This window comes from Phyllobates terribilis, unplaced genomic scaffold (genome assembly GCF_046119375.1).
Source record: "Phyllobates terribilis strain yellow unplaced genomic scaffold, ASM4611937v1 Scaffold_3__8_contigs__length_932513732, whole genome shotgun sequence".
In the NCBI taxonomy this organism is placed as follows: Eukaryota; Metazoa; Chordata; class Amphibia; order Anura; family Dendrobatidae; genus Phyllobates; species Phyllobates terribilis.
This window is the reverse complement of record NW_027362763.1, coordinates 782,963,925-784,117,357: the sequence shown is the minus strand read 5'-3', so window position 1 is coordinate 784,117,357 and position 1,153,433 is coordinate 782,963,925. Positions and strand designations below refer to the sequence as shown.

Genomic DNA, 1,153,433 nt, shown 5'->3' with positions numbered 1-1,153,433 from the left:
CATACGTGTACATGCATATATACCATACATACACATACGTACACATATACCGTACATGCAGACACACATACTATACATACAGGTGCATCTCACAAAATTAGAATATCATCAAAATGTTCATTTATTTTAGTTCTTCAATACAAAAAGTGAAACTCATATACTATATAGAGTCATTACAAACAGAGTGATCTATTTCAAGTGTTTATTTCTGTTAATGTTGATGATTATGGCTTACAGCCAATGAAAACACAAAAGTCATTATCTCAGTCAATTAGAATAATTAACAAAAAACACCTGCAAAAACTTCCTAAGCATTTTAAAAAGGTCCATTAGTCTGTTTCAGTAGGCTCCACAATCATGGGGAAGACTGCTCACTTGACAGATGTCCAGAAGGCAGTCATTGACACACTCCACAAGGTCCCAGAGTTCCAATTTTCATTTGGAAATCAAGGTCCCAGAGTCTGGAGGAAGAGTGGAGAGGCCACAATCCAAGCTACTTGAGGTCTAGTGTGAAGTTTCCACAATCAGTGATGGTTTCGGGAGCCATGTCATCTGCTGGTGTAGGTCCACTGTGTTTTATCAAAACCAAAGTCAGCGCAGACGTCTACCAGGAAATTTTAGAGCAGTTCATGCTTCCCTCTGTAGACAAGCTTTTTGGAGATGGAAATTTCATTCTCCAGCAGGACTTGGCACCTGTCCACACTGCCAAGTACCAATACCTGGCTTAAAAACAACAGTATCACTATGCTTGATTGGCCAGCAAACTCGCCTGACCTTAACCCCATAGAGAATCTATGGGGTATTGTCAAGAGGAAGATGAGAGACACCAGACCCAACAATGCAGACAAGCTGAAGGCTGCTATCAAAGCAACCTGGGCTTCCATAACACCTCAGCAGTGCCACAGGCTGATCGCCTCCATGCCACGCCACATTGATGCAGTAATTGATGCAAAAGGAGCCCCGACCAAGTATTGAGTGCATTTACTGAACATACATTTCAGTAAGCCAACATTTCAGATTTTAAAACATTTTTCAAGCTGTTGTTATAAAGTATTCTAATTTACTGAGATACTGACTTTTGTATTCTCATTGGCTGTGAGCCATAATCATCAACATTAACAGAAATAAACACTTGAAACAGATCACTCTGTTTGTAATGACTCTATATAATATATGATCTTCACTTTTTGGATTGAAGAACTGAAATAAATTAACTTTTTGATGATATTCTAATTTTGTGAGATGCACCTGTATACATAACGTACATACACTCATATACCATACATACATACACCATACATACATACACCATACATACACACATACATACACACGTATACACATAGATACATACACACACGTATACTGTACATACACACAAAAACATATACAAGCGCACGCACACACATATACTGTATATATACATGCACAATACTACTCTTCTATATCAGGTGTTCAGATGAGCTGTGTAGGGGGTCTGCCACATAGTGCAGAGATCAGCTGGAGAGGGCAGCAGAAACCACTGTGGGTGATGGGGACACATCAGGTAGGACTGAGAGGCCCCTGCTGCTGCCGTGCTGTCCTGTGCAGTGAGCCTCCTCCCCCGACCTCTTCTCTGTGTGAGATGCTGCTGGAAGGAACAGTGGAGGGAGCAGAATACACACAGTCAGTCCTGCTCTTCCTCCACTATTGTCCCTTGTGCTGTGCGGCTCAGGCCTCTGACTGCAGGTGAGTACTCACCATTGGGATGTGCCATATAGGGAGATTGGAGCCAGCAGCCAGTGAGCTCGATCACCAGTCTGGTGGAGAAAGCATTCAATGGCGGCGTCTCTCCCTGCATGATACGCCCCATTTTTAAAGTCCTCAGTCCTGCAGTCTGCGCACCGCTCTCTCCTCGGCTCTGGGTAATGGATATCAGAATGATTATGGGTGGGAGTGAGAGGGGCCCCTTGCTGCTTGACACTGGGCTCCTTTCACTCCTGCCCGTAATCTTGACTGATTGTCTGCATAGTGGCAGTGTGGGTTGCTGCCCTGCACCTGCCTGCAAGGGCCCCTCTCCACCTCTGGGCCCCGGTGCAGTTGCACCGGCGGTATGTTCGCCCCTGCAAGAGGGAAAAAAATTCATTTTCTCCCCGCAGCGTTTGGCTACGTGCAGGCGCCGGGCAGGTTAGTAACTCTATTAACCTGCAGATTAACCGTATATTTGCTGGTTAATAATTTTATTTCTGGTGACAGGTTCCCTTTAAAGTTACAGTACAGCTGCCAATATAATGTGTGGCCGGGCGGCCCTAAGCCGCTGATCAGGCACATGACGACCCTCCTCCAGTCCCGGCCAAGCCCGCCCCTGATTATTGTCTCGGTAACTTATTAATTATGGAATCTTTAGAGTAAGTCGTTGCTAAGCAGAGGCCAAATCAGTATTGGAACGTTGCATAGCAACAAGCAGCATGTGAGTTCAACAGATTTCCATGTACATTACAGTATGGCGGGGCAACACTTATACAGGAAGGGGGTGCTGTATATTGGATGAGAGCAGAGTTCTGTTGCAACTTGTAGGGATTTATCTGTGTCCAGTGTGTTGGAAGCATAGAGGGTGGCATGTGATCAGTGTATGGGTGCCATCTATGCCCCTCTGTAAAGTGTGGGCGTGAGTGGGATATCTGCATACTTAACCTGAAGATCTGGTATTAATTTAATAATAGAAAATACATTAATCTCTATGTAATATGAGGGATACTTCCTTACTTCAGGAGCCATGTAGTTGCAGGTTCCTGCATATCCAGAAATTTTCCGATGTTCATATACATTTATTTTTGAGAGGCGGAAGTCTCTGATCTTGGTATGGCTGGCGCTGTCTATAAAGATGTGTAGTGGCTTCAAGTGCCTGGAAGAGAAGAATATTTAGTTACTAGAAAGACAATGTAGATAAATTAGGAGCAGATAGAAATATTGTGCCTGTGTCTACATATATGTGTGTCCATGGTAGTTGTATATACACAGCAACTCTGCTATAGTTGTAATGTAGCACATCACCACTAAGGGGCAGAAGAGTCCCATCTAATCTTTTTAATGCCACTTGATCTGCTCTGCTCTGCTCCAAAATGTATAGCTAGGGTCATCAATCTCCAGCACTCAGCCTGCTGTGGCTGTCAGCCCATGCTGGGAGTTGTAGTTTCACAAGAGCCAAAGTGCTGCAGGATGCTGATAGGTCTGTAGACTCCCATTTCCGCCATCTTTTTACTCTCACGATAGGAAAATTTCATTTTTTACTAAATACATCAATATAGTACAATAATAATCTTTATTTTTTTATAGTGTTAACATATTCCACAGCACTTTATATACATTATTGTTGCTGTCCCCATCAGGGCTCACAATCTAGATTCCCTATCAGTATGTCTTTGGAGTGTGGGAGGAAACCAGAGAACCTGGAGGAAGCCCACGCAAATATGGGGAGAACATACAAACTCCTTGCAGATGTTGTCCTTGGTGGGATTTGAACCCAGGACCCCAGCGCTGCAAGGTTGCAGTGCTAACCACTGTGCCACCATGCCACCCTGTACAAGCAACCAAATGATCGGGGGTCCAAGTCACCTAAAAAGAAAAGTACTAAAAATTATATTTAAAAAAAACAAAACATTAAAGCTTAAACAAAATAATAAATATATTTGGCACAGACATATCTGATCTATGAAAATATAAAAGGTAATTTATTCTGTATAGTAAACCGCGTAAAGAAAAGCAAATCACATCGGCACAGCTGCCGTTTTTCGGTTACCATATCTCCCTGAAATGAAAGGCGATCAAAATTTTGCAAATAACCCCAAAATGGTACCAATAAAATTGAGTAAATCAACAAGAAAAAATATTCATACAACTCCAGTGATGAAAAAATGAAAATGATTTAAGGGCATAAGAATTCAAAGTTTTAAAATTGCAAAATTTTTGCCAAATTTCCATTTTCTTTCACAAATTAACGCAAGTTATATCAAATAAATTTTACAACAATCATGAAGTACAATATGTCACGAAAAAACAGTCTCAGAATCAGTGAGATCCGTTGAAGCGTTCCAGAATAATTACCTCATAAAGTACAGTGGTCAGAATTGTAAAAATTGGCCTGGTCATTAATGTGCAAACAGCCTTCAGAGGTAAAGGGGTTAAAATGGCGGCTCCTATGACAGGACCACACTGGCATCCAGGAGCTCTTTTTTTGAAAATGTTAGTTAAAGCGCCACTTCAGTGTTTGTTTTTTTTACTGCACCGCTGGAGTGGTGCTTTAAATGTAAGCCCCCTGCCCCCTGTCTCATACTCACCTGCTGCTGCCCTCATCGTTTTCCAGCGTCACTCCTGTCGGTCTCTGGCGAAACCTGTCCGCAGCTCCAGTGTTTCATGGAGCGGCGCGGAGGTCACTTTTCAATTCAAGTCTATGAGAGCTGCATTCTGTCTCTCATAGATTTGCATTGAGAGCTTGTGATGTAGCTTCTGACTTGCGGCCAGTCAGAAGCTGCGCTCATAAGATGGTGCTGTGGGACCAGAATGGTGCCAAAAAACGGTGAAGACACCGGAGGGTGAGTATATGACCGGGTGCAGGGCGCTTCTATTTGAAGTGCCGCTCCAGCGCTGAAAAAAAACCACACTGAAGTGGTGCTTTAAGGCAGACTGCTTGACTAGGGGCTGGATTTTATACCTCCGCAGCAAAGGGACTGATTGAAAAACCCAAATGTAATGGTCAAGAACTGTGACCCAATACTTTTATCCTTGTATGTATATAATTTTTTACCATGTTAATTAGGTTTGTGCTGATAACTACAAAGGGTCTTGTCTATCAGCTTTCAGCTGCGTGCACAAGCTCTGTAGGAGGATGCGTGGTGAAACTGATACATACACATTGTGATGTCAGTGCGCTTCCTATCGCTGCTGCAAGTTACACCTGACCTTTTGTGGCACATAAGATATAAAACGTGTATGCCGCTTCAATTAGTTTCTCCTGTTATAATTGTATACATGTGATAACATAATAAAGTATGAATATTATCGTTATATACTGGTTATTAAGGCTAGTCCTTGTAGCAGATGATTTCAGACATCATCGCTTTTTTCATTCTGAAAGCACCACTCCAGCATTTTTTTTTATTGCAGCACTGGAGTGGTGGCACTAATCTAAGTTCCTTCCCTAGTCTCATACTTACATGCCGCCGTCTTCAGCTATTCCCGGAGATGCTCCTGTCGCTCTCCAGCAGTTTGTGACCTGCAGATCTCTCCAGTGTTTGCTGGAGCGATCCAAAGGTCCCTTCTCAATGAGAGACAAAACGCGGCAAAAATAAGGCTGTCATAAACTTACATTGAGAGCTTGTGACCGTTACCCCTGCCTTCCGGCCAGTCAGATGTTGTGGTTGCAATATTGGCAACATGGGACTGGAGCAGCGCCAGGAAGAGCTGAAGATGGCGGCTGGTAAGTATAATACTAGCATCAGGGAACTTCAATTAGTCGCACCACTCCAGCACTGCAATAAAAAAAAAACTCTGGAGTGGCGCTTTACATGTATCCAGTATGGAAACTTTGTTAGACTCACCTTGTTCTTCTACTTTCTCACATTTTTATATAAAATATTTTGCTCCATATAACATAATTCCTTACCTTACATGTGTCACTTGCATTTTTGGCTGATAAAGATTATTCATTGTATAACACAAAGTTACACAGTTTTCTATACTTTGTGTGAAAACTTCTATTTCCTCAAGGTTTTTTAACATTTCTGCTCCAATTCATTGAATGGTATTCTTTATTATTTACTTGTGGTGGAAAACAATTTGTCCTGATGTGAGGAACATACATGTGCAGAGTTTGTTACAGGTAAGGTACATTTTTCAGATATATGTGTTTTTTTTTATATTCATCCAATTGTCCTACACAGATATTTATCCCCAAGTAATAAACAGTAAATGTTTTAAGCCAATGGCTGCAGGCAAGATCTTAAAAGTTGTTTTACTGGGGCTGTCCCAAAATTAGATCTAGAAGATTTGCAGCACTGGGTTTACATTATCCCTGTCCACAACCGGGCGTTTCTGAGAGGAATCACTATGGTCCTGCGGAAGAGACTAAAGTGTCCCTAACTTACTAACACCAACATTGGTACGGTAACTATAAGCATAGCTTCTTGCAGATAGATTAAAGGGAATCTGTCAGGTGATTTTTGTGTACCCTACTAATAGTATCCTGAAATAAGGCTTGGGCAGACCTTTCAGGATATGTAACTTTTATTTGTCTATGTGGCCCCGTTGTGTTCCTGTAAGCTCCGGACAAATTTATTGTCTCGAGGCGACAATTCAAGCATATGTAAATTGCAAATGAATATTCACACCTTCCCCCACTCATAATCCCGCACACCCCTCTACACTGGCGTCACTGATTCAGCCAGACTGATGTATCCCCGAGGATTGCATCACAATCCTTGAACTGGCCGTCTGCTCTCCTGACCTGAGAATGACAGCTGCATAGAAATACATGCAGTCATGCTCATGTCCTATCCTCCAAATATGGCGAGTGGAGTTGATACCAAAAAGTTATTTTTTGGTTTCATCTGACCACATGAACTTCTCCCATGCATCTTCTGGATCATCCAGATGGTCATTGGCGAACTTCAAACGGGCCTGGACATGTGCTGACGTGAGCAGGGGAACCGGGACGGTCATGCGCCTCTTTCCCTTTTGTGAATGTATTGTTCTACTCTGTGTTTATATATGGATATGTAAATGTCTATTGTCTAATGTACAGGGACAGTATATGTTTGGAGTGGATGGTATATTAGATTAGGAATTGGGTACAGTGCAGTGGGGGCACAATAGTTTAGAATAGAAATAGCTAATATATTTAGTAATACCTCCAGTGTAGAAGAAGCTGGGGTAGTAACGGAGTAGTTTGCCTAGCAACCGACGGAGATGGTTGATGATTGGTCCAGTTGAAAAAGGGGGAGGAGTTTGGGCCAGAGGAGAGCAACAGGAATGAGTTCAGTCAGAGCAGTTGTTGCTGTTGGTAACATTAAGTCTGTGCTGGAGGAAGACTGAGGAGAAGCTCGGGGGCCCTGGGGGCTGATTATCAATAGAGATACAGACGGATGATTGGAAAAGAGTTAGGCAGCTTGGGGATCGATAAAGCGGACAACTCTGAGGAAAATTCCCTAAACGTCCGAGGCCTGTAGAAGGACTGATGGAGCCAGCCTTCACAACTGCCGAGGAGGGGAGAATGAACGGGGACATACTGAGGAGAGCAGGACCGTGTTCTGGGAAGCTGTGGTACCGGGAAACTAACTCTGAGGTCAGAAAATAAGTAGCAAGAAGAGAGGACACAGGAGAAGGAGACTAAGCGTGGAGCCTTAGGAAGTACGAGAAGCACACTAAAGAGTAGTATATACAGTATGCGGACGTCCGCCACTTTGTTCAGTGGAATGCTGAACCAGCAGAATAGTGGCTCAGGAAGCAGGAGAACTGTATTGGAAGAGGAAGGCATTGCAGAGCCTGGGGTAACAGGGAATGCCGGGAGAGCTCAGGATGAGCAACAGAACATGTGCTGTACTGTATCTGCTATTGAAACTGTGACTGCTGTATCTGTGACCAGAACTGAACAAAAGAAGTTGAGTAAAGTTGTTTTTTTTATATAAAAAGAACAGAGTGTGCAAGTGATTGTTTGCATTCAACTTCTGGACTCCTAAAGAAGATGGAGAAGCAACAGAAAACTGTGTTTTACACGAAATGCAAAGCAGAATACAACAAGGACATATCTTGAATTTGTGGGTGGTCAGGGTGAGAATATAATACCACAGCAATCCCTCAACACTACTACCACCCTGCACCCCTTACATATCTACACTGTAGGACACTGACAGCCTTACTTCTACTTTGATACATTTGTAATAAAGGGATTTTCTGCCTAACTTGACTTTATAATCACCTTTCGATCACACAACACTCCTCCGATTTCCTTGCTATGTACCCTGATCAGGGGTGGATTAAGAGTAGCAAGGGCCCCAGGCAGTTTAGAAGGCGCGGGCCCCCCCCCCACACACACCTGATGTATCACGTGACATGTCACATGATCCCCTGTGATAGATCATGTGATAGTTCATGTGAAATTAATTTGGCACAATATTAATATATTAATTACAATTAATGTAAAAAAAATTATTATATGACTTAATATTGAGCACAATTAAGTATGCTGACATCCCCTATATACAGTATGAGACCCTATACACAATATGAGCTGCCACAATCCTCCCATACACAGCAGGAGGCCACACGTAGCCATCTATACAAGCAGAAGGCCGCACGTAGCCATCTATACACAGCGAAAGGCCACACGTAGCCATCTATACACAGCGGAAGGCCGCACGGTGCCATCTATACACAGCGGGAGGCCGCACGTAGCCATCTCTACACAGAGGGAGGCCGCACGTAGCCATCTATACACAGCGGGAGGCCGCACATAGCCATCTATACACAGCGGGAGGCCGCACATAGCCATCTATACACAGCGGGAAGCCGCACGTAGCCATCTATACACAGCAGGAGGCCACACTTAGCCATCTATACACAGCAGGAGGCCACACTTAGCCATCTATACACAGTGGGAGGCTGCACGGTGCCATCTATACACAGCGGGAGGCTGCACGTAGCCATCTAAACACAGCAGGAGGCCGCACGTAGCCATCTATAAACAGCAGGGGGCCGCACGGCGCCATCTATACACATCAGGAGGCCGCACGTAGCCATCTATACACAGCAGGGGGCCGCACGGTGCAATCTATACACAGCAGGAGGCCGCACGTAGCCATCTATACACAGCAGGAGGCCACACTTAGCCATCTATACACAGAGGGAGGCCGCACGGTGCCATCTATACACAGCGGGAGGCCGCACGTAGCCATCTATACACAGCAGGAGGCTGCACGTAGCCATCTATACACAGCAGGGGGCCGCACGGTGCAATCTATACACAGCAGGAGGCTGCGTGTAGCCATCTATACACAGCAGGAGGCCACATTTAGCCATCTATACACAGCGGGAGGCCGCACGGTGCCATCTATACACAGCGGGAGGCTGCACGTAGCCATCTATACACAGCAGGAGGCTGCACGTAGCCATCTATGCACAGCAGGGGGCTGCACGGTGAAATCTATACACAGCAGGAGGCCGCATGTAGCCATCTATACACAGCAGGGGGCCGCACGGTGCCATCTATACACAGCAGGAGGCCGCACTTAGCCATCTATACACAGCAGGAGGCCGCACTTAGCCATCTATACACAGAGGGAGGCCGCACGGTGCCATCTATACACAGCGGGAGGCTGCATGTAGCCATCTATACACAGCAGGGGGCCGAACGGTGCAATCTATACACAGCAGGGGGCCGCACGGTGCCATCTATACACAGCGGGAGGCCGCACGTAGCCATCTATCCACAGCAGGGGGCTGCACGGTGCAATCTATACCCAGCAGGAGGCCACATGTAGCCATCTATACACAGCAGGGGGCCGCACGGTGCAATCTATACCCAGCAGCAGGCCACATGTAGCCATCTATACACAGCAGGGGGCCGCGCGGCGCCATCTATACACAGCAGGAGGCCGCACGGCACCATCTATACACAGCAGGTGGCCGCACAGCACCATCTATACACAGCAGGGGGCCGCACAGCGCCATCTATACACAGCAGGGGGCCACATGGCGCCATCTATACACAGCGGGAGGCCGCACGGCGCCCCCCAGATACAGCGGGAGGCCGCACAGCGCCCCCCCAGAGACAGCGGGAGGCCTCATGGCGCCATCTATACACAGCAGGGGGCCACACGGCGCCATCTATACACAGCAGGAGGCCGCAAGTAGCCATCTATACACAGCAGGAGGCCACACTTAGCCATCTATACACAGCGGGAGGCTGCACGGTGCCATCTATACACAGCGGGAGGCTGCACGTAGCCATCTAAACACAGCAGGAGGCTGCACGTAGCCATCTATAAACAGCAGGGGGCTGCACGGCGCCATCTATACACGTCAGGAGGCCGCACTTAGCCATCTATACACAGCAGGGGGCCGCACGGTGCAATCTATACACAGCAGGAGGCCACACTTAGCCATCTATACACAGAGGGAGGCCGCACGGTGCCATCTATACACAGCGGGAGGCCGCATGTAGCCATCTATACACAGCAGGAGGCTGCACGTAGCCATCTATACACAGCAGGGGGCCGCACGGTGCAATCTATACACAGCAGGAGGCTGCGTGTAGCCATCTATACACAGCAGGAGGCCACATTTAGCCATCTATACACAGCGGGAGGCCGCACGGTGCCATCTATACACAGCGGGAGGCTGCACGTAGCCATCTATACACAGCAGGGGGCCGCACGGCGCCATCTATACACAGCAGGAGGCCGCACTTAGCCATCTATACACAGCAGGAGGCCGCACTTAGCCATCTATACACAGAGGGAGGCCGTACGGTGCCATCTATACACAGCGGGAGGCTGCATGTAGCCATCTATACACAGCAGGGGGCCGAACGGTGCAATCTATACACAGCAGGGGGCCGCACGGTGCCATCTATACACAGCGGGAGGCCGCACGTAGCCATCTATCCACAGCAGGGGGCCGCACGGTGCAATCTATACACAGCAGGAGGCCACATGTAGCCATCTATACACAGCAGGGGGCCGCACGGCGCCATCTATACACAGCAGGAGGCCGCACGGCATCATCTATACACAGCAGGTGGCCGCACAGCACCATCTATACACAGCAGGGGGCCGCACAGCGCCATCTATACACAGCAGGGGGCCACATGGCACCATCTATACACAACGGGAGGCCGCACGGCGCCCCCCAGATACAGCGGGAGGCCGCACGGCGCCCCCCCAGAGACAGCGGGAGGCCTCACGGCGCCATCTATACACAGCAGGGGGCCACACGGCGCCATCTATACACAGCAGGAGGCCGCAAGTAGCTATCTATACACAGCAGGAGGCCGCACGTAGACATCTATACACAGCAGGGGGCCGCACGGTGCCATCTATACACAGCGGGAGGCCGCACGTAGTCATCTATACACAGCGGGAGGCCGCACGTAGCCATCTATACACAGCGGGAGGCCGCACGGCGCCATCTATACACAGCGGGAGACCGCACGGCGCCATCTATACACAGCAGAGGGCCGCACGTAGCCATCTATATGTAGCACCCCGAGGGCTCGGCTGCTACAGGGGTATTGCACCTCAAACCAGAGGTGTGATATTCCACTCCCGGGTAAGGATGGAGTGTGGACCAGGACTCGGTAGGCTGCATGCACCACACACACCCCATTTCCGAGGGACAGCTCAACGGTGCTCCCACTAGACAGAAGTGCAGGCACAACAGCATCTGTCCCTGGCTGGAGTGGGGAGGGGAGGAAAACCCAGTGGTGTAGGAGCAGATAGGGGTGGGTCTCTGGGCATAGGTAGGAGCCCATTGGTTGCTAGTCACCTGGGCTCACACATAGAGGGAAGTATATAAGGTGGGCACCATCTTAGTTCTGGGTCCAGTTCAGTGCAGTCTGTGAGGAGAGCAGACAGGGAGCAGCAGCTCAGGCTGGGTGCTGCTCCAGAGGCAGGCCTAGAGAAGAGGTCGGAGCCTGAGAGGAGAAGGAGAAGTAGGAACTGGAACTGGAACAGAAAGGAGATAAGGAACAGCACATTAAGAGAGGCCCAGAGACACGAAGGAAGAAGGAACCCCATAGGCCCAGGAGATTGCGGGTGAAGGGTTGGCAGAGCAGGGTACCGGAACCCAAATTGGTGGAGGCGACTAATCCTCAGCCAAAGACCGGTGGTTGTGACTATATCTCGGTGCGACCCCTCACTACACCTACCAGGAAGGCACACCATATAGGGTCAGGGACGCAGAGATCAGCGTGCCCAGAGAAGGCCCGAGGCAGCCGGACAAACGTAGAGTCACTGATGGGGACGGCCAGAGAAAGGAAGAGAAGGGAGCCCTGTGCCACGCTCTGGAATTGCCTGGGAGTTGGTCGAGCCCCTTGCCTGGTGGACGCAGCACGGCTTGGGCAGTCACCGCCGGTACTGAGGTGACTAGGACCAGTAAAGAACTGTGAGTAAAGCATTGGAAACTGCAACCGCACGTCTCTGTGCTTCTTCGCCACACCAGCACTACCAGTGCTGGGACGCCCGTGCACCATCACTCCCATCATCTACACTAGCTGCCCTGAGGCAATACTTCTCCCGTGGGGAGTTATTCCATACTTGGCTGCGCATACAACATCAGCCTCAGCGGTCTGCAGCGCAGCGGCGGTCCCCACTGACCGCAATCCATGGGTGGCGTAGTCGGACATTTGCTATTACATTAAGACTGCCACTGAATTGACCGCCCTGGGCATGGACCGGGTCACAGCCACGGAGGACTACAACCCCCAGCGATCTGGCTCCGGGTATCCCCTGCACAGCACAGGCCCAGGGGCAGCGTCAACTTTGGCGTAGTCGGCAGGATTCAAACCAACCCGCAACCAACGGGTATTGTGTGCCTCCCCAGGCGCATAAGGACTGTACGCCCTCCACGTCAACCGGCTAACCGAGGAAGAGCTGCATTACCACCAGTACGAGGAAAGCCAAGAGGACCCGGACGGGTCTGAAGATTACGAGGAAGGAGCATCAGGAGGACACCGCTACCAGTGAATGGTAAAGTGGAACTGTACATAGTTACCCGTAAGGGTACAGAGAACTGTTTATTGTTGTGGAACTGTTGACTGTGTGCAAGTTAACCCCCTCAATCCCTAACCAGGCTGAGGACTGTGAGCAGCCATTCCCCTATCCCCACTGGCCGAGGACTGAGAGCGGCCAATCCTTTGTAATTAGTTGCGCTTCTTAAAGCGCCCCCTTCTGGTTTTATACAAAAATTGCAACGTCTACCTCAGGACGAATTAACTGGACTGTTGCACCTTTACCTGGTCGCAAGTTGCACAGCAGCCAGAACTCAAAGAATATGTTTGAAAATGTTTTACTTGAAAATGCCTTAATGTGAAAAGTCTATGTGCTGCTAAAATAGAAATGCCAAAGTTTTATATGGTGTTTTGGCAAAAAGAGTTCCGGTGGCATTAGCAAAATGTTTTATAATGATTATACCAGTAACGTTAAAAAGAAAAGAGTACCTCCCATAAAGGGATGAGTTTTTGGTTAATGTCTTATATGTGAGTGCACTTTAAAAATTTGTATGTTTTAAATTGTTTTGCTCTTTTCCAGCCCGAGGACATGCTGTGATTTACCAGGGGGGAATGTAGCACCCCTAGGGCTCGGCTGCTACAGGGGTATTGCACCTCAAACCAGATGTGTGATATCCCACTCCCGGGTAAGGATGGAGTGTGGACCAGGACTCGGTAGGCTGCATGCACCACACACACCCCATTTCCAAGGGACAGCTCAACGGTGCTCCCACTAGACAGAAGTGCAGGCACGACAGCATCTGTCCCTGGCTGGAGTGGGGAGGGGAGGAAAACCCAGTGGTGTAGGAGCAGATAGGGGTGGGTCTCTGGGCATAGGTAGGAGCCCATTGGTTGCTAGTCACCTGGGCTCACACATAGAGGGAAGTATATAAGGTGGGCACCATCTTAGTTCTGGGTCCAGTTCAGTGCAGTCTGTGAGGAGAGCAGACAGGGAGCAGCAGCTCAGGCTGGGTGCTGCTCCAGAGGCAGGCCTAGAGAAGAGGTCGGAGCCTGAGAGAAGGAGAAGTAGGAACTGGAACTGGAACAGAAAGGAGATAAGGAACAGCACATTAAGAGAGGCCCAGAGACACGAAGGAAGAAGGAACCCCATAGGCCCAGGAGATTGCGGGTGAAGGGTTGGCAGAGCAGGGTACCGGAACCCAAATTGGTGGAGGTGACTAATCCTCAGCCAAAGACCGGCGGTCGTGACTATATCTTGGTGCGACCCCTCACTACACCTACCAGGAAGGCACACCATATAGGGTCAGGGACGCAGAGATCAGCGTGCCCAGAGAAGGCCCGAGGCAGCCGGACAAACGTAGAGTCACTGGTGGGGACGGCCAGAGAAAGGAAGAGAAGGGAGCCCTGTGCCACGCTCTGGAATTGCCTGGGAGTTGGTCGAGCCCCTTGCCTGGTGGACGCAGCACGGCTTGGGCAGTCACCGCCGGTATCGAGGTGACTAGGACCAGTAAAGAACTGTGAGTAAAGCATTGGAAACTGCAACCACACGTCTCTGTGCTTCTTCGCCACACCAGTACTACCAGTGCTGGGACGCCCGTGCACCATCACTCCCATCATCTACACTAGCTGCCCTGAGGCAATACTTCTCCCGTGGGGAGTTATTCCATACTTGGCTGCGCATACAACATCAGCCTCAGCGGTCTGCAGCGCAGCGGCGGTCCCCACTGACCGCAATCCATGGTTGGCGTAGTCGGACATTTGCTATTATATTAAGACTGCCACTGAATTGACCGCCCTGGGCACGGACCGGGTCACAGCCACGGAGGACTACAACCCCCAGCGATCCGGCTCCGGGTATCCCCTGCACAGCACAGGCCCAGGGGGCGTGTCATATACACAGCAGGAGGCCGCACTTAGCCATCTATACACAGCGGGAGGCCGCACGGTGCCATCTATACACAGCGGGAAGCTGCACGTAGCCATCTATACACAGCAGGAGGCTGTACGTAGCCATCTATACACAGCAGAGGGCCGCACGGTGCAATCTATACACAGCAGGAGGCCGCATGTAGCCATCTATACACAGCAGGGGGCCGCACGGCACCATCTATACACAGCAGGAGGCCGCACGTAGCCATCTATACACAGCAGGGGGCCGAACTGTGCAATCTATACACAGCAGGAGGCTGCACGTAGCCATCTATACACAGCAGGAGGCCACACTTAGCCATCTATACACAGCGGGAGGCCGCACGGTGCCATCTATACAGAGCGGGAGGCTGCACGTAGCCATCTATACACAGCAGGAGGCTGCACGTAGCCATCTATATACAGCAGGGGGCCGCACGGTGCAATCTATACACAGCAGGTGGCTGCACGTAGCCATCTATACACAGCAGGGGGCCACACGTAGCCATCTATACACAGCAGGGGGCCGAACGTAGCCATCCATACACAGCAGGGGGCCGCATGTAGCCATCTATACACAGCGGGAGGCCACACGGTGCCATCAATACACAGCGGGAGGCCGCACGTAGTCATCTATACACAGCGGGAGGCCGCACGTAGCCATCTATACACAGCGGGAGGCCGCACGGTGCCATCTATACACAGCGGGAGGCCGCACGGCGCCATCTATACACAGCAGGGGGCCGCACGTAGCCATCTATACACAGCAGGAGGCCACACTTAGCCATCTATACACAGCGGGAGGCCGCACTGTGCCATCTATACACAGCGGGAGGCCGCACATAGCCATCTATACACAGCGGGAAGCCGCACGTAGCCATCTATACACAGCAGGAGGCCACACTTAGCCATCTATACACAGCAGGAGGCCACACTTAGCCATCTATACACAGTGGGAGGCTGCACGGTGCCATCTATACACAGCGGGAGGCTGCACGTAGCCATCTAAACACAGCAGGAGGCCGCACGTAGCCATCTATAAACAGCAGGGGGCCGCACGGCGCCATCTATACACATCAGGAGGCCGCACGTAGCCATCTATACACAGCAGGGGGCCGCACGGTGCAATCTATACACAGCAGGAAGCCGCACATAGCCATCTATACACAGCAGGAGGCCACACTTAGCCATCTATACACAGAGGGAGGCTGCACGGTGCCATCTATACACAGCGGGAGGCCGCACGTAGCCATCTATACACAGCAGGAGGCTGCACGTAGACATCTATACACAGCAGGGGGCCGCACGGTGCAATCTGTACACAGCAGGAGGCTGCGTGTAGCCATCTATACACAGCAGGAGGCCACATTTAGCCATCTATACACAGCGGGAGGCCGCACGGTGCCATCTATACACAGCGGGAGGCTGCACATAGCCATCTATACACAGCAGGAGGCTGCACGTAGCCATCTATGCACAGCAGGGGGCCACACGGTGAAATCTATACACAGCAGGAGGCCGCATGTAGCCATCTATACACAGCAGGGGGCCGCACGGCGCCATCTATACACAGCAGGAGGCCGCACTTAGCCATCTATACACAGCAGTAGGCCGCACTTAGCCATCTATACACAGAGGGAGGCCGCACGGTGCCATCTATACACAGCGGGAGGCTGCATGTAGCCATCTATACACAGCAGGGGGCCGAACGGTGTAATCTATACACAGCAGGGGGCTGCACGGTGCCATCTATACACAGCGGGAGGCCGCACGTAGCCATCTATCCACAGCAGGGGGCCGCACGGTGCAATCTATACCCAGCAGGAGGCCACATGTAGCCATCTATACACAGCAGGGGGCCGCACGGTGCAATCTATACACAGCAGGAGGCCACATGTAGCCATCTATACACAGCAGGGGGCCGCACGGCGCCATCTATACACAGCAGGAGGCCGCACGGCACCATCTATACACAGCAGGTGGCCGCACAGCACCATCTATACACAGCAGGGGGCCGCACAGCGCCATCTATACACAGCAGGGGGCCACATGGCGCCATCTATACACAGCAGGAGGCCGCACGGCGCCCCCCAGATACAGCGGGAGGCCGCACAGCGCCCCCCCAGAGACAGCGGGAGGCCTCATGGCGCCATCTATACACAGCAGGGGGCCACACGGCGCCATCTATACACAGCAGGAGGCCGCAAGTAGCCATCTATACACAGCAGGAGGCCACACTTAGCCATCTATACACAGCAGGAGGCTGCACGGTGCCATCTATACACAGCGGGAGGCTGCACGTAGCCATCTAAACACAGCAGGAGGCTGCACGTAGCCATCTATAAACAGCAGGGGGCCGCACGGCGCCATCTATACACATCAGGAGGCCGCACGTAGCCATCTATACACAGCAGGGGGCCGCACGGTGCAATCTATACACAGCAGGAGGCCACACTTAGCCATCTATACACAGAGGGAGGCCGCACGGTGCCATCTATACACAGCGGGAGGCCACACGTAGCCATCTATACACAGCAGGAGGCTGCACGTAGCCATCTATACACAGCAGGGGGCCGCACGGTGCAATCTATACACAGCAGGAGGCTGCGTGTAGCCATCTATACACAGCAGGAGGCCACATTTAGCCATCTATACACAGCGGGAGGCCGCACGGTGCCATCTATACACAGCGGGAGGCTGCACGTAGCCATCTATACACAGCAGGAGGCTGCACGTAGCCATCTATGCACAGCAGGGGGCCGCACGGTGAAATCTATACACAGCAGGAGGCCGCATGTAGCCATCTATACACAGCAGGGGGCCGCATGGCGCCATCTATACACAGCAGGAGGCTGCACTTAGCCATCTATACACAGCAGGAAGCCGCACTTAGCCATCTATACACAGAGGGAGGCCGCACGGTGCCATCTATACACAGCGGGAGGCTGCATGTAGCCATCTATACACAGCAGGGGGCCGAACGGTGCAATCTATACACAGCAGGGGGCCGCACGGTGCCATCTATACACAGCGGGAGGCCGCACGTAGCCATCTATCCACAGCAGGGGGCCGCATGGTGCAATCTATACACAGCAGGAGGCCACATGTAGCCATCTATACACAGCAGGGGGCCGCACGGTGCCATCTATACACAGCAGGAGGCCGCACGGCACCATCTATACACAGCAGGTGGCCGCACAGCAACATCTATACACAGCAGGGGGCCACACAGCGCCATCTATACACAGCAGGGGGCCACATGGCGCCATCTATACACAGCGGGAGGCCGCACGGCGCCCCCCAGATACAGCGGGAGACCGCACGGCGCCCCCCCAGAGACAGCGGGAGGCCTCACGGCGCCATCTATACACAGCAGGGGGCCACACGGCGCCATCTATACACAGCAGGAGGCCGCAAGTAGCCATCTATACACAGCAGGAGGCCGCACGTAGACATCTATACACAGCAGGGGGCCGCACGGTGCCATCTATACACAGCGGGAGGCCGCACGTTGTCATCTATACACAGCGGGAGGCCGCACGTAGCCATCTATACACAGCGGGAGGCCGCACGGCGCCATCTATACACAGCGGGAGACCGCACGGCGCCATCTATACACAGCAGAGGGCCGCACATAGCCATCTATATGTAGCACCCCGAGGGCTCGGCTGCTACAGGGGTATTGCACCTCAAACCAGAGGTGTGATATTCCACTCCCGGGTAAGGATGGAGTGTGGACCAGGACTCGGTAGGCTGCATGCACCACACACACCCCATTTCCGAGGGACAGCTCAACAGTGCTCCCACTAGACAGAAGTGCAGGCACGACAGCATCTGTCCCTGGCTGGAGTGGGGAGGGGAGGAAAACCCAGTGGTGTAGGAGCAGATAGGGGTGGGTCTCTGGGCATAGGTAGGAGCCCATTGGTTGCTAGTCACCTGGGCTCACACATAGAGGGAAGTATATAAGGTGGGCACCATCTTAGTTCTGGGTCCAGTTCAGTGCAGTCTGTGAGGAGAGCAGACAGGGAGCAGCAGCTCAGGCTGGGTGCTGCTCCAGAGGCAGTCCTAGAGAAGAGGTCGGAGCCTGAGAGGAGAAGGAGAAGTAGGAACTGGAACTGGAACAGAAAGGAGATAAGGAACAGCACATTAAGAGAGGCCCAGAGACACGAAGGAAGAAGGAACCCCATAGGCCCAGGAGATTGCGGGTGAAGGGTTGGCAGAGCAGGGTACCGGAACCCAAATTGGTGGAGGCGACTAATCCTCAGCCAAAGACCGGTGGTTGTGACTATATCTCGGTGCGACCCCTCACTACACCTACCAGGAAGGCACACCATATAGGGTCAGGGACGCAGAGATCAGCGTGCCCAGAGAAGGCCCGAGGCAGCCGGACAAACGTAGAGTCACTGGTGGAGACAGCCAGAGAAAGGAAGAGAAGGGAGCCCTGTGCCACGCTCTGGAATTGCCTGGGAGTTGGTCGAGCCCCTTGCCTGGTGGACGCAGCACGGCTTGGGCAGTCACCGCCGGTACTGAGGTGACTAGGACCAGTAAAGAACTGTGAGTAAAGCATTGGAAACTGCAACCGCACGTCTCTGTGCTTCTTCGCCACACCAGCACTACCAGTGCTGGGACGCCCGTGCACCATCACTCCCATCATCTACACTAGCTGCCCTGAGGCAATACTTCTCCCGTGGGGAGTTATTCCATACTTGGCTGCGCATACAACATCAGCCTCAGCGGTCTGCAGCGCAGCGGCGGTCCCCACTGACCGCAATCCATGGGTGGCGTAGTCGGACATTTGCTATTACATTAAGACTGCCACTGAATTGACCGCCCTGGGCATGGACCGGGTCACAGCCACGGAGGACTACAACCCCCAGCGATCTGGCTCCGGGTATCCCCTGCACAGCACAGGCCCAGGGGGCACGTCAGCTTTGGCGTAGTCGGCAGGATTCAAACCAACCCGCAACCAACGGGTATTGTGTGCCTCCCCAGGCGCAAAAGGACTGTACGCCCTCCACGTCAACCGGCTAACCGAGGAAGAGCTGCATTACCACCAGTACGAGGAAAGCCAAGAGGACCCGGACGGGTCTGAAGATTACGAGGAAGGAGCATCAGGAGGACACCGCTACCAGTGAATGGTAAAGTGGAACTGTACATAGTTACCCGTAAGGGTACAGAGAACTGTTTATTGTTGTGGAACTGTTGACTGTGTGCAAGTTAACCCCCTCAATCCCTAACCAGGCTGAGGACTGTGAGCAGCCATTCCCCTATCCCCACTGGCCGAGGACTGAGAGCGGCCAATCCTTTGTAATTAGTTGCGCTTCTTAAAGCGCCCCCTTCTGGTTTTATACAAAAACTGCAACGTCTACCTCAGGACGAATTAACTGGACTGTTGCACCTTTACCTGGTCACAAGTTGCACAGCAGCCAGAACTCAAAGAATATGTTTGAAAATGTTTTACTTGAAAATGCCTTAATGTGAAAAGTCTATGTGCTGCTAAAATAGAAATGCCAAAGTTTTATATGGTGTTTTGGCAAAAAGAATTCCGGTGGCATTAGCAAAATGTTTTATAATGATTATACCAGTAACGTTAAAAAGAAAAGAGTACCTCCCATAAAGGGATGAGTTTTTGGTTAATGTCTTATATGTGAGTGCACTTTAAAAATTTGTATGTTTTAAATTGTTTTGCTCTTTTCCAGCCCGAGGACATGCTGTGATTTACCAGGGGGGAATGTAGCACCCCTAGGGCTCGGCTGCTACAGGGGTATTGCGCCTCAAACCAGAGGTGTGATATTCCACTCCCGGGTAAGGATGGAGTGTGGACCAGGACTCGGTAGGCTGCATGCACCACACACACCCCATTTCCGAGGGACAGCTCAACGGTGCTCCCACTAGACAGAAGTGCAGGCACGACAGCATCTGTCCCTGGCTGGAGTGGGGAGGGGAGGAAAAGCCAGTGGTGTAGGAGCAGATAGGGGTGGGTCTCTGGGCATAGGTAGGAGCCCATTGGTTGCTAGTCACCTGGGCTCACACATAGAGGGAAGTATATAAGGTGGGCACCATCTTAGTTCTGGGTCCAGTTCAGTGCAGTCTGTGAGGAGAGCAGACAGGGAGCAGCAGCTCAGGCTGGGTGCTGCTCCAGAGGCAGGCCTAGAGAAGAGGTCGGAGCCTGAGAGGAGAAGGAGAAGTAGGAACTGGAACTGGAACTGGAACAGAAAGGAGATAAGGAACAGCACATTAAGAGAGGCCCAGAGACACGAAGGAAGAAGGAACCCCATAGGCCCAGGAGATTGCGGGTGAAGGGTTGGCAGAGCAGGGTACCGGAACCCAAATTGGTGGAGGCGACTAATCCTCAGCCAAAGACCGGCAGTCGTGACTATATCTCGGTGCGACCCCTCACTACACCTACCAGGAAGGCACACCATATAGGGTCAGGGACGCAGAGATCAGCGTGCCCAGAGAAGACCCGAGGCAGCCGGACAAACGTAGAGTCACTGGTGGGGACGGCCAGAGAAAGGAAGAGAAGGGAGCCCTGTGCCACGCTCTGGAATTGCCTGGGAGTTGGTCGAGCCCCTTGCCTGGTGGACGCAGCACGGCTTGGGCAGTCACCGCCGGTATCGAGGTGACTAGGACCAGTAAAGAACTGTTTGTAAAGCATTGGAAACTGCAACCACACGTCTCTGTGCTTCTTCGCCACACCAGCACTACCAGTGCTGGGACGCCCGTGCACCATCACTCCCATCATCTACACTAGCTGCCCTGAGGCAATACTTCTCCCGTGGGGAGTTATTCCATACTTGGCTGCGCATACAACATCAGCCTCAGCGGTCTGCAGCGCAGCGGCGGTCCCCACTGACCGCAATCCATGGGTGGCGTAGTCGGACATTTGCTATTACATTAAGACTGCCACTGAATTGACCGCCCTGGGCACGGACCGGGTCACAGCCACGGAGGACTACAACCCCCAGCGATCCGGCTCCGGGTATCCCCTGCACAGCACAGGCCCAGGGGGCGTGTCATATACACAGCAGGAGGCCGCACTTAGCCATCTATACACAGCGGGAGGCCGCACGGTGCCATCTATACACAGCAGGAAGCTGCACGTAGCCATCTATACACAGCAGGAGGCTGCACGTAGCCATCTATACACAGCAGAGGGCCGCACGGTGCAATCTATACACAGCAGGAGGCCGCATGTAGCCATCTATATACAGCAGGGGGCCGCACGGCACCATCTAAACACAGCAGGAGGCCGCACGTAGCCATCTATACACAGCAAGAGGCTGCACGTAGCCATCTATACACAGCGGGAGGCCACACGGTGCCATCTATACAGAGCGGGAGGCTGCACGTAGCCATCTATACACAGCAGGAGGCTGCACGTAGCCATCTATATACAGCAGGGGGCCGCACGGTGCAATCTATACACAGCAGGTGGCCGCACGTAGCCATCTATACACAGCAGGGGGCCACACGTAGCCATCTATACACAGCACGGGGCCGAACGTAGCCATCCATACACAGCAGGGGGCCACATGTAGCCATCTATACACAGCGGGAGGCCACACGGTGCCATCTATACACAGCGGGAGGCCGCATGTAGTCATCTATACACAGCGGGAGGCCGCACGTAGCCCTCTATACACAGCGGGAGGCCGCACGTAGCCATCTATACACAGCAGGAGGCCGCACGGCGCCATCTATACACAGCAGGGGGCCGCACGTAGCCATCTATACACAGCAGGAGGCCACACTTAGCCATCTATACACAGCAGGAGGCCGCACTGTGCCATCTATACACAGCGGGAGGCTGCACGTAGCCATCTATACACAGCAGGGGGCCGCACGGTGCAATCTATACACAGCAGGAGGCCGCATGTAGCCATCTATATACAGCAGGTGGCCGCATGGCGCCATCTATACACAGCAGGAGGCCGCACGTAGCCATCTATACACAGCAGGGGGCCGCACTGTGCAATCTATACACAGCAAGAGGCTGCAAGTAGCCATCTATACACAGCAGGAGGCCACACTTAGCCATCTACACACAGTGGGAGGCCGCACGGTGCCATCTATACAGAGCGGGAGGCTGCACGTAGCCATCTATACACAGCGGGAGGCTGCACGTAGCCATCTATACACAGCGGGAGGCTGCACGTAGCCATCTATACGCAGCAGGGGACCGCACGGCGCCATCTATACACAGCAGGAGGCCGCACGTAGCCATCTATACACAGCAGGAGGCCGCACGTAGCCATCTATACACAGCAGGGGGCCGCATCGTGCCATCTATACACAGCGGGAGGCCGCACATTGCCATCTATACACAACGGGAGGACGCACATAGCCATCTATACACAGCGGGAGGCTGCACGTAGCCATCTATACACAGCAGGGGGCCGCACGTAGCCATCTATACACAGCAGGAGGCCGCACGGCACCATCTATACACAGCATGGGGCCACACGGTGCCATATATACACAGCAGGGGGCTGCATGGCACCATCTATACACAGCGGGAGGCCGCACGGCGCCCCACAGATATAGCGGGAGGCCGCACGGCGCCCCCCCCAGAGACAGCGGGAGGCCGCACGGCACCATCTATACACAGCAGGGGGCCGCACGGCGCCACCTATACACAGCAGGAGGCCGCACGTAGCCATCTATACACAGCAGGAGGCTGCACGTAGCCATCTATACACAGCAGGGGGCCGCACATAGCCATCTATACACAGCGGGAGGCTGCATGGTGCCATCTATACACAGCGGGAGGCCGCACGTAGCCATCTATACACAGTGGGAGGCCGCACATAGCCTTCTATACACAGCGGGAGGTCACACATAGCCATCTATACACAGCGGGAGGCTGCACGTAGCCATCTATACACAGCGGGAGGCCGCACGGTGTCATCTATACACAATAGGAGGCCGCACGGCGCCATCTATACACAGCAGGGGGCCGCACGTAGCCATCTATACACAGCAGGATGCCGCACGATGCCATCTATACACACCGGGAGGCCAAACATAGCCATCTATACACAGCAGGCGGCTGTACGGCGCAATATATACACAGCAGGAGGCCGAACGGTGCCATCTATACACAGCAGGAGGCTGCACGGCGCCATCTATACACAGCAGGGGGCCGCACGGCGCCATCTATACACAGTGGGAGGCCGCACGGTGCCATCTATACACAGCGGGAGGAAACGCGGTGCCATCTGTACACAGCGGGAGGCCGCACGTAGCCATCTATACACAGCAGGGGGTCGCACGGTGCCATCTATACTCAGCAGGAGGCCGCACAGTGCCATCTATACACAGCAGGGGGCCACACGGCGCCATCTATACACAGCAGGAGGCCGCACGGCACCATCTATGCACAGCAGGGGGCCGCACGGTGCCATATATACACAGCAGTGGGCCGCATGGCACCATCTATACACAGCGGGAGGCCGCTCGGCGCCCCCCAGATACAGCGGGAGGCCGCACGGCGCCCCCCCAGAGACAGCGGGAGGCCGCACGGCACCATCTATACACAGCAGGGGGCCGCACGGCTCCACCTATACACAGCAAGAGGCCGCACGTAGCCATCTATACACAGCAGGAGGCCGCACGTAGCCATCTATACACAGCAGGGGGCCGCACGTAGCCATCTATACACAGCTGGAGGCTGCACGGTGCCATCTATACACAGCGGGAGGCCGCACGTAGCCATCTATGCACAGTGGGAGGCCGCACATAGCCATCTATACACAGCGGGAGGCCGCACATAGCCATCTATACACAGCGGGAGGCCCCACGGTGCCATCTATACACAGCATGAGGCCGCACGGCGCCATCTATACACAGCAGGGGGCCGCACGTAGCCATCTATACACAGCAGGAGGCCGCACGATGCCATCTATACACAGCGGGAGGCCAAACATAGCCATCTATACACAGCAGGCGGCTGCACGGCGCCATCTATACACAGCAGGAGGCCACACGGTGCCATCTATACACAGCGGGAGGCTGCATGGCGCCATCTATGCACAGCAGGGGGCCACACGGCGCCATCTATACACAGCGGGAGGCCGCACGGTGCCATCTATACACAGCGGGAGGCCACACGTAGCCATCTATACGCAGCAGGGGGTCGGATGGTGCCATCTATACTCAGCGGGAGGCCGCACGGTGCCATCTATACACAGCAGGGGGCCGCACGGCGCCATCTATACACAGCAGGAGGCCGCACGGCACCATCTATACACAGCAGGGGGCCGCATGGCACCATCTATACACAGCGGGAGGCCGCACGGCGCCCCCCAGAAACATTTATACTCAGCAGGATGCCGCACGGTGCCATCTATACACAGCAGGGGGCCACACAGCGCCATCTATACACAGTAGGGGGCCGCACGGCACCATCTATACACAGCAGGGGGCCGCACGGTGCCATCTATACACAGCAGGGGGCCGCATGGCACCATCTATGCACAGCAGGAGGCCGCACGGTGCCATCTATACACAGCGGGAGGCTGCACGGCGCCATCTATACACAGCAGAGGGCCGCACGTAGCCATCTATACACAACGGGAGGCCGCACGGTGCCATCTATACACAGCGGGAGGCTGCACGTAGCCATCTATACACAGCAGGTGTCGCACGGTGCCATCTATACTCAGCAGGAGGCCGCACAGTGCCATCTATACACAGCAGGGGGCCGCACGGCGCCATCTATACACAGCAGGAGGCCGCACGACTCCATCTATACACAGCAGGGGGCCGCACGGTGCCATCTATACACAGCAGGGGGCCGCATGGCACCATCTATACACAGCGGGAGGCCATACGGCGCCCTCCAGATACAGCGGGAGTTCACACGCCCCCCCCCCCCAGAGACAGCAAGAGGCCACACAGCGCCCCCCAGAGACAGCGGGAGGCCGCACGATGCCTCCCCAGAGACAGCGGGAGGCCGCGCGCATTCACGCACACACAAACATATACAGACATACATACAGTACAGACCAAAAGTTTGGACACACCTTCTCATTTAAAGATATTTCTATATTTTCATGACTATGAAAATTGTTCATTCACACTGAATGCATCAAAACGATGAATTAACACATGTGGAATTATATACTTAACAAAAAAGTGTGAAACAACTGAAAATATGTCTTATATTCTAGGTTCTTCAAAGTAGCCACCTTTTGCTTTGATGACTGCTTTGCACACTCTCGGCATTCTCTTGATGAGCTTCAAGAGGTACTCACCGGAAATGGTTTTCACTTCACAGGTGTGCCCTGTCAGGTTTAATAAGTGGGATTTCTTGCCTTATAAATGGGGTTGGGACCATCAGTTGTGTTGTGCAGAAGTCTGGTGGATACACAGCTGATAGTCCTACTGAATAGACTGTTAGAATTTGTATTATGGCAAGAAAAAAGCAGCTAAGTAAAGAAAAATGAGTGGCCATCATTACTTTAAGAAATGAAGGTCAGTCTGTCCGAAAAATTGGGCAAACTTTGAAAGTGTCCCCAAGTGCAGTTGCAAAAACCATCAAGTGCTACAAAGAAACTGGCTCACATGAGGACCGCCCCAGGAAAGGAAGACCAAGAGTCACCTCTGCTTCTGAGGATAAGTTTATCCGAGTCACCAGCCTCAAAAATCACAGGTTAACAGCAGCTCAGATTAGAGACCAGGTCAATGCCACACAGAGTTCTAGCAGCAGACACATCTCTTCAACAACTGTTAAGAGGAGACTTTGTGCAGCAGGCCTTCATGGTAAAATAGCTGCTAGGAAACCACTGCTAAGGACAGGCAACAAGCAGAAGAGACTTGTTTGGGCTAAAGAACACAAGGAACGAACATTAGACCAGTGGAAATCTGTGCTTTGGTCTGATGAGTCCAAATTTGAGATCTTTGGTTCCAACCACTGTGTCTTTGTGCGACGCAGAAAAGGTGAACGGATGGACTCTACATGCCTGGTTCCCAACGTGAAGCATGGAGGAGGAGGTGTGATGGTGTGGGGGTGCTTTGCTGGTGACACTGTTGGGGATTTGTTCAAAATTGAAGGCATACTGAGCTAGCATGGCTACCAGAGCATCTTGCTATTCCATCCGGTTTGCGTTTAGTTGGACCATCATTTATTTTTCAACAGGACAATGACCCCAAACGCACCTCCAGGCTGTGTAAGGGCTATTTGACCAAGAAGGAGAGTGATGGGGTGCTACGCCAGATGACCTGGCCTCCACAGTCATCAGACCTGAACCTAATCGAGATGGTTTTGGGTGAGCTGGACTGCAGAGTGAAGGCAAAAGGGCCAACAAGTGCTAAGCATCTCTGGGAGCTCCTTCAAGATTGTTGGAAGACCATTTCCGGTGATTACCTCTTGAAGCTCATCAAGAGAATGCCAAGAGTGTGCAAAGCAGTCATCAAAGCAAAAGGTGGCTACTTTGAAGAACCTAGAATATAAGACATATTTTCAGTTGTTTCACACTTTTTTGTTAAGTATAAAATTCCACATGTGTTAATTCATAGTTTTGATGCCTTCAGTGTGAATGTACAATTTTCATAGTCAAGAAAATACAGAAATATCTTTAAATTAGAAGGTGTGTCCAAACTTTTGGTCTGTACTGTACATACGCGCATAAACACATTAGAAACACAAAAATACATATAAACAGACATCACACAATGATATCTGCACACACACACACTCACTCACTCACCATCCCCTGGCTCCCGTCGTCCAGCTCCTCTCCGGTGGTAAGTAGCAGTGCAGGGTGCACACTGCGTGACGTCACACTAGCAGACACGGCCGCGCACAGGGCCGAAGAAGAAGCAGCGGCCGTGCGCCGCTGCTGGGGGAGCGGTCCGGGGGCCCCCAGTCTCTGACTGCCGGTATGTGCTGCGGCGCCACAAATATTATAATGAGGGCAATCTGGCCATGGACCCCCCGGGTGGTAGCCCAGACTGCCCTCATTATAATCCGCCTATGACCCTGATGGTCTCCTCTCCTTCTCTTTAGTGGCCACAAAAATTGTCTGCAGTGATCGAACACTGATTTTGGCAGGAGAGAAGCAGAGGATACTGGCAGAGACATTGACAGCGAGGCAGAGGAGCGGCTGGGGATCAATAGGTAAGTACATGCTGTTTCTTACTGTTTTAGCACACTGAAGATCCATGCCTTGCTTTTGTCCAGATAGCCACATTTCCCACCAGTCTCTTCTCCTTCTCTTCTGGCATAGCTAGCACTTGACCCTTGTAGCCAATTGCTGCAGCTACTAAAGAGGACAGGAGTCCATGGGAACCCTGCCTGCAGAATATAGTTGCAATTTATGAATAATGTGACAAGGTTACAAAGGAATAGGGGTGGTTTAGAAACTCTTTCATATAAATTAATCATGAATTCTTTAGATAAATATGGTCATTGTGATAATTCAATTTATATATGTTATCAATTGGCAAATATTGTTATTGGTTATTGACAGGACAAATAAATTTCTATGAATAAAAAAAAAAAATAGAATTAGACTTACCGGTAATTCAGTTTCTAAGACCCTCCACGACAGCACACCTGGAGGTAGCCTCCCCATCCTAATTAGGGACAGGAAAACAAGATATTAAATAGCCCCTCCCCTCTACCATCCCTAGTGTTTTCAAAGGACCACACAGTATGAATACTCTAAATATTTTATTAACACTAAGGATTTTTCCGTTAATAAGGAAAGGGCAGGAATTACCCGTGCTGTCGTGGAGGGTCTTAGAAACCGAATTACCGGTAAGTCTAATTCTATTTACTCCAATCCCCTCCACGACAGCACACCTGAAATAATACCAAAGAATGAATTTTAGGGAGGGACAACAGCCTGAAGGACTTTCCTTCCAAATGCTAAGTCTCTATTTGATATTACATCTAGTCTATAATGTTTAGCAAAGGTATGGACAGACGACCATGTAGCTGCCCTGCAAATCTGCTCGATGGATGCACTAGCCTTTTCCGCCCAGGAGACAGACATAGCTCTAATAGAATGAGCTTTCTAGGATTCCGGAGGAGGCAAATCTTGTACTTGGTATGTTTCACAAATTGCTTTCTTAATCCAATTTGCTAGCGTATTTTTTGCAATTTTCTTCCCTTTATTGGGGCCTCCATATTGAACAAATAGGTTCTGATCCTTCCTCCAAGTTTCAGTCTCACTCAAGTAGCGGATTATAGTCCTTCTTACGTCCAACGCGTGGGTGCATTAATGGAATCCTCCACAAGAGGCCCCCATAAGCATTCACACACCTCCACCTTCCACCTCAGACCACCAGAGGGAGCCCGTTAGGGATATAAATAGGGAAGGTGGAGCTAGGCAGTTCAGTTCGAGTCTGGAGTCTGGAGTGCACAGTGAGTGAAGAGCTGTGTGTGCGGAGAAGCACGAGGGTTGCTGTGTGAGGCAAGCTAGGCCTCCAGCGGTCCTGAAGCCCAGTCTAGACTCAGGAGCTCAAGTAAGTGAGCTTAAGGTGTGCCGACGCCTGTAAGAGCGGTGAAGAGCGGCAAGCTGCCGTTAGTGTGAGTAGCCTAGTGAGAGCCCGAGCGCGGCCGAAGGCGAGTGGAAAGTGAGTAGTAGTGGGGGCAGAGGAGCTTACCTGGCTCACCCCGAAACATCTACCGGACACCGGGTCCGAGCTTACCGGGATCTCTACGACCCAGTAAGGCATAACTGGAATTCCTGGAGAACTACAGGTCCCAGGATCACCAGAAAGCTGATACGTAACAGAGCCAAGAGACACATAGGCCCCGTAAGCTGGGAGCGTGCACTCCAAGAGAAGGCCCTACCACAACGTCAGCCGGTGCAGGACAGAGATAAAGTTAGACTTAGCTTCAGGCGGGTCAGAAACTTACTACGCAGAGGCAAGAAACAGGAGGCCCTACACCCGCTCATTGGGGAGGTGTCACGCTGTCTCTGTATACTGGAGGTAGGGGGCCTAAGCTGACCCTAAGCTGGGGCCCTGACTAATCCCTCAACCTGGAGGTACTGTTAAAGGTACAGAGGTCCAGGCCGCCAGCGTAACCCCTACCTCCTGAGGATCCCTGCACCTAAGTAATCTAGTCCTGAGAAGGACCCCGATCACAACAAAAGGGGACAAGTAATAATATGCCCACACACAGTACTTAGACGAACGAGACAGTACAAGGGAAAAACCAAAACCACCTTGCATACAACAACTACACAACTACAACAGAGGGAACACCAACGGGAAAGGAGATAAATGATAAAGCGAGGAAGGGAAAAAACACTCCAAATACACTTATCTCAGAAACTCCAAACACCACGATCTGCTCTGTAAGTCTGAATGAAATGCTTTCACCGACACTTCCCAAACAGACCAGCAGGCATTTGAAGGAGTCTCACTACAGAAGTATTGATTGCAGCTGGGCGAGGCTGGACCTCGTCTAGCACACAGAGAGAGAGAATTAACTCCCTCACTGCCGAAAAACACAAAGCACCAACAAGTCAGCTGCGATAAGTCAGGCTGTGTACTCGTGACGATCTTCGTGGCGACACACCCGTGACAGTACCCCCCCTTCTACGAGGGGCCTCCGGACCCTCAGGGCCAGGTTTATCCGGGTGAGTCGTGTGGAAGGCCCGAACTAATCGGTCTGCGTTAATATCCGACGCAGGAACCCACATCCTCTCCTCAGGACCATACCCTTTCCAATGAACCAGGTACTGAAGGGACCGGCGATTAAAGCGTGAATCGATGACCCTCGATACCTGGAACTCCAAGTTACCATTGACCACCACTGGAGGGGGAGGTAAAGGTGACGGTACCACCGGCGCCACATACCTCTTAAGCAATGATCTGTGGAACACGTTGTGAATTTTAAACGTAGGGGGGAGGTCAAGACGGAATGCCACCGGATTAATAATAGAACTGATTCTGTACGGCCCGATGAACCTGGGACCCAGTTTCCAGGAGGGAACCTTAAGTTTAATATTCCTGGTAGACAACCATACCCGATCGTTCACACTTAGGTCCGGACCAGACACTCTCCTCCTATCAGCCATACGTTTGTATCGGTTCCCCATAGTATTCAGATTCTTCAGCACCCCTCTCCATACTGAAGCGAGTGATGAGGAAAATCGTTCCTCCTCAGGAACCCCCGAAGAGCCCCCCCTACTGAAAGTACAAAACTGGGGGTGAAAACCATATGCCCCAAAAAACGGGGACTTACCAGTGGACTCGCTCCGCCTATTATTAAGAGCAAACTCTGCCAGAGGTAAGAAAGAAGCCCAGTCCTCCTGGTTCTCTGACACAAAACACCGGAGATATGTCTCCAAGCTCTGGTTCATACGTTCCGTCTGACCATTGGTCTGAGGATGAAAAGCCGATGAGAATGACAAATGCATCCCCCGCCGTGCACAAAACGCCTTCCAGAACTTGGACACAAACTGAGACCCCCGATCAGACACCACCTCGGAGGGTACCCCGTGAAGCCTCACAATCTCCCCAATGAACACCTGCGCAAGAGTTTTAGCATTAGGGAGAGCCGGAAGAGCGATAAAATGTGCCATCTTGCTGAACCTGTCCACTACAACGAGTATGACCGTTTTACCCGAAGACGGAGGGAGGTCCGTAATAAAGTCCATAGACAGATGAGTCCAAGGACGCTCCGGGATCTTCAAAGGTAAGAGGGCCCCAGACGGACGGGTATGTGAGGTCTTAGAGCGCGCACAAACCCCACAGGACGCGACAAAAGTTACCACCTCCTTATGTAAGTTAGGCCACCAAAACCGACGCGAGAGGAGATCCACAGTTGCTTTACTCCCCGGGTGTCCTGCAAAAATTGAGTTATGGTGTGCCTCGATCACCTTTTGTCGCAACTGATCTGGAACAAACAGTCTCCCCGGAGGTCCAACAGGGGCGTCCCCCTGAGCCTCCAATACCTCCTCCTCCAGCTCAGAGCATACTGCCGAAACCACCACCCCCTCCTGAAGGATAGGAATCGGGTCGTCCGTATTCCCGGCCCCAGGGAAACTACGAGATAAGGCATCCGCCTTTACATTTTTTGACCCAGGACGATATGTAAAGACAAAATTAAACCTGGTAAAAAACAATGACCACCTAGCTTGTCTGGGATTCAGACGTTTCGCGGACTCCAGATATAGCAGGTTCTTGTGATCGGTGATGACGGTGACCGGATGGACTGCCCCCTCCAAAAAATGGCGCCACTCCTCAAAAGCTAACTTAATGGCCAAGAGTTCCCTATTGCCGACATCGTAATTCCTCTCAGCGGACGACAATTTTTTAGAGAAAAAGGCGCACGGATGCCACTTACCAGGGGACGAACCCTGTGACAATACTGCTCCCACCCCTACCTCGGAAGCGTCTACCTCTACAATGAATGGCTGTGACGCATCAGGTTGAATGAGTATGGGTGCCGAGGCAAAACATTTTTTCAAGGAGGAGAATGCTTGACAAGCCTTGTCAGACCACCTAGAAAAATCCGTCCCCTTTATAGTCATGTCTGTGAGAGGCTTAACCATGGACGAGAAATTACGAATGAACTTCCGGTAATAATTAGCAAACCCCAGGAAACGTTGTAGTGCCTTAAGATTCTCTGGCCGATCCCACTCAAGAACTGCCCGCACTTTCCCAGGGTCCATACGAAAACCGGACGCTGAAACCAGGAAGCCTAAAAACTGGAGTTCCTGTACGGCGAACACACACTTTTCCCATTTGGCATACAGTTTATTATCCCGCAAGATCTGTAACACCTGCCTAACGTGCTCCTGATGAGACACCAGATCCGGCGAGTAAATTAAGATATCATCCAGATATATGACAACAAACTGTCCCACCAGGCGGCGAAAAATGTCATTAACAAAGTGTTGGAACACCGCCGGGGCATTAGTCAGACCGAATGGCATGACAAGGTTCTCATAATGCCCCTCCGGAGTGTTAAACGCCGTCTTCCACTCATCCCCCTCCTTCATCCTAATCAGATTGTACGCCCCCCTGAGATCCAACTTAGAGAACCATTTGGCGCCCACGATCTGATTAAAGAGATCGGGAATAAGTGGGAGCGGATACGGATCTCGGACCGTAATCCGATTAAGTTCACGGAAATCCAGGCAAGGGCGTAGGCCTCCATCTTTCTTCTTAACAAAGAAGAACCCCGCAGCCACCGGTGAAGATGAAGGTCTAATATGCCCCTTAGCCAGACTTTCTGAAATATAATCCTTCATGGCCTGCCTCTCAGGACCAGAAAGCTTATACAACCTAGCTTTAGGTAACTTGGCCTCAGGGAGCAGTTTTACAGAACAGTCATACTCGCGATGAGGAGGTAGTTCCTGACACCCTTTCTCCGAGAATACATCCTCAAAGTCCGCCAGAAATGGAGGTAAGACCCAAGGAGTAACCGCACCGATGACCGTGTTCATGCAGTTTTTATTACAGAATTTACTCCATTGGCTTATCTCTCTGGTTTGCCAATTAATAACCGGGTTATGCTTAGCTAACCAAGGAAGGCCCAACACTATAGGAGTGGGAAGACCCTCTAACACGTAGCAAGACAACAGTTCTTTATGTATCGCCCCCACTTGAAGTTTTACGTCATGCACAGCTTGCAAAAAACTTCCCTGACCGAGAGGCCTGGCATCGATCGAGAATATGGGGATGGGTTTAGCCAACTCACTCAATCGCATACCTTGAACCCGGGCAAACCGAGCATCAACCAGATTAGCCCCACTATCCAGAAGAACAGATATCCTCTCAGTTCTCGTACCCACCACCACCTCCGCCGGTACGAGAAACTGAGACGAACCTAGGGACGAAATACCTACTCCCAGATTGCCGTCCACCACACAACCTGGGATCAACAGTTTTCCGACGACTCTTCACTCTGCAAGGGACGGGATGGACACCCCCCAATAAAATGTCCCTTTCTCCCGCAGAAGAAACACCTTCCTGTCTTATGGCGCACCACCGGTCCCCTCCCCCGAAATGATGTCCCTCCTAATTGCATAGGCTCCTCTGGACTGACCAGGGGAACCACCATATGAGGGGACCTTGTAGGAGGTGGAGTCATCACAGGGGGTAGAGTTATCCCGCACCTCTCCCGAACCCGTCTGTCAACGCGAATAGCAAGGGCCATAGCGGCTTCCAGTGACGCGGGAGAGTCATACTGTGCCAACACATCCTGTAATTTGTCGGATAAACCATGACAAAACTGGCTCCTAAGAGCCGGATCATTCCACTGGGTGTCCGTGGCCCACCTACGGAACTCCGAACAGAATTCCTCCGCCGGACAATCTCCCTGCTGGATCCTACGTAACTTAGACTCAGCAAGGGAGATCCGATCTGGGTCATCATATACGAGTCCCAGAGCAGCGAAAAACCTATCCACTGACTGGAGAGCCGGGGAGCCCGGGGGAAGAGAGAACGCCCAAGATTGTGGGTCCCCTTGTAGGAGCGAGATGACAATTCCCACCCTTTGTTCTTCACTCCCCGATGACCGAGGCCGCAGCCGAAAGTACAACTTGCATGCCTCCCGGAAAACAAAAAACTTGTCCCGCCCCCCAGTGAACCTGTCAGGGAGAGCTACTTTACGTTCTGGTCCGGCTTGCTCCTGAGGATGCAAAACCTTGGACCTAACGTCCGCCAGCTCCATGGACAAACTCTGCAACTGCCGAGCTAGACCGGCTACTGGATCCATGGTAGCTGGAGAAAAACTAAGTGGGTCGGTGAAAATGTCACGCTGTCTCTGTATACTGGAGGTAGGGGGCCTAAGCTGACCCTAAGCTGGGGCCCTGACTAATCCCTCAACCTGGAGGTACTGTTAAAGGTACAGAGGTCCAGGCCGCCAGCGTAACCCCTACCTCCTGAGGATCCCTGCACCTAAGTAATCTAGTCCTGAGAAGGACCCCGATCACAACAAAAGGGGACAAGTAATAATATGCCCACACACAGTACTTAGACGAACGAGACAGTACAAGGGAAAAACCAAAACCACCTTGCATACAACAACTACACAACTACAACAGAGGGAACACCAACGGGAAAGGAGATAAATGATAAAGCGAGGAAGGGAAAAAACACTCCAAATACACTTATCTCAGAAACTCCAAACACCACGATCCGCTCTGTAAGTCTGAATGAAATGCTTTCACCGACACTTCCCAAACAGACCAGCAGGCATTTGAAGGAGTCTCACTACAGAAGTATTGATTGCAGCTGGGCGAGGCTGGACCTCGTCTAGCACAGAGAGAGAGAGAATTAACTCCCTCACTGCCGAAAAACACAAAGCACCAACAAGTCAGCTGCGAGAAGTCAGGCTGTGTACTCGTGACGATCTTCGTGGCGACACACCCGTGACAGGAGGATCCTGATATGCACCCTTCACCCTACAGTGCTCCGGGATGTGCCTGAATTACCACCAGTAAAAGGTACTGAAGTGACTGTCGTGTCTGTCCCTGTTCTTGCTCTGACCCGGCTGGGTCTCGTCTGTCCTGCATCCCCCTCTCTCTACACTGCCCTGAGGCCTAGCTCCACCTGTGGGGAGCTATACCATCGAGCTGCATTATCACCGGCCTCAGTGGACGGCCGCAGCGCTGGTGATTCTCACCAGAAACCACAGGTAGCGTCACGAACTTACATAAAATTAGTAAACCAAACCACCCTTTTAAAAGCTGACCCCAGGGTACGGGCCCGGGAGCCGACCACCGCAACATCCCCAAGGTCAGGCAAAAGGCCCGGGTACCGAGTCGTCCCCATTCCCCTGGGCTAGTCACTATTTGATGGATTTTGACAGAATGATGGAAGAATTATGGGCTGAGACATATGAAAATCAGACGACACCTTGGGCAGAAAAGAAGGTTCCAACTGGAGGATGATCCTGTCCTCCAAAATATGACAATAAGGCTCTCTAATAGACAGGGCTTGGATTTCACCCACTCTCCTGGCTGTAGTCAGAGCTATAAGCAATGCCACTTTCCAAGACAATTTGTCTATGTGTGCCTCAGCTATTGGCTCGAACAGATGCATAGTTAGGCCTGTAAGAACTATGTTGAGATCCCAAGGTGGAACTATTTTAGCTCTTGTTGGATTCATCCGAGAAGCAGCTATCATGAACCTCTTAATCCATCTGTTCTGGGCCAAATCAGTATCAAAATAGGAGCTTAAAGCCGAGACTTGGACCTTCAGTGTGCTTGGTCTTAATCCTTTAGACAGACCATTCTGTAGGAAATCCAAGATTCTGGCCACGTCAGGCCAAAAAGGATCTAATGGACGAGGCTCATACCGCAGCTTGAAAGCTTTTCAGATTCTTTTCATAGATGGAATTCGTGACCTGTTTTCTGCTTTTCTGCAGTGTATGGATCACCTGTACTGAGAAGCCTCTGACTTTTAAGAGGGCGGTCTCAGAAGCCAAGCCGCTAGAGACAAATTCTGAGGGGCCGGATGGTAGATCGGGCCCTGATGCAGCAGATCGTGGATTTGTGGAAGCATCAACGGATCCTCCTTTTTTAGACTGCTCAATGTTCCGAACCATGCTCTTTTTGGCCACATTGGAGCTATTAGGATCGTCTTGACCCCTTCCGACCTGATTTTTTGTAAGGTCCTTGGTATTAAAGGAATTGGGGAAAAGGCATAAGCGAGCCCGACTTCCCAAGGGTGAGCGAATGCATCTATCCCTGTTGCTGAATCCTCGGGGTCCAATGAGAAAAGGGCTCTTACTTTTGCGTTTCTCTGGTTCGCAAACAGGTCCATATCTGGGTATCCCCACTTTTGAACAATCATCTGAAATATCTTCGAGTTCAGACTCCACTCCCCTGGATGAATGTCTTTACTGCTCAACAGATCTGCCTGATAGTTGTCGGAGCCCCTCTGGTGCAGAGCCGACAAGGACAGTAGATGATGCTCCGCCCAGCGGAAGACCCTTTCTGAGATCATCTGCAATCTCCTGTTTCTTGTACTTCCCTGATGTCTCAAGTGGGCTACAGTTGTCATATTGTCCGAGTAGACTCTGACATGTGACCCCTGAAGCAGAGAATTGGCTGGCCATAGGGTTTCCTCCACCACTTTCAGTTCTCTTAGGTTCGAGGACTGCTCTGCTATTTCTTGTGACCAGACCCCTTGGAAGGCCACGTGGGAGACTACTGCTCCCCATCCCCTTTTGCTTGCATCTGTCTTGACTGATAACAAGGGAAGTTGAATCCATGCTGAACCTGTCTCCAGATTTTCTGGACAGAGCCACCACCTTAAAGATGCTTTCACCTTCTCTAGCAGATGAATCCTGCTGGAGAGGGAACTTGGAGATCTGTCCCAACAGGAAAGGATGTAGTTTTGAAGGACCCTTGAATGCGCTTGAGCCCAAGGTACCGCTTGAATAGATGAGGTCATGGACCCGAGGACGGACATGGTGAATCTTATTGACATTCTGCTCCGGTTCTTCAGTACATAAACTTTCGATCTTAACTGAATCTGCTTCTCTTTTGGCAGAAAAGAGGCTTGCTGCTGAGAATCCAGGAGAATTCCCAAGAAGGTCTTCCTGGTGGAGGGAATCAGATCTGACTTCTTGTAGTTTATCAACCATCCTAAAGATTCCAGGATCTGGAGGGTCATCTGAAGGTCTCTTTCCAAACTTGAAACTGAGGGAGCCATCACCAAAAAATCGTCTAAATAGGGGACGATGCTGATATTCCGTTTTCTTAGACAAACTACCACCTCTGCCATGATCTTTGTAAACAGACGGGATGCCGACGAAATTCCGAAGTCTGAGAAATTTTCTGTAGGGCATATGAATTGGCACATCGTAGTATGCCTCTTGCAGGTCTACTGTTGCCATGGCAAATCCTTTCCCAATCAACGGAATCGTGGACCTTATCAACTCCATCTTGAACCTTCTGTATTCCACATATTGGTTGAGATATTTTAGATTGAGGATTATCCTGTAAGAACCTGAAACCTTTTTTAACAGAAACACCTGAGAATAATGACCTTCTCCTTGTTTCATGCGAGGCACTGGTGAAATAACTCCCGAGTTTTGAAGATTCTGAAGACCTAACATTAGGAACTTGTGTAATCTTGTCGATGGTAAAGACGTTACTTCTATCCTTCTTGGAGGGTAGATAGCAAAGTCTATTTCGGCTCCTACCGTCACCCTGTCCAGGATCTTCCTGTCTGAAGATATTAGCTGCCATTGAGGAAGGAAGCTTGCAATTCGGCCTCCTACCTTCTTGGCGTCATTGTCTGTCTTGCCTAGAACCTTGAAAGATATTCCTTCCTCTTCCCCCTTTTGGGTAACTCCAGCGACCAGTTTTACCCTTGCCTCTGTACTGAAATGCTTGCTGCTGTTGTTGTTTAGGGGGGAAGAAATGGTCTCTTCCTGAAGTTTCTTGGATTCTTCGGCTCTGCACAGACTTCTTCTTGTCGGATTCTTTCTCCAACAACTCATCCAGGACTGCTCCAAACATATACTCTCGAGTCTTCAAAGGGAAGGGTTGTTTTCTTCGCTACCCTTGCCACTTGCACATCAACCTTCTATACCATAGTTTAGCTGCATTTTCATCCAGAGGGAATCTATCCTTCATTTCTCCTGCAACACTAAGCCTTTTTTCAGGTGACTCCCATTCATCCAAAATTAGACTCCGAATGTTGTCATGCACCGGGAACACTAACTTCTTCTTGGATTTCAGACCCCTAAACATCTCGACCTGAACTGCACGGGTTTTCTTCTCCTCTTCCACCTGCATAGTGTCTCTCACCTGGGACAACAATTCTTCCATATTCTCGGCAGAAAAGTAATATTTCCTATCCTCCTCATGATCTTCACTTAGGACCCCTTCCTCAGGTTCCTCCATAGATCCCAATTATTCTGAATCAGAGGTATCCCTAACCGTATACTTTCTCTTTTTTGGTGGAGATGGACACTCAGCTCTGGCTTGCTATGAATGACTGTGAGAAGGATTGTATTTCCTGCCTAACCATTCCCCTGACTTCTTCCATAAAGGAAGGCTGTTCTTCCTTCACAATGCTGTTAGTGCATTTCTGGCATAGGGGTTTCTTATGCCCTGAAGCAAGCTTTTTCCTACAGATGGCACATTTGCGAACTGTAGTATTTTCTCCCACTCTCGGTGCAGGATCCTTGTCTCCCTAAAATTAAAAAAGGGGAGATTTAAAATATATTTGGGATCCTGCTGAAAAGAGAGTGGGGAATAACCTTGGACCTAGTACTTACTGGGGCCGGGTTAGCGCTGAGCTCTGCAGACGCAGTCTTTGATACAACACCCTCCATAGTAACAGAATATTCTGTCCTACCTTAATGGTGTCTTCTTATCTGGGTCTTTAATAGAGGAGACTGAGATCCAGCGGCAAATTTCCACCTATCCGGTGAAAGATCCTCCATTCCTGGGCAAACCGCAGCTTTCTAGTTTGAATTTCCCACCGCGGCCCCATGCGTTCCACGGTGGAATGCACCGGAAGTGACGTCCCGCAGGCCGAAAACCTGACTTCCGGCGCATCCTGCATGCGCACCGGAACGCTGCCATGGAGGATAGAGGCTCCGGCTGGGGAGCTGCAGGAGGCCCCCTGCCCCCAAACCCCACTCAGCTTTACCCGTAGGCGCAGGTGAGTGAAGGGGTCCCGCTCCTGAGGGAAACGGGAGCTGCCAGGGAAGGAAGGCCAGAAGCGATCACTCCCTGCAGCCCGGCCAGGTAAATTTAATAGGGCCCTGCTCGCCGGCCACAGGCACCCTAGGTAACCTCTTCATCCCATAGGGAGAGGAAAACACTGGGGATGGTAGAGGGGAGGGGCTATTTAACCTCTTGTTTTCCTGTCCCTAATTAGGATGGGGAGGCTACCTCCAGGTGTGCTGTTGTGGAGGGGATTGGAGAAAATACAAGCAGTACTTCATAGTGCATAAATCGCTATGTCCAGAAATATCCAAATTTTTCTCCTTGGGATTTTGACACCAATCAATATGAAAATTCATACAAATTTATTGCTGCATGAGCTTAATTCTTACATTTTCAAATCTCTACCCACATGTTTGGTCCTATAAATTATTGCTGATATGTAGGTCAGTATCTACATCCAAAAATCTGCACAGGTGGTCAGTATCAGAACTTCACGAAGATCGTATCACAGGATGGAGGTTGTACCAATGTCAGGCACAACTCTGTAGTGAACATGTAAGGTACAGAGGTCAGCTGCTGCCTCTCTCACCATAGATAATATAGATATTAGAAAAGAAAGGGCAGAGTGGACACTGATCTGATGGATAACTATTTCAGTACAGCTGTACATTATATTGCTGAACATGCAATGCTTCATGCACAATGTATTCAACATAAAGCTAGATCTCCTGTCTCCCTACATAAAATCTTAGCAAACAACAATAATTAGCCAAAACTCCCAAATTGTAAGGGTATTTTAACACTTTGCATTTTTCCAGTGTTTTTTTATGCACCAAAAACCCAAGTGGTGGCAGGAAAAATACTGAGAAAATTTAATTTCCTCCCGGTAGTCAGGCTTTCAGTACGGCGGCCACATGGTTTCAGAACATTATTAGGGTATGTGCACACGATGCAGAAATGAAGCAGAAAATTTCTGCATCATTTCTGCATCTCCCTGGCAGAAAAAACGCATGCAGATTGTGCATGCGTTTTTCCTGCAGAATACATGCGGATCCACATGCAGATTCACATGCGTTTCCGCATGCAGATTGACAAGCGCTTTCCAGGCGATTTTAGCATCACTTGGAAAGTGCTTGACAACTAGGTCACACTATATAAATCCATGCAAACAGCATGGATTTATATAGTGTGACCCGAGAGAGTGTATATACTTACCTCCGATGGCCCGCGCTGTCCTGCTCAATCTGTTCTCCCGGCTGCCGGCAACTTTGAATTGAAAGACCTGCCGACGTCAGCGTCACGTGACCCGTCACATGACTCTGACGTCACCGCAGGTCCTACAACTCACTGTAAGTGCCGGGAACCAAGCGGGAGCGCTGCGCGGGCCGACAGATGGTAAGAATACATTTATTTTTTATTTTATTCTTCTTTTACAGCTTTTTTAATGGTACCTGGGTGTGGATGAGACTCTCCTCTCCTCCACACCCGGGTACCATCCGCACATTAGAACGCACCAATTACGCAAGTACAAATGCTGTCTTGCGGAATTGGCGCGTTCTAATGCAAGTCAATGGCGGCGAAATCGCCGCGTTTCCGCAAAATTAATTGACATGCTGCGGATTTTTGACCGCAGCGTTAACGCTGCGGAAAAATCCGCATCATGGGCACAGCACATGCGGATTTCCATTGGGGAACATTGCTTCCCTTCTACCATGCGTTTTTCATGCGTTTCCGCGGCGTTTACGCAACTGCAAAAACGCCGCGGAAACGCATGAAATACGCATCGTGTGAACACAGCCTTAATATACAGTTTAACCCAATATCTGCAGGTTAATAGCATTTCTTTACATGACACGTTCTCTTTAATGGGTGAAAGGCCCTGCAAAAATGCAGCAGGGTTAAAAATATGTGAGGAAAAAACACAGCGTGTTCATGAGATTTCAGAAATCTCTTTTATTATGCTGGTACTATAAAACGCTACGTATTTTACGCACCAAATCCACTGCTTAAAATATGTTATAAAATAATGTCTTTTTTTGTCTTGCCATTTTCCTGCTTTGGGGCTCTTACTTCACCACGACTCCCAGACTCTGCCATCTCATTGTCCAAGAACCTATACATTTCCCTGCTGAGATGCTCTAAACCATCTATGCACTTTTCTACTCACGTGATCTTACTCCTCCACCCTCACAATGTCCCACACACACTCCTACAGTTACTAGGCTATCCAGAGAAACTCAATACCTTACACCAACTCAGCATTTGTCTGATCTTGTATGATGAGTTACTTCTGTCAGATGAGGAATAGTTATGGAGAAGCAGGGGAAAAGGAGATACAAGGACCATGGAAAGACAAGGTTGGAACTAAAGGGAAGAAGAAAAATGGCATAGCCATAACACTAGAGGTGGTTTCTTGATGTAGCCTTGCTTAGACAATGTCCTTCTTGACAGCACAGGCAGCTCACATCACAAGTCAGCTTTGGATCTGCCTATTTCTTTGTCACTGGTGATTGACTGGGTGGGCAGACATTTATTATATTCTGCAGAATTAAATAACCTACACACAATCTATGCACAGGACCACTCAGGCACCTCAATCCGATCTGAATTTTCCACATTACTGAAGTTGAGTGCCTTTGAAATCAACTCTGAATAGTGATTCTTCAAAGACTCCTTTTACATCTACTACATATAAACAGTTACATATGTAAAAAAAAGAAAAAAGGGTTCATTGGGCTGTATACTGTGAATAAAATGTAGAATGTAGTAGCCCCTATTAATATAGTGGTTCCCCTTCCAGGGATAACAGATGTAATAAAAGCATACACAAATAGCAGTCCAACAGCTTTTAATTATGAGGAGGAAACAAGCTTGAAGGTTACACCAGGGCTGTAGAGTCATGGTTGTGGAGTCGGAGTCGGTATAAAATGGATAAACTCCGACTCCTAAAAGATATAATAAATTGGGTACAGTAGTTCAATGCAGTTTGTGGGGAATATTTTTTCATAAGAATTTGGGAAAGTTATGAAATGTCCTATTCCTGATCTAAGGGTCTAGACTTTTAGCTGAGATGTATCTGTGCTACAGTAAATTTATCACTTAAACATGAGCCATGTATGAGGGAGTTGGAGTTGGAGTCGTGGAGTCGGAGTCGATGGCATGGAAATTGAAGAGTCGGAGGTTTGGCTTACCGACTCCACAGCCCTGGGTTACACAACAGTCTTACATGAGTCAATGAGCTTGATCATTTTAACTGTGTCATGAGAGGCAAGAGTATGATCTGAAGAGAGTTAGAAAATTGGTATAGAGTGGTAGGATGACGTTTGTGACATTTTACTATTATTTGCGAGATTCTGCTGACAATCTCCTCAGCAACACATCCTTTACTTCGGCATTCATCTGCATACTCCTTCATTAACTAACAGAATCATTTGGAGTTGCTTCTTCTCTTCCTCTTGGGCAGCTAATCCCTTGCCTATCTGGTGGATGTACTCACATTCAGAAATAAGCTTCATGCTACCATCAATTGTGGCAATACGTATCCTCTTCAAATGGTGTTTATTTGCACATTCAGCAGGTGTCTGACTTCTACTAGTGGAAAGCATGTATCGACGTCCAGGGATACCCTTGTCAGGGTAGTAACACTTCTTTTATCCTGTGATAGGGACAGACATTTTCTCATCCTCTAATATGTAAGCTAAGCAGCCCCGTTACAGTACAGTGATCATTGGAGACATTACATTATTTCTATGTAATACATTTTATTGACTGTTGACCCACCGTTTTTATTAAAAGTTTTGTAAAATTACTTTCCCTCAGCTGTATTTCATACTAATTAGGGAAAGTAAATGATTAAAAATTCAATCCACAAATTCCATGACTACTTTTCTGCGCTTAAGGATAACTTAGAGCTAAAAGAAAATTCAGTGCAAAATGCCAATTTTAAAGTCATGAACAACAAATGAATGCAACCTCACACTTTATACTTAGTATATGTGATACCCACCATCCAATTCCACTGTTGTTACAGAAACTTACTCTTCAGTGTAAGTCTTTGTGACTTTGACAATCAACCAGGAATTTTGACCACAAGCGTTGCCCACTCAATACTTTTGCATTCTTGCACCACTTAGGGTGGCGCTAGAAAATAAAAAGAAAACAGTAATTTAGTTGTGTAAGGCTGAGTTCACACGATGCGTTTTTCATGCGTTTCCGCGGCGTTTTTGCAGTTGCGTAAACGCCGCGGAAACGCATGAAAAACGCATGGTAGAAGGGCAGCAATGTTCCCCAATGGAAATCCGCATGTGCTGTGCCCATGATGCGGATTTTTCCGCAGCGTAAACGCTGCGGTCAAAAATCCGCAGCATGTCAATTAATTTTGCGGAAACGCTGCTCTTTTGCCGCCATTGACTTGCATTAGACCGCATGGAATCCGCATCACTGTATATGTTGATGCGCTTTTCATGCGGTCTAATGTGCGGATGGTACCCGGGTGTGGATGAGAGGACTCTCATCCAGACCCAGGTACCATTAAAAAAAAAAAGAATAAAATAAAAAATATATATATTCTCACCTTCTGACGGCCCGCGCTGCGTCCTGCCGGCTTCCCGCGCACTTCGCGGTTGAATGAAGGACCTTCGCTGACGTCAGAGTCATGTGACGGGTCACGTGACGCTGACGTCGGAAGGTCCTACAGTCTCCACTGCCGGCAGCCGGGACCGATGAAGCAGGACACCGGGGGCCATCAGAGGGTAACGTATAGATTTATTTTTTGACATTCACACACTATATAAATCCATGCCGGTTGCATGGATTTATATAGTGTGAAGTTGACAAGCACTTTCCAAGTGATGCTAAAATCGCTTGGGAAGCGCTTGTCAACCCGCATGCGGAAATGAAAGTGAAGACCGCTTCATTTCCGCATGTCCCTGGCAGGAAACCGCATGTACAATCCGCATGCGTTTTTTCCTGCCAGAGAGATGCAGAAACGCTCAGGAAAAAATCCTGAGCATTTCTGCATCGTGTGCACATACCCTTAGGCTATGTGCCCACGTTGCATTTATGAAGCAGAAAATTTCTGCTGCATAAATGCAAGTCCTCTCCCGGAAAAACGCATGCGGAATTCCGCACGCGTTTATCGCGCATTTTTCGCGCGTTTATCACGCGTTTTCCACATGCGGAATTGCCTTGCGTTTTTTATACATTGGACAAAGGCAATTCCGCTTGCGGAAACGCAAAATTAAATGACATGCTGCGGATTTTTGAACGCGGCATAAACGCTGCGGAAAAATCCGCAGCATGTGCATAGAACTTGCGGAATCCCATTGGGGACCATGGGGTGCGGATATACATGCGTTTTTCAAGCGTTTACGCTGCGGAAATTCCGCAGCATATACGCTTGAAAAATGCTACGTGGGCACACAGCCTAACAGTATTTTTTTGTTTGTGAAAACAGTGACATCGGCAAGTTTAGGCACTTCTCAAAAATTGTGCCATATCATAGTTATCTGTTTTTGACATTCTAGCTGCACCAGCTTTACTAACTTATTATACTAAGCTTCAGATATACTTCCATGTCATCTCATTACCGCATGGGCTGGAAAGTGTCCTTTATTTGTGCATTGAATGATGTTCCTCATAAAGAACCAGATGAGTACAGTAGCTGAGAACAGGACCTGTATGGTTCCTTAGTAATAAAATGGGCTGCCCATTTGGTGCCAAGAACAACTACTGTAGATGCAAAGAAATGCTCCAGGAAATCAAAACTCTCACTACATACACCTTATATATATTCTTCATGGGAAAAGAATGACACTCACTCTAGAAGTGCACTTATACATTATTTCTGTGCAGAGGTAAATGGGCTTTCTGCTGAATAGTATCTCTTCCAACTCCCCTATACACATAAACACTCGCCTGCTCGTTTATGTATTTTTCATGGGGAAAGAGGAGTATGCCATTTCCAAGCCCCTCTGACAATGGCTTATCTCTCCTAAGAACAAAATGAAACGTTGTTTGAATTACAGATGATGTCAGTGGGCCCCTCATACACATTACATGGGCAGCTGGTCTTATTGAGTTTGGCATGTTTGGCCCACATTAATCTAATGTGCATGAGTGTCTTTTGGGTGAGCCTATCTGGTCAAATAAGAGTCTAGGAGTGTTGATCAAGAGATTTTGTGACGCTAGTCACTACACACAGACTTACCGTGGGGCAGGATAGCCAAGAGGTCCGAGGTCAGAGTATCAAGACGTGGGTAAATAAAACATCAAAGTTCTAAATAGCCCTGTAATTACCCAGGATAGATGACACCTGGAGGAGATCCCACAGACCCAGCCAGATAGAATGGCTGAGCTGTCAATCTGTAGCATCGGCGTCTCTGCCCCGTTCTAGGCAGAGACGCCGTCCCTCTCACCTCCCCGCTCCTGGCGCGGCGTCCTCCAGTGCTGCTCTCCCCGCTGCTTCCGGCACGCGCTCCTTCCCCGGCAGTGTGCTTAGGGCGCGCGCGCGCGCGCTCCCCCTCTCTTAAAGGGGCCGCGCGCGCCGTCCTAAGGAGTCCCCGGCCAATTGCCGGAGGACCTCCCATATAAAAGGCACCTCCTCCAAAATGGAGGTGCCCGAGCAATGTTGTAGCACTGTTCACTACTCTGCTTCAGCCCTCAGGTCCCGTTGCCAGTTACCTGCCAGATACCTGCCAGATTCCTGCCAGTCTGCTGTCTAATTCCTGCCTGATATCCTGCTACCTGCCTGCTAGCCTGAGGTCCGACGGTCTGCCTTCCAACTTCTGTCAGTCTGTCTAAGGACCAGCTTGCCCGCTCACCTGGGAGCGCACATCTTCTACCTGCCTGCTTGCCTGAGGTCCGACGGTCTGCCTTCCAACTCCTGTCAGTCTGTCTAAGGACCAGCTTGCCCGCTCACCTGGGAGCGCTCATCTGCTGCCTGTCTGCTAGCCTACCTGGAGGCTCCGCCGTCACATGCTGTGACCACCCGATTATCCAGAGACTCTCGCCTGCTCACCTGGGAGCTCACGTCTATCATCTGCCGCCACAGGTCGTACCAATCCTTTACCCAGAGACTGCCCCGGTCACTTGCCGTGACCTCCTGCCCGTTCATCCAGAGACTGCCCCGGTCACTTGCCGTGACCTCCTGCCCGTTCACCCAGAGACTGCCCATGTCACTTGCCGTGACCTCCTGTCCGTTCATTCAGAGACTGTCCCAGTCACCTGCTGTGACTGCCTGCCCGTCTACCCTGGTCGCCACCCGCTCCCTTACAAGGACCGCCCCCTTGTATAGTAGCTCAGAGGTTCCGCCTCCCAGACCCGTTACAGTTTGCTCGGGCCATGGAACCCGGTGGCACCCAAGCTCCCTCGCTCTCGGACCTGTGTCATGAACTGTCCCGTCAGAGGTCCCAACAGGAGTCCATCCTGGGTCACCTGCGGAATGTCAATTCTCGCCTGGACACTCTGACTGCTCTGCCTGCAACCACCGCCAGTGCCATGACTCGCAATCCGGCAGCTCCACTGCCCACTAATAACATGGTATCCTACCCCGGACCCCGGCTTTCTGCACCTCCTCGTTTCGGAGGCGACTCCGCCCAGGCTCGGGGCTTCATAAATCAGTGCACCCTGCACTTTGAACTCCTGTCTCACCAGTTTATCTCCGACAGGGCCAAAATTGCCTTCATCATGTCCCATCTCACCGGAGAGGCCCTGGCCTGGCTAAATCCCCTATGGGAGAGAGGAGACCCCCTGGTGTCCGACTTGCCTGCCTTTCTCACGGCTTTCCGGAAAGTCTTCGACGAACCCGGACGGAAGACCTCATCCGCATCATCTCTGCTACGCCTCCGTCAGGGAAGTCTCACCGTGGGCCAATATGCCATACGGTTCCGTACCCTTGCCTCGGAGCTGGCCTGGGATAATGACGCTCTGGTTTCCGTCTTTTGGGAGGGTCTGTCCGGCCGTATAAAAGATGAACTTGCCGGTCGGGATATTCCTACCACTCTCGATGACCTAATAACTCTTGCCACCCGGATTGACCTGCGGTTCCAGGAGCGTGCCAAAGAGGTCACCCGTGAGAGGAGGTTTCCACGTCTAGCTCCTACTTTTCAGAAACCCGTCACTCCCTCCGTCTCTCCTCAGCTACACTCTCCTGAGCCTATGCAGGTCGACCAGACCAAGATGGTCGGTTCTCGCCAAGAATCTCGCCGAGCCGAGGGAAGCTGTTTCTATTGTGGCAGTATGAAGCACTTCATCCGTTCCTGCCCGGAAAAGCCGGGAAACGCCAGTGTCTAGGACCACTCGGAGAGGTCGTCCTAGACAAAAGTAAGCCCTCTCCGTCTCTGACCTTACCGGTCTCTATTGCTTGGGGAGAAAACCGTCTCTTTGAACTCGCCCATCTGGATTCTGGAGCTGCTGGAAACCTCATCTCCCAGTCTCTGGTAGAGAGATACCATATTCCCACCAAGTCCCTGGCTGAACCATTGTCAGTCGCCTCTGTGGATGGAAGACTTCTCTCGGAGACCATCCTGCTCGTCACCGAACCCATAACCCTGCAGGTGGGAATGCTGCTGTTATGCACACGCCCGGACTGACTGGCGTGTGCGGGTGTTGTGGTTCCACTGGACCATGGACCGAAGAGTGCCTGGAGGGGCGTGACTAAGTATCTGGCCGATCCGACCAAGGTGGCACGACGGCATACGACGCCAGTGCACCAGGGAGAAACCGGGCAGAGGGACCAGGTGCTACTCCAGGTCAAACTCCGGACACGGGGGTTGACCCACACAGGGATTACTGGAACAGGCAGGTTAGGCTGGCACAGACTGGTGGATGTAAGCAAACACGGCAGGTATGCAGACGGGTGGATACAGGCGGGTAAGCAGGCAGGGAGGTACTGGCCGAAAGGACGGGCAGGAGCACAGAGAGGTTAAGACCCAGTACAGACTGGGTCACAGAACCGCAGATGCGGTAGACAACCACAGCAGAGAGGGAACGCCCGAAGCGGTGGGCAAGAACAGAGCAGGACGGGGCTGCAGGAGCAGCGAGCACAAGCAGAGCAGGACAGGACTGCCGGAGCAGCGGGCAGAAGCAGGGCAGGGCGGAAACCGCAGAAGCAGTAAGCAAGATAAGAGCAGAGCGAAAACCGCAAGAGCGGCAAGCAAGGCAGGAGCAGAGCAGAAACCGCAAGAGCGGCAAGCTAAGCAGGAGCAGAGCGGACACCGCAGAGCGGTAAACAAGGCAGGAGCAGAGCAGAAACCGCAAGAGCGGCAAGCTAAGCAGGAGCAGAGCGGACACCGCAGAGCGGTAAACAAGGCAGGAGCAGAGCAGAAACCGCAAGAGCGGCAAACTAAGCAGGAGCAGAGCGGATACCGCAGAGCGGTAAACAAGGCAGGAGCAGAGCAGAAACCGCAAGGGCGGCAAGCTAAGCAGGAGTAGAGCGGACACCGCAGAGCGGTAAACAAGGCAGGAGCAGAGCAGAAACCGCAAGAGCGGCAAGCTAAGCAGGAGCAGAGCGGACACCGCAGAGCGGTAAACAAGGCAAGGGGATAGGACTCTGTTCACAAAGAACAGACGGAGAAGGAAAGGCAGAACCAGAAGCACGCACAGTACTTACAAAGAAGTAGCGAGCGTACACTAAATTCACAACAGAGGTACAGAGACGACGAGAAGGAATTTAGGAGCAGGTTCAGACTCTGCAGAAAGACGCAGAAAACAGACATAGAGGGAAAAGGGAGACAAGGTTAAAGTAGAAACGAGGCACAGACAACAGGGAACAGAGGAACGGGAACAGAGACAGCAAGGCAGGAACACAAACAGGACTCTGTTCAGACGGGAACAGATAAAGTAAGGCAGGAACACAAACAGGACTCTGTTCAGACGGGAACAGATACCGCAAGGCAGGAACACAAACAGGACTCTGTTCAGACGGGAACAGATACCGCAAGGCAGAGACACAGACAGGACTCTGTTCAGACGGGAACAGATACCGCAAGGCAGAGACACAAACAGGACTCTGTTCAGACGGGAACAGATACCGAAAGGCAGGAACACAAACAGGACTCTGTTCAGACGGGAACAGATACCGCAAGGCAGAGACACAAACAGGACTCTGTTCAGACGGGAACAGATACCGAAAGGCAGGAACACAAACAGGACTCTGTTCAGACGGGAACAGATACCGCAAGGCAGAGACACAAACAGGACTCTGTTCAGACGGGAACAGATACCGCAAGGCACAGACAGGCAGATCTAGGAATACGGCCCCTAGAAGGCGAAAGAACAGGCAAGAAGCGTGTTCACAAGAACAGACCACAGTTCAGACACAGAATTGGATAACAGGCAGTAAAACAGGATAGGACCTGGCATGTCAGAGACAAAAGCCAACTGACAAGAAACAATGCTCAGGCGCCATCTTGAGGAAGAAAGTGGTATAAATACCCAAAGATGGACAGCAATAGGCTGAAGGTGCAACAGGGGCGTGTCCGCAGCAGGTACAAGAAACAGGAAGTTCAGCGGGCGTCGCCCTATGCAGCCAAAGTGGAGCAGAGCAGAGCACAAGGAAAGAAGCCAGACCAGGAAGCTGGGCGGGAGATGAAGTTTGCGATCTTGCATGATGAGAGATGGAACACCATGCAAGAACGCCGCCAGGTATGCTACAGCTGCACTCTGAGGAGATCTCATTCCATGTGCTATCCGGACTTTCTCACTCCCTGTTGCTAGGTCTACCTTGGCTCCAGACACATGAACCCGTATTGAACTGGCGGTCCGGTGAAGTACTCCGATGGGGTCCTGACTGCCATAGGACCTGCCTGGTCCCGGTCCGTCCACTTCGCCCTCAGCCTACTCCAGCTAACTTACCTGGTCTCCCGGCTCCCTACTGGCCCTATGCGGACGTCTTCGGTAAGAAGGAGGCTGAGACGTTGCCACCCCATAGGCCATACGATTGCCCGATCGACCTGGTACCTGGCACCACTCCTCCCCGTGGGCGTATCTACCCATTGTCTGCAGCCGAGACCCGAGCCATGTCTGAGTACATTGAAGAGAATCTGGCTAGGGGATTTATCCGAAAATCTACCTCCCCGGCTGGAGCCGGATTCTTCTTTGTCAAAAAGAAAGACGGCTCGCTACGTCCCTGTATTGACTACAGAGGACTCAATCTCATCACGGTAAAAAACAAATATCCCCTGCCACTCATCTCCGAATTGTTTGACCGTCTCAAGGGCGCCAGGATCTTCTCCAAGCTGGATCTACGAGGAGCGTATAATCTGGTCCGTATCCATCAAGGAGACGAGTGGAAGACGACATTCAATACCCGGGACGGTCACTACGAGTACCTTGTGATGCCCTTCGGTCTCTGTAATGCTCCCGCGGTCTTTCAGGAACTAGTCAACGACATCTTCCGTGACCTCCTGTACTCCTGCGTAGTGGTATACCTGGACGATATCTTGGTCTTCTCTCCGGAACTCCCCACACACCGGAGGGATGTTCGTCAGGTCCTGCTTAGGCTTCGGCAGAACCACCTTTACGCCAAATACGAGAAGTGCCTCTTCGATCAGACCTCCCTTCCGTTCTTGGGCTATGTCATCTCCCAAACAGGTCTGCAAATGGATCCCGAGAAGCTCTCTTCTGTTCTAAAATGGCCTCGTCCTGAAGGTTTGAAGGCGATACAGCGATTCCTGGGCTTCGCTAATTATTATCGTCTTTTCATCCCACACTTCTCGTCTCGGACTGCTCCCATATCTGCACTTACCCGTAAGGGGGCTAACCCCAGGACATGGTCGCCTGAAGCCGAGGAGGCCTTCCTTTCCCTAAAGAAAGCCTTCGCCTCTGCTCCCGTCCTGCACCGTCCGGACTGTAATAAACAATTCTACCTGGAGGTTGATGCCTCCTCCTCCGGAGCCGGAGCGGTGCTCACCCAGAAGTCTTCTACTGGGAGAATGGTAACGTGCGGTTTCTTCTCCAAAATCTTCTCCTCGTCGGAGCGCAACTACTCCATTGGAGACCGGGAATTGCTAGCCATCAAATTGGCACTGGGAGAGTGGCGCTATCTGCTTGAAGGGGCTCTCTACCCGGTAATTATCTACACGGATCACAAAAACCTGGCATATCTCCAAAGTGCCCAGAGACTCAATCCTCGCCAGGCCCGGTGGTCGTTGTTTTTTGCCCGCTTCGACTTCATTCTTCATTTCCGTCCGGCGGACAAGAACGTCAAAGCTGATGCCTTGTCCCGGTCCTTCCTGTCCTCCGATCAAGAGGAGGAACCTACGCACATCATCGACTCCTCCAAGGTGATGAATGTGGCCCCCTTGGATCTGACTCGTCTTCCACCCGGTAATACGTTCGTAGCTGTGCCAGATCGGGAGAGGGTTCTTCGCTGGGGACATTCTTCTAAACTAGCTGGCCATGCTGGCCAAAAGAAGACCTTCCAACTTATTACCCGGCATTACTGGTGGCCTACCCTGCGTAAGGACGTGGTAGACTTCGTCGCGGCCTGTTCATCCTGTGCCCGTAACAAAGTTCCCCGACATCTACCTGCCGGCCATCTCCTGCCCCTTCCCGTACCTGCTGCTCCTTGGCAACACATCGCTATGGACTTTATCACCGACCTTCCAGTTTCTGCCGGTTGTACTGTCATTTGGGTTGTCGCTGACCGTTTTTCTAAGATGGCCCACTTCATTCCCCTGCCTGGTCTTCCGTCTGCACCCGAGCTGGCTAAAGACTTTATCCGCCACATCTTCCATCTCCATGGTCTGCCCCTCCACATCGTGTCGGATCATGGGTTTCAGTTCACCTCTCGCTTCTGGAGAGCCACATGTAAGCTGCTGGACATTACCCTGGATTTCTCCTCCGCCTACCACCCTCAGTCCAATGGTCAAGTGGAGCGGATCAATCAGATCTTGTCCAGCTACCTCCGGCACTTCGTTGATGCTCACCACTCGGACTGGGTGGATCTCCTACCATGGGCCGAGTTCTCTTATAACAACCATGAGAGCGAGTCCTCTTCCAAATCCCCGTTCTTTATAGTCGGTGGCCAACATCCCCGGATTCCACTTCCTGTCTCCGTTTCTGTGGACAACCCTGCTGCGGAGTCTCTTGTCAGCGAATTTTCTACTATTTGGGAGAGCACCAGGTCCGCTCTTCTTCTCTCCTCTGAGCGGATGAAGAGATATGCTGATAAGAGACGTCTGGATCCGCCCCAATTCCGTCCGGGAGACAAGGTTTGGCTCTCATCCAAACATGTGCGGCTCAAAGTACCCTCCTACAAGTTGGGTCCTCGATTCATCGGCCCCTTCGAAGTCCTCAGGCAAATTAACCCTGTGGCCTACAAATTAAAACTCCCGGCCACCCTACGGATCCCCAACTCCTTCCACGTATCTCTCCTCAAACCCGTTGTCTTTAACTTTTTTTCCAAAAATCCAGGTGCCCCTCCTGCTCCGGTTTCCGCTGATGACATCTTTGAGGTAGAGAGTATTCTGGCCTCCAAGAGGGTAAGAGGAAAAACCTTTTTTCTGGTAGATTGGAAGGGGTTTGGTCCTGAGGAGAGAACTTGGGAACCCAGGGAGAACATCAACGCCCCGCTTCTCCTTGAGAAATTTCTTTCTGGCCAAAAAAAGAGGGGGCCTAAAGGGGGGGGTACTGTAGCATCGGCGTCTCTGCCCCGTTCTAGGCAGAGACGCCGTCCCTCTCACCTCCCCGCTCCTGGCGCGGCGTCCTCCAGCGCTGCTCTCCCCGCTGCTTCCGGCACGCGCTCCTTCCCCGGCAGTGTGCTTAGGGCGCGCTCCCCCTCTCTTAAAGGGGCCGCGCGCGCCGTCCTAAGGAGTCCCCGGCCAATTGCCGGAGGACCTCCCATATAAAAGGCACCTCCTCCAAAATGGAGGTGCCCGAGCAATGTTGTAGCACTGTTCACTACTCTGCTTCAGCCCTCAGGTCCCGTTGCCAGTTACCTGCCAGATACCTGCCAGATTCCTGCCAGTCTGCTGTCTAATTCCTGCCTGATATCCTGCTACCTGCCTGCTAGCCTGAGGTCCGACGGTCTGCCTTCCAACTTCTGTCAGTCTGTCTAAGGACCAGCTTGCCCGCTCACCTGGGAGCGCACATCTTCTACCTGCCTGCTTGCCTGAGGTCCGACGGTCTGCCTTCCAACTCCTGTCAGTCTGTCTAAGGACCAGCTTGCCCGCTCACCTGGGAGCGCTCATCTGCTGCCTGTCTGCTAGCCTACCTGGAGGCTCCGCCGTCACATGCTGTGACCACCCGATTATCCAGAGACTCTCGCCTGCTCACCTGGGAGCTCACGTCTATCATCTGCCGCCACAGGTCGTACCAATCCTTTACCCAGAGACTGCCCCGGTCACTTGCCGTGACCTCCTGCCCGTTCATCCAGAGACTGCCCCGGTCACTTGCCGTGACCTCCTGCCCGTTCACCCAGAGACTGCCCCGGTCACTTGCCGTGACCTCCTGTCCGTTCATTCAGAGACTGTCCCAGTCACCTGCTGTGACTGCCTGCCCGTCTACCCTGGTCGCCACCCGCTCCCTTACAAGGACCGCCCCCTTGTATAGTAGCTCAGAGGTTCCGCCTCCCAGACCCGTTACACAATCACAACACTCACACCTCTGCCAGAGCTGTCACTCTCAATCTAGACAGCTCATCCAGCCCTCAATCTCATAGGGCAGCAGAGCTGTCACTCACAGTGTACCTAAAACACTGTGAGCGGTGGAATCATGGCAGATTTATTCTGATTGTTTAAGTTGATTCCTAGTTGCCTGGGTGAGTTGACACACATAGGACCAGTGAAAAGGCAGAGAAGATAACTGGTATAAATAGCATTCATTTTTTTTTAAATAAAAATCTTTAGATTTATACCTGATGCATTTGCAGTACATCGGCAGGGAATTTAATTTCTTTGATGTTTTAGCTGAACACTCTTGTTCAGGAGCATATCATGTACAGTGCCTTGAAAAAGTTTTCATATCCCGTGAACTTTCTTACATTTTTTCACAATATACTCACAAACTTAAATGTATTTAAATTGTGACGTACCTTTGTATGCAACCCCCCCCCCCACTTTCCCCCCCATCCCCGAGTCATTACTTTGTATAACCACCTACTGCTGAAAGTCTTTTGGGGGATGTCCACCAGTTTTGCACATCTAGAGGCTGAAATTTTTGCCTATTCTTCTTTGCACACTCGCTCTAGCTCAGTGAGTTTGGATGGAGGCGTCTGAAAAGCAATTTTTAAGTCTTGCCAAAATTCTCAATGGGATTTAGGTCTGGACTGTGACTGGACCATTCACACACATAAATATGCTTTGATCTAAACCATTCCATCGTAGCTCTGGCAGTATGTTTAAGGTCGTTGGAGACCTGGAGAGGTCAGTGTCCTGCTGGAAGATGAACCTACAACCAAGTCTCAAGTCTTTTGAAGCCTCTAGCAGGTTTTTCTACAGGATTGCCCTGTATTTAGCTCCATTCATCTTCCCATCAACTCTGACCAGCATCCCTGTCCCATTGAAAAAAGCATCCCCACAGCATGATTCTGCCACCACTGTGTGACAGTGAGGATAGTGTTTTCAGGGTGATGCGCAGTGTTAGTTTTCCACCACACACAGCGTTTTGCATTTAGCCCAAAAAGTTCTACTTTTGTCTCAACTAACCAGAGAACCTTCTTACATATGCCATGTAGAGGACACAGCTATTATGTGGACATGTGGAAGAATATGCCCTGGTTAGATGAAACCAAGAAAGAACTTTTTGGGCTAAATGCTAAACACTATGTGTGGCAGAAAACTAACACTGCACATCACCCTGAAGACAGAGACAGGGAAACTGATCAGCTGATGGTAAAATGGAGGGAGCAGGGGCGGAACTACAGCCCGTGCAGCCTGTTCATTGAACGGGGGCCCCGAGGGAGAGGGGGCCCCTCCAGCCTCCAGCAGGGCCGCCATCAGGGCATGTCTGCCCTGACTCCAGTGTGGGGCCCAGCCGGTAGGGGCCCCCTTGGAGCCCCGTTGGGGGCCCCCTCTTGTGAGTCTCTCTCCTCATGGGGCCCCCGGCCCCATGCTAAGCGCCGGGTCCGGGACATCTCAGCGCTGCGCTGCGCTCCTGCGGCAGCGCCTTCATGATTCCCCTGATTTCCGGTCATGTGACGGCGCCGTCACATGGCCGGAAGTCAGGAGAACCTGGTGTCAGCGATTTGGACGAGCGCCAGGATTCTGCAGGGATCGCATGGGGGTAAGTATAACAAGTTTTGTTTTTTTCAAAATACAATTTACTAGAAGTGGAGGGAATGGGAGGTGTGTGTGTGTGTGTGTGATAAGAGATGCACATGGGGGGGGGGAGATGATAAAAGATGCACATGGGGTGGGGGGGATGAGAGAGGTGCACATGTGGGGGGAGGGGGATGAGAGAGGTGCACGTGGGGGTGGGGAGATGATAAAAGATGCACATGGGGTGGGGGGGATGAGAGAGATGCACATGAGGGGGAGATAAGAGATGCACATGGGGGGGGAGATAAGAGATGAACATGGGGGAGGGGGATAAGAGATGCACATGGGGGAGGGGGATAAGAGATGCACATGGGGGGAGATAAGAGATGCACATGGGGGGATGAGAGAGGTGCACATGTGGGGGAGGGGGATGAGAGATGTGCACATGTGGGGGGGATGAGAGATGCACATGGGGGGGATGAGAGATGCACATGGGGGGGATGAGAGAGGGGCACATGTGGGGGAGGGGGATGAGAGAGGGGCACATGTGGGGGAGGGGGATGAGAGAGGGGCACATGTGGGGGAGGGGGATGAGAGATGTGCACATGGGGGGGTGGTGAGAGCTGCACATGGGGGGGATGAGAGAGGGGCACATGTGGGGGAGGGGGATGAGAGAGGGGCACATGTGGGGGAGGGGGATGAGAGAGGGGCATATGTGGGGGAGGGGGATGAGAGATGTGCACATGGGGGGGTGGCGAGAGCTGCTCATGGGGGGGTGAGAGCTGCACATGGGGGAATTGGGAGAAAATGAGCTGCACATGGGGGAATTAGGAGTAGGGGGATAATGAGCTGCACATAATGAATGTGGGGTGGGGGAGAGTAAATGATAAATGACGATGGGGTGGGGAGAGCACGGACATGATATAATGAATTGGGGCAGGGGGTGCATGTAAATAATGAATGCGGGGAGCAGGAAGTATAGAGTAGAGGTTAATTAAATTATATATTAAGTGCCTATTTACAGTTAATGGGGGCACCGTGGTGGATTACAATTTATATTTGGAATGGTAGGTTGCATAATAACTAACCATATATTGATGGTGGATGCACGTCTGTATTCAGCTGCGTAATGTAGAAGTTGGGGAATGTGCTCTAGATAACTGTGTTATTTTATGCAGAGACGAGTCCTGGCTGGAAGACGTGATGGCGGTCTGTGCTGGATGAAGGAGAAAAGCGTAGCTGAAGGACTTCACCTAGAGACGTCACCAGTGAGTCAGTGCATTACATGTACACTTACACTATATACTATGTACCGGGCTCCTGTGTATAATGTCACTGGTGATCACTGTATTACCTGTACACTGACACTATATACAGAGCTCCTGTGTATAATGTCACTGGTGATCACTGTATTACCTGTACACTGACAATATATACAGAGCTCCTGTGTATAATGTCACTGGTGATCCCTGTATTACCTGTACACTATATACAGAGCTCCTGTGTATAATGTCACTGGTGATCCCTGTATTACCTGTACACTATATACAGAGCTCCTGTGTATAATGTCACTGGTGATCACTGTATTACCTGTACACTGACACTATATACAGAGCTCCTGTGTATAATGTCACTGGTGATCACTGTATTACCTGTACACTGACAATATATACAGAGCTCCTGTGTATAATGTCACTGGTGATCCCTGTATTACCTGTACACTATATACAGAGCTCCTGTGTATAATGTCACTGGTGATCCCTGTATTACCTGTACACTATATACAGAGCTCCTGTGTATAATGTCACTGGTGATCACTGTATTACCTGTACACTGACACTATATACAGAGCTCCTGTGTATAATGTCACTGGTGATCACTAGATTACCTGGACACTTACATTATACATACCATGTATAGAGCTCCCGTGTATATTGACACTTATGGTAATATTAGTAATGTGGTGGTAATATTAGTAATGTGGTGGTAATATGTGGTCTGGTCATGGTGTGGCAGTTTTTCTCCCTTCTGTGTGGTATTATTCGGTCACTATGTTGTGGTAATATGTGGTCTGGTGATGGTGTGGCGGTATTCCCTGTATGTGGTATTATTGGTCATTTTAAAAAAAAATGTATATGACACATTCCCTTAAAGAAAACTAAATAAAAATATATCTAAAAAGAGTATTGGATATTTTAAGAAAATTTTAATAGGTTAGAGTAGGGCCCGGCCAGAAGAGTCTACCTTATCATGGTGGCGGCTTTAAAAATCTTTTGGCCAAAACAAAAGCTGTTGGCTATGTATGTGACACCGTCACATGGCTGAACGTCAGGAGAGCCTGGTGGCAGCGACGTGGACGAGCGCCAGGATTCTGCAGGGATCGCATGGGGGTAAGTATAACAAGTTTTATTTTTCTTAAATACAATTAATTAACTAGGAGTGGGGGGGATGAGAGATGCACATGGGGGGGATGAGAGATGCACATGGGGGGGATGAGAGATGCACATGGGGGGGATGAGAGATGCACATGGGGGGGGTGAGAGATGCACATGGGGGGGATGAGAGATGCACATGGGGGGGTGAGAGATGCACATGGGGGGGATGAGAGATGCACATGGGGGGGATGAGAGATGAGAGATGCACATGGGGGGATGAGAGATGCACATGGGGGGGTGAGAGATGCACATGGGGGGGTGAGAGATGCACATGGGGGGGTGAGAGATGCACATGGGGGGGTGAGAGATGCACGGGGGGGATGAGAGATGCACGGGGGGGGGGATGAGAGATGCATCGGGGGGGTGAGCTGCACATGGGGGGGATGAGAGCTGCACATGGGGGGGTTATGTTTACATAACTTTGTTGCCTTATGAAGCGCAGGGGGGGGCCCCCAAAAATTTCTTGCACAGGGGCCCACTACAGTCTGTGTCCGCCCCTGGGAGGGAGCTAAATACAGGGCAATCCTGGAGGAAAACCTGTTAGAGGCTGCAAAAGACTTGAGACTGGGGTGTAGGTACATCTTCCAGTAGGACAACAACCTTAAACATACTGCCAGATTTACAATGGATGGTTTAGATCAAAGCACATTCAGGTGTATGAATGCCCCAGTCACAGTCCAGATTTAAATCCCATTGAGAATCTGTGACAAGACTTGAAAATTGTTCACAGACGCCTCCATTCAATCTCACTGAGCCAGAGCTAGTTTGCAAAGAAGAATGGGCTAAAATTTTAGCCTCCTAGATGTGTAAAGCTGGTAAAGACATATCCCAAAAGACTTGCAGCAGTAACTGCAGCTAAAGGTGGTCCTACAAAGTATTGACTCAAGGGCTGAATACAAATGCGCACAATTTTCAAATTTATATTTTTAAAATATTTAGAAAATCATGTATCATTCCCTTTACACTTCACAAATGCTTGCTGCTTAGTGTTGGTATATCACATAAAATCCCAATAAAATACATTTAACTTTGTGGGTGTAATGTGAAAAAAATGTGGAAAAGTGCACAGTGTATGACTACTTTTTCAAGGCACTGTAATTGCTATGTATGAAATTACCTTAAGTTCTAGGTTCCATTTATACTTTTATTGCAGCGCAGAAGGTGAAATATAAATCAATATAGGTATTTTATTATATGTTCAGATGCACTTTATAGCTGAAACTGAAATGTCATGATGTGGTTAGAAGAAGGTGATGGTGATATTTGATGGGTTACGTTACAATTAATTAACCTAGCTGAAACTTAAAAATGAACAGATTATGGTTTTTAGCTTTTTAAGATGTTTCTACTTTTTTAATGACAGTTCATGGGGGCTGCTGGCATGGGGGAGTACAGTAGAGCAGTGACCACTGTGCCCTCACAGACGTCATTACATATGTCACTGCAGCTTTCTCACCAGCTATCCAGCACTAGAGAGCACTAGTAGGTAGGATGGCTGAGCAGCACAAGGCGTGATGTCACTGGTGAGAAGGCAGTGTGTAGGGACTTTCCACTGCTGATGTAGATGTCATCACAGTTTATCCCCAGCTAGTAGAGAATACACACCCAGCAGCTGACTCCTCCTTACTAGCACTTCTAATAGCTGCTCCATCTGCACATTGCTCAATGCCCAACTCTGTCCTGAGCAAAAGAAGTTACTTGCTGAAAAAAAAACTTTTCTGCGTTGACACTGGTCATCTGCACCTCTCAGTGGGATCACCTATGGGTGTGAAGAACCGGTGAACCATCTCCATATCTGCTGATCAATCAGGACTATAGCTTTGGGTTCAGCCCATACAATACTTTATATAGGAGAACTTTATACTGAGCTGTCACTGGAGCGACTATACTCTTCTCTTACATATATCCTAAGTCAAGCTAGATCCACTAAAAGTGATACTCCATGGCAGGTAGGTGTCACATATGTCTTTACTATTTTATGACGCTTTTAAATCTATGTGCAGATTATAAGAAAACGAATGATCAGGGTGGTGTCATGCACAGAATATTTGGTAAAAGATGCAGTTTTTTTTTAGCTAAAGTGGATTTAAAAGGAAGTTCACCTTCTCGCTGGATCCACCTTTGGTTTTAGCTCAAAAAAACACATGGGTTTAAAAATCAACAAATAAGACATTGTGTGAAAGCAGCCTTATAGGAAAGGTATGTCTGAACTGGACCTATGTGAAATAAAGCAGCAATCATTGGGAGAGGGGGGCAGACATTTTTCTGGGCTTCTTGTTAATAATCTCATGCATAGTAAATGGAAATTAGACAGACTTCATATTTAGAGCCACAGTCAGCCAGTCAGGTATTGCGAATGTTATGCTTCGTATATCAGCAAATACGGCTAGTACTTTCCTTTATCTGTTTTGTGTTGCAAAATCTTTTAGCCCATACATGTGTTGTGATTGTGGGTTTGTGAAAAGAATCTGGTATGTAATTATTGATAGGAAGTTTCATTTTTGTTACTGGGTTTTGTAACTTGTATTGTGACAAGAAGAGGTTTTGTTATTTCTGTAGCATGTATAAGATTTTTTTTTATATTCACGTTGAGAAAACCAACAAAATAAATTCACCAAAACTAAGAAAAGGAGAAGTTGTGTCCTCTCGGTATGTGTCACGAGAGAGGAGTCGGTCACTTCTCCAAATTGTAGTCACTTTGAATCAAGCTGGATATTCCTCTGGGCGGCATCACTGTGGTGTATGTTTAATACGGGCACTATTCTGTAGTAACCGGTAAGGTGGATGAGGAAGTCTTGAATGACATCATAAATAGTAGGTGAACATCAGATGGTTGTGTGTGACAAGTCCGTGTTCAGCGTTTAGCACCGGACACTAACTGTCCAGTACGAACCCCAAACTATTAAGTTCAGGTTCGCTCATCTCTATGTGTGATATTGTCATCAACTGTCCAAATCTGGCACGGACTTGGCAAATCTGAGATCCTTAATTTGATCCAACTCTTTGTGATATCATCATGGATTAATTGTTTTTTAAACTTTAACAATGTGAGACTTTAGTGACAATTTGAGCTTGTTCACTAGAGGATCAGGCCATTTCCTTCCTAAAGAAACGTTACCCCTTAGACATCAGTCCAGAGCCTCTCAACTAGCCAAATCAGTTCTCATACTTTGCACTGATGAGGGGCAATACCCCAAAACACCGTGTCTGCAAATTGATATTCTAATTTTGCTTTTATCCTAAGTCAGATTGCAAAACTCATTAAAGGGTCGATAGTGACTTGTAAGATTGCTGCTTTCAGCAGGTGGCGCTATAGAGTTTAAGTCCTCTTCCTCTCTGAAGAGGCAATTTGCATATTAAATCATTATAAACATTTAATTATACTTTGCTTTCAGTTTAAGGTTATCAACACCATAGAGCAGACGGTTAGTCATGTACTGATGTAGCGGAGCTGAATATTTAATTTAACTCTTTGTGGTTGCATAGAGCAGCATTAGTAGTATCTTGGGTACTGCAGGAGATGTATTTTGGGGCTTTAATCTATATATGACTTTAAATGGGAACAGATAAAGTTGTTTTAAAAAAAGACATCTCAGACATGAAGTTTATTTAGTAAGTGTCGCCATTACAATTATTAACACACACACAAATATATGGTGCCGCAGAATATAACCTAACATTTGGATAGGTCATAAATGAGCAAAAAGCTTTGCAGAACCCTGGGCCGGTGTTCACGTCAATACTCTATGGAAGCCTAGCAGGGACTTTGGAATTTCCTCAACTGGCACTGGAATACCAGCATCCTGGTCGCTGACCCCTGTGACGTCATGACACTGCGGCACAACTCATGTCATGACTAGGCCTTATGTGACATCAAGACGTCGGTGGGTTCTTTGCGGATGTCAAAAGCACCCAGGATGCCAGCATTCGAGTGCCGCCTAACAAACTTCACAAGATCATGCTGGGTCACCACAGAGTACCATGTAATAAGTGGATGAGCCAAGTATGGCAGTGAGTGCCCCTCTCTGGCGTCCATGTGCCCTTGGGGTATGGAAGAATTTGGCTTCAGTATATAGAAGAACATTGAAATTACATTGAGAAGCATTCTTTGTCCCATATCTTGAACATTTTAAAAAATCCCATAAAAGTAAAATATATACAAGCCAATAACAGAAGACTGGATTTTCCCAATGTATGGCATTATAATGGATCTCATTTCACATGATGACTGGTACTGGTGATTTGGTGCACCAACCTGTTGGTGCTGTTAGCACTTTGGTGTTCACTTTTAAGTTATGTACTAAGCGGAAACTAGAAGGGGAATTTTTCCAAAGTAAATCAGCTACTTCCTTGTTTATCCAAGTCTAGTTACATCAGTTTACATGATATTATCAGGAGAAGTTTGTGTAGCTCTATGACATACGGGCCCTGCGGCCAGCAGCCGATAACAGGTTGTAGTACTGCTGGCACCTACATTAATCATCTGGGCTGGCACCTACATTAATCATCTGGGCATCCATTGAAATTATTGTATGCCAATTGTATTTTACTTACCCTCTGCTTTATTTTATCATTATGTCTTAATGGGCTGCTGACCCCAATTGGGGGAGACCAGTTGTAGTCTTGAAGATTACATTAGGTTCATGACACGTCTAGAAGTTAAACATATTTTTCTTTGCTGGTTGCAAATGGTTAACTCTGGTGAAGAAGAGTTAATTTAATAACATGGGATGGGCATTGTATGAAGAATGTAAATTTGACACATGATAAAAAACAAAGAAAGTTTTGTGTCTGTACCTGAACCAGGAAATCCATGGTCTACAAGAGATACGCTTAGTGAATAGGCTGCGATTCAGGAAGGTTATGGTTAAGGCTGCACAGGAAGCTCTGCCGTGTTGTAACAGCGGTATAGGCAGTCTGTTACTAGAGCGCACAGGCCATTATTCATAATTCACATGGGGCTACATAGTCTGCAGCGGAAAGAGAAGTAACACCTTGGAGCAAGCTTCATGCTGCTGTAGAGGAAGGGTCAACACCAGGACATGGGTGTCAGCATGCCAGGGATGTCCCAGGACAGAGATGATCCTAAGGCCTCATACACACAGCCATATTACTGGTCTGCATTGTACACATTTGTAATATGGTGCCCAGAGCCTGCTATACACCCATACTGTACCTCTGATTTTATATAAAGGCTCACAAAAAATTGGAATGACCCATTGCATGCTGTATTATGTAGGTATTTTCCCCTACGAGTTATATTATGGCACCTTATTATAGGGGAGCAGATAGAGTGCCTACAGGGTTCATAATACAGTGACGTGTAAGCACTAGTTTTATTCTTTTTATAGCATAGCCCTCACATAAGAGATATGATTTAGATGAAACCTGGTAAAACTGCCTAATAACAATATGAAACGGTTATTCCAAATATAGGACGTTATCCCCTGTCCACAGTGTAGGGGATAGCTTACTGATAGCTTTGGAACCAACCCCAGAAATCCAAGAAACAGGGTCTCTGAAACCCAACAGCCAGCGCTCATCTTTCCCTGGCAGTCCAATTAACAATAAAGAGTGGCAGTCGAGCATCCTCTCCATTCAAGATGAGGTTCTGAAGAACCTGGTTCTAGGGTTTCAAAACCCCTTTCTCAGGATTGCTGGGGGTTTGATCGCTGGGAATACCAGTGATTGCTAGAAAGGGGTAAGTTATCTGCCTTCCTATATATAGGAGATAAGTCCATATTTTGGAAATAGCCCTTTAGTGTACAGGGGTATAGGTATAGGCCAGGAAGAAGTTTCCATCTTGTGCCTGAGAGGGCCCAGCAGTTCCTCTGCCACATGACAAGACACCAGCATTATAAATAGCCCATGGTAGGTGGGGGTGCTACAGCTTTGGCATTGGGCCCATAAATTTGAATTTACACCTCTATTAATGTCTGTTGTGTACAGAAACGGTCAAAGCTGTCATTAGTCGTTGACACGTCTATGTATTTGGAACTTATATCCCTAAGTATTATCTTTACAACATAAAACAAGAGCTGGCGGCGGAGAACTGGCTTCTTCTCCAGTGACTGTGACCTTTTACTTACAGATTGTACACATGCAGGATGACGGAGGAAGGGTGCAGAGCTACGTCTCCGCTCTCGAATACCACTATGCACTGGGTGTTTTTCCTCATGCGGAAAATCTGATCTCGTTCTGTAGCATAGTTTGCAGGCATATTGTTTATATAGGGGTGAGGTATACTTTTTTTTTAATAAATATGCATATTTGTACATCATTGATAATTTAATGGCTTCCACAACTGATCCAGCAAAATAACTAATAGAATATATAAAGCATTAATGTCATGAGACCGCTGGATTAAGGTATCATACAGCTCAAGGGTTCTTTTAGGGAGGATGTTGTTGTTCACTGTCTCGTAGTAGAATTGTGGTTCTGTGCACACTTTGTCAGATAAAGCACCTTGATCTGGGAGTTCTGCAGGGCAAGTTTTATATGTCGATAGATCAGCTGACCTTTCTCAGCATTTAAATTTGACTACACTTAAAAACTTTCACTTGAACTTGCTGTAGTAATTTAAATACTGGGTTTCTTGCTGTTGTGGGTTTGCCAGTCATAGTAGCGAAACCATGATTCTCTCATGGCCACTAAACCTAAACAGATGATTGCTATAACAATACCGATATTCATGATTATGTACTTAAATGCTCATTGCTTGAAAAAGCTGGAAGCAGTTTCACTGTGAATGCAAGATTTTCCCAACAGCTGAATTTGAGCATTAGTGCACTACTTCCAAAATCCCCACTGATGTCAGTAGTGAGGAACATCACGTGCTGAGTCTGCTCTCCAGCCAATGAATGGGACTAAGTGCCCTTCGTTCTCAGCAACCATGGGGTCCCAGAGGTTAGATCCCCACTTATCTTACTTTTATAATAAAAATGGTTTGTAGTAGGACAATCTCTTTTAATGGGTTTTCTACATCTTTAATATTCACAGCCATTTCACAATGTACAGAGCTCTGCCACTTCTGGTGATTCATTGCACTTCCCACCGATCTGATATTGAAAACCTTTCCATCAAATAAGCATTCCCATCTATATTTTTTTATTAAATGTGTGTTTATATACATGTAATGTAGTGTGAGTGTATTAATATGCTCACCTATTGCTGATCTCTCTGGGATCCAGCGCTGTTCTGCTTTGTTTGTCAGTACCTTCACCGCAATTCTGTCTACCCAGCTCACTCTATGCTCTATTCATGAGTCGGAATTCTCTTTTATAATGTAAGCCTATGGAAGCTTTTTCTGACGGTCGATAGGCTTACATTGTAAGGCCTCTTTCACACGTCCTGATATTTCCGGTACTGGAAAAAATAGTACCAGAGATATCCATGTCCATGTGTATCTGTGTGGCAACCATGTGTCACATCAGGATCACATGTACCAGCGCCTGAGAATCAGGGGTACAGTTAGTGCTGTTCCCAAGCGCCGGGTGCTGAAGCCATTTTTCATCATTGTCCCCTGCTTGCGCTGCGATTAACGCGAGCAAGGGACAATGTTGAGAGTTGTATTCAGCCCCCGCTGAAATTATTATTCTTGAGTGTAAAATTAAGACTAAAATAAAAAACACATTATACTCACCTTTACACCTAATTCCCTGAAACCATTGTCCCCTGTAAACAAGTGTAAATAATTCAGTGTCCCATGCCGTACTCCATCTGTGCAACACTTCTGCATCAGCGGCTACCGCTCACGCTGAGGAGCAGGAGAGAATGACTCGCTCCAGCGAGTGGGCCCCTGAACTGCTTACCTTGTTTACAGGGGACATTGGCTTCGGGGAATTAGGTGTAAAGGTGAGTATAATGTGTTTTTTATTTTATTCTTAATTTTACACTTGTTGTAGACAGCGGAGGCAGAATACTACTCTCAACATTGTCCCTTGCTCGCGCTGATCTCAGCGCAAGCAGGGGACAATAATGAGAGATGCCTCCAACACCTGGCGCTTGGGAACAGCGCGAACAGTACCGCTGATTCCCAAGCGCTGGTACATGTCACCCTGATGACACACGGATATCATCCATGTGTCATCAGTGTGCACGTATGTGAGACGTTTTGTGGCCCATGCAGCGTGCAAGAAATGGACATGTCAGCGTGTTTTGCCCACAAACACATGGTCCATGGAAACACTCTGACATGTGCACAGACCCATTCATTTGGATGAGTCAACCTGTGTAAGTGTCTCTGATACGTGTGAAAACTGTCACCACACTTACTGGAGACACTGACATGTGAAAGCGGCCTTAAAGCTACTTCTGGATCACACTGAGTGCAGCATGACCCGGACAGTCTGCAGACTGATGAAGTCATGGAGAAGCGAAAGGGCAATGGACACCGGAGCAAGCAGCGATAGGTGAGTATATTAATACATTCACACTGCATTACATGCATATATGCATACATTTAATAAAAAAAATATAGATGGGAGTGCTTCTGTAAAGTTTTATTTCACCGAGGCATTAATACATGGAAAGCATTAAAAAACATAATGTTTGGGCCAAAATTGATGACACTTGTGTACAACTTATTTCAACCCATCAGAAAGTGAAAGGTTCTTCGGAGTCCTACTTTACTCATCATATTTCACAAACATTTCTGTCATTTGCCTGATTAGAAAATAACAGTAATCAATACCAGTTATGATATTGCATTGTTTTAAAAGGTTGTCCCATTAACAACATTTATCCCCTACTCAAAGGATAGATGATAAATATATGATCTTTGGGAGTCTGGCTGCTCAGCCTTGCATTGATCCCAAGAATTGGGGCCCAAAATCACCTGTGTGAATGGAGTTGTAGAGAGCATGTGACCAACACTTCTATAGGCAGGGAATTGAACAGTGGTCACACTTGCTTTCAACCACTTCTTTCACAAATGGAACTTTGGAATAGTCGTGACCAATCCTGGTCCCATCGGTTGGACTCCCATTAATTAATAAGTCCTATGGATCCAAGCACCAGACGCACTTGATTCCACTCAAGCAACTATAACTGGGGAAAGGCAACTGATGGAGGTTGGGGAATGAGGGTGCATTGTCTACCTGCAGCTTTCCCATGGATGAAAATAGGTATATAGATCCAAATAATTGCTCCCACTCTCCAAAATGTAACCACTGTACCTAAAGCCGGTCATACACATGAGAAAGCAATCATCCAACAGCTATTTGTCCCAACATGTGTAAGAAGATGGATGTGTTTCCCACATTTCCCCTGAAAGACACGTGTATTGTTATAATTCATTTGAATGTGTAATGTGTTTAGTGACATATGTTGTTAGTGACAGATTGTATTCTGCCCAGTAGTAGGGAGCTATTATGGACAGTTAGGGTTAATAGTTGTGACTAGCTCAGAGTGGGAGGGGCTAAAGTGAAGGGATGGAGACAGTTTCCTGTCAGGAAGGGAAGTAGGGACCTGTGTGCAGTAGAGGCAGACCTATGGTCTGACCAGCGAGCAGAGCCGCATGAAGTGTGTGTCCCTAAAGTGAGAGGAGACTGAGGCAACAACAGATAGCGTTATCCAGAGTAGTGACGAGAAAAAGACATAGGAGTAAGTGCTTCTCCGGAGGCGGGATCTGGGGCAGGAGGCCTAGAGTGATGGTCCCGTGTTGGCAAGCCAAAAAAGGTAACGGGACGAATCGGAGCAGGGAACGCGAGATGAAGAGAGTATCCAGTGTAGTAGTTCAGAGGCGTCGGCAAGAAGAGAAGCTAAGTAAAGGCCATAGTGGCAGAAGTAGCTCCACTAAAGGGAAAAGATGCCGAACCGTGGGTTGAGAAACAGGACTCTCATTTACTGTACTGTAGTGCCGTTATTGGGGGCAAGGGAAGCTCCCAAAGCACTGTGCTGGGTTGCGGGGAAGGCAAAAAATTCTCTTTTGTGTGTGACCGAATTGTGTGAGTTTAGGAAGTAAAGAAAGAATGTGTATAAAGATGTTTTGTGTGTTAAGAGAAATGTCCATGAAGATTTGCACTCGCTATTTACTGTACATACAGTACAGACCAAAAGTTTGGACACACCTTCTCATTTAAAGATTTTTCTGTATTTTCATGACTATGAAAATTGTACATTCACACTGAAGGCATCAAAACTATGAATTAACACATGTGGAATTACATACTTAACAAAAAAGTGTGAAACAACTGAAATTGTCTTATATTCTAGGTTCTTCAAAGTAGCCACCTTTTGCTTTGATGACTGCTTTGCACACTCTTGGCATTCTCTTGATGAGCTTCAAGAGGTAGTCACTGGAAATGGTCTTCCAACAATCTTGAAGGAGTTCCCAGAGATGCTTAGCACTTGTTGGCCCTTTTGCCTTCACTCTGCGGTCCAGCTCACCCCAAACCATCTCGATTGGGTTCAGGTCTGGTGACTGTGGAGGCCAGGTCATCTGGCGTAGCACCCCATCACTCTCCTTCTTGGTCAAATAGCCCTTACATAGCCTGGAGGTGTGTTTGGGGTCATTGTCCTGTTGAAAAATAAATGATGGTCCAACTAAATGCAAACCGGATGGAATAGTCTGCCGCTGCAAGATGCTGTGGTAGCCATGCTGGTTCAGTATGCCTTCAATTTTGAATAAATCCCCAACAGTGTCGCCAGCTAAGCATCCCCACACCATCACACCTCCTCCTCCATGCTTCACGGTGGGAACCAGGCATATAGAGTTCATTCGTTCACCTTTTCTGCGTAGCACAAAGACACGGTGGTTGGAACCAAAGATCTCAAATTTGGACTCATCAGACAAAAGCACAGATTTCCACTGGTCTAATGTCCATTCGTTGTGTTCTTTAGCCCAAACAAGTCTCATTGCCTGTCCTTAGCAGTGGTTTCCTAGCAGCTATTTTCCCATGAAGGCCTGCTGCACAAAGTCTCTTAACAGCTGTTGTAGAGATGTGTCTGCTTCTAGAACTCTGTGTGGCATTGACCTGGTCTCTAATCTGAGCTGCTGTTAACCTGCGATTTCTGAGGCTGGTGACTTGGATAAACTTATCCTCAGAAGCAGAGGTGACTCTTGGTCTTCCTTTCCTGGGGCGGTCCTCATATGAGCCAGTTTCTTTGTAGCGCTTGATGGTTTTTGCAACTGCACTTGGGGACACTTTCAAAGTTTGCCCAATTTTTCGCACTGACTGACCTTCATTTCTTAAAGTAATGATGGCCACTCGTTTTTCTTTACTTAGCTGCTTTTTTCTTGCCATAATACAAATTCTAATAGTCTATTCAGTAGGACTATCAGCTGTGTATCCACCTGACTTCTGCACAACACAACTGATGGTCCCAACCCCATTTATAAGGCAAGAAATCCCACTTATTAAAACTGACAGGGCACACCTGTGAAGTGAAAACCATTTCCGGTGACTACCTCTTAAAGCTCATCAACAGAATGCCAAGAGTGTGCAAAGCAGTCATCAAAGCAAAAGGTGGGTACTTAAAAGAACCTAGAATATAAGACATTTTCAGTTGTTTCACACTTTTTTTTGTTAAGTATATAATTCCACATGTGTTAATTCATAGTTTTGATGCCTTCAGTGTGAATGTACAATTTTCATAGTCATGAAAATACAGAAAAATCTTAAAATGAGAAGGTGTGTCCAAACTTTTGGTCTGTACTGTACACCTCACCACGTTATAGTTCAGTAAACTTATAGAGTTCCTTCATTGAACTCTATAACATCCGAGTCTGGCCAGCCTAAATCACCGGCACCATGCGGCCTGCAAGGGTGAAGCCGCCCCAAAGTTAAAGTCCACACAACCAGTCAGGACCTCCATTTTCATGTAGCATGCCAGGGCATGAAACATGAGTACCTCACTCACGACTACCACCCCGCGCCACATTACACATGCACACTAGGTGAAGTGTGAAAAAGTAGCCTCTGGACTCCTCCGGAATCCTCCGGTGTTTCTCTCTCAGGAACCAAGGATTGGGAATGTTAAAGCTTTTACTTCTTTTCCACAATAGTCAGGGAGTCCCCATGCACATCGAAGCATCGCCTGATACTGCAGAAATCAGCAGGTTTAGCCCGCTTTATCATTATATGTATTACATCATGCAAGTTTTTGTGTTCCCGAAAAGCCCATCAGTGAGAAAAGTGATGACAATTATAAAAAAGAGTGTCATATCGCGCTAAAGTCAAGAACATTTCCCTGTGAAAATTATTCATTGTTTGCCTTTGGTTTGCTTTGAAGTTAGCGTTCACTTAACTTTGTATTATGTCATTATAAAATTTTTATTTTCAATCATTTATGTCATGTGTGTAGTCAAAAAAAAGTTCTTGATAATAATAATGACTAAGTCTAAGACTCTGAATCTTTTTTTTAGCTGTCTTAGTAGGGTGAATGGCTGTCAATAAGAGACGGATGTTTGTAGGTGAATGCAAATACTGTCCATTCTCACATTTTACCAGAATGAAAATCGTAATTTACAATACACTGAAATTTTTGGATTGTCTCATCAGGGAAAAATTTTCTAACATCATAGCTATTTCTAATTGAGTCTACATGTACAACTAGCAATTTCACTACATTTACTTATAGATTTTACTTGCGGCTTTTTAGAGGTCCCAGTTTTAACATTCTAGATACCCTTCTTTTTATTTCCCTATAGTAGGGTTGTATTTGTCCAGTAAGTTATTTAATCGAATCTAAGATTATTAGTTTTTTATTTATATTTATATATTTGTCTTTAAAAATATACAGTAAGATGTTATCTCCACCCACTCCAGAGGTCACTCCTACTTTTAAATGGGTTGTCCGGGCATATGATAGGTCATCAATAATAGATCAGTGAGCGTTCAATACCCAGAACCCCACTGATCAGCTGTTATTTGCCTCTGTAGTGGCCAGCTATAAATACTTTGAAAGGAGCTGCTAAGCACAGCTCTATGAAATCTGTAGCGGCCACTGCCAGTCATTGCCGGCTACTGCAGCACATCTTTTATTCAAAATATTTACATCCGACCACCACTAACGCAAGTAGCAGCTGATCGGTGGGGTGTCGGGTGTCTGATACTCACTGATCTGCGGTTGATGAACTATCCTGTGGATAGCTCATTAATACCTATGCCTATTAATGCCCTTAACCCTACACGATCCAGTACCTTTCCATCCACATGTGGAAATGTTTGACTACTGGAAAATATCAGCTCAGGTTTAAATGGTCCTGAATTTGCTACTAGATTGTCAATTAAAGATGTGGGTAGATGTTGGTACATGGGTGGCCAACCTACACATTGTGGCAGAGCTACATGATCTACATAAACTTTATGTGGTTTATATCTGATTATTTCAGGCTTTTTAAATGTCATAAAGGAGTAGAGTGTTAGCTCGTCTATATGACATTTCTAAATGCCAATAAAATTTAGCAACATTCTTGGCCCTACATGGTCCCTGGCTACAGAATATCCACAAACCATACCATTTTTTTAATAATAGAGATTTCTTCTACAAGATAGTTGGTAAATTTGTATGAAAGTAATTATAAAATAATCCAACCTCAGCCATTTGCTGGCATATGTCATATCGAACTTGGATATCTATGTCGCTACTTTCGAGGCCATTGGCTTTGGAATCACCCTTACTCCCTACCTTTCGTCTATTCCTTGCATGTTTGTAATCTAGAAGAATCCACAAAGAATGACTTTTTATAGCACAGAGTGATGGATACAAAGAAAATAGTAAGAAACAAGATATCACCTTTCCAGTGTTTCTCAATGTTCCTAAGCCAAAACCCCCACACTGTGCTGCCTACTAATGCTTTAGTGCAGTGGAAGTACCTCCGAGAGCGATGGTGTGTAGGCCTACATACGATAGGTTGAGAACTTCAAGCCTAGTACATGCAATACCTGGGAGAAGAAATATAATGACACATGCATGTTGTATAAACCAAACAGCTGTGGATTTAAAGGGGTTGTTCACTACTTTGATATTAATAATTTATATCAGATTTGCGGGGTTCCCACACTCAACAACCCCATTGATCAGTTGTTATCAGCTCCAGACTTGTCTTGTAGGCAACTGAGTTCTCCAATGGTTTGTCTGCATTTCAATTCAATCCATAAAATTACCATAGACATAGATCCCACTGCTCCTAAAATTTTCTTTCATGGAACTAAATGATATATTTACTGAATAATATAAGAAAATGCGCATTGTGTTTCTATTCTATTCTATTTTATTCTATTCTAATAATCTCATGATTTATTGCTACCTGATTCTTGTGGTAGCGTGTCCTCCTGTGATCATAAAACTGAATAGTATGCCAACGATCTGACCCTAACACAATGGATCAACTGTAAAGCACATGAAAATATATTTTAGAAATAGGCATAGGAAATATTAACAGAAAAAAATAAACCAATTTCAACATGCTGAAAAAACTCCCTTTATCGTGGGGATTTCCCAGGTGCTGCTTGGAAGCATATCCACTCCTTCTTCTGTGGAGAGAAGTGAGCACATGGCACTGTTATTGTCAACTTTGTAATCATTTGACACAGCAGCTTCTTTCTTACTGCAGGAAATAACTTATAAGCTCTTATTGTGTCACTAAATCCGTAATTTCTATGCATGCAAACAGGTTACATACAATACAACCAAGAATTTGAATTAGATGCATGTGTGGCGCCCGTGTCTGTAGCGCCACAAAATGCCTGCATGTGTAATATAACTATCTGCATTGCCAGCTAGGGTGAGGGCTAAGTTCTCTGCTGTTATCATTGAATCCACACATTGTTACCTGATCCCTTACTGAAGGACTGTGCACTTTTGTCAAAACCAGGAAGTTTGGCACAATCCCTCAGAGGGGAGGAGGTACTTCAGTAGTTGTAGTGTGAGGAAGAAAGCAGCATCATGGAGGTCCTGGATGCAAAGGAAAGTACTGTGCGCTTTGCAAGTACAAGCTGAACAAGACAGGGTACCAGTCCCTGGAGCACACAGAGACTTCCAGAGTCTGTGCTAAACTAACAGTCTGCTCGGTCTTTATATAGCGAGCAGTGAAGTGTTTTGCCCAGGAGCTCAGCGACTGTATGGAATCAGGGACACTGCTGCAAGAGAAAGTGAGTGTTGTCACAGGATTCACGTTGCCTGCTTGCTGGAAGGGATCCAGTAACTGTTCACCTTGGACCCCTGGAATCATTTATCAGAGACATACTTAGCAGCAGGAAGGCTACACAACCTCACAGCAGAGAACCCTCACTATGCAGGTCTGACCAAAACCCTGTATGTGAATTGTATAGAAGCTTCTGGAACTGTTTGCAGAACTCCAGTAGAAGGTACGAACTGGTTATTACCCTGTCCAAAGCTGATTATTTTCTGCTGTGCCATTCCACCGCAACAAGGTGTACCTAGTTGGGACAGTCCTATCCTGTCTCTAGTATTAAAACCTTACCTTGTGTTAGGCGACCTCCATGTGAATAAGGGCAATAATTGTCATGTCTAGCTCTTCTAGGTGTGAGACATAGGGAAGGTCATATACTTAGCTTATCCTGTATCAGTTAGGTAAAAGTTTTGTCCTTGATCACAGTTTTGAAACGCCTTAGGTGGCCATACACACTAGTAAAATATTAGTCAATCCTATCACTTTTAACAGTGACTAGTTAACCATTAAATGTGCATGGGGTATTATGGTTTTCCCCAACAGCTGATGTCAAGAAAAACAAGAGTCAGATGTTGGATTTCAACATGTTGCATCCTTTTGCTCTCAGGAGAGATAACCTGGTGTCTGACAGTGGCTTATTCTCCTCTCCCTATTAAAAACACGTGTGTGTATAAAAGGTTCACAAGGAATAGATGTCGGCAAAATGATCATTTACCTGACAGGTATCTAAGCTTTAGGCTCTAAACACTCACCGTTGGGGAGAACCATAACACCTCCATGCTTATTAGATGATTTGCTTATCCTTCATAAATGATAAGAACAACCAACAGCTTATTAATGTGTATGGCCACCTTAGGAGTTTCCAAATTGTTATCAAGGTGAAATCTTTTCCTTAACTTATACAGGGTAAGCAAAGTATATAACTTAACCACTCAATCATTACATTCTTAGTGAAGGAACCATATATTTAGTGCCAATGAGGATGTTGAATGCCATTATGTGAGTTGAGAAATTCCTTTTACAATGTAACAGGACAATATTTGACCCCATCCTTGACACTAAATGTATGGCTTCTGAATGGAGCTATATTACCAAACCTTAGCATATTTTGTTCCCAAAATTTTGACTATTTGTCATAATAAAGTATAAAGAAATACATTTTGATATGACAAAACATTTGGGGTCTGTTCACAATGGTGTTAAGTCTTCTGTCCAAAATTTCAGTTTTAATAGTTCCTAACAGGAAGATTAATAGGCCCAACAAATCCTGCTGACTTAAATAGAGGAATAACAAATAATTCTAATTCTCTCTTGGGCCAAAGTTTAGGGACTTTTCAGAAAGACATATTATTTGTCATTTGTCATATATGAAAAATGTTACAAGAGTCCCGAAACTCAGTGATGTCACTACCTTATACTAAAATGTACACTGTGTGCACAATTATTAGGCAATTTAGTATTTTTAATGATTAATTTTATTATTGAACTACTCTTGTGCTGACTGACAATCTGAAACTTTAATATTTAAGAAAGTAAAAGTGAGATTTGGTCTTTCTTAGAAGAATATCTATGTGTGCAGAATTATTGGGCAGCTATTAGTGTGCAGAATTATTATGCAACTAAATAAAAAATGTAAATTTTCCATCTCATTTGTTTATTTTCATCTGTTAAAGAGAGAATGTGATGAACCTGTAGCCGCCATCTTGGTAATGATAAATCATATCCAGGGATGGCCACACTTCAGCAGCCCCCACCCTTGGGACCTTCTGTTAAAACGTCAACTAGATAGTTTCCCCCCATCCAGGCTCCTGTAAGATAAGAAGCCCCGGGGCCTACTTAACACTTGAATGCTAGGAGCTTCAAAGACTTCGAGAGGAAACACAGCCAGCAGGGGGGGGTGCTTCGTCTATCTGTACCTGACCATTTGTCCCATAGGACTAGTTTCTTTGTCTGTCACAAGCATGGAGGCATAAGATATAGAAACATGAAAAGTACACGCATGTTGCGTGGGATGGGCCAATAAAAAAATATCACGGCGTCCCGGAGCCATTGCGCACACAAGCCTCCGCGGTAGACGTTTGTACGTGCTCTGGAAGCCAAGATATAGCGCTGAGCCATTCCTGAGGACCGTATGGTATCATAATTGATATCAAAAGGTCGGTTACGGCGGCCCGAATCCATGGGAACCCCTGGGGGTATCCTGAGACCATCCCAGAAGAAGTTATTGGGTTCCTTAGAATTTGGGCTTCTGATCGAAGTTAGACCTGAGGGTGGAGACTGAGCCAGCTGACCTCACCAGCAGTGGGCGGGACGGGGCAGGTAAGATAGCAGGACAGACAAGAGACAAGGCAGTCTTGACCCAAGAGTGGGGTGCTGAACATCTGAGCACCAGCTGAGGCCACCAAGGGGAGGAGCAGTTTGACCATGCGGTGGTAGGCCTCAGCCTGTAACAAAGAACCGTGCCTGCGACCGCAGAATCCTCTCCCTGCGTCACAAGAGAATCAAGAAACCGGTAACTGATATGCTGTGGTGATTCTGTGTGTTGTATTCCATTGTTGTATAGTTTAGCCTGACCTTATACCTGTGTATATTTAGTTGTATATCGTGTATCTAGTGTATTATTATAATCAATTACCTCAAGTAATTGTGGGCCTGCCTTTTATTCTGCATAACGAACGCACGTCCGTGTGAGCTCGGCTCAAGCCAAAAACGCTACCCAGGGTTGGTTCCTGACCCGATATAGGCCCATTCACGGACTGGGCGTATATCTAAAATAGGGACTGGTGGCAGCATACCAACTGGGGATTGGGGAAGGCTGGTAGTGACGGTCGGAGGTTCAGATATATATATTCCTGGCGCGGCCAAGGAAGATATATATACCGCCCTCACTACAGAGGGCCCCGATACCCAGTAGGTTACAGGACAGTCTCCCTGGCGACCGCTTATCCTAGGTGCAGTTCCTTGACTGACCTGAGGCTAAGAGGGCGCTAGCGAGTTGTGCTGTGTAGTGACGTTACGGTTTAGTGACGTTGAAGGGAACACTCTACCGTGTTCCCTGCGCTGGTTGCAGCTTCCTGGCACTACTTTCTCTAGGTGCAGTACCTTGACTGACCTGAGAGGTAAGGGGGCGCCAGAGAGCTGCACCCACCGGCCGGCTTTCATCACATTGGTGGCAGAGCGGTGGGATTGCAGAATAATAGTGTTGTGGGACCCCTACTCCCAGGCACTAAAGACTGCCAGTGGTAACTTCCACTGCTGGAGTCTTAAGGTCAGCCCAACGTTAGACGGTCAGGCTAAAAGTATAACAAGGTGTGTGCAAACTCAGGGTTGCAGCGGTGTCGGTTACCAAGATGGCAGACGGCACCAGGAGCAAGACCCTGCAGGAGGCTAATGCTACGGTCCGTGTGGCAGGAGGGGAGGACATTGTTACTCATGGCGAGGAGGAGTCCAGCCCGGGCACCTCAGGGAGCCAGTCCCCAGTATACGGTCCCGCAGTGGGCTGCCCACCACCTACCCAGCCCAGCCTGTCCAGATCACAAGCCCTTTTACAAGCGGCTATGGCAAGTCTCCAGTCTCATGGCGATGCCGTCTACAAAACCCTCCTGGCAGCATCAGAGAAGGCAGCGGAGGAGGAGCGCGAAGCTGCGGAGCGGGCTGCGGAGCGTGAAGCTGCAGAGCGCCGGGAGGCTGCGGAGCGTGAAGCTGCAGAGCGCCGGGAGGCTGCGGAGCGTGCAGAGCGAGCTGCGGAGCGCCAGCACCAACTGGACCTGGCCCAGCGGGGGCTTCCGCTAGAGCAACCAACCCATCAGGAGACCAAGTCGTCCAAAGTCCGAGCTGAGGACTTCCCTCTACTGGAGAAGGATGGGGACCTGGACTCCTTTCTGGTGGCATTTGAACGGACCTGTCTTCAGCACCATCTGGCCCGGGATCAGTGGGCCAGATACCTGACCCCCCGTTTGAGGGGTAAGTCCCTGGATGCCTTGGGGGACTTACCTGCCGGGGAGGTACAGAACTACGACTGCATCAAGCGGGCCCTGATCCGGCAGTACAACCTCACTCCCGAGTCGTACCGCCAGAAGTTCCGGAGCCTGCTGCGTGGCCCCAAGGACACCTGGACCGATCATATGCGGGCGCTGTTGAGAGCCGCAGAGCACTGGACCTCGGGTCTAGCGCTTACTACCCGCCAGGAGGTCCAGGAACTGTTCGTCACGGAGCAGTTCTTGTGGAACTGCCCAGAGGACCTCCGACAGTTCCTCCGTGACCGAAAACCAACAGGGGCTTCTGCTACAGCCGCCCTGGCAGACGAGTATGCCAATAACAGGGCGCCTGAGCTGAAGAAGTCTGCCAGCAGCACCTGGAGAGGGGGTAAGCCCAGTCATGCCCCTGTTTCCCCGGCCCCTAGAACACAAGGGGTGTATCCCCCTGTTGCCCTCTCCAGGCAAGGACCAGACGTAAGACGTTGTCATCTATGCAACAAACCAGGACACTTTAGGGCTGAGTGTCCCCAGCGCCAAAAGACCCCATCCCAGTCCCAGAGAGCGCCCAATGTTTTGTGTGTGGGAGGGGGTGGTGGTAGGTCCCTGGACAACATCCAACCCGTCACCATAGGCCGTTCTGCGGTCATGGGACTGCGGGACACTGGCGCTGAACAAACACTGGTACGGCCTGAGGTGGTGTCCCCCCAGGACTTGGTACCAGGAAAGACTCTTTCCGTCTCCGGGGTTGGAGGCGTGGAGCCGGCACTTCCCGTTGCCATGGTGTATTTGGACTGGGGTGCCGGGAGGGGGATGCGGGAGGTGGGAGTAACGCCAAATATTCCCGCAAATGTTTTATTAGGGACCGACTTGGGGCGTCTAGTATCGCAGTATGTACCCTCTGAACCCCCAAGTTCGGCCCCCCAAGAGTGTATTGATTTGTCTGCTGCTAATGCCAACCATGTTGTATGTAGTGTGCGTCCTGCTGAGGAGGAGGGAGTGAAACCTGAGGGTAACACCTGCACAGACACAACACAAACAGGGTTAGTGAAAGCAGGTGGGGAGTGTGCGGATGCCCGCAGAGGTGCTCAGCCGGCGTGCCGTGACCTCTTGTCCTCCGGTGAGGGAGGGGGCGGGCAGGATTCTGTAGAGAGAAGCTCAGGGATGGAGAGGGGGGCAGCTACCGGCAGTGTAGGGCTCCCAGGGGTATCCAGGCTGCTGAGTATAGGCCCACTGCAGGGGGAGGAACAGGCCATGGGGGGTGGGGGTGTCCCAAGAGAGGAGCCGCCAGGTAAGACCCCAGGGCAGGAGTTCCCCACATCCGAGATGTCCAAAGGCCTAGGAAGCCTGCCTGATCGGGCGGCTTGGTCAGAAACAGAGGGGAAGCAGGCACTACCCACGGTCACAGCGGTCATAGCCGCTGTCACCAGGAGTGGGAGCGCCGGAGCCCAAGGAGCCTTGCAGAGGTCCGACGGCTTCCCCACTTCTGACCAAGTGTCTGCCGGGTCAGACGGCGGCCAGGTGACATGCCCGGAGGGGCTGACAGAGGATGTGGCAGTTTCGTCGATTCTGGCCACATCAAGTCAGGAATTTCAGGCTGCGTTGGAAGCAGACGACAGCCTGAAAGCTCTCAAGGAACAGGCGGCACAGCCTCCCATGGAGTCGGACTGCGAGCGTGTGGTCTGGGACCAGGGACGGCTGTACCGGGTAACGGTCCAGCAGGGTTCACCGGAGGCGTGGCCCAGGGACCGACAGTTAGTGGTACCCTATCCGTTCAGGGCGGAATTGTTGCGGATCGCACACGAGATTCCGATGGCCGGACACCTAGGGATCGCTAAAACCAAGGCCAGGATAGCTCAGCATTTCTACTGGCCTGGGATGGGAGCCGCGGTGGGTGCCTACTGCCGTTCGTGTGACACCTGTCAGAGGGTGGGGAAGGCGGGGCCGCGCCCCAAAGCCCCACTGGTAACTCTGCCAATCATCGAAGAGCCTTTCTCGAGGGTTGCTGTGGATCTTATTGGACCTCTGTCCACTCCCAGCCACTCCGGGAAATGCTTCATACTCACGGTAGTGGACTATGCCACCCGGTACCCGGAAGCGGTAGCTTTGTCGTCCATTCGGGCCGACAAGGTGGCTACCGCCTTACTGGAGATCTTCTCCAGAGTGGGTTTCCCCCAAGAAATGCTCACCGACCGAGGGACCCAGTTCATGTCGCGGCTGATGGAGTCCCTCTGTAAGCAAATGCAGGTGCAACATCTGGTGGCCAGCCCGTATCACCCACAGACTAATGGCCTGTGTGAGCGGTTCAATGGCACCTTAAAGCAGATGCTTAAGATGTTGGTCGACTCCCACGGGAGAGACTGGGAGCGTTACCTCCCACACCTCCTATTTGCTTACCGGGAGGTTCCGCAGGCCTCAACGGGGTTCTCCCCCTTTGAGCTCCTGTACGGGCGACGGGTACGGGGCCCCCTGGCTCTGGTGAAGGAAGCATGGGAAGGGGATTTGGCCACCCCCGAGGTGTCGGTCATCGAGTATGTCGTGCGCCACCGGGACAGGATGATGGCCTTGGCAAAGCTGGTGCAGGACAATATGGCCCAGGCCCAGGCCGACCAGAAGCGGTGGTACGACCAGAATGCTTGTGAGAGGACCTACCAGGTGGGTCAAAAGGTGTGGGTACTGGTCCCCGTACCACAGAACAAGCTTCAGGCAGCCTGGGAAGGTCCCTACTTCGTGCACCAGAAACTCAACGCCGTCACCTATCTGGTCACCCTGGATCACGCCCGTGGAAGGAGGAAGGCCTTCCACGTGAACATGATGAAGGCTCATCATGAGCGGGAAGCGACTGCCCACCCAGTGTGCAACCTTCCCGAGGAAGGAGAGGTAGAAACCCTCCTGGATCTGCTCACCCAAGCCAAGGCGGGTGGGTCCATCGAGGATGTGGGGGTTGGCCACCAGCTCACGGAGGACCAACGGTCCCAGCTGGGGACCACCCTGCACCCCTTCCGGGGGCTGTTCAGCAGCCTGCCCGGAAGGACTGAGATGGCTGTCCACGACGTGGACACTGGCGATCACCCGCCGATCCGGCGTTCAGCATATCGGGTCTCTTTCGAGGTGCAGGGAAACATGCGCCAAGAGATAGACGAGATGCTGAAGCTGGGGGTGATCCAGGCATCCAGCAGCGCGTGGGCCTCGCCTGTAGTCCTCGTACCAAAGAAGGACCGAACTACACGGTTCTGCGTGGACTACCGGGGGCTCAACGCTGTAACGGCCACCGATGCGTTCCCCATACCACGCATCGATGACCTGCTCGATCGGATGGCCGGGGCTAAGTACCTGACCATCATGGATCTGAGCCGGGGGTACTGGCAGATTCCTCTGACCCCCGCGGCAAGGGAACGCTCTGCCTTTATCACCCCTTTTGGACTGTACGAGTCCACAGTGATGCCATTCGGCATGAAGAATGCCCCTGCCACTTTTCAGCGGATGGTCAATACGCTGCTTGAGGGACTTGAAGGGTACGCGGCTGCGTACTTGGACGATATTGCAGTCTTCAGTCCCACTTGGGAGGATCACCTAGAGCACCTGCGGCAGGTGCTCGGTCGGATCCACCGGGCAGGCTTGACCATCAAGCCGGAAAAGTGCCAGCTGGGCATGAGTGAGGTCCTCTACCTGGGTCACCGGGTAGGCGGGGGGGTTCTGAAGCCAGAACCGGGGAAAGTGGATGCCATCGCATCCTGGCCCACTCCTAGGACCAAAAAGCAGGTGATGTCCTTCTTGGGGACCGCCGGGTACTATAGGAGGTTCGTCCCACACTATAGCACCCTGGCCAAGCCCCTGACGGACCTCACCAAGAAGAAGCTGCCCGTCGCAGTCGACTGGACAGTCGCCTGCGAGACAGCTTTCGGGGCACTCAAGGCCGCCCTAAGTAGCTCCCCTGTACTGCAAGCTGCCGACTTCGACCGGCCGTTTGTGGTACAGACCGACGCCAGTGACTTTGGCCTCGGTGCTGTGCTAAGTCAGGTCAACACGACAGGCCAGGAACATCCTGTCTTGTACCTGAGCAGGAAGCTACTGCCCCGGGAGGTGGCTTACTCCACGGTGGAAAAAGAATGCCTGGCAATTGTATGGGCCCTGCAGCGTCTGCAGCCCTACTTGTACGGGAGCCATTTCACCGTGGAGACGGACCACAACCCCCTCAGCTGGTTACACACGGTCTCTGGGTCGAATGGCAGGTTGCTACGCTGGAGCCTCGCTCTCCAGCAGTACCACTTCTCCATTCGCCACAGAAGAGGCCGTGACCACGGTAACGCTGACGGGTTATCCCGGCAAGGGGAGGGTGCAGAAGGACGCACGGGGGAACACAGGAATGTGCTACCCCCTCGCGCCCTCGTATAGGGGGAGGTGTGATGAACCTGTAGCCGCCATCTTGGTAATGATAAATCATATCCAGGGATGGCCACACTTCAGCAGCCCCCACCCTTGGGACCTTCTGTTAAAACGTCAACTAGATAGTTTCCCCCCATCCAGGCTCCTGTAAGATAAGAAGCCCCGGGGCCTACTTAACACTTGAATGCTAGGAGCTTCAAAGACTTCGAGAGGAAACACAGCCAGCAGGGGGGGGTGCTTCGTCTATCTGTACCTGACCATTTGTCCCATAGGACTAGTTTCTTTGTCTGTCACAAGCATGGAGGCATAAGATATAGAAACATGAAAAGTACACGCATGTTGCGTGGGATGGGCCAATAAAAAAATATCACGGCGTCCCGGAGCCATTGCGCACACAAGCCTCCGCGGTAGACGTTTGTACGTGCTCTGGAAGCCAAGATATAGCGCTGAGCCATTCCTGAGGACCGTATGGTATCATAATTGATATCAAAAGGTCGGTTACGGCGGCCCGAATCCATGGGAACCCCTGGGGGTATCCTGAGACCATCCCAGAAGAAGTTATTGGGTTCCTTAGAATTTGGGCTTCTGATCGAAGTTAGACCTGAGGGTGGAGACTGAGCCAGCTGACCTCACCAGCAGTGGGCGGGACGGGGCAGGTAAGATAGCAGGACAGACAAGAGACAAGGCAGTCTTGACCCAAGAGTGGGGTGCTGAACATCTGAGCACCAGCTGAGGCCACCAAGGGGAGGAGCAGTTTGACCATGCGGTGGTAGGCCTCAGCCTGTAACAAAGAACCGTGCCTGCGACCGCAGAATCCTCTCCCTGCGTCACAAGAGAATCAAGAAACCGGTAACTGATATGCTGTGGTGATTCTGTGTGTTGTATTCCATTGTTGTATAGTTTAGCCTGACCTTATACCTGTGTATATTTAGTTGTATATCGTGTATCTAGTGTATTATTATAATCAATTACCTCAAGTAATTGTGGGCCTGCCTTTTATTCTGCATAACGAACGCACGTCCGTGTGAGCTCGGCTCAAGCCAAAAACGCTACCCAGGGTTGGTTCCTGACCCGATATAGGCCCATTCACGGACTGGGCGTATATCTAAAATAGGGACTGGTGGCAGCATACCAACTGGGGATTGGGGAAGGCTGGTAGTGACGGTCGGAGGTTCAGATATATATATTCCTGGCGCGGCCAAGGAAGATATATATACCGCCCTCACTACAGAGGGCCCCGATACCCAGTAGGTTACAGGACAGTCTCCCTGGCGACCGCTTATCCTAGGTGCAGTTCCTTGACTGACCTGAGGCTAAGAGGGCGCTAGCGAGTTGTGCTGTGTAGTGACGTTACGGTTTAGTGACGTTGAAGGGAACACTCTACCGTGTTCCCTGCGCTGGTTGCAGCTTCCTGGCACTACTTTCTCTAGGTGCAGTACCTTGACTGACCTGAGAGGTAAGGGGGCGCCAGAGAGCTGCACCCACCGGCCGGCTTTCATCACAGAGAATAATAACCAAACAACTCAAAGTGTACAAAAATACATTTCTGACATTTTTTAAAAAAATATCAGTGACCAATATATCCCCCTTATTTTCAGTAACAGTAATAAGACTCCATCCATAGAGTATGTCAGTTTCTTAATCTCTTCATGATCAACTTTTTGGGCAGCACCAACCGCAGCCTCCAAGACACTGTTCAGAGAGGTGACTGTTTTCCTTCACCGTAAATCTACCATTTAAGAAAGTTCACAAGTTCACAGTAGGGTTTAGGTCCTGTGATGGGGGGCCTTGTCATTATGAAATCATCTTTAAGGAATTTACTGGCAGCTGAGCAGTGGAGACTTCGATACATGAGATCATGGTTTTCTTGAAGAATGCAGACTTTTTCCTGTACCACTGCTTGAAGTGTTGTCGAAAAACTGCCAGCAGGTTTGGGATTTGATTTTGAGTCCATCTTCAACCCGAAAAGGTTCAACTATCTCATCTTTAAGAATATTAGCCCAACTGGCGCCTGAGTTAAAGTGGAGGTATGTGCCCGTTACTGACCCGGCCATGTTCCCTTCCATCTGTTCCATCAAGAGTCACTCTCATCTCATCAGTCACTACAATTTTAAAATTCTGTCTTCAGATATTTTTTGGCCCAGTCTTGATGTTTCCCCTTCTGTGACTTGTTCAGTGGTGGTCTGGTTTCCGCCTTCCTTACCTCAACCATGTGTCTGAGCACTGATCATTTTGTACTTCTGGGCCTCCAGGGAGGTTGTAGTTCTGGAGTATGACAGCACTGAAGGATAATGGCTTCCTGGCCGTTTCACTTTTGATTCTTCTCAAATCTTTGACAGTTAATGGGCATCTTTTCTTCTTAATACATTTTTTTGCGACCCTGTCGACTATTTGTAACAACACTTTTGATGGTTCTGTGATCTCGTACCAATATCTTAGCATTTTCAAGATTCCTGCATCTCTATGTAAGACTTAAAGGGAACCTGTCACCAGAAAAAAAGCTATTAGCTTGCACATATTGGATTAATCTGCTGGTTAATAGCATTATTAACGTGCTCAGCGCCTGCCAAATGCTAGAAAATATCATCATAAAATTAACATATTTTCCCTATGTCTTCTGGTTTCACACTTAAGATACTCCAATGAGATATGACATTGACTCTAGAGCGGGTCCGGGTAGAGGATGAGCTGAAGAAAATATTGGTGCCATATACCTGGGAGGGGACCATGATGGGGGGGCATATATATCTGGAAGGGGCCCAGGATGGGGGACATTGCAAGATAATAGAGGAGGGGTGGTAACTTGTATGTCCTTATAGGAGTTAGAACACTACAGGGGCCCGTATATCTGACCAACATGCGGGGGGGACTCTAGTCATGCCACTGATAGAGAGGATATGTAACATTATATATATCAAAGTATGCAAGTTATGGATATAGTAACTGTAAAGAGTGTAACAATTATGGAAACACATCAAGCATTCACCTCTCGGGTAGTGCTTGCTCCACTCCTCACCTGTCAGACAAGATAAGGGCTTGTCTTCTTCAGCATTGGAGAACACTTTTATAACTTGCTATCTCTGCGCTGACTTGGCGTCTTACGTTTTCGTAAGTTTCATTGATGCACAAATGATTCACATAAGCTAGATGTAAACTGTGACTTTTGCTTTCTCCCTCCTTCACACTTCCTATTGTTGCCTTTCTCCTTTCTATGTCTTTTATAATAGTTGCTATTTGTACACCTACTGGAACCTTGAAAATGGAAAAAAAGTGATATTTCAGAGCATCGTTCATCTATTTATAGGTAGTTGGCAATGCTCAAGCCTTGTATAACATGTATTTATATTTTAATAGCTAAGCCCCATACATTCAAAAATCAACCCTCCCACCAGACTCGTGGCCCCCATCACCCAGCCTTTATGCAACCCAATGTGTACATTCAGAGGGCATCTGACGGAGGGTGTTCATGGTACAATCTGATCATATATCTCATGTTATCCTCATTCTCAAATGTGTGCACCCCTTATAGTGACTGAAAGGGTTTTAATACAAAGGTTTTTACTTTTTATTTATTTAATGAGTCTCTGGATAAAGGGGTAATTTAATTTTATTGAAATTAACATTTTATTTAGTGACCGGTAGGCACCAAGTGATAGTTTATAACTGAGTGCCAGCCCCTGACAGCAGTACCACCGGTTCTACAAGGATGGTGACCCCAACTTACATGAAGACCTATCATTGAATTCTTTGGTTCATAAGACCTTGCTAACCAGTGAACCTAACCACTGAAATGAAGGAAAGTTATGGAAACCTCTAAGTAAGAGCACTGATAATTCTCTATTACCATTTATTTAATTGTAGAGGAGCTGCATATACATGGCTACTGCTACAGTGGAAATGGAGACTTTTGTGATTGTGGATGTACCTGCTCCCGATATATTATGATAACGCGCTAAATAGTTGTTACCTAACATATTTCTGTCGTATATTCTATCATATATTTGACGTGCGCCCTTCTTTGGTATGTCTGAATTATATTGATCAGATATTAAGGGGGGCAGTCCTGGTTTTTAAGGATTTGTTTTAACAATTTTGCATTCTTTATTTTGTGCTCATTGTCCAAAGTGCATTGTCCCAAGAAATACATTTGTACTAGTAAAAATTATACGCTTTGTGCCAAATAGTCTGTTTTGTGAGCCATTGATAGATACATTATGTTGGTAATACATGATATAATCATTGATGCAAATAATAGTGCTTGATACATAACAGGACAGAATGCATAATAATGGGAACTGCAAATGTATATGCACTATTGGATAGATAGATACTTGCTATAAAACTATTTAGACTGTTTAATTGAGTATATGATCATCATAGTTGATGAGTTTGGTGTAGGATCCATTAGCTCGTCACATCAGAGGCTTTTGCACTTAAACAGTTAAGAATATATACCATGCCCCTGACGTGGTGAAATGTGCCATTGCTGGTCAGACTGCATTCTTCCTTCTCATTTCCCGCAAATACACAAGAGAATAGGTTGGCACATCTCCAAGTTCACCTCTGCCACAGAATACCTTAACCCATGCAGCTCGAGGTAAAACGTACATGATATAACCTTATGTCAAACCATAAGAATACCGGGTGGTCTCCTTGTGGGATACAGACTCGGGATTGTTTGCTTGGCTATATTCACTTAGTTCACAGAGTGTAAAACGTCTGCCATATTCACAGAGAACCAGCATCTTGGACCATGTATTTTAGAGATTACTATTTCATATACAATTACTAATTGCACTTCTTGTCAGTTTCCAGGTTTGCTGGATCTACAAATTGCATAATCATTTCAGTATGTCTAATTTTTTTAAAATTTTGAGATTTTTTTTTTATAAAAGTCAATTTTAATGCCATGGTCAGTGTCTGTTGGGCCCAATGGACCCTAATCTAGGGTTATAATTCTATGATTTTATGGCTACACAATCTGATATGTCAAGTGTATTAACTGTCACGATTCTACCACTCACGGTGTCCTAAGGATGGTGTGAGTGACAGCTCAGGCTCCCCATAGGATCAAGAGTGTGCTGGGCTGCCAGTTTTGTGATTGACAGCTCAGCTGTCCAATCTGGCCAGGCCTGTGGGGTTTCCTCCAGGTGTCTCCTGTTCAGTGTGATTACCTGGCTATTTAGCTGGCTGGCAATGATCAGAACATTGCCAGTAGTGGCTTTGCACTGTGGTGTGTTTGCTCTGTGTTCTAATTTTCTGATCTTTGTTGCCAGACCTTGGATTTGCTTTTTGACTACTCGTTTTTATTACTCCTTTGGCCTTTGTCGCACTCTAACCTTAGTTACCAGACCCTGGACTTTGCCTTTGACTAGCCATTTGTCTTATCCCTTTGTCTTGACCTCAGACTCCTTGACTTCCCCGCCTCACAGCTTGTCTGTGAGAAGAGACTCAGTATGACATTAGTGTCCACTATCTCATACAATCTCCTCTTATCATTGAACACAGATCATATCATATTTATTTCCTAAAACATGGGCCTAGCTAGATGGGAACCAGAGGGGCATTTATTAAGTATGCTGGATGCCATGAGGGGCGCCAACCATTACTGCTTACAAAAACTAACTTGACCATTGACAACATCTGCAAGGAGTTTGTATGTTACCCCCGTGTTTGTTTGGGTGTCCTCTCATTTCCTCCCACACTCCAAAGACATACTGATAGTGAATTTAGATAGTGAGCCCCAATGGGGACAGTGATAATATTGTATGTAAAGCGCTGCTGAATATGATGGCGCTATATAAGTAAAGCATAATAATGAATAATAATTGCCATGGGTGAAAGGCCAGTAACGAATACAACTAAGAGGTCATTCGGGAATCAGTCCAGTGTCACCTTCAAATCAGGTGGTCTTCCGCTTGGACCTGCTAGCCTTGTTGAATTAGGGGCACACTGCTATATTAGAACTGGGGTTCAGTGGTTGACCTCCAGTGGACCAATCTGACCATGCCCATGGTTCTGTCCATATTATATGATAAACGTTTAGGTCTTATTAATGTTCATCAAGTTGCAGGTAGGATACAACGACAAAGGGAATTGTTGTTTTTTAGAGCAGAAATGTATTTTCTACTATGGCTTCACAACAGATATTATACTGTAAATCTGGAAACCCACTTGCTGATTATCTTTTTTTGTGCTCTGATAGGTCATCATATGATAATGCACAGCACACTTATGGGTAAGTGAAGTATGATATTATAAATTTACGGTAATGGGGTAACCATCTGCATGCTCTATAGACTTCTTTTAAATCTGGGTCTGAGGAAATAGTGTCTTGAGTAAAATATGTTACCCACAGTAAAATTCTCTACGTCAGACATAGTGGTTGGATAGGTTAGATATAGTAATTTGCCCCCTCAATACACATAAATGTGTAATTGAGGTGAAATTTTACACATAGCCATATTTTCTTATACCAAAATGAGTTTTTATCACCTTATTAAAATCTTCATCAACTTTTTTCTCATTAAGAGAGTTATTTATTTTGTCAGTATGGGTCTATGGTAATTTACTAAAAGTTTTACTCATGATGTCATAAGCTCGATATTTAGTCATTAATATGTATTATGGTGGAGGTTATAAGGGTTCATCCTTGTATCAGTCATGTATATTGATTGACTAGGATTCTGATTAAAAAAATGAAGGTGATAAAACTACTTTTTAGAGTATCAATGTTTGATCGCTGGGTCCTGACCTTGAAAACCTCACCAATTAGTACCATGAAGGAGCCACAGCACTAGCAGGAACGCTGCAGCCCATTTTTTCCTTATTAAAGCACAGAAATAGTACTGTACCGCCGTCCATTCAAGTGAAAAGGGCTGAACGGAAGTGCTAGCCACAACCAAACCTACATATATCTGTGGGGCTGTGCCCAGCATGTGCCACAGCCCCTTTGTCCTCCTGATCAGTGGATGAGGGTCCAAACCCACTGATATTGCTGGAATACTCTATAGAAGGGTGCAGAAAACTACTTCAAGATATTTTGTGCAACCCTAATGTAAAAACTATTAGTAGATCCAAGTAATTTATATATATATTTCTATGTGTTACTGCCCAGTTTGTTTTATGATTCCTTCTGTTTTTTAGGTGAACCTTATATAGAGATATTTGAGCAGCCCCGTCAAAGAGGGATGAGATTCCGATACAAATGTGAAGGGCGATCAGCTGGCAGTATCCTTGGTGAACGCAGTTCAGAAAATAACCGCACATACCCATCAATCCAGGTACACATGAAAATTGGTGAATGATACATATTTATTAAATAAAACATAAAGGACTATCTTCTGTTTTGGTATCCGTCCAGTATTTCTGGGCTATAAAATTTGGTAGTTGCGTAATTGTAACTGTATCATGGAGTAGTAACTCCCTCCATGTCACCACACATGGAATACCGAAGTATGAAACTGAGCCTTACCATTTGGCAGCTAAAATTATGACCTGTGAAGATTGCTTCTGCGGCGGGTGAAACACATGATCGAGCTTTTCCCCTCTGAAGAATAGCTGTTGACCATAATAACCTATAAGATGAATATTTCTAAAATATAAGAAAATGTATTTCTCGTTGTTAGGAGTAGTCAATGCTTTTTGCTTCCTTCTTTGTACAGAAGAAGCAATATCAGTAGACGTATCCAAGGAGCACCGCTTTCTTAAAATTCCTTTATAAATCTGTCAAGACAAACAGGTGGCACTTGGCGCTGGTTTCAGGAATTTAGCATAGTTGGCCCAAAGATAATTTGACTTTTCAATTGGGTTGCATATTTCGGGCACCCACTTCTCATTATGGTTGCCCGTGAGTCCTAATCTTGCAACCCATTTGGAGAGTTGGAAAGGTCAGTAATTGAGTATTACAGCTTTTCAATCTTTCCTGAATATCCTTTTAGAGAATGTTTAAAAGATTAGTCATGATTGAAATAGTTGTAGCATACATGCAAACTCCCCCATAACATCAGAAACGGAGACCTCAGAGACCACGAGGAAAGAGTTGGCAGATCTGCCAGGTGCTTCATAAAACCTCCAAGAAAACTTCCTACAACCGAGTAGAGCATCTAGGCATTCATTTAGGAAGGGTCAACGGATTTTGGATGGAGATTGGTCTGTCAGAAAATGGGTATGGTGATGCAAATAAAAAAATGTCAGCATTTTTTGGAATAGAAAAATTTAAAAGGTTGTCTGTTATAGTTTTGAGTTTTGGAGGGTGGCCAAGCTATGGTGAGGTCTCCACATGTTGAAAATCATATTATTTCTTCACTGTTCTGTTCTGGACCTCAATAGGACATTTTGCTGGATTTTTACAACAGGCTTTACACTTGTAGATTTGGTCAACCAATGTTTGGCCAAAATTTAATGTTCTGAATTCTCTGTCTGAAAAAGTATTGCCGCGTAATAAACTGCTTATAACTTTCAGGTTAGTTTAACAACCCACTAGTCGTTTTCTATTTTTAAATGTGAGGGAGGTGTTGAACTTGAACCACAGCACACACACGCACTCATGGTTATAGATGTGTTTCGGAAATAAATATACTCTCTTAAATAGCATTCATACAAGGTGAACAGCGCAAATGTTCCACCCTACAGGAAGTTGCAGGTAGGAAGCCAGCCATGCAGAGGAGGGATATTCAGCCAAATCATGAGCCAATTTGTTGTCATATATCTCAAGGTTGTTACAATGTTCTATAGCCTGTAGAATCATATTGATTATATATGTTATATATATATATATATATACCTGCCATCCAAAAGTTTGTGATGGCAAGATTTAGAATATATAATTTTAGTGATTGAAGCTCAGTTTATCTTTTAAAGGGTTACACAATCATATTAATGGTTTGGGGCTGTGGGGTAAAATTTTCTGACAGAATCCTTTTAAATGGTACAATTCAGCTTGCATGTAGTCACCACTAGGAAAGCTTAATGGGGTATTCCAATCTCCAAGATCCTATCCCAATATGTAGTAGGTGTAATAATAATATTAGCAAATACCTACAATTAGAAATGTAGTATAGTTTTTTGGATTCGCTATGTCTTTCCTCATGTACAGGCATTGCTGGATCTTAGGTATCCATGATTACATCCACTGATAAAGTGACAGTTAGCTAGCTGCTAGTGGTCATAACCATGGCTACCTAAGGTCCTGCTATGCCTGCACATGAGGAAAGAGACATAGCGAATCAAAAATACTATACTACATTTCTAATTGGATGTATTTGCTAATATTATTATTATTATTACACCTACTACATATTGGGATAGGATCTTGGAGATGGGAATACCCCTTTAAAGGAGTTGTCCGGGACTTTAATATTGATGGCCTATTCTTAATATAGGTCATCAATGTCTGATCGGTGGGGGTGCAACCACGGGCAGAAACTGCTCAGTTGCAGAGCTGAACAGCACAGCTCCATCGATGTAATAGTGGCCGTGGGCAGTTACAGCACATCTGCCACCTATTCAAATCAATAGGGAGTAGATGCGCAGTACCCAGCCTCCACAACTATTCCATCTATGTTCAGCTCCACAACTGAGCTAGTAAGTTGGCCACCGCCGACACTGTGAACAGATGATCGGTGGGGGTGCTGTTTGTTGCACCCCACCGATCTGACATTGATGACCTCCGACACTGTGAACAGATGATCGTGGGGGTGCTGGTTGTTGCACCCCACCGATCAGACAATGATGACCTCCAACACTGTGAACAGATGATCGGTGGGGGTGCTGGTTGTAGCACCCCACCGATCAGACATTGATGACCTCCGACACTGTGAACAGATGATTAGTGGGGGGTGCTGGTTGTTGCACCCCACCGATCAGACCCACCGATCAGACATTGATGACCTGTCCTAAGGATAGACCATGAATGGTAAAGTGCCTTACAACGCCTTTAATAGCTTACTGCATACTAATCATACATCAGTAATAAAAGTGTATGCAGTCAGCTGCTAAGCTCCCCCTCTAGTGGTGGCTGAAGGCAGATGGAAGTATAAAATGTAACCCTATGTCTATGCAAGGAATCTAAAGCCCCTTAGCAGAAAAAGATATAACTGTAGAACGATACATTAGGCGATTAAACAGCCCAGAACTTAATTTTAATCTTAAAATTAAATGTTAAAAGATAGACATTCACTTAAAAATGTTACAGATAATATCAATAAAGTTATAATCATAAAATGATAATGTCTGTAAAGCGCTGTAGAATATAATGTTGTTATATGCCGGTAAGCGTGTAAACTAAAAAATTATTATTAACTGAATTATTAAAAGCTTCCTCGAGGGGTAAGGAGGAAAATTTCATGTGCTTCTCTTTTTTTTTTGTTATTTGCAGCTGCAAAATTTAAATCACAATTCTAAAGGCAAAGTGAGAGTTACCTTAGTCACAAAAAATGAACCTTACAGACCGCATCCCCATGATCTGGTTGGCAAAGACTGCAGAGATGGATATTACGAAACTGAATTTGGTGCTGACCGAAGAGTTTTATGGTAAGTACATTTCCTTGATGCAATAACTTTTCCTGTCTCTAAAACTGAAGAGTCGTAGAGAGAATTACCTAATTTTACTGATTCATCTACTTTAAGTATTGAAGTGAGTTAATGTTGTATTGCCTGTAAAATGAGACAAAAGAAAAAACGACAGATATTTTTATAATCTCAGATAACCCCCTTTTGATGATTGATATGTTACGTGAAATGTTGAAAGAGAATGTGTCCCAGAGATAGACATCTTTAAATTGAGACATTCATTTAGATGTTATATTAACAGTACAAGCCAACGAGTCGGCTTTACCAAACCTAACAGCCCACAAGACTTGGGTTGGGGCACCACAAGGAACCATGGCCTGTATATAAAACAGCTATCTATCCTTTCACAGCTTATCCACCTGATTGACTCCGTAACAGAAAGCTGATACAATAGACCCTCACATTTCCCTGGCAATGTAATATGGTAGTCACTCAATGGCTTGTAATTGGTGCTCTATAGTAGGAAATACCTTGGTTTCTTCTTTTGCATTTGTAAATTCCCAATGACAAGAAATAGAATTTCGCTGACCAGCAGTTACTATTTAAGTTTTCTTACTTCATTATTATAAATGATGGTTCAGTGAGACAGTGTCCTGAGATTGATTGCATTTACTTTTTAGCTTTCAGAACTTGGGCATTCAGTGTGTTCGAAGAAGAGAAGTGAAAGAAGCCATTCATTCCAGAATGATTCGCAAAATCAATCCCTTTGGAGGTAGATAGCCTATTTTTTTTATTTAATATTGGTGCTGTTTGCTATGTAGCCATCCAAGAAGAAAACCTATCCACAACAAGGATATGCCAGCAGAGGTAGATAAAATAGTACATTTTATTAAGTAAATACAAAAAGTCATAACAGGATTAAAAACACTTAAAATGAGTCTGCCAAGGAGGCGACACAACATAGCAGGAGGAGATGAATACAGGTAATATGTTTATATACTTCTACCTATCTAATGTCTACTGATCACTCTCATTGATGCATTATATTACTGTACCAGTGACAATTGTGCCCATATATACGTTTCTTATACAATAAGTGGACAACATATTTGATTATACCACTGTATTAATCTCCTCCTGCTATCTTGTGTCGCCTCCTCGGTGGACTCATTTTGAGTGTTTTTAATCCTTTTATAACTTTTTGTATTCACGTAATCAAATTTACTATTTTGTCTACCTCTGCTGCCATATCCTTGATGTGGATAGGTTTTCTTATAGTCTAGGATATAGTCTCACAATGTATATACATTAGTCTTTAATCTACAAATTATAATGACATATTGGCACTTTGTGTGGCTGGATGTGTGTCTTGCTATCTGGCCATCCAGTAGTCAGGATGCCATGAGCTGACATGCATTTATATTTAGTTTATTTCAGTTTTTAATGCTCCATGGTCCATCATATTGTATGTGTGCAGAGCTTTAGCGCCTAATAGGAATCTATCAGAATTTTTACTCCAACAAAACTGTTGCCAGTGCTGACATCGTGCAGCTCCACGACCATCTGGTTTCAGCTCTGGCGAGCTGGATATATTGAGTTTACTGAGCAATAGCCGCTCGCCTCCTATTGAAACGAATTGTCGCTGAGCTGCAGTTCTCAGCAGTGACCATTACACGTATATAGAGCTGTGATGTTCCAGCTCCATACACAATTAACATTGGGCTGTGACCAAAGCTGAGAACAGCTAATCTGTGGGGGTGCAGGGTGTCACACTCCCATCAATCTGATATTGATGACCTATCCTAATGGTTCATTTACGCAACCTGTCCGGTAGCATTAAGCGATCACTGATGGGAAAACATTTGCTGATCGGCGGTCGTTTACTAGGCTGTTTACACCGACAGCACGCGGTGAACAATGCACTGAACAATCTGTAGTAGATTGTTCAGTGCACATAGTCCTGTTTACACAGAACTTTGCACTGTCAAGAACGATGATCTTTTGTGAAAACCAAAAGATCATTTCACCCGATGAACGAGAGTTTTGATCTTTATCGGGTGATCGGCAGCTAGTTTACACTCAAAGATTATCGTGAAATCAGCATTCTTAAGAACGCTCGTTCATAATAATCTTTTAGTGTAATGCAGCTTAAGGATGGGTCTTCAATGTCTAAGAGGTGGACAACCTCTTTAAATTCGATTTCGAATTGATCACTTTTAAAACAACATTGGATGCTAGAGAACGGGGTGCCACGAATCGATTCACCCATCTGTATTTGATGCTTATGTGATTGCTACAATTGCATACAGAGGTGTCGTTGTTGTTAGTATATAAACTTATATATATATTTCTAAGGACTAGAAAGTCAAGTGACAGCGTTGAGCCACCAGGGACGGGGCCGTCATGTTCTAATTTGCTACCACAGTGTAGAAGGGAACAAGAAAGGAAGAAGGTCATCTGCTGCCGTTGGCCTGCTTGTATCTTTGATTTACCCTCCACCAGTGGTATACACAGACAGAAGAGGGTCCCTGTGCAAGAACAATATATGGGCCCTTTCCAGTTCAATAATGCAGAATCCATCTGCTTAGGAGGTAGAAATGGGTCCCCCTTACCTCTTGGGCCCCTGTTGCACCAATGATATGTCCATCCCGCCCTCCACCACATGAATTAGACATGTTGCTATTTAGTTTCCTTGCCAATAAAATCACAATTATTCACTGAGAAGTTGTTTTATAGCAACTAGTCAGTGCACTTTAGTTGCTGAGGAAATTTGGAATGTGGGAGTGCCGCAATAATCACAGCCTTCTGACCGCAGGGATATACAGTCTGGGCAAATTTTTTACTATTCTCTTTTTTGCAGAGATTATAATGAGCTATATAAGTTGCTTGCAGTATTGTAAGTGAGAGTAGCAGGTTTTAAGTTTCAAGAAATACTTGCTTTTATTTCCTGGTGCTTCACAAATTTTGCAGCGCTGTACAGAGATCATCACCATTCATATCAGTAATAAACTACAGCTAAATTCACAGAAACAAAGGACAGCATATACGTTTCAATACAAATAAATAGAGAGAAAATGATCTACGAATACAAAGAGATGATACAAAATGCAAAAAAAATCCACCCTGCCCTCCTAAAGACAAACCACCAGCAGTAATGAAAATGTCAACTCAACAAAGGTTTCCACAGTGAGACTTTGAGCTGTACAGTCAGTTTAGCAGGGGCTCCTAGGTTGCATCCACAGAGAAGTTGCTGACCAAGAGGAAAGAAAACCAAAGATACATTTTACAAGGACAGAGTCAGAGCAAGAACTTGGCCATACATATTAGATAGTTGTTGTCTGATTGATCAGTCCACTGATAGCCATCTCTACCAACTCCATTGTATACAGGAGAGCTCATCTTGGCACAGGGTTCTCATGTTCTATACAAGAAAGAATCGTATGGCAGTAACTTGTCTCCCCACCGAACAAAAGAGTCAGGCAATTAAGTTGCAACCACTCAGGTTATTGCCCACCTACAGAGTGAAACCCACACAGTATGGCACCTACACCCAGACAAAACCTGAAGGGACCAGACAGCCCACCCCATCCATCTTACTCAAAAAGAATAGACAGATTGGAGCAATGTGGTCTAACCACAGTAAAGCACCTGTCATTGCACAAGATCCAAAATTATATTTCCTGTTACAAAGTAAGAGATTCTAATTACCTTCACATGACAGAGGATGGGGGCAATACAACACATTGTTCTCATAAAACCAAGGGGAAACAACCTTCATGTTAACTGCTTCTTGTAAAGTCCACTTAGAGAAACATCACATAGATATATACGACCATTGTCATTGAAGGTTATTGATATTAGCCTGTATTTAGCCTTTGTTGGCTCACATTATGGACCAGTAGGAAATATTAAAAGCAAACATAGATACTGTATGAAAAATGCATCATTTGTTGTAGCAGTCAAGTCCTAGGGCAGAGGCATTCACATGAAGAGGGGGCTCGGATTGGTTCCCAAATATGCACATAAGCAGGGTGTGCAGACCCGGAGTCATCCGTGCGCGTAATACTACTCAGACAACACAGGGTGAGGGTAAAACAGTGTGGCAATACTTTATTGACCCACAAAATAGGTCAATAAACACAGAACAGTCACAGCAAATACCCAAGATGGTATAACATTACACAGTCTCACCCTTCCTTCTCCGCCCGCCTGGGATAGAGCAGCTGCGACTTTGGGACTTCCAGGGCCAACTACCTCAACCAGTGGCCCCCCGCTTCTGGCGGGCCCCCACAGAGAGAAGGTAGCGGCAAGCTTAGGAAGCTAGCAGTCCATCGAGGTACAAGGCCAGGAGACCCGAGGGTCCCACCCTGGCCTCTCTGAGAGTTTTTATGGGGCCAGATGACCGGCTGGTCCTAATCTGGCTTCTACGAATGTCTCCATGGGTTCCAGGTGACCGGAGGATCCCACCTGGCAACCCCAAACAACATATCCATGGGGCCAGGTGACTTCATCGTCCCAACCTAGTCTCCCCAAATGTATCCATGGGCTCTCTGATGGTCAGTGGAGCAGATCCGTATGTTTCCAGTCAGGGCCATATATCCTTAGGCTGGAATCATGTAGAATGAAAATCTGTGTCTCTTTGGGTAAAGCCATGCTACTAAGCTAGCTCATGGTCTGAGAGAGACTGTGTGATCTTTTGCTTCTTGTAAAGTCTCTTTCCAGTTTCAAGTCTCACTGCTACAGAAACACATGTCCCTTAAAATAGTTACAGTTGTCCTTGCAAGTACACATTCACAGGTAAGGGGTTAGGGAGGGCATTACTCACATGGCTCAGGTCTCATTGTTTTGGCTAATGTATTTACATAGTTGGTATAGTTGGCTCTTGTAAATAATCATCTAGGTAGCTTAGTATAATATGTAATTAAAACATCATTGTTCACAGACTCAAAGGGAAGACAACATTCAGGGTTATACAAAAACTGGTTTGTCCTTCCCTAGCTACAGAAATACACATACATTTACAAGTCAACACAAAGATAATAGTGTATTTCTCTTGGATTAACAAATCCAAACATCTGGCTGATAAAGATTATAAACTGTGTCGTCACACAGGGTTTTTCCTAACAGAAAGCACGAAAACATTGACAAGAGAGGAGCAAATTAATCCAAGGATCACATGATCCTTATCTTTAGGAATATACTGTACAGTAAAGGAGAAGGAGCAATAGCAGATTACATTTCAAGAGCCTATATACACTGATTGTCAGGTACCTAAAGACTCCCATACAAATTAAAGAAAAATCACCCAAACCTGGGACCTGCCAACGATCAACAGTATACGAGATATGAAGGCCTCCAGACTCACCTGACAGATGATTATCCCAGGAGAAAAATCGCCCTCAGATGTCTAGCAGCAACTTACTCCTGTCTTCTCATTAAAAATACATGAATGCTTGAAGCCAAGCTTTTATATTGGGAAGTCAGGAGAAATATATGTTGGGCACCAATTATATGCTGCCTATCAAGCAAGCTACACTTTAAGTTTTGTGCGGCTTTATAAAGAGCAAATGACTTCTAGGACATCCTCTCCTGAGATGATTGGGTGAAGTGACCTGAACCAGGGGCAGGATGATGGGTGAGGGTGCCTGCTGAATTTTTGCCTTTTCCTGTTATATATCTATTTAACTAAAGGAGCAGTAAAGCTCTGAAATTTTCATCATAAATAATCCAGCTTGTGGACATTCAACAAAAGGCATTTGGAGACTACTATGAATATGGTTGACACTGTGATTAAAAGGAACTGGACATGTTGTCCATGTAGTCCAATCTCTTTGGAGGTGGTTTTAGAGCAGGTTGATAAATAGTTTTATGGGAACAGATTGAATATAACTCATGTTTTATTCATTTTAATCCTGTGACACTAGTCACTACTCAAGGTGACGCTATTCACTACTCACGGACTTGCCGTAAGGCAGGATAGTTAAGAGGTCCCGTGTCAGTACCAAGAGGGCTCGTAATAGACAAAGGGAAAACAGAAAAGCATAGTCAGGTCAAATCCAAGGTCAGAGTATCAGGAAGGTAGTGGATCAAGACAAAGGGCTAAATCAAACGAATGGTCAAAGGTAAATCCAAGGTCAGCAACGGAGATCAGAATACAACTCCGAGCACAAAGCAAACACACACACCACTTGAACAAAGCTACAATTGGCAATGGTCTGATCATTGTCAGAGTTCTAAATAGCCCTGTAATCACCCAGAAGAGATGACAACTGGAGGAGATCCCACAGACCCAGCCAGATAGGACCGCTGAGCTGTCATTCACAATACTCACACCTCTGCCTCAGATTGGGCGGTTGAGCTGTCACTCTCAATCCAGACAGATCAGCAGGCCCTTGATCCCATAGGGTGACAGAGCGGTTATTCACAGCATCCATAGGACACCGTGAGTGGTGGAATCGTGACAAATCCCTGCATTTTCTATGCTTAGGTGTCTAGTAGGCGGGACTAGTCACTTATTAACAGCATTCTCCGTCCAATAGGCTGCTCCTATTCAGTGATTGATAACCTTCCGTATATAACTGTGCATAGAGATAGTTGGAGTCCAGTAAGGGGACTACATAAAGAAAGAGCAGGGATTAAAATGAATAAATATGAGTTATTCTCAGCTTTTCTTGCTTTGTAGCATGGTGCCCATAGATAGTATTTCTAAGCTGAAGGGTCCCCTTTAAGAACAGATGAACCATATAAGTTCCAAATAACTTTTTTACCAAGAGCTATACATTTTATTTAAATAAAAACCCAGTCAAATTGTTCTTCTGTAACGCTCTGTTTATGTCTAACAGGAAGTGAAAGTGAACATTTGTTAGTACCAAGAATGGCTGCGCTGTCATAAACCACCAAAGCAGTAGATGTAAAGCGATCACAAGCCGACGGGTTCTTATGAAACAGACCAAATATTATTTACAATAAAAAAGAACTATGCAGACAATAAGTGTAGTGATTGTGTATAGCAACCAACGAGGACACGTCTATTATTTTGTTTACCCTAATTATCAGCCACTTTTTGTATGTCCCAGTTTTTTAGACAAGGCTCCCTTGGTTTGTGCAGTTAACATTACCATTCACATGGGCATCTGTCAGCTTTACAGCTCCTGTAAGATCCAAATGTTCAGATTCTACCCAGCTTTCTCGCTGTACAGTATAAGGAAAGCATAAGATATATACACTGTATGGACTAAAGTATTGGAGATGTCCATATACTGGAACTAAAGAGGCCAACCTCTGAAAAATAACCCACAGTATTATCCCTCCTCCACCAAACTTTAGAGTTCAGACTCCAGAGAGCTACATCACCCTATCCGACAATTGGCATTGTGCTGGGTGATGTAAGGCTTACATGCCGCTGCTCGGCCAAGAAAACCCGTCTCATGATGCTCTGTTTTTGTGCTGGTATCAGTGCCAGAGGAGGTTTGCAGTGCTGTAGTTAGCAGAGTGTTTTAGGCATTATGCACCTCAGGACTCATTGACCCCGCTCTGTAACTTTACGTGGTCCCCACTTTGTGGCTGAGTTGCTTTGTATCCTGAACGCTTCCTCTTTTCAATAATATCACTCATAGGTGATGGTGGAATATTTAAGAGGGAAGAGATTCCACAAACTGATTTGTCACAATGGTGACATCCTATTACAGGACCATGCTCGATTCAGTAAGCTCTTTACAGCAAATGTTTGTAAAGGAAGACTGCGCAGCTTGGAGCAATGGGACTGAATGAAAATCACTAAATTAACGATTAAGAGGTACACTATATGGTCAATACTTTTGTCTATTTAGTGTACCTCTGCATGATTCAAATCTCCTTAAAGGGAATCTGTCAGCAGGTTTTTGAAATGCAATCCGAGAGCAGCCTGATGTAGGGGCCGAGAGCCTGATTCCAGCTATGTGTCATTTTCTGGACTTGCTTGGTGCAGTTTTGATAAAATCCCTGTTGTAAATGTAGCAGTGGTCAGTATGCTGAGCTCTGTATAACCCCGCCCACACCCGTGATTGACAGCTTTCTGTGTACATTGTCCATTGCCAGCAAGCTGCCAATCAGTGGTGGTGGGTGGGGTTACACAGATTAGCCTGACTAGCCTGCATGTGAGACCTAGTCAGACAGTGATAATCTCCTGCTGCTGATAGAACACTGATTGTATAAAAAACTACGATACACAGCCTTACAAGTGACACATCCCGGGAATCAGGCTCTCTAGCTTTATATTATACTGCTCTCAGATTAAATAGAAAAAAACTGCTGACACATTCCTTTTAACCTTTTTACACATAGACACAATGAGAATTGAAATGAATAAAAAGTCAGATTTGTTCTGGAAGGTATGATAAAGGCTTACAACAGATATCAAGCCACACAGACGTACGAAGAAACGCAGCAGCTGTAGAATGGAAATGTCATATTATATGTAGACAAGTATTTGTCAGAAAATCACTTTGATGATGTTGCATGGTTTGGCAAAAACTATAATTTGTTGTTAAATATCATTGATTATTTGTTCTGGTTATAATCGTCCATTTTCATCAACTTTAGTCTAATGTATATGGAAACCTTTATAGCAATAGATTGTGATATTCAGAAGAAGAGGAAGTGAGATTTAGTTACTGATGACTATAGGAACTATACTATAGACCAAATAGTTAATACAGATATCTCAAAAGAGGAAGTGTAATGTACAGCGATTAAGAGTTCGAAGGGTAAATGATTACAGTTCTATCGACCGGATGTATTTTCTGATCGGTGTCAATGTAAGCCCTGCTGACTCATTTATTGAGTCATTTCGGCTCATTGAAACATTAGGTTTGGTATTCTGTTGGTATATGACAAATATTACAAGGCTAAAAGCACGTGGACAATCCTTTTATAATGCTGGTTCAACAATTCAGTCTCACCTATTGCTTACAGGAACCCCTGGGACAAACATATACATGGTATTATGCATGGTCTAGGGATACGTAGGATATAAAGAACATCTGAGATACATTGTAGTAGTTTTTCCCAGGGTTCCGTTAAAGAAGCCTACAGATTGTAGGAGCAGAAGAATGGGCCAAACTGAAATTATTTTTAATTGTGTTTCTTATACAAATATTGTACAAATACAATATTTGTATTTCTTAAGGCAGGGGTCTCAAACTCAGCTGGGCATATGAGCCACACACAGAAAAACATTTAATTTGGGGGGCCGCATTATTTGCATGACAAAGTGACATTTTTAGTGATACCATTTTATTTTCTATACACCTTTTGAACTGGTCCTCATCTTGCAGACATGGTCTCCCATCTAGGTCCTTCATATTGCAGACATGGTCCCCCATCCAGGTCCTTCATATTGCAGACATGGTCTCCCATCTAGGTCCTTCATATTGCAGACATGGTCCCCCATCCAGGTCCTTCATATTGCAGACATGGTCACCCATCCAGGTCCCCCATATTGCAGACATGGTCTCCCATCCAGGTCCCCCACATTGCAGACATGGTCTCCCATCCAGGTCCCCCACATTGCAGACATGGTCTCCCATCTAGGTCCCCCATATTGCAGACATGGTCTCCCATCCAGGTCCCCCATATTGCAGACATGGTCCCCCATCCAGGTCCCCCATATTGCAGACATGGTCTCCCATCCAGGTCCCCCATATTGCAGACATGGTCTCCCATTCAGGTCCCCCATATTGCAGACATGGTCTCCCATCCAGTTCCCCCATATTGCAGACATGGTCCCCATATTGCAGACATGGTCTCCCATCCAGGTCCCCCATATTGCAGACATGGTCCCTCATATTGCAGACATGGTCCCCCATATTGCAGACATTGTCTCCCATCCACGTCCCCCATATTGCAGACATGGTCCCCCATCCAGGTCCCCCATATTGCAGACATGGTCCCCCATCCAGGTCCCCCATATTGCAGACATGGTCCCCCATATTGCAGACATGGTCTCCCATCCACGTCCCCCATATTGCAGACATGGTCCCCCATCCAGGTCCCCCATATTGCAGACATGGTCCCCCATATTGCAGACATGGTCCTTCATCCTGGTCCTTATCTTGCAGACATGTCCCCCATCCAGGTCCCCCCCTTACTGCGCACAGGGTCCCCCCCCATACTGCGCACAGGGTCCCCCCCCCATACTGCGCACAGGGTCCCCGTCCCCCCATACTGCGCACAGGGTCTCCGTCCCCCCATACTGCGCACAGGGTCCCCATACCCCTATACTGCGCACAGGGTCCCCGTCCCACCATACTGCGCACAGGGTCCCCGTCCCACCATACTGCGCACAGGGTCCCCGTCCCCCCATACTGCGCGCAGGGACCCCGTCCCCCCATACTGCGCGCAGGTTCCCCCCCCCCATACTGCGCACAGGGTCCCCCTCCCCATACTGCGCACAGGGTCCCCGTCCCCCCATACTGTGCACAGGGTCCCCGTCCCCCCATACTGCGCACAGGGTCCCCGTCCCCCCATACTGCGCACAGTGCCCCCCCCCCATACTGAGCACAGGTCCCCTGTGGTGTATTTCACATGACAGAGAAAAAAAAAAAAGATTCTCACCTGTCCTCCGTTCCCTCGGCATCCTTCTGCACCTGTGGCCCGCAGGCACAGACCCCGTAACGATCGCGGCTCTCTCCAGCAGCCGCCGTCATCAGCGCTGTAATGCAGTGTATTGCCGCACAGAGACCAGCTCTCTGCACAGCAATACCAGTGTCAGCCACCGGCCTATCAGAGGTCAGCAGCTGACATCTGCGTCCCAGCGCAGCGGCGTATGACGTCACTGCCATGCACAGACGCCAGCTGCTGGCCTCTGATAGGCCGGCGGCTGGCACTGGTATTGCTGTGCAGAGAGCTGGTCTCTGCGCGGCAATACACTGGACTAAAGCGCTGATGTCGGCGGCGGCTGGAGAGAGCCGCGATCGTTACGGGGTCTATGTGCCTGAGGGCCGCAAGAAGTAGCCGGAGGGGCCGCATGCGGCCCGTGGGCCGCGTGTTTGAGACCCCTGTCTTAAGGTGTCCCTATCATCAGCTATATTTCTTAAGGGGTCCTAGCCACTATACTTACAACTTATGTTTGACACAAGAAAGTGTTTCCTGTGTTGGTACATAAATCGGGCCGGATGGCTTATTTCAATAGTTAAGCCGGTCCCCTTCTCTGTTATGTATCTGCCAATACAAAAAATTGGAAAAAAGGGTGAATCCTTGTTTTGTTGAAGTAGAGTTTAAGGCTATGTGCACACGGTGCTTTTTTTAATGCGTTTTTGCTGAGGCAAATCCGCGCGGATTTGGCCCCAAAAACGCATTGCAAACCTTATCCCAGCATTTTCTATGGGACTTTGGAAGATCTGTGCACATGATCAGGAATTATCCTGACAGGATTTCATGTACGGAAAAAGAAGCAGCATGTTCATTCTTTGTGCGGATTTACCTGCCTTTTTCCTATACAATGCATTGGAAAAAACGCATGGCAAAAACACACAAAAAACGCATGTCAGGCTATGTGCCCACGATGCAGAAATGCTGCATATTTTTTTCGCTTCTCCCTGGCAGGAAAAACGCATGCGGATTTTACATGCGTTTTTCCTGCCAGGTAGAAGCGTTTGTCAAGCGTTTTTGCATGCGGGTTATCAAGCGCTTTTCCAAGCGATTTTAGCATCACTTGGAAAAGTGCTTGACAACTTGGTCACACTATATAAATCCATGCAACCAGCATGGATTTATATAGTGTGACCAAGTAATAGTTTAAAAAAAAGAATAAGAATGGTAAAAAATAAAAAATAAAGATTATACTTACCTTCCGATGGCCCCCGGTCTCCTTCTCCGCTCCGTTCAGTCTCCCCGGTGTCTCTCGGTGGTGTGAAGGACCTGCGATGAAGTCATTGAGTCATGTGACAGGTCATGCGACCGATGACGTCAGCGGTCGCGTGACCTGTCACATGACTCAATGACGTCATGTCAGGTCCTCACACCACCGCGAGCCGCCCAACACATCGCACGCATCGCTGAGGAGGCCGGGGGACATCAGAAGGTAAGTATAATCTTTATTTTTTATTTTAAATTCTTTTTTTTTACAGTTTCTATGGTACCCAGGTCTGGATGAGAGTCTCCTTTCCTCCAGACCTGGGTACCATCCGCACATTGAACCGTGTGATATCTGCATGTACAGATGCAGTGATGCGGATGTCACACGGTCCAATGCAAGTCAATGGCGGCAATTACGCTGCGTGTCTGCAAAATTAATCGACATGCTGCGTATTGTTCCGCAATGATAATCCGCAGCGGAAATTTCCGCAGCATGTGCACAGCACATGCAGATTATCATTGGGGACCATGGGGCACGTATTACCATGCGTTTTTTAAGCGTTTTCACTGCGGAAATTCTGTGGCTTGAAAAATGCATGGTGAGCACGCAGCCTAAGGCTATGTTCCCACATGTTGTGATTTTTTTACATCAGAAATCTGCAGCAAAACTGATCTCTGACAGGAAATCAGCTGCGTTTTTTGATGCGTTTTTTCAGCATTTTTTTCACTGTCCTTCTGTCTCTATTTATGCATGTACATAAAGTTCTGTGAAAAAAAAGAACCCCATTCTATTTTGCCATCAAAAACGCTGAAAAAAAAAAAAAATTTTCAGCATTTTTTTCACAACTCATTACTTCCTATGGGTGAAAAAACGCTGAAAAACCACTGAAAAAAGTGACATGCTCTATTTTCCAAAAACCCAACCAAGGTACAAAATCCGCATAAAAAAAACAAGATGTGTGATCAGAGAATTCTGGTTTCTCATAGACTTTGCTGATACTGCAAAACGCAGCTGAAAATTTGTATAAAAATCTGCAGCTAAATATGCTGAAAAACCCAACATGTGTGAACATAGCCTGACTGCATAAAACGCACCAAAAACGTGCAGAATTTCCGCAGCGTTTTTGATGCCAAGAGGTGCAGAACCTTGCAGAAACGCAGAAATTTCTGCAAGCAATTCCTGATTGTGTGCACATAACCTAACTGGTCTGCCGAGAGACCTGTCCTGAATTGGATGCAGGCCAAGCCCTCCATCCCTCCATAAGTGCCTGTCCTCTCTAAGCCTTAATTGGGCCTTATGTCCTAACTTAATACATATCATACAATAATGATCAAAAAACGGACCTAATGTTGAGAACAAACCTAATACAGACATGAAAGTCATGTTCAATACTGATGTCAAAACATACAAGTTTTCAGGATGGAAAACAGATGACTTTGGAATTGGTCATCTTAATAAGGACTTATACATTTATATTGGGGTGTGAAAAAAATTAACTTATGTAAGTAAATAAAATATAATTTTAAAGAAAAAGTTAAAACCATAAAATAGTGTTTCCAAAGTTAATAGATCATGTACTGTATAATGGCCCATTTAGACAAGCAGATAATTGAGAACAAGATTTCATCGGGTGATTGAATCTTTCTTTCATGCCTGCAATAAAATCATCATTATCGGCAGTATATAATCCTGTGTAAGCAGATGTGCTGCCCAGAATTCGGGTCATCCTGTCTAAATAGGGCATTAATGGGAAGATGTCACAAGGTATTTGCTATGTGATCTGAGAGCACCATGATGTAGTGGAAGAGAGCTTGATAACAGTGATGTGTCACTTACTGGGCTGTGTTTTGCTGTTTCAGTATAATCAGTGATTTATCAGCAGCAGATTATCACTACAGGACAACTGGCCTTGTGCCTCCTGGTCCAACCACGCCTCCTGCACTGATTGGCAGCTTTCTGCCTATGCACAGTGTACACAGAAAGCTGCTAATCAGTGGTGTGAGTGGAGTTATACAGAGCACAGCATTGAGATATCTGCAGCAGAGAAAACTATGATTCTGTCATAACTCCTGCACCTAGTAAACCAAGTGATACATCACTGGAGTCAGAGTCTCTGTCCCTACGTCATGCTGCTGTCAGATCACATAGCAAAGCCTGCTGGAAGATTCACTTTAAATAACCATTTGATGGCTGAAGTCAACAGGTGTAAATGTGCCTTTAGTGGCCCTAATATTTGCTTATCAATCATATCACAGTAATTAAGGAACTGAATTAATAATAAGACTGTATACCAGAGGCCATGCCAGTGCGTGGGTGAAAAGAAGGGTATAAAAACTAGTGTATAGCCCCCCAATCATCATAAACAGAATGACCTGTATAAATACTAGTGGAATAACATCCCACAAAGAAACTGTCAAACTATTGAAGGATGTTCTAAATAGGAGGACTAGAAAGGAGCAGCTACAATCAATACATTCTCTGACACCACAAGGGCTTCACATACTTTTCTTGCACATTAGAACCTTGTTCCTAGTATAATATTCCTTGGGGCCATAGTGTGGCTTTCTAATTTTATACAGTTTTTTTCTGTGAGATTAAGAGATCATAGCTCACTTCATTGGCTGCAGTTTTAAACATCCTTAAAGGGGCGGCAAAAAAACTATGCTGTAGAGAGGCAACACATAGCAGCATAGTGCCTGGGGTCTAAGGAAGAATAAAGACTGGAATGTGCCTGCTTGCATTAAGCTGGTTTCACCCGCACTAGTTTTATACATCTCCCCCATAAATTCTGCATGGGACATTTATTGACCTTTAATATCTAAAAGTCGCATGTTGGGTAGGCTTACCACTGCTCCCTGGTACACATGTGGGTATCTTCTTCCTCCACCTACATTATGTCTGGGAAGGTATTTAACTATATAATTTCACCGTGTGAATTTTTTTAATACTATATGATTAAATACTAATATTAACCTCAAAAGGGCTGACAATTGTGATAGAGGAATATTTTGTGGGCTGAATCATCCTCCAATGCCTACACATTTCACACATTGGTGACACTACCTTTTAGCCATATTAGTTACATTCTTAACATAGACATAAAAACTAAAAAGCTAAGCTCCTCAGATTTCCAAGATATTTGTGACAGAGTAGTCTTACATGGGTTGTCTCATGGTCATTCTTCAGGAGCCCACTGCTCCCCAGCCTCCCTGCACTCCTGCTTGATTGACAGTTTGGAACTGAGCTGTGCGCTCCCTGATGCTGCATCGGAGGGGCGCAGTTGCAGTGAAGCTGGACAGAGCACTCCAGTGATCTAGTCGGCTTCTATGCATTGTTTTGCTAAAGAGAGCTTGTAAGCACTGTTTATGTAACCTAGCCACTAAAACAGGAAACAATAAAATTAAAAATCACTTTATTCTTGAGAAAAGTTAGAATTTTTAATATCAAGTAAACTGAAGAGTTGCTTGATTTTACAAGCAAAATACTAGTTGAGAGGTGTAAGAAGCTTGTTGATGGTTATAGGAAGCGATTGATTGATTGATTGATTGATTGATTAGGTGTTATTCCAAAGGTCTTATTCCAAAGGGTGTGCAACCAAATATTAAGTTGAGGGTGCCAACAATTTTGTCCTGCCCATTTTTGGAGTTTTGTGTGAAATTATGTCCAATTTGCCTTTTTTTCAGTTTTTTTGTGTTGTTCCAATACACACAAAGGAAATAAACATGTGTATAACAAAACATGTGTAATTGCAATAATTTTCTGGGATAAATACTTCATTTTCTGAAACAATTTCAAGGGTGCCAACACTTTTGGACATGACTGTATACTACTTTTTATGGTATTTACAAAGGGGTGTTGCTCACAGGGTATTTATGCAGAGCAGCCTAAAGACGCTCCCCCAAAGAATCTGAGACACACCCCCTTAGTAAAGACCAATTAGCACTAAACCAAAAAGGCCCATACCTTTTGGATCTGTATGGTGAATTTAAAGAAAATAAAAACCTGATTACTTATCAGAGCAGCCGGAATAAAATAAAAGCAAAAACAGTTCTCTTTTGACCTGTGACAGGTCATCTTCTAGCTTTATTTCAATATGATTGGAACATATGTTTGAATGTTTTAAAGGGACTATCCATTTTAAAAAAAAGGGGACCAATATTTTAAAGAAAAAAAATACAAAAACATTATTCAGTGCTCTGCAGATTCAACCAAGATGCTACCATGATCCTCTAGATCTTTTTCCAGAGTGTCTTATTGCTGGAGTCAAATCAGCTTCCATATGCAGTACTTACATGCCTCAGTACTGAGCAGTGATGCCAGTAAGTATGACATACGACTGCTCCAGGAACTGATTGGCTGCAGCAATCACACGCTGACTGCTTTGAAGCAATGACCTAAGGAGAGCTAGGGCGCCTCTTACAGTGAATTAGCAGGAAACTAAAGAGGTGCATTTTCTAATTTATTTTGTTTTATAACATTTGCTGCAGTTTTTTTTATATTATTATATATTTTTTTGTTACGAAACCCTCTTTAAAGGGTTGTCTAGAAATAATACCACTTTGTGCATGGGTGGTCTCTAGTATAGAAGTTTAGCCCTTTCAAAAGCGCATCACCCTAGAACTCTGCTTCACTATCTCAAGATAGCCCATGCACACAGAGACAATGTGTCTGGGGAAAAAAATGTTAAAGGGGTTGTCCAGCCTCACTCACTCCTGCATTGGTGAGCATCACCTAAATATACCTGCCAGAACATGTGCACGGTCATTAGAATAGGACACATGCTTGATACCTGACGATCTTGCACACGTGGTCACAGTTGTGTGCAGACAAGACCTGGTCAGCGCTGCTTACACTTTGATTGGTGCCAAAATTTCCAAAATTTCAAACACTGTATTTAATTGAGAATATATATAAGCTCGCTACCCCCACTTTGCACCGTTGTAAATCTACCTGTATATGTGTTACGGTGGGAACAGTCAGTCTGGGGAGATTTGTATGTAGACTTCTATGTACATATCTGATAAATATAGAGAACCAGTGGAAACAATGGAACGTGTCAACTGTTCTCTTGAGATTGACAAAACAACTTCAGCTTTTGACTGAACACATTTTGAGTTTCAGAGCCCATCCCAGGGTAGCAAAGCATCTCCAAATCTGATACCATGTGGGAGGACCCAACATTATGATAAAACCTCAATGGAAAGGTGTTTTCCTTTATTTTACCTTTGAGAAATGCCACCTATGCTATTCACACAAATTTCAGAAAGTCCTGTTTTTGCCATAAATGACTCAGTATTGATCACTAGTTGCATATTTTCCATTGATTTTTTTTGTGCACTTCTAAACTTGCTATTATTGGTGAATAGTGAATTAAATGTGGATACTCAGTTAAAAAAAAAAAAGAAGCAATGCCTCATGTGCTAAAACTATCTAAGGCTGGTTTCACACTTCTGACATTCATGGTCCGAGTACAAGCCACGATGTCCCGACCAGCCGTGGTTCTCCTGACCTGAACAGACCGGACATGATACTTCATCCCTGAAAGTCGGATTTGAGATACCGGCCTTATTGCCCACAGCAACCAATTATAGGGCAGCTTTTTTTTTTCCAAGAGAGGCATATTACATAAAATTTGCACATGACTGGATTTCATGGGCAACAAGACCAGTTTCTATGTTAGACAGTTTTTCTAAATGAAGCCGTGCCTGTGGTGTCTAGCAGCAGTTTGCATCCCTCTCACCAGGGGCGTAACAACTACAATAGGTGCAGGGTTTGCATTCGCACCTAGGCCCCGGAACCTAAGAGGGCCAAAAAGTCCATTTGGCCCATATCTAAAGACCAATAATATTTAAGACTTGTAATAATTGGGGGCCCCATTGCAGATTTTGCATTGGGGCCCATGAGTTTCAGGTTACACCACTGCCTCTCACAGTTAAAAAACACAGGAATGGGCATGAATGGGAGAGTCTGTGAGGACTAGATGCTAGCCTAAAAAGTGTTCAGTATGTAAGGTGTATGGGCACCACGAGATTGGATAGTGGTGTAGACGTGGGGCAGATTTATATAAAAGAAAGATTGGCTTTTTTGCTTATAGCAACCAATCATATTACAGCTTACAGTTTACCAGAGCAGTTTTCAAAATGAAAGCTGGGCTCTGAGTGGTTGCTATGGGCAACATAGAGACCATCTTTTTTAGATACTTTTGATAATGAGATCCAAACGAGGTCTCTATAGAAAACCAGAAAACTACAGGAGGGAGCGTCTAGTCCTCTGGGTCCGAAATACTTCAGAATTCAGTAGTTGATGGGACAACATTACCAATCCATGAACATGCCATCTGAATAAAAGCATGGATATCCATAGACTTCTGTCCCTGTCCCAATAACACTGGTTGATCAGAATCCCACCCAAGATCCATCCCAAGATTATTTGGTTCCTCTAGCATTACAGCCCATTATACTTGGGCAGAAGATCACATCCGAGCCTCTCAGCAGTGCAGCCTCAGGCTTTAGGCCTATGAATTAGGCTAGGTTCACATGGAATATTCTTAGAGGTGCAAAAAACCTCTTTTTTTCTGAGGTGGTTTTTGAAGTGTTTTCCGCTACACAGTGTTTTGTAGCCTTGTCAATTAGCAGTGTCACATTCGGAGCAGGCTCCATGAGGAATCCACTTCAGGTCGTGTTCCCACAGTGAGAATTTGCTGAGTTTTTGATGTTGAACTCTTTCTGTACCAATTCGGCAAATTAGGTTTCTTTAATTTTTCTCATTGTGTTTTTGAGTAAGTTTTTATAGTGTTTTAGTCTCTTTTTGATATGTTTTCAATAAAGCTGTTTTGTTTTTGATACTTCCTTGTATCAGCCATGTGCAGATTTCATGCGTTTTTAGTGCATTTCCAGAGCAGAAATTCATTAAAAATGTATATGCATCTAATACAATACCATAGGGAAAATCTGGACATAAAACTCAGTGTACGTGTACCTGCAAGAGAAATTGACATGTTGCAGATTTCAAAATCAAATCACAGGTCATTACTCAGTAGAAGAAGAAATACAGTCGGGATGAGATTTCTATAAATCCCATCCACTTTTCTGGAACCGTAAGGGTGTCACATTTTTTTGCGCAGAAAAATTATGCAGTATCAAAATTTACCAAAAACTCATTGTAGGGATTTAACCTACAAGTAGCACGTCACTTTTTTATCTTGGCGAGGTGTTCAGAACCTTGTAGGAAAAAAAACTGGTCCTGGGTTCAAATCCCACCAAGGACAACATCTGCGAGGAGTTTGTATGTTCTTCCCGTGTTTGCGTGGGTTTCCTCTGGCTTCTCCGGTTTCTTCCCACACTCCAAAGACATACTGATAGGGAATGTAGATTGTGAGCCCCAATGAGGACAGTTATGATTAATGTCTGTAAATTTCCTGAATTGTGAAGCGCTGCAGAATATGTTGGCGCTATATAAATAAAAAGATTATTATTATTATTATTATTTATGAATAGGAAGGGTATTCAAAAAGTATTTGAAACATTTTTTATATGGATTTTGGAATAGATCCACTTTAATATCTTTCTCAAAAATTCTGTGAACCTAGCCTAAGGGGCCATGAGTAAGCAATAAACAATGATTTTTTTTTTTCATTTTAAAGTAAAAAAATGGAGTCATTTAGATATTATATATCTCTTCTAATAGGTCTCCAGTAAAGACTTCAAAATGTATCCCCAATTTGTATATTATCTGATGAAGTAAAAGAAAACATTTTGGTGATATTACACAATATTTCTTCTCCTCCACAGTGCGAGATGACCAACTGCTGACAATCGAGGATTATGACCTAAATGTTGTACGATTGTGCTTCCAAGTTTTTCTTGCTGATGAGCATGGGAATTACACCAGAGCTTTACATCCAGTTGTGTCCAACCCAATTTATGACAACCGTAAGTTCTTTAGAAAATGCACAAACTGGTAACCAAATTATAATAAAAATAAAAAATCTGATTTATTGTACAATTTTGACCCCCTCCTCAGCATTTTACCTGTTTTACTTTCTTATAACTTATCACGGAAACTAATTTATCATTCCAGGTGCTCCTAATACTGCAGAACTTCGGATCTGCCGAGTAAATAAGAACTGCGGTAGTGCAGCCGGAGGAGAGGAGATATTCTTGTTATGTGATAAAGTTCAAAAAGGTGCACTTTTTACTTTTACTATCTAACTACATATCTATCTGTTTGTCTCATAAATATCTCTGTCTTTTTATGCCTAAGAAATGGAAAAAACAGTCCTGGGCATGGCAGATGTCTCCGCTGGGTTGCTTCTTCTGACTCCTCCGCATATGCTTGACTTGATTGAGAGGTCCTTCCCTATAATCAAATAGTCAGATATCTGTCAATCAATCTATTCTGGAAGAAGAGAAAACAGAAGAGGGCCACCCAGTGAACACTTGCGATGAACCCCTTATATATACTAGTTCTAGTTCTCATTGGCTCTTTTTATATCCCTATACATAGATGACATTGAGGTTCGATTTTTCACCAGTACTTGGGAAGATAAAGGACAATTTGGACAAGCAGATGTGCACCGTCAAGTAGCTATAGTGTTTAGAACTCCTTTATTTCCCTTTGATATCACTGAAGTCACAACAGTGAAAATGCAGCTTAGAAGACCATCCGACCAAGAAGTCAGTGAACCTATGGACTTCCGATACATTCCTTGTGAAAGGAAGGAAGGTATGTTGGAATTTTTTTTTTTATTTTAATGGAGTCAAACATTAAGATCGAGAAGGAATTGTCCTAGTAGTGGACGACTCCTTTAAATTAACAATTCACAAGTTATACTGGATCGTTTCTCACAAAAATTAATATCAATCTGACCAGCTGATTGCAAATTAAACTTCATGTTCAGCATAACAGATTTGCTTTATGCTTGTCATAAGAAGTGTTTTCATGCACTTATATGATTATATATGTTGGATGGATGGAGGCAGAGGGTTACAGGGAGAACACAAATATAGTTCAGTGTAACACTGTGATTAAAGTGGTTAAGTGGAGATGATTTTAGACAAAGCAGAGAATGTAGGTGCTGTCGTAACTGGTAGTGTGAATATATATATATATATATATATATATATATATATATATATATATATATATATATATATATATATACAGTACAGACCAAAAGTTTGGACACACCTTCTCATTTAAAGATTTTTCTGTATTTTCATGACTATGAAAATTGTACATTCACACTGAAGGCATCAAAACTATGAATTAACACATGTGGAATTATATACTTAACAAAAAAGTGTGAAACAACTGAAAATATGTCTTATATTCTAGGTTCTTCAAAGTAGCCACCTTTTGCTTTGATGACTGCTTTGCACACTCTTGGCATTCTCTTGATGAGCTTCAAGAGGTAGTCACCGGAAATGGTCTTCCAACAATCTTGAAGGAGTTCCCAGAGATGCTTAGCACTTGTTGGCCCTTTTGCCTTCACTCTGCGATCCAACTCACCCCAAACCATCTCGATTAGGTTCAGGTCTGGTGACTGTGGAGGCCTGGTCATCTGGCGTAGCACCCCATCACTCTCCACCTTGGTCAAATAGCCCTTACACAGCCTGGAGGTGTGTTTGGGGTCATTGTCCTGTTGAAAAATAAATGATGGTCCAACTAAACGCAAACCGGATGGAATAGCATGCTGCTGCAAGATGCTGTGGTAGCCATGCTGGTTCAGTATGCCTTCAATTTTGAATAAATCACAACAGTGTCACCAGCAAAGCACCCCCACACCATCACACCTCCTCCTTCATGCTTCATGGTGGGAACCAGGCATGTAGAGTCCATCCGTTCACCTTTTCTGCGTCGCACAAAGACACGATGGTTGGAACCAAAGATCTCAAATTTGGACTCATCAGACCAAAGCACAGATTTCCACTGGTCTAATGTCCATTCCTTGTGTTCTTTAGCCCAAACTTGTCTCTTCTGCTTGTTGCCTGTCCTTAGCAGTGGTTTCCTAGCAGCTATTTTACCATGAAGGTCTGCTGCACAAAGTCTCAACTTAACAGTTGTTGTAGAGATGTGTCTGCTGCTAGAACTCTGTGTGGCATTGACCTGGTCTCTAATCTGAGCTGCTTTTAACCGGCGATTTCTGAGACTGGTGACTCGGATAAACTTATCTTCAGAAGCAGAGGTGACTCTTGGTCTTCCTTTCCTGGGACGGTCCTCATGTGAGCCAGATTCTTTGTAGCACTTGATGGTTTTTGCAACTGCACTTGGGGACACTTTCAAAGTTTTCCCAATTTTTCGGACTGACTGACCTTCATTTCTTAAAGTAATGATGGCCACTCGTTTTTCTTTACTTAGCTGCTTTTTTTCTTGCCATAATACAAATTCTAACAGTCTATTCAGTAGGACTATCAGCTGTGTATTCACCAGACTTCTGCACAACACAACTGATGGTCCCAACCCCATTTATAAGGCAAGAAATCCCACTTATTAAACCTGACAGGGCCACACCTGTGAAGTGAAAACCATTTCCGGTGACTACCTCTTGAAGCTCATCAAGAGAATGCCAAGAGTGTGCAAAGCAGTCATCAAAGCAAAAGGTGGCTACTTTGAAGAACCTAGAATATAAGACATATTTTCAGTTGTTTCACACTTTTTTGTTAAGTATATAATTCCACATGTGTTAATTCATAGTTTTGATGCCTTCAGTGTGAATGTACAATTTTCAAAGTCATTAAAATACAGAAAAATCTTTAAATGAGAAGGTGTGTCCAAACTTTTGGTCTGTACTGTATATATATATATATATATATATATATATATATACACATACAGTGGGGAAAAAGAGTATTTAGTCAGCCACCAATTGTGCAATTTCTCCCACTTAAAAAGATGAGAGAGGCCTGTAATGGACATCATAGGTAGATCTCAACTATGAGAGACAAAATGAGAAAACAAAAAATCACATCTTCTAATTTGGAAAGAATTTTTTTTCAAATTTTGGTGGAAAATAAGTGTTTGGTCAATTACAAAAGTTCATCTCAATACTTTGTTATATATCCTTTGTTGGCAATAACTGAGGTCAAACATTTTCTGTAAGCCTTCACAAGGTTGGCACACACTGTTGCTGGTATGTTGGCCCATTCCTCCATGCAGATCTCCTCTAGAGCAGTGATGTTTTGGGGCTGTCGCTGGGCAACATGGACTTTCAACTCCCTCCAAAGGTTTTCTATAGGGTTTAGATCTGAAGACTGGTTAGGCCACTCCAGGAACTTGAAATGCTTCTTACGAAGCCACTACTTCATTGCCCTGGCAGTGTGCTTGGGATCACTGTCATGCTGAAAGACCCAGCCATGTTTCATCTTCAATGCCCTTGCTGATGGAAGGAGGTTTGCACTCAAAATCTCACGATACATGGCCCCATTCATTTTTTCATCTATACGGATCAGTCATCCTGGTCCCTTGGCAGAGAAACAGCCCCAAAGCATGATGTTGCCACCCCCATGCTTCACAGTAGCTATGGTATTCTTTGGATGCAACTCAGCATTCTTTCTCCTCCAAACATGACGAGTTGTATTTCTACCAAACAGTTCTACTTTGGTTTCATCTGACCATATGACATACTCTTCTGCATCATCCAAATGCTCTCTAGCAAACTTTAGATGGGCCCGGACATGTAATGGTTTAAGCAGAGGGACACGTCTGGCACTGCAGGATCTGAGTCCCTGGCGGTGTAGTGTGTTACTGATGGTAGCCTGTGTAACTTTGGTCCCAGCTATCTGCAGGTCATTCACTAGGTCCCCTCGTGTGGTTCTGGGATTTTTGCTCACCTTTCTTGAGATCATTTTGACCCCACGGGGGGTGAGATCTTGTGTGGAGCCCCAGATCGAGGGAGATTATCAGTGGTCGTGTATGTCCTCCATTTTCTAATTATTGCTCCCACAATTGATTTCTTCACACCGAGCTGCTTGCCTATTGCAGATTCAGTCTTCCCAGCCTGGTGCAGGGCTAGAATTTTGTTTCTGGTGTCCTTCGACAGCTCTTTGGTCTTCACCATTGTGGAGTTTGGAGTGTGACTGTTTGAGGTTGCGGACAGGTGTCTTTTATACTGATAACAAGTTCAAACAGGTGCCAGTACTACAGGTAATGAGTGGAGGACAGAGGAGCCTCTTAAAGAAAAAGTTACAGGTCTGTGAGAGCCCGAAATCTTCCTTGTTTGTAGGTGACCAAATACTTATTTTCCACCAAAATTTGAAAAAAAAATTCTTTCCAAATCAGACAATGTGATTTTCAGGATTTGTTTTCTCATTTTGTCTCTCATAGTTGAGGTCTACTTATGATGTCAATTACTGGCCTCTCTCATCTTTTTAAGTGGGAGAACGTGCACAATTGGTGGCTGACTAAATACTTTTTCCGCCCACTGTATTGCATATAAAACAGGTGAATTTCTTAAAAATGGAAGACATATATAGGTTGTAGTAATAATTCTTTTGGTTTTGACCCTGTTTAGACCATTACGCTAAGAAAAAGAAAAAAAATGAGGACATGTTGCAGAAATTTTTTGGTGAGTAATGCCACAGAATTATTCTTTTTGAAACAGAAAACTATTATTCCCTTACAATGCCTGAAATGTGGCGCAATGGTTAGTACTTTTGCCTTGCAATGCTGAGATCCTGGGTTTAAATCCAACCAAAGACGATATCTGCATGGAGTTTGCATGTTTCCCTGTGTTCACGTGTGTTTCTTCTCACCAAAGACGAATTTCTAAGAGATTGGCCTTTGTATATATCTAAGATAGGGAAATTAAACTGTTGACCCCAGTGAGGACAGGAACTTGAGAACATGTTGGTGCTATTTAAGCTACAGAAGGCGACCATACTATTCACCACTAATAAGTCAATAAGTATGACAAGCCGTCCAAACATTGGCTTACCAATGACCATTGCCTATCGTTTTGCTCACACAAACATAACAGTAACCTTTAAAAATCAATAAAATTTGATGGTCGTGGATAATTTTGGTGTATTCGTCAAATTATTATGGTCACCAATAGTAATTCTTCAACTAGATGTATTGTATTTCCTAATTTTACTGACCATATTAATATGAAATCCTCTGTCTCTTGTAGTTTCTTTTCAAAATCATCAAGTGGAAAAAGTAACAAAGCCATCGCCAACCATGCCATCATTTCATGCCATGGATCGACCTATAAAGAAAGGTACTGAAATGGGAATTTTATATCTTTTTTTTAAATCAAATATTTTTTTATTGTAAAAAACTTTTTTGTAACACAACAGCGAAACAAATAAAACAACCCAACCAAAGAAGGGACTCAGTCCCTATTCTGTCCCTCTCCCCACAACACATCGCCCTTTCAAACAAAACATTTTGAGTTAAATGTTCCACAGTTCTGTCCACAGCAAATTAACAATCTTACAGTATGAATAGTCACAATTGTATTAAGGGGTATCTAACTCTTGCTTTGGAGCAGTTGTATACGTGCCTAAAGCAGTCCAATGTAGAATTTTGCACCTGTCAAGTAATCTATACATCAATCATAGCAGACCAAGTCGAAATCTATGCAGTTCTCTGGATGCTAGGCCGGAGCCGTCAATCCATGGAGCCCATATTTTTTCAAATTTGGAGATGGCCTTCCTTTTCAGATATATACTTTTTTCCAGATTTAATAACCAATTAATCTTATTTATAAATTCCGTCACCGTGGGCGCCTGCTCTGATAACCAATGTTGGGCTATTAGTTTCCTAGGCATGTATAACATGCGTGCCACCGCTATTTTGCCATGTTCGTCAGTGCTCAGATCTTCCAGTATACATACTAATGGTGAGGGATCTGAATCGACTGAGTATGTTCTATCAATGATCGCTATTACATCCCACCAGAAGTTTTCCAGAGCAGGGCAGGTCCACATCATATGAAGCATGTTAGCCGGGGATGTTTTACATCCAGCACATAGGGAGTCTGGTCGAAGCCCTATATCGTGGAGAAATTGGGGTGTTCTATATGACTGGTGCAGCACCTGTAAGTGGGAGAATCTATGGGACTCACTCAGAGATAACTGGGGAACTCTTTCCAGTATTTCAGACCACAGCCCCTCTTCAATAGGGTCTATCGTGCCTTCCCATTTTGAATTTTATATCTTTACAATAGATATTTATGTTTTTCTTTTATTGGTAACAATTCATCAAATCCTTGATTTTATATAGTAAAATGTATTATTAATCAGGTAACGCTGGACGACCATAGCCAGTGGTGCATATGGGTCCATCCCAAAAGCTAAAATTAACATAGTATATTATCAGGAATGTCTCTGTTATTTGTATTACTACGTTTTAATGTGAATTAACATTAAAATATAAAATTTTCTAGTTTCAAGAATAATTTTATTGGATTTGATGCTTACTTATAGGAACCTTACATGTCAGCCAATCACTAAGATCAGTACAGAGGGTGTTTTTGCATGGTCCATGGGAAGATCTTAAAGAAAATCTGTCATCAGGTTATTTCCACCTAATCTGCGAGAAGCAGACGTAGAGACAGAAACCCTGATTTCAGTAATATTTTACTTACTGGGCTGCTTGCTGTAGTTTTGATAAAAACACTGTTTTATCAGAAAGAGGTTATCATTAGAGGACCAGTAATCCTGCTGCCATGTAGTTCTCCATATTCATGAGCTCTGTATAACCCCGCCCCCACCACTGATTGGTATCTTTCTGCCTATGCACAGTGTACACAGAAAACTTCCAATCAGTGGTAGGGGTGGGGTTATACAGAACTCAGCAATCCGAAAACTGGTAGATCTGTAGCGGATAAAACAGTGATTTTATCAAATTTAAGTGATACATTGCTGTAATCAGGGTTTCTGCCCATACATCATGCTGCTCTCAGATGGGGTAGCAAAAACCTGGTGACAGATTCCCTTTACATGTCTGAATTTTGGTTATTAACATGTTAGCAAGTAAGCTGTGACAAATGCTTTTGAGGGATGCCATCCGTCACCCACAAACTTCCATGATAATAAAATCGTAGATATATTAACATATATGGTTTTCACTTGATTCAAGAATAGTCACATTTGTCATGCACGGGTTGAAAATGAGCAAATTGTTCAATAATATGTAAACTGTATATTAAATATTGATAAGGGTAACTATTGACAGACTGTGCATGGCATCAAAGTTAAAGAGGAATTATAATTACTGAAATTACAAGGACACTCAAAAAAAAGTCTTTAGTCTAGATGTCAGCAAAGTTAACCATACAGATGAATGTAAAGTGAGCTTAATGAACTTTATCAAGCTCATAAACGACTAACCGGTTCAGTAACAAATGGGTGTAGGTGACACAACCATGTAAAGGTATACTCGCTTAATGAACTTTATCAAGCTCATAAACGACTAACCGGTTCAGTAACAAATGGGTGTAGGTGACACAACCATGTAAAGGTATACTCCCTGGAAGATTAACTGATGCCTAGGCAACTGTACAATATTGGAAGAGTCTGCTGCAAGGCTAAATGTATGGTTACCTAAGCAAAAAGAACTCCGGCAGCTCCATCACTGGAGGTATCCATTATTCATATTATTAAAAGGGTTGTCCAGATTTGGCAAGAAAGTCTGCACTCATTTGACCGCAGACTTGTAAATCCTCACAGCGCGTACAGCACATGCTGTCAGGATTCTCTGGTGCCAAATGTGAGAACGGGCGGTCAAGTGACCACAAGTATGCAATATGCACACTCTGTCCCAGCCACATTCCAACCAGATGTGCACGGCCTCGCTCAGTTTGTTTGCATTGAGTGAGGCTGCACTCATCTAGTTAGAATGTGAGGCTCGGGATTGGAAAATCCTGACAGTGTTTGCTGTGCGCACTGTAAGGTCACATGAGTGACTGCAGACTTTTGTGCCAAACCTGGACAACCCCTTTAAGCTACTATCTCAGACAGTGCTATGTTGATAAGAAAAACACATGGCTTAAAACTTTGTTTTTTCTTCTTCTCACAGAAACAGTTATGAATGAGACATGCAGGCAACCTAAAAATGGAATCGATATCATGCCAAGGTCCAGTCCGTCACTGTTCCCTTTTGAAATCCAAACATTGCAGCAAACAGGAAATGTATCTACAGCACCGAGCACTCAAAGTTTTCATTGGTCAAGTACAAACATGTCGCCAAACCCAACTAATAGCCAGAATTTTGGATTTCAGATGAGGAAAGCTCCTGAGCCTCCTGCTAACGCTTTGGATTTTATCCCTATGGTACAAGCAAACAATGATCCCACTTTGCAGAAGTCCACATACGGTTCTGATAAAGGTCTGACTAATATGTTTCGTATGCCTAATATCCCACAGTCTAGTTACCCAACTATGTCTACTGTAACCACCTATGGATCACCGTATCACCGAGACGCATTTGAAACTAATTCCAGTCAGATGATATTAAATCCAATAGACGACTCTTCTTGCTCCAGTATTGCTCAAGCCGGCTACTACATTTCTCAGTTCCATCCAACGCAACCTGACAGCAACATGTCAAGCCAGTCATGCACCGATCTATTACATGCACCGGATGACTATATTATGAGTGTTGATTCGGAATTAGAAACTATCCTTGACAATATATCAAAGAGCATGGTCAACCAGTAGCACACTTACTAATTAGTTCTGGGTTTTTTTCCAACACAGTCTTCACCAACCATTGGGTTAGTAATTATTCCTCTGGACTTGTGAAAAACAGTTTTGACAGTCCTACTTCGTGTATGAATGATTCCTTCAATCTTAATACTCCAATGAATGAGGCTGAATGATTCAATATTGGTATGGTCATAGTCTTTCAGCCTGTATGGTGGGAGATATTAATTCTATATATCAAATATCCTGTTAAAAAAATAAGCAGACAGTACAAGTACGATTGGGCTGTCCAGATGTAGCCTCCATTATTTTTCTATCTAACCAGCTCCCTAAGTCATTAAGTGCAAAGTATTCGAAAAATGTTATCTATCCCTTGGTATTCTCTAAGAATGAAGTTTATTTGGTCTTTCTACAACCTCCACTTTTAAGGGTGAGGTATTTCTGTATGAAGATATTTGAGTTATCCAATTATGGATATCACTAAGGATTGTGGAAAGCCACTAATACAGGCATAAGCAACTTGTGTGTCTCCAAAATGTAGTGAAACTATAAATTGGGTATGCCTAGTAAGGCATAAGTAAAGGAAGCAGATACCTGATGGACAGACTTCTGCTAACGAGTAGGCAGGAAGTAACATGCATATATGTCCTTTAGAACAGTGGGGTCTCTCATGCATTCAGCACAGGGGTCACATGATAAATCTTATTGCATCTCTGAATTTTAAGGGGTGAAACCATTTCATCTGGTCCCACAATTATCACTTTAAAGGTAATTAAGTTGTTTCATCTGCAGCCGATAGTTCATCCTTCACAGCACATCATGTCTAAGAAATGGTCTAATTAAAAAAAAGCTAAGGGGCAAAATCAGTAGAAAATGTTCACAATTAACATTTTCAATAGTAATAATATAATTGGGCCTGGAAGGTGTTTAGTATAGGTAGACGTGCAAGGTTACGACAGCGGTCTTGTGTATACTTTTGTTTTACCATAAATGTTGATTGTGGCATGAATATATTTTTATACTTGTTTTATTTTTTTACAACTACCATTTGCTACAAATGCAAATATTTCTGAATGGATATAATGACTATGTCATAATGACTAGGTCTCAGCTGGAAAAGCTAATTACCATATCATTTGTGAATAATTTTGTATAACAAAAAAAACAAAAACTTTTGTTAAAAGTTCTCTAACTTTTACATTTAACATAAAATTACTATTATCTCAACCGGATTTAAAGGGGATGGCCAACAACATATAAAGTTCCCAAGTGGCTTGCATATTTAAATTAATTAAACTTACTAATATACTTTCATTTTCCAACCTTCACCAATGGCCTGATTTTAGGCCATGTTGCGTTGCTTGGTCTAGAAGTAAGTGCAGCTTCTCTCGACATTACAATGAAGGCAGAGAGCTTCCTTTGATGACGTGATGAAAGGGGACCTGGCTTAGTAAATGTTGAAACATTATGAGAATCTACACTTCAGTGACCACACCATGAGATCTGAAATCAGGCCATAGGTAAAGTGTAGAAAATTAAGGTAAGTTTGACTGATTTACATTTGCAAATTACTGAAGAACTGATATCATCCCATAACCATTTTAATGCAACCTGACGTTCCATAGTTTATTTCCAATCTTTGATCGAATATTGTTAGGTGGACTTTTCATTTTAATTCGTACAGATACAAATGCATTATCCACCATTTCCCACACTCGTTGAAGCTGTGAGAAGCAATTTTCCAAAAACATTACAAAACCGCTGAAAAACTAATGTGAAATTAGAGCAACTGCAGGCACAAGGTACAACAAAAATCAGAAAGGGTGACTAAGATTAGGACAATTGGTCTGCTTTTATTCTCCAATATCAACTTCATAAAAGTGAATTAGGCTAAGGTGCCAAATCACTGTAGTGTATTGGTAAAAAAAAAGAACAAGATACAGACCATTGGACCATACTAATGTAAGGATGAGAAGAATTGTCTTAGTCCAGCACTGCCTTAAAAAGTTCCCTCGAGAGATTTTCCAGTCTAAGTGTGATTACTTTTTTGTGTGCCACCAAACAACGCATTTTGGACTTGAACTGAGTCCTTCTTCAGGTTTGAAACACAAACACTGTGCGTTGTAATGAAAAGAAGGATTTAGATCAAGTCCAAAACAGGTTGTTAACTAGAACACAAAGTAATTATTCTTACACTGAGATATCTCTTCTGGGAATAATTTGAGGCACAGCCAGGCTAATAGCTAATTCTCCTTTTCTTTGTTGTGCAATACCAGACACAGTCCATGTGTAAGAAACGCGCTGCTTATTCTCAGGTCATAATTCTGGATCCCAGATATGCAACATTATTCAAGGTAAATATAATTATTCCAGATTTAGGCACTGATTTCACTTTATTTTATTAAAGAAATATGGAACTCAGTGCAAGATATAAGCTAGCATTGTTACATAGATGGCACACTATCCCTCAACTGGAGTGTATTCCGATCCACTCTCGGATGAGCGTTTATGTGTCTTAACCGGAAGAACAAAAGGATCAAGCGACTGAATTCAAACTGCTCAATTCTCCTCCCTGACATCATCTCTCAGTGGAGTCAGGAGGCCATCATACACATCAGATCATCGTTGAAGTATGTGGATACACCAGACTGTAGTATGTATGGAGGCCTTTAGATGTGTGCCGTCCAACAGCGTGCATCACCTGTCACTTCCTCTGAGAGAGGCGCCATAAACTTGTAACCCTGATCTCAAACTTTGTTCCATAACTTATGCAAAGGCAACTACACAAGTTGCAGCTATATTTTCTAGTTCATTGGTGCAGTGTTATCTAGGTACTGCATAAATGTATTATTTGAAAGTTCTAATGTACACCAGCAAAAGACTACCGGGCATAATCCAACATAGGGCCACCAGCACTCCTTATATTATGGTGGGGAATTCCACACTGCACCAGTCTAGTTTTATATGATAAAGGGAATCTGTCATCAGGTTTTTGCTATGTGAGAGGACCATTTTGTAGGGGCTGAGACCCTAATTCCAGCAATGTGTCACTTACTAGGCTGTGTGTTGCTGTTTCAATCAAATCAGTGTTTTATCAGCTGGATATTACTACTGCAGAACTAGATGTCTCATGCCTCCTGGTCAACTGCTCTGTGTAATCCCACCCCCATCACTCATTAGCAGCTTTCTGTCAGTATACAGTGTACACAGAAAGCTGGGATGTGGGAGCGGCTATACAGGGCTCAGCACTGTGCCTACTATTAGATCTGCAGCAGAAAAAACAGTAATTATATCTAAACGACAGCATGCAGACCAGAAAGTGAGACATCACTGGAATCAGGGTCTCAGACCCTACATCATGCTGCTCTCGGATCGCAAATATTTGGTGACAAATTCCCTTTAACAGTACTTAATCTGATGTTAATATGTGGTATACAGCTATCCATTCACCAAATTCTTTCAGCATGTAAAAAAGCATAGTTGTTTCAAGCGACTTCACGTTTTGCCACTGAGTGGATTACTTTATTTTTTTTTGCTAAGCAATATTCATGTGTTACCATTATCAATATCCCTGATCAATGGGATGTAATTATAATGATTTCCAAAATGGAAAGTATATTTTAGGAATAGGAGGAAGAAGTGTGTCTCAAACATTATAATATTGTGATTAGCATTCATTTATCTGGATCAACAAATTGAACTCAGTGTGTTTTATATGGAGCACGATATGATTGTGAGTATGAACCTTTCGTCCAAGCATGGAAAGAGACTTATTTTGCACAAATGTGCAGTCAGAAAACTAAATTTGTATATGGTAATTAGAATATATGTATTTTTTCTTACTAAAATAATCTCTGCTTGGTTGAAGATTATTGCCATTTTGTATTTCCTGATAGTTCTCATATGCCTGTATATAGCAATGTTGTGTATCTACATAATTTGTTCAGCCAAACTCCTCATTTTTTGAGAAGTTTCATTAAAACTTTTTTTTTTTATTGTGCGCTAAATTTTCTGTAACACTGTAAAAATTTGATTTAAAGGTTTATGTCAATTTCGTAGTCAATTTTTTCTAAATGCATTACTAAATAAATCAATAATAAAATCAGCTGTATTTTGGTTTAATTGATGTTCTTATCATTATAACCAACCCTCCTGGAATTCACTGTAGCTCTCATCTTCTTCTTCTTCCGCCTTATTTCTGAGTATAGATAATAGGATTCTTTAGACAAAAGAAATCTACAGATTTGTAATATACTGTATGCACTTTTCCAATTTGTCTCCCTGATGGCTGCCATTCTCTATTCTTTATGTCCTAGAGGCATCATATGATTGCAGCTGCCAATAATATATAAATTAGAGAAAAATCCTTTCATTTTTGCGTTTCCAGCAGACTTTCAAAAAGAAGAGAATGACTGTGACTGATGATGGATTATAGTCAAATGGGGCCATCGCCCAGGGACCAAGGCTCTGTGAGGAAGGGGGGGACAAAGCCAGAAAGTCTGCTGCCTTACATATATAATTATATCTGCATCTTAAAGGGAACCTGTCCTATCATGAAACGCTATTAACCTGCAGATATAGTGTTAATCTGCAGGTTAATAGCTTTACAATGCTGTCCGGGCCGCCTTATTAAAAGCGCAACTACTGGGAGAAAATTAACTTAATTCCTCTCAGGAGCCGTCAGCTTTCAGTCATAGAAGCATGCCCAGAGCGGCTACAGTCATCACTAACAGCATTGTGAGTGGCAGTAAGTACGCTCCTGCACTTTGATTGACAGCTCGCTTTGCATAGATGCGCTGCAGAGTATTGGGGGCTTGCGTACATCCGCTGCTCACTGTGTACTGAGTGATGAATGAAGCATCTCAGTGCACGCCCCTACGACTGAAAGCCGACGGCTCCCAAGAGGAATAAAATTAATTTCCTCCAAATAACTGCGCTTTCGGTAAGGTGGCCTGCATTGTAGGCTATTAACCTGCAGATTAACCCTATATCTTCAGGTTAATAGCATTTGGGACATGACAGATTCCCTTTAATGATGCAAATATAATTCCGTACAGGAACAGTGTTGCGGAAAGCCATCCTCATGTTTCTGCCAGGTGCCTACTCTATGGCACAGGCAGTTGCAGATATCATTGCCTGCATGCGTCATTTCGCAGGATCCCAGCCAAACAAGGCCACGCTCAGGATTGTCAGAAAGTGAGATTTGTTTTTTTTTTATTGCTTTGTTGCTATTAATTTTGATTATATACTCAGCTGGAAGGGGTGAAAGCACAGTGGGCAATGAATAGGAGGATGCATCCATGTGCCGTTCACTAAAAATCACAGACGTGCGAGTTCAGCGTTATCCGTTGGTATGGACAGACGTCAGTCACTATATATTCAGCTTCCCACATATAGCCATTAACCACATATCCCCTCTTTACCATTTCTAAGTAGCAGCAAAGTTTATCCTACATGTAAAGCATATCACGTGTAGCTTTAATTCACAATGCATACTTCAGTCGACTATGGTTTGGTTTGATGCACGTGAGAAGTTTCTTATGACGAGTGCAGCCCACGCTACTGCACTCACACATGGAAAGTCTTACAAAGATGTCAGCAAGGGACCTAGGAATCGGGCTATTTTAATAACTATTAATGATCTGAAATGTTACAAAGAAGGCTGATATTTCCCAGAAATATACAGCGATTGTACGAGAAAGAAGTTTAACATCTGGAACACGTGAGGCTTTACCTGTGAATTCATATAATGTATACAGGTTTCACCCACCAACTCTTTATTTTACCCAAACCAATAGCTTTAGTCTCTTCCTTCTACAGAGAAAGTTTCCACATTTGCCATTGACTAATCCTAGTAATGGACTAGACTTTAGTATCTTTTGCTGCTTATTGCAATTCCACCAGCGTGCATCACTGCTTTCACACACGACAATCAGGGACCTGACAGAGGAAGCTGCCGTCAGCACTTGTGCAATGGAAATATACTGTATTTCTATAATGGTATTGGTGAAACCGACATTTCTGTGGTCATGGAAAAGACCAGTAATTCCTAGATTTAAAGTGGAAGTACATGCAGTTAGACAAGTCTTTCTATGTATCTTATTTTAGTCCATATTGATTGTATTGTCAGGACTATATTTAAGGGTATGTGCATGCTGTAAGTGTAGCTGCTTGGAACACAAAACCAAGGGTTTTTATATAAAAAATAAGATGTTTTCTTGCAAAACTGAGATGAGTCTTTATGTTCTTTTTGCTCAGCAGTGGTTTTCGTCGTGGAACTCTGCCATGCATGCCATTATTGCCCAGTCTCTTTCTTACGGTGGAGTCATGAACCTTAACTGAGGCAAGAGAGGCCTACAGTTCTTTGGATGTTGTTGTGGGGTCTTTTATGACCTCTTGGATGAGTTGTCACTGCGCTCTTGGGGTAATTTTGGTCGGTTGGCCTCTCCTGGGAAAGTTCACCACTGTTCCAGTTTTTGCCATTTGTGGATAATGGTTCTCACTGTGGTTCGCTGGAGTCACAAAGCGGTAGAAATGGCTTTATAACCTTTTCCAGACTGATAAGTCTCAATTACTTTGTTTCTCATTTGTCCCTGAATTTCTTTGGATCACAGCATGATGTCTAGCTTTTGATGATCTTTTGGTCTACTTCACTTTGTCAGGCAGGTCCTATTTAAGTGATTTCTTGATTGAGAACAGTTGTGGTAGTAATCAGGCCTGTGTGCGGCTAGGGAAATAGAACTCAGCTTCCCAAAGATGTGATTAACCACGGTTAATTTATATTTTAAGGGCGGGGAGGATCACTTTTTCACACAGGGCCCTGTAGGTTTGGATTTCTTTTTCCCTTAATAATAAAGACCTTAATTTAAAATCTGCATTTTGTGATTACTTGTGTTATCTTTGTCTAATATTTAAATTTGTTTTGTGATCTGAAACATTTAAGTGTGACAAACATGTAAAAGAATAAGAAATCAGTAAGGGGGCAAACACTTTTTCACACTACTGTAACACATTTACATTTTCCAGAGTACCTTTTACCATCAAGTCTCTGAGCTGGGCAGTCCAAAAGTTGTCTTGGAACTCCTCCAGGTCAGGAAAATTGGCCTCAGCTGATGCTTTCTCATCCTCCTTTCTATCCAGCACAGTGAAAGGAAATTCACCGTTTACATCATGTGACCTTGTTACCATAGCGGACTCCTGGCGAAATACTGGGTGCTACCACTTTAGCCCACAAATCCCAGAAAAATGGAAAGTCACGTCCGACAATTATAGCATGCAATAAGTCTTTGATCACATCTACTTTGTGTGACATGGAACCACAGTCAGTCCGTATATCGATTCGGGCCATGGAGTTTTTGGCATCTCCATGGATGCACCTTACCCTCACCCTCTTACCAGGAACTAGCACATGGGGTATTATGGCCTTTACAAATGTCATCAAACTTCCTGAGTCCAGGAGTTTTGTCACAGTCACACCCGTTCACCGTCACCTGGCACAGCTGAGGTCCCTCGCCAGGGTTAGTTACAGTCATGTATGCAGGACATGCAAAAAATGAGAAGCAGCAGCCTTCTGAGAAGTTGGTTCTGAGACTAAAGGACAATGAACTGATATATGACCGATGGCAGGACACCTCCAACAATGGTACGAGATGTACCCCTTGAACCTGGCTCTGACCCTTCCTGGGTCTTTAATCGCCCCTCAGATGTGGTCTTAAGTGCCTTCTTTTGCATTTCCCGGAAAGGTGACCTCAGACCTACAGGTGCATCTCACTAAATTAGAATATCATCAAAAAGTTAATTTATTTCAGTTTTTCAATACAAAAAGTGAAACTCATATAGAATCATTACAAACAGAGTGATCTATTTCAAGTGTTTATTTCTGTTAATGACTGTTGTGTTTTCATTGGCTGTAAGTCATAATCATCAACATTATCTCAGTAATTAAAATAATTAACAAAAAGCTTCCTAAGCGTTTAAAAAGGTCTGTTTCAGTAGGCTTCACAATCATGGGGAAGACTGCTGACTTGACAGATGTCCAGAAGGCTGTCATTGACACACTCCACAAGGTCCCATTGTTCCAATTTTCATTTGGAAATCAAGGTTCCAGAGTCTGGAGAAAGAGTGGAGAGGCCACAATCCGAGCTGCTTGAGGTTTAGTGTGAAGTTTCCACAATCAGTGATGGTTTGGGGAGCCATGTCATCTGCTGGTGTAGGTCCACTGTGTTTTACCAAAGTCAGCGCAGCCGTCTACCAGGAAATTTTAGAGGACTCCATGCTTCCCTCTGCCGACAAGCTTTTTGGAGATGGAAATTTCATTCTCCAGCAGGACTTGGCACCTGTCCACACTACCAAAAGTACCAATACCTGGTTTAAAAACAACAGTATCACTGTGCTAGATTGGCCAGCAAACTCACCTTACCTTAACCCCATAGAGAATCTATTATAGAGAATCTATGGGGTATTGTCAAGAGGAAGATGAGAGACACCAGACCCAACAATGCAGACGAGCTGAAGGCTGCTATCAAAGCAACCTGGGCTTCCATAACACCTCAGCAGTGCCACAGGCTGATCGCCTCCATGCCACGCCGCATTGATGCAGTAATTGATGCAAAAGGAGCCCCGACCAAGTATTGAGTGCATTTACTGAACATACATTTCAGTAGGCCAACATTTCAGATTTTAAAAACATTTTACAAGCTGTTGTTATAAAGTATTCTAATTTACTGAGATAATGACTTTTGTGTTTTCATTGGCTGTAAGCCATTATCATCAGCATTAACAGAAATAAACACTTGAAATAGATCACTCTGTTTGTAATGACTCTATATAATATATGCGTTTCACTTTTTGTATTGAAGAACTGAAATAAATTAACTCTTTGATGATATTCTAATTTAGTGAGATGCACCTGTAGATTGCTCAGTGAGGTCTCCGCAGTCAAGTATCTTTCCATGAGGCTCACAAGGTCATCTGCATTCTGGCGATCTTCTTGGGCAACTCAGCTTGGCACAGATTTCGGTAGTGATTGGATAAATCGGTCCTTTACCACTCTTTCCACCATCTTTGCTGGAGAACAGGTCTCAGACTGCAGCCATTTTTACACGAGGTGTAAGAGGTTGAACATCTGGGACCGGGGAACCTTGTCCCTTTGGTAGCAATAGAGGTGCGCTTGTTGCGCCCTGACTGCCAGGGTTATGTCTAAACATGTCATAAACTCTGCCTTAAGATTGCCATACTCCTTGGCATTTTGCAGGGAAAGGTAGTAGTACGCTTTCTGTGATTCACTAGTAAGGTAAGGAGCTAGAACCTCTGCTGATTGCTCTGGGGGCAGTTTCTACCAGTCTGCCACCCTCTCAAAGAAAGTCTAAAAAGCCTCGATGTCATCCTCCAGTGATTTTCTGCAAGGCCTCTTGTACAGTTTGCCTCAAACGGTTACCTTCACTCCTGATCAGGATTTTGTTGGTTTCTTGTTGGGCCTGCTACTGCTGGATCAGTTGCTTAACAAGCTCCTCTATGCTTTCAGACCATATTTGCAATACTGTAGCTACCTTTACCAAGGACATTGGATCTTTAAACTGTGATCACCTGTGCTCTTTGGGACTTCCATTTAAACACCAATGGTAGGGCTGCACGCTCTCTGGTAGCTGTTTGGAACATGAAGCCATAGGGTTTTTAGTACCTATCGCCACCTTCTCCTGGATCCAGCGCTGTACTGCTCCTCTTCGTAGTGACGTCATCTCACATCAGGCTCTGGCTCACTCTACGCATGAGCCAAAAGTCTCTCTTACAATGAGACTCCATAGGCTTACATTGAGAGTTTTCATGGGTTTACATTATAAAAGCCGCTTCTGGGTCACACAGAGCGCAGTGTACCACATACACACTACAGCCACTTACGTAGATCTACTGACACCCTCTATGCTGTGTAGCTTCATGTAAAGGAGCTGTCAATAAAGCAAGAGGAGGCGACACTGGGCGGGGAATAGGGAACAGAGCTGGAGTGACGGGTGCTTGAGATCCACTATAGCTATTTACATATTAATTCAAATACTGATTTCTCAGTAATGGAGGAGCAGACTGGACGTGTAAAGGTATTCCTACACTTTTCTTTGAAAGAGCTACATGCACATATACCGTATTTTTCGGACTATAAGACGAACCGGACCATAAGACGCACACGTTTTACAGGTGGAAAATAGGGGAAAAAAAAGCTCCTATGGCATGCTGGGAGTTATAGTTCCCCACATTTATGTCATCTGTTTGCTCTGAGAACTATAACACCCAGCATGTCCTTCAACTCTTATGCCAGGCTGGGAGTTATAGTTCACCACACATTTGTCATGTGGTTGCTCTGAGGAGAACTATAACTCCCAGCACGTCCTTCAGCTCTTATGTCATGCTAGGAGTTATAGTTCACCACAGGAGTGGTACATTGTTTAATGACATGTGCGTTTTCACTTCACTTTACTTCTACCTTATAATGCTTGCGTCTCATTCTGGATAGGCAGGGAGCGGGGCCATACTTGCTGGGGGCTGTGCCAGCAGAGGGGGCTGCGTCAGCGGAGGGGGCTGCGTCAGCGGAGGGGGCTGTGGCAGCAGTGGCTGCGACGGAGGCAGTGGCTGCGGAGGGGGCTGTGGCTGCGTTACCCAGTGAGCACAGCCATGAATTCACTATGGCTGCACTAGACATCAGGAGGTGGGCAGTCTCCCGTGAAGATCGCGCGCTGCAGGGACGTTACTAAGAGGCAGCGGGGCAACACAGAACAGCACAGTGCGCAGTTATCCCCGGCCCTGCAGCGTGTGATCTGGACGGGAGACTGCCCACCTCCTGATGTCTAGTGCAGCCATAGTGAATTCATGGCTGCGCCCACTAGGTAAAACCGCTCCATCGCTGCCCCAGCTGAAAGAACCCAGAATAACTTCCAAAGATATTACAGGTGAACTCCACGGTCAAGGTACATCAGTGTCATACAGCTCCATCTGTCACTGTTTTGGCCAAAGTGGACTTCATGGAAGACGACGGTAGAGGAAACCACTGTTGAAAGAAAATCATGAAAAAGCAAGACTGGAATTTGACAAAATGCATATTGACAAGCCACAAAGCTTATGGAAAAATGTCATTTGGACAGATGAGACAAAACTGGAGTTTTTGGCAAGGCACATCAGCTCTACGTTCACACATGCAAAAATGAAGCATACAAAGAAAAGTACATTGTACGTAATGTGAAACATGGAAAAGGCTCGGTTATGTTTTGAGGCTGCTTTCATGTATCTGGTACAGGTTGGTTTCAATTTGTACAGGGTACAATGAAATCTCAAGAATATCAAGGCATTCTGGAGCAAAATGTTCTTTGCACTGTCAGAAAGCTTGATCTGAGTAGAGTCCTCCACCAGGAGCTAAAACATCCAAGACTGGCTAAGAGTAAAGCTTTGGACTATTGTAAAGTGGCTTCTATGAGCCCTGATCTAAATCCTATTGAACATCTGTGGAAGGAGTTGAAACATGCTTTCTTCATATTTGAGACACCTTGATCAGTTTGCGCTTAAGGAGTGGGCCAACATACCTGTGGACAGGTGCAGAAGTTCATAGAAAGTTACAGGAATTGTTTGCTTGCACTGATTGCCTCAAAAGGTTGAGCAACAAAATGTAAAGCTAGGGGTACCATCATTTTTGTCCAGGCCATTTTCATCAGTTTGTATAAATTTTCCTGTTCAACCACAATTCAAAAGCAATGTCTGATTTTCATTGATATTTATTAAATTAAAAGTAAAAATTACTATTATATTGCTTTATTTCAAAAAGTATAGCGATGGCTGCAGAGGACTGGATTTTCACAGATGAAGTTCCCTTAAGACTGTTTGGGACATCTGGAAGAATGATTATCTGGAGAAGAACAGGTGAGCTTTACCATGAGTCCTGTGTCATTCCAACAGTAAAGTATCCTGACACCATTCATGTGTGAAGTTGCTTTGCACCAAAGGAGGGGGCTCACTCACATTTTTTTCTAAAAACACTGTCAAAAATAAAGAATGGGATCTAAACTCCCTGAAAGAGCAACTTCTCCCGACGCTCAAGGAACAATTTGGTAATGAATAATGCTCTATCCAGCATGATGAAGCACTATGGCACAATGTGAAAGTGATAACTGATTGGCTATGGTGAACAAAATATTGAAATTTCAGGTCCATTGGCAAGAAACTCCCCAGTTCTTAATCCCATTGAGACCCTTTGGCCCATCCTCAAAAAGCAGGTGGACAAACAAAAACATAGAAATTGTGGTCAACTCAAGTACTGATGACACAAGAATGGGTGTCAATTGTCAGGATTTGGCCCAGAAGCCGATATCCAGCAGCCACGGAGAAATGCATAAGTCTTGAAAAATAAGGTTCAACATTGTAAATATTGAGTCTTTGCATAAACTTGATCTATATTTTAATAAAAGTTTAAAAACATATGAAATGCTTCTAATTGTACCTCAATTATACAATAGAAACAATTGACTAAAAGATCTAAAAATTTTGAAGCAGAAAATTGTGAATAAACCCAAATTTTTGACAGTCTCAAAACTTTTGGCTACGACTCTTCACATGAGATAGCTAAGCGATTATGTGTTTTCAACAGGGATAGAAGAGAAAGTCCATGCCACACTTCTTTGGCAGTGGCTTATCTCTCCTGAAATCAAAAGCATTGGCCATTGAAATTCCAAGTGTCAGATCTATCTACCATCTGTAGGAGAGTCAGAAGGCCTCAATACACATCAGATGGTCCCACAAAATCAGGGAGTTTTGACCAACTTTATCGGCGCCTTACTGTAACGCTAAGTATGCGAACATGAAATATATGAAATTTGAATAGCATTAGAGCGGTAGAAAAATATAAATAAATGAGAACTCTTAGCGCATAAATTGGCCAATTCATGTGTACCTGGTAGCCATGGTAAGGCGTTTCTCAAATATACCAGGACCCTATCAATGTGAATACCTCTCTAAGTGACTTGGTCTACTTATGTGTGCTCAGTCAAAGCTAATACATAGAAACAGAAAAAACTGGCCAGCACTTTTTGAGAAACGCCTTACCGTGGCTACCAGGTACACATGAAGTGGCCAATTTATGCACTAAGATTTCTCATTTATTTCTATTTTTCTACAGCAGTAATGCTATTCTAATTTCATATATTTCATGTTCGCATACTTAGCGTTATATCAACCTTTAGTCAGTTCCTTCTAGAGGTAACTGTAGACAGAACTTTTTTTCTTTAACTCAATAACCGAATGTAGAGACTTGGGAGCTCCCTAAAATAAAAAATTATTACTCTGCCATAAACAACGAAAATGGCGAAACTGTGGAATTTTATTATTGAAAAATAAAGTTTAGAACCCCAAATTATACATAGCACATACAGTGAAATATCAGTACACAGCAGTCTTTCTGAAAATATTAACGCACCCGTTTATCGTATGATTCATTTAATTCTGCGTTTGTAATCCATGTGGAATCTCCATAGGACACCTGTAAATGCCCCATAATTTTGAACATTGCTAAAAAAAATATATTGTTTCCAAACAAGTCAAATCAGATGTTTGAGTAGTCACGTCACTTTGCTGCAGTACGCTAGTTATACAATAAAATTAACCTATTTCCTTGTTCATATTTATCTTCTTCTTCCTGAAACGTAACTCATTCATAATTAGGGGGCCGGGTCTGTAATTGTAAAATACATAAAATGACAGATCAACATGATCCAATTACATAATATTGTCCACGGTTGTGCCAATGTACACATGGTTCGCTTCATTGTTCAAAACGCCAAAGTAAATATCAATCTTCTAAAGCAGGAGGCCAGTCCACATCTACAGACTAATAAAACAAAGAAGAAAAAAGAAGAAAATAATTAATAGTGTTGGCAATAACAGAAATAAAGAAACTATTAACCGGTTCCCGACCGCCCACTGTAGATAAACGTCGGCGCTTGCCGGGCTTCTGTGCAGTGTCGACGTTTAAAAACGGTGGGTGGTCTCGCAGTGCTCAGGACCCCCAGGGTCCTGCAAGCACTGCGATTCCGGTGCAGAGCGTTAGCTCTGACAGGGTACATCATCGGGACCTGATTAGATCAGGTCCCAGTGATGTTAACCCTTTGCTGTCTTCTATATGCTGTGATCTATAGTGATCACGGCATATAGGAGACAGCAGGAATAGAGGGGGTCGTCTTACTTACCTCCGAAGACCTCCGTTTCGTTTGAGGACCTGGGGTTGCTATGGCAGCTGGAGGTCACATGACCGCCTCCAGCTCTGCCATATATGGTGTCCTTCCTGTCTGACTTCAGCCTGTATGTAGCTGATACCAGACAGGAGACTCTGACTGAAACAGTCAGTGAAGATCTCATATAATGTAATATATGTGTATTACATTACATGAGATCAGTGATCAGAAAAATAAAAATTAATGTCCCATACAGGGACTAAGTAAAAATGTAAAAAAAAGTAAAAAAAAAAGTTTTTAAACTATTAAAAAAAAAAATCACAAAATAAATAAAAATAAATAAATAAAATATTAAACCAATAAATCCGTAAATTATTACAAAACCAAAAAAAGTACACATATTTGGTATCGCCGCGTCCAAAACAACCCGAGCTATAAAACTGTCACACTAATTAACTCCTTCTGTGCACACCGTAATAAAAATAAATAAAAAACGAAGCAAAAAAAATATGCTTTTTCATCATATCGCCAAACAAAAAGTGGAAAAAAATGCGATCAAAAAGCAGAATAGAAATAAAAATGGTACCACTGAAAACGTCATCTTGTTCCGCAAAAAAAAGCCGCCATACAGCTCCATCAGCCAAAAAATAAAAAAGTTATAGCGCTCAGAATACAGCAATGCAAAAAAAATATTTTTTTTTCTATAAAATTGTTTTATTGTGTAAAAGCGCCAAAACATGAAAAAAATACAGTAAGTGTAGTATCGCTGTAAACGTACTGACCCGAAGAATAACGCTGCCTGATCACTTTTACCACACGCAGAACGGCATAAAAAAAAACTCAAAAAACAATTCCTGAAGTGTTTGTTTTTGTTAACTTTACCTCCCAAAAAACGGAATAGAAAGCGATCAAAAAATGTCACGTGCCTAAAAATGGTTCCAATAAAAATTTCAACTTGTCCCGCAAAAAACAAGCCATCACATGACTCTATCGGCCGAAATATGGAAAAATTATAGCTCTCAAAATATGGTGATGCAAAAACTAGATTTTGCAAAAAAAGCGTATTTTAGTGTGTGACAGCTGTCAGTCATAAAAACCCGATATAAATCTGGTATCTCTGTAATCGCACCGACCCGAAGAATAAAGTAATCTAATCAGTTATATCACACTAGGAACGGCATAAAAAATAAATAAAACAAATATTATTCACCTGCTACTGATTTGTTTATTATGTCTCCCAAAGTTCCCAGTAAGGCTCTGCTCACATTTATCCTGTGCTCTGCGCTGAGCACTTACACCAGAGTTTCCGTGTAAATCTCTGAAATACGTGATTCAGCCAGAACCCATGATGGAAGATTCCCTGTAATGAGGCAGATATAGGCCACTGTGGATGCCGTCTAGCCTGGGATCCCACGGTGTCATTTGTTTTAGGCGTGCATAAAAGTGCGGTTGGCCACAGTTTTGTGCACTTCTGAAAAAAAGGACACCACTAAACAGAGGCCAGACGGAGTCCAGAGTAACTCTGCTGCCTCATTACAGTGAATGGATCCTGCAGGGGTTTCATCTGAATTACATCACTTGGAAAATTAGATGGAAACCCCGATGTAAGTGCTCAGCCTAGAGCGCCGGATAAATGTTACGTAAAATGTTCCCAATAAAAGCTTCAACTCAGTCCTCAAAAAAAGCTAGTCCCCACTCAGGTCCATCATCTGTTAAAAATATAAGGGACTTCCAAGTTACTGGTAGCAGAAAGGCTCTGGAAAAGCAAAATGGTCCTTGCCCCCCAAAAGAAATTCAGAAAATTTTGTGCTCCCAAATCCAAATGCCTATTCTACAATAATTTGTTCTCCAATTGTCAAATAGCGCTCCTTCCCCCTCAAATCTCACCGTATGGCTAAGTGGTACGATACAGCCACATATGGGGTATTGCCACTTTTAGAAGAAATTGTGTGACACATTTCGGCACCATTTTTACCCATTGCCCTGTGTGAAAATGTAAAATCTGAGGGTAAAACATTTTTTTTGTGGTAAAAATATAATTATGCTTTTTTCACTGCCCAATGGTATAAATTTAAAAATTAAAAAATGCTCACTACTTCCCTAGATGAATTCCTTGAGAGGTGTAGTTTACAAAATGGGGTCACTTGTGGGGGTTTCTGCTGTTTTGGCATGTCAGCGACTCTTCAAATGTGACATGGTGTCTGCTGCCTATCCCAGCCAACATAGCGCTTCTTTCTCTTCCGAACCCTGCCGTACACCAAAGCAGTGGTTTTCACCCACATATGGGGTATCGGCGTACTCAGGAGAAATTGTACAACAAATTTCATGGTGCAATTTATCCTGTTACCCTTATGATAATGCAAAATTAGGGAATGAAAAACATTTTTTATGGGAAAAATGTGAAAATTTTATTTTTACGGCTCAATATTATAAACTTCTGTGAAGCAGCTGGGGGTGCAAGGTGCTCACCACACATCTAGATAAGTTCCCTAAGGGGTATAGTTTCCAAAATGGTGGCACTTGTGGGGGGTTTCCACTGTTTAGGCACATTAGGGGCTCCCCAAATGTGACACGGCGTCCGCTAATTATTCAAACAAATTTTACATTCAAAAAGTCAAATGGCGTTCCTTCCCTTTCAAACCCTGCCATGTGCCCAAACAGTAATTTGCCTCCACATATGGGGTATCGGCGTGTTCAGGAGAAATTGCACAACAAATTTCATGGTGCAATTTATCCTGTTACCCTTATGATAATACAAAATTAGGGAATGAAAAACATTTTTTGAGGGAAAAATGTGAAAATTTTATTTTTACGGCTCAATATTATAAACTTCTGTGAAGCAGCTGGGGGTGCAAGGTGCTCACCACACATCTAGATAAGTTCCCTAAGGGGTCTAGTTTCCAAAATGGTGGCACTTGTGGGGGGTTTCCACTGTTTAGGCACATTAGAGGCTCCCCAAATGTGACATGGCGTCCGCTAATTATTCAAACAAATTTTACATTCAAAAAGTCAAATGGCGCTCCTTCCCTTTCAAACCCTGCCATGTGCCCAAACAGTAATTTGCCTCCACATATGGGGTATCGGCGTGTTCAGGAGAAATTGCATAACAAATTTCATGGTGCAATTTATCCTATTACCCTTATGATAATGCAAAATTAAGGGATGAAAAACGGTTTTGTGGGAAAAATGTGAAAATTTCATTTTTACAGCTCAATATTATAAACTTCTGTGAAGCACCTTGGGGTTCAAGGTGCTCACCACACATCTAGATAAGTTCTCTAAGGGGTCTAGTTTCCAAAATGGTGTCACTTGTGGGGGGTTTCCACTGTTTAGGCACATCAGGAGCTCTCCAAACGCAACATGGCGTCCGCTAATTATTCAGACAAATTTTACATTCAAAAAGTCTAATGGCGCTCCTTCCCTTCCGAACCCTGCCGTGCGCCCAAACAGTGGTTTTCCCTCACATATGGGGTATCAGCACGCTCAAGAGAAATTGCACAAAAAAATTTGGGGTCCATTTTTTCATGTTACCCCTGTGAAAATAAAAAAATTGGGTCTAAAGTAACATTTTTGTGAAAAAAGTTAAATGTTAATTTTTTTCTTCCACATTCCAAAAATTCCTGTGAATCACCTGAAGGGTTAATAAAGTTCTTGAATGTGGTTTTGAGCACCTTGAGGGGTGCAGTTTTTAGAATGGTGTCACTTTTGGGTATTTTCTGTCATAAAGACCCCTCAAAGTGACTTCAAATGTGATGTGGTCCCTAAAAAAATGGTTTTGTAAATTTTGTTGGAAAAATGAGAAATCGCTGGTCAACTTTTAACCCTTATAGCTCCCTAACAAAAAAAAATTTGGGTTCCAAAATTGTGCTGATGTAAAGTAGACATGTGGGAAATGTTATTTATTAACTATTTTGTGTGACATATCTCTCTGATTTAAGGGCATGAAAATTCAAAGTTTAAAAATTGCAAAATTTTCAAAATTTTCGATTTTTTCACAAATAAACGCAAGTGATATCGAAGAAATTTTACCACTATCATGAAGTACAATATGTCACGAAAAAACAATCTCAGAATCAGGGGAATACGTTGAAGCGTTCCAGGGTAATTACTTCATAAACTGGCAGTGGTCAGAATTGAAAAAATTGGCCCGGTCACGAAGGCAAAAACAGGCTCTGGCGCGAAGTGGTTAATGAGATCCTCCAGCTGTAAACATAATTATCCACTGATGAATATTGTAATATACCTTAAAAAGGGCAAGAGCTCAGTTTATTTGATCCCCTTTCACACAAAGTAAAAAACTGTCTGCATGCAGTAGCCACCAGGGGGAGCTCTGTGAAGACACATGTAGACAAGTTACCCAGTGATGGTTAAAAGCAGTCAAAATATTAGCATTTAACTCTACGGGTATGTAAAAGTCAGCAGGGGATTTGGAGCTCTGCATTAGGAAAATAGTTCCAATCAAAGACAGGCAAACATATTATGAAATTAATATACAAATTAAATTATTTTCATTGTTAGATATTTATTATAAATAAAGCACTGAAGAAATCACAGGTCATGATGAAAACCGCTCAAAATATTATGCCTCGAGGGTAAAAAAAGAAAAAAATATTTTGAGATCTTATAAAGTGGAATGGTTTATATTGGCCCACCAAGGTAATCAAATGTACTAAGAGAATATAGTTGGATGGTAAGGCCATGTGCACACAGAGATTTTTTGAGGCGTTTAGCAACAATGAGTTTTCAAGTGGAAACCACTTCAAGAATTGCTCATTCTTTGAGAATTTTTTTGGTGGAGTTTTTCATTTCCTCACGCATATTGGAAAAGTTTTTTGCAGCCTTCTGATTGGACATTGCCTATTTTGGAGGGATTTCCATCAGGAGCTGCTCAAAGAAGTGGCATGCACTTTCTTTATTCCCACAAGGTATTTTTCAAAATCTGAAGTGGGAAAAAATGCTCAAAAGACTGAACAGCAAAGTGGTTTTACAATAGAAAATGAATAGGGAGAAGCAATTCTTTCTCTGGAGTTTTTTGAAGCGGACCCGCTTTTATTTACATACCCTAGGGGTACCAGCTGCAAAACACACATCATCAGTTAAAAAAGATTGTCCAAAATAGACACAACTTTACATATATGCATATTTTAGAGTAGTTTGGCAGCCTTTTCTTAAAGACTCAAAGCTTTACGCTGCTGAATATATTTATAGACCACCAACATAATCTAAAGCAATATACACAGAATATACTGACACATATTCATTCCTACTGCCAGGAGGACACACAACATTACTGCACACATTTCATCACTAACCTCCACATCCAGCTCTAGGATATCAGCTGTAGTTTTCATCATGGAGCCAATATTTGGAACAGTTCTCCCAAAGTCACCATGTGCAAACTCCTTTATATACCTGCATTACAGTGAAGGAAGTAAACTTTGCATAGTGGAACTGCCCTCATCTGTACAGGACCCGATCCTTCAACATAAGGTGAACATTTTATTATTAGAGTACTTGGGTGCATGAACTGACAAGTTCATGTGATCCCACCCTAGGACCCCAATATACCAGCACACTCCCACCCTAGGACTTCCATATACCAGCACTCCCACCTTAGGACCTCCATATACCAGCACTCCCACCCTAGGACCTCCATATACCAGCACTCCCACCCTAGGACCTCCATATACCAGCACACTCCCACCCTAGGACCTCCATATACCAGCACTCCCACCTTAGGACCTCCATATACCAGCACTCCCACCCTAGGACCTCCATATACCAGCACCCCCACCTTAGGACCTCCATATACCAGCACACTCCCACCCTAGGACCTCCATATCCCAGCACTCCCACCCTAGGACCTCCATATACCAGCACACTCCCACCCTAGGACCTCCATATACCAGCACTCCCACCTTAGGACCTCCATATACCAGCACTCCCACCCTAGGACCTCCATATACCAGCACTCCCACCCTAGGACCTCCATATACCAGCACTCCCACCCTAGGACCTCCATATACCAGCACTCCCACCTTAGGCCCTCCATATACCAGCACACTCCCACCCTAGGCCCTCCATATACCAGCACTCCCACCTTAGGCCCTCCATATACCAGCACACTCCCACCCTAGGCCCTCCATATACCAGCACTCCCACCCTAGGACCTCCATATACCAGCACCCCCCACCTTAGGCCCTCCATATACCAGCACACTCCCACCCTAGGACCTCTATATATCAGCACTTCCACCTTACGACCTCAATATACCAGCACTCCCACCTTGGGACCTCCATATACCAGCACTCCCAACTTCGGACCTCAATATACCAGCACTCCCACCTTGGGACCTCCATATACCAGCACTCCCACCTTGGGACCTCCATATACCAGCACTCCCACCTTGGGACCTCCATATACCAGCACTCCCACCTTGGGACCTCCATATACCAGCACTCCCTCCTTGGGACCTCCATATACCAGCACTCCCTCCTTGGGACCTCCATATACCAGCACTCCCACCTTGGGACCTCCATATACCAGCACTCCCACCTTGGGACCTCCATATACCAGCACTCCCACCTTAGGACCTCCATATACCAGCACACTCCCACCCTAGGACCTCCATATACTAGCACTCCCATCTTGGGACCTCCATATACCAGCACTCCCACCCTAGGACCTCCATATGCCATTTTCAGGAATATGGAGAGGAGTTATTTAAAGTTAATTTCCTCCCAGTAGCCGGGCTTTCAGAGCATTGGCCAGGCAGCTTTAGAACTTTATTAACTTGCAGATTAACCCCACATCTGCAGAGATGTGACAGGTTCCCTTTAAGGTATATCATTAAGATGCCTGACCTGCAAAAAGGGACAAAGAACAGAGAGAGTCAAGTTCATGTGCTACTGTATAGAAACTGGTTGGCTTTGATGATATCGCCTACCTCAATCTTCCGGAATGCCTACTGGAATCCAACTTGTCATTTTATGTATTTAGTTTTCTGTTTTGCACATTGGAATGTACATTGTAGTTTACCTGGTTATTCCTGAAATACCATCATCCTACCCTCACTGTCGTCTCCTTCTACCTTTCCTTTTCTACTTTTATTCTGGACTTCTTCCTCATGCAAATGTGATGTTACAATTGATTCTTGTCACACTAAGGCCTGGGCCACATGACCAATAGTGTAAGTCAGTGTATAGCTGAAGCATGACGGTGACTTAAGGTTTGTGTGGGTAATTTTTGGATGGTGGCCAAGCTGAATGTGAAAATGCATTCTGTTCTTATAATTCTTGAAGGCAACACACATTTTCTGAAGGACCATAAAATGTTTTCAAACCCCACAAAGTTTCTCTTGGACAAAATCAAATTTCAATTTCGCTTAGAGACTTGAAAAGGTAAAAAAATTAAATAAATAAATTATGTTTCCACCTCAATAAAAAAAATTATCTTCTAACATGACATAGACACACATCCGATGACGTGCTGTTCGTGTCACCTGACCTCTGCTAGCTAATTAATGGTCTTAGTGCGCATCACTTCTGGTCTCATCGCTTGTGGTCTTGGCAGAAACTGCTCTGACCCTGGAGGGATAAGATCATTTGAGTTTGGCCCAGTTTTGTCTATTTTTTAGCATGTCAGGCGCATTATAGTTTGGCCAGCAGCTAGCTCTCCTGACTCTCCCATACACAGGAACACTGACTCTGCTGCGCGCTCATGAGATCCCTATGAGAGAGCCGCTGCCAAACATCTCTGGCAACAGACGACTTCTTTGAGTACAAAAGGATCACCAGTTCAGAATTGGACATGCCGGATCCTCATCTCCCCAACAATCTTCTGTCGGTGGTCTCCATACACATTAGACTGCTGGTCAAAGTCATCAATATTGGTGGGCTTGGCAAATGTTATTCTAATGTGTATGGGAGGGGAGCCTTAAGACTATGAAAACTATGGACAACGGTAAGTTAAGAATTGAATGGATCCTGGATTTCTTTCTTCAGATTAATATTATTACAAGTTACGGTTACCAGTTTTCGGGAAATGGATCCTTTATCCATGTATTAGGACTGCCATGTTTGTAAATCTGAATTTTTCCCTAAGATGAGGGAAACAAGCCTCAGTCTTATTAGGGGGTTGCTCTCTTATGGATCAGCATTGCAGGAGAATAGATTACTAATTGTACTCCTTTTATCAACCATAAAAATTAGACATGTTGTCGCTGCCGTGTTCCTCAGCTCCATAAACCTCCCAAGCAATGTAATTCCAAAGCAAATGGAAGACAGAAATGTTCAGCTTAGATTTCACTTGTGCTCTGCTCTCTCAAAATAACAAATGAGAGTAGATTCTGGGCTTGTCCCAATCTCTGTAGCCTATTAATGATGGCTACAGAATAGCTAAGAATGACTCACAGGCCTTTTTCATTCAACTCCTAACTTTCAATCTGACTATAATGATCCAGGATTTGGGGAACCAGTGTTGAATTCCTGTCCCTTCCCTGGAAAGTAAAGCACGTCACTTAAAGGAAAACCTATTTCTGCTAAATATTTTTTAATGCCATTGCAGTAATTTAGAATGGATACGTCCCAGCTTGTGTCTTTAAATACAGGCGGAAATGGTGTTCATCCACGTACTCCGTTTTCATAGTGTGAATTATTCTGGATCGTGAAGCCAGGGGTCGCCTGTGGAGGACTCGAAGGGGAGTTTTTTGTATGAGCTTTAACTCCTGTAAATGATATATTGTATATAAAACAGTTCTGTAAAACACAGTATGTATCAGGAATACATGAAACTGTACAATAATTGCTATTTAAGGTTCAAAGTACAACTTATACACTTACAAAGTTCTCTCTGACCAAACACCATACTGGCAATCTTCAATGTTGAAATCTTCAAATGAATTCTCCATTTACCAATTTTTACATGATTTTTCCTACGCTCCATAGCTCTTCTCGACTTCCCCAGTTACCTAGACTTCTTGCCCCATACCTTCCCCTTTGTGTCTCAAATGGGGCAGCGGGGGCTTCCTTGGAAATCTTTTTCTTACTTAAGATTTTTTTTGTATCGGCGCTCCTAGTCATGACTTGAACATGCTTTCCCAAGGACCCTCAGTCAGACATCTATGGTCCTTTGTGGTTTATTATGAGATGGTAAAGTTATTATATGTTATATAATTTGCTTATTCACCAGTCATTTGTATGGGCCTGGGGGTCACTGATAATTATGACTATGTTCGGAGCTCATTAACCATCTTTATTATTTTATATATTATACTTTGACTATAATATATCTGAACATCTTCCAAATAACATTAAAGTATAAAGTTATTCAATCATATTAAAGGGCATATGTCAGTAGGCTTAACCCTCCTAAGCTGTCTATATGGGTATGTAGGTAATAGAAAATTTAATAAAATGATACTTTGATATATGCAATCCGATGTCTTATTCCAGAGTAATCCACATTTTTCTTAATATGTAAATAAGCTGTTAAGATCTATGGGCCGGACATAGATCTCCCTGAGAATCAGCCTTTAAAACTTATATTAAATGAAAGTGGGAGTTACCAGTGTGAGACATGTAGATCAGGACTGTCAATCATTATATGTTTCACACAGGTAATGCCCACTTTTATTTAAAATGAGCTCTGGAGGCAGATTCTCGCGGAAGTCTATGTCCGACCCACAGATCTTAACAGCTCATTTACATAATAAGAAAAACCTACGTTTCTCTGGAAGCATTCATTGGATGGCAGATATTAAGATATTATTTTGTTCAACTTTCTATGACCTACATGCCCATATAGACGGCCTAGGACGGTTGATCCTACTGACAGATTCAGTTAAGATACAATGCATCATAGACCTCCTAGATATGCCAAAGCACTACACAACAACAAATTCCATTTTTTCAATAGTCTCATTCCAAGGCAGGAATCAAACATTATACAATACTAGTTGCCGTATATAATACAAACCTTCAAGTCATTGAGAAATTCCAGGTCTTCCTTCCCCATGGTCCTTTCTGTCCAGATAAGTGCACTGTAGCACTTAGTCTTCTCTTCTTCACCTTCCTTCATGTGTGCCACTGCCTCCCTTCAGTACAATCATATATTTCACATATTATCCATCACAAAATCATTTCAGACAAATGTTTATTCAATAGCGATTCTCCATTGCATGCACTTAACAACTGTCCTTATTAATCTGACGTACAAGGCAGAAACTGTGTCTGAAAGTACAAATTCTTACCTAGAAACAATCTGCAGGTCCCGGACTTTGATTTTGTCATTGTTATTTATTTTCTGCCACATGAAAAATAAGGAAAAAATGAACAAACATATATTTTCTACATCTGTTAGCAAACTGTTATACATTAAAGGTTAGAGCTCAAGGGCCAGATCTTCAGGGGAGGGACACATTTTTTCTTGTCTGAGTGCTTCCTTGAAAGTGCAGCATGCGGTCAGAAATCTTACAGTACTGTTGTGGTGCGCTGTCAGAACGTACAGACTTATTCACGTCAGAGTATGGGTCTACAAAAGATATTCTACGGGCAGCACGGTGGCTCAGTGGTTAGCACTGTTTGCTTTGCAGTGCTGGGATCCTGGGTTCAAATCCCACCAAACACAACATCTGCAAGGAGTTTGTATGTTCTCCCCGTGTTTGTGTGGGTTTCCGCCGGGTTCTCCGGTTTCCTCCCACACTCCAAAGACATACTGATAGGGAATTTAGATTGTGAGCCCCAATGGGGACAGTGATGATATTGTCTGTAAAGCGCTGTGGAATTAATGGCGCTATATAAGTGAGTAAAATAAATAAATATTCAGCTTTGCATGCGTCAGAAGTAATATTTTTCCCTTTGCAACAATATATGAAATTTACAGCATAGTAAATAATTTGGCATATTTTTACACGTCAGATTACAAATTTGTTCTATTATCATTATCAAATATAGTATTAAAGGGAATCGGTCAGGTTTTTGCTATGTAATCTGAAGACAGCAGGGGATAGAGGCTGAGACACCAAGTTCAGGGATGTGTCACTTGTCACAGTAGGTACTGTTGTTTACTAATGGTGAAGGATTTATCACTAAGAGATTAACATTGTTGGACTGGTCCGGCAACTAAGCACCTCACTGTCTATGCATATTGTATATACAGAGCCTGGTGGGGGCGAGTTTAGCTGTGGTGTGGGTGGGGTTAGCTTCCTCAGCTCTGCTTCATTCTAAATCTAAAACCTCTGTGTGAGAACAGCGGCACCCAGTAATCTAAGTTATACATTGCTGGATTCAGCTTCTCTTTGCATACATCATGCCATCCATGTGCTGCCTGTTTTGAAGGACTGTTTGATATGAGAAGCCTGAGAAACCTCCATCAATTATTTTTTTATCCAAGAAAAATTGATGAAACTCTGACCAAACTCTGATGGTAAAAACTGAGAGTGACCAAACTTGGACTGTTTTCTGCATACAAGAAAAATCACCGATGTCTGAATAAGCCTTAAATCACCGTACTTTGCCAAAGTACACCCAGCTGCTGGGGTATGTATTCAGCTATATAGCAGTTTGTTTTTATACGCAGAGGATTTTTTAGTGTGCAGTAATAAAACAAGGGTCCCAGAATGCCCTGACTGAGGTTATGTGATATTAGAGAAAATTACATTACAGGGAGGAAGGAGGTACAAGGAGAACTACAATTCCCAGCATGTCCAGGCTACGTGACAGTGATATTACAGGGAACTGTCTCCCAGCATCCCCCAGGTTCAGACAGAGACACTAACCACATGAGGAGATGGTCTGTTTCACTTTCTTTCCCAGTCTCTGCACACAAGCAGAAAGGCGGCTCTGATCTGTGAGGACTAGTAGCACAGTAGGGGTGTACTTACCTATTAGAGGAGATTCTAGCTACAGTACAGTATGCCTGCTTGTGCTATGGCAGCCATACCGATGTGTGTGCAGTAATAGAAGTTGCGCAAAATAAAGCTTTGCTTATACACATATATCTGAATTGTCATTTAATTCTATGCTGAATTAAAGGGGTTTTCCCACGAAGAAAAGTTCATTTTAAAAATTGTCTGTGTCTGACCATGTACAGAACATACCACAGCTCCTGGGCAGGGAGGAAGCAAAGGACAATACAGGCATTACAGCAGGGGATCGCAGAGGATTCATTTTGTGAGGTAAAACATTTCACTGCCTGTTTTTAAACAATATTTTACCTCACAAAATGAATCCTCTGCGACCCCCTGCTGTAATGTCTGTATTGTCTTTTGCTTCCTCCCCTGCCCAGGAGCTGTATGTTCTGTACACGGTCAGACACCGTTATTCCCTCTTACATGGTATGTCCGCCTTTTTGATATTGTCACACAAGGTGTGGGAAAGACTAAGTGCAATACAAAGGGAAGAGGGAAAGGGAGCCCAGACGATAGGGAAAGGGGGAGTGGAGACCTCCTAGGCTGATCTGATATCACCCTGTCTCCCCTATTGTCCCTATATTGGTTCTTCACCAATCACCGTGCAGGAACCTAAACCCAGTATTTCCCTAGCGCTTGGCCCTGGATAGGTAAGGAGGGGATGAGCACTAGTCAGTCCCCACTAACAACTAAAGACAACAAAGGAGACAGGCACGGGGAAAGTAAATTAGCTTGAGCTGACTTCAGCGAGATAACACCAAATGTCCTCCTAGCACCAAAGTGGAAGTAAGCAGACTGCAATTGCTTCAAGCCTTCACAAGAGTGTATGTGAATATCACCGGCACCTGCCAGTAGCAAACAGCAAGTATTTAAACACCTAGGCCTGGGTGTCAATTAGCAGGAGGGAGGTAGCCGGTGGGTTCTAAAGTGAGACAGCTTCTAAGAAGGTGTCTGTAATGCCAAACGAAGACATCTTCTGCAACCAACTGCAGGGCGACTGTCACATCTGTCACACCCGTGACAGATATTTGCTGAGAGTCTCTTATACTTACCATTTTTGACACTTACTTGTATTTTTAATGACCTTGTTGCTATATCTATACACAGACCTATAAATTTGATTTTGGGAAGATAACATTACTATTTATATTATACCCGCTCTCTATACGTTTGATTGTGAACTATCGTTGTTCATGCCCCCTCCATTTTTTAAGTGTTTTAAATCTATATGTATTAATAAAATTATGAGGCTTCTTTTTCATAGCCAGTGTTCAAGAGTTTTTTACTCGAAACACGTATGGCATTTTTTATACACACCACCCCATAATATATGCTTTGTCGTCTGAGATGTCCATTTTTTGTCTTTTCTAGAAGTTTTTAAAAGGATTAGCCAATAAAGTTTGTTGAATTTTAATTAATTGCCCGGTGTGTTGAGCTGCTTGACCCAGGCGCTGTGCAGCAGCGAGGACTCCGTGCTCCATGCCAGACTGGGATTACATCTCAGGGGTGAGCTGACATTTTCGCTTTATTCATATTAATAAAATTATACCTCTTTTATGAAATCTTCTTGATTTATTTGTGGTTATTCACCCTATTGGTAGGATTTCTAGTAGTCATATAGTGAATATACACATATGTAATGTTTTATTATTCATATTTATGGTGCAGTTACACCGATAGGCAGTGTAACCCAGAGGCTATAGTGGATACATACATACATACATACATACATACAGTGCTGGCCAAAAGTATTGGCACCCCTGCAATTCTGTCAGATAATACTCAGTTTCTTCCTGAAAATGATTGCAATCACAAATTCTTTGGTCTTATTATCTTCATTTAATTTGCTTGCAAAGAAAAAACACAAAAGAGAATGAAGCAAAAATCAAATCATGGATCATTTCACACAAAACTCCAAAAAAGGGCCGGACAAAAGTATTGGCACCCTCAGCCTAATACTTGGTTGCACAACCTTTAGCCAAAATAACTGCGAACAACCGCTTCCGGTAACCATCAATGAGTTTCTTACAATGCTCTGCTGGAATTGTAGACCATTCTTCTTTGGCAAACTGCTCCAGGTCCCTGATATTTGAAGGGTGCCTTCCCCAAACTGCCATTTTGAGATCTCTCCACAGGTGTTCTATGGGATTCAGGTCTGGACTCATTGCTGGCCACCTGAGAAGTCTCCAGTGCTTTCTCTCAAACCATTTTATAGTGCTTTTGGAAGTGTGTTTTGGGTCATTGTCCTGCTGGAAGACCCATGACCTCTGAGGGAGACCCAGCTTTCTCACACTGGGCCCTACATTATGCTGCAAAATTTGTTGGTAGTCTTCAGACTTCATAATGCCATGCACACGGTCAAGCAGTCCAGTGATAGAGGCAGCAAAGCAACCCCAAAACATCAGGGAACCTCCGCCATGTTTGACTGTAGGGACCGTGTTCTTTTGTTTGAATGTCTCTTTTTTTTTCCTGTACACTCTATGTTGATGCTTTTTCCCAAAAAGCTCTACTTTTGTCTCATCTGACCAGAGAACATTCTTCCAAAACATTTTAGGCTTTCTCAGGTAAGTTTTGGCAAACTCCAGCCTGGCTTTTTTATGTCTCGGGGTAAGAAGTGGGGTCTTTCACGGTATCCTACCATACAGTCCCTTTTCATTCAGATGTCGACGGATAGTACGGGTTGACACTGTTGTACCCTCGGACTGCAGGGCAGCTTGAACTTGTTTGGATGTTAGTCGAGGTTCTTTATCCACCATCCGCACAATCTTGCGTTGAAATCTCTCGTCAATTTTTCTTTTCCGTCCACATCTAGGGAGGTTAGCCACAGTGCCATGGGCTTTAAACTTCTTGATGACACTGCGCATGGAAGACACAGGAACATTCAGGTCTTTGGAGATGGACTTGTAGCCTTGAGATTGCTCATGCTTCCTCACAATTTGGTTTCTCAAGTCCTCAGACAGTTCTTTGGTCTTCTTTCTTTTCTCCATGCTCAATGTGGTACACACAAGGACACAGGACAGAGGTTGAGTCAACTTTAATCCATGTTAACTGGCTGCAAGTGTGATTTAGTTATTGCCAACACCTGTTAGGTGCCACAGGTAAGTTACAGGTGCTGTTAATTACACGAATTAGAGAAGCATCACATGATTTTTCAAAGGGTGCCAATACTTTTGTCCACCCCTTTTTTAGGTTTGGTGTGGAATTATATCCAATTTGGCTTTAGGACAATTCTTTTTGTGTTTTTTTCATTGAAGACAAATGAAATTAAGAGAATAATACCAAAGAATTTGTGATTGCAATCATTTTCAGGAAGAAACTGAGTATTATCTGACAGAATTGCAGGGGTGCCAATACTTTTGGCCAGCACTGTATATAACTGTGTATATATATATATATATATATATATATATATATATATATATATATATATATATATATACATACACACACACACACACACACACACACACATATATATATATACATACACATATATATGGAGAATGGCATAATCACCTGCTGAAGATCTTTCATGTCTTTCTCTGCCAACTGGACTCTGTGAGGATTTACAAGTTCAATCGCAAATGGCCTTCCTGAAAGACACAAGAGTTCAGTAGATTCAGCTCTTTACTTGCGCCAGATGCTTTTTAATATGAACATACATTTTTACAAACCTCTCCCAAGGGTCCTGACGTCCACGTCTTCTCTTCCGGAAGACGAGAAGTTAAAACCTTAAAAATACAAAGACAGAACGTGGTATAACAAAATAATTCATAATTCCACAAAAAGCATTTTCATTTAGAATATATGACGGAATTTCCTAGCAATGGAGCCTCCGCTGCAGATGTGAATACAGCCTTGTGCTGGTAACGTACGGAGCTCACAGCATACAGCGTGGCGGCTGTAAGCAGAACTGGGTCTGCCCGCGTTTCAGCCTCTTATATAAATAGCCATCTTTTCACAAACTTATCTTGAAAATAGAGCAAAACTGAGACACCTCCCTAGTTTATGGGCATTGTACACTTACTGTCAGCTTTAAACACTGCCATAAGCTGTTCAGTGATTAACTCTTCCACTGAGGACTCCATCTTCCTCTCGCCATCAATAACCCACGGGGTCTGGGGCAGATTCCTTGAATATTTGTTATATCTCCCTGCAAAGTAATACAATAACTTATTTCCACATTTTTGTAACTAAGCAGCTTTATTATAAAAATGGATAATATTTATTCTCAAGCAATCTAGACACAATATCCCATAATGGCAAAATGAGATCCACTTTGTAGAAATCTGCGATTAAAAATAAAAGTTGAAATATCACATCTACATAAGTATCCTGACCTTTCGCTATGACATTCAGAATTGAGCTCTTTTTGCAACCCGTTTCAATTAACCATGATCTATGTGAACGTCCTGATTGGACATGATTTGGTAAAACACAGTTCTATCCTATCTTTACAAGGTCCCAAAATCCAAAATATTAAAGAGAATCTGTCACCAGGTTTTTGCAGCACCATCTGAGAACAGCATTATTTAAGGACAGAAACCTTGACTCCAAGAATGTATCACTTACTGGGCTGCTTGCTCCTGTTTTAATAAAATCACTGTTTTATTTGCTGCCGATCTGCCAAAACTGAGCTCTGTATAACCCTGCCCACTCCCACTCCACTGATTGGCAGCTTCTTTGTACACTGTGCATAGGCAGAAAGCTGCCAATCAGTGGTGGGGGCTGGGTTATACAGATCTCTAGAATATAGATAACTAAATGGCAGTATGTTTACTAGCTCTCTAGTGATAATCTCATGCTGATAAAAGTGATTTTATCAGAACTACAGCAAGCAGCCCAATAAGTGACACATCGCTAGAAACAGGGTCTTTACATTATGCTACTTTTTGATTAGGTGTCAAAAACCTGGTGACAGATTCCCTTTTAGTTAATCTATGATCGAAAATATGGCTGTTTGCATGAGCCCTAATAGATGAATATAAACAATTGAGATGGAAACATTTATGTTTTTCATTTAGTTGCCCAATAATTCTGCACAAATATTCGCCTAAGATAAAACCTCACTTTTACTTTCTTAATCCCTTTACCCCCGAGGGTGGCTTGCACGTTAATGACAGGGCCAATTTTAACAATTCTGACCACTGTCACTTTATGAGTTAATTATTCTGGAACGCTTCAACAGATCCCGATGATTCTTAGACTGTTTTGTGTGACATATTGTACTTCATGATAGTGGTAAAATTTCTTCGACATCACTTTTATTTGTGAAAAAAAATGAAATTTGGCAAAAATTTTGAAAATTTCGCAATTTTCAAACTTTGAATTTCCATGCCCTTAAATCAGAGAGATATGTCACACAAAAGAGTTAATAAATAACATTTCCCACATGTCTACTTTACATCAGCACAATTTTTTTTGTTAGGGAGCTATAAGGGTTAAAAGTTGACCAGCGATTTCTAATTTTTACAACTAAATTTACAAAACCATTTTTTTAGGGACCACATAACATTTGACGTGACTTTGGGGGTCCTTTATGACAGAAAATACCCAAAAGTGACACCATTCTAAAAACTGCACCCCTCAAGGTGCTCAAAACCACATTCAAGAAGTTTATTAACCCTTCAGGTGCTTCACAGGAATTTTTGGAATGTGGAAGAAAAAAATGAACATTTAACTTTTTTCACAAAAAATGTTACTTTAGACCTCAATATTTTTTTTTTATTTTCGCAAGGGTATCATTAAAAAATTAACCCCAAAATTTGCTGTGCAATTCCTCCTGAGTACGCGGATACCCCATATGTGCGGGAAAACCACTGTTTGGGTGCAGAGCAGGGTTCCGAAGGGAAGGAGCGTCAATTGACTTTTTGAATGTAAAATTTGCTTGAATAACTAGAGGACGCCATGTTGCGTTTGGAGAGCTCCTGATGTGCCTAAACAGTAGAAACCCCGGACAAGTGACCCCATTTTGGAAACTAGACCCCCCAAGGGAACTTATCTAGAAGTGTGGTGGGCACTTTGAACCCCCAGGTGCTTCACAGAAGTTTATAACATTGAGCCGTAAAAATAAAATTTTCACATTTTTCCAACAAAAATGTTTTTCAGCCCCTAATTTTGCATTTTCATAAGGGTAACAGAAGAAATTGCACCATGCAATTTGTTGGCCAATTTTTCCTGAGTAAGCCGATACCCCATATGTGGGGGAAAATTACTGTTTGGGCGGACGGCAGGGTTCGGAAGGCAAGGAGTGCCATTTGACTTTTTGAACGCAAAATTTGCTTGAATAATTAGTGGACGCCATGTTGCGTTTGGGGAGTCCCTGATGTGCCTAAATAGTGGAAACCCCCCAAGTGACTCCATTTTGGAAACTAGACCCCTCAAGGATTTTATCAAGTGGTATAGTGAACATTTTGAACCCAGAGGTATGACACAGAATTTGATAGCATTAGGTCATCATATTGAACAAGCTGTCATCAGTCTTGAGTGCAAGTGCTCGCTACTTGAGTTTGCATCGGGTACTCAGGTATGCACAAAGTATCGCGGGTGCTCAAGTGACATGCTCGAGTCCCCACCCGCATGTTTCATGGTTATTAGACATCCAAAAAAAAACATGCGTGGATCGCTCGTGCATGGCAGGCAATCCCCACGAGGTTTTTTTGGCTGTGTAACAGCTGAAAAACATTTGGGGCGGAGACTCGAGCATGCCACTCGAGCACCCGCTATACTCGGTGCATGCCTGAGCACCCGATGCAAACTCAAGTAGCGAGCACTTGCGCTCAACATTAGTCGCTATATCGTCATCATTTTTTTTCTTTACTTCTGAAAAAATCCCAACCCAACACAAGCCAAACCCTAACCCTAGCCCAACCCTAACCCTAGCCCAACCCTAACATTAGCCCAACCCTAACCCTAGCCCAACCCTAACCCTAGCCCAACCCTAACCCTAGCCCAACCCTAACCCTAACTCTAGCACAACCCTAACCCTAGAGTTTATTTTTTACGCCGTTCCTCGTGCGGTATAAGTGATTAGACAACTTTATTCTTCGGGTCGGTGTAATTACAGCGAAACTAGATTCATATCAGGTTTTTATGATTGACAGCTGTCACACACTAAAAAAAACCTTTTTTTTGCAAAGATTAGTTTTTGCATCGCCATATTTTGAGAGCTATAGTTTTTCCATATTTCGGCTGACAGAGTCATGTGACAGCTTGTTTTTTGCGGGACAAGTTGACGTTTTTATTGGTACCATTTTCGGGCACGTGATATTTTTTGATCGCTTTCTATTCCGATTTTCGGGAGGCAGACTAAACAAAAACCAACAATTCAGGAATTGTTTTTCTTTTTTTTTTTATGGCGTTCAACGTGTGGTAAAATTAATAATGCAGCGGTATTCTTAGAGTCAGTACGTTTACAGCGGTACCACATTTATATTGTTTTTTTTAATGTTTTGGCGCTTTTAGACAATAAAAACTATTTTATAGAAAAAAGAATTGTTTTTCATCGCTTTATTCTGAGAGCTATAACTTTTTTATTTTTCGGCTGTTGGAGCTGTATGGCGGCTTGTTTTTTGCGGGACAAGATGACATTTTCAGCAGTACCATTTTTATTTACATTCGTCTTTTTGATTGCGTTTTATTCCATTTTTTGTTTGGCGGTATGATGATAAAACATTGCTTTAAGTTTCGTTTTTTATTTTATTTTTTTACCGTGTTCACTAAAGGGGTTAACTAGTGGAAGAGTTTTATAGGTCAGGTCTTTCCCAACACTGCAATATCAAGTATGTGTACTTTTATTGGTTTATTATTTTTTTTTTCATAAGATTTATTTATATATATATTTTTACAATTTTTTTTTTTTTTTTTTTCACTTTCTGACATTTTTATTACTTTTACACTTTGTCCCACTATGGGACTTTCACTTTTTGCAGCCTGATCAGCTGTATAGCACAGGAATGCAGAACCATTCCTGTGCTATGCAGCCTGTCAGCGCTGCACAGGGAGATGTTACTTTGGTTGCGCACTGCGCATGATCAAAGTGACTTCTTGCCTCCTGGTGACCCAGAAGTTGTCATGATGACATCGGGTCACCATGACAACATCTGGGACCGGACTCAGACGCCGCGGGACGCCGGCAGAGAAGATAAGTATCGCCCTTACCTCCTCTTGCCACCGGAATGCTGCGATCGATTTTGATCGCAGCATTTCAGGGGTTAATGTGCAGGGAGCGGTGCGGGACCGCTCCCTGCACATAGCATCGGGTGTCAGCTGTGACCATCAGCTTGTGTGCGGGGGAAATCGCCAAGGCGAACTAATACGTATCTGGCCCGTAAGGCTCAGGGCCGAGATACGTATTAGTACGCCTTGGGCCGGAAAGGGGTTAAAGCGTAACCGTCGTTTTCATTTTCATTTAATAAATGAATAGTACACATGAAAATAAGTAACTTTGTAATAAATCTTATCAGAGTAATCTGCTTATTTCTCTGCCAGAATTGGTCAGTCATTATCAAAATTCTTAATTCTGAGGTAAAATCTGTATTCAGTGCAGACAGACTTTCCCATTATTGAGATAGGAGATGGCAGTTCGTGCTGATAAAATTCTATGTAGACAGGAGGAGGGAGGAGCTAGAGGTAGTGCTCCTCTCACCTCCTCCTATCTAGATAGAATCTTATTAGTAACAATCAATGACTGATCAATTCTGGCAGAGAGAGATTCTCTGATAAGACATATTACAAAGTTGCTTATTTTCATGTGTGCTATTGATTTATAAAGTAAAAATTAAAACGATTGTTACGCTTTAACCCCTTCCCGAGCTTAGATGTACCCAATACGTCTTAGTCAGTAGGTACTTACCAACCTATGATGTACTGGGTATGTCATGGCGATTTTGCAAGCAGAGGTTGTGTGCGCAATCGCCGCCAGGTGTCGGCTAATGCTGACAACTGACACTCGGCATTAAGTGCCAGGAGCGGTGCAAGCACCACTCCCGGAACTTTAACCCCCTAAATGCTGCGATTGCTAGTGATCGCAGTATTTAGCAGGCAGGAGGAGAGCCCCTCTACTCGTGGATCGGCGACCCCGCATAAAGTCGCGGGGGGGGCGATCGTTGCTAGGGTGACTCGTTGTCGTCAAGTTGGTTAGATCATGCACAGTGCATGATCAAACCTGAGTCAGTGCAGCACTGACAGTTATAAGGCATAGCAATGCTCCAGCACTGCTATGCCTTTTAACAGTTATCAGAGTGCTAAAAGTGAAAGTCCCATAGTGGGACTAAGTAAAAAAAAAAATAAATACATTTTTAAAAATAAAAAAAAGAAATAAAATCACAAAATTATAAAAAAAGAAATAAAAATATATTGTACCCATAAATAAATATTTTTCTGAAAAGAAAACCCCCCCAAAACGGACACGTTTGGTATCGCCGAGTCCGGTACGACATGCCCTATAAAAATAGTTAACCCCTTCAGTGAACACGGTAAAAAAAAAAAAAGAGGCAAAAAATGATGCTTTACCATCATCCCGCCGAACAAAAACTGGAATAAAACGCAATTAAAAAGACAAATGTAAATAAAAATAGTATTGCTGAAAACGTCATCTTGTCGCGCAAAAAACAAGCCACCATACAGCTCCATCAGCGGAAAAATAAAGTTATAGCTCTAAGAATAAAGCGATGCAAAAATAATAATTTTTTCTGTAAAATAGTTTTTACTGTGTAAAAGCGTCAAAACATAAAAACTATATAAATGTGGTGTCGCTGTAATCGTACTGACCTGAAGAATAAAGCTTTTTCTTATCAATTTTACCGCACGCGGAACGGCATAACAAAAACAATTCCTGAATTGCCAGTTTTTGTTCATTCTGCCTCCCAAAAATCGGAATAGAAAGCGATGAAAAAATGTTATGTGTCCGAAAATGGTACAAATAAAAATATCAACTCGTCCTGCAAAAAACAGCCCTTACATGACTCTGTCGGCCGTAATATGGAAAAATTATAACTCTCAAAATATGGTGATGCATTGTTTTTGCAAAAAAAAAAGCGTCTTTTAGTGTGTGACAGCAGCCACACATAAAAAACTATATAAATCTGGTATCGCTGTAATTGCACCGACCTGAAGAATAAAGTAGACTAATCACTTATATCGCACGAGGAACAGCGTAAAAAATAATTCTTCACCAGCAGTTTATTGTTCATTCTGCCTCGGCTCACATTTATCCCGCACTCTGCGCTGAGCACTAACACCAGGGTTTCCATGTAAATCTCTGAAATACGTAATTTAGACAGAATCCCCGGTGGAAGATTCCTTATAATGATGCAGATGGAGGCACTGTGGTCGCAGTCTGACCTGTGAACCGGTGGTGTCTGTCTGGCGTGCATAAAAGTACCGTCGGCCACAGTTTTGTGCACCTCTGAAAAAAAGGCCAAACGGAGTCCAGAGTAACTCTGCTGCCTTATTATTGTGAATGGAACCCTTGGGGGTTTCATCTGAATCACATCACTCAGAGATTTGGATGGAAACCCCAATATAAGTACTCAGCGTAGAGTGCAGGATAAATGTGATCTAAAATGTTATGTAAAATGTTCCTAATAAAAGCTTCAAATCAATTCACAAAAAAGCAAGCCCCCACTCAGGTCCGTCATCTGTTAGCAGAAATATAGGGGGCTTCCATGTTACTAGTAACACAAAGGCTCTGGAAAAGCTAAATGGCTCCTCACCCAAAACAAATTCAGCAAATTCTGAGCTCCCAAATCCAAATGCTCCTCTCCCTTCTGAGCCCCACAGTGTGCCTAAACCGTAGTTAAGAGTCCACATGTTTGGCATTTCTGTAGTGATGAGAGTCTGCCTAATTTACAGGTGCATGTCTCCAGAAACATGAACTGGGCACTACAACGTACTGATCATTACAACGTACTGGTCATTACAATGGCAGTTTGCAATTTTCATGCAACAACACCCACTGCTGCTTGTTTCTGGAAAACACGCATTGAGTCAAAATCGTCACTACACCTGTATATAAATTCCCAAAAAGGTATCATTTCCAGAATGTGGTCACTTGAGGGGGATTCTGCTTTTTTAGCACTTAGGGGCTCTGTATATGGAGTCCACAAACTATTCTAGAAAAATCTGTGCTCCAGGAGGCAAACAGCGCTCCGTCCCTCCAGAGTCTCACCGTATGGCTAAGTAGTACTGTACAGCCACATATGGGGTATTTCTACGTTCAGCAGAAATTGTGAGACAAATTTTTGTGCCATTTTCACCCATTTCCAGTGTGAAAATTGAAAATATGGGGCGAAAACAAAATTTTTGTGGTAAAAATGTAACTATTTTTTTATTCACTGTCCAATGGCATAAAATTCTGTGACACACCTGTGGTGTCAATATGACCACTGCATCCCTAGATGAATTAATTGAGAGGTGTAGTTTTTAAAATGGGGTCTCTTATGGGGAAGGGTTCTGCTGTTCTGGCACCTCAGGGGCTTTGCCATTGTGACATGGCATCTGCAAACCAGTCCAGCAAAATCTGAACTCCAATATGGCGCATCTTCCCTTCTGAGCTTTGCACTGTGCCTCAAAAGTAGTTTTCAACCACATATGTGGTATCGGCTTACTCCAGAGAAATTGCACAACAAATATTGGGGTCCATTTTCTCCTGTTACCCTTATGAAAATGCAAAATTGGGGGCTGAAAAACATTTTTGTTGGAAAAATGTGAAAATTTTATTTTTACGGCTCAATGTTATAAACTTCTGTGAAGCACCTGGGGGTTCAATGTGCTCACCACTAATCTAGATAAGTTCCCTGAGGGGTCTAGTTTCCAAAGTGGTATCACTTGTGGGGTTTTCCACTGTTTAGGCACATCAGGGGTACTCCAAACGCGACATGATACCTGCAGACCATTCCATCAAAGTCTGCATTCCAAAGTGTCACTCCTTCATTTCCGAGACCTGCCGTGTGCCCAAACAGTAGTTTTTCCCCACATATGGGGTATGTTTCATACTCAGGATAAATTGCATAACAAATTTTCGGGTCCATTTTCTCCGGTTACTAGTGATGCGCGAACGTGCTTGGATAAGGTGTTATCCGGCCACGCTCAAGTGCTAACCGAGTGTCTTCAGCATGCTCAAATACTATGTTCGAGCCGCTGCGGCTGCATGTCTCACGGCTGTTAGACAGTCGCAACACATGCAAGGATTGCCTGTTAGGCAATCCCTGCATGTGTTGCGGCTGTCTAACAGCTGCGAGACATGCAGCCGCAGTGACTCGAACATAGTATTCGAGAATGTCGAAGCTACTCGGTTAGCACCCGAGCATGCTTGGATAACACCTTATCCGAGCAAGTTCACGAATCACTAACTGTTACCCCTATGGAAATGCAAAATTTGGGGCTAAAAAACATTTTTGTGGGAACATTTTTTTATTTTCACGGCTCAACATTATAAACTTCTGTGAAGCACCTGGGGGTTCAAGGTGCTGACCACATATCTAGATAAGTTCCCTGAGGGGTCTAGTTTCCAAAATGGTGTCACTTGTGAGCGGTTTCCACTTCTGAGACACATCAGGGGCTCTCCAAACACGACATGGCGTCCGCAAATTATTCCAGAAAATTTTACATTCAAAAAGTCAAATTGTACTCTTTCCCTTCCAAGCCCTGCCGTGCACCCAAACAGTGTTTTTCCCCCACATACCGGGGTATTGGCATGCTCAGGAGAGATTGCACAACAAATTTTGGTGTCCATTTTCTCCTGTTACCCTTGTGAAAATAAAAAAATGTGGGGCTAAAGTAAAATTTTTGTGAAAAAAAGTTAAATGTTATTTTTTTCCTTCCACATTCCATTAATTCCTGTTAAGCACCTGAAGGGTTAATAAATATCTTGAATGTGGTTTTGAGCATCTTGAGGTGTGCACATTTTAGAATGGTGTCACTTTTGTGTATTTTCTGTCATAAAGGACCCCCAAAGTCCCTAAAAAAAAATGGTTTTGTATTTTGTGCTGGAAAAATGAGAAATAGCTGGTCAACTTTTAACCCTTATAACTTCTTAATTTTAAAAAAAATTATGCTTCAAAAATTGTGCTGATGTAAAGTACAGATGTGGGAAATGCTATTTATTAACTATTTTGTGTGACTCTTTGATTTGAGGGCATAAAAATTAAAAGTTGAAAATTTTCTCCAAATTCCCAATTTTTTCACAAATAAACGCAAGTCGTATCGAATAAATTTTACCACTATCATGAAGTACAATATGTCACGAAAAAACAATCTCAGATTCAGTGGGATCTGTTGAAGCGTTCCAGAGTAATTACCTCATAAAGTGACACTGGTCAGAATTGTAAAATTTGGCCTGGTCATGAAGGTGAAAACAATCTTGGGGGGTAAAGGGGTTAATATTAGGCTTATTGGTCAGTGTGGAAATTTCAATATTATAACTTTTGGGGATGTGAAAGAGACCACCGAAACCCCACAACTAAGGAGCCGCTTAAACTTTGGCTTGGTCAGGAAGGTGAAAACAGGCTGTTCGAAGAAGGGGTGAAATATTCAGTTTTCAGGTTCATTAACATATTGAATAACCAACAGCGCTGTTGTTCACAGGGCTGTGCAGTCAGTAAGCCTACCCTCCGACTCCTGAATTTCCCTGACTTCCGACTCTATGACTCCGACTCCACACTACTCACTACTACTCCTCACTACTGAGCGTGTACATAAAGTGCAGCACAGATTCATCTCAACTAAAAGCAGAGATCCTTAAATCAGGAACAGAACATACATTTATAGGACATTTCATAACTTTCCCAAATTCTTATGAAAACATTTACAGCACATCCTGCATTGAGCTACTGAACCCAATTTATTATATATTTTAGGCGTCGGAGTCGGGCCATTTCATACAGGCTCCGACTCCACCTCCACCAAAATGCAAAATACAAATTGCCTAATAATTGTGCACACAGTGTAATACAGGATTCTATACTAGATCTTGGTACGATTACAAAAATCTGCTCCAGCTTTAAAGGTCCAAAAGTAGCCATGGCCTCAATCATTTTTAATAGGAAGAAGTCCAGAATCACAGAGACCAACTCTGGAGCCGGCTGTCCCAATAGAACCAGTTGGTGACTGATGGAGTTCCAGAGGTTCATTATTGAGGTTAGAGGCAAGATGACAACCAGGGCTGTGGAGTCGGTGTCCATTTTGGTGGAGTCGGAATCAAAGTCGGTATAAAATGGACCGACTCCAACTCCTAAAATATATAATAAATTGGGTACAGTAGTTCAATGCAGTTTGTGGAGAATATTTTTTCATAAGAATTTGGGAAAGTTATGAAATGTCCTATAAATGTCTGTCCTATTCCTGATCTAAGGGTCTAGACTTTTAGCTGAGATGAATCTGTGCTACAGTAAATTTATCACTTAAACATGAGCCGTGTATGAGGGAGATGGAGTCATGGAAATTGAGGAGTTGTAGGTTTGGCTTACAGACTCCATAGCCCTGATGATAACCACTTCTACAATGCTTCATTAATCAGGCTTTTTATAGCAGAGTGTCAGACAGAAGGTATTCCTCAGTAAAAAGCATAAAAGAAGCTGTTTGGATTGTGACAATAAGAAATCTAAAGAGGCCCTTGAGTGGCCCAGCTGAAATGGAACCCAATCATTTCAAACCAAGAATCAATGCTCTCTACCTCCTGATATGAAAAGTTCTGCAAATAAGACTAGGTGAAAATCCCCAAAATACAGGTCTGGAAAGCCTGTAACATCACATCTAAGAAAACTTAAATGCTGCAAAATGCGTCTTCTCAAGCCAAATCAGTAAGGTCAGTTTCACACGTCTGAGTTTCATGGTCCATGTACAGACTGCGATTCATGAACCTGACCACAACAGCCTCATAGGCATATATGAGGCCAGTGAGTTTGGTCAAGAGTCAGTCCTAAAATCGCGATTGTGTGAAGGTGTCTTAAGGGTATGTCCACATAGGTATGATATGCAGATCTGTCAATATATTCGGGACCGAAAGTCCACAGTGGAAATATTCATGTGGATATAAAGGGTCTCAATGTGGGTGTAAATGTAATATATTTACTTTTTTTTTTAATAAATTTGAATAAAATTCAACAGATTTTGCTTTGTCATTAACAGGAATTGTGTGTAGATATATTTCGCACAATAAGGAGCACAGGCTTCAGCTCAACAGGCAGTACAGGAATCCAGACTATAGGCTCTAAGTAAATTAATGGAAAATATACAATTAAAAATATAGTAACAATATTAATTACCTGCCACGAAAACGGATGCGTGGTTGCACTGGATATGAACAACTTGGCATGTTGTTTTTGGAGAAGATGGAGGCCATGGAAAGTGGCTATAAAATATATGCAAGTCATTCAGAAGGTATTTTACTAATAATAAAACCTTAAAGCCTAATCTTAAAACCGGGCATGCTGACGTCCCATCTGCCATTGACCTGACCGCTGAGGCCACTAGTTGGCAGAAGGGTCAGGTAACTGGTGATCAGGGCATCAGAATGTCATCTCTTATAGTCTGGCAGGATCCCTACCTACTTAAAAAAAAAAAAAAAACAGCTTAAAAACCTTTCAAGAGAAAAGGTCCACAAAAATTCTGTCAAAATAATCCAACGACACATAATTTTTACATAGGCCTTAAAGATTTAGTTCCAGCTTGGACTTTTATAGCATATCCACCATTGGTTGGCCAATTCTCGATTCAAAGCATCTACAAGATGTAGATACAGGTGTGGGTCCCAGAGATGACGTTGGAATATCCCTTTAACCAGAATTTGTTACATATCAGCCACTATGGTGAAAATGTTTAAGGCCCCCATACTCAATAGAGTAATGTTGACCAAACCTATTGATATCGGCGTCCTCGTTCCCTAGGTGACACTGCATGCCCTGATCAGAGTCCCGGTGGGTGGAAGTTCCCCGCTGGCGAGGATTCGGACGGGGCATGCAAAGCCTATGTAGTCTCAATACCTAGCATACACCACATCTATGACACACTCGTGATGTCGGATGTCCTCATTGGCTAAGGGTTATTTTGGGGTGTGTACATGTGGCCTTTACAAGTTCCCCTACTGGCTGATTTGCTATATGTTTATAGTATGTACACAGTAGGTTGCCTCATTGTGAATGAGATAAATGCCCCATATGATTGGCTGTTTAAGCATATACAGTCATGGCCGGAAGTGTTGGCACCCTTGAAATTGTTCCACAAAATGAAGTATTTCTCCCACAAAATTATTGCAATTACACATGTTTTGTTATACATATTTATTTCCTTTGTGTGTATTGGAACAACATAAAAATAGAGAAGAAAAGGCAAATTGGACATAATTTCACACAAAACCCCAAAAATGGGCCAGATAAAATTGTTGGCACCCACAACTTAATGTTTGGTTGCACACCCTTAGGAATAATTTACTGCAATCAATCGCTTCCTATAACCATCAACAAGCTTCTTACGCATCTCCACTGGAATTTTGAAGCACTCTTTTTTAGAAAACTGCTCCAGGTCTCGCAATGCACCAGGTCTCTCTCTCCAGGTGTTCAACGGGATATACTGTATATCAAGACTCATTGCTGGCCACTTCAAAAATCTCCAGCACTTTGTTTCCATCCATTCGGGGTGCTTCCTGAAGTATGTTTGGGGTCATTGTCCTGCTGGAAGACCCATGACTTGGGACACAAAACAAGCTTTCTGACACTGGGCACTACATTGCAACCCCAAATCCTTTGGTAATATTCAGATTTCCTGATGCCTTGCATACAATCAAGGCACCCACTGCCAGAGGCAGCAAAACAACCCCAAAACATCTTTGAACCTCCACTATATTTTGACTGTAGGTACGGTGTGCTTTTCATTGTATGCATCATTCCATTTTCGATAAACAGCAGAATGATGTGCTTTACCAAAAAGCTCTATCTTGGTCTCATCTGTCCACAAGACGCTTTCCCAGAAGGATTTTGGCTTACTCATGTGCATTTTGGCAAACTACAGTCTAGTCTGTGTCAGCAGTGGGGTCTTCATGGGTCTCCTGTCATATCGTTTCATTTCATTCAAATGTTGCTGACATTTGATGCACCCTGGGCCTGAAGCACAGCCGTATTTTCTGTGAACCTGATTGGAGCTGCTTATCCACCATCTGGACTATCCTGCGTTGCAACCTTTCATCAATTTTTCTTTGCCATTCATGTCCAGCGAGATTAGCCACCGTGCCATGGGTTGTAAACTTCTTGATTATGTTGTGCACTGTGGACAAAGGAATATCAAGATCACTGGAGATGGACTTGTAACCTGGATTTTGTTGATATTGTTCAACAATTTTGGTTCTCAAGTCCCCAGACAGTTCTCTTCTCTTTCTATTCTCCATGCTTAGTGTGGCACACACAGAAACACGATGCAAAGATTGAGTCAACTTATCTTTTTATCTTTTTTCAGGTGTGATTTTCATATTGCCCTCACCTGTTACTTGCCACGGGTGAGTTTGAACGAGCATCACATGCTTGAAAGAAAGTTGTTTATCCACAATTTTGGAAAACTGCCAACAATTTTGTCTGGCCAATTTTTGGGGTTTTGTGTGAAATTATGCCCAATTTCTTCAATTTTTTTTTGTGTTGTTCCAATACACACAAAGGAAATAAACATGTGTATAACAAAACGTGTAATTGCAATAATTTTCTAGGAAAAATATTTGATTTTCTGGAACAATTTCAAGGGTGCCAACATTTTCGGCCATGACTGTACATGATGTATCACCGGCTTTCTATTAGTTGTGGACCGATTATATTTACCTATATATACTCACCTTCCTGCTCCTTTTGTGATACGTACCCTGACAAAGCTAGGTTGAAATGCGCGTTAGGGTGCCAAGGCCACACTGCAACCAGGTCTTCTCATCATCATATGATTTAAGCGCTTTAAACTAAATACTTTATTTTGCATTTTTCATTGTGATCTACACAATAGGCACTGAGAGGCATATATTACAAGCTAAAAAGCAATATCCTATATCTGCAAGTGTGGCCCTACATCTGCTTTTTATTCTTATTTTGCTATTTATTTTTCATATCAATAAAGTAAAACATTTTTCTGAGACTTTAATTGTACCATTTTGTTGGTCTTGGTGGATATATTGCGCATTCAGGGTGCAACTCCGTTACAGTATTTATCACAAATTAGCTCTACTTGTTGGTCCTAACCCCATACACGTTAGACTAACGTTGGCCAAACCTGATGAATACAGCCAACAGTCTCATGTGTATGGGGGCACTGGCCGACTGATTGTAGGGGATGATGTTGATTGGCAGTACAAAATCAGAAATGTCCAATCGCATTGTTCACCAGGAGATACCGGTCAGAGCCTTTCTTATAGAGAGCATAGAAGCGCTCGGCCGAGCAAGCTCCTTTGTGTGGACTTAGATGGTTATCAGGTGATAGCCATCTAATGTGCATTTACAGGGTGGCTATACAGATGAATCTCCACGATGTTACATACAGTGGGGAAAAAAGTATTTAGTCAGCCACCAATTGTGCAAGTTCTCCCACTTAAAAAGATGAGAGAAGCCTGCAATTGACATCATAGATAGACCTCAACTATGAGAGACAAAATGAGAAAACAAATCATGAAAATCACATTGTCGGATTTGGAAAGAATTTTTTTTTCAAATTTTGGTGGAAAATAAGTATTTGTCAATTACAAAAGTTCATCTCAATACTTTGTTATATATCCTTTGTTGGAAATGACAGGGTTAAAACGTTTTCTGTAAGTCTTCACAAGGTTGGCACACACTGTTGCTGGTATGTTGGCCCATTTCTCCATGCCGATCTCCTCTAGAGCAGTGATGGTTTGGGGCTGTCGCTGGGCAACACGGACTTTCAACTCCCTCCAAAGGTTTTCTATAGGGTTTAGATCTGGAGACTGGGTAGGCCACTCCAGGACCTTGAAATGCTTCTTACGAAGCCACTACTTCATTGCCCTGGCGGTGTGCTTGCGATTATTGTTATGCTGAAAGACCCAGCCACGTTTCATCTTCAATGCCCTTGCTGATGGAAGGAGGTTTGCACTCAAAATCTCACGATACATGGCCCCATTCATTTTTTCATCTATACGGATCAGTCATCCTGGTCCCTAGGCAGAGAAACAGCCCCAAAGCATGATGTTGCCACCCCCATGCTTCACAGTAGGTATGGTGTTCTTTGGATGCAACTTCGCATTCTTTCTCCTCCAAACACGACAAGTTGTCTTTCTACCAAACAGATCTACTTTGGTTTCATCTGACATTCTCCCAATACTCTTCTGGATTTTCCAAATGCTCTCTTGCAAACTTCAGACAGGCCCGGATATGTAGTGGCTTAGGCAGGGGGACACGTCTGGCACTGCAGGATCTGAGTCCCTTGCAGTGTAATGTGTTACTCATGGTAGCCTGTGTAATGTTGGATGTGGGATTTTTGCTCACCGTTCTTGAGATCATTTTGACCACACGGGGGGGTGAGATCTTGTGTGGAGCCCCAGATCGAGGGAGATTATCAGTGGTCGTGTATGTCTTCCATTTTCTAATTATTGCTCTCACAGTTGATGTCTTCACACCAAGCTGCTTGCCTATTGCAGATTCAGTCTTCCCAGCCTGGTGCAGGGCTAGAATTTTGTTTCTGGTGTCCTTCGACAGCTCTTTGGTCTTCACCATAGTGGAGTTTGGAGTGTGACAGTTTGAGGTTGCGGACAGGTGTCTTTTATACTGATAAGTTCAAGCAGGTGCCAGTACTACAGGTAATGAGTGGAGGACAGAGGAGCCTCTTAAAGAAGAAGTTACAGGTCTGTGAGAGACAGAAATCTTGCTTGTGTGTAATTGACCAAATACTTAATTTTCCACCAAAATTTGAAAAAAAAAATTCTTTCCAAATCAGAGAATGTGATTTTCAGGATTTGTTTCAGGATTTGTTTTCTCATTTTGTCTCTCATAGTTGAGGTCTACCTATGATGTAAATTACAGGCCTCTCTCATCTTTTTAAGTGGGAGAACTTGCACAATTGGTGGCTGACCAAATACTTTTTTTTTCCTCACTGTAAGGATGGTCTCAGTGTATGAACCAAATGAGAGGCCGGCCATCAAAGATCAGCTCTGTCTTAGAGGGGAGTTCCATAGAGTCATATAGAAAAAGGCACATGGAAAGGAGCTGTTTCAGTAGCACAACCTCCAACTATAAAAACTATACAGAGCAATTAGATAAAATTATTTTGGTCTCCCCCAGGAAACATTTAGAGAAGAATGAAATTGTGACTTTTCATGTTATTTCAAGAAATGTTTACACTCCTCCGAGGATAAGAAATATTCCACAAATATATGTAGAACCATTACGCTAATTGGCCAACCAAGGGGGATATTCTGCTCGCTACGCAAACGCTACTTCTGTGAACTCTGAATTTCTTCCAAAAACAGAAGACAGGAGAAATTGTGAAACAATTAATCAGCAGATCAGTAACGAGTATCAAGTATTGTGTACTTCCTCTTATCAGCCCCTCCCCCACACTGTTCTGTTAATAATATACTTGGTACTGAGAAGTAGAGTTAACGGAACTCACTTGCAGAAATCATTGTCTTTTATCTTCTCTAGAGCCTTTACAACAGCCATTCTAGTGAAGACAGACTGCAGAAAGAAGAAAAAGCATTAGACCATTATCTATAGGGCAAAGAAACAGCTGAAAAGGCAGCGGATGTTTCTACTCATGACACAGCCATTGTTTATTCATTTTAGATTTATTCTTTCATAAAAAAAAATAAACTCCAGAATGGTAATAGCAGACTGATGGCTTCTAAATCATAGGAAGAGGCAAATCTACATAGTGTACCTACCTCCTTCATGGTAACGGCCATGGAATCGCTGAGTGGTCTGGTCAACCAAGAGCAAAAAAGCAGCTCCTTAGCTTTGGGGTTTCGGTGGTCTCTTTCATATCCCCAAAAGTTATAATATTGAAATTTCCACACTGACCAATAAGCCTAATATTAACCCCTTTACCCCCCAAAATTGTGTTCACCTTCATGACCGGGCCAAATTTTACAATTCTCAAGAGTGTCACTTTATGAAGTGATAACTCTGGAATGCCGCACCAGATCCCCCGTATTCTGAGATTGTTTTTTCGTGACATATTGTACTTCATGATAGTGGTAAAATTTATTCGATATGACTTGCGTTTATTAGTGATAAAAACGGAAATTTAACAAAAAATTAGCAATTTTCAAAATTTTAATTTTTATGCCCTTAAATCAGAGAGATAAGTCACACAAAATAGTTAATAAATAACATTTCCCACATGTCTACTTTACATCAGCACAATTTTTGAAACATATTTTTTTTCTTAGGAAGTTATAGGGCATGTGCACACGGTGCGGATTTGCTGTGGTTTTGACGCTGCGTTTTAAAACAGCATCAAAAACCACAGCGGTCAGATGTTACAGCATAGTGGATGGGATTTCAAGAAATCAAGGGCCCACTATGCGTTTTTTTTGCACCTGCGGAAACAGATCCGCAACATGTCTATTTCCCTTGCAGAAACGCATGCGGATTTTCCCTATAGATTTGCATTAGATGAGGAAAATCCGCATGCATAAAAAACGCATGTGTTTTGTGTGCGTTTCCGCAGCGGAAATGCACAGAAAAACACTACATGATGATCAATAAAGTTTGTTTAAAAAAAAACAACTATTCTCTAATTTCAACATGAAGACATGAAAAAGGCATGCCGCAAAACCGCATCAAAAAAACACATGCGGCAAAACCGCATATAAAAACCGCACCAAAAACCGCAAGTAGCCTAATTTGCATATTAGGTGGGGAAATGGTGCAGAAATTCTGAAGGGTCAAAACTGCAGCAAATCCGCACCGTGTGCACATGCCCATAAGGGTTAAAAGTTGACCAGCGATGTCTCATTTTTACAACAAAATTTACAAAACTTTTTTTTTTTTTTTTTTAGAAACATCACATTTGATGTGTCTTATATGACAGAAAATGTCCAAAAGTGACACCATTCTAAAAACTACAGCCCTCAAGGTGCTCAAAACCACATTCAAGAAGTTTATTAACCCTTCAGGTGCTTCACAGGAGTTAATGGAACGTGGAAGGAAAAGATGAACATTTAACTTTTTTTTCCACAAAAATGTTACTTTAGACCCAAATTTTTTTTATTAACATGAGAAAATGGACCTCAAAATGTATTGAGCAATTTCTCCTGAGTACGCCGATACTCCATATGTGGGGGAAAACCATTGTTAGGGCGCACGACAAGGCTCGGAAGGGAAGGAGCGCTATTTGACTTTTTTAACGCAAAATTGTCTGGAATTGAGAGTGGATGCCATGTTGCCTTTGGAGAGCCCCTGATGTGCCTAAGGTCCTAATGAGCTTTCATGGTCAAATAAAAGAATTACAGTGGTGGCCAAAAGTATTGGCACCCCTGCAATTCTGTCAGATAATACTCAGTTTCTTCCTGAAAATGATTGCAATCACAAATTCTTTGGTATTATTATCTTCATTTAATTCACTTGCAAGGAAAAAACACAAAAAGAATTGTCCTAGAGCCAAATTGGATATAATTCCACACCAAACCTAAAAAAGGGGGTGGACAAAAGTATTGGCACTGTTTGAAAAATCATGTGATGCTTCTCTAATTCGTGTAATTAACAGCACCTGTAACTTACCTGCTAAACGCGTCATAGTGCGGAACCCCTAATGCGGTGAATGTATAAAACAGAACGGACACAAACAGTTGGGCAGCAGCTGATAGCATGGGCGTCCAGAGAGCACGGATGGCCATAATGCTTGATCATAACTACAGGAACCAATAGCCCCTGATGAATTGAGAAACGCGTCGGGAGGTTGCATCTTGATCTGCTGGATCACCTATGTATTGGGAGGAAATTTGGAGCTCCTGGGTGAGAGCTTTCTTTTAGCCAGGTGGGGATGAATCCTAATGGTAATAGCGGCACCCTATCTGTATGGCTAATGTATTAGGAGGATTACATAAGCTAATGTGGTTACCAATACTACTTAATATCCCCTATTTATGCTGCATTTTGATCTATTTTTTTAAAAAAAGGGATTACTTATGAGAATCCATTGTATACGGGTGATGTTTATTGGTGGATTTACAATGAATGATATATAATATTGCCATAGACGAATGGTGGTGTCTTCATCTGTAAGGAAGCATCTCCGGGTACATTTGTGTGTTCACTTCGGTTACACAAGCACTTAGCACTTTATGTTGCTTATTTTATTTAATATATTTATTAAAAGTTATGTTTTAATTATTCCTTGCTCGATTAGCACATTGGGAATAATCATTTGCCTATAGCTGATATTTGGTCTTTGGTGTATGGCATTGCCTCTTAAGCTGTTGTCTTTGGTGTATGACATTGCCTGTTAAGCTGTTGTCTTAGGCTATGTGCCCACGATGCAGAAATGCTCCGGATTTTTTCTGAGCGTTTCTGCATCTCCCTGGCAGAAAAAAGGCATGCGGATTGTACATGCGGATTGTACATGCGGACTGTACATGTGTTTTTCCTGCCAGGGACAAGCGGATGTGAAGCGTTCTTCAAATGCATTTCCGCATGCAGGTTGTTAAGCGCTTTCCAAGCGATTTTAGCATCACTTGGAAAGTGCCTGACAACTTGGTCACACTATATAAATCCATGCAAACGGCATGGATTTATATAGTGTGACGGCAAAAGAATGGTAAAAAATAAAAAAATAAATCTATACTTACCTTCTGATGGCCCCCGAAGTCTTTATCCGATGCGTCCTGGCTTGCCGGCAGCTTGCGGTAAACTGAAGGACCTGCCGTCACATGACTAAATGACGTCAGCGCAGGTCCATCAGTCCACCGTAATCTGCTGGCAAGCGAAGACAAGCGCACCGCGGGCCATCAGAAGGTAAGTATCATATTTATTTTATTCTTTTCTTTACAAGTTCTATGGTACCCGGGTCTGGAGGAGAGTCTCTTCTCCAGACTCCGCATCTACATATACAGTGATGCGTAATCCAAGCGTTCCAATGCAAGTCAATGGCGGAGAAAACGCAGCGCTTCCGCAAAATAATTGGTAGTGCTAAGTTTTTTTCTGCAATGACAACCCGCAGCGGAAATTTCTGCAGCATGTGCACAGCGCATGCGGATTATCATTGGGGAACATGGCAGGCCTTCTACCAAGCGTTTTTTAAGCGTTTCTGCAGCAGAATTGCCGCTGCGGAAACGCTTAAAAAATGCATAGTGGGCACACAGCCTAAATTAAACTAAGGCTATGTGCCCACGATGCAGAAATGCTGCATATTTTTTCCGCTTCTCCCTGGCATGAAAAACGCATGCAGTTTTTACATGCGTTTTTCCCGCCAGGTAGAAGCGTTTGTCAAGCGTTTTTGCATGCATTTCTGCATGTGGGTTATCAAGCGCTTTTCCAAGCGATTTTAGCATCACTTGGAAAAGTGCTTGACAACTTGTTCACACTATATAAATCCATGCAACCGGCATGGATTTATAGTAGTGTGACCAAGTTAGTTAAAAAAAAAAAAAAAAAAAAAAAAAAAAGAATAAGAATGGTAAAAAAAAGAAAAAAAGATTATACTCCCCTTCCGATGTCCTCCCGGTGTTTTCTTCGCTGCATCTGGTGTCTTGGGCGGCTCACGGTGGTGTGAAGGACCTGCGGTGACGTCATTGAGTCATGTGACAGGTCACATGACTCAATGATGTCATGGTAGGTCCTTCACAACACCGCGACCCATACAGCAGACCAGACAGAGGGGAGAAAACACTGGGAGGACATCGGAAGGTAAGTATAATCTTTTTTTTTTTTTTTTTAATTCCTTTTTTATACAGGTTCTATGGTACCCAGGTCTGGATGAGTCTCCTCTTCTTCAGACCTGGGTACCATCCGCACATTGAACCGTTTGATATCTGCATGTACAGATGCAGTGATGCGGATGTCACGCGGTCCAATGCTCAATGTCCAATGTTCAATGGCGGCGATTATGCTGCGTGTCCGCAAAATGAATGGACATGCTGCGTATTTTTCCGCAATGATAATCCGCAGCGGAAATTTCCGCAGCATGTGCACCGCACAGGCGGATTATCATTGGGGACCATGGGGCACGTATTACCAAGCGTTTTTTAAGAGTTTCTGCTGCAGAAATTCCACGGCAAAAACGCTTGAAAAACGCATACTGAGCACGCAGCCTAATAGTGCAGACATTGTTTGCATGCCTTATACTGGTCATTGTTATACTGTTACGGGGTGCACAGAACCATGATTTATCTCCAGCAGCAGTAGAGTGTCAGCATTGCATCTTGAGTTCTATGATTGGGAGCACTGATGTATTATATATACATTAGTTAGAGATCTGAATGTATTCACATAATACATGGAATGCAGCAGGGTGTATATATATTACACAGGGTAAACAGCAGTGTGTACATGTATATACACCATGCTATATACATACATATGCAGGAGAGAGCTGTCAGAATTCACAGAAGCAGAGTGAGCTCTGCTGAATGGAGCCCGGCCCACCCGTGTGACTAGTCCCCAGCCATCACTTTCCAGAGGCCGGAAGTGAGGCAGAATCTGACCTGACATCACAGGAAGCAGGAGATTTTCAGCCAGAGATGTGACCAGGAGAGCAGCTCAGGTTACAGCAGGATTTGGAAGGGAAGGGGTTTAGTGAAGAGCTTATCTATGGGAGTCAGTTCACATGAAAAACAGTGGCCAACTCCATTAAGTCTGCAGTCACTCTCTAATGTCATACCGTTCTATAACAGCTTAGTAAAGTACATGGCAGCGCTGCGTGATGGCAAAGAGCTAGATCTCTCTCTTCTATTGTGAGCTGCGCTGCAGAGTTTTGTGGATGCTCAGATCCTACAACCAGAAAGTCAGACCCTTTCGGAAGACTTTAGGGGCACTTATGAGCAATTTTGACACTAACTCAGATTTAATAAAATCACCAGTGTGGATCTGCCCAATTTTTTATTAAATAAAAAGGCAGGCCCAGATTGGTGATGAACTCTCTTTAAATGGAAAATGTCATCTAAAATAACTTATGGATATGAGGTTAATGTGCTGGTTAATAGTGTTCTGAAGCCATGCGGCCATCACACTGAAAGCCTGGCTACTGGAAGGAAATGGACTTTATTGTTCCCAGTAGCCTCGAGCTTTCAGTCATAGAGGCACGACTTTAGTCACCGCTCAGTACATAGTGAGCAGCAGCTGAAATCACGTCCCGTCACTGACTGACAGCCGGCTCTGTACTGATGCACTGCTGAGCTGATGGTCAGTCAGTGCTGGGGTGCGGTTACAGCCACCGCTCACTGTGTACTGATAGTGACTGAGGCCTCGCCGGCCTCACCTCTATGACTGAAAGCCCGAGATTGCCAGGAGGAATAAAGTTCATTTTCTCCTGAAGATTAACCCCACTGCCTCTTAATAGCTAGGTATCAGTATATGGCAGACTTGGAGGCCATTTTTGGGCCACCAGTTGCCATAGAAACCCATCAGAACCCTGCAATCGCACTATCAATGGGCTAATAGAGGGAGCTCTCCTTTTGTCAAACGCCTCACATGCCGTTGTCACTATTTACTATAAGTTAATATGCTGGGAGAACACAGATCCTAGCAGTTACAAAAGGAGCCAGGATGTGTAGATTATTTGGATTCCTACAGCAGTGTTATCAGCAGAACATATATCCATCATGTAACAACTAGTGTTGAGCGAGTATGTTCTGTCCGAGTATGCTCGGGCTGAGCTCCGAGTATTTATAGCTGCTCGGTGATATGGTTGAATCGCTCCCGTGTGCATGATTTGCAACTGTTTGACAGTTTTATTACATGTGAGGAATGTGTAAGAAATAGACATTCCTCACATGTAACATTCCTCACATGTAATAAAACGGTCAAACAGTTGCAAATCATGCACGCAGCGATTCAAACATAACACTGAGCAGCTGTAAATACTTGGAGCTCGGCCCGAGCATACTCGCCGAAAGGGTTAATAGAACATACTCGCTCAACACTAGTAACAACTGATGTGCTCATAATAGATATATATACACAGAGCGTTAAGGGCTTAAGTTGAGCCTAAGGGTATATGAGTCTAGCAGCTACAGATATATGAAAAAGTTTGGGCACCCCTATTAATCTTAAGCTTAATGTTTTATAAAAATTGGTCTTTTTGCAACAGCTATTTCAGTTTGATATATGTAATAACTGTTGGACACAGTAATGTTTCTGCCTTGAAATTAGGTTTATTGTACTAACAGAAAATGTGCAATCTGCATTCAAACAAAATTTCACAGGTGCATAAGTATGGGCACCTCACCAGAAAAGTGACATTAATATTTATTAGATCCTCCTTTTGCAAAAATAACAGCCTCTAGTCGCTTCCTGTAGCTTTTAATGATTTCCTGGATCCTGGATAAAGGTATTTTTGACCATTCCTCTTTACAAAACAATTCCAGTTCAGTTAAGTTTGATGGTCGCCGAGCATGGACAGCCCTCTTCAAATGATCCCACAGATGTTCAATGATATTCAGGTCTGGGGACTGGGATGGCCATTCCAGAACATTGTAATTGTTCCTCTGCATGAATGCCTGAGTAGATTTGGAGCGGTGTTTTGGATCATTGTCTTGCTGAAAGATCCATCCCCTGCTTAACTTCAACTTTATCACTGATTGTTGAACATTATTGTCAAGAATCTGCTGATACTGAGTGGAATCCATGCGTCCCTCAACTTTAACAAGATTCCCAGTGCCGGCATTGGCCACACAGCCCCAAAGAATGATGGAACCTCCACCAAATTTTACTGTGGGTAGCAAGTGTCTTTTTTGGAATGCTGTGTTTTTTTTTTGCCGCCATGCATAACGCCTTTTTGTATGACCAAACAACTCAATCTTGGTTTCATCAGTCCACAGGACCTTCTTCCAAAAGTAAATTGGCTTCTCCAAATGTGCTTTTGCATACCTCAGCCGACTCTGTGGCGTGCTTGCAGAAACGGCTTCTTTCGCATCACTCTCCCATACAGCTTCTCCTTGTACAAAGTGCGTTGTATAGTTGACCGATGCACAGTGACACCATCTGCAGCAAGTTGATGCTGCAGCTCTCTGGAGGTGGTCTGAGGATTGTCGTTAACTGATCTCACCATTCTTCTTCTCTGCCTTTCTGATGTTTTTCTTGGCCTGCCACTTCTGGCCTTAACAAGAACTGTCCCTGTGTTCTTCCATTTTCTTACTATGTTCCTCACAGTGGAAACTGACAGGTTTAATCTCTGAGACAGCTTTTTGTATCCTTCCCCTGAACAACTATGTTGAATAATCTTTGTTTTCAGATCATTTGACAGTTGTTTTGAGGAGCCCATGATGTCACTTCAGAGGAGATTCAAACAGGAGAACAACTTGCAAGTGGCCACTTTAAGTAGCTTTTCTCATGATTGCATACACCTGGCTATGAAGTTCAAAGCTCAATGAGGTTACAAAACCAAAAAAAAGTGCTTTAGTAAGTCAGTAAAAAGTAGGTAGGAGTATTTAAAACAAGAAAATGATAAGGGTGCCCATACTTATGCACCTGTCAAATTTTGTTTGAATGCAGATTGCACATTTTCTGTTAGTACAATAAACCTCATTTCAAGGCAGAAACATTACTGTGTCCAACAGTTATTACATACAGTACAGACCAAAAGTTTGGACACACCTTCTCATTTAAAGATTTTTCTGTATTTTCATGACTATGAAAATTGTACATTCACACTGAAGGCATCAAAACTATGAATTAACACATGTGGAGTTATATACTTAGCAAAAAAGTGTGAAACAACTGAAAATATGTCTTATATTCTAGGTTCTTCAAAGTAGCCACCTCTTGCTTTGATGACTGCTTTGCACACTCTTGGCATTCTCTTGATGAGCTTCAAGAGGTAGTCACCGGAAATGGTCTTCCAACAATCTTGAAGGAGTTCCCAGAGATGCTTAGCACTTGTTGGCCCTTTTGCCTTCACTCTGCGGTCCAGCTCACCCCAAACCATATCGATTGGGTTCAGGTCTGGTGACTGTGGAGGCCAGGTCATCTGGCGTAGCACCCCATCACTCTCCTTCTTGGTCAAATAGCCCTTACACAGCCTGGAGTTGTGTTTGGGGTCATTGTCCTGTTGAAACATAAATGGTGGTGCAACTAAACGCAAACCGGATGGAATAGCATGCCGCTGCAAGATGCTGTGGTAGCCATGCTGGTTCAGTATGCCTTCAATTTTGAATAAATCCCCAACAGTGTCACCAGCAAAGCACCCCCACACCATCACACCTCCTCCTCCATGCTTCACGGTGGGAACCAGGCATGTAGAGTCCATCCGTTCACCTTTTCTGCATCGCACAAAGACACGTTGGTTGGAACCAAAGATCTCAAATTTGGACTCATCAGACCAAAGCACAGATATCCACTGGTCTAATGTCCATTCCTTGTGTTCTTTAGCCCAAACAAGTCTCTTCTGCTTGTTGCCTGTCCTTAGCAGTGGTTTCCTAGCAGCTATTTTACCATGAAGGCCTGCTGCACAAAGTCTCCTCTTAACAGTTGTTGAAGAGATGTGTCTGCTGCTAGAACTCTGTGTGCCATTGACCTGGTCTCTAATCTGAGCTGCTGTTAACCTGCGATTTCTGAGGCTGGTGACTCGGATAAACTTATCCTCAGAAGCAGAGGTGACTCTTGGTCTTCCTTTCCTGGGGCGGTCCTCATGTGAGCCAGTTTCTTTGCAGCGCTTGGTGGTTTTTGCAACTGCACTTGGGGACACTTTCAAAGTTTACCCAATTTTTCGCACTGACTGACCTTCATTTCTTAAAGTAATGATGGCCACTCGTTTTTCTTTACTTAGAATTTGTATTATGGTAAGAAAAAGCAGCTAACAGTCTATTCAGTAGGACTATCAGCTGTGTATCCACCTGACTTCTGCACAACACAACTGATGGTCCCAACCCCATTTATAAGGCAAGAAATCCCACTTATTAAACCTGACAGGGCATACCTGTGAAGTGAAAACCATTTCCGGTGACTACCTCTTGAAGCTCATCAAGAGAATGCCAAGAGTGTGCAAAGCAGTCATCAAAGCAAAAGGTGGCTACTTTGAAGAACCTAGAATATAAAACATATTTTCAGTTGTTTTACACTTTTTTGTTAAGTATATAATTCCACATGTGTTAATTCATAGTTTTGATGCCTTCAATGTGAATGTACAATTTTCATAGTCATGAAAATACTGAAAAATCTTTAAATGAGGTGTGTCCAAACTTTTGGTCTGTACTGTATATCAAACTGAAATAGCTGTTGCAAAAACACCAATTTTTATAAAACATTAAGCTTAAGATTAATAGGGGTGGCCAAACTTTTTCATATAACTGTATATAATGAAATAGTCCTAGTTTATTCAATCATCTCCCACCCAACTAGCCTGCCTACCAGCTGCAGCTTGTACTGAGCAGTGTGATCTCAGCAACAGGAAGGAGGCACACTGATCAGATGTCAATCAGGTTAGGTGGATGGAGATGGAGTCTAAATCTTCAATAAAGATCATACAACCATTGTGCCCTGGATTTACATAGTAAGTACATCACCCTAGTCAGGTCTGTTTAATGAAGAATGCAGTTCATATTTTAGTGTCTGGTGACAGATACGCTTTAAGTAGAAGGATAAACCAATACTAATCAACGCCAACACTAACATGTAGTAGACAACAGATGTATGTAATCAACATAATGAAACCACAAGGCAAACCACCCCATAGACTAATTACACTGGATATCGGCTAGTTCACATCTGGAGTTTAAAGCTAATTGCTTTCTTAATGGTATCTAATGTCAATCTCTCAGACACAGATTACACGTGACATAATCAGAAACAAAACTTTACAAGTAAAGGTTCAGATGGTCAAAACTAACCTTAGAACTCAGTGTTGGAAAAGTGCAGAGACAGACAATGACCAACTGTGCATCTACTGATATTGTTAAAGGGGTATTCCTATCTCCAAGATCCTATCCCAATATGTAGTAGGTGTAATAAAAATAATTTTAACAAATATCTCCAATTAGAAATGTAGTATAGTTCTCCTGATAAGCCATGTTGCTTATCCCATGTGCAGGTATTGAAGTAGCTTAGGTATCCATCCACTAACAACTAACTGTCACCATATCAGTGGTTGTAACCATGGATAACTAAACTACTGCAATACCTGCACATGGAGTAAGCGACAAAGCGAATCAGAAGAACTATATTACATTTCTAATTGAAGTTATATGCTAAAATTATTATTATTCCACCTACTACATTAAATTACATTATAGTAAATTTTGGAAACCCTTTATTGTGATGATCATGAACTCTCCCTACACTGAGGTTTTTACAAAAAATCTGAATGGTTTACATAGAAGTCATAAAAACTGCAATGTCCACATAAATATTGCAATGGGTTTTAACCAAACAGATTAAAGAGGAACAGACATTTGCACAGTACAGGAAAAACAGAAGTAAAGTTCTTTAACTGTCAACTTTTACCTTCACTGCCACCTGCTGCAGGAAACTGAATGAACTCTGTGGCTATTCTAAGTCATGGTTGTTGTTCACACCATGCAAAAGATGTGTCGAATATCACACCTATAAGGCTATGTGCCCACGTTGCGGACCTGAAGCATATTTTTTACGCTTCTCCCTGGCGGGAAAATCGCATGCGGATATTACATGTGGTTTTCCCGCCAGGTAGAAGCGTTTGTGAGGCGTCTTTGCATGCATTTCCGCATGCGGGTTATCAAGCACTTCTCCAAGCATCACTTGGAAAAGTGCTTGACAACTTGTTCAGAATGGTAAAAAATAAAAAAATAAACTTTATACTCGCCTTCTGATGCATTCTCTGCCCCGTCCGGAGGCTTGAGCGGCTCACGCTGTTGTGTGCAGGACCTGCGGTGACGTCATTGAGTCATGTGATGGGTCACATGACTCAATGACGTGGCAGGTCCTTCAGACAACAGCGCGACGGAGGGAAAACATCAGAAGATAAGTATAAACTTTATTTTATTCTTTTTTTTACAGGTTCTTTGGTACCCAGGTCTGGAGGAGAGTCTCCTCTCCTCCAGACTTGGGTACCATCCGCACATTGATTCCGCTGCGCTTCCGCAAAATTAATGAACATGCTGCGGATTTTTGACTGCAGCATATACGCTGCGGAAAAATCCGCAGCATGGGCATTGACATTGCGGAATGCCATTGGGGACCATGGGGTGCGGATATACATGCGTTTTTCAAGCGTTTACGCTGCGGAAATTCCGCAGCATATACGCTTGAAAAACGCTACGTGGGCACACAGCCTAAATAGGACTTTTCATTCTGTGTTTGTAGAAGTGAAAGCAGTGCATTCGCTGCCACCTCTCCATTCGCACTGCTGCAAGACAGGAACCCATTCTCTAGACTGGTGTGGGTCAAAGAAGTGGGCTGTGCATCTGTGAGTACTAATGCAGCTCAGTCCAATTGAAGGGATTTCCTTTTTTAGGACTTTAAAGGGGTTGAGCAGGAGCATTTTTTAATTTAACTATGGACTATTGACCTAAATAAAGCCAATCTGTCAGCAGGTTTTTGCTACCTCATCTGAGAGCAGCACGATGTAGAGAAAGAGTCCCTGAATCCAATGATGTATCACTTAGTTTACTGGGTGCAGCTGTTCTGACACAATCAGAGATTTTAGACTTCGCAATACAGCAGAACTGAGGAAGCTAACCCCGCCCCCAAAAGGCTCTACATGTACATAGTCTATTGAGAGTGAGCTGCTTATCACAGGAGGGGGCGGAGTCAGACTTGCAAGTGCACATCAGCTAGTCACAGAAATGATAATGTACTAGTTATAAAATCTTCAGTGTAAGTAAACAACAGCATAAAGCCTGACATGTGACCCTATCTCATGCTATCCTCAGATTACCTAGCAGAAAACCTGCTGACACATTCCCTTTAATGGGAATCTGCCGGAAGCATTTCACACCCCAAACCATTTATATGTGCATGTAGCTCTGTCAAAAGCAAGTCCACTAATACCGTTACATGTTACATGGCCAATTCATTCCTGATACTGGGCAATCAGCGTTTGAATTGATATGCAAATGTAGATCTGAAGCCTCTGTCACTCCAACTCTATATTCTGACTTGCGCAGCCTCCTCCTGCTTGACTGATGGCTCCTTTGCCTGAACTCACACAGCAACAGGAGGAGGGGATGTAGGGCTCTACTGTGTACGCACATCAGTGGCTCCCCAAACGCGACATGGCGTTAGCTATCTATTACAGTCAATTTTGCACTCCAAAAGTCAAATTGTGCTCCTTCCTTTTCACCACATATGGGGTATCGGCGTGCTCAGGAGAAATTTCACAACAAATAATAAGGTCCTTTTTCTCCTGTTACCCTTGTGAAAGTGACAAATTTGGGGCTAAAGTAACATTTTTCTGGTAAAAATTAACATTTTCATTTTTTCCTTCAACACTGCTTTAATCCTGTGAAGCACCTGAAGGTTTAATAAACTTCTTGAATGTGACTTTGAGCACCTTGGAGGGTGCAGTTTTTAAAATAGTTCACTTTTGGGTATTTTCTGTCACATAGGCCCCCCTCAAAGTCACTTCAAATGTGATGTGGTCCCTAAAACATTTGGTTTTGTAAATGTTGTTGAAAAAAATGAAAAACTGCTGATAAACCTTTAACCCTTCCAAACTTCCTAACAAAAAAAAATGTTTCAAAAATGATGCTGATGTAAAGTAGACATGTTATTTATTAACTATTTTGTGTGGTATTTAAAGGCATAAATCTGATGTATCTGATTTAATGAGGTTATCCACTACTACATCAACGTCTGATCGGTCGGGGTCCGACACCCAGCACCCCCGTCAACCAGCTGTTCTTGGTGTTGAAAGCCGGAGCTGCTCAATTGCGGAGCTGCTCCGTATTCTAACAGTGGTCGCAGCAGGGTATTGCACATCTGTCACCTACTCAAATCAATGGCAAGCGGATGTGTAGTACCCTGCTACAGCCACTATCAGAAGGCGGAACAGCTCCGCAATTGAGCACTTCTGGCCGGCGGCTGCCACCACCGACACCGAGAACAGCTGATTGGCGCGGGAGCTGGACAGACCGCTCAGACATCGATGACCTATTCCTAAGGATAGGTCATCAATGCTAAAGTAGTAGATGACAACTTTAAAGGCATAAAATTAAAAGTTTGAAAATGTAGAAATTTACTAATATGTAAATTTTTTTATATTTTTATAAATAAATGCAAATCAAATCGACCAAAATTTACCACCAACATGAAGTACAATGTGACACGAAAAACAATCTCAGAATCACTGGGATATATTGAAACGTTCCAGAGTTTAACCTCAAAGGGACACTGGTCAGAATTGCAAAATGTGGCCCGGCCAGGAAGGTGAAAACAAGCTGGGGGTGAAGGGGTTAGGGGAATGGGTGAACTGCAATATCAAGACAGGTTATTAAACCAGTGGGGATTATTCAATTTGGAAAGATGAAGGCTTACGGGCAAACTTATGACAATGTACAAATATACAGGGACAGTATAGAGATCTTTCTAATGATCTTTTTAAACCTAGGCATGCGATGAGGACAAGGGGGCATCCTCTACACCTAGAGGAAAGAAGGTTTAATCATAATCACAGATGCAGATTCTTTACTGTAAGAGCAGTGAGACTATGGTACTCTCTGCCATATGTGGTTATAATGGTTAATACACTAGAAAAGTTCACGAAGAGCCTGGATGCTTTTCTTGAAAATTATAATATTACAGATACTAGCTTCTGTGATGGGATGTTGATCCAGGGAACTAGTCTGATTGCCGTATGTGGAGTTGGGAAGAAATTTTTCCCTTAATGTGGAGCTATTAATACTTGCCCCATGGGGTTTTTGCCTTTTTATGGATCAACATGTTAGGTTGTAGGTTGAACTCGATGGACTTAAAGGGAATCTGTCATCAGGTTTTGCTATGTAATCTGACAGCAGCATGATGGCGGATCTGAGACCCTGATTCCAGCGATGTATCACTTAGTTTACTGGGTGCAGCAGTTGTGACAGAATCAGCTTTCTATTCGGCAGATTTAGCAGAGCTCAAAATGTTGAGCCTCGCCAACACCAAAGAGTCTCGGCTTTCTCTGCACAATGTATATTGATAGAGATCGGCTAATCAGTGGTGGGGTTGGACTAGCATGCAAGAGTAAGCTAGTCAGATAGTGATAATCTCCTTTTAATTAAACACTGAATTTATAGAAACAGAAACACACAGCCCAGTAAGAGACAGGTTCTCTGCCCCAATATTATGCTGCTCTCAGAACACATAGCAAAACCGGCTGATGGATTCCATTAAAGGCTACCTTCAACCTTAAAAACTATGACAATTAAAAAATACAGTGAATGGTCCTCTTTAATGCAGGTAAAATAAGGAACCACCCATTGAAACACCAACAGTAGTGGGAATGTTAGAGTTAATGCTGATATACTTGTTGATTATGGAGTATATACAGTATATTTTTCTATTTTTATCATTACAGGTATTATTATGAATTCAATGATTAAAAATCCAATATCATTGCAGAACTGTAAGCATAATCTTGTGGCTCTAAATGTACCCACAAGTGGGAAGAGGGAAAATAAAGCCTAGCTGTGTTAACCTGTGCAGCTTTGGGGTATGCTTACATCAGTTTTAGACTAATGCTATTGGTGAGGGAAGTTGTGAGTGTGAGAAGCGGAGTAACCCTTCACAGTAGGATCCCATTCACTTGTGCTGTGAGGGGACGATTTTCGTGACAGGTATCTTATTAGTGATTGTGAAGAACATTCACTGATTGAATGTAATTCAACCATTCTCTACCCTTTCCAGGTTGTAGAACAAGAAATAGGAAACTCCGACTAGAAAGAGACAAGGTGCCTCTTACCTTGTACTAGACACACCTAGAAACGGCCAGTAAATAAACAAAACCAATTTCCAACACGACTTCCTCCTCCTCCTATGACTTCCTCTTTAGTCACATTTTATTTCAAGATTGTATTAATACTGCTTCGCGTTACTGACATACTTTTATATAATCATGTAGGTGTTACATGAGACAAAGAAGAGCAATGGAGGAAGAAAAATCAATAAAAAAAAGTATAAAAGACATGTAGGTACATTGATATAAAGCTGCATGTTGTAAATTCACGGTATTAAAGATTCAGACATACTGTATATCCTGATAGAGTTTGAGCTAAATCCCACATGCGTTCCTACATGATCAAAAGTCATCCACACTGGCCACAAACATGGCTACCAATCTACATTGTGACGTTACAGTTAGGGAAGTTTAAGGATCGGAGATAGAAGGAAATTAATAAGGTGTTTTTGATGTACATTCTGTCTCTTATTATTTCCTTTATGGATAAGAATAAATCTGTACTTAAGGGGAAACTCTAAGAAGGATTTCTCACCTCAAACTGTTTATATGCACATGTATCTCTTGCAAAGACAAGTCCAGCGATACCTTTACATGGCCAGTCCCTTCCTCTGTTACTGAGAAATCAACGTTTGAATTGATGTGCAAATAGATTCGATTTGAAGCCTCTGTCACTCCAGCTCTATTCCCCACCCAGTGCCGCTGTCTCCTGCTTGACTGACCGCCTCTGTGCTGTGTGACTTCAGGCAAAGGAGTAGTCAGTCAATCAGGAAGAGGCAGCACTGGGTGGAGAATAGAGCTGGAGTGACAGAGGCTTCAGATTTACAATAGCACTTCAGCCTCATTTGCATATCAATTCAAATGCTACATTTTTCAGTAATGGAGGACTGGACTGGCCATGTAAGGGTCCTGTTGGACTTGCCTTTGATAGAGCTACATGCGCATATAAATAGATTGGGGTGTTAAATCCTGCAGCTCTTAAAGGGTTATTCTGTCTCTGCTTACTTCTGTACCAGGAGGGGAGTGCCGGGACCATTGATAACACATCTACTGATACTTACCAGGAAAGAAAACGGCGGGGGATACAGAGGTCAGCGCTGGTCTGAGAGGTGAGTACAGTTTTTTTTATTTTTAATTTCCATACTAGGCCCATACACAATACGTTTTTACAACCCCTTTAACATCTTCTGAACGTGGCCAATTTTCGATTTTGCGTTTTTATTTTTTTTCTAACCTTTTACCAAGAGCCATACATTTTTTATTTTTCCACCAACATAGGAGTTTAGGGTTTGTTTATTCGGGATGAGTTGCAGTGTTGAATGACACAATTCATTTTACCTTACAATGTATTGGAAAATGAGAAAAAGTCCAAATGGGATGAAATTCTGCCACAGTTTTTATGGGTTTCGTTTTTATAGCATTCATTGTGCGATAACAATGATCTGGTAATAAATTCTGCAAGGCAGCATGCTAATGGTGATACTACATATGTATTTTTTTTTATTAAAACACCACTAAAGCGTTTTTTTTTTTTATTGCAGTGCTACTAATATTTTCCTGTCAATGGGGCTGTGTGAGGGCTTGTCTTTATGTGTGCCAAGCTTTGTTTTTTTTAATGGTACTATGAGCTACATATCACGCTGGGATCACTTTTTATTGCTTTTTTTGCGGCAGATGCATTGACCAAAAAAATGGCAATTTTGTATTTTTTTTTCTTTACTACATGTGCTAAATAATGTTATATTTTCACAGATCGTACTTTTACGGACACAGCAAAAGTGAATGTGCTTAGTTTTTTATTTTTTAAAATTAATTTTTTTAAAAGGGGAAAAGGAGGGTAATTCAAATTTTTATGCATTTTATAATATTTTCAAAAAAAAAATTCCATCTCGGCTTCACAGGAGAATATTAATAATAATAATAATAATAATTTTTATAGCGCAACATATTCCGCAGCACTTTACAATTTTAGACGGGACTTGTACAGGCAAAGACATTACAGAATAAGCATAACTCAAATATTAAGTTCTTGGAGGGCTATTAAGTGTATGGAGGATGTGTGAACAGATGCTACGAGGATTTTGGGGAAAATTTTTGTATGGGCCAAACGGTAATAGTTAGATGAGGTGAGGCGATAGGTCAGCCTAAACAAATGCGTTTTTAGACCACGCTTACAATTGTGGATATTGGGAATTAATCAAATTGTCCTGGGTAATGCATTCCAGAGTATTGGTGCAGCTCGCGAGAAGTCTTGGAAACGGAAGTGGGAGGTTTGGATTATTGAGGATTTTAGTTTTAAGTCATTAGCAGAAGGGAAGGGACGGGTAGGGTGGTAGACTGAAACGAGGGAGATGTAGGGCTGTGCTGAAGCATGGAGCGCTTTGTGGGGGAGAGTGACAAGTTTATACTGAACTCTATATCGGATGAGCAACCAGTGCAATGACTGGCACAGGGTGGAGGCATCAGTCGGAAAAGCAACATTGCGGTGATAGGGGGCCTTAAGCAGGTCCCTGGCTGCCATAACTAACCTGGCGGCCTGCGATCACGTTGTGGGTGGGCTATTGGGCTCCCGAAAGGATGCCTGGGCAAGATCGCACTGCTTAAATGCGGCTGTTAGAGATCGACTGTCCTGTGTGGATTGGGCTCAGCTCCTGACCTGATCCACACACCCTGACCCGCTCCATGACTGATCTATCCATCATGGAGCATTAAAGGGTTAATGAATATGCATCAAGCATTAAGTTGATCTCACACATGAGACAGGTTGTTCATCTGTCAGACAGTTATCTCTCCTGACTCCCCACTAAACATGATCGCTCAGCTCTGCGGAGCCCTCATGTGTTCTCAACAGGAAGAGAGGAGAAAGTCATTGCCAGACTACTCTGGCAGCAGCTTACCTCTCCTGAAAACAAAAGGATTGGGCCAATGAAATTCCAACTTCCTTCTCTTACCCAACAGACAATATTGGGAGACCCCCGTACACGTCAGATGGTCGGCCGACATTACTCTGATGTGTATGGGGGCCTTTAGGCTTCATTTCTTACAAATACTACACACAAATGCTGTTTTTCTGTGGATGGGCAAATACTTACTTGCTTATTTTTGGTGGGTTTAAAACAGTCCTTGCACACCGTGGCCCTAAAAAGACATGAAAACAATTTTAGAAAGGAAAAAGGACTACTGGAAGAATAAGACAACTAAATTCAAAGCACGAGTCCTAAATGTATCTGAAGATCTCATTCTTCTTTGCTAAAAAGACACTGAGTGGAATATGTTCATGTGAAGCAAATACAAAGGTATTTTCCCCCAGAGCACTGCGGGTCAGACATTGTAGGCTAGGAGAAGAATAGTACTATGGTATTTGTCCATTCTGAACTGAGTCTCACCTAGACTGGGGCAATCCCAGTAAAGTCATTACCTCCACCAGCCTGAGCCATCAGAAATATTTTAGGAGTGCTGTGAAGAACCAGTATAGTGGAGGATTTCACCAAGATTCATTGTGACCTTGAGTTTTGTTTTAGCAAAGTGAAGAGATAGATGGGAATGTAATTCTAGGGAGGGACGTCGAGAGAATATATTGGAGAAAGGAAAGGGTGAGAACTTCTGCTCCTATAGGGATGAAGATTCTGAGAATAAAGTCGGTGCGGCACCTCCACAATCTTTCGGTAGCACATCTCCATTCAAATAATTAGGGAAAAACAGTGAAGGGTCTGCAGAACTGAATTAGTTCTCCACCACTTCATTCTGGGGATCCAAGAGATCCAACCCCCTCCTGTCATAAAATGCTGGCATATCCAGGAGTTAAGCATAACTTTATAAGATGACAATAACTATCCAACACATTCTCCAATTCATTACTGAGACATATGGAAACATGAGAAGCAATGGCATGAAACTGAAAGGGAGAAGATACAGATTAGATATTAGAAAAACTTCCACTGACGTTCTCCTTCAATGGAAGACTTCACACAGAGGCTGGACAGACATCTGTCTGAGATGGTTTAGTGAATCCTGCACTGAGCAGAAGGTTGGACACGATGACCCTGGAGGTCCCCTCCAACTCTAAGATTCTATGATTCATGCCTAAAACGTTTAATACTAAAATGCGACTTCTGTCTGACTTTCATGTTTTATTATTCAGATTTAATTCATCGAAATAAGTTGTTTTCCTGTTAGAAATGTGCATTGTACTGTCCCTTTGTTATTCTTGATGGAAATATATAATTAAACAAGACAACCAGGCATTAACATTGCCCTTGTCCTTAGGGTGTTTCACTACAGAACCTGACATTGTGCAATCGGGCCATGTAGGGACATCCCCCTTTTACAGGGGTAACACCGTGTTGGCAATAGGTTTATATAATTCCCGAAGGAATAACAGAGGAACAGTATAATTTTCAATAAAAAAAGAAAAATGTGTTCCAAAACTATTATGGGGAATACAAGTATTTACTGAGCCTGCCAGGTCCATAGAGGTGAGAAGTTCTCCATAGTACCACATATTTGGGACCGTGAACCTACAAAAAGAAGTTGGCATTTATTTTTATTGCTGAGGAGGAAGAAGTGATGGGAGACGCTGAGCCTCAATGTCGCTTCTGAAGTTGCTTTCTGATGTGGTTATTTTAGGACTTTTGCAGCCTAATAAATTGAATTTACAAGTCTTATATTTTATTTATTGTAATCACGGCTTTCTTAAAGGGCTGAGAGAGATCAGAATGTAAATGTCTTAGCATCCGCTCATTATTAATCTCATTATGCCTCCTGGTATAGAAGGGCAGGAGAATGTGTTGTAGAGAGCACACCTGAATCCTGCATTGTGGATTTGCATGGATCACATAATAGTACCGGATTTTTCAAACCATAAGACGCACCCCAAATTTAGGAGGAGGAAATAAAAAGATTCTTAATGTGAAAATGGGGGTGCGTCTTTTAGTCCGAATTTAGCTTACCGAGGGGGGGGAGGGGGGTGTGGCGGTGGCGCGGGGCACAGAAGGCAGGGTCGCCCTGCAGGAAGCCGGCAGCAGGAGTTGGCGTATGCTGTGGGCCCTGGGCTGGTGGAAGGGGTTGTCCAGACAGTGTGAAGAAGGAGCCATTGATCTCCAGTCGGTGGGCTTCAGAAAAATGTTGGCGGTGCGAAGCAGGAGTCCCCGCTGCGCACATTGATCTCTCGGCGGTGGGCTTCAGGAAAATAGCACCGGAGGAGGCCAATGCGCAGATTGAGATCTTGGCTAGTCATTGATCAGAGATCTAAATCTGCGCATGCGCCAACACCGGCTCCATCTTCCTGAAGCCCACCGCCGGGAGATCAATGTGCGCAGCAGGGACCCAGCTCCTGCCTCGCACCGCCAACATTCCCCTGAAGCCCACCGCTGGGAAATCAATGGCTCTTGCCTTGCACCACCGGGACACCCCCTCCTCCCAGCCCAGGGCCCATAGCATCTCTACACTCCTGCCGCCGCTGGCTTCCTGCACTGGAGACTCTGCCTCCTGTGACCCCGCTCCACTGCTGATGCCACCCTCCCCCCCCAGTAAGCTACATTCGGACTATAAGATGCACCCCCATTTTCCTCCCAAATGTGAGGGGCGAAAAATACAGGTACATTAGGACTGTACTTCCTAGTGGAAGGAATTCCTGCATGTAAAGAATCCTGGTGAATGAGCCGCAGATTACTGTAAACCCATCCATTGAGTAATGTGTGAATGGCCGCATAGTGCTTTCCCTCCGCCTCTACTGTGACTAAGAGACATAACAAATGAAGAATTGGACTGTAATAAAAGCAAAGCTGGAGATGTGCGGGGCAGCGTCACTTACAGGAAGTGGCAGTCCTCATCTGTATCATGGTGACAAAACACCACCCCAACTTCAAACAGGCTCTGAAAACAAAAACATGATTTCAGCGACAGAATGTGTTAAGCAAACAAAGGAAGGGAGAATACTTCTGTGCGGTGATCAACCATGAGTGACAAGAGGAAACCAATCCCCATCACTACAAAGACAAGCGATGTGCTACAAGCAGCAAGAAAGCAGCTATGCCGAAGTATCTATCTCACTGAGTGATCGCAGATCGCTAGGAAAAGCAATAAACGTAATTACCAATTATATCTCCAACTTCTGCAGCCAGCACTGATCCTGAGAATGAAGGGTCTTAGCAATGCTCCTGCGTCCCCTCACACAGATGTTCGCCGTCACCATAGCTCCATAAAAGTGAATGGGGCAGGCTGCAATATTCTGCATAGCCAAGTGGGATGGAAGCACCACTGTGCAGGAAAAAACTACGAAGATCCCCTTCAGTTTCAGGATTGGTGAGAGTCCCAGAGATCAGACCACGACAAATCAGTAAAAGGGGTTCTCCAGTGAAAATAAGTTATCATCTATCCACGGAATAAGTGTTAACATGTTGATCAGTGGGGGTCCGACCACTGGGACCCAACTTATTGTCAGGAAGGGAACAATTTAGAATGGAGTGTTAGTGTGTATGGCCGCTGCTCCATTAATTCCCTTTGGGGCTGCTGAGTGTGGCGCTCTCCTTTTTACAGCAGCCCCATAGGGAATTAATGGAGCGGAGGTCGGGCGTGTGCAATGCAACTTTATTCTAATGGAGATAAAAGTTTCCCGTTCTGCAGTTCAGTACCGGACCCGAAACAATCTGGAAGTATTGACCTATCCTATTTAAATTATGTCACATTCTAGCATTATCTCATCACTGAGGTGGAAATACCCCTTTACAATCATATTTAATTATTACCATAAAATCATTTTATTATTACAATAAAACCATACTTCATTATTACCATATCCAAAGGGTCCAGAAGAAGACCCCTGATACTCGATGTTTTTGTATCAGAAGTGGATAAAGTGTGTGCTTTTTTGCTTGCTAGTTGTTTGTTGTACTTTAGCTAAAAACAGCATCACTTATTACTATATGGATTGTTAGCAGTACTGCAACTCAGCCCTGTTTGTATGAATAGGACTGAGCAGCAATTTTGGACAAGAACCATGGAGGACAAATTTCTTATGAAGAAGACTTTTTTACTCTAATCTTATACAGTCCCCTTAACATGCCTTTGTACATATGGTACTGATAGAATGAATACTTGCCTCACATACTATAGATAACAAATAAAAGCGTCCTTTATGGACATGGCGAAAGGCATATAGTTACTAAGAACATTTTGACATTAATAAACATAACAAAACAACTAGAATCATTACTTAGTAAGTTAAAGGGGTTTTCCCACAGACAAAGTAATCAATAGATCTTGGAATAATAATAAGTTTCACAATTGGATGTGTTTAAATAAAATGTTCCTGTGCTGAGATAATCTTATAAATGTGCCCCTGCTGTGTACTGTGTAATGACTGTGTCTGATCGTACCACAGCTCCTGGGGAGGAAGCAAAAGCGTATACAGACAGGACAGCACAGGATCACAACTGATTCTTTATGTGAGAAAAAGCTGCTGTTGCTTGTTTAACAAAGAGTATAGGTTAAGGTCAACAGACTAAAATCTACCTTCATCCTTAACCCCTTAAGAACCAGAGCTTTTTCCGTTTTTGCTTTTTCGTTTTTTGCTCCCCTTGTTCCCAGAGCCATAGCGTTTTTATTTTTTTGGTCAATATGGCCAAGTGAGGGCTTATTTTTTGCGGGACGAGTTGTACTTTTCAACGCCATCACTAGTTTTACCATATCGTGTACGGGAAAAAAATTCCAAGTGCGGTAAAATTGCAAAAAAAGTGCAATACCACAGTTGTTTTTTTTATTTTTTTTATTTTTTTACCACGTTCACTGAATGCTAAAACTGACCTGCCATTCTTATTCTACAGGTCATTACGAGTTCATAGACACCAAACATGTATAGGTTCTTTTATATTTAAGTGGTGAAATTTTTTTTAAAAATTTGGCTAAAAAAAAAAAAAAATAGCGCCATTTTCCGAGACCTGTAGCGTCTCCATTTTTCGTGATCTGGGGCTCGGTGAGGGCTTATTTTTTGCGCGCTTTTGCGTGTTATTGCTAACATTTTGGGGTAGATATGATGTTTTGATCGCCCATTATTGCATTTTATTGCAATTTTGCGGCGACCAAAAAAACGTAATTCTGGCGTTTAGAATTTTTTTCTCGTTACGCCGTTTACCGATCGGATTAATTATTTTTTTATATTGATAGATCGGGCGATTCTGAACGCGGCGATACCAAATATGTCTATGTATGTTTTTTTTTTTTATATTTTATTTTGAATGGGGCAAAAGGGGGGTGATTTAAACTTTTATATATTTTTAATTTTTTTTATATTTTTAAAAACTTTTTTTTTTCACTTTTTGCTTGCTTCAATAGTCTCCATAGGAGACTAGAAGCAGCACTTGTTTGATCGGCTCTGCTACATACAGGGGACGAGCAGATCCCCTGCATGCAGCAGAAATGGTCCTGTGCTATGAGCGCCGACCACTAGGTGGCGCTCATAGCGACCAGATCATGACAACCACAGGCGTCTGCTGCAGACCCTGGGTTGTCATGCCCACCCATCGGTGACCCACGATCACGTGACGGGGTCGCCGATAGGCGGGGCTTATGACGCGCTACCCGGAAGCGAGCGTTAAATGCCGCTGTCGGAGATTGACAGCGGCATTTAACATGGTAACAGCCCGGGGCTGTTGCGGGCACATGTCAGCTGTAAGAATCAGCTGACATGTGCTCAGTTCAGTGCAGCAGCCCTCACTGAACCAGGGGATGCCAAATGTGAATACTAATACGGCATGGGTTGCAAAGGGGTTAAAAACTCTGAAACCAAGGAGTGCATCGCCCCTGAGCGAAGAAGATTAGGTTGATCGTTGGGACGAGCAGCAAGTCTGCGCCGCTGGCCTGCTCTCAGCGTTCCCCCATGTTGCTAGCAAAGGCAGCATTGCCTGCGGCGCATCAGAGAACCGCAGAACTGAAAATGATCAGATACAGCCATCTGCAGAGCAGCACTTGCAGACTTTAAACCATAGAGCCAGCAAATGGAGCGTGTCCCTTGCCTAATTAACCGGCCACTCTTTTTTAGATTTAGCAATGAAGCAGAGCTGAGAAAACTAACCCCACCCACACCACAGCTAACCCCGCCCACACCAGGGTCTTTATATACAATGTCCATAGACAGTGAGCTGCCTATTACAGGAGGGGGCGCCTTGGACCAAGGCTCACTAGTCACACCAATGACAAGCTCCTAGTGTTAAAGCAATCATTGTAAGCAAACAAAACTTCAGAGCTTGAAAAGAGTGGCATCCCTGAAATCTGTGGTTTAGCCCCTACAGCATGCGGTCTTCAGATTACATAGTAAAAACTTGCTGACAGATTCCCTTTAAGAGAAAGCAGGGTGGCCGGTAACCTAGACAATGAGCTGGAAACTATAGAATTAAAAATCTCCTCATTCTTGAGAATGGAGAACATTCTCAAGAATGTGGAGCGGTAACATTGTAAAGTTGTCTTTCTTTACAAGCATTTTGCAATTTTAACTATCTAAGAACTTGACAAAACTCTTTAAGCCACTGCAGAAAACTTAAGCGGAGGGTTTCATAGGGAAACCAAAGTTCAGTTGTGGATGGTGTCACATCAGACGAGAAGTGTCTCATGAAGAGTCACAGACATTTTATTGTTTGTCTTTTGGAAGTCTACATTGAACAATCATACCTTGCTCACTGCCTGTACCCCCAATTGCTCAGAGATCATGGGGTGAATTATCCATTTGTAGGCTTCCTTGACTTGGATAATATCTGTTTTTTCCAAATGTCGATTTTGCTTTCTGTTTCGTTACAAAGAAAAGAGATTTTAGTAAAAACAACCTTCATTGTATATCACTTGATATTGACTTTGGATAGTTATTATAAGGCCAGGGCCATATTAGCAACACAGCAAACTCTGCAGCCTGACTACAATTGGATTTAAGGAGGGCCTGTGAGCTCTCCTGAAGCATCGGTCTTATTAAATATTTAATCCTTCACTATAGTGAGAAAGATCTGAAATAATACCCTTTTACTAAACCAGGTAAATTAGTGCCAAGTTCCCAAGATCAACATTAAACAATAAATAAGCTAAATATCTTAAAGGGAACCTGTCACATCCAGAAATACTATTTACTGGCAGACATAGGATCAATCTGCAGCTAAATGGCATTTTAAATTCTGATTAGCGGCTACTGGAGCAGCAGCAGCTACAGGGAGAAAATGAAGTTTTATCCTCTCTGCAGCCCCTCACTTCCAGTCATAAGGGCGGTGCAGGGAGCTGTTACAGTCACCGCTCGCTATACAGTGACTGGCACACTGAATGACAGCCTGCTCTGCAGCATGTGTGACTCACTGTATAGTGAGCGGTGACTGTAACAGCTCCCTGCACCGCCCTTATGACTGGAAGCAAACGGCTGCAGGGAGAATAAAAATTAATTTCCTCCCTGTAGCCGCGCTTCCAGTAACTCAGCAACACAGGATTTAAAACACCATTTATCGGTAGATTATACATATGTCTGAAGGTAAATACAGTTTCTGACAGGTTCCCTTTAAATTGAGTCTTTGTTTAGGGCAGTAACTGCCGCATTACATATACCAGCCATATTACAATATAAAGTGACAGCAAAGAAAATTGCATTTCTTTCCATGCTTTTTGGCCATCTTCTCCATATAAATATAACAAAACATATAAGATAATCGTTCTATATTGATGTCAATGTATCTGACAAAAAGGAACACAAAAACATGCCAAATTATGAAATAAAAAAATTGAACTTTAAAATGTATCAGTCCGAAAGAAGCAATGACCTTTGATCCTAAAAGAGTAAAAAAGTGCACATAGCCCCATCTAACAATCCCTCACAGCGTCTTCCTATTTCTGGTAAGCCCAGTCTTATTTTCTGGAACGTTATGTTCCTTCACACAATAATGAGGAACTAATTAGCTGCTTCTAAAAAAGTCAGATGAGCCCACATCACCTCCCTCAGACTGTGCCAACAAAGCGCATGAGTTTGTGGAACTGAAACAGAAAGTTAGGAGAGAGGTCACTACTCTTCTTACTATATCCAATTGGATTTACAAATGATGATATGAAATCCAGATATTAAAGGGAGCCTACAAAAAACAAAACACCAACCAGCACCTTCGAACAGAATAAAGCACGTGTGAACAAGTGCAAGCTGCTATGACTGCATAATACACAAACAAAAGAATACAGCAGCACTATGTAAGCACTAGGATGTATGCAAACATTGAACATATGAAATTTGAACTGCATTACTGCTATATAAAATGAAGGTACTTAGAAAACAAATTGGACAATTCATGAGAGCCCATCAGCCACAACTTTTCTTTGATGGAACCCTAAACCTAATATTCATCAAACATGGCTCTCCTGGGCTAAAAGCCTAAAAACTTAAAGGGCAGGTAGGATTGATTAAAAATAGCTCAAGGCTAATGGGAGGAGGAGTGCTAAGTCAGAAAATAAATGTTGCTTTTTTGTAGTATTCTATTGGAGGTTTTGACGGCCTCCTTTTTTGACTTAGTGCTCCTCATTCCCTCAGCTTAAGGCTGTTTTTAATTAATGTGGAATCCTACATGCACTTTAAATTTGTAGGCTTTTAGCCCAGGAGAGGCATGTTTGATAAATATTAGGTTTAGGGTCCCATAAAAGAAAGGTCGCCTTGTCATGGCTGATGGGCTCTAATGAATTTGCCAATTTACAAATTTGCATTCATTTTTCTAAGTATATTCCATAAAGCAGAAATGAAGTTCAAATTTCATACATTCTTTGTTTGCATACATCTTAGCGCTTACAGAGTGCTGCTGTATTCTTTTGTTTGCATATTAAAGGGAACCTGAAACGATTTAAAGTATAGATTTGGGAGCAAAGATTCAATTAAATCCCTGATCTTTCTATGTTTAGGAGTCTTGTGGGTGGTGCTACTTAGTGATTTACAGCTATTTTTGTATGCACAGTCGGTCAAGCATGTGTTTTCTATAAGGGAGAAAGATTGGATTGGTGGGTGGCTTCGGCTGAAATAGGCTTTGCAAAGAGGGGTTAATTCATTGTTAGTTCATTGTTGGACTAATCACAGGGTCTAGTTAAGATACCATAAAATGTAAAAAAGTGGACTTTCCCTTTAAAGAAGCACTCCTAAGAAGATTTGTATTTAATAAAGCAATGCAATGTAGTGTGTATGTGTTTATATACTCACCCACCGCCACCTTCTCTGGTGTCCAGAGCCGTTCTGCTCCTCTTCTCTGTGATGTCACCACCCTTCATACTCGTCACACTGCGCTCTGAGTGACCCTGAAGTGGCTTTTACAATATAAGTCTATGGAGCGTCAGCACGAGGATTCATAGACTTACATTGTAGAAGAGACTTCCGGCTCATGCATAGAGTGATCTGGAGAGTCTGAGGAGTGAAGACGTCACTGAGAAGAGGAGCAGAACGGCGCTGGATCATGGGGGAGCTGGCGGTAGGTGAGTATATAAACACATACACACTACAGTACACGCACAAATACACAGATTAATTAAAAAATAAATCTTCATGGGAGGGAGTCTTTAAGATGTAGCATTTTGGAAAGATAAAAGAGGAAAAGTAAATTCTTTAAAATGTGTCTGGTTGTTTTTTTTTTTTTTTAAGTTTCATTTTAGGTGCATAAATAAATAGCAGATGAGCCCAGGGACTATTACTCACCTCATTTCCTGTTGTGTTTGCAGCCATGCAGAATGCTACAGTCAGGCATAGGCACACCCAAAAAAATAGAAAAAAAACAAAACTTGATTACTATCATCATTTCTTTGATAACATGGTTTGTCATTTACAAGGTGAGCATCTAAGCGTGCTTGGTTTTACGCCTTTTCGTTTTGCTGTTAACCATTTGCCTGTCAAACAAAGAAACACCTAAAACAAAACTTACATTTTTAATCCATAGGACAGCATGGTCATGTTAAAGATATCGATTAAAAATGTAAGTTTTGTTTTAGGTGTTTCTTTGTTTGACAGTATGAAACACAGATCTGCTCTAAATTGTTCAAAATGGTACACGCAGTGCATCATTTTTACACAAAGCGAAAACTCAGTCTTTATTTCGTCTTTAATGTTTTTTTTGTGACTTTTTAGCACAAAAAGAGGCACGTTCTGCAAAATGGCTATAAATAATACACCAAAATATCACCATAATCACTCTGCGGCAGTGAAGGGAATAAGAATACATTCGCGAGAAATTTTGAGACTTTTCGATAAGTCACAAAACTTAAAGAATTTGTCCACTACTTTTAGACTGATAGGGCATCAATGTCTGATCGGCCCGATTCCGACATCCGGCATCTCTACCGATCAGCTGCTATCGGATGTGCAGTACCCCGCAGCGGCCACTACAAGTAGATGGAGCAGCTCCACAAGTGTGCACTTTACAAGTAACACGGAGACCAATGAGCCCCCCAGACATTTCAGAAGCAAAGTGCAGAAGTATAGATGGGAATTTAATAAAATATCTCAAACAATGCAAAGAATATAGGACAACTGCAAACCTGACAAGGGAAGGTCGGCCATGAAAACTCACAGACCAGGCAAGGAGGGCATCAGAGACTCAACAAAGTCCCCAATGATACGCTAAATAACAGACTATCGGCGGTTGTGTAAGGCTGTATTCACACATTGCGTTTTTCGGTGTTATTTTTCTGCAGCAAACCCTGATCTCTTGCCTGGAGATTTGTCTAGGGTTTTTCTTGTTTTTTTGGTGTGTTTTAGCTGAGTTTTTTTCCACTGTCCTTTTATCTCTTAAATGCATGTACATAAAGTTCAGTGAAAAAAAAAAAATCTCATTCTGGTTTTGGCACAAAAAATGCTGAAAAACCTGACACCTGCATTTTTTGTGTTTTTTTCACCACCCATTACTTACACTGCGTGAAAAACCGCTGAAAGAAATGACCTGCTCTATTCTGCAAAAAAACATGCAAAGCACAAAATACTGATCAAATAAAAACCAAGGCGTGTGCATGAGATTTGTGGAATCCCATAGACTTTGCTGGTACTGTAAATCGCAGCTGAAAATTTGCAAAAAAAAAACCAGCATCAAAAACGTAATGTGTGAACATAGCCTTATAATCTGTTTACACTGGCGGATTGCTCATCAGATGCGCACTGAACGATCTGTAAGAGCGCGTGCACACAATCGATTTTCTCATACAAGTGCTAGCCATTGTTTTCGCGAATAGCACTCGTACCTATGATATTCAATAGGGCTGTGCATACGTCTGATTTTTTTTCCTCAGACAGGAGTGGTCCACTGAAAAAAAAAAAAATCGGTGACATGTCCAATTTTGATCCAAGTGTCGGATCAAAATCAGCAATGCAAGTCTGTTGGTCCGTAAAAATCTGATGACATTTTGGTGCGGTCCAATTTTCCCAGACTGACTGAATGGAGAACCTTTTTTTTTCCTCTCTGAAAAACTCTGATCCGAATAAACGGACAGTTTTTCTCAGCAGTGGAGAATACTGTCGTGTGACCCTACCCTAATGGATGATTCAGTGCGCATTGTCTGCCATTGTTCTGGGCACCGCAACTCCTGTTTAATCAGTACAATGTGCTGCCGAGAATGATGATTTTTTAAGCATCACAAAAAGTAGTTTCGCCCGACGAACAAGTCATTTCACTAGTTCATCGGGTGACTGGCAGCCTGTTTAGACTGCAAGATTATCGTGAAATGAGAATTCCTAGGAACCCTCAGTCACAATAAATCTCTATACCGTGCTGTCCACAGACCGGACTGCATGTACAGCTTGACAGGTTCCCTTTACGCTAGTGACAGTGACATCTTTGTCTGTAAATTGGTGTCAACTTACAGAATTGCTACAACTATTTTCATGTCTTTCATATTCCCCTTTAGAAAAATATAAATGATATTTGCAATAATAGCAAACAATACAAGATGTGTTAGTAAGAAGAAGGGTTCAGATGGAATTAGCAGACTGCAAGATCAGACAGCACCCAGATCCACATCAAAGTCCACATAAAATAACTGTGTTAATCTCCCGTTATGCTATAGTCACACAGGTATTTTTAAAGGGAATCTGTGAGCAGGTTTTTGCTATTTAATCTGAGAGCAGCATAATGTAGGGGCAGAGAGCCTGATTCCAGGCATGTGTTGTCATGATTCCACCACTCACGGTGTCTTAGGGACACTGAATGACAGCTCAGTGCCCTATAGAAGCAGGGGTGTGAGGGGCTGTCAGTACAGTGAGTGACAGCTCAGCCGCTCTATAGAAGCGGGGGAGTGCGAGGCTGTCAGTACGGTGAGTGACAGCTCAGCTGCTTAATCTGAGGCAGGGCGTGCTGGCTTGTCAGTTTGGTTAGTGACAGCCCAGCTGCCCAATCTGGCCGGGCTTGCTGAGTTTCCATCAGGTGTCTCCCGTTTTGGGTGATTATCTGGCTATTTAGCTGGCTCACACTGGTCAGACCATTGCCAGTTGTAGCTTTGCTTGGTGGTGTGTGCGCTTTGTGTTCAGTGATTCAGATCTTTGGTGCCTGACCTCTGACTTTGCCTTTTGACTACTCATTTGTATTGCCCCTTTGCATTTGACATACTCTGACCTTTGCTGCTTGACCTCGAACTTTTGCCTTTTGACCATTCTTTTGCCTCACCCTTTTGCCTTTGTCGTGTTCTCTTGGTATTTGACCATGGACTCCTTGACTCCTCTGTCTCATGGCTTGTCCATGAAAAATGACTCAGCGTCACATGTGTCACTTGCTCTGCAGTTTGCTGTGGTTTCAGTACAATCATACTTTTATCAGCAGGAGATTATCATTGCAAGACTAGTTGTCGCGTGTAAACCGGTCAGGCTAATCTGTGTAACCCCGCCCCCACCACTGATTAGCAGCTTGATAACAATATACTGTGTACACAGGAAGCTGCCAATCAGTCGGCAGCATTTTTTCAAAACCTCTTCAGCAGAAAAATGCTCGAAAAACATCTCATATAAACAGCAAAGTAGATTAACAACAGAAATGATTGGTAAGGATTGCTCATTTGATGCATGTCAATTGCATATTCTGGGAAACATTACAGTCCTGGCTCACAAGACCATGACTCAGTGGAGGGAACTGTGATGGGGTTGTCTACCTCTGGGGACAGCTTTTGTTTTTTCACTTAAATGCATTTGTGGATAAAAAAAAATCATTTTTACAATTCGGTTATATTAAAAATGTTCCACTATCCTGCTTTTACAGGCTCTATGTTTCCAGCCACATTCAACATTAATGAGGTCTGTGGTCATAAATCATCTGAGAGCAAGTGAGAGAACGAAAGGTTGCCATATAACCATCAGAAGGAGCTCATTGATGGACTCTCAGTTAACTCATTCTGCAGTCAGCAACAGACAGTGCAACTCAGCGGCTATAGAAGGCAAAATGTGCAACATTTTTAATGAAACCCAATTACAAAAAAAGATTTTTAGCTAAAAGTGCAAAAAAAAATGTCCTAAAGGTGGACGACCCCTTTAAGCTTTTTCAAAACTAACAAAATATAACAGCCAATTATTTTCCCATTTTACAGAAATATTTATCTAATCAGGAGTGTTCATATTTTGACTTATATTCCTACCCCCTCTTTCACAGTTACATGGCACCACAGTCATCTCATTCTGCCACATGATTTAGTCATAAGAAACTGCTTCGAAACTGACTGCAGGGATGTACCAGAAACCAACCAGCACATCCTAAAGTGGGGAAACATCATTATACTGGATCAGAGACCCTTTTTTGTCAAAAGATGAAAAGAATCAAAAGATGAAATTCTGAGTAACTGGAGTCATCACTAGAGGGAGCTCTCTGTACACGGATTTACAGAGCTCCTGTATGTAACAAGCATCCCTAGTGGTCTCCACGGGTAAACCAGCAGCTCAATGCTTGGCCACCCCATGGCATGCTTTATATCCGACCTGTTCCCTAACTTCAGTCTACTTACCCTATTACACAATAATAGAACTGTCTACCAATTCAAGCAGACCTGTCACTAGATTTCACACTGCACTTTATTAAACAGATCTCTCAGACTTGATGAGGCTGGTGTACTTAAAGGGGTGGTCAGAAGGCAAAGTCATTTTGCTCCTAAATCCCTATCTATTTAGTGCCATAATCTAAGCTATTTTCTAATATACTTGCTTTAAAAATTCCCTACCGTTCCCTATTTACACTGTCCACTTGCTATTGTATTTTTTCCCTACTTCTTGTCTAATGACACTTCGTTTGAGAAACCCAATGCATGCTGGGATACTCAAACAAAGCGTCATCAGGGGGCAGTGACTGCTCCAGCCATTGCCCCCTCCTTGAAATGTAGGGTCATCAGTGACGCTCGTTTCAGGGGCTGGCTCCTGTGCGGTCTACTGTGCGCTGTCCCCTGTCTCCTCTGCACGGTGCCCTGTGCACAGTGTCCACTCTGTTGTCGGCTTAGATGAATAGTAATAAGCTGGCAGCAGAGCAGTGTCACTATACCCAGCCATGCAGGAGACTAGCGCCGCCCCCGCAGGTAACGTCCCTGGTCTCTGCCGGGTATTCTGACACCTCTCTGCTGCTGCCAGCTTATTACTATTCATCTAAGCCAACAACAGGGTGCACACTGTGCACAGGGCACCGTGCAGAGGAGACAGCGCCCCTGAGACATTGGAGGGGAGGGGGCAGAGGCAGCAGCAGAGACCGCAGCCTCTGCCCCCCGATGTCTCTTTGCTTGAGTATTCCAGAATGCTCTGGGATTCTCAAACGAAGCGTCATCGGACAGGAAGTAGGGAATAAAATACAATAGCAGTTAGAGAGTGTAGTTTGGGAACGGTAGGGAATTTTTAAAGCAAGTATATTAGAAAATAGCTTAGATTGTGGTATCAAATAGATAGGGGGTTGGGGGGGAAATGATTTTGCCTTCGGACCACCCCTTTAAGTCCATGTCAGAACGGCTGGGTAATCCTGATATAAAAATAAGCATTTTATGAATCCAGCCAAAGGGTCAGAGATGTTGTGAGCCCAATGTATTCAGTCTTCGCCCTCCCAGCCTGACTGCTGCAGCTTGTACTGAGCAGAGTGAGATCTCAGCAGCAGCAGGGAGGAGGGACACTGAGGAGCAGTCAAATCAGGCTAAGTAGGGGACTGAGTTTACACTTTCACAAAGGATTATACAGTCATTGTGACATGGATTGTAAAAGTACATCAGTCTGAAGGGTCTAGGAGACATATGTCCTAATGTATGAAGCTTATGCTGTGAAATCTGGATCCACTTTAAATAAGAGAGAAAGAGCATCAAAGGGAGAAAATAAACATGGCAGCATGATCCAGGCAACTAAAACAGGAAATGTAGAGAGAAAATAAAAATAATATATGCACAACATTGAGAAACATATTATATAACTTTCATACTTCATAGCAGATGATTGGTGATCAAAGCAGATTAGTTTAAATGGATTTTCCATTTTTATGCAAGTAAATGAAGTAATGAAGAGTTATGTAACTTCCTATCATCCTCAAGACAAATTTTCCACCAGCGGTTGGGAGCAATATTTACAGACCAAATACTTCTCACAGCTAAGAGATATATACATTACACAGAATAGGACAGGTGCACGATAACCACCTGCTAGATCGGCAGGCCTGTGCAAAGCCAAGTTACCAGTGTCGCTCACTTCCCGATGCAGAAGTCAGTGGCGCTGGATAAGCTTCTTGATGTCCCCAACTGTTTCTCAGAATGCTCCACAAGGTTCTCTGGTCCCACACTGCTCCTCATGCCACCCTCTGTTATACAGATTGCTTCCCATGGTTCTTCATCTCACACAGACTGCTCCCCATGGCTCTCGTTTCCCACAGACTGTTCCAATGGTTCCTCATCCACACCGACTGCTCCCCAGGGTTGTGGAGCCGGTAAGCCAAACCTCCGACTGACTCCACAGCCCTGCTGTTCCTCATGGCTCTCGTTTCCTACAGACTGTTCCCATGGTACCTCACCTGACACAGACTGCTCCCCATGGCTCTCGTTTCCCACAGACTGTTCCAATGGTTCCTCATCCACACCGACTGCTCCCCAGGGTTGTGGAGTCGGTAAGCCAAACCTCCGACTGACTCCACAGCCCTGCTGTTCCTCATGGCTCTCGTTTCCTACAGACTGTTCCCATAGTACCTCACCTGACACAGACTGCTCCTCATGGCTCTCGTTTCCCACAGACTGTTCCAATGGTTCCTCATCCACACCGACTGCTCCCCAGGGTTGTGGAGTCGGTAAGCCAAACCTCCGACTGACTCCACAGCCCTGCTGTTCCTCATGGCTCTCGTTTCCTACAGACTGTTCCCATGGTTCCTCATCTCACACAGACTGCTCCCCATGGCTCTCGTTTCCCACAGACTGTTCCAATGGTTCCTCATCCACACCGACTGCTCCCCAGGGTTGTGGAGTCGGTAAGCCAAACCTCCGACTGACTCCACAGCCCTGCTGTTCCTCATGGCTCTCGTTTCCTACAAACTGTTCCCATGGTTCCTCATCTCACACAGACTGCTCCCCATGGCTCTCATTTCCTACAAACTGTTCCCATGGTTCCTCATCTCACACAGACTGCTCCCATGGCTCTCGTTTCCTACAGACTGTTCCAATGGTTCCTCATCTCACACAGACTGCTCCCCATGGCTCTCGTTTCCTACAGACTGTTCCCATGGTACCCTTATCTTTGTCACGTAGACTGCTCCTCGTGGTTCTCCCTCCCTCAGACTCTCCCCCACAAACCATTCAGAGACTGCTTTCTATGTATCACTATTTCAGACCACTTCAGGTGCCTGAATCTCTTAATAGCTGCTCTAGTGGCCCTCCAACTTTTTCACACAGACAAGCATCCCATGTCCCCCAAAACAGATTGCTCCTGAAAGGAAACCTGTTACTAGACTCATTCTGCCCAAACCATGGACAGTGTGACTCAGAGTCTGACTACGAGATTGCAGGTATGGACAGACCTGTCAATCAACTGAAGTGGTGCAGGGAGAAGCCGGCCGGCTGACGAAGTGGACTAGTCAGGTCTCTCCCTATAGTCCCCAGCCGGCTTTTCAAAACGCAGCAGAGTAAAACATACCTGTTTAAAACGCACTGTCAGGCTCCAATTAGTGCTGCCTGTGGTTCGGTCAGAGTGAATCTACTGACAGGTTTCCTTCATGCTCTCACAGTTCTACCTCTGATCAAGTAGAGAACTTCATCAGTGTTCTGTCCAAATAAGGGGAGAGCTCCGGGAGGGTAACCAAAAGCACTTTCCCTAGATGGGGTGAGAGGATGGAATTGAGCTTCATTGCTCACACAGTTTTCTAGTAAAACAGGCTGATAAACTGATGGAAATCGATGTCTATCCCTTCAATCTCCCATTAAACTAATAAAAGAAACAGATTAGGATGGATCTTGTAAAACCAAAAACGTATGGATAGCACTTATCAAAGGCGTAACTCAAATGGAGGCAGTCATACTATCTGCAATGAGGCCAAGGCCGTCTAATACCCCTTTTAACTGTTTCTACATCATCAGTAAGCAAATACCATTGAAAACAATGGAGGAGCAGGTAGCCATTAAATCTCTGCTCCACCATTCGTGTGGGACATTGTCAGTGTCGGCCAGTGAGATGCAATGATATAATTGTTCCTGCTTGTGCTGAACTGTCTGCAGTCCAGGCCAGAAGAATCCATCTGCAAAATCCTCAATTCATCAAGGGAATGGGCCTAGGTGAGTACGGTATTATTTTAAGCTGCATTATCTATTTCTGTATAGGGAATGGGGTCATCAAACTGTGCACGAACACAAAGAGGGACTTTTTGCTGTCTTAGGGCACTGAGAAGCCATCATACTGTTTGATGGAAACTAATGGGGGCATTAAACCGTGAAAGAGGCACAGAGGGGGCAATATACAACCTGGGTGTCACAAAGTTGGCATCATACTGTGTGGGAGTACCAATAGTGCATGACCCTGTGTGTGGAGCGCTAAGGGAGCATTTTTCAGTGTGTTTGTGCACAAAGATGGCATCATGCTGTGTGGGTGCACTAATAAGGCATCATGCTGTGTGGGGTGAGCTGGGGGAGTATTGTACTGTGTGGGGGCATCGTAGTGTGTGGTGGTATTGAAGGGACACTGTACTGTGTGTGGTACTGAGGGGGCATCAGTGTGTGGTGGTGTTGAGGGGGCACTGTACTGTGTGGGGGTACTGAGAGGGCATCATACTGTGTATTGAGGAGGTATCCTACTGTGTGTGGGGGGGGGGGGCACTGATGGAATATCCTATTGTGTGGAAGTATTATACTGTTTGGGGCACTGACAGCATCATATTGTGTGGGACTAATGAGGGGCCCCAGGGCATCGTACTGTGTGAAGGTATTAAACGGTCATCATATTCTGTGTGGGAAACTAAATGGCCATTATACTGGGTGTGTAGGTACCACTACTGTGTGGGACACAATGAGAGGGCAGTATGTAAGTATGTGGGGACACAGAAGGAACACTATTACTATCTAAACTTTTTCTAGTTACACCCCTGGAACTGATGAATATGACTGATCAAAAGTACAGAATAATAAGTGCAAATTAGTGGGGCAAATACATGGCTGCTCATACCAGGAATAAAAGGAAATTCAAACAGTCATATAATTCTCAATGCAGCAAACTTATAAGACATGTACACTCTTTCCGATTGTACTTGTGCACAATGTGCCAGTAATAATTAGTGTGGACCAATATTCTTCCCACAGCTGATAATCGTATGTCAAGGACCTGAACAGAGGAAAAAAAGCACAAATAAATATGTCCACTATGTTGCTCTAGGGCAGGGATGTCAAACTGAAACACACAGAAGGCCAAAATGAAAAACTTGGACAAAGTCGCAGACCAGTATACAGAATAATGGGCCCCGCATAGTCCTCCATACAGAATAATGGGCCCCGCATAGTCCTCCATACAGAATAATGGGCCCCGCATAGTCCTCCATACAGAATAATGGGCCCCGCATAGTCCTCCATACAGAATAATGGGCCCCGCATAGTCCTCCATACAGAATAATGGGCCCCGCATAGTCCTCCATACAGAATAATGGGCCCCGCATAGTCCTCCATACAGAATAATGGGCCCCGCATAGTCCTCCATACAGAATAATGGGCCCCGCATAGTCCTCCATACAGAATAATGGGCCCCGCATAGTCCTCCATACAGAATAATGGGCCCCGCATAGTCCTCCATACAGAATAATGGGCCCCGCATAGTCCTCCATACAGAATAATGGGCCCCGCATAGTCCTCCATACAGAATAATGGGCCCCGCATAGTCCTCCATACAGAATAATGGGCCCCGCATAGTCCTCCATACAGAATAATGGGCCCCGCATAGTCCTCCATACAGAATAATGGGCCCCGCATAGTCCTCCATACAGAATAATGGGCCCCGCATAGTCCTCCATACAGAATAATGGGCCCCGCATAGTCCTCCATACAGAATAATGGGCCCCGCATAGTCCTCCATACAGAATAATGGGCCCCGCATAGTCCTCCATACAGAATAATGGGCCCCGCATAGTCCTCCATACAGAATAATGGGCCCCGCATAGTCCTCCATACAGAATAATGGGCCCCGCATAGTCCTCCATACAGAATAATGGGCCCCGCATAGTCCTCCATACAGAATAATGGGCCCCGCATAGTCTTCCATACAGAATAATGGGCCCCGCATAGTCCTCCATACAGAATAATGGGCCCCACATAGTCCTCCATACAGAAAAATGGGCCCCACATAGTGCTCCATACAGAATAATGGGCCCCGCATAGTCCTCCATATAGAATAATAGGCCCCGCATAGTCCTCCATACAGAATAATGAGCCCCACATAGTCCTTCATACAGTATAATGGGTCCCACATAGTCCTACATAAAGTATAATGGGCCCCACATAGTGCTCCATACAGAATAATGGGCCCCGCATAGTCCTCCATACAGAATAATGGGCCCCGCATAGTCCTCCATATAGAATAATAGGCCCCGCATAGTCCTCCATACAGAATAATGAGCCCCACATAGTCCTTCATACAGTATAATGGGCCCCACATAGTGCTCCATACAGAATAATGGGCCCCACATAGGTGTGGTGGTTCTGGTGTCGGGGGCCAAATAAAACTACTTTGTGGGCCAGAGTTTGGCATGTATGCTCTAGGGTGATTGTAAAATGGAGTTGGATAGTAAAGCGTACTCTGCATAGCTCAGTTTTATTGTTTAAGCAGTGACAAAAGATAAGAAGAGAAGGGGATTTTTCCCCCTGTGTGTACAGTCCCAAATAAGTTCTTCACACAGCATGAAGAATGACGTACTGCATGTAACATGCGTGCTCTCATGACTTTTGTCTGCTCTAATACATAGTAGGAGGGAGTACACTTTAGGGACTCGTAAGGGGAATCCCTAAGAAGTTGTCTGACACAGTGTGTGAGTCACCGAGCACCAAGCATAAGTCTCATGCAAGTCTAAAACCAGACAGGTCATACAGAAAAAGCAGAAGAAGATAAGGATCGGCAACGAACATGAGTAACTATCAGCTAGCTGTCATGTGTGAAGTCAAACTTTTACACATTAACTTATTAGCTTGCATGTAGTACATATTGCTGAAAATATATAATTATTTTTGCTAAAACTAAGTCTATTCATGAAAAATAATACAATTTTAAGTCTACATTGTATTCCAGATCTTTTCTTGCTATCTTTCATAGAAATCTTCTGACTGGGTCACGAAATGGACGCACAGTTGCTTTGCTTTTGGTAAAGAGCAGCCTATGTGGGCTGTTATCACTGCTGACGTTATACATTTTAGATCTCTTTTGCTTAAAGGACATGGTTTCCATGTTCTCCCACTCCAAAGAATGACCCATTCTGTCGTTTTCTACTTCTACTTCCTCTCCACTTCTGCTCTCGGTCAGGGTTCCTCTTTCTTTTCCAGTAATAAATGCAAAGATTACTGCACCAATAATGCACACTATCGCTATGACTTTGTCAGCGCTCCTTCTGGTACTAGACGGAAACACTCTCTGCACTTAACTTAGGTTTTGCGTATCACATATATATATGCTATGAGGGTCAGCGACACTCCTGTGATGTGAGGGTCAGCCACACTCCTGTGATAAATCTCTTTCTAAATTAAAAAGTCCCGGTTATTCCAACAAAGTTCTGATTATTTCAACGTTGCACAAATCTATAATAAAAGCAAATATAAAGAGACTGTAATATATCTTACATTAGAGAAATATGCTTTCTCTGTGTTCAAAGAAAGACTGACTGTTAGCTGACTGAGAAGAAGCAGAGTGAAAGAGATAGGCAAAGACTCACACACAGACTTGTACTGCCATTTACTAGTACTTTATCTCAACCTAGAGCAGGATTTACAGCTACACTGCTCAGTACTGTTGTATAATGTCCTCCATGGGGCTGCATCTAAACATGTGCTACATAGACAAAAGAGAGCAGGAGTCACTCACTGTGTGTACAGTGTATGTCATACATCATAGCAGCTAAAGTGGCTTTGTCAGGAGGTCAGGAGGAGAAGCCGCATTTTAAGCGGTGAAACGCGCGTCGAGGCCATTCTGTACCCTCCTCAGTCTATGCACCATGAATACAGGTAATAAACATCTTAATTTATAGATATAATGCATTAAGATGGTTATATTGTATATCAATCATGGGTGCATGACATGCGGGCATAGGTTGCACAAACTATTGCAGTTATATTATGTCCTATCCCTACATCCATATAGCTTATTATTAGCATAGCATGGTTAACATGTTCACATGTGTACAATATACATACTACTTAATATTGTAATACTTACCTGTGTTAGCTGTTGAATAATGAGTGTATGTTATGCATATATACTTAATTTGACTACTTATATGCCATGTGAACGTATGCCAATATAATACCAGGGTATATAGTTTTTTCTTGCTTCTGTTTTTTGTCCATCAATATTTGTATACTACATGTGGTTGCCTAGTGAGGTAAACAATTGTTTGTAGCAGTAATTATCTGTTAATAAATTTTGATACTGTTTTTATATATTTGGATCCCATATCTCTTTTTTGGACTCGATAGGCTTCATATTTGTGCAGGTGTCTCTGAACAGTAGAACAATGTACCACAACTCCAGAGTCTGACAAATCTTTCTGAAGGTCTTTTGCAGTCAAACGGGGGTTCTGATTTGCCTCTCTAGCAATCCTACAAACAGCTCTCACTGAAATTTTGCTTGGTCTTCCAGACCTTATCTTGACCTCCACTGTTTTTGGTAACTGCCATTTCTTAATTACATTTAGAACTGACGAAAGAGCAACTTGAAAACGCTTTGCTATCTTTTTATAGCCTTCTCCTGCACATTTTCATTTTCAGAGTGCTAGGCAGCTGCTTAGAAGGACCCATGGCTGCTGTTTTTTGGCACAAGGTTAGAGGAGGCTGGCTTTGTATCAAGCTGGGAAATTTGCATCACCTGGCCTTTCCTAACAATGACAGTGGACAAGCCATAACGCTAACAGGCTAATTAAGGTCTGAAACCTTGGTTAAAGTTATCTGAGCACACAAATCTGCAAGAGTGTCCAAACTTTTGCATTGGCCCATTTTCCTTTTTGTAACTTATAAAATGTAAAAAATGACAATATATATATATAATTTTTTTTTTGCCTAAAATACAAAGGAAATGTATCATCTTTAACTTTAGGCCTTTTAGAGATCATTTCATCTTCAACTTACTTAACTGTTCACAATAACAGTAATTTTAACCAGAGGTGCCCAAACTTTTATATGTCAATGTATATGGTCATTTTCTAGTAAAAGAAGGCTGACAGCACTCAATAACAGGACGCACATTCAAATACTTCAAGGAACCCACTTGGAAAACATCAGCCAGGATAAATGCAATCGGTGTCCAATTCGGGGTGTTCAATCAAACAGTGAAATTTATTCTGCCATCAATAGATAGAGATACAACTATTCAACCTGTTACGAATGGACACAGTCTACTTTTGTCCTGGCTTACATAGTCTCTCTACAGTCTAGGCCTCCTGATATTTGCATGACAGATCAGACAGCTAGAACCTCCATCCTTTTTGTTTCCAGGAAAAATAAGCAGCTGCCAGAGGTGTCTTGTGGCTTTCTCTCTTCCAGCTGAAAACACGAGTGCTCTGCCAAAACGAACATTTATGAGTATGGGGGAGTCTTATAGTGAAGCATGAAAGTGATCCAGAACAGGTGGAATCGCACCGTCTGATATCTCTTACTAGCTGAGAGATTAAAACACTGTCAAAAATATTTTCTAACTGTGGCTAGAGCGGGCTCCCTCCAATGTATATGCCATGATGGCCATTTCGCAATATCAGGATGAATGTGAAACAAAGCAGTTATGGACTGGAACCGCTCCGACCTTATGGATGTATGGAGTCATTTTTTTAATGATTACAGAAGTCTTTTGAAGTGAGAAATGGGTGAGAGCTGTGATTCTCTCATTACGCTTTATAGGAACCTTTACATATCTATACTGGACTTTGGCGTAATATGTACCACTTAACCCTTTTTGATCTGCATGACTGCAGTACTGATGTCCGTACGAAGAGGGGAAAAGCCATTTAAATTTATTCTCCCGTGCCGCCAGGTTTGCTGAATGCTATACTTATAAGTCCACGGTTTCAAAATTCTGTATATTTCAAGTGACACTATAAGTGACACTTCTAGATAAAACTTGGAAGTAACTGTAGAACACTTACAGGGGTTCTGCCGTGAAAAGAAGTTATCGCCTGTCTGCAGAATATATGAAGTATTTGAGCTCACCGCGTTGAATATTTAGGACTTTGCAGAATATGTGGGACCTGTTTCATCTGCTGGCTTGCTCTCTGTAGGAAAAGAGTAGTAACAAATTAGTTATTTGATATTCATTAAAACGATTTCTGTTTGAATCGACAAAAATCGTTTTAATGAATATCAAAAAAAAATTTGGATTATTATAAGTGGATGGACCTGTTCTTTTCTGACATTTTTCTCCTATCTGCAGAATAAATTATAAATTGTTGATTGGTGGGGGTCCAACCTCTGGGAACTGCACCGACCGGCAGAACGGGGCACTTGTATCCTAGTCACAATGGAGAGACAGCGTGCATGTTCAACCGCTGGGCCCCGTACTGATCAGCAGAAAGACGGATTGTTATTCCCGATGGGGCATGTGTATCTCCGTTACAAAATAGAGCAGCGGGTCGGACACTCGACCATGGCTCCATTTATTCCTTATACAACTGGGGAGCACTGCACTTAGCTTTTTCTAGTAGCCACATAGGGAATGAATGAAGCAGCGGTCAAGCATCCAACCTGCTGTCCCGTTTTGTAAAGGGGATAAAAGTGCCTCGTCAGTAATAAAAACTCCTCTTCCTGCTGATCAAGGATTTCCCAGAGGTCGGCAAGTTATCTCTCATCATAAGATGATAGCTTATGTTTTACTGGACAACCCATTTAAGGGGAACCAACTCTATTTCTGCTATGCTACATTAACAGGATAAGTCATCAATATCAAATCATCGTGGGGTAAACTCCAGGCATCCCCACAAATTAGCTGATGAAAGGGAATGCAGCAAACAGAACCTAAAGTACAGTACTTGAATCTTAAAGTACAGGAAACCCCTTTATCACTCTCCCCCTAGTGATCGGTGTGTGACATTACAGCACAGGCCCGTACACCTGAGCAGGTCTTAGTTGCAGATCTCTGAACAGCCTCTGGCCGGGTGGTTGGGAAAACCCCTCTATTATTTCATAACCCTGCGCAGCCGAGTACAAAGCGCACAGATAATAATGGGATTTCTCACAGGTCTGATTATACAGTAGGTTCATCTTTCTACAGATAAGTGATCTACATCAGTAATCCAATCTCTGTCTACAACTACATATCAAAGCAGAAGTGATCTGAAATCAGAACGGGGAAAAAGGGTTTTCTGCAGCCATTAGGAGGCACATTTTGCACATGGGCTCTGCTGTGCTCCGGCCAGTAGCGAGGTATGTTCTGCTAATGGGCTTTCACGACAAAAAGGGTGCTCTAGTCTCCCACTATTATCAGATCACTTGCTGCAATGCCACTCGATAATATACTGGAAGATGATACTATATATTAAAGAGGTTGTCCACTACTCGGACAACCCCATCTCAATGCCCGTTTTCCCCAAGGAAAATAATAGTGTCACGCTAGGTATGGGGAGAACCCAGCGTATAACAACGGCAAAAGGGGAGGGAGTCCTACAACTAGGGAAAGGGAGAGTGGAGACCCCTAAACAGATCAAACGACAAACCCTGACTCCCCTATAGACTCTAAATAGGTTCTGCACCTATCACCGAGCAGGAAACCTGGCCCTAGCTGACCGACCCTAAGGCTAGGCCCTAGGTAGGGAGCGGGAAGGGTGAGCACTAAGTCAGCCCCACTACAAACTATAGTAAACACAGGGGAAACAATCAGGGGAATACACTTAGCTCCATGATAACACCGGAGAAAGCACAGCAACAATCCACGAAGGAACTCCAAGGTAATTCTAGCCGACTACTAGAATCCAAGGCCTGAATAGGTATAACACGCTATCACCAGCAACTCTCTGAGGAACTGAGTGTATTTTAGGACACAGAAAGGAAGTGCAGATTAACAGCAGAAAGGTGAGGATACCTCAGGGTCCTATAGGGAAAGGCATAATTCCCAAGCAAGGTGAAAATCACTGCTGGGTCCTAAAGAGAGAGGAATCATAAAAGGATCAGGGAGATGTTTGTAAGGCCAAATGCAGCGACCTTCTACATCCGGACACCGTATGACTGTCTGTCAACCCTGACACACCAGTGACAAATACTCGCCTCCTGTGCCGGTACAATTCCAGTTGTGTCAGCATTGGCTCTCCCATGGCTCATGGGACATTATTATGTCACACGATCCCTGCAGCGGCTACTGACTGGCTACACAGATCATATGACATAATGTCACGCAAGCCCCAGGTGAGCCAGTGCCGACACCGATTAAATGGTGCTGGTACCAGAAGGGAGTATACTGCTGTTGCCATTTTGCTTGAGGTAAACACAGTGATTGAGAAAGGGTTGTCTGAGTAGTGGAGAACCCCTTTAAGAGGCTTTTTCAACCATGATGGGACTCAAGTAACTAAGTCACTTTGATCTGGGGGAGTCCATAGTCAGGCGCCATGATCACATGATTTTTTCTCTTCTCCACACTGCCATTCCTGACCTAGCATCGTACAGGTGTTTTAACTGTGCCCAAGAACTTTGTTCTCGGATTCCCAGATGTCCCATTGGATCTACACTAATCAGCAGGTTTTGGCATAACTTACGGAGGTAGGAAACCCCCTGAAAAAGATGTACGTTCCATTACAAGTTTCTAAAACTCTTTTACTTGTGTAAGCATGCCCTCTAATGGTGAACTGGTTAAAACAGAAAACAGAAGTGGAAAAAAAAATTACATATACATACAGTGGTACTGTGTGAAAGATTTAGGCAGTTGTGGAAAAAAACACTGCACGGTAAGAATGCTTTCAAAAATACAAGTGTTAATAATTTACTTTTATCAATTGACAAAATGCAAAGTGAATGAACAAAAGAGAAATCTAAATCACATCAATAATTGGTGTGACCACGTTTAGTCTCCAAAATGTCATCAATTTTTCCAGGTAACTGTCATGTAGTATTTGAAGAAACTCAACAGCGAGGTCCTTCCAAACAACTTGGAGAAGTAACCACAGATCTTCTGTGGATGTTGTCTTGTGCAAATCCTTCTGTCTCTTTGTGTAATCCCAAACAGACTCAATGATGTTAACATCAGGGCTATGTGGGGCCATATCATCACTTCCAGGACTCCTTATTCTTATTTACAATGAAGATAGCTCATAATGACATTGGCATTGTTTGGGATCAACGTCCAGATGCAGAATAAATTTGGAGCCAATCAGACGCCTCAATGATTGTATTAAATGATGGATAAGTATCTGCCTGTATTTATCAGTACTGAGCAGACCATTAATGTTGACCAAATACCAATATCTAACTCCATTAACTGAAATACAGTTCCAAACTTATAAAGGAACCTCCACCATGCTTCACTTTAGCTTGCAGACACTCAATTGTACTGCTATCCAGCCCTTTGGCGAACAGACTGTGCAAGCCTCCATCCACAGAAGATCTGTGGTTAGTTCTCCAAGATGTTTAGAACAACCTCCCTAAACTCATATTTGAGGTTGTTAAAAAAACTGTGTGCAAGTGTACCTAGCAGAATTGATGTTTTGATGCGGCTTTGTAGGCAAATGAAAAAACACAAAATTTGAGCTTCCGGTGCTGAGCCAGCACTTTTCCGACCACATGTCTGCTAATTCTTACAGCTGACATGTGCCCGCAACAGCCGCGGGTGGAATCGCAATCCACCTGCGGCTGTTAACTAGTTAAATTAAATGCCGCTGTCAAACTCTTACAGCAGCATTTAACTCGCACTTCCGGGAAGTGCGTTGCTGGCTCCGCCCATCAGCGACCCCGTCACGTGATAGCGAGTCACCAATGGGTTGGCATGACAACTCGGGGTCTGGATGAGACCCTTGTGGTTGTCATAGCCGATCTGCTATGAGCGAAATCCAGTGGTCAGCGTTCATAGCAGATGAGCACTTTTGTATGGCGCATGTTGTGAAGGGGTTAAAACATCCTCTCTCTCATTATTCTGGCATTTGGCAAATATTAAAAATTATGGTAATCCTAACTGACCTAAAACGGGAAAGGTTTATTCTGATTTCATGTCAGATATTGAGAAAAACATGCATATGTGTCTTTATATAGTGTATGTAAACTTCTGGTTTCAACTGTATACCAACTTAAACCAAGCTTTTGATCAAAAATAATATGAAAGCTATCCCACAACGAAAAGGTGAACCCGTTCGGGATAGTCCTACTCGGTCTAATATTTAAGAGTTCAACTTTGACACATGGTAAGTTTTGTAATATTAGACAGAGTAGGACTATATTGTCCCAATACCCTGCTGGTCTCAATGTCTGCCCATTCACAGCATCATCAGCGATCTTTAACCGTGTGGCCTCAGCCTTATATGTGTTTCTTTTTTCTTTTTCAATCATCTCCATCTGGTGCCCACAGACCTGAGTGAAGATGCCTGTTAACATTACAGTGGTGATTTTTGTTTTACGAAAGGAAGGGGTGGGGGTGGGGGTGGGGTGAAAAAAAAAATAAAGTCATAAAAAGGCAGAAACAGCTGTTTTTTGTGACTTTCTTGTTGGGGGCCGCAATGTGACCCCAATCACTTGCGTTACGCTCTTTGGTTGAGTGTCTTGAATCACGATCAAAGCAGTAGTGTAGCCCCTGCCTAATTAGAAAGCTCTTGGTTAAAAAAGGGTTAAAAAAATTTAGCCAATCATTGCAGTTGCTTATATTGTTTTAATAAAGTATACTATTTTATTGCCATTTCCAGTACATATACTGTATACAGTGCCTTGAAAAAGTGTTCACACCCTATGACAAACTTAAATGTATTTTATGTGATATACCAACACAAAGTAGCTAGTATTTGTGAAGTGTAAAGGAAATGATATATGGCTTTCTATATAAGTCTAAAAATTGTGACTTGCATTTGTATTCAGTCCCCCTGAGTCAATACTTTGTAGGACCATCTTTCGCTGTAATTACTGCTGCAAGACTTTTGGGGTCTGTCTCCACCAGCTTTGCACATCTAGAGACTGAAATGTTTGCCCATTCTTCTTCTCACAATGTATGAATACTTTTTCAAGGCACTAATAAATATCCATACACTGCTCAAAAAAATAAAGGGAACACTTAAATAACACAATGTAACTCCTAGTCAATAACACTTCTGTGCAATATACCTGTTCAGTTATGAACCAACACTGATTGTGAATCAATTTCTCCTGCTGTTGTGCAAATGGAACAGACAACTGGTAGAAATGATAGGCAATTAGCAAGATACCCCCTATAAAGGAGTGGTTCTGCAGGTGGTGACCACAGACGATTTCTGTTTTCATCCTTTTTGGTTGTTGTTTCGGTCACTTTTTCATTTTGCCATTGCTCTCACCCCTAGAGGTACAGTAGCATGAGGCGGTGTCTACAGTACAACCCACAGAAGTTGCTCAGGTAGTGCAGTTCATCCAGGATGGCACATCAGTGCGAGCTGTGGCAAGAAGGGTAGCTGTGTCTGTCAGCACAGTGTCCAGAGCATGGAGCAGATACCAGGAGACATGGAGGGGGCCATTGGAGGGCAACAACCCAGCAGCAGGACCGTTAGATCCTCCTTTGTGCAAGGAGAAACCGGATTAGCACTGCCAAAGCCCTGCAAAATGACCTCCAGCAGGCCACAAATGTGCATGTGTCTGCACAAACAGTTAGAAACCGACTCCATGAGGGTGGTATGAGGGCCCGACGTCCACAGATGGGGGTTGTGCTCAGAAACCGGATTAGCACTGCCAAAGCCCTGCAAAATGACCTCCAGCAGGCCACAAATGTGCATGTGTCTGCACAAACAGTTAGAAACCGACTCCATGAGGGTGGTATGAGGGCCCGACGTCCACAGATGGGGGTTGTGCTCACAGCCCAACACCGTGCAGGACGATTGGCATTTGCCACAGAAACCAGGATTGGCAAAGTCGCCACTGGTGCCCTGTGCTCTTCACAGATGAAAGCAGGTTCAAACTTAGCACATGTGACAGAAATGACAGTCTTGAGATGCCGTGGAGAGCAATCTGCTGCCTGCAACATCCTTCAGCATGACCGGTTTGGCAGTGGGTCAGTAATGGTGTGGGGTGGCATTTCTTTCGAGGGCCGCACAGCCCTCCATGAGCTCGCCAGAGGTAGCCTGACTGCCATTAGGTACCGAGATGAGATCCTCAGACCCATGTGAGACCATATGCTGCTGCGGTTGGCCCTGGGTTCCTCCTAATGCAGGACAATGCCAGAAATCATGTGGCTGGAGTGTGTCAGCAGTTCCTGCAAGATGAAGGTATTGAAGCTATGGACTGTCCTGCCCGTTCCCCAGACCTGAATCTAGTTGAGCACATCTGGGACATCATGTCTCGCTCCATCCACCAACATCACGTAACACCACAGACTGTCCAGGAGTTGGCGGATGCTTTAGTCCAGATCTGGGAGGAGATCCCACAGGAGACCAGCCGCAACCTCATCAGGAGCATGCCCAGGCGCTGTAGGGAGGTCATAGAGGCAAGTGGAGGCCACACACAATACTGAGCCTCATTTTGACTTGTTTTAAGGACATTACATCAAAGTTGGATCAGCCTGTAGTGTGTTTTTCCACTTTAATTTTGGGGGTGACTCCAAATCCAGGCCTCCATTGGTTAATAAATTTGATTCCCATTGATGATTTTTGTGTGATTTTGTTGTCAGCACATTCAACTTTGTACAGAACAAAGTATTCAATGAGAATATTTCATTCATCCAGATCTAGGATGTGTTACTTGAGTGTTCCCTTTATTTTTTGAGCAGTGCATATATACACACAAACACACACACACACACACATACACACACACATATATATATTACCTTACCTCTCTCACTAATAGTTGTGGTGGCAGGGACACGGGGAAAACAAAGTCTTGGAACTCATACCCAGCAGACTGGACCTTATGGAAGATCTAGATACAAATTAGATATGCACATCCTCAATACACATAAAGAGGTATAAAGTAACTAACTATGTATTAAGAGTTAACCGGTAATTACTGAATAGAAAAACTACCGGAAGGAAATGAAAATGTGTAAAAATGTGTCTAATATATAATATCTATTGTGTGATATTATCATTAAAAAAGACAGATCCAAACCCTGAGGCTCCACTACTGATCCTGATGGTGATATGTCCGCTCCTGATATCTGTTAAGTGAAGGAAACTTGTCTGGATTCAGATCAGATACAGCAATGTCAACGGTCAGAGCCGCCACTCCAAATATCTGGGCCCCACAAAGTTATATAGCTAAGACCCCATGCGCTCCCTCTAACATCTCTCATACGTCAGCTTGTACCCCGTTATGTAGATTTGGTGTACACAAAAGGGAAGGTGTTTTGGGTGACATAATGTCATCAATGGGATCATGTTAACACCCCCTTATAAATGGAGCCCAAAAAAGTTCAAATGTTTTTTTTGTTTAGCATATCATACACGTAACAGCGTTCTGCAAACATTATTTACATGAATTCCCCTTTTTTTGTATATATATGATAATTGTGATTTTCTTTGCACACATTTGATCAAAATATGTGAGCCCATCTACACAACATGGGAATATTATATATTTTCATTCATAATTCTTTTATTCACAATCTTTTTCTTACTGCTGATTTAACGAATTCCTGACTTCCCAACAATTAAAATCATCCAGCCAGTTTGCATATTACTTGGCAGTGATGTTTGAGAAGTTCATTGCAGAGTAAGCAGCTACACGGAGATGGTATTGCTGCAGACACAGCCAGAATCCCTGCTGAAAAGGCAAACGTGGCTTATTACCATCTATGCCTTCAGAATCACTGTATACCCAAAGCTGTGCATACAGAATAGAAAGCAATAACAGTGCTTCCACCTCTGGACCAGTGATCAGCAGGAGGTGCTGGGAATAGCAGACCCCGATCAGCTCTGCAGTAGACTTACGAGCATGTCCTGTAAGGGTATGTGCACACAAAATCTTTTTCAGGCACATTTTACTACAGAAAACGCTAAAAAAAAATGAAAATATGCATTCCTGTGCATGTATTCAGGCTTTTAAACCTCTTTTAACCACTTCAGGTTTCTGCCAAGTAGTTATAAGAATTGTCCGGTCCATTCTTCTGCAGGTTTCCGCTTGTAAGATGCTCTCTACTTTACAATGCAAGTCAACGGGAAAGCTCAAAAGATGACATCCGTCTTTTGAAGCATTTTGTCATTTTTTGGCTTAAAAGAACGCTAGTGGTTTCTTTATTATTCAATAGAGTTAAAAAAAAAAAGAAAAAAAACAACAATAATAAAAATGTAAAAAAAAAAGGGGGAAAAATCCGTCAAGAAAAAAGCATGCAAACAAAACCATTGGAAAAACACTCAGGAAATGACTGAAGGAATGAAACAAAGGACACTTCATTGCCTTCTGCTTGAAAAACTCAACGGGTTCACCCGAGTTTAAAAGACTTAGTGTGTATATACCCTGACTGGGTCTAATATACCAGCCCCATGTAAAAGCAATAAAAAATGTATTTAAATACTCAAGTTCCCCTCAAAAGAGGGTGGACACAAATTGTGACATAAATAAAAAGCTAAATAAATAAATGAATGCAGGAAAAAATAAAATAAAGGAGAATAAAAAAAAGAAGCCACTGGCAGCGCTAATTCTAGCCTGGCACCCTCTTGAAAAAAAGCAACAAAAAAACACATATTTGATCTGATATATAAAAATCATTGCTATGGAGAAGTGGGCACAATTAAATCACATTAAATTAAATTATGTACATGCAGGGAAAGACCCATCACTCAAAGGGGGCGGGAGGGGAGAGGTCGCCGAGGACTCACCTGTCGGAGCAGTCTCAGCTCAGTCCCGGGTCAGTTGTTAAAGTATTTCATTCAAACATATATGGCTGAAATCATGCAGCCCGTACCTGATACATGCTGCCTATTCATCAGGATCAGGTTCCCTTTAAATATGTGTTTTTGTGGTCCTTTTTAGTCTTAAAACATGAATTCAAAAACAGACACAGATTTCCTCTTATTCATTACATTTTGACCCCGACATTAGGGAAAAATAAATTTTTCGGGGTGAAAATGTAATGAAAAAGAGGAAATCTGTATCAGTTTTTTTTTATTTATTAGGACCTCTAAAAATGTTGGATCCTCTTCATGAATCAGTAGCATCTGACTCCAGCCCGCCCCCTCAACAAGCCTGGCGTGAACAATAGCGGTCTTGATGAATTGGCCCCGAGTCTTGATATACTGCACCCAATACCTTTTTAACAAACTTCGTACTGCAGTGATGCTGCAGAACCCCCAGGCACAGATTGCAGGACTGCTGGGCTTCAGCTGCACAATTGTCTTCAACATCTTCAGGGATCTGTGTCTCGCTCCTACCCTCTTCTGCATCTTCCAGCCGGACCTTCTTACTGGGAGGGGAAATATCTCCATCAATCACAAGGAACTTCCTCAGCTCATGGGACAGTTCCTGAAATTACAATAATGCTTATGTGAATTTAGAAGTCTACAGTATATACACAGTAGGTTTTAGCAATATGTGTTGTAGTTTATTGCCAAAGGGAAGCTGAAACATCCAATGAAGCGCTGTTCAAGTTGCCTGACCGCTGCAGTCAATCACAGGCCGCCAATGTAGTGTGACAGGCAGCGGTGACATCACCTCTTCTTGTGCAGACTACAGAGCGACCTGTGTGGGATCCACAGTGTTAACAGCAGGTGAGAATGGCAGATTTTGTTATTTTAGAGCATCCAAGCCCCTACTCAACACTGTAGATAACTCCTTTATGTGGATTTCAATGATTAATGTCTACGTGGCAGCAATACTGCCTGGCTCTGGCTTATCTCAGCATCCATGCTTATAGAGGAGTCAGGGGCATATTAAACAGCCTTTATGGTAACATAATACTGACAAGCAATTTTTGCCGTTATTCTCCCACTTACACACATTGGTATTTTCCCTGCTTAAAAAATCCATGTGTAATTACATTGTGTTTTTATTGTATTTTTCACATTAAAATTTTTTTTAAAATCCAGTAATTTCAAAAAGAAACTGACTCATTTGATAGGAATCACATCATCTGTATAATAAAAGACACAAGGAAAAATGGAACCAATAACTGCAATAAAATGCTGGAAAAAATAATGCTAATAAAACACATGTACCATTTAAAAACAAAAACAAACTTATCAATGTAAAGATTTCAGCAGTTAAGTTAAAAAAAAAGTATGCCTTTAAAGGGGTATTCCAGGACTATTATTTTTTACTATCGGCCTAGGAACTAACAGGCAAGTAGTTGCTAACTACCTGCCTGTTCTACCTGGTGCTGTCTCAATAATGCTCACAGACCGCTCTTGTCAGCGATTCTGCTGCTCATGTCAATAGTGCAAATCTTGTTTTTTCAGGCTGCTGTGTTGATAGGATGTGACTGCCGACGTCTTGCTGACTGACAGTCGGATTCCCGCAGTTAGGCAGCTGGGAGCCAGCTGTCCATCCGCATGATATCAGCAGTCACGTTCCGTCCAGAGAAGAGAAGCAGCTGTTCTGTGATGTCAGTGAAAGCTGCACAATCTCCGGCAGGAGCAGTTTGTGACCGCTCTGAACCATTAGAGATTGGCGGTCTTGAACAGAAAGCCCACTAGAGTAAGATGGGCTAAATTTATTAAATGTTTATTTCAAGAATCATAAGTTATCTCCTATTCATAAAACAGAGGATAACTTAATGATTAGTGATGATCAACCTCTGAAATGCTCGAGCGCTCACTACTTGAATTGAGCACGTCAGACGGGCTCATCTCGAGTAGTGAGCATAATGGAAGGGATTGTGAAACATGAGCATTTTTACGTAGGACTCGGTCTCTTTGTCCCCGGAGTTCTACAGCTCACAAAGAGTCCAGGCTGACAGAGGAGTCCCTGCGCTCCCAGCAGGGGAGCAGGGTCGGCGTCAGCACCCAGCGAACCCGGGCAAGTGCCGGGGCCCTGGACCATCAGGGGGGCCCACTCCCCGGCATCTGTGCAGGGCCGCCGATGCTGTTCAAGCCCTGCTCTGCTTCATGCAGCAGCAGCAGTGTGCGGTCAGTGTGCTGCTGCTCCACCAATCAGGCCCAGTGCTGTCACTTTCAAGACATGGCCGCGCGCTGTGCGCAGTGCGGCTGTGTCTGGTAGTAATGACACGCAGGGGGGACACTGCGCCTTTAATTGTGCTTGTGTGTCACACCTGCCACGTCATTACTACCAGACACAGCTGCACAGCGCGCGGCCATGTCTGGAAAGTGACAGCACTGGGCCTGACTGGTGGAGCAGCAGCACACTGACCGCACACTGCAGCTGCATGTAGTAGAGCAGGGCTTGAACAGCACAGGCAGTCCTGCACAGATGCCGGGGAAACGGCCCGGGCCCTGACGGCGAGTGGGCCCCTCCTGATGGTCCAGGGCCATGTGACACGCCGGAGGCCCTGCACTGCCACATGACTGAAGAGCTGGACGGGACACAGGCCAGGGGGCAGGTGAGCGAGCTTCCCCAATCTCCATATAAAAAATATTTCTTAGGTGTGTGTGCATGTATGATGTGAATGTCTGTGTATGTCAGTGTGTATAAATATTTATGTCTGTTTTATATGTGTTTTTAAGAATGTGTTAAAATATGTATGTGTATGTATCTGTGCGTGTCTGCGTATTGTATGAGTATATCTGTGTACCATGTTCATGTGTGTATGTGTGTGCATGCCTGAAAACCGTGTGCATGCGCATGTCTGTGCACTGTGTGTGCGTGTCTGCGTATTGTGTGCGTGTCTGCGTTTTGTGTGTGTGTGCGTGTCTGCGTACTGTGTGTGTGTGCATGCATGTCTACGTACTGTGTGTGTGCATGTTTGCATATGTGAAGGATGAGGTGGCAGGCTGGGCCCTGTGTTGTTTACCTATATTTCTCTGCCGTATCTGTACATCATGAAAGGTGGTATGTGCTAAAGGGGCCCACTGAAACTCTTTCGCCCAGGGCCCACAAAAACCTGGAGCCAGCCCTGCAGGGGAGTACCCCGCTTCACTGTGGTGCATGGGTCAGATGATTTAAATGAGCTTCTTATGGGGACTCGAGCACCACGCGATACTCGGCACTGCTCGATACTCGATAGAGTATCGAACAATGCCGAGCATGCTCACCCACCACCATTATTGATCAATGGGATTCGGTCACAGCGACCTTGAAGTTCAACAAACCTGAGAGCCGGCTACGCTCAGCTTTCTCCTGAAGTCCTAAACACAATGAATGGAGCAGAGGTCGAGCATTTGCATCTTTGCTTAATTCAAGCCAGAGCTCTACGGAACAATGTTCCTAGGATCCAGAGTCCCTCAGGATTGCTGAGGATCAGTCAGTTATCTCCTGTCCAATGGATTAAGGATAATGCACTATTTTGGGGAAAACCCCTTTAAATAGCGCAAACCAATACAATTTGCACATCTTGGGCTGTTCATGCGCCACAAAATGACACCCACATCAATTATGCTGGCCGAGATTTCTGATGTAATTCATGCTAATTTTTTTGGGTGTAAGTTACAGTGTGGTCAGCCGCACCTCCCAGCTAAGCCCCATTCACTTTTCAAAAAGTTCAGTGGACAGCACTTGGCTATTTTCGGCAGTCCCATAGGAAATAAATGGAGCATGGGAACCTATGCCAAAGGAATAGCCATTTAGTTTCCAGAAAAATCCTTTAATATAAAAACACCCTGTAATAACCTGAAATGGGAGCCGATAAGGAGCCGGGGATCCCACGCTGCAGAATCGAAGGACACATCTTGGGCAGGTGCCTGAAGATAATAAAAGCTCAGCGACTGGCTTGTATTTTTCTTCTATCAGAAGCATCTTACGTGGCCTGTGAGACAGAAGGAGATACACGTTACTTATGACAGTATGTCACAGGAAGGGCAGCATTCTTACAACAGTATAATATGGATATACACTTTTCATCCTAAGTTCTCAAAATCTGTTTGCTGTTAAGTGAATGAGGTCTAAGGAGTAAGGTTTCTCCTTGTGGAGAGTGACGTACAGGCCCGGGCATGCCAATGTAAGGCGGCTTATGCTCTGCAATGCTCCTCTGGGAAATTAAATATGTAAATTGCCTCTTCAGAGAGCAAGAGGACTAGAACTCTATAGCGCCACCTGTTGGAAGCAGCGATCCTACAAGTCACTATCGACCCTTTAACGAGCCTTGCCATATGAATCTCAATTTGTAGACACGGTGCAAATTGAGATTCTGATTTGGCTTTTAACTTACATCATATTACAAGGCTTGTTAAAGGGTCGTTAGTGACTTATAGGATCGCTGCTTCCAACAGGTGGCGCTATAGAGTTCTAGTCCTCTTTCTCTCTGAAGAGTCAATCTGTAAGTGAATGGAAACACTCATTGTTCATTCTCAGAGGCTGAAACATCTTCACACGTACATACCGTAAGTTAACTTCTTACTTAAATGCTTAATTTGCTTATTTCCCTGCATATTTCAGTCTGAACGCGCACATGATAGACTAACATCAGCAGTAGTGGGTGCATTTGATGGGGTGTTGAGCTGCAGGATGTATGTTTGTGTAGAGAGTGCAACTACTGCAGATAAATCACAATCCAGTAACCTAAAAGGTGGATGCACTACACTAATAAACTGCATACTACGTGCACTAATAAGTTATCTGATGTTTTTTTCTTGCTGGTTTGATCACTTACTGTGGAGTATACATACACCAGGAGGATATATCTTCTTACTGGTTGCCTCTGTATAGAGCAGTGCAGATTGCTGTGCTTTCCCACAGAGAAGAATAGGCAGACTGATATACTTGGATGACATTTTGGCGACTTCTAATTGCCAGCTTTCTTTAGAGCTACAGTCTCTACGTGCAACTAATTAACTTCCAACTTTTGTTTAAAATGTTTAACAAGTTTAAAAAAGTTTAAACATTAACCTTGAGTTAATAAAAAGCATAAAAAGCAGTATTTGGGTTTGGGTCATTGTTCATTCTAGAAGACATAGTTTGCTTGAGAGTGTTCCATTTTCCCAATCGGAGTCCTACCCTCCGCTAAGCTCTGAGCCATTTCGGTGACATCAGGTTTAGTAATTTTCTTTTTATGTCATGTAGTTGTATATGCCGTCTTGTGTTGTTTCCATTTTGTATCATCTTTGTATATTTTTTATAAACACTGTCTATCTTTCTGGATTAAATATATAAAATGTAATAGCTCTGTTCCTCTGTAAACAGTACCCCGGAAGCCATACACTATCTGTAACAGGTGTCTAATTGGCCTGTATAAACGATTGGTGGGGGAAACTAGTAGTCGTTTCTTTTATGTGTTATTGTGGAGCTGGCAGTGATCGCAGCGGTGTATATGTATATATATATATTCCATGTGTTGGAATCAGAGGTGTATATACCATACGCTCCCTGTGAGTTCCCTAATAAGCGGCCTAGTAGTGGAAGCAGCCGAGGCCTCGTCCATCACTCGTCAGTCAATTGCATAATTGTCCTGGTGATTGCAGGCAGAGGAGTTGTGCCCCCTGACAAACTGGTGCCATCTGTGACAAACTGGTAACCGTGGTGGGATCTGTGTGATTCTCTCCCCCCAGCTGTTATCCTTGACACACAGTATTGCCTATTGGATATTAATAGAAGGCACTATACTGATACCAAATAAATGGTTCAAGGATGGAGATTGGTGACTCAAAATTATGCTCTTCCCAATATCCAATGATGGACCTAAGTGACTAAATAGTTGCACTGTCACTAATATCCTCTATAGAAAATGATTCCCCATATCAGCAGCAGCTACTACTATTGGCAGCAGCAGTGGTTATTTCAAAGAGTCCGCATATTAATGATTTGCAACTATTGGTTGAGTCTGTCAGTAATTCTACACTCCTGTCTAGAAAAAAGAAAGTTGCAATTTCAAAGTGCAGGCAGCCTGTAGGAGGGATCAGATACATCTATCTATACTTCCCTCCGCCATATAAACTACCTTAGGTTTTATACCAAAAGCTGCCCCTAATGTAAACTGGTACCAGTAATTCATAGATTCCGTTACATATAACTCACGATTGTGGAGCAAATTAGGCTTCATTGTTTATGTATAACAAGCTATCGGGGTAACCACCAGATTAATCAAAATTCTTAAGCAAGATAGTTAAAATATAACATTTATTAGATTATATATTAAAATTTTCCTTCAAGTAAAAAAAAACCCCAAATGGGCCAAATAGTGAACCCTGAGTCTTCTGAATACCATCAATAACTTATGATAGTGTATACATGCGAACCACACCTCAACATATCAACTGCCAAGTGCGTGGGATATAGAAAAAACAACCTCAATTCATCCAGAACATTGGATTAAACACTACCCTTGCTAATGTTGGTTGGCACTTTTTATAGCAATCATGTAGGGATACCATGTGTATTAGGTATACAATAAACTCCAGGGAAAGGAGTGTAGGGACAGCCGACGTTGAGTGGGGGCGCCACTGCGCAGGTCTAGGGTGCAAACCTCCGCTGTCAGGTAGGGATTGGGGCCATGCTGTATCCCTTTGGCCTTTCTATGGGGCCACTTTTTTCGCCAGGGTTTCCTCTATTATTATTTTACTTTATTTTTAGTAATGTATCATCTGTGAATCTACCCTATGATGTGTGTTTGTTCTCTCTACCCCGTACTTCAGATGCTGACCCTTGGTTTGGCCCTTTGGACAATGTTCCAAATGGTCTTTTGCGGACAAATAAGTGTTTGGTTTTAGCCTCCTATTTATGCCTGCTTAGCTGTCTGGTTAAGATAAGCCCTATGGTGGGAGGCTATGCTTAACCCTAGAGGGGTGGGACGAAGGATGCTTCCTTTTTTTCTAAAAAGTTGAATTGCTATAAATTATCTGGTCCCATTGTCTGATATGTTGCTGCATGATTGTAGTGGCGAATATATCTGTAAATGTAGGAGAGGAGGGGTATTATACCTCCCAGTCTATGTGTCTGTGAGAGTGGTTTATTTTGTCTCTCCCTCCCCAATCACCGCTGTGTGGAGCAGAGTTTTGGATCGGCGGTTCTGGTTGGTTTGAAGCGCTAGTGTGAGTGCCTGAGATGCGCTTCATTTCTATATGCATGCGTTCCATTTACCGGAAACAGGAAGGACGTCACCGGATGTGATGTCGGCGGGATTCCATATGCGTTCCACCCGATGGTTTGCGTTCCAGATACCGGATATACCAGCCCACGTGACCGGAAGTGACGTAGCGGTGTGTCGTTTAGCGCGGCAGTTTAAAGGAGATACGGTGCAGGAAGTGACAGGTGGAACCCTGGGTCTTTTGAAAGGAGGATAAGGGCTGTTTGAAATGGTGGAGACCCTCAGCCCCCTTTTTTAGTCTCCCCTGATGAATCTACTTTAGGAGGAAACGCGTTGGGAGCAGGATACCTCCAGTATGTTTTGGTCATGAATAATAGGATGACATTACACCATTACACCAGGATGAATCAAGCCATGATGCACTTTAGGATTGGGTGAGATTGCTTTATTTTGTTTGATATAACAATAACCCGAAGGATTCTTTCAGTGGGGCTTTGTTGATTTGTGCCAACCAACATTAGCAAGGGTAGTGTTTAATCCAATGCTCTGGATGAATTGAGGTTGTTTTTTCTATATCCCACGCACTTGGCATTTGATATGTTGAGGTGTGGTTCACATGTATACACTATCATAAGTTATTGATGGTATTCAGAAGACCCAGGGTTCACTATTTGGCCCATTTGGGTTTTTTTTTTACTTGAAGGAAAATTGTAATATATATCTAATAAATGTTATATTTTAACTATCTTGCTTAAGAATTCATTGTTTATGCATCATCAGCTTCAACGCGTTTCACCCACACACTTATTAGTGGTCACATCCAGGAGACTGACTCTGTACACTGGCACCAGAGGATGTGGTAAAAAAAACTCTGCCAGCCACGGTATGAGCCGTGCGCAGGGGCAGAAATACAGAACAACAGCCCACCACCAACATGGCAGGGATATTGACAGACCCCTGAATGCAACCTATATATTTTTTAAGGCTAGATAGAAAAGAGAGAGAGCGCGAGCGAGGGAAAGGGAGGAGAGAGAGAGAGAGCGCGAGCGAGGGAAAGGGAGGAGAGAGAGAGAGAGCGCGAGCGAGGGAAAGGGAGGAGAGAGAGAGAGAGCGCGAGCGAGGGAAAGGGAGGAGAGAGAGAGAGAGCGCGAGCGAGGGAAAGGGAGGAGAGAGAGCGCGAGCGAGGGAAAGGGAGGAGAGAGAGAGAGAGAGAGAGAGAGAGAGAGAGAGAGAGAGAGAGAGAGAGAGAGAGAGAGAGAGAGAGAGAGAGAGAGAGAGAGGGAAAGGGAGGAGAGAGAGAGAGCGCGCGCGCGAGGGAAAGGGAGGAGAGAGAGAGAGAGAGCGCGCGCGCGAGGGAAAGGGAGGAGAGAGAGCGAGGGAAAGGGAGGAGAGAGAGAGCGAGGGAAAGGGAGGAGAGAGAGAGCGAGGGAAAGGGAGGAGAGAGAGAGCGAGGGAAAGGGAGGAGAGAGAGAGCGAGGGAAAGGGAGGAGAGAGAGAGCGAGGGAAAGGGAGGAGAGAGAGAGCGAGGGAAAGGGAGGAGAGAGAGAGCGAGGGAAAGGGAGGAGAGAGAGAGCGAGAGGAGAGAGAGAGCGGGAGGAGAGAGAGAGCGGGAGGAGAGAGAGAGCGGGAGGAGAGAGAGAGCGGGAGGAGAGAGAGAGCGGGGGAGGAGAGAGAGCACGGGAGGAGGAGAGAGCGCGGGAGGAGGAGAGAGCGCGGGAGGAGGAGAGAGAGCGAGAGAGAGCGGGAGGAGGAGAGAGAGCGAGAGAGAGCGGGAGGAGGAGAGAGAGCGAGAGAGAGCGGGAGGAGGAGAGAGAGCGAGAGGAGGAGAGAGAGCGAGAGAAAGGGAGGAGGAGAGAGAGCGAGAGAAAGGGAGGAGGAGAGAGAGCGAGAGAAAGGGAGGAGGAGACGGGGCGAGAAAAGAAAAAAAAAGGAAGGTGAGCGAACAGTAGAGCCGCACACCCTGCACTGATGCTCGCTCTTACCTCTGCACTGGATGATGAGGAGATGCAGTCCGCCGCGTGCTGTGACAGTGAGTTTATCAGGCCTCGGTTCCCCGGGTGATCTGCTGAGCTCAGTCTACAGACCGGACACGAGTCCTCCACGGACAAACTACACTCCAGTTAAACGGGCTGTACAGCGCTCCACGGACCGCAGAGCTGTTGTCACATGTACCGGGGGAAGGATATAAGGGATGGACAGGCAGCTTCTTTCGTGAGGATCGAGATGTAAAAGTATTGCGGCGGCTGCGTGTTAGCTCCCTCTGCTGGCAGCTCCGCTGCATTACATGGTCACACACAGTTCTCTTACATATTTCACTGTCACATTTTTGTTGTAAATTATTTCCATTTAGAACATGAGTCACTTACACACGTAGACCTGACACCCAAACACAGATGGGGGGGGGGGGGGGGACTTTATTCTCCGGTTTTATAGCACATGATATGGTAAATTGCATAGTCTAGACCTCTGCCTGCAAATAACATGTCCTTATACGACTACATTGATAAAAAAATGTAAAAATAAAAGTGATGGCTACTGGAAGAAGGGGGAGACGAAAGCGAAAAATTGGAAGAGGGAACAGGTTGTCGTGCACCCAGGAACTCCACAAACCTTATGACTGGGACGTCTGTAAATCTCGTCTCTTTTCTGCCCCGAATTTGCAGGAATTGTTAAAAAAAAAAAAAACATCGAAGAAACGCGGCTTCCCAGGAAACATCTGTGGTGCCCGGGAGATTTGCCGACTCTTCTGTACGTCTCGAGGGTCCCTCCTCTTTCTGGGAGTCTCCTGGACGTTTCAGGGAGACCGGGCAAGTACATTTCGCATATAAATTAAAGGGTTTTAATTTATAAAAACTCTAAGAATAAGAATCCTCTGCGATCCCCTGCTGTAATGTCTATATTGTCTTTTGCTTCCTCCCTGCCCAGGAGCTGTGGTATCTGTTCCTGCACGGTCAGACACAGACAATTTTTAAAATGAACTTTTGTTCATGGGAAAACCTCTTAAGGGGATTTCCACTACTAGGACATTGAAGAGCTATAATTAGGAAAGGTCATCAGTGTCAGATTGGTGAAGGTCGGACACTAGGAGACCCCACAGATCAGCTGTTACCAGATCCGGCTGTGGCTCGGTGTAAACTGTGTACGACTCACCTCAATACTATCCAGAGGGACATTCCCCGATTTGGCAATCTGTCCACCTGTGCCAGGAGATTGGCGGGATTTACTGACATCACCCTTCAGCCTGAGACGTCTGAGTCTCAGTGCAGCAGCTGCGATGACATCACTATATTGCGCCTCCTGCACACAGCACAGAGCGGATCAGCTCATTGTGAGGACAGCTCCACCTGAGTAGTTTCTATTATGTGGCCAGTACACATCCACTTCTAGAATGGAGTGAAGGGGCAGGATTCTGGGAGGTGGCACTGTGGTGGCATCATAATCTGCATGTGAGGGCGTTAGTGTGTGTGTAAGGAGCACTGTAGGCGAATTATGTGTGGAGAGCATTCAGTGGGCAATATTCTATGTAGGGAGGTATTGTCATTCAGTGTGGGAACACTATCAGGCTTTACTATGGACACCATTTCTGTGTGGGTGCACTAAAAAAATAGGTGGTGTTACAGGTGTGCCTTAGCATAAAAAATTGTGCAAGTTAGGAGCTATGATGTATGGAGCAGCAACTCCAGCTTTGTACAATGTTTAGTGGCCGGAGATCAAATCCATTCATGATTTCTATATTGCTATTTATCATTGTTTATCTGTATAATAACTCTCATCGGTCAGGCCACTCCTGCTGATACATTCTGGACATACCCCCGCGAAGGAGCAGCATTCTGTAAACCAGCCAACTGGGGGATCCCTTAGGTGCCGACTCCAGGGGATAGCTGATTATTTTAAACAGGTTGTATCAAGTTTGAAAGGTATTCCTCATCTTTGGAACAAGGGATAAGTTCCCAATCGCTGGGGGTCTAACCACTGGAAGCCCCACTGACCTGGAGCTCTGAAAAGCCCCATGTGAATGGTGAAGTAGTCAATAGTAATGACCAAGCGTACTCGTTTGACCCTTTCGCCGAGCAGGCTCGGGTGTTTTCCGAGTATCTTCGGCGTGCTCGTACAGTGGGTGCGGAAAGTATTCAGACCCCTTTAAAATTTTCACTCTTTGTTTCATTGCAGCCATTTGGTACATTTTAAAAAGTTCATTTTTTTTCTCATTAATGTACACTCTGCACCCCATCTTGACTGAAAAAAAAATGAAATGTAGAAATTATTGCAGATTTATTAAAAAAGAAAAACTGAAATATCACATGGTCATAAGTATTCAGACCCTTTGCTCAGACACTCATATTTAAGTCACATGCTGTCCATTTCCTTGTGATCCTCCTTGAGATGGTTCTACTCCTTCATTGGAGCCCAGCTGTGTTTAATTAAACTGATAGGACTTGATTTGGAAAGGCACACACCTGTCTATATAAGACATCACAGCTTACTGTGCATGTCAGACCAAATGAGAATCATGAGCTCAGAGGAACTGCCCAAGGAGCTCAGAAACAGAATTGTGGCAAGGCACAGATCTGGCCAAGGTTACAAAAGAATTTCTGCAGTACTCAAGGTTCCTAAGAGCACAGTGGCCTCCATAATCCTTAAATGGAAGAAGTTTGGGACCACCAGAAGTCTTACTAGACCTGGCCATCCAGCCAAACTGAGCAATCGTGGGAGAAGAGCCTTGGTGAGAGAAGTAAAGAAGAACCCCAAGATCACTGTGGCTGAGCTCCAGAGATGCAGTAGGGAGATGGGAGAAAGTTCCACAATGTCAACTATCACTGCAGCCCTCCACCAGTCAGGCCTTTATGGCAGAGTGGCCCGTCGGAAGCCTCTCCTCAGTGCAAGACATATGAAAGCCTGCATAGAGTTTGCTCAAAAACACATGAAGGACTCCCAGACTATGAGAAATAAGATTCTCTGGTCTGAAACATGAATGCGGCCAAGTACAGAGATATCCTGGATGAAAACCTCTTCCACAGTGCTCTGGCCCTCACACTTGGCCAAAGGTTCACCTTCCAACAAGACAATGACCCTAAGCACACAGCTAAAATAACGAAGTAGTGGCTTCAGAACATCTCTGTGACCATTCTTGACTGGCCCAGCCTGAGCCCTGACCTAAACCCAATTGAGCATCTCTGGAGAGACCTGAAAATGGCTGTCCACCAACGTTCACCATCCAACCTGATGGAACTGGAGAGGATCTGCAAGGAAGAATGGCAGAGGATTCCCAAATCCAGATGTGAAAAACTTGTTGCATCATTCCCAAGAAGACTCATGGTTGTACTAGCACAAAAGGGTGCTTCAACTCAAAACTGAGCAAAGGGTCTGAATACTTGTGACCATGTGATATTTCAGTTTTTCTTTTTTAATAAATTTGCAAAAATTTCTACATTTCTGTTTTTTTCAGTCAAGATGGGGTGCAGAGTGTACTTTAATGAGAAAAAAATGAACTTTTTAGAATTTACCAAACTGTTGCAATGAAACAAAGAGTGAAAAGTTTAAAGGGGTCTGAATACTTTCCATACCCACTGTACATTCTGTTCGAGTCCCTGTGTCTGCTAGACAGCCTCAACACATGCAGAGATTGCCTGTTTGTTAGGGAATCTTCACATGTGTTGAGGCTGTCTAACAGCCATAAATCATGCACACGCAGGGACTCAAACATAATATACGAGCACGCCGAAGATACTCGGAAAGCACCTGAGCATGCTCAGTTAAAGGGTTAAATGAGCACGATCGCTCATCACTAGTGGTCAATCATGCACACTGCTGCTCTATTCATAGTTATGGGAAATTGGAGGACCAGTCAAGCGCAGCATTTCACTATCTCTGGTGGTCCCATAGAGAAAGAATGGAGGTACGCTTGATCAATGACTACTCTACTCGCATAGGGCTCTTCTGAGCTCCGGAACAATGGTGGTCCCGGTGGTCAGACACCCAGAGATCGGGAAGTTGTCACATATCCAATGGAAAATAAGGATCCAACGGATAAGGGACAACTTCCAAGCCTGGTACAACCCCTGAAAATTGTCAAACCATGGAGCTTACATGATGCAAACAACTTAAGCTTTGTGGACGAGGAATGTACTGATAAATATGACTACTAACCACATGTGTGAGGCCTTAATGTACATTTTATTCACATATTTCCAGTCTTGAGAAAGCTGCAGTAATAGGAGTCCACATATCAGGCCTTCAGATGGCAGTAAAGTGTCTGTGATAGATTAGGCATTAGTACTGTGCATCGCTCTGGAGTGAAGAGAGTCAGTGGTGGGTCAGTCAGGTCTGGGTAAAGACTAAATCCATATGCTGACATCATGCCCATGTGACCATGCGATTTGATGATGTCACTGGAAGGGGCAGGGCCCCTTTCTCCATTGCAAACCTGATACCAGGAAGCCGTCTTCTGCTGCTGAGGCTGTGGAGAGATGAGACTGAGGAGCTGAGGGGTTTTCGGGGCACAAATAAGTGGATGTTCCTGCATGGGGCTGCATGTTGGAGGGCTGCACAGGGGGATTTTGTATATGTGGGGAAGAAGGGGATGCTGTTACTTGTGTGGAGCTGTGGGTCATATTATTATTTATTTATATTAATTTATGACTTATTTATATTATATTATTTGTGTAGGGCTGTATGCTGGGGTTGTTACTGATATAGGGCTGCATGCATTTTGGAAAGGAGATCCTGTACAGTTTGATACTTTTGTTAAGAAACTCAATCAGAATAGCCTCAATTTACGGTTTACCTATGAGATGGGTAGGGACACCCTACCATTTTTAAATATCTTGATTTGTAAGCATGAAGTTGGTAACATCACTACTCAGACGTATCGTAAAAAAACGGCCACTAATTCACAGCTGAAATGGGAGAGCAATCATCCTTTGCCCTTAAAAAGGGTATTCCCAAAGGAGAGTTTATGAGGATCCGGAGGAATTGCTCAGAGAATATGGTCTTTGACTAACAAGCCAGTGATTTGCGTGAAAGGTTTGTCCAGAGAGGATACCCGAGGAAAGCCGTATCTAGGGCATATCCAAGCAAAGTGGATGTAATTCCATGAAATCTCCTCCCCTGTATTCTGAAGACGCTGCTGAACTCTGCGGTTTTGGTGCATTTTCTTTCTATAGGCTTCTACTGGAAAAAAAAATGCATGAAGAAAATCCTCGTAAATAATCTGATCGCTGTGATGTGCAAGTCGTTGCGATTACAGGGACACCAGATATGTCCATGTTATGTGCTGATTTGTGATGTTTATTATTTTTTATAAAGCGCATTAAAAATGACAATATTTTAAGTGTTCTTCATTATTTTTTTCAAATTTTATAGGAATAAAAAATAATCTCTTATTCTCCCTCTAGAACACAATACATAGAAATCTACTACTAGTGTAATGTATCTCTATGTAATGTCTGCAGTCCAAGTATGGAAAGTTCTCCTCATGGCCACCTGAGGTTGGAGCTCAGTGTGATCAGCTCCTGCCTGGGATACAGAGGGTTGTGGGTTTGAGACCTGGTAGAGGTTCTCACAAAAAAACCTCCAATTTTGTAATTGCTTATAATAAAAATCTTTTATAGGAACAAAAATCTGACTTTTTTCCACCTCAGAATACGAGTACAAAGATATACACTGCTGTATCCAATGTACTTGCATTCTGTGCTGCTGGAGTCACTGCCTGACATAGAGGTTAAGATTACCAAAACCTCCTATGTCTCCCATTATGAGTTATGGCTCATGGGTAGAGCTGCTGCCTGGAAATGATAAGACTGTGTCAGTGAACGCAGAGACCCGATAGAGTGAAGTGACTAAATTTAATTTATGCACTTCACAGGGCGGAGCTAAGATGTTGGAGAGGTGAGTATGAGCCGTGACGGGATGCGGGACAGTCCTGTCAAATACGGGACATTTGGGAGCTATGTCACTTGCATAGGGCTGCCTGCTGGGAGGCTGCGTGGAGAAAGAGGGGTTCCTGTTACTTGCATGGGGCCGCATGCTGGGGGTCTGTCTGGGGAAGGAAGGGTGCTGGTACTCACATGGGGCTGTGTGGGTAAGGAGGGGATCCTGTTACTTGCATGCGGCAGCATGCTGGGGGTCATAATTTGGGGTGTCATATTATTTAAATATATATATATACATATATATATATATATATATATATATATACAGTACAGACCAAAAGTTTGGACACACCTTCTCATTTAAAGATTTTTCTGTATTTTCATGACTTTGAAAATTGTACATTCACACTGAAGGCATCAAAACTATGAATTAACACATGTGGAATTATATACTTAACAAAAAAGTGTGAAACAACTGAAAATATGTCTTATATTCTAGGTTCTTCAAAGTAGCCACCTTTTGCTTTGATGACTGCTTTGCACACTCTTGGCATTCTCTTGATGAGCTTCAAGAGGTAGTCACCGGAAATGGTCTTCCAACAATCTTAAAGGAGTTCCCAGAGATGCTTAGCACTTGTTGGCCCTTTTGCCTTCACTCTGCGGTCCAGCTCACCCCAAACCACCTCGATTGGGTTCAGGTCTGGTGACTGTGGAGGCCAGGTCATCTGGCGTAGCACCCCATCACTCTCCTTCTTGGTCAAATAGCCCTTACACAGCCTGGAGGTGTGTTTGGGGTCATTGTCCTGTTGAAAAATAAATGATGGTCCAACTAAACGCAAACCGGATGGAATAGCATGCTGCTGCAAGATGCTGTGGTAGCCATGCTGGTTCAGTATTGTTACACTCGCGCCCGGACTGACTCCATGAACTGAGGAGTGCCTGGAGGGGTGTAACTAAGTATCAACCCGATCCGACCAAGGTCGCACGGCGGCTCAGTCGACTCCGTGAACCAAGGAGGAACCAAGCAGAGGGACCAGGTGCTACTCCAGGTCAGACCCCGGTCACAGCTGTTGACCCATACCGGGAAATGCAGGAACAGGCAGGTTAGACTGGCATACAGGCAGGTGGGTATTGGCAGGCACGGCTGGTATGCAGACAGGTGGGTACTGTCAAGCACGGCTGGTAGGCAGACCGGTGGGTACTGGCAAGCACGGCTGGTATGCAGACAGGTGGGTACTGGCAAGCACGGCTGGAGTGCAGACAGGGAGATACTGGCAAGCACGACTGGAGTGCAGACAGGGAGATACTGGCAAGCACGGCTGGAGTGCAGACAGGGAGATACTGGCAAGCACGGCTGGAGTGCAGACAGGGAGATACTGGCAAGCACGGCTGGAGTGCAGACAGGGAGGTACTAGCAGGTTGGAGCGCAGGCTGGATAAGGTCCAGTACAGACTGGGAGACAGGAACAGAGCCGCAGATGCGGTAGACAAGCAGAGTAAAGCGAAACCGCTGGAGCGGAGGACAAGGCAGAGCAGAGAGGAACCGCCGGTGCGGTGAGCAAGCAGAGCAGAGCGAAAACTGCAGGTGCGATGGGCAGGGCAGAGCAGAGCGGAACCGCCGGAGCGGTGGACAAGGCAGAGCAGAGAGGAACCGCCGGAGCGGTGGACAAGGCAGAGCAGAGCGAAACCGCAGGTGCGGTGGACAAGGCAGAGCAGAGGGAAACCGCAGGTGCGGTGGACAAGGCAGAGCAGAGGGAAACCGCAGGTGTTGTGGACAAGGCAGAGCAGAGGGAAACCGCAGGTGTTGTGGACAAGGCAGAGCAGAGCGAAACCGCAGGTGCGGTGGACAAGGCAGAGCAGAGCGAAACCGCAGGTGCGGTGGACAAGGCAGAGCAGAGCGAAACCGCAGGTGCGGTGGACAAGGCAGAGCAGAGAGAAGCCGCCGGAGCGGTGGGCAAGTCAGAGCAGAGAGAAACCGCTGGCGCGGTGAGCAAGCAGAGCCAAACAGGGCTGAAGGTGCAGGATGAGAGGACAGGACTCTGTTCACATGGAGCAGACTGGAAAATACTGGAAGATGGCTAGACCACAGAAGGTAGATACGGAGGAAGGGAAAAGGGATAAGCAGAACCAGATACACACAAGGTACTTACAATGAAGTAGCGAGTGGACACAAAACTCACAAACAGAAGTACAGAGACAACGAGTTGTAGTTAGGTGCAGGTTCAGATACTGCAGGAAAAGGGAAGGTACGGACATAGAGACAAACAGGTAACAGGCTAGAATACAGTTCAGAATGGAACTGCTACTGCAACGAGATACAAGAACGAGCCTGGGTATACAGCCCCCAGAGTGGCGGGAACAGACTAGAAGTCACAGGTAACAGGCCTGGGTATACTGCCCCCAGAGTGGCGGAAACAGACTAGAAGTCAGAGATAACAGGCCTGGGTATGCAGCCCCCAGGGTGGCAGAAACAGACAAGATACAGGACAAGACCTGGCAACTCAGCGGCAAGGAGCACACTGATAGTTAGTGTTGCTCAGGCACCTCCTTCTGGGTGGAGGGGGTTTAAATATCCAGTGACTCACAGTAATAGGCTGGGGATGCATTAGAAGCACACCCACAGCAGCTATAAGAATCAGGAAGTAACCGGGCCGCCGCCCTAAGCAATCAGACAAGAGACATGCACACAGCATGAACTGGAGCAAGGTTTGCAGGCTGGACTGATGAGTAAGATTGCGGTCTTGCATAGTGGGAGGTGGTGCACTATGCAAGCACGCCACCAGGGATGTTACAAGTATGCCTTCAATTTTGAATAAATCCCCAACAGTGTCACCAGCAAAGCACCCCCACACCATCACACCTCTTCCTCCATGCTTCACGGTGGGAACCAGGCATATAGAGTCCATCCGTTCACCTTTTCTGCGTTGCACAAAGACACGGTGGTTGGAAGCAAAGATCTCAAATTTGGACTCATCAGACGAAAGCACAGATTTCCACTGGTCTAATGTCCATTCCTTGTGTTCTCTAGCCCAAACAAGTCTCTTCTGCTTGTCCTTAGCAGTGGTTTCCTAGCAGCTATATGACCATGAAGGCCTACTGCACAAAGTCTCCTCTTAACAGTTGTTGTAGAGATGTGTCTGCTGCTAGAATTCTGTGTGGCATTGACCTGGTCTCTAATCTGAACTGCTGTTTAACCTGCGATTTCTGAGGCTGGTGACTCGGATAAACTTATCCTCAGAAGCAGAGGTGACTCATGGTCTTCCTTTCCTGGGGCGGTCCTCATGTGAGCCAGTTTCTTTGTAGCGCTTGATGGTATTTGCAACTGCACTTGGGGACACATTCAAAGTTTGCCCAATTTTTCGGACTGACTGACCTTCATTTCTTAAAGTAATGATGGCCACTCATTTTTCTTTACTTAGCTGCTTTTTTCTTGCCATAATGCAAATTCTAACGGTCTATTCAGTAGGACTATCAGCTGTGTATCCACCTGACTTCTGCACAACACCACTGATGGTCCCAACCCTATTTATAAGGCAAGAAATCCCACTTATTAAACCTGACAGGGCACACCTGTGAAGTGAAAACCAATTAGGGTGACTACCTCTTGAAGCTAATCAAGAGAATGCCTAGAGTGTGCAAAGCAGTCATCAAAGCAAAAGGTGGCTACTTTGAAGAACCTAGAATATATGACATATTTTCAGTTGTTTCACACTTTTTTGTTAAGTATATAATTTCACCTGTGTTAATTCATAGTTTTGATGCCTTCAGTGTGAATGTACAATTTTCAAAGTCATGAAAATACAGAAAAATCTTTAAATGAGGTGTGTCCAAACTTTTGGTCTGTACTGTATATATATGTATATATACTGCTCAAAAAAATAAAGGGAACACTTACACAACACAATGTAACTCGAAGTCAATCACACTTTTGTGAAATCTACCTGTCCAGTTATGAAGCCATCAGTTTCAAGCCTTTTCTTTAATTTCCTTGACTGCTTCTTTTTTATTTTAATCGCAGGTGCTTGGTGTGTGTTTTTATATAGATATGTGTTTGATTTTTGTTTGCTGAATTTTCTTAGTTTTGGAACTTTTCCTCGCCGCGATCCTCCATCCTGTAGCCATTTGAAGAATACAAGCTTAATCGCCTGCCCTTATTCTTCTGATCAGGAATTCTCCAATGATCCATTCTCATCCGATAAACATTTAAGAAGATCTACTATTGTTCTATTCCCTAATGATCGAACTTTGATAATCCCTTCATCTGACATGTATTTCATGTTTTCAACCATTACCATATTTGTCTATACGGTGGTTTTCTATGTATATTATGATAAGATATGACATTCATTACCGCTTGATATTTTATCTGAAAAGTAGCTATTTCGACACTAGGATATACAGTGCTGGCCAAAAGTATTGGCATCCCTGCAATTCTGTCAGATAATACTCAGTTTCTTCCTGAAAATGATTGCAATCACAAATTCTTTGGTATTATTATTTTCATTTAATTTGCTTGCAAGGAAAAAACACAAAAGAGAATGAAGCAAAAATCAAATCATTGATCATTTCACACAAAACTCCACAAATGGGCCAGACAAAAGTATTGGCACCCTCAGCCTAATACTTGGTTGCACAACCTTTAGCCAAAATAACTGCGAACAACCGCTTCCGGTAACCATCAATGAGTTTCTTACAATGCTCTGCTGGAATTGTAGACCATTCTTCTTTGGCAAACTGCTCCAGGTTCCTGATATTTGAAGGGTGCCTTCTCCAAACTGCCATTTTGAGATCTCTCCACAGGTGTTCTATGGGATTCAGGTCTGGACTCATTGCTGGCCACCTTATAAGTCTCCAGTGCTTTCTCTCAAACCATTTTATAGTGCTTTTGGAAGTGTGTTTTGGGTCATTGTCCTACTGGAAGACCCATGACCTCTGAGGAAGACCCACCTTTCTCACACTGGGCCCTACATTATGCTGCAAAATTTGTTGGTAGTCTTCAGACTTCATAATGCCATGCACACGGTCAAGCAGTCCAGTGCCAGAGGCAGCAAAGCAACCCCAAAACATCAGGGAACCTCCGCCATGTTTGACTGTAGGGACCGTGTTCTTTTCTTTGAATGCCTCTTTTTTTTTTTCTGTACACTCTATGTTGATGATTTTTCCCAAAAAGCTCTACTTTTGTCTCATCTGACCAGAGAACATTCTTCCAAAACGTTTTAGGCTTTCTCAGGTAAGTTTTGGCAAAATCCAGCCTGGCTTTTTTATGTCTCGGGGTAAGAAGTGGGGTCTTCCTGGGTATCCTACCATACAGTCCCTTTTCATTCAGACGCCGACGGATAGTACGGGTTGACACTGTTGTACCCTCGGACTGCAGGGCAGCTTGAACTTGTTTGGATGTTAGTCGAGGTTCTTTATGCACCATCCGCACAATCTTGCGTTGAAATCTCTCGTCAATTTTTCTTTTCCGTCCACATCTAGGGAGGTTAGCCACAGTGCCATGGGCTTTAAACTTCTTGATGACACTGCGCACGGAAGACACAGGAACATTCAGGTCTTTGGAGATGGACTTGCTCATGCTTCCTCACAATTTGGTTTCTCAAGTCCTCAGACAGTTCTTTGGTCTTCTTTCTTTTCTCCATGCTCAATGTGGTACACACAAGGACACAGGACAGAGGTTGAGTCAACTTTAATCCATGTTAACTGGCTGCAAGTGTGATTTAGTTATTGCCAACACCTGTTGGGTGCCACAGGTAAGTTACAGGTGCTGTTAATTACACGAATTAGAGAAGCATCACATGATTTTTCAAACAGTGCCAATACTTTTGTCCACCCCCTTTTTTAGGTTTGGTGTGGAATTATATCCAATTTGGCTTTAGGACAATTCTTTTTGTGTTTTTTAATTGAAGACAAATTAAATGAAGATAATAGTACCAAAGAATTTGTGATTGCAATCATTTTCAGGAAGAAACTGAGTATTATCTGACAGAATTGCAGGGGTGCCAATACTTTTGGCCACCACTGTATACCTTTGGATATATGCACGCAGTTTTTATGTGCACGCTAATATACATGTATGATCAAGTAATTAATATACGCATTAATAATGACGACAGATTTGTTATGTGGCCATTCCCATTATATGATGCTGATGCGTGCATTTAGGATGTACGCACGGTCCATGTATGCGTGTGGATCCACATGTAAGATTTTATGCATACTATATTTATGTGTAATCTCTGTGTGTCTGTGGATGTATGTACATTAGTAGATAATTATATTTACAGATAGCTATGATATATTTTTTATTGATGTGATCATCCCCATACACACAGTGCTGGCACGTGCACCTTATGTATGTGCGTAGATTTCTTTATATATATATATGTGGAATTACATGTATGTTGAAATAGCCATTCTATTTGGAAATGATGTCATATGATTGTAAATTGTAACATGATCTTGTATTTCACATTTATTGTGGTTAATGATGATACCTCTTATCTGGTTGGGATATTCTATTGCTGATGGCACTGTTATTTGTGATATAAAATTATGTATAAGTTATCTATCTGTTATATCAGGGGAGAACATTACATGCAATATCTAGGTAATGTCACTCTTTCCTTGCACATAGTATCATAGGTGTGGAAGGATCCAGTCTGGATAGGTGAGAGTTCGATATATTCTTCTGTTATTAATATAGACAATGGTGCAGGTATATATATATATCTAAATACACTTATCTTCTTTTTTCATATGGCGCAGACGCGCCTCGTACATGCGCTGCTCGCGCCGTGTGGCGTCGCAGGCCGGACGGGTTGCCGGGGTGACGATGGGGATGACGTTTGTCCTCCTCCCCGTTATTCTCTGCTGACGCCGGCTGGCCGAGCCACGGGGCGGGGCAACATGACGAGTTGCGCGCCGATTCGCTAGCGAGTTATCCCATTCCCCTATATAGCACCTGCTCTTAATCTCTAAACCACGCCTCCTGACGAAGCCGGAAGGTGAAACGCGCGTCGAGGCTAGCGCACGGACCCCTAGCATACCCTAATCTATCGCACATCATGACACAAGGTAATTGTTATACTATGTACTGTCTCTGAGTCCATATTGGGACATTGAGAGACAGAATTAGGTTGCATGTAATCTCTTGTGATGACCCATAAGATCAACTACCAGCGACATTTTAGCATGCCCCATAGCTCTATATGATTATTAGGAAACCTTACCCATATGCATGGGATTCAGTATGTCTCTGTAACTTTTTTACTGCTATAGATATTTGAGGCTAGCGTACGGACCCCCAACATTTTCTAAATGATATAAGGTAATTCCTATATTATATATTGTCCTTGAGCCTATATTGGGACATAGAAAGATAGAATTGGGTTGTGTATAATCCTTTGTGGTGACTTATAAAATTAATTACCAGCAACTATATGCATGGGATCTAGTGTGTCTCTGTAACACTTTTACTGTGATGGACATTTCATTATTTTGTATATAATGTCATTTCAGTCCTCTCCTTCTTTTCATCCCAAACCTTTACATAATCTATTTCTATGTTGTATATTTATACTATGTTTATTTTTTCATAAAACTGACCCCACAGTTTGTTTTGAATTCCTGTCTGTTCCTAATGGAATATAATAACGATAGATCACCAGTTTGGTGATATGGATTTAGGAACTCACTGTTTTTTGGTTTAATGACACAGTACTATTACCCTCTCTGTGCCCCCATATAGTACTAGTGCCCTCTCTGTGCCCCCATATAGCACTAGTGCCCTCTGTGTCCCCATATAGTACTACTGCCCTCTCCGTGCCCCCATACAGTACTAGTGCCCTCTGTGCCCCCATATAGTACTACTGCCCTCTCCGTGCCCCCATACAGTACTAGTGCCCTCTCTGTGCCCCCATATAGTACTAGTGCCCTCTCTGTGCCCCCATGTAGCACTAGTGCCCTCTCAGTGCCTCCATGTAGCAATGGTGCCCCCTCTTTGCTTGTATAAAGTAATAAGACCCCCCTTGTGACGCTGAATAATATTAGTTCTTACTCCGTGCCTTCATGTAGTAACAGTGCCATCTCTGTGCCCCCATATAGTACCAGTGCCTTCTTGGTGCCTCCATGTAGCAATGGTGCCCCCTCTTTGCTTGTATAGAGTAATAAGACCCCCTTGTGATGCTGAATAATATTAGTTCTTACTCCGTGCCTCCATGTAGTAACAGTGCCATCTCTGTGCCTGAGGACATGGATATTGTTATAGGCAATGTGGACCCAAGTGTCCTATTATCGGAAGAGCCAAATGGTATTGGTCAGAATATAAAGATGTATGGTCCGGCAATGAATATAATATAACTGAACAGTAATATAGAGGACATTATTACATTCAATATTCATAGTCTTTATATTCTACCAATCTGTAAATACAATGTTCCTTTTACCCCTTACACCTATGTAGCAAAGGTCATAGTCACCTCTATGTCTTATTCTAGAACAATGTGAATCTTCTTCTCCAGGCCCATGTAAATAATGTTTTTCTTATACAAATCTGATGTGAGCAGAACATTAAAAATATTTTCAGCTCTTTACAATCCATTTTTATTGGGCCTCGTTCAGACGAGCGTATTATACAGACCTGTGCTCTCTGCACCACAGACCGCACCCGCGCCCAGTATAGCCAATGTCCAGATATTCCACACATGGACCAACAATGTGAGTGGAGACAATCACTTCATGGGCAAGACCTTCCTAAATGGCATCTAACAGGACTGACGGCCGCTGATTGACTGCAGCGCTTATGTGACATAATGACACAAGATTGCCGGGGACACAGCGCTCGGGCAGAGAAGCAACATGAGTCTGACAGAAAATGTGCTTTTTTCTTATTTTATTCAGCACAATAGGGGCATTCAGAAGGAGATGTCAGTAGTAAAGACCCCTGTAATTTAGTCCAGTGTTTGGTGTAAAGCATGGAGGTAATAACCAAAAAGGTTCAGGTACATTTTTGAGCAGAATCATCATAAAAGAGTTGTACAGAATTAGAATTTATGGTTGTGTTCTACCAGAAACAGCGCCACCTCTGTCCACAGGTTGTCACTAGTATTTACCTATATAAATCAGTGCTACAAAATAGAGACAAGCCGTGGACAGGAGTGCCGCTGATTCTCGGAAAAAAGTCATGTTTTTATCATCTTTTCACAAACTCTTTCACCCCGGGCTATTTACCGTTTTTTCGTTTTCGTTTTTTCCTCTCCTTCTTCCAAGACTCATAACTTTTTATTTTTCTGTCTACTTAGCCGTATGAGGGCTTGTATTTTGAGGGATGAGTTGTACTTTTGAATAAAATAATTTATTTCATCATGTGATGCACTGGAAAGTGGGAAGAAATTGCAAAAGAAAAGTGCAATTTCACAATTGATTTTAGTTTTTTTTATTTATCATGTTCACTATATGGAAAAATGATCGGGCAATATAATTTTCCGCTCCATCCGCAGCTGTTAAAGGCACATGATGCCTGATTAAATTAACTATCATCTGCCAAAAAAGATGCAGGATCAGCGCCGGAGCCCGCATCAAAGGCAGTGACACAATTTAAGACGTAACTATGTCATATGTCGTGAAGGGGTTAACCTGTCCTATCAAAGACATTGAGAGTCACTCAAGTTAAGAGAGTTGGATTCCACTGGCTGAATATTTACCAGATATAAGCCAGACTTAGCCGAGCTCATCCACGGGCCAGAGAACGTCCATCAGGGACACTTGTACTGACGCAGATGGGGTACGGCCATCACTGTGCATCCCTATAACTGTGTTCAATGAGGTAATGAGCAGCCGACACACTTTCTCATACAATCATACAACACTGAGGACAGTGGAAACCAAACACTCCTGCACCCATGTCTGTGTCTATTCAGCACAGAAGTGTAAAATATCAAGTGCAGCCTGTGGAGTGAGGTGTGCGCTGCCAAGTGCACGGTCAGCAAGAATCGGGTCCAGTCCTACTTATTAGACTGGGACATGAGCATGAGATCTGCTGATTGTGCTATGTCCTGGCAGGTCTGTGCGGATGTGACGTCATTAGTCATCTTCACCACAAACCTCCGAATGTGGCAGTGAGCGGCGACAGATTACTCCTTTAAGCCCCATCCCCTGATGATGCCTGAGAGCCGGCGAAACATGTTGGGGGTCTTTGTATTTATAGATGGAGAGAGACAGGATCTGAATTACAATTACGGTGACAATCTACCTGTACATAACTAATGGCTGACTGCAGCAGTAAATCATACAGTGTATTCAGTGCCTGTGAATGTGATACAAATGCACAAAGGAGCATTAATAATGGGGTCACTCGTTCATGGGGGTTTTATTGTTTTTTTTGGGTTATATGTAAATAATAGTAATAAAAGAGACATTATAAAGAGAAAGAAGATTTCAGTGACCCCAGAGCTGAGTTATAATAAGATATAAAGCACAGCAGTGACCCGTCCTTCCCTGGGGTTGTGGTGGGATTACTGTAGATCACATGTGATCGGCCATTGGTAACGGTACAACCTGTATTATATATAACACTGATGGCTTTATTATATACTTCCCCAATATCACCATATTCCTGTCTTCATACATAGTTTATTCAATGTCAGAGCACATATAACACCCTTCATATTTAGTACACATGTAATAATACTACTGTGACTACATAACATCACCATCTACAGCCGGCCACATGCTCATTACATGGTGCAAATGGCAGAACAGCACCAACCAGAGTGCCTTATACCAGTGCCAGTCAGGACCTCTGTATAAAGTGACTGCTCCATCATGTGTCCCCCGCACACAGTAATCACATACACAGTACAATATTGCTATAAGACTCCATCCACGCTGTACATACAACTGCCAATAACTCCTGTCCGGTCTGGTGTTGGCTGTTTGGCAAAGTACATCATATATTTATATATTAATGCGTCCTCCATCCTGGTATATTTGTCCCTCATCCTGGGACCCATCCTGGTATGTACAGTGATGGGAAAAAGTGTTTGCCCCCTTCCTGATTTCTTATTCTTTTGCATGTTTGTCACACTTAAATGTTTCAGATCACAAAACAAATTTAAATATTAGACAAAGATAACACAAGTAATCACAAAATGCAGATTTTAAATGAAGGTTTTTATTATTAAGAGAAAAAGAAATCTAAACCTACAAGGCCCTGTGTGAAAAAGTGATTGCCCCCTTAACCAAATAACTGGTTAGGCCTCCCTTAGCAGCAACAACTGAAATCAAGAGTTTGCGATAACTGGCAATGAATCTTTTACAATGAGGATTCCTCTGGAGGAATCTTGGCCCACTCATCTTCGCAAAATTGTTGTAATTCAGCCACATTGGAGAGTTTCCGAGCATGAACCGCCTTTTTGAGATCATACCACAGCATCTCAATTGGATTAAGTTCAGGACTTTGACTAGGCCACTTCAAAGTTTTAATTTTGTTTTTCTTAAGCCATTCATAGGTGGACTTGCTGGTGTGTTTTGGATCACTGTCCTACTAATGCACCCCAAAGTCATACATAGTCATATATAGCAGTATAATTATTATTATTATTATTTATTATTATAGCGCCATTTATTCCATGGCGCTTTACATGTGATAGGGATATACATAACAAAAGCATTTACATAATCTTAACAAAACGAGTCAGCGACTGGTACAGGAGGAGCGAGGACCCTGCCCGCGAGGGCTCACATTCTACAAGGGATGCACCCCATAGCCATACATAGTAGTATAATACACCACCATAGTCATATATAGTCTCATATATAGTAGTATAATGCACCCCATACTCATTCATAGTAGTATGTTGCACCCCCATAGTCATGTATACTAGTATAATTCACTCCATAGTCATATTTAATAGTATAATGCATAGTCATATAAAGCATTAGAATGCACCCTATAGTGATACATAGCAGGATAATGCACCCCCATAGTCATATATAGTAATATAATACACCCCATAGTCATATATAATAATGCACCCCATATTCATATTTAGTAGTATGATGCACCATCACCTTGTGAAGCAGGTTTTGCTATTACTTATCCCTTTTATTTTAATAACTGTTTATGCATACATGTAAATTGTCTCCTTTATAATATCTTGTATATATTTTGTAAACACTGCCCCCCTTTGGGAGTAAATCATAATTATTTACCAGTTTCGTCTTCTTGTCCTATGTCGAGCAAACACGTTCCTCACCCGCTAATTCACGTTACCTACCAGGTACCCGATCCACCTGCAAAGCGATCGGTGGTGGCAGTATACCAGTGTTTATGTGATATTGTGGTTTGAGGGTGGCTGGTCGGAGGTATATATACGTTCCTGGAAGGAACTGGTGGTATATATACGTCCTGTCACATCACGTGCCGCAATAGTCGACATAAACTAGAGCAGCTGCACCCGTGCTTATCCTCGGTCAATACCGGGTTTGACCAGCAGGATAAGGGGCGCCAGAGAGCTGCAAGGTCTGACCCAAGAGTGGGTGTCGTTTTCATGACAAATTGGTGATGGACCATCATAGTCATAAATAGTAGTATAATGCTTTCTCGTATTCATACATAGTAGTATAATGCACCCCATAGTCATATATAGCAATATAATGCACCCTATAATCATATATATTAGTATAATGCACCCCATAATCATGTATATTAGTATAATGTACCCCATAGTCATATATATTAGTATAATGAGTATAATGTACCCCTATAGTCATATATATATTAGTATAATGCACCCGCATAGTCATACATAGTAGTATAATGCACCCCATAGTCATATATATTAGTATAATGCACCCCATAGTCATATACATTAGTATAATGCACCCGCATAGTCATATATATTAGTATAATGCACCCGCATAGTCATACATATTAGTATAATGCACCCGCATAGTCATGTATATTAGTATAATGCACCCCCATAGTGATATATATTAGTATAATACATGCCCATAGTCATATAGGGAGGCACATCCAGTTGAAGTTTCTACTGGCGTCGCCAGGCCCTTGCATGAAGTGATTAATGGAGTAATAAAAAAAATGCTAGAAGTCGCCATGAAGTTCTCTGCCGTTCCTCTGGATTCTAAACTGTCACCCATGATGCCCACATCAGTGTGTAGGGCAGAGCAGGGCCATGAGCCGCTGCCTGGCTGGTGCCACCGTCGCCTCTGACCTCACCTGCACACGACCAACTGCCGTTTACTTTCATCTGTCGGCTGAAGCGATCGGACTGAAGTCTACAGACAGGAAGATATTGATGAGAATGGCGTCTACTAGACATGGAGAACACAGCGAGGAGCAGAAGAGGAAGCGAGAACAAGACAGCGTGACCGGATTCAACAAGATTATGAAGAAGAGGAGAAGAGCCAACACCGGATTGGAGGAGCCAATACTTGGATGCAGCGGAGAACCTGGATCATCCAGCCCCTATACCAGGCTTAACATCAGCCGCTTCGACATCCACCAGGTCTTGGGTAGGGGCGCCTTTGGTAAAGTAAGTCCTACATATTTTTTATTTCTTTTAAAAATAAAGTTTTATTATATCCTCATGTATTGTTCTCTGTTATCAGCCATGTCATGCTTTGTTGTTGCACATTGTAGTGTTCTGTGAGATGACATAAGACATCACCATAGTTAGGTCTAGTTCTGCTACAACGTGGTATTCTTCTATACTGGATGGTTGGTCTCAGGGGTCACAGCTGTAGGGGGCAGGGGACATTGTTTTTTTCCATGTCATCAACAATATCGGCTCCTATCAGGCGGCCATATTGTACATTCATTGCTCTCTGTGTTTTTATTAAACTTTAATAGACAATGATATTGAGACAACACTAATGCCAACTAAAAGCCTCTACTACTGCTTGTTCTATTTCTTCCCATTTGGTAACAGCTGTTGTTTTCATTTTTATTTCATTAATTAACAGCACACAAGAAAATAAGCAACGTTGTAATAAATCTTATTACAGAAATCTGGTTCTTTCTCCACCAGGACGGATTTTTCATTTTCAAAAGTCTCTATTTTCGGGTAAAATCTGTATTTAGTGAAGACAGATTGTTACATTACTGAGATAGGAGATGACAGTTTGTGCTGATAATAGTCAATGTAGAGGGGGAGAGGGAGGAGCTAAATGCAGAACTCCTCCCTCCTCCTTCCAATTCCCTTCTACATAGAATATTATCAGCACCAACTGTTGCCTCCTCTCTCACTAATATAACAATCTGTTATCAGTGAATATAGAATTTAACCGAAAATTGAGAATTTTTGAAAATGAAAAATCAGTCCTAGTAGAGAAAAAAAGCAGATTTCTATGATTAGACTTATTACACAGTTGCTTATTTTCATGTGTATTGTTGATTTATGAAATAAAAATGATGAATATTTTTTAAGACCTTTCCATAGCCCATCCATGGAGCAAGCACTGCATTATGCAGACAGATTTGCTCCTCTTCATGGTCCTGGTTACCAGCAGATTGAGTGACCACTCAGTTTTCTCATGTGCTTTGTGTAGTAGAAAATCCATATCCCTTCCACCTCCTGCAGACACCATCTAAGTATTCTTCATTTGTCTTTTTCAGGTGGTCCTGGCATCAGTCCCCGGCCGTAACATCAATGTGGCCGTCAAAATAATTACCAAGAAAGAGGACAATGAGGAAACCATCATGAGAGAGCGGCGGATACTCCTGGCGGCCAGAGACTGCCCATTCCTATGCCACCTCTATGCCGCACACCAGTCTCTGCAGAGGGCATATTTCCTCACGGAGTATCTGTCCGGTGGCAGCTTGGAGGACTTGATAAGGATGTGCGGCTGCCTGAACATCGGCAATGTGAGGTGAGAAAACGGAGAATGTACCTAAAAGAGAACTAAGGAGATGGAAAAAAAAACTGATGCCTGGGTGTAGTTAAAGGAGCACTGGCAGGGCATATATTCAGGGTGCTGGATGCAGGCAGTGGGGTGCCAGGGTATTTGGGAATTGCTAGAGAAGGGTTTGATGACATTGATACTACACTCTGTTCTCTCCATCAGATTCTACACAGCAGAGATAGTATGTGGCCTCCAGTTCCTCCATGGACACAACATCGTCCACCGGTAAGCAAAACATTACTCCTTCTCTCTGTCCCCTTTACATTCTGGAGATATGGCCCCCAGCTTTCCTTCTGTCTTGCCACCTATTCTACCTGGTCTTGCAGTGATCCATTTTCCATCTCTTTTATCACTGGACTGATTTCTAATTTTATTTTCTTCTTTCTTCTTTCATTGCAGAAACATAAAGCCGGATAACATCATGTTGGATGCAGATGGCCACATCCGTATAATCGATCTAGGACTTGCCCAAGATGGCATCACCTCCTCCAAAAACATCTCTGGAGTGACGGGCATGTTCCACTACATGGCCCCTGAGGTGTTTCGTAGAAAACCATACGGCGCAGCAGTGGACTGGTGGAGCCTGGGGATCGTGGTGTCCAGGATGGCAGCAGGACGATCCCCATTTTACAACGGCCCCGTCAAGCAAATGGCTTTCAAAGCTATCATCAACGAAAAGCCAAAATTTCCATCTTGGCTTGATGCTGAAGTGAAACATCTCATCAAGAAGCTGCTGCGCAAAGACCCTCAGACGCGCCTGGGTGTGTGCGGGAACATCAGAGCACATCCATTCTTTACCACCATCGGCTGGGAGGATCTGGAGGAAAGGAGAGCAGAGCCGCCATTTACACCATTCAGGCCAGTTCTGGAGAACCACCATCTGCAGTGGCCGGAGCATACAGTCCTTCACCCCGTGGCCGGATTTACGTATGTGTCACCAAGCTGGTCCCGGTAAGAATCTCATCATCTGGGGATAACTCCCATCAGGTGTTCTCACATTGTGGTAATCATCATCATCCATCTTGTCTTTTTTCACATTTTCTGCTAATGACTTTATGTCTCTGTTTTTCTTAGGTGGATGAAAAGATCTGGACTGTGAAAGAATCCACGACCATCTGGTGAGTGTCCGCTGTACACACAGGACACCTATATTATTAGTATATTGTATCAGATGTTACATAGCGGAATGGTTCATTATAAAGACCATTCCCCTAATAACAGAAGATGCGGTAGACAGAGGATTTCATGTTTTCCTCTTATGTCTTGCAGGATGAGCCCGCGCCAACTGCCCAGAACTTCATGCCTCCTGACCTGTACCTCGTCTCTGCTGCTGTATGTCACCTCGGCTGCCCTTCAACATCAACTCTCTCTATAACATCTTCATGCCGGACCACTGCCATTGTTTTGCTGCCCCGGACCCTTGACTTGGCCTCCTCCAATCCTGGGCTGGAATCTGACATCTCTCCAGCCCAAAGATCTTCTACCCCAGGAGCGGCCTGTGCTAAGTTTCCATCTGGTGAGTTCAGGAACAATAGTCCTGGGGCAGCAGAATGTATGGAACGGCCATTATCCCTGAACTCACCTTAGCACAGGCCTGGTAAGTATCGCACCCATCACATCACCCACACTACATGATCAGTATAGGCACACACACTAAATGATGAGTATAGGGACACACACTACTTGATCAGCATAGGCACACACAGTGCACACAGTAATTTCGGCACATAGATATAGGACATAGTTTGGCTTTTGATCCTGGGATTTAATCTGATCGCCATATTTGGGGTCAGGAAGGAATTTTTCCCCCTAATATGAGGATAATTGGCCCATTCCTCATAGGGATTTTCGCCTTCCTCTGGATCTACACGGCCTTAAATAGGTTTAGTATCATAAATTAATAAGTAGATTCACACACTTATAAAATAAAATAACATTTTCTTAGTTAAAAAGAAAAAATAGTGTATTCAAATATAAATGATAATTAGTACAAGTACACAGCTTAGGTCATTACACAGGTTAGGTATTTTACACAGGTCAGGTACATTACACAAGTCAGGTATTGGCCTTTGATCTTGGGATTCGCTCTGATCGCCATATTTGGGGTCAGGAAGGAATTTTCCCCCCTGATATGAGGACAATTGGCTTATTCCTCACAGGGGGTTTTCGCCTTCCTCTGGATCAACACGGCCTCTACATACATTTAGTGTGAAAGGTTAATAAGTAGGTACATACTTTGAGAGTATAAGAAATAAGGTATGAAATAAAATAATATTAGTTAATTTTTTTACGCTAAGCCAAATATAGACATAAATTAGTGCACACATGCAAAAATCATTTGTTTCTTTTGTTTTTAATTTGCACTTAGATTTCATAGGTTTGGTATCAGCCTTTGATCCTGGGATTTATTCTGACCGCCATTCTTTATTTGGGGTCAGGAAGGAATTTTTCCCCCTGATATGAGGACAATTGGCCTTTTCCTCACAGGGGGTTTTCGCCTTCCTCTGGATCAACACGGCCCATAAATAGGATTAGTCTAATGATAGATGAATAATTTACACATACATGATATTATAATATAAAATAACCCCAATCTATAAATAAAATCTTCTTTTTACCCCTTATATCTTTGTGCTTGTCTTTATTCCATTGGTCACCCATGTAGTCATTATTATAGTGCCCCCTATGTCCTGTGACAGCATACAGCAGTACCCCCATGGGCTTTATACCCCATGTATATAGAATACACTCCATCCTACAGTGTTTCCATCAGTGGTGTAATGATCGCGGTCACAGAGGGGGCAACTGAGAACTGGTCCTAAGGGGAAGGGGCCCGGTCTTCACATGAAGAGACAGAAGGAATTGCTCAAGCAACATCCACAAAAGGTCTGTGGTTACTACTCCAAGATGTTTGGGACAATTTCTCTGCCAAGCTTCTTCACCCCAAAGCCTGTTTGCACCTTCTTGACAGGGCCAAATTTTCCTAATTCTGACCAGTGTTACTCTATATGATAACTCTGGAACGCGTATCCAAGTGATTCTGAGACTGTTTTTTCTTGTGTCAAATTGCACTTTATGTTAGTGGTAAATTTAGGTCTGGATTTTTTGCATTTATTTGTGAAGATATCGGAAATTTGGTGAAAATTTTTAAACTTTTGCAATTTTCAAACTTTGAATTTTTATGCCCTTAAACCAGAGAGTTATATCACACAAAATAGTTTCCCTAATTTCCCTAACATTTCCCACATGTCTACTTTACATCTGCATAATTTAATTTTTTTAATCAATTTCTTAGGAAGTTAGAAGATTTAAAGGTTTTTCAGCAATTTCTCATTTTTCCAATAAAACTTTTATTTTTTATAAGTTTATAAAAGACCTCTCCATTTTCTTAATGTAGCAGATTAGCATATTTTTTATAATAATAAAAATAAAATTCCCTTTTTGATAATCTTTTAATAAAAATAACTAATATCACTGCGATAATTAAGCCCTAAAGGGAATCTCACCCCTAACTCTATTATCCGGTAAACCTCACGACATCTCAAACTACGTTCCCAATCTCCGCCTCGGGCCGGCTTCCTAACCCTCTCTATACCTTTAACTCTAAGGGAGCTGATATCTCCATTATGGTTCTCTCGAAAATGTTTGGAAATTCCCGACAATCCTACCTCTCTCTTGCTAATTAGCTCTCTGGCCTGGGTGTATATATACCTGGTGTGTCTGAGAGGGAGTCGCCGGCTATATCCATTTCTACTTGTGAAGCTTAGCAGGAGCAGTACTTCGTCCTCCCTGGAGCTCGAGGCCATGTGCTTATTTGGAGTTCATCTAAAGCTAAGCCATTTCCCCTGTTTTGTCCACCCTTGTTGTCTATAGAGTTTAGTGGAGGTTGACGCGTGCGAGGCACGCGTTTGGCGATTGCTGAAGAGGCAATATAGGGACGATAGTTGAGACAGGGTGATGCTAGACCAGACTAGAAGGTCTCCACTTCCCCCCTTTCCCTAGTGTCTTGTCTCCCTTTCCCTTTTCCCTCTGTGTTGCACTAATTCTTTCCCACACCTGGCATGACAGTCGGTGCTTGGTACCATACATCATTACGTTTTCCAATTGGGCGGTATATATAGTGTTTGCCATCACTACCAAACAGATTGAACTTGAATTCATCTGACCACAACACTTTAGACCAATCTGCCTCTTTCCATTGGCTGTGTTCTTGGCAAACTCAAGTTGGACCTTCCGGTTCTTTGCAGAGATGAAAGGCTTCTTGACTGGAACCCCTGCATTCAACCCTAATGCTCTTAGCCATCGCACCACAGTTTGGCGATTCACTTTCACCCCATATTCTGTACAGCACTTTTATGGACATCAGATACTGACTTTTTCTTAATAATGTGATCAACTCTGGAGGAAGTTTTCCATGGTCATCCACTTCTAGGTTTGCCAGCTGTTCCATAACCTTTTTCTTTCTTTAATATACGTGACACTTGACTCTGAGAACTGTTGAATTCCATAGCTACCTCTTTTTGGCTTTTGCCTGACTTCACTCTCAGAATAATAAGCTTCCTTGACATCTGGTGATAAGCTTGGATTTGTTTTGCCATGTTTTAACTTAAAAACGCATATATAAAAAAATAATTAAATTTAGGCAAAATTCAACTACCCACCATGATAAAATATGCAAAACATTTGGCCAAGCAAATGTTGAAAACTAACACATAAAGGGATAAAACAATGTGAAGCACAATTTCCGTCCTTATGGCTGACAACCATTTGCATCTGGTTTACTAAAATTAACAGGAAAATGGCATCACAACAACCAGACAGAAGTAATTACACTTTTAAAAAAAATGTAAAACTTTTGGTTTCCACTGTAGCTAACAGTAACAACAGTTAAATATTTCAAATTTTGACTCATCCATCTAGATCATCTGCTGACATTTTTCTGCACCCCATTTGCTATGTTGAGTCACTTGGCTTTGTTTCCATGTTGATGGTTTGATTTTTGACCACACTTCTTCAGTGAAGACCACTTACAGACAGGTTTCTCAAAACAGTAGATGGGTGCAGGCGGGTGCCACAGGTTTCTACGCTGATGTCATTGTTGGAAATCTTCCAATTTCAAAGGAAAGTAAGGGAAGATGTGTCTCCTATCTGTTTCACTAAGTTTCCTTCGTCGACCAATGATCTATGGTTCTCAATGTTGCCTATTTCTTGGTGACCTCAATGCTGAGAAATACAGGCTGATACTTATTCAGCATGCAATACTATCACAAAGGTTTCTTGTTTTAAAGTTCATCTACAACAGGACAAGGAGTCCAAACATACATTCTGCTGTATTGTAAAGATCCATAAAAGCTCAGATACAATGCTACATATTATTCACTGACTTCTTTATTAATTTCATTCAAGGTGGGTAATGTAGAAGTTCTAGTGGAAGTCTGGGCAATAGTTTTAAAACTTGGACAAGGAGTCCAAACATACAGCCAATGTCATTAAGAACTATCTTCAGTGTAGAACAAGAAGTCCTGGAAGTGGTGATATGGCCCCACAGAGCCCTGATCTCACATCATCAAGGTTGTCCTTGATTTCATGAAGAGACTCAATGATTTACCTACTTCCACAAAAGAAATGTGGTTAGTTATCCAATATATTGGCAATGGGTCTGTCATAGATGTAATGGCAAAAAGGGAACAATATCTAAATCATCTTTTGAGAGGGGATTTGTCACCCTCATATTGAGCATCAAAGCATGGCTTATTTATAACTTGGAAAGGGAAAAGCGCTGACACTTCATTCCAACCCCTGTGCAGCTATGACCCTATGCTTTTAGCGTGAGTCATAATCATTGTATCCTAAACACTATTTAATAAAGATGAGACAATTCAACTCAGATTTTGAAAAAATTCATATTCTCCAGAATACTGATTTTTTGCAATGTGCTCCATATAAATTGAGCAATATGGCAACAGCCACCGTGTTTCTGAACCATAGAGGGCAAAATTTCTTGCGCCTTTTCTGGTTGCAAGTATCTTACTCTGTCTATTTCACCCTAAGTTGGAACTTCCAGCTCAACCAGGCCTCTGACATTACTGCGAGCCATACCATCACGGTGCACATTGCCACTGCCATGCGACCTCAGAGTCAATAATTAGAGATTGGGTGACGCGCATCACAACATGCTGATGTCATAAAGTGTGTCATTACGGTAAGATGTACAGTGTCATTAAAGTCCTGGTCAAGCTGGAAGTCCCAGCCCCATTGTAAAACAGGCCAAAGAAGATGTGCACGATTAAAGAGGAACATTAAATTTGTTTCAAATAAGTTTGACTGTGAGAAAACACGAATATAAGCCACCATGTGTTTAATCACTACATAAAATATTATGTCCTCACAGTGTTGTGTATATTCTGCTGTATTGTAAAGATCCATAGACGCTCAGACTCACTGCTACATATTATTCACTGACTTCTTTATTAACTTCATTCATGGTTGGTAATGTAGAAGTTCCAATGGAAGTCAAGGCGATAGTTTTTAAAATGCCCCAATAATAATAATGATGAGGGACCCTTAACTCACGAATAGTCAACTTTCAGCACTCAGGAGAGGAAAAAACCCAAGCTGAGGAAACCTCTAGGGAACCATGGCTGAAAGACTGCCCTTCCCTTAGGCTGTAGATGTTCATTGATGAGAACAGAGACCGAACCCGGAATCTGTCTCATGGTGCAGCAGGTATCTCACGTTATCTGTGAGTGCGTCTAGCTGCAGAATGTCCAGTAAATGTATGAAGTGGTGGAGAACAGAGACCGAGCCTGGAATCTGCCTCGTTGGGCAGTAGGAAACCCACTTGTTCAGTGAATTCGTCTAGCTGCGGAAAGTCCAGTAATGTCGTATCCAGTGGTGGAGAACAGAGACCAAGCTTGGAATCTGCCTCATTGTGCAGTAGGAAACTCACTTGTTCAGTGAGTGTGTCTAGCTGCGGAAAGTACAGTAATGTCGTATCCGGTGGTGGAGAACAGAGACCGAGCTCGGAATCTGCCTCGTTATGCAGTAGGAAACCCACTTGTTCAGTGAATGCGTCTAGCTGCGGAAAGTCCAGTAATGTCATATCCAGTGGTTGAGAACAGAGACCGAGCCCGGAATCTGTCTCTTTTTGCTGATGTAAATTTGTCGTCTCCAGCTGGATCCCATGTGGATTCACAGCGAGACCCTGCTCTGCCTCACCTGCAATATAAATGTCTCAAAATTAGCAAAACAGTAAAAATTAATATATGTACATGGAGACAGATTATAATTAGTGGGTGAACAGAAGAAATTTACAAGTCATCCATTATCTCTAGATTATAATACAGCACTATGTAATATATTGGGCATTATTTAATGTCTATGTTTAGGTATGTTCTACATCCATCAGTGCTGTGATAAGAATAGTACCCTGTCTATTGTTTTTTTTATATTTTAGTTTACTAGCAATCCCTCCCTCATGGTTCATACTGTATACAGCACTCCACCCAGTTTCTCATAACCCCTTGAAAAAGCTGTGATGGTGAAACAACTGTCAGGGTTAAGTAGTGGGCTGTCATTTCTGCTTAAATGCACTTGGCACTTGTATGACTTTTTATTATTAGTTTTCGGTGTTAATGAGGCTTAATATTAGTACAAGCACTTACTTATGGCAAATTTGACATTGATCACTTTTTATCCTGCCATCAGCTCTTTTGATTTATTACATTTTCACTTTCAGCCAGTATTGCTATAATAATGGGATCATGATTAAATATTCCTCTATTTGTTTTTGCCGTGACCACCGAGTCTTGTTTGTGTTTTTAATTTGTTACTCATGTACTCAGCCAATTTTGTTATATATTGTGATTCATTAAAGATGACTTATATTGCTCTTTATCATATTAGTGATTCTAGAATGACAACACCCATTCTCCTGTAGACCAGTACGTCTTGGCTCACAGACTGATGGTTTAGCTTGCATATAGAAAAGTAATGCTATCAACGTTTCGACCGTTAGTGCCCAATTACTAAATTACTTAGCCTATTTCCTGTTAGTACTAATACATAACATATATCATAAAACATATTTATAAAGCCCTTAGACCTTACATTTGGTTTTCGTTTCCATAGGCCAGAAGTTCCTGAAAGACCAACTTCATGATAACTTTAGATTTCTCTATGTCTTATGTCCAGGCCAAGATGTTTATCAAAATTTTGAGGCAGAGAAGTAGACAGAGGAAGATTCAGAGGAGGTGGAATAAGTTCTCTGTCCTCTTGAAAATAGTATGAAGTATGAAAATAGAAGGATCAAGCAACCAGTTATCTCCTTTTAGAGATATTTTTATTAGGCTGCTGTTTTTCTATTAAACATATGTTATAAAAGCCCGAGAACTTACTGTCAGAGGAGATGACCACATCCTCATCTGGGTCTATATTGATGATGATATAATCAGGACCAGAAATAGAAATGTTGTTGTTTTCGAGGACATCTTTGTTTTGGGCAGTGGGTCCATCGTTATTTCCAATATTTATTATATTCCAATTTTCTCCTGTAAGGTATAACATTAAAATTAACGTTATTACAATAAAAGCTTCTACGTTTCATAAAGAATATTAAAGGGAATCTGCCAGCAGGTTTTTGCTATGTAAGCTGCAGACCACATGCTGTATGGGTTAAAACACAGATCTCAGAGATGCCTCTCTTATCAAGCTCTGCCCTGTTGTTTGCCTTCAATGATTGTTTTAGCACTGGGAGCTTATCATTGCTGTGACTCAGGAGCATGTGCCTCCTGGTTTGATTCCGCCCCCTCCTGTGATAAGCAGCTCACTGCCTGTGGACATTGTGCATACAGAGCCTGGTGGGGGCAGGGTTAGCTTCCTCAGCTCTGCTTCATTGCTAAATCTAAAAGCTCTGATTGAGTCTGAACAGCTGCACCCAGTAATCTAAGTGATACATTGTTGGATTCAGCTTCTCGTTGCCTACATTAGGCTGCTCTTAGATGAGGTTTCAGAAACCCGGAGACAGGTTTCCTTTAACATCATACAGGTTTTATAACTGCTAAATTGTAAAGTCTGAAAATAGAAGGATCAAACAACCAGTTATCTACTTTTAGAGATTTTTTTTATTAGGCTGTTTTTTTCTATTAAACATCTTATAAAAACCTAGAACTTACTGTCAAAGGAGACGACCACAACCTCATCTAGGTCGATATTAATAATCACATAACCGAGGCCAGGCTTATGGTGTCATCTTTTTAGGCTGTTGTGGTCACTTTTGCATTTTGTCACTGCTCTCACCCCTAGAGGTACAGTAGCATGAGGTAGTGTCTACAGTACAACCCACAGAAGTTGCTCATGTAGTGCAGCTCATCCAGAATTGCACATCAATGAGAGCTGTAGCAAGAAGGGTAGCTGTGTCTATCAGCACAGTGTCGAGAGCATGGAGAAGATACTGTACCAGGAGACAGTGCAGTACAGCAGGAAATGAGGAGCTGACCATAGGAGGGCAGCAACCCAGCAGCAGGACCTCTACCTTCTCCTTTGTGCAACGAGGAACTGGAGTAGCAGTGCCAAAGCCCTGCAAAATGACCTCCAGCAGGCCACTAACATCCATGTGTCTGCTCAAACTGTCAGAAACAGACTCCATGAAGGTGGTATGAGGGTCCAACATCCACAAATGGGATGCCAGTGAACACCAAGATTGGCACTTTCGACATTGGCGCCCTGTGCCCTTCACGGATGAGAGCAGGCTCAAACTGAGCACATGTGACAGAGTCTGGAGACACCATGGAGAACGTTCTCCTGCCTGCAACATCCCCGAGCATGATTGGTTTGGCAATGGGTCAGTAATGGTGTGGGAAGGCATTTCTTTGGAGGGTCGCACAGTCCTCCATGTGCTAGCCAGAGGTACCCTGACTGCCATCAGGTACCCCCACATTGCACCACAGATTGTACAGGAGTTGACTGATGACTTCAGGTTGATTTCAGGTCTAGGAGAAGATCCCTCAGGAGAACATCTTCCAACTCATCAGGAGCATGCCCAGGCATTGAAGGGAGGTCATACAGGCACGTGGATGCTACACACACTACTGAGCATCATTTCTTTGTCTTGAGGCATTTCCACTGAAGTTGGACAAGCCTGTAATTTGATTTTCCACTTTGATTTTTGAGTATCATTCCAAATCTAGACCTCCATGGGATATTAATTTTGATTTACATTGATAATTTTTATGTTTTATTACTTTCAACGCATTCCACTATATAATGAATAAAGATTTACAACTGGGACATTTCATTCAGTGATATCTAGGATGTGGTATTTTAGTATTCCCCTTATTTTTTTGAGTAGTGTGTATACAACCCCAGTCAAAAATTATGGAATCACCGGGCTCAGAGGATGTTCATTGAGTTGTTTAATGTTGTTGAAAAAAATCAGATCACAGACACGGCACAAAACTAAAGTCAATTCAAATGGCAACTTTAGGGCTTTAAGAAACACTAAAAGAAATCAAGATAAAAAAGCAGAAGGAAAAAATTATGGAATCATTCAATTCTGATGAAAAAATTATGGAATCATGAAAAACAAACACACAAAAGAACACTCCAATGCATCACTAGTATTTTGTTGCACCACCTCTGGCTTTAATAACAGCTTGCAGTCTCTGAGGCATGGACTTAATGAGTGACAAACAGTACTCTTCATCAATCTGGCTCCAACTTTCTCTGATTGCTGTTGCCAGATCAGCTTTGCAGGTTGGAGCCTTGTCATGGACCATTTTCTTCAACTTCCACCAAAGATTTTCATTTGGATTGAGATCCGGACTATTTGCAGGCCATGACAGTGACCTTATGTGTCTTCTTTCAAGGAATGTTTTCACAGTTTTTGCTCTATGGTAGGATGCCTTGTCATCTTAAAAAATGATGTCATCATCCCCAAACATCCTTTCAATTGATGGGATAAGAAAACTGTCCAAAATATCAATGTAAACTTGGGCATTTATTGAAAATGTAATGACAGCCATCTCCCCAGTGTCTTTACCTGACATGCAGCCCCATATCATCAATGACTGTGGAAATTTGCATGTTCTCTTAATGCAGTCATCTTTATAAATCTCATTGGAACGGCACCAAACAAAAGTTCCAGCATCATCACCTTTCCCAACGCAGATTCGCGATTCATCACTGAATATGACTTTCATCCAGTCATCCACAGTCCACGATTGCTTTTCCTTAGCCCATTGTAACCTTTTTTTTTCTGTTTAGGTGTTAATGATGGCTTATGTTTAGCTTTTCTGTATGTAAATCCCATTTCCTTTAGGCGGTTTCTTACAGTTCGGTCACAGATATTGACTCCAGTTTCTTCCCATTCGCTCCTCATTTGTTTTGTTGTGCATTTCCTGTTTTGGAGAAATATTGCTTTAAGTTTCCGGTCTTGACGCTTTGATGCCTTCCTTGGTCTACCACTATGTTTTCCTTTAACAACCTTCCTATGTTGTTTGTATTTTGTCCAGATTTTAGACACAGCTGACTGTGAACAACTAACATCTTTTGCAACATTGCGTGAGGATTTACCTTCTTATAAGAGCTTGATAATCCTCTCCTTTGTTTCAATTGACATCTCTCGTGTTGGAGCCATGATTCATGTCAGTTCACTTGGTGCAACAGCTCTCCAAGGTGTGATCACTCCTTTTTAGATGCAGACTAACGAGCAGCACTAATTTGATGCAGGTGTTAGTTTTGGAAATGAAAATTTACAGGGTGATTCCATAATTTTTTCCTCAGAATTGAGTGATTCCATATTTTTTTCCCTCTGCTTGGTCTGAAAAAAATGACCCTTACTGAGTACAACAATTTTAATCTTGATTTAGTTTAGTGTTTCTTAAAGCCCTAAAGTTGCCATTTGAAATTAATTTAGTTTTGTGCCATGTCTGTGACCTGCTTTTTTTCAACAACATTAAACAACTTAATGAACATCCTCCGAGCCTGGTGATTCCATAATTTTTGCCAGGGGTTGTATATATATGACTAACATGATGCAGCACGCCATAGCCCAACTTGTCATTTTGTGTCGGTGAAATTTAGTTGTATGCAGAGCTCATGCAGAGTAAAAAAATGTATTTACTCTGTGACTAACGTTATGCAGCATGCCCACCTTGTCAATGTGTGGCGGTGAAATTCAGGTGTATGCAGAGTAAAAAAATCTTTTTTTTCTGTGACTAATGTGATGCACCACGCCATAGCCCACATTATCATTTAGTGTTGGTGAAATTCAGCTGTATGGAGAGCTCATGCAGAGTAAAAAAAATCTATTTATTCTGTGACTAACGTGATGCAGCACGCCATAGCCCACCTTGTCATTTTATGGCGGTGAAATTCAGCTGTATGCAGAGTAAAAAAATATTTTTTAACATGATGCGCTATGCCATAGCCCACCTTGTCATTTAGTGTCTGTGAAATTCAGCTGTATGCAGAGTAAAAAATCTATTTTATTCTCTGACTAACATGATGCAGCACGTCATAACCCACCTTGTCATTTTCTGGTGGTGAAATTAAGCTATAGGTAGAGTAAAAAAACTATTCTTTTCTGTGACTGACATGATGCAGCACAGTATATCTCAGTTTGTCATTTTGTGTCGGTGAAATTCAGGTGTATGCAGAGCTTATGCAGATTAAAAAAATCTATTTGTTCTATGACTAACATGATGCAGCACGCCATAGCCCACCTTGTAATTTAGTGTCGGTGAAATTCAGCTGTATGCAGAGTAAAAAAACCTATTCTTTTCTGTGACTGACGTAATGCAGCATGCTATATCTCAGTTTATCATTTTGTGGCGGTGACATTCAGGTGTATGTACAGCTTATGCAGAGTAAATAATCTATTTTTTTATGTGACTAATGTGATTCAGCACGCCATATTTCCGTTTGTAATTTTGTGGCGGTGAAATTCAGCTGTATGCAGAGTAAAAAAATCTTTTTTTTCTGTGACTAACGTAATGCACTACGCCATAGCCCACCTTATCATTTAGTGTCGGTGAAATTCAGCTGTATGCAGAGCTCATGCAGAGTAAAAAATCTATTTATTCTGTGACTAACGTGATGCAGCACGCCATAGCCCACCTTGTCATTTTGTGGCGGTGAAATTGAGCTGTATGCAGAGTGAAAAAATATTTTTTTCTGTGACTAACGTGATGCGCTATGCCATATCCCACCTTGTCATTTAGTGTCTGTGAAATTCAGCTATATGCAGAGTAAAAAATCTATTTGTTCTGTGACTAACGTGATTCAGCACGCCATAGCCCACCTTGTCATTTTGTGGCGGTGAAATTCAACTGTATGCAGAGTAAAAAAATATTTTTTTTTCTGTGACTAACGTGATGCAGCACACCATATCTCTCTATGTCATTTTCTAGCAGTGAAATTCAGGTGTATGCGGAGCTCATGCAGAGTAAATAATCAATTTTTTTCTGTGACTGTGATGCAGCATGCCATAGTCCACCTCGTCATTTTGTGACGGTGAAATTCAGTTGTATGCAGAGTAAAAAATTATATTTTCTTCTGTAACTAACATGATGCTGCACATCATAGCCCACCTTGTCATCATGTGGCGGTGAAATTCAGGTGTATGCAGAGCTCATGCAGAGTAAAAAAATATATTTATTCTGTGACTAACGTGATGCAGCATGCCCTAGACCACCTTGTCATTTTGTGGCGGTTAAATTCAGGTGTATGCAGAGCTCATGCAGAGTAAAAAAAATTATTTTGTGATTAATGTGATGCAGCACGTCATATCTCAGTTTGTAATTTTGTGGCGGTGAAATTCAGGTGTATGAAGAGTAAAAAAATCTATTTTTTTCTGTGACTAACGTGATTCAGCATGCCATATCTCAGTTTGTGATTTTGTGGTGGTGAAATTCAGGTATATGCAGAGCGCAGCGCATGCAGAGTACAAAAATCTATTTATTCTGTGACTAACGTGATGCAGCACGCTATAGCCCACAATGTAATTTTGTTGCAGTGAAATTCAGCTATATGCAGAGTAAAAAAATCTATTATTTTCTGTGAGTAACATGATGCAGCATGCCATATCTCTGTATGTCATTTTGTAGCAGTGAAATCCATGTGTATGAAGAGGTCATGCAGAGTAAAAACATCTATTTATTCTGTGACTAACATGATGCAGTATGCCATAGACCACTTTGTTATTTTGTGGCGATGAAATTCACGTGTATGCAGAGCTCATGCAGAGTAAAAAAATCGATTTATTCTGTGACTAAAGTGGTGCAGCATGCCATAGCCCACCTTGTTATTTTGTGGCGGTGGAATTCAGCTGTATGAAGAGTAAAAAAAAATATTCTTTTCTGTGACTAACGGGATGCAGAACGCCATAGCCCACCTTGTCATTTTGTGGCTGTGAAATTCAGTTTGTGACGGTGAAATTCAGGTGAATGCAGAGCTCATGCAGAGTAAAAAATCAATTTTATTCTGTGACTAATGTGATGCAGCATGTCATAGCCCACCATATCATTTTGTGGCGGTGAAATTCAGCTGTATGCGAGTAAAAAAAATCTATTTTTTCTGTTACTAACGTGATTCAGCACGCCATATTTAAGTTTGTAATTTTGTGGCGGTGAAATTAAGGTGCATGCAGAGCGCATGCAGAGTAAAAAATCTATTTTTTCTGTGACTAATGTGATGCAGCACGCCATAGCCCACCTTGTAATTTTTTGGCATTGAAATTCAGCTGTATTCACAGCTTATGCAGAGTAAAAAAATCAATTTTTTTTCTGTGACAAACGTGATACAGCAAGCCAGATCTGAGTTTCACATATCTTTTAGCATATACTTTATTCTATTGCATACAGGCCTCATTCACAGTAAAAAAAATACTTTCTTCTGTTACTAACGTGATACAGTAGGGGAGATCTCAGTTTGAAATTATTTGGAGAATATCTTCTATGTTATACAGGTCTCATCCACACTGAAAAAATACTTTCTTCTGTTACTAACATTATACAGTAAGGGAGATCTCAGTTTGAATTTGTTTGGAGCATGTCTTCCATGTTATACAGGCTTCATCCACACTAAAAAATACTTTCTTCTTTTTCTAATGTGATGCAGTAGGGGACATCTCAGGGTGAAAAGGGAGGGTGGATTACTGCGATCGAGGGGAGCTGGTGATACCAGACATACTGTTAGTGAAGGTGCAAGAGCCGAGGAACAAATGGAGGAGGAAGGTGATGGGCGAGCAACTGTCACAAAATGAAGAGGATAATCATCCCCTCTCTGTTGTTTGTGGTTGGCGGGAGGGGTTGGAGGAAAAAAGCATCAGAGTTACCCAGCCACCAACACAGCATGGGCTTGGACCTCATGGAAGAGCCTGATATATGAATGCCTTCTCTCTGCACTATCTGCAACATGATCCCCGAATAGTTATGAATGATTCAAAATAGTGCTGACAACTTGGTTGCCACTCTGTTAGATCCATGTTATAAGCGTAATTTTTGCCAGATGCTTCCCGCTCTGGAAAGGGACCCATGAATGCCGGAGTATTAAACACGCTATTACAAAACCTTAAGGGAGGTTTTCTCCAAGACAGCTGTGAGGCACACAGTGTGCATCTGTGGCACCCCAGGGGTCTGGTTTTCCACAGTAATGTAATGTTATGTCTGAGAGCAGGTGGGAGGTCCTTTGGTCAGGGATCCTGTGCATGCCACACCTCCTGCCCAGTCTTGGGAGGGGAAGAACTTCCCCTGTATAAACCCTGGGCTGAGGCAGGGTTAGTCAGTCAAGGAGAGTAGAGACAAGAAACAGTCACAGGAAGAAACAGCAGAAGCTCAGTGGGAGCAATACTACTACAAGTCAGGGGCTGGCAGCTGCAGAGCTCGCCCTGACTGAGAAGATTTCTTACCGGACCCGGAGTCCGAGGCTGTGGGGACTAACTCCTACCCAGCAGCAGAATCCGTCAGGCAGGGGATTTCAGGTCCTCTGGCCAAGAAACCCGAAGGCCCCGAGTCACCGGCCATACGGGTGAGCACCACACGGTACACTCAGGGACGTGGGCTACTTATATCCGCTTCTAGCAAGGTAGCCAGAAGAGTACAGTCAGTTTGGGGGGCCTACAACTCCGCCTGGCCAGGGGAGATCCCATCTGCTCAAGGACTGACCAGGCCCCGTTCACTAGCAAGTACTCCGGGAGGGTCTATCGTTGTTACCAGTAAAGACCCTGAATTACACCGCACCGTCTCTGAGTGGTTCCTGCTACCCCCATCATCCACATCTGCTGCCCTGAGGCCATACCCCTCCCGTTGGGGGTTATACCATCTACGCTGCACCATCCATCCACCGGCCTCAGCGGACTGTCCTGCAGCGGCAGCTCCATAGCTGCATTCAACGGGTGGCGTAGTCGTCCTGCATCTACCGCTGTTACATCGCCGCTCAGTTTGACTCCCTGGGCACGGACCGGGTCACCGCCACGAGACTACAACCCTCAAGAGATCCGGCTCCGGGTAAGCTCCCGCGTGCGCAACGCAGCGCGACACAGGCCCAGGGGCGCGTCAACTTTGGCGTAGTCGGCAGGATTTCGTGCCCGCAACCACCGGGTACTGCGTGCCTGAAAAAGAGACTTTTCAAACTTACCTGTGGTGAAGATTCCCGCCATCCGGCGCCATCTTCAGCCTTCTTCCCGCCATCGGTGAAGTTTCCCGCCATCCGGCGCCATCTTCTGCCTTCTTCCCGCCATCCGTGGAGTTTTCCCGCCATTGGACGCCATCTTGAGGACGCCGCGCGGGAAGAAGAGGGGCGTGGACTCCGAAAGCGCGCGAGAACTGAAGCCCCGCCTCACGTCCGGACGTTGCGTAAGGTCCTGGAAGGAGCCCAGCAGACGCCGACGTCACAGGAGCGCGACGGAAGGTCCTCAACCCTGACGATCCACTGCGGAGCCGCGGCCTACGGAACAGGATCATCGCAAGGTAGGCCACGGTCCACTAGGGGGGAGGAAGATGTCGGATACGGAGGAGAGCTTCACTGCCTCAACCCCCGCCAGCGCTACCGCTGCTGCAGTTATGCCCTTCACCATGCCCTATATCCCGGGAGCAGCTTGGCTACCCCAGTACTCAGGGGAGTCACATACCCTGCATGACTTTAGAGAAAAGCTGGATAGCCTCTTCCAGGTGTACCCCCTCACAGAAGAGCAAAAAGTGAGCATCCTGGTGGCCCAACTAACCGGGGCAGCCAAAAGGGAAGTAAAATCCTGGCCACCTGGGAGGAAGACTGTCGCAGGGATACTAACCCGGCTGAAGGACACCTTTGATACCCGCACCTCAGCCGAGATTAAGCTTAGATTCTACGGGTGCAAGCAGCGAGCGCATGAGAATATAAGGGACTATGCACTAAACCTACAAGAGGCCCTGAGGGCCATTAAGCAGACCGACCCTGATGGAGTGGGAAACGAGGACAGGCTGTTGACCGAACAGTTTATAGAGGGACTGTATTGTAATACCCACCGAACCCAGTTGCGGGCAATGGCCTTACAGGATCCCCATCTGGGCTTTGCACAGTTCAAGGACAGAGCCATCCGGGTGCTCCGAGAACCGGCACCGGGTGGCGTTGTGACCCACAGGCGCCCAGCTAGCACTTACCACCAGGAGGCGGCGCCCTTGTCGGCAGGGCCTGTGGGAGCTGATGCGCAGGCTTTGGACAATGACCCGGCTCCAGACCTACACCATCAGGTCCAAGAGCTAGCTAAGAGCGTTGCTGCGCTAACCCGAACTGTGCAGTCTTTACAGGCTTCCACCCCAGGGAAGATCCAGCTGGCATCCGGACCGGAGGACATCCCGTGGCGTCGACCAAGGAGGACCCCACCGGCCAGAGGAAGACCCAGTGACCGATACAGCGAGGACGGACGACCCATCTGCCGCCGCTGCAATCAACCTGGACATATGGCAAGGTACTGTTCTTTAAACGGGCACAACCTGGGGTAGAGGGCCAACCCCCAGGAAAAAGATCACCAGGCCCATCGAACTGGCGCGACAGATATGTGGGAGGACGTCCAGTCTTGCCTGTGGTACTGGATGGCATTCCCATGAGTGCCCTACTGGACACCGGGTCACAGGTCACCACCATCCCGTACGTGCTCTTTAAGCAGTACTGGAATGACTCGGATATTACCCGCTACCCTGACGACGACTTGAGTATCATCGCCAGCAATGGCCAGCCCGTGCCACAGATCGGATTTAAAGAGGTGACCATCAAAATCGGTAGAGTCGAACTAGCAGCACAGGGACTGATCATTGTAGATATTGACAAACATGAGAGTCACCCAAAAATAACTCTAGGAACTAATGTAATTGAAAATTGTCTTGCAGAGGTGATTTTCCATTTACAGCAGGTTGCCAAGAACGCCAGCTCCGGCGAGCAGCGGGTGCTCCAGAAAGAGATCCGGGCACTGATGCGACGGCAACAGGTGGAACTCTCCGGCGGTGAGATTGGTAGCGTAAGAATGTGTGACCCTTTTCCTATTGCCATGCCCCCAAAAAGTGAAATGATGATTTGGTGCCGGGCAGCTATTGGTCTGAGAGGTAGAGATTACCAGGCAATGGTAGAACCAGTTTACTCAGACAGTAGGCCCACCATTTTGACAGCACGGGGGGTGGTCAATGTACGCCATGGGAGGGTGCCCATTCGCATAATCAATATCGGGGAGAGGGAAGTGTACCTGCCCCGGTATGCCACGCTAGCCAAATTATATACCATTAACCAAAATGCTATACAATCTGTGGAACCCTTGCCTCCATCTCACCCGGAGGAAGGTAACGGCTCTAAGAAAACAAAGGAGGACTGGTGTCAGCAACTACATTTGGGTACTGACTCCACTCCCTCACATCAGAAACAGGGAGTCTATCGGGTGGTTCAAGAGTACGAGAGAGTGTTTAGTAAACACCCGTTAGACTTCGGGCGAGTCAAGGGGGTAGAACACCACATCCCCACGGGAGACCATCCTCCCATAAAAGAGAGGTATCGACCCGTACCCCCTGCACACTACCAACACGCCAAGGGGATGCTTAGAGACATGAAGGAGGCTGGGGTGATCAGGGATAGCTGTAGCCCCTGGGCAGCTCCACTAGTCTTAGTCCGAAAGAAAGACAACACCATGAGGATGTGTGTAGATTACTGGAAAATCAATCGTATCACACACAAGGATGCGTACCCCTTACCAAGGATAGAGGAGTCATTGGCTGCTTTAAGATCTGCTAACTTCTTCTCTACCTTGGATCTCACTAGCGGGTACTGGCAGGTTCCTGTAGCAGAGGCGGACCGGGAGAAGACCGCATTCACCACCCCGATGGGACTTAGCGAGTTCACCTGCATGCCGTTCGGACTCTGCAATGCACCGGGAACCTTCCAACGACTAATGGAGTGTTGTCTGGGCCACAGAAACTTCGAGACGGTCCTGTTGTACCTGGACGATGTCATCGTATATTCCAAGACGTATGAAGACCACCTGAAACACCTGGCGGAAGTGTTCGAAGCTCTGGCAAGTTACGGCCTAAAGGTGAAACTCTCCAAGTGTCACCTCCTGAAACCAAAGGTACAGTACCTGGGACACGTGGTGAGCGCTGACGGAGTGGCTCCCGACCCTGATAAGATCACCGCAATTAAGGAATGGCCAAGCCCCTCCAGCGTAAAAGAAGTGCGGCAGTTCCTCGGGTTGGTAGGCTACTACCGAAGGTTTATTCCCGGTTTCACCAAAAAGGCAGCACCTATGCAGGACCTCCTGATAGGCCAGTCCCGGAAGGCCAAGAACCAGAAGCCGCCCTTCAAATGGGAGGAGCTGGAAGAAGAGTCCTTCCGCCAGCTGAAGATGGCCCTCACGGGGGACGAAATCCTGGCGTACCCGGATTATAGCCAGCCCTTTATCCTCTACACCGACGCCAGTAACATCGGGCTAGGAGCCGTACTGTCCCAGATCCAGCAGGGGAAGGAACGAGTAATCGCCTACGCCAGCCGAAAACTGCGACCCACCGAAAGGAACCCCGAGAATTACAGCTCATTTAAGTTAGAGTTCCTGGCCGTAGTATGGGCAGTCACCGAGCGCTTTAAGCATTACCTCGCTTCTTCCCGGTTCACCGTGTACACGGATAACAACCCGTTGACACACCTGGACACGGCAAGACTCGGTGCCCTGGAGCAGAGGTGGATGGCCCGTCTGTCCAACTACGAGTTCACAATCAAATACCGGGCAGGACGCTCCAATACCAACGCGGACGCCCTGTCCAGGATGCCCAACCTGCCGGACGGAGGAGAAGATCCGGAGGGACTGGAAGAAGTTGAACTCCCTGCGTTCCACCGTCATGGGACTATCCAGTATTCCCACCGGGTAAGGAGTAAGCAGGCTGCTACGTTGAACCCCTTACCCCACTACAACTGGGCGAAAACGCAAGACAGCGACCCTGCCGTCCGACTGGTGAAGGAGATGCTGACTCGGCCGGAGGCTCGCCTTGAACCAGACGCTCCGGAGGAAGCCAAACAACTATGGGCAGAGAAGAGTCGACTGTTCCTTTACAAAGGGAAGTTGTGCCGCAGAATGGTTAACTCCCGGACGCATGAATTACTCTGGCAAGTAGTGGTGCCACGAAGAGACGCAGCCATGGTGATGGAGGCATACCACGACGGAGCTGGACACTTCGGGTGGAAGAAGCTGGAGTTCCTGCTGCGCGAGCGGTTCCACTGGGTAGGCATGAGGGGAACCATCGAGAAGTGGTGCAGAGACTGTGGCCCGTGCAACCTGAGAAGGAAGGACCGTGCCAGCCAGAAGACTCCCCTGCAGTCCATCGTCACCCGGCAACCGTTGGAACTGGTAGCCTTGGATCATGTAAAACTGACCCCAAGCAGAAGTGGCTACGTCTACGCGTTAACCATCGTGGATCATTACTCCCGGTTTCTGGTTGTCGTCCCCGTCAAGGACTTAACGGCTCAAACAGCAGCTAGAGCCTTCCAGCAGCACTTTTGCCGTCCACACGGGTACCCGGACCAAGTGCTGACGGACCAGGGACCTGCCTTTGAAGCGGAGGTCTTCCAGGAATTCTGCAATCTGTATGGCTGCCGGAAGATAAGGACGACACCCTACCATCCGCAAACTAATGGACTTTGTGAGAAAATGAACCAGGTGGTAATGGATCTTCTAAAAACGTTGCCCCTGGAAGAACGCAGTCTGTGGCCTGAGAAGTTGCCCGATCTGGTGGACCTATACAACCACATCCCGGTAGGTTCCACCAACTGTACCCCGGCTTACCTAATGAGGGCAAGACCTGGTAAGTTACCTGTTGACCTGGAAATGGGAGTCCTGACACCCGAGGACACTTCACTAGAAACAGACTGGGACACAGAGAGGCAGCAGCAGTACCGGAGAGTACAGGAGAGCGTGGAGCGAAGTCTCTGTCAGGCTAGGGAAAGACAAGAGAAAACTTACAACCAGTATGCTCCCGCTGTTCCCCTGGTACCCGAAGAGCAGGTCTTGAAGAGGAAGAGACGGCTCCACAAGTTGGATGACCAGTGGGAGAAGGACCCGTACACCGTACTGCCCTCAAGCCACGAGAACCAGAAGGTTTGTACCATCAGTAAAGACGGAGGGGAAACCACAGCCATTGTATCCCGGGACCACCTGAAGAAGTGTCCCGAACAACTGAGGAACCCTGAAGAGGAACAAGAAGACCATCAACCCGTAGAGGAAAGGGAAGATATGGTTAGTACTGTGCTCGGGGACTTCCCTCGGTCTTGGACTCAAGTCAATGGTGCAGTTGTGGTACCCGTACTCACCTTCCTCCAACCAGCATCCCAAGCACCTACGGAGCAACAGGTAGAGCTGGAAGAACAGCCGGTCCAGGAGGCAGAAGACTCCACACAAGCAGAACAGGAGGATCAACCCTCTGCTTATAGTGAGCCTGCCGTACCCCTAGTGAGACAAAGAGCCGGTAGACAGCTGCCCAGTTTACCCTTGACAGCTCCTACACCCTGTAGTTCAGGGCCAGACAGTCAGCTCCGTAGGTCCACTAGGGCCACTAGAGGCCAGTTACCCGCACGCTGGAGGATTTGAAGTGTATAAATTGTTTTATTTATGTTTATCTGTGTATTGTTGCTTGTGTATAATTTTGTGTTTCCAGTTATTTTTAGGAATCCTTGGTGGATTTACCGGGAATCCTTGTACATAGTTGGAGCGTAACCCAGGATGGACTAGAGACTGTTAAGGACTCGGGGTAGGACAGACCCCTACCTGGTTACGTCTCCCTGTTTTGGTGAAATGGACACCTTGCTTTCTTCAAAGACTACACCCGGTTACGGACATGCCGTGACCACCTTTATGTGTTTCTTCTTATTGTACTATTATTGTTGTTATATCTTGTTATGTTTTTTCTAAAATATGTTTAGTCCCGGAGTACTACATTTCACTAGGGGGGAATGTGGCACCCCAGGGGTCTGGTTTTCCACAGTAATGTAATGTTATGTCTGAGAGCAGGTGGGAGGTCCTTTGGTCAGGGATCCTGTGCATGCCACACCTCCTGCCCAGTCTTGGGAGGGGAAGAACTTCCCCTGTATAAACCCTGGGCTGAGGCAGGGTTAGTCAGTCAAGGAGAGTAGAGACAAGAAACAGTCACAGGAAGAAACAGCAGAAGCTCAGTGGGAGCAATACTACTACAAGTCAGGGGCTGGCAGCTGCAGAGCTCGCCCTGACTGAGAAGATTTCTTACCGGACCCGGAGTCCGAGGCTGTGGGGACTAACTCCTACCCAGCAGCAGAATCCGTCAGGCAGGGGATTTCAGGTCCTCTGGCCAAGAAACCCGAAGGCCCCGAGTCACCGGCCATACGGGTGAGCACCACACGGTACACTCAGGGACGTGGGCTACTTATATCCGCTTCTAGCAAGGTAGCCAGAAGAGTACAGTCAGTTTGGGGGGCCTACAACTCCGCCTGGCCAGGGGAGATCCCATCTGCTCAAGGACTGACCAGGCCCCGTTCACTAGCAAGTACTCCGGGAGGGTCTATCGTTGTTACCAGTAAAGACCCTGAATTACACCGCACCGTCTCTGAGTGGTTCCTGCTACCCCCATCATCCACATCTGCTGCCCTGAGGCCATACCCCTCCCGTTGGGGGTTATACCATCTACGCTGCACCATCCATCCACCGGCCTCAGCGGACTGTCCTGCAGCGGCAGCTCCATAGCTGCATTCAACGGGTGGCGTAGTCGTCCTGCATCTACCGCTGTTACATCGCCGCTCAGTTTGACTCCCTGGGCACGGACCGGGTCACCGCCACGAGACTACAACCCTCAAGAGATCCGGCTCCGGGTAAGCTCCCGCGTGCGCAACGCAGCGCGACACAGGCCCAGGGGCGCGTCACATCGCAGTTCTACACTTCCAACTTCCGGCACGTCAATTCGTCAACACTCAATGCCAAAATATTAGCAGCAGTGTAAGTGGCAGTATCAATTTATGTGAGTGCTTTCACACATTTTATAGACCAGCTTGTACACCAGCACAACAGAGTACAATTCTGACACGCGGTGAACGACTGGAGAATCTGAATATCAATACCATCAGGGAGGGTTTGGACACTTTAACATTTTTGTCTTCAAAAATGGATGAGTGGCCTGAGCTCGCCTGTCACGCCTTTGAGGTTTTATCATGTCCAACAGCCAGCATTCTCTCAGAACGCGTCTTCAGCGCTGTTGGTGGTATCTTGACGAATAACTTCTGCCGGCTGTCCCCTGAAAGTGTAGATCGCCTAACTTTCATCAAGATGAACAAGTCGTGGATATCCATGGACTTTTGCAAACTAATTGCATCCTGTACAGACTAGGCGATGTAGTTTTTAGTGTGTTGCATTGATCTTGTGTAATTTCAGTCTATGATATCTTTAGTGTGACTTCTGTGCCTTATGTTGTTGCTGCTGCAGATGTTAACACTAATTTTTGGAAATGTGAACACTTCTGGTTTGGTTTCCATCTGCTGGGTTGGCTGTAGTGGAAGAGGTGTCGTTCCCCATTATACTATTTCTACTTTGGTGAAATTGATGCCACTTTGGTGGTGTCTGTGTGTCCGGTTGCCACAGTGGCATTGCCTCCCTCACAAGGGGTGATGCCATGCCTGGAAGCAAGGAGGGGTCCTCTAATCAGGTTTACCAGCAAACAACACTTTCCTGGCTCCAGGCCAGAAAGGGGAGATCCTCCCCTTCACACTGGAATCTGGAGGCTGGGTTAGTTACAGTTGGTGAGAGGAGTTGAATACAGGATAGCGACGAGGAAGGACCTGGGGAGTGGAGCTGTAAGCCAGCTCACCCCAGAGGAGAGAAGGGCAGAAGAACCGGACACTGGACTCCAAGATTGTGGGGCACTGAAGGCCCAGCAGCAGAAACCGGAGGGCAGAAGACTGCAGGTCTCCTGGCCCCACCAGATGCCCGGCGACACAGCAGCACCATAGGGCCTAGCACCGCCACGTGGGAGCGACACATAAGGAAGGCCCGAGCTGCCTGCCATACGGGTGAGGAACAGACGTTTTACTCAGGGACGAGGGCTGCAGCATAGCTACAAGCAGCAGGGCCAAAAGAGATTAGCGCAGAGGGAAGGCCTACAACTTCACCTGGCAAGGTGGATCCCCAACTTGCTCCCAGGCCACCCGGACATCTACTACCAGCTAGAACCTGTGCCCTCGTCTGCTTAACAACCGCAAGTAAAGATGAGAGGAAACCGCCAATAAGTTGTGGACTGGTAATTATTAGTGTTGAGCCACCCCCGTAGTGTTCGAGTTCGGTTCGGTTCGTCGAACACCCGTGTGTTCGCCGAACTGTTCGTTGAACTGTTCGTCGAACACCTTCGAACACCGTTAAAACCAATGGCAGGCAAACAAAAACACATAGAAACACATAGAAAACACCTTCAAAGGTGTCCAAAAGCTGACAAACTGCTCAGAAGACACAACTAACACATGGAAAAGTGACAAGTACATATAGTCATGCGAAAAGAAAAGAGGTGGAGGAGTAAAAGGAGGGGGAGACACAGATATAGGCATGTCATGCCCTTCTGAAATCCAAAAAGTGAGAAGCCAACACGTTCAGTCCGCTCCTGCCCGTGCCACCTCCGTGTCGCCGGATTTGTGCCAGAGCCGCGGTGAACCCTGATGGCCAGCCCCCCTCTCCCAATACTGGTGCCTGTCCGCTGGTGGGTCGAGCGAGCCCCCCTGTGGTGGAGGCAGCTCTAAGCTTTTTAATTTAAATTGTCTCTCTAATTTGAATGAATACACTTTAAATCCATTTACAAGGATCTATTGGAGGGCAAGTCTCATGCCAGCAGCCGCGTAATTCCAGCTCCAGTAGCGTCCACTAAAGCTGCTGCAGTTAAAAAGCTTTTATAAGGATCGAGCTCGGCTGTCCACCGCAAGGCATCCTACTGCCAGTCCCAGCCCCTATGCCTTGGGGTGCCTCCTGATGCTCTTCACTGAGTATCCCGTGGTCCCGAAGCATTTCCTTTGAAAAAATTAAGTGTCCAAACTACAGGTGGTGTAGCTTGCTTAACAGCCGGGATAATCCGCTGACTAGCAGACACTGCTACTAGGCACAAAGTATTTCCTAGGCTAGATGCAGTTAAAAATTTGTAATTAGATACTCTCGTTGGATGCTGAGAAAGCATTCCATAGAGTCTCCTGGCACGTCATATATGATTCTCTTAAAAAGCTTGGGGTAGGGGTCTAGGGGACCCTTTTATAGCCAAAATCACGGCCCTGTATCACAATACGTCACCTAGGCTGAAGATAAATGGAACTGTAGCACCCTGAGGGCTCGGTTGCTACAGAGGTATTGCACCTCACCCAGAGGTGTGATATCTCACTCTCAGGTAAGGATAGAGTGTGGATCAGGACCCGACACCTGCATGCATTACACCACATTGCCGTGGGGCAGGGCGACCAATATGCCTCTGAGATGGGCACGACAGTCCCTGTCCCTGGCTGGAGTGGGGGGAGGGAACACTGAGGAAGGGGAACCCTGTAGTGCAGGAGCAGGGAGGAAGCAGTTCCTGGGTGGATTGAGAAGGGAGTATAAAAGGTGGGCACCATCTTAGTTCAGTGCAGAGAAGTCTGAGCAGAAGTGGCAGGGAGCAGGGGCTCTGCATGAGCTCTGCTCCGGAGGCGGGCCTAGTAACAGAGGCCCAGGCCTGGAAGAGGGAGAAGGAAGGAAGAGGAGCGGAGAAGGCTCCAGGAACGAGGAACGAAGGGATCCCAGGGGTGCGGACGGGCGAGTCGCCACCGCATTCCCGAATCCACCTGCGTGGAGGGGTCAGGCCAAAGGGGGAGACCGGTCCCCGAAACTAGTGGAGGCAGGAAACGACCCTCAGCTAGAAACCGGAGGCTGTGACATTTTATGTGGCGCAGCCCCTCGCTACACCCGCTAGGAAGGCACCACATAGGGTCAGGGAAACTGGCGCCAAGTTTACCAAGAGGAGGCCCGAGGCAGCCGGACAGAAGGGTTGGTAAGAAAGGCCAGACAAAGGACACACAAAGGGGGTCCTGTGAAGCGCTCCAAAGTTATCTGGGAGTTGTCTGAGCCCCTCACCTGGTGAGCACAGTACGACGTGGGCAGCCGTTACCTGCAGACGTGGTCTGGATAATAAAAACTGTGAGTAAAGGCCCTGGACTGCATCACTGACTCTGTGTCGTTACTGCTGCTGCCCTGCACCATCACCCCCATCCTCCGCATACACTGCCCTGAGGCTATACTCCTCCCGTGGGGAGTTATGCTACGCTCTGCTGCACCCACAACACCAGCCTCAGCGGTCTGCCCTGCTGCGGCGGTTCACTCTGACCGCAATCCACGGGTGGCGTAGTCGGATATTTAAACATCAAAACCACATAAATAGTTCCGCCACTGGTTTGACCACCCTGAGCCACGGAACCGGGTCGCCGCCACGAAGACTACAACCACCAGCATCCACCAAAAAGGGTCCGGCTCCGGGTGTCCCAAGACCCAGGGGGTGCATCAGAACATTTTCATCACCTTTCACAATCACCAATGGGACAAGGCAGGGATGTCCTCTGTCCCCTCTCTTATACATCCTAGTGATGGAGCACCTGCTCTCATCAATTCGCCATAACCTCAATATTAGGTGGATTGAGGTGGGAGGCACCGAGTACAAGTGCTCTCTATTTGCTGATGATGTCCTAATATATATCACTCAATCACATATATCCATCCATGCTGTTATGGCTGAAATAGATCACTTTGTTACATGGTCAAATTTTAAAATCAATGCAGCGAAGTCTGAGGCCCTCGATGTCTCCCTCCCCAAATCCATATAGGATTCCATCCAGTCCAACTTTCCCTTTGCCTGGCCCTCACAGGGTATCAAATACTTAGGAATTCCTATTCATAGAGACCTCTCCCATCTATGTTATCCTAATTTTGGGCCCTTTATTGAACAACTCCATACAGACCACGGTTGGCAAGTTAGAACTGTAAGATTCACTACGTGAACCACTGGTGTTTTGTGGAAAAGCACATGTACACTGTGTTCCAAATTATTATGCAAAAAGTGTTTAGGAGTGATAAGGGAAGAATTTGTTTGTTTGTCAGTTAAACTCAATGATGGTGATGTGTGTCAGGGCTCTTTATATCACTGTAAGCAATTGCAGACACCTGTGCTAATTAGTTTGGCAGGTGTGTCCAATGAAAGGCAAGACTACTTAAGAAGGCTGTCTCACATTATTAAGCAGCCTACATTTTCTGCCAAAATGGGAAAGAAAAAGGATGTGTCGGCTGCTGAGAAGCAACAAATTGTGGAGTGTTTAGGTCAAGGCATGACTACAATCAACATTGTGCGATGATCAGGATGAAGTGTCTTGGCAATCAAGAAGTATGTAGCTGATTCACAGTACACATGTGTGCGTGCTGATAAGGGCAAATTGAGGACTCTTTCCTACAGGCAATTACGTCAGGTTAAAAGAGCAGCGGCAAAAAAGCCTTGTCATAGCAGCAGACAAGTTTTTGAAGCTGCTGGTGCCTCCAACGTCCCCCGAACAACAAGATGCAGGGTCCTTCAGAGGTTTGCAGCTGTGCATACGCCATCCTGTCGACCTCCTCTATCCACTTCACACAAGCAGAAACGGCTCCAGTGGGCCAAACATTACATGAAGACTGATTTCAAAACTGTTTTGTTCACGGATGAGTGCCGTGCAGCGCTCGATGGTCCAGATGGATGGAGTGGAGGATGGCTGGTTGAGAGACACCCCACGCAAACAGGGCTACAGCACCAACAAGGAGGAGGTGGAGTAATGTTTTGGGCTGGAATCATGGGGAGAGAGATTGTCGGCCCCTTTAGGATCCCTGAAGGCGCTAAAGATGAACTCCATAATGTATGTGGATTTTCTCAAACAGCACTTCCTGCCATGGTTCAAGAAGAAGAACCGTGTATTTCACAGCAAGATCATTTTTTTGCATGATAATGCACCATCTCATGCTGCACATAAAACATCTGCATCTCTGGCTGATATGGGCATAAAAGGGGACAAACTTATGGTGTGACCCCCATGCTCCCCTGACCTCTACCCCATTCAGAACCTCTGGAGCATCATCAAAAGGAGTGTCTATGATGGCGGGAGGCAGTTCACATCTAAGCAACAGCTCTGGGAGGGTATTCTGTCCTCATGCAAAACAATTGAAGCAGAAACCATCCAAAACCTGACAAATTCAATGGACGAGAGAGTTCAGAAGCTCCTTTCGAACAAGGGGTCCTATGTGAAAATGTAACATCACCTAGAATAAAGTTTTGAGTTGAAAACTGTTTGATTTCAGTTTCTAATAACCTGCTAATGCTTATAATTTCAAAAATGACCATTTTTTTGGTCTTTATTAAAATGAAAAGGTTGATCGAAAAGTTTGGGGGATCTAAGAGTGTGGCAACCCAGTAGTCATGATTACTTCGAATTCTGACAATATGAGGGTCATGTTGCAGGTAGTGCAGCAAGAAGGCACTTATGTGTCTTGCGCATCTCGGAGCCCCAAAATTATTTTCCGGGCTAGATGCAGCTAAAAATTATTATTAATTTTAAATCTGGTGGAGCTTAGTATAGATGGCCTAATAGGATCAGTGCTGCACACTGCTACAAAGCCCAAATTATTTTCCAGTCAAGATACAGATAAACATGATTAGTAATTTTAAATCTGGTGGAGCTTATTATAGATGGCCTAATAGAATCAGTGCTGCACACTGCTACAAAGCCCAAATTATTTTCCAGCCAAGATACAGATAAACATGATTAGTAATTTGAAAGCTTAAAACGGTTGGTAGGGTGATTTTAACCAATCATCAAGCTTTTACTCTCCCCAGGATGACACAGGGGTAGAAAAGTCGTTTCGGATCCATGATTTGTTCATCTTTATGAACGTGAGTCTGTCTACATTATCAGTGGAGAGCCGCGTGCGCTTATCTGTCAGCACACCACCAGCAGCGCTGAACACACGTTCAGACAGAACGCTGGCTGCGGGGCATGACAAGATCTCCAAGGCGTAAGTGGCTAGCTCCGGCCATTTATCCAGATTGGAAGCCCAAAAAGAGCAAGGGTCCAGTGACACAGTCATGGCTTCAATGTTTACTTGGAGATACTCCTGTACCATCGTCTCTAGGCGTTGACTATGTGTCAGACTTCTTGTCTCCTGTGGCCTTGCAAAGGATGGGCTAAAAAAGTGGTGAAATGATTCCGCAAAATTGATGTTACCAGCAGATACTGTGGTTCTGTTATGGTTTGAGTGCTGAACACTTGACGGTCCCACGGTTGGCAAGTTGGAACTGTGAGATTCACTACGTGCACCACATGTGTTTTGTGGAAAAGCACATGTAAGATTCTGCAACAGTCTCTGCTGATACTCCTGCATGCGTGCATCCCTTTCTATGGCAGGAATAATTTCTGCAAATTTACTTTTGTACCGGGGATCTAACAGTGTGGCAACCCAGTAGTCAGGATTATTTCTAATTCTCACAATTCGAGGGTCATGTTGCAGGTAGTGCAGCAAGAAGGCACTCATGTGTGTTGCGCATCCAGGAGCACCAAGTCCCTGTTGTGTTGGTGGCGAGGTAACAATCATGCTTCCTTCCTCTGTCCTCTCCCCCCAACCTCGCACAACAGAAATGTGATCAAGGTCTCCCTCATCTGATGAGTCTTCCATCAGTTCGTCCTCCACTTCTTCCTGGGCTCCTGCACCTTCCTCACTAGTTTGGCTGCTACCATGCGCCCTGGTAAAACCATCTCCCCCACCCTCACATGCCTGCCGCCTGGGTGCTGCCGACCGTCTGGACCTTGCAGATGTTAGCCCTTCCGCATACAACTCCTCCTCCTCTACTTCCTCCACCTCCTCTTGTGCCACCACCTGACTCCGAATTCTGTTTAACATGTGCTCCAGCATGTAAATCACCGGAATAGTCATGCTGATAATGGCATCGTCAGCACTAAACATCTTCGTCGCCATTTCAAAACTGTGCAGAAGGGTGCATAGGTCCCTGATCTGAGACTACTCCTCCAGCGTGATTTGCCCCACCTCTGGATCTCGTTGGCCCAGGCTATACGTCAGAACGTATTGCACCAGGGCTTGTCGGTGCTGCCACAGTCGCTGCAACATGTGCAGAGTTGAATTCCACCGAGTAGGCACATCGCATTTTAGCCGGTGAAGTGGCAGGCCCAACGACTTCTGTAGAGATGTAAGTCGCTGAGCTGCGGGATGCGAACGGCGGAAGTGAGCACACAGCGACCGTGCCCTCTGCAGAAGGCCATCTAGTCTGGGATAGTGGGCTAAAAATTGCTGGACAACCAGGTTCAACACGTGAGCCATACAAGGCACGTGTGTGACATTGCCCCGGCGAAGGGCCGCACCCAGGTTTGCAGCATTGTCGCACACGGCCTTCCCTGGTTTCAGGTCCAGTGGAGACAACCATTCATGAAATTGGTTCTCCAGAGCTGACCACAACTCCTCAGCTGTGTGACTCACATTTCCCAGACATTTCAAAGTAAAAACCGCCTGATGACGTTGAGCCCTACTGCCAGCATAGTAAGGAGGTGTGCAGGATCCCTTCTGCGCAGTTAGAAAGCTTGTGGCATGACCAGACAGGCTTTGGGTGCAGGTGGAAGACCGAGAGGAGGTTGAGGAGGCAGAAGCAGTGGAGGAACTTTGACATAAAGAGGATTGACGCACAACTCGTGGGGACGGCAAGACTTGGACAGCAGCCCCTTGTCCTGCTGTCACCATAGTTACCCAGTGCCCAGTCAGCGACATGTAACGCCCCTGTCCATGCCTACTCGTCCAAGTGTCTGTGGTGAAATGCACCCTGTCACACACAGAGTTTCTCAAAGAAGCGGTGATGTTGTGTGCGACATGCTGGTGGAGCGCAGGCACACCTTTCTTTGAGAAGTAGTGCCGACTGGGCATCTGGTACTGGGGCACTGCGACGGACATAAGGTCTCGAAAATCCTCTGTGTCCACCAGGCGCAAAGGCAGCATTTCTGTAGCCAAGAGCTTGCAGATGGTGAAATTCAACCTTTTAGCTTTCTCATGGCTAGGAGGAAATGGTCTTTTACTTGTCCACATCTGAGGGACCGAGGGCTGGCTATTGTGCTTAGACGGGGTTGATAAGGGTGTCCCCGGCAAACTGCCGGTCTGTGAGGAAGATGCAGGCGGACATGTTAGGTTGCCTTGATCCAAAGGTGGTGCTATCGATGGCGGACAGCGCTCAACACCAGCTGGTGTTACCACCTCCAAAGAAAATGATGACCTGCCAATCACGCTGGCTGTTGCGGGTAAAGAGGTGGCAGGTCTGCGCCCCAAAACAGGTGTGACTGCTGTCCCCCCAGTCACAGAGGATGAAGAGGCCACGGATGCACAAGATATGGCAGACGATGGTTGGCCCGGCCGGCTAGGCCGCATTGTAGCACACTGAGCTTCCCACTGCAACTTATGCTTCATGTCCATGTGCCGGTTCATGCATGAAGTACTCAAACTATGTATTTTTTGGCCTCTACTTAGCTTTTGCTGACAAATGTTACAGATAACACGAGTTGGGTCATCTTTATCGATCTGAAAAAATGCCCAGGCTATGCAAGGCTTAGCACCCATGCGACCTGAAGAGCCACCACGACTTGTGGTGAGAGGCAGAGTTGTGTTTGAGGATGCAGTTGTTGACGTGCTTCCAGTACTACGTCTCTGTCCAGGAAGGCGCAACCTGACCTCGTCGTCACTAGCATCTTCCTCCACCTCCTCTGCTGACCTCATCTCTTGTCTGACTGTGGGTTGACAGTAAGTGGGATCTCCAACCTCATCATCATCACCCTGTGCGTTATCACACCCGTCGTCCTCAGAGCCAACCTGTTCCTGCCCTGACAAAAAACTAAAGTTGTCGCTCCAATCAGGTATTTGAGTCTCATCATCGTCTTCCTCATTGTCTCCACCAACAGGAGTTACAGTTTGGGAATGAGGGTCTACATTATGGTCAGAACCTTCTGCGTCTGGTCCTGGATCCGACTCATAAAGATTCTGGGCATCAGTGCAGATCATTTCCTCGTCTGGATTCACAGAAGCGCTGGAGTCGACCTCTGATTCCCAGGCTATAGTATGAGTAAACAGCTCTGCAGACTCAACCATCTGTTCTACCTCATACTCAGATGGGCAGCTGGAGATTTGGGAGCTGTGAGGAAGCAAGTGCGATTGGGGTGACACCTTTGAGGACTGGAGTATTTGTGATGTTGAAGTTGATGTGGAGGAGAGTCCACTTAAAGGAGCACTTGATATCCGTTGAAGCACCTGCTGTTTTTGTGCCTCATCTGGAATTTGTAGCGATTGGCGTGGCCGTAAGAAAGGGATCTTATCACATTGTCCGCTAAAAGAAGTAGACATTTTAGTTTGGCTGGAAGATGGTCTTTCTTCTGCAGATGTTACTGTTGCTTTAACACCTACCCCACGGACACAACCTTTTATCCCCTTCCCAACACTCATTTTGGTGGTTAACTAATTCACAACTCTGGAGTTGTTTGCACAAAAAAACAATGGATGGGAACCGAGCAGAGCTGAGTGGCCAAACTGTGGTATTAGGCCAAAACTATTGGCTGGGTTAGATGCAGAAAAAAATTATATTCAATTTGCAACCTGATGGAGGTCAGTATAGATGGACTAATAGAACAAGTCCCACACACAGCTAGAAGCCCAAATATTTTTTCAGAGGTAGATGCAGAAAAAAATTATATTCAGTTTGCAACCTGATGGAGGTCAGTATAGATGGACTAATAGAACAAGTCCCACACACAGCTAGAAGCCCAAATATTTTTTCAGAGGTAGATGCAGAAAAAAATTATATTCAGTTTGCAACCTGATGGAGGTCTGTATAGATGGATTAATAGAACAAGTCCCACACACAGCTAGAAGCCCAATATTTTTTCAGAGGTAGATGCAGAAAAAAAATATATTCAGTTTGCAACCTGATGGAGGTCAGTATAGATGGACTAATAGAGAAAGTCCCACACACTGCTAGAAGGCCAAATATTTTTTCAGAGCTAGATGCAGACAAAAAATTATTTTTAATTTGCAACCTGATGGAGGTCAGTATAGATGGACTAATAGAGAAAATCCCACACACTGCTAGAAGGCCAAATATTTTTTCAGAGCTAGATGCAGAAAAAAATTATATTCAGTTTGCAACCTGATGGAGGTCAGTATAGATGGACTAATAGAACAAGTCCCACACACAGCTAGAAGGCCAAATATTTTTTCAGAGGTAGATGCAGATAAAAATTATTTTTAATTTGCAGCCTGATGGAGGTCAGTATAGATGGACTAATAGAGAAAGTCCCACACACTGCTAGAAGGCCAAATATTTTTTCAGAGCTAGATGCAGACAAAAAATTATTTTGAATTTGCAACCTGATGGAGGTCAGTATAGATGGACTAATAGAGAAAGTTCCACACACTGCTAGAAGGCCAAATATTTTTTCAGAGCTAGATGCAGACAAAAAATTATTTTTAATTTGCAACCTGATGGAGGTCAGTATAGATGGACTAATAGAGAAAGTCCCACACACTGCTAGAAGGCCAAATATTTTTTCAGAGCTAGATGCAGATAAAAATTATTTTTAATTTGCAACCTGATGGAGGTCAGTATAGATGGACTAATAGAGAAAGTCCCACACACTGCTAGAAGGCCAAATATTTTTTCAGAGCTAGATGCAGAAAAAAATTATATTCAGTTTGCAACCTGATGGAGGTCAGTATAGATGGACTAATAGAACAAGTCCCACACACAGCTAGAAGCCCAAATATTTTTTCAGAGGTAGATGCAGATAAAAATTATTTTTAATTTGCAACCTGATGGAGGTCAGTATAGATGGACTAATAGAGAAAGTCCCACACACTGCTAGAAGGCCAAATATTTTTTCAGAGCTAGATGCAGACAAAAAATTATTTTGAATTTGCAGCGTGATGGAGGTCAGTATAGATGTACTAATAGAACAAGTCCCACACACTGCTAGAAGGCCAAATATTTTTTCAGAGCTAGATGCAGAAAAAAATTATATTCAGTTTGCAACCTGATGGAGGTCAGTATAGATGGACTAATAGAACAAGTCCCACACACTGCTAGAAGCCCAAATATTTTTTCAGAGCTAGATGCAGAAAAAAATTATATTCAATTTGCAACCTGATGGAGGTCAGTATAGATGGACTAATAGAACAAGTCCCACACACAGCTAGAAGCCCAAATATTTTTTCAGAGGTAGATGCAGATAAAAATTATTTTTAATTTGCAACCTGATGGAGGTCAGTATAGATGGACTAATAGAGAAAGTCCCACACACTGCTAGAAGGCCAAATATTTTTTCAGAGCTAGATGCAGACAAAAAATTATTTTGAATTTGCAGCGTGATGGAGGTCAGTATAGATGTACTAATAGAACAAGTCCCACACACTGCTAGAAGGCCAAATATTTTTTCAGAGCTAGATGCAGAAAAAAATTATATTCAGTTTGCAACCTGATGGAGGTCAGTATAGATGGACTAATAGAACAAGTCCCACACACTGCTAGAAGCCCAAATATTTTTTCAGAGCTAGATGCAGAAAAAAATTATATTCAATTTGCAACCTGATGGAGGTCAGTATAGATGGACTAATAGAATGATGCTATGCCCAAAAGATTTTACTTCACTAGGTGCAGTAAAAAAATTGGTATTCTATACACAGGTGGTATATCTTGCAACACAGATAGGTTACTCCACTGACTAACACACTCTGCAATAGGCCAAAAAGGATTAGCTTTGCTAGATTCAGCCAAATGCTGTGAAAAAAACTTGCACAGCACTGGCACAGACCTGCCTGGCAAAAACTGATAGGAACTGATGTAACCTAGTCCTGAAAAGGACTGCAATTACAATTAGTCTTTACTCCCACAATCTATCTATTTAAGAGCACAGACCTGCCTGATAAAAGTCATAGGAAATGCTGTAACCTAGTCCTTAAAAGGACTGCAATCACAACTATTCCCTACTCCCAAGCTATCTGTAGATTTGTGCGAAAATTGGCTTGAAATTAACAAGGTATAGCGCACACAGCAACAGCGGTGCCGTCTAACACGCAGCTGCAGCAGTGAGAAAATGGTGGCGACGGGGAAAATGGCTTGGTCTTATAGGGCAAGGACATGTGACATGCACTGCCAATGACACATGCCCTTGCTTGTGTGAAAAAAAGCACTTCGTTCCGTGTGTGCGCTGCTGATAGGCTGACAGATTGCACCTCCCCACTGTAAATGCGGGAAAGAGAAAAAAAAATGGAGATCTTCATTATTCTTGCAGAGATCCATCCCCTGCCCCTCCCCCCACCCCGCTGTACACTCAAACTGCGTATTAACATTAATTTTCATCATTACTGAGAAAAAATCCAGTTATGATTTTGGTGCACGAACAGTTATCGAACATAACCTCGAACAGCCGAATTTTTCTCAAATCGTTCGTGTTCGCCGAACGGCTCGAACACCGCCCAAAACAGCTTGAATTTGAGATTGGCGAACAGTTCGAGTCGAACAACGCTCATCTCTAGTAATTATCTGCGCCATCACCTGCACTACACCGCACCAACAACATCTACCCTATAGTATCACTAGATCCTGCCCTGGAGCTAAGCTCTGCCTGTGGAGAGCTGAACCAACTCTGCTGCGTCACCATCAGCTCCAGAGGATCTGCCCCGCAGCGGCGGCCCCATATAGCTGCATACCACAGGTGGCGTCACAAACGTTATTTATAAAAACTTTATTCCTTTTATTTTATTCCCCTTTTATTGACCGCCCTGGGTCACGGACCGGGTTACTGCCACCATGACATCCCCCAGCACCGACTGGCCCGGCTACCGAGTACCCCACTGCCCAGGGGGCGCATCATACTTGGTGTCACGAACAGGATTCACAAAGCCCTGTATAACTGGGTACTGTGCGCCATAGACTTTACTGAACTGTGTCATCACGTCATTTGCCGTCAGCCGAGGGGAAGTAACTCGCCCCCTGGGCCGTGGGGTACTCGGTAGCTGAGCCGGTGATTGCTAGGGGAGATGTCACAGTGGCGGTGACCCGGTCTGTGACCCAGGGCGGTCAATAAAAGGGATCTTTGGGAAAGGGGATCATAGTTTTTATATAATGTTCGTGACGCCACCTGTGGTATGCCACTATATGGAGCTGCGGCTGCGGAGCAGGTCCTCTGGAGCTGATGTTAATGCAGCAGAGTTGGTTCAGCTCTCTACAGGTAGAGTTAAGCTCCAGGGCGGTGCGGTGATGGTAGATGATGAAGCAACTGTGGTTGTGCAGTGTGGTGCAGGGGATGATGGTGCAGCAATGATTCACAGAAACAGTGGGGTGCAGTCTTCAGGGTTTGCTCACAGTTCTCTCTTTGCTCCTGGTTGCAACGACCAGCTTATAACCTCCCACGTCGTGCTGCGTTCACTGGGCAGGGGTTCAGCAATCCCTCAGCTAATTCCAGAGTGCCTGACAGGACCTCGATCTAGATGTCTTTCTCAGCCATCTTCCTGCGCTGGCTCTCACCCTTCTTGCCCTGCGCCTCGCAAACAGAGTCCCAAGCCGGTATCCTTGGATTTTTCTGGGCAACCTGGAGTTCCCATGATCCTATGTGGTTACCTTTTTGGCGACTTGAGTGCGGATGCGGCAACTACTCCCTAAAAGAGTAGAAGCCTCCGGTTTCTAGTTGAACTTTATAATTCTCACTAGTTAGGGGCCGGTCCCCTTCTGCTGCTCAATCCCTCCACCGCCTAGTAGATTCGGGCGTACGGGTGGCCTCCAGCACTGCCTGTATCCCTGGGATCCCTTCTTCACTCCTGGAGCCTCCCTCTGCTCCTGTTCCTTCTTCCTCTCCTTCTCCTGGGCCTCTCTCACTCAGGGCCACGCTTCCCTGAGCAGAGCTCCTGCAGAGCTCCTGCTCCCTACTCTTTCTCTGACTCAGTCACCTCAGACTCCCTCTAGAATGTTCCACCCTCTCTTTTATATTGCTTCTTACTGAGCTCCCCTGAACTACTTCCTCCACCCACACCCACTACATGGTTCCCCCTACTTTGGTTCCCCCCACTCCAGCCAGGGACATGGCTCAGCAGAGGAGCAGCGCATCTTGCCCCTCCTGCTGGTCTAGAGTAGTGTAATGTAGGATGCAGGTGTTAGGGTCCCGGGCAGCACTCTATCATTACCTGAGAGTGAGATACCACACCTCTGGGTGAGATGCAGTACCTCTGTGGTGACTGAACCCGCAGGGGCGCCACAGAAGCAGGAAGCCCCGATCCGGAACCACCGGGTAAGCGATCCCTCTCGCCAGCAAAGCAGCATACTGGTACGTCAGCAGAAGCCCAGGACCTGGCGGAGGTTCACTAGGGGAGAGGAAGATGCCGTTATCAATGCCATATATACCAGGGGTGGCGTGGTTGCCCCAATACTCAGGGGAGTCGCACACCCTGTCCGACTTTGAGGAGAGACTGCGCAGTTTGTTTAAAGTGTACCCCCTGTCTGAGGAGCAAAAAGTCAGCATCCTCATAGGCCAGCTAATCGGTGCAGCCCAGAGAGAGGTGAAGTCCTGGCCTGGCAGGGACAATGGCACTGTTAAGGAAATACTGGCCCGGTTAAAGGATACCTTTGACACCCGCACAGCAGCAGAGATTAAAATTAAGTTCTACGGGTGCAAACAAAGGGTGCAGGACAGTGTACGGGACTATGCGCTAAATCTGCAGGAGGCGCTGCAGGCCATTAAACAGGTAGACCCCGACAGTGTGTGAGACGAGGACAGATTGCTAACTGAGCATTTTATTGATGGGCTCCTGTCTAATGCCCACCGGACACAGCTGCGCATTATGGCTCTGCAAAACCCTGATATGGACTTTGCGTAATTTAAAGACCGAGCCATCCGGGTGCTGCGAGAACCAACCCCAGGTCGCATTGCATCCCTCCGGCGCCCAGCTATCTCATACCACCAGGAGGTGGTGTCCTTTTCCCCAGCACCTGTGGAGGCTGACGCACAAACCCTAGCTGATGACCCGTCTGCAGACCTACGCCTTCAGGTCCAGGAGCTGACCAAAAGTATGGCTACACTAACCAAAACCATGCAGGCCATGCAAGTGTCTCCAAAGGAAAGAATCCAGCTGGCTTCCAGTCCAGATGACGTCCCGTGGCGAAGACAGAGAAGAATTTCACCGACCAGAGGGAGAAACAGTGATCGCTACGACCAGGACGGACAACCCATCTGCCGCTGCTGTCAAAAGGTGGGGCACTTCGCAAGATTCTTTAATTTTAACGAGCAACCCCTGGGGCAGGAGTAAGACGACCAGGCCCACTAAGCTGGCGAGACAAGTACATGGGAGGACGACAGGTCCTACCTGTCATGCTTGATGTCATCCCGATGAACGCATTGCTGGACACTGGTTCCCAGGTGACAACGATACCATATATCCTTTTCAAACGATACTGGACTGATTCAGACATTACCTGCAGTCCAGATGAACATCTTAACATCTATGCCAGTGACGCGCCCCTGGGCCTGTGTCGCGCTGCGTTGCGCACGCGGGAGCTTACCCGGAGCCGGATCTGTTTAGGGTTGTAGTCTCGTGGCGGTGACCCGGTCCGTGCCCAGGGAGTCAAACTGGACGGCAGTCTGTTAGCGGTAGAAAATGGTTGATGACTACGCCACCCGTTGAATGCAGCCAGGGGGCTGCTGCTGCAGGGCAGACCGCTGAGGCAGGTGAAAGGATGGTGCAGCGTGATAGTATAACCCCCAACGGGAGGGGTATGGCCTCAGGGCAGCCGACGTGGATGATGGGGGTAGCAGGAACCACTCAGAGACGGTATGGTAGCGTTCAGGGTCTTTACTGGTAACAACGATAGACCCTCCCGGAGTACTTGCTAGCGAACGGGGCCTGGTCAGTCCTTGAGCAGATGGGATCTCCCCTGGCCAGGCGTAGTTGTAGGCCTCCCAAGCTGACTGTACTCTTCTGGCTACCTTGCTAGAAGCTGATGTAAGTAGCCCACGTCCCTGAGTGTACCGTGTGGTGCTCACCCGTATGGCCGGTGACTCGGGGCCTTCTAATGGCTTCCGCTCCACGATGGCGGTGCTGGTCCCACGCGTGTGACCGGGCCTTCGGGCTTCTGGGCCAGGGGACCTGAAATCCCCTGCCTGACGGATTCTGCTGCTGGGTAGAAGTTAGTCCCCACAGCCTCGGACTCCGGGTCCGGTAAAGAATCTTCTTAGTCAGGGCGAGCTCTTTAGCTGCCAGCCCCTGACTCCTTGTGACTCTGCTGCTTCCTATGCTGCTCTTGTCTCTACTCTTCCTGGACTCCCTAACCCTGCCTCAGCCCCGGGTTTATACAGGGGAAGTTCTTCCCCTCCCAAGGCTGGGCAGGAGGTGTGGCATGCACAGGATCCCTGACCAAAGGACCTCCCACCTGCTCTCAGACGTAATATCTCTATCACTGTGACAACCAGACCCCTGGGGTGTCACACTCCCCCCTAGTGAAATTTAGTACTCCGGGACTAAACACTTTTTAGAAAAATATAACAAGGTATATCAAAGAACAATAAAATACAATAAGGAAACATAATAAGATGGTCACGGATGTCCGCAACCGGGTGCAGTCTTTGAAGAAAAGCAAAGGTGTCCATTTCACCAACACAGGGAGACGTAACCAGGTAGGGGTCTGTCCTACCCCGAGTCCTTAACAGTCTCTAGTCCATCCTGGGTTACGCTCCAACTATATACAAAGGATTCCCGGTAAATCCACCGAAGACTCCTAAAAACAACTAGAAACACAAAATTACACACAAGCAACAATAAACAGGTAAACATTGTAAAACAACTTAAACATTTAGATCCTCCAACGTGCGGGTAACTGGCCTCTAGTGGCCCTAGTGGACCTACGGAGCTGACTGTCTGGCCCTGAACTACAGGGTGTAGGAGCTGTCAAGGGTAAACTGGGCAGCTGTCTACCGGCTCTTTGTCTCACTAGGGGTACGGCAGGCTCACTATAAGCAGAGGGTGGATTCTCCTGTTCCGCTTGGGTGGAGTCTTCTGCCTCCTGGACCGGCTGCTCTTCCAGCTCTACCCGTTGCTCCGTAGGTTCTTGGGATGATGGTTGGAGGAAGGTGAGTACGGGTACCACAACTGCACCATTGACTTGAGTCCAAGACCGAGGGAAGTCCCCGAGCACGGTACTAACCATATCTTCCCTTTCTTCCACGGGTCGATGGTCTTCCTGTTCCTCCTCAGGGTTCCTCAGTTGTTCGGGGCACTTCTTCAGGTGGTCCCGGGATACAATGGCTGTGGTTTCCCCTCCGTCTTTACTGATGGTACAGACCTTCGGGTTCTCGTGGCTTGAGGGCAGTATGGTGTACGGGTCCTTCTCCCACTGGTCGTCCAACTTGTGGAGCCGTCTCTTCCTCTTCAAGACCTGCTCTCCGGGTACCAGGGGAACAGCGGGAGCATACTGGTTGTAAGTCTTCTCTTGTCTTTCCCTAGCCTGACAGAGACTTCGCTCCACGCTCTCCTGTACTTTCCGGTACTGCTGCTGCCTCTCTGTGTCCCAGTCTGTTTCTGGTGAAGTGTCCTCGGGCGTCAGGACTCCCATTTCCAGGTCAACAGGTAACTTACCAGGTCTTGCCCTCATTAGGTAAGCCGGGGTACAGTTGGTGGAACCTACCGGGATGTGGTTGTATAGGTCCACCAGATCGGGCAACTTCTCAGGCCACAGACTGCGTTCTTCCAGGGGCAATGTTTTTAGAAGATCCATTACCACCTGGTTCATTTTCTCACAAAGTCCATTAGTTTGCGGATGGTAGGGTGTCGTCCTTATCTTCCGGCAGCCATACAGATTGCAGAATTCCTGGAAGACCTCCGCTTCAAAGGCAGGTCCCTGGTCCGTCAGCACTTGGTCCGGGTACCCGTGTGGACGGCAAAAGTGCTGCTGGAAGGCTCTAGCTGCTGTTCGAGCCGTTAAGTCCTTGACGGGGACGACAACCAGAAACCGGGAGTAATGATCCACGATGGTTAACGCGTAGACGTAGCCACTTCTGCTGGGGGTCAGTTTTACATGATCCAAGGCTACCAGTTCCAACGGTTGCCGGGTGACGATGGACTGCAGGGGAGTCTTCTGGCTGGCCCGGTCCTTCCTTCTCAGATTGCACGGGCCACAGTCTCTGCACCACTTCTCGATGGTTCCCCTCATGCCTACCCAGTGGAACCGCTCGCGCAGCAGGAACTCCAGCTTTTTCCACCCGAAGTGTCCAGCTCCGTCGTGGTATGCCTCCATCACCATGGCTGCGTCTCTTCGTGGCACCACTACTTGCCAGAGTAGTTCATGCGTCCTGGAGTTAACCATTCTGCGGCACAACTTCCCCTTGTAAAGGAACAGTCGACTCTTCTCTGCCCATAGTTGTTTGGCTTCCTCTGGAGCGTCTGATTCCAGGCTAGCCTCCGGGCGAGTCAGCATCTCCTTCACCAGTCGGACGGCAGGGTCGCTGTCTTGCGTTTCCGCCCAGTTGTAGTGAGGTAAGGGGTTCAACGTAGCAGCCTGCTTACTCCTTACCTGGTGGGAATACTGGATAGTCCCATGACGGTGGAACGCAGGGAGTTCAACTTCTTCCAGTCCCTCCGGATCTTCTCCTCCGTCCGGCAGGTTGGGCATCCTGGACAGGGCGTCCGCGTTGGTATTGGAGCGCCCTGCCCGGTATTTAATTGTGAACTCGTAGTTGGACAGACGGGCCATCCACCTCTGCTCCAGGGCACCGAGTCTTGCCGTGTCCAGGTGTGTCAGCGGGTTGTTATCCGTGTATACGGTGAACCGGGAAGAAGCGAGGTAATGCCTAAAGCGCTCGGTGACTGCCCATACCACGGCCAGGAACTCTAGCTTAAATGAGCTGTAATTTTCGGGGTTCCTTTCGGTGGGTCGCAGTTTTCGGCTGGCATAGGAGATTACTCGTTCTCTCCCCTGCTGAATCTGGGACAGTACGGCTCCTAGCCCGATGTTACTGGCGTCGGTGTAGAGGATGAAGGGCTGGCTATAGTCCGGGTACGCCAAGATTTCATCCCCCGTGAGGGCCATCTTCAGCTGGCGGAAGGACTCTTCTTCTAGCTTTTCCCATTTGAAGGGCGGCTTCTGGTTCTTGGCCTTCCGGGACTGGCCTATCAGGAGGTCCTGCATAGGTGCTGCCTTTTTGGTGAAACCGGGAATAAACCTTCGGTAGTAGCCTACCAACCCTAGGAACTGCCGCACTTCTTTTACGCTGGAGGGGCTTGGCCATCCCTTAATTGCGGTGATCTTATCGGGGTCGGGAGCCACTCCGTCAGCACTCACCACGTGTCCCAGGTATTGCACCTTTGGTTTCAGGAGGTGACACTTGGAGGGTTTCACCTTTAGGCCGTAACTCGCCAGAGCTTCGAACACCTCCGCCAGGTGTTTCAGGTGGTCCTCATAAGTTTTGGAGTATACGATGACATCGTCCAGGTACAACAGGACCGTCTCGAAGTTTCTGTGGCCCAGACAGCACTCCATTAATCGTTGGAAGGTTCCTGGGGCGTTGCAGAGTCCGAACGGCATGCAGGTGAACTCGCTAAGTCCCATCGGGGTGGTGAATGCGGTCTTCTCCCGGTCCGCCTCTGCTACAGGAACCTGCCAGTACCCGCTAGTGAGATCCAAGGTAGAGAAGAAGTTAGCAGATCTTAAAGCAGCCAATGACTCCTCTATCCTTGGTAAGGGGTACGCATCCTTGTGTGTGATACGGTTGATTTTCCGGTAATCTACACACATCCTCATGGTGTTGTCTTTCTTTTTGACTAAAACTAGTGGGGCTGCCCAGGGGCTACAGCTATCCCGGATTACCCCAGCCTCCTTCATGTCTCTAAGCATCCCCTTGGCGTGTTGGTAATGTGCAGGGGGTACGGGTCGATACCTCTCTTTTATGGGAGGATGATCTCCCGTGGGGATGCGGTGTTCTACCCCCTTGACTCGCCCGAAGTCTAACGGGTGTTTACTAAACACTCTCTCATACTCTTGAACCACCCGATAGACTCCTTGTTTCTGGTGTGAGGGAGTGGAGTCAGTACCCAGATGTAGTTGCTGACACCAGTCCTCCATGTCTTTCTTAGAGCCGTTACCTTCCTCCGGGTGAGATGGAGGCAAGGGTTCCACAGATTGTATAGAATTTTGATTAGTGGTATATAATTTGGCTAGCGTGGCATACCGGGGCAGGTACACTTCCCTCTCCCCGATATTTATTATGCGAACGGGCACCCTCCCATGGCGTACATTGACCACCCCCCGTGCTGTCAAAATGGTGGGCCTACTGTCTGAGTAAACTGGTTCTACCATTGCCTGGTAATCTCTACCTCTCAGACCAATAGCTGCCCGGCACCAAATCATCATTTCACTTTTTGGGGGCATGGCAATAGGAAAAGGGTCACACATTCTTACGCTACCAATCTCACCGCCGGAGAGTTCCACTTGTTGCCGTTGCATCAGTGCCCGGATCTCTTTCTGGAGCACCCGCTGCTCGCCGGAGCTGGCATTCTTGGCAACCTGCTGTAAAAGGAAAATCACCTCTGCAAGACAATTTTCAATTACATTAGTTCCTAGAGTTATTTTTGGATGACTCTCATGTTTGTCAATATCTACAATGATCAGTCCCTGTGCGGCCAGTTCGACTCTACCAATTTTGATGGTCACCTCTTTAAATCCGATCTGTGGCACGGGCTGACCATTGCTGGCGATGATACTCAAGTCGTCGTCAGGGTAGCGGGTAATATCCGAGTCATTCCAGTACTGCTTGAAGAGCACGTACGGGATGGTGGTGACCTGTGACCCGGTGTCCAGTAGGGCACTCATGGGAATGCCATCCAGTACCACAGGCAAGACTGGACGTCCTCCCACATATCTGTCGCGCCAGTTCGATGGGCCTGGTGATCTTTTTCCTGGGGGTTGGCCCTCTACCCCAGGTTGTGCCCGTTTAAAGAACAGTACCTTTCCATATGTCCGGGTTGATTGCAGCGGCGGCAGATGGGTCGTCCGTCCTCGCTGTATCGGTCACTGGGTCTTCCTCTGGCCGGTGGGGTCCTCCTTGGTCGACGCCACGGGATGTCCTCCGGTCCGGATGCCAGCTGGATCTTCCCTGGAGTGGAAACCTGTAAAGACTGCACAGTTCGGGTTAGCGCAGCAACGCTTTTAGCTAGCTCTTGGACCTGATGGTGTAGGTCTGGAGCCGGGTCATTGTCCAAAGCCTGCGCATCAGCTCCCACAGGCCCTGCTGACAAGGGCGCCGCCTCCTGGTAGTAAGTGGTAGTGGGGCGTCTGTGGGTCACAACGCCACCTGGTGCCGGTTCTCGGAGCACCCGGATGGCTCTGTCCTTGAACTGTGCAAATTCTAGATGAGGGTCCTGTAAGGCCATTGCCCGCAACTGGGTGCGGTGGGCATTGCAATATAAACCCTCTATAAATTGTTCGGTCAACAGCCTGTCCTCGTTTCCCACTCCATTAGGGTCGGTCTGCTTAATGGCCCTCAGGGCCTCTTGTAGGTTGAGTGCATAGTCCCTTATACTCTCATGCGCTCGCTGCTTGCACCCGTAGAATCTAAGTTTAATCTCGGCTGAGGTGCGGGTATCAAAGGTGTCCTTCAGCCGGGTTAGTATCCCTGCGACAGTCTTCCTCCCAGGTGGCCAGGATTTTACTTCCCTTTTGGCTGCCCCAGTTAGTTGGGCCACCAGGATGCTCACTTTTTGCTCTTCTGTGAGGGGGTACACCTGGAAGAGGCTATCCAGCTTTTCTCTAAAGTCATGCAGGGTATGTGACTCCCCTGAGTACTGGGGTAGCCAAGCTGCTCCCTGGATATAGGGCATGGTGAAGGGCATAACTGCAACAGCGGTAGCGCTGGCGGGGGTTGAGGCAATGGAGCTCTCCTCCGTATCCGACATCTTCCTCCCCCCTAGTGGACCGTGGCCTACCTTGCGATGATCCTGTTCCGTAGGCCGCGGCTCCGCAGTGGATCGTCAGGGTTGAGGACCTTCCGTCGCGCTCCTGTGACGTCGGCGTCTGCTGGGCTCCTTCCAGGACCTTACGCAACGTCCGGACGTGAGGCGGGGCTTCAGTTCTCGCGCGCTTTCGGAGTCCACGCCCCTCTTCTTCCCGCGCGGCGTCCTCAAGATGGCGTCCAATGGCGGGAAAACTCCACGGATGGCGGGAAGAAGGCTGAAGATGGCGCCGGATGGCGGGAAACTTCACCGATGGCGGGAAGAAGGCTGAAGATGGCGCCGGATGGCGGGAATCTTCACCGATGGCGGGAATCTTCACCACTGGTAAGTTTGAACAGTCTTTGCTTTTCAGGCACGCAGTACCCGGTGGTTGCGGGCACGTGATCCTGCCGACTACGCCAAAGTTGACGCGCCCCTGGGCCTGTGTCGCGCTGCGTTGCGCACGCGGGAGCTTACCCGGAGCCGGATCTGTTTAGGGTTGTAGTCTCGTGGCGGTGACCCGGTCCGTGCCCAGGGAGTCAAACTGGACGGCAGTCTGTTAGCGGTAGAAAATGGTTGATGACTACGCCACCCGTTGAATGCAGCCAGGGGGCTGCTGCTGCAGGGCAGACCGCTGAGGCAGGTGAAAGGATGGTGCAGCGTGATAGTATAACCCCCAACGGGAGGGGTATGGCCTCAGGGCAGCCGACGTGGATGATGGGGGTAGCAGGAACCACTCAGAGACGGTATGGTAGCGTTCAGGGTCTTTACTGGTAACAACGATAGACCCTCCCGGAGTACTTGCTAGCGAACGGGGCCTGGTCAGTCCTTGAGCAGATGGGATCTCCCCTGGCCAGGCGTAGTTGTAGGCCTCCCAAGCTGACTGTACTCTTCTGGCTACCTTGCTAGAAGCTGATGTAAGTAGCCCACGTCCCTGAGTGTACCGTGTGGTGCTCACCCGTATGGCCGGTGACTCGGGGCCTTCTAATGGCTTCCGCTCCACGATGGCGGTGCTGGTCCCACGCGTGTGACCGGGCCTTCGGGCTTCTGGGCCAGGGGACCTGAAATCCCCTGCCTGACGGATTCTGCTGCTGGGTAGAAGTTAGTCCCCACAGCCTCGGACTCCGGGTCCGGTAAAGAATCTTCTTAGTCAGGGCGAGCTCTTTAGCTGCCAGCCCCTGACTCCTTGTGACTCTGCTGCTTCCTATGCTGCTCTTGTCTCTACTCTTCCTGGACTCCCTAACCCTGCCTCAGCCCCGGGTTTATACAGGGGAAGTTCTTCCCCTCCCAAGGCTGGGCAGGAGGTGTGGCATGCACAGGATCCCTGACCAAAGGACCTCCCACCTGCTCTCAGACGTAATATCTCTATCACTGTGACAACCAGACCCCTGGGGTGTCACACTAGCAATGATCAGCCCTTGCCTCAGGTGGGGTATAAAGAGGTGACTATAAAAGTTCGCCGAGTAGAATTGCCATCTCAAGGAATGATTATTGCTGATATTGATCGCTGAGAAAGTCATCCTATGATAACTATAGGCACCAATGTAATAGAAAATTGTCTTGGAGAAATTATTGTTTTGTTGCAACAGGTCGCAGAGACTGCCAGTTCCACTCAGCAGCGAATTCTGCAGAAAGAGATCAGAGCCCTTATGCAGAGACAACAGATAGAGCTGTCTGGAGGAGAAGTCGGCAGTGTCAGAATGAGTGATCCATTCCCCATTGCAATGCCCCCTAGGAGTGAAATTTTAATATGGTGTCGGGCAGCAATAGGTCTCCAGGGTCAAGATTATCAGGCTCTGGTAGTGTGGCGCCCCTGCGGGTTCAGTCGCCACAGAGGTAACACCCGCATCCAACACTACACTCCTCCAGACCAGCAGGAGGGGCAAGATGCGTCGCTTCCCTGCTGAGCCCTGTCCCTGGCTGGAGTGGGGGGGAGCCAAAATAGGGTGAACCATATAGTGGGTGTGGGTAGAGGAAGAAGTACAGGAGAGCTGAGTAAGAAGAGATATAAATAGAGGGTGGAATATTCTAGAGAGGTTCTTCAGTAAGAGGAAGAGTTGGGAGCAGGAGCTCTGCTCAGGGAAGTGCGGGCCTGCGTAAGGCGGCCCAGGAGAAGGAGAGGAGGAAGGAACGGGAGCAGAGAAAAGGCTCCAGGAGTGAAGAAAGGATCCCAGGGGTACGGACAGTCCTGGAGGCCACCCGTACGCCCGAGTCTACCAGGCGGTGGAGGGATCAGGTCGCAGAGGGGACCGTCCCCTAACTAGTGAGAATTACAATATTCAACTAGGTAACCAGAGGCTGCAGCATTTCAGGTGCTGCAGCCACAAGCCACATCTATCTCATCAAGAAGGTGGCCATAGAGGACCCAGGGGACAGAGAAGATGTCGCCCGGCAAGGTCCGCGGTCACTGGATTGGGACACTAGGTGTGAGGTGCAGGGAGACGGCCAGAAGGAACACACAGAAGGGGGTCCCGTTATGTACTCCGGAGGTACCTGAGGGTTGGCTGAGCCCCTGCCCGGTGAATGCAGCACGACGTGGGAAGTTATGATCTGCAGTTGTAACAGGAGCAAAGTAAGAACTGTGAGTAAATCCGGAAGACTGCACCCTACCGTCTCTGTCATTTATTATTGCTGCGCCATCACCCCCTGCACTACACTGCACCCCGAGTGCTACTTCCATAACAGCAACATCTACACTGCCTTGGAGTTAAGCTCTGCCTGTGGAGAGCTGAACCAACTCTGCTGCATTCACACCAGCTCCAGAGGATCTGCTCCGCAGCGGCGGCTCCCTTTAGCCGCATACCACAGGTGGCGTCACGAACTGTATATAAGAACTTTAATTCCCCTGTAAATATTCCCCTTTTATTGACCGCCCTGGCACCGAGTGCCCCATGGCCCAGGGGGCGCGTCAGTAGGCCCACCATCTTAACAGCCAGGGGTGTAGTCGATGTCTGCAAGGTGAGAGTACCGATACGCATCCTGAATTGTGAGGAGAAAGAGGTCCATTTACCCCGGTATGCCACCCTTGCTAAGCTGTTCACTGTCAGTAACAACGCAATAAAAGCAGTGGAACCCTTGCCTCTGTCCAAACCGGCGGAGGATAATGGCTCCAAGGGGCAGATGGAGGATTGGTGTCAGAAGCTACAAGTAGGCACTGACTCCTCCCCTTTGCACCAACAGCATGGGGTGTACCGGGTGGTCCAAGAATATGAGCGAGTCTTCAGCAAACACCCACTAGACTTTGGGCAGGTAAAAGGGGTCCAACATCATATCCCCACAGGAGATCATCCACCAATTAAAGAGAGGTACCGGCCTGTAACACCAGCTCACTATCAATGTGCCAAAGGAATGTTATGGGAGATGAAGGAGGCTGGGGTGATCAAAGATAGTTGTAGCCCCTTGGCATCTCCATTAGTTCTCATTAGAAAGAAAGATGGTACAATGAGGATGTGTGTTGATTACAGGCAGATTAACCGCATTACACATAAGGACGCCTACCCATTACCCAGAATTGAGGAATCATTAGCAGCACTGAGATCCGCTAACTATTTCTCCACTTTAGATCTCACCAGTGGGTATTTACAGGTTCCCGTGGCAGAAGTGGACAGAGAGAAGACCGCGTTTACAACAGCAATGGGCCTCTGCGAGTTCAACTGCATGCCATTTGGGCTCTGCAACGCCCCAGGAACTTTCCAGCGGTTAATGGAGTGTTGCCTGGGACACAAAAACTTGGAAACTGTCCTGCTGTACCTAGACAACGTAATCGTCTACTCAAAGACGTATGAAGACCACCTGGAGCACCTGGCCAAGGTGTTCGAAGCCCTATCTGGTTATGGCCTGAAAGTAAAGCCGTCCAAGTGCCACCTGTTGAAGCCAAAGTTGCAGTACCTAGATCATGTGGTAAGCGCCGAAAGTGTAGCACCAGACCCTGAAAAAGTCACCGTGATCAAGGACTGGTAGGCTACTACAGGAGATTCATCAAGGTTTTCACCAAGATAGCGGCACCCATGCAGGACCTCCAAGTGGGCCAGTCCAAGAAGGCCAAGAACCTGAATCCTCCGTTCAAGTGGAGTAAAACAGAAGAAGAATCCTTCACTCGATTGAAAGTGGCTCTTACGGGAGACGAAGTCCTGGCCTACCCCAACTATGGCCAACCCTTTATACTCCATACGGATGCCAGCAACGGGATTAGGAGCGGTGCTGTCCCAGGTAGAGCTGGGCAGAGAGAGAGTGATTGCCTACACCAGCAGGAAGCTCCATCCTACGGAAAGGAACCCCGACAACTAAAGGTCCTTTAAGTTGGAGTTTTTAGCCATAGTCTGGGCTGTAACAGAGTGCTTCAAACACTACCTCGACCTCCTCCAGATTTACAGTCTTCACGGATAACAACCCGCTGACGCACCTGGAGACTGCGAAGCTTGGTGCCCAAGAACAACGATGGATGGCTCGACTGTCCAACTATGAGTTTACCATCAAGTATCGGTCGGGGCATAAAAACACTAATGCTGATGCGCTGTCCAGGATGCCCAACTTGCCAGATGGGGGAGAAGACCCGGAAGAGCCGGAGGAGATAGAGATACCCGCTTTCCATCGTCACGGGGTGACCCAGTGCTCCCACTGTGTGAGGAACAAGCGCTCCGCCAACAGAGAGGCCACGTTTAACCCATTGCCCCACCATGGATGGGCAGAGGCACAGGATAGTGACCTGGCTGTCCACCTAGTAAAGGAGTTGCTGACACAAGCTGACTCGCACCCTGGTCCCGATGCTCCACAGGAGACCCAACAGTTGTGGGAGGAGAAGGGCAAGCTGTTCATCTATGAGGGAAATCTGTGTCGGAGAAGCATCATCTCCCAGACACACGAATTGGTCTGGCAGGTGGTAGTCCCAAGGCGGGATGCGCCAATGGTCTTAGAAGCGTACCATGATAGAGCAGGGCACTTCGGGTGGAAGAAGTTAGAAGCCCTGCTACATGAGTGATTCTACTGGGCTGGCATGAGGAAAGCAATCGAGAGATGGTGACGAGAATGTGGTCAATGCAACCTGAGACAGAAAGACAGTGATAGCTGGAGGGCTCCCCTGCAGCCCATAATCACCAAGCAACCACTTGAACTGGTAGCCTTGGACCATGTGAAGCTAGCCCCAAGACGGTCAGGCTATGTCTACGCTCTCACCATAGTAGACCACTAATCCCGGTTCTTGGTAGTAGTGCCAGTGAAAGATCAGATGGCTCAGATGGCAGCCAAAGCGTTCCAACAACACTTTTGTCGCCCGCACGGTTACCCTGAACCAGTGTTGACCGACCAAGGTCCAGCCTTTGAAGCAGAAGTGTTTCAGGAATTCTGTAACTTGTACGGCTGCAAGAAAATAAGGACGATGCCGTATCATCCCCAGACCAATGGGTTGTGCGAGAAGATGAACCAGGTGGTAATAGACCTGTTGAAGACGTTGCCCCTTGAAGAACGTAGCCTGTGGCCAGAGAAGTTACCAGATTTGGTGGACCTATCTAACCACATCCCGGTGAACTCCACCAACTGTTCACCCGCCTACCTGATGAGGGCAAGACCTGGCAAGCTACCTATTGACTTAGACATGGGAGTCTTAACTCCTGAAACGACATCACCAGATGCAGACTGGGATACGGAGCAGCAGCAACAATACCACAAGGTGCAAGAATGTGTGGAAAGAAGTTTGTCCCAGGCAAGACAGAAGCAGGAGAAAACTTACAATCAGCACGCACCTGCAGTTCCCTTGTCACCTGGAGTACAGGTACTCAAAAGGAAGAGACGAGTAGAGATGAGCGGTGTTCGACTAGAACTGTTCGCCAATCTCAAATTCGAGCTGTTTTGGGCGGTGTTCGAGTTGTTTGATGAACCCGAACGATTTGCAAAAAATTCGGCTGTTCGAGGTTATGTTCGATAACTGTTCGTGCACCAAAAGCGTGTCCTGCATGTTTGTCGCTATTTAAAGCACCAATCATGCAGGGATTGTCTGCCACTCACTGTAATGCCACAGCCATGATGGTTGTGGCATTACAGTGGTTGCCCAAATCGATGGGAACAGTGCTCACAGTGAAACATGAAAAGCCGGCAATTCAGCAGCGGCATACACCCGTACCCGACAATTTAGAACAGAAAGAATAGAGTATCACACATAGATTAGATAGATAGAAACATGTCAGTCACACATATAAGAAGTACAGTGACAGTGTTGGTTACTGTACTTGTCATTTAGTGTAAAGGATTTATTAAAAAAAATAATAGTGCTTTCATGCACCGTCTCTTGGCATTTCAGCAGCAGTACCCGACAATTTAGAATAGAAGGAATAGAGAATCACACATAGATTAGATAGATAGAAACATGTCAGTCACATATATATGAAGTACAGTGACAGTCTTGATTACTGTACTTGTCATTTAGTGTAAAGGATTTTTTTAAAAAAATAATAGTGTTTTCATGCACCGTCTCTTTAAAAAAGCCGGCCGGCATTTCAGCAGCAGTACCCGACAATTTAGAATAGAAGGAATAGAGAATCACACATAGAATAGATAGATAGAAACATGTCAGTCACATATATATGAAGTACAGTGACAGTGTTGATTACTGTACTTGTCATTTAGTGTTAAAATAAAGGATTTATTTAAAAAAAAATTGGCGTGGGGTTCCCCATAATTTTAGGCTCTAGCGGAGGTTAAGCAGACTGCTGGGGCAGATGTTTGAAGCCTGGGAAGGGGGTAATACCCATGGAGCTTCCCAGGCTTCTAATATCAGCCCCCAGCTGAATACCTAGCCTTTACTAGCTATTAAAATGGGGGACCCCCCAAAATAATGACGTGGGGTCCCCCCTATTTTAATAGCTAGTAAAGGCTAGGCAGACAGCTGGGGGCTGATATTAATAGCCCAGGAAGGGTGCCATGAATATTGGCCCCCTCCCAGGCTAGAAACACCAGCCGTCAGCCGCCCCAGAAATGGCGCATCCATGGGATGCACCAATTCTGGCACTTAGCCTCGCTCTTCCCACTGCCCTGTAGCGGTGGCAGTGGGGTAATAGGGCTGGGGTTGATGTCAGCTTATAATGCCAGCTGACATCAAGCCCAGGTTAGTAATGGAGAGGCGTCTATAAGACACCCCCATTACTAACCCCATAGTCAAAGTAAAAAAAAAACACAAACACCCAGAATAAAGTCCTTTAATTGAAATAAAGACACAATTTTTTATTGTTCTAAATTAAACCATACATACCATCACACCCATTACAGCTGAAGCCAATGTCTTCTGCAATAAAAATAAAATAATAAAGCAACATCATCCTTACCTTTCCATGGTTCCCACAACGGCTTCAGCTCTGCTACATTCACATAACAGGCTGGATCGCAGCAGAATGCTGCTATCCAGCTTGCCATGCCGCACACACTGAGAAGCGCAGGCATGCTTGCGCTCCTCAGTGTCTCGCTGTGACGGCATAAAGATGAGCCGAGTTCATGTCCAATGAACTCGGATCACCTCAGGCACGTCACTGACAGCGTGGAAAATTCTCCTGCACTCAGCGCTTCAGCGTGAGAATTCTCCCACGCTGTCAGTGACGTGCATGACGTGAGCTGAGATCATTGGACATGAACTCACCTCATGCACGTCACTGACAGCGTGGGAGAATTCTCACACTGAAGCGCTGAGTGCAGGAGAATTTTCCCACGCTGTCAGTGACGTGCATGAAGTGAGCTGAGTTCATTGGACATGAGCTCACCTCATGCACGTCACTGACAGCGTGGGAGAATTCTCACGCTGAAGCGCTGAGTGCAGGAGAATTTTCCCACGCTGTCAGTGACGTGCATGAGGTGAGCTGAGTTCATTGGAAATGAACTCGGCTCATCTTTATGCCGTCACAGCCAGACACTGAGGAGCGCAAGCATGCCTGCGCTTCTCAGTGTCTGTGGGATGACAGGCTGGATGGCAGCGTTCTGCAGCGGTCCAGCCTGTCATCTCGATGTAGCAGAGCTAAAGCTGTCGTGGGAACCATGGAAAGGTAAGGATGATGTTGCTTTATTATTTTTCTTTTACTGCAGGAGATCGTTGGCTTCAGCTGGCTGCGGACTGCAATTTGCAGCGGGGGGGGGGGGGGGGCAGAAAGCTCCCTGCGCTGCAGATTCCAGCCCCCAGCCACCTAGTTGTACCTGGCTGGACACAAAACTAGGGCGAAGCCCCACATATTTTTTTTTTAATTGTTTCATGAAATTCATGAAATAATTAAGAAAAAAAGGCCTTCATTATATTGTTGTGTCCGGCCAGGTACAAATAGGCAGCTGGTGGTTGGGGGCAGCCCGTTCCTGCCTGCTGTACCTGGCTGGACACAAATATAGTGCGAAGCCCCACGTCAATTTTTTTTTAATTATTTCCTCAGTGTCTGGCTGTGACGGCATAAAGATGAGCCGAGTTCATGTCCAATGAACTCGGCTCACCTCATGCACGTCACTGACAGCGTGGGAAAATTCTCCTGCACTCAGCGCTTCAGCGTGAGAATTCTCCCACGCTGTCAGTGACGTACATGAGGTGAGCTGAGTTCATTGGACATGAGCTTACCTCATGCACGTCACTGACAGCGTGGGAAAATTCTCCTGCACTCCGTGCTTCAGCGTGAGAATTCTCCCACGCTGTCAGTGACGTACATGAGGTGAGCTGAGTTCATTGGACATGAGCTCACCTCATGCACGTCACTGACAGCATGGGAAAATTCTCACGCTGAAGCGCTGAGTGCAGGAGAATTTTCCCACGCTGTCAGTGACGTGCATGAGGTGAGCTGAGTTCATTGGACATGAACTCACCTCATGCACGTCACTGACAGCGTGGGAAAATTCTCACGCTGAAGCGCTGAGTGCAGGAGAATTTTCCCACGCTGTCAGTGATGTACATGAGTTGAGCTGAGTTCATTGGACATGAGCTCACCTTATGCACGTCACTGATAGTGTGGGAAAATTCTCACGCTGAAGCACTGAGTGCAGGAGAATTTTCCCACGCTGTCAGTGACGTGCATGAGGTGAGCCGAGTTCATTGGACATGAACTCGGCTCATCTTTATGCCGTCACAGCCAGACACTGAGGAGCGCAAGCATGCCTGCGCTTCTCAGTGTGTGCGGGATGACAGGCTGGATGGCAGCTTTCTGCTGCGGTCCAGCCTGTCATCTCGATGTAGCAGAGCTGGAGCTGTCCTGGGAACCATCGAAAGGTAAGGATGATGTTGCTTTATTATTTTTCTTTTATTGCAGGAGATTGTTGGCTTCAGCTGGAATGGGCGTGATGGTAAGTATGGTTTAATTTAGAACAATAAAGAATTGTGTGTTTATTTCAATTAAAGGACTTTATTCTGGGTGTTTGTGTTTTTTTTTTACTTTGACTATGGGGTTAGTAATGGGGGTGTCTTATAGACGCCTCTCCATTACTAACCTGGGCTTGATGTCAGCTGGCATTATAAGCTGACAACAACCCCAGCCCTATTACCCCACTGCCACCGCTACAGGGCAGTGGGAAGAGCGAGGCTAAGTGCCAGAATTGGCGCATCCTATGGATGCGCCATTTCTGGGACGGCTGACGGCTGGTGTTTCTAGCCTGGGAGGGGGCCAATATTCATGGCACCCTTCCTGGGCTATTAATATCAGCCCCCAGCTGTCTGCCTAGCCTTTGCTAGCTATTAAAATAGGGGGGACCCCACGTCATTTTTTTGGGAGGGTCCCCTATTTTAATAGCTAGTAAAGGCTAGGTATTCAGCTGGGGGCTGATATTAGTAGCCTGGGAAGCTCCATGGGTATTACCCCCTTCCCAGGCTTCAAACATCTGCCCCAACCGTCTGCTTAACCTCCGCTAGAGCCTAAAATTAAGGGGAACCCCACGCCAATTTTTTTTTAAATAAATCCTTTATTTTAACACTAAATGACAAGTACAGTAACCAACACTGTCACTGTACTTCTTATATATGTGACTGACATGTTTCTATCTATCTAATTTATGTGTGATGCTCTATCTTTCTGTTCTAAATTGTCGGGTACCGCTGCTGAATTGCCGGCCGGCTTCTTTAAAGAGACGGTGCATGAAAACACTATTATTTTTTTAAATAAATCCTTTACACTAAATGACAAGTACAGTAAGCAACACTGTCACTGTACTTATTATATATGTGACTGACATGTTTCTATCTATCTAATCTACGTGTGAAGCTCTATTCTTTCTGTTCTAAATTGTCGGGTACCGCTGCTGAATTGCCGGCAGGCTTTTTTAAAGAGACGGTGCAAGAAAACACTAATATTTTTTTTAATAAATCCTTTACACTAAATGACAAGTACAGTAACCAACACTGTCACTGTACTTCTTATATATGTGACTGACATGTTTCTATCTATCTAATCTATGTGTGATGCTCTATTCCTTCTTGTCTAAATTGTCGGGTACCGGTGTATGCCGCTGCTGAATTGCCGGACGGCTTTTTTAAAGAGAGCGTCTTCTGAGCAGTTTGTCAGCTTTTGGACACCTTTGAAGGTGTTTTCTATGTGTTTATATGTGTTTTTGTTTGCCTGCCATTGGTTTTAACGGTGTTCGACGGCGTTCTAAGATGTTCGACGAGCAGTTCGAGAACAGTTCCTCGAACATCCCGGTGTTCGACGAACCGAACCGAACCCGAACACTACAGGGTTAGCTCAACACTAGAGACGAGTCCACAAATTAGATGACCAGTGGGAGGTTGAGCCATACATCTTATCTTCAAATTTTGATAACACCAAGGTGTGCCTCATCAGTAAAGATGGAGGAGAAACTTCAGTGGCAGTCTCAAGAGACCACTTGAAGATATGCCATGATCAGTTGAAACACAAAGAAGAAGACCAAGACAACCCCCAGCACACAGGAAAGGTGGAAGAAACGGTCCAAACCATCCTTGGAGAATTTCCCCGGTCTTAGACGCAGGTGAACCAAGCAATCGTGGTACCTGTCCTAACCTTCCTCCAAGCGTCCTCACCGGAAGCTGCAGAGGTTCCAGAACATGATGAGCGAGCACTAAAATGCTCGGGTGCTCATTGCTCAGGTCGAGCAAATCGTAATGCTCGGGTGCTCGACCCGAGCAACGAGCCCAATGTAAGTCAATGGGAAACTCAAGCATTTTTCCGGCGGCCCCCCCCGGAGGTCTGCAGGGGGCCTAAAAATTGCCCAAATCAATGGGAACAGTGCTGAAATGACATGGGAACAGTATGGGGAAGACCCCTGGGAGTATCTCTGACTTCCAGATCACTGCTGTGAACAATGTTGTCAGAGTTTTACGCCACTTTTACTGGCTCACAATAAAACATACCAAAACAAAACCAAAATGGATTTTCCTGGGAAAAATGTTAAGGAACATTCTTTCCAGGGTAATGACTTGTATATAAGGCAAAATAAATAACCAAAAACAAAAATGCTCCTCCACACCGTGGCCTATGTTCACACGTAGTATTTTTGATGCGTCTTTGCACTTTTTGCATTGCTTTCAATGGTGAAAAATACATTTGCCAGTAAATGTAATTTTAACATTTTACTACCTTATCTGGTCATGTGGTGTATGATACATCGTCAGACACATCCATACAGTGCTGAGAAGACATGGGAACAGCATGGGGAGGACCCCAGGAAACATCTCTGCAGCATCCCAGGTCACTACCTAAAACTGTGGTCATCAGACGTGATCATATATTACTGCAGTAATAATACAGAAATTTTTGGCAACGTGAAAAATATTAAACTCCATTTAAAATGGGCAAGGTGCATGGCAAGGGATGGGGAAGTGGACGTAATGGTGATTGCTATTGTGCACACAGAGGCCGAGGCCGTGGGCAAGATGAAACTGTGCCTGCTGAGGGTACACAACAAACACCGACATCATGTAGACCTAGCTTCCTGTCCCACTTTCTAGGAGGCCGCAGAATACCGCTTTTTAAGCCAGACCAGTGTGAAAAGGTTGTTGGTTGGATAGGAGATAAATAGATAATGCTTCCAGTCAGTTTGAGACCACCACCACCAGTGGCTATGAGTCTGGACCACATTATTATTATTATTATAGAGCCATTTATTCCATGGTGCTTTAAATTCAGCATACAGCTGAATTTCAACGCCATAAAATTACAACGTGACCTATGGCGTGCTGCATCACTTTACTCACAGAAAAAAATAGATTTTTTTTTTACTCTGCATACAGCTGAATTTCACTGCCACAAAATGACAAGGTGGGTTACTATGACTTGTTGTATCATATTAGCAACTGAAAACTGTAGCATCGGCGTCTCTGCCCACTGCTAGGCAGAGACGCCGCCCCTCTCACCTTCCCGCTCCTGGCGCGGCGTCCTCCTGCGCTCCCCTCCTCGCTGCTGCCGGCGCGCGCTCCTTCCCGGGCTCTGTGCTTAGGGCGCGCGCGCTCCCCCTCTCTTAAAGGGACCGTGCGCGCCGTCCTAAGGAGTCCCCGGCCAATGGCCGGAGGACCTCCCATATATAAAGCACCTCCTCCAAAATGGAGGTGCCCGAGCAAAGTTGTTGCACAGTTTCTGATCTCTGCTTCAGCCCTCAGGTCCCGCTGCTAGCCTGACTCCTCGTCTTGCCTGCCAGCCTGTTATCTGCCCGTTACCGGCCGAGCCTGCCAGCCTGCTCACCTGGAGCGCTCACCTGTTACCTGCCTGTTACCTGTCTGTTACCTGCCCTGTCTGTCTGTCCGCTCACCTGGGAGCATCCGTCTGTTACCTGCAGAGTCCGTCAGTCCGCTCACCTGGGAGCGCTCACCTGTTACCTGCTGTGTCCGTCAGCCCGCTCACCTGGGAGCGCCCACCTGTTACCTGCCTGTTACCTGCCTTGTCGGTCTGCCCGCTCACCTGGGAGCGTCTGCCTGTTTCCTGCCAGCCTGCCTGGAGGCTCTGCCGTCACTTGCTGTGACCACCTGCCTGGTAAACCTAGATACTACTACCTGCTCTGCTGTCATGTACCGTGACCACCTGTCAGCTACCAGAGACTTCTGCCTGCTTGCCGTGTCCATCCATCATACTGGTCAGTCCCAGCCATCTGACCCGTGGGAGCCACCTGCTCTCTTACAAGGTCGTCCCCAGAGTAGCACCTGGTCCCTCAGCCCGGATCCTCCCTGGTCACGGTGTCGTTTGCTGCCGTCCGACCAGGGTCGGTTCCGGTTGATACTTAGTCACGCCCCTCTGGGTCCCTCCTTGCACCTCGGCACAGAGGTTCCACCACCCGGACCCGTTACAGTTTGCTTGGGCCCTGGAACCCAGTGGCACCCAAGCTCCCTCGCTCTCTGACCTGTTCCACGAAGTCTCCCGTCAGAGATCCCAACAGGAATCCATCCTGAACCAGCTGCGTAATGTCAACTCCCGCCTGGACACACTGACTGCCCCACCAGGACCTGCCTCCAGTCGTACGACTCACGCCCCGGCAGCACCACTGCCCATCAATACCATGGTACCCGGTCCGGGTCCCCGGCTCTCTGCACCGCCTCGTTTTGGTGGAGACCCCGCCTTGGCTCGAGGCTTCATTAACCAGTGCACCCTGCACTTTGAACTCTTGGCACATCACTTTACCACCGACTGGGCCAAAGTGGCCTTCATCATGTCCCATCTCACTGGGGAAGCACTGGCTTGGCTAAATCCCCTGTGGGAGAGAGGGGATCCCCTGGTATCCAACTTGTCAGCTTTCCTCACTGCTTTCCGGAAAGTCTTCGATGAACCGGGACGAAAGACCTCGTCAGCCTCCTCTCTGCTACGTCTCCGCGAAGGGAGTCTCACCGTGGGCCAATATGCCATGCGGTTCCGTACCCTCGCTTCTGAGCTTGCCTGGGATAACGAGCGAGGCCCTGGTGTCCGCCTTCTGGGAGGGCCTCTCCAGTCGGATTAAAGACGAACTTGCCGGTCAGGACATTCCAACCACCCTGGATGACTTGGTGACACTAGCTACCCGGATTGACATCCGGTTCCAGGAACGTACCAAAGAGACCACCCGTGAGAGGAGGTTTCCCCGCCTTGCTCCTACTTTCCAGAGACCTGTCTCTTCATCTGTCACTCCCCGGGCGCACTCACCTGAGCCCATGCAGATCGACCAGACCAAGATGGTCAAATCTCGCCAAGAGTCACGCCGAGCCGAAGGGAGCTGTTTCTATTGTGGCAGTAAAAAGCACCTGATCCGTTCCTGACCGGAGAAGCCGGAAAACTCCAGTGTCTAGGTCCGCTTGGAGAGGTCGTCCTAGACAAAAGTAAGCCCTCTCCATCTCTAACCTTGTCTGTCTCTATCTTCTGGGGAGAGAATCGCCACTTTGAAATCGCCCACCTGGACTCTGGAGCTGCTGGAAACCTCATCTCCCAGTCTTTGGTAGAGAGATACTGTATTCCCACCAAGCCCCTGGCTGAACCATTGTCAGTCGCCTCCGTGGATGGAAGACTTCTCCCGGTGACCATCCTGCTCATCACTGAACCCGTAACCCTGCAGGTGGGAATGCTGCACTCTGAGGAAATCTCATTCCATGTGCTGTCCGGACTCTCTCACTCCCTATTGCTTGGTCTACCCTGGCTACAGATACACGAACCCGTATTGAACTGGCGATCCGGTGAAGTACTCCGGTGGGGACCAGACCTGTCTGGTTGCGGTCCACCCAGCTTGCCCTCCGCCTACTCCAGCTAAACTACCCGGTCTCCCGGCTCCATAATGGCCCTATGCGGACGTCTTCGGTAAAAAGGAAGCAGAGACGTTGCCACCCCATAGGCCATATGATTGCCCGATCGACCTGGTACCTGGCGCCACTCCGCCCCGTGGGCGTATCTACCCATTGTCTGCGGCCAAAACCCGGGCCATGTCTAAATACATTGAAGAGAATCTGGCTAGGGGATTTATTCGAAAATCTACCTCCCCAGCTGGAGCCGGATTCTTCTTTGTCAAAAAGAAAGACGGCTCGCTACATCCCTGTATTGACTATAGAGGACTCAATCAAATCACGGTAAAAAACAAATACCCCCTGCCACTCATCTCTGAGTTGTTTGATCGCCTCAAAGGCGCCAGGATCTTCTCCAAGCAAGATCTTCAGGGAGCGTATAATCTGGTCCGTATCCGTCAAGGAGACGAGTGGAAGACAGCATTCAATACCCGGGACGGTCACTACGAGTACCGTGTGATGCCCGTCGGTCTCTGCAGTGCTCCCGCCATCTTTCAAGAACTGGTCAACGACATCTTCTGCAATCTCCTGTACTCCTGAGTGGTGGTATACCTGGATGATATCTTGGTCTTCTCTCCGGATCTCCCCACACACCGGAGGGATGTTCGTCAGGTCCTGCTTAAGCTCAGGCAGAACCACCTCTATGCCAAGTACGAGAAGTGCCTCTTCGACCAGACCTCCCTTCCATTCTTGGGCTATGTTATCTCCCAGACAGGCTTGCGAATGGATCCCGAGAAGCTCTCTGCTGTCCTGAGGTGTCCCCGTCCGGAGGGGTTGAAGGCGATACAGCGATTCCTGGGCTTCGCCAATTACTATCGTCTCTTCATCCCACACTTCTCGTCCCGGACTACTCCCATATCTGCGCTCACCCGTAAGGGGGCTAATCCCAAGGTATGGTCGCCCGAAGCCGAGGAGGCCTTTCTTTCCTTAAAGAAAGCCTTCGCCTCTGCCCCAGTCCTGCACCGTCCGGACTGTAATAAACAATTCTACCTGGAGGTTGATGGCTCCTCCTCCAGAGTCGGAGCGGTACTCACCCAAAAATCTTCTACCGGGAGAATGGTAACCTGCGGCTTCTTCTCCAAAATCTTCTCATCTGAGCGCAACTACTCCATAGGAGACCGAGAATTGCTAGCCGTCAAATTGGCGCTGGAGGAGTGGCGCTACCTGCTTGAAGGGGCTCTATACCCGGTGATCATCTACACGGATCACAAAAATCTGGCATATCTCCAAAATGCCCAGAGACTTAATCCGCGTCAGGCCCGGTGGTCTTTGTTTTTTGCCCGCTTCGACTTCATCTTACATTTTCGCCCGGCGGACAAGAATGTCAAAGCTGATGCCTTGTCCCGATCCTTCCTGTCCTCCGATCAAGAGGAGGAGCCTATGCACATCATCGACCCCTCCAAGGTGATGAATGTGGCCCCCTTGGATCTGACTCATCTTCCATCCGGTAAGACGTTTGTAGCTGTACCAGATCGTGAGAAGGTTCTTCGCTGGGGTCATTCTTCTAAACTAGCTGGCCATGCTGGCCAAAAGAAGACCTTCCTGCTCATTACCCGACATTACTGGTGGCCTACCCTGCGTAAGGATGTTGTAGACTTCGTCACGGCCTGTTCGTCTTCTGCCCGCAACAAAGTTCCCAGACATCTACCAGCCGGTCATCTTCTGCCCCTTCCCGTACCCGCTGCTCCATGGCAGCACATTGCTATGGACTTTATCACCGACCTTCCTGTTTCTGCCGGGTGTACAGTCATTTGGGTGGTCGCTGACCGCTTTTCTAAAATGGCCCACTTCATTCCCCTGCCTGGTCTCCCATCTGCACCCGAGCTGGCTAAGGACTTTATCCGCCACATTTTCCGTCTCCATGGCCTACCCCTCCACATCATGTCGGATCGAGGGGTTCAGTTCACCTCACGCTTCTGGAGAGCCACATGTAAGCTGTTGGATTTCACCCTGGATTTCTCCTCCGCTTACCACCCACAGTCCAATGGTCAAGTGGAGCGGATCAATCAGATCCTTACCAGCTACCTCCGGCACTTCGTTAATGCCCACCATTCCGATTGGGTGGACCTCCTACCTTGGGCCGAGTTCTCTTACAATAACCATGAGAGCGAATCCTCTTCCAAGTCCCCGTTCTTTATAGTTTGTGGCCAACATCCCCGGATTCCGGTTCCCGTCTCCGCTTCTGTGGACAACCCTGCTGCGGAGTCTCTTGTCAGCGAATTTTCTACCATTTGGGAGAGTACTAGGTCCGCTCTTTTTCTGTCTTCCGAGCGGATGAAGAGATATGCTGATAAGAGACGTCTGGATCCGCCTCTACTTCCTCCAGGAGACAAGGTCTGGCTCTCTTCCAAACATGTGCGGCTCAAAGTATCCTCCAACAAGTTGGGCCCTCGATTCATCGGTCCTTTCAAAGTCCTCAGGCAAATTAATCCAGTAGCCTACAAATTAAAACTCCCGGCCACCCTACGCATTCCCAACTCCTTCCACGTATCTCTCCTCAAACCCGTTATCCTTAACACTTTTTCCAACAATCCAGGTACTCCTCGTGCTCCGGTTTCTGCTGAGGAAGTCTTTGAGGTAGAGAGTATTCTGGCCACCAAAAGGTTAAGGGGGAGAACTTTTTTTTTCTGGTGGATTGGAAGCGGTTTGGTCCTGAGGAGAGAACGTGGGAACCCAGGGAGAACATCAACGCCCCGCTTCTTCATGAGAAATTTCTCTCTGGCCTAAAAAAGGGGGGCCTAAAGGGGGGGGTACTGTAGCATCGGCGTCTCTGCCCACTGCTAGGCAGAGACGCCGTCCCTCTCACCTTCCCGCTCCTGGCGCGGCGTCCTCCTGCGCTCCCCTCCTTGCTGCTGCCGGCGCGCGCTCCTTCCCGGGCTCTGTGCTTAGGGCGTGCGCTGTCCTAAGGAGTCCCCGGCCAATGGCCGGAGGACCTCCCATATATAAAGCACCTCCTCCAAAATGGAGGTGCACGAGCAAAGTTGTTGCACAGTTTCTGATCTCTGCTTCAGCCCTCAGGTCCCGCTGCTAGCCTGACTCCTCGTCCTGCCTGCCAGCCTGTTATCTGCCCGTTACCTGCCAAGCCTGCCAGCCTGCTCACCTGGAGCGCTCACCTGTTACCTGCCTGTTACCTGCCCTGTCTGTCTGTCCGCTCACCTGGGAGCATCCGTCTGTTACCTGCAGAGTCCGTCAGCCCGCTCACCTGGGAGCGCTCACCTGTTACCTGCTGTGTCCATCAGCCCGCTCACCTGGGAGTGACCACCTGTTACCTGCCTGTTACCTGCCTTGTCGGTCTGCCCGCTCACCTGGGAGCGTCTGCCTGTTTCCTGCCAGCCTGCCTGGAGGCTCTACCGTCACTTGCTGTGACCACCTGCCTGGTAAACCTAGAGAATACTACCTGCTCTGCTGTCACGTACCGTGACCACCTGTCAGCTACCAGAGACGGCCTGCTTGCCGTGTCCATCTGTCATACCGGTCAGTCCCAGCCATCTTACCCATGGGAGCCACCTGCTCTCTTACAAGGTCGTCCCCAGAGTAGCACCTGGTCCCTCAGCACGGATCCTCCCTGGTCACGGTGTCGTTTGCTGCCGTCCGACCAGGGTCGGTTCGGGTTGATACTTAGTCACGCCCCTCTGGGTCCCTCCTTGCACCTCGGCACAGAGGTTCCACCACCCGGACCCGTTACAAAAACAATAGATTTTTAAAGGTGTACTCATGCACGGAACACAATAGATGCAGTGCACAACAGAGTTCTATGACATGTGCCCTGCTGTCTTTGTATGGACCTCAGTAATGGCACAAGAAAAAAAAAATCTGCTGGAAGGCCGATTTCACAGCCACACAGGACACTACCTACGTAAACTATCTGACTAAGAAGCAACCGTCTAGCTAACTAGCCAAAATCTCGCAGTATGCGGGAACACTGTCAGCAGCAGCAGCCTCTGTGACCTCTTATAATCACAAAATGGCACTAACACAACATATCCGCTCTTTATATAGAGATGGACATGTGATTTCAGCAGCCAATTGCTGAGCCCTGATTGGAAAGCCACGATGTGCGCAAATAAAGTTAGGGGAAAAAAAATTACAAGGCCACTCCTGCTTTGTGACCTCCCTTCTACCACTCTCACACCCCTCCAATCTATCCTAAAATGTGCTGTCCGACGAATCCACCTATCATCATGCTATTCCCAGGCTTCTCCCCTCTGTCAATCTCTGCGCTGGCTCCCCATTGCCCAAAGACTCCAGTTGAAAAACCTAACTTTGGCATACCAAGCCATCCAAAACCTGTCTCCTCCATAATTCTGTGACCTAGTCTCCCTGTACTTACCTGCGCGCAAGTTCCCATCCTTACAAGATCTCCTTCTCTTCTTCCCTCTTATCTCTTCTTGCCACAATCACATCCAAGATTTGTCCCGTGCATCTCCCCTACTGTGAAACTCTCTACCCCAACACATCAGACTCTCGCCTACCATGGAAACCTTCAAAAGGAAGCTGAAGATCCACTTCTTCTGACAAATATACAATCTGCAGTAACCCTCGCTCCACCATACCACTGCACGACCAGCTGTACCCTCACCTACCGTGTCCTCACCCATCCCTTGTAGATTGTTTGTGCGCCCTCGAGGGCAGGGTCCTCTCTTCTCTTGTATGTTATGGATCCAAGTGGTGGAACCTCTATGCTATGATGCAAGGAGGGACCAGAGGGACGTAACTAAGTGCCAACTCGGACCGACCCTGGCCACACGGCCGCTTAGTCGACTCCGTGAACCAAGGAGGGACCGGGCAGGTGAACCAGGTGCCACTCTGGGACTGACCTTGTGTGAGAGCAGGCGACTCCCACAGGTCAGGTGGCTGAGGCTGACAGGTACAGCGAATGAGCACGGCAGGTAGCCTGACGGGTGATCCGAGTAGGCAAGCAGGCGGGTACGGCAGGTATCCAGACAGGTGATCCGGGTAGGCAAGCCGACGGGCACGGCAGATAGACAGGCTGGCGGGCACGGCTGATGGACAGGCAGGCACGGCTGATAGACAGGCTGGCGGGCACGGCTGATAGACATGCAGGTGGGCACGGCTGATAGGCTGGCGGGCACGGCTGATAGACAGGCAGGTGGGCACAGCTGATAGACAGACTGGCGGGCACTGGAATCTGTGGGCTGAGGAGAGTGTTAGCTCACAAACAACAACCTTGCACAGGCACCTCCATTTTGAAGGAAGTGCTTTATATAGGAGTGGTCCTCCGGCCATTGGCTGGGGACTCTTTAGGACAGCACACGCGGCGATGCGCGCAACAGCAGCAGCAGCAGTGGAGTTGGAGGACACCGGACTGGGACCGCGGCGGTGAGGTGAACAGCATCTCTGCCCGGCAGGAGGCAGAGATGCTGATGCTACAGTACCCCCCCCATTTACGCCCCCTTTTCTTTAGGTCTGCATGAAATTTTTCTAGGATACGAGGGGCATGAATGTTCTCCCTGGGCTTCCAAGACCTCTCCTCAGGACCAAACCCCTTCCAATCCAAGAAAGAAAGTCTTTCCTCTTCCCCTCTGGATGGCCAAAATGTTTTCTACCTCAAAGATGTCCTCCACGGAGATTGGAGCTGGAGTGGTACCTGGATCGTCAGAGAAATAATTAAGAGGAGAGACGTGTGAAAGTAGTTGGGGATCCATAGGGAGGCCGGGAGTTTCAGCTTGTAAGCCACTGGATTTATTTGGTTCAGAATCTCGAATGGACCGACGAACCGCGGACCCAACTTGTATGATGGTATCTTGAGACGGACATATTTGGAGGAAAGCCAGACCTTGTCTCCCAGACGGAATTGAGGTGGATCCAGACGTCTTTTATCCGCATGCTTCTTCATCTGCTCGGAGGACTGAAGAAGCACAGATCTAGTGTCTTCCCAAAACGCAGAAAATTCACTGACGAGAGACTCTGCGGCAGGATTGTCCACTGAAGAGGAGATGGGAAACGGAATCTGGGGGTGTCAACCGTAGACCACAAAAAACAGAGATTTAGCAGAGGACTCACTCACATGGTTGTTATAGGAAAACTCAGCCCAGGGCAGGAGCTCAACCCAATCGCTAAGGTGAGCGTTAACAAAGTGCTGAAGAAAACTTGTAAGGATCTGATTGATACGTTCCACTTGACCATTGGACTGAGGATGATAGGCTGAAGAAAAGTCCAAAGATACATCCAGCATCAACTCCTTGGTCCGAGACAATGTGGAGGGGCAAGCCGTGGAGATGGAAGATGTGACGGATGAAGTGAAGTCCTTAGCCAGCACAGGTGCAGATGGAAGGACAGGCAGAGGGATGAAGTGAGCCATCTTGGAGAAGCAGTCGGCGACCACCCAAATGACAGTACAACCGGCCGATACAGGAAGATCCGTGTTGAAATCCATTGCAATATGTTGCCACGGAGCGGAAGGTACGGGAAGAGGAAAGAGACGACCGGCTGGAAGGTGCCTAGGTATCTTGTTACGGGCACAAGAGGAACAAGCCACGACAAAATCCACAACATCCTTGCGCAGGGTGGGCCACCAATAATGCTGGGTAATGAGCAGAAGCGTCTTCCTCTGACCGGTATGGCGAGCCAGTTTGGACGAATGGCCACAGAGTTTGACCCTCTTCCGATCCTGGGCCGCTATAAAGGTCTTACCAGGAGGTAGATGAGACAGATCAAATGGAGCAACAGTCATAATTCTGGAGGGGTCAATGATGTCTAGAGGCTCCTCCTCTAGGTCGGAAGACAGAAAAGAGCGGGATAGAGCGTCGGCTTTAATGTTCTTGTCTGCCTGGCGGTAATGGAGAGTGAAGCAGAATCGAGCAAAGAACAAAGACCATCTGGCCTGACGCGGTTTTAGTCTTTGGGCAGTCTGCAAATAAGCGAGGTTTTTATGGTCAGTGTAGATAACCACCGGGTGCAGAGCCCCCTCAAGCAGGTAGTGCCACTCCTCCAGTGCTAATTTGATGGCCAGCAGTTCTCGATCTCCTATGGAGTAATTGCGCTCGGACAGAGAGAAGAGTTTGGAAAAGAAGCCACAGGTCACCATTCGCCCGGATGAGGATTTCTGGGTGAGCACTGCTCCGGCTCCAGAGGAAGAGGCATCAACCTCCAGGAATAACTGTTTATTGCAATCCAGACGGTGTAGCACAGGAGCGGAGGAGAAGGCTTGTTTAAGAGAGATAAATACATTCTCTGCCTCGGGAGGCCACTCCCTGGGGTTTGCTCCCTTACAGGTAAGAGCAGAGAGCTGTCCATGAGGAGAAATGAGGAATGAAGAGGGGGTAATAGTTAGCGACTCCCAGAAACCGCTGAATAGCCTTCAAGCCCTCCAGTGGGGGCCACTTTAAGACGGCAGACACCTTCTTGGGATCCATCCGCAGTCCAGTCTCAGAGATGATATATCCCAGAAACGGGATAGGGAGGCCTGCTCAAAGAGGCATTTCTCGAACTTAACATACAGACGATTCTTCCGGAGCCTCAGCAGGACCTGATGAACATCCCTCCGGTGAGAGGGCAGATCAGGGGAGAACACCAAGATATCGTCCAGGTACACCACTCCGCAGGAATACAAGAGATCTCAAAAGATATCATTCACTAACTCCTGGAAGACGGCTGGAGCATTACAGAGACCGAAGGGCATCACGCGGTATTCGTAGTGACCATCCCGAATATTGAATGCTGTTTTCCACTCGTCTCCCTGGCGAATCCGGACCAGATTGTACGCTCTATGCAGGTCAAGCTTAGTGAAGATCTTAGCGCCTTTTAGGTGGTAAAACCACTCCGAGAAGAGGGGCAGAGGGTACTTATTCTTGATGGTAATCTGGTTTAGGCCCCTATAGTCGATACAAGGACGAAGAGAGCCGTCTTTCTTCTTGACAAAGAAGAATCTTGCTCCAGCCGGAGAGGTGGATTTCTGGATAAATCCCCTAGCAAGATTTTCTTCTATGTATTCAAACATGGCACGGGTCCCGCCTTGGGACTAGGGGTAGATTCGCCCGCGAGGAGGTGAAGCACCAGGTATTAGGTCGATGAGGCAATCATACGGCCTATGAGGTGGTAGTGTCTCTGCCTCCTTTTTATCAAAGATGTTCGCATAGGACCAGTAGGGTGCTGGCAGGCCAGGTAGGTTAGCCAGAGTAGACAGGGGTTGAGCAGGACCAACCGGAACCAGACAAGTCTTATGGCATTCCTGACCCCAATGGAGCACCTCACCAGAGCTCCAATTCAGGACAGGCTCATGTCTCTGTAACCAAGGCAGGCCAAGCAAGAGGGGATGAGAGAGACCGGACAGTACGTAAAAAGGAGATCTTCTCCGAGTGCAGCATTCCCACCTGAAGAATTACCGATTCAGTAACCAACAAGATGGTTTCAGGAAGAAGCTTTCCATTCACAGAGGAAACCACTAAAGGATCCGCCAGACGTATGGTAGGAATCTGAAAACACTCCACAACGGCCTGTTGGATGATATTCCCTGTGGCTCCGGAATCCAGATGGGCAGTCTCGAAGCAGCGGGTCTCACAACTGGTTACTGAAACAGACAGAGTCAAGGGCGGAGAGGAAGAACTCTTGCCTAGGACGACCTCTCCGAGCGGTCTTAGACTCTGGAGTTTCCCAGCCTCACCGGGCAAGAGCGGATCTGATGCTCTATATTGGCACAATAGAAGCAACTCCCCTCGGCACGACGGGTCTCCTGGCGAGACTTGACCATCTTAACTTGATCAATTGCATGGGCTCTGGAGGTGACACCCATGGGAGTGCAGGTTGCGAGACTGGACTTTGGAAGACGGGAGCGAGGCACGGAGGTTTCCTCTCACGGGTCATTTCCTTAGCGTGTTCCGGAAAACGGATGTCAATCTGGGTATCTAATGAAATCAGGTCGTCCAGGGAGGGAGGTATGTCACGACCGGCTAGCTCATCTTTGATCCGTCTGGAAAGGCCCTCCCAAAAGGTGGACACCAGGGCCTCATTGTTCCAGGCAAGTTCAGATGCGAGGGTTCAGAAACGCACGGCATACTGGCCCACAGAGAGATTCCCTGGGTGGAGTCGGAGTAGTGAGGAGGCAATAGAAGATTTTCGCCCAGGCTCATTGAACACCTTCCAGAAAGCCGTAAGGAAAGCCTGGAGATCGGACACCAGATGATCCCCTCTCTCCCACAGAGGGTTAAGCCATGCCAACGCCTCTCCGGTGAGGTGAGACATGATGAATGCCACCTTGGCCCGATCGGAGGTGAACTGGTGTTCCAGGAGTTCAAAGTGCAGTGTGCACTGATTTATGAAGCCCCGACATAGGACAGGGTCACCACCAAAACTTGGAGGCGCAGATAGCCGGGGTTAAAAGCCGGGTGCCCCAGCGCCACTGGGTTGAGGAGCTGCCGAAGCGGGTGTCGCTCGGTTAGAGGCGGACACAGTCGGGGTGGACAGCGCGTCCAAGTGGGAGTTGATTGTCCGCAGATAGGACAGAATATTATCCTGTTGTGATCTTTGGCGAGAGACCTCTTGGTACAGGTCTGAGAGCGAAGGAGCCTGGGAGCCACCAGGTTACATGGCCTGTGCAAACTGTTATGGATCCGGGTTTTGGAACCTCTGTGCTGCGATGCAAGGAGGGACCAGAGGGGCGTAACTAAGTGCCATCTTGGACCGACCCTAGCCACACAGTGGCTTAGTCGACTCCGTGAACAAAGGAGGGACTGGGCAGGTGAACCAGGTGCCACTCTGGGACCGACCTTGTGTGAGAGCAGGCAACTCCCACGGGTCAGGTGGCTGTGGCTCACAGGTACAGCGGATAAGCACGGCAGGTAGCCTGATGGGTGATCCGGGTAGGCAAGCAGGTGGGCATGGCAGGTAGCCAGACAGGTGATCCGAGTAGGCAAGCCGGCGGGTACGGCAGGTAGACAGGCAGGCACGGCTGATAGACATTCTGGCGGGCACGGCTGATAGGCAGTCAGGCACGGCTGATAGACAGGCTGACGGGCACAGCTGTTAGTCAGGCAGACGGGCACTGGAACCTGAGGGCTGAGGAGAGTGTTAGCACACAAACAACAACCTTGCACAGACACCTCTATTTTGGAGGAGGTGCTTAAAACAGGAGTGGTCCTCCGGCCATTGGCCGGGGACTCTTTAGGACGGCGCGCGCGGCCCCTTTAAGAGGGAGGGAGCGCACCCTAAGCACAGTGCCCAGGAAGCTGTGCGCGATGCGCGCAACAGCTGCAGCGGTAGAGGAGCTGGAGGACGCCGGATCGGGACCGCAGTGGTGAGGGCAACGGCGTCTCTGCCCGGCAGGAGGTTGAGACGCCGATGCTACATTGTACCAGTTGGTGACCCCTTTTCATATGTAAAGCGCCATGGAGTAAATGGCGCTATAATAATAAATAATAATAATTTTTCTACTTGTACTCTGGGTCAATTGATGACATTTTCCTGGTGTCTTCCCCTAATTTGATATGTTTTGGCAACTTTTGGGCCCATTTGAATGTGTTGTGTATGCGTTTGGTTTTGCCCCCCATTGAATCCAATGGTGTTCGGATATGTTCGACGAATATTCGACGAATAAATTGGCGAATATTGCAAAATCGGTGATCGTAATCTGAACCCGAATATTGAAATATTCGCTCATCTCTACTCCTGAATTATCATCATCATCCACCTCTTTCAACAGTAATTGTAGTGTCCCACTGTAGCCTTCATGCTACCGTGGCTGCTCAAATATTTGGGCATCGCTACATGCAATCTCCCCTTGCCCTGCTTGAAGCAGTCCGGGTGAGAGGCACAAATCTATAAATGGAAAAGTGTACAGCTCTTCGGAGTATCCAAGTGTGGATCAGTTGTCTCTGGCCACTCGGCATGGTGGGGGGAAGGAGGATTAGGGTGAGGAATATGTGGTCCAGACTCATGACTACTGAGACTTGACAGTGTAGAAGACAGGGTGGTAGTGGTGGCAAACTGACATTAAGCATAATCTGCTATCCAACCAACAACCTTTTCACACTGCTTTGGCTTCAAGAGTGGTGTTCCGCGGCCCCCTAGTGATTGGGACAGGAAGGTAGTTCGACATGATGTGGGTGTTTATTGTGCTCCCTCAGCAGGCACAGTTTAATCTTGCCCACGGCATCGGCCTCTGTGTGAACCATCACGTCCACTTCCCCGTCCCTTGCCACGTGCCTTGCCCATTTTAAATGGAGTGTAATATTTGGCCCGCTACAAAAAATGTCACGATTATTACCTCAGTAATATGGGATCATGTCTGATGCCCATGGTTTTAGGAAGTGGCCTTATTGATGTGGTATTGGTCAGCAACCAAGTGTGAATAGGAGGAACAACACCCAAGTGGCAGACTTTAAATGGAGGGTAATATTTGGCACGCTCCTAAAAATGTCAAAATTATTACCGCAGTAATAAGGGATCATGTCTGTTGACCACGGTTTTAGGAAGTGGCCTTATAGAGGTGGTATTGGTCAGTGACCAAGTGTGAATAAGTTCAACAACACACAGCTGTCCGACTTTAAATGAAGTATATTTGGCACGCTCCACAAAATGTCTGTATTATTACCACAGTAATATGGGATCACGTGTGACAACCACGGTTTTAGCCACTGGCCGTGTAGTATAGTATTGGTCAGCGACCAAGTGTGAATAGGTTCAACAAAACACAGCTGGCTGACTTTAAATGCAGGGTAATATTTGGGATGCTCCAAAAAATTACACAATTATTACCGCAGTAATATGGGATCATGTGTGATGACCATGGTTTTAGAAAGTGGCCTTATAGATATGATATTGGTCAGCGATCAAGTGTGAATAGGTTCTACAACACACAGCTGTAACATCCCTGGCAGCGTGCTGGCATGGCTTACCATCTCCCACCATGCAAGACCACCAACTTACCTACCAGTCCAAGCTGCGCACTATGCTCCTTTACTTGCTGTGTGCTGTCTCTTGTCTGCTGGCTTAGGGTGGCGGCGTTGGAACTTCCTGATTCTTAAAGTTACAGTGTGCGCAGTCCTAATGCATCCCCAGCCTATTTCTGTGAGTCACTGGATACTTAAACCTCCTCCACCCAGTGGGTGGTGCCTGAGCAACACTTTCTTACAGTGTGTTCTGTGCAACTGTGAGTTGCCAGGTCCTGTCCTGAATCTTGTCTGTTTCTGCCACCCTGGGGCCTGAGTACCCAAGCCCGTTACCTGTATCTGTGACTTCTAGTCTGTTTCCGCCACCCTGGGGGCTGAGTACCCAGGCTCGTTCCTGTTTCTCGTTCCTGTGTCAGTTCCTGTCTGAACTGTGTCCTAGCCCGTTACCTGTTTGTCTCTATGTCCGATCCTTCCCTTTTCCTGCAGTGTCTGAATCAGTACCTAACTCCTACTTGTTGTCTCTGTACTTCTGTTGGTGAGTTTTGTGTCCACTTGCTACTTCATAGCAAGTACCTTGTGTGTATCTGGTTCTGCTTGTCCCGTTTCCCTGCCTCCGTATCTACCTCCTGTGTTCTGGCTATCTTCCTGTGTTTCCCGGATCCTGTCTGTTCCATGTGAACAGAGCCCTGTCCTGTCTGTCCGCTCCTGCGGCACTGCTCTGCTCTGTTCTGCTTGCCCTCCGCACCTGCGGTTCTGCCCTGCTCCGCTTGCCCTCTGTACCTGTGGCTCTGCTCTGCTCTGCCCTGCTCCGCTTGCCCTCCGCATCTGCGGCTCTGCTCTGCTCTGCTTGCCCTCCGCACCTGCGGCTCTGCTCTGCTTCCCCTCTGCACCTTCTGCTCTGCCCTGCTCTGCTTCCCCTCCGCACCTGTGGCTCTGCTCTGCCCTGCTCCGCTTCCCCTACGCACCTGTGGCTCTACTCTGCTCTGCCCTGCTCCACTAGCCCTCCGCACCTAAGGCTCTGCTCTGCTCCACTTCCCCTCCGCACCTGTGGCTCTGTTCCTGTATCCCAGTCTGTATTGGTCCCTATCCAGCCTGTTTACCTACCTGCCAGTACCCGCCAGTCTGCATACCAGCCGTGCCTGCCAGTACCCGCCTGTCTGCATACCAGCCAAACCTGCCCATTCCTGCATTCCCCAGTGTAGGTCAACAGCTGTGACCGGGGTCTGACCTGGAATAGCACCTGGGCCACCTCCCACGTCCCTCCTCGGACCACGGAGTCGATTAAGCCGCCATGCGTCCATGGTCGGATCTGGCGAGGCCCCTAGTTAGGTCCCTCCAGGGACTCCTCGGTTCATGGCCCAGTTGGACCACTAACCACGCTCATGCCAAACAGTCCAGGCGTGAGCGTAACAGCAGCTGGCTGACTTTCAATGGAGTATATTTGGCACGCCCCACAAAATGTCTGTATTATTACTGCAGTAATATGGGAACACATCTGATGATGGGAAAGTTTCTCTGCTTCCACAGTACAGCAATGTGAATAAACTAAAATAAATCTATCTGTATTCTGCTAAAATGCAAATGGAGCAGTAAAATACTGTATTGCTTTTTAAGCAAATAATCAGGATTAAGAGCAAAAAAAATCCCTGATTTGTAGGGCTATGGATATCTGTAACAGCAGCAGCAGACAGAACGTGCAATGGACCCTGTTTTTTTGTATACACTGTCCATAAACAATGCCTGACTCCTGCTATCACCAGTAATATATGCAGCAGGATTAGTCCTCAGAAGGACTGTTAGTTCAGATGGTTATATATTGCTGTGGAATACCTACTCAGCAGCACCTCTCCCTACTGTGCCTGTCTGAAGGGTAGACTGTGACATGCATAGGATCATCACATCTTATATAGACCTGATGACATTATGCAGCCAGCCAATCACTGTAATGCCACAACCAACATGGCTGTGGCATTACAGTGAGTGGCAGGCAATCCCTGCATGTTAATTGGCTGTCTAAAGAGTGCCAAACGTGTGAGGTGGGGACCCGAACTCCTGCCCAAGCAACCAGGAAATACTCGCCGAGCATCTTGAGCAGTGAAATGCTCGGGCGAGTAATGAGCAGTAGCGAGCACGCTCGCTCCTCACTAGTGAATAGGTTGAACAACACACAACTGGCAGACTTTATCTAGAGTGTAATATTTGGCATGCTCCAAAAAATGTGACGATTATTACGGCAGTAATTTTGGATCATGTCTGATGACCACGGTTTTAGGCAGTGACCTTACAGATGTGGTATTTGTCAGCAACCAAGTGTGAATAGGTTGAACAACATACAACTTGTCATGTGCATGTACGAAAATTTATTTTGGTTCTTTCTATGGTTTGGTGCCATGGGGCATGCACGCATGCACTGACATGTCGGATTCTACTTGCCGATGCGTCTACGCTTCATATGCGTTCCTTTGACCAGAAACCGGAAATTCCTGGTGGCAAGCGGGGAAATAGCACGGCATGTGCCACCACCATGTAGTAGGATCAATATTAATAATTACACACCTTTCTGTTGATGGGGTAAAATGTACACATATATAAGGGCGTTTCCCTTGATGATAAACATGCCCCCTGAGGAAGCAGGGCAAAATGCCCATTGGGGCGCAAGGGTGATGATTGCACACAGCAGCTAAGTATGCTACTCATATATTCAGTGACCTTTTTTGGAAATTATGTCTTTGTGTTAATTTGTCTTTCTGATATGTGTTATACTCATCCGTGTGCATTATCATACACATATGTGGCGCCCCTGAGGGTTCAGTCGCCACTGAGGTACTGCACCTCACCCAGAGGTGTGGCATCTCTTTCTCTCAGGTAAGGATGGAGTGCTACACGGGACCCCAACACCTGCACTCAACACTACTCCAGGCCGGCTGGAAGGGCATTATGCACTTCTTCTGCTGCCCCGTCCCTGGCTGGAGTGAGGGGGAACCAAAAGTGAGGGGGAACCAAGTAGTGGGTGTGGGTGGAGAACGCAGAAGAGGGGAGCACTGTCAGGAGTAGTATAATAAGGGAAGCCATCATGTGTAGGAGTGGATTCAGTGAGAGAGAGAAGAGGAGAGGAGCAGTCTGAGGAGCAGAGTTTCTTCAGGAGCTCTGCTCCAGAGTGGGGCCTAGTAAGAGAGGTCCAGGAGTGAGAGGGGAGCAGAGGGGAAAGGCTCCAGTAACAGAAGGGATCCCAGGGGGTACGGTGAGTGCTGGACGGCACCCATATGCCCGAATCTGCCAGTCGTCAGAGGGATCAGGCCGCAAGAAGGTCATCGGTCCCTGGGCTAGTCGAGTTACTTCAGGTCTCGGCTGGAAAACCGGAGGCTTCTGCACTTTCAGGGTGCAGTTGTCACTTTCGCACCTAAGCCGCCGAAAAGGGCACCAAGTCAGGTCCGGGAACTTCAAGTTGCGCAGAGGGATCTCAAGGTACCCGTTTGGGACTTTGTGTGCCGAGGCGCAGAGCAGGAGTGAGAGACCCAGCACGGAAAGTCGGCTAAGAAAGGAATATACAGAGAGGGGTCCCGTTAAGTGCTCTTGAGATACTTGAGGGAGTGCTGAACCCCTGCCTGGTGAACGCAGCGAGACGTGGGAGACGGTTCCCTGTATAGTGCCACCTGAGGAACTTAAATAACTGTGAGTAAACTCGGATGACTGCACCCCACTGTTTCTGCCAGTTATTTCCACCACGCTATTGCTCCTGCACTACAGCGCCCAGCATCATCATCTGCACCTACACTGCCCTGGACCTGTGCTCTGCCTGTGGAGAGCCACGCCAACCCAGCTACCCTAACACCTGCTCCAGAGGTCTGCAGCAGCGCCGGTACCCATTACCGGGAACCACAGGTGGCGTCACGAGACAAAACTGTTATTCATCACCCCAAGCAACCAACCCCCCCTTTTTAATAGTGACCCCAGAGTACAGGCCCGGGAGCCGACTGCCGTGACATCCACAGAAGGTCAAGGCCTGGGTACCGAGTCCCCCATATCCCCCTGGGCGAGTCACATATATACTAATATGTACTTATTTTGCACTATGCACTATAGTACCTTTATTGGGTAACCATATTTTACTAAGAATAATTGTTTACATCACCACAAGCCTTTTCTGATTGTAAGGTCATTTTGAGCTATACATTTTAATATGTTGTGGCACTATCATCTATATGTACTTTGACCTATACTTGGGACAATAAAGTCTGCATTTCTTATTGTAAACAGGCTCATTTATTTGTATCTGTTGTTGGGTTACTACAACTGGTAATGTCATTCATCCTTCCTTTTCGAGTTACTTTGCTTGAATTGTATGTATTTTTTAATTATTTTCTAATAGAAATGTCTTTTAATCATGTGGGGATCTCATTCTCTCATTTTAGCCTGAGGTGGCTCTCAGTGCTTTTGTTTATATTGATTGTAATATGTTTAACCATTGATTTGCAGAACAAAAATCCAAAGCTAGAAAGAATTATTATATTTCTTTTTTCAATGTTTTTATATTTAAATGTAAAAAACCCATGTTCAAATGTTCAACACCATATCCATTGCTGGCAGCTTTGTAAAAACACATGTAGAAATTTTCCAGGGCTCGGAAACTGCTTCTGATCATGTTGTCAGCGCAGGTCGGTGCAGGTCTTCACCTCTTTCTAACAAGATGTCTCATGCCGGTATAGAAATAATAAGCCGACTTTCTCATTAATCTGAAAACAATTAAAATACATGTTTTTAAAAATTGACAATATGTACTGGTTATCAAATGAAACAAAGTAAAGAAAAGTCATGGATGAAAAACACATAAAAATATTTACCTGAAAAAAACATGTTGGAAGCTTTGTGTGAATCAGGATAGGTGGATTCTGAATGTTTGCCATTTGCTGCTTGTGATGAAGACATATGCTGATTGTCTCCCTACATGGTGAAAAAAGGCAAAATATATGAAAGTATTTAAACTTTAAATTATATCAGGCAATAAGAGACTAAATTAGAGACTCAAGATTCTCAGTATTTTAAAAATAACTTATTACTGATTGTTAACGATAGTGGAGGCTTCTTTCTTACCTTCATCTTAGGTAGATGAGATGACGACATTTAGATAAATCTCAATGTTCAAATAGTGAACCTGAAAATATAAAGAAAAATAATTACATCCAACTAAGCTTTAAATTATAAAATGTTTTCAAAAGCATTGTAGATAATTGATGGGAATTGTCATTCCATATCCAGCAAGTTATGGAAAATGTATCCACTATTTATATGGTAACTAGTGTTGAGCGATACCTTCCGATATCGGGAAATATCGGATCGGATTGGATCGGACCGATACCGAAAAAGTATCGGATATCGCCGATTCCGATACCGGAAACCAATGCAAGTCAATGGGACATAAATATCGGAATTAAAATAAACCCTTTCTTTCCTTGTAGGTTATTTCTACATGAAGGAAAACAACTAAGAATAATGTAGAATGTATTGGGGGAGGTGGGGGAGACAATAAAGGCATAGAGGTTTAGCCCAGTCAAATGGAATAGCAGGAATTAATATTTTTTTATTATGTTCTGAGTTACGGAAATATTAACTATGTTAAGTATTTTTATATTTTGTCAGATATTTATGTTTCACTACTTCCATGCTCTTCACCTTCTTTTTTACTTCTCCCACACTTTCTCCTTCATCATCCTCAGCATCTTTTTCATCCACTTCTTCTTCACCTTCTTCTTCTTCACCTTCTTCGTATTATTCTTTTTTTTACATTCTTCATATTCTACTTCTTCATCTTCTTCATATTCTTCTTCTTCATCATATTCTTATTTGTGACAGGCATTCCTGTAGTTTTTATCTATAAAAGGTTAGACATTACACCTTTCGTTCTGCCCGTCACAAAAGATTTACAACAGGATTTGTCCGCGTTCAGTTTGGCCTGCAGCAGCAGGTCTTTTCCAGGGGCACCACGAGGAGGAACGGACTCACCCCCATACACTGCTTAGTCATCTTCTGCTTATAATTTAGATATTATCTTTTGCTCTGATTTTTAGTCTTATGCTTAATGTTCTTCCGCTTTTTGTTCTGCAGCTTCTTGTATTTCTGCTTCTTGGTTTTCTGTCTCTTGTTTTTCTGTATCTTGGTGCTTGTCTTCTCTTCTTTGTCTTCTTGGTCAACTTCTTCAGGGTCATCTTCTTGGTCTTCTTCGGGGTGGTCTTCAGGGTCGTCGTCTTCGGGGGTCCTCGTCTTCGGGGTCCTCGTCTTCTTCGGGTTGGTCTTCTGGGTCCTCGTCTTCGGGGTCCTCGTCTTCTTCGGGGTGGTCTTCAGGGTCCTCGTCTTCTTCGGGGTGGTCTTCAGGGTCCTCGTCTTCTTCGGGGTGGTCTTCAGGGTCCTCGTCTTCAGGGTCATTGTCTTCGGGGTCATCGTCTTCTTAGGGTTGGTCTTCAGGGTCCTCGTCTTCAGGGTCCTCGTCAGGGAGATCCAGAGTGATTACCAAGAACCATTTCAAAAAGCTTGAACTTGGAAATGTAGCAGAAGGTACAAGAAAGCTGAGGAACTACCGAGGACCAGCTGACGGTACTGGAACCCGGATGGATAGCAGAAGGTACAAGAGCCAATGGAACTACCGAGGACCAGCTGATGTTACTGGAACTCGGTTACTAAGCAGGAGGTACCTGTGCCAGAAAGCACTACCAAGGACCAGCAGACGTTGGTGGAACTTGGATACCGAGAAGGAGGCACCTAATCCAAAGGCACTGCCGAGAACCAGCTGACGGTACTGGAACCCGGATGGGTAGCAGAAGGTACAAGAGCCAATGGAACTACCGAGGACCAGCTGATGTTACTGGAACCCGGATGGGTAGCAGAAGGTACAAGAGCCAATGGAACTACCGAGGACCAGCTGATGTTACTGGAACTCGGTTACTAAGCAGGAGGTACCTGTGCCAGAAAGCACTACCAAGGACCAGCAGACGTTGGTGGAACTTGGATACCGAGAAGGAGGCACCTAATCCAAAGGCACTGCCGAGAACCAGCTGACGGTACTGGAACCCGGATGGGTAGCAGAAGGTACCCATGTAAAAAAAAAGTTCAAGGCCGCGAGCCGGCCGCAGTTACCAAAACCCACAGTCCTACAGAGGGTGCTTGTCCTATTGGCACTATGGAACCAGCCTTCATTGCCAGATCCCGCAGCCCACATAGGAGTCACCTAAACTGCAGGCACCATAGAGTCGGCTAACCCGACCGCAACACGACAGGACAACGCATTGGAGGCAAAGTGACGTTGACACTACCCGGAAACAGCTGGCGTGCTGGAACCAGGCTGGGCAGGAGGGAGTACCCGTGCCAAAGACACTGCCGAGGACCAGCTGACGGTACTGGAACCCGGATGGGTAGCAGAAGATACAAGAGCAAATGGAACTACCGAGGACCAGCTGACGGTACTGGAACCCGGATGGGTAGCAGAAGGTACAAGAGCCAATGGAACTACCGAGGACCAGCTGATGTTACTGGAACTCGGTTACTAAGCAGGAGGTACCTGTGCCAGAAAGCACTACCAAGGACCAGCAGACGTTGGTGGAACTTGGATACCGAGAAGGAGGCACCTAATCCAAAGGCACTGCCGAGAACCAGCTGACGGTACTGGAACCCGGATGGGTAGCAGAAGGTACCCATGTAAAAAAAAAGTTCAAGGCCGCGAGCCGGCCGCAGTTACCAAAACCCACAGTCCTACAGAGGGTGCTTGTCCTATTGGCACTATGGAACCAGCCTTCATTGCCAGATCCCGCAGCCCACATAGGAGTCACCTAAACTGCAGGCACCATAGAGTCGGCTAACCCGACCGCAACACGACAGGACAACGCATTGGAGGCAAAGTGACGTTGACACTACCCGGAAACAGCTGGCGTGCTGGAACCAGGCCGGGCAGGAGGGGGTACCCGTGCCAAAGACACTGCCGAGAACCAGCTGACGGTACTGGAACCCGGATGGGTAGCAGAAGATACAAGAGCAAATGGAACTACCGAGGACCAGCTGACGGTACTGGAACCCGGATGGGTAGCAGAAGGTACAAGAGCCAATGGAACTACCGAGGACCAGCTGATGTTACTGGAACTCGGTTACTAAGCAGGAGGTACCTGTGCCAGAAAGCACTACCAAGGACCAGCAGACGTTGGTGGAACTTGGATACCGAGAAGGAGGCACCTAATCCAAAGGCACTGCCGAGAACCAGCTGACGGTACTGGAACCCGGATGGGTAGCAGAAGGTACCCATGTAAAAAAAAAGTTCAAGGCCGCGAGCCGGCCGCAGTTACCAAAACCCACAGTCCTACAGAGGGTGCTTGTCCTATTGGCACTATGGAACCAGCCTTCATTGCCAGATCCCGCAGCCCACATAGGAGTCACCTAAACTGCAGGCACCATAGAGTCGGCTAACCCGACCGCAACACGACAGGACAACGCATTGGAGGCAAAGTGACGTTGACACTACCCGGAAACAGCTGGCGTGCTGGAACCAGGCTGGGCAGGAGGGAGTACCCGTGCCAAAGACACTGCCGAGAACCAGCTGACGGTACTGGAACCCGGATGGGTAGCAGAAGGTACAAGAGCCAATGGAACTGCCGAGAACCAGCTGGCGGTGCTGGAGCCCAGGGTAAATACTAAAAACAGAAGAGCCAGAGGTGTATTTGGAGGAGGTTTTAAATCCGTACTACAGTGGATGTGGACAAAGCAGGAGAATTTGCCGGACACACAGCTGGGGATCAGCTGACGTTACTGAATCCCAATAACACTGGAGCAAGCGTTGACTGTGCAGACGGCACTTCTGAGCAGCAACTAGCGGTATTGGAGCCCAGGGTAAATACTAAAAACGGAGGAGCCAGAGGTGTAATTGGAGCAAGTTTTAAATAAGTAGCACAGTGAATATGGACAGAGCAGGAGAAATTGCCGTGAACACAGCAGGGGAACAGCTGACGTTACCGAACCCCAATAACACCGCAGCAAGTGTTGACTGTGCAGACGGCACTTCCGAGCGCCAACTGGCGGTGCTGGAGCCCAGGGATAAGAATGAAAACAGAGGAGCCAGAGGTGTAATTCGAGCAACTTTAAAATGTGTAGTACAGTGGATGTGGACAAAGCAGGAGAAATTGCCGTCCGCACAGCAGGAGAACAGCTGACGTTACTGAACCCCAATAACACGGCAGCAAGTGTTGACTGTGCAGACAGCACTTCCGAGCGCCAACTGGCGGTGTTGGAGCCCAGGGTAAATACTAAAAACGGAGGAGCCAGAGGTGTAATTGGAGCAAGTTTTAAATAAGTAGCACAGTGAATATGGACAGAGCAGGAGAAATTGCCGTGAACACAGCAGGGGAACAGCTGACGTTACCGAACCCCAATAACACCGCAGCAAGTGTTGACTGTGCAGACGGCACTTCCGAGCGCCAACTGGCGGTGCTGGAGCCCAGGGATAAGAATGAAAACAGAGGAGCCAGAGGTGTAATTCGAGCAACTTTAAAATGTGTAGTACAGTGGATGTGGACAAAGCAGGAGAAATTGCCGTCCGCACAGCAGGAGAACAGCTGACGTTACTGAACCCCAATAACACGGCAGCAAGTGTTGACTGTGCAGACGGCACTTCCGTGCGCCAACTGGCGGTGTTGGAGCTCAGGGATAATACTGAAAACAGAGGAGCCAGAGGTGTAATTGGAGCAACTTTAAAATCTGTAGTAGTGAGAATGTGGACAGAGCAGGAGAAATTGCCGTCCGCACAGCAGGGGAACAGCTGACGTTACTGAACCCCAATAACATGGTAGCAAGTGTTGACTGTGCAGACAGCACTTCCGAGCGCCAACTGGCGGTGCTGGAGCCCAGGGATAAGAATGAAAACAGAGGAGCCAGAGGAGTAATTGGAGCAACTTTAAAATGTGTAGTACAGTGGATGTGGACAAATCAGGAGAAATTGCCGTCCGCACAGCAGGAGAACAGCTGACGTTACTGAACCCCAATAACACGGCAGCAAGTGTTGACTGTGCAGACGGCACTTCCGAGCGCCAACTGGCGGTGCTGGAGCCCAGGGATAAGAATGAAAACAGAGGAGCCAGAGGTGTAATTGGAGCAACTTTAAAATCTGTAGTAGTGAGAATGTGGACAGAGCAGGAGAAATTGCCGTCCGCACAGCAGGGGAACAGCTGACGTTACTGAACCCCAATAACATGGTAGCAAGTGTTGACTGTGCAGACAGCACTTCCGAGCGCCAACTGGCGGTGCTGGAGCCCAGGGATAAGAATGAAAACAGAGGAGCCAGAGGTGTAATTGGAGCAACTTTAAAATCTGTAGTAGTGAGAATGTGGACAGAGCAGGAGAAATTGCCGTCCGCACAGCAGGGGAACAGCTGACGTTACTGAACCCCAATAACACGGCAGCAAGTGTTGACTGTGCAGACAGCACTTCCGAGCGCCAACTGGCGGTGTTGGAGCCCAGGGTAAATACTAAAAACGGAGGAGCCAGAGGTGTAATTGGAGCAAGTTTTAAATAAGTAGCACAGTGAATATGGACAGAGCAGGAGAAATTGCCGTGAACACAGCAGGGGAACAGCTGACGTTACTGAACCCCAATAACATGGTAGCAAGTGTTGACTGTGCAGACGGCACTTCCGAGCGCCAACTGGCGGTGCTGGAGCCCAGGGATAAGAATGAAAACAGAGGAGCCAGAGGTGTAATTCGAGCAACTTTAAAATGTGTAGTACAGTGGATGTGGACAAAGCAGGAGAAATTGCCGTCCGCACAGCAGGAGAACAGCTGACGTTACTGAACCCCAATAACACGGCAGCAAGTGTTGACTGTGCAGACGGCACTTCCGAGCGCCAACTGGCGGTGTTGGAGCTCAGGGATTACAGTTCAGGTGGTAGAAACATGAACAGAACAGGAGACCTGGATACTGTTGCCAACCAATTATTTATTCTGGAAGAGGACTGGCAAATTCATGAGAGATCCAGGCCTTGTTCATTTTGAGAAAAGTAAGCCGGTCAACGTTATCGGAGGATAGTCGCATGCGACGGTCTGTTAGTACACCACCTGCGGCACTAAAGACGCGTTCCGATAATACACTAGCAGCAGGGCAAGCTAGCACCTCCAGTGCATACTGACTAAGCTCTGGCCATGTATCCAGCTTACAGACCCAAAACTTGAAGGGAGAAGAGCCGTCTGGGAGTACACTAAGAGGGCAAGACATGTAGTCTGTCACCATCTGACGGAAACGTTGCCTCCTGCTGACTGGAGCTGTCTGTGATGGTGTAGACATTTGTGGCGGCGGGGACACAAAACTTTGCCACATTTCGGCCATACTGGTCTTGCCTTGTGCTGAGGCGCTGCTTCTGCTCCCTCTTTGTGCAGAGCTTCCTCCACTGCCTCGACGCACTGAGCTGCTTTGTAAAGCACTAGCAGCACTGCTCTCGGTTGGAATGGAGAACATGATGGAATGCACCAGTGCGTCTTGGTACTCCCGCATTTTACGCTCCCGGTTCAATGGTGTTATGAGGCTTTGTAAGTTGTCCCGGTAGCGAGGATCTAGGAGGGTGGACACCCAATAATCAGCCGTGTTGAGAATGTGGGCGATGCGGCGGTCGTTTCTGAGGCACTGCAGCATGAAATCAACCATGTGCTGCAGACTGCCAACTGGCCAAGAAACGCTGTCCCCTGCTTGAGGCGTGATCTCTGCCTGCTCTGCATCACCCCACCCTCGCTCTAGATACTGACTACTAGAGCATTGTGTACCTCCCTCCTCTGGACAGATGTCTTCCTCATCCATTGACTCCTCCTCATCCTCCTCACAAAGTGTCCCCTGCCTAGGCCTTTGTGAGGAACCACGTTGCGCAGACTGTAGAGAAGCAGATGGCATTTGTGACTCCTCATCCTCCACCTCTTCCAAAACCTCGTCCCTTAGTGCTTGCAGTGTTTTTTCAAGCAGGCAGATAAGGGGGATAGTCATGCTGACTAGTGCATCATCTGCACTCGCCATCCGCGTGGAATAATCGAAGGCACGCAAAACGTGGCAAATGTCCTTCATAGAGGCCCACTCAGTGGTGGTGAAGTGTGAACGGCGCGCACTGCGACTTGTTTGCGCCTGCTGCAGCTGGTACTCCATTACTGCTGCCTGCTGCTCACACAACCTCTCCAACATATGTAACGTTGAATTCCACCTGGTGGGTAGGTCACATATGATGCGATGTTCCGGAAGACATAATCGGCGCTGCAGAGCTGCAATGCGTGATCTTGCATTGCTGGAACGCCGCAAGTGAGCGCACTCTATGCGGACCTTGTGAAGCAGTGCATCAAGATCCGGATAGTCCCTCAAAAAACTCTGCACGACCAAGTTGAGCACATGTGCCAGACATGGGATGTGAGTGAGGTTGCCTAGGCCCAGAGCTGCCACCAGATTTCGGCCATTGTCACACACTACCATGCCTGGCTGGAGATTCGCTGGCACAAACCACACGTCACTCTGCTGCTTGATGGCATTCCAGAGCTCCTGCGCTGTGTGGCTTCGATTCCCCAAAGAAATTAATTTTAATACGGCCTGTTGACGTTTGGCCACGGCTGTGCTCATATCGGTCATCATAACAGGTAACCGTTCACGGGTCGATGTGGAGGTAGACCGTGACGGCTCCTGCAGCGCTGATTCAGAGGAACTGGAGTATGAGGAGGAGTCAATGTGTACAGACTGGATTCCTGCAATCCTTGGAGTTGGCAGAACACGTACAGCGCCACTCTCAAGATCTGTACCCGGCTCCACAACATTTACCCAATGGGCAGTGAGGGAAAGGTATCGTCCCTGTCCATGCTTACTGGTCCACGCATCAGTGGTCAGGTGGACCTTGCTACTGACGGCGTTTTGTAGCGCATGTTTAATTTTTCCCTCCACATGATGTTGCAGGGCAGGGACGGCTTGCCTGCTGAAATAAAAGCGGCTGGGCACGTTGTATTGTGGGACTGCCAATGCCATAAAGTTACGGAATGTGTCAGTCTCCACCAGCCTGAATGATAGCATTTCAAGGGCCAGTAGTTTAGCAATGCCAGCATTCAGAGCCTGTGCTCGGGGGTGGTTTGCCGAGTATGGGCGCCTTTTCTCCCATGCCTGTGCTAACGATGGCTGTAGACTGGCCTGGGAGTGTGAGGATGACTGGGAAAGTGGTGCTGTGGGTGGAATTACACTGTGTCTCTGTACAACAGTGCCAGAGATTCTTCCATGGCGATCCTGTGAGGAAGCCGAACCAGCTGTGTGTGAGCTGGAGGAAGAGGCTACAACACGAGCTGAAGAGGTGGTAGGTGGCGCTGTAGGTTGGCCTAGGTCTTCAGTGTGTTTGTGTAACTCCACCACGTGCTTGGTCCGCACATGTTTCCACATATTTGTGGTATTGAGGTTGCTGACACTTTTCCCTCTTTTCACCTTCTGATTACACAGCTTGCATTTGACCAAGCAAATGTCATCTGCAACTGTGTCAAAAAAGGACCAGGCACTGCAAGTCTTGGGAGCGCCCGCTTTGGATTTTGGAAGAGCCATGCTCCTAATGGGTGCCGAAGTGGAGGCTACAGGCAACCAAGTCTGCCCCCTCCCTCTCCCTCCTTTTTGGGCCGTTCGGGGAATCTCTTCCTCAGAGCTGCTCCCACCACCTTCCTGTCCCTCACGCCATGATGGGTCAAGGACCTCATCATCTACACCACCCTCTTCAAACAACTGCTTCTCCTGGGTAGTCTCGACAGCACAGTACGCACCAGAAAGTGGCACCTGAGTCTCATCATCAGATGCGTACTGAGGTGTGCTGCTGACCATAGGCACTGGCCCACCCGCCTCTTCAGATTCAGAGAGACAAAACGGTTGCGCATCACTGCATACTACCTCTTCTTCAAATTCTCGAATTCTGCTTGGCTGGCCCCCTCTTTCCAAGCCAAGAGATTCAGAGAACAGAAGTAGAGATGGCTCCTGTCCAGGGCTCTCTGACTGCCTGGGCAATTTGGCAGGTGGTGAAGAGACAGATGGGTGCTCTTCAGTGCTCAGGACCTGAGAGGATCTGGAACTAATTGAAGTCGATGCGTTAGCTGCCATCCATCCGACAACGGCTTCAATTTGGTCCTCGCGCAGCAGTGGGGTACGGCTAGCTCCTACAAAGCTGCGCATAAAGGACTGTTCCCTGGTAAAACTGGGGGATGCTGAGTCACTGGTGCCCGCAGCAGGCACAGAATCCCCACGTCCTCTCCCTGCAGGCACAGAATCCTCACGTCCTCTCCCTGCAGAAACTCCACGCCCACGCCCACGACCACGACCACATGCCTTACTCCCTGCCTTCTTCATCTTGGTAGACTGATAAAGATAGGCAGAAAAGTACTAAGGGCTTAGTGTGCTTATTCCTGAACAGCTGCTAACAGGTATAAGAAACACTAATTTTATAAAGTGTGGACTAGACTTTAATATGAGCTAATGTGGCCTACACAACTGTAAAGTGGAGTGTTTGGTGAACTTTATTTAGGTTTTTTTTGTCACAAAAAGACACTGGATGTGCCTAAAGATGTAATAACGATAGTATCACAAACTTTTTGTAGCTATTACAATGTAGGAAGGTAACCTACAATGCAATAGATGAGGCTGCAAAAAATAGGCTAATACTAATCTGGCTGGGGCTGCAGGGCCCAATGCTGCAGAAAGGCTCCTCTATCTACTCCTATATAGTGTGTTTGGAATCAATTTAGCTGAATATGGATGGAACCACCACACTAATAGGAGATATCAGGAAAAATTATGAATTGGCAATAAAGGACAATGTATGAGGCAGTGACACACACTGAGTGCACTACAACCAGACGGGGTTGAAGCACACACTACAGGGTGAGCTGCACTCACACACCAGACCTTGCAGACAGCGGTGAACAGTACAGATGCAGAGCACTGTGCACTAGTGCTGCAAGACGGAAAAAAAATTCTCTATCTACTCCTATATAGTGTGTTTGGAACCAATTTAGCTGAATACAGATGGAACCACCACACTAATAGGAGATATCAGGAAAAATTATGAATTGGCAATAAAGGACAATGTATGAGGCAGTGACACACACTGAGTGCACTACAACCAGACGGGGTTGAAGCACACACTACAGGGTGAGCTGCACTCACACACCAGACCTTGCAGATAGCGGTGAACAGCACAGGGAACTGTGCACTAGCACTGCAAGGCACAGTGATTTAGAAAGTAGCTTGGGTAAAGCAGTATAGAGCAAATAGGTAGCTAAAACTGTCCCTCAGAACAACAGCGTCCTATCCCTAACTGAATTCACAGCAGAGTGAGCTCAAAATGGCGGCGGTGGCTTTTATAGTGCATCATGACATCATTTCAGCAGCCAATCACAGCCATGCCATTAGTTAAGATGCCTACATGCCTAACAGGATGTGCCCACACTTCTTAGGATCCTCATTGGCTGAATAAAATGAAAATGTCTCATTGCATTATGGGAACTTCCGATTCCGGTATACGATATTGCAATAGTATCGGAATTAAGTATCGGAATTCCGATACCGCGAATATCGGCCGATACCCGATATTTCAGTATCGGAATGCTCAACACTAATGGTAACATATAAAGGATGGATTCTGAATGTTTGCTGCTAATCACTGGTGCTGGTGATGAGCACAAATACTCATTGTCTCGCTACTCAGGGGAAAATATATCAAAGTATCTAAACTTTAAATTATAAAGAAACAAACTTAGAGACTAATTATTCTGAAGAATAGTTACATGTTTAGCTGATGGACAGTTGGCGTAATCGGCCTCCACACCGGCGGCAATAAGATTTATACTCAGCTATTTTTTTAAAACACCCAAGTTTACAAAGATAAGAGGAACATTGGTTACCAGACTGAAATGAACGTTGGTTAATACCATGGATTATGTTAAAAAGAACAAATTTCATAAGGAAATGAATCATCAAATCTACTTACTTGTTATCACACAGGGAGCACTGGTAGTTGTACTTATAGCTGATGGTATAGCTGTGACACATCGTCACTTCCGGCAGCTCGGGATGGATGTCATTTACCCTTCTGGTATAAGTCTGCCATAATGGGCCATGGTTATCTCTGCTTTCACCATCGACTATCCAACAGGCAGCATGGCACATCTCGTGAGCAAGTGTGGATCGTAGTCGCACTAAAGTAAGAGTTCATACAGACATAAGAAAATCTAAGTACACCCTGCTTGAACTCTTTGGTTTTACATATCAGGACATAATCTAAAATATCTGGTCCTTAAAACGTCTTCAAATTAGGTAAATACATCCTGAGATGAACAATATAAGACAATTCACACCGTGCCATTATTTATTTACAAATAACTACTTCAAAATGCAGAAGCAGAGAGTGAAAAATAAGTACACCCCACAAATCACTAGCTTTCAGAATGATCTTTATCAGTAATAACTTGAAGTTGCAGCAAGGGTGTACTTAATTTATCACACACTGCTTTTGCATTTTGGCCTACTTTTTGTTAGATAAATAATTATGTTGCATTATTTATCATGTTATTCTCTGAGATTGTATTTTCTTACTTTAATGCTGCGTGCTCACGAAGCATTTTCCAAGCGTTTATGCTGCGGAATTTACGTAGCGTAAACTCTTGGGAAACGCTTGGTAATACATCCCTCATGGTCCCCAATGACGAGCCGCAATGTCAATGCCCATGTTGCGGATTTTTCCGCAGCATTTATACTGCGATCAAAAATCTGCAGCATGTCCATTAATTTTGCGGACACGCAATGTAATCGCCGCCATTGACTTGCATTGGACCGCGTGACATCCGCATCACTACATGTGAACAAGCAGATATCACACGGTTCAATGTGCGGATGATACCCAGGTCTGGAGGAGAAGAGACTCTCATCCAGACCTGGGTACCATAGAAACTGTTAAAAAAAAAGAATTTAAAATAAAAAATAAAGATTATACTTACCTTCTGATGTCCTCCCGATGTTTTCTACCCTTCGTCTGGTCTGCTGTATGGGTCGCGGTGTTGTGAAGGACCTGCCATGACGTCATTGAGTCATGTGACCTGTCACATGACTCAATGACATCACCGTAGGTCCTTCACACCACCGCGAGCAGTGCAGGAGACCGGACGCGGCAGAGAAAACACCGGGAGGACATTGAAAGGTAAGTATAATCTTTTTTTTTATTTTTTACCATTCTTATTCTTTTTTTTTTAAACTAACTTGGTCACACTACTATAAATCCATGCCGGTTGTATGGATTTATATAGTGTTAACAAGTTGTCAAGCACTTTTCCAAGTGATGCTAAAATCGCTTGTAAAAGCGTTGATAACCCGCATGCAGAAATGCATGCAAAAACGCTTGACAAACGCTTCTACCCGGTGGGAAAAACGCATGTAAAAAAAGCATGCGTTTTTTCCTGCCAGGGAGAAACGGAAAAAATATGCAGCATTTCTGCATCGTGGGCACATAGCCTTAAGATGATCTAAGGACCTGATGCTGTTTGATTTTGTCCTGATATGTAAAACATTATATTTCAAAGAGGGTGTACTTAGTTTTTCTTATGACAGCATGCATGAAGAATTTATAAGAAGTATTACATCACAAGTAGCATTTTATACAGGTTGTCTCATGAAGCTGCAGGATCCAAGACTTTATCGGAAAGGTCAATAACTGAGGAACGGTGGTTGTTCTCCAACTTGTGACGGCATTGACCGGATGCTGATGTCAGCCTCTTATTCCAGACTATGTCCATTTTCTTAGGGAGCTAAAATACAGAAAACAAATTCCACTAAATCTGTAAACTCTTTGACCCCAATCTAACAAAGTACCCAACTGTCCTGTGTGATTTACAGCACTGGTCTCCTTGTATGGGATATGGGGTTTACTGAGAAGTCCAACATGTGAGAGCAAAAATAAAAATAAACCTTTCCTAAAATGTCCAGATGTCAACAAAAAGGTTTTTATATGTAAATGTAAAATCCCGTGAACTCCAAACAGTTGCTAATCTCTATATCTCTGCATGGTGGATCATGTAAGGTCTCCACTCATCCCACAGATAAGAAGAGGGTGATGGCATTTACCAAACTGAGTGAGTTTTACCTGAGATTTTCAATAACTAAATTTCACAACCATGACAAACGGGTTAGTGTGCTTTTCAGAAAGTTAGAATGATAGAAATGATTGCTTGAAGGTGGAGATAATGGATAAGTCCTGTGTGGCCCAGATACCGTTGATAAGATACCTTATTCTCGAAGACTGTCCTGTTGTATAGATGGTACAGTCGCTCCACCAGCTTCTCCTTTGTTACCTGGAAATGGGTAACGTAGATGGAAGTAGGAGAAATAATGTCTTCCAGGAAACAGCCGGGGATGTTACATACTGGTGTCCTGGGAAAGATAAGGAATCAGATATAAATCCACAGGAAACATTTCTTACCGAGGTCATGGTTTTATATAGACGTAGATGCATCCGGCATAACTCACCTCTCCTCTGTAGCGGAGCTCTCCTCACTATCAGATGGTAAATTATCTGTACAGAAATATGGAAGAGTGAAAATTTGTAATCAGACATGTCAGAATGCAGATCCATACTAGAGAGCAAAAATAATAAATGCTGTAAAGAGAAAACCCCATAATAATATCAACAAAAACCAAAAACATTGAGTCACCTTATAAGAAAACAAGCCCTCATACAGCTCCATCAACAGCAAAATAAAAATGTTACAGATCTAGGAAAATGGTGACAAAATCAAATACATTTATTAATAATTTCAGAATTGTTTTTGACACTTTAACAGAAAAACTTTTAAAGATTGGTATGGACATAATCATACTGACACGGTGAATCATATTTCCATGTCAATTTTACTGTGCAATGAAGGCCTTAAAAATAAAAACAAAAAAAATCCTGAATTATGTTTTTTTTTTCTTTCAATTTCCCCTTACTTGGATTTGTTTTTTCTATTTTCCAATACATTAAATGCTAATGTGAATTTTGTCATTGAAAAGAACATCTCATTGCAGTAAAAACGAGCCGTTATATGGCAATGTGGGTGGAAGTATAAAAAAAGATTTGTCTCAAGGAATAAGGAGAGGAAAAGCCATAAGTAAACTAACAATTGACCAGTCCCTAAGGGGTTAAAGGCACAGACTCATCTGTAATTTGCGTTTGGTGGTTAGATTTGCAAACTGACCTGTGACAGTACAGAAAACCCAATATTCTTTCTACAATAATATAACCCTGGTTGTGTCTAGAAATGATGACTTACCATGATATGTGGAAGATTCTCCAGTACTGGAATCATCATCGTCAGTAATAATGATGATGTCATCATCGGAGCTGTGACATAAATGTAACAGAATATGAGCCACCGTTAGTCATTAATTCCCATCAGGTATCTAGTAATGGAGGAGACGTGGGTCTTACCAGGTGGCACTGTCCGGATCAATATCTGAAGGTGGTGAAATCAGATCTGTGGGGGCAACACAACATAAATCTCTTATTAGAATATTGTAATAGCAACGACTGAGGCTCAATACCAAATAAAGAAATCCTAATAATGTATCCAGTGTACCCCTAAATGTACAATGGGCAAACCACCACATTTATCTACAGTAACCTGCACTGTGCATGGCCACCATGAGAAGAAATCCCCAAATCCCATTTCTGTCTGACTTTATAACGCCTGTATAAATATTCCTGACCAAATACTGAAAAGAAATGTTTAATATGAACTCATTACCTTAGACGTACAGTAGACATAGATCCAAACCCTGACCACAATGAGCTGCACCCAATGACTATAATGACACATCAATATATCAGAGCCATTACTGGATCGGAGCACAGTACCTGGTAAACTCGGAGTCAGGCCCAAATTGAAGCCACTGATAACCTGGCCTGGAGACCTTGGTATTGGCTTCTTTCGTGGATGATACTGAAAAAATGGCAAAGATGTCAGAGAAAATCTATAAACATGAAGATCTCCAATTTATAATCTTCCTCCATATTCAACAGACTTACAGGTAGACTCCTATATGAATGTGGTTACCATTGACCTGCGCTTACTTCGTGAGCAGAGTATGACGGGTGTACGGGACACTTATGGTTAGGATATGGTGACATTTACTTGTCTTCATACAATATTATTATTTACCCTGTACATGGACATGTTGACACAAATACCACAACTAAAGGCAGTCATTACTCTGCAAACATGACTCAAACTATCACCCCATCATCCCTCTTCCTGGAGCTATATTTTTTGTGTCTCCATCTTATTCTGGAATTTTTATTCCAAATGTTTTCTAATCTTTCAAAAATATAAAAGTGACGCTCACCTGATGGAAGTCGTCATCATCACTGCTGTCCTCGGTGTCAAAAAGAACTATAATGCGCTTAAATCGCTTTTTTCCCATCATATTTGCAAAAGTCACTTATAAAACTCCTCTCTTCACAAACGCCTACAAAAACCCTCAACAGGACTCTGGGTGACGGGGCGTTCTATATCGTCCAGTCATTTGTGGCACAATCGGAATGATGTGTTTGTTTTTTATTTAACTTTATTTAAATATACAAAACATACTGTAGAAATACAAAAAAATAAATCAGACAAAAACAATAATCCTTCTAATTCCCTAATTCCTGCCCTTTTTCTAATTGTGCAGAAAAAAATAATAAACAAAAAAATCCACAATAAACAACATAAAAAACAAACAAACAATGAAACCTCCATTCATGTATAGGCGGTTGATTGTCCCTGTCCGCCAAGTTTTAATGCTCTGCGCTACATTTTTTTCAAAATTTTTTCTCAATTTTTAAAATTCTATGAGGAGCAAAACCATTCCCTCTCATATTTATTACTCTTTGAAAATTTTTTTTCCATTGTATAGTATTTGATTTTTTTTTCTATCAATTTCCTAACTAAATCCACTCTTGCTGTATAAAGCCATCTACTTACGAGCTCTTTTTCCTCATTTCATCTCTTCCGTTCCAGAGAGCAGGTTACAATTGTTGATTTGACCTCAATGGAGATCTAAGTCCCCAGTTTCCCCTCTATATCTTTATACCCTATGATAAATGTATCAAATCTGCCCTTGTTTCGAACACAGTTTACAAGTATTGTCTGCTTTCTTCTCCATTCTGTATAATACCTGGTAAAATAATAGAACCAAGTGATCAATTAGATTAATTTATGATTTGATTGATTGACATCCCACTTATGTTTTTTATATATTGAGCCTCTGCAATATTTACTCTATATTTTCTCAACTAATCTTCTTCTTAAATATTAAATATACAAGTAATCCACAGTTAATGGTTTATTAATATTATATTATAGAATATTGTATAATATATACAAGTTTATTAATATTAAATATACTCTTTTTTAAATGGCATCCAATCAACAAATAATCCATTCCTCAATATGAGGCGATGTGAAAGTTATTTGATTCTTTCAAACTCTTCACCGAATGTAGAATCTGATAATATCTAAAATCGTGCACTTTACTTAAGCTAAGCTGTGTTTCTAACACAATAAATGGCATAAAAAAAGTCTGTCTCTATTCTGCTAATAAGCAAATGGAGCAGTAAAATGGTGTACTGTACTGCTTTTTAAGCAAATAATCAGGATTAAGAACAAAAAAAAAATTGTTCTTTTATCTAGGGCTATGAATATCAGTAACAGCAGCAGACAGAACGTGCAATAGACACTATTCTGCTGTATACAGTGTTCACAAACTCTGCCTGCCTAACTCCTGCTATCACCACTGAATATATGCAGCTGGATTAGTCCTTAGAAGATGGATATATAGACATGCTGTGGAATACCTCTACCTAACTAATAAACCGCCAATTCTCTTCCTCACTCAGCAGCACCTCTCCCTACTCTGCCTGATCCTGGGGTAGACTGTGATGAGCATAGGGTCACCAAGTCTTATATAGACCTGCTGACGCTGTGCGGTCAGCCAATCACTGTAATGCCCACAGTCAACATGTCTACAGCATTACAGTGCATGGCAGGCAAACCCTGCATGTTCATTGGCTCTCTAAAGAGTGCCAAACATGCAGGGCGGGGACCCGAGCTCCGGCCCAAGCAACCTGGAAATACTCACCTATCACCGAGCATCTCGAGCAGTGAGATGGTGGGGCGAGTATGGAGCAGTTGCGAGCACGCTCTCTCATCACTAGTCAGTGTACTCAGTTACACTAGTTGTGATATTGGCACCGGATTTCTGGTATAAATCCATAGAAATGAGATGTAGCACATGTTAATATAAGGGCATTGTCTAGCACAATCATACTATGGCCGTTAGATAACAGAACCTAGGATAAAACTAATGAGCAAATACCCTACAGTAAGTAAATAGTAATAGAACATGTAATTAATATTGGGGACTTAGTTGACACAATTTTGATCTAAAAAGAAGCGTAAAAGCCACCCCACTACGACAAGGTGTACCCTATGAGGATGGTCCTATTTCTAGTATTAAACTTCTCTATGTGCCAGCCAGCCTCAATAGACGGAGCAGAGCGGAACCCAGGCCTGGCTGTTTTGCACGTGACTCGGGAAAGCTTTTTGTTTTCATCCTAGGCTGTGTTTGTTAATGGCCACAGTGTGAATGTGTACCTACACGTTGCACTGATACTAACATGTGTTCTGGCTCATTTCTTTAGCTTTGCTTTAGTGTTTTGTACTTTATACATACAGGGTAGTGGCTCCCCCATTTTTGGGTGGGCATTTAGTCTATATTGCTTTCTCCAGGCAGATGTAAAACAGTCAGGTCTGGGTCATACTCTGCCCTGTCTATTAAGGCTTGCTGGCAGATAGAGAGGTTTAATTCTAGAGATAGGACCATCCTGATTGGGTTCACATTGTTGCGGTGGGATGGTTTTTATGCTTTTTGAAGTAGTGTGAACCAAGTCCCCTATGTTATTTTACATAAACTGTTATTATTTGCTTACCACAAGGTATTTGCTCATTTTGTTTTTATCCTAGGTTTTGGATTTCTGGAATAATCTGTTTGATGTTTCCAAAATTGTAAAATCACGATAGATCCTTTGTATTCTGGAGATTTTTTTTTCTGTTTGGTACATGAAAGGTTATTTTAAGAGCTTGCTATAGGAGAACACATAATATTATTCACACTGTGTAATCAGTCATCAGACAAGTCGCACTACAGGACAGAACTTGGATCTGGCGATGACACCAGTACTTTTGATATGTTCTCAGGTCTCTACACTTATGGACACTCCGGTGGCCGCTGTTTGGTCAGAAAAAGGTCAAGTAGAAATCTATGATTTCCAAAAGCAACTGGCGGCAGTGTCTGACTCACAGATGTTAGTGGTGTTTCTAACAGGAGAACAAGCAAAGATCAAACCCGTCTTTTCTTTCTCTGGTCATATGACTGAGGGATTTGTTATGGACTAGTCTCCATAGATAGCAGGTAAGAGATGGACGTACACAGGGGTGGATTAAGAGTAGCAAGGGCCCCGGGCAGTTTAGAAGGCGCGGGCCCCACCCCCCAGACACCTGATTTATCACGTGACATGTCACATGATCCCCTGTGATAGATCATGTGATAGTTCACGTGAAATTAATTTGGCACAATATTAATTATAATATTTTTTTTTAGGCTGTGTGCCCACTATGCGTTTTTTAAGCGTTTCCGCAGCGGCAATTCCGCTGAAGAAACGCTTAACAAACGCTTGGTAGAAGGTCGGCCATGTTCCCCAATGATAATCCGCATGTGCTGTGTAGATGCTGCGGAAATTTCCGCTACGGAAAAATCCGCATTACCAATTATTTTGCGGAAGCGCGGCGTTTTCGCCGCCATTGACTTGCATTAGAACGCATGGAATCCGCATCCCTGCATCTGTACATGCAGAATCCATGCGTTTCAATGTGCGGATGGTACCCGGGTGTGGAGGACAGCAGACTCTCCTCCGGACCGGGGTACCATAGAACCTGTAAAAAAAGAATAAAATAAAAAATAAATATTATACTTACCTTCTGATGGCCCCCGGTGTCTTTATCCGATACGTCCTGGCTTGCCGGCAGCTCGCGATGGTCTGAAAAGGACCTGCCGTGAGGTCATTTAGTCATGTTACGGGTCACGCGACCGCTGACGTCGGCAGGCCATCAGAAGGTAAGTATATATTTTTTATTTTTTTACCATTCTTTTACGGTCACACTGTAACGGGTCTGGGAGGTGGAACCTCTGAGTAACTATACAAAGGGGCAGTCCTTGTAAGGAAGCGGGTGGCTCCCAGGGAAGGCGGGCAGGAGGTCACGGCAAGTGACGGGAACAGTCTCTGGGTAAGAGGGCAGAAGGTCACGGCAAGTGACGGGGACAGTCTCTGGGTAAGAGAGCAGGAGGTCACGGCAAGTGACGGGGACAGTCTCTTGACAGGCGGGTGGTCACGGCAAGTGACGGCTGAGCCTCCAGGTAGGCTAACAGGCAGGTAGCAGGTGGGCGCTCCCAGGTGAGCGGGCGAGAGTCTCTGGACAGACAGGTGGTCACAGCAAGTGACGGCTGAGCCTCCAGGTAGGCTAGCAAGCAGGTAGCAGGTGGACGCTCCCAGGTGAGCGGGCGAGAGTCTCTGGACAGGCAGGTGGTCACAGCAAGTGACGGCTGAGCCTCCAGGTAGGCTAGCAGGCAGGTAGCAGGTGGACGCTCCCAGGTGAGCGGGCGAGAGTCTCTGGACAGGCAGGTGGTCACAGCAAGTGACGGCTGAGCCTCCAGGTAGGCTAGCAAGCAGGTAGCAGGTGGACGCTCCCAGGTGAGCGGGCGAGAGTCTCTGGACAGGCAGGTGGTCGCAGCAAGTGATGGCTGAGCCTCCAGGTAGGCTAGCAGGCAGGTAGCCGGTGGACGCTCCCAGGTGAGCGGGCGAGAGTCTCTGGACAGGCAGGTGGTCACAGCACGTGACGGCAGAGCCTCCAGGTGGGCTAGCAGGCAGGTAGCAGGTGAGCGCTCCCAGGTGAGCGGGTAAGAGTCTCTGGACAGGCAGGTGGTCACAGCACGTGACAGCAGAGCCTCCAGGTAGGCTAGCAGGCAGGTAGCAGGTGAGCGCTCCCAGGTGAGCGGGTAGACAGGTCCATAGACAGACTGGCAGGGCTGGTAGGCAGACTGTCGGACCGCAGGAATGTCAGCAGATAGACACGAACCAGGCAGGTATCAAGCAGGAAACTGGCAGGTAACTGGCAGGTATCTGGTAACGGGACCTGAGGGCTGAAGCAGAGTGATAGGCTATGCAACAACATTGCTCGGGCATCTCCATTTTGGAGGAGGTGCCTTATATATGGAGAGGTCCTCCGGCCATTGGCCGGGGACTCCTTAGCACGGCACGCGCGGCCCCTTTAAGAGAGGGGGGAGCGCGCGCGCGCGCCCTAAGCACAGTGACCGGGAAGGAGCGCGCGCTGCCAGCAGAGCGGGAGGAAGACGCCGGGCACGGAGCGGAGAGGAGAGGGGAACAGCGTCCCTGCCTAGCAGGAGGCAGGGACGCCGACGCTACAGTACCCCCCCTTTAGGCCCCCCCTTTTTTAGGCCGGACAGAAATTTATCAAGGATGAGAGGTGCATGGATGTTCTCCTGGGGCTCCCACGTTCTCTCCTCAGGACCGAACCCCTTCCAATCTACTAGAAAAAAGGTTTTTCCTCTTACCCTTTTGGTGGCCAGAATGTTCTCTACCTCAAACTCGTTTTCAGCAGAAACCGGAGCAGGGGGCGTACCTGTAGACTTGGAAAAAGAGTTAAGGTTTGAGGAGACATACATGGAAGGAGTTAGGGATCCGCAAGTTGGCCGGGAGTTTCAATTTATAGGCCACCGGGTTGATCTGTTTGATAACCTCCAGTGGGCCGATGAACCGAGGCCCTAACTTGTAGGAAGGAACCTTGAGCCGGACATACTTGGACGAGAGCCAGACTTTATCTCCAGGGCGGAATTGTGGAGGATCCAGGCGTTTTTTGTCAGCGTGTTTTTTCATCCGCTCGGACGACTGAAGGAGTGCGGATCGGGTACTCTCCCAAATGGAGAAAAATTTGCTAACGAGAGATTCCGCAGCCGGATTGTCCACCGAGGTGGAGACGGGAAATGGGATCCGAGGATGCTGACCGAAGACTAAAAAAAACGGGGATCTGGAGGAAGATTCGCTCTCGTGATTATTGTAAGAGAATTCGGCCCATGGTAGGAGATCCACCCAGTCTGAATGGTGGGCATTAACGAAGTGCTGGAGGTAACTGGTCAGGATCTGATTGATTCGCTCCACTTGACCATTGGACTGTGGGTGGTAAGTGGAGGAGAAGTCCAGGGTGACGTCTAGCAGCTTACATGTGGCTCTCCAGAAGCGTGAGGTGAACTGAACCCCACGATCCGACACGATGTGGAGGGGCAGGCCATGGAGACGGAAGATGTGGCGGATAAAGTCTTTAGCCAGCTCGGGTGCAGACGGGAGGCCCGGCAGGGGAATGAAGTGAGCCATTTTGGAAAAGCGGTCAGCGACCACCCAAATGACCGTACAACCGGCAGAGACAGGGAGATCTGTTATGAAGTCCATAGCTATATGCTGCCAGGGGGCAGCAGGTACTGGAAGAGGAAGGAGGCGACCGGCTGGCAGGTGGCTCGGAACCTTGTTGCGGGCGCAGGACACACAGGCAGAAACAAAGTCTATTACGTCCTTGTGCAGGGTAGGCCACCAGTAGTGCCGGGTAATAAGCTGGAGGGTCTTTTTCTGACCGGCGTGGCCAGCTAGCTTAGACGAGTGACCCCAGTGTAGGATCTTCTCCTGATCAGGTACAGTTACGAACGTCTTACCGGGAGGGAGACGATTTAGATTCACGGGGGCCACCTGCATTACTCTGGCGGGATCGATGATGTGTTTAGGTTCCTCTTTGAGATCAGACACCAGGAAGGATCGGGACAAGGCGTCAGCTTTGATGTTTTTGTCAGCCGGGCGAAAATGAAGGACGAAATCAAAGCGAGCAAAAAACAAGGGGCTTGGCGCGGGTTAAGTCTCTGGGCACTCTGGAGGTAAGCCAAGTTCTTGTGGTCCGTGTAAATTATTACCGGGTGAAGAGCCCCCTCGAGCAGGTAACGCCACTCCTCCAGTGCCAGCTTAATGGCCAATAACTCTCGGTCTCCTATAGAATAGTTGCGCTCAGAAGAGGAGAAGAGTTTGGAGAAGAAGCCGCAAGTTACCATTCTTCCGGAAGACGACTTTTGGGTAAGTACCGCTCCGGCTCCAGAGGAGGAGGCGTCAACTTCCAGGAAGAATTGTTTGTTGCCGTCCGGGCGATGCAGCACCGGGGCGGAAGAGAAAGCCTGTTTTAAGGAAAGAAAGGCTTCCTCTGCTTCGGGCGGCCATTCTCTGGGATTAGTGCCCTTACGGGTGAGCGCAGAGATTGGGGCCGTCCGGGAAGAGAAGTGCGGTATGAAGAGGCGGTAGTAGTTGGCGAAGCCCAGGAACTGCTGAATAGCCTTCAACCCCTCTGGTCGAGGCCACTTCTGGATGGCAGACAGTTTCTCAGGATCCATTCGTAGGCCGGTCTGAGAGATTATGTAGCCCAAAAACGGAAGCGAGGTCTGCTCAAAGAGGCACTTCTCATATTTAGCGTAGAGGTGGTTCTGCCTGAGCCTGAGCAGGACCTGACGAACATCCCTCCGGTGAGTGAGAAGATCCGGAGAGAAGACCAAGATGTCGTCCAGGTACACCACTACGCAGGAATAGAGAAGGTCCCGGAAGATGTCATTGACCAACTCTTGAAAGACGGCGGGAGCGTTACAGAGACCAAAGGGCATTACCAGGTATTCATAGTGGCTGTCCCGGGTGTTGAATGCCGTCTTCCATTCATCCCCCTGACGGATACGGACCAGGTTATAGGCCCCACGGAGGTCCAGCTTTGTGAAGATTCTAGCCCCCCTCAGACGGTCAAATAATTCCGGAATGAGTGGAAGGGGGTATTTATTCTTCACCGTGATCTGGTTAAGGCCTCTATAGTCTATACAGGGACGGAGTAAGCCGTCCTTCTTTTTAACGAAGAAGAAGCCTGCTCCCGCCGGGGAGGTAGATTTCCGGATAAATCCCCGGGCCAGATTCTCCTCAATATATTCAGACATGGACCGGGTCTCAGCAGCGGACAAAGGGTAAATTCGCCCACGGGGAGGAGTAGCGCCGGGTATCAGGTCGATTGGGCAGTCGTATGGTCTATGAGGGGGTAATGTCTCTGCCTCCTTTTTATTAAAGACGTCCGCATAAGACCAATAGGGAACCGGAAGTCCGGGTAGATTGGCTGGGGTAGGAGAAGGACGGACAGGATGGACGGGAACTAAACAAGTCTTATGGCAGTCCTGTCCCCAGCGAAGGACTTCTCCGGTCTGCCAATCAAGCACGGGTGCATGTTTCTGAAGCCAAGGTAGGCCTAGCAAGAGGGCGTGAGAGAGTCCAGGCAGAACATGAAAGAAGATGCTCTCAGAGTGCAGCATTCCCACCTGCAGAGTAATGGATTCGGTGATGAGTTGGATGGGACGTGGTAAGAGGCCCCCATCCACGGCAGCGACAGATAAGGGTACAGCCAGAGGTTTGGTGGGAATGCGGTATTTCTCTACCAGGGACTGATAAATGAGATTTCCGGCAGCTCCAGAGTCAAGTTGGGCTAGTTCAAAATAACGGTTCTCCCCGCAGATGATAGAGAGCGACATCAACAGAGATGGAGAGGGTTTACTCTTGTCTAGGACGACCTCTCTGAGCGATCCTAGACACAGGCGTTTCCCGACCTCTCCGGGCAGGAACGGATCCGGTGCTCCTTACTGCCACAGTAGAAGCAACTCCCCTCGGCTCGGCGTAACTCTTGACGGGTTTTGACCATCTTGGTCTGGTCGACCTGCATAGGCTCGGGTGAGTGCGCCTGGGGAGTAGCGGGAGAAGAGACGGGTTTCTGAAAGGTAGGGGCTAGACGTGGAAACCTCCTCTCACGGGTGGCCTCTTTGGCGCGCTCCTGGAACCGGATGTCAATCCGGGTGGCAAGAGTTATTAAGTCGTCGAGAGTGGTAGGAATGTCCCGACCGGCGAGTTCATCTTTAATACAGCCGGACAGACCCTCTCAAAAGACAGACACCAGGGCGTCGTTATCCCAGGCCAGCTCCGAAGCAAGGGTACGGAACCGTATGGCATATTGGCCCACGGTGAGGTTTACTTGACGGAGGGGTAGCAGAGATGATGCGGATGAGGTCTTCCGTACTGGTTCGTCGAAGACTTTCCGGAAAGCTGTGAGAAAGGCTGGCAGATTGGACACCAGGGAGTCTCCTCTCTCCCATAGAGGATTTAGCCAAGACAGTGCCTCCCCCGTGAGATGGGACATGATGAAGGCTACCTTGGCTCGGTCGGTGGAAAACTGGTGTGCCAACAGTTCGAAGTGCAGAGTGCACTGGTTAATGAAGCCCCGGGCCTGGCAGGGATCTCCGCCAAAACGAGGAGGAGCGGAGAGGCGGGGACCGGGAAGAGATGCCATAGTGTTGATGGGCAGCGGCGGTGCCGGGGGAGTAAGTGTGCGAGTGGAGGCAGCTCCCGGTGAGGTAGTCAATGTGTCCAGGCGGGAGTTAACACTTCGCAGGTGACTCAGGATGGACTCCTGTTGGGACCTCTGACGGGAAAGTTCATGACATAGGTCCGAGAGCGAGGGAGCTTGGGTGCCACCGGGTTCCATGGCCCGAGCAAACTGTAACGGGTCTGGGAGGTGGAACCTCTGAGCAACTATACAAAGGGGCAGTCCTTGTAAGGAAGCGGGTGGCTCCCAGGGAAGGCGGGCAGGAGGTCACGGCAAGTGACGGGGACAGTCTCTGGGTAAGAGGGCAGGAGGTCACGGCAAGTGACGGGGACAGTCTCTGGGTAAGAGAGCAGGAGGTCACGGCAAGTGACGGGGACAGTTTCTTGACAGGCGGGTGGTCACGGCAAGTGACGGCTGAGCCTCCAAGTAGGCTAACAGGCAGGTAGCAGGTGGGCGCTCCCAGGTGAGGGGGCGAGAGTCTCTGGACAGGCAGGTGGTCACAGCAAGTGACGGCTGAGCCTCCAGGTAGGCTAGCAAGCAGATAGCAGGGGGACGCTCCCAGGTGAGCGGGCGAGAGTCTCTGGACAGGCAGGTGGTCACAGCAAGTGACGGCTGAGCCTCTAGGTAGGCTAGCAGACAGGTAGCTGGTGGACGCTCCCAGGTGAGCGAGCGAGAGTCTCTGGACAGGCAGGTGGTCACAGCACGTGACGGCAGAGCCTCCAGGTAGGCTAGCAGGCAGGTAGCAGGTGAGCCCTCCCAGGTGAGCGGGTAATAGTCTCTGGACAGGCAGGTGGTCACAGCACGTGACGGCAGAGCCTCCAGGTAGGCTAGCAGGCAGGTAGCAGGTGAGCGCTCCCAGGTGAGCGGGTAGACAGGTCCATAGACAGACTGGCAGGGCTGGTAGGCAGACTGTCGGACCGCAGGAATGTCAGCAGATAGACACGAACCAGGCAGGTATCAAGCAGGAAACTGGCAGGTAACTGGCAGGTATCTGGTAACGGGACGTGAGGGCTGAAGCAGAGTGATAGGCTATGCAACAACATTGCTCGGGCACCTCCATTTTGGAGGAGGTGCCTTATATATGGAGAGGTCCTCCGGCCATTGGCCGGGGACTCCTTAGGACGGCGCGCGGCCCCTTTAAGAGAGGGGGAGCGCGCGCGCGCCCTAAGCACAGTGACCGGGAAGGAGCGCGCGCTGCCAGCAGAGCGGGAGGAAGACGCCGGGCACGGAGAGGAGAGGGGAACAGCGTCCCTGCCTAGCAGGAGGCAGGGACGCCGACGCTACACACACTATATAAATCCATGCTGGTTGCATGGATTTATATAGTGTGACCAAGTTGTCAAGCACTTTCCAAGTGATGCTAAAATCACAACCCGCATGCGGAAATGCAAGTGAAGAACGCTTCACATCCGCATGTCCCTGGCAGGAAAACGCATGTAAAATCCGCATGTACAATCCGCATGTAAAATCCGCATGCGTTTTTTCTGCCAGGGAGATGCAGAAACGCTCAAAAAAAAATCCGGAACATTTCTGTATCGTGCGCACATAGCCTTACATTAATTGTATGACTCAATTAATTGTATTGTATTAATTGTATGACTCAATATTGAGCACACGTAGCCATCTATACACAGCGGGAGACCACACGTAGCCATCCTTACACAGCGGGAGGCCGCACGAAGCCATCTATACACAGCGGGAGGCCGCACGTAGCCATCTATACACAGCGGGAGGCCGCACGTAGCCATCTATACACAGCGGGAGGCCGCACGTAGCCATCTATACACAGCGGGAGGCCGCACGTAGCCATCTGTACACAGCGGGAGGCCGCACGTAGCCATCTATTCACAGCGGGAGGCCGCACGGCGCCCAGCCCAGAGACAGCAGGATGCCGCACGGTGCCATCTATACACAGCAAGAGGCCGCACGGTGCCATCTATACAAAGCAGGAGGCCTCACGGCGCCATCTATGCACAGCAGGAGGCCGCACGGCGCCATCTATGCACAGCGGGGGGACGCACGGCGCCATCTATGCACAGCGGGGGGCGCACGTAGCCATCAATACACAGCGGGAGGCCACATGTAGCCATCTATACACAGCGGGAGGCCACACGTAGCCATCTATACACAGCGGGAGGCCGCACGTAGCCATCTATACACAGCGGGAGGCCGCACGTAGCCATCTATACACAGCGGGAGGCCGCATGTAGGCATCTATGCACAGCGGGAGGCCGCACGTAGCCATCTGTACACAGCGGGAGGCCGCACGTAGCCATCTATACACAGCGGGGGGGAGCACGGCGCCATCTATGTACAGCGCGGGGGCGCACGGCGCCATCTATGCATGATGGGAGGACGCACGGCGCCATCTATACATAGTGGGAGGCCGCACGGCGCCCCCCCCGGAGACAGCAGGAGGCCACACGGCGCCAACTATACTCAGCAGGAGGCCGCACGCAGTCACGCACACACACAAACATATACATACACGCATAAACACATTTGAAACACAAAAATACATATAAACAGACATCACACAATGATATCTGCACACACACTCACACACACATACATACACACACATACATACACACACACATACATACACACTCATACATACACACACACATACACACACACACACATACACACACACACGCAGGTAGCCATCTATACACAGCGGGAGGCCGCACGTAGCCATCTATACACAGTGGGAGGCCGCAGGTAGCCATCTATGCACAGAGGGAGGCCGCACGTAGCCATCTGTACACAGCGGGAGGCCGCACGTAGTCATCTATACACAGCGGGAGGCCGCACGGCGCCCCCCCCAGAGACTGCAGGATGCCGCACGGCGCCATCTATACACAGCAGGAGGCTTCACGGCGCCATCTATGAATGGCAGGAGGCCTCACGGCGCCATCTGTGCACAGCAGGAGGCCGCACGTCGCCATCTATGCACAGCGGGGGGGCGCACGGCGCCATCTATGCACAGCGCGGTGGGGCGCACTGCGCCATCTATACATAGTGGGAGGACGCACGGCGCCATCTATACATAGTGGGAGGCCGCACGGCGCCCCCCCCGGAGACAGCAGGAGGCCGCACGGCGCCAACTATACTCAGCAGGAGGCCGCACGCAGTCACGCACACACACAAACTTATACATACACGCATAAACACATTTGAAACACAAAAATACATATAAACAGACATCACACAATGATATCTGCACACACACTCACACACACATACATACACACACATACATACACACACACACACACACATACATACACACACACACACACACACATACACACACAAACATACACATACACACACACATACACACACACACACACACGCAGGTAGCCATCTATACACAGCGGGAGGCCGCACGTAGCCATCTATACACAGCGGGAGGCCGCACGTGGCCATCTATACACAGATGGCTACGCACACACATACATACACACGCATAAACACATTTGAAACACAAAAATACATATAAACAGACATCACACAACGATATCTGCACACACACTCACACACACACACACACATACACACACATACATATATACACACACACACACACATACATATATACACACACACATACACACATATACATACATACATACATACACACACACAGGGGTGGATTAAGAGTAGCAAGGGCCCCGGGCAGTTTAGAAGGCGCGGGCCCCCCCCCCCACACACCTGATTTATCACGTGACATGTCACATGATCCCCTGTGATAGATGATGTGATAGTTCACGTGAAATTAATTTGGCACAATATTAATTATAATATTTTTTTTTAGGCTGTGTGCCCACTATGCGTTTTTTAAGCGTTTCCGCAGCGGCAATTCCGCTGCAGAAACGCTTAAAAAACGCTTGGTAGAAGGTCTGCCATGTTCCCCAATGATAATCCGCATGTGCTGTGTAGATGCTGCGGAAATTTCCGCTACGGAAAAATCCGCATTACCAATTATTTTGCGGAAGCGCGGCGTTTTCGCCGCCATTGACTTGCATTAGAACGCATGGAATCCGCATCCCTGCATCTGTACATGCAGAATCCATGCGTTTCAATGTGCGGATGGTAACCGGGTGTGGAGGACAGCAGACTCTCCTCCGGACCAGGGTACCATAGAACCTGTAAAAAAAAGAATAAAATAAAAAATAAATATTATACTTACCTTCTGATGGCCCCCGGTGTCTTTATCCGATACGTCCTGGCTTGCCAGCAGCTCGCGATGGTCTGAAAAGGACCTGCCGCGACGTCATTTAGTCATGTGATGGGTCACGCGACCGCTGACGTCGGCAGGCCATCAGAAGGTAAGTATATATTTTTTATTTTTTTACCATTCTTTTACGGTCACACTATATAAATCCATGCTGCTTGCATGGATTTATATAGTGTGACCAAGTTGTCAAGCACTTTCCAAGTGATGCTAAAATCACAACCCGCATGCGGAAATGCAAGTGAAGAACGCTTCACATCCGCATGTCCCTGGCAGGAAAACACATGTAAAATCCGCATATACAATCCGCATGTAAAATCCGCATGCGTTTTTTCTGCCAGGGAGATGCAGAAACGCTCAAAAAAAATCCAGAACATTTCTGCATCGTGCGCACATAGCCTTACATTAATTGTATGACTCAATTAATTGTATTGTATTAATTGTATGACTCAATATTGAGCACACGTAGCCATCTATACACAGCAGGAGGCCGCACGTAGCCATCTATACAGAGCGGGAGGCCGCACGTAGCCATCTATACACAGCAGGAGGCCACACGGCGCCATCTATTCACAGCAGGAGGCTGCACGGTGCCATCTATGCACAGCAGTAGGCCTCACGGTGCCATCTATGCACAGCAGGAGGCCGCACGGCGCCATCTATGCACAGCGGGGGGGCGCACGTAGCCATCTATACACAGCGGGGGGCCACACGTAGCCATCTATACACAGCGGGAGGACGCACGTAGCCATCTATGCACAGCGGGAGGCCGCACGTAGCCATCTATACACAGCGGAAGGCCGCACGTAGCCATCTATGCACAGCGGGAGGCCGCACGTAGCCATCTGTACACAGCAGGAGGCCGCAGGTAGCCACGCACACACACAAACATATACATACACGCATAAACACATTTGAAACACAAAAATACATATAAACAGATATCACACAATGATATCTGCACACACACTCACACACACATAGATACACACACACATACACAAACACATACATACACACACACACACATACACACACACATACATAAACACACACACATACACACACGCAGGTAGCCATCTATACACAGCGGGAGGCCGCACGTGGCCATCTATGCACAGCGGGAGGCCGCACGTAGCCATCTGTACACAGCGGGAGGCCGCACGTAGCCATCTGTACACAGCGGGAGGCCGCACGTAGCCATCTATACACAGCGGGAGGCCGCACGGCGCCCCCCCCAGAGACAGCAGGAGGCCGCACGGCACCATCTATACACAGCAGGAGGCTGTACGGCGCCATCTATGCACAGCAGGAGGCTTTACGGCGCCATCTATGCACAGCAGGAGGCCGCACGGCGCCATCTATGCACAGCGGGGGGGCGCACTGCGCCATCTATGCTCAGCGGGGTGGCGCACAGCGCCATCTATACATAGTGGGAGGACGCACGGCGCCATCTATACATAGTGGGAGGCCGCACGGCGCCCCCCCGGAGACAGCAGGAGGCCGCATGGCGCCAACTATACTCAGCAGGAGGCCGCACGCAGTCACGCACACACACAAACAAATACATACACGCATAAACACATTTGAAACACAAAAATACATATAAACACACATACACACATACATATATACACACACACATACACACACACATACATATATACACACACATACATACACACACATACATACATACATACACACACACATACACACTCACACGCAGACTCACCATCCCCCGGCTCCATTCTTCCTGCCTGTTCTGACTTCTTCGTTGCAGCAGTGCAGGCAGGGCGCGTGACGTAACAGCTAGGAGACACGGCCGCGCACAGGGCCATGTCTCCTAGCAATGACGTGGCCGGGCCAGCACAGGGAAGTTAACTGCTGCAGTGCTGACCCGGCCGATGAAGAAGTAGCAGCGGCCGATGTTGGGAGAGCGGTCGCCCGGATTGCCCTCATTATAATCCGCCTATGGACGTACATATAAATGAGCCCGTACCTGACATATCCGTTACAGTAACGAAACATTGACTCTGGGCGTCCTAATTTTTTCTGCTGTTTTAACACTTCTTGTGGTTTTCTTCTCCAGGCTGATTGATTACTGGTGATTGTAACAAGAACATTCATTTGTGGAACCCTAAAGAAGGAGGGTCCTGGCATGTGGACCAAAGGCCATTCACTAGTCACACAAAGTCTGTGGAGGACCTGCAGTAGTCACCAACCAAAGTCACAGTAAATAGACATCCGCAATTACTGCTCTGTGTCTGACTTGTTAGTACAATCTATAACTATAGGTATGTGACGCGCCCCCTGGGCCATATTCTTTAGGGGAATACCCGGAGCCGGATCAGATGGGGGTTGTAGTCTCCGAGTGGCTGTGACCCGGTCCGTGCCCAGGGTGTCAAGCTCAGAGTATGTGGCAGTCCTACAGATGTTACAAAGTTCGTTATGTCGACTACGCCACCCGTTGGATTGCGGTCACTACGGCCGCCGCTGCAGCAGGGTCCGCTGAGGCTGATGGTGTTGGTGCAGCTTTAGATAGTATAACCCCCAACGGGAGGGGTATGGCCTCAGGGGGTCAGGTGCAGAGGATGGGGGTTGTGGTGGTGCGGCGTAGATGATAATTAAAGACAGAGTCGGGTTGTGCAGTTCAGGGTGTTTACTTACTGCAGATATTCCGGTCACTCCGGCCTTGAGTGACCACCCGAGCCGTGCTGCGTCCACCAGGTCCTGGATTCAGCCAACCCCCAAGCAAGTCCGGAGCGTGTCCCTGAGCCCTCCTTCTTGTCCTTTCTTCCGGCCGTCCCCACCAGGGATCCACCTAGGTCCAGCTCCCTCGGGCCTTCTGTTGGGAGACCCTTGGCCTTGGGTTCCCTGACCCTACACGTGGTTTGCCTTCAGGGTGGATGTGGTGGGTGGCCGTGGCAGATCCTGCCCACGGCCTCCGGTCTCTGGCTGAGGTATGCTTTAGCCCCCACCAGTTTGGGATCCGGTACCCTGTTGCCAACTCTTCACCCTAGGGTTGTACTTGGGTTCTCAGAGTTCCTTCTGTCTCCCCCTCTGGGTCTTTCTTTCTTCTCCTCTCTCACTCTGGGCCTGGGGCTGCTCTGTTCCTCTGCTCTCCTCCTCTGACTTCTCTGCAAAGACTGGCTGACTGACTGACCTCTCACAGACTGACCCTGATCTTAGATGGTGCCCACCTTAAATACTCCCTCTATGTGTGAGCTCAGGTGACCAGCACCCAATGAGCTCCTAACTTTACCCAGGCTGCTCCCCCTATCTGCCCCTACACTACTGGGATGTACCACCCCCCCTCCCACTCCAGCCAGGAACAGACTCGGTCGTACCTGCACATTTCTAAGTGGGAGTACCGTTGGTCTGCTCCTCGGAAATGGGATGTGTGTAGTGCATGCAGCTTTCTGAGCTCAGTTCCACACTCCATCCTTACCCGGGAGTGGAATATCACACCTCTGGGTTGAGGTGCAATACCCCTGTAGCAGCCGAATCCTCAGGGTGCTACATATGCATTTAATATTGGAATGAAAATTGTATTCAAATTATTGCATCATATTTCTCAAAAAATGAAAGTTCAACGGTGGTAACACACAGACCTGTAACCCAGGCAGTGATGGTGCAATATATCCCTCAACATCTCAGGTCAGCGAGACTTCTGATATGAGAGAAAGAATACTTTCCATCCTGTAGATCTGGTCACACTCAGCTCTGCTTATCAACTAATTAACCTCACATTGAGATATCTCAGGATTTAAAGGGATTCTCCACTGCTTATAAACGATCTAAAATGAGCCCATGCCGTTGCTAAACTAAACAAAAGAAAACTGCCAATCCTTACTTCTCCTCCATACCCCTGCCAGGGTGCTACACGGTCTCCTGACGTTCTCCTCTAGAAGGAAGAAGTAAAGTCAGGTGACCACTGCAGTCAGTCAGCATCTCGGCTAGAAGCTCATAGCCAATCACCTAACCCTCCTATGGAAAAGGAAGTCAAGTGACCGCCAGGGGACACTGGTAAAGCTATGGATGAGCTGCCAGGGTCCGGCAGGTGAAGTTTTGTGTCTGTAGAATCGTCATTAGCATATTTTGAAGTGTTTATTAGTAGCAGACAAGTCCTTTAACATTGAGCTATTCTTCCTTGAAATATCCATATAGCAGTGTTCTCATTTGTGTAGTGGTGTCTTGTAAAGCAGTAAAGGGGCCCCTGCTGCCCACAGAATTGTATAAGCAGGTCAAGTATTAGCTTAAAATAAGGAGAAAATCTCATTTTGTTTTCCTGCCAGAACAATTAACCTTTTTATTAATTGATACATATAAGAAATCTAAAATGACAATCACAGGTGAATATTTTCGGTTCCTAATGATAATGTACTTAACAGGTTTTGATTCTTGCTCAGTCAATGCTTCGATTTGTATTTGGGACATCAGAGCTGCTCCTAACAAGGCGTGCATGCTGACAGCCAGCCCGGCCCACGAGAGCGACGTCAACGTGATCAACTGTAACCAACATCAGCCTTTTATCATCACCGGCGGAGATGATGGCGTTCTCAAGATTTAGGACTTGCGGCAGTTTCAGGTCAGTCTCTGGCAGTAGACATTTGGCTTATTACATCATATATATACTAGCTATTGAACCCGTTCTACGCCCGGGTGGCGAGCATTTTTATTGGTATATGGTCTCCCATGCTGGTATGTGCTGCCCCCCTCCTTGTATTTGTGCTGCCCCCATCCTGTCCTCACCATCCCATCCTGGTATGTGTGGTACCCCTCATCCCCAATCTTGGTATGCGTGAAACCCCTCACCCCCAATCCTGGTATGCGTGGCATCCCTCACCCCCAATCCTGGTATGCGTGGCACCCCTCACCCCCAATCCTGGTATGCGTGGTACCCCTCGTCCCCAATCCTGGTATGCTTGAAACCCCTCACCCCCAATCCTGGTATGCATGGCATCCCTCACCACAAATGCTGGTATGCGTGGCACCCCTCACCCCCAATCCCGGTATGCGTGGCACCCCTCACCCCCATCCCGGTTTGCGTGGCACCCCTCATCCCCAATCCCGGTATGCGTGGCACTCCTCATCCTTATCCTGGTGTGTATGGTATCCCTCATCCTGGTATGCATGGCACCCCATCCCTCATTCCCAATCCCGGTATGCGTGGCACCCCTCATCGCCAATCCCGGTATGCATGGCACCCCTCACCCCCAATCCTGGTAAGCGTGGCACCCCTCACCCCCAATCCCGGTATGCGTGGCACCCCTCACCCCCAATCCCGGTAAGCGTAGCACCCCTCACCCCCAATCCCGGTATGCATGGCACCCCTCACCCCCAATCCTGGTATGCGTGGCACCCCTCATCCTTATCCTGGTATGCGTGGCACCCCTCATCCCCAATCCCGTTATGCTTGGCACCCCTCACCCCCAATCCTGGTATGCGTGGCACCCCTCATCCCTATCCTGGCATGCGTGGCACCCCTCATCCCTATCCTGGTATGTATGGCACCCCTCATCCCTATCCTGGTGTGTATGGTATCCCTCATCTTGGTATGTATGGTATCCCTCATCCCGGTATGCATGGCACTCCATCCCTCATCCCCAATCCCGGCATGCGTGGCACCCCTCATCCCCAATCTCGGCTTGTGTGGCACCCCTCATCCCCAATCCCGGCATGCGTGGCACCCCTTATCCCCAATCACGGTATGCATGGCACCCCTCATCCCCAATCCCAGTATGCCTGGCACCCCTCATCCCCAATCCCGGTATGCGTGGCACCCCTCACCCCCAATCCCGGTATGTGTGGCACCCCTCACCCCCAATCCTGGTAAGCGTGGCACCCCTCACCCCCAATCCCAGTATGCGTGGCACCCCTCACCACCAATCCCAGTATGCGTGGCACCCCTCACCCCCAATCCCGCTATGCTTGGCACCCCTCACCCCCAATCCTGGTATGCGTGGCACCCCTCATCCCTATCCTGGTATGCGTGGCACCCCTCATCCCTATCCTGGTGTGTATGGTATCCCTCATCCTGGTATGCATGGTACCCCATCCCTCATCCCGGTATGCATGGCACTCCATCCCTCATCCCCAATCCCGTCATGCGTGGCACCCCTCATCCCCAATCCCGGCATGTGTGGCACCCCTCATCCCCAATCCCGGCATGCGTGGCACCCCTCATCCCCAATCCCGGCATGCGTGGCACCCCTCATCCCCAATCCCGGCATGCGTGGCACCCCTCATCCCCAATCCCAGCATGCGTGGCACCCCTCATCCCCAATCCCGGCATGCGTGGCACACCTCATCCCCAATCCCGGCATGCGTGGCACACCTCATCCCCAATCCAGGCATCCCTCATCCCCAATCCCGGCATGCGTGGCATCCCTCATCCCCAATCCTTGTATGCGTGGCACCCCTCATCCCCAATCCCAGAATGCGTGGCACCCCTCATCCCCAATCCCGGCACGCGTGGCACCCCTCATCTCAATCCCGGCATGCGTGGCACCGCTCATCCCCAATCCCGGCATGCATGGCACCCCTCATCCCCAATCCCAGTATGCCTGGCACCCCTCATCCCCAATCCTTGTATGTGTGGCACCCCTCATCTCCAATCCCGGTATGCGTGGCACCCCTCCTCCCCAATTCCGGTATGCGTGGCACCCCTCTTCCCCAATCCCGGTATGCGTGGCACCCCTCATCCCCAATCCCGGTATGCGTGGCATCCCTCATCCCCAATACTGGTATGCGTGGCACCCCTCATCCCCAATCCCGGTGTGCGTGGCACCCCTCACCCTCAATCCTGGTATGCATGGTCCCCTCACCCTCCAATACTGGTATGCGTGTTACCCCTCACCCCCAATCCCGGTATGCGTGGCACCCCTCACCCCCCAATCCTGGTATGCGTGGCACCCCTCACCGCCCAATCCTGGTATGCGTGGTACCCCTCACCCCCCAATTCTGGTATGCGTGGAACCCCTCACCCCCTATCCTGGTATGTGTGGTACCCCTCACCCCCAATCCTGGTATGTGTGGTACTCCTCACCCCCCAATCCTGATATATGCATGGACCCCTCACCCCCCAATCCTGGTATGCGTGGTACCCCTCACCCCCTATCCTGGTATGTGTGGTACCCCTCACCCCCCAATCCTGGTATGTGTGGTACTCCTCATCCCCCAATCCTGATATATGCATGGACCCCTCACCCCACAATCCTGTTATGTGTGGCCCCCTAATCCCTTTCACACTGTACACACATACAAAAAAAATAAACAGTTATACTCACCTTTCTTCTCTGTACTCCAGCGCTGCTGCGTCCTCTTCTGCCGGAGGAGGAGTGCGGCGCCGGAGCACCGCGCTGTCTGGCGCCATTTTGCTGAAGGCACACTGTAAATGTGTCTTCAGTAAAATGGCGCCGGATAGCGCAATGCGCACGCGCCGGTCCGACGCCTTCACTCCGCCCCCAGTCTCCAGCGAAGAGAGGCGCCGCGGCAACGCTCCTACCGGTCAGGTAAGTATGTAAGTATGGCGCCGGAGATGGCGGTATGCGTTCAGTGTCTACGCATACCGCGATCTCCGGCGCCATATACTCCTCTTACCTGTAACGGCTGGATGCGTGCTTCTCTCTGGAGCCAGACTGCGCGTCACGCATGCGCAGTCTATCGAGGCTTCAGACAGAGACTCGCATCCCGACTTATATTATAGATGTATAGTAAGTGAATATGAATGATGTATACTCATGGCTGACATTCAGTAAGGGTGCGTTCACACTGTATTTATAGTATATCACTCAGTGCCTCGTGCTATCTACATCGGCAGAGCGGTGATGCACGATGTTGACGTGATGTGACCACTGCAGCCAAAACAGAGACCGGAACAGTGGCGGAGAGGCGAGTACCATCTGCCTTTATTTTACATGCAAGTATTTTGTGTCCACATTGCTGAAAGTGGAAAACACTTTTAAAGTATATACTGGGAGTTTTTTGAGATACGATATATTTTCAGCTGGCACACATCGTAGTGTGTACTGGGTGTTATGATTATGTGACTGTGACACCCCAGGGGTCTGGTTGTCACAGTGATAGAGATATTACGTCTGAGAGCAGGTGGGAGGTCCTTTGGTCAGGGATCCTGTGCATGCCACACCTCCTGCCCAGCCTTGGGAGGGGAAGAACTTCCCCTGTATAAACCCGGGGCTGAGGCAGGGTTAGTGAGTCCAGGAAGAGTAGAGACAAGAGCAGCATAGGAAGCAGCAGAGTCACAAGGAGTCAGGGGCTGGCAGCTAAAGAGCTCGCCCTGACTAAGAAGATTCTTTACCGGACCCGGAGTCCGAGGCTGTGGGGACTAACTTCTACCCAGCAGCAGAATCCGTCAGGCAGGGGATTTCAGGTCCTCTGGCCCAGAAGCCCGAAGGCCCGGTCACACGCGTGGGACCAGCACCGCCATCGTGGAGCGGAAGCCATTAGAAGGCCCCGAGTCACCGGCCATACAGGTGAGCACCACACGGTACACTCAGGGACGTGGGCTACTTACATCAGCTTCTAGCAAGGTAGCCAGAAGAGTACAGTCAGCTTGGGAGGCCTACAACTACGCCTGGCCAGGGGAGATCCCATCTGCTCAAGGACTGACCAGGCCCCGTTCGCTAGCAAGTACTCCGGGAGGGTCTATCGTTGTTACCAGTAAAGACCCTGAACGCTACCATACCGTCTCTGAGTGGTTCCTGCTACCCCCATCATCCACGTCGGCTGCCCTGAGGCCATACCCCTCCCGTTGGGGGTTATACTATCACGCTGCACCATCCTTCCACCGGCCTCAGCGGTCTGCCCTGCAGCAGCAGCCCCCTGGCTGCATTCAACGGGTGGCGTAGTCATCAACCATTTTCTACCGCTAACAGACTGCCGTCCAGTTTGACTCCCTGGGCACGGACCGGGTCACCGCCACGAGACTACAACCCTAAACAGATCCGGCTCCGGGTAAGCTCCCGCGTGCGCAACGCAGCGCGACACAAGCCCAGGGGCGCGTCAACTTTGGCGTAGTCGGCAGGATCACGTGCCCGCAACCACCGGGTACTGCGTGCCTGAAAAGCAAAGACTGTTCAAACTTACCAGTGGTGAAGATTCCCGCCATCGGTGAAGATTCCCGCCATCCGGCGCCATCTTCAGCCTTCTTCCCGCCATCGGTGAAGTTTCCCGCCATCCGGCGCCATCTTCAGCCTTCTTCCCGCCATCCGTGGAGTTTTCCCGCCATTGGACGCCATCTTGAGGACGCCGCGCGGGAAGAAGAGGGGCGTGGACTCCGAAAGCGCGCGAGAACTGAAGCCCCGCCTCACGTCCGGACGTTGCGTAAGGTCCTGGAAGGAGCCCAGCAGACGCCGACGTCACAGGAGCGCGACGGAAGGTCCTCAACCCTGACGATCCACTGCGGAGCCGCGGCCTACGGAACAGGATCATCGCAAGGTAGGCCACGGTCCACTAGGGGGGAGGAAGATGTCGGATACGGAGGAGAGCTCCACTGCCTCAACCCCCGCCAGCGCTACCGCTGTTGCAGTTATGCCCTTCACCATGCCCTATATCCCGGGAGCAGCTTGGCTACCCCAGTACTCAGGGGAGTCACATACCCTGCATGACTTTAGAGAAAAGCTGGATAGCCTCTTCCAGGTGTACCCCCTCACAGAAGAGCAAAAAGTGAGCATCCTGGTGGCCCAACTAACTGGGGCAGCCAAAAGGGAAGTAAAATCCTGGCCACCTGGGAGGAAGACTGTCGCAGGGATACTAACCCGGCTGAAGGACACTTTTGATACCCGCACCTCAGCCGAGATTAAACTTAGATTCTACGGGTGCAAGCAGCGAGCGCATGAGAGTATAAGGGACTATGCACTCAACCTACAAGAGGCCCTGAGGGCCATTAAGCAGACCGACCCTAATGGAGTGGGAAACGAGGACAGGCTGTTGACCGAACAATTTATAGAGGGTTTATATTGCAATGCCCACCGCACCCAGTTGCGGGCAATGGCCTTACAGGACCCTCATCTAGAATTTGCACAGTTCAAGGACAGAGCCATCCGGGTGCTCCGAGAACCGGCACCAGGTGGCGTTGTGACCCACAGACGCCCCACTACCACTTACTACCAGGAGGCGGCGCCCTTGTCAGCAGGGCCTGTGGGAGCTGATGCGCAGGCTTTGGACAATGACCCGGCTCCAGACCTACACCATCAGGTCCAAGAGCTAGCTAAAAGCGTTGCTGCGCTAACCCGAACTGTGCAGTCTTTACAGGTTTCCACTCCAGGGAAGATCCAGCTGGCATCCGGACCGGAGGACATCCCGTGGCGTCGACCAAGGAGGACCCCACCGGCCAGAGGAAGACCCAGTGACCGATACAGCGAGGACGGACGACCCATCTGCCGCCGCTGCAATCAACCCGGACATATGGAAAGGTACTGTTCTTTAAACGGGCACAACCTGGGGTAGAGGGCCAACCCCCAGGAAAAAGATCACCAGGCCCATCGAACTGGCGCGACAGATATGTGGGAGGACGTCCAGTCTTGCCTGTGGTACTGGATGGCATTCCCATGAGTGCCCTACTGGACACCGGGTCACAGGTCACCACCATCCCGTACGTGCTCTTCAAGCAGTACTGGAATGACTCGGATATTACCCGCTACCCTGACGACGACTTGAGTATCATCGCCAGCAATGGTCAGCCCGTGCCACAGATCGGATTTAAAGAGGTGACCATCAAAATTGGTAGAGTCGAACTGGCCGCACAGGGACTGATCATTGTAGATATTGACAAACATGAGAGTCACCCAAAAATAACTCTAGGAACTAATGTAATTGAAAATTGTCTTGCAGAGGTGATTTTCCTTTTACAGCAGGTTGCCAAGAATGCCAGCTCCGGCGAGCAGCGGGTGCTCCAGAAAGAGATCCGGGCACTGATGCAACGGCAACAAGTGGAACTCTCCGGCGGTGAGATTGGTAGCGTAAGAATGTGTGACCCTTTTCCTATTGCCATGCCCCCAAAAAGTGAAATGATGATTTGGTGCCGGGCAGCTATTGGTCTGAGAGGTAGAGATTACCAGGCAATGGTAGAACCAGTTTACTCAGACAGTAGGCCCACCATTTTGACAGCACGGGGGGTGGTCAATGTACGCCATGGGAGGGTGCCCGTTCGCATAATAAATATCGGGGAGAGGGAAGTGTACCTGCCCCGGTATGCCACGCTAGCCAAATTATATACCACTAATCAAAATTCTATACAATCTGTGGAACCCTTGCCTCCATCTCACCCGGAGGAAGGTAACGGCTCTAAGAAAGACATGGAGGACTGGTGTCAGCAACTACATCTGGGTACTGACTCCACTCCCTCACACCAGAAACAAGGAGTCTATCGGGTGGTTCAAGAGTATGAGAGAGTGTTTAGTAAACACCCGTTAGACTTCGGGCGAGTCAAGGGGGTAGAACACCGCATCCCCACGGGAGATCATCCTCCCATAAAAGAGAGGTATCGACCCGTACCCCCTGCACATTACCAACACGCCAAGGGGATGCTTAGAGACATGAAGGAGGCTGGGGTAATCCGGGATAGCTGTAGCCCCTGGGCAGCCCCACTAGTTTTAGTCAAAAAGAAAGACAACACCATGAGGATGTGTGTAGATTACCGGAAAATCAACCGTATCACACACAAGGATGCGTACCCCTTACCAAGGATAGAGGAGTCATTGGCTGCTTTAAGATCTGCTAACTTCTTCTCTACCTTGGATCTCACTAGCGGGTACTGGCAGGTTCCTGTAGCAGAGGCGGACCGGGAGAAGACCGCATTCACCACCCCGATGGGACTTAGCGAGTTCACCTGCATGCCGTTCGGACTCTGCAACGCCCCAGGAACCTTCCAACGATTAATGGAGTGCTGTCTGGGCCACAGAAACTTCGAGACGGTCCTGTTGTACCTGGACGATGTCATCGTATACTCCAAAACTTATGAGGACCACCTGAAACACCTGGCGGAGGTGTTCGAAGCTCTGGCGAGTTACGGCCTAAAGGTGAAACCCTCCAAGTGTCACCTCCTGAAACCAAAGGTGCAATACCTGGGACACGTGGTGAGCGCTGACGGAGTGGCTCCCGACCCCGATAAGATCACCGCAATCAAAGGATGGCCAAGCCCTTCCAGCGTAAAAGAAGTGCGGCAGTTCCTAGGGTTGGTAGGCTACTACCGAAGGTTTATTCCCGGTTTCACCAAAAAGGCGGCGCCTATGCAGGACCTCCTGATAGGCCAGTCCCGGAAGGCCAAGAACCAGAAGCCGCCCTTCAAATGGGAAGAGCTAGAGGAAGAGTCCTTCCGCCAGCTGAAGATGGCCCTCACGGGGGATGAAATCTTGGCGTATCCGGACTATAGCCAGCCCTTCATCCTCTACACCGACGCCAGTAACGTCGGGCTAGGAGCCGTACTGTCCCAGATTCAGCAGGGGAAAGAGCGAGTAATCGCCTATGCCAGCCGAAAACTGCGACCCACCGAAAGGAATCCCGAGAATTATAGCTCATTTAAGCTAGAGTTCCTGGCCGTGGTATGGGCAGTCACCGAGCGCTTTAAGCATTACCTCGCTTCTTCCCGGTTCACCGTATACACGGATAACAACCCGCTGACACACCTGGACACGGCAAGACTCGGTGCCCTGGAGCAGAGGTGGATGGCCCGTCTGTCCAACTACGAGTTCACAATTAAATACCGGGCAGGGCGCTCCAATACCAACGCGGACGCCCTGTCCAGGATGCCCAACCTGCCGGACGGAGGAGAAGATCCGGAGGGACTGGAAGAAGTTGAACTCCCTGCGTTCCACCGTCATGGGACTATCCAGTATTCCCACCGGGTAAGGAGTAAGCAGGCTGCTACGTTGAACCCCTTACCTCACTACAACTGGGCGGAAACGCAAGACAGCGACCCTGCCGTCCGACTGGTGAAGGAGATGCTGACTCGCCCGGAGGCTAGCCTGGAATCAGACGCTCCAGAGGAAGCCAAACAACTATGGGCAGAGAAGAGTCGACTGTTCCTTTACAAGGGGAAGTTGTGCCGCAGAATGGTTAACTCCAGGACGCATGAACTACTCTGGCAAGTAGTGGTGCCACGAAGAGACGCAGCCATGGTGATGGAGGCATACCACGACGGAGCTGGACACTTCGGGTGGAAAAAGCTGGAGTTCCTGCTGCGCGAGCGGTTCCACTGGGTAGGCATGAGGGGAACCATCGAGAAGTGGTGCAGAGACTGTGGCCCGTGCAATCTGAGAAGGAAGGACCGGGCCAGCCAGAAGACTCCCCTGCAGTCCATCGTCACCCGGCAACCGTTGGAACTGGTAGCCTTGGATCATGTAAAACTGACCCCCAGCAGAAGTGGCTACGTCTACGCGTTAACCATCGTGGATCATTACTCCCGGTTTCTGGTTGTCGTCCCCGTCAAGGACTTAACGGCTCGAACAGCAGCTAGAGCCTTCCAGCAGCACTTTTGCCGTCCACACGGGTACCCGGACCAAGTGCTGACGGACCAGGGACCTGCCTTTGAAGCGGAGGTCTTCCAGGAATTCTGCAATCTGTATGGCTGCCGGAAGATAAGGACGACACCCTACCATCCGCAAACTAATGGACTTTGTGAGAAAATGAACCAGGTGGTAATGGATCTTCTAAAAACGTTGCCCCTGGAAGAACGCAGTCTGTGGCCTGAGAAGTTGCCCGATCTGGTGGACCTATACAACCACATCCCGGTAGGTTCCACCAACTGTACCCCGGCTTACCTAATGAGGGCAAGACCTGGTAAGTTACCTGTTGACCTGGAAATGGGAGTCCTGACGCCCGAGGACACTTCACCAGAAACAGACTGGGACACAGAGAGGCAGCAGCAGTACCGGAAAGTACAGGAGAGCGTGGAGCGAAGTCTCTGTCAGGCTAGGGAAAGACAAGAGAAGACTTACAACCAGTATGCTCCCGCTGTTCCCCTGGTACCCGGAGAGCAGGTCTTGAAGAGGAAGAGACGGCTCCACAAGTTGGACGACCAGTGGGAGAAGGACCCGTACACCGTACTGCCCTCAAGCCACGAGAACCCGAAGGTCTGTACCATCAGTAAAGACGGAGGGTAAACCACAGCCATTGTATCCCGGGACCACCTGAAGAAGTGCCCCGATCAACTGAGGAACCCTGAGGAGGAACAGGAAGACCATCGACCCGTGGAAGAAAGGGAAGATATGGTTAGTACCGTGCTCGGGGACTTCCCTCGGTCTTGGACTCAAGTCAATGGTGCAGTTGTGGTACCCGTACTCACCTTCCTCCAACCATCATCCCAAGAACCTACGGAGCAACGGGTAGAGCTGGAAGAGCAGCCGGTCCAGGAGGCAGAAGACTCCACCCAAGCGGAACAGGAGAATCCACCCTCTGCTTATAGTGAGCCTGCCGTACCCCTAGTGAGACAAAGAGCCGGTAGACAGCTGCCCAGTTTACCCTTGACAGCTCCTACACCCTGTAGTTCAGGGCCAGACAGTCAGCTCCGTAGGTCCACTAGGGCCACTAGAGGCCAGTTACCCGCACGTTGGAGGATCTAAATGTTTAAGTTGTTTTACAATGTTTACCTGTTTATTGTTGCTTGTGTATAATTTTGTGTTTCTAGTTATTTTTAGGAAACCTTGGTGGATTTACCGGGAATCCTTTGTATATAGTTGGAGCGTAACCCAGGATAGACTAGAGACTGTTAAGGACTCGGGGTAGGACAGACCCCTACCTGGTTACGTCTCCCTGTGTTGGTGAAATGGACACCTTTGCTTTTCTTCAAAGACTGCACCCGGTTGCGGACATCCGTGACCATCTTATTGTGTTTCCTTATTGTATTTTATTGTTCTTTGATATACCTTGTTATATTTTTCTAAAAAGTGTTTAGTCCCGGAGTACTAAATTTCACTAGGGGGGAGTGTGACACCCCAGGGGTCTGGTTGTCACAGTGATAGAGATATTACGTCTGAGAGCAGGTGGGAGGTCCTTTGGTCAGGGATCCTGTGCATGCCACACCTCCTGCCCAGCCTTGGGAGGGGAAGAACTTCCCCTGTATAAACCCGGGGCTGAGGCAGGGTTAGTGAGTCCAGGAAGAGTAGAGACAAGAGCAGCATAGGAAGCAGCAGAGTCACAAGGAGTCAGGGGCTGGCAGCTAAAGAGCTCGCCCTGACTAAGAAGATTCTTTACCGGACCCGGAGTCCGAGGCTGTGGGGACTAACTTCTACCCAGCAGCAGAATCCGTCAGGCAGGGGATTTCAGGTCCCCTGGCCCAGAAGCCCGAAGGCCCGGTCACACGTGTGGGACCAGCACCGCCATCGTGGAGCGGAAGCCATTAGAAGGCCCCGAGTCACCGGCCATACGGGTGAGCACCACACGGTACACTCAGGGACGTGGGCTACTTACATCAGCTTCTAGCAAGGTAGCCAGAAGAGTACAGTCAGCTTGGGAGGCCTACAACTACGCCTGGCCAGGGGAGATCCCATCTGCTCAAGGACTGACCAGGCCCCGTTCGCTAGCAAGTACTCCGGGAGGGTCTATCGTTGTTACCAGTAAAGACCCTGAACGCTACCATACCGTCTCTGAGTGGTTCCTGCTACCCCCATCATCCACGTCGGCTGCCCTGAGGCCATACCCCTCCCGTTGGGGGTTATACTATCACGCTGCACCATCCTTCCACCGGCCTCAGCGGTCTGCCCTGCAGCAGCAGCCCCCTGGCTGCATTCAACGGGTGGCGTAGTCATCAACCATTTTCTACCGCTAACAGACTGCCGTCCAGTTTGACTCCCTGGGCACGGACCGGGTCACCGCCACGAGACTACAACCCTAAACAGATCCGGCTCCGGGTAAGCTCCCGCGTGCGCAACGCAGCGCGACACAAGCCCAGGGGCGCGTCATGACCCTTTGTCTTTAGCTGATGAGCTAAGACAATTCTTTGAGAGCTCTTAGCATCTCTCATTAGATTGGTAATTTTTGGTTATTACATTCCCACATTGTGCTTTAGAGATTGCAGATCTTTTTGGGGTTGTTGCATGATAATATAATTTTCTTAGAACGAAGCCTGTGTGATTACACAGCTTTTTTTTCACCTTCAGCAATCATTTTTGAGCAGAAGTCTAGTCTAAGCACACATTTCCCCTGCAGCGGCTTACTTGTAGCCAGGATTGATGCTCTCCTGAAGATTTGAAAATTGGGAGCAGCTGTTTGGTCTCTCTGCAGATCTGAACTGTGCTCTCACAGCTGCCAGCAGAGGTAACGTTGCCTCTGCAGCATGGGGTACAGAACGTGGCCTGATTCAGCTGACTTCAGAGCAGTACAAGTAGCTTATGTACCCTAGATAGGTAACTGGCCTCTCTGAGACTGCAGGGTGGCTGGTAACTTTGGCAACGAGCTGTACACTATAAGATTAAAAATCCCTGCTTTCTTAAGAAAAGATGATCTTTAATAGGTTAATTGCAAAATTGCTTGCTTTTACACTTGAGACAACCCCTTTTTTAATTGCTTTGCTTCATTTTATAGAACAAAAATATTACCAAATTTTGTTTGACTTAAAGCTGTTGTTTCTCCGCCCCCCCCCCTCCCCGCAGAAAGGAGTCAGTGTGACCCAGTTTAAGCAGCACACGGCCCCGATCAGCTCTGTTGAGTGGCATCCTACAGACAGCGGGGTGTTTGCCGCTGCCGATGCTGTTAATCAGATAACTCAGTGGGATCTTGCAGTGGAAAGAGGACAGGATCAGGAGGGCCACACAGAAGATCCTACTCTACAAGCCATCCCACCACAGCTGCTATTTGTCCACCAAGGCGAAAAGGACATTAAGGAGTTACTCTGGCATCCGCAGTGCCCGGGGGTTGTCATCAGCACAGCTTTGTCTGGCTTCAATGTGTTTCGTGCCATCAGTGTGTGAGGCCGTTCACCACCCATCAACATGGACAACCTGTAAAGCAATCAATGGTGTAAATGACACAGCAGCCGGGTACAACCGATCTCTCATCCGTGGGTTTACTGACAATCCACAAATAGGTGTGCCTTTTTACAATTCTTACAATTAGTTGGGATTTATCCCGGTGCCTGACATTTATTTATAAAGAAGGCGTCTTTTGGATCAAATATGACCTTAAAATACACTGCGTGCAGAATTATTAGGCAAATGCGTATTTTGATCACTTCGATACTTTTTATACATGTTGTCCTACTCCAAGCTGCATAGGCTTGAGAGCCAACTACCAGTTAAGTAAATCTGGTGATGTGCATCTCTGTAATGAGGAGGGGTGTTGTCTAATGACATTAACACCCTATATAAGGTGTGCTTAATTATTAGGCAACTTCCTTTCCTTTGGCAAAATGGGTCAGAAGAGAGATTTGACGGGCTCTGAAAAGTCCAAAATTGTGAGATGTCTTGCAGAGGGATGCAGCAGTCTTGAAATTTCCAAACTTTTGAAGCGTGATCACTGAACAGTCAAGCGTTTCATGGCAAATAGCCAATAGGATCGCAAGAAGAATGTTGGCCAAAAAAGGCGCAAAATAATTGCCCATGAATTGAGGAAAATCGAGCGTGAAGCTGCCAAGATGCCATTCGCCACTAGTTTTGCCATATTTCAGAGCTGCAACGTTACTGGAGTATCAAAAAGCACAAAGTGTGCGATACTCAGGGACATGGCCAAGGTAAGGAAGGCTGAAAAATGACCACCTTTGAACAAGAAACATAAGATAAAACATCAAGAATGGGCCAAGAAATATCTTAAGACTGATTTTTCAAAGGTTTTATGGACTGATGAAATGAGAGTGACTCTTGATGGGCCAGATGGATGGGCCAGAGGCTGGATCAATAAAGGGCAGAGAGCTCCACTCTGACTCAGACGCCAGCATGGTTGAGGTGGGGTACTGGTATGGGCTGGAATCATCAAAGATGAACTTGTGGGACCTTTTCAGGCTGAGGATGGAGTGAAGCTCAACTCCCAGACCTGCTGCCAGTTTCTAGAAGGCAACTTCTTCAAGCAGTGGAACAGGAAGAAGTCGGTATCGTTCAAGAAAAAGATGATTTTCATGCAGGACAATGCACCATCACATGCATCCAACTACTCCACAGCGTGGCTGGCCAGTAAAGGTCTAAAAGAAGAAAAAATAATGACATGGCCCAATGTTCACCTGATCTGAACCCCATAGAGAACCTGTGGTCCATCATAAAATGTGAGATCTGCAGGGAGGGAAAACAGTCCACCCCTCGGAGCAGTGTCTGGGAGGCTGTGGTGGCTTCTGCACGCAATGTTGATCGAAAACAGATCAAGCAACTGACAGAATCTATGGATGGAAGGCTGTTGAGTGTCATCATAAAGAAAGGTGGCTATACTGATCAATAATTTTTTTGGTTTTTGTTTTTGCATGTCAGAAATGTTTATTTCTAAATTTTGTGCACTGATATTGGTTTAAATGGTGAAAATAAACAAGTGAGATGGGATTACTGTATATTTGGTTTTTATTAAGTTGCCTAATAATTCTGCACAGTAATAGGAACCTGCACAAACAGATATCCTCCTAAAATAGCCAAATCTAAAAAAATCCCACTCCAACTTCCAAAAATATGAAGCTTGGATATTTATGAGTCTTTTGGGTTGATTGAGAACATAGTTGTTGATCAATAATAAAAATAATCCTCTAAAATACAACTTGCCTAATAATTCTGCACACAGTGTATATTGCTTGAAGTCTATTTTCTCCATTCTTCATCAGTCTCACATGCTTGATAACATCATGTTCACAGAAATCTGCAATGAAGAAGAAAGCACTGAAAACCTTAGCGACCCTACATGTAAATATGGGTAAATCTATTATGTCTACATGCATTGAAGGGGTTCTCCAAGTTTTTGACAAGTCTGCAGATGCTCCTTGTGACTGCAGACTTGTGAATCCTCACATCGTGTGCGTTGTGAGGATTCTCCGGTGCCAGCAGCGAGACCAAGCGGTCATGTGACTACAAGTATTTTTTATTCGGATTATATAGCACCATTAATTCCACAACACTTTACAGACATTATCAAGTATGTGATATGCATACTCCCAGCCACATTCGACTAATCGTGCACCACCTTGCTCAGTACAAGTGAATTTAACAAGGCCATGCACGTCTAGTTGGTATGCGCCAGAACCAGAAAATCCTCAATCTTGCCACCGACACTGGAGAATTCATGCATAGTGACTGTAGACTTTTGTGATAAACCTGGCCAATGCCTTTAAAGTGTACTTTTTTTTTTCTCACCGAAAATAAAAAAATGGCTTTGCGTCCATCATCTCCCTTAGTAACTGACGGTGTACCTAAAATTTACCTAACCTTTCAACTGATTCATGCTGAGCCCCACAATGTGCTTAAACCTCATTTAGTGTCCACATGTTTTGCATCTCTGTAGCGATGAGATCCCGCTTATAGGGAATCTCAGGTCATTTTTGCATACCATACTAACAGTAAACTTTATTCCCAGAGGGGTGTAATTTCCAAAATGGGGTAATTTGAGGGAGATTCAGCTCCTCTGGCTCTTAGGGGCTCTGTATATGGAGTCTGCATACTCTTCTAGGAAAATCTGCGCTCCAGGAGGCAAATAGCGCTCCGTCCCTCCCAAGTCTGGCTGTATGGCTAAGCAGTACTGCTTACCAGGTTCGGCACAAATTGTGTGACAAACTTTGGTGCCATTTTTTCTCATTTCCCAGTGTGAAAATGTAAAATCTGGGGCTAAAACAAACTTTTTTTGGTAAAAATGTAATTATTTTTTCTTCACTGCCCAATGGTATAAAGTTCTGTGACACACCTGTGGTGTCAGTATGATCACTGCACCCCTAGATGAATTCATTTAGAGGTGTAGTTTGTAAAATGGGGTCACTTATGGGGGGGTTCTGCTGTTCTGTCACCTCAGGGACTCTGCCAATGTGACATGGCACCCTGAAACCATAACAAAATCTGAACTCTAATATGGCGCTCCTTCCCTTCTGAGCCTTGCACTGTGCCTCAAAAGTAGTTTTCAACCTCATACATGGGGTATTGGTGCATTCAGGAGAAATTACGTAACAAATTGTACCTTTTGTTTTCACCTACTAGTCCTTTTGAAAATTAAAGCAACATTTCAGTGGAAATAATGGTAATTTTCATTTACTCAGCCCAGTGTTATACAATTCTTTGAACTGCCGGAGGGTTAAAAATGCTCACTACACCTCTAGATGAATTCCTCGAGAGGTATAGCTTCCGAAATGGGGGTCACTTATTGGGAGTTTCCACAGTTTAGGCACATCAGGGGCTCTGCAAATGTGACATGGCGTCCGCTATCTATTCTAGCAAATTTTGTGCTTCAAAAGTAAAATGGCACTCCTTCCCTTCCGAGCCCGGCTGTGCGCCTAAACAGTAGTTTACTCACACATTTGTGGTATTGGTGTACTCAGGAGAGACTACACAATAAATTATGTAGAAAAAACAGGGAGTGATCCAGCATCCAAAAGTCTTCTTTAACCCCTTAAGCCCCGAGGGTGGTTTGCACGTTAATGACCAGGCCAATTTTTACAATTCTGACCACTGTCACTTTATGAGGTAATTACTCTGGAACGCTTCAACGGATCCCCCTGATTCTGAGATTGTTTTTTCGTGACATATTGTACTTCATGATTGTGGAAAAATTTCTTCGATATCACTTGCGTTTATTTGTGAAAAAAATGGAAATTTGGCGAAAATTTTGAAAATTTTGCAATTTTCAAAATTTGAATTTTTAAGCCCTGAAATCAGAGAGATATGTCACACAAAAGAGTTAATAAATAACATTTCCCACATGTCTACTTTACATCAGCACAATTTTGGAACCAAAATTTTTTTTTGTTAGGGAGCTATAAGGGTTAAAAGTTGAGCAGCGATTTCTCATTTTTCCAACAAAATTTACAAAACCATTTTTTTAGGGACCACATCACATTTGAAGTCACTTTGAGAGGTCTTTATGACAGAAAATACCCAAAAGCGACACCATTCTAAAAACTGCACTCCTCAAGGTGCTCAAAACCACATTCAAGAACTTTATTAACCCTTCAGGTGCTTCACAGGAATTTTTTGAATGTGGAAGAAAAAAATGAACATTTAACTTTTTTCACAAAAATGTTACTTTAGACCCAATTTTTTTTATTTTCACAGGGGTAACAAGAAAAAATGGACCCCAAAATTTGTTGTGCAATTTCCCCTGGGCACGCAGATACCCAAAATTTGGGGAAAAAACACTGTTTGGGCGCACGGCAGGGCTCGGAAGGGAAGGAGCGCCATTTGACTTTTTGATTGTAAAATTTGCTTGAATAATTAGCGGACGCCATGTTGTGTTTGGAGAGCCCCTGTGTGCCCAAACTTTGGAGCTCCCCCACAAGTGCCCCCATTTTGGAAACTAGACCCCCCAAGGTACCTTTATAGATGCATAGTGAGCACTTGGAACCCCCAGGTGCTTCACAAATTGATTCGTAAAAATGAAAAAGTGAAAAAAAAAACACTTTTTCATTTTTACGAATCAATTTGTGAAGCACCTGGGGGTTCCAAGTGCTCACTATGCATCTAGATAGGTGCCTTGGGGGGTCTAGTTTCCAAAATGGGGTCACTTGTGGGGGAGCTCCAATGTTTGGGCACACAGGGACTCTCCAAATGCAACATGGTATCCGCTAACAAATTGAATGGAAAATCGGCTCAAATTGTTAGCGAACACCACGTTGCATTTGGAGAGCCCCTCTGTGCCCAAACTTTGGAGCTCCCCCACAAGTGACCCCATTTTGGAAACTAGACCCCCCAAGGCACCTTTCTAGATGCATATTGAGCACTTGGAACCCCCAGGTGCTTCACAAATTGATTCGTAAAAATGAAAAAGTGAAAAAAAAAAACACTTTTTCATTTTTATGAATCAATTTGTGAAGCACCTGGGGTTCCAAGTGCTCACTATGCATCTAGATAGGTGCCTTGGGGGGTCTAGTTTCCAAAATGGGGTCACTTGTGGGGGAGCTCCAATGTTTGGGCACACAGGGACTCTCCAAATGCAACATGATATCCGCTAACAAAATGTCGGCTCAAATTGTTAGCGGACACCATGTTGCGTTTGGAGAGCCCCTGTGTGCCCAAACTTTAGAGCTCCCCCACAAGTGACCCCATTTTGGAAACTAGACCCCCCAAGGCACCTATCTAGATGCATAGTGAGCACTTGGAACCCCCAGGTGCTTCACAAATTGATTCGTAAAAATGAAAAAGTGAAAAAAAAAACCACTTTTTCATTTTTATGAATCAATTTGTGAAGCACCTGGGGTTCCAAGTGCTCACTATGCATCTAGATAGGTGCCTTGGGGGGTCTAGTTTCCAAAATGGGGTCACTTGTGAGGGAGCTCCAAAGTTTGGGCACACAGGGGCTCTCCAAACGCAACATGGTGTCCGCTAACAATTTGAGCCGACAATTTGTTAGCGGATATCATGTTGCATTTGGAGAGTCACTGTGTGCCCAAACATTGGAGCTCCCCCACAAGTGACCCCATTTTGGAAACTAGACCCCCCAAGGCACCTATCTAGATTCATAGTGAGCACTTGGAACCCCAGGTGCTTCACAAATTGATTCATAAAAATGAAAAAGTGTTTTTTTTTCACTTTTTCATTTTTACGAATCAATTTGTGAAGCACCTGGGGGTTCCAAGTGCTCACTATGCATCTAGATAGGTGCCTTGGGGGGTCTAGTTTCCAAAATGGGGTCACTTGTGGGGGATCTCCAAAGTTTGGGCACACAGGGGCTCTCCAAACGCAACATGGTGTCCGCTAACAATTTGAGCCGACAATTTGTTAGCGGATATCATGTTGCATTTGGAGAGTCCCTGTGTGCCCAAACATTGGAGCTCCCCCACAAGTGACCCCATTTTGGAAGCTAGACCCCCCAAGGCACCTATCTAGATTCATAGTGAGCACTTGGAACCCCAGGTGCTTCACAAATTGATTCATAAAAATGAAAAAGTGTTTTTTTTTTCACTTTTTCATTTTTACGAATCAATTTGTGAAGCACCTGGGGGTTCCAAGTGCTCACTATGCATCTAGATAGGTGCCTTGGGGGGTCTAGTTTCCAAAATGGGGTCACTTGTGGGGGAGCTCCAATGTTTGGGCACACAGGGGCTCTCCAAACGCAACATGGTGTCCGCTAACAATTTGAGCCGACAATTTGTTAGCGGATATCATGTTGCATTTGGAGAGTCACTGTGTGCCCAAACATTGGAGCTCCCCCACAAGTGACCCCATTTTGGAAACTAGACCCCCCAAGGCACCTATCTAGATTCATAGTGAGCACTTGGAACCCCAGGTGCTTCACAAATTGATTCATAAAAATGAAAAAGTGTTTTTTTTTCACTTTTTCATTTTTACGAATCAATTTGTGAAGCACCTGGGGGTTCCAAGTGCTCACTATGCATCTAGATAGGTGCCTTGGGGGGTCTAGTTTCCAAAATGGGGTCACTTGTGGGGGATCTCCAAAGTTTGGGCACACAGGGGCTCTCCAAACGTAACATGGTGTCCGCTAACAATTTGAGCCGACAATTTGTTAGCGGATATCATGTTGCATTTGGAGAGTCCCTGTGTGCCCAAACATTGGAGCTCCCCCACAAGTGACCCCATTTTGGAAGCTAGACCCCCCAAGGCACCTATCTAGATTCATAGTGAGCACTTGGAACCCCAGGTGCTTCACAAATTGATTCATAAAAATGAAAAAGTGTTTTTTTTTTCACTTTTTCATTTTTACGAATCAATTTGTGAAGCACCTGGGGGTTCCAAGTGCTCACTATGCATCTAGATAGGTGCCTTGGGGGGTCTAGTTTCCAAAATGGGGTCACTTGTGGGGGAGCTCCAATGTTTGGGCACACAGGGGCTCTCCAAACGCAACATGGTGTCCGCTAACAATTTGAGCCGATTTTCCATTTAATTCGTTAGCGGACACCATGTCGCGTTTGGAGAGCCCGTGATGTGCCTAAACAGTGGAGCTCCCCCACAAGTGTCCCCATTTTGGAAACTATACCCCTCAAGGATTTTATTAAGGTGTATAGTGAACATTTTGAACCCAGAGGTACGGCACAGAATTTGTTTACATTAGGTCATCATATTGAATAAGTTGTCATTATTCTTGAGCGCAAGTGCTCGCTACTTGAGTTTGCATCGGGTACTCAGGTATGCACCATGTACAGCGTGTGCTCGAGTGACATGTTCGAGTCCCTGCTCCGCATGTTTCACGGTTATTAGACACCCAAAAAAAAAATGCGAGGATCGCTCGTGCATGGCAGGCAATCCCCGTAAAGTTTTTTTGGCCGCGAAGCATATGGGGCAGAGACTTGAGCATGTCACTCAAATACCCACGATACTCAATGCATACCAGAGCACCCGATGCAAACTCAAGTAGCGAGCACTTGCGCTCAACACTAGTCGCCATATCGTCATCTTTTTTTCTTACTTTTGAAAAAAATCCCAACCCCAGCCCTAACCCTAGCACAACCCTAGCCCTAGCACAACCCTAGCCCCAGCACAACCCTAGCCCCAGCACAACCCTAGCCCTAGCACAACCCTAGCCCTAGCACAACCCTAACCATAGCACAACCCTAGCCCTAGCACAACCCTAACCATAGCACAACCCTAGCCCTAGCACAACCCTAGCCCTAGCACAACCCTAGCCCTAGCACAACCCTAGCCCCAGCACAACCCTAGCCCCAGCACAACCCTAGCCCCAGCACAACCCTAGCCCCAAACCCAGCCCTAACCCTAGCCCAATCCTAACCCAAGAGTTTATTTTTGACGCCGTTCCTTGTGCGGTATAAGTGATTAGACGACTTTATTCTTCAGGTCGGTGTGATTACAGCACTGCCAGAATCATATGGGGTTTTTATGACTGACAGCTGTCACACACTAAAAGACGCATTTTTTGTAAAATCTAGTTTTTGCATCGCCATATTTTGAGAGCTATAATTTTTCCAGATTTTGGCAGACAGTCATGTGACGGCTCGTTTTTTGCGGGATGACTTGACGTTGTTATTGGTGCCATTTTCAGGCACGTGACATCTTTTGATCGCTTTCTATTCCGATTTTTGGGAGGCAGAATAAACAAAAACCAACAATTCAGGAATTGTTTTTTTTTTTTCTTTTTTATTCTGTTCCGCGTGTGGTGAAATTGATGAGGTAGCTTTATTCTTCGGGTCAGTACATTTACAGCGGTACCACATTTGTATCATTTTTCTTTGTTTTGGCGCTTATACACAATAAAAGCTATTTTATAGAAAAAAATATTTTTTAGCATCGCTTTATTCTGAGAGCTATAACTTTTTTATTTTTCGGCTGATGGAGCTGTATGGCGGCTTGTTTTTTGCGGGACGAGATGACGTTACCATTTTTATTTATATGCGTCTTTTTGATCGCGTGTTATTCCACTTTTTGTTTGGCGGTATGGTGATAAAGCATTGTTTTTTGCTTCGTTTTTTTTTACCGTGTTCACTGAAGGGGTTAACTAGTGGGACAGTTTTATAGGTCAGGTTGTTCCGGACGCGGCGATACCAAATATGTGTACTTTTATTTTTTTATTTTTTTATATAATAATATTTATTGATGGGTACATTATATTTTTATTTTTGGTGGATTATTTTTTTTATTTTTTTTTTATATTTTTGCAATTTTTTTTTTTTCCACTTTCAGACAGTTTATACACTTTATTACTTTGTCCCACTCTGGGACTTTCACTTTTTTTTCTCTGATCGCCTGCACGGCACAGGAATGCAGCACCATCCCTATGCCATGCAGGCTGTCAGCGGTGCACAGTGTGAAGATTGTTTGGAGATGCACTGCGCATGTCCAAACAATCTTCCTGCTGTCTGGTGACCCGGATGTTGTCATGACGACATCGGGTCGTCATGGCAACACCCGGGAAGCCTTTGCAGACTGCGCTGGAAGCCGGAAGAGGAGGTGAGTATCGGCGATCACCTCCCCTTGCCCCCGCAATACCGCGATCGACTTCGATCGACTTCGATCGCAGCATCGCAGGGGTTAATGTGCTGGGAGCGGTGCAGGACCGCTCCCTGCACATAGTACCGGGTGTCAGCTGTGACAATCAGCTGACACCTGGCGGCGATCGCGCCCGCACAACCTGTGTGCGCGCGCGATCGCGATGACGTACTAATACGGGTCTGGCTCTTAAGTCCCAGGGCACAGACGCGTATTAGTACGTCAGATGTTGTTAAGGGGTTAAAATCAATAATCCTTTATTGGAAAAGTACTTTAAAAATCATATGCAGAAAAGTCACAGCCCCCACGGGAGGAAATGATGCACAGACGCATTTCAGACCTTATAGTCCTTAATCATTGTATGAGTATCTTGTTAAAACTCACAGATATTTATACTAAGTCCGGTTTTAACACATGTACACAGAGTGACCAATGAAAAAACAAATGATTAAAACTTAATGAAGATTAATTGTCTCCACAGCACAATGGGCATAACTAGTGATGAGCGAGCATGCTCGCTACTGCTCGGTGCTCGCTCGAGCATCTCACTGCTCGAGATGCTCTGCGCTCGCTGCGTATTTCTGGGTTGCTCGGGCGGGAACTCGGGTCCCCTCCCTGCATGTTTGGCGCTCTTTAGATAGCCAATGAACATGCAGGGATTGCCTGCCATGCAATGTAATGCCGTAGCCATGATGGTTGTGGGCATTACAGTGATTGGCTGGCCGCACAGCGTCATCAGGTCTATATCAGACCTGGCGCCGCCATGCTCGTCACAGTCACTCCAGATCAGACAGTGTAGGGAGAGCTGCTGCTGTGTCAGGGAGAGATTTGATCATGTATTAAGTAGTGTAGGGAGAAAAACCCTACATTACACAAATCCATCTTAACAAACAGTCCTTCTGAGGACTAATCTATCTGCAGAGATATCAGGCAGGCAGTGTATATAGCAGACTGCAGTGCATATAGCACAAGAGGCTCTATTCCAATTCTGCCTTCTGCTGCTGTTAGATATTTCTATACAAAGGCCCAGGTCTCAGGAGCCAGGAATACTTTTCTTTGGCTCTTAATCCTCATTATTTGCTTAAAAAGCAATCCAGAGAACACCATTTTTTCTGCTCCATTTGCTTGTTGGCACTGCAGAATACAGCCAGGTCCTTTCCATATTATATAGCTAGAAATACAGCTAGACAGAAGGCAGGCAACCGTTCCCCGTAACACCAACACGAAGGAAGTTGCCAGTACATTTGTTAGGTCTTCCCGAGTCTGGTTGTTTTTTAAAGTCTCTGCCGATAACCCCAAAAAGGCCATTTGCACCACCTGCCAGGCCAGCATCAGCAGGGGTGGCAAAACGACCAGCCTGACAACCACCAGCATGATCAGGCACATGGCAGCAAAGCACCGGACTTTGTGGGCCAAACCCCAGTGTCCAGATACAGTGTCTGCGGTTGGCACCATTGGTTCTTCCGGTGTTGTGCATGCAAGCCAATCCCTTGTCCATGGTGCATGCAAAGACGCCTCCTGCCCTGCACCTGTCGTTGCACACTCTCAAGTAGCAGCATCAGGAAGCATGTCCATGTCCTTGTCCCAGCGCAGCGTTCAGTTGTCCATACCCCAGTCCTTGGAACGCAAGCGCAAATATGCAGCCAATGCCCCACAGGCCACACTACTAAATTCTCACATTTCACGACTGCTTGCACTCAAAATGTTGCCTTTTAGGCTCGTGGAGACGGAAGCATTCCGCAACCTGATGGCGGCGGCGATCCGTCGGTACTCTGTCCCCAGCCGCCACTATTTATCCCGGTGTGCTGTCCCCGCATTGCACAAGCACATGTCCCAAAACATTAGCCGTGCTCTCAACAACGCAGTTACCGGTAAAGTCCACCTAACCACGGACACGTGGACAAGTGCTTGTGGGCAGGGACGGTACATCTCGCTGACGGCACACTGGGTTAACATAGTGGAAGCCGGGACCCTGTCGGACCTTGGGGCGGAACACGTCCTCCAGATGCCAAGTATTGCGGGCCCTAGGTCAATCAGGGTTGCCCACATGGTCTACAGCTCCTGCACCTCATCCTCCTCCTCCTCTTCAGCCTTCATCTCCGAAATGACCTCATCAGTCACAAGCTGGAAGCACTGCAGCACTGCCTCGGCCAAGCGGCAACAGGCTGTGCTGAAGCTAATATGCTTAGCTGAAAAAACGCACAATGCTGAAGAGTTGTGGACAGCTCTGAAAGAGCAGGCAGATCTGTGGCTCACACCGCTGAACCTACAGCCAGGCATGGTCATGTGTGACAATGGCCGGAACCTGGTGGCGGCTCTGAGGCGAGGCAAGCTCACACACATACCATACCTGGCCCATGTGCTTAACCTCGTGGTTCAGCGGTTTCTCAAATCCTACCCGGAGCTGCTGGATCTGCTTGTAAAAGTACGCCGCCTGTGTGCCCATTTTTGAAAGTCACCTACAGCTTCCGCCGCCCTTGCAGTGTTTCAGCAGCGTTTGCAGCTTCCAGCTCACAGACTGGTGTGTGATGTCCCCACGCATTGGAACTCTACACTGCAGATGTTGGGAAGGATTTGTGAGCAGAAGAGGGCAGTTGTTGAGTACCAGCATCAACAAGGCCGTCGGTATTCAGTTCAGACTCCACACATAAGACCTCAGGAGTGGACATGGATGTCAGACATACAGTATGTACCATCCTCCAAAACTTTGAGGAGTCCAGCAAGATGGTGAGCGGCGATGACGCCATAATTAGTGTCACTATCCTGCTTCTCTGTCTTCTGAAACACTCTCTGCTCACAATCAAAGAGGATGCATTGCAGGCGGAGCACGATGAGATGGAGCAAGGAACCATACATGGTGATTACACACAGCCAAGCCTCATCTCATCCCAACGTGGATTGGGTGACAATGAGGAAGTGGAGGAGGAGGAGGAAGGACAGGAGCTAGTTTCATGCATTATAGACGGTACTACCTGCACAGCTGTCATACCGTCTGTTCAGCGTGGATGGCCAGAGGACAGAGAGGAGGAGGAGGAGGAGGAGGAGAGCATGGTCAGTCATCCTCTTGGTGAGGACACGGAAGTCTTGCCTGTTAGTAGTCCGGCACGCATGGCTGAGTTTATGTTACGCTGCCTTTCCCATGACCCTCGCGTTCTCAAAATTTTGGGTGACAGTCATTACTGGTTGGTGACACTTCTAGACCCACGCTACAAGGAGAACTTTATATCTCTTATTCCTGAGGCGGACAGGTCTACAAAAATGGGGCGGTACCAGAAGGCCCTTGTTGCAGAACTATTAAAAAATTCCCATCTGAAAATGCTGGCGGCAGAGGGCACACTTCGTTGGACAACCAAGGAGTACAGGCGAGAGAGACACAACTTCAATCCAGCAGAGGCAGGTGAACACTGTCAAAGTTCTGGGAGAGTTTTCTCAGACCCTCCCATCGCACAGGCCCTGAGGCGCAGGGTACTCTCACGAGGAGTGCAAAGTTTGGGAAGATGCTGAGGGAGAACCTTGCCGACCATACCAACGTCCTCAGTGATTCCTCTGTGCTTTATAATTATTGGGTATCCAAGCTGGATACGTGGAATGAACTGGCTCTCTATGCCTTGGAGGTCCTGGCCTGCCTTGCCGCAAGCGTTTTATCAGAGCGGGTTTTTAGTGCCGCTGGTGGAATTATAACTGATAAGCGCATCCGCCTGTCAACTGAAAATGCTGACAGGCTGACTCTTATAAAAATGAAAAAGGGCTGGATTGGGCCAGACTTCTCAACACCACCGAATGATAGCAGCGTAACATAAACTCAAATCCAGTGTCTTTTCTTGGGAGGTGAATTCCCATGCACCTTTTCACATCCACACATGGGTATACGCTTCCTGATTTTGTCTATTTGCTCTTGTCCTCCTCCTTCTCCTCATTCTCCACCAACGTATCACCAGGGTGACCGTGGTCCTTGATGCAGCACCCACTTAATTTTTTTAAAGGGTGTTTTTGATGCCCGTGAAAATTTTTTTTATACAGTAAGTTCATGTATACCCCCCAGGGGTAAATGTTTGTCTGCCCATACATTTAGTGCATGGGCATTACAAGTATAGGAGGCCCTCTCCTTTCTAATGGGAACATTTTTTTTATGAGGTCCTCCTCCACGTCTCTTCCAAGGGGCATTGAAGTGCCTCCAAATTTTTGGCAGCCCTTGCATTCACTGCATAGGGCAACACTATGGGAGACTCTCTCCTTTCAAATGGGAATTTGTCATTACTGTGGCCCTGCGCTGTGTGTCTTTAAATTCTTAGTGGGGTTTTTCCTAAAATTGGTCAGCCGTTGGACTCACTGCATACCCTATAACTGTATAGCAGACCCTCTCCTTTCTAATGGGAACATGTCGTACCTTGTTACTGTGGCCCTGCTCTATGTGTCTTTAAATTCTTAGTGGGGTTTTTCCTAAAATTGGTCAGCCGTTGGACTCACTGCATACCCTATAACTGTATAGCAGACCCTCTCCTTTCTAATGGGAACATGTCATACCTTGTTACTGTGGCCCTGCTCTGTGTGTCTTTAAATTCTTAGTGGGGTTTTTCCTAAAATTGGTCAGCCATTGGACTCAAAGCATACCCTATAACTGTATAGCAGACCCTCTCCTTTCTAATGGGAACATGTCGTACTTGTTACTGTGGCCCTGCTCTATGTGTCTTTAAATTCTTAGTGGGGTTTTTCCTAAAATTGGTCAGCCGTTGGACTCACTTACAACCTATAACTGTATAGCAGACCCTCTCCTTTCTAATGGGAACATGTCGTGGTTGTTACTGCGGCCCTGCTCTATGTGTCTTTAAATTCTTAGTGGGGTTTTTCCTAAAATTGGACAGCCATTGGACTCACTGCATGTGCCGGTCCATGACCCAGGGCGGTCAATAAAAGGGGTTATTTATAGGGAATTTATAGTGTTTGTATACAGTTCGTGACGCCACCTGTGGTATGTGGCTAAGGGAGCCGCCGCTGCGGAGCAGTCCTCTGAAGCTGATATTACTGGAGCAGGGAAGGTGTGGCTCTCCACAGGAAGAGCTAGCTCCAGGGCAGTGTAGATATTGCAGGTTGTGCTGGGCATTGTAGTGCAGGGGTTGATGGCGCAGCAAGAAACACAGAGACAAGGAAGTGCAGTCCCAGGATCTTTACTGGTGGTGATTAGACAAACCGGGACTAGGGTACTGGCTAGAAGTGGAAGTCCGGGCAGCCTGGAAGCAAGTAAAGAATGCTCCTTGCCTGGTGAAGTTGGAGGCCTTCCCTTTCCACTAAACTCTTTGGCCCTGCTGCTTGTAGCTGTGCGGTGGCCCTCGTCCCTGAGTGTAACGTTTCTGTGCTCACCCGTATTGCAGGCAGCTCGGGCCTTGCTGGCGCGTCGCTCCCACGTGGCAGTGCTGGACCCTGCGGTGCTGCTGAGCCTCCGGGCGTCTGATGGGGCCAGGAGACCTGCAGTCTCCTGCCCTCCGGTTTCTGCGGCTGGGCCTTCAGTGCCCCACAGCCTCAGACTCCGGTGTTACGCTTGTGACGCGCCCCCTGGGCCAGTGTTGTTTGGGGGATACCCGGAGCCGGATCGGATGGGGGTTGTAGTCTCCGAGTGGCGGTGACCCGGTCCGTGCCCAGGGTGTCAAGCTCAGTGTGTGGCAGTCCTACAGATGTTGCTGGATGTTCTTTAGTGTCGACTACGCCACCCGTTGATTTGCGGTCACTACGGCCGCCGCTGCAGCAGGGTCCGCTGAGGCTGGTGGTGTGTGTGCAGCTCAGGTAGTATAACCCCCAACGGGAGGGGTATAGCCTCAGGGGGTCAGGTGTAGAGGATGGTGGTTGTGGAGGTGCAGTGAGGATGGTAATGAGACTCAGAGTCGGGCTGTGCAGTTCAGGGTCTTTACTTACTGCTGTTGTTCTGGTCACTCCGGCCTTGAGTGACCGCCCGAGCCGTGCTGCGTCCACCAGGTCCTGGACTCGGCCAACTCCCAAGTAATTCTGGAGCGTGATCCTGAGCTCCCTTTCTGACGTTCCTTCTCTCTGGCCTTCCCCACCAGGAATCCACCTAAGTCCGGCTCCCTCGGGCCTCTTGTTGGTAAACCCTTGTCTCTGGGTTCCCTGACCCTATTCCTGGTCTGCCTTCCGGGTGGATTTAGTGGGTGGTCGTGGCAGATCCTGCCCACGACCTCCGGTCTCTGGCTAAGGATTAGGGCCCTCCACCAGCTTGGGATCCGGTACCCTTGTGCCAACTCTTCACCCGCTGATCTAATCTTGGGTTCTTGGAGTTCTCTCTTCTCCCCCTCTGGGTCCTTCTTTCTCCTCTCTCTCTCTCTGGGCCTTGGAGCTGCTCTTCTCCTCTGCTCTCTTCCTCTGACTCACTCTACAAAAGACTGACAGACTGACTGACCCTGATCTAAGATGGTTCCCACCTTATATACTCCCTCTATGTGTGAGCTCAGGTGACCAGCACCCAATGAGCTCCTAGCACTACCCAGACTGCTCCCCCTATCTGCCCCTACACTACTGGGATGTTCCACCCCCCTCCCACTCCAGCCAGGGACAGACACTGTCGTACCTGCACATTTCTCTAGTGGGAGTACCATTGGTCTGTCCCCCGGAAATGGGATGTGTGTAGTGCATGCAGCCTACTGAGCTCAGTTCCACACTCCATCCTTACCCGGGAGTGGAATACCACACCTCTGGCTTGAGGCGTAATACCCCTGTAGCAGCCGAATCCTCAGGGTGCTACACTTGCACCCGGACTGACTGGCATGAGCGTGATTAGTGATCCCACTGTACCATGAACCGAGGAGTGCCTGGAGGGGCGTAACTAAGTATCAACCCGATCCAACCAAGGTCACATGGCGGCTCAGTCGACTCGGTGAACCAGGGAGGAACCGAGCAGAGTGACCAGACCCCGGTCACAGCTGTTGACCCACACCGGGGAATGCAGGAACAGGCAGGTTAGCTGGTATGCAGACAGGTGGGCACTGGCAGTCACAGCTGGTATGAAGGCAGGTGGGTACTAGCAGGCACAGCTGGTATGAAGGCAGGCGGGTGCTGACAGGCACGGCTGGAATGCAGACAGGCAGATACTGGCAGGTATGAACGCAGGCTGGATAGGGACCAGTAAAGACTGGGATACAGGAACAGAGCTGCAGGTGCAGTGGACTAGCAGAGCAAAACTGCAGGAGCGGTGAACAAGCAGAGCGGAGCAAAACCGCAGGTGCGCTGAACAAGCATAGCAAAGCGGAACCGCAGGGGTGGTAAACAAGCGAAGCAGTGCGGAACCGCCGGAGCGGTGAACCAGCAGAGGAGAGCGGAACCGCAGGTGTGGTAAATCAGCGGAGCAGAGCCGAACCGCCGAAGCGGTAAACAAGCGGAGCAGAGCGGAACCGCATGTGCGGTAAGCAAGCAGAGCAGAGCGGAACCGCAGATGCGGTAAACAAGCAGAGCAGAGCGGAACCGCAGGTGCGGTAAACAAGCTGAGCATAGCGGAACCGCAGGTGCGGTAAACAAGCAGAGCAGAGCAGAACCGCAGGTGCGGTAAACAAGCAGAGCAGAGCGGAACCGCCGGAGCGGTGAGCAAGCGGAGCAGCACAGAGCAGAAGGTGAAGGCAAACAGGACAGGGCTCTGTTCACATGGAACAGACTGGAAGATACAGGTAGATAGCTAGAACACAGGAGGTAAATACGGTAGTAGCGAGTGGAAACAAAACTCACAAACAGAAGTACAGAGACAACGAGTTGTAGTCAGGTGCAGGTTCAGACACTGCAGGAAAAGGGAAAGGTACATACATAGAGACAAACAGGTAAAGGATTAGGACACTGTTCAGACAGGATCTGAACAAGGAACAAGATACAGGAACAAGCCTGGGAACTCAGCCCCCAGGGTGGCGGAAACTGACTAAAGTCACAAGTACAGGTAACAGGCCTGGGTATACAGCCCACAGGGTGGCAGAAACAGACTAGATAAAGGACAGGACCTGGCAATTCAGTTGCAAAGACAAACTGAGTGAAGGTGTTGCTCAGGCACCTCCTACTGGGTGGAGGGGGTTTAAGCATCCAGTGACTCACAGCAATAAGCTGGGGACGCATTAGGACTGTGCACACAGTAGCTATAAGAAACAAGCAGAAAGCCGCGCCGACGCCCTAAGCACTCAGACAAGAGACATGGAGAAAGCAGGTACTGGAGCAAAGAGTGCAGCATGGACTGACAGGTAAGATTGCGGTCTTGCATGGTGGGAGGTGGTGCACCATGCAAGCACGCCGCCAGGGATGTTACATCCGGTGTCCGGTTCTTCTGTGCTGATGCTTCTGGGGTGAGCTGCCGCGCAGCTCCAGTCCCCAGCTCCTCTCTCCTCGACGTCCTCGCTTCAACTCCTCACTCTAAGTCTAACTAACCCCGCCCTCAGATCCCAGTTGCCAAGGGGAGGAGCTCCCCTTGCTGGTCTGGAGCCAGGAAAGTGTTGCATGCTTAGTAAAACCTGATTAGGGGACCCCTGCTTGCTTCCAGGCATGGCATCACCTCTTCTGAGGGAGGCAATGCCACTGTGGCAACCGGACTCCTGGGGTCCCACATTCCCCCCTAGTTAACTTCAGTACTGCCAGACTGAGGATACTTTTCAAAATTAACAAATAACAGTTCACATTACAAACTGGTTACAAATCATTATAAAACACTGTTAATAACACTCTTCAACAGGTTACAGTACATTCTGTAACCGGGTGTACATTCTTCTTTAGTAAGGTACAATTTTGAGCAACATGAGGGAACCATCCGAAAACCCTCAACGTAGGCCCTGGGCGTAGCTGCAGGGCATAGATGACCCATGTGTTGGACCACGTCTTCGGCCACGCCAAACGGGTTTTTGTTCTGAGGTCATTTGTTGTAACCATAAAACCAATAGGGGGCACTCTAATAAGTGCAACTATTTACAATGGAAAGTTCTTTGGTTATTCACCGTCCTTAACCTACAAGTCTTTATACCTTGCAATTCACTTTGAAAACACAACTTTTCTGCTTTACCCTTACGGGTAACTATATACAGCATACATTTTAGTTCAATTATACTTTAATTCTTTATATTTTAGTTTCTCCAACGGGCAGGGAGCTGACCTTTTGTACTCCTGTTCGATCTACGTAGTACACTGGTAGTCACTGCTCTACCCTGGTCTCTTGTGTCTACCCCTGGTGTGGTGAGTTCAGTGTGAACTACTCTACAGGTAGTCTGAGGTAACACTGGTAGGCTGGGTAATCTCCTACGAATTTTTTGGCTCATCCTGGGTATCACAGGTTCACTGCTAGCAGAGGGTAGATTCTCCTGGTCTGCTGATGATGGAACCTCTGTCTCTGGGGCCGACTGGTCTTCCAGATGTTCTGGGACTTCTGCAGCTTCCGGTGAGGCCACTTGGAGAAAGGTCAAGACCGGTACCACAATTGCTTTGTTCACCTGCGTCCAAGACCGGGGAAATTCTCCGAGGACCGTCTGGACCATTTCTTCCACTTTTTCTGTGGGCCGAGGGCTGCCTTGATCTTCTTCTGTGTGTTTCAACTGTTCAGAACATATCTTCAAGTGATCCCTTGAGACTGCCGCTGAAGTTTCCCCTCCATCTTTGCTGATGAGGCACACTTTGGTGTTATCATAATTCGAAGGTAGGAAGGTGTATGGCTCAACCTCCTACTGGTCATCTAATCTGTGGAGTCGTCTCTTTCTCTTAAGTACCTGTTCTCCAGGTGATAAGGGAACGGCAGGTGCGTGCTGATTATAAGTTTTCTCTTGCTTCTGTCTTGCCTGGGACAAACTTCTTTCAACACACTCTTGCACTTTGTGGTTTGTGGTATTGTTGCTGCCGCTCGGTATCCCAATCTGCATCTGGTGATGTCGTCTCTGTTGTTAGGACTCCCATCTCCCATGTCCAAGTCAATGGGTAGCTTACCAGGTCTTGCTCTTATCAGGTAAGCGGGTGTACAGTTGGTGGAGTTCACCGGGATGTGGTTATATAGGTCCACCAAATCTGGTAACTTCTCTGGCCATAGGCTACGTTCTTCAAGGGGCAACATCTTCAACAGGTCTATTACCACCTGGTTCATCTTCTCACACAACCCATTGGTCTGGGGATGATACGGCATCGTCCTCATTTTCTTGCAGCCGTACAAGTTACAGAATTCCTGGAACACCTCTGCTTCAAAGGCTGGACCTTGGTTGGTAAGCACCCATTCAGGGTAACCATGCGGCCGACAAAAGTGCTGTTGGAATGCTTTGGCTGCCGTCTGAGCCGTCTGGTCTTTCACTGGCACTACTACCAAGAACCGGGAGTAGTGGTCTACTATGGTTAGAGCGTAGACATAGCCTGACCTGCTTGGGGCTAGCTTCACGTGGTCCAACTCTACCAGTTCAAGTAGTTGTTTGGTGATTATGGGCTGCAGGGGAGCCCTCTGGCTATCACGGTCTTTTCGTCTCAGGTTGCATGGACCACATTCTCGACACCATCTCTCGATTGCTTTCCTCATGCCAACCCAGTAGAATCACTCACGTAGCAGGACTTCCAACTTCTTGCACCCAAAGTGTCCTGCTCCATCGTGGTACACTTCTAATACCATTGGTGCATCCCGCCTTGGACTACCACCTACCAGATCAATTCATGTGTCCGTAAGTTGATGCTTCTTCGACACAGCTTTCCCTTGTAGATGAACAGCTTGCCTTCTCCTTCCACAACTGTTGGGTCTCCTGTGGAGCATCTGGATCAGGGTGTGAGTCAGCTTGCATCAGCAACTCCTTGACTAGGCGGACAGCTGGGTCGCTATCCTGCATCTCTGCCCATCCATGGTGGGGCAATGGGTTGAATGTGGCCTCTCTGTTGGCGGAGCGCTTGTCCCTCACACAGTGGGAGCACTGGGTTACCCCATGACGATGGAAAGCGGGTATCTCTATCTGCTCCAGCTCTTCCGGGTCTTCTCCCCCATCTGGCAAGTTGGGCATCCCGGACAGCGCATCAGCATTTGCATTTTTATGCCCCCCCGATACTTGATGGTGAACTCGTAGTTAGACAGTCGGGCCATCCATCGTTGCTCTAGGGCACCAAGCTTCGCAGTCTCCAGGTGCGTCAGAGGGTTATTATCTGTGAAGACTGTAAATTTGGAGGAGGCGAGATAGTGCTTGAAGCGCTCTGTTACAGCCCAGACTATGGCGAGAAACTCCAACTTGAAGGAACTGTAATTGTCTGGGTTCCTTTTCTTGGGCCGGAGCTTCCTGCTGGCGTATGCAATCACTCGCTCTCTGCCTTGCTGTACCTGGGAAAACACCGCTCCCAATCCCACGTTACTGGCATCTGTATGGAGTATAAAGGGTTAGCCATAGTCAAGGTAGGCCAGGACTTCGTCTCCGGTCAGAGCCATCTTCAGTTGGGTGAAGGATTCCTCTTCTGGTTTACCCCATTTGAATGGAGGTTTCGGGTTCTTGGCCTTCTTGGACTGGCCTACCAGGAGGTCCTGCATGGGTGCTGCTATCTTGCTGAAACCCTTGATAAATCTCCTGTAGTAGCCTACCAGCCTGAGAAACTGCCGCACTTCCTTGATAGTAGAGGATCTTGGCCAGTCCTTGATCACGGTGACTTTTTCAGGGTCTGGTGCTACACCTTCGACGCTTACCACATGACCTAGGTACTGCACCTTGGGCTTCAACAGGTGGCATTTGGACGGCTTTACCTTCAGGCCAAAACCAGATAGGGCTTCAAACACCTCGGCCAGGTGCTCCAAGTAGTCTTCATATGTCTTCGAGTAGACAATTACGTCGTCCAGGTACAGCAGGACAGTTTTGAAGTTCTTGTGTCCTAGGCAGCACTCCATTAACCGCTGGAAAGTTCCTGGGGCGTTGCAGAGCCCGAATGGCATGCAGTTGAACTCGCTGAGGCCCATTGGTGTTGTAAACGCGGTCTTTTCTTTGTCCGCCTCTGCCACAGGAACCTGCCAATACCCACTGGTGAGCTCCAAAGTGGAGAAATAATTAGCAGATCTTAATGCAGCTAGTGACTTTTCAATCCTGGGTAATGGGTAGGCATCCTTATGTGTAATGCGGTTAATGTGCCTGTAGTCAACACACATCCTCATTGTACCATCCTTCTTTCTCACGAGAACTAATGGAGCTGCCCAGGGGCTACAACTATCTCTGATCACCCCAGCCTCTTTTATCTCCCGTAACATTCCCTTGGCACATTGATAGTGAGCTGGAGGTACAGGCCGGTACCTCTCTTTAATGAGTGGATGATCTCCCGTGGGGATATGATGTTGGACCCCTTTTACCTGCCCAAAGTCTAATGGGTGTTTACTGAAGACCCGCTCATACTCTTGGACCACCCGGTATACTCCATGCTTTTGGTGCAAAGGGGTGGAGTCAGTGCCCACTTGCACCTTCTGACACCAATCCTCCATCTGCCCCTTGGAGCCATTATCCTCCGCCACTTTGGATGGAGGCAAGGGTTCCACCGTCTTTATTGAGTTGTTACTGACAGTGAATAACTTAGCAAGGGTAGCATACCGGGGTAAATGGACCTCTTTCTCCCCACAATTCAGGATGCAGATCGCCACTCTCCCCTTGCGGACATTGACTACCCCCTGGCTGTCAAGATGGTGGGCCTACTGTTAGAGTATATGGGTTCTACCAGGGCCTGATAATCTTGACCCCTGAGACCAATTGCTGCTGGACACCATATCAACATTTCACTCCTAGGGGGCATTGCAATGGAGAACGGATCACTCATCCTGACACTGCCAATTTCCCCTGCAGACAGCTCTACCTGTTGTCTTTTGATCAGGGCTCTGATCTCCTACTGCAGATCTCGCTGCTGACTGGAACTGGCAGTCTCTGCGACCTGTTGTAACAAAACAATAATTTCTCCAAGACAATTTTCTATCACATTAGTGCCTAAGGTTATCATGGGATGACTTTCTCGGCGATCAATATCAACAATAATCATTCCTTGTGATAGCAATTCTACTTTGCCAACTTTTATGGTCACCTCTTTATACCCCACCTGAGGCAAGGGCTGACCATTGCTGGTATAGATGTTAAGATGTTCATCTGGACTGTGAGTAATGTCTGAATCAGTCCACTATTGTTTATAAAGGATATATGGCATCGTGGTCACCTGGGACCCAGTGTCCAGCAACGCGTTCATTGGGATGCCATCAAGCACGACAGGTAGGACCGGCCGTCCTCCCACGTACTTGTCTCGCCAGCTTTGTGGGCCTGGTCGCCTTACTCATGGGGGTTGGCCCTCTGCCCCAGCTGTTGCCGGTTAAATTGCAGAATTTTGCGTAGTGTCCCGCCTTTTGACTGTGGCGGCAGATGGGTTGTCCGTCCTGGTCGTAGGGATCGCTGTTCCACCCTCTGGTCGGTTTAATTCTTCTGTCATCGCCACGGCATGTCATCTGGACTGGAAGCCAGCTGGATCTTCTCCTTTGGAGACACTTGCATGGCCTGCACGGTTTTGGTTAACGCGGCCACGCTTTTGGTAAGCTCGTGGAGCTGAAGGCGCAGGTCTGCAGATGGGTCATTGTCCAGAGTCTGCGGGTCAGCCTCCACAGGCTCTGGGGAAAAGGATGCCACCTCCTGGTGGTAGGTGATAGCTGGGCGCCGGTGGGAAGCAGCACCTCCTGTTGTTGATTCTCGCAGCACCTGGATGGCTCTGTCTTTAAATTGCGCAAAGTCCAGATCAGGGTTTTGCAGAGCCATAATGCGCAGCTGTGTCCTGTGAGCGCTGGACAGGAGCCCCTCAATAAACTGCTCAGTTAGCAATCTGTTCTCATCATGCACACTGTCAGGGTCTACCTGTTTGATGGCTCGCAGCGCCTCCTGCAGGTTTAGAGCATAGTCCCGTACACAGTCCTGCATCCTTTGTTTGCACCCGTAAAACTTCATTTTAATTTCTGCTGCAGTGCAGGTGTCAAATGTATCCTTTAACCGGGCCAGTATTTTATTTACAGTGCCTTTTTCTCTGCCTGGCCAGGACTTCACTTCTCACTGGGCTGCACTGATTAGCTGGCCAATGAGGATGCTGACTTTTTGCTCCTCAGACAGGGGGTACACTTTAAAAAAACTGCGCAGTCTCTCCTCAAAATCGTTCAGGGTGTGCAACTCCCCTGAGTACTGGGGCAACCACGCCGCCCCCAGTATGTATGGCATTGATAACGGCATTACAGCGGCAGCGGCCTCGCCTGCGGCTGAACCCTCCTCCATATTGGGTATCTTCTTCCCCCCTAGTGAACCTCAGCCAGGTCCTGGGCGTCTCCTGACGTACCCGTATCCTGCTCTGCAGGCGGAAGGATCTCTTACCCGGCGGTTCCGGCTCGGGGCTTCTTTCTTCCCCCTTGGCGGGCGGCAAACCACGTGATAATACAGTTCAATAAAGTCTATGGCACACAGGACCCGGTTATAACGGGCTTCGTGAATCCTGTTCGTGACGCCAAGCTGACGCGCCCCCTGGGCCGTGGGGTACCTGTTGCCGGGCCGGTAGATGCTGGGGGATGTCACAGTGGCGGTGACCCGGTCCGTGATCCAGGGCAGTCAATAAAAAGGGGTTATTTATAGGGAATTTATAGTGTTTGTATACAGTTCGTGACGCCATCTGTGGTATGCGGCTAAGGGAGCCGCCGCTGCAGAGCAGTCCTCTGAAGCTGATGTTACTGCAGCAGGGATGGTGTGGCTCTCCACAGGAAGAGCTAGCTCCAGGGCAGTGTAGATATTGCAGGTTGTGCTGGGCGTTGTAGTGCAGGGGTTGATGGCACAGCAAGAAACACAGAGACAAGGAAGTGCAGTCCCAGGGTCTTTACTGGTGCTGATTAGACAAGCCGGGACTAGGGTACTGGCTAGAAGTGGAAGTCCGGGCAGACTGGAAGCAAGTAAAGAATCCTCCTTGCCAGGTGAAGTTGGAAGCCTTCCCTTTCCACTAAACTCTTTGGCCCTGCTGCTTGTAGCTGTGCGGTGGCCCTCGTCCCTGAGTGTAACGTTTCTGTGCTCACTCGTATTGCAGGCAGCTCGGGCCTTGCTGGTGCATCGTTCCCACGTGGCGGTGCTAGACCCTGCGGTGCTGCTGAGCCTCCGGGCGTCTGATGGGGCCAGGAGACCTGCAGTCTCCTGCCCTCCGGTTTCTGCGGCTGGGCCTTCAGTGCCCCACAGCCTCGGACTCCGGTGTCCGGTTCTTCTGTGCTGATGCTTCTTGGGTGAGCTGCCGCACAGCTCCAGTCCCCAGCTCCTCTCTCCTCGACGTCCTTGCTTCAACTCCTCACTCTAAGTCTAACTAACCCCGCCCCCAGATCCCAGTTGCCAAGGGGAGGAGCTCCCCTTGCTGGTCTGGAGCCAGGATAGTGTTGCACGCTTAGTAAAGCCTGATTAGGGGACCCCTGCTTGCTTCCAGGCATGGCATCACCTCTTCTGAGGGAGGCAATGCCACTGTGGCAACCGGACTCCTGGGGTGCCACACATACCCTATAACTGTATAGCAGACCCTCTCCTTTCTAATGGGAACATGTCATACCTTGTTACTGTGGCCCTGCTCCGTGTGTCTTTAAATTCTTAGTGGGGTTTTTCCTAAAATTGGTCAGCCGTGGGACTCACTGCATACCCTATAACTGTATAGCAGACCCTCTCCTTTCTAATGGGAACATGTTGTACCTTGTTACTGTGGCCCTGCTCCGTGTTTCTTTAAATTCTTAGTGGGGTTTTTCCTAAAATTGGTCAGCCGTGGGACTCACTGCATACCCTATAACTATATAGCAGACCCTCTCCTTTCTAATGGGAACATGTCGTACCTTGTTACTGTGATAGATATATGTAGATGGGGGTACACCAGTGCAAATCATAGGGCAAAAAATGACCGGGTGCAAAATACCTACATTGACAAGATAATTGGAAGCAAAAAAAAAAAAAAGTTAGAAAGAGACAATGTAATATGGAAATGCACACCTATGATTCAATAGTGTTAAATCAAAAAATTCCAAAATGTATTAATGTGCACTGACACAAACTGGAAAAAAAACAATTAAAAGCATACAGAAAGACCATGTCCACAAGTAATCAATAACCTGAAGGTACAGATAATGACATAGATCAATTGCTAGGTACACTCTCCCATAAGAACATGTTACAAATAACGTAAAAAAAACAAAACAATAGGATCTTTCTTTAGTATAAAAACCAGTGTCACCAATTCAACCTCCATGTAATCACATTGTTCAGCTCATGCACCTCCTCCTCCATCTCCAAAATGATTATATCAGTCATAAGCTGACAGCACTGCCTTGGCCAAGCAGCAACAGGCTGTGTTGAAGATAACATGCTTTATGCTTAATTGACAAACCGCCCAGCGCTGCAGAGTTGTTGAAAGCTGTAACACAGCAGCCTGATCTGTGGCTCTCACCGCTGAACATACAGCCAGGCATGGTCATGTGTGACAATGGACGGAACCTGGTGACGGAGAAATGACAGCTGGGGTAGATATGGTTTCCCTCTATGCCAGCCCTTTCACCGAGCTAAAGAATATGGCTGTGGTGAAATACAACTCCCACTGAGAAGCTGTTTCAGATTGAAAAACATTGTGCCCACCAGAGGATTTGATTCTGAGGGCTAACTTTTCTCACCCGCTCAAGAGTCCCATAGCAGCTGCAAAGTTAGAACTATCATGAACTCTCCTGAAGTAGAAGCCAAGGCACACCAGAGGATTCTCTGGTGGGACCATCCAACCCTGCTGAGAAGCAGTCCTGGCTAAGAAAAGTGTGTGGGAAGGTTCCCGGACACTCTATGGCTGCTTTTTTACTGAGGAGGAAACACACGCAAACACGGGGAGAACATACAAAGTCCTTGCAGATGTTGTCCTTGCTGGTATTTGATCCCAGCGCTGCAAGGCTTCAGTGCTAACCACTGATCCAATGTGCTGCCGTTCACCCTCTAATATCTAACAGGCTGGAGAAACTTGCACCTTCTGCCACTCTATCTTCAGCTCCTTTGTGAGAAAATGTATTTGGGCAGCCACTCAGTCTACCAAATAAAATTCCTGAGAAGGAAATTGGGGAAGGCTTTGCTACTGATACTAGGGGCAGTGCTAATACCATGGCGTCGTACCATAGTTTGCTGGAAATATTTCAGGCTGGTAGGAGGCAAGCAAATTCCCACAGAAAAGTACCAGCAGTAATGTTCAGGCCATATTTCAAGTGCAAGCAGCTTTAGAGGACTTCCTGGGAGAAATGACACGCAGGGTAGATACGGTTTCCCTCTATGCCAGTCCTTTCACCAAGCTAAATACAACTCTCAGCCAAAAAAGTTGTGGACTGGCTCCGTACCGTCCCTGACCACATTCACCTGTCCACGTGTTTGTGGTTAGGTGGTCCTTCCCAGTAAGTGCACTGGGGAGGGCACGGGTAATGTTGTGGGACCCGTGCATGTGGAAGGCGGAGGCGATACCGGGAAATACAGTGGTGGCTGGGGACCGAGTATAGACACCCGGCCGCCGCCGGCATGAGGTTTCACGAGCTTAAAAGGCCATATTTCAAGTGCAAAGAGCTGCCCAGAAATCTGACAGTTCAGTGTTGCGGCCTGTGGGTGGGTGGGTGGCTGGCTGCATACTTGCACTTGCATTCCAAGTAACAGAAAACTAAACAGATGGTGGCCTCTATCATCATCATGGCCTTACCTCGGCACTATGAACTCTCTTCAAGGAGAAGCCAGGGCTCGTCGGAGGAAACTCCGGTTCTCTGGTTGGCCCGTCCAATCCTACCGAAAAGCTGCCCTGGCTAAGAAAAGTGTGGGGGAAGGTTCCGGGACACTCTATCGCTGCTTTTTTTATGTGGATCGGCCATGCTTATGCATGTTATTTCTCAAAACGCATTACAGATCAGGCCATTGTCCAACTCTGTATTCAAGAAATTAAATGCGCAAAGAAAGATGTGTGTGTGTGTGTGTGTGTGTGTGTGTGTGTCAAACCACCACCGACAAGTGCGAGTTGATGTTGGACTGGCTGCCATTGCTTCTGCAACAAGCTCAATTACAGGACTTCCTGGGAGAAATGACACGCAGGGTAGATATGGTTTCCCTCTATGCCAGTCCTTTCACCGAGCTAAATACAACTCTTAGCAAAAAAAGTTGTGGTTAGGCGGTCCTTCCCAGTAAGTGCACTGGGGAGGGCACGGGTAATCTTGTGGGACCCATGCTTGTGAAAGGCGGAGGCGATACCGGGAAATATAGTGGCGGCTGGGGACCGAGTATGGACACTCGGCCGCTGCCGGCATGAGGTTGTGAAAAGCTTCCGCCTCCACGAGCCTAAAAGGCCACATTTCAAGTGCAAGCAGCTGTCAAAAATTTGGCAGTAAAGTATTGCAGCCTGTGGGTGGGTGGCTGGCTGGCCTGCATACTTGCGCTTGCATTCCAAGGAATTGGGTAGGGACAACTGAACGCTGCAGTGGGACAAGGACGTGGACGGTGATTGTTGCAAGTCTGGAACGACAGGTGCATGGTTGGAGGCATCTTCACATGAGCCAAGGATCACTTATGATGGGCACACTTTTAGGCAGTGACCTGGGAGTCAGAGATGATTCCAGAGGTCTTCCCCATGCTGTTCCCATGTCATTTCAGCACTGTATGCATGTGTCTGATGATGTGTCATACAGCACATGGCCAGATAAGGTTGTAAAATGTTAAAATGACATTTCCTGGTGAATGCATTTGTCTTGGCCGTATACCCAGACTTTCTTCTGAATCTCTTCCAGTAGCAGTTCCTGTCTGAACTGGTTCTGCTTGTCCCTTTTCCCTTCCTCTGTATCTTCCTGTATTTTCCAGTCTGTTCCATGTGAACAGAGCCCTGTCCTCTCTGCCTTGTCCACAGCACTTGCAGTTTCGCTCTTACTTGCCCACCACTCGGCAGTTTCTCTCTGCTCTGACTTGCCCACTGCTCCGGCGGTTTCTCTCTGCTCTGACTTGTCCACCGCTCCAGTGGCTTCTCTCTGCTCTGCCTTGCTCACCGCTCCGGCGGTTCTTTCTTGCTCTGCCTTGCTCACCGCTCCGGCGGTTACTTCATGCTCTGCCTTGCTCACCGCTCCGGCAGTTCCTTCCTGCTCTGCCTTGCTCACCGCTCCGGCGGTTCCTTCCTGCTCTGCCTTGCTCACCGCTTCGGCGGTTCCTCTCTACTCTGCCTTGCTCACCGCTCCAGCGGTTCCTCTCTGCTTTGCCTTGCTCACTGCTCCGGCGATTCCTCTCTGCTCTGCCTTGCTCACCGCTCCGGCGGTTCCTTCCTACTCTGCCTTGCTCACCGCTCTGGCGGTTCCTCTCTGCTCTGCCTAGCTCACCGCTCCGGCGGTTCCGCTCCGCTCTGCCTTGCTCACTGCTCTGGCGGTTCCTCTCTACTCTACTTGTCTACCGCATAGTCCTACCCAGTAACCTTTTCATTGAGTTATCATTTCCCCATTTTATCCTTCTATGTATATTTTATTACATCTATTCATTCAATAAATGTTGTATTTTAAACAATTTAGTTCATGTGTCACATATGTAGGTTGTTTCAGATATAGACACATTTACGCCTAAGCATATTTGTATATAGTCCTTATATATTTGTCTACCGCATCTGTGGCTCTGTTCCTGTCTCCCAGTCTGTATTGGACCCTATCCAGCCTGCTCTCCTATCTGCTAATAACCACCTGTCTGCATACCAGCTGTGCTTGCCAGCCCCCACCTGTCTGCATACCAGCCGTGCCTGCCAATAACCACTTGTCTGTACGCCAGTCTTACCTGCCTGTTCCTGCATTCCCCGGTGTGGGTCAACAGCTGTGACCGGGGTCTGACCTGGAGCAGCCCCTGGTCCCTCTGCTCGGTTCCTCCCTGGTTCACGGAGTCGTTAGCCGCCATGCGACCTTGGTCGGATCGGGTTGATACTTAGTTACGCCCCTCCAGGCACTCCTCGGTTCATGGTACAGTGGGATCACTAATGATGCTCACGCCAGCCAGTCCGGGCGTGTGCATAACAGTTTGCTCAGGCCATGGTTCCCGTTGAGCCCCACGGCACTTCGCTCTCAGAGACATTTAAATCCGTATCTGGCGAATACGTGCAGCAAGAATTTTTTTTTTCGCAAGCTGAGGTCCCGGCGATTTACGCACCAGCTCAAATGGATCTATCAGCACTCGTTCCTGTGGATCCGCCACGGTACTACTGGGATCCAAAACAAAGCCGTGCGTTTGTGGAGCAATGCATGCTGCATTTCAAGTTCTATGCTCACTATTTTCCTACTGATCAGGTTAAAGTGGCATTTATGATGTCCTACCTAGCGGGTGATGCCTTGAAATGGATCACTCCCCTATGGGAAGCATTGGACCCTATCATCTTTGACCTGCAGGCCTTCCTGGTGGCCTTTCTAATGGTCTTTGATGACGCTAACCCGGAAGCCTCTGCTAAAGCTTCCCTTCCCAATATCGTGGAGCAGCCCCGATGGGTAATGTGTTTAGGTAGCCTACCAGTTCTCCAGACTGAAGAGACTGCTGCCCACCCTGAATCCACACAGGATGACTATGCTCCACAGAATACTTCTCTTCCCAACCTCAAGAGACAGTCCAGACATGCAAGGCGTAGAGGTAAACCGTCACGCCAGGTTCTGTCCTCCCAAAGACCTCCTGTTTCCCAGCCTGTAGAGGCAGCTTTCCGCACAGAATCCATGAAGGATGACTAAGTTCGTCAGGCAAAGCAGAAGCCAGAACTCAGTCACAAAATCGGATTGTGGTCCCGCTGCGGTGGTTTGGGACCCCCTGACGGTCTTTGTCCAGCGAAGGTTGAAGTATCCCAAGACATTAGGCCTGTAGGAGAGGCTGCCCTTGTCGTTAGTATTTCCTCTCCACAGATGACCATGACTGTCTCCGTGGCAAGTGAAGGCCTCGGATTAACCGGAAGTTTCGGGCTTAAAGCCTTGAAGAGTCAGTGTCTGATTCCCGTCCGACAACTTCAGAAGCCGGTTTGGGCATTGTCAGCAGAAGGACGAGCCCTACTTAGAAACAGTCAAAATAAGTCTGTACAAATTAAGCTCCAGGTTGGAGCATTACACATGAAGAAGTTTACATTTCAGGTGCTGACTGGCTTACCCACAGGTCGTCCAGAGCCGAGACATCTAGTGCCTGCTCGGGTCTGGAGACCCTGTATGCTGTATCCTGGGGGACTGCTAAGGTACAAGGGATGTCCAGTCCCCATATCTTCAGGACAGTCAGCAGTTTCTTCTTCTTCTCCACCAGATCTGCTAGTCGCTGACTCGCTGTGCGCTGAAGTCTCCGAAGGAAGAGAAGCGGAGGCGATGTCCCCACACAGTCTCGACGATTGTACCAATGATCTGGCTACTGGTATCACCCCGCCTATCAGACATGTCATCTCTGAAACCAGTTTGAAGATGGTCCCTAAGCAAGGACCCTCCATCTCTAATAAATCTGGTCTCAAGTCCATAAAGGCGGTGGCTACCTCCGAGTCTCTACACCCCTCCAACCAGGCGGAGGACCTCCAGTTGTCTCCTGAATTCCCCAGGGTGCCACCTGATAAACGGAGAGAGACTTTCCTACACCCGGTACCTGGTACGCCGCCCACCTCTTGCAGTAAGCTTGGCAAAGTGTATCTTATGGCGGTGGTTGCCCCCGAGCCTCTGCACCCCTCCAACCAGGCGGAGGACCTCCAGTTATCTCCTGAATCCACCAGGGTGCTACCTGATGACAAGTGGAGAGAGACTTTCCTGTGTGCTGTTCCTGGTACTTCACCCACTTCATCTGTTGCTGAGAATGGCTTGACAGGAGGAAGCATCCTAGTCACTAAGATGATGAGACCGGTTTCGTTTCCTCTAATGGACAGAAGAGGTGGTCCTCTTGATGAGAAGGATTGGCCTCCAAATTCGCTGCCGAAGACCCTTGCAGGCCTGAAGAAGAGGGGGCGTAAGGGGGGGGGGTACTGTAACATCCCTGGCGGCATACTTGCATGGTGCACCACCTCCCACCATGCAAGACCGCAATCTTGCCCTTCAGTCCAGCCTGCAAGCCGTGTTCCAGTTCATGCTGTGTGCATCCCTCTTGACTGTCTGCTTAGGGCGGCGGTCCTGATTCTTATAGCTGCTGTGGGTACACCCCTAAAGCGTCTCCAGCCTATTGCTGTCAGTCACTGGATATTTAAACCCCCTCCACCCAGAAGGAGGTGCCTGAGCATCACCTTCACTCAGTTTGTCTTTGCATACTGTATTGCCAGGTCCTGTCCTGTTACCTCTGTCTTCTAGTCTGTTTTCGCTACTCTGGGAGCTGTACTCCCAGACTCGCACCTGTATCTCTTGCAGTAGCAGTTCCTGTCTGAACTGTACCCTAGCCTGTTTGTCCACCATTCTGGGGGACGTATACCCAGACTTGCTCTTGTATCTCTTGCAGTAACAGTTCCTGTCTGAACTGTACCCTAGCCTGTTTGTCCACCATTCTGGGGGCCGTATACCCAGACTTGCTCTTGTATCTCTTGCAGTAGCAGTTCCTGTCTGAACTGTACCCTAGCCTGTTTGTCCGCCATTCTGGGGGCCGTATACCCAGACTTGCTCTTGTATCTCTTGCAGTAGCAGTTCCTGTCTGAACTGTACCCTAGCCTGTTAGTCCGCCATTCTGGGGGCCTTTATCCCAGACTTTCTCCTGTATCTTTTGCAGTAGTAGTTCCTGTCTGAACTGTACCTTAGCCTGTTATCTGTTTTTCTCTATGTCCGTACCTTCCCTTTTCCTGCATTGTCTGAACCTGCACCTAACTCCTACTCGTTGTCTCTGTACTTCTGTTTGTGAGTTTTGTGTCCACTCGCTACTTCATAGCGAGTATCTTGTGTGTATCTGGTTCTGCTTGTCCCTTTTCCCTTCCTCCTATTTTCCTGTATTTTACAGTCTGTTCCTTGTGAACAGAGCCCTGTCCTCTCTGCCTTGTCCACAGCACTTGTGGTTTCTCTCTGCTCTGACTTGCCCACCGCTCCGGCGGTTTCTTCTGCTCTGACTTGCCCACCACTCCGGTAGTTTCTCTCTGCTCTGCCTTGCCCACCGCTCCGGCGGCTTTTCTCTGTTCTGACTTGCCCACTGCTCCGGCGATTCCTTCCTGCTCTGCCTTGCTCACCGCTCCAGCGGTTCCTTACTGCTCTGCCTTGCTCACCCCTCCGGTGGTTCCTTCCTGCTCTGCCTTGCTCGCCACTCTGGCGGTTCCTTCCTGCTCTGCCTTGCTCACCGCTCCGGCGGCTCCTCTCTACTCTGCCTTGCTCACCGCTCCGGCGGGTCTTTCCTGCTCTGCCTTGCTCACCGCTCCGGCGGTTCCTTCCTGCTCTGCCTTGCTCACCGCTCTGGCGGTTCCTCTCTACTCTGCCTTGCTCACCGCTCCGGCGGTTCTTTCCTGCTCTGCCTTGCTCACCGCTCCGGCGGTTCCTTCCTGCTCTGCCTTGCTCACCGCTCTGGCGGTTCCGCTCTGCTCTTCCTTGCTCACCGCTCAGGCGGTTCCGCACCGCTCAGCCTTGCTTACCGCTCCGGCGGTTCCTCTCTACTCTACTTGTCTACCGCATCTGCGGCTCTGTTCCTGTCTCCCAGTCTGTACTGGACCCTATCAAGCCTGCGCTCCTATCTGCTACTAACCACCTGTCCAGCCGTGCTTGCCAGCACCCACCTGTCTGCATACCAGCTGTGCTTGCCAGCACCCATCTGTCTGCATACCAGCTGTGCTTGCCAGCACCCACCTGTCTGCATACCAGCCGTGCTTGCCAGCACCCACCTGTCTGCTTACCAGCCGTGCTTGCCAGCACCCACCTGTCTGCATACCAGCCTTGCTTGCCAGCACCCACCTGTCTGAATACCAGCCGTGCTTGCCAGCACCCACCTGTCTGCATACCAGCCGTGTTTGCCAGCACCCACCTGTCTGCATACCAGCTGTACTTGCCAGCACCCACCTGTCTGCATACCAGCCGTGCCTGCCAATAACCACCTATCTGTACGCCAGTCTTACCTGCCTGTTCCTGCATTCCCCGGTGTGGGTCAACAGCTGTGACCGGGGTCTGACCTGGAGTCGCACCTGGTCCCTCTGCTCGGTTCCTCCCTGGTTCACGGAGTCGTTAGCCGCCGTGCGACCTTGGTCGGATCGGGTTGATACTTAGTTATGCCCCTCCAGTCACTCCTCGGTTCATGGTACAGTGGGATCACTAATCATGCTCATGCCAGCCAGTCCGGGCGTGGGCATAACACCGATTATCTTCGCAGCACAATGAGCATTACCACCCAATACCAGAAAAGCTGGTGCCATTGTAACAAAAGCACACTAAGATATAGAAAAATACAGTGCGATAATTCTGGCGGGTGACCGAACAATACTATATACATATCCCCAGTATAAGACTTTATATCCAAAACAGCACTAAATCGAGACATAAAATTCTATTAACAGACTAGGAGCAGGGAAAGAGGGATTAGTGGTGCCTCACCGGAATCCAAGTGAACTCAGGTGCCAGGAACAAGTGGCTGGATAACACTCATTAGCAATAGCAAAGAAAGGAAAAAAAAAGTTCCAGCACCAGGCGTCTCTTCTTTAAAATCTTCAATATTTTATTTACATGTTAAGAATAAAATATCATACGGGGACACAGACCCTAAACACCTGATGCGTTTCAAACAAAGTTTTTAATCATAGGCATATGAACAATACATAAAAACATCCTTATATACCTATTCCATATTTTGCTTGTCTTTGGTATTTCTTTGTCTAATGGCCTTGTGTGAACATGCATTTACATTTTGCATGCGCATCAATTTACGTTTCAGTTCAGACCTTCAGGTTTTTTCTTTGTAATTCCTTGTGCTTTAGTGCATATGAAAGGGTGTGGCCGCCCTTTGTCTGAGTTGAGACGCTCATTCTGCCCCGGGTCTATGCTTATATTAGGGATCCAGTCTCTCTGCCCTTGTCCATATGTATGTCACTTGACAAATGGTAAGGTTTTTAATATTAGAGTTAGGACTGTCCCATAAGGGTTGCCGTGACGTGGCGGGATAGCTTTTACATTATTTTGATCAAAATTATGTTATCTAAATACCCTTTATTATTTATTATTATTTTTGCACTGTGCGATTTACCCATTTACTTCCAGTTACTTGGGTATTTTGCTTGTCTTTGGTTTTTCTTTGTCTAATGGCCTTGTGTGAACATGCATTTACATTTTGCATGCACATCAATTTACGTTTCATTTCAGACCTTCAGGTTTTTTCAATATGTGAAACCATGTACACCTGTTACTTGACATGTTTAATTAACATTCATTAGAAATTTGAATCTAAGACCTCCTACCAAGAATTACGACACCTACCTAGACCATTGCCTCCTTATCTATACAAAATAAGTGTATGAAAGACCTCTCTATTTTCTTAATGTAGCAGATAAGCATATTTTTTATAATAAAAAAAAAAAAATTATTATAAAAAATATGCTAATCTGCTACATTAAGAAAATGGAGAGGTCTTTCATACACAAATCAAGTAAAAATACATATGCATGATTACATTTGGCATTTAGCACCCTGCTTTTTAGTACATTTTGTTCAGATGCTATATTATTATACTTGATATTCCAATGCAAGGTGATAAAAAAAAATATATATATATAGCAGAATGCTAATACACCTGTAGATGCAAAACATTTAGTGTCCCATATTGCACACTGCCCTCTAGCCTAAATACTTGAAACACATGCCCTAAGGTCTATAATATCTTTATCAAAGCAAGGCTTTCATATATGGAATCAAATTCTTAAAATTCACAGGTCATTTAATGGTAAAAAAAAATATATATCAATATTAACAGGTATTTGGACATTCTAAAGATTAAATGGTGATATAAATAAGTTTGTCAGGCTTCTGACTATTAAAAGACATTTCTACAAAGATGAATGTGCAGAAACTGCATGTCATGTTAAAGATGATCAAATTCGAAATACTGCTGTGACTGAGGTTGTTCCTTTGTCCGCTACCGTCGGTGAGCAAATTATGTTATCTACTTTGTTGGAACTAGATACAACTTCCAATGCTGGGGTGGACATGGAATAAATAGATGATACTAATGTGTCTAATCCTTTTTATTATCCGGTAGCATCCCGTGTTCCAGCTATGGATATGTTCCAAACAGTTATGGAGAATGAAGTAATTAATTAGTTAAAATCTGATGCGGTTTATATGGATAATATGACTACACAGGAAAAACAGGCATGTAAGGAGTTAAGTGATAATTCCCATATAGTCATTATGTTTGCTGATAAGGGGGGTTAGGTGGTGGTGTTAGACAGGACTTTATATCAAAAGGAAATTTTGTCTGTTATCAGACACTACCACTTACCGCCCCCTACACAGCGATCCAGCTGCAAAAATACAGGAAGAAATACGCTGTATTCTTGGGGAGGGACGGGCATTGGGGGCTATTACTAAAAAGACATCAGAATATTTATATGTTGAAAAACCCATATGTCCTGTATTTCATGCCCTCCCTAAGGTGCACAAATCTCAATTTCCCCCTCCTTTTCTTCCGATTGTTGCTGGAATAGGCAGTTTGAATGAGAGATTGTCTACATGTGTAGATAAGAAATTGCAGCAGATAGTAAATCGCATGGTAGATTTTATTAAAGACACAAAACATTTATTGTCAAATATCAGAAATATTACTTGGCTGCATGACTTCTCATGGATAACATTTGATGTTATCTCTCTATATTCCTGTATTCCGCACAAATTGGCTGTGGCAACCATAAGTGATGCTTTGTTTCAGACTAACATGTATCCAGCGGACACAAATAAATTCATTGTTATGGCAGTACAACATCTATTGGTTACCAATTATTTTAAGTTTGATATATCATATTACATACAAGTACAAGGTTGTACAATGGGGGCAAGTTTTTCACCCTCACTGGCTAATATTTATATGGCTCAGTGGGAAAGACAGTTTATGCATAATTTTACGAATCCATATTTAGAACATCTGGTGTGGTGGGGGAGATACATCGATGACGTCATTATTATATGGCAAGTTTCCACCGATGTTTCCCCCCCACACTCCTTTGTCTGACTTCATCAAATATCTGAATGATAATGGGCAAACATTAGATTCACCTTTGAGGTTCATGGTGGAGAAGCTCCTTATTTAGATGTTGTTCTGATAGGTAAGGTAGAATCAGGCACTATTCACACTACTCTATTTTACATGTGGATAGTTGTCATCCTCCAGATGTGATACGGAATTTGCTAATAGTTGAGTTGGTGTGGGCTAAAAGGATGTGTTCCACGGATCAAGCATTAATTAGAGAAAACTAAAGGATTGAAAGGAGATTAAAAAACAGAGGTTATGTTATGCACCCGCCCGGACTGACTGGCGTGTGCGTGATTAGTGATTCCACTGTGCCATGAACCGGAGAGTGCCTGGAGGGGCATAACTAAGTATCAACCCGATCCGACCCAGGTCGCATGACGGCTACGACGCTGTGCACCAGGGAGGAACCGAGCAGAGGAACCAGGTGCCACTCCAGGTCAGACCCCGGACACGGCTGTTGACCCACACTGGGGAATACAGGAACAGGCAGGTTAGAGCGCAGGCTGGGTAGGGTCCAATACAGACTGGGAGACGGGTTCAGAGCCGCAGATGCGGTAATCAAGCAGAGTAAAGCAAAACCGCAGGTGCGGTAGACAAGACTGAACAGAGCGATACCGCAGGTGTGGTGGACAAGGCTGAGCAGAGCGAAACCGCAGGTGGGGTGGACAAGGCTGAGCAGAGCAAAACCGCAGGCGCGGTGGACAAGGCTGAGCAGAGCGAAACCGCAGGCGCGGTGGACAAGGCTGAGCAGAGCGAAACCGCAGGCGCGGTGGACAAGGCTGAGCAGAGCGAAATCGCAGGTGCGGTGGACAAGGCTGAGCGGGCAGGAACCGCCGGAGCGGTAAGTAAGGCAGGGCAGAGCTAAACCGCCAAGGCAGTAAGCAAGACAGAGCAGAAGGGAAACCGCCGAAGCGGTGAGCAAAGACAAAACAGAGGGGACAGGGCTCTGTTCACACGGAACAGACTGGAAGGGAAAAGTAGAACCAGATACACACAAGGTACTTGCAAAGAAGTAGCGAGTGGACTCCAACTCACAAACGGAAGCACAGCGACAACGAGTAGGAGTTAGGTGCAGGTTCAGACTCTACAGAAAAGGGGAAGGTAACGGACATAGAAACAAAACAGGTAACAGGTTAGGAGACAGTTCAGACAGGAACTTCTACTGCAAGGAAATACAGGAACGAGCCTGGGTATACAGCCCCCAGAGGCAGAAACAGACTAGAAGTCACAGATAACAGGTCTGGAATGCAGCCCCAGAGTGGCGAGACAGACAGAAATAGAACAGGACCTGGCAACTTCAGAGAAAAGCACATACTGAATGTCAACATTGCTCAGGCACCAGCTTCAAAGTGGAGCGGGTTTAAATATCCAGTGACTGACAGCAATAGGCTGGGGACGCAATAGGGGTGCGCCCACAGCAGCTATAAGAAGCAGGAAGTAACCGGGCCGCCGCCCTAAACAGTCAGACCAGAGCATACGCACAGTAAGAACAGGAGCAAGGCTTACAAACTGGACTGAAGGCTAAGATTGCGATCTTGCATAGTGGGAGATGGTACATTATGCAAGTACGCCGCCAGGTATGTTACAGGTTACAAAAAATGGATGCTACAAAGGGCCGATACTTTGGTAAAGGAGAGAACTAGGGAGTCTCTGCTTGGTGATGAAAGCCGTGTAGATAGGGTTAATGCACATAATATACTTACATTTTCAACCACATATAGTGTGGATTTTAATAACATTGTTGCACTATTGCATATGTTTTTGCCCATTCTCTATCACGATGAGGTTTGGGCTACAATTTTGAAAAATGGCTACCGCTGTGTTCCCAAACATGCCAGAACACTAGTTAATATTTTATCCCCAAGTCTTTTTATTAGTGTAGAAAAGAAACCTACATGGTTGACACAAAAAGGGTATTATAAGTGTGGGGGAAGGAAATGCACTCTGTGTAGACATATGGAGAGAACAAATGAATTTTGTAATAGTGTGATTGGTAAGAAGTATTTGATTCAAGCATTTGTTAATTGCAATGCTACTGTAACATAACTGGCGGCGCCCTTGCATGGTGGTCCATCTCCCACTGTGCAAGAGCGCGCACTTGATCTCCAGTCCAGAATGTCTCTCTGGCTTCCCTCCATGCTGTCTGTTTGTGTCTGTTTCTGCTGCTTAAGGGCGGCGCCCGATCACTTCCTGCTTTTTGTACCTGCTGTGGGTCGCACCCCTTGTGCGTCCTCAGCCTATTGCTGTCTGTCACCTGGTATATAACCCAGCTGCTCCAATCAATCCCTGCCTGAGCATTGTGCTTCATTCAGTGTGTGCTTGCACTCTGAAGGTGCCAGGTCCCGTTCTGTGTTCTCTTGTATGCCTATCCTGGAGGCTGTATTTCCAGGCCTGTCTGAACACGCTCCTAGCCTGTTCCTCCCGCCTTCTAGGGGCCGTTTACCTAGACCCGCTCCTGTATCTTGTCTGTCCTGTCTGAACACGCTCCTAGCCTGTTCCCCCGCCTTCTAGGGGCCGATTACCTAGACCCGCTCCTGTATCTTGTCTGTCCTGTCTGAACACGCTCCTAGCCTGTTCCTCCCGCCTTCTAGGGGCCGATTACCTAGACCCGCTCCTGTATCTTGTCTGTCCTGGCTGAACACGCTCCTAGCCTGTTCCCCCCCGCCTTCTAGGGGCCGATTACCTAGACCCGCTCCTGTATCTTGTCTGTCCTGTCTGTACACGCTCCTAGCCTGTTCCTCCCGCCTTCTAGGGGCCGATTACCTAGACCCGCTCCTGTATCTTGTCTGTCCTGTCTGAACACGCTCCTTGCCTGTTCGTCCCGCCTCTCTGGGGGCCGTATTCCCAGACCCGCTCCTGTATCCCGCTGCAGTGTCGGTCTCTTCCGTACACTCAGTTCCAGTCTGAACTCTCTCCTATCCTTTACCTGTTTTGCCTCTATGTCCGTTCCTTTCCTTTTTCTGCAGAGTCTGAACTCGTACCTAACTCCTGCTTGTTGTCTCTGTACTCCCGTTTGTGAGTTTGTGGTCCACTTGCTACTTCACTGCAAATACCCTGTGGGTATCTGGCTCTGCCTTTCCCTTCCTGTCTGTTCCGTGTGAACAGAGCCCTGTCCGTCCTGCTCTGACTCCTTGCTCACTGCTCCGGCAGTCTCGCTCCGCTCTTATCCTTTTGCTCACTGCTCCGGCAGTCTTGCTCTGACCTCTTGCTCACTGCTCCAGGCGGCCTCGTCCTACTCTGACTCCTTGCTCACTGCTCTGGCAGTCTCGCTCAGCTCTGACCCTTTGCTCACCGCTCCTGGCGGTCTCGTCCTGCTCTTGCTCACCGCTCCAGGCGGTCTCGTCCCGCTCTGCTCTGCTCTTGCTCACCGCTCCAGGCGGTCTCGTCCTGCTCTGCTCTTGCTCACCGCTCCAGGCGGTCTCGTCCTGCTCTGCTCTTGCTCACCGCTCCAGGTGGTCTCGTCCTGTTCTGCTCTTGCTCACCGCTCCAGGCAGGCTCATCCTGCTCTGCTCTTACTCACCGCTCCAGGCGGTCTCGTCCTGCTCTGCTCTTGCTCACCGCTCCAGGCGGTCTCGCTCGCCACTCCAGGCGGTCTCGTCCTGCTCTGCTCTTGCTCACCGCTCCAGGCGGTCTCGTCCTGCTCTGTTCTTGCTCACCGCTCCAGGCGGTCTCGTCCTGCCCTGCTCTTGCTCACCGCTCCAGGCGGTCTCGTCCTGCCCTGCTCTTGCTCACCGCTCCGGGCGGTCTCGTCCTGCCCTGCTCTCGCTCACCTCTCTGGGCGGCCTCACTCTGCTGTGTTTGTCCGCCACATCTGTGGTTCTGTTCCAGAGTCCCAGTGTGTACTGAGTCCTATCCCGCCTGTGTTCCTACCTGCTAGTGCCTTCCTGTCTGCACTCTAGCCGTGCTTGCCTGTACCCCCCTGCCTGCATACCCGCCTGCCTGCATACCAGTCGTGCCTGCCTATTCCCACCAGTCTGTGTGCCAGCCTAACCAGTCTGTTCCTGTATTCCCCTGTGTGGGTCAACAGCCGTGTCCGGGGTCTGTCCTGGAGTAGCACCTGGTCCCTCTGCTCGGTTCCTCCTTGGTGCACTGGCGTCGTATGCCGTCGTGCAACCCTGGTCGGATCGAGTGAATACCTAGTTACGCCCCTCTAGGCATTCACTCTCCGGCACGGTCCAGTGGAATCACACGCACACGCCGCTGAGCCCGGGCGTGTGCATTACAGCATGCTCAGGCCATGGTTCCCGTTGAGCCCCACGGCCTTCGCTCTCTGAGACGTTTTCCAGCGAATACATGCATTAAAATAAATAAATACATTTTTTTTTCCCTTTAGCTGAGTTCCAGGCGAATTACGCACCCGTCCAGATGGATCTATCTGCTCTCGTTCCTGCGGATCCGCCACGTTACTATGGGGATCCAAGACAGAGTCGTGCATTTGTGGAGCAATGCATGCTACACTTCAAGTTCTACCCTCTATGTTTTCCCACCGATCGGGTTAAGGTGGCATTCATTATGTCTAACCTAGCGGGTGATGCCTTGGAATGGATCAACCCCCTATGGGAAACACAGGATCCTATAGTCCTGGACATAATGGCCTTCCTGGTGGCCTTTCTAATGGTCTTCGATGATCCTAACCCGGAGGCTCCTGCTGAAGCTTCACTTCCCAATATCCCGGAGCAGCCCCGATGGGTAATGTGTGTGGGTAGCGCAATAGTCCTCCAGCCCAATGAGACTACTGCCCACCCAGAATCCTCACAGGGTGACTACGCTTTCCGGAAAACTTCTCCCAACCTCAAGAGGCAGTCCAGACGTGCTAGACGTAGAGGCAAGCCGTCACGCCAGGGTCTGTCCTCCCTGAGACCTCCTGACCCCAACCTTGAAGTCCCTACTGAAGCTTCTTCTCCCTGTATCCCGGAGAAGCCCCAACGGGTAATGTGCGTGGGTAGTGCACCAGTTCTCCTGCCCGAAGAGACTTCTGCCCATCCAGACTCCACACAGGAGAACTTCCTGCACTCGGCATCTAATGCTTCACCCACTTTAACCGGTGTGCATGTCCAAGGATGCTCCAAAGCTGTGGTTACCTCAGAGTCTGTGCACCTCTACTACCTGGCGGAGGACCCCCTGTTGCCTCCTGAATCCTCCGGGATATCTCTCGATGACAAATGGAGAGAGACTTCTCTACACCTGGTACTCGATACTTTGTCCGCTCCGTCCTGTGAGCCTGACAATGGGTACCCCAAAGTGGTAGTTACCCCCGAGTCTCTACACCCCTCCGACCAGGCGGAGGACCTCCAGTTGTCTCCAGAACCCTTCGGGGTGCTTCCTGGTAGCGAAAGGACAGAGACTCTCCTATACTCTGTACCTGATACCTCGCTCGCTTCGTCCAGTGAGTCCAACCTAGTGTACTCTGAAGCAGAGGTTACCCATGAGTCTCTACACCCCTCCGACCAGTCGGAGGACCTCCAGTTGTCTCCAGAACCCTTCGGGGTGCTACCTGGTAGCGAATGGACAGAGACTCTCCTATACTCTGTACCTGATATCTCGCTCGCTTCGTCCAGTGAGTCCAACCTAGTGTACTCTGAAGCAGAGGTTACCCATGACACTCTACCCCCCTCTGACCAGGCGGAGGACCTCCAGTTGTCTCCAGAACCCTTCGGGGTGCCACCTGGTGGTGAATGGACAGAGACTTTCCTATACTCGGTACCCGATACCTCGCCTGCTTCGTCCATTGAGTCCGACCTAGTGTACTCTGAAGCAGATGTTTTCTCTGAGCCTCTGCACTCTTCTGACCTGGCGGAGGACCTCCAGTTGTTTCCTGAATCCTCCGGGGTACCACCAGATAACAAAGAGACAGTGATTTTTCCTCATCCTGTACCTGATAACCCGTCTATTTCTTCCTGTGAGCTTGACAAGATGTACCTCGAAGCAGAGTTTACCCCCAAGTCTCTGCTCCCCTCCAACTCGGTGGAGGACTTCCAGTTGTCTCCTGTACCCTCTGGGGTGCCACCTGAAAATATGTGGAGAGAGACTTCCTTGTGTGCTGTTCCTGGTACTCCACCCGTTTCGTCTGTTGCTGAGGATGGCTGGATAGGAGGTAGCATCCTAGCTAACCAGATGAGACCAGTTTTTCCTGTGGACAGTGGGAGTGATCTCCTTGAAGTGAAGGATTGGCCCTCGAATTCCCTGTGGAAGATTCTGGCAGGCCTGAAGAAGAGGGGGCGTAAGGGGGGGGGGTACTGTAACATACCTGGCGGCGCCCTTGCATGGTGGTCCATCTCCCACTGTTCAAGAGCGCGCACTTGATCTCCAGTCCAGAATGTCTCTCTGGCTTCCCTCCATGCTGTCTGTTTGTGTCTGTTTCTGCTGCTTAAGGGCGGCGCCCGATCACTTCCTGCTTTTTGTACCTGCTGTGGGTCGCACCCCTTGTGCGTCCTCAGCCTATTGCTGTCTGTCACCTGGTATATAACCCAGCTGCTCCAATCAATCCCTGCCTGAGCATTGTGCTTCATTCAGTGTGTGCTTGCACTCTGAAGGTGCCAGGTCCCGTTCTGTGTTCTCTTGTCTGCCTATCCTGGAGGCTGTATTTCCAGGCCTGTCTGAACACGCTCCTAGCCTGTTCCTCCCGCCTTCTAGGGGCCGTTTACCTAGACCCGCTCCTGTATCTTGTCTGTCCTGTCTCAACACGCTCCTAGCCTGTTCCTCCCGCCTTCTAGGGCCCGATTACCTAGACCCGCTCCTGTATCTTGTCTGTCCTGTCTGAACACGCTCCTAGCCTGTTCCCCCGCCTTCTAGGGGCCGATTACCTAGACCCGCTCCTGTATCTTGTCTGTCCTGTCTGAACACGCTCCTAGCCTGTTCCTCCCGCCTTCTAGGGGCCGATTACCTAGACCCGCTCCTGTATCTTGTCTGTCCTGTCTGAACACGCTCCTAGCCTGTTCCCCCCTGCCTTCTAGGGGCCGATTACCTAGACCCGCTCCTGTATCTTGTCTGTCCTGTCTGTACACGCTCCTAGCCTGTTCCTCCCGCATTCTAGGGGCCGATTACCTAGACCCGCTCCTGTATCTTGTCTGTCCTGTCTGAACACGCTCCTTGCCTGTTCGTCCCGCCTCTCTGGGGGCCGTATTCCCAGACCCGCTCCTGTATCCCGCTGCAGTGTCGGTCTCTTCCGTACACTCAGTTCCAGTCTGAACTCTCTCCTATCCTTTACCTGTTTTGCCTCTATGTCCGTTCCTTTCCTTTTTCTGCAGAGTCTGAACTCGTACCTAACTCCTGCTTGTTGTCTCTGTACTCCCGTTTGTGAGTTTGTGGTCCACTTGCTACTTCACTGCAAATACCCTGTGGGTATCTGGCTCTGCCTTTCCCTTCCTGTCTGTTCCGTGTGAACAGAGCCCTGTCCGTCCTGCTCTGACTCCTTGCTCACTGCTCCGGCAGTCTCGCTCCGCTCTTATCCTTTTGCTCACTGCTCCGGCAGTCTTGCTCTGACTCCTTGCTCACTGCTCCAGGCGGCCTCGTCCTGCTCTGACTCCTTGCTCACTGCTCCGGCAGTCTTGCTCAGCTCTGACCCTTTGCTCACCGCTCCTGGCGGTCTCGTCCTGCTCTGCTCTTGCTCACCGCTCCTGGCGGTCTCGTCCTGCTCTGCTCTTGCTCACCACTCCAGGCGGTCTCGTCCTGCTCTGCTCTTGCTCACCGCTCTAGGCGGTCTCGTCCTGCTCTGCTCTTGCTCACCGCTCCAGGTGGTCTCGTCCTGTTCTGCTCTTGCTCACCGCTCCAGACGGTCTCGTCCTGCTCTGCTCTTGCTCACCGCTCCAGGCGGTCTCGTCCTGCTCTGCTCTTGCTCACCGCTCCAGGCGGTCTTGCTCACCGCTCCAGGCGGTCTCGTCCTGCTCTGCTCTTGCTCACCGCTCCAGGCGGTCTCGTCCTGCTCTGTTCTTGCTCACCACTCCAGGCGGTCTCGTCCTGCCCTGCTCTTGCTCACCGCTCCAGGCGGTCTCGTCCTGCCCTGCTCTTGCTCACCGCTCCGGGCGGTCTCGTCCTGCCCTGCTCTCGCTCACCTCTCTGGGCGGCCTCACTCTGCTGTGTTTGTCCGCCACATCTGTGGTTCTGTTCCAGAGTCCCAGTGTGTACTGGGTCCTATCCCGCCTGTGTTCCTACCTGCTAGTGCCTTCCTGTCTGCACTCTAGCCGTGCTTGCCTGTACCCCCCTGCCTGCATACCCGCCTGCCTGCATACCAGTCGTGCCTGCCTATTCCCACCAGTCTGTGTGCCAGCCTAACCAGTCTGTTCCTGTATTCCCCTGTGTGGGTCAACAGCCGTGTCCGGGGTCTGTCCTGGAGAAGCACCTGGTCCCTCTGCTCGGTTCCTCCTTGGTGCACTGGCGTCGTATGCCGTCGTGCGACCCTGGTCGGATCGGGTGAATACCTAGTTACGCCCCTCCAGGCATTCACTCTCCGGCACGGTCCAGTGGAATCACACGCACACGCCGCTCAGCCCGGGCGTGTGCATTACAGCTACACATGTGGTATACATGGTGACATGTCTGATGTGCAATAAGAACTACATAGGGTGCACCGTGAGACCCCTTAAAAAAAGAATTGGGGAGCATATTATGGCTGTCAAACCTGACAGTACTGTCAATCGACGAGGATTGTCGGGAATTTCCAAACATTTTCGAGAGAACCATAATGGAGATATCAGCTCCCTTAGAGTTAAAGGTATAGAGAGGGTTAGGAAGCCGGCCCGAGGCGGAGATTGGGAACGTAGTTTGAGATGTCGTGAGGCTTACTGGATAATAGAGTTAGGGGTGAGATTCCCTTTAGAGCTTAATTATCGCAGTGATATTAGTTATTTTTATTAAAAGATTATCAAAAAGGGAATTTTTTTTATTATTATAAAAAATATGCTAATCTGCTACATTAAGAAAATGGAGAGGTCTTTTATAAACTTATAATGTATAGATAAGGAGGCAATGGACTAGGTAGGCGTCGTAATTCTTGGTAGGAGGTCTTAGATTCAAATTTCTAATGAATGTTAATTAAACATGTCAAGTAACAGGTGTACATGGTTTCACATATTGGAATAGGTATATGTAGCACCCTGAGGATTCGGCTGCTACAGGGGTATTGCACCTCACCCAGAGGTGTGATATTCCACTCCCGGGTAAGGATGGAGTGTGGAACTGAGCTCAGTAGGCTGCATGCACTACACACATCCCATTTCCGAGGAACAGACCGATGGTACTCCCACTAGAGAAATGTGCAGGTACGACAGTGTCTGTTCCTGGCTGGAGTGGGAGGGGGGTGGAACATCCCAGTAGTGTAGGGGCAGATAGGGGGAGCAGTCTGGGTAGTGCTAGGAGCTCATTGGGTGCTGGTCACCTGAGCTCACACATAGAGGGAGTATATAAGGTGGGCACCATCTTAGGACAGGGTCTTTTGCAGAGTGAGGTCAGTCTGTCAGAGTTGAGTCAGAGAAGCAGAGCAGAGGAGAAGAGCAGCTCCAAGGCCCAGAGAGAGAGAGGAGAAAGAAGGACCCAGAGGGGGAGAAAGAAGGAACTCCAAGAGCCCAAATTAGACCAGAGGGTGAAGAGTTGGCAACAGGGTACCGGATCCCAAGCTGGCAGAGGCTACAGCACACCTTAGCCAGGAACCGGAGGTCGTGGGCAGGACCGATCTGCCACGATCACCCACTAAATCCACCCGGAAGGCAGACCAGGAATAGGGTCAGGGAACCCAGAGACAAGGGTTTACCACCAAGAGGCCCGAGGGAGCCGGACATAGGTGGATCCCTGGTGGGGAAGGCCAGAGAAGAGGACAGGACAGAAAGGGAGCTCAGGACCACGCTCCAGAATCACCTGGGGGTTGGCTGAGTCCAGGACCTGGTGGACGCAGCACGGCTCGGGTGGTCACTTAAGGCCGGAGTGACCAGAACAACTGCAGTAAGTAAACAAACCCTGAACTGCACAGCCCGACTCTGAGTCTCATTTCAATCCTCGCTGCACCATCACAACCCCCATCCTCTGCAACTGACCCCCTGAGGCTATACCCCTCCCGTTGGGGGTTATACTACCCGAGCTGCACATACATCACCAGCCTCAGCGGACCCTGCTGCAGCGGCGGCCGTATTGACCGCAAATCAACGGGTGGCGTAGTCGACACAAAAGAACATCTAGTAACATCATAAGGACTGCCACACACTGAGCTTGACACCCTGGGCACGGACCGGGTCACAGCCACTCGGAGACTACAACCCCTATCTGATCCGGCTCCGGGTATCCCCAACAACACTGGCCCAGGGGGCGCGTCAACTTTGGCGTAGTCGGCAGGATAACGTGCCCGCAACAACCGGGTACTGCGTGCCTGAAGAGAAGTTCACCGTTACCTTAAAAAGAAGTCTCCCGCCGGTTCCGGAGGGTCCCCGCCAACGGACCCCATCACAGGTCGTTTCCCGCCGGTTGTCCGCCATTTGCAGCTTTTTCCCGCCATCCATGGAGTTTCCCGCCACTGGGAGACGATTCCCGCCATTTCCAAAGATTTCCCGCCTTGGAAGAGCGGACGCCATTATGGGCGTGCCAGAGGGTGGCAAGAGGCCACCTCCCATCGTGGGCCAGGTCGAAGAATGGCGCCAAAAGCGGAAACCGCGCCCACCAACAGAGACTGTGATGCTGGAAGTGTCCATCAGCGTAAGAGAACTGCCCCTGGAACTGACAATCACTAAGTTGCCCCGGGACCACCCTCAATGTGGGCGGAGACAGAAGAAGAGAACAAAGATGGGTGTCGCCTGGAGCAGTCTGGAGAGAGCGCACCCGGAGACAAGACGTCTGGAAGAGAGTCCAGAGAGAGCCTACCCGGTGATGGAGGGAGAGTCAGGCAGCACCGACCCAGTGGTCAGGAGCCTGTTGCAGGTCGCCACTCCAGAAGGCCTGCTGGAGATCCTGGCACAGCTCCCCCGAGACCGGGAGTGTGCACAGACCGCGCTGGAGGGCCTCGCACGGAGGATGGCCCGGGTGCAGCGGGAGACGTTGGCGGAGTGGAGCCGAGAGATGGCCCAGCAGACTGGCACCCGTCAGCGGAGCACGCCACCTGAGACGAGGAGACAGACCGCCTCTGAGGATGGCGCAGGAGGAATGAAGGCAGGAGACGGCGCCGAGAAGGGAGCTGAACGGACGGAGGCAGGTAAAGGGGACGTCTCTACCCCGAGCCGGGAAACCGCGTGCCTGCCCCAGCTCCCCGTCGCAGAGCCCGAAATTCCCCCTGCCGTGCCCGTCGCTGCATCGTCACCGCCGCCGACTAGGCCTCAACCGGAAACCGCGGCCGCGACCCCTGTGACGTCACACGCCTCGACCTCGAGCGTGGCCAAGCAGGAGATACCACCGGCCTGGTCGCAAGGCCTAGTACCCCCGGGCGCCGCAATACCAACAGCGCCCCCTTCCTCCGCGGAGCCACCGGCCTGGTCGCAGGGCCGAGTAACCCAGGGCGCCGCCGTTCTTACGGTGCCCTTTGCCTTTAAGGTGCCCCAAGCCTGGTTGCAAGGCCTGGTCGACCCGGGCGCAGCTACCATCAACGCGCCCTCAACCTCTAGAGTGCCGCACCTGGGTGAAAATCTATTTGCCCAGCATACGTGCCCGGATGGGCAGCCCTTCATATGGCCCCAGGAGTACATTCAGCTGGAACTCCAGAGAGCAAGGCCCATGTGCGAGCCCCTGATTCCGGCTCCGAAGCCCGTAAAGAGGACCTCGCCCCCGCTGGAGGAGGCACAGTTCGAGTGGGACCCCACCGGAGAAGACCTCATGGGGTTCACTCAGGAGACTCGGGCGGCCGCAGCAGAACGTGCAGAGTGCTGCCGGCAGCAGCTCGAGGTCTTCGAGAGGGAGCGGAGAGAGAGGCGGGTCCGGGAACAGCAAGCACAGATAAGGAGCGCGGAGCAGAAGAGCCGGACCAGGAGGAATCCCCGTGCAGCTCATGGTCCCCCTTCCACCGGGACTGTGATAAAATTCAACATGCAGCACGGATGGGGCTTTAACAGAGACCATCATACCCCCGGCGACGTCTTTGTAACCCGCAGAGACGTAGAAAGCCATCTGCCGGAGGGACACAGAGGTCGTGACCTGTATGTAGGGGACGAGGTCACCTTCACCCGACACAAGTGTGCCAAAGGACCCTACGCCCTCCATGTGCATCGCCTGACGGAGGAGGAGCTGCGGTGTGAGGAGGAGCAAGAGGACCCGGACGGGTCTGAAGAATCTAAAGAAGGAGCAGGAGGACGCCGTCGTTGAAGTACGGTAGAGAGAGACTGTACATAGTTACCCGTCAGGGTATAAGAACTGTTCTAGTTAAAATATAGTCCCCGTTGGGACCAGCCAATTGAACTGATGCCCGTGTGTCCCTAGTTCCTAATACCTGGCCGAGGACTGAGAGCGGCCATATCCCCTTGTATATAGTTGCGCTTCCTAAAGCGCCCCCTACCGGTTTTATAGGAAACCGTGTTTCTTCAAGAGACTGTCGCACTTTACCCGGTCACAAGTTGCACCGTGGCCGGAGGAACAAGAATGTTTATATGAAAAGTTTATGCTGATATATATACTGTTTTATATGTTTATGTTTTATGAAAAAAAAAAAAATTGTATGTTTTGGATGTTTGTTCTCTTACAGCCCGAGGACGTGCTGTGGTTTACCAGGGGGGAATGTAGCACCCTGAGGATTCGGCTGCTACAGGGGTATTGCACCTCACCCAGAGGTGTGATATTCCACTCCCGGGTAAGGATGGAGTGTGGAACTGAGCTCAGTAGGCTGCATGCACTACACACATCCCATTTCCGAGGAACAGACCGATGGTACTCCCACTAGAGAAATGTGCAGGTACGACAGTGTCTGTTCCTGGCTGGAGTGGGAGGGGGGTGGAACATCCCAGTAGTGTAGGGGCAGATAGGGGGAGCAGTCTGGGTAGTGCTAGGAGCTCATTGGGTGCTGGTCACCTGAGCTCACACATAGAGGGAGTATATAAGGTGGGCACCATCTTAGGACAGGGTCTTTTGCAGAGTGAGGTCAGTCTGTCAGAGTTGAGTCAGAGAAGCAGAGCAGAGGAGAAGAGCAGCTCCAAGGCCCAGAGAGAGAGAGGAGAAAGAAGGACCCAGAGGGGGAGAAAGAAGGAACTCCAAGAGCCCAAATTAGACCAGAGGGTGAAGAGTTGGCAACAGGGTACCGGATCCCAAGCTGGCAGAGGCTACAGCACACCTTAGCCAGGAACCGGAGGTCGTGGGCAGGACCGATCTGCCACGATCACCCACTAAATCCACCCGGAAGGCAGACCAGGAATAGGGTCAGGGAACCCAGAGACAAGGGTTTACCACCAAGAGGCCCGAGGGAGCCGGACATAGGTGGATCCCTGGTGGGGAAGGCCAGAGAAGAGGACAGGACAGAAAGGGAGCTCAGGACCACGCTCCAGAATCACCTGGGGGTTGGCTGAGTCCAGGACCTGGTGGACGCAGCACGGCTCGGGTGGTCACTTAAGGCCGGAGTGACCAGAACAACTGCAGTAAGTAAACAAACCCTGAACTGCACAGCTCGACTCTGAGTCTCATTTCAATCCTCGCTGCACCATCACAACCCCCATCCTCTGCAACTGACCCCCTGAGGCTATACCCCTCCCGTTGGGGGTTATACTACCCGAGCTGCACATACATCACCAGCCTCAGCGGACCCTGCTGCAGCGGCGGCCGTATTGACCGCAAATCAACGGGTGGCGTAGTCGACACAAAAGAACATCTAGTAACATCATAAGGACTGCCACACACTGAGCTTGACACCCTGGGCACGGACCGGGTCACAGCCACTCGGAGACTACAACCCCCATCTGATCCGGCTCCGGGTATCCCCAACAACACTGGCCCAGGGGGCGCGTCATATATAAGGATGTTTTTATGTATTGTTCATATGCCTATGATTAAGAACTTTGTTCGAAACACGTCAGGCGTTTTGGGGCTGTGTCCCCGTATGATATTTTATTCTTGACATGTAAATAAAATATTGAATATTTTAAAGACGAGACGTCTGGTGGTGGAACTTTTTTTTTCCCTTTCTTTGTTATAAAATTCTATTATTGCATGGATTCCCCATATAATATTATATGCACATCACCAATACAAAAGAAGCTGCAGACATTATGGCAAAAAAACACGAATGAAGGATTATGTTTGAAAATGTAAAGGGTCTATATATATTATGTAAATATTTAATTATACTGACATGAAATGTTGACATATTTCTACTAAGTCAGGTTTAGACACTTGCACATACGTTTTTGTTACAATAGCACCAGTTATCCTGGCATTGGGTAGTTACGCCTTGGTTTTTCCTGTTAATCTGTCGGCTCTTCCGTGCACCTGATGTGTGAATAAATTTTGTGGTTCATTTTCTCCTGTTAACCTTATGAAAATAAAAAAAATTGGGGCTAAAGCAATATTTATGTGGGAAAAAGCACCTGAAGGGTTAATAAACTTCTTGAATGTGGTTTTGAGCACCTTGAGGGGTGCAGGTTTTAGAATGGTGTCACTTGCAGGTATTTTCTGTCACATAGGTCATTCAGTCACTTCAAAAGTTATGTGGTCCCTTTAAAGAAAGAATAAAAGTTTTATTGGAAAAATGAGAAATTGCTGAAAAACCTTTAAATCTTCTAACTTCCTAAGAAATTGATTAAAAAAAATAAATTATGCAGATGTAAAGTAGACATGTGGCAAATGTTAGGGAAATTAGGGAAACTATTTTGTGTGATATAACTCTCTGGTTTAAGGGCATAAAAATTCAAAGTTTAAAAATTGCAAAAGTTTAAAAAATTTTGCCAAATTTCCGATATCTTCACAAATAAATGCAAAAAATCCAGACCTAAATTTATCACTAACATAAAGTGCAATATGCCACAAGAAAAAACAGTCTCAGAATCACTTGGATACGCTTTCCAGAGTTATCATATAGAGTAGCACTGGTCAGAATTAGGAAAATTTGGCCCTGTCAAGAAGGTGCAAACAGGCTTTGGGGTGAAGAAGCTTGGCAGAGAAATTGTCCCAAACATCTTGGAGTAGTAACCACAGACCTTTTGTGGATGTTGCTTGAGCAATTCCTTCTGTCTCTTCATGTGAAGACCGGGCCCCTTCCCCTCAGGACCAGGTCTCAGTTGCCACCTCTGTGACCGCGATCATTACACCACTGATGGAAACACTGTAGGATGGAGTGTATTCTATATACATGGGGTATAAAGCCCATGGGGGGCACTGCTGTATGCTGTCACAGGACATAGGGGGCACTATAATAATGACTACATGGATGACCATTGGAATAAAGACAAGCTCAAAGATATAAGGGGTAAAAAGAAGATTTTATTTATAGATTGGGGTTATTTTATATTATAATATCATGTATGTGTAAATTATTCATCTATCATTAGACTAATCCTATTTATGGGCCGTGTTGATCCAGAGGAAGGCGAAAACCCCCTGTGAGGAAAAGGCCAATTGTCCTCATATCAGGGGGAAAAATTCCTTCCTGACCCCAAATAAAGAATGGCGGTCAGAATAAATCCCAGGATCAAAGGCTGATACCAAACCTATGAAATCTAAGTGCAAATTAAAACAAAAGAAACAAATGATTTTTGCATGTGTGCACTAATTTATGTCTATATTTGGCTTAGCGTAAAAAATTAACTAATATTATTTCATACCTTATTTCTTATACTCTCAAAGTATGTACCTACTTATTAACCTTTCACACTAAATGTATGTAGAGGCCGTGTTGATCCAGAGGAAGGCGAAAACCCCCTGAGAGAAATAAGCCAATTGTCCTCATATCAGGGGGGAAAATTCCTTCCTGACCCCAAATATGGCGATCAGAACGAATCCCAAGATCAAAGGCCAATACTTGACCTGTGTAATGTACCTGACCTGTGTAAAATACCTAACCTGTGTAATGACCTAAGCTGTGTACTTGTACTAATTATCATTTATATTTGAATACACTATTTTTTCTTTTTAACTAAGAAAATGTTATTTTATTTTTTAGAATTTTTTTTCTTATGCTACAGGTGTGTGAATCTACTTATTAATTTATGATACTAAACCTATTTAAGGCCGTGTAGATCCAGAGGAAGGCGAAAACCCCTATGAGGAATGGGCCAATTATCCTCATATTAGGGGGAAAAATTCCTTCCTGACCCCAAATATGGCGAGCAGATTAAATCCCAGGATCAAAAGCCAAACTATGTCCTATATCTATGTGCCGAAATTACTGTGTGCACTGTGTGTGCCTATGCTGATCAAGTAGTGTGTGTCCCTATACTCATCATTTAGTGTGTGTGCCTATACTTATCATGTAGTGTGGGTGATGTGATGGGTGCGATACTTACCAGGCCTGTGCTAAGGTGAGTTCAGGGATAATGGCCGTTCCATACATTCTGCTGCCCCAGGACTATTGTTCCTGAACTCACCAGATGGAAACTTAGCACAGGCCGCTCCTGGGGTAGAAGATCTTCGGGCTGGAGAGATGTCAGATTTCCGCCCAGGATTGGAGGAGGCCAAGTCAAGGGTCCGGGGCAGCAAAACAATGGCAGTGGTCCGGCATGAAGATGTTATAGAGAGAGTTGATGTTGAAGGGCAGCCGAGGTGACATACAGCAGCAGAGACGAGGTACAGGTCAGGAGGCTTGAAGTTCTGGGCAGTTGGCGCGGGCTCATACTGCAAGACATAAGAGGAAAACATGAAATCCTCTGTCTACCGCATCTTCTGTTATTAGGGGAATGGTCTTTATAATGAACCATTCCGCTATGTAACATCTGATACAATATACTAATATAATAGGTGTCCTGTGTGTACAGCGGTCACTCACCAGATGGTCGTGGATTCTTTCACAGTCCAGATCTTTTCATCCACCTAAGAAAAACAGAGACATAAAGTCATTAGCAGAAAATGTAAAAAAAGACAAGATGAATGATGATGATTACCACAATGTGAGAACACCTGATGGGAGTTATCCCCAGATGATGAGATTCTTACCGGGACCAGCTTGGTGACACATACGTAAATCCGGCCATGGGGTGAAGGACTGTATGCTCCGGCCACTGCAGATGGTGGTTCTCCAGAACTGGCCTGAATGGTGTAAATGGTGGCTCTGCTCTCCTTTCCTCCAGATCCTCCCAGCAGATGGTGGTAAAGAATGGATGTGCTCGGATGTTCCCGCACACACCCAGGCGCGTCTGAGGGTCTTTGCGCAGCAGCTTCTTGATGAGATGTTTCACTTCAGCATCAAGCCAAAATGGAAATTTTGGCTTTTCGTTGATGATAGCTTTGAAAGCCATTTGCTTGACGGGGCCGTTGTAAAATGGGGATCGTCCTGCTGCCATCCTGGACACCACGATCCCCAGGCTCCACCAGTCCACTGCTGCGCCGTATGGTTTTCTACGAAACACCTCAGGGGCCATGTAGTGGAACGTGCCCGTCACTCCAGAGATGTTTTTGGAGGAGATGATGCCATCTTGGGCAAGTCCTAGATCGATTAGACGGATGTGGCCATCTGCATCCAACATGATGTTATCCGGCTTTATGTCTCTGCAATGAAAGAAGAAAGAAGAAAATAAAATTAGAAATCTGTCCAGTGATAAAAGAGATGGAAAATGGATCACTGCAAGACCAGGTAGAATAGGTGGCAAGACAGAAGGAAAGCTGGGGGCCATATCTCCAGAATGTAAAGGGGACAGAGAGAAGGAGGAATGTTTTGCTTACCGGTGGATGATGTTGTGTCTATGGAGGAACTGGAGGCCACATACTATCTCTGCTGTGTAGAATCTGATGGAGAGAACAGAGTGTAGTATCAATGTCATCAAACCCTTCTCTAGCAATCCCCAAATACCCTTGCACCCCACCGCCTGTATCCAGCACCCCGAATATATGCCCTGCCAGCAGGGCCGGCGTCAGCACCCGGCGCACCCGGGCAAATGCCGGGGCCCTGAGCAGGCAGAGGGGCCCACTGGCGGTCGAGCACCCCGCTGGGCTATGGGTGGAGGAGAGCGGTGTCAGCGCCCGCTCTTCTCCCCCACTTGCTCAGGGCCCCGGCAGCCCGATACTTACCTCTCCCCATGCCTCAGCAGATCAGCTCTCTTCCTGCTCTGCGCTCCCTGTGACGTCTCAGGTCAGAGGGCGCGCCCTCCCCTGAGCCGTCACAGGGAGCGCTGAGCTGGAAGACGCCGACAACGCTGGAGTTCGGAGCCGAGCAGCGAGCGGCGGGCAGCAGGCAGCGGGCAGCAGGTAGCAGGTGAGGAGAAGGGAGGTGAGTATTTGATTTTTTTTTTTTTTTTTTAATGTATGGAGGCATGGGGCATTATAAAGAGGGGAGGGGGGCATCCTGCATGGGGCATTATAAAGAGGAGGGGTGACAGCCTGCATGGGGCATTATAAAGAGGGGAGGGGGGCATCCTGCATGGGGCATTATAAAGAGGAGGGGTGACAGCCTGCATGGGGCATTATAAGGTGGGGAACAGCCTGCATGGGGCATTATAAAGAGGGGGGGATTACTGCTTGGGGCATTATAATGAGGAGGGGTGACAGCCTGCATGGGGCATTATAAGGTGGGGACCAGCCTGCATGGGGCATTATAAGGTGGGGAACAGCCTGCAAGGGGCATTATAAAGAGAGGGGGGGACATCCTGCATGGGGCATTATAAAGAGGAGGGGTGACAGCCTGCATGGGGCAGTATAAAGAGGAGGGGTGACAGCCTGCATGGAGCATTATAATGAGGAGGGGTGACAGCCTGCATGGGGCATTATAAAGAGGGGGGGCAGCCTGTATGGGGCATTATGTGGGGGGTAACAGCCTGCATGGAGCATTAAAAGGGGGGGGCCTGTATGGGGCATTATGTGGGGGGGAACAGCCTGCATGGAGCATTATAAGGGGGGGGGCAGCCTGTATGGGGCATTATGTGGGGGGTAACAGCCTGCATGGAGCATTAAAAGGGGGGGCCTGTATGGGGCATTATGTGGGGGGGAACAGCCTGCATGGAGCATTATAAGGGGGGGGGGCAGCCTGTATGGGGCATTATGTGGGGGGTAACAGCCTGCATGGAGCATTAAAAGGGAGGGGCCTGTATGGGGCATTATGTGGGGGGTAACAGCCTGCATGGAGCATTATAAAGGGGGGACAGCCTGTATGGGGCATTATGTGGGGGGTAACAGCCTGCATGCAGCATTATATGGGGACCGGTATCCTGTATGGAGCGTTATATGGGGGCCAGTATCCTGTATGGAGCGTTATATGGGGGCCAGTATTCTGTATGGAGCCTTATATGGGGGCCAGTATTCCGTATGGAGCCTTATATGGAAGCCAGTATTCCGTATGGAGCCTTATATGGGGGGCAGTATTCCATATGGGGGCCAGTATTCCGTATGGAGCCTTATATGGGGGCCAGTATTCCGTATGGAGCCTTATATGGGGGCCAGTATTCCTTATGGAGCCTTATATGGGGGCCAGTATTCCATATGGAGCCTTATATAGGGGCCAGTATTCCATATGGGGCCTTATATGGGGGCCAGTATTCCGTATGGAGCCTTATATGGGGGCCAGTATTCCGTATGGAGCCTTATATGGGGGCCAGTATTCCGCATGGAGCCTTATATGGGGGTCAGTATTCCGCATGGAGCCTTATATGGGGGTCAGTATTCCGCATGGAGCCTTATATGGGGGTCAGTATTCCGCATGGAGCCTTATATGTGGGTCAGTATTCCGTATGGGGCCTTATATGGGGGCCAGTATTCCGTATGGGGTCTTATATGGGGGCCAGTATTCCGTATGGGGTCTTATATGGGGGCCAGTATTCCGAATGGGGTCTTATATGGGGGCCAGTATTCCGTATGGGGCCTTATATGGGGGCCAGTATTCCGTATGGGGCCTTATATGGGGGCCAGTATTCCGTATGGGGCCTTATATGGGGGCCAGTATTCCGTATGGGGCCTTATATGGGGGCCAGTATTCCGTATGGGGCCTTATATGGGGGCCAGTATTCCGTATGGGGTCTTATATGGGGGCCAGTATTCCGTATGGGGCCTTATATGGGGGCAAGTATTCCGTATGGGGCCTTATATGGGGGCCAGTATTCCGTATGAAGCGTTATATGGGGGCCAGTATTCCGTATGGGCGTTATATGGGGACCAGTATTCCGTATGGAGCCTTATATGGGGGCCGCTATTCTGTGTGGAGCGATTCACCGGTTTCTGAGCTATTGTGGAATTTACAATAGATATCACTCATGAAGTGAAATCTTTGCATTGTACTATATATATATATTTCTCCGCCGTATCTGTGCATCATGAATCGTGGTATGTGTTAAAGGGGCCCACTGAGACTCTTTCGCCCGGGGCCCAGAAAAACCTGGAGCCGGCCCTGCCTGCCAGTGCTCCTTTAACTACACCCAGGCATCAGTTTTTTTTTTCCATCTCCTTAGTTCTCTTTTAGGTACATTCTCCGTTTTCTCACCTCACATTGCCGATGTTCAGGCAGCCGCACATCCTTATCAAGTCCTCCAAGCTGCCACCGGACAGATACTCCGTGAGGAAATATGCCCTCTGCAGAGACTGGTGTGCGGCATAGAGGTGGCATAGGAATGGGCAGTCTCTGGCCGCCAGGAGTATCCGCCGCTCTCTCATGATGGTTTCCTCATTGTCCTCTTTCTTGGTAATCATTTTGACGGCCACATTGATGTTACGGCCGGGGACTGATGCCAGGACCACCTGAAAAAGACTAATGAAGAATACTTAGATGGTGTCTGCAGGAGGTGGAAGGGATATGGATTTTCTACTACACAAAGCACATGAGAAAACTGAGTGGTCACTCAATCTGCTGGTAACCAGGACCATGAAGAGGAGCAAATCTGTCTGCATAATGCAGTGCTTGCTCCATGGATGGGCTATGGAAAGGTCTTAAAAAATAATCATCATTTTTATTTCATAAATCAACAATACACATGAAAATAAGCAACTGTGTAATAAGTCTAATCATAGAAATCTGCTTTTTTTCTCTACCAGGACTGATTTTTCATTTTCAAAAATTCTCAATTTTTGGTTAAATTCTATATTCCCTGATAACAGATTGTTACATTAGTGAGAGAGGAGGCAACAGTTGGTGCTGATAATATTCTATGTAGAAGGGAATTGGAAGGAGGAGGGAGGAGTTCTGCATTTAGCTCCTCCCTCTCCCCCTCTACATTGAATATTATCAGCACAAACTGTCATCTCCTATCTCAGTAATGTAACAATTTGTCTTCACTAAATACAGATTTTACCCGAAAATAGAGACTTTTGAAAATGAAAAATCCGTCCTGGTGGAGAAAGAACCAGATTTCTGTAATAAGATTTATTACAACATTGCTTATTTTCTTGTGTGCTGTTAATTAATGAAATAAAAATGAAAACAACAGCTGTTACCAAATGGGAAGAAATAGAACAAGCAGTAGTAGAGGCTTTTAGTTGGCATTAGTGTTGTCTCAATATCATTTTCTATTAAAGTTTAATAAAAACACAGAGAGCAATGAATGTACAATATAGCCGCCTGATAGGAGCCGATATTGTTGATGACATGGAAAAAAACAATGTCCCCTGCCCCCTACAGCTGTGACCCCTGAGACCAACCATCCAGTATAGAAGAATACCACGTTGTAGCAGAACTAGACCTAACTATGGTGATGTCTTATGTCATCTCACAGAACACTACAATGTGCAACAACAAAGCATGACATGGCTGATAACAGAGAACAATACATGAGGATATAATAAAAACTTTATTTTTAAAAGAAATAAAAAATATGTAGGACTTACTTTACCAAAGGCGCCCCTACCCAAGACCTGGTGGATGTCGAAGCGGCTGATGTTAAGCCTGGTATAGGGGCTGGATGATCCAGGTTCTCCGCTGCATCCAAGTATTGGCTCCTCCAATCCGGTGTTGGCTCTTCTCCTCTTGTTCATAATCTTGTTGAATCCGGTCACGCTGTCTTGTTCTCGCTTCCTCTTCTGCTCCTCGCTGTGTTCTCCATGTCTAGTAGACGCCATTCTCATCAATATCTTCCTGTCTGTAGACTTCAGTCCGATCGCTTCAGCCGACAGATGAAAGTAAACGGCAGTTGGTCGTGTGCAGGTGAGGTCAGAGGTGACGGTGGCACCAGCCAGGCAGCGGCTCATGGCCCTGCTCTGCCCTACACACTGATGTGGGCATCATGGGTGACAGTTTAGAATCCAGAGGAATGGCAGAGAACTTCATGGCGACTTCTAGCATTTTTTTTATTACTCCATTAATCACTTCATGCAAGGGCCTGGCGACGCCAGTAGAAACTTCAACTGGATGTGCCTCCCTATATGACTATGGGCATGTATTATACTAATATATATCACTATGGGGGTGCATTATACTAATATACATGACTATGCGGGTGCATTATACTAATATGTATGACTATGCGGGTGCATTATACTAATATATATGACTATGCGGGTGCATTATACTAATGTATATGACTATGGGGTGCATTATACTAATATATATGACTATGGGGTGCATTATACTAATATATATGACTATGCGGGTGCATTATACTAATATATATGACAATGGGGTGCATTATACTAATATATATGACTATGGGGTGCATTATACTACTATGTATGACTATTCGGGTGCATTATACTAATATATATATGACTATAGGGGTACATTATACTCATTATACTAATATATATGACTATGGGGTACATTATACTAATATACATGATTATGGGGTGCATTATACTAATATATATGATTATAGGGTGCATTATATTGCTATATATGACTATGGGGTGCATTATACTACTATGTATGAATACGAGGAAGAATTATACTACTATTTATGACTATGATGGTGCATCATACTACTAAATATGAATATGGGGTGCATTATTATATATGACTATGGGGTGTATTATATTACTATATATGACTATGGGGGTGCATTATCCTGCTATGTATGACTATAGGGTGCATTCTACTGCTTTATATGACTATGGGGGTGCATTATACTACTAAATATGACTATGGAGTGAATTATACTAGTATATATGACTATGGGGGTGCAACATACTACTATGAATGAGTATGGGGGTGCATTATACTACTATATATGACTATGGTGGTGTATTATACTACTATGTATGGCTATGGGGTGCATTATACTGCTATATATGACTATGTATGACTATGGGGTGCATTAGTAGGACAATGATCCAAAACACACCAGCAAGTCCACCTATGAATGGCTTAAGAAAAACAAAATTAAGACTTTGAAGTGGCCTAGTCAAAGTCCTGAACTTAATCCAATTGAGATGCTGTGGTATGATCTCAAAATGGCGGTTCATGCTCAGAAACTCTCCAATGTGGCTGAATTACAACAATTTTGCGAAGATGAGTGGGCCAAGATTCCTCCAGAGGAATCCTCATTGTAAAAGATTCATTGCCAGTTATCGCAAACTCTTGATTTCAGTTGTTGCTGCTAAGGGAGGCCCAACCAGTTATTTGCTTAAGGGGGCAATCACTTTTTCACACAGGGCCTTGTAGGTTTAGATTTCTTTTTCTCTTAATAATAAAAACCTTCATTTAAAATCTGCATTTTGTGATTACTTGTTATCTTTGTCTAATATTTAAATTTGTTTTGTGATCTGAAACATTTAAGTGTGACAAACATGCAAAAGAATAAGAAATCAGGAAGGGGGCAAACACTTTTTCCCATCACTGTACATACCAGGATGGGTCCCAGGATGAGGGACATATATACCAGGATGGAGGGCGCATTAATATATAAATATATGATGTACTTTGCCAAACAGCCAACACCAGACCGGACAGGAGTTATTGGCAGTTATATGTACAGTGTGGATGGAGTCTTATAGCACTATTGTACTGTGTATGTGGTTACTGTGTGCGGGGGACACATGATGGAGCAGTCCCTTATATAGAGGTCCTGACTGGCACTGGTATAAGGCACTCTGGTTGGTGCTGTTCTGCCATTTACACCATGTAATGAGCATGTGGCCGGCTGTAGATGGTGATGTTATGTAGTCACAGTAGTATTATTACATGTATACTAAATATGAAGGGTGTTATATGTGCTCTGACATTGAATATACTATGTATGAAGACAGGAATATGGTGATATTGGGGAAGTATATAATAAAGCCATCAGTGTTATATATAATACAGGTTGTACCGTTACCAATGGCCGATCACATGTGATCTACAATAATCCCACCACAACCCCAGGGAAGGACGGGTCACTGCTGTGCTTTATATCTTACTAGCTTTTACCCGCGGCTTCGCTCACGTGGAATTTGGTCTGCCACATTAAGTTTCATGACAGATCATTTTAATAGTAAAAAAAAATAATCTTAATAGTAAAAAAAAATAATCTTAATAGTAAAAAAAAATAATCTTATTTAGTTACTCGTACATCCAAAATTTCAGATGTCTAACTTCAAAACTGACGGATTCCATACCATCTTTGAACCCCTATAATATTAAGAGGGAAACTCTTGAGGGTGGAATTATCAAAATTCCTTTTTTAGTGCTGATTTAAGCTATAATAGAACCTATCTGCAAATTTCAAGATGCTAAATTCAGTGGTTTCAGCTGTGCGTTGACCGCTAGGTGTGTCAGTCAATCAGGTTTACAGTTTTACTGTATATAATCTTCGCCTGTATGGTGTGTTTATAAAAAGTAGCCCATGTCCTTCCCCAGGCTTGAAATTATCCATATCAAATTTCATCACAAATGGATTACTAAACACTGATTAATAAACAGGACGGACTGAAGTTACTTGCGTTTAATATTGTTCATGTTAGTAAAGAATTAGTATGTAATTGGAATAATGGACATCTGCAGGTAATTTATCTATGTGTTTTTACTGCAATATACTCCTGTAAACTATGTTATTTGATTTCTTTCGTTCAGCGAAAATATGTAGATTTTGCGATTTAGAAACACGTGAGCAAGCTACGTATAGCTGACCGTGGGAAAAACAGGGCGTGCCTAAATGTATCCCCGCTACCTTCAAAGTTTGCCCTGGCGATTTATAGATGGTCATTGAAAATGCAACTTTAAGTGGGAACTGCAAACGTTTGAAATTAAAGGGTAAGTTATTGGGTATTATTGGGATGCGTGGTATAAGAATATTTTCACCCTTAGCTTCTCCTGTTAAAATTTTGCCCTTTCAATGTGCCTGCCTAGTTCAGTGACTTGCAATCTAGTGCCATTACATAATCTCGGGGCGTCCAAGTTGCGCATTAACAAAACGGGTATACCGACCTTTAATTCGAGCTTATTAGATGGGACCCCGGATAGCTCCAAAGAGTTAAGAAACTCCACGGGGTAGCTCGTACAGTCTTCAGATGACATGACTGTGTCGATGGAGTTGTAGGTTGTTGCATCGCTGGTTACTTGGTCCAAGATAATTTTATTGATTTTCGCAACTGTTTCATTTCTTGGTGCTAGTATAGTTCTTTCACATAGCCAATTTTCATCGTGGATGTTTTGTTGCAAATTTGGAAGAACTTGAGCAATAAGTGCGTCTTCCGAATCCACAACATGACAAAATTGGTTAGTGAATAGACCATACCTTCTTCGTCAGTTTCGATTCGACCTTCACCGATCTCGAGCAGTTTCTCAGCGTACGCGCCCGACTCTAGATCACTGAATAACTGGACACGCATGTTGGTGGTGAGGTGCAGCTTTTCAACTTTGGTCCATAAATATGAGGATTTCAGACATGCGTTAATTTCATCTGCTGCAGTGCCTCGCTCGATGACAGGCAAAGTTTGCCTAAAGTCCCCAGCCAATAAAACAACCACACCACCCATTATTGTTTGTTTACTGTGTAAGTCTTGTAGACAACGATCAAGAGCTTCGATGGCGCGTTTGCGTGACATTGTGCACTCGTCCCACACGATTAGTTTGCACTGTTGCAACAGGAGGCCACGGGCGCTGCTCTTGCTGATATTACACGATGGGTTTTTCTTCGTTCACCAGATTAAGAGGTAATTTAAAGACTGAATGTGCCGTCCGTCCACCGCTTAGCAATGTTGCAGCAATTCCAGAGGAAGCCACAGCTAATGCAACGTTATGACCGCTACGAATTTTTGCTAAAAGTAAATTAAGCAAGAAAGTTTTTCCTGTACCACCCGGGGCATCAAGGAAAAAAAGTCTGCCTTCACCATTCTCAACTTGTCCTACTATTTTGTGATAAATCTCTCTTTGATCAGGTAGCAAACGTGGCTCAGTTTCGCAAACGTGAGCGTCTAACTAGTTGGTATCATAGCTTAGCTCTTTTATCAACTCGTTCGACAGCTCTCCTCAAGCCGCGGTGAGGGTAGACCAAAATCGGAAAATTTCTTTCCAGAAATTATTAATATTTTGTCCTCGATAAGCCCCAATGCCTCATTGAAACAGAGATCATCGTTAACGTGATCCATTCTTTCAAATCTGTGCATGATATCCTCTGATAACGCAGTTTTATACTTGTGCCAGAGTTGTAGAGGATTGGATAAACCGCAAGTGCATATCAATATGGCAAACAGCTCTCTTATTTGCGCCGGGGAGCGACATAGCACGGCCTCTTCTAAGGTGGTATCCCAGTGGTTATCATCTTCCAACAACCCCATCTTCTCACACACCTGCCGAAAAGTTGCAAGTTGTTGACCTTCAAATGTTTTTAAATCCGAGAAGTTGGTTGGACCCCTTATTACATTCAGTAGCATACGCAAGCAATAACATTCAAAATTGCTAACGTGCACCGTGTAAATGTGACCTAGAGCGTCTCCTGCCTTCACATCTGGCCAGCCATCAACAGGTGTTCCTTGTAAACGATGTTTCCATTGCTTCCGTGCCACATTCCAAGTATAGTAGCGAGGCACGTCAATGTAAAGTAATATTTTTGTAAACGTATCACTTTGGCACAACAGGAAAAATGCAGTTAGTGTAGTTTTAGGTGGTGCTTCTAATCTCTCTCTAAAATTATTTTCCGTAAAGTAAACCCTCTCGCCATTGGGTAAATGAATCGTGAGATGAGTGACGGTTGGGTGTCTCTCGTGCAGAGGCAGACCTAAGATCCGCCACGCTGCTTCGTTACTACTAACATATCGGCCGGTTCTAAAGGTCTGCACCTCATCTCTTGGGTCAATGTTAACATTCCCTTGCTGGCGGATGTTAAAAATAGCCTGGTCGCTACCCTTATTAATATATTTACAAATATATTTTATCGCCTGTGTAACGGGTCTGGGAGGCGGAACCTCTGAGCTACTATACAAGGGGGCAGTCCTTGTAAGGGAGCGGGTGGCGACCAGGGAAGACGGGCAGGAGGTCACAGCAGGTGACCGGGACAGTCTCTGGGTGAACGGGCTGGAGGTCACGGCAAGTGACCGGGGCAGTCTCTGGATGAACGGGCTGATGGTCACGGCAAGTGACCGGGGCAGTCTCTGGATGAACGGGCTGATGGTCACGGCAAGTGACCGGGGCAGTCTCTGAATGAACGGGCAGATGGTCACGGCAAGTGACCGGGGCAGTCTCTAGGTAAAGGGTTGGTACGACCTGTGGCGGCTGAAGATAGACGTGAGCTCCCAGGTGAGCAGGCGAGAGTCTCTGGATGAACGGGTGGTCACAGCATGTGACGGCGGAGCCTCCAGGAAGACCAACAGACAGGCGGCAGATGAGCGCTCCCAGGTGAGCGGGCAGAAGTCTCTGGACAGGCGGGTGGTCACAGCACGTGACGGCAGAGCCTCCAGGTAGGCTAGTAGACAGGCAGCAGATGAGCGCTCCCAGGTGAGCGAGCAGGAGTCACTGGACAGGCAGGTGGTCACAGCAAGTGACGGCGGAGCCTCCAGGTAGACTAGCAGGCAGGTAGCAGGTGTGTGCTCCCAGGTGAGCGGGCAAGCTGGTCCATAGACAGACTGACAGGAGTTGGAAGGCAGACCGTCGGACCTCGGGCAAGCAGGCAGGTGGCTGATGTGCGCTCCCAGGTGAGCGGGCAGGCTGGTCCTTAGACTGACTGACAGGAGTAGTAAGGCAGACCGTCGGACCTCAGACTAGCAGGCAGGTAGCAGATAATCAGGCAGGAATCTGGCAGGTAACTGGCAACGGGACCTGAGGGCTGAAGCAGAGTAGTGAACAGTGCAACAACATTGCTCGGGCACCTCCATTTTGGAGGAGGTGCCTTATATATGGTAAAGTCCTCCGGCCATTGGCCGGGGACTCCTTAGGACGGCGCGCGCGGCCCCTTTAAGAGGGAGGGAGGGCGCGCGCGCGCGCCCTAAGCACAGTGGCCGGGAAGGAGCGCGCGCTGCCAGCAGAGCGGGAGAGGGACGCCGGGCACGGAGCAGAGCGGTGAGGGGAACAGTGTCCCTGCCTAGCAGAGGGCAGGGACGCCGGCACTACAGCCTGTACCGTATTACAGAACTCTACATTTAAATGAGAATTAAAATTTTTTGATAAGAGTGGAGAATATGGGACCACCCAGCTATTGTCCACCAATATTTCCTGTGTTCCTCTACGGGTTTTTATAATCGTCGTGCGTCCACCATTCTCTGGTGCTCTGCGCCTGTACAACGGATAACCTTTGTCATTGGTTTGAGTATCTTTTAAAAGCTTCCTCGGATATTTTTTGGTACATTTTCCATCCTTCATGCATGGCGATGAAGAATTGAATGTATCACATGGCCCGTGAATCATATTCTTTGTCACTGTATCATAGAGCTTTTGATCGGTTTCTGGGTTTGGTATCTCAGCACATATGATTTCGTCAATTTGGTTCGGATGCAATTTTTCCTTTAACCACAGCAGTAAGTGCACATGAGGCAAACCTCGCTTTTGCCACTTGATCGAGTACATGAAGCATTGCATATCACCAAATATGTTACCTTTTGTAAGTAGAGCTACCAACTTCTGTACTTTTATTCTAATTACTCGGGCTGTTAAGTCATGTCTGTCTGTTGAATTTTGACCAGCCATAAGCTCTTTGGTGATTTCTGGCCAAGCGGGGTTGCAAGTCATTGTAATAAATAAATCAGGCCTCCCATAATTACGTACGTATGTGAACGCATCTTGTGTGTATTCGTGTAGGTATCTCGGGCTATTTACAAATGATGACGGGAGAATCACCATCTGACCTAAGTTATTTGGATCCAAATCCGCATCATTTCTTATTGCATCTTGCAAGTGAATATAATTTTCTGCGCGCAGTTTTTTTTTATTTAAAGAAATGAAACTTAAGCGCTCACTTTCCATCTTTACATACATGTCGACCAGAAACTGATGAAGTAGGAGCCTAAACTTAAGCATCAAATTAAAATCGCTGCGACGGACCATCAAGTGAAAGGCAAAAAAATCTTTGCCGGACACCTTTTTGCTTGGCATTGCTTGTTTGGTAATTGGATTTATCTGAGGAATATCAATGCTGTACCCCTCTTGTCCTTTCCAAAAAATTATTGGGTACTCGAGAGCGTCATAGAATCTATGTGTATTGGGAACCCTAGTGAGCATGCTATCAAGCGGCTGCACAACGATGTCCCGAGACATAGTTTGTTCACTACTAACTATTACAGCAGCTATTTCATTTGTAGTAGGGGCATTGAATCGTCTCTCATGTTGACCACGTGGTACACGGTCTGGGCGAATTACTACTTTGAAATGATCGTCATTGATCATTCTGTCTCTAGCCGTTTTAAATTCATGCACCAAAATGTTGTGGTCGTGAAGTACTCGTTGTAATTTTTTAACTATGTTTCTATCTACGCTTTGCACGCACTCAGTACGCCTGTTGATTTGTTCTTCTTCGTCACCTAAGAAATAAACTTGTAAAAATTGTGGTTGCGAAATGGACGTAGGAATTAAAGAACCGTTACGGTGGTATACTTGTCCTTGTATTGTAAAGGTCGGGCAAAAACCTGGCATTGAGACAATTTGATCTGCTCCAAAAGACGTCATATGAAAGCACATGTTGTATTTTCTTATATTATTTAGAAAAAGGCGAGATTCATCAGTTTCATTAGAGAAAAGCTCTTTTAAAGGTTGAACTGGCTCGTCTATATAAGGAAGAGCTACTTTCCCGCCCAAACAACACATACCGGCTGCTTCCTCTTTCCACTTAAGAGCTCTGCAATATTTGCAATCTATGGTCATTGCTTCTATTTTTATAAGCTTGTGAGTTTCATAATCAAGAGTCTCGTCATACTCAAATGCAGCTTTATTAAACAATATCCATGTATTTCTTGTAAATGTTTGACGTCGCTGTGCTGCCCTTTCTGCAACAGTGCGTCTGCGAGATTCAGCCATTTCATAAGTTTCAGTGGCTCTTTGGGACGCCATGTAAGTCGCTTGCTGCTGACGTCGAGCTTGGGACTGTTCTTGAGTTTCAGCAGCCCGTTGAGATGCCAAAAACTCCGCATTCTGTTCACGTCGGGCTTGGGATTGTTCTGGAGTATCTGCAGCTCTATGTGCCGCACAACGCACCGCCTGCTCAAGCCTTCGTTGCTCGGCTTGTTGAGACGTCTCATCACGTCTAATTATTTTCATAGCTCGGGCTTTATTAGAGCTTTGCGAAATGTTAGACTTACGCTTTCGCGGCATTTTTATAAGTACTAATTACAAAATAGGTACTTAGTAAAGTTCAAACAAAATACTAAAACAATCTATTAGTTATATTACGATCGCTGTACAGACGATATCAGTTGTATATGACTGGTCTATGAGGAGCAGCTGTGGCGCGGTTACCCATAGCAACCATTCCCAGTGCTCTGTGGGAGCTGAGAGCAGCCTGCTGGTGCTGTGGGTGACATGGTCTATGAGGAGCAGCTGTAGCACGGTTACCCATAGCAACCATTCCCAGTGCTCTGTGGGAGCTGAGAGCAGCCTGCTGGTGCTGTGGGTGACATGCTGCGCTGCACACACACAGGGCTGTGCTGCACACAGGAGGGGAGGACGCGATTTGTGTAGCGCTGCTGCCGGTGCTGTCAGGCTGCAGTGTGTGCATCCTCCATGGAGCCGCGCTCAGGTTACTGCCCCTCCCCGTGTGTGAGTCACTTCCCCTCCGTCCAGGTGAGGCGCTCGGAACTTTCCCGGCTGCAGCAGCTGGCGCAGGTGAGCGCATGTTTTATTATACGGTGTTATGTGGAGGGACAATGGCGGCGGGGACCCCCTGTGTGAGGACAATGACGGCCTGGTGCCCCCGGGCAACCTGCAGGAGGAAGCCTCACACTCCCCCCGGGCTGTGGGCGCGGGCAGGCCGTGCTGGGACGTGTAGTTCCCTAGTAACCTGTTCCTGACATATGGGCTGTTTTCTGGGCTATTTTTTTTATTTTTAAGTCTGAGAAAATGTCATAAATTATCCTTCTCCCTTCAGCTGTTTCCAGAGTGTAATGTATCAGGGTGAGCTCATGACTGACAGCTGCCAAAGTTTCTAGGAAATGTCAGTCCCTGGGGGTCGTGTGTGAACCCCCTGTGCCACACTTGTACCTGGCCACGGTATATGATCACCCCTGTATTCTGACTGTGGACAGGCGGCAACTGTGACCTCACTATACAATGATCCACTATGGGCAAATTATTGTATTATCAATCTCTTCTGACTGCTGTAAATCAGCCATTTAAATATGACCTGTGTATGTGTGTATATAAGAGTTTGATAAATATACTAAAAAGTTTGATAAATATACTAAAATGTGCATTGTAAAATTGTAAAATAGTATCTAATTTAATTAAATTTATGGTTCACAATTTTGGTCATAGTGGCTTCCACATAAAAGGTAGATATATGCTGTCGCGGACTTTTATTTAGAACTATTCAAGACAAACAATTCTACGGTACATCTGACGCGCCCCTGGGCCTGCTGTGTCGCGCAGCGTCTCGCGCACGGGGGCTTACCCGGAACCGGATCAGATGAGGGTTGTAGTCTCCGAGTGGCGGGGACCCGGTCCGTGCCCAGGGGGTCAGACTCAGTGTGTGGCAGTCTTGATAGATGTTATTTGAGTGTCGACTATGCCACCCGTTGATTTGCAGCTATGGAGCTGCCGCTGCAGGGCAGACCGCTGAGGCCGGTGTAGAATTGTGCAGCGTGATAGTATAACCCCCAACGGGAGGGGTATGGCCTCAGGGCAGCCGACGTGGAAGATGGGGGTAGCAGGAACCACTCAGAGACGGTGCGGTGTAATTCAGGGTCTTTACTGGTAACAACGATAGACCCTCCCGGAGTACTTGCTAGCGAACGGGGACTGGTCAGTCCTTGAGCAGATGGGATCTCCCCTGGCCAGGCGGAGTTGTAGGCCTCCCAAACTGACTGTACTCTTCTGGCTACCTTGCTAGAAGCGGATATAAGTAGCCCACGTCCCTGAGTGTACCGTGTGGTGCTCACCCGTATGGCCGGTGACTCGGGGCCTTCTATTGGCTTCCGCTCCACGATGGCGGTGCTGGTCCCACACGTGTGACCGTGCCTTCGGGTTTCTGGGCCTGAGGACCTGAAATCCCCTGCCGGTCGGCTTCTGCTGCTGGGTAAGAGTTAGTCCCCACAGCCTCGGACGCCGGGTCCGGTAAGAAAGCTTCTCAGTCAGGGCGAGCTCTGCAGCTGCCAGCCCCTGACTCGTAGTAGTATTGCTCCCACTGAGCTCCAGCTGTTTCTTCCTATGACTGTCTCTTGTCTCTACTCTCCTTGACTCCTAACCCTGCTTCAGCCCCGGGTTTATATAGGGGAAGTTCTTCCCCTCCCAAGACTGGGCAGGAGGTGTGGCATGCACAGGATCCCTGACCAAAGGACCTCCCACCTGCTCTCAGACATAACATCTCTATCACTGTGGCAACCAGACCCCTGGGGTGTCACATTCCCCCCTAGTGAAATTTAGTGCTCCGGGACTAAACATATTTTAGAAAAACATAACAAGATAAAAACAATAATAATACAATAAGAAAAACATATAAAGATGGTTACGGCATGTCCGTAACCGGGTGCAGTCTTTGAAGAAAAGCAAGGTGTCCATTTCACCAAAACAGGGAGACGTAACCAGGTAGGGGTTTGTCCTACCCCGAGTCCTTAACAGTCTTTAGTCCGTCCTGGGTTACGCTCCAACTATGTACAAGGATTCCCGGTAAATCCACCAAGGACTCCTACAAATAACTAGAAACACAAAATTATACACAAGCAACAATACACAGGTAAACATAAATAAAACAATTTATACACTTCAAATCCTCCACCGTGCGGGTAACTGGCCTCTAGTGGCCCTAGTGGACCTACGGAGCTGACTGCCTAGCCCTGAACTACAGGGTGTAGGAGCTGTCAAGGGTAAACTGGGCAGCTGTCTACCGGCTCTTTGGCTCACTAGGGATATGGCAGGCTCACTGCAAGAAGAGGGTTGATCCTCCTGGTCTGCGGGTGTGGGGTCTTCTGCCTCCTGGACCGGCTGTTCTTCCAGCTCTACCTGTTGCTCCGTAGGTGCTTGGGATGCTGGTTGGAGGAAGGTGAGTACGGGTACCACAACTGCACCATTGACTTGAGTCCAAGACCGAGGGAAGTCCCCGAGCACAGTACTAACCATATCTTCCCTTTCCTCTACGGGTCGATGGTCTTCTTGTTCCTCTTCAGGGTTCCTCAGTTGTTCGGGACACTTCTTCAGGTGGTCCCGGGATACAATAGCTGTGGTTTCCCCTCCGTCTTTACTGATGGTACAAACCTTCGGGTTCTCGTGGCTTGAGGGCAGTACGGTGTACGGGTCCTTTTCCCACTGGTCGTCCAACTTGTGGAGCCGTCTCTTCCTCTTCAAGACCTGCTCTCCGGGTACCAGGGGAACAGCGGGAGCATACTGGTTGTAAGTTTTCTCTTGTCTTTCCCTAGCCTGACAGAGACTTCGCTCCACGCTCTCCTGTACTCTCCGGTACTGCTGCTGCCTCTCCGTGTCCCAGTCTGTTTCTGGTGAAGTGTCCTCGGGTGTCAGGACTCCCATTTCCAGGTCAACAGGTAACTTACCAGGTCTTGCCCTCATTAGGTAAGCCGGGGTACAGTTGGTGGAACCTACCGGGATGTGGTTGTATAGGTCCACCAGATCGGGCAACTTCTCAGGCCACAGACTGCGTTCTTCCAGGGGCAACGTTTTTAAAAGATCCATTACCACCTGGTTCATTTTCTCACAAAGTCCATTAGTTTGCGGATGGTAGGGTGTCGTCCTTATCTTCCGGCAGCCATACAGATTGCAGAATTCCTGGAAGACCTCCGCTTCAAAGGCAGGTCCCTGGTCCGTCAGCACTTGGTCCGGGTACCCGTGTGGACGGCAAAAGTGCTGCTGGAAGGCTCTAGCTGCTGTTTGAGCCGTTAAGTCCTTGACGGGGACGACAACCAAGAACCGGGAGTAATGATCCACGATGGTTAACGCGTAGACGTAGCCACTTCTGCTTGGGGTCAGTTTTACATGATCCAAGGCTACCAGTTCCAACGGTTGCCGGCTGACGATGGACTGCAGGGGAGTCTTCTGGCTGGCACGGTCCTTCCTTCTCAGGTTGCACGGGCCACAGTCTCTGCACCACTTCTCAATGGTTCCCCTCATGCCTACCCAGTGGAATCGCTCGCGCAGCAGGAACTCCAGCTTCTTCCACCCGAAGTGTCCAGCTCCGTCGTGGTATGCCTCCATCACCATGGCTGCGTCTCTTCGTGGCACCACTACTTGCCAGAGTAGTTCATGCGTCCGGGAGTTAACCATTCTGCGGCACAACTTCCCCTTGTAAAGGAACAGTCGACTCTTCTCTGCCCATAGTTGTTTGGCTTCCTCCGGAGCGTCTGGTTCAAGGCAAGCCTCCGGGCGAGTCAGCATCTCCTTCACCAGTCGGACGGCAGGGTCGCTGTCTTGCGTTTCCGCCCAGTTGTAGTGAGGTAAGGGGTTCAACGTAGCAGCCTGCTTACTCCTTTCCCGGTGGGAATACTGGATAGTCCCATGACGGTGGAACGCAGGGAGTTCAACTTCTTCCAGTCCCTCCGGATCTTCTCCTTCGTCCGGCAGGTTGGGCATCCTGGACAGGGCATCCGCGTTGGTATTGGAGCGTCCGGCCCGGTATTTGATTGTGAACTCGTAGTTGGACAGACGGGCCATCCACCTCTGCTCCAGGGCACCGAGTCTTGCCGTGTCCAGGTGTGTCAACGGGTTGTTATCCGTGTACACGGTGAACCGGGAAGAAGCGAGGTAATGCTTAAAGCGCTCGGTGACTGCCCATACTACGGCCAGGAACTCTAGCTTAAATGAGCTGTAATTCTCGGGGTTCCTTTCGGTGGGTCGCAGTTTTCGGCTGGCGTAGGCGATTACTCGTTCCTTCCCCTGCTGGATCTGGGACAGTACGGCTCCTAGCCCGATGTTACTGGCGTCGGTGTAGAGGATAAAGGGCTGGCCATAATCCGGGTACGCCAGGATTTCGTCCCCCGTGAGGGCCATCTTCAGCTGGTGGAAGGACTCTTCTTCCAACTCCTCCCATTTGAAGGGCGGCTTCTGGTTCTTGGCCTTCCGGGACTGGCCTATCAGGAGGTCCTGCATAGGTGCTGCCTTTTTGGTGAAACCGGGAATAAACCTTCGGTAGTAGCCTACCAACCCGAGGAACTGCCGCACTTCTTTTACGCTGGAGGGGCTTGGCCATTCCTTAATTGCGGTGATCTTATCAGGGTCGGGAGCCACTCCGTCAGCGCTCACCACGTGTCCCAGGTACTGCACCTTTGGTTTCAGGAGGTGACACTTGGAGGGTTTCACCTTTAGGCCGTAACTCGCCAGAGCTTCGAACACTTCCGCCAGGTGTTTCAGGTGGTCCTCATACGTCTTGGAATATACGATGACATCGTCCAGGTACAACAAGACCGTCTCGAAGTTTCTGTGGCCCAGACAACACTCCATTAGTCGTTGGAAGGTTCCTGGTGCGTTGCAGAGTCCGAACGGCATGCAGGTGAACTCGCTAAGTCCCATCGGGGTGGTGAATGCGGTCTTCTCCCGGTCCGCCTCTGCTACAGGAACCTGCCAGTACCCGCTAGTGTGATCCAAGGTAGAGAAGAAGTTAGCAGATCTTAAAGCAGCCAATGACTCCTCTATCCTTGGTAAGGGGTACGCATCCTTGTGTGTGATACGGTTGATTTTCCGGTAATCTACACACATCCTCATGGTGTTGTCTTTTTTTCTGACTAAGACTAGTGGAGCTGCCCAGGGGCTACTGCTATCCCTGATCACCCCAGCCTCCTTCATGTCTCTAAGCATCCCCTTGGCGTGTTGGTAGTGGGCAGGGGGTACGGGTCGATACCTCTCTTTTATAGGAGGATGGTCTCCCGTGGGGATGTGGTGTTCTACCTCCTTGACTCGCCCGAAGTCTAACGGGTGTTTACTGAACACTCTCTCGTACTCCTGAACCACCCGATAGACTCCTTGTTTCTGGTGTGAGGGAGTGGAGTCAGTACCCAGATGTAGTTGCTGACACCAGTCCTCCATGTTTTTCTTAGAGCCGTTACCTTCCTCCGGGTGAGATGGAGGCAAGGGTTCCACAGATTGTATAGAAATTTGGTTAATGGTATATAATTTGGCTAGCGTGGCATACCGGGGCAGGTACACTTCCCTCTCCCCGATATTTATTATGCGAACGGGCACCCTCCCATGGCGTACATCAACCACCCCCCGTGCTGTCAAAATGGTGGGCCTACTGTCTGAGTAAACTGGTTCTACCATTGCCTGGTAATCCCTACCTCTCAGACCAATAGCTGCCCGGCACCAAATCATCATTTCACTTTTTGGGGGCATGGCAATAGGAAAAGGGTCACACATTCTTACGCTACCAATCTCACCGCCGGAGAGTTCCACCTGTTGCCGTCGCATCAGTGCCCGGATCTCTTTCTGGAGCACCCGCTGCTCGCCGGAGCTGGCGTTCTTGGCAACCTGCTGTAAAAGGAAAATCACCTCTGCAAGACAATTTTCAATTACATTAGTTCCTAGAGTTATTTTTGGGTGACTCTCATGTTTGTCAATATCTACAATGATCAGTCCCTGTGCTGCCAGTTCGACTCTACCGATTTTGATGGTCACCTCTTTAAATCCGATCTGTGGCACGGGCTGGCCATTGCTGGCGATGATACTCAAGTCGTCGTCAGGGTAGCGGGTAATATCCGAGTCATTCCAGTACTGCTTAAAGAGCACGTACGGGATGGTGGTGACCTGCGACCCGGTGTCCAGTAGGGCACTCATGGGAATGCCATCCAGTACCACCGGCAAGACTGGACGTCCTCCCACATATCTGTCGCGCCAGTTCGATGGGCCTGGTGATCTTTTTCCTGGGGGTTGGCCCTCTACCCCAGGTTGTGCCCGTTTAAAGAACAGTACCTTGCCATATGTCCGGGTTGATTGCAGCGGCGGCAGATGGGTCGTCCGTCCTCGCTGTATCGGTCACTGGGTCTTCCTCTGGCCGGTGGGGTCCTCCTTGGTCGACGCCACGGGATGTCCTCCGGTCTGGATGCCAGCTGGATCTTCCCTGGGGTGGAAACCTGTAAAGACTGCACAGTTCGGGTTAGCGCAGCAACGCTCTTAGCTAGCTCTTGGACCTGATGGTGTAGGTCTGGAGCCGGGTCATTGTCCAAAGCCTGCGCATCAGCTCCCACAGGCCCTGCCAACAAGGGCGCCGCCTCCTGGTGGTAAGTAATAGCTGGGCGCCTGTGGGTCATAACGCCACCCGGTGCCGGTTCTCGGAGCACCCGGATGGCTCTGTCCTTGAACTGTGCAAAGCCCAGATGGGGATCCTGTAAGGCCATCGCCCGCAACTGGGTTCGGTGGGCATTACAATACAGTCCCTCTATAAATTGTTCAGTCAACAGCCTGTCCTCGTTTCCCACTCCATCAGGGTCGGTCTGCTTAATGGCCCTTAGGGCCTCTTGTAGGTTTAGTGCATAGTCCCTTATACTCTCATGCGCTCGCTGCTTGCACCCGTAGAATCTAAGCTTAATCTCGGCTGAGGTGCGGGTATCAAAGGTATCCTTCAGCCGGGTTAGTATCCCTGCGACAGTCTTCCTCCCAGGTGGCCAGGATTTTACTTCCCTTTTAGCTGCCCCGGTTAGTTGGGCCACCAGGATGCTCACTTTTTGCTCTTCTGTGAGGGGGTACACCTGGAAGAGGCTATCCAGCTTTTCTCTAAAGTCATGCAGGGTATGTGACTCCCCTGAGTACTGGGGTAGCCAAGCTGCTCCCGGGATATAGGGCATGGTGAAGGGCATAACTGCAGCAGCGGTGGCGCTGGCGGGGGTTGAGGCAGTGAAGCTCTCCTCCGTATCCGACATCTTCCTCCCCCCTAGTGGACCGTGGCCTACCTTGCGATGATCCTGTTCCGTAGGCCGCGGCTCCGCAGTAGATCGTCAGGGTTGAGGACCTTCCGTCGCGCTCCGGTGACGTCGGCGTCTGCTGGGCTCCTTCCAGGACCTTACGCAACGTCCGGACGTGAGGCGGGGCTTCAGTTCTCGCGCGCTTTCGAAGTCCACGCCCCTCTTCTTCCCGCGCGGCGTCCTCAAGATGGCGTCCAACGGCGGGAAAACTCCACGGATGGCGGGAAGAAGGCAGAAGATGGCGCCGGATGGCGGGAAACCTCACCACTGGTAAGTTTGAACAGTCTTTGCTTTTCAGGCACGCAGTACCCGGTGGTTGCGGGCACGAAATCCTGCCGACTACGCCAAAGTTGACGCGCCCCTGGGCCTGCTGTGTCGCGCAGCGTCTCGCGCACGGGGGCTTACCCGGAACCGGATCAGATGAGGGTTGTAGTCTCCGAGTGGCGGGGACCCGGTCCGTGCCCAGGGGGTCAGACTCAGTGTGTGGCAGTCTTGATAGATGTTATTTGAGTGTCGACTACGCCACCCGTTGATTTGCAGCTATGGAGCTGCCGCTGCAGGGCAGACCGCTGAGGCCGGTGTAGAATTGTGCAGCGTGATAGTATAACCCCCAACGGGAGGGGTATGGCCTCAGGGCAGCCGACGTGGAAGATGGGGGTAGCAGGAACCACTCAGAGACGGTGCGGTGTAATTCAGGGTCTTTACTGGTAACAACGATAGACCCTTCCGGAGTACTTGCTAGCGAACGGGGCCTGGTCAGTCCTTGAGCAGATGGGATCTCCCCTGGCCAGGCGGAGTTGTAGGCCTCCCAAACTGACTGTACTCTTCTGGCTACCTTGCTAGAAGCGGATATAAGTAGCCCACGTCCCTGAGTGTACCGTGTGGTGCTCACCCGTATGGCCGGTGACTCGGGGCCTTCTATTGGCTTCCGCTCCACGATGGCGGTGCTGGTCCCACACGTGTGACCGTGCCTTCGGGTTTCTGGGCCTGAGGACCTGAAATCCCCTGCCGGTCGGCTTCTGCTGCTGGGTAAGAGTTAGTCCCCACAGCCTCGGACGCCGGGTCCGGTAAGAAAGCTTCTCAGTCAGGGCGAGCTCTGCAGCTGCCAGCCCCTGACTCGTAGTAGTATTGCTCCCACTGAGCTCCAGCTGTTTCTTCCTATGACTGTCTCTTGTCTCTACTCTCCTTGACTCCTAACCCTGCTTCAGCCCCGGGTTTATATAGGGGAAGTTCTTCCCCTCCCAAGACTGGGCAGGAGGTGTGGCATGCACAGGATCCCTGACCAAAGGACCTCCCACCTGCTCTCAGACATAACATCTCTATCACTGTGGCAACCAGACCCCTGGGGTGTCACACATCATCTTTGTGTAACTCCAACGGTTTAGGCAGCGTACGCCAAGATAGCTCTCGGAGGCCAGATTTTTTTCCGACTTAATTGACATGTATCGCTATATTACGACCAAAATTACATAAAATCATTACAAATTGTAGCCTATATGTTATTCCGATGTATAATCTATATTACTGTAAAGTTTCATGCAAATCCGTCCAGTAGTTTTTCCGTGAAAGAGTAACAAACATACATACTCACAAACTTTCGCATTTATAATATTAGTAGGATTATAACTCAGCTCTGGGGTCACTGAAATCTTCTTTCTCTTTATAATGTCGCTTTTATTACTATTATTTACATATAACCCAAACAAAACAATAAAACCCCCATGAACGAGTGACCCCATTATTAATGCTTCTTTGTACATTTGTATCACATTCACAGGCACTGAATACACTGTATGATTTACTGCTGCAGTCAGCCATTAGTTATGTACAGGTAGATTGTCACCGTCATTGTAATTCAGATCCTGTCTCTCTCCATCTATAAATACAAAGACCCCCAACATGTTTCGCTGTCTCTCAGGCATCATCAGGGGATGGGGCTTAAAGGAGTAATCTGTCGCCGCTCACTGCCACATTAGGTTTGTGGTGAAGATGACTAATGACGTCACATCCGCACAGACCTGCCAGGACATAGCACAATCAGCAGATCTCATGCTCATGTCTCAGTCTAATAAGTAGGACTGGACCCGATTCTTGCTGACCGTGCACTTGGCAGCGCACACCTCACTCCACAGGCTGCACTTGATATTTTACACTTCTGTGCTGAATAGACACAGACATGGGTGCAGGAGTGTTTGGTTTCCACTGTCCTCAGTGTTGTATGATTGTATGAGAAAGTGTGCCGGCTGCTCATTACCTCATTGAACACAGTTATAGGGATGCACAGTGATGGCCGTACCCCATCTGCGTCAGTACAAGTGTCCCTGATGGACGTTCTCTGGCCCGTGGATGAGCTCGGCTAAGTCTGGCTTATATCTGGTAAATATTCAGCCAGTGGAGTCCAACTCTCTTAACTTGAGTGACTCTCAATGTCTTTGATAGGACAGGTTAACCCCTTCACGACATATGACATAGTTACGTCTTATATTGTGTCACTGCCTTTGATGCGGGCTCCGGTGCTGAGCCTGCATCTTTTTCGGCAGATGATAGTTAATTTAATCAGGCGTCCTGTGCCTTTAACAGCTGCGGATGGAGCGGAAAATTATATTGCCCGATCATTTTTCCATATAGTGAACATGATAAATAAAAAAAACTAAAAACAATTGTGAAATTGCACTTTTTTTTGCAATTTCTTCCCACTTTCCAGTGCATCACATGATGAAATAAATTATTTTATTCAAAAGTACAACTCATCCCTCAAAATCCGGCTAAGTAGACAGAAAAATAAAAAAGTTATGAGTCTTGGAAGAAGGAGAGGAAAAAGCGAAAACGAAAAAACGGTAATGCAGTGCCGGCGTCCCTGCCCTCTGCTAGGCAGGGACGCTGTTCCCCTCACCGCTCTGCTCCGTGCCCGGCGTCCCTCTCCCGCTCTGCTGCAGCGCGCGCTCCTTCCCGGCCACTGTGCTTAGGGCGCGCGCGCGCGCCCTCCCTCCCTCTTAAAGGGGCCGCGCGCGCCGTCCTAAGGAGTCCCCGGCCAATGGCCGGAGGACTTTACCATATATAAGGCACCTCCTCCAAAATGGAGGTGCCCGAGCAATGTTGTTGCACCGTTCTACTCTGCTTCAGCCCTCAGGTCCCGTTGCCAGTTACCTGCCAGTTACCTGCCAGATTCCTGCCAGCTTGCTGTCCTAATCCTGCCTGATTTCCTGTTACCTGCCTGCCTGTATGAGGTCCGACGGTCTGCCTTACAACTCCGGTCAGTCTGTCTAAGGACCAACTTGCCCGCTCACCTGGGAGCGCACATCAGCTACCTGCCTGCTTGCCTGAGGTCCGACGGTCTGCCTTACAACTCCGGTCAGTCTGTCTATGGACCAGCTTGCCCGCTCACCTGGGAGCGCTTCTCCGCTACCTGCCTGCTTGCCTGCCCGGAGGCTCCGCTGTCACGTGCTGTGACCACCAGCTATTCCAGACTCTTGCCCGCTCACCTGGGAGCGCTTCTCCGCTACCTGCCTGCTTGCCTGCCCGGAGGCTCCGCTGTCACGTGCTGTGACCACCAGCTATTCCAGACTCTTGCCCGCTCACCTGGGAGCGCTTCTCCGCTACCTGCCTGCTTGCCTACCTGGAGGCTCCGCCGTCACGTGCTATGACCACCTGCTATTCCAGAGACTCTCGCTTGCTCACCTGGGAGCACACATGCTCCATCTGCCTTGCTAGCCTACCTGGAGGTTCAGCCATCACAGGTCGTACCTACCCTTTACCTAGAGACTGCCCCGGTCACTTGCCGTGACCTCCAGCCCGTTCTTCCAGAGACTGCCCCGGTCACTTGCCGTGACCTCCAGCCCGTTCTTCCAGAGACTGCCCTGATCACTTGCCGTGACCTTCTGCCCGTACACCCAGAGACTGTCCCGGTCACCTGCTGTGACTGCCTGCCTGGTCGCCACCCGCTCCCTTACAAGGACCGCTCCCTTGTATAGTAGCCCAGAGGTTCCGCCTCCCAGACCCGTTACAGGTAAATAGCCCGGGATGAAAGAGTTTGTGAAAAGATGATAAAAACATGACTTTTTTCCGAGAATCAGCGGCACTCCTGTCCACGGCTTGTCTCTATTTTGTAGCACTGATTTATATAGGTAAATACTAGTGACAACCTGTGGACAGAGGTGGCGCTGTTTCTGGTAGAACACAACCATAAATTCTAATTCTGTACAACTCTTTTATGATGATTCTGCTCAAAAATGTACCTGAACCTTTTTGGTTATTACCTCCATTCTTTACACCAAACACTGGACTAAATTACAGGGGTCTTTACTACTGACATCTCCTTCTGAATGCCCCTATTGTGCTGAATAAAATAAGAAAAAAGCACATTTTCTTTCAGACTCATGTTGCTTCTCTGCCCGAGCGCTGTGTCCCCGGCAATCTTGTGTCATTGTGTCACATAAGCACTGCAGTCAATCAGCGGCCGTCAGTCCTGTTAGATGCCATCTTGCCCATGAAGTGATTGTCTCCACTCACATTGTTGGTCCATGTGTGGAATATCTGGACATTGGCTATACTGGGCGCGGGTGCGGTCTGTGGTGCAGAGAGCACAGGTCTGTATAATACGCTCGTCTGAACCAGGCCCAATAAAAATGGATTGTAAAGAGCTGAAAATATTTTTAATGTTCTGCTCACATCAGATTTGTATAAGAAAAACATTATTTACATGGGCCTGGAGAAGAAGATTCACATTGTTCTAGAATAAGACATAGAGGTGACTATGACCTTTGCTACATAGGTGTAAGGGGTAAAAGGAACATTGTATTTACTGATGGGGAAAATATAAAGACTATGAATATTGAATGTAATAATGTCCTCTATATTCCTGTTCAGTTATATTATATTCAGTGCTGGACCACACATCTTTATATTCTGACCAATACCATTTGGCTCTTCCAATAATAGGACACTTGGGTCCACATTGCCTATAACAATATCCATGTCCTCAGGCACAGAGATGGCACTGTTACTACATGGAGGCATGGAGTAAGAACTAATATTATTCAGCGTCACAAGGGGGTCTTATTACTCTATACAAGCAAAGAGGGGGCACCATTGCTACATGGAGGCACTGAGAGGGCACTAGTACTATATGGGGGCACAGAGATAGCACTAGTACTATATGGGGGCACAGAGAGGGCACTAGTACTATATGGGGGCACAGAGGGCACTAGTGTTATAAGTGGGCACAGAGAGGGCACTAGTGCTACATGGGGGCACAGAGAGGGCACTAGTACTATATGGGGGCACAGAGGGCACTAGTGCTATATGTGGGCACAGAGAGGGCACTAGTACTATATGGGGGCACAGAGGGCACTAGTACTATATGGGGGCACAGAGAGGGTAATAGTACTGTGGCACCCTGCTGTTCACAGGTACCACAGGACCCAGAGTGCATGGACGGACTTCTCCACAAGAGGCCCTCATTACATACAAACACCTCCACCCTTCCACCTCATACCACCAGAGGGAGCCCGTTAGGGATATGTAGCACCCTGAGGATTCGGCTGCTACAGGGGTATTGCACCTCAACCCAGAGGTGTGATATTCCACTCCCGGGTAAGGATGGAGTGTGGAACTGAGCTCAGTCAGCTGCATGCACTACACACATCCCATTTCCGGAGGGCAGACCAACGGTACTCCCACTTAGAAATGTGCAGGTACGATCGAGTCTGTCCTTGGCTGGAGTGGGAGGGGGGTGGTACATCCCAGTAGTGTAGGGGCAGATAGGGGGAGCAGCCTGGGTAAAGTTAGGAGCTCATTGGGTGCTGGTCACCTGAGCTCACACATAGAGGGAGTATTTAAGGTGGGCACCATCTAAGATCAGGGTCAGTCAGTCTGTCAGCCTTTTGTCAGAGCAGAGCAGAGGAAGAGAGCAGAGGAGAAGAGCAGCTCCAAGGCCCAGAGAGAGAGAGGAGAAAGAAAGACCCAGAGGGGGAGAAAGAAGGAACTCTGAGAACCCAAATACAATCACAGGGTGAAGAGTTGGCAACAGGGTACCGGATCCCAAACTGGTGGGGGCTACAGCATACCTCAGCCAGAGACCGGAGGCCGTGGGCAGCATCTGCCACGGCCACCCACCAAATCCACCCGGAAGGCAGACCACGCGTAGGGTCAGGGAACCCAGAGTCAAGGGTTACCAACAGAAGGCCCGAGGGAGCCGGACATAGGTGGATCCCTGGTGGGGAAGGCCAGAGATGAGGACAGGACAGAAAGGGAGCTCAGAACCACGCTCCAGAACTACTTGGGGGTTGGCCGAGTCCAGGACCTGGTGGACGCAGCACGGCTCGGGTGGTCACTCAAGGCCGGAGTGACCGGAACATCTGCAGTAAGTAAAGAACCCTGAACTGCACAACCCGACTCTGACTCTCATTACCATCATCCCTGCACTTCCACAACCACCATCCTCTGCACCTGACCCCCTGAGGCTATACCCCTCCCGTTGGGGGTTATACCACCTAAGCTGCACCAACACCATCAGCCTCAGCGGACCCTGCTGCAGCGGCGGCCGTAGTGACCGCAATTCAACGGGTGGCGTAGTCGACACAAAAGAACATCTAGTAACATCATAAGGACTGCCACACACTGAGTTTGACACCCTGGGCACGGACCGGGTCACAGCCACTCGGAGACTACAACCCCCATCTGATCCGGCTCCGGGTATCCCTAACAGCACTGGCCCAGGGGGCGCGTCAACTTTGGCGTAGTCGGCAGGATAACGTGCCCGCAACACCCGGGTACTGCGTGCCTGAAGAAAAGTACATCGTTACCTTAAAAAGAAGTCTCCTGCCGGTTCCGGAGGGTCCCCGCCATCGGGCCCCATCACAGGTCGTTTCCCGCCGGTTGTCCGCCATTAACAGCTTTTTCCCGCCATCTGCAGAGTTTCCCGCCACTGGGAGACGATTCCCGCCATTTCCAAAGGTTTCCCGCCTTGTCAGAGCGGACGCCATTATGGGCGTGCCAGAGGGTGGCAAGAGGCCACCTCCCATCGTGGGCCAGGACCGAACATGGCGCCAAAAGTGGAAACCGCCCCCACCAACAGAGACTGTGATGCTAGAGGTGTCTGTCAGCGTGAAAGAACTGCCCCTGGAGCTGACAATCACCAAGTGGCCCCGGGACCGCCCTCGAAGTGGGAGGACTGAGAACAAGAGAGCAAAGATGGGTGTCGCTTGGAGGAGTCTGGAGAGAGCGCACCCGGAGACAAGAAGCCTGGAGGAGAGTCCAGAAAGAGCCTACCCGGAGATGGAGGGAGAGCCAGGTAGCACCGACCCAGTGGTCAGGAGCCTGATGCGGGCCGCCACTCCAGGCAGCACCGACCCAGTGGTCAGGAGCCTGTTGCCGGTCGCCACTCCAGAAGGCCTGCTGGAGACAACGAGAGGAGAGCAGAGCAGCACCGACCCGTTGGTCAGGAGCCTGCTAGAAGCAACGACCCCACTAGGCTTAGTGGAGGTCCTGGCACAGCTCCCCCGAGATCGGGAGTGTGCACAGACTGCGCTGGAGGGCCTTGCACGGAGGATGGCCCGGGTGCAGCGAGAGACGTTAGCGGAGTGGAGCCGAGAGATGGCCCAGCAGACAAGAACCCGTCAGCGGAGCACGCCACCCGAGACGAGGAGACAGACCGCCTCTGAGGATGGCGCAGGAGGACTGAAGGCCGGAGACGGCGCCGAGAAGGGAGCCGAACGAAAGGAGGCAGGTAAAGGGGACGTCTCTACCCCAAACCGGGAAACCGCGTATCTGCCCCAGCTCCCCGTCGCAGAGCCCGAAGTATCCCCTGCCGTGCCCGTCGCTGCAACGTCACCGCCGCAGACTAGGCCTCAAACGGGAGCCGCGACCCCTGTGACGTCACACGCCTCGACCCCGAGCGTGACCAAGCAGGAAGTACCACCAGCCTGGTCGCAGGGCCTAGTACCCCCGGGCGCCGCAATACCAACAGCGCCCCCTACCTCCGCGGAGCCACCGGCCTGGTCGCAGGGCCAAGTAGCCCAGGGCGCCGCCGTCCTTACGGTGCCCTTCACTTTCCAGGTGCCCCAGGCCTGGCCGCAAGGCCTGGGCAACCCGGGCGCCACCACCACCGCGCCCATAAAACCAAGAGTGCCGCATCTGGGAGAAGATCTGTTCGCCCAACATACGTGCCCGGATGGGCAGCCCTTCATATGGCCACCGGAGTTTCACCATCCTCGACTCCGGAAAGAGAGACCCCTAGACGAACCCCTGATCCCGGCTCCAAAGCCCATAAAGAGGATCTCGCCCCCGCTAGAGGAGGCACAGTTTGAGTGGGACCCCACCGGAGAAGATCTCATGGGGTTCACTCAGGAGACCCGGGCAGCTGCAGCGGAGCGTGCAGAGTGCTGCCGGCAGCAGCTCGAGGTCTTTGAGAGGGAGCGGAGAGAGAGGCGGGTCCGGGAACAACAAGCCCAAATAAAGAGCGCGGAGCAGAAGAGCCGGGCCAGGAGGAGTCCCCGTGCAGCTCATGGTCCCCCTTCCACCGGGACTGTGATCAAGTTTAATATGCAGCACGGGTGGGGCTTCATCCGAGATCACCGCACCCCAGGCGACATCTTCGTGACCAGAAGAGACGTTGAGTCCCACCTACCGGAGGGACACAGAGGTCGTGACCTTTATATAGGGGACGAGGTCACCTTCACCCGGCACAAGTGTGCCAAAGGACCCTACGCCCTCCATGTGCATCGCCTGACGGAGGAGGAGCTGCGGTGTGAAGAGGAGCAAGAGGACCCGGACGGGTCTGAAGCTAAAGTTAATCACAAAGAAAGAGCAGGAGGACGTCGTCGTTGAGTACAGCAGAGTAGAAGCTGTATATAGTTGCCCGTCGGGGCACAGTGAACCGTTGCTGCTAATATAGTCCCCGTTGGGACCAGAGAACTGAACTGTTATCCCGTGTGTCCCTATTCCCACTGGCCGAGGACTGAGAGCGGCCATATCTCATTGTATATAGTTGCGCTTCCTAAGGCGCCCCCTACCGGTTTTATAGGAAACTGTTGTTTTTCTTCAAGAGACAGTCGCACTTTACCCGGTCACAAGTTGCACCGTGACCGGAGGTACCAGAAGACAAGAATGTTTATATGAAAAGTTTATGCTGATATATATATGATGTTTTATATGTTTTATATGTTTATGGAAAAAAATTTGTATGTTTTGGATGTTGTTTATATCTTACAGCCCGAGGACGTGCTGTGATTTACCAGGGGGGAATGTAGCACCCTGAGGATTCGGCTGCTACAGGGGTATTGCACCTCAACCCAGAGGTGTGATATTCCACTCCCGGGTAAGGATGGAGTGTGGAACTGAGCTCAGTCAGCTGCATGCACTACACACATCCCATTTCCGGAGGGCAGACCAACGGTACTCCCACTTAGAAATGTGCAGGTACGATCGAGTCTGTCCTTGGCTGGAGTGGGAGGGGGGTGGTACATCCCAGTAGTGTAGGGGCAGATAGGGGGAGCAGCCTGGGTAAAGTTAGGAGCTCATTGGGTGCTGGTCACCTGAGCTCACACATAGAGGGAGTATTTAAGGTGGGCACCATCTAAGATCAGGGTCAGTCAGTCTGTCAGCCTTTTGTCAGAGCAGAGCAGAGGAAGAGAGCAGAGGAGAAGAGCAGCTCCAAGGCCCAGAGAGAGAGAGGAGAAAGAAAGACCCAGAGGGGGAGAAAGAAGGAACTCTGAGAACCCAAATACAATCACAGGGTGAAGAGTTGGCAACAGGGTACCGGATCCCAAACTGGTGGGGGCTACAGCATACCTCAGCCAGAGACCGGAGGCCGTGGGCAGCATCTGCCACGGCCACCCACCAAATCCACCCGGAAGGCAGACCACGCGTAGGGTCAGGGAACCCAGAGTCAAGGGTTACCAACAGAAGGCCTGAGGGAGCCGGACATAGGTGGATCCCTGGTGGGGAAGGCCAGAGACGAGGACAGGACAGAAAGGGAGCTCAGAACCACGCTCCAGAACTACTTGGGGGTTGGCCGAGTCCAGGACCTGGTGGACGCAGCACGGCTCGGGTGGTCACTCAAGGCCGGAGTGACCAGAACATCTGCAGTAAGTAAAGAACCCTGAATTGCACAACCCGACTCTGACTCTCATTACCATCATCCCTGCACTTCCACAACCACCATCCTCTGCACCTGACCCCCTGAGGCTATACCCCTCCCGTTGGGGGTTATACCACCTAAGCTGCACCAACACCATCAGCCTCAGCGGACCCTGCTGCAGCGGCGGCCGTAGTGACCGCAATTCAACGGGTGGCGTAGTCGACACAAAAGAACATCTAGTAACATCATAAGGACTGCCACACACTGAGTTTGACACCCTGGGCACGGACCGGGTCACAGCCACTCGGAGACTACAACCCCCATCTGATCCGGCTCCGGGTATCCCTAACAGCACTGGCCCAGGGGGCGCATCAGATATATATATGGAGGGTGGAGCCAGGCAGTTCAGTCAGTCAGACAGAGTCAGAGAGTCTGAGAGCATGCTGACGCTGAGAGCAGCGAAGACGCAGCACGTCTGCTGCTGTGTTCTGAGGGCCCCGAGTGTGGCCGACGGCAAGGAGGAGAGGACAGAGGAGTTGAAAGGGGCAGAGGAGCATCATAGGCTCACCCCAAGACACGAAACGGACACCGGGTCCGCGCCTACAGGGTCCTTTATACCCAGTAGGGATATACCGGCATACCAGGAGGACTACAAGTCCCTGGTCGACCTGAAGCCAAACCCTTGACAGGACTAGGAACCACGAAGGCCCCGGCATCCAGGGATAGTGGTTGCCAGAAAAAGGTCCTACTACCAAGCGAAAAGTGAAGGAACAGCACGACACAGAAGCTAGGCCCAGTTGCAGGCTGGCCAGGAGCTTAGAGAGAAGGAGACACGGACCAGGAGGCCTTATACCCGCTCACTGGGGAGAAGTCCTGAAGTGCACCCTTCCTACTGAGTACCCTGGACCATACCTGACATCCGCACCAGTAAAGGTACTGAAGTGAATCTCCTGTCTCTGTCAGTTACTCCTGCTGCGTCATCTCTCCTGCACTGCAAGCCCCAGCATCACCACCATCTGCACCTACACTGCCACGGGGGCCCGCTCCGCCTGTGAGGAGCAGGAACATCCCAGCTGCCATCCCATCACCCCCGGAGGTCTGCAGTAGCGCCGGTAACCATCACTGAAAACCACAGGTGGCGTCACAAGACAAACTGTACACTAAAACCCTTTTTAAAGAGAGACCCAGAGTACGGGCCCAGGAGCCAACTGCCGTGACCTCCTAAACAAGGTAAAAGGCCCGGGTACCGAGTCCCCTATATTCCCCCTGGGTGACACATCTCTCTTTCCTGGCGTCACGAACAGGATTTCGTGCCCGTTGCCACCGTGTACTGTGTGCCGTAATTGAACTGTGTTTTTACAGTGGTGAACATCGCCGCCATTACCGCGTTGCCGCGCGGGAAGAAGAAGGGCGTAACCGCGGGAATCGGAGAGGCGTGACTGCTAGAAGCGCGCGAAGCTCAAGCCCGCCTCGCGCTCTGACGCAGCACCTGGAAGCGTCAGGTCCTGGAAGGAGACCGTCGTCTGTGGAGCTGCGGCCTACCCAATTAAAGAAACAGGAGGTAGGCTACGGTTCACTAGGAGGGCTCAACCATGGCCGACAACCAGCGAGACGCCAGAGCACCGGTTAACGCTCCTAATGCTCAACTCGCGCCCGGCGCTGCTCAGGCCGGAGCAGCCGCCCCACCAGCAGGGGTCGTGACTCCGTTGATACCCATGGCCCTGCAGTATATCCCTGGAGCAAAATGGCTTCCCCAGTATGATGGCAAACCAGACACCCTGTCTGGATTCAAGAGAAAGATATGCGGTGTATTGGACATGTATTCAATGACTGGTAAACAGAGAGCCGCTGTTGTGCTGGGACAATTGACTGGTGCCGCAGAGCGGGAAGTTGAAACCTGACCAGCCGCTGACCAGGAATCAGTATCCATTATCTTTAAGAGACTGCAAACTGTCTTTGAAAACCGCACTGAGACAGATCTCCGGATGAGGTTCTACCACTGTACCCAGAAACCTGAGGACAGTATCCGGGACTATGCCTGGCGCTTACAGGAAGCCCTGCGGGCCCTGAAACAGGTTAGTCCAGCCAGCATACAAGATGAGAATAAAATGCTGACAGAACAATTCATCCGGGGGGTTGAGGTCCCAGGAGGAGAGCAGAACTGTACGGTGGTGGGCCTTAGATCATCCAAATGCCACCTTTGACACCCTGAAGGACATGGCTATTTAGGGCCTTCAGCCCCTGGAAACATCAGGGACTGCTACCCAGCGTTACCAGGATGGGGCCACCCCAGTGCCGCAGCACCCACTGATCCTTCATTAGCGACTTAAACAAAGATGCAAACAGTGCCCCCTAGCGAGCTGGACGACCTGCGCTCTGAAGTGTGTCAGCTGAGTAAAACCCTGGCCACTGTCCTGAGCACCCTGCAGCTACAGGCGGAGCCCGAGCCAGAAGGAAGGATCCTACTCGTCGACAGTCCTGAGGATGTCCCCTGGATGAGGAGAAGAAGGAGGACGACACCACCCCGTAGCAGGACGATGCCACCCCGTGGGAGGACCAACGACCAACGTCGCCCTCCAGGAGACTTCATCTGCTACCGTTGCCACAAGGCAGGCCACAACGTGCGGAACTTTCCTTTAAACGGGCAAACCCTGGGGCCAAGGGCCGACACCCAGGAGTAAATCAACCAGGCCCATCAAGCTGGTACCACCGGTTTGTAGGAGGAAGGCCTTTCCTGTCCATCGTGCTGGACGGCATAGCAACACCTGCGTTACTGGACACTGGCTCACAGGTAACCATCATGCCTGATGTCCTCTACAAAAGGTACTGGTCCATAGATGAACTCCACCCGCCAGCCCCGAACCTCTCTGTGTATGCCTCTAACGGCCTACCTCTTAACCTAGTAGGGGTTAAGGACGTGACAGTGAAGGTGGGGAGAGTGGAACTAAAGGACCAAGGACTAATTGTCATAGAATCTAACCCTGGTGATATAGACTTGTATATGAAAATTGGTACAAATATTGTTGGTAACTGTTTGGGAGAAGTGTTGTTTTTACTCCAACAGATTGCTGACACTGCGAAACCAGGGCAGAGGAAGGTGCTCCAGAGAGAGATTCGAGCCCTCCTGTACCAGCAACAGGTAAAGCTAACAGGTGGTGAGATTGGTAATGTACGGGTGACAGACCCGATACCCATTGTGATTCCCCCAATGAGTGAGATGCTGATTTGGTGTAAGGGAGCAATAGGTCTCAGTGGACTGACCTACCAGGTGGTAGTGGAGCCCATTAGCTCAGAGCACAGACCTACACTCTTAACTGCTAGAGGGGTAGTTGATGTACGCAATGGGAGGGTACCCATACGTCTCCTAAATTGTGGGGAGGAGGAAGTTAAATTGCCAAGATACGCCACTGTTGCCAGATTGTATACTGTGGATAATGATGCCATAAACACAGTGAAATCCTTGACCCCATTAGATGCAGTGGAGGACAAAAGCTCCGAAGCTCAGCTGGAGGATTGGTGTCAACAGCTAAATGTTGGGACTGACACCACTCCTGTCCATCAGAAACACGGTGTTTACAGAGTGGTTCAGGAATATGAACAAGTGTTTAGTAAACACCCACTTGACTTTGGAAGCGTTAAAGGGGTACAACACCACATACCCACCGGTAACCATCCACCCATTAAGGAGCGTTACCGACCCATACCACCAGCACATTATCAGAAAGCCAAGGAAATGTTGTGTGACATGAAAAAGGCAGGGGTAGTAAGGGATAGCTGTAGCCCTTGGGCAGCTCTCCTGGTCCTGGTCAGGAAAAAGGACGGTAGCATGAGGATGTGTGTAGATTATAGACAGATTAATCGCATAACACATAAAGATGCATACCCTTTGCCCCGTATAGAGGAATCCCTGGCTGCTCTAAAATCTGCCAATTACTTCTCTACACTGGATCTCACTAGCGGGTACTGGCAAGTCTCTGTTGCTGAGGAAGACCGGGAGAAGATGGCCTTCACCACCCCGATGGGACTGTGCGAGTTCAACAGTATGCCGTTTGGACTCTGCAATGCACCTGGAACGTTCCAGAGGCTGCTGGAGTGTTGCTTGGGACATCGGAACTTCGAGACAGTGCTGCTGTACCTGGATGACGTTATCGTGTACTCGAGGACGTGTGAGGACCATCTAAAGCACCTGGCGGAGGTATTTGAAGCATTGTCCCGGTATGGGATGAAACTATAACCTGCTAAGTGTCACCTGCTCAAACAGAAGGTTCAGTACCTGGGACACGTAGTCAGCTCAGAGGGAGTAGCACCAGACCCGGAGAAGGTCACTGCCATCCAGAAGTGGCCTGACCCGAGAAGCATGAAAGATGTACGGCAATTCCTGGGACTGGGTACTACAGGAGGTTCATAAAGGACTATACCAAAAAGGTAGCACCTCTACAAGACCTACTGGTAGGACAGTCCAAAAGAGGCAAGAATCCCCCATTCCAGTGGGGCAAAGAACAGGCTGAATCCTTTGCAGTAATGAAGGAAATCCTGACTGGTGAAGAAATCCTGGCTTACCCTGACTACAGCCAGCCTTTCCTGCTGTACACCGACGCCAGCAACGAGGGACTGGGAGCTGTGTTGTCCCAGAAGCAAAATGGAAGAGAGAAGGTAATTGCGTATGCCAGCAGGAAGCTACGCCCTACCGAGAGGAACCGGGAGAACTACAGTTCCTTCAAGCTGGAGTTCCTGGCCTTGGTCTGGGATATCACTGAAAGGTTCACGCATTACCTAGCCTCAACGAAATTCACAGCCTTTACTGACAACAATCCCTTGACACACCTGGAGACAGCCAAGTTGGGAGCCATGGAACAGCGTTGGGTGGCCAGACTGACTGTCAAATTATCAGTTCACCATCAAGTACCGGGCAGGTCACAAGAACACCAATGCTGATGCCCTGAAGGATGAAGTGGATGATCTCAAAGAAATTGAACTACCTGCTTTCCACAGAAATGGAATGGTCCACGAGCAACACGCCTCCAGAAGATGTCATGGTAGGACGCCAAACCCTCTACCTCATGACAGCTGGAAGGAGACCCAGGACAGTGACCCGGTTGTCAGCCTTATCAAAAGACTGATCACCCAGGAAGGTTCTCACCTGGAGAAGGATGCTCCACCACAAGCCAACCAACTGTAGAATGAAAGAAGCCGGCTGTTCATCTATAGAGAGAAGCTGTGCAGAAGATATGTCAACCCCAAGACCAATGAAAGGGTGCAGCAGATTGCTGTACCCAGGATGGATATCCATATCGTGTTGGAAGCCTACTACGATCAAGCAGGTCACTTTGGCTGGAAGAAGCTGGAAACCCTGCAGAAGGACCGGTTCTACTGGGTTGGAATGTGGAGCTCCATAGAGAGGTGGTGCCGGAATTGTGGGCCCTGTAGCCTCAGAAGAAAAGACTACGGCAGCCAGAAAGCACCCTTGCAGTCCATCCCGACAACCCAGCCCCTGAAGATCGTCACTCTGGATCACATCAAGCTGGCACCCAGCAGGTGAGGCTACTCCTATGCCCTGACCATGGTGGATCACCAGGACCTGACAGCAGAGACTGCAGAAAGAACGTTCCAAGCATTCTTCTGCAGGCCCCATGGATACCCGGACAAAGTGCTGACGGATCAAGGCTCAGCCTTTGAAGCCGAGCTGTTTAAAGAATTCTGCCACCTGTACGGGTGCAAAAAGATCCGGACTACGCCGTACCACCCTCAGACCAATGGTTTGTGTGAGAAAATGAACAACATCATCATAGACCTGCTGAAAACCTTACCCTTGGAAGAAAGAAATCAGTGGCCAGACAAGCTACCTGACCTGGTAGATGAGTACAATCACATACATGTGAGTTCTACAAATTGTACCCCAGTGTACCTCATGAGAGCAAGACCTGGGAAATTGCCCATGGACCTGGAACTCGGAATGGTAGAACCGGAAGCAGATATGTCCACTGAAGACTGGGATACAAATCGGCAAGAGCAGTACAGGAGAGTACAGGCCTGTGTCGAAGACAGTCTGAACAGAGTAAGGGAAAGACAGGAAGAACAGTACAATAAACATGCACCAGCAGAACCCTTGGCACCTGGAGAGATAGTGCTAAAGCGGAAGAGAAGAAGTCACAAGCTCAATGACCAGTGGGAAAGAGAGCCCTACACAGTGCTGAACTCCAAATTTGACAACAGTAAAACCTGCCTGATTAGCAAAGATGGAGGTAAAACAACTGCAACAGTCTCAAGAGACCATCTGAAAGTGTGCCCAAGTCTACTGAAGACAACGGAAGAAGAAGTACCTCCTATAGTGAAGTGACCGCGGGCAAGGCCTTCGCGTTGGTATCTATGATCTGGCCCAGCAAGATCCCCACACACAGACTCTATCTTGATAACCGTATCTTTACTCGTATACATTTTTAACACAGCAAAAAAAACAATAAATGACAACCGTAAATGTTCACAGTAATAACGTGTACTTATAAGCTGACCCTCACTGTCCCTACCCACACGTTACCAGTCCTTTTCTCCAGAAGGATATGTCCCTCTCGCAGGCCTGTCTGTCTTTGCAGGAAGGCGTCCCAGCCGGAAAAAAAAACAGGAACAGCAGATTTCGCGGAAAGAAAGGAAGGGATACTTCGGCCTCTCGCCAGAGGTCCCGCTTACAGTCTCTCTGATCCGGATAGAAGCTCTTGTGGATCCCCTTATGTAGTCCACACTCCAGTAGCAGGGAGTGTAACAGCTGAATCCTTCAGTAGTGCAGAAGCTGGGGAAGGCTCTGAGGATAAGGTGTCAGATAAAAGAAATCACGTTGAGAGTATCCTCTGCGCCACACACAAGGACCTGCACACCGTCCTGGCTCTTTTCACAGACAAAAGCAGACTCTTCGCGCGCTTTTTCCTGCTTCCCACTTCGGTCACGTCACTCTCTAGGGCGGGACACAGGAGGCTCAGTCTTTTTCTCTGTCATCACACCCTGCGCAGGTGCAACCTCTGGCCACAAGGTGGCAACACCATCCTGCGTAATCATTTCTGTAACAGGCTCTATTTCAATAATCACAGAACAGCCAGAGCCGGCCAGCTCACTACAATAGCACCGGAAGAACCCAAGGAAGACGTGCTTCACACAGTTCTAGGAGATTTCCCTGTGGACTGGCCTCAACTTGATGACAGTGATTATACCCGTAATACACTTCTATCAGCCACAAGAAGAACCTGTGAGCACTCTGGAAGAACCTGCTCAAGAACAGGAAGAGTCCCCAGTAAGAGGAGGATCACCCGTTGAAACAGAGCCTGAAGTCCCAGTGGACAGTGTACTTGCCAGTCCCATAGAGAGATTAAGGCAGTTCTATAATCTACCAGCACGTACACCTGCTAGATTAACAGAGAGGGTATGCATAGACACTAGTGACACCCCAGTACTACGAAGGTCCACACACAGCACACAAGGACAAATCCCGGTTTAGGGAATAAGCATGAAGTGCCTAAATTGTAAATAGTTACCCAGTTGGGTATTGCCTATTATTTATTGTATAAACTGTCAATAATATGTGTGCATTTAGTTACCCGTCAGGGTACAAAGACTTGTAGGCTGAGGACTGTGAGCAGTCAAAAACTGTTCTTGTATATAGTTTGCACTTATCAAAGTGCCCCCTTAAATGACCACAGAACAAAAACCCGTTTGGCGTGGCCGAAGACGTGGTCCAGCACCTGGATCACTTGTGCCCTGTAGCCATGCCCAGGGCCTATGTTGAGGGTTTTCAGGCGGGTCCCTTGTTACCCTTGTTACACTTTCTTTGGTGAAATGTACACCTGGTTACGGGACATACTGTAACTTCATTGTTGTTATAATTATTGTTGTTAACCTGTTTTGCAAAATGCTTCAGTCCGGGAGTACTGAATTGTACTAGGGGAAAATGTGGCACCCTGCTTTTCACAGGTACCACAGGACCCAGGGTGCATAGACGGACTTCTCCACAAGAGGCCCTCATTACATACAAACACCTCCACCCTTCCACCTCATACCACCAGAGGTAGCCCATTAGGGATATATATATGGAGGGTGGAGCCAGGCAGTTCAGTCAGTCAGACAGAGTCAGAGAGTCTGAAAGCGTGCTGACGCTGAGAGCAGCGAAGACGCAGCACATCTGCTGCTGTGTTCAGAGGGCCCCGAGTGTGTCCAACAGCAAGGAGGAGAGGACAGAGGAGTTGAAAGGGGCAGAGGAGCATCATAGGCTCACCCCAAGACATGAACCGGACACCGGGTCCGCGCCTACAGGGTCCTTTATACCCAGTAGGGATCACCAGCATACCAGGAGGACTACAAGTCTCTGGTCGACCTGAAGCTAAACCAATGACATGACTAGGAACCACGAAGGCCCCGGCGTCCAGGGATAGTGGTTGCCAGAAAAAGGTCCTACTACCAAGCGAAAGGTGAAGGAACACCACGACACAGAAGCTAGGCCCAGTTGCAGGCTGGCCAGGAGCTTAGAGAGAGGGAGACACGGACCAGGAGGCCTTTTACCCGCTCACTGGGGAGAAATCCTGAAGTGCATCCTTCCTACCGAGTACCCTGGACCGTACCTGACATCCGCACCAGTAAAGGTACTGAAGTGAATCTCCTGTCTCTGTCAGTTACTCCTGCTGCGCCATCTCTCCTGCACTGCAAGCCCCAGCATCACCACCATCTGCACCTACACTGCCTCGGGGGCCCGCTCCACCTGTGAGTAGCAGGAACATCCCAGCTGCCATCCTATCACCCCCGGAGGTCTGCAGCAGCGCCGGTAACCATTACCGGAAACCACAGGTGGCGTCACGAGACAAACTGTACACTAAAACCCTTTTTAAAGAGAAACCCAGAGTACGGGCCCGGGAGCCGACGGCCGTGACCTCCTAAACAAGGTAAAAGTCTGAGTCCCCTATATTCCCCCTTGGTGACACAGTACTATATGGGGGTACAGAGAGAGCACTAATATTATATGAGGGCACAGAGAGGAAACTAGTACTATATGGGGGCAAAATGTAACGCAGGTGCTGGAATGTAACGCACAGACACAAGGCAGGAACACTCAGGGGTTGGTATAACCACTTTATATGTATAACAATTATTCTGAAAGGGGGTTAGTAACAAGGGTAATAAACAGTAACTTGAAATAACAATAAGGAGTATTTTCAGTGAAGTTGTGGGAGTCACCCTGTCGTGGGAGTCACCATGTGAGTTTTCTTTATATGGCCCTAGTGGGGGTCACCGGTTCTTCCCGCTAGCCCGCAAATCTCTTCCTGATAAAGTCTATCAGATCCCGTTTAGCCTCCCATGCACCAACCGGCCCCCTCCCAACCAACCTGAAGTCCTAATCCCAACTGTCCCCAGTACCTTAGGCGAATGTTGAAAGTGACAGCCCTGTTCACTTGCGCGGTTCCTCCGCTACTGCTGGCACGTCTCTCCTGTCACAGTCTTTTCTCAGCTCTTCTCCTTCGACCGTAGTCTCTTATGCTTGGGGTTAGGGGATCCAGACCTCGGCTCTTGACAGGCGACGTCGGGTTCCGGGAACTTACTCAGTGCAGAGCGCAGGTCCTGACTCTCATCACCATGCACAGAACTCGGGGGAACTTCTGTGAGGAGTCCAGAGCTTATCAGGCAGTGTCCGGCTCTTGTGCGACGCAGGCCTCTGGCTGAGGCCTGTCGCGCTGGACTCTGCGGTACCTCTGGAGCATGTCTGCTCCACTCTGCAGCCTGGGGCCAAATATAATTTTGGCTTGGCGCCCTGGACTTTTATATCCAGGAAATCCTTCCTGGAGGTCACCTGATCAGGTCAGGCATCTGAATTTGCTCCCCCTTAAACTCTTCTAGCACAACTTAAATCCACTTGATTTCGCCTGGCCGGCATATGGCAATCTCTCCTCATCACTGGCACATCCTGCAAGAGTTCTCCTGATGGTTTATTGCCTTCTACTACACCAGGAGACAGGCCAGTACTCCAGGAGACGTGGAGGTGACCATAGGAGGGCAACAACCAAGCAGCAGGACAGCTACCTCCTCCTTTGTGCAAGGAGGAACAGGAGGAGCAGTGCCAGAGCCCTGCAAAATGACCTCCAGCAGGCCACTAACATTCATGTGTCTGCTCAAACTTTGGCAGATTCGACATTGGCGTCCTGTACTCTTCACGGATGAGAGCAAGTTCATACTGAGCACATGTGACTCAGTCTGGAGACACCATGGAGAATGTCCTGCTGCCTGCAACATCCCCCAGCATGACTAATTTGGCAGTGGGTCAGTATAGTGTGGGAAGGCCGTACAGCCCTACATGTGATAGCCAGAGGTACCCTGACTGCCATTAGGTACCGGGATGAGATCCTCAAACCCATTGTGAGACTATATGCAGATGCAGTGGGTCCTGGGTTCCTTCTGATGCATGACAATGTTAGGACTCATGTGGCTGAAGTGTGCCAGCAGTTCCTATATGATGAAGGCATTAATGTTTTGGACTGGCCTGCCCGTTCCCCAGACATGAATCCAATCAAGCACATCTGGGACATCATATCTCGTTCCATCCACCAACGCCACATTGCACCACAGATTGTCCAGGAGTTTACTGATGCTTTATTCCAGGTCTGGGAGGGGATCCCTCAGGAGAACATCCGCTGCCTCATCAGGATTATGCCCAGGCATTGTAGGGAGGTCATACAGCCACGTGGAGGCCACACACACTACTGAGCATCATTTCCTTGTCTTGAGGCATTTCCACTGAAGTTGGATCAGCCTGTAATTTGATTTTCCACTTTGATTTTGAGTATCATTCCAAATCCAGACCTCCTTGGGATATTAATTTTATTTTACATTGATAATTTTTATGTTTTATTTTTATCAACGCATTCCACTATGTAATGAATAAAGATTTACAATTGGAACATTTCATTCAGTGATATCTAGGACGTGGTAGTTTAGTGTTCCTATTATTTTTTTGAGCAGTGATATATACAGGTGCATGTCACAAAATTAGAATATCATCAAAAAGTAAATTTATTTCAGTTCTTCAATACAAAAAGTGAAACTCATATATGATATAGAGTTATTACAAACTGAGTGATCTATTTCAAGTGTTTATTTCTGTTAATGTTGATGATTATGGCTTACAGCCAATGAAAACACAAATGTCATTATCTCAGTAAATTAGAATATTTTATAACAGCTTGAAAATGTTTTTAAAATCCAAAATGTTGGCCTACTGAAATGTATGATTAATAAATGCACTCAATACTTGATTGGGGCCCCCTTTGCATCAATTACTACATCAATGCGGAGTGGCATGGAGTCGATCAGGCTGTGGCACTGCTGAGCTGTTATGGAAGCCCAGGTTGCTTTGATAGCAGCCTTTAGCTCGTTTGCGTTGTTGGGTCTGGTGTCTCTCATCTTCCTTTTGACAATAACCCAAGCACAGTGATACTGTTGTTTTTAAACCAGGTATTGGTACTTTTGGCAGTGTGGACAGGTGGCAAGTCCTGCTGGAGAATGAAATTTCCATCTCCAAAAAGCTTGTCGGCAGAGGGAAGCATGAACGGCTCTAAAATTTCCTGGTAGATGGCTGCACTGACTTTCGCCTTGATAAAACACAGTGGACCTACACCAACAGATGACATGGCTCTCCAAACCATCACTGATTGTGGAAACTTCACACTAGACATCAGGCTGCTTGGATTGTGTGCCTCTCCACTCTTCCTTCAGACTCTAGGACCTTGATTTCCAAATGAAAAGCAAAATTTACTTTTATCTGAAAACAACACCTTGGACCACTGAGCAACAGTCCAGGTGTTTTCTCCTTGGCCCAGGTAAGACGCTTCTGGCATTGTCTATTGGTCATGAGTGGCTTAACACAAGGAATGCGACACTTGTAGCCCATATCCTGGATACGTCTGTGTGTGGTGGCTCCTGAAGCAATGACTCCAGCAGCAGTCCACTCCTTGTGAATCTCCCCCAAATTTTTGAAAGGCCTTAACAATGCTTTCAAGGCTGCGGTTATCCCGGTTGCTTGTGCACCTTTTTCTACCACACTTTTTTTTCCTTCCACTCAACCTTCCATTAATATGCTTGGATGCAGCAGTCTGTGAACAGCCAGCTTGTTTAGCAATGACCTTTTGTGACTTACCCTCCTTGTGGAATGTGTCAATGACTGCCTTTTGGACATCTGTCAAGTCAGCAGACTTCCCCATGTTTGTGGAGCCTACTGAAGCAGAGTAAGGGACCTTTTTAAATGCATCGGAAGCCTTTGCAGGTGCTTTTTGCTAATTATTCTAATTTACTGAGATAATTACTTTTTTGTGTTTTCATTGGCTGTAAGCCATATTCATCAACATTAACAGAAATAAACACTTGAAATAGATCACTGTGTTTGTAATGACTATATAATATGAGTTTCATTTTTTGTATTGAAGAACTGAAATAAATTAACTTTTTGATGATATTCTAATTTTATGAGAAGCACGTGTATATATATTGACACCTCAGATTATGTATAGGATGTGATAGATAGATCGGAGTTACATAGGGAAATACATATATAGATATCCCCAACAAATTAAAATGGCGATACTGAGACTTGGTCCAGAGGTGAAGCTGGGGGAAATTATTAATTTCTTACTAATTCATGGTGGCGCTGCCTCCTGTTGCCTTCCGCCCTAGACACCCGTCCTCTGATGCCACATACAGCCCTGCCCATACAGTTAGAATATTGTAACTATAGGCACATGTACACAGACATACCGTCAGCACACTGCAACCATACAGCATATGTACACAGACATATAGTCAGCACATGGCTGCCATACCGCACATGTGCCCATACCATAGGTGGATTATAATGAGGGCAATCTGGGCTACTGCTCGGGGCCCGAGGCTCTGGGAGAGCACACCACCAGATTGACCTCATTATAATCTTTTGTGCGCCTCCATTGGCTAAAAGACCTCTGCTAATGTCATGCCCATGTGAGCATGCAATTTGATGTCACCGGAAAGGGCGGGGCCTCTTTCTGAATTGCAAACCTGATATCAGGAAGCCGGGTTCTGCTGCTGAGGCTGTGAAGAGATGACACTGAGGAGCTGAGAGTTTGGGGGGCACAAATAAGTGGATGTTCCTGCATTGGGGCTGCATGTTGGAGGGCTGCACAGGGAACAGGGGGATTTTGTATGTGTGGGGAAGGAGGGGATGCTGTTACTTGCATGGGTCTGTGTGCTGTGGGTCATATTATTATTTAGATTTATTTATATTATTTGTGTGGGGCTGCATGCTGGGGATCAGAGGGGAATGAGGGGGGAGTTGCTGTTACTGGTATAGGGCTGTGTGCTAGGTGTCTATGTGGGGAAGGAGGGGGTTCCTGTTACTTGCGTGGGGCTGGGTGTCTGCATGGGGAAGGAGGGGGTGCTGTTACTTGTATAGGGCTGGGTGCTGTGGTTCTGTGTGGGGAAGGAGGGGTCCTGTTACTTGCATGGGGCTGCGTGCTGTGGGTCTGTGTGGGGAAGGAGGGTGTGCTGTTACTGTTATAGGGCTGTGTGCTGTCGGTCTGCATGGGGAAGGTGGGAGTCCTGTTACTTGTGTGGGTCTACGAGCTGGGGGGCTGCATGGGGAAAGAGGGGGTGCTGTTACTTGCGTGGGGCTGGGGGTCTGCGTGGGGAAGGAGAGAGTTCTGGGGGTCTGTGTGGGGAAGGAGGGGGTGCTGTTACTTGCGTGGGGCTGCATGACTAGGGTCTGCGTGGGGAAGGAGGGGGTCATATTACTTGTGTGGGGCTGCATGCTGGCAGTCTACGTGGGTAAGGAGAGGGTGCTGGTATTCGCATAGATCAGTGTGCTTGGGGTCTGCGTGGAGAAGGAGGGGGTCCTGTTACTTGCATGTGGCTGCGTTCTAGGGGTCTGTTTGGGGAAGGAGGAGGTGCTGTTACTTGCGTGGGGCTGTCTGCTGGGGGTGCCGTGTCTCCCCCCCCCATTTCTCATGTCTTCCCTCCCTTTTCCCGTGTCTTCCCCCGTCACAGAAAATATTAAGAATTTCTCTCTCCCCCAAACCCCTCTTCCCCCTCCCCTATACTGTTTGTGAAAGGAGCAAGAGCTAATGCTCTAGCCAGTTGCTTCTATGCAAATTAGCAGTGTACAGGAGAGGTGGCAAACTCAGTTGTCTATTCTAATTAACATACGAATGTAGTTCATAGTAGCAGAGGCCTGTGATGAGTAGACATCTGGCTAAAGGGAAACCGCTCATTAAACTTCAAAGGGGATCTGCCACACTCCTCACAATATCTGGGTCACTCTCATTTACAAACTCTTTTTGCTCATCAGTCTCATAGGCACCGACACAAAATATGGAATATCGGAAGTTCTATAATTCCGATAATGATGGGACCCACATTTTTAGTGACAGTGTCCACTAAAGAACAATATGCACATTTTTCTGAGTTGTGTCTCAAAAGTAACGAAATAACGGACTGCAGTCATGTCTGGTCCCTGCAGAAAGGTAAATTCGCAATATAAAATATGGTGTCACTTGCAAACTTCTGCGATCAACCAGCGAGAAGTTATCGCAGAAATTTGAGATTTTAATAGAACCATAAAACCATGAAGGGCGGGCCCCAACCCATGTGAGGTCATCACAGGGGAGTGTGTGGGCAGGTCCCGCCTTCGGCATAAAAGATCCAGCTGAAAATTGATCTATACTCATGTTGGGAGTTTTATATTTTTTGTAAGCAGGGTTCCCGTTCTATAACAGCCAGAATTGGAGTGCCTCCCCTAAACTGCATCGTCTCTGCGATCTGTCTAGTAAGTTTCTTTTGTTAATCCCTTTTTATTTTGTGTAACTGTATATTCTGTACTGTATTGTCCCCTTTTGTAAAATCTTTTGTATATTTTTTCATAAACACTGCCTCCCTTTTGGATTAAATATAAAATTTAATAGTCCTGTTTATTTTGCTCTGTAATCATTCCTTCCCCGAAGCCATGCGCTACCAGAAAGCAGGCGTCCGATCAGACCTGTATTATAATTTAAAACTGATCGGTGGTGGTAGCGAATAATCTTAATTGGGTTATCGTGAAGCTGGCAGTGATCAAACAGGGGTGTATACACATATTCCATGCGTTGGAATCCGAAGGAGTGTATGCCACACGTTACCCTACTTGCTTGCCGATAGCTACGTAGTGAGTAATCGGGATCATGCGTGTGCCGAATCCCTGACAAAGTGACGGCAGCGGTGGGATATTGTATAATCATGCCGGTGTCGTGCCTGACGTTCCTGACAAATTGGTGGCAGCCGTGGGATATTACAGAACATCAGTGGCTGGATTGAGCAATCATTCCTGTCACTGAAAACTTGCACGGTTCTTGCGAGAATACTGTGCAAAGTTTTAAGGAACCAGACTCAGTGTTTTAATATTTTTTATCTGGGACATTACTGTACTTGTAGCAGTTGCTCCACTCCCTTCTCTTGTTTTTCTGTCCTATCTTTTATTTGGCAATGATGGCTATGCGTGGAGAGCCCTGGTATCACCAGCAGTCAGAGGACACTATCACTGCGCTCTGTGAGCTGAAACCAATTGACCCCATGGGCAAAACCAAGGCCCAAAATGATTGCTGAACTGTTGCAAGGTGCCACAGAGCCAGTCTGACAGCAGAGCCCTGATGATGGGGCAGCCAGCCAAGGCCCAGATAGCGCTGCTACAGGGGTCCCACCTGTGATTGCCAGCCTTGCCCGCAGCCAGGGTAGTGTGCACCCCCACCTGCAAATGGCCTTTGAGCTGCTTGCCGCAGACGATCATGACGGATGACTGCAGCTGATCCTGAAATTCCAGGAGTGAGCAGAGCAACGGGCCCAAGCTGAGCGAGAGGCTTCTGAGCGACAGACCCAGTCTGAGAGAGCCAAGCGACAGGCCCAAGACGAGCGTCTGTACCAGCTGGAGATAGCCTGGATTCAGAAGGAGCCATCCCCACACAGACCCGTGAGTCTAACAGTCCCAACTGCTTTAAACCCCGTCCGGAGCATTTTCCCATAATGGAAAAGGACGGCGACTTGGACATATGTCTGCGAGGGTTTGAAAAAGCCTGCAGGCAGTACCAGCTGCCTGGAGGCCAGTGGGCCAGATATCTAACTCCAGGGCTCAGAGGAAAAGCTCTGGAAGTCTGGAAGTGTGTGCTTCTCTCCCTCGAGAACAAGATGGAGACTATGAGGCCATCAAGCAAGCCCTGATAAAGTACCAGCTGACTCCGGAGGTTTACCGGAAAAAGTTCAGAGCCCTCCAGCATAGACCACATGACAGCTACGGTGACAAGGTGGATGGGCTCAGGACCAACTTTGAGCAGTGGGTCCAAGGACTGTCAGTCACCAACTTCAAGGACCTGAAGGATCTGATGGTGAAGGACCAGATTCTTCAATCTTTGCCCTGTGGAAGTCAGACAGTTTGTGCTGGATCGGGAGCCAAAGGAAGCCGATAAAGCAGCCCAGATTGCGGATCTATATGAGGTCAAAAACACACCAGAGGTACGGAAGTCAGCCGCCAGGGGGTAAGCCGACAGTCACCCCCAGTGCTCCTGCCAGCCGGCCCTCAGCAGGTCCTGCCTCATCTTCCAGCACCCGACCTACATTGGACTCCCGTATGTGTTATATTTGTGACCAAATGGGTCACATCAGCCTTGTCTGCCCAAAGAGGCAGAAGATGAACCCCACACCTGGGGCCCAAGGGCCTACTGCAGCCATTCTTTTTGTGGGTGGGGCAGTTGGCAGGCCCGTGAGAACTTACAATCCGTTACTGTGGGCAACACCATCACTGTTGGACTTAAGGACACTCCGCAGAACGTACCCTCATCCGCCCTGAGTGTGTGTTACCGGAAGAACTCATTCCTGGGAAGACCCTGATTGTCACCGGGTTTGGGGGTGTCCGCCGTCCCATACTGATGGCCCGAGTTTTCCTGGACTGGGCTGCAGGGAAGGGGTTAAGGGAAGTTGGAGAACCTCCCCACTAATGTGCTATTGGGAACTGATCTGGGACAGTTGGTTGCCCGATACATTCCTAACAACCCTCCCAGAGCTGATATGCAATGTGGTGCAACTGTCAATGTCAATGTAATTAATAATAAAAATGTGTGTTGTGGTAGAGGGGAACTCAGCCACCCCGCACCGCGGGTTGATGCTGCTGAGGATCCCCTAAAAGGAGCCAGAATAAGTGCTGTAGACAATGGGAGCAGGCACGGACACCAGGAAGCAGGTCGTCCCATGCAGGTGACCAGTGTCATGCCAGATGGTGATATGGTCGGTGGTAGCTGCCCCATGCTCCCCAAGTAACAATGAGGGGTGGGAAGGTAGGCCCCACAACCGGGCAAGGTAAAAGAAATGTGTGTCCCACTGTCTATCAGGAGTATGGGAAAAAGGTACCCATAGCCTGTCAGAGGGGTGGGAAAAATGTATCCCGAACCGGTCAGGGTGATCAGAAAGCTGGATCCTCAGTCGGTCTGGGTGGTGGGTGAGTTGGGTCCACAGCTAACAGGAAAAGGTAGTTTTCCCCCAGGAAGACAGCCTATCTACACGCTGTCACCTGTGAGGTTGAGGCCCCAGTGTTACTTCTGGCTACCTCCATCCAGGAGTCCAACACCTGCCCGGTAACACTGAGTGACCTCCCGGAGAAACCCATCTCCGAACCCCTGAAAGAGAGGGTATTATGGGAACCAGGGAGGGTGGGCTGCAAGGTAGGCTTAAGGGGCGATCTGTAAATCGGCACCTATGCTACCTCAAAGAGATGTCATTGAAAATATTAAGAATTTCTCTCTCCCCCCAAACCCCTCTTCACCCTCCCCTATACTATTTGTCATAGGAGCAAGAGCTAATGCTCTAATCAGTTGCTTCTATGCAAATTAGCAGTGTACAAGAGAGGTGGCAAACTCAGTTGTCCATTCTAATTAACATACGAATGTAGTTTATAGTAGCAGAGGCCTGTGATGAGTAGACACCTGGCTAAAGAGGAAACCGCTCATTAGACTTCAAAGGGGATCTGCCACACTCCTCACAATATCCGGGTCACTCTCATTTGCAAACTCCTTTTGCTCATCAGTCTCGTAGGCACCAACGCAAAATATGGAATATCGGAAGTCCTATAATTCCGATAATAATGGGACCCACATTTTTAGCGACAGGGTCAGCTAAGGAACAATATGCACATTTTTCCGGGTCTGTAAGCCCTGCCGGTGAGCTGTGGCTCAAAAGTACCGAAATAACGGACAGCAGCCATGTCATGTCTGGTCTCTACAGAAAGGTAAATTTGCAATAAAAAATATGGTGTCACTTGCGAACTTCGGCGATCAACCAGCGAGAAGTTATCACAGAAATTAAAGATTTTAATAAAACTTTGAAGGGCAGAGACCAACCCATATGAGGTCATCCTAGGGGATTGTGTGGGCTGGTCCCCTCTTCGACATAAAAGATCCAGCTTAAAATTGATCTATACTCATGTTGGGAGTTATATATTTTATAAGCAGGGGTCCTGTTCGATAACAGCCAGAATTGGAGTGCCTTCCCTCTAGCTAAACTGCATCGTCTCTGCAATCTGTCTAGTAAGTTTCTTTTGTTAATCCCTTTTTATTTTGTGTAACTGTATTCTGTACTGTATTGTCCCGCTTTGTAAAATCTTTTGTATATTTTTTCATAAACACTGCCTCCCTTTTGGATTAAATATAAAATTTAAATTTAAGTCCTGTGTCTTTGCTCTGTAATCGTTCCTTCCCCGAAGCCATACGCTACCAGAAAGCAGACGTCCGATCAGGCCTGTATTATAATTTAAAACTGATCGATGGTGGCAGCGAATAATCTTAATTGGGCTATCGTGAAGCTGGCAGTGATCGTACGGGGGAGTATACACATATTCCATTTGTTGGAATTCGGAGCTCTGTACACCATATGCTCACTGCTTGCTTGCCGGTGGCTATGTAGTGAGTAATCGGGATCGTGTGTGTGCCGAATCCCTGATAAACCTGACAGAGTGACAGCAGCAGTGGGATAATGTATGATCACACCAGTGTTGTCCCAGATATTCCTGACAAACCTGACTGACTCCCCCCCACCCCCCTTTTCCCATGTCTTCCCCTTTTCCCGTGTCTTTCCCCCTTTTTCCGTGTCTTTTTCCTCCTTTTCCCATGTCTTTTTCCTCCTTTTCCGTGTCTATTTCCTCCTTTTCCCGTGTCTGTTCTCCCCTACCTTTTCCCGAGTCTGTTCTCCCCCACCTTTTCCCGAGTCTGTTCTCCCCAACCTTTTCCCGTGTTTGTTCCCCCCTCACCTTTTCCCGTGTCTGTTCCCCCTCACCTTTTCCCGTGTCTGTCCCCCCCCTTTTCCTGTGTCTATCCCCCCCACCTCTTCCTGTGTCTTTCCCCTTGCCCTTTTCTGTATTTCCTTGATGCTTCTTCATGGCTTTTTTCTGTGCCATCTTAGGAAGCATTACCTGTGTTATCGGACCCATCCAGATCCCCTTCCTTCTGATCAGTTGCCTCTTTTTTTTTTCCCTCTAGACTCTGGTCAACCTCCACTGGCTTATGCTCCAAGGGTGCTGAGTTGCCGTGTAGTCTCGCAAAATAAGGCTTTTATCGCAACTAGATTGCAATTTTTTTCTTCCTATAGGGTGCCATGATACTCCAACCTCCCCCACCCAACTTGGGTTCAGTGGGTGACGAGGGTTGGAGAGTGGGATTTGTGACCCTCAAGCAGTTTTCAGTGTTTGTTTTCCTGAGTTTTCATTCCTGGGCTCCCGCCGGTGTTGGCATTGCTGTGCGCTCCCTTGCTGTCTCTTTTCTCCTGTCCTGGCACTATTCCTTTCCTCGGCAAACATCTAGACAGAAGACCTAGGTGCCTTCTGTCACCATTGCCATTTGGGGACACCGCATGGATTCACAGCTCCTGAACCTTTACTGGTTAGTAATATGCGCCCTCCAGGGCATATTCTCATTTTTTTCCATGCACCCCGTCATCTTGCTGGGAGCCCCAAAGACTGCCTCCTGTGGTCATTTCAGCTTGGGGGGATCTCTCTCCCTCAGTGAGATCTGGATGGCTCACATGGACACCACCGCCCTGACCCTGGTATATCTCGGGGTTATAAAATGAAATGCCCACTCGTGGCAGGGTGTATACTCAAGCTCTTGTGTCCGCCAATGTATTCAACCAGAAAGGAATTTTATGGTAAATACAGAAATAATATTTTTCAACAGTTTTTACAACTAAAGCACTGGGGACTCAGGTACAAAAGGTTTCTGTTTTCATTTGCGATAATGTTCAACATGGGTTAATTGTACTTATTGATTTGTAAAGTTATGTATGTACAACCCCTGGCAAAACTTATGGAATCACCGGGCTTGGAGGATGTTCATTCAGTTGTTTAATGTTGTTGAAAACAAAGCAGATCACAGACATGGCACAAAACTAAAGTCATTTCAAATGGCAACTTTATTGCATTTATGGCACTTTATTAATAAGCACTAAAAGAAATCAAGAAAAAAAATGTGGCACTCAGTAAGGGTAATTTTTTTCAGACCAAGCTGAAGGAAAAAATTATGGAATCACTCAATTCTGAGGAAAAAATTATGGAATCACCCTGTAAATTTTCATTTACAAAACTAACACCTGCTTCAAATTAGATCTGCTCGTTAGTCTGCATCTAAAAAGAAGTGATCACATCTTGGAGAGCTGTTGCACCAAGTGGACTGACATATTATGGGTCATATTATTATTTATTTATATTAATTTATTACTTATTTATATTATATTATTTGTGTGGGGCTGTATGCTGGGGATCTGCATAGGTAATGAGGGGGAAGGTGTTGTTACTGGTATAGGGCTGCATGCATTTTGGAAAGGAGATCCTGTACAGTTTGATACTTTTGTTAAGAAACTCAATCAGAATAGCCTCAATTTACGGTTTACCTATGAGATGGGTAGGGACACCCAACCATTTTTAGATATCTTTATTTGTAAGAATGAGGTTGGTAACATCACTACTCAGACGGCCACTAATTCACAGCTGAAATGGGAGAGCAATCATCCTTTGCCCTTAAAAGGGTATTCCCAAAGGAGAGTTTATGAGCATCCGGAGGAATTGCTCAGAGAATATAGTCTTTGACTAACAAGCCAATGATTTGCATGAAAGGTTTGTCCAGAGAGGATACCCGAGGAAAGCCCTATCTAGGGCATATCCAAGCAAAGTGGATGTAATTCCATGAAATCTCCTCCCCTGTATTCTGAAGACGCTGCTGAACTCTGCGGTTTTGGTGCATTTTCTTTCTATAGGCTTCTTCTGGAAAAAAAAATGCATGAAGAAAATCCCCGTAAATAATCTGATCGCTGTGATGTGCGAGTCGTTGCGATTGCAGGGACACCAGATATGTCCATGTTATGTGCTGATTTCTGATGTTTATTATTTTTTATAAAGCACATTAAAAATTACAATATTTTAAGTGTTCTTCATTATTTTTTTCAAATTTTATAGGAATAAAAAATAATCTCTTATTCTCCCTCTAGAACACAATACATAGAAATCTACTACTAGTGTAATGTATCTCTATGTAATGTCTGCAGTCCAAGTATGGAAAGTTCTCCTCATGGCCACCTGAGGTTGGAGCTCAGTGTGATCAGCTCCTGCCTGGGATACAGAGGGTTGTGGGTTTGAGACCTGGTAGAGGTTCTCACAAAAAAAACTCCAATTTTGTAATTGCTTATAATAAAAATCTTTTATAGGAACAAAAATCTGACTTTTTTCCACCTCAGAATACGAGTACAAAGATATACACTGCTGTATCCAATGTACTTGCATTTTGTGCTGCTGGAGTCACTGCCTGACATAGAGGTTAAGATTACCAAAACCTCCTATGTCTCCCATTATGAGTTATGGCTCATGGGTAGAGCTGCTGCCTGGAAATGAAAAGACTGTGTCAGTGAAAGCAGAGACCCGATAGAGTGAAGTGACTAAATTTAATTTATGCACTTCACAGGGCGGAGCTAAGATGTCGGAGAGGTGAGTATGAGCCGGGAGAAAAGCTGAGCCGTAACGGGATGCGGGACAGTCCTGTCAAATACGGGACATTTGGGAGCTATGTCACTTGCATAGGGCTGCCTGCTGGGAGGCTGCGTGGAGAAAGAGGGGTTCCTGTTACTTGCATGGGGCCGCATGCTAGGGGTCTGTCTGGGGAAGGAGGGGTGCTGGTACTCACATGGGTCTGTGTGGGTAAGGAGGGGATCCTGTTACTTGCATGCGGCAGCATGCTGGGGGTCATAATTTGGGGTGTCATATTATTTAAATATATATATGTATATATACTGCTCCAAAAAATAAAGGGAACTCTTAAACAACACAATGTAACTCGAAGTCAATCACACTTTTGTGAAATCAACCTGTCCAGTTATGAAGCAACACTGATTGTGAATTTCTCCTGCTGTTGTGCAAATAGATCAGACAACAGATAGAAATGATCGGCAATTAGCAAGACATCCCTATAGAGGAGTGGCTCTGCAGGTGGTGACCACAGACCATTTCTCTGTTCTCATCCTTTTTGGCTGTTGTTTTGGTCACTTTTGCATTTTGTCATTGCTCTCACCCCTAGAGGTACAGTAGCATGAGGCGGTATCTACAGTACAACCCATAGACTACCTACTCAGGTAGTGCCGCTCATCCAGGATGGCACATCAATGCGAGCTGTGGCAAGAAGGGTAGCTGTATCTGTCAGCAGTGTCCAGAGCATGGAGGAGATACTGTACCAGGAGACGTGGAGGTGACCATAGGAGGGCAACAACCCAGCAGCAGAACCCCTACCTCCTCCTTTGTGCAAGGAGGAGCAGTGCCAGAGCCCTGCAAAATGACCTCCAGCAGGCCATTAACATCCATGTGTCTGCTCAAACTGTCAGAAACAGACTCCATGAGGATCATATGAGGGCCCGACATCCACAAATGGGTGTTGCGCTTACAGCCCATAATTTCACACAAAATCCCAAAAATGGTCCAGACAAAATTTGTTGGCACTTGTGCATAAACAACTTTGTATCAAGCATGTGATGCTCGTTCAAATTTATCTGTGGCAAGTAACAGGTGTGGGTAATATAAAAAACACACCCGAAACCTGATAAAAAGGGGAGAAGTTGAACCCACAACCCCAGCATCGCACTTGTCACTAAGCTCTGAGCCACCAAAACTGTAGGAAAATGTGTGTGCAGTGGAGATACCCTTTCATTTGCGTAGTTCTATGCCTTCATGACACTTTGCTGACATTCTCAACACCACACACGATTATACTCCAAAGACATACGGATAGGGAACTTAGATTGTGAGCCCCAATGGGGACAGTGCCCATAATGTCTGTGAAGTGCTGTGGAATTAATGGCGCTATATAAGTGAGTAGAATGAATAAAAAATAAATAAATACTAGCAAACCTCAGCTCTATTTATGTGCCAGTAATGGCACAAACTTTTAACTTAGGGAGACTAAAAAAAAAATCAAAAATGATCTACTGACAAATTGACCCACCCATGCTGACAAAATGACCTTCCCCTGCTGAATATTTAGATTTGTTGAAAAGCCGATGTTTTTTTCTTTTTCCCACCAGCTCAGTTGCATATCGTTGAGTAACCGCTATGATTGGCTAGCTATGGAACGCTGCATCTGCTAGCTGTAGAATGTTGCATTCTATAGAAGGGAACGTAATTCTGACAGGGCAGGTTGGCTGAATGAGGGACATGGCTTCACATATTAAGAAAATGGGGTGCTGGGCCGTATTTTCCACTAGGCACCAGAAGGCGGGTGTCTAGGACAGAAGGGGGCAGTGTCATCATGAATGAGTAAAAAAAAAATAATGTCCCCCTGCTTCACCTCTGGACCAAGTGTCAGTATTGCTATTTTAAATTGTTGGGGATATCTATATACACTCCTGTGAAAAATTAAAGCATCAATATTTCCAAATTAATTTTGAAATGGAAACAATGCTCGGATTGAAACAAAATTTTGCATGGCAGTAGGCCAGACCCTGAATTTCATGATACGGAAATTGTTTTTGTTGTTTTCAATTCAATTCTAGGGGCTGCAACCCTCTAAACACCCCAAACTGGAAAATGGCTAGAACAATTCCAAAGAAGTCGACTTTTCTCTGAAACTGTCAAGTGGATTGGTTTGAAAATCTCGTCAATGATGGTCGATTGCCTATCATTTGTGATCCTGTCAAGTTCAACCGCGTACGATGAAAACTACCCCTCCGATGCACCTGTGGCGCCCCTGCGGGTCCAGTTGCCACAGAGGTGCTGCATCTCACCCAGAGGTGTGGTACCCCACTCTCAGGTAAGGAGAGAGTACTACCCGGGACCCACACACCCACATCCAATACACTCCACTTCAGTAGGGAAGGGCAAGATTGCTCCTAAGGGAGAGCACAGTCCCTGGTCCCTAACTGGAGGGTGGAACTAGGTAGAGGTGGTGGGTGGAGGAAGAAGTTCAGTGGAGCACAGAGGGTAGGAGTATAAAAGAGAGGGTGGAAGGTTCTAGAAGCAGACAGTTTAGAGGAGAGACAGTTGGGAGTGGGAGCTCAGAAGGAGCTCCACTCAGGAGAGCAGAGCAGTGGGGCCTAGTCAGAGAGGCCCAGAAGGAGGAGAGTGAGAGAAGACGGGAGCAGAGGGAAAGGCTCCAGAGACAGAAGGGATCCCAGGGGCACGGTGAGTGCAGGAAGCCACCCATGCACCCGAATTCACACTGACGTGGAGGGATCAGGCCACAGAAGGGGACCAGCCCCAGACTGGTGGAGAACAACCAGGCTCAGCTAGCCAACCGGAGGCTGCAGCATTTTCAAGGTGTTGCAGCCAAAACCCACAATTATATCGCTGAAAAGGTGGCCACATAGGGTCCAGGAGATTGCAAGTCGCCCGACAAGGCCCGAGGCCACTGGCTTGGAACACTGATTGTGAGGCCCAGGGCAGGAGGGTAAGAGCAAGTGCAGTGAGACGACCAGGAAAGGTACATAGAACGGGGTCCCGGCCAAGTGCTCCTGAGATACCTGAGAGTTTGTTGGATCACTGCCCCGGAGGACACAGGACGACGTGGGCAGTTGCACACCGGTGATTGTAACCTGAGGAACTTAAGAACTGTGAGTAAAACCTGAAGACTGCACCCCACTGTGTCCTTGAATAATTTCTGTGCCATCACCTGCATTACACCTTGCCAACAACATCTACCTCATAAAATCACCATCTACTGCCCTGGAGCTAAGCTCTGCCTGTGGAAAGCTGAACCAACTCTGCTGCGTCACCATCCGTTCCAGTGGATCTGCACCGCAGCGGTGGCCCCATATAGCGGCATACCACAGGTGGCGTCACGAACATTATCTCTAAAAACTTTATTCCCCTTTTACTTTCCCTTTAATTGACCGCCCTGGGTCACGGACCGGGTCACTGGCACCGTGACATCACCAGCACCGACCGGCCCGGCTACCAAGTACCCCGCGGCCCAGGGGGCGCGTCACACCCGTAAACTCAAACCCTCCCCAAAGGGTTGAAAAATGGGGCAATAATGATAACCTTGGTTGAATCAGTATGCTTTCAAAGGCGCCCAAAAATGTCTGGAAGATTGTCAAGAAATCGGAATGTTTATCCCCATTTTCAGGGGTTTTGCATGTGCACCCTTAGAATGTAGCCCCTAAAATGTCATGTTATGCAAAGAGGCAAATGTTATGTTCATCTCCTCACATCTACTGATCATTCTAACCAATTTGCATCATCAGATTACCTGTCAAAAGCCACCAAGGGGTAAAAACACCCTTAACACCCCCCTTGTAAAAGTGGGGGTTGGGGCATTTTGGACACTTGGATTGTGGGCCCCGTACTTGCCAATGACATTGTTCTTCTTCTGTTATACCTTTATGCTGGAAAGGCTGTGTTTCTTTTGTCTGGAGTCCTCCTAAGTTTATGAAGATAATAAAGTTCACCTACTTTGACCCGACAGCATTGCCTTCCTGTACCTGTGTTAATACTAATGCTGACATCCCCATCAATTCCTGGATGTGACAAAAGAATTCTGGGAAGCTGAGACCACACCCTACAGAAGCGTGGTAGAGCATGTCGTTCAGGTGCAAGGGAGGATTGCCAAGATGATGCCCGTTATGAAAGAACACGCCCTCAAAGCGCAAGAGGCATATTCCAGGGTGTATAATAGGTCAACCCGAGTAAGTCATTTCTACCCGGGGGATCGGGTATTTGTGCTTGTACCTACGGTGGAGAGAAAACTGCTGGCCAAGTGGCAGGGACAATATAAAATCGTGGAAAGGGTTGTTAACGTCTGCTATAAAGTTCACCAACCAGAGAGGAGGAAGCCCTACCAGATTAACCATGTCAATGTGATCAAACTTTGGCAGGATAGGGAACATCTGGAAGCTTCTTGCTTAGTAGACAAGTGCGAAGCCAATGTAGAGGATGTCAAGGTGGCAGAGACCCTGATGCGCTCCCAAAAGCAGCATTATCGTGAGTTGCACCAAAACAGAGACTTGTTCTCGGAGTTGCCAGAACTTACTCAGGTCATAGAGCATGAGGTTTTCACGGGGCCTCATGCTCGCGTTAACTTGAAACCCTATCGAATTCCAGAAGCCCGCTGTTATGTGCAGGAATAGCTACTCTGTAGCGACTCGCATCGGACCAGCAAAAGCGCAGTCACAGACGCACTTTACGCAAGCCACCACTGTTAGGCAAGTCCTTAAGGGCCAGGATTTTCTTCACCCACTCCCGAAGGAGAGGGGAGCTTTACACAGCCCTTCCCAGACTGCTGTCGTAGGTTAGCTGGCATCGGGTGACTCGGACGATGTGCAGTCAGGTACAAAAGTAAATCCAAAGATAGCTAAAAACCCAAATGAAAACCAAAGGGAAACGCCGGGACAATAGCTAATAAAGAAGAACCAATAACAACCATTAGCAGCTACTGAGAAGCAACCAGAGCTCAGCCAGGAAGCACTCACCATACACCTACACAAGGGAACTGAATAAACAGCACTGAACTGAATTAAAAGCAGGCTTTAAATAGCCAGCCCAAATCCAAGGTCAACAATCAGGTGATGCATTCCTTCCAATCATGTTCAGGGAGCTACTCCCTGCACAACAGGGTGTACACAGTGTCCCATGTCTCCTGGGCTGTGAAACCAGTGGGAAGTACGGTGTCCCGTGTTCCCACATCACTCACTACCACACACGAGGTACCACCGTATGCAGTCGCACCACCTAAGTGCACCCCCAGCGCGGAGCAGTCTGGAAACCGGAGGACGATTGTGTCCACGGCAGGTATTCCTATCACCCACCAAGAAGTAATTTTGAGCGAGGTGAATCAGGTGCTAAACCTGGGGGTTATTGAACAGTAAGAGCGGTTGATCCAGTCCCAAAATATTGGTGCTAAAACCAGGTGGGAAATGGCACTTCTGTAATGACTACAGAAGGCTTAAGGAGGTCTCGAAGCCTGACACTTACAGGATGCCTAGGGTAGGTGAGCTGATTGAAAGGCTAGGGCCAACTTGATCCATCACCACCCTGGACCTCATGGAAGGATACTGGCAGATTCTCATATCCAGGGAGGCCAAGGAGAAGACAGCCTGCTTGATGCCAGACAGATGTTAACAATACATCAGAATGCTTTTTGGGTTACAGGGGGCTTCGGCAACCTATTACAGGGCCATCAGGTCCTAGCCCCTCACAAAAAGTATGCAGCGGCCTACCTGTTCAACATTGTAACATTCAGCCAGGACTGGGGAAGCCATTTGAGGAAAGTCCAGGCGATACTTGATTCTCCAAGGAAGGTGGGCTTTATCATCAACCCAAAGAAATGTGCCATGGGGATGGAGGAGGCCAAGTATCTTGGCTATGTAGTAGGAAGAGAGGCAAGATAAAACCAAAAATAAATAAGGTAGAGGCAATATAGAGCTAGCAACAATCTCTCTTGAAGAAACAGGTCAAGGAATTTCTCTATATCGTGTGCTACTATCAAAGATTTGTCCCTAATTTTTCCCTCATAGCAGCCCCACTGGCGGATCTCCTGAAAAGTATGAAGTTGATGATGACTAAATGGTCGCCAAAAGCTGAGGCGGCCTTTCAGGAACTGAAGCTGGCCCTTGGCAGGCAGCCAGTGTTGACAGCCAGTGATGCCGGACTTCTCCAGGGAGTTTGTGGTCAAGATGGATGTGTCGGACGTTGGGCTGGGCATGGTCTTCTCCCAGGAGAGTAATGGAGAGGAGCACCCTGTCATGTACCTAAGTTGGAAGCATTGTGGAGAAAGAATGCCTGGCCATCAAGTAGGCATTTGACGCTCTTAGGTACTATTTGTTGGGCAGAAAGTTTAGGTTAATGTTGGATCATACCCCGTTGAGGTGGATGTGGGAGAAGAAAGGGAACATTGCCAGAGTGACCCTGTAATTTCCTGCCCTGCAGGATTTTAACTATAAGGTGGATCATAGGCCTGGGAGGCAACACGCGAATCCAGATGCCCTGTCACGGGAACATTGTATGATGGCAAAAGTTGCCTAGACCCCTGACTTTGGGAAGAGGGGGTATGTTGTATTGCAGCTCTGAGTAGAGATGTAAACACCTCTGGGACTTGGCTATTGGTTCTGTAACGGTGAAAGGACCTGTGATCCTTTGCAGACTTGAATGGACTGAATTATAAATGGGTGATCCCATTTTTGCTGAGGACATTGTTTTTGTTCTGTTGTACCTTAATACTGGAAAGGTTGTTTTTGTTTTCTTTGGAATCCTCCTAATTTTATGAAGATAATAAACTTCACCTGCTTGAACTCAACCACATTGCCTTCTTGCACCTATGTGAACGTTACCAGCTGCCTGAAAGTGAATGAAACCCTACTATATATAGAGAGTACTGAGCATAAGTTTTAGGCATGTGTGGAGAAACTGTTGCATAATAAAAATACTCTAAAAACTAGAGTTCATACATTTTACCAATTTTTTTTTTGTCAATTCAAAATATGCTAATCTAATTCAAATCAATATTTGGTGTGACCCTCCTTTGTCTTCCAAACACCATCAAAGCATCAATTCTTCTAGGTACACTTGCAAACAGTTTGAGAAGGAACTCAGCAAACTCCAAACATCTTGGAGAACAAACTACATATCTTCTGTGGATGCAGCTTTTACAAATCCTTCTGTCTGTAAATGTAATCCGAGAGAGTCTCAATGATATTGAGATCAGGGCTTTGTGGGGGCCATCTGAAATTCTCAGTTGCAATTGCTGATATCCTACACACAAGACGTTAATTTTAAACAAAATGCTTTTGAATATAGGTACGGTCATTTAATTAAAGTAAACTGACTGCCAAAACTTTTGCATATAATATTTATTGATCACAAAATAGAGAGTAATTCATTATTTACAATGCCATAACTTAGTATTTTGTAGCATAACCTCTTGCTTTAATTACTGCACCACACCGACGGGGCATTAAAGCCACTAGGGTATTCAAGACATCTTGAGGGATCTTGCTCAATTCCATTTCCAAATCTGATAACAATTCATCTTTATTGCTATGGGTACGGGCCCCACCTCGTCGCCCTAACTCATCCCAAAGGTGCTCTATAGGGTTTAAATCAGGTGATTTGCTTGGCCATTGCAACAGGCGAACATTTTTCTTTGCTAACCAATTTTTTACTAAATTGGATGTGTGTTTAGGATCATTGTCTTGCTGGAATCTCCATTCCCTGCCTACTTTGGATTTACCATGTGGAAGCATTACATTCTCCAGTATATCCTTGTACATGGTGGCATTCATATTTCCATCAAATCTATGCAGAGGGCAAATGGCAGATGCAGAAAAGCAGCCCCAAACAATGACATTGCCACAAACATGTTTCACTGTCGGTGTCACAGGTGTGTCAGAGGTGACAGTCGCCCTGCAGTGGGTTGCAGGAGATCTCTATGTTTGGCATTGCAGACAGCTTCCTATATAAGAGGCTGTCTTTAGGACCGAGCGGCTACCTCTCTCTTGCTAATTAGCTCTCTGGCCTGGGTGTATATATAACTGGTGTGTCTGAGAGGGAGTCGCCGGCTATATCCATTTCTACTTGTGAAGCTTAGCAGGAGCAGTACTTCGTCCTCTCTGGAGCTTGAGGCCGTGTGCTTATTTGGAGTTCATCTAAAGGTAAGCCATTTCCCCTGTTTTGTCCACCCTTGTTGTCTATAGAGTTTAGTGGAGGTTGACCAGGGCAAGGCACGTGTGCGGTGATTGCTGAAGAGGCAATATAGGGACGATCGTTGAGACAGGGTGACACTAGACCAGACTAGGAGGTCTCCACTTCTCCCCCTTTCCCTAGTGTCTGGGCTCCCTTTCCCTTGTGTTGCACTATGTCTTTCCCACACTTGGCGTGACATTATAGCTGGCCGAGTACGTTTTGAAAAAGAAAAAAAAGGGAACTGACATTTTTTTTTTTTCTTTGTGTGTTTTTGGGCGTGCACTTTTTTTTTTCCTTTCTCCCTTGAGTATGGCTTCAGTTGCCGAGCTTGCAGAGTGGCTGCACAGGCTGTCTCTGGAGGTGAATGACCTCCGTGGTGAGGTACAGCAGCAGCACCAGCAGTTACAGGTTGCCAATATGGGGGTCTCTGCAGGTAGGCCTGTCCAGCCTGAACCCAAGGTTGCCCTTCCGGACAGGTTTTAGGAGGTACGGACAAGTTTTTTGTATTTAAGGAGTTTTTTCTGAGAAGCGGTGTCAGGATTTGCCTCCTCATCATGCTTAATACCGTCCTATTAACCTGACCCCTGGAGCTAAACTACTGAAGTCCAGACTGTATAATCTTTCTGGCCCTAAGAGACAAGCCATGAAATATGACTATGTTCGTCAGGCAAAGCAGAAGCCAGAACTCAGTCACAAAATCGGATTGCGGTCCCGCTGCGGTGGTTTGGGACCCCCTTACGGTCTTTGTCCAGCGAAGGTTGAAGTATCCCAAGACATTAGGCCTGTAGGAGAGGCTGCCCTTGGCGTTAGTATTTCCTCTCCACAGATGACCGTGACTGTATCTGTGGCAAGTGAAGGCCTCGGATTAACCGGAAGTTTCGGGATTAAAGTCTTGAAGAGTCGGTGTCTGATTCCCGTCCGACAACTTGAGAACCCGTTTTGGGCATTGTCAGCAGAAGGACGAGCCCTACTTAGAAACAGTCAAAATAAGTCTGTACAAATTAAGCTCCAGGTTGGAGCATTACACATGAAGAAGTTTACATTCCAGGTGCTGACTGGCTTACCCACAGGTCGTCCAGAGCCGAGACATCTAGTGCCCGCTCGGGTCTGGAGACCCTGTATGCTGTATCCTGGGGGACTGCTAAGGTACAAGGGATGTCCAGTCCCCATGTCTTCAGGACAGTAAGCAGTTTCTTCTTCTTTTCCACCAGTTCTGCTAGTCGCTGACTCACTGTGCGCTGAAGTCTCCGAAGGAAGAGAAGCGGAGGCGATGTCCCCACACAGTCTCGACGATTGTACCAATGATCTGGCTACTGGTATCACCCTGCCTCTCAGACATGTCATCTCTGAAATCAGTTTGAAGATGGTCCCTAAGCAAGGACCCTCCATCTCTAATAAATCTGGTCTCAAGTCCATAAAGGCGGTGGCTAGCTCCGAGTCTCTGCACCCCTCCAACCAGGCGGAAGACCTCCAGTTGTCTCCTGAATTCCCCGGGGTGCCACCTGATAAACGGAGAGAGACTTTCCTACAGCCGGTACCTGGTACGCCGCCCACCTCTTCCAGTTAGCTTGGCAAAGTGTATGTTATGGCGGTGGTTGCCCCCGAGTCTCTGCACCCCTCCAACCAGGTGGAGGACCTCCAGTTATCTCCTGAATCCACCAGGGTGCTACCTGATGACAAGTGGAGAGAGACTTTCCTGTGTGCTATTCCTGGTACTTCACCCACTTCATCTGTTGCTGAGAATGGCTTGACAGGACGAAGCATCCTAGTCACTAAGATGATGAGACCGGTTTCATTTCCTCTAATGGACAGAAGAGGTGGTCCTCTTGAAGAGAAGGATTGGCCTCCAAATTCACTGCAGAAGACCCTTGCAGGCCTGAAGAAGAGGGGGCGTAAGGGGGAGGTACTGTAACCTCCCTGGCGGCATGCTTGCATGGTGCACCACCTCCCACCATACAAGATCGCAATCTTACTCTTCAGTCCAGCCTGCAAGCCGTGTTCCAGTTCATGCTGTGTGCATTCCTCTTGACTGTCTGCTTAGGGCGGCGGCCCGGTTACTTCCTGATTCTTATAGCTGCTGTGGGCACACCCCTAATGCTTCTCCAGCCTATTGCTGTCAGTCACTGGATATTTAAACCCCCTACACCAAGACGGAGGTGCCTGAGCATCACCTTCACTCAGTTTGTCTTTGCATACTGTATTGCCAGGTCCTGTCCTGTTTCCTCTGTCTTCTTGTCTGTTTTCGCTACTCTGGGAGCTGTACTCCCAGACTCGCTCCTGTATCTCTTACAGTAGCAGTTCCTGTCTGAACTGTACCCTAGCCTGTTTGTCCGCCATTCTGGGGGCCGTATACCCAGACTTTCTCCTGTATCTCTTGCAGTAGCAGTTCCTGTCTGAACTGTACCTTAGCCTGTTATCTGTTTTTCTCTATGTCCGTACCTTCCCTTTTCCTGCATTGTCTGAACCTGCACCTAACTACTACTCATTGTCTCTGTACTTCTGTTTGTGAGTTTTGTGTCCACTCGCTACTTCATAGCAAGTACCTTGTGTGTATCTGGTTCTGCTTGTCCCTTTTCCCTTCCTCCGTATCTTTCTGTATTTTCCAGTCTGTTCCATGTGAACAGAGTCCTGTCCTCTCTGCCTTGTCCACCGCACTTGTTGTTTCGCTACGCTCTGACTTGCCCACCGCTCCGGCGGTTTCTCTCTGCTCTGACTTGCCCACTGCTCCGGCGGTTTCTCTCTGCTCTGACTTGTCCACTGCTCCGGCGGCTTCTCTTTGCTCTGACTTGCCCACCGCTCCTGCAGTTCCTTCCTGCTCTACCTTGCTACCGCTGTGTTCCCAAACGTGCCAGAACACTAGTTAATATTTTATCCCCAAGTCTTTTTGTCAGTGTAGAAAAGAAACCTACATGGTTGACACAAAAAGGGTATTATAAGTGTAGGGGAAGGAAATGCACTCTGTGTAGACATATGGAGAGAGCAAATGAATTTTGTAATAGTGTGACTGGTAAGAAGTATTTGATTCAAGCATTTGTTAATTGCAACGATACACATGTGGTATACATGGCGACATGTGTGATGTGCAATAAGAACTACATAGGGTGCACCATGAGACCCCTTAAAAAAAGAATTGGGGATCATATTATGGCTGTCAAACCTGACAGTACTGTCAATCGACGAGGATTGTCGGGAATTTTCAAACATTTTCGAGAGAACCATAATGGAGATATCAGCTCCCTTAGAGTTAAAGGTATAGAGAGGGTTAGGAAGCCGGCCCGAGGCGGAGATTGGGAACGTAGTTTGAGATGTCGTGAGGCTTACCGGATAATAGAGTTAGGGGTGAGATTCCCTTTAGAGCTTAATTATCGCAGTGATATTAGTTATTTTTATTAAAAGATTATCAAAAAGGGAATTTTATTTTTATTATTATAAAAAATATGCTAATCTGCTACATTAAGAAAATGGAGAGGTCTTTTATAAACTTATAATGTATAGATAAGGAGGCAATGGACTAGGTAGGCGTCGTAATTCTTGGTAGGAGGTCTTAGATTCAAATTTCTAATGAATGTTAATTAAACATGTCAAGTAACAGGTGTACATGGTTTCACATATTGGAATAGGTATATAAGGATGTTTTTATGTATTGTTCATATGCCTATGATTAAGAACTTTGCTCGAAACGCGTCAGGCGTTTTGGGGCTGTGTCCCCGTATGATATTTTATTCTTGACATGTAAATAAAATATTGAAGATTTTAACCCCTTAAGCCCCGAGGGTGGTTTGCACGTTAATGACCAGGCCAATTTTTACAATTCTGACCACTGTCACTTTATGAGGTAATTACTCTGGAACGCTTCAACGGATCCCCCTGATACTGAGAATGTTTTTTTGTGACATATTGTACTTCATGATTGTGGAAAAATTTCTTCGATATCACTTGCGTTTATATGTGAAAAAAACAGAAATTTGGCGAAAATTTTGAAAATTTTGCAATTTTCAAAATTGGAATTTTTAAGCCCTGAAATCAGAGAGATATGTCACACAAAAGAGTTAATAAATAACATTTCCCACATGTCTACTTTACATCAGCACAATTTTGGAACCAAAATTTTTTTTTGTTAGGGAGCTATAAGGGTTAAAAGTTGACCAGCGATTTCTCATTTTTCCAACAAAATTTACAAAGCCATTTTTTTAGGGACCACATCACATTTGAAGTCACTTTGAGAGGTCTTTATGACAGAAAATACCCAAAAGTGACACCATTCTAAAAACTGCACTCCTCAAGGTGCTCAAAACCACATTCAAGAACTTTATTAACCCTTCAGGTGCTTCACAGGAATTTTTTGAATGTGGAAGAAAAAAAATGAACATTTAACTTTTTTCACAAAAATGTTACTTTAGACCCAATTTTTTTTATTTTCACAGGGGTAACAAGAAAAAATGGACCCCAAAATTTGTTGTGCAATTTCCCCTGGGCACGCAGATACCCAATATTTGGGGAAAAAACACTGTTTGGGCGCACGGCAGGGCTCGGAAGGGGAGGAGCGCCATTTGACTTTTTGATTGTAAAATTTGCTTAAATAATTAGCGGACGCCATGTTGTGTTTGGAGAGCCCCTGTGTGCCCAAACTTTGGAGCTCCCCCACAAGTGACCCCATTTTAGAAACTAGACCCCCCAAGGCACCTTTCTAGATGCATAGTGAGCACTTGGAACCCCAGGTGCTTCACAAATTGATTCGTAAAAATGAAAAAGTGAAAAAAAAAACACTTTTTCATTTTTATGAATCAATTTGTGAAGCACCTGGGGTTCCAAGTGCTCACTATGCATCTAGATAGGTGCCTTGGGGGGGTCTAGTTTCCAAAATGGGGTCACTTGTGGGGGAGCTCCAATGTTTGGGCACACAGGGACTCTCCAAATGCAACATGATATCCGCTAACAAAATGTCGGCTCAAATTGTTAGCGGACACCATGTTGCGTTTGGAGAGCCCCTGTGTGCCCAAACTTTAGAGCTCCCCCACAAGTGACCCCATTTTGGAAACTAGACCCCCCAAGGCACCTATCTAGATGCATAGTGAGCACTTGGAACCCCCAGCTGCTTCACAAATTGATTCGTAAAAATGAAAAAGTGAAAAAAAAAACACTTTTTCATTTTTATGAATCAATTTGTGAAGCACCTGGGGTTCCAAGTGCTCACTATCAATCTAGATAGGTGCCTTGGGGGGTCTAGTTTCCAAAATGGGGTCACTTGTGGAGGAGCTCCAAAGTTTGGGCACACAGGGGCTCTCCAAACGCAACATGGCGTCCGCTAACAATTTCAGACGATTTTCCATTTAATTCGTTAGCGGACACCATGTCGCGATTGGAGAGCCCGTGATGTGCCTAAACAGTGGAGCTCCCCCACAAGTGTCCCCATTTTGGAAACTATACCCCTCAAGGATTTTATTAAGGTGTATAGTGAACATTTTGAACCCAGAGGTACGGCACAGAATTTGTTTACATTAGGTCATCATATTGAATAAGTTGTCATTATTCTTGAGCGCAAGTGCTCGCTACTTGAGTTTGCATCGGGTACTCAGGTATGCACCATGTACAGTGTGTGCTCGAGTGACATGCTCGAGTCCCTGCTCCGCATGTTTCACGGTTATTAGACACCCAAAAAAAACATGCGGGGATCGCTCGTGCATGGCAGGCAATCCCCGTAAATGTTTTTTTGGCCGCGAAGCATATGGGGCAGAGACTCGAGCATGTCACTCAAATACCCACGATACTCAATGCATACCAGAGCACCCGATGCAAACTCAAGTAGCGAGCACTTGCGCTCAACACTAGTCGCCATATCATCATCTTTTTTTCTTACTTTTGAAAAAAATCCCAACCCCAGCCCTAACCATAGCACAACCCTAGCCCCAGCACAACCCTAGCCCCAGCACAACCCTAGCCCCAGCACAACCCTAGCCCCAGCACAACCCTAGCCCCAAACCCAGCCCTAACCCTAGCCCAATCCTAACCCAAGAGTTTATTTTTGACGCCGTTCCTTGTGCGGTATAAGTGATTAGACGACTTTATTCTTCAGGTCGGTGTGATTACAGCAATGCCAGAATCATATGGGGTTTTTATGACTGACAGCTGTCACACACTAAAAGATGCATTTTTTGTAAAATCTAGTTTTTGCATCGCCATATTTTGAGAGCTATAATTTTTCCAGATTTTGGCAGACAGTCATGTGATGGCTCGTTTTTTGCGGGATGACTTGACGTTGTTATTGGTGCCATTTTCAGGCACGTGACATTTTTTGATCACTTTCTATTCCGATTTTTGGGAGGCAGAATAAACAAAAACCAACAATTCAGGAATTGTTTTTTGTTTTTTTTTTATTCTGTTCCGCGTGTGGTAAAATTGATGAGGTACCTTTATTCTTCGGGTCAGTACGTTTACAGCGGTACCACATTTGTATCATTTTTCTATGTTTTGGCGCTTATACACAATAAAAGCTATTTTATAGAAAAAAATATTTTTTAGCATCGCTTTATTCTGAGAGCTATAACTTTTTTATTTTTCGGCTGATGGAGCTGTATCGCAGCTTGTTTTTTGCGGGACGAGATGACGTTTTCAGCGGTACCATTTTTATTTATATGCGTCTTTTTGATCGCGTGTTATTCCACTTTTTGTTTGGCGGTATGGTGATAAAGCATTGTTTTTTGCTTCGTTTTTTTTTTTTTTTACCGTGTTCACTGAAGGGGTTAACTAGTGGGACAGTTTTATAGGTCAGGTTGTTCCGGACGCGGCGATACCAAATATGTGTACTTTTATTGTTTTTTTTTGTTTTTTTTTATAATAATATTTATTGATGGGTATATTATATTTTTATTTTTGGTGGATTATTTTTTTTATTTTTTTTTTTATATTTTTGCAATTTTTTTTTTTTTTTCCACTTTCAGACAGTTTATACACTTTATTACTTTGTCCCACTCTGGGACTTTCACTTTTTTTTCTCTGATCGCCTGCACGGCACAGGAATGCAGCACCATCCCTATGCCATGCAGGCTGTCAGCGGTGCACAGTGTGAAGATTGTTTGGAGATGCACTGCGCATGTCCAAACAATCTTCCTGCTGTCTGGTGACCCGGATGTTGTCATGACGACATCGGGTCGTCATGGCAACACCCGGGAAGCCTTTGCAGACTGCGCTGGAAGCCGGAAGAGGAGGTGAGTATCGGCGATCACCTCCCCTTGCCCCCGCAATGCCGCGATCGACTTCGATCGCAGCATCGCAGGGGTTAATGTGCTGGGAGCGGTGCAGGACCGCTCCCTGCACATAGTACCGGGTGTCAGCTGTGACAATCAGCTGACACCCGGCGGTGATCGCGCCCGCACAGTCTGTGTGCACGCGCGATCACGATGACTTACTAATACGGGTCTGGCTCTTAAGTCCCAGGGCAAAGACTTGTATTAGTACGTCAGATGTTGTTAAGGGGTTAAAGACGAGACGCCTGGTGCTGGAACTTTTTTTTTCCCTTTCTTTGTTATAAAATTCTATTATTGCATGGATTCCCCATATAATATTATATGCATATCCCCAATACAAAAGAAGCTGCAGACACTATGGCAAAAAAACACGAATGAAGGATTATGTTTGAAAATGTAAAGGGTCTATATATATTATGTAAATATTTAATTATACTGACATGAAATGTTGACATATTTCTACTAAGTCAGGTTTAGACACTTGCACATACGTTTTTGTTACAATAGCACCAGTTATCCTGGCATTGGGTAGTTACGCCTTGTTTTTTCCTGTTAATCTGTCGGATATTCCGTGCACCTGATGTGTGAATAAATTTTGTGGTTCATTTTCTCCTGTTAACCTTATGAAAATATAAAAAATTGGGGCTAAAGCAATATTTATGTGGGAAAAAGCACCTGAAGGGTTAATAACTTCTTGAATGTGGTTTTGAGCACCTTGAGGGGTGCAGGTTTTAGAATGGTGTCACTTGCTGGTATTTTCTGTCACATAGATCATTCAGTCACTTCAAAAGTGATGTGGTCCCTTTAAAAAAAAAATAAAAGTTTTATTGGAAAAATGAGAAATTGCTGAAAAACCTTTAAATCTTCTAACTTCCTAAGAAATTGATTAAAAAAATTAAATTATGCAGATGTAAAGTAGACATGTGAAAAATGTTAGGGAAATTAGGGAAACTATTTTGTGTGATATAACTCTCTGGTTTAAGGGCATAAAAATTCAAAGTTTGAAAATTGCAAAAGTTTAAAAATTCTCACCAAATTTCCGATATCTTCACAAATAAATGCAAAAAATCCAGACCTAAATTTACCACTAACATAAAGTGCAATTTGACACAAGAAAAAACAGTCTCAGAATCACTTGGATACGCGTTCCAGAGTTATCATATAGAGTAACACTGGTCAGAATAAGGAAAATTTGGCCCTGTCAAGAAGGTGCAAACCGGCTTTGGGGTGAAGAAGCTTGGCAGAGAAATTGTCCCAAACATCTTGGAGTAGTAACCACAGACCTTTTGTGGATGTTGCTTGAGCAATTCCTTCTGTCTCTTCATGTGAAGACCGGGCCCCTTCCCCTCAGGACCAGGTCTCAGTTGCCCCCTCTGTGACCGCGATCATTACACCACTGATGGAAACACTGTAGGATGGAGTGTATTGTATATACATGGGGTATAAAGCCCATGGGGGGGGCACTGCTGTATGCTGTCACAGGACATAGGGGGGCACTATAATAATGACTACATGGATGACCATTGGAATAAAGACAAGCTCAAAGATATAAGGGGTAAAAAGAAGATTTTATTTATAGATTGGGGTTATTTTATATTATAATATCATGTATGTGTAAATTATTCATCTATCATTAGACTAATCCTATTTATGGGCCGTGTTGATCCAGAGGAAGGCGAAAACCCCCTGTGAGGAAAAGGCCAATTGTCCTCATATCAGGGGGAAAAATTCCTTCCTGACCCCAAATAAAGAATGGCGGTCAGAATAAATCCCAGGATCAAAGGCTGATACCAAACCTATGAAATCTAAGTGCAAATTAAAAACAAAAGAAACAAATGATTTTTGCATGTGTGCACTAATTTATGTCTATATTTGGCTTAGCGTAAAAAAATTAACTAATATTATTTTATTTCATACCTTATTTCTTATACTCTCATAGTATGTACCTACTTATTAACCTTTCACGCTAAATGTATGTAGGGGCCGTGTTGATCCAGAGGAAGGCGAAACCCCCCTGTGAGGAATAAGCCAATTGTCCTCATATCAGGGGGGAAAATTCCTTCCTGACCCCAAATATGGCGATCAGAGCGAATCCCAAGATCAAAGGCCAATACCTGACCTGTGTAATGTACCTGACCTGTGTAAAATACCTAACCTGTGTAATACACCTAAGCTGTGTACTTGTACTAATTATCATTTATATTTGAATACACTATTTTTTCTTTTTAACTAAGAAAATGTTATTTTATTTTTTAGAATTTTTTTCTTATGCTACTAGTGTGTGAATCTACTTATTAATTTATGATACTAAACCTATTTAAGGCCGTGTAGATCCAGAGGAAGGCGAAAACCCCTATGAGGAATGGGCCAATTATCCTCATATTAGGGGGAAAAATTCCTTCCTGACCCCAAATATGGCGATCAGATTAAATCCCAGGATCAAAAGCCAAACTATGTGCCGAAATTACTGTGTGCACTGTGTGTGCCTATGCTGATCAAGTAGTGTGTGTCCCTATACTCATCATTTAGTGTGTGTGCCTATACTTATCATGTAGTGTGGGTGATGTGATGGGTGCGATACTTACCAGGCCTGTGCTAAGGTGAGTTCAGGGATAATGGCCGTTCCATACATTCTGCTGCCCCAGGACTATTGTTCCTGAACTCACCAGATGGAAACTTAGCACAGGCCGCTCCTGGGGTAGAAGATCTTCGGGCTGGAGAGATGTCAGATTCCAGCCCAGGATTGGAGGAGGCCAAGTCAAGGGTCCGGGGCAGCAAAACAATGGCAGTGGTCCGGCATGAAGATGTTATAGAGAGAGTTGATGTTGAAGGGCAGCCGAGGTGACATACAGCAGCAGAGACGAGGTACAGGTCAGGAGGCATGAAGTTCTGGGCAGTTGGCGCGGGCTCATCCTGCAAGACATAAGAGGAAAACATGAAATCCTCTGTCTACCGCATCTTCTGTTATTAAGGGAATGGTCTTTATAATGAACCATTCCGCTATGTAACATCTGATACAATATACTAATATAATAGGTGTCCTGTGTGTACAGCGGTCACTCACCAGATGGTCGTGGATTCTTTCACAGTCCAGATCTTTTCATCCACCTAAGAAAAACAGAGACATAAAGTCATTAGCAGAAAATGTGAAAAAAGACAAGATGGATGATGATGATTACCACAATGTGAGAACACCTGATGGGAGTTATCCCCAGATGATGAGATTCTTACCGTGACCAGCTTGGTGACACATACGTAAATCCGGCCACGGGGTGAAGGACTGTATGCTCCGGCCACTGCAGATGGTGGTTCTCCAGAACTGGCCTGAATGGTGTAAATGGCGGCTCTGCTCTCCTTTCCTCCAGATCCTCCCAGCCGATGGTGGTAAAGAATGGATGTGCTCGGATGTTCCCGCACACACCCAGGCGCGTCTGAGGGTCTTTGCGCAGCAGCTTCTTGATGAGATGTTTCACTTCAGCATCAAGCCAAGATGGAAATTTTGGCTTTTCGTTGATGATAGCTTTGAAAGCCATTTGCTTGACGGGGCCGTTGTAAAATGGGGATCGTCCTGCTGCCATCCTGGACACCACGATCCCCAGGCTCCACCAGTCCACTGCTGCGCCGTATGGTTTTCTACGAAACACCTCAGGGGCCATGTAGTGGAACGTGCCCGTCACTCCAGAGATGTTTTTGGAGGAGGTGATGCCATCTTGGGCCAGTCCTAGATCGATTATACGGATGTGGCCATCTGTATCCAACATGATGTTATCCAGCTTTATGTCTCTGCAATGAAAGAAGAAAGAAGAAAATAAAATTAGAAATCTGTCCAGTGATAAAAGAAATGGAAAATGGATCACTGCAAGACCAGGTAGAATAGGTGGCAAGACAGAAGGAAAGCTGGGGGCCATATCTCCAGAATGTAAAGGGGACAGAGAGAAGGAGTAATGTTTTGCTTACCGGTGGACGATGTTGTGTCCATGGAGGAACTGGAGGCCACATACTATCTCTGCTGTGTAGAATCTGATGGAGAGAACAGAGTGTAGTATCAAAGTCATCAAACCCTTCTCTAGCAATTCCCAAATACCCTGGCACCCCACTGCCTGCATCCAGCACGCTGAATATATGCCCTGCCAGTGCTCCTTTAACTACACCCAGGCCTCAGTTTTTTTTCCATCTCCTTAGTTCTTTTAGGTACATTCTCCGTTTTCTCACCTCACATTGCCGATGTTCAGGCAGCCGCACATCCTTATCAAGTCCTCCAAGCTGCCACCGGACAGATACTCCATGAGGAAATATGCCCTCTGCAGAGACTGGTGTGCGGCATAGAGGTGGCATAGGAATGGGCAGTCTCTGGCCGCCAGGAGTATCCGCCGCTCTCTCATGATGGTTTCCTCATTGTCCTCTTTCTTGGTAATCATTTTGACGGCCACATTGATGTTACGGCCGGGGACTGATGCCAGGACCACCTGAAAAAGACAAATGAAGAATACTTAGATGGTGTCTGCAGGAGGTGGAAGGGATATGGATTTTCTACTACACAAAGCACATGAGAAAACTGAGTGGTCACTCAATCTGCTGGTAACCAGGACCATGAAGAGGAGCAAATCTGTCTGCATAATGCAGTGCTTGCTCCATGGATGGGCTATGGAAAGGTCTTAAAAAATAATCATCATTTTTATTTCATAAATCAACAATACACATGAAAATAGGCAACTGTGTAATAAGTCTAATCATAGAAATCTGCTTTTTTTCTCTACCAGGACGGATTTTTCATTTTCAAAAATTCTCAATTTTTGGTTAAATTCTATATTCACTGATAACAGATTGTTACATTAGTGAGAGAGGAGGCAACAGTTGGTGCTGATAATATTCTATGTAGAAGGGAATTGGAAGGAGGAGGGAGGAGTTCTGCATTTAGCTCCTCCCTCTCCCCCTCTACATTGAATATTATCAGCACAAACTGTCATCTCCTATCTCAGTAATGTAACAATCTGTCTTCACTAAATACAGATTTTACCCGAAAATAGAGACTTTTGAAAATGAAAAATCCGTCCTGGTGGAGAAAGAACCAGATTTCTGTAATAAGATTTATTACAACGTTGCTTATTTTCTTGTGTGCTGTTAATTAATGAAATAAAAATGAAAACAACAGCTGTTACCAAATGGGAAGAAATAGAACAAGCAGTAGTAGAGGCTTTTAGTTGGCATTAGTGTTGTCTCAATATCATTGTCTATTAAAGTTTAATAAAAACACAGAGAGCAATGAATGTACAATATAGCCGCCTGATAGGAGCCGATATTGTTGATGACATGGAAAAAAACAATGTCCCCTGCCCCCTACAGCTGTGACCCCAGAGATCAACCATCCAGTATAGAAGAATACCACGTTGTAGCAGAACTAGACCTAACTATGGTGATGTCTTATGTCATCTCACAGAACACTACAATGTGCAACAACAAAGCATGACATGGCTGATAACAGAGAACAATACATGAGGATATAATAAAAACTTTATTTTTAAAAGAAATAAAAAATATGTAGGACTTACTTTACCAAAGGCGCCCCTACCCAAGACCTGGTGGATGTCGAAGCGGCTGATGTTAAGCCTGGTATAGGGGCTGGATGATCCAGGTTCTCCGCTGCATCCAAGTATTGGCTCCTCCAATCCGGTGTTGGCTCTTCTCCTCTTCTTCATAATCTTGTTGAATCCGGTCACGCTGTCTTGTTCTCGCTTCCTCTTCTGCTCCTCGCTGTGTTCTCCATGTCTAGTAGACGCCATTCTCATCAATATCTTCCTGTCTGTAGACTTCAGTCCGATCGCTTCAGCCGACAGATGAAAGTAAACGGCAGTAGGTCGCGTGCAGGTGAGGTCAGAGGTGACGGTGGCACCAGCCAGGCAGCGGCTCATGGCCCTGCTCTGCCCTACACACTGATGTGGGCATCATGGGTGACAGTTTAGAATCCAGAGGAACGGCAGAGAACTTCATGGCGACTTCTAGCATTTTTTTTATTACTCCATTAATCACTTCATGCCAGGGCCTGGCGACGCCAGTAGAAACTTCAACTGGATGTGCCTCCCTATATGACTATGGGCATGTATTATACTAATATATATCACTATGGGGGTGCATTATACTAATATACATGACTATGCGGGTGCATTATACTAATATATATGACTATGCGGGTGCATTATACTAATATGTATGACTATGCGGGTGCATTATACTACTATGTATGACTATGCGGGTGCATTATACTAATATATATATGACTATAGGGGTACATTATACTCATTATACTAATATATATGACTATGGGGTTCATTATACTAATATACATGACTATGGGGTGCATTATACTAATATATATGATTATAGGGTGCATTATATTGCTATATATGACTATGGGGTGCATTATACTACTATGTATGAATACGAGAAAGCATTATACTACTATTTATGACTATGATGGTGCATCATACTACTAAATATGAATATGGGGTGCATTATTATATATGACTATGGGGTGTATTATATTACTATATATGACTATGGGGGTGCATTATCCTGCTATGTATGACTATAGGGTGCATTCTAATGCTTTATATGACTATGGGGGTGAATTATACTACTAAATATGACTATGGAGTGAATTATACTAGTATACATGACTATGGGGGTGCAACATACTACTGTGAATGAGTATGGGGGTGCATTATACTACTATATATGACTATGGTGGTGTATTATACTACTATGTATGGCTATGGGGTGCATTATGCTGTTATATATGACTATGTATGACTTTGGGGTGCATTAGTAGGACAGTGATCCAAAACACACCAGCAAGTCCACCTATGAATGGCTTAAGAAAAACAAAATTAAAACTTTGAAGTGGCCTAGTCAAAGTCCTGAACTTAATCCAATTGAGATGCTGTGGCATGATCTCAAAAAGGCGGTTCATGCTCAGAAACTCTCCAATGTGGCTGAATTACAACAATTTTGCGAAGATGAGTGGGCCAAGATTCCTCCAGAAGAATCCTCATTGTAAAAGATTCATTGCCAGTTATCGCAAACTCTTGATTTCAGTTGTTGCTGCTAAGGGAGGCCTAACCAGTTATTTGGTTAAGGGGGCAATCACTTTTTCACACAGGGCCTTGTAGGTTTAGATTTCTTTTTCTCTTAATAATAAAAACCTTCATTTAAAATCTGCATTTTGTGATTACTTGTTATCTTTGTCTAATATTTAAATTTGTTTTGTGATCTGAAACATTTAAGTGTGACAAACATGCAAAAGAATAAGAAATCAGGAAGGGGACAAACACTTTTTCCCATCACTGTACATACCAGGATGGGTCCCAGGATGAGGGACAAATATATCAGGATGGAGGACGCATTAATATATAAATATATGATGTACTTTGCCAAACAGCCAACACCAGACCGGACAGGAGTTATTGGCAGTTATATGTACAGCGTGGATGGAGTCTTATAGCAATATTGTACTGTGTATGTGATTACTGTGTGCGGGGGATACATGATGGAGCAGTCACTTTATACAGAGGTCCTGACTGGCACTGGTATAAGGCACTCTGGTTGGTGCTGTTCTGCTATTTGCACCATGTAATGAGCATGTGGCCGGCTGTAGATGGTGATGTTATGTAGTCACAGTGGCTGGTATTATTTCATGTGTGGCTAGTATTATTACATGTGTACTTGTGACACCCCAGGGGTCTGGTTGCCACAGTGATAGAGATATTATGTCTGAGAGCAGGTGGGAGGTCCTTTGGTCAGGGATCCTGTGCATGCCACACCTCCTGCCCAGTCTTGGGAGGGGAAGAACTTCCCCTATATAAACCCGGGGCTGAAGCAGGGTTAGCAGTCAAGGAGAGTAGAGACAAGAAACAGCAGAAGCAATACTACTACGAGTCAGGGGCTGGCAGCTGCAGAGCTCGCCCTGACTGAGAAGCTTTCTTACCGGACCCGGCGTCCGAGGCTGTGGGGACTAACTCTTACCCAGCAGCAGAAGCCGACCGGCAGGGGATTTCAGGTCCTCAGGCCCAGAAACCCGAAGGCACGGTCACACGCGTGGGACCAGCACCGCCATCGTGGAGCGGAAGCCATTAGAAGGCCCCGAGTCACCGTCCATACGGGTGAGCACCACACGGTACACTCAGGGACGTGGGCTACTTATATCCGCTTCTAGCAAGGTAGCCAGAAGAGTACAGTCAGTTTGGGAGGCCTTCAACTCCGCCTGGCCAGGGGAGATCTCATCTGCTCAAGGACTGACCAGGCCCCGTTCACTAGCAAGTACTCCGGGAGGGTCTATCGTTGTTACCAGTAAAGACCCTGAATTACACCGCACCGTCTCTGAGTGGTTCCTGCTACCCCCATCATCCACATCTGCTGCCCTGAGGCCATACCCCTCCCGTTGGGGGTTATACCATCTACGCTGCACCATCCATCCACCGGCCTCAGCGGACTGTCCTGCAGCGGCAGCTCCATAGCTGCATTCAACGGGTGGCGTAGTCGTCCTGCATCTACCGCTGTTACATCGCCGCTCAGTTTGACTCCCTGGGCACGGACCGGGTCACCGCCACGAGACTACAACCCTCAAGAGATCCGGCTCCGGGTAAGCTCCCGCGTGCGCAACGCAGCGCGACACAGGCCCAGGGGCGCGTCAACTTTGGCGTAGTCGGCAGGATTTCGTGCCCGCAACCACCGGGTACTGCGTGCCTGAAAAAGAGACTTTTCAAACTTACCTGTGGTGAAGATTCCCGCCATCCGGCGCCATCTTCAGCCTTCTTCCCGCCATCGGTGAAGTTTCCCGCCATCCGGCACCATCTTCTGCCTTCTTCCCGCCATCCGTGGAGTTTTCCCGCCATTGGACGCCATCTTGAGGACGCCGCGCGGGAAGAAGAGGGGCGTGGACTCCGAAAGCGCGCGAGAACTGAAGCCCCACCTCACGTCCGGACGTTGCGTAAGGTCCTGGAAGGAGCCCAGCAGACGCCGACGTCACAGGAGCGCGACGGAAGGTCCTCAACCCTGACGATCCACTGCGGAGCCGCGGCCTACGGAAGAGGATCATCGCAAGGTAGGCCACGGTCCACTAGGGGGGAGGAAGATGTCGGATACGGAGGAGAGCTTCACTGCCTCAACCCCCGCCAGCGCTACCGCTGCTGCAGTTATGCCCTTCACCATGCCCTATATCCCGGGAGCAGCTTGGCTACCCCAGTACTCAGGGGAGTCACATACCCTGCATGACTTTAGAGAAAAGCTGGATAGCCTCTTCCAGGTGTACCCCCTCACAGAAGAGCAAAAAGTGAGCATCCTGGTGGCCCAACTAACCGGGGCAGCCAAAAGGGAAGTAAAATCCTGGCCACCTGGGAGGAAGACTGTCGCAGGGATACTAACCCGGCTGAAGGACACCTTTGATACCCGCACCTCAGCCGAGATTAAGCTTAGATTCTACGGGTGCAAGCAGCGAGCGCATGAGAGTATAAGGGACTATGCACTAAACCTACAAGAGGCCCTGAGGGCCATTAAGCAGACCGACCCTGATGGAGTGGGAAACGAGGACAGGCTGTTGACCGAACAGTTTATAGAGGGACTGTATTGTAATACCCACCGAACCCAGTTGCGGGCAATGGCCTTACAGGATCCCCATCTGGGCTTTGCACAGTTCAAGGACAGAGCCATCCGGGTGCTCCGAGAACCGGCACCGGGTGGCGTTGTGACCCACAAGCGCCCTGCTATCATTTACCACCAGGAGGCGGCGCCCTTGTCGGCAGGGCCTGTGGGAGCTGATGCGCAGGCTTTGGACAATGACCCGGCTCCAGACCTACACCATCAGGTCCAAGAGCTAGCTAAGAGCGTTGCTGCGCTAACCCGAACTGTGCAGTCTTTACAGGCTTCCACCCCAGGGAAGATCCAGCTGGCATCCGGACCGGAGGACATCCCGTGGCGTCGACCAAGGAGGACCCCACCGGCCAGAGGAAGACCCAGTGACCGATACAGCGAGGACGGACGACCCATCTGCCGCCACTGCAATCAACCTGGACATATGGCAAGGTACTGTTCTTTAAATGGGCACAACCTGGGGTAGAGGGCCAACCCCCAGGAAAAAGATCACCAGGCCCATCGAACTGGCGCGACAGATATGTGGGAGGACGTCCAGTCTTGCCTGTGGTACTGGATGGCATTCCCATGAGTGCCCTACTGGACACCGGGTCACAGGTCACCACCATCCCGTACGTGCTCTTTAAGCAGTACTGGAATGACTCGGATATTACCCGCTACCCTGACGACGACTTGAGTATCATCGCCAGCAATGGCCAGCCCGTGCCACAGATCGGATTTAAAGAGGTGACCATCAAAATCGGTAGAGTCGAACTGGCAGCACAGGGACTGATCATTGTAGATATTGACAAACATGAGAGTCACCCAAAAATAACTCTAGGAACTAATGTAATTGAAAATTGTCTTGCAGAGGTGATTTTCCTTTCACAGCAGGTTGCCAAGAACGCCAGCTCCGGCGAGCAGCGGGTGCTCCAGAAACAGATCCGGGCACTGATGCGACGGCAACAGGTGGAACTCTCCGGCGGTGAGATTGGTAGCGTAAGAATGTGTGACCCTTTTCCTATTGCCATGCCCCCAAAAAGTGAAATGATGATTTGGTGCCGGGCAGCTATTGGTCTGAGAGGTAGAGATTACCAGGCAATGGTAGAACCAGTTTACTCGGACAGTAGGCCCACCATTTTGACAGCACGGGGGGTGGTTGATGTACGCCATGGGAGGGTGCCCGTTCGCATAATAAATATCGGGGAGAGGGAAGTGTACCTGCCCCGGTATGCCACGCTAGCCAAATTATATACCATTAACCAAAATTCTATACAATCTGTGGAACCCTTGCCTCCATCTCACCCGGAGGAAGGTAACGGCTCTAAGAAAAACATGGAGGACTGGTGTCAGCAACTACATCTGGGTACTGACTCCACTCCCGCACACCAGAATCAAGGAGTCTATCGGGTGGTTCAGGAGTACGAGAGAGTGTTCAGTAAACACCCGTTAGACTTCGGGCGAGTCAAGGGGGTAAAACACCACATCCCCACGGGAGACCATCCTCCTATAAAAGAGAGGTATCGACCCGTACCCCCTGCCCACTACCAACACGCCAAGGGGATGCTTAGAGACATGAAGGAGGCTGGGGTGATCAGGGATAGCTGTAGCCCCTGGGCAGCTCCACTAGTCTTAGTCCGAAAGAAAGACAACACCATGAGGATGTGTGTAGATTACCGGAAAATCAATCGTATCACACACAAGGATGCGTACCCCTTACCAAGGATAGAGGAGTCATTGGCTGCTTTAAGATCTGCTAACTTCTTCTCTACCTTGGATCTCACTAGCGGGTACTGGCAGGTTCCTGTAGCAGAGGCGGACCGGGAGAAGACCGCATTCACCACCCCGATGGGACTTAGCGAGTTCACCTGCATGCCGTTCGGACTCTGCAACGCACCGGGAACCTTCCAACGACTAATGGAGTGTTGTCTGGGCCACAGAAACTTCGAGACGGTCCTGTTGTATCTGGACGATGTCATCGTATATTCCAAGACGTATGAGGACCACCTGAAACACCTGGCGGAAGTGTTCGAAGCTCTGGCAAGTTACGGCCTAAAGGTGAAACCCTCCAAGTGTCACCTCCTGAAACCAAAGGTGCAGTACCTGGGACACGTGGTGAGCGCTGACGGAGTGGCTCCCGACCCTGATAAGATCACCGCAATTAAGGAATGGCCAAGCCCCTCCAGCGTAAAAGAAGTGCGGCAGTTCCTCGGGTTGGTAGGCTACTACCGAAGGTTTATTTCCGGTTTCACCAAAAAGGCAGCACCTATGCAGGACCTCCTGATAGGCCAGTCCCGGAAGGCCAAGAACCAGAAGCCGCCCTTCAAATGGGAGGAGCTGGAAGAAGAGTCCTTCCGCCAGCTGAAGATGGCCCTCACGGGGGACGAAATCCTGGCGTACCCGGATTATAGCCAGCCCTTTATCCTCTACACCGACGCCAGTAACATCGGGCTAGGAGCCGTACTGTCCCAGATCCAGCAGGGGAAGGAACGAGTAATCGCCTACGCCAGCCGAAAACTGCGACCCACCGAAAGGAACCCCGAGAATTACAGCTCATTTAAGCTAGAGTTCCTGGCCGTAGTATGGGCAGTCACCGAGCGCTTTAAGCATTACCTCGCTTCTTCCCGGTTCACCGTGTACACGGATAACAACCCGTTGACACACCTGGACACGGCAAGACTCGGTGCCCTGGAGCAGAGGTGGATGGCCCGTCTGTCCAACTACGAGTTCACAATCAAATACCGGGCAGGACGCTCCAATACCAACGCGGACGCCCTGTCCAGGATGCCCAACCTGCCGGACGGAGGAGAAGATCCGGAGGGACTGGAAGAAGTTGAACTCCCTGCGTTCCACCGTCATGGGACTATCCAGTATTCCCACCGGGTAAGGAGTAAGCAGGCTGCTACGTTGAACCCCTTACCCCACTACAACTGGGCGGAAACGCAAGACAGCGACCCTGCCGTCCGACTGGTGAAGGAGATGCTGACTCGGCCGGAGGCTCGCCTTGAACCAGACGCTCCGGAGGAAGCCAAACAACTATGGGCAGAGAAGAGTCGACTGTTCCTTTACAAAGGGAAGTTGTGCCGCAGAATGGTTAACTCCCGGACGCATGAATTACTCTGGCAAGTAGTGGTGCCACGAAGAGACGCAGCCATGGTGATGGAGGTATACCACGACGGAGCTGGACACTTCGGGTGGAAGAAGCTGGAGTTCCTGCTGCGCGAGCGGTTCCACTGGGTAGGCATGAGGGGAACCATCGAGAAGTGGTGCAGAGACTGTGGCCCGTGCAACCTGAGAAGGAAGGACCGTGCCAGCCAGAAGACTCCCCTGCAGTCCATCGTCACCCGGCAACCGTTGGAACTGGTAGCCTTGGATCATGTAAAACTGACCCCAAGCAGAAGTGGCTACGTCTACGCGTTAACCATCGTGGATCATTACTCCCGGTTTCTGGTTGTCGTCCCCGTCAAGGACTTAACGGCTCAAACAGCAGCTAGAGCCTTCCAGCAGCACTTTTGCCGTCCACACGGGTACCCGGACCAAGTGCTGACGGACCAGGGACCTGCCTTTGAAGCGGAGGTCTTCCAGGAATTCTGCAATCTGTATGGCTGCCGGAAGATAAGGACGACACCCTACCATCCGCAAACTAATGGACTTTGTGAGAAAATGAACCAGGTGGTAATGGATCTTCTAAAAACGTTGCCCCTGGAAGAACGCAGTCTGTGGCCTGAGAAGTTGCCCGATCTGGTGGACCTATACAACCACATCCCGGTAGGTTCCACCAACTGTACCCCGGCTTACCTAATGAGGGCAAGACCTGGTAAGTTACCTGTTGACCTGGAAATGGGAGTCCTGACACCCGAGGACACTTCACCAGAAACAGGCTGGGACACAGAGAGGCAGCAGCAGTACCGGAGAGTACAGGAGAGCGTGGAGCGAAGTCTCTGTCAGGCTAGGGAAAGACAAGAGAAAACTTACAACCAGTATGCTCCCGCTGTTCCCCTGGTACCCGGAGAGCAGGTCTTGAAGAGGAAGAGACGGCTCCACAAGTTGGACGACCAGTGGGAGAAGGACCCGTACACCGTACTGCCCTCAAGCCACGAGAACCCGAAGGTTTGTACCATCAGTAAAGACGGAGGGGAAACCACAGCCATTGTATCCCGGGACCACCTGAAGAAGTGTCCCGAACAACTGAGGAACCCTGAAGAGGAACAAGAAGACCATCGACCCGTAGAGGAAAGGGAAGATATGGTTAGTACTGTGCTCGGGGACTTCCCTCGGTCTTGGACTCAAGTCAATGGTGCAGTTGTGGTACCCGTACTCACCTTCCTCCAACCAGCATCCCAAGCACCTACGGAGCAACAGGTAGAGCTGGAAGAACAGCCGGTCCAGGAGGCAGAAGATTCCACACAAGCAGAACAGGAGGATCAACCCTCTGCTTATAGTGAGCCTGCCGTACCCCTAGTGAGACAAAGAGCCGGTAGACAGCTGCCCAGTTTACCCTTGACAGCTCCTACACCCTGTAGTTCAGGGCCAGACAGTCAGCTCCGTAGGTCCACTAGGGCCACTAGAGGCCAGTTACCCGCACGCTGGAGGATTTGAAGTGTATAAATTGTTTTATTTATGTTTATCTGTGTATTGTTGCTTGTGTATAATTTTGTGTTTCCAGTTATTTTTAGGAATCCTTGGTGGATCTACCGGGAATCCTTGTACAATTAGTTGGAGCGTAACCCAGGATGGACTAGAGACTGTTAAGGACTCGGGGTAGGACAGACCCCTACCTGGTTACGTCTCCCTGTTTTGGTGAAATGGACACCTTGCTTTCTTCAAAGACTGCACCCGGTTACGGACATGCCGTGACCACCTTTATGTGTTTCTTATTGTATTGTTATTGTTATATCTTGTTATGTTTTTCTAAAATATGTTTAGTCCCGGAGTACTAAATTTCACTAGGGGGGAATGTGACACCCCAGGGGTCTGGTTGCCACAGTGATAGAGATATTATGTCTGAGAGCAGGTGGGAGGTCCTTTGGTCAGGGATCCTGTGCATGCCACACCTCCTGCCCAGTCTTGGGAGGGGAAGAACTTCCCCTATATAAACCCGGGGCTGAAGCAGGGTTAGCAGTCAAGGAGAGTAGAGACAAGAAACAGCAGAAGCAATACTACTACGAGTCAGGGGCTGGCAGCTGCAGAGCTCGCCCTGACTGAGAAGCTTTCTTACCGGACCCGGCGTCCGAGGCTGTGGGGACTAACTCTTACCCAGCAGCAGAAGCCGACCGGCAGGGGATTTCAGGTCCTCAGGCCCAGAAACCCGAAGGCACGGTCACACGCGTGGGACCAGCACCGCCATCGTGGAGCGGAAGCCATTAGAAGGCCCCGAGTCACCGGCCATACGGGTGAGCACCACACGGTACACTCAGGGACGTGGGCTACTTATATCCGCTTCTAGCAAGGTAGCCAGAAGAGTACAGTCAGTTTGGGAGGCCTACAACTCCGCCTGGCCAGGGGAGATCTCATCTGCTCAAGGACTGACCAGGCCCCGTTCACTAGCAAGTACTCCGGGAGGGTCTATCGTTGTTACCAGTAAAGACCCTGAATTACACCGCACCGTCTCTGAGTGGTTCCTGCTACCCCCATCATCCACATCTGCTGCCCTGAGGCCATACCCCTCCCGTTGGGGGTTATACCATCTACGCTGCACCATCCATCCACCGGCCTCAGCGGACTGTCCTGCAGCGGCAGCTCCATAGCTGCATTCAACGGGTGGCGTAGTCGTCCTGCATCTACCGCTGTTACATCGCCGCTCAGTTTGACTCCCTGGGCACGGACCGGGTCACCGCCACGAGACTACAACCCTCAAGAGATCCGGCTCCGGGTAAGCTCCCGCGTGCGCAACGCAGCGCGACACAGGCCCAGGGGCGCGTCATACTAAATATGAAGGGTGTTATATGTGCTCTGACATTGAATATACTATGTATGAAGACAGGAATATGGTGATATTGGGGAAGTATATAATAAAGCCATCAGTGTTATATATAATACAGGTTGTACCGTTACCAATGGCCGATCACATGTGATCTACAGTAATCCCACCACAACCCCAGGGAAGGACGGGTCACTGCTGTGCTTTATATCTTATTATAACTCAGCTCTGGGGTCACTGAAATCTTCTTTCTCTTTATAATGTCGCTTTTATTACTATTATTTACATATAACCCAAACAAAACAATAAAACCCCCATGAACGAGTGACCCCATTATTAATGCTTCTTTGTGCATTTGTATCACATTCACAGGCACTGAATACACTGTATGATTTACTGCTGCAGTCAGCCATTAGTTATGTACAGGTAGATTGTCACCGTCATTGTAATTCAGATCCTGTCTCTCTCCACCTATAAATACAAAGACCCCCAACATGTTTCGCTGTCTCTCAGGCATCATCAGGGGATGGGGCTTAAAGGAGTAATCTGTCGCCGCTCACTGCCACATTAGGAGGTTTGTGGTGAAGATGACTAATGACGTCACATCCGCACAGACCTGCCAGGACATAGCACAATCAGCAGATCTCATGCTCATGTCTCAGTCTAATAAGTAGGACTGGACCCGATTCTTGCTGACCGTGCACTTGGCAGCGCACACCTCACTCCACAGGCTGCACTTGATATTTTACACTTCTGTGCTGAATAGACACAGACATGGGTGCAGGAGTGTTTGGTTTCCACTGTCCTCAGTGTTGTATGATTGTATGAGAAAGTGTGCCGGCTGCTCATTACCTCATTGAACACAGTTATAGGGATGCACAGTGATGGCCGTACCCCATCTGCGTCAGTACAAGTGTCCCTGATGGACGTTCTCTGGCCCGTGGATGAGCTCGGCTAAGTCTGGCTTATATCTGGTAAATATTCAGCCAGTGGAGTCCAACTCTCTTAACTTGAGTGACTCTCAATGTCTTTGATAGGACAGGTTAACCCCTTCACGACATATGACATAGTTACGTCTTAAATTGTGTCACTGCCTTTGATGCGGGCTCCGGCGCTGATCCTGCATCTTTTTCGGCAGATGATAGTTAATTTAATCAGACATCATGTGCCTTTAACAGCTGCGGATGGAGCGGAAAATTATATTGCCCGATCATTTTTCCATATAGTGAACATGATAAATAAAAAAAACTAAAAACAATTGTGAAATTGCACTTTTTTTTTGCAATTTCTTCCCGCTTTCCAGTGCATCACTTGATGAAATAAATTATTTTATTCAAAAGTACAACTCGTCCCTCAAAATACAAGCCCTCATACGGCTAAGTAGACAGAAAAATAAAAAGTTATGAGTCTTGGAAGAAGGAGAGGAAAAAACGAAAACGAAAAAACGGTAAATAGCCCGGGGTGAAAGAGTTTGTGAAAAGATGATAAAAACATGACTTTTTTCCGAGAATCAGCGGCACTCCTGTCCACGGCTTGTCTCTATTTTGTAGCACTGATTTATATAGGTAAATACTAGTGACAACCTGTGGACAGAGGTGGCGCTGTTTCTGGTAGAACACAACCATAAATTCTAATTCTGTACAACTCTTTTATGATGATTCTGCTCAAAAATGCACCTGAACCTTTTTGGTTATTACCTCCATGCTTTACACCAAACACTGGACTAAATTACAGGGGTCTTTACTACTGACATCTCCTTCTGAATGCCCCTATTGTGCTGAATAAAATAAGAAAAAAGCACATTTTCTGTCAGACTCATGTTGCTTCTCTGCCCGAGCGCTGTGTCCCCGGCAATCTTGTGTCATTGTGTCACATAAGCGCTGCAGTCAATCAGCGGCCGTCAGTCCTGTTAGATGCCATATAGGAAGGTCTTGCCCATGAAGTGATTGTCTCCACTCACATTGTTGGTCCATGTGTGGAATATCTGGACATTGGCTATACTGGGCCCGTGTGCGGTCTGTGGTGCAGAGAGCACAGGTCTGTATAATACGCTCGTCTGAACGAGGCCCAATAAAAATGGATTGTAAAGAGCTGAAAATATTTTTCATGTTCTGCTCACATCAGATTTGTATAAGAAAAACATTATTTACATGGGCCTGGAGAAGAAGATTCACATTGTTCTAGAATAAGACATAGAGGTGACTATGACCTTTACTACATAGGTGTAAGGGGTAAAAGGAACATTGTATTTACTGATGGGGAGAATATAAAGACTGAGAATATTGAATGTAATAATGTCCTCTATATTCCTGTTCAGTTATATTATATTCAGTGCCGGACCACACATCTTTATATTCTGACCAATACCATTTGGCTCTTCCGATAATAGGACACTTGGGTCCACATTGCCTATAACAATATCCATGTCCTCAGGCACAGAGATGGCACTGTTACTACATGGAGGCACGGAGTAAGGACTAATATTATTCAGCATCACAAGGGGGTCTTATTACTCTATACAAGCAAAGAGGGGGCACTATTGCTACATGGAGGCACCGAGAAGGCACTGGTACTATATGGGGGCACAGAGAGGGCACTAATACTATATGGCGGCACAGAGATAGCACTAGTACTATAGGGGGGCACAGAGAGGGCACTAATACTATATGGTGGCACAGAGAGTGCACTAGTATTATATGGGGACACAGAGAGGGCACTAGTACTATATGGGGACACAGAGAGGGCACTAGTACTATATGGGGACACAGAGAGGGCACTAGTACTATATGGGGACACAGAGAGGGCACTAGTACTATATGGGGACACAGAGAGGGCACTAGTACTATATGGGGACACAGAGAGGGCACTAGTACTATATGGGAGCACAGAGAGGGCACTAGTGCTATATGGGAGCACAGAGAGGGCACTAGTGCTATATGGGGGCACAGAGAGGGCACTAGTGCTATATGGGGGCACAGAGAGGGCACTAGTGCTATATGGGGGCACAGAGAGGGCACTAGTGCTATATGGGGGCACAGAGAGGGCACTAGTGCTATATGGGGGCACAGAGAGGGCACTAGTGCTATATGGGGGCACAGAGAGGGCACTAGTGCTATATGGGGGCACAGAGAGGGCACTAGTACTATATGGAGGCACAGAGGGCACTAGTGCTATATGGGGGCACAGAGAGTGCACTAGTGCTATATGGGGGCACAGAGAGGGCACTAGTACTATATGGGGGCACAGAGAGGGTACTAGTACTATATGGGGGTACAGAGAGAGCACTAATACTATATGGGGGCACAGAGAGGAAACTAGTACTATATGGGGGCAAAATGTAACGCAGGTGCTGGAATGTAACGCACAGACACAAGGCAGGAACACTCAGGGGTTGGTATAAGCACTTTATATGTATAACAATTATTCTGAAAGGGGTTTAGTAACAAGGGTAATAAACAGTAACTTGAAATAACAATAAGGAGTATTTTCAGTGAAGGCGTGGGAGTCACCCAGTCGTGGGAGTCACCATGTGAGTTTTCTTTATATGGCCCTAGTGGGGGGCACCGGTTCTTCCCGCTAGCCCGCAAGTCTCTTCCGGATAAAGTCTATCTGATCCCGTTTAGCCTCCCATGCACCAACCGGCCCCCTCCCAACCAACCTGAAGTCCTAATCCCAACTGTCCCCGATACCGTAGGTGAATGTTGAAAATGACAGCCCTGTTCACTTGCGCGGTTCCTCCACTACTGCTGGCGCGTCTCTCCTGTCACAGTCTTTTCTCAGCTCTTCTCCTTCGACGGTAGTCTCTTACGCTTGGGGTTAGGGGATCCAGACCTCGGCTCTTGACAGGCAGCGTCGGGTTCCAGGAACTTACTCAGTGCAGAGCGCAGGTCCTGTCTATCATCAACATGCACAGAACTCGGGGCACTTCTGTGAGGAGTCCAGAGCTTATCAGGCGGTGTCCGGCTCTTGTGTGATGCAGGCCTCTGGCTGAGGCCTGTCGCGCTGGACTCTGCGGTACCTCTGGAGCACGTCTGCTCCACTCTGCAGCCTGGGGCCAAGTATCATTTTGGCTTGGCGCCCTGGACTTTTATATCCAGGAAATCCTTCCTGGAGGTCACCTGATCAGGTCCGGCATCTGAATTTGCTCCCCCTTAAACTCTTCTAGCACAACTTAAATCCGCTGGATTTTGCCTGGCCAGCATATGGCAATCTCTCCTCATCACTGGCACATCCTGCAAGACTTCTCCTGATGGTTTATTGCCTTCTACTACACCAGGAGACAGGCCAGTACTCCAGGAGACGTGGAGGTGACCATAGGAGGGCAACAACCAAGCAGCAGGACCTCCTCCTTTGTGCAAGGAGGAACAGGAGGAGCAGTGCCAGAGCCCTGCAAAATGACCTCCAGCAGGCCACTAACATTCATGTGTCTGCTCAAACTTTGGCAGATTTGACATTGGCATCCTGTACTCTTCACGGATGAGAGCAGGTTCATACTGAGCACATGTGACACAGTCTGGAGACACCGTGGAGAACGTCCTGCAGCCTGCAATATCCCCCAGCATGACTAATTTGGCAGTGGGTCAGTAATAGTGTGGGAAGGCTGTACAGCCCTCCATGTGATAGCCAGAGGTACCCTGACTGCCATTAGGTACCGGGATGAGATCCTCAGACCCATTGTGAGACTATATGCAGATGCAGTGGGCCCTGGGTTCCTTCTGATGCATGACAATGTTAGGACTCATGTGGCTGAAGTGTGCCAGCAGTTCCTGTATGATGAAGGCATTGATGTTTTGGACTGGCCTGCCCGTTCCCCAGACATGAATCCAATCAAGCACATCTGGGACATCATATCTCGTTCCATCCACCAACGCCACATTGCACCACAGATTACCCAGGAGTTTACTGATGCTTTATTCCAGGTCTGAGAGGGGATCCCTCAGAAGAACATCCGCTGCCTCATCAGGATTATGCCCAGGCATTTGTCACGCTGTCTCTGTATACTGGAGGTAGGGGGCCTAAGCTGACCCTAAGCTGGGGCCCTGACTAATCCCTCAACCTGGAGGTACTGTTAAAGGTACAGAGGTCCAGGCCGCCAGCGTAACCCCTACCTCCTGAGGATCCCTGCACCTAAGTAATCTAGTCCTGAGAAGGACCCCGATCACAACAAAAGGGGACAAGTAATAATATGCCCACACACAGTACTTAGACGAACGAGACAGTACAAGGGAAAAACCAAAACCACCTTGCATACAAAAACTACACAACTACAACAGAGGGAACACCAACGGGAAAGGAGATAAATGATAAAGCGAGGAAGGGAAAAAACACTCCAAATACACTTATCTCAGAAACTCCAAATACCACGATCCGCTCTGTTAGTCTGCATGAAATGCTTTCACCGACACTTCCCAAACAGACCAGCAGGCATTTGAAGGAGTCTCACTACAGCAGCATTGATTGCAGCTGGGCGAGGCTGGACCTCGTCTAGCACAGAGAGAGAGAGAATTAACTCCCTCACTGCCGAAAACACAAAGCACCAAAAAGTCAGCTGCGAGAAGTCAGGCTGTGTAATCGTGACGATCTTCGTGGCGACACACCCGTGACAGCATTGTAGGGAGGTCATACAGCCACGTGGAGGCCACACACACTACTGAGTATCATTTCCTTGTCTTGAGGCATTTCCACTGAAGTTGGATCAGCCTGTAATTTGATTTTCCACTTTGATTTTGAGTATCATTCCAAATCTGACCTCCTTGGGATATTAACTTTGTTTTACATTGATAATTTTTATGTTTTATTGTTATCAACGCATTCCACTATGTAATGAATAAAGATTTACAATTTGAACATTTCATTCAGTGATATCTAGGATGTGGTAGTTTAGTGTTCCAATTTTTTTTTGAGCAGTGATATATACAAGTGCATCTCACAAAATTAGAATATCATCAAAAAGTTAATTTATTTCAGTTCTTCAATACAAAAAGTAAAACTCATATATGATATAGAGTTATTACAAACGGAGTGATCTATTTCAAGTGTTTATTTCTGTTAATGTTGATGATTATGGCTTACAGCCAATGAAAACACAAGTCATTATCTCAGTAAATTAGAATATTTTATAACAGCTTGAAAAATGTTTTTAAAATCCAAAATGTTGGCCTACTGAAATGTATGTTTAATAAATGCACTCAATATTTAATTGGGGCTCCCTTTGCATCAATTACTGCATCAATGCGGCGCGGCATGGAGGCGATCAGCCTGTGGCACTGGTGAGGTGTTATGGAAGCCCAGGTTGCTTTGATAGCAGCCTTCAGCTCGTCTGCATTGTTGGGTCTGGTGTCTCTCATCTTCCTTTTGACAATACCCCATAGATCTATGGGGTTAAGGTCAGGCGAGTTTGCTGGGCAATCAAGCACAGTGATACTGCTGTTTTTAAACCAGGTATTGGTACTTTTGGCAGTGTGGACAAGTGCCAAGTCCAGCTGGAGAATGAAATTTCCATCTCCAAAAAGCTTGTCGGCAGAGGGAAGCATGAAGTGCTCTAAAATTTCCTGGTAGACGGCTGCGCTGACTTTAGTCTTGATAAAACACAGTGGACGTACACCAGCAGATGACAAGGCTCCCCAAACCATCACTGATTGTGGAAACTTCACACTAGACATCAAGCAGCTTGGATTGTGGCCTCTCCACTCTTCCTCCAGACTCTGGGACCTTGATTTCCAAATGAAAAGCAAAATTTACTTTCATCTGAAAACAACGCCTTGGACCACTGAGCAACAGTCCAGCTGTTTTTCTCCTTGGCCCAGGTAAGACACTTCTGGCATTGTCTATTGGTCATGAGTGGCTTAACACAAGGAATGCGACACTTGTAGCCCATATCCTGGATACGTCTGTGTGTGGTGGCTCTTGAAGCAATGACTCCAGCAGCAGTCCACTCCTTGTGAATCTCACCCATATTTTTGAAAGGCCTTAACAATCCTTTCAAGGCTGCGGTTATCCCGGTTGCTTGTGCACCTTTTTCTACCACACTTTTTTTTCCTTCCACTCAGCCTTCCATTAATATGCTTGGATGCAGCAGTCTGTGAACAGCTTGCTTGTTTAGCAATGACTTTTTGTGACTCGCCATCCTTGTGGAGTGTGTCAATGGCTGCCTTCTGGACATCTGTCAAGTCAGCAGTAGAGATGAGCGTTGTTCGACTCGAACTGTTCGCCAATCTCAAATTTGAGCTGTTTTGGGCGGTGTTCGAGCCGTTCGGCGAACACGAACGATTTGAAAAAAATTCGGCTGTTCGAGGTTATGTTCGATAACTGTTCGTGCACCAAAATCATAACTGGATTTTTTCTCAGTAATGATGAAAATTAATGTTAATACGCAGTTTGAATGTACAGCGGGGCGGGGGGAGGGGCAGGGGATGGATCTCTGCAGGAATAATGAAGATCTCCATTTTTTTTTCTCTTTCCCGCATTTACAGTGGGGAGGTGCAATCTGTCAGCCTATCAGCAGCGCACACACGGAGCGAAGTGCTTTTTTTCACACAAGCAAGGGCATGTGTCATTGGCAGTGTATGTCACATGTCCTTGCCCTATAAGACCCAGCCATTTTCCCCGTCGCCACTATTTTCTCACTGCTGCAGCTGCGTGTTAGACGGCACCGCTGTTGCTGTGTGCGCTATACCTTGTTAATTTCAAGCCAATTTTCGCATAAATCTACAGATAGCTTGGGAGTAGGGAATAGTTGTGATCGCAGTCCTTTTAAGGACTAGGTTACAGCATTTCCTACGACTTTTATCAGGCAGGTCTGTGCTGTTAAATAGATAGGTTGGGAGTAAAGACTAATTGTAATTGCAGTCCTTTTCAGGACTAAGTTACATCAGTTCCTATCAGTTTTTGCCAGGCAGGTCTGTGCCAGTGCTGTGCAAGGTTTTTTCACAGCATTTGGCTGAATCTAGCAAAGCTAATACTTTTTGGCCTATTGCAGAGTGTGTTAGTCAGTGGAGTAGCCTATCTGTGTTGCAAGCTACACCACCTATGTATAGAATACCAATTTTTTTACTGCACCTAGTGAAGTAAAACCTTTTGGGCTTAGCATCATTCTATTAGTCCATCTATACTGACCTCCATCAGGTTGCAAATTGAATATAATTTTTTTCTGCATCTAGCGCTGAAAAAATATTTGGGCTTCTAGCAGTGTGTGGGACTTGGTCTATTAGTCCATGTATACTGACCTCCATCAGGTTGCAAATTGAATATAATTTTTTTCTGCATCTAGCTCTGAAAAAATATTTGGGCTTCTAGCAGTGTGTGGGACTTGGTCTATTAGTCCATCTATACTGACCTCCATCAGGTTGCAAATTAAAAATAATTTTTTTCTGCATCTAGATCTGAAAAAATATTTGGGCTTCTAGCAGTGTGTGGGACTTGGTCTATTAGTCCATCTATACTGACCTCCATCAGGTTGCAAATTGAATATAATTTTTTTCTGCATCTAGCTCTGAAAAAATATTTGGGCTTCTAGCAGTGTGTGGGACTTGGTCTATTAGTCCATCTATACTGACCTCCATCAGGTTGCAAATTAAAAATAATTTTTTTCTTCATCTAGCTCTGAAAAAATATTTGGGCTTCTAGCAGTGTGTGGGACTTGTTCTATTAGTCCATCTATACTGACCTCCATCAGGTTGCAAATTAAATATAATTTTTATCTGCATCTAGCTCTGAAAAAATATTTGGGCTTCTAGCAGCGTGTGGGACTTGTTCTATTAGTCCATCTATACTGACCTCCATCAGGTTGCAAATTGAATATAATTTTTTTCTGCATCTAGCTCTGAAAAAATATTTGGGCTTCTAGCAGTGTGTGGGACTTGGTCTATTAGTCCATCTATACTGACCTCCATCAGGTTGCAAATTGAGTATAATTTTTTTCTGCATCTAACCCAGCCAATAGTTTTGGCCTAATACCACAGTTTGGCCACTCAGCTCTGCTCGGTTCCCATCCATTGTTTTTTTGTGCAAACAACTCCAGAGTTGTGAATTAGTTAACCACCAAAATGAGTGGAAAAAGGCCTGCTGCTGGTGGAAAGGGGAATAGGCGTATTGGGAAGGGGAAAAAAGGTTGTGTCCGTGGGGTAGGTGTTAAAGCAACAGTAACATCTGCAGAAGAAAGACCATCTTCCAGCCAAACTAAAATGTCTACTTCTTTTAGCAGACAATGTGATAAGATCCCTTTCTTACGGCCACGCCAATCGCTACAAATTCCAGATGAGGCACAAAAACAGCAGGTGCTTCAACGGATATCAAGTGCTCCTTTAAGTGGGCTCTCCTCTACATCAACTTCAACATCACAAATACTCCAGTCCTCAAAGGTGTCACCCCAATCGCACTTGCTTCCTCACAGCTCCCAAATCTCCAGCTGCCCATCTGAGTATGAGGTAGAACAGATGGTTGAGTCTGCAGAGCTGTTTACTCATACTATAGCCTGGGAATCAGAGGTCGGCTCCAGCGCTTCTGTGAATCCAGACGAGGAAATGATCTGCACTGATGCCCAGAATCTTTATGAGTCGGATCCAGGACCAGACGCTGAAGGTTCTGACCATAATTTAGACCCTCATTCCCAAACTGTAACTCCTGTTGGTGGAGACAATGAGGAAGACGATGATGAGACTCAAATACCTGATTGGAGCGACAACTTTAGTTTTTTGTCAGGGCAGGAACAGGTTGGCTCTGAGTACGACGGGTGTGATAACGCACAGGGTGATGATGATGAGGTTGGAGATCCCACTTACTGTCAACCCACAGTCAGCCAAGAGAAGAGGTCAGCAGAGGAGGTGGAGGAGAATGCTAGTGACGACGAGGTCAGGTTGCGCCTTCCTGGACAGAGACGTAGTACTGGAAGCACGTCAACAACTGCATCCTCAAACACAACTCTGCCTCTCACCACAAGTCGTGGTGGCTCTTCAGGTCGCATGGGTGCTAAGCCTTGCATAGCCTGGGCATTTTTTCAGATCGATAAAGATGACCCAACTAGTGTTATCTGTAACATTTGTCAGCAAAAGCTAAGTAGAGGCCAAAAAATACATAGTTTGAGTACTTCATGCATGAACCGGCACATGGACATGAAGCATAAGTTGCAGTGGGAAGCTCACTGTGCTACAATGCGGCCTAGCCGGTCGGGCCAACCACCATCTGCCATATCTTGTGCATCCGCGGCCTCTTCATCTTCTGTGACTGGGGGGACAGCAGTCACATCTGTTTTGGGACGCAGACCTGCCACCTCTTTACCCGCAACAGCCAGCGTGATTGGCAGGTCATCATTTTCTTTGGAGGTGGTAACACCAGCTGGTGTTGAGCGCTGTCCGACATCGATAGCACCACCTTTGGATCAAGGCAACCTAACATGTCCGCCTGCATCTTCCTCACAGACCGGCAGTTTGCCGGGGACACCCTTATCAACCCCGTCTAAGCACAATAGCCAGCCCTCGGTCCCTCAGATGTGGACAAGTAAAAGACCATTTCCTCCTAGCCATGAGAAAGCTAAGAGGTTGAATTTCACCATCTGCAAGCTCTTGGCTACAGAAATGCTGCCTTTCCACCTGGTGGACACAGAGGATTTTCGAGACCTTATGTCCGTCGCAGTGCCCCAGTACCATATGCCCAGTCGGCACTACTTCTCAAAGAAAGGTGTGCCTGCGCTCCACCAGCATGTCACACACAATGTCACCGCTTCTTTGAGAAACTCTGTGTGAGACAGGGTGCATTTCACCACAGACACTTGGACGAGTAGGCATGGACAGGGGCGTTACATGTCGCTGACTGGGCACTGGGTAACTATGGTGACAGCAGGACAAGGGGCTGCTGTCCAAGTCTTGCCGTCCCCACGAGTTGTGCGTCAATCCTCTTTATCTCAAAGTTCCTCCACTGCTTCTGCCTCCTCAACCTCCTCTCGGTCCTCCACCTGCACCCAAAGCCTGTCTGGTCATGCCACAAGCTTTCTAACTGCGCAGAAGGGATCCTGCACACCTCCTTACTATGCTGGCAGTAGGGCTCAATGTCATCAGGCGGTTTTTACTTTGAAATGTCTGGGAAATGTGAGTCACACAGCTGAGGAGTTGTGGTCAGCTCTGGAGAACCAATTTCATGAATGGTTGTCTCCACTGGACCTGAAACCAGGGAAGGCCGTGTGCAACAATGCTGCAAACCTGGGTGCGGCCCTTCGCTGGGGCAATGTCACACACGTGCCTTGTATGGCTCACGTGTTGAACCTGGTTGTCCAGCAATTTTTAGCCCACTATCCCGGACTAGGTGGCCTTCTGCAGAGGGCACGGTCGCTGTGTGCTCACTTCCGCCGTTCGCATCCCGCAGCTCAGCGACTTACATCTCTACAGAAGTCGTTGGGCCTGCCACTTCACCGGCTAAAATGCGATGTGCCTACCCGGTGGAATTCAACTCTGCACATGTTGGCAGCACCGACAAGCCCTGGTGCAATACGTTCTGACGTATAGCCTGGGCCAACGTGATCCAGAGGTGGGGCAAATCACGCTGGAGGAGTGGTCTCAGATCAGGGACCTATGCACCCTTCTGCACAGTTTTGAAATGGCGACGAAGATGTTTAGTGCTGACGATGCCATTATCAGCATGACTATTCCGGTGATTTACATGCTGGAGCACATGTTAAACAGAATTCGGAGTCAGGTGGTGGCACAAGAGGAGGTGGAGGAAGTAGAGGAGGAGGAGTTGTATGCGGAAGGGCTAACATCTGCAAGGTCCAGACGGTCGGCAGCACCAAGGCGGCAGGCATGTGAGGGTGGGGGAGATGGTTTTACCAGGGCGCATGGTAGCAGCCAAACTAGTGAGGAAGGTGCAGGAGCCCAGGAAGAAGTGAAGGACGAACTGATGGAAGACTCATCAGATGAGGGAGGCCTTGATCACATTTCTGTTGTGCGAGGTTGGGGGGAGAGGACAGAGGAAGGAAGCATGATTGTTACCTCGCCACCAACACAACAGGGACTTGGTGCTCCTGGATGCGCAAGACACATGAGTGCCTTCTTGCTGCACTACCTGCAACATGACCCTCGAATTGTGAGAATTAGAAATAATCCTGACTACTGGGTTGCCACACTGTTAGATCCCCGGTACAAAAGTAAATTTGCAGAAATTATTCCTGCCATAGAAAGGGATGCACGCATGCAGGAGTATCAGCAGAGACTGTTGCAGAATCTTACATGTGCTTTTCCACAAAACACCAGTGGTGCACGTAGTGAATCTCACAGCTGCAACTTGCCAACCGTGGGACCGTCGAGTGTTCAGCACTCAAACCGTAACAGAAACACAGTATCTGCTGGTAACATCAATTTTGCGGAATCATTTCACCACTTTTTTAGCCAATCCTTTGCAAGGCCACAGGAGACAAGAAGTCTGACACATAGTCAACGCCTAGAGACGATGGTACAGGAGTATCTCCAAGTAAACATTGAAGCCATGACTGTGTCACTGGACCCTTGCTCTTTTTGGGCTTCCAATCTGGATAAATGGCCGGAGCTAGCCACTTATGCCTTGGAGATCTTGTCATGCCCCGCAGCCAGCGTTCTGTCTGAACGTGTGCTCAGCGCTGCTGGTGGTGTGCTGACAGATAAGCGCACGCGGCTCTCCACTGATAATGTAGACAGACTTAAGTTCATAAAGATGAACAAATCATGGATCCGAAATGACTTTTCTACCCCTGTGTCATCCTGGGGAGAGTAAAAGCTTGATGATTGGTTAAAATCACCTCACCAACCGTTTTAAGCTTTCAAATTACTAATCAGGTTTATCTGTATCTTGGCTGGAAAATAATTTGGGCTTTGTAGCAGTGTGCAGCACTGATTCTAATAGGTCATCAATACTAAGCTCCACTAGATTTAAAATTACTAATCATGTTTATCTGTATCTTGGCTGGAAAATAATTTGGGCTTTGTAGCAGTGTGCAGTACTGATTCTATTAGGCCATCTATACTAAGCTCCACCTGATTTAAAATTACTAATCATGTTTATCTGTATCTTGGCTGGAAAATAATTTGGGCTTTGTAGCAGTGTGCAGTACTGATTCTATTAGGCCATCTATACTAAGCTCCACCAGATTTAAAATTAATAATAATTTTTAGCTGCATCTAGCCCGGAAAATAATTTAGGGGCTCCGAGATGCGCAAGACACATAAGTGCCTTCTTGCTGCACTACCTGCAACATGACCCTCAGATTGTCAGAATTCGAAGTAATCCTGACTACTGGGTTGCCACACTCTTAGATCCCCCACACTCTTCGATCAACCTTTTCATTTTAATAAAGACCAAAAAAATGGTCATTTTTGAAATTATAAGCATTAGCAGGTTATTAGAAACTGAAATCAAACAGTTTTCAACTCAAAACTTTATTCTATGTGATGTTACATTTGCACATAGGACCCCTTGCTCGAAAGGAGCTTCTGAACTCTCTCGTCCATTGAATTTGTCAGGTTTTGGATGGTTTCTGCTTCAATTGTTTTGCATGAGGACAGAATTCCCTCCCAGAGCTGTTGCTTAGATGTGAACTGCCTCCCGCAATCATAGACACTCCTTTTGATGATGCTCCAGAGGTTCTGAATGGGGTAGAGGTCAGGGGAGCATGGGGGTCACACCATAAGTTTGTCCCCTTTTATGCCCATATCAGCCAGAGATGCAGATGTGTTATGTGCAGCATGAGACGGTGCATTATCATGCATAAAAATGATCTTGCTGTGGAATACACGGTTCTTCTTCTTGAACCATGGCAGGAAGTGCTGTTTGAGAAACTCCATATACATTATGGAGTTCATCTTTACCCCTTCAGGGATCCTAAAGGGGCCGACAATCTCTCTCCCCATGATTCCAGCCCAAAACATTACTCCACCTCCTCCTTGTTGGCGCTGTAGCCGTGTTTGCGTGGGGTGTCCATCAACCAGCCATCCTCCACTCCATCCATCTGGACCATCAAGCGTTGCACGGCACTCATCCGTGAACAAAACAGTTTTGAAATCAGTCTTCATGTAATGTTTGGCCCACTGGAGCCGTTTCTGCTTGTGTGAAGTGGATAGAGGAGGTCGACAGGATGGCGTACGCACAGCTGCAAACCTCTGAAGGACCCTGCATCTTGTTGTTCGGGGGACGTTGGAGGCACCAGCAGCTTCAAATACTTGTCTGCTGCTATGACAAGGCTTTTTTGCCGCTGCTCTTTTAACCTGACGTAATTGCCTGTAGGAAAGAGTCCTCAATTTGCCCTTATCAGCACGCACACGTGAGTACTGTGAATCAGCTACATACTTCTTGATTGCCAAGACACTTCATCCTGATCATCGCACAATGTTGATTGTAGTCATGCCTTGACCTAAACACTCCACAATTTGTTGCTTCTCAGCAGCCGACACATCCTTTTTCTTTCCCATTTTGGCAGAAAATGTAGGCTGCTTAATAATGTGGGATAGCCTTCCTAAGTAGTCTTGCCTTTCATTGGACACACCTGGCAAACTAATTAGCACAGGTGTCTGCAATTGCTTACAGTGATATAAAGAGCCCTGACACACATCACCATCAATGAGTTTAACTGACAAACAAACAAATTCTTCCCTTATCACTCCTAAACACTTTTTGCATAATAATTTGGAACACAGTGTACATGTGCTATTCCACAAAACACCAGTGGTTCACGTAGTGAATCTTACAGTTCTAACTTGCCAACCGTGGTCTGTATGGAGTTGTTCAATAAAGGGCCCAAAATTAAGATAACATAGACGGGAGAGGTCTCTATGAATAGGAATTCCTAAGTATTTGATACCCTGTGAGGGCCAGGCAAAGGGAAAGTTGGACTGGATGGAATCCTGTATGGATTTGGGGAGGGAGACATCGAGGGCCTCAGACTTCGCTGCATTGATTTTAAAATTTGACCATGTAACAAAGTAATCTATTTCAGCCATAACAGCAGGGATGGATATATGTGATTGAGTGATATATACTAGGACATCATCAGCAAATAGAGAGCACTTGTACTCGGTGCCTCCCACCTCAATCCACCTAATATTGGGGTTATGGCGAATTGATGAGAGCAGGTGCTCCGTCACTAGGATGTATAAGAGAGGGGACAGAGGACATCCCTGCCTTGTCCCATTGGTGATTATGAAAGGTGATGAAAATGTTCTGACGCGTCCCCTGGGCCTTGGGACACCCGGAGCCGGACCCTTTTTGGTGGAAGCTGGTGGTTGTAGTCTCCGTGGCGGCGACCCGGTTCCGTGGCTCAGGGCGGTCAAACCAGTGGCGGAACTATTTATGTGGTTTTGATGTTTAAATGTCCGACTACGCCACCCGTGGATTGCGGTCAGAGTGAACCGCTGCTGCAGGGCAGACCGCTGAGGCTGGTTTTGTGGGTGCAGCAGAGCGTGGGAGGAGTATAGCCTCAGGGCAGTGTATGCAGAGGATGGGGGTGATGGTGCAGGGCAGCAGCAGTAACGACACGGAGTCAGTGATGCAGTCCAGGGCCTTTACTCACAGTTCTTATTATCCAGACCACTTCTGCAGGTAACGGCTGCCCACGTCGTACTGTGCTCACCAGGTGAGGGGCTCAGACAACTCCCAGATAACTTTGGAGCGCTTCACAGGATCCCCTTTGTGTGTCGTTTGTCTGGCCTTTCTTACCAACCCTTCTGTCCGGCTGCCTCGGGCCTCCTCTTGGTAAACTTGGCGCCAGTTTCCCTGACCCTATGTGGTGCCTTCCTAGCGGGTGTAGCGAGGGGCTGTGCCACATAAAATGTCACAGCCTCCGGTTTCTAGCTGAGGGTCGTTTCCCGCCTCCACTAGTTTCGGGGACCGGTCTCCCCCTTTGGCCTGACCCCTCCACGCAGGTGGATTCGGGCGTGCGGTGGCGACTCGCCCGTCCGCACCCCTGGGATCCCTTCATTCCTCGTTCCTGGAGCCTTCTCCGCTCCTCTTCCTTCCTTCTCCCTCTTCCAGGCCTGGGCCTCTGTTACTAGGCCCGCCTCCGGAGCAGAGCTCATGCAGAGCCCCTGCTCCCTGTCACTTCTGCTCAGACTTCTCTGCACTGAACTAAGATGGTGCCCACCTTTTATACTCCCTTCTCAATGCACCCAGGAACTGCTTCCTCCCTGCTCCTGCACTACAGGGTTCCCCTTCCTCAGTGTTCCCTCCCCCCACTCCAGGGACTGTCGTGCCCATCTCAGGGGCATATTGGTCGCCCTGCCCCACGGCAATGTGGTGTACTGCATGCAGGTGTCGGGTCCTGATCCACAGTCCATCCTTACCTGAGAGTGAGATATCACACCTCTGGATGAGGTGCAATACCTCTGTAGCAACCGAGCCCTCAGGGTGCTACAGTTCCATTTATCTTCAGCCTAAGTGACGTATTGCGATACAGGGCCGTGATTTTGGCTATAAAAGGGTCCCCTAGACCCCTACCCCAAGCTTTTTAAAAGAATAATATATGGCATGCCAGGAGACTCTATGGAATGCTTTCTCAGCATCCAACGAGAGTATCTAATTACAAATTTTTAACTGCATCTAGCCCAGGAAATACTTTGTGCCTAGTAGCAGTGTCTGCTAGTCAGCGGATTATCCCGGCTGTTAAGCAAGCTACACCACCTGTAGTTTGGACACTTAATTTTTTCAAAGGAAATGCTTCGGGACCACGGGATACTCAGTAAAGAGCATCAGGAGGCACCCCAAGGCATAGGGGCTGGGACTGGCGGTAGGATGCCTTGCGGTGGACAGCCGAGCTCGATCCTTATAAAAGCTTTTTAACTGCAGCAGCTTTAGTGGACGCTACTGGAGCTGGAATTACGCGGCTGCTGGCATGAGACTTGCCCTCCAATAGATCCTTGTAAAAGGATTTAAAGTGTATTCATTCAAATTAGAGAGACAATTTAAATTAAAAAGCTTAGAGCTGCCTCCACCACAGGGGGGCTCGCTCGACCCACCAGTGGACAGGCACCAGTATTGGGAGAGGGGGGCTGGCCGTCAGGGTCCACCGCGGCTCTGGCACAAACCCGGCGACACGGAGGTGGCACGGGCAAGAAAGGACTGGCCGTGTCGGCTTCTCACTTTTTGGATTATAGAAGTGCATGACATGCCTATATCTGTGTCTCCCTCTCCTTTTACTCCTCCACCTCTTTTCTTTTCGCATGACTATATGTACTTGTCACTTTTCCATGTGTTAGTTATGTCTTCTGAGCAGTTTGTCAGCTTTTGGACACCTTTGAAGGTGTTTTCTATGTGTTTCTATGTGTTTTTGTTTTCCTGCCATTGGTTTTAACGGTGTTCGAAGGTGTTCGACGAACAGTTCGACGAACGGAACCGAACTCGAACACTACGGGGGTGGCTCAACACTAGTCAGCAGTCTTCCCCTTGTTTGTGGAGCCTACTGAAGCAGAGTAAGGCTATGTGCCGACGATGCAGAAATGCTGCATATTTTTTCCACTTCTCCCTGGCAGGAAAAACGCATGTGGATTTTACATGCGTTTTTCCCGCCAGGTAGAAGCGTTTGTCAAGCGTTTTTGCATGCATTTCTGCATACGGGTTATCAAGCGCTTTTCCAAGCGATTTTAGCATCACTTGGAAAAGTGCTCGACAACTTGTTCACACTATATAAATCCATGCAACCGGCATGGATTTATAGTAGTGTGACCAAGTTAGTTAAAAAATAAAAAGAATAAGAATGGTAAAAAATAAAAAAAGAAGATTATACTTACCTTCCGATGTCCTCCCGGTGTTTTCTCTGCCGCATCCGGTCTCTTGCACTGCTCGCGGTGTTGTAAAGGACCTGCGGTGACATCATTGAGTCATGTGACAGGTCACATGACTCAATGACATCATGGCAGGTCCTTCACAACACCGCGACCCATACAGCAGACCAGACGAAGGGGAGAAAACACCGGGAGAACATCGTAAGGTAAGTATAATCTTTATTTTTTATTTTAAATTCTTTTTATTTACAGTTTCTATGGTACCCAGGTCTGGAGGACCCTTTTAAACGCATTGGAAGCCTTTGCAGATATTTTTTGTTAATTATTCTAATTTACTGAGATTAATTACTTTTTTGTGTTTTCATTGGCTGTAAGCCATATTCATCAACATTAACAGAAATAAACACTTGAAATAGATCACTGTCTTTGTAATGACTATATGAGTTTCATTTTTTGTATTGAAGAACTGAAATAAATTAACTTTTTGATGATATTCTAATTTTGTGAGAAGCACGTGTATATATATTGACACCCCAGATTAAGTATAGGATGTGATAGATAGATCGGAGTTACATAGGGAAATACATATATAGATATCCCCAACAAATTAAAATGGCGATACTGACACTTGGTCCAGAGGTGAAGCTGGGGCAAATTATCTATTTTTTACTCACTCATAGTGGCGCTGCCTCCTGCTGCCTCCCGCCTTAGACACCCGCCCTCTGATGCCAAATACAGCCCTGCCCATACAGTTAGAATATTGCAACCATACGCACATGTACATAGACATACCGTCATATAAACCTATAAAAGAAGCTAACCAACCAAAGTAAATGTAACCAAAAAAGAGCCAAAAATGGAGAAGTGAAACCAATATCCACAAAATATCGTGAAGGACACTGCTCACACTAATACAAAAACAAAGGAATACTATTAAGAATGAAACATATAATAATATTTTATTAAATAACAGACAATATTCCAAAATAAATAAATATAGAAAATATATATGATAATAGATGACTAAGGTGAAAGATACGATCGGGGGTGAGCAAAAGCAAACCCCAACAAAGAGAAAGGAGGACTCATACCCTCCTGCAGACAGCTATCCGTCTAATGTGTCCAAGTGCAAGTCCTGGGGCTCATGCCCAAATCTCAGACTACACAAGGACACAGAACAGTACAATGACTAGGTTAAAGCAAATAAAGAGTGTGACCAATCTGGTCAATAGAACCAGATAAATACAAAAATCACATAGACGTCCACATAGTATATGGTCACACATTACCTTGAGTCATATTAAGGTATAGAGGTATACGGTCTGCAGAACGGGAAACAAACAGCGCGATAGATCGGAGTTACATAGGGAAATACATATATAGATATCCCCAACAAATTAAAATGGCGATACTGACACTTGGTCCAGAGGTGAAGCTGGGGCAAATTATCTATTTTTTACTCACTCATAGTGGCGCTGCCTCCTGCTGCCTCCCGCCTTAGACACCCGCCCTCTGATGCCAAATACAGCCCTGCCCATACAGTTAGAATATTGCAACCATACGCACATGTACATAGACATACCGTCAGCACACAACAACCATACCGCACATGTACACAGACATATAGTCAGCACATGGCTGCAATGCCGCACATGTACCCATACAATAGGTGGATTATAATGAGGGCAATCTGGGCTACTGCTCGGGGCCTGAGGCTCTGGGAGAGCACACCACCAGATTGACCTCATTATAATCTTTTGTGCGCCACCATTGGCTAAAAGACCTCTGCTAACGTCATGCCCATGTGACCATGCAATTTGATGTCACCGGAAAGGGCGGGGCCTCTTTCTGAATTGCAAACCTGATATCAGGAAGCCTGGTTCTGCTGCTGAGGCTGTGGAGAGATGTGGGGGGCACAAATAAGTGGATCTTCCGGCATTAGGGCTGCATGTTGGAGGGCTGCACAGGGAACAGGGGGATTTTGTATGTGTGGGAAGGAGGGGATGCTGTTACTTGCGTGGGGCTGTGTGCTGTGGGTCATATTATTATTTAGATTTGTTTATATTATTTGTGTGGGGCTGCATGCTGGGGATCAGAGGGAAATGAGGGGGGAGTTGCTGTTACTGGTATAGGGCTGTGTGCTAGGGGTCTACGTGGGGAAGGAGGGGGTTCCTGTTACTTACGTGGGGCTGGGTGTCTGCATGGGGAAGGAGGGGGTGCTGTTACTTGTATAGGGCTGGGTGCTGTGGTTCTGTGTGGGGAAGGAGGGGTCCTGTTACTTGCAAGGGGCTGCGTGCTGGGGGTCTGTGTGGGGAAGGAGGGTGTGCTGTTACTGGTATAGGGCTGTGTGCTGTGGGTCTGCATGGGGAAGGTGTGAGTCCTGTTACTTGCGTGGGTCTGCGTGCTGGGGCTCTGCATGGGGAAAGAGGGGGTGCTGTTACTTGCGTGGGGCTGGGGGTCTGTGTGGGGAAGGAGAGAGTTCTGGGGGTCTGTGTGGGGAAGGAGGGGGTGCTGTTACTTGCGTGGGACTGCGTGCCTAGGGTCTGCGTGGGGAAGGAGGGGGTCCTGTTACTTGTCTGGGGCTGTGTGCTGGCAGTCTACGTGGGTAAGGAGGGGGTGCTGGTATTCGCATAGATCTGTGTGCTTGGGGTCTGCGTGGAGAAGGAGGGTGTCCTGTTACTTGCGTGTGGCTGCATTCTAGGGGTCTGTGGGAAAGGAGGAGGTGCTGTTACTTTTTGCGTGGCTGTGTGCTGGGGGTGCCATGTCTTTACCCCCCTTTTCTCGTGTCTTCCCTCCCTTTTCCTGTGTCTTCCTCCATCATAGAAAATATTAAGAATTTCTCTCTCCCCCAAACCCCTCTTCCCCCTCCCCTATACTGTTTGTGAAAGGAGCAAGAGCTAACGCTCTAGCCAGTTGCGTCTAAGCAAATTAGCAATGTACAGGAGAGGTGGCAAACTCAGTTGTCTATTCTAATTAACATACGAATGTAGTTCATAGTAGCAGAGGCCTGTTATGAGTAGACACCTGGCTAAAGAGGAAACCACTCATTAAACTTCAAATGGGATCTGCCACACTCCTCACAATATCCGGGTCACTCTCATTTGCAAACTCTTTTTGCTCATCAGTCTCATAGGCACCGACACGAAATATGGAATATCGGAAGTTCTATAATTCCGATAATGATGGGACCCACATTTTCAGCTGCAGGGTCAGCTAAGGAACAATATGCACATTTTTCTGGATCTGTGAGCCCTGCCGGTGAGCTGTGTCTCAAAAGTACCGAAATAATGGACAGCAGTCATGTCTGGTCTCTGCAGAAAGATAAATTCGCAATATAAAATATGGTGTCACTTGCGAACTTCTGCGATCAACCAAGAGAAGTTATCGCAGAAATTTGAGATTTTAATAAAACCATGAAGGGCGGGGACCAACCCACGTGAGGTCATCACAGGGGAGTGTTTGGGCAGGTCCCCCCTTCAGCATAAAAGATCCAGCTGAAAATTAATCTATACTCATGTTGGGAGTTATATATTTTATAAGCAGGGGTCCCGTTCGATAACAGCCAGAATTGGAGTGCCTCCCCTAAACTGCATCGTCTCTGCGATCTGTCTAGTAAGTTTCTTTTGTTAATCCCTTTTTATTTTGTGTAACTGTATATTCTGTACTGTATTGTCCCCCTTCGTAAAATATTTTGCATATTTTTTCATAAACACTGCCTCCCTTTTGCATTAAATATAAAATTTAAATTTAAGTCCTGTTTCTTTGCTCTGTAATCGTTCCTTCCCCACTGCTTGCTTGCCGATAGCTATGTAGTGAGTAATCGGGATCGTGTGTGTGCCGAATCCCTGATAAACCTGACAGAGTGACAGCAGCAGTGGGATAATGTATGATCACACCAGTGTTGTCCCAGATATTCCTGACAAACCTGACTGACTCCCCCCCACCCCCCTTTTCCCATGTCTTCCCCTTTTCCCGTGTCTTTCCCCCCTTTTTCCGTGTCTTTTTCCACCTTTTCCCGTGTCTGTTCTCATCACCTTTTCCCGAGTCTGTTCTCCCCCACCTTTTCCCGTGTCTGTTCCCACTCACCTTTTCCCGTGTCTGTCCCCCCACCTTTTCCTGTGTCTGTCCCCCCACCTTTTCCCGTGTCTTTCCCCGTGTCTTTCCCCTTGCCCCTTTCTGTACTTCCTTGATGCTTCTCCATGGCTTTTTTTCTGCGCCATCTTAGGAAGCATTATCTGTGTTATCGGACCCATTCAGATCCCCTTCCTTCTGACCAGTTGCCTCTTTTTTTTTCCCTCTGGGCTCTGGTCAACCTCCACTGGCTTCTGCTCCAAGGGTGCTGAGTTGCCGGGTAGTCTCGCAAAATAAGGCTTTTATCGCAACTAGATTGCAATTTTTTTCTTCCTATAGGGTGCCATGATACTCCAACCTCCCTCACCCAACTTGGGTTCAGTGGGTGATGAGGGTTGGAGAGTGGGATTTATGACCCTCAAGCAGTTTTCAGTGTTTGTTTTCCTGAGTTTTCTTTCCTGGGCTCCCGCTGGTGTTGGCATTGCTGTGCACTCCCTTGCTGTTTCTTTTCTCCTGTCCTGGCACTATCCCTTTCCTCTGCAAACATCTAGACAGAAGACCTAGGTGCCTTCTGTCACCATTGCCATTTGGGGACACCTCGTGGATTCACAGCTCCTGAACCTTTGCTGGTTAGTAATATGCGCCCTCCTGGGCATATTCTCATTTTTTCCACACACCCCGTCATCTTGCTGGGAGCCCCGAAGACCGCCTCCTGTGGTCATTTCCGCTTGGGGGGGATCTCTCTCCCTCAGTGAGATCTGGATGGCTCACATGGACACCACCGCCCTGACCCTGGTATATCTCGGGGTTATAAAATGAAATGCCCACTCGTGGCAGGGTGTATACTCAAGCTCTTGTGTCCGCCAATGTATTCAACCAGAAAGGAATTTTATGGTAAATACAGAAATTATATTTTTCAACAGTTTTTACAACTAAAGCGCTGGGGACTCGGGTACAAAAGGTTTCTGTTTTCATTTGCCATAATGTTCAACATGGGTTAATTCTACTTATTGATTTGTAAAGTTCATTGTTCTACATTTGTATGTACAACCCCTTGCAAAAAATTATGGAATCACTGGGCTCGGAGGATGTTCATTCAGTTGTTTAATGTTATTGAAAAAAAGCTGATCACAGACATGGCACAAAACTAAAGTCATTTCAAATGGCAACTTTATGGCTTTAAGAAACACTAAAAGAAATCAAGAAAAAAAATGGTACTCAGTAAGGGTAATTTTTTTCAGACCAAGCAGAGGGAAAAAATTATGGAATCACTAAATTCTGAGGAAAAAATTATGGAATCACCCTGTAAATTTTCATTTCCAAAACTAACACCTGCTTCAAATTAGATCTGCTCGTTAGTCTGCATCTAAAAAGGAGTGATCACACCTTGGAGAGCTGTTGCACCAAGTGGACTGACATGAATCATGGCTCCAACACGAGAGATGTCAATTGAAACAAAGGAGAGGATTATCAAACTCTTAAAATAAGGTAAATCATCACGCAATGTTGCAAAAGATCACCGAGCCTGGTGATTCCATAATTTTTGCCAGGGGTTGTATAAATATGTTTATATCTGTCTCCTTTTTGTTATATAAATAATTGTGTTTTAATAAAGCTGTTTGAGAACTATGCGCTGAATTTTCATTTCTATAATTATAAATCTTGGTGTGACATTAGTGAAGAGTTATTGCAGGTGGATCTGTATCAGGGCCTTTTCACACATTGCGATTTGTTGGGGAAACGATCTGCAGCAAAGTCCTCACATGTAGACCGGCACTAAATCCTTCAGATCTCACCGACAATTTATTTTGTCTTCAGCAGCAACCTTTAAAAAAAACATGCTTACTTATGCGAATTGGCTTTCCATGTGGCCCATACAGCCTGGTTCGTCGTCCATGTCATATGTGGGGCAAAACATTTTTTTAACAATTTTTTTTTTTTTTCCGTAAAGTTGCTTTTCGCTGATGGTCTGACTGCTTGTGCTGCCGCTGTTCCATAGGACAGAATCTGGCAGAGGTCACATTTAGTGTTGAGCATTCCAATACTGAAATGTCGGGTATCGGCCGATATTCGCGGTATCGGAATTCCGATACTTAATTCCGATACTTTTGCAATATCGTATACCGGAATCGGAAGTTCCCATAATGCAATGAGCCAGTTTCATTTTATTCAGCCATTGAGGATCCTAAGAAGTGTGGGCACATCCTTTAAGGCATGTAGGCATGTTAACTAATGGCATGGCTGTGATTGGCTGCTGAAATGATGTCATGATGCACTATAAAAGCCGCCGCCGCCATTTTGAGCTCACTCTGCTGTGAATTCAGTTAGGGGTAGGACGCTGCTGTTCTGAGGGACAGTTTTAGCTACCTATTTGCTCTATTCTGCTTTACCCAAGCTACTTTATAAACCGCTGTGCCTTGCAGCGCTAGTGCACAGTTCTCTGTGCTGTTCACGGCTGTCTGCAAGGTCTCTGTGTGTGAGTGCAGCTCATGCTGTAGTGTGTGCTTCAGCCACGTCTGGTTGTAGTGCACTCAGTGTGTGTCACTGCCTCATACATTGTGCTTTTTTGCTAATTGATCATTTTTCCTGATTTCTCCTATTAGTGTGGTGGTTCCATCCGTATTCAGCTAAATTGGTTCCAACACACTATATAGGAGTAGATAGAGAATTTTTTTTTTGTCTTGCAGCGCTAGTGCACAGTGCTCTGCATCTGCACTGTTCACCGCTGTCTGCAAGGTCTGTGTGTGTGAGTGCAGCTCACCCTGTAGCGTGTGCTTCAGCCACGTCTGGTTGTAGTGCACTCAGTGTGTGTCACTGCCTCATACATTATCCTTTTTTGCCAATTCATAATTTTTCCTGATTTCTCCTATTAGTGTGGTGGTTCCATCCGTGTTCAGCTAGATTGGTTCCAAACACACTATATAGGAGAAGATAGAGGAGCCTTTCTGCAGCCTTGTGCCCTGCAGCCCCAGCCAGATTAGTATTAGCCTATTTTTTGTAGCCTCATCTATTGCATCTATTGCATTGTAGGTTACCTTCCTGCATTGTAATAGCTACAAAAAGTTTGTGATACTATCGGTATTACATCTTTGAGCACATCCAGTGTCTTTTTGTGACAAAAAAACTAAATACAGTTCACCAAAGAGTCCACTTTACAGTTGTGTAGGCCACATTAGCTCATATTAAAGTTTAGTCCACACTTTATAAAATTAGTGTTTCTTATACCTGTTAGCAGCTGTTCAGGAATAAGCACACTAAGCCCTTAGTACTTTTCTGCCTATCTTTATCAGTCTACCAAGATGAAGAAGGCAGGGAGTAAGGCATGTGGTCGTGGTCGTGGGCATGGAGTTTCTTCAGGGAGAGGACATGTGGTTTCTGTGCCTGCAGGGAGAGGACGTGGGGATTCTGTGCCTGCTGCGGGCACCAGTGACTCCCCCAGTTTTACCAGGGAACAGTCCTTTATGCGCAGCTTTGTAGGAGCTAGCTGTACCACACTGCTGCGGGAGGACCAAATTGAAGCCGTTGTCAGATGGATGGCAGCTAACGCATCGACTTCAATTAGTTCCAGATCCTCTCAGGTCCTGAGCACTGAAGAGCACCCATCTGTCTCTTCACCACCTGCCAAATTGCCCAGGCAGTCAGAGAGCCCTGGACAGGAGCCATCTCTACTTCTGTTCTCTGAATCTCTTGGCTTGGAAAGAGGGGACCAGCCAAGCAGAATTCGAGAATTTGAAGAAGAGGTAGTATGCAGTGATGCGCAACTGTTTTGTCTCTCTGAATCTGAAGAGGTGGGTGGGCCAGTGCCTATGGTCAGCAGCACACCTCAGTATGCATCTGATGATACTCAGGTGCCACTTTCTGGTGCGTACTGTGCTGTCGAGACTACCCAGGAGAAGCAGTTGTTTGAAGAGGGTGGTGTAGATGATGAGGTCCTTGATCAATCATGGCGTGAGGGACAGGAAGGTGGTGGGAGCAGCTCTGAAGAAGAGATTCCCCGAACTGCCCAAAAAGGAGGGAGAGGGAGGGGGCAGACTTGGTTGCCTGTAGCCTCCACTTCGGCACCCATTAAGAGCATGGCTCTTCCAAAACCCAAAGCGGGCGCTCCCAAGACTTGCAGTGCCTGGTCCTTTTTTGACACAGTTGCAGATGACATTTGCTTTGTCAAATGCAAGCTGTGTAATCAGAAGGTGAAAAGAGGGAAAAGTGTCAGCAACCTCAATACCACAAATATGTGGAAACATGTGCGGACCAAGCACGTGGTGGAGTTACAAAGACACACTGAAGACCTAGACCAACCTACAGCGCCACCTACCACCTCTTCAGCTCGTGTTTTAGCCTCTTCCTCCAGCTCACACACAGCTGGTTCTGCTTCCTCACAGGATCGCCATGGAAGAACCTCTGGCACTGTTGTACAGAGACACAGTGTCATTCCACCCACAGCACCACGTTCCCTGTCATCCTCACACTCCCAGACCAGTCTACAGCCATCGTTAGCACAGGCATGGGAGAAAAGGCACCCATACTCGGCAAACCACCCCCGAGCACAGGCTCTGAATGCTGGCATTGCAAAACTACTGGCCCTTTAAATGCTATCATTCAGGCTGGTGGAGACTGACACCTTTATGGCATTGGCAGTCCCACAATACAACGTGCCCAGCCGCTTTTATTTTAGCAGGCAAGCCGTCCCTGCCCTGCAACAGCATATGGAGGGAAAAATTAAACATGCGCTACAAAACGCCGTCAGTAGCAAGGTCCACCTGACCATCGATGCGTGGACCAGTAAGCATGGACAGAGACGATACCTTTCCCTCACTGCCCATTGGGTAAATGTTGTGGAGCCGGGTACAGATCTTGAGAGTGGCGCTGTACGTGTTCTGCCAACTCCAAGGGTTGCAGGAATCCAGTCTGTACACATTGACTCCTCCTCATACTTCAGTTCCTCTGAATCAGCGCTGCAGGAGCCGTCACGGTCTACCTCCACATCGACCCGTGAACGGTTACCTATTATGGTGACCAATATGAGCACAGCCGTGGCCAAAAGTCAACAGGCCATATTAAAATTAATTTCTTTGGGGAATTGAAGCCACACAGCGCAGGAGCTCTGGAATGCCATCAAGCAGCAGAGCAACATGTGGTTTGTGCCAGCGAATCTCCAGCCAGGCATGGTAGTGTGTGACAATGGCCGAAATCTGGTGGCAGCTCTGGGCCTAGGCAACCTCACTCACATCTCATGTCTGGCACATGTGCTCAACTTGGTTGTGCAGAGTTTTTTGAGGGACTATCCGGATCTTGATGCACTGCTGCACAAGGTCCGCATAGAGTGCGCTCACTTGCAGCGTTCCAGCAACGCAAGATTGCGCATTGCAGCTCTGCAGCGCCGATTACATCTTCCGGAACATCGCATCATATGTGACCTACCCACCAGGTGGAATTCAACGTTACATATGTTGGAGAGGTTGTGTGAGCAGCAGGCCGCAGTAATGGAGTACCAGCTGCAGCAGGTGCAAACAAGTCACAGTGCGCGCCGTTCACACTTCACCACCACTGAGTGGGCCTGTATGAAGGACATTTGCCACGTTTTGCGTGCCTTTGATTATTCCACGCGAATGGCGAGTGCAGATGATGCACTAGTCAGCATGACTATCCCCCTTATCTGCCTGCTTGAAAAAACACTGCAAGCGCTAAGGGAGGAGGTTTTGGAAGAGGTGGAGGATGAGGAGTCACAAATGCCATCTGCTTCTGTACAGTCTGCACAACGTGGTTCCTCACAAAGGCCTAGGCAGGGGACACTTTGTGAGGAGGATGAGGAGGAGTCAATGGAGGAGAAAGACATCTGTCCAGAGGAGGGAGGTACACAGTGCTCTAGTAGTCAGTATCTAGAGCGAGGGTGGGGCGATGCAGAGCAGGCAGAGATCATGCCTCAAGCAGGGGACAGCATTTCTTGGCCAGTTGGCAGTCTATGGTTGATTTCATGCTGCAGTGCCTGAGAAACGACCGCCGCATCGCCCACATTCTCAACACGGCTGATTATTGGGTGTCCACTCTCCTAGATCCTCGCTACCGGGACAACTTACAAAGCCTCATAACACCGTTAGGCTATGTGCCCACGTTGCATTTATGAAGCAGAAAATTTCTGCTGCATAAATGCAAGTCCTCTCCCGGAAAAACGCATGCGGAATTCCGCACGCGTTTATCGCGCATTTTTCGCGCGTTTATCACGCGTTTTTCACATGCGGAATTGCCTTGCGTTTTTTATGCATTGGACAAAGGCAATTCCGCTTGCGGAAACGCAAAATTAAATGACATGCTGCGGATTTTTGAACGCGGCATAAACGCTGCGGAAAAATCCGCAGCATGTGCATAGAAGTAGCGGAATCCCATTGGGGACCATGGGGTGCGGATATACATGCGTTTTTCAAGCGTTTACGCTGCGGAAATTCTGCAGCATATACGCTTGAAAAATGCTACGTGGGCACACAGCCTTAAACTGGGAGCGTAAAATGCGGGAGTACCAAGACGCACTGGTGCATTCCATCATGTTTTCCATTCCACCCGAGAGCAGTGCTGTCGAGGCAGTGGAGGAAGCTCTGCACAAAGAGGGAGCAGAAGCATGGCCTCAGCACAAGACAAGACTAGTATGGCCCAAATGTGGCAAAGTTTTGTGTCCCCGCCACAAATGTCTACACCATCACAGACGGCTCCAGTCAGCAGGAGGCAACGTTTCCGTCAGATGGTGACAGACTACATATCTTGCCCTCTCAGTGTACTCCCAGACGGCTCTTCCTCTTTAAAGTTTTGGGTCTCTAAGCTGGATACATGGCCAGAGCTTAGCCAGTATGCATTGGAGGTGCTGGCTTGCCCTGCTGCTAGTGTATTATCGGAACGCGTCTTTAGTGCCGCAGGTGGTGTACTAACAGACCGTTGCATGCGACTATCCTCCGATAACGTTGACCGGCTTACTTTTCTGAAAATGAACAAGGCCTGGATCTCGCATGAATTTGCCAGTCCTCTTCCAGAATAAACAATTGGTTGGCAACAATATCCAGGTCTCCTGTTGTGCTCATGTTTCTACCACCTGAACTGTAATCCCTGGGCTCCAACACCGCCAGTTGCTGCTCAGAAGTGCCGTCTGCACAGTCAACGCTTGGTTCAGTGTTATTGGGGTTCAGTAACGTCAGCTGATCCCCTGATGTGTGTCTGGGAAATTCTCCTGCTCTGTCCACATCCACTCTACTACTAATTTAAAACTTGCTCCAATTACACCTCTGGCTCTTCTCTGTTTTCAGTATTATCCCTGAGCTCAAACACCGCCAGTTGCTGCTCAGAAGTGCTGTCTGCACAGTCAACGCTTGCTCCATTGTTATTGGGGTTCAGTAACGTCAGCTGATCCCCAGCTGTGTGTCCGGCAAATTCTCCTGCTCTGTCCACATCCACTCTACTACAGATTTAAAACTTGCTCCAATTACACCTCTGGCTCCTCTCTGTTTTCAGTATTATCCCTGAGCTCCAACACCGCCAGTTGCCGCTCAGAAGTGCCGTCTGCACAGTCAACACTTGCTGCCGTGTTATTGGGGTTCAGTAACGTCAGCTGATCCCCTGCTGTGTGTCCGGCAAATTCTCCTGCTCTGTCCACATCCACTCTACTACTAATTTAAAACTTGCTCCAATTACACCTCTGGCTCTTCTCTATTTTCAGTATTTACCCTGGGTTACAGCCCCGCCAGCTGTTTCCCGGCAGTGTCTTTGGCACGGATACTCCCTCCTGCCCAGCCTGGTTCCAGTACGCCAGCTGTTTCCGGGTAGTGTCAACGTCACTTTGCCTCCAATACGTTGTCCTGTCGTATTGCGGTCGGGTTAGCCGACTCTATGGTGCCTGCAGTTTAGGTGACTCCTATATGGGCTGCGGGATCTGGCAATGAAGGCTGGTTCCATAGTGCCAATAGGACAAGCACCCCCTGTAGGACTGTGGGTTTCGGTAACTCAGGCCGGCTCGCGGCCTTGCAACTTTTTTTTTCATGTGTACCTTCTGCTACCAATCCGGGTTCCAGTACCGTCAGCTGGTTCTCGGTAGTTCCATTGGCTCTTGTACCTTCTGCTCCCCATCCGGGTTCCAGTACCATCAGCTGGTCCTCGGTAGTTCCATTTGCTCTTGTACCTTCTGCTACCCATCCGGGTTCCAGTACCGTCAGCTGGTTCTCGGCAGTGCCTTTGGCTTAGGTGCCTCCTTCTCGGTATCCAAGTTCCACCGTCTGCTGGTCCTTGGTAGTGCTTTCTGGCACAGGTACCTCCTGCTTAGTAACCGGGTTCCAGTACCGTCAGCTGGTCCTCGGTAGTTCCATTTGCTCTAGTACCTTCTGCTACCCATCCGGGTTCCAGTACCGTCAGCTGGTTCTCGGCAGTTCCTCAGCCTTCTTGTACCTTCTGCTACATTTCCAAGTTCAATCTTTTTTAAATGGCTTTTGGTAATCACTCTGGATCTCCCTGAAGATGAGGACCCTGAAGACCACCCCGAAGAAGACGAGGACCCCGAAGACAATGACCCTGAAGACCACCCCGAAGAAGACGAGGACCCCGAAGATGACGACCCTGAAGACGAGGACCCTGAAGTCCACCCCGAAGAAGACGAGGACCCCGAAGACGACGACCCTGAAGACCACCCCGAAGAAGACCAAGAAGATGACCCTGAAGAAGATGACCAAGAGGACAAAGAACAAGAAGACAACCACCAACATATAGAAGAACAAGAGACAGAAAACCAAGAAGCAGAAGAACAAGAAGCTGCAGAACAAAAAGCAGAAGAACATTAAGCATAAGACTAAAAATCAGAGCAAAAGATATTATCTAAATTATAAGCAGAAGAAGACTAAGCAGAGTATGGGGGTGAGTCCGTTCCTCCTCGTGGTGCCCCTGGAAAAGACCTGCTGCTGCAGGCCAAACTGAACGCGGACAAATCCTGTTGTAAATCTTTTGAGACAGGCAGAACGAAAGGTGTAATCTTCAAACTTTTATAGATAACAACTACAGGAATGCTTGTCACAAATAAGAATATGATGAAGAAGAAGAATATGAAGAAGATGAAGTAGAATATGAAGAAGAATAATAGTTGAATAAGAAGAATATGAAGAATGTAAAAAAAGAGAATAATACGAAGAAGGTGAAGAAGAAGAAGATGAAGAAGGTGAAGAAGTTGTTGAAAAAGATTCTGATGCTGAGGATGATGAAGGAAAAAGTGTGGGAGAAGTAAAAAAGAAGGTGAAGAGCATGGAAGTAGTGAAACATAAATATCTGACAAAATATAAAAAAACTTAACATAGTCAATATTTTTGTAACTCAGAACGTCTTAAAAAAAAAATTAATTCCTGCTATTCCATTTGATTGGGCTAAACCTCTATGCCTTTATTGTCTCCCCCACCTCCCCCAATACATTCTACATTATTCTTAGTTGTTTTCCTTCATGTTGAATTAACCTACAAGGAAAGAAAGGGTTTATTTTCATTCCGATATTTGTGTCCCATTGACTTGCATTGGTTTCCGGTATCGGAATCGGCGATATCCGATATTTTTTGGGTATCGGTCCGATCCAATCCGATCCGATATTTCCCGGTATCGGAAAGTATCGCTCAACACTAGTCACATTACATATTTTACAGAGCGGTAAGGCTATGTGCCCACGATGCAGAAATGCTCTGGATTTTTCCTGAGCTTTTCTGCATCTCCCTGGCAGAAAAAACTCATGCGGATTTTACATGCGTTTTCCTGCCAGGGACAAGTGGAACTGAAGCGTTTTTCTCATGCATTTCCGCATGCGGGTTGACAAGCGCTTTCCAAGCGATTTTAGCATCACTTGGAAAGTGCTTGACAACTTGGTCACACTATATAAATCCATGCAAACGGCATGGATTTATATAGTGTGACCGAAAGAGTGGTAAAAAATAATAATTATACTTACCTTCTGATGGCCCCCGGTGTCCTTATCCGATCCGTCCTGGCTTGCCGGCAGCTTGCGGTGGACTAAAAGGACCTGCCATGACGTCATTTAGTCATGTGACGGGTCACGCGACCACCGACATCGGCCGTCGCGTGACCTGTCACATGACTAAATGATGTCATGGCAGGTCCTTTTTAGACCATTGCGAGCTGCCGGCAAGCCAGGATGTATCGCTATGGACACCGGGGGCCATCAGAAGGTAAGTATAATGTATATTTTTTATTTTATTCTTTTTTTTACAGGTACTATGGTACCCGGGTCCGGAGGAGAGTCTCCTCTTCTCCAAACCCAGGTACCATCCGCACATTGAGCCGCATGATATATCCGCATCTGCAGATGCAGTGATACGGATGTCACGCGGTCCAATGCAAGTCAATGGGGGAGAAAACGCTGCGATTCCGCAAAATAATTGGTAGTGCTGCAGATTTTTCCGCAATGATAATCCGCAGCGGAAATTTCCGCAGCATGTGCACACCACATGTGGATTATCATTGGGGAACATGGCAGACCTTCTACCAAGCGTTTTTTAAGCATTTCTGTAGCGATTTTGCCGCAGCGGAAACGCTTAAAAAACGCATAGTGGGCACACAGCCTAAAAGTGCACCTCTTACAAATTTTGAAGAGTATTTTTAACAAGGAGGAGGACATAACTTGCAGTAACCCAAATCTACAGTACATGGATAGATGTACATACAGTTATATGAAAAAGTTTGGGCACCCCTATTAATCTTAATGTTTTATAAAAGTTGGTGTTTTTGCAACAGCTATTTCAGTTTGATATATGTAATAACTGTTGGACACAGTAATGTGACAGATTGTTGGCTGATCCTGCCGACTTTAGTTTATGTGTATGGAAGCCTTAGTGTAATCTGTATAAGGGCTCATTCAGATATCCATGCACTGCGGTCTGATCTCTGAATGCAATGCCTGGACTAGCCGAGGCTCTGTCAACCAGAGAGTGACTGCCTCATAGAAATATATGAAACCTCATGCTTGGGTCGGGAGACCCGTGACCAGTACGTGTGTTGCGTTTCGAGATGTGTATGGAAGTCTGAATGAGCCATGATAGACAGTACTGGCAGCGCAGAAATCATGAACCTCCGTGCAGCAACTACGATCTACTTATCTCTGTAGTGAGCCAGCTAGAATAGAGTTGTTGGACGGAGGATGTCCTTATACTCCAGGAACCTTGTAAATTTGTGTAGGAATTTACATTTTCTGTTGTAAATTCTGATGACTGTTGGCTGCTCTACGTTACGCTTCTCCACATAAAACTCCCGACCACTGTTAAAAACGGTGGTGCTGCTGGCCAGCACTGGTCTACATTCGTCAAAAGTTAAATTTGGGACAAACTGAACAATCAGCACTCAGTGTAATTATTTGTTTAATAAAAATGCTAGTTTTATTCATCACAAAAAAAAAAAATTGCTGAATTTTTGGTTGCATCGAAATACATTAAACATCTAAAGTGTATTAAAAATTAATGAACAACTTTGGATGTTTACTCACTTAAAAAAAATCTATTTATTTCAAATAAAAACACCATGAAATCATTACATTTGTAAAGCTGGTATATATACATCATAATAATTAGCCCATGGGGATTTAGCTTTCTTATATAAAGAAGGCTAAATCCAAGTGGGCAGAAGGACCTGGTCTTTTAGTCTGTGCATCACTCTGCAGTTCGCTGTTGGTGGTGGATTAGTCAGGCCTGTACATCGATTAGCAGGGAAGTGTCGGTATTGGACTGTTCAGGCCTGTGCATCGATCTGCAGACAAGTAGCAGTGGTGGATTAGTCAGGCCTGTGTATGGCTCTGCAGGTCGCTGTCGGTGGTGGATTAGTTAAGCCTGTGTATGGCTCTGCAGCGGAGCGGGATGGCGGCTCAGCCTCCTCCTCCTAAACCTTGGGAGACCCGGCGGGTTCTGGGTGGGATCCCCACGACTTCTTTTCAGTGAGTGCACACTGCGGGGTCTTCGGGAGGAGGGTGGTCGCATTATGGGTGATCAGACGATACAGGTCCAAAGATCAGAGTTATGTCCGCTCACCAGGGAGCCTCAGGGCGTAATGTGCCCGGGGTGTTACTGCTACACCAGGGGAGCGGTCATCTGTCTCTGTACACAGGTGGTGGCACCGGGGGATATACAGCTCGGCTGGCAGCAATATGGGCGGGCCTGGGAACAGTCCAGAGGCCCCTGCTGTCGGTACCGTGCCCCGCTATCAGCCCCCTATTTCCCTATTATCAGTGTCCCTTCCCTAGGGCCTGTGCACATGGCGGATGCTGGATGTCTGATGTCGGTCTTGTGCCCACATGCGGGGGTGTATACTACAGGATCCACCGCAGGATCCGCTCTGCACAGAGTCTGTGGGATCAAGAACCATTGTGCTTATTGCAGATTTGCCGTATGGATTCTCCGCAGGATATACACGGCTTACTACGTCAGCAATAACAGCTAGCTATATAAAGGTTGTCTGGGGTTTACGTATCGGTGCTTACATCTGGCCGGAGCTGGTAACAGCTGATCTACGGGGGTGTCGGCTCCCACCAATCTGACGATTCATCCTGTGCATAGGTCATCCACCTTAATAACCAATGTGTGGTAATTTGCCCACATGTGTAGGGGCCATATAAATATACGCTGAGCTTAGTCCTCATAGTCCCAGTGCTCCGATCCACTGGTCACCGCTCCTGTACTTCAGTAAATCACTCACACTTTTCTAATGTTAAATGCATTGTTTGTGCAGTCATTATATTTATTATTATTTTTTATTATTATTACATTTTTAGATTAATTAGGAAAATCTTAAAGAAACAACTCCCGGCGCTGATCCCTCACCACATTGCTGCTTAGTTCCTTGACCATATCTGCTCCAGCGATCAGACGTCCCTGTGAAAGAACATTGCTGCAGCAGGAAGTAGAAACCTGCGGGGGAGCAGCCGGATCTGGGATGGGAGAAGTGGGGGGCCAGGGAGGTGGCTATTACTTCTGTCGTTTAAAAAATAAATGAGAACATTTTGTAAAGAAAATCATAAATAAGTGCACCCCCATCCTGACGAGAGGTAGTGCACAGGTTTGGTGATAACTTATAGACTGTGGGGGTCTCACAGCTGGGACCCACTTCGATTGGCAGATCGTCAAACTTTTATCCCGATTTGGAATGGAGCGACAGCGCTCACCCACAACCTCTGCCCTATTAATCTCTTTTGGAGCTGCTGGAAAAAGCCAAGAGCAGCGCTCGGCAGCCCCATAGATAATGAATGGCGTGGAGGTCGGGCATGAGCGCTGTCGCCCCATTCTGAATGGAGATAAATGTCCCCGTCTGCCAATCAAAGCGGGTCCCAGCTGTCGGACCCCCACGGTCTATAAGTTATCACCGATCCTGTGCATAGGTGGTATCTTATCTTCCCCGGACAATCCCTTTAAGACCCGCACAGTCTTTTATGCCATAAAAAATGTCATCAATTTTTAACCACAAGAACATTGAATGTTTGCGGAGGCCATGGTGGACTATGCTATTCCAGACAAAGGTACAGGGAAAGGCATATAGAGTAAGGTATACCGAGTGAGGCTGGTTTTGATCCTTTTTAGTTTTAAAGCCCATTCCCTTGACCTCAGAAGACTTCCCAGATGTAACCATCAGACCTGGCTTCTCAATGTGAAACGAACATCGTCTAAGTCTGAATCATTACCAGCCTTCCAATGGAAATAATACAATTCACATTCATTTACAGCAAGCAGAGGTCTTAAAGGGGTTTTCTAGGAATAGCGTTTTCACCCCACAATGGCAAGGATTTGATTAAAATAATAGCGTGTGCTACTCACCCTCCCCGGGTCCAGCAGTACCACTGCCCTGCTGTATTAAAGTACAATCTGATTGGTTGAGTCTAGTAAGGTTTAGGACAGGCCTATTTTGAACGTAGGGCAACCATCAATGTACAATTTAGTGGTGATGGCTTTTTACTTCGTCCTAGTGGATAACATTGTTATTTTGGAGGAAACCACTTTAACTAAACTCCTCTTTGTGTTCCCACTGTAGGTCTGCTGACTTAAGAGCCAGCACAATCACCAGGCCTGGGCAGCCAACGCTTACCAGGGTGCCACCGCCTGTCCTGCCTAGACCTTCTCAGCAGACCAGCACTGGCACACTCAGCACCTACCGCCCCGGATACAGCTCCTTTTCCCCAGGCTTTGGCTCCTACGGTTCTTATGGCAGTTCACTCTATGGAGGCTACAGCCCCTACAGCTATGGGTACGGCAGTGGACTTGGCTATAACCGCTTCCAGACAGATGATGTACCACCTAGTAGGTTTGTGCGTCAGGCTGAAGAGAGCAGCCGTGGGGCCTTCCAGTCCATTGAGAGCATCGTTCACGCCTTTGCCTCGGTCAGCATGATGATGGACGCCACCTTCTCTGCTGTGTATAACAGTTTCCGGGCTGTTCTGGATGTGGCCAACCACTTTTCCAGACTAAAGGTCCACTTTACAAAGGTATTTTCTGCATTTGCACTTGTCAGAACCATCAGTTTCCTTTACCGACGTTTGCAGAGACTTTTGGGTCTACGGAAGAGTTCAGAGAACGATGATTTGTGGACTGAGAGTGCCGGGACGGTGGCTCGGGTTGGATCAGGGAGTGATGGAACCAATTCAGCAAAATCATGGCCTATTTTCTTATTTCTTGCCGTCGTTTTTGGTGGCCCCTACCTCATTTGGAAGCTCCTGTCTTCTGGCAATGGGGAAAGTATTGAAGGTGAGTGTGAAATCTGGATGTCCGTAACTGTAGGAAATTAATTATTTAGGATTTGGAATACCTAACAAATACACAAAAGGATACTCTGCATTGTAAGCGGTCAGACTCCATACAGCAGGTAGACGGGAGCACCTCTGTGCAAGGAAGAAGCGTAACTGAATGGGCTCTAAAGGGAATCTGTCCCCAAGTTTGTGCTGCCCTATGTGCAGGCTGAATAACGTAGTGGCCGAGACTCCGATTTTACCAGTGCTTTGCTTACTTTAGAATTTTCAGAGGTTTCATAAAATCACATTAAAAGGGTTGACCAGCCTTGGGGCCATCATCCGTGTGGCACGTACCGGCGCTTGGGAGACAGTGGTACAGTTATCGCTGTTACCAAGCGCCGGGTGCTGAAGGAATCTCTCATCAGTGTCCCCTGCTGGAGCTGTGATCAACACTAGCAAGGGACAATGTTAAGAGTTGTATTCAGCCTTCACTGTTTCCAAAAACTGTAAAAATAAGAAGAAAATCAAATCATTATACTCACCTGGCTTGAGGCGACCGCACACGCTGAGAAGCAGAGGAGAATGACTGTGCAGCGAGCGGGCCCCTGAACTTTTCTGAGCTCACTGCATGACAGGACACAGCTGCTCATTCATCTATGCTCCTCAGCGTGTACGGTCACCTCAAGCCAGGTGAGTAATGATTGTTTTATTTTATTCTTATTTTTACAGTTTTTGGAGACATCGGGAGCAGAATACTACTCTCAACATTATCCCCTGCTGGCGCTGATCGCAGTGCAAGCAGGGGGCAATGATGAGAGATTACTTCAGCACCTGATGCTTGGGAACAGAGCTAACTGTACCACTGATTCCCAGGCACCGGTACATGTGATACTGATGCGGCACACAGGTACACACGGACACTAATATCTCTGGTACCAGAAATATCTGGACGTGTGAAACCAGCCTAAGTGACTGCAGACTTGTGAATCTTCATATCGCGCTTACAGCACGCCGTGAGGATTCTCCAGCGCTGGGAGCGGGCAGTCATGTGATTACAATTATGTGATTTGCATACTCCCAGCCACATTCCGACTAGACTGTATCCAGCCTCACTCAATACCCTTGCATTGAGCAAGGCTGCGCTCAGCTAGTCGGCACGTGTCTGCATGTATGCAAATCACATACTTGTGGTCATGCTACCAGCGCTGGCATTTGAGAATTCTCACAGTGCGCTGTGTGCACGCTGTGAAGATTCACAAGTCGCTCTATGTGAGTGCAGACTTGTAGCCTAAGACCGGACAACCCCTTTCATTGTGGGGATGGGGGGGGTGTTTAAGTCACTTTTCTATTGCCTTGTGGTATTCTTTTCTGTTTTTTTGCGCCAAATTCTTCAAAATCACAAAGGTCTCATTCAGACGTCTGTTTTTTTGCATACGAGTGCTATCCGTGATTTTACAAAACACAAGACCACGATGGCGAATAGAGAGGGAAAAAATAAACAGATGAACAAGTAGGAAATAGACTTAGTTACAACCTAAAAGAAGAATTTGGCGCAAAACTAGTAAACATCCTTAGAATAGGCTCAAAAGCAAGAATGAATCGGGCCCCAAATCTTGTGTAGTGTGAGGTGAGGGACGTGCAGTGTGAGGTGAGGGACGTGCAGTTCTCAATATTCATGGGCTGCGGCCCCCCCACCACTGATTGAAGGCTGTCTACATGTGCACAGTGTAGGTAGAGGGCTCTCGATCACAGGCAGGAGGGCTTGATGAGCCGCAGTCGATGAATACAGAATATCGCAGAATAAGTGATCAGACGAAGGAATCCGCCTGTCACTAGTTGACAATTAGGGCAGCTGAAAGCCGGTGACCGTTCTCTGTTCAGTTCTTCCCACCAGCTCATCACAAGGTTGGCTAATGATGGGAATATTGGATGATGTCCTAGATACCAACAAGGACTTTATCTGGTCCCATAACATGTCCTGGTTGGGATACAATGTTATATCCCTTCATCAAATCACTTTGGAATTTCACCTGAAAAAATATAGCGATTTGTCATCAGATCTTGATGAGTACATTATAGAGGTTGTATCCCTATTGCTCTACAACAATTATTTCTGTTTCAACGGTCAAATTTACTTGCAGATCACAGGCGTCTCAATGGGGGCGCTATATTCCCCATCATTAGCCAACCTAGTGAATAATTAATTTAACAATGTCTTTCTTTGATCCTATTTTGCGCCTTCTCTATTAAGGCTCATTAATTAGGTTACAACCAGATCTGACTACGATTTAAGAAATCAGCAGAGGTAAGATCCCATCATGGCTCAGGGTCACCATACCCGAAACGCGCAGGTGGGAGGATGTCCTCTATCTTGAATTGTATTTTTCACGGCCGACCTTTATGTCATGAATTTTAAAGATTTTATTTTTGCACTGGATTGTGAACATGTTCTGAGTCTGTAAATCTGGATTCTCTGCATTTTCACTGTTGTCTGTTACTGGCTGCAGAACGGGGGAACTGAGAACCTTGTTTGTTTCTCACATTGGGAGATTTCACCGGTGTAGACGCCCCGTGGATGTGATGGAAATCTTCCAGCCGTATACGGATGAGAGCGTTTCGGTTGTATTTCACCTCTGCACGTTACTTTCTAGTGCACAGGCCTCGTACACGCAGCAATAGCGGATTCTTCAGCCCATCTGGCGGTACATGAACGCACTGTTAGTAATATAGCGTGTTCGGAGCCGCCACCTTTATTTTTTCCTAACCCTTGTGGAGGCGCACGGTACTGCGGCCGATAGGTAGATTTCTATGGATTCTGTATTTGCAATCTATGTAATAATTACTTTTAGCCACTAAAAAAGTTTTTTGTTCGACGTATTTCGCACCAGGAACATTATCACGTTTAACAAAACTATTTCATGTTTTGTCTAGAAAATGTAAACTGGGCAAGTGGTGAGGACGACCACGTGGTGGGGAGAGCCGAGTACGACTTCACTGCTACTTCCGAAGAAGAGATTTCCTTCCGTGCTGGAGATTTACTCAACCTGGCTCCTAAAGGTATGAAGATGTCGCCCTCACCGAGACCACCCTGCTTATAGGCCGGGCTGCAGCGGGGTCCGGTCTACTGTCCCTATGTACCACGTCTCTGAGCGTTGGCGCCATACCCCGACCCACTATTGAGTTCCTGCGCTCTCACTTCTCTCTGACCAATGTTGAACAAGTGGAAAAAGTGAGAGCGCTGCAGCCCATCACTGGCAACTGATTGGCTGCAGGGCTCACGTGACATAACAATATAATTTGAGCCTCGGCACTAACCTCGCTGGAACAGCGCCAGCCTGGGAAGGTGACTGTAGTGTTTTACTTTACATGGGAAACTACTTAATTTAAAAAGGGGTTATCCCGGTGGTGGACTACCCGTTTAAGGGGTTTTCCCACAGAATACATTTTCTTACCCACTGCTCTGTGTCATTCCCATAGACAATGAATGACTGCGTCTGTGCCTATCTTTTCAGTCCTAACCGTGTGGAGCATACATGTCAAACTCTGGCCCCCAGGGTGGTTTTATTTGGCCTGCGACACCAGAATCGCCATCCCTATGTAGGCCCGTTATTCTGTGCGGAGGACTGTGTGGGGCCCTTTATTCTGTACGGAGGACTGTGTGGGGCCCTTTATTCTGTACGGAGGACTGTGTGGGGCCCGCTATTCTGTACGGAGGACTGTGTGGGGCCCGCTATTCTGTACGGAGGACTGTGTGGGGCCCGCTATTCTGTACGGAGGACTGTGTGGGGCCCGCTATTCTGTACGGAGGACTGTGTGGGGCCCTCTTTATTGTATACTGGTTGCCCCTTGACTTTGTCCATGTTTTACATTTTGGCCCTCTGTGTATTTGAGTTTGACATCCATGATGTAGAGGAAGAATGGGAAAACTTGACCCATGTTCTTCTGGAGATCCAGCAGTGATTACACATTTATCATCTTTTTGGGGTTTTCTAAAAGTAAAGATGGCCATACACCTTAGATTGCTGTCAGACGAAAATTCATTCAGCAGGCGGCTGCTCCTGCCAACCCTCCATAATCTTGCCCACTCGCTTCAGTGAAGCATGCATGTGTCCTGTCGGGCGGCAGATGTCACTGGCAGCTTCTTATCTTCCATGAGGACGGATGGATCTGGCATATAGTAGATAAGTTGTGAATCGCAGGGCACTGAGCATCTTCTGATGTCTGTCATCGTCCATAAGGGTGAAAGTGTTTATTCCTTTTCAGAACAACAACCTAAAGTGCGAGGCTGGCTGCTCGGGAGCGTGGATGGACAGACCACAGGATTCCTTCCAGCCAACTACATCAAAATCCTGGGCAAAAGAAGAGGCAAAAAGGCTGCAGAGTCGGAGAAGCGGCAGGAGGAGCAGCAGCCGTGCCCTAACCCCACGACGCTGAGCGCAGCCACTCCGGTGGCCACATTGGAAGAGCAGGAAGCCGCGCTGGAGTCCGTATTTGTGGAATCAAACAGCACAGTACGGGATGTCGACCCGGACCTGAGCCACAGGGACGTGTTCGATCTGTAGAGAAGCCTCGGTCTGGGTGGTGCGATGCTACGGACATAGAGAGTGCAGTGAATATGAGCTCCACCGCGTGTAGCGGAGCCATTTTTGTCTTCTGGGTTTACTAGATACCCGAGTAACACTAGATTATCGAGTAAAGGGAAGATCCAGTGATCTTACAATACTGTGTTTATGGAGCTTTTGGTCTCAAAGGGGCAACTTTATCCCCACTTCTGTTGCTTTTTTTTAAAATTTGATTATATTGTTGCATCCGGATGCACGTGACCCTGATTTGTGAATTCTGGTCATGATCTTGGGAGTGATTTGTGGGGTAATCAATACCATCAATGTGGAGGGTGATCATTTATCCAGACACTGCAGCATGTGAGGGGCCGAACCCCAACAGATCACACCATTATTATTTTTTTTCCTGGGAAATCAGTAGATTTACATAATGGTAGAACAGACGACGATCCTAGATAAGGTCCTCAGGTGATGGTCTCAGAATTGTATCCCTCCTTTCTTTTGGGCAGGAATGGTGCGGAGGCCATATTTTCCATATATATAATAATTTCCCACCCTGAGCAGAACTTCACAGGATTGTCGGCTGATGTATTGGGTGCAAGTCATGACGTGTATGCCCAAATTTACATTGTTTGAAAAATTGCTAAAAATTGAGAGATTCTAATAGATTGTAATCCAAAATCATTATGGGGCAACACAGAAGTCTCGTTTTTGCAGGAATTGTTTTTTTTTTTTTAATGATCAGCAATAATACTAGTAAGAGTTTTTTCAAACTTTTTACTTTGTTCAAGCAGATGGATATTGCATTATTAGGGGCATTTCCACAACTGAGAACTCCAGAAATTACCAGACTGGAGGACTTGTCTATCTTTGTCAGGGTCATGGACTTGGATAGAGTGGGCCATGCACGACCTGCCACACCATTCACCATCTCTTTGAGGCAGTCTTGTACCCAAAGGTGAAAAGGGAGTCCCAGACAATCAGTGGAGGACACACTTCAATCTAAGGGCCCAGTCTGACAGCCATATAAATCAGGACGCAGTGCACGAACTGGCCAGCGGCTGTCTGGACCCAAATGTGATAGCTGCATAGAAATACATCAAGCTGTCACGCTCAGGACAGGACACATACGGCCAGCCTGGTCCAATTTATACGGCCGTCTGACTGCGCCCATACAGATATAAAGGAATACTCCCGACTAAGCAAGCTACAATGGTCCATTCATTCAAGGGGATTCTGAGAATTTCACAAATAACCGTAAGATTTGGTTCCACTGTCATCTCGTCTCCAGATGTGGAATTGTATGAAAATTCAGCACATGGTGACATTAGAGCAGTCACATCACGATTTTCTGCAAGAAGTGACCGTTATTACAAACCCTTTGCACCTTGGAAGGAGACTGAAAGCCTTTAAAGGAAGAGAACATTGGATTCGGTCTAGATTAGTCCTTCTGTGTAAGGCTGTGTTCACACTGCAATTTTTTTTCTGGCGGTCAAAAACAAACATTTTTCAAACTGTAGACACTTTAAGAGTTACCCTTTTTCTCTGCAGTTTTGTACAGCTAAAGTTTTTTATAGCGTTTTTTTTCATTGTTTCCCGAGCGCTTTTTTTTGTTTTAACATTTTTTGAACGTCTCTTTACTGCCGTTTTAGAGATTATTATTTTTTTTTAAGTGCATTAAACAATGAAATAAAAGACGCTGAAAAATCACTCAGACGTCTTTTGATCCATCCCATTGACTTATATTGTAAAGTATTAGGCTACGTTCCCATGATGAGTTTTTATTGCGTTTTTTGACGTTGTAGATTTTTGTGGCTCCAAAAACGCAGCGTCTTACAGATCCGGCGGAGTGGATGGGATTTACAGAAATCTCCTGCCCACTGTGCTTCTTCTTTACTCAGTGTAACCTGACCTGCAGTGCGGGTTTCAAATCCGCAGCATGTCCATTTCTCTTGCGGGTACGCTGAGTTTTCTGTGCGGATTTTCCCCATAGACTTACATTAGACGCAAAAAAATGCATGAGTGTTTTTAGCCCGTTTCCGTGGCAGAAACGCATCAAAAATGCATATAATCTGCTCCTAAGTATGTCAATAAAGTTTTGTCAAAGCAAAAAACAAAGTGTCAAAAACAAAGCAGCTTTATTTAAAGCATGACACACCAACAAGAGACAGAAAACGCATGTTAAAAAAAACGCAAGTAACCGAACTTAAATAATAAATGCAGAAAGTCTTCAAGATCTAAAGCTCATTGTGAGAACATAGCCTGAAGAATGGTTTGGTTACTTAATTTAACCACTTGGCGTCTTTGGAAACCTGAAGTGTTTAAAAGAAGTTCCGAAAGCCTGAACATATGAACAGCAGATTGGTTTTTATATAGAAATGAATAGGTTGATTCTTTGTCAGTGTGAACACTCCCCATGAGTTTCTCCCAAGTTTGTTTCCACATGAATGTAGAAGCCTGTAGTGAATTACTGGCACGACTGTGCGGTGCCGCTGCAGTACCCGGGTATAATCAGACAGTCGGATATATACTTATACAGCCCTTGTCTTGGGAAAGTTTGGTTCAGCTAGGAAAGCCATAGGGTCAGTGTATATTCCAGAAAAAGCCCCCGGCGTGTACTGTAAATATGCCCATAGGGCTCCTTAGTCCAGCAAAAAGGCTAAAAGTGCACTTTTGGCCTTTGTCGGTGTAGCATGTGTTACTACACCCTTTTTCAATTTTTTTCCTGCAGAGAGCACCACCCCCCAAAAAATACAACTTCTTTTTTTTTTGTGACCAATTGGACTCTATGGGTGACGAAAGCCTTTACTGTGGCATATAATGGAAGTACATGTTGTTAGCATTTACCTCTGACAGACGGCTCGTGCATCGTGTGCACAGAGCCTGACAAAGGTCCAGGAAGCTGAGATATGAGGCGCTGTTTCTTGTGTATAGCTGCAGGGTGAAAAGCACTTGGCTCCTCAGACTGGGCACAGCTCCTGTTTTGGTCAGGAAGGGGAAGAAATGCCCTTGTTTCTGCCATATTAATGCAGGGGGTAGCTAACGCATGGCTATGCAGCCTCCTAGACCCCTGTAGTGTAGTAAGCACCATAAGGCACAGCAGGACCTCCTCTCTACTGACTGGCTGCAGCGGGATCTCCGTGCAGGTACAGTGTAATTCCTCCGTAATCTGAGACCTTTATTACCTGATCAGTCTAAAACGTTGATTGCATTAAAGGTTCAATGTCTGGTAATGTTAATATTTAATTGTCAGGTATTCACAAGTCAGTTTCGGTGTCTGCTGTGTATTACATGACTTAGAGCGGTTGTTCACCTTTGGGACTTTTTTTTTTCTTTTTACTTAAAGAGGTTGTCTGCTACTTTTTCACTGATGACCAAGGTCATCAATGTCTGATCGGTCGGGGTCCGACACCCGGAAATCAGCTGACTAATAGGAGGCAGATGTGCACCACTATCAAAAGAAGGAGCAGCTCCATAGTCCAGCAGTTCCGCCCAGCAGCCGCCGGTGCCCACACCAGTAGCAGCTGATCGGCGGTGGTGCCGGGTTTCGGACACTGATGACTTCTAAGGATAGGTCATCAATGAAAAGGAAGTGTACAACCTCTTTAAATATATGTATTTTTGGCTGCAAATCATTTTTTCAACTGAGTTTCACTTTAAATATAACTTATCTTTTTCTGAGCCCCTCGCACCTCATTTATGGCCACAGAACACTTCAAAGTGGAATATCCTGGGGGACAAAGAGCCTGTAAAAGTCAAACGGAGCAAAATGAATGAAACCCATTTGCGAGAATGATTTCTAGCCCCGAATACATGCACAAGCCCCTTCAGTGGCACTTCCTTTTAGTTTGTAATTTAATAATATTTAGGTGCTTCTAACTTTCGATACCATTGAAATTCTTCTGTGCCTGAAATCCCTGCTGTAAACCTGATTGTGGAGACCTCACGGCGCTTTATATAGGAACTCTGCGTCTTGATGACAAATGTTCCTTTGTGAGGTTTTGTACAGTCAGGCGGGGGCTTTTCTCATGGAATCTCTATCCTCTTAATTGAGAGCTTTCTTTTGCCTCTGGTTGACAGCAGAATAAAGTGCATAAAGGGGCTGCTCCCCTATTATATATCACCTCCAATGAAGAATTATGACATTTCCTTACATAGCATGGCGCCACCTGGTGTTCACAATGTATGGTAACGTGCACATCCATCTAACGAGATGAGTGCAGGTCGCACACGCTCAGTCACCCACCAGACAGCTATGTCTCTGGAGAGTGCTCCTCTCTCCACTGCAGAGCAGCCAATAGAACTAGCTGTCAGTCCTGAAGATGAGCAGAGATCATCTCTTCTGTTTCCTTAGACAATGGAATAGTCTAACGTTTAAGTAGCCAATCCCTGGGCTCAGTGGTTCGAAGCGTCATTAGCAGAGTTCAATGATTGGTGGCAGCGCTGATGTGTGCTCTAGTTATGACATCACCGCTGCAGCCAGTCAACAAAGACCGGACCAGTGGTGGAGAATCATTGCTGGACATGGGGAGGGAGAGTGAGGCTAGGTGCACACTGTCTCAAAGCCTACAGTATATGTCGCAAGCTCTTCAGATCACGCACAGTAAAGTGCCCTAAGGGGACTCCATTCACCAGACGGAGGCCAAAAGTGTTCCTTTGCCAGCATACCCGTTATCTCTATGGGAAAGCGCAGCAGACTGCACGTTCCTATATGGAGGGCTACTGCAAAGAGTATGTACCATGCAGTATACGATTCTTTACAGTGGGTCCTCATGGTGGACGGATGCCTTGGTAGCCATCCCGACAGTGGTCACTTTTGGGTGCACATCTCCTGAGCCTATGTGCCTGACAGGGTGCACAAACGTAGTGTGGACCTAGGCTAATTTATTTTTAGCTAGCGCATGTCTAAGCAGAAAAATTTTGGAAACTGAAAATCCCCCTAGGGATTGTATTCACAAAGCATTCGATTATTCCATTGTCTTATAAAAATGAGTAACAGCAATGATTCTAAGGAATCATATATAATAGATGAACTCTGTTCTCTTGCTGCATGTGGCTGACAAATCCAAGCATCATTGTACCTAAATGCATGATAATCATTTTATCATCTGGGTTTCATTAAAAAAAAAAAATGCACCATTTGGCTTCTTCAGCCTGTATGTATCACAGTACATGGAGTGATGTCTTGGTCTGTAACCCTTATCTCTCCTCTCGTGAGCAATCTTCTAAGCGGACTTATGACCAAATCAAAGCTCACGTTTTAACTGGTCATAAATCGGCTTAAAGTATAATTCAGGTGAAAAAGAGGAGCACAAATCCTGCCATGCTCACTGTCAGCAGACTGAGCAATGAGTTATGTACTGTGATACATAGAGGCTGTAGAAACTAATCAGCACAAATTAAGTAAAACAAAAATTATGTTTTAGACAAATATTTAAGTAAAAAAAAAAATGCCTCCAAAGGTGGCCATACCTTTTTAAGCTCTGAAAAGATACTTGGAAATATGTCTGGGGCGCAGGTATACTAAATAAGCACTGTATTTTGTTTTTTTTGTAAGGGCTGTGAAATTTATTCAGAATATCCTGTAGGGTTTTGCTGTATATTACACTTCCATATCAGAATCTAATTACAAGGGAAATATTTAATAGGATGCCTGGACCCCATTTGCAATAAACATCTAATTCCAGACTAATGGAAAGTCTTGCATGTAGTTTATACATTTCTTTTTTGGCTGCCTAGCTCTGAATGACTGACTGCAATGTGTATCTCTGCCACTTACTGATTTATACATCTGGTTCAGCAATCATCTAACCACATAGGAGCAGCCCCCTGAATGTTGCCGTATGTGACACCTGGTAGGAGTTGTAGGTCAGCAGGGTGGATCAGGGTCAGCAGGGTGGATCAGGGTCTCCTGTTCTAGTGTGATTGTCAGAAAACTGCTATAAATAATTACAATTCTTGAGATCCTTCTGAATTAATGAAATAAAAGTCTATTTTATTAAATAAAATGATAGCTGTGTGCTACGTTGTATGAAATAAACGTTCTAAATATTTATTATACTCTTCTGGCGTGTTTTTATTTTCCTCTCCTGCTTCATATCTACCTCCTGTGAGTGTTTTGATTTATCTCACATTTTGGATCATGATACAAATTATTACAAAAAAACTCCTGATCTGGTCATATAAATATAACATCAGTGATACATTAGTGAGTAATGAAGTCCATTTTGGGTTATTTTTGATTTCTGTCGGTCTTGTCCATAAGCACGCTTCGTAATTTCTCCTTGAGGGGAAAGAAAAAAAAATTATTATTTTCAGGTTATGCTTTTAGCATAAAAGTCTTCTTTGGACAATCCCTACTTGGGCTCTGATTCTTTTGGATGAGGAGAGGATGGAGAAAAAAAATGTCTCCATCTTCTCCATTGTGTCAGTCCGTGGAAACTGGACTGCACTCAGATGTCATCCGAGTGCAGTCCGGTGTTTTCCATGCACTCATTGACTTGCATGGTCGAGTGTGATCCGAATATCAGATCAACCTTGGACATGCTGCAGTTTTTTTTTTTTTTCCTGGACTGACTCTGTCCGTAGAAAAAAAATAATCAGTCATGTGCACGTCCTCATAGACTAACAATGGTCTGGGTGGATCACACATGGACCAAAAATACCCTCGTCTGAATCGGCCCTAACAGCTTTCCACTAGCAAAAAGATGAGGAAGCCAAACAGGAGGACTCCCCTTTAATAATTTTGAATTTTATACGAGGGTACATTAAAGGGGTTGTACACCTCTGGTTACAATTTTTTTTTCTCTTAAATTGAAGCATTCGGGGTTAAAAATCATTGTTGCAATTTGGTTTCAGTATAAATTATGCACTTTTACAGGCTTTGTATCCCTGCACATTCAACATTGATATAGTTTGTGGTCATAAATCAGCAGAGAAGAGCTTAAAAAAGAAGAAAATCTGAGTGTGGTCCGATTTTTTTTTTTTTTTTTTTTTCACAGACCCATAGACTATGTTAATTGCCGATTTTGAGTCAACACTTTGATCAAAATTGGACAAGTCTCCGCTATTTTGTGAAAAGTCCTGAATATGTGATTGGCCCCATAGAATATCATATGTGCAAGTGCTAGCCATGAAAATCACAGACAGTACTTGTATGAGAGCAGCGGACGTGTGAATGAGGCCTTACATGTCCCCATGAGGCCTGACTACATGTGACATACTTGTTCCTGGAGTTGATGTTGAAATCTTTGGCATATTGACTGCAGCTCTTCTATTGTCCGGTTCTTTAATTTTACTTGTAACCTACTGTCTTCCAGGGCCGACATCAGTGACTCACACTTCTTACATTCCTGTAGGGATAGAAAATGTATAATAAAGCAGATCTGTCACCAGCGTTTATAAAGTATACACATTATTACAGTGCTCTCAGACCTGATAAGGCTGGTGTACCTACATTGAAAATCCATATCTGTCATATTTTAAAGTCCCCACCTGCTATTATAATGAGCATTTCATAAGCCCAGCTGGAAGTGAACTCATAAAATACTCATTTTAATATACGGATTATAGTCATTCTGAGCCAGATTTTCATAGTGAGTACATCAGCCTCACCAGGTATAAGAGATAATTTTACTAATGTGTGCATTCTTTATTCAGAAACCTTGTGACTAGAGTTGGTGCAAATCAATTCACAGGAGGTGGTCCGGCCAGGTAACTAGTCTGTTGCCATCTGATGGGAGTCCTGAGAACCATTTTCTAAATCGTAGAATCTGCAGCTCTTCTTTTGATTAACCGGCCTGATGCTACATCATCGTTGCTGGCTACTCAAAAGAAGTCACAGATTAGGGCCTGGTCGCCAAACTGGGTCCCGTGAATCGTTTTGTCCAAACTTGACTTGTGAAGGACCCGCTAAATTCTTCTACTTTCACTTGGAAATATTGCATTTTCAATATTTCCTTCTTCATCCAGATTTATCTTATTACTTCTAAGATATAAAGATAAGATACTTATCTTATTCATCAGGTTCTTATTTATCCATGTATGCGCTATATTACATCAGAGTGATGGGTGGCACACTTGGCCAACTTCTCTATAAAACTCCTCACGTCTCCTGGTCGCCTGCAATTTTCCACAGATGATTGAAGCAGTTTCCCTACATTTCTAAGTCAAGTGTCCCCTACTCAAATTAAGTATATCAAAGTATTCCCAGGGCTATGATCATACACTATGCTGCCTATGTGCTTGGTCCAGCTGTGGTACACACATACCCAAGTGTGAGAACCTAGGCTTTAGTCACATTACTGAAATGCCCAGCAATGGTGGTGGAGACCTTACATGGGTAGAAACATTATGTCTCTTCAGCTGTCCTCGAAGTGCCTGAGCTTCCTCTGCCAATCTCTTCAGCTCCTTCTGAAGTTCTTCTATCTGCTTCTGATGTTCCCTAGACATGAAGATACAAATAGAATACACATAACAGGGCCCAATCCCAGGGACAATGGCTGATGTGGTCCCTCAGACGTAGGTCATGGATGGTGGTTATGTCACAGGGTGGAAAGCTCTATTAGTTGAGCTCCAGGACAGGGATGGGCCAAGTGGAGGCATTTTGACTACCCTTCATTACTCGGCAATAAGTGATTATTTCACCCCAGGGATTGCCTGGTACATTGTTATGGACATCATATTGGTGTTATGAAATATACAGCATAAAACCAAGAGGTTTTTTTTTTATTTTGACTAATCAAATGTGAAATACTAGCTGTTACGTGTCGAGATGTACATCTATAGATCGGCTCTTAATGCTATTGTTTGTAAAGACGGAGCATCATCACAAGGTATAAACTAAGCCCCCCAAAATGTCTCAAGTGTAGTGCCCAAAAGAGTTCGCTCAGTCTCTGCACCTCTATTGCTGGGTAAGACACGACTGAAGATTTGAGACGTAAAATATGTTTTGGAAGTTGTACCGTGACTTGTCTTTGAAAAGCTCGGAGATTTGCTGCTTCAGTTTATTAATCCTTTCATCCCTGGCGTTCACTTCTCTTTGGCTTTGCTCCTGGAATTTTGCCATCACCTCTTCATGCTTCATAGGGAAAAATATTGTAGGTTAAAGGGGTTTTCCACTTTTAGAAAAGAGGACCTCAAATGATTCAAGTAGTATAAAATAACAAAGCCAGATAGTGCTCGCCCTCCCCGATCACTGAGCTCAGCGGCTTGTATCATCTGCATTGACTGGAGCAGCAGCGGGGAGTTGGCGCTGGAGTGGGGGGGGGGGCATAATCTGACTTTATTTTATGTTAATGGAATCGTTTAAGGTCTACATTTCTATAACTAGAAAACGTTTTTGATCGGTGGGGTCCAAGTGCTGACACCTCCACTGATCACTGACACAAAAGGGCCAAAGCCCTCAGCCAAGCGCTGTTTCCCCCCAGCAATAAAGAGGGGCTTTCTATTGAGACTGTCTTCAGTGTCGGAAGACTATAGTGCTCAGAGGGGGTTTCATTGCCCAACCCCTCCCCCCCACCACTTTTTTTAACCATAGTTACACTTTAATATCACAAATGAAGTTGACATGTGGGTCCAAACCTGATCCTGCAGTTCTCGGATGACTTTTTCATAGTGCTGGATCCTTTCGTGTAATAGCTGCTCCTTCTCTTGCACCATCCTCTGACTTTCTTCGAGTGTCCGCCTGGTCGTTTTATGGTCACTTACTTCATGCTCCATGTCCCTGGTAAACTGTACAGTCTGCAAAGAAAAAAATGGGACCTTGTGTAAAAAAAACACGCAGGCGACATCTGGTTACTATAGGCCTTCTGTACACAGATGAGTGCAGAACAAAATAAATGTGGAGTTACTAAGGATGAACAAATCCATTGTACACGAATCAAACTCATTCAAAGTTTTCCTAATTTAGCAGACTTTAGGAAGTCCAAACTTTTGAGAATTTGAATCGGACAAAACTTTACGTCCCGCCGTCTGCCATTTTGCCGGATTCAAATTCGAAAGAGTTAAGGAACAATCTGATCGGGTGCCGGTCTCCTCTTAAAGGCCCCGTCACACTAAGCGATGCAGCAGCGATCCCGACAACTATACGACCTGTCAGGGATCGTTGCTGCATCGCTAATACATCGCTGGTGAGCTGTCAAACAGGCAGGCTCACCAGCGATGAGGGGAGCAGCGATATCGTGGAAAGAATCGTTCCACGATGTCCTGCTCCCGTTCCCAGCCTGCTGCTTAAGCAGGAGCAGGCTGGTAACTATGGTAAATATCGGGTTACTAAGTGCGCGTGTGCCCCTAGTAACCCGCTGTTTACCATGGATACCACTCTGCTACGGTGCGCTGGAGCCTCCGCTCACCGTAGCAGAGTGGTATCCATGGTAAACAGCGGGTTACTAAGCGCGCGTGCCCCTAGTAACCCGATATTTACCATGGTTACCAGCCAGATCGTTGGTCCCGCTGGTCACACACAGCGATGTGTGCTGGCCAGCGGGAGGCCAACGACCAAAAAATGGTCCAGGACACTTTGCAACGATCAGCGACCTCACAGCAGGGGCCTGATCGCTGCAAAGTGTCACACATAGCGACATCGCTGGTGAGGTCGCTGGTGAGTCACCAAAACCGTGACACAGCAGCGATCTCGCTATGTGAGACGGGGGCTTTACTCTTCGGTAGCACTGGCCAGGCAGCGATGTATGTTCTGAGGTCACGATGTCAGAACTTTTGACAAGGCCTAGGAGTGTGCCAGGTGGCTATGGAAGTCAGTGGGGAGCTATGGTGGCAAGGACAGGTGAGGGTCTAGGTGACTGGGTGAGTATGAATGTTTATTGCTTTTTAACCCCTTCCCTGCCCATTTTTTTTAACTGGGTGAATCTGAGCAAAGCTGCTAACTTCTAGTTTTAGCAGATTCGCTCATCTCAATTTTACCTGTACATCAGCTTCAAACTTCCATTAAAAACAACAAAAGTGAACTGATGATTTGCCACTGCCACAGTGGTAAACGCAGTGTGTGAATTAAGCTTTAGTTCCTGCATAACACGGTGTTACATAGTATGTGAGGCAATATTTTATGTAATGGAGGCATGATGGAAACCTTAGAGGAGATTGTCCGAAAAAAAAACAGTGTCTTTATTTTGTTTCTTTTCCTTCTATGTTGCGGTATGATCACTGGAAATGACAGGCCCAGGGCCTGCGGCTACACTGCCGACTGATAGATTTTAATACCTGTTTCCTCTTCTGATTTTAGGTGCCATAGTTATGATAGGGACCATGTGTGGATTACAATATCTGCATCCTTCCTGGCTTCAAAACTTATGTCCATCATATCATATCATATTTCCCAAATATCTAGCAAGATTGTTGGGGAGAAGAGAGCAGGCGGCGTGCACAATGTGGCACTTGTCCACCTTTTCAAGACCACACCCTTATGTCCCTTTTCTTCGCTCTCCAAGCCTATTTCAGGCACCCACCAAATACAGAAGAAATCTTCTGGCATCCCTTTTTTCCCAGGAGGTTTTGCAAGGATTTAGTGTGCACCCAGATTTGCCATGCTTGAACCTCCCGGCCATTGAGAGATGGTTGACAATTATGGTCTATGTATGTGGGGCTATTGATATATTTGGTCATTTGGATCCGCTACTGGTTCCCATATGCCATGTTGTCATCTAAGCCGGGCTGTACTGCAGCTTTAGGTTATGGGTCTGTAGCCCAGTGTTGAATCAAAGGGATTGTCCAGGACTATTGTGTTAATGGCCTCTCGGTAGGATAGGTCATCTGTTTTTTTTTTAATGGCCTTCAGCTCGATCTCAAGCCATGGTGACTTGATGGATGAATGATCTGTAGGAAGATCGATCTTGTGCAATCCTAGATAGGTCCACCAGTGTTATCTTGATAGTATCAAGCCATCGGTTTGCTGGTCTTCCTCTTAACCTTGTTCCTTCTATTTTTCCGAACCATGATGTCCTTCGTACTCCCAACAAACAATTGATATCTGCTGGGAAATAAGCTGCAGAACTTGGCAGCAACCAGTAAACCATGTAAGAAGCTACAGCACTCCATTCTGTACAATGCTTACTCCGTCCTCTGCTGGAGTAGATATCCGCTGATGTGGAAACCCCCTCCGATCTCACATTGACGACATAGGCCATCAATATGGTAATCCCAGAAAACCCCTTTAACCTGTTTCACATTTTCAGTCCTCCAACAGGACCTTTAATAACTTTAAATTACTAGTAAAACCTGGCACTTGACTTCAGTAGCTAGAACCAAATGGCTTATTGCTAATAAGTGCCCAGCGCAGGATTTCCGGCTGATGAATGAGACAAGTGGTGCATGGTTAATGTAAGATCCAAATGTCAAAGCAGTATTTATTGATTTACTATAAAATAATAATGGTACGAGCCACATTTAGCCCATCACTTGGGAGCGTTTCATAAAAAGGAATCAATAATGGCTGGCGATAATACTGAATCATCAAGTCAGGGAATTATTCATAATTTTCCTCCAACTCCTCGAAAACAGCCATTAGTATTTTTACATTAAATTGCATATAAAAGCTGATCCCAGACGTCGCCATCTAAGCATTTTAGTATTTATTTTTTTAGAAAAACATTAGGAGAGCAATCAACATCAGACGATAAATGAATGAGAAGCAAGTGGATGGGAAACTAATGCACATACAGGTCTCAGACCATCGCATGACACTGCCGTTATTGTGACATATATACACTGAATGGCCACTTTATTGGGGACACCTGACAATTCATGATAGGAGCCTCCCTGTATGAGATCAGACACATGACTCCAAAGTGCAGCAGAAAATTAAGCAACTTATTTTACCGTAGATCAGTTTTAGTGAATCCACAAAAGAATGGGAAAAATCAAGTGATCTGAGCGACCTCTTATGTGGCATGGCTCACTTACTGGGCCAGTACTTCAATATCTGGAAACCTTGTGGGACTTCTCATGTATTGGGGTCAAAAGTATACTGAGAACTGTGGAAAAACATCCAGCAATAGAGCATCCAATGGATGTAAAAAACATGTTAACGGAAGAGCTTGGAAAAGGAAGTTAAAGGGAATCTTTGTAACTTTGGGTTTTTGCAACCCCATCTGAGAGCAGCATGATGTATGGACAGATGGGATGGGATGTTTGCTGCATTTTGATAAATCAGTGTTTTATCTGCTGCAGAGCTAGCAATTCTCTGAATGCTGAGCTCTGTATAACTCCACCCCACCACTGATTGGCAGCTTTCTGTGTACCCTGTGCATAGGCAGAAAACAGTTGTGAGAGCGGGGTTATACAGAGCTCATGAATATGAAGTACTACCTGGCAGTAGGTTTAAGTCCTCTAGTGATAATCTCCTGCTAATAAAGCAGTAAATTTATCAAAAATACAGCAAGCAGCCCAGTAAGTGATAAATCACTGGAATCATGGTCTCTGTCTGCACATTATGCTGCTCTCAGATTAGGTGGCAATTACCTGGTGACAGATTCCCTTTAAGAATCTTTCTGACGAACATGCGGTGCTTGTAAATTACAACCAATATCAACCATGGTAGCCAACTAACGTATCCAAATGCACAACTCATCATCCCTGAGCACAGATGGGCTATAATAGCAAGCAATCCGTTCAAATGTAGGAATGTAAAGAAATGTGACTCCAATGGGCAAAAAAAATTGGACACTCGAGCAGTGAAAGACACTGGCTGGTCAGAAGAATCCAGATTTCTTCTGCACCATGATGATGGGATGAACTCTTCTATAAGCGGTGACACAGTTCAGGCTGGTGGAGGTGGAGTAATGGTGTGAGAAATGTTTCCTTGGCACACCTTGGTTCCTCTGATACCTGTGAATAGATATTTGGACAGTAGGGCTTTACCTAAGCATTGTGGCCAACCAGGTTTACCCCATGGCAGAAGGACACTGTCAGCAAGACAATGCATCCGGACATGAATGGAACTAATTCATAATCATGGATTAATTTCAGGAATATTATTACTATGCTTTGCTTATATAGCGCCATCATATTCCACAGCGCTTTACAGACATGATCACTGTCCCCATTGGGGCTCACAATCTACATTCCCCATCAGTATGTCTTTGGAGTGTTGGGGAAACCAGAGGACCCAGAGGAAACCCACGCAAACACGGGGAGAACATACAAACTCCTTGCAGATGTCGTCCTTGGTGGGATTTGAACCCAGGACCCCAGTGCTGCAAGGCTGCAGTGCTAACCACTGAGCCACCATATGAGACCTTCCTAGTGTTCACATTTTGCAGATCTTTATGTGATAACATTTCTGGGACGAGGAACCCAGTGCAGTTCATCAGGAATTTTGGCTGTGCTGGTTTAGAGGGGCCTGGACTGTCTGTTCTGTTCTAGTAACGGTGGGAGTCGAGGAGGTTGAACCCCCACTGATCTAATATTTATCACCTGTCTCATGTGTAGGTGATAAATGTTAATGACAATAATAACCCTGGAAAAAAAAAAATAATGGACTATCCATCCTTGAATCTACAGACGACCCACAAACTGGTAAATCAGTAGATGATGACTCCATTAAAAAAAAAATGTTGGATTTGTAATGTCACTGTACCTTGGTCTTGATGATTTCATTTAACTCAGTAACCAAATCTTCTTTCTCTGTAAGATATGATTTCAGGGAGAGAATTTCCTTTTCTAAAGCTTCGAGTTTGGAAAGTAACAAATTTTCCTCATTGGATGACACCTAGGAAAAAAAATAAGTTATTGATCTCCTGAGTAATACAATATTACTGGCTATAAAATTAAAGGAAACCTGTCATCAGATGGTTCATGTTGCCAAACCACGGGCACCACAAACCTGTAATGGACTCTCGTACTGCAAATATCTTTGTCTCAGGGCTCATACTCATCTGCGAGAAAAACGGACGAGTGCAATGTGATAAAAAAATAATCAATTTCACTCTGACTAATGTTATTCTATGATCCCCTGCTCATCCGTGATTTTTTTTCTCAGCTCAGATAGAACTGAGAAAAACAAATCGCAGCATGCTGCATTTGGTCATGTATATCGGATGAGACTCGCCAATGCAAGAAAAAAAAAAAAAAAACGCATTATACTCGCATGAACCTCATCTGACTTTTCAGGAACAGCATCGGACCGATTTTATTCACGCTGATGGGTGTGAGCCCTTACTCTGGAACACAGCGGCATTTCGGCGTTAATGTACTTTCACCACATCAAGCAAGGTGACAGATGACTTGTCACTATGGTGGGTCCCATCTCTGAATGATTTACAGGTCTCCCCTTGTGTGAGAATCCTGGGGAAGCCAGCGGTGGTCCTGCCAATCATTAGTCTTCCGTGACTCCTCTTTCATGGCCCCTTTAACGTATGAAACACCACAGAGACAGTCTGACTGAGTAGTCGTGCAAAGTGCCACAGGGTCATCTTTTCCCATAAGAACTTATGAGACCATACGCCTATATTGTGCTGAGTACTGTGCACCATGAACAGCAGTCAGGAGTCTGCAAAAGCGGTAAAGAGGCCATAGGCACCCACAGAGGAGCAGAGAAGCTCCTAGCCAAGTGACCAGACTGTAAGAGGCGTAAAGGCAAGAGAGGCATGTCAGAGACCCCCAGAGATCCAGGTACAAGCTGACAGTCACTTTGGTGCAACCTCAGACATACTGTGAGTCCCCCGATCCTGGTGTAAGGACCCCTGAGAATTGTGGTGCCACTGATGTGAAAGCAATAAAGTTCTACTGTTCATCTACAATGCAACAAGGGCTCCCTTCACTGTCGTTCAAGAAAGAGAGTCCCTATTACATGTTAAAGGGAACCCGCCACTTTGGATGGCATGTACAATCTGAAGGAAGGGTTTTTTAGAGCAGGAGGAACTGGACAGATGGAAATACTACATCTTTCTCCACAAATATGTATAAACTAGCAAATTATCTATTTAACACAGGGGTGCACAACATTTTTGGGTTGAAGGACCACATTGTCAAATTGAAGTACCCCCATGAGCCACAATATTACCATAGTTTTAACTTCTGAGACATTTACTGCATATTGAAAGTATATTAAAATATCTAATATGTGCTGGCTCCATTTAAAGGGCTCCCACCTTATCAGGAAGATAGAGGTACCATACCTTTCTCATGGGTGTGAAGTCCGGACAGGATGAGACCGTGCATTCAGCTCTCTATATTGTAGTGTATGGCAGATGCTGAAACAGTCAAGCGTTTCCCTTCTCACATAGACTACAATGAATATAACACCACTTCTTTACCTCATCTACTCCTTTCTGTGCTACATGAGTAAGGACTCATCAATTCTGCCAAACTATGGCTGCTCCAGACATGTCCATAAAGCACACCATTCAGAAATACCCGTCCCTATGGTGCTACACCATTGGTCTTCTCCATGACGTGGAAAATACATGCAGATGGTTGAGTGCTGAACAGAAGAGCGTCGGGTGCCGCCACACAGAAGAGCGTCGGGTGCTGCATATGACCCCGGGCTGCAGGTTGTGCACCCCTTATCTGTATGTATCCTGCTCATTCAGGGATTCGGAGAATAGTTGGCAGTCCTACTCTGTGACTGACACCTTCCCTAAGTGTAAAGGCATCCACAGCTGTAATCAACTAGCACCGCCTACTGGACTCCTAAGCCCAGAATGAGTAGAGGTTTATCTGAAGAAATTACTACTAAAAGACCAGGACCCCACTATCAGTATTCGGTCAGTATTTTTTCTCAGGAGTGGGAGCCAAAACCAGGTAAGGAACAATCAGAGACAAAGTATAATAGAAACAAGTCACCAATTCTGCATTTATCACCCACTCCTGACTTTGGCTCCCGCTCCTGAGAGAAAATACTGACCGATTACTCACCAAATACTAAGGGGCCATGATCTAGTAATGAGCATTTGCTGATAATGTCCATGTTTATGCGTGCCAAAGATCAGGAATGAGGCTTCCTAGGAATGATCTTTTAGTTATCAACCTATGTAAAGGGCCTTTATCCTAATATAATGATAACAAGCAAGACAGTTGGGAATCAGAATAGACAAAGGTCAATCTATATGATCTCACCTTTATTTTTATTGTTGCATCCATAAAGTTGTCACCTAGGATATATGTGACCGCTGTCCAGCTCAGGAGCTTGGCTGAAGGTATATACAGTGCTGGCCAAAAGTATTGGCACCCCTGCCATTCTGTCAGATAATACTCAGTTTCTTCCTGAAAATGATTGCAATCACAAATTCTTTGGTATTATTATCTTCATTTAATTTGCTTGCAAGGAAAAAACACAAAAGAGAATGAAGCAAAAATCAAATCATTGATCATTTCACACAAAACTCCAAAAAAGGGCTGGACAAAAGTATTGGCACCCTCAGCCTAATACTTGGTTGCACAACCTTTAGCCAAAATAACTGCGAACAACCACTTCCGGTAACCATCAATGAGTTTCTTACAATGCTCTGCTGGAATTGTAGACCATTCTTCTTTGGCAAACTGCTCCAGGTCCCTGATATTTGAAGGGTGCCTTCTCCAAACTGCCATTTTGAGATCTCTCCACAGGTATTCTATGGGATTTAGGTCTGGACTCATTGCTGGCCACCTTAGAAGTCTCCAGTGCTTTCTCTCAAACCATTTTATAGTGCTTTTGGAAGTGTGTTTTGGGTCATTGTCCTGCTGGAAGACCCATGACCTGAGGGAGATCCAGCTTTCTCACACTGGGCCCTACATTATGCTGTAAAATTTGTTGGTAGTCTTCAGACGTCATAATGCCATGCACACGGTCAAGCAGTCCAGTGCCAGATGCAGCAAAGCAACCCCAAAACATCAGGGAACCTCCCCCATGTTTGACTGTAGGGACCGTGTTCTTTTCTTTGAATGCCTCTTTTTTTTTCTGTACACTCTATGTTGATGCTTTTTCCCAAAAAAAAAAAAACGTTTTAGGCTTTCTCAGGTAAGTTTTGGCAAACTCCAGCCTGGCTTTTTTATGTCTCGGGGTAAGAAGTGGGGTCTTCCGGGGTATCCTACCATACAGTCCCTTTTCATTCAGATGCCGACAGATAGTACGGTTTGACACTGTTGTACCCTCGGACTGCAGGGCAGCTTGAACTTGTTTGGATGTTAGTCGAGGTTCTTTATCCACCATCCGCACAATCTTGCATTGAAATCTCTTGTCAATTTTTCTTTTCCATCCACATCTAGGGAGGTTAGTCACAGTGCCATGGGCTTTAAACTTCTTGATGACTCTGAGCACGGAAGACACAGGAGCATTCAGGTCTTTGGAGATGGACTTGTAGCCTTGAGATTGCTCATGCTTCCTCACAATTTGGTTTCTCAAGTCCTCAGACAGTTCTTTGGTCTTCTTTCTTTTCTCCATGCTCAATGTGGTACACACAAGGACACAGGACAGAGGTTGAGTCAACTTTAATCCATGTTATCTGGCTGCAAGTGTGATTTAGTTATTGCCAACACCTGTTAGGTGCCACAGGTAAGTTACAGGTGCTGTTAATTACACGAATTAGAGAAGCATCACGTGATTTTTCAAAGGGTGCCAATACTTTTGTCCACCCCATTTTTTAGGTTTGGTGTGGAATTATATCCAATTTGGCTTTAGGACAATTCTTTTTGTGTTTTTTTCATTGAAGACAAATTAAATGAAGATAATAATACCAAAGAATTTGTGATTGCAATCATTCTCAGGAAGAAACTGAGTATTATCTGACAGAATTGCAGGGGTGCCAATACTTTTGGCCAGCACTGTATATATGTGGCTCTTACCTGAACTACCTTGCTGACCACACTCTTCACAGGTTTCTCCGCTCTGACAGTGATCGGGAAGCTTTTGGTTCCCTTTGTGACTGGCACAATACTGATTGATCTGACATCTTGAATTCCCATCCCAATGCCTGCAATGCTGGGGAGATTTTCTGATTTGCTGGTTCTGCTGCTATAAAATGATTGACTTGTGTGTGGTCCCAGTTCTGAGAATACTTTTCCAGTCGCTCTCGGGTCCTTTCTCTGCCTGGCTGTCATTTCTGCACAGCGGCGATCCTGTTAATGTCGCTCAATTTTTCTGTTACAGGCGGTAATTTATTCTAGGTTGTCTAGAGGATTGCTCATTGCTTCAGGGCAATAACTTTCAAACTGAGAAAAAAAATACAGAATAAAGTTATCTATACATCCACCCCTAACACACTATTTATATTATTATTATTTATTTTTGGTGGGTTTAAAGGGAATCTTCAAAATCAACGGCAATGTGACTACATCTTGTGGTGCTTCTGATTTCTAGAATGAATCTATAGCGTAGACAACTTTTTGGAGCCTAAATTTTGGCAGAACTTGAAGCCCCTTTCCAGCTAACCCTTGTCCCCTTTTCAAGTGATGCAAGAACAGCATTTTAAATACATAGTAAATAGGTCTAAAAACATATTAAAAAAATTGCGCCAAAATTTAGCACATTTTCCATCAAAATCAAGGTGCACACACAATAGTATATCTGTCACACTGAACTAAATGGAATTTTGTTTAATTTTCCCACATGTATTTTTGAAGATTACTGAATTATTAATGCTACACAGTTAGGTCCAGAAATATTTGGATAGTGACTGAATCTTCGTGATTTCAGCTCTGCAGGCCACTATTTTTTATTTAAAATGAAACAACTGAGATGCAATTGAAGTTTAGACTTTCAGGATTATTAAAGGGGGTTGGATGACAATAATAACCTGTCATAGAAAATATTAAAAATCTCTGAAGTCACTCACATTCCTCCTCCCTCCTTTTTCCAGTCACACAGAATGAATCACCACACAGTAGCTGACAGGCTTAAGTCTCTTAGATGTGAACCATCTTAGTTAAGAAGCATGAAGTCCTTTTGATGTCCGAAAGACTGAAATAAGATGCCTTTTGTGAGAAAGACTGAAATTCAGAATGTGAAAAGAAAAAAAAAAGACGTTGAAGCAGGTAGTAGGAAGGGCTAGGATGTCAAAATGAGGGGCAAACAGTCCATAAGCTAAAATTAAAAAGTAAGCCAAAGCAGCTCACCAGTAACCCCAAAAGGGGTGAAATGTGGAAAATGCAAAAGGTAAAAGCTGGTGATAAAAAGCGCTAAGGCATATAAAATTCAGCAATTGCTACCTTTATTGAAGTCCATGTAAAAACACAACGTGTTTCGACAGCATGCAAGCTGTCTACATCAGGTGATTGCTGAATTTTATATGCCTTAGCGCTTTTTATCACCAGATTTTACCTTTTGCATTTTGAAATTCAGAATGGACAGGTAATTAGACAAAAAGATCTTTTCAGACAATAGAGACATGTTGACGCATAGACACAGAAGTGGAACAAACCTTTTGTCCGCAAGAAATACATTGTCCATTCAAGGGAAATATTTACACTAGACACCTTTGTACCTGTAAGAGAAGTGTTGCACCTGCAACAGAAATAGGTCTCCGAAAAAAAAACATGGAATATTGAAATTTGTATAAATCCGATATTAATAAGACATACATGTTCAGCACCGGGGCTAAGAGGGGCTAGAAAATGTCCCTCCCCCCGCTCGCTCAGGACCCCGGCACCATACTTACCCCCCCCCCCCCCGCTCGCTCAGGACCCCGGCACCTGGCGCCATACTTACCCCTCCCCGTGCCTGCGCAGCAGCTCCTGTTTCTTCCGCTGCTGCTGTGTGACATGTCAGGTCAGAGAGCGCGGTGACGTCTTTACACCGCGCTCTTTCCTGACCGGTCACAACGCACAGCGGGAACATGCGGGCTACGCTGGAGTCCAGAGGAGCAGCTGACAAGTGAGGTGAGTATTGGATTTTTTTTTTTATTATTGCATGGGGCACTATGGGGGGGATGTAACATCCTGCATGGGGTATTATAAGGAAGGGGGATGTCACATCCAGCATGGGGCATTATAACGGACAGGGGATGTGACATCCTGCATGGCGCATTATATGGGGGGGGTGAGGGTGGGAGAGTCACATCCTGCATGGGGCATATTCTAGAATACCCGATGCGTTAGAATCGGGCAACCATCTAGTATATATATATATATTTGTCTGTGTCACAGAAGAGCAGATCTCACAACTTTCCAGCCTTCATAGTAATTTTCCTCCTGCTGAAGTCCTATATTCCTCTTTCATTGCCCCAAAAAGTATGATGCCAACAAAAGTGCCCCCCAAACACAGTATGATACCCCCATGGTGCATTCCTCTACATTAGCCTCCACATGCACAGTATAATGACCCTATTGTACCCTACTTCAACTCCCCTGGCAAAGTATGGTGGGACCCAACACAGTATGATCCCCCAACTGTGATCCCCACAGAGCCCTCCATACACTATAATGGGCCTACATACAGTATAATGGCCCACACTACCCCTCCAAACAGTTTGATGGACCCCACACAAACCTTCACACTGTATAATTGCTTTCATACAGCATAATGGCCCCCCCACATAGCCCTCAAAATATTATAATGGCCCCACATAGCCTTCCATATAGTATAATACGCCACCAATAATCCTCCATATTGTATAATGCGCCCCCATAATCCTCTATATAGTATAATGCGCCCCCCATAATCCTCCATATAGTATAATGAACTTCCCATGGCCCTCAATAGAAGATAATGCACTCCTCATAGTCCTCCATAAAGTATATTACACACCTCATAGGGTAAAATGCAGCCCCCATATAGTATAATGCACTCACAGTCCTGCAGTATTATGGGCACCACGTACTCACTGATTTTAAAATACCAATCCTGGTATGTGTGGCCCCCCTCAATCCCCCAATCCTGATATGTGTGGCCCCCCTTAATCCCCCAATCCTGGTATGTGTGGCCCCCCTCAACCCCCCAATCCTGGTATGTGTGGCCCCCCCTCAACCCCCCAATCCTGGTATGCGTGACCTCCTCAATCCCCCAATTCTGGTATATATGGCCCCCTCAATCCCCCAATCACTGCACACACAAAAAAAATAAACACTTATACTCACCTTCCTTCCTCACCTCTGCAGCTCATGTCGGAATCTGAGCAGCGCGCACTCGCAGATGCCGAGGTGAGCTGCTGCTGCCGGTACAGTCACTCCTCTCCACGCCGAGACTATGGGCGTGGAGAAGCGTGAATATGCATGCTTTTTAGCAGCGGGCACTGTCAGCAGGAGCTGCGATTCAGTGCTCCTCCGTGCCCGCTACTAAAGAGAATGAATGTTCCGTCTTCTCCACACCCATGGGGGTGGAGAAGAGGGAATATTCATGTCCCTTTAGCAGCGGGCACACGCGGTAGCTGCAGCAGTGGCTTCTGTGTGTGCCCGCTCCTCCACTGCCGCAAGCTCCCTCCCTCCCCCCACCACTATCCACTTACACAACTCATCCCCCTGCTGCTTGAGGCCCCCTGGCTCACGGGCCCCCCGCAGTTACGGGCCCCATAGCAGTGGCGTGGCCTGCCGCCATTGGCGGTACACCAGTGTCAACAGGTAATAACAGGTAAATGGGGGAAAGTGCAATCGACGTCTCCCGATCTGGAAGGCAGAGGTCCCTTTCCCACAGCCCCAGGAGCAGGTTAGTATAAGCCGGTGTGAACTCAGCACCCATGGCTGTTCCCTGGAGCTGCAGGAAAAAGGACCCCTTAAAAACAAAAAAATTGTGAGTCAATGTGAACTCAAGAAGTTGCAAAACATGACGCGGACGCCAACCGGCATCACGTCTCCATGGTTGCGCATGCATCACTTCCAAGCCGTGGTGCTGTTCGGCGCCCCTTTTTAAACACCTGCACGTCATTTCTCATGTGCCCTGACGAAGGGTAACCGTAACGCGCGTCGGGGCGGCCCTGCTACTACTGAAGCCCGATTCACCTTTTTTGCGTCCCTGTATCTACTGTTCCATCTATTTAGTGGTAAAATATAGACAAATTTGTGTGCTGTGTATTTGGTTGATGGACCTTTTGTGCAGAACACTACACCACACTATGATGTATAAATGAGCCATGTCTCCTTTGGGGATTTCTGCCAGATACACAACAGGGGTGTCATATAATAGATATGTATCTATATAGTTTATAATCATGCCTTCATGATTGATGGGCTAAGCATATTACTAGCAAGGATATTTCTATGACTTTAGGCTCCACTGTGTTGCGTCCTTTATTGCACTTTCCCCCATTTACCTGTTAATGAATAGTTATATTATTTTTATAAGTACCTTGTAGCCTGCGATCATTTTTCTTCCTTCCCCTTTTGGTTTATTGCTATATATGACGATTGGCCCGATTCTAGTCCTAGTATATAGGAGTTAATTCACATATTGTAACACATTATTATATTACTACTGTTCCTATGAATCTCCTTTATGATGAGAATAAAGCCTGAGGGTAAGGTCCGGTCTGCACCAATGCAGGGACTTGTGAACACCCCACTGACTAGAATGGCCACTTGTTCTATCCATGAAAAATATACAACCTAATGTCTGAACAAGGCCTGAGATCAAGACCAGACCAGCGCAGAAAAAACAGATTTTTTTAGTCCAACAAATATAAAACTAAGGAGGATTTTCCATCGTGTGGTGACAGGTTGTGTATATAGGATCCTATATAATCTGACTGCTGACTGCACGGCGTCCATTCTTGTCCCCCGCACCCAGTGATCTCTATGGGCGAGTCTCTGTGGATACAGTACAGGGCTCCGCTGCAGGATCCGCCTGCACTGCTCCGGCTGGATGAGGAATCAGCGGCGGATTCTGCAGCCAGTGCTTCCATTGCAGAACATAAGAAGCACTTTCTGCTCCGCCGGCTGATAGCAAAGAACAATAGCCTGCAGTCACCGGCATTAGCCCTCAAGAGAAGCGCGAAGTGTAATGTCCCTGTAAAATATAAGTTTCCTTTTTACACCTACAAGTACAGGAAAAAGTCACAGAAGCACCAACCCAGCACGAAGCCCCCACCGCGTCCCCCACGTACACCGACCACGGCGGCTGCTGGGTGTGCCAGGATCTCGCCGTGATATTCTCCGCCCTGTCCCGGTTGCTAGGACACCAAAGGACGCTGCACCAGACCCGCTGCACTGCGGCAAGGCAACCAAGCCCCGCGCAACCAACCCTCACACGTGACGTCACCTTCTGCTCCGTAATATCCCAGCACGCCCTGGAAGATTTGTCAATGTTGGTCTTTGGCAGCCAAAGCATCTGCGCTTTCTTATTGGTTGGAATCTCTGTCTCCTCGCACCTGATTGGTGGGCTGCTTAGCAGGTGTGGTACAGCAAGGTAGGTTGCTGCATGAAAATCTGTATCACCGGCTGCTTGGTTGTCCTTGGTGCAGCAGCAGCGACCGAGTAATCTGCGGGTAGTGAGGGAGGTAAGAGCCTGAAGCATCAAAGCACCGTGTAATACTGTATGTATACTGCACAAATACTGTATACTGCACAAAATACTGTATACTGCACATAATACTGTATACTGCACAACATACTGTATACTGCACAAAATACTGTATAATGCACAAATACTGTATACTGCACAAAATACTGTATACTGCACAACATACTGTATACTGCACAACATACTGTATACTGCACATAATACTGTATACTGCACAAATACTGTATACTGCACATACTACTGTATACTGCACAAATACCGTACAATGCACATACCGTATACTGCACAAAATACTGTATACTGCACAAATACGGTATACTGCACAAAATACTGTATACTGCACAAATACGGTATACTGCACAAAATACGGTATACTGCACAAAATACTGTATACTACACAAATACGGTATACTGCACAAAATACTGTATACTGCACAAATACTGTATACTGCACAAAATACGGTATACTGCACAAAATACTGTATAATGCACAAATACTGTATAGTGCACAAAATACTGCATACTGCACATAATACTGTATACTGCACATACTACTGTATACTGCACAAATACCGTACAATGCACATAATACCGTATACTGCACAAAATACTGTATACTGCACAAATACGGTATACTGCACAAAATACTGTATACTGCACAAATACGGTATACTGCACAAAATACGGTATACTGCACAAAATACGGTATACTGCACAAATACGGTATACTGCACAAAATACGGTATACTGCACAAAATACTGTATACTACACAAATACGGTATACTGCACAAAATACTGTATACTGCACAAATACTGTATACTGCACAAAATACGGTATACTGCACAAAATACTGTATACTGCACAAAATACGGTATACTGCACAAAATACTGTATACTGCACAAATACTGTATACTGCACATAATACTGTATACTGCACAAAATACTGTATACTGCACATAATACTGTATACTGCACAAAATACGGTATACTGCACAAATACTGTATAGTGCACAAAATACTGTATACTGCACATAATACTGTATACTGCACAACATACTGTATACTGCACAAATACTGTATACTGCACATAATACTGTATACTGCACAAAATACAGTATACTGCACAAATACTGTATAGTGCACAAAATACTGTATACTGCACATAATACTGTATACTGCACAACATACTGTATACTGCACAAAATACTGTATAATGCACAAATACTGTATAGTACACAAAATACTGCATACTGCACATAATACTGTATACTGCACAAATACTGTATACTGCACATACTACTGTATACTGCACAAAATACGGTATACTGCACAAAATACTGTATACTGCACAAAATACGGTATACTGCACAAAATACTGTATACTACACAAATACGGTATACTGCACAAAATACTGTATACTGCACAAATACTGTATACTGCACAAAATACGGTATACTGCACAAAATACTGTATACTGCACAAATACTGTATACTGCACATAATACTGTATACTGCACAAAATACGGTATACTGCACAAAATACTGTATACTGCACAAATACTGTATACTGCACATAATACTGTATACTGCACAAATACGGTATACTGCACAAAATACTGTATACTGCACATAATACTGTATACTGCACAAAATACTGTATACTGCACATAATACTGTATAATGCACAAATATGGTATACTGCACATAATACTGTATACTGCACAAAATACTGTATACTGCACATAATACTGTATACTGCACAAATACGGTATACTGCACAAAATACTGTATACTGCACATAATACTGTATACTGCACAAAATACTGTATACTGCACATAATACTGTATAATGCACAAATATGGTATACTGCACATAATACTGTATACTGCACAAATACTGTATACTGCACATAATACTGTATAATGCACAAATACTGTATACTGCACAAAATAATGTATACTGCGCATAATACTGTATAATGCTTAAAATACTGTATACTGCACATAATACTGTATAATGCACAAATACTGTATACTGCACATAATACTGCATAATGCACAAAATACTGTATACTGCACATAATACTGTATAATGCACATCACATAATACTGTATACTGCACAAAATACTGTATACTGCACAAATACTGTATACTGCACATAATACTGTATACTGCACAACATACTGTATAATGCACATAATACTGTATACTGCACAAATACTGTATAATGCACAAATACTGTATACTGCACAAAATACTGTATAGTGCACATAATACTGTATAGTGCACAAATACTGTATACTGCACAACATACTGTATAATGCACATAATACTGTATACTGCACAAAATACTGTATACTGCACAAATACTGTATACTGCACAAATACTGTATACTGCACATAATACTGTATACTGCACAAAATACTGTATACTGCACAACATACTGTATAATGCACATAATACTGTATACTGCACAACATACTGTATACTGCACAACATACTGTATAATGCACATAATACTGTATACTGCACAAAATACTGTATAGTGCTGATGTCTGCAGCTTCATAGTGTAATACATGCTATACCATACTGATGTCTGTGGTATTATAACACTGTGTAATACATACTATACCATACTGATGTCTGCGGTATTATAACACTGTGTAATACATACTGTATCATACTGATGTCTGCAGTATTATAGCACTGGGTAATACATACTATACCATACTGATGTCTGCAGTATTATAGCACTGTGTAATACATACTATACCATAATGATATCTTTAGTATTATAGCACTGTGTAATACATACTATACCCAGGGCCGGCTCCAGGTTTTTGTGGGCCCCGGGCGAAAGAGTCTGTGTGGGCCCCTTTAACACATACCACGATTCATGATGCACAGATACAGCTGAGAAATATATACAGTACAGACCAAAAGTTTGGACACACCTTCTCATTTAAAGATTTTTCTGTATTTTCATGACTATGAAAATTGTACATTCACACTGAAGGCATCAAAACTATGAATTAACACAGGTGGAATTATATACTTAACAAAAAAGTGTGAAACAGCTGAAAATATGTCTTATATTCTAGGTTCTTCAAAGTAGCCACATTTTGCTTTGATGACTGCTTTGCACACTCTTGGCATTCTCTTGATGAGCTTCAAGAGGTAGTCACTGGAAATGGTTTTCACTTCACAGGTGTGCCCTGTCAGGTTTAATAAGTGGGATTTCCTTCCTTATAAATGGGGTTGGGACCATCAGTTGTGTTGTGCAGAAGTCTGGTGGATACACAGCTGATAGTCCTACTGAATAGACTGTTAGAATTTATATTATGGCAAGAAAAAAGCAGCTAAGTAAAGAAAAACGAGTGGCCATCATTACTTTAAGAAATGAAAGTCAGTCAGTCCGAAAAATTGGGAAAACTTTGAAAGTGTCCCCAAGTGCAGTTGCAAAAACCATCAAGCGTGACTACCTCTTGAAGCTCATCAAGAGAATGCCAAGAGTGTGCAAAGCAGTCATCAAAGCAAAAGGTGGCTACTTTGAAGAACCTAGAATATAAGACATATTTTCAGTTGTTTCACACTTTTTTGTTAAGTATATAATTCCACATGTGTTAATTCATAGTTTTGATGCCTTCAGTGTGAATGTACAATTTTCATAGTCACGAAAATACAGAAAAATCTTTAAATGGAACTTTTGGTCTGTACTGTATATAGTACAAGGCCAAAGATTTCACTTCTTACATTACATGACCAATATCTATTGTAAATTCCACAACAGCTCAGAAACCGGTGAATCGCTCCATACAGAATACTGGCCCCCTTATAATGCTCCATACAGAATACTGGCCCCCAAATAATGCTCCATGCAGGATACTGACCCCCATATTACGCTCTGTACAGAACACTGCCCCCCTTATAATGCTCCATACAGAATACTGACCCCCAAATAATTCTCCATGCAGGATACTGGCCCCCATATTACGCTCTGTACAGGATACTGGCCCCCTTATAATGCTCCATACAGAATACTGGCCCCAAAATAATGTCCCATTCAGGATACTTCCCCCATATTACGCTCTGTACAGGATACTGGCCCGCTTATTATGCTCCATACGGAATACTGGCCCCAAAATAATGCTAGATGTAGGATACTGGCCCCTATATTATGCTCTGTACAGGATACTGGCCCCCTTATAATGCTCCATACAGAATACTGGTCCCCAAATAATGCTCCATGCAGGATACTGACTCCCATATTACGCTCTGTACAGGATACTGGCCCCCTTATAATGCTCCATACGGAATACTGGCCCCCAAATAATTCTCCATGCAGGATACTGGCCCCCATTTTACGCTCTGCACAGTATACTGGCCCCCTTATAATGCTCCATACAGAATACTGGCCCCAAAATAATGCCCCATGCAGGCTGTTCCCCCCACATAAAGCCCCATGCAGTCTGTTCCCCCACATAATGCCCCATGCAGGCTGTTCCCCCCACATAATTCCCCGTGCAGGCTGTTCCCCCCACATAATGCCCCATGCAGGCTGTTCCTCCCTTATAATGCCCCATGCAGGATGTCTCCTCTCCCCTCCCTTATAATGCCCCATGCAGGATGTCACCCCCTTACAATGCCCCATGCAGAATGTCACCCCCCTTATAATGCCCCATGCAGGATGTCACCCTCCCCTTATAATGCCCCATGCAGGCTGTTTCCTGCACATAATGCCCCATGCAGGATGTCACCCCCTCTTATAATGCCCCATGCAGGATGTCACCCCCCTTATAATTCCCCATGCAGGATGTCATCTCTCCCCCCATATAATGTCCCATGCAGGATGTCACCCCCCCCATATAATGCCCCATGCAGGATGTCACCCCCTCTTATAATACCCCGTGCAGGATGTCACCCCCTCTTATAATGCCCCATGCAGGATGTCATCTCTACCCCCCCTTATAATGCCCCATGCCTCCATATATTAAAAAACAAATACTCACCTCACTTCTCACCTGCTGCCTCTGCTCCAGACTCCTCACGTGCGCCGGTGTCTTCCCGCTCTGTGCCGTGACGGCTCAGGAGAGAGCGTGGTGTAAAGACGTCACCGCGCCCTCTGACCTGAGGCGTCACAGTGCAGCAGCCGCGGAAGAGACCGGACCTGCTGCAGAGGCACGGGGAGAGGTAAGTATTGTAGTATTGTGCCGGGGCCCTGAGCAAGCGGGAGGGAGTGGGCGCTGGCACCGCACCGCTCACGGGTCTCATAGTGCTCAGGGCCCCGGCACTTGCCTGGGTGCGCCGGGTGCTGACGCCTGCCCTGACTATACCATACTGATGTCTTCAGTATTATAACACTATACTGATGTCTGCGGTATTATAGCACTGTGTAATACATATTATACCATACTGATATCTGCAGTATTATATCACTGTGTAATACATACTATACCATACTGATGTCTGCAGTATTATAGCACTGTGTAATACATACTATACCATACGGATGTCTGCAGTATTATAGCACTGTGTAATACATACTATACCATAATGATATCTGCAGTATTATAGCACTGTGTAATACATACTATACCATAATGATATCTGCAGTATTATAGCACTGTGTAATACATACTATACCATAATGATATCTGCAGTATTATAGCACTGTTTAATACATACTATACCATACTGATGTCAGCAGTAATATAGTACTCCACAGAGTCAGAACCAAGACAGGTTTTTCCTTGGCTTTGTTGAGGAGAGACCATTGATTCTTGACCTTTTCAGGTCCAGAGTGTTGGAGAAAATGTCTGCAAGTACACCTGTTTTGGAGAGGACCAGCGATGGACCTCATCCAAATGATCACTTTGTGTAGCACACTGCACTTTTTTTGGCACTTAGGTGAAGAAAGAAGAATCTTGTGCATTAATGGGATTGAATTCTGGAAAGGGCAAACATAGAAAGTACTTGTCAATTCAGTATGGGCTCAGTATTTCCAAAAAACTTTTAAAGATGTCATATAATGATAAGCTTTTAAAGGGATTTATGTACAGCCAACTTTAATGGCTCTTCAATCAGTCTGACCAATGAAGGTCCTCTGTCTGGACACCTACAACGTCTCCTACAGAAATAGATGTAAATTCATCTAGTTTTGAGCTTATTTATAATTTAAAGACACCTGGTTATTGGGCAGAAAGTTAACCTTAATGTGCGGTCTAAGAAAATCTCTTCCTCACTCTGTGTTGTGTTCCCCATCAGCCTCCAGTCATTTTTCTTCTTACACATCTCAGTGCCCATTAAAGGGAACATGTCACGTCCTAGTTACCATCATCACTGCCCCCATTGGTTTGTTAGTGATACAATGTGCATCACTAGCAAGCTTTTTTCATTAAAATCGGTGGTAGTATAATGGTTTTATAACATTATATATACTTTGTCCTACCTGCTCCTATTCATGCATACTGCATCACTAACAAACCGGGGCAGTGATGATAGTAACTAGGACGTGACAGGTTCCCTTTAAGTGTAACTTTTATAGTAGTGGAGAACTCTTGTAAATGAGATCATATAGTTCAGTAAGAGAGGACTGGTTAAAAGATACCTATCATTGACAAAAAAAATGTATACATTATAGGGACTGCTACAGTATCTTCTGCTGATAGTTTGTTGTACATGTCCTGAGACCCCAACAATTGGTCAAAACACCCCTCTGAAGTGTGCAGCTCCTGCATGGACTACATGCACAGAGCAGTGTATGGTCTCAATGGTAAATCTATGGGTCTGTACATACTCTGTGCATGGCTGTATTTGATATACAGCCAAAGTACCCTTGGTGGGCCAGTCTGACCTTTTCTGTCGGTTAGTTTACTTCCAATGTTTATGGCCTTCCATACTTGTACAATTCACACTGCTGGAAGTCAGAAGTAAGATGATGCAAATTAGAAAGTTGCTTTGGCACACAGAATTATTTTAGTATAATATCCCTTTTTAGATCTTGCCTTTTAATATAATATTATTCATGATTTTAGTAAATTTGTTATTGAACAAAAACATTGTCCTGGTTGGTAATTCATTCAATCTGAATAACCATGGATTGCCCACAGACCTCTCCTTTCCTCCTATAGGACTGGCCTTCCCATTCCCTCCATTAGTCGCAGCATGGTTGCTCTCCCCTTTTCCCCAAGTGTTCACACCAAGGTTTATCTTTTTCTTTACCCAGTAGTTACATCAGGGCCTCCCAAATCTTCCTTTTCAGTTGCCCCATTCCTTGGGACAGGGTTTGCACCTAATTGTTTCATTGTCCTCTGCACTTTTGTCACTCCATGCTTGTGCACATATTCTGCAGGTGTATACGCTCTGTTGTACAGCCAGGTCACATTACTGTATAATGGGGCCATTCTTTCTTTTCTTCTATTTCTTCATTGTATCCATAAGAAATGTCTTGGATTAGCAGTGCAAAGTCTGTATTGTTACCCAAACTTCCTTTACCTTCTACTTTTACCCTTCTGCTGCTCAGACTGACTCATCTGCAGGAAGGTCTGTAATTGGAGACTTTCTGTTCCATTCGGTATTTGGGCTCATTCAGACATCTGTAACAGTCAGACCGCAATGCACGGACTGGCCGCGGCTCTACCGAATTAAGCTTATATTTCTATGAGGCCGTCACGCTCGGGTCAGTAGACCCTCGACCAGTTCATGCATTACAATCTGATCTGAACCAATTTGCATCGGCGTCTGAATGAGCCTTAAAAGGGAGCCTGTCATCAGATTTATGCTGCCCGAACCACTGCCAGCATGACCCACAGCCTGGCTACACGATTATAGCCATGAGTGCATTACTCAGAAACGCTGTGGCATTTCAGAGTAAACAGACTTTGAAAAGCCGTCCGAGAACTATGTGTGCCCGTAGTTCAGGCAGCATTAATGTAATGATAAGTCCCAGTAGATTCTTGCTGCTCAAGTAACAGGCAGCACATATCAGAGCTTGGTGGCACAATTGCAGCCCGGTATCTTTTTCTTTGAAACTCTTTGGCGTTTCAGACAAAACATTTCAACACCTGGCGAGAGATGAGATTAGTCTGGTAACGGCTCTGGCCAGCTTCTCCCCCCATCACTCCAGGTGATTGACAGGTCACTGCCTATATACACACATGAAAGAGACCTGTCAATCAACTAGAGCAGTATAGGGAAAATCCAGTTGAGGGCTACTCCAGACTAGTCAATGGTCTCCTGGCCGGATCTGAAAACTATGCCTTCTATGTAACGCCAGAGCATTTCACAGAAAAACTTGAAATGTGCCGCCAGGCTCTGATTCATGCTGCCTGGGATTTGGCCAGTATGAATGGAGCGACAGGTTCCCTTTAAAAATGCAAATTGTCTCTTCAGAGAGGAAGAGGCCTAGAACTCTAGTGCCACCTACAGAAAGTAGCAATCCTAAAAGTCAATATTGACTCTCTAACGAGCCTTGTCACATGACTTAGGATAATAGCCAAAACCAAAATCTCAATTTGCGAACACTGTGTTTCGGGGTACTGCCCCTCGTCAGTGCAAAGTGTGAGATCTGGTTTGGCTTAAAGTCTCCTCAACTTGGCATATCAGGCTTGACATGTCACTCTCCGCTAGGTGAAAGGTTCTCTTTAAGTCCCGGTGCTTTTTGCCCTCCAATTTGTTAGTCTAAAGTTCGGATAGCTAGAACTTGAACTTTCAGCTTTTCTTGTCAATTAAAGGGTCTCCATTTAAAAAATATGGCTCTGATCCAGGGTGTCCCTTATGTTCTCATGAACTACTAGTTGTGCCGCATAAGTTTTCCTGCACACATAATTTTTATCACCCTTTAGCTGCATATTTTTTATTAGGCCACATTCACACGTTGAGTATTTGGTCAGTATTTTACGTTAGTATTTATAAGCCAAAAGCAGGTGAGGAATAATCAGAGGAAAAGTATAATAGAAACTCGTCACCACTTCTGTATTTTTCACCCACTCCTGGTTTTGGCTTACAAATACTGATGTAAAATACTGACCAAATACTGAATGTGTGAACGTGGCCTTAAAAGGAAGGATCTATAAGAAAAATGGGTTTAATTTTTTTCTTCCCCCAGGAACAGTACCACTCGTCCTCCTCATGTCCTGCATTTGTGTAGATCTAAGCTGCAATACCACAAACAGTTCATGGACAAACATGGCGGAAAAACGCACGCCTTTTTCTAATATTGTACAACCCCTTTAAGCAATTAATAGAGCTATGAATGCTCTAAAAAAAATGGCAGCGTGCCCTAAACCTAACAGTTTTCAATTATTGTCTGAACTGGAAACACAAGGTAACATCTGGTCTGTGCCAAAGTAGAATAAAAACTAAGGTTCAAGTGGTTTTCCAGGTTTGGAAATCCAGTCTCCCCATCTGCCGTGTGTTTAAAAAAACAACAACTGTGCTTTACTCACTATCGCAGGTCCGGCACCAAGTCTCTAACGTTCCTCTACCCGTGTCTGTTAGGCTACGTGCCCACGATGAGCTTTGGTGAGTTTTTGACGCTGCAGAATTTCCGCACCTATTATTTAAATTAGGTTACTTGCTTTTTTTCATTGTTTTTGAGTGTGTTTTTTTTACATGTGTTTTTATCGCATTTTTGATGCTGTTGTTTTTTGTCTCTTGTTGGTGTGTTATGCTTTTAATCAGGGATGTCAAACTCAAACACACAGAGGGCCAAAATTAAAAACTTGGACAAAGTTGTGGGCCAACCTGTATACAGAATAATGGGTCCCACATAGTCCTTCATACAGGATAATAGGCCCACATAGTCCTCCATACAGTATAATGGGCCCCACTTAGTCCTCCATACAGAATAATGGGCCCCACTTAGTCCTCCATACAGAATAATGGGCCCCACTTAGTCCTCCATACAGAATAATGGGCCCCACTTAGTCCTCCATACAGAATAATGGGTCACACATAGTCCTTCATACAGAATAATGGGTCCCACATAGTCCTCCATACAGAATAATGGCCCCACATAGTCCTCCATACAGAATAATGGCCCCACATAGTCCTCCATACAGAATAATGGGTCCCACATAGTTCTCCATACAGAATAATGGGTCCCACATAGTCCTCCATACAGTATAATGGGCCCCACATAGTTCTCCATACAGAATAATGGCCCCACATTGTCCTCCATACAGAATAATGGCCCCACATAGTCCTCCATACGGAATAATGGGTCCCACATAGTCCTCCATACAGTATAATGGGTCCCACATAGTCCTCCATACAGTATAATGGGCCCCATATAGTCCTCCATACAGTATAATGGGCCCCACATAGTCCTCCATACAGTATAATGGGCCCCACATAGTCCTCCATACAGTATAATGGACCCCACATAGACCTCCATACGGAATAATGGGCCACACATAGTCCTCCAGACAGTATAATGGCCCCACTTAGTCCTCCATACAGAATAATGGGTCCCACATAGTCCTCCATACAGAATAATGGGTCCCACATAGTCCTCCATACAGAATAATGGGTCCCACATAGTCCTCCATACAGAATAATGGGTCCCACATAGTCCTCCATACAGAATAATGGGCCCCACATAGTCCTCCATACAGAATAATGGCTCCACATAGTCCTCCATACAGTATAATGGGCCCCACATAGTCCTCCATACAGAATAATGGGCCTGAAATGGTCCTCCATACAGAATAATGGGCCCCACACAGTCCTCCATACAATATAATGGGCCCCACATAGTCCGCCATACAGTATAATGGGCCCCACATAGTCCGCCATACAGTATAATGGGCCCCACATAGTCCTCCATACAGTATCATGGGCCCCACATAGTCCTCCATACAATATAATGGGCCCACGTAGGGGTGATGGTTATGGTGTCGCGGGACAAATAAACCCACCCTGCGGGCCAGAGTTTGACATGTATGCTTTAAATAAAGCTGCTTTGTTTTTTATACTTCCTGGTATTTGGCTTGGAGAAAACTTTATTGACATACTTGGGTTCGGATAACATGCAGTTTTGATGCCGCGGAAATACACTTAAAGCTCATGTGCATTTTTTTACCTGCGAAATGATTCAGGTCTATGAGGAAAATCTGCACGGATTTGAAGCACACACCGCCGATCAGTTTACGCTGCTTTAAAATAAGCACAGTGGGCTTGAGATTTCTATCAATCCCATAAACTTTGCTGGACTGTTGTATCAAAAAACGCACCAAAAGCTCATCGTGTGAACGAAGCCTTATTGTCTGCAGCGCTGACATCACGTTGACAGCACTGCAGCCAATCAATCAGCTCAGAGGCTGATGCCATATACTTGGCCAGAGCCACTGAGCTCCATTATTGTCTGCAGCACTCTCGAGACAATAACAGAAGCAGCGGAGACTCGGAGCTGGACTAGGGAAGGGTAAGTAAAGCACAGTTGTTGTTTTTTTCTAGCACAAATTGCAGCCGGGGCACAAGGGTTTCCAGACCCGGAAAACCCTCTTGGATGTATCTGTCTGTCTGGACAGGAAAGTGCTGCTGTTCGGGGACTCTGAGGGACATGGAAAAGAGCAGCCATATTATAGTACCACTCCATCTTGTTTTTTTTCTATTTCCCTATCCGTTAATTATCAGTAATGTACGGTGTATTAAAATACTTGCAAGTTGCTGTCTTCTGCTGTTTCCAGTGCTGTTCCATTCCCTCTTCTATGTCCGTGACCGCAGTTGTAACCAGCCAGCTCACTCAGCCGACCATTACTCTCTTTCTTAGGCCACGGTCACACCGATGTATATTCTCATCCGAGAGAATCCGGAAGATGCTAATCCCACTCTGATCAGAGTGTGGTCATACTGTGTTCCGATTCTCTCAGATGAGGAGAAGATGGTGAGAAAAAATTCTCCATCCTCTCCATTGTGTCAGTCCGTGGAAATTGGACTGCACTCAGATGTCATGCGAGTGCAGTCCAATGGTTTCCACAGACTCATTGACTTGCATGGCCGAGTGCGATCCAAATATGGGATAAAACGTAGGCATGCTGCAATTGTTTTCCTTGGACTGGCTCGGTCCAAGCAAAAAAATCTTGCATGTACGTGGCCCCATGGAATAAGATTGGTCCAGTGCTATCCGATGTTTTCTTGTATCGCACTTGGAACAAAAGGATTGTGATAACAAGCTCCACTAGCTCAAGATGTAAGCCCAAGTGTAGCCCAAGATCTGCTATCTAGATAGTGTTATCTCCATATAGGAGTATAAGCTCAATATAAAGTGCTTATAAAAACAATAGCAGCTATAGGAACAGACAGGGGACATTACTCAGCAACAGTCTGATTCAGGAAGAAACTGTCTCAGAATTGATACCTTATTGCACCTTAAAATAACATTAATATAGGGCTACCCAAATAATTGAATAATAACTACACTAGCAATCTGTAGTGCTCTGAGACGCTAACTAAGTTTTTAATCAAACTCTAAGGCCATGTTCACACTAGGTGTTTTTTCATGCTTTTTTTTTCTAGAAATTTTCAGCTGCGTTTTACAGTATCAACAAAGTCTATGACATTTCAAAAATCTCATACGCACATTGTTTTTTGTGTCATCAGTATTTTGTGCTTTGCTTGCTTTTTGCACAATACAGCATGTCACTTCTTTCAGCGTTTTTTCCCTGCACAAGAATTATGTAGCAATATATCCCCATAGCATAACAGCGTTCTTCGCCGATTGAAAGTAATGGGTGGGGAAAAAACGCCTAGTGTGAACATAGCTATCAGGTTTTGCTGTGTTTTTAGTGAAAAAAAGCAAGTACATCAGAATGCGAAACTTATTTATTTTTGGGATTTTACCATCTTGTCTTGGTCACCTGAGATGGCAGTTTGGATTAGGACAATTTTTAATTAAATTAGTGATGTGTACAGTGTAAACATTGGCTGAGCTAGGTGTGAGGTTGAACAATACCTGTGGCCCAAGAAGGTGTGAAATTGAACAATCCCTAAGCAACTCAATGGCAGACCCCATAGTGTGAAAATAAATAGTATCCTACAAACTCAATGCTCTGCCAATGTCTTAGATAAACTATTCCTGAACAATTCCCCTCCCCCCAAAGTTACATTTGTAATTCTGGTTAATATGATGTCACATATGTCATGCATTGGTGACCTGTGTTCATGCTTTTGTGCTGATCTTTGGGATCCTGAAAAACGCACCAAAACCTGCTTTTTTGACCCTGCTTCTTTCCTGCCAAGAGATCAGGTTTTGCTGCAGAAAAAAAACGCCTAGTGTGAACGTACCCTCATTGTGTGACTTTGGGACTTTTAAAATTCAATAATACAAGGTATATTTTAATAATTTACTCCAATTGGATTAGGCAGTGAAATATATTATATTAATATTGGAGATATCTATAAAACCAGCTATTCAGTGAATTGATGATACTTCCCCTTTCAGTCCTGATCTTACAATAGATAAGTTATTTCTTTAAAGCAGTAATATTCCATTTTTTTTATTCTTGTAAGTACGGACATTTCCTTAAACATAATCCTCCGTATTGTAACAAACCGCAGTGTTACAGCTGTGAGCGTATACATGATGAGAGGAGGGTAATGCAATCCCCTGATCAGATCGCACAGATGAGCTGGAACAAGGTTACGGGAATCCCATTTGCATGTAAGACGTCTCAGTCCATAAATCACGGTAATAAAGTGGCACGTTCACACGTGCATCCTTCCTAGTGCCCTGCATTTCCCAGACAACTGCTGTGCAATAAAAAACATTAGCTTTTATATTAATGTGCCAGCTTTCTTTGTTCTGTCTTTGCCTTTTCTGCATTGTGCTGTCTTGGCAGCAAAAGGGTTATGCAAGCCTGGCAGCATGTGCGTTATTGAGGAGCACGGGGGGCCGCCATCCTGTCACTACATTATATATGAACGCTAATTGGCATTAAACCTTTTCTGCCTTTTGTCACATCCCAGGCTTGTGGAGACGGGGACGTATGATTGGATGAAGCAGCCAGTGGTACCAGCCCGTCAGCGCCAGCATCCTCCTGTCTGCAGCACCAACCTCCATAGCCTTCCTCTGGCTGACTGCAGGGACTTTCTGCTCTCCCCCTCCTAGCAGCACCGCACCTTCTTTTCCACACAGGTAACCAAACAATGGTGACATCTATTGATATTATTGTCTTTTTTTTTTTTTGCAATATTCTTTAAAAAGATTGCATATCATTTAACTAGGTGTGCAGTATTATGCAACATCATTAAATGTAAAGCAATAGAAAAACTTGCATTTTTACAGTTATAGTCACTTTTATCATATAAGATGTTAATGTTGTTTGTTTCTGTTTTTTTTGTTTTTTTTTTGGGCTGACATCAGTTACGATGAGTCAAGGATGTTCAGAGAACAATAACTTTCCTTATGACAATAACCAGATGGTTTTGGACATGATTCTTTATTCACTGGTGGGGGTGCCTCAGCCAATTAATTGGGACAGTGTTGCAAGACTTGTTCCGGGATATTCATCAAAAGAGGTAACTTTGTTTTTGATCTTGTATTCCTCTTATTGGGAGAAGTTTGAAATGGTGCATTGGAGGTGTCAGGCCACTGGAGCATTACAATTCAGATTATTCATGTAGCTCCTGTAAAAAATCACTGTTTGGGTTTATGAGCTCACCTTCTATATATTCTATAACTGAAAGATACTGGGCCGTGTTTCAAATACTGTGGATCCGCAGCTTGGTCACATTATACTTGCAACTCCTCCCCGTTCCACTGTCTATACACTTCTATGGTCGCACCCCTCTCGCACTGCGGACAGAAACCTACTTGATTCAGTGTAGAGGCTGCTGTAATCATAGGACTGTATTAACTCTCTAGTTATCTATGCTATTTGGGTAAGACATTCAAGGTATTTTACATTTCTATCTATCTATCTATCTATCTATCTATCTATCTATCTATCTATCTATCTATCTTCTTTAACCTTTCCGCTCCTGCAGCTCATATTAGCAGTAGAAGGAACTACATTTTTGCAATATTTCAAACCTTCTCCTAATTTGCAGACTGTATTTTTTATTTTAGAAGGTACTGTATCATATAATTTTGTGCAGTTAAAGCGACTAATCAAGGAGCCAGAAGTTGAAAAAATAGCCTATAAGCCAGTATCTTTAAGTGATACTTACTTGCTATTTATTTTTCTTACTACTTGGATGCTGTTTAGCTCAGGTTAGTTGGGACAGAGTTGTGATCTGTGACTACAGCTTAGCTGCATGTCTCCTAGTAGTCTATGGTAGTCTGAGGCTCGTGTCCCATCATTGGTAGAGATTGGTGCTTTCTCCCTCCTCCTGCAGCTCTGCCCCCTCTGATTGGCTGTTGTATGTAAACCCCAGCCAGTCTAATTTGATCACAAAGGTAAAGGCATGTTGAAGTATAATCTGTAAATATCTAGAACCTACAAGTATCTCCTGCTGTATAACTTTATGGGGAGCTCACACTCTAGTTCAGTGTTTCTCAACTCCTGTCCTCAAGACCTACCAACAGGTCGTGTTTTCAGGATTTCCTTAGTATTACCCAGGTGATAATTCCTTGTCATACTGCCATAATTAGGACACTTCATACATTACAGTGTGATGCATTCTACTACAAATCACAGGAAAGGTAGGAGACAGGTCTCGCAGTGGCTTTGCATTTCTATGAAGATTTGTTATGCACATATCCTCTACTGAGAAGAAGACATCTAGAACTCTGCTGACACCTATTGGGCTTAGCATTCCTAAAAGTCAATATTGACTCTTTAACAAGCCTTGCCACATGATTTAGGATTAAAAAGCCTAACCAGACACTCCATTTGCAGACGTGTTTCAGGGTGTTTACTCCTCATCAGTTCAGTGCAGAGAAGTCATGTAGCAAGGCTTATCCTGGGTCAATATTGACTTTTAGGATCGCTACTTCCAGTAGGTGGCACTAGAGTTTTAGTCCTCTTCCTCTCAGCAGAGGCTATTTGCATTGTTAATTTCACAGAGGAGCATTGCATGGCCTATAAGTCTCCTTACACTGGCTTGGCACTCTCCAAAAGGACAAACGTTTCCCCTTATCCCTTATGAAGATTTGGTGACCCTGTGACGAACTGATTACCTCCTGTCAATTAAAAATGGTGGTTACTGTAACTATCCTTAGACATGTTTTAATTATCTTTGGTGGCCCAGACGTTGAATTGCAGGTTAGTTACCAATGAGTGGCACTAGATAGCAGGTTTTTTTTTTTTTTGGGAAAAGTGAATGCTAATTTGCATACTTTTTTGCTGGTAAGACTTCCTAGAGCAGCTGGGTCTCTGCAAGGAGAACCAGTATCACTTCAGAGCTTTTCTCTAGATGTAACCATTTCACAGAATAGAATGTGACATCTCTGCAGCAAGAGGTGTGAAATTTCCTGACAGACACACAGTTAACTTTTTACAGTTTCTGGTGGTGTTAATGGAAAAAGTTGACTCCATGATATCCCTGTTTTCTCCTTCCAGTTACCAACTTTATGGTAACATTGTGCTTATTTCCCATAAAGCAGCAATATGTTACACAGCGCTGGTCACATATCAGTCCTTATTCACACCACCTCTAGAAGAGTTCTGGACTCAAGGGGAGTGGGACAAAGAGAAGCTGCCAGGGACTGGCCTCTTGGACTAAGCTCCTGAGTCACATGTTCCTCAGTCGGTATTTAATGCACCACTCCAGCGTTTTGCTTTGTTTTTTTTCCGCTGGAGTGGTGTCACTAATGTAAGTTCCCTGTCCCTAGTATTTTACTTACCAGCTACCGTCTTAATCTGTTATCAGTGCCGCTCCGGATGGTCTTCTGCAGATTGCGACCTGCTGGATTGCTCCTCTCATAGGCTTACACTGAGAGCTTGTGTCCGTTACCTCTGACTTCCGGTCAGTCAGAAGTTGCGTTCACAAGATAGCGACGCGAGACTGGAGCGGTGCCAGGAAGAGCTGAAGATGGCGGCTGGTGAGTATAAGACTAGGAGCAGGGAACTTACATTAGTGGCACCACTCCAGCTCTGCAATAAGAACCCTGGAGTGGCGCTTTCCATCTATGTTTTTCTTCAAAACGCTGCAGTATTTTAGAGTAAGACTCTGTTCACATGCCAAGTACTTATGTCTGGAAATGGAAGTGTCATAAAATCTCTTCCGTTTACCTCCTTTCCAGATGCTATTAGTTTTTTTTAACTGGATCAAAATACATAGCTGGCACAACATTCTTGTTTCGACGGATCTGTTTCTTTTTTTAATATTGAACTCTTTGGAAAATGAATAATAATGGATGGACATTTGAAAATGGATCCATTTTTTTATCACTGCACGTACCCAGAACATTAGAGGTGTTCAGTGACGCCTCCAGTCAAAGCAGATCCGATCCAAACGGAGCCCAAATGGATTCAAAACGGAAACCAAAGTGTCGTTTTTAAACAGATCCTCTATTTATTTTATTTTTATTTTTTTTTAAAGATGGATCCATTTAAAAACAGAAACTTTGCTTTCCATTTTGCATCTGTTTGTAACTATTTTAGACGGTGGTGTTTTTTTTTTTCTTTAATTCTGGATTTGTTACAAATGGATGACAACTGGAATTGTGAACAAAGCCTAAAACGTGTCTGGTGGCACATTTACAGGCTGCCAATGGCACATTCACAGGCCGAGTTCGACGTCAATCTGCTGAATATTGGGCTTGATTGTCTCCATACTGTGCCCCCCCCCCCCCTTCCCCGATGACTAAAAACGATCAGGACCGCAGCACGACTATAACATTGTTTTCTCCTGTTACTGATCACTGCTATCAATGACAGACACATGCTATGGATGATAATTATCACCTCTAATATGCTCTTTTATTTACATAGCGAATCTGGACCTGACAAGTTCCCTTTAACATTTCTTATCAATTATTTGACCTCAGAAAGTCATATAAAGCATGAACTATTTAAAATTCTGGAGCTTACATTTCTCTAGCTCTCCCGCAGACCCCGCTGATGAGTCAGTGGAGTGTGACGTCTCCGGCCTCGCAGGAGGTGACATCCTTCAATTCTCATTTTGCATGTGAGTCAGTGCAGCTCACCATGTCTGTATTACGCTCCTACCAATTATAAGATTTTATATGAGTATTACCACTAAGCGATGACGATATCAGAGACAGGATCGCCCCAATATCTGATCTATAGCCTTGTATGTACAGTTAGTTCATTATTTTGTTTCTCTAGTTGAAGCTGTTTTCTTACAATTGTCATCAGTAAATCAAATTTTCTTCATCGTTGTATCACAGGATCACAATAGATAGCACATACAAGTGATTGCTATATTTGTCTTCACAGTGTGCCAAACGATTTGAGGAAATAAAAAGTAGTGGGACATCTCCAGTTGACAATCAGTACAATCCTCTGCTGGCGACGGGAGGAACACCTCTGGAGAGCCTGGCAACCTATATCAGATCTTCCCTGCTTGACCCGGCTGAGGAACCTGAGGATGTGACAGCGGGACAAGGCACCAACTCCCTCACAGGTAGCCTGCCACACAGTCAGACTAAGTGTTATTCATGTGTATGATGCGTATTCCAAAGTTTGAAGTCAAAAGTTAAAGCGTAATTAAACTTTAATTTTTTTCTAGTGTGGAAAGTTATAAAAGTTTACAAATCATTTTATTAGGGAATTTGCCTTCATTCCTGTAAAAAAAATGCTTGTTGGTGGCTTCCAAATCCCTGCTTTCCCCCAGCTCACTTGCCTGCGTTCAGGTACATCGATGTCACAGCATACTCATTTGGAGTACAGCTGTTGGCAGTGATCGGTCAGCGCCTGTCTCCTCCTCTGAGTTTTCTGCTTATTGGTACAAACTCCATACAGCTGGCCGGACAGACCCTCACTGCCCCCTTACATTACACTGTGATGGAAGCATTGCATCTACTTCCACAAGCACCCTGTTCTCATTATGTCCCCCTCCCCAATGGTGCATACAGGATGCTTGTGGGAGCAAATCCAATGCTTCCATTACAGTATACAGGGGGCAGTACACTGAGGGTCTGCTTAGTGAGACACATTATGGGTTAAACCAACTGCTGTGCAATGTGACAGGAGTGGTGGATAAGCTCACTAACTCTGGGGAGAAGCTGCTGCAGGACATAGGTGCTGACTAGTGATGAGCGAGCATGCTCGTCTAACCCTTTAATCGAGCAAACACGGGTGCTAACCAAGTATCTTTGGCATGCTCTTATATTATGTTCGAGTCCCTGGTCTGCATGATTTATGACTGTTAGACAGCCTCAACAGATGCAGGGATTGCCTGTTTGTTAGGGAATCCTCACATGTTGAGGCTGTCTGACAGCCATAAATCATGCAGACTCAGGGACTCGAACACGGTAAGCACCCAAGCATGCTCGGTTAAAGGGTTAAACGAGCACGCTTGCTCATCCCTACCAGCTATACTATTGTTAGGTTATAGTTCATCAAGATAAATGGTACTCACTAGGCAGCAAATATAATAGCAGTACTCTCCCATATGACAATTTTTTGGGGGGAGGATTTAAAGGAAACCTGTTACCTGATTTTTGCTGCCCTAAACCCCAGTAAGCATCAATCAGAGCCTGGATGCATGATTCTAGCCAGGTATACAGTAAAGACCAAAAGTTTGGACACACCTTCTCATTTAAAGATTTTTCTGTATTTTCATGACTATGAAAATTGTACATTCACACTGAAGGCATCAAAACTATGAATTAACACATGTGGAATTATATACTTAACAAAAAAGTGTGAAACAACTGAAAATATGTCTTATATTCTAGGTTCTTCAAAGTAGCCACCTTTTTCTTTTATGACTGCTTTGCACACTCTTGGCATTCTCTTGATGAGCTTCAAGAGGTAGTCACCGAAAATGGTCTTCCAACAATCTTGAAGAAGTTCCCAGAGATGCTTAGCACTTGTTGGCCCTTTTGCCTTCACTCTGTGGTCCAGCTCACCCCAAACCATCTCGATTGGGTTCAGGTCTGGTGACTGTGGAGGCCAGATCATCTGGCGTAGCACCCCATCACTCTCCTTCTTGGTCAAATAACCCTTACACAGCCTGGAGGTGTGTTTGGGGTCATTGTCCTGTTGAAAAATAAATGATGGTCCAACTAAACGCAAACCGGATGGAATAGCATGCCGCTGCAAGATACTGTGGTAGCCATGCTGGTTCAGTATGCCTTCAATTTTGAATAAATCTTCAACAGTGTCACCAGCAAAGCACCCCCACACCATCACACCCCCTCCTCCATGCTTCACGGTGGGAACCAGGCATGTAGAGTCCATCCGTTCACCTTTTCTGCGTAGCACAAAGACACAGTGGTTGGAACCAAAGATCTCAAATTTGGACTCATCAGACCAAAGCACAGATTTCCACTGGTCTAATTTCCATTCCTTGTGTTCTTTAGCCTAAACAAGTCTCTTCTGCTTGTTGCCTGTCCTTAGCAGTGGTTTCCTAGCAGCTATTTTACCATGAAGTCCTGCTGCACAAAGTCTCCTCTTAACAGTTGTTGTAGAGATGTGTCTGCTGCTAGAACTCAGTGTGGCATTGACCTGGTCTCTAATCTGAGCTGCTGTTAGGGTATGTGCACACGATGCAGAAATGCTCAGGATTTTTTCCTGAGCGTTTCTGCATCTCTCTGGCAGGAAAAAACGCATGCGGATTGTACATGCGGTTTCCTGCCAGGGACATGCGGAAATGAAGCGGTCTTCACTTTCATTTCCGCATGCGGGTTGACAAGCGCTTCCCAAGCGATTTTAGCATCACTTGGAAAGTGCTTGTCAACTTCACACTATATAAATCCATGCAACCGGCATGGATTTATATAGTGTGTGAATGTCAAAAAATAAAAAATAAATCTATACTTTACCCTCTGATGGCCCCCGGTGTCTTGCTTCATCGGTCCCGGCTGCCGGCAGTGAAGACTTTAGGACCTTCCGACGTCAGCGTCACGTGACCCGTCACATGACTCTGACGTCAGCGAAGGTCCTTCTTCATTCAACCGTGAAGTGCCCGGGAAGCCGGCAGGACGCAGCGCGGGCCGTCAGAAGGTGAGAATATATATATTTTTTATTTTATTCTTTTGGTACCTGGGTCTGGATGAGAGTCCTCTCATCCACACCCGGGTACCATCCGCACATTAGACCGCATGAAAAGCGCATCAACATATACAGTGATGCGGATTCCATGCGGTCTAATGCAAGTCAATGGCGGCAAAAGAGCAGCGTTTCCGCAAAATTAATTGACATGCTGCGGATTTTTGACCGCAGCGTTTACGCTGCGGAAAAATCCGCATCATGGGCACAGCACATGCGGATTTCCATTGGGGAACATTGCTGCCCTTCTACCATGCGTTTTTCATGCGTTTCCGCGGTGTTTACGCAACTGCAAAAACGCCGCGGAAACGCATGAAAAACGCATCGTGTGAACTCAGCCTTAACCTGCGATTTCTGAGGCTGGTGACTCGGATAAACTTATCCTCAGAAGCAGAGGTGACTCTTGGTCTTCTTTTCCTGGGGCGGTCCTCATGTGAACCAGTTTCTTTGTAGCGCTTGATGGTTTTTACAACTGCACTTGGGGACACTTTCAAAGTTTTCCCAATTTTTCGGATTGACTGACCTTCATTTCTTAAAGTAATGATGGCCACTCGTTTTTCTTTACTTAGCTGCTTTTTTCTTGCCATAATACAAATTCTAACAGTCTATTCAGTAGGACTATCAGCTGTGTATCCACCTGACTTCTGCACAACACAACTGATGGTCCCAACCCCATTTATAAGGAAAGAAATCCCACTTATTAAACCTGACAGGGCACACCTGTGAAGTGAAAACCATTTCCGGTGACTACCTCTTGAAGCTCATCAAGAGAATGCCAAGAGTGTGCAAAGCAGTCATCAAAGCAAAAGGTGGCTACTTTGAAGAACCTAGAATATAAGACATATTTTCAGTTGTTTCACACTTTTTTGTTAAGTATATAATTCCACATGTGTTAATTCATAGTTTTGATGCCTTCAGTGTGAATGTACAATTTTCATAGTCATGAAAATACAGAAAAATCTTTAAATGAGAAGGTGTGTCCAAACTTTTTGTCTGTACTGTATTTTTATTTAAAATGCTCCGAGATTTCGGAGAAAATGTACTTTGAAGAGCCCAGCCGTCTCTTACCAGTGTCGGTGCACATGACTTGACACGTTTTTTGTGTGACCCTGTTGACTATTTGCAATAAAAAATGTTGATGCTTCTGTGATCACATCCCAATGTCTTAGCAATTCCAACAGATCTGCATCACTCTGTAAGACTTCTAACAATTTTTGATTTTTCAGTGTTTTTGGCTCATTTTGTCCGAGGAAAACAAGCTGCCTAATAATTCTGCACACCTTGGTAAAGGATGTTGTATCCTTAGGCCTCACCCTCCTCATTACACAAATACACATCACCTGATCGGCTTCATCCTTTAAGCATTCAAGGTTATACAGCGCACAGTTGGAAAATCTGCATAAGAATGATGATATTGCTAGAATATTCACGCGCCTAATAATTGTGCGCACAGTGTAGTGAGCAGCGCACGTAGCCCTCTGAGGAGGAGACCCCGGCACAATTGCCCCTTTTGCCATCTCCATAATCCACCCCTGATATGGTACATATCTTTTTTTAAATCCAGCAGATACATAATTACACGTAGCAATGATATTTCTTGTATTTAGGAAGATCTGGTGCTTCTTCAACAAGAAAGTGTCCTACAGAAAATGGAAAATCTCCATCAATGGATGAAGAAAGTACAGGAGGACGCCATGGGTATGTGCATGTGTCACAGTGATGATAATTAAATATGTTCTAGTCAATGAATTTATGAAAAGACTTGTGTGTGATCACCTCTGTCAGAAAATCCCCAAATATAAGAACTATTTACCAAGGAAGTAACCATTAGTAAATTAATGAGAAAAGCAATGACGCAAACTGCAGCCAATCCAACATCTCTTTATCCACTTATGTGATATTGAATATTTCAAGTATTATTGTTAGTAAACGGGGGGTATATTATAAGAGATTTGCCACAAAGTTCAACATGCAGCTGTTGGAGTATACCACAGCTGCAGGCTTATGCTAACTTCTATCTTGAGCGGACAGTAGATGGCGCTGTGTGAAGTATTACAGATTGTGAAAGGGGTTTGCCGGCACTATGTTATGTTTTTTTACTATGAGCCTAAGAACTAACGGGTAGATAGTTGCTAACTACCTGCTTGTTCTACCCGTCGCTGGCTGAGAACAGTCACAGACTGCTCTTACCGGCGATTCTGCTGCTTCATGTCAACAGGGCCGCTCTTCCAGGCTGCTCTGTCGATTGGGGCGTGACTGCCTGCATCATACTGATTGACAGCTGGCTTCCCACAGCTAGGCAGTGGGGAGCCGGCTGTCAATCAGCATGACATCGGCAGTCACGCCCCAATTGACAGCAGAGTCCGAGTGCAGTCCAATGTTTTTCACGCACCCATAGACTTGAGTGGATGAGTCTCATCCGATTTCCCAGACAGATTCTATCAGTTAAAGAAATTGGTCATCAGCACTGCCCCATTCAATAACATTGGTTCGCGTGCAATAAAAAAATCAGATAGCACTCGTCCGATATGCTTGTGTAACCCTGGCCTAGTAATGGCATTCATCATCCCAAGGCTTTATTTAGCATCTGTTTTAATCAATCCAAAGCCAATACCAATCCGTTTATTTGTGATCTGAAACAATAAATGTTATTAGCATTGATCGCTTGTGCTTAGTTCTTTCCTGCAGATTACCAGTAATGACCGAGAACACCATCATTAGATGTTATGTGATGTATTTATGGCCAGATGTCTGCTTATAATAGCTCCTACAAAAGTCACATGTAACACATTGTACGTGCTTGCATACAGATATATACATAGAGATGCGCATAATTCCAGATTTGCAAAATGTAATGGCGTGCAACTTCATTTTTATTAGTATGAAAAAGTTAAAGTCGTTCTTCAAACATTGTCTTCCCATCCTGGACTCATTAAGAAAATGATTGAAAGTGGTGGCCAACCCCTCTAGCATTCACAGCATGGACGCAACCTAAATCTAGTGCATGATGGATAAGAACGGATTCTTATTTTCCCTCTTTTTAAGGCCTAACATGGTGATTCATGTATGTGATGAAGCCAAGAACCTGAGGGAAGACTTTATGTGTCCGCGGGATCTGCTTATATCTGAGATGAAGTACTTTGCAGAATACTTATCTACAGATGCCCAGCGATGGGAGGAGGTTGACATCTCCGTCCATTGTGATGTTCAAATCTTTAACTGGTTGATAAAGTATGTCAAGCGGAACTCAAATGAAGGTGACCAACTGGACGTACCAAAACTGGGTTAGTGTCGTGCCGTTTTATCTCAGTTTTGGTTTTACTAATAATAATACAAAAATTAAACTAAATGTAAACATCACATTCACCAAAAACGAGGCCTCTCTGCGCATCACGTACTGGGACCACATTCAGCATTTACAGAGGAACTGTCAGCAAGTCAGAAGTGCCCAAGTTTTGCTCTTCTATTGTTCCCACTGTATCCTTGAGTATGCTGTTTTATGTTGTTTTTTTTTCTAAAATCTGTCATACGGTAATATTATGTTTTTATTAAGGGGGCATGGCTATTCTGTATTATTTCCCTGTGAGCTACACCCCCTTTGGTAAGTAAAGACCATAAAAAATCGCACTAAATAAAAAGGCCCGTATGTCTGGGACAACCGTATTATGGATTTATAAAAAAAAAAACAACAAACTCATAAAACTGGATAATTAGGGAAGTAGAGGGAAAAAAACAAGAGCAAAACTTCCCCTTTTGATCTGGTGCCACATCCTCTTTAAACTCCCGGTTAATTTTCATGATTAGTAAAATACCATGGCTGTTAGTATTTTCACTTTGGTCCTCAAATTTTCTTAAGTTCTCTGTATATTATAGGTCCTAAACAGCACAGGAATTAAATTAATGGCTGCATTTCACTAGGCTGTCTAGGAGAAGCTGCATTTGGTCATTCATGTGCGCTGCCATTTCATTCAAACGCTATAGACCTGAGCACAGCACTGGCTGCTTTCATCAAATCCGGAGAGTGCATGCTCAGCTGGTGAATTTGTCAGTGGATTTCTCCACATTCACCTTCAGTGATCTTACATTTCATATCTATTTTATGCATAGGTGGTCCAAGGGTTAACATTTCTCCTTGCGGAGAGTGACATGTCAAGCCTTACATACCAAGGTAAGGAGACTTTTAAGCCTTGCAATGCTCCTCTGGGAAATTAAATATGAACATTGTTTCTTCAGAGAGGAAGAGGACTAGAACTCTAGTGCCACCTATTAGAATTAGCAATCATAAAATTCAATATCAACCCTTTAACGAGCCTTGTCATATGACTTAGGATAAAAGCCAAACCTAAGCTTTTATCGTAAGTCATATGGCAAGGCTTGTTAAAGGGTCGATATTGACTTTTAGGATTGCTACTTCCAATAGGTGGCACTAGAGTTCTAGTCCTCTTCCTCTCTGAAGAAACAATGTTCATATTTAATTTCCCAGAGGAGCATTGCAAGGCTTAATAGTCTGCTTACCTTGGTATGTCAGGCTTGACATGTCACTCTCTGCAAGGAGAAATGTTACCCCTTGGATCACAGTCAGACACCTCTCACCCAGCCAAACCAGATCTCACACTTTGCACTGATGATGAGCAGTATACGAAACGCTGTGTCCGCAAATTGAGATTCCTGGTTTTGGCTTTTATCCTATGTCATGTGACAAGGCTCGTTAGAAAGTCAATATTGACTTTTAGGATCGCTGCTTCCTATAGGTGGCACTAGAGTTCTGGTCCTCTTCCTCTCTGAAGAGACAATTTTTCGTATAGATAGGTGGTAAATGTTACTTGTGAGTAAACTCCAGTCTAGTTAGACTAGAAGTCATTATTTCAGGATCTACTGGTAGATCTCTCACAAGCCCTGTGTAGATCACCGATGCCTTAGTTTAACAATAGGAAAGCTTCAGTCTACAAATGTTGTATTAAAGAAGTAGTAATAATCATAATATAACACTTGGTGGGGTGAGCATGTGTTTGTTACAATACTAATTTAAAAACCTCCTTAAAAAATATTTTGGGTAAAGCTCTCTCTGAATGTAAATGTCTTCTGTTACAGAACCTGGAAATGTTATTTCAATATTAATTTCGTCTGAATTTCTAAAGATGGATTCACTAGTAAGTTAATAAAGGCTCCACTGTCTTTTTTTTTTCTTAAGTCTATATACAGAGATGATTTGGTCAGGGGTAGAAAGTATCATGGCAGGGAGAAAGAAGAATAAGTGGTAGTGAATAAATCATCGTTTGCGGGAGGGGATTGTCTGCAGGGGCGTTACCATAGTGAGTAGAAGGTTAAACAGGGCGTTCCTTCTACACGTGAATGACCCGATAAAGCCACTGAGCTCACTGATTGGCTGCCGCGCTCTCTAGGTGACCTGGGGAAAATGAAATTGTAGCCAGAGGAGAAGTTTAAAAGGGAACAGCCTCTTTAAGAATCCTACAAATTCTTCACCATTTGAGTTTTTTGTTATTACAAATATGTTTTTATAATAGTATCTTCTAGTTTTATGTAAGATCACTGCAAAAGTTTTAGCATTTACAAAGTTATGACATTTTTGTAATATCATTCACTACCTTATTTTGCTTCCTTCTCTTCCAATCACTATTCTGCAGAGCTGTTTCAATGCCCAGTTCATGCTCCTTTTATAAGCTGCTTCCAACTGCTGCTCAACAAGATCCCTACACTATATTCCAACAATCAGAGTACAGAATTCCCTTGTCTGAGTGCAGGAGTGTGGAGCAGAGGCTCAGACAGGGGGAATTCCTGTACAATGACTGTTTGGATAGTTAGCTTGATTCATCAAAGCTGGGCATTTATTATTGATGATTTATCCTTAGGATAGATCACCAATATCAGATCAGTGGTGGTTCGATACCCACCACACCCAACGATCAGCTGTTATTAGCTTCACTGGAGACCTGGATGTAATTATTGAATAGAGCTGAACAGCACAGTACTGCCGGTACTGCACAACAGCTCCTATTCAAGTGTGACCCAACCTATCTGATAGTGGTAACTTAACCTAAAAATAAGTCATCGATATTCGATGCCTTGAACTCCCCTTTAAATGACGCAATTTTTTGGCTACCTGCCACAAGCTTCCTGACTTCCCTCCTAATGACGGACAAAACCCCAAAAAAGCACAAAGTAAGCATATACCCTGTAGTAAGTAAATAAGTAAGCAGTAATAGTATATGTAAATAACATAGGGTACTTAGTTAACACTATATTTATCAAAAAGCGGAAAAGCCATCCCACCGCGACAAGGTGTACCCAATCTGGACGGTCCTATCCTGTCTCCAGTATTAAAGCCTCACCTTGTGTCAGCCGACAGCAATGTACATAAGGGCAGAGCAGGAGCCTCCTAATGGCAGTAGCATTTGTAGTATATTCTTATTTTTTCTTGATATAGGTAGAAGAATGCATTGACTACTGTCACAAAAACATGAGCGCTATTGTAGCCACGCCATGCAATATGAACTGCATCAATGCAAACCTCCTAACAAGGATTACCGATCTCTTCACTCACAATGAAGCTGATGACATCAAAGACAAGAAAGACAAGTTTAAGAGGTGAAAAAAACAATTATATAGGTCAACTATCTGATAGTTTAAGGGGAGTTAGTGACCCGCAACATGCAAATTAAACATTTATATTGGGGACTTAACCCCTATAAAAATCATACTAGCAATATACATTTTAGCATTGTAGATAAATTCACTTTAAATCCATATGAATTTAATCCAGTTGAGGGCGCTTTGCTGCACTCTTCATGTGGCCTATGGCTCAGTGTACTGTTATGCCTTCCAGTTTACATGTCTATCACTAACCCTGATCTGGAATAACTGCACTTGCTTCCTCACCGTGAGCGCTCCCTAAACTCCTATCCCTGTTCCTGCATGTGCGCACCAACACTGGAGGAGCACAGCGGCGCGCTAATGTTCGGATGGCCATGCACTCAGTGTGAGCGTGGCAAAACTCTGATCTTCATCACCTGCCAGTCTGTGGCCCCTGCTTGCTACACGGCTTCCGATAGGAGCCTGAGATCAAAGTGTTCCCGCACCCACACGGAGTGCGCCGCAGTGCTCCTCCAGTGTCAGTGCGCACGAGCAGGAACAGGTATTTGAGCTGTGAGAGAGCGATCACTGTGATTTAAGCTTGGGGATAGTGCTGGATATGCAAATCGGAGGGTGTGACGGTACACCAAGCTATAGGCCACACCAAGGGTGCACCAAAGTGCCCTCATTTGCATATAGATTAAAAGGAAATTTATCTGCAACTACACCACTAAACTAATATTACTGGCATGATAATACGGGCTATGTTCTCTATGCAAATGTTTAAGTAGCTAAATTTGCTTGTTGAGGGTGCCAGATTTCCTTTTAAGATAAATGGGAAAATAATGAGCTCGGATATATTGTTTTAGTGATCTTTTTCAGTAGATCTTTAAATCTACTCCCAGGACTTTTAGGGAAATCTTGTGACTCCTGCTTGCTCCGCCCACACTGAGTGATTGACAGCTTTTTCTGCAGGAGCGTACGTACAAGAAGAGTGGTCATTCACTGCAGGCGATGGAGCTGGAGTTACAAACTTTCTCCAAGAGTCCTGGCAACTTTTTTTTAAAAAGTTTCACAAATAAAATAACACAAATAAATTGCAAATGATTTTTTGAGTTCTTGATATTTTGTTTTACCAGCAAAATATTCTGCAAGAAAATTGAAAGGCTGTTTGACCACGAGTATAAAAATCCGGATTCTCCAGCCAATGCTGGGACACTATACAGGTAAATACCCGTATACAAGCATGGGCTTCCCTGGGTGAATGTAGATTGGCCCTTGTAGAGACTGATGTGTAAATATCCCTTGTAGATGTTGTTTGTGTAAGAAGCTGCTGACAAAGGACGTTGAGCAGAAGATTGCCTGTCTGTCTGGGAAAATCAACATCGACCAATATGGAAATATTGTTTACTTTCACATCAGGTATATTCATCTCCGACGTTACCTTACTCAATGTTGAAATCGAGTACGGGATAACTAAAGTGTAAGAAACCAGATCCAGACTTCCTCCTCATCTTGTGTCTTGACGGCTCTTTGGATTATTTAATGAACCGTGATTCAGGGCAAAGACGGAGCCTGATTTCCATTGCAAATGTATTGTATATGAGAGGCTGATTGCTTGCTACAGTGTTATGTCCCGAATGCATCAGAGCGCACAACCTTTTCTCAGTTCTGGCCCAGACGCTTGTATATTCTTGAAATGAATTTATTAAGTGACGTCTGTTAGTTTGTGACGCTGAGTACTTTCTCTGCGACAAAAAAATCTGCAACATCTTACAGTTCCATTAAAGTGGATGGGATTTATAGAAATCTCATGTCCACTGTGTTTTTTTTTAACTCCGTGTAAAGTGACCTGCATTGCGGGTTTCAAATCTGCAGCATGTCAATTTCTCTTGCGGGTACGCTGAGGTTTCTGTGCAGATTTTCCCCATAGACTTACATTAGATGCGGAAAATCTGCAAGATAAAAAAAAAACACATGTAATCCGCACAAGATCAGCATGGGCTATATCAATAAAGTTTTGTCAAAGCCAAATTTCCAGAAGTATCAAAAATAAAGCAGCTTTGATTAAAGCATGACATACCTAAAAGAGACAAAAAAACGCAGGATCAAAAACACAATAAAAACACACGTAAAAAATGCACTGAATAAACACTAGTAACCTAATATACTTAATAGGTGCACAAATGCTGCAGAAAATTGGCAACATCAAAAGCTCATAGTGGGAATGTAGTCTTAGAATCATTAAAGGGGTTGTCTGGTCTTCTGATAAAAGTCTGCAGTCACTCTGTTACTCTGGCTGCAAACTTCTGGATCCTGATAAAGTACAGTGCGCACACTGTCAGGATTCTCCAGTATTGCCGGTGACAGCTGGCGGTCACCTGACCTCAGGTACGAGATTTGCATACTTCCGGCCATGTTCTGAATACATGTGACTGGCTTATCTCGATACAAGTGAATTAAGTGAGGCCGAGCATGTCTAGTCTACACATGACCGCATGTCTGCATATCAAACCGTACGGTGTCAGGATTCAGAAGTCTTTACGCACATAGAGTGACTGCAGACTTAATCAGAAGACCAGACAACCCCACAAAAGGTATTTTAAAGAAATTTTAATTCAGTAAAATCAGTCCAAAAGGTAGAGTTGTAGACTTGTCTAAAGAGGTCTGTGACCAAACATGTTCACTATACAGGCATCAATACATGTTAGACCACATATATCAAACAGGCCCGTAAGGTGATTATATTAGGCCCGTAAGGTGATTATATTTAGCCCGTAATGCCAGCACCGCGTCCCCAATCATACTCTATGGAGGACTATGTGGGACCCATTATTCTGTATGGAGGACTATGTGGGGCCCATTATTCTGTATGGAGGACTATGTGGGGCCCATTATTCTGTATGGAGGACTATGTGGTGCCATTATACTGTATGGGGGACTATGTGGGGCCCATTATACTGTATGGAGGACTATGTGGGGCCCATTATACTGTATGGAGGACTATGTGGGGCCCATTATGCTGTATGGAGGACTATGTGGGACCATTATACCGTATGGAGGACTATGTGGGGCCATTATACAGTATGGAGGACTTTATGGTGCCATTATACTGTATGGACGACTATGTGGTGCCATTATACTGTATGGAGGACTATATTGGGCCCATTATACTATATGGAGGACTATGTGGGGCCCATTATAGTTTGTGGAGGTCTGTGTGGGGATCACTGTTGGGACATCATACTGTGTTGAAGTCACCATACTTTGCTGGGGGGGGGGGTAGAGTAGGGTCATCATACTGTGCTTGTGGAGGGTACTGTGGAGGAATTCACTGTGGGGGTATCATACTATGTTTGGGGCAGCATCATACTTTATTATCTGTATTATTTATTAATTCAAGGTTTTTATCCTTTGTGATTACATATAAGATATTATTTAATAGATATTAAGGTTGGCCATGACTTTGTCCAAGTTTTTATTTTGACCCTCTCTGTATTTGAGTTTGACATCCCCGTGTTAGATTAATGTCAGCCAAACCCGCCAATATCGACAGGTTCGACGGACAGTCTGTTGTGTATGGGGGGGGGCCAGACAGATGAATGTTTGGGGATTTGAGGATCCAGCATGTCTGATTTCGAACTGTTCTCCGTAAAGATAAGCCACAAGAGATGTCTGGCAGCAGCTCACGCATAGAGAACATAGGAGCACTCGGCCAATGAATGAACAATGGTTCGCCCGACAGCTATCTAAGGTGTATAGAGGGCTTTACTCTGGAGTGTATCTGAGCCCACTGTTAACATGGATATGACCTGGCTAGTTATTTGTTCTTTTGGAGGGCGACACATAGACTCACACAGCAGTACCAATTTAGAAGGGGTTGCCGGAATGTTTAGAGTGTACCTATTATTGTATTTGTGACCAAATGTGCAGCAGAATTTTTTTGCAAAGTGTGAACTTAACTTTACTCTACCCTTTACATTTCCTTGTCATCAACTGATCTAACTGCCTATACTTATCATGCGTGTAGCTGGGATTGTACTAGTAAACATGCCACATCAATAGAGCCCAGAGGCCTTCATACAAATTAAAATAACGTCGGCCAAAATCCACCTATAGCCACGTGTTCGGCTGACTGTCTAATGTTTAGGATGACCCCAGCAGTTGCTTTTCAGGAGCTAAGGATCTGATCTGTCCGATTTTGGATTGGCTCCTTTTTTAGTCCTCAAAGAGATAAGCCACTGCCCGGTAAGTCTGGCAGGGGCTTTCTTACGGATAACACAAGAGCGCTCAGCAGAGCAAGTGATCCTGCGCATAGGAGAGCCGGCCAAACGATTGGCCAAACCATAATTCAGCCAACAGCCATTCCACGTTAATGCCTCATTTACCCGTCTGTGGTTCAAACGGGCAGCACATGGATAGCATCTGTGTGCTTTTCGCTCACCCAATGATTAGAATAGGCGAGTTTGGTGTTTGAATTAGACCAAAGTAGGACATAACTCAGTAATATTTTTATGGAAGTTATCTGTTTAAAAAAAACATACAATAGAGTGTATGAATAAGACCAGGGCCTGGACAAGGGGTAAGCAGGGTAGGAACCTGCCTAGGGTGCTACCTCCTGCCTTCACAAGGAGGGCACTCTATTGGGGGAAAGAATGACATTGCCTGTGGCCACCCGGCACCTTCCTCTAGCCGTAGGAATTCAGCACAGTGACTGTCTAGGCACAGGCACATAGGGGAGCAGTGTCACCCCTCTCTCTTTCTGCAATATGGCCGTCGCTCCCTCCCCGTACCCCATTGTATTTGTGCCTGTCAGACTCGATTACAATTGCTGCGAGAGCCGCCCAGGACAGAAGCAGAGGAGCTGTAATTAGCTCCATGCACCGCCGGGAACTGCTGTACTTCATAGAAGAAGAGGAGACGGAGCTGATCTGGACGGGGAGCCTGGATTAAGTGAGTATAAGCTTTTTTTAATTTATTTTATATTAGTTTGCCAGTGAATGGAGGCATAACAAGAGGGCCATGTGGGGACATATATTCGTGGGGCTCACTGTGGGAATATATATTCGTGGGGCTGGCTATGGGGACATACGAGGGGCTGTGGGGACATCATACTTTATATGATATGTGGACGGCATCATATTGTATAGATTGTATAGGGTGCTGTGGGGGACATTATACTGGGGGCTGTGGAAGGTATCATACTGTATAGGGGACTGTGGGGGCCTCATACTACATAGAGGGCTGTGAAGGACATCATAATGTATAGTTGATAGTGGGGGACATTATACTGGAGGCTGTGGATACCTCATACTGTAAAGGGGGCTGTAGTGACCATACTGTATAGGGGGCTGTTAAGGACATCATTCTGTATGGGGGGCTGTGGTGACAATATTGTATAAGGGGCTGTGGTGGACATCATACTGTATATTGGAAGGCTATGGTGAACATTATACTACATGGGGGCTGTGCTGTATATCACAGGGTATATAACGGGGCTGTTTTGGATATCATATTGTTTAAGATGTTGCGGTGACCATCATACTGTGTAGGGCAGGGGTCTCAAACTCGGCTGGGTATATGGGCCGCACATGGAAAAAATTTGAATTTGGGGGGCCGCATTCTTTGTTCAATGTGACACCATTTTTTTTTGTATACACCTTTTGAACATTTTTTCCGTGTTTATTTTTTTTATAGCTTGGGTCGTTATGGATGTGGTGATAATAAACGTGCACTGTTTTGTGTTTACTTTAGTTTACATATAAAACAGCATTTTTAGTGCCCAATATTTTTTCATGCTTTATTTTTATTTTTTTGATTTTTACAATTTTGTTTCCCCCAATTGGCCACATTCAGTAATATTGTCTTACAATTAGCATCATATAGTAATAATGGCAAACATCCTGTGGCTATGTGCCCCATCCAGGTCCCCATCCTGTGGCTATGTGCCCCATCCAGGTCCCCATCCTGTGGCTATGTGCCCCATCCAGGTCCCCATCCTGTGGCTATGTGCCCCATCCAGGTCCCCATCCTGTGGCTATGTGCCCCATCCAAGTCCCCATCCTGTGGCTATGTGCCCCATCCAGGTCCCCATCCTGTGGCTATGTGCCCCATCCAGGTCCCCATCCTGTGGCTATGTGCCCCATCCAGGTCCCCATCCTGTGGCTATGTGCCCCATCCAGGTCCCCATCCTGTGGCTATGTGCCCCATCCAGGTCCCCATCCTGTGGCTATGTGCCCCATCCAGGTCCCCATCCTGTGGCTATGTGCCCCATCCAGGTCCACATCTTGTGGCTATGTGCCCCATCCAGGTCCCGATCCTGTGGCTATGTGCCCCATCCAGGTCCCCATCCTGTGGCTATGTGCCCCATCCAGGTCCCCATCTTGTGGCTATGTGCCCCATTCAGGTCCCCTCTTGTGGCTATGTGCCCCATCCAGGTCCCCATCTTGTGGCTATGTGCCCCATCCAGGTCCCCATCTTGTGGCTATGTGCCCCATCCAGGTCCCCATCTTGTGGCTATGTGCCCCATCCAGGTCCCCATCTTGTGGCTATGTGCCCCATCCAGGTCCCCATCCTGTGGCTATGTGCCCCATCCAGGTCCCCTCTTGTGGCTATGTGCCCCATCCAGGTCCCCATCTTGTGGCTATGTGGCCCATTCAGGTCCCCTCTTGTGGCTATGTGCCCCCTGTTCTTCACACACATAAAATAGAAAAAAAAAAAAAAGATGGATTCTCACCTGTCCTCCGTTCCCTCGGCGGCCTTCCTGCAGATGTGGCCCGCAGGCACCACAGAGTCCGACCCCTTGACGATCCCGACCTGGTCCAGGAGGAGCCGCCGACAGCAGCGCTGCATTGCCGCACAGAGACTGTTTCCCAGCACTGCATTTCCAATGCCAGCCGCCGGCCAATCAGAGGCCAGCAGCTGATAGCTGCGTATGGCAATGACGTCATACTCGCTGCGCCGACACGCAGATATCAGCTGCTGGCCTCTGATTGGCCGGCGGCTGGCATTGGAAATGCAGTGCTGGGAAACAGTCTCTGTGCGGCAATGCAGCGCTGCTGTCGGCGGCTCCTCCTGGACCTGGTCGGGATCGTCAAGGGGTCTGTGCCTGCGGGCCGCATAAAGCAGCCTCAGGGGCCGCATGCGGCCCGCGGGCCGCGTGTTTGAGACCCCTGGTGTAGGGGGACAGTGTGAAATGGGCGCACAGTATGGAGAGGGGCTAGCATGGTGGGGAGACAGCGTGGAGATCTAGAGAGCGTAAGGGAAAACAGTGGAGAGGGGACAGCCATTGTATAAGCTGTGTTTCATAAGGGCGGATGGTGTGGCGATTATATCCAATAATGGCAAACTGTGGGGTGGTTATAGATCATTAAGCTGGACAGTAAGGAGGCCATATACAATTGGAGGCTTATTTTAGGGCATAATATAGGCAGATATTTTTATGCAGTGGGCATTATAATGACACTCTTATTTTTAAGGGCACTATGTCAGAATTTGCTGCAGAAGAGTGGAGAAGAGGGAATATGGAGAGAAGAGCTGTGCATGTGAAAAGTCATCATGGCGTCAGGACAATATGGAGACAAAAAGAAAGAAACAGATCAATCAGAGAAAATGTCACCTATGAGATACCTGGATGTAAATGTTTACTTGTTGATACTGACTATGTCTTATCAGTACTGTGGTTCCTGTATGGTCCGCAGTCTGATAAAGACTGATAAAAACACCTCCCAGCATCTCCTTACCATTGTTAAGGACAAACTGGGAGTTGTACTTTCATGAGAAACAAATATGTATGGGCCTGACTTGATATTACAATTGATTTCTGTACTAAGCTTAGTGATGTATTCATGTAGTGATGGTGGTTCTGTTGATGTATTCATATACTGATGGTGGTTCTGGTGTCATATTCATGTACTGTTGGTGGTTCTAGTTACCTATTGATTATAGTTCTGCTGCTGCATTCATGTACACTTGATGGCTCTGGTGTTCGATTTATGTACTGATGATGATTTTGGTTTCATATTTATGTGCTAATTATGGTTCTGGTGATTAGTACAAAACAGAAAACTGCACAACAAGTTGTTTTTCTGCATAATTTATGCAAAAATATTTCATCCAATGTGTGTGTATTATATATACATATATATGTATGTACATGTGTGTATGTATATATGTGTATAATATATACATATATATGTGTATATATATATGTGTGTCTGTTACACACCCAAGTAATAGAAATAGACTGCGGTACGAGCTTGAGCAAGCTTCCGACTTGCAGACAAATCCTGGGTGTGGGTGATCCCTGTGCAGACATACACTTCCATAGATTAAGCAGGAGAGCAGAGACACTGACCAACGATGAGGGAAACATACCCACGGTGACGTTTCGGGGGACCTTCCCTTTCTGAAACCTTTTAGTATTAAATAAGTCACTTTTTCAATTTTCTGGTGATGAATACAGCACCAGAACCATCATCACTACATGAATGCATCATAGCCATCAGTAGTATATGAGTCCTGCATCAGAACAACCATCACTACATGAATATATCACCAGAACCACAATTGGAACAGGAATACGACCTCACAACCACCATCAGTGTAGGAATATGGCGCCAGAACCACCATCTGTTTTGTTGCAAACTGTATTTGTTGCATCACTTTTTTTTTTTATTTTACTTTTGATGGTATTACTTGGTGAAAAAGTAACCATTCTAGTGGAAGTGGTTGTCAGAGTTTGTTACCTGACCCATCTGGGGGGTGGGGGGCGTGCGTTAGGGCTCCTCTTACTTTAGCCTCCGAACCATTCCTTTACCTGGGGGATGAAGGTTCATTGGGTGGGGTTTGGTGGGGCTGCATCGGCTTCATCTGCCTATGGCACCAGAATACCTTGTCCCTTCCCTGAATAAGGCCTTACAGGTATTGGTATCAGTTAAGGTCCTGGAAAACAATTGTGGTTCATATAGGAGTGTATTACCACTGTCATGCAAGGGGAAAAAACATACAAAGGGCAAAGGCTTGCTTTTTTTCCAGATTGACCATTATTTGAATTGGTTTAAGTGTGCCTGTTATTTCAGGTGACTATTCAGAATATCTGATCTGTGGTGGGATCTAAATTCATTGTACATAGGATAGTCATCCACAACACTCACTATGGAGAGAAATGTATTTCAACATTAGGTTCTTGTATCCAAGTGAGCAGAAGAGTATAACATTTAGGCCGTCCCGGACCTTGGTCATTTACTGTAGCTCTTTAAGAAAATGAGTGTTCCAGCTGATGGAGACTTTAACCGGAATACTTTATGCTCTTATAGAGACACGGGCTGGGACCGAGGTCCGGGATTGACCAAAATGTTAGACTTTTCTGCTCATTTGGATACTAGAAGCTGATCTTGGAATACATTTCTCTCCTTATCTGCTGAGTGCCATTGTTGACTATTCTATATTCAGAGTAATCTGTGACTTGATAAACATTATTTAGATGATCCTTACCTCCTATATGCTCCAACTGTTTCTATGTGTGAGGAGGAGCACTACTTATGAATGTTACATGGCTTGTATCCAACATTTTCACCAGTTTTCCCTTCTGAAGGCTCTATCTCTAATTTAGTCCCCCCTGAGCTAGTGGGTGGATGCTAGCTGCTATGACGTCTCCACACTACTACTCGCCCTCCCCCCTCCATAGTTTGATAAGAGCTCTAATCTGATCCTTCTATGAGCTAGCAATCCCTCTTGCTTTCTCCATGAAGGCTTTTAGCCATATTTTTTTCTTTCAAAGTGGATGGTAAGTTCAGAATGCTGGTGGGAGGGGAATAAGTGGAGGGTGAAGCAGATTTCTCCGATAAGATAGGCTAAAAATTTCCTATATTTGATCGTACTATTGATTTATGCAAAGTTTGTTAAAATGACAGTGACTAGTTTAAGGGAACTTGAGTCATGTTGTAACACATAAAGGTTGGTCAGTGGACAGCATGATGTAGTGAAACAGAAGCTGATCAGAACGATATATAGGTTTGTTGGTAAAGATTCAGTTATTAATTTATTTATTGAAATCCCCGGTGTTTGTATGAATGAGTCCAGTGGGCGGTCCTACTAGTGATTGACATCTATCTCTGCAGGAAGTCATGCATGGAAGACTGCCAATCACTGAATAGGACCGCCCACTGGACTCATATTTATACAAACACCAGGGATTTCAGTGATTAAAATGCAGGGTTGTACTGAAACTTTTCCCACAAAAATGTCAATCAATCTGATCGGCTCCTCCTGCGCTATAACCTCCTGCCTGCAGATCAGATACCATTTTCAACATGAGAGGTTCCATTTAAGTAATAGGAGTATGTAACTGATAGTGTAATTATATTATACAAGAAATGATACACGCAGGAACTAATTCTCTGTTTAATCCGCATGGATTTTATAGGGACAAAATTTGGGATGTTCATGAGTACCTGACAAGTTTATTTGAGGAGCTGAAGTCTTGGCGAGATGTTTATTGGCATTTGTGGGGCACTATCAATTGGCTTAACTGCTCCAGATGTAAGCAGGTGAGTGTTAATCCCACCCATGTGAGATAGTTTCCCCAAAAGTGATCATATACCACACATATGTGTAGAGAAATCTGCGTCCATGGAGCATTTTGCTGCATGAACCGTCATCTTGATGATATTTGTGGTAAAAATCTATATTTTGTTTGGGGAATATGATCAGCAGTCAGCCGTGGCAAAATAATTTTAATGGGCTTATGATAGCACAATGATAATGGTCTGTAGAGGTGTTCTTTAGGCCGTGTTCAGACATTGCTGTCACATTGCGTTTTTGTATAATTTTGCTGTTAATTAAACAAATCAATACACCATATCTGCAACACAGATTTAAAGGGGTATTCAAGTTTGGAAGTTATCCCCTAATTCCCGATCGCTGGTGGTCAGGACCATTGGGACTCCCACCGATTCCAAGACTTAGGGTTCTGGAAAGTCCATGTAAATGGAGCAGTGGTTGATCATGTGCACTGCCATTCATTCTTAAAGGGGTTAAGCTACAAGTTTGCTGTCATAACCTCGCTGTAGAGAGCTGAGCGATGCACACGGCTGGTCTTGGCTTTCTCATAAGAATGAATGGAGCAGATACGTGCCTGATCGACCTCCACTTCATTCACACTCTCGAGATCAGTGCGGGTCCCAGCGGCCATGGATAGAGTATAACTTGTAAGCTTGGGAATATTCCTTTAAGGAACCATCTCTGTCCCAGAGGACAATTAGTTTTCAGATTTTGATAGATTTCAATAGAAAGTTTTTGAAGCCTGTCTTCAGTCTCGGAGGAGATCAGTTATCAGCTGATCACTTCTTCATTTTAGCACCTGGTCCCTCACTGGTCAAAACTGTATTCACGACATGTGAGTGAGCGTTAGGGCCCCTTTGGTACATCGGCTCACTTGGTTGCACATAGAGGTAGACACAGGAACACTGTCTCTTTAAATCTTCTGTGGTTTATTAAGAGTGCTGCATAAACCACGGCAATGTTAGCAAAACAAACACATTCTTCCTGGCCTAACAGGAAAAAGCAAAACATAAAGTATGGCACAGTCCTTGTTGCTACAGGAAACCATTCGCTTCTGGAACAAACAACTCAAGGTTTATTTTTCCTTCACATGACAAAACAGCTCCAGAGCTTGTGCCTCCAGGTCCACCCCACACCAAATGCTCTAAAAGGCTGGGAATTTATCCTCTGACCTCCTCCCTTTCTACAGGTGTTTAATCATCTTAGCACTAAACATGGCTGATTAACCCCTCATTCATTCGTGTGCTGGAACATTTTTCCTATGTTTAATTACTGGAGCTAACAATCTCAGTGCTAAATATCTCCCCTCCAGACTTTGTCACACTGGCTCATACACATTACACTAATGTTGGTCGAACCCGCCAATATCTACAGGTTCAGCCGACAGATTAATGTGTATGGTGGCCCTGGACAAATGATTGTCGAGGAAGATGTCTGATTTTAGACTACAGATCACTTTGTTCTCCAGGAGATGAGTCTAGATGTGCATAGAGAACACATGAGGGCTTGGCCGAAATACCGCTCCTGTCTAGGGGAGAGTTGGCTGAGATAGCTGTCATCGTTCGCCAACAGGCATCTAATATGCATGGTGGCTTTGTACCTATATGGGATAGTGCATTGGGATGTTTTTATTTTCTCTTCACTTCATCAATGTATTTCATAAATGTTATCAGGACTCTGCACAATATATTGAGAAAGATAATGGAATAAATACTTTGTGTTTCTCACTTTCAGACGTTCCTGTTGAATGAGTTGTCTCATTGTCAGTATCATCCTGAGCCGGCTTCGTATTCACTCGATTCTCCAGGCACTGGGGTCTATCCCTGCTGTAACCAAAAAGTCCTCAGATTTGACCCTGCACAGCTTCCAAAGGTTAGAGCCACCATGCTGATACCTGCAGTGTGTGTTTGCCACACTGGGGTGGGGTATAGATGTGTCATAGGTCAATAACCACACACAGCCCATGGAATTTAGCTGGAGACACCAGTCACACTTACAAGTGTTCATTCCCGCTCATCGCCTCCGATAAACATTTCCAGCAATCAAATTACCAAATTGTCATCTGTCATTGATTGCATTTTTTATGCAGACATAAAAATTGTTGCCAGAAAATCCCCACCCCCCCCCATGAAAACTGGGATCATTGACCATCAACAATTGTAACACTGGGGACCTAACAATCAGGTGAACAATTGTTCGTATAGAAGCGCCTCTATAATTTTAGCATGTAAATAGGACTGATCGTTTGCTCATATAAATGGGATTTACGGCACAAAGTTTGTTTGTTTTTTTGGATTCCATTAACCTCTCACCTGGTTGTAACAAGCTCTACAGTGAGATACAAATGAAGGCATTTTTAGAAGAGCTTTCCTACCTTGCAGGTTTATTTAGTTGTTATTGAGTAGATTGTGTAATATGTAAGCCAATTTAGAAATCTTGAGGGATGTAATTTCATGGCATAGTTCTTAAGGGAAATTGTAAATTGTAGAATAGATAGCAGAGTGGTTTGTTTTTTTATTTATTTCCCTTTTTTTTATGTAGCACCAACAGATTCCGCACTACTGTACAGAGATTATGACCATTTACTATGGTTCCTGTCTTCAATTGGGCTCCCAATCTACGTAAAGGGGTCATCCAGGACTTTTTCTCTCCTATGGGGCTAAGCATTTATCGGTAGGTAGTTGCTAACTATATGTGATTCCCTGCGAAAATCTCCCTCAGAGCGGTAATGGGCTGACCTTACCGGCAATTCTCCCGCTTCCGGTGACACCACGTCAATACAGCAGCTCCTTCTCTTCCGCCCTGCTGTGTCGATTAGGCGTCACTCCGGATGTCATGCTGATAGACATCCGGCTCCCCGCTGAGCCCGCTATCAATCTGCATGATGTCAGCAGTGACACCCAGGCGACGGAGTAGTGCTGAAGAGAGGGAACTGCTCTGGCGATGTGAGGTCAAAGGAAGCAGAAGAATCGCTGCCTGAGCCGGGAAAGATTGTCGAAGGGCAGAACAGGCAGGTAGTTAGCAATTATCTGAGGGTAAGTTCTTAGCCCCATAGGAAAAAAAACAAAAGTCCTGGATAACCCCTTTAACCTACACACGTGGTCAAAATTGTTGGTACCCCTCGTTTAATGAAAGAAAAACCCACAATGGTCACAGAAACAACTTGAATCTGACAAAAGTAATAATAAATTAAAAATCTATGAAAATGAACAAATGAAAGTCAGACATTGCTTTTCAACCCTGCTTCCACAGAATTTTTTAAAATATTAAACTCATGAAATAGGCCTGGACAGTAATGATGGTACTCTTAACTTAATATTTTGTTGAACAACCTTTTGAGGCAATCACTGCAATCAAACGATTCCTGTAACCGTCAATGAGACTTCTGTACCTCTTGACAGGTATTTTGGCCACTCCTCATGAGCAAACTGCTCCAGTTGTCTCATGTTTGAAGGTTGCCTTTTCCAGACGGCATGTTTCAGCTCTTTCCAAAGATGCTCAACAGGATTTAGGTCAGGGCTCACAGATGGCCACTTCAGAATAGTCCAAAGTTTTCCTCTTAGCCATTCTAGGGTGTTTTTAGCTGTGTGTTTTGGGTCATTATCCTGTTGCAAGACCCATGACCTGCGACTGAGACCAAGCTTTCTGACACTGGGCAGCACATTTCTCTCTAGAATCCCTTGATAGTCCTGAAATTTCATTGTACCCTGCACAGATTCAAGACACCCTGTGCCAGATGCAGCAAAGCAGCCCCAGAACATAACAGAGCCTCCTCCATGTTTCACAGTAGGGACAGTGTTCTTTTCTTGATATGCTTCATTTTTCCGTCTGTGAACATAATGCTGATGTGCCTTGCCAAAAACTTCCATTTTTGTCTCATCTGTGCATTGGACATTCTCCCAGTAGCTTTGTGACTTGTCAACATGTAGTTTGGCAAATTCCAGTCTGGCTTTTTTATGATTTTTTTTCAACAATGGTGTTCTCCTTGGTTGTCTCCCATGAAGTTCACTTTGGATCAAACAGTGACGAATGGTGCGATCTGACACTGATGTTCCTTGAGCTTGAAGTTCACCTTTAATCTCTTTAGAAGTTATCCTGGGCTCTTTTATTACCATTCGTATTAATCGTCTCTTTGATTTGTCATCAATTTTCCTCCTGCGGCCACATTCAGGGAGGTTGGCTACTGTCCCATGGATCTTACATTTCTGAATAATATGTGCAACTGTAGTCACAGGAACATCAAACTACTTGGAGATGGTCTTATAACCTTTACATTTAACATGCTTGTCTATAATTTTCTTTCTAATCTCCTGAGACAACTCTTTCCTTTGCTTCCTCTGGTCCATGTTGAGTGTGGTACATATCATGTCACCAAACAGCACAGTGAGTATCTGTAGCCCTATACACAGGCCCACTGACAGATTACAAGATTGTAGACACCTGTGATGCTAATTAGTGGACACAACTTGATTTAACATGTCCCTTTTGTCACATTATTTTCAGGGGTACCATCATTTCTGTCCAGGCCTATTTCATGAGTTTAATTTTTTTTTAAATTCTGTGGAAGCAGGTTTGAAAAGCAATGACTGACTTTCATTTGTTCATTTTCATAGATTTTTAATTTATTATTACTTTTGTCAGATTCAAGTTATTTCTGTGACCATTGTGGGTTTTTCTTTCATTAAACGAGGGGTACCAACAATTTTGACCATGTGTGTATTTCTAACATACAAGGGTCAATTTCATAGAAATCAAATTGACTTTTTTGCATATTTTTGGAGTGTCGGAGTATCCCAGAGTACCCAGAGGAAACATACGCAAACACAGGAACACCATACTCCATGCCGAGGTCCTTGGTGAATTTGAACCCGGTTATCGTTGCAAAAAAAATATACATTTTTGAGAAGTTTGATCTGATCAATGGTCTAATAATAGGAATTATTAAAATCTGCTTTCTTGCCTACCAGGGCTGTAAAGTCCGAGACCATGTCATTGGCTTACCCGGAGGAGGAGATGCACCAAAGAGTTCTTCTTTGGACATACTAAGTGACCTCTTACAGAGGAGGGAGATTATAGTTGTGCCTTTTTCTAAAGACTCAAATGGGTAAAAAAGTTTTGCTTGATAAGTTTTCACAGTTTGTGATCAATTATATCTCACCAGTGGCTAATATTAAAGTGTCGTGATTCTGCACAGGGACTCTGGGATTAGCCTAAGTCAAGATAAAGGTCTTGAATGTGATGTCCTAATAGAGACAAGCACGGCATGTGGACAGAAGACTGGGGAGATTAATGCGGTGAGTCTGCCTCATCCTGTATGCAATCATACTTATCCCTCACACACAGAACATTATCCTAACCAGTAGTAGTACATTCTGATAACAGAAAGCGACAAAAATGATAAATGGTTGATTCACTACTAAAATTCAAGAAGGGTCTGGATGCTTTTCTTGATAAATATAATATTACAGGTTATGGGCACTAGATTATGTGATGGGACGTTGATCCAAGGAACTAGTCTTATTGCTGTATGGAGTTGGAAATTAATTTTTCCCCTAATAAGGAGTTATTAACATCTGCCCCATGATGTTTTCGCCTTGATCAACATGTTAGGCTATAGGTTGAACTCGATAGAGTTAAAGAGTTATTCCCATCTCCAAGACCCTATATGTAGCAGATGTAGTAGTAATAATAATAATAACATTAGCAAATACCTCCAATTAGAAATGTTGAGGGCTCTTCATTGTCATTGTCTTTGTCTGGGTTAGAACCACTTTCAAGTATCATATTAGAGGAATTCTGAGAGATCTCTCATTTAGTGGCTTGAAAGAGTGTCTCTATCTGGATGACCCAGCACGTCTATATATTACATGGATGAGCCATTGATTTCCGATGGCACCATTTAATGCATTTTAGTGGGCCTGGAAAGAAAATAATACTTGAAGTCAAGTTCCCCCACAGATTACAGCTCATTGCTGGAGGTCCAGGCGGAAAACACTATATAATCATTTTATTTTTAGGGTGCATATCTAATAAAGAGTATTGTAAAAAGCGTACACTCTCCTTAATACATGTTTTCTAGAATTTTCCATGTTTTGCCTTGCAAAGTCTTGTATATTGTGTTATTCACTTATCTCCAGTCTAATGTTTCTTCTCTCTCTACCTTGTCCTTTTCTTTCCTGTCTTTCATTCTCTTTCCCTTGTTTTGAGGGGCTTAGTTTCTTTCATTAAAGAACTTCAGTCTGCAGCTGGTAAGTAGAAGTAGCAGATTTTTGAGTGTTGCGTTGTTCACACCTTGCTTGTTACTTCAGACAATTCTGATTTTCATCCAGAACCTAATGGGTTGGTCGTATGATAATCCATCACAGTTATAATATTCAGTTACACCAGGAGATTTTTTACTATTTATCAAGGTGCTAGCCTGACAAGATGGAGAGGAAAATAAAAATAAAAAAAATGTTCTACAGGTAATGGAGGTAAAGATGCAAAGTTAAATATCTAAATATAAAACGACTTGTTACACAATTTTTTTTTGCTATTTTTGCAAAAAAGCATTTTCTGTTCTAGAAGCAGCAGTCTCTGCTATCAGAAGAGGACGACTACACAACTGGATCCGAGGTGACGGAAGATGAGGTTGGAGATGAAGAAGAAGTGTTCAAAAAACCTGGTATGCTTCTTGTCACTTTAACACGCCTCCCCATATATGTGTGTGTGTGTGTGTGTATACTGACACAAGAAATAATAAATTAAAAATCTTTGAAAATGAACAAATGAAAGTCAGACATTGCTTTTCAACCCTGCTTTTTTAAAAAAAATTAAACTGATGAAATAGGCCTGGACAGAAATGATGGTTCTTCTTAGCTTAATATTTTGTTGAACAACCTTTTGAGGCAATCACTGCAATCAAACGATTCCTGTAACCGTCAATGAGACTTCTGCACCTCTCGACAGGTATTTTGGCCCACTCCTCATGAGCAAACTGCTCCAGTTGTCTCATGTTTGAAGGTTGCCTTTTCCAGATGGCATGTTTCAGCTCTTTCCAAAGATGCTCAATAGGATTTAGGTCAGGGCTCATAGAAGGCCACTTCAGAATAGTCCAATGTTTTCCTCTTAACCATTCTTGGGTGTTTGGGTCATTATCGTTACAAGACCCATGACCTGCTACTGAGACCAAGCTTTCTGACACTGGGCAGCACATTTCTCTCTAGAATCCCTTGATAGTCTTGAGATTTCATTGTACCCTGCACATATTCAAGGTAGCCTGTGCCAAATGCAGCAAGGCAGCCCCAGAACATAACAGAGCCTCTTCCACAGTGTTCTTTTCTTGATATGCTTAATTTTTCCGTCTGTGAACATAATGCTGATGTGCCTTGCCAAAAACTTCCATTTTTGACTCATCTGTCCATAGGACATTCTCCCAGAAGCTTTATGGATTGTCAACATGTAGTTTGGCAAATTCCAGTCTGGCTTTTTTATGATTTTTTTTCAACAATGGTGTTCTCCTTGGTCGTCTCCCATGAAGTCCACTTTGGATCAAACAACGATAGATGGTGCGATCTGACACTGATGTTCCTAGAGCTTGAAGTTCACCTTTTAATCTCTTTAGAAGTTATCCTGGGCTCTTTTATTACCATTCGTATTATCCGTCTCTTTGATTTGTCATCAATTTTCCTCCTGCGGCCACGTCCAGGGAGGTTGGCTACAGTCCCATGGATCTTAAATTTCTGAATAATATGTGCAACTGTAGTCACAGGAACATCAAGCTGCTTGGAGATGGTTTTATAACCTTTACCTTTAACACGCTTGTCTATAATTTTCTTTCTAATCTCCTGAGACAACTCTTTCCTTTGCTTCCTTTGGTCCATGTTGAGTGTGGTACACACCATGTCACCAAACATCACAGTGAGTATCTGTAGCCCTATATACAGGCCCACTGACAGATTACAAGATTGTAGACACCTGTGATGCTAATTAATGGATACAACTTGATTTAACATGTCCCTTTTGTCACATTATTTTCAAAGGTACCATCATTTCTGTCCAGGCCTATTTCATGAGTTTAATTTTTTTTAAAAATTCTGTGGAAGCAGGGTTGAAAAGCAATGACTGACTTTCATTTGTTCATTTTCATATATTTTTAATTTATTATTACTTTTGTCAGATTCAAGTTATTTCTGAGACCATTGTGGGTTTTTCTTTCATTAAACGGGGGGTACCAACAATTATGACGACCACGTGTGTACACATAAGACAGCATTGAATTGTCAACAAACAAGTAGATTATTGCCAAGAACACTATGATTTTAATCAGCAGGGCACCTCTTTATCCACAGCTCAAAGAGTAACAGTTGTTTTAATTTTTATTCCATAAATCAATAGTTCACATGAAATTAAGCAACTTTTGTAATTTATCTTACAAGAAAAATCTACTTCTTTCTCCACCAGGACTGATGATACAATCTCATTTCATGTATTCAATGAAGATAGACTTTCCCATTACTGAGATAGGAGATGGCAGTTGGTGTTTATAAAGTTCTATGGAAAGGGGAGGCGCTAGAGGCAGACACAGACATCCTGCTGCAAGTTCTCCTGAAATGACATTTGCTCTGTCTTCCCTGAATACTCAAGTCCCTATTCATCAACGTGTTTATGCCAGGCGTAAAACACATTGAACATTTTGTGACTATTGTCATTTTTACATCAATTTCTGAGTCAGGGAGGGACAGGCTGTGGTCAGATTCATCAATATTAACTGTTTTTTACGCCAGAAATGATATTCCAGTCACTGACTGGAGTAGCATTTCTGGCAAGATGCATGGAGGCACGAGTAAGTGGCTTGCGTCTTTTAATGAATTTGATGAATCCCACTCCAAAATGCCCCTTCATTAAGGTGCTTTGTTTACAATACATGTTTAATTAAGTTAGTTTTATTCACCAAAAATGCTGCAAAAACGCTTATTGTATTTTTTTGCAGCTTTTTTTTTTTTTTTTACTTTCACATATAAAGGTGTGAAAAAAGACTGAAAGATTTGACATGCTGCAGATTTAAAAAACTCTGTAGTTCTCAAATTCAGTCAAGAAAAAAAAAAAAGCGTGTGTATGAGATTTCTGAGATCTCATAGCTTTTCCTGTTACTGTATAAAACCGCTTCTAATTTGCCTTAAAGTTGCAAAAAATGCAATGTGTGAACATAGACGTAGAAAGGCATTCTTCTCTTAACGGGTGATAGCGTACCACTAGGATGCGCCATTATTTAATAATTTCTTGGGTCTACGCTGCATTCTTTTCACAGTTTTTGCTAAGTAGAGGGGCATCAGGTCAATCCGATGCAGAGTGGTTCTCTTCCAGTCAATATCCACATTTCTGTGCACAGTCAGGAGGATAAGAGCGCCATCCTGCAGTGCTGAAGCAGGCCAGCAGCTCATTCATTCTCAGAGGTTGCACCCCCAGTGATCATTAGAGGGGTTGTCTGGTCCAAATGGATAAGTCAGCCGGTTTCTGAACCAGAGGATATGTATGCGTTATATATACTCCCGGCCAGGGCCCATCTAGTGGGCGTGGCTTCACTCCATGCACTTGTATGGATAGAGACCACGCCCTCTAGTCGGCCACACCCACTGGAAAGACGCGTCACTAGTCGGGGTGCGGCCTTGCTCCATACAAGTGTATGGCTGGGAGTATGTATAACTTATACATACCCTCCGGTCCCGGCTCAGAAACCAGCGAATCTAATATCACCCTACCTGTCCTACTGTCTATATATAGGTTCCGCAGCTATTGCTGAGCAAGAAACCTAATCCCTGTATATCCCTAGAGCTAGGTCCTAGATAGGGAGGGGGGTGAGCACTGATTAGTCCCCACTATAAACTAAAGACAACAAGGGAGACAAACAAAGGGGGGAAACTTAGCTTGAGCAGACACCAGAGAGATAACACCAAGCGTACTCCAAGGGCACCAGAGAAGAAGCTAGCCAACTGCTGTTGCTCCAAGCAAGGGAAAATGAGAATATCACCGGCGACTCCCTGAAGCAGACTGAGAGTTTATAAACACCCAGACCAGGGTGTGTCAATCAGAGCAGGAGGGAGGTTGCCACTGGGTCCAAAAGTCAGAAGGATTAAGAAGGCATCTGCAATGCCAAACGCAGTGACCTTCTGCCGCAAGATGCAGAGCGACTGTCTGTTACATCTGACAAACCTGTGACACTTATCCTATTAATATGTCATGACTTATTAAGACTGGAAGACTCCTTTAAACAGTCGCTACATGTGCTAAAATAATTTAGTTGCCAATGTTTATTACGATGCGATCCTCTGGGTTTTTCATATTTTTAGGTTGTTGTAAACCTTCGTTGACACTTTTGTAGCTCCTACTTTTAAGCTAAAAAAACTATAGGGTATAAGTAGACCTGGGAGGGATTATAAATCACATAGCAAAAGGGGAGAACCCCCACTAATTATCCCTTATTAAAAGGACCAAAAACTTAGCTTTTAACCCCATAAGGACCTTGGGTTTTTCCTTTTTTGCGTTTTCGTTTTCGTTTTTTGCTCCCCTTCTTCCCAGAGCCATAGCCTTTTTATTTTTCTGTCAATATGGACATGTGAGGGCTTATTTTTTGCGGGACGAGTTGTACTTTTAAACGCTATCACTGGTTTTAACATATCGTGTACTGGAAAACGGGAAAAAAATTCCAACTGCGGTGAAATTGCAAAAAAAATGCAATTCCATAGTTGTTTTTTGGGTTGTTTTTTTACCACGTTCACTGAATGCTAAAACCAACCTGCCATTATTATTCTCCAGGTCATTACGAGTTCGTAGACACCAAACATGTATAGGTTATTTTTTATTTAAGTGGTGAAAAAAAATCCAAAGTTTGCTGGAAAAAAAAATGGCTGCATTTTCTGAGACCCGTAGTGTCTCCATTTTTTGTGATCTGGGGCCGTGTGAGGACTTATTTTTTGCGTGCCGAGCTGAAGTTTTTATTGATACAATATTGGGGTAGATCCGATGTTTTGATCGCCCTTTATTGCATTTTATTGCAATGTTGTGACGACCAAAAAAACCTAATTCTGCCGTTTAGAATTGTTTTCTCGTTACGCTGTTTACCGATCGGATTAATTCTTTTTTTTTATATTGATAGATCGGGCGATTCTGAATGCGGCAATACCAAATATGTGTATGTGGGAATTTTTTTTATTTTATTTTGAATGGGGCGAAAGTAGGGTGATTTAAACTTTTATATTTTTTACTTTTTTTTTATATTTTTAAAACCATTTTGTTTACACTTTCTGCATGCTTCAATAGTCTCCATAGGAGACTACACTGTGTTCCAAATTATTATGCAAATAATATTTTCTCAGATTTTCCCAAATTACCTATATGAATTGCAGTCATTGTAATTTTCCAGTCAAATAACTATTAGAGTACAATTGAAAGGTTTTTGTACAAACTGCCTATGATAACAGTATATTTTTAAAAAAATAAAAAACTCAAACTGCACTCAAAATGCATGTTCCAAATTATTATGCACAGCATGCTGCACATAACACATCTGCATCTCTGGCTGCTATGGGCATAAAAGGGGACAAACTTATGGTGTGGCACCCATGCTCCCCTGACCTCAACCCCATTGAGAACCTCAGGAGCATCATCAAAAGGAGTGTCTATGATGGCGGGAGGCAGTTCACATCTAAGCAACAGCTCTGGGAGGGTATTCTGTCCTCATGCAAAACAATTAAAGCAGAAACCATCCAAAACCTGACAAATTCAATGGACGAGAGAGTTCAGAAGCTCCTTTCGAACAAGCGGTCCTATGTGCAAATGTAACATCACCTAGAATAAAGTTTTGAGTTTAAAAGTGTTTGATTTCAGTTTGTAATAACCTGCTAATGCTTATAATTTCAAAAATGACCATTTTTTTGTTCTTTATTAAAATGAAAAGGTTGAAAACTCTGCTGTGCATAATAATTTGGAACATGCATTTTGAGTGCAGTTTGAGTTTTTTAAAAATATTAGGAAGTTTGTACAAAAACCTTTCAATTGTACTCTAATAGTTATTTGACTGGAAAATTACAATGACTGCAATTCATATAGGTAATTTGGGAAAATCTGAGAAAATATTATTTGCATAATAATTTGGAACACAGTGTAGAAGCTGCAGTTTCCTGATCGTTTCTACTGCATACAGGCGACGAGCAAAAGATTTTAAGAAATCTCATGCACATGCTGCAAAATATAGCCACAGCGTAAATTGACCGGTGCTGCTGGTATGAGATCTGTGTGAACGTAGCCTTATTGTTATATCAGAGGTGTGATTTGTCATTAACAGGTAGAAAAGAAAAACCAAAGAAGTCCAACAGACAACCGAAAAAACAAACCTCCTCACCAAGTATTCATAAAAAAGAACGGCCTCAAGAAAAGGTAAATAAGTGCTAACATATTTCAAGGAGAATTTCACCCGCTCTCAGACCCACACACACTAAGGCAAGTTCCATTGAGAGTCAATCACTGTGAATATGTTTTGTTTTCGCGGTGTCCCTCATGATTGGAATTATGAAGGTGAGACCTAGAGGACCTAGGATAATAAGATGCAAGGAGAAGAGATGATCACAAATTGACCAGCTGATATTGCTACCCCAATGCTGTTGGGCATGATAGACCTGTCGTACCATCTGGGCAGAAGGGCATCTCTTCATCTATAGATATAATCGTCTTATCCCGTCTGTCTTTCTGTCTGTCTGTCCAGAAAATCCCGCGCCGCTCATGGTCCAGCAGCGGCCAATCAGCGCCGCCTGATTTCTGAAAAAACATGGCGGCCTTAGCGGCTCATCTGCGGGACGGAGAAGCAGCCGGGAGATGACCGGCGCGAGGCGCTCATCTCCCGGCCGGTAGCAGCAGAAGGACCGCCGGCGCGGCTGACCTCCATGCGGAAGGGAGGACCAGGGAGCGGCGCTGCGGGTCGGGATACTTCTGCTGCGAGCGCCCGCTCATGTCCCTGGTTCTCGCAGTGGAAGTATCCGCACAGGCAGCGGCTCTCCCCGGTCCTCACCAATACGATTCCGCTCCCCGGTCCTCTCCAATACGATTCGATGATTGGTCGCGGTCTTCGGCCGCGACCAATCACTGATCTTGCCGCAAAAGTTAAACACCGCTGTGCTGATTGGTTGCGGACGCCCGCGACCAATCACCGATTTGGGCGCCACATATAAACACTGCTGTACTGATTGGTCACGGACGCTGCCCGCGACCAATCACCGTTTTGGGCGCTACATTTAAATAGCGGCCGCGACCAATCAGCACAACGGTGTTTAAATGTGTCTGCAAGATCGGTGATTGGTCGCGGCCGCTATTTAAATGTGGCGCACAAATCGGTGATTGGTTGCGGGCAGCGTCGGCGACCAATCAGCACAGCGGTGTTTAAATTTCTCTGCAAGATCGGTGATTGGTCGCGGCCGCTATTTAAATGTGGCGCCCAAATCGGTGATTGGTCGCGGGCAGCGACCGCGACCAATCAGCACAGCGGTGTTTAAATGTGTCTGCAAGATCGGTGATTGGTCGCGGCCGCTATTTAAATGTGGCGCCCACGACCAATCAGCGATGTTGGACACAAATGTCCGGTCCTTACTAACACCATGCGGCTACTGTCGGGAGATCAGTGGCTAGCGTGTCAAGGGAGGACCGGGGAGAGGCGCTGCGGGTCGGGATACTTCTGCTGCGAGCAGTCGCTCATGTCCCGGGTTCTCGCAGCGGAAGTAGCCGCACAGGCAGCGGCTCTCCCCGGTCCTCACCAATACGATTCCGCTCCCCGGTCCTCACCAATACGATTCGCTGACCGCGATCTTGGCGCAAAAGTTAAACACCGCTGTGCTGATTGGTCGCGGCCACTGCCCGCGACCAATCACCGATTTGGGCGCCACATTTAAATAGCGGCCGTGACCAATCACAGATTTTGGTGCCAAATTTAAACAACGCTCTGCTGCTTGGTCGCGGACTCAAGCCGACCGTGACCAATCAGCGATTTTGGCGCCAAATTTAAACAACGCTCTGCTGATTGGTCGTGGACTCCAGCTGCGACCAATCAGCGAGATTGGCGCTAAATTTAAACAACGCTCTGCTGATTGGTTGCGGTCGCCGGCCGGCCGTGAACAATCAGTGAGATTGGCGCAAAATTTAAACACCACTCTGCTGATTGGTCACGCCCGCCAGCCGACCGCGACCAATCAGCGATTTTGGCGCCAAATTTAAACAACGCTCTGCTGATTGGTCACGGACTCCAGCCGCGATCCATCAGCGAGATTAGTGCCAGATTTAAACAACGCTCTGCTGACTGGTCGCGGACGCCGGCCGACCGCGACCAATCAGCGATTTTTGCGTGAAATTTAAACACCGCTCTGCTGATTGGTCGCGGCTGGCGGCCGCGACCAATCAGCGAGATTAGCGCCAGATTTAAACAACGCTCTGCTGATTGCCGGCCGCGACCAATCAGCGATTTTGGTGCCAAATTTAAACACCCCTCTGCTGATTGGTCGCGTTTGCAGGCCGCGACCAATCAGCATTGTTGGCGCCAAATTTAAACACCGCTTTGCTGATTGCGCCCGGTCGGCCGCATACATATACTAGAATACCCGATGCGCTAGAATCGGGCCACCATCTAGTAGCTATTATAAAATCTTATAAAGAGGCCCATCAGATGAGCGGTGACACCGGTACCGTAATGTTCCTGCAGGCCTGGTGTCAGATGTTAGAGCAGCATTCTCACCCTTGGCATTTATGATTTATCCCCAGGATATTTTATACATGTCTGATAGATGCAGGTCGCACCTCTACGACCCTCACCTATTTCTAGAAAGAGTCGCTTGTCCGCAGCTCTTTCCTTTCACTTTTATGGCAATCACAGAAACATTTGAGCAATGTTACATCTATCTAATATGGCAAAAATATGCGTGATAAATATCTGAAGTGCGAATACCCCTTTAAGGTATATTCTGCTAGAAAAAATTAAGTCTGCTGTCATTTTACAAACTTTTTTTTTCCTCCTCAGCCCTCCCGAGACTCTTCTCCTTTTACGTGAGTATTTCATGACATTAGTCTGCAAATTTTCTAAATCATTGAAAAATTTGATTTACAAATGCTTGTTGATTTTTCTTAATAACAGTGTAAGCGTGCCGAGAAGTAAATGGGACGCATCTCGCTCCTTAAGGTTTAACCAGGATGCTCAAAGAGAAGAAGGTGCGTGGCTCGGTTGGCACAAGTGTTTTATCCCAACTTTATCCTTAAATTTCTTTAATGCGCCCTATTGCACAATTTCTTAATAAGCATGTAAAAAGTGGGGTTTTTTTTTCACACACAGCGTTTTTTATGTGTTTTTTTGGGAGAACACCACTAAAGATTTTGATGCATTTTTATGAGCCAAAGACACAAGTAGATCTATGAGAAAGTATACTGTGAGGCCAGTCACTACTCACGGACAAGCCACAAGGCTGGGTAGTCCAGAGGTCTGAGGTCAAAGGCCAGGAGGGTACATCATAGACGGAGAGGTGAGACTAAGGCATAGTCAGGTCACAGTCCGGGGTCAGAATTCCAAGAAGGGAAAAGGGCAAGACAAAGGCAAATCCAAGATCAAGCAACAAAGATCAGAATACCAGACAAGGAGCACAGAGTAAGCACACACCTCTTGAGCAAAGATACAATTGGCAGCAATCAAAGTCAAAGAGCTGATAAAATAGCCAGGTAATTAGTCCAAACAGTAGACACATGGATGAAGCCCCGACACTGCCTGGCCCTGATTGGACGGCTAAACTGTCACTAAAGACACTGATGGCTCAGCATGCTCCAGCATCCGATTAGACAGTTGAGCTATACATCACCAGACTGAGAGCTCAACACGCCCCTGTCCTAGACTGGACTGCAGAACTGTCATTCACTGCGTCCAGACACTAATCGGCGGAATTGTGACCAATATGTCCTTGCTTTATATCTCCCATTCCTTTTGAATCCACTTCTGACTTTAGCTTAAAAAATTTATCAAAAGCTGCTGTGTTTTTCCAAAATAAATGAAAGAAGTTTTCTAAAATCCACCTAACCTGCTGCTTTCCTCACCACCGCTCTGCCGGTAAAAGTATTACATCCAGTGACGGGTCACATGACTGTGGTAGCCAATCATGACCAAGCCCTGCAGGTGTAACGACACAGAAGTCCGGAGGTGGAGCAAGTAGCAGATGGCGGCATCCGCTTTTTTCTAAACTGAATACCCTTTTTAACCCTGAATCCTGAATCAATCATGCACATGACCTGTCTTAAAGGGAATCTGTCACCAGGTTTTTGCCATTTATTCTGAGAGCAGCATTATGTAAGAGCCGCTTGTAGTTTTGATAAAATCCATGTTTTATCAGCAGGAGATTATCACTAGAGGACTAGTAAACTTGCTGCCATGTAGTTCTCCATATTTATGAGCTCTGTATAGCAACCGCCTCCACCACTGATTGGCAGCTTTCTGCCTATGCACAGTGTACACAGAAAGCTGCCAATCAGTGTGGGTGGAGTTATACAGAGCTCATCATTCAGAGAACTGCTAGATATGATGCGGATAAAACCTGGATTTTATCAAAACTACAGCAAGCATCGCAGTAAGTGATATGTAGCTGGAATCAGAGTTTTTCCCCCTACATAATCTTGCTTTCTGATGAGGTACAAAAACCTGATGGTAGATTCCCTTAAAGGATATGAAGGTTAGTACCTTTGAGGTTATATGGATGAATAATTAACCCCTTCCCGATATGCGCCGTACATGTACTGCTCTGCGGTACCTGCATTCTCGCAAAGATCAGTACATGTACTGCGCGGTGATTGGGCGGGCTCACACTAAGCGCCGCCACGATCACATGCGGGTGTCAGCTCTGTGTGAGAGCTGATGTGGCGGCCCTGAGGGTTCGACCGCCACAGGGATGCTGCACTTCTCTAATGGAGTGTCGTGTTCCTCCTCTGAGGTAAGAACAGTGCTATGGTCAGGACCCTTCCTTCACATCCAACACCACACTTCTCCCACCAGAGGGGGCTAGAATGCACTAGGTGCTGCCCTCCTGGTTGCAGGGAGACTGGGGAACCAAGAGATACTGGAACCATTTAGTGGGTGAGGGTGGAGGACTCACATTATAGTGACACTTTAAATTTCATATTTAATAAAAAGACCATTTTGGTTTTGGGTCTCTGGCACTGTGATCTCCCACCCTGAACGTGGATCCTGTTTGGACCTGCAGAGGATGGAGACACGGCCCTCGTACCCTGGCCTTGGGTTGAGGGGCAGGTTGCAGATAAGAAATGTCTCAACCCGATCAAGGACCATGACCAAGAAGGCCCGGAGCTTAAGAGTGTAGCTCCATAGCAAATGGATCCCAGGGAGGATGAGACGGAGCGGTATACGCCACCTGTCCTCGCCACCTGATATACTCAGAGGGAGTCCGGCTGCAAGAGGGGTACCAGCCCCCGACACCCAACCTTGCTACTCCATGTCCTGGTCAGGAAAGCCCGGTAGGCCCTGAGGATCCCACCGGGTATCGGAAGGAGCGGAGCTGCCACCCGTGCCCTTTTTCTGAGAGGAGTTCAGTGGGAGACCCGGCCTATCTACACACACAGACAGAAAAGGATACGGTCTGAAGTTCAGGAACACTCTGGTGCGGGGTCCTGATCTAATGCTGGACTTACTTGGAGGTTGTCGGACCCCCGTATCTGGTGACCGCAGAACTCCGCGAGGAGCAGGGAGTCGCCTTCCTTCTGCCATCTCTTGTGTGAGTAAAGCCTTGGAAGTTCACCCCTATGGCCTCCGGACTCTTTATTCTGCGCTACACCGCATTACGCGGACTTTCTGGACTACTACCCCCTCCATCCTGTCTCTCTGCCCTGAGGCCTTGCTCCGCCTGTGGGGAGTAGTAACATCTACAGCCTCTATACCACCATGCCTCAGCAAACTGCAGCAGCGCTGGTGGCCCTTCACCAGGTGCCACAGGTGGCGTAGTCGTAACCAGCCACTCAACCCGGATAAGCCCGAACCATCCTTTTTTTAAATTGTGACGGCCCTGAGCACGGAGCGGGTACGGGCCACGGCTGCACCCCATCTCTCCATCTTAGGACCCGACTCCGAGTCCCCCATCTCCCAGGGTAAACAAGGGGCTTCCGAGAAGAGGCGTCACACTGACACCCTGCAGCACCTCCCACGATCGGTGCTAGCACCAATCGCGGGCGTTTAGCCCCTGTGATGCCGCTGTCAGTAGTGACAGCGACATCGCAGGGTATCACAGAGGGAGTGGGCTCCCTCTGTGATCCCATCAACACAACGCAATGTGATCGCGTTGTGTTAATGGTCTCCATGGTGACCCCCGGTCCCAAGATGGCCGCGGGGTCCTTCAGGAAGGTGGCCTGTCAGTGCCTGCTCAGAGAGCAGGAGCTGAGACACCTCCTTTCTGCCTGTCAGACGCTGTTCTGATGCTCTGCAGTGCATTGCAGGGCATCAGATCAGTGATCTGACAGTTTGGAGATGATGTCCCACCCTGGGACAATGTAAAAAAGTAATAAAACTTTTAATAAAAATTATAAAAATATTTTTTTAAAAAAAATCACAAAAAAAAGAAAAAATATTAATCCAATAAATATATTTATCTGTGTAAAAAAACACAACAATATTAAAAGTACACATATTTGGTATCGCCGCGTCCGTAACAACCCGACCTATAAAACTGTCCCACTAGTTAACCCCTTCAGTGAACACCGTAAAAAAAAAAAGAAGTAAAAAACAAGGCAAAAAATGATGCTTTATCATCATACTGCCAAATAAATAGTGGAATAAAACACGATCAAAAAGACGCCTGTAAATAAATATGGTACCGCTGAAAACGTCATCTTGTCCCGCAAAAAACAAGCCGCCATACAGCTCCATCAGCTGAAAAATAAAAAAGTTACAGCTCTCAGAATAAAGCGATGCCAAAATAATTATTTTTTCTATAAAATAGTTTTTATTATGTAAAAGCGCGAAAACATAAAAAATATATAAATGTGGTATCGCTGTAAACGCACCGACCCAAAGAATAAATCTGCCTTATCAATTTTACCACATATGGAACGGCATAAAAAAATCCCCAAAAAACAGTTGCTGGATTTTGTTCATTCTGTCTCCCAAAAAACGGAGTAGACAGCGATCAAAAAATGTCACGTGCCCGAAAATGGTACCAATAAATACGTCAACTCGTCCCGCAAAAATCAAGCCCTTACATAACTCTGTCAGCCAAAATATAGAAAAATTCTAGCTCTCAAAATATGGCGATGCAAAAACTTGTTTTTACAATAAAAAGCGTCTTTTAGTGTGTGACAGCTGGCAAACATAAAAACCCGATATAAATCTGGTATCGCTGTAATCGCACCATCACGAAGAATAAAGTCGTCTAATCACTTATAAAGGCGTAAAAAATATATAAAACCAATTCTTCACATGCTGTTTATTTATTCATTCTGCCTCCCAAAGATCGCAGTAAGGCTCGGCTCACATTTATCCGGCGCTCTGCTCTTACATCGGGGTTTCTGTGTAAATCTCTGAAATATGTGATTCAGATGGAACCCCCGGTGGAAGATTCCCTGTAATGAGGCAGATGGAGGCACTGTGGATGCCGTAGGACCTGTGATCCCACAGTGTCGGTCTTTTTATTAGGCGTGCATAAAAGTGCCGTCTGCCACAGTTCTCTGCACTTCTGAAAAGAAGGACAACGCTGAACAGCGGCCTGACGGAGTCCAGACTAACTCTGCTGCCTCATTATAGTGAATGGATCCCTTGGGGATTTCATCTAAATCACATCACTCAGAGATTTAGATGGAAACCCGGATATAAGTGCTCAGCATAGAGCGCAGGAAAAACGTGATCCAAAATGTTATGTAAAATGTTCCCAATAAAAACTTCAACTCCATTCACAAAAAAAGCCCCCACTCAGGTCCGTCATCTGTTAACAATAATATAGGGGCTTCCACATTACTGGTAGCACAAAGGCTCTGGAAAAACTAAATGGCTCCTCGCCCTCCAAAAGAAATCCAGTGAATTCTGCACTCCCAAATCCAAATGTCCCCCTCCATTCCGCGCTCCAGTGTGTGTCTAAACCGCACTTAACGTCCACATGTTTAGCATTCCTGTAGCAATGAGAGGCTGCCTAATTTATGGGTGCATGTCTCCAAAAGAGCGAGTTGGGCATAATGTACTGGTGACTACAACGTACTGGTCACTACAGAGTACTGATCACTACAACGTCAGTTTGCAATCTTCACTTAGCAACATCCACTGTGCTTGTTTTTTTGGAAAACACCAATGGAGTCAAAATCGTCACTACACCTGTAGATAAATTCACAAAGGGGTATAATTTTCAAAATGGGGTCACTTGAGGGGGATTCTGCTTTTCTAGCACGTAGGGGCTCTATATATGGAGTCCGCAAACTATTCTAGGAAAATCTGCGCTCCAGGAGGCAAAAAGCGATCCATCCCTCCCGAGTCTCGCTGTGTGGCTAAGCAGTACTGTACAGCCATATATGGGGTATTTCTACATTCAGCAGAAATTGTGAGACAAATTTTGGTGTCATTTTTACCCATTCCCCAGTTTGAAAATATAAAATCTGGGATTAAAACAAAATTTTCGTGGTAAAAATGTAATTATTTTTTCTTTACTGCCCAATGGTATAAAATTATGTGGCACACCTGTGGTGTCAATATGATCACTGCACCCCTAGATGAATTCATTGAGAGGTGTAGTTTGTAAAGTGAGGTCACTTATGGGGGGTTCAGCTGATCTGGCACCTCAGGGGCTCTACCAATGTGACATTGCACACTCAAACCAGTCCAACAAAATCTGTACTCCAATATGGTACTTCTTCCCTTCTGAGCTTTGCACTATGCCTCAAAAGTATTTTTTGACCTCATATGGGGTATCTGCATAATCAAGAGAAATTGCACAACAAATTTTGGGGTCCATTTTCTCCTGTTACTCTTATGAAGATGCAAAATTGGGGGCTGAAAAACATTTTTGTGGGAAAAATGTGAAAATTTTATTTTTACGGCTCAATGTTATAAACTTCTGTGAAGCACCTGCGGGTTCAAGATGCTTACCACACATCTAGATAAGTTCCATGAGGGGTCTAGTTTCCAAAATGGTGTCACTTGTGGGGGGTTTCCACTGTTTAGGCACATCAGGGGCTCTCCAAATGCGACATGGCGTCCGCTAAGTATTCCAACAAATTTTACATTCAAAAAGTCAAATGGCGCTCCTTTAGTTCCAAGCCCTTCTGTGCGCCCAAAGAGTAGTCTTCCTCCACATATTGGGTATCTGTGTACTCAGGAGAAATTGCACAACAAATTGAATGGTGCAATTTTTCCTGTTACCCTTGTGAAAATGCAAAATTTGGGGCTGAAAAAAACATTTTTGTGGAAAAATGTGATTTCTTTATTTTCACGGCTCAATGTTATGAACTTCTGTGAAGCACCTGTGGGTTCAAAGTGCTCACCACACATCTAGATAAGTTCCCTGAGGGGGTCTAGCTTCCAAAATGGTGTCACTTGTGGGGGATTTCCACTGTTTAGGCACATCAGCGGCCCTCCAAACACGACATGGCGTCCGTTAATTATGCCAGCAAATTTTACATTCAAAAAGTCAAATGGCGCTTATTCCCTTCCGAACCCTGCCGTACGCCCAAACAGTGGTTTTCCCCCACATATGTGGTATTGGTGTGCTCAAGAGAAACTGCACAACAAATTTTGGGGTCCATTTTCTCCTGTTACTCTTGTGAAAGTAAAAAAAAAATGGGCCTAAAGTAACATTTTTGTGAAAAAAAGTTAAATGTTTATTTTTTTCTTCCACATTCCAAAAATTCCTGTGAAGCACCTGAAGGTTTAATAAATTTCTTGAATGTGGTTTTGAGCACCTTGAGGGGTGCAGTTTTTAAAAAGGTGATACTTTTGGATATTTTCTGTCATGAGGGCCCCTCAAAGTCACTCCAAATGTGATGTGGTCCCTAAAAAAAATGGTTTTGTAAATTTTGTTGGATTAATGCGAAATCGCTGGTCAACTTTTAACCCTTATAACTTCCTAACAAAAAAAAAAAATTTGGTTCCAAAATTGTGCTGATGTAAAGTAGACATGTGGGAAATGCTATTTATTAACTATTTTGTGTGATATATCTCTCTGATTTAAGGGCATAAAGATAAAAATTTTGAAATTTGCTAAATTTTCGACAAATTTCCAATTTTTTTCATAAATAAACATATGTCATATCAAATAAAATTTACCACTATCATGAAGTACAATATGTCATGAAAAAACAGTTTCAGAATCAGCGGGATCCGTTGAAGCGTTCCAGAGTAATTACCTCATAAAGTGACGGTGGTCAGAATTGTAAAAATTGGCCTGGTCAGGAAGGTGAAAGCTGGCTCAGGGGTGAAGGGGTTAAAGTCATCTTAGAACATAATGAGGAAGAAGCATCAATGTTTTATGCGGTAATGGAGAATTAATATCTTTCCTTTGTTGCAGATCAGAGAAGAATGACAGAAATCACAGGTCATTTGATCAAAATAAGACTTGGAGAGCTGGATCGAATAAAGACCAAAGATGCAAAGGAAGTAAGTACACCTGACCACCATGGCTGGTCTATATATCTATCTGTGTTCTATCATTCTGACCCAGATAAACTTAGTACTTTAGCCTGGAAGTCATTAAATTATATTGTCGTCCCTTTGGCCATTTTTATTACTGAAATGCATGTTTTTTTTGGAATTGGGTCTCTTTAAAAATGTTGCACTGTTTGGCCCTTACAACACTCTTATAGTTTCCCTGCTAATTATTGCTGCAGAATGAGTCAACTAATAATCTGTCAATGAGCTTGTTTTTGTTTGGTTTTATCTGTTTGTTTTTTAATCTGAGCTCATCTCAGCTGAACTTTATTATAGCACATCGGCTGCGAAGGATTCAGAAAAAGACACAAAAAAGAGTTACAAACTCAGAAATCAGAACACAGAGGCAATAGAAGGCAAATCGTCCAACATTTTTAATGAAAGCCAGTTGCAAAATTGATTTTATAGCCCAAAATGTATGCATTTTCATAAAAAAAAAAATGTCCCCATAGGAGTCGATAGCCATTTTAAGGATTTGCTGTCCCTTATGGTTTGGCATAAGCTCCCAGAGCATGCGTTAAGCACATCCATGGGTTTGCATTCATCCTTTGGTCCTTCGTTGGCTGATATGCATTGTTTTACCTTTTTAGTGTATCAGAAATCGTAGTCTGGTGCACTTTTCTCTACAGTGGACCACCAGACAACAAGTGGGGCCTACGGGCAATGTATGCCATATATGTGTATGAGCTGTTATCGGAAGAAAAGCAGATGTATTTTTTTTAAAATTCCGAACATATTTTTTACATTTTTGAGTAAACAGAATTAATCTGTTTTTTTTAGCAGGCAGGCGGAATTTACTCTAGACTTGAAGCTCAATTCAAAGCCTCTGTTCAATCAAACACACGACAAAGTAACACAGAGAAGAATCCCAGGTACCAAATATGATTTATCTATCTATGGAACTGTACATATTGTATTTATGTGTCTAGTAATGTACCAGCTCCCTGAATCCCCAATATCAGCTAGTGATCTCTAGAACATCCAGTGATTTGCAGACTCGCTTAGATGAGAATATCCATTATTCAGTAGGATGTTCCAACTAAGTTCTCCTTGCAAGGTATTTAAAAAAAAAGCATAGCAGAAAAAAGTCAGCCATGTTTACCAACACAGGTCATAATACTAATGCACTTACAGGATGCAGCAGCCCCCTGGATCAAGATGGGGATGGCACAAATGCAAAATACTCATGTAACAACCACTCACACACCGAGAAATTCATGGAAGCGATGGGCACCTAGCAGGGTCGGACTGGGGTGTCTGGGGCCCACAGGGAGAACTGACTCTAGGGGCCCACCTTACAGCCATATGCAAATATCTGTTATCCGCTATCTCTGTTATAGTGGAGCATTGACTGGCGGCTCCTGCACATCTACTGTGCGACACTAACTGGGATGTACAATTACGGTAGTTTGCATTAAAGGGGTTCTTTGGTTAAAACAAGTTATCACCGATCCATGGGATCCACAGGATCGGTGATCACTTATTGATCGTTTGGGTCCGAACATTGGAAAACGCGCCTATCAGAAGAATGGGGAAGTTTCATCCCTGACAGGACACTTATCCCCATTTTAAAATGCAGCTTCCAAAAAAGAGCAGCGCTCACAGTCACTGAGGGAATGAATGGATCAGTGGTCGCATCTCACATGCCGCTCCAGTCTAATGGGGTGAAAAGCTTCACATTCTGCCGATTGTGTCCCAGCAGTCAGACCCCCACCAATCAATATTATCACTGATCCTGTGGAGAGGTGATTACTTGTTTTCACCAGAGAACCCCTGTAAGTGCATCTCTGCCGCTCTGGTCCAAGTATTTAATCTCTAAGGCCACGGCCCCACTATCAGTATTTGGTCAGTATTCGGTCAGTATATTTTCTCAGGAGTGGGAGCCAAAACCAGGTGAGGAACAATCAGAGAAAAGGTATAATAGAAACAAGTCACCAATTTTACATTTATCACCCACTCCTGGTTTTGGCAGCGACTCCTGAGAAAAAATACTGACCGAAAACTAATGGTGGGGCTGTGGCCTAATGGAAAAAAATATTTTCCTAGTTAATATCAGCAAGAACAAAATGACTGCCATACACAACACAGTCCACTATATCAACACCAATAATACCACATACAAAAGGGACAAATATCGCCACACCATGACTAGATCACATATTACCACCACATAGTGACCGAATAATACCACATACAAGGAACAAATAGGGCCACACCATGACCAGACCACATATTACCACCCCAAAGTGACCAAATACTACAATACTGATCATGAATACAAACCACAATACTAACAACACTGTTATTACCACCAGCGACATTATACACAGGAGCTCTGTATATAGTGTCAGTGTACAGGTAATACAGGGATCACCAGTGACATTATACACAGGAGCTCTGTATATAGTGTCAGTGTACAGGTAATACAGTGATCACCAGTGACATTATACACTGGAGCTCTGTATATAGTGTACAGGTAATACAGTGGTCACCAGTGGCATTATACACAGGAGCTCGGTATATAGTGTACAGGTAAAACAGTGGTCACCAGTGACATACACAGAAGCTCTGTATATAGTGTATACATAATACAGTGATCACCAGTGACATACACAGGAGTTCTGTATATACTATATACACACGTGGTCAGAATTGTTGGTACCCCTCGTTTAATGAAAGAAAAACCCACAATGGTCACAGAAATAACTTGAATCTGACAAAAGTAATAATAAATTAAAAATCTATGAAAATGAACAAATGAAAGTCAGACATTGCTTTTCTGCTTCCACTGAATTAAAAAAAAATTTAACTCATGAAATAGGCCTGGACAGAAATGATGGTACCCCTGAAAATAATATGACAAAAGGGACATGTTAAATCAAGTTGTGTCCACTAATTAGCATCACAGGTGTCTACAATCTTGTAATCAGTCAGTGGGCTTGTATATAGGGCTACAGATACTCACTGTGTTGTTTGGTGATATGGTGTGTACCACACTCAACATGGACCAGAGGAAGCAAAGGAAAGAGTTGTTTCAGGAGATTAGAAATAAAATTATAGAAAAGCATGTTAAAAGGTAAAGGTTATAAGACCATCTCCAAGCAGCTTGATGTTCCTGTGACTACAGGTGCACATATTATTCAGAAATGTAAGATCCATGGGACTGTAGCCAACCTCCCTGGACGTGGCCGCAGGAGGAAAATTGATGACAAATCAAAGAGACGGATAATATGAATGGTAACAAAAGAGTCCAGGAAAACTTCTAAAGAGATTAAAGATGAACTTCAAGCTCAAGGAACATCAGTGTCAGATCGTACTATCCACCGTTGTTTGATCCAAAGTGAACTTCATGTAAGACGACCAAGGAGAACACCATTGTTGAAAAAAATAATAATAAAAAAGCCAGACTGGAACTTGCCAAACTACATGTTGACAAGCCACAAAGCTTCTGGGAGAATGTACTATGGACAGATGAGACAAAAATGGAAGTTTTTGGCAAGGCACATCAGCTCTATGTTCACAGATGGAAAAATGAAGCATATCAAGAAAAGAACACTGTCCCTACTGTGAAACATGGGGGAGGCTGTTATGTTCTGGGGCTGCTCTGCTGCATCTGGTACAGGGTGTCTTGAATCTGTGCAGGGTACAATGAAATCTCAAGACTATCAAGGGATTCTAGAGAGAAATGTGCTGCCCAGTGTCAGAAAGCTTGGTCTCAGTCGCAGGTCATGGGTCTTGCAACAGGATAATGACCCAAAACACACAGCTAAAAACACCCAAGAATGGCTAAGAGGAAAACATTAGACTATTCTGAAGTGGCCTTCTATGAGCCCTGACCTAAATCCTATGGAGCATCTTTGGAAAGAGCTGAAACATGCTGTCTGGAAAAGGCAACCTTCAAAGACGAGACAACTGGAGCAGTTTGCTAATGAGGAGTGGGCAAAAATAGCTGTCGAGAGGTGCAGAAGTCTCATTGACAGTTACAGGAATGGTTTGATTGCAGTGATTGCCTCAAAAGGTTGTTCAACAAAATATTAAGTTAAGAAGAACCATCATTTCTGTCCAGGTCTATTTCATGAGGTTAATTTTTTTTTAAATTCTGTGGAAGCAGAAAAGCAATGTCTGACTTTCATTTGTTCATTTTCAAAAATTTGTAATTTATCAGATTCAAGTTATTTCTGTGACCATTGTGGGTTTTTCTTTCATTAAACGAGGGGTACCAACAATTTTGACCACGTGTGTAGTGTAAGTGTGCATGTAATACACTGACTCACCAGTGATGTCTCTAGGTGAAGTCCTTCATCTTCGCTTTTCTTCTTCATCTGGCACAGACAGCCATCACTTCTTCCAGCCAGGAATCATCTCTGCAGAAAATAACACACAGTTATCAATAACTGATCTCTTCTAGAGAATATTCCCACTTTTCCCCCCGACTTCTACACTACACCAGTTGAAGAAAAAAAGCAACATAGTGCCGTCCTGCACAGTAACAGGACCCCTCTTTTGTCCCATCCCATGGAAAACAATTTCCTAAAAAGTAAATTATATTACAGTAGTAATAATGTAATAATAATAATTGGAATCTAAAGTAATAATGTTCCCCACTGGTCACTATAAACTAATAACGTATGTTCCTCAATCTGGCTCCCAAACAGTAATTAAGTCCCTTGTCTAGCCAGGCACCCCCATATGTCCCTTCTGGCCACCATTTGTCTAGTGTGACCCCTCCATATATTTATCCTAGCACACGTGTATCGAGCCTGCCCCCTCCCATATACCCATCCTAGCCCCCCCATGTGGCCAGTCTGCCCCCCCCACATATCCATCCTTGCCTCCATGTTTCCAGCCTGCGCCCCCATATATCCCACCCATATATCCTCCATGTGTCCAGCCTGCCCTCTACATATCCATCCTGGCCTCCATGTGTCCAGCCTCCCCCCTCATATATCCATACTGCCCTTACCCCCTGCATATATCCATCCTGACACCCCCCATATATCCAGCGTGTCCCTCCATATATTTATGCTAGCCCATGTGTATCGAGCCCGCCCCCCCCACATATTCATCCTAGCCCCCCATGTGTCCAACCTGCCCCCCCCCCCATATATCCATCCTGGCCTCCATGTGTTCAGCCTGCCCCCCCATATATCCATCCTGGCCTCCATGAGTCCAGCCTGCCCCCCCCCATATATCCTTCCTGGCCTCCATGAGTCCAACCTGCCCCCCCATATATCCATCCTGCCCCCCATATATCCATCCTGGCCTCCATGTGTCCAGCCTGCCCACCCCCCTTTGCCTGGGTCCAGCCAGGGTTCCCCCTTGTGTGTCCAGCCAGGGCCCCCCCTTGTGTGTCCAGCCAGGGCCCCCCCCTCGTGTGTCCAGCCAGGGTTCCCCCCTTGTGTGTCCCGCCAGGGTTCCCCCCTTGTGTGTCCCGCCAGGGTTCCCCCTTGTGTGTCCAGCCAGGGTTCCCCCCTTGTGTGTCCAGTCAGCTACCCCCTTGTGTGTCCAGCCAGGCTACCCCCTTGTGTGTCCAGCCAGGCTACCCCCTTGTGTGTCCAGCCAGGCTACCCCCTTGTGTGTCTGTCCTGCTGGGCCCCCCCTTGTGTGTCCAGCTGGGCCCCCCCTTGTGTGTCCAGCTGGGCCCCCCCTTGTGTGTCCAGCTGGGCCCCCCCTTGTGTGTCCATCCAGTGTTCCCCCTTGTGTGTACAGCCAGGGCCCCCCCTTGTGTGTCCATTCGGCTCCCCCCTTGTGTGTCCAGCTGGCCCCCCCCCCTTGTGTGTCCAGCCAGGGTTCCCCCCTTGTGTGTCCATCCAGGACCACCGCTTTTGTGTCCAGTTGGCTCCCCCCTTGTGTGTCCAGCCAGCCTACCCCCTTGTGTGTCCAGCTGGGCTCCCCTTGTGTGTCCAGCCAGGGTTGCCCCTTGTGTGTCCAGCCAGGGTTCCCCCCCTGTGTGTCCAGCCAGGCTACCCTCTTGTGTGTATGTCCAGCTGGGCCCCCCCTTGTGTGTCCAGCCAGGGTTCCCCCCTTGTGTGTCCAGCCAGGGTTCCCCCCTTGTGTTTCCAGCCAGGGTTCCCCCCTTGTGTGTCCCGCCAGGGTTCCCCCCTTGTGTGTCCCGCCAGGGTTCCCCCCTTGTGTGTCCAGTCAGCTACCCCCTTGTGTGTCCAGCCAGGCTACCCCCTTGTGTGTCCAGCCAGGCTACCCCCTTGTGTGTCTGTCCAGCTGGGCCCCCCCTTGTGTGTCCAGCTGGGCCCCCCCTTGTGTGTCCAGCTGGGCCCCCCCTTGTGTGTCCATCCAGTGTTCCCCCTTGTGTGTACAGCCAGGGCCCCCCCTTGTGTGTCCAGTCGGCTCCCCCCTTGTGTGTCCAGCTGGCCCCCCCCTTGTGTGTCCAGCCAGGGTTCCCCCCTTGTGTGTCCATCCAGGACCACCGCTTTTGTGTCCAGTTGGCTCCCCCCTTGTGTGTCCAGCCAGCCTACCACCTTGTGTGTCCAGCTGGGCTCCCCTTGTGTGTCCAGCCAGGGTTGCTCCTTGTGTGTCCAGCCAGGGTTCCCCCCCTGTGTGTCCAGCCAGGCTACCCCCTTGTGTGTCTGTCCAGCTGGCCCCCCCCTTGTGTGTCCAGCTGGGCCCCCCCTTGTGTGTCCAGCTGGGCCCCCCCTTGTGTGTCCAGCTGGGCCCCCCCTTGTGTGTCCAGCTGGCCCCCGCCTTGTGTGTCCAGCCAGTGGGTCCAGACCATTACACACACCCACACACCTCTTACCTTCCTGCGCTCCCGTGCGGTGTCCTCCTTCTCCTGAGTTGCGCGCCTCCTTCACACCTGGCGCATGACGATGACGTCATACGCCGGCCGGCGAAGGGAGACACGCAGCTTCAGCTGCTTCACTGGGACGTGCGCCGCGGTGGTTCAGGTAATGAACGCTGTGTGCGCGCGTCCCTGCATACACTGTGCCTGCGCTTTTAAAGGGCCCATGCCCCTTAAAACCGCAGGATTTTTTTCTGTTCTCTTCTCCCCCCTCTACTCTGCAGCAGGGGGCGGGGCCCACCGGGAAATTTCCCGGTGTCCCGCCAGCCCAGACCGACCCTGGCACCTAGTATTGGAATTGCACCCTTGCAAGAAACAATCACCTGTCAGACATATGTATGATATTTGACACCGTAAGGCCCCATTCAGGCATCCAACTTGTGGTCACATTTTAGCATCTGTATTATGGCTACAAGTCCAAGCCTGACTGCTGTAATAGGGAACATCCGAATGAAAGGTGCAGATTCGGATGTGACCATGTCCTGGTTCGGGTGGTACAACACTTTATGCCAATTGGCATTATATATAATGAGAATTAAGTGTTGCCTAAGATTGGAGGGTTGTGGTTGGATGAGGACTTCTGTCATAGCCCTTTATTAAAAAGACAGAGTGCGCACACCGACTATACCTGGCTAAGATACGGAACATGGTAACAGGCAGCACCGCACATTTGGGAATTACCTAGATAGCACCAATCACTAATATCAAATTGACCTTGATGTGAGTTACCATAACTCATGTACATTTCTCCAGTGCTAAATCTGTGAGCTCAGGCAGGTAGTTGTTTTATGTAGATTTAAAGGGAACCTGCCAGCCGATTCCTGCTGCTCTAACTCAACATACCATTAATCCGAGACCAGCTCCCTTATTGCAGCCATACTTTAAAATGTGGGCAAGGGAAGAGCTGACTAGTCACAAACTTATGTTCCCGCCAGCTTCTGACAGATCTCTCTGTATACACACACATCGGGTGAGACCTATCAATCAAGGTGAGTGGGGCGGAGACAAAGCAGGATACACTTTCTTCGACTAGTCATCCTAGCCAACTTGGCCCTCACCTTTGTTTTTAGAGAATTTTTACACTTTTCTTTTTTCTGTAACGGCGCAATGGTTTACAGAAAAACATAGATGCCTGTAATAATGAATCGGCTGACAGGTTCCCTTTAAGAAAAGTTAATAGGGTTGTCTATAGATTAGAAAAACAAGGCTGCTTTCTTCTATATCCTGTTCATCATCACTATGGTCTATGTGTTGTGTCGGATATAGCAGCTCATCCCCAACAAAGTAAATTTTGCTAAGCTGCAATACCACACACAACCTGCGGACAGATGTGGCACTGTTCCCTGAGGAAAGGCAGTATTTTTTTCTAATCCAAGATAACCTCTATATGTTGTATTGTATATACACATTGTCTGATATCTTGTAATGTTTACTTATTTTTTTTTTAATAAAATTTAAATGAAATTATACTTCTGTCTCTGTTGTATTTTACCATTATCATCCTTTACTCTCTGATTAGTTGAAATATTTAGATGCCTATATTAATTGATAAATTAAAAAATAAAGTTTACATGGGATCCTTACTTTCTAATATGAATGTATATAAACATACAATACCGGTCAAAATTTTGGACACGTATTCATGTAATGGTTTCCCTTGTTCTTTTTGGAATGTGCACATTGTTGATTCAGATGGAAGGCAGCAAAACGACAAAGAAAAATATATGGAGAGAAGGGGTAAAGAAACATGCATTTAACAAACCAGAATATGTATTAAAGTTTAGATTTTCAAAGTACCCCCCTTCTAGCGTCTGTCTGCACATTTTCGTTTTTGTCGCGTTTTTTCCTGCACAGTTTTGTCACAAAACCTCAAGGATTTCTTAGTACCAGCAGCAAAGGGAATAAGACTACTGAATGAGTGGGGAAAAATCCACAACAAAAATGCATGTAAAAAAAAACGCAACAAAAACTAGGCAAAAATGTGTATTTTATACAGTGTTTTTCCTGACAAGAGATCTAGACATGGTGCAGAAATGTCTGCTGCAAATCCTAAATGTGTGCACATACTCTTAGGGTGCTTTCACATTGAATTTAGTTACACATTTGTGGGTCCCGTCGGGAATTGCGTCTGAACCCCCCTGCAACACAGGATTCAGATGTAGTAGACTGCGTCTGGGTGTCCGCCTCCAGTAGGTGTATATGACTGAAAATTATGCACGGCACAGCGCACCTTCACTCTGCTGGCACCATTATAGTCTACAACCCCGTCAGCGCATATGTCTGATTCCTGTTTTTCAGAGGTTCGTGGGTCCCGTCGGAACCTGCATCCGAAGCCCCCTGCAAAACGAGATTCTGACGCCACCTCCAATGGGACCCACGAACATGTAACTAAACGCAATGTGAGAGCACGCTTACTCTGATGACAGCTTTACCCCTAATCAGTATGTTGAAAATTGTACCTCCGCAGGAAAGAAAGACTAAAAATTACCTTTCCTGCAGAGGATAAGTTTATCAAAGTTAACAGTATCAGAAACTACAAATTGAGAGCATCTAAGATAACAGCCCTCATAAATGATGCACCGACATCAAGTAGCAGACACATCTCAACATCCGCTGTCCAGAGGAGGATGCAAGAAGCAGGCCTTTATGGTCGAATTGCTGCAAAGAAGCCACTACAAGAAGATACTCGTTTGGACAGAGAAATAAAGACTGGACGTTAGTTAGATCATTGGAAATCTGTACTGTGGTCTGATGAGTTAAAATATGACATTTTTGGTACTAGCTGCTATATGAGATACAGAAAAAGTGAGCGGACGGTTTCTACATGTGTGGTACCCACCTTGAAGCATGGATGGGGGAGGTGTGATGGTGTGGGGGTTCTTTTCTTGTGACCCTGTTGATTATTTATTCCAAATTCAAGGCATACTAGGCATGGCACAGCATTCTGCAACTTGTCATCCTATCTGGTTTGCCCTCAGAGAGACCATCATTTGTGTTGCAACAGGACAATGATTGAAAACACACCTCCAGGCTATGTAAGGACTATGTGACCAAGGAGGAAAGGGATGAAGTGCTGCGTCAGATGGCATGGCCTCCGCAATCACCTAGTTGAGATAGTTTAGGATGAGTTGATCCGCAGTGTGAAGGCACAGCAGCCAAGAAGTGCTCAGCACATATGGGAATTCCTTCAAGACTGTTGTAAGATGAAGCTGCTCGAGAGAATACCAAGGAGGTGTAAAGCTGTCATCAGAGTAAAAGGAGTACATCAGGAACCTAAGGTTTAACACATATTCTGGTTTGCTTCACATGTGTTTCTTTACTCCTTGTTTCCATATATGTTCCTTCGTGGTTTTGCTGTCTTCAGTCTGAATCTACAATGTGCACACTCCAATAAGGACAAGGAAAACCAATGCAGGAACAGGCGTGTCCAAACTTTTGACCAATATTGTAGTTAAGTAAAAATTTCAAAGAAATGTCTTTATATTTATGGTATTTACACCTATACTATTCAGTTAAACATTTCATGTTTTTTATTGCAGGTCTAAACCTCGTTTTGGGATTGGACGGCCCACATAAGTATGGGCTTTTAGGAATTTATTAGCATTAATGATCTGTCCATGAGGACAGTGAATATTTATTAATACTTTTAATTTATGCTTGACAAGTTCTTGCTATTTGGAAAGCGCTAGAATGAATTTGCTACAATATGTTACTTAGCTTTTTATGCTCTTTTTTTAAAATAAACTTATTTTAAACAAATACCGTGAAGTGTATTTTTTGGATTGTTTTACTAAAACTAAGGGCCCGTTTGTATTCACGTTTGCGCCTTGTTTCTCTAGCTTATGGTGACTTTAGCCTTTCTTTTTGTGACAAATTCTTCCTTTAATTTGCACCTTTTTTAAGTCTATTTTATATGTTTGTTTTTGTTTGCCAATATGGGAGTGTTTTTCTTTTCCATATGTTTTCAGCTAGTTCATCAAATGGGACTTTTTAAAAAGTTGCAAAATTTTTGTGCAAATGTACTTCAATCCCTCACTGAATTTTATGTACTCGGTCTAAAAATGCGCAAAAAAGGTAAAAAACAAAATGAATCGGCCCAAAGGTATTTTACTGTGATTGCTCTACTACATCTGTGTGAACATTCTGTGACCATAATATAGTTACATAGTAGGTGTTGGATTAAATATGACCGATATATGACTATTCTTTGAATACTGCCTTTTAACCTATTGTGCATCGAATCCCAAATTTATCTCAACAGTTCAGTGGTCTCATGTGAGGACTAGTATTAAATCCAGTAGGAAAATCTGAGTTTGTTATTATTCTTTCCTACTGCCAACCACTTGTCCAGGTCCCTGCTTACTATTCCTAATTGTATAACCTTTCATAATACTATGGTTACTCCAATTTTGCTGAAACCCGAAAGTCTCCTTAAAGGGAAGAGTTCATTAGCAAATGACCTATTGTTTAACTCAGGTTGTTGTGTTAAATGCCTGCCTATATGCTTAATTTAAATATCCTCTCCCTCCCCTGCACTTTACAGAGCCCTGTAACGTGTAGTCTAGGGCCGCACATCCCGCGCATGTGCAATGCGCCTATAGCTTAAAGCACTTTTTTTTCTCTCTGCCCTATTTTACTGATCTGCTCTAGTGCTCAGGCACCGGGAGTCATTGTGACTTCCGCTCCAGTGACCTCCAGCATGCGCAACAATAAGGTTTGGTCCTCACTTCCTCCCGGCATCCTGCTATCCAGGGGGAAAATATTTAAATTAAGCATATAGGCGGGCATTTCTTGGCGTCCCTCGGACGCCAAGCCTAGGAAAAAGCCACAAGACCGCTAATAAGAGACATACAGGTAAATATAGATTTACATTTCTATAACCTGTATGCCCATATTAATGGTCTGATAGGTCCCAGGGGGTGACAGATTGCCTTTAACACGTAAACCTAAATTTATAAGTTATTTGCTGGTAATAGCTTTCTGTCACGGGTGTGTCAGAGGTGACAGACAGTCGTCCTGCAGTTGGTTGCAGGAGATCTCTACGTTTGGCATTACAGACATCGTCTTAAAGGCTGGCTGTCTCTAGGACCCAGCGGCTACCTCCCTCTGGCTAATTAGCTCCCTTGTCTGAGTGTATAAATACCTGGTGTATCTGAGAGGGAGGTGTGGCAATATTCATTACTACTTGTGAGGCTTTAGCAAGAGCAGTACTTTATTCCTCTCTGGAGCTTGAGGCCGTGTGCGCATTTGTTTGGAGTCATCTAAAGCTAAGCAATCCTACCCTGTTTGTATACCCTTGTTGTCTATAGAGCTACATGGAGATCGACTAGTGCTCATCTCCTTCCTTCCCTAGCCTTAGCCATACGCCAGGGAAAGTCAGGGCGAGGCACATGTGCGGCGATTGGCGAAGAGCCAATATAGGGATGGTAGTTGAGACAGGGTGACACTAGTCCAGACTAGGAAGTCTCCAATCCCCCTTTCCCTAGTGTCTGGGCTCCCTTTCCCTCTTCCCTCTGTGTTGCACTGTATCTTTCCCACACCTTGCGTGACACTTCCCCTTAAGCAAGCTTTCTTCACACAGAGTTTGTTGTATTCTGACTTTTTGAGTTCTAAAACAATACTGTGGTTTTTATGGGATTTTTCTTGTTTGTTTGCTTTTATTTTTTTACTAAAAAGTGTGTTCAGTGGTTTTTTTTGCATACATGCTATTCTCCAAAAGAGAAGCCTAATGAAAAATGATAAAAAACATCCCATAACAAGGACTTTCTATATTTGCGGAAAAAGATGTCAAAAACTCTGATATGATAAGAGGTTGGAATAGTTGGCCTTGTTTAGCTTAGAAAATAGAAGTCTCAGAGGGGATCTCATTTATCTATATAAATACATGTGAGGTCAATGCAAAAGACTATTCCTTCTGAAGACCATACAAAGTCTTTTTTCAACCTATGTAACTATGTAACTCAAAGATGCACCTAAAATTTGAAAAAATAACCATTTGTAGAATTCTGGCGTAACAGCTTTGAAAAGTTTCAAAATTTAGGAGCATCTTGGTGTCGCGCCAAATTTTTAAACTTTTGACATTCTCACGTCAGTTTCACTCAGCTCTGCCAAAATGGGTGGAGCTGAGGCAGGACAGGGGCGCTGCGCTGGGGTGACGGCACAGCTTGTCTAATTTATGACGAGCTGTGACGGTCCGTACGTCAGAAATCTCACTCTAAACCGGTGAGAGATTTCTGGCGTGGCACACAGAGGACCACACCACTCGTCAGATGCTCACCTCTTCATCAATCCGGAGCATCTGACTGCAGCACACCCCCTCATCAGGACTGACATGAACAACAGTGGTCTTGATGAAACCAGGGTTTCCAGAACCCTGAAGCGATTAAAGTAGCAGTATCATTTTAACATTCCTGTACATTATGTTCATTTTATGGGCACTTTTTCTGGCGTAATCCACCTATAAATGACACCATGTGCGCATAGATGCACCAGATTTACCAAACAGCATGAACCTCTATTTTAAACCTGGCACATTTTAATATCGTTATTATTATTATTAGGTGCTATAAATACAAAAACAGGTTTACACTACATGGCAATCATTTAGCTATACATACAAAGAAATGTAACTAAACTTTTCTCAGCGACAGGCAGGTACAAAGCTTAAACTATTTAGGCTTAGGCCCCTGATTCATCAACTTTTCTGGAATAAAACAGGTTGAAGTGTCCCAAAATTTTTGTGCAACTCCTGGTGAACATTCATGATGTTCACACTGGTGAACATTCATGATGCTGACACACGCCATCTGAAAGATGTGCCAAATTCATTAAAGAGGCGCACGCATTTTACTGCAGTAGATTCTTCATCAAGACTTTGCTACAAAACGCTAGTCTTGATGAATTAGGTCTTAAGGCCCCTGTTTCATACGTCTTAATGAGAAGCATGCATGAATAGGAGGCACCAAATCCATTAAGAGGCACGCCACTATTGATAAATTTGATGGGTGGACGTATCCACTTCCCGTACAACTCTGGCTCCTCCCCTGCTCCGACCATTTTGGCTGAGCTGCTCAAAACTGGTGAGAAAATATCAACTCTCCAAATTTTTGCCCAACTTCGCATTTCGAAAAAGCTTAGCGGCTTTTCAGAGTGTTTTATGCCAGTCTTCTGCTTTGTTGAATCGGGGTCTATGTCTTTTCAAATCTAGCACAGTGCGTCAGTAACAATATAGAAAAAATTCTCGAACCATATAAGTCGTTTGAAAGATCTTTGGTGATTCACTTATTTTCAGTGTGTAAGAACGCATTGGCTTTTTATTGGAGAAAGTCACATGTCCCCACTTTGGAGGACTTAGTTGATAAGATGAATCTCCATAGAATATTTGAACTCAGATTTGCCCTTATCAACAATAATTTACTTAAATTCTCTAGGAAGTGGGATATTTGGCTCACTAAATTCCCTCAACCCTCTCATAACGCTGGAACATCTTAATGTGTGTCGTGTTTAGCTCATTAATATGTTTAATTTTTGCTAATGATAGTAATGTGTGTTTAAAGTGTTCAAATTTCTGTATTATCGTATATACTATTTGACGAACAAATTTCTCCCATCTTTCCTGATTATCCATTCCCGTTTGTTCCCTTTCCCTTTCCCTTCCCTCAGAATTTATCCCTTATTATGAATATTCTTTTGTCACTACTTTTATGCTACGTTTGTTATTCCCCTGTTAAATTGTTTATTAAAAATAAAAAAATATGGTAAAACAATATAGAAAAAATATTCTGCTGTCAGCTGATACATACATGGCTGCTCATGTAAATTTTATTTTTATTATTCATTAAGCCTATTATGGCGTCAGACATCATGATTTGAGGTACAATTCAATATTTGCAAGTGTGATCAAAAATATTTACAGAAGACATTCCCGAAGGCTTTTGTCAGTCAGCTGATCTCATCGGATTTAGAAAGTCATGATAGAGAAGTATGGAGGCTACAGACGTGTCTGACAGAACAGCATGAGCACGGGTTCCTCTTACCCATTGGGATTACTGGCTACAATCAGTTGCCTTGTAATAATCTACGGAGAACAGATTCTTTATTAGCTCATTATTGACTCATGGAGATGGCGAGACAATTAGTAAATTATCTACTTTTACATTTTGCTACTTTGCACCTTTGTGTTCAAGGTAAGTCATTAAGTTTTGTAGTAAAATGTTGTATGGTAGATTCTTTCATTTCGTATCCTCTTAGAGGATTGTTGTGTACTTATGTATATTCTGGTGATATTAATGTTACTTTATGCTCAATCATACAATCCTCAAATTAGATACAATAAAAAGCCACATGACTGAGGGCACAGTCAGATGGCCGCATAAATTAGAGAGAGATTGGAAAGCAGTGCATGGACTGGCCGGCGGCTCTCCTGGTCGGAGTGTGGCAGCTGCATAGAAATACATGAAGCTGTCACTCTCTGGTCAGGAGAGGCGCCGTCCAGTCCGTGCACTGTGTTCCGATCTCTCCCCAATTTATACAACCATCTGATTGCTCCAGTGTTGGACTGGGCTGCCAAGTGCCCACCAGTAACCAACTGCAAGGCTCCACTTTTAAGCTTCATGCAAATGTGACATTATCCTCAATCACAAATTTATATAGCAATGAACTGGGTAGATTGTTAAATGAATAAGATGCCACCTTTGTCTGTGCATAGTAAAATATTTAGATCTAAGAGTCCTCAGTGGTTGATACCTTTTAAAAATATTTATAGCCAGAACTGTTTATCTCTTCCATAATAACTCTGCTTTTCATCACCTGTCTTACCTATTGCATTATTTTTGTGTCTTATTGTGTATAAATATGTGACTCTTCCGATTTTGTGGTATACTAGCCTGATGAAGAGACCTGAGTAGTCTCGAAAGCTTGCAATTTGTTACCATCTTTTTAGTTTGCCATTAAAAGGTATCAACCACTGAGGACTCTCAAATCTAAATATTTTTCCATCTACTGGCTAACACGATACAGGAATATATATTTCCCCTATTGTCTGTACGTAGTGATTCAAGTATATTGTGCCAAGTACTGCTCATATAAGAGGGTAGGGGCCCACCGGAGGATTCTCCTGTTCTCCTGTGGGCCAGTCCAAGCCTGGACTGCTCCATTCCTATGCAAGTGAAATGTTCAGTGCAAGGCATCTGTTTCTGAGTTTCCCCACAGTGCACATGCTGAAGGTTTTTCCTTTGTCTATGATAGAAGGAGAAAACTTTAGTTACAAAGTAGATATAATTCATAAACTACACTTGATTACTGCATTTTCACTCCAGTTTCTCCCAGCTCCAACAAAATGGGCGAAGCTGAGGTGGGAAAGGAGCATTCATGATGAGATGTGGTGTTCCCTATGCCGGAAATCTCACTCCAACACCTGACAGGAGTAAGAATTCAGGTGTAATGCACGGAGGCTTATTTGCTGTGTTATATTTGTTATCTTTTTTTCATAAAGAGTCTCATTTTTTTGGAATGTTCAGTCTTCCTTTTGGAAATCCTTTTTGTTTTCCATCTTTAGGTATTTTTGTCTAACTTTACACCACCTTTTGCTTGGCTTACTTCATGCCACTTTGCATTGTCAACCACAACCTATTTCCAGTCTCTGCCATGTCAAAAAAGGCAAAAAAGTGTCTAAATAATATAATAAGTCTAAAACTTGATGCAACCTTATGATTAAAATGTGTCAAATTTATATAATTGGTGATGTGAAAACTTTTTATCCAATAGGTGGTGGTAAGCCATTATCACGCTCCTATCTATATTCCACTCTTCATCTACAAGGAAATCAGACAACAAAGGCGATGGATGACGTGGAATTCAAATATGACGCAACTACATCCACAACACCATTGACTGCTTATCATCTGGTAACCACTTGATGTTACTGTAGACTTGGTTAACTATAAAGCTTGACACACACAAGGGAGCATTTGCTTGACAGTTATCTCTCTTGAATCCTCCATACACATGACCGTTTGATTTGACTGAGTAGTTATATGTTCTTTATGGGAGGAGAGGAGGAAACCACTGCCAGACACATTTCACAGAGCCTTATTCCCTCTGAAAACAAAAGTTCCAAATGCTGAAGTCTTTTTTTCCCTGACATAATCTGTTGAGCAAGTCGGGAGGACCTGTCGAAATAAGCTGGTTTTGGTCAACTTTCAACTAATGTGGATGGGGGACTTAAAGAAGTCCACTACTTTTACGTTGGATAGGGCATCAATGTATGATCGGCCGGGGTCCCGCATGTGGCACCCCCGCCGTTCAGCTAAAAACCAAGCACACCATTGTTTTTCTTATGAAATTCTCAATAAGTTTGATGTGTCACATGACCCTCTTCACATCAGAATGTTTGGTGGTTTTTTTTTTTGTTTGTTTGTTTTACAATTGGTGCCAGTACCTTGACCACTACCAATCTGATACACATATTAGGTAGTACCGATCATTTAAAAAAATGTAAATGATAGTAACTCTTTAAAGGGAACTATCACAGGTTTACGGCGACAGAGAGGGCCAGAAGACCGCAGCATCTGATTTCACGTATTTCTGCACTGATCAGAAGCACTTCTTATTAAACTATGCATGTTTAATAGCAGTACAGGGGTTAATCTGTTCAGCTTGGAGTCTCTAAAGCTTCCCAGCTTAGATGATTTTAGCAGTTCAGGATTGGCCACTCCCCTCTGCTATATATACTCGCCTCTGGCAATCTGGATTGCCATTGTTAAGTCTTGTACTGCCTGGTGAGGAGTTGAGGTGTCAGTTGCTGATAGAGGCATTTGGAGTGTTTATCTTTTGACTGTTGCTAGGTGTTTCGGCTGTGTACAAATCCTCATCCTCTCCTATTTAGTTTCCTTTCCTTTTCTCCCTGGTGTTCCTCTCTGTTGCCTGTGAGTGCGTTTTTGTGAGATCGGTATTTTCATTTATGAGAAGGACCCATTTGTCTGCTTTGTGTATATACATACACTATTCCTCCCCACTTCCCTGGGTGGGTGAGGGGAAAGATATAGGGCTGATTCAGGAGTTCCGCTAGGTATGTGACCTCAGTATCTTCACCATCAGAAGTAATCTGGGGAGCAGTGATAGCTAGGGCACAGGGAAGGATCCTTTGGCCCTGGGTAATCTGACAACAGAATCGTGACAGTAACATTGGCCTATACTAATTTTTTGATCTATCATGAATCCTATTACTGCTCTGGCTGGGCAATTGCAGCAGCTCAATCTAGAGGTGGCAGGCGTTCGCACTATTGTTTTCCAGCACCCAAGCACGTCTGCTTTGGGGACTGCGACTCCTAAGCAACTCCTGGTGGAACCCAAGGTCGCTTTGCATGACAGGTTCTCTAGGGGGCGTGAAAAGTTTGTTGCTTCCAGGGAGGCCTGTAAACTTTACTTTTTCACGTCCTCACTCCTCTGGAACTGAGGAGCAACGGGTGGGGATCGTAATTTCACAATTTCAGGGTGACCCTCAAGCCAGGGCATTTTAGTCACCTAAATGATGGCATATTGATTTTTTTGCCTGACCTTGAGTCACATCATGTACATGTCAGGCAGGTCCTTCAAATACTCAGAGACAATAAATTATTTGTCAAACCAGAGAAATGCATATTCTCGGTTCAGGAGATCTCTTTTCTGGGTTATTTTTTATTGTCCACCGGTTTTCGCACGGATCCGGCGAAAGTCCGGGCGGTACTGGATTGGGATCGTCTTGAGGACCTAAAAGCCTTACAAAGGTTCTTGGGTTTCGCCAAGTACTACCGAAAGTTCATCAAAAACTTTTCGGTAGTGGCCAAACCTCTGACGGATATGACCAGGAAAGGGACAGACTTTTCCAAATGGTCTAGTCCGGCCTGGGAAGATTTTAATACCTTTAAAAGATGCTTTGTAACTGCGCCAATCCTTATACAACCTGACGTCACTCAGTCATTTATTGTAGAAGTTGATGTGTCTGAAGTGGGGGTCGGAGCTACATTATCGCAGGGTGCATCTCCTAGTAAATGGCATCCGTGTGCATATTTTTCTAAGAAACTAACATGTGCTGTGAAAAACTATGACATTGGTAACAAGGAACTCTTGACAATTAAGTGGGCTTTTGAAGAGTGGCATCATTTTCTGGAAGGAACAGTTCATCCGGTCATGGTAATCACTGATCATAAAAATCTGTTATATTTAAAATCTGCTAAGAGTCTGATGCCTAGACAGGCAAGGTGGCTCTTTATTCTTCTCCAGATTCAACTTTTTTTGTGACATATAGCTGGGGAATTAGAATCTAAAGGAGGATTCCTTGTACCGTTGTCTTCCAGGAGGTGGAGATGATTGTGAACCGGTTCCTATACTACAAAAAGGAGTAGTTATTGCTGCTATATGTGCAGACCTTGAGAAAAAGGTTGTAGAGGCTCACGGGACGCCTCAGCTGTCTGTCCTTTAGGTAAACGGTTCGTACCTGTGAATCTCCGTCATAAAGTTATAAGTGAACTTCACGACTTGGTCTTGGCCAGACACCCTGGTAGCAAAGCCACCACAGATCTCCTTAGCCGGCATTTTTGGTGGTCTGGGTACATCAGGATGTTTGGGAGTATGTAGCTGCCTGTAGTGTGTGTGCACCCTATAAGACCCCTCATATTTATCCGTCTCGGTCTTTCCAACCATTGACGATTCCCAGTAGACATTTTCCCTCATTTATCAGTAGATTTCATTAGTGATTTACCCTTATCTGTCGGTAATAAAGTTATTTTGGTGGTAGCCGACAGGTTCAACAAAATGTCTAATTTATTGCGCTCTCCGCCTTACCCAACGCCAAGACCTTGGCACAGATTTTCATCAAATAAATTGTGAGATTATATGGGAAACCAATCTTTATTTCCAAATTTTGGAAAGTGTTTTGCGCTCGATTGGGGATCCATCTGTCATTCTACTCAGCTTTTCATCCACAGTCTAATTATTATTATTATTATTTTACTCACTTATATATCACCATTAATTCCACAGCGCTTTACAGACAATATCGGCAATAATGGACAAACTAAACACGTTAACCAGAATCATGAGACATAAGTTAGGTATTTTGTGTCTGAGAATCAGGAGGATTGGGTTACTTCCTTACCTCAAGCTGAATTCTCGGTGAATAACAGTTGCTCTTTTAATAGGAATTGCTCCTCAGTAGTGATGGGCGAGCACTAAAATGCTCTGGTGGTCGATGCTGGGGTCGAGCACATTGGAATACTTGGGTGCTCGACCCGAGCAACGAGCCCAACGTAAGTCTACAGGAAACTCGAGCATTTTTCAGACGGCTCCCTCCGGCGGTCTGCAGAGGGCCTAAAAATTGCCAAAATCGATGGGAACAGTGCTCAAATGACATGGAGACAGCATGGGGAAGACCCCTGGAAGCATTTCTGACTCCCAGGTCACTTCTGTCAACAACGTTGTCAGAGATATTATGCCACTTTTACGGATGGATTTTCCTGGGAAATATGTTAAGAAACATCCTTTCCAGGGTAATGACTTGTATATGAAGCAAAATAAATAACCAAAAACAAAAATGCTCCTCCACAACTTGGGCTATGTACGTAGCGTTTTTGATGCTGTTTTGCACTTTTGAATTGCTTTCAACCAAGACAAATGCATTCACCAGGAAATGTCATTTTAACATTTTACAACCTTATCTGGCCATGTGGTGTGTGAGATATCATCAGACACATCGTGTTTCATTTATGAAGGACGGTCTCTGAAAGTCACAAAGCCTGTTGTCAACCAGTCCACGTTGGGATGAGATGAGGCTGGGCTGTGTGTAATCACCCTGTATGGTTCCTGGCTCCATGTCATCATGCTCCACCTGCAATGCATCCTTTTTGATTGTGAGCAGAGAGCATTTCAGAAGACAGAGAAGCGGCATGGTGACGCTAATTATGGCGTCATCGCCGCTCACCGTCTTGGTGGAGTCCTCAAAGTTTTGGAGGATGGTACATATGTCTGACATCCATGTCCACTCCTGAGGTCTTGTGTGTGGATTCTGAACTGAATACCAATGGCCTTGTTGATGCTGGAAGTCAACAACTGCCCTCTTCTGCTCACAAATCCTTCCCAACATCTGCAGTGTAGAGTTCCAACGCGTGTTGGTGGACTTTCCCGGTAACTGTGTTGTTGATGGCACGGCTAATGTTTTGGGACATGTGCTTGTGTAATGCAGGGACGGCACACTGGGAGAAATAGTGGCGGCTGGGGACCGAGTACCGAGGGATGGCCGCCGCCATCAGGTTATGGAATGCTTCCGTCTCCACGAGCCTAAAAGGCAACATTTCGAGATCAAGCAGTCGTGAAATGTGGGAATTTAGTAGTGTGGCCTGTAGGACTTGGCTGCGTATTTGCGCTTGCGTTCCAAGGACTAGGGTATGGAGAACTGAACGCTGCGCTGGGACAAGGACATGGACGTGCTTCCTGATGCTGCTACTTGAAAGTGTGCAATGACAGGGGCAGAGCAGGAGGTGTCTTCGCATGCACCATGGACAGGGGATTGGCTTGCATGCACAACAGCGGAAGAAGCAATGGTGCCACCCGCAGACACTGTTCCTGGACCCTGGGGTTCGGCCAACAAAGTCAGGTGCTTTTCTGCCATGTGCCTGATCATGCTGGTGGTGGTCAGGCTGCTAGTTTTGCCACCCATGCTGATGCTGGTCTGGCAGGTGGTGCAAATGGCCTTTTTGGGGTTATCGGCAGAGTCTTTAAAAAACAACCAGACTCGGGAAGACCTAACAGTTGTACTGGCAACTTCCATCGTGTTGGTGTTACAGGTAACGGTTGCCTGCCTTCTGTCTGCGGCCACCACACTGCTTCTTCCTGCCTGTTAGGGTGCTCTGCCTCCCTCCCCCTGTGTGCTGCTGTCCTCGCTCTGCATGTCCTCCTGCCAGGTTGGGTCAGTTACTATATCATCCACCACCTCGTCTTCCACTTCCGCACCCTGGTCCTCCTCCTCACTTTCTGGCAATTGTGTCTCATCATCGTCCACCTCTTGTGACACTTTCCCACCGTCGCCTTCATGTGACCGTGGCTTCTCAAATATTTGGGCATCACTACACGCGATCTCCTCTTGCCCCGCTTCAAGTGGACCGGCCGAGAGGCCCGATTCTATAAATGGAAAAGTAAACAGCTCTTCAGAGTGTCCAAGTGTTGGATCAGTTGTCTCCCGGCACTCGGCATGGTGGTAGGAAGGAGACTCAGGGTGAGGAATATGCGGTCCAAACTCACCGCTACTGAGACTTGACCGTGTGGAAGACAGGGTGGTGGTGGTGGTGGCTAAGTGACTGGAAGCATTATCCGCTATCCAACCAACAACCTTTTGATACTGTTTTGGGTTCAATAGTGGTGTGCTGCGGTCCCCTAGGAATTGGGACAGGAAGGTCGGGCGAGAAGATGTGGGTGTTTGTTGTGGCACAATCTCAGCTTGCACACGGCCTCGGCCTCTGCATGCACCATCACGTCCAGTTCCCTGTCCCTTGCCACGCGCCTTGCCCATTTTACATGGAGGAGAATATCTTCCACACTCACTACAAATGTCTGAATTTGGAGCGAAGTTATATGTAATCCGTGTGATGGAGAAACCACAGTTTTAAATAGCTGGATTTTTAGCTCTGTAATATGGAAAGGACCTAGCTGTTTTCTGCAGTGCCAACAAGCAAATTGCACAGAAAAACGGTGTTCTCTGGATTGCTTTTTAAGTAAATAATGAGGATGAAGATCCAAAAAAAATTATTCCTGGCCCCTGAGACCTGCACCTTTGTCTAGAAATATCTAACAGCGGCAGAAGGCAGAACTGGAATGGAGCCTCTTGTGCTATATGCACTGCAGTCTGCTATATACCCTGCCTGCCTGCCTATATACACTGCCTGCCTGATATCTCTGCCAATGGATTAGTCCTCAGAAGGACTGTTTGTTGAGATGGAGATGTGTAATGTAGTTGTTTTTCTCCCTACACTACCCAATACACAACCAAATCTCTCCCTAGCTCAGCAGCACCTTTCCCTACACTGCCTGATTGCGGAGTAGACTGCGAGCACAGAGGCACTAGGTCTGATATAGACCTGATGACACTGTGCGGCCAGCCAATCACTGTAATGCTACAACCAACATGGCTGCGGCATTACAGTGAGTGGCAGGCAATGCCTGCATGTTGATTTGTGCTCTAAAGGGTGCCAAACATGCAGGGATGGGACCTGAGCATCGGCCCGAGCATCTCGCAAGTACTTGGCGAGCTCCAAGCATCTCGAGTACTGAGATGCTCGGGCGAGTACCGAGTACTTGCGAGTATGCTCACTCATCACTATTCCTCAGCAATACCTGATGAGGAACAGTTTTCATAATCTATTGCGTCTGTGTAGCAAGGGGTTCTTAATAATTTGAAGAAAATGGGGACCAAATATAAGAGCGTGGCTGATCGGAGACGCTTGGTGGATCTGGACCTGTGTGTTGGTGATTTGGTGTGGATGAACATTAAGTCAAAGATCACTTCTTGGAAACTGGGTCCCAGGTTCATCAGTCCTTATAAGATTGTGGCAGTCGTCAATCCTGTAGCATTCCCCCTTGTTTTGCCACCTACTTTTAGGATTCATAATGTGTTTCATTAGTCTTTGCTCAAAAAATACCACCATCACCACCACCTTTATCTCCGGTCATTGTTGATGGGAATTTAGAGGTTCAGATAGCTAAGATCGTGGATTCTCGCTTGATTTGTCAGTCTCTTCAGTATCTGGTACACAGTAGGGTTATGCTCCTGAAGAGAGGATGTGGCTACCAGCATCTGATGTCCATGAGGTCAGGTTGATCTGGTCCTTTCATACGGCACACCCTGATAAACCCGGCCCTGAGGTTCCGGAGGTCCCTCTTAGAAGAAGGGGTACTGTCACAGGTTTACCGTGACAGAGAGGGGCCAGAAGACCGCAGCGTCTGATTTCACATACTCCTGCGCTGATCAGAAGCACTTCTTCATATTAAACGGTGCAGGTTTCTGTTAGCAGTGCAGTGGTTAATCTGTTCAGATTGGAGTCTCTGAGGCTTTCCTGCTTTTATGATCTTAGTTGTTCAGTATTGGCCACTCACCTCTCCTATATATACTTGCCTCTGGCAATCTGGACTGCCAGTGTTAAGTTTTGTACTGCCTGGTGAGGAGTGGAGGAGTCGGTTGTGGATAGAGGCATTTGGAGTGTTTATCTTTTGACTGTTGCTAGGTGTTTCGGTATTGTACACATTCTCATCCTCTCCTATTTAGTTTCCCTTCCTTTTCTCCCCGGTGGTCCTCTCTGATGTCTGTGAGTGCATTTTTGTAAGATTGGTATTTTCACTTATTCCTTGTTTGTCTGGTTTGTGTATATACAAACACTATTCCTCCCCACTTCCCAGGGTGGGAGAGTGGGACAAATATAGTGCTGATTCAGGAGTTCAGCAAGGTACGTGGCCCCAGCATCATCACCATCAGAAGTAATCTGGGAAGCAGGGATAGCGTTGGGGAAAGGGATGGAGCACCCGGCCCCGGGTAATCTGACAACAGAATCATGAAAGGAACCTGTCACATTATTCTTGTTGCCCGAACTGTAGGCACAGAGACAGCCTGCATCATTACAAGCATCAACCTACAAAATCCTGGAAGTCAGAAAGCCATCATGTTGAAAATCACATATAAATCTTTAGTATCAAAATATTATTTTAAAAAAACATTAAAAATAAGGGAAAACGCTTGCAGAAAAAAATTATAAACCAGTCATAACAAACTACGGCACTAGAGGGAGCCCAAGCTCCATAATGTAAACATAAACTCTTATCTAAAACAAGTACGGGATAGCAACTGGGAGCTTAGGTATGTATATTGTGAACATGTGCCGAAAACAGTACAATTCATGAGGCGTCAATGGCATAATAGTCCATACACAACTGTTCACATCAGAGAAACCATTGCATTAATTGTTTACTCCACATCATAGAAAAGCCAAACATCCAAACATGGTAGAAAAAAAGAGGAAACAATAAGAACAAAAAATGCATGCAAATCTCATAGGTAAGTATAAAGGTTATATAGTAGATGTAACTGAGGTATTCATCTCAGTATACAAGGGAGTATATCAAATAAAGCGCCTAGTATAGTGCAAAGTGTACAGAAATGCAATACCCATAAGTGGATAAAAAGGTTATGAGGTAGATGCAAATAAAGTGCTTGTAGTAGAAAATAGGAGTATCACGTACGACCTGGTTGTATGAATCACTGGTCCCAATGTGCGCTTCGCAATGTGCTTCTTCCAGGGGGATGCGTCTTGAGTGGGTAGTGAGAACCTGGCAGGGACATACTTATGTTACTAGTCACCTCGTTTCCAGCTCCTATTTTCAACTCTGCTGCAGCATTTCAAAATAAAACAAGCATAACGAAAGTGCCATGTCTCTGATTCATGTTGCCTGTGGTTCAGGTTGCATGATTCATGTGACAGGTTCCCTTTAAATAATGAGGCTGATATACTTACTTTGAAAATCCAGTTATTCCATAAGATAGGGAATAAATTACTGGTTTCTGAAGGTTTGACTGCTGAGATCCCAGTGATTCAGAGAAGAGGGCTATTGAACTCAAGTACCCAGCTCTGCAAAGCACCATCTTGAATGGAGAATGGCTCTTGAGATTCTCCCTTCATTCTGTGTCTACAAGACTGAGATAGCACTACTTAGCTGTTGTCATCAGCCCCATTGACAATGAGTGCAGTGGCACTATGCAAGCTCAACCTCCACTCTATTTAAACTCCTCCTTACTGTAGTCATGCAGTGAGGAGGGACATCCTAGTGGTCTCAGGGGTAGTGACACCAATAATCAGACATTTATTACTTATCCTGTACATGGGTGATGTCGCCATGTAAAAGTAGCCAGTTTTTGCTCTTGCTTTATTCCTTCTGCTCCCCTGAGTAATCCAGATTTTGTTTTGTTAAAATCCACCATGCAGTTCCAGAGATATGGGCTTTTTTGTTTAATGCTAATTTTAATGGTCTATAAAAGGCAGTGTGGCTTACAGGATTATCTGGGGCGTGTCTTTAGGCTGCGCTGCATAATTACCCTGTAAGCCCTTAGCAAAACCATAAAAAGTAGCACTAAATAAAAAGACCCAAATCCCTGAAACCATATGGCCGATTTAAAAAAGAAAACCATCGGAGTACTCAGGGGAGCCATCATGGAGATAATGTGACAGAGAGGGGCCAGAAGATCGCAGCGTCTGGTTACACAAACTCCTGCAATGATTAGAACTGCTTCACCATCCTATTAAACAGTGCAGGTTTTCCTTGCTCTGTCATTGCAAGAGTAAATCAGCTCAGTTAATCTCCTGGAGCTCTCCATCCTAGATTGCCTCAGCTGTTCAGTGTTGGCCACTCCCATCGCCACTGGTACTTGGGAATTGTCAGTGATAGTTCTTACTGCCTGGTTAGGAGTTGGAGGTGAAGTTCAGTGTTTGGAGTTGGTGGTTGGAGAGCTGTTCTGGATATTTCTGCTTGAAGTTTTTTTTATGTGTGTTCATCTTTATCCTCTTCTATTTGGTTTCACCTTCCTATAGCTCCCCTGTGTTCCACTCTGTTGTTTTGTGAGTATATTTGTATGATTGTAGTTTTCATTTATCCCTGTCTGTCTACCCCTCTCAGTCTGGTTAGTGTAATCCTATACACTTCAGCCTCCCACAACCCTGGGTGAGGGAGGGAACAGGTAACGGTTTAGATAAGTGCATAGCAAGGTACGTGACCCTGGTGTCTCCACCTTCAGGACTAATCCTGGGGACAGGGATAGCCTAGGGCACCCCCTAGTTGGAGGGATCGGGTATGTGCCCACAGTCCCTAGTCACTGACATGACCGGTGGGAATAAAATAACAAGCCAAACCTGGCTAGTTTTGATGATATGATGATAGATCCTCTTTAGTATTGAAAATGTGTGCAAAATGTAACCATATATTATTTTCTTGTCATCAAGGACAAAAGTGATAATGAACTAGTGTTTGTTCAGGACAGCTACAGAACCTCCATTCTAGAGGTATGCTACAGATTTCTTTTATGAAATACAGTATTTTGTGATAGTTAAGATGGGTGTCTTATGGTGCTTCCATACTGCATTTTCTCCTATGTTCAGTGGCCATGTCAGGGCTTATGTCCACACTCCCTAAAAACTGGATTTGGGCGTATGTGCCGACGGGGCCATTGACTATAATGATGCAGACGGAGTCACTGGGTGCGCTGTCATGCATCATTCTTGGCCAAATATGCCTACTGGAGGCAGCAGCTAGATGTAGTAGACTGCATCTACAAAACTCACAGAAGTTATACCTTATTAAAAAATTTATCCCAGGGGAAGGGGGGTTCGGATGTAAGCCCCAACGGTGGCCGCGTAAAGTAGGAGAAAACGCAGTGTTAAAGCATCCTACAAAATTGAGCCCTTATAAATTGAAGTCTGCCTAATAATCACCTGTTGGTTGTTTGGCTTCAGAATACTCCAACAGCTACTGCCTAGGAAATTTGTGACCAGCAGTATAATTCCCACCACCGGCCACTGGTTTGTGACATCATTGCGTCGACTTTGGCTTAATGAAAAAATACCCAAGCTTTGGGAAATTTATGTTCATTAACAGGGCATATGAAAACTTTTTTTTTAATTATTATTATTATTATTATTTTAGACAAACTATTTAGGCCATTCCTGAATTGTGTCTGGTCATCTCGATTCTAATATATTTATTCCACTTTATACCATTTAAAAAATCTAGTTTCCTATTAATTATTTTCCAGTTCAATGGGTATTCAGGTTTCAACAAAAAATGTTATTCTTTGTACAGTGTATTGAAAAGTTATACAATTTTCTAATATAGTTTATGTATCAGTTTCTTGTGGTCTTGAAGCTCTCGGCTTCCTCTTCCCATATTAAGAACAGAAAAACAGAATTCATGCCGGGACAGAACTATATGATGATGGATGCTCGCAGTGCAAGACAGAACCTATTGACATATAATGGGTCCGTCAGGTTTCCATTACTATCTGTCAGCATGCCACCCTATTTGTTTCTTCATAAAGTCTGGAACGTGCAATGCAGACTCCAATGTGAACCCTTTCATTGTCCTGGGTATGTGATGGGCACTCAGGAACAAAACTCATTAGTATACAGAGTTATGATACACATATTGAAAAATTGCATAATTTTTCATTGCATGATATTATTTTTTGAAGTTGGAGTATTCGTTTAAAGTGGTACTCCAAGTTTCAAAGTTATCCCCTATATATGTGATTGTAGATAACTTCCCGGTCAATGGGGATCCGACTGCTGGGACATCCACCGATCCCAAGAGCCGAGGTTTTGAAGATGCCTGTGTGAACGACTCTATGATTGGTCATGCGTACTGCTGCAGTGACCGGACCTGTGAATGTAGCGGTGGTTGCGCACTGCTGTGAAGACTGGAGCTATGAATGGAGCGGTCAATTCATTCATATGGGAGTACTGAAGACCAGTCACGTGCAGCACTTGTCTGTCTCCAGTGGTCTCATTAAGAATGAATGGAGCGGCAGTATGCATGATCGAACACCACTCCATTCACACAGAACTCTTCGGAGTCCTAGTTCTTGGGATTGGTGTGAGTTCCAGGGGTCGGACCTCCAGCGATAAGTAAGTTATCCACTAATACATGGATATGAGATAACTTCCAAGCTTGAAAATACCCTTTTAAGGAAGGGGTAAGTAATGTTAGTTATTAATTGTTTCCTTCTCAGACATGTGAAGTAAATACTACAGTACTAACAGTAGAAGCCAAAGATAAAGATGCAACTCCCATTAGGTACAGTCTATCGGTAAGTCTTTCATTTGCACCATATCGATTATAGTTTTTTTTCTGTAATCAGTATGAACTTCAAAGAATTAGAAGGTTTGTCTATTTTTATAATGACAACCACATACAGTGGGGAAAATAAGTATTTGATACACCGCAAGTTTTCCCACCTACAAAGAATGGAGAGGTTTGTAATTTTTATTGTAGGTACACTTCACTTGTGAGAGACAGAATCATAAAAAAAATCCAGAATATCACATTGTAGGATTTTTACATAATTAATTTGCATTTTATTATATGAAATAAGTATTAGATACAATAGAAAAAAATAACTTAATATTTGTTACAGAAACTCTTGTTTGTAATTACAGAGGTCAAACGTTTCCTGTAGTTCTTGACCAAGTATGCACACACTGCAGCAGGGATTTTGGCCCACTCCTCCATACAGATCTTCTCCAGATCTTTCAGGTTTTGGGGCTCCCTCCAAAGAGTTTCTATTGGGTTCAGGTCTGGAGACTGGCTAGGCCCCTCCTGGACCTTGAAATGCTTGAAATACGACAGAGGTCAGAGCCTGCCTTCTGTCCATATTAGTGTACTTAAAAAATCTTTGATTGTCCTGCACAAAGCAGTAGTCCAAACATTTCCTACTGCCTGCTACAAACAAGCACCAGGCCATTTTAACCACTATTTTGGGGTGTCAGCCTGCCTTCTGTCCGTATTAGTCTACGTAAAAAATCTTTGATTGCTCTGCACAAAGCAGTAGTCCAAACATTTCCTACTGCCTGCTACAAACAAGCACCAGGCCATTGTAACCACTACTTTGGGGCGTCAGCCTGCCTTCTGTCCATATTAGACCACTATTTTGGAAGCCACCATCCCAAGGGCCACCAATCACAAATAGTAGTTAGGCTGGAGCAGGAATACTGTCCTGGTTTGTCCACTGAACAATGTGCATAGGGTTTCTAAAAATTAGCCCTATGGGCTGAGTCATGTTTGATGCAGGAAGGAAACGGGTTCTTATGGTAAGGGGGTGACATTAACAGCAGTAGGTTAGGTTGGCTTGCTCTCATCAGGAGGGATTACAAACTGTAGAGATATTCAGTCCTTGTTGAATTTAATCAGAGTAAGTCTGTCTGCATTTTCCATGGAGAGGCGTGTGCACCTATCAGTGATGATTGCCCCAACGGAACTGAAAACACGCTAAGATACCACACTAACAGCCGGGCTGGCCAGCACCTTCAAGGCATAAAAGGAGAGTTCAGGCCAAGTGTTCAGCTTAGACACCCAATAATTAAAGGGAACTGAAGTGTCTAAAGGACGCACGTATGGTCACTTAAGAACCCCTTGACCATGTTCTGCAACTTATCCCTCCTTGTTACAGGCACAGATAGCCTTTACTGTTGTGCTGGTCTACTGAAAATTGCCCAATTTGTGCACATTTTCCCCCCACCTCTGTTGGAGCTGGTGTTCTTGTCTCTCCCCATTATCCCTTGGTGTTGAAAAGAGCCGGTACCTCTGCCACCAGCATTGTCTGAGGGTGATGTTTTCAGCAACTGATCTACAACGGCCCTCTTGAACAAATCAATTGTAAAACTCTTTGTTGACTCCAAAAGGAGAGAAGGAAATTTCTCCTTGTACTGTGGATCGAGAAAGGTGGCCAACTAGTATAGGTCCCTCTTGTCACCTGCACCTTAAAAACATCTCCAGAATCCGAACTATTCTCACCTTTGAAACTGCTAAAACTTTTACTGTCGGTCTTATTCACTCTCGTCTGAACTACTACAACTCTCTTCTGATCAGTCTCCTTCTTACCAAACTTTCTTCACTTCAATCCGTCCTGAATGCGGCAGCCAGGGTCGTATTTCTGTCCAGTGGCTTCACCGATGACTCCATCTTGTGCCAGTCATTACACTGGTTGCCCATTTGCTACAGGGTCCAATATAAACTCATCACTCTCACCCACAAAGCTCTCCACAGTTCTGCACCACCTTATATCTCCTCTCTCATCTCTGTCTATCGCCCTACACGTGCCCTCTGTTCTACAAATGACCTAAGACTAACATCCCCCATAATCCGAACCTCGCACCTCCATCTCCAAGACTTCTCTCGTGCTGCACCAGTTCTCTAGAATTCTCTACCCCAGACGATCCAACTGATGCCTAGCCCCACGTCTTCAAGCATGCTTTAAAAACCCTTCTCTTTAAACAAGCCTACCACCTCAACTACTCAGTAAACTAACTTTCCCCTGTTCCCTCCTTCTAAATATTATTCTGAATCTGCACCCTACTATTCATCTGTCTCCACACCCTCCATGCACACGATAACTGCACTCGATACTTGATTATTGCACTTAAACATACTGGCTAATGACCGGATCATGCAGTCTTATATGAAAATCCCTACTGATTATAATTGCCTGACCTGGTTGAGTGTCCCCTCTGTAGCATTACGAGTCCCCTCGGTAGCACAGAAAAACAAGCCCTCTCCCTCCTCACCTTCCTCCTCATCACCCAATGTTGCCTCAGAATATTGGCTAGGCTGGGTAGTATTACCCATTGGGAAATCTGGCTCCATGCCAACATGCTGGGTACTCAAAGCTTCCTCTTAGAGATTATGTGAGTCACCCATGGGGAATATAGGGGACTCGGTACCCGGGCCTTTTACCTTGTTTAGGAGGTCACGGCAGTCGGCTCCCGGGCCCGTACTCTGGGTCTCTCTTTAAAAAGGGGTTGTAGTATACAGTTTATCTCGTGACACCACCTGTGGTTTCTGGTAATGGTTACCGGCGCTGCTGCAGACCTCCGGGGGTGATGGGATGTCAGCTGGGATGTTCCTGCTCCCCACAGGCAGAGCAGGCCCCCGGGGCAGTGTAGGTGCAGATGGTGGTGATGTTGGGGCTTGTAGTGCAGGAGAGATGGCGCAGCGGAAATAACCGACAGAGGCAATGCAGTGCAGCCATCCGATTTTTACTCACAGTTCTTGTTCAAGCTTCCCAGGTACACTGTACGGGTGTCAGCCTCCGCGTCGTACTGCGTCTACCAGATAAGGGGTTCAGCACTTTCTCAAATTGATCAGGAGCGCTTGACGGAACCTCACTTTCTTTATGTTCCTTACTAGACCGTCTTCTGGCGCTGGGTCTTCTCCCTCCTACCCTGCGCTTCCCACACACAGTCCCCATTGGGTGCTCTGAAGTCCCTTCTGGGCAACCTGGAGTTCCAGGACCTACTTGACCCACACAATGACTAGGGTGAGACTGTGGCAACTGCACCATGAAAGTGCAGAAGCCTCCGGTTTTTCCAGCCGAGACCTGGAGTAACAAGGCTGGCCAAGGGACCGGTCCCTTCTTGCGGCTTGATCCCTCTGACACCTGGCAGATTCGGGGCGTACGGGTGCCGTCCTGCACTCACCGTACCCCCTGCGATCCATTCTATAAAACAGAGCCTTTCTCCTCTGCTCTCCTCCTGGGCCTCTATTACTTGGCCCCACTTGTGGAGCAGAGCTCCTGAAGAGACTCTGCTCCCCCACTACTCACTGACTGACTGTCCTCACTGACTGACCTGCCACCCTAAGATGGCTTCCCTTTAAATACCTCCTACAATGGTGCTCCCCTACTCTACGTCCTCCACCCACACCCACTACTGGTTCCCCCTGTCTTTGGTTCCCCCCATTCCAGCCAGGGACAGGGCTCAGCAGGAGACACAGTGCATCTTGCCCTTCCAGCTGGCCTGGAGTAGTGTAGTGTTGAATGTGGGTGTTGGAGTTCCGGGCAGCACTCCCTCCTTACCTGAGAGAAGGAGACACCACACCTCTGGGTGAGGTGCAGTACCTCTGTGGCGACTGAACCCTCAGGGGCGCCACATATGCAGTGATTGTTTCAAGAGACACAGCAGCGGGATGGTTAGGCTGATAATAGCCTTATCACCGCTCACAAGGTTGGTGCAGTACTCAAAGTTCTCAAGGACCTCACAAATGTCAGCCATCCACACCCACTCAACAGTTGTTATGTGTGGTGGCGACTCTCAGTCTGACCGTCATGCTGAAGCTGGTATTCCGCTACTGCCCTCTGCTGTTCACTAATGCTCGCCAACATATGATAGGTGGAGTTCCACCGCGTGGGCAGGTTGCAAATGATTCAGTGACTTGGCAAATTCAAGTGCTTTTGCAGTGCTGTAATAGCAGCAAAAGCAGTAGTGGAATGGTGGAAATGGGCGCAAATACGGTGCACCTTTCCAAGTAGGTATGGCAAGTCACGGAAAGTTTTCAGAAATTTCTAAACAACTAGGTTCAGCATGCGAGCCATGCATGGCATGTGTACCAGCTTGCCGATCTTTAAAGCCTCCACCAGGTTACGACCATTATCGCAGATGACCAAACCAGGTTGGAGGTGCAGCGGGGAGAGCCACTGATTGGTCTGTTGTTTTAAAGCTTGCCACAGCTCTGTTGCAGTGTGTGCTTTCTGACCTAAACAGATAAGCTTCAGCAGAGCGTCTTGCCACTTTGCCGATGCGCTGCTGCACAGGTCCCAGCTTGGTAGTGATGGGGAGGGTAATTCAGCAGAGGATGAGGAGCAGGAGAAGTCGAGAGAGGAAGTGGAATATGAAGAGGTGGAAACCCTGACAGAAGTTGGGCCCACTATTCTTAGCGTGGGGGGGATGTGTGATGTTCCAGTTTGCTCCTTTGTCCCATCCTCCACCAGGTTCCCCCAGTGTGCCATGATAGACATGTATCATCCCTGTACACAACAATTTGTCCAGGTGTCTGTTGTTTGGTGGACCTTCTGGGTTACGGCGTTGGTGAGAGCATGGTTCAGATTGTTTAACACGTGCTTGTGTAACGCAGGGACGGCACACTGGGCAAATTAGTGGTGGCTGGGAACACTGTATCATGGGGCCGCCATAGCCAAGAGATCACAGAAGACTGTGCTCCCACAAGCCTAAATGGCAACATCTCCACAGCTAGCAATTTGGCGAGTTTAGTATTTGTGCCTGTGGGTGTGTGGCTGGGTATTTATGCTTTCTTTCCAAGCTCTCAGGCACGGACTATTGGACGCTTTGCTGGCACAAGGAAGTGGATGTGGTTGATGTTTGTTGTGTGTGAGCAACCGCAGCTTGTGGGCAGGAGGTATGAGTGCCTGCTTCTTGAACAGCAGATTCTGAAGGACATAGCCAGGCGACATGGAATAAGTCTCCACCAAACCCAAAAGCACTACAGATACTGACTGGTGATGAGCTCATGCAGCCTTCATCTATCCCTCATCCCCTCAAGATGGCTGGATCATCATTGTAAATAAGCCCCTGTCCTTTGTGTCACCCCCACCTCATTGTAGATCGTAAGCTCTTACGAGCAGGGTCGTCATTATTTTTGCTTTAATTATTGTATTATCTTTACCTATGTTACTTATGACTGTTGAATATTAACCTCTGAATTGTAAAGCGCTGCGTAATAGGTTGGCGCTATATAAATAAAGAGTATTATTATTATTAAGGGTTTGACCCGCAGACGCAGATTTGGTTCCCTGGTGTTCGGCCCACCTACTGGGCTGCTTGGCTGCTATGTGGTTTTGCATACTGGTGGTCAGGGCCAGCATCAGCACCCGGCGCACCCGAGCAAGTGTTGGGGCCCTGAGCAGGCGGAGGGGCCCACTGCCATTGGGCACCCGCCGCGCTATGGGACCCGTGAGCGGTGCGGTGCCGGTGTCAGCGCCCGCCACCCCCCCACTTGCTCAGGGCCCCGGCAGTCGGCACAATACTTACCCCTCCCCGTGCCTCCGCAGCGTCTTCCGCGTCCTCTGACTGTGATGTCTTTACACCGCGCGCGCTCTCTCCTGACCTGTCACAGTGCAGAGCGGGAGTATGCGGGCAACGCTGGAGTCCGGAGCAGCGCCAGCAGCAGGTAAGAAGTGAGGTGAGTATTGGATTTTTTTTATTTTTTTCATGTATGGAGGCATGGGGCATTATATGGTGGGGGGTGACATCCTACATGGGGCATTATAAGGGGGGGTGACATCCTGCATGGGGCATTAATTATAAGGTGAGGGGGGGGGCGATATCCTGCATGGGGCATTATATGGAGGGTGGGAGAGGTGACATCCTGCATAGGGCATTAAAAGGGGGGGGTGACATCCTGCATGGGGCATTATAAGGGGGGTGATATCCTGCATGGGGCATTATAAGGGGGGAACAGCCTGCATGGAGCGTTACATGGGGGCCAGTATTCTGTATGGAGCGTTATATGGGGGCCAGTATTCTGTATGGAGCGTTATATGGGGACCAGTATCCTGTATGGAGCGTTATATGGGGACCAGTATCCTGTATGGAGCGTTATATGGAGACCAGTATCCTGTATGGAGCTTTATATGGGGACTAGTATCCTGTATGGAGCATTTTATGGGGGCCAGTATTCTGTATGGAGCGTTATATGGGGACCAGTATCCTGTATGGAGCTTTATATGGGGACCAGTATCCTGTATGGAGCATTTTATGGGGGCCAGTATTCTGTATGGAGCTTTATATGGGGACCAGTATCCTGTATGGAGCTTTATATGGGGACCAGTATCCTGTATGGAGCATTTTATGGGGGCCAGTATTCTGTATGGAGCTTTATATGGGGACCAGTATCCTGTATGGAGCGTTATTTGGGGGTCAGTATCCTGTATGGGGCATTATATGGGGGCTAGTATCCTGTATGGAGCATTATATGGGGACCAGTATCCTGTATGGAGCATTTTATGGGGGTTAGTATCCTGTATGGAGCATTATATGGGGTCCATTATACTGTATGGAGGACTATACTGTCCGGTCTGCACTGTACGCTGTGAGGATTCGCCGGTTTCTGAGCTATTGTAGAATTTACAATAGATATCGCTCATGTAATGTAGTAAGTGAAATCTTTGCATTGTACTATATATATATATATATTTCTCTGTGGTATCTGTGCATCAACAATCATGGTATGTGCTAAAGGGGCCCACTGAGACTCTTTCGCCCAGGGCCCACAAAAACCTGGAGCCGGCCCTGCTGGTGGTGCTCAGGTTGCCTTTGCCCTGGCCTCTGCTCAACTTGGTATGGCAGATGCAACAGACAACAATGTTCTTCTCTGAAGGACTTTCAGAAAAAAAAATTCCACACAGCAGTTCAGAAAAAAAAATTCCACACAGCAGCTGAACACCCCCTAACCCTGACTCTTGGGGTGCTCTTGGGAACAGTTGACCCAGTTCTCACTCTGGGCAAACCACAACCCCTTGGTACCTGTGTTGGTGCTAAATATCCATCTTCCTCTGTGTTGCTGTCATGGCTATGCGTGCCACCTGTCCAGGTCGGATTAGTGGACTCATCATCGACCACCTCGTCTTCTATCTCATCCTCCTTCCCAGTTGACAGTGTAGGCTGACCTGATGGCAACTGTGTCTCAAATGATGTTCCTCCAAGTGGCTTTGTTCTGGCCGTAGGTCCACAAATACTTGAGCATCAATGCACGCCACCTCCTCTTCAATGCTGCATGATGATAGGCCGGAGCCAACCAAAGGATACGTACCAAACAGATCCTCGGAGTGGCCAAGCTTGGGGTCATATGTCTCCTGAGACTAATAATGGCGGGAGGAAGGAGAACCAGCTTCAGGCTTGAAAGGGCCAGCCTTCTGTGTATCCACAGTAGACTGTGTGATCGTAGAAGATTTGTTGCTGCTTGACAAATACTTAGAGGCCTTGTCTGCTATCCAAGACAGAATCTGCTCTCACTCTTCTGGCTTCCAAACACGTTTACATTCCAGACCCGGAACTTTTTCTAGGAACATAGTGGATGCATCAAGCTTCTTCTGACCTGACACAGACTGAGTGCCTTCTTGCGCACCACTGACAACACCACGTCCATGTTCCTTAACAACAGGCTGTTTTTGGCATTTTGGGTTTTGTTGACAGATTTTCAGATATTGATGGCACAAGCCAAGCTAGCTGTCACAGGCACAGCCAAAATAGTGAGTCAACCAAGACACAGGCCATAGGGCTAATTTTTACAAATCCTATGCACATTGTGCAGTGGACAAACCAGGACAGTATTCCTACTCCAGCCTAACTTCTATTTGTGATTGGAGGCCCTTGGGATGGTGACTTCCTGCATCAACCATGTCTCAGCCCATAGGGCTAATTTTCACAAACCCTATGCACATTGTGCAGTGGGCAAATCTGGAATGTACAGTAGTCCTACCAAACTAATATTTGTCATTGGAGGCCCTTGTCACAGGTTGTGTCACATTGTGACTGAGATAGGGGATGCATATTCAATAGAAATTTACACTGACTTTTGATGGCCCTCTGAAAACTTGAATTGAGGGCCACAACTACTACAGTACTCCATCGTAGATAATGTAGATAATGTTTGTCAAGGGAGGCTCTTGTCATGGAATCTTCCTGCACCTATGGCACAGCCCCCAGCCCCAGGAGTAATTTTTGGAAATACAATGCACATTCTGCACTGGACCAAGTAGTACAGTATCAAGAAGTCTTCTCTTGCTATATAATCTGGGAAATATTGAGAATAAAAATCTCTAAGCCATTTTGAGAAGCTTCTCCAACCCATCCTTGAGGGGGGGGCACCATATATCCTTTGTCTATTGACTTGCAGAAGTGATATACTTGAGCTCCTCATCCAGTTGACTAGTGCAGCTTTATTTTTCCGGTTCACAGAGTTCAGCGATACCTGAGGATCGTAGGCCGCACCATTTTCTCAGTTGTGTCTGCCCTTAAATGAGTTAAGTAATAGTGAGGGCCCTACAATATGAATAAGTGAGGGCACTCTCAAATGTACACAAGAGGCACCTCCAAAATTTCTAGATGAGGGCACTTCAAAATGTATGTTGTGGAGGAGGAGGAGGGTCAAGCCCAACGCTACAATGGGCACATTGTAAACTGCTATGGAATATGTATTCCACTATCTGAGTGTCAATGATGGAGGGACTGCCCAAATGTCTAAGTAATAGCTGTCCCTCCAAAACACATGTTACAGAGCCACCTGAGGCCTGAGTATCAACATACTTACTGGTGCGTTCTAGCTGTGATTGTAAAGTGCTGGGGAATAGCGAACTAAAAATGATGTATGACAGAGGGACCTATGTGGTGCCCCTGAGGGTTTAGAGGTACTGCACCTCACCCAGAGGTGTGGTATCTCCTTCTCTCAGGTAAGGAGGGAGTGCTGCCCGGAACCCCAACACCTGCATCCAACACTACACTACTCCAGGCCGGCAGGAAGGGCAAGATGCAATGTGTTTTCTGCTGAGCCCTGTCCCTGGCTGGAGTGGGAGGAACCCAAAGGTAGGGGGAACCAGTAGTGGGTGTGGGTGGAGGAAGCAGTTTAGAGGAGCCCTATAGAGTGAGATATAAAAAGGGAGACTATCTTAGGGTGGCAGTGCAGAACAGAAAGGACAGTCAGTGACTGAAGTCAGAAAGGGAGCAGAGTCTCTTTAGGAGCTCTGCTCCACAAGTAGGGCCCAGTCCTAGAGGCCCAGGTGGGGAGCAGAGGAGTAGGCTCCGATCTAAAGAAGGGATCCTAGGGGGTACGGTGAGTGCAGGACGGCACCCGTACACCCCGCATCAGTCAGAAGACAGAGGAATCGTAGGCCGCAAGAAGGGGACCGGCCCCTGGTCCAGCCGTGTTACTCCAGGTCTCGGCTGGGAAAACCGGAGGCTTCTGGCTTCTATAGTCAGTTGCCGAAGCCTCATTCTAATCCCCGTGAGGGTCAAGCAGGTCCGGGAACTCTAACAAGACAGGAGGGACTTCAGAGCACCCGAGCGGGATTGAGAGTGGGAAGCGCAGGGCAGGAGGGAGAAAGACCCAGCGTGAAGACGGTCTAGCTAGGAACACAAGAAAGAGGGGTTCTGTCCAGTACTCCTAATCTGCCTGAGGAAGTGCTGAACCCCTGCCTGGTGAAAGCAGTGCGACGTGGGAGGCTGACACCTGTACAGTGCACCCGTGGAACTGTCATAAGAACTGTGAGTAAAAACTTGGATGACTGCACTGTACTGCCTCCGTCCCTTCTTTCATCTGCGCCATCTCTCCCTCCCGGTACTACAACGCCCAGCACAACCTACACTGCCTACACTGCCCTGGAGCTAGCTCTACCTGTGGAGAGCCACACCATCCCTGCTGCCATAACACCAGCTCCAGAGGACTGCTCCGCAGCGGCGGCACCCTTTAGCCGCAATCCACAGGTGGCGTCACAAACTTTCCAAATCCCCTATAAATAATCACCCCCCCTTTTATTGACCGCCCTGGGCCACGGAACAGGTCAGCCACCCTGATATCCCCCCACCGGCATCCAGAGGCCCGGCTGCAGAGTACCCCACGGCCCTGGGGGCGCGTCAAATCTGGCGTCACAAACAGGATACGTGACCAGCCCGTTATCAGCGGGTATTGTGTGCCTAAGGAACTGTTTTCCTGCATTGAATGTGGCGCCCGCCCCAGAAAAATGGGCGCCATTATGTGCGTGATCAAGGACAACAATATAGATCCTTCCATCGTGGGCTGGGTCCCAGAATGGAGCCAAAAACACACCCTGCCCCTTGCAACAGTGACTGTCCGCATAGATGTGTCCGTCAAGGCAGGGAGGACGTCACAAGGAGTGACCGACAGCAACCAGCCATGGGACCGCCCCCGACAGGGGAGGGGAAGAAGAGAGAAGGAATGGAGACAGGGTGTGGTCTTAACCAGTCTAGACAGAGAGCACCCGGCAGCCAGCATGGACGGACGTCAGGACCAAGCCTCCACCTCTGGCCTGCTGCAGTGGCAAGCGACTCCCCTCACCCTGGAGGGAGAAGCCGGAAAACTATCCCCGGAGGATGCAGAGTTCCTCCAGGCTGAGATTCTGGAGCTGAGTCAGCAAGTTGAGAGGGCTCAGCAGGCAGCGGTCACCAAATAGAGGAGTGAGCTACTGGAGAAGTTGGCAGCCCGGCGGAGAGCAGCATTGGATGCCAGCAGCGGCACCCCAGCCCCGGCGGAGCCCACTGAATCCCAGGAGGCCGTGAGCAGCACAGGAGCAGGTAGGAAGGAATCCCCTGTCCCGGGCGCTGCAATCGCTGACCTGCTCCTGGGCCTCCTTCACCAGCACTCCCCGTACACCGCCATGACCTCTCTGGAGCAGCTGCTCAGCCCGGAACCTCCACCCCCGGGCGCTGAACTGGAGGACCTTCCACCTGATGCCCTCCAGGAGCCTCCACTTCCGGGCGCCGAAGCCAGGGGCCTTCTGCTTGAGGCCCTACCGGATCCTCCACCTCCGGCACCCGAGTGGGTGTACGGCGCGCCGACCTTCGACTGGTCCGCCCGGTTCGAGGACCAGCAGCCGTGCCCGCTACTCCCGACACCAGCGACCCCAGTTGCCTGTCCCAGCGGAGAGGAGTTTTGCTGGGACAACCAGGGGGGGACGACCTGATGGGGTTTCTGCAGGAGATCCAGGCCGAAGCCCTGCAGAGGAAGGAATTCTGCAGGCGGGAGCTCCAGCAGCTGGAGAAGGAGCGGCACGCTCGGCGGGTGCGTTGCGAGCGTCTGGAGGCCCGGAACAAGGCCACAAAGGCTCACTTTCGTCAGGCGGAGTCGGCCCACCCCAGCCCCTGTGGGGAAGGACTCGTAGTGAAGTTCGACCTGAAGGCTGCGTGGGGCTTCATACGGGATCCCGACTTTGCGAGGGACGTCTTCGTGAACCGGCGGGATGGTGAGCCCGAGCTGGAACAGGGCCATCCCGCCAAGAATCTATCCCCCGGTGACCGAGTCACCTATACACGTCACCACGGGGAGCACGGGTGGTACGCCCTACAAGTGTACCGTGTAATCGAGGACACCCCCCGCAGGACATACCTTATGACCCGGCTGGGTCTGGTAAGAATCAAAAATACCCCAGGCGGGGACCCCATTACTGAGTACAGTGAGTGGGACTGGACACTATGTAAATAGTCACCCGTAAGGGTGCTGTAGTTGAAGTTTGCAATAATGTTTTCTTAGAGTGTGTGTTTTCATAATTACCCATCAGGGTATACAGACTCCAGGCTGGGGACTGTGAACAGCCAAAGACTTATTGTGTAAATAGTTCTGCACTTCTTAAAGTGCTTCTGACTCACCCCCTGGGCCTTGGGGCACTCGGAACCGGGCTTCAGGGCAATGCTGGGAGTAGTAGTGGCGACCCGGTTCCGTGGCTCAGGGTGGTCAGACCAGTGGTAGTCTACTATGTGCTGTAGGTAATATCCGACTACGCCACCCGTGGATTGCGGCTATTATGAACCGCCGCTGCAAGGCAGTCCACTGAGGCTGATGGTGTGTGCAGCTGAGGTAGTGTAACTCCCCACGGGAAGAGTGCAGCCCCAGGGCACTGAGCGTGGATGGTGGGGATTGTAATGATGCAGGGAGTCCCAGTACCGTTAGTGCTGGCAAAGTAAGAAGCACAAAGACAACATGTTGCAGTCCAGGGTCTTTTACTCACAGTTCATATACTCCAAGCCACTTCGATACCGGTAGTGACTGCCCGAGCCGTGCTGCGTCCACCAGGAGAGGGGCTCAGTCAACCCCCAGGCAATTCCGGAGTATGGCACAGGACTCCCTTCTATCCTTCCTCTGGCTCGTGCCCCACCAGTGACCAAGCTTTTGTCCAGCTGCCGCGGATCTATGCAGGTAAACGTGGGCCCCGTTTCCCACTATCCTATATGGTGCCTTCCTAGCAAGGTTTAGCAGGGGGTCGCACCAAGTGATGATCACGACCTCCGGTTCTTGGCTGAGGGTAGTTTCTCCTCCACCAATTTGGGATCCGGTACCCTTTTCTTGCCTGACCCGTCACCCGTAATTTCCTGGGTCCTTAGGGTCCCTTCTGCCTTCTTGTCTCTGAGCCCTTCTACACTTTGGGTACTTCTCTTCTTTTTCTGTTCCTTTCTGTTTCTGCTCCTTTCTGTTCCTGTTCTCTTCTCCTCTCTGGCTCCGGCCTTCACCCTAGGCCTGCCAAGTGGAGCTGGGCCCAGACTGAGCCACAACTCCCTGTCAGCCCTCTCTGGCTGAACTCCTTCTCTCACTGAACTCAACCCAGAACTAAGATGGTGCCCACCTTATATACCCTCCCCTAGTGTGTGAGCTCAGGTGACCAGCAACCAATGAGCTCCTACCTATGCTCAGAAACCGTCCCCTTCTGCTCCTACATCATTGGGTTTTCCTCCCCCCTCCCCACTCCAGTCAGGGACATGGTCTGTCGTGCCTGCATTACTGTACTAATGGGAGCACCGTTGAGCTGTCCCCCGGAAATGGGGTGTGTGTGATGCATGCAGCTAGCTGAGCCCTGGTCCATACTCCATCCTTACCCGGGAGTGGAATATCACACCTCTGGCAGAGGTGCAATACCCCTGTAGCGGCCGAACCCTCGGGGCGCTACATTTCCTATTGGTTTTATAAGTACAATCATATGACCTCAGAAGAAAAACCCGTTTGACGTGGCGGAAGACGTGGTCCAGCACCAGGATCACCTATGCCCTGCAGCCACACCCTGGGCCTACGTTGAGGGTTTGCGGACGGGTCCCTCATGCTGCTACTGTTACACCCTGTTACAAGAACGTTATGAAAAGTGTTTTATAATGTTTGATAAATATATCCTGTAACGTTAAAGTGATGTGCCTCCCATAAAGGGAAAAAAGTTTTATTATCTTATATGCGAATGCATTCTTAAAAATTTGCATGTCTGTGATATCCCTGTTTTACTCTGTTCCAGCCAGCGGACGTGCTGTGTTTTACCAGGGGGGAGTGTGGCGCCCCTGAGGGTTCAGTCGCCACAGAGGTACTGCATCTCACCCAGAGGTGTGGTGTCTCCTTCTCTCAGGTAAGGAGGGAGTGCTGCCCGGAACCCCAACACCTGCATCCAACACTACACTACTCCAGGCCGGCTGGAAGGGCAAGATGCAATGTGTTTTCTGCTGAGCCCTGTCCCTGGCTGGAGTAGGGGGAACCCAAAGGTAGGGGGAACCAGTAGTGGGTGTGGGTGGAGGAAGCAGTTTAGAGGAGCACTATAGAGTGAGATATTAAAAGGGAGGCCATCTTAGGGTGGCAGTGCAGAACAGAAAGGGCAGTCAGTGACTGAAGTCAGTCAGGGAGCAGAGTCTCTTTAGGAGCTCTGCTCCACAAGTAGGGCCCAGTCCTAGAGGCTCAGGTGGGGAGCAGATCTAAAGAAGGGATCATAGGGGGTACGGTGAGTGCAGGACGGCACCCATACACCCCGCATCTGTCAGAAGACAGAGGGATCGTAGGCCGCAAGAAGGGGACCGGCCCCTGGTCCAGCCGTGTTACTCCAGGTCTCGGCTGGGAAAACCAGAGGCTTCTGGCTTCTATAGTCAGTTGCCGAAGCCTCATTCTAATCCCCGTGAGGGTCAAGCAGGTTCGGGAACTCCAACAATACAGGAGAGACTTCAGAGCACCCGAGCGGGATTGAGAGTGGGAAGCGCAGGGCAGGAGAGAGAAAGACCCAGCGTGAAGACGGTCTAGCTAGGAACACAAGAAATATGGGTTCTATCCAGTACTCCTAATCTGCCTGAGGAAGTGCTGAACCCCTGCCTGGTGACCGCAGTGCGACGTGGGAGGCTGACACCTGTACAGTGCACCCGTGGAACTGTCATAAGAACTGTGAGTAAAAAATTGGATGACTGCACTGCACTGCCTCCGTTCCTTCTTTCATCTGCGCCATCTCTCCCTCCCGGCACTACAATGCCCAGCGCAACCTACACTACCTACACTGCCCTGGAGCTAGCTCTACCTGTGGAGAGCCACACCATCCCTGCTGCCATAACACCAGCTCCAGAGGACTGCTCCGCAGCGGCGGCACCCTTTAGCCGCAATCTACAGGTGGCGTCACAAACTTTACAAATCCCCTATAAATAATCACCCCCCCCTTTTATTGACCGCCCTGGGCCACGGACCGGGTCAGCCACCGTGATATCCCCCAGCAGCCAGAGGCCCAGCTGCAGAGTACCCCACGGTCCTGGGGGCGCGTCACCTACAAAATGTATAAATCAGTGCCCTCACAATTGTAAAAGGTGATTGTAAAAAAGCCACAACAGTATGTGTGAACAAAGGCTAAAAGGGATATTTTCTAGTTTCTCTGGTTTATTTAGCCTTATATACAAGTGAATATGCAGGAAAAACTGTTTCCTATCCTTTTTGGCCTGTTAAATGCAATTTAGGTTAGGTTTGGTAGTTGTTCTTGTGTGTCTGTAAAAGTGGCAAAACACTGCGACAAACTTATTCCCAGAAACCATATGTGAGTCAGAAATGCATGCAGGCACATTCTCCAGGCTCTTCCCATTCTGTTTCATCACTTTCCCATCCATTTCAGCCTTTTCCTCAGGCCCCCAGACCCTTTTGTAGGGTCCAGCAGAAAATTACTCGCATTTCCCATTGACTTACATTGTACTCGCTATTCGGAACGAATACGTGATTATTACAAAGTACTCGTTACGAGTATAGCAATTACGAATATTACTCTTTGTACTTGTCCATGGTGAAGAGGTTGGTGTGTGATTGAGTGTGTGCACAGGTGTCTTTTATATAGGTAACATGTTTTGCTAGAGGAAAAAGAAATTTGCCTGCCGCAATATGGCCCCTGCCGCCTGTTCTTACGCAGGAGCATTTCTCGGTTGCCGAGAGGTGCTACTGAGCATGCGCGGTGCATATTGCTGCACCCAAATTTTTTTTCCAAAAAAATGCTATTTTGGGACCTGTAAATTTCACATTGGCAGGGAAATTACAAAGGCAATATTTTAAATATTAGGCAGGTCACTGAAAGCACAGTGACCTGTCAGAGGCCAGAGAAATGAATACATAATGAGAACATCAATTACAGCCCCTCCCTAAAGTCCTGCCCCAGAGCACGAGCATATGATTATGGCAGAACTGAAAATAAACATTCTAAAAGAACCACAGGCATCATTAACATAAAGATAGAATATAAGATTTCACAAAACAAGACTATTAATATGAGGCATACAGGTAGGACTAGATTAACATATCTATCACCTGTATGCCCATATTAATAGGTTATATACGTCCCAGGTGGTGACAGATTCCCTTTAAAGAAATTTTAGCCCATTACTCTCTACAAAACAGGTGTTACTCTGTTATGTTGGTGGGTTTTCCCCCATGAACTGCTCACTTCAGGTCCTTCCACAAAAAATTTATTGGATTAAGGTCAGGACTTGTGCTGAGTCATTGACTTGCTGCATGACCCACGCTCTCTTGAGATAGAGCTCATGGACCGGTGTTCTGACATCTTCCTTTAGAATTTCCTGTTATAATTCAGAATTCTTTGTTCCTTCCGTAATAGCAAGCTGTCCTGCCTCAGATGCAGTAAAACAGGCCCAAAACTATGACAACCACCACTGTGTTTCAGATGGCATGAGGTTATACCCTTTAATTACATTTTTTTTCTCTTTCTCCAAACATAAAGCTTCTCTTTTAAACCAAAAAGCTCTATTTTGGTCTCATCCATCCACAAAACGTTGTTCCAATAGCCTTCTGGTTTGTCCAATTGATCTTTAGCAAACTGTAGTTGAGCAGTAGTGTTCTTTTTGGAGAGCAATGGCTTTTTCTTTGCAATCCTGCCTTGAACACCATTTTTGCTCAATAGCCTCCTAATTGTGGACTCATGAACATTAACATTAGCTAATGTAAGAGAGTCCTTTAGTTGCTTATTGGTTACCTTGGGTTCCTTGTGAACTCAGGGATCTTTATATGACTTTGTTGGTCAGCCACTCTTGTGGTGATAATGGTCTTGAATTTCCTCCATTTATACATGATCTGTCTGACTCTGGATTGGTGCATCCCAAACTTTTCAGAGATGGTTGTGTAACCATTTCGAGTCTAATGAGCAACATCAATTTTTCTTCTGAGGTGCTGAGAAACCCCCTTTGTTCTTGCCATTATACATTTAGACCAATATGTTATAAAGATCAGACTTTGATAGATCTCTGTTCTTTAAATAAAACAGGTCACTCACTCACCTGATTGGTCACACATTGATTGCAAACACTAGAATCCAACTTCACCTTCAAGTTATATACTAATCCTGAGAGTTCACATACTTTTGCCATTCATGGACATGTGATATTGGATCATTCTACTCAATAAATAAATAAAAAAGTCTATTATTTTTTATTAATTTGTTTGATTTCTTTATCTACTACTTAAGACTTGTATGAAAGTCTAATGTAGTTTTATGAAGAAATATGAAAAATTCTGAAGACTTCACAAACTTTCACACACCACTGCATAAGTAGTCAGAAGGCTCGGTCCCATGCTGGGACATTAGAGCAGTAGACTAAACCTCTTTTTCCAGATGTAGTCATTATTTTAATCTATCCCCCTGTAGAGCAGTTAGGCAGAGGATAAATCTATACAAGGAGTAGGAAGTAAAAGAATGAGCCAATTCATAAAGATCCTAAGGACAAGGAATATCCACATGCACAGCCTTTTCTTTTTTATAAGATGAATATTTGAGACTCAGAAACAAATGTAAATGTATTTAAAACTTCTAAATAGGCATATATAGAACTACCAAAGTATTTATGGTCCAAATTATGTCCGAACCCGCTTATTTATTTATAAAGTGTTTATTTCTTTAATACAGGGACCAGAAAATGATTATTTCCACATGAATCCATTAAATGGAGAGGTAACATTGGCCAAAGTATTAGAATACAACCTGATTAACAGATTTGAGCTTTATGCTGGAGCTGTGGTAAGATGTCCACAATTAGTATGTACTATGTATGTGCTACTAATATTCCTATCATTAGATGTACAGAGTCATGGAAATAGCTGTAGTCAGTACTAACACATACATAATAATGATAGTAATAATATTACTTTATGTATTTCTGAAGAATTTCAAGTGTACATTAGTGATGAGTGATAACTTGCTATCTGAGCATGCTCGTGTATTTTCCGAGTATCTTCGGCGTGCTCTGCTAATATGTTTGACTCCCTGCGGTTGTATGTTTAGTGGTGGTAGACAGCCCCAACACATGTGGGGATTGCCTAACAAACAGGCAATCCCTGTATGTGTTGCATCTGTCTACCGCCACAAAACATACAACCGCAGGGAGTCAAACATATTAGCAGAGCACGCCGAAGTTACTCGGATAACTTACGAGCATGCTCAGTTAGCAAGTTATCCAAGCACGTTCGCTCAACAATAGTGTACATATATTGATGCATTTTCTTTCTATATTCAATGAAGGACTCATCGGGCTTTTCCAGCACGGTGCCTGTGTATATAGACATACAAGATGTTGATACTATGAACCCTCATTTTATTTTTCCTTTATATGAAGGCTCGATATCAGAAAATCAGGTGAGACATTATTTACCCCCAGTTATACATATTATTTATTGCTAAAGGGAACTTGTCAGATGCTTTATGCCCCCAAACAACCACCACAACTAACTACACCTTTCAGTGCCTGTTTTTTGTAAAGGTGTTCTTAGTAATCCAAGGTAATACCATACCATATGCCTGTTTGCAGTCAAAGAAGTGAAGGCTCTCATCAAAATGTCAAGTTAACAGTGTCCTAATCCTGCCCAATTTGACCTCTGTTCTTGGGGTGGTGCACTGTGTCCTCAGGGCTGACAATAAAGTCAAATTGTTGCTTGATTTATATCCGGAGCATCTCCACCTCGTAAACTGCAAACAGGAAACTTATATGCTGTGCACATTGGCATTAAACTTCTAACTCCTTTTTCACCAAAATGAGCCATATCTCAGGCTATAAAATATACCTTTACACAGTAATGGAGCATAACAGTTATATGATCTTGGCAGTATTGGGGGCAAAAACCATCTGACAGATTATCTTTAAAGAGAACCTGTCCCCAGGTCAAAAGTTGCCAGTTTTTGCTTTTATTTTATTCCTGCTGCATTGCTGAGTATTTTGATTATTTTATTTTTTTATATCTGCTATAAGGTTCCAGAGATATAGGCTTTTTTATCTAGTTCAGCTTTTTATGGTCTTTACAAGGGGGTGTTGCTCACGGGATCCTCTAGGGCGTGTCTTTAGGCTGCTCTGCATTACTGTACTGTGAGCACCACCCACTTGGTAAAAAACATAAAAAGTAGCACTAAAAAAAGGCCCATATCTATAGATCCTATTTTGGATTAAAAAAAATAAATGAATTACTCAGGGAGGCAGCAAGAATAAAATAAAACCAAGAACTGGCCATTTTAGACCTGCTGATAGGTGATCTTCATAGTGCAGGCAACAAGCAAAATGATGTGTTAGTATTTACAGTGAAATGTTCATTCAGTCTACTTTTTTATGAAACTGTTGGCGCTTTCTAATTTCTAGATAGGCAAAATATCTACTCATCCAGAAGCAATAAAAGCTGTTGATGGTGATCTTGGTATAAATGAGACTGTATATTATTCGATCAGCAAGGGTAAGTGTTCTTGAATATGTACAATAATCTTGCAGCAATTTAAAGGGGTGTCTCTACAAAAGCCAATTTCAATTACCCTACTAGCGAATTTAAAGATTTACCTTGTTCTCACATCAGTATTTTTAGTCTCTATTTTATCAATATTTGAAAGCCATCAGGGGTTCCAGAACATAAAAGAGAAGGGAATCATTCATTTAGGCCACGGCTCCACTATCAGTATTTGGTCTGTATTCGGTCAGTATATTTTCTCACGAATGGGAGCCAAAACCAGGAGTGGGTGATAAATGCAGAATTGATGACTTGTTTCTATTATACCTTTTCTCTGATTGTTCCTCATCTGATTTTGTCTCCCGCTCCTGAGAAAAAATACTGACCGAATACTGACCAAATACTGATAGTGGGGCCGTGGCCTTATAGTTTTTCTCTCTGTATGTTCCACTCCTAATTTTAACTCAGGAATGCTAATGTAAAATGCTGATGTTCCTCAGCTAGCCAGCCAGGCCATAGAACTGCTACATAGAAGAGAAAATGGTGATTTGATATCTTCATGTGATTCTCACATCTCATTCTTAAACTGGTTTTCTAACAGTTTGATATTGATCTTTGGGGGAGGCCATCAATATCAGATTGGTGGGGGTCCGACAGGCAGAAAACCCACTGATCAGCTGTATGCTTCCAGCGGATGTATCAATGTGTGGTGGCAGAAGACCACCAGGCCAGTTTGGCTCATAACATCACAACTACGATGTAATTTTCCCACTGCGGTAGACAGCAAACATACAATATTTGTTCTTCTATTGCAGTGTATCCTACTGAGGTTACAGAATTTATTTCTATTGAACAAGCAGATGGAATTATTTCTGTTAATAAGGAAATAGACAGAGAAACTGTCAGTCTGATCACTGTAGAAATTAAGGTAACATGCTGTTGATAACAAGTGAATTATTGATAATATTTCTTCACGCATTAGAGAGTTTTTTTCTGAAAGTTTGATATCTGAAAACACTAGAGATAACTATAAAAGATGTACTAGTCTGTGAAAAGAAGGTCAGCAGGCACAATACATCGGAGGGGTGATAGGGCACAGCAGGCATAGTACACGTAGGTATCGTTACAAAAACACAGAAACGAAAAGCCATCTCACCGAAACAGTCTTTTTACTTTCTTCGGAGCAGCATGACTTCCAGGGACCAAAACAGCCATAATTTTCAGAAAAGGGATCCAGCTCGATGGATATAAAATCTTCAACTTTATTTGTAAAGTTATAAAAACATTGCTACTTTCAGAGACGGTCCATTAGCAGGAACACCAACGCATTTCTGGTGCAATTAGCACCTTTATTCAAGTAAATTATATCCGTTGAGCTGGATCCCTTTTCTGAAAATTATTGGAACAAGTAGGCACAATGCATGGGCAATGCAAGCCAAATACTATAGGTGACAGGGGATACACTACAAGGGGGGCATAGTAGATGCAATATTAGGTGCACCAGTGGGAGCAAAATAGGCCCATTATGAGAGAACTCGGGCAGTGCACCTGGAACAGTATTAGGGGGCAGTAACAACGATTTTGGAAGTTACAGGAAAGTCACAGCTAGAATCCCCTTTGCTGAAGACAGAGGAGGGAAGGCAAATGATCTCAACTAGAAGACATTGTAGATTTCTTTAATGTGTTTATTTTTGGGTATAGAAGAGTGCAATTTTTTGCTTTGGGGTTCTATGATTTCTATGTGCACCCCAGACTTGAATTATAGATAAATAACGACTATATCATTTGCATTAGGCTGTTCAACAAAATAATCAACTTAAAGGTGCAGACTCTGTGGTAATGATCACTATTTTGGATGAAAATGACAACACTCCACAGTTTTCTCAATCCACCTATGAGGCATCATTACCTGAAAACTCACCATCTGGATCAATGATTCTTGTTCTTCCAGCCACTGACAAGGACCAGGTAAGACAATAGTATCTATCTATATATGTATGTTAAAAGGGATTCCTAAAAATTATCATGATATGGTGAGTCCTGCAAAAGGTCAGTCAAGTACCTCCTTGAATGTAGAGACTAATCATCATTAAACTAAAAGGAAATCTATTACCCCTTTAACTAAGGGCATTTAATAGGATTAGATAAACATATAAGAAGGATGCAACAACATGGCCACATGGCCAACCAAGTAAGGGAACTGTGGCATTTAAATACAAAGTACTTTTTGGCAGCACCCCAAATGGTTTACACCATTTATTAGATGACTGATAGTAGAAAGAGTTGTCATGGTGACAGATTCCATGGAATTATTCCTGTGTGGATTCCGCTTATTGCAATGGAGAGATTACATATATAAATGCATGCATTGCTACGTTTTCACTCACATGCTTGTTCTTTGAAAGATCATAGCTGGAAGTGGGTTACCTCTATGGCTGTATAAGTGATAGGAGATCAGTGGTCTGTAAAGGAGTTGAGGAAGAGAATGCCTTGATAGAGAGTGTTCCCTTGTAAGTAGATAGGAGCTGGGAAAGAAGGGTGATTGCATGCTGTCTGGGTGAGCAGAGCTTCTGAGTGCAAATTAAGGCTGTGTGCCCACGATGCGTTTTTCAAGCGTTTACGCTGCGGAATTTCCACAGCGTAAATGCTGCGGAATTTCCGCAGCGTAAACGCTTGGGAAACACTTGGTAAACCTTCCCCCATGGTCTCCAATGCAATTCCGCACTTTCAATGCCCATGCTGCGGATTTTTCCGCAGCGTTTATGCTGCGCTCAAAAATCCGCAGCATGTCCATTAATTTTGCGGAACCGCTGCGTTTTCGCTGCCATTGACTTGCATTAGAACGCGCCAATTCCGCAAGACTGCATCTGTACTTGCGTAATTGGCGCGTTCTAATGTGCGGATGGTACCCGGGTGTGGAGGACAGGAGACTCTCCTCCACACCCAGGTACCATTAAAAGCTGTAAAAAAAAAAAATAAATAAAAAATAAAGATTATATTCACCTTCCGACGGCCCCCGGACTCCTTCCCTGCGCTTGCCGACAGATCGCGCAGGACTGAAGGACCTGCGGTGACGTCACAGTCATGTGACGGCAGGTCTTTCAGTACAGCGTACTGCGATCTTTTGGCAGCCAGGAACGAGCGCAGCAAGACTCCGGGGGCCATCTGAAGGTAAGTATAGGTTTAGTTTTTTATTTTTAACCATTCTCTCGGGTCACACTATAAAAATCCATGCCGTTTGCATGGATTTATATAGTGTGACCAAGTTGTCAAGCACTTTCCAAGTGATGCTAAAATCTCTTGGAAAGCGCTTGACACCCGCATGCGGAAATGCATGTGAAGAACGCTTCACATCCGCATGTCCCTGGCATGAAAAACGCATGCACAATCCGCATGTACAATCCGCATGCGTTTTTTTCTGCCAGGGAGATGCAGAAACACTCAGGAAAAAATCCTGAGCATTTCTGCATCGTGGGCACATAGCCTTAAGGGGTCGTCTCATATTCAAGATCCTATCCCAATATGTAGTAGGATTATTATTAATAATAATAATATTAGAAAATACCTCCAATTATAAATGTAGTATAATTCTTCTGATTTGCTATGCCGCTCGCTTACCCCATGTAGGGCATTGCAGTATCTAATAATAAATAAACTGGTGAACCAGGGAAAGAATGAGGGAGCGTTTATTTCATTAAAGTATTTTTTGTGTGTGTTTTTTATTACTGGGTTAGTAATGGGCTGTTTCATATACACCTCTCCATTACTAGCACCAGGGCTTGATATCAACTTTGTTTTTGGACACTACACAGCTGACAAACCCCAAAAACCATTACCCCGATTGCCAAACCACTAGGACAATCGGGAAGAACCAAGGCAAAGCGTCAGAATTTGATCATCTCATGTGATGCTTCACTTCTAGGGTGGCTGCGGGCTGTTATTTTTAAGCTGGGAAGGGTCCATCTATGTTACCAGCCAGATAATATAAGCTCTCAGCTATGTGCTTTACCTTTGCAGGTTACAAAAAATGGGGGGGACCCCACGTAATTTTTTTCATTTGTTTTTTTATTAGGTTAATACAAAGCAGTACAATAAGCTCCATATGCAAAGCACTAAAGGGTGCAATTTTATAATGTGTAGTGGGGTTGTGAAATTATATATCTGATGGATATCTATGTATATATAATTGGACAACCCCACAGCATATTATAAAAATATACATATATATCTCTTCAGCAGATAAATAATTATATCTGTGTGTGTATATACAGTGGGGAAAATAGGTATTTGATACACTGCTGATTTTGCAAGTTTTCCCACCTGCAAATAATGGAGAGGTCTGTAATTTTTATCGTAGGTACACTTCAACTGTGAGAGACAGAATCCTAAAAAATAATCCAGAAAATCTCAATGTATGATTTTTACATAATTAATTTGTATTTTATAGCATGAAATAAGTATTTGATACAATAGAAAAACAGAACTTAATATTTGGTAGAGAAACCTTAGTTTGCAATTACGACATTTCCTTCAGGTTTTGGGACAACATTGAGTTTCAGCTCATTCCAAAGATTTTGAGTTCAGGTCTGGAGACTGACTATGCCACTCCAGGACCTTGAAATGCTTCTTACAGAGCCACTCTTTAGCTGCCCTGGCTCTGTGTTTCGGATCATTGTCATGCTGGAATACCCAGCCATGACCCATCTTCGATGCTCTTACTGAGGGAAGGAGCTTGTTGGCCAAAATCTTGCGATACATGATCCCATCCATCCTCTCTTTAATACAGTGCATTCGTCCTGTTCCCTATGCAGAAAAGCACCCCCAAAGTATGATGTTTCCCCCACCATGCTTCACGGTTGGGATGGTGTTCTTGGGGTTGTGCTCATCCTTCCTCTTCCTCCAAACACCGTGAGTGGAGTTGATACCTAAAAATTCAATTTTGGTCTCATCTGACCACATAACCTTCTCCCATGCTTCCTCTGGATAATTCAGATGTTCATTGTCAAACTTCAAATGGGCCTGGATATGTGCCGGCATTAGCAGGGGGACCTTGCATGCCCTGCAGGATTTTAATCCATGACGGCGTAGTGTGTTACTGACAGTAATGTTTGAGACTGTGGTTCCAGCTTTCTTTAGGTCATCGACCAGGTCCTCCCATGTAGTTCTGGGCTGATTCCTCACCTTTCTCAGAATCCTCCTTTCCCCATGTGGCAAAATCTTGCATGGAGCCCCAGACCATTGGAGACTGACAGTCATCTTGTGTTTCTTCCATTTTCTAATAATTGTGCCAATAGTTGTTGCCTTGTCACCAAGCTGCTTGCCTATTGTTCTGTAGCCCATCTAAGCCTTGTACAGGTCTACAATTTTGTCCCTGATGTCCTTAGACAGCTCTTTGGTCTTGGCCATGGTGGAGAGGTTGGAGTGTGATTGATTGAGTGTGTAGACAGGTGTGTTTTATACAGGTAACGAGTAAAAACAAGTGCAATTAATACAGGTAATGAGTGCAGAGTAGAGGGCTTCTTAAAGAAAAACAAAGAGGTCTGTGAGAGCCAGAATTCTTTCTGGTTGGTCGGTGATCAAATACTTATTTCATGCAATAAAATGCAGTTTATTTGTTTAAAAATCAGACAATGTGATTTTCTGGTTCTTATTTGTAGAATCTGTCTCTCAGATTTGAAGTGTACCTACGATAAAAATTCCAGGCCTCTCTATTCTTTGTAGGTGGGAAAACTTGCAAAATCGGCAGTGTGTCAAATACTTATTTTCTCCACTCTGTATGTATATATATACATATACAGTACAGACCAAAAGTTTGGACACACCTTCTCATTTAAAGATTTTTCTGTATTTTCATGACTTTGAAAATTGAACATTCACACTGAAGGCATCAAAACTATGAATTAACACATGTGGAATTATATACTTAACAAAAAAGTGTGAAACAACTGAAAATATGTCTTATATTCTAGGTTCTTCAAAGTAGCCACCTTTTGCTTTGATGACTGCTTTGCACACTCTTGGCATTCTCTTAATGAGCTTCAAGACGTAGCAACCGGAAATGGTCTTCCAACAATCTTGAAGGAGTTCCCAGAGATGCTTATCACTTGTTGGCCCTTTTGCCTTCACTCTGCGGTCCAGCTCACCCCAAACCATCAAGATTGGGTTCAGGTCTGGTGACTGTGGAGGCCAGGTCATCTGGCATAGCACCCCATCACTCTCCTTCTTGGTCAAATAGCCCTTACACAGCCTGGAGGTGTGTTTGGGGTCATTGACCTGTTGAAAAATAAATGATGGTCCAACTAAACGCAAACCGGATGGAATAGCATGCCGCTGCAAGATGCTGTGGTAGCCATGCTGGTTTAGTATGCCTTCAATTAAGAATAAATCCCCAACAATGTCACCAGCAAAGCACCCCCACACCATCACACCTCCTCCTCCATGCTTCACGGTGGGAACCAGGCATGTAGAGTCCATCTGTTCACCTTTTCTGCATCGCACAAAGACACGGTGGTTGGAACCGAAAATCTCAAATTTAGACTCATCAGACCAAAGCACAGATTTCCACTGGTCTAATGTCCATTCCTTGTGTTCTTTAGCCCAAACAAGTCTCTTCTGCTTGCTGCCCGTCCTTAGCAGTGGTTTCCTAGCAGCTATTTTACCATGAAAGCCTGGTGCACAAAGTCTCCTCTTATCAGTTGTTGTAGAGATGTGTCTGCTGCTAGAACTCTGTGTGGCATTGACCTGGTCTCTAATCTGAGCTGCTGTTAACCTGCGATTTCTGAGGCTGGTGACTCGGATAAACTTATCCTCAGAAGCAGAGGTGACAGTTTCTTTGTAGCGCTTGATGGTTTTTGCAACTGCACTTGGGGACACATTCAAAGTTTGCTCAATTTTTCGGACTGACTGACCTTCATTTCTTCAAGTAATGATGGCCACTCGTTTTTCTTTACTTAGCTGCTTTTTTCTTGCCAAAAAACAAATTCTAACAGTCTATTCAGTAGGACTATCAGCTGTGTATCCACCAGACTTCTGCACAACACAACTGATGGGCCCAACCCCATTTATAAGGCAAGAAATCCCACTTATTAAACCTGACAGGGCACACCTGAGAAGTGATAACCATTTCCGGTGACTACCTCTTGAAGCTCATCAAGAAAATGCCAAGAGTGTGCAAAGCAGTCATCAAAGCAAAAGGTGGCTACTTTGAACAAGCTAGAATATAAGACATATTTTCAGTTGTTTCACACTTTTTTGTTAAGTATATAATTCCACATGTGTTAATTCGTAGTTTTGATGCCTTCAGTGTGAATGTACAATTTTCATAGTCATGAAAATACAGAAAAATCTTTAAATGAGAAGGTGTGTCCAAACTTTTGGTCTGTACTATATATACATACATACATACACATATGTACACTGCTCAAAAAAATAAAGGGAACACTTAAACAACAGAATATAACTCCAAGTAAATCAAACATCTGTGAAATCCAGCTGTCCACTTAGGAAGCAGCACTGATTGACAATCAATTTCTCATGCTGTTGTGCAAATGTAATAGACAATAGATGGAAATTATTGCCAATTATCAAGACAGCCTCAATAAAGGAGTAGTCCTGCAGGTGTAGACCACAGACCACATCTCAGTACTAATGCTTTCTGGCTGATGTTTTGGTCACTTTTGAATGTTGGTTGTGCTTTCACACTCGTGGTAGCATGAGATGGACTCTACAACCCACAGAAGTTGATCAGGTAGTGCAGATCATCCAGGATGGCACATCAATGCGAGCTGTGGCAAGAAGGTTTTCTGTGACTGTCAGCGTAGTGTCCAGAGGCTGGAGGCGCTACCAGGAGACAGGCCAGTACACCAGGAGATGTGGAGGGGGCCGTAGGAGGGCAACGTTACATCAAAGTTGGATCAGCCTGTAGTGTGTTTTTCCACTTTAATTTTGGGGGTGACTCCAAATCCAGGCCTCCATTGGTTAATAAATTTGATTTCCATTGTTGATTTTTGTGTGATTTTGTTGTCAGCACATTCAGCTTTGTACAGAGCAAAGTATTCAATGAGAATAATTCATTCATTCAGATCTAGGATGTGTTATTTGAGTGTTCCTTTTATTTTTTTGAGCAATGTATATATACATAGACACACACATACATGCATACACACACATACTCACCTATATACACAAAATGGTGGAATTTCCTCTTCCTCCTGGTGACATTAGGTCCTTTTCCTTTTACACGCCTACGTTTTTTGGAGCAAAAATACTACAAAATGATAGCAAATCTGAAATAATTTCATACCTGCGTTTTTATAGCATTTTTGAGTGACTTCATTGAAGTCAGTTGGTAAAAAAAACACTGCAAAAATGCTGAAAGAATTTACATGCTGTAGATTTGAATCTGCACCAAATCTGAAAGTCACAAATAAGCAACATATGCATGACACTTCATGATTCTCTTTCACTTTGATGGCATCAGGAATCCCTTCAGGCTTTGCGTCAAATTCACACTTCAAAAATGCTGCAAAAACGCGGCAATACCGCAACGTGTGCCCCACAGCCTGATTTGGTAGCGATATGTTTGTCAGTTTATACTTTTGTAAGTTTGCAGCTGTGGCCGGTCAATGGCCAATGTCAGAACAAAAGAGGCTAGTGCAACCCCACTAAACATGTAAGCACGACAAGGTTTGACCAACAGCCGTCAACCTATGTCAGGACAATCTGAACCTCTGGGAGAATGTGTGGCGGTTCTCGCGGTGCTTCGGGCTTTGGTTAGAGACTTGTATATCCAAAGCAATTTGAAGTTCTGAAATAACTCATTCATTGTGTGTGAAGTCAAACCATGTAACCATCAAGTCTTGGGTTCATGTTGGCATAAACATTTTTCTGTGTTAGTAAGGAAAGGTATCTGACATTGCAGGTCGAGTGCTACTGGACCTCCACTATACAGACTTTTTCTGACATACAGTTATATGAAAAAGTTTGGGCACCCCTATTAATCTTAAGCTTAGTATTTTATAAAAATTGGTGTTTTTGCAACAGCTATTTCAGTTTGATATATGTAATTACTGTTGGACACAGTAATGTTTCTGCCTTGAAATGAGGTTTATTGTACTAACAGAAAATGTGCAATCTGCATTCAAACAAAATTTGACAGGTGCATAAGTATGGGCACCCTTATCATTTTCTTGTTTTAAATACTCCTACCTATTTTTTACTGACTTACTAAAGCACTCTTTTTGTTTTTGTAACCTCATTGAGCTTTGAACTTCATTGCCAGGTGTATGCAATCATGAGAAAAGCTACTTAAAGTGGCCACTTGCAAGTTGTTCTCCTGTTTGAATCTCCTCTGAAGAGTGGCATCATGGGCTCCTCAAAACAACTGTCAAATGATCTGAAAACAAAGATTATTCAACATAGTTGTTCAGGGGAAGGATACAAAAAGCTGTCTCAGAGATTTAACCTGTCAGTTTCCACTGTGAGGAACATAGTAAGGAAATGGAAGAACACAGGGACAGTTCTTGCTAAGGCCAGAAGTGGCAGGCCAAGAAAAACATCAGAAAGGCAGAGAAGTAGAATGGTGAGATCAGTCAAGGACAATCCTCAGACCACCTCCAGAGAGCTGCAGCATCAACTTGCTGCAGATGGTGTCACTGTGCATCGGTCAACTATACAACGCACTTTGCACAAGGAGAAGCTGTATGGGAGAGTGATGCGAAAGAAGCCGTTTCTGCAAGCACGCCACAAACAGAGTCGGCTGAGGTATGCAAAAGCACATTTGGAGAAGCCAATTTCTTTTTGGAAGAAGGTCCTGTGGACTGATGAAACCAAGATTGAGTTGTTTGGTCATACAAAAAGGCGTTATGCATGGCGGCAAAAAAACACAGCATTCCAAGAAAAACACTTGCTACCCACAGTAAAATTTGGTGGAGGTTCCATCATGCTTTGGGGCTGTGTGGCCAATGCCGGCACCGGGAATCTTGTTAAAGTTGAGGGGCGCATGGATTCCACTCAGTATCAGCAGATTCTTGACAATAATGTTCAAGAATCAGTGATAAAGTTGAAGTTAAGCAGGGGATGGATCTTTCAGCAAGACAATGATCCAAAACACCGCTCCAAATCTACTCAGGCATTCATGCAGAGGAGCGATTACAATGTTCTGGAATGGCCATCCCAGTCCCCAGACCTGAATATCATTGAACATCTGTGGGATCATTTGAAGAGGGCTGTCCATGCTCGGCGACCATCAAACTTAACTGAACTGGAATTGTTTTGTAAAGAGGAATGGTCAAACATACCTTCATCCAGGATCTAGGAACTCATTAAAAGCTACAGGAAGCGACTAGAGGCTGTTATTTTTGCAAAAGGAGGATCTACTAAATATTAATGTCACTTTTCTGGTGAGGTGCCCATACTTATGCACCTGTCAAATTTAGTTTGAATGCAGATTGCACATTTTCTGTTAGTACAATAAACCTCATTTCAAGGCAGAAACATTACTGTGTCCAACAGTTATTACATATATCAAACTGAAATAGCTGTTGCAAAAACACCAATTTTTATAAAACATTAAGCTTAAGATTAATAGGGGTGCCCAAACTTTTTCATATAACTGTATGTGATTGACCTGTCATTTTTTTTGCACTATTTTGAAAATAATTTTTGGAAGATATTGAAAAGGAGAGCCACAACAAATATGTTATCCATAACAAGGTCTTTACATTTTAGGATGGGCTATCCAATGGACATTTCAAAGCCAATAATACAATGTTCACTGTGAACCATTATGGGGTAATGTATTTTATTAATGGCGAGCTTGACAGAGAATTAACACCAAGAATAAATGTCCAGGTAAGTTATGTTTGTTCTAGTAACATGTTATCACTCTTAGATGCACTTCCTCCCCTCTCACAGCATGCAGAAAAAATCAGTATACCTCACTTTCCTTTGTTATACATTGTCTATTATTACTCTATATTTTTTACTGTCTAAGGATGTTTCTCCCAGCAGAAAAAGTTGAACTCTGCTAGGAACTGAATATTGTCCATGTAGTCTTCAGGAACTAAAGAAGGGTTGGACAGCAAACAGTTGGGTCACTAGGAATTGTGCCAAAATGAACATGAATGAGGGACAACTGCATTGTGTTACTAGTGATTGGACGTTGCACCATTAGATTACCAGGGACTGGTCAGTAATGATTCACTGGGCCATCATTGACTCAACACTACACCTTGTTTTATCAAAGATGTGGCAAATAATCCATGTCAATGAGTCATATGTTTGCCTGCAGTGCTTTGGGCACCTTGAAATTTCCCTCACGACTGGTTTCACCAATGTAGTTTGCTCTCACTATAGTAAAAAACTGACCCTATAGAACAAATTTTGCTACATTTTGTGCAAAGCATTTCTTGACCATTTCACTAAATTTTACCTCCTTATGCTTGTTGACATGAACTATTTTTGAGTAGAGTATTTGATATGACATATTTTGCAGGTCTGGGTGTTTGATGCATTGTCGGGTGGCCTAAATTCCAGTGCGGAGGTCATCATAAATATTACTGATGTCAACGATAACAATCCAGAATTTCATAACCTGCCCCTCCATTATACGATACCTGAAGGGGACTACACAGACACCTCACCCGTGCTAGTGGCTAAGTTAAATGTAACTGACTTAGATGAAGGATTAAATGGATATGTTACAATTTCTGCAGATGCTGAAAGTGGAGATAAGAGTTTCAGAGTGCAAGAAGTAAGATTATTAGTATAAGTATTGGAATGAAATTTTTTGTGATGATCACTGTAATTCCTTTTATAACTTTAGCCGTGTTTAAGCCTTTGTTTTTTCTGATACAAAGCTCCATGTCATGTCTACAGACGTAAACGGAATTTGGTTGTGGTGGGATAGTGGCTGAGGAGGCTATGTCATAGATTTAACCCAGATTTCTGAATTGCGACTTTAAGGGCTCGCTCACACCAGCCTATACATCGAAAGAGTGCTATCCGATGTTTTATCAATGTTATTCTATTGGGCAGTGCTGATCAGTGTTTTTGTTTCTCAAGCCAATTCATGTGAGAAAAAAAATCGCAGCGTGCTGTGAGTTAGGCCGGGGTCCCAGTAGCGTATAGCATCCGATGCAATATGCTAATAACATTCGGCTCCCGCTCTGCTGCGAGCGGGAGCCGAATGTCAGTGCTCCGTGCTCCGATCCTATCGAACAGAGAGGATCGTAAGACAGCTGCGGAGGAGACAGACAAATCAATTTCTCCATGTCCTCTGTTGCTGACATTGGCGGGTATCGCACTGCACTCAGGGGGTACCCAAATGCAGTGCGATGTTTCACACGCACCCATAGGCTTATATAGGTGCGTTCTATCCGAATGCAGCATGCAATCGCAGCATGCTGCGTTTTTTTTCCAGCCCGATCGCAATTTGATCGGCGCTGGGAAAAAAAACGCCACTGAGTACACCATCATGGAATTAAATTGATCCAAATGCAATCCAATTTTTTATCGGATTACATTCGTCCGATTTAATCTCAAGTGAGAGCGAGCCCTTACTGAGCAAATCGGATTTCACTCATGCATTCAAGTCTATGGGTGCATGGAAAACAGCGGACTCACAGAATGGCGAAGATAGAGAAATTTTGTTCCCTATCTTCTCCTCACCTGTCCTACAGTTCTCGCATCTGATAGAATTGGGTCACTAAGCTGACACTCAGATCAAACTCTGATCAGAGTTTGAGCCCAGTGTCATTTACATAATCAATCCGACTCTCTCGCATGAGTAAACATACGCTCGTGAGATCCCGACCAAAACAGTAGAAAAAAGTCACAATTCTCACTCAGTAGGACATGCTGAATTTATCAAACATTGTGTACAAATAGGTAAAACAGAGCATAAATTCCTCTTCTGATAAATTCCTCCCAAAGGGAGTGTGTTATGATCTTTATCGTACTTACTAATGTTGGTGTTGGCATTATAAGAACGTTTGAATTCTGCCATCATTTCCACCCTGGATCACATCTGATCAGGCCGACAATGCCCCAAAACTGTCCCAGACCTCCCACATGTGCAGTTTAATAAATCATTTCCCTTTTCAACCTGCAAAATGTTTGTGCAAATACCACTTGTGAAAAAAACTGTGGCTTTTTATTGGCAGTATTCACTAAAAGACCATAATAAGTGACAAGTATAAACATCCTTTATTAATCCACCACTTACAATTAGGCCAAAAAAATGTATTCATTGCACTATTAATGCAGCTTATTTTGTAAGCAATAATCAAAAAAGAGATGTGATCAGTTCACCCATCCACGAGTGCACAGGATCCTAAATCCAAGGAAAGGCAGTCCACAAAAAGGAGGGAGTTGATCCAGCACTTCAGGAAAATGCAAACTTTATTCCATTAGTGTTCCATCAATAAAAACATAATTCAAAGGAAAATCCACATCTTTAGAATAGATGAATGTATCATCCGAGGAGAAAGTCCCAAGGGAAATATTTCAAAATCCTGGTTGACGAGTTTCGAAGTGATACTTCTTATTCATAACTTTGTAAGTAGCACATTCATTTTCACACTAAACTATCAAGATTTATTGGATATCAAAGACAACAGAATTAAAAAAAAACAAAAAAAACCCCGCTAATCTGCTCTTTTGTACAATATCAGTTTGTGTAGCATCACAGTACAGGCATTACTGCCTATCATTGTGTTGTTGGGTTGTTGCTTCTGCAGTGTGCATCCGAAACTGAGAAAGAGAATATAGTTCAATGCATTAAAATATTAAACAAAGTCTCATCCACCGAGAGGTTTCTCTAGATCAAGCCGGCTTCATCAGAGCCTCTGTGTCCCTGATGATTTCTCCATGCTGTTTCTCCATGTTGATCCAAGTTCAGAAAGTGGGAAGGTCCCTAAATCACTGGCTAAATGACTTCCTAGTAATTTCTCATACAGTGAACGTCTCATCTTAGGTAATGTGTCCTCAGTGTATACTCTCTCTAACCACATACTATTAGGTGTTACCAGTCATTGCATGAATATCATAGCTCCTAACTTTTTGAATGACTTAAAAGGGGCACTTTAATGGGTCGTTCAGTATAATGTACTGGTTTATTTTTACTATTTATTTAGTAGTGTCATTATATATGTAGCATATGTGTAGTATTTATAAACATGTTTATAGATAAAATTATTATAATTTAGTCTACCTTTACTCTAGTTTAGGCACAAATCTATCAGCTTATAACATTTAGGTAAACAGTTTTGCCAACATTTAAACTGTATAATGAGCATGGTGTGATATGATGCATTATTTTCCAGATTTAATTTTGCCTTGTTATTTCTGTTTTAGAATGGTAATATTTTTGTTTCTGGTCCTCTGGACAGAGAAGTAAAGGACAAATTTGAAATAGTTTTAATAGCATCGGATAGAGGAAGTCCACCGAGAAAGGTAATGTGATGAATATAGGCATGGCATGTAAAAGTTTGGGCACCCCCAGTAAAAATCACTGTTATTGTGAATAGTTAATCAAGTTGAAGATGAAATGATCTCTAAAAGGCCTAAAGTTAAAGATGACACTTTTCCTTTGTATTTTAGCCCCCCCAAAAATATATTTTTTCCTTTTACATTTTAAAAATTACAAAAAATAAAATGGGCTGATGCAAAAGTTTGGGCGCCCTGCATAGTTAGTACCTAGTAGCACCTCCTTTTGAAAGTATCATAGCTGCTTGTAAACACTTTTTGTAGCCAGACTAGAGTCTTTCAATTCTTGTGTGAGGGATTTTCATCCATTCTTCCTTGGGAAATTCTTCCAGTTCTGTGAGATTCCTGGGGCACCTTGCATGCACTGCTATTTTGAGCCACAGATTTTCAATGGTGTCCAGATCAGGGGACTGTGAGGGCCATTGTAAAACCTTCAGCTTGCCCCTTTTCAGGTATTCTATTGTGGATTTTGAAGTGTGTTTAGGATCATTATCCATTTGTAGAAGCCATCCTCTTTTCAACTTCAGCTTTTTTTTACAGATGGTATGTTTGCATCAAGAATTTGTTGACATTTCATTGAATCCATTCTGCTCTCTACCTGTGAAATGTTCCCCGTGCTAATGGCTGCAACACAACCCCAAAGCGTGATTGATCTACCACCATGCTTAATTGTTTGCTGTATGTTCTTTTCCTGAAATTCTGTGCCCTTTTTTTCTCCACACATGTTGATCATTGTGGCCAAAGAGTTCTATTTTTACCTCATCTGTCCACAGAACTTGTTTCCAAAATGCATCAGGCATGTTTAGATGTTATTTTGCATACTTCTGATGCTGAATTTTATGATGAGGACACAGGAGATGTTTTCTTCTGATGACTCTTCCATGAAGGCCATATTTGTGCAGGTGTCTCTGAACAGTAGAATAATGTAGTGCAACCCCAAAGTCTGCTAAATCTTTCTGAAAGTCTTTTGCAGTCAAGCGGGGGTTCTGATTTGCCTCTCTAGCAATCCTATGAGCAGCTCTCACTGAAATTTTGTTTGGTCTTTCTGACCTTATCTTAACCTTCATTCTTCCTGTTAACTGCCATTTCTTAATTACATTTTCAACTGAGGAAATGGTAACTTCAAAATGCTTTGCTATCTTCTTATTGCCTTTTCCTGCTTTGTGGGCCGCCACCATTTTCATTTCGGGAGTGCTAGGCAGCTGCTGAGGAGAACCCATGGATGCTGTTTTCAGCACAAAGTTAGAGGAGGCTGGGTTTTTATAAAACTGGGAAATTTGCATCATCTGGCCTTTCCTAATGATGATAGGGAACAAGCCATAACCCTAACAGGCCAATTAAGGTCTGAAACCTTGGTCAAAGTTATCTGAGCACACAAATCTCCAAGGGTACCCAACCTTTTGCATCAGTCTATTTTCCTTTTTGCAATTTTTAAAATGAAAAAAAATATAATATACAGGGTGGTCCAAAAGTAGGTGGACAGAAAGTGTAATAAGGTTATGAAGGGGGAGATTTATCAAACACTAAATTGCAGTCGCCTGTCTGGATCATCCTCCAATAAACCATGAATTAGACGTGGACGATAAGCTTTCCACCCAATAGATTTCAGGATTCGCATGATAGAAGTTCGTGAAATTCCCAATTTCAAAGAGGCTCTTCTGGTGGACTTTTTTGGACTCTGAACAAATGTTTCAGCAACAAGTTGTTTATTATCTTCTGTACAGACTGTTTTGGGTCGACCAGTTTTTGGAGCATTAAGGATTGAGCCAGTGGCATTGAATTTGTCACCAATGCGGTAAATGGTTTGTCTCTTTGGGGCTTGAGTACCAAATGTTTCAACCCAATTTGCTCCAACGGTTTCAGCATTTTAAGGTTTCCAATATTCTGTTAAAATCCATTTTCTTTGATCTGTATTTAAATTATTTGCCATTATGTGTTATCTGAATTATCTGAAAAGAGAACAGATTTGGGGGAGATCTATCTGTGAAAACTAGATCTGTGAAACTGGCTCAGTTGCCCTTAGCAACCAATCAGATTCCACCTTTCATTTTCCGAAGAGTCTGTGAGGAATGAAAAGTGGAATCTGATTGGTTGCTAAGGGCAACTGAGCCAGTTTCACTTTACACCATGTTTGATAAATCTCCCCCTTCATAACCTTACTACACTTTCTGTCCACCTACTTTTGGACCACCCTGTATATACATATATATATTTGCCTAAAATACAAAGGAAACGTGTCATATTTAACTTTAGGCCTTTTAGAGATCATTTCATCTTCAACTTGCTTAACTGTTTCACAATAACAGTAATTTTGATCAGGGGTGCTGAAACTTTTACATGCCACTGTAGGTATAATATGCTCAGGTCATATGAAAAAAAAGCATTTCAAACATTCACAAACCATTATATGCTCACAATCGTGGGCACATATCTTCATAGGCTGATACAGTAATATCCAATCTTTTTGCAGTTGGGTAGCCAAAGCATATTGCCCTGTTCATGGGAAAACACCACCGTGACCTTACACCTACTATGACAGATATCTTTGTGTAGCATTACATGGAACCAAGGGTGAATGTACTTCAGAGATAGCCATATAGTTGCCATTGGACTCCTGGAAAGAGGGGAGAACAACCAGACATCCTCTATCCATCGGCCCTACAAAGTTGACAAGTGTGTGGGAAATTAACGGAAGGATTGTGGAAAAGAAGTGAATGTAGCAGCCTGCATTCTGTTTTGGACTTGCTTGTTATGCTCTAACAAATGCGCTGCGTCATTACTCTGTGAGCCACGCCCCCTTGGAAAAGATCACCAGGTCACGTGCACACGTTGAGTATTTGGTGAGTTTTTTACCTCAGTAGTTGTAAGATAAAACCAGGAGTGGGTGAAAAATACGGAAGTGGTGATGTGTTTCTATTATACTTTTCCTCTCATTATGCCATTCCTGGTTTTGGCTTACAAATACTGAGGTAAAAAACTCACCAAATTCTCAACGTATGCACATGGCCTAAGGCTACTTTCACACGATGAGCTTTTGGTGATTGTGATGTTGCAGATGTTCTGCACCATTTCTGCACCTATTAAAGGGGTTGTCCGGTCTTGAATTATAAGTCTGCAGTCACTCTATGTGACTGCAGACTTGGAAATCTTCACAGTATACGCACTGGGCGCTGTGAGGATTCTCCGGTGCCAGGTCATGTGACCGAAAGTGTGTGATATGCATACTCCCTGCCACATTCCGACTAGACTGTTTCCGGCCTCGCTCAATACACCTGCATTGAGCGAGGCCGCGCCCATCTAGTTGGATTGTGGCCGGTAGTATGCATATCACATACCTGCGGTCACATGACCACCGTTCCCGACATGGCGATTCCTCACGGCACGCAGTGCACACTACTGTATGTGAGGATTCACAAGTCTGTAGATTACTTGCATTTTTTGTTATGTTTTTGAGGACGTTATTATACATGCATTTCTATCGCATCTTTGACGCTTCAGTTTTTGTCTCTTGTTGGTGTGTCATGCTTTGAACAAAGCTGCTTTGTTTTTTATACTTCTTGGTATTGTGCGGATTAAATAGATTTTTTATGCATTTCCGCCACGGAAACACACATGTGCGCTCTTTACTTGCAGATTTTCTGCATCTAATGAAAAATCTGGTGAAAATCTGCACATAAAGCTCAGCGTACCCGCAAGATTCCTTGTCGATATGAAACACGCAGGTCAGTTTACGCTGAGTTAAAAAAAAAAAGCACAGTGGGCATAAAATTTCTATAAATCCCATCCACTTTGCTAGGAAATGTACGATGCTGCGTTTTTGATGCACTGAAAATACACAGCGTCAAAAACTCACCAAAATCTCATGGTGGACACATAGCCTAAAAAGTAGCTCTAAATAAAAAGGCCCAAATCTCTGGAACTGATACTGTGGATTTAAAAAAGATAAACTACAGAATAATCAGGGGAGCCACAGAAATAAAATGAGAGCAGAAACTGGCCACTTTTTACCCGGAAAGGCCACGGCCCCACTATCAGTATTTGGTCAGTATTTTTTCTCAGGAGTGGGAGCCAAAACCAGGAGTGGGTGATAAATGCAGAATTGGTGACTTGTTTCTATTATACCTTTTCTCTGATTGTTCCTCACCTGGTTTTGGCTCCCACTCCTGAATACTGACCGAATACTGACCAAATACTGATAGTGGGGCCATGGCCTAGCAGGTTCTCTTTAAGGGTTGGTGATGGAGCAAGCCCTAGGTTCTTTACCTTATTCCACTATACATAGAGGATCACACTACTACTGTAAGTTCACAATATAATTGTCATTATTTTGGGTCCTTTCAGTATAAAATTTGAAGTGGGTGTCTTCAGACTATAGATAAGTGTAACATGATTATTTTCCTTTCTAGAGCTTTGCAGATGCATTGATTGCCATACAGGACATTAATGACAATGTCCCAACTTTTACAAAAGAAGACTACTCTGCGGATCTGATCTTAAATAAAGCAAAAGCAGGAGATAAAATTATGTCAGTATCAGCTACTGACATGGATATCGGGAACAATTCACTAATTTCCTATAGGTAACACATAACTGATGTTAGAAGTCAAATTAAATTAGGTTTTATGTCATTTTTTTGCATCATTGCTCGCTGCTTGTTATTTCATTTATGCATATAGAAATTTTGAAATATATTTCATCTATGCATATAAATATACATTTAGGTTTGTGCAGCCACATAGTGGATTTGCAATTAATGAAGACAATGGAGACATCTTTTTAACCAGTCAGGTATCTGCTATTTCTGCAACTAATATTGTCATTCCTGTGATTGCAACTGATCATGGTTCTCCCGCGTTATCATCCACTGGTAAGTTGCTTTTAATTTGGACTGAAGTGTAAAAAATGTCATTACTCTCTTTAATTGACCTCCATAACCTTTTTGTAAAACTGACTACATTATTAAGAAACATAGGTAATATAGTCTAATATATATAATTGTCTTATCCCGTCTGTCTGTCCTTCTGTCCAGGAAATCCTGCGTCGCTGATTGGTCCGGCCGCGGCCAATCAGCGACGCGGGATTTCAGAACAAGATGGCGGCCGTTAGAGGCTCATCTGCCGCACGGAGGTCAGCGGCGATGCATCGCGACCAATCAGCGATATTGGCGCCAAATTTACACTCTCGCCCTCACACACTCACCCTCACCCGCTCACACGCACACACACAGACGCTCACACTCTCACCCTCACACTCTCACCCTCGTACCCTCACCCACTCACGCTCACACCGTCACACTCACACGCTCATCCTCACACGATCACCCTCACACGCTCACCCCCACACGCTCACCCTCACCCTCAGACGCTCACCCTCACACGCTCACCCTCACACGCTCACCCTCACACGCTCACCCTCACATGCTCCCACGCTCACCCTCACACGCTCCCACGCTCACCCTCACACGCTACCATGCTCACCCTCACACGCACACCCGCACACTCACACGCTCACCCGCACACCCTCACCCGCACACCCTCACCCACACACCCTCACACGCACACCCTCACATGCTCACCCTCACACGCACACCCTCACACGCTGACCCTCACACGCTGACCCTCACACGCACCCGCTCACTCTCACACGCACACCCTCACACGCTCACCCTCACACCGTCACGCTCACCCTCACACGCACACCTCCACACGCTCACCCTCACACGCTCACCCTCACACGCTCACCCTCACATGCTCCCACGCTCACCCTCACACGCTCCCACGCTCACCCTCACACGCTCCCATGCTCACCCTCACACGCACACCCGCACCCGCTCACCCTCACACGCACACCCTCACACGCACACCCTCACACGCACACCCTCACACACACCCTCACATGCACACCCTCACACGCTGACCCTCACACGCTCACCCTCACACCGGCACACGCACCCGCTCACCTTCACATGCACACCCTCACACGCACACCCTCACACGCACACCCTCACACCCGCACACGCTCACCCTCACACCGTCACGCTCACTCTCACACGCACAACTCCACACGCACACCCTCACACTCACACGCTCACCGTCACACGCTCACCCGCTCACCCTCACACGCTCACCCTCACGCGCTCACCCTCACATGCTGACCCTCACACGCTCACACTCTCACACGCACACCCTCAACCTCAGACGCTCACCCTCACACGCTCACCCTCAAACTCTCAGACGCTCACCCTCAGACGCTCACCCTCACACGCTCACCCTCAGACGCTCACCCTCACACGCTCACCCTCACACGCTCACCCTCACACGCTCCCACGCTCACCCTCAAATGCTCCTACGCTCACCCTCACATGCTCACCCTCAGACGCTCCCACGCTCACCTTCACATGCTCCCACGCTCACCCTCACACGCTCCCACGCTCACCCTCACACCCTCACCCTCACAAACTCACATGCTCACCCTCACACGCACACCTGCACACGCTCACCCTCACACGCTCACCCTCACACGCTCACCCTCACACCCTCACACGCTCACACCCTCAGACGCTCACCATCACCCGCTCACCCTCACACGCTCACCCTTACACGCTCACCCTCACACGTTCACCCTCACACGCTCACCCTCACATGCTGACCCTCACACGCTCACACTCTCACGCTCTCACCCTCACACGCACCCCCTCAACCTCAGACGCTCACCCTCAGACGCTCACCCTCAAATTCTCAGACGCTCACCCTCAGACGCTCACCCTCACACGCTCACCCTCACATGCTGACCCTCACACGCTCACACTCTCACACTCTCACCCTCACACGCACACCCTCAACCTCAGATGCTCACCCTCACACGCTCACCCTCAAACTCTCAGATGCTCACCCTCAGACGCTCACACGCTCACCCTCACACCCTCAGACTCTCACCCTCAGACGCTCACCCTCAGATGCTCACCCTCAGATGCTCCCACCCTCACATGCTCCCACGCTCACCCTCACACGCTCCTACGCTCACCCTCACACGCTCACCTGCACGCGCTCACCCTCAGACACTCCCACGCTCACCCTCACACGCTCCCACGCTCATACTCACACCCTCACACGCTCACCCTCACATGCTCACCCTCACACGCTCACCCTCACACGCTCACCCTCACACGCTCACACCCTCACACGCTCACCCTCACACGCACACCCTCACACGCACACCCTCACCCTCAGACGCTCACCCTCAGATGCTCACCCTCAGACGCTCACCCTCAACCGCACACCCTCAACCGCACATCCTCACCCTCAGAAGCTCACCCGCTCACCCTCACACGCTCTCCCTCACTATCTCACCCTCACACGCTCACGACCACACGCTCACCCTCACACGCTCACCCTCACACGCTTACACTCTCACCCGCTTACACTCTCACCCGCTCACCCTCACACACTCACACGCACACGCTCACACTCACACCCTCACCCTCACATGCTCACTCTCACACGCACACCCTCACATGCACACCCTCACACGCACACCCTCACACGCTCACCCTCACATGCTCACGCTCACACGCTCACCCTCACACGCTCACCCTCACACGCTCACCCTTACACGCTCACCCTCACACGCTCACCCTCACACCCGCACACGCTCACCCTCACACAGTCACCCTCACATGCTCACACGCTCACCCTCACACAGTCACCCTCACATGCTCACACGCTCACCCTCACACCCTCAGACGCACACCCTCACCCTCAGACGCTCACCCGCTCACCCTCACACGCTCACCCTCACAAACTTACCCTCGCACGCTCATGACCACACGCTCACCCTCACACGCTTACGACCACACGCTCACCCTCACCCGCACACCCTCACCCGCTCACCCTCACACGCTCACACTCTCACCCGCTCACCCTCACACGCTCCCACGGTCACCCTCACACGCTCCCACGCTCACCCTCACACGCTCACCCTCACACGCTCACCCTCACACGCACACCCTCACACGCACACCCTCACACGCACACCCTCACACGCTCACCCTCACACGCTCACCCTCACATGCTCACCCTCACACGCTCACCCTCACACGTTCACCCTCACATGCTCACCCTCACACGCTCACCCACACATGCTGACCCTCACATGCTCACACCACCCTCACATGCTCACCCTCACACGCTCACCCTCACACGCACACCCTCAACCTCAGACGCTCACCCTCACACGCTCACCCTCAAACTCTCAGATGCTCACCCTCAGACGCTTACACGCTCACCCTCATACCCTCAGACGCTCACCCTCAGACGCTCACCCTCAGATGCTCACCCTCAGATGCTCCCACCCTCACATGCTCCCACGCTCACCCTCACACGCTCCTACGCTCACCCGCACGCGCTCACCCTCAGACGCTCACCCTCAGACACTCCCACGCTCACCCTCACACGCTCCCACGCTCATTCTCAGACCCTCACACCCTCACACGCTCACCCTCACATGCTCACCCTCACATGCTCACCCTCACATGCTCACCCTCACACGCTCACACTCTCACACGCTGACCCTCACACGCACACCCTCACACGTACACCCTCACCCTCAGACGCTCACCCTCAGATGCTCACCCTCAGACGCTCACCCTCAACCGCACACCCTCAACCGCACACCCTCACCCTCAGAAGCTCACCCGCTCACACTCACATGCTCTCCCTCACCCTCTCACCCTCACACGCTCACGACCACACGCTCACGACCACACGCTCACCCTCACACGCTCACCCTCACATGCTCACCCTCACACGCTCACACTCTCACCCGCTCACCCTCACACACTCACACCCGCACACGCTCACACTCACACCCTCACATGCTCACCCTCACACGCTCACCCTCACACACACACCCTCACATGCACACCCTCACACGCACACCCTCACACGCTCACCCTCACATGCTCACGCTCACACGCTCACCCTCACACTCTCACCCTCACACGCTCACCCTTACACGCTCACCCTCACACGCTCACCCTCACACCCGCACACGCTCAACCTCACACAGTCACCCTCACATGCTCACACGCTCACCCTCACACAGTCACCCTCACATGCTCACACGCTCACCCTCACACGCTCACACACACGCCTCCACATGCTCACCCTCACACGCACACCCTCACCTGCTCACCCTCACACGCTCACCCTCACACGCTCACCCGCTCACCCTGTGCTAGCCGGTCATCTCCCGGCTGCTCGCAGCAGAAGTACCCCGACCGGCGGCCTCACTCCCCGGTCCTCCAAAATTCATTAGGGGTCCCGGGGGGATACATTGGGGGGTTAATTGAAAGTAGTGCACAACCCATTTAAATACTGCTTCGCAGATTAGTTGCGCCCTGTCGGCCGCATACATATTCTAGAATACCCGATGCGTTAGAATCGGGCCACCATCTAGTAATTATATATAACTGCTGAAAGGCTCGGATTTACATGTTATTATTATTATTTACTATTATAGCGCCATTAATTCCATGGCCACTTACATGTGAAAAAGGGGGTATACGTAACAAGCAACAAGTATAATAGTTTGAACAAAAACAAGTAATCGACTGGTACAGGAGGAGAAAGGACCCTGCCCGCGAGGGCTCACAATCTAGAAGGTGGGGGGTTAGGATACAGTAGGTGAAGGAACTGCTGGTCGTGCAGCAAGGGTTACTGCAGGTTGTAGGTGACGCGCCCCCTGGGCTGTGTATGTGTGGGGATACCCGGAACCGGACCTATTGTGGATGCTGGGGGTTGTAGTCCTTGCGTCGCGGCGACCCGGTCCGTGCCCAGGGCGGTCAAACCAAATGGCAGTCTATATGCTGAATGTCCGACTACGCCACCCGTAGATTGCGGTCAGAGTGAACCGCCGCTGCAGGGCAGACCGCTGAGGCTGGTGTTGTGGGTGCAGCAGAGGGTAGTATAACTCCCCACGGGAGGAGTATAGCCTCAGGGCAGCGAGTGCGGATGTTGGGGGTGATGGTGCACGGGAGCAGCAGTAACGACACAGAGTCCTTTAATGCAGTCCAGGGTATTTACTCACAGTTCTTTATCCACGTTACTCCAGCTGGTCATAACGTCCCACGTCGCACTGTGCTCACCAGGTGAGGGGCTCGGCCTACTCCCAGATAACTTTGGAGCGTTTCACAGGACCCCCTTTGTGTGTCCTTTCTCTGGCCTGTCATATCCCGCCAGTGACCTCGTTTCTGTCCGGCTGCCTCGGGCCTTCTCGGGTAAACTTTGGTGCCGTTTTCCTGACCCTATGTGGTGCCTAGCGGGTGTAGCGAGGGGCTGCGCCAAATAAAATGTCACAGCCTCCGGTTTCTAGCTGAGGGTAGTTCCCCACCTCCACTAGTTTCGGGGACCGGTCTCCCCCTTTGGCCTGACCCCCCCTACGCAGGTAGATTCGGGCGTGCGGTGGCGACTCGCCGGTCCACACCCCTGGGGTCCCTTCGTTCCTTGTTCCTGGAGCCTCCTCCGCTCCTCTTCCTTTCTTCTCCTTCCTCCAGGCTCCGGACGCTCTCTCAGGCCTGCCTGCGGAGCAGAGCCCCATGCAGTGGCCCTTACTCTGTCACTTCTTCTCTCTGACTCTCTTGACCTAAGATGGTGCCCACCTTTTATACCTCCTTCTCAGTGCACCCAGGAACTGCCCTCTCCCTCCTATGCACTACAGGTTCCCCCTTCCTTGGTGTTCCCTCCCCCCACTCCAGCCAGGGACAGGGACTGTGGTGCTCCACTTGGAGCATATCGGTCGCCCTGCCCCCCGGAAATGTGGTGTAATGCATGCAGGTGTCGGGGTCCTGATCCACGCTTCATCCTTACCTGGAACTGAGATATCGTACATCTGGTTGAGATGCAATACCTCTGTAGCGACCGAACCCTCGGGGCGCTACATAGGCTTGTCGGAAGAGGTGGGTCTTCAGCTTCCTTTTGAAGGTTTCCATGGTAGGCGAGAGTCTGATATGTTGGGGTAGAGAGTTCCAGAGTAGGGGGGATACACGGGAGAAATCTTGTATGCGATTGTGGGAAGAGGAGATAAGAGGGGAGTAGAGAAGGAGATCTTGTGAGAATTGGAGGTTGCGTGCAGGTAAGTACCGGGAGACTAGGTCCACAGATATATGGAGGACACAGGTTGTGAATGGCTTTATATGCCAAAATTAGGGTCTTGAACTTGAGTCTCTGGACAGTGGGGAGCCAGTGCAGGGATTGGCCGAGGGGAAAGGCAGGGGAATAGCGGAGGGACAGGTGGATTAGTCAGGCAGCAGAGTTTAGGATATATTGCAGGGGTGCGAGAGTGGTAGAAGGGAGGCCACAGAGCAGGAGGTTGCAGTAGTCGAGGCGGGAGATGATGAGGGCATGCACTAGTGTTTTTGCGGATTCATGGTTAAGGAATGTGCGGATCCGGGAAATATTTTTGAGTTGGAGTCGGCAGGAAGTGGAAAGAGCTTGGCTATGAGGTTTGAAGGAGAGATCAGAATCGAGGGTTACCCTGAGGCAGCGAGCTTGCGGGACTGGGGAGAATGGGCAGCCATTGACTTTGATAGATAGGTCAGTTGGGGGGGTTGAGTGAGATGGTGGAAAGATGATGAATTCAATTTTATCCATATTAAGTTTTATCTCTAGGACATATAATTTTGCTGTTAGGATACTGATCAAAGACTGCCCTCAGAATTTTGCTGCCATTCTGTAGAAATCTTAAAGAATATAGGTTTATGATTTGCTTTTTGAGAACAGCAGTCTTTATATCAGACGCAGGAAGATAGTATAGTGCAGAATGCAAAGCAACACAGCAACTTTTACTGTAAACTTACAGATAGTTTTCAGAGAGCAAGTAAAAAAATTTTCTTTTTAATGAGCCGACAGAAAATTGCTTAATTCGGGATTTTGAGTGTATGCTTGTGTGTGTGTGTGTGTGTGTATATACTGTATATACAGTACAGACCAAAAGTTTGGACACACCTTCTCATTTAAAGATTTTTCTGTATTTTCATGGCTATGAAAATTGTACATTCACACTGAAGGCATCAAAACTATGAATTAACACATGTTGAATTATATAATTATATACTTAACAAAAAAGTGTGAAACAACTGAAAATATGTCTTATATTCTAGGTTCTTCAAAGTAGCCACCTTTTGCTTTGATGACTGCTTTGCACACTCTTGGCATTCTCTTGATGAGCTTCAAGAGGTAGTCACCGGAAATGGTTTTCACTTCACAGGTTTAATAAGTGGGATTTCTTGCCTTATAAATGGGATTGGGACCATCAGTTGTGTTGTGCAGAAGTCAGGTGAATACAAAGCTGATAGTCCTACTGAATAGACTGTTAGAATTTGTATTATGGCAAGAAAAAAGCAGCTAAGTAAAGAAAAACGAGTGGCCATCATTACTTTAAGAAATGAAGGTCAGTCAGTGTGAAAAATTGGAAAAACTTTGAAAGTGTCCCCAAGTACAGTTGCAAAAACCATCAACCGCTACAAAGAAACTGGCTCACATGAGGACCGCCCCAGGAAAGGAAGACCAAGAGACACCTCTGTGTAGCATCGGCGTCTCTGCCTCCTGCCCGGCAGAGACGCCGTCCTCCTTACCGCCGCGGTCCTGCTCCGGCGTCTTCTGGCCTTCCTGCAGCTGCTGCTGGTGCACAAAGCTTCCCCGGCTCTGTGCTTAGGGTGCGCGTGCGCTCCCTCCCTCTTAAAGGGGCCGCGCGCGCCGTCCTAAAAAGTCCCCGGCCAACGGCCGGAGGACTTCCCCTATAAAAGGCACCTCCTCCAATATGGAGGTGCCCGTGCAAGGTTGTAGCTTTGTGTGTTAATCTCTGCTTCAGCCCTCAGGTCCCTTTGCCTGCCTGACTACCAGCCCAGTCTGCCAGTCTACTTCTGACTATCCGTCCAGCCCGACAGTCTGCTTACAGCTCCGTCTGCCAGTCTGTCTATGGGCTTGGCCAGTCCGCTAATCCGGAGCCTTCACCTGCTACCTGTCTCTGCCAGCCAAGAACACTCTGCAGCCCGACGGCCTGCCTACTGTCAACTTGCCAGTCTGTCTATGGGCTAGGCTAGCCTGCCTACTTGGAGAACCTTCCTGACAACCTATCTAGAGGCTCCTACCTGTCACTTGCCATGACCGCCCGACAGCCTACCTAGAGGCTCCTGCCTGTCACTTGCCGTGACCGCCTGACAGCCAACTAGAGGCTCCTGCCTGTCACTTGCCGTGACCACCTGACAGCCTACCTAGAGGCTCCTGCCTGTCACTTGCCGTGACCGCCTGACAGCCATCTAGAGGCTCCTGCCTGTCACTTGCCGTGACCACCTGACAACCTACCTAGAGGCTCCTGCCTGTCACTTGCCGTGCCTGCCTGACAGCCTACCTAGAGGCTCCTGCTTGTTACCTGCCGTGCCTGCCTGTCCATCTGCCTGGATCACCGTCAGCCTGCCTGCCGTGCTCATCTGCTGTACCGGTCAGTCCCTGCCTTCTGACCCATGGGAGTCGCCTACTCTCTTACAAGGTCGGTTCCCAGAGTAGCACCTGGTCCCTCTGCTCGGTCCCTCCCTGGTCACGGAGTCGATTGAGCCGCCGTACGACCTTGGTCGGTCCGAGTTGATACCTAGTTACGCCCCTCTGGTCCTTCCTTGCACCACAGCACTGAGGTTCCACCACCTGGACTCTTAACAGTTTGCACGGGCCATGGAACCTGGTGGCCCTCAGGCCCCTTCGCTTGCTGACCTGTACCAGGAGGTTTCTTGTCAGAGATCCCAACAGGAAACCATCCTAACCTTCCTGCTGTCTGTCAACTCTCGCCTGGACACGCTGTCTGTCCCACCTGTGTCTGCCTCAAGTCAAGCGACACCTGCTCCGGCAGCGCCGCTGCCTACTAGTACCACGGCATCCAGCCTAGGAACCCGGCTTTCTGCGCCTCCTCGTTTTGGAGGTGACTCCGTCCTATGTCGGGGTTTTCTGAATCAGTGCACGCTGCACTTTGAACTTCTGCCATATCAGTTTCCCTCCGACCGGGCCAAGGTGGCGTTCATCATGTCTCACCTCACCGGGGAAGCATTGACATGACTTGACCCTCTATGGGAGAGAGGGGACTCCCTGGTGTCTGATCTTCCGGCTTTCCTCACTGCTTTCCGGAAGGTCTTCAATGAACCCGGACGAAGGATCTCTACTGCCTCCTCATTGCTCCGTCTCCGCTAAGAAGCCTCACCGTGGCTCAGTATGCCATACGGTTCCGTACCCTCGCTTCTGAGCTTGTCTGGGACAACGAGGCCCTGGTGTTCACCTTCTGGGAGAGTCTTTCCGGTCGGATTAAGGACGAGCTAGCCGGCCGGTACATTCCTACCACCCTGGATGACCTGGTGTCACTAGCAACCCGGATTGACATCCATTTCCTAGAACGTGCGAAGGAGACTACCCGGGAGAGAAGATTTCCTCATCTTGCTCCTGCTTTCCAGAACCCTGCTTCCCAACCTGCAACTCCTCGGGCACACTCGCCCGAACCTATGCAGATCGACCAGACCAAGATGGTCAAATCTCGCCGAGAGACACGCCGAGCCGAGGGGAGCTGTTTCTACTGTGGTAGTAAGGAGCACCTGATTCGTTCCTGCCTGGTGAAGCCGGGAAACTCCAGTGTCTAGGACCGATCGGAGAGGTCATCCTAGGCAAAAGTAAATCCTCTCCGTTCTTGACTTTATCTGTCTCCATTTCCTGTAGAGAGAACAGCTTCTTTGAAACCGCACATCTGGATTCCGGAGCCGCTGGGAATATCATATCCCAGTCCCTTGTAGAGAAGTATCAGATTCCTATGAAACCTCTGGCTGAACCATTGGCAGTCGCTTCCGTGGATGGAAGACTCCTTCCGGTGACCATCTTGCTCGTCACAGAGCCCGTAACCCTGCAGGAGGGAATGCTGCACTCAGACAGGAATTCCTTCCATGTGCTTTCCGGACTCTCTCACCCTCTTTTGCTAGGTCTACCCTGGCTACAGAAACATGAACCCGTTCTGAATTGGCTATCCGGTGAGGTGCTCCGTTGGGGGCAGGATTGCCATGAGACCTGCCTGGTTTCAGTTCGCCCGGCTCGACCCCCATCTACTCCGACTAATTTACCCGGTCTACCGGCACCCTACTGGTCCTATGCTGATGTCTTCGACAAGAAGGAGGCAGAGACTCTGCCACCACATAGGCTAAATGATTGCCCTATCGACCTGATACCCGGTGCCACTCCACCCCGTGGGAGTATCTACCCGTTGTCGTTGGTCGAAACCCGGGCCATGTCGGAGTACATCGAAGAAAATTTGGCTAAGGGATTCATCCGGAAATCTTCCTCCCCGGGTGGAGCCAGATTCTTCTTCGTTAAAAAGAAAGACAGTTCACTACATCCATGTATCAATTATAGAGGACTCAACCAAATCACTGTCAAAAACAAATACCCCCTGCTGCTCATCTCTGAGCTGTTCAACCGCCTTAAAGGCGTGAAGATCTTCACCAAGCTCGATCTTCGTGGGGCGAATAACCTGGTCCGGATCCGCCAAGGAGACGAGTGGAAGACGGCATTCAATACCCGGGACGGTCACTATGAATACCGTGTGATGCCCTTCGGTCTCTGTAATACTCCCGCCGTCTTCCAAGAATTAGTTAATGACATCTTCCGTGACCTCTTATATTCTTGCGTGGTGGTGTACCTGGACGGCATCTTGGTCTTCTCCCCGGATATTCCCTCACATCGGAGGGATGTTCATCAGGTCCTGCTTAGGCTCAGGCAGAATCACCTATATGCAAAGTTTGAGAAATGCCTCTTCGAGCAGTCCACTCTTCCGTTCCTGGGCCATATTATCTCTAAGACAGGTCTACGGATGGACCCCGAGAAGGTCTCTGCCGTCTTAAAGTGGCCCCGTCCGGAGGAGTTGAAGGCGATTCAGCGATTCCTGGGCTTCGCCAACTATTACCGTCTCTTCATCCCGCATTTCTCTTCCCGGACTGCTTACATCTCTGCGCTCACCCTAAAGGGAGCAAATCCAAAGGAATGGCCGTCCGAAGCGGAGGAGGCCTTCATCTCTTTAAAAAAAGCCTTCTCTTCTGCCCCTGTGCTGCACCGTCCGGATAACAACAAACAATTCTTTCTGGAGGTTGATGCTTCCTCTTCCAGAGCCGGAGCGGTGCTCACCCAGAAATCTCCATCCGGGAGAATGGTAACCTGCGGCTTCTTCTCCAAGCTCTTCTCCTCAGCTGAGCGCAACTACTCCATAGAATCATAGAATCATTGAATGGTGGAGTTGGAGGGGACCTCCTGGGTCATCTGGTCCAACCCCCTGCTCAAAGCAGGATTCACTAAATCATCTCAGACAGATGTCTGTCCAGCCTCTGTTTGAAGACGTCCATTGAAGGGGACCTCACCACCTCTCGTGGCAGCCTGTTCCACTCATTGATCACCCTAACTGTCAAAAAGTTTTTCTAATATCTAATCTGTGTCTCCTCCCATTCAGTTTCATCCCATTGCTTCTAGTCTGTAACGGGTCTGGGAGGTGGAACCTCTGAGCAACTATACAAAGGGGCAGTCCTTGTAAGGAAGCGGGTGGCTCCCAGGGAAGGCGGGCAGGTAGTCAAGGCAAGTGACAGGGACAGTCTCTGGGTAGAAGGGGCAGGAAGTCACGGCAAGTGACGGGGACAGTCTCTTGACAGGTGGATGGTCACGGCAAGTGACAGCAGGGTAAGAGTCTCTAGACGGGCAGGTGGTCACGGCAAGTGACAGCAGGGAAAGAGTCTCTAGACGGGCAGGTGGTCACGGCAAGTGACAGCAGGGAAGAGTCTCTAGATAGGCTAGCAGGCAGGTAGCAGGTGAGCGCTCCCAGGTGAGCGGGCAAGAGTCTCTGGACAGGCAGGTGGTCACAGCGAGTGACGGCTAAGCCTCCAGGTAGGCTAGCAGGTAGGTAGCAGGTAAGCGCTCCCAGGTGAGCGAGTAAAAGTCTCTGGACAGGCAGGTGGTCACAGCAAGTGACGGCTAAGCCTCCAGGTAGGCTAGCAGGCAGGTAGCAGGTGAGCGCTCCCAGGTGAGCGAGTAAGAGTCTCTGGACAGGCAGGCAGGTATCTGGCAGGTACTTCCTGGTCCGCAGGCGGACTGATCCATAGACAGACTGGCAGGTGCTGGTAGGCAGACTGTCGGACCACAGGATAGCAAGCAGGTAAGCAGATATCAGGCAGGTATCAGGCAGGTATCAGGCAGGTATCAAGCAGGAATCTGGCAGGTGACTGGCAGGTAACTGGTAACAGGACCTGAGGGCTGAAGCAGAGTTGAAAGGCTTTGCAACAACATTGCTCGGGCACCTCCATTTTGGAGGAGGTGCCTTATATATGGTGAGGTCCTCCGGCCATTGGCCAGGGACTCCTTAGGACGGCGCGCGCGGCCCCTTTAAGAGAGGGGAAGCGCGCGCGCGCGCCCTAAGCACAGAGGCCGGGAAGCAGCGCGCGCTGCCAGCAGAGCGGGAGGAAGACGCCGGGCACGGAGCGGAGAGGTGAGGGGAACGGCGTCCCTGCCTATCAGGAGGCAGGGACACCGATGCTACAGTACCCCCCCTTTTAGCCCCCCCCTTTTTTAAGCCAGACAGAAATTTATCAAGGATGAGCGGGGCATGGATGTTCTCCCGGGGCTCCCATGTTCTCTCCTCAGGACCAAACCCCTTCCAATCCACTAGAAAAAAGGTTCTTCCTCTTACCCTTTTTGTGGCCAGAATGTTCTCTACCTCAAACTCGTTTTCAGCGGAAACCGGAGCAGGAGGCGTACCTGTAGACTTGGAAAAAGAGTTAAGTATCACGGGTTTGAGTAGAGATACATGGAAGGAGTTAGGAATCTGCAAATTGGCCGGGAGTTTCAATTTATAGGCCACCGGGTTGATTTGTTTGATAACTTCCAGTGGGCCGATGAACCGAGGCCCTAACTTGTAGGAAGGAATCTTGAGCCGGACATATTTGGACGAGAGCCAGACCTTATCTCCAGGACGGAATTGTGGTGGATCCAGACGTCTCTTGTCAGCCTGTTTTTTCATCCGCTCGGATGACTGAAGAAGTGCGGATCTGGTACTTTCCCAAATGGAGGAAAATTTGTTAACGAGAGATTCCGCAACCGGATTGTCCACCGAGGCGGAGACGGGAAACGGGATCCGAGGATGCTGACCGAAGACTACAAAAAATGGGCATTTGGAGGAAGATTCGCTCTCGTGATTATTGTAAGAAAATTCGGCCCATGGTAAAAGGTCCACCCAGTCGGAATGGTGAGCATTAACAAAGTGCCGGAGGTAACTGGTTAAAATTTGGTTGATCCGTTCTACTTGGCCATTGGACTGTGGGTGATAAGCAGAAGAAAAGTCCAAGGTGACCCCCAGCAGTTTACACATGGCTCGCCAAAAACGAGAGGTGAACTGAACCCCTCGGTCGGATACGATGTGGAGAGGAAGACCATGAAGACGGAAGACATGATGGATAAAGTCTTTAGCTAACTCTGATGCAGACGGGAGACCCGGCAGGGGAATAAAGTGAACCATTTTGGAAAAGCGGTCAGCGACCACCCATATGACCGTACAACCGGCAGAGACAGGGAGGTCCGTTATAAAGTCCATAGCTATATGCTGCCACGGGGCAGCAGGTACAGGAAGAGGAAGGAGACGGCCGGCTGGCAGATGTCTCGGAACCTTGTTGCGGGCGCAGGACACACAGGCTGAAACAAAGTCTATAACGTCCTTGTGCAGGGTAGGCCACCAGTAATGCCGGGAAATAAGCTGGAGGGTCTTTTTCTGACCAGCGTGGCCGGCTAGCTTGGACCAGTGTCCCCAGTGTAGAACCTTCTCACGATCAGGAACAGTTACGAACGTCTTACCGGGTGGAAGACGATTTAGATTCACGGGGGCCACCTGCATTACTTTGGCGGGGTCGATGATGTGTTTAGGCTCCTCCTCAAGATCAGAGACCAAAAAGGATCGGGATAAGGCATCAGCTTTGATGTTTTTGTCAGCCGGGCGAAAATGAAGAATGAAATTAAAGCGGGCGAAGAACAAGGACCACCGGGCATGGCGCGGGTTAAGTCTCTGGGCACTCTGGAGGTAAGCCAAGTTCTTGTGGTCCGTGTAAATTATTACCGGGTGAAGAGCCCCCTCGAGCAGGTAACGCCACTCCTCCAGTGCCAGCTTAATGGCCAACAATTCTCGGTCTCCTATAGAATAATTGCGCTCAGAAGAGGAGAAGAGTTTGGAGAAGAAGCCGCAAGTTACCATTCTTCCGGAAGACGACTTTTGGGTAAGTACTGCTCCGGCTCCGGAGGAGGAAGCGTCGACTTCTAGAAAGAATTGTTTGTTGCCGTCCGGATGATGCAGCACAGGGGCGGAGGAAAAAGCTCGCTTTAAGGAAAGGAAGGCCTCCTCTGCTTCGAGCGACCATTCTCTGGGATTAGCGCCCTTACGGGTGAGCGCCGAGATAGGGGCAATCCGGGAAGAGAAGTGCGGAATGAAGAGGCGGTAGTAGTTGGCGAAGCCCAGGAACTGCTGAATAGCCTTCAACCCCTCTGGTCAGGGCCACTTCTCGATGGCAGACAGTTTCTCAGGGTCCATTTGTAGGCCGGCCTGAGAGATTATGTAGCCCAGAAACGGAAGCGAGGTCTGCTCAAAGAGGCACTTCTCATATTTAGCATAGAGGTGGTTCTGCCTGAGCCTGAGCAGGACCTGACGAACCTCCCTCCGGTGAGTGAGAAGATCCGGAGAGAAGACCAAGATGTCGTCCAGGTACACCACCACGCAGGAGTAGAGAAGGTCACGGAAGATGTCATTGACCAACTCTTGAAAGACGGCGGGAGCGTTACAGAGACCGAAGGGCATTACAAGATATTCATAGTGGCCATCCCGGGAGTTGAATGCCGTCTTCCATTCATCCCCCTGACGGATACGGACCAGATTATACGCCCCACGGAGGTCCAGCTTGGTGAAGATTCTAGCCCCCCTCAGACGGTCAAATAATTCAGGAATGAGCGGAAGGGGGTATTTATTCTTCACTGTGATCTGGTTAAGGCCTCTATAGTCTATACAGGGACGGAGTGAGCCGTCCTTCTTTTTGACAAAGAAGAAGCCTGCTCCCGCCGGGGAGTTAGATTTCCGGATAAATCCCCGGGCCAGATTCTCATCAATATATTCAGACATGGACCGGGTCTCAGCAGCGGACAAAGGGTAAATACGCCCACAGGGAGGAGTAGCGCCGGGCATCAGGTCAATTGGGCAGTCGTATGGTCTATGAGGGGGTAATGTCTCTGCTTCTCTTTTATTAAAGACGTCCGCAAAAGACCAATAGGGAGCCGGTAGGCCGGGTAGATTGGCTGGGGTAGGAGAAGGACGAGCAGGATGAAAGGGAACTAAACAAGTCTTATGGCAGTCCTATCCCCAGCGAAGAACTTCTCCGGTCTGCCAATCAAGCATGGGTGCGTGTTTCTGGAGCCAAGGTAGGCCTAGCAAGAGGGCGTGAGAGAGTTCAGGCAGAACATGGAAGCAGATGCTCTCAGAGTGCAGCATTCCCACCTGCAGAGTTATGGATTCGGTGATGAGTTGGATGGGATGTGGTAAGAGGCCCCCATCCACGGCGGCGACAGATAAGGGTACAGCCAGAGGTTTGGTGGGAATGCGGTATTTCTCTACCAGGGACTGAGAAATGAGATTTCCGGCAGCTCCAGAGTCAAGTTGAGCCAGTTCAAAATAACGATTCTCCCCGCAGATGATAGAGACCGACAGCATTAGAGATATAGAGGGTTTATTTCTGTCTAGGGTGACCTCTCTGAGCGATCCTAGACACAGGCTTTTCCGACCTCTTCAGGCAGGAACGGATCCGGTGCTAGTTACTGCCACAGTAGAAGCAGCTCCCCTCGGCACGGCGTAATTCCTGACGGGTCTTGACCATCTTGGTCTGGTCGACCTGCATAGGCTCGGGTGAGTGCGCCAGAGGAGTAACGGAGGAAGTGACGGATCTCTGGAAGGTAGGGGCAAGGCGTGGAAACCTCCTCTCACGGGTGACCTCTTTGGTGCGCTCCTGGAACCGGATGTCAATCCGGGTGGCAAGTGTAATCAAGTCGTCGAGAGTGGTAGGAATGTCCCGACCGGCTGGACAGACTCTCCCAGAAGACGGACACCAGGGCATCGTTATCCCAGGCAAGCATCGAAGCAAGGGTACGGAACTGTGTGGCATATTGGCCCACGGTGAGACTTCCTTGGCGGAGGCGTAGCAGAGATGAGGCGGATGAGGTCCTCCGTCCTGGTTCGTCGAAGACCTTCCGGAAGGCCGAGAGAAAGGCTGGCAGATTGGACACCAGGGGGTCTCCTCTCTCCCATAGAGGATTTAGCCAAGCCAGCGCCTCCCCCGTGAGATGGGACATGATGAAGGCTACTTTGGCTCGGTCGGTGGAAAACTGGTGTGCCAACAGTTCGAAGTGCAGAGTGCACAGGTTAATGAAGCCCCATGCCTGACTGGGATCTCCGCCAAAACGAGGCGGGGCGGTGAGGCGGGGACCGGGAAGAGATGCCATGGAATTGATGGGCAGCGGCGCTGCCGGGGTAGGAGTCGTGCGACTGGAAGCCGGTCCCGAAGATGTAGTCAGTGTGTCCAGGCGGGAGTTAACACTACGCAGGTGGCTCAGGATGGACTCCTGTTGGGACCTCTGACAGGACAGTTCATGGCATAGGTCCGAGAGCGAGGGAGCTTGGGTGCCACCGGGTTCCATGGCCCGAGCAAACTGTCTGGGAGGTGGAACCTCTGAGCAACTATACAAAGGGGCAGTCCTTGTAAGGAAGCGCGTGGCTCCCAGGGAAGGCAGGCAGGTAGTCACGGCAAGTGACAGGGACAGTCTCTGGGTAGAAGGGGCAGGAAGTCACGGCAAGTGACGGGGACAGTCTCTTGACAGGCGGATGGTCACGGCAAGTGACAGCAGGGTAAGAGTCTCTAGACGGGCAGGTGGTCACGGCAAGTGACAGCAGGGAAAGAGTCTCTAGACAGGCAGGTGGTCACGGCAATTGACAGCAGGGAAGAGTCTCTAGATAGGCTAGCAGGCAGGTAGCAGGTGAGCGCTCCCAGGTGAGCAGGCAAGAGTCTCTGAACAGGCAGGTGGTCACGGCTAGTGACGGCAGAGCCTCCAGGTAGGCTAGCAGGCAGGTAGCAGGTAAGTGCTCCCAGGTGAGCGGGCAAGAGTCTCTGGACAAGCAGGTGGTCACAGCGAGTGACGGCTAAGCCTCCAGGTAGGCTAGCAGGTAAGCGCTCCCCGGTGAGCGAGTAAGAGTCTCTGGACAGGCAGGTGGTCACAGCAAGTGACGGCTAAGCCTCCAGGTAGGCTAGCAGGCAGGTAGCAGGTGAGCGCTCCCAGGTGAGCGAGTAAGAGTCTCTGGACAGGCAGGCAGGTATCTGGCAGGTACTTCCTGGTCCGCAGGCGGACTGATCCATAGACAGACTGGCAGGTGCTGGTAGGCAAACTGTCGGACCACAGGATAGCAAGCAGGTAAGTAGATATCAGGCAGGTATCAGGCAGGTATCAAGCAGGAATCTGGCAGGTGACTGGCAGGTAACTGATAACAGGACCTGAGGGCTGAAGCAGAGTTGAAAGGCTTTGCAACAACATTGCTCGGGCACCTCCATTTTGGAGGAGGTGCCTTATATATGGTGAGGTCCTCCGGCCATTGGCCGGGGACTCCTTAGGACGGCGCGCGCGGCCCCTTTAAGAGAGGGGGAGTGCGCGCGCGCGCCCTAAGCACAGAGGCCGGGAAGCAGCGCGCGCTGCCAGCAGAGCAGGAGGAAGACGCCGGGCACGGAGCGGAGAGGTGAGGGGAACGGCGTCCCTGCCTAGCAGGAGGCAGGGACGCCGATGCTACTTAGTCTTTCCTTGTGCAAATGAGAATAAGGAGACCGAGAACTGCTAGCCATCAAATTGGCGCTGGAGGAGTGGCGTTACCTGCTCGAGGGGACTCTGCACCCGGTGGTCATTTATACTGACCACAAAAACTTGGCTTATCTTTAGAACGCCCAAAGACTCAATCCGCATCAGGCCGGGTGGTCTTTGTTCTTCTCCCGCTTTAACTTTACCCTACATTACCGCCCGGCAGACAAGAACATTAAAGCTGAAGCCTTGTCCCGGTCCTTTCTGTCTTCCGATCAAGAGGAGGAGCCTATGCATATCATCGATCCCTCCAAAGTGATGAATGTGGCCCCCTTGGATCTGTCTCGTCTCCCACCCGGTAAGACGTTTGTAGCGGTCCCGGATCGTAAGAAGGTTCTTCACTGGGGTCATTCATCTAAACTAGCCGGCCATGCTGGCCAGAAGAAGACCTCCCTGCTCATCACCCAGCATTACTGGTGGCCTACCCTGCGCCAGGATGTGGTAGACTTCGTCACGGCCTGTTCGTCCTGTGCCCGCAACAAGGTTCCCAGACATCTTCCTGCCGGCCGTCTTCTGCCTCTTCCCTTACCTGCTGCCCCGTGGCAACACATTGCTATGGACTTTATTACTGATCTTCCTGTTTCTGCCGGTTGTACTATCATTTGGGTGATCGCTGACCGCTTTTCTAAAATGGCCCACTTCATCCCTCTGCCTGGTCTCCCGTCTGCATCTGTGCTGGCTAAGGACTTCATCCATCACATCTTTCGTCTCCACGGCCTACCCCTCCACATTGTGTCTGATCGAGGGGTCCAGTTCACTTTGCGCTTCTGGAGAGCTACGTGTATACTGCTGGATGTTACCCTGGATTTCTCGTCCGCTTATCATCCGCAGTCCAATGGCCAAGTGGAGCGTATCAACCAGATCCTTACCAGCTACCTCCGGCATTTCATCAATGCTCACCATACCGATTGGGTGGAGCTCCAACCATGGGCCGAGTTCTCCTACAACAACCATGAGAGTGAATCTTCTTCCAAGTCCCCGTTCTTTGTGGTATACGGTCAACATCCCCGGATTCCGTTTCCCTTTTCCGCTTCAGTGGAGAACCCGGCCGCGGAGTCTCTGGTCAGCGAATTTTCCACTATTTGGGAGGACACTAGATCCGCACTTCTTCAATCCTCGGAGCGGATGAAGAAGCATGCTGATAAGAGACGTCTGGATCCACCTCTATTCCGTCCGGGAGACAAGGTTTCTCTCTCCTCCAAACATGTTCGTCTCAAAATACCCTCCTATAAGTTGGGTCCACGGTTCATCGGCCCATTTGAAGTCCTCAAGCAACTCAACCCAGTAGCCTACAAGTTAAAACTCCCAGCCACCTTACGGATTCCCAACTCCTTCCACATATCTCTCCTCAAACCAGTTGTGCTTAATTCTTTTTCCGACAATCTAGGTACCTCCCCAGCTCTGGTCTCCGCTGAGGACGTCTATGAGCTAGAGAATATTCTGGCCACCAAGAGGGTAAGAGGGAAAACCTTTTGTCTGGTGGATTGGAAGGGGTTTGACCCAGAGGAGAGAACTTGGGAACCCAGGGAGAACATCCATGCCCCTCTTCTCCTTAAAAAAGTTCTTGCTGGCCTGAAAGAGAGGGGGCGTAAAGGGGGGGGGGGTACTGTAGCATCGGCGTCTCTGCCTCCTGCCCGGCAGAGACGCCGTCCTCCTTACCGCCTTGGTCCTGCTCTGGCGTCTTCTGGCCTCCCTGCAGCTGCTGCTGGTGCACAAAGCTTCCCCGGCTCTGTGCTTAGGGCGTGCGTGCGCTCCTTCTCTCTTAAAGGGGCCGCGCGCGCCGACCTAAAAAGTCCCCGGCCAATGGCCGGAGGACTTCCCCTATAAAAGGCACCTCCTCCAATATGGAGGTGCCCGTGCAAGGTTGTAGCTTTGTGTGTTAATCTCTGCTTCAGCCCTCAGGTCCCTTTGCCTGCCTGACTACCAGCCCAGTCTGCCAGTCTACTTCTGACTATCCGTCCAGCCCGATAGTCTGCTTACAGCTCCGTCTGCCAGTCTGTTTATGGGCTTGGCCAGTCCGCTACGGTATACCCGCCAGTCTGTCTATGGGCTAGGCTAGCTTGCCTACTTGGAGAACCTGCCTGACAGCCTACCTAGAGGCTCCTGCCTGTCACTTGCCGTGACTGACCGACAGCCTACCTAGAGGCTCCTGCCTGTCACTTGCCGTGACAGCCTGACATACTACCTAGAGGCTCCTGCCTGTCACTTGCCGTGACCACCTGACAGCCTACCTAGAGGCTCCTGCCTGTCACTTGCCATGACCACTTGACAGCCTACCTAGAGGCTCCTGCCCGTCACTTGCCGTGCCTGACTGACAGCCTACCTAGAGGCTCCTGCTTGTTACCTGCCGTGCCTGCCTGTCCGTCTGCCTGGATCACCTGTCAGCCTGCCTGCCGTGCTCATCTGCTGTACCGGTGAGTCCCTGTCTTCTGACCTGTGGGAGTCACCTGCTCTCTTACAAGATCGGTCCCCAGAGTAGCACCTGATCCCTCTGCTCGGTCCCTCCCTGGTCACGGAGTCGATTGAGCAGCCGTACGACCTTGGTCGGTCCGAGTTGATACCTAGCTACGCCCCTCTAGCTCCTCCTTGCACCGCAGCACAGAGGTTCCACCACCCGGACTCACTCTGCTTCTGAGGATAAGTTTATCCAAGTCACCAGCCTCAGAAATCGCAGGTTAATAGCAGATCAGATTAGAGACCAGGTCAATGCCACACAGAGTTCTAGCAGCAGACACATCTCTTCAACAACTGTTAAGAGGAGACTTTGTGCAGCAGGCCTTCATGGTAAAATAGCTGCTAGAAAACCACTGCTAAGGACAGGCAACAAGCAGCAGAGACTTGTTTGGGCTAAAGAACACAAGGAATGGACATTAGACCAGTGGAAATATGTGCTTTGGTCTGATGAGTCCAAATTTGAGATCTTTGGTTCCAACCGCCGTGTCTTTGTGCGACGCAGAAAAGGTGAACGGATGGACTCTACATGCCTGGTTCCCCCCACCATCCCCATCATTGCTCTCCCCAGCCCCATCATTCCTCTCCCTAGCCCCACCATCCCATTATTCCTCTCCCCAGCCCCATCAACCCCATCATTCCTCTCCCCAGCCCCATTATTGCTCTTCCCAGCCCCATTAGTCCCATTATTCCTATCCCAAGTCCCATCACTCCTCTCCCCAGCCCCATCAGCCCCATTATTGCTCTCCCCATCCCCATCAACCCCATTATTCCTCTCCCCAGCCACATCAACCCCATTATTGCTCTCCCCAGCCCCATCAACCCCATTATTCCTCTCCCCAGCCCCATCAGCCCTCTCCCCAGCACAAATATTTCTCTCCCCAGTCCCATCAGCCCCATTATTGCTCTTCCCAGCCCCATCATTCCTCTCCCCAGCCCCACCATCCCACCATTGCTCTCCCCCCACCTCCCCTCCCCAGCATTTCAGTAAAAAAAAACCCAAAAAAACCAACAACCTACCTCAGCTCGCTCCCCTGCAGCAGCATTATCCTGATTGCCGGCAGCTTTCTTCCTGACAAAGGCGCGCGCTGCATGATGACGTCATCAAGCTGCGCGCGCCTGGGTCAGGGAGGAAGCAGAGGACGAACTCTCCAGCTCCCCTGCTATTCTCCTCCTGATAGCAGCGGAGCTGCAGGGATCACTCCCTGACCGCCGCGTGCAGGGAGCAGCTGCACCTTGCGGGCCCCTTGGTGCAGGTGCATGGTGGGGACCCTGCGCAGCTGCACCGGCGGCGGTATGTCCACCCCTGGACTGCTATGGGGCGCCCCCGGCTCACGGGCCCCATAGCAGTCGCGTGGTCTGCCGCCATTGGCAGTACGCCACTGCCCAACAGGTTCAACACACTGCTCTGTTCCCCAGCAGACTGGTACCCAATGAATAAAATATATACACTGCTCAAAAAAATAAAGGGAACACCTAAACAACAGAATATAACTCCAAGTAAATCAAACTTCTGTGAAATCAAACTGTCCACTTAGGAAGCAACACTGATTGACAATCAATTTCACATGCTGTTTTGCAAATGGAATAGACAATAGATGGAAAATATTGGCAATTATCAAGACACCCTCAATAAAGAAGTGGTTCTGCAGGTGGGGACCACAGACCACATCTCAGTACCAATGCTTTCTGGCTGATGTTTTGGTCACTTTTGAAAGTTGGTTGTGCTTTCACATTCGTGGTAGCATGAGATGGACTCTACAGCCCATAGAAGTTTCTCAGGTAGTGATGCTCATCCAGGATGGCACATCAATGCTGTGGCAAGAAGGTTTGCTGTGTCTGTCAGTGTAGTGTCCAGAGGCTGGAGGCGCTACCAGGAGACAGGTCGGTACACCAGGAGACGTGGAGGGGGCCACAGGAGGGCAATAAACCAGCAGCAGGATCGCTACCTCCGCCTTTGTGCAAGGAGGAACAGGAGGAGCACTGCCAGAGCCCTGGAAAATGACCTCCAGCAGGCCACAAATGTGCATGTATCTGCACAAAAGGTTATAAACCGACTCCATGAGGGTGGTATGAGGGCCTGACGTCCACAGATGGGGGTTGTGCTCACAGCCCAACACCATGCAGGATGCTTGGCATTTGTCACAGAACACCAGGATTGGCAAAGTCGCCACTGGCGCCCTGTGCTCTTCACAGATGAAAGCAGGTTCACACTGAGCACATGTGACAGACGTAACAGAGTCAGGAGACGCCGTGGAAAGCGATCTGCTGCCTGCAACATCCTTCAGCATAACCGGTTTGGCAGTGGGTCAGTAATGGTGTGGGGTGGCATTTCTTTGGAGGGCCGCACAGCCCTCTATGTGCTCGCCAGAGGTAGCCTGACTGCCATTAGGTACCGAGATGAGATCTCAGATCCCTTATAAGACCATATGCTGGTGCGGTTGGCCCTGGGTTCCTTCTAATGCAGGACAATGCCAGACCTCATGTGGCTGGAGTGTGTCAGCAGTTCCTGCAAGATGAAGGCATTGAAGCTATGGACTGGCCCGCCCATTCCCCAGACCTGAATCCTATTGAGCACATCTGGGACATTATGTCTCGCTCCATCCACTAACGTCACGTTGCACCACAGAGTGTCTAGGAGTTGGTGGATGCTTTAGTCAAGGTCTGGGAGGAGATCCCACAGGAGACCATCCGCAACTTCATCAGGAGCATGCCCAGACGTTGTAGGGAGGTCATACAGGCACGTGGAGGCCACACACAATAATGAGCCTCAATTTGACTTGTTTTAAGGACATTACATCAAAGTTGGATCAGCCTGTAGTTTGTTTTTCCACTTTAATTTTGGAGGTGACTCCATTGGTTAATAAATTTGATTTCCATTGATGATTTTTGTGTGATTTTGTTGTCAGCACATTCAACTTTGTACAGAACAAAGTATTCAATGAGAATATTTCATTCATTCGGATCTAGGATGTGTTATTTGAGTGTTCCCTTTATTTTTTTGAGCAGTGTATATATACACACACATATACACAATCAGTACACACTACATACTGTGTGGGTATATACAGTGTGTGTGTATATATACAATATATACAGTACAGACCAAAACTTTGGACACACCTTCTCATTTAAAGATTTTTCTGTATTTTCATGACTATGAAAATTGTACATTCACACTGAAGGCATGAAAACTATGAATTAACACATGTGGAATTATATACTTAACAAAAAAGTGTGAAACAACTGAAAATATATCTTATATTCTAGGTTCTTCAAAGTCGCCACCTTTTGCTTAGTGTTGTTCAGTGTTGGGAACTGCTAGGAGCATAGCAGGAAAGCTCGGCGGGCCTGTGTGTAGCTGAACCCACACCTGGGAAGGCTCTGCACCCGTCAGGCTCTGAGCGGCCTGGCGCGGCCGTGGCCCACGGCAACCGTTGTTATGGACTTATGTTAACCCACCTGCGAACCGGAGGACTTTTCTGTTTATCTATGAGCCTGCTGAATAAAAGTTGCTTATGTTTGACTTGCTTGGGTCACTGCCTCAGTTACTGCACGGTGTGAACAGCGCCGCCCTACAGCTTGGTGGAGAATGCGGGCATTGAGACTGAAGCATTCCCCACCGGCAGCTGCATGACCACAATCCGGCTGTAACATCCATGGCGGCATGCTTGCATGGTGCATCACCTCCCACCATGCAAGACTGCAATCTTACCTGTCAGTCCTTGCTGCACTCTTTGCTCCAGTACCTGCTCTCTCCATGTCTCTTGTCTGATTGCTTAGGGCGTCGGTGCGTCTTTCTGCTTGTTTCTTATAGCTACTGTGTGCAAAGTCCTAATGCGTCCCCAGCCTATTGCTGTGAGTCACTGGATACTTAAACCTCCTCCACCCAGTAGGAGGTGCCTGAGCAACACTTTCTCTCAGTTTGTCCTTGCAACTGAATTGCCAGGTCCTGTCCTGTATCTAGTCTTTCTGCCACCCTGGGGGCTGTATACCCAGGCCTGTTACCTGTCTGTTCTGCCACCCTGGGGGCTGTATACCCAGGCCTGTTACCTGTCTGTTTCCGCCTCCCTGGGGGCTGAGTTCCCAGGCTCGTTTCTGTATCTTGTTTCTGTTTCAGTTCCTGTCTGAACAGTGTCCTAGCCCGTTTCTTGTTTGTTTCCATGTTTGTACCTCCCCTTTTCCTGCAGTGTCTGAACCTGCAACTAACTCCAACTCGTTGTCTCTGTACTTCTGTTTGTGAGTTTTGTGTCCACTCGCTACTTCATTGTAAGTACCTTGGGTGTATCTAGTTCTGCTCGTTCTGTTTCCCTGCCTCCGTATTTACCTCCTGTGTTCTAGCTATCTTCCTGTATCTTCCAGTCTGTTCCATGTGAACAGAGCCCTGTCCTGTCTGCCATCATCTTCTGCTCTGTTCTGCTCTGCTTACTCACCGCTCCGGTGGTTCCGCTCTGCTCCGCTTGTTTATCGCACCTGCGGTTCCGCTCTGCTCTGCTTGTTCACCGCTCCGGCTGTTCCGCTCTGCTCTGCTTGTTTACCGCACCTGCGGTTCCGCTCTGCTCTGCTTGTTCACCGCTCCGGCGGTTCCGCTCTGCTCCGCTTGTTTACCGCACCTGCGGTTCCGCTCTGCTCTGCTTGTTTACCGCACCTACGGTTCCGCTCTGCTCTGCTTGTTTACCGCACCTGCGGTTCCGCTCTGCTCTGCTTGTTCACCGCTCCGGCTGTTCCACTCTGCTCTGCTTGTTTACCGCTCTGGCGGTTCCGCACTGCTCCTCTTGTTTACCGCACCTGCGGTTTTGCTCCGCTCTGCTTGTTCACCGCACCTGTGGTTTTTCTGCGCTCTGCTTGTTCACCGCACCTGCGGTTTTGCTCCGCTCTGCTTGTTCACCGCACCTGCGGTTTTGCTCCGCTCTGCTTGTTCACCGCTCCTGCAGTTTTGCTCTGTTAGTCCACCGCACCTGCAGGTCTGTTCCTGTATCCCAGTCTGTACTGGTCCCTATCCAGCCTGCGTTCATAACTGCCAGTATCTGCCTGTCTGCATTCCAGCCGTGCCTGTCAGCACCCGCCTGCCTTCATACCAGCCGTGCCTGCTAGTACCCACCTGCCTTCATACCAGCCGTGCCTGCCAGTGCCCACCTGTCTGCATGCCAGCTAACCTGCCTGTTCCTGCATTCCCCGGTGTGGGTCAACTGCTGTGACCGGGGTCTGACCTGGAGTAGCACCTGGTCCCTCTGCTCGGTTCCTCCCTGGTTCACGGAGTCGACTGAGCCACCATGTGACCTTGATCGGATCGGGTTGATACTTAGTTACGCCCCTCCAGGCACTCCTCGGTTCATGGTACAGTGGGATCACTAATCACGCTCACGCCAGTCAGTCCGGGCGCGAGCGTAACACCGGCCTGCCACCTTTCAGCCCCACCCCATGGACAAAATGGAGGAGCTGTTAAAGCAGTTGGTACTCACCCAGCAGCAGCAGCTGCAGTCTCAGCGGCAACAGCAGGAGCAGCACCAGAATCTCCAATGGCAACAGCAGGAGCGGGAACAGCAGCATAATCATCAGCAGCAGCTACTGTACCAGCAGCAGCAAAAAACAAATGAACTGATGCTACAACAGATTGCTGCCCTGCGGGAAACAGCCACAATGCCGATCCCGGAACGTCACGAGCCCCGGGACGTTCGCTCAACGTTGAGGAAGATGGGACCGGAGGACGACGTGGAAGCCTTCCCGACCATCTATGAACACACGGCAGAGCAGTAAAACTTACCAGTCGGCCAGTGGGCAGAAGTGGTGGCTTCCTCTTTTTGGTCGGCGATAACCAGAAGGCCTACTTCAACCTCAGTCGGGAGGACGTCCAGGACTACCAGAGGCTCAAAGGTGAGATCCTTGCCCGGCTGGGGGTCAATACGTACGTGAGGGTGCAGCGCATATTTTCATGGGCCTTTGTGGAGACCTAACCCGCCCCATCACAGGCTTATGACCTTTTGCAGCTGTTCAAAGGTGGCACCAGACTGAGTCTTTGACTCCAGCCCAGGTGATGGAGAGGGTGGTGGTCGACCGGCTGGTGAGGACTCTGCTGGTTGCTATCCAACGTTGGATGGGGCAAGGGGACCCCGGCACCCTCGACCAGGTGGTCAGCCTGATCGAGGACTACTCGGCCACTCAGGACTATATCCAGGACTCTGTCCCCTTGCGGCTGTCACGCCGATCCCTGCCAACCCAGGAACCGGGAAAGGGGTCACGTCCCTCTGCTGAGGACAGTCAGCACCGTACCCAGACTGAAGGGGTACCCTGGAGTGAGAGTGGCAAGAGACCGGTTCCCAAACGGTCATAAGAAATAACAGTACCCCCACCATTAGGTGCTGACGGTGTCAGAGGCCAGGACATGTGGTTGCTAACTGCCCCCTGACTACGGAGCCCATGGACTTCGGGTATAACCACCGGGTCTCAATGTACGCCCAGATCATCTTCACTGCGAGTGCTGACCCCTCGGACAGTGAACCCCAACTGTGCCAGGTACTGCTTAATGGGTACCCCATGGAGGCCCTCCTAGATTCGGGGGGCCTAGTGACTTTGGTACATGCGTCGCTGGTGGCAGGAGACAACCCCAGTGGATGGACAGTCAGGGTTGTGTGTATCCATGGGGACCTCTGAGAGTACCCAACCGCGGAGGTAGTTTTGTCCACGCCATGTAGCGGCATAAAACATGTGGTGGGGGTGGTAAAAACTCTTCCCTATGGGACTGTGTTTTGAAGAGACTTGCCCCTGTTCTGGACTCTGTGGAAAAACAAAATCAACTCTTGTTATGTTCTGCTACCAAAGCTAAGGAAAGAGAGGAGATCTGTCCCTACTATAAGACTCAGCTGAATCCCTACGATGTAACAGGGAACCTGATCCTGCGATCAGACCTGCTAAAGTCCTAATCTAGTCTGTACGGAGACCTATAGATGTGAGGAGGGAATCCCTACAAGTACTAAGGACTGGGAGGAATATGGGACACCTCCTAACAGAAATAGTAGCAGACAGACGAACAAACAAAATAGATAGAACATAGAGGTCCGTAGACCAAGCAAACTAACAGAGTTAGATACAGAGCACAGGCTAGCTAGAAAGTAGATATACAATGAAGTCCAGCAAAGCCAGAAGGGCGGAGCAGGATTAAATAGGCCAACAAGGTCATGTGACCAGCAAAGGAAAAAAAAACTAACAGCAAGGTTCTAACAGTACCCCCCCTTCTAAGAGGATCCTCCGGATCCCCTAGGACCAGGCTTATCAGGAAATCTCCTGTGAAACGCTCTGATAAGTCTGGACGCGGAAACATCATCTGACCTCACCCAAGAGTTATCCTCGGGTCCGAAACCTTTCCAGGCCACAAGATACTGCAAACTACCTCTATACCGTCTAGAGTCAAGGATGCGAGAAATTTCATATTCCCCGTCCTCCACCACCGGAGGAACAGAGGCAGAGGCGTCACCATCCGACACAACAGCTTTTTTTAACAGAGAGACATGAAAGACCGGATTAATTCTCCAGGAGGTAGGAACCTCCAACCTAACAGCAGATTGGTTGACAACCTGAAGCACCTTAAAGGGCCCTACAAACTTGGGACCCAATTTCTTAGAAGGAATCCTCAACCGCAGATTCCTAGAGGACAACCAAACCATGTCACCAACAGCGAACAAAACCTCCTGTCGTTTCCTATCAAAGTAGTCTTTAGATTTTCTGTTGGCCTCCTGAAGATTACCACGCACATCCGTCCAAACTCTTTCCAAATCACCGGAAAAATTCTCCTCCTCAGGCACGGCAGATCCCAACTTGGAGAACGACCCAAACGACGGATGTCTCCCAGAACAACAAAAAAAAGGCGAACAACCAGCAGAAGAAGATGTATGATTGTTCAGAGCAAATTCGGCAAGTGGCAGAAACTCAGACCACCCCTCTTGGTTGTCTGCCACAAAACAACGCAAGAACTGCTCAACATCCTGGTTTTTCCTTTCTGTCTGGCCATTAGATTCAGGATGATATCCGGACGAAAACGACAAATGAATTCCCAACCTGTCACAAAAGGCACGCCAAAAACGAGCCACGAACTGAGGACCCCTATCAGAAACAATGTCAGTAGGAACGCCATGAAGTCTGACAATTTCCTTGACAAAGGCCTTAGCGAGAGTTTTAGCGCAGGGCAGTTTGACGAAGGGAACCAAGTGACACATCTTGCTAAAACGGTCCACGACCACCCAGATGACAGTAAAACCCTCAGAGGAGGGAAGGTCAGTTATAAAGTCCATAGCCAAATGTGTCCAAGGAGCACTGGGGACCTCCAAAGGACAAAGCAACCCCGCAGCAGGAGTATGTGAGGACTTAGATCTAGCACATATAGTACATTGGCGCACCCACTTAATGACTTCCTTCTGCCATCCAGGCCACCAAAAACTGCGACCCACCAGTCTCTTGGTCTCAGAGATTCCGGGATGACCTGCCAACCGAGATTCGTGACACTCAACAAACAAATCTCTCCTAAAGGTCCCAGGCACAAACAACCTCCCATGAGGAGTGTTAGATGGGGCATTCTCCTGTGCTTTAAGAATCTCATCTTCCAAAACGGAGTCTAAAGCAGCTATCACAACACCTTCTTGTAAAATGTTTTCCTCTTTCTCAGCACCGACTATGGGAGAAAAACTGCGAGACAAGGCATCCGCCTTAACATTCTTAGTACCAGGGATGTAAGTAACGGAGAAATTAAACCGCAAGAAAAACAGTGCCCACCTAGCCTGACGGGCATTCAGGCGCTTGGCAGCATCAAGATATATCAGATTTTTATGATCCGTAAGAACCTGAACGGGAAATTCCGCACCTTCCAAGAAGTGGCGCCAGTGTTCAAATGCGAGTTTAATAGCCAATAATTCCCGATTACCAATATCGTAATTCAGTTCAGTCTCCGAAAATTTTTTTGAAAAAAAGGCACAGGGATGTAATCCATCCCCGTTATCCTGAGACAATACTGCGCCAACCCCCACAGAGGAAGCATCAACCTCAACCAAAAACGGCCTAGTAACATCAGGCTGCATAAGGATGGGAGCAGAGGTGAACCTCTCCTTGAGATACACAAAAGCTTCAATGGCCTCAGAAGACCACTGAACCGCATCAGCACCTTTCCTGGTGAGATCAGTCAGAGGTTTGACAATACTAGAAAAATTTTTTATGAATTTTCTGTAGTAATTGGCGAAACCCAAAAACCTCTGTATCGATTTCAAACCAATAGGCCTAGGCCATTCCTGCACAGCCTGAACCTTAACCGGATCCATCTCAAAACCTTTGCTGGAGATAATGTAGCCCAAAAAACTAATTCTCTGTACAGCGAACTCACATTTCTCCAGCTTAGCAAAAAGCGAATTGTCCATTAATAACTGTAATACCTCACGCACGCTCCGCCAATGAGACTCCAGATCTGGCGAATAAATCAAAATGTCATCCAAATACACAACCACATTTTTACCGATCAAACGTCTAAGGATGTCATTAATCAGATTCTGAAAAAATGCAGGAGCATTAGTAAGACCAAAAGGCATAACCAGATTCTCAAAATGACCCACAGGAGTGTTAAAAGCAGTCTTCCATTCATCACCCTCCTTCATGCGCAACAGATTGTATGCCCCCTTAAGGTCAATTTTAGAGAACCACTTGGCCCCCAATAACTGGTTAAACAGATCAGGAATCAATGGCAGTGGGTAAGGATTGCGTACCGTAATTTTGTTAATCTCACGAAAATCCAGACAAGGACGTAAACCGCCGTCCTTTTCTTTTACAAAAAAAAATCCAACCGCCACAGGAGACTTAGAGGGCCTAATGTGACCGGCGGCCAAACTTGTCTGTATGTATTCCTCCAAAGCCTTCCTCTCAGGAATGGTAAGGTTAAATAAACGACTTTTAGGAAGAGTCGCTCCAGGGACAAATTCAATAGAACAATCATAGTCTCTATGGGGAGGCAAAACCTGCGATTCCTTCTCAGAAAAAACTCTCCAAAAATCCTGAATAGGAACAGGCAATTCTCCCCTATCCAAAGCTGCAATACGCCCGTTACAACACTTGTCATAACATTTATGGCTCCAGGATTTAATTTCACTGGTAGACCAATCCAGTACAGGATTGTGAAATTTTAACCAGGGCAAACCCAATATTACTGGAGAAGGCAAGTTATTCAACACTACCAAATCCAATTTCTCATGGTGAACACCATTAATAGTGAGAGGAAATTCACTGACCTTGAGAGTAATATTCTTCAAAGGGGAGCCATCCACAGAAACCACAGCAATGGGGGATGATAAAGGTTCAGGTTTTAAATTGAGTTTTTCCACGAATCCCCCATCAATTACATTCAGTGTAGACCCGCAATCAACAAACACCCGAAATTCCATTAATTTTTCCTGAGCAATCGTGGAAGCAGCTAAAAATATACCCTTGGAATTTAAACAGGCAATACGGGCGTGACTGACCATTTTTTTTTCTTTCTTCATACGAAGCTCACAGCCTTTAATCAAATGACCAGATTTTCCGCAATAGAAACACAAGCCTTCTGAAAAACGACGGTCTTTTTCTTGAGAGCGAGGTGCCACCGATCCAATCTCCATCGGTTCACCACTGTTAGTACACACATTATCATAACCAGAAACTGACATAGCAGAGGATTTGCTCTCATTAACCCTAGCACGCAGTCTTCTATCCACCCGTATAGCTAATTGCATAGCCTGTTGCAAATCCTCAGGTGTAGGATAAGCAATTAGCAGGTCTTTAACCCTTTCACTGAGCCCAGCAAGAAATAGACTTTTCAGAGCAGAATCGTTCCACCCTGTTTGAGTGGACCAACGACGAAAATGAGTACAATATTTTTCGACATTACCTGATCCTTGTTTTAAACGTCTCAACTCAGTCTCAGCTGATGCCACACGGTCAGGATCATCATATAATAGTCCTAAAGCAGAAAAAAAACTATCCACTGATCTGAAGCATGTATCACTAGGTTGCAAAGAAAAGGCCCACTCCTGAGGCTCTTTGCGCAAAAGTGACATTATGAACCCTACGCGCTGGGATTCATCCCCAGGGGACTTGGGTCTCAAACGAAAATACAATAAGCAAGCATTTTTAAATGAAAAAAATTCTCGATGTTCACCAAAAAATAAATCCGGCAAACATACCTTAGGCTCCAAGAAATATGCTCCAGGACAGTTACTCACGTGCTGACGGAGCTCGGACACTTCCAGAGAGAGTCCCTGCAGGTGTTTAGCCAAATCCTGAACCGACACCATGATGGAACAAAAAAAAAAAAAAAAAAAAAAATCTTTCCTTAGAGAATTTGCAGGCTGGACTTACTGTTATGTTCTGCTACCAAAGCTAAGGAAAGAGAGGAGATCTGTCCCTACTATAAGACTCAGCTGAATCCCTACGATGTAACAGGGAACCTGATCCTGCGATCAGACCTGCTAAAGTCCTAATCTAGTCTGTACGGAGACCTATAGATGTGAGGAGGGAATCCCTACAAGTACTAAGGACTGGGAGGAATATGGGACACCTCCTAACAGAAATAGTAGCAGACAGACGAACAAACAAAATAGATAGAACATAGAGGTCCGTAGACCAAGCAAACTAACAGAGTTAGATACAGAGCACAGGCTAGCTAGAAAGTAGATATACAATGAAGTCCAGCAAAGCCAGAAGGGCGGAGCAGGATTAAATAGGCCAACAAGGTCATGTGACCAGCAAAGGAAAAAAAACCTAACAGCAAGGTTCTAACACTCTCCCCCGGTAAAATTTGTTACAGGCACTGTACCCAATGAACCCGAGTCAGGGGTACCTGCCGTAGAAGTGTCCAACCTAGGGACAGAGTGTGACCCCGATAGATCTCCCCTAGAGGTGCTGGCAGGAGAGGTCGAGAGACCCCATCGATTCCTGAGCTGGAAGTGTCCCGGGACACGTTTGGGACAGCTCAGCTACAGGATCCCACCCTGACTAAGGCGCGGGAAATGGTGTTAGTACCTCTGCCTGTGATAGAGATACCTTTTTAATGGATTGCAATGGACTTGGTAAGGCCCATTGTAAAACCCGCTCGTGGCCACCAACATATACTTGTGGTCATCGACTATGCCACCCAGTACCCGAAGGCTGTACCGCTACACCACACCTCGGCTAAACTGATTGCACGGGAGCTGTTTGCCATGTTCTGTCTCCTTGGGCAACCTAAGGAGATCCTGATGGATCAAGGGACCCCTTTTATGTCCAAGGTGGCGAGGGAACTGTGCAAACTGTTAAAAATTAAATAATTGCGTACCTCGGTGTACCACCCTCAAACCGACGGGCTAGTAGAACGGTTCAATAAAACCCTCAAGTCCATGTTAAAAAAGGTGGTTTCTAAGAACGGAAGGGATTGGGACATGTTGCTACCCTATTTGATGTTCGCCGTCCGTGAGGTTCCCCAGGCTTCCACAGGGTTCTCTCCCTTTGAGTTATTGTATGGCAGACACCCTACGGGTGAGACGTGGGAACAAGAGCCGACTCCACATAGGAGTATTATTGAACACGTGGCTAGTATGCAGGACCGGATTGTGGCGGTCATGCCCATCGTGAAAGAACATCTGCTAGATGCCCAGGCAGCACAGAAGCGTAAATATAATAAAAGAGCCACGGTCAGGTCTTTTAACAAGGGCGATCGGGTGTTAGTACTGGTACCCACAGCCGAGAGTAAGCTCATGGCCAAGTGGCAAGGGCCATATTAGGTTCAAGAAAAGGTGGGGGAGGTAAATTACCGGGTGTATCAGCCCGGAAGGAGGAAACCGGAGCAGCTTTATCATGTAAACTGTTACGGATCCGGGTGGTGGAACCTCTGTGCTGTGATGCAAGGAGGGACCAGAGGGGCGTAACTAAGTTCCTACCTGGACCGACCCTGGCCACATGGCGGCTTAGTCGACTCCGTGAACCAAGGAGGGACCGGGAAGGTGAACCAGGTGACACTCTGGGACCGACCTTGTGTGAGAGCAGGCGAGTCCCACGGGTCAAATGGCTGAAGCTGACAGGTACAGCAGATGAACACGGCCGGTAGACAGACAGGTGATGCGGGTAGGCAAGCAGGCGGGCATGACAGGTAGCCTGACAGGTGATCCGGGTAGGCAAGCAGGCGGGCACGGCAGGTAGCCTGACAGGTGATCCGTGTAGGCAAGCCGACGGGCACGGCAGGTAAACTGACAGGTGATGCCGGTAGGCAAGCCGGCGGGCACGATAGGTAGACAGGCTGGTGGGTACGGCTGATAGACAGGCAGGCAGGCACTGGAACCTGAGGGCTGAGGAGAGTGTTAGCACACAAACAACAACCTTGCACAGGCACCTCCATTTTGGAGGTGTTTTAAATAGGAGTGGTCCTCCGGCCATTGGCCGAGGATTCTTTAGGACGGCGCGCACGGCCCCTTTAAGAGGAAGGGAGCGCGCGCGCACCCTAAGCACAGTGCCCGGGAAGTTGCGCGCAATGCAGGGGAGCAGAGGGAGCTGGAGGACGCCGGACCAGGACCACAGTGGTGAGGGGAACAGCGCCTCTGCCCGGCAGGAGGCAGAGACGCCGATGCTACAGTACCCCCCCCTTTACACCCCCTTTTCTTTAGGCCCGCAGGAAATTTTTCTAGAAGGCGAGGGGCATGAATGTTCTCTCTGGGCTCCCAAAACCTCTCCTCAGGACCAAACCCCTTCTAATCCACAACAAAGAAAGTCTTTCCTCTTACCCTCTTGATGGCCAAAATGTTTTCTACCTCAAAGACGTCCTCAGCGGAGACTGTAGCTGGAGTCGTACCTGGATCGTCAGAGAAAGAATTAAGGACAACCGGCTTGAGGAGAGACACGTGAAAGAAGTTGGGAATCCGCAAGGATACCGTGGTTTCAGCTTGTAAGCCACTGGATTTATTTGGTTCAGAATCTCGAATGGACCAATGAACCGCGGACCCAACTTGTATGATGGTATCTTGAGACAGACATATTTGGAGGAAAGCCAGACCTTGTCTCCCGGACGGAATTGAGGTGGATCCAGACATCTCTTATCAGCATGCTTCTTCATCCGCTCGGAGGACTGAAGGAGCGCAGATCTAGTGTCTTCCCAAATCGCAGAAAATTCACTGACAAGAGACGCCGCGGAAGGATTGTCCACTGAAGAGGAGACGGGAAACTGAATCCGGGGGTGTCGACCGTAAAGCACAAAAAAACGAGACTTAGCAGAAGACTCACTCACATGGTTGTTATAGCAAAACTCGGCCCAGGGCAGGAACTCTACCCAATCGCTTTGGTGAGCATTGACAAAGTGCTGAAGAAAATTGGTAAGGATCTGATTGATACGTTCCACTTGACCATTGGACTGAGGATGATAGGCCGAAGAAAAATCCAAAGAGACATCCAGCACCTTGCATGTGGCTCTCCAGAAGCGAGAAGTGAACTGAACTCCTCGGTCCAAGACAATGTGGAGGGGTAAGTCGTGGAGATGGAAGATGTGACGGATGAAGTCCTTAGCCAGCACAGGTGCAGACGGAAGACCAGGCAGAGGGATGAAGTGAGCCATCTTGGAGAAGCTGTCGGCGACCACCCAAATGACAGTACAACCAGCCGATCCGTGATGAAATCTATTGCAATATGTTGCCACAGAGCTGAAGGCACGGGAAGAGGAAGAAGACGACCGGCTAGAAGGTGCCTAGGTATCTGTTACGGGCACAAGAGGAACAAGCTGCGACAACATCCGCAACATCCTTGCGCAGGGTGGGCCACCAATAATGCCGGGCAATGAGCAGAAGCATCTTCCTCTGGCCGGCATGGCCAGCCAGTTTGGACGAATGACCCCAGAGTAAGACCCTCTTCGGATCCTGAGCCGCTACAAAGGTCTTACCAGGAGGTAGATGAGACAGGTCGAACGGAGCAACAGTCATTATTCTGGAGGGGTCAATGATGTGTAGAGGCTTCTCCTCTTGGTCGGTAGACAGAAATGAGAGGGAAAGAGCGCCAGCTTTAATGTTCTTGTCTGCCGGGCGGTAATGAAGAGTGAAGCAGAATCGAGCAAAGAATAAAGACCATCTGGCCTGACGCGGCTTTAGTCTTTGGACGGTCTGCAAATAAGCAAGGTTTTTATGGTCAGTGTAGATGACCACCGAGTACAGGGCCCCATCAAGCAAGTAGCGCCACTCCTCCAGCGCTATTTTGATGACCAGCAGTTTTCGATCTCCAATGGAGTAATTGCGCTCGGATGGAGAGAAGAGTTTGGAGAAGAAACCGCAGGTCACCATTCGCCTGGATGAGGATTTCTGGGTGAGCACTGCTCCGGCCCCGGAGGAAGAAGCATCAACCTCCAGGAAGAACTGTTTATTGCAATCCGGACGGTGTAGTACTGGAGCGGAGGAGAAGGCTTGTTTAAGAGAGACAAAGGCATTCTCCACCTGAGAAGTCCACTCCCTGGGATTTGCTCCCTTACGGGTGAGAGCAGAGATGGCGGCTGTCCGGGAGGAGAAATGAGCAATGAAGAGGCGGTAATAGTTAGCGAATCCCAGAAACAGCTGAATAGCCGTCAACCCCTCAGGTCGGGGCCACTTTAAGACGGCAGACACCTTCTCGTGATTCATCCGCTGTCCGGTCTCAGAGATGTTATACCCAAGAAATGGTAGGGAGGTCTGCTCAAGAGGCATTTCTCGTACATAGCATACAGGCGATTCTTCCGGAGCCTCAGCAGGATCTGATGAGCATCCCTCCATTGAGAGGGCAGATCAGGGGAGAACACCAAGATATCGTCCAGCTACACCACCACGCAGGAATACAGGAGATCTCGGAAGATGTCGTTTACTAACTCCTGGAAGACGGCTGGAGCATTACAGAGACCAAAGGGCATCACGTGGTATTCGTAGTGACAATCCCGAGTGTTGAATGCCATCTTCCACTCGTCTCCCTGGCAAATCAGTACCAAATTGTACAGACGTCACTTCGGGCATGCCGCTAGAGAGTTCTCTACCTTCAGCCAGGGATGCATCCGGGGGAGAGGTCAGGATAAGTGATGCTCTCACTAAACAGCAGCGACGGGAGGCTCACTCGCTGGTGCAGCAGAGTACCGACGTGTTCTCAGAGCTACCGGGTAGGACTACAGTTCTTCAACATGACATTGTCACCGAACCTGGGGTAAGGGTACGAATGAGACCGCACCGGGTACCCAAAGCCCGGAGGCAAGCCATCACGGCTGAGGTAAAACAAATGCTCGAGTTAGGCGTCATCGAGGAATCACAGAGTGAGTGGGCTAGCCCCATCGTACTGATGCAGAAACCAGACGGATCATTACGCTTCTGTAATGATTTCCTGAAATTAAATGAAGTGTCGAAATTTGACCTTTATCCAATACCCAGGGTGGATGAGCTGATTGAGAGACTGGGGCAGGCCCAGTACTTTACCACGCCCGATCTCACCAAGGGTTACTGGCAGGTACCCCTCACAGAATCGGCAAAGGAAAAGACCGCCTTCATAACTCCGGAGGGCCTATATCACTATGTGGTCTTACCTTTTGGGTTACATGGGGCCCCGGCTACATTCCAGAGACTGATGGACATAGTGCTCAAGCTTCATCAGGAGTACGCATCCGCGTATCTAGATGATATTATCATCTTTAGCACCGACTGGCATACACACCTATCCCAGGTACAAGCGGTGCTGGATTCTCTCAGAGCTGCGGGGTTAACGGAAAACCCCCAAAAATGTGCAATAAGGCTAGAGGAAGCCCGATATTTGGGGTATGTGATTGACCGAGCAATTATCAAGCCCCAAATCAATAAAGTTGAGGCCATAGAAAACAGGCCTAAACCGTCAAGTACACAGCAGGTGAGGGCATTCCTTGGCATCCTTGGCTATTACTGCCGGTTTATACCTAATTTTGCTGGGAGAACAGCGGCCCTGACCAATCTCTTGAAAGGGAAAAAATTGGTAATGATTCGGTGGAACCCTCAGGCAGAAGAAGCCTTTCAGTCCATGAAATTGGCCCTGTGTGGACAGTCGGTCCTCATCAGCCCCAACTTCAAGGAAACCTTCATTGTACAGACAGATGCCTTGGAGGTAGGCCTAGAGGCAGTATTATCACAAAAAGTGAATGGTGAAGAGCAATAGGTCACTTACTTGAGTAGAAAACTTATCCCTGCAGAGAAAAACGATAACATGGTAGAGAAGGAGTATTTGGCTATTAAGTGGGCCTTGGAAACACTACGTTATTATTTACTCGGGTGTTATTTCCGCTTGGCAACAGACCACTCACCCTTGGTATGGATGAGGAACGCCAAGGAGAGGAATGTGTGAGTCACCACGTGGTTTCTGTCACTGCAAAATTTCAGTTTCTCTGTAGAACATCGCCCTGGGAAGTCGCAGGCAAAAGCGGATGCCCTGTTTCGGGCACCCTGTATGGTGAAAAATGTTCAACCCCACATGTTTGAACAGAGGGGGGGGATATGTGAGGCAGTGACTGGGATCGTATACGAGGGACTTTATATATCCCCCAGAATGTGTACAGAGACCTATTAAACCCATTGGAGTGCATTCCAGTCACATACACACAGCTGCGGCTGCAATGCAGAAATGAAGGTGAGCATTGACCTAGTCAGGCTATCTGGCTAAGGCTGATTAAATAAAACCCGTCAGGGCCTTCATTTCTTGGAGGAGACTACAGGAAGGCAGTGGGGCGGCCTCCTCCCTCCAAACCGGGTTTTCCAGTGGCTCTTGCCACAGGTCCTTTAAAAACCCTACATTAAGGATTAGTGTTGTTCAGTTTTGGGACCTTCTAGGAGCAAAGCAGGAAATCTCGGCGGGCCTGTGTGTAGCTGAACCCACACCTGGGCACCCATCAGGCTTTGAGAGGCCCGGCGCGGCCGTTGCCCACGGCAACCGTTGTTATGTTAACCCGGCAGCCAACCAGAGGACTCTTCTGTTTACCCGTGAGCCTGCTGAATAAAAGCTGCTTATGTTGGACTTGCTTGGGTCACTGCCTCAGTTACTGCACGGTGTGAACACCACCGCCCTACAATATATATATAAATATATATATACAGTATATATATATATATATATATATATATATATATATATATATATATATATATATATATATATTACAGACCAAAAGTTTGGACACACCTTCTCATTTAAAGATTTTTCTGTATTTTCATAACTATGAAAATTGTACATTCACACTGAAGGCATCAAAACTATGAATTAACACATGTGGAATTATATACTTAACAAAAAATTGTGAAACAACTGAAAATATGTCTTATATTCTAGGTTCTTCAAAGTAGCCACCTTTTGGTTTGATGACTTCTTTGCACACTCTTTGCATTCTCTTGATGAGCTTCAAGAGGTAGTCACCGGAAATGGTTTTTACTTCACAGGTGTGCCCTGTCAGGTTTAATAAGTGGGATTTCTTGCCTTATAAATGGGGTTGGGACCATCAGTAGTGTTGTGCAGAAGTCTGGTAGATGCACAGCTGATAGTCCTACTGAATAGACTGTTAGAATTTGTATTATGGCAAGAAAAATTCAGTTAACTAAAGAAAAACGAGTGGCCATCATTACATTAAGAAATGAAGGTCTGTCAGTGCGAAAAATTGGGAAAACTTTGAAAGTTTCCCCAAGTGCAGTTGCAAAAACCATCAAGCGCTGCTAAGAAACTGGCTCACATGAGGACTGCCCCAGGAAAGGAAGACCAAGAGTCACCTCTGCTTCTGAGGATAAGTTTATCTGAGTCACCAGCCTCAGAAATCGCAGGTTAACAGCAGCTCAGATTAGAGACCAGGTCAATGCCACACAGAGTTCTAGCAACAGACACATCTCTTCAACAACTGTTAAGAGAAGACTTTGTGCAGCAGGCCATCATGGTAAAATAGCTGCTAGGAAACCACTGCTAAGGACAGGCAACAAGCAGAAGAGACTTGTTTGGGCTAAAGAACACAAGGAATGGACATTAAACCAGTGGAAATCTGTGCTTTGGTCTGATGAGTCCAAATTTGAGATCTTTAGTTCCAACCACCGTGTCTTTGTGCGACGCAGAAAAGGTGAACGGATGGACTCTACATGCCTGGTTCCCACCATGAAGCATGGAGGAGGAGGTGTGATGGTGTGGGGGTGCTTTGTTGGTGACATTGTTGGGGATTTATTCAAAATTGAAGGCATACTGAACCAGCATGGCTACCACAGCATCTTTCAGCGGCATGCTATTCCATCCGGTTTGCGTTTAGTTGGACCATCATTTATTTTTCAACAGGACAATGACCCCAAACAGACCTCCAGGCTGTGTAAGGGCTATTTTACAAAGAAGGAGAGTGATGGGGTGCTATGCCAGATGACCTGGCCTTCACAGTCACCAGACCTGAACCCAATCGAGATGGTTTGGGGTGAGCTGGACCGCAGAGTGAAGGCAAAAGGGCCAACAAGTGCTAAGCATCTCTGGGAACTCCTTCAAGATTGTTTGAAGACTATTTCCGGTGACTACCTCTTGAAGCTCATCAAGAGAATGCCAAGAGTGTGCAAATCAGTCATCAAAACAAAAGGTGGCTACTTTGAAGAACCTAGAATATAAGACATATTTTCAGTTGTTTCACACTTTTTTGTTAAGTACATAATTCCACATGTGTTAATTCATAGTTTTGATGCCTTCAGTGTGAATGTACAATTTTCAGTCAGAAAAATCTTTAAATGAGGTGTGTCCAAACTTTTGGTCTGTACTGTATATATATATAATTAGAAAATCATCAAAAAAATCATTTATTTCAGTTCTTCAATACAAAAAGTGAAACTCATATATTATATAAAGTCATTACAAACAAAGTGATCTATTTCAAGTGTTTATTTCTGCTAATGATGATTATGGCTTACAGCCAATGAAAACACAAAAGTCATTATCTCAGTAAATTAGTATACTTTATAACAACAGCTTGAAAAATGTTTTTAAAATCTGAAATATTGGCCTACTGAAGTGTATGTTCAGTAAATGCACTCAATACTTGGTCGGGGCTCCTTTTACATCAGTTACTGCATCAATGCGGCGTGGCATGGAGACGATCAGCCTGTGGCACTGCTGAGGTCTTATGGAATCCCAGGTTGCTTTGATAGCAGCCTTCAGCTCATCTGCATTGTTGGATCTGGTGTCTCTCATCTTCCTTTTGACAATACCCCATAGATTCTCTATGGGGTTAAGGTCAGGCGAATTTGCTGGCCAATCAAGTGTGGCGCCCTGCTGCGCTTGGAGCCACAGATCCTAGAGGGGTGCATTAACGGATTCCTCCACAAGAGGCCCCCACAGCACACACACCTCCACCTTCCACCTCAGACCACCAGAGGGAGCCCGTTAGGGATATAAATAGGGAAGGTGGAGCTGGGCAGCTCAGCCTGGAGTCGATAGAGAGTCAAGTCTGTTGAGAGAGTTCCTGCAGTAGTTAAGCCTGAGAGAGGTCAGCCTGCAGTGGAGCCCAGTCCAGACTCAGGTGTAGCTCAGAATAGTGGGCTTGAGGTGTGCCGACGCCATAAGAGCGGTGAAGTGCGGCAAGCTGCCGCTAGTGTGTATAGCCTAGTGAGGGCCCCGAGTAGGCTGAAGGCTAGGGGAGTGAGTAGCATTGGGGGCAGAGGAGCTGTAAAAGCTCACCCCAGAAAACATATACCGGACACCGGGTCCGCGTCTACAGGGTCGTATACCCCCCTGTAGAGACAACCGGAGACCCCTGGAAGACTTTAGGTCCCAGGATCACCCAAGAGCTGATACGTACCAGAGCCAGGAGTCACGGAGGCCCCGCAAGCTGGGAGCGCGTACTCCAAGAGAAGGCCCTACCACAAAGTCAGCCGGTGCAGGACAGAGACAAAGTTAGGCCTAGCTCCAGGCAGGTCAGAAACTTACCACACAGAGGCAAGAAACAGGAGGCCCTATACCCACTCACTGGGGAGGATCCTGACATGCACCCTTTGCCCTACAGTGCTCTGGGATGTGCCTGAAATTCCATCAGTAAAAGGTACTGAAGTGACTATCGTGTCCGTCCTTGTTCTTGTCCCGACCTGGCTGGGTCACATCTGTCCTGCATCCTTACATCCCCGTTGCCCTGAGGCCCAGCTCCACTTGTGGGGAGCTATACCACGCAAGCTGCATTAACACCGGCCTCAGTGGGCTGCCGCAGCGCTGGTGAACCTCACCAGACACCACAGGTGGCGTCACGAACTTTCATATAATTATCCATCACCCCCTTTTAAAGAGAGGCCCAGGGTACAGGCCCGGGAGCCGACCACCGCGACATCCCCCAGAGTCAGGCAACAAGGCCCAGGCGCCGAGTTCTCCCCATCCCCTGGGCTCGACACAAGCACAGTGATACTGTTGTTTTTAAACCAGGTATTGGTACTTTTGGCAGTGTGGACAGGTGCCAAGTCCTGCTGGAGAATGAAAATTCCATCTCCAAAAAGCTTGTCGGCAGAGGGAAGCATGAAGTGCTCTAAAAGTTCCTGGTAGATGGCTGCACTGACTTTGGTCTTGATTTAACACAGTGGACCTACACCAGCAGATTACATGGCTCCCCAAAGCATCACTGATTGTGGAAACTTCACACTAGACCACAAGCAGCTTGGATTGTGTGCCTCTCCACTCTTCCTCCAGATTCTGGGACCTTGTTTTCCAAATGAAATGCAAAATTTACTTTCATCTGAGAACAACACCTTGGACCACTGAGCATCAGTCCAGGTATTTTTCTCCTTGGCCCAGGTAAGACGCTTCTGGCGTTGTCTATTGGTTATGAGTGACTAGAACCAAGGAATGCGACGCTTGTAGCCCATGTCCTGGATACATCTGTGTGTGGTGGCTCTTGAAGCAATGACTCCAGCAGCAGTCCACTCCTTGTGACTCTCCCCTAAATTTTTGAATGGCCTTTTCTTAACAATCCTTTCAAGGCTGCGGTTATCATGGTTGCTTGTGCACCTTTTTCTACTACACTTTTTCCTTCCACTCAACTTTCCATTAATATGCTTGGATACAGCACTCTGTGAACAGCCAGCTTCTTTAGCAATGACCTTTTGTGGCTTACCCTCCTTGTGGAGTGTGTCAATGACTGCCTTCTGGACATCTGTCAAGTCAGCAGTCTTCCCCATGATTGTGGAGCCTACTGAAACACACTAAGGTACATTTTTAAATGCGTAGGAAGCCTTTGCAGGTGTTTTTTGTTAATTATTCTAATTTGCTGAGATAATGACTGTTGTGTTTTCATTGGCTGTAAGCCATAATCATCAACATTAACAGAAATAAACACTTGAAATAGATGACTCTGTTTGTAATGACTCTATATAATATATGATTTTCACTTTTGTAATTGAAGAACCGAAATAAATTAACTTTTTGATAAGATTCTATTTTTGTGAGAAGCACCTGTGTATGTATGTGTGTGTGTGTGTGTGTATATATATATATATATATATAACTATATATATATATATATATATATATATATATATATATATATATATATATATATATATACACTGCTCAAAAAAATAAAGGGAGCACTTAAACAACAGAATATAACTCCAAGTAGATCAAACTTCTATGAAATCAAACTGTCCACTTAGGAAGCAACACTGATTGACAATCAATTTCACATGCTGTTGTGCAAATGGAATAAACAATAGATGGAAATTATTGGCAATTATCAAGACACACTCAATAAAGGAGTGGTTCTGCAGGTGGGGACCACAGACCACATTTCAGTACCAATGCTTTCTGGCTGATGTTTTGGTCACTTTTGAATGTTGGTTGTGCTTTCACACTCGTGGTAGTATGAGATGGACTCTACAACCCACAGAAGTTGCTCAGGTAGTGCAGATCATCCAGGATGGCACATCAATGCGAGCTGTGGCAAGAAGGTTTGCTGTGTCTGTCAGTGTAGTGTCCAGCGGCTGGAGGCGCTACCAGGAGACAGGCCAGTACACCAAGAGATGAGGAGGGGGCCGTAGGAGGGCAACAACCCAGCAGTAGGACCACTACCTCCACCTTTGTGCAAGGAGGAACAGGGGGAGCACTTCCAGAACCCTGCAAAATGACCTCCAGCAGGCCACAAATGTGCATGTGTCTGCACAAATGGTTAGAAACCGACTCCATCAGGGTGGTATGAGGCCCGACGTCCACAGATGTGAGTTGTGCTCACAGCCCAACACCGTGCAGGATGCTTTGCATTTGCCACAGAACACCAGGATTGGCAAAGTCGCCACTGGCGCCCTGTGCTCTTCACAGATGAAAGCAGGTTCACACTGAGCACATGTGACAGACGTGACAGAGTCTGGAGACGCCGTGGAGAGCGATCTGCTGCCTGCAGCATCCTTCAGCATGACTGATTTGGCAGTGGGTCAGTAATGGTGTGGGGTGGCATTTCTTTGGAGGGCCGCACAGCCCTTCATGTGCTCACCAGAGGTAGCCTGACTGCCATTAGGTACCAAGATGAGATCCTCAGACCCCTTGTGAGACCATATGCTGGCGCAGTTGGCCCTGCATTCCTCCTAATGCAGGACAATGCCAGCCAGACCTCATGTGGCTGGAGTGTGTCAGCAGTTCCTGCAAGATGAAGCTATGGACTGGCCCGCCCGTTCCCCCGACCTGAATCCGATTGAGCACATCTGGGACATCATGTCACGCTCCATCCACCAACGTCATGTTGCACCACAGACTGTCCAGGAGTTAGCGGATGCTTTAGTCCAGGTCTGGGAGGAGATCCCACAAGAGACCATCTGTAACCTCATCAAGAGCATGCCCAGGCATTGTAGGGAGGTCATACATACGTGGAGGCCACACACAATACTGAGCCTCATTTTGACTTGTTTTAAGGACATTCCATCAAAGTTGGATCAGCCTGTAGTGTGTTTTTCCACTTAAATTTTGGGGGTGACTCCAAATCCAGGCCTCCATTGGTTAATAAATTTGATTTCCATTGATGATTTTTGTGTGATTTTGGTGTCAGCGCATTCAACTTTGTACAGAACAAAGTATTCATTGATAATATTTCATTCATACAGATCTAGGATGTGTTATTTGAGTGTTCCCTTTATTTTTTTGAGCAGTGTATATATATATTTGGAAATTAAAGAGAATCTGTCAGTCAGCAGGTTATGTACAGTGGCGTAACTAGAGTTCGATGGGCCCCAGTGTGCCAAATTTGGACCTTGGCCCCCCACCTACATGTTGGTCAGATGTATTAGCCCTTTTAGCATTCTAAATCCTATATAGACTAATGTGTTGCCCTACCATAAATTAATAATGTCCCCATCCTGTACTAGTGTCACCCATCCTAGGCTCCTTCCTAGTATAATGCCCTCCATCTTGAGCCCCTTCCAATAATAATGTCCTCCATCCTGAGCCCCTTCCGATAATAATGTCCCCCATCCTGTGCCGCTTCAAGTAAGAATGTTCCCCATCTTGGCCCCTTTGCAGTAATAATATCCAACATCACATCCTGTGCCCCTTCCAGTAATAATATCCCCCATCTTAAGCCCCTTCCAATAACAATGTCCAACATCCTGGGTCCCTTCCAGTAACAATATCCCCATCCTGCCCCCTGCCTGCTATATTATCCTCCATCTTAAGACCCTTCCTGTAATAATGTAACTTTTCTGGCCCATTTCTGGTATAATGCCCCCCATCCTGGGCCCCTTCCAGTAATAATGTCCCCCATCCTAGTGTAATGTCCTCCATCCTTTGCCCCTTCCTGGTATAATTTTCCAGCTCCTGGGCCCATTCTGTAATAATGCTCACAATTCTGCCACTGTTGTCTAACACATTTTAAAGAAAAACAAACGATTCTTCTCACCTTCCTCCACTCCTACAATGCACAGCGTCTTCTTCAGTAGCTGGCGCAGAGGCCTGCAGCTGACCCTGGCGTGCCTGCTATGGGTGACATCATTTCGTGGCACTTGCTACTATATAAGTACACTAGTGGCAAAAATTGAGGCAACACCCTCAAGATTTATGAATTTTTTGCATTTTGCCAATACAAATCCAAATTTCATGAATGTTTTTGATTTCACAGTAAAGTTTTTAAGTAGAAATAACAAAATCTCATATAGAAACACAATATTAGCAGGAAATTTGTTCATTTGTCAACAAATTGGATACTATTGTCACTCAGATAACTGTGGGAGAAAAGACATTTATTTGTCCTATCTTCATATCTAACACTAAAATGTTAATACTTAGTTGGATAGCCCTTGACCTTGATAACTGCCTGGCATCTACTTGGCATGCTATCTACCAGTTTGTTTAAATCAGATGGTGTGATGATATGAAACTGACGCGCCCCCAGGGCAGTGGGGTACTCTGCAGCCGGGCCTATGGATGCTGGGGGGGATATGTCACAGTGGCTGGCCCGGTCCGTGGCCCAGGGCGGTCAACCAAAAAGGGGATTGTAACTTGGATAGAGATAAAAATAAAGTAAATAGTTTGTGACGCCACCTGTGGTACCTGGTAAGGTTTACCAGCGCTGCTGCAGACCTCCGGGGGTGATGGGATGGCAGCTGAGATGTTTCTGCTCCCCACAGGTGGAGCGGGTCCCCGGGGCAATGTGGAGTTTGGTGGGTGGTGATGCTGGGACTTGTAGTGCAGGCGGGCTGGCGCAGCTGAAATAATTGACGGAGGCAGTGCAGTGCAGTCATCCGAGCTTTACTCACAGTTTTTGTGTAAGTTCGACAGGTACACTGTACGGGTGTCAGCCTCCCACGTCGCGCTGTGTTCACCAGACCGGGGGTTAAGCTCTTCCTCAGATGTGTCAGGAGTGCTTGACGGAACTCCGCTTTCCTTATGATCCTTGCTAGACCGACTTCTCACGCTGGGTCTTCTCCCTCCTGCCCTGCTCTTCCCCACTCACAGTCCCGATCGGGTGCCCTGAAGTCGCTCTGGGCAACCTGGAGTTCCTGGACCTACTTGACCCTCACGGTGACTAAGATGAGGCTGTGGCAACTGCACCATAAAAGTCAGAAGCCTCCGGTTTTTCCAGCCGAGACCTGGAGTAACACGGCTGGTCCAGGGGCCGGACCCCTTCTTGTGGCCTGATCCCTCTGACACCTGGCAGATTCGGGGCGTACGTGTGCCGTCCCGCACTCACCATACCCCCAGGGATCCCTTCTGTAGAAAGGAGCCTTTCTCCTCTGCTCCCCTCCTGGGCCTCTATCACTAGGCCCCACTTGTGGAGCAGAGCTCCTAAAGAGACTCTGCTCCCCGACTGACTGTCCTCACTCACTGATCTTACTGACTGACCTGCCACCCTAAGATGGCCTCCCTTTATATACCTACTACTATGGTGCTCCCCTACTCTACTTACTCCACCCACACCCACTACTGGTTCCCCCTACCTTTGGTTCCCCCCACTCCAGCCAGGGACAGGGCTCAGCAGGTACATAATGCATCTTGCCCTTCCAGCCGGCCTGGAGCAGTGTAGTGTTGAATGCGGTTGTTGGGGTTCCAGGCAGCACTCCCTTCTTACCTGAGAGAAGGAGACACCACACCTCTGGGTGAGGTGCAGTACCTCTGTGGCGACTGAACCCTCAGGGGCGCCACAAAACCATGATTTGATTATGGCTGCAATGAGTTCCTGCTTGTTTGAAGCCCGCTGTTTTGACACCTCTCTTTTGAGCCGAGCCCAGAGATTCTGAATAGGATTGAGATCTGGGCTGTTTCCTGGCCAATTCAATAGCTGGACATTTTTGTCCTTGAACCAATAGAGACATATTTTAGCTGTATGGCATGGGGCTCCATCTTGCTGAAAAATAAACGGTGTCCCTTCACTAAATACAGCACGTGCCGAAGGAATGAGTTTAGGCTGAAGGACTTCCTTCATGTACTTTTCAGCATTAACTGTTCCTTCAATTACCTGCAGCCGACCACCTGCATCTCTGGACACGCAGCCCGCTACCATAACACTTAGAGGATGCTTCATGGTGGGTACTGTACACTCTGGCAAGCAATCCTCTCCAGATCGTCGCCGAACGTAGCGGACACCGTCGCTGCCAAAGATGGATATGCGTGTCTCATCGCTCCATAAAACATTTCTCCTTTAGAATGTTCTTTGGCCACTGCGTACGTTTCTGACGCTGTGAGTATTCAAAAATGGCTTTTTACATGGTATTCTGGCTCTTAACCCTGCATTTACCAATCATCGTCGAACCGTCCGATCGGACACTGTCACTTCAGTGTTGACAAGCTCCTTGTTGATGTCAGCAGCAGTTGATTTCTTGTTATTTAGGGAGATTCTAACAATTCTTCTATCAGTCTGAGGAGTTGTAGCCTTCTTCCTTCCACTGCCTGGTTTATTCTTTATCGAACCAGTCTCTTGAAACCGCTTACACACTTTGAGAACGCTGGCCGGTGAGATCCCTTTTCCAATTTGTGCTGCAATTTCCCAGTAACTGTACCCTTCTTCACTTATAGTAACAGCTTTGGCTCTCTTCTTAGGTGACCACTCCTGTCTAATACTGCTGGCACAATATTGGTCTTAAATCACACTCAGGTCACTATAAATAAACATAGAATATATATCGCAGAAGAGGGCGTGTGTTCAAGTAAGTAAGTCAGTGAAAACTTTCAATAAATATTGATAATGGTGAAAAACTGCAGGTGTTGCCTCAATTTTGGCCACTAGTGTATATAGTAATATATATTATACAGGTTCCTATCCTGCTCTTGCTAGTGCTGATTTCCTCACAGACTGCACAGCTCTACAGTCCATGCAATGGCTGCTGGTAGAGGAGCATGTGACCAGACCTCCTCCAATAGGAAAGCAATTTCCTCATGTGAGGTTTTCAGTTGGACAGGTCTGGTCACATGTTCCTCCGCCAGCAGTTATTCTATGGACTGGAGTGTTGTGCTGTCTGTGAGGAAAGCTGGAGGGAACATGTTATTTGTTATGTTATGCCTATATAATAGTAATTGCCACAAAGCCATGTCCTCAACACATCTGTTAAAATAAAGATAATGTGGCTGACCCCATCACCTTATTCTGCAGCCAGTAATAGACAAGTAATAGTGTAATACAGAGGCTATAGGAGGCAAAAGGTGCAACATTTCTAATAAAACCCAATTGCAAAAATAATTGCATGCATTTAAGTAAGAAACAAAAAATGTTCAAAGGTGGACAACCCCTTTAATTGGGTTAAAAACAAAAAAACAAATCAACAGAAGATGGTCCAACAGTGTGTGACCTGTACTAAACAGACGTGATGTATAGTTTGCAGGTAGAAGGTGTCTTGCCCAGTAATGTAATCCTTGATTGGCTCTTAAAATGCACTCTAAGAAATAAATAGAAGGAAAAGCTGAACATTCAAGGCCTGAATGTGAATGGATTTTAAGTAATTTTGTATGTAAAATCATTCATTATAAGTAAAGAAACGTATTTGCCAAGTTGCTTAACCTTATATACATTTTACATTTGTCTAAACTTTAAAATAAAATGTTCATAAATTGAGTTGCAATTGATAAATACTAAATTATCCCTATCTTATAGGCTAACCATAGTTTAAATTTTTTATATGATTCCCCAGGTTCATACGAGTTCGCAGATATTAAACATGTATAGTTTTTTTTATTTAAGTGAAGAAAAAAAATCTGAAATTTGTAAGAAAAAAAAATCGCTTATGTCGCCATTTTCCAAGACCTGTAGCGTCTCCATTTTTCTTGATCTGGGACTGGGTGAGGGCTTATTTTTTGAGCGCAGAGCTGATGTTTTTATTGATACCATTTTGGGGTAGATATGATGCTTTGATCACCTGTTATTGTATTTAATTGCCAAAAATGGTAGTTCTGGAGTTTCAATTATTTTCTCATTACAACGTTTACCAATGTGATTAATTTACTTCATATTTTAATAGATCGGACATTTCTGAATGCAGTGATACCAAATATATGTATTTTTTGTTTTATTTTCAATGGGGCAAAATAAACTTTTTTTTTTTTTTTTTTACTGGCTTCAATAGTCCCCTTAGGAAACTTGAAGCTGCGATCGTCTGATCGCCTGTGCTATATATAGCAGAGCTTCAGCACTGCTATGTGTAGCAAAAATCACTATCTCCTATGAACGGCGGGCACAATATAACTGGTTAACAGCCGCAGGTGGATCTCAGCTGTTTGATGCACATGACAGTGGATCAGATCTGCTGTCATGTGCGGGGAAAAATGTGGGCATAGCGCCAGAGACCACATCAAAAGCAGGGACACAACCTTGGTTGTGAAGGGGTTAAAGAAGTTGTCTCAGGGGAGAGATTGATAGTGCATAACCAGGATATGCCACTAGTGTGAAAAAAGGTGAGGTTTGACTACTTTGTCTTTGACAAATTACAATAATATTGTGCATCAGCACTAGGAAATCATTGATACACTTCTGTTGGGTCCACTGGACTTTCTCCATGCAGTGCATAGCTGATAGGAGTCTAAATAGCCTGGTGCTTTGCTAGCCCTGCTGCCATTTCATTCTAGTAAACAGGGGATTGGAGGGGAGAGGGGTCATAGTGGTCTTCTTGCCCCAATGTATCGAACAATGATAGCATATTGTAGCGATATGCCACTGATGTAATTGTTGATTATAACTAATGTGTAATTTATTAAAAAACAAAGAGAGACAAGGGAGAGTGTTCCCTAATGTAATACTGGTAACAGACAATTGATAAAAGTGAAAGGTGGTCTTCTCACATGGTCATGTTGCACTTGGGTTACAACACCATTGCCGATACAGTGATGTGAAAAAGTGTTTGCCCCCTTCCTGATTTCTTATTCTTTTGCATGTTTGTCACACTTAAATGTTTCAGATCACAAAACAAATTTAAATATTAACAAAGATAACACAAGTAAAAACAAAATGCAGTTTTTAAGCGAACGTCTTTATTATTAAGGGAAAAAGAAATTCAAACCTACAGGGCCCGGTGTGAAAAAGTAATTGTACCCTAAACCTAATAACTGGTTGGGCCGCCCTTAGCAGCAACAACTGTAATCAAGCACTTGCGATAACTGGCAATGAGTCTTTTACAACGCTCTGGAGGAACTTTGGCCCACTCATCTTTGCAAAATTCTTGTAATTCAGCCACATTGGAGGGTTTCCGAGCATGAACCGACTTGGGTCATGCTCGGAAATGCTCGGAAAGGTCATGCCACAGCAACTCGATTGGATTAGGGTCAGGACTTTGACTAGGCCACTCCAAAGTCTTAATTTTGTCTTTCTTAAGCCATTTAGAGGTGGACTTGCTGGTGTTTTGGATCATTGTCCTGCTGCACAACCCAAGTGCTCTTCAGCTTGAGGTCACTAACAGATGGCCGTACAGTCTCCTTCAGGATTTTTTGGTAGACAGCAGAATTCATGACAAACATGCAAAAGAATAAGAAATCATGAAGGGGGAAAACACTTTTTCATACCACTGTATCTTAAAGAAATCTGCTTTATTATTATTTATTTATTATTATCTATTATTATAATGCCATATATTCCATGGCGCTTTACATGTGAAAAGGGGTAAACGTGATAAAAACAAGTACAATAATCTTCAACAAAACAATTCAGCGACTGGTACAGGAGCAGAGAGGAACCTGCCCGCGAGGGCTCACAATTTACAAGGGATGGCTGAGGATACAGTAGGTGAGGGCAGAGATGGTCGTGCAGCAGTATGGTGGAAGGAGGATTACTGCAGGTTGTAGACTTGTCGGAAGAGGTAGGTTTTCTGGTTCCTTTTGAAGGTTTCCATGGTAGGCGAGAGTCTGATATGGTCATGGGTGGATTAAGAGTAGCAAGGACCCCGGGCAGTTTAGAAGGCGCGGGGCCCCACCTCCCCACACACACACACCTGATGTATCACATGTCACATGATTCCCTGTGAGAGATCATGTGATAGTTCACGTGAAAGTAATTTGGCACAATATTAATATATTAATTATAATAATTTTTTTTAGGCTGTGTGCCCACTATGCATTTTTTAAGTGTTTCCGCAGCGGCAATTCTGCTGCAGAAACGCTTAAAAAATGCTTGGTAGAAGGTCTGTTCCCCAATGATAATCCACATGCTGCGGAAATGTCCGCTGCGGATTATCATTGCGGAAAAATCCACAGCACTACCAATTAGTTTGCGGAAGTGCTGCATTTTCGCCGCCATTGACTTGCATTGGAACGCATAATATCCGCATCACTACAAGTGCACATGCGGATATCATGCGGTTCAATGTGCGGATGGTACCCGGGTCTGGAGAAGAGGAGACTCTCCTCCAGACCCGGGTACCATAGTACCTGTAAAAAAAAGAATAAAATACAAAATAAATATTATACTTACCTTCTGATGGCCCCCGGTGTCTTTATCCGATGCATCCTGGCTTGCCGGCAGCTCATGGTAGACTAAAGGACCTGTGGTGACATCATTTAGTCATGTGACGGGTCACGTGACTGCTGACGTCGGCAGGCCATCAGAAGGTAAGTATATATTTATTTTTTACCATTCTTTTACGGTCACATTATATAAATACATGCCGGTTGCATGGATTTACAGTATATAGTGTGACCAAGTTGTCAAGCACTTTCCAAGTGATGCTAAAATCGCTTGGAAAGCGCTTGACAACCCGCATGCGGAAATGCATGTAAAGAACGCTTCACATCTGCATGTCCCTGGCAGGAAAAATGCATGTAAAATCCGCATGCGTTTTTTTCTGTCAGGGAGATGCAGAAACGCTCAGGAAAAATCCGGAGCATTTCTGCATCGTGAGCACATAGCCTTACATTAATTGTATGACAATATTGAGCACACGTAGCCATCTATACACAGCAGGAGGCTGCACATAGCCATCTATACACAGCAGGAGGCCGCATGTAGCCATCTATACACAGCGGGAGGCCCCACGTAGCCATCTATACACAGCAGGAGGCCGCACGGTGCCATCTATACACAACAGGAGGCCGCACTAGCCATCTATACACAGCAGGAGGCCGCACGGTGCCATCTATACACAGCGGGAGGCCTCACGGCGCTATCTATACACAGCGGGAGGCCGCACGGCGCTCCCCCCCCCAGAAATAGCGGGAGGCCGCACGCAGTCACGCACACACACAAACATATACAGACATGTACATACACGCATAAACACATTTGAAACACAAAAATCCATATAAACAGACATCACACAATGATATCGGCCTGCACACACACACACACACACTCACTCAATCACACACACACTCACACACACACACACTCACGCACACACACTCACACACACGCCCTCACACATACACTCACACACACACACTCACCATCCCCCGGCTCGACTCCAGTCGTCCAGCTTCTCTCCGGTGCAGCAGTGCACACCGGGTGCGAACTGCGTGATGTCACACTAGCAGACATGGCCGCGCACAGGACCATGTCTCTTAGCTGTGACGCGGCCGGGCCAGCAAACAGGGAAGTTAACAGGTGCAGTGCTGGCCCGGCCGAAGAAGAAGCAGTGGCCGTGCGCAGCTGCTGGGGGAGCGGTCCGGGGGCCCCCCGCCACTGTCTGCCGGTATGTGCCATGGCGCCGCACATATTATAATGAGGGCAATCTGGCCAGTAGCCCAGATTGCCCTCATTATAATCCGCCTATGGATATGTTGGGGTAGAGAGTTTCAGAGTAGGGGGGATGCACGGGACAAATTTTATATGTGATTGTGGGTAGAGGAGATAAGAGGGGAGTAGAGAAGGAGATCTTATGAAGATTGGAGGTTGTGTGTAGGTATGTACCAGGAGACTAGATCACAGATGTATGGAGGAGACAGGTTGTGGATGGCTTTGTATGCCATGGTTAGGGTTTTGAACTGAAGTCTCTGGGCAATGGGGAGCCAGTGAAGGGATTGACAGAGAGGAGAGGCCGGGGATTAGCAGGGTGACAGGTGGATTATTCTGGCAGCAGAGTTTAGGATAGATTGGAGGGGTGCAGGAGTGTTAGAAGGGAAGCCACAAAGCAGGAGGTTGCAGTAGTCAAGGCGGGAGATGATGAGGGCATGCCCTAGTGTTTTTATAGATTCTTGATTAAGGAATGTACGGATCCGGGAAATATTTTTAAGTTGGAGTCAGCAGGAGATGGAAAGGGCTTGAATATGTGGTTTGAAGGAGAGATCAGAATCAAGGGTTATCCTGAGGCAGCGGGCTTGCGGGACTGGGGAAGTTTTCTCCTTCTATTCAATGAACACAGATTTTCACACTACTGAGATACCAGATGAGCAACAGTTGGTGCTTTTAAAATTCTATGAGAGAAGGAGGAGCTAGAGGCAGACACATACATACTGCTGAAACAACTGTTACAGTTCTCCGTAGAACTCTATGAGCACCAACTGTCATCTACTAATCTCTAGCAATGTGAAAATCTGTTTTCACAGAAGACAGATTTTACCCAAGAATTGAACATTTTGAAAATGACTGATCAGTCCAGGAGGAGAAAGAAATACCGTAGATTTCTCTAATAAGATATATGACCAAGTTTAGTATTTTCAGGTATACTATTGATTTATTTAAAAATCAGGAGTAGAAAATCCCTTTAAATATTTTAAATATTCATAACATTTTCCATATTTCTTTATTTTAGCTTCTGTAATTATCAACGTTTCAGAAGGCCAAACAGAGTTTGTGAATTCCAACTATAGCTTTAGTCTTCTGGAGGGGATGCCAGAAGGCACTGAGGTTGGCTCCATTGAGGTCACGGCTGGACCTGATGTGACAGTAATGTATTTTGTTCAAACATATGCAAAAGTATTCTCCATAACAGAGAGCGGCACAATTGTTACACGTGTCATATTAGATCGCGAGGATCAAGAGAGTTATAATGTTCTTGTGACAGCAGTAGACTCACAGGATCCTCCTAATACAGCCGCCGCGGAGGTAAGATGGATTTCTATATGATTAATAATGTGTTTGCTCTTGTACTAGAATCAGGGGCGGACATAACATTGGTGTAACCTGTGCAGCCACATAGGGGCCCAAGAGATAAGAGGGCCACTACCACCTCCAGAGAAGGTGGAATTGTGTATTATTATGATCTATTGGACTGCAAGGGCCCATATATTGTTCTTGCACAGGGGCCCTCTTCTGTCTGTGTGTGCTCCTGTCTAGAATGTAATAATAATAATAATCTTACTGCAAATGTTGAGATATTATTACATAAATCTTCAAACATTGCACAGAGAATGTATACTGTATATAGGATAAAAGTGGAGCTCTTAATTCCACTTAACAGGGTATGGAAACTTCAGCTGCTTGACTTTAAATTCATGTTACTTCTTTCAAAAAGAATGAATCATCCAAATTTATATTGACACCTCATAAAATAAATTTAGAATTTATATACAAAAAACTGTGAGGATGAAGACCTATTTGCTCAAATGATGAAGAATAAAGGGAACCATGAAAATGCAGTCCAATCTGTAGGCCCCATGTTATAGAGCAGGAGGAGCAGAGTAGATTGATATATAGTGCTGTGTGAAAAGATTCAGTATAACTTGTGATTTCATAATTTAATCCTCTGCTCTTTCTGGATTTTCAGTCCAGTGGGTGGTCCTACCAATGACTGAAAGGCTTCCATGTATAAATGCGCATACAGAGGTGGCTATCAGTCACTGATAGGACCGCCCACTGGGCTGAAAACCCCAGAAAGAGAGAGGATTAAATGATTAAAACACAGGTTATACTGAATATTTTCTCTCAATACTATGTATTCCTCAGCTCCCCCTGCTCTACAATATGGGGCCTGCAGATTGGACTGCATTTTCATGATGAGAGGTTCCCTTTAACGTGGTCTGACAAAAATATTTTTCAATAATATCAGTCTCAATATGTTAAGGTATCTGTTACTTCTTTGGCAGGTCACCATCACCATAATGGATGTGAATGATAACTCGCCAGTCTTTTCACCAATCATAAACTTAAATGTAACATGTCTAGAAAACAAGAATTTCCTGGATTTGGACAATATCACTGCTACTGACGTAGACGCTGGGAAGAACGGTGCCATAACGTACACTTTGGAAAATGATTTTGATAGCACCTTCTACATTAACAGTTCTACTGGCAAATTAATGAACATAAAGCCATTAGATGCAGAAAAAACTGATAACTATGAGCTTAAAGTAATTGTGAGTACTAAATTCTACGGAAGTATCTTGTGTGCATGTTAGCAGAGAAGGGCTACCCTATGTCCTTGGCAAGAACATTTCCAGATGACGTTACAAAATGGCTGAACAATGGAAATTTGCGCAGTGTCTATGACATAATTAAGTTTTTACATGGAATCTGTCAGCAGGTTTTGCCATGTTATCTGACAGCAGCATGATGTAGGGGCAGAGAGCCTGATTCCAGTGATATGTCACTTACTGGGCTTGGTGCAGTTTTGATAGGATCCTAGTATTCTTTGCTGTAGATGTAGTAGTTGTCAGAATGCCAAGCCCTATTTAATCCTGTCCATGCCCCTGAGGCTGGAGAAAAATAGCACAATAGGATCTTATCCGATAAACATTCAGAATTAAAAATAGCAGGTTATGCTCACCTGATCCATAGGATTGTACATTTTTAAATGTTATTCAGCTGCGGATCCAAGGGCTATAAAACCAATTGTAATAAAAACTATTGTAACGGGACGGGTGGTGGAATCACTGTGCCGTGGTGCAAGGAGAGCTCGGAGGGGCATAACTAGGGACCTCACCAAATCCGACCTTGGATGTACGGTGGCTTCACGACTCCGTGATCCGAGGAGGGACGGGGAAGGTTGACCAGGTGCTACTCTGGGACTGACCTCTGTTGGATGGCAGCTGACCTCCAAGAGTCAGGGAGAAGGCGCAGGCTAGCACAGCTGATGTACAGGCAGGCTGGCACAGCTGGTAGACAGGTAGGGGGACACGGCTGGTAGACACGCAAGTAAATGGAGATACATGCACAGGGACCTGAAAATCAACAAGAGTGTTAAACAACAAACTTACAATGTTGCACACGCACCTCCATGACGGAGGAGGTGCCTTAAATAGTCAGTGTCCTCCGACCATTGGCCGGGCACACTTTAGGACGGCGCGCGTGGCCCCCTCAAGAGGTGGGGGGGCGCGTGAGCCCTAAGCACAGTGCCTGGGGATCTGCACGCTGTGCGTGTACCCCGGGCAGTGTCAGCGTGGAAGGAGGACAGAGAAGCGGGACACTCCGGCGGGGGCCGCGGCAGTGAGGGTGTCAGCGTCTCTGCCGGGGGAGGGAGGCAGGAGGTAGAGATGCAAGCGCTACAGAACTCCACCCTTTACACCCCCCCTTTTTCAAGCATGCAACAAATCTCTCCAGAAGGGGAGGGGCATGGATATTCTCCCTGGACTCCCAGGACCTCGTCTCAGGACCAAATTCCTCCCAATCTACAAGAAAAAAGGTCTTTCCTCTTACCCTCTTTGTAGCCAGAATATTCTCTACCTCAAAAACGTCTTCAATGCTGACTGGAGCAGGAGTGATACCCGAGTCTTTGGAAAAAGGACTAAGGACGATGGGCTTAAGGAAAGACACATGAAAGGAAATGGGGAATCGTAAAGAGGCAGGGAATTTGAGTTTGTAAGCCACCAAATTAATCAGTTTTAGAACCTCAAAGGGACCAATGAAGTGTGGGCCCAGTTTATATGAGGGTACCTTGAGACAAACATACCTGGATGACAACCAGACCTTGTCCCCAGGACGAAACAGAGGCGGATCCAGACGTCTCTTGCCTGCATGTCTCTTCATCCGCTCAGAGGACTTCAGTAATGTAGACTTGGTGTCCTTCCAGATCTCAGATGCTTTTGATGAGGGATTCAGCAGCAGGAATCTCGGCGGAAATGGAGACAGGGAACGGAAAATTGGGATGTTGACCATGTACCACAAAGAACGGCAACTTGGCAGAGGATTCGCTCTTATGGTTATTGTAGGAAAATTCGACCCAAGGCATGAGCTCGACCCAATCACTGTGGTGGGCATTGACGAAGTGCCGGAAGAAGTTAGTGAGGATCTGTTGACTTGCTCTACCGGGCCATTGGACTGTGGATGATAGGCCGATGAGAAATCCAATGTGACATTCAGAAGCTTTCATGTGGCCCTCCAGAAGTGTGAAGTAGACTGGACAACTCTATCCGAGACAATATGAAGAGGCAGACCATGGAGGCGGAAAATATGAAGAATGAATTTCTCAGCAAGCACTGGCGTGGATGGAGGGTCGGACAGAGAAATGACGTGAGCCATCTTGGAGAAGCAATCTACAACCACCCAGATGACGGTACAACGGGCCGATACAGGAAGATCCATGATGGAATGCCTCGCAATATGCTGTCAGGGAGCGGAAGGTACTGGTAAAGGAAGTAACCGACCGGTCGGAAGTTGTTTAGGAGTTTCGGGCACAAGAGGAGCAGGCAGAGACGAAATCTGCAACATTCTTGCGCAGGGTCGGCCACCAATAATGTCGGGAAATGAGGAGAACTGTCTTCTTTTGTCCAGCATGGCCCGCCAGTTCAGACTCGTGACCCCAGAGAAGGATCCGCTTCCTATCTGGTGCCACAACATAAGTCTTATCGGGTTGAAAGATGAGACTAATCAAATGGAGCGATCGTAACTATTTTGGAGGGCTCAATAATGTGTTGAAGCTCCTTCTCCTGATCAGACAACAGAAATTATCTGAAAAGTGCGTCTGCCTTGACGTTTTTATCCGGCGACCAGAAGTGGAGAGTGAAGTTGAAGAGGGCAAAGAACAGAGACCATCTGGCCTGTCGAGGATTAAGCCCTTGGGCGGGCTGCAAGTAGGTGTCACGGGTGTGTCAGGTGTGACAGACAGTCATTCTGGATCCGGCTGTAGAAGGTCATTGCACTTGGGTCTGCAGGCACCTTCTTGATCTTTCCATCTCTGCAGTGATATCCTGCTCTTTCTAGGACCTAGCAGCTACCTTCACCTTCTGCTGCTAATTGACACACCCTTGCTGTATGTTTAAATACCCTCAATCTCTCCAGAGTAGCTGGCTAGTGTCTTCTTGGAGTTCCTTTGGAGGATAGTTGGCGTGATCTCTCAAGCTCAATGTATTCTACTGTCTGTCTACCTGTTTGTCTTTAGTTGCAGTGGGGGCTGACTAGTGCTCACCCCGTCCCCTCACTATCTAGGCCTTATCGCTAGGGGCAGTCAGGGATTAGGTTTCCCGCTTGGCGATAGGTGCGGTACCTATTTAGGGATGTTAGGGGAGTTAGGGTGTTGTCAGATCTGCTAGGGGTCTCCACTCCCCCTTTCCCTAGTGTTTGGGCTTCCTTTCCTTCTTCCCATTGTTGTGCACTTAGTCTTTCCCTCACCTTGCGTGACAGTAGGCAAGATTCTTATGGTCCATGTAGATAACCACCGGATGCAAAGCCCCCTCCAATAAGTATCTGTTAGAACTCTCCTGTTAGGTTTTTTCTATCTTGCTGGTCACATGAGCTTGATGCTCTGTTACCTTTCTCAGTCAGTTTTGCTAGGTCTTCGGACCTCTATGTTCTATGTTGTTTGTTTGTCTTATTTCTGCTACAATTTCTGCTAGGAGGTGTCCATCTTTCTCCCAGTCCCTTGTTTTTGTAGGGATCCTTTCCTCACATCTATAGGTCTTCGTTCAGACTAGCCGAGGACTTTAGCGGGTCTGATCGCAGGATCAGGTTCCCTGTTACATCGTAGGGATCCAGCTTAGTTCTATTGTAGGGACAGATCTCCTGTCTTTCCTTAGTGCTTGTAGCAGATCATAACAGTAAGTCCAGCCCAAAAATATCTCTAAGGAAAGACTTCCAGTTTCCATCATGGTGTCGGTTCAGGATTTGGCTCAACGCCTGCAGGGACTTTCTCTGGAGGTGGCCGAGCTCCAACAACACGTGAGTAGCTGTTCTGGAGCACATTTTGTTGAGCCAAAGGTACGTTTGCCTGATTTATTTTTTGGTGATCAAGAAGAATTTTTTTTCCTTTAAAAATGCTTGTTTGTTTTATTTTCGTTTGAGACCCAGATCCTCTGGTGATGATGTCACTTTTGCGCAAAGAACCTCAGGGATGGGCCTTTTCTCTCCAACCTAGTGATCCATGCTTTAGATCAGTGGATAGTTTTTTTTCTGCTTTGGGTTTGTTGTATAATGATCCTGATCGTGTCTCATCAGCTGAGACTGAATTGAGACGTTTGAGGCAGGGATCAGGTAATGTGGAAAAATATTGTTCTCACTTCCGTCGGTGGTCTGCCCAGGTGGGGTGGAACGATTCAGCTTTGAAAAGTTTGTTTCTTGCGGGGCTAGGTGAAAGGGTTAAGGATTTGCTGATTGCTTATCCCACACCTGGAAACTTGCAGGAGGCAATGCAATTAGCTATACGGGTGGACAGGAGTCTGCGTCCAAGGGTTAATGAGAGTAAATCCTCTGCCATGTCAGCTCCGAGTCTTGAGAGGGTCTGTACTGACTTTGGAGAGCCGATGGAGATTGGGGCGATGGCACCCCTCTCTCAGGAAAAAGACCGCAGATCTTCTGAAGGTTTGTGCTTTTATTGCGGGAAATCTGACCATTTTATTAAGAACTGAGTGCTTCGTATGAACAAAGAAAAAAAAAAAGGTCAGTTACGCGCGTATTGCCTGTTTAAATTCTAAGGGGGTATTTCTTTCTGCTACTACTGCTGCTCAGGAAGAATTAATTGAATTTCGGATATTTGTGGATTGTGGTTCTACTCTGAATGTGATTGATGGGTGATTCTTGGAAAAACTTAAATTAAAACCCAAACCTTTGTCATCCCCTATTGCTGTGGTTTCTGTCGATGGCTCCCCCTTGAAGAGTGTTACTCACAAGGTCTGTGAATTTCCCCTCACTATTAATGGTATTCACCAAGAAAATTTGGATTTGGTGGTATTAAATAATTTGCCTTCTCCAGTAATTTTGGGGTTACCCTGGTTAAAATTGCACAATCCTGTACTGGATTGGTCTACCAATGAAATTAAGTCCTGGAGCCCTAAGTGTTATGACAAGTGTTGTAACGGACGTATTGCTGCGGTGGAAAAAGGGGAATTACCTGTACCTATTCAGGATTTTTGGAGAGTTTTTTCTGAGGAGGAGTCACAAATTTTGCCTCCCCATAGAGACTATGATTGTACCATTGAATTTGTCCCTGGAGCGACTCTTCCTAAAAGTCGTTTATTTAATCTTACTATTCCTGAGAGAAAGGCTTTGGAGGAATACATACAGACAAGCTTGGCCGCCGGTCACATTAGGCCTTCCAAGTCTCCTGTGGCTGTTGGATTTTTTTTTGTTAAAAAAAGGACGGCGGTTTACATCCTTGTCTGGATTTTCGTGAGATTAATAAAATTACTGTACGCAATCCTTACCCACTGCCATTGATTCCTGATTTGTTTAACCAGTTAGTGGAGGCCAAGTGGTTCTCTAAAATTGATCTCCGGGGGGCATACAATTTGTTGCGCATGAAGGAGGGTGATGAATGGAAGACTGCTTTTAACACTCCTGTGGGTCATTTTGAGAACCTGGTTATGCCTTTTGGTCTTACCAATGCTCCAGCATTTTTTCAGAATCTTATTAATGACATCCTTAGACCTTTGATCGGCAAAAATGTGGTTGTGTATTTGGATGACATTTTGATTTATTCACCAGATCTGGAGTCTCATTGGCGGAGCGTACGTGAGGTATTACAGTTATTAATTGACACTTCGCTTTTTGCTAAGCTGGAGAAATGTGAGTTCGCTGTACAGAGAATTTGTTTTTTGGGCTACATTATCTCCAGCGAGGGCTTTGAGATGGACCCTGTGAAGGTTCAGGCGGTTCAGGAATGGCCTAGGCCTATTGGTTTGAAATCGATACAGAGGTTTTTGGGTTTCGCCAATTATTACAGAAAATTCATTAAAAAAATTTCTAGTAGTGTCAAACCACTGACCGATCTCACCAGGAAAGGTGCTAATGCGGTTCAGTGGACTACTGAGGCCATTGAAGCTTTTGTGTTTCTAAAGGAGAGGCTCAGCTCTGCTCCCATCCTTATGCAGCCTGATGTGACTAAGCCTTTTTTGGTTGAGGTTGATGCTTCTTCGGTGGGGGTCGGTGCGGTGTTGTCTCAGAAAAACAAGGATGGAGTACATCCCTGTGCTTTTTTTTCAAAAAATTTTTCTGAGACTGAACTTAATTACGATATTGGTAATCGGGAATTGCTGGCTATTAAACTCGCATTTGAACACTGGCGTCATCTCTTGGAAGGTGCTGAATTTCCCATTCAGGTTTTCACTGATCATAAAAATCTGATCTATCTTGATGCTGCCAAGCGCTTGAATGCCCGTCAGGCTAGGTGGGCACTTTTTTTCTCGCGGTTAAATTTTTCCGTTACTTACATCCCGGGTACCAAGAATGTTAAAGCTGATGCTTTGTCTCACAGCTTTTCTCCCATGGTCGGTGCTGAGGAGGAGGGGAGCATTTTACAAGAAGGTGTTCGGATTGCTGCATTGGACTCCGTTTTGGAAGATGAGATTCTTAAAGCACAGGAGAATGCTCCATCTAACACTCCCCATGGGAGGTTGTTTGTGCCTAGGACCTTTAGGAGAGATTTGTTTGTTGAGTGTCATGAGTCTTGGTTGGCAGGTCATCCAGGAGTTTCTGAGACCAAGAGACTTGTGGGTCGCAGTTTTTGGTGGCCTGGATAGCAGAAGGAAGTCATTAAGTGGGTGCGTCAATGTACGGTGTGTGCTAGATCTAAGTCTTCACATACTCCTGCAGCGGGGTTGCTTTGCCCTCTGGAGGTTCCTAGTGCACCTTGGACACATCTGGCTATGGACTTTATTACTGACCTTCCCCCCTCTGAGAGTTTCACAGTCATTTGGGTGGTCGTGGACCGTTTTAGCAAGATGTGTCACTTGGTTCCTTTCATCAAACTGCCCTGCGCTAAGACACTCGCTAAGGCCTTTGTCAAGGAAATTGTCAGACTACATGGCGTTCCTACTGACATTGTTTCGGATAGGGGACCTCAGTTCGTGGCTCGTTTTTGGCGTGCTTTTTGTGACAGGTTGGGAGTTCATTTGTCGTTTTCATCCGGATATCATCCTGAGTCTAATGGCCAGACAGAAAGGAAGAATCAGGATGTTGAGCAGTTCTTGCGTTGTTTTGTGGCAGACAATCAGGAGGGGTGGTCTGAGTTTCTGCCACTTGCTGAGTTTGCTCTTAACAACCATACATCCTCTTCTGCTGGTTGTTCGCCTTTTTTTTGTTGTTCTGGGAGACATCCGTCTTTTGGGTCATTCTCCAAATTGGTATCGGCTGTGCCTGAGGAGGAGAGTTTTTCCGGTGATTTGGAGAGAGTTTGGATGGATGTGCGTGGTAATCTTCAGGAGGCTAACAAAAAATCTAAGAGGTACTTTGATAGGAAACGGCAAGAGGTTTTGTTTGCTATTGGTGACATGGTTTGGTTGTCCTCTAAGAATCTGCGGTTGAGGATTCCTTCTAAAAAATTGGGTCCCAAGTTTGTAGGTCCCTTTAAGGTGCTTCAGGTAGTTAACCAATCTGCTGTTAGGTTGGAGGTTCCTACCTCCTGGAAGATTAATCCGGTGTTTCATGTTTCTCTGTTGAAAAGAGCTTATGTGTCGGACGGGGAATACGAAATTTCCCGCATCCTAAATTCTAGACGGTATAGAGGGAGTTTTCAGTATCTCGTCGCTTGGAAGGGTTTCGGACCCGAGGATAACTCATGGGTGAGGGCAGATGATGTTTCTGCTTCCACACTTGTCAGAGCGTTTCACAAGAGGTTTCCTGATAAGCCTGGGCCTAGGGGATCCGGAGGATCCTCATAGAAGAGGGGGTACTGTTAGAACTCTCCTGTTAGTTTTTTTCTATCTTGCTGGTCACATGACCTTTTTTGCCTATTTAATCCTGCTCCGCCCTCCTGGCCTTGCTGGACTTCATTGTAATTTCTACTCTTGAGCTAGCTTGGTGCTCTGTTACCTTTCTCAGTCAGTTTTGCTAGGTCTTCGGACCTCTATGTTCTATGTTGTTTGTTTGTCTTATTTCTGCTACAATTTCTGCTAGGAGGTGTCCATCTTTCTCCCAGTCCCTAGTTCTTGTAGGGATCCCTTCCTCACATCTATAGGTCTTCGTTCAGACTAGCCGAGGACTTTAGCGGGTCTAATCGCAGGATCAGGTTCCCCGTTACATCGTAGGGATCCAGCTTAGTTCTATTGTAGGGACAGATCTCCTGTCTTTCCTTAGTGCTTGTAGCAGATCATAACAGTATCGCCACTCCTCCAGCGCCAGTTTGATCACCAGCAGTTCTTGATCTCCAATAGAATAATTGCGCTCCGAAGAAGAGAAGAGTTTAGAAAAGAAACCACAGGTCACCATGTGACTTAATGAGGACTTCTGGGTGAGGACCGCTCCGGACCTGAGGAAGAAGCATCCACCTCCAGGAAGGACTGCTTATTGTTGTCAGGACGATGCAGCACAGGAGCAGAGGAGAAGGTTTGTTTTAAAGACACGAAAACACTTTTGGCCTCAAGAATCCATACCTTTGGATTGGCCCCTTTGCGAGTCAGGGCTGATATAGGAGCAGTCCGAGATGAGAAATGGGTAATAAACAGGCGGTAATAATTTGCAAAACCAAGAAACCTGCCTGACCAGGGCCACTTTAGAACGGCAGACACTTTTTCGGGATCCATTTTCAGACCCGTCTCTTGAGATTATGTATCCCCAAAATGGAAGAGAAGTCTGCTCAAACACACTTTTCGAATTTGGTATACAGACGGTTCTTCCTAAGCCTCTGCAGAACCTGGCGAACATCTCTTCGGTGTGATGGCAGGTCAGGAGAGAACACCAGGATATCGTCCAGGTATACTACTACGCACGTGTAGAGAAAGTCCCAGAAGATGTCATTCACCAGCTCTTGAAAGTCTGCTAGTGCATTGTAGAGTCCAAACAGCATTACATGATACTCGTACTGGCCATCTCGAGTATTAAATGCCGTCTTCTATTCAGCTCCCAGGCGAATTCGGATCAGGTTGTATGCTCCTCGAAGGTTGAGTTTTGTAAAGACTCTAGAGCCTTTAAGGCGATCTAACAACTCAGAGATGAGAGGCAGAGGGTACTTATTCTTTATAGTTTCGATTTAGTCCCCTATAGTCAATACAGGGCCGAAGAGAACCGTCCTTCTTCTTGACGAAGAAGAATCCTGCACCAACTGGAGAGATAGATTTCTGGATAAATCCCCTAGCAAGTTTTTCTTCTATTTATTCAGACATGGCACTGGTTTCTGCCTGTGACAGAGTGTAGATTTGGCCTTGAGGAGGAGAAGCACCAGGAATGAGATCAATTGGGCAGTCATACAGCCTATATGGTTTCCTTTTTGTCAGAGATGGCAGCGTACGTCCATTAAGGTGACGGCAAGCCAAGTAGATTAGATGAAGAAGACGGAGGTCGAGCAGGATGAATGGGAACCAGGCAGGTTTTGTGACACATCTGACTCCAAAGGAGTACCTCTCCGGAACTCCAGTTCAAGACAGGTTCGTGTTTCCGCAGCCATGGAAAACCTAGTAGCAGAGGATGAGAGAGACCGGACAGCACATAGAAGGTAATTTTCTCCGAGTGTAGCATTCCTACCTGGAGTACCAGGGGCTCAGTAGCAAACAGGATGGTCTCTGAAAGGGGTCTCCCATCCACCGAAGAAACCACCAACGGATCCTGGAGATGTTGGATTTGGATCTGATACTGCTCCACAACGGCCTGTTGGATGAGATTACCTGCGGCGCAGGTCCCGGAGTCCAGACAGTCAGACTCGATAAAATGGGTGTTGCCACGGGATATGGACACTGGCAGTGTCAGCGATGGAGAGGAATGATTCTCGCCCAGGGTGACCTCTCCAACAGACCCTAGGCTCTGGAGTTTCCCTGTCTCTCAAGACAGGAGCGGATTACATGCTCAGAACTGCCACAATCAAAGCACCTTCCCTCGGCATGATGGGCTTCCTGACGATGCTTGACCATCATCACCTGGTCAACTTGCATAGATTCTGGGGAGGAGGCCGAAGCCGGGGCTTGCTGTAAGACCGGCCTTTGAAAGATAGGTGCCGGGCAAAAAGGTATTTTCCCACGAATCGCCTCTTTGGAATGCTCCTGAAACCTGATGTCAATCCGTGTGGCCCAGAGACACTAAGTCATCCAGTTAGGTGGGTATGTCACGACCGGCGGCCAGCTCATCCTTGATTCGCCCAGAAAGGCTCTCCCAGAAGGTAGCCACCAGAGCTTCATTATTCCAGGCGAGTTCCGACAAGAGAGTGCGGAAGCATACAGTGTACTGGCCCACTGTTAGGTTCCCTTGATGCAGTCAGAGGAAAGAGGCCGCTGAGGACGTATAGCTGGGCTCATCAAAAACCCTCCAGAAGGCTTCCAGGAAAGACTGAAGGTTAGACATCAGAGGGTCCCCTCTCTCCCATAGGGGATTGAGTCACGCCAGATTTTCATCGGTGAGATGTGACGTGATGAAGGCCACTTTGGCCTGCTCTGAAGCAAACTGATGGGCTATGAGCTCAAAGTGTAGCGAGCACTGATTTATGAACCCCCGACATAGAGCAGGATCCCCGCCATATCGTGGAGGAGCAGACAGTCGGGGTGCGAAGGCGGGTGTAGCACTGCCTGAGGGTTGAGATGCCGCCGAAATCGTTGCCGCTTGGGTAGTCGCGGGTGCGGCCAGAGTTGACAGCGCATTAAGGCGGAAAGGAGAGGATTGTGTCCTGTTGGGTTTCTGGCGAGAGACCTCCTGGTATAGGTCAGAGATGGAAGGAGCCTGGGAGCGAGCGGATTCCATAGCCTGTGCAAACTGTAACGGGACTGGTGGTGGAACCATTGTGCCATGGTGTGAGGAGAGCCTGGAGGGGGGTAACTAGGGACCTCACCAAATCTGACCTCGGATGTATGGGGTCTTGACGACTTCGTGATCCGAGGAGGGACGGGGAAGGTTGACCAGATGCTACTCCGGAACTGATCTCGGGTGGATGGCAGCTGAACCCCAAGGGACAGGGGGCAGGCGCAGGCTGGCACTGCTGATGTACAAGCAGGCTGGCACGGCTGATGGACAGGCAGGCGGGCCCGGCTGGTAGACAGGCAGGCGGGCCCGGCTGGTAGACAGGCAGGCGGGCCCGGCTGGTAGACAGGCAGGCGGGCAAGGTTGGTAGACAGGCAGGCGGGCAAGGTTGGTAGACAGGCAGGCGGGCACGACTGATAGGTAGGCAAGTAAATGGAGATACATGCACTGGGACCTGAGAACTAACAAAAGTGTCAAATAACAAACTTACAACGTTCCACAGGCACATCGATGTTGGAGGAGATGCTTTAAATAGTCAGTGTCCTCTGGCCTTTGACCGGGGACACTTTAGGACGGCGTGTGGTCCCTTTAAGAGGTTGGGGAGTGTGCGCCCTAAGCACAGTGCCCGGGGATCTGCATTCTGTGCACGTACCCCTTGCAGCGTCAGTGTGGAAGTAGGACACAGGAGCGGGACACTTCGGCGGGGGCCACGGCGGTGAGGGTGTCGGCGTCTCTGCCGGGAGAGGGAGGCAGATACACTGGCACTACAACTAGGAAAGATTTGTTGATTTATTCACGCTGCAGAATATTGAAGATGCCAATTTCACAAAATTAATTAAACATATTTCTTTATTCTCTAAAGCCATATGTTTAATTAATGTTCAGAAAATGGCATCTTCAATATTCAGTAGCGTGAATAAGTCCACAAATCCTTCCTGGTTTTTATTAAACTACCCTGATTGGCAGTCAATCAGTGGTGGGGGCAGGGTTACATAGATTAGCTTGACTGGTCTGCACATGAGACCTAGTCCTCAAGTGATAATCTCCTGCTGATAAAACACTGCTTGTATTGAAACTGCAGCAAGCTGCTGAGTAAATGGCACATCCATGGAATCAGGCCCTCTGCCCTTACATCATGCTGCACTCAAATTAAATAGCAAAAATGTGCTGACATATTCCTTTCAAAGCGAATTTGTTACCATTTTCAAAATAAGTACACCCGCCTCATCAGATTTAAGAGATCTATCTAATAAAGTATGCCGTTTTAATTGTGAAATCTGATGACAGAGCTGCTTTAATTATCTGTTATGCTGATTAAATCTTAACCCCTTCATCACCTTCCGATTTTCCATTTTTTTCGCTTTTGTTTTTTGCTCACCTTCTTCACAGAGTCATAACTTTTTTATTTTTTCGTCATTATGGCCGTGTGATGGCTTGTTTTTTGCAAAACGAGTTGTACTTTTGGATGACTCCATTGATTTTACAATATAGCATACTGGAAAATGAGGGAAAAATCCAAGTGCGGTGAAATTGCAAAAAAAGTGCAATTCAATAATTTTTTGGGTTATTTACCATGTTCACTAAATGCTAAAACTGACCTGGTAATGTGATTCCCCAGGTCAGTATGAGTTCGCAGATATCAAACATGTATCTGTTCTTTTTTATTTAAGTGTAGAAAAAAAAATCAGAAATTTGTAAGAAAAACAAAAAATTAGCTTATGTCGCCATTTTCCGAGCCACGTAGCGTCTCCATTTTCTTGTGATCTGGGGCCGAGTGAGGGCTTATTTTTTGCGTGCCGAGCTGATGGTTTTATTGATATCATTTTGGGGTAGATATGATTTTTTGATTGACCGTTATTGCATTTTATTGCAATGTTGGAGAGGCCCAAAAAACATAATTCGGAAGTTTCAAATTTGTTTCTAATTACGCCGTTTACCGATCTGATTAATTTACTTTATATTTTGATAGATCTGAATGCAGCGATACCAAATATGTGTATTTTTTTATCTTTTTTTAATTGTTTTATTTTCATTGGGCAAAATAAACTTTTTTTTTCACTTTTTTACTGGCTTCAATAGTCCCTTAGGACACTTGAAGAGCTTTAGCCCTGCTATGTATAGCAAAAATCACGATCTCCTATGAATGCCAACCATGAGCCAGCGTTCATAGGGGATTCACAATGATAGGCACGGTGGTCTTCTTCAGACCCCCGGCTGTCATGACAACCCATCGGCACACGGCGATAACATGACAGGGGCACTGACGGGCGGGACTTGTGACTCGCTTCTTGCCGGTGCGTGTTAAATGCTGCTGTTAGATTGACAGCGGCATTTAACTAGTTAACAGCCGCGGGTGGATCTCTAATCCACCCGCGGCTGTTTGACGCACATGACAGCTGATCAGATCAGCTCAGCTGTCATGTGTGAGAAAAGATGCAGGCTCAGCTTCAGAGCCCGCATCAAAGGCAGGGACACGACCTTGGTTGTGAAGGGGTTAAAGAAGTTATCTCAGGGGAGAGATTGATAGTGCGTCACCAGGATATGCCACTAATGTCAAATAAGGAGAGGTTTAACTGCTTTACCTTTGACAAATTGCTATAATATGGTAGCATCAGCACTAGGAAATCATTGATACACTTCTGTTGGGTCCACTGGACTTTCTCCATGCAGTGCATAGCTGATAGGAGTCTAAATAGCCTGGTGCTTTGCTAGCCCTGCTGCCACTTCATTCTAGTAAACAGGGGATTGGAGGGGAGAGGGGTCATAGTGGTCTTCTTGCCCCAACGTATCGAACAATGATAGCATATTGTAGCGATATGCCATTGGTGTAATTATTGACTATGCCTGATGTATAATTTATTAAAAAACAAAGAGAGACACTGAAGGGTGCTCCCTAATGTTATAATGGTACAGACAATTGATGAAAGTGAAAGGTGGTCTTCTCACATGGTGGCGTTTGCACTTGGGTTACAACACCATTGCAGATATATAACAGAATCAATCTTACCCACTTGTCGCATCAACAATCGAACGAATCGAATCCAATAAATTATGGATGTAATATTCCACGGATAGAAGAGAGTTATCGGTAGTGGGCTCTAGGGCGGGATATTCATGCGGAGGACTGAATCATAAATACTTGAATTGGTATAAAACTTTCCTTGATTGTGTAACAATTAGTGTTGAGCGAGTATGTTCTATTAACCCTTTCGCCAAGTATGCTCGGGCCGAGCTCCGAGTATTTACAGCTGCTCGGTGATATGGTTGAATCGCTCCCGTGTGCATGATTTGCAACTGTTTGACAGCTTTATTACATAGGAGGAATGTCTATTTCTTACACATTACTCACATGTAATAAAGCTGTCAAACAGTCGCAAATCATGCACACGGGAGCGATTCAACCATATCACCGAGCAGCTGTAAATACTCGGAGCTCGGCCCTAGTATACTCGGACAGAACATACTCGCTCAACCCTAGTAACAATGCAATGTGTTTTGATTCCAACATCAGGAATATTCATCGGGGATATGGGTATCAATATCAAGTTATATCAGACATTAACTGTCCAGAAATAAGGAAGTGTGAACAAAAAAAACGGGGAGTAAAGACAATCCAATCGGAAAGTGCATAAAAATACTGTATAAACACTATAAAATAAAATTCTGTCTTAATTGGAAAGTTATATATCAAAAATCATTTACCAATAGTCATTAACATAATATACCGGTGTGTGTGTGGGTGTGGGTGTGGGTGTGTGTGTGTGTGTGTGTGTGTGTGTGTGTGTGTGTCAGTACTCAACAAATATTCAAAAATGTTTGTTGGTAGGACCTATTTATTTATAATACTCACTTATATAGCACAATTTCCCACGCAAACAGGGAGAGAACATACAAATTCCTTTGAGAAGTTTTACTTGGTGGGATTTGACCCCAGGACCCCAGCGCTGAAAGACTGCAGTGTTAACCACTGAGCCACCATGCTGCCTGTATTTCATTCTCACAAATAATATGTTTGAGTTTTTAGGAGTGCTGTATCATCAAATACAGGGGACTACAATGGGTGCGTAAGTCGAATCCAGTTATGCAAATTTATTCATGGGTGTGTTCAAGTCCCAAAACATTAAGGTCTCCCCATTTGTAAATACTATAGTTTATTACAAATGTTATATTGATGATTTGTTTTTCATATAGAAGGGGAATTTTATGGAGGCCAAACAATTTGTGGATGAATCAACCAATTCACGAAATGCTCCGCAGATATATGGCGCATGTCGGGTCTTTCCCTTTGGTGTGGGCTCCGGTGATGAGCCCGCATCTTTTCCAGCACATGACAGCTGATCTGTGCCGCTATCAGCCGCGGGTGGAATTATGATCCACCCGCAGCTGTTAATATGATAAATGCCGCTGTCAATCTGTAACAACGGCATTTAACATGGCCAGACTGGAAGTGCATCACAAATCACGCCCAACAGTGCGCCCATCACATGATCACAGGCCGCTGATGGGTTGGCATGACAACCCAGGGTCTGCTGGAGACCCCTTTGGTTTCATAGCCGATCTGCTATGAGCGCCGCCCAGCAGTCGGTGTTCATAGCAGATTAGCATTCTTGTTACACATAGCCTGAAGCTCTGCTATGTGTAACACAAGTGATCAGATGATCACAGCTTGAAGTCTCCCATGGAGACTATTGAAGCAAGTAAAAAGTAGAAAAAAAAGTATTAAAAAAATATATAATAGTTAAAATCTCCCCCCTTTCGCCCTATTCAAAATAAAATAATAAAAAAAATCAAATACACACCTATCTATCAATATATAAAAAGAATTAATCCGATCGGTAAACGGTGTAACGAGAAAAAAAATCAAAACGCCAGAATTACGTTTTTTTGGTTGCCGCAACATTGCAATAAAATGCAATAACAGGTTGACCAAAACATCGTATCTATCCCAAAATGGTATCAATAAAAAAGTCAGCTTGGCGCGCAAAAAATAAGCCCTCACTCGGCCATAGATCCCGATCAATGGAGACGCTATGGGTCTCGGAAAATGGTGCCATTTTTTTTTTTTGTAAACAAACTTTGGATTTTTTTTTCACCACTTAAATAAATTAGAACCTATAGATGTTTGGTATCTTCAACCTCATAATGACCTGGAGAATCATAATGGAAGGTCATTTTATGCATGTACTTAACATGGTAAAAAAAAAAGAAAAAAAAACAATTGTGGAAGTGCATTTTTTGCAATTTCGCAACACTTTGATTTTTTTTCCCTTTTTCCAGTACACAATATGGTAAAACCAATGGTGTCGTTCAAAAGTACAATTCGTCCCGCAAAAACAAGCCCTTACACGGCCATATTGACCAAAAAATAAAAACGTCTGGGAAGAAAGGGGTGGGGGGGGGGCAAAAAACAAAAGCACAAAAAATGGCCGCAGCGTGAAGGGGTTACATGGGATTTATCCTTTTCTCCAAATATAAATAATAACACTATCATATTTTTAAATCTTGAAATTTTGTGTCAATTAAATTAAATAAAATATTGACCCCGGCACCCACTGAAGATAATCCTCTTGTATCCATGTAATGTACAACTTAGAAATGTATAGGGGGGGGGATTATAACATAAAAAAGCATGAAGAGTTTATTCATGCAAAATAAAATGTGAAAATATATACAAGAACCACAAAGGATATTATGTAAGTTGTTCTGTTTTGCAGGCTCGAGATGCTGGCACCCCCCCATTATCTTCTTCAGCTCTGATCCACGTGACTGTTCAGGATGTTAATGATAACAGTCCTACCTTCCCCTTAAGGAATCTATACAACATTACAGTAAAAGAGAACACACCTCCTCATGTGGTAATGATACCCAGTACATACATTATTAACATGCCTACAGAACTGTGCAAAAGTTTTAGACAGATGTGGAGAAAATGCTGCAAAGTAAATATGCTTTTAAAAAACAGAAATGTTAATAATTTTTTTTTATCAATTAGCAAAATGAAGGAACAAAAGTAAAATCTAAATCAAAAGATTGTTTGGTGTGACCGCCCATTGCCTTCAAAACAGTATCAAAGCATCAATTTTTCTAGGTTCACTTGCACACAGTTTTTGAAGGAACTTTGGCAGGTTGTCCCAAACATTATCATCAGCATCATATTTGTAGCAGAATTTGGCTGGTTCTCACCAATTATTTAAGCCTCCTGCATAGCTGTTCCAGTTTCAAGTTAGTAAGAATGATCATTTTCACCTGTTTGGTTTAATTAATACTCATACACCTGACTATAATCCTACAAAATTATTGAATGTGTGAAAATGTCTATAGAAAAATTGATACACTCCTCAACATTGAGATTGCAACACCAAGAAGGAAAAATCATAGAATTATGGAAATCACAGGATGGATAGACAAAATTTTCAATACATCTTGACTTCAGTATCAAGTGTGAGAGCCATGTGCAGTAATACATGAACTTATACACCTTGGCATCCTTTCAATTAGGTTATTTATGTTTCTCTGAGGAATGTTCTGCCATCATGATTCGCTGCTGGCAGTTCCATTTGCAATTGCTGCTCATTGACGTCCCAGATGTGCTCAATGGTGAATAAATCTGGAAACACAGCAGATCATGATAGCGTGTTTAGGCCACGTAGGCTGCTCACACTAACATGAGAAATCTGCTTCTCCGACACTTTGGAGAAATGGCTGTACCACTTGCTTCATGACCAAATCAAAGTAGCAGCAAGATGTTAGTGTACCTGGAATGAAGGCTAGGCAGGTTCAGCTACCATACGTTATGCCACCCCACAGCATAACCTTGATACACTGACGATTTGGAAAGTTTTCCCACCTACAAAGAATGAGAGGTCTGTAATTTTTATTGTGATGCCTCTTCTCGGAAGCCCTTTTGTTTACCCTGGGAGATGGGGGACCCCTCTTGCAGCCGGACTCCCTCTGAATATATCAGATGGTGAGGACAGGTGGCGTACACCGCTCCGTCTGCATCCTCCCCGGGATCCATTTGCTATGGAGCCACACTCTTAAGCTCCGGGCCTTCTTGGTCCTGGTCCTTGACCGGGTCGAGACATTCCTTGTCTACAACCTACCCCTCGTCCCAAGGCCGGGGCACGAGGGCTGAGTCTCCATCCGATGCGGGCCCACACAGGATCCGCGTTAGGGTGGGAGATCACAGTACACTCAGGAATTGACAGCATAAAGACAGTCAAAGAGCGATCAAAGAACAGTCAAAGACCAAAACCCAAGATGGCTTTTTATTAAATATCAAATTTGAAGTGTAACTAACTAGTAAGTCCTCCACTCTCACCCACTAACTGGTTCCCCTCTCTCTTGGTTCCCCAGTCTCCCTGTAACCAGGAGGGCAGCACCTAGTGCATACTAGCCCCCTCTGGTGGAGAAATGTGGTGTTGGATGCAAAGGTTGGGTCACGACTATTACACTGTTCTTACCTCAGTGGAGGAACACTACACTCCATTAGAGAAGTGCAGCATCCCTGTGGCAGTCGAACCCTCAGGGGCGCCACATTCCCCCCTGGTGAAACACAGCAAGTCCGCGGGCTGCAAAAGAGTAACACCCAGGAAATTTTCTTTTTATATAACAAAACCATCTTCCCTTTATGGGAGGCACATCTTCTTAAATGTTGCAAAACAGGTTATACAGTACAAAAATACAAAAGTATAAAATTCTAAAATTATAAAAGTGCTAGCATTTTCCAGAGACATTTTGTGCAAACAGACAGGTTAAGGTGCAAAGACGCAGAGTCAGTTCAGAAGTATGAGGGACCTGTCCCAAACCCTCAACGTGGGCCCTGGGGTGGCTGCAGGGCATGAAGATCCCGAGTTGGACCTCCCAGAGAGCCACCCTGACAGGTTTTCCTTCTGAGGTCTTGAGGTAGAAATGTCCGCGGTTTTGTATAAAACCAATATGGAGTACCTAAAGAGATGCAAACTATATACAAGGGAAAGAGTCTGTCTGCTGCCAGTCTGCAGGGACGCATGTCTCTAGTAACCGGGATTATAAGGTAAGAAAAATAAAAAGGTTAACATATTAACTTGTAAACAAACTGCAACAGCCGGGGGTGCTTAAACCTCGGGTTCCCTCCTGGGAAAAGGCTTGTTCCTCCCTATGGAGGCTAACCGGTCCCCTGATGCCGAGCGCGAGGGGGCGTCGCTCCCGGACACTTTGTGGACATCCAGGGCGTACCACCCCAGCATCCCCTGGTGGCGAGAAAAGGTCACTATATCGCCCGGGAAGAGGTTCCGGCCAGGGTGTCCTTTCTTCAAACGCGGCTCGACGTCCCGCCGGCTGACAAAGACGTCGTCCTGGTACTGGGGACTTCTAATGAACCCCCACCCCGCCTCATGGTGGAAGCGGAAGACTTGCCCTTCCACTCGGGGACTGGGACGGGTGGCCTCTTCCTGACGAGCCCGGGATTTCGCAGCTTTGGCCCGTACCTCGAGGCGTTCGCAGCGGAGCTCCCGTTGACGTTGCTCCCGAGCGAGCTGGAATATTTGGTCCCTGCACCACTGGCTCCTCCTGTGCGCTTCAGCCCGGGTCTCCCAGGGAAAGCCCATCAGGTCCCCCCCTGGTTGTCCCAGGCCCACTCCTCAGCCTCCGGCCAGGTTACTGCTGGTGCGGGTAACGGTGTCATCAAGGGTTGCTGCGGGTCCTCTACAGGCGCGGACCAATCCGGGTTGGAGCCGGTGGACACCTCTGCAGCTTCAGGCACTTCGGGTTACGGATTAGGGCGGCATCGCAGGTCCCCACCTATAGCTGCCGCTTGCAGCTCCGTAGCCAAGACCTGCTCCCAGGTGGCCGTGTGGGGTATTAGGTATTCGGCCATGAGGTCCAGGATAGGGACGGTAGGCTCTGCAGCCGGGGCAGGGGTAGTACACTCACCCGCCGCTGGGCAGCTCACGACCTCTGTCACCGCGTCTCCTTGTCCTGGGACTTCAACTCCTTGGCGGCGGGCCCGGATACGTAGCAACATCTCTTCCCGCCACGCAGCCATCGCCGCCTCCTGGGCATCTCTCTGTCTCCGCAAGAGACCCGGGGCTTCCTGCTGGAGAAATTCAAAATCTCCCGCCGTGAGAACACTGCTGCCTCGCTCCCTGCCGGGTGAAGGGCCTGAACCGGGTTCAGAAGGTTCGGTGGGTTGCGCTCCAGAAGTGTCCATGTCTGCCTCTGAAGTATGCCAACCTCCAACTGCAATGGCCGCACCTTGTTGCTTTTCTTCTTCCTCCTCTTTCGGGGCGGTTCCTGGGCGGCATGCTGACAGGCCCGCCTTCGCTCAGCCCATCCGGTTTGATGGGCATTACCCTGCAGACAGTCTCTGATGGAAGGGGCAGTCCACATTTTTGGCGCCAAGCGGGAGCCCATCCCACGATGAGAGGTGTTTGAAGACCGTCTTTTCACAGCATTATGGCGCCTGTTCTTCTTGGGAGGGCACCATTTTAGGTGTAAAACGAAAGTTCAAGGTGTAAGGCACACAGTACCCGGTAGCAATGGGTAATTCCTTCCTTTGCTGCGGGCACGCTATCCTGCCAACTACGCCAGTTTGTGACGCCTCTTCTCGGAAGCCCTTTTGTTTACCCTGGGAGATGGGGGACTCGGAGTCGGGTCCTGTGATGGAGAGATAGGGTGCAGCCATGGCCCGGACCCGACCCGTGCTCAGGGCCGTCACATTAAAAAGATGGTGTGGGCTTATCCGGGTTGAGTGGCTGATTTATGACCATGTCACCTGTGGCACCTGGTGAAGGCCACCAGCGCCGCTGCAGTCCGCTGAGGCATGGTGTTACGGCGGCCAAAGTTATTACTACTCCCCACAGGCGGAGCAGGGCCTCAGGGCGGAGAGGCAGGAGGATGGGGGTAGTAGCAGAGGAGTACGGGCGCCGCGTCGCGCGGTGTGGCGCAGAATAAACAGTCCGGAGGCCATAGGGGTGAACTTCCAAGGCTTTACTCACTTTAGAGTTGGCAGAAGGAAAGCGACTCCCTGCTCCCCGCGGAGTCCTGCGGTCACCAGTGACGGGGGTCCAACAACCTCCGAGTAAGTCCAGCGTTCAGTCGGGACCCTACACCAGAGTGTTCCTGTCCATGTGTGCAAATAGGCCGGGTCTCCCTCTGAGCTCCTCTCAGAACAAGAGCATGGGTGGCAACTCCGCTCCGTCTGATACCCAGTGGGATCCTCAGGACCTACTGGGCTTTCCAGACGAGGACATGGAGTAACAAGGTCTGGTGTCTGGGGCCGGTACCCCTCTTGCAGCCGGACTCCCTCTGAATATATCAGGTGGTGAGGACAGGTGGCGTACACCGCTCCGTCTGCATCCTCCCCAGGATCCATTTGCTATGGAGCCACACTCTTAAGCTCCGGGCCTTCTTGGTCCTGGTCCTTGACCGGGTCGAGACATTCCTTGTCTACAACCTACCCCTCATCCCAAGGCCGGGGCACGAGGGCTGTGTCTCCATCCGATGCGGGCCCACACAGGATCCGCGTTAGGGTGGGAGATCACAGTACACTCAGCAATTGACAGCATAAAGACAGTCAAAGAGCGATCAAAGAACAGTCAAAAACCAAAACCCAAGATGGCTTTTTATTAAATATCAAATTTGAAGTGTAACTAACTTGTAAGTCCTCCACCCTCACCCACTAACTGGTTCCCCTCTCTCTTGGTTCCCCAGTCTCCCTGTAACCAGGAGGGCAGCACCTAGTGCATACTAGCCCCCTCTGGTGGAGAAATGTGGTGTTGGATGCAAAAGTTGGGTCACGACTATTACACTGTTCTTACCTCAGAGGAGGAACACTACACTCCATTAGAGAAGTGCAGCATCCCTGTGATGGTCGAACCCTCAGGGGCGCCACATTATCGTCGGTAAACTTCAACTGTGAGAGACAGAATCTAAAAGTAAAAACAGAAAATCACATTGTATGATTTTTAAATAATTAAATTGCATTTCATTGCATGACACAACTATTTGATCACCTACCAACCAGCAGAAGAACTCTGGCTCTCACAGACCTGTTAGTATTTCTTTAAGAAGCCCTCTGCACTCAAGTCATTACTTGCATTAATTGCACCTGTTTGAACACATTACCTATATAAATGACACCTGTCCACACAATCAATCTCACTCCAACCTCTCCACCATGGCCAAGACCAAAGAGCTGTCTTAGGACACCAGGAACAAAATTGTAGATCTACACAAAGCTGGGAAGGGCTACAGGACAATAGGTAAGCAGCTTGTTGAGAAGGCAACAACTGTTGGCGCAATTATTAGAAAATGGAAGAAACACAAGATGACTGTCAATCTTCCTCGGTCTGGGGCTCCATGCAAGATCTTTCATCGTAGGGTAAGAATGATTCTGAGAAAGGTCATGAATGAGGCCAGAAATACATGGGAGGACCTGATCAATGACCTGGATAGAGCTGGGACCACAGTCTCAAACATTACTGCTAGTAACACACTATGCCGTCATGGATTAAAATCCTGCAGGGTATGCAAGGTCCCCCTGCTCACGTCAGCACATGTCGAGGCCCATTTGAAGTTCATCAATGACCATCTGGATGATCCAGAGAAGGCATGGGAGATGGTCATGTGGTCAGATGAGACCAAAATAGAACTTTTTGGTATCAACTCCACTTGCCATGTTTGGAGGAAGAAGAAGGGTGAGTACAACCCCAAGAACACCATCCCAACCATGAAGCATGGTGGGAAAAAAATTATATTTTGGGCGTGCTTTTCTCCAAAGAGGACAGGATGACTGTTCCATATTGAAGGGAGTTGTGTGTCGCAAGATTTTAGCCAAAAACCACCTTCCCTTAGTAAGAGCATTGAAGATTGGGTCTTCCAGTATCACAATGACCCGAAACACACAGCCAGGACAGCTAAGGAGTGGATTTGTAAGAAGCATTTCAAGGTGGCTCTGTAAGAAGCATTTCAAGGTCTTGGAGTGGCTTAGCAAGTCTCTAAAATTGAACCCAATAGAAAATCTTTGGAGGGAGCTGAAACTCAATGCTGCCCAGCTACAGCCCTGAAACCTGAAAGATCTGGAGAAGATCTATATGGAGGAGTGGGCCAAAATACCTGCTGCAGTGTGTGCATACTTGGTCAAGAACTACAGAAAACATGTGAACTCAGTAATTGCAAACAAAGGTTTCTGTACCAAATATTAAGTTCTGCTTTTCTATTGCGTCAAATACTTATTCCATGCAATAAAGTGCTAATTAATTATGTAAAAATCATACAATGTGATTTTCTGGATTTTTTTTTATATTCTGTCTCTCATAGTTGAAGTGTACCTACAATAAAAATTACAGACCTCTCCATTATTTGTATGTTGGAAAATCGGCAGTGTATCAAATACTTATTTTCCCCACTGTATCTGTGTTTGTGTGCATGTGTGTGAGAGAGATTACATTCTACAGGTAGATCTCACTAAATTAGAATATCATCAAAAAGTTAATTTATTTCAGTTCTTCAACACAAAAAGTGAAACTCATATATTAGATTAGAGTCATTATAAACAGAGTGATCTATTTCAAGTGTTTATTTCTATTAATGTTTATGATTATGGCTTACGGCCAATGAAAACACAAAAGTAATTATCTCAGTATATTAAAGTATTAACAAAACACACATGCAAAGGCTTCCTAGGCATTTAAAAAGGTCCCTTAGTCTGTTTCAGTAGGCTCCACAATCATGAGGAAGACTGCTGATTTGACAGATGTCCAGAAGGCAGTCATTGACACACTCCACGAGGTCCCAGAGTTCCAATTTTCATTTGGAAATCAAGGTCCCAGAGTCTGGAGGAAGAGTAAAAGGCCCACAATCCAAGCTACTTGAGGTCTAGTGTGAAGTTTCCACAATCAGTGATGGTTTGGGGAGCCATGTCATCTGCTGGTGTAGGTCCACTGTGTTTTATCAAGAACAAAGTCAGTGCAGCCGTCAACCAGGAAATTTTAGAGCACTTCATGCTTCCCTCTGCCGACAAGCTTTTTTGTAGATGGAAATTTCATTCTTGGCACCAGTCCACACAGCCAAATGTACCAATACCTGGTTTAAAATCAAAAGTATCACTGTGCTTGATTGGCCAGCAAACTCACCTGACCTTAACCCCATAGAGAATCTATGGGGTATTGTCAAGAGGAAGATGAGAGACACCAGACCCAACAATGCAGAAGAGCTGAAGGCTGCCATCAAAGCAACCTGGGCTTCCATAACACCTCAGCAGTGCCACAGGCTGAATACCTCCATGCCACGCCACATTGATGCAGTAATTGATGCAAAAGGAGCCCCGACCAAGTATTGAGTGCATTTACTGAACATACATTTCAGTAGGTCAACATTTTGGATTTTAAAATAATTTTTCAAGCTGGTGTTATAAAGTATTCTAATTTACTGAGATAATGACTTTTGCGTTTTCATTGGCTGTAAGCCATAATCATCAACATTAAATGAATTAAACACTTGAAATAGATCACTCTGTTTGTAATGACTCTATATAACATGAGTTTCACTTTTTGTATTGAAGAACTGAAATAAATTAACTTTTTGATGATATTCTAATTTAGTGAGATGCACTTGTATGTTCAACCACAAAAATATTTCTATGTGCCAATAATTGCTATTTCTTTTAGTTGTTAAATGTTTCTGCGAAGGATAGAGACTCTGGACCCAACGCTATAGTCTTGTATTCCTTTATGGAGATCTCTAACTTGTTTTACATTGGAGAAGAATCTGGTAGTATATCCAACCTACAACCGTTAGACTTTGAGGCAAGCGCAGAGCACATCTTGCACGTAATTGCATACAACCCAGGAAACCATCAGCCCCATAGCACAGCCACTGTCATAGGTAAGTCTATTCATTTCTTACAATCACATCTTATTAACAAACCAAAAACTCAGGATATTTGTTAAAAGGAACCTAATTAAAGTAGCACTCATGTTAATGATTTTATTCACTAAACCTGTGTTAATACTTGTGTCACACGCACGCTGCTAGGTTCAGATAGGGCAAGACTGGTTACATGAATTCTTTGGAATCATGGGGGAACCGTTACTCAGGGTCACCATAGACCATGTGCTGCAGCTTCTCTCAGGCACACAGGAGTATTGACCCTCAGGCATAGACACATAGGTTGTTTTACTTGCTGACCAGACACACTTGACAAGAGTCCTCATAAATGGTAGAACAGTAGCATTTAATAAGAAGCCGCTCAGCCAGTGCAAGTTAAGTCTTATGAGCAACAGGCTCCAGTGACAAACAGTACAGTTTCCTTAGCAGCACAGCAATTCACAGTCTTCCCAGTAGTACAGGACAGCACAGTTCTAATGCAAAGGCACATTAATGAATACAGCATTCTTTACAGCACAGTGAGATGGAGCGGGGTGAGGGTTTGCTGAGGGAGATGAACCCTGTGACATCATTTTTTCCAGTTCTTATCTTTATGCCTGACAATACTCTGCCCTGTTAGTTCAGGAACTCTACCTGACCTGTGCTTAGCTTCACTGCTGACTTGAATCCTTTTCACTTGCAGGGGCGCTTCTGTGAGATACAGAACACACACACCACCTTTCTCTTTGGCTCCAACCAGACAGTAAACAACTTCCCCACAATCTTCCTGGGGCTCTGCTAAAACATTTCCCTTCTCCTGTGACTGTGTTAACCCCTCTAGTTGCTGGATGCTTCTGGAGCACAACACTTCCTGTCTCATGTGCTTCTGTTACTTCTAATAGTTGCTGAATGCTTTTAAAGCAACAGCACTACTTCTGCATGTCACACTCTTCCCTCCTTTTTGAATGTCGTCCTCAACATTTGTCTTAATTGGTCAATCTGACCAATTCTGAGACAGTGGTGAAAGTTGGAAAACTTTATATGCAAATTGGCATTCTGAAATTGGTATAACGTTCATAAACATTGATAACAACCTAATCTTATGACCTTTTTCTTGTACGATGCCTGTAAGAAATAAACAATTAACACAAATAAAACAATCAGAATCTCTTCAGCTGGAGCTTTTCGTATGTCTTCAACCAGTTCTCTCTCTCTATACTTTTACAGTTCTTTGATTCTACAAAGTCTTTTAAGGAAAATAAAAGCATGAAAACAAGTCTTTCCACCAGGCAACATTTTCCATGCTGCCTCTCGGTGGTGAATACCACTCAAGTGGGCTTACCTGGTCCACAGGCAGAGATACCTATTTCCAGTCGACATTCCTTGGCACTTGACTCGGTTCACCAAGTGTCTCATACGTCAGCATCACAGGCCTCCTCATTTCTCGAGTCGACATCCTCCTGGTGGGTTGTTGCTCAGAGACCACGGGTTCTTTGTTCACAGAAGTTTCTTCCACCGCACTCATTTCCCTTTCTTCCTCAGATGCTCTTGGAGATGCCTCTGTAAGTTCCTGTACCTGAGTCGCTTGTTTCCGCATGGTCTGGTGACTCCGTTCCTCCTGAGTGTCGATCGGTCTCTTCAGGGGCCAGTGTTCGATCATCAGATCTGAATTGGAATTCATCTGTACTCCTTGGTACAAACTCTGGAGCCTCAGGACTTAGTTCACTCTCCTGAGGATGGCTTATCCCTCTCCTTACCGGTCCGAGAAATACAACAGTGTGTTCTCCATTGGAACTTTCAAAATCACTATCCACCTCCGGAGCTTCAGTCTGTGGTGGTCCCTTAGTCGATCTCGGACGATGTCGGTCTGCTTCTGGGAAATCTTGTTGTGGTGGGAGATAATCACATGGTAGCAGTAAATTCTGATGGACTATTCTGGTTTTCTTGTCTCCCGTTTCCAATTGGATTTCATACACTGGGCTGTCATTAACCCCTTAATAACATCTGACGTACTAATACGCGTCTGTGCCCTGGGACTTAAGAGCCAGACCCGTATTAGTACGTCATCGCGATCGCGCGCTCACACAGGCTGTGCGGGCGCGATCGCCACCGGGTGTCAGCTGATTGTCACAGCTGACACCCGGTACTATGTGCAGGGAGCGGTCCTGCACCGCTCCCAGCACATTAACCCCCGCGATGCTGCGATCGAAGTCGATCGCGGCATTGCGGGGGCAAGGGGAGGTGATCGGCGATACTCACCTCCTCTTCCGGCCTCCAGCGCAGTCTGCAAAGGCTTCCCGGGTGTTGCCATGACGACCCGATGTCGTCATGACAACATCCGGGTCACCAGAGAGCAGGAAGATTGCTTGGACATGTGCAGTGCATCTCCAAGCAATCTTCACACTGTGCACTTCTGACAGCCTTCATGGCATAGGGATGGTGCTCCATTCCTGTGCCATGCAGGCGATCAGAAAAAAAAAGTGAAAGTTCCAGAGTGGGACAAAGTAATAAAGTGTATAAACTGTGTGAAAGTGGAAAAAAAAAAAAAAATGTGCAAAAATTTTCTAAAAAAATAAAAAAAATAATACACCAAAAATAAAAATATAATGTACCCATCAATAAATATTATTATTAAAAAAATAAAAAAAAAACAATAAAAGTACACATATTTGGTATCGCCGCGTCCGGAACAACCTGACCTATAAAACTGTCCCACTAGTTAACCCCTTCAGTGAACACGGTAAAAAAAAAAAAAAAAAACCCAAGCAAAAAACAATGCTTTATCACCATACCGCCAAACAAAAAGTGGAATAACACGCGATCAAAAAGACGCATATAAATAAAAATGATACCGCTGAAAACATCATCTCGTCCCGCAAAAAACAAGCCACGATACAGCTCCATCAGCCGAAAAATAAAAAAGTTATAGCTCTCAGAATAAAGCGATACTAAAAAATATTTTTTTCTATAAAATAGCTTTTATTGTGTATAAGCGCCAAAACATAGAAAAATGATACAAATGTGGTACCGCTGTAAACGTACTGACCCGAAGAATAAAGCTACCTCATCAATTTTACCACACGCGGAACAGAATAAAAAAAAAAAAAAAAAAAAACAATTCCTGAATTGTTGGTTTTTGTTTATTCTGCCTCCCAAAAATCGGAATAGAAAGCGATCAAAAAATGTCACGTGCCTGAAAATGGCACCAATAACAACGTCAAGTCATCCCGCAAAAAACGAGCTGTCACATGACTGTCTGCCAAAATCTGGAAAAATTATAGCTCTCAAAATATGGCGATGCAAAAACTAGATTTTACAAAAAATGCGTCTTTTAGTGTGTGACAGCTGTCAGTCATAAAAACCCCATATGATTCTGGCATTGCTGTAATCACACCGACCCGAAGAATAAAGTCGTCTAATCACTTATACCGCACAAGGAACGGCGTCAAAAATAAACTCTTGGGTTAGGATTGGGCTAGGGTTAGGGCTGGGTTTGGGGCTAGGGTTGTGCTGGGGCTAGGGTTGTGCTGGGGCTAGGGTTGTGCTGGGGCTAGGGTTGTGCTGGGGCTAGGGTTGTGCTAGGACTAGGGTTGTGCTATGGTTAGGGTTGTGCTAGGGTTAGGGCTGGGGTTGGGATTTTTTTCAAAAGTAAGAAAAAAAGATGACGATATGGCGACTAGTGTTGAGAGCAAGTGCTCGCTACTTGAGTTTGCATCGGGTGCTCTGGTATGCATTGAGTATCGTGGGTATTTGAGTGACATGCTCGAGTCTCTGCCCCATATGTTTCGCGGCCAAAAAACTTTACGGGGATTGCCTGCCATGCACGAGCGATCCCCGCATGGTTTTTTTTGGGTGTCTAATAACCGTGAAACATGCGGAGCAGGGACTCGAGCATGTCACTCGAGCACACGCTGTACATGGTGCATACCTGAGTACCCGATGCAAACTCAAGTAGCGAGCACTTGCGCTCAAGAATAATGACAACTTATTCAATATGATGACCTAATGTAAACAAATTCTGTGCCGTACCTCTGGGTTCAAAATGTTCACTATACACCTTAATAAAATCCTTGAGGGGTATAGTTTCCAAAATGGGGACACTTGTGGGGGAGTTCCACTGTTTAGGCACATCACGGGCTCTCCAAACGCAACATGGTGTCCGCTAACAAATTGAATGGAAAATCGGCTCAAATTGTTAGCGGACGCCATGTTGCGTTTGGAGAGCCCCTGTGTGCCCAAACATTGAGCTCCCCCACAAGTGACCCCATTTTGGAAACTAGACCCCCCAAGGCACCTATCTAGATGCATAGTGAGCACTTGGAATCCCCAGGTGCTTCACAAATTGATTCGTAAAAATGAAAAAGTGAAAAAAAAAACACTTTTTCATTTTTATGAATCAATTTGTGAAGCACCTGGGGTTCCAAGTGCTCACTATGAATCTAGATAGGTGCCTTGGGGGGTCTAGTTTCCAAAATGGGGTCAATTGTGGGGGAGCTCCAATGTTTGGGCACGCAGGGACTCTCTAAATGCAACATGGTATCCGCTAACAAATTGAATGGAAAATCGGCTCAAATTGTTAGCGGACACCACATTGCGTTTGGAGAGCCCCTCTGTGCCCAAACTTTGGAGCTCCCCCACAAGTGACCCCATTTTGGAAACTAGACCCCCAAGGCACCTATCTAGATGCATAGTGAGCACTTGGAATCCCCAGGTGCTTCACAAATTGATTCGTAAAAATGAAACAGTGAAAAAAAAAACACTTTTTCATTTTTATGAATCAATTTGTGAAGCACCTGGGGTTCCAAGTGCTCACTATGAATCTAGATAGGTGCCTTGGGGGGTCTAGTTTCCAAAATGGGGTCACTTGTGGGGGAGCTCCAATGTTTGGGCACACAGGGACTCTCCAAATGCAACATGATATCCGCTAACAAATTGTCGGCTCAAATTGTTAGCGGATATCATGTTGCATTTGGAGAGTCCCTGTGTGCCCAAACATTGGAGTTCCCCCACAAGTGACCCCATTTTGGAAACTAGACCCCCCAAGGCACCTATCTAGATGAATAGTGAGCACTTGGAACCCCAGGTGCTTCACAAATTGATTCATAAAAATGAAAAAGTGTTTTTTTTTTCACTTTTTCATTATTACGAATCAATTTGTGAAGCACCTGGGGGTTCCAAGTGCTCACTATGCATCTAGAAAGGTGCCTTGGGGGGTCTAGTTTCCAAAATGGGGTCACTTGTGGGAGAGCTCCAAAGTTTGGGCACAGAGGGGCTCTCCAAACGCAATGTGGTGTCCACTAACAATTTGAGCCGATTTTCCATTCAATTTGTTAGCGGATACCATGTTGCATTTAGAGAGTCCCTGTGTGCCAAAACATTGGAGCTCCCCCACAAGTGACCCCATTTTGGAAACTAAACCCCCCAAGGCACCTATCTAGATGCATAGTGAGCAGTTGGAACCCCCAGGTGCTTCACAAATTGATTCGTAACAATGAAAAAGTGGTTTTTTTTCACTTTTTCATTTTTACGAATCAATTTGTGAAGCACCTGGGGGTTGCAACTGCTCACTATGCATCTAGATAGGTGCCTTGGGGGGTCTAGTTTCCAAAATGGGGTCACTTGTGGGGGAGCTCCAATGTTTGGGCACACAGGGGCTCTCTAAACGCAACATGGTGTCCGCTAATTATTCAAGCAAATTTTACAATCACAAAGTCAAATGGCGCTCCTTCCCTTCCGAGCCCTACAGTGCGCCCAAACAGTGTTTTTTCCCCAAATATTGGGTATCTGCGTGCCCAGGGGAAATTGCACAACAAATTTTACTGTCCATTTTTTCTTGTTACCCCTGTGAAAATAAAAAAAATTGGGTCTAAAGTAACATTTTTGTGAAAAAAGTTAAATGTTCATTTTTTTCTTCCACATTCAAAAAATTCCTATGAAGCACCTGAAGGGTTAATAAAGTTCTTGAATGTGGTTTTGAGCACCTTGAGGGGTGCAGTTTTGAGAATGGTGTCACTTTTGGGTATTTTCTGTCATAAAGACCTCTCAAAGTGACTTCAAATGTGATGTGGTCCCTAAAAAAATGGTTTTGTAAATTTTGTTGGAAAAATGAGAAATCGCTGGTCAACTTTTAACCCTTATAGCTCCCTAACAAAAAAAATTTTGGTTCCAGAATTGTGCTGATGTAAAGTAGACATGTGGGAAATGTTATTTATTAACTCTTTTGTGTGACATATCGCTCTGATTTCAGGGCTTAAAAATTAAAATTTTGAAAATTGCAAAATTTTCAAAATTTTCGCCAAATTTCCATTTTTTTCACAAATAAACGCAAGTGATATCGAAGAAATTTTTCCACAATCATGAAGTACAATATGTCATGAAAAAACAATCTCAGAATCAGGGGGATCCGTTGAAGCGTTCCAGAGTAATTACCTCATAAAGTGACAGTGGTCAGAATTGTAAAAATTGGCCCGGTCATTAACGTGCAAACCACCCGCGGGGCTTAAGGGGTTAACTTTCCTCCATACAACCACATACACCTTGTCTTCCCAGTACGAGCGAAGTTTTTCTGGACCGCCTTTCTCGCATACGTTCTTGACTGGCTTCCCGGTGCCAATTCTGCTCCATAACATTTTCGATCATAGTACTCCTTACTAGTGTTGAGAGAGCACTAAAATGCTCGGGTGCTCGAAGCTCGGGCTGAGCTCACTGTGATACTCGGGTGCTCGACCCGAGCAACGAGCCCAATGTTAGTCTATGGGAGACCCGAGCATTTTTGCAGCGGCACCCTCGGCAGTCTGTAGAAAGCCTAAAAAGTGCCCAAAACAATAGTGACAGTGCTCAAAAGACATGGGGACAGCATGGGCATCGCCCCAGGAAGCATTTCTGACCCCCAGGTCCCTGCTGTCAACAACGTGGTCAGAGGTATTAAGCCACTTTTACGGGCTCACAATAAAACGTTCAAAACTAAACTGAAACGGTTTTCCTGTGAAATATGTTAAGGAACTTCCTTTCCAGGGTAAAGACTTGTGTATCAGGTAAAATAAATAAACAAAAACAAAAATACTCCTCCACACCTTGGGCTATGTTCACAAGTAGCATTTTTTATGCGTTTTTGCACTTTTGTATTGCTTTCAACCGTGACAAATGCATTCACCGGGAAATGTCATTTTAACATTTTACAACCTTATCTGGCCATGTGCTGTGTGACACATGCATACAGTGCTGAAAAGACATGGGAACAGCATGGGGAAGACCCCTGGAAGCATCTCTGACACCCAGGTCACTGCCTAAAAGTGTGCCCATCAGAAGTGATCCTTGCCGCATCAGAAGATGTAAGTCCTTGTCCCAGAGCAGTGTTCAATTGTACCTCCCCCATTCCTTGCAATGCAAGTGCAAGTATGCAGCCTGCCACCCACCCACCCCCAGGCTGCAACACCATACTGCTAGCTTGCTTGCACTTGAAATTGGGCCTTTTAGGCATGTGGAGGCAGACGCCGGCCACCATGCTGTGGCTGCGTCGGCGGCCTGGTATCCATACTCAGTCCCCAGCCGCCGCCGGCCGCGTGTCCACGCTCGGTCCCCAGCCGCCAGGGGGGCGGCCGGGTGTCCATACTCGGTCCCCAGCCGCCCCGCTGCCGGGTGTCCATAAACGGTCCTCAGCTGCCCCTATTTCTCCTGGGAACTTCCCCCACACTTTTCTTAGCCTGGCCTGCTTTAGGGCAGCATTGGACGAGCCCACCAGAGAACCAGACTCCTCTGGTGGGCCCTGGCTTCTCCATCAGGGGAGTTGAGAGTGCCAAGGTGAGGAGCATGATGATGTTGATAGAAGTTAGCATCTGCTTTGTTTTCTTGGAATGCAAGCGTAAGTGTGCAACCTGACACCCCCCCCCGGGCTGCAATACCATACTGCTAGCTTGCTCGCACTTGAAATTGGGCCTTTTAGGCATGTGGAGGCAGACGCCGGCCACCATGTCATGGCTGCATCGGCGGCCTGGTATCCATACTCAGTCCCCAGCCGACCGGCGGCCAGGTGTCCACGCTCGGTCCCCAGCCGCCAGGGGGCGGCCGGGTGTCCATAAACGGTCCCCAGCCGCCCCTATTTGAAGGACAGCCTAACCACAAACACGTGGACAAGTGAATGTGGCCAGGTATGGTCCATCTGGCTGACGCCTTCACATTGGGTTAATATTGTGGAAGCCAGGACACAGTTGGACACTGGGATGCAACATGTCCTCCAGACATAGAGGATTGCGGGTCCTGGGTCAATCAGGCTTCAACACAAAGTTCAGAAGGTAGACAGCAGCAGTGGTCGGCCTCCTACACAATGAGTAAATTATTCATGATAATGAGGCCATCTCCTTAGTTTTCTGTTCCTTGGAATGCAAGCGCATGTATGTAGTAGCGGCTAGACCTGAGGTGGTCAGCGTTTTGGCGCATATCCTACCTCCTCCGAGGATTGCTCGATGTTTTCCTGCTACTATCCCAGTTCTATGACTCCTGTTAAAACAAAGCTTCAGGTGATGAATGATGGAAGAGGTGGTGGCAAAGGAGAAAGAGCAGGAGGAACAGGGACCATTCACATCAATATCAGGCCAGTCAACCACACATGTCTTGTAGGATATGTTTCAGTACCAAAAGGAGCGGTTCAGATACACAGTTATAGGGCATACAGTGAGTGCAATGCCTACCAAAAATTTCGAGGCACTTCAATGCCCCTTGGAAGTGACATGGAGGTCAGAGGGCCTTAACTAAACCGTTTTTTCCATTTATAGCAACTGGGTCTCTTGTACACTGTTGGCCTAGGCAGTAGAGATGAGCGTTGTTCGACTCGAACTGTTCTCCAATCTCAAATTCGAGCTGTTTTGGGCGGTGTTCGAGCCGTTCGGCGAACACGAACGATTTGAGAAAAATTCGGCTGTTCGAGGTTATGTTCGATAACTGTTCGTGCACCAAAATCATAACTGGATTTTTTCTCAGTAATGATGAAAATTAATGCTAATACGCAGTTTGAGTGTACAGCGGGGTGGGGGGAGGGGCAGGGGATGGATCTCTGCAGGAATAATGAAGATCTCCATTTTTTTTTCTCTTTCCCGCATTTACAGTGGGGAGGTGCAATCTGTCAGCCTATCAGCAGCGCACACACGGAGCGAAGTGCTTTTTTTCACACAAGCAAGGGCATGTGTCATTGGCAGTGTATGTCACATGTCCTTGCCCTATAAGACCAAGCCATTTTCCCCGTCGCCACCATTTTCTCACTGCTGCAGCTGCGTGTTAGACGGCACCGCTGTTGCTGTGTGCGCTATACCTTGTTAATTTCAAGCCAATTTTTCGCACAAATCTACAGATAGCTTGGGAGTAGGGAATAGTTGTGATTGCAGTCCTTTTAAGGACTAGGTTACAGCATTTCCTACGACTTTTATCAGGCAGGTCTGTGCTCTTAAATAGATAGATTGTGGGAGTAAAGATTAATTGTAATTGCAGTCCTTTTCAGGACTAGGTTACATCAGTTCCTATCAGTTTTTGCCAGGCAGGTCTGTGCCAGTGCTGTGCAAGTTATTTTCACAGCATTTGGCTGAATCTAGCAAAGCTAATCCTTTTTGGCCTATTGCAGAGTGTGTTAGTCAGTGGAGTAGCCTATCTGTGTTGCAAGATATACCACCTGTGTATAGAATACCAATTTTTTTACTGCACCTAGTGAAGTAAAATCTTTTGGGCATAGCATCATTCTATTAGTCCATCTATACTGACCTCCATCAGGTTGCAAATTGAATATCATTTTTTTCTGCATCTAGCTCTGAAAACATATTTGGGCTTCTAGCAGTGTGTGGGACTTGTTCTATTAGTCCATCTATACTGACCTCCATCAGGTTGCAAACTGAATATAATTTTTTTCTGCATCTAGCTCTGAAAAAATATTTGGCCTTCTAGCAGTGTGTGGGACTTTCTCTATTAGTCCATCTATACTGACCTCCATCAGGTTGCAAATTAAAAATAATTTTTATCTGCATCTAGCTCTAAAAAATATTTGGCCTTCTAGCAGTGTGTGGGACTTTCTCTATTAGTCCATCTATACTGACCTCCATCAGGTTGCAAATTAAAAATAATTTTTATCTGCATGTACCTCTGAAAAAATATTTGGCCTTCTAGCTGTGTGTGGGACTTGTTCTATTAGTCCATCTATACTGACCTCCATCACGTTGCAAACTGAATATAATTTTTTTCTGCATCTAGCTCTGAAAAAATATTTGGCCTTCTAGCAGTGTGTGGGACTTTCTCTATTAGTCCATCTATACTGACCTCCATCAGGTTGCAAATTAAAAATAATTTTTATCTGCATCTACCTCTGAAAAAATATTTGGCCTTCTAGCTGTGTGTGGGACTTGTTCTATTAGTCCATCTATACTGACCTCCATCACGTTGCAAACTGAATATAATTTTTTTCTGCATCTAGCTCTGAAAAAATATTTGGCCTTCTAGCAGTGTGTGGGACTTTCTCTATTAGTCCATCTATACCGACCTCCATCAGGTTGCAAATTAAAAATAATTTATATCTGCATCTAGCTCTGAAAAAATATTTGGCCTTCTAGCAGTGTGAAGACTTTCTCTATTAGTCCATCTATACTGACCTCCATCAGGTTGCAAATTAAAAATAATTTTTTGTCTGCATCTAGCTCTGAAAAAATATTTGGCCTTCTAGCAGTGTGTGGGACTTTCTCTATTAGTCCATCTATACTGACCTCCATCAGGTTGCAAACTGAATATATTTTTTTTCTGCATCTACCTCTGAAAAAATATTGGGCTTCTAGCTGTGTGTGGGACTTGTTCTATTAATCCATCTATACAGACCTCCATCAGGTTGCAAACTGAATATAATTTTTTTCTGCATCTACCTCTGAAAAAATATTTGGGCTTCTAGCTGTGTGTGGGACTTGTTCTATTAATCCATCTATACAGACCTCCATCAGGTTGCAAACTGAATATAATTTTTTTCTGCATCTACCTCTGAAAAAATATTTGGGCTTCTAGCTGTGTGTGGGACTTGTTCTATTAGTCCATCTATACTGACCTCCATCAGGTTGCAAACTGAATATAATTTTTTTCTGCATCTAGCTCTGAAAAAATATTTGGCCTTCTAGCAGTGTGTGGGACTTTCTCTATTAGTCCATCTATACTGACCTCCATCAGGTTGCAAATTAAAAATAATTTTTATCTGCATCTAGCTCTGAAAAAATATTTGGCCTTCTAGCAGTGTGTGGGACTTTCTCTATTAGTCCATCTATACTGACCTCCATCAGGTTGCAAATTAAAAATAATTTTTTGTCTGCATCTAGCTCTGAAAAAATATTTGGCCTTCTAGCAGTGTGTGGGACTTTCTCTATTAGTCCATCTATACTGACCTCCATCAGGTTGCAAATTCAAAATAATTTTTTGTCTGCATCTAGCTCTGAAAAAATATTTGGCCTTCTAGCAGTGTGTGGGACTTTCTCTATTAGTCCATCTATACTGACCTCCATCAGGTTGCAAATTAAAAATAATTTATATCTGCATCTAGCTCTGAAAAAATATTTGGCCTTCTAGCAGTGTGTGGGACTTTCTCTATTAGTCCATCTATACTGACCTCCATCAGGTTGCAAACTGAATACAATTTTTTTCTGCATCTACCTCTGAAAAAATATTTGGGCTTCTAGCTGTGTGTGGGACTTGTTCTATTAGTCCATCTATACTGACCTCCATCAGGTTGCAAATTGAATATAATTTTTTTCTGCATCTAACCCAGTCAATAGTTTTGGCCTAATACCACAGTTTGGCCACTCAGCTCTGCTCGGTTCCCATCCATTGTTTTTTTGTGCAAACAACTCCAGAGTTGTGAATTAGTTAACCACCAAAATGAGTGGAAAAAGGCCTGCTGCTGGTGGAAAGGGGAATAGGCGTGTTGGGAAGGGGAAAAAAGGTTGTGTCCGTGGGGTAGGTGTTAAAGCAACAGTAACATCTGCAGAAGAAAGACCATCTTCCAGCCAAACTAAAATGTCTACTTCTTTTAGCGGACAATGTGATAAGATCCCTTTCTTACGGCCACGCCAATCGCTACAAATTCCAGATGGGGCACAAAAACAGCAGGTGCTTCAACGGATATCAAGTGCTCCTTTAAGTGGGCTCTCCTCCACATCAACTTCAACATCACAAATACTCCAGTCCTCAAAGGTGTCACCCCAATCGCACTTGCTTCCTCACAGCTCCCAAATCTCCAGCTGCCCGTCTGAGTATGAGGTAGAACAGATGGTTGAGTCTGCAGAGCTGTTTACTCATACTATAGCCTGGGAATCAGAGGTCGACTCCAGCGCTTCTGTGAATCCAGACGAGGAAATGATCTGCACTGATGCCCAGAATCTTTATGAGTCGGATCCAGGACCAGACGCAGAAGGTTCTGACCATAATGTAGACCCTCATTCCCAAACTGTAACTCCTGTTGGTGGAGACAATGAGGAAGACGATGATGAGACTCAAATACCTGATTGGAGCGACAACTTTAGTTTTTTGTCAGTTTAGGAACAGGTTGGCTCTGAGGACGACGGGTGTGATAACGCACAGGGTGATGATGATGAGGTTGGAGATCCCACTTACTGTCAACCCACAGTCAGCCAAGAGATGAGGTCAGCAGAGGAGGTGGAGGAAGATGCTAGTGACGACGAGGTCAGGTTGCGCCTTCCTGGACAGAGACGTAGTACTGGAAGCACGTCAACAACTGCATCCTCAAACACAACTCTGCCTCTCACCACAAGTCGTGGTGGCTCTTCAGGTCGCATGGGTGCTAAGCCTTGCATAGCCTGGGCATTTTTTCAGATCGATAAAGATGACCCAACTCGTGTTATCTGTAACATTTGTCAGCAAAAGCTAAGTAGAGGCCAAAAAATACATAGTTTGAGTACTTCATGCATGAACCGGCACATGGACATGAAGCATAAGTTGCAGTGGGAAGCTCAGTGTGCTACAATGCGGCCTAGCCGGCCGGGCCAACCACCGTCTGCCATATCTTGTGCATCCGCGGCCTCTTCATCCTCTGTGACTGGGGGGGACAGCAGTCACACCTGTTTTGGGGCGCAGACCTGCCACCTCTTTACCCGCAACAGCCAGCGTGATTGGCAGGTCATCATTTTCTTTGGAGGTGGTAACAGCAGCTGGTGTTGAGCGCTGTCCGACATCGATAGCACCACCTTTGGATCAAGGCAACCTAACATGTCCGCCTGCATCTTCCTCACAGACCGGCAGTTTGCCGGGGACACCCTTATCAACCCCGTCTAAGCACAATAGCCAGCCCTCGGTCCCTCAGATGTGGACAAGTAAAAGACCATTTCCTCCTAGCCATGAGAAAGCTAAGAGGTTGAATTTCACCATCTGCAAGCTCTTGGCTACAGAAATGCTGCCTTTCCGCCTGGCGGACACAGAGGATTTTCGAGACCTTATGTCCGTCGCAGTGCCCCAGTACCAGATGCCCAGTCGGCACTACTTCTCAAAGAAAGGTGTGCCTGCGCTCCACCAGTATGTCGCACACAACATCACCGCTTCTTTGAGAAACTCTGTGTGTGACAGGGTGCATTTCACCACAGACACTTGGACGAGTAGGCATGGACAGGGGCGTTACATGTCGCTGACTGGGCACTGGGTAACTATGGTGACAGCAGGACAAGGGGCTGCTGTCCAAGTCTTGCCGTCCCCACGAGTTGTGCGTCAATCCTCTTTATGTCAAAGTTCCTCCACTGCTTCTGCCTCCTCAACCTCCTCTCGGTCTTCGACCTGCACCCAAAGCCTGTCTGGTCATGCCACAAGCTTTCTAACTGCGCAGAAGGGATCCTGCACACCTCCTTACTATGCTGGCAGTAGGGCTCAACGTCATCAGGCGGTTTTTACTTTGAAATGTCAGGGAAATGTGAGTCACACAGCTGAGGAGTTGTGGTCAGCTCTGGAGAACCAATTTCATGAATGGTTGTCTCCACTGGACCTGAAACCAGGGAAGGCCGTATGCGACAATGCTGCAAACCTGGGTGCGGCCCTTCGCCGGGGCAATGTCACACACGTGCCTTGTATGGCTCACGTGTTGAACCTGGTTGTCCAGCAATTTTTAGCCCACTATCCCAGACTAGATGGCCTTCTGCAGAGGGCACGGTCGCTGTGTGCTCACTTCCACCGTTCGCATCCCGCAGCTCAGCGACTTACATCTCTACAGAAGTCGTTGGGCCTGCCACTTCACCGGCTAAAATGCGATGTGCCTACCCGGTGGAATTCAACTCTGCACATGTTGCAGCGACTGTGGCAGCACCGACAAGCCCTGGTGCAATACGTTCTGACGTATAGCCTGGGCCAACGAGATCCAGAGGTGGGGCAAATCACGCTGGAGGAGTGGTCTCAAATCAGGGACCTATGCACCCTTCTGCACAGTTTTGAAATGGCGACGAAGATGTTTAGTGCTGACGATGCCATTATCAGCATGACTATTCCGGTGATTTACATGCTGGAGCACATGTTAAACAGAATTCGGAGTCAGGTGGTGGCACAAGAGGAGGTGGAGGAAGTAGAGGAGGAGGAGTTGTATGCGGAAGGGCTAACGTCTGCAAGGTCCAGACGGTCGGCAGCACCAAGGCGGCAGGCATGTGAGGGTGGGGGAGATGGTTTTACCAGGGCGCATGGTAGCAGCCAAACTAGTGAGGAAGGTGCAGGAGCCCAGGAAGAAGTGGAGGACGAACTGATGGAAGACTCATCAGATGAGGGAGACCTTGATCACATTTCTGTTGTGCGAGGTTGGGGGGAGAGGACAGAGGAAGGAAGCATGATTGTTACCTCGCCACCAACACAACAGGGACTTGGTGCTCCTGGATGCGCAACACACATGAGTGCCTTCTTGCTGCACTACCTGCAACATGACCCTCGAATTGTGAGAATTAGAAATAATCCTGACTACTGGGTTGCCACACTGTTAGATCCCCGGTACAAAAGTAAATTTGCAGAAATTTTTCCTGCCATAGAAAGGGATGCACGCATGCAGGAGTATCAGCAGAGACTGTTGCAGAATCTTACATGTGCTTTTCCACAAAACACATGTGGTGCACGTAGTGAATCTCACAGTTCCAACTTGCCAACCGTGGGACCGTCAAGTGTTCAGCACTCAAACCGTAACAGAACCACAGTATCTGCTGGTAACATCAATTTTGCGGAATCATTTCACCACTTTTTTAGCCCATCCTTTGCAAGGCCACAGGAGACAAGAAGTCTGACACATAGTCAACGCCTAGAGACGATGGTACAGGAGTATCTCCAAGTAAACATTGAAGCCATGACTGTGTCACTGGACCCTTGCTCTTTTTGGGCTTCCAATCTGGATAAATGGCCGGAGCTAGCCACTTACGCCTTGGAGATCTTGTCATGCCCCGCAGCCAGCGTTCTGTCTGAACGTGTGTTCAGCGCTGCTGGTGGTGTGCTGACAGATAAGCGCACGTGGCTCTCCACTGATAATGTAGACAGACTCACGTTCATAAAGATGAACAAATCATGGATCCGAAACGACTTTTCTACCCCTGTGTCATCCTGGGGAGAGTAAAAGCTTGATGATTGGTTAAAATCACCCTACCAACCTTTTTAAGCTTTCAAATTACTAATCATGTTTATCTGTATCTTGGCTGGAAAATAATTTGGGCTTTGCAGCAGTGTGCAGCACTGATTCTATTAGGCCATCTATAATAAGCTCCACCAGATTTAAAATTACTAATCATGTTTATCTGTATCTTGACTGGAAAATAATTTGGGCTTTGTAGCAGTGTGCAGCACTGATCCTATTAGGCCATCTATACTAAGCTCCACCAGATTTAAAATTAATAATAATTTTTAGCTGCATCTAGCCCGGAAAATAATTTTGGGGCTCCGAGATGCGCAAGACACATAAGTGCCTTCTTGCTGCACTACCTGCAACATGACCCTCATATTGTCAGAATTCGAAGTAATCATGACTACTGGGTTGCCACACTCTTAGATCCCCCAAACTTTTCGATCAACCTTTTCATTTTAATAAAGACCAAAAAAATGGTCATTTTTGAAATTATAAGCATTAGCAGGTTATTAGAAACTGAAATCAAACAGTTTTCAACTCAAAACTTTATTCTAGGTGATGTTACATTTTCACATAGGACCCCTTGTTCGAAAGGAGCTTCTGAACTCTCTCGTCCATTGAATTTGTCAGGTTTTGGATGGTTTCTGCCTCAATTGTTTTGCATGAGGACAGAATACCCTCCCAGAGCTGTTGCTTAGATGTGAACTGCCTCCCGCCATCATAGACACTCCTTTTGATGATGCTCCAGAGGTTCTCAATGGGGTAGAGGTCAGGGGAGCATGGGGGTCACACCATAAGTTTGTCCCCTTTTATGCCCATATCAGCCAGAGATGCATATGTTTTATGTGCAGCATGAGATGGTGCATTATCATGCAAAAAAATGATCTTGCTGTGAAATACACGGTTCTTCTTCTTGAAACATGGCAGGAAGTGCTGTTTGAGAAAATCCACATACATTATGGAGTTCATCTTTAGCGCCTTCAGGGATCCTAAAGGGGCCGACAATCTCTCTCCCCATGATTCCAGCCCAAAACATTACTCCACCTCCTCCTTGTTGGCGCTGTAGCCGTGTTTGCGTGGGGTGTCCATCAACCAGCCATCCTCCACTCCATCCATCTGGACCATCGAGCGCTGCACGGCACTCATCCGTGAACAAAACAGTTTTGAAATCAGTCTTCATGTAATGTTTGGCCCACTGGAGCCGTTTCTGCTTGTGTGAAGTGGATAGAGGAGGTCGACAGGATGGCGTATGCACAGCTGCAAACCTCTGAAGGACCCTGCATCTTGTTGTTCGGGGGACGTTGGAGGCACCAGCAGCTTCAAAAACTTGTCTGCTGCTATGACAAGGCTTTTTTGCCGCTGCTCTTTTAACCTGACGTAATTGCCTGTAGGAAAGAGTCCTCAATTTGCCCTTATCAGCACGCACACGTGTGTACTGTGAATCAGCTACATACTTCTTGATTGCCAAGACACTTCATCCTGATCATCGCACAATGTTGATTGTAGTCATGCCTTGACCTAAACACTCCACAATTTGTTGCTTCTCAGTAGCCGACACATCCTTTTTCTTTCCCATTTTGGCAGAAAATGTAGGCTGCTTAATAATGTGAGACAGCCTTCTTAAGTAGTCTTGCCTTTCATTGGACACACCTGCCAAACTAATTAGCACAGGTGTCTGCAATTGCTTACAGTGATATAAAGAGCCCTGACACACATCACCATCAATGAGTTTAACTGACAAACAAACAAATTCTTCCCTTATCACTCCTAAACACTTTTTGCATAATAATTTGGAACACAGTGTACATGTGCTTTTCCACAAAACACCAGTGGTTCACGTAGTGAATCTTACAGTTCTAACTTGCCAACCGTGGTCTGTATGGAGTTGTTCAATAAAGGGCCCAAAATTAAGATAACATAGATGGGAGAGGTCTCTATGAATAGGAATTCCTAAGTATTTGATACCCTGTGAGGGCCAGGCAAAGGGAAAGTTGGACTGGATGGAATCCTATATGGATTTGGGGAGGGAGACATCGAGGGCCTCAGACTTCGCTGCATTGATTTTAAAATTTGACCATGTAACAAAGTGATCTATTTCAGCCATAACAGCATGGATGGATATATGTGATTGAGTGATATATACTAGGACATCATCAGCAAATAGAGAGCACTTGTACTCGGTGCCTCCCACCTCAATCCACCTAATATTGGGGTTATGGCGAATTGATGAGAGCAGGTGCTCCGTCACTAGGATGTATAAGAGAGGGGACAGAGGACATCCCTGCCTTGTCCCATTGGTGATTGTGAAAGGTGATGAAAATGTTCTGATGCACCCTCTGGGCCTTGGGACACCCGGAGCCGGACCCTTTTTGGTGGATGCTGGTGGTTGTAGTCTTCGTGGCGGCGACCCGGTTCCGTGGCTCAGGGTGGTCAAACCAGTGGCGGAACTATTTATGTGGTTTTGATGTTTAAATGTCCGACTACGCCACCCGTGGATTGCGGTCAGAGTGAACCGCCGCTGCAGGGCAGACCGCTGAGGCTGGTGTTGTGGGTGCAGCAGAGCGCAGCATAACTCCCCATGGGAGGAGTATAGCCTCAGGGCAGTGTATTCGGAGGATGGGGGTGATGGTGCAGGGCAGCAGCAGTAACGACACGGAGTCAGTGATGCAGTCCAGGGCCTTTACTCACAGTTCTTATTATCCAGACCACATCTGCAGGTAACGGCTGCCCACGTCGTACTGTGCTCACCAGGTGAGGGGCTCAGACAACTCCCAGATAACTTTGGAGCGCTTCACAGGACCCCCTTTGTGTGTCCTTTGTCTGGCCTTTCTTACCAACCCTTCTGTCCGGCTGCCTCGGGCCTCCTCTTGGTAAACTTGGCGCCAGTTTCCCTGACCCTATGTGGTGCCTTCCTAGCGGGTGTAGCGAGGGGCTGCGCCACATAAAATGTCACAGCCTCCGGTTTCTAGCTGAGGGTCGTTTCCTGCCTCCACTAGTTTCGGGGACCGGTCTCCCCCTTTGGCCTGACCCCTCCACGCAGGTGGATTCGGGCGTGTGGTGGCGACTCGCCCGTCCGCACCCCTGGGATCCCTTCATTCCTCGTTCCTGGAGCCTTCTCCGCTCCTCTTCCTTCCTTCTCCCTCTTTCAGGCCTGGGCCTCTGTTACTAGGCCCGCCTCCGGAGCAGAGCTCATGCAGAGCCCCTGCTCCCTGCCACTTCTGCTCAGACTTCTCTGCACTGAACTAAGATGGTGCCCACCTTTTATACTCCCTTCTCAATGCACCCAGGAACTGCTTCCTCCCTGCTCCTGCACTACAGGGTTCCCCTTCCTCAGTGTTCCCTCCCCCCACTCCAGCCAGGGACAGGGACTGTCGTGCCCATCTCAGAGGCATATTGGTCGCCCTGCCCCACGGCAATGTGGTGTAATGCATGCAGGTGTCGGGTCCTGATCCACACTCCATCCTTACCTGAGAGTGAGATATCACACCTCTGGGTGAGGTGCAATACCTCTGTAGCAACCGAGCCCTCAGGGTGCTACAGTTCCATTTATCTTCAGCCTAGGTGACGTATTGTGATACAGGGCCGTGATTTTGGCTATAAAAGGGTCCCCTAGACCCCTACCCCAAGCTTTTTAAGAGAATCATATATGGCGTGCCAGGAGACTCTATGGAATGCTTTCTCAGCATCCAACGAGAGTATCTAATTACAAATTTTTAACTGCATCTAGCCCAGGAAATACTTTGTGCCTAGTAGCAGTGTCTGCTAGTCAGCGGATTATCCCGGCTGTTAAGCAAGCTACACCACCTGTAGTTTGGACACTTAATTTTTTCAAAGGAAATGCTTCGGGACCATGGGATACTCAGTGAAGAGCATCAGGAGGCACCCCAAGGCATAGGGGCTGGGACTGGCAGTAGGAAGCCTTGCGGTGGACAGCCGAGCTCGATCCTTATAAAAGCTTTTTAACTGCAGCAGCTTTAGTGGACGCTACTGGAGCTGGAATTACGCGGCTGCTGGCATGAGACTTGCCCTCCAATAGATCCTTGTAAATGGATTTAAAGTGTATTCATTCAAATTAGAGAGACAATTTAAATTAAAAAGCTTAGAGCTGCCTCCACCACAGGGGGGCTCGCTCGACCCACCAGCGGACAGGCACCAGTATTGGGAGAGGGGGGCTGGCCGTCAGGGTTCACCGCGGCTCTGGCACAAACCCGGCGACACGGGCAGGAGCGGACTGAACGTGTCGGCTTCTCACTTTTTGGATTTTAGAAGGGCATGACATGCCTATATCTGTGTCTCCCCCTCCTTTTACTCCTCCACCTCTTTTCTTTTCGCATGACTATATGTACTTGTCACTTTTCCATGTGTTAGTTGTGTCTTCTGAGCAGTTTGTCAGCTTTTGGACACCTTTGAAGGTGTTTTCTATGTGTTTCTATGTGTTTTTGTTTGCCTGCCATTGGTTTTAACGGTGTTCGAAGGTGTTCGACGAACAGTTCGACGAACAGTTCGGCGAACACACGGGTGTTCGACGAACCGAACCGAACTCGAACACTACGGGGGTGGCTCAACACTACTAGGCAGTGAATGGAAGGCTTTCCAAAAATTATGAGGAACTGCAATGCCCCTTGAAACAGACGTGGATTACAGCATTTTAAAACCTTCTACCCATTATTGGGGAGTGTGTCTCCCTTAGTGTTTCCCTATGCATTGAAAAGCAAAAGCTGACTAAAATTAGGAGGAAATGCAATGCCCGTTGGAAGAGTAGTGGAGGTTAGAGGTAATTAAAAACAACATTTCAATGCCCCTTGGAAGAGTGGTGGAGATCACAGTGGAATAAAAAGACAATATCAATGCCCCTTGGAAGAGTGGTGGAGGTCGCAGTAGCTTAACAAGACGGTTTTAATGCCCCTTGGAAGAGCGGTGGAGGTCACAGTAGCTTAACAAGACGGTTTTAATGCCCCTTGGAAGAGTGGTGGAGGTCGCAGTAGCTTAACAAGACGGTTTTAATGCCCCTTGGAAGAGCGGTGGAGGTCGCAGTAGCTTAACAAGATGGTTTTAATGCCCCTTGGAAGAGTGGTGGAGGTCACAGTAGCTTAATAAGAAAGTTTTAATGCCCCTTGGAAGAGACGTGGAGGTCAGAGTGGTTTAACAAGACGGTTTTAATGCCCCTAGAAAGAGTGGTGGAGGTCGCAGTAGCTTAACAAGACGGTTTTAATGCCCTTTACAAGAGCCATGCAGTACAGCATATTAAAAACATTATTCCCATTATTGGGGAGTGGGTCTCCCATAGTCTTTTCCTATGCCTTCCAAGCAAAAGCTGCCAAAAATTAGGATGGAGGAACTTGCAATGCTGGCAACACGGACCACGGTCACCCAGGTGGTATAGTGGTGGTGGACGCTGAGGATAAGGAGAAGAGCAAAAAACAGCCTAAATGAGGAAGTGTATAACCATGTGTGGGTGTGAAACGGTGCATGGGAATACATCTCCCGGAATAACACAGTGGATTTGACTTTATGTTACTCTGCTGTCATTTGGTGGTGATAAGAAGTCTGACCCAATCCAGCCCTTGTTCATTTTGATAAGGGTCAGCTTGTCAGCATTGTCAGTTGACAGGCGAGTGCGCTTATCCCCCAGCAGCACTAAAAACACGCTCCGATAACACGCTAGCGGCAGGAGCAGGCCAGGACCTCCAAAGCGTACAGATTGAGTTCATTCCAAGTGTCCAGCTTGGATACTCAATAATTAAAAGGCACAGAGGAATCACAGAGGATGCTGGTACGGTCGGCAAGTTACTCCCTCACCATCTTTTGAAACTTTCCACTCCTTGTGAGAGTACCCCACGCCTCAGGGCCTGTAAGCTGGGCGGGTCTCAGAAAACTGTCCCAGAATGTTGACAGTGTTCCCCTGCCTCTGCTGGATTGGAGTTGCGTATCTCTCGCCTGTACGCCTTGGTTGCTCAACGAACTGTGACCTTTGCCGCTAGCGTGTTCAGATGGGAATTTTTTTAACAGTTCTGCAGCAAGGGCCTTCTGGTACAGCCAGATTTTTGTAGACCTCTCCACCTCAGGAATAAGAGAGTGAAAGTTCTCCTTTTAGCGGGGGTCTAACAGTGTCACCAACCAGTAATGACTGTCACCCAAATTTTTGACAACGCGAGGGTTACGGTTAAGGCAGCGTAACATAAAGTCAGCCATGCGTGCCAGACTGGTAACGGGCAAGACTTCCATGTTCTCACCAAGATGACGACTGACCATGCTCTCCTCCTCCTCCTCCTCCCCCCTGTCCTCAGGCCACCCACGCTGAACCGACGGTATGACAGTTGTACAGGTACTACCGTCTACAGCGCATGATACCAGCTCCTGTTCTTCCTCCTCCTCCTTCTCCCCTCCCTCATTGTCCCCCAATGCACGTTGGGGTGAGATGAGGCTGGGCTGTGTGTAATCGCCCATTACGGCTTCTTGATCCATCTCATCATAGTCTGGCTGCAATGCCTCCTCTTTAATTCTCTGCAGAGAGCATTGCAAAAGACAGACAAGTGGGATGCTGACGCTAATGATGGCCACTCACCATCTTGGTGGACTCCTCAAAGTTTGTCAGGATGGTACATATGTCAGACATCCAGGTCCACTCCTGAGGTCTTATGTGTGGAGTCTGACCTGAATATCGACAGCCTTGTTGCAGCTGGTACTCTACAACTGCTCTCTTCTGCTCACAAATCCTTTGCAACATGTGGAGGGTAGAGTTCCAACGTGTGGGGACATCACACACCAGTCGGTGTGCCAGAAGCTGCAAACGCTGCTGCAACACAGCAAGGGCGGCGGAAGCTGTAGCCGACTTCCGAAAATGAGCTGACAGGCGGCGTACTTTGACAAGCAGATCTGGCAACTCGGGGTATTGACGCGCCCCCTGGGCCAGTGCTGTAGTGCGGCGCGCGTGCGCGCGGGGGATACCCGGAGCCGGATCCGATGGGGGTAGTAGTCTTCGTGTGGCGGTGACCCGGTCCGCACCCAGGGTGGTCAAACTTAGTGGCGGTTATTGGTATGATGGTATTAGTGTCCGACTACGCCACCCGTTGAATGCGGCTATGAAGCCGCCGCTGCAGGGCAGTCCGCTGAGGCCGGTGGTACGGATGTGCAGCGTGGATGGGATAACCCCCAACGGGAGGGGTATGGCCTCAGGGCAGAGGATGAGGTTGATGTTGGGAGTGATGGTGTGGATGTCCCAGCACTAATGGTGCGACAAGGAAGCACGGAGACGCGAGGGTACAGTTCAGGGTCTTTACTGATGGTACAAGGCAAATTCCCCCGGGAGTACTGGCTAGTAGTTGGGGCCTGGTTAGTCTGCGAGTAAGCCGGAGTTCCCCTGGCCAGGTGGAGTTGTAGGCCTTCCCGTTAGTCTGTACCCTTCCTGGCTACCCTGCTTTCGGCGGTTACAAGTAGCCCACGTCCCTGGGTATACCGTGTGGTGCTCACCCGTATGGCTGGTGACCTGGGGCCTCCTGTTAGCCTCCGCTCCGGGATGGCGGTGCTGGTCCCTTCGTTGTGACTGAGCCTCCGGGCTTTTATGGCCAGAGGACCTGGAATCCCCTGCCGGCTGGTTTCTGCTGCTGGGTATATCTTAGTCCCCACAGCCTCGGACTCCTGTGTCCGGTTTTAGTAACTTCTCCCAGGGCGAGCTCTGCACAGCTCCAGCCCCTGGCGCTTCTCCTTGGCTCCTACAGAGCTCCTGATGTCTATCTGTCCCTGTTTCTGCGTGTCCAGACCAGACTCCGTCTCTGTCTGGAACTCCTCTCACCTAACCCTGCCTCAGCCCCAGTTTATGTAGGGGAAGTTCTTCCCCTCCCAGGACTGGGCAGGAGGTGTGGCATCCTTAGGATTCCTGCCCAGGAGACCTCCCACCTGCTCACAGACGTAATATTGCTATTACTGTGGAAACCAGACCCCTGGGGTGCCACATTCCCCCCTAGTGAAATTTAGTACTCCCGGACTAAACTTATATATATATTTTTTTTTTTTCAAAAACATAACAGGGTATAAACAGGAACAATTAAATACATGAGATGGTCACGGCGTGTCCGTAACCGGGAAGCAATAAGGGTGTCCATTTCACCAAAGAACAGGGAGCCGTAACCAGGTAGGGGTCTGTCCTGCCCCGAGTCTTTAACAGTCTTTAGTCCATTCCTGGGTTACGCTCCAAACATATTTACAACAGAGTTCCGGTTACTCACTGTCCATAACCTGTCAGTCCATATAAAGAAATCTGTAACTGAAAAACATAATTAGCAATGGCTACAACAAGACAGGTAAACATAAAATAGTTAAAGCAATTAGCCAACTTAGATTCTCCAACGTACGGGCATCTGGCCTCTGGTAACCCTAGTGGACCTACAGAGCTCACTCACTGGTCCTGCACTACAGGGTGTAGGAGGTGTTATGGGCAAGCTGGGCAGCTTTCTGCACACTCTTTGGCTCACTAGGGGCACGGCAGGCTCACTACTAGCAGAGGGTTGATCCTCCTGTACTGCTGGTGTGGACTCTTCTGCCTCTTGGGCCGGCTGCTCTTCCAGCTCTTCCGGTTCCTCTGTAGGCACTTGCGGGGCTGGCTGGAGAAAGGTGAGGACGGGTACCACGACAGCACCGTTTACTTGTGTCCAAGACCGGGGGAAGTCTCCGAGTACAGTCCTGATCATTTCTTCCCTTTCCTCTGCGGGTCGAGGGTTTTCTTGATCTTCTTCTTCAGGGTTTTGCAGCTGCTCGGGACACTTCTTCAGGTGGTCTCTGGAGACAACGGCTGTGGTTTCTCCTCCATCCTTACTGATCACGCAAATCTTTGGGTTCTCATGGCTTGATGGCAGTACGGTGTACGGGTCCTTCTCCCACTGGTCGTCCAACTTGTGGAGCCGTCTTTTCCTCTTCAAGACCTGCTCTCCAGGTACCAGGGGAACAGCGGGAGCATACTGATTATAAGCCCTCTCTTGCCTTTCTCTAGCTTGAGACAGACTTCGCTCGACGCTCTCCTGTACTTTCCGATACTGCTGCTGCCGTTCTGTATCCCAGTCTGCCTCTGGCGAGGTGTCCTCGGGCGTCAGGACTCCCATATCCAGGTCGATAGGCAGCTTACCAGGTCTCGCTCTCATTAGGTAAGCCGGGGTACAGTTGGTAGAACCTACAGGGATGTGGTTGTATAGGTCCACCAGATCAGGCAGCTTCTCAGGCCACATACTGCGTTCTTCCAGGGGCAATGCTTTCAGGAGGTCTATCACCACCTGGTTCATCTTCTCGCAGAGTCCATTGGTTTGAGGGTGATAGGGCGTTGTTCTTATCTTCGTGCAGCCATACAGGTTGCAGAACTCCTGGAAGACTTCCGCTTCGAAGGCTGGCCCTTGGTCTGTCAGCACTTGGTCTGGGTACCCGTGTGGACGGCAGAAGTGCTGCTGGAAGGCTCTAGCTGCTGTTTGAGCCGTTAAGTCCTTGACCGGGACCACCACCAGGAACCGGGAGTAATGATCTACGATTGTGAGGGCGTAGACATACCCAGATCTGCTTGGAGCCAGTTTCACATGGTCCAGGGCTACCAGTTCCAGTGGCTGTCGGGTGATGATGGGCTGCAAGGGAGTCTTCTGGCTGGCACGGTCCTTCCTTCTTAGGTGGCACGGTCCACAGTCTCTGCACCACCTCTCGATGGCTCCTCTCATGCCTACCCAGTAGAACCGTTCACGCAACAAGAACTCCAGCTTCTTCCACCCGAAATGTCCTGCTCCGTTGTGGTACGCCTCCAGAATCATAGCCGCGTCTCGTCTGGGGACCACTACCTGCCAGGTCAACTCATGTGTTCGAGAGTTAACCATTCTCCGGCACAACTTCTCCCTGTAGAGGAACAGCCTACTTTTCTCCTTCCACAGTTGCTTAGTCTCCTCTGGGGCGTCTGGGTCCAGACTGGCATCGGCTTGGGTCAGCATTTCCTTCACCAGACGGACTGCGGGATCACTGTCTTGCGTCTCCGCCCAGTTGTAGTGGGGCAAGGGATTGAACGTCGCGGAGCGCCTGCCCTTCACACGGTGGGAATACAGGGTAATCCCATGACGGTGGAACGCAGGGAGCTCAACTTCTTCCAGATCTTCTGGATCTTCCCCTACGTCCGGTAAGTTCGGCATTCTAGACAGGGCATCCGCGTTGGCATTGGAGCGTCCTGCCCGGTATTTGATGGTGAATTCAAAGTTGGACAGGCGAGCCATCCATCTCTGTTCCAGAGCACCGAGCCTTGCAGCGTCCAGGTGTGTCAACGGGTTGTTATCCGTGTACACGATGAATTTGGAGGAGGCAAGGTAATGCTTGAAACGTTCGGTCACTGCCCACACTACTGCCAGGAACTCCAGCTTGAATGAGCTATAATTCTCAGGGTTCCTCTCGGTGGGTCGTAGCTTTCGGCTAGTGTAAGCGATTACCCGTTCCTTTCCTTGCTGGATCTGGGACAGCACGGCTCCTAGCCCGATGTTGCTTGCGTCCGTGTGGAGGATAAAGGGCTGGCTGTAGTCTGGATATGCCAGGATTTCATCTCCCGTGAGGGCCATCTTCAGCTGGCAGAAGGACTCCTCTTCCAGCTTTTCCCACCTGAAGGGCGGCTTCTGGTTTTTGGCTTTCCGAGATTGACCTATCAGGAGGTCCTGCATAGGGGCTGCCATTTTGGTGAAACCGGGAATGAATCTTCGGTAGTAGCCTACCAACCCGAGGAACTGCCGCACTTCCTTTATGCTGGAGGGTCTTGGCCAGTCCTTAATCACGGTGATCTTATCAGGGTCAGGAGCCACTCCGTCAGCACTCACCACGTGTCCCAGGTATTGCACCTTTGGTTTCAGGAGGTGACACTTGGAGGGTTTCACCTTTAGGCCGTAGTTTGCCAGAGCTTCGAACACTTCTGCCAGGTGTTTCAGGTGGTCCTCGTAGGTCTTGGAATAGACGATGACATCGTCCAGGTATAACAGGACCGTCTCGAAGTTCCGGTGTCCCAGACAGCATTCCATCAACCGTTGGAAGGTTCCTGGTGCGTTGCAGAGCCCGAACGGCATACAGTTAAATTCGCTGAGACCCATCGGGGTGGTGAATGCGGTCTTCTCCCGGTCCGCCTCTGCTACAGGAACCTGCCAGTACCCGCTAGTGAGATCCAAAGTAGAGAAGAAGTTAGCAGATTTTAATGCAGCTAAGGACTCTTCTATCCTTGGTAACGGGTACTCATCTTTGTGTGTGATACGGTTGACCTTCCTGTAGTCTACACACATTCTCATAGTGTTGTCTTTCTTTTTCACTAAGACTAGTGGAGCTGCCCAGGGGCTACAGCTGTCCCTGATTACCCCGGCCTCCTTCATGTCTCTAAGCATCCCCTTGGCGTGTTGGTAGTGTGCAGGGGGTACGGGTCGGTATCTCTCCTTTATGGGATGATGGTCTCCCGTGGGGATGTGGTGTTCTACCCCCTTTACTCGCCCGAAGTCTAACGGGTGTTTACTAAACACTCTCTCGTACTCTTGAACCACCCGATAGACTCCCTGTTTCTGGTGTGAGGGAGTGGAGTCAGTACCCAAATGTAGTTGCTGACACCAGTCCTCCATTGGTTTCTTAGAGCCGTTACCTTCCTCTGGTTGAGATGGAGGCAAGGGTTCCACGGCCTGTACAGAATTCTGGTTTATGGTGAACAATTTGGCTAGCGTGGCATACCGGGGCAGGTGTACTTCTCTCTCACCGATATTTATGATGCGAACGGGCACCCTCCCATGGCGTACATCGACCACCCCCCGTGCTGTCAAAATGGTGGGCCTACTGTCTGAGTAGACGGGTTCTACCATTGCTTGGTAGTCTCTACCTCTTAGACCAATAGCTGCCCGACACCAAATCATCATCTCACTTTTTGGGGGCATGGCAATAGGGAACGGGTCACACATTCTCACGCTACCTATCTCACCACCAGATAGTTCCACCTGTTGCCGCTTCATCAGTGCCCGGATCTCTTTTTGGAGCACACGCTGCTGGCCGGAACTGGCGTTCTTGGCAACCTGCTGTAAAATGAAAATCACCTCTGCAAGACAATTTTCAATCACATTAGTTCCCAAGGTTATTCTAGGGTGACTCTCATGACGGTCTATGTCCACTATTATCAGTCCTTGTGCCGCCAGTTCGACTTTACCGATCTTAATGGTCACTTCTTTGAATCCCACCTGCGGCACGGGCTGACCATTGCTGGCGATGATACTCAGGTCGTCATCTGGGTAGCGGGTTATGTCCGAGTCATTCCAGTACTGCTTGAAGAGCACGTACGGGATGGTGGTGACCTGTGACCCGGTGTCTAGTAGGGCACTCATATGAATGCTATCCAGTACCACAGGCAAGATTGGACGTCCCCCTACGTATTTATCACGCCAGTTTGATGGGCCTGATGGTCTTATGCCTGGGGGTTGGCCCTCTACCCCAGGTTGTGCCCGTTTAAATGACAGTACCTTGCCACATGTCCGGGTTGATTGCAGCGGCGGCAGATGGATCGTCCGTCCTAGTTGTATCTGTCGCTGGGTCTTCCTCTGGCCGGTGGGGTCCTCCTCAGTCGGCGCCACGGGACGTCCTCCGGTCCGGATGCCAGCTCGATCTTCCCTGCAGTAGAAACCTGTAAAGACTGCACAGTTCGGGTTAGCGCGGCAACGCTTTTAGTTAGCTCTTGGACCTGATGGTGCAGGTCTGTAGCTGGGTCATTGTTTAAAGCCTGCGCATCAGCTCCCACAGGCCCTGCAGACAAGGGCGCCGTCTCCTGGTGATAAGTGATAGCAGGGCGCCTGTGGGTCACAGCGCCACCTGGTGCCGGTTCTCGGAGCACCCGGATGGCTCTGTCCTTGAACTGTGCAAAGTCCAGGTCAGGGTCCTGTAAGGCCATTGCCCGCAACTGGGTTCGGTGGGCATTGCACAGTAGACCCTCAATGAATTGTTCAGTTAACAGCTTATCTTCATTTCCCACGCTGTCAGGGTCTGCCTGCTTAATGGCTCTCAGGGCCTCTTGTAGGTTTAGAGCATAGTCTCTTATACTCTCATGTGCCCGTTGTTTGCACCCATAAAATCTTAGTTTTATTTCGGCTGAGGTGCGGGTGTCAAATGTGTCTTTCAGCCGGGTTAGTATGTCTCTGACAGTCCTCTTCCTCCCAGGTGGCCAGGACTTTACCTCCCTTTGGGCTGCCCCGATTAATTGGGCCACCAGGATGCTCACTTTTTGCGCCTCCGTGAGGGGATACACCTGGAAGAGGCTATCCAGCCGTTCTCTGAAGTCATTTAGGGTATGTGACTCCCCTGAGTACTGGGGTAGCCAGGCTGCCCCCGGGATATAGGGCATGGTGAAAGGCATGACCGCAGCAGCGGTGGCGGTGGTTGTGGCGGTGAAGCTCTCCTCCGTATCCGACATCCTCCTCCCCCCTAGTGGACCGTGGCCTACCTTGCGATGATCCTCTTCCGTAGGCCGCGGCTCCGCAGTGGATCGTCAGGGTTGAGGACCTTCCGTCGCGCTCCTGTGACGTCGGCGTCTGCTGGGCTCCTTCCAGGACCTTACGCAACGTCCGGACGTGAGGCGGGGCTTCAGTTCTCGCGGGCTTTCGGAGTCCACGCCCCTCTTCTTCCCGTGCGGCGTCCCGAAGATGGCGTCCGAAGGCGGGAAGCAGCTGCGGATGGCGGGAAGAAGGCAGAAGACGGCGGGAAACGGTCCAAGATGGCGTCTGATGGCGGGAATCGGCTCCGGACGGCGGGAAACTTCACCACAGGTAAGTATAAAAGTCTCTTTTTTCAGGCACGCAGTACCCGGTGGTTGCGGGCACGTAATCCTGCCGACTACGCCAAAGTTGACGCGCCCCCTGGGCCAGTGCTGTAGTGCGGCGCGCGTGCGCGCGGGGGATACCCGGAGCCGGATCCGATGGGGGTAGTAGTCTTCGTGTGGCGGTGACCCGGTCCGCGCCCAGGGTGGTCAAACTTAGTGGCGGTTATTGGTATGATGGTATTAGTGTCCGACTACGCCACCCGTTGAATGCGGCTATGAAGCCGCCGCTGCAGGGCAGTCCGCTGAGGCCGGTGTACGGATGTGCAGCGTGGATGGGATAACCCCCAACGGGAGGGGTATGGCCTCAGGGCAGAGGATGAGGTTGATGTTGGGAGTGATGGTGTGGATGTCCCAGCACTAATGGTGCGACAAGGAAGCACGGAGACGCGAGGGTACAGTTCAGGGTCTTTACTGATGGTACAAGGCAAATTCCCCCGGGAGTACTGGCTAGTAGTTGGGGCCTGGTTAGTCTGCGAGTAAGCCGGAGTTCCCCTGGCCAGGTGGAGTTGTAGGCCTTCCCGTTAGTCTGTACCCTTCCTGGCTACCCTGCTTTCGGCGGTTACAAGTAGCCCACGTTCCTGGGTATACCGTGTGGTGCTCACCCGTATGGCTGGTGACCTGGGGCCTCCTGTTAGCCTCCGCTCCGGGATGCTGGTCCCTTCGTTGTGACTGAGCCTCCGGGCTTTTATGGCCAGAGGACCTGGAATCCCCTGCCGGCTGGTTTCTGCTGCTGGGTATATCTTAGTCCCCACAGCCTCGGACTCCTGTGTCCGGTTTTAGTACCTTCTTCCAGGGCGAGCTCTGCACAGCTCCAGCCCCTGGCGCTTCTCCTTGGCTCCTACAGAGCTCCTGATGTCTATCTGTCCCTGTTTCTGCGTGTCCAGACCAGACTCCGTCTCTGTCTGGAACTCCTCTCACCTAACCCTGCCTCAGCCCCAGTTTATGTAGGGGAAGTTCTTCCCCTCCCAGGACTGGGCAGGAGGTATGGCATGCTTAGGATTCCTGCCCAGGAGACCTCCCACCTGCTCACAGACGTAATATTGCTATTATTGTGGAAACCAGACCCCTGGGGTGCCACAGTATGATTTAAGAAACCGCTCAACCACGAGGTTAAGCACATGAGCCAGGCATGGTACGAGTGTGATCTCACCTCGCCTCAGAGCTGCCACCAGGTTACGGACATTGTCACACACGACCATGCCTGGATGTAGATTCAGCGGTCTCAGCCACAGATCTGCCTGCTCTTTCACAGCTGTACACAACTCACAAGCAGTGTGAGGTTTCGCAAGCAAGCAAGCAGTGACAAATTGCCAGCATCGACTTCCTCTGGCTGTGGCTATTCAAACATTTGGCCACCGCTACATGGGATCTCCTCTTCCACCACTTCAAGCAGAGCAGGCGAGGGGCACAAATATGGAAATGGACCAGTGAACAGCTCTTCAGAGTGTCCAAGTGTGGGATCAGTTGCTGTCTGATGACACTCGGCATGGTGGGAGGAAGGAGCATCAGGGTGAGGAGGAGTATGCGGTCAAGACTCACGGCTACTAAAACTTGACTGTGTGGAAGACAGACCGGAGGTGGTGGTGCCCAGGTAACTGGAAGTATTATCTGCTATCCAATTAATAACCTGTTCATACTGATCAGTTCGCAATACTGGTGTTGTAGTGTACTTCCCTAGTAATTCGGTCAAAAAGGGGGAACGAGAAGATGTGGCTGTTGGTTGTGGCACATTTTCACCTTGGCCACGGCCCCGTCCTCTACACGCACCATCACCAGAACGTCCAGTTCCACGTCCCTTGCCACACGCCTTGCCCATTGTAAATTAAGTAAAATAGCTTACAATCGCACTATCAATGGAAAAAAGGGTAATATAAAAGGAGATTAGAACCGTGGAAGAGGAAAACCACAGTTCTATTTCTCTGGCCTACACCAGAATCTTTTAAACAGATATATTTGTGTCTGAACACTGAGCGAGACGCTCAATTTTTTTTATTTTTTATGTAAAAAAGGCAAAAAGGTGGATAATACAGAGATTTGAACCGTGGAACTGCAAAACCACAGTTCTAGTTATCTGGCCTACACCAGACTCTTTTAAACAGATATATTTGTATCTGAACAGTCAGGGAGACACTATTACAGTTTTTTTTTTGCGGAAAAAATGCCAAAAGCAGGATAATACAGAGATTTGACCCGTGGAACTGCAAAACCACAGTTCTAGTTATCTGGCCTACACCAGACTCTGTCAAACAGATATATTTGTGTCTGAACAGTCAGGGAGACACTATTACAGGTTTTTTTACGGAAAAAATGCCAAAAGCAGGATAATATAGAGATTTGACCCGTGGAACTGCAAAACCACAGTTCTAGTTATCTGGCCTACACCAGACTCTTTTAAACAGATATATTTGTGTCTGAACAGTCAGGGAAACACTATTACAGTTTTTTTTTACGGAAAAAATGCCAAAAGCAGGATAATACAGAGATTTGAACTGTGGAACTGCAAAACCACAGTTCTAGTTATCTGGTCTACACCAGACTCTTTTAAACAGATATATTTGTGTCTGAACAGTCAGGGAGACACTATTACAGTTTTTTTTTACGGAAAAAATGCCAAAAGCAGGATAATACAGAGATTTGATCTGTGGAACTGCAAAAACACAGTTCTAGTTATCTGGCCTACACCAGACTCTGTCAAACAGATATACAGTTATATGAAAATGTTTGGGCACCCCTATTAATCTTAAGCTTAATGTTTTATAAAAATTATTGTTTTTGCAACAGCTATTTCAGTTTGATATATGTAATAACTGTTGGACACAGTAATGTTTCTGCCTTGAAATGAGGTTTATTGTACTAACAGAAAATGTGCAATCTGCATTCAAACAAAATTTGACAGGTGCATAAGTATGGGCACCTCACCAGAAAAGTGACATTAATATTTAGTAGATCCTCCTTTTGCAAAAATAACAGCCTCTAGTCACTTCCTGTAGCTTTTAATGAGTTCCTAGATCCTGGATGAAGGTATGTTTGACCATTCCTCTTTACAAAACAATTCCAGTTCAGTTAAGTTTGATGGTCGCTGAGCATGGACAGCCCTCTTCAAATGATCCCACAGATGTTCAATGATATTCAGGTCTGGGGACTGGGATGGCCATTCCATAACATTGTAATCGCTCCTCTGCATGAATGCCTGAGTAGATTTGGAGCGGTGTTTTGGATCATTGTCTTGCTGAAAGATCCATCCCCTGCTTAACTTCAACTTTATCACCGATTCTTGAACATTATTGTCAAGAATCTGCTGATACTGAGTGGAATCCATGCGCCCCTCAACTTTAACAAGATTCCCGGTGCCGGCATTGGCCACACAGCCCCAAAGCATGATGGAACCTCCACCAAATTTTACTGTGGGTAGCAAGTGTTTTTCTTGGAATGCTGTGTTTTTTTGCCGCCATGCATAACGCCTTTTTGTATGACCAAACAACTCAATCTTGGTTTCATCAGTCCACAGGACCTTCTTCCAAAAAGAAATTGGCTTCTCCAAATGTGCTTTTGCATACCTCAGCCGACTCTGTTTGTGGCGTGCTTGCAGAAACGGCTTCTTTCGCATCACTCTCCCATACAGCTTCTCCTTGTGCAAAGTGCGTTGTATAGTTGACCGATGCACAGTGACACCATCTGCAGCAAGTTGATGCTGCAGCTCTCTGGAGGTGGTCTGAGGATTGTCCTTGACTGATCTCACCATTCTACTTCTCTGCCTTTCTGATGTTTTTCTTGGCCTGCCACTTCTGGCCTTAGCAAGAACTGTCCCTGTGTTCTTCCATTTCCTTACTATGTTCCTCACAGTGGAAACTGACAGGTTAAATCTCTGAGACAGCTTTTTGTATCCTTCCCCTGAACAACTATGTTGAATAATCTTTGTTTTCAGATCATTTGACAGTTGTTTTGAGGAGCCCATGATGCCACTCTTCAGAGGAGATTCAAACAGGAGAACAACTTGCAAGTGGCCACTTTAAGTAGCTTTTCTCATGATTGCATACACCTGGCAATGAAGTTCAAAGCTCAATGAGGTTACAAAAACAAAAAGAGTGCTTTAGTAAGTCAGTAAAAAATAGGTAGGAGTATTTAAAACAAGAAAATGATAAGGGTGCCCATACTTATGCACCTGTCAAATTTTGTTTGAATGCAGATTGCACATTTTCTGTTAGTACAATAAACCTCATTTCAAGGCAGAAACATTACTGTGTCCAACAGTTATTACATATATCAAACTGAAATAGCTGTTGCAAAAACACCAATTTTTATAAAATACTAAGCTTAAGATTAATAGGGGTGCCCAAACTTTTTCATATAACTGTATTTGTGTCTGAACAGTCAGGGAGACACTATTACAGGTTTTTTTACGGAAAAAATGCCAAAAGCAGGATAATATAGAGATTTGACCCGTGGAACTGCAATACCACAGTTCTAGTTATCTGGCCTACACCAGACTCTTTTAAACAGATATATTTGTGTCTGAACAGTCAGGGAGACACTATTACAGTTTTTTTTACGGAAAAAATGCCAAAAACAGAATAATACAGAGATTTGACCCGTGGAACTGCAAAACCACAGTTCTAGTTATCTGGCTTACACCAGACTCTTTTAAACAGATATATTGGTGTCTGAACAGTCACAGACACACTCAATTTTTTTTGGGGGGGGGGAATACCAAAAGGTTACTAAGACACGTATTTGTACAGTCTGACTGAGGAAAAAAAAAAACAGGATTTTGATGAAAAAAAAAGGATTTTTCCTGGCCCCTGAGACTGGGGGATAAGTCTAGAAATTTGACCAACAGGAGCACACACGACTGTAATGCATCGTTTGCTGGTATAACCACTGCATCTCCTATACAGCCTGCCTGCCTGATATCTGGGATGTATATTAGTCCTGGGAAGGACTGTTTGTTTGATTTGGCAGCCTTTAAAGACCCTACACTAACTATTTCGCAGTATAAATCTCTCCCTAGCTCTGCAGCACTGACCCTACACAGTCTGATCTGGAGCGACTGTGTCCAAGATGGCGGCGCCCGGTTTTAAATACTCGAGGTGACGCTGTGCGGCCAGCCAATCACTGTAATGCCCACAAACAACATGGCTGCGGCATTACAGTGACTGGCTGGCAATCCCTGCATGTTCATTGGCTCTGTAAAGAGCGCCAAACATGCAGGGTGGAGACCCGAGCTCCCGCCCGAGTAACCCGGAAATGCTCGGTACTCGCCGAACATCCCGAGTAGTGAGATGCTCGGGCGAGTACCGAGCAGTGTCGAGCATGCTCGCTCAACACTACTCCTTAGAATTGTTCTGTCCTTGCGTAACCCCTTTGGATGCTATGTTGTATGCCTCTGCCATCCGTTCCTTCCATTTCCAAACGTACTCCGGATATGTTCTGTAAGTCTTTGACACCGGATTATTGAACATAATGTTGATTGGCAGTCTTGGCGATCATCCATACAATGGGATAAAGGGTGAGTAACCCATTGCATCGCTCTTTGTACAGTTATAGGCATGTACCATTTTTGAGAGAGAACTCTTCCATTCTTTCTTCTCATCAGCTGTTAAAGTGCGCAACATCGACAATAATGTCCGGTTAAAACATTCCACTTGTCCATTACCCTCTGGGTAATAGGGCGTTGTGTGGGATCTCTGAATTCTACAGTACTTTCCTAGTTTGGCAAAGAGCTGGTTCTCAAATTCTCTTCCTTGGTCGTGGTGTAACCTCGTAGGGAACCCAAACCTCAAAGCAAAATCATTGAAGATCTTCTCTGCTGCTGTTCGACCCGATTTATTGGTGGTGGCATATGCTTGAGCAAATCAAATGAAATGGTCCATCCCCACCAAGATGTATTCGTATCCACCCTTTCACGTCTCGAGATGTAGAAAGTCTATTGAGACCATTTCAAACGCATACATAGTTTGGATGTTGCCCATAGGTGCCCGGGTTGATGTGTTGGGACGTTTATCTTTCAGACACCCACACTCCCTGGTCACGTACCACTCAATATCTCTCTGCATGTACGGCCAGAAGAAACATTCACGGATCAAATTTGTTGTCCTTTCCACTCCCAGGTGTCCCATGTTTTCATGGAGTTCTTTGAAGACCAACCTACGGAATACTCTGGGTAGTACCAACTGCCGATTTTGTCCTCCTTTACGGTACAGGATACCGTCTTCTCTGAGGTAGAGCTTCGTCCATTCTTTAATTAAAACATATACTGCTGGTGACTCATTGTCTCTCTCCCATTTACTTGGAAACCGATTTTGGTCTACATAAAGTAGTATTCTACCAATTATCTGATCTTCCCGTTGTGCTCTAAGGATTTTCCCTTTTGGTAGTTGTTGAATAGACGGGGGTGATCTTGTTCTCTTGCTTTTATGGTGGTTACCACTGTCAATGGACACAACAATGTTGTGTCTTCCTCCTGATAAGCTTCTACTGCTTGGGTAGTGCTCTCAATTGCTTCCAGACTGACTTCCTCCGAGCATTCTTGCATGAACTTCTCAGGCTCTAGTGGCATTCTTGACAATCCGTCAGCATCCGCATTGCATTTTCCTGGCCTGTACTTGATGCTGAAATTGAAGTCAGCTAGTTCAGCAACCCATCTCTGACCCGTTGCATTCAGTTTGGCTGTAGTAAGGACATAGGTCAAAGGCTTGTTGTCAGTGTATACCTCAGACTCTTTGCTGTAGTAGAGATATTCTCTAAATCGTTCACAGATAGCCCATTTCAATGCCAGGAACTCCAATTTTCCGGAATGTAGATGGTAATTTTTCTCGCCGTCTGTCAACATTCTAGAACCGTAACCGATGACTCATTTTTCCATCTTGATTCTGATACATGGCAGCTACCAGTCCAACTTGAGAAGCATCACAATGAAGAACAAATGGTAAATTGAAATCAGGATTTCCCAAGATGGGTGGTTTTACCAGGTAGTCTACTAATTCTTCCAATACCTCCTGGTGGTCTGCTGTCCAGAGAATGAAAACGGCGTTATTTCTTTTAAGCCCGGTCCTGCCCGCGTTCTTCTTTTTCTCCGTGGGTGTTGTTGTCTCTGTTGCCCCCCCCCCCAAGAGGAGGTATAGTGGGGCGGCAATCCTGGAGAACTTCCGAACGTAAGTACAATAGTAGGAGAGGAATCCTTATGTCTGCCTCAACTTCCCGACGGTAGAGAGCCGCTTGTCTTTTAAGGCCAGTACCGGAGCGATTTCTGCTGGGTCCATGGCATATCCTTCTCCGGACACAATTTTTCCTAAAAATCAGACTTTCCTTTTGAACAGTTCACACTTCTTTGGGGTCAACTTAAAGTGTTGTTGATTCCGTTGTAATACGGTCCTCACGTGTTCAACATGCCCCTGGAAGGTTTTACTGTTTACCACATTGTCATCCAAGTATGGCTGGCAGATATTGTACCTCAATCCTTCTAAACATGTCTCAATGCTCCTCTAGAATTCTGCTGGAGCTGAACTGAGCCCAAACGGTATGCAAATCCACTCATATAATCCCCACGGTTTGATGAATGCTGTCAAGGGTCCACTGGACTCTTCGACAAACCCTTGGTGGTATGCCTTACCCTGATCGAAGACCGAGAAAGAGGTGCTTCCTGATAGGCTATCCAGCATATCTTGGATCTTTGGTATCGGGTGTCGATCAGGTACTGACTTTTGGTTTAGCTCCCTGTAATCACAACAGAGTCTCAACGTACTGTTCTTCTTCCTAACACAGACAATAGGAGAGGAATAAGACGACTTCAACTTTTGGACCCAACCTCTGTTGATGAGATCTTGTAAATATTCTTTCACTTCACGATGTAATGGTTTTGGCACAGACATGTAACGTCTGGTTACTGGGGTCGTGTCTTTCAAATTGATTTTCAAAAACAACGACGGGATACAGCCTATATCAGAGTCATCTTTGGAAAACGCATGACACTCTTCTCTCAGCATCTGTTTTGCTACCGCTAGATCTTCAGCAAAGAAGTGTTCCAGGAGTACTGGGGGATCCCAGGACCCCGAGGTGGGTTGCGCAATTTCCTCCTCTGAGCAACTCCTGTTCCTTGGTGGGGAGACAGAATTTACTATAGACCCCTGTGCTGGTCTCACACTGGCTGGATATACCGTTTTAACGGTTTCGATGTGACCTAACACAGTCTTTGGATCCAGTCTAATTTTGTGTTTCGTAGTATTCATTACCGGTACTGTCACTCTAGCACACCCACCAGTAGGAATCGTAAGCACAGTCTCACCTTGAACTAGGCCTTCTGGAAGTTCTGAGTAGTCTTTTGGCATGAATAGTCTTTTCTGGACTTTTTTTCCTGGTTCTACCCGGACTCCACACCTCTCCTCCCTCACCATTTGGATTGCAGGGATGATGGTTGGACGCAAGCCTACCTTGACTTCTTTTGGGTCCATTGTATTCTGTGCTTTCTTTACTCTATGAATCACTTTTTCCGCCATGGCATTGGGTATGGCGAACGATGTGGCGATTGCATCTACCACCAACGCCCCTGTCTTGTTTTCGTGATGACCTCATTGATTACATTATAACCCAGGATAGGATCCTCTGCCAGTTTCTGATCACTGGTCACGAGAAAAGTTACCAAAAGCTCGATGGTGTTGCTGTTCTTCGTGGCCCTGTGTTGGAAAGTCACTTCCACCCAGCCTATGAAAGGGATTTCGGTCTGGTTGACGGCTTTGCCGTGGAGTTCCACTGGTCCCAAGAGCTCTTTTAGTGACCGAAGGCAAGTGTGTGGCAGGTAGCCCCTTCTCCATTCTTCATTTAAAAGGCTCGCTTGGGCTCCTGTGTCCCATAGTGCTTTTACTAGGAGTCCATCTAGCTGGCACTGTATAAAGCACCTTTCACCGATTAGGCTGATGAGGCTATCTTTACTGACTGAGGAATCCTCCTCCCAGGAGTACATCGTTTGACCTCCGCATTAAATAACTGAGCATAACTGGGCATTAAATAACTGACGCCCCTGTCTCCCTTGCATCTGTTGTAGACGGGAACACACTTGAGGATAGTACTGACGTAACCGTTTTACCTCATGCGCCGTTCTGGGGTTTGGTGAAATTTGGATTTGCTTCTGGGGCTGCCTCCATGTTGCGGTTACCAGTCGCTCCGCACTGGTAACCTCCTGTCGTTTAGCCCAAACAACCGTGACCATTGGCATTCCTTGGCATAATGTCCTTCCTCACCTCATCTTAGACAGTGGACACAAACTGTACTCTGATTTGATGAACGGCACGCTTCACAAGCCAGGTATCTTCTGTTTTGGAACCCACTCATGGGTCTGAGGGATACCGGTTCTGGCAAGGAACGAATCAACTTTTTCACCTCAAACAACTCGGCTTGCAGTTCTCCTATTACTAACTTCCAGTCAGCGCTGGCAGGCCTCTCTTTTGTTGGTGATTTAAGGTTCCCTCTCGGAGGTGGCACTGTAGGTTTCTCTATGATGATCTTCAGACTGGCCACCGGGGGTCTCCAACTTCAGCTGACTCATTTTGGTGATTTTAGGGGCAGAGCCTTTCTTTAACTTCTGTTCGCTTTATGACTCCAAACTAGCTGCCCCATTCATTTTTTCAATTAGGACTTTGTCCAAAATGCCAGGATCTTCTAGGTACTGTTTCAGCTGCAACTTGATATCTTTGCTGATTAATCCCATTCCCAATGATCTCAAGAACTTCTTCTGGACTAGTCCAGCATCAAACTTCTTTTCCGCTTCTACATCTCTGGATGCAAACAACAGTCTATCCTTCAGTTCAATTGCTCTGAACAAGAAATTTTGGGGTGAGTCATTATTTTTCTGTGAGAGGTTAATGAGTCGGTGGAACAATTCTGAAGTACTCTCTTCTTTATCGCATCCTTTTAAAATCGTCTTCAGCTGTTGCAAGGTCAATCGACTTTTCATTTCTAGCATAGTATGGAGGTTCAGTCCTGGGCTGATTGCTTTCACCACCCCTTCAATGATCTCATCTGGCTGGTAGCCTTTCCGTAAGCCTGCATCGATCTGGTGCAACAAGTTCCTATAAGACAGTCTCTCTTTCTGTTCACACTCTCCAATCTGTCCCAGGATCTTGAATTCTTTCCTTATGGTGATTTGTGGTGTTAGAGAGGACTGTCTTCCTGATTTATCTAACCCGAGCAAGTTAAAGGTCCTGTCTGAGTCTATCACCCGTTCAGAGGTTTTGGTCGACTCCTGCAGGGCTGTTGTTAGGGCTTTGAATTGTTCTTTCAATTCCTGTAGTTCAGTCTGTGGATGGAGATTCACGCTTTTGGTAATTGGTGCCGCGACTCCATCCTCCAACTTCAACCTGGTTAGAAACTGTGTTAGTTCCTGGAGGAATGTCCCCATGACATCTTCAGCTTCTTTCTCCCCCAGCTCATCCATTTTTGCATTAATGGCAGCTAACAGTTGCCTGCGGTTGTGTGCTTTGGAAATCTGTTTTTCTGACATTTTTATATGTTCTGCTACTGTTCTCAATTCTTCACAGGTTAACTGAAGAAGCAGCTCGCTAATTCTGTCCATTTGTATTTCCACATACATTCCTAGTGAGATTTTCTTTAGGGCAGGTCCCCTTTAACTAGTGTAGCAGAGTTGAGTTGAGGTGCTATTCCATGTTCCCTACCCCTAGTAATATACTCAGCAGCCGCCATCTTCTGCTCTTCCCAGCGCCCCTCTGGTCCCATGTTGCCTTCTTGTGACCTTAACTTCTAACTGACAGGAAGTCAGAGGCAACGGTCACAAGCACCCAATGTAAGTCAATGAGGGTCTTGTTCTCCAGCAAACACAGGAACGATGCAGCAGGTCACAAATAGCAGATGATCAGAGCAGTGCTGAGAGCAGAAGAAGACGGTGGCTGGTAAGTATGGTAAGTTGAAAACTGCTCCCGGTGTTTGTTTTTGTTTCCAGCATTGTCAACACATCGAAAACTCTGCAGATAATCAGTGAACTCGGCAGCTCTGAACGGCTCGTGCTCAACTGTCAACAAGCTCACTGATTGGCTGCTACACTGTTGTTGTGACGTCAGCGCTGCAGACAATGACAAACATCGGGAGCAGTGGTGGAGTCACAACGCTGGATCCTGATCGAGTTAGAAAAGCACAGGTATTTTTTTTTTAAAACAAACTGCACCTGAAGGAAAAGGGTCTTACAAAACTGGAAAACCCGTTAAGGCCTTATTCAGACGTCAGTGATTTTTCATGTACGCAAAAAAATTATCCGAGTGTCATGAGTGTTTTGAATCCAAGTGTTATCAGAGTATGATCAGAGTTTCAGTATTTACCATCAGTGTTTTATATGTGATTTTTACGTATGGAAAAACAAATTACAAACATTCTCCTATGCACTAAAATGTTAATCAAAGGCAGCACATGGATTGTATACTGATGGCATAGGTGTGTTATCTATAATTTTCACTGACGCATAGACTTGTATGGGTGATTTTCATTCGTGGCACTGATAAAAAAAATGATATGTCTACGTGATTCTTTTGAAGATACACGGTCCCCAAAAACATAGAAATGTGGACAACTCCATTGACTACAGTGGGTACTTGTCTTATCTATGAAAACCCTGGATAGAATTAAAACATGAAAAGCGAACATCTGAATGAGATGTTAAGCAGGTTTTAAGAGTGAATTATCATTGCAGCAGACAAGTGACTGACAAGCTGAGAAAGAAGCTGATTACTCTTATCAACATATATAAAAGTTTCTTATTGTCACTTATTATTTATGAAAAATGAGTGTAGTTTCTATTTAAAGGGACCCTGACTCATGCTTCCCAAACTGCAGGCAGCATGAATCAGAGCCTGGCTGCATAATTGCTGCCAGGTATGTTTTACTCTGAAACATTTCAGCACTTCAGGGAAAATATACTTTAATGATCCGGCCAAGGACCAAAGGAATATAAGAGACTAGTCCAGCTCCAACCTTAGCCGGCACCTACCAGCGCCGCGGCAGGTAATTTATAGGTTTCTCCCATGTGTGTACATTGTAGGCAAATCAATACACACCCTGATGAGACTTAATCATAAATTCTTATTATCGCTCTTGTTAATTTTTCAGTGCTTGTAGAAGATGTCAATGAGGACGGGCCTATGGTGGAATATCCAGTATACCATACTGTAATATGGGATGGTGAATTTGCAACTGGAAGTATGATTCTTGATGTAAATGCGAAAAAAGAAAATAAAAATATGGATGAAGGAATTCACTATTCTATTTCAGGTGCACGTGTTGTTTTTCTCAGTAGAGCTTAGTAACACAATTTCCTGTAAATCAGTTACATATTATGGTTTCTTTTTCAATTTTAATAAAAATTAAAAAAATTCTTTGTTTTAGGTGAAAACAGAGAGAACCTTTTCTCAATAGCGAATGCAACTGGTCACATCTTTCTAACCAAGGACCTCCCATTGCACAGCTTCCCTGAGTACTATGTCTTCACAGTCACTTGCACTGACAGTGGAGAACCACCTCAATCCACATCCGTAAAGGTACTCCACATTATCGAGGCTTTGATCAAACATGCGCTGTGACATCCCATTCTGATGGGGATTCTATAAATTTGATCGTAGTAAAAGCACAGACAGCATGCCACTCTGCACTTGTTCTCAAAATGCCGAAAACCTCAATGGACCCCCAACAGACCTCCTTATAAGTACTTGGATAACTGTCTGTGATTTGCATTTGAGGTACTATGGGTATGAACAGAAGCCATGAAGTCAGTCTGAATAAAACCTTAGATCATATACAGGTGGTTCTCACAAAATTAGAATATAATCAAAAAGATAACTTATTTCAGTTCTTCAATACAAAAAGTGAAATTCATATATTATATAGAGTCATTACTAGTGTTGAGCGAGCACTAAAATGCTCGGATGCTCGAAGCTCGGGCCGAGCTCACTGTGATACTCGGGTGCTCGACCCGAGCAACGAGCCCAATGTTAGTCTATGGGAGACCCGAACATTTTTGCGACGGCTCCCCCGGCAGTCTGTAGAAAGCCTAAAAAGTGCCCAAAACGATAGTGACAGTGCTCAAATGACATGGGGACAGCATGGGGATCGCCCCTGGAAGCATTTCTGACCCCCAGGTCACTGCTGTCAACAACGTGGTCACAGGTATTAAGCCACTTTTACAGGCTCACAATAAAACGTTCAAAAACGAAAGTGCTTTCCTGTGAAATATGTTAACCCCTTAACGACCATGGGTCTTTCTGTTTTTGTGTTTTCCTTTTTTGCTCCCCTTCTTCCCAGAGCCAGAACTTTTTTAATTTTCGTTCAATATGGCCATGTGAGGGCTTATTTTTTGCAGGACGAGTTGTACTTTTAAACACCATCACTGGTTTTACCATATCGTGTGCTGGAAAATGGGAAAAAAATTCCAAGTGCAGTGAAACTGCAAAAAAAATGCAATTCCACAGTTGTTTTTTGGGTCCTTTTTTTACCACGTTCACAGATTGCTAAAACTGACCTGCCATCATTATTTTCCAGGTCGTTACGAGTTCATAGACACCAAACATGTATAGGTTCTTTTTTATCTAAGTGGTGAAAAAAAAATCCAAAGCTTGCTAAAAAAAATGACGCCATTTTCCGTAGACCCTTAGCATTTTTCGGGATCTGGGGCCAGGTGAGGGCTTATTTTTTGCGTGCCGGGCTGACGTTTTTATTGATACCATTTTGGGGTAGATCCGATGTTTTGATCGCCCGTTATTGCATTTTATTGCAAAGTTGTAGCGACCAAAAAAACTTAATTCTGGCGTTTAAATTTTTTTTCTCGTTACGCCGTTTACTGATTGTATTAATTCTTCTTTCATATTGATAGATCGGGCGATTCTGAACGCGGCGATACCAAATATGTGTATGTGTTTTTTTTTTTATATATATATATTTTATTTTGAATGGGGCGAAAGGGGGGTGACTTAAACTTTTATATATTTTTTATTTTTTTTATTTTTTTAAAAACTTTTTTTTTACACTTTCTGCTTGCTTCTATAGTCTCCAGAGGAGACTAGAAGCAGCAGTTCTCTGATTGCTTCTACTGCATACAAGCGATGAGCAGATCGCTTGTATGCAGGAGAAATGCTCACTTGCTATGAGCGCTGACCACTAGGTGGCGCTCATAGCAATTAAGACATGACAACCACAGGCGTCTGCTGCAGACCCTGAGTTGTCATGCCCACCCATTGGTGACCCGCGATCACGTGACGGGATCACTGATGGGCGGGGCTTAGGACTCCCGGAAGCTCGAGTTAAATGCCACTGTCAGAGATTTAACATGTTAACAGCCGCGGGTGGATTGCGATTCCAATAATCAGCTGACATGTGCTCGTTTCAGTGCGGGCTCACCGCCGGAGCCCCCGCTGAACCGGCCTTCCCGACCTGGTGCGTACTATTACTGACCAGGTCGGAAAGGGGTTAAGGAACATCCTTTCCAGGGTAAAGACTTGTGTATAAGGTAAAATAAATAACCAAAAACAAAATTCTCCTCCACACCTTGGGCTATGTTCACAAGTAGCATTTTTTATGCGTTTTTGCACGTTTGTATTGCTTTCAACCGTGACAAATGCATTCACCGGGAAATGTCATTTTAACATTTTACAACCTTATCTGGCCATGTGCTGTGTGACACATGCATACAGTGCTGAAAAGACAAGGGATCAGCATGGGGAAGACCCCTGGAAGCATCTCTGACCCCCAGGTCACTGTCTAAAAGTGTGCCCATCAGAAGTGATCCTTGCCGCATCAGAAGATCAGACAATGTGAACTGAGGTCGAAGATGGCAGACATACAAGAAGCAGAGGCATGTTCACACTAGCAAAAAAGAAGCAAGACAAAAATATATCTCATACCCTACCATAATTATATATAAATGTAAAGCAAAATTGCATAATAAATATAGGGTACTTAGTGAACTATTTTTGATCAAAAAAAGTATACAAGCCGTCCCACCAGCGGCAAGGTGACCCTAAATTGGGACGGTACCTATACTGCCTATATTAAAAACCTTACTGTATATCAGAGTTGAAGTAATGCATATAAAAGGGTAGACAAATAGGACCGGGTCCCAACTCCAGACCACCCAGGCCCGTGGTAAGCTACATATATACCAATCAGCTCAACAAAGGGCATGCCACACCCTTAAATTGCACAGAATGCAAACAAGTCAAAAAACCAGACAATGTGAACTGAGGTCTAAGATGGCAGACATACAAGAAACAGAGGCATGTTCACACTAGCAAAAAAGAAGCAAGACAAAAATATATCTCATACCCTACCATAATTATATATAAATGTAAAGCAAAATTGCATAATAAATATAGGGTACTTAGTGAACTATTTTTGATCAAAAAAAGTATACAAGCCGTCCCACCAGCGGCAAGGTGACCCTAAATTGGGACGGTACCTATACTGCCTATATTAAAAACCTTACTGTATATCAGAGTTGAAGTAATGCATATAAAAGGGTAGACAAATAGGACCGGGTCCCAACTCCAGACCACCCAGGCCCGTGGTAAGCTACATATATACCAATCAGCTCAACAAAGGGCATGCCACACCCTTAAATTGCACAAAATGCAAACAAGTCAAAAAACCAGACAATGTGAACTGAGGTCTAAGATGGCAGACATACAAGAAACAGGGGCATGTTCACACTAGCAAAAAAGAAGCAAGACAAAAATATATCTCATACCCTACCATAATTATATATAAATGTAAAGCAAAATTGCATAATAAATATAGGGTACTTAGTGAACTATTTTTGATCAAAAAAAGTATACAAGCCGTCCCACCAGCGGCAAGGTGACCCTAAATTGGGACGGTACCTATACTGCCTATATTAAAAACCTTACTGTATATCAGAGTTGAAGTAATGCATATAAAAGGGTAGACAAATAGGACCGGGTCCCAACTCCAGACCACCCAGGCCCGTGGTAAGCTACATATATACCAATCAGCTCAACAAAGGGCATGCCACACCCTTAAATTGCACAGAATGCAAACAAGTCAAAAAACCAGACAATGTGAACTGAGGTCTAAGATGGCAGACATACAAGAAACAGAGGCATGTTCACACTAGCAAAAAAGAAGCAAGACAAAAATATATCTCATACCCTACCATAATTATATATAAATGTAAAGCAAAATTGCATAATAAATATAGGGTACTTAGTGAACTATTTTTGATCAAAAATAGTTCACTAAGTACCCTATATTTATTATGCAATTTTGCTTTACATTTATATATAATTATGGTAGGGTATGAGATATATTTTTGTCTTGCTTCTTTTTTGCTAGTGTGAACATGCCTCTGTTTCTTGTATGTCTGCCATCTTAGACCTCAGTTCACATTGTCTGGTTTTTTGACTTGTTTGCATTCTGTGCAATTTAAGGGTGTGGCATGCCCTTTGTTGAGCTGATTGGTATATATGTAGCTTACCACGGGCCTGGGTGGTCTGGAGTTGGGACCCGGTCCTATTTGTCTACCCTTTTATATGCATTACTTCAACTCTGATATACAGTAAGGTTTTTAATATAGGCAGTATAGGTACCGTCCCAATTTAGGGTCACCTTGCCGCTGGTGGGACGGCTTGTATACTTTTTTTGATCAAAAATAGTTCACTAAGTACCCTATATTTATTATGCAATTTTGCTTTACATTTATATATAATTATGGTAGGGTATGAGATATATTTTTGTCTTGCTTCTTTTTTGCTAGTGTGAACATGCCTCTGTTTCTTGTATGTCTGCCATCTTAGACCTCAGTTCACATTGTCTGGTTTTTTGACTTGTTTGCATTCTGTGCAATTTAAGGGTGTGGCATGCCCTTTGTTGAGCTGATTGGTATATATGTAGCTTACCACGGGCCTGGGTGGTCTGGAGTTGGGACCCGGTCCTATTTGTCTACCCTTTTATATGCCATACTTCAACTCTGATATACAGTAAGGTTTTTAATATAGGCAGTATAGGTACCGTCCCAATTTAGGGTCACCTTGCCGCTGGTGGGACGGCTTGTATACTTTTTTTGATCAAAAATAGTTCACTAAGTACCCTATATTTATTATGCAATTTTGCTTTACATTTATATATAATTATGGTAGGGTATGAGATATATTTTTGTCTTGCTTCCTTTTCGCATCAGAAGATGCAGACTTGCAACTATCCCCGTGCAAGTCCTTGTCCCAGGGCAGTGTTCAATTGTACCTCCCCCATTCCTTGCAATGCAAGCGAAAATATGCACCCAACCACCCACCCACCCGCAGGCTGCAATACCATACTGCTAACTTTCACTTGAAATGGGGCCTTTTAGTTTGGAGGAGGCCGAAGCTGGCCACTACCTCATGGCCGCTTCGGCAGTGAGGTATCCATACTCTGTCCCCAGCCGCCCGGCGGCCGGGTGTCCACGCTCGGTCCCCAGTCGCCAGGTGGCGGCCAGGTGTCCATACTCGGTCCCCAGCCGCCCTGATTTCTCCTGTCACCTTCCCCCACACTTTTCTTAGCCTGGCCTGCTTTAGGGCAGCATTGGACGAGCCCACCAGAGAACCAGACTCCTCCGGTGGGCCCTGGCTTCTCCATCAGGGGAGTTGAGAGTGCCTAGGTGAGGAGCATGATGATGATGATAGAAGTTAGCATCTGCTTTGTTTTCTTGGAATGCAAGCGCATGTATGTAGTAGCGGCTAGGCCTGAGGTGGTCCGCGTTTTGGCGCATATCCTACCTCCTCCGAGGATTGCTGGATGTTTTCCTGTTACTATCCCAGTTCTATGACTCCCGTTAAAACAAAGCTTCAGGTGATAAATGATGGATGAGGTGGTGGCAAAGGAGAAAGAGCAGGAGGAACAGGGACCATTCACATCAATATCAGGCCAGTCAACCAGATATGTCTTGTAGGATATGTTTCTGTAACAAAAGTAGCGGTTCGGCTACACAGTTATAGGGCATACAGTGAGTGCAATGCCTACCAAAAATTTCGAGCCACTCCAATGCCCCTTGGAAATGACATGGAGGTCAGAGGGCGTTAACTAAACCTTTTTTTCGATTTATAGCAACTGGGTCTCCCGTGCACTGTTGGCCTAAGCAGTGAATGGAAGGCTTTCCAAAAATTATGAGGAACTGCAATGCCCCTTACAAGAGCCATGTGTGGCACCCCAGGGGTCTGGTCACCACAGTAATAGAGATATTACGTCGGAGAGCAAGTGGGAGGTTTCCTGGTCAGGATCCCTTAAACATGCAACATCCTCCTGCCCCAGTCCTGGGAGGGGAGAATTCTGCCCTTATAAACTGGATCTGGGGCGGGGTTGAGTGAGTCAGAGAACAGTCAGAGTCAGAGTGAGAGCAAGGGAAAGTAACAGCTAGGAGCTCTGTAGGAGCTAGCAGCTAAAGACCAGGGGCTGGAAGCTGAGCAGAGCTCGCCCTGGCAGAAGACAATAGGAACCGGACACAGGAGTCCGAAGCTGTGAGGACTTATATATCTAGCAGCAGAAACCAGCCAGCAGGGGATTTCAGGTCCTCTGGCCATAGAAGCCCGGAGGCTCAGTCACAAGCAAGGGACCACCACCGCCGTCGTGGAGCGGAGGCTAACAGAAGGCCCCAAGTCACCAGCCATACGGGTGAGCACTACACGGTACACTCAGGGACGTGGGCTACTTCTACCCGCTTACAGCAAGGTAGCCAGGAAGAGTGCAGACAGACGGGGAGGCCTACAACTCCACCTGGCCAGGGGAACTCCTGCTTGCTCACAGACTGACCAGGCCTCTTATGCTAGCCAGTACTCCCGGGAGGGTCTACCTTATAATCATCAGTAAAGACCCTGAACTGCACTGCAAAGACTCTGAGTCGTTCCTGCTGCGCTCGTGCACCATCACCCCCATCATCCACACTCACTGCCCTGAGGCTATACTCCTCCCGAGGGGAGTTATCCCATTCTATGCTGCGCACACAATACCAGCCTCAGCGGTCTGCCTCGCAGCGGTGGTACTCCCTGACCGCAATCCATGGGTGGCGCAGTCGGACAATTAACCTCAAAACCTAAGAAAGACTGCCACTGGTTTGACGAGCCTGAGCCACGGGACTGGGTCACTGCCACGGAGACTACAGACCCCAGAGACCCGGCACCGGGTATCCCACACACGTGTACACACGGCCCAGGGGGCGCATCACATGCAGTGCAGCATATTACAAACATAAGTCCCATTATTGGGGAATGGGTGTCCCATAGTATTTGCTTATGCCTTGCAAGCAAAAGCTGCCAAAAATTAGGACGGAGCAACTTGCAATGCCCCTTACAAGAGCATGCAGTACAGCATATTACAAACATAAGTCCCATTATTGGGGAGTGGGTCTCCCATAGTATTTGCTTATGCTTTCCCAGCAAAAGCTGCCAAAAATTAGGACGGAGCAACTTGCAATGCCCCTTACAAGAGCCATGCAGTACAGCATATTACAAACATAAGTCCCATTATTGGGGAGTGGGTCTCCCATAGTATTTGCTTATGCTTTCCCAGCAAAAGCTGCCAAAAATTAGGACGGAGCAACTTGCAATGCCCCTTACAAGAGCCATGCAGTACAGCATATTACAAACATAAGTCCCATTATTGGGGAGTGGGTGTCCCATAGTATTTGCTTATGCCTTGCAAGCAAAAGTTGCCAAAAATTAGGACGGAGCAACTTGCAATGCCCCTTACAAGAGTCATGCAGTACAGCATATTACAAACATAAGTCCCATTATTGGGGAGTGGGTCTCCCATAGTATTTGCTTATGCTTTCCCAGCAAAAGCTGCCAAAAATTAGGACGGAGCAACTTGCAATGCCCCTTACAAGAGCCATGCAGTACAGCATATTACAAACATAAGTCCCATTATTGGGGAGTGGGTGTCCCATGGTATTTGCATATGCTTTCCCAGCAAAAGCTGCCAAAAATTAGGACGAGGAACTTGCAATGCTGGCACCCTGGTGGTATAGTGGTGGTGGAGGCTGAGGATAAGAAGAAGATTAAACAGCCGAAACGAGGAAGCGTATACCCATGTGTGGGTGTGAAGCGGTGCATGTGAATACACCTCCCGAAATAACACAGTGGATTTGACTTTATGTTACTCTGCTGTCATTTGGTGGTGATGAGAAGTCTGGCCCAATCCAGCCCTTGTTCATTTTGATAAGGGTCAGCTTGTCAGCATTGTCAGTTGACAGGCGAGTGCGCTTATCAGTTATAATTCCCCCAGCGGCACTAAAAACACGCTCCGATAACACGCTAGCGGCAGGGCAGGCCAGGACCTCGAAGGCGTACAGAGCGAGTTCATTCCAAGTGTCCAGCTTGGATACCCAATAATTAAAAGGCACAGAGGAATCACGGAGGATGCTGGTACGATCGGCAAGGTACTCCCTCACCATCTTTTGAAACTTTCCACTCCTTGTGAGAGTACCCTGCGCCTCAGGGCCTGTAAGCTGGGCGGGTGTCAGAAAACTGTCCCAGAACGTTGACAGTGTTCTCCTGCCTCTGCTGGATTGGAGTTACATCTCTCTCGCCTGTACGTCTTGGTTGGGCAACGAACTGTGACCTCTGCCGCTAGCGTGTTCAGGTGGGAATTTTTTGAAGAGTTCTGCAGCAAGGGCCTTCTGGTATTGCCCCATTTTTATAGACCTCTCCACCTCAGGAATAAGAGAGTGAAAGTTCTCCTTGTAGCGGGGCGTCTACAAGTGTCACCAACCAGTAATGACTGTCACCCAACATTTTGACAACGCGAGGGTCACGGTTAAGGCAGCGTAACATAAAGTCAGCCATGCGTGCCAGACTGGTAAGGGGCAAGATTTCCGTGTCCTCACCAAGATGACGACTGACCATGCTCTCCTCCTCCTCTTCCTCCTCCCCCCTGTCCTCAGGCCACCCACGCTGAACCGACGGTATGACACTTGTACAGGCACTACCGTCTACAACGCATGATAGCAGCTCCTGTTCTTCCTCCTCCTCCTCCTCCTCCTCTCCCTCATTGTCCCCCAATGCACGTTGGGATGAGATGAGACTGGGCTGTGTGTAATCGCCCGCTACGGCTTCTTGATCCATCTCATCATACTCTGGCTGCAATGCCTCCTCTTTAATTCTCTGCAGAGAGCATTGCAAAAGACAGACAAGTGGGATGCTGACACTAATGATGGCGTCATCGCCACTCACCATCTTGGTGGCCTCCTCAAAGTTTGTCAGGATGGTACATATGTCAGACATCCAGGTCCACTCCTGAGGTCTTATGTGTGGAGTCTGACCTGAATATCGACGGCCTTGTTGCAGCTGGTACTCCACAACTGCTCTCTTCTGCTCACAAATCCTTTGCAACATGTGGAGGGTAGAGTTCCAACGTGTGGGGACATCACACACCAGTCAGTGTGCTGGAAGCTGCAAACGCTGCTGCAACACAGCAAGGGCGGCAGAAGCTGTAGCCGACTTGCGAAAATGAGCTGACAGGCGGCGTACTTTCACGAGCAGATCTGGCAACTCGGGGTACGATTTAAGAAACCGCTGAACCACGAGGTTAAGCACATGAGCCAGGCATGGTATGTGTGTGATCTCACCTCGCCTCAGAGCCGCCACCGGGTTATGGCCATTGTCACACACGACCATGCTGGGATGTAGGTTCAGCGGTCTCAGCCACAGATCTGCCTGCTCTTTCACAGCTGTCCACAACTCACAAGCAGTGTGAGGTTTATCACCTAAGTTTATGAGTTTCAGCACAGCCTGTTGCCGCTTGGCGGAGGCAGTACTGCAATGCTTCCAGCTTGTAACTGATGTGGTGATATCTGAGATGGAGGCTGAACATGAGGAGGAGGAGGATGCACAGGAGCTGTACACTGTGGGGGCAACTCTGACTGACATAGGGCCCGCAATCCTCGGTGTGGGGAGGATGTGTTCCGTCCCAAGGTCCGACTGGGTCCCGGCTTCCACTATGTTAACCCAGTGTGCCGTCAGAGAGATGTACCGTCCCTGGCCACAAGCACTTGTCCACGTGTCCGTTGTCAGGTGGACTCTCCCAGTAACTGCGTTGTTGAGGGCACGGCAGATGCTTTGGGACACGTGCTTGTGTAGTGCGGGGATGGCACACCGGGCAAAATAGTGTCGGCTGGGGACCGAGTACTGAGGGACGGCCACCGCCATAAGATTGCGGAAGGATTCCGTCTCCACCAGCCTAAAAGGCAGCATTTCCAATGCAAGCAGTCGTGAAATGTGCGAATTTAGGACTGTGGCCTGTGGGGCGTTAGCTGCGAATTTCCGCTTTCGTTCAAAGGTCTGGGATATGGACAATTGAACGCTGCGGTGGGACGTGGACGTGGACGTTGATGCTGTTTCTTGAGAAACTGCCATAACAAGTGAAGACTGAGAGGAGGGGGCATCTTTACATGCAGTATGGACAGGGGATTGCCTTTCACACACAACAGGGGGTTCTATTGCATGCACAACAGTGGAAGAAGCAGTGGTGACACCCGCTGACACTGGTCGTGGACCCTGGGTTTCGCCCCACAAAGTCGGGTGCTTTGCTGCCATGTGCCTGATCATGCTGGTGGTGGTCAGGCTGGTAGTTTTGTCACCCCTGCTGATGCTGGCATGGCAGGTGGAACATATGGCCTTTTTGGAGTTATCAGCAGAGTCTTTAAAAAAATTCCAGACTCTGGAAGACCTACCGTTTGTACTGGCAACGTCCCTCGTGTTGGTGTTACGGGGAACGGTTGCCTGCCTTCTGTCTGCGGCCACCACACTGCTTCTTCCTGCCTGTTGGGGTACTCTGCCTCCCTCCCCCTGTGTGCTGCTGGCCTCACTCTGCATGTCCTCCTTCCACGTTGGGTCAGTTACTAGATCATCCACCACCTCCTCCTCTTCCACTTGCGTACCACGATCCTCCTCCTCACTTCCTGGCAATTGTGTCTCGTCATCGTCCACCTCTTGTGACAGATTGCCAACGTCGACTTCCTGTGGCCGTGGCTGTTCAAATATTTGGGCATCGCAACATGGGATCTCCTCTTCCACCACTTCAAGCGTATCAGGCAAGGGGCCCAAATATGGAAATGGACCAGTGAACAGCTCTTCAGAGTGTCCAAGTGTGGGACAAAAAAAGTGTGGAAAAAGCCGGTATACCGGCGAAACGCGCGTCTATATCTGAGCTATTTGATAGTGTAGGGGGGAATGAGATTAAGCCCTAGGAATATGCACACAATTGCGGTACTCTGACAAGGGAGAACCGCATCAGTACTCGAAGCTGCAGCGGACAACAGAGAGTCCAGGTCTGCAGTGATCAGCTGTTGTAGCCGGCACGCACGCACGTGTGCAGTGAGAGAGCAAGGAGACAGTGTATCACTCCTCACTGCAGCGATCAGATGTTTGAAGCCGGGACGCTGAGCACATGTGCGGGGAGTGAGACAGGGGACAATAGACTGCCCCTCACCCCAGTGATTAATTGTTCAGCCAGGCACGCTGAACATTAGTATGATCATTAGTACCTGACATGTGAGGAGTCGTTCGGCACAGCGGGCTGCTCCTCAGTGTCATAAGATTTATGATCGCTTGGCAGTGAGGTTTCCTCCTGCCAAAGATTTCAAGTGGTGCGGGCTCAGTTATTACAAGCACTAATACACACACAGTGCACTTTATTATGGACTACTGCGGTATTGGGCAGAGTTAGTGATTATAGCTGACATCTATCACTACCATAATATTACAAACCGCTAGACTAATGTCATCTCATTTTTATGGGATAATCAGGGGGTGTACAGTTGTGTCCCAAGGCAGATTTATACATGATAGTGAAATAATTTGCCAAGATAACAATTAATTTTCCTATTCATTGGATTTGTATAACGGCTCCACCTGATATTAGCATTGAGGCTATTCCAATATATGGGGATATCATTTACATATAACCTCGGTCCTATATTAGAGGGACTGGACAGAGGTGTCCCTAATTTGCCCTACACTGCATCTAGCCAGACTTATTAGTGGGTACCATCTTTATACTTTAATAGATGGTTACCTTATATGCATCTATAGATGCATTAGATATTTTGTATTTTAAAGATTTAATAAATTAATAAAGGTTATGAATTTTAAATTTTTTTATATATCCACACTTCTCCTACTTCCCCTTCCCCCTATCTAACATGGGATCACTTGCTGTCTGACGACACTCGGCATGGTGGGAGGAAGGAGCATCAGGGTGAGGAGGAGTATGCGGTTGAGACTCACGGCTACTAAGAGTTGACCGTGTGGAAGACAGACCGGAGGTGGTGGTGCCCAGGTAACTGGAAGTATTGTCTGCTATCCAATTAATAACCTGTTCACACTGATCAGTTCTCAATACTGGTGTTGTTCTGTGCTTCCCTAGTAATTCGGTCAAGAAGTGGGAGCGAGAAGATGTGGCTGTTGGTTGTGGCACATTTTCACCTTGGCCACGGCCCCGTCCTCTGCACGAACCATCACCAGAACGTCCACTTCCACGTCCCTTGCCACGCGCCTTGCCCATTGTAAATTAAGTAAAATAGCTTACACTTGCACTATCAATGGAAAAAGGGTAATAAAGAGTAGATTAGAACCGTGGAAGAGGAAAACCACAGTTATTGTTTACTGGGGTATACCACACTTTTTTAAATAGAGATATTTGCGGCTGAACAGTGAGCGACACACTCAAACTGCTTTTTTTTAAGATACCAAAGGCCCAAAACTGGATAGTACAGCGATTTGACCCATGGAACTGCGAAACCACACTGGGATGTCGAGCCTACATAAGACTATTTTCAACAGATATATTTTTGTGTCACAACAGTCAGGAGACACTACTGTTTTTCTTTACGGAAAAAACTACCAAAACCTGAATAATAAAGATTTTTTACCGTGGGATGGCAAAACCACAGTTATTGTTTACTGGGGTATACCACACTTTTTTAAATAGAGATATTTGCGGCTGAACAGTGAGCGACACACTCAAACTGTTTTTTTAGATACAAATGGCCCAAAAGTGGATAATACAGAGGTTTGAATCGTGGAACTGCAAAACCACACTTGTATTTCTCGGGCCTACACCAGACTATTTTCAACAGATATATTTGTGTCTGAACAATCAGGAGACACTATTTATTTTTTACGGCAAAAAATGCCAAAAGCAGGATAATAGAGATTTTTTACTGTGGAACAGCAAAACCACAGTTATAATTTACTGGTGTATACCAGGCTTTTTAAAATATATATATATTTGCGGCTGAACAGTGAGCGACACACTCAAACTGTTTTTTTTAGATACAAATGGCCCAAAAGTGGATAATACAGAGGTTTGAACCGTGGAATTGCAAAACCACACTTGTATTTCTCGGGCCTACACCAGACTATTTTCAACAGATATATTTGTGTCTGAACAATCAGGAGACACTATTTATTTTTTACGGCAAAAAATGCCAAAAGCAGGATAATAGAGATTTTTTACTGTGGAACAGCAAAACCACAGTTATAATTTACTGGTGTATACCAGGCTTTTTAAAATATATATATATTTGCGGCTGAACAGTGATCGACACACTCAAACTGTTTTTTTTAGATACAAATGGCCCAAAAGAGGATAATACAGAGGTTTGTACCGTGGAACTGCAAAACCACACTTGTATTTCTCGGGCCTACACCAGACTATTTTCAACAGATATATTTGTGTCTGAAAAATCAGGGAGACACTATTATTTTTTTTTTTTTACAGCAAAAAATGCAAAAAGCAGGATAATAGAGATTTTTTACCGTGGAACAGCAAAAGCACACTTCTGTCTCTCTGGCCTACACCAGACTATTTTCAACAGATATATTTGTGTCTGAAAAATCAGGGAGACACTATTATTATTTTTATACAGCAAAAAATGCCAAAAACAGTATAATAGAGATGTTTTACCGTGGAACATCAAAACCACAGTAATAATTTACTGGTGTATACCAGACTTTTTTAAATATATATATTTGCGGCTGAACAGTGAGCGACACACTCAAACTGTTTTTTTTAGATACAAATGGCCCATAGAACTGCAAAACCACACTTCTATTTCTCTGGCGTACACCAGACTATTTTCAACAGATATATTTGTGTCTGAAAAATCAGAGGCACACTTTTTTTTGGGGGGGGGGGGGGCACCAAAAGGTTAATAAGATGGGTATTTGTACATTGTGAAGGAGGAAAAAAAAAAGAGGATTTAGATAAAAAAAAAGGATTTTTCCTGGCCCCCGGGACCTGGAGCTAAGTCCAGCAATTTCAGCAACAGGAGCAGCACACAGGACTGTAATGCAGCGTTTGCTGGTATAACCACTGCGTCTCCTATACAGCCTGCCTGCCTGCCTGATATACCTGGGATGGATATTAGTCCTGAGAAGGACTGTTTGTTTGATCTGGCAGCCTTTACAGACCCTACACTAACTATTTTGCAGGATATATCTCTCCCTAAATCAGCAGCGCTGTCCCTACACTGTCTGATCCGGAGCGACTGTGTCCAAGATGGCGGCGCCCGGTTTTAAATACTCGAGGTGACGCTGTGCGGCCAGCCAATCACTGTAATGCCCACAAACAACATGGCTGCGGCATTACAGTGACTGGCTGGCAATCCCTGCATGTTCATTGGCTCTGTAAAGAGCGCCAAACATGCAGGGCGGAGACCCGAGCTCCCGCCCGAGTAACCTGGAAATGCTCGGTGCTCGCCGAACATCCCAAGTAGCGTGATGCTCGGGCGAGTACCGAGCAGTGTCGAGCATGTTCGCTCAACACCAGTCATTACAAACAGAGTGATCTATTTCAAGTGTTTATTTCTGTTAATGTTGATGATTATGGATTACAGCCATTGAAAACACAAAAGTAATTATCTCAGTAAAGTAGAATAATTAAGAAAATATACCTGTAAAGGCTTCCTAAATATTTAACAGACCCTTAGTGTGTTTCAGGACTCCACAATCATGGGGAAGACTGCTGACTTGACAGATGTCAAGAAGACAGTCATTGACACACTCCACAAGGAAGGCAAGCCACAAAAGGTCATTGCTAAAGAAGCTGGCTGTTCACAGAGTGGTGCATCCAAGCATATTAATGGAAAGTTGAGTGGAAGGAAAAAGTCTGGTAGAAAAAGGTGCACAAGCAACTGGGATAACCGCAGCCTTGAAAGGATTGTTAAGAAAAGGCCATTCAAAAATCTGGGGGAGATTCACAAGGAGTGGATTGCTGCTGGAGTCAATGCTTCAAGAGCCACCACACACAGATGTATCCAGGACATGGGCTACAAGAGTCGCATTCCTTGTGTCAAGTCACTCATGACCAATAGACAACGCCAGAACCATCTTATCTGGGCCAAGGAGAAAAAGACCTGGACTGTTGCTCAGTGGTCCAAGGTGTTGTTTTCAGATGAAAGTAAATTTTGCATTTCATTTGGAAATCAAGGTCCCAGAGTCTGGAGTAAGAGTGGAGAAGCACACAATCCAAGCTGTTTGAGGTCTAGTGTGAAGTTTCCACAATCTGTTAGTTTGGGGAGCCATGTCATCTGCTGATGTAGGTCCACTGTGTTTTATCAAGACCAAAGTCAGCGCAGCCATCTACCAGGAAATTTTAGAGCACTTCATGCTTCCCTCTGCCGACAAGCTTTTTGGAGATGGAAATTTCATTCTCCAGCAGGACTTGGCACCTGTCCACACTGCCAAAAGTACCAATATCTGGTTTAAAAACAACAGTATCACTGTGCTTGATTGCCCAGCAAACTCGCCTGACCTTAACCCCATAAAGAATCTATGGGGTATTGTCAAAAGGAAGATGAGAGACACCAGACCCAACAATGCAGACGAGCTGAAGGCTGCTATCAAAGCAACCTGGGCTTCCATAACACCTCAGCAGTGCCACAGGCTGATTGCCTCCATGCCACGCCACATTGATGCAGTAATTGATGCAAAAGGAGCCTCGAACAAGTAATAAGTGCATTTCGTGAACATACATTTCAGTAGGCCAACATTTTGGATTTTAAAAACTATTTTCAAGCTGGTGTTATAAAGTATTCTAATTTACTGAGATAATGACCTTTGTGTTTTCATTGACTGTAAGCCATAATCATCAACACTTGAAATAGATCACTCTGTTTGTAATGACTCTATATAATATGAGTTTCACCTTTTGAATTGATGAACTGAAATAAATTAACTTTTTGATGGTATTCTATTTTTGTGAGAAGCACCTGTATCATATGTCTGTCAATAGTAAGACCAATAATATGGAATAATTAAAATATAAATCTTTTTACCTATATTTCATTTTTGTATTTCAAGGTATATGTGGTGATATCATCAAGCAATGTTACTGTCCCGGTTTTCTCAGCAGAATATTATATTCCCGAACCGCTCAATAACTGGACTGCGCCTCATACATATTTAATACAGATCAAAGCATTTTATCTACACTCATCACTCAATTACAGCATACAGGAAGAGACGGCTAAAGGTAAGACTGATCATCAGGATCAAAACTATAGCTGGACTAACATGTATCTGGCGTTTTAAAGAGTTCTGGCGTTGTCTATTCTGGCATAAAATCTGTCACCAGATTGTTCCCATATAAAGTAGGGCCAGCACCTGAACATAGAGTATAGCACACCGCTATTTCCTGCAGTCCCATAAACAATTAATGGAGCAATGGTCGACCATACTCACCTCTGCTCCATTCAAGGTAGGCATCTGCAGAGCTGAATTTATGGGGATGACTGTTGGATTCCCAGCGATCTGCAAGTAAGCCCTTATCCCATGAATAGGGAGTAACTTGCTATTTTGGCAATGACCCTTTAAAGGGAACCTGTCAGCAGGTTTTTCACATATAAAGTAGGGCCAGCCTTCTAAAATAGGGCCATCCTCACAGTGTCCTTGGCATCGCGGGAAACTGTCACCGGGTTTTTCCCATATAAAGTAGGGCCAGCACCTGTAAGCCCTATGTGACAGAATTCCAGAATGCTGTATATAAGTAGTGTTGAGCCACCCCCGTAGTGTTCGAGTTCGGTTCGGTTCGTCGAACACCCGTATGTTTGCCGAACTGTTCGTCGAACTGTTCGTCGAACACCTTCGAACACCGTTAAAACCAATGGCAGGCAAACAAAAACACATAGAAACACATAGAAAACACCTTCAAAGGTGTCCAAAAGCTGACAAACTGCTCAGAAGACACAACTAACACATGGAAAAGTGACAAGTACATATAGTCATGCGAAAAGAAAAGAGGTGGAGGAGTAAAAGGAGGGGGAGACACAGATATAGGCATGTCATGCCCTTCTAAAACCAAAAAAGTGCGAAGCTGCCACGGCCAGTCCGTTCCTGCCCGTGCGACCTCCGTGTCGCCGGGTTTGTGCCAGAGCTGCGGTGGACCCTGATGGCCAGCCCCCCTCTCCCAATACTGGTGCCTGTCCGCTGGTGGGTCGAGCGAGCCCCCCTGTGGTGGGGCTAGGTCTAAGCTTTTTAATTTAAATTGTCTCTCTAATTTGAACGAATACACTTTAAATCCTATTACAAGGATCTATTGGAGGGCAAGTCTCATGCCAGCAGCCGCGTAATTCCAGCTCCAGTAGCGTCCACTAAAGCTGCTGCAGTTAAAAAGCTTTTATAAGGATCGAGCTCGGCGGTCCACCGCAAGGCGTCCTACCACCAGTCCCAGCCCCTATGCCTTGGGGTGCCTCCCCGATGCTCTTCACTGAGTGTCCCGGGGGCCCGAACCATTTCCTTTGAAAAAATTAAGTGTCCAAACTACAGGTGGTGTAACTTGCTTAACAGCTGGGATAATCCGCTGACTAGCAGACACTGCTACTAGGCACAAAGTATTTCCTGGGCTAGATGCAGTTAAAAATTTGTAATTAGATACTCTCGTTGGATGCTGAGAAAGCACTCCATGGAGTCTCCTGGCACGCCATATATTATTCCCTTAAAAAGCTTGGGGTATCAGTCTAGGGGACCCTTTTATAGGCAAAATCACGGCCCTGTATCGCAATACCTCACCTAGGCTAAAGATAAATGGAACATTTTCATCACCTTTCATAATCACCAATGGGACAAGGCAGGGATGTCCTCTGTCCCCTCTCTTATACGTCCTAGTGACGGAGCACCTGCTCTCATCAATTCGCCATAACCCCAATATTAGGTGGATTGAGGTGGGAGGCACCGAGTACAAGTGCTCTGCATTTGCTGATGATGTCCTAGTATATATCACTCAATCACATATATCCATCCCTGCTGTTATGGCTGAAATAGATCACTTTGTTACATGGTCAAATTTTAAAATCAATGCAGCGAAGTCTGAGGCCCTCGATGTCTCTCTCCCCAAATCCATGCAGGATTCCATCCAGTCCAACTTTCCCTTTGCCTGGCCCTCACAGGGTATCAAATACTTAGGAATTCCTATTCATAGAGACCTCTCCCGTCTATGTTATCTTAATTTTGGGCCCTTTATTGAACAACTCCATACAGACCACGGTTGGCAAGTTAGAACTGTAAGATTCACTACGTGAACTACTGGTGTTTTGTGGAAAAGCACATGTACACTGTGTTCCAAATTATTATGCAAAAAGTGTTTAGGAGTGATAAGGGAAGAATTTTTTTGTTTGTCAGTTAAACTCATTGATGGTGATGTGTGTCAGGGCTCTTTATATCACTGTAAGCAATTGCAGACACCTGTGCTAATTAGTTTGGCAGGTGTGTCCAATGAAAGGCAAGACTACTTAAGAAGGCTGTCCCACATTATTAAGCAGCCTACATTTTCTGCAAAAATGGGAAAGAAAAAGGATGTGTCGGGTTCTGAGAAGCAACAACTTGTGGAGTGTTTAGGTCAAGGCATGACTACAATCAACATTGCCAAGACACTTCATCCTGATCATCCTGATCATCGCACAATCAAGAAGTATGTAGCTGATTCACAGTACACACGTGTGTGTGCTGATAAGAGAAAATTGAGGACTCTTTCCTACACGCAATTACGTCAGGTTAAAAGAGCAGCGGCAAAAAAGCCTTGTCATAGCAGCAGACAAGTTTTTGAAGCTGCTGGTGCCTCCAACGTCCCCCCGAACAACAAGATGCAGAGTCCTTCAGAGGTTTGCAGCTGTGCGTAAGCCATCCTGTCGACCTCCTCTATCCACTGCACACAAGCAAAAACGGCTCCAGTGGGCCAAACAATACATGAAGACTGACTTCAAAACTGATTTGTTCACCGATGAATGCCGTGCAACGCTCGATGGTCCAGATGGATGGAGTGGAGAATGGCTGGTTGATGGACACCCCATGCAAACACGGCTACAGCGCCAACAAGGAGGAGGTGGAGTAATGTTTTGGGCTGGAATCATGGGGAGAGAGATTGTCGACCCCTTTAGGATCCCTGAAGGGGTAAAGATGAACTCCATAATGTATGTGGAGTTTCTCAAACAGCACTTCCTGCCATGGTTCAAGAAGAAGAACCTTGTATTCCGCAGCAAGATCATTTTCATGCATGATAATGCTCCGTCTCATGCTGCACATAACACATCTGCATCTCTGGCTGATATGGGCATAAAAGGGGACAAACTTATGGTGTGACCCCCATTCTCCCCTGACCTCAACCCCACTCAGAACCTCTGGAGCATCATCAAAAGGAGTGTCTATGATGGCGGGAGGCAGTTCACATCTAAGCAACAGCTCTGGGAGGGTATCCTGTCCTCATGCAAAACAATTGAAGCAGAAACCATCCAAAACCTGACAAATTCAATGGACGAGAGAGTTCAGAAGCACCTTTCGAACAAGGGGTCCTATGTGCAAATGTAACATCACCTAGAATAAAGTTTTGAGTTGAAAACTGATTTCAGTTTCTAATAACCTGCTAATGCTTATAATTTCAAAAATGAACATTTTTTTGTTCTTTATTAAAATTAAAAGGTTGATCGAAGAGTGTGGGGGATCTAAGAGTGTGGCAACCCAGTAGTCAGGATTACTTCGAATTCTGACAATCTGAGGGTCATGTTGCGGGCTAGATGCAGCTAAAAATTATTATTAATTTGAAAGCTGGTGGAGCTTAGTATAGATGGCCTAAAAGAATCAGTACTGCACACTGCTACAAGGCCCAAATTATTTTCCAGCCAAGATACAGATAAACATGATTAGTAATTTGAAAGCTTATTTCAACAAATATTTTAACAAATCATGAAGCTTTTACTCTCCCCAGGATGACACAGGGGTAGAAAAGTCGTTTCGGATCCATGATTTGTTCATCTTTATGAACGTGAGTCTGTCTACATTATCAGCGGAGAGCCGCATGCGCTTATCTGTCAGCACACCACCAGTAGCGCTGAACACACGTTCAGACAGAACGCTGGCTGCAGGGCATGACAAGATCTCCAAGGCGTAAGTGGCGAGCTCCGGCCATTTATCCAGATTGGAAGCCCAAAAAGAGCAAGGGTCCAGTGACACAGTCATGGCTTCAGTGTTTACTTGGAGATACTCCTGTACCATCGTCTCTAGGCGTTGACTATGTGTCAGACTTCTTGTCTCCTGTGGCCTTGCAAAGGATGGGCTAAAAAAGTGGTGAAATGATTCCGCAAAATTGATGTTACCAGCAGATACTGTGTTTCTGTTATGGTTTGAGTGCTGAACACTCGACGGTCCCACGGTTGGCAAGTTGGAACTGTGAGATTCACTACGTGCACCACTGGTGTTTTGTGGAAAAGCACATGTAAGATTCTGCAACAGTCTCTGCTGATACTCCTGCATGCGTGCATCCCTTTCTATGGCAGGAATAATTTCTGCAAATTTACTTTTGTACCGGGGATCTAACAGTGTGGCAACCCAGTAGTCAGGATTATTTCTAATTCTCACAATTCGAGGGTCATGTTGCAGGTAGTGCAGCAAGAAGGCACTCATGTGTCTTGCGCATCCAGGAGCACCAAGTCCCTGTTGTGTTGGTGGCGAGGTAACAATCATGCTTCCTTCCTCTGTCCTCTCCCCCCAACCTCGCACAACAGAAATGTGATCAAGGTCTCCCTCATTTGATGAGTCTTCCATCAGTTCATCCTCCAATTCTTCCTGGGCTCTTGCACCTTCCTCACTAGTTTGGCTGCTACCATGCGCCCTGGTAAAACCATCTCCCCCACCCTCAAATGCCTGCCGCCTTGGTGCTGCCGACCGTCTGGACCTTGCAGATGTTAGCCGTTCCGCATACAACTCCTCCTCCTCTACTTCCTCCACCTCCTCTTGTGCCACCACCTGACTCCGAATTCTGTTTAACATGTGCTCCAGCATGTAAATCACCGGAATAGTCATGCTGATAATGGCATCGTCAGCACTAAACATCTTCGTCGCCATTTCAAAACGAAGGGTGCAGAAGGATGCATAGGTCCCTGATCTGAGACCACTCCTCCAGCATGATTTGCCCCACCTCTGGATCTCGTTGGCCCAGGCTATACGTCAGAACGTATTGCACCAGGACTTGTCGGTGCTGCCACAGTCGCTGCAACATGTGCAGAGTTGAATTCCACCGGGTAGGCACATCGCATTTTAGCCGGTGAAGTGGCAGGCCCAACGACTTCTGAAGAGATGTAAGTCGCTGAGCTGCGGGATGCGAACGGAGGAAGTGAGCACACAGCGACCATGCCCTCTGCAGAAGGCCATCTAGTCCGGGATAGTGGGCTAAAAATTGCTGGACAACCAGGTTCAACACGTGAGCCATACAAGGCACGTGTGTGACATTGCCCCGGCGAAGGGCCGCACCCAAGTTTGCACATGGCCTTCCCTGGTTTCAGGTCCAGTGGAGACAACCATTCATGAAACTGGTTCTCCAGAGCTGACCACAACTCCTCAGCTGTGTGACTCACATTTCCCAGACTTTGCAAAGTAAAAACCGCCTGATGACGTTGAGCCCTGCTGCCAGCATAGTAAGGAGGTGTGCAGGATCCCTTCTGCGCAGTTAGAAAGCTTGTGGCATGACCAGACAGGCTTTGGGTGCAGGTGGAGGACCGAGAGGAGGTTGAGGAGGCAGAAGCAGTGGAGGAACTTTGAGATAAAGAGGATTGACGCACAACTCGTGGGGACGGCAAGACTTGGACAGCAGCCCCTTGTCCTGCTGTCACCATAGTTACCCAGTGCCCAGTCAGCGACATGTAACGCCCCTGTCCATGCCTACTCGTCCATGTATCTGTGGTGAAATGCACCCTGTCACACACAGAGTTTCTCAAAGAAGCGGTGATGTTGTGTGCGACATGCTGGTGGAGCGCAGGCACACCTTTCTTTGAGAAGTAGTGCCGACTGGGCATCTGGTACTGGGGCACTGCGACGGACATAAGGTCTCGAAAATCCTCTGTGTCCACCAGGCGGAAAGGAACCATTTCTGTAGCCAAGAGCTTGCAGATGGTGAAATTCAACCTCTTAGCTTTCTCATGGCTAGGAGGAAATGGTCTTTTACTTGTCCACATCTGAGGGACCGAGGGCTGGCTGTTGTGCTTAGATGGGGTTGAGAAGGGTGTCCCCGGCAAACTGCCGGTCTGTGAGGAAGATGCAGGTGGACATGTTAGGTTGCCTTGATCCAAAGGTGGTGCTATCGATGTCGGACAGCGCTGAACACCAGCTGGTGTTACCACCTCCAAAGAAAATGATGACCTGCCAATCACGCTGGCTGTTGCGGGTAAAGAGGTGGCAGGTCTGCGTCCCAAAACAGGTGTGACTGCTGTCCCCCCAGTCACAGAGGATGAAGAGGCCGCGGATGCACAAGATGTGGCAGACGGTGGTTGGCCCGCCCGGCTAGGCCGCATTGTAGCACAGTGAGCTTCCCACTGCAACTTATGCTTCATGTCCATGTGCCGGTTAATGCATGAAGTACTCAAACTATGTATTTTTTGGCCTCTACTTAGCTTTTGCTGACAAATGTTACAGATAACACGAGTTGGGTCATCTTTATCGATCTGAAAAAATGCCCAGGCTATGCAAGGCTTAGCACCCATGCGACCTGAAGAGCCACCACAACTTGTGGTCAGAGGTAGAGTTGTGTTTGAGGATGCAGTTGTTGACGTGCTTCCAGTACTACGTCTCTGTCCAGGAAGGCGCAACCTGACCTCGTCGTCACTAGCATCCTCCTCCACCTCCTCTGCTGACCTCATCTCTTGGCTGACTGTGGGTTGACAGTAAGTGGGATCTCCAACCTCTTCATCATCACCCTGTGTGTTATCACACCCGTTGTCCCCAGAGCCAACCTGTTCCTGCCCTGACAAAAAACTAAAGTTGTCGCTCCAATCAGGTATTTGAGTCTCATCATCGTCTTCCTCATTGTCTCCACCAACAGGAGTTACAGTTTGGGAACGAGGGTCTACATTATGGTCAGAACCTTCTGCGTCTGGTCCTGGATCCGACTCATAAAGATTCTGGGCATCAGTGAAGATCATTTCCTCGTCTGGATTCACAGAAGCTCTGGAGCCGACCTCTGATTCCCAGGCTATAGTATGAGTAAACAGCTCTGCAGAGTCAACCATCTGTTCTACCCCATACTCAGACGGGCAGCTGGAGACTTGGGAGCTGTGAGGAAGCAAGTGCGATTGGGGTGACACCTCTGAGGACTGGAGTATTTGTGATGTTGAAGTTGAGGTGGAGGAGAGCCCACTTAAAGGAGCACTTGATATCCATTGAAGCACCTGTTTTTTTTGTGCCTCATCTGGAATTTGTAGCGATTGGCGTGGCCGTAAGAAAGGGATCTTATCACATTGTCCGCTAAAAGAAGTAGACATTTTAGTTTGGCTAGAAGATGGTCTTTCTTCTGCAGATGTTACTGTTGCTTTAACACCTACCCCACGGACACAACCTTTTTTCCCCTTCCCAACACGCCTATTCCCCTTTCCACCAGCAGCAGGCCTTTTTCCACTCATTTTGGTGGTTAACTAATTCACAACTCTGGAGCTGTTTGCACAAAAAAACAATGGATGGGAACCGAGCAGAGCTGAGTGGCCAAACTGTGGTATTAGGCCAAAAGTATTGGCTGGGTTAGATGCAGATAAAAATTATATTGAATTTGCAACCTGGTGGAGGTTAGTATAGATGGACTAATAGACCAAGTCCCACACACTGCTAGAAGCCTAAATATTTTTTCAGAGCCAGATGCAGATAAAAATTATTTTTAATTTGCAACCTGGTGGAGGTTAGTATAGATGGACTAATAGACCAAGTCCCACACACTGCTAGAAGCCTAAATATTTTTTCAGAGCTAGATGCAGAAAAAAATTATATTGAATTTGCAACCTGATGGAGGTCAGTATAGATGGACTAATAGAACAAGTCCCACACACTGCTAGAAGCTGAAATATTTTTTCAGAGCTAGATGCAGAAAAAATTATTTTTAATTTGCAACCTGATGGAGGTCAGTATAGATGGACTAATAGAACAAGTCCCACACACTGCTAGAAGCTGAAATATTTTTTCAGAGCTAGATGCAGAAAAAAATTATATTGAATTTGCAACCTGATGGAGGTCAGTATAGATGGACTAATAGAACAAGTCCCACACACTGCTAGAAGCCTAAATATTTTTTCAGAGCTCGATGCAGAAAAATATTATATTGAATTTGCAACCTGGTGGAGGTTATTATAGATGGACTAATAGAATGATGCTATGCCCAAAAGGTTTTACTTCACTAGGTGCAGTAAAAAAATGTGTATTCTATACACAGGTGGTGTAACTTGCAACACAGATAGGCTACTCCACTGACTAACACACTCTGCAATAGGTCAAAAAGGATTTGCTTTGCTAGATTTAGCCAAATGCTGTGAAAAAAACTTGCACAGCACTGGCACAGACCTGCTTGGCAAAAAGTGATAGGAACTGATGTAACCTTGCCCTGAAAAGGACTGCAATTACAATTAGTCTTTACTCCCACAACCTATCTATTTAAGAGCACAGACCTGCCTGATAAAAGTCGTATGAAATGATGTAACCTAGTCCTTAAAAGGACTGCAATCACAACTCTTCCCTACTCCCAAGCTATCTGTAGATTTGTGCGAAAATTGGCTTGAAATTAACAAAGTATAGCGCACACAGCAACAGCGGTGTCGTCTAACACGCAGCTGCAGCAGTGAGAAAATGGTGGTGACGGGGAAAATGGCTGAGTCTTATAGGGCAAGGACATGTAACATACACTGCCAATGACACATGCCCTTGCTTGTGTGAAAAAAAGCAGTTCGCTCCGTGTGTGCGCTGCTGATAGGCTGACAGATTGCACCTCCCCACTGTAAATGCGGGGAAGAGAAAAAAAAATGGAGATCTTCATTATTTCTGCAGAGATCCATCCTCTGCCCCTCCCCCCCGCCCCGCTGTACACTCAAACTGCGTATTAACATTAAATTTCAGCATTACTGAGAAAAAATCCAGTTATGATTTTGGTGCACGAACAGTTATCGAACATAACCTCGAACAGCCGAATTTTTTTCAAATCATTCATGTTCGCCGAACGGCTCGAACACCGCCCAAAACAGCTCGAATTTGAGATTGGCGAACAGTTCGAGTCGAACACCGCTCATCTCTATTTATAAGTCCCCAATGCGCTCTCCATAAAACAAAACTTAGCTTTTATTATACTCAACAACGGAGCGGGGCGGTCCAATGGACTTCGCTGGTCTTGATCCGGCACCTCCTCTCTTCTTGCTTCTTATGGATGACGCATTTTACAACATCCACACAGTGTCTTCGGCATTGCGCTCCTGTACAGATGCACTTTTCTGCCCTGCAACGGACAGAGCAGAGTATTATAGTGTGCATGTTCCGGCCCCCTTTGGCCTTGCCCCGCACATGCGCATTACAATACTTTGCTCTGCCCTCGACAGGACAGTGAAGTGCGCCTGTGCAGGAGCGCGATGCCAAGGACACTGTGAGGATGACATAGAATATGTTATCGGCATGAAGCAAGAAGAGAGGAGGCGCCGGATCAAGACCAGCGATGCCCATTGTACCGCACCCCCCCATAGGTCAGTATAATAATAATAATAGCTATTTTTTTGTTTTAAGGAGAGCGCATTGGGGCATATATACAGTCTTCTAGAATGCTGTTGTAAGGGGGAAGACCGGGGTGTATGTACTTTCAGAAGAAGGGATCCGGAACTACCGGGGCCATACCTCTGGTTGCAGGGGGAAGACTGCGAGCACAGGAGTCAGGTGACTGGGAAGCTAGGGGCATGTCCAGAGTGAGAGCTGGGAGGTCAGGTGACCGGGAAACTGGTGGCGTGGCTAGAGAGAGGGAGAGACCAGGACTTTTGCACGGGAAAGGGGCAAGAGAGTTCTGCTCAGGAGAGCAGTGTGAGAGGGTCCAGGCTCCTGGCTCCAGTACTGGGAGCAAGATCCGAGTGCTGTGGACCGGAGGAGTCAAGCCGACTAGAGGGAGAAGAGACGCAGGGTCCATGGAGCCGAGCACGTGAGGTGCACTGTTACGGACTAGGGGCTCAGCGGGTAAAACCGGAGACCGCCCGCTGCCGCCAGAAGACGGAGCATTGTTTGGGCGGGGAAGCCTGAAGAAAGCGTCACCAGCATCAGCTGGCAACTGCCTTGTGGAGGATAAAAGTCAGCTAAGTGTAAAAACTGTCGTTTACAACCGGTTTGACTCTGCTATATCTAGTTAAACTGTGAACTGTCAGTTATAGACTTCTACCTGCTACTGTCAGTTATAGACTTCTACCTGCTATTTCCCTTGTTTTTCCCCATATTTTCCCCTGTTACTCCCTGCGTGGAGATTTACCCTGTTATTATAAACCTCCCCTGTTTAATAACCCTGTATTGGCTGCTCTGTGTTTCTGTGTCACTGCATCTAAAGTACACGTGTCATATAGGGTTTACAGGTGCTGGTCTTACTTTAAAGAGTTATTGGCAAAATAGCAAGTTACTCCCTATTCATGGGAAAAGGGCTAACTTGCAGATCGCTGGGAACTCAGATATCACCCAGTCAACAGTCATCCCCATAAATTGAGCTCTGCAGAGGCCTACCTTGAATGGAGCGGAGGTGAGTATGGTCAACCACTGCTCCATTTATTATTTATGAGACTGCAGGAAATAGCGGAGCGCTATACTCTATGTTTATAAATTTTGATAATATACTGTATTTTAAAGCTTTACCTCCAGTGTATGAATAAAAAATTGAGAAGCATACATTTTTTTAAAGGGGATCTACCAGTATGATCAACCCTCCTAAGCCATCTATATGCACATATGGATCATAGAAAGTTGAATAAAATGATGCCTTGATATCTACGATCCGATGTTTTATTCTAGAGAAATCCACATTTTTTTTAATATACTGTATAAATAAGCTGTTATGATCTATGGACCGGACATAGATCCCTTCTGAGAATCAGCCTCCACAGCTTACTTTAAATGAAATTTGGCGTTACCAGTGTGAGACATGTAGAGCAGGAGAGCAGACTGTCAGTCATTACATGTCTCACACTATTAACGCCCCCTTTTACTTAAAATAAGGTCTGGAAGCAGATTCTCAGGGAGATCTATGTCCGCCCCATAGATCTTAACAAATAATTAACACATTGAGAAAATGCGGATTTGTTTGGAAGAAAACATTGGATCGCAGATTGCAATGTATCATTTTAAGCAGCTTCCTATGACCTGAGTCCCCATGTAGAAAGTTTATCCTACAGACAGATTCTCTTTAATATCTGTGTGTTACAATTTACTGCTGTATATGTTGGTCCTTATAGCACCACACAGTGTTCTGTGAATGTTTCATACTGCCCAATATCAGTATATCGACATAGTCTGTCCTATAGATTTACACCTTGCTTATAGTAGTTAAATCATTGTAAGCTTTGGCTGAATCTGCAGTAAATGGTATAATCTAAAAGACAAGTGAACGTTGATCTGTATTTTATAGAATAATCTATATATGTATTTGATGTAGAGTATTTTGACATTGATCCACTGTCTGGAATAATAAGAACAAAGAAACTTCTAAAGATTGAAGATTTTCCTAGTAATGTGACTGTGAAGGCAGCGGATTCACAAAGACCTGGGATCTACAGTGAAGCCATTGTACATGTGACGGTTATCAATGGTAATCAATATGCTCCTGTCTTCACCGACGATCTGAAAAAAGTGACAGTAAAAGAGGTGAGATTACTTGATTAAAGGGAAAATTAAAGTGATATACTAAAAATATAATAATTCTGAAGATGTGTGAGAATGACGATAGGTCGAAGGTGAATGCTTAAAGACGACCTGTCACTTGCACTAAAGGGGTTGTCCACTACTGGTCAACCCTTTCTTAAGGGGTTGTACAGGACTATTTTTTTTTCTACTATGAACCTAAAAACTAACAGAGGCAACTACCTGCCTGTTCTACTCGGTGCTTATGTCCTATTTATAATATATATTGTTTTCAGCATATTACATCTCTTTCTATATACACTTGTATTATTGGCAATACCATTGTCTTGGTAGTTTGTACCTGTCATTATGACTGATATTGATGTTATTCATCCATTTCGTCTTGCTGTTTATGTAGTGTCTAGTGATGAGCGAGCATGCTCGCTACTGCTCGGTGCTCGCCTGAGCATCTCACTGCTCGAGATGCTCGGCGCTCGCCAAGTATTTCCGGGTTGCTCGGCCGGGAACTCGGGTCCCCTCCCTGCATGTTTGGTGCTCTTTAGAGAGCCAATGAACATGCAGGGATTGCCTGCCATGCACTGTAATGCGGTAGCCATGTTGGTTGTGGGCATTACAGTGATTGACTGGCCGCACAGCGTCATCAGGTCTATATGAGACCTGGCGCCGCCATGCTCGTCACAGTCACTCCGGATCAGACAGTGTAGTGAGAGCTGCTGCTGTGTCAGGGAGAGATTTCATTGTGTATTAGGTAGTGTAGGAAGAAAAAACGTACATTACATATATCTGTAACGGGTCTGGGAGGTGGAACCTCTGAGCAACTATACAAGGGGGCAGTCCTTGTAAGGAAGTGGGTGGCTCCCAGGGAAGGCGGGCAGGTAGTCACGGCTAGTGACGGGGACAGTCTCTGGGTAGAAGGGCAGGAGGTCACGGCAAGTGACGGGGACAGTCTCTTGACAGGCAGGTGGTCACGGCAAGTGACGGCAGAGCCTCCAGGTAGGCTAGCAGGCAGGTAGCAGGTGGAAGCTGCCAGGTGAGCGGGCAAGAGTCTCTGGACAGGCAGGTGGTCACAGCACGTGACGGCGGAGCCTCCAGGTAGGCTAGCAGGCAGGAAGCAGGTGGACGCTCCCAGGTGAGCGAGCAAGAGTCTCTGGACAGGCAGGTGGTCACAGCACGTGACGGCGGAGCCTCCAGGTAGGCTAGCAGGCAGGTAGCAGGTGAGCGCTCCCAGGTGAGCGGGCAAGAGTCTCTGGACAGGCAGGTGGTCACAGCACGTGACGGCGGAGCCTCCAGGTAGGCTAGCAGGCAGGTAGTAGGTGAGCGCTCCCCGGTGAGCGGGCAGGCTGGTCCATAGACAGACTGACAGGTGTCGGAAGGCAGACCGTCGGACCGCAGGCTTGCAAGCAGGTAAGCAGATATCAGGCAGGTATCAAGCAGGAATCTGGCAGGTGACTGGCAGGTAACAGGCAGGAATCTGGCAGGTGACTGGCAGGTAACAAGCAGGAATCTGGCAGGTGACTGGCAGGTAACTGGTAACGGGACCTGAGGGCTGAAGCAGAGTGAAGGCTTTGTAACAACATTGCTCGGGCACCTCCATTAGGGAGGAGGTGCCTTATATATGGGAGGTCCTCCGGCAATTGGCCGGGGACTCCTTAGGACGGCGCGCGGTCCCTTTAAGAGAGGGGGTGCGCGCGCGCGCGCGCCCTAAGCACACTGCCGGGGAAGGAGCGCGTGCCGGAAGCAGCGGGGAGAGAAGCGCTGGAGGACGCCGCGCCAGGAGCGGGGAGGTGGGAGGGACGGCGTCTCTGCCTAGTACGGGGCAGAGACGCCGATGCTACAGTACCCCCCCTTTAGGCCCCCTCTTTTTTGTCCAGAAAGAAATTTTTCAAGGAGAAGCGGGGCGTTGATGTTCTCCCTGGGTTCCCAAGTTCTCTCCTCAGGACCAAACCCCTTCCAATCTACCAGAAAAAAGGTTTTTCCTCTTACCCTCTTGGAGGCCAGAATACTCTTTACCTCAAAGACGTCATCAGCGGAAACCAGAGCAGGAGGGGCACCTGGATTATTGGAAAAAGAGTTAAAGACAACGGGTTTGAGGAGAGATACGTGGAAGGAGTTGGGAATCCGTAGAGTGGCCGGGAGTTTTAATTTGTAGGCCACAGGGTTAATTTGCCTAAGGACTTCGAAGGGACCGATGAATCGAGGGCCCAACTTGAAGGAGGGTACTTTGAGCCGCACATGTTTGGACGAGAGCCAAACCTTGTCTCCCAGATGGAATTGAGGTGGATCCAGACGTCTCTTATCAGCATATCTCTTCATCCGCTCAGAGGACAGAAGAAGAGCGGACCTGGTACTCTCCCAAATAGTAGAAAATTCGCTGACAAGAGACTCCGCAGCAGGGTTGTCCACAGAAACGGAGACAGGAAGTGGAATCCGGGGATGTTGGCCACCGACTATAAAGAACGGGGATTTGGAAGAGGATTCGCTCTCATGGTTATTGTAAGAGAACTCGGCCCATGGTAGGAGATCCACCCAGTCCGAATGGTGTGCATTAACGAAGTGCCGGAGGTAACTGGTCAGGATCTGATTGATCCGCTCCACTTGACCATTGGACTGTGGGTGGTAAGCGGAGGAGAAGTCCAGGGTGATGTCTAGCAGCTTACATGTGGCTCTCCAGAAGCGTGAGGTGAACTGAACCCCACGATCCGACACGATGTGGAGGGGCAGGCCATGGAGACGGAAGATGTGGCGGATAAAGTCTTTAGCCAGCTCGGGTGCACATGGGAGGCCAGGCAGGGGAATGAAGTGGGCCATCTTAGAAAAGCGGTCAGCGACAACCCAAATGACTGTACAACCGGCAGAAATAGGAAGATAGGTGATAAAGTCCATAGCAATGTGCTGCCAAGGAGCAGCAGGTACGGGAAGGGGCAGGAGATGGCCGGCTGGTAGATGTCTGGGAACTTTGTTACGGGCACAGGATGAGCAGGCCGCGACGAAGTCTACCACGACCTTATGCAGGGTAGGCCACCAGTAATGCCGGGTAATGAGTTGGAAGGTCTTCTTTTGGCCAGCATGGCCAGCTAGTTTAGAAGAATGTCCCCAGCGAAGAACCCTCTCCCGATCTGGTACAGCTACAAACGTCTTACCGGGTGGGAGACGAGTCAGATCTAAGGGGGCCGCATTCATCACCTTGGAGGAGTCGATGATGTGCGTAGGCTCCTCCTCTTGATCGGAGGACAGGAAGGACCGGGACAAGGCATCAGCTTTGACGTTCTTGTCCGCCGGACGGAAATGAAGAATGAAGTCGAAGCGGGCAACAAACAACGACCACCGGGCCTGGCGAGGATTGAGTCTCTGGGCATTTTGGAGATATGCCAGGTTTTTGTGATCCGTGTAGATAATTACTGGGTAGAGAGCCCCTTCAAGCAGATAGCGCCACTCCCCCAGTGCCAATTTGATGGCTAGCAATTCACGGTCTCCTATGGAGTAGTTGCGCTCAGACGAGGAGAAGATTTTGGAGAAGAAGCCGCAGGTTACCATTCTCCCGGTAGAAGATTTTTGGGTGAGTACCGCTCCGGCTCCGGAGGAGGAGGCATCAACCTCCAGGTAGAATTGTTTATTACAGTCCGGACGGTGCAGGACAGGAGCAGAGGCGAAGGCTTTCTTTAAGGAAAGGAAGGCCTCCTCGGCTTCAGGCGACCATGTCCTGGGATTAGCCCCCTTACGGGTAAGTGCAGATATGGGAGCAGTCCGAGACGAGAAGTGTGGGATGAAAAGACGATAGTAATTAGCGAAGCCCAGGAATCGCTGTATCACCTTCAAACCTTCAGGACGAGGCCATTTTAGAACGGAAGAGAGCTTCTCGGGATCCATTTGCAGACCTGTCTGGGAGATGACATAGCCCAAGAACGGTAGGGAGATCTGGTCGAAGAGGCACTTCTCGTATTTGGCATAGAGGTGGTTCTGCCGAAGCCTAAGCAGGACCTGACGAACATCCCTTCGGTGTGTGGGGAGATCCGGAGAGAAGACCAAAATATCGTCCAGGTATACCACTACGCAGGAGTACAGGAGGTCACGGAAGATGTCGTTGACTAGTTCTTGAAAGACAGCGGGAGCATTACAGAGACCAAAGGGCATCACAAGGTACTCATTGTGACCGTCCCGGGTATTGAAAGCCGTCTTCCACTCGTCTCCTTGACGGATACGGACAAGGTTATATGCTCCTCGTAGATCCAGCTTGGAGAAGATCCTGGCGCCCTTGAGACGGTCAAACAATTCGGAGATGAGCGGCAGGGGGTATTTGTTTTTTACTGTGATGAGATTGAGTCCTCTGTAGTCAATACAGGGACGTAGCGAGCCGTCTTTCTTTTTGACAAAGAAGAATCCAGCTCCAGCCGGGGAGGTAGATTTTCGGATAAATCCCCTAGCCAGATTCTCTTCAATGTACTCAGACATGGCCCGGGTCTCGGCTGCAGACAACGGGTAGATACGCCCACGGGGAGGAGTGGTGCCAGGTACCAGGTCGATCGGGCAGTCATATGGCCTATGGGGTGGCAACGTCTCTGCTTCCTTCTTACCGAAGACGTCCGCATAGGGCCAGTAAGGAGCCAGGAGACCTGGTAAATTAGCTGGAGTAGGCGAAGGGCGAGCTGGGCGGACCGGAACCAGGCAGGTCCTATGGCAGTCTGGACCCCATCGGAGTACTTCACCGGATCGCCAGTTCAATACGGGTTCGTGTGTCTGGAGCCAAGGTAGACCTAGCAACAGGGAGTGAGAAAGTCCGGACAGCACATGGAATGAGATTTCCTCAGAGTGCAGCATTCCCACCTGCAGGGTTATGGGTTCAGTGACGAGCAGGATGGTCTCCGAGAGAAGTCTTCCATCCACGGAGGTGACTGACAATGGTTCAGCCAGGGACTTGGTGGGAATACGGTATTTCTCTACCAGAGACTGGGAGATGAGGTTTCCAGCAGCTCCAGAATCCAGGTGGGCGAGTTCAAAGTGACGGTTTTCTCCCCAAGCAATAGAGACCGGTAAAGTCAGAGACGGAGAGGGCTTACTTTTGTCTAGGACGACCTCTCCGAGCGGTCCTAGACACTGGCGTTTCCCGGCTTTTCCGGGCAGGAACGGATGAAGTGCTCCATACTGCCACAATAGAAACAGCTTCCCTCGGCTCGGCGAGATTCTTGGCGAGATGTGACCATCTTGGTCTGGTCGATCTGCATAGGTTCAGGCGAGAGCGCCCGCGGAGTGACTGGTTGAGAGGCAGGTCTCAGGGAAGTAGGAGCAGAGCATGAAAAGTCTTTCTCCCAGGCAGTCTCTTTGGCACGTTCTTGGAACCGGATGCCAATCCGGGTAGCTAGTGACACCAGGTCATCCAGAGTGGTAGGAATGTCCCAACCAGCTAACTCGTCCTTAATCCGACCGGAAAGACCCTCCCAGAAGACGGACACCAGAGCCTCATTTTCCCAGGCAAGCTCAGAAGCGAGGGTGCGGAACCGTATGGCATATTGGCCCACGGTGAGACTCCCTTGGCGGAGACGTAGCAGAGAGGAGGCAGAAGAGGTTTTCCGTCCAGGTTCATCGAAGACTTTCCGGAAAGCAGCGAGGAAAGACGGCAGGTCGGACACCAGGGGATCCCCTCTCTCCCACATGGGATTTAGCCATGCCAGTGCCTCCCCAGTGAGATGGGATATGATGAAGGCCACCTTGGCCCGGTCGGAGATGAATTGGTATGCCAATAGCTCAAAGTGCAGGGTGCACTGGTTTATGAAACCCCGAGCTAAAGTAGGTTCGCCGGCAAAGCGTGGAGGTGCCAGAAGCCGAGGTCCATAATCGGGTACCATGAAGGGACTGGATTGCGGTACCGCAGGAATGGGCACGGCTGGACCAGAGGTAGACAAAGACGAGTCACACAATGTGCCTAGACGAGAGTTAACGGACCGTAGATAGGACAGTACCACCTCCTGCTGAGTTTTCTGATGTAAGACTTCCTGGTGCAGATCGGAGATCTGGGGACCACCGGGTTCCATGGCCCGAGCAAACTGTAACGGGTCTGGGAGGTGGAACCTCTGAGCAACTATACAAGGGGGCAGTCCTTGTAAGGAAGCGGGTGGCTCCCAGGGAAGGCGGGCAGGTAGTCACGGCTAGTGACGGGGACAGTCTCTGGGTAGAAGGGCAGGAGGTCACGGCAAGTGACGGGGACAGTCTCTTGACAGGCGGGTGGTCACGGCAAGTGACGGCAGAGCCTCCAGGTAGGCTAGCAGGCAGATAGCAGGTGGACGCTCCCAGGTGAGCGGGCAAGAGTCTCTGGACAGGCAGGTGGTCACAGCACGTGACGGCGGAGCCTCCAGGTAGGCTAGCAGGCAGGTAGCAGGTGGACGCTCCCAGGTGAGCGGGCAAGAGTCTCTGGACAGGCAGGTGGTCACAGCACGTGACGGCGGAGCCTCCAGGTAGGCTAGCAGACAGGTAGTAGGTGAGCGCTCCCCGGTGAGCGGGCAGGCTGGTCCATAGACAGACTGACAGGTGTCGGAAGGCAGACCGTCGGACCGCAGGCTTGCAAGCAGGTAAGCGGATATCAGGCAGGTATCAAGCAGGAATCTGGCAGGTGACTGGCAGGTAACAGGCAGGAATCTGGCAGGTGACTGGCAGGTAACTGGTAACGGGACCTGAGGGCTGAAGCAGAGTGAAGGCTTTGCAACAACATTGCTCGGGCACCTCCATTTTGGAGGAGGTGCCTTGTATATGGGAGGTCCTCCGGCAATTGGCCGGGGACTCCTTAGGACGGCGCGCGCGGTCCCTTTAAGGGAGGGGGAGCGCGCGCGCGCGCGCCCTAAGCACACTGCCGGGGAAGGAGCGCGTGCCGGAAGCAGCGGGGAGAGAAGCGCTGGAGGACGCCGCGCCAGGAGCGGGGAGGTGAGAGGGACGGCGTCTCTGCCTAGTACGGGGCAGAGACGCCGATGCTACAATATCCATCTTAACAAACAGTCCTTCTGAGGAATAATCTATCTGCAGAGATATCAGGCAGGCAGGGTGTATAGGCAGGCAGTGTATATAGCAGACTGCAGTGCATATAGCACAAGAGGCTCCATTCCAATTCTGCCTTCTGCTGCTGTTAGATATTTCTATACAAAGGCCCAGGTCTCAGACACCAGGAATACTTTTCTTTGGATCTTAATCCTCTTTATTTGCTTATAAAGCAATCCAGAGAACACCATTTTTTTCTGCGCCATTTGCTTGTTGGCACTGCAGAATACAGCCAGGTCCTTTCCATATTAGAGCACTAGAAATCCAGCTATTTAAAACCGTGTTTTCTCCGTCAAACGGATCACATATATGTTGTCAGAAAATATTGCCATTTCTGGCCTCCATTAAAAATTTCCTTTAGTGTGTCATTGAAGCAATTCACACCGGTTTGCTGTTCAAACTACTTACCTACAGGCCAGGTATTTAAAACTCTGTTTTCTCTATCAAACGGATCACATATAAGTTCGCTCCAAACTCAGTCATTTCTAGTGAGCGTGGAAGATACTGTCCTCCATTTAAAATGGGCAAGGCATGTGGCAAGGGATGGAGAACTGGACGTGATGGTAATGGTGCATGCAGAGGCCGAGGACAAGGCCGTGGGCAAGCTGAAAACAAACACCCACATCTTCTCGCCTGACCTTCCTGTCCCAATTTCTAGGGGACCGCAGCACACCACTATTGAGCCAAAGGCAGTGTCAAAAGGTTGTTGGTTGGATAGCGGATAATGCTTCCAGTCACTTAGCCACCATCACCCTGTCTTCCACACGGTCAAGTCTCAGTAGCCGTGAGTCTGGACCGCATATTCCTCACTCTGATCCTCCTTCCTCCCACCAGAGACAACTGATTCCACACTTGGACACTCTGAAGAGCTGTTCACTTTTCCATTTATAGATTCGGGCCTCTCGCCCGGTCCATTTGAAGCGGGGCAAGAGGAGATCGCGTGTAGCGATGCCCAAATATTTGAGCAGCCACAGTCACACTAAGGCAAAGGTGGTAAAGTGTCACAAGAGATGAACGATGATGAGACACAATTGCCAGAAAGTCAGGAGGAGGACCAGGGTGCAGAAGTGGAAGACGAGGTGGTGGATGATATAGTAACTGACCCAACCTGGCAGGAGGACATGCAGAGCGAGGACAGCAGCACACAGGGGGAGGGAGGCAGAGCACCCCAACAGGCAGGAAGAAGCAGTGTGGTGGCCGCAGACAGAAGGCAGGCAACCGTTCCACATAACACCAACACGAAGGAAGTTGCCAGTACAACTGTTAGGTCTTCCCGGTCTGGTTGTTTTTTAAAGACTCTGCCGATAACCCCAAAAAGGCCATTTGCACCACCTGCCAGGCCAGCATCAGCAGGGGTGCCAAAACGACCAGCCTGACCACCATCAGCATGATCAGGCACATGGCAGCAAAGCACCAGACTTTGTGGGCCGAACCCCAGGGTCCAGGAACAGTATCTGCGGGTGGCACCATTGCTTCTTCCGCTGTTGTGCATGCAAGCCAATCCCCTGTCCATGGTGCATGCGAAGACGCCTCCTGCCCTGCACCTGTCGTTGCACACTCTCAAGTAGCAGCATCATGTCCTTGTCCCAGTGCAGCGTTCAGTTTTCCAAACCCTAGTCCTTGGAACGCAAGCACAAATATGCAGCCAACGCCCCACAGGCCACACTACTAAATTCTCACATTTCACGACTGCTTGTGCTCGAAATGTTGCCTTTTAGGCTCGTGGAGACGGATGCATTCAGCAACCTGATGATGGCGGCCGTCCCTCGGTACTCAGTCCCCAGCCGCCAATATTTCTCCCGGTGTACCGTCCCCGCATTACACAAGCACGTGTCCCAAAACATTAGCCGTGCTCTCAACAACGCAGTTACCGGTAAGATCCACCTAACCACGGACACATGGACAAGTGCTTGTGGGCATGGACGGTGCATCTCGCTGACTGCACACTGGGTTAACATAGTGGAAGGTGGGACCCAGTCGGACCTTGAGACGGAACACGTCCTCCCGACACAAAGGATTGCGGGCCCTAGGTCAATCAGGGTTGCCTCCACAGTCTACAGCTCCTGCATCTCATCCTCCTCAGCCTCCTCCTCCTCTTCAGCCTCCATCTCTGAAATGACCACATCAGTCACAAGCTGGAAGCACTGCAGCACTGCCTCGGCCAAGCGGCAACAGGCTGTGCTGAAGCTAATATGCTTAGGTAAAAAAAAGCACAATGCTGAAGAGTTGTGGACAGCTCTGAAAGAGCAGGCTGATCTGTGGCTCACACCGCTGAACCTACAGCCAGGCATGGTCGTGTGTGACAATGGCCAGAACCTTGTGGCGACTCTGAGGCAAGGCGAGCTCACACATGTACCATGCCTGGCCCATGTGCTTAACCTCGTGGTTCATCAGTTTCTCAAAAAGCTGCCGGATCTACTTGTTAAAGTACACTGCCTGTGTGCCCATTTTAGAAAGTCTGGTGTGTGATGTCCCCACGCATTGGAACTCTACACTGCAGATGTTGGGAAGGATTTGTGAGCAGAAGAGGGCAGTTGTTGAGTACCAGCATCAACAAGGCCATCGGTATTCAGTTCAGACTCCACACATAAGACCTCAGGAGTGGACATGGATGTCAGACATATGTACCATCCTCCAAAACTTTGAGGACTCCACCAAGATGGTGAGCGGCGATGACGCCATAATTAGCGTCACCATGCCGCTTCTCTGTCTTCTGAACCGCTCTCTGCTCATAATCAAAGAGGATGCATTGCAGGCGGAGCACGATGAGATGGAGCAAGGAACCATACAGGGTGATTACACACAGCCAAGCCTCATCCCAACGTGGATTGGGTGACAATAAGGAAGAGGAGGAGGAGGAGGAAGGACAGGAGCTAGTTTCATGCAATTATAACTGATAAACGCATCCGCCTGTCAACTGAAAATGCTGACAGGCTGACTCTTATAAAAATGAACAAGGGCTGGATTGGGCCAGACTTCTCAACACCACCGAATGATAGCAGCGTAACATAAACTCAAATCCAATGTCTTTTCTTGGGAGGTGTATTCCCATGCACCTTTTCACACCCACACATGGGTATACGCTTCCTGATTTTGTCTATTTTCTCTTGTCCTCCTCCTTCTCCTCATCCTCCACCACCATATCACCAGGGTGACCGTGGTCCGTGATGCAACACCCACATAATTTTTTTAAAGGGTGTTTATGATGCCTGAGAATTTTTTTTTTTATACAGTATGTTCATGTATACCCCCCAGGGGTAAATGTTTGTCAGCCCATACACTAATGCATGGGCATTACAAGTATAGGAGGCCCGCTCCTTTCTAATGGGAACATTTTTTTATGAGGCCCTCCTCCACGTCTCTTCCAAGGGGCATTGAAGTGCCTCCAAATTTTTGTCAGCCCTTGCATTCACTGCATAGGCTAACACTATGGGAGACTCTCTCCTTTCTAATGGGAATTTGTCGTTACTGTGGCCCTGCTCTGTGTGTCTTTAAATTCTTAGTGGGGTTTTTCCAAAAATTGGTCAGCCGTTGGACTCACTGCATACCCTATAACTGTATAGCCGACCCTCTCCTTTCTAATGGGAACATGTCGTACCTTCTTACTGTGGCCCTGCTCCGTGTGTCTTTAAATTCTTAGTGGGGTTTTTCCTAAAATTGGTCAGCCGTTGGACTCACTGCATACCCTATAACTGTATAGCAAACCCTCTCCTTTCTAATGGGAACATGTCGTACTTGTTACTGTGGCCCTGCTCTATGTGTCCTTAAATTCTTAGGGTGGTTTATCCTAAAATTGGTCAGCCATTGGACTCACTGCATACCCTATAACTGTATAGCAGACCTTCTCCTTTCTAATGAGAACATGTCGTACCTTGTTACTGTGGCCCTCTTCCATGTGTCTTTAAATTCTTAGTGGTGTTTTTCCTAAAATTGGTCAGCCGTTAGACTTACTGCATACCCTATAACTGTATAGCAGATCCTCTCCTTTCTAATGGGAACATGTCGTACCTTGTTACTGTGGCCCTGCTCCATGTGTCTTTAAATTCTTAGTGGGGTTTTTCCTAAAATTGGTCAGCCGTTGGACTCACTGCATACCCTATAACTGTATAGCAGACCCTCTCCTTTCTAATGGGAACATGTCGTACCTTGTTACTGTGGCCCTGCTCCATGTGTCTTTAAATTCTTAGTGGGGTTTTTCCTAAAATTGGTCAGTCGTTGGACTCACTGCATATATAATGAAGGTAGGGTATGTAATATATTTTTTTGTCTTTTGTAGGTTTTGTATCTTTTTGCTAGTGTGGACATGCTCTTATTTCTTGCATGTGTACCATCTTAGACCTCAGTTCACATTGCTTGTTTTTTTGTCTTGTTTGCATTCTGTGCAAATTAGGGGTGTGGCATCCCCCTTGTTGAGCTGGTCAGTATATATGTAGCTTACCATGGGCTTAGGTGGTCTGATTTTGGGACCCGGTTCTATTTGTCTACCCTTTCATATGCATTACTTCAACTTTGATATACAGTAAGGTTTTTAATATAGACAGTGTAGGACCGTCCCAATTAGGGTCACCTTGTCGCTGGTGTGATGGCTTGTATACTTTTTTGATCAAAAATAGTTCACTAAGTACCCTATATTTCATATGCAACTTTGCTTTACATTTATATATAATGATGGTAAGGTATGTGATATATTTTTTGTCTTTTGTAGGTGTTGTATCTTTTTGCTAGTGTGGACATGCTCTTATTTCTTGCATGTGTACCATCTTAGACCTCAGTTCACATTGCTTGGTTTTTTGTTTTGTTTGCATTCTGTGCAAATTAGGGGTGTGGCATCCCCCTTGTTGAGCTGGTCAGTATATATGTAGCTCACCACGGGCTTAGGTGGTCTGATTTTGGGACCCGGTTCTATTTGTCTACCCTTTTATATGCATTACTTCAACTTTGATATACAGTAAAGTTTTTAATATAGACAGTGTAGGACAGTCCCAATTAGGGTCACCTTGTCGCTGGTGGGATGGCTTGTATACTTTTTTTGATCAAAAATAGTTCACTAAGTACCCTATATTTCATATGCAACTTTGCTTTACATTGATATATAATGATGGTAGGGTATGTGATATATTTTTTGTCTTTTGTAGGTGTTGTATCTTTTTGCTAGTGTGAACATGCTCTTATTTCTTGCATGTGTACCATCTTAGACCTCAGTTCACATTGCTTGTTTTTTTGTCTTGTTTGCATTCTGTGCAAATTAGGGGTGTGGCATCCCCCTTGTTGAGCTGGTCAGTATATATGTAGCTCACCACGGGCTTAGGTGGTCTGATTTTGGGACCCGGTTCTATTTGTCTACCCTTTTATATGCATTACTTCAACTTTGATATACAGTAAAGTTTTTAATATAGACAGTGTAGGACCGTCCCAATTAGGGTCACCTTGTCGCTGGTGGGATGGCTTGTATACTTTTTTGATCAAAAATAGTTCACTAAGTACCCTATATTTCATATGCAACTTTGCTTTACATTTATATATAATGATGGTAGGGTATGTGAAATATTTTTTGTCTTTTGTAGGTTTTATACCCTATAACTGTGTAGCAGACTCTCTCCTTTCTAATGGGAACATGTCGTACCTTGTTACTGTGGCCCTGCTCTATGTGTCTTTAAATTCTTAGTGGGGTTTTTCCCAAATTTTGGCAGCCCTTGCAGTCACAGCATGGGCATTACCATTATAGGAGACCCGCTCCTTTATAATGGGAACATTTTTTTACTGAGACCCTCCTCTATGTCCCTTCAAAGGAGTATTGGGCTGCGCCCAAATTTTGCTGTCACTGGATACGCAATAACAGTATAGGAGACCCACTTGTTAATAATGGGAACAACAAAGCATAGCCGGCTGACGGCTCTCTAACAATAGCTAGGGCCGACTGCTAGCCTTTTAAGAATAGTAAGGGCCGTCTGATGTCCCTGTAAAAATAGGCTTTATGACTTTCAGAGTCCCTCCATCATAAATAAAAAATGATGTGTCTGATGATATGTCACACACCACATTGCCAGATAAGGTTGTAAAATGTTAAAATGACATTTCCCCGTGAATGCATTTGTCTTAAAAAATAACGTAAAAAAAACAAAACAATAGGATCTTTCTTTAGAATAAAAAACAGCATCACCAATTTAACCTCAATGTAATCACATTGTTCAGCTGATGCACCTCCTCCTCCATCTCCGAAATGATCACATCAGTCACAAGCTGACAGCACTGCAGCACTGCCTTGGCCAAGCGGCAACAGGCTGTGCTGAAGATAACATGCTTAATGCTTAATTGACAAACCGCCCAGCGCTGCAGAGTTGTTGAAAGCTGTAACACAGCAGCCTGATCTGTGGCTCTCACTGCTGAACATACAGCCAGGCATGGTCGTGTGTGACAATGGGCAGAACCTGGTGACGGAGAAATGACAGCCAGGGTAGATACGGTTTCCCTCTAAGCCAGTCCTTTCAACGAGCTAAAGAATATGGCTGTGGTGAAATACAACTCCCACTGAGAAGCTGTTTCAGATTGAAAAACATTGTGCCCACCAGAGGATTTGATTCTGAGGGCTAACCTTTCTCAACCGCTCAAGAGCCCGATAGCAGCTGCAAAGTTAGCGCTATCATGAACTCTCCTGAGGTAGAAGCCAAGGCACACCAGAGGATTCTCTGGTGGGCCCGTCCAACCCTGCCGAAAAGCAGCCCTGGCTAAGAAAAGTGTGGGGGAAGGTTCCCGGACACTCTATGGCTGCTTTTTTATTGTGGATCGGCCATGCTTATGCATGTTATTTCTCAAAACGCATTACAGATCAGGCCATTGTCCAACCCTGTATTCAAGAAATTAAATGCGCAAAGAAAGATGTGTGTGTGTGTGTCAAAGCACCACTGACAAGTGCGAGTTGATGTTGGACGGGCTGCCATTGCTTCTGCAACAAGCTCAATTACAGGACTTCCTGGGAGAAATGACGCGCAGGGTACATATGGTTTCCCTCTATGCCAGTCCTTTCACCGAGCTAAATACAACTCTTAGAAAAAAAAGTTATGGACTGACTCCGTACCGTCCCTGGCCACATTCACCTGTCCACGTGTTTGTGGTTAGGCGGTCCTTCCCAGTAAGTGCACTGGGGAGGGCACGGGTAATGTTGTGGGACCCATGCTTGTGGAAGGCGGAGGCGATACCGGGAAATATAGTGGCGGCTGGGGACCGAGTATGGACACTTGGCCGCCGCCGGCATGAGGTTGTGAAAAGCTTCCGCCTGCACGAGCCTAAAAGGCCACATTTCAAGTCTAAGCAGCTGTCAAAAATTTGTCAGTATAGTATTGCAGCCTGTGGGTGGGTGGCTGCCTGCATACTTGCGCTTGCATTTCAAGGAATGGGGTAGGAACAACTGAACGCTGCACTGGCACAAGGACGTGGACGGTGATTGTTGCAAGTCTGCAACGACAGGTGCATGGCAGGAGGCATCTTCGCATGCGTCAAGGATCAATTATGATGGGCACACATTTAGGCAGTGACCTGGGAGTCAGAGATGCTTCCAGAGGTCTTCCCCATGCTGTTCCCATGTCTTTTCAGCGCTGTATGCATGTATCTGATGATGTGTCACACACGACATGGCCAGATAAGGTTGTAAAATGTTAAAATGACATTTCCTGGTGAATGCATTTGTCTTGGTTGAAAGCAATGCAAAAGTGCAAAAACGCATCAAAAACGCTACGTGTGAACATAGCCCAAGTTGTGGAGGAGTATTTTTGTTTTTGGTTATTTATTTTGCCTTATATACAAGTCATTACCCTGGAAAGGATGTTCCTTAACATATTTCCCAGGAAAATCCATTTTGGTTTCGTTTTTGTATGTTTTATTGTGAGTCCGTAATATTCTGACCACGTTGCTGACAGCAGTGATCTGGGAGTCAGAGATGCTTCCAGGGGTCTTCCCCATGCTGTTCCCATGTCATTTGAGCACTGTTCCCATCGATTTGGGCAATTTTTAGGCCCTCTGAAGACCGCCGGGGGGAGCCGCCTGAAAAATGCTCGAGTTTCCCATAGACTTACATTGGGTTCATTGCTCGGGTCGAGCACCCGAGTATTCCAATTTGCTCGACCCGAGCAACGACTACCCGAGCATTTTAGTGCTCGCTCATCACTGGTAGTGTCATTCTTAATTATTATCACAGTATAATATAACTACAGTATTTTCTATTAGTCTTATATCTATTTGTATTGTTCTACTTGCTAGGAATTCAGTCACTGTATTTTTGATTTTCTAATATTACCTCTTTCTATTTTGGGTCACTATTTCTCATGTATTACATCATATTGATAGGGGATTTTTTTACATACCCACCCCCTCACATGCTTTTTTATGTGTTTTAAATGTCTTTGTGTTTATGTTGTTTTTAATGAGGTTGATTGTCTAATAAAATTATTATTTTATACACAATTGCTCTTTTCTGAATACATTTTGTCGGGTTTCTGTATTTTTGGTATTCTAGGTCTTGCACCTATTTGTCGTACTTTTTGGTATTTCCTTGATTTATCAGATTGCTTTTTCTTTAATTTAGCATCTGTTCTGGGATCTAAATTAATTTGGGAGGCCTATTCTCATTCAAGTCTCATTTGTTCTGTGAGAGTCCTTGGTCGTCTTGCATGAGCTGCTATTTTGAGGTCTAGCTACAGATTTTCAATGATGATGAGATCAGGGGACTGTGAGGGCCATTGTAAAACCTTCAGCTTGCCCCTTTTGAGGTAGTCAATTGTGGATTTTGATGTGTTTTTAGGATCATTATCCATTTGTAGAAGCCATCCTGTTTTTCAACTTCAGCTTTTTTACAGATGGTGTTTTGTTGGTGTGGCGCCCCTAAGGGTTCAGTCGCCACAGAGGTACTGCCCCTTACCCAGAGGTGTGGTGTCTCCCTTCTCTCAGGTAAGGTGGGAGTGCTGCACGGAACCCCAACACACCTGCATCCAACACTACACTACTCCAGGCCGGCTGGAGGGGCAATATATGTTTCTGCTGAGCCCTGACCCTGCCTGGAGTGGGGGGAACCCAAAGGTAGGGGGAACCAGTAGTGGGTGTGGGTGGAGGAAGTAGTTAGAGGGGGCACTTTAGTAGGAGTATAAAATAGGGAAGCCATTTTAGGGTGGCAGTTCAGTGGTGGAGTAGTCGTGTCAGTTCTAGGGAGCTGTTCAGAAGAACAGCTCGGGACTGTTCAGAGGAACAGTCTGGGAGCAGAGTCTCATTAGGAGATCTGCTCCACAGTTAGGGCCAGGTCAGAAGGCCCCGGAGGGGAGCAGGGAGTAGGCTCCATTCTACGGAAAGGATCCCAGGGGGTACGGCGCATGCAGGACAACACCCGTACGCCCCGCATCTGTCAGAAGACAGAGGGATCGCTGCGGCATTCTAATCCCCCAGGAGGGTCAAGTAGGTGCCGGATTCAACGTATTGGAAGGACTTCAGAGCACCCGAGCGGGATTGAGAGTGGGCAGCACAGAGCAGGAGGGAGAAGGACCAGAGTAAAGACGGTCAAAATAGGAACACGAGAAAGTGGGGTTCTGCCAGGTACTCCCAAGTTGTTTGAGGAAGGATTGAACCTCTGCCCGGTGAACGCAGCGCGACGTGGGAGGCCCTTTACCTGTATAGTGCACCTGTGAAGTGTCTAAAGAACTGTGAGTAAAATCTTGGATGACTGCACTGCACTGCCTCTGTCTATTCTTCATCGGCACTATTGTTCCCCCTGCACTACAACGCCCAGCGTGACCCGCTCTCTACTACCACACTGCCCTGAGGCCTGCTTCACCTGTGGGGAGCCATCTCAAGCTACCCTAACATCTACCTCAGAGGACTGTAGCAGCGCTGGTGATCATCACCAGGTACCACAGGTGGCGTCACGAACTTTCCCAAATCCCCATATATATAATATCCCCCTTTTTTGAGTGACCGCCGTGGGCCACGAGCTGGGCCGGCCACAGTGATATCCCCCAGCAGCCAGAGGCCCGGCTGCCGAGTACCCCACGGCCCTGGGGGCGCGTCATTAGCATCAAGAATCTGTTGAAATGTTATTGAATCCATTCTTCCTTCTACCCGGAAAAAGTTCCCCGTGCCATTGGCTACAACACAACCCCCAAAGCATGACTGATCCGCACCCATGTTTAATGGTTGAGGAGATGTTCTTTGCCTGAACTTCTGTGCCTTTTTTACTCCACACATATCTCATGTGTGGCCAGAGTTCTAAATTAACCTGATCGATCCACAGGACTCGTTTCCAGAATGCATCAGGCTTGTTTAGATATTGTTTTGAATACTTCTGACACTGAATTTTATGGTGAGAACGCAGGAGAGGTTTTCTTCTGATGACTCTTCCATGAAGGCCGTATTTGTGCAGGTGTCACTGAACAGTAGAACAATGTACCACAACTCCAGTCTGTTAAATCTTTTTGAAGGTCTTTTGCAGTCAAGCGGGGGTTCTGATTTGCCTCACTAGCAATCCTACGAACAGTTCTCACTGAAATTGTGCTTGGTCTTCCAGACCTTATCTTGACCTCCACTGTTCTTGTTTAACTGCCATTTCTTAATTACATTTCAAACTGAGGAAAGAGCAACTTAAAAATGCTTTGCTATCTTATTATAGCCTTCTCCTGCTTTGTGGGCCTCCACCATTTTCATTGTCAGAAGGCTAGGTAGCTGCTTAGAAGAACCCAAGGCTGCTGTTTTTTGGCACAAAGTTAGAGCGGGCTGGGATTTTATAAAGTTGGGAAAATGGCATCACCTGTCTTTTCCTAATGATGATAGTGAACAAACCGCAACCAGCTAATTAAGGTCTGAAACCTTGGTCAAAGTTACCTGAGCACACAAATCTCCAACTTTTGTACCAGCCCATTTTCCTTTTTTAATTTTTAAAATGAAAAAAAAACGACTATTTTTTTTTTTTTGCCTAAAATGCAAAGGAAATGTGTCATCTTTAACTTTAGGCCTTTTAGAGATCATCTGCTTAACTGTTCACAGTAACAGTAATTTTGACCAGGGGTGCCCAAACTTTTACATGCTATTGTATGTGTATCTGTTGTAGTAATTGTGTTTATGTATCTTGCATTTATGCAATATGTGTGCAAATGTGTGTGGGTCTACACACAGTGACAATGATGGCATCTCTATGGCCAATGTCTGCTGAAAATCTCACTGAAAGTTTATTTTTTTTCTAGCAGATTCTACTGCAAGTAAATGAAATGTTATCAGCTGAGCTAATAAAATGCAGAATCACTTATGTCTCTCTCTTACTTACCTTTGCTTTTTATGTCCTTTTTTGTAGGAGCAGAGTGTTCCCACATTCATTGCTCAGGTGAAAGCGACAGATAATGATCCAGGCAAAAATGGTATTCTCACATATTCCATCCTGAACAGTCAAAATCACTTATTTTCTATAGATGCTACAAATGGAATGGTCTTTGCTACTACAACCTTTGATTATGAAAATGGAACTCATGAATTTGAGGTCAGAACTATGAATAGCTGGATTCAGGGCAGAAAATTTATCATACAGTGTATATGCAACTTTCTCAAATGATTCAGCGTCAGTAAGAGATGATGGGAGGTCGACCAACAGGATGTCATTACAATCCAACACATCTGTCTTCAGACTTCACAATACTGCATACAACAGTAAATAGATCTCGTAGAACTGATGAGACTGTTGCACTTACTTTGAAAATTCATGTCAAAATGGCCGTGTAATCCACTTTGAAGTTTGTTAAAGGGGTTCTTTGAGAAACTGAATAAAGTAAATAAATAAAATACAATGAAATATTAAACATTTTACTAGATCCCTTTATTTAGCAAAAAATTAGCAAAAAGGTCATCTTTATTTAGTGAACTGTAAGATTTTAAAGCTGTCAACTGAAAAAAACACTATTAACCTACAGATATGGGGTTAATCTGTAGGTTAATAGCATTCTGAACCATGTTATGGACGTAGAAGACAAGGATGGTGTTTAAGATATCAAACATATTCCTTTTTTATATGAATATTGTAAAATAAAATGTCTAACTATGGATTGTTTTACATGTGTAGGTTTTCATTTCTGCTGAGGATGATGGGATTCCACATAAAAAACAAGGCTACATTACTCTCGTTATCCAAGTACTGGATATTAATGACTGTGAGCCCGTGATTTCACCCCATGGCGATATGTATGTAGAGGAAGATGCACCAATTGGCACAGTAATTGGCCAAATCACAGCAACTGATGAAGACAGTGGAGATAATGCTTTTATAGTCTACAGTCTGTTTGGTAATGTATATGTGGTATATCATATTATATGTATAATATCATGATAAAGCGGTAATGTACAGCTGCTCCCAGCCACCAACCGTGCTCCTAGCGCCTGTCAAATAATTTCTACTCAGTTTATGGCCGAATATCTTCTGACATTCTCTAACCTTGCCATTTCTTAGGTTTTCCTTGTGAAAGGGGTTATTTAGTTCCATATTTTTCAGCTTCTATCTTTTTTAGGTCATGTTCACATGTTACGTTTTTCCTGCGACTTTTTTCTGAAGGCAAAACCTACTCACTTGGCAGTAAAGAAGCTGCTTACAAAGAGCAGGCTTTGCTGCGTACTTGCTGCTTATTGCTGTGTTTCTGCTGCGTTTTTTGGTGCGGATTATATGTGTCATATTTTTTTTATAGCATATGTTTAATAAACTTAGTTTTATGCACCAAAAAAGCTGAAAAAATGCAGCAAAAATGCATGGTTGCAGTTTTGCAGCATTTTTGCACTTATTGCTTTGGAAAAACTTGCTATGTTGAAAAAAAACCTTAAAGAATTGACATGCTGCAGTTATCATATACATGTAATTTATGAAATCTCATAGCTTTTGCTGATACTGTAAAAAGCAGCTTTTAATTTGCACAAAAAAACACTTAAAAAACGCAACAAGTGAACATAGCCTAATTATGTTTGTTGGTCTCTTATTTTCTGTTATAAGCCACATTTGGTGATTAGTGAAGCTAAATGTCAGAATGTCCTACTAAACCCTAAAATATATTCATAGATTTAGCGACACAATACTATTGCCATTTGACTTAATGGTTGCTGACATTCTCTCCTTTTATTTGAGGACAGATGAAGATGATCAGTTCGATGTAGATGCACTGCTTGGAAACATTTTTGTTAAACATCATCTTGACCATGAAATAAAGGAAAGGTCCCTACTAACTCTTACAGCCAAAAATAACAAGACAGCTCCTTTCTACCAGGTGAGGGGACAGTGAGATCCTGTGTGTACTATATAGGAGGTTATACTAATATGTCTTAAGAGTCTAACCAAAACTATATTACTAAGCCTATACTGTACTCCAACACATAAATGGGGACCTCCTCTTTAGGATGCAAACCTACTAATAAAAGGAAATACAACAGCTAATACAATATTAGAAAAATAACATCTTATCTAACACAAAATACTAAACAAATACATCAATTATATTAATCTAAATATAGAGAAAACCAGGAGCAAGAAAAACAAGTTTCCACCAACGCCAGAAGTAAGCCTGGTGTAAGCCTGGTGTTGCAGTACAATTACCCTGGGCAATATAAAGAATTAGGGTATGTGCACACGATCAGTAACCGCAGCTGTCAGATGTTACAGCATAGTGGATGGGATTTGTAGAAATCCCATGTCCACTATGCGTCTGCGGCACACCCGCGGAAACAGACATGCGGCACATCTTTCCAGGCCGCGGCATGTCAATTTCTCCGGCGGGTCCGCATTCAGGCTTTCCCCATAAACCTAACCTCTATGAGGAAAGTCCATATGTGGAAAACAAAAATGGTGCCACGTTAGCATATTGAGCAGAAGCTACTGGCGGCTTCTCCCCAGCTTCGGGGCTGCAGCAGGCTCCAGATGGTGGGAACGTAGCCTTAGCTGCTACATTGATAAAGTAAAACTCAAAGAAAGTATCCTTATTTAGTGAAATTCATAAAACATAATGGAATATTAGATTCAGTACTATAGCATTGCAAAACTATGCACTAAATAATAAAGAGTACTGTGACTCCCCCAATGAGGAGCAAATAGGATAATTCACAATGTCCTCCAATAATATCCAACATATAAGCAGTTATCGGCAACCATTTATAAATACAGTAGAATGCAAACAACAAGTATCTACTAGAATTGTGTTTTCTGGCAACTAACATAAAACCCAAGAGTAATGGAATCCTATATTGCCTGAAGATATTTCACCAGTCACATAGTAAACATCCAGGGTAGAGACACCTAAATGTGTGTTTCACTGGTTCTTACCTTCTTCAGGAGGTACTGACCAAGGTTGCCAATCATCCAGACGCTCCTGCACAGTCAGTAAATTTTTTTCCCGTCTGTAAAAAAAAATTGATATGTCTGTGATTGTTTTGAAGCTGTTTAGCCTTGTACATTATGACTGTATTTATCACTCTTTTACAGTTCACAGTGAATGCAGCAAATGTCTTCATATTGGATTCATGGTCTGTAGACATGTATCACTGATAATCCTAATGATTTATTGTGCTCATGTAATATGTCCATATAAAAGTTTGTTGTCCATGATTCTTTGAGAGGCTGTCCAAAAAAATAAAAAAAATAAAGTTGGCAACCCTGGTATTCTAAAGGTTAAAAACAATGGAGTATGTATAGTTGGTCATCAATGACCAACACCTCACTCTACTCACCCACTGACACAGACTCTACTATATAAATACACCCTTTATTGGGCCTATGAGTCACATACATGGGTAATCTGCAGCACAGGCACTCACAGCGTATGCATGTCTTGGTGCTCATGCACAATGTGAAAGGGCACTTTAGCTTGTCAATGTACGTGACATAACTTATGAATACATGTACAAAGGGGGAAGGACCTAAAAAGAGAAGATCATGTGTATGATATATGGCAAATGATTGCGGATGTCGCCGGGTGAGACGACCTGGAGAGGTTAATAATATTGTACAAATACAATGCAATTAGCATCTACATAAAAAAAATATTCCCAGACAACCCCTTGTATGTTGAACTATTACTCGTCATCACTAATTTATTTATATCTTTCAGGCTAAAACTCTTATTACAGTTCACATACTGGACGAAAATGATAATGCTCCACAATTTACACTGACAAAATACTTTGCTGAAATAGATGTGAAGAGTCCAGTGGGATCACCTGTAATAACTGTAGAAGCGACAGACAGGGATGAGGTGCAAACTTGATATATTTTTTCTGGGAGATGAAGTAAAGTTTATTTTGATGTGGGTTATAACCAGGAATTAAAGGAATTGTCCATTATTATTTTTTTTTTTTTTTTACTAGGGGCCTAAAAATGAACAGGCAGGTAGATGTTAACAGAGGCAACTACCTGCCTGTGACGCGCCCCCTGGGACATATTCCTTTTTGAGGGGAATACCCGGCACCGGATCAGATGGGGGGTTGTAGTCTCCGAGCGGCTGTGACCCGGTCCCGTGCCCAGGGCGTCAAGCTCAGTGTGATGTGGCAGTTCTACAGATGTTACTAAAGTTCTTTTGTGTCGACTACGCCACCCGTTGTGATGCGGTCACTGTGGCCGCCGCTGCAGCAGGGTCCGCTGAGGCTGATGGTGGGTGCGCAGCTTGATGAGATAACCCCCAACGGGAGGGGTATAGCCTCAGAGGGGACAGGCGCAGAGGATGGGGGTTGTGGTGGTGTAGTGCAGACGGCAGTGAAGACAGAGTCGGGTTGTGCAGTTAAGGGTGTTTACTTACTGCAGATGTTGTACTGGTCACTCCAGCTGCTAGTGACCACCCGAGCCGTGCTGCGTCCACCAGGTCCTGGATCCAGCCAACCCCCAAACAAGTCCGGAGCGTGGCCCTGAGCTCTCCCTCTGTCCTTTCTTCAGCCGTCCCCACCAGTGATCCACCTAGGTCCAGCTCCCTCGGGCCTTCTGTTGGGACACCCTTGGCCCTGGGTTCCCTGACCCTTCATGTGGTGTGCCTTCGGGGTGAATGTGGTGGGTGACCGTGACAGACACTGCCCACGGTCTCCGGTCTCTGGCTGGGGATTGTTTTCTGCCCCCACCAGCTTGGGTTCCGGTACCCTGATGCTGACTCCTCACCCGGTGCTCTGATTTGGGTTCTTGGGTCCCTTCTCTTCTGTGCTCTGGGTCTTTCTCTTTTCTCCTCTCTCACTCTGGGTCTTGATCTTTCTTCTCTCCTCTGCTCCTGACTTGTTTTCTGCAGCTGATCCTCTCTGCATCTGATCCTCTGCATCTGACCCTGATTCTAGTTGGTGCCCACCTTATATACACCCTCTATGTGTGAGCTCAGGTGACCAGCACCCAATGAGCTCCTATCTTTACCCAGGCTGCTCCCCCTATCTGCCCCTACACTACATGGGATGTACCACCCCCCTCCCACTCCAGCCAGGAACAGACTCGGTCGTACCTGCACATTTCTAAGTGGGAGTACCGTCGGCCTGTTCCTCGGAAATGGGATGTGTGTAGTGCATGCAGCCTACCGAGCTCAGTTCCACTCTCCATCCTTACCCGGGAGTGGAATATCACACCTCTGGGTTGAGGTGCAATACCCCTGTAGCAGCCGAATCCTCAGGGTGCTACACCTGCTCTACCTTCCACTGGCTCAAAGTGGTCACCGACCGCACCTGCCGGCGATTCTGTTGCTCCACATCAACAGAGCAGCTCTTCTTCTTCGGGGCTGCTCTATCGACAGGGTGTGGCTGCTGATGTCATGCTGATTGACAGCCGGCTCCCCGCTGCTGAATTGCTGGCAGGAGCGGTCTGTGGCAGCAGAAATCAGAGCTGGGCACAACAGGCAGATAGTTAGCAACATCCTGTCCATTAGCTCTTAGGCTCACAGTCAAAAAAAATTATATAGTCCTGGATAACTCTTTTAAGCTACTATGCCATGATTGCCCCAAACTATTAGTTAAAATTATAACCAAACCACAAATCAAATTGTTCCCTTTCCCAGTCATTTCAATCAGTAAAAAGAATAAGTGTTTCCCCCTAACAACGAACTTTTTCCAATAGGCTGAGTAATCTGTAAAAAAAAACAAAAAAAACAAATTAGCTTACCCTCACTGGGTCCAGCTCTGTATCTCCACTGCTGCACTGGTCTCTGTAGATCTGCTGTAGCGGCAATGTAACTTTGACAGCGCTGCAACCAATCACTGAGCTCAGCAGCTCTGCCGATGTAGGCTGAATGAGCTGCTGAGCTCAGTGATGGGTTGCAGCGCTGTCAAGTTGATGTCGCCACTGCAACTATATAACAGACACAATGGCAGTGATAGATACACAGCACTGAACCCCGGAAAGTTGAGAAAAACTGAGTTTGGTTTTTAACTGAGCAAATGAGAAACAGTTTGTTGAAAAGGGCACAACCCCATAAAAACAGGTTTGCTTTTCTAATAAGGTTGTCATGACACGTGGCATATTTATCAATAGTATCCAATCCTTAGACAGTGCAAACTAAGACTGAAAAGTTTTAAAATGTGTCAGATTTATCATAACGGTTCACAATGTTTGATAAATTCAGTGTATTTTAAGACTGTCTATTCAAATTTACACCACTTTTTAGTTGGCTTACTTTGTGACAGGAATATAAGCCATAATTCTGGTGCTTTTTGTTTATGCAGGTTTTTGCATGTGAGGCCATGCCCCTTTTCCAATAAGCCATACCCCTTTTTTATGAGATCAAACAGTTTTAAGTTTTATTGGGCAGGGAGGTGCAGAAAGTCTAAAACTCATTATAACTATGGTGCACGTCATGAAAGACATTTCTTTGGTTTAAATTATGCTAGGATTAGCAGGGGGAAGTGATGTTTGCTAAAAATCTGAGCACAGGGTAGCACTATAAATAGATATCTTAAACCCTATTAGACTGATATATTTCCTTTGAAAAGCTTTTATAAAAGTTTCATCACTAACTCGACCCCCCTAGCCTCATTGACAGGTCCTCATTGTCTTCTGCTTGTTGCTGAGATCCCATGGTGCTCAGTACAAGCTGCAGCTGTCAATGTTACGGCTGATTGGTATATAATTACAGTGGGTATGGAAAGTATTCAGACCACTTTACATTTTTCACTCTTTGTTTCATTGCAGCCATTTGGTAAATTCTAAAAAGTTCATTTTTTTCTCATTAAAGTACACTCTGCACCCATCTTGACTGAAAAAAACAGAAATGTAGAAATTTTTGCAAATTTATTAAAAAGAAAAACTGAAATATCACATGGTCATAAGTATTCAGACCCTTTGCTCAGACACTCATATTTAATTCACATGCTGTCCATTTCCTTGTGATCCTCCTTGAGATGGTTCTACTCCTTCATTGGAGTCCAGCTGTGTTTAATTAAAATGATAGGACTTGATTTGGAAAGGCACACACCTGTCTAGATAAGACCTCACAGATCACAGTGCATGTCAGACCAAATGAGAATCATGAGCTCAAAGGAACTGCCCAAGGAGCTCAGAGACAGAATTGTGGCAAGGCACAGATCTGGCTAAGGTTACAAAAGGATTTCGGCATTACTCAAAGTTCCTAAAAGCACAGTGGCCTCCATAATCCTTAAATGGAAGAAGTTTGGGACCACCAGAAGTCTTCCTAGACCTGGCCGTCCAGCCAAACTGAGCAATAGTGGGAGAAGAGCCTTGGTGAGAGAGGTAAAGAAGAACCCCAAGATCACTGTGGCTGAGCTCCAGAGATGCAGTAGGGAGATGGGAGAAAGTTCCATAAAGTCAACTATCACTGCAGCCCTCCACCAGTCGGGCCTTTATGGCAGAGTGGCCTGACGGAAGCCTCTTCTCAGTGCAAGACATATGAAAGCCCACATAGAGTTTGCTCAAAAACACATGAAGGACTCCCAGACTATGAGAAATAAGATTATCTGGTCTGATGAGACGAAGATAGAACATTTTGGTGATAATTCTAAGCGGTATGTGTGGAGAAAACCAGGCACTGCTCATCACCTGCCCAATACAATCCCAACAGTGAAACATGGTGATGACAGCATCATGCTATGGGGGTGTTTTTCAGCTGCAGGGACAGGACGACTGGTTGCAATTGAAGGAAACATGAATGCAGCCAAGTACAGAGATATCCTGGATGAAAACCTCTTCCAGAGTGCTCTGGACCTCAGACTTGGCCGAAGGTTCACCTTCCAACAAGACAATGACCCTAAGCACACAGCTAAAACAACAAAGGAGTGGCTTCAGAACAACTCTGTGACCATTCTTGACTGGCCCAGCCAGAGCCCTGACCTAAACCCAATTGATCATCTCTGCAGAGACCTGAAAATGGCTGTCCACCAATGTTCACTGACGGAACTGGAGAGGACCTGCAAGGAAGAATGGCAGAGGATCCCCAAATTCAGGTGTGAAAAACTTGTTGCATCATTCCCAAGAAGACTCATGGCTGTACTAGCTCAAAAGGGTATGACGCGCCCCCAGGGCCGTGGGGTACTCGGCAGCCGGGCCTATGGTTGCCGGGGGATATCACGGTGGCTGGCCCGGTCCGTGACCCAGGGCGGTCAGTGAAAAGGGGAATACTTCTATTATATGGGGTTTTTGGGATTATTCTTGACGCCACCTGTGGTGTCTGGTGAGGATCACCAGCGCTGCAACAGTCCTCTGAGGCAGATGTTAGGGCAGCTTGTGATGGGACGGCTCCCCACAGGTGGAGCGGGCCTCAGGGCAGCGTGGGGAGTACTGGATGGTGGTGCAGGGGAGAGACGGCAGGACGGTCCCGGAGGAAAGACGGACACTCACACGGGGGTAAGCTTCAGTACCTTTACTGGTGATGCTGCAGGCACGGTCCAGGGTACTCCAGGTGAAGGGCGCACTTCTGGACTCTCCCCAGTGTGCGGGTATGGGGCCTCCTTATCCGTTGCTTTATTCTCTAAGCTTCTGGCCTGCCTGGAGCTAGGCCTAGCGTGGTTACTGTCTCTCTCTGCACCTGCAGACCTGGTGGTAGGGCCTTCTCCTTGGAGATCACTCTCCCTGGACGCTGGGACCTCCGTGACTCCTAGCCCTGGTACTTCAGTCAACGTTTGGTGAACCTGGGACCTGTAGTCCTCCAGGGGTTCCGGTGGTTCCTACTGGGTATAAGGAGTCCCTGTAAGCGTGGACTCGGTGTCCGGTATATATATCGGGGTGAGCCTGGTATGCTCCTCTGCCCCCTCACTACTTCTTCCTTCTCCTCTCGCCTTCGGTCCACTCAAGGCCCTCACTAGGCTTACACACGTGCTGTAGGCCTTTGCTCGCCTAAGCATTGCAGCTAGCGTGCTACTCTCTTCGCTGCTCTCTGAGCGTCAGCACGCTCTATGCTCACCTCTGAGCTGTGTTCCTCTCACTCTCGGAACACTAAACTGGAACTGAACTCAGCTGCCTGGCTCCACCTCCCTATATATATCCCTAACGGGCTCCCTCTGCTGGTCTGAGATGGTAGGGTGGAGATGTGTGAATGTGTGAGGGCTTCTTGTGGAGAAGTCCATCCATGCACCCTTCTGGGTTCTGTGGCACCAGTGCACAGCAGGGCGCCACAGGTACTTCTACTCAATACTGAGCAAAGGGTCTGAATACTTATGACCATGTGATATTTCAGTTTTTCTTTTTAATAAATTTGCAAAAAATTTCTACATTTCTGTTTTTTTCAGTCAAGATGGGGTGCAGAGTGTACTTTAATGAGAAACAAAATGAACTTTTTAGAATTTACCAAATGGTTGCAATGAAACAAAGAGTAAAAAATGTAAAGGAGTCTGAATACTTTCCGTACCCACTGTATATACCGTATGTTATTTATGTCAATTACTGACATGTATGCCACTATTTACAGTCCCCGCTCTTCCGGTAAAGCTTCCTAGTAAATTTTAGAAAAATGTTGTCAGGTTCATCTTCCCACGAAAGTATGTGTGATAAAATGTTACCATATTGTCATAAGCACATGATACATGTGTAATAAAATCAGTAAGGTCTTCAGCCTGAAACATGAAAAATAGCCAAGATCAATATTTTTTAAATAAGTTTTAAATGTTTACAATACAAGAATACATCTCCTCACATCTGAAAAACTCAAATCCGTGCCTTGACAACTTATCAGAAAGGTGGCATGGTGAAAATCACTGAATTTTTAGTGTGACCTGTTATTTGAATACACTTTATTTCTTGATTTGGATAACTTGATTTTATGTAACTTTAAAGGGGTGATCTTGGACTAAACATATTGATGATTACCATTAATGTACGTCATTAATATTAGATTAGTTGATATCATGCTTGGCAGTTGCCAGGTATAACAATGTACAGGGTGCAAACCTTAGCTAAAAAGGGGGGCATGACTAGAACCATACAATAATACAAAAATAAACTTTTAATGATACAAAAGTGAAAAACTTTATTAAGAGATTAATAAAAACATGTTGAAATGCAGTACAAGGAATCCATGCAAAGTAGGGAACTAGGAAAAAGGAGCAGGGCAGCTGAAAAATCCCAGAGGATGGCACCATGCAAAAGAGCATGAAAACATATACATAAAAAGAAAATCACTCTCGCATATGTAAAAAAAAGTTCAAGCACAATAGAGGCAGCCAAAGTCAGTAAATGTATAAAAGTTTATTTTTATATTATTGTATTATTTTTGTCTTAGTCACCCCCCTTCCTTTTTTTGCTAGGGTTTCTATGATATGTTGCATTTGACGTTTACATAAATCTGGGACTATATTGATATCAATATCAGGGTGGAACAGAGCAGCCCCAAACATTGCCTAGTGGCTGTTGCTGGGCACTGCACTCTATCACCTGTTAATTTGAACATTGTCTAGTGGCTGTTGCTGGGCACTGCACTCTATCACCTGTTAATTTGAACATTGCCTAGTGGCTGTTGCTGGGCACTGCACTCTATCACCTGTTAATTTGAACATTGTCTAGTGGCTGTTGCTGGGCACTGCACTCTATCACCTGTTAATTCGAACATTGCCTAGCGGCTGTTGCTCGGTACTGCACCCTATAACCTGTTAACTCGAATAGGAGATAAGCTATGTTCTGTCCCATACATTGCTTACATCTGGCAACCAATAAAAGCTGATCAGTGGGGTGCTGGGTCTCTCCCAGACAACCCCTTTAAGAAATGAATATAGCTAAGTGGTCAAATTTTTTTGGGGCTAAGTGGTCACATTTCTGCATGTATTGTATTTTCTATTGTCCTGTGTAGTGTGAAAAAAATTGTCACTGTTATATAACGTTAATGCATATTTCTGACAGGGCAATAATGGGCTTGTTGAGTATTCCCTGGTGTCTGACCCGTCATCCACCTACTTCATGTTTGAAAATCTAAAATATGGAAAAATAATTACTGCTACAAACCATCTGAAGCCTGGATTGGTCAATCTGTCAGTGGTCGCTCAAGACCGAGGGTCTCCTCCACTCAGAAACATGAGCTCCGTCATGGTCAATTTGGTAAATAAGAAGAAAACTTTGCCGGTGTTTAGTCCCAATGAAGTAAGGTACGGATATTCCTTAATTAGGGTATGTACACACGTTCTGCAAAAGAAAGAATGTTGTCAGGAAAATGCTGCGTAAAATAGGTTCATTGTTGCCATTTTTTTTTGCCTGCATTTTTGATTAGTTTTTATTGGCGTTTTTTTTCCTATATACTGTATTTGAATGGGTGTAAAAACTCTGAAAGAATTGACATGGTGCAGATTTGGAAAAAGGCCTTTAGGTTCAAATATACAAGAGAAAAATAATCAGCATGTAAATGAGATTTCAGAAATCACATTCACTTTGCTGCTGCTGTAAAATGCTTCTTTATTCCATGAAAAAAACACGCGTAAAAGCACCACAAAAATGCAACATGTGAACAAGCCCTTAGCAGGATTGTCCACTACTAGAGAACCTCTTCTTAATTGCTTAAAGGGAACCTGACGCTAGAAAAAACGCTATTAATCTACAGATATGGGGTTAATCTGCAGGTTAACAGCGTTATTAACCTGTCCGGCGCCCGCACTTATCCGAATGCAGCGAGGAGAAAATGAACTATATTCGTCCCACCTTCAGTCATGGGGGCAGCACCGGCACGGGTTCAATCCCAATGCAGAGCCAGTGTCTGTGAGGACCGGGGGCGCGGTTACTGAACACGCGCCAGCTCAGCCCCTGTGACTGAAACCGGAACGCTGCCGGGGGAAAAAAATATTTTTTTTCCGGCAGCGTTCGGCTAAGTTTGAGCATTGGAAAGGTTAATAACTCTATTAACCTGCAGATTAACCCCATATCTGCAGGTTAATAGCGTTTCTTCTGATGACAGGTTCCCTTTAAGTGCCCACATATAAAATAGAGAAATAATATACCTGCCTCCTAAACTGGCAAAGCTCCAGCGATGTTGATGCTGTGATTCCCGGCAGCCCAGTGACATTCTCATGCCATTTGACAATAAAAAATGATATACTTTAATAAAAAAAATAATTGCTGATTGGCTGTAGGCATTTGGTATTCCCGGCGGTCACATTACACTATAATGTCCTATGACTGCAAGGAATCTCGGCATTGCAGGAGTTAAGATAGTACAGGAGGAAATGATATGATTCTTTTACAATATGGCTATATATTGTTATATCATACATCCTAATACTGCTATATAGTGTCCAGATAATGTTGCCATAAAAAGCACACAATAGACTCTCATATAGTGCCAAACCTATATGCTTACTCCTGGTGTACTTGTCTTCAGCGGCATCCCAGCAGACAGGAGCCTTAGGTTTGGCTCTTATTAATTTTGTATTTAGCACAGTAGTTCAAGCTGTTCTGTGAATCCTGGTTTATTTAGGGCATATCCTGGACAGAGTTGGGCAGACCTAGGATTCAGCTGAAACTATTTTGAATTGCAATCATTATTTTATGCTATTTTTTTTATATATACTATATAAAGGAACCATTCCCAACTGTAGAAAGTGGACCTATTAACTAAGAACCTTCAAATGATATTCAGAGGTGGATATAGATATAAAGGCCCCAATGTGCTCTTTTATGCCTGATTTATTAAAGAACTTTATTAAAGAACAATCAGGCCCATGGACCATAGACTGTTCTTGAACTTTGCTGTCTGTGCCTTTCTTGGGTTATTAAAGGGAATCTGTCACTGGGTTTTTGCTACTCATATGAGAGCAGAATAATGTGCCAAGGCCTTGATTCTAGAACTGTATCACTTACTGGGCTCATTGCTGCAGTTTTGATTAAAAACTGTTTTATCTGCCTCTGTATATCCCCACCCCCACCACTGACTGGCAGCTTTCTGTGAACACTGTGTATAGGCAGAAAGCTGTCAATCAGTGGTGGGATTGGACTACCTGGCAGCAGGCCATGTAGTCCTCTAGCGATAATCTCCTACTGATAAAACAATGATTTTATAAAAACTACACTGAACAGAATGGTAAGTGGTACATGGCTGGAATCAGGGTATTTTTCCTACATTGTGGTGTTTTTAGTTTAGGTAGGAAAAACCTGGTGGCAGAGTCCCTTTAAAGGTAGTAAGTTACCAGACAGGCCCATTCAATGGAGACTTTCATCTGAATAGGTGATCCATCCAGATTTTATGATAATTTAGATGTCTAAAAAATATACTTGGGTTGCTGCTCTCCAACCAGTATAAATAAATATTAAGTCAGTTAAGTAATGAAGTGTCATGTTGCCATATGACACTATAGTGCCTCCACTGGTCTTTATCAGGTGTCAATGTTATACTTTATATTTGGTTGCGGCCACCAATCACTTGTCTGCTACCATAATGTCAACATGGACGATGCATCACCACCGAGACTAGTGATCCGCTGTCATATTAACGAGTCAAATTTTAGCCTCCTTGCAAGCAAAGACTGTCAGCGAACCAGACAGAATAGGTGAGTAAGCAGGGTGGATTGGAAAGTTAGGTATGTGACAATTTGTTATTTTATCGCTATGCATTTTATACATAGATTAATGATAAGCCTCAACTAAGTATTTGCATGATACACTGTACTGTACAAACATTTTAGGCAGGTATAAAAGAAATACTGCAAAGTAAGAATTATTTGAACAATAGAAGTGTTAATAGCTTCTTTTTATCCATTATCAAAATGCAAAGGGAATGAACAAAAGAAAAACTCTAAATCAAATCAATATTTTGTGTGACCACCCTTTGCTTTCAAACCATCTGGTATCTTTCACTCCTCATTTAAACACTCCAGCATACATCCATTATTTAAAAAACTATCCCTGGACCAGAACTGTGCTGCTAACAATAGACCAGTCTTTAATCTTTCTTTCATCTCTAAACTCCCATCTAATCCATTGTCTCTCAGATCCTCTCTCTTCTTGACCCACTACGATCCGGTTTCCACTCTTTACACTCTACTGAAACTGCCCTCACTAAAGTCTCTAATGATCTACTAACAACTAAATCTAATGGTCACTACTCCCTGCTGATTCTCCTGGATCTCTCTGCTGCATTTGACACTGTGGATCACCAGCTCTTGCTCACCATGCTACATTCTATTGGCCTCAAGAACATTGTTCTCTTTTGGTTCTCCTCCTACCTCTCTGACTGCTCCTTCACTGTATCTTTTGCTGGCTCCTCTTCCTCTCCTTTTCCCCTTACTGTCGGGGTTCCTCAAGGATCAGTCCTTTGCCCCCTCCCATCCGCCTCATACACTGCCCCTATTGGACAAATAATCAGATTTGGTTTTCAGTACCTTTTCTATGCTGATGACACCCAATTATACACCTCTACTCCTCACATCACACCTGCATTATTACAAAACATGAGTGATTGGCTTTTCGCCATCAGAACCTGCTAGAAACTAAACTCCTTGTGTTTCTTCCCTCCACTAACCTACCTATGCTCGATATTGCTATTTCCGTGTGTGGCTCCACCATTACTCCCCAGCAACATGCTCGCTGTCTTGGGGTCATACTTGATTCAGATCTTTCCTTCACTTCCCACATCCGATCACTCGCCCGCTCATGTTACCTACACCTCAAAAACATTTCTAGAATTCAACCTTTTCTTACCTTTGACTCTGCAAAAACTCTTACTGTCGTTCTTACTCATTCTCGTCTGAACTATTGCAACTTTCTACTAATCGGTCTTCCTCTTACTAAACTCTCCTCTCTCCAATCTGTTCTGAATGCAGCAGCCAGGATCATATTCCTCTCCAACCACTACATCGATGCCTCTACCCTGTGCCTGTAGTTGCACTGGTTACCCATCTGATGTAGAGTTCAATATAAACTAATCACTCTCACCCACAAAGCACTCCATGCTTCTGACGTGCCCCCTGAGCCGTGGGGTACTTGGTGCCGGGTCGGTCGTTGCTAGGGGAGATGTCACAGTGGCGGTGACCCGGTCCGTGACCCAGGGCGGTCATTCAAAAGGGGATTATTTACAGGGGAATTTAATAAAGTTTTTATGTACAGTTCATGACGCCACCTGTGGTATGCGGCTTTGTGGAGCCGCCGCTGCAGAGCAGGTCCTCTGGAGCTGATGTTAGTGCAGAAAAGCTGGTGTGGCTCTCCACATGTAGAGCTTAGCTCCAGGGCAGTGTAGATGTAGTAGGTGATGCTGGGTGTTGTAGTGCAGGGGTGATGGTGCAGTTAATAATCACAGAGACAGTGGGGTGCTGTCCTCAGGGTCTTTACTCACGGCTGTTGAAGTCCAAGTTACAGGTACCCGTGTAACTTCCCTCGTCGTGCTACGCTAACTCAGGGAGGGGTTCAGTCCACCCTCAGATATCTCCGGAGTACTTAGCGGGACCCCCTTCTCTGTGTTCTCTCTCTGGCCGTTTCCCTGCACCTCATACCAAGTGTCCCAATCCGGTACCTGCGGGCCTTGTCGAACGACGTCTGTTCCGTCCCCTGGGTCCTCTATAGCTACCTTCTTGGTGAGACTGATATGGACTGTTGACTACAGGACTTGAAATACTGCAGCCTCCGGTTTCTAGTTGAGACATAAAGTGCTCTGCTAGTTGAGGGACCGGTCCCCTTTGTGTGGCCTGACCCCTCCACCTCCTGGTAAATTTGGGCGTACGGGTGGCTTCCAGCACTGCCAGTACCCCTGGGGTCCCTTCCTCGTTCCTGTAGCCCTTCTCCTGCTCCCTCTCCTCTTCCTTCAGTCCTGGGCCTCTCCTCAGGCCCACTCTGGAGCAGAGCTCTTGCAGAGCCTCTGCTCCCCTCACTTTCCTCCTCCAACTCCACTCCTCACTCACTGAACTCTCTGATTGTTCTCTCTAAACAAGATGGCTTCTCTATATATACCTTCCTCTTATGTGCTCCCCTAAGCTACTTCCTCCACCCACACCCACTACATAGCACCTCACCTGGATGCAGGTGTTAGGGTCCCGAGCTGTACTCCTTCCTTACCTGAGAGTGAGATACCACACCTCTAGGTGAGATGCAGTACCTCTGTGGCGACCGAACCCTCAGGGGCGCCACACTTCAGCATCACCCTACATCTCCTTCCTCGTCTCAGTCTACTATCCTACCCGTGCCCTCCATTCTGCTAATGACCTAAGATTAACATCCTCAATAATCCGAACCTCCCATTCACATCTCCAAGACTTCTCACATGCTGCGCCAGTTCTTTGGAACACACTACCCAGGTCATTTTGATTAATCCCCAATACCCACAGTTTTAAGCATGGTCTAAAAATGTATTTCTTTAGATTGGCCAATTGCCTCACCGCAGTTATCTAACTATCCCTGTTATGCCAATGCAAAGTTTTCTTCAAAACCAGAACCCTCGTATCATATGTTCACACACCCTACATGCACTTAATAACCCTCTGTGTCCGTACACATACTGGTTGGTGACCGGTTCATGCAGCATTATGTGAACATCCTATTTATTATATTGATGGCTACACCGTACAATACAAGCAATTGTTACCATCCACCTTTCGTGTCTCCCCCATTTCCTCATAGATTGTAAGCTTGCGAGCAGGGTCCTCACTCCTCTTGGTATCTGCTGATTTATATAATTATTGTTATTCTGTAATGTCTTTTATTGTCAGTACAGGTCCCCTCTAAAATCTAAATTGCTGAGAAATATGTTGGCGCTATAAAAATAAAATTATTATTATTATTATTAATTATTATTATAATTAATAAACCAGCATTACAGCATGTCACAGCGGCAACTTGCATGAATTCCTACAGCCGTGCTACTCACTGCGTTTACCGCTCTGCCTCGAACCGCCGCAAGTCCATGCAGCATTTCTAACTTTGCTGCATATTCCTGATATCTCCATATGGCTATAAGGGGCGTGGACAGGTCTTTTAGGAATTTAACCCTGCTGTGTCCGGCGGGATTTGGATTCCCCAGCCAATCACCATCCAAGAGGTGCTATATTAGATAGTGCCACTCTCCTCACTTTTGCCTGAGCTTAGGTTCCTGTCAGTCTCAGCAATCAGTCCTGTGTTATTTAATCTGGTCTCACCTGTTATTGACCTGGCTCATTTACAAGTTCTGTCTGATTTCTCTGCTCCTGACCATGGCTTTGTATGCTGAATGTGTGTTGCCTTCCTCGACCCCAGACTGTCTGACTACACTTGTGTCTCACCCCTCCTGTACCTCGTATGACCTGTGAGTCAGTTGCTGCCGTCCGGGGACTACCCTGGAATGGTACCTGGTGTCTACCGGCGGCCCAGCCTATCCTCACCATCAGAGGCTCTAGTGAATACCCAGTAGACACTCAGTCAAGCCCTTCCAGAGTAAACCCGGCACGTGGCGCAGTGGGTCAACACCCATCAGCATTACACAGCATCAGTTCTTCTAGCTACACTCATCACTTGCACACAGCTTACACACAGCTTTTGAAGGAACTCGGCAGGGAGGTTAATCCAAACATATTAGAAAACTAACCACAGATCTTCTGTGCATGTAATCTTGCACAAATTCTTCTGTCTCTTCATGTAATCCCAAACAGACTTGTTGATGTTGAGATCAGTGTTCCGAATTGGCTTGAAATCTATTATGCAACAGGAAAAACATACAGCCAATGTCCATAAAGGGAACCTAAGAGGTCCCATCCCAATGCCATGCAACTCTCCAGCATTTGTATATTTCTTGCTAAATTTCCTGCCCAACCACGTCTTTACAGTGTTTGACACCTAAACACGTTTAGTCTTTATAAACTTTAATTTTCATATGTAAATTAGTCTTTTGACTAGTCCATGAGGCGTTTGTTTCCCCAGACTAGTCATCCCTCTCAGTGTTATGATCTGCTACAGGGACTAAGGAAAGACAGGAGATCTGTCCCTGCAATAGAACTAAACTAGATCCCTACGATGTAACGGGGAACCTGATCCTGCGATCAGACCCGCTAAAGTCCTCGGCTAGTCTGTACGAAGACCTATAGATGTGAGGGAGGGATCCCTACAAGAACTAGGGACTGGGATAAGTTGGACACCTCCTAGCAGAAATAGTAGCAGTCAAAGACAAACACACAACAAAAAGCATAGAGGTCAGAAGACCTAGCAAAACTAACAGAGAACGGCAACAGAGCACCAAGCTAGCTCAAGAGTAGTAAATACAATGAAGTCCAGCAAGGCCAGGAGGGCGGAGCCGGATGAAATAGGCAAAAATGGTCATGTGACCAGCAAACTAAAAAAAAACTAACAGGAGAGTTCTAACAGTACCCCCTCTTCTAAGAGGATCCTCCGGATCCCCTAGGCCCAGGCTTACCAGGAAACCTCCTGTGAAACGCTCTGACAAGTCTGGAAGCAGAAACATCATCCGCCCTCACCCATGAGTTATCCTCAGGTCCGAAACCCTTCCAAGCGACGAGATACTGCAAGCTCCCTCTATACCGTCTAGAATTTAGGATGCGGGAAATTTCATATTCCCCGTCCTCCACCACCGGAGGAACAGTGGCAAAGGCGTCACCATCCGACACATCAGCTTTTTTCAACAGAGAAACATGAAACACCGGGTTAATCTTCCAGGACGTGGGAACCTCCAACCTAACAGCAGATTGGTTAACTATCTGAAGCACCTTAAAGGGCCCTACGAACTTGGGACCCAATTTTTTAGAAGGAATCCTCAATCGCAGATTCTTAGAGGACAACCAAACCATGTCACCAACAGCAAACAAAACCTCTTGCCGTTTCCTTTCAAAGTACCTCTTAGATTTTTTGTTAGCCTCCTGAAGATTACCACGCACATCCATCCAAACTCTCTCCAAATCACCGGAAAAACTCTCCTCCTCAGGCACAGCCGAAACCAATTTGGAGAATGACCCAAAAGACGGATGTCTCCCAGAACAACAAAAAAAAGGCGAACGCCCAGCAAAAGAGGATGTATGGTTGTTAAGAGCAAATTCAGCAAGTGGCAGAAACTCAGACCACCCCTCTTGATTGTCTGCCACAAAACAACGCAAGAACTGCTCAACATCCTGGTTCTTCCCTTCTGTCTGGCCATTAGACTCAGGATGATATCCGGATGAAAACGACAAATGAACTCCCAACCTGTCACAAAAGGCACGCCAAAAACGAGCCACGAACTGAGGTCCCCTATCAGAAACAATGTCAGTAGGAACACCATGTAGTCTGACAATTTCCTTGACAAAGGCCTTAGCGAGTGTCTTAGCGCAAGGCAGTTTGATGAAGGGAACCAAGTGACACATCTTGCTAAAAGGGTCCACGACCACCCAGATGACCGTGAAACCTTCAGAGGGGGGAAGGTCAGTAATAAAGTCCATAGCCAGATGTGTCCAAGGTGCACTAGGAACCTCCAGAGGGCAAAGCAACCCGCGCAGCAGGAGCATGCGAAGACTTGGATCTAGCACACACAGTACATTGACGCACCCACTTAATGACTTCCTTCTGCCATCCAGGCCACCAAAAACTGCGACCCACAAGTCTCTTGGTCTCAGAAATTCCTGGATGACCTGCCAACCGAGACTCATGACACTCAACAAGCAAATCTCTCCTAAAGGTCCTAGGCACAAACAACCTCCCATGGGGAGTGTTAGATGGGGCATTGTCCTGAGCTTTAAGAATCTCATCCTCCAAAACGGAGTCCAAAGCAGCAATCACAACACCTTCTTGTAAAATGCTCTCCTCTTCCTCCTCAGCACCGACCATGGGAGAAAAGCTGCGAGACAAAGCATCCGCTTTAACATTCTTGGTACCCGGGATGTAAGTAACGGAAAAATTAAGCCGCGAGAAAAAAAAGTGCCCACCTAGCCTGACGGGCATTCAAGCGCTTGGCAGCATCAAGATAGATCAGATTTTTATGATCAGTGAAAACCTGAATGGGAAATTCAGCACCTTCCAAGAGGTGACGCCAGTGTTCAAATGCGAGTTTAATCGCCAGCAATTCCCGATTACCAATATCGTAATTAAGTTCAGTCTCAGAAAAAAATTTTTTAAAAAAGGCACAGGGATGTACTCCATCCTTGTTTTCCTGAGACAACACCGCACCGACCCCCACCGAAGAAGCATCAACCTCAACCAAAAACGGCTTAGTCACATCAGGCTGCATAAGGATGGGGGCAGAGCTGAACCTCTCCTTTAGAAACACAAAAGCTTCAATGGCCTCAGAAGTCCACTGAACCGCATTAGCACCTTTCCTGGTGAGATCGGTCAGCGGTTTGACAATAATAGAAAATTTTTTTATGAATTTTCTGTAATAATTGGCGAAACCCAAAAACCTCTGTATCGATTTCAAACCAATAGGCCTAGGCCATTCCTGCACAGCTTGGACTTTAACCGGGTCCATCTCAAAACCTTCACTGGAGATAATGTAGCCCAAAAAACTAATTCTCTGTACAGCGAACTCACATTTCTCCAGCTTAGCAAAAAGCGAATTGTCCATTAATAACTGTAATACCTCACGTATGCTCCGCCAATGAGACTCCAGATCAGGCAAATAAATCAGAATGTCATCCAAATACACAACCACATTTTTGCCGATTAAAGGTCTAAGGATGTCATTAATAAGATTCTGAAAAAATGCTGGAGCATTGGTAAGACCAAAAGGCATCACTAGATTCTCAAAATGACCCACAGGAGTGTTAAAAGCAGTCTTCCATTCATCACCCTCCTTCATGCGCAACAAATTGTATGCCCCCCGGAGATCAATTTTAGAGAACCACTTGGCCCCCACTAACTGGTTAAATAAATCAGGAATCAATGGCAGTGGGTAAGGATTGCGTACAGTAATTTTATTAATCTCACGAAAGTCCAGACAAGGACGTAAACCGCCATCTTTTTTTTTTACAAAAAAAAATCCAACAGCTACAGGAGACTTGGAAGGCCTAATGTGACCGGCGGCCAAGCTTGTCTGTATGTATTCCTCCAAAGCCTTTCTCTCAGGAATAGTAAGATTAAATAAACGATTTTTAGGAAGAATCGCTCCAGGGACAAATTCAATGGTACAATCATAGTCTCTATGGGGAGGCAAAATTTGTGACTCCTCCTCAGAAAAATCTCTCCAAAAATCCTGAATAGGTACAGGTAATTCCCCTTTATCCACAGCAGCAATGCGCCCGTTACAACACTTGTCATAACACTTAGGGCTCCAGGACTTAATTTCATTGGTAGACCAATCCAGTACAGGATTGTGCAATTTTAACCAGGGTAACCCCAATATTACTGGAGAAGGCAAATTATCCAATACCACCAAATCCAAATTCTCTTGATGAATACCATTAATAGTGAGGGGAAATTCACAGACCTTATGAGTAACACTCTTCAAGGGAGAGCCATCAACAGAAACCACAGCAATAGGGGATGACAAAGTTTTAGGTTCTAATCTAAGTTTTTCCAAGAATCCCCCATCAATCACATTCAGAGTATAACCACAATCCACAAATACCCGAAATTCAATTAATTCATCCTGAGCAGCAGTAGTGGCAGATAGGAATACTCCCTTAGAATTTAAACAGGCTATACGTGCATGACTGACCATTTTTTTTTCTTTCTTCATACGAAGCACACAGTTCTTAATAAAATGACCAGAATTTCCGCAATAGAAGCACAAGCCTTCAGAAAGCCTGCGGTCTTTTTCCTGAGAGCGGGGTGCTATCGACCCAATCTCCATTGGCTCTCCATTGTCAGCACAGACCCTCTCAGGACTCGGAGCTGACATAGCAGAGGATTTGCTCTCATTAACCCTTGCACGCAGTCTCCTGTCCACCCGTATAGCTAATTGCATTGCCTCCTGCAAGTTTCCAGGTGTGGGATAAGCAATCAGTAAATCCTTAACCCTTTCACCTAGCCCTGCAAGAAACAAGCTTTTCAAAGCTGAATCGTTCCACCCCACCTGGGCAGACCACCGACGGAAGTGAGAACAATATTTTTCCACATTACCTGATCCCTGCCTCAGATGTCTCAATTCAGACTCAGCAGATGAGACACGATCAGGATCATCGTACAACAAACCCAAAGCAGAAAAAAACTATCCACTGATCTAAAGCACGGATCACTAGGTTGGAGAGAGAAGGCCCATCCCTGAGGATCTTTGCGCAAAAGTGACATTATGAACCCTATGCGCTGTGATTCATCACCAGAGGATCCGGGTCTCAAACGAAAATACAATAAACAAGCATTTTTAAAAGAAAAAAAATCTTGTTGTTCGCCAAAAAATAAATCAGGCAGACGTACCTTTGGTTCCACAAAATGTGCTCCAGAACAGCTACTCACGTGTTGTTGGAGCTTGGCCACCTCCAGAGAGAGTCCCTGCAAGCGTTGAGCCAAATCTTGAACCGAGACCATGATGGAAAACTGGAGGTCTTTCCTTAGAGAAAATTTTTTTTTTCTTTTAGGGCTGGACTTACTGTTATGATCTGCTACAGGGACTAAGGAAAGACAGGAGATCTGTCCCTACAATAGAACTAAACTAGATCCCTACAATGTAACGGGGAACCTGATCCTGCGATCAGACCCGCTAAAGTCCTTGGCTAGTCTGTACGAAGACCTATAGATGTGAGGGAGGGATCCCTACAAGAACTAGGGACTGGGATAAGTTGGACACCTCCTAGCAGAAATAGTAGCAGTCAAAGACAAACACACAACAAAAAGCATAGAGGTCAGAAGACCTAGCAAAACTAACAGAGAACAGCAACAGAGCACCAAGCTAGCTCAAGAGTAGTAAATACAATGAAGTCCAGCAAGGCCAGGAGGGCGGAGCCGGATGAAATAGGCAAAAATGGTCATGTGACCAGCAAACTAAAAAAAACCTAACAGGAGAGTTCTAACACTCAGCATGTTATCACTCACTTGTGGGTGTGATAACATGATTTGCAAGAGCCGACATCATCGCCAGCTCTCTGCAAAACTCACTCGGCTTTCTTCACCCACACCATTGCACCTCCAGGTGTATGCTTCCTGGCTTCAGAAGCCTTCTTCAATTCTAGACATGCGCAGTGCACCTCTGAAGCTGGGAGGCATACACCTGGCTTCAGAGGTGCAATGGTGTGGGTAAAGAAAGCTGCACGCATGTGTAGCGCCCCGAGGGTTCGGTTGCTACAGGGGTATTGCACCTCAACCAGAGGTGTGATATTCCACTTCCAGGTAAGGATGGAGTGTGGACCAGGGCTCAGTTAGCTGCATACATACACGCACACACTGCTCATTTCCCGGGGACAGCTCGACGGTGCTCCCATTTATTGCAGGCACAACTGACCATGTCCCTGGCTGGAGTGGGGAGGGGGACGAGAACCCAGTGATGTAGGAGCAGAAGGGGACGGTTTCTGGAGCATAGGAAGGAGCTCATTGGGTGCAGGTCACCTGAGCTCAGACACAGTGAAGCAGATAAAAGGTGGGGGCCATCTTAGGAGGGAGTTCAGAGCAGCAGTGAGTCAGAGCAGAAGGGAGAGAGAGCTGATAGGATCGGCCTGAGCTCAGCTTCACGAGGCAGGCCTAGGGTGAAGGCCGGAGCCAGAATGGAGAAGAGGAGAAGGAAGGAAGAAAGGTGGAGAGAAAGAGGAGTAGAAAGGCTCCAGAAACAAGAAGGCAGAAGGGACCCTAAGAACCCACGAGATATCGGGTGAAGGGTCAGACCGCAGAAGGGTACCGGATTCCCAAGTTGGTGGAGGTAAATTATCCCTCAGCCAAAGACCGTAGGTCGTGATCATCTATTGGTGCGACCCCCTGCTACACCCACTAGGAAGGCACCACATAGGGTCAGGGAAACTGGCGACAGGTTTCACCAAGAGAAGGCCCAAGGCAACTGGACAGAAGTGTGGTCACTGGTGGGGCACGAGAGGTCAGAGAAAGGATGGAAGGGGGTCCTGTGCCATACTCCTAAATTGCCTGGGGGTTGACCGAGCTCCTCACCTGGTGGACGCAGCACGGCTTGGGCAGTCATTCCCTGCAGAAGTGACTCGGATAACAACTGTGAGTAAAAGACCCTGGACTGCATCACTGACTCTGTGTGATTTCTGCTGCGCCTGCACCAACACCCCCAGCATCCTATCACGCTTCCCTGAGGCTACACTCTTCCCGTGGGGAGTTATACTATATCAGCTGCACATGTGGCACCCCAGGGGTCTGGTCTCCACAGTAATAGCAATGTTATGTCTGAGAGCAGGTGGGAGGTCTCTTGGTCAGGAATCCTATGCATGCCACACCTCCTGCCCAGTCCTGGGAGGGGAAGGACTTCCCCTATATAAAACTGGGGCTGAGGCAGGGTTAGAGAGAAGAAGAGAAGAGTTGAGAAGAAGAGAAGCAGCATAGGAAAGAAAGATCAGGAGCTCTGTGGGAGCAGGCTAAAAGGAATCAGGGGCTGGCAGCTGAAGAGCTCGCCCTGATTGAAGAGTTACTACCGGACCCGGAGTCCGAGGCTGTGGGGATTAACCCAGACCCAGCAGCAGAAACCGCCCGGCAGGGGATTTCAGGTCCTCTGGCCAAGAAACCCGAAGGCACGGTCACACGCGTGGGACCAGCACCGCCGTCGTGGAGCGGAAGCCACTAGAAGGCCCCGAGTCACCGGCCATACGGGTGAGCACCACACGGTACACTCAGGGACGTGGGCTACTTTTACCCGCCTCTAGCAAGGTAGCCAGAAGAGTACGATTAGTTGGGGAGGCCTACAACTCCGCCTGGCCAAGGGGGATCCCATCTGCTCAAGGACTGACCAGGCCCCGACCGCTAGCCAGTACTCCGGGAGGGTCTATCTTTGTCACCAGTAAAGACCCTGAACTACACCGCATCGTCTCTGAGTGGTTCCTGCTACCCCCATCATCCACGTCGGCTGCCCTGAGGCCATACCCCTCCCGTTGGGGGTTATACCATCTACGCTGCACCATCCATCCACCGGCCTCAGCGGTCTGCCCTGCAGCAGCAGCTCCATAGCTGCATTCAACGGGTGGCGTAGTCGTCCTACATCTACTGCAAATATACCGCCACTTAGTCTGACTCCCTGGGCACGGACCGGGTCTCCGCCACGAGACTACTACCCCCAACAGGCCCGGCTCCGGGTAGTCCCCGCGTGCGCAACGCTACACCAAGGAGGCCCAGGGGTGCGTCACACACACCATCAGCCTCAGTGGACTGCCTTGCAGCGACGGTTCATAATGGCCGCAATCCACGGGTGGCGTTGTCGGACATTAAATCATAAAAACCCTATAAAAGACGGCCTCTGGTCTGACCACCCTGAGCCACGGACAGGGTCACCGCCACGGAGACTACAACCCCCAGAGACCCGGCTCCGGGTAACCCACACACGTGCACACACGGCCCAGGGGGCGCGTCACATGCGTGTGTTTTGCAGAGAGCTGGGGATGGCACAGGCTATTGCAAATCATGTTATCACGCCCACAGTGGAGTGATAGCATGCTGAGTGGAATGATTATTCTGGGGAAACAAACGTCCCATCATCTAGTCAAAAGGTTAATTTATATATGGGAAACAGAGTTCATAAAGCCTTTTTTAAAACATGTGTTTAGGTGTCAAACACAATAAAGGGATGGTTAGGCAGAGAATTTAGCAACTAATATACAAATGCTGGTGGGTTGACGGGCATGGGGGACCTGTCAGGTTCCCTTTAAGAACTATCTTTCGTATAAAGAAGAACAAGGAGTCTTGGAAGTGAGGGACAGAATAATTCTCACAAGGCTACATCCAAAGAAGATCTGTGGTTATTTCTCCGAGATGATTGCAACAACCTCCCTGCCAAGTTTCTTAAAAAACTGTGTGCAAATATACCTAGAAAAATTGATGCTTTGATGCTGTTTGGAAGGCAAAAGATGGTCACACCAAGAATGGTCACACCACATATTAATTTGATTTAGATTTCTTTTTTGTTTCTTTACTTAGCATTTTCTGAATTGATAAAAATATGCTATTAAAATTCCTATGTTTGGAAACATTCTTTCTTTTAAGCATTTTTTCCACACCTACCTACCTTTTGCACATGAATGTAAATACTGTGAGGGAATTATTGGACACCTGAGTATTTCCAACAGAAAATTCCTAAATTCCTTCCTAGATTTTCTCTATTCTGTTTGTTTCTATATACAAACACATTATGGATTTTATATGGTGTCCGATATTTTTAACTATAGGCATAAGAGAAATCTGCAGTCCTGCATGGAATATCCATTTCTTTATACGTACATATAGCTTTTTTTTTTTACTATTGTTTTGAGAATTCAGGAGGACAAGATGAACTGATGTAATGATGAATTCTCCCTCTTTAGCACAGTTCTTAGGGAAAACAAACCCAAAGATGAACCTGTCTATACATTTTCTGCTAAGAATGCTACAGGACAAAATGTCACGTACAGAATTGTTGCTGGTAATGACAACGGTTAGTATGATCTATCGATCTATCATTATTTTTATGCTATTACAAGTCAGTAATTTAGAATTTGTCTTACTTGTAGTTTGGTAATACAGTGGTCCCTCAAATCTAATGATTCATTCCAGGGTAACAGCTATAAGGTAAAACAATGTAACATAAGACTTGCCGTATATCAATATCTAGTAATTGGTTACAAAGTCACCAAAATGTCAACCAAAAATAAGTCATTCTAAAAATATTATCTAAAAAAAGTTTGTTATTATTTCTGACAATAATAATAATGAGAATGATGATGATGAAATGTGCTCATAACTAATAAAGATAGACTACATCCTTAGACCTTATGTATAAAAGGACTAAGTGTAATTTCAAATTGACCCATTTAAAATAAACAATTTCTATCATAAGAAGGCCTCTTTGAAAATTCTAATGCCATAGAGATATGTTAAAAAGTTAGTATTGGTGGAGGATCAGTCGAAAACTCTGCCAGTTACCAGGACAATGTGGCTTAGTTAGAACATAACTTCTGCCAGTATCGGGACAATGCAGCTTAGTCAGAGCATAACCTCTGCCAGTTATCGGGACAATGCAGTTTAGTCAGAGCATAACCTTGGCCAGTTATCGAGACAATGAGGCTTGGTCAAAGCATAACCTCTGCCAGTTATCAGGACAATGCGGCTTGGTCAGAGCATAACCTCTACCAGTTATCAGGACAAACTGGCTTGGTCAGAGCATAACCACTGTCAGTTATCAAGAGAATTTCGCTTGGTCAGAGCATGGTGACCTCTAAGCTCCCACTGACCTCTTTTTGTTCAATCTGGAAAGTTGATGTAAGCTGTAATCATAGGGTAAAGTTTTAATTCATTCATTTAATTTAAGTTAATCTAACCAACAGCTCCATATCATAGCCGGAGCTTTAACTATTTAAGATTAATAACATCCCTCTTGTTAACTCCAGAATATTCAAAATGCATATTTTTATATTGTACTTGTGCGCTAGTAAAGACCAAATAAATAAATGACAAAAGAGTTACTGCTGGCAAAAAAAATCACTAAAGTAGCCTGCTGATCTATAGCATTGTAGCTTTTATTATCTTTCATATTAGTTTTCTAGATTTTAATTTTATTTAAAAATCACACTATTAAAGGGGTTTTCACATGGTTAAATGTAACATTTCTTTACTAGATCATCCAAAAATTGCATTTATTCGTAAAAAATGTTTTTCTGCCTAGATATTGCTGCTGCAGAATTATTATATAGCACCGCCTGGTGTTTAAATTTTCTCGTACAATGCCCTTCCAATAAATACGATTTCTTGTAAGACGACTGTTCTAGTGTGCTTATTCTTATTGGCTGGCGTATATAATAGTAAGAATCCCTCTGCAGACCTTGTATAAGGAAATCCAGGGAGTGGGACTGAGCTACTGGGCATGTGTGTCCATTGGCAATGTACGTTCTGAGAAGGAATCTTAAAGACACTAAAGTTTGCCATAACTAGTATGTAACAGCAATATCTAATATAAAAAGTGTTTTTAAAAGTACTATATGGATTTCTATATACACAGTAGTAGCATGGACAGGATAGTTATGAGTGTTTACATATGTCGGAATACAGTGTTGTGTCTAAAAGGGCTTTACCTTATTCAATATCGGTCTGTGTAAATGTATCACCGTTGAGTCATTGAATGAGCACAAACTTGGTTTCGCAGCTGGTTACATCACTTATGCGGACCCTACAATCTCTGGCAGCGATTGTTGGGAGATAGGCTGCCGACAATATGCAAACTCTTTGTGAACAGCATGCGTGTAGTAATGACAATTCGGTTATATCGAACGCCAATCCATCTCTGTTTAATGTAATTTACAGGTCAGTTTTATTTGGATGAGAAAAGTGGAAAACTGTGGAGAACAGAAAAATTTTATGAAAATGTCCAGCCATCCTATAATATCACGGTAGAGGCAGATACGCCTCCTGATACCCAAGGTAAATAATAATAATAATCTTTCTAATATCGCAATAACGTATTCAGAGGTAACATCCAATATCGAAAAATATATTCTATTTGGTCTAAGGTCAGCTCAATTTATTATTCCATAAGTTAGTCAATATTTGCATTATGCATGAAAAAATGCTAAATAATTAAGTTCGGTAATTATGGCTACTAATCAGAAATGTACAGTTTTGATAGCGGATTTTCTCTCAAGCTTCGATATTAGGCTTATATTGGTAAATCAGAGGATGGATCAGCAGCCAGTTTTGTAATTATGATTGTTTTACTTACAAATGGACATCTTTACAAAAGTGACAACAGAAATAGAAGCCATATTATTCGTCATTTTTGTACTTAGCATCAGAGGAACTTTGTTAGAGAACATACCGATACAGTAACATTCGTTCTCAGTTTATTAAAAATTCATTGACTGGTAAAATATTTTAGAAGTTATCAACTATAATAGGTGATAATAAGCATTTTAATGTAGTTTACACTGAATATCGCATTTTATTTATTTACAAAGAAAAATTCTACTTCCATCCAGCTTTTCCAGATTCCTGGATGACAGGGTACACCGCCTCCTTGGTACCCACTCCAACTATGCCCCTACCTATTGCCATTCATTACACTTCATGCAGTCCAAATAAGTGTTTGCCAGCAATGGAGACTTAACAAAAAACTGATGAAAATAAATATAGCAATACTTCCCATATCATCCAATCAACATTTTCTAAGCCCATTATATTATGATATTATGGGGGTTTGCAGTCTGTGATTACGGGTAATGCTCCGCTATATTTTTTAAAATTTTGCATGTAAAGTATTCTGTACATTTTGTCCACAGGCCCACTGCCTCCTAATATGGCTCAATTACAAATTATTGTACCTGACATCAAAGAGGGTCCAGTGTTTGAGAAAAACATATATACCGCTACAATAATGAATACTGTGCCACCCGGATTCCCAGTTATTAAAGTCACGGTATGATACTCCGTATTGCTGTTTGTATTTTGTGGGTAGAATTGTTACTGCTGACACATGTGGGTATAGGCGGCCGATCTGCAAGTCACAACCGTTCTCCCTTGGTAAAGTCACAAGACAGTTTATACACATACCTTTTCTCAAGTATTTGTGAAATGTAAAGGAAATGATGCATGGTTTTCTAATTATTTCAAAGATATGAATCTGAAAATTGTGATGTGCATTTGTATTCAGCCCCCCGGTAATCTAATACCCCAAAATAAAATCCTCAGTGACCAATTGCCTCCAGATGTCACATAATTTGTACATTGAGTCCACCTTTGTGTAATTTGTTCTCAATATAACTACAGCTGTTCTGTGAAGGCCTCAGAGGTTTGTTTGAGAACATTAGAGATCAAACAGCGTTATGAAATCCAAGGAACATACCAGACAGGTCAGGGATAAAGTTGTGGAGAAGAGTAAAGCAGGGTTAGGTTAGACAAAATAGTCCAAGCTCTGAACATCTCACAGGTCACTGTTCAGTCCATCATCCAAAAATGGAAGGAGTGTGACAACTGCAGACCTACCAAGACACAGTTGTCCACCGAAATGGACATCCCAAGCAATTAGAGTACTAATTAGAGAAGCAGCTGATATGTCCATGGTCATTCTGGATGAGCTTCAGAGATCCACAGCTCAGGTAGGAGAATCTGCCCAGAAGAAAACTGTTAGTCATATACTCCACAAATCTGGGCTTTATGGAAAAATGTCAAGAAGAAAGATATTTTTGAAAACAAGTCACAAGAAGTCCCGTTTGCAGTTTGCAAAAAGCCATGTGGGGAAAGAGCTAGCATGTGAAAGAAGGTGCCCTGGTCAGATGAGACCAAAGTAGAACTTTTTGGGATACATGCAAAATGCTATGTGTAATGGAACAATAATACAGCACATCAACCTGAAAGCACCAACTCCACCATCAAACATGGTGGTGGCAGCATCATGCTCTGGGAATGTTTTTCTTCAGCAGGGACAGGGAAGCTGGTCAGAGTTGGGAAGATGGATAGCGCTAAATACAGGGAAATGTGGAGGTTAACCTGCTAGAGTTCCAAAAAACTTGAGATTGGGGATTCACCTTCCAGCAGGATAATGACCCTAAATATACTGCCAGAACTACAATGAAATGATTTAGATCAAAACATATTCAGGTGTATGAATGCCCCAGTCACAGTCCAGACCTAAATCCCATTGAGAATCTGTGGCAAGACTTGAAAATTTCTGTTCACAGATGCCTCATCCAATCTCACTGAGCTAGAGCTAGTCTGCAAAGAAGAATGGGAAAAATATTAGCCTCTAAATGTGCAAAGGTAATAGAGACAGACCCCAAAAGACTTGCAGTAGTAATTGCAAGGAAAGGTGGTCCTACAAAGTATTGAATCAGAGGGGCTGATACAAATACAAGTCACAATTTTCAGATTTATATTTTTAACAATCCACTCAACCTTACTCATCATGTCTCCAGGTCACACTTGGCTGCTTCCCAAGTTATTCTCCTTTGTGGCAGCCACAGCAAACACCATCACTGTCAGACGATTAGGCAACACCTCAATTTGGCCTGTGGCAGCTGCTTTCCTTAGCTTCATAGCGATACACCAAAACTTTGTTGGATTGGCTGGCATGGTTGGATTTACAGTGGTATACATAAACCTTGGTGGTCTACAGTTATCTGGTTAAAAAGAGAGATTGCTGTCAAAACAGCAATACAGCACCCTATATGTCCCTACAGATTTCCCTCAGTGTTCTAGATCACTCTGTAACATGTCCTCCTCAACGCATGGAATCCTATTGACCACCATGTATCACTAGAGACCAACATTCTCTTCTTATTTGCAAAGACCACTGGCCAATCCAAGTGCAAAATGGGAACATAAGACTACGTTCACATGTCAGATTTTTATATATGCAAAACAGGTCCAAGTGTCATCAGTGTCTTTCATTGATTTTCTTGATTTGTTTTTTGTTTGTGTTTTTACTGTTTAGGTAGTACCCTCTAATGTATAATAATCTATCAATTTCACTATTCTAAGAATATTTTATACAAAAAAAAATATATTGTGACAGACTCAAGGTTTTGATCATTTTGTTTTTTTGAAGGCCAAAAGTAGAGATTCTTTGTTAAAGCCAACACTCATCTACAGCTTGGTGGATCAGTCAGGGAAAGAGTTTGATATTGATAACAACACAGGACAGATTGTAGCTGCCAATGTGGCTGGAAAAACTGGAACTTTTCACTTTGAAGCCCAGGTTACTGACAAAAATGGACTCTCTGCCCAAGCTGAGGTTCAGGTATGTAACAGCGGTCATAGTTTTAAGTTAATATTTCACCAGGCGTTTGCAACCCTATCTGTGAGCACTGTGATGTTGGGGCAGAGACCCTGATTCCAGCTATATATCACTTACTGGGCTGCTTGCTGCAGTTTTGATAAAACGTGATTTTATCTGCTGCAGATCTACCAGTTATCTGAATACTGAGTTTTGTATAATCCCGACCACGCCAATGATTGGCCGCTTTCTGTGTACACTGTGCATAGGCAGAACGCTGCCAATCAGTGGAGAGGGCGTGGCTATACAGAACTCATGAAAATGGATGACTAAATGGCAGCTGGTTTACTAGTCCTCTAGTGATAATCTCCTGCTGATAAAACAGTGATTTATCAAAACTATATCTACTTTACGATCTCTACAAATTTCTATATTATGCTGCTCTCAGGTGTCAAGAGTGTTGCTGCAAGAAAATTCATTAGCAATGACATGTGTCATAGCCTTACACTGGCTAGTTTCACATCATCGCTTAATCTTGTTTGGAGGCTCCATTGTTTTAACAGGATGAAAAAGTGCAGAATGCAATATTTTTTCTTATGTTAAAATGATGGACAAACTAACAAAAACCCAGAGGATTCCATTATAGTCTCTATGGTCCGTTCAGCTCTGTTTTTGTGCTTCTTGCACTACATGGACAAAAGTATAGGACACTCCTCTTAATCATTAAATTCAAGTTTTTCACTCAGTCCCATTGCCACAGGTGCATAAAATCCAGCCCCTCGCCATGCAATCTGCCTTTACTAACATTTGTGATAGAATGGCTCATTTTAAATAACTCACCAAATTCAAGTGTTCTATTTTATTAGTATGCCAGTGTAATGCAGGTGCCGGAATGCAAACACAGAACACAAGGCGAGGACAGTCAGAGATGACAGTTTATATATAGATATAACAGGTATTCTAAACAAGGGAATGGCAACAGGGGTAATGAACGGTAATTTGAAATATTAATGAAATGCGAAGTCTCTCAAGGTAGTGTGGTGCACCCAATCTTGGGAGTCACCACGTCAGTCCTTTAACTCTGTATATGGCCCTAGCGGGGGTCACCGGTTATTCCCGCTAGGCCGAAAGTCTTTTCCGGACAAAGTCAATTAAATCACGTTTAGCTTCTTCCGCCCCAACCGTTCCCTTCCCAACCTGAGTACCTAAACCCAACTGGCCCCGGTACCGTGAGTGAACAGCAGAAGTGACGGCCCTGTTCACAGATGCAGCTCCTCTGCTTTCACTGGCATGACTTTTCTGGCGCAGCCATCTCCCAACTCCTCTCTTCCTGGCCATTGGAGGCAGTCTCTCAAGTCGTGGATAGGGGGGTCCAGACCTCGCCTGTCGGTGGGCGACGTCAGGTTCCACGAACTCACTCAGCACCGCAAGCAGGTTCTGACTCTCCTCAGTAGGCACAGCAATCGAGGCACATCTGTGAGGGATCCGGAGCTCATCCACCGGTGTCTGGCTGTGGCACCTCACAGGCCCCTGGCTTAGGCCTGCCACGCGGAGCTTTTCAGCACGTAGGGAGCACGTCTGCTCCTCTCTGCTGCTTGGTGCCAAAACCAGCTCAGGCTTGGCACTGGCCTCTTATACCCAGGAACTCCTTCCTGGAAGTCACTTGACTGTGCCTGACCAGCAGATGGCAATCTCTCTCCATCTTTGAAATATCCTGTAAGAATTCTCTTAAAGGCTCTCTTGCCTCTACTACACTAGTTTGAGAGATTTCTTTCCTCTTAAATATTCCCATGATCAACTGTGAGTGGTATTTTTTAAAATGAGAAGCATTTTAGAACAAAAGGAACTCAGCCAGAAAGTAGCAGGCCATGTAAACTGAAGAAACAGGGTCACCAAGTGCGGAGTACCGTGAAAAACAGACTATTATTTCTAATACTCAAGGATTACATAACCATTATTATTTATTATTATAGCGCCATTTATTCCATGACGCTTTATATGTGAAAAGGGGTATACTTAATAAAAAACAGGTACAATAATCTTTGAACAATAGAAGTCACCAACTGGTACAAGAGGAGAGAGGACCCTGCCCATGAGGGCTCACAGTCTACTACAGGGTCTGAACCACAGGACTGGCGCTTAGAAAATGGGGTGCCAATATTTAAAAAGGAGTAAAAAACTAAGCATGGTAATTATAGGCTGGTAAGTTTAGCCTCTACCTTGGACAAAGTCTTTGAGGGTTTTCTAAGAAATGCTATCCTGCATTCAGTTCTGATGAAGGTCTAACTGAGACCGAAAATGTTTAAACATTTGGTGAATGCATAAAAAAACTGAACTTTTTTTCACATTACCTTGAGTGCCAAGTTACTTTCTCTTTATGATGGATGGGCTGGATGCCCTACTTGTGCACCAAGAACAGTGATCACATGAATGCCGTATATAATCTGATATGAACCCCATCCCTGTTACCCCACTCGCCACCGCTACATGGCAGTGGGAAGAGCGGAGGCTAAGCACCAGATTTGGCACATCTTATGGATGCACCATTTGTGGGACTGCAGAGGGGTGATATTATTAGCCGCGGAGGGGGCTAGTATCCATGGCCCCTTCCCTGGCTATTAATATCAGCCCGCAGCTGCCTGTTTAGCCTTGTCTGCTTAGATTTTATAGGGGGACCCTACATCATTTTTTTTCTGTGGACCCCTTTTAATCTTGCCAGTAAAGGCTAAGAAAACAGCTGTGAGCTGTTATTAATAGCCAGGGAACATTTTTGGCTAATGTTCCCTTCCCCGGCTACTAATATCAGCTCCAGCGGTCGGCTTTCCCTCTGCTGGTTATGAAAATGACGTGGGAGCCCATCCCATTTATTTTTTAGCCTCTGTGCCCACGATGCGGACGTAGCAGCGCTTTGGATGCAGCATATTTTTGCTGCATCCAAAACGTTGCATTCTATTGAATGCAGGTAAATCCACATGTGTTCTCTGAACCATGCGGATTTACCGCATTTAATATAGTCTCCACTGCAGATTTTGACTGATTGAAGTGTCATTGCATGCGGTGAATCCGCAAGTATTGACAACAAAAGCATTAGAACACAGCGTTTTAGACGCAGCTAAAACACGCTGTGTCCAAAGCGCTGCTGGTTGCTGATCGTGGGAACGTAGCGGCTAACAAAACAGCTGTGAGCTGTTATTAATAGCTAGGGAACATGTTTGCCTAATGGCACCTTCCTAGGCTAGAAATAGCTGCTCTCAACTGCCCCAGAAATTACTTGAATGGAAATGCTAATGAAGATTGGGTTTATGGTATTAGCTGACAACTAGCCCTTTTGTTTGGTGATGACAAGGTGTCAATCAGACTCTTTTGTTACCAAACCTAATTAAAGTAAAGTAAAGAGTTAAATAAACACACACAGAGTAAACACTTTATTTGTAATACAACAGACTCATTTTTTAATCATTTAAATTAACCAATATACTCATCCCAGGTCTGACGGTAATCGAAGGGTTTAAGTGATGTCTCATGTTTCTTTTTTCAAATATCTTTATTTAGGTCCAAAAAGCATTCATTGATGTACAAAAACACATAAAAAAACGCATTAAAAACGCGTAAAAAAAAGTTTCAAAATCACGGCAAAACGCACATTTTTTTTTCTGCAGTGTTTTTCCTGCAAAGAGATGCAGAAACGCTGCAGAAATTTCTGCATTCAAATCCTGAACGTGCGCACGTAGTCTTAGAGAGATCTTATTACAAAGTAAAAATGTATCAATGGACAGTACTGAAATATTTCTAATGATCTTTTTACACCTAGGCCAGCATCAAATAAAAGGGGGTAACATCTTTGTCTAGAGGAAAGAAGTTTTAATAATCTTTGCAGACAGTGATTCTTTAATGTTCGAGCAGTGAGACTATTGAACTCTTTGCCTCATTATATAGCAATGATTGATTCAATCAAAAAGTTCAAGAAGGGTCTGGATGCCTTACTTGAAAAATACGGTATTACAGGTTATAAGTACTAGATTCTGTGGTGGGACGTTGATCCAGTGGAACTACTCTGATTGCCATATGTGGAGTCGGGAAAAATATTTCCCCTAATATGGGGCAATTAGCCTTTGCTTTATGGGGTCTTTGCTTTCCTCTGGATCAACATGCTGGTTATAGGTTAAACTCTATGGACTTTTTCTAACTGTGTATTTATTGAAGTTTTTCACAAATATAGAAATAAAATATTGTTGATTGATTACAATGTTCTTATTAAAATAACATCAATAAGCTCAAAACTTGAGCTAAGTAACTCGATAATGGTATAAAAAATGATTATAGTCAAACAATTGGTGAAATGATAAATCAGGACAAAGCAAGACAAGACACAAACAGGGGGGCGTAATATGGGATAAAGATCCTTTGACCATAGACCTTAACATTCTTAACTACAATATCCATAATTGCCATAAAATTGTATGAGTCAATATGTAGTCAACTATTTATAGGTCAAGTTCCACCCAATAGTAGTATCACAGTGATCAAATGTCATGAAAGGTATCAACTCTGTTTTGAAGCAAGGCTGTAAGTATTCCATGTTCCTGAAATCTTTAATGCATGAATATAGGTCCGTCAGTGACGGCACTTGAGTTCTTTTCCAATTTTTTTGCTATTAAAAATTTTGCAGCTGTCAGAAAGTGAAGAAGCAGCCTAGCTTTCCCTAAAAGAAATGGTGGGACATTGAGGAGGAAATATTGAAGATTAAATGGAATCCGTGCATAGGCGGATTATAATGAGGGCAATCTGGGCTACCGCCCGGGGCCCCAGGCTCCAGGGGGCCCATGGCCAGATTGCCCTCATTATATTGTTTTTGGCAGAGGCAGGTGGAACCCACTGTACCCTTACAGTGGCTGGTCACATCACAGGGAGGCAGACTCGCCCCCTGCACGCTGTGTGCTGTGTCTCCAGAGCTGATGTCACACAGTGGCGCCTGGAGCTCATCATCCTGCCGGAGAGGAGCTTGTGCATCAAAACTAGTGGATGGTGGTGAATACGAGGTCTGGGCAGGATGTCTGGAGTGAGGAGGGGGCTGAAGGATGCTGCTCCCCTCCTGATGTGTGCACACAGGATTCCATACTGTCAGGCCAGCAGCCGCTCTGCTGGGACTCAGTGTGAGTTATTGCAGGACTCTGACCTTTGATGTAGATCAGGTCACACTGTTAGTGCCAAGTCATCAGCCCCAACGTCACCAGATCTGCAGGAAAATTCAGAGTCCTGCAATAAATCACACTGAGCCCCAGCAGAGACCACAGACATCGCATACAGCATCCTGCACTGACTGATCAACCCTGAACCTGCAGGACATCACATACTATACTGCTCCATATATGATATGTGAGCTCCTGTAGGCAGGTGTGATCAGTACAGTGTATATCCCTGTACAAAAAATGTCATATCCAGTATACAGATTACTGTATGGTAGACTGTGGTACAGACATCTGATGGGATATAACAATGCGTATAGTATATAACATCTGATGTCTGTACCACAGTATATCGTACTAGCTATTGAATTCGTTCTACGCCCGGGTGGTGAGCTTTTTATTGGTATATGCTCCCCCATCCTTGCCCCTATCCTGGTATATGCTTTCCCATCCTGGTTCCCCATCATGGTATTTGCTCCCCAGTCCTGGTATATATTCCCCCCAGTCCTGGTATATGCTCCCCCATCCTAGTATATGCTCCCCCCCATACTGGTCGCCCATCCTGGTATATGCTCCCCCATCCTGGTCCATGCTTCCCCCCCATCCTGGTATATTCTACCCCATCCTGGTCCATGCTTCCCCCCCGTCCTAGTATATACTCCCCCATCCAGGTCCATGCTTCCATCCCATCCTGGTCCCCCATCCTTGTATATGCTCCCCCATCCTGGTATATGCTCCCCCATTCTGGTCCCCCATCCTAGTGTATGCTCCCCCATCATGGTCCATGCTTTCCCCCATCATTGTATATGCTCCCCCATCCTGCTCCACCATCTTAGCTTATGCTCCCCCATCCTGGTCCATGCTCTCCCCCCCATCCTGGTATATGCTCCCCAGTCCTGGTCCCCTATCCTGGTATATGCTCCCCCATCCTGGTTCCCTCTCCTGGTATATGCTTCCCCCCCATCCTGAACCCCCTATCCTGGTATATGCTCCCCAATCCTGGTATATGCTTCCCAGTCCTGGTCCCCCATTCTGTTAGGTGCTCCCCCATCCATAAATAAATGTAAAAAAAAAACACTCCTACTTGCCTTTCCACTGTCCACTGCAGCGCATCGCCTGTGTTTTTTTACTAAAATGGCGCCGGAATTATCGCCCCCGCGCATAGCGCGATATCCGGTTTTATTTTAATGAATACAAATGTGCAGAGTGTATTCAACAAAATGGCGACAGAGTACGTGCGTGCGCATATCATGCAGTCCATTTTGTTGAAGACACTATGCATGTTTGTCTTCACTGAAATGGCGCCGGAAATTGCGCTATGCGCAGGCACCGATTCCGCCACACTACTCCCCCGGTCTCTCCAGAGATGACAGGACGGAACATGTATGTGTTTATGGTGCCTTCGCATACTGCGATCTCCGGCGCCACACTCCTCATCCCTGTCTGGGATATGGATGTCACTTTCTGTCTGCAGCCAGACCACGCAGGCTCATTGCGCTTGCGCAGTCTATAAAAGCTTCTGACAGAAGGACACATCCCTGATTATACTATAGATACCAGTCATGTATTGTCATATAGACTGTACAGGGCCATACCTAGGGAAATCAGGGGGGGCATGTGACCTGGGTACAGCCGTCAGGGGGGTGCCTTCGGGCCACCTCATGCGGTGGTCAGAGGTGTCTCCCAGGCAGCTGCATTTTACATTCGATCATTCTCTGAGCTGGCTGTGGAACCGACAGTCGATCAGAGAAAGGAGCTATGTACGGGCTCATATGGTATATAGGGAGCTATGTGGGGGCTCATACTGTATATAGGGAGCTATGTGCAGGCTCATATTGTATGTAGGGAGCTATGCGGGGGTTCATACTGTATATAGGGAGCTGTGCGGGGGTTCATATTGTATGTAGGGAGCTATTCAGGGGCTAATATTGTATATAGGGATCTATGTGGGGGCTCATACTGTATATAGGGAGCTATGTGGGGGCTCATACTGTATCTATGTGGCTATGTGGGGGCTCATACTGTATCTAGGGGCTATGTGGGGGCTCATACTGTATCTAGGAGGCTACATGGTGGCTCATACTGTATCTAGGGGCTATGTGGGGTCTCATACTGTATCTAGGGAGCTATGTGGGGGCTCATACTGTATGTAGGGGGCTATGTGGGGGCTCATACTGTATGTAGGCGGCTATGTGCAGGCTCATACTGTATGTAGGGAGCTATGCGGGGGCTCATACTGTATATAGGGAAATGTGCGGGGGCTTATATTGTATGTAGGGAGCTATTCGGGGGCTCATATTGAATATAGGGAGCTATGTGGGGGCTCATACTGTATCTAGGTGGCTATGCGGGGGCTCATACTGTATCTAGGAGGCTATGTGGGGGCTCATACTGTATCTAGGGGCTATGTGGGGGTTCCTACTGTATCTAGGGGCTATGTGGGGGCTCCTACTGTATCTAGGGGCTATGTGGGGGCTCCTACTGTATCTAGGGGCTATGTGGGGGCTCCTACTGTATCTAGGGGCTATGTGGGGTCTCATGCTGTATCTAGGGGCTATGTGGGGGCTCCTACTGTATCTAGGGACTATGTGGGGGCTCCTACTGTATCTACGGGCTATGTGGGGGCTCATACTGTATCTAGGGGCTATGTGGGGGCTCATACTGTATGTAGGGGGCTATGTAGGGGCTCATATTGTATGTAGGGGCTATGTGGGGGCTCATACTGTATGTAGGGGCTATGCAGGGGCTCATACTGTATGTAGGGGCTCATACTGTATCTAGGGAGCTATGTAGGGGCTCATACTGTATATAGGGGATGTCGGCATACTTAATTCTGCTCAATATTAAGTCATACAATTAATATAATTTTTTCATTATTTTGTTAATATTACTAATATTGAGCAGAATTAATTTCAGCCTATTGGTGCGGCTTCCATAACAGACATGGTCTCTCATGTGGCCCCTCAAGAAAATTAATCTCCCACCCCTGCTCTATTTATATTCAGGGCTATATTATGTATAGGGCTGTACATAATGGAAAAAAATTTCCGTAATTTTCCGTCTACAGATGTCACCAAACATCTGTGTGTTACTCACATGACCAATCACAGGATCTATCAAAGGGGATCATGCGACATGTCACGTGATACATCGGGTACCGGGGGGGGCCCACGCCTTCTAAACTGCCTGGGGCCCTGGCTACTCTTAATCTACCCCTGAATCCGTATATCTATTACCCAAAAAATACAGTTCTCTCACACCTCCAACACCCTATCAGAAGTATTTGGGTTAAATTTATGGAGGAGAGATGGGATATGGTACCAAAAAACAACAACTTGTATTGATTTTCCTTATATATTTCTCAAATGGCTGATTTGGCTGCCTTTTTACAGATTGATTGCTAAGTTTTACTGGTTAAAGAGAATCCTATTTTTGCATATACAAGAGTGTAGTGGGCACAATCGTAGTAAGGTTGGTTAGAAGTCTATATATGTCAAAGATTAAACCTTTAGTTGAAACCCCTGACCTACATAATTGCTTCAGATGCATAAGAGACAAAACTCTGAGAGAACTAAATAATGTTTGAATATCGTGCCTAAGTTGAAAATATTGATCCAAACATTAATTAAGTAATTTAAAATTAATTTACAATGTTCAGAAGGGTAGGAATTCCCTGAGCATTTTCTACTAATAGTTCTTGTAAAAGTTATAGTAAACCAAGACGTTTTAGACAATTGTATGCCTAGAGACTCTTTTCTGTTCCAGCATGACTTTGCCTAGTGGATAATGCAAGAAAGGAAAGTCCATAAAGACATTGTTGGGTGAGTTTGCTGTGAAGAACTTGACTGACCCACACAAAAATTGCGATTCCGGCCCTCTCTTCCAACATCAGTGTCTGACTTCACAAATGCTCTGGATAAATGGGCAAAAATTCCCACAGACAACCTTCAAAATGTTGTAGAAAACCTTTCCAGTAGAGTGGAAGCTGTTCTTGCAACAAAGGGGGATCAAACTAATATTAATGCCTGTGGTTTTAGAACTGGTTGCCATAAAAGCAAATGTCGGTGTAATGTTTAGGTGTCCCAATACTTTTGTCCATATAGTGTATGGCGGATCCTGCCTGTCTATTCAGAGTATTTGGAGCTATGTATCAGGAACACAGTGCACTGACTGCTTCTAAGGTCAGGATTAGAGATTTTTTGTTGCATCTGACATCTGACCCAATATCAGATTTATCCCCACGTTGCCTCTTACATGCTTTTGGAGAATTTGGGCATGCAAGTATATTAAAAAAAAAAATTCAAATTAATTATTAACAGAATTTGAAATCAATTTAAATGAGAAAAAAGATGCTAATGTTAGGTGTTCATTTTGGAGGTTAAGTGTGAATGCTTACTTTTACTACTTGATCAAAATGTGAAAGATTTATTTTGAATAAGAAAAAAAAAAAAAAAAAAAAAAATATATATATATATATATATATATATATATATATATATATTGACTTTATAGAGCAGCTGTCACAATGTTACATAAAATATACCAAGAAACAGAATTCACTAATATAGTAATAGAAGTGAATTGAAAATACAACAGAGCTTCTGCAAGAAATGTAAAAATCCAGCAGTTGCCCTGAAAGTCTGTCAGCTGAACGCAGGCTGCATTTACAGAAGCTGCCTGGTGGTTTATATAATACACAGTTGAACCCCAAATATTTTCTTTTATCTTTGTTCTCCAGATTCAAGTGAAATCACCATCGTCTTCAAGTCACTTTGTGGAGATTAAAATAAATCAGACCATAGATGAGGTCAAGCTGAATATTCCAATAATCCACAGGTACCGCTGTCCTGGTGAATTCCATCAACTGTAATACAGTTGCCAAATTACAGCATGTCAGTTGCATCTTCACAAGTCTCATATTGAATCCACAGCCAACTTTTCAGGAGTTTTCTTATAAATGTTGCAGCGTTTCAGACTAACACATACACATCTGCAATAATGCAGACTGTCTGATTCATGCCCAAGGTTCAGGCAGAAAGAATCTCTGAATCTTTAAGATACACTTAGCCAAGCTGACAGTCAGTGAGAAAAACATTTGTAAGAAGTCTTGTTCCCAATTATCGACCCCTGGAAGATCACCCAACAAATGACCAAAAGGCTTGTTTGTCAGGTGATTGGATCACTTATGCCTTCATTAATACCATTGTTATTGTCAGCACATCAATCCATGTAAACAGGGGACCTGGTGCCAATAACATGATGCTATAGAAGAACGATCATTCTATTCCTATCAATATGTGTTGGCCTGTGCAAACAAGAGTACCATCTGACTTGTATATATCTGAGCAGCTCATGTTTACTGGCCAAAATTGGCCTGTCTAAATGGATCTTTACTACGTGCCTGGGTTCAAGTTTTCTAGGGAAAGTGGTAGGCAGACATATCCAGTAACTATTTTTCATTATTTTATCCTATTTTGTGCTGCCTCTCTGCATCTTGCTGTGAACAGCAATGTGTAAAGTACTTGTTCCTCTGACTCCTCTCCTGTCTTACAAATATTGCCTTCATTTCCTGCTGCCTGCTTGCGCCTCTATTACATGGTGTAAGGTAATGGTGTAATTATTCACTTTCTTCACACACAACATGGATTTACTACTGACATACCGCCCCACTGTTCCCCAACTCATTGTACACTTGACTATAAGATACCCAGTATGTGAAACATGATCCTTTCTAAGACAGAGAGGGAGAGGGCGGAAAAGGGCAGCAGTGGAGGTAAGAGGCATGGGGGGTGTGAGTACTGCGCTACAGAGACATAACTATGGTACTTGTTCAAAATACAGGACGCACAAGCTGGGATACACATCAAGAGCTGGTAACTTGTCACTGCAGTTTACATTGACAACTATAGGCATTGGCAACTTAATATTTAAGAGGTGTAAAACTTTATTTTATTTCTGAATGTTACAAATACTGTGTTTCTCAATTGCAGGCTCTTGGAGAATGTTCTGCAGGACAATGTTACCATCAGCAGCGTTCATTCTGATCCCAATATTAAACAAGATACAGATATTACATTTAAGGCTTCTGGTGAGAGTAACCAAGACATCATAAGGTATTCTTCCACAGCATCATGAAAGACTGATATCAAATTAGAGCAAGCATCAGGATGGATTGATACAGTTTGTTTTACATTTGGGTAACACAGGTGTTTGATAACTGATACTCGACTATACGAATTCAGTGATTGATAGAAATTGCTCTTTTCTCACTGACCAGGATTATGTTTCCATAAGGTTCTTGCAGTATGGTAACATGCTACAAATTATATTACTTGCCCTTTTAATATATTTCTAAGGTTATGATTGTGCCCCATTAAATGTTATTGCTTCCAGTGCCATCTTTACATGCTTAGTGTTTGATCATCTGTATATTTCTTGTGCCTGCCTGGTGCTCCTACTGTACTATGAGGTCTCGTCTGCCTTTTGGGTCCCTTAACAAGATTTTTTGGGGAAGCACCATTGGATGAGAAAAACCTCAGGTTCCTGAACTGGAACAGAGAGTCTGCTACTTCATATAGACAGGGCATAGAGATGCTTGTCATGGTCACCATGCTGAGGTGTGAAAGAAGTTTCCCTGTAGCAGGCATGTATAAGTAGAAATAGGCTTGTGTCCTGTTGCTATAGAAGGGAGGGTAGGAGCTGCTCTGCAGCATATAGAGATAGGGCCAGTTGGGACTGAAATTCAGCCCTGGTATTTGAAAGCACACAGGTTCATGCTGCCCTTTTCCCCCACACTTCCCCAGATGGGGGTCTCTATGACAAATATTAACCTTTCAGATCTTGGAGAAAATCAAGATTTATTGCAAGACCAGTACTGCTGCTATATAAGATTAAATAATAGTGCCACACTATGACTACATAATACCACTACATAAAGACAGAATAGTGCTATCATACTTAGCTTTAAAGAGGTTGTCCACTCCTGAGTACGTTTTCAGCAAACTATGTAGCTTGCCGATTTCGAACAGTGTGTAATGTACACAGTTAGGATTTGGCTTCATTACAGCGGTTACCACACTACTAAGTATGCGATTTGCATACTTGCAGTCACGTACCCACTAGACTCTCAGCTTCTTCACTCAGCGAAGTGGCTGAAACTCTAGTTGACATATGACTGCAAGTATGCAAATCGCATACTTAGTCTTGTGACAACCGCTGGAACTGGCTAGAGGAGCTGGATCATAACGGTGTGTATGTGACGTACTCTGGAAGCCCTACCCTGGGAAGATGGGGTACTCGGAGCCGGGTCCTGTATGGTAGAAAGGGTGCAGCGTGGCCCGGACCCGCTGCGTGCCCAGGGCCGTCACATTAAAAAGGATGTAATGGGCTATCAGGGTTGAGTGGTTGCTATCGACTACGCCACCTGTGGTACCTGGTGAAGGCCACCAGCGCTGCTGCAGTCCTCTGAGGCGGGATGTTGTGGCAGCCGTCGTTGTTACTACTCCCCACAGGCGGAGCAGGGCCTCAGTGCAGAGACAAAGGATGGAGGGAGTCGTAGTCTAGGAGGTCTGGTGCTGTGTAGTGCGGTGTAGTGCAGAATAAAGAGTCTGGAGGTCATAGGGGTAGACTTCCAGGGTTTTTACTCACGATGTAGAGTACAGCTGCAAGGTTTCTCCCTGCTCCTCGCGGAGTTCTGCGGTCACCAGAGACGAGGGTCCGAAAACCTCAGAGTAAGTCCAGTGTTAAATCAGGACCCCGCACCGGAGTGTTCCTAGACTTCAGACCGGGTCCTTTCCTGTCTGTGTGTGTGTAGATAGGCCGGGTCTCCCTCTGAACTTCACTCAGAATAAGGGTACTGATGGCAGCTCCGCTCTTTCCGTTACCCGGTGGGATCCTCTGGGCCTACCGGGCTTCCCTGACCATGACGTGGAGTAGCAAGGTCAGGTATCAGGGGCCAGTACCCATCTTGCAGCCGGAATCCCTCTGAATAGATCAGGTAGGCGAGGACTGGTGGCGTATACCGCTCCGTCTGCATCCCCCCGGTGGAGCTACACTCCTAAGCTCCGGGCCTTCTTGGTCATGGTCCTTGACCGGGCTGAGACATACATCGTCTGCAGCCTGCCCCTCGACCCAAGGCCAGGGTATGAGGGCCGTGCCTCCATCCTCTGTAGGTCCACACAGGATCCACGCTCAGGGAGGTAGGTCATGATAAGAACAGTCAAAGAACCATCAAAAGAACGAACAAAAGACAAAAGAACAAGCCACAAAATTGCTGTGTATTAAATATGAAATTTTAAGTGTCACTAAAATGTGAGTCCTCCACCCTCACCCACTAGTTGGTTCCCCTATCTTTTGGTTCCCCTCTCTCCCAACTCCAGTAGGGGCAGCACCTAGTGCCTACTAGCCCCCTCTGGTGGGAGAAGTGTGGTGTTGGATGTGGAGGTAGGGTCCTGACCATTGCACTGTTCTTACCTCAAAGGAGGAACACTACACTCCATTAGAGAAGTGCAGCATCCCTGTGGCGGTCGAACCCTCAGAGGCGCCAAATGTACATCACACATCATTAGGATTCAGCAATCTACATGGCTTGCGAAAAATTTGCTGTTGCAATATAAGCCACAAATAATACCACTAGTCTATAACCGCATATTACCAGCATATACACTAGTCATAATACCACCATACTGATCATAACCTAAACCATTGTACTAAAACTCATATTACCTCCATATAGTGACCATATAATAGTAATATTAGTTCGACACCAGTGCTCTCCAGACCATATTTGAGTACAGTGTACAGATAAATCCAGCGGCTCACCAGTGATGTTCTCACGGAACCATATAGTGCTATAACCAGTGCCTTAGACAGTAATAGTACCCCCACTGTTCCCCCACACAGTCATGCTTCCTCTGTACCTAATAATGTTCCAATGTGCCCTCTTATACAGCCACCTAAAGAAAGAATTCCCCCCTGTACCTCCTTATAATAATAATCCCCGTCTGTGTGCTTATAACATTCATCATATGCATGGAGAAAGCCACTTTGAGGCTGAAGAGCTAGTGGCGATGTCCGGGATGTCTACTTTCATGCAGTTCAGTTAGTGAAGTTCCTGAGATGGAAACAGAGGAGCCCTTTGTAGCAATAAACACTTCTCAAACTGAGTGCAACTCTGTGTCACCTAAAACCCCCCTGCCTGCGGCCCGAGAACGCCTGAGCATTGTTCACATTGTAATTTACATATTTGCAAGTGCTTAAAGAGTTCATGGTGCACAATAGTGATGGGCAAGCACTAAAATGCTCGGGTACTCTTTGCTCGGGTCGAGCACATTGGAATACTCGGGTGCTTGACCCGAGCAACGAGCCCAATGTAAGTCTATGGTAAACTCGAGTATTTTTCAGGTGACTCCCCCCAGCGGTCTGCAGAGGGCCTAAAAATTGCCCAAATCAACGGGAACAGTGCTCAAATGACATGGGAACAGCATGGGAAAGACCCCTGGAAGCATTTCTGACTCCCAGATCACTTCTGTCAACAACATTGTCAGAGGTATTACGCCACTTTTACAGACTCACAATAAAACATACAAAAACGAAACCAAAATGTATTTTCCTGAGAAATATGTTAAGGAACATCCTTTCCAGGGTAATTACTTGTATATAAGGCTAAATAAATAACCAAATACTCCTCCACACCTTGGGCTATGTTCACACGTAGCGTTTTTGATGCGTTTTTGCACTTTTGCATTGCTTTCAACCAAGACAAATGCATTCACTGGGAAATGTCTTTTTAACATTTTACAACCTTATCTGGCCATGTGGTGTGTGAGATATCATCAGACACATGAATACAGTGCTGAAAAGACATGGGAACAGCATGGGGAAGACCTCTGGAAGCATTTCTGACTCCCAGGTCACTGCCTAAAAGTGTGCCCATCATAAGTGATCCTTGGCGCATGTGAAGATGCCTCCTGCCATGCACCTGTCGTTGCAGACTTGCAACAATCACCGTCCACGTCCTTGTCCTAGTGCAGCGTTCAGTTATCCCTATCCCATTCCTTGGAATGTAAGCAGAAGTATGCAGCTAGCCACCCACCCTCCCACAGGCTGCAGTACTATACTGCCAAATTTTTGACAGCTGCCTGCACTTGAAAAGTGGCGTTTTAGGCTCGTGGAGGCGGAAGCTGTCCACAATCTTATGGCGGCGGCGACCGGGTATCCATACTCGGTCCCCAGCCGCCACTATTTCTCCCGGTATCGTCTCTGCCTTCCACAAGCATGGGTCCCACAACATTACCCGTGCCTTCCCCAGTGCATTTACTGGGAAGGACCGCCTAACCACAAACACGTGGACAGGTGAATGTGGCGAGGGACGAAACGGAGCCAGTCCACAGCTTTTTTTGCTGAGTTGTATTTAGCTCGGTGAAAGGACTGGCATAGAAGGAAACCGTATCTACTCTGGGTGTCATTTCTCCCAGGAAGTCCTCTATTGCAGTTTGTTGCAGAAGCAATGGCAGCACGTCCAACATCAACTCGCACTTGTCGGTGGTGCTTTCTTTGCGCATTTAATTTCATGACTACACAGTTGGGCAGTGGCCTGATCTGCAATGCGGTTTGAGAAATAACATGCATAAGTACGTCCGATCCACATTAAAAAAGCAGCCATAGAATGTCCGGGAACCTTCCCCCACACTTTTCTTAGCCAAGGCTGCTTCTCGGCAGGGATGGATGGACACACCAGAAAACCGGAGACTCCTCCGGTGGGCCCTGGCTTCTCCTTCAGGAGAGTTCATAGTGCCGAGGTGAGGCCATAATGATGATAGAGGCCACCATCTGCTTAGTTTTCTGTTACTTGGAATGCAAGTGCAAGTATGCAGGCAGCCACCCATCCACCCACAGGCCCCAACACTAAGCTGCCAGATTTCTAGGCAGCTGCTTGCACTTGAAATATGGCCTTTTAGGCTTGTGGAGGCGGCAGCTGTCCACAATCTTATGGCAGCGGCGACCGGGTATCCATACTCGGTCCCTAGCCTCCACTATTTTTCCCGGTATCGTCTCTGCCTTCCACAAGCACGGGTCCCACAACATTACCCGTGCCCTCCCCAGTGCACCTACTGGAAAGGACCGCCTAACCACAAACATGTGGACAAGTGAATGTGGCCAGGGACGGTACGGAGCCAGTCCACAGCTTTTTTTGCTGAGTTGTATTTCACCACAGCCATATTCTTTAGCTTGGTGAAAGGACTTGGGAAACCATATGTACTCAGCTGTCATTTCTCCCAGGAAGTCCTCCAAAGCTGCTTTCACTTGAAATGTGGCCTTTTAGGCTCGTGGAGGTGGAAGCTTTTCATAACCTCATGCCGGCGGCGGCCAGGTGACCATACTTGGTCCCCAGCCGCCACTATTTCTCCCAATATCGTCTCCGCCTTTCACAAGCACGGATTCCACAACATTACCCATGCCCTCCCCAGTGCACTTACTGGGAAGGACCGCCTAACCACAAACACAAGAAAATAATTTTAATGAGTCCCAAAAATTATTAAAATCCTCAATTTATTACAAAATAATTTAAAAGATCATACAGGTTGGGAATACATCTCATTGCGATTCTGGAAAAAAGCCCTTATTCACTGAGATACAGATTCCTTATGATACATTGTATAAAAACAAATGGTAACCAACCGTTGATCAATGAACACATATGTTGACAATCAATCACATTTGAGAATAATTAGCATAATCATGAGGCTAAATCACAAGGAAAACCAGAAGGAGAGAAAAAGGAAAAAAAAAAACACACCACAAAACAGAAAAAAAAAACCTGCATTCAAATCCCTAAGATTTAATATAGGTAAGGAGTATCATTCATATGGTTTATGCCATTGGGGTATTTTGTATCAAGTTTAACCCCTTTACCCCCGAGGGTGGTTTGCACGTTAATGACCAGGCCAATTTTTACATTCTGACCACTGTCACTTTATGAGGCAACGCTTCAACGGATCCCCATGATTCTGAGATTGTTTTTTCGTGACATATTGTACTTCATGATTGTGGTAAAATTTCTTCGATATCACTTGCGTTTATTTGTGAAAAAAACGGAAATTTGGTGAAAATTTTGAAAATTTTGCAATTTTCAAAATTTGAATTTTTATGCCCTTAAATCAGAGAGATATGTCACACAAAATAGTTAATAAATAACATTTCCCACATGTCTACTTTACATCAGCACAATTTTGGAACCAAAATTCTTTTTTGTTAGGGAGCTATAAGGCTTAAAAGTTGACCAGCGATTTCTCATTTTTCCAACAAAATTTACAAAACCATTTTTTTAGGGACCACATCACATTTGAAGTCACTTTGAGAGGTCTTTATGACAGAAAATACCCAAAAGTGACACCATTCTAAAAACTGCACCCCTCAAGGTGCTCAAAACCACATTCAAGAACTTTATTAACCCTTCAGGTGCTTCACAGGAATTTTTGGAATGTGGAAGAAAAAAATGAACATTTAACTTTTTTCACAAAAATGTTACTTTAGACCCAATTTTTTTTATTTTCACAGGGGTAACAAGAAAAAATGGACCACAAAATTTGTTGTGCAATTTCCCCTGGGCACGCAGATACCCCATATGTGGGGAAAAAACACTGTTTGGGTGCACGGCAGGGCTCGGAAGGGAAGGAGGGCCATTTGACTTTTTGATTGTAAAATTTGCTTTAATAATTAGCGGACGCCATGTTGCGTTTGGAGAGCCCCTGATGTGCCTAAACAGTGGAAACCCCCACAAGTGACCCCATTTTGGAAACTAGACCCCCCAAGGCACCTATCTAGATGCATAGTGAGAACTTGGAACCCCTAGGTGCTTCACAAATTGATTCGTAAAAATGAAAAAAAAATTTTTTTCCACTTTTTCATTTTTACGAATCAATTTGTGAAGCACCTGAGGGTTCCAAGTGCTCACTATGCATATAGATAGGTGCCTTTGGTGGTCTAGTTTCCAAAATGGGGTCACCTGTGGGGGAGCTCCAATGTTTAGGCACACACGGGATCTCCAAACGCAACATGGTGTCCGCTAACAAATTGAATGGAAAATCGGCTCAAATTGTTAGCGGACACCATGTTGCGTTTGGAGAGCCCCTGTGTGCCTAAACATTGGAGCTCCCCCACAAGTGACCGCATTTTGGAAACTAGACCCCCCAAGGCACCTATCTAGATGCATAGTGAGCACTTGGAACCCCGAGGTGCTTCACAAATTGATTCGTAATATGAAAAAGTAAAAAAAAACAACACTTTTTCATTTTTACGAATCAATTTGTGTCGCGTTTAGAGAGCCCCTGATGTGCCTAAACAGTGGAGCTCCCCCACGAGTGACCCCATTTTGGAAACTATACCCCTCAAGGATTTTATTAAGGGGTATAGTGAACATTTTGAACCCAGAGGTACGACACAGAATTTGATAACATTAGGTCATCATATTGAATAAGTTGTCATTACTCTTGAGCGCAAGTGCTCGCTACTTGAGTTTGCATCGGGTACTCAGGTATGCACCATGTATCACGGGTGCTCAAGTGAAATGCTCGAGTCCCTGCCCGCATGTTTCACGGTTATTAGACACTCCAAAAAAAACATGTGGGGATCGCTCGTGCATGGCAGGCAATCCCCGCGAGGTTTTTTAGGCCGCGAAGCATATGGGGCGGAGACTCGAGCACCCGCGATACTCAGTGCATACCCGAGCATCCGATGCAAACTCAAGTAGCGAGCACTTGCGTTCAACATTAGTTGCCATATCGTCATCTTTTTTTTTTTTTTTTTTTTTTACTTTTGAAAAAAAAAACAACCCCAGCCCTAGCGTTTATTTTTTACGCCGTTCCTCGTGCGGTATAAGTGATGATATTACTTTATTCTTTGGGTCGGTGCGATTACAGCGATACCAGAATCATATTGGGTTTTTATGATTGACAGCTGTCACACACTAAAAGACACATATTTTGTAAAATCTAGTTTTTGCATCGCCATATTTTGGCCGACAGAGTCATGTGACGACTTGTTTTTTGCGGGATGAGTTGACATTTTTATTGGTGCCATTTTCAGGCACGTGACATTTTTTGATCGCTTTCTATTCCAGCTTTTGGGAGACAGAATAAACAAAAACCAACAATTCAGGAATTGTGTTTTTTTACATTTTTTTATTCTGCTCCGGGTGTGGTAAAATTGATAAGATAGATTTATTCTTCGGGTCACTACGTTTACAATGGTACCACATTTATATAGTTTTTTATGTTTTGGCGCTTTTACACAATAAAAGCTATTTTATAGAAAAAAATATTTTTTTGCATCGCTTTATTCTGAGAGTTGTAACTTTTTGATTTTTCGGATGATGGAGCTGTATGATGGCTTGTTTTTTGCAGGAAAATATGACGTTTTCAGTGGTACCATTTTTATTTATATTTGTCTTTTTGATCGTGTGTTATTCCATTTTTTTTTGGTGGTATGATGATAAAGCATTGTTTTTTGCTTTTTTTTTTTTTTTTACCGTGTTCACTGAAGGGGTTAACTAGTGGAACAGTTTTATAGGCCAGGTCGTTACGGACGCGGCGATACCAAATATGTGTACTTTTATTGTTTGTTTGGGTTTTTTTCATAATAATATTTATTGATGGGTACATTATATTTTTATTTTTAGTGGATTATTTTATTTTTTAATTTTTTTATATTTTTACAATTTTTTTTTTATTTTTTTTTTCACTTTCTGGGATTTTTTTTTACTTTTTTACTTTGTCCTACTATGGGACTTTCACTTTTTTTATTCTGATCGCCTGCATAGCATAGGGATTGAGCACCATCCCTGTGCCATGCAGGCAGTCAGCGCTGCACAGTGATAAGATTGTTTTGTCATGCACTGCGCATGTCCAAACAATCTTCCTGCTGTCTGGTGACCCGGATGTTGTCATGACGACAGACAGCGCTGGAGGCCGGAAGAGGAGGTGAGTATACCGATCACCTCCCCTTGACTTCGATCGCAGCATTGCGGGGGTTAATGTGTCGGGAGCGGTGCAGGACCACTCCCTGCACATAGTACCGGGTGTCAGCTGTGACAATCAGCTGACACCTGGCGGCGATCGCGCCCCCACGCGATGACGTACTAATACGGGTCAGGCTCTTAAAGCCCAGGGCACAGACGCATATTAGTACGTCATGGGCTTTAAAGGGGTTAATTATCCAAAATAATTCTCTTAGGAGTTTTTTCCTCCAATCCCCTCCTCTAATAGGAATATCCACTTTTTCTAGCCCATAGAATGAAAAATTGCTTAATTCCCCTTTATGTCTCTCTACAAAATGCTTGTATGCTCCTGAATAGGATGCGTTTTTATTTTTGATGTTGGTAGCATGTTCTGCCATCCTTTTCTTTAACCCCTTCGCAACCCTGGGATTTTCCATTTTTGCATTTTTGTTTTTCACTCCCCTTGTTCCCAGCACCATAGCGCTTTAATTTTTTGGTCAATATGGTCGTGTGAGGGCTTATTTTTTGCGGGACGAGTTGTACTTTTGAACGACATTATTGGTTTTACCATATCGTGCACGGGAAAATGGGAAAAAAAATTCCAAGTGCGGTGAAATTGTAAAAAAAGTGCAATACCATAGATGTTTTTTTTTTTATTTTTTTTACCACGTTCACTGAATGCTAAAACTGACCTGCCATTATTATTCTCCAGGTCATTACGAGTTTGTAGAAACCAAACATGTATAGGTTCTTTTTTATTTAAGTGGTGAAAAAAAATTCCATATTTTGCTAAAAAAAAAAAAAAAGCGCCATTTTCCAAGACAGTAGCGTCTACATTTTTCAGGATCTGGGGCCGGGTAAGGGCTTATTTTTTGCATGCTGAGCTGAAGTTTTTATTTATACCATTTTGGGGTAGATCTGATGTTTTGATCGCCTGTTATTGGATTTTATTGCAATGTTGCTGCGACCAAAAAACGTAATTCTGGTGTTTAGAATTTTTTTATCTTTACGCCGTTTACTGATCAGATTAATTTTTTTTTTATATTGGTAGATCGGGTGATTCTGAATGCGGCGATACCAAATATGTGTATGTGGGTTTTTTTATTATTATTTTATTTTGAATGAGGCAAAAGGGGGGTGATTTAAACTTTTATATTTTTAATATTTTCAAAAACATTTTTTTTTTTCACTTTTTGCTTGCTTCTATAGTCTCAATAGGAGACTAGAAGCAGCACTTGTCTGATCGTCTCTGCTACATAGAGATGATCAGCAGATCACCTCTATGTAGTAGAAATACTCCTGTGCTATGAGCGCCGACCACTAGGTGGCGTTCATAGCGAGCAGTACATGACAACCACCGGAGTCTGCTGCAGACCCAGGGTTGTCGTGCCCACGCATCGGTGACCCGCGATCACGTGACGGGGTCACCGATGGGTGGGGTAAGTGACGCTCTTCCGGCGCGGCGATGTTAAATGCCACAGTCAGAGATTGACAGCGGCATTTAACAGTTAACAGCCGCGGGTGGATCGCGATTCCACCCCCGGCTGTTGCGGGCACATGTCAGCTGTAATAATCAGCTGACATGTGTCCGGTTCAGTTCGGGCTTAGCGCCGGAGCCCGCGCTGAACCGGGGGTTACAGCCTGGTGCGTACTAATACGTCCCAGGCTGTAAAGGGGTTTATTTACGTATTGTGCAGCCAATGTATTTTATTTTACATTCTTTGCAAAATATGGCATACACAATATAATTTGTATTGCAATTAATAAATCTTTTAATATCATTGGCTGCATCAATTTTTTGAGTTTGCAATGTATACTGGCACATCGTACATTTGGAACATGCACATTTAAAAAAAACCTTTACAACTTAGCCAGGTTTTTTTATCACTTTTTTTGTGGCATGTATATACTTGGGGAAAGAGTAGCACCCATTGATCTCCCTTTTCTCGGCACACATACTAATCCATTTTTCAGGATTTTATTTAAGTCCCGATCTTGGAATAATACAGGGACATATCTGTTTATAATATTTTTTATTTCCTGAAATTGGCAACTATATGGGGTACTGAAGATGTTTTTTTTTTCGTCCATATTATTTGATTTGATTGTTATTGGTTTCTGGTTGTTATTAATATCATCATCTCTGTTTAAATGAATATCTCTTACAAGAACTTTTTTCAATGCTGAATCAATATTTTTTTCTTATACAGCCTTTCCATTCATCTAGATGTTGCTACCTTTGCTTGTTCATTGAATAGTGTGATATCAGAGCTATTCCTATAAATTCTATTTAATTCACCATAGGGGATTAAATTCACAGTATGGGCGGGGTGGCAGCTGTCTGCTCTAAGTGTAGTGTTCCCACTAATAGGTTTTCTACAGTTGCGATATCTAACCTTTTGCTGTTTTACATCCCCCATGAGATACAAATTCAAAAAGCTGATTTTATCCTGCGGTTCAGTATAAGTAAATTTTAAATTTACATCATTTAGCATTGATATAGGATAAAAAATAGGGGATTTTTCCACTTCTCCTACCCATATTAGTAAAACATCATCCAAATATCTAACATATAGTTCAATGTCATTTTTAAAAGGATTTTTGTCTGTGAAATAGTGCTTTCTTCCCACCATGATACAAAAAATACGGCTAAAGATGGGGAGAAACATGAGCCCATTGGGCAACCTTTAATTTGGAAATAATATTCTTCATTGAACATAAAAAAAATTATGCTCAAGGACATATTCAATACTTCGGATAATCATTTCCTTTGTTTCGTCCGTATAGCCTTTATATTTTTGTAAATGGTGGAACACAGTTAATGCTAGATTATGTGGAATAGATGAAAACAGATTTACCACATCACATGACAGAAATTTAGATTTTTCAGACCATTTTACAGTTTTCATATAATCAATTACTGATGATGACGTATCTTTTAAGTAACCTGGTGTTCTGGGAATTAATGGCTGTAGATAAAAATCTACCACAAACACGTGGACAGGTGAATGCGGCCAGGGACGGTACAGAGCCAGTCCATAGCTTTTTTTGCTGAGTTGTGTTTAGCTCGGTGAAAGAACTGGCATAGAGGGAAACCGTATCTACTCTGGGTGTCATTTCTCCCAGGAAGTCCTCTAATGCAGCTTGTTGCAAAAGCAATGGCAGCACGTCCAACATCAACTCGCACTTGTCGGTGGTGCTTTGACACACAAATATCTTTCTTTGCACATTTAATTTCATGACTACAGAGTTGGGCAATGGCCTGATCTGCAATGGTTGGCATATGCAACAGATTAGGACTTATTATAAGTGAAAGGAGGACTTTATACTTACCAGACAGCAGATGACGATAGTGTGTAAAGTTATATGCTTGCTGTAATGGGGGAGGAAAGCTCTCAATTGTTGGTTGTTTTTACTTCCTGTGTTTTTTTTCTTTCTTTCCTGAATGTGTTATGTAAGCAGCACACGGACTGTGTGACACTGAATTGTATCTCATGTTTATCCAGTATGAAGTAAATACTGTTTACTCAAGATATCTTGCTGATTGAAGCTCTTGTAAGTACAGTGGTGACTGTAAGAAGATGCACTCTGCGACAGGTTATGGGCCCAGGCCAGAACCCAGACACTAAAGCCCAGACACTACAAGTACAGGCAGCAGGATCCTGGTTTATAACCCCAGATAATGGAGCACACAGATAAGCTCTGTAAACAGAAGGAAATAAATCCAGATACAGAGTGACAAAGGAATTCATGATCCCAGGAGCTGGATATAATTACAGAGAATTCAACACAGGCAGGACATACAGGAACTATCAGCAAGAAAAAAACAGGAGAATATCTTCAGTACAACTCTCTAAACAAGTAAGACTATATAAAGATGATGAGTAACACAGAACTGAAATAAACAGTAGCTAAACTGAATAGTGAAAATTATCAGTTATGGAAATTCAAAGTAGAGATGTTGTTATCTAAGGATGATTTATGGGAAGTAATTGTTACAGAAAGACCAGATCAAGATAATCAGACATGGGATAAGAAGAATAGACAAGCGAGAGCCACCATTAGCTTATTAGTGGATGATGCTTAATTAATACATATAAGAAATGAAGAAACAGCTAAAGGAATGTGGGAAGTATTAAGAAAACTGTATGAAAGACCTAGCTTGAATCACAAGTTATTTTTATTAAGAAAGCTTTACAGTATGAGAGTGAGTGCAAATGACGACATGCAGAAGCACATATTCTCAATGATGGAAGTGATGTCACAGCTAAGATCTATTGGTGAAGATATTAAAGAAAGTCATGTAGCAGCTATATTATTGTGCAGTTTACCAGATTCATATACAGCGTTGATAAATGCTCTTGAGACGAGACCAGAAACTGACATTACATTAGATTTTGTGAAAACAAGACTGATAGATGAATATCAGAGAAGAAAAGAACAAGGAAATGATTCTTCTACTGAAAAGGACAGTGAAAACGCTCTTAACCCCTTAAGCCCCGGAGCATTTTTCGTTTTTGCATTTTCGTTTTTGCTCCCCTTGTTCCCAGAGCCATAGCGTTTTTATTTTTTGGTCAATATGGCCATGTGAGGGCTTATTTTTTGCGGGACGAGTTGTACTTTTCAACGCCATTACTAGTTTTATCATATCCTGTACGGGAAAACAGGAAAAAAATTCCAAGTGCGGTAAAATTGCAAAAAAAGTGCAATACCCCAGTTGTTTTTTATTTATTTTTTTTACCATGTTCACTGAATGCTAAAACTGACCTGCCCTTCTTATTCTACAGGTCATTACGAGTTCATAGACACCAAACATGTATAGGTTCTTTTATATTTAAGTGGTGAAAAAAAATTCCAAAATTTGGTAAAAAAAAAAATAAAAAAATAGCGCCATTTTCTAAGACCCGTAGCGTCTCCATTTTTCGTGATCTGGGGCTGGTTGATGGCTTATTTTTTGCGTGCCAGGCTGACGTTTTTATTGATAACATTTGGGGTAGATCCGATGTTTTGATCGCCCGTTATTGCATTTTATTGCAATTTTGCGGCGACCAAAAAACGTAATTCTGGCGTTTAGAATTTTTTTCTCGCTACGCCGTTTACCGATCAGAATAATTCTTTTTTTATTTTGATAGATCGGGCGATTCTGAACGCGGCGATACCAAATATGTGTATGTGGGGTTTTTTTTTATATATTTTATTTTGAATGGGGCGAAAGGGGGGTGATTTAAACTTTTATATTTTTTTGGTTTTTTTTATATTTTTAAAAACTTTTTTTTTTTACTTTTTGCATGCTTCTATAGTCTCCATAGGAGACTAGAAGCAGCAACTGTCCGATCGCCTCTGCTACATACAGGGGACCAGCAGATCCCCTGCATGCAGCAGAAATGGTCCTGTGCTATGAGCGCCGACCACTAGGTGGCGCTCATAGCGACAAGATCATGACAACCACAGGCGTCTGCTGCAGACCCTGGGTTGTCATGCACGCCCATCGGCGACCCGCGATCACGTGACGGGGTCGCCGGTGGGCGGGGCTTATGACGCGCTACCCGGAAGCGCGCGTTAAATGCTGCTGTCGGAGATTGACAGCAGCATTTAACTGGTTAACAGCCGCGGGTGGATCGCGATTCCACACGCGGCTGTTGCGGGCACATGTCAGCTGTAAGAATCAGCTGACATGTGCTCGGTTCAGTGAGGGCTCAGCGCCGGAGCCCTCACTGAACCGGCGGTACGCAGATATGCGTACTAATACGTCCCCGGTAAGTAAGGGGTTAAAGCTACAGAATTTAAAAAACCCTATAATAAAGAGAAAAGAGAATGTAAGAAAAAAGGTCATTTAAAGAAAGACTGTACCATATGGAAAGCAGAACAACAAAAATTACAACATAAAAAGCATACACAGAAAGTAAAAAACACAATTTCTGTGAGAAATCATGTGAGAATAATTGGAGTGGCACATTTAAAGTAACAGACAAGAACTCATCACTTGGTTGGTTTATTGATTCAGGAGCAACGAGTCATATGACAAGTGACAAGAATTTCTTTACTGATCTTGATCTAGAAAGAAGCCATTTATCTTGCAGATGGAAGCAAAATAACCGCAGAAGGTATCGGACAAGGTATGCTAAATTGTTCAAACAAGTTCGGACAAGATTCAAAGATACTTGTACAGGATGTGTTGTATGTTCCAATATTGGAAGGCGGATTATTATATTCTGTGAATCGTTTAACAGCAAAAGGACTTACAATAAAATTCAAAGACAATGAGTGTGCAATTATTGCAGGAAACAAGGTGATAACCAAAGTCAAGGCAGATGAACAATTATATCATTTTGACACACCAAAGGAACAGATGAAGGTATGTACACATGATCACAAAAACTGTATTCACATGTGACATAGATGTCTAGGACATAGATACACTGACAGTATAAGGGAACTACAGAGAAAAGAATTGACAAAAGATTTAAAGATATCAGATTGCTCAATTACCGTAAGATGTGAATGTTGTATAAAATCCAAAGCCACAAGGTTATCTGTTCCAAAAGAAAGTGAGATGAAAAGCGAAAGACCACTTTATTTGGTGCATACTGACGTATGTGGACCCATGAAAGTGATTACATCAGGAGGCAATAGATACATGTTGACTTTTATAGACGACTACTCAAGATACACAGTCACATACTTAATTAAGAACAAAAGTGAAGTTTTTGATAAACTTGTAGACTATGTAACAAGATCAAGTAACAAATTTCAAAGGAAGCCAATTGTCATCAGAAGTGATAATGGAGGTGAATTTACAGGTCACTGAATAGAAGAGTACTTAAGACAAAATGGAATAGAACACCAGAAAACTGTTTCATACACACCTGAATAAAATGGAGTAGCAGAAAGGAAAAACAGAACTCTAACAGAAATGATAAGATGTATGCTGACGGATTCCAAACTACCAGAGAAATATTAGGATGAGGCAGCAATGACAGCTACATATCTACAGAACCGACTTTTTTCCAGAAAACTCACGAAAACGCCATATGAACTGTGGCAAAGTATGAAACCAAGTGTCAAACATTTAAAAGTTTTTGAATGTAAAGTTTTTATATTCATTCCAACAGAAAAACGTTCCAAACTTCAAAACAGATCCATGAAAAGAATATTCATTGGATATAGTGAAAATTGCAAAGGATATAGAATTCTAGATCCCAAAACAGACAGAGTTACGGTGAGTAACAGTGTGACATTCATTGAAGATTTAAAAGAAGACATTATGATTTCAGTTGAAACAAAAAATGAGAAAAACAATAGTGACATAACTGAAGAAATATCTGATGAGAAAGAAGTAGAAATCAATGAAGAACAAAATACTGAAAGTGAAGAAATGACCAAATCACGGAAGTACTTACAAATGAAAAATTTCAAAGAAGCAAAAAGGCTGATTAATAGATGGATTTATGAACTCACCTGTAGATGACATTTTGATTTGTTTTAAACAAGAAAGGGATAAAGAAGACATTCTAAAAATTCTGAAGCAATATTTCGAAATCAAAGACTTGGGAAATGTGAAACCGTATCTAGGAATACAGGTAGAAAGAGAAGAAGACAGAAGTTTCCTACTGAATCAAAATCACATGATTCAAGACATAACAGAAACATTTGGATTAAAGGATGCAAAAACAGTAAAGTCTCCAATGGAAACTAATTATCTCAAAGAGATGAACAGTGAAAAAAATATGCTACCAAATAATGAAGAACACAGAACAGCAACAGGAAAACTACTGTATCTAGCGACCGTTACAAGATCAGACATCGCAGCAGCAGTAGGAATCCTGAGTAGAAAAGTATCAAAACCAAATAAAGCTGATTGGAATGCCGTGAAGAGAGTAATGCGTTATTTGAAAGGAACTAGCAATGTTAAGCTGAAATTACCCACAAGTGATAATTGCATTTTAACAGGATATGTTGATGCAGATTAGGCTGGAGATCCAACTGACAGATGATCTACCAGTGGACATATTTTTTTTCTCTCAGGTGGGCCAATAAGTTGGACAAGTAAGAAACAGTCAATTGTGACACTGTCTTCAACAGAAGCAAAATATATTGCCGCAGCACATGCAAGTCAAGAAGTACTGTGGTTAAGACAATTGTTGACAGAATTAGGACAACCACAGTTGGAACCAACAAAACTGAAAGAGGACAATCAAGAATGTCTTGTTCTTGCTCAGATGGAAAGAGTCAATCCAAGAACCAAGCATATTGATGTGAAATATCATTTCTTGAGAGATCATAAGGAACAAGGAGTCTTGAAGTTAGAGTATTGTCCTACTGAAGAAATGACAGCAGACATCTTCACGAAGGCGTTGAATGCTGATAAACACCAGAGACTAATAAAAAAGTTGGGTTTGATTGAATAAGTCCTTACTGTTGAGAAAGGGTGTTGGCATATGCAACAGATTAGGACTTATTATAAGTGAAAGGAGGACTTTATACTAACCAGACAGCAGATGGCGATAGTGTGTAAAGTTATATGCTTGCTGTAATGGGGGAGGAAAGCTCTCAATTGTTGGTTGCTTTTACTTCCTGTGTTTTTTTTTCTTTCTTTCCTGAATGTGTTATGTCAGCAGCACACGGACTGTGTGACACTGAATTGTATCTCATGTTTATCCAGTATGAAGTAAATACTGTTTACTCAAGATATATTGCTGATTGAAGCTCTCGTAAGTACAGTGGTGACTGTAAGAAGATGCACTCTGCGACAGGTGGTGCTTTGACACACAAACATCTTTCTTTGCACATTTAAGTTCATGACTACAGAATTGAGCAATGGCCTGATCTGCAATGTGGTTTGAGAAATAATATGCATAAGCACTGGTGTTGAGCGAACATGCTCGACACTGCTCGGTACTCGCCCGAGCATCACGCTACTCGGGATGTTCGGCGAGCACCGAGCATTTCCGGGTTACTCGGGCGGGAGCTCGGGTCTCCGCCCTGCATGTTTGGCACTCTTTACAGAGCCAATGAACATGCAGGGATTGCCAGCCACTCACTGTAATGCCGCAGCCATGTTGGTTGTGGGCATTACTTTGATTGGCTGGCCGCACAGCGTCACCTCGAGTATTTAAAACCGGGCGCCGCCATCTTGGACACAGTCGCTCCGGATCAGCTAGTGTAGGGAAAGCGCTGCTGAGCTAGGGAGAGATTTATGCTGCAAAATAGTTAGTGTAGGGTCTGTAAAGGCTGCCAAATCAAACAAACAGTCCTTCTCAGGAGTAATATCCATCCTAAATATCAGGCAGGCGGGCTGTATAGGAGACGCAGTGGTTATACCAGCAAACTCTGCATTACAGTCCTGTGTTCTCCTGTTGCTGAAACTTCTGGACTTCGCTCCAGGTCCTTGGGGGCCAGGAAAAATCCTTTTTTTTTCATCTAAATCCTCTTTTTTTTTCCTCCTTCACACTGTACAAATACCCGTCTTATTAACCTTTTGGTGTCCCCCCCCAAAAAAAAAAGTGTGTCTGTGACAGTTCAGACACAAATATATCTGTTTAAAATAGTCTGGTGTAGGACAGAGAAACAGAAGTGTGGTTTTGCAGTTCCACGATTCAAACCTCTGTATTATCCACTTTTGGGCCATTTTTACCTAAAAAAAAACAGTTTGAGTGTGTCGCTCACTGTTCAGCCGCAAATATATATATTGAAAAAAGTCTGGTATACACCAGTAAATTATAACTGTGGTCTTGCTGTTCCACGGTAAAAAATCTCTATTATCCTGCTTTTGGCATTTTTTGCCGTAAAAAAAACCCTGTAATAGTGTCTCCCTGATTGTTCAGACACCAATATATCTGTTTAAAATAATCTGGTGTAGGCCAGAGAAACAGAAGTGTGGTTTTGAAGTTCCACGGTTCAAACCTCTGTATTATCCACTTTTGGGCCATTTGTACCTAAAAAAAAAAACAGTTTGAGTGTGTCGCTCACTGTTCAGCCGCAAATATATATATTTAAAAAAGTCTGGTATACACCAGTAAATTATAACTGTGGCTTTGCTGTTCCACGGTAAAAAATCTCTGTATTATCCTGCTTTTGGCATTTTTAGCCGTAAAGAAAAACAGTAATAGTATCTCCTGATTGTTCAGACACCAATATATCTGTTTAAAAGAGTCTGGTATACACCAGTAAATTATAACTGTGGTTTTGCCGTTCCACGGTAAAAAATCTCTATTATCCAGTTTTTGGTATTTTTTCCGTAAAGAAAAACAGTAATAGTGTCTCCTGATTGTTCAGACACCAATATATCTGTTTAAAAGAGTCTGGTATACACCAGTAAATTATAACTGTGTTTTTTTCCGTCCCACAGTAAAAAAATCTCTATTATCCAGCTTTTGGTATTTTTTCCATAAAGAAAAACAGTAATAGTGTCTCCTGATTGCTCAGACATCAATATGTCTGTTTAAAAGAGTCTGGTATACACTAGTAAATTATAACTGTGGTTTTGCCATTCCACGGTAAAAAATCTCTATTATCCTGCTTTTGGCATTTTTTGCCGTAAAGAAAAACAGTAATAGTGTCTCCTGATTGTTCAGACACAAATATATCTGTTGAAAATAGTCTGGTGTAGGCCCAAGAAGTAGAACTGTGGTTTTGCAGTTCCACGGGTCAAATCTCTGTATTATCCTGCTTTTGGCATTTTTTTGCCGTAAAGAAAAACAGTAATAGTGTCTCCTGATTGTTCAGACACCAATATATTTGTTTAAAATAGTCTGGTTTAAGCCCGAGAAATAAAACTGTGGTTTTGTAGTTCCACGGGTCAAATCTCTGTATTATCCTGCTTTTGGCATTTTTTGCCGTAAAGAAAAACAGTAATAGTGTCTCCTGATTGTTCAGACACAAATATATCTGTTGAAAATAGTCTGGTGAAGGCCAGAGAAATAGAAGTGTGGTTTTGCAGTTCCACGGTTCAAACCTCTGTATCATCCACTTTTGGGCCATTTTTACCTAAAAAAAAATAGTTTGAGTGTGTCGCTCACTGTTCAGCCGCAAATATATCTATTTAAAATTGTCTGGTATACCCCAGTAAGCAATAACTGTGGTTTTGCCATTCCACGGTAAAAAATCTCTATTAGGCTATGTACCCACGATGCAGAAATGCTCAGGATTTTTTCCTGAGCGTTTCTGCATCTCCCTGGCAGAAAAAAACGCATGCGGATTGTACAGTCATGGCCAAAAGTATTGAGAATGAGACAAATAGTAATTTTTCCAAAGTTTACTGCTTCATTTTTTGTAATGGCAATTTGCATATACTCCTGAATGTCAAAGAGTGATCAGCTTAACAGCAATTACTGTACTTGCAAAGTCAATATTTGCCCAGAAAATGAACTTTAACCCCCAAAACACATTTCAACATCATTGCAGTCCTGCCTTAAAAGGAGCAGCTAACATCGTTTTAGTGATTGATCCATTAACACAGGTGTGGGTGTTGATGAGGACAGGGCTGGCGATCAATCAGTCATGATTAAGTAAGAATGACATCACTGGACACTTTAAAAGGAGGCTGGTTCTTGGTATCATTGTTTCTCTTCAGTTAACCATGGTTATCTCTAAAGAAACACGTGCAGCCATCATTGCACTGCACAAAAATGGCCTAACAGGGAAGAGTATCGCAGCTACAAAAATTGCACCTCAGTCAACAATCTATCGCATCATCAAGAACTTCAAGGAGAGAGCTTCCATTGTTGTCAAAAAGGCTCCAGGGCGCCCAAGAAAGACCAGCAAGCGCCAGGACCGTATCTTAAAACTGTTTCAGCTGCGGGATCGGACTACCAGCAGTGCCGAGCTTGCTCAGGAATGGCAGCAGGCTGGTATGAGTGCTTCTGCACGCACTGTGAGGCGGAGACTCTTTGAGCAAGGGCTGGATTCAAGGAGGGCAGCAAAGAAGCCACTTCTCTCCAGAAAAAACATCAGGGACCGACTGATATTCTGCAAAAGGTACAGGGAGTGGACTGCTGAGGACTGGGGCAAAGTCATTTTCTCTGATGAATTCCCTTTTCGATTGTTTGGGACATCTGGAAAACAGCTTATTCGGAGAAGAAGAGGTGAGCGCTACCACCAGTCTTGTCTCATGCCAACTGTAAAGCATCCTGAAACCATTCATGTGTGGGGTTGCTTCTCAGCCAAGGGAATCGGCTCACTCACAGTCTTGCCTAAAAACACAGCCATGAATAAAGAATGGTACCACAATGTCCTCCAAGAGCAACTGCTCCCAACCGTCCAAGAGCAGTTTGGCGCCCAACAATGCCTTTTCCAGCATGATGGAGCACCTTGCCATAAAGCAAAGGTGATAACTAAATGGCTCATGGAACAAAACATAGAGATTTTGGGTCCATGGCCTGGAAACTCCCAAGATCTTAATCCCATTGAGAACTTGTGGTCAATCATCAAGAGACGGGTGGACAAACAAAAACCAACAAATTCAGGCAAAATGCAAGCATTGATTATGCAAGAATGGACTGCTATCAGTCAGGATTTGGTCCAAAAGTTGATTGAGAGCATGCCAGGGAGAATTACAGAGGTCTTGAAGAAGAAGGGGCAACACTGCAAATATTGACTTGCTGCATTAACTCATTCTAACTGTCAATATAACCTATTGGTACTCATAATATGATTGCAATTATATTTCTGTATGTGATATAAACATCAGACAAACACTAATAAAAACCAGAGGCCAGCAGATCATGTGAAAATATAATTTTGGTGTCATTCTCAATACTTTTGGCCATGACTGTACAGTACTGGCCAAAAGTATTCAGAATGACACCAAAATTATTAGATTAGCATCACTTGGAAAGTGCTTGTGACAACTAGGTCACACTATATAAATCCATGCAAACGGCATGGATTTATATAGTGTGACCCGAGAGAGTGGTTAAAAATAAAAAAATAAACTAATACTTACCTTCCGATGGCCGCCGAGACTTGCTGCGCTCCTGTGCTGGCTGCTGTCAGATCGCGGTACTGAAAAGACCTGCCGTCACATGAGTGTGATGTCAGCGCAGGTCCTTCAGTCCTGCGCGATCTGTCAGCAAGCGAAGAGAAGGAGTCCGGGTGCCATCGGGAGGTGAACATAATCTTTATTTTTTTTTTTATTTTTTTTTTATGCTACCTGGGTGTGGAGGAGACTCTCCTCTCCTCTACACCCGGGTACCATCCGCACATTAGAACGTGCCAATTACACAAGTACAGATGCAGTCTTGTGGAATTGGCGCGTTCTAATGCAAGTCAATGGCGGCGAAAACGCAGCGCTTCCACAAAATAATTGGTAATTCTGCTTTTTTTCCTCAATGATAATCCGCAGCGGAAATTTCCGCAGCATGTGCACAGCACATGTGGATTATCATTGGGGAACATTGCTGCCCTTCTACCATGTGTTTTTAATGCGTTTCCGCAGTTGCAAAAATACTGCTGAGACGCATTTAAAAATGCATCGTGGGCACATAGCCTTATTCAGCTTTTGGTATTTTTTCTGTAAAGAAAAACAGTAATAGTTTCTCCCTGATAGTTCAGATTGTTTAAAAGAGTCGGGTGTAGGCCAGAGAAATAGAACTGTGGTTTTCCTCTTCCACGGTTCTAATCTACTTTTTATTAGCCTTTTTCCATTGATAGTGCGAGTGTAAGCTATTTTACTTCTGTGGCGCCCCTGAGGGTACAGTCGCCACAGGGGCACTGCACCTCAGCTAGAGGTGTGGTACCTCCTCTTCCAGGTAAGGATGGAGCATCTCTCAGAACCCTACTTCACCACTCAACACTACACCACTCCTGTCCTGTAGGGGGCCTATATGCACCAGGGTGCTGCCCCGGGCCGGGATAGAGGAGATGGGGGGAACCAAAGATAGGGGGAACCATGTAGTGGGTGAGGGTGGAGGACACACTTTAAGGAAACGCTTATTGTTTCATATTTAATCTACAGCCATCTTAAGTTCAAGGTCTTTGATTGTGATCTTCGTCTGGGATTGTGGTCTTTGTCTGTGATTGTGGTCTTCTGCCAGAGTCCAGCAAAAGTCTGCAGTGGACTGAAGATACACTGTCCTCGTTCTCTGGCCTTGAGACAAGGAGCAGATTAGAGTTAACCACTGTCTCTACTTGCTCAAGGTCCTGACCTAAGAAGGTCTTGGAGGGGAGCAATGGAGATAGGTTCCACAGGCAAAAGGATCCCAGGGGGATAAGGACGGAGAGGAGTCGCCACCTGTATTCTTTACTCTGGCCTAGTCAGAGGAATTCCTGCTGCAAGAGGGGTGACCGGCCCCCGATATCTGACTTTGTTACTTCACATCTCAGTCGGAAAAGCCCGGAGGCTTAGTAGATCCCAGGGGGATATGGACGGAACGGCCTACGCCTCCTGTATCTCTTAAACTGCGTTTATCCAGTGGCACCCAGCCTTACACTACGTTCACACCACACGTAGTCAGGAGAAGACTTAGTGGGAGAACTTACCAAGGAGAGGAACACACACCAGAGGGGTCTCGACAGGTGCTCCTGATCTACCTGGGAAGTGCTGAACCCCCTTCCCGGTGGCCGCAGTACACCGTGTGTAGCAGAGGGAAGCTTTGCAGCTAAAGTTCATCTGAAAGTGAGTAAAAACCCTGGATGACTTCACACACCGCTTCAGCCTGTTATATCCTGCGCAGCACTGCACCCACCATTCCTTCCTCACACTGCCCTGAGGCCTGCTCCACCTGTGGGGAGCCGTCCCATCTTAGCTGCCCGTAACACCAGCCTCAGTGGACTGTAGCAGCGCTGGTGTCCATCACCGGAAACCTCAGGTGGCGTAGTCGAAATACCACTCTCACTTAAAAGCCCAATTTTTTAATGAGGCAGACCTGGGCACGGTCTAGGCCACGACTGCATCCCCCTCCCTTACAACCGACCCGGCTCCGAGTAACCCCATCGCCCAGGGAGGGCGTCTCACTTCCTTTACAATGGGCAAGGCGCGTGGCAAGGGACGTGGAACTGGACGTTCTGGTGATGGTGCGTGCAGAGGACGGGGCCGTGGCCAAGGTGAAAATGTGCCACAACCAACAGCCACATCTTCTCGCTCCCACTTCTTGACCGAATTACTAGGGAAGCACAGAACAACACCAGTATTGCGAACTGATCAGTGTGAACAGGTTATTAATTGGATAGCAGATAATACTTCCAGTTACCTGGGCACCACCACCTCCGGTCTGTCTTCCACATGGTCAAATCTTAGTAGCCGTGAGTCTCGACCGCATACTCCTCCTCACCCTGATGCTTCTTCCTCCCACCATGCCGAGTGTCGTCAGACAGCAACTGATCCCACACTTGGACACTCTGAAGAGCTGTTCACTGGTCCATTTCCATATTTGTGCCCCTTGCCTGCTCCACTTGAAGTGGTGGAAGAGGAGATCCCATGTAGCAATGCCCAAATATTTGAACAGCTACGGCCACAGGAAGTCGACGCTGGCAATTTGTCACAAGAGGTGGACGATGACGAGACAGAATTGCCAGGAAGTGAGGAGGAGGATCGTGGTGCGCAAGTGGAAGAGGAGGAGGTGGTGGATGATCTAGTAACTGACCCAATGTGGCAGGAGGACATGCAGAGCGAGGCCAGCAGCACACAGGGGGAGGGAGGCAGAGTATCCCAACAGGCAGGAAGAAGCAGTGTGGTGGCCGTACACAGAAGGCAGGCAACAGTTCCCCGTAACACCAACACGAGGGACGTTGCCAGTACAACCTGTAGGACTTCCAGAGTCTGGAATTTTTTTAAAGACTCTGCTGATAACCCCAAAAAGGCCATTTGTACCACCTGCCATGCCAGCATCAGCAGGGGTGACAAAACTACCAGCCTGACCACCACCAGCATGATCAGGCACATGGCAGCAAAGCACCCGACTTTGTGGGGCAAACCCCAGGGTCCACGACCAGTGTCAGCGGGTGTCACCACTGCTTCTTCCGCTGTTGTGTGTGCAATAGAACCCCCTGTTGTGTGTGCAAGGCAATCCCCTGTTCATACTGCATGCAAAGACGCCCCTCTCAGTCTTCACTTGTTATGGCAGTTTCTCAAGAAACAGCATCAATGTCCACGTTCACGTCCCACCGCAGCATTCAATTGTCCATATCCCAGACCTTTGAACGAAAGCAGAAATTCGCAGCTAACGCCCCACAGGCCACAGTCCTAAATTCGCACATTTCACGACTGCTTGCGTTGGAAATGCTGCCTTTTAGACTGGTGGAGACGGAATCCTTCCACAACCTTATGGCGGTGGCCGTCCCTCGGTACTCGGTCCCCAGCCGACACTATTTTGCCCGGTGTGCTATCCCCACACTACACAAGCACGTGTCTCAAAACATCTGTCGTGCCCTCAACAATGCAGTTACTGGGAGAGTCCACCTGACAACGGACACGTGGACTAGTACTTGTGGCCAGGGACGGTACATCTCCCTGACGGCACACTGAGTAAACATAGTGGAAGCCGGGACCCAGTCGGACCTTGGGACGGAACACATCCTCCCCACACTGAGGATTGCGTGCCCCATGTCAGTCAGAGTTGCCCCCACAGTGCACAGCTCCTGCATATTATCCTCCTCCTCCTCATGTTCAGCCTCCATCTCAGATATCACCACATCAGTTACAAGCTGGAAGCACTGCAGTACTGCCTCCGCCAAGAGGCAACAGGCTGTGCTGAAACTCATAAGCTTAGGTGAGAAACCTCACACTGCTTGTGAGTTGTGGACAGCTGTGAAAGAGCAGGCAGATCTGTGGCTGACACCGCCGAACCTACATCCAGGCATGGTCATGTGTGACAATGGCCGTAACCTGGTGGCGGCTCTGAGGCGAGGCGAGGTCAAACACGTACCATGCCTGGCTCATGTGCTTAACCTCGTGGTTCAGCGGTTTCTTAAATCGTACCCCGAGTTGCCAGATCTGCTTGTCAAAGTACGCCGCCTGTCAGCTTATTTTCGCAAGTCGGCTACAGCTTCCGCCACCCTTGCTGTCTTGCAGCAGAGTTTGCAGCTTCCGTCACACCGACTGGTGTGTGATGTCCCCGCACGTTGGAACTCTACCCTCCACATGTTGCAAAGGATTTGTGAGCAGAAGAGAGCAGTTGTAGAGTACCAGCTGCAACAAGGCCATCGATATTCAGGTCAGACTCCACACATAAGACCTCAGGAGTGGACCTTGATGTCTGACATGTACCATCTTGACAAACTTTGAGGAGTCCACCAAGATGGTGAATGGCGATGACGCCATCATTAGCGTCAGAATTCCACTTGTCTGTCTTTTGCAATGCTCTTTGCAGAGAATTAAAGAGGAGGCATTGCAGCCAGAGTATGATGAGATGGATCAAGAAGCTGTAGCAGTCGATTACACACAGCCCAGCCTCATCTCATCCCAACGTTCATTGGGGGACAATGAGGGAGAGGAGGAGGAGGAAGAAGAAAAGGAGCTTCTATCATGCGCTGAAGGCGGTAGTACCTGAACTACCGTCGGTTCAGCGTGGGTGGCCTGAGGACAGGGGGAGGAGGAGGAGGAGGAGGAGGAGAGCATGGTCAGTCGTCATCTTGGTGAGGACACTGAAGTCTTGCACGTTACCAGTCTGGCACGCATGGCTGACTTTATCTTACGCTGCCTTAACCGTGACCCTCGCGTTGTCAAAATGTTGGGTGACAGTCATTACTGGTTGGTGACACTTTTAGACCCCTGCTACAAGGAGAACTTTCACTCTCTTATTCCTGAGGTGGAGAGGACTGCAAAAATGGGGCAGTTCCAGAAGGCCCTTGCTGCAGAAGTGTTAAAAAATTCCCATCTGAACACGCTAGCGGCAGAGGTCACAGTTCGTTGCCCAACCAAGGCGTACATGCGAGAGAGACTCAACTCCAATCCAGCAGAGGCAGGGGAACACTGTCAACGTTCTGAGACAGTTTTCTCAGACCCTCCCTTCTGGCAGACCCTGAGGCGCAAGGTACTCTCACAAGGAGTGGAAAGTTTCAAAAGATGGTGAGGGAGTACCTTGCCGACCGTACCAGCGTCCTCCGTGATTCCTCTGTGCCTTTTAATTATTGGGTATCCAAGCTGGACACTTGTAATGAACTTGCTCTGTACGCCTTGGAGGTCCTGGCCTGCCCTGCCGCTAGCGTGTTATCGGAGCATGTTTTTAGTGCCGCTGGGGGAATTATAACTGATAAGCGCACTCGCCTGTCAACTGACAATGCTGACAAGCTGACCCTTATCAAAATGAACAAGGGCTGGATTGGGCCAGACTTCTCATCAACACCAAATGACAGCAGAGTAACATAAAGTCAAATCCACTGTGTTATTTCGGGAGGTGTATTCACATGCACCGCTTCACACCCACACATGGGTATACGCTTCCTCATTTCAGCTGTTTTATGTTCTTCTCCTTATCCTCAGCCTCCACCACCACTATACCACCAGTGTGACCGTGGTCCGTGTTGCCATTATTGAAAGTTCCTCCATCCTTATTTTTGTCAGCTTTTGCTTGGAAGGCATAAGCAAAGACTGTGGGAGACCCATGCCCCAATAATGGGAATAATATTTTTAAGATGCTGTACTGCATGGCTCTTGTAAGGAGCATTGGAACCGTCTTGTTAAGCTACTGTGACCTCCACCACTTTTCCAAGGGGCATTAAAACCATCTTGTTAAGCTACTGCGACCTCCATGTCTCTTCCGAGGGGCATTAAAACTGTCTTGTTAAGCTACTGCGACCTCCATGTCTCTTCCGAGTGTCATTAAAACCGTCTTATTAAGCTACTGTGACCTCCACAACTTTTCCAAGGGGCATTGAAACCGTCTTGTTAAGCTACTGTGACCTCCACCACTTTTCCAAGGGGCATTAAAACCGTCTTGTTAAGCTACTGCTGTTATGATCTGCTACAAGAACTAAGGAAAGAAAGGGAATCTGTCCCTAGAATAAGACTGAGCTGATTCCCTACGTTGCAGCGGGCGACCTGTTCCTTGTGAACAGACCCGCCTTCGTCCTCAGCTAGTCTGAACGCAGCCCTATAGAATAAAGGGAGGGGTCCCTAAAAGAACTAAGGACTGGGACAAAATTGGACACCTCCTAGCAGATGTTGTAGCGGAGCAAAAAGACAAACAGACAAAAAGTACTTAGAGGTCCAAAGGACCAAACGAACTAGAGAGATAGGTACTAAAGCACGTGGCTAGATAGAGAGTCAAATAACACTGAAGTTCAGCAAAGCCAGAACGGCGGAGCTGGAATAAATGGGCAGCAGGTCACGTGACCAAAATAGAAAAAAACTAACAGGAGAGTTCTAACAGTACCCCCTCTTCTATGAGGAACCTCCGGATCCTCCAGGCCCAGGCCTATCAGGAAACCTCCTGTGGAACGCTCTGACAAGTCTAGGGGCAGAGACATCATTCGCCCCTACCCAGGAGTTATCCTCGGGACCGAAACCTTTTCAAGCGACGAGATACTGCAATCTCCCTCTATGTCTTCTGGAATTCAAGATACGAGAAATTTCATATTCGCCGTCTTCTAACACCGGAGGAACTCTGACAGTAGCATCCCTATCCGATACATCAGCCTTTTTCAACAAGGAAACATGAAACACAGGATTAATCTTCCAGGAGGTGGGGACCTCCAACCTAACAGCAGACTGATTAACCACCTGAAGCACCTTAAATGGCCCCACAAACTTCGGACCTAATTTTTTAGAGGGTATCCTCAACCGCAGATTCTTTGAAGACAACCAAACCATGTCACCCACCGTAAACATAACGTCTTTACGTTTACTGTTAAAATACATCTTGGACTTTTTGTTAGCCTCTTGAAGGTTACAACGTACATTAGTCAAAACTCTCTCCAAATCACCGGAAAAATTCTCCTCCTCCGGCACAGCCGACACCAATTTGGAGAACGAACCAAACGACGGATGTCTCCCAGTTCAACAAAAAAAAGGAGAACACCCAGCAGAAGAGGATGTATGGTTGTTAAGAGCAAATTCAGCGAGTGGCAGAAACTCAGACCACCCCTCTTGATTGTCTGCCACAAAACAACGCAAAAACTGTTCAACATCCTGGTTCTTTCTTTCTGTCTGTCCATTAGACTCAGGATTATACCCAGATGAAAATGACAAATGGACTCCCAGCCTGTCACAAAAAGCACGCCAAAAGCGAGCCACAAACTGAGGTCCCCTATCCGAAACAATGTCGGTGGGAACTCCATGGAGTCTGACAATTTCCTTAACAAACTCCTGAGCGAGTGTCTTAGCGCAGGGTAGTTTAATGAAAGGAACCAAATGACACATCTTGCTAAAACGGTCCACGACCACCCAGATGACAGTGAAACCCTCGGACACAGGAAGGTCAGTAATAAAATCCATTGCCAGATGCGTCAAAGGTGCACTAGGAACCTCCATAGGGCAAAGCAACCCTGCAGCAGGGGTATGCGAAGCCTTTGACCTAGCACACACCGTACATTGACGCACCCACTTGATGACTTCCTTCTGCCACCCAGGCCACCAAAAACTGCGACTTATAAGTCTCTTAGTCTCAGAAATTCCTGGATGACCTGCCAACCGAGACTCATGATATTCCACAAACAAATCTTTCCTAAAGGTTCTATGCACAAACAACCTCCCATGGGGAGTGTTAGATGGGGCATCCTCCTGGGCTTTCAGAATCCCATCTTTCAAAACGGAGTCCAATGCTGCTACCAGAACTCCTTCCTGTAAAATGCTCTCCTCCTCCTCGGTACCAACCATGGGAGAAAAACTGCTAGATAAAGCATCGGCTTTAACATTCTTGGTACCAGGGATGTAAGTAACAGAAAAATTAAACCGAGAAAAAAAAAGTGCCCACCTAGCCTGACGGACATTCAAGCGCTTGGCAGCATCCAGATAAATCAAATTTTTATGATCAGTGAAAACCTGAACCGTAAATTTAGCACCTTCCAAGAAATGCCGCCAATGTTCAAATGCGAGTTTAATAGCCAGCAATTCCCGATTACCAACATCGTAATTAAGTTTGGTTTCTGAAAATTTTTTCGAAAAAAAAGCACAGGGATGTACTCCATCCTTGTTCTCCTGAGACAAAACCGCACCGACCCCCACCGAAGAAGCATCAACCTCGACCAAAACAGGCTTGGTCTCATTAGGCTGTATAATTATAGGGGCAGAACTGAACCTCTCCTTGAGATACACAAAAGCTTCAATGGCCTCAGTAGTCCACTGGACAGTATTCGCACCTTTCCTGGTGAGATCGGTCAGCGGCTTAACAATTATAGAAAAATTATTAATGAATTTTCTGTAATAATTGGCGAAACCCAAAAATCTCTGTATCGATTTCAAACCAATAGGCCTAGGCCATTCCTGCACAGCCTGAACCTTCACCGGGTCCATCTCAAAGCCCTCGCTGGAGATAATGTAGCCCAAAAAACTAATTCTCTGCACAGCGAACTCACATTTCTCCAGCTTAGCAAAAAGTGAATTGTCACTTAATAACTGCAATACCTCACGTACGCTCTGCCAATGGGACTCCAGATCTGGTGAATAAATCAGAATGTCATCCAAATACACAACCACATTCTTACCAATCAAAGGTCTCAGGATGTCATTAATAAGGTTCTGAAAAAACGCGGGTGCATTGGTAAGAACAAAAGGTATCACCAGATTCTCAAAGTGACCTACCGGAGTGTTAAAAGCAGTTTTCCATTCATCACCCTCCTTTATTCGTAACAAATTATATGCCCCCCGGAGATCAATTTTAGAGAACCACTTGGCCCCCACTAACTGGTTAAACAAGTCAGGAATTAATGGCAATGGGTAGGAATTGCGTACGGTAATTTTATTAATTTCGCGAAAGTCCAGACATGGACGTAAACCGCCGTCCTTTTTTTTTACAAAAAAAAATCCAACAGCCACAGGTGACTTAGAAGGTCTAATGTGACCAGCAGCCAAGCTCGTCTGTATGTATTCCTCCAAGGCCTTTCTCTCAGGGATAGTCAGATTAAATAAGCGACTCTTGAGAAGAGTAGCTCCAGGAACAAACTCAATGGTGCAATCATAGTCCCTATGAGGAGGTAAAACTTGCGACTCCTCCTCTGAAAAAAACCTTCCAAAAATCCTGAATAGGTACAGGTAATTCTCCTTTTTCCACAGCCGCAATGTGACCGTTACAACACTTATCATAGCACTTAGGACTCCATGACTTAATCTCATTAGTAGACTAGTCCAGTAAAGGATTGTGCAGTTTTAACCAAGGCAAACCTAAAACTACTGGAGAAGGTAAATTATTTAATACCACCAAATCCAAATTTTCCTGGTGAATACCATTGATAGTGAGAGGAAATTCAGCAACCTTGTGAGTAATACATTTCAAAGGAGTGTTGTCAATAGCAATCACAGAAATAGGTGATGACAAAGGTTTGGATTCCAATTTAAGTTTTTCCAAAAACCCCTTATCAATCACATTAAGTGTTGAACCACAATCCACAAATATCTGAAATTCAATCAAATCTTCCTGCAATAAGGTACTCCCTGAAAGAAATACTCCCTTAGAATTCAAACAAGCAATAATGGCGTAACTGACCTTTTTTTTTCTTTGCTTAAACAAAGCTCACAATTCTTAATAAAATGGTCAGATTTACCACAGTAAAAACACAATCCCTTGGAAAACCTGCGGTCTCTTTCCTGAGAGCGGAGTGACATCGCCCCAACCTCCATCGGTTCTCCGCCGTCTGAGCAGACCCTCTGAAGACTAGGAGCTGCCATTGCAGAAATTTTCTCATCATTTACCCTGGCACGCAGTCTCCTGTCCACACGTATAGCTAACTGCATGGCTTCTTGAAATGTCACAGGTGCAGGAAATGCAATCAGCAGATCTTTAACCCTTTCACTTAGACCGGCAAGAAACGAACATTTTAACGCCGAATCATTCCATTTCACTTCTGAAGACCACCTTCGGAAGTGTGTACAATAATTTTCAACATCACCTGACCCCTGCTTCAAACGTCTCAATTCTGTCTCAGCAGATGAGACTCGATCAGGATCGTCATACAATAACCCCATAGCAGAAAAAAATCCTCCACTGATCTAAAACACGGATCATTAGGTTTGAGAGAAAAGGCCCACCCCTGTGGTTCCTTGCGCAAAAGTGACATGATAAACCCAATGCGCTGTGATTCATTCCCAGAGGACCTGGGTCTCAAACGAAAATATAATAAACAAGCATTTTTAAAGGAAAAAAAATCTTGTTGTTTACCATCAAAAATATCAGGCAGTCCTACCTTCGGTTCCACAAAATGCGCTCCAGGACAGCTACTCACGTGTCGCTGGAGATCGGCCACCTCTAGAGACAATCCCTGCGGGCGTTGAGCCAACTCTTGGACAGACACCATACTGATCCCAGGATTTCTTTCCAAGTATAGTTTGGGCTGGACTTACTGTTATGATCTGCTACAAGAACTAAGGAAAGAAAGGGAATCTGTCCCTACAATAAGACTGAGCTGATTCCCTATGTTGCAGCGGGCGACCTGTTTCTTGTGAACAGACCCACCTTCGTCCTCAGCTAGTCTGAATGCAGACCTATAGAATAAAGGGAGGGGTCCCTTAAAGAACTAAGGACTGGGACAAAATTGGACACCTCCTAGCAGATGTTGTAGCGGAGCAAAAAGACAAACAGGCAAAAAGTACTTAGAGGTCCAAAGGACCAAACGAACTAGAGAGATAGGTACAAAAGCACCTGGCTAGATAAAGAGTCAAATAACACTGAAGTCCAGCAAAGCCAGAAGGGCGGAGCTGGAATAAATAGGCAGCAGGTCACGTGACCAAAATAGAAAAAAACTAACAGGAGAGTTCTAACAACTGCGACCTCCACCACTTTTCCAAGGGGCATTAAAACCATCTTGTTAAGCTACTGCAACCTCCACGTCTCTTCCAAGGGGCATTAAAACCACCTTGTTAAGCTACTGCGATCTCCACGTCTCTTCTGAGGGGCATTAAAACCGTCTTGTTAAGCTACTGCGACCTCCACCACTTTTCCAAGCGGCATTAAAACCGTCTTGTTAAGCTACTGCGATCTCCACGTCTCTTCTGAGGGGCATTAAAACCGTCTTGTTAAGCTACTGCAACCTCCACGTCTCTTCCAAGGGGCATTAAAACCACCTTGTTAAGCTACTGCGATCTCCACGTCTCTTCTGAGGGGCATTAAAACCGTCTTGTTAAGCTACTGTGACCTCCACCACTTTTCCAAGGGGCATTAAAACTGTGTTGTTAAGCTACTGCGACCTCCACGTCTCTTCTGAGGGGCATTAAAACCGTCTTGTAAAGCTACTGGGACCTCCACGTCTCTTCCGAGGGACATTAAAACCGTCTTGTTAAGCTACTGCGACCTCCACCACTTTTCCAAGCGGCATTAAAACCGTCTTGTTAAGCTACTGCGACCTCCACGTCTCTTCCGAGGGGCATTAAAACCGTCTTGTTAAGCTACTGTGACCTCCACCACTTTTCCAAGGGGCATTAAAACCGTATTGTTAAGCTACTGCGAGCTCCACGTCTCTTCCGAGGGACATTAAAACATTATTGTTAAGCTACTGGGACCTCCACGTATCTTCCAAGGGGCATTAAAACTGTCTTGATAAGCTACTGCAACCTCCACCACTTTTCCAAGGGGCATTAAAACCATCTTGTTAAGCTACTGTGACCTCCACCACTTTTCCAAGGGGCATTAAAACCGTCTTGTTAAGCTACTGTGACCTCCACGTCTCTTCCGAGGGGCTTTAAAACCATCTTGTTAAGCTACTGGGACCTCCACGTCTCTTCCGAGGGGCATTAAAAGCGTCTTGTTAAACCACTCTGAACTCCACGACTCTTCCAAGGGGCATTGAAATGTTGTTTTTAAATAACTCTAACCTCCATGACTCTTAGAAGGGGCATTGCATTTCCTCTTAATTTTTGGCAGCTTTTGCTTTTAATGCATAGGCAATGACTATGGGAGACCCACTCCCGAATAATGGGAATAATGTTTGTAATATGCTGTACTGCATGGCTCTTGTAAGGGGCATTGCAAGGTCCTCCGTCCAAATTTTTGGCAGCTTTTGCTTGGAAGGCATAGACAAAGATTATGGGAGACCAACTCCCCAATAATGGGAATAATGTTTTTAATATGCTGTACTGCATGGCTCTTGTAAGGGGCATTGCAAGTTCCTCCGTCCTAATTTTTGGCAGCTTTTGCTTGGAAGGCATAAGCAAAGACTATGGGAGACCCACTCCCCAATGGGAATAATGTTTTTAAGATGCTGTACTGTATGGCTCTTGTAAGGGGCAATTAAACCGTCTTGTTAAGCTACTGCAACCTCCACCACTTTTCCAAGGGGCATTCAAACCGTTTTGTTAAGCTACTGTGACCTCCACCACTTTTCCAAGGGGCATTAAAACCATCTTGTTAAGCTACTGCGACCTCCACGTCTCTTCTAAGGGGCATTAAAACCGTCTTGTTAAGCTACTGAGACCTCCACGACTCTTCCAACGAGCATTGCATTTCCTCCTAATTTTAGTCAGCTTTTGCTTTTCAATGCATAGGAAAACACTAAGGGAGACCCACTCCCCAATAATGGGTAGAAGGTTTTTAGTACGCTGTAATCCATGTCTGTTTCAAGGGGCATTGCAGCTCCTCATAATTTTTGGAAAGCCTTCCATTCACTGCTGAGGCCAACAGTGCACAGGAGAGCCAGTTGCTATAAATGGAAAAAATGGTTTAGTTAAGGCCCTTTGACCTCCATGTCACTTCCAAGGGGCATTGGAGTGCCTCTAAATTTTTGGTAGGCATTGCACTCACTGTATGCCCTATAACTGTGTAGCCGAACCGCTCCTTTTGGTACAGAAACATATCCTACAAGACATGTGTGGTTGACTGGCCTGATATTGATGTGAATAGTCCCTGTTCCTCCTGCTCTTTCTCATTTGCCACCACCTCATCCATCATTTATCACCTGAAGCTTTGTTTTAACGGGAGTCATAGAACTGGGATACTAGCAGGAAAACATCCAGCAATCCTCGGAGGAGGTAAGATATGCGCCAAAACGCTGACCACCTCAGGCCTAGCCGCTACTACATACATACGCTTGCATTCCAAGAAAACAAAGCAGATGCTAACTTCTATCATCATCATGCTCCTCACCTTGGCACTCTCAACTCCCCTGATGGAGAAGCCAGGGCCCACTGGAGGAGTCTGGTTCTTTGGTGGGCTCGTCCAATGCTGCCCTAAAGCAGGCCAGGTTAAGAAAAGTGTGTGGGAAGGTAACAGGAGAAATAGGGGCGGCTGGGGACCGAGCGTGGACACCCGGCCGCCGGGCGGCTGGGGACTGAGTATGGATACCATGCTGCCGAAGCAGCCATGAGGTAGTGGCCATCTTCGGCCTCCTCCAAACTAAAAGTCCCCATTTCAAGTGAAAGCTAGCAGTATGGTATTGCAGCCTGCTGGTGGGTGGGTGGTTGGTTGGCTGCATATTTGCGCTTACATTGCATGGAATGGGGGAGGTACAATTGAACACTGCCCTGGGACAAGGACTTGCACGGGGATAGTTGCAAGTCTGAATCTTCTGATGCGGCAACGATCACTTCTGATGGGCACTCTTTTAGGCATTGACCTGGGTGTCAGAGATGCTTCCAGGGGTCTTCCCTATGCTGTTCCCATGTCTTTTCAGCACTGTATGCACGTGTCACACAGCACATGGCCAGATAAGATTGTAAAATGTTAAAATGACATTTCCAGGTGAATGCATTTGTCACGGTTGAAAGCAATACAAAAGTGCAAAACGCATAAAAAATGCTACTTGTGAACATAGCCCAAGGTGTGGAGGAGTATTTTTGTTTTTGTTTATTTATTTTACCTTATACACAAGTCTTTACCCTGGAAAGGAAATTCCTTAACATATTTCACAGGAAAGCACTTTCAGTTTCGTTTTTGAACGTTTTATTGTGAGCCTGTAAAAGTGGCTTAATACCTCTGACCACGTTGTTGACAGCAGTGACCTGGGGGTCAGAAATGCTTCCTGGGGCGATCCCCATGCTGTCCCCATGTCATTTGAGCACTGTCACTATTGTTTTGGGCACTTGTTAGGCTTTTAAAAGACTGCCGGGGGTGCCGCCGCAAAAATGCTCGGGTCTCCCATAGACTAACATTGGGCTCGTTGCTCGGGTCGAGCACCCGAGTATCACGGTGAGCTTGGCCCAAGCTTCGAGCACCCGAGCATTTTAGTGCTCGCTCAACACTAATAAGCACGTCCGACCCACATTAAAAAAGCAGCCATAGAGTGTCCAGGAACCTTCCCCTACACTTTTCTTAGCCAGGACTGCTTCTCGGCAGGGTTGGACGGTCCCACCAGGGAATCCTCTGGTGTGCCCTGGCTTCTACCTCAGGAGAGTTCATGAGAGCGCTAACTTTGCAGCTGCTATGGCACTCTTGAGTGGGGGAGAAAGGTGAGCCCTCAGAATCAAATCCTCTGGTGGGCACAATGTTTTTCAATCTGAAACAGCTTCTCAGTGGGAGTTGTATTTCACCACAGCCATATTCTTTAGCTCGGTGAAAGGACTAGCATAGAGGGAAACTGTATCTACTCCGGCTGTCATTTCTCCGTCACCAGGTTCCGCCCATTGTCACACACGACCATAGGCGGATTATAATGAGGGCAATCTGGACTACCGCCCGGGGCCCAGGGCTCCGAGGGACACATGGCCAGATTGCCCTCATTATAATGTGTGCGGCGCCAATGCGGCACATATCAGCAGGCAGAGGCAGGGGGGCCCCGGACCACTCCCCCTAGTGGCTGCGCAGTGCCCCTGCTTCTTCTTTGGCCCTGTGCGCGGCCGTGTCTGCTGCTACCACCGAAGAGGAGCTGGACGACGGGAGCCAAGCCGGGGGATGGTGAGTGACATACGTGTGTGTGTGCAGATATCATTGTGTCATGTCTGTTTATATGTATTTTTGTGTTTCAAATGTGTTTTTTGCGTGTATGTATATGTCTATATATGTTTGTGTGTGGGCGTAACTGCGTGCAGCCTCCTCTCGCTGTATCTGGGGGGTGCCGTGCGGCCTCCTCCCGCTGTATCTGGGGGGTGCCGTGGGGCCTCCTCCCCCTGTATCTGGGGGGTGCTGTGCGGCCTCCTCCCCCTGTATTTGGGGGGCGCCGTGCGGCCTCCTCCCGTTTTATCTGGGGGGCACCGTGCGGCCTCCTCCCGCTGTATCTGAGGGGTGCCGTGCAGCCTCCTCCCGCTGTATCTGGGGGGCACTGTGCGGCCTCCTCCCGCTATATCTGGGGGGCGCCGTGCGGCCTCCTCCCGATGTATCTGGGGGGCGCCGTGTGGCCTCCTCTCGCTGTATCTGGGGGGCGCCTCCCGGCCTCCCGCTGTGTATAGATGGCACCGTGTGGCCTCATGCGGTATATACAGTACAGACCAAAAGTTTGGACACACCTTCTCATTTAAAGATTTTTCTGTATTTTCATGACTTTGAAAATTGTACATTCACACTGAAGGCATCAAAACTATGAATTAACACATGTGGAATTATATACTTAACAAAAAGTGTGAAACAACTGAAAATATGTGTTATAGTCTAGGTTCTTCAAAGTAGCCACCTTTTGCTTTGATGACTGCTTTGCACACTCTTGGCATTCTCTTGATGAGCTTCAAGAGGTAGTCACCAGAAATGGTCTTCCAACAATCTTGAAGGAGTTCCCAGAGATGCTTAGCACTTGTTGGCCCTTTTGCCTTCACTCTGTGGTTCAGCTCACCCCAAACCATCTTGATTGGGTTCAGGTCTGGTGACTGTGGAGGCCAGGTCATCTGCCTTAGCACCCCATCACTCTCCTTCTTGGTAAAATAGCACTTACACAGCCTGGAGGTGTGTTTGGGGTCATTGTGCTGTTGAAAAATAAATGATGGTCCAACTAAACGCAAACCGGATGGAATAGCATGCCGCTGCAAGATGCTGTGGTAGCCATGTTGGTTCAGTATGCCTTCAATTTTGAATAAATCCCCAACAGTGTCACCAGCAAAGCACCCCCACACCATCACACCTCCTCCTCCATGCTTCATGGTGGGAACCAGGCATGTAGAGTCCATCCGTTCACCTTTTCTGCGTCGCACAAAGACAAGGTGGTTGGAACCAAAGATCTCAAATTTGGACTCATCAGACCAAAGCACAGATTTCCACTGGTCTAATGTCCATTCCTTGTGTTCTTTAGCCCAAGCAAGTCTCTTCTGCTTGTTGCCCGTCCTTAGCAGTGGTTTCCTGCAGCTATTTTACCATGAAGGCCTGCTGCACAAAGTCTCCTCTTAACAGTTGTTGAAGAGATGTGTCTGCTGCTAGAACTCTGTGTGGCATTGACCTGGTCTCTAATGTGAGCTGCTGTTAACCTGCAATTTCTGAGGCTGGTGACTCAGATAAACTTATCCTCAGAAGCAGAGGTGACTCTTGGTCTTCCTTTCCTAGGGCGGTCCTCATGTGAGCCAGTTTCTTTGTAGCACTTGATGGTTTTTGCAACTGCATTCTGCACAACACAACTGATGGTCCCAACCCCATTTATAAGGCAAGAAATCCCACTTATTAAACCTGACAGGTCACACCTGTGAAGTGAAAACCATTTCCGGTGACTACCTTTTGAAGCTCATCAAGAGAATGCCAAGAGTGTGCAAAGCAGTCGTCAAAGCAAAAGGTGGCTACTTTGAAGAACCTAGAATATAAGACATATTTTCAGTTGTTTCACACTTTTTTGTTAAGTATATAATTCCACATGTGTTAATTCATAGTTTTGATGCCTTCAGTGTGAATGTACAATTTTCATAGTCATGAAAATACAGAAAAATCTTTAAATGAGAAGGTGTGTCCAAACTTTTGGTCTGTACTGTAGATGCCACCGTGCGGCCTCTTGCTGTGTATAGATGGCTATGTGCAGCCTCCCGCTGTGTACAGATGGCTACGTGCAGCCCCTTGCTGTGTATAGATGGCTATGTGTGGCCTCCCGCTGTGTATAGATGGCTACGTGCGGCCTCCTGCTGTGTATAGATGGCTATGTGCGGCCTCCTGCTGTTTATAGATGGCGCCGTGTGGCCTACAGCTGTGTATAGATGGCTATGTGCGGCCTCCCGCTGTGTATAGATGGCAACGTGCGGCCTCCTACTGTGTATAGATGGCTACATGCGGCCTCCTGCTGTGTATAGATGGCTACGTGCGGCCTCCTGATGTGTATAGATGGCTACGTGCGGCCTCCTGCTGTTTATAGATGGCTATGTGCGGCCTCCCGCTGTGTATAGATGGCTATATGTGGCCTCCCGCTGTGTATAGATGGCTACGTGCGTCCTCCTGCTGTGTATAGGAGGATTGTGGCATCTCATATTGTGTGTAGGGTCTCATACTGTATACAGGGAATGTCAGCATACTTAATTGTGCTCAATATTAAGTCATACAATTAATGTAAAAAAATGATTATAATATATTAATATTGTGCCAAATAATTTCACGTGAACTATCACATGATCTATCAAAGGGGATCATGTGACACATGTCACATTGTATTTGTTACAGGTCCGGGTGGTGGAACCTCTGTGCTTCAGTGCAAGGAGGGGCCAGAGGGGCGTAACTAAGTACCTACTCAGCCTGACCAAGGTCGCACAGCGGCTCAATCGACTCCGTGAACCAGGGGGACCAGGTGCCACTCTGGGACCAACCTTGTGTGAGATCAGGTGACTCCCACGGGTCACATGGCAGAAACTGACCGGTACAGCGGATGAGCATGGCTGGAAGGTTGATGGGTGGACCGGGTAGATAAGCAGGCTGGTTTGGCAGATAGCCAGATGGGTGCTCCAGGAATACAGGCTGGCAGGCACAACAGGTAACAGGCAGGTGCTTCAGGTAAGCAGGCTGGCGGGCACAACAGATAACAGGCAGGTGCTTCCAGGTAAGCAGGGTGGTGGGCACAACAGATAACAGGCAGGTGCTTCCAGGTAAGCAGGCCTGTGATCACGGCAGGTAACTGGCAGGTAGACTGGCGGCAGGACTGACAGGCAGACTGGCGGGCAGGACTGACAGGCAGTGGGACCTGAAGGTTGAAGCAAGTGTTAGCACATGGAACAACAGCCATTGCACAGGCACCTCCATATTGGAGGAGGTGCCTAATATAGGGGCAGTCCTCCGGCCATTGGCCGGGACTCTACTGGACGATGCGCGTGGCCCCTTCAAGAGGGAGGGAGCGTGAGCCCTAAGCACAGAGCCTGGGAAGCTGCGCGCAGCGCACGCCACAGCAGCAGGGGAGCGGGAGGATGCCAGACCTGGACAGCCGCGGTGAGGAGGACGGCGTCTCTGCCCAGCAGGAGGCAGAGACGCCGATGCTACAGTACCATCCCCCCCTTTACGCCCCCTCTTCTTAAGGCTTGCAAGAAATTTTTTAAGACGATGAGGGGCATGAATGTTCTCCCTGGGTTCCCAAGATCTCTCCTCAGGACCAACCCCTTCCAATCCGCAAGAAAGAATGTCTTTCCTCTTACTCTCTTAGTGGCCAAAATGTTTTCTACCTCAAAGACGTCCTCAGCAGAGACTGGAGCTGGAGCGATACCTGGATCGTCAGAGAAAGAATTAAGGACAACAGGTTTGAGGAGGGATACATGAAAGGAGTTGGGAATCCGTAAGATGAGCGGGAGTTTCAGTTTGTAGGCCATGGGATTGATTTGGTTCAGAACCTCGAACGGACCAATGAACCGCGGACCCAACTTATAGGAAGGCATCTTGAGACGAACATATTTGGAGGAAAGCCAGACCTTGTCTCCCGGACGGAATTGAGGTGGATCCAGACGTCTCTTATCAGCATGTTTCTTCATCTGCTCGGAGGACTGAAGAAGTGTGGATCTGGCGTCTTCCCATATAGCAGAAAATTCGCTGACCAGAGACTCCGCGGCAGGATTGTCCACAGAAGAGGAGACGGGAAACGGAATCCGGGGGGTGTTGACCATAGACCACAAAGAACAGGGATTTAGAAGAAGACTCGCTCTAATGGTTATTATAGGAGAATTCGGCCCAGGGCAGGAACTCAACCCAATCGTCATGGTGAGCATTGACAAAGTGCCGAAGAAAGCTGGTAAGGACCTGGTTGATACGTTCCACTTGATCATTGGACTGTGGATGATAGGAGAAATCCAAGGAGACATCTAGCAGCTTACACATAGCTCTCCAGAAGCGCAAAGTGAACTGAACCCCGCGATCAGACACAATGTGGAGGGGTAGGCTGTGGAGACGGAAGATGTGATAAATGAAGTCCATAGCCAGCACAGATGCAGATGGGAGACCATGCAGAGGGATGAAGTGGGCCATTTTAGAATAGCGGTCGGCAACCACCCAAATGACAGTGCAACCAGCAAACACAGGGAGATCCGTAATGAAATCCATTGCTATGTGTTGCCACGGAGCGGTAGGCAGCGGAAGAGTAAGAAGACGGCCGGCTGTAAGGTGCCTGGGAACCTTGTTACGGGCACAGGAGGAACAAGCCGCGACGAAGTCTGCCACATCCTTGCGTAGGGAAGGCCGCCAGTAATGTCGGGCAATGAGCAGAAAGGTCTTCCTCTAGCCAGCATGACCGGCAAGTTTGGATGAGTGTCCTCAGAGTAGAATCTTCTTGCAATCCTGAACCGCTACAAAGGTCTTACCGGGTGGAAGCTGAGACAGATCAAACGAAGCCACAGTCATCACTTTGGAGGGGTCGCTGATATGCAGAGGCTCCTCCTCTTGGTCGGTGGACAGAAACGAGCGGGACAAAGCGTCAGCTTTAATGTTCTTGTCCGCCAGACGGTAATGTAGAGTGAAGCAGAATCGGGCAAAGAATAAAGAACACCTGGCCTGACGCGGATTAAGTCTTTGGGTGTTCTGTAGATAGGCAAGGTTTTTGTGATCAGTGTAGATGACCACCAGGTGCAGAGCCCCCTCCAGCAAGTAGCGTCACTCCTCCAGCGCCAATTTGATGGCTAGCAGCCCACTATCTCCAATGGAGTAGTTGCACTCGGACGAGGAGAAGAGCTTGGAGAAGAAGCCGCAGGTTACCATTCTCCCAGACGGGGATTTCTGGGTGAGCTCCGCTCCTGCTCCGGAGGAGGATGCATCAACCTCCAGGAAGAACTGCTTGTTGCAATCCGGACGGTGCAGCACGGGAGCGGAGGAGAAAGTTTGCTTTAGGGAGACGAAGGCCTCCTCCGCTTCAGAAGTCCATTCCCTGGGATTTGCTCCCTTACGGGTGAGTGCGGAGATGGGAGCGGTCCGGGAGGAGAAATGAGGGATGAGGAGGCGGTAATAATTTGCGAAGCCCAGGAATAGCTGAATCGCCTTCAATCCCTCCGGTTGAGGCCACTTTAAGATGTCAGAGACCTTCTCGGGATCCATCCGCAGACCAGTCTCAGAAGTAATATAGCCCAGGAATGGAAGGGAGGACTGCTCGAAGAGGCATTTCTCAAATTTTGCGTATAGGCGATTCTGTCGGAGCCTAAGCAGAACCTGACAAACATCCCTCCAGTGTGTGGGCAGATCCGGAGAGAAGACCAAGATGTCCTCCAGGTACACCATCACGCAAGAATACAAGAGATCACGGAAGATGTCGCTAACCAGCTCCTGGAAGACGGCTGGAGCATTACAGAGACCAAAGGGCATCACACAGTATTCATAGTGACCGTCCCGGGGGTTGAATGCCGTCTTCCACTCGTCTCCCTGGCGGATCCGGACCAAATTGTACGCCCCATGAAGATTGAGCTTGGTGAAGATCTTCGCGCCTTTAAGGTGGTCTGTAGCGTCAGCGTCCCTGCCTCCTGCTAGGCAGGGATGCCGTTCCCCTCACCTCTCCGCTCCGTGCCCGGAGGCTTCCTCCCGCTCTGCTGGCAGCGCGCACTGCTTCCCGGCCTCTGTGCTTAGGGCGCGAGCGCGCTCCCCCTCTCTTAAAGGGGCCGCGCGCGCCGTCCTAAGGAGTCCCCGGCCAATCGCCGGAGGACCTCACCATATATAAGGCACCTCCTCCAAAATGGAGGTGCCCAAGCAATGTTGTTGCCAAGCCTTTCAACTCTGCTTCAGCCCTCAGGTCCCGTTACCAGATACCTGCCAGTTACCTGCCAGATCTCTGCTTGATACCTACCTGATTCCTGTCTATCTGCTTGCATTCCTGTGGTCCGACAGTCTGCCTTCCAACACCTGTTAGTCTGTCTATGGATCTGCCCGCCCGCTCACCATGGAGCGCTCACCTGCTACCTGCCTGCTAGCCTACCTGGAGGCTCTGCAGTCACTTGCCGTGACCACCTGCCTGTCCAGAGACTCCTGCCCGCTCATCTGAGAGCGCTCACCTGCTACCTGCCTGCTAGCCTACCTGGAGGCTCTGCCGTCACTTGCCGTGACCACCTGCCTGTCCAGAGACTCCTGCCCGCTCACCTGGGAGCGCTCACCTGCTACCTGCCTGCTAGCCTACCTGGAGGCTCTGCCGTCACTTGCCGTGACCACCTGCCTGTCCAGAGACTCTTGCCTGCTCACCTGGGAGCGCTCACCTGCTACCTGCCTGCTAGCCTACCTGAAGGCTCTGCCGTCACTTGCCGTGACCACCTGCCTGTCCAGAGACTCTTCCCCGCTCACCTGGGAGCGCTCACCTGCTACCTGCCTGCTAGCCTATCTGGAGGCTCTGCCGTCACTTGCCGTGACCACCTGCCTGTCCAGAGACTCTTGCCCGCTCACCTGGGAGCGCTCACCTGCTACCTGCCTGCTAGCCTATCTAGAGACTCTTACCCTGCTGTCACTTGCCGTGACCACCCGCCTGTCAAGAGACTGTCCCCGTCACTTGCCGTGACCTCCTGCCCTTCTACCCAGAGACTGTCCCTGTCACTTGCCGTAACTACCTGCCCGCCTTCCCTGGGAGCCACCCGCTTCCTTACAAGGACTGCCCCTTTGTATAGTTGCTCAGAGGTTCCACCTCCCAGACCCGTTACAGTTTGCTCGGGCCATGGAACCCGGTGGCACCCAAGCTCCCTCGCTCTCGGACCTATGTCATGAACTTTCCCGTCAGAGGTCCCAACAGGACTCCATCCTGAGTCACCTGCGTAGTGTTAACTCCCGCCTGGACACATTGACTGCCTCATCGGGAACGGCCTCCACTCGCACACTTACTACCCCGGCGCCGCTGCTGCCCATCAATACCATGGCATCTCTTCTCGGTCCCCGCCTCTCTGCCCCGCCTCCTTTTGGCGGAGATCCCGGCCAGGCACGGGGCTTCATTAACCAGTGCACTCTGCACTTCGAACTGTTGGCACCCCAGTTTTCCACCGACCGAGCCAAAGTAGCCTTCATCATGTCCCATCTCACGGGGGAGGCGCTGGCTTGGCTAAATCCTCTATGGGAGAGAGGAGACCCCCTGGTGTCCAACCTGCCAGCCTTTCTCACGGCTTTCCGGAAAGTCTTCGACGAACCTGGACGGAAGACCTCATCCGCCTCATCCCTGCTACGCCTCCGTCAAGGAAGTCTCACCGTGGGCCAATATGCCATACGGTTCCGTACCCTTGCTTCGGAGCTTGCCTGGGATAACGACGCCCTGGTGTCCGTCTTCTGGGAAGGTCTGTCCGGCCGTGTTAAAGATGAACTCGCCGGTCGGGACATTCCTACCACTCTCGACGACTTAATAACACTTGCTACTCGGATTGACATCCGGTTCCAGGAGCGCACCAAAGAGGTCACCCGTGAGAGGAGGTTTCCACGCCTTGCCCCTACCTTACAGAGACCCGTCACTTCCTCCGTTACTCCCCAGGCGCACTCACCCAAGCCTATGCAGGTCGACCAGACCAAGATGGTCAAAATCCATCAAGAGTTACGCCGTGCCGAGGGGAGCTGCTTCTACTGTGGCAGTAAGGAGCATCGGATCCATTCCTACCCGGAGAGGTCGGGAAACTCCTGTGTCTAGGATCGCTCAGAGAGGTCGTCCTAGACAAGAGTAAACCCTCTCCATCTCTGATGCTGTCGGTCTCTATCATCTGCGGGGAGAACCGTTATTTTGAACTGGCTCAACTTGACTCTGGAGCTGCCGGAAATCTCATTTCTCTGTCCCTCGTAGAGAAATACCGCATTCCCACCAAACCTCTGGCTGTACCCTTATCTGTCGCCGCCGTGGATGGGGGCCTCTTACCACATCCCATCCAACTCATCACCGAATCCATAACTCTGCAGGTGGGAATGCTGCACTCTGAGAGCATCTTCTTTCATGTTCTGCCTGGACTCTCTCACGCCCTCTTGCTAGGCCTACCTTGGCTTCAGAAACATGCACCCGTGCTTGATTGGCAGACTGGAGAAGTCCTTCTCTGGGGACAGGACTGCCATAAGACTTGTTTAGTTCCCGTTCATCCTGCCCGTCCTTCTCCTACCCCAGCCAATCTACCCGGCCTACCGGTTCCCTATTGGTCTTATGCGGACGTCTTTAATAAAAAAGAAGCAGAAACATTACCCCCTCATAGACCATACGAATGCCCAATCGACCTGATACCCGGCGCTACTCCTCCCCGTGGGCGTATTTACCCTTTGTCCGCTGCTGAGACCCGGTCCATGTCTGAATATATTGAGGAGAATCTGGCCCGGGGATTTATCCGGAAATCTACCTCCCCGGCGGGAGCAGGCTTCTTCTTCGTCAAAAAGAAGGACGGCTCACTTCGTCCCTGTATAGACTATAGAGGCCTTAACCAGATCATGGTGAAAAATAAATACCCCCTTCCGCTCATTCCTGAATTATTTGACTGTCTAAGGGGGGCTAGAATCTTCACCAAGCTGGACCTCCGTGGGGCGTATAACCTGGTCCGTATCCGTCAGGGGGATGAATGGAAGACGGCATTCAACACCCGGGACGGCCACTATGAATACCTTGTAATGCCCTTCGGTCTCTATAACGCTCCCGCCGTCTTTCAAGAGTTGGTCAATGACATCTTCCGTGACCTTCTCTACTGCTGCGTGGTGGTGTACCTGGACGACATCTTGGTCTTCTCTCCGGATCTCCTCACTCACCGGAAGAACGTTCGTCAGGTCCTGCTCAGGCTCAGGCAGAACCACCTCTACGCTAAATATGAGAAGTGCCTCTTTGAGCAGACCTCGCTTCCGTTTATGGGCTACATAATCTCTCAGACCGGCCTACGAATGGATCCTGAGAAACTGTCTGCCATCCAGAAATGGCCCCGACCAGAGGGGTTGAAGGCTATTCAGCGGTTCCTGGGCTTCGCCACCTACTACCGCCTCTTCATTCCGCACTTCTCTTCCCGGACTGCCCCTATCTCGGTTCTCACCCGTAAGGGCGCTAATCCCAGAGAATGGCCGCCCGAAGCAGAGGAGGCCTTCCTTTCCTTAAAACAAGCTTTTTCCTCCGCCCCTGTGCTGCATTGTCCGGACGGCAACAAACAATTCTTCCTAGAAGTCGACGCTTCCTCCTCCGGAGCCGGAGCGGTACTTATCCAAAAGTCATCTTCCGGAAGAATGGTAACCTGCGGCTTCTTCTCCAAACTCTTCTCCTCTTCTGAGCGCAATTATTCTATAGGAGACCGAGAATTGTTGGCCATTAAGCTGGCACTGGAGGAGTGGCGTTACCTGCTCGAGGGGGCTCTTCACCCGGTAATAATTTACACGGACCACAAGAACTTGGCTTACCTCCAGAGTGCCCAGAGACTTAACCCGCACCAAGCCCGGTGGTCCTTGTTCTTCGCCCGCTTTAATTTCATTCTTCATTTTCGCCCGGCTGACAAAAACATCAAAGCTGATGCCTTGTCTCGATCCTTTTTGGTCTCTGATCTTGAGGAGGAGCCTAAACACATCATCGACCCCGCCAAAGTAATGCAGGTGGCCCCCGTGAATCTAAATCGTCTTCCACCCGGTAAGACGTTTGTAACTGTACCTGATCGTGAGAAGGTCCTACACTGGGGACACTCGTCCAAGCTAGCTGGCCACGCTGGTCAGAAAAAGACCCTCCAGCTTATTACCCGGCATTACTGGTGGCCTACCCTGCACAAGGACGTAATAGACTTTGTTTCAGCCTGTGTGTCCTGCGCCCGCAACAAGGTTCCGAGACATCTGCCAGCCGGCCGTCTCCTTCCTCTTCTTGTACCTGCTGCCCCGTGGCAGCATATAGCTATGGACTTTATAACGGACCTCCCTGTCTCTGCCGGTTGTACGGTCATTTGGGTGGTCGCTGACCGCTTTTCCAAAATGGCTCACTTTATTCCCCTGCCGGGTCTTCCGTCTGCATCAAAGTTAGCTAAAGACTTTATTCATCGTGTCTTCCGTCTTCATGGTCTTCCTCTCCACATCGTATCCGACCGAGGGGTTCAGTTCACCTCTCGCTTTTGGCGAGCCATGTGTAAATTGCTGGGGGTCACCTTGGACTTTTCTTCTGCTTATCACCCACAGTCCAATGGCCAAGTAGAACGGATCAACCAAATTTTAACCAGTTTCCTCCGGCACTTTGTTACTGCTCACCATTCCGACTGGGTGGATCTTTTACCGTGGGCCGAATTTTCCTACAATAATCACGAGAGTGAATCTTCCTCCAAATCCCCGTTTTTTGTAGTCTTCGGTCAGCATCCTCGGATCCCGTTTCCCGTCTCCACCTCGGTGGACAATCCGGCTGCGGAATCTCTTGTTAACGAATTTTCCTCCATTTGGGAAAGTACCAGATCCGCACTTCTTCAGTCATCCGAGCGGATGAAAAAACAGGCTGACAAAAGACGTCTGCATCCACAACAATTCCGTCCTGGAGATAAGGTCTGGCTCTCGTCCAAATATGTCTGGCTCAAGATTCCTTCCTACAAGTTAGGGCCTCGGTTCATCGGTCCACTGGAAGTTATCAAACAAATCAACCCGGTGGCCTATAAATTGAAACTCCCGGCCAATTTGCGGATTCCTAACTCCTTCCATGTACCTCTACTCAAACCCGTGGTACTTAACTCTTTTTCCAAGTCTACAGGTACGCCTCCTGCTCCGGTTTCCGCTGAAAACGAGTTTGAGGTAGAGAACATTTTGGCCACCAAAAGGGTAAGAGGAAAGTCCTTTTTTCTAGTGGATTGGAAGGGGTTTGGTCCTGAGGAGAGAACATGAGAGCCCCGGGAGAACATCCATGCCCCTCTCATCCTTGATAAATTTCTCTCTGGCCTAAAAAAGGGGGGGCCTAAAGGGGGGGGTACTGTAGCGTCGGCGTCCCTGCCTCCTGCTAGGCAGGGACGCCGTTCCCCTCACCTCTCCGCTCCGTGCCCGACGGCTTCCTCCCGCTCTGCTGGCAGCGCGCCCTGCTTCCCGGCCTCTGTGCTTAGGGCGTGCCTCTCTTAAAGGGGCCGCGCACGCCGTCCTAAGGCGTCCCCAGCCAATGGCCAGAGGACCTCACCATATATAAGGCACCTCCTCCAAAATGGAGGTGCCCGAGCAATGTTGTTGCAAAGCCTTTCAACTCTGCTTCAGCCCTCAGGTCCCGTTACCAGATACCTGCCAGTTACCTGCCAGATCTCTGCTTGATACCTACCTGATTCCTGTCTATCTGCTTGCATTCCTGCGGTCCGACAGTCTGCCTTCCAACACCTGTCAGTCTGTCTATGGATCTGCCCGCCCGCTCACCTGGGAGCGCTCACCTGCTACCTGCCTGCTAGCCTACCTGGAGGCTCTGCCGTCACTTGCCATGACCACCTGCCTGTCCAGAGACTCCTGCCCGCTCACCTGGGAGCGCTCACCTGCTACCTGCCTGCTAGCCTACCTGGAGGCTCTGCCGTCACTTGCCGTGACCACCTGCCTGTCCAGAGACTCCTGCCCGCTCACCTGGGAGCGCTCACCTGCTACCTGCCTGCTAGCCTACCTGGAGGCTCTGCCGTCACTTGCCGTGACCACCTGCCTGTCCAGAGACTCTTGCCCGCTCACCTGGGAGCGCTCACCTGCTACCTGCCTGCTAGCCTATCTAGAGACTCTTACCCTGCTGTCACTCGCCGTGACCACCCGCCTGTCAAGAGGCTGTCCCCGTCACTTGCCGTGACCTCCTCCCCTTCTACCCAGAGACTGTCCCTGTCACTTGCCGTGACTACCTGCCCGCCTTCCCTGGGAGCCACCCGCTTCCTTACAAGGACTGCCCCTTTGTATAGTTGCTCAGAGGTTCCACCTCCCAGACCCGTTACATGGTCGAACAGCTCAGAGATGAGCGGCAGGGGGTACTTATTTTTTATGGCAATCTGGTTAAGGCCTCTGTAATTGATACAGGGATGTAGTGAGCCATCTTTCTTCTTCACGAAGAAGAATCCTGCTCCAGCCGGGGAGGTAGATTTCTGGATAAATCCCCTAGCAAGATTTTCTTCAATGTACTCAAACATGGCTCGAGTCTCGGCCAGCGACAAGGGGTAGATAAGCTCCAGGTACCAGGTCGATGGGGCAATTATACGGCCTATGAGGTGGTAGTGTCTCTGCCTCCTTTTTGTCGAAGACGTCTGCATAGGACCAGTAAGGTGCCAGCAGACCAGGTAGATTAGCCGGAGTAGACGGAGGTCGAGCTGGACAGACCAGAACCAGACAGGACTCATGGCATACCTGACCCCAACGGAGCACTTCACCAGATCTCCAATTCAGGACAGGCTCATGTCTTTGTAACCAGGGTAGACCAAGCAGGAGGGAGTGAGAGAGACCGGACAGCACATGAAAGGAGATCTTCTCCAAGTGCAGCATTCCCACCTGAAGGGTTACAGGCTCTGTGACAAGCAGGATGTTCTCCAGAAGAAGCCTCCCATCCACAGAAGCGACCGCCAACGGTTCAGCCAGACGTATGGTAGTAATCTGATACTGCTCCACTACAGTCTGTGAAATGAGGTTCCCAGTGGCTCCGGAATCCAGGTGGGCAGTCTCAAAGAAGCGGTTCTCGCCACTGGAAATAGAAACAGATAGAGTCAAGGACGGAGAGGATTTACTCTTGCCTAGGACGACCTCTCCGAGTGGTCCTAGACACTGGAGTTTCCCGACTTCACCGGGCAGGAACGGATCAGATGCTCTTTACTCCCACAGTAGAAGCAACTCCCCTCAGCTCGGCGCGTCTCCAGGCGAGACTTGACCATCTTGGTTTGGTCTATTTGCGTAGGCTCTGGGGAACATGACCGAGGTGCTGCTGGTTGCGAGGATGGGCTTTGGAATACAGGAGCAAGACGCGAAAATCTTCTTTCCCGGGTAGTCTCCTTAGCACGTTCTGAAAAACCGATCTCAATGCGGGTAGCTAAAGACACCAGGTCGTTCAGGGTGGTAGGAATGTCACGAACAGCTAGCTCGTCCTTGATCCGTCCTGAAAGACCCTTCCAGAAGGTGGACACCAGGGCCTCGTTGTTCCAGGCAAGCTCAGATGCGAGGGTTCGGAAACGTATGGCATACTAGCCCATGGTGAGACTCCCTTGGCGGAGGCGGAGAAGTGAGGAGGCAGTAGAAGATTTTCGTCCGGGCTCATCGAAGACCTTCCGAAAGACAGCAAGGAATGCCAGAAGATCAGACACCAGGGGGTTCCCTCTTTCCCACAGAGGGTTAAGCCATGCCAAGGCCTCCCCAGTGAGGTGAGACATGATGAACGCCCGGTTGGAGGGGAACTGATGTGCCAGGAGTTCAAAGTGCAGTGTGCACTGGTTCAGGAAGCCTCGACATAAGACGGGGTCACCACCAAAATGTTGGGGCGCAGAGAGCCGGGATCCAGAGCCGGGTGCCATAGTGCCAGTGGGTTGAGGTGCCACCGGATCGGGTGCCGCTCGGCTGGAGATGGACACAGACGGGGTGGACAGCGTGTCCAGGCGGGAGTTGACAGTCCGCAGGTAGGACAAGATAGTCTCCTGTTGGGACCTCTGATGTGAGACCTCCTGGTACAGGTCAGAGAGCAAAGGAGCCTGGGGGCCACCGGGTTCCATGGCCTGTGCAAACTGTTATGGGTTCGGGTGGTGAAACCTCTGTGCTTGGGTGCAAGGAGGGGCCAGACGGGCGTGACTAAGTACCTACTCGGCCTGACCAAGGTCGCACGGCGGCTCAATCGACTCCATGAACCAGGGAGGGACCGAGCAGGGGGACCAGGTGCCACTCTGGGACCAATCTTGTGTGAGAGCAGGTGACTCCCACGGGTCAGATGGCAGAAACTGACCGGTACAGCGATTGAGCACGGCTGGAAGGCTGATGGGTGGACCGGGTAGATAAGCAGGCTGGTTCGGCAGATAGCCACATGGGTGCTCCGGGAATGCTGGCTGGCGGGCACAACAGGTAACAGGCAGGTGCTCCAGGTAAGCAGGCTGGCGGGCTCAACAGGTAACAGGCAGGTGCTTCCAGGTAAGCAGGCTGACGGGCACAGAATGTAACAGGCAGGGGCTTCCAGGTAAGCAGGGTGGTGGGCACAACAGGTAACAGGCAGGTGCTTCCAGGTAAGCAGGCTGGTGAGCACGGCAGGTAACTGGCAGACAGACTGGTGGCAGGACTGACAGGCAGACTGTTCCCATTAGAAAGGAAACTGCTATACAGTTATAGGGTATGCAGTGAGTCCAACGGCTGACCAATTTTAGGAACAACCTCACTAAGAATTTAAAGGCACATAGAGCAGGGCCACAGTAACGACAAATTCCCATTAGATAGGAGAAAGTCTGCTATACAGTTATAGGGTATGCAGTGAGTTCAACGGCTGACCAATTTTAGGAACAACCCCACTAAGAATTTAAAGACACATAGAGCAGGGCCACAGTAACGACAAATTCCCATTAGAAAGGAGAGAGTCTGCTATACAGTTATAGGGTATGCAGTGAGTCCAACAGCTGACCAAATTTAGGAAAAACCCCACTAAGAATTTAAAGACACATAGAGCAGGGCCACAGTAACGACAAATTCCCATTATAAAGGAGAGAGTCTGCTATACAGTTATAGGGTATGCAGTGAGTCCAACGGCTGACGAATTTTAGGAAAAACCCCACTAAGAATTTAAAGACACATAGAGCAGGTGCACAGTAACAATAAATTCCCATTAGAAAGGAGAGAGTCTGCTATACAGTTATAGGGTATGCAGTGAGTCCAACGGCTGACCAAATTTAAGAAAAAACCCACTAAGAATTTAAAGATACATAGAGCAGGGCCACCGCAACAAGTACGACATGTTCCCAATAGAAAGGAGAGAGTCTGCTATACAGTTATAGGGTATGCAGTGAGTCCAACGGCTGACCAAATTTAGGAAAAACCCCATTAAGAATTTAAAGACACATACAGCAGGGCCACAGTAATGACAAATTCCCATTAGAAAGGAGATAGTCTGCTATACAGTTATAGGGTATGCAGTGAGTCCAACGGCTGACCAAATTTAGGAAAAACCCCACTAAGAATTTAAAGACACATACAGCAGGGCCACAGTAATGACAAATTCCCATTAGAAAGGAGAGAGTCTGCTATACAGTTATAGGGTATGCAGTGAGTCCAACGGCTGACCAAATTTAAGAAAAACCCTACTAAGAATTTAAAGACACATAGAGCAGGGCCACAGTAACGACAAATTTTCTTTAGAAAAGAGAGGGTCTCCCATAGTGTTGGCCTATGCAGTGAATGCAAGGGCTGCCAAAAATTGGGAGGCACTCCAATGCCCCTTGGAAGAGACTTAGAGGACCTCATAAAAAAATGTTCCCATTAGATAGGAGCGCGTCTCCTATACTTGTAATGCCCATGCACTAAGTGTATGGGCTGACAAACATTTGCCCCTGGGGGTATACATGAACATACTGTATAATTATTATTTTTTTACAGGCATCATAAACACCTTTTAAAAAAATTAAGTGGGTGTTGCATCACGGACCACGGTCACCCTGATGATATGGTGGTGGAGGATGAGGCGAAGGAAGGACAAGACCAAATAACCAAAATCAGGAAGCGTATACCCATGTGTGGGTGTGAAGAGGTGCATGGGAATACACGTCCCAAAAAAAGACACTGGATTTGAGTTTGTTACGCTGCTATCATTCTGTGGTGTTGAGAAGTCTGGCCCAATCCAGTCCTTGTTCATTTTTATAAGAGTCAGCCTGTCAGCATTTTCAGCTGACAGACGGATGCGCTTATCGATTATAATTCCACCAGCGGCACTAAAAAAAAGCTCTGATAAAATGCTAGCAGCAGGGCAGCCCAGGACCTCCAAGGTGTAGAGAGCCAGTTCATTCCACATATCCAGATTGAATACCCAATAATTAAAAGGCACAGAAGAATCACGGAGGACATTGGTACGGTCGGCAAGGTACTCTCTCAGCATCTTCCCAAACTTTGCCCTCCTTGAGAGAGTACCCCGCACCTCAGGGCCTGTGCGATGGGAGGGGCTAGGAAAACTCTCCCAGAACTTTGACAGTGTTCCCCTGCCTCTGCTGGATTGCATTTGTGTCTCTATCGCCTGTACTCTTTGGTTGTCCAACTAACTGTGACCTCTGCCGCCAGCGTTTTCAGATGGGAGTTTTCTTAATAGTTCCGCAACAAGGGCCTTCTGGTACTGCCCCATTTTTGTAGACCTGTCTGCCTCAGGAATAAGAGATATAAAGTTCTCCTTGTAGTGTGGGTCTAGAAGTGTCACCAAACAGTAATGACTGTCACCCAAAATTTTGTGAGCACGAGGGTCATGGGAAAGGCAGCGTAACATAAACTCAGCCATGCGTGCCAGACTGCTAACCGGCAAGACTTCCGTGTCCTCACCAAGAGGATGACTGACCATGCTCTCCTCCTCTCTGTCCTCTGGCCATCCACTCTGAACAGATGGTATGACATCTGTGCAGGTAGTACCGTCTATAGCGCATGAAACTAGCTCCTGTTCTTCCTCCTGCTCCTCTTCCTCATTGTCACCCAATCCACGTTGGGATGAGATGAGGCTGGGCTGTGTGTAATCACCCTTTATGGTTCCTTGCTCCATCTCATCGTGCTCCGCCTGCAATGCATCCTCTTTGATTGTGAGCAGAGAGTATTTCAGAAGACAGAGAAGCGGGATGGTGACGCTAATTATGGCGTCATCGCCACTCACCATCTTGGTGGAATCCTTAAAGTTTTGGAGGATGGTACATATGTCTGACTGACATCCATGTCCACTCCTGAGATCTTATGTGTGGAGCCTGAATTGAATACCGACAGCCTTGTTGATGTTGGTACTCAACAACTGCCCTCTTCTTCACAAATCCTTCCCAACATCTGCAGTGTAGAGTTCCAGTCTGTGAGCCGGAAGCTGCAAACGCTGCTGAAACATGGTAAGGGCGGCGGAAGCTGTAGGTGACTTTCTAAACTGGGCACACAGGTGGCGTAGTTTAACAAGCAGATCCGGCAGCATCGGGTAGGATTTGAGAAACCGCTAAACCACGAGGTTAAGCACATGGGCCAGGCATGGTACGTGTGTGAGCTCGCCTCGCCTCAGAGCCACCACCAGTTCTGGCCATTGTCACACATGACCATGCCTGGCTGTAGGTTCAGCTGTGTGAGCCACAGATCTGCCTGCTCTTTCAGAGCTGTCCACAACTTTTCAGCATTGTGCGGTTTGTCACCTAAGCATATTAGCTACAGCACAGCCTGTTTCCGCTTGGCCGGCTAATGTTTTGGGACACGTGCTTGTGTAATGCGGGGACGGCACACCGGGAGAAATAGTGGCGGCTGGGGACTGAGTACCGAGGGATGGCCACCGCCATCAGGTTGAGGAATACTTCCGTCTCCACTAGTCTAAAAGGCAAAATTTCAAGCGCAAGCACTCATGAAATGTGGGAATTTAGTAGTGTGGCCTGTGGGGCGTTGGCAGCGTATTTGCGCTTGCGTTTTGGACATGCTTCCTGATGCTGCTACTTGAGAGTGTGCAACGATAGGTGCAGGGCAGGAGGCATCTTCGCATGCAACATGGACAGGGGATTGTCTTGCATGCACAACAGCGGAAGAAGCAATGGTGCCACCCGCAGACACTGTTCCTGGACCCTGGGTTTCGGCCAACAAAGTCGGGTGCTTTGCTGCCATGTGCCTGATCATGCTGGTGGTGGTCAGGCTGGTCATTTTGACACCCCTGCTGATGCTGGCCTGGCAGGTGGTGCAAATGGCCTTTTGGGGGTTATCAGCAGAGTCTTTAAAAAACAACCAGACTCGGGAAGACCTAACAGTTGTACTGGCAACTTACTTTGTGTTGGTGTTACGGGGAACGGTTGCCTGCCTTCTTTCTGCGGCCACCACACTGCCTCTTCCTGCCTGTTGGAGTACTCTGCCTCCCTCCCCCTGTGTGCTGCATGTCCTCCTGCTAGGTTGGGTCAGTTATTATATCATCCACCACCTCGTCTTTCACTTCCGCACTCTGGTCCTCCTCCTGACTTTCTGGCAATTGTGTCTCATCATCGTCCACCTCTTATGACACTTTCCCACCTTTGCCTTCGTGTGACCATGGCTGCTCAAATTGCTACATGCGATCTCACTAGTGCACAACTGTTACCAAGTAGTATTTGGTTTTTGTGTATCTTATAAAGTTGGTTTGAAATGGGGCAAAGAGCACTCGGCTGGTGGAGGGCATGCACGGCCACTGTTGTATTCCAATGGGCATTGCAGAACCACGTTTTTAGGATTGGTGGTGTCCTAATAGTGAAACCCCCACCAATTTGCAAGTTAGTATGGATAGACGAGGAAAGGTTATTCCTAACATTGCAAGTTAAGTCCATGTTCATTTTCTCTACCTTTTTTTCCAGAAAGCTGACAGACAATATATCCACAGTTAGGCACAAGCTGAGTTCAACATTTGGAAAACCCACAGATATTACCATACTACAACCCCAAAATTATGCGCTGAGTCATGAAGCTATAATTGCCATTTCGGTCTTTGCTGTGCTCTTGGTGGGTCTCGTTGTTACTGCAACAGTCTTTTTGTCGAGGTAATGTCTTTTACTAATTGAAATGAACAATATAGTTGTTTTTTACTGTACCTTGATACCCCTCCAATATGTTTTTTTCTTCTGTCAAATTTTATATAGATCTAACAGATTTATATTGATCTGTATTTATATGGATTTGTATTGTTGATGCTGTTACAGTAAGGAAAATAAGTATTTGATTTTGCAAGTTTTCCCACCTTCAAAGAATGGAGAGGTCTGTAATTTTTATCGTAGGTGCACTTCAACTGTGAGAACTACAGAAAACTTCTGACCTCTCTAATTGCAAGCAAAGCTTTCTGTACCAAATATTAAGATCTGTTTTACTATTATATCAAATACTTATTTCATGCAATAAAATGCAAATTCATTATGTAAAAATCATGGTAATCAGTGCAGAGTAGGAGGGTCTATGAGAGCCAGAATTCTTGCTGGTTGGTAGGTGATCAAATACAGTATATATTTCATGCAGTCAAATGCAATTTAGTTATGTAAAAATCATACAAAGTGATTTTCTGGTTTTTATTTTCTGCACAACACAACATATCTTCTGCACAACACAACTGATGGTCCCAACCCCATTTATAAGGCAAGAAATCCCACTTATTAAACCTGACAGGGCACACCTGTGAAGTGAAAACCATTTCTGGTGACTACGTCTTGAAGCTCATCAAGAGAATGCCAAGAGTGTGCAAAGCAGTCATCAAAGCAAAAGGTGGCTACTTTGAAGAACCTAGAATATGAGACATATTTTCAGTTGTTTCACACTTTTTTGTTAAGTATATAATTCCACATGTGTTAATTCATAGTTTTGATGCCTTCAGTGTGAATGTACAATTTTCATAGTCATGAAAATATAGAAAAATCTTTAAATGAGGTGTGTCCAAACTTTTGGTCTGTACTGTATATATATATATATATATATATATATATACATACATATATTTCACATTTTAAAATATTTTCAATATTTTTAGGAAAACTTCCCAGAAGGGCTATGAAGAAGCAAGTAAGAAAAGGATTAATACGATACGTTCATCAAGCGGTGATGATGGGCCCCCAAAAGATAAAGGGTAAGTTAAAAAAGTCAATTGCCTAAGTAAAAGTGGGTATATATTACCTGATTTTGTGTCTTTAAGCAACCACTGATCGGTAAATATTTACTGATCAGCGTTCATTTGATAGCCTGTTTACACTGGCAGACAGCACTTCAGATGTGCAGTGAATGATACGTTATATATCGTTCAGTGTACATAGGCAGCACAGGTGCTATTTACACAAGATGATGTGCTGTCGAGAACAATGAGCTTTTTGTTCACTGGTCAATTGATTGGCAGATTGTGTAATAATAATACTAATAATAATAATAGTTTATTTTTATAGCGCCAACATATTCCGCAGCACTTTACAAATTTTAGGGGGGACTTATACAGACAATACAGAATAAGCAGACTGTGTAGACTGCTTGATTAGCGAGTGTCCCTTGGAACTCTTGCTCAAGATAATCTTGCAGTGTAAATGGATCCTTTTATGTTAGGCTCACTGTATTACGTCGGAAGGTAGGTTTGGTTCTCTTTTGTCAAATTTAGAGAATATAAAACACCATTAAAGAGGTTGTCCACTACTTTTACACTGATGGCCTCTCCTTAGGTGTTTCTGCAAGGGAAGGGAGGCAGAGGCAGAGGCGTTACAGTTTCGCCAGTTTACACCACTTCTTTTTCAAGCCCGCAAGGGATCTCTCCAGGAGTGGTGGAACCACTGTGCCATGAACCGTGGGGAGCCTGGAGGGGTGTGACTAGGGACCTCACCAAGTTGGACCCTGGATGCACGGCGGCTTGACGATACTGCAATCCGAGGAGAGACGAGAGAGGCGGGACCAGGTGCTACTTCGGGACTGACCTCGGGTACATGACAGCTGACCCCCAAGGGACAGGAGGAAGGAACAGCCAGGAATGTTGGACTTGGCAAGCATAGGCGGGCACGGCTGGTAGACAGGCAGGTGGACACGGCTGATAGGCAGGCGGACACAACTGATAGACGGGCAGGTGGGCACGGCTGATAGACGGGCAGGCTGGCAGGCAAGGCTGATAGATAGGGAGGTGTACTGGATACGAGTGCTGGGACTTGAGAACTAGCAAGCGTGTTAGTAATAAATATACAGCTCACACACCTCCCATCAGGTGGAGGTGCCTTAAATAATTGCTGTCTCCCAGTCCATTTAAGAGGACGGGACTCCGCGCGTCCCCTAAGCACAGTGCCTGGGAATCTGTGCGTAGTAAGTGCACCCCAAGCATCAGCAGAATCAGGAGGTGCGCTACGGGGGGCGTGGCGGTGAGTGAGTCAACATCTCTGCCAGGGGAGAAAGGCAGAGATGCTGGCATTACAATAGGATCCATATAGATCCTGCTTTTTTTCTAAGAGATTAAAGGATTCAAAAACATAATGTAAACAGAGCCTAAAATGATGAGCAATGCATTATATTTTTTTTTGAACAAAAAAGTAGAATATTTAAGTGATGAGTATTCTGTAGCATTTCCTATTTTACCATTATGGATTTGCATTGGCCCATATGCAACTAAGCCTTACATCTGTGACCAAACATAACAAACATGACAATTACTCACTGGGAAGTCAGCAGACGGCTATGCAATATTCTCATCCGGATCTACCTCATAAAATCATCATTTACTTCCCTGTAGCTTAGCTCTGCCTGTGGAGAGCTTAACCAACTCTGCTTCGTCACCATCAGCTCCAGTGGATCTGCACCGCAGTGGCGGCCCCATATAGCCGCATACCACAGGTGGCGTCACGAATATTATCTCTAAAAACTTTATTCCCCTTTTATTTTGCCCTTTAATTGACCGCCCTGGGTCATGGACCAGGTCACTGCCACCGTGACATCCCCAGCACCGACTGGCCCGACTACCGAGTACCCCACGGCCCAGGGGGCGCGTCACAAGAGTAAAAAAAATGTGGAGCAAAAAGTAAACAAAAAAAAATACCCATAGTAAGAACCCCTCAAATGAGGAAAAGTCAATTAACCACAAGTTTCAGAACCGCATAATGAATATTTAAAAAAATATCAATTTCAAATTCGGTCATTCGGTCATTTTTTACCGAACAGAACAGCAGGGTTTTAACAGATACAGAACACAATACAATATGTGGGATTTTCAGATGCCTCCAGTTTTGACATTATACTGTCTTTGAGCATAGAGCTTTTGAATTTACCCAGAGTATATTATGTTAGTAGCTAAAAATTATACTTTTTTTTTTGCTAATTTGGAACACATTATATTTGTATTCAGCTTTCTCAGAATCTTTTAGGTAACTACAAAATCTTAATCCTACTATGTCTTGCTTCAACAGTTTGTTGTGTCTTTTCCCATTCAGCCAAACTTGGATACTTTATTATAATATATTGTTTGTAAATCTCAAGTATTTAGGCTTAAATCACATAGTAGAGGCATGAGCTTTAGTTTTCATTCACACTGGCATGTAGCACGCATGGCTCCTTTAGTACAGATACTTCTAACGATGCTAAGGACAAGGGTTATTCTGAGATGACAACCACCTTACATAAGAAAAATAGGCAGTCCACCAGCATTCACCACTGAAATAGCTCAGATCAGCGATAACTCCAAACCTGGCTGTTCAACTTTTTGGTCGTCACAGTTACAGTGATTCAGGGGTCTAAATGACAAACGAATAGATGGGGTTCTCCATCGTAGGCTGCAAAATGGGTTGTTATGTCAGCTGGGAACCTAACAAATTCGCCCTCATAGTACAGAAAGCCATAAAGATGCTAACGACATAAACTCAAGGGTTACTCTGAGATGACAGAGAATTCAAAAAATTCAGCATCTTACCAGCATTCAACTGGAACAGCTGAGATCAGAGATAACTCGGATTATAAATGTTCAACCCTTTGAATACCACAGTGACTAGTGATAGCAGGGTCTAAGTGGTTAGACAGGAGTTGTCTAACAAATTTCCCCAGATCTGCCATGGCTTTATGCCTATTACTGTTTATTACTGACGGGCTGTAATTCTTTTGATGTATTTATGTTTTTATTCCTTTTAGGGAAACTTCCCAGCAGGGCTTTAAAGAACCAATTAGGGGTTTCTTCAAAAAAATATGTTCAGCAAGTGGTGGTGATGGGTCCACAAGTAATGTTCCTAAAACAGATGATGCGTAAGTCTAATATGTCTATTGCCACAGTTATGTTCTCAACATCATATTGCCAGGAGGATCGGTTTTCTTTTGTCAAATTTACAAAGAAATACACTATTATGCTTTAGCATATTCATATTTTTACTCATTTCAGAAAAACTTCCCAAAAGGACTTCAAAGAAGCAAGAAAGGGTTTCATTAATATGATACTTTCAAAAAGTGGTGCTATGGCTTCTCCTAAAAAAGATGAAGGTTAAGCTTAAAATGTCTATTGCTTTTGTTAGGATAGGTTTACTTTTGTCAAATTTTGAAAAGTAATACATCATTAAAACAGGATGTAAAAAAAAGGATAGCAAACATATGGATAATGCTTTTTATATAATCGAGGTCAATGGCTCAACGATACAAAAGGATACAAAAACACGATATGATTTGTCAGGAGTGTCAATATCCCACCGCTGCCGTCACTTTGTCAGGTTTGTCAGGGATTCGGCACATGCACAATCCCAATTACTCAATACGTAGCTATCGGCAAGTGAGCAGTGAGCGTATGGTATACACACCTCCGGATTCAGTGCATGGAATATGTGTATACGCCCCTGTACGATCACTGCCAGCTTCATGATAGCCCAATTATGGTTATTCGCTGCCATCACCGATCAGTTTTAAGATATAATACAGGCCTTATCGGACGCCTGCTTTCTGGTAGCGTATGGCTTCGGGGAAAGAACAATTACAGAGCAAATAGGCAGTCCACCAGCATTCACCACTGAAATGGCTCAGATCAGAGATAACTCCAAACCTGGCTGTTCAACTTTTTGGTCGTCACAGTTACTAGTGATTCAGGGGTCTAAATGACAAACAAATGGATGGGGTTCTCCATCGTAGGCTGCAAAATGGGTTGTTATGTCAGCTGGGAGCCTAACAAATTCGCCCTGATAGTACAGATGGCCGTAAGGATGCTAACGACATAAACTCAAGGGTTACTCTGGGATGACAGAGAAGTCAAAACATTCAGCATCCTACCAGCATTTAACTGGAACAGATGAGATCAGAGATAACTCGGATTATAGCTGTTCAACCCTTTGAATACCACAGTGACTAGTGATATCAGGGTTTAGGTGGTTAGACAGGAGTTGTCTAACAAATTCCCCCAGATCTGCCATGGCTTTATGCCTATTACTGACGGGCTGTAATTCTTTTGATGTATTTATGTTTTTATTCCTTTTAGGGAAACTTCCCAGCAGGGCTTTAAAGAACCAATTAGGGGTTTCTTCAAAAAAATATGTTCAGCAAGTGGTGGTGATGGGTCCACAAGTAATATTCCTAAAACAGATGATGCGTAAGTCTAATATGTCTATTGCCACAGTTATGTTCTCAACATCATATTGCAATGAGGATCGGTTTTCTTTTGTCAAATTTACAAAGAAATACACTATTATGCTTTAACATATTCATATTTTTACTCGTTTCAGAAAAACTTCCCAAAAGGACTTCAAAGAAGCAAGTAAGGGTTTCATTAATATGATACTTTCAGAAAGTGGTGCTATGGCTGCTCCTAAAAAAGATGAAGGGTAAGCTTAAAATGTCTATTGCTTTTGTTAGGATAGGTTTACTTTTGTCAAATTTTGAAAGCAATACACCATTAAAACAGGATGTAAAAAAAAAAAGCATAGCATACATATGGAAAATGCTTTTTATATAATCGAGGTCAATGGCTATAGGATACAAAAGGATACAAAAACATTATGTGATTTGTCAGGGATGACACCGGCAGGATCATACAATATCCCACCGCTGCCGTCACTTTGTCAGGTTAGTCAGGGATTCGGCACATGCACAATCCCAATTACTCAATACGTAGCTATCGGCAAGTGAGCAGTGAGCGTATGGTGTACGCACCTCTGGATTCAATGTATGGAATATGGGTATACGCCCCTGTGCGATCACTGCCAGCTTCATGATAGCCCAATTATGGTTATTCGCTGCCACCACCGATCAGTTTTAAGATATAATACAGGCCTTATCGGACGCCTGCTTTCTGGTAGCGTATGGCTTCGGGGAAAGAACAATTACAGAGCAAATAGGCAGTCCACCAGCATTCACCACTGAAATGGCTCAGATCAGAGATAACTCCAAACCTGGCTGTTCAACTTTTTGGTCGTCACAGTTACTAGTGATTCAGGGGTCTAAATGACAAACAAATGGATGGGGTTCTCCATCGTAGGCTGCAAAATGGGTTGTTATGTCAGCTGAGAGCCTAACAAATTCGCCCTCATAGTACAGAAAGCCATAAAGATGCTAACGACATAAACTCAAGGGTTACTCTGAGATGACAGAGAATTCAAAAAATTCAGCATCTTACCAGCATTCAACTGGAACAGCTGAGATCAGAGATAACTCGGATTATAGCTGTTCAACCCTTTGAATACCACAGTGACTAGTGATAGCAGGGTTTAGGTGGTTAGACAGGAGTTGTCTAACAAATTCCCCCAGATCTGCCATGGCTTTATGCCTATTACTGTTTATTACTGACGGGCTGTAATTCTTTTGATGTATTTATGTTTTTATTCCTTTTAGGGAAACTTCCCAGCAGGGCTTTAAAGAACCAATTGGGTTTTTTTTCAAAAAAATATGTTCAGCAAGTGGTGGTGATGGGTCCACAAGTAATATTCCTAAAACAGATGATGCGTAAGTCTAATATGTCTATTGCCACAGTTATGTTCTCAACATCATATTGCAATGAGGATCGGTTTTCTTTTGTCAAATTTACAAAGAAATACACTATTATGCTTTAACATATTCATATTTTTACTCGTTTCAGAAAAACTTCCCAAAAGGACTTCAAAGAAGCAAGTAAGGGTTTCATTAATATGATACTTTCAGAAAGTGGTGCTATGGCTGCTCCTAAAAAAGATGAAGGGTAAGCTTAAAATGTCTATTGCTTTGTTAGGATAGGTTTACTTTTGTGAAATTTTGAAAGCAATACACCATTAAAACAGGATATAAAAAAAAAGCATAGCATACATATGGAAAATGCTTTTTATATAATCGAGGTCAATGGCTATAGGATACAAAAGGATACAAAAACATGATCTGATTTGTCAGGGATGACACCGGCAGGATCATACAATATCCCACCACTGCTGTCACTTTGTCAGGTTTGTCAGGGATTCGGCACATGCACAATCCCAATTACTTACTACGTAGCTATCGGCAAGTGAGCAGTGAGCGTATGATGTACGCACCTCTGGATTCAATGCATGGAATATGTGTATACGCCCCTGTGCGATCACTGCCAGCTTCATGATAGCCCAGTTATGGTTATTTGCTGTCACCACCGATCAGTTTTAAGATATAATACAGGCCTTATTGGACGCCTGCTTTCTGGTAGCGTATGGCTTCGGGGAAAGTACGATTACAGAGCAAAAGAAACAAGACTATTACATTTTATATTTAATCTAAAAGGGAGGCAGTGTTTATGAAAAATATACAAAGGTTTTACAAAAGGGGACAATACAGTACAGAATATACAGTTACACAAAATAAATGGGATTAAAGAAGAACTTACTATACTGATCGCAGAGACGATTCAGTTTAGCTGGAGGGAAGGCGCTCCAATGGACCGTTATGGAACGGGACCCTTGCTATACAATATATACTCCCGGCATGAGTATGGATCAATCTTCAGTTGGATCTTTTATGCCGAAGGGGGGATCTGCCCACACACTCCCCTGTGATGACCTCATGTGGATTAGTCCCCGCCCTTCATGGTTTTATTAAAATACCTAACTTCTGCGATAACTTCTTGCTGGTTGATCGCAGAAGTTCGCAAATGATACCATATTTTTTACTACAAATTAACCTTTCTTTAGAGACTAGACATGACATAACTGCCATTGGTTATTTTGGTACTTTTGCGCCACAGCTTACTGGAAGGGCTCACAGATGCGGAAAAATATGCGTATTGTTTCTTATCTGACCCTGCCGCTAAAAATATGTGTCCCATTATTATCGGAAGTATAGAACTTCCGATATTCCATATTTCGTGTCGGCGCCTGCGAGACTACAGATTGAACACATGTGCAAATGGGGATGTCTTTGTGTGAGCTAGAACTCCTTTCAAGCTTAGGAGCTGCATCCTCCTCACTCAGGTGTCTATTCACCACCCCTGTACCTCTATTTGATATATATTAATTAGCCTGGATACTTGGTGGCTCCTGCTATTTGCACAGCAACAGCTCCTTAGATTGTGGTCTCTTCTACTGTGACAGATGGTAGATAAGGAACAAGAGGTGAGGCTTTACTTCAAAACTTAGTTAAAACAGAATTCATTTGTTTTATATTTTTACAATTTTTTTTTGGGGGGGGGTATTTGTAATTTCCAAAAGCAAAATAGGGGACTTGCCCAAAAAGCTAAAATCATAACCAAATCAATTTACATTTTTTTATATATATCTTTTCACATTCAATCAAACTGAACCTAAATTATTGTAATGTATTGTTTTTGCATATTGTTATAGGGGTTTTCTGAGACTTTGGTGGGGGCTAAGAACCTACAGGCAGGTAGTTGTACGCGACTGCACTGCCCGACTGTGCTGCCCGACACCGATCTCTGCCGACTCGGAGCAGTCACAGACCACTCCTGCCAGCATTTCTGCTGCTTCACTTGACCACACGACAGCAAAGCAGCTCTTCTTCTTCCACTCTGCTCTGTTGATGGGATGTCCCTGCCGATGTCATGCTGATTGACAGCCGGCTCTCTGCTGTCTTTTTTATATCATAGAGGTCAACGGCAAACAATACAGTTCATTTAAAGGGGTTTTCCCACGAACAAAATTTAATTTTAAAAATTGTCTGTGTCTGACCGTGTATGGAACATACCACAGCTCCTGGGCAGGGGAGGGACCAAAAGAAAATACAGACATTACAGGAGGAGATCACAGAGGATTCATTTTGTGAGGTAAAATATTGTTTAAAAACAGGCAGTGAAATGTTTTACCTCACAGAAAGAATCAGCTGCGATCCCCTGCTGTAATGTCTGTATTGTCTTTTGCTTCTTCCCCTGCCCAGGAGCTGTGGTATGTTCCGTACCAGGTCAGGCACAGATAATTTTTAAAATGAACTTTTGTTCGAGGGAAAACCCCTTTAAAAAAATTAACAAAAAAACCCCAACAAAACAAAGTTTTCAGAACAGGTATACTATATATAAAACGTTTCGCACTATAACACCATCTTTTTGCAAAGATGTTACTGGTAGGCTTTAATGTTCCAGTATATTCAGCATTCAGCATATTATTTAAACAATCAAAATAGCATCAAAATCGAAAATAAATTAACTTTTGTAAAAGTTATTAAAGAATTTTTCTTTTTGCATAAATAGTTTATTGTTTTATTGCAAAACTGTAAAAAAAATATATAAATGACAAAAACAATGGCAGACCCGTTTGTCATAAAAAACGAGCCCACATATGGATACATCAGCTGAAAAATGAAGAGTTATGGCTGATATTAAAGGATGGTATTTAAACAATGATCAGTCACGTTAGTAGAATGTGATTTTTATTCTCTTATTTGATTCTAGAGATGAGAAGCGAATTGTTGTTGCTGATGAAAATGGAAAACCTGTGAATCAAATTACTGGAGATGAGCGCAAGAGGTGAGGGTTTACTTCAAAATGTGTATGGCTCCTTTAGTACGGATGCTCCTAAGGATGGTAAGGACATATAGACAAAGGATATTCAGAGATGACAATCACTTTAAAATCAGCAGTCCACCAGCATCCGCCACTGGAATGACTCTGATCAGAGATATCTGACCATGGCTGTTTAACCCATTAGAAGCCACAGTCAATGATGATTGAGGGTGAAAGGGGTCTACGTGGTTAGACAGAGGGAGAGGGCTCCCTATCATGGGGCGCCAATGGGTAGCTATGGTAAGTGGGGCCTCACAAATTTCCTAGACCTACCATCGCAGTATATGACGCGCCCCCTGGGCCATGTTGTGTAGCGTTGCGCACGCGGGGAATACCCGGAGCCGGATCCGATAGGGGTAGTAGTCCTCGTGGCGGTGACCCGGTCCGTGCCCAGGGTGTCAAACTAAGTGGCAGTTATTGGTATGATGGTATTAGTGTCCGACTACGCCACCCGTTGAATGCGGCTATGAAGCCGCCGCTGCAGGGCAGTCCGCTGAGGCCGGTGGTACGGATGTGCAGCGTGGATGGTATAACCCCCAACGGGAGGGGTATGGCCTCAGGGCAGCTATGTTAGAGATGACAATGGGAGTGATGGTGCGGGTGTCCCAGTACTGATGGTGCAGGTGCGACGACGAAACACGGAGGCTTGAAGTGCAGTTTCAAAAGCTTTACTCACAGTTCTTTACCAGGTCGCCCGTGCACAGTAGGACCACCCGAGTCGTGCTGCGTCCACCAGGTCAGGGACTCGGCCAACTCCCAGGCAGTTCCAGAGCGTGGTCCTGAGCTCCCCTCTCTTCCTTCCTACTGGCCGTCCCCACCAGGGATCCACCTTTGTCCAGCTCCCTCGGGCCTTCTGGTGGTGAAACCTTTCCCGGCTTCCCTGACCCTATACGTGGTATGCCTTCCTGGTGGATATGGCGAGGGGTCGCGCCAAAACTTGTCCACGACCTCCGGTTCCTGGCTAAGGATAATTGGCCTCCACCAGTTTGGGATCCGGTACCCTGCTCTGCCAACCCTTCACCCGTTTCCGTTCTCTCGTGGGATCTCAGGGTTCCCTCTATGCTTTCGTCTCTGGGCCTTTCCTTGCGTCTCTCTTCTTCCTCCTTTTTCCTTCTCTCTCTCTCTCTCTCTGCTTCAGGCCTGGCTCTGGAGCTGGGCCCAGACGGAGCCACAGCTCCCTGTCAGCCCTCTCTGGCTGAGCTCCTCTCTGCACAGAGCAGACCAAAAAGACCCTGTCCTAAGATGGTGCCCACCTTATATACTCCCTCTGACACCCGAGCCCAGGTGACAAGCAACCAATGGGCTCCTACCTATGCCCAGAGTCCCTCCCCTATCTGCTCCTACACCACTAGGATGTTCCTCCCCCCTCCCCACTCCAGCCAGGGACAGAAGCTGTCGTACCTGCACATCTATCTGGTGGGAGTACCGTTGATCTGTCCCCCGGAAATGGGGTGAGTGTGGTGCATGCAGCTAACTGAGCCCAGTTCCACACTCCATCCTTACCCGGGAGTGGAATACCACACCTCTGGTTCGAGGTGCAATACCCCTGTAGCAGCCGAGTCCTCGGGGTGCTACATTCCCCCCTGGTAAACCACAGCACGTCCTCGGGCTGGAATAGAGCAAAAGCAAATTACAACATACAAAATTTTTAAAGTGCACTCATATATAAGATATTAACTTATGAACTCATCCCTTTATGGGAGGTACTTTTCTCTTTTAACTTTACAGGTATAAAACATTACGAAAACATTATCAGACAATACCATTAACTCTTTTAGCATACTATACGTTATAAAATATTACAAGTAACTTTTTACATTATCATTTTAGCAGTATAAACTTTCAATATATAACCTTTTCATATAAAGCACATTCTTTATCTTCTGGCCACGGTGCAACTTGTGACCAGGTAAAGTGCAACAGTCACCAATTCCGTAGTAGAAAAAAAAAAACAGTTCCTTATAAAACCAGTAGGGGGCGCTTTAAGAAGCGCAACTATTTACAGGGTGTTGACCGCTCTCAGTCCTCGGCCAGTGGGAATAGGGGAATGGCTGCTCACAGTCCTCAGCCTGGTAATGGATAGGGGCACACAGGAAACAGTTCTTTAACAGTCCCACACTAGTCCCAACGGGGACCACACTTCACTCAGCAACAGTTTCAGCAACAGTTCTCATACCCTGACGGGTAACTATATACAGTACTTTGTTTATGCTACTTCCTTCAGTAGCGGTATCCTCTCCTTGTCTCCTCCTGAGGGTAGTCTTCAGACCCGTCCGGGTCCTCTTGGCTTTCCTCATATTGTATCTCCTCCTCAGTCAGCCGGTGTACGTGAAGGGCGTACGGTCCTTTAGCACACTGATGCCGGGTGAAGGTGACCTCATCACCCGGGTAGAGGTCACGTCCGCGATGTCCCTCCGGCAGGTGGCTCTCGACATCCCTGCGGGTGACAAAGACGTCGCCGGGCGTTCGGTGATCCCAGATAAAGCCCCAGCCATGCTCCAGCTGGAACTTTATTACGGTCCCGGTGGTGCGGGGACCATGGGCCGCACGGGGGTTTCGTCGGGCTCGGCGTTTCTGCTCCGCGCTCCGGACCTGCAGCTGTTCTTCGCAGATCCGCCTCTCTCGTCGTTCTCTCCCGAAGACCTCTAGCTGCTGACGGCAGCACTCCTCACGCCGGGCTGCGTCCGCCCGGGTCTCCTGGGTAAACCCCATTAGGTTCTCACCGGTGGGATCCCATGCAAACTGGGCTTCCTCCAACGGGAGCGGGACAATTTTGGCGGGCGCCGGAGCCGGGATTAGAGGCTCACACAGGGGCCGTTCCCTCCGGAGTCGGGGATTGATGTACTCCGGTGGCCAAACGAAGGGCAGCCCGTCCGGGCTAGTATGCTGTGCAAACAGATCTTCACCCAGGGGTGGCACGGTGGAGGTAGAGGGCGCTGTAGGGGCAGCGGCGCCCGGGGGTGCTCGGCCTTGTGTCCAGGCCGTAGGCATCCTGTCTGGATTCAAGTATGGCGCCTTCCGGGAGGAGGGAGCTGTTGAGACCGCGGCGCCCGGGGGTACTCGGCCTTGCGACCAGGCCGGTGGCACTTCCTCTTTTGCCGCGCTCAGGGTCAAGGGGCGTGGCGCGGAAGGGGGCGTGACCGCGGCTCCGGCCGCTTGAGGCCTAGTTGGGAGCAGTGGCGGTGCGGCAACGGGCGCGATGAGGGTGACTTCGGGCTCTGCGACGGGGAGCTGGGGCAGGCTTACGGCTACTGGGCTCGGGGTGATGACGTCCCCATTACCTGCTTCCATCCCTGCGGCTCCCTCCGCGGCGTCGTCTCCGGCCTTCGTCCCTCCTGCACCATCCTCAGGGGCAGACATGCTCCACGTGGCGGGTGGCGTCCTCTGCTGGCGGGTTCCAGCCTGCTGGGCCATCTCCCTCCTCCATTCGGCCAGTGCTTCTTGTTGTACTCGGGCCATCTTCCGGGCCAAGGCCTCCAGCGCAGTCTGTGCACGCTCCCGATCTCTGGGGAGCTGTGCCAGGATCTCCACCAGGCCTTCTGGGGTGGCGGCCTGCAGCAGGCCCCGGACCACGGGGTCGGTACCGCTTGTCTCTTCCTCCATCCCCGGGTGCGATCTGTCCAGACTTCTCCAGGCTGCACCCATCTTCTCCGTTTTGTTCTCTATCTGCCCCCCTTGGGAGTGGTCCCGGGGCAACTTAGTGACAGTCAGTTTAGGGGCAGACCCTCCACTTTGATGGACATCTCCATGGTGGTAGTCTCGGCTGGTGGGGGCGGTCTCCGCTTTTGCGCCCTTCTGGGACCGCGCCCACGATGGGAGGTGGTCTCTTGCCACTCTCTGGCACGCCCACAATGGCGTCCGCTCTGCCAGGGCGGGAAACTGTCCAAGATGGCGGGAATCGTCCACTGATGGCGGGAAACTTCGTGGATGGCGGGCAAAGGCTGCAGATGGTGGGCAAACGGCGGGAAACTACTCCGGACGGCGTCCGATGGCGGGAACCCTCTGGAATTGGCGGGAGACTCCTTTTTGCGGTAAACGTGAACTTTTCTTCAGGCACGCAGTACCCGGTGGTTGCGGGCACGGAATCCTGCCGACTACGCCAAACTTGACGCGCCCCCTGGGCCATGTTGTGTAGCGTTGCGCACGCGGGGAATACCCGGAGCCGGATCCGATAGGGGTAGTAGTCCTCGTGGCGGTGACCCGGTCCGTGCCCATGGTGTCAAACTAAGTGGCAGTTATTGGTATGATGGTATTAGTGTCCGACTACGCCACCCGTTAAATGCGGCTATGAAGCCGCCGCTGCAGGGCAGTCCGCTGAGGCCGGTGGTACGGATGTGCAGCGTGGATGGTATAACCCCCAACGGGAGGGGTATGGCCTCAGGGCAGCTATGTTAGAGATGACAATGGGAGTGATGGTGCGGGTGTCCCAGTACTGATGGTGCAGGTGCGACGACGAAACACGGAGGCTTGAAGTGCAGTTTCAAAAGCTTTACTCACAGTTCTTTACCAGGTCGCCCGTGCACAGTAGGACCACCCGAGTCGTGCTGCGTCCACCAGGTCAGGGACTCGGCCAACTCCCAGGCAGTTCCAGAGCGTGGTCCTGAGCTCCCCTCTCTTCCTTCCTACTGGCCGTCCCCACCAGGGATCCACCTTTGTCCAGCTCCCTCGGGCCTTCTGGTGGTGAAACCTTTCCCGGCTTCCCTGACCCTATACGTGGTATGCCTTCCTGGTGGATATGGCGAGGGGTCGCGCCAAAACTTGTCCACGACCTCCGGTTCCTGGCTAAGGATAATTGGCCTCCACCAGTTTGGGATCCGGTACCCTGCTCTGCCAACCCTTCACCCGTTTCCGTTCTCTCGTGGGATCTCAGGGTTCCCTCTATGCTTTCGTCTCTGGGCCTTTCCTTGCGTCTCTCTTCTTCCTCCTTTTTCCTTCTCTCTCTCTCTCTCTGCTTCAGGCCTGGCTCTGGAGCTGGGCCCAGACGGAGCCACAGCTCCCTGTCAGCCCTCTCTGGCTGAGCTCCTCTCTGCACCGAGCAGACCAAAAAGACCCTGTCCTAAGATGGTGCCCACCTTATATACTCCCTCTGACACCCGAGCCCAGGTGACAAGCAACCAATGGGCTCCTACCTATGCCCAGAGTCCCTCCCCTATCTGCTCCTACACCACTAGGATGTTCCTCCCCCCTCCCCACTCCAGCCAGGGACAGAAGCTGTCGTACCTGCACATCTATCTGGTGGGAGTACCGTTGATCTGTCCCCCGGAAATGGGGTGAGTGTGGTGCATGCAGCTAACTGAGCCCAGTTCCACACTCCATCCTTACCCGGGAGTGGAATACCACACCTCTGGTTCGAGGTGCAATACCCCTGTAGCAGCCGAGTCCTCGGGGTGCTACATATACCTACAAGGGTATGCGCCAATGGCATCTTTTTAGACAGGTACGCTGCCTGAAAAGGTGCTCAGTAAACATAAAAAAAATGATCATATGCACTGCACCATAAAGACGCCAATGAAGATGCTTCAGGAAAATTCACCGGTGTTTGAGTATTTGGTGAGTTTTTTACCTCAGTATTTGTGAGCCAAAACACGGAGTAGAACAATCAGAGGAAAAGTATAATAGAAACACGTCACCACTTCTGTATTTTTCACCCACTCCTGGTTTTGGTTTACAAATACTGAGGTAAAAAAGTCACCAAATACTCAATGTGTGCACGTGGCCTAATGCTTTGGTATACTTATCATACCAAAGCATTATACAACCAATCAGCTGAAAGTGGAAAAAAATTAACTTTATAAAGGTTTGTTTTTAAAAAAAGAATACATTAAAAGTTTGATTTTTTTTGTAGGCTTATTCCTCAGGAAAAAAAAGCCCATGCATATCTACTTCAAAGGAAAAATAAAAAGTTGTGGGTTTTGGAATGTGACAATGTTTTTCTTTCATGCAGTGTTCTGTTATTGTGCAAAACTGCAAAAGAAGAAAAGCTTTGATAAAACTCTAAACATTTTTGGTGTTGGTGTAATTTAATCGACCCAGAGAATATGGATATGTTCCCCTGTTCTTTTTTTTTCTGAAAATTTTGTTGCCCAAGTTCTGCAACTACCCTAGTCATGTGAAAGAACCCCAGAACCAATGGTCTGATCGTACCACATCTCCTGGGCAGGGGGGAGTAAAAAAATATACAGACATTACAGGATGGGATAACAGCTGATTCTTTTTGTGAGCTAAAACATTTCACTGCCTGTTTTTAAACAATGTTTTACTTCAAAGAACGAATCATTTGCGATCCCGTGCTGTAATGTCTGTACACTTTTTTTTTCTCTTCGCCTGCCCGGGAGATGTGGTATGATCAGACCATGTTCTAGCATGGTCAGAAACAACCATTACACAGTACACAGCAGGGGCACATTTATAAGATTATCTCAGCACAGGGACATTTTATTTAAACACATCCAATTGTGAAACTTATTATTATTGCAAGATCTATTGATAAAAAATGAACTTTTGTTTGTGGGAAAACCCCTTTAAATTATATATAACCCCAAATGGTGCAATTTTAAAATATAAAATTAATACTGCAAAAGACAAGCTGGATACAATTCCTTAAGGAGTTTAAGAAACAAGCAAACCAATGTTTCTTTTCTTATTTTCTGCCCCTGTGACCACATTTGTCTGATTTATTTTACAGCCCAAAGAAAGGAAGAAAGCAGACTCTACATCAGAAGATGGATCAGACTGTGGCAGTTACCAAGAAACAACCAGAACAGAACACTTTACTATATAAAGACGGGTAACATGATTGCGCCCAGCATTGATTATGAGACATCGAAATTAATTGGAAAACACATAGGTTACCTTTAAATTTGGCAGTTGATTTATCACTAGGGAAGGTCTCTTAGGCCATCCTATATATACATTAATATTAATGCAATCGCTTGTTATATGAGGGTTTCCCTTTAATACGTAGATCACATGACATACCTTCTTCACCCTTGAGGCCTTAGAAATGGGAATTAACCTGTTAGGACTCACGTTTGCTCTCACTCTCTAGAACCCTAATACAACAGAGGGGGCTGTGCATGCACAGCGATCTGTCCATTTCCAAAGGCATGCACCAGGGCTCCATTCTTGAGATAGATATAGATCCCAGTAGATGGGCCCATGTACATCAGATATTAACTGTCTTAAAATTACAAGATGGAGCAACAAAAAGTGCAGTGAGCAGAACTTTTTTTCCCGTTCTAAAAAGTGACTCATAATAAAACTTATTGGACCCCTCAATAGTCAATAGGACCTTTCAGTTTCAGTTGCATCAGTTATACAAAAGATGCAACAGATCCATTTTGCACATGGATGGATATTAAAAATGGAAAGTTTCATTCATCAGACAATAAGATGTTTTTGACTTTGCAATGTGCTCAGGTCTGTGGAAAAGCTTCAATATTTCTTCATTTCTGTATTCTACAGAGTTACTACAGAAAAGGAACTTGCAGAAGTCAAGATAAGTGAAGATACCGAGAAGCCCACTCTAGGACAAGTAGATAGGTATTATGATGGTGGACCCTAAATATATGACCTGAGCTAACTACCTGCCATTTCTGCACACTGCCGGCTCAGAGCTGTCACGGACTGCTCCTGCCAGTGTTTCTGCTGGTCCATGTCAATTTAGCAGCTCTTCTGGGATGCTCTGTTGACAGGGCATGACAGCCGACGTCATGCTGATTGACAGCTGGCTCCCCGCAGTTAGGCAGAAGGGAGCTGGCTGTCAATCAGCATGATATCGACAGTCACACCCCAACAGAGCAGAACAGAAATGGAAAAGTTGCTTTGGTGACATGTAGTAGCAGAATCGACAGCATGAACGGTCAGCACCAGGCAAAACAGTCAGGTAGTTAGCAACTATAGTACCTGTCTGTTAATCTTGCAGTGTAAATGGACCTTTTTATATTAGGCTCACTGCATTATGTGGGAAGGTAGGTTTGGTTTTCTTTTGTCAAATTTAGATGCAACACCCCTTTAAGCTGCCTCCGTGGGCAGGGTGTCCAGTAGTTCTCACCTCAATATGGCGCATTACCATCTTGCTGGAAACTGTAGTGGGATGCAGGAGGGTCTTCCTCTTCTGTCAGGGGTCGACTCAGGAAACCCCTGACTACGCTTCGTTCAAATAAATGGGAGGCGGATGTGCAGTTACAAGCGGCGGCCACTACAGACGGATGGCCAGGCACCGCAGGTAAGGACTTCCGGCCGGCTGCCGCTACCACAGGCACTGATAACAGCTAATCAGCGGGGGTGCCGCGCGCGGGACCCCGTCGATCATACATTGATGCCCTATCCTACGGATGGGGCATCAATGTAAAAGTAGTGAACAACTTCTTTAACAGGTTTATTACAGAGGAATAAATGGTGTTAAATTCAGAGGGGATAACAATGCACAGAAAAACATATAATATCACACAATCTACGATACAGCTTCAAAATGTGCTTTGCAATAGGTCTGAATGTTAATGATGACAATTCCCCTTTAAGTAACAGCAGACACACTCCTAACTAATAACACCCAATAATGCCAGTAACATAGTTCAATGATAGGGCCCATTTGCGGTGGTTATTGGTACACTTTGCAGAAGCCGTTGATGCACGTAATGCAATAGGAATAAAATCCGCTCAGCAACAGTTCTCTTATTAACTCCTCAACAGTAGGACCCTAAGTCCCATAATAGCTATTAACTCCTTGATGTAGCAGATTTGGAGTCACACAAGGATCCAGCTTGGGGCTGCAGGATCCGGATGCCTTAGACACAAGGGATGGATTGTCGACTTGTTCCCTTAGTTAGGCCAGGCAGTGATGGACATCTCCTGGTAACCTGGCTGATCTGCAGATGTGGTTTGGCTGCAGGATCTTCTCCACTCTCACACTGAGTGGCTGTACGATTAGCACTCACTCTGTGCATTTGTCCGCTACTCTCCAGGATCAGACACTCACATATCTGTAATGGAGGATTGCATACTTTCCTCCCCCTGCTCCTACCACCACCTTTCTTCTCCAACCTGCTCAGCAAATCAGTCCCTTCCTCTGCTGCTCCTCCTCCCCTATGATGCAGAGAGGAGCAATGTCTACTGGGAGTTGTAGTCCAGGGCAGTTGTCAGCAAGAGAATCATTAATATCTGCTGCTGTAAATGTCTGTGTAATTGCAGCAGCAACAATCTCTGTACACATAGGTCTCACTGCAGGTCGTACATTCTCCCCCTGGTGAGTCGCTGTAGGCCCCGAAGCATGAAATGATGACTCACCACCTGAAATAGAAACTTGTGGTAAAGCATCCTGACTAACACCACAACCAGTCACATGTACCTTACTCCCATGACTTATAGGTACAGAGGGGAAATATGGCCACATACCATTGAAATAGGGGGATACTATCTGGAAATGTCAGTAATGTGACCCATCTTTAAACTTTGTTTATTACAGTCATGGTCCCTGCCTTTGTTTCTCCCCTTGCCTCTTACATTCTCTCCATTGGTACTTCTTTTTCTTTGGGTAGGATGTGTGCTTGGTATACTAATGCTTCATGCCTGCTGACTCTATGTAACTTGTGGCGATTTTTCAGCCATTGACCACCTGGGGACTATGTAGCGTCGTTGAAATATACTTCGCCGCATGTGTTCTCAGCGTGACAGCGTGGCAAATCAGGGATGTTCGTGGGTGGAGCCGATTTTTTGGCACGAACAAGTCGGAACCCCAAATACGAACCCGAATTTGAAATGCTGAACAAATTCGCTCAACACTAGTGATGATGGGTGCAAAAGTAATGTTCCTAAAATAGATGATGCGTACGTCTAATATGTCTATTGCCACAATTATGTTCTTAACATCATATTGGAGGGAGGATTGGTTTTCTTTTGTCAAATTTACTCTATACTCTGTTATGCTTTAGTATATTCATATTTTTCCTAGTTTCAAAAAAACTTCCCAGAAGGGCTTCAAAGAAGCAAGTAAGGGTTTCATTAATATGATACTTTCAGAAAGTGGTGCTATGGCTGCTCCTAAAAAAGATGAAGGGTAAGCTTAAAATGTCTATTGCTTTTGTTAGGATAGGTTTACTTTTGTCAAATTTTGAAAGCAATACACCATTAAAACAGGATGTAAAAAAAGGATAGCAAACATATGGATAATGCTTTTTATATAATCGAGGTCAATGGCTATAGGATACAAAACTATACAAAAACACGATGTGAATAGAACATAATATAACAAGCACAATGGTTTGAGAACAAAAATGTTTTTGGAAGCGATATTCTGTATACTGTACATATTTCCCACTATACCAATATCTTTTTGCAAAGATATCATTAACAGGCTTCAACACTTTGGTATACTCTGTATACAAAAGCATTAAATCTGCCGTCAGAAGATAGCATTGGAGAAATGTAAAGTAAATACACTATATAAAGGTTATTAAAAATCTATTTTTTGTTTGTCATTTTTAACACTTTTGCAAAAAAAAAACATGATAGACTCATTCATCATAAAACTAAGACCACATATGATTATTTCAGTGGGATAACAAAAAAGGATGTGGGTTCGCGATCTAAACCATGACCAATTTGTTTTGTTATTATGGGGATATAATGTAAGACATGAAATATTGATGGTGATAAAAATGGAAGACCTAGGTTTTCTGTAAAACAAAAATGAGAATGAAAGATTTGAGCTTATTACTGGAGATGAGAATAAGAAGTGAGGCTTTACTTCAAAACTTGGTTAAAAAATAATTAATTTGTTTTATAGTTTTACAACATTTTTGGGTATTTGTTTTTTTTCAGAACCATAGGAAACTTGGTAAAAAAGCTAAATCCAAAACCAAATTTTACTTTGCAATTTTTTGTATCTTTCACATCCAGTCAAACTGGACCTGGATTATTGTAATGTATTGTTTTTGCATATTGTTAAAGGGGTTATCCAAGACTTTGGTGAGGGCTAAGAACCTACAGGCAAGTAGTTGTACCTGACTGTACTGCCCGAAACCGATCTCTGCCGGCTCAGAGCAATCACGGACCGCTCCTGCTGGCAACTGACCACATGTCATCAGAGCAGCTCTTCCTTTTCCACTCTACTCTGTTGATGGGGTGTCACTGCCGACGTCATGCTGATTGACAGCCGGCTTCCTGATAGCTTTTTTTATATCATCAAGGTCAATGGCAAACAATATAGTTCATTTAAAAAAAATAACAAAAAAGCCCCAACAAAACAAAAAGTTTTCAGAACAGGTATATTATATAAAAAACGTTTCCCACTATAGCACCATCTTTTTGCAAAGATATTACTGGAAAGCTTTAATGTTCCAGTATATTCAGTATATTATTTAAACAATCAGGTAGCATCAAAATAAAAAATAAATTAACTTTTGTAAAAGTTATTAAAAAAAACTATTTTTTGCATAAAAAGTTTTTGTTCTTTCATTGTAAAACTGTAAAAAAAAATATAAACGACAAAAAACAATGGCTGACCCGTTTGTTATAAAAACGAACCCACATATGGATACATCAGAGGGTAAATAAAGAGTTATGCCTGATATTAAATGATGGTATTTAAACAATGATCAGTACTGTTAGGGTATGTGCACACGATGCAGAAATGAAGCAGAAAATTTCTGCATCATTTCTGCATCTCCCTGGCAGAAAAAACGCATGCAGATTGTGCATGCGTTTTTCCTGCAGAATACATGCGGATCCACATGCAGATTCACATGCGTTTCCGCATGCAGATTGACAAGCGCTTTCCAGGCGATTTTAGCATCACCTGGAAAGTGCTTGATAACTAGGTCACACTATATAAATCCATGCAAACAGCATGGATTTATACAGTGTGAACCGAGAGAGTGTATATACTTACCTCCGATGGCCCGCGCTGTCCTGCTCACTCCGTTCTCCCGGCTGCCGGCAACTTTGAATTGAAAGACCTGCCGACGTCAGCGTCACGTGACCCGTCACATGACTCTGACGTCACCGCAGGTCCTACAACTCACTGCAAGTGCCGGGAAACCAAGCGGGAGCGCTGCACGGGCCGACAGAAGGTAAGTATACATTTATTTTTTATTTTATTCTTCTTTTACAGCTTTTTTAATGGTACCTGGGTGTGGATGAGACTCTCCTCTCCTCCACACCCGGGTACCATCCGCACATTAGAGCGCGCCAATAACGCAAGTACAAATGCTGTCTTGCGGAATTGGCGCGTTCTAATGCAAGTCAATGGCGGCGAAATCGCCGCGTTTCCGCTAAATTAATTGACATGCTGCGGATTTTTGACTGCAGCGTTAACGCTGCGGAAAAATCCGCATCATGGGCACAGCACATGCGGATTTCCATTGGGGAACATTGCTTCCCTTCTACCATGCGTTTTTCATGCGTTTCCGCGGCGTTTACGCAACTGCAAAAACGCCGCGGAAACGCATGAAATACGCATCGTGTGAACACAGCCTTATTAGAATGTGATTTTTATTCTCTTATTTGATTCTAGAGATGAGAAGCGAAATGTTGTTGCTGATGAAAATGGAAAACCTGTGAATCAAATTACTGGAGATGAGCGCAAGAGGTGAGGGTTTACTTCAAAATGTGTATGGCTCCTTTAGTACGGATGCTCCTAAGGATGGTAAGGACATATAGACAAAGGATATTCAGAGATGACAATCACTTTAAAATCAGCAGTCCACCAGCATCCGCCACTGGAATGACTCTGATCAGAGATATCTGATCATGGCTGTTTAACCCTTTATAATCCACAGTCAATAATCATTGTGGGTGTAGGGGTTCTATGTGGTTAGACAGAGGAAGAGGGCTCCCTATCATGGGGCGCCAATGAGTAGCTATGGCAGCTGGAGCCTCACACATTCCCTAGATCTACCATTGCTGTATTAGTCCTCCATGCATTCCGTTCACCCCTGCAACTGTATGTTTTAAGTTTTTCAATAAAGTAAAGAATTTTTAAAGGGACGGTGAGTGCAACTATTTATTTTTGGTACGCACCCGAAGTCCTGTTGGTCTGGCTTTGTTGGTCCAATAAAACAAGAACAATTTAAATAGTTGCAAGTCAGATGGTAACGGCACTTATCTTTTTCTCCATTGAGGTATACCTACAAGGGTATGTGCCCATGGTGTCTTTTTAGACAGGTACGCCGCCTGAAAAAGCTCTCAGTAAACATAAAAAAGAATGATCATATGCACTGCACCATGAAGACGCCGATGAAGATGCTTCAGGAAAATCCGCCAGTGTTTTCTTGAAGTGTCTTCCCATAGCAAAGCTTGGCGGGTACGCTGGTATCTAAGAGACGCTGTGTGCACATACCGTTATAGGTTATTACTGACAGACTATAAGGCCATGTGCACACGATGAGTATTTGGTTAGTTTTTCACCTCTAATATTTGTAAGGCAAAACCAGGAGTGGAACAATCAGAGGAAAAGTATAATAGAAATGACGCACCCCTGGGCCGTGTGTGTGGGGATACCCGGAACCGGACCCGTTGTGGATGCTGGGGGTTGTAGTCCTTGCGTGGCGGGGACTCGGTCCCGTGGCTCAGGGTGGTCAAACTAAATGGCAGTCTATATGCTGAATGTCCAATTACGCCACCCGTGGATTGCGGTCAGAGTGAACCGCCGCTGCAGGGCAGACCGCTGAGGCTGGTGTTGTGGGTGCAGCTGAGGGTAGTTTAACTCCCCACGGGAGGAGTATAGCCTCATGGCAGCAAATAGTGATGTTGGTGTTGATGGTGCGCGGGAGCAGCAGTAACCACACGGAGTCTGTCATGAAATTCAGGGTCTTTACTGTTGGTGATATTAAGGGACCCGTCCGGAATACAGGTTAACAATGGAGGCCTGGTCAGTCTGAGAGCAACTGGGAAATCCCGCTGGTCAGGGGGAGTTTGTAGGCCTACCGTGCTGACTTCACTCTTTCTTGGCTATCCCGCTGTAGTGTAGTGGTAGTCCACGTCTCTGAGTGTACCGTGTTGTTCTCACCCGTATGACTGGCGACTCGGGCCTTCCGTTTTTCTCACCCCTCCGGGGCAGTAGTGGTCCCTCTCATGTGGCTGAGCCTCCGGGCTTCCTTGGGCCAGAGGACTTGAAGTCCCCTGCATGGTGGGTTTCTGCTGCTGGGCTTATAACCCTCACAGCCTCAGACTCCAGTGTCCGGCTTTGCAAGTGTCTGGCCAGGACGAACTCTGCTAGTTCCCCTCCTGGCCTCGTGTTCCTCCGCTGCCTACAGGGACTCCTCAGCCTGCTGCTGACCTGTCCCTATCTGCGACTTGTCTGGAACTTCTCTCTGGCTGGTCTCTAACTGGTCTCCCTAACCTCGCCCCAGATCCAGTTTATAAAGGGCCGGTTTCTCCCCTCCCTGGACTGAGACAGGAGGTGCTGCATGCTAATTGTCCCCAACCAGGGAACCTCCCACTTGCTCTCAGACATGACATTGCTGCCACTGTGGCGACCAGACCTGGGGTGCCACAGAAACACGTCACCACTTCTGCATTTATCACCCACTCCTGGTTCTGGCTTACAAATACTGAGGTAAAAAACTCACCAAATGCTGAACGTATGAACATGGCCTAATGCTTTGGTATACTTATCATACAAAAGCATTATACAACCTATCAGCTGATTGCATTGTGGAAATGAAAGTGGAAAATAAATAAACTTTGTAAAGGTTTAAAAAAAAAAGCCATGAAAAAGTGTTCGATATTTTGAAGAAAGAACCCCAGAACCAATTGTCAGTCGTCTCAGAAAATTCTGAAACAAAATCTGCAGCGTGTGAGTTCACAGTAACAAGTTGCATATGCTGAAAGCTGAATGGCATAAAATACCAGACATGGAGTGATTTTTTCCTTCTCTCACCAAAAAAAGAAAATATACTGTAGTTAATCATTAAGCTTTCCGTAACCCAAAATGGTGCACGTTTTAAAATATTAAAATATACAGCTAATCCTGCAATAGACAAGCTGAATACAGTTCCTTAAGGAGTTTAAGAAGCAAGCAAACCAATGTTTCTTTTCTTATTTTCTGACAATGTGACCACATTTGACTGATTTATTTTACAGCCCAAAGATAGCAAAAAAGCAGACTCTAGATCAGAAGATGGATCAGACTGTGGCAGATACCAAGAAACAACCTGAACAGAACACTTTACTATATAAAGACAGGTAACATGATTGTGACCAGCATTGATTAGGAGACACCGAAATGAATTGGAGAACACATAGGTTACATTTAAAGGAGTTGTACACCACTTTTTATTATCTCCTCAATGTATTGCCCCGGGGCCCATAAGGGTTTTTGTAAATAGCTTCTGTTAGAGTTACTGCCTGTGAGTGGCGCTATCACTGGCCGCTCACAGGCATCATGTGACCCGGATCTGACATCCGCTGATGTCATGTTCCGAATGCAGCCGGGGGTGACTTATTTCTGTATTCCATGGTGAATGCTGGGTTGTGGGCGGGATTACCCCACGCATCACACCCAGCATCCACAGCGCGCTCTCCCTCTTCCCATTCATTGGGAAAGCACGTGGTGGATGCTGGGTGTGACGCGCGGGGTAACCCCACCCACAGCTCAGCATCCACGCCTCACTTGACATCAGTGGCGGGGTCACGTGATGCCTGTCAGCGGTCAAGGATAGCGCCGCTCACAGGCAGTAGCTGCAACAGAAGGTATTTACAAAAACCCTTATGGGCCCTGGGGGGATACATTGGGGGCATAATAAAAAGTTGTGGCCATCTTCTTTAAATTTGGCAGTTGATCTTTCACTAGGGAAGGTCTCTTAGGCCATCCTATATATACATTGATATTACTGCACCAACCAAATGTATTTATTTTACTCACTTATATAGTGCCATTAGTTTCCACAGCGCTTTACAGACATTATGGGCACTGTCCCCATTGGAGCTCACAATGTAAATTCCCTCTCAGTATGTCTTTGGAGTGTGGGAGGAAACCGAAGAGCCCGGAGGAAACCCACGCAAACACGGGGAGAACATAAATCACCCCTAAAGTGCTGAGGAACGGGAAAATAGTTTTTTATATGAGGGTTTCCCTTCAATAAATAGATCATGTGACATACCTCTTTCACCCATGAGGCCTTTTATTGGGAATTAGCCTCTTAGGACTCATGTTTGCTCTCACTCTCTAGAACTGACGCGCCCCCTGGGCCGTGGGGTACCCGGTGCCGGGCCGGTAGATGCTGGGAGAATGTCACAGTGGCGGTGACCCGGTCCGTGACCCAGGGCGGTCAATAAAAGGGGTTATGGATAGGGGATTTATAGTGTTTTTATAGAGTTTGTGACTCCACCTGTGGAATGTGGCTAAAGGGAGCCGCCGCTGCGGAGCAGTCCTCTGAAGCTGATGTTACTGCAGCAGGGATGGTGTGACTCCCCACAATAAGAGCTAGCTCTAGGGCAGTGTAGATGATGTTGCAGGTTGTGCTGGGCGTTGTAGTGCAGGGGTTGATGGCGCAGCAAGAAACACAGAGACAAGGAAGTGCAGTCCCAGTGTCTTTTCTGGTGCTGATTAAACAAGCCGGGTCTAGAGTACTGGCTAGAAGTGGAAGTCCGGGCAGCCTGGAAGCAAGTAAAGAATCCTCCTTGCCAGATGAAGTTCGAGGCCTTCCCTTTCCACTAAACTCTTTGGACCTGCTGCTTGTAGTGGTGCGGTGACCCTCGTCCCTGAGTGCGGCGTTTCTGTGCTCACCCGTATGGCAGGCAGCTCGGGCCTTGCTGGCGCGTCACGTGGCGGTGCTGGACCCTGCGGTGCTGCTGAGCCTCCGGGCGTCTGATGGGACCAGGAGACCTGCAATCTCCTGCCCTCCGATCTCTACTGCTGGGCCTTCAGTGCCCCACAGCCTCGGACTCCGGTGTTCGGTTCTTCTGTTCTGGTGCTTCTTCTGGGGTTAGCTGCCGCGCAGCTCCAGGCCCCAGCTCCTCTCTCCTCGACGTCCTCTCTTCAACTCCTCACACTAAGACTAACTAACCCCGCCCCCAAATCCCAGTTGCCAAGGAAAGTGTTGCATGTTTAGTATCCCTGACTAGGGGATCCCTGCTTGCTTCCAGGCATGGCATTACCTCTTTTGAGGGAGGCAAAGCCACTGTGGCAACCGGACCCCTGGGGTGCCGCATTCCCCACTAGTTAATTTCAGTACTCCCGGACTGAGGATATCTTTCAAAATTAACAAATAACAATTACAGTTCACATTAGAGGATTATGAATTTAACATTTCTTGAACGTTACTGGTTATCAAAACATTATAAAACACTTAATAACATTCTTCTCTAGTCAGGTGCAATTTTGAGCAACATGAGGGACCCGTCCGAAAACCCTCAACTTAGGCCCTGGGCGTGGCTGCAGGGCATAGATGATCCAGGTGTTGGACCACGTCTTCGGCCACGCCAAACGGGTTTTTGTTCTGAGGTCATTTGTTATAATCATAAAACCAATAAGGGGGGCACTCTAATAAGTGCAACTATTTACAATGGAAAGTTCTTTGGTTATTCACCGTCCATAACCTACAAGTCTTTATACCCTTACCGGGTAACTAAATGCACACATGACCAACTTTTGCAATTCACTTTGAAAACACAACTTTTCCGCTTTACCCTTATGGGTAACTATATACAGCATAAATTTTAGTTCTCTTATACTTTAATCCTTTACATTTTAGTTTCTCCAACGGGCAGGGAGCTGACCTTTTGTACTCCTGGTCGATCTACTTAGTACATTGGTGGTCACTGCTCTACCCTGGTCCCTTGTGTCTACCCCTGGTGTGGTGGGTTCAGTGTGAACTACTCTACGGGTAGTCGGAGGTAACACTGGTAGGCTGGGTAACCTCCTACGAATTTTTTGGCTCACCATGGGTACGACAGGTTCACTGCTAGCAGAGGGTTGATTCTCCTGGTCTGCTGATGATGAAACTTCTGTCTCTGGGGCCGACTGGTCTTCCAGCTGTTCTGGGACTTCTGCAGCTTCCGGTGAGGCTGCTTGAAGAAAGGTAAGGACCGGTACTACAATTGCATCGTTCACCTGCGTCCAAGACCGGGGAAATTCTCCAAGTACTGTTTGGACCACTTCCTCCACTCCTTCTGTGGGCTGAGAGTTGTCTTGATCTTCTTCTGTGTGTTTCAACTGTTCAGGACATATCTTCAAGTGATCTCTTGAGACTGCCACTGAAGTTTCCCCTCCATCTTTGCTGATGAGGCACACTTTGGTGTTGTCGTAATTCGAAGGTAAGACGGTGCATGGCTCAACCTCCCACTGGTCATCTAATTTGTGGAGTCGTCTCTTTCTCTTAAGGAGCTGTTCTCCAGGTGACAAAGGAACGGCAGGTGCATGCTGATTATAAGTTTTCTCTTGCTTCTGTCTTGCCTGGGACAAACTTCTTTCAACACACTCTTGCACCTTGCGGTATTGTTGCTGCTGCTCGGTATCCCAATCTGCATCTGGTGAAGTCGTCTCTGGTGTTAGGACTCCCATGTCCAAGTCGATGGGTAGTTTACCAGGTCTTGCTCTCATCAGGTAAGCGGGTGTACAGATGGTGAAGTTCACCGGGATGTGGTTATATAGGTCCACCAAATCTGGTAACTTCTCTGGCCACAGGCTACGTTCTTCAAGGGGCAACGTCTTCAACAGGTCTATCACCACATCTTTTCACACAACCCGTTGGTCTGGGGATGATACAGCATCGTCCTGATTTTCATGCAGCCGTACAAGTTACAGAATTCCTGGAACACCTCTGCTTCAAAGGCTGGACCTTGGTCGGTAAGCACCCGTTCAGGGTAGCCGTGCGGACGACAAAAGTGCTGTTGGAACGCTTTGGCTGCCGTCTGAGCCGTCTGGTCTTTTACTGGCACTACTACCAGGAACCGGAAGTAGTGGTCTACTATGGTTAGAGCGTAGACATAGCCCGACCTGCTTGGGGCTAGCTTCACGTGGTCCAAGCCTACCAGTTCTAGTGGCTGTTTGGTGATGATGGGCTGCAGGGGAGCCCTCTGGCTGTCACAGTCTTTTCGTCTCAGTCTGCATGGACCACATTGGTTGCCTTGCAGAGCCCGAATGGCATGCAGTTGAACTCGCTCAGGCCCATGGGTGTTGTAAACGCGGTCTTTTCTTTGTCCGCCTCTGCCACAGGAACCTGCCAATACCCACTGGTGAGATCCAAAGTGGAGAAATAATTAGCAGATCTTAATGCAGCTAGTGACTCCTCAATCCTGGGTAATGGGTAGGCATCCTTATGTGTTATGTGGTTAATCTGCCTGTAATCAACACACATCCTCATTGTACCATCCTTCTTTCTAACGAGAACTAATGTAGCTGCCCAGGGGCTACAACTATCTCTGATCACCCCAGCCTCCTTCATCTCCCGTAACATTCCTTTGGCACATTGATAGTGAGCTGGAGGTACAGGCCGGTACCTCTCTTTAATGGGTGGATGATCTCCCATGGGGATATGATGTTGGACCCCTTTTACCTGCCCAAAGTCTAATGGGTGTTTACTGAAGACCCGCTCATACTCTTGGACCACCCGGTATACTCCATGCTTTTGGTGCAAAGGGGTGGAGTCAGTGCCCACTTCTAGCTTCTGACACCAATCCTCCATCTGCCCCTTGGAGCCATTATCCTCCGCCGGTTTGGATGGAGGCAAGAGTTCCAGTGTCTTTATTGAGTTGTTACTGACAGTAAATAGCTTAGCAAGGTTAGCATACCGGGATAAATGGACCTCTTTCTCCCCACAATTCAGGATGCGGATCGGCACTCTCCCCTTGCCGACATCGACTGCTCCCCTGGCTGTCAAGATGGTGGGCCTACTGTCAGAGTATACATGTTCTACCAGGACCTGATAATCTTGACCCCTGAGACCAATTGCTGCCCGACACCATATTAACATTTCGCTCCTAGGGGGCATTGCAATGGGGAATGGATCACTCATCCTGACACTGCCAATTTCTCCACCAGACAGTTCTACCTGTTGTCTTTTCATCAGGGCTCTGATTTCTTTCTGTAGAACCCACTGCTGACTGGAACTGGCAGTCTCCGCGACCTGTTGTAACAAAACTATAATTTCTCCAAGACAATTTTCTATCACATTAGTGCCTAAGGTTATCATGGGATGACTTTCTCGGCGATCAATATCAACAATAATCATTCCTTGTGATAGCAATTCTACTTTGCCAATTTTTATGGTCACCTCTTTATACCCCACCTGAGGCAAGGGCTGACCATTGCTGGCATAGATACTAAGATGTTCATCTGTATGGCGGGTAATGTCTGAATCAGTCCAGTATTGCTTATAAAGGATATATGGCATCGTGGTCACCTGGGACCCAGTGTCCAGCAGTGTGTTCATTGGGATGCCATCAAGCACGACAGGTAGGACTGGTCGTCCTCCCACGTACTTGTCTCGCCAGCTTTGTGGGCCTGGTCGTCTTACTCCTGGAGGTTGGCCCTCTGCCCCAGGTGTTGCTCGTTTAAATTGCAAAATCTTGCGTAGTGTCCCGCCTTTTTACAGCCGCGGCAGATGGGTTGTCCGTCCTGGTCGTATCGATCGCTGTTCCTCCCTCTGATCGGTGGAATTCTTCTCTGTCGTCGCCACGGGACGTCATCTGGACTGGAAGCCTGCTGGATCTTTTCCTTGGGGGACACTTGAATGGCCTGCACGGTTTTGGTTAATGCAGCCACACTTTTGGTCAGCTCCTGGACCTGAAGGCGCAGGTCTGCAGACAGGTCATTGTCCAGAGTCTACGCATCAGCCTCCACAGGTTCTGGGGAAAAGAATGCCACCTCCTGGTGGTAGGTGATAGCTGGGCGCCGGTGGGATGCAGCGCCTCATGGTGTTGATTCCCGCAGCACCCGGATGGCTCTGTCTTTAAATTGTGCAAAGTCCAGATCAGGGTTTTGCAGAGCCATAATGCGCAGCTGTGTCCTGTGAGCGCTGGACAGGAGCCCCTCAATAAACTGCTCAGTTAGCAATCTGTCCTCATCATGCACACTGTCAGGGTCTACCTGTTTGATGGCCCGCAGCGCCTCCTGCAGGTTTAGAGCATAGTCCCGTACACTGTCCTGCACCCTTTGTTTGCACCCGTAAAACTTCATTTTAATTTCTGCTGCGGTGCGGGTGTCAAAGGTATCCTTCAATCGGGCCAGTATTTCTTTTACAGTGCCTTTGTCTCTGCCCGGCCAGGACTTTACTTCTCTCTGGGCTGCACCGATTAGCTGTCCTATGAGGATGCTGACTTTTTGCTCCTCAGACATGGGGTATACTTTAAACAAACTGCGCAATCTTTCCTCAAAGTCATTCAGGGTGAGCGACTCCCCTGAGTACTGGGGCAACCACGCCGCCCCCGTTATATATGGCATTGATAACGGCATTACAGTGGCAGCGGCCGCACCTGCGGCTGAACCCTCTTCCATGTTGGGCATCTTCCTCCCCCCTAGTGAACCTCAGCCAGGTCCTGGGCGTCTCCTCATGCACCAGTATGCTGCTCTGCAGGCGGAGGGATCTCTTACCCGGCGGTTCCGGATCGGGGCTTCTTGGCACACAGGACCCGGTTATACCGGGCTTCGTGAATCCTGTTCGAGACGCCAAGTTGACACGCCTCCTGGGCCGTGGGGTGCCCGGTGCCGGGCCGGTGGATGGTGGAGGAATGTCAGTGTGGCGGTGACCCGGTCCGTGACCCAGGGTGGTCAATAAAAGGGGTTATGGATAGGGGATTTATAGTGTTTTTATAGAGTTCGTGACGCCACCTGTGGAATGCGGCTAAAGGGAGCCGCCACTGCGGAGCAGTCCTCTGAAGCTGATGTTACTGCAGAAGGGATGGTGTGGCTCTCCACAGGAAGAGCTAGCTCCAGGGCAGTGTAGATGATGTTTCAGGTTGTGCTGGGCATTGTAGTGCAGGGGTTGATGGCGCAGCAAGAAACACAGAGACAAGGAAGTGCAGTCCCAGGGTCTTTACTGGTGCTGATTAAACAAGCCGGGACTAGAGTACTGGCTAGAAGTGGAAGTCCGGGTAGCCTGGAAGCAAGTAAAGAATCCTCCTTGCCAGATGAAGTTGGAGGCCTTCCCTGTCCACTAAACTCTTTGGCCCTGCTGCTTGTAGCAGTGCGGTGACCCTCGTCCCTGAGTGCGGTGTTTCTGTGCTCGGGCCTTGCTGGCGCGTCACTCCCACGTGGCGGTGCTGGACCCTGCGGTGCTGCTGAGCCTCCGGGCGTCTGATGGGGCCAGGAGACCTGCAATCTCCTGCCCTCCGGTCTCTACTGCTGGGCCTTCGGTGCCCCACAGCCTCGGACTCCGGTGTCCGGTTCTTCTGTGCTGGTGCTTCTTCTGGGGTGAGCTGCCGCGCAGCTCCAGTCCCCAGCTCCTCTCTCCTCGACGTCCTCTCTTCAACTCCTCACACTAAGACTAACTAACCCCGCCCCCATATCCCAGTTGCCAACGGGAGTGGCTCCCCTTGCTGGTCTGGAGCCAGGAAAGTGTTGCATGTTTAGTATCCCTGACTAGGGGATCCCTGCTTGCTTCCAGGCATGGCATTACCTCTTTTGAGGGACGCAAAGCCACTGTGGCAACCGGACCCCTGGGGTGCCACAGAACCCTAATATAACAGAGGGGGCTGTGCATGCACAGCGATCTGTCCATTTCCAAAGGCGTGCACCAGGGCTCCATTCTTGAGAAAAACATAGATCCCAATGGAGAGGCCCTTGTACATCAGATATTAACTGTCTAAAAAATTACAAGATGGAGCAACAAAAGTTAAGTAAACAGAACTTTTTTTCCCTTTCCAATGACTGACCCATAATAGAACTTATTGGACCCATCAATAGTCAATAAGACCTTTCTGTTTGGTTGCATCAGTTATACAAAATATGCAAAAGATCAATTTTGCACATTTTTGGATATTAAAAATGGAAAGTTCCTTTCATCAGACAATGACCTGTTTTTGACTTTGCAATGTGCTCAGCTTTGTGTAAAAGCTCCAGTATTTCTTCATTTCTGTATTCTGCAGAGTTGCTATAGAAAAGGAGATTGCAGATGTCAAGATAAGTGAAGATTCTGAGAAGCCCACTCTAGGACAAGTAGAAAGGTATTATGATGGTGGACCCTGAATATATGACCTGAGTTAACTACCTGCCTGTCATGGATCACTGTCGGCTCAGCCGTCATGGGCCGCTCCTGACGGTGTGTCTGCTGCTCCATGTCAACTTAGCAGCTCTTCTGGGATCCTCTGTTGACAGGGCGTGAAAGCTGACATCATGCTGTTTGCCAGCTGGCTCCCCACAATTAGGCAGCGGAGAACCAGCTGTCAATCAGCATGACATCGGCAGTCACACCCCGACAGAGCAGAGGGGAAGAGGAAAAGCTGCTCTGGTGACATGAAGCAGCAGAATCGACAGCATGAGCGGTCCGCACCGGGCAAAACACTCAGGTAGTTAGCAACTACAGTACATGTCTTTAATTCTTAGGCCCATAGCTGCTGTTCTGTCGATGTGACAATAGTGGAAGCTGCAGAATTGCCGGCAGGAGCGGTCTGTGACATCTCTGTGCCAGCAGAGAGCTGCGATCGGCAGAATAGGCAGATAGTTACCAAATTCCTGCCTGTTAGTTCTTAGGCCCATAATAAAAAAAAATCAATAGTCCCGAACAACTCCTTTAATTCCCAGTGTCTTAACTGTCTGGTTCCTCTGAGGATAAGTGGCATGTAGGTAGAACCTCTGCCATAAGGATCACAGTAATTGACACAAGCCCAGGTACTACAGAGGCTGCTCATGGGCCAGAAGTGCTCTAGAGTCCTTAATACACTAATCCATTTCTGATTTCTGTGGAAACATCCAACTGTCCGGTTTGTTTGGGGGTCTCCTGAGCAATGATATCAGGGGATAGAAGGATCTGGCAAATTGAATTTAAATGGCTAAACCTTTTGGTCTCAGGGAAGATAAACCGCTGCCAGAGGTGACATTGGCTTCCTGCCTTCTTCTCGTTGAGAACACATGAATGCTAAGCTCAGCCCAGGGGGAGTCCGGAAAGATAGCTGAAGGCAGAATGAGCGTTTGGAAACTGCACCAGGCTGATCTTTTACCTTCTAGTAATATTAGGGGCAGAGGCTATATGACCAGGGTCACAACAAACCATGACATAGTATAATAAGAACACCAGACAAGAAATGATGGGTGGACACAGGGGGTTGGTCACAGCATTTATTGAAGTATAAACCAACTTCTAAATATCTGAAGTCTGCAACTTTATTTTAGGAAAGACAATGTTACCAAAAATGCCATCAATCCACCTGTGAGGGCGGTAACTTACTGTAAATTATTCCTGCAAGAAAGGAACCACCTGCTGTGACTTTAAGAAAATGGCAAACAAGATAATCAGTGAGCCAGGGAATAAGAGGGGCCCTAACCACAAATACAGTGCCCATTTAACATAATGCTAATGACATGAGTCTAAGGACCATATGCAGTCCCTGTCCCTTTACTATATTCACCTGAGCTATGTCCTAAATGACAGGGGTAGGCCTGGGGTCACTATATTTTGTCTCAGACCAATATCCTAGTACTTCAGGAAGGACATCTAAGCCTTTTCACAGATATAGATTGCAGCAGGGGCGTACATAGAAATCATGGGGCCCCATAGCAGAAGCTGTAATTGGGCCCCCACCCCCCCAAATAAATAAATATTTGTCTGTGTCACAGAAGAGCAGATCTCACAACTTTCCAGCCTTTACATAGTAATTTTCCTCCTGCTAAAGTCCTAGATCCCTCTTTCATTTCCCCATAAAGTATGATGCCAACAAAAGTGCCCCCTAAACACAGTATGATACCCCCACGGTGCATTCCTCTACATTAGCCTCCTCATGCACAGTATAATGACCCTACAGTACCCCACTTCAACTCCCAAGGCAAAGTATGGTGACACCAACACAGTATGATCCCCCTACTGTGACCCCCACAGAGCCGTCCATACACTATACTGGTCTTACATACAGTATAATGGCCTGCACTAGCCCTCAAAACAGTATAATGGCCCCCCACATAGCCCTCAAAATATTATAATGGCCCCACATAGCATTCCATATAGTATAATACGCCTCTGATAATCCTCCATATAGTATAATGCGCCCTCATAATCCTCCATATAGTATAATGCGCCCCCATAATCCTCCATATAGTATAATGAACTTCCCATGGTTCTCCATAGAACATAATTCACTCCCCACAGTCCTCCATACAGTATATTACCCACCCCATAGGGTAAAATGCAGCCCCCATATAGTATACTGCACCCCACAGTCCTGCAATGTTATGGGCACCACGTACTCACTGATCTTTAAAATACCGTATATTTTAAATAAGCCGACCCGAGTACAAGCCGAGGCCCCTAACTTTACAACAAAAAATCTGGAAATACGTATTGACTAGAGTGTAAGCCTAGGGTGGGAAATGCAGCAGCTAATAGTAAATTTCCCAATCCTGGTACGTATGGCACCCCTCATCCCCCAATCCTGGTACGTATGGCACCCCTCATCCCCCAATCCTGGTATGTGTTGCCTCTTCAATCCCCCCATACTGGTATGTGTGGCTTCCTCAATAACCTAATCCTGTAATGTGTGGTCTCCCCAATCCCCCAATCCTGGCATGTGTGGCCTTCTCAATCCCCCAATCCTGGTATGCGTGGCCTCCTCAATCCCCCAATCCTGGTATGCGTGGCCACCTCATTCCCCAATCACTGCACACACAAAAAAAATAAACACTAATACTCACCTTCCTTCCTCACCTCTCCTCCAGCGCGGCGTCCTGTCTGCTGCAGCTCATGTCGGCATCTGAGCAACGCGCATTCTCAGATCCCGAGGTGAGCTGCTGCTGCCGGCATATTCACTCCTCTCCATGCCAGGACTATGGGCGTGGAGAAGTGTGAATATGCATTCTCTTTAGTAGCAGGCACTGTCAGCTGGAACTGCGACTTAGCGCTCCTCCTTGCCCACTACTAAAGAGAATGAATATTCCCTCTTTTCCACGCCCATGGGAGCGGAGAAGAGGGAATATTCATGTCCCTGTAGCAGAGGGCACATGCGATAGCTGCTTCAGCGGCTACTGTGTGTGCTCCGCTCCGCCGCAACCTCCCTCCCCCCACCACTATCCACCAATACTCACCTATACAACTCGTCCCCACGCTGCTTGGGTCCCCCCGCTGCTTGGGGCCCCTCGGCTCACGAGCCCCCCATGGTCACGGGCCCCATAGCAGTGGCGTGGTCTGCCGCCATTGGCGGTACGCCACTGGATTGCAGAGATAAATAGAAATCTGTTCTCTTCTTAGTAAAAGTAACAATATGGTAACTATAGCTGAAGAGGGAGGTGCATTTACTTTTTTTCTATTACATTACTGAATTGCTTGTTATACAAGAAAGGATTATGTTAAAGGTATCTATAACAAAAGGAGGCATCTTCACCTTCTGTCACCTCTGTGGATCCCACACAGTCCACATTAAAGCTTATGATTGGCTGCAGCGGTCAGGTGACAGGAACGGCTTGTTATCTGATGTTTCTCTGATGCTGCGCTCTTCTAGTCACCTGACTACTGTTGCTACCCCCAGGCTTCAAAGGTCCTATAACATCCAGATGATGCAGCCATAGCTTTCGGAGCTTGTGTAGACCTCCAGAGCTGCGTGCGCTGAATCCACAGGAGTGACAGTATATGAGTGTGCCTCCATTTCTTTCTTTGAAAAACAAAAAATTCATGCTGGTTTCATTATAATTTTTATTTTCAATTTTCCATTTAACAATATAAAAATCATAACTGTAATTTTCACACTGGCCTCTAGGCCTTATACTAGACTTATATAATAGGAAGTAGGAATCTAACATTAGACAACAACAAAAGATTTAAAAATCTGAAAAAACCTGACACATAATGGAACCTAATGAACCCCTTAATAGTCAATAGGACCCTTTTGTTTCGGTTGTATCAGTAATGCAATATATGCAAAAGATCTATTTTGCACCTGAATGGATATTAGATGGACAGCTCCTGTTTTTGACTTTGCAATGTGGTCAGGTCTGTGCAAAAGCTCCAGTAATTCTTCATTTCTGTATTCTGCAGCGATACTACAGAAAAGGCGATTGCACAAAAGAAGTTGAGTGAAGATACTGAGGAGACCACTATAGGACAAGTAGAAAGGTATTATGATGGTGGACCCTGACTACATGACCTGTGCTTGTACATGAACTGTTATATAAACTGATGACTTTTTTTAGTTTTTAAATAAATAAACCAATAAAAAAAGAAATATAATTCAGAGGACACTGCTAGAAAACGGATTATATTTGAAATGAAGGAGAAAATGTCATTAAACTTTTACACAAGTAACTGCCTGTGCAGAGAAAAAGTTACTAAAGGGGCTATCCGGGACTGTTTGATTTATTGTACTGTGGACCTAAGAACTAACACACAGGTAGCTGCTAACCTGCCTGTTCTACCCGGTGGTGGCTCAGAGCCGTCACATACAGCTCCTGGCAGTGATTCTGCTGCTCCATGTCAACAGAGCAGCTCTTCCTCTTCTGTGCTGCTCTGTCGATGGGGCGTGACTGCCGACCTCATTCTGATTGACAACCGACTCCCTGCAGTTAACTACGCCCCGTCAACAGAGCAGAGTGGAAGAGAAGCTGTTGTTCTGTTGAGGTGATGTCAGCAGAAGATGCAGAATCACCAGCAGTAGCATTTTGCGACCGCTCTGTTCCGGCAGAGGTCTGCACTGGGGTGAACAGACAGGTAGTTAGCAATATCCTGCCTGTTAGTCCTTAGGCCAAAGCCCTACAGAGGCTGCTCATGGGCCAGTCATGCTCTAGAGTCCTTAATACACGATAGTCTGCCAAACCCATTTCTGATTTCACTTGAAACGCCCAACTGTCCGGTTTGTTTGGGGGTCTCCTTATCAATGATCTCAGGGGATAGAAGGAGAGGGCAAATTCAATTGAAACGGCTAAACCTTTTGTTCTTAGATAAGATGTTTGTGGCATCGACTTTCTACCTTCTTCCCGTTGAGAACACATGAATCTAAGCTCAGCCCAGGGGGAGTCCGGAAAGATAGCTGAAGGCAGAATGAGCGTTTGGAAACTGCACCAGGCTGATCTTTTACCTTCTAGTAATATTAGTGGCAGAGGCTATACGGCAAGGGTCACAACAAACCATGACATAGTATAATAAGAACACCAGACAAGAAATGATGGGTGGACACAGGGGTTTGGTCACAGCATTGATTGACATTTAAACCTATAAAGAATCATTTTTTGCAACTTAAAAATATCTTAAGTCTGCAACTTTATTTTCCAAAAGACAATGTTACCAAAAATGGCATTTATTCACCTCCGAGAGCGGTAACTTACTGTAAATTATTCCTGAAAGAAAGGAACCACAGTAAAAAAAAAATAATCAGCGAGCCAGGGGCCCTACCCACAATTACAGTGCCCACTTCACTTCAGTTTAACATAATGTTAATGACATGGGTATAAGGACTGTATGCAGTCTCTGTCCCTTTGCTATATTCACCTGTGGTCCATTGAAGAACTATGTCGTAAATTACAAGAGTAAGCCTGGGATCACTACATTTTGTTTCTGTTTGACCAATATCCTGGTCCTTCAGGATGGACATCTAAGCCTTTTCACTTACAGATATAGATTGCAAAGATGCCAAGATAAAAAGAAATCTGTTCTCTTAGGGCAGGGATGTCAAACTCAAACACACAGAGGGCCAAAATTAAAAAGTTGGACAAAGTCGGGGGCCAACTAGTATACAAAATAATGGGCCCAACATAGTCCTCCATACAGAACAATGGGCCCAACACAGTCCTCCATATAGAATAATGGCCCTACATAGTCCTCGATACAGTATAATGGGCCCCACATAGTCCTCAATACAGTATAATGGGCCCCACAGAGTCCTCCATACAGAATAATGGCCCCACACAGTCCTCCATACAGAATAATGGGCCCCACATAGTCCTCCATACAGAATAATGGGCCCCACTTAGTGCTCCATACAGAATAATGGCCCCACATAGTCCTCCATACAGAATAATGGGCCCCACATAGTCCTCTATACAGAATAATGGGCCCACATAGTCCTCCGTACAGAATAATGGGCCTCACATAGTCCTCCATACAGAATAATGTTTTTTACTGTTTAGTGGCCAGTGTGAACATGCACTTACATGCTGCATGCAGACCAACTTATATCCCAGTTCATCTCTTTAGTTTTTTTTACATTTTGTAGTAGGTGATGGTCACAGCTCACCTCCTCCTTCTTCCTGTACAATGATCTCTAAACAAATTACAGAGCATGCTTACAGAACTATCCTATAGAAGTTAATGAGTCAGATCCCAACTACTGTTAATGGCCCATGTGGCTGCTGTAGAGCTTATGTCTATTCACAAAAACTGAGGCAAGATATCAGCCTCCATAACTAAAAACACCCCTTTAAAAAAAAAGGATTGCACAAAATGGACAGCTCAGACAATAGTCTGCTTTTGACTTTCCAGTGTAGTCAAGTGTGTGTGCAAGCTCCAGTATATCTTCATTAATGTCATTTGTTTTACAGCACACTAACAACAGAAAAGGAAATGAGATCTACGGTAACGGAAATTGTAGACGTGACGATCAGTGAAACAGTGTTCTATGAGGATTCCAGTAATGGAAGCACTTCGGCAGACAGGTATTATTCAGACCGGTAGTTTGGCTGTGGTCCTGATTAATGGTCTGTGCTTATACAGAGACTGTTATATATACTGCTGATTTTTTATAAATAAAGCAACAAAGAAAGATCCCTTACTGATAGCACCTCGGCTGCAGAAAGGATTATATGGCAATTTAGGAGCAAAACTGTGAATTTCTCTTACAGCCACTAATTTCTCTGCCCTTAGAAGTGAGCGGTGCCAGAATGACCCTTTATACAAAAGTAAAAGACAGCATCCATGCCAGGAGGTGTTTATTCCGCCATCTCAAAACACACAAGGTTTCGACCCTGTGTGGGTCTTTGTCAAGTGACAAAAAACCCACACAGGGTCGAAACGTTGTGTGTTTTTTAATGGCGGAATAAACACCTCTTTTGCAATTGAACACCCTGGCATGGACGCTGTCTTTTACTTTTGTATGCTGATATTTCCTCGAGTGGGTTCCTTGAGGATTATGGACGTGCGTCCCTTGCAGTAAGTGCTGCTGACTACCATCTTTCCTGGAGAATGACCCTTTATATTTCTTCAAATAGTACAAGTGTATGACATCTGCCCATCATGCACAGATGGGGGAGGTATCTATAAACATGATGTCACCGGCACCGCTCACATACCAATGTGGAAGTGACTGGTGCCAAATAACCCTTCAAAAATGTGTTGAAAAGTGTAGAGAAAGAAACTACACCAAGAAGCTACACTGATAAACCTGCCCCATTGTCATATACAGTGTCAATCTGGGATCCCAAGGGCCCACCAGAAACCATCTCCAGGGCCCTACTTTTCAGCTACACATAACCCTCAATCACAAATTGATATAACAATGAACTGGGTAGATTGTTAAATAAATAAGATGCTGCCATTGTCTGTACATAGTGATTCAAGTAGATTGTGCCAAGTACTGCTCATTAGTGTTGAGCCACCCCCGTAGTGTTCGGGTTCGGTTCGGTTCGTCGAACACCGTCATGTTCGCCGAACAGTTCGTCGAACTGTTCGTCGGACACCGTTAAAACCAATGGCAGGCAAAGAAATCACATAGAAACATATAGAAAACACATAGAAAACACCTTCAAATGTGTCCAAAAGCTGTCTCAGAAGACACAACTAACACATGGAAAAGTGACAAGTACATATAGTCATGCGAAAAGAAAAGAGATGGAGGAGTAAAAGGAGGAGGAGACACAGATATAGGCATGTCATGCCCTTCTAAAATCAAGAAAGGCTGGAGTAAAAATCTAAAATCAGCCTACCAACACCCAGACGTCGTGACAAGAAAATTAAAAAAAGAAATATCTTTAGGTAGAATGGCGGTTCCATTCAGAACACTTTCCTTACAAGACGTAGTGGTATCCCCGTTGGGAGTCATGCCAAAAACGGAACCCAATACATTCGGACTAATCCACCATTTGTCATATCCAAGGGGCAGGTCATGGCTGTGGCATTACAGTGAGTGGCAGACAATCCCTCCATGATTGGTGCTCTAAATAGCGCCAGACATGCAGGACGGGGACCCGAGCTCCCGCCCGAGCATCTCGAAAGTACTCGGCGAGCTCCGAGCATCTCGAGTACTGAGATGCTTGGGCGAGAACAGAGCATGCTCGCTCATCACTAATTAACAGTATTACTGTGAAAAAATCCAGTTACGCTTTTGGTGCACGAACAGTTATCGAACATAACCTCAAACAGCCAAATTTTTTGCAAATCGTTCGAGTTCGTCGAACGACTCGAACACCGCCCAAAACAGCTCGAATTTGAGATTGGCGAACAGTTCGAGTCGAACACGGCTCATCTCTACTGCTCTACTGCAAAAGATGGGGGTGGCGAACACCGCTCATCTCTACTGCTCATATAATATAGGAGTGGCCAAGTCTTGCACAGGGGCCCACCGGAGGATTCTCCTGTTCTCCTGTGGGTCAGTCCAAGCCTGGTCACATACATAGGACAGTGAGCAGGGGATCAGCAAAATGCAAGTTACACAATTAGTTATTTCACCTCCAGCCAGATGCCTGAATTACATATCGAATATTGTTATTTATCAGCCTTTGTAACAAGATGTTCCTGTGTATTTTGTAGCCAAGAGGAAAATATATACTGTAGCTGTAAGACATTAATGTGCAAGAAGACAGCATAGCTGTTGGTAAACGATATATGTTCAAGAAGAAGACAGTTGCCAGTAAAGGGTTAATTAGTCTCTCACTATGACAGACAGCCATAGGAGCCTGAGACAGGATTTACCTCAGTTGCTTTATTAGCCTCCTGCTCCTCCTATGACTCCATATTACATAGGAATCCATCTTTCATTGCTTCTTTATAATAACATTCAGAATTACATAAGAGAGAGCAGTAAAATATCTCTCCTGTGTTTCCATGCTGTACACTCCACGTCTCCCCCATATCATGGCATCTCCCATCTCTGAAGCAGGAAACCTCACACAGCTGTCAAAAAGGTGACGCAGTTCAGAGCCCCGACTTCAATCTCCATCTCTTAAATAGTCATAGCTTTAATCACTGAATTAGACAGGATTTTTTGAGTTTTCCTACACAGAGTATATCCATTTGAGAAAAACTATGTAAGGTGCCAGAGGGCGGTAGCCGTGGTCGAGCTGATGCTCCATGACGCCCTGGCACTTTACAGGACAATTGTGTCCCAGTCCCAGTGTGCTGTCTAGTGTAGAGTGTGTTACACTCACTTGTAGGCCACAGGCCTCCGCTGTTTCCAATTCTCCATATTCAGGAACAGCCGCATACAGATCGGGGACAACCGGTTCGTTCCAACACATAAAAGTTTACTGGACAGTTCAAGTACATCAGATTGTAACACACCGTACTGGGCACAGCACCTTCTGTTCTTTGTTTCCGTTATACAGTACATTTCCAGCATTTCTATCCTTTCTTCCTGAACTATCCCTACATCCACTGATCCTGTCAGCCCCAGGGATTTCCAGTTCAGTTCTGCAGTATTGCTGAGCTCAGTCACCTTTCCCACACATAGTACATCCATCTTCCTCTGTACGGAAGGGGTTAAGATACACCCTTAAGTACCAGTCTTGAGTCTTAGGCTCCGGACATTGCAGGAATGTCTGCAGGGAGTCTTGTAAGGCCTCGTACTGCCCAGAACAATATGTACTCATCTTTGATATCAGCCCACTGCACCTTGAACTTGTCCTATCTCTCTAGAAAACAAACTCTTCTTCAGAAACAGGAAGCAGTCTCCTTTTTACTGGCCATAACCTCTCCCACTCTGGGCTAAACCAAACACTTATCTGTCCCTGCAGCATGTTGCTGGGCAGATCTCCCTTACAAACAATATGAATCTTATAACAGAATGCACTAAGCATATTACACTTACAATGCTTATCACACTCTATCTTATGTCCTAAATCTTAATCTATATCTTACCATATGCAGTCCTATGCTTTATACTACCAACACTATCTATCTTTATCCTAAGCACTAAATTATGTCTTATCATGTGCTTACCCTGTACTATACACTACTTACATTGTCCATTAACTCTTTACATTGTGCATTATCATAATGCAATACATGGCAATTCACATCATACCACAAGTCTATCTAACACATAAATATATAAAAATGCATGACACTGTTCACATGACATGATTGTTATGTTCAGGGGCAGGAATACAACAGTCCTTATTTACCACCCTTACAGCTATAAATTTTGTTCTCCTTTTTAATTCAGATACAGTGGCTTACCGCTAATAGCAGAAGACCATGCGGCTTCAATGGGGCCCATGAGTTGAGGGGGCGGTGCCACTGCTGGCACCCCCCTGCCTGCTCGGGATCACACTTCAACTGTGTCTGCATCCTGGATGCAGACACAGTTGAAAGCAATGGTGAAAGCAATGGTGAAACAGGGAGCCATCAGCTCCCTCCTCTGTCGTTCTCCCTCTGCGTTTGACATCTCAGTGCAGCGGGAGCAATGACATCATTATATCGTGACCGCTGTGCCGTGCGGTGCAGACCACATGCTGCAGAGACGGGAGCAGTGGGGGAATGAGGAGAGGTGAGTATTTTTTTTTTTTAAAGTCAATAAGTACATTGTGGGGTCCATTATAGTATTTGGATGGCTATGTGTGGGCCATTATACTATTTGAAGAGTTATATGGGGGATATTCTACCATTATACTGTTTGGAGGGCTATATGGGGGCTATTATACTGTTTGGAGATCTATTTGGGGAGCCATTATACTGTTTGGGGAGCTATGTGGGGACCCATTATGCTGTTTCGAGGGCTAGTAGGAGCCATCATACTGTTTGTATGTGGAGGATTGTGTGGGGCTCGACTGGTAAAGTGGACCCACTAAGCCCCAGGTATGGGTGGGCACATGGGCCCCAAGCATCAGTGCAGCTGGGAGGATGCGACGTGTAGGACAAGATACCCTCAGGAATCTCGGGGCAACAGGGTGGATGTAGCAAAGTCCACAAGGCAGCAAGAACAGATGCTGGTAACATAGTGTCCAAAGGAGCAGGAAAACAACAAACTAAAGTCTAGGATAACAATCTGAAGACACAAGAGCATGTCCTAATGGGCCTTAAAAGGCCTTGGGAGATGATATAGCACACTGGGCAACCTGCAAAGCCTGATGTGGAGACATCAGAGGACAGGGGACTGAGGCAAAGGGAGCGAAGTCCGAACCTGGGACAGGTATGCAAAGGGAAGGTTGTGTGAAGGACTGTGTTGGGGCCATCATTCTGTGTTGGGGCCATGAAAGGGGTACCCTATTTTTCAGACTATAAGACGCACTTTTTTTCTCTAAAATTTTGGAGGAAAGTGGGGGTGCGTCTTTATATATATATATATATATATATATATATATATATATATATATATATATACTGTGGGTGGTGGGTGGTGTGGGGGGAGCGGCAGCGGTGGAGGAGCGGGGCACAGGAAGCAGTAGCCCACTGCTGCATCCTACACTGTGCCCTCTTCTAAAGAAAATTAATATTCACTGCTACCCACGCCCATGGGCGTGGGGAGCAGTGAATATTAATTTTCCTTAATAGCACGCACACTGTACATGCAGCGTGGCTCCTGGTATGTATGGCACCCTTCATCCCTCATCCTGGTATTCATGGCACACCTCATCCCTCTTCTTGGTATGTATGGCACCCTTCATCCCTCATCCTGGTATATATGGCCTCCCTTATCCCTCTTCCTGGTATGCTTGGCACTCCCTGATCCCTATCATGCTGCACTCAAAGAAATAAACAATTATACTCACCTCCTCTCTCCTCCAGAGTTTCGCGTCCTGCTCTGCTGCCGACAGGGATCTCACTGCGTGAGCCGAGCATGCCAGCCATGCGCCCTCACACTGTGAGATGCTGTGCCGGAATAGTCACTGCTCCCCATGCCGAGACTGTGTGGGTGGGGAGCAGTGACCATTTACTCTCCTTAAAAGAACTTACACTATACCTGCAGCGTGGCTCCTGCTGCCACTCTGCAGTCAGTGTGCCCGCTATTAAAGATGTGACATGCAGAAGTAGTACTGTTGCAGAGTGTGACATGCAGAAGTAGTGCTGTTGCTTTAAAAGCATTCAGCAACTATTGGAAGTAACACAAGCACATGAAACAGGAAGTGTTGTGCTCCAGAAGCATTCAGAAACTAGAGAGGTTAACACAGTCACAGAAGAAGGGGACTCTTTTAGCAGAGCCTGAGGGGGATTGTGGGGAAGTTGTTTACTGTCTGGGTGGAGCCAAAGAGAAAGGTGGTGTGTGTGTTCTGTATCTCACAGAAGCTCCCCTGCAAGTGAAAAGGATTCAAGTCAGGACTGAAGCTAAGAACTGGTCATGTAGAGTACCTGAACTAGCAATGCAGAATATTGTCAGGCAGATAAATAAGGACTGGAAGAAATGGTGTCACAGGGATCATCTCCCTCAGCAAACCCTCCCCACTCCTTCATCTGACTGTGCTGTAAAGAATGCTGTGTTCATTAATGTGCCTTTGCATTAGAACTGTGCTGTACTGTACTACTGGGAAGACTGTGGACTGCTGTGCTGCTAACAAAACTGTACTGCTTGTCACTGGAGCCTGTTGCTCATAAGACTTAACTTGCACTGGCCATGCAGTTTCTTATTAAATGCTACTGTTCTACTGTTTATGAGGACTCTTGTCAAGTATGTCTGGTCAGCAAGTGAAACAACCTAAGTGTCTGTGCCTGAGGGTCAATACCCCTGTGTGCCTGTGAGAAGCTGCAGCATATGGTCTATGGTCGCCTTGAGTAACAATTCCTCCAGGATTCCAAAGAATTCATGTAACCAATCTCACCCCTATCTGAACCTAGCAGCGTGCATGTAACAAAGACCATGAATATTCACTAAAAAATCGTTAATAGCGGGCACACACTGACCGCAGAGCGGCAGCAGGAGCCGCGCTGCGGGTACAGTGTGCGCGCTATTAAGGAGAGTGAATGGTCACTGCTCCCCACGCGCACAGTCCCGGCGTGGGGAGCAGTGACTATTCCGGCCCAGAATCCTACAGTGTGAGGACGCATGGCAGTGACGCCATGCGCGGCTCACACAGTGAGACCCTGTCGGCAACAGAGCAGAGCTCACAGCTGGAGGAGAGAGGACATGAGTATAATTGTTTATTTTTTGTGTGCAGCCAGCTGGCTCCCCACAATTAGGCAGCAGAGAACCAGCTGTCAATCAGCATGACATCGGCAATTACACCCCGACAGAGCAGAGCGGAAAAGGAAAAGCTGCTCTGGTGACATGAAGCAGCAGAATCGACAGCATGAGCGGTCCTCCCCGGGCAAAACAGTCAGGTAGTTAGCAACTACAGTACCTGTCTTTAATTCTTATGCCCGTAGCTGCTGTTCTGTCGATGTGACGATAGTGGAAGCTGCAGAATTAATGGCAGGAGCGGTCTGTGACATCTCTGTGCCAGCAGAGAGCTGCGATCGACAGAATAGGCATATAGTTAGCAAATTCCTGCCTGTTAGTTCTTAGGCCCATAATAAAAAAAAATCAATAGTCTTTTCACATACAGACATAGATTGCAGCAGGGGTGTACATAGAAATCATGGGGCCCCATAGCAGAAGCAGTAATTGCCCCCCCCAAAATAAATAAATAAATAACTATTTGTCTGTGTCACAGAAGAGCAGATCTCACAACTTTCCTGCCTTTACATAGTAATTTTCCTCCTGCTAAAGTCCTAGATCCCTCTTTCATTTCCCCATAAAGTATGATGCCAACAAAAGTGCCCCCCAAACACAGTATGATACCCCCATGGTGCATTTCTCCACATTAGCCTCCACATGCACAGTATAATGACCCTACAGTACCCCACTTCAACTCCCAAGGCAAAGTATGGTGACACCAACACAGTATGATCCCCCAACTGTGACCCTCCACAGAGCCCTCCATACACTATAATGGGCTTACATACAGTATAATGGCCTGCACTAGCCCTCCAAACAGTATAATGGCCCCACATAGCATTCCATATAGTATTATACGCCACTGATAATCCTCCATATAGTATAATGCGCCCTCATAATCCTCCATATAGTATAATGCGCCCCCATAATCCTCCATATAGTATAATGAACTTCCCATGTTCCTCCATAGAATATAATTCACTCCCCACAGCCCTCCATACAGTATATTACACACCCCATAGGGTAAAATGCAGCCCCCATATAGTATAATGCACCCTACAGTCCTGCAGTATTATGGGCACCACATACTCACTGATTTTTAAAATACCGTATATTTTAAATAAGCCGACCAGAGTATAAGCCGAGGCCCCTAATTTTACTACAAAAAAACTGGAAAACCGTATTGACTTGAGTGTAAGTGTGGCGCCCTGCTGCGCATTGGTGCCACAGAACCCAGAAGGGTGCATGGATGGACTTCTCCACAAGAGACCCTCACACATTCACACACCTCCAACCTACCACCTCAGACCAGCAGAGGGAGCCCGTTAGGGATATATATAGGGAGGGTGGAGCCAGGCAGCTGAGTTTAGTTTTCAGTTTAGTGTTCAGACAGAGCTCAGAGTTGAGCTGAGAGCGTGCTGACGCTCAGAGAGCAGCGAAGAGGCAGCACGCTGGCTGCTTTGCTTAGGCGAGCCAAGACCTACAGCACGTGTGAGGGCCCCGAATGTGGCCGAAGGCGAGAGGAGAAGGAAGAAGTAGCGAGGGTGCAGAGGAGCATACCAGACTCACCCCGAGATATATACTGGACACCGGGTCCGCGCCTACAGGGACCCTTTATACCCAGTAGGAACCACCGGAACCCCTGGAGGACTACAGGTCCCAGGTTCACCAAACGCTGACTACAGTACCAGGGCTAGGAGTCACAGAGGCCCCAGCAACCAGGGAGAGTGATCTCCAAGAGAAGGCCCTACCACCAGGTCAGCAGGTGCAGGAGAGAGACAGTAACCAAGCTAGGCCTAGTTCCAGGCAGGCCAGAAGCTTAACGAGTAAAGCCACGGATCAGGAGGCCCTATACCCGCTCACTGGGGAGAGTCTAAAAGTGCGCCCTTCGCCCGAAGTACCCTGGACCATGCCTGCAACATCACCAGTAAAGGTGCTGAAGCTTACCCCCGTGTGAGTATTCGTCTTTCCTCCGGGACCGTCCTGCCGTCTCTCCCCCGCATCCACCATCTACACCTACATTGCCCTGAAGCTAACTCTACCTGTGGAGAGTCACATTATCCCTGCTGCCGTAACACCAGCTCCAGAGGACTCCTCCGCAGCAGCTGCACCCATTTGCCGCAATCCACAGGTGACGTCACAAACTTTCCAAATCCCCTATAACTTTCCTTTTTTACTGACCACCCTGGGTCATGGACCGGGCCAGCCACCGTGATATTCCCCTCCCCAATGCCATACACAGAGACCCGGCTGCCGAGTACCCCACGGCCCAGGGGGCGCGTCATAAGTCTAGAGTGGGAAATGCAGCAGCTAATAGTAAAACTCACAATCCTGGTAGGTATGGCACCCCTCATCCCCCAATCCTGGTATGTATGGCGTCCCTCATCGCCCAATCCTGGTATGTGTGGATTCCTCAGTCCACCAATCCTGGTATGTGTGGCCTCTTCAATCCCCCAATCCTGGTATGTGTGGCCTCCTCAATCCCCCAATCCTGGTATGTGTGGTCTCCTCAATCCCCCAATTTTGGTATGTGTGGCCTCCTCAATCCCCCAATCCTGGTATGTGTGGCCTCCTCAATCGCCCAATCCTGGTATGTGTGACCTCCTCAATACCCCAATCCTGGTATGCGTGGCTTCCTCAATCCCCCAATCCTGGTATGCATGGCCTCCTCAATCCCCCAATCCTGGTATGTGTGGCCTCCTAATCCCCCAATCCTGGTATGTGTGGTCTCCTCAATCCCCCAATCCTGGTATGTGTGGCCTCCTCAATCCCCCAATACTGGTATGTGTGGCCTCCTCAATCACCTAATCCTGATATGTGTGGATTCCCCAATCCCCCAATCCTGGCATGTGTGGCATCCTCAATCCCCCAATCCTGGTATGTGTGACTTCCTCAATCCCCCAATCCTGGTATGTGTGGCTTCCTTAATCCATCAATCCTGGTATGTGTGGCCTCCTCAATCCCACAATCCTGGTATGTGTGGCCTCCTCAATCCCCCAATCCTGGTATGTGTGGCCTCCTCAATCCTGGTATGTGTAGCCTCCTCAATCCCCCAATCTTGGTATGTGTGGTCTCCTCAATCCCCCAATCCTGGTATGTGTGGCCTCCTCAATCCCCCAATCCTGGTATGTGTGGTCTCCTCAATCCCCCAATCCTGGTATGTGTGGTGTCCACAATCACCTAATTCTGGTATGTGTGGTCTCCCCAATCCCCCAATCCTGGCATGTGTGGCCACCTCAATCCCCCAATCCTGGTATGTGTGACCTCCTCAATCCCCCAATACTGGTATGTGTGGTCTCCTCAATCACCTAATCCTGGTATGTGTGGTCTCCCCAATCCCCCAATCCTGGTATGTGTGGCTTCCTCAATCCCCCAATCCTGGTATGCGTGGCCTCCTCAATCGCCCAATCCTGGTATGCGTGGCCTCCTCAATCCCCCAATCATGGTATGCGTTGCCCCCTCATCCCCCAATCACTGCACACACAAAAAAATAAACGCTAATACTCACCTTGCTTCCTCACCTCTCCTCCAGCGCTGCGTCCTGTCTGCTGCAGCTCATTTCGGCATCTGAGCAACGCGCACTCTCAGATCCCGAGGTGAGCTGCTGTTGCCGGCATATTCACTCCTCTCCACGCCAGGACTATGGGCGTGGAGAAGCGTGAATATGCATTCTCTTTAGTAGCAGGCACTGTCAGCAGGAGCTGCGACTCAGCGCTCCTCCTTGCCCACTTCTAAAGAGAATAAATATTCCCTATTCTCCACGCCGATGGGAGCGGAGAAGAGGGAATAGTCATGTCCCTTTAGCAGCGGGCACTTGTGATAGCTGCTTCAGCGGCTACTGTGTGTGCTCCGCTCCGCCGCAATCTCCCTCCCCCCACCACTATCCACCAATACTCACCTATACAACTCATCCCCGCGCTGCTTGGGTCCCCCCGCTGCTTGGGGCCCCTCGGCTCACGGGCCCCCCGCGGTCATGGGCCCCATAGCAGTGGCGTGGTCTGCCGCCATTGGCGGTACGCCACTGGATTGCAGAAATAAATAGAAATCTGTTCTCTTCTTAGTAAAAGTAACACTATTGTAACTATAGCTGAAGAGGGAGGTGCATTTACTTTTTTTCTATTACATTACTGAATTGCTTGTTATACATCTACTGTATATCGAAAGGATTATGTTAAAGGTATCTATAACAAAAGGAGGCATCTTCACCTTCTGTCACCTCTGTGGATCCCACACAGGCCACATTAAAGTTTATGATTGGCTGCAGCGGTCAGGTGACTGGAACGGCTTGTTATCTGATGTTTCTCTGATGCTGCGCTCTTCTAGTCACCTGACTGCTGTTGCTACCCCCAGGCTTCAAAGGTCCTATAACATCCAGATGACGCAGCCATAGCTTTCGGAGCTTGTGTAGACCTCCAGAGCTGCGTGCGCTGAATCCACAGGAGTGACAGTATATGAGTGTGCCTCCATTTCTTTTTTTGAAAAACAAAAAATTCATGCTGGTTTCATTATAATTTTTATTTTCAATTTTCCATTTAACAATATAAAAAATCATAACTGTAGTTTTCACACTGGCCTCTAGGCCTTATACTAGACTTATATAATAGGAAGTAGGAATCTAACATTAGACAACAACAAAAGATTTAAAAATCTGAAAAAACCTGACACATAATGGAACCTAATGAACCCCTTAATAGTCAATAGGACCCTTTTGTTTCGGTTGTATCAGTAATGCAATATATGCAAAAGATCTATTTTGCACCTGAATGGATATTAGATATGGACAGCTCCTTTCTTCAGACAATGACCTGTTTTTGACTTTGCAATGTGGTCAGGTCTGTGCAAAAGCTCCAGTAATTCTTCATTTCTGTATTCTGCAGCGATACTACAGAAAAGGCGATTGCACAAAAGAAGTTGAGTGAAGATACTGAGGAGACCACTATAGGACAAGTAGAAAGGTATTATGATGGTGGACCCTGACTACATGACCTGTGCTTGTACATGAACTGTTATATAGACTGATGACTTTTTTTAATCTTTAAATAAATAAACCAATAAAAAAAGAAATATAATTCAGAGGACACTGCTAGAAAACGGATTATATTTGAAATTAAGGAGAAAATTTCATTAAACTTGTACACAAGTAACTGCCTGTGCAGAGAAAAAGTTACTAAAGGGGTTATCCGGGACTGTTTGTTTTATTGTACTGTGGACCTAAGAACTAACACACAGGTAGCTGCTAACCTGCCCGTTCTACCCGGTGCCGGCTCAGAGCCATCACATACAGCTCCTGGCAGTGATTCTGCTGCTCCATGTCAACAGAGCAGCTCTTCCTCTTCTGTGCTGCTCTGTCGATGGGGCGTGACTGCCGAACTCATTCTGATTGACAACTGACTCCCTGCAGTTAACTGCGCCCCATCAACAGAGCAGAGTGGAAGAGAAGCTGTTGTTCTGTTGAGGTGATGTCAGCAGAAGATGCAGAATCACCAGCAGTAGCGTTTTGTGACCGCTCTGTTCCGGCAGAGGTCTGCACTGGGGTGAACAGACAGGTAGTTAGCAATATCCTGCCTGATAGTTCTTAGGCCAAAGCCCTACAGAGGCTGCTCATGGGCCAGCCATGCTCTAGAGTCCTTAATACACGATAGTCTGTCAAACCTATTTCTGATTTCACTTGAAATGCCCAACTGTCCGGTGTGTTTGGGGGTCTCCTGATCAATGATATCAGAGGATAGAAGGAGAGGGGAAAGTCAATTGAAACGGCTAAACCTTTTGTTCTTAGATAAGATGTTTGTGGCATCGACTTTCTACCTTCTTCCCGCTGAGAACACATGAATCTAAGCTCAGCCCAGGGGGAGTCCGGAGAGATAGCTGAAGTCAGAATGAGCATTTAGAAACTGCACCAGGCTGATCTTTTACCTTCTACTAATATTAGTGGCAGAGGCTATACGGCAAGGGTCACAACAAACCATGACATAGTATAATAAGAACACCAGACAAGAAATGATGGGTGGACACAGGGGTTTGGTCACAGCATTGAATGACATTTAAACCTATAAAGAATCATTTTTTGCAACTTCGAAATATCTTAAGTCTGCAACTTTATTTTCCAAAAGACAATGTTACCAAAAATGCCATTAATTCACCTGCGAGAGCGATAACTTACTGTAAATTAGTCCTGAAAGAAAGGAACCACCTGCTGTGACTTTCTGAAAACAGTAAAAAAAATAATCAGTGAGCCAGGGGCCCTACCCACAATTACAGTGCCCACTTCAGTTTAACATAATGCTAATTACATGGGTCTAAGGACCGTATGTAGTCTCTGTCCCTTTGCTATATTCACCTGTGGTCCATTGAAGAGCTATGTCGTAAATGACAAGAGTAAGCCTGGGATCACTACATTTTGTCTCTTGTTTGACCAATATCCTGGTCCTTCAAGATGAACATCTAAGCCTTTTCACTTACAGATATAGAATGCAAAGATAAATAGAAATCTGTTCTCTTAGGGCAGGGATGTCAAACTCAAACACACAGAGGGCCAAAATTAAAAAGTTGGACAAAGTCGGGGGCCAACTAGTATACAGAATAATGGGCCCAACATAGTCCTCCATACAGAACAATGGGCCCAACACAGTCCTCCATATAGAATAATGGCCCTACATAGTCCTCGATACAGTATAATGGGCCCCACATAGTCCTCAATACAGTATAATGGGCCCCACAGAGTCCTCCATACAGAATAATGGCCCCATACAGAATAATGGGCCCCACATAGTCCTCCATACAGAATAATGGGCCCCACTTAGTGCTCCACACAGAATAATGGCCCCACATAGTCCTCCATACAGAATAATGGGCCCCACATAGTCCTCCATACGGAATAATGGGCCCCACTTAGTGCTCCATACAGAATAATGGCCCCACATAGTCCTCCGTACAGAATAATGGGCCTCACATAGTCCTCCGTACAGAATAATGGGCCCCACATAGCCCTCCATACATTATTATGGGCGCCACATAGTCCTCCATACAGAATAATGGGCCCCACATAGTCCCCCATACAGAATAATGGGCCCCACATAGTCCTCCGTACAGAATAATGGGCCTCACATAGTCCTCCATACAGAATAATGTTTTTTACAGTTTAGTGGCCAGTGTGAACATGCACTTACATGCTGCATGCACACCAACTTATATCCCAGTTCATCTCTTTAGTTTTTTTTACATTTTGTAGTAGGTGATGGTCACAGCTCACATCCTCCTTCTTCCTGTTCAATGATCTCTAAACAAATTACAGAGCATGCTTACAGAACTATCCTATAGAAGTTAATGAGTCAGATCCCAACTACTGTTAATGGCCCATGTGGCTGCTGTAAAAGTTATGTCTATTCACAAAAACTGAGGCAAGATATCAGCCTCCATAACTAAAAACACCCCTTTAAAAAAAAAGGATTGCACAAAATGGACAGCTCAGACAATAGTCTGCTTTTGACTTTCCAGTGTAGTCAAGTGTGTGTGCAAGCTCCAGTATATCTTCATTAATGTCATTTGTTTTACAGCACACTAACAACAGAAAAGGAAATGAGATCTACGGTAACGGAAATTGTAGACGTGACGATCAGTGAAACAGTGTTCTATGAGGATTCCAGTAATGGAAGCACTTCGGCAGACAGGTATTATTCAGACCGGTAGTTTGGCTGTGGTCCTGATTAATGGTCTGTGCTTATACAGAGACTGTTATATATACTGCTGATTTTTTATAAATAAAGCAACAAAGAAAGATCCCTTACTGATAGCACCTCGGCTGCAGAAAGGATTATATGGCAATTTAGGAGCAAAACTGTGAATTTCTCTTACAGCCACTAATTTCTCTGCCCTTAGAAGTGAGCGGTGCCAGAATGACCCTTTATACAAAAGTAAAAGACAGCATCCATGCCAGGAGGTGTTTATTCCGCCATCTCAAAACACACAAGGTTTCGACCCTGTGTGGGTCTTTGTCAAGTGACAAAAAACCCACACAGGGTCGAAACGTTGTGTGTTTTTTAATGGCGGAATAAACACCTCTTTTGCAATTGAACACCCTGGCATGGACGCTGTCTTTTACTTTTGTATGCTGATATTTCCTCGAGTGGGTTCCTTGAGGATTATGGACGTGCGTCCCTTGCAGTAAGTGCTGCTGACCACCATCTTTCCTGGAGAATGACCCTTTATATTTCTTCAAATAGTACAAGTGTATGACATCTGCCCATCATGCACAGATGGGGGAGGTATCTATAAACATGATGTCACCGGCACCGCTCACATACCAATGTGGAAGTGACTGGTGCCAAATAACCCTTCAAAAATGTGTTGAAAAGTGTAGAGAAAGAAACTACACCAAGAAGCTACACTGATAAACCTGCCCCATTGTCATATACAGTGTCGGTCTGGGATCCCAAGGGCCCACCAGAAACCATCTCCAGGGCCCTACTTTTCAGCTTCACATAACCCTCAATCACAAATTGATATAACAATGAACTGGGTAGATTGTTAAATAAATAAGATGCTGCCATTGTCTGTACATAGTGATTCAAGTAGATTGTGCCAAGTACTGCTCATATAAGATGGGGGTGGCCAAGTCTTGCACAGGGGCCCACCGGAGGATTCTCCTGTTCTCCTGTGGGTCAGTCCAAGCCTGGTTACATACATAGGACAGTGAGCAGGGGATCAGCAAAATGCAAGTTACACAATTAGTTATTTCACCTCCAGCCAGATGCCTGAATTACATATCGAATATTGTTATTTATCAGCTTGTGTAACAAGATGTTCCTGTGTATTTTGTAGCCAAGAGGAAACCATATACTGTAGCTGTAAGACATTAATGTGCAAGAAGACAGCATAGCTGTTGGTAAACGATATATGTTCAAGAAGAAGACAGTTGCCAGTAAAGGGTTAATTAGAGTCTCTCACTATGACAGACAGCCATAGGAGCCTGAGACAGGATTTACCTCAGTTGCTTTATTAGCCTCCTGCTCCTCCTATGACTCCATATTACATAGGAATCCATCTTTCATTGCTTCTTTATAATAACATTCAGAATTACATAAGAGAGAGCAGTAAAATATCTCTCCTGTGTTTCCATGCTGTACACTCCACGTCTCCCCCATATCATGGCATCTCCCATCTCTGAAGCAGGAAACCTCACACAGCTGTCAAAAAGGTGACGCAGTTCAGAGCCCCGACTTCAATCTCCATCTCTTAAATAGTCATAGCTTTAATCACTGAATTAGACAGGATTTTTTGAGTTTTCCTACACAGAGTATATCCATTTGAGAAAAACTATGTAAGGTGCCAGAGGGCGGTAGCCGTGGTCGAGCTGATGCTCCATGACGCCCTGGCACTTTACAGGACAATTGTGTCCCAGTCCCAGTGTGCTGTCTAGTGTAGAGTGTGTTACACTCACTTGTAGGCCACAGGCCTCCGCTGTTTCCAATTCTCCATATTCAGGAACAGCCGCATACAGATCGGGGATAACCGGTTCCTTCCAACACATAAAAGTTTACTGGACAGTTCAAGTACATCAGATTGTAACACACCGTATTGGGCACAGCACCTTCTGTTCTTTGTTTTCGTTATACAGTACATTTCCAGCATTTCTATCCTTTCTTCCTGAACTATCCCTACATCCACTGATCCTGTCAGCCCCAGGGATTTCCAGTTCAGTTCTGCAGTATTACTGAGCTCAGCTACCTTTCCCACACGTAGTACATCCATCTTCCTCTGTACGGAAGGGGTTAAGATACACCCTTTAGTACCAGTCTTGAGTCTTAGGCTCCGGACATTGCAGGAATGTCTGCAGGGTGTCTTGTAAGGCCTCGTACTGCCCAGAACAATATGTACTCATCTTTGATATCAGCCCACTGCACCTTGAACTTGTCCTATCTCTCTAGAAAACAAACTCTTCTTCAGAAACAGGAAGCAGTCTCCTTTTTACTGGCCATAACCTCTCCCACTCTGGGCTAAACCAAACACTTATCTGTCCCTGCAGCATGTTGCTGGGCAGATCTCCCTTACAAACAATATGAATCTTATAACAGAATGCACTAAGCATATTACACTTACAATGCTTATCACACTCTATCTTATGTCCTAAATCTTAATCTATATCTTACCATATGCAGTCCTATGCTTTATACTACCAACACTATCTATCTTTATCCTAAGCACTAAATTATGTCTTATTATGTGCTTACCCTGTACTATACACTACTTACATTGTCCATTAACTCTTTACATTGTGCATTATCATAACGCAATACATGGCAATTCACATCATACCACAAGTCTATCTAACACATAAATATATAAAAATGCATGACACTGTTCACATGACATGATTGTTATGTTCAGGGGCAGGAATACAACAGTCCTTATTTACCACCCTTACAGCTATAAATTTTGTTCTCCTTTTTAATTCAGATACAGTGGCTTACCGCTAATAGCAGAAGACCATGCGGCTTCAATGGGGCCCATGAGTTGAGGGGGCGGTGCCACTGCTGGCACCCCCCTGCCTGCTCGGGATCACACTTCAACTGTGTCTGCATCCTGGATGCAGACACAGTTGAAAGCAATGGTGAAACAGGGAGCCATCAGCTCCCTCCTCTGTCGTTCTCCCTCTGCGTTTGACATCTCAGTGCAGCGGGAGCAATGACATCATTATATCGTGACCGCTGTGCCGTGCGGTGCAGACCACATGCTGCAGAGACGGGAGCAATGGGGGAATGGGGAGAGGTGAGTATTTTTTTTTTTTAAAGTCAATAAGTACATTGTGGGGTCCATTATAGTATTTGGATGGCTATGTGAGGGCCATTATACTATTTGAAGAGTTATATGGGGGCTATTCTACCATTATACTGTTTGGAGAGCTATATGGGGGCTATTATACTGTTTGGAGATCTATTTGGGGAGCCATTATACTGTTTGGGGAGGTATGTGGGGGCCCATTATGCTGTTTCGAGGGCTAGTAGGAGCCATCATACTGTTTGGATGCCACTATCCAGTGTGGAGGATTGTGTGGGGCTCGACTGGTAAAGTGGACCCACTAAGCCCCAGGTATGGGTGGGCACATGGGCTCCAAGCATCAGTGCAGCTGGGAGGATGCGACGTGTAGGACAAGATACCCTCAGGAATCTCGGGGACAACAGGGTGCATGCAGTGAAGTCCACAAGGCAGCAAGAACAGATGTTGGTAACATAGTGTCCAAAGGAGCAGGAAAACAACAAACTAAAGTCTAGGATAACAATCTGAAGACACAAGAGCATGTCCTAATGGGCCTTAAAAGGCCTTGGGAGATGATATAGCACACTGGGCAACCTGCAAAGCCTGATGTGGAGTACATCAGAGGACAGCGGACTGAGGCAAAGGGAGCGAAGCCCGAACCTGGGACAGGAATGCAAAGGGAAGGTTGTGTGAAGGACTGTGTTGGGGCCATCATTCTGTCATTCTGTGTTAGGGCCATGAAGGGGGTACCCTATTTTTTGGACTATAAGACGCCCTTTTTTCCTCTAAAATTTTGGAGGAAAGTGGGGGTGCGTCTTTTATATATATATATATATATATATATATATATATATACTGTGGGTGGTGGGTGGCGTGGGGGGAGCGGCAGCGGTGGAGGAGCTGGGCACAGGAAGCAGTAGCCCACTGCTGCATCCTACACTGTGCCCGCTTCTAAAGAAAATTAATATTCACTGCTACCCACGCCCATGGGCGTAGGGAGCAGTGAATATTAATTTTCCTTAATAGCGCGCACACTGTACATGCAGCGTGGCTCCTGGTATGTATGGCACCCTTCATCCCTCATCCTGGTATGCATGGCACACCTCATCCCTCTTCCTGGCATGTATGGCACCCTTCATCCCTCATCCTGGTATATATGGCCTCCCTCATCCCTCTTCCTGGTATTAAGGAGAGTGAATGGTCACTGCTCCCCACGCGCACAGTCCCGCCGTGGGGAGCAGTGACTATTCCGGCCCAGAATCCTACAGTGTGAGGACGCATGGCAGTGACGCCATGCGCGGCTCACACAGTGAGACCCTGTCGGCTGCAGAGCAGAGCGCACAGCTGGAGGAGAGAGGACATGAGTATAATTGTTTATTTTTTGTGTGCAGCCAGCTGGCTCCCCACAATTAGGCAGCAGAGAACCAGCTGTCAATCAGCATGACATCGGCAGTTACACCCCGACAGAGCAGAGCGGAAAAGGAAAAGTTGCTCTGGTGACATGAAGCAGCAGAATCGACAGCATGAGCGGTCCTCCCCGGGCAAAACAGTCAGGTAGTTAGCAACTACAGTACCTGTCTTTAATTCTTATGCCCGTAGCTGCTGTTCTGTCGATGTGACGATAGTGGAAGCTGCAGAATTAATGGCAGGAGCGGTCTGTGACATCTCTGTGCCAGCAGAGAGCTGCGATCGGCAGAATAGGCATATAGTTAGCAAATTCCTGCCTGTTAGTTCTTAGGCCCATAATAAAAGAAAAATCAATAGTCTTTTCACATACAGATATAGATTGCAGCAGGGGTGTACATAGAAATCATGGGGCCCCATAGCAGAAGCAGTAATTGCCCCCCCCCAAATAAATAAATAAATAACTATTTGTCTGTGTCACAGAAGAGCAGATCTCACAACTTTCCAGCCTTTACATAGTAATTTTCCTCCTGCTAAAGTCCTAGATCCCTCTTTCATTTCCCCATAAAGTATGATGCCAACAAAAGTGCCCCCCAAACACAGTATGATACCCCCATGGTGCATTTCTCCACATTAGCCTCCACATGCACGGTATAATGACCCTACAGTACCCCACTTCAACTCCCAAGGCAAAGTATGGTGACACCAACACAGTATGATCACTATAATGGGCTTACATACAGTATAATGGCCTGCACTAGCCATCCAAACAGTATAATAGCCCCACTTAGCATTCCATATAGTATAATACGCCACTGATAATCCTCCATATAGTATAATGCGCCCTCATAATCCTCCATATAGTATAATGCGCCCCCATAATCCTCGATATAGTATAATGAACTTCCCATGTTCCTCCATAGAATATAATGCACTCCCCACAGTCCTCCATACAGTATATTACACAACCCATAGGGTAAAATGCAGCCCCCATATAGTATAATGCACCCTCCAGTCCTGCAGTATTATGGGCACCACGTACTCACTGATTTTTAAAATACCGTATATTTTAAATAAGCCGACCAGAGTATAAGCCGAGGCCCCTAATTTTACTACAAAAAAAATGGAAAACCGTATTGACTTGAGTGTAAGTGTGGCACCCTGCTGCGCATTGGTGCCACAGAACCCAGAAGGGTGCATGGATGGACTTCTCCACAAGAGGCCCTCACACATTCACACACCTCCAACCTACCACCTCAGACCAGCAGAGGGAGCCCGTTAGGGATATATATAGGGAGGGTGGAGCCAGGCAGCTGAGTTTAGTTTTCAGTTTAGTGTTCAGACAGAGCTCAGAGTTGAGCTGAGAGTGTGCCGACACTCAGAGAGCAGCGAAGAGGCAGCACGCTGGCTGCTCTGCTTAGACGAGCCAAGACCTACAGCACGTGTGAGGGCCCCGAATGTGGCCGAAGGCGAGAGGAAAAGGAAGAAGTAGCGAGGGTGCAGAGGAGCATACCAGACTCACCCCGAGATATATACCGGACACCGGGTCCGCGCCTACAGGGACCCTTTATACCCAGTAGGAACCACCGGAACCCCTGAAGGACTACAGGTCCCAGGTTCACCAAACGCTGACTACAGTACCAGGGCTAGGAGTCACAGAGGCCCCAGCAACCAGGGAGAGGGATCTCCAAGAGAAGGCCCTACCACCAGGTCAGCAGGTGCAGGAGAGAGACAGTAACCAAGCTAGGCCTAGTTCCAGGCAGGCCAGAAGCTTAACGAGTAAAGCCACGGATCAGGAGGCCCTATACCCGCTCACTGGGGAGAGTCCAAAAGTGCGCCCTTCACCTGGAGTACCCTGGACCATGCCTGCAACATCACCAGTAAAGGTGCTGAAGCTTACCCCCGTGTGAGTATTCGTCTTTCCTCCGGGACCGTCCTGCCGTCTCTCCCCCGCATCCACCATCTACACCTACATTGCCCTGAAGCTAACTCTACCTGTGGAGAGCCACATTATCCCTGCTGCCGTAACACCAGCTCCAGAGGACTGCTCCGCAGCAGCTGCACCCTTTTGCCGCATTCCACAGGTGGCGTCACAAACTTTCCAAATCCCCTATAACTTTCCCTTTTTACTGACCTCCCTGGGTCACGGACCGGGCCAGCCACCGTGATATTCCCCTCCCCACTGGCATACACAGAGGCCCGGCTGCCGAGTACCCCACGGCCCAGGGGGCGCGTCATAAGCCTAGGGTGGGAAATGCAGCAGCTAATAGTAAATCTCACAATCCTGGTAGGTATGGCACCCCTCAATCCCCCAATCTTGGTATGTGTGGTCTCCTCAATCCCCCAATCCTGGTATGTGTGGATTCCTCAATTCACCAATCCTGGTATGTGTGGCCTCTTCAATCCCCCAATCCTGGTATGTGTGGCCTCCTCAATCCCCCAATCCTGGTATGTGTGGTCTCCTCAATCCCCCAATTTTGGTATGTGTGGCCTCCTCAATCCCCCAATCCTGGTATGTGTGACCTCCTCAATCCCCCAATACTGTTATGTGTGGCCTCCTCAATCACCTAATCCTGGTATGTGTGGTCTCCCCAATCCCCCAATCCTGGTATGTGTGGTCTCCCCAATCCCCCAATCCTGGTATGTGTGGCTTCCTCAATCCCCCAATCCTGGTATGCGTGGCCTCCTCAATCGCCCAATCCTGGTATGCGTGGCCTCCTCAATCCCCCAATCATGGTATGCTTTGCTTCCTCATCCCCCAATCACTGCGCACACAAAAAAAATAAACACTAATACTCACCTTGCTTCCTCACCTCTCCTCCAGCTCTGCGTCCTGTCTGCTGCAGCTCATTTCGGCATCTGAGCAACGCGCATTCTCAGATCCCGAGGTGAGCTGCTGTTGCCGGCATATTCACTCCTCTCCACGCCAGGACTATGGGCGTGGAGAAGCGTGAATATGCATTCTCTTTAGTAGCAGGCACTGTCAGCAGGAGCTGCGACACAGCGCTCCTCCTTGCCCACTTCTAAAGAGAATGAATATTCCCTATTCTCAACGCCGATGGGAACGGAGAAGAGGGAATATTCATGTCCCTTTAGCAGTGGGCACATGTCATAGCTGCTTCAGCGGCTACTGTGTGTGCTCCGCTCCGCCGCAACCTCCCTCCCCCCACCACTATCCACCAATACTCACCTATACAACTCGTCCCCCCACTGCTTGGGGCCCCTCGGCTCACGGGCCCCCCGCGGTCATGGGCCCCATAGCAGTGGCGTGGTCTGCCGCCATTGGCGGTACGCCACTGGATTGCAGAGATAAATAGAAATCTGTTCTCTTCTTAGTAAAAATAACAATATTGTAACTATAGCTGAAGAGGGAGGTGCATTTACTTTTTTTTCTATTACATTACTGAATTGCTTGTTATACATCTACTGTATATCGAAAGAATTATGTTAAAGGTATCTATAACAAAAGGAGGCATCTTCACCTTCTGTCACCTCTGTGGATCCCACATAGGCCACATTAAAGCTTATGATTGGCTGCAGCGGTCTGGTGACTGGAACGGCTTGTTATCTGATGTTTCTCTGATGCTGCGCTCTTCTAGTCACCTGACTGCTGTTGCTACCCCCAGGCTTCAAAGGTCCTATAACATCCTGATGACGCAGCCACAGCTTTCGGAGCTTGTGTAGACATCCAGAGCTGCGTGCGCTGAATCCACAGGAGTGACAGTATATGAGTGTGCCTCCATTTCTTTTTTTGAAAAACAAAAAATTCATGCTGGTTTCATTATAATTTTTATTTTAAATTTTCCATTTAACAATATAAAAATCATAACTGTAATTTTCACACTGGCCTCTAGGCCTTATACTAGACTTATATAATAGGAAGTAGGAATCTAATATTAGACAACAACAAAAGATGTAAAAATCTGAAAAAACCTGACACATAATGGAACCTAATGAACCCCTTAATAGTCAATAGGACCCTTTTGTTTCGGTTGTATCAGTAATGCAATATATGCAAAAGATCTATTTTGCACCAGAATGGATATTAGATGGACAGCTCCTGTTTTTGACTTTGCAATGTGGTCAGGTCTGTGCAAAACCTCCAGTAATTCTTCATTTCTGTATTCTGCAGCGATACTACAGAAAAGGCGATTGCACAAAAGAAGTTGAGTGAAGATACTGAAGAGACCACTATAGGACAAGTAGAAAGGTATTATGATGGTGGACCCTGACTACATGACCTGTGCTTGTACATGAACTGTTATATAAACTGATGACTTTTTTTAGTTTTTAAATAAATAAACCAATAGAAAAAGAAATATAATTCATAGGACACTGCTAGAAAACGGATTATATTTGAAATGAAGGAGAAAATGTCATTAAACTTGTACACAAGTAACGGCCTGTGCAGAGAAAGAGTTACTAAAGGGGTTATCCGGGACTGTTTGATTTATTGTACTGTGGACCTAAGAACTAACACACAGGTAGCTGCTAACCTGCCCGTTCTACCCGGTGCCGGCTCAGAGCCGTCACATACATCTCCTGGCAGTGATTCTGCTGCTCCATGTCAACAGAGCAGCTCTTCCTCTTCTGTGCTGCTCTGTCGACGGGGCGTGACTGCCTACCTCATTCTGATTGACAACCGACTCCCTGCAGTTAACTACGCCCCATCAACAGAGCAGAGTGGAAGAGAAGCTGTTGTTCTGTTGAGGTGATGTCAGCAGAAGATGCAGAATCACCAGCAGTAGCATTTTGTGACCGCTCTGTTCCGGCAGAGTTCTGCACTGAGCAGAACAGACAGGTAGTTACCAATATCCTGCCTGTTTGATTTTTTTTTTTACTATGGGCCCAAAAACTAACAGTCCCATTCAACCCTTTTAATTCTCACTGTCTTAACTGTCTAGTTCCTCTGGGGATGAGTGATATGTAGGTGGAACCACTGCCATAAGTATCACAGTAATTAATACAAGCCAAAGCCCTACAGAGGCTGCTCATGGGCCAGCCATGCTCTAGAGACCTTAATACACGATAGTCTGCCAAACACATTTCTGATTTCACTTGAAACGCCCAACTGTCCGGTGTGTTTGGGGGTCTCCTGATCAATGATATCAGAGGATAGAAGGAGAGGGGAAAGTCAACTGAAACGGCTAAACCTTCCGTTCTCAAATAAGATGTTTGTGGCATCGACTTTCTGCCTTCTTCCCATTGAGAACACATGAATGCTAAGCTCAGCCCACGGGGAGTCCGGGAAGATAGCTGAAGGCAGAATGAGCGTTTGGAAACTGCACCAGGCTGATCTTTTACCTTCTAGTAATATTAGTGGCAGAGGCTATACGGCAAGGGTCACAACAAACCATGACATAGTATAATAAGAACACCAGACAAGAAATGATGGGTGGACACAGGGGTTTGGTCACAGCATTTCTTGAAGTATAAACCAATAAAGGATCGGCAACTTCTAAATATCTGAAGTCTGCAACTTTATTTTATGAAAGACAATGTTACCAAAAATGCCATCAATCCACCTGTGAGGGCGGTAACTTACTGTAAATTATTCCTGCAAGAAAGGAACCACCTGCTGTGACTTTAAGAAAATGGCAAACAAGATAATCAGTGAGCCAGGGAATAAGAGGGGCCCTACCCACAAATACAGTGCCCATTTAACATAATGCTAATGACATGAGTCTAAGGACCATATGCAGTCCCTGTCCCTTTACTATATTCACCTGAGCTATGTCCTAAATGGCAAGAGTAGGCCTGGGGTCACTATATTTTGTCTCAGACCAATATCCTAGTACTTCAGGAAGGACATCTAAGCCTTTTCACATACAGATATAGATTGCAGAGATAAATAGAAATCTGTTCTCTTCTTAGTAAAAGTAACAATATTGTAACTATAGCTGAAGAGGGAGGTGCATTTACTTTTTTTCTATTACCTTACTGAATTGCTTGTTATACATCTACTGTATATAGAAAGGATTATGTTAAAGGTATCTATAACAAAAGGAGGCATCTTCACCTTCTGTCACCTCTGTGGATCCCACACAGGCCACATTAAAGCTTATGATTGGCTGCAGCGGTCTGGTGACAGGAACGGCTTGTTATCTGATGTTTCTCTGATGCTGCGCTCTTCTAGTCACCTGACTACTGTTGCTACCCCCAGGCTTCAAAGGTCTTATAACATCCAGATGACGCAGCCATAGCTTTTGGAGCTTGTGTAGACCTCCAGAGCTGCGTGCGCTGAATCCACAGGAGTGACAGTATATGAGTGTGCCTCCATTTCTTTCTTTGAAAAACAAAAAATTCATGCTGGTTTCATTATAATTTTTATTTTAAATTTTCCATTTAACAATATAAAAAATCATAACTGTAATTTTCACACTGGCCTCTAGGCCTTATACTAGACTTATATAATAGGAAGTAGGAATCTAATATTAGACAACAACAAAAGATGTAAAAATCTGAAAAAACCTGACACATATTGGAACCTAATGAACCCCTTAATAGTCAATAGGACCCTTTTGTTTCGGTTGTATCAGTAATGCAATATATGCAAAAGATCTATTTTGCACCTGAATGGATATTAGATGGACAGCTCCTGTTTTTGACTTTGCAATGTGGTCAGGTCTGTGCAAAAGCTCCAGTAATTCTTCATTTCTGTATTCTGCAGCGATACTACAGAAAAGGCGATTGCACAAAAGAAGTTGAGTGAAGATACTGAGGAGACCACTATAGGACAAGTAGAAAGGTATTATGATGGTGGACCCTGACTACATGACCTGTGCTTGTACATGAACTGTTATATAAACTGATTGACTTTTTTTTAGTTTTTAAATAAATAAACCAATAAAAAAGAAATATAATTCAGAGGACACTGCTAGAAAACGGATTATATTTGAAATTAAGGAGAAAATGTCATTAAACTTGAACACAAGTAACTGCCTGTGCAGAGAAAAAGTCACTAAAGGGGTTATCCGGGACTGTTTGATTTATTGTACTGTGGACCTAAGAACTAACACACAGGTAGCTGCTAACCTGGCTGTTCTACCCGGTGCCGGCTCAGAGCCGTCACATACAGCTCCTGGCAGTGATTCTGCTGCTCCATGTCAACAGAGCAGCTCTTCCTCTTCTGTGCTGCTCTGTCGACGGGGCGTGACTGCCTACCTCATTCTGATTGACAACCGACTCGCTGCAGTTAATTACGCCCCGTCAACAGAGCAGATTGGAAGAGAAGCTGTTGTTCTGTTGAGGTGATGTCAGCAGAAGATGCAGAATCACCAGCAGTAGCATTTTGTGACCACTCTGTTCCGGCAGAGGTCTGCACTGGGCAGAACAGACAGGTAGTTATCAATATCCTGCCTGTTAGTTCTTAGGCCTATAGTAAAAAAAATCAAACAGTCCCATTCAACCCTTTTAATTCTCACTGTCTTAACTGTCTAGTTCCTCCTGAGATGAGTGATATGTAGGTGGAACCACTGCCATAAGTATCACAGTAATTAATACAAGCCAAAGCCCTACAGAGGCTGCTCATGGGCCAGCCATGCTCTAGAGACCCATGCCACTTTTTTTTTAATAAATCCTTTATTTTAACACTAAATGACAAGTACAGTAACCAGCACTGTCACTGTACTTATTATATATGTGACTGACATGTTTCTATCTATCTAATCTATGTGTGATGCTCTATTCTTTCTGTTCTAAATTGTTGGGTACTGGTGTATGCCGCTGCTGAATTGCCGGCTTTTCATGTTTCACTGTGAGCACTGTTCCCATCGATTTGGGCAACCACTGTAATGCCACAACCACCATGGCTGTGGCATTACAGTGAGTGGCAGACAATCCCTCCATGATTGGTGCTCTAAATAGCGCCAGACATGCAGGACGGGGACCCGAGCTCCCGCCCGAGCATCTCGAAAGTACTCGGCGAGCTCCGAGCATCTCGAGTACTGAGATGCTTGGGCGAGAACCGAGCCGTGGCGAGCATGCTCGCTCATCACTAATTAACAGTATTACTGTGAAAAAATCCAGTTACGCTTTTGGTGCACGAACAGTTATCGAACATAACCTCGAAGAGCCAAATTTTTTACAAATCGTTCGACTTCGTCGAACGACTCGAACACCGCCCAAAACAGCTCGAATTTGAGATTGGCGAACACCGCTCATCTCTACTGCTCATATAATATAGGGGTGGCCAAGTCTTGCACAGGGGCCCACCGGAGGATTCTCCTGTTCTCCTGTGGGTCAGTCCAAGCCTGGTTACATACATAGGACAGTGAGCAGGGGATCAGCAAAATGCAAGTTACACAATTAGTTATTTCACCTCCAGCCAGATGCCTGAATTACATACCGAATATTGTTATTTATCAGCCTTTGTAACAAGATGTTCCTGTGTATTTTGTAGCCAAGAGAAAACCATATACTGTAGCTGTAAGACATTAATGTGCAAGAAAACAGCATAGCTGTTGGTAAACGATATATGTTCAAGAAGAAGACAGTTGCCAGTAAAGGGTTAATTAGAGTCTCTCACTATGACAGACAGCCATAGGAGCCTGAGACAGGATTTACCTCAGTTGCTTTATTAGCCTCCTGCTCCTCCTATGACTCCATATTACATAGGAATCCATCTTTCATTGCTTCTTTATAATAACATTCAGAATTACATAAGAGAGAGCAGTAAAATATCTCTCCTGTGTTTCCATGCTGTACACTCCACGTCTCCCCCATATCATGGCATCTCCCATCTCTGAAGCAGGAAACCTCACACAGCTGTCAAAAAGGTGACGCAGTTCAGAGCCCCGACTTCAATCTCCATCTCTTAAATAGTCATAGCTTTAATCACTGAATTAGACAGGATTTTTTGAGTTTTCCTACACAGAGTATATCCATTTGAGAAAAACTATGTAAGGTGCCAGAGGGCGGTAGCCGTGGTCGAGCTGATGCTCCATGACGCCCTGGCACTTTACAGGACAATTGTGTCCCAGTCCCAGTGTGCTGTCTAGTGTAGAGTGTGTTACACTCACTTGTAGGCCACAGGCCTCCGCTGTTTCCAATTCTTCATATTCAGAAACAGCCGCATACAGATCGGGGACAACCGGTTCGTTCCAACACATAAAATTTTACTGGACAGTTCAAGTACATCAGATTGTAACACACCGTATTGGTCACAGCACCTTCTGTTCTTTGTTTTCGTTATACAGTACATTTCCAGCATTTCTATCCTTTCTTCCTGAACTATCCCTACATCCACTGATCCTGTCAGCCCCAGGGATTTCCAGTTCAGTTCTGCAGTATTACTGAGCTCAGTTACCTTTCCCACACATAGTACATCCATCTTCCTCTGTACGGCAGGGGTTAAGATGCTCCCTTTCGTACCAGTCTTGAGTCTTAGGCTCCGGACATTGCAGGAATGTCTGCAGGGAGTTTTGTAAGGCCTCGTACTGCCCAGAACAATATGTACTCGTCTTTGATATCAGCCCACTGCACCTTGAACTTGTCCTATCTCTCTAGAAAACAAACTCTTCTTCAGAAACAGGAAGCAGTCTCCTTTTTACTGGCCCTAACCGCTCCCACTCTGGGCTAAACCAAACACTTATCTGTCCCTGCAGCATGTTGCTGGGCAGATCTTCCTTACAAACAATATGAATCTTATAACAGAATGCACTAAGCATATTACACTTACAATGCGTATCACACTCTATCTTATGTCCTAAATCTTAATCTATATCTTACTATATGCAGTCCTATGCTTTATACTACCAACACTATCTATCTTTATCCTAAGCACTAAATTATGTCTTATCATGTGCTTACCCTGTACTATACACTACTTACATTGTCCATTAACTCTTTACATTGTGCATTATCATAACGCAATACATGGCAATTCACATCATACGACAAGTCTATCTAACACCTAAGTATATGAAAATGCATGACACTGTTCACATGACATGATTGTTATGTTCAGGGGCAGGAATGCAACAGTCCTTATTTACCACCCTTACAGCTATAAATTTTGTTCTCCTTTTTAATTCAGATACAGTGGCTTACCGCTAATAGCAGAAGACCATGCGGCTGCAATGGGACCCATGAGTTGAGGGGGCGGTCACACTGCTGGCACCCCCCTGCCTGCTCGGGATCACACTTCAACTGTGTCTGCATCCTGGATGCAGACACATTTGAAAGCAATGGTGAAACGGGGAGCCATCAGCTCCCTCCTCTGTCGTTCTCCCTCTGCGTTTGACATCTCAGTGCAGCGGGAGCAATGACATCATTATATCGTGACCGCTGTGCCGTGCGGTGCAGACCACATGCTGCAGAGACCGGAGCAGTGGGGTAACGGGGAGAGGTGAGTATTTTTTTTTTAAAGTCAGTAAGTACATTGTGGGGTCCATTATAGTATTTGGATGGCTATGTGAGGGCCATTATACTATTTGAAGGGTTATATGGGGGCTATTCTACCATTATACTGTTTGGAGGGCTATATGGGGGCTATTATACTGTTTGGAGATCTATTTGGGGAGCCATTATACTGTTTGGGGAGCTATGTGGGGGCCCATTATGCTGTTTGGAGGGCTAGTAGGAGCCTTCATACTGTTTGGATGCTACTATACAGTGAGGAGGATTGTGTGGGGCTCAACTGGTAAAGTGGACCCACTAAGCCCCAGGTATGGGTGGGCACATGGGCCCCAAGCATCAGTGCAGCTGGGAGGATGCGATGTGTAGGACAAGATACACTCAGGAATCTCGGGGACAACAGGGTGGATGTAGCGAAGTCCACAAGGCAGCAAGAACAGATGCTGGTAACATAGTGTGCACAGGAGCAGGAAAACAACAAACTAAAGTCTAGGATAACAATCTGAAGACACAAGAGCATGTCCTAATGGGCCTTAAAAGGACTTGGGAGATGACATAGCACACTGGGCTACCTGCAAAGCCCGATGGGGAGTACATCAGAAGACAGCGGACTGAGGCAAAGGGAGCAAAGCCCGAACCTGGGACAGGTATGCAAAGGGAAGGTTGTCTGAAGGACTGTGTTGGGGCCATCATTCTGTGTTGTGGCCATGAAAGGGGTACCCTATTTTTCGGACTATAAGACGCACTTTTTTCCTCTAAAATTTTGGAGGAAAGTGGGGGTGCGTCTTATATATATATATATATATATATATATATATATATATATATATATATATATATATATATATATATACAGTACAGACCAAAAGTTTGGACACACCTCATTTAAAGATTTTTCTGTATTTTCATGACTATGAAAATTGTACATTCACACTGAAGGCATCAAAACTATGAATTAACACATGTGGAATTATATACTTAACAAAAAAGTGTGAAACAACTGAAAATATGTCTTATATTCTAGGTTCTTCAAAGAAGCCACCTTTTGCTTTGATGACTGCTGTGCACACTCTTGGCATTCTCTTGATGAGCTTCAAGAGGTAGTCACCGGAAATGGTTTTCACTTCACAGGTGTGCCCTGTCAGGTTTAATAAGTGGGATTTCTTGCCTTATAAATGGGGTTGGGACCATCAGTTGTGTTGTGCAGAAGTCTGGTGGAGACACAGCTGATAGTCCTACTGAATAGACTGTTAGAATTTGTGTTATAGCAAGAAAAAAGCATCTAAGTAAAGAAAAACGAGTGGCCATCATTACTTTAAGAAATGAAGGTCAGTCAGTCTGAAAAATTGGGAAAACTTTGAAAGTGTCCCCAAGTGCAGTTGCAAAAACCATCAAGCGCTACAAAGAAACTGGCTCACATGAGGACTGCCCCAGGAAAGGAAGACCAAGAGTCACCTCTGCTTCTGAGGATAAGTTTATCCGAGTCACCAGCCTCAGAAATCGCAGGTTAACAGCAGCTCAGATTAGAGACCAGGTCAATGCCACACAGAGTTCTAGCAGCAGACACATCTCTTCAACAACTGTTAAGAGGAGACTTTGTGCAGCAGGCCTTCATGGTAAAATAGCTGCTAGGAAACCACTGCTAAGGACAGGCAACAAGCAGAGGAGACTTGTTTGGGCTAAAGAACACAAGGAATGGACATTAGACCAGTGGAAATCTGTGCTTTGGTCTGATGAGTCCAAATTTGAGATCTTTGATTCCAACCATCGTGTCTTTGTGCGATGCAGAAAAGGTGAACAGATGGACTCTACATGCCTGGTTCCCACCGTGAAGCATGGAGGAGAAGGTGTGATGGTGTGGGGGTGCTTTGCTGGTGACACTGTTGGGGATTTATTAAAAATTGAAGGCATACTGAACCAGCATGGCTACCACAGCATCTTGCAGCGGCATGCTATTCCATCCGCTTTGCGTTTAGTTGGACCATCATTTATTTTTCAACAGGGCAATGACCCCAAACACACCTCCAGGCTGTGTAAGGACTGTTTGACCAAGAAGGAGAGTGATGGGGTGCTACGCCAGATGACCTGAACCCAATCGAGATGGTTTAGGGTGAGCTGGACCGCAGAGTGAAGGCAAAAGGGCCAACAAGTGCTAAGCATCTCTGGGAACTCCTTCAAGATTGTTGGAAGACGATTTGCGGTGACTACCTCTTGAAGCTCATCAAGAGAATGCCAAGAGTGTGCAAAGCAGTCATCAAAGCAAAAGGTGGCTACTTTGAGGAACCTAGAATATAAGACATATTTTCAGCTGTTTCACACTTTTTTGTTAAATATATAATTCCACATGTGTTAATTCATAGTTTTGATGCCTTGAGTGTGAATGTACAATTTCCATAGTCAAGAAAATACAGAAAAATCTTTAAATGAGAAGGTGTGTCCAAACTTTTGGTCTGTACTGTATATATATATATATATACTGTGGGTGGTGGGTGGTGTGGGGGGAGCGGCAGCGGTGGAGCAGCAGGGTACAGGAAGCAGTAGCCCGCTGCTGCATCCTACACTGTGCCCACTTCTAGAGAAAATTAATATTCACTGCTACCCACGCCCATTTTCCTTAATAGTGTGCACACTGTACATGCAGCATGGCTCCTGGTATGTATGGCACCCTTCATCCCTCATCCTGGTATGCATGGCACACCTCATCCCTATTCCTGGTATGTATGGCACCCTTCATCCCTCATCCTGGTATGTATGGCATCCCTCTTCCTGGTATGCTTGGCACCCCCTGATCCCCATCACGCTGCACTCAAAGAAATAAACAATTATACTCACCTCCTCTCTCCTCCAGCGCTGCGCGTCCTGCTCTGCTGCCGACAGGGATCTCACTGCGTGAGCCGAGCATGCCATGCCATGCGCCCTCACACTGTGAGATGCTGTGTCTGAATAGTCACTGCTCCCCACGCCGAGACTGTGTGCGTGCGGAGCAGTGACCATTCACTCTCCTTAAAAGAACCCACACTATACCTGCAGCGCGGCTCCTGCTGCCACTCTGCAGTCAGTGTGCCCGCTATTAAAGATGTGACATGCAGAAGTAGTACTGTTGCAGAGTGTGACATGCAGAAGTAGTGCTGTTGCTTTAAAAGTATTCACTATTGGAAGTAACACAAGCACATGAGACAGGAAGTGTTGTGCTCCAGAAGCATCCCGCAACTAGTGGGGTTAACACAGTCACAGAAGAAGGGAAGTGTTTTAGCAGAGCCCGAGGGTGATTGTGGGGAAGTTGTTTACTGTCTGGCTGGAGCCAAAGAGAATGGTGGTGTGTGTGTGTTCTGTATCTCACAGAAGCGCCCCTGCAAGTGAAAAGGATTCAAGTCAGGACTGAAGCTAAGAACTGGTCATGTAGAGTTCCTGAACTAGCAGTGCAGAATATTGTCAGGCAGAAAGATAAGGACTGGAAGAAATGGTGTCACAGGGATCATCTCATTCAGCAAACCCTCCCCCCTCCTCCATCTCACTGTGCTGTAAAGAATGCTGTGTTCATTAATGTGCCTTTGCATTAGAATTGTGCTGTCCTGTACTACTGGGAAGACTGTGAACTGCTGTGCTGTTAAGAAAACTGTACTGTTTGTCACTGGAGCCTGTTGCTCATAAGACTTAACTTGCACTGGCCATGCGGTTTCTTATTAAATGCTACTGTTCTACCGTTTATGAGCACTCTTGTCAACAGTGGCGTACCGCCAATGGCGGCAGACCATGCCACTGCTATGGGGCCCATGACCGTGGAGGGCCCGTGAGCCGAGGGGCCACAAGCAGCGGGGGGACAAGTTTTATAGGTGAGTATTGGTGGATAGTGGTGGGGGGAGGGAGGTTGTGGCGGAGCGGAGCACACACAGTGACCACTGAAGCAGCTATCACATGTGCCCGCTGCTAAAGGGACATGAATATTCCCTCTTCTCCGCTCCCATGGGCGTGGAGAAGAGGGAATATTCATTCTCTTTAGTAGTGGGCAAGGAGGAGCGCTGAGTCGCAGCTCCTGCTGACAGTGCCTGCTACTAAAGAGAATGCATATTCACGCTTCTCCACGCCCATAGTCCTGGCGTGGAGAGGAGTGAATATGCCGGCAGCAGCAGCTCATCTCGGGATCTGAGAGTGCGCGTTGCTTAGATGCCGACATGAGCTGCAGCAGACAGGACGCAGCGCTGGAGGAGAGGTGAGGAAGGAAGGTGAGTATTAATGTTCATTTTTTTTGTGTGTGCAGTGATTTGGGGATGAGGTGGCCACGCATACCAGAATTAGGTGATTGAGGAGGCCACGCATACCAGGATTGGGGGATTGAGGAGGCCACGTATACCAGGATTGGGGGATTGAGGAGGCCACACATACCAGGATTGGGGGATTGGGGAGACCACACATACCAGGATTAGGTGATTGAGGAGGCCACACATGCCAGGATTGGGGGATTGGGGAGACCACACATACCAGGATTAGGTGATTGAGGAGGCCACACATACCAGGATTGGGGGATTGAGGAGGCCACACATACCAGGATTGGGGGAATGAAGAGGCCACACATACCAGGATTGGGGGATTGAGGAATCCACACATGCCAGGATTGGGGGATGAGGGGTGTGCCATACGTACCAGGATTGGGGAATGAGGGGTGCCATACATACCAGGATTGGGAAATTTACTATTAGCTGCTGCATTTCCCACCCTAGGCTTAAACTCGAGTCAATAAGTTTTTCCAGTTTTTCCAGTTTTTCTTTACTAAAATTAGGGGCCTCGGCTTATACTCGGGTCTGCTTAATTAAAATATACGGTATTCTAAAAATCAGTGAGTACGTGGTGCCCATAATACTTCAGGACTGTGGGGTGCATTATACTATATGGGGGCTGCATTTTACCCTATGGGGTGTGTAATATACTGTATGGAGGACTGTGGGGAGTGAATTATATTCTATGGAGGACCATGGGAAGTTCATTATACTATATGGAGGATTATGGGGGCGCATTATACTATATGGAGGATTATGGGGGCGCATTATACTATATGGAGGATTATCAGTGGCGTATTATACTATATGGAAGGCTATGTGGGGCCATTATAATATTTTGAGGGCTATGTGGGGAGTCATTATACTGTTTGGAGGGCTAGTGCAGGCCATTATACAGTATGTAAGCCCATTATAGTGTATGGAGGGCTCTGTGGGGGTCACAGTTGGGGGATCATACTGTGTTGGTGTTGCCATACTTTGCCTTGGGAGTTGAAGTGGGGTACTGTAGGGTCATTATACTGTGCATGTGGAGGCTAATGTGGAGGAATGTGTCTTGCCCCCGTTGAGCCTTACTGTCTGGGGCAGTATAAATGTATATCACTGTGGCTGGGCCAGGGCGGACAGTGCGCCAAAAAGGGGTTTAGTAAAATGAAAATAAAAGTTCGTTACGCCACCTGTGGTTTCTGGTAAGAGGTTACCAGCGCTGCGACAGTCCACTGAGGCTGATGTTAGGGGCAGCTTTGATGGGACGGCTCCCCACAGGTGGAGCAGGCCTCAGGGCAGTGTAGAATGAATGGAGGTAGGTGCTGCAGGTAGGGCACGATGGCGCAGCCGGAGTAACGGACAGAGACAGGGGGTTTTGCTCCGTTACCTTTACTGGTACAGCTGGTAGATATGGTCCAAGGTACTCTAGGTGAAGTGCGCACTTTCGGACTTCTCCCCAGTGAGCGGGTATAAGGCCTCCTGTTCCGTGTCTGTCTCTGTGTAAGCTCCTGGCCAGCCTGCAACTGTGCCTAGCTTATGTGTCTTGCTTGTTACTCCACCTGTTGCTCTGAAGTAGGACCTCCGGCTGGTAACCACTTTCCCTGGACTTCGGGGCCTTCGTGGTGCCTAGTCCTGTGAGTCTAGCTTCAGGTCTGCCAGGGACTTGTAGTCCTCCTGGGATTCCAGTTAACCCTACTGGGTGTGAAGGGTCCCTGTAGGCTCGCACCCGGTGTCCTTTAAAATACTGGGGTGAGCCTGGTATGCTCCTCTGCCCCCTTTATCACTCCTTCTCTCCTCGCCGTCGGCCACACTCGGGGCCTTCACTACAAGGCAGCTGGCGTGCTGTGTCTTCACCGCTCTCTGAGCGTCGGCACGCTCTCTGTCTGGCTTCAGAGCTGCTGGAGGCCTAGCTTGCCTCTAACAGCAGCCTGTGTGCTGTTCGCTGTCGGAGCACTGACTAGAAACGTATCTAATCAACTTGAGCTGCCTGGCTCCACCTTCCCTTTATATCTCCCTATCAGGGCTCCCTCTGCTGGTGTGAGGTGGAAGGTGGAGGTGTTTGCATGTAGTGAGGGCCTCTTGTGGAGAATTCCGTCCGTGCAGCCTTCTGGGTTCTGTGGCACCATGCGCAGCACTCCTGGACTGAAGCATTTTTGCAGAAACAGGTTAAATAACAATAGTAACATTTACATTAATAACAACAACAATAAGGTTACGGCAAGTCCCGTAACCTGGTGTCCTTTTCACCAAAAGTACATGGTAGCATGAGGGACCCGTCCGCAAACCCTCGACGCAGGCCCTGGGCGTGGCTGCTGGGTATAGGTGATCCAGGTGATGGACCACGTCTTCCGCCACGCCAAACGGGTTTTTGTTCAGTGGTCAGTAACAAGGCACTCCAGGGAGTGCAATTATGTACATGAACAGTTTTTGGGCTGCTCACAGTCCTCAGCCACAGAGTCTTTTATGTATATACCCTTACGGGTAACTAGAGATAAGGTTAAGTGTCCATAAGCAAGGCAAAACAAAACAATGATTAAATACATGACAATTTTACAATACTAACATACCCTAGGGGTAACTATTTATACAATCAGAATTTCCTTCTTCATTCTCTATATCTGGCAGGGGTCTGACCTTTGGTACTACGTGTGGACTTGCGTGGTACTGGAATGCGTGTGGTACTGGTATTTGCACTACTTCCCATTCTGTCAGTACTAGTGGTGGAGGGGCTACAAGACTGCCTTGACCTCCCTGCGGGACTGGCAAGTGTACCATTAGCTGGGCCTTCCTGTTCTGCTCCAGCCGAGGATTCTTCTTCCTGGAATTCTTCTTGAGCAAGCTCCTCTGGGGCACCTGCAGGTTCTTCTTGCTGTGGGTAGAAGGTGATTACAGGTATGATTACTGCTCCACCTAGTTGGGGCCAATCTGCCGGGAAATCTCCTAATTCAGTGTGTATTACTGCTTCTTTAGGCTCCTCCGGTACGGTGAGAGGCACTTCCTCCTGGGGTTTTAGCAGACCTGGACACAACTTCAGATGGTCCCTGCATACTGTTGCAGTCGTTCTTCCTCCGTCCTTAGTAACTAAACAGGTCTTCCTGTTATCAAACCTTGAGTTTAACACAGTGTAGGGTTCTCTCTCCCACTGGTCATCAAGTTTGTGGTTTCTCCTTTTTCTTTTTAACACCACTTCTCCTGGTGTGAAGGGTTCTGCGGGTGCGCTTTTATTGTAGTGGGCTTTCTGCTTGTCCCTCACCCGAGTAAGACTGTCTTCGACACAGGCCTGTACTCTTCTGTACTGCTCCTGTCTGGTCATGTCCCAGTCCTCAGTGGACATATCTGCTTCGGGTTCTACTACACCAAGCTCCAGGTCCATGGGCAACTTTCCGGGTCTTGCTCGCATGAGATATGCTGGAGTGCAATTGGTGGAACTCACAGTTATGTGGTTGTACTGATCTACCAGGTCAGGTAGTAGGTCTGGCCACTGATTTCTCTCCTCTAGGGGTAAGGTCTTTAGCAGGTCGATGATGATGTTTTTTCACAGAGACCGTTGGTTTGGGGGTGGTACGGTGTAGTCCGGATCTTTTTACACCCGTACAGATGGCAGAACTCCTTGAACAATTCGGCTTCAAAGGCTGAGCCTTGATCTGTCAGCACCTCCCCCGGGTATCCATGGGGCCTGCAGAAATACGCCTGAAACATCGTCGCCGCAGTTTCTGCTGTCAGATCCTTGACGGGGGCGACCACCAGGAACCGGGAGTAGTGATCCTCCATGGTCAGGGCATAGGAGTATCCTGACCTGCTGGGTGACAGCTTGACATGATCCAGGGCCACGATCTCTAAGGGTCGAGTTGTCTTGATGGGTTGCAGGGGTGCCTTCTGGCTGCTGCAGTCTTTCCTTCTGAGGCTACAGGGTCCACAGTCTCGGCACCATCTCTCTATGGAGCTCCGCATTCCAACCCAGTAAAACCGACCTTTTAGCAGAGTTTCTAGCTTCTTCCAGCCAAAGTGCCCTGCCTGATCGTGGTAGGCCTCCAACACCATCTAGATGTCCGTCCTGGGTACTACGATCTGCCACACCATCTCATGGGTCCTCGGGTTGACGTACCTTCGGCACAGCTTCTTCCTATAGATGAACAGCCGGCTCCTCTCATTTCACAGCTGCTTGGTTTGTAGAGACGCGTCCTTCTCCAGGGAGGAACCTTCCTGGGTTATCAGTTCCTTAATACGGCTGACATCCGGGTCAGTGTCCTGGGTCTCCTTCCAGCTGTGGTGAGGCAAAGGGTTTAACGTCTTACCGCAATGCCTCCTGGAGGCTCGTTGCTCGTGGACCATTCCATTACGGTGAAAGGCAGGTAGCTCAATCTCTTCCAGGTAGTCCACTTCTTCTTCAGTGTCCGACTGGTGAGGCCTCCTGGACAGGGCATTGGCGTTGGCGTTCTTGCGGCCCGCCCGGTACTTAATAGTGAATTGGTAGTTTGACAGCCGAGCCATCCATCGTTGTTCCTTGGCTCCTAGCTTGGCTGTTTCCAGATGAGTTAAGGGGTTGTTATCCGTGTAGGCAGTGAACTTACTGAAGGCTAGATAGTGTTTGAACCGCTCGGTGATGGCCCAGACCAGGGCCAGGAACTCCAGCTTGAAGCTGCTATAGTTCTCCGGGTTCCTCTCGGTCAGGCGGAGCTTCCTGCTTGCATAGGCGATCACCTTTTCTTGGCCATTCTGCTTCTGAATTAGCACAGCTCCTAACCCCTCGTTGCTGGCATCAGTGTACAGCAGTAACGGTTGGCTGTAGTCAGGGTGGGCTAGGATCTCTTCGCCGGTCAGGATCTCCTTCATCACCTTAAAGGATTCAGCTTGCTCCTTACCCCACTGGAATGGGGGGTTTCTGCCTCTCCCGGACTGTCCTACCAGCAGATCTTGCAAAGGCACCGCCTTCTTGGTGTAGTCCTTCACAAACCTCCGGTAATACCCAACTAGTCCCAGGAACTGACGTACCTCCTTGAGGCTCTTCGGCTCTGGCCATTTCTGGATGGCAGTGACCTTCTCCGGCTCCGGTGCTACTCCTTCTGGACTGACGATATTCCCCAGGTACTGTACCTTTCTCTTGAGCAGGTGGCACTTGGAGGGTTTCAGCTTCATCCCATACCAGGACAGTGATTCAAATACCTGTGCCAGGTGCTTCAAGTGGTCCTTGTACGTTTTGGAGTACACTATCACGTCATCCAGGTATAGTAGTACAGTCTCGAAGTTGCAGTGTCCCAGGCAGCACTCCATCAATCTCTGGAACGTTCCGGGGGCGTTGCAGAGTCCAAACGGCATACTATTGAACTCGCAGAGTCCCATCGGGGTAGTAAAGGCCGTCTTCTCCTGATCCTCCTCAGCAACAGCTACTTGCCAGTACCCACTAGTGAGCTCAAGGGTGGAAAAGTAATTTGCAGACTTTAAGGCAGCCAGGGATTCCTCTATACGTGGTAAGGGGTATGCGTCTTTATTTGTTATGCGATTTACTTGTCTGTAATCTACACACATTCTCATGCTTCCATCCTTTTTCCTGACTAAAACTAGGGGATCTGACCAGGGACTTTCCCTTACTACCCCTGCCTTTTTCATGTCGTGCAACATCTCCTTTGCCTTCTGGTATTGTGCTGGTGGTTGGTATACGCCGGTAACGTTCTTTGATGGGTGGATGGTCACCTGTGGGTATATGGTGTTGTACTCCCTTAATCCTCCCAAAGTCAAGTGGGTGTTTACTGAATACCTGTTTGTATTCCTGAACCACCCGGTGTACCCCCTGCTTCTGATTGACAGGAGTGGTGTCTGTCCGAACATGGAGCTGTTGACACCAATCATCCACCTGGGTTGCCGGGTCATTATCCTCTACTTCATCTGGTGAGGTTAAGGACTCCGCCGTATGTATGGAGTTGTTATCTACTGTGTACAGTTTGGCAACAGGAGCATAGCATGGTAATCTAACCTCATCCTCCCCATAGTTCAGTAGGTGTACGGGCACCCTCCCATTGCATACATCCACCACCCCTCTGGCAGTCAAGAGTGTAGGTCTATGCTCCAAGCAAAGGGGCTCTACTACCGCCTGGTAGTTCCATCCTCTGAGACCTATTGCTGCTCTACACCAAATCAGCATCTCACTCATTGGGGGGATCACAATGGGTATTGGGTCTGTCACCCGTACATTACCAATTTCACCACCTGACAGCTTTACCTGTTGCTGGTACATAAGGGCTCGGATCTCTTTCTGGAGCACCCTCCTCTGCCTTGGTCTGGCGGTGTCAGCCATCTGTTGGAGCAAGAACAACACTTCTCCCAAACAGTTACTAACAATATTCGTGCCAAGTACCATATACAAGTCTGTATCACCAGGATTAGTCTCTACTACAATTAGTCCCTGGTCCTTCAGCTCCACTCTTCCCACCTTTACTGCCACATCCTTGACCCCGACTAGGTTAAGGGGGAGGCCATTAGAGGCATACACGGAAAGGTTTGGGTCTGGCGGGTGAAGTTCGTCTATGGACCAGAACCTTTTGTAGAGGACATCAGGCATAATGGTTACCTGAGATCCTGTGTCCAGCAGGGCAGGGGTCGCGATGCCGTCCAGCACAATGGACAGGAAAGGCCTTCCTCCTACGAACCGGCGGTACCAGTTTGACGGGCCTGGTTGCTCTACTCCTGGGTGTTGGCCCTCAGCCCCAGAGTTTTCTCATTTAAAGGACAGGCCCGAGTGGTGTGGCCTGCTTTATGGCAGCAGTAGCCGATGCAGTCTTCTGGAGGGCGACGTTGGTCGTTGGTCCTCCCACGGGGTGGCGTTGTCCTCCTCCTTCTTCTCCTCATCCAGGGGACATCCTCAGGTCTGTCGGCTAGCAGGATCCTTCCTTCCGGCTCAGGCTCCATTTGTAGCTGCAAGGTACTCATGACAGTGGCCAGGGCTTTACTTAACTGGCGCACTTCAGAGTATAGGCTGTCCAGCTCACCAGGGGGCACTGTTTGCATCCTTGTTTCAGCCGTCAATGAAGGAATGGTGGGTGCTGCGGGCTCTGGGATGGTCCCACCCTGGTAAGGCTGGATAGCAGTATCTGTGGTTTCCAGGGGCTGCAGGCCCTTTATAGCCATGTCCTTAAGGGTGTCAAAGGTGGCATCTGGATGGTCTAGAGCCCACCACCGTACAGTTCTGCTCTCTTCCTGGGACTTCAACCCACGGATGAACTGTTCCGTCAGCATTTTATTTTCATCATGGATGCTGGCTGGACTAACCTGTTTCAGGGACCGCAGGGCCTCCTGTAAGCGCCAGGCATAGTCCCGGATACTGTCCTCAGGCTTTTGAACACAATGGTAGAACCTCATCCAGAGATCTGTCTCAGTGTGGTTTTCAAACGCTGCTTTCAGTCTTTTAAAGATAGTGGACACTGATTCTTTGTCTGCGGCTGGCCAGGTCTCAACTTCTCGCTCAGCGGCACCAGTCAATTGTCCTAACACTACAGCGGCTCTCTGTTTGCCAGTCATAGAGTACATGTCCAGTATGTCGCATATCTTCCTCTTGAATCTGGACAAGGTGTCCGGTTTGCCGTTATACTGGGGGAACCACTTCGCTCCCGGGATGTACGGCAGGGTATGACAGGGGTTACAGGCCCTGCTGGTGGAGCGGCCGCTTCAGCATGCTCAGCTCCGAGCGCAGGTGGGACATCGGGACCGTTAACCGATACTTCGGCATTCTGCTGGGCTTCCGACATCATTGCGCCCCCCTAGTGAACCGCGGCCTACCTTCTTTAATTTTCCTCCGGTAGGCCACAGCTCCGCAGGTGACGGTCTTACGTGGCTTGCGTCCTACGTCAGGGCATCCTCTCGCTCCTTCCAGGACCTGACGCTTCCTGGTTCGACATCAGGGGTGGGGCGTGTCCTCGACTTTGCGCGCTTCCAGCGGTTACGCCCATCTTCTTCCCGCGCGGCGTCCGGAAAATGGCGGCCAGTGGCGGGAAACTCCGGAAAATGGCGGGAATAGCTTCACCACAGTGAGTTTTATAGTTTCTTAAGGCGCACAGTACCCGGTGGCAACGGGCACGCAATCCTGTTCGTGACACCAAAAACGAGCTGTCTCGCCCCCGGTGGGGCCTTACTGTCTGGGGCAGTATAAATGTATATCACGGTGGCTGGCCCAGGGCGGACAGTGTGCCAAAAAGGGGTTTAGTAAAATGAAAATAAAAGTTTGTGACGCCACCTGTGGATTCTGGTAAGAGGTTACCAGCGCTGCGACAGTCCACTGAGGCTGATGTTAGGGGCAGCTTTGATGGGACGGCTCCCCACAGGTGGAGCAGGCCTCAGGGCAGTGTAGAATGAATTGAGGTGGGTGCGCTGGGTGTTGTGGTGCAGGTAGGGCACGATGGCGCAGCCGGAGTAACGGACAGAGACAGGGGGTTTTGCTTCATTACCTTTACTGGTACAGCTGGTAGATATGGTCCAGGGTACTCTAGGGGAAGGGCGCACTTTCGCACTTTCGGACTTCTCCCCAGTGAGCGGGTATAAGGCCTTCTGTTCCGTGTCTGTCTCTGTGTAAGCTCCTGGCCAGCCTGCAACTGTGCCTAGCTTATGTGTCTTGCTTGTTACTCCACCTGTTGCTCTGAAGTAGAACCTCCGGCTGGTAACCACTTTCCCTGGATGTCGGGGCCTTCGTGGTACCTGGTCCTGTGAGTCTAGCTTCAGGTCTGCCAGGGACTTGTAGTCCTCCTGGGATTCCGGTTGACCCTACTGGGTGTGAAGGGTCCCTCTCCTCCAGCTCTGCGTTCTGCTCTGCTGCCGACAGGGATCTCACTGTGTGAGCCGCGCATGGCATCACTGCAATGCGCCCTCACACTGTAAGATGCTGGGCCGGAATAGTCACTGCTCCCCACGCCGGGACTGTGTGCGTGGGGAGCAGTGACAATTCACTCTCCTTAATAGCATGCACACTGTACCCACAGCGCGGCTCCTGCTGCCGCTCTGCGGTTAGTGTGCCCGCTATTAAAGATTTTTTAGTGAATATTCATGGTCTTTGTTACACGCACGCTGCTAGGTTCAGATAGGGGCGACACAGGTTACATGAATTCTTTGGAATCCTGGAGGAATTGTTACTCAGGGCGACCATAGACCATATGCTGCAGCTTCTCACAGGCACACAGGGGTATTGACCCTCAGGCACAGACACATAGGTTGTTTCACTTGCTGACCAGACATACTTGACAAGCAGGGGCATACATAGAAATTATGGGGCCCCATAGCTGAAGCTGTAATTGGGCCCCCCCCCCCAATAAATAAATAAATATTTGTCTGTGTCACAGAAGAGCAGATCTCACAACTCTCCAGCCTTTACATAGTAATTTTCCTCTTGCTAAAGTCCTAGATCCCTCTTTCATTTCCCCATAAAGTATGATGCCAGCAAAAGTGCCCCCCAAACACAGTATGATACCCCCATGGTGCATTTGTGGCGCCCTGCGGCGCATGGTGCCACAGAACCCAGAAGGCTGCACGGACGGAATTCTCCACAAGAGGCCCTCACTACATGCAAACACCTCCACCTTCCACCTCATACCAGCAGAGGGAGCCCTGATAGGGAGATATAAAGGGAAGGTGGAGCCAGGCAGCTCAGTTGATTACATAAGTTTCTAGTCAGTGCTCCGACAGCGAACAGCACACAGGCTGCTGTTAGAGGCAAGCTAGGCCTCCAGCAGCTCTGAAGCCAGACAGAGAGCGTGCCAACGCTCAGAGAGCGGTGAAGACGCAGCACGCCAGCTGCCTTGTAGTGAAGGCCCCGAGCGGGGCCGACGGCGAGGAGAGAAGGAGTGATAAAGGGGGCAGAGGAGCATACCAGGCTCACCCAGTATATTTACCGGACACCGGGTCCTAGCCTACAGGGACCCTTCACACCCAGTAGGGTTAACCGGAATCCCAGGAGGACTACAAGTCCCTGGCAGACCTGAAGCTAGACTCACAGGACCAGGTACCACAAAGGCCCCGACGTCCAGGGAATGTGGTTACCAGCCGGAGGTCCTACTTCAGAGCAACAGATGGAGTAACAAGCAAGACACATAAGGTAGGCACAGTTGCAGGCTGGCCAGGAGCTTACACAGAAACAGACACGGAACAGGAGGCCTTATACCCGCTCACTGGGGAGAAGTCCGAAAGTGCGCCCTTCACCTAGAGTACCCTGGACCATATCTACCAGCTGTACAGTCAGGTAGTTAGCAACTACAGTACCTGTCTTTAATTCTTAGGCCCATAGCTGCTGTTCTGTCGATGTGACAATAGTGGAAGCTGCAGAATTAACGGCAGGAGCGGTCTGTGACATCTCTGTGCCAGCAGAGAGCTGGAATCAGCAGAATAGGCAGATAGTTAGCAAATTCCTGCCTGTTAGTTCTTAGGCCCATAATAAAAAAAATCAATAGTCTTTTCACATACAGATATAGATTGCAGCAGGGGCGTACATAGAAATCATGGGGCCCCATAGCAGAAGCTGTAATTGCCCCCCCCCCACCCCCCAAATAAATAAATAAATATTTGTCTGTGTCACAGAAGAGCAGATCTCACAACTTTCCAGCCTTTATATAGTAATTTTCCTCCTGCTAAAGTCCTAGATCCCTCTTTCATTTCCCCATAAAGTATGATGCCAACAAAAGTGCCTCCCAAACACAGTATGATACCCCCATGGTGCATTCCTCCACATTAGCCTCCACATGCCCAGTATAATAACCCTACAGTACCCCACTTCAACTTCCAAGGCAAAGTATGGTGACACCAACACAGTATGATCCCCCAACTGTGACCCTCCATACACTATAATGGGCTTACATACAGTATAATGGCCTGCACTAGCCCTCCAAACAGTATAATGGCCCCCCACAAAGCCCTCAAAATGTTATAATGGCCCCACATAGCCTTCCATATAGTATAATACGCCACTGATAATCCTCCATAGAGTATAATGCCCCCCACATAGCCCTCAAAATATTATAATGTGTAACGGGTCTGGGAGGTGGAACCTCTGAGCTACTATACAAGGGGGCGGTCCTTGTAAGGAAGCGGGTGGCTCCCAGGGAAGACGGGCAGGTAGTCACGGCAAGTGACAGCGACAGTCTCTGGGTAGAAGGGCAGGTAGTCACAGCAAGTGACAGGGACAGTCTCTGGGTAGAAGGGCAGGTAGTCACGGCAAGTGACAGGGACAGTCTCTGGGTAGAAGGACAGCAGGCAGGTGGCTGGAGAGCGCTCCCAGGTGAGCGGGCGAGAGTCTCTGGACAGGCAGGTGGTCACGGCAAGTGACGGCAGAACCTCCAGGTAGACTAGCAGACAGGTAGCAGGTGAGCGCTCCCAGGTGAGCGGGCAGGCTGGTCCATAGACAGACTGACAGGTGTCGGAAGGCAGACCTTCGGACCGCAGGCTTGCAAGCAGGTAAGCGGATATCAGGCAGGTATCAAGCAGGAATCTGGCAGGTGACTGGCAGGTAACAAGCAGGAATCTGGCAAGTGACTGGCAGGTAACTGGTAACGGGACCTGAGGGCTGAAGCAGAGTGAAGGCTTTGCAACAACATTGCTCGGGCACCTCCATTTTGGAGGAGGTGCCTTAAATATGAGAGGTCCTCCGGCAATTGGCCGGGGACTCCTTAGGACGGCGCGCGAGGTCCCATTAAGAGAGGGGCAGTGCGCGCGCCCTAGTCACGCTGCTGGGGAAGGAGCGCGTGTCGGAAGCAGCGGGGAGAGAAGCGCTGGAGGACGCCGCGCCAGGAGCGGGGAGGTGCGAGGGACCGCGTCTCTGCCTAGTACGGGGCAGAGACGCCGATGCTACAGTACCCCCCCCTTTAGGCCCCCTCTTTTTTTGGCCAGAAAGAAATTTTTCAAGGAGAAGCGGGGCGTTGATGTTCTCCCTGGGTTCCCAAGTTCTCTCCTCAGGACCAAACCCCTTCCAATCTACCAGAAAAAGGGTCTTTCCTCTTACCCTCTTGGAGGCCAGAATACTCTCTACCTCAAAGACGTCATCAGCGGAAACCGGAGCAGGAGGGGCACCTGGATTATTGGAAAAAGAGTTAAAGACAACGGGTTTGAGGAGAGATACGTGGAAGGAGTTGGGAATCCGTAGGGTGGCCGGGAGTTTTAATTTGTAGGCCACAGGGTTAATTTGCCTGAGGACTTCGAAGGGACCGATGAATCGAGGGCCCAACTTGAAGGAGGGTACTTTGAGCCGCACATGTTTGGACGAGAGCCAAACCTTGTCTCCCGGACGGAATTGAGGCGGATCCAGACGTCTCTTATCAGCATATCTCTTCATCCGCTCAGAGGACAGAAGAAGAGCGGACCTGGTACTCTCCCAAATAGTAGAAAATTCGCTGACAAGAGACTCCGCAGCAGGGTTGTCCACAGACACGGAGACAGGAAGTGGAATCCGGGGATGTTGGCCACCGACTATAAAGAACGGGGATTTGGAAGAGGATTCGCTCTCATGGTTATTGTAAGAGAACTCGGCCCATGGTAGGAGATCCACCCAGTCTGAATGGTGTGCATTAACGAAGTGCCGGAGGAAACTGATCAGGATCTGATTGATCCGCTCCACTTGACCATTGGACTATGGGTGGTAAGCGGAGGAGAAGTCCAGGGTGATGTCTAGCAGCTTACATGTGGCTCTCCAGAAGCGTGAGGTGAACTGAACCCCACGATCCGACACGATGTGGAGGGGCAGGCCATGGAGACGGAAGATGTGGCGGATAAAGTCTTTAGCCAGCTCGGGTGCAGATGGGAGACCAGGCAGGGGAATGAAGTGGGCCATCTTAGAAAAGCGGTCAGCGACAACCCAAATGACTGTTCAACCAGCAGAAATAGGAAGATCGGTGATAAAGTCCATAGCAATGTGCTGCCAAGGAGCAGCAGGTACGGGAAGGGGCAGGAGATGGCCGGATGGTAGATGTCTGGGAACTTTGTTACGGGCACAGGAAGAGCAGGCCGCGACGAAGTCTACCACGTCCTTACGCAGGGTAGGCCACCAGTAATGCCGGGTAATGAGTTGGAAGGTCTTCTTTTGGCCAGCATGGCAGCTAGTTTAGAAGAATGTCCCCAGCGAAGAACCCTCTCCCTATCTGGTACAGCTACAAACGTCTTACCGGGTGGGAGACGAGTCAGATCCAAGGGGGCCACATTCATCACCTTGGAGGAGTCGATGATGTGCGTAGGCTCCTCCTCTTGATCGGAGGACAGGAAGGACCGGGACAAGGCATCAGCTTTGACGTTCTTGTCCGCCGGACGGAAATGAAGAATGAAGTCGAAGCGGGCAAAAAACAACGACCACCGGGCCTGGCGAGGATTGAGTCTCTGGGCATTTTGGAGATATGCCAGGTTTTTGTGATCCGTGTAGATAATTACCGGATAAAGGGCCCCTTCAAGCAGATAGCGCCACTCCCCTAGTGCCAATTTGATGGCTAGCAATTCACGGTCTCCTATGGAGTAGTTGCGCTCAGACGAGGAGAAGATTTTGGAGAAGAAGCCGCAGGTTACCATTCTCCCGGTAGAAGATTTTTGGGTGAGTACCGCTCCGGCTCCGGAGGAGGAGGCATCAACCTCCAGGTAGAATTGTTTATTACAGTCCGGGCGGTGCAGGACGGGAGCAGAGGCGAAGGCTTTCTTTAAGGAAAGGAAGGCCTCCTCGGCTTCAGGCGACCATGTCCTGGGATTTGCCCCCTTACGGGTAAGCGCAGATATGGGAGCAGTCCGAGACGAGAAGTGCGGGATGAAAAGACGATAGTAATTAGCGAAGCCCAGGAATCGCTGTATCGCCTTCAAACCTTCAGGACGAGGCCATTTTAGAACGGAAGAGAGCTTCTCGGGATCCATTTGCAGACCTGTCTGGGAGATGACATAGCCCAAGACCAGGGGAGGAGTCCTGAGGAGATAATTTGCATATTTCCACTGCATTTTGGGGTAAGTGAAGAGTCTCCGCGAGCTCAAAGAACACTGGATTTTGGCTGTTGGAGCTGAAAAGAGGACATCGGTAAACCAGGGGAGGAGTCCTGAGGAGATAATTTGCATATTTCCACTGCATTTTGGGGTAAGTGAAGAGTCTCCGCGAGCTCAAAGAACACTGGATTTTGGCTGTTGGAGCTGAAAAGAGGACATCGGTAAACCAGGGGAGGAGTCCTGAGGAGATAATTTGCATATTTCCACTGCATTTTGGGGTAAGTGAAGAGTCTCCGCGAGCTCAAAGAACACTGGATTTTGGCTGTTGGAGCTGAAAAGAGGACATCGGTAAACCAGGGGAGGAGTCCTGAGGAGATAATTTGCATATTTCCACTGCATTTTGGGGTAAGTGAACAGTCTCCGCGAGCTCAAAGAACACTGGATTTTGGCTGTTGGAGCTGAAAAGAGGACATCGGTAAACCGCGCGCCGCATTTTGAAGCATTTTTCACTGTTTTCAGAACATTAACAGTAAGAACATGGAAGAGTCCAGGAGCCATTTGGTGAGCTGCATATCCTGCTACATGTTCACAGACTTGCCAGTGGAAAAGCCAAACTTCACATGCCAGAAATGCAAGCTTGTGTCCCTGTTGGAGGAAAAGTTGCGAAATCTAGAAGAGAGGTTAACTACCTTGAAAATCATTAAGGAAGGTGAAGAGTTCTTAGACAGAGCAGAATTATCTCTTCATGATTCAGAAAGAGAAGAAATTCGAACTGCACCTGAGGAAACAGAGGAATGGAAGCATGTGACCCAGAGAAGCAGGAGGATCGAGAGGCAGTCAGCACCCATACTGCTCAGGAACCAGTACCAGGCTCTCACGCAGGAGAACCTTGAAGAAATACAGCAAGATAAGACTTTGCCAGCAATGAATAACCTTGTAAGTCCTCAGAATCCTCCTGGATGGAGAAAGAAGAATGTTGTGAAGAAAAAACGAAGAGTGGTGGTCATGGGGGATTCCCTGTTAAGAGGAACAGAGGCCGCTATCTGCAGACCAGACATAACCTCAAGAGAAATGTGCTGTCTTCCTGGAGCAAAAATTAAAGATGTGTCTGACAGGATATCAAGACTCTTCAGACCTACAGATCACTACCCATTCCTGCTAATACATGTGGGGACAAATGACACCGCAAGAAAGGACCTGGAAACCATCTGCAGTGACTTTGAAGACTTAGGCAAGAAAGTGAAAGAATTGGGAGCGCAGGTGGTCTTCTCATCCATCCTCCCAGTGGATGACCATGGAACAATGAGGTGGAATAAGATTCTACAGGTGAACAACTGGCTACGTCGATGGTGCCGTCAACAAGGATTTGGATTTCTGGATCACGGGATGAATTACCTATACGATGGACTACTTGCTAGAGATGGGGTGCACCTTACGAAGACTGGAAAACATGTATTTGGAAGTCGCCTTGCTACACTCATCAGGAGAGCTTTAAACTAGAACAATGTGGGAAGGGAAGCAAAAGGCCAGAAAAAGCCATACAGCTGACAAATACTATTGAGATCTCTGCTACTGGAAGTGGAAAGAAAGAACAAAGACAAAAAAATCTAAATAAAAATATGGGAGGAAGAGAAACCAATCACAAACTAAAATGTTTTTATACAAATGCACAAAGCATGGGCAACAAACAAGGAGAATTGGAACTACTAATGCAGGAAAAGAAATATGATGTCATTGGAATCACTGAAACTTGGTGGGACCATACACATGATTGGAATAAAAGGCTAAAAGGATACAACTTATTTGCAAGAAACAGAATTGATAAACGAGGAGGAGGTGTCGCATTGTATGTTAGAAAAGCGTATATCTGCACAGAGATTGAAGCTTCAGAGACTGGGAGTTCTGTGGAAACTGTTTGGGTAAGAATACAAGGAGAGAACAACGGAAAGGACACCATTGTAGGCATTTACTACAGGCCACCTGGGCAAGCTGAAGATATGGATGAACTCTTTATGTATCAAATGACCAAGTTCTCCAAAAAATATGACGTAGTGGTCATGGGAGATTTCAACTATCCAGACATTTGTTGGGAATCTCTCTCAAGTAAAACTAACAGGTCAAGCAAATTCTTATCCTCTCTTGCTGACAACTTTATCTTCCAAAAGGTAGGGGAGAAAACAAGGGGATCTGCTACTTTGGATCTAATCCTTATAAACAGGGAGGAAATGGTTGAGGAGGTAAAGGTGGCTGGGACCCTAGGAGGCAGTGATCATGCTATTATAGAATTTTGGATAACTAGAGGAGGAAGACATGTGAAGACTCAAACTTCAAGGTTAGATTTTAGAAAGGCAGATTTTAAGAGACTCAGAAAGAGAATAGGAGGGATCCAATGGCTGGATGTCCTTAAGGACAAAAATGTCCAGGAAGGATGGGAAATTTTTAAAAATGAGATTCTCAAAGCACAATCGTTAACAATCCCGAAAAGCAGGAAGAATGGGAAGCATTTAAGGAAACCAGGATGGATGAACACAGAACTTAAACACATGCTAAAAAGAAAGAAAGAAATGTTTATTAAATGGAAAGAGGGAGGCATATCTAAAGAAGATTATAATGCAGTCTGCAGATCCTGCAGGGCACGTATCAGGTTAGCTAAAGCTGACAATGAATTAAGGCTTGCAAGAGATGTCAAAAGCAATAAAAAAGGATTTTGGGGGTATGTCAAAAGTAAAAGAAAAGTCAAAGATGCTATAGGATTTTTACAGGATGAAAATGGAGAAATGGTAAGAGAGGATGTTGAGAAGGCCGAACTTTTTAATTCCTATTTTGCATCTGTTTTCTCTCAGAAAGAAAATGTAACATCAACTGATTTTCACTGTCCTTTTAAAGGAATAGAAGAATCCAAGTTATCTGTAAACAGAAAGATTGTGAGGGAATATTTAGCTAACATAAATGAGTTCAAGTCTCCAGGTCCAGATGAATTACACCCCAGAGTACTGAAGGAGATCGTAGAAGAAATTTTAGAACCACTCTCCATAATCTTTGAAAATGCTTGGAGAACAGGAGAAGTCCCAGAAGACTGGAGAAGAGCAAATGTTGTTCCTATCTTCAAAAAGGGGAAGAAGGTGGACCCAGGGAACTATAGGCCGGTGAGTCTGACTTCTATACCAGGAAAGATCTTCGAACAAATTATTAAACATCATGTATGTAAGTACCTGGATAAGAATGAAGTGATTAACCAGAGTCAGCATGGGTTTGTAACTAACAAGTCATGTCAGACTAACTTAATTTCCTTCTATGACAGAATCACTGACTGGGTGGATCAGGGAAATGCTGTAGATATAGTATATCTTGACTTCAGCAAAGCATTTGACAAAGTATCTCACACCATCCTTATTGAAAAAATGACCAAGTATGCAATGGACCAGGCAACTGTTAGGTGGATTCATAACTGGCTTAGTGATCGGACTCAAAGGGTGGTTGTAAATGGCTTCACATCCAGCTGGATGAATGTCTCAAGTGGGATACCACAGGGCTCTGTCCTGGGACCTGTATTGTTCAACATCTTCATCAATGATTTAGATGAAGGAATTGAGGGTAAACTGATTAAATTTGCTGATGACACAAAGCTAGGAGGGATATCTAATACTAGAGAAGAGAGAGAGAGGATTCAAAAAGACCTAAATAAACTGGAGCAGTGGGCAGCAACCAACAGAATGGTTTTTAACAGGGAAAAATGCAAAGTACTACATCTGGGCAATAAAAATGAAAAAAGCATATACAGAATGGGAGGAATAGAGCTAAGCAACAGTACATGTGAAAAAGACTTAGGTATACTAATAGATCATAGACTGAACATGAGTCAACAGTGTGATGCAGCAGCAAAAAAGGCAAATACAATTCTGGGATGTATTAACAGAAGCATACAGTCTAGATCACGTGAAGTCATTATCGGTCTTTACTCCTCTTTGGTCAGACCTCATCTGGAATACTGTGTACAGTTTTGGGCACCACATTTTAAAAAAGACATAGACAAACTGGAACAAGTTCAGAGAAGAGCGACCAGAATGGTGACTGCTCTGCAAACCATGTCCTATGAGGAACGGTTGCAGGATTTGGGAATGTTTAGCTTGCAAAAAAGAAGACTGAGAAGAGACTTAATAGCTGTCTACAAATATGTCAAGGGCTGTCACATTGTAGAAGGATCATCTTTATTCTCATTTGCACAGGGAAAGACTAGAAGCAACGGGATGAAACTAAATGGGAGGAGACACAGATTAGATATTAGAAAAAACTTTTTGACAGTTAGGGTGATTAATGAGTGGAACAGGCTGCCACGAGAGGTGGTGAGTTCCCCTTCAATGGACGTCTTCAAACAGAGGCTGGACAGACATCTGTCTGAGATGATTTAGTGAATCCTGCTTTGAGCAGGGGGTTGGACCAGATGACCCAGGAGATCCCTTCCAACTCTACCATTCTATGATTCTATGATTCTAAGAACGGTAGGGAGGTCTGGTCGAAGAGGCACTTCTCGTATTTGGCATAGAGGTGGTTCTGCCGAAGCCTAAGCAGGACCTGACGAACATCCCTTCGGTGTGTGGGGAGATCCGGAGAGAAGACCAAGATATCGTCCAAGTATACCACTACGCAGGAGTACAGGAGGTCACGGAAGATGTCGTTGACTAGTTCTTGAAAGACAGCGGGAGCATTACAGAGACCGAAGGGCATCACAAGGTACTCATAGTGACCGTCCCGGGTATTGAATGCCGCCTTCCACTCGTCTCCTTGACGGATACGGACCAGGTTATATGCTCCTCATAGATCCAGCTTGGAGAAGATCCTGGCGCCCTTGAAATGGTCAAACAATTCGGAGATGAGTGGCAGGGGGTATTTGTTTTTTACTGTGATGAGATTGAGTCCTCTGTAGTCAATACAGGGACGTAGCGAACCGTCTTTCTTTTTGACAAAGAAGAATCCGGCTCCAGCCGGGGAGGTAGATTTTCGGATAAATCCCCTAGCCAGATTCTCTTCAATGTACTCAGACATGGCCCGGGTCTCGGCTGCAGACAACGGGTAGATACGCCCACGGGGAGGAGTGGTGCCAGGTACCAGGTCGATCGGGCAGTCATATGGCCTATGGGGTGGCAACGTCTCTGCTTCCTTCTTACCGAAGACGTCCGCATAGGGCCAGTAAGGAGCCGGGAGACCTGGTAAATTAGCTGGAGTAGGCGGAGGGCGAGCTGGGCGGACCGGAACCAGGCAGGTCCTATGGCAGTCTGGACCCCATCGGAGTACTTCACCGGATCGCCAGTTCAATACGGGTTCGTGTGTCTGGAGCCAAGGTAGACTTAGCAACAGGGAGTGAGAAAGTCCGGACAGCACATGGAATGAGATTTCCTCAGAGTGCAGCATTCCCACCTGCAGGGTTATGGGTTCAGTGACGAGCAGGATGGTCTCCGAGAGAAGTCTTCCATCCACGGAGGCGACTGACAATGGTTCAGCCAGGGACTTGGTGGGAATACAGTATCTCTCTACCAGAGAGTGGGAGATGAGGTTTCCAGCAGCTCCAGAATCCAGGTGGGCGAGTTCAAAGTGACGGTTTTCTCCCCAAGCAATAGAGACCGGTAAAGTCAGAGACAGAGAGGGCTTACTTTTGTCTAGGACGACCTCTCCGAGCGGTCCTAGACACTGGCGTTTCCCGGCTTTTCCGGGCAGGAACGGATGAAGTGCTCCATACTGCCACAATAGAAACAGCTTCCCTCGGCTCGGCGAGATTCTTGGCGAGATCTGACCATCTTGGTCTGGTCGATCTGCATAGGTTCAGGCGAGTGCGCCCGCGGAGTGACTGGTTGAGAGGCAGGTCTCAGGGAAGTAGGAGCAGAGCAAGAAAAGTCTTTCTCCCAGGCAGTCTCTTTGGCACGTTCTTGGAACCGAATGCCAATCCGGGTAGCTAGTGACACCAGGTCATCCAGAGTGGTAGGAATGTCCCGACCAGCTAACTCGTCCTTAATCTGACCGGAAAGACCCTCCCAGAAGACGGACACCAGAGCCTCATTTTCCCAGGCAAGCTCAGAAGCGAGGGTGCGGAACCGTATGGCATATGGGCACACGGTGAGACTCCCTTGGCGGAGACGTAGCAGAGAGGAGGCAGAAGAGGTTTTCCGTCCAGGTTCATCGAAGACTTTCCGGAAAGCAGTGAGGAAAGATGGATCCCCTCTCTCCCACAGGGGATTTAGCCATGCCAGTGCCTCTCCAGTGAGATGGGACATGATGAAGGCCACCTTGGCCCGGTCGGAGATGAACTGGTATGCCAATAGCTCAAAGTGCAGGGTGCAATGGTTTATGAAACCCCGAGCTAAAGTAGGTTCGCCGGCAAAGCGTGGAGGTGCCAGAAGCCGAGGTCCATAGTCGGGTACCATGAAGGGACTGGATTGCGGTACCGCAGGAATGGGCACGGCTGGACCAGAGGTAGACAAAGACGAGTCACACAATGCGCTTAGACGAGAGTTAACGGACCGTAGATAGGACAGTACCACCTCCTGCTGAGTTTTCTGACGTAAGACTTCCTGGTGCAGATCGGAGATCTGGGGACCACCGGGTTCCATGGCCCGAGCAAACTGTAACGGGTCTGGGAGGTGGAACCTCTGAGCAACTATACAAGGGGGCGGTCCTTGTAAGGAAGCGGGTGGCTCCCAGGGAAGACGGGCAGGTAGTCACGGCAAGTGACAGGGACAGTCTCTGGGTAGAAGGGCAGGTAGTCACAGCAAGTGACAGGGACAGTCTCTGGGTAGAAGGGCAGGTAGTCACGGCAAGTGACAGGGACAGTCTCTGGGTAGAAGGACAGCGGGCAGGTGGCTGGTGAGCGCTCCCAGGTGAGCGGGCGAGAGTCTCTGGACAGGCAGGTGGTCACGGCAAGTGACGGCAGAACCTCCGGGTAGACTAGCAGACAGGTAGCAGGTGGACGCTCCCAGGTGAGCGGGCAAGAGTCTCTGGACGGGCAGGTGGTCACGGCAAGTGACGGGAGAGCCTCCAGGTAGGCTAGCAGGCAGGTAGCAGGTGAGCGCTCCCAGGTGAGCGGGCAGGCTGGTCCATAGACAGACTGACAGGTGTTGGAAGGTAGACCGTCGGACCGCAGGCTTGCAAGCAGGTAAGCGGATATCAGGCAGGTATCAAGCAGGAATCTGGCAGGTGACTGGCAGGTAACAGGCAGGAATCTGGCAGGTGACTGGCAGGTAACAAGCAGGAATCTGGCAGGTGACTGGCAGGTAACTGGGACCTGAGGGCTGAAGCAGAGTGAAGGCTTTGCAACAACATTGCTCGGGCACCTCCATTTTGGAGGAGGTGCCTTAAATATGGGAGGTCCTCCGGCAATTGGCCGGGGACTCCTTAGGACGGCGCGCGCGGTCCCTTTAAGAGAGGGGGAGCGCGCGCGTGCCCTAAGCACACTGCCGGGGAAGGAGCGCGTGCCGGAAGCAGCGGGGAGAGAAGCGCTGGAGGACGCCGCGCCAGGAGCGGGGAGGTGAGAGGGACGGCGTCTCTGCCTAGTACGGGGCAGAGACGCCAATGCTACATAATGGCCCCACATAGCCTTCCATATAGTATAATACGCCACTGATAATCATCAATAGAGTATAATGCACCTCCATATAGTATAATGCGCCCCCATGATCCTCCATATACAGTGGTGGCCAAAAGTATTGGCACCCCTGCAATTCTGTCAGATAATACTCAGTTTCTTCCTGAAAGTGATTGCAATCACAAATTCTTTGGTATTATTATCTTCATTTAATTTGTCTTCAATGAAAAAACACAAAAAGAATTGTCCTAAAGCCAAATTGGATATAATTCCACACCAAACCTAAAAAAGGGGGTGGACAAAAGTATTGGCACTGTTTGAAAAATCATGTGATGCTTCTCTAACTTGTGTAATTAACAGCACCTGTAACTTACCTGTGGCACCTAACAGGTGTTGGCAATAACTAAATCACACTTGCAGCCAGTTAACATGGATTAAAGTTGACTCAACCTCTGTCCTGTGTCCTTGTGTGTACCACATTGAGCATGGAGAAAAGAAAGAAGACCAAAGAACTGTCTGAGGACTTGAGAAACCAAATTGTGAGGAAGCATGAGCAATCTCAAGGCTACAAGTCCATCTCCAAAGACCTGAATGTTCCTGTGTCTTCCGTGCGCAGTGTCATCAAGAAGTTTAAAGCCCATGGCACTGTGGCTAACCTCCCTAGATGTGGATGGAAAAGGAAAATTGAGGAGAGATTTCAATGCTAGATTGTGCGGATGGTGGATAAAGAACCTCGACTAACATCCAAACAAGTTCAAGCTGCCCTGCAGTCCGAGGGTACAACAGTGTCAACCCGTACTATCCGTTGGCGTCTGAATGAAAAGGGACTGTATGGTAGGATACCCAGGAAGACCCCACTTCTTACCCCGAGACATAAAAAAGCCAGGCTGGAGTTTGCCAAAACTTACCTGAGAAAGCCTAAAACGTTTTGGAAGAATGTTCTCTGGTCAGATGAGACAAAAGTAGAGCTTTTTGGGAAAAAGCATCAACATAGAGTGTACAAAAAAAAAAAGAGGCATTCAAAGAAAAGAACACTGTCCCTACAGTCAAACATGGCGGAGGTTCCCTTATGTTTTGGGGTTGCTTTGCTGCCTCTGGCACTGGACTCCTTGATCGTGTGCATGGCATTATGAAGTCTGAAGACTACCAACAAATTTTGCAGCATAATGTAGGTGTTAGAACCCTCCTGTTTATTTTTGTTTCTATCTTGTGTTTTGCGGTCATGTGACCATCTTCCTATATATTTCAGCTCCGCCCTTCTGGCCTTGCTGGACTTCAGTGTTGTTTTGACTGTCTCTCTAGCTAGGTGCTTTTGTGCCTATCTATCTCTAGTTTGCTTGGTCCTCTGGACCTCTAGCACTTTTGTCAGTTCATCTTTTGCTCTGCAACAACTTCTGTTAGGAGGTGTCCCATTTTTTGTCCCAGTCCTTAGTTCTTTTAGGGACCCCTCCCTTTCTCTATAGGTCTCCGTTCAGACTAGCCGAGGACGAAGGCGGGTCTGTTCACAAGGAACAGGTTGCCCGCTACAACGTAGGGACTCAGCTTAGTCTTACTGTAGGGACAGCTCTCCCCTTCTTTTCCTAGTTTATGTTGCAGATCATAACAGTAAGTCCAGCCCAAAAAAAAAAAAAAAAACTTTAAGGAAAGAAATCCCGGGATCAGTATGGTTTCTGTTCAAGATTTGGCTCAACGCCTGCAGGGATTGTCTCTAGAGGTGTCCGAGCTCTGGCAACACGTGAGTAGCTGTCCTGGAGCGCATTTTGTGGAGCCGAAGGTAGGACTCCCTGATATTTTTTATGGTAAACAACAAGATTTTTTTTCCTTTAAAAATGCTTGTTTATTATATTTTCGTTTGAGACCAAAGTCCTCTGGGAATGAATCACAGTGCATTGGGTTTATCATGTCACTTTTGCACAAGGAACCACAGGGGTGGGCCTTTTCTCTTCAACCTAATGATCCGTGTTTTAGGTCAGTGGAGGATTTTTTTTCTGCTATGGGGCTATTGTATGACGATCCTGATCGAGTCTCATCTGCTGAGACAGAACTGAGGCGTTTGAATCAGGGGTCAGGTGATGTTGAAAATCATTGTACACACTTCAGAAGGTGGTCCTCAGAAGTGAAATGGAATGATTTGGCGTTAAAATGTTTTTTTTCTTGCTGGTCTAAGTGAAAGAGTTAAGGATCTGCTGATTGCCTTTCCTGCACCTGAGACCTTGCAAGAAGCCATGCAATTAGCTATACGTGTGGACAGGAGACTGCGTGCCAGGGTTAATGATGAAAAAATTCCTGCAATGGCATCTCCTAGTCCCCAGAGGGTCTGCTTGGACAGCGGAGAACCGATGGAGGTTGGGGTTGATTTCACTCCGCTCTCAGGAAAGAGACCTGTGAGCTTCGTTTAAGTAAAGAAACAAAAAAGGTCAGTTACACCCGTATTGCTTGTTTGAGCTCTAAGGGAGTATTTCTTTCAGGGAGTACCTCATTGCAGGAAGATTTGATTGAATTTCAGGTATTTGTGGATTGTGGTTCAACACTTAATGTGATTGATAAGGGGTTTTTGGAAAAACTTAAATTGGAATCCAAACCTTTGTCATCACCTATTTCTGTGATTGCAATTGATAACACTCCTTTGAAATGTATTACTCACAAGGCTGCTGCATTTCCCCTCACTATCAGTGGCATTCACCAAGAAAATTTGGATTTGGTGGTATTAAATAATTTACCCTCTCCAGTCGTTTTAGGTTTGCCTTGGTTAAAACTGCACAATCCTTTACTGGACTGGTCTACTAATGAGATTAAGTCTTGGAGTCCTAAGTGCTATGATAAATGTTGTAATGGTCGCATTGTGGCTGTGTAAAAAGGGGAATTACCTGTACATATTCAGGATTTTTGGAATTTTTTTTCAGAGGAGCAGTCGCAAGTTTTACCTGCTCATAGGGACTATGATTGCACCATTGAGTTTGTTCTTGGAGCTACTCTTCCCAAGAGTCGCTTATTTAATCTGACTATCCCTGAAAGAAAGGCCTTGGAGGAATACATACAGACGAGCTTGGCTGCTGGTCACATTAGACCTTCTAAGTCGCCTTTGGCCGTTGGATTTTTCTTTGTTAAAAAAAAAGACGGTGGTTTACGTCCATGTCTGGACTTTCGTGAAATTAATAAAATTACCGTACGCAATTCCTACCCATTGCCGTTAATTCCGGACTTGTTTAACCAGTTAGTGGATGCCAAGTGGTTCTCTAAAATTGATCTCCGGGGGTATACAATTTGTTACGAATGAAGGAGGGTGATGAATGGAAAACTGATTTTAACACTCCAGTAGGTCATTTTGAGAATCTGGTGATGCCTTTTGGTCTTACCAATGCACCCGCGTTTTTTCAGAACCTTATTAATGACATCCTGAGACCTTTGATTGGCAAGAATGTGGTTGTGTATTTGGATGACATTCTGATTTATTCACCAGACCTGGAGTCCCATTGGCAGAGCGTACGTGAGGTGTTGCAGTTATTGAGTAATAATTCACTTTTTACTAAGCTGGAGAAATGTGAGTTCGCTGTGCAGAGAATTAGTTTTTTGGGCTACATTATCTCCAGCGAGGGCTTTGAGATGGACCCTGTGAAGGTTCAGGCTGTGCAGGAATGGCCTAGGCCTATTGGTTTGAAATCTATACAGAGATTTTTGGGTTTCGCCAATTATTACAGGAAATTCATTAAGAATTTTTCTATAATTGTTAAGCCGTTTACCGATCTAACCAGGAAAGGTGCAAATACGGTCCAGTGGACTACTGAGGCCATTGAAGCTTTTGTGTATCTCAAGGAGAGGTTCAGTTCTGCCCCTATCCTTATGCAGCCTGATGAGACCAAGCCTTTTTTGGTCGAGGTTGATGCTTCATCGGTGGGGGTCGGTGCAGTTTTGTCTCAGGAGAACAAGGATGGAGTACATCCCTGTGCTTTTGACTCGCCCCCTGGGCCGTGGGGCACGCGGATCCGGGCGATAGGGGAACGATGGGGGTAGTAGTAGTGGCGGCCCGGTCCCGCATCTCAGGGTGGTCAGGCCAATGGTAGTCTGCTACGTGCTTTAGATAATGTCCGACTACGCCACCCGTGGATTGCGGTTATTAGGAACCGCCGCTGCAAGGCAGTCCGCTGGGGCTGATGACGGGTGCAGCTGAGGTGATGTGACTCCCCACGGGAAGAGTGCAGCCCCAGGGCAGTGTAGTAGATGTTGGGAGTGATGGTAGTGAGAGTCCCAGTACCGGTAGTGCCGAAGGAGCGAAAAAGCACACAGACAACGTACTGCAGTCCAGCGTCTTTACTCACGGTTAATATCCAAGTCACTTCAGCTGGCAATGACTGCCCGAGCCAAGCTACGTCCACCAGGTGTGGGGCTCGGTCAACTCCCAGGCAGTTCAGGAGCATGGCACAGGACCCCCTTTTATCCTTTCTCTGGCCTGCCTCACCAGTGACCCACTTTTGTCCAGCTGCCGCGGACCTGTGCGGTTAAACGTGGGCCCCGTCCTCCGCTGTCCTATATGGTGCCTTCCTAGCAGGTTTGATGAGGTGTCGCACCAATATATGATCACGACGACCGGTCTTTGGCTGAGGGTTGTTTCTCCTCCACCAACTTGGGATCCGGTATCCTTAATCTGCCTGACCCTGCACCCTGGATTCTCGTGGGTTCTTAGGGTCCCTTCCACCTTCCTGTTCCTGAGCCCTTCTGTTTCTCTGTCTCTCCTTCTTTGCAGTTCCTGTTCTGTTCCTTTCTGTTCCTTTCTCTTGGAGCTGAGATGAGCCAGAATCTCAGCTCCCCTTCACCTCCTCCTCGGCCTCTTCTCTAGTCCCACTTCTCCTTCTCCTCTCAGGCCCTGGCCTCTTCCCTAGGCCTGCCTCTGGAGCAGCACTCAGCCTGAGCTGCTGCTCCCTGTCAGCTCTCCTCTCCTCACAGACTGAACACTGTTCTAAGATGGTGCCCACCTTTTATACCTCCCTCTAGCCATGAGCCCAGGTGACCAGCAACCAATGGGCTCCTACCTACGCTCAGAAACCGCCCCCTATCTGCCCCTACAGCACTGGGTGTTCCACCCCTCCCTCCCCACTCCAGCAGGGACATGGTCGGTCGTGCCTGCACTTCTGTCTAGTGGGAGCACCGTTGAGCTGTCCCTGGGAAATGGGGTGTGTGTGCTGCATGCAGCTAACTGAGCCCTGGTCCATTCTCCATCCTTACCTGGGAGTGGAATATCACACCTCTGGTCTGAGGTGCAATAACCCTGTAGCGGCCGAGCCCTCGGGGCGCTACACTTTTTTTTCGAAAAAAATTTCAGAAACCGAACTTAATTACGATGTTGGTAATCGGGAATTGCTGGCTATTAAACTTGCGTTTGAACATTGGCGTTATTTCTTGGAAGGTGCTAAATTTCCTGTTCAGGTTTTCACAGATCATAAGAATTTGATCTATCTGGATGCTGCCAAACGCTTGAATGCCCATCAAGCTAGGTGGGCACTTTTTTTTTCTCGGTTTAATTTTTCTGTTACCTATATCCCTTGTACTAAGAATGTTAAAGCCGATGCTTTATCTCGCAGTTTTTCTCCCATCGTTGGTACCGAGGAGGAGGAGAGCATTTTACAGGAAGGAGTTGTGGTAGCAGCATTGGACTCCGTTTTGGAAGAAGGGATTCTGAAAGCCCAAGAGGATGCCCCATCTAACACTCCTCATGGAAGGTTGTGCCTAGAACCTCTAGGAGAGATTTGTTTGTGGAGTATCATGAGTCTCGGTTGGCAGGTCATCCAGGAATTTCTGAGACTAAGAGACTTATCAGTCGCAGTTTTTGGTGGCCTGGGTGGCAGAAGGAAGTCATCAAGTGGGTGCGTCAATGTACGGTGTGTGCTAGGTCAAAGGCTTCACATACCCCTGCTGCGGGGTTGCTTTGCCCTCTGTAGGTTCCTAGTGCACCTTGGACGCATCGGGCAATGGATTTTATTACTGACCTTCCTGTGTCCGAGGGTTTCACTGTCATCTGGGTGGTCGTGGACCGTTTTAGCAAGATGTGTTATTTGGATGCCTTTCATTAAGCTACCCTGCGCTAAGACACTCGCTAAGGCGTTTGTTAAGGAAATTGTCAGGCTCCATGGCGTTCCCACCGACAATGTTTCTGATAGGGGACCTCAGTTTGTGGCTCGCTTTTGGCGTGCTTTTTGTGACAGGTTGGGAGTCCATTTGTCATTTTCGTCTGGTTATCATCCTGAGTCTAATGGACAGACTGAAAGAAAGAACCAGGATGTTGAACAGTTTTTGCGTTGTTTTGTGGCAGACAATCAAGAGGGGTGGTTTGAGTTTCTGCCACTCGCAGAATTTGCTCTTAACAACCATACATCCTCTTCTGCTGGGTGTTCTCCCTTTTTTTGTTGTACTCGGAGACATCCATCTTTTGGTTCATTCTCCAAATTGGGGTCGGCGGTGCCGGAGGAGGAGAATTTTTCTGGTAATTTGGAGAGAGTTTGGACTAATGTACGTTGTAACTTTCAAGAGGCTAAGAAAAAGTCCAAGAAGTATTTTATCAGGAAACATAAAGAGGTTTTGTTTACTGTGGGTGACATGGTTTGGTTGTCCTCAAAGAATCTGCGGTTGAGGATTCCCTCTAAAAAATTGGGTCCGAAGTTTGTGGGGCCATTTAAGGTGCTTCAGGTAGTTAACCAGTCTGCTGTTAGGTTGGAGGTTCCCTCCTCCTGGAAGATTAATCCTGTGTTTCATGTTTCCTTGTTAAAAAAGGCTGATGTATCGGATAGGGAGGCCACTGTCACAATTCCTCCAGTGGTGGAAGACGGCGAATATGAAATTTCTCGTATCCTGAATTCCAGAGAGCATAGAGGGAGATTGCAGTACCTCGTCTCTTGGAAAGGTTTCGGTCCCGAGGATAACTCCTGGGTTAAGGCGGATGATGTCTCTGCCCCTAGACTTGTCAGAGCTTTCCACAGGAGATTTCCGGATAGGCCTGGGCCTGGAGGATCTGGAGGATCCTCATAAAAGAGGGGGTACTGTTAGAACCCTCCTGTTTGTTTTTGTTTCTATCTTGTGTTTTGCGGTCATGTGACCATCTTCCTATATATTCCAGCTCCGCCCTTCTGGCCTTGCTGGACTTCAGTGTAGTTTTGACTGTCTCTCTAGCCAGGTGCTTTTGTGCCTATCTATCTCTAGTTTGCTTGGTCCTCTGGACCTCTAGCACTTTTGTCAGTTCATCTTTTGCTCTGCAACAACTTCTGTTAGGAGGTGTCCCATTTTTTGTCCCAGTCCTTAGTTCTTTTAGGGACCCCTCCCTTTCTCTATAGGTCTCCGTTCAGACTAGCCGAGGACGAAGGCGGGTCTGTTCACAAGGAACAGGTTGCCCGCTACAACATAGGGACTCAGCTTAGTCTTACTATAGGGACAGCTCTCCCCTTCTTTCCCTAGTTTATGTTGCAGATCATAACAGTAGAGCCCAGTGTGAGAAAGCTGGGTCTCCCTCAGAGGTCATGGGTCTTCCAGTAGGACAATGACCCAAATCACACTTCCAAAAGCACTATAAAATGGTTTGAGAGAAAGCACTGGAGACTTCTAAGGTGGCCAGCAATGAGTCTAGACCTGAATCCCATAGAACACCTGTGGAGAGATCTCAAAATGGCAGTTTGGAGAAAGCACCCTTCAAATATCAGGGACCTGGAGCAGTTTGCCAAAGAAGAATGTTCTACAATTCCAGCAGAGCATTGTAAGAAACTCATTGATGGTTACCGGAAGCGGTTGTTCGCAGTTATTTTGGCTAAAGGTTGTGCAACCAAGTATTAGGCTGAGGGTGCCAATACTTTTGTCTGGACCATTTTTGGAGTTTTGAGTGAAATGATCAATGATTTGATTTTTGCTTCATTCTCTTTTGTGTTTTTTCATTGCAAGCAAATTAAATGAAGATAATAAGACCAAAGAATTTGTGATTGCAATAATTTTCAGGAAGAAACTGAGTATTATCTGACAGAATTGCAGGGGTGCCAATACTTTTGGCCACCACTGTAGTATAACGAACTTCCCATGGTCCTCCATAGAATATAATTCACTCCCCACAGTCCTCCATACAGTATATTACACACCCCATAGGGTAAAATGCAGCCCCCATATAGTATAATGCACCCCACAGTCCTGCAGTATTATGGGCACCACGTACTCACTGATTTTTAAAATACCGTATATTTTAAATAAGCCGACCAGAGTATAAGCCGAGGCCCCTAATTTTACTTAAAAAACTGTAAAACCGTATTGACTCGAGTGTAAGCCTAGGGTGGGAAATGCAGCAGCTAATAGTAAATTTCCCAATCCTGGTACCTATGACACCTATCATCCCCCAAAACTGGTACGTATGGCACCCCTCATCCCCCAATCCTGGTATGTGTGGATTCCTCAATCCCCCAATCCTGGTATGTGTGGCCTCTTCAATCCCCCAATCCTGGTATGTGTGGCCTCCTCAATCCCCCAATCCTGGTATGTGTGGCCTCCTCAATCCCCCAATCCTGGTATGTGTGGCCCCCTCAATCCCCCAATCTTGGTATGTGTGGCCTCCTCAATCCCCCAATCCTGGTATGTGTGGCCTCTTCAATCCCCCAATCCTGGTATGTGTTGCCTCCTCAATCCCCCAATCCTAGTATGTGTGGTCGCCTCAATCCTCCAATCCTGGTATGTCTGATATCCTCAATCCCCCAATCCTGGTATGTGTGGCCTCCTCAATCCCCCAATACTGGCATGTGTGGCCTCCTCAATCACCTAATCCTGGTATGTGTGGTCTCCCCAATCCCCCAATCCTGGCATGTGTGGCCTCCTCAATCATCTAATTATGGTATGTGTGGTCTCCCCAATCCCCCAATCCTGGCATGTGTGGCCTCCTTAATCCCCCAATCCTTGTATGTGTGACCTCCTCAATCCCCCAATACTGGTATGTGTGGCCTCCTCAATCACCTAATCCTGGTATGTGTGGCTTCCTCAATCCCCCAATCCTGGTATGTGTGGTCTCCTCAATCCCCTAATCCTTGTATGTGTGGCCTCCTCAATCCCTCAATCCTGGTATGTGTGGTCTCCTCAATCCCTCAATCCTGGTATGTGTGGTCTCCTCAATCCCCCAGTCCTGGTATGTGTGGCCTCCTCAATCCCCCAGTCCTGGTATGTGTGGCCTCCTCAATCCCCCAATCCTGGTATGTGTGGCCTCCTCAATCCCCCAATCCTGGTATGTGTGGCCTCCTCAATCCCCCAGTCCTGGTATGTGTGGCCTCCTCAATCCCCCAATCCTGGTATGTGTGGCCTCCTCAATCCCCCAATCCTGGTATGTGTGGCCCCCTCAATCCCCCAATACTGGTATGTGTGGCCTCCTCAATCACCTAATTATGGTATGTGTGGTCTCCCCAATCCCCCAATCCTGGCATGTGTGGCCTCCTCAATCACCTAATCCTGGTATGTGTGGCTTCCTCAATCCCCCAATCCTGGTATGTGTGGCCTTCTCAATCCCCCAATCACTGCACACATAAAAAAAATAAACACTAATGCTCACCTTCCTTCCTCACCTCTCCTCCAGCGTTGCGTCCTGTCTGCTGCAGCTCTTTGCAATGTGGTCAGGTCTGTGCAAAAGCTCCAGTAATTCTTCATTTCTGTATTCTGCAGCGATACTACAGAAAAGGCGTTTGCACAAAAGAAGTTGAGTGAAGATACTGAGGAGACCACTATAGGACAAGTAGAAAGGTATTATGATGGTGGACCCTGACTACATGACCTGTGCTTGTACATGAACTGTTATATAAACTGATGACTTTTTTTAGTCTTTAAATAAATAAACCAATAAAAAAAGAAATATAATTCAGAGGACACTGCTAGAAAACGGATTATATTTGAAATTAAGGAGAAAATTTCATTAAACTTGAACACAAGTAACTGCCTGTGCAGAGAAAAAGTTACTAAAGGGGTTATCCGGGACTGTTTGTTTTATTGTACTGTGGACCTAAGAACTAACACACAGGTAGCTGCTAACCTGCCCGTTCTACCCGGTGCCGGCTCAGAGCCATCACATACAGCTCCTGGCAGTGATTCTGCTGCTCCATGACAACAGAGCAGCTCTTCCTCTTCTGTGCTGCTCTGTCGACAGGGCGTGACTGCCGAACTCATTCTGATTGACAACCGACTCCCTGCAGTTAACTACGCCCCGTCAACAGAGCAGAGTGGAAGAGAAGCTGTTGTTTTGTTGAGGTGATGTCAGCAGAAGAAGCAGAATCACCAGCAGTAGCATTTTGTGACCGCTCTGTTCTGGCAGAGGTCTGCACTGGGGTGAACAGACAGGTAGTTAGCAATATCCTGCCTGTTAGTTCTTAGGCCAAAGCCCTACAGAGGCTGCTCATGGGCCAGTCATGCTCTAGAGTCCATAATACACGATAGTCTGCCAAACCCATTTCTGAATTCACTTGAAACGCCCAACTGTCCGGTTTGTTTGGGGGTCTCCTTATCAATGATCTCAGGGGATAGAAGGAGAGGGCAAATTCAATAGAAACGGCTAAACCTTTTGTTCTTAGATAAGATGTTTGTGGCATCGGCTTTCTGACTTCTTCCCGTTGAGAACACATGAATGCTAAGCTCAGCCCAGGGGGAGTCCGGAAAGATAGCTGAAGGCAGAATGAGCGTTTGGAAACTGCACCAGGCTGATCTTTTACCTTCTAGTAATATTAGTGGCAGAGGCTATACGGCAAGAATGACAACAAACCATGACATAGCATAATAAGAACACCAGACAAGAAATGATGGGTGGATACAGGGGTTTGGTCACAGCATTTATTGAAGTATAAACCAATAAAGGATCGGCAACTTCTAAATATCTGAAGTCTACAACTTTATTTTATGAAAGACAATGTTACCAAAATTGCCATCAATCCACCTGTGAGGGCGGTAACTTACTGTAAATTATTCCTGCAAGAAAGGAACCACCTGCTGTGACTTTAAGAAAATGGCAAACAAGATAATCAGTGAGCCAGGGAATAAGAGGGGCCCTACCCACAAATACAGTGCCCATTTAACATAATGCTAATGACATGAGTCTAAGGACCATATGCAGTCCCTGTCCCTTTACTATATTCACCTGAGCTATGTCATAAATGACAAGAGTAGCCCTGGGGTCACTATATTTTGTCTCAGACAAATATCCTAGTACTTCAGGAAGGACATCTAAGCCTTTTCACATACAGATATAGATTGAAGCAGGGGCGTACATAGAAATCATGGGGCCACATAGCAGAAGCTGTAATTGGGCCACCCCCCCAAAAAAAAACGAAAAAAAATATATTTGTCTGTGTCACAGAAGAGCAGACCTCACAACCTTCCAGTCTTTACATAGTAATTCTCCTCCTGCTAAAGTCCTAGATCCCTCTTTCATTTCCCCATAAAGTATGATGCCAACAAAAGTGCCCCCCAAACCAAGTATGATACCCTAATGGTGCATTCCTCCACATTAGCCTCCATATGCACAGTATAAAGACCCTACAGTACCCCACTTCAACTCCCAAGGCAAAGTATGGTGACACCAGCACAGTGTGATCCCCAACTGTGACCCCCACAGAGCCCTCCATACACTATAATGGGTTTACATACAATATAATGGCCCCCCACATAGCTCTAAAAATATTATAATGGACCCACATAGCCTTCCTTATAGTATAATACGCCAGTGATAATCCTCCATATAGTATAATGCGCCCCCATAATCCTCCATATAGTATATTGCACCCCCATAATCCTCCATATAGTATAATGAACTTCCCATGGTCCTCCATAGAATATAATTCACTCCCCACAGTCCTCCATACAGTATATTACACACTCCATAGGGTAAAATGCAGCCCCCATATAGTATAATGCACCCCACAGTCCTGCAGTATTATGGGCACCACGTACTCACTGATTTTTAAAATACCGTATATTGTAAATAAGCCGACCAGAGTATAAGCCGAGGCCCCTAATTTTACTACAAAAAAACTGGAGAAAAGTATTGACTCAAGTGTAAGGCTAGGGTGGGAAATGCAGCAGCTAATAGTAAATTTCCCAATCCTGGTACGTATGGCACCCCTCATCCCCCAATCCTGGTACGTATGGCCTCCTCATCCCCCAATCCTGGTATGTGTGGATTCCTCAATCCCCCAATCCTGGTATGTGTGGCCTCCTCAATCCCCCAATCCTGGTATGTGTGGCCTCCTCAATCCCCAAATCCTGGTATGTGTGGCCTCCTCAATCCCCCAATCCTGGTATGTGTGGCCTCCTCAATCCCCCAATCCTGGTATGTGTGGCCTCCTCAATCCCCCAATCCTGGTGTGTGTGGTCTCCTCAATCCCCCAAACCTGGTATGTGTGGTCTCCTCAATCCCCCAATCCTTGTATGTGTGGCCTCCTCAATCCCTCAATCCTGGTATGTGTGGTCTCCTCAATCCCCCAATCCTGGTATGTGTGGCCTCCTCAATCCCCCAGTCCTGGTATGTGTGGCCTCCTCAATCCCCCAATCCTGGTATGTGTGGCCTCCTCAATCCCCCAATCCTGGTATGTGTGGCCTCCTCAATCCCCCAATCCTGGTATGTGTGGCCTCCTCAATCCCCCAATCCTGGTATGTGTGGCCTTCTCAATCCCCCAATCCTGGTATGTGTGGCCTCCTCAATCCCCCAATCCTGATATGTGTGGCCTCCTCAATCCCCCAATCCTGGTATGTGTGGCCTCCTCAATCCCCCAATCCTGGTATGTGTGGCCTCCTCAATCCCCCAATCCTGGTATGTGTGGTCTCCTCAATCCCCCAATCCTTGTATGTGTGGCCTCCTCAATCCCTCAATCCTGGTATGTGTGGTCTCCTCAATCCCCCAATCCTGGTATGTGTGGCCTCCTCAATCCCCCAGTCCTGGTATGTGTGGCCTCCTCAATCCCCCAATCCTGGTATGTGTGGCCTCCTCAATCCCCCAATCCTGGTATGTGTGGCCTCCTCAATCCCCCAATCCTGGTATGTGTGGCCTCCTCAATTCCCCAATCCTGGTATGTGTGGCCTCCTCAATTCCCCAATCCTGGTATGTGTGGCCTCCTCAATCCCCCAATCCTGGTATGTGTGGCCCCCTCAATCCCCCAATACTGGTATGTGTGGCCTCCTCAATCACCTAATCATGGTATGTGTGGTCTCCCCAGTCCCCCAATCCCGGCATGTGTGACCTCCTCAATCCCCCAATACTGGTATGTGTGGCCTCCTCAATCACCTAATCCTGGTATGTGTGGCTTACTCAATTCCCCAATCCTGGTATGTGTGGTCTCCTCAATCCCCCAATCCTTGTATGTGTGGCCTCCTCAATCCCTCAATCCTGGTATGTGTGGTCTCCTCAATCCCCCAATCCTGGTATGTGTGGCCTCCTCAATCCCCCAGTCCTGGTATGTGTGGCCTCCTCAATCCCCCAATACTGGTATGTGTGGCCTCCTCAATCACCTAATCCTGGTATGTGTGGCTTCCTCAATCCCCCAATCCTGGTATGTGAGGTCTCCTCAATCCGCCAATACTTGTATGTGTGGCCTCCTCAATCCCTCAATCCTGGTATGTGTGGCCCCCTCAATCCCCCAATACTGGTATATGTGGCCTCCTCAATCCCCCAGTCCTGGTATGTGTGGCCTCCTCAATCCCCCAGTCCTGGTATGTGTGGCCTCCTCAATCCCCCAATCCTGGTATGTGTGGCCTCCTCAATCCCCCAATCCTGGTATGTGTGGCTCACTCAATCCCCCAATACTGGTATGTGTGGCCTCCTCAATCACCTAATTATGGTATGTGTGGTCTCCCCAATCCCCCATTCCTTGTATGTGTGGCCTCCTCAATCCCTCAATCCTGGTATGTGTGGCCTCCTCAATTCCCCAATCCTGGTATGTGTGGCCTCCTCAATTCCCCAATCCTGGTATGTGTGGTCTCCTCAATCCCCCAATCCTTGTATGTGTGGCCTCCTCAATCCCTCAATCCTGGCATGTGTGGCCTCCTCAATTCCCCAATCATGGTATGTGTGGCCTCCTCATTCCCCCAATCCTGGTATGTGTGGCCCCCTCAATCCCCCAATACTGGTATGTGTGGCCTCCTCAATCACCTAATCATGGTATGTGTGGTCTCCCCAGTCCCCCAATCCTGGCATGTGTGGCCTCCTTAATCCCCCAATCCTGGTATATGTGACCTCCTCAATCCCCCAATACTGGTATGTGTGGCCTCCTCAATCACCTAATCCTGGTATGTGTGGCTTAATCAATTCCCCAATCCTGGTATGTGTGGTCTCCTCAATCCCCCAATCCTTGTATGTGTGGCCTCCTCAATCCCTCAATCCTGGTATGTGTGGTCTCCTCAATCCCCCAATCCTGGTATGTGTAGCCTCCTCAATCCCCCAGTCCTGGTATGTGTGGCCTCCTCAATCCCCCAATACTGGTATGTGTGGCCTCCTCAATCACCTAATCCTGGTATGTGTGGCTTCCTCAATCCCCCAATCCTGGTATGTGAGGTCTCCTCAATCCCCCAATCCTTGTATGTGTGGCCTCCTCAATCCCTCAATCCTGGTATGTGTGGCCCCCTCAATCCCCCAATACTGGTATATGTGGCCTCCTCAATCCCCCAGTCCTGGTATATGTGGCCTCCTCAATCCCCCAGTCCTGGTATGTGTGGCCTCCTCAATCCCCCAATCCTGGTATGTGTGGCCTCCTCAATCCCCCAATCCTGGTATGTGTGGCCTCCTCAATCCCCTAATCCTGGTATGTGTGGCCTCCTCAATCCCCCAATCCTGGTATGTGTGGCTCCCTCAATCCCCCAATACTGGTATGTGTGGCCTCCTCAATCACCTAATTATGGTATGTGTGGTCTCCCCAATCCCCCAATCCTGGCATGTGTGGCCTCCTCAATCCCCCAATCCTGGTATGTGTGACCTCCTCAATCCCCCAATACTGGTATGTGTGGCCTCCTCAATCACCTAATACTGGTATGTGTGGCTTCCTCAATCCCCCAATCCTGGTATGTGTGGCCTTCTCAATTCCCCAATCACTGCACACATAAAAAAAATAAACACTAATGCTCACCTTCCTTCCTCACCTCTCCTGCAGTGTTGCGTCCTGTCTGCTGCAGCTCTTTGCAATGTGGTCAGGTCTGTGCAAAAGCTCCAGTAATTCTTCATTTCTGTATTCTGCAGCGATACTACAGAAAAGGCGTTTGCACAAAAGAAGTTGAGTGAAGATACTGAGGAGACCACTATAGGACAAGTAGAAAGGTATTATGATGTTGGACCCTGACTACATGACCTGTGCTTGTACATGAACTGTTATATAAACTGATGACTTTTTTTAGTCTTTAAATAAATAAACCAATAAAAAAAGAAATATAATTCAGAGGACACTGCTAGAAAACGGATTATATTTGAAATTAAGGAGAAAATTTCATTAAACTTGTACAGAAGTAACTGCCTGTGCAGAGAAAAAGTTACTAAAGGGGTTATCCGGGACTGTTTGTTTTATTGTACTGTGGACCTAAGAACTAACACACAGGTAGCTGCTAACCTGCCCGTTCTACCCGGTGCCGGCTCAGAGCCATCACATACAGCTCCTGGCAGTGATTCTGCTGCTCCATGTCAACAGAGCAGCTCTCCCTCTTCTGTGCTGCTCTGTCGACGGGGCGTGACTGCCGAACTCATTCTGATTGACAACCGACTCCCTGCAGTTAACTACGCCTCGTCAACAGAGCAGAGTGGAAGAGAAGCTGTTGTTCTGTTGAGGTGATGTCAGCAGAAGATGAAGAATCAGCAGCAGTAGCGTTTTGTGACCGCTCTGTTCCGGCAGAGGTCTGCACTGGGGTGAACAGACAGGTAGTTAGCAATATCCTGCCTGTTAGTTCTTAGGCCAAAGCCCTACAGAGGCTGCTCATGGGCCAGCCATGCTCTAGAGTCCTTAATACACGATAGTCTGTCAAACCCATTTCTGATTTCACTTGAAACGCCCAACTCTCCGGTTTGTTTGGGGGTCTCCTTATCAATGATATCAGGGGATAGAAGGAGAGGGCAAATTCAATTGAAACGGCTAAACCTTTTGTTCTTAGATAAGATGTTTGTGGCATCGGCTTTCTGCCTTCTTCCCGTTGAGAACACATGAATGCTAAGCTCAGCCCAGGGGGAGTCCGGAAAGATAGCTGAAGGCAGAATGAGCGTTTGGAAACTGCACCAGGCTGATCTTTTACCTTCTAGTAATATTAGTGGCAGAGGCTATACGGCAAGAATCACAACAAACCATAACATAGTATAATAAGAACACCAGACAAGAAATGATGGGTGGATACGGGGGTTTGGTCACAGCATTTATTGAAGTATAAACCAATAAAGGATCGGCAACTTCTAAATATCTGAAGTCTGCAACTTTATTTTAGGAAAGACAATGTTACCAAAAATGCCATCAATCCACCTGTGAGGGCGGTAACTTACTGTAAATTATTCCTGCAAGAAAGGAACCACCTGCTGTGACTTTAAGAAAATGGCAAACAAGATAATCAGTGAGCCAGGGAATAAGAGGGGCCCGACCCACAAATACAGTGCCCATTTAGCATAATGCTAATGACATGAGTCTAAGGACCATATGCAGTCCCTGTCCCTTTACTATATTCACCTGAGCTATGTCCTAAATGACAAGAGTAGGCCTGGGGTCACTATATTTTGTCTCAGAAAAATATCCTAGTACTTCAGGAAGGACAGCTAAGCCTTTTGACATACAGATATAGATTGCAGCAGGGGCGTACATAGAAATCATGGGGCCCCATAGCAGAAGCTGTAATTGGGCCCCCCCCAAAAAGAAAATAAAAAATAAATATTTGTCTGTGTCACAGAAGAGCAGACCTCACAACTTTCCAGCCTTTACATAGTAACTCTCCTCCTGCTAAAGTCCTAGATCCCTCTTTCATTTCCCTATAAAGTATGATGCCAACAAAAGTGCCCCCCAAACCAAGTATGATACCCCCATGATGCATTCCTCCACATTAGCCTCCACATGCACAGTATAATGACCCTACAGTACCCCACTTCAACTCCCAAGGCAAAGTATGGTGACACCAGCACAGTATGATCCCCCAACTGTGACCCCCACAGAGCCCTCCGTACACTATAATGGGTTTACAAACAGTATAATGGCCCCCCACATAGCCCTAAAAATATTATAATGGCCCCACATAGCCTTCCATATAGTATAATACGCCAATGATAATCCTCCATATAGTATAATGCGCCCCCATAATCCTCCATATAGTATAATGCACCCCCATAATCCTCCATATAGTATAATGAACTTCCCATAGTCCTCCATAGAATATAATTCACTCCCCACAGTCCTCCATACAGTATATTACACACTCCATAGGGTAAAATGCAGCCGCCATATAGTATAATGCACCTCACAGTCCTACATTATTATGGGCACCACGTACTCACTGATTTTTAAAATACCGTATATTGTAAATAAGCCGACCAGAGTATAAGCCGAGGCCCCTAATTTTACTACAAAAAAACTGGAGACACGTATTGACTCAAGTGTAAGGCTAGGGTGGGAAATGCAGCAGCTAATAGTAAATTTCCCAATCCTGGTACGTATGGCACCCCTCATCCCCCAATCCTGGTACGTATGGCACTCCTCATCCCCCAATTCTGGTATGTGTGGATTCCTCAATCCCCCAATCCTGGTTTGTGTGGCCTCTTCAATCCCCCAATCCTGGTATGTGTGGCCTCCTCAATCCCCCAATCCTGGTATGTGTGGCCTCCTCAATCCCCCAATCCTGGTATGTGTGGCCTCCTCAATCCCCCAATCCTGGTATGTGTGGTCTCCTCAATCCCCCAATCCTGGTATGTGTGATCTCCTCAATCCCTCAATCCTTTTATGTGTGGCCTCCTCAATCCCTCAATCCTGGTATGTGTGGTCTCCTCAATCCCCCAATCCTGGTATGTGTGGCCTCCTCAATCACCTAATTCTGGTATGTGTGGCTTCCTCAATCCCCCAATCCTGGTATGCGTGGCCTTCTCAATCCCACAATCACTGCACACATAAAAAAAATAAACACTAATACTCACCTTCCTTCCTCACCTCTCCTCCAGCGTTGCGTCCTGTCTGCTGCAGCTCTTTGCAATGTGGTCAGGTCTGTGCAAAAGCTCCAGTAATTCTTCATTTCTGTATTCTGCAGCGATACTATAGAAAAGGCGTTTGCACAAAAGAAGTTGAGTGAAGATACTGAGGAGACCACTATAGGACAAGTAGAAAGGTATTATGATGGTGGACCCTGACTACATGACCTGTGCTTGTACATGAACTGTTATATAGACTGATGACTTTTTTTAGTCTTTAAATAAATAAACCAATAAAAAAAGAAATATAATTCAGAGGACACTGCTAGAAAACGGATTATATTTGAAATTAAGGAGAAAATTTCATTAAACTTGTACACAAGTAACTGCCTGTGCAGAGAAAAAGTTACTAAAGTGATTATCTGGGAATGTTTGTTTTATTGTACTGTGGACCTAAGAACTAACACACAGGTAGCTGCTAACCTGGCTGTTCTACCCGGTGCCGGCTCAGAGCCGTCACATACAGCTCCTGGCAGTGATTCTGCTGCTCCATGACAACAGAGCAGCTCTTCCTCTTCTGTGCTGCCCTGTCGACGGGGCGTGACTGCCGAACTCATTCTGATTGACAACCGACTCCCTGCAGTTAACTACGCCCCGTCAACAGAGCAGAGTGGAAGAGAAGCTGTTGTTCTGTTGAGGTGATGTCAGCAGAAGATGCAGAATCACCAGCAGTAGCGTTTTGTGACCGCTCTGTTCCGGCAGAGGTCTGCACTGGGCAGAACAGACAGGTAGTTAGCAATATCCTGCCTGTTATTTCTTAGGCCAAAGCCCTACAGAGGCTGCTCATGGGCCAGCCATGCTCTAGAGTCCTTAATACACAATAGTCTGCCAAACCCATTTCTGATTTCACTTGAAACCCCCAGCTGTCCGGTGTGTTTGGGGGTCTCCTGATCACTGATATCAGGGGATAGAAGAAGAGGGCAAATTCAATTAAAACAGCTAAACCTTTTGTTCTTAGATAAGATGTTTGTGGCATCGGCTTTCTGCCTTCTTCCCATTGAGAACACATGAATGCTAAGCTCAGCCCAGGGGGAGTCCGGGAAGATAGCTGAAGGCAGAATGAGCGTTTGGAAACTGCACCAGGCTGATCTTTTACCTTCTAGTAATATTAGTGGCAGAGGCTATACGGCAAGGGTCACAACAAACCATGACATAGCATAATAAGAACACCAGACAAGAAATGATGGGTGGATACAGGGGTTTGGTCACAGCATTTATTGAAGTATAAACCAATAAAGGATCGGCAACTTCTAAATATCTGAAGTCTGCAACTTTATTTTATGAAAGACAATGTTACCAAAAATGCCATCAATCCACCTGTGAGGGCGGTAACTTACTGTAAATTATTCCTGCAAGAAAGGAACCACCTGCTGTGACTTTAAGAAAATGGCAAACAAGATAATCAGTGAGCCAGGGAATAAGAGGGGCCCTAACCACAAATACAGTGCCCATTTAACATAATGCTAATGACATGAGTCTAAGGACCATATGCAGTCCCTGTCCCTTTACTATATTCACCTGAGCTATGTCCTAAATGACAAGAGTAGCCCTGGGGTCACTATATTTTGTCTCAGAAAAATATCCTAGTACTTCAGGAAGGACATCTAAGCCTTTTCACATACAGATATAGATTGCAGCAGGGGCGTACATAGAAATCATGGGGCCACATAGCAGAAGCTGTAATTCGGCCCCCCCCCCCAAAAAAAATAAATAAATAAATATTTGTCTGTGTCACAGAAGAGCAGACCTCACAACTTTCCAGCCTTTACATAGTAATTCTCCTCCTGCTAAAGCACTAGATCCCTCTTTCATTTCCCCATAAAGTATGATGCCAACAAAAGTGCCCCCCAAACCAAGTATGATACCCCCATGGTGCATTACTCCACATTATACTCCACATGCACAGTATAATGACCCTACAGTACCCCACTTCAACTCCCAAGGCAAAGTATGGTGACACCAGCACAGTATGATCCCCCAACTGTGACCCCCACAGAGCCCTCCGTACACTATAATGGGTTTACATGCAGTATAATGGCCCCCCACATAGCCCTAAAAATATTATATTGGCCCCACATAGCCTTCCATCTAGTATAATACGCCAATGATAATCCTCCATATAGTATAATGCGCCCCCATAATCCTCCATATAGTATAATGCACCCCCATAATCCTCCATATAATATAATGAACTTCCCATGGTCCTCCATAGAATATAATTCACTCCCCACAGTCCTCCATACAGTATATTACACACTCCATAGGGTAAAATGCAGCCCCCATATAGTATAATGCACCTCACAGTCCTGCAGTATTATGGGCACCACGTACTCACTGATTTTTAAAATACCGTATATTGTAAATAAGCCGACCAGAGTATAAGCCGAGGCCCCTAATTTTACTACAAAAAAACTGGAGACACGTATTGACTCAAGTGTAAGGCTATGGTGGGAAATGCAGCAGCTAATAGTAAATTTCCCAATCCTGGTACGTGTGGCACCCCTCATCCCCCAATCCTGGTACGTATGGCACTCCTCATCCCCCAATCCTGGTATGTGTGGATTCCTCAATCCCCCAATCCTGGTATGTGTGGCCTCCTCAATCACCTAATTATAGTATGTGTGATCTCCCCAATCCCCCAATCCTGGCATGTGTGGCCTCCTTAATCCCCCAATCCTGATATGTGTGACCTCCTCAATCCCCCAATACTGGTATGTGTGGCATCCTCAATCACCTAATCCTGGTATGTGTGGCTTCCTCAATCCCCCAATCCTGGTATGTGTGGTCTCCTCAATCCCCCAATCCTTGTATGTGTGGCCTCCTCGATCCCTCAATCCTGGTATGTGTGGTCTCCTCAATCCCCCAATCCTGGTATGTGTGGCCTCCTCAATCCCCCAGTCCTGGTATGTGTGGCCTCCTCAAACCCCCAGTCCTGGTATGTGTGGCCTCCTCAATCCCCCAATCCTGGTATGTGTGGCCTCCTCAATCCCCCAATCCTGGTATGTGTGTCCTCCTCAGTCCCCTAATTCTGGTATGTGTGGCCTCCTCAATCCCCCAATCCTGGTATGTGTGGCTCCCTCAATCCCCCAATACTGGTATGTGTGGCCTCCTCAATCACCTAATTATGGTATGTGTGGTCTCCCCAATCCCCCAATCCTGGCATGTGTGGCCTCCTCAATCCCCCAATCCTGGTATGTGTGACCTCCTCAATCCCCCAATACTGGTATGTGTGGCCTCCTCAATCACCTAATCCTGGTATGTGTGGCTTCCTCAATCCCCCAATCCTGGTATGCGTGGCCTTCTCAATCCCCCAATCACTGCACACATAAAAAAAATAAACACTAATGCTCACCTTCCTTCCTCACCTCTCCTCCAGCGTTGCGTACTGTCTGCTGCAGCTCTTTGCAATGTGGTCAGGTCTGTGCAAAAGCTCCAGTAATTCTTCATTTCTGTATTCTGCAGCGATACTACAGAAAAGGCTTTTGCACAAAAGAAGTTGAGTGAAGATACTGAGGAGACCACTATAGGACAAGTAGAAAGGTATTATGATGGTGGACCCTGCATACATGACCTGTGCTTGTACATGAACTGTTATATAGACTGATGACTTTTTTTAGTTTTTAAATAAATAAACCAATAAAAAAAGAAATATAATTCAGAGGACACTGCTAGAAAACGGATTATATTTGAAATTAAGGAGAAAATTTCATTAAACTTGTACACAAGTAACTGCCTGTGCAGAGAAAAAGTTACTAAAGGGGTTATCCGGGACTGTTTGTTTTATTGTACTGTGGACCTAAGAACTAACACACAGGTAGCTGCTAACCTGCCCGTTCTACCTGGTGCCGGCTCAGAGCCATCACATACAGCTCCTGGCAGTGATTCTGCTGCTCCATGTCAACAGAGCAGCTCTTCCTCTTCTGTGCTGCTCTGTCGATGGGGCGTGACTGCCGAACTCATTCTGATTGACAACCGACTCCCTGCAGTTAACTACGCCCCGTCAACAGAGCAGAGTGGAAGAGAAGCTGTTGTTCTGTTGAGGTGATGTCAGCAGAAGATGCAGAATCACCAGCAGTAGCGTTTTGTGACCGCTCTGTTCGGGCAGAGGTCTGCACTGGGGTGAACAGACAGGTAGTTAGCAATATCCTGCCTGATAGTTCTTAGGCCAAAGCCCTACAGAGGCTGTTCATGGGCCAGTCATGCTCTAGAGTCCTTAATACACGATAGTATGTCAAACCCATTTCTGATTTCACTTGAAATACCCAACTGTCCGGTGTGTTTGGGGGTCTCCTGATCAATGATATCAGGGGATAGAAGGAGAGGGAAAAGTCAATTGAAACGGCTAAACCTTTTTTTCTCAGATAAGATGTTTGTGGCATCGACTTTCTGCCTTCTTCCCGTTGAGAACACATGAATGCTAAGCTCAGCCCAGGGGGAGTCCGGAGAGATAGCTGAAGGCAGAATGAGCGTTTAGAAACTGCACCAGGCTGATCTTTTACCTTCTACTAATATTAGTGGCAGAGGCTATACGGCAAGGGTCACAACAAACCATGACATAGTATAATAAGAACACCAGACAAGAAATGATGGGTGGACACAGGGGTTTGGTCACAGCATTGAATGACATTTAAACCTATAAAGAATCATTTTTTGCAACTTCGAAATATCTTAAGTCTGCAACTTTATTTTCCAAAAGACAATGTTACCAAAAATGCCATTAATTCACCTGCGAGAGCGGTAACTTACTGTAAATTATTCCTGAAAGAAAGGAACCACCTGCTGTGACTTTCTGAAAACAGTAAAAAAAATAATCAGTGAGCCAGGGGCCCTACCCACAATTACAGTGCCCACTTCACTTCAGTTTAACATAATGCTAATTACATGACTCTAAGGACCGTATGTAGTCTCTGTCCCTTTGCTATATTCACCTGTGGTCCATTGAAGAGCTATGTCGTAAATGACAAGAGTAAGCCTGGGATCACTACATTTTGTCTCTGTTTGACCAATATCCTGGTCCTTCAAGATGGACATCTAAGCCTTTTCACTTACAGATATAGAATGCAAAGATGCAAAGATAAATAGAAATCTGTTCTCTTAGGGCAGGGATGTCAAACTCAAACACACAGAGGGCCAAAATTAAAAAGTTGGACAAAGTCGGGGGCCAACTAGTATACAGAATAATGGGCCCAACATAGTCCTCCATACAGAACAATGGGCCCAACACAGTCCTCCATATAGAATAATGGCCCTACATAGTCCTCGATACAGTATAATGGGCCCCACATAGTCCTCAATACAGTATAATGGGCCCCACAGAGTCCTCCATACAGAATAATGGCCCCACACAGTCCTCCATACAGAATAATGGGCCCCACATAGTCCTCAATACAGAATAATGGGCCCCACTTAGTGCTCCACACAGAATAATGGCCCCACATAGTCCTCCATACAGAATAATGGGCCCCACATAGTCCTCCATACGGAATAATGGGCCCCACTTAGTGCTCCATACAGAATAATGGCCCCACATAGTCCTCCGTACAGAATAATGGGCCTCACATAGTCCTCTGTGCAGAATAATGGGCCCCACATAGCCCTCCATACATTATTATGGGCGCCACATAGTCCTCCATACAGAATAATGGGCCCCACATAGTCCCCCATACAGAATAATGGGCCCCACATAGTCCTCTGTACAGAATAATGGGCCCCACTTAGTCCTCCATACGGAATAATGGGCCCCACTTAGTGCTCCATACAGAATAATGGCCCCACATAGTCCTCCGTACAGAATAATGGGCCTCACATAGTCCTCCGTGCAGAATAATGGGCCCCACATAGCCCTCCATACATTATTATGGGCGCCACATAGTCCTCCATACAGAATAATGGGCCCCACATAGTCCCCCATACAGAATAATGGGCCCCACATAGTCCTCCGTACAGAATAATGGGCCCCACTTAGTCCTCCATATGGAATAATGGGCCCCACTTAGTGCTCCACACAGAATATTGGCCCCACATAGTCCTCCATACAGAATAATGGGCCCCACATAGTCCTCCATACGGAATAATGGGCCCCACATAGTCCTCCATACGGAATAATGGGCCCCACTTAGTGCTCCATACAGAATAATGGCCCCACATAGTCCTCCGTACAGAATAATGGGCCTCACATAGTCCTCCGTGCAGAATAATGGGCCCCACATAGTCCTCCATACATTATTATGGGCGCCACATAGTCCTCCATACAGAATAATGGGCCCCACATAGTCCCCCATACAGAATAATGGGCCCCACATAGTCCTCCATACAGAATAATGGGCCCCACATAGTCCCCCATACAGAATAATGGGCCCACATAGTCCTCCATACAGAATAATGGGCCCCACATAGTCCCCCATACAGAATAATGGGCCCCACATAGTCCCCCATACAGAATAATGGGCCCCACATAGTCCTCCGTACAGAATAATGGGCCTCACATAGTCCTCCATACAGAATAATGTTTTTTACAGTTTAGTGGCCAGTGTGAACATGCACTTACATGCTGCATGCAAACCAACTTATATCCCAGTTCATCTCTTTAGTTTTTTTTACATTTTGTAGTAGGTGATGGTCACAGCTCACCTCCTCCTTCTTCCTGTACAATGATCTCTAAACAAATTACAGAGCATGCTTACAGAACTATCCTATAGAAGTTAATTAGTCAGATCCCAACTACTGTTAATGGCCCATGTGGCTGCTGTAAAAGTTATGTCTATTAACAAAAACTGAGGCAAGATATCAGCCTCCATAACTAAAAACACCCCTTTAAAAAAAAAGGATTGCACAAAATGGACAGCTCAGACAATAGTCTGCTTTTGACTTTCCAGTGTAGTCAAGTGTGTGTGCAAGCTCCAGTATATCTTCATTAATGTCATTTGTTTTACAGCACACTAACAACAGAAAAGGAAATGAGATCTACGGTAACGGAAATTGTAGACGTGACGATCAGTGAAACAGTGTTCTATGAGGATTCCAGTAATGGAAGCACTTCGGCAGACAGGTATTATTCAGACCGGTAGTTTGGCTGTGGTCCTGATTAATGGTCTGTGCTTATACAGAGACTGTTATATATACTGCTGATTTTTTATAAATAAAGCAACAAAGAAAGATCCCTTACTGATAGCACCTCGGCTGCAGAAAGGATTATATGGCAATTTAGGAGCAAAACTGTGAATTTCTCTTACAGCCACTAATTTCTCTGCCCTTAGAAGTGAGCGGTGCCAGAATGACCCTTTATACAAAAGTAAAAGACAGCATCCATGCCAGGGTGTTCAATTGCAAAGGAGGTGTTTATTCCGCCATCCCAAAACACACAAGGTTTCGACCCTGTGTGGGTCTTTGTCAAGTGACAAAAAACCCACACAGGGTCGAAACGTTGTGTGTTTTGGGATGGCGGAATAAACACCTCTTTTGCAGTTGAACACCCTGGCATGGACGTTGTCTTTTACTTTTGTATGCTGATATTTCCTCGAGTGGGTTCCTTGAGGATTATGGACGTGCGTCCCTTGCAGTAAGTGCTGCTGACCACCATCTTTCCTGGAGAATGAGCCTTTATATTTCTTCAAATAGTACAAGTGTATGACATCTGCCCATCATGCACAGATGGGGGAGGTATCTATAAACATGATGTCACCGGCACCGCTCACATACCAATGTGGAAGTGACTGGTGCCAAATAACCCTTCAAATATGTGTTAAAAAGTGTAGAGAAAGAAACTACACCAAGAAGCTACACTGATAAACCTGCCCCATTGTCATATACAGTGTCGGTCTGGGATCCCAAGGGCCCACCAGAAACCATCTCCAGGGCCCTACTTTTCAGCTACACATAACCCTCAATCACAAATTGATATAACAATGAACTGAGTAGATTGTTAAATAAATAAGATGCTGCCATTGTCTGTACATAGTGATTCAAGTAGATTGTGCCAAGTACTGCTCATATAAGATGGGGGTGGCCAAGTCTTGCACAGGGGCCCACCGGAGGATTCTCCTGTTCTCCTGTGGGTCAGTCCAAGCCTGGTCACATACATAGGACAGTGAGCAGGGGATCAGCAAAATGCAAGTTACACAATTAGTTATTTCACCTCCAGCCAGATGCCTGAATTACATATCGAATATTGTTATTTATCAGCTTGTGTAACAAGATGTTCCTGTGTATTTTGTAGCCAAGAGGAAACCATATACTGTAGCTGTAAGACATTAATGTGCAAGAAGACAGCATAGCTGTTGGTAAACGATATATGTTCAAGAAGAAGACAGTTGCCAGTAAAGGGTTAATTAGAGTCTCTCACTATGACAGACAGCCATAGGAGCCTGAGACAGGATTTACCTCAGTTGCTTTATTAGCCTCCTGCTCCTCCTATGACTCCATATTACATAGGAATCCATCTTTCATTGCTTCTTTATAATAACATTCAGAATTACATAAGAGAGAGCAGTAAAATATCTCTCCTGTGTTTCCATGCTGTACACTCCACGTCTCCCCCATATCATGGCATCTCCCATCTCTGAAGCAGGAAACCTCACACAGCTGTCAAAAAGGTGACGCAGTTCAGAGCCCCGACTTCAATCTCCATCTCTTAAATAGTCATAGCTTTAATCACTGAATTAGACAGGATTTTTTGAGTTTTCCTACACAGAGTATATCCATTTGACAAAAACTATGTAAGGTGCCAGAGGGCGGTAGCCGTGGTCGAGCTGATGCTCCATGACGCCCTGGCACTTTACAGGACAATTGTGTCCCAGTCCCAGTGTGCTGTCTAGTGTAGAGTGTGTTACACTCACTTGTAGGCCACAGGCCTCCGCTGTTTCCAATTCTTCATATTCAGAAACAGCCGCATACAGATCGGGGACAACCGGTTCCTTCCAACACATAAAAGTTTACTGGACAGTTCAAGTACATCAGATTGTAACACACCGTATTGGGCACAGCACCTTCTGTTCTTTGTTTCCGTTATACAGTACATTTCCAGCATTTCTATCCTTTCTTCCTGAACTATCCCTACATCCACTGATCCTGTCAGCCCCAGGGATTTCCAGTTCAGTTCTGCAGTATTACTGAGCTCAGCTACCTTTCCCACACATAGTACATCCATCTTCCTCTGTACGGCAGGGGTTAAGATGCTCCCTTTAGTACCAGTCTTGAGTCTTAGGTTTCGGACATTGCAGGAATGTCTGCAGGGAGTCTTGTAAGGCCTCGTACTGCCCAGAACAATATGTACTCATCTTTGATATCAGCCCACTGCACCTTGAACTTGTCCCATCTCTCTAGAAAACAAACTCTTCTTCAGAAACAGGAAGCAGTCTCCTTTTTACTGGCCCTAACCGCTCCCATTCTGGGCTAAACCAAACACTTATCTGTCCCTGCAGCATGTTGCTGGGCTGATCTCCCTTACAAACAATATGCATCTTATAACAGAATGCACTAAGCATATTACACTTACAATGCTTATCACACTCTATCTTATGTCCTAAATCTTAATCTATATCTTACCATATGCAGTCCTATGCTTTATACTACCAACACTATCTATCTTTATCCTAAGCACTAAATTATGTCTTATTATGTGCTTACCCTGTACTATACACTACTTACATTGTCCATTAACTCTTTACATTGTGCATTATCATAACGCAATACATGGCAATTCACATCATACCACACGTCTATCGAACACATAAATATATAAAAATGCATGACACTGTTCACATGACATGATTGTTATGTTCAGGGGCAGGAATGCAACAGTCCTTATTTACCACCGTTACAGCTATAAATTTTGTTCTCCTTTTTAATTCAGATACAGTGGCTTACCGCTAATAGCAGAAAACCATGCGGCTGCAATGGGGCCCATGAGTTGAGGGGGCGGTGCCACTGCTGGCACCCCCCTGCCTGCTCGGGATCACACTTCAACTGTGTCTGCATCCTGGATGCAGACACAGTTGAAAGCAATGGTGAAACAGGAAGCCATCAGCTCCCTCCTCTGTCATTCTCCCTCTGCGTTTGACATCTCAGTGCAGCGGGAGCAATGACATCATTATATCGTGACCGCTGTGCCGTACGGTGCAGACCACATGCTGCAGAGACCGGAGCAGTGGGGGAACGGGGAGAGGTGAGTATTTTTTTTTTTAAAGTCAATAAGTACATTGTGGGGTCCATTATAGTATTTGGAGGGCTATGTGAGGGCCATTATACTATTTGAAGGGTTATATGGGGGCTATTCTACCATTATATAGTTTGGAGGGCTATATGGGGGCTATTATACTGTTTGGAGATCTATTTGGGGAGCCATTATACTGTGTGGGGAGCTATGTGGGGGCCCATTATGCTGTTTGGAGGGCTAGTAGGAGCCATCATACTGTTTGGATGCCACTATACAGTGTGGAGGATTGTGTGGGGCTAGACTGGTAAAGTGGACCCACTAAGCCCTAGGTATGGGTGGGCACATGGGCCCCAAGCATCAGTGCAGCTGGGAGGATGCGACGTGTAGGACAAGATACCCTCAGGAATCTCGGGGCAACAGGGTGGATGTAGCAAAGTCCAAAAGGCAGCAAGAACAGATGCTGGTAACATAGTGTCCAAAGGAGCAGGAAAACAACAAACTAAATCTAGGATAACAATCTGAAGACACAGGAGCATGTCCTAATGGGCCTTAAAAGGCCTTGGGAGATGACATAGCACACTGGGCAACCTGCAAAGCCCGATGTGGAGTACATCAGAGGACAGCGGACTGAGGCAAAGGGAGCAAAGCACGAACCTGGGACAGGTATGCAAAGGGAAGGTTGTGTGAAGGACTGTGTTGGGGCCATCATTCTGTGTTGTGGCCATGAAAGGGGTACCCTATTTTTCGGACTATAAGACGCACTTTCTTCCTCTAAAATTTTGGAGGAAAGTGGGGGTGCGTCTTATATATACAGTACAGACCAAAAGTTTGGACACACCTTCTAATTTAAAGATTTTTCTGTATTTTCATGACTATGAAAATTGTACATTCACACTGAAGGCATCAAAACTATGAATTAACACATGTGGAATTATATAGTTAACAAAAAAGTGTGAAACAACTGAAAATATGTCTTACATTCTAGGTTCTTCAAAGTAGCCACCTTTTGCTTTGATGACTGCTTTGCACACTCTTGGCATTCTCTTGATGAGCTTGAAGAGGTAGTCACCGTAAATGGTCTTACAACAATCTTGAAGGAGTTCCCAGAGATGCTTAGCACTTGTTGGCCCTTTTGCCTTCACTCTGTGGTCCAGCTCACCCCAAACCATCTCGATTGGGTTCGGGTCTGGTGACTGTGGAGGCCAGGTCATCTGGCGTAGCACCCCATCACTCTCCTTCTTGGTCAAATAGCCCTTACACAGCCTGGAGGTGTGTTTGGGGTCATTGTCCTGTTGAAAAATAAATGATGGTCCAACTAAACGCAAACCGGATGGAATAGCAAGCCGCTGCAAGATTCTGTGGTAGCCATGCTGGTTCAGTATGCCTTCAATTTTGAATAAATCCCCAACAGTCTCACCAGCAAAGCACCCCCACACCATCACACCTCCTCCTCCATGCTTCACGGTGGGAACCAGGCATGTAGAATCCACCCGTTCACCTTTTCTGCGTCGCACAAAGACATGGTGGTTGGAACCAAAGATCTCAAATTTGGACTCATCAGACCAAAGCACAGATTTCCACTGGTCTAATGTCCATTCCTTGTGTTCTTTAGCCCAAACAAGTCTCTTCTGCTTGTTGCCTGTCCTTAGCAGTGGTTTCCTAGCAGCTATTTTACCATGAAGGCCTGCTGCACAAAGTCTCCTCTTAACAGTTGTTGAAGAGATGTGTCTGCTGCTAGAACTCTGTGTGGCATTAATCTGGTGTATAATCTGAGCTGCTGTTAACCTGTGATTTCTGAGGCTGGTGACTCGGATAAACTTATCCTCAGAAGCAGAGGTGACTCTTGGTCTTCCTTTCCTGGAGCGGTCCTCATGTGAGCCAATTTCTTTGTAGCGCTTGATGGTGTTTGCAACTGCACTTGGGGACGCTTTCAAAGTTTTCCCAATTTTTTGGACTGACTGACCTTCATTTCTTAAAGTAATGATGGCCACTCATTTTTCTTTACTTAGCTGCTTTTTTCTTGCCATAATACAAATTCTTACAGTCTATTCAGTAGGACTATCAGCTGTGTATCCACCAGACTTCTGCAGAATACAACTGATGGTCCCAACCCCATTTATAAGGCAAGAAATTCAACTTATTAAACCTGACAGGGCACACCTGTGAAGTGAAAACCATTTCCGGTGACTACCTCTTCAAGCTCATCAAGAGAATGCCAAGAGTGTGCAAAGCAGTCATCAAAGCAAAAGGTGGCTACTTTGAAGAACCTAGAATATAAGACATATTTTCAGTTGTTTCACACTTTTTTGTAAAGTATATAATTCCACATGTGTTAATTCATAGTTTTGCTGCCTTCAGTGTGAATGTACAATTTTCAAAGTCATGAAAATACAGAAAAATCTTTAAATGAGAAGGTGTGTCCAAACTTTTGGTCTGTACTGTATATATATATATATATATATATATATATATATATATATATATACATACATATATATATATATATACATATATATATATACATATATATATACTGTGGGTGGTGTGGGGGGAGCGGCAGCGGTGGAGGAGCAGGGCACAGGAAGCTGTAGCCCGCTGCTGCATCCTACACTGTGCCCGCTTCTAAAGAAAATTAATATTCACTGCTCCCCATGCTCTGTCTCGCCCCTATCTGAACCCAGCAGCGTGCGTGTAACAAAGACCATGAATATTCACTAAATAATCTTTAATAGCGGGCACACTGACCGCAGAGCGGCAGCAGTTGCTGCGCTGCGAGTACAGTGTGCGCTCTATTAAGGAGAGTGAATGGTCACTGCTCCCCACTCACACAGTCCCGGTGTGGGGAGCAGTGACTATTCCGGCCCAGCATCTTACAGTGTGAGGGCGCATGGCAGTGACGCCATGCGTGGCTCACACAGTGAGATCCCTGTCGGCAGCACAGCAGAACGCAGAGCTGGAGGAGACAGGACATGAGTAGAATTGTTTATTTTTTGTGTGCAGCGTGATGGGGATCACGGGGTGCCAAGCATAACAGGAAGAGGGATGAGGGGGGCCATACATACCAGGATGAGGGGTGTCATACATACCAGGATGAGGGATGAAGAGTGCATACATACCAGGATGGGGATGAGGGGTGCCATGCATACCCGGATGGGGATGAGGGGTGCCATGCATATCAGGATGAGGATGAGGGCCACATATAACAGGAAGGAGGGGACCATATATACCAGGATGGGGGATATTAACAGAATTGGGGGACATTACCTCTATAACAGTGTTAGCAGCAGACCCCTACTCCCTTAACAGGGCATCATGACCACATTTTTTGCTTACATTTTTTTCTTTTTTTTCTATTTTCCTCCTCTAAAACCTAGGTGCGTCTTATGGTCCGGTGCGTCTTATAATCCGAAAAATACGGTATATAAGTTAGAATGTTTGCTATGGGGCCACATGATTTTTACGTACACATCCAGTCAGATGTGTAAATTGTAACCTCTTACAATGAAGTCGGAATTCTCCCTCCAGTAAGGGATAGTTGTAAAAATTTGGGAAAAACTCCTAGATAGAAATGCTATCTTTAAAGATACGCCAGATTTATGAAACATAAATTTGTCACAATTAAAAGAAATGCAGAAACAAGCAAAACTGAGTTAAAAAATTCCCTCATTAACGTTTTACTCCTCTGTTTTTTTTTATCTATCTAGTAAACGAAAGCCAAGTATACATAAAGTTGTATCAGTAACTGAAGAAATAAAAGATGGAAAAGAGCTAAAGATAGTAGAGGAAAAACAAATAGAATATGTAGAATGCTGGGAATCTTATGAAAGCAGTGAAGATTCTGATATGGTAAAGTCTTTGCTATAACTTTATTCTTCTGTATAAAAAACAGTGTTAAGAAAAAAAATATTACTTGAAATTTTGCTTCCATTGAGTCTTAAAGAAGCACTGAATTCCTCACTAGGCACATCCCACCTCAAATAAAGAACTAAAAATTATATATGGCAGATACTGTGGGGAAGATAAGTATTTGCTACACTGACAATTTTGCAAGTTTTTCCACCTATAAAGAATGGAGAGGTCTGTAATTTTTATCATAGGTACACTTCAACTGTGAGAGACAGAATCTAAAAAAAATCCAGAAAATCACATTGTATAATTTTTACATAATTAATTTGCATTTTATTGCATGACATAAGAATTTGATACAATAGAAAAACAGAACTTAATATTCAGCACAGAAACCTTTGGTTGCAATTACAGAGGTCAGAAGTTTCCTGTAGTTCTTGACCAAGTTTGCACACATTGCAGCATGGATTTTGGGCCTCTCCTCCATACAGATTTTCTGCTGTTGCTGGACAACATTGAGTTTCAGCTCCCTCCAAAGATTTTCTACTGTGTTCAGGTCTGGAGACTGGCTAGGCCACTCCAGGATCTAGAAATGCTTCTTACTGAGCCACTCCTTAGTTGCCCTGGCTGTGCATTTCGGGTCATTATCATGCTGGAAGACCCAGCCACAACCCATCTTCAATGCTCTTACTGTTGGCCAAAATCTCGTGATACATGACCCCATCCATCCTCCCTTCAATACAGTGCAGTCTTCTTGTCCCCTTTGTAGAAAATCACCCCCAAAGTATCATGTTTCCCCCACCATGCTTCACGGTTGGGACAGTGTTCTTGGGGTTGTACTCATCCTTCTTCTTCCTCCAAACACAGATTGGATTTGATATCAAAAAGTTATATTTTGGTTGATCTGACCACATAACCTTCTCCCATCCCATGCCCTCCAGAATTTTAATCCATGACGGCGTAGTGTGTTACGAACGGTAATGTTTGAGACTGTGTCAGGGAAATATGAGAAATATTGAAAATATTCTTTCCCCCTCTGTCATAGATATTAAGAAGTCTTTCTAACAAGCCCCTCTCCACCCCTCCCTTATCCCCCATTTGTCATAGGAGAGCTGACAGTCCAGCATCTATCTCTCTGCAAATTATCAACCACAGCCGAAGTAGCTTAAACAAACACTGGCACACCAGAGGTGCCACCAACCTACTTAAAATGCCAGTGGGCTTTCCCCTGATATAAGCATGGGATGATTAGACACAGGCTTGCGATAATTTACGTGTAACTGTTGAAGCTTGCTTCCTGAGCTTCCAAAGGAAATCTATAGTCAGGCCGATACGGAATATGGAATATTGTAAGTTCCATAATTCTGATAATAACGGGACCAATATTCTTAGTGGCAGGGTCAGCCAAGGAGCGAAATGCTTATTTTTCCATAGCAATGAGCCCCTCCGGGGAGCGGTAATGAAAAAGTACCAGAATACCAATTCGCAGTTATGCCATGTGTGGTCCCTACGGAACGGTAAATTCATAACTGAAAAAAATGGCGTCGCTTGCAAGCTTCTGCGAGCAACCAGGGATAAGTTATCTCGGAAGTTAGTTATTTTAATAAAAACATGAAGGGTGGAGCCCGAGCCCACATGATGTCACCACAGGGGCATGTGGGCAATGGATTGCGTTTGATAATGCTCAAATCAAAATGGGGAGCCCCTCCTCCACTTATGCTGATTCATTCCTGCGAGCTGTAAAGAGTAAGTTTCTTCTTTAATCCTTATTAATCCTGCCTCCCTTTTGGATTTAATATAAAATTTAATAGTTCTGTTTCTTTTGTTGTGTAATCGTTCCCTCCCCCGAAGTGGTGGGATATTACAGAACATCAGTGGCTGGATTGAGCAATCATCCCTGTCTCTGAAAACTTGCACAGAGAATTCTGTGCAGAGTTTTAAGAAATCAGACTCATTGTTTTAATAATTTTTATCTGGGACATTCCTGTATGTGTAGCAGTTGCATCCCCTCCCTTCTCTTGTTTTTCTGTCCTATCTTTTATTTGGCAATGATGGCTACAGACAAAAACAAGGCCCAAATGATTGCTAAACTGTTGCAAGGTGCTGCAGAGCCCGTCCGACAGCAGAGCCCTGATGATGGGGCGGCCAGCCAAGGTCCAGATGGCGCTGCTGCAGGGGTCCCACCTGTGATTGCCAGCCAGACCCGCAGCCAAGGTAGTGTGAAATCCCACCTGCAGATGGCCCTGGAGCAGCTCGCCACAGACGATCGTGTACAACGACTGCAGCTCATCCTAAAATTCTGAGAGGCTGCTGAGCGCCAGGCCCAAGCTGACCGAGATGCTGATGAGCGCCAGGCCCAAGCTGACCGAGAGGCTGCTGAGCAAAAGTGGCAAGATGAGCAGCAGTACCAGCTGGAGTTGGCCCGAATCCAGGTGCCAAGATCCACCTCATTGAGAAGTGAGTCCATCAGCACCAACGGCTTTAAACCGCGTCCTGAGCATTTCCCTGTAATGGAAAAGGACGGAGACTTGGACATATTTCTGCAGGGATTTGAAAAAGCCTGCAGACAGTATCAGCTGCCTGAAGCCCTGTGGGCCAGGTATTTAACTCCAGGGCTCCGAGGAAAATCTATGGAGGTGTTTGTATCTCTCACTTGAGAACACGATGGAGACTATGAGGCAGTCAAGCAGGCCCTGATAAAAAAAAAAGTACCAGCTGACTCCGGAGGTTTACCGGAAAAAGTTCAGAGCCCTCCAACGTGGACCACATGATAGCTACAGTGATGTGGTGGATGGGCTCAGGACCAACTTTGAGCAGTGGGTCCAAGGACTGTCAGTTACCACCTTCGATGACCTGAAGGATCTGATGGTGAAGGACCAGTTTCTTCATCTTTTCCCTGTGGAGGTGAGACAGTTTGTGCTGGAACGGGAGCTGAAGGAAGCCTCCAAAGCAGCTGAGATTGCGGATACCTATGAGACCAACCGCACACCAGAGGTGCGGAAGTCAGCCACCACCAGCTGGAAAGGGGTAAGCAGACAACCACCCCCAGTGTTCTAGCCAGCCTTCAGCAGGTCCTGCCCCATCTTCCAGCACCCAGCCTGCATCTGACTCCCGTAAGTGCTATACCTGTGACAAGACTGGTCACATCAGCCTCACCTGCCTGCTGAGGCAGAAGAAGAGCCCCACACCTAAGCCTTCGGGGCCTACTGCAGAAGTTCTTTTTGTGGGTGGGGCGGTTGGGGGGTCTGTGACAATTTGCAATCAGTCACCGTGGGTGATAAAGTCACTATGGGGCTCAAGGACACTGGAGCCGAACGGACCCTCATCCGCCTTGAGTTGGTGTCTCCTGAAGATCTTATCCCTGGGAAAACCCTGACTGTCCCCGGGATTGGGGGTGTTCACCTTCCTTTGCCCATGGCCCAGGTTTTCCTAGACTGCGGTGCGAGGAGGGGGTTGTGGGAAGTGGTAGTGTCCAAGAACCTCCCGGCCAATGTTCTATTGGGGACTGATCTGGGACGGTTGATTGCCCAATATGTTCCTGACAACCCTCCCGGATCTGATACTGTCGGTGATGAAAATGCTGATTATATGAACACTAATATGATGCATAATGATGATATGTATTGTGGTAACCATGTCATGTCACCCTGCGGGGTGATGTTGTGGAGGATCCCCAAAACGGAGCCAGCATGAGTGCTAAGGGTGATGGGAGCAGACCCGGGGACTTTGAAGCCAGTGGTCCTGTGTCGCCAGCCAGTATCACGAGGGACTGTGACTTGGCTGGTTGTAGCTGTCCTATGCTTGGCACGGCTCCTGAGGTATTGGGGGATGATGGGGAGGTGGTGCCTCCAGCCTGTACGACTGATGGTAAAGGGTTGTTGTCCTCCTGGGAGACGGCCTACATAGCCGCTGTCACCTGGAGTATGAGCACCCAGAACGCATACAATCCGCTGGTGGGACAACAGAACTGGCTGTGGACCCAGAGCCGGTCCCAGGCGGCTCCAGCGAGGTTGGGGCCCTAACGTCGCTTCTGGCTACATCCAGCCAGGAGTTCCAGGCGGCTCTGTGCACAGTTGGCAGCCTATAGACGTTAAGGGACCTCGAGGAGTAGCCCATCTCGGAATCCGATAAGGAGAGGGTCTTCTGGGATCAGGGGAGTTTGTACCGGGAAACGGTCCCCTGTAACCCCCAACAGGAGTGGATGAGGGAAAAACAGCTGGTCGTGCCCAATCAGTTTAGGGAGGAGTTGTTGCGGGTTGCCCATGAGATTCTACTAGCTGGACACTTGGGGGTCTGAAAAACCAAGGCCCGGCTGTCGCACCACTTCTATTGGTCCCAAATGGGGACAGATGTTGCCAACTACTGCTGCTCCTGTATCACGTTTGAAAGAGTGGGGAAGTCGATGCGTGCCCCCAAGGCTCCACTGATCCCTTTGCCAGTGATAGAGGAGCAATTCCAGGGGATTGCTGTGGACATCATTGGCCCTCTGGCCATCCCCAGCAGTTCGGGAAGACAGTTCATCCTTACTGTGGTAGACTATGCTACTCGGTACCCGGAGGCAGTAGCTCTGTCCTCCATTAGGGCTGATAAAGTGGCAGATGCCCTGCTGGCCATTTTTTAACGAGTAGGATTTCTTAGGGGGATGCTTACGGACCAGGGGACTCAGTTTATGTCTCGGTTAATGGAAGCTCTCTGTAAGAAAATGCTGGTGCAGCACCTGGTATCAAGTTCGTATCACCCACAAACCAATGCAGATGCTTAAGATACTGGTTGCGTCCCATGGGCGCGACTGGGAGCTGTACCTCCCATACCTGCTGTTTGCTTACAGAGAGGTAGCTCCCCCTTTGAGCTCCTGTATGGCAGACGAGTCCGGGGGCCCCTTGGTCTGGTAAGAGAATCCTGGGAAGGGGAACTGAACTCACCCGAAGTGTCCATCATAGAGTATATCATGTGGCTCCGCGACAAAATGCAGGTAATGACACAGCTGGTGCATGAGAATATGGTGCAGGCCCTGGCCAGCCAGAAGCTGTGGTACGACTGGAACACCCGGGAGCAGGTGTACGAAGTGGGTCAGAAGTTGTGAGTCCTAGTCCCAATGACCCAGAATAAGCTTCAGGCCGCCTGGGAAGGTCCACACGCCATATGCCAGCGCCTCAATGATGTGAACTGCGTGGTCACTATTGACCATGCCAGGAAGAGGCAGAGGTCTCCACGTCAACATGATGAAAGCTCATCATGACCTGGAGGCCTGTGCCCTTCCCATGTGTAGTATCCCCGAAGAAGGCGAAACAGAAGTCCTGGAGGACTTACTGGTCGCCGCCTAGGACGGAGGGTCTATTGAGAGAGCGAATTCAACCTGCAGCTATCCACAGACCAGAAGTCCCAGCTATGAGAGGTGTTCCGGCCTTACCTGACCCTTTCCACGGGTGTACCAGGGAGGATGCACCTACCTGTCCACTAGGTGGACACAGGGAGTCACCCCCCAGTCCATCAATCCGCTTACCGTGTCTCTCTATATGTGCAGAAAGACATGAAGGCAGAGATAGATGAGATAAGAAAACCGATCCACCGACCATTTAATGTATGGTCTGCAATCCCTATAAAGATATCAAAACCGACGAAAGACCCATTTTGAGAGAGAGGAATGAGGGGAAGATAAACCTCTTATTACAAATTATCACCTCAATCTACCTGTTGATAGTCCCAAAATGACACAAAAGGGATTTATATCATGAAAAGTGAACTTTATTGAAACATATATATTTATGTATTATTACTAGTGTTGAGCGAGCATGCTCGACACTGCTCGGTACTCGCCCAAGCATCACGCTACTCGGGATGTTCGGCGAGCACCGAGCATTTCCGGGTTACTCGGGCGGGAGCTCGGGTCTCCGCCCTGCATGTTTGGCGCTCTTTACAGAGCCAATGAACATGCAGGGATTGCCAGCCAGTCACTGTAATGCTGCAGCCATGTTGGTTGTGGGCATCACAGTGATTGGCTGGCCGCACAGAGTCACCTCGAGTATTTAAAACCGGGCGCCGCCATCTTGGACACAGTCACTCCGGATTAGACAGTGTAGGGACAGCGCTGCTGATTTAGGGAGAGATATAAACTGCGAAATAGTTAGTGTAGGGTCTGTAAAGGCTGCCAGAACAAACAAACAGTCCTTTTCAGGACTAATATCCATCCCAGATACCAGGCAGGCAGGCTGTATAGGAGACACAGTGGTTATACCAGCAAACGCTGCATTACAGTCCTGTGTGCTCCTGTTGATGAAATTGCTGGACTTAGCACCAGGTGTCGGGGGCCAGGAAAAATCCTTTTTTTTTCATCTAAACCCTCCTTTTTTTTTCCTCCTTCACACTGTACAAATACCCGTCTTATTAACCTTTCGGTGTGTCCCCCCTCCCCCCCCCCAAAAAAAAAGCATGTCTCTGATTTTTCAGACACAAATATAACTGTTGAAAATAGTCTGGTGTATGCTAGAGAAACAGAAGTGTTGTTTTGCACTTCCACGGTTCAAACCTCTGTATTATCCATTTTGGGCCATTTGTATCTAAAAAAAAACAGTTTGAGTGTATCGCTCACTGTTCAGCCGCAAATATCTCTATTTAAAAAAGTGTGGTATACCCCAGTAAACAATAACTGTGGTTTTGCCATCCCACGGTAAAAAATCTCTATTATTCAGCTTTTGGTAGTTTTTTCCGTAAAGAAAAACAGTAGTGTCTCCTGACTGTTGTGACACAAAAATATATCTGTTGAAAATAGTCTTGTGTAGGCCCGACATCCCAGTGTGGTTTCGCAGTTCCACGGGTCAAATCGCTGTACTATCCAGTTTTGGGCCTTTGGTATCTAAAAAAAAAGCAGTTTGAGTGTGTCGCTCACTGTTCAGCCGCAAATATCTCTATTTAAAAAAGTGTGGTATACCCCAGTAAACAATAACTGTGGTTTTGCCATCCCACGGTAAAAAATCTCTATTATTCAGCTTTTGGTAGTTTTTTCCGTAAAGAAAAACAGTAGTGTGTCCTGACTGTTGGGACACAAAATATATCTGTTGAAAATAGTCTTGTGTAGGCCCGACATCCCAGTGTGGTTTTGCAGTTCCACGGGTCAAATCGCTGTACTATCCAGTTTTGGGCCTTTGGTATCTAAAAAAAAAGCAGTTTGAGTGTGTCGCTCACTGTTCAGCCGCAAATATCTCTATTTAAAAAAGTGTGGTGTACCCCAGTAAACAATAACTGTGGTTTTGCCATCCCACGGTAAAAAATCTCTATTATTCAGCTTTTGGTAGTTTTTTCCGTAAAGAAAAACAGTAGTGTCTCCTGACTGTTGTGACACAAAAATATATCTGTTGAAAATAGTCTTGTGTAGGCCCGACATCCCAGTGTGGTTTCGCAGTTCCACGGGTCAAATCGCTGTACTATCCAGTTTTGGGCCTTTGGTATCTAAAAAAAAAGCAGTTTGAGTGTGTCGCTCACTGTTCAGCCGCAAATATCTCTATTTAAAAAAGTGTGGTATACCCCAGTAAACAATAACTGTGGTTTTGCCATCCCACGGTAAAAAATCTCTATTATTCAGCTTTTGGTAGTTTTTTCCGTAAAGAAAAACAGTAGTGTCTCCTGACTGTTGTGACACAAAAATATATCTGTTGAAAATAGTCTTGTGTAGGCCCGACATCCCAGTGTGGTTTCGCAGTTCCACGGGTCAAATCGCTGTACTATCCAGTTTTGGGCCTTTGGTATCTAAAAAAAAAGCAGTTTGAGTGTGTCGCTCACTGTTCAGCCGCAAATATCTCTATTTAAAAAAGTGTGGTATACCCCAGTAAACAATAACTGTGGTTTTGCCATCCCACGGTAAAAAATCTCTATTATTCAGCTTTTGGTAGTTTTTTCCATAAAGAAAAACAGTAGTGTGTCCTGACTGTTGGGACACAAAAATATATCTGTTGAAAATAGTCTTGTGTAGGCCCGACATCCCAGTGTGGTTTCACAGTTCCACGGGTAAAATCGCTGTACTATCCAGTTTTGGGCCTTTGGTATCTAAAAAAAAAGCAGTTTGAGTGTGTCGCTCACTGTTCAGCCGCAAATATCTCTATTTAAAAAAGTGTGGTATACCCCAGTAAACAATAACTGTGGTTTTCCTCTTCCACGGTTCTAATCTACTCTTTATTACCCTTTTTCCATTGATAGTGCAAGTGTAAGCTATTTTACTTAATTTACAATGGGCAAGGCGCGTGGCAAGGGACGTGGAAGTGGACATTCTGGTGATGGTTCGTGCAGAGGACGGGGCCGTGGCCAAGGTGAAAATGTGCCACAACCAACAGCCACATCTTCTCGCTCCCACTTCTTGACTGAATTACTAGGGAAGCACAGAACAACACCAGTATTGACAACTGATCAGTGTGAACAGATTATTAATTGGATAGCAGATAATACTTCCAGTTACCTGGGCACCACCACCTCCGGTCTGTCTTCCACACGGTCAACTCTTAGTAGCCGTGAGTCTCGACCGCATACTCCTCCTCACCCTGATGCTCCTTCCTCCCACCATGCCGAGTGTCGTCAGACAGCAAGTGATCCCGCACTTGGACACTCTGAAGAGCTGTTCACTGGTCCATTTCCATATTTGGGCCCCTCGCTTGATACGCTTGAAGTGGTGGAAGAGGAGATCCCATGTTGCGATGCCCAAATATTTGAACAGCCACGGCCACAGGAAGTCGACGTTGGCAATCTGTCACGAGAGGTGGACGATGACGAGACACAATTGCCAGGAAGTGAGGAGGAGGATCGTGGTGCGCAAGTGGAAGAGGAGGAGGTGGTGGATGATCTAGTAACTGACCCAACGTGGAAGGAGGACATGCAGAGTGAGGCCAGCAGCACACAGGGGGAGGGAGGCAGAGTACCCCAACAGGCAGGAAGAAGCAGTGTGGTGGCCGCAGACAGAAGGCAGGCAACCGTTCCCCGTAACACCAACATGAGGGACGTTGCCAGTACAAGCGGTAGGTCTTCCAGAGTCTGGAATTTTTTTAAAGACTCTGCTTATAACCCCAAAAAGGCCATATGTTCCACCTGCCATGCCAGCATCAGCAGGAGTGACAAAACTACCAGCCTGACCACCACCAGCATGATCAGGCACATGGCAGCAAAGCACCCGACTTTGTGGGGCGAAACCCAGGGTCCACGACCAGTGTCAGCGGGTGTCACCACTGCTTCTTCCACTGTTGTGCGTGCAATAGAACCCCCTGTTGCGTGTGAAAGGCAATCCCCTGTCCATACTGCATGTAAAGATGCCCCCTCCTCTCAGTCTTCACTTCTTATGGCAGTTTCTCAAGAAACAGCATCAACGTCCACGTCCATGTCCCACCGCAGCGTTCAATTGTCCATATCCCAGACCTTTGAACGAAAGCGGAAATTCGCAGCTAACTCCCCACATGCCACAGTCCTAAATTCGCACATTTCATGACTGCTTGCGTTGGAAATGCTGCCTTTTAGGCTGGTGGAGACGGAATCCTTCCGCAATCTTATGGCGATGGCCGTCCCTCGGTACTCGGTCCCCAGCCGACACTATTTTGCCCGGTGTACCATCCCCGCACTACTCAAGCATGTGTCCCAAAGCATCTGCCGTGCCCTCAACAACGCAGTTACTGGGAGAGTCCACCTGACAACGGACACGTGGACAAGTGCTTGTGGCCAGGGACGGTACATCTCTCTGACGGCACACTGGGTAAACATAGTGGAAGCCGGGACCCAGTCGGACCTTGGGACGGAACACATCCTCCCCACACCGAGGATTGCGGGCCCTATGTCAGTCAGAGTTGCCCCCACAGTGTACAGCTCCTGTGCATCCTCCTCCTCCTCCTCCTCCTCATGTTCAGCCTCCATCTCAGATATCACCACATCAGTTACAAGCTGGAAGCATTGCAGTACTGCCTCCGCCAAGCGGCAACAGGCTGTGCTGAAACTCATAAGCTTAGGTGATAAACCTCACACTGCTTGTGAGTTGTGGACAGCTGTGAAAGAGCAGGCAGATCTGTGGCTGAGACCGCTGAACCTACATCCCGGCATGGTCGTGTGTGACAATGGCCGTAACCTGGTGGCGGCTCTGAGGCGAGGTGAGATCACACACGTACCATGCCTGGCTCATGTGCTTAACCTCGTGGTTCAGCGGTTTCTTAAATCGTACCCCGAGTTGCCAGATCTTCTCGTGAAAGTACGCCGCCTGTCAGCTCATTTTCGCAAGTCGGCTACAGCTTCCGCCGCCCTTGCTGTGTTGCAGCAGCGTTTGCAGCTTCCGGCACACCGACTGGTGTGTGATGTCCCCACACGTTGGAACTCTACCCTCCACATGTTGCAAAGGATTTGTGAGCAGAAGAGAGCAGTTGTGGAGTACCAGCTGCAACAAGGCCGTCGATATTCAGGTCAGACTCCACACATAAGACCTCAGGAGTGGACCTGGATGTCTGACATATGTACCATCCTGACAAACTTTGAGGAGGCCACCAAGATGGTGAGTGGCGATGACGCCATCATTAGTGTCAGCATCCCACTTGTTTGTCTTTTGCAATGCTCTCTGCAGAGAATTAAAGAGGAGGCATTGCAGCCAGAGTATGATGAGATGGATCAAGAAGCCGTAGCGGGCGATTACACACAGCCCAGCCTCATCTCATCCCAACGTGCATTGGGGGACAGAGAGGGAGAGGAGGAGGAGGAGGATGAGGAGGAGGAAGAACACGAGCTGCTGTCATGCGTTGTAGACGGTAGTACCTGTACAAGTGTCATACCGTCGGTTCAGCGTGGGTGGCCTGAGGACAGGGGGGAGGAGGAAGAGGAGGAGGAGGAGGAGAAGGAGGAGAGCATGGTCAGTCGTCATCTTGGTGAGGACACGGAAATCTTGCCCGTTACCAGTCTGGCACGCATGGCTGACTTTGTTACGCTGCCTTAACTGTGACCCTCGCGTTGTCAAAATGTTGGGTGACAGTCATTACTGGTTGGTGACACTTGTAGACCCCCGCTACAAGGAGAACTTTCACTCTCTTATTCCTGAGGTGGAGAGGTCTACAAAAATGGGGCAGTACCAGAAGGCCCTTGCTGCAGAACTCTTAAAAAAATTCCCATCTGAACACGCTAGCGGCAGAGGTCACAGTTCGTTGCCCAACCAAGGCGTACAGGCGAGAGAGATGCAACTCCAATCCAGCAGAGGCAGGGGAACACTGTCAACGTTCTGGGACAGTTTTCTGACTCCCGCCCAGCTTACAGGCCCTGAGGCGCGGGGTACTCTCACAAGGAGTGGAAAGTTTCAAAAGATGGTGAGGGAGTACCTTGCCGACCGTACCAGCGTCCTCCGTGATTCCTCTGTGCCTTTTAATTATTGGGTATCCAAGCTGGACACTTGGAATGAACTCGCTCTGTACGCCTTGGAGGTCCTGGCCTGCCCTGCCGCTAGCGTGTTATCGGAGCGTGTTTTTAGTGCCGCTGGGGGAATTATAACTGATAAGCGCACTCGCCTGTCAACTGACAATGCTGACAAGCTGACCCTTATCAAAATGAACAAGGGCTGGATTGGGCCAGACTTCTCATCACCACCAAATGACAGCAGAGTAACATAAAGTCAAATCCACTGTGTTATTTCGGGAGGTGTATTCACATGCACCGCTTCACACCCACACATGGGTATACGCTTCCTCGTTTCGGCTGTTTTATCTTCTTCTCCTTATCCTAAGCCTCCACCACCACTATACCACCAGGGTGCCAACATTGCAAGTTCCTCCGTCCTTATTTTTGGCAGCTTTTGCTTGCAAGGCATAAGCAAATACTATGGGACACCCACTCCCCAATAATGGGACTTATGTTTGTAATATGCTGTACTGCATGGCTCTTGTAAGGGGCATTGCAAGTTGCTCCGTCCTAATTTTTGGCAGCTTTTGCTTGGAAAGCATAAGCAAATACTATGGGAGACCCACTCCCCAATAATGGGACTTATGTTTGTAATATGCTGTACTGCATGGCTCTAGTAAGGGGCATTGCATGTTGCTCCGTCCTAATTTTTGGCAGCTTTTGCTTGCAACGCATAAGCAAATACTATGGGAGCCCCACTCCCCAATAATGGGACTTATGTTTGTAATATGCTGTACTGCATGGCTCTTGTAAGGGGCATTGCAAGTTGCTCCGTCCTAATTTTTGGCAGCTTTTTCTTGGAAAGCATAAGCAAATACTATGGGACACCCACTCCCCAATAATGGGACTTATGTTTGTAATATGCTGTACTGCATGTGACGCGCCCCCTGGGCCGTGTGTACACGTGTGTGGGATACCCGGTGCCGGGTCTCTGGGGTCTGTAGTCTCCGTGGCCTTGACCCGGTCCCGTGTCTCAGGCTGGTCAAACCAGTGGCAGTCTTTCTTAGGTTTTGAGGTTAATTGTCCGACTGCGCCACCCGTGGATTGCGGTCAGGGAGTACCACCGCTGCGAGGCAGACCGCTGAGGCTGGTGTTGTGTGCGCAGCAGAGAATGGGATAACTCCCCACGGGAGGAGTATAGCCTCAGGGCAGTGAGTGTGGATGATGGGGGTGATGGTGCACGAGCGCAGCAGGAACGACTCAGCGTCTTTGCAGTGCAGTTCAGGGTCTTTACTGATGATTATAAGGTAGACCCTCCCGGGAGTACTGGCTAGCATAAGAGGCCTGGTCAGTCTGTGAGCAAGCAGGAGTTCCCCTGGCCAGGTGGAGTTGTAGGCCTCCCCGTCTGTTGTAGGCCTCCCCGTCTGTCTGCACTCTTCCTGGCTACCTTGCTGTAAGCGGGTAGAAGTAGCCCACGTCTCTGAGTGTACCGTGTAGTGCTCACTCGTATGGCTGGTGACTTGGGGCCTTCTGTTCACCTCCGCTCCACGACGGCGGTGCTGGTCCCTTGCTTGTGACTGAGCCTCCGGGCTTCTATGGCCAGAGGACCTGAAATCCCCTGCCGGCTGGTTTCTGCTGCTGGATATATAAGTCCTCACAGCCTCGGACTCCTGTGTCCGGTTCCTATTGTCTTCTGCCAGGGCGAGCTCTGCTCAGCTTCCAGCCCCTGGTCTTTAGCTCCTAGCTCCTACAGAGCTCCTTGCTGTTACTTTCCCTTGCTCTCACTCTGACTCTGACTGTTCTCTGTTCTCTGACTCACTCAACCCCGCCCCAGATCCAGTTTATAAGGGCAGAATTCTCCCCTCCCAGGACTGGGGCAGGAGGATGTTGCATGTTTAAGGGATCCTGACCAGGAAACCTCCCACTTGCTCTCCGACGTAATATTTCTATTACTGTGGTGACCAGACCCCTGGGGTGCCACACATGGCTCTTGTAAGGGGCATTGCAGTTCCTCATAATTTTTGGAAAGCCTTCCATTCACTGCTTAGGCCAACAGTGCACAGGAGACCCAGTTGCTATAAATGGAAAAAAAGGTTTAGTTAACGCCCTCTGACCTCCATGTCATTTCCAAGGGGCATTGGAGTGCCTCGAAATTTTTGGTAGGCATTGCACTCACTGTATGCCCTATAACTGTGTAGCCGAACCGCTCCTTTTGTTACAGAAACATATCCTACAAGACATATGTGGTTGACTGGCCTGATATTGATGTGAATGGTCCCTGTTCCTCCTGCTCTTTCTCCTTTGCCACTACCTCATCCATCATTTATCACCTGAAGCTTTGTTTTAACGGCAGTCATAGAACTTGGATAGTAGCAGGAAAACATCCAGCAATCCTCGGAGGAGGTAGGATATGCGCCAAAACGCTGACCACCTCAGGCCTAGCCGCTACTACATACATGCGCTTGCATTACAACAAAGCAAAGCAGATGCTAACTTCTATCATCCTCATCATGCTCCTCACCTTGGCACTCTCAACTCCCCTGATGGAGAAGCCAGGGCCCACCGGAGGAGTCTGATAGTCCGGAGGGCTCGGCCAATGCTGCCCTAAAGCAGACCAGGCTAAGAAAAGTGTGGGAAAGTTTACCGGGACAAATGGAGGCTGGGGAGCAAGCGGGGACACCCGGCCACCAGGCGGCTGGGGACTGAGTATGGGATACCAGGCCGCCGACACAGCCATGGCGTGGTGGCCAGATTCCGCCTCCACATGCCTAAAAGGCCCAATTTAAAGTGCAAGCAAGCAAACAGTATGGTATTGCAGCCTGGGGGTGGGTGGGTGGCAGGCAGCATACTTGCGCTTGCATTGCAAGGAATGGGAGAGGTACAATTGAACACTGCCCTGGGACAAGGACTTGAATGGGGATAGTTGCAAGTCTGCAACGACAGGTGCAAGGTGGGAGGCATCTTCGCATGTACCATGAACAGGGGTTTGGCATGCACACACTACAGCGGAGTAGGCTCTCCTTCCCACTAAATGCACTGGGGAGGGCACAGGTAATGTTTTGGTATACGCGCTTAATCTTATGTATAAGGCACACCAGGACAAATAGGGGCGGCTGGGGACTGAGTATGGATACCTCGCTGCCGAAGCAGCCATGAGGTAGTGGCCAGCTTCGGCCTCCTCCAAACTAAAAGGCCCCATTTCAAGTGCAAGCTAGCAGTATGGAATTGCAGTCTGGGAGTGGGTGGGTGACAGGCTGCACACTTACACTTGCATTAAAAGAAAACATAGCAGATGCTAACTTCTGTCATCATCATCATGCTCCTCACCTTGGCACTCTCAACTCCACCGATGGAGAAGTCAGGGCCCACCGGAGGAGTCTGGTTCTCTGGTGGGCTCGTCCAATGCTGCCTAAAGCAGGCCGGGATAAGAAAAGTGTGTGGGGGGATGTTCCAAGGAGAAATAGGGGCGGCTGGGGACCGTTTATGGACACCCGGCTGCCCCCAGGTGGCTGGGGACTGTGTGTGGACACCCGGCCGCGGGGCGGCTGGGGACCGAGTATGGACACCCGGCCGCCGGGCGGCTGGGGACTGAGTATGGATTCCAGGCCGCCAACACAGCCATGACGTGGTGGCCAGATTCCGCCTCCACATGCCTAAAAGGCCCAATTTCAAGTTCAAGCAAGCAAGCAGTATGGTACTGCAGCCTGGGGGTGGGTGGGTGGCAGGCTGCATACTTGCGCTTGTATTGCAAGGAATGGGGGAGGTACAATTGAACATTGCCCTGGGACTAGAACTTGCATGGGGATAGTTGCAAGTCTGCATCTTCTGATGCGGCAACGATCACTTATGATGGGCACACTTTTAAACAGTGACCTGGGAGTCAGAGATGCTTCCAGGGGTCTTCCCCATGCTGTTCCCATGTCTTTTCAGCACTTTATGTATGTGTCACACAGCACATGGCCAGATAAGGTTGTAAAATGTTAAAATGACATTTCCCGGTGAATGCATTTGTCATAGTTGAAAGCAATACAAAAGTGCAAAAACGCATAAAAAATGCTACTTGTGAACATAGCCGAAGGTGTGGAGGAGTATTTTTGTTTTTGGTCATTTATTTTAACTTATAAACAAGTCTTTTCCCTGGAAAGGATGTTCCTTAACATATTTCACAGGAAAAAAGTTTCACTTTAGTTTTTGAACGTTTTATTGTCAGCCCGTAAAAGTGGCTTAATACCTCTGACCACGTTGTTGACAGCAGTGACCTGGGGGTCAGAAATGCTTCCTGGGGCGATCCCCATGCTGTCCCCATGTCATTTGAGCACTGTCACTATCGTTTTGGGCACTTGTTAGGCTTTTAAAAGACTGCCGGGGGTGCCACCGCAAAAATGCTCGAGTCTCCCATAGACTAACATTGGGCTCGTTGCTCGGGTCGAGCACCCGAGTATCACGGCGAGCTCGGCCCGAGCTTCGAGCACCCGAGCATTTTAGTGCTCGCTCAACACTAATTATTACACAATTCCATAAATATAGATAAAGAGAGAAGAGAGGATAAAAAGAAGGGAAGGGAGGGGGAAGGGGGGAGGACAGCTAAAGAAAGCTGGATAAGGTGATAAAAATCCTTCAAAGGGATTAACATCCCCAGATCAGCATGCTAAATGTGACAGATGTAGGTCTGTGCTGCCAGCTAGGTAGTACAAGATTATAGTCAAATGAGAATCCTAGTCCAGATTCGGTCAAGTGATTTAAGGTCAAAAAGAATTCACATTAGTGGGACCCTATGGCAGAGGAGGATATGGCAAATAACAATTCCTCCTGTATAGGATGTCAGGTGTTGAAAGGGTTAAGTGCAAAATACTAGGTAATGCTATCTGTTGTTATATCTTAATAACACCCACATCAACGGAGCAGAGAAAGTGACATCAAAGAGTTAGCGTTACCTTGGGTCATGTTGGCAGAGTCTGGGGCAGCTTGGAGCGAGATGCTGGGGATGTGCAGTAGCCTCGACGCGCGTTTCGCCCGGAAATGGCTTCGTCAGATAGATGAGATGTTGGACCTGGGGGTGATCCAAAGGTCAAAAAGTGCGTGGGCCTCGCCTGTAGTCCTGGTCCCGAAAAAGGACCGGAACACTTGGTTCTGCGTGGACTACAGGAGGCAAAATGCCATCACAGCTCCCGATGCATACCCAATGCCACGCATCGATGAGCTGCTGGATCGCGTAGCCGGGACCCGGTACTTGACAATTATGGACCTGAGTCGAGGATACTGGCAGATTCCTCTGTCTCAGGAGACCTAGGAGAGGTCCGCCTTCAAAACACCATTCGGGCTGTATGAATCCCTCGTCACGCCCTTTGGCATGAGGAATGCACCTGCCACTTTCCAGCGATTAGTCAACCAGCTGCTTGAGGGACTGGAGGGGTTCCCGGTTGCATACATGGATGACATTGCCATTTTCATTCCCACCTGGGAGGAACACCTGGCACACATGGAGCAGGTGCTCAGGCAGGTCCACGGTGATGAGTTGACTATAAAGCCTGCAAAGAGTCAAGTAGGCATGACGGAGGTGCAGTACCTCGGACACCGAGTAGCAGCCCGGGAAGATTTATGCTATCACCTCTTGGCCCTCCTCCAAAACCAAAAAGCAGGTGATGTCCTTCTTAGGCACGGCAGGGTACTATAGGAAGTTTGTTCCCAACTATAGTGCCCTTGCTAAGCCTCTGACGGACCTCACAAAAAAAGAAGCTACCACTGACAGTCAACTGGACAGCTGACTGTGAGCGGTCCTTCACGGTGCTGAAAGCTGCCCTGGCCAGTTCCCCAGTTCTGCAGGTCCTGGACATTGCCCGGCGGTTTGTAGTGCAAAGGGACCCCAGTGCGTTTGGCCTGGGTGCTGTGCTTAGCCAGGTAAACGGGCTGGGGGAAGAGCATCCGATGATGTTCCTCAGCCGCAAGCTCTTACTCCGGGAAGTGGCATATGCCACAGTGGAGAAGGAATGCCTCGCAATAGTGTGGGCCTTGTGGAAGCTGCAGCCCTATCTATACTTGCGCAACTTCACCATAGTGACTGACCACAACCCCCTCAGCTGGCTGCACTGGGTGTCCGGTGACCATGGTAAGCAACTGCGGTGGAGCTTGGCTCTACAGCAGTACGATTTTACCATTCAGCACAAGAAGGGTTGTGAACATGGCAATGTCGACGGACTGTCCCGTCAAGGAAATACCGAGGAGGTGGGCTTGAGGGGTGATCTGTAAATCAGCCCCTACGCCACCTCAAAGAGAGGGAGATGTGAGGGAAATATTGAAAATATTCTTTCTCCCCCTGTCATAGATATTAAGAAGTCTTTCTCACAAGCCTGTCTCCACCTCTTCCTTATCCCCCATTTGTCATAGGAGAGCTGACAGTTCAGCATATGTCTCTCTGCAAATTATCACCCACAGCCGAAGTAGCTTAAACAAACACTGGCACACCAGAGGTGCCACCAACCTACTTAAAATGTGAGTGGGTTTTCCCCTGATAGAGGCAGGGGATGATTAGATGCAGGCTTGCAATAATTTATGTGTAACTGTTGAAGCTTGCTTCCCGAGCTGCGAAAGGAAATCCATAGTCAGGCCGGCACGGATACGGAATATGCAATATTGTAAGTTCCATAATTCTGATAATAATGGGTCCTATATTCTTAGTGGCAGGGTCAACCAAGGAGCGATGTGCTTATTTTTCCATAGCTGTGAGCCCCTCTGGGGAGCGGTAATGCAGAAGAACCACAATAATGATTCGCAGCTACGCCATGTGTGGTCCCTACGGAAAGGTAAATTCATAACGGAAAAAATGGCATTGCTTGCAAGCTTCTGTGAGCAACCAGGGATAAGTTATCACGGAAGTTAGTTATTTTAATAAAAACATGAAGGGTGGAGCCCGAGCCCACATGATGTCACCACAGGGGTGTGTGGACAGATCTCCCTTTAGGCATAAAAGAGCCAACTAAAGATTGATCCTTATTCTTTGCCAGGGGGGGTATAGATACTATAAGCAAAGGATGGCGTTCGATAATGCTCAAATCAAATTGGGGAACATCTCCTCCACCTATGCTGATTTGTCCCTGCAAACTGTATAGAGTAAGTTTCTTCTTTAATCCATATTATTTTGTGTAACTGCTTCTGTATTGTATTGTCCCCTTTTGTAACATCTTGTATAGTTTTCATAACGCTGCCTCCCTTTTGGATTAAACATAAAATTTACTAGCTGTTTCTTTTGTTGTGTAATATTTCCTTCCCCCGTAGCCATATATGCTATCAGAACGTAGGCGTCTGACCAGGCCTGTGTTATATTTAAAATCTGGACGTGGTGGCAGCGAATAATAATAATAATTGGGCTATCGTGAAGCAGACAGTAACCGTACGGGGCGTGTACACATATTCCATCCTTTGGAATCCAGAGATATGATGCCATAAGCTCACTGGTCGCTTGCTGATACCTAAGCAGTGAGTAGTCGGGATCGTGTGCTCGTGAATTCCTGACAAAATCCGTGACAGAGTGACGGCAACGGTGAGATATTGTGTTATCTCCCCTGTGTCGTCACTGTGGAACCCTGACAGACTGTGATCCCAGCTCTCTTCAGGTCATTGACCAGGTCCTCCTATGTAGTTCTGGGCAACTTCCTGACCTTTCTCAGAATCATCCTTACCCCACGAGGTGAGAACTTGTATGGAGCCCCAGACCGAGGAAGATTGACAGTCATCTTGTGTATCTTCCATTTCCTAATAATTGTACCAACAGTTGTTGCCTTCTCAACAAGCTGCTTGTCTATTATCCTGTAGCGCATTCCAGCATTGTATAGGTCTACAATTTTGTCCCTGGTGCCCTTAGACAGCTCTTTGGTCTTGGCCATGATGGAGAGTGTGATTGATTGATTGATTGATTGTGTGGCTAGGTATCTTTTATACAGGTAACGAGTTCAAGCAGGTGCAATTTATACAAGTAATGAGTGCACAGTAGAAGGGCTTCTTAAAGAAAAACTAACAGGTCTGTGAGAGCCAGAATTCTTCCTGGTTTGTAGGTTATCAAGTACTTATTTCATGCAATAAAATACATTTTAATTATTTAGAAATCATACAATGTGATTTTCTGTTTTTTATTTTTAGATTCTGTCTCTCACAGTTGAAGTTTACCTACGGCAACTATTACAGACCTCTCCATTCTTTGTATGTGGGAAAACTTGCAAACTCGGCAGTGAATCAAATACTTATTTTCCCCACTGTACCTGTACATGAGTTAAAGAGACAAAATACTGCCAGAAGAAAAAAAAATACTATTAATTTTGTTATAAAAATTATTATGTGCTGCCTTTAGATTTAAAAGCTACATTTCCAGTAACAATTTTTACTTTCCCATTTGGTCTTCGGCTGCAAGGAAAGAATTTACATATCTAAAGTAGGGGAGATAAAGCTGCAGTTTATGAATGCCTCTGCAGAGCTTTTATAATCAATGTAAAGCGTGTAATGCTTCATGAAAATAGCGGGGTGAAGACTAAAAGGGAGTGTTACACACATCCAGAAGTGACACATGAGCGCTCTCTGCACCAGATGTAGCTGTAGATCTTGTAGATTGGGGTCTCAAAAAGAATAGAGAAGGTGCGTGTCCTCAGAATAACAGATTTGACCCCCCTGGCTAACATACATTTCAAAGCTTTCTATTCCTTTCTATGACCAACAAATTGAATAATCTGGTTTTCTGAAATTCTAAATTCCTTTGTTTTTCTCTAGGTAGCTAATTTTATGTCAATTATAAGCATTACGGCTTGCTGTTAATTTACCGGATAAGGAAAGAAAGTCAGCGGAAGGACTCTCTGTAAAAAAAAAAGCCCTCCCAAGAATATATGTATTTGTAGTGTTGTGTCAATGCGTTAATACTCACCTACCGACGTCTTCTCTGGTATCCATCTCCATTAAGATGATCTGAATGGCGTCACCGCTCTTCAGATTCTCTGGATCACACTATATACTGTGAGTCCCAGAAGTGGTTTTTATAGTGTAAATCCGTGAAGCCTGACGAGGCTCCCTAGGCTTACCTTGTAACACATAGCGCATAGAGACAGTCTTAATTGCTGTCACCTGACTCAGAAGAGGAGTGTAACGTCCCTGGATTTCAGAGAAGATGGCGATAGGTGAATATATTAACAAAGTAACACTACAGTGCATACACAAATACACAAGTTTAAGGACAAAAAAAAGGTCATGGGAGGGCTTCTATAACATTAATTGAAGTAGTTGAGGTAGGAACCCCAGGAATGATACAAGGCATCATTTTCAGAAGAACTCCATTTAGTAGAAAAGACAGGTATGGATATTTTGAAAAAAGTGCTTGGAGTTCATTGAATATTTGACCTGTAGTGTCCCCAAAAGTCTTTTCTCAGTCCTTCATTGGGGGACACAGGAAACCATGGGTGTATGCTGCTGCCACCAAGAGGCTGACACTAAGAATTACACTTAAAGGAACTTTGTCGGCACAGAATGATTGTTCAAATGACCCTCTTGTGCTGTATTCACTGCAGTCTGCCACATACCCTGCCTGCCTTGCTTTTTAAGCAAATAACCAGGATTAATATAAACAAAAAAATTAGCCCTGACCCCTGATATCTGGGGCTGTCTACAAATATCTGTAAGAACAGCAGCAGCAGCAGACAGAACGTTCAATGGACCCTCTTGCACTATATGCACTGCAGTCTGGCACATACACTGCCTGCATAACTCCTGCTATCACCACTGAATATATGCAGCTGGATTAGTCCTCAGAAGGACTGTTAGTTCAGATGGATATATATATATATATGCTGTGGAATATTTTTACTAATTATAAACAAGCAAATCTCTCCCTGACGCAGCAGCAGCTCTCCCTATTCTGCCTGTTTCCGGAGTAGACTGTGACGAGCATAGGGTCACCAGGTCTTATATAGACCTGATGACGCTGTGCGGCCAGTCAATCATCGTAATGCCCACAACCAACATGACTACGGCATTACAGTGCATGGCAGGCAATCCCTGCATCTTCATTGGCTCTGTAAAGAGCGCCAAACATGCAGGGTGGAGACCCAAGCTCCCGCCCAAGCAACCCCAGAAATACTCGCTGAGCGCCGAGCTTGTCAAGCACTGTGATGCTTGGGCGAGTACCGAGTAGTGGCGAGCACGTTTGATCATCACTAGTCATGGCAAGTGAAGAGCTTTTATTGTGCTTTATGTTTTTACCTTTTGTTTCTTTCCTTTATGAATATTTATTTAGAGCTATGTCTGGTAATGGTGAAATTTCATGTGGTAATAAGTCTATAGTAGAATGATTTCTAGGTTTACATATATTATTTATTATATATAAGGTGCTGAAGCTGTCTTGATATAAGAATGGATGTTCTCAAATCTGTTTTTATGTTTATGTTCCCCTCTTAAAGGAATCTCATGAAAATGATGAAATACAGCAACAAATCTCAGAATTTCCTGAAATTGTCAACATTCAAGAAAGCGAAAGACCACAGATTGATGGCGATGAGATAAAGACATGTGGCGGTGCTACGTTTTTAAACGAGAATGAATAATATTGTTTATTTCTTAAAAGAACTGTTGTCAGTGTAGCATAGCTCCTTTTATCAGCCAAATTTGAAAGTTGCATTATACTCTGCTACTTATTAGGAAATAATAACAATAATACTTTAAAGGGGTTGTTCGATACATAAAATGTCATATATATGTGTATAAAAAATATGTATATGTATGTAAAATAAAAATAATAATAATATATATGTGTGTTTATATACAGTATATATATGTGTGTGTGTGTGTATATATATATATACACATATATATTTATTATTATTTTTATTTTATTATTTTTTTAAACCCTAACCACTTTTGTAATTTGATTTATTTGAAAATTCCTTACTATTGTCTCTATATAGCTAATCCCTATATCTGTTTTTTTACTTTACTTCCTGTGATGTTCTGTTCAAATCCACTTGGGATTCTCAAACAAGACATCATCAGAAGGCTGGCAATGCCGTCACTTCCCCTCAGCATCGATCAATCCCCTTAGACAGGACTTCATCAGGGTATGGCTCTGCGTTCACTTTCCTCAGTTTCTTTCACCACCTCCCAACAGCTTCTGTGATCATCAAAAGTTGGATTGACCGCAACGCCCCCTGATGACATCCCATTTGGGAATCCACAGTGAATGCAAGAGATGTGCACGGGACATCACAGGAGGTAAAGTAAGAATACAGATATAAGGATTAGCTGTATAGGGAGAATTGTAGGGAACTTTCAAATAAAGCAAATTACAAAAGTGGTTAGGGCTTAAGAAAAAAAAATATATATATATATATATATATACTGTATATATATGTATGTATATATATATATATATGTATATATATATATATACAGTACAGACCAAAAGTTTGGACACACCTTCTCATTTAAAGATTTTTCTGTATTTTCATGACTATGAAAATTGTACATTCACACTGAAGGCATCAAAACTATGAATTAACACATGTGGAATTATATACTTAACAAAAAAGTGTGAAACAACTGAAAATATGTCTTATATTCTAGGTTCTTCAAAGTAGCCACCTTTTTCTTTGATGACTGCTTTGCACACTCTTGGCATTCTCTTGATGAGCTTCAAGAGGTAGTCACCGGAAATAGTCTTCCAACAATCTTAAAGGAGTTCCCAGAGATGCTTAGCACTTGTTGGCCCTTTTGCCTTCACTCTGCGGTCCAGCTCACCCCAAACCATCTTGATTGGGTTCAGGTCTGGTGACTGTGGAGGCCAGGTCATCTGGCGTAGCACCCCATCACTCTGCTTCTTGGTCAAATAGCCCTTACACAGCCTGGAGGTGTGTTTGGGGTCATTGTCCTGTTGAAAAATAAATGATGGTACAACTAAACGCAGACCGGATGGAATAGCATGCCGCTGCAAGATGCTGTGGTAGCCATGCTGGTTCAGTATGCCTTCAATTTTGAATAAATCCCCAACAGTGTCACCAGCAAAGCACCCCCACACCATCACACCTCCTCCTCCATGCTTCATGGTGGGAACCAGGCATGTAGAGTCCATCCGTTCACCTTTTCTGCATCACACAAAGACACGGTGGTTGGAACAAAAGATCTCAAATTTAGACTCATCAGACCAAAGCACAGATTTCCACTGGTCTAATGTCCATTCCTTGTGTTCTTTAGTCCAAACAAGTCTCTTCTGCTTGTTGCCTGTCCTTAGCAGTGGTTTCCTAGCAGCTATTTTACCATGAAGGCCTGCTGCACAAAGTCTCCTCTTAACAGTTGTTGAAGAGATGTGTCTGCTGCTAGAACTCTGTGTGGCATTGACCTGGTCTCTAATCTGAGCTGCTGTTAACCTGCGATTTCAGAGGATGGTGACTCGGATAAACGTATCCTCAGAAGCAGAGGTGACTCTTTGTCTTCCTTTCCTGGGGCGGTCCTCATGTGAGCCAGTTTCTTTGTAGCGCTTGATGGTCCCACTTGGGGACATTTTCAAAGTTTTCCCAATTTTTCGCACTGACTGACCTTAATTTCTTAAAGTAATGATGGCCACTCGTTTTTCATTACTTAGCTGCTTTTTTCTTTCCATAATACAAATTCTAACAGTCTATTCAGTAGGACTATCAGCTGTGTATCCACCAGACTTCTGCACAACACAACTGATGGTCCCAACCCCATTTATAAGGCAAGAAATCCCACTTATTAAACCTGACAGGGCACACCTGTGAAGTGAAAACCATTTCCAGTGACTACCTCTTGAAGCTCATCAAGAGAATGCCAGGAGTGTGCAAAGCAGTCATCAAAGCAAAAGGTGGCTACTTTGAAGAACCTAGAATATAAGACATATTTTCAGTTGTTTCACAGTTTTTTGTTAAGTATATAATTCCACATGTGTTAATTCATAGTTTTGATGCCTTCAGTGTGAATGTACAATTTTCATACTCATGAAAATACAGAAAAATCTTTAAATGAGAAGGTGTGTCCAAACTTTTGGTCTGTACTGTATATATATATATATGTGTCTGTGTGTGTATATATGTGTGTGTGTATATATATATAATATTTATGTATCAGATAATCCCTTTAATTCTGGGTTCACAAGTTACAGCTGTGGTGTATTTTTTCTGTGATTTTTCAAGGTGGCAACACTGCTGCGGTTTTACTGCCATTTTTAAAATCAACAAAAATGCACCGTGACTTCACCATATGAGCCCAGCCCAAAGGAGAACTGTTTATTTAACATATAAATCCTGTCTATATGTCCCCACTAGGGATGTATGGATGTTTCATCTCTAGAGGACTCGGCAAAAACCACGTACAACATGGGACATTGCAAGAGCAACGTACAGCTGCCCACAAGTGACATCTGAATATAAGTGGTTTTATTATTGCTATATACTATTGAGGTTTATCTGTAGAGATGCCCGGGTAACAATCAAACACAAATATTTTTAGAGTTGTACTCCATCTTTGATTTAGATTGCTACATAGTCAGCAAATTTAAAATAAAATGTAAAAACATTGTTTTAATATTTTTCTTATTTAAGAGTTAGATGTGTGTTTTTTGCTGGACTTGAACCTTAATTGCGATTTTTTTTTTTTTATCAACTGAAAATCCTTCAAAAAAATAAAATAAAATTATGCCATTGTTATTTCAATATATAATGATTATGTAAGGAGTGATTGTCATGTAATTTTATATAATAGAGTCAAGGAAAGTCATCCTGGCCTGGTGCTGTTTTAGAGCTGGGGATTTCAAGAGAAACTTCTTGTTCTGAGATTGGTTCCTTAAGGACACAAATATCCTCAGAGTGAAGGGCAGGAAGACCAGAAAATGTAATGTACTTTAAAATATGAGCGCATAAATCTGAAGCGAGAGTGAGGGTTATTACTATCAATATTATCTGTATAATATTGATAGTAATAACCCTCTCTCTTGCCTCATATTTATGCTCTAGTATTCTAAACTACATTAAATTCTCTCTAGAAGCAAAATAGCCTTGGAAGCATGGCCAGACTGGGTCAAAAAAGCAGCCCTGCCACACAAACCCCACCAGCCCACATACTATAAGGGTATGTGCACACTGTCGGTATTGGCAGCGCTTTGAACGCAGTATACTTTATGCCGCGTCCAAAGCGCTGCGCGCAGGTGAATCCGCATGTGTTCATTGAACCTTGCGGATTCACCGCATCCTATACATTGCACTGATGGAATTTCTTTTGCGGAGACCAGCGTCTCCGCAAGAGAAATTGAGATGCTGCAGTCTGGAAAGACGAGCCACATATCCTTGTGCACGGAGATGCATAGTGGATATGGGATTTGTACAAATCCCATCCACTATGTTGTAACATCTGGCCACTGAGGATTGCAAGTGCGCTGCGTGCAATCCGCAGCAATTACTGATCGTGTGAATGCACCCTAAGTGTATGTGCACACGGTGCGGATTTACTGCGCTTTTGACGCTGCCTTTTTATGCAGCGTCAAAACCGCAGCGGCCAGATGTTACGGCATAGTGGATGGGATTTCTAGAAGTCCCATGCCCACTATGCGTTTTTGTGCACCTGCGGAAACTGACATGAGGTGCCTTTTTCAGATCCGCAGCATGTCTATTTCTCTTGCGGAAACGCATGCGGATTTTCCCTATAGATTTGCATTAGATGAGGAAAATACGCATGCGTAAAAACAGCATGTGTGTTTTGTGTGCGTTTCCGCAGCGGAAACGCACACAAAAACACTACACGATGTTCAATAAAGTTTGTTTAAAAAAAAGTATTCTCTAATTTCAACATGAAAAACACATGCATAAAAACCGCATCAAAAAACGCATGCGGCAAAACCGCATGTAAAAACCACACCAAAAACCGCAAGTAAACTAAGTAGTGCATATATACAGGACAGGAGGAGTGGTACTGTGCAGTGTATATATACAGGACAGGAGAAGTGGTGCTGTGCAGTGTATATATACAGGAAGGGAGAACTGGTACTGTGCAGTGTATATATACAGGACAGGAGACGTGGTACTGTGCAGTGTATATATACAGGAAGGGAGAACTGGTACTGTGCAGTGTATATATACAGGACAGGAGATGTGGTACTGTGCAGTGTATATATACAGGACAGGAGACGTGGTACTGTGCAGTGTATATATACAGGACAGGAGGAGTGGTACTGTGCAGTGTATGTATACAGGACAGGAGACGTGGTACGGTGCAGTGTATATATACAGGACAGGAAAATTGGTACTGTGCAGTGTATAAATACAGGACAGGAGACGTGGTACTGTGCAGTGTATATATACAGGACAGGAGAAGTGGTACTGTGCAGTGTATATATACAGGAAGGGAGAACTGGTACTGTGCAGTGTATATATACAGGACAGGAGATGTGGTACTGTGCAGTGTATATATACAGGACAGGAGACGTGGTACGGTGCAGTGTATATATACAGGACAGGAAAATTGGTACTGTGCAGTGTATATATACAGGACAGGAGACGTGGTACTGTGCAGTGTATATATACAGGACAGGAGAAGTGGTACTGTGCAGTGTATATGACGCGCCCCTGGGCCTGTGTCGCGCTGCGTTGCGCACGCGGGAGCTTACCCGGAGCCGGATCTGTTTAGGGTTGTAGTCTCGTGGCGGTGACCCGGTCCGTGCCCAGGGAGTCAAACTGGACGGCAGTCTGTTAGCGGTAGAAAATGGTTGATGACTACGCCACCCGTTGAATGCAGCCAGGGGGCTGCTGCTGCAGGGCAGACCGCTGAGGCCGGTGGAAGGATGGTGCAGCGTGATAGTATAACCCCCAACGGGAGGGGTATGGCCTCAGGGCAGCCGACGTGGATGATGGGGGTAGCAGGAACCACTCAGAGACGGTATGGTAGCGTTCAGGGTCTTTACTGGTAACAACGATAGACCCTCCCGGAGTACTTGCTAGCGAACGGGGCCTGGTCAGTCCTTGAGCAGATGGGATCTCCCCTGGCCAGGCGTAGTTGTAGGCCTCCCAAGCTGACTGTACTCTTCTGGCTACCTTGCTAGAAGCTGATGTAAGTAGCCCACGTCCCTGAGTGTACCGTGTGGTGCTCACCCGTATGGCCGGTGACTCGGGGCCTTCTAATGGCTTCCGCTCCACGATGGCGGTGCTGGTCCCACGCGTGCGACCGGGCCTTCGGGCTTCTGGGCCAGGGGACCTGAAATCCCCTGCCTGACGGATTCTGCTGCTGGGTAGAAGTTAGTCCCCACAGCCTCGGACTCCGGGTCCGGTAAAGAATCTTCTTAGTCAGGGCGAGCTCTTTAGCTGCCAGCCCCTGACTCCTTGTGACTCTGCTGCTTCCTATGCTGCTCTTGTCTCTACTCTTCCTGGACTCACTAACCCTGCCTCAGCCCCGGGTTTATACAGGGGAAGTTCTTCCCCTCCCAAGGCTGGGCAGGAGGTGTGGCATGCACAGGATCCCTGACCAAAGGACCTCCCACCTGCTCTCAGACGTAATATCTCTATCACTGTGACAACCAGACCCCTGGGGTGTCACACTCCCCCCTAGTGAAATTTAGTACTCCGGGACTAAACACTTTTTAGAAAAATATAACAAGGTATATCAAAGAACAATAAAATACAATAAGGAAACACAATAAGATGGTCACGGATATCCGCAACCGGGTGCAGTCTTTGAAGAAAAGCAAAGGTGTCCATTTCACCAACACAGGGAGACGTAACCAGGTAGGGGTCTGTCCTACCCCGAGTCCTTAACAGTCTCTAGTCCATCCTGGGTTACGCTCCAACTATATACAAAGGATTCCCGGTAAATCCACCGAAGACTCCTAAAAACAACTAGAAACACAAAATTACACACAAGCAACAATAAACAGGTAAACATTGTAAAACAACTTAAACATTTAGATCCTCCAACGTGCGGGTAACTGGCCTCTAGTGGCCCTAGTGGACCTACGGAGCTGACTGTCTGGCCCTGAACTACAGGGTGTAGGAGCTGTCAAGGGTAAACTGGGCAGCTGTCTACCGGCTCTTTGTCTCACTAGGGGTACGGCAGGCTCACTATAAGCAGAGGGTGGATTCTCCTGTTCCGCTTGGGTGGAGTCTTCTGCCTCCTGGACCGGCTGCTCTTCCAGCTCTACCCGTTGCTCCGTAGGTTCTTGGGATGATGGTTGGAGGAAGGTGAGTACGGGTACCACAACTGCACCATTGACTTGAGTCCAAGACCGAGGGAAGTCCCCGAGCACGGTACTAACCATATCTTCCCTTTCTTCCACGGGTCGATGGTCTTCCTGTTCCTCCTCAGGGTTCCTCAGTTGTTCGGGGCACTTCTTCAGGTGGTCCCGGGATACAATGGCTGTGGTTTCCCCTCCGTCTTTACTGATGGTACAGACCTTCGGGTTCTCGTGGCTTGAGGGCAGTACGGTGTACGGGTCCTTCTCCCACTGGTCGTCCAACTTGTGGAGCCGTCTCTTCCTCTTCAAGACCTGCTCTCTGGGTACCAGGGGAACAGCGGGAGCATACTGGTTGTAAGTCTTCTCTTGTCTTTCCCTAGCCTGACAGAGACTTCGCTCCACGCTCTCCTGTACTTTCCGGTACTGCTGCTGCCTCTCTGTGTCCCAGTCTGTTTCTGGTGAAGTGTCCTCGGGCGTCAGGACTCCCATTTCCAGGTCAACAGGTAACTTACCAGGTCTTGCCCTCATTAGGTAAGCCGGGGTACAGTTGGTGGAACCTACCGGGATGTGGTTGTATAGGTCCACCAGATCGGGCAACTTCTCAGGCCACAGACTGCGTTCTTCCAGGGACAACGTTTTTAGAAGATCCATTACCACCTGGTTCATTTTCTCACAAAGTCCATTAGTTTGCGGATGGTAGGGTGTCGTCCTTATCTTCCGGCAGCCATACAGATTGCAGAATTCCTGGAAGACCTCCGCTTCAAAGGCAGGTCCCTGGTCCGTCAGCACTTGGTCCGGGTACCCGTGTGGACGGCAAAAGTGCTGCTGGAAGGCTCTAGCTGCTGTTCGAGCCGTTAAGTCCTTGACGGGGACGACAACCAGAAACCGGGAGTAATGATCCACGATGGTTAACGCGTAGACGTAGCCACTTCTGCTGGGGGTCAGTTTTACATGATCCAAGGCTACCAGTTCCAACGGTTGCCGGGTGACGATGGACTGCAGGGGAGTCTTCTGGCTGGCCCGGTCCTTCCTTCTCAGATTGCACGGGCCACAGTCTCTGCACCACTTCTCGATGGTTCCCCTCATGCCTACCCAGTGGAACCGCTCGCGCAGCAGGAACTCCAGCTTTTTCCACCCGAAGTGTCCAGCTCCGTCGTGGTATGCCTCCATCACCATGGCTGCGTCTCTTCGTGGCACCACTACTTGCCAGAGTAGTTCATGCGTCCTGGAGTTAACCATTCTGCGGCACAACTTCCCCTTGTAAAGGAACAGTCGACTCTTCTCTGCCCATAGTTGTTTGGCTTCCTCTGGAGCGTCTGATTCCAGGCTAGCCTCCGGGCGAGTCAGCATCTCCTTCACCAGTCGGACGGCAGGGTCGCTGTCTTGCGTTTCCGCCCAGTTGTAGTGAGGTAAGGGGTTCAACGTAGCAGCCTGCTTACTCCTTACCCGGTGGGAATACTGGATAGTCCCATGACGGTGGAACGCAGGGAGTTCAACTTCTTCCAGTCCCTCCGGATCTTCTCCTCCGTCCGGCAGGTTGGGCATCCTGGACAGGGCGTCCGCGTTGGTATTGGAGCGCCCTGCCCGGTATTTAATTGTGAACTCGTAGTTGGACAGACGGGCCATCCACCTCTGCTCCAGGGCACCGAGTCTTGCCGTGTCCAGGTGTGTCAGCGGGTTGTTATCCGTGTATACGGTGAACCGGGAAGAAGCGAGGTAATGCTTAAAGCGCTCGGTGACTGCCCATACCACGGCCAGGAACTCTAGCTTAAATGAGCTATAATTCTCGGGATTCCTTTCGGTGGGTCGCAGTTTTCGGCTGGCATAGGCGATTACTCGCTCTTTCCCCTGCTGAATCTGGGACAGTACGGCTCCTAGCCCGACGTTACTGGCGTCGGTGTAGAGGATGAAGGGCTGGCTATAGTCCGGATACGCCAAGATTTCATCCCCCGTGAGGGCCATCTTCAGCTGGCGGAAGGACTCTTCCTCTAGCTCTTCCCATTTGAAGGGCGGCTTCTGGTTCTTGGCCTTCCGGGACTGGCCTATCAGGAGGTCCTGCATAGGCGCCGCCTTTTTGGTGAAACCGGGAATAAACCTTCGGTAGTAGCCTACCAACCCTAGGAACTGCCGCACTTCTTTTACGCTGGAAGGGCTTGGCCATCCTTTGATTGCGGTGATCTTATCGGGGTCGGGAGCCACTCCGTCAGCGCTCACCACGTGTCCCAGGTATTGCACCTTTGGTTTCAGGAGGTGACACTTGGAGGGTTTCACCTTTAGGCCGTAACTCGCCAGAGCTTCGAACACCTCCGCCAGGTGTTTCAGGTGGTCCTCATACGTTTTGGAGTATACGATGACATCGTCCAGGTACAACAGGACCGTCTCGAAGTTTCTGTGGCCCAGACAGCACTCCATTAATCGTTGGAAGGTTCCTGGGGCGTTGCAGAGTCCGAACGGCATGCAGGTGAACTCGCTAAGTCCCATCGGGGTGGTGAATGCGGTCTTCTCCCGGTCCGCCTCTGCTACAGGAACCTGCCAGTACCCGCTAGTGAGATCCAAGGTAGAGAAGAAGTTAGCAGATCTTAAAGCAGCCAATGACTCCTCTATCCTTGGTAAGGGGTACGCATCCTTGTGTGTGATACGGTTGATTTTCCGGTAATCTACACACATCCTCATGGTGTTGTCTTTCTTTTTGACTAAAACTAGTGGGGCTGCCCAGGGGCTACAGCTATCCCGGATTACCCCAGCCTCCTTCATGTCTCTAAGCATCCCCTTGGCGTGTTGGTAATGTGCAGGGGGTACGGGTCGATACCTCTCTTTTATGGGAGGATGATCTCCCGTGGGGATGCGGTGTTCTACCCCCTTGACTCGCCCGAAGTCTAACGGGTGTTTACTAAACACTCTCTCATACTCTTGAACCACCCGATAGACTCCTTGTTTCTGGTGTGAGGGAGTGGAGTCAGTACCCAGATGTAGTTGCTGACACCAGTCCTCCATGTCTTTCTTAGAGCCGTTACCTTCCTCCGGGTGAGATGGAGGCAAGGGTTCCACAGATTGTATAGAATTTTGATTAGTGGTATATAATTTGGCTAGCGTGGCATACCGGGGCAGGTACACTTCCCTCTCCCCGATATTTATTATGCGAACGGGCACCCTCCCATGGCGTACATTGACCACCCCCCGTGCTGTCAAAATGGTGGGCCTACTGTCTGAGTAAACTGGTTCTACCATTGCCTGGTAATCTCTACCTCTCAGACCAATAGCTGCCCGGCACCAAATCATCATTTCACTTTTTGGGGGCATGGCAATAGGAAAAGGGTCACACATTCTTACGCTACCAATCTCACCGCCGGAGAGTTCCACTTGTTGCCGTTGCATCAGTGCCCGGATCTCTTTCTGGAGCACCCGCTGCTCGCCGGAGCTGGCTTTCTTGGCAACCTGCTGTAAAAGGAAAATCACCTCTGCAAGACAATTTTCAATTACATTAGTTCCTAGAGTTATTTTTGGGTGACTCTCATGTTTGTCAATATCTACAATGATCAGTCCCTGTGCGGCCAGTTCGACTCTACCAATTTTGATGGTCACCTCTTTAAATCCGATCTGTGGCACGGGCTGACCATTGCTGGCGATGATACTCAAGTCGTCGTCAGGGTAGCGGGTAATATCCGAGTCATTCCAGTACTGCTTGAAGAGCACGTACGGGATGGTGGTGACCTGTGACCCGGTGTCCAGTAGGGCACTCATGGGAATGCCATCCAGTACCACAGGCAAGACTGGACGTCCTCCCACATATCTGTCGCGCCAGTTCGATGGGCCTGGTGATCTTTTTCCTGGGGGTTGGCCCTCTACCCCAGGTTGTGCCCGTTTAAAGAACAGTACCTTTCCATATGTCCGGGTTGATTGCAGCGGCGGCAGATGGGTCGTCCGTCCTCGCTGTATCGGTCACTGGGTCTTCCTCTGGCCGGTGGGGTCCTCCTTGGTCGACGCCACGGGATGTCCTCCGGTCCGGATGCCAGCTGGATCTTCCCTGGAGTGGAAACCTGTAAAGACTGCACAGTTCGGGTTAGCGCAGCAACGCTTTTAGCTAGCTCTTGGACCTGATGGTGTAGGTCTGGAGCCGGGTCATTGTCCAAAGCCTGCGCATCAGCTCCCACAGGCCCTGCTGACAAGGGCGCCGCCTCCTGGTAGTAAGTGGTAGTGGGGCGTCTGTGGGTCACAACGCCACCTGGTGCCGGTTCTCGGAGCACCCGGATGGCTCTGTCCTTGAACTGTGCAAATTCTAGATGAGGGTCCTGTAAGGCCATTGCCCGCAACTGGGTGCGGTGGGCATTGCAATATAAACCCTCTATAAATTGTTCGGTCAACAGCCTGTCCTCGTTTCCCACTCCATTAGGGTCGGTCTGCTTAATGGCCCTCAGGGCCTCTTGTAGGTTGAGTGCATAGTCCCTTATACTCTCATGCGCTCGCTGCTTGCACCCGTAGAATCTAAGTTTAATCTCGGCTGAGGTGCGGGTATCAAAGGTGTCCTTCAGCCGGGTTAGTATCCCTGCGACAGTCTTCCTCCCAGGTGGCCAGGATTTTACTTCCCTTTTGGCTGCCCCAGTTAGTTGGGCCACCAGGATGCTCACTTTTTGCTCTTCTGTGAGGGGGTACACCTGGAAGAGGCTATCCAGCTTTTCTCTAAAGTCATGCAGGGTATGTGACTCCCCTGAGTACTGGGGTAGCCAAGCTGCTCCCGGGATATAGGGCATGGTGAAGGGCATAACTGCAACAGCGGTAGCGCTGGCGGGGGTTGAGGCAGTGGAGCTCTCCTCCGTATCCGACATCTTCCTCCCCCCTAGTGGACCGTGGCCTACCTTGCGATGATCCTGTTCCGTAGGCCGCGGCTCCGCAGTGGATCGTCAGGGTTGAGGACCTTCCGTCGCGCTCCTGTGACGTCGGCGTCTGCTGGGCTCCTTCCAGGACCTTACGCAACGTCCGGACGTGAGGCGGGGCTTCAGTTCTCGCGCGCTTTCGGAGTCCACGCCCCTCTTCTTCCCGCGCGGCGTCCTCAAGATGGCGTCCAATGGCGGGAAAACTCCACGGATGGCGGGAAGAAGGCTGAAGATGGCGCCGGATGGCGGGAAACTTCACCGATGGCGGGAAGAAGGCTGAAGATGGCGCCGGATGGCGGGAATCTTCACCGATGGCGGGAATCTTCACCACTGGTAAGTTTGAACAGTCTTTGCTTTTCAGGCACGCAGTACCCGGTGGTTGCGGGCACGTGATCCTGCCGACTACGCCAAAATTGACGCGCCCCTGGGCCTGTGTCGCGCTGCGTTGCGCACGCGGGAGCTTACCCGGAGCCGGATCTGTTTAGGGTTGTAGTCTCGTGGCGGTGACCCGGTCCGTGCCCAGGGAGTCAAACTGGACGGCAGTCTGTTAGCGGTAGAAAATGGTTGATGACTACGCCACCCGTTGAATGCAGCCAGGGGGCTGCTGCTGCAGGGCAGACCGCTGAGGCCGGTGGAAGGATGGTGCAGCGTGATAGTATAACCCCCAACGGGAGGGGTATGGCCTCAGGGCAGCCGACGTGGATGATGGGGGTAGCAGGAACCACTCAGACGGTATGGTAGCGTTCAGGGTCTTTACTGGTAACAACGATAGACCCTCCCGGAGTACTTGCTAGCGAACGGGGCCTGGTCAGTCCTTGAGCAGATGGGATCTCCCCTGGCCAGGCGTAGTTGTAGGCCTCCCAAGCTGACTGTACTCTTCTGGCTACCTTGCTAGAAGCTGATGTAAGTAGCCCACGTCCCTGAGTGTACCGTGTGGTGCTCACCCGTATGGCCGGTGACTCGGGGCCTTCTAATGGCTTCCGCTCCACGATGGCGGTGCTGGTCCCACGCGTGCGACCGGGCCTTCGGGCTTCTGGGCCAGGGGACCTGAAATCCCCTGCCTGACGGATTCTGCTGCTGGGTAGAAGTTAGTCCCCACAGCCTCGGACTCCGGGTCCGGTAAAGAATCTTCTTAGTCAGGGCGAGCTCTTTAGCTGCCAGCCCCTGACTCCTTGTGACTCTGCTGCTTCCTATGCTGCTCTTGTCTCTACTCTTCCTGGACTCACTAACCCTGCCTCAGCCCCGGGTTTATACAGGGGAAGTTCTTCCCCTCCCAAGGCTGGGCAGGAGGTGTGGCATGCACAGGATCCCTGACCAAAGGACCTCCCACCTGCTCTCAGACGTAATATCTCTATCACTGTGACAACCAGACCCCTGGGGTGTCACATATATATACAGGAAGGGAGAACTGGTACTGTGCAGTGTATATATACAGGACAGGAGATGTGGTACTGTGCAGTGTATATATACAGGACAGGAGACGTGGTACTGTGCAGTGTATATATACAGGACAGGAGGAGTGGTACTGTGCAGTGTATATATACAGGACAGGAGGAGTGGTACTGTGCAGTGTATGTATACAGGACAGGAGACGTGGTACGGTGCAGTGTATATATACAGGACAGGAAAATTGGTACTGTGCAGTGTATATATACAGGACAGGAGACGTGGTACTGTGCAGTGTATATATACAGGACAGGAGAAGTGGTACTGTGCAGTGTATATATACAGGAAGGGAGAACTGGTACTGTGCAGTGTATATATACAGGACAGGAGACGTGGTACTGTGCAGTGTATATATACAGGACAGGAGAAATGGTACTGTGCAGTGTGTGTATACAGATAGTTAGATTTGCACGGTCTCAGCCCGGCACCTTGTCACTTCTGGAAACCTTGCCACCTTAACATAGCCCAGCTCTGCTTCATGAACTCTGTCATTTTGTAACCACATTAGTATTTTCCCAGTGAATACTGGAGGAATGGTAACTGTGTGAATGACTGTTCTGACAATGACAAACTCTTCAGAGCAAAGTCTGCAGTTAGAGGCATTGAAGCTATTAATCAGTGCACAATATACAAGACCAGCTTTTCAAAATCAAATCTGTGTCTGGATTGCCCATCCTCAACTTTTTGAACCCTGAGTTGTCCAGTCATTTCTTTATTTACCTACCATAAAGATAAGTAGATACACAGATAATCTCAGACTCCACACAGAATGCATGACTCAATGATACACAATGGTACACTGACAACAGTAGCCAGGCAGCCCATTTTATGACCTAACAGACCAGCCCACCGGGCATCTGCCTGATAAGGCAGATGAGCAGTCTGGGCCTGCTTGGAAGGTAGAAGCAATTTCCATAGGTAGTCTCCAGTGTGTGGAGGAAGCAGTGTTCATCGCAGAGAAGTATGTCTTTGCCTTTTGTATCCTCAGTGACTTTGCTAGTGAATTACTACATTTGTTACCATGTTCATAGTAGTGTCTTTTACATCTAGCAAGATACCCTTCCACTTTTTCGTTAAGAAGGACACATAATGCTTCTCAAACTCTAAAAAAAAGTAATTTTTCAGATTGTCTGTAAAAATGTGTTTATGATGGTTTTCAAGATCTTGTAGTTGAGAGAGTAAAGAGGAGACAAGCAGGTAGGAAGGTATAGTTAAATGATTGAACCCACCATGAAGCACCAAGCGCCTGTACTTGGTTTGAACAGTTACTCTGTGCTGACAGAGTCCCTTTAAGAGAGACAGGGAATGAATGGTAGCCAAGCTGATAAAACACTTGATTACAGGTAAATGTCCAGTAGAAGAAACTCCCCAAAGAATTATGGGGAGAGTTGTGGGAGAAGCAGAAAATCATGGGATGGGGCTGCGCAGTTCACGGATATAAACACAACAATAACAAATAAGAATAAACCGAGTGCTCCCATTCTTAAAACAAGAGGGGTAGGTGCAATTCTTAATTAAATGGAAGATTAAATAAAATGTATGTATATACAGGTCTCACAAAATTAGAATATCATGAAAAAGTTAATTTATTTCAGTTCTTCAATACAAAAAGTGAAACTCATATTATATAGAGTCATTACAAACAGAGTGATCTATTTCAAGTGTTTATTTCTGTTAATGTTGATGATTATGGCTTACAGCCAATGAAAACACAAAAATCATTATCTCAGTAAATTAGAATACTTTATAACACCAGCTTGAAAAATGATTTTAAAATCCAAAATGTTGGCCTACTGAAATGTATGTTCAGTAAATGCCCTCAATACTTGGTCGGGGCTCCTTTTGCATCAATTACTGCATCAATGTGGCGTGGCATTGAGGCGATCAGCCTGTGGCACTGCTGAGGTGTTATGGAAGCCCAGGTTGCTTTGATAGCAGCCTTCAGCTCATCTGCATTGGTGGGTCTGGTATCTCTCATCTTCCTCTTGACAAGACCCTATAGAATCTCTATGGGGTTAAGGTCAGGCTAGTTTGCTGACCAATCAAGCACAGTGATACTGTTGTTTTTAAACCAGGTGTTGGTACTTTTGGCAGTGTGGACAGGTGCCAAGTCCTGCTGGAGAATGAAATTTCCATCTCCAAAAAGCTTGTCGGCAGAGGGAAGCATGAAGTGCTGTAAAATTTCCTGGTAGATGGCTGCGCTGACTTTGGTCTTGATAAAACACAGTGGACCTACACCAGCAGATGACATGGCCTCCCCAAACCATCACTGATTGTGGAAACTTCACACTAGACCTCAAGTAGCTTGGATTGTGGCCTCTCCACTCTTCCTCAAGACTCTGGGACCTTGATTTCCAAATGAAAATTGGAACTCTGGGACCTTGTGGAGTGTGTCAATGACTGCCTTCTGGACATCTGTCAAGTCAGCAGTCTTCCCCATGATGGTGGAGCCTACTGAAACAGACTAAGGGACCTTTTTTAACACTTAGGAAGCCTTTGCAGGTGTTTTTTGTTAATTATTTTAATTTACTGAGATAATGACTTTTGTGTTTTCATTGGCTGTAAGCCATAATCATCAACATTAACAGAAATAAACACTTGAAATAGATCACTATGTTTTTAACGACTCTAAATAATATTCGAGTTTCACTTTTTGTATTGAAGAACTGAAATAAATTAACTTTTTGATGATATTTTAATTTTGTGAGATGCACCTGTGTGTATGTATATATTATATATATATATGTATGTATATATAAATATATATATATGGGTGTGTGTATATATATATATATATATATATATATATATATGTATATATATATATATACTGTATATGAGTATGTATATATATATATATATATGTGTATGTGTATATATATATGTGTATGTGTATATATATATATGTGTATGTGTATATATATATATGTGTATGTGTATATATATATATATATATATATATATATATATATATATGTGTATATATATTTTGTATGACAGGATCCCAGCACGAGATCTACCCAGCCCCAGGCAACCTCAATTCTTGAGAGCGCAAAACCAGACCTGGGTCAGAGAGCGTGAATGATGATGTCGTCTTGTAATTTTAAACAGTAATTATTATTTTTGAAAATTGGCCCCAGAGCTCGAGCTGGAACCACCCACATTTTACAGTGAATAAGAATACAAATAATATATAAAAGACATAGCAGAAAGTCAGGACTACGGGGAGAATGTATATGAGATATAGCAGTGAAAAAGAACTCACGCAATCTGGACATAAATAAATGGACAACATCAATATTTAGATAAAGGAAGATTTATCACTTCATGTCATGCCTCAGAGGGAACCTCCAAAGAAAAATCTGGTAGGGACTGAACATTCATAGTGCCTCCTCAAAGCATCGGATCAGAAGATTGATTGACAGAATTGATTGACAGACAAGTCAGTTCTATCCATTCTCTTGTGATTTACATTTTGGCAGTTGTATATTCTCCTTCTCCAAGGCAATTGGTGTGGATCTATCCTGCATAAGCCAGTAAGGTATGTATAAAGGTGCTATCCTCAAGAAACAAAATAGACCATCTAGATCTTCTGATTTTTTCAAATAGTAGAGTACGCCATCTTTTTTCACAATAAGATGAAAGGGATGACCTCATAAATAAGAGGCACCAATATCTTGATCTTAAGCAGCAGAGACTGAAGCAACCTTCTCATATATAATGTGAGGCTAGAATAGAAATATCAGGAAACAAATGGATTTCCGCCCCTTCCATCATCACGGCCTTGAGACCAAGCCTGACGGAAAATAAATTCCTTTTCTGTGCAATAGTGTAGCCAGAATGGAACTTCACGTGAATTGAAGAATCTAAAAGGCCTGCACGGATGGCCCAATGTACTATCAATAATATAAGTAGCATCAAGTGGTATTTGTGAGACAAGATTGCATATAAAGGTCACCATTTGTCATAGATTATCATGTGAGATACTCTCTAGGATCTCCTTTAAACAAATGTTATTTAGTCTACCGAGACCTGACCCTTGAGGGTACTAAGAAACAACCCAGACTGTAGGCCTGATTGTAAGAATATCAGGATGGATGCGAGAGAAAGACTTGATCATGGTCTGTATGACCTGGACAAGAAGCCTGCCTCCCTCAGGACTGTGGCTTCAGCAGCCATACCGTTAGATTTAGAGGCCAAGAATTCTGGTGGAAGAGCGGACCCTGAGAGAGTAGGACTGGTATGACCAGGAATTTCCAGGGAACATTTGCGAGTAGGTTGACTAACTCTGCATATCAGGCACTTCTGGGCCAGTCTGGAGCCACTTGGATGACTGGAACTCCTTCCACTTTGATCCTCTTGACAAGTCTGGGAATCAGGGGAAGAGGTGAAAAAAGGTACGGAAGGTGAAACTGAGACCATGGAATGACCAGGGTGTCGTATCTGACTGCAGGAGGTCGTGAGACCTGGCCACCAAGCGAGGAACCTTGTGATTCATCTAAGACGCCATCAGATCGAAATCGGGAGTGCCCCACCTCTGACAGATCTGTTTGAATACTGATGAGTTGAGGGACCACTCGCCCGAGGAGGCCCTGATTACTTAGGAATTCGGCGGCCCAGTTATTTACACATGGTATGTGCACCGCTGATATTGAAGGAACGTGACGTTTGGCCCAAGCCAGAATCTGTGAGACCTCTAACATGAGGGACTCATGATGATCATGATGATTTATGCATGCTACAGCCGTGGCATTGTCGTACTGAATATGAACTGGGCAGTCTGCTATAAGATCCTCCCAGTGGAGTAGGAAGAGGTAGATGGCTTTGAGGCTCCAGGATGTTGATGGAGAGAGAGGTTTCCGAAAGTTCCAGCGACCCTGGACTGTTTGTCGAAGGAAGACAGCCCCCCAATCCAAGACGGCTCGCGTCCATCATGACAATCTCCCAGTGGAGAGGGAGAAATAATCTCCCGTGCTGAATGGAGGGGGGGACTCCACCATACCAAGGACTGCCTTACTTGAAGAGGCAGAAGGATTGGGCGGAGCCAGGGAAGAGATCCTTTTGTCCCAAGCTGATAGGAGGGCCAGCTGGAGAGGATGGGCATGGAACTGTGCAAAAAGGACATCTTCCATCATGGCAATCATTTTGCCCAGTACTCTCATGCAGAGTCAAAGAGAGCGGGGGGATGGGCATCTTAGTGAATGAATCCCCAGACGGAGTGCCGATATCTTCTTCTCTGTGAGGACTCTGGCACAGTCGGTATTCAAAAGCATGCCTATGAAAACTAGGTGCTGGGTCGGGATGAGAGACTATTTCACCATGTTGACTAGCCAGACTAAGTGGGTAAGTGTGTCTAGGGTGATCTTAAGACTTTTGCAACAGTCTCAGAAGGACGGGGCCTTGATCAGGTCTTTGAGGTAGGGAATGATCACTATCCCCTTGGAGCGAAGAATGGCCATGACAGCTGCCGTGACTTTCATGAATACTCTGGGTGCTGCGTCCATTCCGAGCTGTGAACAGATAGTGGAACCCCTGGACCGCAAAGCAGAGAAACCTCTGATACACAATGCAAATTGGAATGTTGAGATAGGCATTCTGGATGTCCAATGAGCAGAACAATTCCTCGGGTTCCATGGAAGTAATCTCCGAGCTGAGGGATTCCATCCTGAAGTGTCACAGGAGCACCCACTGGTTTAGGAGCTTGAGATCCAGGATCGGGCGGAGTGAGCCATCCTTCTTTGGGACCACAAAGAGGTTGGAATAGAAACCTGAGAAGCATTACTGAGAGGGGACGGGTACGATGACACCTGCCCGGAGGAGTGAAGAGATGGCCTGAAAGAAACTGATGGCTTTTCTTTCTTCTATTGCTGCCCCCCACCACTCTGAAGAGGGACTGTGGAAGGAAGAAGTACCTGGGGAAAAGATTAATAACACACAACAAGGTGACCTAAGGGAGAAACTGATCTGGGAGCAAATCCGGTTCTGCCTCCTACTGACACCAAGCTAAAACTGGCGAACCTCTCGCCAGTTGGTGGGTGGACCCTTCTGAGGAGCTAACTCTTTTTGCCTACTGGGAGCCTTCTAGCGACAGGGTGGACATATTGCCAATGCAGTTTGCCCCGGGGCCCGGAGGTGGAGGGGGGCACTTGCAGGGCGATTAATAATGAGTGCAATCTGGCCCAAGGGTCCCATGGTCAGATTGCCTTCATCATATGTAACGTGCCGGGCAGGGATTGTTCCTGCGGCTCCGCTGCCTACGGCAGAAAATGGCAGCAAAGCAGCAGGAACATGTCCTCAGCTTCCTGCCCGGCGCTTATTCTGTGACACAGGCGCACGCGTCATCACTCTGCGTGCGCCTGTGTCATTTAGAAAGTTCCGGGCAAGAAGGAAGCGACGGCGGAGGAACGTACGGAGAGGTGAGAGTGTGTTTACTTTTTATAATACTGTGGGGGAAGGCAATACACTATGGGGAGGATATACATTAAGAGGACCAATACATGGGGGAAAGGACATTGATAGGGGGTTGGTGAACGGTTGGGATGAAAGTAAGGGGTGGAAGAGGGACTTATAATAAACAAGTGGAGGGGGGAAGAGGACGTTTGATATGGATTTTAAATAAATTGAGTGGTGGAAGAGGATGCAGAGTCCCTGATAGCGTCATAATGAATTGTGGGATGGGAGAAAAGACTGTCAGGGACTAAACATCCTCCCCCACTGACTTACTTACTTACTTACTCCCCCACTGACTTACTTAGTGTGTCTGTGTGCTGTTTGAGAGAAAGAAAATTGAGCAGCACACGGATAAAGAAATGTAGCCTTATATTATACAGTGCCATCCCTTAGTGTATAGTGTACTCACTTATTACGTATAGCAGTCCTTGAAAGGATGTTACAATCTCCAAGATCCTATCCAAAGATGTAGTAAGTATAATATTAGCAAATACCTACAATTAGAAATGTAATATAGTTCTCTTGATTAGCTATATTGCTTATCCCATGTGAAGAGCATTGCGGTAGCTTAAGTATCCATGGTTACGGACACACACATAGTGATAGCCAGCTGTTAGTAGTCGTAAACACTCATGTGCAAGTTAATGCAATGCCTGCACATGAAGTAAGCGAAATAACTAATTAGGAGAACTATACTACATTTCTAATTGGAGGTATTTTCTAATATTACTACAACTACTACATATTGGGATAGGATCTTGGAGATGGGAATACCCCTTTAGTTACATAGTGTTATACAGTGCCTACAAGTAGTATTCAACCCCCTGCAGATTTAGCTGGTTGACACATGCGGAATTAACTTGGCATTGTGACATTTGTACTGTAGATCAGCCTGGAAGTGGGAAATGCACTGCAGCAAATTTTTTTATTTTTTTTTTAAAAAAACGTTAAAAGTTAATTCAGAGTGTCATTTATTATTCAAACCACAAGAATTCTGTTTGGTCCCCCTAAAGTATTAAGAAGTAGTTCAGGCACCAAGAATAATGAGCTTCACATGTGTGGATTAAAGATCTCTTTTGCCAGCCTTTTCTGACTATTTAAGACCCTCCCCAAACTTGTGAACAGCACTCAGACATGGTCAACATGGGAAAGACAAAGGAGCATTCCAAGGCCATCAGAGACAGGATTGTGGAGGGTCACAAGGCTGGCAAGGGGTACAAAACCCTTTCCAAGGAGTTGGGCCTACCTGTCTCCACTGTTGGGAGCATCATCCGTAAGTGGAAGGCTTATGGAACTACTGTTAGCCTTCCACGGCCAGGACAGCCTTTGAAAGTGTCCTCCCGTGCCGAGGCCAGGCTTGTCCGAAGAGTCAAGGCTAACCCAAGGACAACAAGGAAGGAGCTCTGGGAAGATCTCATGGCAGTGGGGACATTGGTTTCAGTCAATACCATAAGTAACGTACTCCACCGCAATGGTCTCCGTTCCAGACGAGCCCGTAAGGTACCTTTACTTTCAAAGCGTCATGTCAAGGCTCGTCTACAGTTTGCTCATGATCACTTGGAGGACTCTGAGACAGACTGGTTCAAGGTTCTATGGTCTGATGAGACCAAGATCGAGATCTTTGGTGCCAACCACACACGTGACGTTTGGAGACTGGATGGCACTGCATACGACCCCAAGAATACCATCCCTACAGTCAAGCATGGTGGTGGCAGCATCATGCTGTGGGGCTGTTTCTCTGCCAAGGGGCCTGGCCATCTGGTCCGCATCCATGGGAAGATGGATAGCACGGCCTACCTGGAGATTTTGGCCAAGAACCTCCGCTCCTCCATCAAGGATCTTAAGATGGGTCGTAATTTCATCTTCCAACAAGACAACGACCCAAAGCACACAGCCAAGAAAACCAAGGCCTGGTTCAAGAGGGAAAAAGTCAAGGTGTTGGAGTGGCCTAGTCAGTCTCCTGACCTTAACCCAATTGAAAACTTGTGGAAGGAGCTCAAGAATAAAGTCCACATGAGACACCCAAAGAACCTAGATAACTTGGAGAAGATCTGCATGGAGGAGTGGGCCAAGATAACTCCACAGACCTGTGCCGGCCTGATCAGGTCTTATAAAAGACGATTATTAGCTGTAATTGCAAACAAGGGTTATTCCACAAAATATTAAACATAGGGGTTGAATAATAATTGACCCACACTTTTATGTTTAAAATTTAATAAAATTCAACTGAGCAACATAACTTTTTGGTTTGTAAGATTTATGCTTCTGTTCATAAAACCTACTCTCGTTTGCAGTTGAAGGCTCTAACTTATTTGCATCTTATCAATCCAGCTAAATCTGCAGGGGGTTGAATACTATTTGTAGGCACTGTATATAATAAAAGAAGAAACTATTACGAAGCATACTACGTATGGCGCCGTCCCTTATTACGTACCATCTAGTGTTGAGCGAACATGCTCGACACTGCTCGGTACTCGCCCGAGCATCACGCTACTTGGGATGTTCGGCGAGCACCGAGCATTTCCGGGTTACTCGGGCGGGAGCTCGGGTCTCCGCTCTGCATGTTTGGCGCTCTTTACAGAGCCAATGAACATGCAGGGATTGCCAGCCAGTCACTGTAATGCCGCAGCCATGTTGGTTGTGGGCATCACATTGATTGGCTGGCTGCACAGCGTCACCTCGAGTATTTAAAACCGGGCGGGTCTGTAAAGGCTGCCAGATCAAACAAACAGTCCTTCTCAGGACTAATATCCATCCCAGACATCAGGCAGGCAGGCACGCTGTATAGGAGACGCAGTGGTTATACCAGCAAACGCTGCATTAAAGTCCTGTGTGCTCCTGTTGCTAAAATTGCTGGACTTAGCTTCAGGTCTCGGGGGCCAGGAAAAATCCTTTTTTTTCATCTAAATCCTCTTTTTTTTTTTTCCTCCTTCACACTGTACAAAAAAAAGTGTGTCTGTGACAGTTCAGACACAAATATATCTGTTGAAAATAGTCTGGTGTAGGCCAGAGAAACAGAAGTGTGGTTTTGCAGTTCCACGGTTCAAACCTCTGTATTATCCACTTTTGGGCCATTTGAATCTAAAAAAAAACAGTTTGAGTGTGTCGCTCACTGTTCAGCCACAAATATATATATTTAAAAAAGTCTGGTATACACCAGTAAATTATAACTGTGGTTTTGCTGTTCCACGGTAAAAAATCTCTATTATTCTGCTTTTGGCATTTTTTTGCCGTAAAAAAAAAAACTAATAGTGTCTCCCTGATTTTTCAGACACAAATATATCTGTTGAAAATAGTCTGGTGTATGCCAGAGAAACAGAAGTGTGGTTTTGCAGCTCCACTGTTCAAACCTCTGTATTATCCACTTTTGGGCCATTTGTATCTAAAAAAAAAACAGTTTGAGTGTGTCGCTCACTGTTCAGCCGCAAATATATATATTTAAAAAAGTCTGGTACACTAGTAAATTATAACTGTGGTTTTGCTGTTCCACAGTAAAAAATCTCTATTATCCAGCTTTTGTTATTTTTCCCGTAAAGAAAAACAGTAATAGTTTCTCACTGATTGTTCAGATTGTTTAAAAGAGTCAGGTGTAGGCCAGAGAAATAGAACTGTGGTTTTCCTCTTCCACGGTTCTAATCTACTTTTTATTACCCTTTTTCCATTGATAGTGTGAGTGTAAGCTATTTTACTTCCTTTACAATGGACAAGGCGCGTGGCAAGGGACGTTCTGGTGATGGTGCGTGCAGAGGACGGGGCCGTGGCCAAGGTGAAAATGTGCCACAACCAACAGCCACATCTTCTCGCTCCCACTTCTTGACCGAATTACTAGGGAAGCACAGAACAACACCAGTATTGCGAACTGATCAGTGTGAACAGGTTATTAATTGGATAGCAGATAATACTTCCAGTTACCTGGGCACCACCACCTCCGGTCTGTCTTCCACACGGTCAAATCTTAGTAGCCGTGAGTCTCGACCACATACTCCTCCTCACCCGGATGCTCCTTCCTACCACACTGCCGAGTGTCGTCAGACAGCAAGTGATCCCGCACTTGGACACTCTGAAGAGCTGTTCACTGGTCCATTTCCAGATTTGTGCCCCTCGCCTGCTCCGCTTGAAGTGGTGGAAGAGGAGATCCCATGTAGCGATGCCCAAATATTTGAACAGCCACGGCCACAGGAAGTCGACGCTGGCAATTTGTCACAAGAGGTGAACGATGACGAGACACAATTGCCAGGAAGTGAGGAGGAGGATCGTGGTGCGCAAGTGGAAGAGGAGGAGGTGGTGGATGATCTAGTAACTGACCCAACATGGCAGGAGGACATGCAGAGCGAGGCCAGCAGCACACAGGGTGAGGGAGGCAGAGTACCCCAACAGGCAGGAAGAAGCAGTGTGGTGGCCGCACACAGAAGGCAGGCAACAGTTCCCCGTAACACCAAGACGAGGGACGTTGCTAGTACAACCTGTAGGTCTTCCAGAGTCTGGAATTTTTTTAAAGACTCTGCTGATAACCCCTAAAAGGCCATTTGTACCACCTGCCATGCCAGCATCAGCAGGGGTGACAAAACTACCAGCCTGACCACCACCAGCATGATCAGGCACATGGCAGCAAAGCACCCGACTTTGTGGGGTGAACCCCAGGGTCCACGACCAGAGTCAGCGGGTGTCACCACTGCTTCTTCCGCTGTTGTGCGTGCAACAGAACCCCCTGTTCTGTGTGCAAGGCAATTCCCTGTCCGTACTGCATGCAAAGATGCCCCCTCCTCTCAGTCTTCACTTGTTATGGCAGTTTCTCAAGAAACAGCATCAACGTCCACTTCCCACCGCAGCGTTCAATTGTCCATATCCCAGACTTTTGAACAAAAGCGGAAATTAGCAGCTAACGCCCCACAGGCCGCAGTCCTAAATTCGCACATTTCACGACTGCTTGCGTTGGAAATGATGCCTTTTAGGCTGGTGGAGACGGAATCCTTCCGCAACCTTATGGCGGTGGCTGTCCCTTGGTACTCAGTCCCCAGCCGACACTATTTCGCCCACTGTGCCATCCCCGCACTACACAAGCACGTGTCCCAAAACATCTGCCGTGCTCTCTACAACGCAGTTACTGGGAGAGTCCACCTGACAACGGACACGTGGACAAGTGCTTGTGGCCAGGGACGGTACATCTCCCTGACGGCACACTGGGTAAACATAGTGGAAGCCGGGACCCAGTCGGACCTTGGGACGGAACACATCTTCCCCACACCGAGGATTGCGGGCCCTATGTCAGTCAGAGTTGCCCCCACAGTGTACAGCTCCTGCGCATCATCATCCTCCTCCTCCTCATGTTCAGCCTCCATCTCAGATATCACCACATCAGTTACAAGCTGGAAGCACTGCAGTACTGCCTCCGCCAAGCGGCAACAGGCTGTGCTGAAACTCATAAGCTTAGGTGAGAAACCTCACACTGCTTGTGAGTTGTGGACAGCTGTGAAAGAGCAGGCAGATCTGTGGCTGAGACCGCTGAACCTAAATCCAGGCATGGTCATGTGTGACAATGGCCGTAACCTGGTGGCGGCTCTGAGGCGAGGCGAGATCACACACGTACCATGCCTGGCTCATGTGCTTAACCTCGTGGTTCAGCGGTTTCTTAAATCGTACCCCGAGTTGCCAGATCTGCTCGTCAACGTACGCCGCCTGTCAGCTCATTTTCGGAAGTCGGCTACAGCTTCCGCCGCCCTTGCTGTGTTGCAGCAGCGTTTGCAGCTTCTGTCACACTGACTGGTGTGTCATGTCCCCACACGTTGGAACTCTACCCTCCACATGTTGCAAAGGATTTGTGAGCAGAAGAGAGCAGTTGTGGAGTACCAGCTGCAACAAGGCAGTCGATATTCAGGCCAGACTCCACACATAAGACCTCAGGAGTGGACCTGGATGTCTGACATATGTACCATCTTGACAAACTTTGAGGAGTCCACCAAGATGGTGAGTGGCGATGACGCCATCATTAGCGTCAGCATTCCACTTGTCTGTCTTTTGCAACGCTCTCTGCAGAGAATTAAAGAGGAGGCATTGCAGCCAGAGTATGATGAGATGGATCAAGAAGCCGTAGCGGTCGATTACACACAACCCAGCCTCATCTCATCCCAATGTTGATTTGGGGACAATGAGGGAGAGGAGGAGAAAGAGGAGGAGGAAGAACAGGAGCTTGTATCATGCGCTGTAGACAGTAGTACCTGTACAACTGTCATACCGTCGGTTCAGAGTGGGTGGCCTGAGGACAGGGGGAGGAGGAGGAGAGCATAGTCAGTCGTCATCCTGGTGAGGACAAGGAAGTCTTACCCGTTACCAGTCTGGCACGCATGGCTGACTTTATGTTACGCTGCCTTAACCGTGACCCTCGCGTTGTCAAAATGTTGGGTGACAGTCATTACTGGTTGGTGACACTTTTAGACCCCCGCTACAAGGAGAACTTTCACTCTCTTATTCCTGAGGTGGAGAGGTCTACAAAAATGGGGCAGTACCAGAAGGCCCTTGCTGCAGAACTGTTAAAAAAAATTCCCATCTGAACACGCTAGCGGCAGAGGTCACAGTTTGTTGCCCAACCAAGGCGTACATGCGAGAGAGACGCAACTCCAATCCAGCAGAGGCAGGGGAACACTGTCAACGTTCTGGGACAGTTTTCTCAGACCCTCCCTTCGGGCAGACCCTGAGGCGCAGGGTACTCTCACAAGGAGTGGAAAGTTTCAAAAGATGGTGAGGGAGTACCTTGCTGACCGTACCAGCGTCCTCCGTGATTCCTCTGTGCCTTTTAATTATTGGGTATCCAAACTGGACACTTGGCATGAACTTGCTCTGTACGCCTTGGAGGTCCTGGCCTGGCGCTAGCGTGTTATCGGAGCGTGTTTTTAGTGCCGCTGGGGGAATTATAACTGATAAGCGCACTCGCTGGCAACTGACAATGCTGACAAGCTGACCCTTATCAAAATGAACAAGGGCTGGATTGGGCCAGACTTCTCATCACCACCAAATGACAGCAGAGTAACAAAGTCAAATCCACTGTGTTATTTCGGGAGGTGTATTCACATGCACCGCTTCACACCCACACATGGGTATACGCTTCCTCATTTCGGCTGTTTTATGTTCTTCTCTTTATCCTCAGCCTCGACCACCACTATACCACTAGGGTGACCGTGGTCCATGCTGCCATTATTGAAAGTTCCTCCGTACTTATTTTTGTCAGCTTTTGCTTGGAAGGCATAAGCAAAGACTGTGGGAGACCCACTCCCCAATAATGGGAATAATATTTTTAAGATGCTGCACTGTATGGCTTTTGTAAGGGGCATTAAAACCGTCTTGTTAAGCTACTGCGAAATCCACCACTTTTGCAAGGGGCATTAAAACCGTCTTGTTAAGCTACTGGGACCTCCACGTCTCTTCCGAGGGGCATTAAAACCGTCTTGTTAAGCTACTGTAACCTCCACGTCTCTTTCGAGGGGCATTAAAACCGTCTTGTTAAGCTACTGTGACCTCCACCACTTTTCCAAGGGACGTTAAAACTGTCTTGTTAAGCTACTGTGCCCTCCACCACTTTTCCAAGGGGCATTAAAACCGTCTTGTTAAGCTACTGGGACCTCCACATCTCTTCCGAGGGGCATTAAAACCGTCTTGTTAAGCTACTGTGACCTCCACGTCTCTTTCGAGGGGCATTAAAACCGTCTTGTTAAGCTACTAGGACCTCCACGTCTCTTTCGAGGGGCATTAAAACAGTCTTGCTAAGCTACTAGGACCTCCACGTCTCTTCCGAGGGGCATTAAAACCATCTTGTTAAGCTACTGTGACCTCCACCACTTTTCCAAGGGGCATTAAAACCGTCTTCCTAAGCTACTGTGACCTCCACCACTTTTCCAAGGGGCATTAACACCGTCTTGTTAAGCTACTGCGACCTCCACCACTTTTCCAAGGGGCATTAAAACCATCTTGTTAAGCTACTGTGACCTCCACGTCTCTTTCGAGGGGCATTAAAACCATCTTGTTAAGCTACTGTGACCTCCACCACTTTTCCAAGGGTCATTAAAACCGTCTTGTTAAGCTACTGTGCCCTCCACCACTTTTCCAAGGGGCATTAAAACCGTTTTGTTAAGTTACTGCGACCTCCATCACTTTTCCAAGGGGCATTAAAACTGTCTTGTTAAGCTACTGGGACCTCCACGTCTCTTCCGAGGGGCATTAAAACCGTCTTGTTAAGCTACTGTGACCTCCACGTCTCTTTCGAGGGGCATTAAAACCGTCTTGTTAAGCTACTGTGACCTCCACCACTTTTTAAAGGGGCATTAAAACCGTCTTGTTAAGCTACTGCGACCTCCACCACTTTTCCAAGGGGCATTAAAACTGTCTTGTTAAGCTACTGTGACCTCCACCACTTTTTAAAGGGGCATTAAAACCGTCTTGTTAAGCTACTGCGACCTCCACCACTTTTCCAAGGGGCATTAAAACTGTCTTGTTAAGCTACTGTGACCTCCACGTCTCTTCTGAGGGGCATTAAAACCGTCTTGTTAAGCTACTGTGACCTCCACGTCTCTTCCGAGGGGCATTAAAACCGTCTTGTTAAGCTACTGTGACCTCCACGTCTTTTTCGAGTGGCATTAAAACCATCTTGTTAAGCTACTGTGACCTCCACCACTTTTCCAAGAGGCATTAAAACCGTCTTGTTAAGCTACTGTGACCTCCACCACTTTTCCAAGGGGCATTAAAGCCATCTAGTTAAGCTACTGCGACCTCCACCACTTTTCCAAGGGGCATTAAAACCGTCTTGTTAAGCTACTGGGACCTCCACGTCTCTTCCGAGGGGCATTAAAAGCGTCTTGTTAAACCACTCTGAACTCCACAGCTCTTCCAAGGGGCATTGAAATGTTGTTTTTAATTAACTCTAACTTCCACGACTCTTCGAACGGGCATTGCATTTCCTCCTAATTTTTGGCAGCTTTTGCTTGGAAGGCATAAGCAAAGACTATGGGAGACCCACTCCCCAATAATCGGAATAATGTTTGTAATATGCTGTACTGCATGGCTCTTGTAAGGGGCATTGCAAGTTCCTCCGTCCTAATTTTTGGCAGCTTTTGCTTGGAAGGCATAAGCAAAGACTATGGAAGACCCACTCCCCAATAATGGGAATAATGTTTTTAAAATTCTGTACTGTATGGCTCTTGTAAGGGGCATTAAAAGAGTCTTGTTAAGCTACTGGGACCTCCACGTCTCTTCCAAGGGGCATTCAAACAGTCTTGTTAAGCTACTGGGACCTCCACGTCTCTTCCGAGGGGCATTGAAACAGTCTTGTTAAGCTACTGTGACCTCCACGTCTCTTCCGAGGGTAATTAAAACCGTCTTGTTAAGCTACTGTGACCTCCACCACTTTTCCAAGGGGCATTAAAACAGTCTTGTTAAGCTACTGTGACCTCCACCACTTTTCCAAGGGGCATTAAAACCGTCTTGTTAAGCTACTGCGACCTCCACCACTTTTCCAAGGGGCATTAAAACCGTCTTGTTAAGCTACTGTGACCTCCACGTCTCTTCAAAGGGGCATTAAAAGCGTCTTCTTAAACCACTCTGAACTCCACAGCTCTTCCAAGGGGAATTGAAATGTTGTTTTTAATTACCTCTAACCTCCACGACTCTTCCAACGGGCATTGCATTTCCTCCTAATTTTAGTCAGCTTTTGCTTTTCAATGCAAAGGCGAAAACTAAGGGAGACCCACTCCCCAATGATGGGTAGAAGGTTTTTAGTATGCTGTAATCCACGTCTCTTTCAAGGGGCATTGCAGTTCCTCATAATTTTTGGAAAGCCTTCCATTCACTGCTTAGGCCAACAGTGTACAGGAGACCAAGTTGCTATAAATGGAAAGAATGGTTTAGTTAAGGCCCTCTGACCTCCATGTCATTTCCAAGGGGCATTGGAGTGCCTCTAAATTTTTGGTAGGCATTGCACTCACTGTATGCCCTATAACTGTGTAGCCGAACCGCTCTTTTTGTTACAGAAACATATCCTTCAAGACATATGTGGTTGACTGGCCTGATATTGATGTGAATGGTCCCTGTTCCTCCTGCTCTTTATCCTTTGCCACCACCTCATCCATCATTTATCACCTGAAGCTTTGTTTTAACGGAAGTCATAGAACTGGGATAGTAGCAGGAAAACATCCAGCAATCCTCGGAGGAGGTAGGATATGTGCCAAAACACGGACCACCTCAGGCCTAGCCGCTACTACATACATGCGCTTGCATTCCAAGAAAACAAAGCAGATCATCATCATCATGCTCCTCACCTTGGCACTCTCAACTCCTCTGATGGAGAAGCCAGGGCCCACCGGAGGAGTCTCTGGTTGTCTGGTGGGCTCGTCCAATGCTGCCCTAAAGCAGGCCAGGCTAAGAAAAGTGTGGGGAAGGTTCCCGGGACAAATAGTGGCGGCTTGGGAATGAGTATGGAGACCTCGCCGCCGACGCAGCCATGAGGTAGTGGCCAGCTTCGGCCTCCTCCAAACTAAAAGGCCCCATTTCAAGTGCAAGCTAGCAGTATGGCATTGCAGCCTGGGGGAGGGTGGTAGGCTGCACACTTACGCTTGCATTCCAAGAAAACTAAGCAGATGCTAACTTCTACCATCATCATCATGCTCCTCACCTTGGCACTCTCAACCATAGGCGGATTATAATGAGGACGATCTTGGCTACTGCCCGGGGCCCGAGGCTCCGGCAGGGCTCACGGCCAGATCGCCCTCAATATAATGTTTTCTGGAGAGGCAGGGGGACCACACATTACCATTAGACGCCGGCCGCATCAGGGAGACAGACACGCCCCCTGCACGCTGTGGCTGTGTCTCCAGGACTGACGTCACACAGCAGCTCCTGGAGCTTCGTCACTTCATCCTGCCGGAGAGGAGCTCGTGCATCAGTGGATGGCGGTAAATACGAGGTCGAGGTCGGGCCCTGGGCAGGATGTCTGGAGTGAGGAGGGGGCAGCAGGACGCTGCTCCCCTCCTGATGAGTTCACACGGATCCCTTAGTGTCAGGTCGGCGGCCGCTCTGCTGGGGCCCTGTATGACTTATGGCCGGAGTCTGACCTTTGCTGCAGATCAGGTCACTCTGGGTCATCGGCTCCAGAGTCACCAGATCTGCAGGAAAATTCAGAGTCCTGCAATAAATCACACTGAGCCCCTGCAGAGCGACCACAGACATCAGCAGAGCGGATCCTGCACTGACTGATCAACCCTGAACCTACAGGACGTCACATACTATACTGCTCCATATATGATATGTGAGGTCCTGTAGGCAGGTCCAAGTGTGATCAGTACAGTGTATACCCATGTACAAAAAATGTCATCCAGTATATCGATTACTGTATGGTATACTGTGGTACAGACATCAGATGGGATATAACAATGTGTATAGCATATAACATCTAATGTCTGTATCACAGTATATCATACTAGCTATTGAACCTGTTCTACGCCCGGGTGGCAAGCTTTTTTATTGGTCTCCTATCCTGGCCCCGTATCCTGATATATGCTCCCCCATCCTGTTGTATGCTCCCCCATCCTGGTGTATGCTTTCCCATCCTGGTGTATGCTCCTTCATCCTGGTCCATGCTTCCCCCCCATTATGGTATATGCTCCCCCATCCTGGTCCATGCTTCTCCCCATCCTGGTATATGCTCCCCCATCCTGGTCCATGCTTCCCCCTCACTCTGGTCCATGCTCCACATGTCCGCATAGCGTGATATCTGGTTTCATTTGAATGAATACAAATGTGCAGAGTGTATTCAACAAAATGGCGCCAAAGTACGCACATGCGCATACCACGCTGTCCATTTTGTCGAAGACACTGTTCATATTTGTCTTCACTAAAATAGCGCCGGAAATCGGCACCTGCGCCACACTCCTCCCCTGGCCTCTCCAGAGATGACAAGACCGAACACGTATGTGTTTATGGTGCCGGAGATCGCGGTATGCGCTCAGTGCTTATGCATACCGCGATCTCCGGCGCCACACTCTTCATCCCTGTCTGGGATGTGGATGTGTCTTTCTGTCTGTGGCCAGACTGCGCAGGTATTGTGCTTGCACAATCTATAGAGGCTTCTGGCAGAAGGACACATCCCTGATTATACTATAGATACCAGTCATGTATTGTCATATAAACTATACAGGGCCATACCTAGGGGAATCAGCGGGGACATGTGACCTGGGTACAGCCGTCAGGGGGGTGCCTTCGGGCCACCTCATGCGGTGGTCAGAGGTGTCTCCCAGGCAGCTGCATTTTGCATTCGACCATTCTCTGAGCTGGCTGTGGAACCGACAATCGATCAGAGAAGGGAGCTATGTACGGGCTCATATTGTATGTAGGGAGCTATGTGGGTGCTCATACTGTGTATAGGGAGCTATGTGGGGCTCATACTGTATATAGGGAGCTTTGTGGGGGCTCATACTATATATAGGAGGCTATGTGTGGGCTCATATTGTATATAGGGGCTATGCGGGATCTCATACTGTATCTAGGGAGCTATGTGGGGGCTCATACTGTATCTAGGGAGCTATGCGCGGGCTCATACTGTATCTAGGGAGCTGTGTTCGGGCTCATACTGTATCTAGGGAGCTATGTACGGGCTCATACTGTATCTAGGGAGCTATGTGGAGGCTCATACTGTATCTAGGGAGCTATGTGGGGGCTCATACTGTATCTAGGGAGCTATGTACGGGCTCATACTGTATCTAGGGAGCTATGTTCGGGCTCATACTGTATCTAGGGAGCTATGTTCGGGCTCATACTGTATCTAGGGAGCTATGTACGGGCTCATACTGTATCTAGGGAGCTATGTACGGGCTCATACTGTATCTAGGGAGCTATGTGGAGGCTCATACTGTATCTAGGGAGCTATGTGGGGGCTCATACTGTATCTAGGGAGCTTTGTGAGGGCTCATACTGTATCTAGAGAGCTTTGTGAGGGCTCATACTGTATCTAGAGAGCTATGTGCGGACTCATACTGTATCTAGGGAGTTATGTGGGGGCTCAAACTGTATATAGGGGGATGTCAGCATACTTAATTCTGCTCAATATTAAGGCTTTGTGCCCATGATGCATTTAAGCGTTTCCGCAGCGGCAAAAACACTGCAGAAACGCTTAAAAACGCTTGGTAGAAGGTCTGCCATGTTCCCCAATGATAATCCCCATGAGCTATGCACATGCTGCGGAAATTTCCGCAGCGGATTATCATTGCGGGAAAAAAAGCAGCACTACCAATTATTTTGCGGAAGTGCTACGTTTTTGCCACCATTGACTTGCATTGGAACGCATGGATTCCGCATCACTGCATATGTAGATGCGGAATCCACGCGTTTCAATGTGCGGATGGTACCCGGGTCTAGAGGACAGGAGACTCTCTACAGACAGACTGGCGTCTGTAGAGATTTGAATAGAAGGAAGGAGGATCCAATCTATTGCCTTTTTTTTTTAGGTTTGACGGTTCTGTCCACCAAGAAATGGAAGTTTTTTGCTCTGTTGACAGTCTCATCCTTTTGTCTAGTGACTGATCTTTATAAGGGCCTTGAGTGGGCCTGAGCCCATCTTACGCTGCAAATACAAGACGTCATTAGGCCTAAGATTCGCATAGGGTACCTGACTGTCGTGGAATTCTTCCTCTGGAAATTCCGGATTTTCAGACAGATTTCTTCCTGTTTTGTTAGAGGCAGGGAGGAATTTTGGACATGGGAATTCAAAAATACCGCTAGGAACACCTTTTCAGTGCTTGGCTGGAGGTTTGACTTCTCCCAGTTGATACCCCATCCTAGGGATTCTAAGGTCTCAATCGCGTGTCTCTGTTGTTGAAGAAGAAGCGAATGATTCGGCCACTAAAAGCATATCGTCCAGGTAGGGAATTATGATTCTGCCCTGTTTTCTTAGAAAGGCTGACACCTCTGTCATTAACTTTGTAAATGAATGGCAGGCAGGTGAACTGGAAATGATACACCCTGTTTTCCTGCTTTAGAGAGAATCTCAGATATTGTTGATGGCTTGGATGGATAGGAACATGATAATATGCATCCCTGAGATCTAGGGTGCACATTACCGAGTCCTTTTCTATTAATGGGATGCTGGATCTTATTGTCTCCATTTTGAATCTTCTTTATTCTACCCATTGATTTAGGGGTTTGAGATTTATGACCATACGGCGTTGGCCTGACGGTTTTACTATCGAGAAGAGGGAGGAGTAATGCCCTGAACCTAGTTCTGAAGGTGGTACTTGTTTGACCGCACCTAAAGATTCTAGGGTTATGTCCTGCCAGAGGCTTTTTGAGGCTGAGGAAGAGTGAGGACGGGTAATTTGAAAGCGATGCGGGGAAGGATGGGAAAAGTCTATTTTGTAACCCTCCCTTATCGTAAGATCCATTGGTTTTTTGTTTTCGATAGAAGTTTTCCCAGAAAAAAAACAGAGCCTCCCCCCAACTCCTATGGCGTTAGGGTCTACTCGAGCAACCAGAGGAAAATTGGGCTGCTCTATCCTTTCCCCTTTTTCTGTAAGACCATCTATCCGATTTAACCCTGCCCCTATAGTCTCGTTTAGGGGACCGACGGGATTTACGAAAGGGCTGGTATTTTTTCACTTTATCCTCAGGAAAACCTTTTATCTGATGCCCTTTCAAGGATTTCATCCGGAACTGGGCCAAAGACCTGGAAACCAGAAAAGGGGATGGAGCAAAGTTTATTTTTAGAATGGCTGTCACCTAACCAAGTTTTAAGCCAAATTGCACGTCTTGCTGAGTTAGAGAGCACGCTACCCCTGGACCTGGACGCGAACAGGTTCCGCTGATGCATCGCCAATTTTAACAGACAGGGAGTCTGACAATATTTCTCTAGGGGTATTGGAACTAATCTGATCTGAAAGCTCATCTATTCAGAGGCACATGAATCTAGCCACAGAAGTAGCTGCGATATTAGTTTTTATGACTGCTGCAGATATTTCCCAGCATCTCTTTAGCATACGCTCTGCCTTTCTATCCATTGTGTCCCTCAGATAAGAGGAGTCTTCAAAGTGGATGGACGTTTTCCTAGCTACTTTTGCAAAAGGAATATCTACTTTGGGAATTTCCTCCCATAGTTTAATGTCCTCCGGGTCAAATGGTAGCCAGGCTTTAAAGTCTCTTGGGATATTGAGTCTTCTCTACTCTTCCAGAATCATAGCTCTTATGTGCTCGTTTACAGGAAATACCCTGTTTCTTTGCGTTCTTAGACCTGAAAACATTTCATCTGGTCTAGAATGGGATATCTGTGTGTCCTCTAGATCCATGGTGTGCCTCACCGATTTCAGTAAATCATCCGTATATTCTGTTGAGAACATATATTTTTTCTTTTCCTCTGAAGGTAACAAAGTCTCCTCCTCCCCTTCCAGACCCTGTTCCGAAGCTGAATGTAGATATTCTCCTTCCTCAGATGATTCCTCCATTTCCCACCTATGTCTCTTACAGCGGGAGGAGGGTTGAACAGTCTGGGGCACTTGGAGCGTTTGGGAGGGTATGAGGTTGCAAACTGTATTCTGAACCTCCTCTAGGATCATGGAATGCATGTCCATTAGGAATGATGCCTTCTCTTCCCTGAGAACCTTGGCAATGTATTCTTTGAATAATTGTATTTGTAGGAATCCTGCAGCTTAGAGTTACAGGATAAGCATCTCCGGGATTTCTTAGAGGAGGATCCGGACCGTTAGATTTTTCTATCCTATTTTTAAAGGAGACACAGGAATTTTTATTTAACACCCATTTTACTGAAAATCAGGGGACTGAGGCATATTTAAGACAGGGCCTATACTCACACTACCCAGGGACTCTGCTGGAGCTTCTGACAGTGCAGGATTGGAATCCATTGCGTCAGGGAGTGTGTGTCTGTGAGGGTACCCTTTTAAAGGGTCTTACCTGGTATAGGTGGTGTAAGACCCACCCTCATCAACAACCGCTGCCATTTTTCTGCAGGGATGTCCTTCTTGCTACCCAGCTTAACAGCGCCACATAAAATCCAGCGTGCACTCCACCCCGGAACGCACACATCAACATAGCATGCCCCGG

At 46.4% G+C, this 1,153,433-nt stretch overlaps 6 protein-coding genes and 1 pseudogene across 70 annotated transcripts; 5 read left to right on the top strand and 2 right to left on the bottom strand.

Annotated features, from left to right (window-relative positions):
* The first annotated feature begins 59,430 nt into the window (after nt 1-59,430).
* On the top strand, nt 59,431-123,969 carry REL (REL proto-oncogene, NF-kB subunit). Of its 3 annotated transcripts, none has more exons than XM_073672383.1 (11): nt 59,431-59,799; nt 87,555-87,587; nt 88,496-88,632; nt 91,728-91,882; nt 92,542-92,633; nt 111,488-111,628; nt 111,777-111,881; nt 112,203-112,421; nt 116,209-116,262; nt 116,827-116,916; nt 119,721-123,969. In XM_073672383.1, exons 1-11 carry the CDS (start codon nt 59,793-59,795, stop codon nt 120,359-120,361), a joined length of 1,674 nt encoding a protein of 557 aa, XP_073528484.1. In that variant the 5' UTR covers nt 59,431-59,792; the 3' UTR covers nt 120,362-123,969. The 3 variants fall into 3 exon arrangements, with proteins under 3 accessions (XP_073528484.1, XP_073528486.1, XP_073528485.1); XM_073672385.1 differs by lacking the exon at nt 59,431-59,799 and adding an exon at nt 60,584-60,664; XM_073672384.1 differs by lacking the exon at nt 59,431-59,799 and adding an exon at nt 72,693-73,164.
* A 9,708-nt stretch (nt 123,970-133,677) lies between these two features.
* On the bottom strand, nt 133,678-228,560 carry PUS10 (pseudouridine synthase 10). 4 transcript variants are annotated; one of them, XM_073672378.1, is made up of 19 exons: nt 228,414-228,559; nt 221,915-222,050; nt 218,444-218,656; nt 216,029-216,115; nt 195,123-195,157; nt 192,104-192,215; nt 188,253-188,314; nt 185,533-185,578; nt 167,045-167,109; nt 161,722-161,807; nt 150,483-150,608; nt 150,130-150,186; nt 149,972-150,048; nt 144,797-144,849; nt 144,523-144,640; nt 143,130-143,272; nt 139,860-139,959; nt 138,791-138,877; nt 133,678-134,204 (listed from the first exon to the last, which is right to left on the bottom strand). In XM_073672378.1, the coding sequence occupies exons 1-18, from the start codon at nt 228,491-228,493 to the stop codon at nt 138,809-138,811; spliced, it is 1,665 nt and encodes a 554-aa protein (XP_073528479.1). In that variant the 5' UTR covers nt 228,494-228,559; the 3' UTR covers nt 133,678-134,204; nt 138,791-138,808. The 4 variants fall into 4 exon arrangements, with proteins under 4 accessions (XP_073528479.1, XP_073528481.1, XP_073528480.1 ...); XM_073672380.1 differs by lacking the exon at nt 228,414-228,559 and adding an exon at nt 227,246-227,496; XM_073672379.1 differs by lacking the exon at nt 138,791-138,877 and having other exon boundaries at nt 228,414-228,558.
* Nucleotides 228,561-343,380: 114,820 nt separating this feature from the next.
* LOC141258633 (glutamate-rich WD repeat-containing protein 1-like) lies at nt 343,381-370,893 on the top strand (annotated as a pseudogene).
* Nucleotides 370,894-542,161: 171,268 nt separating this feature from the next.
* PEX13 (peroxisomal biogenesis factor 13) lies at nt 542,162-555,709 on the top strand. Its single transcript, XM_073672366.1, has 4 exons — nt 542,162-542,314; nt 544,399-545,108; nt 548,024-548,149; nt 549,356-555,709. Exons 1-4 carry the CDS (start codon nt 542,217-542,219, stop codon nt 549,652-549,654), a joined length of 1,233 nt encoding a protein of 410 aa, XP_073528467.1. The 5' UTR covers nt 542,162-542,216; the 3' UTR covers nt 549,655-555,709.
* Nucleotides 555,174-573,774, bottom strand: LOC141257614 (uncharacterized). Of its 10 annotated transcripts, none has more exons than XM_073672369.1 (10): nt 573,550-573,774; nt 569,418-569,571; nt 568,429-568,794; nt 566,725-566,871; nt 564,245-564,376; nt 559,237-559,395; nt 558,618-558,733; nt 557,992-558,097; nt 556,878-557,006; nt 555,175-555,937 (listed from the first exon to the last, which is right to left on the bottom strand). In XM_073672369.1, exons 3-10 carry the CDS (start codon nt 568,681-568,683, stop codon nt 555,887-555,889), a joined length of 1,095 nt encoding a protein of 364 aa, XP_073528470.1. In that variant the 5' UTR covers nt 568,684-568,794; nt 569,418-569,571; nt 573,550-573,774; the 3' UTR covers nt 555,175-555,886. The 10 variants fall into 10 exon arrangements, with proteins under 10 accessions (XP_073528475.1, XP_073528476.1, XP_073528470.1 ...); XM_073672371.1 differs by having other exon boundaries at nt 569,418-569,542; XM_073672367.1 differs by having other exon boundaries at nt 573,581-573,774.
* A 114-nt stretch (nt 573,775-573,888) lies between these two features.
* SANBR (SANT and BTB domain regulator of CSR) lies at nt 573,889-645,552 on the top strand. Of its 2 annotated transcripts, XM_073673346.1 has the most exons (22): nt 573,889-574,007; nt 588,006-588,174; nt 588,403-588,557; nt 592,385-592,571; nt 596,770-596,860; nt 598,208-598,446; nt 600,254-600,312; nt 601,608-601,768; nt 602,893-602,979; nt 603,065-603,175; nt 612,180-612,303; nt 614,051-614,188; nt 617,284-617,420; nt 617,511-617,610; nt 618,532-618,564; nt 618,881-618,980; nt 624,639-624,730; nt 627,351-627,376; nt 627,465-627,538; nt 634,858-634,946; nt 635,778-635,869; nt 645,333-645,552. In XM_073673346.1, exons 3-22 carry the CDS (start codon nt 588,408-588,410, stop codon nt 645,367-645,369), a joined length of 2,127 nt encoding a protein of 708 aa, XP_073529447.1. In that variant the 5' UTR covers nt 573,889-574,007; nt 588,006-588,174; nt 588,403-588,407; the 3' UTR covers nt 645,370-645,552. The 2 variants fall into 2 exon arrangements, with proteins under 2 accessions (XP_073529447.1, XP_073529449.1); XM_073673348.1 differs by lacking the exon at nt 618,532-618,564.
* Nucleotides 645,553-649,728: 4,176 nt separating this feature from the next.
* On the top strand, nt 649,729-1,118,268 carry LOC141257608 (protocadherin Fat 4-like). Of its 50 annotated transcripts, XM_073672312.1 has the most exons (60): nt 649,729-649,979; nt 651,559-651,698; nt 661,803-661,862; nt 663,584-663,661; nt 681,269-681,379; nt 681,881-681,994; nt 682,986-683,076; nt 683,880-683,992; nt 684,859-685,032; nt 693,793-693,915; nt 694,559-694,816; nt 697,420-697,518; nt 701,958-702,130; nt 702,273-702,418; nt 756,596-756,888; nt 757,869-758,138; nt 774,522-774,662; nt 782,457-782,673; nt 824,187-824,348; nt 824,463-824,614; nt 840,413-840,584; nt 852,012-852,220; nt 870,561-870,743; nt 871,320-871,539; nt 872,372-872,505; nt 874,339-874,482; nt 881,529-881,770; nt 896,939-897,048; nt 898,911-899,027; nt 899,882-900,018; nt 902,146-902,337; nt 912,238-912,335; nt 913,490-913,612; nt 969,209-969,391; nt 970,366-970,461; nt 973,473-973,583; nt 974,794-974,904; nt 975,038-975,136; nt 976,143-976,253; nt 976,387-976,485; nt 979,147-979,221; nt 985,943-986,044; nt 986,722-986,799; nt 989,210-989,314; nt 991,772-991,846; nt 994,342-994,443; nt 1,002,286-1,002,363; nt 1,006,377-1,006,454; nt 1,008,872-1,008,985; nt 1,020,510-1,020,587; nt 1,023,186-1,023,299; nt 1,031,921-1,031,998; nt 1,034,459-1,034,536; nt 1,073,554-1,073,631; nt 1,079,099-1,079,176; nt 1,082,116-1,082,193; nt 1,085,519-1,085,596; nt 1,088,991-1,089,104; nt 1,095,914-1,096,055; nt 1,117,820-1,118,262. In XM_073672312.1, the coding sequence occupies exons 1-60, from the start codon at nt 649,910-649,912 to the stop codon at nt 1,117,961-1,117,963; spliced, it is 7,743 nt and encodes a 2,580-aa protein (XP_073528413.1). In that variant the 5' UTR covers nt 649,729-649,909; the 3' UTR covers nt 1,117,964-1,118,262. The 50 variants fall into 50 exon arrangements, with proteins under 50 accessions (XP_073528413.1, XP_073528414.1, XP_073528420.1 ...); XM_073672313.1 differs by lacking the exon at nt 661,803-661,862 and having other exon boundaries at nt 1,117,820-1,118,265; XM_073672319.1 differs by lacking the exon at nt 1,002,286-1,002,363 and having other exon boundaries at nt 1,117,820-1,118,265.
* Nucleotides 1,118,269-1,153,433: the final 35,165 nt, after the last annotated feature.

Coding starts and splice junctions, on each gene's coding strand:
- REL (XM_073672383.1), top strand. Junction 111,629..111,776: donor CAACCCAATTTATGACAACC/GTAAGTTCTTTA, acceptor TTATCATTCCAG/GTGCTCCTAATACTGCAGAA. Junction 112,422..116,208: donor TCCTTGTGAAAGGAAGGAAG/GTATGTTGGAAT, acceptor GACCCTGTTTAG/ACCATTACGCTAAGAAAAAG.
- PUS10 (XM_073672378.1), bottom strand. CDS start 228,493: ATGTCAGTAAATCCCGCCAATCTCCTGGCACAGGTGGACAGATTGCCA. Junction 150,609..161,721: donor CGCATCCGTTTTCGTGGCAG/GTAATTAATATT, acceptor ATTACTTTGCAG/GGAGATATAACAAATATTCA. Junction 150,187..150,482: donor GGCAGTGTTTAAAGCTGACA/GTAAGTGTACAA, acceptor TGTATTTTTAAG/GTTTTAACTTCTCGTCTTCC.
- PEX13 (XM_073672366.1), top strand. CDS start 542,217: ATGGCTCTGCAGCGGAGCGGGATGGCGGCTCAGCCTCCTCCTCCTAAA. Junction 542,315..544,398: donor ATCCCCACGACTTCTTTTCA/GTGAGTGCACAC, acceptor TTCCCACTGTAG/GTCTGCTGACTTAAGAGCCA. Junction 548,150..549,355: donor ACTCAACCTGGCTCCTAAAG/GTATGAAGATGT, acceptor ATTCCTTTTCAG/AACAACAACCTAAAGTGCGA.
- LOC141257614 (XM_073672374.1), bottom strand. CDS start 568,683: ATGACAGCCAGGCAGAGAAAGGACCCGAGAGCGACTGGAAAAGTATTC. Junction 564,377..566,724: donor ATGCAACAATAAAAATAAAG/GTGAGATCATAT, acceptor TTTTTTTCCTAG/GTGTCATCCAATGAGGAAAA. Junction 557,007..557,991: donor GACATAATGTTTCTACCCAT/GTAAGGTCTCCA, acceptor CTATCCCTACAG/GAATGTAAGAAGTGTGAGTC.
- SANBR (XM_073673346.1), top strand. CDS start 588,408: ATGAGTCAAGGATGTTCAGAGAACAATAACTTTCCTTATGACAATAAC. Junction 617,611..618,531: donor AGACTGGGGAGATTAATGCG/GTGAGTCTGCCT, acceptor TGAGGGGCTTAG/TTTCTTTCATTAAAGAACTT. Junction 618,565..618,880: donor AGAACTTCAGTCTGCAGCTG/GTAAGTAGAAGT, acceptor TTTCTGTTCTAG/AAGCAGCAGTCTCTGCTATC.
- LOC141257608 (XM_073672312.1), top strand. CDS start 649,910: ATGGAGATGGCGAGACAATTAGTAAATTATCTACTTTTACATTTTGCT. Junction 756,889..757,868: donor CTAATACAGCCGCCGCGGAG/GTAAGATGGATT, acceptor CTTCTTTGGCAG/GTCACCATCACCATAATGGA. Junction 871,540..872,371: donor TATAGTCTACAGTCTGTTTG/GTAATGTATATG, acceptor ATTTGAGGACAG/ATGAAGATGATCAGTTCGAT.